The sequence below is a fragment of the Antechinus flavipes genome, chromosome 5 (assembly GCF_016432865.1).
Source record: "Antechinus flavipes isolate AdamAnt ecotype Samford, QLD, Australia chromosome 5, AdamAnt_v2, whole genome shotgun sequence".
NCBI classification, from domain to species: domain Eukaryota; kingdom Metazoa; phylum Chordata; class Mammalia; order Dasyuromorphia; family Dasyuridae; genus Antechinus; species Antechinus flavipes.
The window spans coordinates 104,963,903-106,117,335 of NC_067402.1; the positions used below are offsets into that span (position 1 = coordinate 104,963,903).

The following is a 1,153,433-nucleotide window of genomic DNA, read 5'->3' on the forward strand; positions in this document are numbered from 1 at the left end:
TAAATCTTAAAGTTTATATAAATACCAGCTATAATTATGCTAAAGAAGAATCTGGGCATTTTTTGTTGGTATTGTTGTCTAGTTGGTTTAACTCTCTATGATCCCATTTGGGGTTTTCTTAGCAAATATACTAGAGTGCTTTGCCATTTCCTTGTCCAGCTCATTTTACAGATAAGGAAACTGAGGCAAACAGGGGTAACTTGCCCAGTACTGATGTAATATGACTTTGTAGTCCTCTGACCTTGAGAGGTTTCTATTCTAACAATAAGTCAGTAGTTCTAAAAATTCTAGCTTTGGAAACTGCCTCAGTAAACTCCATACCCAATCGGTCTGATTCTGATTACTCTTTAGTCAGATAGCTTCTAGCCTCAGGAAACTCTCACAGATCAAGCGCCTAAAACAATAGTGAATAGACCAGTTCAATTCATTGCTGACTGGTAATCTTGTCAGTAATAATCTGAGCAAAAGAACCAAATTCTGGAGACCACTCCTTCTTACCTATGAATCCTAGAATTAGCATATCTATAATTGAAAGCTGGATAAATATATCTCCTTGCTTCAGTTTCTCTGCTGGATTCTAAGGGAATCCAGCCTTGTAATAGGTGTTACTATTTCAATAAAGCTTTGCCCATTGACTATGAGATGGGTTCAAGCCTGCAAATTCTTTTTTTTAGTTAACGTTTTTTTTTATATTCAAAACATATGCATGGATAATTTTTCAACATTGACTCTTACAAAACCATGTGTTCCAAATTTTCCCTTCTGTCCCCCCAACTTCTCCCCCAGATAAACCTGCAAATTCTTTTGAGACACCTTGTGACACTGGTCTGGGACCCCAAACGTTTGGAGTCCCCCCTTCCCAACCTCAACAGTATCACACAACAGCTAGGAAGTGTCTGAGGCCAGATTTGAACTCAGGAAGATGAGTTTTCTTCACTTCAAATCCAGAGCTACCTAATTGCCTAATTGTTTCATTAATTTATGAAAAGAACTTAGCATATAAGGCACTCTTTGTGGGAGATGAATTTTGAGACTACTGTCAAGGAGAGCTATGTGATTATATCTTCTGCTCTCCAGGTACTCCATCTCATGGTAGCTCCAAAGAAAAGTTTCTTGTATGGGAAATATCAGAGCTCTAAAAATTTTAGAATGGGCTTTTCTCTCTTATTAGCTGATAGGCTACTCTCTTCAATTATAAGGAAATTGAGATTGAGTGGAAACCATCAACAAGAGGTTCCGGAAATGTAGAAAAGCATAAAGAAACCAAGAAGGATTTGGGGTAAGTTAGTTCTTCTAAAGCTTGGGGGAGAATTAGAGTTAGATGAATTAGTGTAGTTTGTATTCCCTTCTAATATGTGTTCCTGAAAGCTATACCCAGGTTCAAAGTATGGTTTGAGTCGACATCTATTCAACATCATGGGTCACAAGTCCCCACTAATGTTTCCCTTTTATTAGACCAAGCCAAAGGACCTATTGAAATAAAACTGTATTTCATTAAAATAATGACAAATTTATAAGGAAAATTTCTCTCATATCTGTGGGATCATACTTTTGCATAACATCTCATGTTATCAATGAGAAAAGGAACCCATGAACATGTAAAGAAGAGAGAAACACATGTGTCTTAGACAACTTATCCTCCTGGGGTTACACCCCACATGCAATAGCTACCGGCTTTTGAAGCAGCCACTAGCTGTTTTGAAGAGCTGCTGCCTTTATCTGCCCAACCTGGTGACGTCATCTGTAGGGCTCCTTTCTCTGCCCAGCTGTAAATTGTGAGCTATTGGGCTAGCTCCTCTGTTCTATTGCCATCTACAGGGCTACCCTGAATTGCAACTGCTGATTACATTTCCTGGTTTGACTTTGCTAGATTTTACTTTGCAAGCTTCCTGCTGACTGCAGCTGCTGTATAGTCTCTTTCCTCCTAGAGAGGGGTTACAGCTCTTCTGTGGAAATGGTTCTAGTCTCAGACTATCTTAACTCTTTTATGAGTAAGATCTATAGAAGTACCTTTAGATCAAGTCTCTTTTCAACCTCTTTGCTTCTGCCCCAGTGCCCACCAAGCCCCTAGATCTGCTTCCAGTTCAGCTGCCACAGCCATCATGGAGGGAAAAGTGTAATGCCAGAGAAACTGAGGCAGGAGAGAGATTAGAGAGTTTTTAATATTTTATTAATGGGAGAGTAAGATTGACTGGACAGGACTCTCGTCTCAAATTGTCCAGCCAGACAGAGATAAAGATATACTGGGACCAAGGAATTCATGTTGGTCCCAGGTCTGGAGGAGACTATCATCTCAAAAATCCAGCGTCCAGCATCCACAGCCAGCCGCCATTCTCCAGCAATGAATGGAGAATCTCTAACCTTTATATACCTTTTAGAGACAAAGAAGAGGAAAAAGAGCGGGAAAAGCCCAGCTGGAAAAGACTATGAATTAAAAAGGAACCCAGAGATAAAGATGTCAGTGAAATATCTTGGAATATTTTAAGGGATGTTGTAAATTTCTCAAGGACAGAAGATAATCAGGAAGTCTACTCTCTTGTTTATCTTACTTGGGCTAACAATTTATATCCTTAGACTAATTGGTCCTCAGCCTTCATGGACCAGAGGGAGATTTACAGCTTAGGGGAGTAATTAGGGAGACTGAGACAAGGGAAACTTGTACAAGGAAACTGAGTCAGGACAGTTAAAGAAAACTGTGGCATAACAAAAGGAAGCCTACTTTCCTCATCACTTCAATAGTAAAAACTGTTGATCACAAGCGATCCACAGGCAGATCAGCCCGGAAGCCCTGGAAAGGGCAGCAAACCTTCCTCCCCCCCCCCCCCCCCCCCCCCCCCCCCCCCCCCCCCCCCCCGTCGTGCTTTCTATCCAGGTCTCACAATCCTCGTATGGAGAAGCTTCAACCATCGTCATCAATTGCCAACCAACTGCCACATATAGGCAGGCAAACCAGGCTATTGGAAGCAACAATCCACCCGAAGGGATGGAAAGGAGATAGCATGGTCCAGACAAGTCAAATCACCACAGTCTTGACCACCATGTCTTCTTAGATCGAGATGGTGACAGTCCAGGACATTGAGCCCAAGAGCCTAGGGAATAATCTTACTTCTAACCCAATGTCCTTAGCCAGCATCTTGGGAAACAATCTTGTTGGAGATACAATTGCAACTGCTCCTGTGGGTGCTACAGATGTAACTAGAGAAGAGTTAAAAAAGAATACTCTTGCCATCAAAATCTTTGGCGTTGTCAAGTGGTTCAAGATTAAAATTGGATATTTATCAGTAGAAATGTCTGATTTGCTGCTGTCCCTTAAGGACCACAGGACCGTTCCATTTTGCTTTGTGGCTGAAATCTTCCATGTGTGTTGTCTTTACCATTAAAATATGAGGTCCTGGAGAGCAGTCATTATCTTATTTGTAGGTTGTATCTTTAGCCCTTAGCCCTTATCTTTTAGATAAAGTTTAGCTAAAACCTTAGCCTTTAGCTCTTAGCATAAATGCTTTGCACATATTAAGTGCTTAACAATGCTTCATTCATTCATTCATTCTTACAGGTCTCTTTGTGCTATTTGAATTGCAATAAGAAAATTCCTTTTAACTGCTATCCACGTCCCTCTTAGCCAGAATTGGTTAGGTATCCTACTCGGAAGCTTCCTATTGTTGTTTTTTTGCTGAGGCAATTGGGGTTAAGTGACTTGCCCAGGGTCACACATCTAGGAAGTGTTAAGTGTTTGAGGTCAGATTTGAATTCAGGTCTTCCTAATTTGAGGGCTGGTGCTCTATCCACTGTGCCACCTAGCTGCCCTTGAAGCTTCATATTAGAAAGACTGGAGAGACAGTAGAATTGTGTGAACAATTATTCTTTTGGATGCTATGCCATTCCAATCAATATTAATCAGTTCAGTGTGATTCCATAAAGGATAATGATCATGAGAAATCATTAGTAATATACTCATCTAATAATATGCATCTAGTCCCTCATCCAAAAATAGTATAAGAATAAACATGTATTAATATATATTTTACATAAATCATAGTGATAATTAGATAAGATACATTCTTATAGTAGGTCTTTATATTAGGTCTCAAATTTTAATCAAGTATTCATCGCTTGCTTACCAGTTATGAAGTTCTCTTGCACAATCACAAGAATACTGACAAAAATATCTCCATAAGATTTTGCTCAAATTCTATGTCTAAGTCTAACATGGGTGGTGTGATACAGAGTCCTCCAATTTGTGCCTTCAGACCAACCCTGTCTTGTCTATCATGAGCAGGTGCACATCACTAGACATGACCTTTGTATTGCCCATCTTTTGATCATCCCTGTTGATGCATCTTTTCTGATCCTCCTGGAGGGTTAAAATGAAGATCTACAACCAATCCCATTCTGTAATTTACCATATCTCTTTTGCATATTTGCCACCAAATCCCAAATAAGTAAGGCCCGGGAAAAGGAAGCATCTGAGATCATAAGGAAGATTTAAGATCTACTTTATCACAGGGGGTCATGGACCCTTTAATGAAAGGCTATTGGCTTGGAGCTCTACTTCAGTGGTTTTTTTTTTTTTTTTTTTTTTTTTTGCTCAGCTAGGTAGGAAAGCATTTGGCTATTTTACTTTATTTTTTATTTTTTTGCTAAGGCAATTGGGGTTACGTGACTTGCCCAGGGTCACATAGCTAAGAACACTGCACCACCCAACTTGTCCCCATTTGGCTATTTTAAATGTCTCTTGAATGCACACTTTTCCCACCTGTTATTGCTTAGATTTTTTTCAGTCTGAATTTTTAATTGACTTAGAATGAGAAAATTATTTCTCTTTTTCAATCCCATGATACAAATCATGTAAATCATAGGAACTGGGTAAAAAGGATTGAAAGGGGGCATTGAACAATTTTGGACTCCACAACTAATAACATTTGTCTTGGGTTCTTATAGTTCTGCCAGAATTGATGCTCTCCTTAGAAATGAATAGTTAACAATTGAAGGTTGGGGAGAAAAAAAGTACCTAATCATATCTAGATGTTTGTATTTTTAAAAAATCTTACAATATAGTATAATGATTAGTAATTATTTTTAGCTGTTGTAATAGAATTCTTTGTAAATCAAAAAACACAATTGAATGGAAAAGCATGATGCAATAGCAAAAATAATCAACCCTCATGTTTGTATAGTTTACAGTTTATGAAACACTTTCACACTCAATCTCACAGACAAGGAACTATGTAGAAGTGGAAACTAAAATGTGTTGAAAGAGAATTGAAGGAAGAAGGTGCAAAACGGCAGGTAATTGTATTCAGGTGTAAGCTCCTCAATCATAACCAGCTGTGCTTAACTTCTGTTAGTATCAGGATTTTGGCAGGAATCTGCTAATTTTTAATCAAAAGCATATTGAACAGGTTTCATCTCTCAAGAAAAGGTGAGAAGACTTCAATCAACAAATAAATCCTCTCTTAGGAGGTCCTGGCCACTGAGTAACTAGTGAGGCTAACAGGTGTGCCTAAGAAATTTGCCATAAGAATTGGCTACAACAGCTAAGAATCATAAAGATAGGGGTTGCTCCCAACAAGTTTAGAGGGCAAAGTGAATTCTATAGTAATTTGTGATATTTGTCCTTTTGCCATTGCCAATTAACTACTTTTTTACACAAAGTACAAGTTAGTCTTTTTATTGAACAAGAAAGGAATTAGCTTAGGTTATCAAAGAGGATGATTCTTTTCTTAGAAAAATGGAAACAATATTTTGAAATAAAGACAAAGAAGAAAAAGGGTCTAAAAAAGTAGAAAAGAATTTTGATTTTTGTCAAGCCATTGCAGAAACAGGGAATTGTGGAGCAGAAAAGATGAAGAAAAGAAAAAAGAACTCTCAATATTCCGAGTTAAATAATATATACGAATTTCTTCCTGAAGTGGGGGAAAGGACACATATTGAGGAAATGTGTGGGTAGGGGACACAAGTGTGTCTCATACCTTTCCTGGAGAACTACTGAAATACTCAGAGATGTCATCATGCTGCTTCTATTCTCTGCTTCCATTTGCAAATCTTCAACTATGATACAGCTTTATAGTAATGGAAGTATTTACTAGTAATTTAGCTTAGTGCCCCAGGGGCTTTATTAAACTCTTCTGTGATGCATACCCCAGACAACTGTATCTACTCAGCCAAGTAAGGAAGCACTTGACTATTCAAAATCTGTCTTTTCAATGCACACCTTTTTCACCTGTTATTGCTTGGATTCTTTCAGTCTGAATTCTTAATTGACTTAGAATGAGAAAATTATTTCTCTTTTTCACTCTCATGATGCCAATCATGTAAATCATAAGAACTGGATAGAAAGGACTGAAAGGGGGCATATTATCTTTGTCCTATTTCTCTTTGACTCTGCATTTTTGACAGCAATGCAATTACTGTCATCCCTTCATAAATATTGCTGCTAGGAATATTTTTGTACAGATAAATCTTCTTTTCCTGCCAATAATATCTTTAGGGAATAGTCCTAGAAGTGGGTTCACTGGGTTAATAAGAGCTATAAAATTGTTCAGCTGAGAGCAGCCACAATGTTGTAGCTCTTATTGCATAATTTCAAATTGCTTTTGAAAAAGATTGCACCAATTCAGAGTTCTACTAACATTCTAATAGCATGCCTGTTTTTCCATTGCAGAGGCAATATTGAATTTTATCATTTTAAACTTTTTTCTTGTCTCTTTGATGGGTGCAATCTGATATCTCAGAATTGTTTTAATGTGTATTTCTCTGATTGTTAGTGATTGAACTCTTTTTTTCCCAGATATTGATAATTTGTGTTTCTTTTTATGGAAACTGCTTGTTTATGTCCTTTCACCATTTACCACTTATCTACTTACTATTTAAAAATTTTGTCAATTGTTTATGGATTTTTCGATGTCAGACATATTAGGATTGCTTACCACAATACTTTTTTCCTTCAGTTTGGTTCTTCTTCTTTTTTTTTTTTAAGAACTGAAACAAAATTTATCAACTTTCAAGATTATGAAGTACTAACTAAAAAGACAAATAAAAATTGAGAGTCAAAAGAGAAAAGCAGGGAAACTATATTTTGTTTAAAGATACGATGAAACAATATTAGGAAATGTATACATATCAAATGGCAAAGCATCTAAATTCTTAAAGAAAAAGTCAACTGAATAATAAAAAAACATTGTTAATAATGATTATTATATTGATATTAATATTCCTATTTTAGATTTGGACAATTCTAACAAGAAGGAAAATATAGAGTTCCATCAAAATGTTGGAAAAACAGGTTAGAAATGTGTTGATATCTGAAGGAAATAATAGAAACATTCTCTCTTTTGCAACAACAGTACTATTTTATTTTAAAAATCGTGTGTTAGGACATAAAGAAATCACAAATGTGACAAAAGATAGAAACAGCATATGTGTTCTTTGTAGACAACAAACATAGCAATCCATAAAGGAAATTGTACTAGATGAAGCAGTATATAGAGTTCTGGGCTGAATAAAAGAGGACCTTAGTTCCAATCTGACCTCAGATACTTAATTGCTAGGTAACCCTGATTAAACTTCAGTTTGCTTCAGTTTTCTTATCTGTAAAAGGAGCTAGAGAAGGAAAATGGCAAACCACTCGAGTATCTTTGCCAAAAAAATACTGAAAGGCATCATGAAGAGTCAGACATGATTGAAAAATGACGGAACAATAACAAAGATAACGAACAAATGAGATAGAGCTAGACATAAAGATCATTGACATAAAAAATGTCCAAGCATTTGTTTGATAGGTATTACTATCAATCATATTTATCAACTTGCAGAAGTATTTTAATGACCAGTTTGTTAAATGCTCTGAACATAAACCCATGGTATACACATGTCCCATTGTGTCCCAAGCATTAGGTTTTTTGTTTTGTTTTGTTTTGTTTTTTGTAAGCACCCTTATATAGGTCTCAGGTTTAGTGCCCTTATAGTGTTCATTTATTTTTGTCCTTCATATTTAGAAAGGACAAAAAAGTCATCATTTTGTTATGGTAAATGTACAGTGTGGTCAACTGTGGCTGATCAGACCAATATATCTTGGATGGCTCTACCATAGGCAATAATCTTTACACAGGGTACTAAATTAGCAAAATGGATTCAATGAAATTTTATAGAAGAAAGAAGAGAAAAATAAATATTGATCAACATCAAAGAAATTTATAAACTGGTCAGTAAACACTGGGGATATAATTGGAATTTGCAGCCTAACCATTAACACAAAGCTTGGTTACACTATACCTAAAGGATTTGGGAGAACTTGTCTACTGCCGTTGGTTGAAAATGTCATTGATTGTGTGATTGTGTTTCTTGACCACCTCCTCAACCCACATTGTAAGAGCCAGTTACTAATACACCAGTTCCTTTTAAACATGTAACATCGAATATATATATATATATTTTTTTTTTTACTAAGGGATAGTTACTTCAAAGATCTAAAAGAAATATGTTAACTCATGGGTGTACTAATACCATCAAAGTCTTTTTGTGGATAAGGAATGGGAAAGTAGGTACAATTTAGCTCACTTCCTACATGATATTGACCCTACTAAATTCACATTCAAATTGGGCAATATTGTCGGTTGTTTTTACCTTGGTCCTGAGATTATGCCCAAAGATTATTTCTTGTACCCAAGGGCTGATTGCAAAACCAACCCTGGACTTTTACATTTTGACCCATAGATCCCTTTTGTTCTCTCCTGACCTTCTGAAATCATCTTCCTCTCACCTAAAACAAATAAAAAAAAATAGTACGATGGAGTGAAGTAAACAGGGCTACTGCAATGACAACATAGATTAAGGACAGAGACAAGATGGCAAAAAAGGGGGGCAGGGACTCACCTGAACTCTCCCAAATTATTTTCCAAACAACTTTTAAAATAATTCTTCATAACTTCACATGTGGTTTCTTAATTGTGTTTGGGGATAAGGGAGAGAACCTAGAACTCAAAAATTTTAAAAACAACTGTAAATTTTTTTTTGTTTTGTTTTGAAAGTAACTGGGAAAAAACATTAAATAAAAAAAAAATAACGCCTCAAAATTAATTCTGGAGTGGCAGAATCCACAAAAGGACAAAGTCAAACAATTTTCCAGCCAAATATAATGTGGAAGGTTGGCAGGATAATTCTGTCACAAAGGAGTGAGAATAGAATGCAGGCAATCCAGCAGTAGACCTCAGGGGCAACTGAATCTACAGAAGAGGCTTCTGGAGCTCTTAGCCCACAGAGAATAAGGATTAAACAAGTAGTCAAAAAAAGATTAAAGTACCCACTTTGCTGGCACTGGATGAAGGACTCTCCTGCTTTGTCCAGAAGAGGATTCAGGTTACAGTTCCAGAGTATAGAGGAGCATTAGCACACCAGAGCTTGTAACCCATTACTGAAAGATCCTGTGATCTCAATACTGGCCAAGTTGGGACTATAGAAATAAAGTTAGGTAATTACAGTTGTAGAACTACTAAAAACATCTTATCAGATTCTGGAGATTTTAAGATTTTTCATTAAGGAGTTTGGCAATCAATCATTTTAAGATTGCAAGAAAAAATTTCTGAGTCTTTGGTGAATAGCTTGTCTTAAAAATATTTATCAATTAATTTGGTAGTATCAATAATGTTTTATTTGTCTCTTTCCCCTCATGAACTTCCTTCTGCTCCCTTCTGTGAATTTCACTACCACACTTTTCTTTTTTGTTTTTTTTGAATCACTCCATTCCTCCTCCCATATTATACTTTTCCAAATAAAAGTCCTATTTTTAAAGAAATAAAGAAACAAAATTAAAGAATAATGATGAGTATTTGCTCTATGTTTGAAGACCCAGAACATGGGTAGTTTTAATTTATAAGTTAAGAATTAATGAAATGTTAACTGTTAGGGAAGCATCAAGAAAGATATTCAAACTCCAACTTGTTTAGTGCAAGTTTCACTTATTGTATGTAAAAATGCCTGGGACTATAAATTTGCTATTGTTTGCATTTTGATTACCAGAATAGTTATCTGAATTATCATAAAGTCAATAGTAGAAAATGGCATTTCCTTTCTTGTGGTGTAATCAGCACCATTTACTTTATAAAAATCCTTGTCTTGCTTTTCTAAGTTGTCAATTCCTTCAAGGAGCTTAACCTGCCTGCTGAGTTCATAAACCTCAGGAAATGGCTTTGCTTGAATTGGAGATTGAATCTAATTTTTTTTAAAGATGACACCATGACACACCTCCATTATCTCAATAGGATGATTTTAGAAAAACATGGAAAGACTAACATGAACTGATGCAAAGTGAAATGAGAAGAACCAGAAAAACATCATATAGGTAAGAGCAGTATTGTTTGCCAATTAACTGTGAATGACTTGGCTATTGTCAGCAATACTATGGTTCACTATGAAAGACTTGTGATAGAAAATACTATCCACTATCAGAGAAAGAACTGATGAAGTCTGAACACAGATTAAAGCATGCTTTCCCCCTTTTATTTATGTGTGTGTGTTTTCTTACACAACATGACTAATTTAGAATTATATTTTGTGTGACTCACATGTAAAACCTGTAACAAATTACATACCTTCTCAATGTGGGGAGCAGAAAGGGAGGAAGAGAATTTGGAACTCATTTTTTAAAAAAAAGATGAATATTAATTGCTGTTACATATAATTGGAAAAAATATTAATTTTTTTAAAAAGAGAGAGTGCCTCTCAACCTGATTCTTTGCTTTTTATTCTGGATGTATTTCTTTTTGTTGAACAAAATCTGTTCAATTTTATGTGATCAAATTATTTCATAATTTCTTCTATTTGTTAAAAAGTCAAGAATTTTTTTAACCTCTAAAGCTATGAAAACTATTATTTCATCATATTATATTATATTTGAAATTAAAAATATATGTATATTTCCTCTAATTGTAATTTACTGTGATATATGCTCTGAAATTTGACTGAATTTCATTTTTCCAATATATTGTTATCTAATTCTTCCAATAATTCTGAATGAATGAATAATTCTTTCCCTAAAGTTTTATGAACTCTGATCTAAGGAACAAATATGAAAGATAGAAAGGAAATAGAAGGTAGAAAGAAAAGTATCTAAAGAATAGAAAAAAGAACATTGTATAAAAATTGTAAATTTTTAGTGTATAGCTTGTTTTTAAAATATCAATTGAAACTTGGTAGTACCAATAATGTTCTGTCTGCCTCTGTAGCCTTATGAACTTTCTTCTGTGAATTAAAAAAAATATATATTTCACTGACACTCTTCTTTCTTTCCTTCTTTTTTTTTTTTTTGAATCCTTCCATTCCTCCTCCCCCATTATACTCTTCTAAATAAAAGTCCTACTTTTTTTTTTTAAATTTTATAATAACTTTATATTGACAGAACCCATGCCAGGGTAATTTTTTTTTTACAACATTATCCCTTGCACTTGCTTTTGTTCCAATTTTTCCCCTCCCTCCCTCCACCCCCTCCCCTAGTTGGCAAGCAGTCCTATATGTGTTAGATATGTTGCTGTATATCCTAGATACAATATATGTGCGCAGAACCGAACAGTTCTCTTCTTGCACAGGGAGAATTGGATTCAGAAGGTAAAAATAACCCGGGAAAAAAAACAAAAATGCAAATAGTTCACATTCGTTTCCCAGTGTTCTTTTTTTGGATGTAGCTACTTCTGTCCATCATTTATCAATTGAAACTCACTTAGGTCTCTTTGTCAAAGACATCCACTTCCATCAGAATACATCCTTATGCAATATCGTCGAAATGTATAATGATCTCCTTCTACTCATTTCACTTAGCATCAGTTCATGTAAGTCTCTCCAAGCCTCTCTGTATTCATCCTGCTGGTCATTTCTTACAGAACAATAATATTCCATAACATTCATATACCACAATTTATCCAGCCGTTCTCCAATTGATGGGCATCCATTCAATTTCCAGTTTCTAGCCACTACAAACAGGGCTGCCACAAACATTTTGACACACACAGGTCCCTTTCCCTTCTTTAGTATCTTGTTGGGGTATAAGCCGAGTAGAAACACTGCTGGATCAAAGGGTATGCACAGTTTGATAACTTTTTGGGCAAAATTCTAGATTGCTCTCCAGAATAGATTCGTTCACAACTCCACCAACAATGCATCAGTGTCCCAGTTTTCCCGCATCCCCTCCAACATTCATCATTATTTTTTCCTGTCATGTTAGCCAATCTGATAGGTGTGTAGTGGTATCTCAGAGTTGTCTTAATTTGCATTTCTCTGATCAATAGTGATTTGGAACACTCTTTCATATGAGTGGTAATAGTTTCAATTTCATCACCTGAAAATTGTCTGTTCATATCCTTTGACCATTTATCAATTGGAGAATGGCTTGATTTCTTATAAATTAGAGTCAGTTCTTTATATATTTTGGAAATGAGGCTTTATCAGAACCTTTAACTGTGAAGATGTTTTCCCAGTTTGTTGCTTTCCTTCTAATCTTGTTTGCATTAGTTTTGTTTGTACAAAGGCTTTTTAATTTGATATAATCAAAATTTTCTATTTTGTGATCAGTAATGGTCTCTAGTTCATCTTTGGTCATAAATTTCTTTCTCCTCCACAAGTCTGAGAGATAAACTATCCTATGTTCCTCTAATTTATTTATAATCTCGTTCTTTATGCCTAGGTCATGGACCCATTTAAAAGTCCTACTTTTAAAGAAATGGGCATAGTAAACAGACTTGTGTTGGTTATAGCTTAAAATTTATATTTCATTCTATATCTCTAGTCTACCACTTCTCTGCCAATAGGTGGGAAGCATGTTTTATATCAGTCTTCTTGAATTATGATTGATCATGACATTTATCAGAGTTTATGAACCTTTCAAAGTTGTTGTCTTTTACATTATAATTAATGTATAAATGGTCCCCTTGCTTATGCTAAATTTACTTTGCATCAGTTCAAGAAAGTCTTCTCAAGTTTCTCTGAATCATTCCTTATGGCATAGTAATATTCTCTTACATTTATATACAAGAATTTGTTTAGTTATTCCCCAATTGAAAGATAACCCTTTTGTTTACAATTCTTTTGAGCTTTATCTTTCTAAAAAATCCCAAACTTGGACAGAATATCTTAAAACTGGAGCAGATTTTGAAACTCATGATTTGAGAGGAGAACATAGACATAAGATGTTACCTTTATGTGAGAAAATTTTTGCTCTTTGGAGGGATAGTTACAGAAATGTGTGAGTAATCACTATTTCTCAGGGAGATACATAGGAGTCATAGAATGATATATAAGAATCAATTTTTTAAAATTGAAGCTTTTTATTTTCAAAACATGCGCAAGGATAATTTTCAACATTGAGCCTTGTAAAATCTTGTGTTCCAATTTCCACTCCCTTCCTCCCCCACCCTTTCTCCTAGATGGCAAGTAATCCAATATATGTTAAATATGGTTTATATCATACATAGGCATACATATCAAACATAGGCATACATATTTATACAATTATCTTGCTGCATAAGAAAAATCTGATCAAAAAGGAAGAAAAATGAGAAAGAAAATAAAATGCAAGCAAACCACAACAAAAGAAGTGAGAATGCTATGTTGTGATCCATACAGCTCCCTCTTTGGGTGTAGATAGCTCTCTTCATCACAAGACCATTGGAACTAGTTTGAATCATCTCATTGGAAAGAGCCACATCCATCAGAGTTGATCATCATATAATCTTGTTGTTGCTGTGTACAATAATCTCCTCATTTTGATAGGGGTGAACTCTGAAACTGTGTCCCCTTTAATCTATAAAAGAAGGGAGATTGGGAGTCTCAGGCCCTCCCGGGAAGGCATATCTCCCCAGACAAGTTAAGCATTGTCATTCAATTGCAGATCTTGGACAAATCACGCCCTTCCTCCCCCCCCCCCCCCCACCCCCAATTGATCTTTTGGGATGACCCAGATTTTCAGGAAATTCCAGACTTTTTAAAAAAGAAAGAGGCCTTCAAATTAATTTCACTCAATTGAAGAGTGGCTTGAAACTCCAAGATAAGTATCTAGGCCTGAGAGCATTGGCTCTCTTTTCAACTGGAAGCCTTAGCCTCAAACTGTTATAAAGGACAATTCTAAACTCCAAATCCTTGCAGAAGTCTGAAGAGGATTATGCTTTTGCCAAGGGGCCTCTCCTCTTGTGGGACTCCTGCCCTCTGTGAAGACATTCTCATCTCAGTGATAACCTTTTGCTATTTCTCTGCCAGGACTTTGCCACTCAGAAGTCTGTCTTCCTAGAAAAGCTGGCTTCTCAGTGGCAATAAACTTCCCTTTTGCCATTCAAACTTTTCAGGTTTGTGAATTATTTTCATGTTGGACCTGCACCTCTAACCAAAGAAGGGATTCTCGCATCAATTCTCACATCAACTCTCAGCACTGCCACTAGCAGCATCAATCTCACTCAGCATCCATTCGTGTACGTCTCTCTGGACTTTTCTGAAATCATCCTGCCAGTCGTTTCTTACAGAACAATAATAAGGAATCATTTTTTAAAAAAAAGTTTGTTGATTGATTGTTCAGGAAGTAGACACAGCGTGTGGTATTGGCTATGTGGTGCGGCAATGTGGAAAGAGAAATAGTATTCAGCATGTGACAGTTGTGAATGGTTAAAAAGGAATGGTAGAAGTGCAGTCTGAGTTGATATATGTGAAGAAGGGCTTCTGTTCTAGGCTGGACCTGACTTGGGCCAGTGTCTCCCTAGTTTAGGTTTGATGATTGAACAAAATGAGACTCCTGTTGATCATTCAACTATTAACAAAAGGGGACTTACTTAAGGATAGCAGGAAAAGGATATTCAACAAGGATAGGGTTGGGCTACTAAGAAAATAATCTCAACAATTTGCATCTTTGCTTCCCTCAATCAATCATATCTTGAGGAAAGTATCAGTATTTTTTAAGAAAAGACTGGGTTTTCTTGCATGGGGAGAGGAGTTAGGATATTGTTCCTACCATAACCTGCTAGAAACTCAGTACAGGAGGAGAACATGAGCTCTTTCTCTGGTAGTTGGCTTTGGGGAGGGCCTGGTAGGTGAGAGGAAGAGTAAGTGTAGTAATTGTACAGAGATGTATGGTGGAGATCTTTGTCTGCTATGGGCACAAATGTGGGTACAGGCTAGGAATTACAGCCCGGTTGTTAGCGTCAACTTTATGCAGCATACAGTAATTCAGAAGAAACAATGGTGAAGGCTGGCCTCCAGATTTCTGATGTGAAAGGAACTGCCTAGAAAATTGGCTAGGGATGGGTAGAGGTCAGAGTAACAATATTATTCTTTACAGGGTAAGCTAAATTATCTCATTTGATTATCTAAGTTTTAAAATATTATGCAGAGGAAGATTGTCTCAGTTGTTTGTAGCTGCTTTTTGGAGAATCAAGTTGGCCAAAAATGCTAAAAAAATAAAAGACCTTGATTTTGGTACATTTTACTTTCACATAATATAAGATGATTCACTTAAGACAATCAAGATCTTAGGGATCATGGACATCTGGGAAATAGGGAGACAAGCAGATATTTAGACGTGTAGGATATATCTAGAATGTCTGTAGTGGGGGAGTGCAGGTCTTGAGTGAGATATCATGAGACCACAGTGGGAGGAAAAAGGATGTCAGCATGAGAGAGGTAGACTCTGATGCAAGGGCTCTATTAGTAGGAGTGGTGTAATAAGACTCAAAGGAGATAATGGATAGAGGTTTGCACTTTGTAAATCTTAAAATGTTATGTAAAGGGCAGTTATTATTGTTGTTATTATCATTTCATTAGCCCACAGTCATCAGATCCCCAATCTAATGATGACTTTATTACTTTAGCCTTTTATTACCTTTGCACTTCTTTGGAGTTCAAACAATGTTTTTAGAATAATGCTGGCATGTGCTGGTAAATATTTAACTAACAATTCTTCCCCCAAAATGTATATATCTATACTTTTAAGTTTAAATTTAATATGCTTTATTAACATTTTATCCAACACATTTTTTTATATTATCAGCAAAACAGTCAAAAAAACAAAAAAAGCCCTGATTTGTAGTGTTTGCTGATTTCCTAGGTGTAAATTGGTCACAATGAAAATTTAACCATTGGAAACTTGGGATGGAAAATGCCATCTTCATCTAGAACTATGAAGATTGAATATGGATTGAAGTACATTATTTTCACCTTATTTTTGATTGGTTGTTTGCTTTTTCTTTTTCATGTTTTTTTCCTCTTTTAGTCTGATTTTTCTTGCATGATATGACAGATATGGTAATATGTTTAGAAGGATTGTACATATTTAACCTACATTGGATTGCTTGCTGTCATGAAAAGAAGAGAATAGAGGAAGGAAAGGATAAACATTTGGAACACAAATTTTATAGAAATGAATGTTGAAAACTAATTTTACATATTTTTTGGGAAAATACTGGTTGAGGGAAAAAAAATTAACCATTGATTCACAGGAACTGGTCTGAGCTGGCTTCACCTGGTTTCACATCACATTTACAAAATAGGGAATGTTGTATGGTTTGGAGCCTGGAAATTTCCAGGAAGAAAGATTGTAGATATGGGGGAGGAGGTTTAAGAGAAGATCATGGGTAAAGATAGCAGGTAGGAAGAGAAGTCCATCTAGAAAAGAAGTAGCCTTGCCCCCAAGAATAGCTAGGTTCCTTGTTCCAGAAGTTTTTCAGGCTGCCATTAAGGGGGAATAATTGGACCTATAATTTCAGTGGTCAGTGGAATCCTGGGATGAGAAAACTCCCATCACTATTTCAAGTTAACTTCTCTGAAACCTTTAGCCTTTAAGCATAGCTTGTACTTGCTCTGTGATTAAGGGATGTCTCTGTGCCTGAGAATTTATGGTTTTCCAGGATCACATGGCAGGATAAGCCAGAAACAGGTCTTGAATCTAGGTTTTCCTGATTTTACAGTGGGGTCCCTATTCACTATGCTAGGGTATTTCCAAAACCATAATGTAGAAAAAGGGAACAAAAAGGTTGTGATGACTGCGCTGCCACCCAGGGTATTTTAAAATCAGCCAGAATCAGGATAAACGAAAGTCCTTGATCTTTATTCTTTGTGGAGGTGAAGGGGAATGGCAATAGGAAGTGAGAACAAATCACGGCCAGGAATGATTCTGGCTTTCTCACTCCACCCATCAAATCCTCCACCCAATCTCCTACACAACACATCAAACTTGCACAGAGAGTGGGCGGGGCCATTCTTTCTCCAAGCATATATTAATACAGTATTGTCCAATTGGTAATTAGCCATAAATGCTCAGACGGGACCTCAGTGCATCTGCTCAGCTTCAGCCCATTACAAAAGGTGAATACAAGGAAATTTTCTTTATAGCAAGCATGCCAGAAAGTACCTGTTCCATAACCAAGCATTATTGCTAATCAGCTGGCAGTGGTAAAACATTTTCCCTATCTAGCTTTTCTCAATCCTCTCCCCAAGTAGGTTGCCAGTGATGGATAATAGACACAAGTCCAGGCTGGCTGTAGCCACAGTTTATTTCACTGGATTTTCACAGTGTAGGGTTCACTCCTTTCTCCTTGTGGAGATTTCATATTGCATAGTATTATAGGCCATTCTTCTTCCTTGAACTCTTTTCTGGAGAATACATACAATGCTTTGCATTTACCTTTGCTTTTCAATATGTACCACACATCTCCTTTTTAATTTTTCTATTTTTTTTCTCCAATATATAACTTGCTCTGAACTTATTTTGTGCTGAAGTTCTACATATTTATTTTATATATTTGCTATTTTACAAGAATGGGGAAAGGAAAATCTATATCTATTTTGGTGGTTTCTTGATTAGAAAGTTCTTTGTCAGAAAAGATCTTCTTTTGAAGGCTTAATTTTTTTTTTTCTAATGCTGAAATTCTAATGAAATGTATACACTGGTAGGGCTTTGGTATCTGGGGCTCAGAGTAGACTGTGATACTAATATAATAATTGGACTCACATTGGAGGAAGGAACAGATAGAGACAGACAGATGGGAATAATCTCAGGAAGGCTGAATTCCCATCTTTGTTATGAGTAGGACAGGAATGGCTAGGCAGGTATCCCCTGGCTCTTCTATTTTGCATAGGGATTTGGGATTTAGATTTATATCTCTCTTTTACACAACTGATATTTTAAATCTAAGGATATTGATTGGGGGGAGGGGGCAGAGATAATGGAGAAAATTCTGGATGAAATCACTTTTCTTAGCTACTATAAAAGGGAGAAGTTCTGCCTTACCTAAGAAGTTATTCCATCTTAACAGCTTAATCTTGGTTGGTGTAGCTTCCTCTCCCCAGCATTATTACTCTTCCTACTCCACCCCCCCAAAAAAAGATAATCATGGACACTAAGCTAATATATACATCAAGGTAAGCTTGTAAGACAATAATCAGGGAAGCCATGTGTATTTGTTTAGTTGATAGAATACTCAAAAGAGTTATGGAATTCTATGACACAGAGGGAGATAATTTTTCAACTCAATTAGGGAGAAAAATGATCTCATCCAATGAGTCTTCTTTACTTGGGGGGCGGGGGTTATAAGTGTTGAGAATGAGGACACATGTGGAGGTATTGGCTTTTCCACCAACTTTAAAAGTTCTCATATTCTCCATTCAAAGTAAGATCAGAGAAAATTTTACTTTCTCCTATTTTCTCCTCTTCCTCCTTCTCTCTGTCTCTCTTCTTCTAGTCTTCCTGTTTCTGTTTCTCTTTCTCATTTCTAAACCAAGAAAGTATCTTGCCTACCATTGTACTTAGGATCACAGGGGTGTTTTTCAGGGAACAGTCAAATCCATCAAGGATCATGGTTATGCTAGTATGTTAATCATTTATTGCTTTATGATTTTTGACAGATTCAAAATCATTGGTTCTGCATGAATTTTAACAATTTTAACAGTTTTTTAAAACAAATTTTAACAATTTTTACAAATTTTAACAAATCAGAATATATGAAAGAGAAGTATAGTTCTGTTGTCCTTTTCTATTCAGACTGGAAGAAATCTTCAGGCTTAAGTTTTTGGCACAGACAGTAGTAAAATTCAGTACAGATATTTTTCAGATATCAGTATTCATCATGAAAAGGATATTCAGGATGTTCACTCCACCTGTCAAAAAAAAAAAATCCTTGCCATAGAAGAATTTTTCACAATGAAAATTGTATTAATGTAGTTTCCCATGATAACTATTAACAACCACTTTTTTCTCCTACACATACTATCCTCTTTTTTCTCCTGCTTACTTGTTCTCTTCCTGAGCTATTCATTCATCTTTTCACTTACCTCCTTGTGGCTACCCACAAGTTCATGTACCCTTTTAGCCTTGAATTCCACCTACAGGGTCTTGACCAGCAGCTTAAAATGAAGATATCAACATATAATAGTGATAGTTCTTTTTGGCAGCTAGGTGGCACAGTGGATAAAGTCACTGACCTTGGAGTCAGTGTTGTGCCTCAGTTTCCCTAATTGTCCTGATTCAGTTTCCTTACATTGTCCTGCCTTGGTTTCCCTGAATTATTCTGCCTCAGTTCCTAATTGTTCTGCTCAATTCTGCAACAACACCACTCCTCCCTCCTAATCATGATGTTCCAGATAAGGAGAAAGACCTTCTATCTTAGACATCATCAGAATGTCTGGTGCCTCTCCCCACCCTGTCAGAACTGGATTGATAGTCTGTACCCGCTCTCAATGCTCTGACCCCACCCCTGCCTCAGTCTATCTCTGTAGCTGAGCCACATGTATATATATATATATATATATATATATATATATATATATATAATATATATATATATATATATATATATATTTCATGAGAAGCACACATTAGTGGCTGGATGTTTTGGACATCAGCCCTGGGGGCAATATGCCCCCAACACAAACTCTGTAATCTCTATCTTGCCTCAGTTTCTCTGACATTAGATTAGGAGGACCTGAAATCAAATTTGGCCTCAGACACTTACTAGTTGTGTGATTCTGGACAAATCACTTAACTCCAACTGCCTCCAAAAAACCACCATAACTAACACAAAAAGACAAGAACAAAAACCAAAAAACAAACACATCAACCACCCCAAAACAAAGAAACCAAAAAAAAAAAAAATACAACAGTGGTAGTAGGTAGTAGCCAATTAAATGTGTCTCTTTCTGACTATTTCCTTTTTTTCCCAAATACTCTAAGGTTTTCAAGTTCTAAGTTGTTACCTGGCCAGTGTTTAATTTCCTTCCCAGCCTAGTATGCCAGTAACATTTTCTAATGAAAAAAAAAATTGCAGCTGAAAAGGAACATTGAAATGCAAAAATGAAAGTGAAGAGAAAATGTAAAAGGTAGAAAAGGGACTTTAGGAGGACAAACTATGTTCTAAGAAAGAAGGGGAATGATAAGAGTCCTTTTCAGAAATATAGTATCATAAAAGGTCCTACAGATAGTAAAAACAACAACAACAACAACAACAAAAATCTTCAAGAGGATTTAAATTTCTTGATGCCAAAAAAAGAAACAAAAAAAGGAAGGGGAAATTGGAGGAAGGAGGGGGAACACTTCTCATAATTGGGGGTGCAAAAAGGATATACAAACATGGATATTATAGAGGGAATGGAATCACTTGAACTTCATTTTCAACTAAGCTGGCCAAAAGAGGGCAGAACATATACATCCACATATACACAAATACAAAGAATTTAGTGTTGATTGATAAATGGTCAAAGGCTATGAACAGACAATTTTCAGATAAAGAAATTAAAGCCATCTTGTAGTCATTTGAAAAAAAAATGCTCTAAATCACTAGAAAAATGAAAATTAAAGACAACTCTGATGTACCACCACACACCTCTCAGATTGGCTAAGATGACAAGAAAAGATAATGAAGAATGTTGGAGGGGATGTGAGACACTAATATATTATTGGTGGAGTGGTGAACTGATTCAACCAATCTGTAGAGCAATTTGGAACTATGCCCAAGGGCTATCAAACTATGCACAAACTATGCAGTATTTCTATTAGATCTGTATCCCAAAGAGATCATAAAAAAGGGGAAAAGACCCACATGTGCAAAAATATTTGTAGCAGCCCTCTTTATAGTGGCAAGGAACTGGAAACTGAGTGGATGTCCATCACTTGGAAAATAGTTGAATAGGTTATGGCATATGAATATAATGGAATATTATTGTTCTATAAGAAATGCTGAGCCGGCTGATTTGAGAAAAGTCTGGAGAGACTTTATGATTTGGTACTGAGTGAAGTGAGCAAAACCAAGAGAACATTGTACACAGTAATAAAATTATGTGATGACCAACTTTGATGGATTTGGCTTTTTGTCAACAATGAGATAATTTAAGGCAATTCCAATAGATTGGGGATGGGAAATTCCATTTGCATTCAAAGAGAGAATTATGAAGACTGAATGTGGATCAAAGCACGTTATTTTAACCTTTGTTCCTCATATTGTTTTTCCCCCCTTTTTAATCTGATCTTTCTTTTACAACATGACAAAAATGAAAATAGGTTTAAAAGAATTGCATATATTTAACCTATATCAAATTGCTTGCTATGTTGGGGAGAGGATAGAGAAGGGAGAGAGAAAAATTTGGAGCACAGTCTTACAAAAATGTTGAAAACTATGTTTGTGTGTATTGGAAAAAATACTATTGAAAATTTTAAAAAAATTGGTGGTGGGATATTCAACTCAACAGGCATAGAAAAAGGAAGAGGAAGAGGGAAAAAGAGAATATACCAGGGAAAGTAGATCCATTGAGGTATTAGTCACCAATCTTTAAAGCGAATTAAAAAGGAGTTTAAAAAAAAAGAAAGAAAAGGTAGGAATCCATCTATAATAAGGGCAGGGATAAAGAAAAAGTATAAGGAAAAAAATGGTGATAAGCAAGCAATTAAATATCAACTATAAATGTGAATGGGATGAACTCAATCATAAAATAGACTATAGAAATGATTAGAAAGCAAAATCCAGTAATATATTCTTTACAAGAAATCCCATTAAGACACAAAGTTGAACTATAGAACTGGAGTAAAATCTATTATGCTTCAGTGTACTACAAAAAAAGCAAAGATAGCAATTATGGCTTCAGATAAGGCAATAGGAAAATAGACAATTAAAGAACCAGGGAAACAATATCTTGCTGAAAAATACCACATATAGTGAATATCATTTTCAAAACACAATAAACCAACTAACATATTATCCAAATGCTTAAGGAAAAGCTTAAGTGAATTATAAGGAAAAATAGATAACGGAGAATGGAAATTTTCATGTATCCTTTTTTGGGCTGAAAAAAATGACATTTATAAGAACCTGAATAGAATTTTTAAAAAATTTAGAGATGAATACCATGACCTATTATGTATAGGACAGCTTGTCATCTGCGGTAGAGGGTGAAGGGAGGGAGGGGAAAAATTGGAACAGAAGTGAGTGCAAAGGATAATGTTGTAAAAAATTATCCTGGAATGGATTCTGTCAATAAAATGTTATTAATTAAAAAAAATTTTTAGGCAGGGGAAATGATTAAATCCTCAAAACTTTCCTTCTTTTTTAATTAAAGCTTTTTATTTACAAAAAAAAAAAAATTAGATATGATAGACCTCTAACGATGAAAAAGGAGTATATTTATTTCTCAGCTGTGCATGGTGGTTATAAAAATGACAAAATATTCAGGCATAAGACCCACAGAAACAAATACTGAATAGTAGAAATATTAAATATATTTTAGAAATTAAAATACAACAAAATTATATTAAGTAAAAGGTCATTAAAATTATTAAAACCAACTGTTGAATAAATGTTAAAATTAAAGAATTGGTGGGTCAAAGAACAAATCACAGAAAGAGGTCTTTTAAAGATTATGATGGAAATAAGACAATATGCCAACATTTTTGGTTTGTAACAAAGTAGAGGATAAAATTTTTAACTCAAAACAATTTAATTAACAAAAACAGAAAGAATGGATTAAATAAAAAATATATTTAAAAACAAACACAGAAGACAACAAATAAAAAAATTAAACTGCAAAATAAAAATCATGAAAATTAATTAATGAAATTGAAAGGAAAAACCTTCTTGAATTAATAAATAAAACTAGGAATTTTGGGGGCAGGGCAAAACAATAAATCAATTTGATTTTAAAGAAGCAAGAAAATAATCAAATTACCAGTGTTAAAAATTTAACAATAGTCATAGGAGAAAAGATATTATTAAAAAACCACTTAGCCCAACTGTATGCCAGTAAAATTCAAATCCTAAGTGAAATAAATTAATATTTATAAAATTACAAAATATCAAGATTAACAAAGCAAGAAATAAACAATGTAAATAACTCAATCTCAAAGGAAAAAATTGAACAATGAATAAATAAACCCTTGAAAAGAAGGAAAACCTAGGACCAGCTAGATTCAATTGAATTCTATCAAACATTCAGAAAAAGATTAAAACTAATATTATCTAAACTATTTGAAGATTTGCTAAAGAAAAGTTGCTACCAAATATCTTCTATGAAACAAATACCATGTTAATATGTAAAAGATAAAGTAAAAGAGAAACAGAAAAAAATTGACTAATATTCTTAATAAACATTGACATAAAAATTTACATAAAATCATAGTAAAAGGGTAAATCAACAAGTCCCAAAGATTATTAGAGAGTATAACCAGCTAGGTTGTTTTTAATATTAGCCAAATCATTATCTTAATTAGCCATGTCAATTACAAAAAATAAAAATTACATGATTCTTTCATATAGAATTTGAAAACTTTTGATATATTACACTCATTTTCATTAAAAAAACCAGAAAACATAGAAATGAATGGACTTTTTAAACATGATAAATAATATAGAGTTAAAGCAAAGAGTCAGCATTATGTGTAATTGGGGTAAATTAGAATAATTAGAATGTTTTTCAATAAAATTAGAGGTGAAACATGCCACAGTTCTCTTTTAGTGTCCTCAGTTTCCCTAATTGTCCTGACTCAGTTTTCCTAAATTGGTTCTGCCTCAGTTTCCCTAATTGGTTCTGTCTCAAGTTTTCCTAATTGTTCTGCCTCAGTTTCGCTAATTGGTCTTGCCTTAATCTCCTTACTTGCAAACCCCATCCCCTCTGGTTCATGAAGAAGACTGATATAACTCAGGACTATTTGCTCTAAGGTTATGAATTGTCAATGTGTAAATTCAGAAAGGGGGACTCCAGACTTTGTAGTCAGACACTATCTTGAACTCCCAGTTTGTTAGAATTTATGGTCCTACCCCCCAACCTGTCAGAGCCGAATTGATGATTCCTGTCTGGAGATTCCTGCTCACCAGAGTTCGAACTCTACTCCCCAGACTTTGCTTAGCTACTGTGTATAAATATGTCATTGAGAACTCACACTGGCTGCTGGATGCTGGCTGGATGCTGGATTCTTGGAGACAATAGTCTTATTCAGCCCTGGGACCAAACCATGGATCCATTTGGTTCCAGTAAATCTCTTCCTTTCAAATATTAAAAACTCTCTAATCTCTATCGTGCCTCAGTTTCTCTGGCATTACAAAACAAAGATACCAACTGGCAGCACTTCTCTTTGATATAGTCACTAGATAAATTGGCTATAACAAATGGACAACAACAACAAAAAAACCTCACAAGAGCTAATATTATTCTATTACATTCCAAAAACAAAGAAAAAAAAAGATCACTTTTCCCAGATGATGTGTTGTAGTCAAATGAAAAATTAATGGAAATAGTAACTTAAGCAAAGTTTTAGGATATAAAATAAATCCTCACAAACCATCAGCATTTCTCTAGATTGCCAATAAAAGCCAGCAAGAACAGATAAAAAAAGAAATTTTACTTAAAATTATCACAGAATATATAAAGGGAGTCTACTTTCCAAATACACACAAGAACTATATAAATTCAACTACAAACCCCTGTTTACAAAAATAAAGCTAGACCTATATTTGGAGAAATATCAATTGCTTATGGATAGAATAAATCCACGTAAAGAAAAAATACTACCACCAAAGTTAACTTATTTATTAAGTGCCATAACCATCAGACTTTCAAAGGATTAATTTATAGAGCAATAACATTAATAATGAAATTCCTAAAAAGGCACAAAGAATCTATCTCAAGGGGAATAATGAAAAAAAGTGGAAATAAAGGAAGGTTAGTAGTACCGCATCTAAATCTATACTACAAAGCAGCAATTTTCAAAATAATATGGAACTGGTTAAAAAATAGAGGTTGATTACTGGATCAGATTATATATACAATTTACAGAAACAAACTCATTTAGGAGCTCACTATTTGATAAACACAAATCCCCAGCTACTGGGGAAAGGATTCATTTTTTGATAAAAAGTTCTGGGAAAATTGGACAACAGTATGGGAAAAATTAAATTTAGGACAGTGTCTCACACTGTGTACCATATAAAGTTCTGAATGAATATTTCATCGAGACATAAAAGGTAACAGCAAAAACAAATTAGAAAGTAAAAGGAAAAAATATTGATCAGATATGAATTGAGGAAGAGCTTATGATTAAACAAGGTACAGAAGAGCACAAATGATAAAATGGAAAATTTAGTTTATAAAACTAAAAACTTTTGCACAAATAAAATGAATATGATTAAGGTTAGAATGGAATCAGTTAACTGGGGGAAGGGGAAATCTTTGCAGCAAGTTCTGATAAAGTTCTTATTTACAATATACACAAGAAACTGATTCAAATTCATGAGATTAAGGGCCCTTCCTCAATTGACAAATGGTCTAAGGATATGAGCAAATAGTTTTCAAGAAAAGAAACTTAAGCTCTTTATAACCATATGAAAAAAATGCTCCAAATCATTAGTAAATAGTAAAGGAACTCTGAAATCTTATCTTATAATCATAAGATAGAGAAAGAAAACCCAAAAAAAGTTCATAAATTTTGAGGAGATTTCAAGACAAAATTTATGAGTTGTTGCTGGAGTGACACTTCAAATGGGAAACAAACCTAGAAAACAATTTGAAGTTATGCAAAAGAAGTTATTAAACAATGCATGCCCTTTGATCCAACTATACTATTGTTAAGTCTACACCTCCAAAGAAAAAGAAAAGGTTCCTATATGAACAAAAATATCTATAGAAATTTTTTGTGGTGACAAAGAACTAGAAACAAAATGGCTGCCTGTCAATGCAGAATAATTCAACAAATTTTGGTAGAAGAATGCAATGGAATAATACTATTGGACTGGAAGAAATGAGAAAAAAAAGATGATTTTAAAAGAGATATGGAAAAACATGAATGAAATGATTCAGTGAAGTAAGTAGAACTATAACAATTTATCCAGTAATATAAATATCATACAAATGAATAATTTTGAAAGACTTAACAAAATCTGATCAAATGATCTATTGATTATAGAAAACTGGTAAGGAATACTGTCCACTTTCTAACAAATTTAACAAACCAATATGAGAATGCTCTGCTTGATTGTAAAACAGGCATTTCCTCCCCTCCATCCTTCTTTCTTAGTAAGAAGGAAAGAAAGAAAAAAAGAATGCTGATGATTTAAAATAAAATTAATATTCTTTTGCAAAAAGTCTTTCCTGATCTTTCTCTTAAATCTAGTGCCTTCCTTCTATTGACTATATCTGAATTATCCTGTATTTATATTATTGTACAGAATTATTTGCATGTTGTCTTTCTCAGATTGTAAGCTGATTGATATCAGCTGATTGATATCAGGGATTTTTGGTTTTTTCGGCCTTTTTTTTTTTTCTTTTTTGTTTTCCCTAACTTTTAGCACAGTACTTGGAACTTAGTGGGTATCTCGTAAGTGCTTGTTGACTTTACTTATATTCCTGTTTCTGGATATTTATTTGTATTAAAAGTAAAAGTAATTTAAAAAAGAAATTAGAGAGATTCTGCATTTCATTTTATTGATGAGGAAGCTGAAGCCCAGAGAGTTTAGGTGATTTTCCCAAGATCAAATAACTGATTTATGGCAGAACCAAGATTAGAACTGATGTGTTCTGAGTCTTAAGTCAGTACTTTCTATTACATCACTGCTGCCTGTCCTATTAATTTTCTCATGCAGGCAGTATCTGTGTAGTTTATGAAAGAGGATTTAGTCTTGAGGGCTGAGTCTCCTAAATCAATGGCACCTGCTATAGGATTCCCCAGAACTTACATGAGCAGTTGCACAAAGCGACTATTTTTATTCAAGGCTTCAATGTTCTTTATTTCTTCATTAGTAAGTGAGAAGTCAAAGATCTGATATAAGAGAAAAAGAAAAAAGTAAGATAATTCCAGGAGCATCATAATATACACTGAGACTTTTAAGTAGGATGATACCTGACAGTATAAAACAATGTTTGGATAAACTCATAATCCTAAATTTTGAGGCTCCAAAGGGAAAATTTATGGAAATTCTAGTACATGATTTTCTTGCATTTTTTTTCTGATCCTCTTCCAGACTTAGTGCTCATCTCTACTTTTTTTGGGGAGGAAGCTAAGCAATATGGAAAAATCATACTTTTCTATGGTATTGGATTGTACTTAACAATCAGCTCTTTTTTCTTTATCCCAATGACAAACTTTAAAATGGATTTGCTTTATTAAGCTTTTCCCCATTACTCTTAAATCTAGACAATTAATAAAAAAAGATTAAATCCAGTCTGCTTTGTAGTATTTGCTTAGTCCCCCCTGAAAAATCAACAACTTGCTCTTGAAATACAATATGAAATGGCTTTAGCACACCCCTGGAATCTACCTTCATTTCAATCAAATCCTTGATTAACTCAATCTTCAAGACTAGTGAAAATACAAGATGAGCAACTTTTCATCAATATAGTTTGCACTTTGTAGCCTTAAAGGCAAAATGCTGCCTAATATTTACAAGAGGGATAAACAACAGGCCAAGTTATAGTTTATCCTTCTGACTTCCTTTCAGTTAAAAAAAGTAATTGTTCTTTGGCTAAGATGTTCTATTTGGATCATAGGCTTTTAATTTCATTATATGAATTGATGATGAAATTAAGTTAAACAAATAACATTTCAAATGCAAATACCCACAGGTAACAACCTAAGAATTTAACAGAATTATGAATTAAATGATTAATTATGAATTTAATTGATTTTTCATTTTAGTCATAGACATTATCTAGTATTAAATTTTTAGCTGAGCTATTAACATAACAAGGATGATTCAGTAACTCTTAGTTTATTCCTTCCTTCTCATTCTGAAGTCATAGTATAGTCATTTAATCTGACTAATTCTTTCATTTTTGTTTTTACTGCACAAGAAGATGCCAGAATTATAGAGTTGGTTATCAGTTGCTAATGCTGAAGCAGACACAGGTAGTTGAAATCTGTATGATCTTCAAGTCTCATTAATATCTCTCTGCCTTTACTAAACTTTCTTTTTTTTTTTTAATACAGATATACTAACAATTAGAAATTTTGAATGGCAAAGGTTTCAAGTTTTTTACCATTCTTATTTAACAAATGAGAATTTTCCCCTTCTCACTTAACAAGCAACAGGTAAGAGAAGACAGAAGAAGGCAGGAAAATAATAGAACTGTATAATTCACAAATTAGAAATTCCATCCCTGAATAATTGATCATTGGCTCTAATTCAGTCTGATTCAATCTAGACACAGAAATGACTCTTGGTAAAAGTCACTAAAAACATAGTGTACTCCTTTTTGAATACTGGTGATTCAGTTTTGCCATTCTTATTGTCAGTCTCTATGTAAGAGGTAGTGCCCAATATATTGACACTTTTTTATGCAGTTTCACAAATTCTCTTACCTGGAAGTTTTCTTTTATCCTTTTAGGATTAAAACTTCTTGGAATGACAACCATCCCTCGTTGTATATTGAAACGTAGAGCAATTTGTGCTGCTGTCTTATTGTATTTTTTACCCAAGGAGATTAGCAAAGGGTCTTCCAGCAAGGGAGGATAATCTGTGTTCACCCTGTAAACAAGAACAAAACACGTGTGAAATTTAGATCAAGCTAAAAATCAAACGGAATAATTTACCTACCATCTTCCCCCTCTCCCATTGGATCATCTACAAAGAAAATCCAAATTAAGGAAAGATAAGATATTCTTGACTAGGTAGTTCCCCGATAAACCTTCAGGTAAGAGTTCTTCCCTGCTCCAAATTGCATATAATAATTGCTGGTTGCCAATTGTTCATCAAATTGTGAAAGATAAGATGGTTGTTCTCTGGTTCTAGCTTATGTTTGTTTCTCAGTCTCTGTGTCTTGACAGTCTTTGGGGATGTAATTAGCTTATAATAAAGAAGATCACCTCCTGCTGCATTCCAAAAGATAGAGATGAATAAAATGCTATCCAAGAGCTCAAACAATAGTTGAAATGGCATAGCTATAATGCAAGTAAAGTGCAGTAGGATTTTTTAAAGCATGAACAAAATGCTACAGAAGTTGAATAAGATTTCATTGGTTGGATGAGTTGAAAAAGACTTCTTAAGTGGTGTCTTATGAATTAGGCACTGAAGCATGGGTCAAATTTCAGTAAGTCAGTATGGGATGGAGGGCATTACAGGCATAGGAAATCTTATGAGCAAAGCTACAATGGAGGAGAAAGTATTATATTAGTATCTTTTTTTTTTTTCCTGAGGCAATTGGAGTTAAGTGACTTGCCCAGGGTTACACAGCTAGGAAGTATTAAGTGGCTGAGGCCAGATTTGAACTCAAGTTTTCCTGACTTTAGGGCTGGTACTCTATCTACTACCTAACTGCCCCCTATTTTGCTAGTTCTTAAAGCTTAAATTTAAGGTTGAGCTTTTTTTTTTTTTTAATCATGTCATATTCCCACCTTCGTGGTCCCATTTGGGGTTTTCTTGATAAAGATAATGAAGTGATTTGCTCTTTCCTTCTCCAGTTCATTTTACAAATAAGGAAACTGAGATAAACAGGGTAAGTGACTTGCCCAGGATCACACAGATAGTAAGTATTTGAGGCTAGATTTAAAACCAGGAAGATGAGTCATTTCTGACTCCAGGATCAGCACTGTTCACTGCCACCCAGCCTTTTCCAAGAATTAGAGAAAAGCAAACAATTCAGATTTGAATCTTCAGAAACAATAAGGAAATGATATCATATATTAATTCTTTATTATGTAATTATTATATACTATTTCCTTTACTATATAGGTATTGTTAAACAAGTGGGATACAGAAATTGAGAAAATTCTGAGAAATATAATGAATTATATCATTTAAAATAAGCAGCATCTCTTTGTTAAAGAAAAATACCAACATCAACATTCCTGAAATAATTGTCAATATAAAAAAGCTTAAAAACTTATTTTAAAAAATCAAATTTCTTCTTTTCTTTATTGAACTTGGTATACAATATCTTTTTGGAGGAACACGTTTCTGTGTTTGTTTTTTTTTTAATTTGAATTATTTCAGTTCCTGACTTCATTTCCTTAAAGACCTGATCAATTCATAGATAAATTTCAAGAAATTGTCTTTGTTTCAAGCTCTGAATATATTGAAGAACACTGTAGATTTTTAAAAGATATTTAAGTGAAGATTCCTTCTCTTTTAAAGATGTAAATATTTGGCATCAATTCAAACTGCTTTTTCTTATTTTTCATCCATTTAATTTGTGGAAGATATTCCTCATCAAAATAGTAATAGTGCCAACTTCATGTAGGGCATATAAAAAATAACTTTTTGAAGCTTTTTAAAATAATGGAGGACAATTTCTTTACCATTCTGCAAATTTTTCTCAAAATGAAATTTTTGTTCCTCTAATTTTTCTCTTTCTTTTTTTTTCTTCTTTTTTTTGCTGAGACAATTGGGATTAAGTGACTTGCCCAGGGTCACACAGCTAGGAAATGTTAAATGTCTGAGGCCAGATTTGAACTCGGGTCCTCCTGACTTCAGGACTGATGACACATAGCTGCCCTGTTCCTCTCATTTTTCAATAAACAAACACAATGTCAGGAAATTGTTTAAGAAGTTTTTTGAGGAATATCTTTTTTTCAGATTTGCATGTTATGCCACAATTCTCTTTTATTGTCCTGACTCAGTTTCCCTATTTGTTCTGCCTCAGTTTATAATTGTTCTGCTCAATCCTTCAAAATCTCCCCTCCTTCTTAATCAGAATATTTGATAAGGATAAAAGATCTTACATTTTAGAATATCAGAATGCCTCTCCCCATCCCAAGCTATCAGAATATCAGATACCGTTTTAAGAGGATGCCTCTCCCTATTAGGTCATCCCATCTCTGGTGGCTTGCCCCACCCTATCAGGGTCCCATTCCTGCTCTCAGAACCCTGACTCCATCCCTTTCTCAATCTACCCAACCTGAGTCTGAGCCACATGTCTATAGATCATTGAGAACTCTACTGGATACTGGATTCTTGGAGATGATAGTCTCATTTAGCCCTGGGACCAAATCGTGGATCCACTTGGTCCCAGTATGTAATGTCCTTCTCTAAAATATAACGTTCTCTGGGAGCAGGTTTCTTGAGGGGCTTCTGGGAGCAGCCTTAGTTTCAGTTCAGAGTAACAATCAGCTCAAATGCAGCCAGAAGTTAAAGTCCAAATCCTTTATTGTCTCCTTAAAAGTCTTGTCTTTTTCACTTGGGGCTTGGCTAGTTTTTCTGGAGGCCTGTCTCTCTCCTTGGTTCTGAGAGACCTGCCTTCTCTGGCTTCTGAATCTCTTCATCTTCCAAAGATTTGTGCTTGAGCCTCCAGCCATAGCAAAGGTGGGCGGCGGAATGAATCTGTCTCAGCCTTAGGAAGCTTCTAGTGCACTTATCCTTTCTAGCCCTAAGAGCTTCTCCTTATATGTTCCACACTGAGTATACACCAATCATTATGTCACTAGGAAACCATTATTTGTTGTAGGATTAAATCAGTGTTAAACTAGATTTAACCATTTTCTCCTCAATTTCACTTACTTAGCACCTTGTTTCAAGTTCTGGCCCATAACACCAGTAAATCTCTCCTTTTTAAAATAAATTATTAAATATTCTCTAATCTCTATCTTGCCTCAGTTTCTCCAACATTAGATGCACTCTGAAGGACATTTATTAAGAAGGTGTGATCACCTCTTTTTGGGGTTCTCACCTCCTTGAGAAGCCAAGGAGATCATGACCACCTATGTTCTGAAAACAAAAAAAAAGCAGGAGATGTTCTCCTTCATGAATAGAAGGCAACAACCATAATCTAGTTTTGGTCTGATAGACAGAATGCATTTAATGGCTATCTAATGTCTTCAGTATAAATGACAATATCTGAATGATCTTCTTGCTGGAATTTTTTAATAATAGATCTCAGAATAAAATGAGAGGTAAAGTTTCCATAGGAGGTAGGGAAATTATGACAGTGATTCTGTGATTAGGATTCTTATAAGTTTCCATAATTAGCTTTCTAATTATCTCATAGACAATTTCTGCAAAATGTGTTGGATCAAATTAGTATTCAAGGATATTTAAGTATATTCTAACAAATGGAGTGTGCTAATTCAACCCCAAAGTTATGTATTTATTTTAGAAAGATCACTGACACCTAAAAGGAAGACAGATTGTAGTGAGGAGAGACTTGAGGCAGGGAAGACTAGTCAGCAGGCTATTGCAACAGTGTATATATCGGGTTAGTTTTCAGCCATGACTTGGCTCTCCTCCTTCTCAATTCTCCATAAGAATACTGGCAGGTCGTGGACTACTCTAGCCCCAGCCTATGCCTTGTCCCTGTCTTGTAATCTTGTAATTTGCCATCTCTAGCCTGGAGTCAGGACTAGTTTCATAAGATTCTCTTCACTGGTAGACAGAATGATGTCTTAATGCTGCATGTATGTATAAGGGGAAGAATTAACAAAGAATTTTTTGAAAAGGAGAGATTTTTTCCTAATTCTTGTTTCAAGACATAGACAACATATAGTTCCAGAATCCCTTTGGGAAGACTCTGGAAGAGAGAGAACAGACTTTGGAAGGAAGATATGTACGTAAAGTCAACTTCTCAACAGGTCCAAGCTGCCTCCTTAGAAAAGAGGGAATTTCCCTTAGGTATGATCTGGGTCTCTTTTGCTTAAGTTGAGATATGTTACTTCCTGCTGGAAGAAATCAGAGTTCATTCTATGTTATTTTCTAGGGTAGTATAATCTGTATTACTTCTGATTTCTGTTTTCCACATACTTGGATAAATGGACTTACTTACTACTCACTATTTGTGATGATCTTTTGTGTAAGTATCACTGATGTATTTATTCATTCTCTTCTGTGAATTAAACCTACCAGCTGAAAGATCATGGACAAATCACATAATTGCTGTTTGTATCATTTCCCTCATTTGTAAGATGAAGGATTTGGACTTTTTGGTCACTAAGATTTATGATCCTATGATATTTACTGCTTTTTCAGCAATACATATTTAAGAATTATTTTACTTCCTGAAAGTCATGACGAAAAAAAGAGCTAGTATATCTTATTTCAAGTAATCATGAAAAAAAAATTGGCCAGATAAACTAGAACAAGAGTGTAAAGTAAAAAATAGAAAAAAAGACAAAACAAAACAGTCATTTCCTGAAAGAAATTCCAAAATGAAAACTCCCAGGAACAGTACAGCTGGCAAAGAAAAAAGGACATCAGCCAGAAATAAAGAATTCAAATATAAGATCATACAAGATTTAACAATTACCAATATAAAAGAGCAGAGAACATAACATGATATATTCCAAAAGACAGAAGACATGTTTATAACCAGAAATAAATTATCCAAACAATGTGAGTATAATTCCCTAGGGTAAAGAAAGGGAGAAGAATGGGCCTTTAATGAAATATAAATCTTCCAGATAAGAAGACCAGAGCTGAGTAGAGATTTAAAAATATAAACATAGGAGTGAAGAATGCATAAGAAGGTAAAGACAAGTGAGCATTCGGAAAAGATTTTATAAAAATGTTTAGTAAAGAGTTATGACATAAAGGTTCCTTTAAAACCATAATGCCATTGAGGTAAACTGCGTCCCCCTGATCTTTGGGGGGGATGGGTGGACCTGAATTGGAAAGACCCTGAATCTTGACCCTTCCTAATCTTTGGGAGCAGGCCCCATCCTCCTGTTCCTAGAGAAAACTCCCATGGTGATCTCCACCTACAATTCAATTGGAGATCTTGGCCTGGGGCATAATCACCACCCTTTATTGAACTGAAAATTAGCCCTTAATTACTCTCTAGCCCCAAAGCATAGAAGGTTAATTTTAGACTCTATACCCAAAACCTTTGTTAATTTCCTAACAGGATTTGGTCCTCTGGAAAGTTGTTTCTCAGTGTAAGCCCATCTTTGCCAAAAAACCTACCTTTGCCAATTCCTTTCTGGAATTGTTTCTTGGAAGTTGTTTCCCAATATAATAAACCCATTTTTTGCCAAAAACCTTGCCTGCATATCAGGACTGTGAATTCTTGCCCAAAAACTTGTGACACCAGACTGGGGACTCCATTGCTATTAGAGTATCTCTCACCCTTCATTTCTCATACCTCAGTGTTCACAGAGGGCTTCAAATAAGATCAAAAGCCAAGGAATGGTTTCATTATATTTTCATGATATTGAAAGCAGCAGGGAAAGGAAAAAATAAAAGAATATACTAGGTGAGTGAAACAGGAAACTGAGGACTTCACAGAAAAATACCTTAAGTAATTCAAGACTCAGCACTAAGGATCTGTTAAGTTATTAAGGCTTTGGGAGAAGAGCAAAGATTTACTCTTCCAGCAGAAAATACCTGAGGTAATCCCTTTTGACCCTTGTTCAAGCTTTTTCAAGAAGAAAAACCTGACCAATTATTTAATGGCCCTATCTCAGAGAAGTCTCCAAAATGGCTATCTATCTGTTCATTGACTACTTATCTGAAGTAAAATAGACCAAGCTCTGGCTTAATTGATTATTAACCTTTGAAGCAAAACAACCCCCCCCCCCCTTTTTTTTTTTAACATTTATTGCTTAACTAAGATCCTGGTATCATAAAAAGCCCATCTGTATTCCAAAGACAAATAAGGAATAAAGGTTGAGTTTGTCAATGATTTTAAAAGGATTGAGAGGAGATGGGTGGGTGAATAATTTCTGTAAAACCTTGACTATATGACTATGTTCTTTACTACTGTAAAATTGCCTTTTCCTGCTTCAGACCTTCTGGTGAAATGACTGCCCTGCTTCGGGAAAGAATCAAAATAAAGAAACTTTTCTATTTGGGTTAGGATCTTTGCATCCCACACATAGCGGGGAAAAAACAAAGGAGGGAAAATGACAGAATCAGAAGGAATGAATAAAAATCTATTCAAATATGGAAGAAGTGCATGTGTATTGGGGGGAGCAGCATCACTTGGATCTCACTTTCATTTGAATTGGTCAAAGTTAGGTAGAACACATATACATACATAAAGAATTTGTAGTAGAAATATGTTTAATTCTCCAAATAAATAGGAAGCAACAGAACAGAGGGCAATAAAAGGGAGGGTAGATTTAGGAAAGGATTGGCCAATCATAAAGAAGGATTTAAAATTAAAATAAAAGAAAGGGTAGGAATCTGTGATAAAAAGGAAGACATAATTATAATTGTGATTGCTAATAACATGTACTGATGGAAGAAGATAGCAGAATGGACTAGAAAGCAGTATCTAGTAAAATGTTATAAGAGTTACAATAAGGAAATATAGCAAAATCTATTATGCCTTAGCTGAACGCAAAAAAGCAGTTGTAGCAATTATAATTCCAGTCAAGGTGACAGGAAAAATAAGCTTAATTAAAGGAGATAAAAAGGGAAATCATTTTGCTAAAAAAATCATATATAGTGAATTAGATTCAATACTTAATATATATGTGTCAAATCCTATATTATCAAAATCCTTAAAGAAAAAATAAAAACATAAAACATAGCAAATATGCATAAAGCCGTATTATTAAATACATTCATTACTACAATCCAACAAAAATTATTTTAAATAAAGGGCCACTAAAGAGAAAACTAAAAATCAATGGGCAACTAAATGACTTAATACTAGAGAATTGGTGGTGTAAAGAACAAATTATAAAAATGGTACATAGATATTAGTAAGAATATCAAAATTATTGGGAATTTACCTACAACATTTTTTAAGGGAAAATATATTAATTTAAAGCATTTTATCAACAAAAAAGAGAACAGATTTTTAAAAAAATCCTGGAAACCTAATTAAAAACATAATAAAAGGCTAAAATAGATATTCTGAAAAATACAAGAATAGGTGAAGAATATTAAAAGGAAAAAATAAGTTTCTAGTGGCAAACACCTGGAAATGAAAAAAAAAATCCATCAGGTAGGGAACAGCTAAGCTAATTATGGCTCATGATACTATTGTGCTAAAAGAATGAAGAAAGCAATGGTTTTGGACAAAACTGAGAAAGTCTTGTATGAACTGATGTGAGGGAAATAAAAAGAACCAGAATAATTTACACTGTGATCCCAATATTATAAAAATGAACAATTCTGAAAGACTTTAGTACTCTGGTCAATGAAGAGATCAATCAGGATTTCAGAGTACTGAAGATAAAGCTGTTCATAGCTCTGCAAGGAATCATATGCATAAACTAATATGCAGAATGAGACACATATGTTTGTGACTAATGGGGGAACTTGTTTTCATATATTATGTTTGTCACAAAGGTTTTATATTTTCTTCTTTCTCCAAATCAGGCATGAAACAGATGGGAGGAAAAAAATGCTTGATGATTGAAAAATAAAATATATATATATATTTTTAAAGGGGAGAAAGAAAAGATTGAAAATGCTTAGAATAGAATGAAAGGAAGTTCACAAGAAAATACAGATAATCAGATTGTTTTGAAAATCATGTGAAACTTATTATATGCTTAAAAAAAAAAAAAGCAAATGCCAATCAATACAATGATCCAAACCACTTTTGAAGGACTTATCATGAAAAATGCTATCCATCCTCAGAGAAAGAATTGATAAAATCTGAATACAGATCGAAGCATACATTTTTTACTTTATTTTTCTTGGGTTTTTATTTTGGTCTATTTTTTTCTTTTATTACATGACCAATAAGGAAACATGTTTTGCCTGGATATGTGTAATAATATCAAATTGCTTGCTTTCTCAGTGAGATGGTGAAGAAGGAAGAAGAGAATTTGGAATTTAATTTTTTTTTTCTGAGGCAATTGGGGTTAAATGACTTGTCTAGGGTCCCACAACTAGGAAGTATTAAGTGTCTGAGGCCAGATGAACTTAGGTCCTCCTGAATTCAGGACCGGTGCTCTATCTACTGCATCATTTAGCTGGCCCTGGAACTTAATTTTAAAAATGAATACTGAAAAATTGTTTCTATATATAATTGGGGGAAAATTAAATATTACATAAAAAGATTTTTAAAAAATTAAACAAACCGGGGGCAGCTAGGTGGTGCAGTGGATAGAACATGGGTCCTGAAGTCATGAGGACCCGAGTTCAAACGTGGCCTTAGACACTTGATACTTTCTAGCTATGTGACCCTGGACAAATCACTTAATCCCAATTGCCTCAGAAAAAACAAAAACAAAAAACCTAATAAGTTAAACAAACAAACAAAAAAGCCATATAAACCTTACATACAATCCTTGTGCTCTGCTGTGTATATGGAAATTCTAATGTAGTGTGTATATGATGTGTATGTATGGGGGGGGGGGGAAGGATGGAGAAGAGTGTTAAATTCAGAATAATATATTTTTTAAAATTTTGAAACCATTTTAAAATTTTAATTTTAACTTGTAAATTTTGAAATATTTTCCTACCTTAAAATTATTTATTTAAAGCTTTTTATTTTCAAAATATATACATGGATAATTTTCGACATTCACCCCTACAAAACTGTGTTCTGATTTTCCCCCCCTCTTACTTCCACCCCTCCCCCAGTTAGCAAATGATCCAATATATGTTAAATGTGCAAAAATAATGTATTTTTAAAAAATAATAAATCAATTGAAATCACCAACAAAACAAAATAGTCCATGCAAATGAATTACTAGACTTTCAGAATTTTGTTGCAAAAAGACTTGAACTTACTAAAAATTTGACATATAACATCCAAAAGAAATTATGAGGTCAACATCAAAGACTAATTACAAGAGACTCAGTAACGAAAAACTATTTTTTATATGTGGAAATGTAAATCATATGTCTAATATTGTCATTGGTAATTGGGTAGTTCAAAAGAAAGATTGAGGTAGAGCTAAGTTATGTTGTAATTCTAAAAAACAAAACAGGTAGGAAAAGATTAAAAGAGTAATTATTTTATATAAATGAGGTGTATGAGGAAGAATTGACACAAAGGAATTAGATGGGGGAGTAGGACTAGTAGTTCTGAAACCCTACTCTCATCAGGAATGCATTAAAGAGGGAACAATACATATATATATGTATGTATCAGGGTATAAATGTCTTCTAAATTCAGATAGGACTAAAAGGCCAAGGGAACATGAAAGGGGAAGATAATAAAGGAAGCATTTTTAGAGGGAACCCTACTTATATTGGATCTGGTTTAAAGAGGATTTAGAAAGGAATAAAAGTCTTCTAATTTCGGACAGAAACAGGAGATCAAGCAAGGAAGGAGAAAAGGTTAGGAAGGAGAGAATAAGGGATGAGAGGTAAGGTAGAAAAACAAAGCAGCAAATAGAAGTAAAGCAGAGGAGTCAGGAGGAATAGGAAATAGGACATACAAACAAACATAATAAAGATCAGGAATAGAATTCATTAGATTAAAAAAAGCAGGAGTAGGAATCATGATCTCAGAGAAAGCTTAAACTAAAATAGATTTTATCAAGAGAAAAATAAGGAAATTATATGTCAGCCATATTAATATTGTTTTAGACTATTTAAAAATAACTAGACTGTATAAGGTTGGAATAGTATAGGAAATGATGAATTGGTAGATTTAGAAAAATATGGAAAGACTTGGACTTAAGAAGGAAGATATTATTTACTTTCAGAGAAACAGAAGACAAACGACACTACCATAGTTTTCCATAGATGCATATGAAGATATGTGTATATATATATATGTATAATTATAAATATCTATGTATATGTATTTCATATTATATGTAATATATTTCATATATTACATATATATGCATGTACAAATATATCTATCTATATATATATATCTATGCTTAATTACAACTTTCTTGGAGGTGAGGGGAAGAATCCAATCAGTGGTATTATCCTGTTGCCACTATGTCTACCCTGTATGATTACATTAGTAATCAGAATAGTTCAATGGTCCCTATCAAAATATTGCATACAGAAGATGCTATTAAATTATGATTCTTCAGAGAAAAGACTGGAATGTATTAGAGAGGGATTGTGAACTTGATAAACAATGTATAGATATGTTAACTGATTTTGAACACTGTGTAAGTTCTTCATAGAAATATGATAAAAATAATTTACATATTACACGGGGGGGGGGAGGGAATTGTATGGAATAGAGAGAGAAAAGGTGAAGAACTTATAGGAATGTATGAATTCTTTTTCTGTATTTTATTATTTCTGTGTTTCCCCTATGACCTGTATAATATGTGCAGGCTCATATCTACTTGAGCCTTGGCCAGCTAGAAACATATTCACTTAACCTGAGCTGATGACATTTATTGGTATTTGACAATTATCAATATTTAGTCTATTAGCTGGACCACTGTCTGCTTGATTAAGCCTGAAGGCCTGATTTTGTGTTTCCTAAAAATCAGGAGATTTCAGAGAAACAGAAGTTTTCCATTCCAATCTCCCCAAATAGCAACAACCAATTAGATGCCTCCCCCTCCCCTTCTCAATGCTCTCATACTTATGATGCAATTTCTTGTATAAAAGCTATGTATCTTTACTACTTCTTTAGTCCTCCTACCGTGAGCTTTCTCTTTCTTATCTCGCCATGAGATGCCTCATCCTCCGGAGGTTTTCAATAAACAACTTTTCTGCCTTCTACTGAATGATCTCTGAGTAGTCATTTTGGTTAAGGGTCTTCTACAATCCTTCACAAACAAATCCAGGCAATCATTCAAAGAACATGTAACATGTCTAATGATTGATAATGATTAAAAATTATATTGTATTAATGTAATAAAATATTATAACAGGTGGAAATGACTAATATGATGACTACAAATTTTTATTAAGTGATCCAAAGTGAGATTAGCAGAACCAAAATAATAAATATAAAGATTAAAAATGGCATACACCTTTACTATATTAATAGTAATACTAATAACGATAGTTAACATTTATATAATATTTATGTATCAGATACTGTTATAGGCAATTTACAATTCTATATGTACCATATGTATAGTATATGTATATATACACATAATGTACATAGTTATATATTGATATTCTTACAAATATTTCATAATGTGAAGATTTGATTTTATAGATATATTATTATTCTAAATATAATAAATTCAAATATTTATTATATATTACCAATGTGTAATATTGAGATATTACTTTATAAATATTTATAATATATTAATACATAATATAAACTTACAGCCAGAGCTACAGGCATATGTAGTATATAAATACTATGGCTTTGTTTTCATGTATGTATATGTATATATAAATACACACACACACACATACACAAACACATATACACATGAAAACAAAGTCTATCAGATAAATTCAGAAAGAAACCCAGAAAACTAATTTTTTGTTTGTTTGTATTTTACATATTCTACATATGTTATAAATTTTGTGGTTTTATCCATGATTTTATTATTATTCTCCTTTTTTTCTTTTTTTCTTCTTTTATGGTTATTGGACAACTTGTTTTTGTTGATAGTTACATTTATAATAGATAAATAGATTATGTGATCTAATGATGAAATTTTTAATATGAAAAAAGGACCATCCTTTAGCTTGACAATTCCCAGCAACTTTTATATTAAACATTTTATATGAATGAAACTTTTTAAAGGAGTTGAAGCTTTTTTATTTTTCTGAAAATAGAGATGTATCCAGTGTCCTTGAAGTCAGGACCTTGTTTATCTGTTTTGTATCTATATTCCCAAGATAGGATTTTTCATATAAATTTGTTTGTTGAATAAACTTAGGAGTCATTGGAGAGGTCATCTAGGTCTGCTATCAGTTTGATCTCTAAATCTATATTATCTATGACTAGGCCCAGGGGGTGTGATTCTGTATCTTTCCCTCTCTCCACTAAGTGCCCTCCCATGGACACATCGACCACATTCAGTCTTGAGGGAGTCTGGTTTCTAATAAGATAGCTTAAGTTTATTTTCTCATGCTCTTTGGCATTTTACACTCTGAACCAAGAAGACAATTACTTGAAGCTTAGTTTGAGGCTCATGTCTAGTGTTTTCACAAAGCAGGGAGTAGAAAGATACTCCATGGAAAACATGAATGAAATGTGGGGTGGCTATTTATTTCCTTTACCAAAGGAAAACTAAATAGAGAAACTCACATATGTCTCAATAGGAAAACTTGAAAAAGCAGCAGCAATCATTTATATTACATTAAAAAAAGCAAGAGTAATTACTATTATAATCAGTAGCACAATGAAACATCTTGTAATAGTTAACCAGAACAGTTCAATTTTCTCCTGCACCGGTAATGTCATTTGTCATTAAAAAAAGAAATTGGCGCCACTCACAGCAGACTATATTGTCCTTAATTCTTCAATTCTAACCCTAACCCTAAATTCTGATATGAAACTCCGTTCCTGATATGAAAAATGTCACTTACCATGTTGGGTCTCTATTGGTCCCCAAAGGGCTATATGCCACAATGACAATATCATGGCTTTGACAAAATTTCAAGAGCTTTGTCTGGATGAAGTATGGATGGCATTCAACCTGTATGGATGAAATATAAAGCTGAATGAAAGATTAAAACTGAGAGCATTGAAGTAATTGGTACTATGCACTGGCAAAAAAGATAGGAAGATGCCATTGATCATATTCATAACCTGAATGGATACCAGGGTAATTGTTGGTAGTCTTCTCTTTCCAACATCTGAGATTCTTTACATTCTGCAAATTTTCTAGGGAAAGGGAGCTATGATACTAGTTTTAGAGATTACTTGGACTTGAGAACCTTCCCTCCTCCCCCCTCATTGTGGATTCCAATAGGTACTAGTAGTTTCTTATCAAAAACTTTTCTTGTTGTAATGCACAGTGGGAAGAAGTACCTGGTTGCAGACTGGCTTATACTTGAGTCCTGGCTTATTCAGAATGAGTTCCAGCTGTCTTCTATTGAAATTAGATACTCCAAGGGACTTCACTAAGCCACTGTCTTTGCAAGCTTCCAGAGCCTGTGCCAAAAACATCATAGCATCATCGATTTTGATTGGAAGGGGTTTTAGATATCATTTGTTCTAAATTTTTCATTTTACAAATGGTGAACTTGACACCCAAAGACACAGATGTAATCAGTAATTTCATTACAAGTGGCAAATGGTGATGAAGAAAAGGGCAAAGGCAAAGATCCAGGTGTATTACCCTAACTATATTCTGCCCAAAGAATGGTAGGGTTTTCTCCAATATCACAGAAATCATCGATAGTAAGGGCAGCTAGATGGCATAGTGGATGGAGAGCTAAACCAGGTATCAGGAAAACCCTATCTATCTAACTATCAGGAAAAACCTATCTAACCTTAACCCTGAGTTTAATCTTACTGAGTTCAAGTCCAACCTCAGATACTTGCCAGCTATATAACCTGGGTAAGTCACTCAACCCTTTTTGCTCAGTTTTTCATTTGCAAAATGAGTTACAAAAGAAAATGACAAACCACTCCAGTATCTTTGCCAAGAAAAGCTGAAATGAACACTAATGAATTGTTGGTAGAATTACAAAATGATCTAGCCATTCTGGAGAACAATTTGGATTTATGCCCAAAGGATGTAAAACTGCATTCCCTTTGACCCAGCAGTGTTTCTACTGAATCTGTATCCCAAGAGATCATAAAAGAGGAAAAAGGACCCATATGTGCAAAACTGTTTATAGCAGTCATTTTTATACTGATAAGGGACTGGAAATTGAGTGGATGCCCATCAGTTGGGGAATGGCCAAATAAGTTATAGTATATAAATGTAATGGAATATTCTTCTGTATGAAATGATGATTTCACAAAAGCCTGGAAAGACTTACATGAACTGATGCTAAGTGAAGATAGCAGAATCAGGAGAAAATGGTACTCAGTAATAAGATTATGAGATGATCAACTATAATGGACTTGGCTCTTCTCAACAATGTGGTGATTCAAAGCAATTCACTAGACTTGTGATGCAAAGTGTCATCTGCATCCACAGAGAGAACTATGGAGACTGAATATGGATTAAAGTATAGTATTTTCACCTTTTTGTTTGTTTCTCTCATGGTTTTTCCTTTTGATCTGATTATTCTTACACAACATGACAAATATGGAAATATGTTTAAAAGAATTGCACATTTTTAACTTATATCAGATAACTTGCTTTTTTGGGGAGGGCAGAGGTAAAGGAGGAAGAAAAAATTGGAACACAGAGTTTTTTTAAAAAAAGGATGTTGAAAATTATTTTTTACATGTATAAGCTATGATATATAAATGTACTTTAGAAAGCTATTTTAAATAAAATGAATCTTTGAAACTTATTTTCAACAAGATAATAGGAAGAGCATTCAATACAGGTCAGCTCTTTAAAATCTGAGATAATAGAGACAGCTAGATGGTGCAGTGGATAGAGCACTAGCCCTGAAATCAGGAGGACCTGAGTTCAAATCTGATTTTAGACACTTGACACTTCCCAGTTGTGTGACCCTGGGTAAATCACTTAACCCCAATGGCCTAAGCAAAAATAAATAAATAAAATTAAAATAAAGTCTAATTTGATAATTGTATTCTCAGGATGACTCATAAAGAAGTCACTTAATTATTGAAATAAAACATCAAAAAAGTCCTTGTGATAGAATTCAGAACAGTTGTAACCTGATGGTACTTAGTGAAGGCTTTAAAGTAGAAATTTCATTCTTTTTCATCCCTTTTTGTGCATGGACAGTCATTAACATTCATTGAAACACTGTTCCATCTTCACTTTTCTTGACCTGAACTAAATAAGAAAAGAAACTGAAATTGTTCCTCTTCTCTCTCTCTCAAAAAAAAAAAAAAAGGAAAACAAGATTTAGCATTTTTATTCTACTATATAACCTGTAGGGTGATTGAGATAGATATTCATTGTGGAGAACAAACAAATGAGATTTCTTTGACCAAGTGTGTGTATTAGTGTGTGCATGTGTATTTGTGTGTATGCATGCTTGTGTTTCACTACTTTATAGTCTCCCAACAAGTGTGAGGTCCTTCTAGAATTTTTAAAAAATAATTTAACTATCTTTTCCCTGAACACCTTTAAATATTTCACTTGTGTTTTCTCCCTTCAATTATGGGCTACCTATGTCAGTACTCCTGCAAATCCATTTCATCCAATGTCTCCTAGACCCATGTTAAGGAAAAGGCCAAAGTGAAAAAAAAAAAATCAAAGTACAAGCAAAATACAGAAAACCCTGCTTACACAGAGCAAACAGGTATTAAAATTTTCCCAAAGTAATTGCTCCATATTGCTCTGTCAATATCAATCAGAGCATATCCAAAACATCTAAGTTCCCATTAATAATCCCCCAAATCCCAAAAGAAAAGCAAAAAAAGGAGTTCAAGCAATGAAGAATAGGGCTCAGTCTTACCTCCCAGGTGTGACACAAATTTATGTTATGGAACAACCAATTACCCTTTTCATCCCGAGGAAAAAGGTCATTTCCAGGCTGGAGAGGGAAGAGAGAGGTTAAGTTCTTTGTTATTCACTTCTTGATATTAAAATCAGAAAACTTAAATTAATATATCATAAAATGTTAGACTTGGAAACTGAATAAGCTTAGAAAAAACTTAATACACAGGTTCCAGTATTGTGGAACCTGATCTGTTCTCTCTTTCTAATCTATCAAATCATCTTCAAATATAGATCTTCAAAGTTCTGATCTTAACATTCTCCCTCTTCCCACCCCCAAGATATTCCAGTAGTTCCCTAATGCCTTAAAACAAAAATGTATGTGTTAACTCCATGACTCCTTTTTTCCCTCCCACCTCCTGGCTATCTGGAATCAATTTATCTGGCTTTTTTTTTTAAACCAGGTCTGTGATTTCTATACTAAAAACACACACCAGTTCAGTAAAGAACACCCTCTAGCCAACATAGGCTGGCACCAGCTTTGCAATTCTTAGTGTCAGAGAGTTATCTGTAGGCATCAAGTAATTTTCTCAAGCTCAAAAACCATTACCCATTATAGGCAGGATTTGAATCTAGGTCTTCCTGACTTTCAGCTTTCTTCAAGACTGCCTTTCTCTAATCTGTCTTTTCAGTCTTAATTCTTATTCCTTTATACGCTTTTAAATTCCAGACACAATGGACTGGTTGTTCTTTGAATTTAACATGCCATTTCCCTTTTCAGTGGAATTGTACATGATATTTTGCATGACTAGAATGCTCTCCTCTTTTCTTATTCCTTTTATTAGATAAAGATAGAGTTTTGGACAATCAAAAATGATAGAGTAGGAGGAAACTTTGTAGTCTAGCTACCCTCACATCTATTCCAACAATGATCTAAAAAAGATGTCAGATTAAGAAATCAAAAAAAGAAACTACAGTGGTCATTTTTCTAGCTCAACATTACAAATTTGAATCATTGCACTATCTGAAAGTCCTTTTTCATTGAGAAAGAAGAAAGAAATGGAAGGGAAAGGAGCAGGAGAAAGGAGAAAGATTGGGTATCATATTTCATGAAATTATGAGAGGAAATTGTACAGACAAGAGGGCAAAATGGAAACAGAAAGAACCCACCAATTACTTTCTGAAAGAAAGATCAAAGTGAAAACTTCTAAGAATGCCATAATCAAAGTCCAGAGCTTCTGGAAGAGAAGGTAAAAAAATGTTGAAAATAGACCTCCCAAAAAGAATTAAAATACCAAGAAATCACAGGATCACACAAGATTTTATATTACCATTCCAAAGGAGTGGAGAAGCATATAATACAATATATATTCCAACAGTCAAAGTCTTGATTCACAATCAAGAATACCTTAGAAATGAACTTGTAATAAAAGAGAGAACTTACAAGCAGTATTGAGGAAAAGATTAGAGCTTAATAGAACTTTGAAATACAAAAATGGGAGTAAAGAGAAGCATAAAAAGGAAATTCAAGTGAGCAATTGGAATACTTGCTAAAGATGGAGTATTACATTCTAATGAGGCTGTGTGATACAAGAATTCCCTAAGAACTATGATGTCATTGAGGGCAATAGAGGAGGGTGGAGGAAGAATAAGGGAAATAAAATCAGATTTATGGCCTCAGAATAATTTTTGTCATGTTTTAATTATTTTAAAAGACAAGAAAAAAAGACATAAGAAGAGGGATGAGGGGAATTTATATAATCAAGGGCTCAAGTAAAAGTCTATACAAAAGTGAAAAGAATGGGGAAAGCAGACATCACTTGAACTTCATTGAGCCTAAAGAGAGTACAATACACAAAAGCACGTGTACTCCTTAGTGTGGAAGTAAATTTAACTCAACAGATAAAAGGGAGAAGGGGAAAAATGAATAAGGAAGAAAGATTCAATAGGAGATTAGTCATTAGAACAAACAACTCCTAAGTATGGATAAAAGTGAATTATAAAGTGAGGTTTAAAATAACACAAAACGAGAAAGAACTCATGATTGCTTTGGATGAGAAGAAAAAGAAGAGTTTAAGCTGTATATATCTAATTTAAAGCATTGGTATTCTATGACTCTCTTTTTACATGTGAAGAAGGATTGGGGCAAAAAAAGAAAAAGTATAAGAAAATAAAATGGAAGGAAATAAACAATTAATGATCACAACTGTGAATTTGAATGGCTTAAAATCCTTAAAATAGAAGTGGCCTATAGAATCCAACAATATGTTGATTGTGAGAAACATTTGAAGCATAAAAGTTTCACACAGAGCTAAAGAGCTGTAGCAATATCGATCGTGCTTCATCTGAAGTTTAAAAAAAGGGCAGAAGTAATTATGTTCTCAGAAAATAGCGAAAATACACACATACAGACAACACACAAGCTACATTTTGCTGAACCATGAACAATAAATCAATCTCAACACTTATCATATATATAACATAAGTTGTATAAATACTTAATACTTAAAATAAATAACTAAATTATTTATATGAAGAGATAGTAAAATTATAATAATGAATGCTCAAGTTATTTAAATTCTTTCAGAACTATGCAAATTTGACCAAAAATATCCAAGAAAGAAGTTGAGGAACTTAATAGAATTTTGGAAAAGTTAGATACAAAAAGGATTTTGTTTATTTGGGAGGATTATTGGATGGAAATAGAAAGGAGTATTCTTTTCCTTGCCAGTGTATGAGACTTTTACATTAAAATGACTATGTACATTTCACTTTATCAGCTCATATAAATCTTTCCAGGTTTTTCTGAGAGCATCCTGCTCTCATCTCTTATAGCACAATAGTATTCTCTCATAATCATATATCACAATTTATTCAGCCATTCCCCAATTGACGAGCATCCCCTCAATTTCCAGTTCTTAGCTATACATGTGGGTCCTTTTCCTTTTTGTTTTTGTTTTTTTTAAAAATCTCTTTTTGGATATAGACTTAGTAGTGGTATCGCTAGGTCAAAGGATTTTATTACATGGTTTTATAGCCCTTTGGTCAGAGTTCCAAGTTACCCTACAGAATGGTTGAATCAGTCATAACTCCATCAACAGTGTATTAATGTCTTATTTTCCTCATATGCCCTCCACCATTTGTCATTTTTTTTTTCTGTCCTATTAGCCAATTTAAGGTATGAGATAGTACCTTGGAATTGTTTTAATTAGTATATCTTCAATTAATAACAAGTTAGAACATTGTTTCATATGGCTATAGACAGCTTTGATTACTTCATCTGAAAAATGTTCATATCTTTTAATCATTTATCAATTGGAGAATGACTTTTTATAAATTTGACTCAGTTCTCTGTATGTTTGAGAAATGAAGCCTTTATCAGAGAAACTTGTTTTAATTTTTCCCCTACAATTATCTCTCCATTCTATTTCACTCTCTCTTGTTTATTCTATTCTCTGCCTCTTTTCACCCTGTCTCTACTCAAAAATGTGTGTGTGTGTGTGTGTGTGTGTGTGTGTGTGTGTATGGCAATTGGTTAAATGACTTACTTGTCCAGAGTCATACAGCTACTAAGTGTGTGTCAGATTTGAACTCAGGTTTTCCCAACTCCAACACTGGTGCTCACTGAATCATCTAGCTGCCCTCCTCAAAAGTATTTTGCTTCTGACTACTCCCTCTCCTAATTTGCCCTCCCTTTTATCATTCCCCTTTTACTTTATCTCTTTCCTTTCCTACTTTCCTGTACTATAAGATAAATTTCTATACCCAATTGAATATATATATATATATAAAATATTCCCTCTTTGAGCCATTCTGGTAAGAGTAAGATTCTATTATTCTCCCCTTATCTCCTCCTTCTTTCCCTCCACTGTAAAAACTTTATCTTGCCTCTTTTTAAGTTCATTTCCCTCTAACCTCTAAACTTGTTGTTAGATATCTTCCCTTCATATTCAACTCATCCAATGCCCTCCTTCTAAATGCCCTAAAAATGAGAAAGTTTTCATGAATTACAAGTGTCATCTTCCCATGTAGGAATATAAACAGTTTAACTTTATTAAGTCTCTTATGGTTACCCTTTTCTATTTACCTTTTTTATACTTCCTTTGAATCTTGTATTTGAAACTCAAATTTTCTATTCATCTCTAGTCTTTTCATCAAGAATATTTGAAAGTCCTCTCTTTCACTGAATATCCAGATTGGATTTATACAAGGAATATAGGATTTTTAAATATTAGGAAAATAATAAGCCTAATTAACCACATTAATAATGAAATAAAAATATGATTATGTCAGTAGATTTAGAAAATAGATTTTTCACAGACAACACCCATTTCTATTTTCATTTAAAAAAACATAGAAAACCAAATAAATTGCTCTTTTCTTATCATGATAAATAATATGTATGATGTATGTCAAAACAAGATTTACCGTTATATTCAAAAGAGATAAACTAAAAATCTTTCCAGGAAATTCAGGGGTTAAAAAAAAAAGAATGTCTACTGTCACCCCTTCTAACTTTATAAAGTACTAAAAATTGTGGCTATCTGGAAGAAGAAATGGAAAAAATAATCAAAAGTAAAGAAGAAATAAAATCATTACTTTTTTGCAGATGATATGGTGTACTAAAAAAAAAAAAACCTTGAAGAGTCAACTAAACATTAATTTAAATAACTTCAGCAAAAATTGTAAGATATAAAATAAATTTACACAACTCACTATCACTTCCACGTATTACCAATATTATCCAGCAGAAAAAGATCAAAAGAGAAATTCCATTTAAAATTACTACAAAATATAAAAAAAATTCTTCAGAATCTGCCTTCCAAAATACACGCAAGATCTAGGTAAAAAACAACTACAAAATGCTGTTTATAGAAATAAGGACACACTGAAATAATTTTAAAATATATTAATTGCTCATGGGTAGGATGAGCCAATGATATAAAAATGACAATACTTTCCAAATTAATTTACTTTACACTATGCCAATCAAAGTACAAAAGAAACTACAAGGGGCAGCTCGGTGGCACAGTGAATAGAGCACCAACCCTGAAGTCAGGAGGACCTGAGTTCAAATCTGGTCTCAGACCCATAACACTTCCTAGCTGTGTGACCCTGGGCAAATCACTTAATCCCAATTGCCTCCAAAAAAAAAAAAAAAGAAGGAAAGAAAGAAAGAAACTTTAATAGAACTAGAAAAATATTAGCTAAATTCATATGGAAGAAAAACAGGAATTTCAAAAGAAATAATTAAAAGAAGTAGGAATTAAGTGAGTATTCTAGTATTAAATATGAAATTAATCACATAGCAGTAATTAGCATGACAATTTGGTTCTGGTTAAAAAATAGAGAACTGATCAGTGGAATAGATTAGGTATACAACATTTGGAACCAAATATATGTAGCGTTCTAGTATTCAATAAATACCAAGATAAAAGCTACTGCAATAAGGACTTACCATATAACAACAACAACAACAACAAAAATGGCAAAATTATATAGTGCTACTTAGATTTTCCCCATGAGTTTAGACTAGGAAAACTTTTTTGAGTTAACTATAGGCTTTTTAATTTTCTGGGGATCAGTGCAATCAGAACAATGTCTTCCACAAATAGGAGTATCTAGATAATTTACATGATATAAGAAATCTGTTTTCTCTTTGGAATTATGCTAGATATATTTTGTGACTGGAACAAACTCTCTTCTCCTCTTTTGGGGGTGCCATACAGCCTTTTTTATGTCTTGCTTGATGTCAGTAAACATAAGATCAAAACTTTTATTTCAATTGTTAATACTTTCTAATACTTTTGTGTAATTTTTGCCGTTAAGTCCAAGGGAAAACTTGTTGAAGGACAGCCTGGAAGGAAGGAAGTATTTAGTAAGTGCCTATTCAGTACTAAGGACTTTACAAATATTATATTTGATCCTCATAGCAATTCTAGGAGTAAAGTCATCAATTGTATTCTGTTCTACCAAATAAAATGCTTTTTAAAAACAGTTATGGAAGAAACCACTTTCTTCAGGCAAGATGTGATCAAAACTTTTTGATTTAAAAAAAAAAGAAAAAAAAACCCAGCTGCCTAAGTTTGGAGACATGGCTTCTTTTAGGAAAAACAATATCTCCCAGACTATAAAGAATAAAACTAAATTGCACATACCAGCAAGCAGTGGGTGAAATTATGTGAGGAATGGCTCAGGATATCTATTAGAGCCAGGCATCTTCACAATGTCTGAATTGAGATCTCCAGTCATAAATCATCAGAGTTACTGAGGCAAGGGCATGCATTTAAGGGTTACTTAAGGGTCATTCAAATTTGGATGATTTTAACAGCTGGACACAATCTTCCTGGATATGGGAGAATAGAATGTGTGGGAAAAATAAAAGTACTGAAATACATGCTTCCTTGCTTTATTATCAAAAAGAATAGTTTAAGATGAAAGTAGCTAAATTGCATTCCACATAGTTAACAAACAATAAGTATAGTGGGATCTTTGGTGCTCTATATGTATTAATGAATTATATGACCATAAATGTATGGCCTATGTCATTTGCAAAAAACCTGCTTATTTTCTTCATATACCTTCAAGATTATTTTTTAAAAATTTGTATGGGAAAGTTGGCATATGGATTGCTAGTTAATTAATCTTTTATTTACCTTTTTTGTTTGTTCACCCTGAAGCCATTCTTTTTATTATTATTATTATTATTAAAGCTTTTTATTTTCAAAACATATGCATGGATGATTTTTCAACATTAATCCTTGCATAGTTTTGTGTTCCAAATTTTCCCCTCCAATATATATGTTAAAATATATGTTAAATCCAATATATGTAAGCATATTTGTATAATTATCTTGCTGCACAAGAAAGATCAGATCAAAAAGGAAAGAAAATAAATATGAAACAAAATACAAATGAACAACAACCAAAAGAGTGAGAATGCTATGTTGTGATCCACTCTCAGTTCCCACAGCCCTCTCTCTGGGTATAGATGGTTCTCTTTGTCACAAGATAATTGGAACTGGACTCAATCATCTCATTGTTAGAAAGAGCCACATTCATCAGAATTAGTCATCATATAGTCTTGTGGTTGCCATGTACAATGACCTCCTGGTTCTGCTCATCAGTTCCTGTAAGTCTCTCCAGGTCTCTCTAAAATCATCCTGTTGATTGTTTCTTATAAAACAATAGTATTCCATATCATTCATACACCATAACTTATTCAGCCATTCTGCAACTGATGAGCATCCATTCAGTTTCCAGTTTCTAGCCACTACAAAAAGGGCTGCCACAAGCCCATCAATTGGAGAATGGTTGGGTAAATTGTGATATGTGAATGTTATGGAATATTATTGTTCTATAAGAAATGACCAACAGGATGAATACAGAGAGGCCTGGAGAGACTTACATGAACTGATGCTAAGTGAAATGAGCAGAACCAGGAGATCATTATACACTTTGACAACGATATTGTATGAGGATGTATTCTGATGGAAGTGGATTTCTATGACAAAGAGACCTAACTCAGTTTCAATTGATAAATAATGGACAGAAGCAGCTACACCCAAAGAAAGAACACTGGGAAACGAATGTGCGCTATTTGTATTTTTGTTTTTCTTCCCAGGTTATTTATACCTTCTGAATCCAATTCTCCCAGTGCAACAAGAGAACTGTTTGGTTCTGCAAACATATGTTGTATCTAGAATATACAGCAACATATCTAACATATATAGGACTGTTTGCCATCTAGGGGAGGGGGTGGAGGGAGGGAGGGGAAAAATCGGAACAGAAGGGAATGCAAGGGATAATGTTGTAAAAAAAAATTACCCTGACATGGATTCTGTCAATATAAAGTTATTATAAAATAAAATAAAATATTAAAAAAAAGCCATGTCATAAAAAGTTTAAAAACCAACTGAGGAATTTTTTATTTATCTTAAAGGAAATAAATATATTATATGTAAAATATGTAATAAATATATAAGTATATATGTGAATTATCTGCATAATTATGATAATTAAACTCATGATTACTGATGAAAGAATATAAAAAAACAAAGAGGAGAGAGCCAAGACAGAACCTTGGAGAGCACCCACAGTGTGTAGACATGACATATAATAAACTAGCAAAGTATGCTGAGAAAAAGCACCAGAAGAAAATATTGTCATGAAAACTTAAGAGGACAATATCCATGATTAACAGTATTAGAAAAATCAGAAATCTCAAGAAAGATTAAGTCTGAGAAAGAATATAAGATATTTCAATGGAGAAGAAATCGATCACTTTGAAGAAAGTAATTTTAATTAGATGATATGACTGGAAGCCAGACTGCAAGAAGTTGAGAAGTGAACTAGGGAAAAATGAGTGAAGGCTATGTAGATCAATAGATTTTTCTAGGAGTCTGAGAGAGAAAAAGAACATGATTGCTTGAGATGATATTAGGGTCTAGTGAAATTTTTTTTTTAATGATGTGGGAACTTTGGGCATATTTGAAGGTAATAATGAAAGTAACATGGGGAGATATTGAAGATTAGGGAAATGTGGAATGGTTGAGGGGACCATCAATAAGAGAAAATGAGAAGAGCATACACAGAGAAGTTGACTTTTTTTTCAAGAAGAAAAGTCACCTCATTAGAGACTGGAGAAAGATCAGAGATTAGACAATGATGTTGATAGGGTTTTGAGATGAAGAAAAGAGAGGAGAGAGCCAATGGCTTCATTTTCTTAGTAAGATAAGACGATATTCTTTTGAGAGGACAGAGGGACAGATTCAACAACTTTCTAGAGAGAAGTGCTGGGAAAGTTTCTATGGGGAATGATATAGGAACTTAATTAGGAAAGAATAAGAGGCATAAAAGAGCCCACTTGAGGTTAGATAATATGAATTTAGAGAGCATTCAGTCATCCCAGGAGTGTGACTTCCTACTTCCATTCAGCAGCCCACAAATAAAAGGAGAAGAGACATATTTGGGAGTAATATAAGATTTAATTTTGGCAAGGAATGAGTGATTGGGGGAAGAAAATGGGGTAGAGTAAGGAATTCAAGAATAGAGGACAGTGTGGTGAAGGTGTGACCTGATACAAACATTTTGTAGAGCAATTTAAAACTATGCCCAAAGGGCTATAAAACCATGTGCAACCTTTGACCTAGCAATACCACTATTAGGTTTGTATCCCAAAAGAGAAAAAGACAAAAACAAAAGGGACTCATAAGTACAAAAATATTTATAACAGATCTTTTCTGGGGGCAAAGAATTGGAAATTGAGAGAATGACCATCACTTTGGGGAATGGCTGGACAAATTATGATATTTAGTTGTGATAAATTACTGTTGTATTACAACAAATAATGATCATTATGCTCTCAGAAAAACCAAGAGCTCACACAAAGTAAAATATAATGTGTCCAAAGTAACAGCAATACTGTAAAATGCTCAATTGTGAATGACTTAGCTAGTCTCAGCAATATAATGATCCAAAACAACTCTCAGAGACTTAAAATGAAAAATACTCTCCATCCCCAGAGAAAAAACTGATGATGTCCGCATGTAGAATAAAACATATTTTTAAACTTTTTAATTTTTTTCTTTTTTGGCCTGTTATCTTGTACAATATGACTATTATGGAAATGTTTTGCATGACTATACATATATAACATATATCAAATTGCTTACCTTCATCATGAGAAGGGGTTGGGGAAGAGAGAGGTTGGGGGAGAGAATTGAACTCAAGTTTTAAAAACAAATGTTAAAAATTGACAGGTAGCTGAAAAAACATAAAATACAAAATGGAGTTTAAAAAAATAGAGGAAAATATATAGTTCAATTGGCTAACATTAACATCAGGACTGGGAAAGGAAGAGAGTTAAACCAGATCAGATGGCCTGAGAAATGCATTGAGGAATGAAGGGATTGGAGATTACAATGGGAATAAATAGTAGCTTTAGGAAGGGAAAGGTATAAGAAAAAAATGGTGCAATAGAAGATTGTGGTTAGGGCTCCTTAAACATATTGAACTCATGTATTTTAGCATTTCTATACAGAGGTTTAGACTGTGGGCAAACCAGGTGGCCTATGGGAATTTCTATTTACCTTTAAAGCCATTGGTGTCTCTATGAGGTAAAGATCAATATAATCGATTTGAAGATCGTTGAGTGTCTTCTCTAGAATTGGTCGTACCATCTCTGGGCTAAAGTAAGTAGGCCATAACTGAAACAGAAAAAGGAAAATGATGAAACAAAGTTACTAATATAAAAAATTCCATCTTTCATAATACCTGATGTAGTTAAATAAAGATAAAATAAAATTTTATCCAATTGTCAGAAAGCAAATAGACTTAAAGAATGCACATGGGTTTCTAAAGAAAGTTTGACCAAATTTGTCTTTGCCTTATCCTGAATGGTGTCAATGTCTCTAATGCCCTGGCCAACTATTCACTTTATATGGTGTTGCTGGTGAAAAAAAAAATCATTAATTCAACAAGCTTTTGTCAACTTTCCTATATATTACAAGTGGTGCTAGGTGTTGCGGTTTTAAAAATGAAAATAAAACAGTTTCTTTCCTCAAGAGGCTTGTTTTTTTCAGTAGAGTAAATAGAGTAGAAAGACACAGACAAAATATTTGCGAAGTAATTTAAATGGGGAAAGCACTAGCAACTAGGAGGAATGGTCTTTGTGTAGTAAATGGCACCTGAGTTATGCATTGAAATAGGTTATGGTTTCCATAATGTAAACAGAATATTCTGGGAATGGGAGACATAAGAGGTAGGAGATGGGATGTTTATGTTCAGGTAAATCAAGGGACAAAACAACCCCAGGCTTTATGAAGATAAACAACTGGTTGGTCGATGAAATCCTCACATTGGCCTTAGAGTGGCACAATTAGAGTTGGCTAACTATGTAATGAAACGAACTTTTGGTTAACTGCTGAACCAGAAAAAGGTAAGCATTAGAAAGGCACTACTTAGTAAACTTCTCTCTCCCTTTCTCCCAAATGAGAGAAGATATGCTGTAAGCTTTTGGCAAAAGAAGGGGAAGGAGACATCTGGGTTTTTAATCTAAATTTAAAAGGACCCACATTTAACTGTGAATATAGTTCTCTTGTTCTTTGAATATGTTCTTTCCTGTTCTTAAGTGAAGATGTATCCATCCAACTAGGTTACTATCTTCTCAGATCTGAAAAGTTGAGAGATTGAATCACCAAAGGTCTATGCCAAAATTTTTGGACAACTGAAGCCAGTAAGAAGTTCTAAGATACCTAATTGATCCATTTGAGCACTGGATTTGAAAGCAGCCAAGAGAATGATGATGATTCATTGGCTACATTACATTTGGAAGTGAAATCCTTAGGGTGAATACTAAAATCGAAGTGATGTTAATTGATTAAATGATATTTAGATGCTAATCACTAGTAACTGACATGGGACAGATCACAATGGAATTGAGATCTGAGGCTGAAGTATTAGAGAAAAATCACTTCCTCAGATTTTGTGTCTCCATCACAACTTTAGAGCTCTGAGGAAGAGATGGAGCCTTGCTCTGGGAGACTCAACTTGTCAGTCCAAGTGGAATATCCTTAGTCATTATAAAGGTTTCATAAATGATAAGTGCATTAAAGGCTTATCATGCGGCCTCCTTTGTCATGAACTGATAATGCTAATGTATTAGAGAGAAGAAAAAACCCTTGGGAAGATGAAATAAATAATCTAGGAAAGAAATCAGAAATTAAAAAGTTCCCAAGGATATGTAAAAATAAATGAAGTTATATGAAGTATGAAGCTATCAAGGTTAAGACAATAACAGAAAATTTCTGAGAAATTCTGCATGACTGGAGTTAAGCAGTATGTTTAGGTTTTTTTTTTTTTTTTCTCATACAGGGAGAATTTGGATTTCCTGAAGGAAAAAAACAATCTCATGTTCAGTGAAAAAATGAGAAAGAAAAACACTGATGTGTTCTTGGAGATCTATTGCAAAATAAAGAGGAAAATATCATCATGTTAAGAAGTCTAGAGGCAAAGATATTTGGGGAAGAGAAGAGAACAAATAATAAGGGTCTACTTTTTGCCAGGCACTGTCCTAAACTCTTTATTAATATGATTACATTTGGTCCTCACAACAACCCTGGGAACTAGATGCCATTGTTATCTCCATTTTAAAATTAAGGCAACTGAGGCAGACAGAGATTAAATGAATTGTCCAAGAATTGCTACATAAGTGTCTGAAAGCAGAACTGAACTTCCTAATGCCAAGTTCTGTGCCCTATCTACTTAGCCATCTAGTTTCTTGAAAAAGAGGTAATCATCAGAGACAATGGTACAAGTGACTAACACATGTATGTCTAAAACTGTGAATTAGTAGATGGGCTATCTCTATGGAAGCAATAATATTTTGGAGAATTCATAAAAATGCATGAAAATGACTGAACTCTGCTTACATCTACTGATTCTCTTGGAAACAAATCAGAAGCAGCTTATCCCTGGCATTTGTCTAGTGATTTTGCTCTCTGGGATTGAAAATGGAAAGACTTTACCAAACCCAGGAGGTATTTTCATGTATTGTAATAGAAGTTCATGTTTTGATAAGCCATGCAAGATATATTTATCAGATATGCAAATATCACAAAGCTGAGAAAGAATAACAGATATAGTGGATGAAAAAACTCCTCTTTGAAATAATCTAGAAAGTTTGCAGCTTTATCACCAAAGATGAAATTTAACAGGAAAATAAATTCAAAACCCACTGTTTTTACTCTAAATTCTAAAGTACACAAGTACAGAACAGACATATTAATTAAATATTGTGACTTGCCAGAGACTACTATATGAAAATCCATTTATTCTTCTGTGATTGACTTATAGTCTTCATAGCATTGTAGTATTCTAAACAAGAGTTGACATATTTGAGACATATGCCAGTGAGGTTGAACCAATTTAAAATGTAATTGGAAATGTTTAACAAAATAAATAGGGCAACTATATGGCACAGTATATAAAGCACCAGCCCTGAAATCAGGAGGACTCGAGTCCAAATCTGACTTCAGATAACATTGATTAGCTGTGTGATACTGGGAAGTTCACAACTGCCTTATAAAAATAAACAAAAATATAATACAATATAAATGATGTTAATTTGTGGTTTTCTATGGAATCTACTTCTTTTTGTATTTGATACCATAGTTCTAAATTTCCTCTCTCACATCTCCTATTTTCCCCTACTATACAAGCAAAGGATTATGCCTACTACTTGACTGAGAAAAGAGAGGCCATTTATTTTTCTCATTTCTCTTCTAGATTTCTCTTCCTTTGTTGCAGCCTCTAAAGATAAGATGCTATAACTTCCCATCCATGAAGGAACTGAGAGAAGTAAAACACCAAATGGTATATGGCAATTGAGTGAGCTGAACTGATTCCATTTTATGGCTCAATCCTAGCTCAAACTGGAGCTAGCTCAGTTCCCTTTCTATTTAATTATGGGCCCAGTCCAATTTCTGTCTTATGAGGAAACTTTATTTAATTGTGGGAATTGTGAGAAAACTTTATGACATGCTTTAAATCTTGTCTTGCATAGTTGGGAAATTGGGCCACCTCTGCCTGCTGCCTAAAGACTCTTAATTAAGGACCTAGTTTATGCTGACTAGATACTTGGTCATATCTGAAGAATGATGCAAGGAATTTTCTCACAATTATATATTTTAAGCAACTTATGTATCTTATCTGAAAACTACTCCCACATTATGCAATCAGTTATTATTCCCATATTCCTTTGATCATTTCCAAACACTTGTGGGGAATGGGGCACTTCTTTTTCTGATTTCAGGGAATTGTACTTGTTTGTTTTTTCCCTGCCCAAGTTGGAAAGTTCCTAATATTTCCTAATTAGAAATCAGGTCCCCTAATGTTGTATCCTGGTTAATTGTTTCCTTTTAATTAATTGGTCTTATTTGCTTAATTGCTTTTAATGTATAAAAATCTGTCTCTCTCTATATTCATGATTCATTCCCAAAGCTGAGGAAGGGGACTGGTCCCAATTTATTGGGTAGTTGAAGTACATTTCTTAATAAATTGATATTTTTGGAAGCTTGAACCTCTGTTTTCTATTATTTGACCTATCACAGTTTTTGGTGACCAAAACAACATTGACCTCTGGACTAATAGTCTTCTAGAAACATCTGCTAGAATATTATATACATATATAATTATTATTATAACTTTTTATTTACAAAACATATGCATGGGTAATTTTTCAACATTGACCCTTGCAAAATCTATTCCAACTTTTCCCCTCCTTCTACCAATCCACTTCCCTAGGTGGCAAGTAGTCCAATAAATGTTAAATATATTAAAGTATACATTAAATCTAATATATGTATACATATTTATAGTTATCTTACTGCACAAGAAAAATTGGATCTAGAAAGAAAGGAAAAAACCTGAGAATTAAAACAAAAATGCAAATCTGCTAGAATCTTCCAGTTAATCTTTCACTAAGAAACTGCATGTGAAAGTCCAACTCTTGCTTTTGATCCCTACATCTTCCAAGATCCAATACAGTTTTAGTTTAAGTAGGATTTGTTTAGATTAACTTTAAATTTAGGAATAGGTTTGTCTCACAACTGAGGGGTTCCATAAGGAGAAGGGATTTTAGCATTAAGGTTAAGTTTAGTATTAAATTAAGGTTAAATTTAAATTAAAGATTAGGTTTTCACCTGGTGAAGAATCATGGGTCCCAGTGGTAGCAACATACCAGTGGGTTTCCCCTTGAATGGATTTTTGGTAGCATGGACCAAGAAATGTTCCCAGTAGTTACTAGAATGAACAAATAGCACACTATTGGGTTATGTAACATTTTGCATAAGAGATTCAAATAGTAATTTGTTTTACCCTTCCTCCTACTTTCACCCCCCCCCCCGCCCAATTTAGCTCTTTTCATTACTACAAATTGGACTGTTAACTATCACATACCTTCCATCACATTATGTTCTATCCCAGGCTTCTCTTTACTTGTTTCCTCCTTTGCTGTGGACATCCCTCAAGGCTCTGCCCTGGGCCCTCTTCTCTTCCCTGTTCGAAGTTTTGATCTGATTAGGTTCATGCTATGACTATATAAATGACTCCCAAATTTGTATAACAAAACCTTATCACTTGCCCATGTCTATTACCTGACTATTTCTGTCTGCTGAAGTTCGACATGTCCAAAATAGAACTCATTGTATTTTCCCAGAAACAAATTTGAGTGAAACAAAAATGAAACAAATTTTCATGTCTGTTTCAATCTTTTTAATATATGTTAAGATGAGTAAAGTCCCTTGCAATCTTTGCAAAATATTAAATTAGGTCTCAGTGACTATATAGGGAAGGCCTGAATCTGAAACCATCCCTAGATGCTATGAGAGTAGAAGACTTCAAGGACTCTCCTAGTCAGTTCATGGATCAAAGACCTCTGTGATCTTCTTTGCTTATGCTTCACAAAATAGTAGTAGGACAAGTAATTACTTAACCATTTGTACACACTTCAGTTTGGGAAAATAGCTAATTCTTACAAAAATGATTTCCTTTTCAACCCTTTACTCCATATCACTGTAGATTAAGGAGCAGATATTGACAATTTGGTTCATCATAAAGGATCAGTTGGTTTTACCTGCAGTGGATGAATTTACAATACAGGGAGAAAGTAGGATTTAGAGTTATAACATTAAGTAAATTCAGAATATGTAAAGTTTGAAAATGACAGACTGACATCTCACAAATATATTAAAATACAAATTCCTTTATTTCTATGTGATGCAAAGTAAAGGCAGAGTTTTTTCTGAAGAGTATATTGATTCTTTGAAGCAAGGGGTAGGGGAGATGAACCAACAGTTAAAAGCTTGACAATAATTTCAAAAGTTAGGGGGTATTTCCAATCCTATTCATTTCATAGTATTAAGAAGTTACAAGTTATCTGGTCTAACCCTTTCATTTTTCAGGTGAGAACACTGTAGTCTATGAAAAGTTAAATGAGTTAGCCAGGGTAGCATTTTGAGTAAGTATATTAAACCAGAATTCAAATCCCAGTCTTTTATTAGTCCAAATAAAGAACTCTTGCTTCTATAATATATTTCAAAAAGATATAGCCATACTACATCAGAAATGATGGATTCAGGAATTAATCTTTACTTCATAAGATTGAAGCATGTTTCATTCCTTTTACAAAAGAGAAAATGGGGTTTTGGTGCAGAATGAAATATGTTGTCAGACAAAGCTAAAGCATTGATTTGTTTTAGTTAATTTTATTTATTTATTTATTTTTGTTACAAGACAGGGCCCCAGTGTGTGTATGAGAGAGAGAGAGAGAGAGAGAGAGAGAGAGAAAGAAAAAAAGAGAGAGACAGACAGAGAGACAGAGAGACAGACAGAGACAGAGACAGAGATAAAGAGACAGATGAGACAGACAGACATACAGAGGGGTTATTGCAAAATAACAATAATGTGGGGGGGAAAGAATCAATAAGTCATTGAAATTTAAAGAAAATCCTAATGATACTTTTGGGCAAGGTGAAAAATGTCTCATTCTTCCCTCCATAATTTCTCTGATCTATCTCCCTTCTGTTTCCTGCCCTATCTCCTACCCCTAATCTTCAACTTACCTAGTTTACAAGTTTAGATTTTCAAATTACATTTTTAAAAGCAAAATCACCTATGAATTCAGACCTTGAATTTTCCTTATATTTAGAGGGGTGAATATTCCCCATTCCAGCAATACTTGTGAAGAAGAGATTAAAAGAAAGGATAAATCATCCCTTCTCATTTAGGCCCAAACTTACATATAAAATAGTGACATGGTAGGAAAATTATTACTCTTTTTTCTTTTCAAGGGTACTGGAACCTATCCTCTCCTAATTTTCCTTCTTTGGATCTATATTAGTTCAAATAATGGTCTGGATTTCTTGAAATGGTTTAGCATATAGAGTGCCAGGGAAAGATAATGTGGAATGTTGGAGGGGATGTAGGAAAACAGGGACATTGTTGGTGGAATTGTGAACACATCCAGCCATTCTGGAGAGCAATTTGAAACTATGCTCAAAAAGTTATCAAACTGTGCATACCCTTTGATCCAGCAGTGTTCCTACTGGGCTTATACCCCAAAGAGATACTAAAGAAGGGGAAGGGACCTGTATGTGCCAAAATGTTTGTGGCAGCCCTGTTTGTAGTGGCTAGAAGCTGGAAAATGAATGGATGCCCATCAATTGGAGAATGGTTGAGTGGTATATGAATGTTATGGAATCTTATTGTTCTGTAAGGAATGACCAGCAGGATGAATACAGAGAGGACTGGCGAGACTTATATGAACTGATGCTAAGTGAAATGAGCAGAACCAGGAGATCATTATATACCTCAACAAGGATGCTGTTTGAGGATGTATTCTGATGGAAGTAGCTCTCTTCGATAAAGAGAGCTAATTCAGTTTCAATTGATCAAGGATGGACAGAAGCAGCTACACCCAAAGAAAGAACACTGGGAAATGAATATAAACTGCTTGCATGTTTGTTTTTCTTCCCAGGTTATTTATACCTTCTGAATCCAATTCTCCCTGCGCTACAAGAAAACTGTTCAGTTCTGCACACATATATTGTATCTAGGATATACTATAACCTATTCAACATGTAAAGGACTACTTGCCATCTTGGGGAGGGGGTGGAGGGAGGGAAGGGAAAAATCAGAAGAGAAATGAGTACAAGGGATAATGCTGTAAAAAATTACTCTGGCATGGATTCTGTCAATAAAAAGTTATTTTTAAATAATAATATTTAAAATAAATTATAAATTATAAAATAAATATTTTTAAATAAAAAAGAAATGGTTTAGCATAATGATTTACATAAGATTGTTTTCAAAAACATGTAATTGTTAATAGCAATTATTTCTTAAAATTTTCTTAGCCCTGCTCTGTCCGATTAATATAAAAGGAAGCATGACAGAATAAATCCTTACTTTGCCACAGAAGAAGACGTCTTCTCGTTTCACTTTTCCTTCAGCAATTTTCTCTTTGATTGCACTTCCCACATCGCATTCATTGCCATACATGAGGGCACAATCAAAATGGCGGTACCCAACATCAATGGCAATCTTAACAGACTCATGGCTTAAATTTCTAATGCTCTGAAATAACAAGAGGGGAAAAAAAAGGTGAATTAGACTTGACTCTAAATTAGTTATTTCTTTTCTTTTATTTTTAAACAATGGCTTTTTATTTTTAAAATATATGCATAGATAGCTTTTAATATCCACCCTTACAAAACTTTTTGTGTTCAAAATTTTTTATCCCCTACTTTTCCTCTACCCCCTTTCCTAGAAAGCAAGTAATGCAATATATGTTAAGTATGTGCAATTTTTCTAAATATATTTCCACATTTATCATGCTGCACAAGAAAAACCAGATCAAAAAGGGAAAGAAATGAGAAAGAAAACACCAACATAAAAGGTGAAAATACTATGTTGTGATCCATATTCAGTCTCTAAGGTCCTCTCTCTATGGGTGCAGATGGCTCTTTCCATCACAAGTCTATTGGAATTGGCCTGAATCACGTCATTGTTGAAAAGAGCCACATCCATCACAGCTGCTACATCACATAATCATCTTGTTACCTTATACAATGATCTCCTGGTTCTACTCATTTCACTAAGTATGAGTTCATGTAAGTCTCTCCAGGCCTTTCTGAAATCATCCCGAGGATCATTTTTTTTTGTTGTTTTTTTGTTTTTTAATAAAACAATAATACTCTGTAACATTCATATACCATAACATATTCACCCATTCTCCAATTAATGGACATCCACTCAGTTTCCAGTTCCTCACCACCCTTTCTTATGATCTTTTTGAAATACAGACTCAGTAGAGAAACTGCTGGATCAAAAGGCATACACAGTCTAATAGTCCTCTGGGCATAATTCCAAATTGCTCTCTAGAATGATTGAATCAGTTCACAACTCCACTAACAATGTATTAGTGTCCCAGTTTTCCCACATTCCCTCCAACTTTTATCATCTTTTCCTATCATCTTAGTTATAGATTGGTTATTTCTAAAAACATTTCTTTCCTTATATCAACTAAAACTGCTAATTGCCAACTCCATTTTTGTGTGTATTATGTGCATATGTGTAAATATATATGTGCCAATTTATGTCTACTATTGCCTTCAAAAATGCTCCAAGCTACTTCATTTATGAAGTCCCATTTAAACTTGGTTGAGGATGTAGTAACTTGACACTGGTAAGATGTTTTGGGATTCCAGAAAAAGACAAAGCCATAGAAACATAAAATCAACTAACTCTGCAACTGGTTCAAATAAGATCATGTCCACCAATACATTAAAGTACAGTATGAATGGTGTCAGAAGGAGTTGTGTGACTACAGACTAATCTATTGTATCACTACAGGCCAAACCTCTCTAAGCTTGTTTCCCCATCTGAATAATAGGGATAATAGTATCTCTTATGTATACTTCACAGAGAAGTTATAAGAATCTGAAGAGGTAACATCTAAAGTGACTTAAATTTTTTAAAGTTATATGAAAGCCAAAAATTTTACAATTATTAGTATTAACATTATTTCATAATGGATAATAATAATAAATGGTCTCAAAATGTCAGTCTTAAAACAGGAAGTTCATCCACTGCCATGGCAATCAATACTCAACTTGGAACAATAACCTTAATGTTGAGGAGTTATTCAGTGCTGGAAATCTGATCATTTCATTTTTTTAGTCTCCTGGGAATGATTATTCACTATTCTACTGCAAATTATATGACTTTGCCTTCAGTTTCACTAATAATGTATGAAAATCCTTTAATTTAGCCTTCATATGAGGCTATATATCTCTCTTTGAATTAGAATCGTGCACTAGTACAAGGGACACTTACTTTGGGTTCCTGTGAAAATAGGCATACTAATATCTGTATCTGTAGGTGACAGAAGAGTCAAGGGAACTAGACTAATGATCATAGATTTTGCTATCTAGGGTATTATTAGTTATCAATATAATGTGGCTTCTACCCAGGAAAGATGATAATATCCTCTCAATCACTTTCTTATTCCTTGATCTGCCCCCTTCAGCATGTTATTAAGATGATGATCATTTTGACAGTATAAAAGAGGTAATCCAGAAGCAAGTAAGAAAAAAAACTTTTTAGAAAGTGGAAAGAAATTGAAACCAGTGTCAGAAAGCTGGGAAATGGAAAGATGGCAGACAAAAAAAAAAAAAAAAGGTGAACTGTTGGAGCTAAACAATATTGAAATTTGATTGCATGTCTTATTTGATCATTAATATCCACATTTTACTTGGTGCATGTAACAAAACACACTCTAAAATCTTCCAAACACTCTACTGAAAATAGAACATGATCTTCTTGAAAAGGATGTTTGTAAAGCAAGAGCCAAAATAATTGGCTATTTTCAACTGTAACCACTATGTAAATATACTTTTTTTCAATAAACAAAGTTTAAATCAACATTAACAGAAATGAGACATCATAGTGAATTAATTCCAACTACGGATAAATATTACAGTGTTTATTTAATGCAACATGAACAAAAAGCATGAGTATAATCTGTCAGTTATCATCAGTTAACATAAGTGCATGATACAGATAAACTGTGTTGTTCTCATTGTTGTATTTGATTTTGAAGTGGATAAAAAAGTAAAATAATATTTGTATGAAAATTGAAAGTATATTATCCATTATGTTTCTCAATATTGTTAATTTTGATAAATATAATACAAGAAACTATTTTTAAATTAGCTACATTAAAAACTGAATTAAGCTGAATAATAATAGATAATTGCTTGAAAATTTCAAAAATCATATTTAAATTGTCTGTATTTGTTGTCCCTAATTTTTGAAAAGTGAAATGATGTCCCTTTGATGGATATATATATATATATATACACATAAGCAGTTTAAAGAAAAAATTCTACTTGAATTGCTAAAACTAATACCATCAAAGACAATAGAGACAGTTTAAGTAGCAGAAATATTATAAAGTAAAAAGACAAATTATGGAAAATACCATCATTTTATTTATCATTGTGATTCATGAATATTATCATTAACAGAGGAGCAAGACTCCTTCATTTGCTACAGATTGCTGGAACCAGGTTTAAAGGGCTTAAAAGAGCCAATTATTTAATTTTCAATATGAGCATTGACAGTTCAGAAATTGGCAAGTGCTACAAATGAGGGCTTGATTTCTTATTTGTGTAATTTTAGGCTTAAAGTGGTAAAGAAAATGCTCCCTATGGTCCTGTGGATTCAATTACCCCTTCTATGCAAATGATTCCCAAGTCTATATATCCAGTTCTTAACTCTTTCCTGAGTTTCAACCAACTGCTTGCTAGGAAGAACTAAGGAAATTAGAGGGGAGGCAATACTAGTAAAGTTAAATTCAATGTAAGAGATATTTATGAAATATGATGATCTCAAATTCTATGGATTCAACTAATCTCTCTACACAAATAATTCCAAATATCTCAAGATCAACACATTCCAAACAAAACTTATTATTCAGTTCTAAACCACCCCTTTTGCTTACTTTCCCATTTGGGGGGAGAGGGGGAAGTACCATAGGTTTTCTAATCACTTAGGTTCAAAAGTTCAAAGTGGTCCTGTATTCTTTACCCTCTTTTATTCATATTCAATCAGTTCTTAAATCTATCCTTACATCCTATCCAGTCATCCACCAGAAAACTATTGCCCACTCAAAATGGTTATCTACTTTGTATAGATACTTTGTCTTTATTCCTTTATCCTATTAGGAATAGGGAGATTTTGGATTTTGCCCTCCAGAGACTAAGTCCTAACCTGGGGAAAATAATCCATTCACCTATATCACTTGGCACTGGGACTGAGCTATCCAAATTGATGGGTGAATGAAAATTTACCCAACTACCAATATCCAGGTCTTCCGAAAATGTGCCAGAAAACCAGGGTCTGCCCAGCATGGCCATCTTATCACACAACTTGTCAAAAGAAAGTTGTAAATTACCAACTCATCTGCCCTCCATCTTTTTTGCCGGAACACAGTCAAATCAATGGTACGAGAAAGAGTATAACTCTTCTGCAGTTCCATTCATAATCTCCATGAATCCCCAGATTAAAACTTCCTTTTCTGACCACTAATAAATGTGTTATTTCATCCATTATAATCCATAATAACAACCCATTATTATCATACAAAGTAATCTTCCCGAGACCAGCAATGGTCATGCTTTTGTTATTTATATCCACAAATATTGTATTTTGTATTTGTATCCATATATATTTTTTATTTGTATCCATAGATCCTAGTATGATGTCAAATATAGATTAGGCATGTAAATGCTATTTATTCATTGGATAATATGTCTCAGATTTATTCTCTTTTCTTTATTCACACAATCACTACCCTAGTTGAGGTCTTCATCACCTCTTTCTTAGACTACAGTCACAGCCTCCAATCTCTCTAATTTATTTTCCATACAATTATCAATTGAATTATCAAATAGAAATTCCTAAAATCCAGGTCTAACCATATCACTGCTCAGATCAAGAAGCTTCAGTGACTTTCTGTTGTCTAAAGGATAAAATATAAACCATTCTTTGTGGCATTTAAAACTCTTGACAATCTGATTCCAACCTGTCTTCCCTGATTGATTATACATTATTTCCCAAGGATATGTAAAAAAAATGAAGTTATATGAAATACAAAGCTATCCAGGTAAAGATAATAACAGAAAATTTCTGTGAGAAATTCTGCATGACTAGAGTTAAACAGTATGTTCAGTTGTTTTTTTATTTTCTCATATAGGGAGAATTTAGATTTCCTGAAGGAAAAAAAAAATCTCATGCTCAATGAAAAAATGAGAAAGAAAAACACTGATGTGTTCTTGGAGATCTATTGCAAAATAAAGAAGAAGATACCATCATGTTAAGAAGTCTGGAGGCAAAGATATGTGGGGAAGAGAAGAGAACAAATATTAAGGGTCTACTTTTTGCCAGGCACTGTCCTAAACTCTTTATAAATATAAATAAAAACTCTGAGGTACCACCACACACCTTTCAGATTGGTTAAAATGACAAGAAAAGATAATGATGAATGTTGGAGGGGATGTGGGAAAACTGGGACATTAATGCATCAGCATTTAATTATATATGTCTCTGAGTGATTGGGGGAGCAAGGGGTGGAGTCCAAACATTGAGAGCAGAAATTTCCAAGAAGGGATCATAAATCCAGTTCTGACAGGTTGGGGGTAGGACTATCAATTCTGACAAACTGGGAGTAAAGGAGGTAGTCACTAGAGGTAGAAAGTCTGGAACTTAGAGACAGAGGATGCCAATTAGGTATTTGAGATAGGACATCTGGAGTTTTATCTTTTGAAATGCCAGAATGGTCAGCTCTCTACAGCTCTGATTATCTCACTCCGGAAGGGAAGATTGCAACCATGGGGAATGAGGCAGAACAATTCAAGGAATTGATACAGAACAATTTAGAAAAACTGAGGCAGGACAATTTAGGGAAACTGAGGAGGACAATTTAGGAAAACTGAGGCAGAAGAATTTAGGGAAACTGAGGCAGAATAAAAGGAAACTATGGCACCACAAAATGAGCAGAACCAGGAGATCATTATACACAGCAACAGCAAGATTATATGATGATCAATTCTGATGGACATGGCCCTTGTCAATAAGGAGGTGATTCAGACCAGTTCCAGTGATGATGATGGCTTTTATGATGAAGAAAGCCATCTGCACTCAGAGAGAGCACAGTGGGAACTGAATTTAGATCATAACATAATATTTTCACTCTTTTTATTGTTTATTTACTTGCATTTTGTTTTCTTTCTCATTTTTCCCCCTTTTTGATCTGATCTTTCTGGAGCAGCATGAAATTTGTGGAAATATGTATAGAGGAATTGCACATGTTCAACATATATTGGCTCACTCGCCATCTGGGGGAGGCAGTGGGAGCAGGGGGGGAAAAAATTAGAACATAGGGTTTTGTAGAGTTGACTGTTAAAAATTACCCATGTATATATTTTGAAAATAAAAAACTTAAATTAAAAAAAAAAAGGCCTAAGGATTTATTTGAAGATGGTAGAGGCTGATTGATTTGTTTAGAATAGAGAGCTTACCTAAAGTCACAGAACTAGAATACTCAGGTTCTAGAAAACATGATTAGAAATCTAGGTCTAGAAAAGTTGTTGAGGTCATCTAGTCCAGGCCTTCTTAAATTGTTTCCGCTTGTGACCCTTTTTCACCCAAGAAATTTTTACACCAGACCAGGTACATAAAATAGGTATACAAATCAAATATTTTTTGATAATAAATCATAATTTTGCAACCTTTACATTCAGTTCTAAGATCCCATATGGGGTCATGAACCATAATTTAAGAAACTGGGATCTACTCCACCCTTTATTTTATAGACGAGGGAATGAGGGCAAAGGTTAGGTAATTTGCCCAAAGTTGCATAGGTGGTAAACCCAAGAGAAATCCCTTGATGCTCTTCAGCCAGAATTCTTCCACTGTATAAGATCTCTCTATTTCCAAGCTCAGTTTCCTATTCCTTACACTGTGATGCTTCTATTGAAAATATGCTGAAAAATCCCCAATAGCTTAGGAAATAGATAACTGAGCCTGGAGTTCAGAAGACTTTCATTCTAATCTACACTTGCTAAATGTGTGACTCTGGGTAACCTCTGTTCACCTAATTTTCCTCAACTATAAATGAAGATAATAATAACACCTCCCTCCCAGGGTGGTTATGAAGAACAAATGAGATAATAATTATAAAGGCATTTAGCATATGGCCTGGCATACAATGGACACTTAATAAGTGTAGTCTCCTTTCTTCCTAAGTCTCAAAGATCTGATCATTCACAGATACAGTTCAGATACTTTCCCCAGATATATCAATATATGATCATGCCTGTAATTGTTGTGCCACAGTTCCCTTTTATTGTTCTGTTTTCCTAATTTTTCTGCCTCAGTTTCCCCAATTGTTCTGCCTCAGTTTTTCTGGTTGAAACCCCCCTTTTCTGCTCATTAGAACAGAGATAATTAGAGCTGTGGAGATCTGGCATTCCAAAAGATAAAACTCCAAATGTCCTATCTCAGATACCTAATTGGTATTTCTAAGTTTCAGACTTCCTATCTCTAGCTGGATACCTCCTTAACTCCCAGTTAGTAAGAATTTATGGTCCTACCCCCAACCTATCAGAACCGGATTGATGGTCCCTGCCTGGAGATTCCCACTCACCAGAATTTGGACTCCAACCCCCTTTGTCTTCCTGAGCTTAGAGTCATATATATGTCATTGAGAACTAACATTTGCTGCTGTATGCTTTGGACATCAGCCCTGGGGGCAACATGCCCTCAGCACAATCTCTCCCTCTTAGAAATCCAAATAAAATATTAAAAAACTCTCTAATCTCTATCTTGCCTCAGTTTTTCTGTCATCATATAATCAATCATCTTTCATGTGAAATGGACAAAAGACTGGCCCCCTCATTCCTGGGTCAAGGGGCCTCAGGCTTATAGGCAAACGTTGCTCAAACTAAATTAAGTGTTATGTTCAGACTGGGCCCCATTCTCCAGTTCTAAGATCCTAGATTTGTCAAGAAATGGTTGAAGTCCCAGACTTTCTGATAAGTATGTACCTGACAGAGTCAGGACAACATTGCAAAACATTTCGACCAAAACATGGTGTGTGCTCACCACCATTGACATTTCCCTATTGACAATGACATTTCCCTATTGTAAAAGAGAAACTGTGTCAGTGATTTCTGAAATTTGTAACCGCAAGGCTGTACCAGGATGTGGCAAACGTGCTTAAAAGAGTACCTCGCTAAAGGTTCAGGGCTGATCTCTACTAGCTTGTCCTAGTGGGGTCAGTCACTGGCCAGAACTACTGCTATAACCACAGTCATATTGGAATGGAAAACACACAGCCACAAATGTGTTCTCTTCCCTATGCTTCTATGTGATTGTAGAGTCAGTATCTATCAGAGATAGAACCTGGATTCATATTTTCCTGACTCTGTCCAGTCAGGAGGCATCCATCCAAGAGGCTAGGCTGATTCTCAGTTTTCCAGGTATCTAAAACTGGTAGAACTCAGTTTCTAGTTTATGCCAGTAAAGATTATTTCCATTCAGATCACATGCTCACCTGTACTAACAATAGCTAGTATTTATGACTGCAACTACAATTGTACTTTCTCTCTATTGACGTAGATCAATACCCCTAGGTTTTGTAATTGTAAGAGTAAGAGACTAGAGATTCTGTCTATTTTGCCTCACTTTGAAGCTTTTTCAAGAGTCCCAGTTCTTCATTCTCTGTCTCTTTTAAAATAGGAAGTCCCTAGCTTCTTAAATCCCAGCATAAATCCTACCTTCTACAAGAAGTCCTTTCTAATCCTACAATTAACAAGGATTAGTGCCTCTTAATTGGTTATATCCTATTTACTCTATATCTAGATTGTTGTACTAAGTTTTTTTTGGCATATTGTTTCTTTCATTAGATAGTGAGATCTTGGAGAATAGGATTGTTTTTGGCCTTTCTTTGTATACCCAGCATTTAGCACATTAATAAATGCGTATTGACTGACTTCTCAGAGCTTTCCTCTCATAGTCTGAGGGAAAGTGGTGGTTGGGGTATGAAAATGATGTGACTTGCTGGACACATGTTGCTTCTTTTCTCTCCTCTGTAGTGTCTTGCTGATAAGCGAGACTGGTCTGGCTGTGCACTTAAGTGGCTAGGTCAGCAGAGAAGCTGATCAGTGACTCAGTCATTCTCATAACATAGCCAACCAGATTATTTCTTTCTGTGTCTTCTCTCTCTCTCTCTCTCTCTCTCTCTCTCTCTCTCTCTCTCTCTCTCTCTCTCTCTTTCTCTCTCTCTTTCTCTCCTCTCTATCTCTGTTGTCCCTCTGTGTCTCTCTGCCTCTGTCTCTCTGTGTCTCTCTCAGTCTCTGTCTCTTTGTCTCTCTGTCTTCCTCTCTCTATCTCTGTCCCTATCTATCTCTGTTTCTCTACACTCCTCCCTCACATTCTGTTTCATATATTCTTTTCAGTTTCCTTAATTTCTAAAATTCAAGCACAGGAACCAATAGTGAACTATTACATATACCATAAGCACATCCCAGATATGAGAAATGGATGGGAATTTGGTTTTCCCAAAATTATGAAAATTACATTGGAAAAAATGAAATTTAAAGTAGAAAACTGAAATCCACAAGTACATCAAAGAATAACGAAGGCTGGAGGTTTTAGATTTGCACTGAAGCACTCTAAATTTTGCTCCATAAGAATGTAACCTCCTGGGGAGCAGGAATGAACGTGATGGATTCACATTCTGTAATTTTTCTAACAATTAATGGAGAATCAGGGGAGGAACTTGCTCTTCAGGATAGGAAATAAAACACAACCTTTGCAGTTCCAAAGGTTTACTAATTCAGGCACCTATTCTTGCAACAATGTAAAATAAAATTTTCTGCATTCATCAGCAAGCCAGTGGAGTTCTTGATAAGATATTTTGTTTCTTAGACCAGAGTATTGAATAACAAATGAAAGAGAAAGCCTTTGCAGATAATTAACCTTTCTTGAACCATTTACTTATTCTAAGTTTAAAAATAATTCACATAAGAAAATAATGTCCTTAATGTATATTGCAGAAAGAGCATTTAATTTGGAATCAAAGAACTTGAGTTCGAATCTCAATTCTGCCACTTACTTTTCAAGTGTGGTAGCAAAGTCATTTAACCTGTTAGGAACTTAGTTTCCTCATTTGTAAAATGATGAGGATAGACTAGATGCCCAAAGTTTCCTTCAGCTCTAAATCTATCACAGACAGCTCATAATTCCAAGCAGCATTTCTATATTGTCTACTGCAGTGCTTCTCAAATATTTTGACTTCAGGACCTCTTAAAAAGTGTTGAAGACCTCTCTCTCTATCTCTCTCAGTCTTTCTCTCCCTCTCTTTCCCTTTCTCTAACTCTGTCTTTGCCTCTCTGCCTCTGTTTCCATTTCTCTTTTCCCCTCTCTCCCCCCTGTGTGTGTGTCTATCTCTGTCTTTTTTTTCTCCTTTTTCTGTGTGTCTCTCCCTCTTTTTCTCTGTCTGTCTTCTCTTGCTCTTTGGCTTGGAGCTCCAGGCCTTCCACCCCACTTTTACTCTTCCTCCCCACTAACCCCCACCAAAAAAAAAAAGTGTGGAAAAGGCCAAAGAACTTTAGCTTATGAGGGTTATATCTATCATATTTATTATATTAGAAATTAAAACTGATGAATTAAAAATATTTACTAATCCATTAAAAATAATTAATGAATTAAATGTTAATAGAAACTGATGAGGTCTGAGTACCTGGGTGAGGCTGACAAAGTCTGAAGTAGTGATAAAATTACTCCCACGGGCAAGCAGGGAAAGGCTCCGATGGGGTTCAACTCAGCACTACAGTCCTACTCCTGTGGAGGTCTTGGGAAATACCACCTTACTGTATTTGATCAGAAGTCCCAAGTTATGATATCAAATCCCTGAGGTTAAATTTCCTCTATAAATCTGCCTATAGACTGTGCCATCTTTGTTGAAACTCTTTTGGGGTTTAGCCTGCCACAACATTCTGCACTTCCTCAATCATACCTCCTGGTACCTTTCTCCTTGTTAAAATTAAATAACTTTTTAAGGATACTAAACTGCTCTATGGATTTAGTCTGTCAATTATTGACATACTCCCAAATCATGGCCTATTCCCTTTCTCCTAGTTATTTGTAAGTTCCACTGGAAAACTTGTCTTTTCCATTGTTAATAATTAAAACCCCATTTCCTTGCTAACTATATGATCTTCCAAATCTTTTTTTACATTTACCACACCTATGTCCATTTATCTCTTCATTTTGTCCAAATCTCTTCTCATAAAGATACCTTTTGGCAAAGAGAAAGCCATTGTGAATTCTTCACATACGAATTGCTACCAAATCCCATCATTTGGTGCCAAACCTCATTGGACCCCAACATCATCATAAATAACATTTAAAAATGAAAAACACCTATATTTTCCAAAACAAAACAAAAATGAATGACATTGTTTATTATATTATTACTATTATTGAAAATCTCTTTAATGTCTGGCTTAATAGAAGACATTTGGATTTCCATCATTTTTGCATTCAATTTGTTGCAATATGTTAATTTCATCGAAGTCTAAAAAAGAAAATCTAGCTACATAAAGACATGTATTTGGAAAAGGAAGGAGCCTCTTAACAGACAAATAATGTCAGTATTACAGTCAAAATAGCTCTGCCCTCCAGGAATACCCTGCAAGGGTTTTGGAAACCCTCACATTGAGAATTTCTGGCTCCTTGGAGCAAAAAAAGAAGAGCCATAGACAGACACAAGGTTTTCAGTAAAATATTCATTGGCATCTAAAAGAATATCAGTAATTTTCTTTAAAGTAAATACTTATCCCTTTTCTTAGTGCCCTCAGAAAAGAATAATAGTTCTTTGAAATTAAGTTTATGCAAAAAAGTTTAGGACTCTATTCAATCTATTCAAAATAAAGTTTAAACAGGTATGTCTCAAAAATAAAGTTGCTATAAGAATGTCACAGGAGGGAAAAACAGAAATTATCTTACTTTCTCTGAATAGGTACCAAGTCCAATGACAGGAATACTGTTTCCATCATTCAAAGGTATTCGGTGATCACTGGCAGTCTGATTCATGGTGCAGAAGGACAACCAAAGCTTTGATTTCCAAATTGTTGCCAATATCTTGGAGCTTTATGTAAACCTTTTGGAAATAGGGGCGGTGCTGATGGGGAGGAGTGACAACTAGAGGGAGGGAGAAAGTTAAATACCAATTTCCTAATCTTTTCAATGCTAGAGAAGCAGAAATTATTGCTTCAATTTGACCTGTTGATTTTTTAAAAGGAAATAGTTAAAAAAAAAAAAGTAAAACATTTTATCCAAAAAAATTACTGCCATAATAAAAGCAAACCAAGGTTAACTTGGATCAATCATGCTCCCCTTCTTTTATTCTTCAGGCCCCAAAACCTTTTTTACCCCTCACCATATGGACTGAGAATTGGAGGGTTATTGTAGTCTACAAAATAGACCACAGAAAATGGGAAAAAATTGCTGCCCAAAATTTATTGTATTTTAAAATTCTGAACTTAAACATAAAAAAGCATTTCTACAGATAAAAAGATCACCAAAAGAGAATTTCATATGAAACTGAATCTCCATTTTAAGACAATTATTTTAAAGAAAAAAAAAATAGTCTACAACAAACATTTATTAAGCACTTACTGGCTTTGTCCTAAACTGTGGGAATTAAAAAAGAAAGGCAAAACATTCTCCCAGTTTTTGGAGCTCACATTCCAGTAGTCAAGGACTATTATTAAGCCTTACCTTGTGGCTGTCACAGTGGATATTCAGTGTGGGAATACAGAAAAAAGGCAGTCTTTGCTCTAAAGGGATTTACAAACTAGTCTACAATATACAAACTGAAGTGGAAGCTGAAAACTCAGGCAGCAAGAATCAAATCTGAAGACCTGGTAAAGAAGATACTTTGAGAAGTTCCTAAGTAATTTTGCCAAGTGAGAAATGTGGAGATGTATAAACTGAGTCCCCATACAGAGATTTGGACTTTGTGGTCCTACTCTTCAATTTGAGAATCATAGGGTAGTGCTGAGGTGAAATTATCCAAAGCTGAAGAGATCTTTTTGGACCATGAGGACAATAGAAGAAATAATAGGCAAATGATTTATTTATATAGTGATTATGCATAATATAAAAGGGAAACAATCTCAGAGGGAGGGCATTTAAGAGGGAGGAGGTATAGAGGTGATGTCTCCTGCAGAAAGTGATATTTGATTCTAGTGTGGAGGGAAAAGGGAGAAGCCAGGAGGTGAAGGTGAAGTGGGAGAGCATTACAGGCATGGAGGACAGTCAGTGAAAAGGCACCAAATCAAGAGATGAATGTCATGTGTGAGGAAGAGCAAGAAGAAGAGGTCATAGACTAAAGAGTTACGCGGAGGGAGTAAATTATCAGAACACTGGAAAACATAAAGGGGGTCAAGTTGCAAAAGGTTTTAAAAATCCAGTAGAGAATTTTATATTTGATCCTAGAAGTGATAGGAAACCATTGTAGTTTACTGAGTAGGGACATGGCATGAAAAGAAGAACACTTTAGTAGCTAAGTAATGTTTTGGAGTACAGAGAGACTTGAGAAAAGGAGAACAAGTGGAAAGCTACTGCAAAAGACCAGTCATGAAAAGAAAAGGGTCTGGGTGTATCAGGTAAGTAGCTGGAAGAGTGGGAAAGATAGGACATATGCAAGAGATATTGCAAAAGTTGAAAAAAAAATCACTCCAAACCAAAATTTGGAAGCAGTATGAAATGAAGGCAAGTGAGGTGTTAAGGATGTCATCAAGGTTTCTAGTCTGGGTGATGAGAAAGATGGTGGGGTATTTGACTGTGATAAATTGGGGAAGAGAAGAGAATTTCTAGGGGAAAGATAATGATTTCTATTTTGGGACATGTTGAGTTTGAGATATGACAGGGGGTTCAATTGAAGATGCCTAAGGTGTAGTTGGAGATACAATGCTGAAATGTGGGAGAAAAGTTAAGATTAGATATGGATATATTAGATATCTAGATAAGAATAATTAAAACCATGGGAGCTGAGGAGATCACCAAGTGAGGTAGAATAGAAGGAGAAGAAAAAAAGGCTCAAGACTTAACTTTAGGGGATACTCATAAAAAGGTAAAAAGGGCACAGAAGTGGTAGTATGAAATAGATTTGGAAGAATAATCATTGCAAAAGAATATTATATAAAAATAGCATAATAGATTCAGTTACAGTTCAATCAACCATAGATCACAAGTTACTACAAAGGAGTGTTATTTTATTTATGTGAAAATAGCTTTATGGTCTCAAGCAATTACAATGCAGAGTTATAAATGAATGAGCAGTATACAACTCTTCAAATTTCAAGGGAGTGGAGGCAAGATCTGTAAAGTAAGGGAAGGAATCACGGGGAAGTTAGGAGAGATAAAGGTGGGGTCTAGGAGAAGTCAGTACAATCTACCTAATTGATCAGATCCCCAAATTATCTAAAGATAAGACAACCTCAAAGAGGATCGAGACTAGGGAGGTTAATACTTCTCATCATTCTGAACAAACAATAGGGGGGGCAGGGTCAACGCTTTTAATCCCAAAGGCAAATTCCCCCTCCCACCACTGACCCTCATCCTTATTGGCTGAGGATCTTACATTCTAAATGTGCGAACTACCCAAGAAATTGAACTTGACCAATAAGTACATAGTTGCCCATATTTGGCTGAAATAGGGAGGATAACAAGAAGGGGATTTAAGCATGTCCTTAGGGGGCTAACAGGGACGGGATAGCAGGGAGGAGACTTTAAATATGTTCTTAAGATAGCAGGGAGGAGACTTTAAGTATGTACTTAGGAGTATAGCAGGGAGGAGACATTTTAAGTATGCCCTTGACTTAATACTTAAAGTCCTTCACGGCCTACTCAAACTTTGAAATAGATGAAGCCTTACTCGATTTTCACAACTGTCTTGAAAGATCTCACCTTATCTCGTTCAGTCCCCCCTCTTATTTATACACTGAGATCTCTTCAAATTCTTGTAGCATAACTTCACATTCCCTATTGAATTCCTCATCCCCTTCTAGTCTCCTTGGACCATTGGTTCCCACCTTTGTCCTTTTAACACCATCAATCTAACAGACCCTTCAGCTTTCTCTTCCAACCTAATCATTCTAGGTAATGAGTTTTGGACTATTCTGGTTATCAATCGGATCAAACAAGGTATGCATATAGGGAGTAATATAACACTACTGAGAGCTAGCTATAAGGCCAAACCAAAGATTCCCCCCAAACAGGACCACTAAGATGGTGAGGTCCAGGTCTGTACTTGAACATAAGCAAGTTTCCTCATGTTTTTAATGACTTTTTACTAGATTTCCATTGTCATCTTTATACAACAAATATACAAATTTAGTTTCACACAAACTTCCCCTTCTGCTTGAAGCTTAATTATCCTGTTCAACATATATTGGGGTTCTATATCCCCAACTTCCATCTTGAGCCCAAGTGGCTGGCTCATACTCTATTCTTTCTGGAGGCCAGGTATCACCCCAACCATTTGCTTCTTCATTGTGAGTAATGGAGGTATCTAAACCCCATTTCTCTCTTCCCAAATCATCATACAACTGAATCCCTAAATATTGGTCTGGGAGAACTAGTTTCCTTTTGGTACTCTTTGGGGTATTTGATTTTCATTGGTAATAGCAGGATGGGCTCCTTCCTGCTAAGGGAAGAGAATAAGATGGTTTCCAAGTTCACATCCCTTATGGCTTATAGACATGACTGGGATGAAGGTCCAACAAAAGAAATGAGGAAAAGAACAAGGAGAGAGCAGTATCATTAAAACCTAAAGAGGAAAGAGTATCCAGGAGAAGCAGATGATTAACATTATCAAATACCACAGAGAAATCAAGGAAGATCAAGATTTAGAAAGAAAGGCCATTGTAATTGTTTTTCAGTCTTGTCCAATTCTTCATGACTCCTTTTGAAGTTTTCTTGGCAAAGATACCAAGTGGTTTGCCATTTCCTTCTCTAGTTCATATTACAGATGAGGAAGCTGAGGCAAACAAACTGAAAGTTAAAAAAACTTGTCCAGAGTCACACAGCTACTAAGAATCTGAGACCAGGTTTGAAGTCAAGCCTTTCTGAATCCAGGCCCTACATCCCGTCCACTGGGCCACCTAGCCCATCACATTTGACAATTAAGAAATCACAGGTAACTTTGGAGAGAAGTTTGCATGACAAGGTCAGATGCCAGATTTCAGAGCACTGAATAGAATGAGGGCAAAGAAAGTGTAGACACCAATTGTAGATAGTGTAGATGATAGATCCTCAAGGAAACATATAGAAAAGAGAAAGATAATGGGGAAGCTAGGGAATGCAAGCAGTAGAGCATCAATCAGCCTTAGAATCAGGAAAACCTGAGTTCGAATGTGGCCTTACACACTTGACATTTACTAGCCATGTGACCCTAGGTGAGCTCCTTTGCCTCACCAAAAAGAAAAAGAGAGATAATTAGCTTTATTGAATATTACAGTGATATAATATTCAGAGAAATGGTACCCCACATTACATCATTGAAGACTATGAGATGTAGAGCTAGAAGGTATTTAGTGATCATGTAGCCCAAACTTCCATCTTTATCATACAAGGAAACTGAGTTGAATTATTTTGTCAGGTAAAATTGTTGAGTTTGGAAAGGGATCCCAAAAGGCTGGAAGTCACAGAGTGGTGCAAGGTGTCTCAAAAGAGTTCACAGACTTGATCCCATCTCAAAGTCAAGGGGCAAAGTTTATTGTAATTGTAACACCAATTTAAGTGGTATAAATTCCAAGAGTATTTAGCAAAGAAACAGTAACAAAGAGACACATTTATTTGGTTCTTCATGTGATAGATATGCTAATTTTATGGCCCAGAGGTAGAACCAAGGAGTCATCTCTGGAATTTGGTCATCACTGACTAATAGACAGTAATATTTGTTTGCAGATTGTTAAAACAATAGTATTCTTAGATTGGGGGTGGGGGACCTCAGGGTTAGAGATTCCAAAGGCAGAGGACTTAGAATCACTGACTTATTGTTAGAACAGAAACCCAGCAAGGTCAGGGGACCTTAAAATTATTGTTGTCTCCTCTAGAAACCATATTATATCACTTCCCCTCTCAAGTAGTTGTATCCCAAATTCATTTGGGATAAAGAGATAGAGATCTCATCTTCTGGAACTGATAGGGGGTTAGACCTGTCCCTGCTTTAATGGGGTCCAGTCTGAGGAGGTCGAGGCACATGACTTGAAGATGGCAGCAGCAGAATTCAGAGGGGTGCTGGATGTCAAAATCAGTTAGCTGATAGTATTCAGCATAAACAAATAGTTGGAAGTTCATACGAGTGAGTTTGACGCATTACTTTTGGAATGGATATCCTACAATAACTCCAAATAACTTAGGTAACCCAAATAATCTTGGCTATAATTTCTATTCCCTTAAATTTTTCCCTTTTATTTTAGGAAGAAAACAAGACAATTTTTAGAATTGAGATAGAACAGATTTTAAAATGACAACTTTACTCAATGAGATTCTCTAGATCCTGATGAAATGTTTAGACAAATTGAATTGCCATTTGGTTATTTTCCAATTTACACAAATCATTTATCTTTTTGTGAGCCAGGAAAAGGGTTAAGGTGCCAATTTTTACTGACAGTTTACTGACCATTATCTTAATGATCTTCATTTTCTGAGAAGCTTTCTGGTCAAAACGAGAAGTTTCTTCCATAGAATTAACTACCACTAATATGGAATGACTCTACAGTTGCCCTCCCCCATATCATACATTTGAGCAACCTGTATTCATTAAATCTTAAAACAAGAAAGGAAGGAATTGAACCCCAAAAAAGTTGATTTCAAGTCAACCCCATAACCATTATGACTTTCTCAAAAAAGATATTAGTAACAATCATTACATAACTTTGCCATAGTTAAATTATAGGTTTAAGCCCTTTATATCTTGTCATGCCTTATCCCCTCAGAAATCTGACTCTAGATAACTAGAATTTTTAAAGTAGTAGCAAACTGCTTTTCTTTTTTCTTAAAGTTTCTAAACTCTTCTCTTAACTCTGTCAGTGCAAATAGATTGCAATTTGTATATCCCTTTAGTGGACTTTAATTAGAGATCTTTTAAAATTTCCAAATTACTTTACACACACATAGAAATCATATATCTGTTGGTCACATCTAAAAAACCCATGTAAAGTTATCAAATATGAAGCAATTATACCCAATAAATCAGTTAACATCCATATAGCATGTTTTATGCTAAACACTTTTGTGCTAAACACTTTTGCAATCATGTGATCTTTACAACAACAGTTGTGAAACAACTGTTGAAACAACAGTTTCTTTTTGCAAATCAGAAAACTGGGCACAGATAAAATAATTTGTTATAAATTACATAGCTAATACATATCTATAATTGAAGCAGAAAATTGTGGTCTTACCAAATGCAGAGGCTGATTGACTGTCTCGCCTCACACTGCTATGCTGGGTAGTGCCAGGTGTACATGAATTCTTCCCAGGCAGTTCTTGGACAGAACTTGCTGTAAGCTGGGGTGACTGGTGCCAGGATAGCCCTTTGATGGTAGTTTCAAGTGCTAGGGCCCAGGGAATGCTGATTATGGAACCTGACCCTCACTTCATCCCCATTCCTCCAAACTGAGTTGGGGAGATGTTTGGGCAAGATTGTGTGGGGTCTCCACAGCTTACCCTATTTCTATAAGTGAGGCAATTTGATCCCAGAGGAGAAGAGTTAGCAAATAGAGGGTCTTGGGCTATATTGATCTTATTAGCAATCTCCACAATCTCAGTACACTCAGGACCACTTCAGGGTGTGGAATGGAGAGGGTCCCTTAATACATTTTGGGGTGTTTTCCCAAAGGAGCAGAAGGGGGAATTAGGACAAGATAGGAGGCAAGGAAGAATTAACAAAAAGTTGCTATGTATTTAATTTGTTTTTCCTTTATTCTTTTCTTTTAGGATGGGGTAAATTCTTGGAATTATCCCTATTGTTTCAGGAATTCTTCTTGCAATCTTAAAATGACTAATTGTCAAACTTCCTAATCATTGCTTTTTATATTTTGCAACTCTGCTAAGATGTTATTTTAATTTTAATTAGCTAATCTTTTTGTGTAGCCCCTGCTTGGCTAGAGCTTAAGTCCATAGGAAAAAGTTAGGCTTAAAAATTTTTGTCCCAACTACAGTAATGAGGTTTTTCTTGCTAGTTGTATTTTAAATTTTTCCAGGTAACAAAATGTAGCTCACAAAACAAACCTGACACAAACATTCTGCACAGAGGCGTAGACACAGACAAAATGACACAAAAGAGGACTGGCCCATCTATGCCAAAAACCATAAATTTTTGCCAAAATCTATCCTCTAGCACTTTGTCTTCTCTGGTTCCCAGAGAAGATGAAAAGGTGGCAAAGGTTCCATAGGAACTTTGCCAAAAATCACAAGAATTTCTCAGTCTGGGCGTCCTGAGTCAAGGAAAACTTGCTGACCATGGAGCTGACGATGACCCAGACAAGTCTCCCAGTTGCTTGGAGTGTTCCAGCTATAGGATTGTGGGAGAGAAAAAAAAATTGGGGGCTTATCTTGACAAGGAAGAAATCAAGCCTGGGGAGCCAGACTCTCCCTGTATGGGTCACTAAATGTCGAAGCTGGGAAGTCACCCAAAAGGTTGGGGATCGCAGACAAGTGTCACAAGGAATATGCAAGCTTGAACCCATCTCCAAGTCAAGGCAAAGTTTATTGTAATTGTAATACCAATTCAATAGTCTAAATTCCAAGATAATTTAACAAAGAAACAGAAGCAAAGAGATATATTTATCTAGTTCTTTGTATTCATTGAGATGCTAATTTTATGGACCAGAGGTAGAACCAAGGAGTGGTCTCTGGAGAATTTGGTTATCACTGACCAACAGACAGTAATATTTGTGGACAGGCAAATTGTTAGAATGGTGTTCTTAGGTTGGGGGTGGGGGATCTCTGGGTCAGATATTTCAAAGCCAGAGGACTTAGAATTACTGACTCATTATTAGAACAGAAGCCCCTTAAGATTAGGGGACCTCAAAATTACTGCTGTCTCCCTTAGAAGCTATATTTCATCAAAATGAATTGCCAAGTCATGTAGGGAAACAACAATGCTGTGATTCAAAGTTAGGACCTTTGGTTCCAAAGTTAGTACTCTTCATATCACTCAGAAAAAAGTTTCACAAGTAGCACACATGGACTGTGGACCTTCTCTTCCACCCTCAATTCAGGGATTGTACTCTTTGCCACTTTTGTTCAATCAAAGATGTTGCATTCAGCAAAATGGGATTATATAGTGTGTCATTTTGTGGAACAGTTCTAAAACTAAGTTTGGCTTTAGAAACTATTGATTAGCTAGAAGGGTTTTTTGAAGGTTTCTGCTGAGTAGTTCAAAATACATTTTTAAAAAAAAAAGTATCATTTAATGAAGTAGTATTTCAAAGATAAAAAGAAAAGTGTGTGATCAAAAATCTTATATACTCTACATTCTAGCCAAACTTTCCCACCACAGGCTTTCCCTCAAGCCTGAGATACTTTCCTTCTTCATATCTGCCTCTTGGATTCTATAGCTCTTTTCAAGATCACCTCAGCTCTTTCCCTGTCTTTGTCCTGTAATGCCGGAGAAACTGAGGCAGGAGAGAGATTAGAGATTTAATATTTTATTAATTGGAGAGTAAGATTGACTGGACAGGACTCTCGTCTCAGATTATCCAGTCAGACAGAGATAAGTATACTGGGACCAAGGAATCCATATTGGTCCCAGGGCTGGAGGACCCAAAGAATCCAGCATCCAGCATACAGCTGCCAGACGCCATTCTCCAGCAATGAATGGAGGAACAACAACTTCTTAAATACATTTTTGGAGACAAAGAAGAGAAAGGGAGGGAAAGTTTTTTTATCAGGGAGGGGAAGCCATAAAACCTAAAAATTCCAGAGACAAAGTAAAGATATCATGGGTTGGTCTTGGAATATTCTAAAGGAATATTGTAAATCCATAAAAGAATCAGGAGAGCTACTCTTTTATCTTGCTAATTTACAACCCGAGAGCGAATAATCCTTAGTTTTACTGGGTCAGGGACAGAACAGTTAAGGTAACTGAGAGAGGGAAACTGAGTCAGGACAGTTAAAGAAAACTGTGGCATAACAGTCCCCATTACTTTTTAAGGATTTTATATTTGTTTCAATCAATTAACAAGCCCTTATTATGCATTAGGTATTGTGCTAAGGATGCAAGACAAAAATAAAACAAACCCTGTCCTCAAAATAACTAACATTTATATAACATCTACTATGTGCAAGGCACTGTGTTAAACACTTTATAACTTCATTTGCTCTTCAAAACAGTCTTGGGAGGTAGATGTTATTATTATACAGATCACACAGCTAGTTAAGTATGTAAATTCTCAAAAAGCTTACATTTTATCAGAAGCAGCATGTACACATATATAAAGCATATATGCAATATATACTTAATTACAAAATAATTGTAAGAAAAAGTGTGCTAGTGATGTAGCAAATGATGTGGCACCAGATGATTGTTTAACAGAAGCACCAAATGTTGCAGTTTGATCATGTGAAGAATTTATTTAGGAGGAGAGGTTACAGACAAAATGAAGAGATACAATAGATACCAGGAAGAGTAAATACAAAATAGAGTGGGAGAGCATATACTTAGCAAGAAAGAGGTTTTTAATAATTAATGATGGAAAAGGCAAGCTCCCTAAGAGAACCCACAATTAGCTAGGAGAAAGGAAATACCCCATGAGTTTGGAGCATTCCCTGAGTTGGCAGGCTAAATCCTAAAAGAAATTTAGCACCTTAAAAAAGTTAGCTATTAAAAGGAGAAAGACACTATAAGGCTTAGTGAAATTTGAAAGGAGAGACAACATGAAGCATGTGGGGTTTGAAAGGAAAAACACCACATAAAGTGGGGAATGGGGAAAGGAAAAACATTAGCGGGAAGAATGCTGCAGTGGACTGATCTAAGCGATTCTACAAAAGATGGAATGAACCATGGACAGATTTTAGAGGAGAAACAACCTCAAGGACATAATTGGGATTTCCTGGCTGAGCACAGCAAGATGGACGGGGCTGTCCATGACTTCCACAGAAGGTGAACTTCAGGAATTTGTTGTGTAACTTGGATTTCTTGGCTGGATACAACAAGGTTTGGCTATAAGGTCAACCTAATCCCCAGAAATGTTCTTCTCTGTTTGCTTCAGAGCAATACTTTAATCTTTCTCTGTCAACTACATCCAGATAGGACCTCATCATTAGGAGCTGGCAGAATCAAGAAAAGAGAAGGTGGTACTTGAATTCTCACATCTGCCTATAGGTTATATCTCCTTGTAGTATGAATGAATTTAAAAAAATATTTAAGTATTATTATGTAGTAGAACTTGTGTTAAGTATTGAGGATATAAATATTAGAAGGGAAAAAAAAATTCTCTGCCTTCCAGCTGTATCCATTCTAATAGCTGAGTACAACATATATAAAAGAATGGTGAGTAGGGAGGGATGTTTTGTTTTGGGAAAACAGAAAGAGATGGGGCTACACACACATTGACTTAAGTAGAATAGCTTACCCACATACAGCCACATCAATTGACTAAATGGGATTGTGAATGTATGTTATATCACCCAGTGAAATATAAGTTCTGTATTGGCAAGTATGTGGGATAGTAGTGAACACAAAAACAGAGACTCTGAGGGTTTTAAGAAAAAAGCAAAAAGGGATTTATTAGGATCTTGGGACAAAGGGCATCTCCCATCTGACAGGTGTTTGTTAGTGAAAGAGTGCAAAGCTTAAACTGTAAAACATAAAATTAAATATAACATAAATCCTCCTTCCACTTTTTAAATATATATGTGTGTGTGTGTTTGTGTGTGTGTATATATATATATATATATATTATAACTTTTTATTGACAGAGCCCATGCCTGGGTAATTTTTTTACATCATTATCCCTTGCACTCACTTCTGTTCCGACTTTCCCCTCCCTCCCTTTACCATCTCCCGCAGATGGCAAGCAGTCCTATACAAGTTAAATATGTTGCAGTGTAACCTAGATACAATATATGTGTACAGAACCAAACAGTTCTCTTGTTGCACAGGAAGAATTGGATTCAGAAGGTAAAAATAACTTGGGAAAAAGACAAAAATGAAAGCAGTTTACATTCATTTCCCAGTGTTCTTTCTTTGGGAGTAGCTGCTTCTGTCCATCTTTGATCAATTGAAACTGAGTTAGATCTTCTCTTTGTCAAAGAAATCCACTTCCATCAGAATATATCTTCAAACAGTATCAGTGTTGAGGTATATAATGATCTCCTGGTTCTGCTCATTTCACTTAGCATCAGTTCATGTAAGTCTCGCCAATCCTTTCTTTATTCATCCTGCTGGTCATTTCTTACAGAACTATAATATTCCATAACATTTATATACCACATTTTGCTCAACAATTCTCCAATTGATGGGCATCTATTCATTTTCCAGCTTCTAGCCGCTACAAACAAGGCTGCCACAAACATTTTGGCACATACAGGTCCCTTTCCCTTCTTTAGTATCTCTTTGGGATATAAGCCCAGTAGAAACACTGCTGGATCAAAGGGTATGCACAGTTTGATAACTTTTTGAGCACAGTTTCAAATTGCTCTCCAGAATGGCTGGATGTGTTCACAATTCCACCAGCAATGTGTCAGTGTCCCTGTTTTCCCATATCCCCTCCAACATTCCGCATTATCTTTCCCTGTCATTCTAGCCAATCTGACAGGTGTGTACTGGTATCTCAGAGTTGTCTTAATTTGCATTTCTCTGATTAATAATGATTTGGAGCATATTTTCATATGTCTATAAATAGTTTCAATTTCTTCATCTGAGAATTGTCTGTTCATATCCTTTGACCATTTATCAATTGGAGAATGGCTTGATTTCTTATAAATTAGAGTCAATTCTCTATATAGTTTGGAAATGAAGCTTTTATCAGAACCTTTGACTGTAAAAAATATTTTCCCAGTTTATTGTTTCCTTTCTAATCTTGCCTGCATTAGTTTTGTTTGTACAAAAACTTTTCAATTTGATATAATCAAAATTTTCTATTTTGTAGTCAATCGTGATCTCTAGTACTTCTTTGGTCATAAATTCCTTCCCCTTCCACAAGTCTGAGAGGTAAACTATCCTATGCTCTTCCAATTTATTTATAATCTCATTCTTTATGCCTAGGTCATGAACCCATTTTGACCTTATCTTGGTATATGGTGTTAAGTGTGGGTCAATGCCTAGTTTCTGCCATACTAATTTCCAATTTTCCCAGCAATTTTTGTCAAATAATACATTCTTATCCCAAAAACTGGGGTCTTTGGGTTTGTCAAACACTAGATTATTAAAGTTATTGGCTGTTTTGTCTTTGAACCTAATCTATTCCATTAATCAACTAGTCTATTTTTTAGCTAATACTAGATGGTTTTAGTAAACCACTGCTTTATAATATAATTTTAGATTTGGTATAGCTAGGCCACCTTCATTTGATTTTTTTTTTCATTAATTCCCTTGAAATTCTTGCCCTTTTGTTTTTCCATATGAACTTTGTTGTTGTTTTTTCTAGGTCATTAAAATAGTTTTTTGGCAGTAACTCTCCTTCCACTTGACCTTTTCTCCCATTGTTTGGGGGAGTCCAGGCTTACATTCTAATCAACAGAAATCTATCCCAGAAACAAAAGAATACAATCAATAATAAACTTTTAATTTAAATTTCCCTAGAGAACTGCTATACAAGCAGATATCGTTGTATGAGAGAACCAACCTCACCTCTAAAAGAAATATTAAAATGCTAATTAAAAGTTGGTGAGAAACAGGAGGAGAATGTTCATTCAAGACAATTGAACACCTGTAGCTATTTAGCTATAGCTCAATTTGTTATTATAAAGTCTCAAGTCATAACTAGATCATATGCTGGTGAGAAGATATGCACTCAGTTCATCCCACACAAGAGGATTTCTTGTTATTTACTGTCTTTTTTTAATCTCCAGTGCTTACACTACTTTATAGTGTCATGGGTACTTAATAAGTATGTGTTGAATGAAATGTTGGCTTTTAAAATGCAACTGCTATAAATGGACCTTTTATAATGTAGCCCAGCACCATGAAAATATCCTAGAATGATAGCTAAAAAGCAAGTAAATATTTATAAAAAAATAAAAAAATAAAGATATACATGCTAAGGGTATGTTTAGAAAAATGGGGGAAAAACATGTCTTCTGTTGTCCTTGTTTCTTTTAAACCTGTTTTGTTATTTGTTTTATTTTTAGACATATGGATTTAACTTTGGCAGATTGTAAATACTGATATACTTCTCATGCAGATAAGATTTAAAAAATAGTCAAAGGTTAGGTGACTTCCATGTCCTGACCAAGATGAATGTTACCAATTTAGGTATTAGAAATTTTGCTCACGAGGAAAAGTTACAAATTTTACTAGTTATAATATAACTGTCGACTATATTATCTATAAAGTTTTTAGTTAATAGAGGAAATCCAACTGATGAGTTCCTGAATGGTATGTTGGATAGCTAAAGAAATGATCCCTAAGGCAAACAGGAAGAAGACACAGAGATCAGTTTAGCTCTATGGTCCTTTGACATATACAGGGATCCTCAAACTACAGTCGTGGGCCAGATGTGGCAGCTGAGGACATTTATCCCCCTCATCCAGGGCTATGAAGTTTCTTTATTTAAAGGCCCACAAAACAAAGTTTTTGTTTTTACTATAGTCTGGCCCTCCAAGAGTCTGAGGGACAGTGAACTGGCCCCCTATTTAAAAAGTTTGAGGACCCCTGCATAGAAGGGACTCTAATTTTCATCTTTAGATAGGGAAGTTTCTCTATACCCAATAAGCAAACTTCATTTAGGTAGATATGCACTATATATGCAAAGATCTTCTGGCCACAAGGTCTTTATGATCAGTTAGGTTTATCCTTGATAAATTCATACTCTTCCTACTTCTAGGAAAAGAAATCTGCTCAGCTGTAGCAATCAGCTATAAGGACATAGAGATCCACTGTACATCTGCTATAGAGGTCTAGCTAGTTTCCCTGAGGAACATAAGGAATGATTGCATGCAAGTAAACTTTTCTTTTTTTTTTCTTTTCAGTAGTGCTTAATTTTTTCTAATTATATCAAAAGACAATTTTAACATTCATTTTTTAAAAAAAAATTATTTTTTATTATAGCTTTTTATATACAAAACACACACATGAGCAATTTTTCAACATTGACCCTTGCAAAAACTTCTGTTCCAGCTTTTCCGCTCCTTCCCCCCACCCCCTTCCCTAGATGGGAGGTAGTTCCATACATGATAAATATGTTAAAGTATATGTTAAATATAATATATGTATACATATTTATACAGTTATCTTGTTGCACAGGAAAGATCAGATTTAGAAAGAAGGTTAAAAATAACCTGAGAAGAAAAAAACAAAAATGCAAGCAAACAGTAATACCATGAATGGAAATGTTATATTGTGGTCCATACTCATTTCCCAGTGTTCTTTCTCTGGGTGTAGCTGATTCTGCTCATTACAGATCAATTGGAACTGATTTGGATCCTCTCATTGTTGAAGGGAGCCATGTCCATCAGAACTGATCATCATATAGTATTGTTGTTGAAGTGTATAATGATCTCCTGGTTCTGTTCATTTCACTTAGCATCAGCTCATGTACATCTCTCCAAGCCTCTCTGTATTCATCCTGCTGGTCATTTCTTATAGAACAATAATATTCTATAACATTCATATACCACAATTTATTCAGCCATTCTCCAATTGGTGGGCATCCTTTCAATTTCCAGTTTCTACCCACTACAAAAAGGGCTGCCACAAACATTTTTGCACGTATGGGTCCCTTTCCCTTCTTTAATATCTCTTTGAGATATAAGCCCAATAGTAACATGCTGGATCAAAGGGATGCACAGTTTGATAACTTTTTGAATATAGTTCCAAATTGCTCTCCAGAATGGTTGGATCCATTCACAACTCCACCAACAATGCATCAGTGTCCCAGTTTTTCCACATCCCCTCCAACATTCGTCATTATCTTTTCCTGTCATCTTAGCCAATTTGACAGGTGTATAGTGGTATCTCAGAGTTGCATTTGCATTTCTCTGATTAACAATGATTTGGAACACCTTTTCATATGACTAGAAAGTTTCAATTTCTTCATCTGAAAATTGTTCGTATCCTTTGACCATTTATCAATTGGAGAATAGCTTGATTTTTTATAAATTAGTGTCAATTCTCTATGTATTTTGGAGATGAGGCCTTTATCAGAAACTTTAGTGGTAAAAATGTTTAATTTTAATAAAATTTTGAGTTCAAATTTTATTCTTTCCTCCCCTCTTCACACTCTCAGAAATTTGATATAGGTTATATATGTACAATCATGTAAAATATAAGTAATAAACTTCTTGATGTCATTGTTGAGTGCTTATATTTCTTGTTGGTGCGTCATCCATGATCTCCTCACAATAAGTTTTGCTGAAGTCAGTTATATCATTTCTGAATTTATTTTCTCAGCCTGATTCCCTAAATTAAACACTCCCATGAAACAGAGTTAAACAGTTAACGAATTTCCAACAGAATGATTTTATCACACTATATATGTGACCTTCTTATATAAGGTACCTTGATTTTTCAGAAAGCAGAGGGTATTAACTTTCATTAATTGTTCTCTGGGAACATTATTGGTTTTTCAATAACTTCAAATAAATACTTCCTTTTTAGTGATCCCACAACTTTACATCTAATGGTTATTGTGTATTTTTTTTAGGGTTTCTTATTTTACTTTGTATCATTTCATATAAATCTTGCTGGTGAATGGTAGATGTCTAATCAATGTTTATTGATTAATGTTTTTTCTGAATTTTTCATATTTATTATTTCTGATGCAAAACAATGCGTGAATATTAATTTAAAACTGTTCATTCCTATCTCACAGTTCTTTTTCATCAAATCTCCAATCAAGGGCATCCACTTTGTTTCCAATGATTTGCTACCACAAACAGTGTTGTAATTAATATTTTAATATTTATTGAATTTTTGCTTCTAGCTTGACTTCTTTGAAAATCTATACATAATACTGGGATGGCTAAGTTAAGGGAAATGGAAAGTTTTTTGGGGGGAGAAGATTAAGGGGGAAGGGTATAGACAGTTTTGCTACTTTTTTTTTTTTTTTTTTGGTGAGGCAATTGGGGTTAAGTGACTTGCCTCAGGATCACACAACTGGGAAGTGAGTACAAGTAGCTGAAGTGAAGATCTCTCATAACCATGGACTAAAGGAAATCAAGCCTACAGGCCTAAATTTTGGTTTCTTGAAAATCATGTGGTAGGGAAGGGAAAGAAAGATTTATAACCTGTCAACATTCCAGTTCCTAATCAGGGAACACAACCTATATAGCCAATCAGAATGCATATGAGGGGTACTGAGGGGGGGTCTGGGTATTTTCTTAGGATACTCTGTATAAAAGTTGCAAGTGGGCACTGGGGAACAGCTCTCTCCTGGATCCGAACACATCCCTTTTGCTTGGAGTCTGGATGACTGCCTGGCCCTTGCGAGGTGCTAATAAAGCTTTTGTTCTATACCTTGAGACACCCCTGAGAGTTTAATTTTGGATAAAATTGTCCCACACAGACTTGGGGACTCGTTATGATGACTGCGTATTTAAAATCAGCCGGAGTCAGGAATTCAGGTTAAGGGAAAAATCTTCAATCTTTATTGAAGTGAAGAGGTGAAAATGGATTGCAATAGCAATATGGGCAGCTGCGACAAGAAGCCAGCTAGCAGAGGAAGATCTGAACTGAAGGGCTGTCGCAATGGCAATGTGAGCAACTGTGACAAGACGCCAGCCAGCAGTTTCTCCTTCCCCTTCCCTTTCCACTCCCTTGCCTCCACCCACCAAAACCTGATTTCATATACAACACATCAGGACTTGCACAAAGAGTGGAGGGGGACCATTCTTTCTCCAAGCATATATATTAATAGAGTATGGTCCAATTTCTATTTAGCCTCATGTGCTTGGGACCTCAGTGCATCAACTCAAGCCTCAGCCCATTACATTTGTCCGGGATCGTCGGGGCATCCTGGGGACTTTGGGGTCCTGAGCCAGTGGCAGGCAATCCATGGACAATTTGGTTCAATAGCATTGGTTTCAGACCACTGTTTCCTCCCTGGAAGCCTTAATGACCCAAAGCAGGGGAACTCAGTATAGAAAAAAAAAAAAGAAAAAGAAAAAGAAGACAATAGACAAGTCCTGACTGCTGGCACAGTCTAGAAGATCTACTTGTAGCTCAAGAAGTAAGCACAAGTCGGAGCGTGGGGTCTATTGGCCCAGGGAGAGACAAGCTCTCTAAAAGAACTGGAGGACTTTTTGGACCCCAAGGAAAGGGCTTTCTGAGAGATCTCGGGTGACTGTTGGTGTAAGGGTGATCTACACTAGTATTGAGAATATGGGAACATCGCAGTCCAAAGTTATATGTCAGGACAAGGTGCAAGGAATTCCGACCAATAGTCCCCTTGGGAGTTGGTTAAATAAGTGGGACCATGTCTCAAAGTACAAAGGAAAAAGTCAAAAAAAGTTGATTAAACACTTCTGCTTTGTTTGGGGAGACCAAGACCTAGGGGGAGGAATAATATGGCCTAAGTACAGCTCCTCAGAGGATTGGGTGTGTCAGTAGTTGAATTTATAAGTTAATAGTAAAAACCCATTCAATCCAGAGGAATCTTCTTATGCCAATCTCTGGCTTGATGGGCCAGCCAAAGTTTTTCTAAGTTATTTTCAGAAAATAGAATCAGAAGAGAAGGGAAAGGGGGCAGAGACAAAGGAAACAAAAAACAAAGAGGTGGAGAAAAACAATGAGGAGAAGCAGAACTGGGACCTTTTATATATCCTGCCCCCTCCCTACATCCCACCCTTAGTAGGAGCACAACCAATAGAAGCCCCGCCCCCAATTGGAGACACTCCAAAGGCTCCCACAGCCCCCAGAGAAGAGAATAAAGAGGGGTCATATGCTGCTATTGCAAAGGAATTATATCAGTTGAAGAGAGACATACAGAACCTCCCATTTAGGGAAGAGGCAGGCACACTCCCACGGAAAACTTAGGGTTCAACAGAAAATATGTTTCCCCTCAGGAAAGTCCCATTGGGTGGAGCCCAAGGAGGCATTGGATATGTAAATGTCCCTTTATCCAGTATTGAAGTTAGGACATTTAAAAAAGAATTAGTCTCCATTATGGAGGACTCAGTTGGGGCATCAAAGCAGTTGGATCAGTTCCTGGGCCCCAGCTTATATACTTGGGCAGATACTTTCTTGTTTTCCTTGGAATTGTTTACCTTTTCCAATTTACTAATTCTGTTTTTCAGGGATTTGATTTCTTTATCCACTCTATCTTTAAATGAGTGGGATGACTTATCCAGACCCTCTTGCCAAGTTTCCCTTTTCTTTTCCCATTTTTCTTTTGGCTCTCTTGTGAGAGTCTTTTTAATTTCTTCTATGAGAGTTTTGTGTGTTGAGGACCAGATCATGTCCACCTTTGGGGAATTCATCTGGAGATGATCTGTTTTAAGGTTTAAAGTCTGCTCTCTCTCTGTACAGAAGCTATCCATAGTAAGAGCGTGCTTTAAATTTTTGCTCATTTTGACAAAAAAAGAATCAAAGAAAACAAATAAATAAACAAACAAAAGCAAATGCGGTCTGGTTTTGGGGCAGTATGGTATTACCAAGCTTCCGCTACAGACTACTGGAGGTAGCAGTGAAGCAGCAGTGGAACAGCAATGGCTGCTCTGCCTGCACAGTAGCCACTCTCTGAGCCTCTGAGAGTGTGCTGAGTCACTCTGGGTGTTGGGTGAATGTGATCAGGTCCCAAGAAACCCTAGCTTTTGGGATTATAGTCTTTACCTCCGATGTTTATAGCTTCTCTATTGATCTACTGGCAGGGCAAAGTAGCCACACTGTGGTAAAGTTTTCCCCACAAATTTTCCAATGGCTGTGACTACACCCTGCCCCTCTCCAGTCTGTTCAATATGAGCTGCCTTCCGTGCTCTTGCTGCCTGCTTGCAGTCAGTGCCAAAACAGACCTGTTCTGAAGTTCTTACAAAGTATCTTTTTCTGGGAATATGTTACATTCCAAATATTTGTTGGTTCTATCACTTCAAAACCAGTTGAGAGGCTTAATATATTGTTGGTCTGTAGAAGAAGCCGCAGAAAGTTGTGTCTGCTCTCTGCCATCTTTATTATCAAGATTCTTAACAATAACCACATTTGATACATTGATGAGGGCCAGAGGAAAATCCATATAAGTACAAAAATTATCTATTTTGAGAAAGAAGTAGTGAGGTAACCCATTCCTGATTAGGATTAAGTCAAAGCCAAAAGGCATTATCATTTGTATTATAAGTAAACCATTGAATTAAAGTCAATATGGGTTGAGGACCCTGGTGATTTTCCAGGGTCCCATTTATCATACAACTTTTAAAAAATATGACCATTTTTGAAATCAAGGTGTTTAAACACTAAACACTGTAAATACCACCCAGGTTAAACAAATATCCTAGAACAGAAGCTCTAGTCTAATTCTTGGACCAACAAGGGAAGGCTGAGTCAAAATCTCCATTTTTTTTTTCATAATTCTTGGTCCAAGAGTTCTGTGTAAACTACAAGTACCAAAAATGGTCAGGTTCAGCTCTAACATAAATCCTGATAAATAAGATGCCTGGTAGTGGTTGTCGTATTTTTAGGATTCATGATATATCTAGTCAAAATTACTCAGGTATCTATTACAGCTTAGAGAATTTTAAGGATAACAATATTTCTTTGACTTCTTCAATAAAATCTATGTGAGAAAAACAAGTATAAATAAATTCTGTCTAGTAGACCACTGGAAATCTTCTGAATCCAGAAATTTGCACTGTGTTGTATGTGGATTTGACTGTTCTGGATTTCTTATTCTTCAGTATTTATTTTATATGCATTTATCATCTGTCCCTCCCACTATCCTTCCCCTCTACTGAAGGATAACCGTTACAAACCTAAAAACAAAATGTTCTTCCAAAGTATGCATAGTCCTGGGGCAGCTAGGTGGCATAGTGTATAGAATACCAGTCCTGAAATCAGGAAGACCTGAGTTCAAATCTGATCTCAGACAACATTTCCTAGCTGGGTGACCCTGGGCAAGTCACAACCCCAATCGCCTCAGTATGCATAGTCCAGCTAAACAAATCCCTGTATTGGTCATAGCCAGAATTATGTCTCTCTCTGCATTTTAAGTTCATTACCTAACAGAAGGTGAGTGATATATTTCATCTTCAGTTTTCTGTACTTGGGATTTTTTACTACAAATATCAGAACCTAAAATCCTTCAAATTTCTTTTTTTTTTCAGTGCTGTTGTCTATATTATATATTTTCTTCTAATACTGTTCACTTTATTGTACATAATTTTAGTTTCGAATTTGGGACTACTATGAAAAAGCTGTTATAAATATTTTTGAACATATAGACCCTTTTCTTCTTTCTTTGATATCTTTTCATCTCCTGCTGTGCAGAGGAAAAGAAAAGGTAGCACAGAGCTGAGCATGACCTCAATCTGCCCCACAAAATTGTGAGTTCCTCAGCTCCTTGTCTGCTTAATCTTCAGTTTGATTTCTGGTGCTAGGAGAAATAGCTTCTATTTCTTTCTGTGTACCTTCTGAAAAAAAAAAGCGGGAGAGGAGAATAGATAATAAGGAATAAGAGTTTCATCTCCTGCTACATCTCTATCTTTATTTCCTGCTTTATCTTCAGCATGATTTCTAGATTTTTCTGGGAAAAGAGGAGACACCTTCCATTTAGTGATTAACATAAAGCTGGTCATATTTTTACACATCCCAGTGATTCTGAACTCTTATAAGTCATCATCAAAACCTCATTTCCCATTCCCCATTTCCCACCATCTGATTTCTTATCCCATTTCTCTCAATCCTCCCACCCTAGAGTCAAACAAATACTACCCATCCCTTTCACTGTGCCTTCTAGAATGGCTGTTCCATAGTCAATAAATTTTCCATCTTAATTTTTTTTAAATTTTCCCTATACTTCCATTTTCTTGCAAATACTAAGACCTAGCTTCCTGATGACACAGCCATTCTTGCCACCCTTTCTAGTATTCACTTTCACTCAATTTCCTTGCTCACTGTTTAAGTGTGAAGAGTTAAAATACTCCTTGCTCCTTATTGCTACTTCTGGGTTCTTCTGCTTCCATTATTCAATAATTTCTCCTCCTTGGAAAGCCTTACAATTTTCATCTCTCACCCAAATAAAATCCTGAGAGTTGCTGTCTACAGACTTCTAAACTTATAAAATGCTTCCTTTTCTTCCTCATGGGACTATTTTTTAAAAAAATATAGTTGTTAATAGCTTGAATTTCTTTCTTTTATTTTCTGGGAAATGACTTGGTTTATAAATTTGTATCAGTTCCTTATATGCAAAGAATTGGAAATCAAGGAGCTATCCATCAATTGGGGAATGGCTGAATAAAATGTGTTATGTGATTATGATGAAATACTACTGTTCTAAAAGAAATGATGAGCAGCTCTTCAATAATGAGATGATTCAGGTTAGTTCCAATGATCTTGGGATGAAAAGAGCCATCTGCACCCAGAAAGAGGACTGTGGGAACTGACTGTAGGATCACAACATAGTATTTTCATTTTTTTGTTGTTGTTGTTTGATTGTATTTTGTTTTCTTTCTCATTTTTTTTCCTGATTTTTTCTTGTGCATCATGATATTTGTAGAAATACATATAGAAGTATCACACATGTTTAACATATATTGGATTATTTGCCATCTAGGGGAGGGGATAGGGGAAAGTGAGGGAAAAACTTAGAACACAAAGTTTTGCAAAGGTGAATGTTGAGAACTTCCAGCCAAGATGGCAGAGAGGAGGCACACATCTATTTAAGCTCTGCATTTTCTCTCAGAATTTATTTCAGGACAAGCCTCGGAATTAGTGCTTGACTGAAAAAAACCCCACAAATAATTACCAAGAGAAGACATCCTTGAAATTCACCAGAAAAGCTCTGTTTTTGCTTGAGGCAGGGATGGTTTTAGATCAGGTGCAGGCTGAGGGCAGGCAGTGGCAGTGAGAGCATGGCAGGCAGCTCACAGCTGAGCAGACCTGAGTGGGGTGAAGTGTGATCTCAGCAATCTTTGCGGGGAGAGCTTTACTTAAGTATTGGATACTTTGCCCTGGCAGCAAGCCAGTTGACAAGGAGAGAAGCTAAAAACACAGGGGGTGAAGAATACAACCCCAAAAGGCTAGGGTCTCTCAGGACCTGGTCATACCCACCCGCAGTGTCTCAGCACGCTCTCAGAGTCTCAGAGAACAGACACAGCACAGCCATTGCTGTACTGTTAGTGCTTTGCTGCTGCCCCCCGCAGTCTGCAGAGGAAGCTCAGTAACACCATCCAGCACCCACCCCCACCCCCCAAAAAAGCAGATTGCATTTGGGTTTTTTTTTTTTTTTTTTTTTTTTGCTAGTTTGTCTTCTTTGATTTTTCAAATACCTTCTTGGAAAAACAACAGACCTGGAAAATAGATCTAGCAGAGACAATCTGAGAATTATTAGACTCCCTGAAAAATATGATGAAAAAAAAGAGCCTGGACACTATTTTCCAGGAAATTATCAAAGAGAACTGCCCAGAAGTTATAGAAACAGAGGGTAAAATAGACATTGAAAAAATTCATTGATCACCTACTGAAAGGGATCCTAAAATCAAAACACCAAGAAATATAGAGGCCAAATGCCAGAACTATCAGACGAAAGAAAAAATACTGCAAGCTGCTAGAAAAAAATCAATTCAAATATAGAGGAGCCACAATAAGGATTACCCAGGATCTGGCAGCATCCACATTAAAGGATCGAAGGGCCTGGAATATGATATTCTGATAGGCTAAGGAACTTGGTATGCAACCAAAAATAACTTAGCCAGACAAAATGAGCATGTTTTTCCAGGGAAGAAGATGGATATTCAACAAAATAAGCGAATTTCACCTATTTTTGATGAAAAAACCAGAACTTAACAACAAGTTTGATCTACAAATATAGTAAAAGAAATTTTGGGAACTATATTTCTGCTATAAAGATATATAAAGAATACATGTATACCTTGTTCTAGAAACTAGAGGTGGAATGGAAATTGCACCAGAAAGAGGGTAAAGTGGGGGTACTACACCTCACGAAGAGGCAAAGGAAACCTATTATTTCTGAGAGAAAGAATGGAGGGGGATGAACATAGTGTGTATCTTACTGCCATCAGAATTGGCTTAAAGAGAAAAATTTTAGACATATTCGATTTATGGTGAAACTTCTCCCATCTCATTGAAAAGTGGGAGGGGAAAAGTAAAAGCGGAAGAGAATACAGAAATTGTGAGGAAAAGGAATAAGATAGTGGGAGGAACTGTAAGGTGGGTGGAGGGATAATAAAAAGGGAGAGCTGTGAAAAGCAAATGGTGCTCACAAGTTTAATAATGGGAAGGGGAGTAAGAGGAAAGGAAGGGAGAAAAGCATAAACAGGGGTTAACAAGATGGCAAGTAATATAGAATTGGTCATTTAATCATAAATGTGAATAAGGTAAACTCCCCCATAAAGAGGAAGCGGTTAGCAGAATGTACTAAAAGCCAGAATCCTACAATATGTTGTTTACAGGAAATACACCTGAAGCAGGGAGATACATACAGAGTAAAGGTAAAAGGTTGGAGCAGAATCTACACATGCTTCACATGCTTCAGGTGAAGTCAAAAAAAGTAGGGGTAGCCATCCTAATCTCAGATCAAGCAAAAACAAAAATTGATCTAATTAAAAGAGATAAGGAAGGGCACTATATCTTGCTAATGGTAGCATAGATAATGAAGCAATATCAATATTAAATATATGCACCAAGTGGTGTAGCATCTAAATTCTTAAAAGAGAAATTAAGAGAGCTGCAAGAAGAAATAGACAGCAAAACTACAATAGTGGGAGATCTCAACCTTGCACTCTCAGAATTAGATAAATCAAACCAGAAAATAAATAAGAAAGAAGTCAAAGAGGTAAAAAGAATATTAGAAAAGTTATATATGATAGCTCTCTGGAGAAAACTAAATGGAGAGAGAAAGGAGTACACTTTCTTCTCAGCATTTCATGGAACCTATACAACAATTGATCATATATTAGGACATAACAACCTCAAAGTCAAATGAAGTAAGGCAGAAATAGTAAATACATCCTTTTCAGACCATGATGCAATGAAAATTACATTCAATAAAAAGCCAGGGGAAAATAGACCAAAAAATAATTGGAAACTAAATAATCTCATGCTAAAGAATGATTGGGTGAAACAGCAAATCATAGATATAATTTATAACTTCACCCAAGAAAATGACAATAATGAGACAGCATACCAAAATGTGTGCGATGCAGCCAAAGTGGTAATAAGCGGAAATTTCATATCTCTAGAGACCTACTTTCATAAAATAAAGAAAGAACAGGTCAATGAATTGGGCTTGCAACTACAAATGTTAGAAAAGGGAAAATTAAAAATCTCCATCAAAAACTAAACTTGAAATTCTAAAAATAAAAGGAGAGATCAATAAAATTGAAAATTAAAAAAAAACTATTGAATTAATTAATAAAACTAAGAGTTGGTTCTATGAAAAAACCAACAAAATTGACAAACCCTTAGTAAATGTGATTTAAAAAAAAGGAAAGAGGAAAATCAAATTGTTAGTCTTCAAAATGAAAAGAGAGAACTCACCAGTAATGAAGAGGAAATTAGAGTAATAATTAAGAGTTACTTTGCCCAACTTTATGCCAATAAATTTGATAACTTAAATGAAATGGAAGAATACCTTCAAAAATATAGCTTGCCCAGATTAACAGAGGAAGAAGTAAATAGACTAAACAGTCCCATTTTAGAAAAAGAAATAGAAAAAGCTATTAACCAACTCCCTAAGAAAAAATCCCCAGGACCAGATGGATTTACATGTGAATTATATCAAACATTTAAAGAACAATTAACTCCAATGCTATATAAACTATTTGAAAAAATAGTGATTGAAGGAGTCCTACCAAATTCTTTTTATGACACAGACATGGTACTGATACCTAAACCGGGTAGGTTGAAAACAGAGAAAGAAAATTATAGACCCATCTCCCTAATGAATATTGATGCTAAAATCTTAAGTAAAACATTAGCAAAAAGATACAGAAAATCATTCCCAGGATAATACACTATGATCAAGTAGGATTTATACCATGAATGCAGGGCTGGTTCAATATTGAGAAAACTATTAGCATAATTGACTATATCAATAACCAAATTAGCAATAACCATATGATCATCTCAATAGATACAGAAAAAGCATTTGATAAAATCCAACATCCATTTCTAATAAAAAACACTTGAGAGGATAGGAATAAATGGACTTTTCCTTAAAATAGTCAGGAGCATATATTTAAAACCGTCAGTAAGCATCATATGCAATGGGGACAAACCTTTCCCAGTGAGATCAGGAGTGAAACAAGGTTGCCCACGATCACCATTATTATTCAATATTGTATTAAAAACGCTAGCCTCTGCAATAAGAGTCGAGAAAAAGGTTAAAGGAATTAGAGTAGGTAATGAGGAAACCAAACTATCTCTCTTTGCAGATGATATGAGTATATTTAAAGAACCCCAGAGATTCTACTAAAAAGCTATTAGAAATAATTCATAACTTTAGTAAAGTTGCAGGATACAAAATAAATCCACATAAATCCTCAGCATTTTTATACATCACAACAAAACCTAATAGCAAGATATACAAAGAGAAATTCCATTCAAAATAACTGTTGATAGCAAAAAATATTTGGGAATCTATCTACCAAAGGAAAGTCAGGAATTATATGAGCAAAATTACAAAACACTTTCTACACAAATAAAGTCAGATTTAAATAATTGGAAAAATATTAAGTGCTTTTGGATAGGCTGAGCGAATATAATAAAGATGACAATACTCCCTAAGCTAATCTATTTATTTAGTGCTATACCAATCAGACTCCCAAGAAACTATTTTAATGATCTAGGAAAAAGTAACAACAAAATTCTTATGGAAGAACAAAAGGTCGAGGATCTCAAGGGAATTAATAGAAAAAAAAAATCAAATGAAGGTGGCCTAGCTGTACCTGATCTAAAATTATATTATAAAGCAGCAGTCACCAAAACCATATTGGCTAAGAAATAGATGAGTTGATCAGTGGAATAGGTTAGGTTCACAAGACAAAATAGTCAACTATAGCAATCTAGTGTTTGACAAACCCAAAGATCCTAACTTTTGGGATAAGAATTCATTATCTGACAAAAACTGCTGGGAAAACTGGAAATTAGTATGGCAGAAATTAGGCGTGGACCCACACTTAACCATGTACACCAAGATAAGATCAAAATAGGCCATGATTTAGACATAAAGAATGAGATTATAAATAAATTAGAGGAAAATAGGATAGTTTACCTCTCAGACTTGTGAAGGAGGAAGGAATTTATGACCAGAGATGAACTAGAGATCATTATTGATCACAAAATAGAAAATTTTGATTATATCATATTAAAAAGCCTTTGTACAAACAAAACTAATGCAAATAAGATTAGAAGGGAAGCAACAAACTGGGAAAACATTTTCACAGTTAGAGTTTCTGATAAAGGCCTCATTTCCAAAATATATAGAGAATTGACTCTAATTTATAAGAAATCAAGCCATTCTTCAATTGATAAATGTTCAAGGGATATGAACAGACAATTTTCAGATGATGAAATTGAAACTATTTCCACTCATATGAAAGAGGGTTCCATATCACTATTGATCAGAGAAATGCAAATTAAGATAACGCTGAGATACCACTACACATCTGTCAGATTGGCTAAGATGACAGAAAAAAATAATGATGAATGTTGGAGGGGATGAGGGAAAACTGGGACATTGATGCATTGTTGGTGGAGTTATGAACGAACCATTCTGGAGAGCAATCTGGAATTATGCCCAAAAAGTTATCAAAGTGTGCATATCCTTTGATCCAGCAGTGCTACTACTGGGCATATATAGCAAAGAGATACTAAAGAAGGGAAAGGGATCTGTATGTGCCGAAATGTTTGTGGCAGCCCTGTTTGTAGTGGCTAGAAACTGGAAAATGAATGGATACCCATCAATTGGAGAATGGTTGGGTAAATTGTGGTATATGAATGTTATGGAATATTATTGTTTTGTAAGAAATGACCAGCAGGATGAATACAGAGAGGCTTGGCGAGACTTACATGAACTGATGCTAAGTGAAAGGAGCAGAACCAGGAGATCATTATACACTTCAACAACAATACTGTATGAGGATATACTCTGATGAAAGTGGATTTCTTCAACAAAGAGACAATCTAACTCAAGTTTCAATTGATCCATGCTGGATAGAAGCAGCTACACCCAAAGAAAGAACATTGGGAAATGAATGTAAACTGCTTGCATTTTTTTTTCTTCCTGAGTTATTTTTACCTTCTGAATCCAATTCTTCCTGTGCAATAAGAGAACTGTTTGATTTTGCACACATATATTGTAACTAGGAAATACTGTGACATATTTAACAGGTATAGGACTGCTTGCAATCTAGGGGACGGGGTGAAGGGAAGGAGGGGAAAAATCGGAACAGAAGTGAGTGCAAGAGATGATGTAAAAAATTACCCAAGCATGGATTCTGCCAATAAAAAGTTATAATTAGTAAATAAAAAAAAAAAAGGTGAATGTTGCAAATTATACTTGTGTATATTTTGAAAATAAAAGTCTTTAATTAATTTAATTTGTCAGCTGACAATCCCACAACATTGCTATTAATATTTGTACATGGTACATTTTATTTTTCATGAACTCATGGAGGACTTTCCAGGTTTTTCTAAAAGCATCCTACTGATTATTTCTTTTTTTTTTAATTAAAGATTTTTACTTCAAAATATATATAAGTATAATTTTCAACAATCTAGAAAATATAGGACATTTTTCTATCTCTTAACCAAGATTACCCTAATTTTGCTTCTGAAATCAAAAGAGTAGAATCTTTACTACTTAACACCTTTCTTAAGAGTGGAATGTCAGGATCACCTTCTACCATCTATCTGCAGCTTCTGAAATAGACAATCCAGGCACAGCTTTTAGGAGGCCATACCATTTTTTTGTCCTATTTTAACTTTTAGGTATCAATTATTCATGTGTTTTGAAATCAAATATATTGATGTGAACATAAATGCAATCTAATTACCATCTATTGTTTTTAGAATCCAACCCCAAAGTATCCTATGATGATTACAATGCTGGATTCAGTGTCTAGACAACCTAGACTAGAAGTTCCTATAAATTGTGTGACTTTAGGCAAGACACCTAACTCTTTGAAACTCAGTTTCCACTTCTGTAAAATAGTAATAATAATAACACCAAGTTTACAAGATAATTGTAAGAATCAAATGCAAATGTATGTAAAGTTCTTTGTGAATCTTAAATCATTATATAAATGGATGCTAATTTTTTTATTATCCCCCACAAAAAAATAGTTTTGTTTCTTAGAAAGTGGAGTTGTTAAAGTTTGTACAAAACGCATGCTTCCTCATCGTTTAGTCATTCTGCTTCTCATTCTTCTCTTAGATTAGAGGCTTTTGTTACATAAGGAGGCATATATAAAGCCATATGTAATATCAATTACTATTATTATTGTCATCATCATTAAGTGAGAGGGAGGGATGTTTGTCATGTTCCATATGTTTCAGTGGAATTTATCTACTGCTAAGAAGCTATGTTAGATGTAAGATTTATGGGAATCACATAATATAAAGTATGGATTATTCACTATTTGAGGGGATAGCCAAATTTAGTGAAATCACAGATCCATTGATACTTTAAGAATGTAATACTTCCACATTGAAAATAATTGCAAGTGAGACTTACATGAACTGATGCTAAGTGAAATGAGCAGAACCAGAAGATCATTATACACTTCGACAACGATATTGTATGAGGACATATTTTGATGGAAGTGGATTTCTTTGACAAAGAGACTTAACTAAGTTTCAATTGATAAATGATGGACAAAAGCAGCTACACCCAAAGAACGAACACTGGGAAACAAATGTGAACTATCTGCATTTTTGTTTTTCTTCCCAGGTTATTTATACCTTCTGAATCCAATTCTCCCTATGCAACAAGAGAACTGTTCGGTTCTGCAAACATATATTGTATCTAGGATATACTGCAACATATCCAACATATAAAGGACTGCTTGCCATCTAGGGGAGGGGGTGGAGGGAGGGAGGGGAAAAAAAATCGTAAAAGAAACGAGTGCAAGGGATAATGTTGTCAATATAAAGTAATCATTAAATAAAAAATAAAAATATATTTTAAAAAATTTAAAAAAAAAATAATTGCAAGTCTCCAAATTGAGCCATTCTTGAAATCCTAGAATAAGACAAAGTCAAAACTTCAAGAAGGTAGTCACAGGACCAATTCAGAATTTCTCCCTACTAACATCAAATCTGGAAGTTGGGAAGTAGATTTTAAGAAAAAGTAAACAAGCAATCCCACTACAAAAGTTACTGTGGTGACAGGGAAATTCAATGAATAAACAAACACAGAAAAGAATGACTCTTCTCTCTCTTTCTCTCTCTGTCTCTCTCTCTTTCTTTCTCTGTCTCTCTGTCTCTGTCCCTGTCTCTCTCTCTCTCTCTCTCTCTCTCTCTCTCTCTCTCTCTCTCTCTCTCTGTGTGTGTGTGTGTGTGTGTGTGTACGTAAAACAAAGCATCAAAGGAAAACACAGGATGGATATGATTTCAATTAAATTTCCTGGATAAGATGAAGCAAGAATTAACAAGTTAAAAATTGTTTTTATTAAATGAAATGAGAGCCTCAGAGGAAGAAAACTGGAAGTGAAATTGAACTAGGGAAGAATGAGTTGGAAAGAGAATTACCAGATTGCTATAAAAGGCACAAAATCTTGTCCAAACAACAAACTCACTGAAAATCAGAATGAGCCAAATAGAAGCCAATGACTCTATAAGAAAACAAGGAGAAAACAGTTAAAAGGATGGAAAAAAAAAGTACAAGGTATTTCACAGCAATAACTGACCAGAAAAACAGATCAAGGAGGAAAACAAGTTGCACTATATTATTTCCTTGCTCAATAAGTTTCTATGGTTCTCCATTATCTCTAGGATCAAATATAAAGTCTACTATTTGGCATTTAAAGCTCTTCATAACTTAGCCCTCTTTTATCTTTTTAGTCTTCTTACACTACATTTCTTTTCATGCATTTTCTAGTACTACTACATTGGCCTATTTGTGGTTCCCCCAACATGATATTCAGTCTCACTGTGCCCTATTCTTGCAAAACTCTGTCCTCTCACAATAGCCTTTTAATTTCCTTGACTTCCTTCAAAATTCAGTTCATATGTCACCTTTAGGAGTAAGTCTTTCACCACTTTATCCCCTCCCACTAAGGCCATTCCTTTTAAGTGGGTTTTAATGCAAGCAGTATTTAAGGTTTCAAGACTCAAATTATCTCAAGGAACTTGGGCCAAGAGGACAATGAGTCATCAAAAGCTCAAAAACATCCTTTGAGCTCTGTGTTTTCCCTGCCATATTTGCAGCAGAGGACACAGGAGCATATCAAATATGAGAGAATAGATCACCTTTCTTTTCAAAACTGGGCATACAAAATGTATCTACCTACTTTCACAATGGGAAATGCACATATTTGTTTCTCTTTCTGAGTTCTATTGATTACTCCAAACATAGCTGGGTATAATCACACTTTGTACTTTGTACTTTGTATACTTTGTAATCTCTGTGTTAATTCTATTAGTTCAAAGGGCCTTTGCCTTAGTCCCTTCGGCACATTAATTTTATTTTCAAAGATACTACGTTTTTTGCCTGAATTTGAACTTGGTTGTTTTTTCAAAACTAGTTAGATAAATAGAATTACCCCTTAAGCAAGGCACTGTTTGGCATTAGATTAAGTACTGACAATATTTATTCAGATGATTTTAAAGCTCTGACTAGTTTACTGAAGAATGGTTTTTCTTTTTATTTTATTTTACTTTTTTTTTTAAATTTATTTTGTCTTTAAAAAACAGCATAAGAAAAACAGAAAAGGAATGCAAAACAAAAGAGAACATTATCAGGAAGGATTTAAAATATATAATAAATGACCACTTCAAGAAAGTATATATATTAGTAAAGAAATTATATTCATATTATTGTTCTGTAAGAAATGACTAGCAGGGTGATTTCAAAAAAGGCCTGGAGAGATTTACATGAACTGATGCTGAGTGAAATGAGCAGGACCAGGAGATCATTATATACTTCAACAACAGTACTATATGATGATCAATTCTCATGGACATAGCCATCTCCAGCAATGAGATGAACCAAATCAGTTCCAATAGAGCAGTAATGAACTAAACCAGCTACACCCAGGGAAAGAATTCTGGGAGATGACTATGAACTACTACATAGAATTCCCAATCCCTCTATTTTTGTCCACCTGCATTTTTTATTTCCTTCACAGGCTAATTGTACACTAATTCAAAATCTGACTCTTTGTACAGGAAAATAACTGTTTGGATATATATATACATACATATTGTATTTAACTTATACTTTAACATATTTAACATATATTGATCAACCTGCCATCTGGGGGAAGGGGTGGGTGGAAGGAAGGAAAAAGTTGGAACAAAAGGCTTGGCAATTGTCAATGCTGAAAAATTACCTATGCATATATCTTGTAAATAAAAAGCTATAATAAAAAATAATAATAATAAAAAAAAGAAATTATATTCATGAGTGTCCATCTTTTCTTTACTTCCTTGTAAACTGTTCATTTGTTCTCTGTTATACACCTTTTTTACTTTATTCTTTATTTTCCCCTTTCATCCCCTTCCATCACTCCCAAGCAGGCTATAGTTAAGAAAGGATATATTTATGTATACATATATAAATATATACATACACATACATACCCACATATACCCTCACACATAGACACACATATTTTTCCTATTCCTGCTGACTCTTTGCTTTAATTCTCTTTATTAACTTGCTTTGCTATCACTTAACTTCTTCCTACCCATGCATACTTCCCTTTTCTTCCCTTACCCTTTGCTTCCCCATCTGCCCATCCCTCCACCCCTTATTTCTTTATAGGTTTTGGAGGGGGCTATACCCTTCATTGTATATATGTAATATTGCCTACTTAACCCATTCTTGATTTGAGTAGGTTTTTAGAATTACGAGCCCTCCTCCCTCCTCTGATGCCTCTGTGTCTATTCTTTCTTTGCACCTCATTTGTATAACATAATTACTATTCTTAACTTAACTCTGCCCCAATCTTTCTTTTGAGTTACTCTATTGTTGATGTCAATCTTAAATTGTTGTGCCACAGTTCCCTTTTAATGTCCTGACCCAGTTTCTCTAATTGTCCTATTTAGTTACTCTGCCTCAGGTTATAACCTTTCCTTCTTAATGTTTGATGAGATAAAGGTTTTATATTTTTAGGCTATAATCAATCCTTCTTAATGTTTGACAGGATAAAGGTCTATCCATTTTAGACATCATTAGAATATCAGTAACCTCTCCAGTACCTCCCTCCATTATGTCATCCTAGGTGCCTCCCTCCATTAGTTATCCCCATCCAGGTACTTCCCCCATTATGTCATTTTTCTTGTTATCCTATAAGAGTCTTGCTGTCTGATATTCAGGGCTGGATTCTTTGAGACCACCAAACATGGAACATTTGGTCCCAGTAAATCTCTCCATTTAATAAACTATTAAATTGTTCTCTAATTTCTGTCTTGCTCAGTTTCTCCAGCATTATAAAACATATGATATTCATTTCCCATGTAAGAAAAATATTAACAATTTGTCCATGTTGAGTTCCTTGAAACTGACCTTTGATATTGACTCTTACATCTTAAATTTTCTATTAAGTTCAGGTTTAGTTGATAGAAAATCCTGAAAATCTACAAGTTCATCCAATGCCTATTATTTTTCATTCAATATTATACATAATTTTTCTGAATATATTTTTGGCTCCAGGCCTAGTTCTTTAGATTGCTGGTAGATATGATTCCAGGATCTGTGGTCTTTTATTGTGCCTGTTGATAAGTCCTGTATAATTCTAATTGTAGCTCCAGCATGTAGAAGGCCAGTATTGAATAAGTCCATGTACAGGAAGTCTGGTCCAGGTATTACTTGAGACCTGATCTCTGTAAAGGCTAATCAGTTCAAAGCATTGGCTCACCATTTCCCTAATGAATGAAAGACATATTTGAGACAAATTTAAGATAATCTTATGATAATCTTGTGATAGGAACAAGGCATCACAATCATGTTATTTATGACTGTCTTGGTAAATACATTGGTATGATAATTTCTGATATTCACAACAGTTTCGATAAGTAATTTGGTATTGATAAACATCACAATTATTTACAATTCTATTGGTATTGATGAGCATTACAATAATGCTGTTTACAATTCTATTTTGATAAATATCTCAATATTGATAGTTAAGATGGATATTGAAATGTCAAGGTATGGTTTATGCATTAATCCTGGAATATATATGGTGTCACCTGGAGATAGCTAGCGTTAATGTAATACTAGCTTAAAGAGTAAAGTATCTTTTGTCTCTTTTTGTTTCTCTGATGTTTAGCACTGTGCCTAGCACATGGTAAGAACTTTATATTGACTGAATTGAACTGAGTTGAGTGGAAGGAGCAATGAGGCGGATTTCCTCTAACTCTAAGGAGAAACTTCCAAACTCTAAAAGTAGAATTAGATAATATATGAAGCAGCAAGTTCCATTTGCAGGAGTCTGGGAGTAGAAATTAAACATATCAGAAATGTTGTAGAGGGGATTCCTATTCAGAAATAGTATCATTTTGTCGATTCATTTCAGACATGTTTGATTCTTCATGACCCCATTTGAGGAAGTTGTTTTTTTTTTTTTTTTTTGGACATTTCCTTCCCCAGCTCATTTTACATATAAGGAAACTGAGGCAAATGAAGTTTAGTGACTTGCCCAGAGTCACACAGCTAGAAAGTGTCTAAGGAAGATAAATCTTCCTGACTCCAGATCCAGTGTTCTATCCACTGTACCATTCAGCTACCCTAATAATAATAACCGCTTGTATTACTTAAACACTTTAAGATTTGCAGAATGCCTTTCATAATGTTAACTCATTTGATCCGTGAAGTAAACTCTGTCAAGATATTGGGAGACACCTGGGAGACATAAGGCCCAGTAAGCAAGCTGTGCCTTGAGCATGTCAAAACAGCAATTCTTTGCACTTACCTTCTGGACCATCTCAGCCACTGCAAAATCTCAGAATTGTTTCTGGTCATGATGCCCTGCTATGAGTCGAACTTATCACATTGTTGCTGTTATACCTCATTGTCAAGGGTATACATTGTGTAGCCATTGATGTAAGTATAGAGATATCCCACACTAAAGTGGGGCCCCTCAGAACGTGTGTTTTTGTTTACAAGTCATTTCTCTCACTTTGAAATCAACTATCTGTTTGATTCCTGACTTTCTTGTCTCTAGCCTGCTCCAATTGTCTCTGGCCACCTATAGATTAGAGACCAGTTCCTTCTGATAGACATTAATTGCTGTTTGAAGTGGAAATGGACACTAAAGTGGTTTATTAGACTCTCTAGTACCAAAAGAAAAGGACCAAATGCCACCAAAAATTTATTTCTCCAGGAATCCAATATTTCCCTCATCTGGTGAGTTCTCTACCCCTGTTCCTGCTCCAATCACTTTGCTCCTGATTTGGTCTAGCTATATTAATTGGTGTCAGAAGTGGGATTGGATGGAATTGGACCAAGTAGACTTTCCAGTACCAATGGTAGCAGACAAGGCACCAGTGGAGATTTCTCTAGTGTCTGACCCCCTTCACCTAGTGAATCCATTGTCTTTTTCTAGCTTCCATCCTGGGATCATTCCTTGGTTGAACTCCCCATTCTTTGTGAAAAAATTCCAGAACCCTTTCCCTGACCTAGTTTATCCCTGATCACTCTGGTAAGGATATTATTTCTTACCTACACACCTCTTGTTAATTAGACTCTCTGCATTCCCCTACTCCTTTACTTCATGGTCCTGTAAAATTTACAGTTGAAAGCCGGCCCCAAGACTGCATGCCTCAGCTCAACCAGGTAAAACAAGAATTGCTACAGTATGCTTTGTTAAAATTGTGTCTATTTGTAGTCTTGTCATTTTGTCTGTATTCATATCTTTGTAAAATATCAAATGTCTGTGCTGTGCTTTTATTGTGACCTAGATTCCTTTACTTTGTAAGATTCAAAATGCAGTGATCCAGAAAAATTTCTAAGCTCTATAGTCAGAAAGCTTTGAACATTGGGAAAGATTAATGAACTTTTGTAGTTGAAACAATTATCCCAGTAGGCAAGGCTAACTCCCACTTTAAGATTTCCATAGGAGATTAGTAATAAGGAAAAAAAAAAAAAACATTCATGACATTTTTTCTTGACATTTCAGCTTTAGTTATGCTGGAATTATAGAAATAAAGTCATATAATCAAAATTTGTGGAACTATTGAAATATATTTTTTTTTTACCAGATTAAAGAGTTTGAAGATTAATTAAAATTGCAGGATAGAACTCCTGAGATTTTGGTGTAATTCCAAGAATTTACTCTCTTCTGAAATATCAAGTTTTGGGGTACCACTCTAGAATTTGTTTTAAGGAAAAATAAGGATTAAATTTTATAAAAGTTAAATGTAAATGACAAAATTAATAATTCTAGGGCAATGAAGGAAGGCAAATAGTTTTGAAATAATCCCAAATAATTTGAAATAAAAAGACAGAAAAAATATAAGTAAAAAATTTGTAGTTTATTGTAGAGGGCTACAGATAGTGGGAAAATTCTGGGTGAGGTATAAGACCCTTCAGCCCAGAGGGAACCTGCTGACAATGTCTGGTTCAGCTCCCCTTCCTGAGAACTTAGGAGGCACAACAATGATACTGTTTGAGGATGTATTCTGATGGAAGTGGATCTCTTCGATAAAGAGAGCCTTAATTGATCAAAGATGGACAGAAGCAGCTACACCCAGAGAAAGAACACTGGGAAATGAATATAAACTGCTTGCATTTTTGTTTTTCTCCCCGGGTTATTCATACCTTCTGAATTCAATTCTCCCTGTGCAACAAGAAAACTGTTCGGTTCTGCACACATATATTGTCTCTAGGATATACTGCAACCCATTCAACATGTACAGGACTGCTTGCCATCTGGGGGAAGGGGTGGAGGGAGGGAGGGGAAAAATCGGAACAGAAGTGAATGCAAGGGATAATGCTGTAAAAAATTACCCTGGCATGCATTCTATCAATAAAAAGTTATTAAAAAAAAAAAAAAAGAACTCAGGAGGCAGGACAACCTGTGTTGTAATTAAAGCAGTGTGATACCAAGTGGCAAAGAGTCATCTACACACAATAGCAATTTGTTTATGTGGTCCCACATGTGCAGTGTATAGTTAGTGCTTGAGCAGGGCTAGATATATATCTTAATATATAAGGCTGAGAGAATTTAGAATAAATGGACACCAGGTTTGACCATCCACGTGAGTCCTTCCTCATCACTCTTCTTCTAAAACCAAGGACTCGGGCTGGTACCAAGGTCCTCCAGAGAGCTAGTCCCGATAAAACACATAATAGCCCCCTCTTCTTAATTCTTCTCATCCCACACCAGATTCCTACATGTAGGTAATTGGGGGGGGGGGGGGGGAAGGCTGAAAAAATGTAGGGAAACTTGAATTATGTTCCAGGTGCAGAAATTTATTACCTATATAATGAGGCAAATTATCTTATCTCTGTTTGTACCAGTTTCCTGATGGGTGAAGAGAAAAATAATAATGGTACCCACTTCCCAGAGTTGTTGTAGGAATCAAAATAATATGATTGTAAAGTGCTTAACCCAGAGTCTGGCATATGCTGAGCACTGTATTATTATTATTTCTTTAATTGAATGTAATTGTTTTATACCTGACAACTCTAATGTGCTTTTAAAATGCCAAAGATGATAAGATTAATGACTTTTATATGGGATTATTTGGAAATGCAATTACTGTATAATTTGGAAATGCAATTGATGACATCTGAAGTTTTGTTTAGTATTTTAAATATATATTGTTTATTTTACTATTTCTAAGTTCTCTTTAGTAAAGTTAGAGAAACAATTGTAACAGAAATGCTGTTAGAGAAAACAACTTTTTAAAAAAATTATTAATTTTTTTATTAGAGCTTTTTATTTACAAAACATAAGCATGGGTAATTTTTAAACATTGACCCTTGCAAAATCTTCTGTTCTAAATTTTCTCCTCCTTCCCCCCACCCCTCCCCTAGATGGCAGTGTTGGAAGCAGACGGCCCCCACCCAGGTGCCTTTCTCATGACCCCAGTTCAGGTGCCTTTCCCCCCCTTGCTGCAACAGAGTCGCGCAGGTGGTCAAACAATTCTGAGAACTGCAACCAGGTAAAACGATCTTGAGAATTAATCTTGAGTTGTCACCACACTATGTTCCTGTTCACTCCTAATAGCCCATGTATCTTTCTCAGACCCAACCCTACTTTTCTTTTCTATATAAGTTGTATCCTGAGGACAATAAACTGAGACCTTGACAAGAATCTGCTTGGTCTCCCTCTTCTTTCTCGCCCATTTCTCTTTCAGGCTGGGTTCTCCTCGACCCCCCGAATAACTAAGTCCCGGTGGACGGGACATGGCAGGTAGTCCAACATATGTTAAATATGTTAAAATATATGTTAAATCCAATATATATTATATATATATGTGTGTGTGTGTGTGTGTGTGTATACACACACATATATATACATATTAATACAGTTATCTTCCTGCACAAGAAAAATCAGATCAAGAAGGAAGAAAAAAAAAAAAACTGGGAAAGAAAACAAAATGCAAGCAAATAACATGCAAACATTTTTGGAATGTTATGTTCTCACTGTCCTCTCTCTGGGTGTAGATGGCTCTCTTCATCACTGAACAAGAATTGATTTGAATCATCTTATGGTTGAAAAGAGCCACGTCCATTAGAATGGATTGTCGTATAATCTTGTTGTCATGTATAATCATCTCCTGGTTCTGCTCATTTCACTTAACATTAATTCATGTAAGTCTCTCTATGCTTCTCTGAAATCATCTTGTTGATCATTTCCTACAGAACAATAATATTCCAAAATATTCATAGACCATAATTGATGGGCATCCCCTCAGTTTCCAGTTTCTTGCCACTACAAAGTGGGCTGCCACAAACATTTTGCACATATGGGTCCCTTTACCTCCTTTAAGATCTCTTTGGGAAATAATCCCAGTAGAAACACTGCTGGATTAAAGGGTATGCACAGTTTAATACCTTTTTGAGCATAGTTCCAGATTGCTCTCCAAAATGGCTGGATCTGTTCACAGTTCCACCAACAATGTATCAGTGTCCCACTTTTCCCATATCCCCTCCAACATTCATTATTATCTTTTCTTGTCATTTTAGCCAATCTGACAGGTGTGTAGTGGTACTTCAGAGTTGTTTTAATTTGTATTCTCTGATCAATAGTGATTGGGAATCACCTTTTCATATGACTAGAAATAGTTTCAATTTCTTCATTTGAAAATTGTCTGCTCATATCCTTTGACCATTTATCAATTGGAGAATGGCTTGAATTCTTATAAATTTGAGTCAATTCTCTATATATTTTAGAAATGAGGCTTTTATTAGAACCTATGGATGTAAAAATGTTTTCCTAGTTTGTTGCTTCCCTTCCATCTTGATTGTATTAGTTTTGTTTGTATAAAAGCTTTTTAACTTAATATAATCAAAATTATCTGATCAATAATGATCTCTAATTCTTCTTTGGTCACAAATTCCTTCTTCCTCCACAGATCTGAGAGGTAAACTATCCTATGTTCTTCTAATTTGAGAAAACAACTTTTTTAGTATGAATGCTGTTACACGTGAATTCTTTTAAAAGGATGTATAAAAAAAAAGTAAATATTTGAAAACTTTAATTTTAAAGAGGTATATTTTGCTATAAAGCATATAATATGATAGCAAATTTTCAGTTGAAATTCTTGGCTATTATGAATGTGGTTAAAGATGTAGCTCCAAAATATTAATGATGAGTCAACTATCAGGTATTTATAAATGTAAGAATTGAATGTTGAGAGGTTTCTGGGGAGATACCAGAGTAGGACAGAAAACATCATTGGATGTAGATGCTATTACTATCTTCATTTTAGAGAGAGAGACTGAAGTCCTAGATATTATTTTCCTAATATCAAATGATTAGTATGAGGTAGGCTTTGAATTCAGGTTTTTCTAACTCTATACCTGGTACTGTGAGCCCCAACTGCAACCTAAGGGAATAGCTATCATTCCTTATATCTTGAAAATAAAGGAGTTCTCACTGGAGCTCAGATTTTTTAAATTGGCAAGCTCTCTTTGGATCTAGCCTGTCCCAAACTCACTATGTTGTTCACTTGCCATCTTCATGTTTTGTTTCTTTTATCTTTTATGAGTCTGAAACTTTTTTTTAAATAAAGCTTTTTATTTTCAAAACACATGCACTGATAATTTGATAACATTGACCCTTGCATAGCCTTGTTTCAGTTTTTTCCTCCTTTCCTCTACCCTCTCCTTTAGCAAGCAATCCAATATATATTAAACTGTTAAACTATCTGTTAAATCCAAATTGTATAAACATATTTATATAATTCTCTTGCTGCACAAGAGAAATAAGATTAAAAAAAGAAAATAAATGAGAAAGAAAACAAAATGCAAATGAATAACAACAAAATGAATGAGAATGTTATGTTGTGATCCACATTCCAACAGTCTTCTCTCTGGGTGTAGCTAGCTGTCTTCATCACAAGATCATTGGAACCAGCCTCAATCATATCATTTTTGGAAAGTGTCACATTCATCAGAACTGATCATTGTATAATATTGATGTGTACAATGTTCTCTTGGTTCCGCTCATTTCGCTCAGCATCAGTTCATGTAAGTCTCTCCAGGCCTTTCTGAAATCATCCTGCTGGTCCTTTCTTATAGAACAATAATGTTCCCTAACATTCATATACCATGAAACTTCTTTATGTTCCACATTTTTCTGGGGTTTTGCCTTCCTTCCCAAATGATGTGATAGATACCAAATGATGAGATATTATGAATATGTCAGTGAAGAAAAACTATAAAGGAACAAACTATAAAGGGATGTCAGTGAAGCCATGGGAGGAAAGGTTATAAAAGATGACCTTTTTGATAATATTTATCTTTTATCATTTGAACTTCTGAGTTTAAATCTGATCACAGACATTTATTAGCTTTTTAATTCTAGGCAAGTCACTTAACCCAGTTTGCCTCAATTATTCATCTATGAAATGAGTTGGAGAAGGAAGGCAAACCAGTTCAATATCTTTGCCAAAAAATCAAAACAAAACAAAAGGGGTCATGAAGTCAGCCATAACCAAAATGATTGAATAACAAATAAGCTCCATAGAAAACTGATAGTATTTGTAACAAATTTCAGTATAATGTCTGAGAATTTCTTTAAATCCATACCTATCTTATTTTGCTAATTTAAAAATTTCCCAAGATAAGTAAAGATTAATACAGATGAAGGCTATTTTAAAAAAGAAGGGGACTATGAATTGGTATGGTCATTCTCGTAATAAAAAAAAAGGAATCATGCCAATAAAAACACAAAAATGTACATGCCCCTTTGTCTATCAATACTGTCCTTCCATATAAAACTGATAACATTTGTAACAAATTTCAGTATAGTATCTGAGAATTTCTTGAAATCTCCACCTCTCTTATTTTGCTAATTTAGAAATTTCCCAAGGTAAATAAAAATTAAGATAGATGAAGGCTGTTTAAAATAAGTAGAGGGACTATGAATTGGTGTGCCCATTTTGTTAAAAAAAAAAAAAAAAAAGAATTATACCAATAAAAACACTAACATATGCATATCTCCTGGTCTATCAATACTGTCCTTTTGGCATGTATCTTAAGTAGATTAGGAACAAAAAGAAACTATTTGCTGCACTATTTATTTATAGCTGCACTATTGGTTGTGGCAAGAAACTAAACAACAAAATAAGTATTCATATGTGGAGGAATGAGTGTATAAATTGTGGTAAATGAATACAAAGAAATTTTATTGTACTATAAGAAAGAAAGAGTATGCCAGATTTAGAGAATATAGCAAGACTTATCTGCTCAAATGCAGAGGGACATGAACAGGACCAGAAAAACATTTTATAATGTGGGAGGAAACAATTCTGAAAGATCTCAAACCAGTAAGTAAAGCAATAAAAATAAAATCAAAACTTAATGGATATATATTTTATACCTTTTCATAGACAGGTGACTTTCTAGAGGTATATGTGAGGGATGTAGAAGACCCTTACCCAAAATGACTACTCAGAGATCCCTCAGTAGAAGGCAGAAAAGTTGTTTATTGAAAAACCTCCGGAGGATGAGCTGTCCCATCGCAAGATAAGCTCGCGGTAGGAAGGCTAAAGGAGTAGTAAAGATACATAGCTTTTATACAAGAAATTACATCACAAGTAAGAGAGCATTGAGAAGGGGAGGGGGAGGCATCTAATTGGTTGTTGCTAGTTGGGGAGATTGGAATGGAAGGTTTCTGTTTCCCTGAAATCTCCTGATTTCTGGGAAACAAAGTCAGGCCTTCAGGCTTAATCAAGCAGACAGTGGTCCAGCTAATAGACTAAATATTGATAAATGTCAAATACCAATAAATGTCATCAGTTCAGGTTAAGTAAATATGTTTCTAGCTGGCCAAGGCTCAAGTAGATATGAGCCTGCACATATACAGGTCATAGGAGAGACACAGAAATAATAAAATACAGAAAAAGAATTCATACATTCCTGTAAGTTCTTCACCTTATCTATTCCCCACATATAGATCCAGAAACAGAATCTCAAATATGCTCAATATCTGGATTTTTTTTGTTTGACTACAAATATTTGTTATAAGAAATTGTTTCTACTTAGGAGAAAGGAAGAGTTGTATGGTAGGTAATGATGAATAAGGAAAAAAAGATTGCAACAATAAAATATTTAAAAGAGGTAACTGAAGAGTAGTACATAATGGATAAATAAACAGAACAAATTTTTACTATATGATTAAGGAATATATGCATGAATGTAGGTTTTGTTTTGTTTTGTTTTTATATATATATATATTAAAAAACCAAAAATGTTGTGGTTGAAATTTATCATATCATGTTAGGGGATTCTTTGTTTTTGTATTTTGAGATATTTGTGATTATTGATGATAGTTGGATTTACAATAAATAAGAGGGGAAAAATTTTATTTTATTTTATTTTATTTTTTTCCTTTTTAAATTTTATTTTATTTATTTATTTTTTAAATATAATTTTTTTATTGAACTAAATACAAAATAAGAAAAAACAAAATAGAAAAAAACAGAAAAAGAAAAGAAAATATTGTCATGTGCCCAGTAGAACATCAGGGAGGATTCAAAATATATAACAATAAATTTCCATTTCAAAAAAGCGTATATAATAATAGAAGAGTTTACATTTATATTCATGACTATCCATCTTTCTTTTGCTCCCTTGTATTCTTTCCTTCTCTGCTGTGTACTTTTAACTATCCTTTTTCTCCAGAGGGAAAAAATTTTAAAGAAAAAAATCCCCTTAATATGACTATCCTCTGCTGCTTTAAACATAGTCCACCTGAATCACAACTGCAAAGCTCTGCTGTTGCCACCAGAGGACAGTCGTGTATAAGGAAAGATTGATTTCTCCACTGTAAAGTGTTCAGTTGCTTTCAGTCATGTCTGATTTCATAAGCCTGTTTGGGATTTTCTTGTCAAAGAAAGAGTGATTTGCCATTTCCTTCTCCAGTTCATTTTATAGATGAACAAACTGAGTGAAAAAAGGATTAAGTGACTTGTTTGGGGTCACACAGATAATAAGTGGATCATCAAATGAGACAGTAGGGAGAGGAAATAAAAGGAACATAGCTGGGAGATCCCAGTGGTTAGAGAAAGTGAACTCAATAAATGGTTACTGAGTGTAAACTTGGTAATGGTCCAGCCAAGAAGCCCCAGGGAGGCAAGACAAGTTAGGAAGGAAAATCAGTAGAATCACATCTCAAAAACCTAATGAGAAAGTATCCAGAAAGAGATAGTTCTCACTGCTTCCTGTGATACGTCATGGAAAGGGACAGAAGAGATTTGGACCCAGTCACGTTAAGGAAGATGATTTTCGCATATTTTCTATCTGTCATTCTCAGATTTTCCAAACTGAAAAAAAATAGATATAAGGTTTGATAAAGGGTATATATTTTTTTAATTTTTAATTTTTAGCAACAGTATCACCACTTTATCAATCAACTGTGAAAAGGAGACTCCTTTCAGGAATTCCTCATCTGAGCCTAGTCCCTCCCACTTGTTAGCCTTGCCCACTCCCAATCACTACCACCAGCCTTGCTCTATAGATACAGAGTCTTTCACTCCTGTTCCTCCAACTTTCAAGGGTAGCACTTCACAGCAAAGATCTTTCTCTCCCTTTCCCCATTAGCCATCAATATTCAAATTTTAAGATCTCAGCTCTTTCTAAAATGCTTCTGCCTGGACACTGAAGGTGACAAAGATAAATCTTTATTCAGATGAATATATAGCTGAAAGATAACTATATAAATATACATACATATATTGGATTTAACATATACTTTAACATATTTAACATGTATTAGACTACCTGCCATCTAAGGAAAGGGGTGGGGGGAAGGAAGGGAAAAGTTGGAACAGAAGATTTTGCAAGGGTCAATGTTGAAAAATTACCCATGCATATGTTTTGTAAATAAAAAGCTATTTTAAAAAAAGAATATATAACTGAACATTTTAAGATGCTACCTCACCCAGATCTAATCTTGGCAGTTGATTTGATTATAATATATATATGTACATGTTAATAATAATATAAATAATAAAATATATACAAATATTTAAAAAATTAGAAATTTGACAGCTACTAGCAAATATACCATCAAAATAAAAATCTGTAATTATCCTCACCAAAAATTTACATATCAAATGTCAAATATTCAATTTTTTGCAAGTTGTACCAAAAATACTGGAGATAATTTGGGAAACATGGTGCTTCTCTCTCTGAGTTATAAATGCTGGGAGAAGGTGCACTCTTTACCCACTTGCTCTCAGGAAAACTGGGAGAGGCTGAAAAGCAATTGATAAAAAGATTCAGGTTTTCCAAAACCCACAGAAGACCCTAAAGGAGTACTTATAAAAGCAAGTAAACCTCTCATGAGTAGATGAGGGAGATAAACAGAGCAGATGCACCCTAATTTGGCCTGGCTAGGAGTAGGAAATGGAGGTTTGATTATCTTGATCTTTCTACACATTCTGCATCTACTTCTTAATTCTCTGCAATCTTGCTTCTGACCTGTCCCTCACTTTTATCTATCAATAAGCATTTATCAATTTGTCAACAAGTGATTATGCATCCACTCTGCACTTGGTGCTGGGGATACAAGACTAAAAAATTCCCTGACCTCAAGAAACTTGCTTTCTTTTAATCATAACTGCTACAACTGCTTTCTCCATAGTTACCAATCTCTTAATTTCTAAATCAGATGGCATTTTTCTCAGATCTTATTCACCTTGATCTCTCTACAACTTTTGAAATGCTTGATTGTTCCTTCCTCCTCAATAGTATCTCCTTCATGGATTTAATTGATATTGCTATTTTTTTCTCTTACCAACTGATTGTTTCTTCTCATCTCCAATAAATCCATTTCTTATGCAACTAACTTCCAAATCTTTATATCCAGCCCCAATTTCTCTCTTGATCTCCTCTCTTAGCCTGTCAAATGCCTTTTTGATAGAACTTGCCTTCTTTTAAATTCCATCATCCCATTCATCCAGATTTTCTATCTTAGAATCATCCCCAACAGAGTTGTGACACAGTGGATAAAGCCTTGACCTTGAAGAAGGAAAGATGTAAATTCAAATCCAATCTCAAACACTTACTAGAGATGTGAGTCACTTAATTTCTCTTTGCCTTAACTTTCTCAAGTGTAATATGGGGGTGATAATAATGGCCCCTATCTTGCAGGATTATTGTAAGGATCAAATGAGATAAAGTTTGTAAAAGCTCTTAACATAGTGCCTAGCACATAATAAGTCCTATATAAATGCTTGTTTTTTTCCCTCAACTGTTCACACTCACCTCTATATGCCCTAGTTCAAGCTCCTAGCCTTTTTGACTTTATTTGCTGGTTTCATTCTTTCTTTTCTCTCTTTTTGAATTCATTTTCCACTTATCTATCAAAGTAATCTTTCTAAGATATATCTGTAACCAAGTAATTTCCTTGCTCAAGAACCTTCCAATATTCTCCAGTGTAAAATAAAATAGCTTCACATTTTAGGAGTACTGCAATCTGGCTCCAACTTGACTTTCCTGCCTTATTTCATCCTTGTTTGTGGCAATGGAATCATAATTCTTAGATTTTGCTCTCCAAGTGGATGATGCTCATCCCTTAAGAGAAAGCTGTATTGCTTGGTCCATATATAGGAAAAATTGTTCTGCTCACAAGCTGATTTGGTCATGTGTCCATATTGCTTGATGTATATATATATATTGAAAATGTTCACCTGATGTGTTAAATTCATGTTATTAGTGGTCTCTAATTTTGGACTTTTTAGAAAGGAAGTAAAAGCTAGCTAAGAAACAATGTCCTGACATGCTGATGTCTCTTCCTTATATCTACCCTGTATCTGCTGTTGATTAAGGGCCTACTGGTCGCCATTCAGCAAGGCCATTGACAATCTGTAAGTCAGTACAGAAGTACATGAGGATCAGAAAGAGAAAGATAGACTCATATGTTGAGAGCTGGAAGGGACTAGAGACTATTAAGTCCAACTGTCCCTCCATTTTTTAGATAAGGAAACCAAGTTTCAGACCTTAATTGATTTGCCTTCCAGTTATACAGCTAGTAAATTCATGAGGATCATACAGCTAGTAAATTCTGTCACCAACTCTAATGCTCTATTTACTTCCTACTTGATCTATTGAAAAATCAGCAGTTACAATTAGTCTCTATTGATGTCTATGGATCTAACCTGAGGTAGCATCTCATGGTAAGGTGTTCCCTGTCAAATTGGAGAAGACGGATATAAAGAGCAAGTTTCATATTTCAATTTCTGGTGGTGATGGTGAGAGAATCTCTTTTTGAGAGAGCAAAGAGGGTCCAGCAATGTTTGCTAATACAACCAGCTTACACCATCCCCTTTTGCTAAAGCAATGGATCCTTTCCTCTGCAGAGTGTCAAGGTCAGAGAATATATATTTAGAGCTATAAGGGACTTTTAAGGCCATCTGTTCTAACACCTCTCTGTATTTTCAAGATAAAAAAATAGACTCTGAGAAGCTAAGTAAGGTATCCCCTTACCTCTTAGTATCCTCTACCAGGGGTCTGGCATTCACATTAAAACTTTTCAACCTGCAACATAAAATAAACTGCAAAAGAAACAGGGGTAGGATTATTCTGGATGGGTGGAACTACTATCATATAAACTATCTTTGCAAGAATTCTCATGGGACCAGGGATTAAACATGCTGAGACAGCAGGAAAACAGGCTTGATCCCTGCTGTGGTGGGTAGTTAGTTAGGCAGAAAGAAAAGTTAATTTGCAGCTATGTCAGGTCTCTATGCCATCGATTTGATTCCTGATTGGGGAGGTTCTGAATCCTGAAATATAGATGAAGACATTCCTTGGGAGGCCTTTAAGGATGTCTAATTCCCTATATTCCTTTAATCAGTTCTCAACTTATTCATTGCATTTGGCTACTCATCCCCTCACCCAAGCCAAAGAGAGATGAGGCTGGCTTAGTTCCAAAGATCTCATGATGAAGAGAGCCATTTACATCCAGAGAGAGATCCACTGAGTGTGGATAACAACATAGCATTTTCACTCTTTTTGTTGTTCACTTGCATTTTATTTTCTTTTTCATTTTCTTTCCTTACTGATCTGATTTCTCTTGTGCAGCAAGATAATTATATGAATATGTTTACCTATATTGGATTTAACATACATTTTAACATGTATAACATATATTGGATTGCTTGCGATCTAGGGGAGAGGATGGGGGGAAGAAGAGAAAAATTTGCAACACAAGGCTATGCAAGAGTTAATGTTGAAAAATTATCCATGCATATATTTTGAAAATAAAAAGCTTTAATAACAATAATAATAATAAAAGATAAGGCTGGCTTAAAGTCAACTAGAGAAAGAGTAGGTAAAAAGAAACTATTTTTCATGAGCTCTTTAAAGAGAAAATCTCAAAAAAGTCCATAAGTATGCTTATAGATCAGTAAACCATGGCAGAAGAAGGAAGGTTCACTACCAGCGGGGCAGACAAGCCCATATTAACTGGCACTATGCTCTTTCCCCATTGATTATTTATATGGTCTTTAATCATTTTTAGTATTAGAGTCAGGCTAGTTACCAGATTGATGACTAACAAGGAAAGCGTTCCCTTTCCCTTTTTCTGTTCCCTATTTACCATTTTATTCAGTGACTCTCTTCTGCAATCATATCCCAACTCTTCAACTGGGGCAGCTGTGGTATTGTGAGAAAAGTATTGACTTTGGAGGGAAAAATACAGGCCATTAACCAACTGTGTGGTCTTTGAGCCTATCACTTCATCTGAGCTTCATTTTCTTAACTGAACATAGGAGGAAACCAATTCCTCCATTATCTTGCATAATAGATTATGATGCTTAAAAGAAATAATCTACATAGAAAAGAGTATTAATTATTACCATAAGCTCCTCAAATTCCTTGTTCTGTGGTTAATGCTCTTCATGTACCACCACTCCAGCATAGTGAGGAGGAACAATACTTGATCTGGGTTAAAATCTGCTACTTGCTAGTTAGCTAACTATGAATGGATCATTTCTCTTAGCCTTACTTTCCTTTTCTGCTAAATGAAGAGGCTGCACTTGATACTTTCTTCGAGCTTTGAATCTATAGTATTGTATCCCAGGGCAAACTCAAGAAGGAAAAGTTCAGGACTCTGAATAACACATCCAGATTCTCATGACCAGTTCCTGCTATTGCTAATGTCCTTGTCTCCTGTATTTTTTTCTCTTTCTCTAGAGTGTGAATGACTTGGACCTACCTGTAAAGGGAACAGTATCTTAACACCTGTTCCCATCCATGCTAATTTTTTTGATTGATTATTATTCAGTCATTTCAGTCATGTCTGACTCTGTGACTCCATTGGGGTTTTCTTGGCAAAGATATTGGAATGGTTTGCCTTTTCTTTCTCCAGATGAGGAAACAGAGGCAAACAGGGTAAAGTGACTGGCCAGGATCACACAGCTGGTAAGTGAAACTGGATTTGGACTCAGGAAAATGAATGTCTGACTCTAGATCTAGAATTCTATTTATTTTGCCACCTAGCTGCCCCTCAAGTTAGACTAATATTCCTTAAAAGACATGGAAACCATCTTGGAGACTTATTGAACCAGTAAGCTGAAGATTTAGCTGTTGACATTACTTTCTGATCACTTGAGTATACAGCAGTTATGTGAAGACACAAGTCCTCAGGTAAAGGAGCTTCATTCAACTGAATCAACTCAGAAGGTGCTCAATGCATATATTTGTTGAATATTCTTTTGCTATGAATGTGGATCTCCGTTGTCGAATGCCTTATGGATATCTTACTTTCTAGTATCAAACACAAACTACTTGGGAACTAACCTCAGGTCTAGTCAGCTTCTTGGGAATGTTTAACCACTGACTGGGGAAAAAGTCTGCACAACACACTTTAAGTTTAATTTGAATTATTAACATCTTCTCCATTGCTTTTTTCATACTAAAAAAATCAATGAAGCAATAAGTGAAGCCCTTATTTGTAGCATTTTCCAGTTGCAGAAGTATAAATGTTCACACTGAGAATTTAGGAATTGGCTCAGTTGGACATGACTCTTTCCAACAATGAGATGATTGATTCCAATTCCATTGATCTTGTGATGTGATGCCAGATACAATGATAACAGTCAACCAAAAAATCCAACTAGCATGGATGGAGACAGGTGTTAATATACTGTTCCCTTTACAGGTAGGTCCAAGTCATTCACACTCTAGAGAAAGGGAAAAAAAAATACAGAGACAAGAATATTAGCAATAGCAGGAACTGGTAGTGAGAATCTGGATGTGTTATTCAGAGTCCTGAACTTTTGCTTCCTGAGTTTGCCCTGGGATACAATACCATAGATTCAAAGCTGGAAGAAACTATCAAGTTGCAGCCTCTTCATTTGGCAGAAAAGGAAATTAAGATTCAGAGAAATGATCCATTCATAGTTAGCTGATTAGTAAGTAGCAAATGTGTGTATGTGTGTGTGTGCACCCAGAGAGAGGACTGTGGGGACTGAGTGTAGACCACAACATAATAGTCTCTCTCTTTTTGTCATTGTTCGCTTGCATTTTGTTTTCTTACTCATTTACTTTCTTTTTTTTTTTTATCTGATTTTTCTTGTGCAGCAAGATAATTGTATAAATATGTTTATACATATTGGATTTAACATATATTTTAACATGTTTAACATATATTGGATTACTTGCCATCTAGAAAAGGGGATAGAGGGAAGGAGGAGAAAATCTCAAACACAAGGCTATGCAAGGTCAATGTTATCAAATTATCTGTATATGTGTTTTGAAAATAAAAGCTTTGGGGCAGCTAGGTGGCGCAATGGATAAAGCACCAGCCTTGAAGTCAGGAAAATCTGAGTTCAAATCTGCCCTCAAACAGCTGTGTGACCCTGGGCAAGTCACTTAACCTCCAATTGCCTCAGCAAAAAAGAAAGAAAAAAAAAAGCTTTATTTAAAAAAAAGAGAGAAAGAGAGAGAATTTACGAATTGGCTCATAATGATAATGAGTCAATTTGAGCTGCTTCTAGAATCTCAGCCCATGCCTTTTCCCTCTCACATCTTGTTTTTCTAAATTATTTCTCTGCTATTCTTAGCTGCCTACTATCTTCCTCCTTATTTATCATAAGAAGATATACTTTTATCTTCCTATCATACACAGCTCACTTATTATGAGGTAAAGTGTGATCCTTATAGGAACTCTGTGAGATGATAGGTAAGACACACATATTAGCCTTCTTTTATAGGGAATGAAATTTAGTGAACAGAGAAGTTAAGTGGTGTGCCTTATTATTTACATAACATTTAGTAACAGGATGGGACTACTTAGTTCACTACACAATTTTTCCAAGGGAAGAAAGCAGAGTGGGGAGGAAAGAGGGCAATAAAGGAACAAGGTAGTGATCTTGAGGTGTTTGAAGGATTGAAGAGGTATTCATGTGGAAGAAACAATGTGGTTATGTATGTGTATATGTATGTGTGTGCACATGTGCTCCAAATGACACAGAGATCAGTGAGTGGAAAGTAGAAGGGTGAATTTTTCACCTCATTGTAGAGTATAATTTTTTTTTTTTTGCTTTTGGGAATAATTTTTTTTTTTACTTTTAAAAAGTTTTCTAATTAATTTTAAACCTAAATGCCAAAAAACAAACAAAAGAATTTTCCATGTATACTGCACAGCCCCAAAAAAGGATTCGATATAAAACCATGAATTTCCATTTAAGTTTACCTTTTTGGAAAAACTATGCAATAAATATTATACATAATTTTCAAAACTACCCTACTTTTTGAGCTTCCTTCTAAGTTTTCTTTTGTTCCTTGCTGAACACTTTTTACTTTTTTCTCTCCCTCTCCCTCCCTCTCCCATTCTAGAGAAGGCCACCATTAAAAATATACACATACTCACTATATGTATATGTATGTATGTTTGTGGGTATATAAATTTATATTTATCATTTCCTTGGAGAGCATCTTCCTTCATAGATACTTTGTAGTTGATTTGAGTGTTTGTAATGTTCAAGAAAGAACTTTTTAACAATTAAAGCAATCCCAAATTAGAATGGGATGTCTAATGAGATACCAAGTTTTCTGTCATTGAAATGTTTAAGCAAATATTAGATAAACAAGTATCCCAGATGCTACAGAAGAGATTTTCACATAAGGGAGAAGATTAGAGTAAATGATTTTTAATGTTTCTGATACTACTACATTTCAACAATTCATCTCCTTCCAAGTATCGACAACTAAATGTGGTAGAACAATATTTTCCAACTTCTAGCCTAAAGCAACTTTTTTTTGTCCATGCCATAAAACTTTTGCAGCCAAAGATCTGTCTTTAAATGTATAAAATTAAAGAAATTTCTCTTAAAAGTCAAGGTGACTCCTAACTTGATAAAGACAATACAAATAGGATTTAACTCTTAATTGCTTTCTTTATTGGAAGTGATATAAACCTAAAGGGGAGGAGAGGAGAAATTTCATGTTTGCATGGCATGTATGTCACTGCACTCAGGTCTATATATAACAAATCACAAAGTGAGAGATATTTATTTTTAGTGGCTTTGAACAATTATTTGTAATTATTTTAGTTTTGCATTTAAAGATTTATTCAGTGCAAACTTTTGATGAATACAAGTACAAATGCAATCTAAAAGTGATTTTTAAATGAATGGAAATATACAAGAGATATTGTTTGGTTTTCTACACCAAATAACAGTGAAAAAATGCTTTCAATTTGTCTTTGTCTGGCATTAACAATGATCAGAACTTGGTTGTTAGTATAAAAAGAACAAAATATTAGGTATTTATCTGGACATATAATTGAAAAATTGGGTTCATTGTGTCTCCTGGTTGTGATGCAGTCACCTGAATCACAGGTGACTGCATCTGAATCACAATATATCATTTATGTGTAGTGATTAAGAAAGTGATTTCAGCCAGAATCCATTGTAATTTTCTTGGTCCTGTTCCTCTTATCTCAGACCTAAAAATAGCCTAATACTTGAGCCATGATGGAGAAAACTCTCCCGTGATAAACATCATATAGATCAGGCTGAGCTTATTCAAATCCATTTTGCCCTCAAAGTTTTCCACAAACCCACTATTTATGTCACAAATTCCTTGTCAGGGACAGTTTCTTAATCCCAACACAAGTCCTAAACTGTTGGAGAAAACTCCCAGCTTTTTTTTTTTTTTTTTTTTTTGCCAATGGCTAGATAACATTCCTGGAATCAAGAGGATGTGGTTCAGAGAAGCTAATGACTGTTTATATCAGATATCTAGAGACTTCTAACTTTATCTCTATAAATATCTTTGAATGAAGTCTATGTGGACAAACTAACTATAGTTTATACATCACTATATCAAGCAGTCCTTTGAATGCAGAACCAAGATAGCAGTATAACTGAAAGAACATTTGACACTAAAAGCCTAGTTGAGTTCCAGTTTTGAAACTAGCTTTGTGACTTTGGGAAGGTCATTAACCTTTCTGATTTATACAGGTGGATATCCCTTTAATGTACATACTCAAAGGGGCAGCTAGGTGGCACAGTGGATAGAGCACCAGCCAGGAGGACCAGAGTTCAAATCTGATCTCAGACACCTAAGATCTGGCTGTGTGACCCTGGACAAGTTACTTCACCTCAATTGCCTCAGGGGAAAAAAAGGACATATTCAAGACAAAGCTAAATGGTTACTTGTTGAGTATATTGTTGGGATGGTTCTTGTTCACATATGGATTGGATTACTTAGCTTCTGAGGTCCCTTCCAATTCTGAAATTCTATAATTCAATGAAAAGGGAGATAATAGTTACCACAACGAATTCTAAGGAAACACTTATAGTTTGTAATTATATGTTATTCTTGATGTTCAGAGATATGAAGTATGAACTTTAGGTGAGAATTCGAGGACTGAAGGATAGACTTGAATGGAGTTCTTAAGTCTAAAATTCCATTAAATCTGTGCAAGATGATACTTTTCTGATATTTCTTTACCAGAAGAAAGATAAACTTCTAAGAAATCCCATTCGAAGAAAAATATTTTACACAAAATTCCACTAACTCACTAATAAATGCAGGAATGATTTATTTTACATTTTTGCAAGAATCAGTGCCTAGATCAGTAGACACACCTTTGAAACTCCAAAGGCAGAATTTTATTTCCAATCCCTCCCCTGATTCTTCATTAATTGGATGTTACAGGAGTTAAACAATATGAATTTCCACTCCTCATTACATAGCCAGTTTCTTCCCCAAAGAGCTTACATTCTAGAAGGGGGAAGATAAAAGGCAAACAACAAAAGAGTCTTTTCAAATCTCAGGCCACCATCTCTGATTACAAAAGCCAGTCCCTGCCCCTAAGGACATATTCTTTTGGGGGAAGACAATTTCTACATTTGATTATTCTTTGATGTCCTTGTGGGTTTCAAATTTCTAGCTTTTCATTTCTTCAACTTAATTTTCATAACTGTGGAAACCAAATAAATGCCCATTCATTTCTCTCAAAATAATATAACATAGCAGAAGTACAGTAACACAGAAAGAAAAAAACAGAAGTCTTCGAGGCAAGGTGGTACTTGAGTTCATTAGTTGATGAGATGGAGAAAGATCATAGTCTGGTTGAAGTTGAAGAAAGAAAGGACATGCGGGTGAGTCTGCAATCGTGACCCTAAACTCAAGAGTCCCAGATGAATCCTGGCTATCTTGGAGCTAGCAAAACAAATTTCTACAACAAGGAGATTTTGATGGAACTCCATGCCAGGAACCAAGATAAAGAAAAGAGGAGCTATTGAACAATTGATTCTTTCTCCCACTTTATCCACTTTCAGAAATGGGACAGAGTTTCTCACTTCCTTATGTTTTCAAAGAGGATTATATTTAGATGTGGCTAAGATTTCATTATTTAATTTTCCTTTGTTATTTCTCTTGCTATTCTGTTTTCATTAAATACTTTGGCAACTTGGCTTAAGGTTCCTGAAGGTCTATAATACAATGTCACACTGGAATTGAGACATGAGTCATTTTTGCATAATTATGATTGAAAAGAGACTCAGGCTACAAAAGCAAAGAGTCTAAAAAGTCTTCCTGACATTTGAATTACGCAGCTTTCAGAGCAGAAAATAAAATCTCTCTAAGGAAAATGCCAGAGAACTTTAAAAAGTTTATCAGTTGAAAAAATAATTTTAAAGTCTTCATGTATAATTGTGTTTAGAATTATTTTCAGCAAAAAACAACTCCTTTATGAGAATTGTGACAACTAACATCTGAAATAACTGAGGAAACAAAGGTTCAAGCTTCTGAGCATGTCGACTTCTTAAGTAATTCATGCCAATTGCATAACAAATTGGGACCAGACCTCCTTGGTTTGGCACTGGATCCTGAATACACGGGAAAACAGATTTTTACGCATTAAAAGAAAACAATGAACAGGATATAAACCAGGATACAAGATTAGGTAATATGATTTCTAATTGGAGTCCAAATTAGGAGAGGAACAATGAATAGGTATAATTCCCTGAAATCAGAAAAAAAGAAGCAACTCACTCCCCACCCTCCTATAATGACTATGTTCAATCAAAGGAACAAGGAAATTCTAAGTGATTGACCAGTTCAGGACCAGTTTTCAGGTAAGACAGATGAGTTACTTGAGATGTACAATTGTGAGAAATGCCTTGTATCAATATTTGAAGTTGATTGGGTTTCTGATCAACATAATTAAGGTTCTTAAGTGAGATACTAAGCAGCAGGTAGAGATGGTCCAGCTTCTCAGCCACATACAACTAAGTTCAAATAATACAATAAAAATCTTTTCACAATTCCTATAATTGAATAAAATTTTCTCATAAGACAGAAATTGTAGTAGAGCCATAATTGAATAGAAAAACAAATGAGCTAGATCCAAAATTAAGTCATGAAATGGAGTAAGTTTGGTTCACACAATTCCAACAATTCTCTCAGAATAATAAAATCAAAGCATAAAAAAATTAGTGAGTGAAAAAGAACAATAACAAGGACTCTGGGTAGCTTCAATTTCCATAATTACTATTTATCCAATTTCACATAATTATTAAAAATATGTAATTAATTATAATTTAATGTTTGCATATGATTTAATTTTAAATTGAAAGGAATATATCAAAACATTTTACTTTAAACTAACTAAATAATTATAAATGCATATCACATATGTTTATAAACATTTAATTTTAGCAATACACAGTAGAGAAAATCTAGATATTTTACATCTACAGTGTAGTTTGGCTTGGGAAATGCTAGGATAAGGGATTTGATGGCTCTCTCATTGCTTGTTATCAGTTTGTTAAAAGACTACAATCTTGAATTTCCAGCTTCCAATGGGAAGTGCAGCAAAAAAGCATTGAACTTACAATTCACTAAAATTCCCACAGATTTTTTTCCATGCAAACCACTGCCTAGCCATATCTTTCCCATCCTCTACTAGTGCAATAAAATTTTTGAAGCAAAATGAGACTTAACATTTATTCCTCCTTGATTTCTTCATATTGGATTTGACTCATGCTATTCTGCTGGGATTCCTTTCTTTGATTCTTAATTATCTTCTGATGAGTTTATCATTTTTTCAGTTTTGTGTTTTCTTCCAATTTGATAATCATGCCATCTATATCTTTGTCCAAATTATTAACAAACATGTTTAAGGGTAAAGGACCGAAAGCTTTGGAGCTAAGGACCTGGATCTATCCCTTTTCTCTTCTTCTTCTTCTTCTTCTTCTTCTTCTTCTTCTTCTTCTTCTTCTTCTTCTTCTTCTTCTTCTTCTTCTTCTTCTTCTTCTTTTCTTTTTCTTCTTCTTTTCTTTTCTTTTCTTTTTCTTCTTCTTCTTCTTTTCTTTTTCTTCTTCTTTTCTTCTTCTTTTCTTTTTCTTCTTCTCTTCTTCTTTTCTTCTTCTTTCTTCTTCTTCTTCTTTTCTTCTTCTTCTTGTTTTCTTTTTCTTCTTCTTTTCTTCTTCTTCTTCTTTTCTTCTTCTTCTTCTTCTTTTCTTTCTTCTTCTTTTCTTCTTTTCTTCTTTTCTTCTTCTTCTTCTTCTTCTTTTCTTCTTCTTCTTTTCTTCTTCTTCTTTTCTTCTTCTTTTCTTCTTCTTCTTTTCTTTTTCTTCTTTTCTTCTTCTTCTTTTCTTTTTCTTCTTCTTTTCTTCTTTTCTTTTTTTTCTTCTTCTTTTCTTTTTCTTTTTCTTCTTCTTCTTTTCTTTTTTTCTTTTCTTTTTCTTCTTCTTCTTCTTCTTTTCTTCTTCTTCTTCTTCTTCTTCTTCTTCTTCTTCTTCTTCTTCTTCTTCTTCAGACTTATTGACTGGAACTGGATGATTATGGGAGAATTCTACAAACTGCATCATTTGCTGATAAGAGGAAGAATCCTGATGTCTTAAAAGGATAAGGCAAGAGCAGAAGGCTAGCCAGGACAGAGTATCCCAGCATATGCAAACCCTTCAAGACCTCATGCTAGATGGAATATTATTGTTCTGTAAGAAATGACCAGCAGGATGAATACAGAGAGAGGCTTGGAGAGACTTACATGAACTGATGCTAAGTGAAATGAGCAGAACCAGGAGATCATTATATACCTCAACAACGATACTGTATAATATTCTGATGGAAGTGGATTTCTTTGACAAATAGAAGATCTAACTCAGTTTCAATTGATCAATGATGGACAGAAACAGCTATACCCAAAGAAAGAACACTGGGAAATGAATGTAAACTGTTGGCATTTTTGTTTTTCTTCCCGGGTTATTTTTACCTTTTGAATCCAGTTCTTCCTGTGCAACAAGAGAACTGTTTGGTTCTGCACACATATATTTAATCTAGGATATACTATGACATATTTAACATGTATAGGACTGCTTGCCATCTAGGGGAGGGGGTAAAGGGAGGGAAGGGAAAAATTGGAACAGAAGTGAGTGCAAGGGATAATGCTGTAAAAAAATTACCCTGGCATGGGTTCTGTCAATAAAAAGTTATAATTATTTTTTTTTAATTAAAAAAAAAAAAAAGACCTCATGCTAGAGCTGCAGGCTCCAGTCCACCAACCCAATATGGATCTGGTACAGGATGCCAAACAGCTCCTGGGAAGAAGTGAAGCTTTTGTACAAACAAAACTAATGCAGACAAGATTAGAAGGGAAGCAATAAACTGGAAAAACCGTTTTTGCCTTTAAGGCTTCTGATAAAGGCCTCATTTCTAAAATATACAGATAATTGAATCAATTTATAAGAATTCTTTTTTTTTTTTTACTTTTTATTATTATTATTTTCTTTACTTTTTATTGACAGAGCCCATGTCTGAGTAATTTTTTACAACATTCATCATTATTTTTTCCTGTCATCTTAGCCAATCTGACAGGTGTATAATGGTATCTCAGAGTTGTCTTAATTTGCATTTCTCTGATCAATAGTGATTTGGAACACTTTCATATGAGTGGAAATAGTTTCAATTTCATCATCTGAAAATTGTATGTTCATATCCTTTGAACATTTATCAATTGGAGAATGGCTTGATTTATTACAAATTAGAGTCAATTCTCTATATATTTTAGAAATGAGGACTTTATCAGAACCCTTAACTGTGAAAATGTTTTCCAGTTTGTTGCTTCCCTTCTAATCTTATTTGTATTAGTTTTGTTTGTACAAAGGCTTTTTAATTTGATATAATCAAAATTTTCTATTTTGTGATCAACAATGATCTCTAGTTCATCTTTGGTCACAAATTTCTTTCTCTTCCACAAGTCTGAGAGATAAACTATCCTATGTTCCTCTAATTTATTTATAATCTCATTCCTTGGTATTTGAATTGTTTCTTTCTGGCTGCTTGCAATAATTTTTCCTTAGTCTGATAGTTCTGAAATTTAGCTACAATATTCCTTGGAATTTTCATTTTGGGGGTTTTTCAGGAGGTGATTGATTAATTGTTTCAATGGCTATTTTACCTTCTGATTCTATTACATCAGGGCAGTTTTCCTTGATGATTTCCTGAAAGATAATGTCTAGGCTCTTTTTTCATCATGGTTTTCAGGAAGTCCATTTTCAGAAAGTCCTTAGATTGTCTCTCCTAGATCTATTTTCCAGGTCAGTTGTTTTTCCAAGGAGGTATTTTACATTTTTTTTCTTTTTTCTTTTTTGGTTTTGCTCGACTGATTCTTGATGTCTCATTGAGTCATTCATTTTCTTTTGTTCAGCTCTAATTTTTAGTGAATTATTTTCTTCAGTTACCTTTTTTAGTTCCTTTTGAATTTGGTCAATTGAATTTTTAAATGAGTTGTTTTGTTCTATGTATTCTTTTTTCCATTTCATAAATTCTGTTTTTCAGAGAGTTGTTTTTTTTTTTTTTTCCATTTTGTCAAATCTGTTTTGAAAGGAGTTATGTGCTTTTTCCATTTTACTAGGTCTATTTTGTAAGGAGTTTTCTGCAGATAATTTGTTTCCTTTCCCAAACCCTCTTGCAAAGTTCTCATTGCCTTTCCCCATTTTTCTTCTAACTCTTTTTTAAGATCTTTTTTGAATTTTTCAAAGAGAGCCTTGTAAGCTGGGAACCAATTCCGATCACTCTTTGGGGCTTCATCTGGAGACAATCTACTTTTAGATTCTTCAGGGTTTGAAGTCTAGTTTTCTCTTTGTCCAGAGTTCTTTTTGCTTTTTTTGCTCACTTTTTAAAAAAGGTTGAGGTCTGCTTTTAGGGCAAAGGAGATATTGTCCAAGTTTCCTCTACAAGCCCCAGTGGCTGCGCTGGGTCAGTGTTGACAAACTTCTGGTGCTGGGTGGGCGTAGCCAGGTTCCATGATATTCTGGGGTTTAGGGGCTCTCTATTTGCCTTTTGTATTTGTGTTGGATGTTTTACAGCTAATCTACTGATCTATGGCTTGCAACCAGGAGTAGTTAACATTGATGTAGAATTTATGGCCTGCAGAGTCCCTACTATCCTGGGTCTATGTACTGCCTGAACTTGGTGGCACCTGTGTTCAGCCTGCCTGTGATTGGCCCATCCTGCTGACCTCCCTCCTTCCATACTTGATTGAAACAGACCTTTTCTGAAGATCTTTCAAATTATCTTCTCTGGAAATTTGTTACACTCCAAATATTTGGGGATTCTATAACTCCAAAACCAGTTCAGAGGCTAGATTTGCTGTTATTTTGAGGGATATGGGGAGAGCTCAAAAAAAAAAAAATGCCTCCTCTTCGCCATCTTGGCTCTACCCCCTCCCCCCCCGCCTTATTATTCTTTAAATCATTCAACTAATTCCAAATCAATTTTTTTTATTATAGCTTTTTTATTTGCAAAACAAACACATGGGTAATTTTTCAACATTGACCCTTGCAAAACCTTTTGTTCCAATTTTTCCCCTCCTTTCCCTCACCCTCTCCCCTAGATGGTAGATAGTCAAATACATGTTAAACATGTTAAAGTATATGTTAAATCCAATATATGTATATATATTTATACAGTTGTCTTGCTGTATAAGGAAAATTGGATCTAGGAAAAAAAAAAGCTGAGAAGGAAAACAAAAATATTCCAAATCAATTTAATTATATTCTTTTCTAATGCACATTGTCCTATGTTATTCCCAAGAGCTCACATGTGCATAAAATTTTAACTTTTGCAGTGTTTTACATATAACAAGAACAACAACAACAACAACAGTCAACCTTCATATAGAACTTGCTGTGTTCCAGGCACTGTGCTAAGCACATCATAATAACATAATAACAAGCACAAATAATAACTTATTTAATCTTCACAACTCTAAGAGGAGGATTCTGTTATTATTCTCATTTTATAGTTGATGAAACTAACACAGAAAGAAGATAAGAGACTTCCCTAAGCATTGCTTAGTCATTTTGTAGTCATGTCCAACTCTTTGTGACCCCATTCGGGGTTTTCTTGGCAAAAATACTGGCATGCTTAGCTTGACATTTCCTTGTTCAGCTTATTTTAAAGATGAGGAAACTGAGGCAAGCAGAGTTAAATGACTTGCCGAGGATCACACAGTTAGTAAGTGTCTGAGGCTGGATTTGAACTCAGGAAGGTGAACTTTCCTTCCTCCAGGCTTGGTGCTCTATCACTGCACAAGTTAACTGCCCTACGAGGTGTCCAAGGCTTTATCTGAACTGAGATCATCCTGATTTCAGGTTCACCTATTTATAGGTGATAATCATTATAATCATTCATTCATTCAAGGAGCATTTACTAAACCTCTATTACTCTATTATTAAGCCTTATTCTAGGCCTGGGGATTCAAAAATGAAACTAAAGCAGTTTCTTCTATTGTTGTGGAGGAGAAAGAAAAAAGTAATCCATGTACAAAGGAAATCAAATAGAAAATAGATAAAAAGTCATTTCTAGAAGAGGGCCCTTGTAAGCAGAGGAAGAAGGAGAATTGCTTTCTCTAGGACTTAGTATGTACTTTGAAAATGGCTAGGGCTTCCAAGAGGGAGAGATGGGGAGAAGGCCAACTTATACAATGGTACAGAGATAGGAGATAAAATGCTTTGGATCAGCAATAGCAAGTAGACCAATTTGGCTGAGATGGGGAAAGTAGGAAGGCTAGTCTTGTGCAAGAAGTCAGGAAATATAGTGTGATAGGAAAGAAAAAGGACTGGTCAGTGGGGGTTCAGTCTTTCTAGCATGTGTATCTACTTCCTGATTGGTTTTAAACCAACTAATTATGTAGAAAAAGTAGGGGAGATAGTCTCTAGACTTAGTGTTGTAGTTTGGTACAAAGTGATGATAAAAAAGTCTTCTCAATTAACTACAAAGCCAGAATTGATTACTCAGAAGATACTGAGCCAGATGAAGTGTGCATATAAAAGGGATGATCAACTTATTCTCATGTTCTCTTCCTCAGTGACTTCCAGGCAAGAAATCTGTTTTATAGGGAAGTGTGACTCCCCTATTTCATGGATTACTGCCATGTGTCTATTAGAATAGGGTGCTTTTGTTTCTTTTATGTTAATTCTTTCTCGATATCAGGCAAATAATATTTGATACGAGAGTATCCAGGTGATTTGATCTAAATTGGGAAATCTGGAGGTCTTGTCAGAGGTCCTACCAGTGATCAGAGGAAGTAGCAGTGATCACTGGTAACAGTTCTGGCAGACTTTTCTACTTACTCTAGTTGTTGGATATTACTCTAATAGGTCTCCTCTGGTGGGACTTATGGATTTCACAAAATCACAAGATTGCTGTCTGGATTTGCCCACCTTGAGAGTGTTTTTCAGTTATTTTTTTATTCTTGTGGCTACTGCTATTGGTTCTGGTAGACTCTTTTATTGACTGACATCAGTAGAAGACTCAATGGAAGCTCAAAATATATAAACTCAAAACAGGCCTAAATTTTGGAACCCATCAGGGAAGAGAGTGAAAGATAGGTGGGTCATCTATGTTGTATTTAGATCTGGCTCAGCATCTTAGTCACCATTTTCTGGATTGGCAGCAAATTAAAAGGCTTTTCATCATCCCATAACATAATGATGTTCAGCAATGCATGGCCAGAAACCGGATGTTTCTATATAGTTAACTGAACTGAAACTAGGTAGGGATTATCTAGGTATCCCCCAAGACTTGAAACCAGGAAGGAAATATCTACACTTGTCTAAAGATTGAGTCTTCATTGGCCAGTTCCTCTAATACAGGAATCCATGGTCATATGGAAAAGGCCATTAAAAGACAAAGAAATCTGTATTTGACCTTAAAGGCAAGAGAGAGTCAATGGATTTTCATAAGCACAGAAGTAACAGAGTCAGACCTATATTTTAGGAATATCCATTGTAGGACTATGTGAAAAACAGATCAAAGGAGAGAAGAACAGAGCCCAATGTAATGACCACAAGAGTTGTGCATAATGATGGAAATATGTTTAGAAGAATTGTATTTTTAACCTAGATCAGTTTCTTGCTGTCTTGGGGAAGGGGAAGAAAAGGAGAGAGGAAGAAAAATTTGGAGTACAAGGTTTTGCAAAGGTGAAGGATGAAAATTATCTTTGCACTCAGGCCAGTTCAATAGACTTGTGATGGAGAGAGCCATCTGCATCCAGAAAAAGGACTATGGGTTTTGAATGTGGATCACAATCTTTTTCATTTTTTTTCCTTTTTGATCTGATTTTTCTTGTGTAGCATGATAAATGTGTAAGTATGTTTAGAAGAATTGCACCTGTTTAACCTATGTTGGATTACTTGGTGTCTAGGGAGTGAATGTTAAAAACTATCTCTGCATGTATTTCAAAAATAAAAAGCTATTATTAAAAATTAAAAAGAAAATCATCTTTGTATTTAGAAAAATAAAATAATATTTTAAAGGTACTGTGCATAAATCATAGAGCACTGTTTATGCATATTTTTTGGAGGCTATTGCAAAAGTCCAGTTGAAAGGTAATGAGGGCCCTCATTGGGATGCTATTCATGCAAACAAAGAGAAGGGAATGATCCAAGTTGCTTATAAGAAACAAGATTTGGTACAAAATGAATAAAAGGAAAGGGGGTGAGGGAAATGGAAAGACAGGGAGGGAGAATCAGGATATTGAAGTTGTGAACCTAGCTGACTAGAGGGATAATGGTATCCTCAATAGAAACAAGGAAGTTAAGAACAGGAAAATTTTGAGAGTCATGGGGAGGAGAATAATTTCTTATTTGAATACATTGAATGTAAGTTTTTAAAGAATGTATAGTTGGAAATAAATTCCCAAAAGGCAGTTGGCAATATGATACTAGACTTCTGGGGAAAGACTCAAGGTTGTATATATAGATCTAGGAGTCATTTATATAGGAATGATAAATAAACACATTAGTTTATAAGATTATCAACTCCCCCTACCCTTAAATAACACTGAGGTAATTTGGAATATAGAATTGGAGAGAAAATGAAGCATATTTTCAGTAAAACATTTGGCAAGGTTCTTTGATAGAATATTGGAAGAGAGTCATGGAGGTAGCTTGAGAAGAGAAGCAAAAACATGGTACCTGCCTTCAAGAAGCTTGAATTCTCATGAGGCAGACAGCATGCAAATTACTATCTATATACAAGATCTATAAATGTAAATGGAAGCTATTCTCAGAGAGAAGGCACTAGAATCACTGAATTATAGAAATTTAGACCTTGGAAATCACTTAGTTCAGTCACAACAGTAAAATGGAAGGAATACTACACGTAGCATCAGAAAACCTAAGTGTTAGCCCAGCTTTACTCCCTTATTATATGATCCTAGGTAAATCATTTAACTGCTGTAAGTCTTGATTTACTGAATTCTATAATGGAAATTCAATTAAATTCACTAAGTAAGCCTTTATTTGCAAAGCACTATGCCAAGAGATAGGCAGGTAGTATTAAAAATGAAACAGCTTCTGCCTTCAAGAAGTTTACTTTCTACTTACTTTCTAGGGGGAAAATAATACATACATAAATACATTTTGGTAAAGAGGGGAAGGAGAACCATAGTAACTGGGGGCAATAAAACAGGGGGTATGGGAGTTCAAGAAAGGCCCCTATCGGAAGTGATTTTTGAATTTAGACTTGAAGGGAACTAGGGATTCCAAGAGGAAGAGAGAAAGATTGAGAGTCTTCCAGACATTAGGAAAATCTATTCAAAGACACAGACATGGAAAATGGAATGCTGTGTTCAGGTACAGCAAAAAAAAAGACCAGTATAGCCTGAACACAGAGTACATGAGTGGGAGTAATGGAAAATCAATCCAAAAAAGATAGGTTGGGACCAGATTATGAAAGACTTTCAATACTCATTGAAGGAGTTTCTTTTTTTTTTTTTTTTTTTTTTTTTTGTTCCTCACAGAGATAATAGAGAACCTCTGAAATTTCTCAAGTAGGAGAACTTGGTCAGAACTGTGCTTTAGGACTGTGTACAACCATATGGAGAAAATATTGAAGGGGAGAGAGAGTGAAGGCAGGAAAATAAAAAAGCTATTATTTAAAATTATAATCAATAGACTATAATCTATTGGTTCTGGGGGAGAGGACAATTTGCCAATAGTGGTCAATATCAGATTCTAGACTATAGCTAGTAGACTACAGCTAGATTACAGCTAGCTCATTGTACTGTCTACTCCACCACAGAAAGTAACCTATGAGGCCAAATATTTCGACCTACAAGAATATTAGATTTAAGGAAAGTTATTTAGATCCACAATACAACAATTTAGAATACACATAAACAGAAATGGATTATTATAATTGTTGTTTTATTATGTGTAAATAAAAATGACTGGTGTATGGTAAGTAACATGAAAGAGATTCTCTTTTCTAATCATTCAGTGATATAACTAAAATTTAATTTTCAATGGTTTGCAAATGTGATATGTAGGATGCAAAAGTTCTTTTAGAATAGGAAAAATGTTACATGTGGTAAGAGGAATGACAGAAAAGAAGGATAGCCTGAGTAAGGCTTTTAAGATGTGAGGGAGTGGGACATACTTAAAACAAATAAACAAACAAACACAATAATAAGAACTTTCTCAGAGGAAGAAATGAAGATAAAGACCTAAAGAAAATTGTTATTTCTATCTACAGAAGAAATTAATGAAGAATATCATTTCAACATTTGTTCAAGGTTTAATCATTTTTATCAGTGTAGGCAGTGGTGGCCCCAAAAGCAAATGGCCCTAAAATGGAACCATAAAAGATAATGGCCCCAAACAAAAAAAATATAATAATTGTAGGGATGTTCTTTGGAGTTAAAGTGAAGAAAGACCTTAGAGACAATGGATTCCAGTTATTCATTTTCTAAATAAGAAAACTGAGGCCCAGAAAATGCTAAGTGGTTTTCTGAGGATTATGCAACCAGTGAAGATCTAAGTTGGAATTTTCTTTCTGATTTCAAGCCCAGTATTTTATACACCATGCCAGGTTATCATGAAGCAATTTCTAGAGCAAGAACAGGCACAGAAAATTATGTAGAAATATATGCTAAAAATAGAAAAGCTGAGGTAGAAATTAGAGAAATTAGAAATGGAAAGTTGGGTAGTACAATGGATAGAGTGTTGGGCCTGGAGTCAGGAAAACTCACCTTCCTGAATTCAAACCTGGGCTCTGGCCTCAGACATTTACTAGCTATGTGACCCGGAGGTGGGGAAGAGGGGGAAAAGTCACTCTGTTTGTCTCAGTTTCCTCATCTGTAAAATGAGCTGAAGAAGGAAATGGGAAACTACTCCAGTATTTTTTTTTTTACCAAGAAAACCCCAAAGGGGCTCACAAAGATGACTGAACCCAATATGACTGAAAAACAACTAAGTCAATAAAAAAAGCAAATGATTTTCTAATGGAGAAAAGAACCATTAAAGAGGGTGCCAAACTCTGGATGATTTATTTCCCAGGGAATTTAAAAACTGGCTCATGTGATTTCTGAGCTTCTGTATTGACACTGAAATATAGTTGAATTCTAATCAAATTCTAATGAGGGAGACAACAGTCAAGATCTATACAGTGTAGATGGATCCTATTGTTAGAGAGAAGGCACTAAAAGCATTCAATTATAGAAATTTAGATCTGGAAATCTCCTAATTTAGTCACAACAATAAAATGGAAGGAACACTAGACTTAGCATCAGAAAAACTAGGTATTACCCTGGTTTTACTCCTTTATTATGTGAATCTGGGTAAACTCTGTAAATCATGATTTACTCAATTCTAGAATGAAAATTTAATTAAATTCACTAAGCATGAGACTGGAAGCAATTGCCCCCTATTCTCAGAAAACAGAAGGGCATAGAGCTTTTACAATAAACTGACCTTTACTTTGATTCCTCTTATATTATGAGATAATGGATAAAGAGCTGGAAGGATTCAAATCCTTCCTCTGATCCATGTGATCATGTCACTTAAACTTTGAATTCCTCAATTTTCTAATTGCTCATCTTTATCAGCAGAGGGAGTTTGCTACGTTGATGAAATAGTTCTGGACCAAAACAAAACAAAAAATAATTAAAAGGATAGTTAGAAAGGGAAGCTAGTTACATTAAAAGACAGCATGATTTCATCAGGAACAGTTCATGCTAGACTAACTTAATTTCCTATTTGACAGGGTTGTTATACTGGTAAATCAGAATGATATTATGGATATAACATAGCCGGTGTTAGCAAGTATTTGACAAAGTGTTAGTAAAGCATTTGTGGATAATTTGGAAAAATATGAACTAGAAAAAAACAGAGTTCAGTGGATTTAGACTTGGTTGAATGACCAAATGCCAACAATAGTTGTTATTTTTGTATCTATGGTGTAATTATCAAGTATAATAGAGAATTGTTGTCTGCTTAGAGATAAGTCTCTAAGTAATATCCTAGGAATTTCTGTGACTCTCTGGTCATCAAATTTAATCAATAACTTGACTGATGGCACAGACAGATGTCATGCTTATCAAATTTATAATAATCCAAAGCTTGGAGAACATCTAGCACATTGGGTGACAATGAATATCTAAGATGATATGACCAGTTTCAAATAATGGGCCAAATAGAATAAAGTAAAATTTAATAGAAATTTTAAAAATCTTTTGTTTTGGGTCAAAAAATAAACCACACTATATAAATATTATGGAATATTATTGTTCTGTAAGAAATGACCAGCAGGACAATTTCACAAAGTCCTGGAGAGACTTACATGAACTGATGTTGAGTGAAATGAGCAGGACCAGGAGATCATTATATACTTCAACAACAATACTATATGATTATCAATTCTGATGGATGTGGCCCTCTTCAACAATGAGATGAAACAAATCAGTTCCAATAGAGCAGTAATGAATTGAACCAGCTACACCCAGTGAAAGAACTCTGGGAAATGAGTATGAACCACTTCATAGAATTCCCAATCCCTCTATTTTTGTCTGCCTGCATTTTTTATTTCCTTCACAGGCTAATTGTACACTATTTCAAAGTCCGATTCTTTTTGTACAGTAAAATAACTGTATGGACATGTATACATATATTGTATTTAACTTATACTTTAACATATTTAACATGTATTGGTCAACCTGCCATCTGGGGAAGGGGGTGGGGGGAAAGAGGGGAAAAATTGGAACAAAAGGTTTTGCAATTGTCAATACTGAAAAATTATCCATGCGTATATCTTGTAAATAAAAAGCAAAAAAATTAAAAATTAAAAAAAAATAAACCACACAAGAACAGGATACAGGAGGCATGGTAGAGAATAGTTTCTATGAAAAAAATCAGAAAGTTTTAGTTGGCTGTTCAATATTAATCAACAGTATGATGTGATGGGTAAAAAATTCTAACAAAACTTTCAAGTTGCATTGAAAATCATAGTATCCAAAACAAGGGAGGCATCAATTTTTTATTATTTTGCTCTTATCAGGTTATATCTGGAATACTGTGCTGCATTCTGAGTTTCAAGGAAAAACAACGAGGAGCAAAAGTATGTCCAGAGAAGGGGTCCAAGAAAATAAAGGGACTAATAGTTACCATATTATTTTACACAATTTGATGAAAGGAACTATATATATTTATCTTGGAGAAGAGAAAACTTAGGGAAAATATAATTGCTGTCTTCAAGTACTTCAATGGTTAGACTTTAGAAAAGGGTCTTAGATGTTATAGGGCATAGAGTACCAGGTATGAAATCAGGAAGACCTGAAATCAAATCTGGCCTGGACAAGTCACTTTACCTTGTCTCTCTCAGTTTCCTCATCTACAAAATGAGTTGGAGAAACAAATGGCAAACCACTCCTGCAATTTTGTCAGGGAAACCTCAAATGGTGTCACAGAGAGTCAGTCAAATATGACTGAACTCAGGATCCAGGAGATAGAGCCAGGCACAATAAGTAGAAGTCTAAGAGAAGTAAACAAGCTTTAGGTAAAGAAAAACTTCCTAACAATTCTTGGCTATTCCAAATCTTGGCTCCAGAATACTAACGATGAAACATTCTTCCCTCCTCTGGGGACAGAGGTGATATACTTTATGTACTGCAACACTGCATGTACTGTCAGCCTACCTTGTTGGACCAGTTCATTTTGCTTTTTTGTTACAAGGAAACATTTTTTAAAAAAATATTTTATTTTATTTTATTTTATTTAATAATGACTTTATATTGACAGAATCCATGCCAGGGTCATTTTTTTACAACATTATCCCTTGCACTCGTTTCTGTTCCAATTTTTCCCCTCCCTCCCTACACCCTCTCCCCTAGATAGCAAGCAGTCTTATATATGTTAGATAGGTTGCAGTATATCCTAGATACAATATATGTGTGCAGAACCGAGCAGTTTTCTTGTTGCACAGGGAGAATTGGATTCAGAAGGTAAAAATAACCCGGGAAAAAAAACAAAAATGCAGATAGTTCACATTCATTTCCCAGTGTTCTTTCTTTGGGTGTAGCTGCTTCTGTCCATCATTTATCAATTGAAACTCAGTCAGATCTCTTTGTCAAAGAAATCCACTTCCATCAGAATACATCCTCATACAATATCGTTGTCGAAGTGTATAATGATCTCCTGATTCTGCTCATTTCACTTAGCATCATCAGTTCATGTAAGTCTCGCCAAGCCTCTCTGTATTCATCCTGCTGGTCATTTACAAGGAAACATTTTTATAAGAATACGAGAAGTAGTGAAAAGTAGCAATGGAATAAAAAAAAGGGGGGGGCATCAGAAAAAGATTTTGTAACCCAGATTCAAATAACCCAGAATCAATCAACAAAGTATTTATTATATGATATAGTATATGCTGGGTACCCAACAAAGATAAAAATAAAACTATCCCTGCCTTCAAGAAGGTTACATCCCAATAAAAAAAGGAAGAGGGGGCTCCTTGGTAGATAGTGAATTCCACTATAATGAAGATCTTTTGAAATTGCATATATTTGATTGTTGAAGATGTGGTGGGGGTGGGGGAATGGCCAAGTATTGGCTAGAGAAAGTGACTTCTGAGGTCTCTTCTAACTCAGATTCTGTAATTCTCTGATGTTAGGACCTTAAATAAGTTGAAGAGCAGAAGTTTTCCTAGACTGTGGTATTATTCCTGAGATCTAGAAGACCTTTTAGAACTGAGGTTTGGTACAAATTTTGGATGCTATTTTATTGACCTTTGGGAGAAAGCTTTTATTAAGCTAATCATTTCTTAGGGTAGGATAACCATGATATTCAAAAGGTAAGAGTAGAGAGAAACTGATGTAGCTAGTATATATTTCAGACTACTATCAGGGAAAGATGGCTACATCTCCCCCTAAGGGAGAAAGGCATACCAACAGGTGGTTGGGGTATCTTTTTCCTAATGCTATTGGATCAAGCCTTTGATTGTATTTTCCTCATTTTTAAAAGCCAATGAGTAGCACCCCAGTTTTATTTAACCACTTAATGTGAATTAACTATATAAAAAGATATTTAGTCAAAGATGTAGCAGGAATAAATATTTCCTTCAGCACTTCAGGACATACTCTCTCTTACACTACCTCCATCTGTGGGAAAGAAAGGTTCAGACTTAGCATAGTTTCTAAAAAACATTCATCTCATCAAGTTCACACCCAGTTGTGACATTCATGCCAGATGACTCTTCATCTTAGCTACTTCTGGATTGGGTCCCAAAGGTCACTCTTCTCTGCTTCAAAAAGCAGGGATTAATGTAGAGTTGAATATGAAACCTTGAACCAGATTCTGGGAAGCCCATAAGCCTGGGTCACTTTCTTGATCTTTTGAAAACACAGGTCTGGAATATCAATCCCTTCATCTAAAATGGAGAATAACAAGTTTTGAGACAAAAGAGTAAGATCTATTTCATGTAGCCACACATCAGGCTTGGTGAGAAGGGCCTAAGACCTCTTCCTTAAAATACTAACTCTTACTAAATATCACTGAAAGAGTCCAGATAAAGAGAGAGCAGTCAAAAAGACCAAAGCTCTCATGGCTAGCACATTTGGAAGGCAACTCCAGTTCCATTTCCAGCCATGACACAGAACAAAAAGTCTTCTCTTCTCTACTTGATTAGCAGACCAGAATCAATTACAAAACATCAACACGTTCTCAGGTCTTTCAGTGGCACTTTCAGTATGCATCTTTTTTAGGACATTCCTCGAAGCAGGCTCCCCAGCTTCGCTCAAGAAGGGAACAGATTTCAGTCAGCAACTGTTACAATGATACCACTAACCACTGATTAAATGATTAGTTCCACATCCTGCTGAGAAGCTTGATTAGAGCAGAGATTATGGGTACCCAAAGCAGAAGTATGCCATAAAAGACAGAAAAACAACTGGGTTTTTGGGGGAGAACTCAAAAGAGCATTGTTCTGTTAGAGTAAGACTTTCTCTCAGCTGAAGCAAAAATGTAACGGCCAGATGAGCTGCTGAAATATGGTTTTCCAACTATTTTATCCCAGGGTTCTTGGCATCCTCACACTCTGTGGAGAGGTAAGAAAGATCAGATAAGCTACTAAATGATCCCTGGGAACTTGTGTGAGCTTTTGAAGAAAAGAAAGAAGCATCTATTAAGTACCAACATTGTGCCAGGCAATGTACTAAGGGCTTTACAAACATTACCTCATTTCATCCTCACAAATCTGGGAGGTAGGTGCTATTAGAATAGCAGATTAGATGACATGTCCAGGGTCACACAGCTAGTAAATGTGAATTTGAAGTCAGGCCTCCCTGACTCTAGGCCCGCCATTATTATAAGTTAGCTCTTTGCTCTGCAGTGATGAAATGAAACCAAAAGGACTTATTGTTGGAAGGAACCTTAAAGGTGGTCTAAAATCAGTCAACACCAAGCATTTATTAAATTCCCATTAGGTACAAGGTGCTGGGGAAACAAAGAAATAAAGAAAACTTCCTTTAAAGAACTTTCATTCAAATAAGGGATATATATATATATATATATATATACACACACACACACATATATATATATATATACACACATATATATGCAAGATACATACAAAATAGATACAAGATATACAAGCTAACCTTAGTGGAAAAGGTACCAGCAGTTGTGGATAGGTGGGAAAGAACTGGCTTCTGCAAGCTATCTTGAAGGAAATCAGGGCTTCTAAGAAGCAGGAGTAAGTGTTTGGTTCAAAAAGACCTAACCAAATTGACTACTACTACAGAGATCACTCATAGAAAGCAGAATTATTTATTAGAATCTCAAGAAGCAGACCCCATCCTGGTCTGCGAGCAAAATTTCACAGCAGGATAGAGCCAGAGCCTTGAAAATGCTTACAACTTTTATACATTTCAGACAAAGAACCTCCAAATCCCACCCTCTATATGTTGTGATTGGTCACATAAGTCTATTGTTCCCCTAGCTGGTCAGTGGAATGTAGTAGATAGACAAGGTGATATCTAGCTTCTTTGGCCACTCCCTTCCTTGGACAATGGAATGTAGTCCAGGCCTTATCTAAATTCACATGACTCCAGAGAAGCCGAATCTGAGGCCTATAGGCTTGATCTACTTTAGCTAACAGTCTCTGATCAATATGTGCTTAATCTGTAAGTTCTTCACCTTTTCCCACACATAAGGAAGTCATTTTAGGCATGGACAGTCAGTATAAAGGCACAGAGATGAAAGATTGGGTGTCTTGTGTGAAAAACAGTGAGCAGGCTAGTATTGCGAGTCTAAGATCTCATACAGGATAATGACATGTAAGAAGACTGTCATATAGGAAAGGGCCATGTTGTAAAGAGTTTTCAGTACCAAACAGAGGAACTTACCTTTGGTTCTAGACATAATAGGGAATCACTGGAGTTTAGTGAGTAAGGGTGAATTGGAATGGTCTACATTTTAAGAAAACCACTTGGATAACTGAAAGATGAATGGACTGGAATGGGAAGAGACATTAGACAAGAAGACCAATTAGAAGGCTGTTGTAATAGTCCAGGCAAGAGATGATGAAGGCCTGAACTAGGTGGGAGACTATGAAAACAGAGAGAAGGGGATGCTATAAAAAGATGATGTAAAGGTAGAAATGACAAGATTTGGCAAGTGATTGACACATGAAAATACAGAATTGAATATTGAATTGCAAATTTGGGGACTTAAAGGATGGTGATACTCTCAATAGTAGTAGGGAAGGTCAGAAAAGGGGTGAGTTTTGGGGGAAAGGTAATGAGTTTGGCTTAAACATCTTGAGTTTGAGATAGCTAAGGCACATCTAGTTTGAAATATCTAGGAAGAACTGGCGATTTGGGATTGGAACTCATGAGAGAAACTGTATATATAGATCTGGAAATCATATGTAGAGGTAAAGAATGAACCTATGAGTTAGGATTTGATGAAATCAATAAGAAAGGAAGTATAACAAGAAAAAGGAAAAGGTCTTAGGACAGAACTTTGAGGGATAGCCTTCAGAGGGGGCATGATATGAATGGAGATCCAGCAAAAAAGATTGAGGACCAATCATTACAAGTAGGAGGAGATCCAAGGAAAAGTAGTGTTAGAAAAATTCAGGGAAAATAGAATATCCAGGAGGTCAATTGTCAATTGCAAAGAGGTCAAAAAGTATGGATATTTAGAATAAGCCATCATATTTGGCAATTCAAAGATCACTGTTATTTTTGGATAGAGAAATTGTGCTTGAATGATAAGGTTGTAAGTCATACAGAAGAATTTAGAAGACGGAAAGCAGAATTGGAGATAGATTTTTCAAGAAATTTAGCTGAGAAGGAGAGATTTAGGACAGTCAAAGGGAGTGCAATATGTTAAATAATGTTTTTAAGCACAGGAGAAATTTGAGTGTTTGTGTGAATAGCAGGGGAGAGACTGAAGATTAAAGAGAAAGAAGGGATAATATTGGGATTAATCTAGAGAAGATGGAGTGAGTTTGACCTTTATATAGAGAATTTGATAAGAAGAAATACCATGGCATCATAACAGAGTGGGATGAAGAGTGAATTATAGAGGCATGTAAGGAGTGGGGTTGAGATTAAAAGAAGGGGAGAAAAGGGAACTCAAGACAGATGCCTCAATTTGAGGGGGGGGGGATATGAAGTGATGTCTTTAGCTGAGAAAGTGGGGAGAGGGGTTGTGTAGGAGATTTGAAGAGAAAAGAAAAGGTCCAAAGTCAGTCCAAATTAAAGTGACAAGGGGAGTGAACAAAGCAGTATACTTAACCTTTAAATGTATTTGTGGAATGTCAAAGATGTCATCTGACATCAAAGATGTATTATGGTTTCTCTTTAAAGGGAGTATCCAGGAGGAGAAGATAGTTATCAAATGCTGGAGCATTCAAGAAGGAAGAGAAAAGGCCATTCATTGGATTTGAGAATAAAGAGATAAAGATTATAAATAAAGATTAAAATATAATAAAAGATTATTATAGAATAAAGATTCCTTCTTAGAGAGGAATTTCAATATTGATCTCTTACCCATCCTTTAAAACCCAGCTTAAATGTTACCTCTTTTGTGAAGTCTTCTCCCAATCTCTGCCATTTTCTAAATCTCCTTAAAGTCTCCACCTATTATTATAGTAATAATTAAACTTTTTTAAAGAAGGGACTATCTCACTAGTTTTTGTGTGCATTTTCAATGCTTTACATAGTGCCTGGAACATGGCAAAACACATTCTCTCTCTCTCTCTCTTTCTCTCTCCCTCTTTCTGTCTCTGTCTGTCTGTCTGTCTCTCTGTCTCTCCCTCTTTCTGTCTCTGTCTCTTTCTGTCTGTCTCTCCCTCTATCTCTCTCTCTGTCTTTCTCCCTCTCTCTCTCTGTCTCTGTCTGTTTCTCTCTCTCTCTCTTTCCTCTCATTCTTTCATTCCACCTCTGCTCCATCCATCCATCTTTAATTAGATGGGACCTACAGTAGAAGGGACCTATAATTTGATTCCTTCTCCAAATCTTACAAAGTTTCCATAATCTAATTTGTATGCATTTATCCACAAACTCTTTTAATAACTTCTGCAGTATGGAATTTTGGAGGCATGTAGTCAGGGCCTTTTAGTAATTGCTCCCTCCCACTGTCCTACTCCAGCTGCTATTGAATCAATGGAACAAGGAAGGTCCTGGAAGGAACTGGAAGAAACGGTAAGGAGAGAACAATCGGAGTATGGTGTTCACAATAAATTGAAATACACTGTGGATATTATCTAATTTGTGGTAACAAATTGCAAGTTATGGTTATTTAAATTTACATTTTAAAACAAAATATTAAAAACGTTTTAGGTATTTAACAAATTTTAAAAAATTAACATTGAAATAAACGAGTTAAAGGAAGCCAAAATCCTTAGGAAACTATAATATATGACAGTATAAAAATCAGGACCATTAAAGCACTCTCAGCTCTCTGCACTGACAGGGAGCTCTGCTTTCCCTTACTGGATTAGGTTAATTCGAACGGAAGCATAGCTCGCCCCCGTTCTTTTAAAAAAAAAGGATTCTTGTCCCTATTTCATTGGCCGTTGTCTCAAAGTTTCCCACTCTCCAGTGGTTTTCTTTCCTGCCTGTTACCCCAGGGTCGTGTTATTCCATTGGCCCCCAGTGAAAAGCTCCACCCCTCAGCTGGGACTCCAGGAGGAGGAGTTCCCTCGTGACGTCAAACAGGGAATTCCCTCCCACATTCCTGAATCGGGACGGTAGAGCGTCCTCACTCTCCGCCCATAAAGGCGGGACGAGGAGAAGAAGTGAGCCACCGATTGGTTTAAATCTACGAAGATATAATCCGATTGGTTCTCCTCTCTAGGAGGAGGAGGAGAATTCAGCCGAGGCTTGAGGTTGAAGCAAAGCAGAGTAAGGAGTGAATTTCGAGTTTGCACCAGCTGTGGAAAAGTTGAGGGGGATGAGGATGTTGCGAAACGTAGAGGGAAGTCTCTTGGGATGAGACGCCCCCTCCTCCTTGCACTCGGGTGGGCGCCCCCCTTAAGCCCCTCCATCCTGCGTTCTGGGTTCGGGCAGTCTGTCTCCTTTCCTGCTTCAGCCCGCTCCCAGCCACTTAACATTTTCGAGTGACCCGGGGAGGGAAGTTTTTCCTCTTTCTCCTCTCGCTGGAGGAGAGGGTGCTTTTCTTCTTCAAGAATTAGAGCCTGATTCCCAGACAAGACGCGCACAATCTGGGACTTGGTATCCTCGGTGCCCGTCTGCCTCCAGCTGTGCCAGTCTCCCCACCCCCTTCCTCGGCTCAGCTGGCTCCCCGTCCCACCATGGAGGTGCTGGAGAGCGGGGAGCAGAACCTGTTGCATTGGGATCGCAAGCTCAGCGAGCTGTCAGAGCCCGTGGACTCCGACAACCTGATGTACAACACGGTGAGGAGACGGGCAAAGGGTACCCGGAGGTCCCACTGGGTCCCGGGGTGCCCACGGGACCAGCAGCTCCGGGAGGGCGGGGGCGGGGAAGGAGGATGTTTCCAAAGCGAACAGCTGGAAGCAGGCTAGACGTAAACTGGGCAAGGGGGCATTGTGAGAGAAAAATCTGGGGAGAGGTGCAATTTTATTTATATAAGTACAATAAAGGTACCTGGTCCGTCCAATCACAATACTTTGCCTTTGTCAGGCAGTTGAGATTTTTTTTCCGTCTCAAATCACTTTCACATCTGGAATCTCACTTTACTGCTCTCGAAAGCCCCTCAGAGGCAGGAATAGTCTGGTATAGTAACACTGTTTTAAAAATAATATCGCAACTTTAATGAATGTTGGTGATACAGTAACAAAAGACACAAACCGTACATATATCCAAACAAACGACAGCCTTAAGACGAAAAAGTAGTACCATTCCGCCATTTCTCTCCTTACTCTCCCTTCCTCCTTTTAACACAATTGACTGTGGTGTTTAAAGAGCCAGGATAAGTTTTAGGGCGAGGCTGTACTACTTTTGGCTTTTGAAGTTCTGCAGCCAGAAAACGACTTCTTCCCACCAGAGCAAAAGAATGGAAAATCTGAAGCAGCTGGAGATTTCAGAATTACGTTCCCCCAAGGTTTCACCAAGCCTTTTACAGTGGGGAGTTTGGAGACACTTAGGGATTGTCATTAGAAATGAATTTTGTTCTGAAATATATGAAATGTAAACTCTGAGCAGCTTGAATAGAGAAGGCCACTTTACTTGTGATCTCTTTGTTTCTCTCCTGGTAAATACAAAAGTTTGTAATTCAAGGGGAGGGGAAAATATAAGACACCAATAAGAAAATAAAAGACTTGGGCCACTTCCCCTTCATGGTTCTTTTAATAGGATCAGTGCCAGGATATTTGAAACTTTTTTGCTAAATGACTCCACAGACTCCACCTCTTTTGGGTCTCTGCCTCTATCTTAAGTTTCTTAGGAAAAAAGGATGAGGCCCTTCCAGTAGTTCTCTCCACAAGACTTTGTGGTAGATGAGTAAAGCCTTGTCTGAAAAATGTACAGATCTGAGTCCCCCCAGAAGAGACATTTGGGATGAGGTGGTAACCAGATGTGTTAGTGTAATCTGCTGAATTTAGTACCAAATTTAGGTCCTGAGAAGACCACTTGAACTGTCTTTGTTTTTGCTTTCCTATGCACTTATGTTCTAATTTACATTGTTGTTGCTAGTGCTACTTCATTTTCTGTACTATTGACAGTAAACATTGTCTGATTTTTGTATTCTGAGACCTTAGCACAATGTTGGATAAATTTTTCAGAATGAATGAATTTGGATGGATAGTTTACTATTTAAGCATTTAGGGTATTGCTGGCTTTCAATTATTTTGTTTTAACCTGCTTAATTTCCTGGGGCACACAATGTCAGACTTCTAAGGGTAAATCCTTCAGTCAGGATTTCATTTTAGTCATCAAGGAGAGACAGTTCTTAAATACTGGCAAGGAGAGGTAATTTTTAAACACTGAGTGTCCCAAACTTTTGGGATTAAGCTTTTAAATATGTGAAAATTCCCAGTGCCTGTGTCTGGGATTACAGTCAATCACAACTCTCAGGAGCAGATCATTTTTCATGTTTCCATCCTAGATATTTTTAGTTGTTTTCAGTATTGGTTTGACTTTCAGACAGACAAAGAGGTGTGGCTAAAGTCTATAAAGCCATGAAAGGTATGAATATAATGGATACCAAGCGAAATCAGCATAAAATGAAAGTTTAATTTACTCTGATACTGCTTGATAAAGGTGTTTGTCCTGCTCTGGAGAGGTTCTGTGAAGAGTCCTTGTGGAATAACTTACTATAGATATGAAGTCTTTCAGATGCTTCTGTTTGTGAATGAAATTGTGCTGTGCTGATTGTATCAAACCCTGAAACATTGTAGAGTCTTTTAAATAGTCGTTGGATGATAGATTCACAGCTAGATTGGAAGTTCTTCTAGTCCAACCTCATTTTTTTTTTTTTTTTTTTTGCAGATGAGAAAACTGAGGCCTAGAGAAATAAGTTATTTCTTTTTTCTGGGCTTCAGTGTTCTTTTCATATAGTAGTAAGCAGCAAAACTGGCATTTGAATCTTGGTCTTTTGACTCCATATACAACACTCTTTCTGTTATATTACAAATAACTGAAAAATATTTGGCTTATCCATGGGAAAAACCAAGTGGATGAAAAATGCCTATTGTCCAGAGTATGATACTCATACATAATGTTAATACACAAAATATGATATTCATATATGCGTTTATATATAGATACAAACTATATATACACATATGATATATAATATATTCACAGGATACATATATAGACACACAATATTTTTTTTAAAGCTTACATTTGTAATACTTTAAATTTCATGCAATACTTTGTATACATTAAATCATTTAACCCTCACAACCTTTTTGAGGGTGGGCACTATTATCATCCCTACATTACAGATGAGAAAAATGAGGCTTTAAGAGTTGAATGATGCAACAGAAAAAATGCAAGAGTAGGAGACCAGGAAGTCCTGAGTTCAAATCTGCCTTAGACACTTATTAGCTGTGTAATGTCACTTAATCCTATTTACCTCAGTTTCCTCATCTGTAAAACAAGGTACACCTAGCTAGTGTTGAAGGTAGTATTAAAACCCAGGTCTTCCTAACTTCAAATCCATTTCTCTGAGTACTGTTACTTCAAAAGGTGTTAGTGAAATTGTAAATACATTCAAGAAGGACTTCGTTGTTGGTTGCTGATGGTGACTGGGTAGTATTTTGAGTGGTCTTCTGGTTCACCCCTAAATGTTGCATGCTAAATTGTTTGGGATAAATGGAATTACCAATGGTTTGGAAGTTTTGGAAAATTTTATTAAATCAGTATTTTGTTGCCTCAGAATTTGTTTCTCATAAGTTTAGGAATGAAGTAAATTGGGTAAGGAAATATGAAGTAAAGTCAGTTTTACTTTATGTAGTCCTGTGGGATGAAAATTGGGGTTGGGGAGAAGTAAGTACCATTTGTCTCCAATATCTTGAAGAATTCCTGACTTGATCACCTAGAAACTCTGGAAGCATTGAAGTATGGATGCTGATGTTACAACTGATAATATGCACACACTTTCTAGTTATTCATGAATTAATTGAATCTGTGAAGGCCAGTGCTTTTTTCCTGGTTCTAATAACATGCCAGTCCTGGTCTTCCCATCCCATTTTTACAGAACAGGACATTGAGCCTCAGAGAAGGAAAATTATTTGGCCCATAGTTGACTAGGAAGTCAGTGGCAGAGCTGTAGTGTAAAAAAAAGAGAGAGAGCTTCTAAAACATCAGAATGTGAAATCAAAAATGATTTTCTATGGAATATAATAGTTGAGTGATGCAGTCAATAAAGTGCAGGACTAGGAGATAGAAAGTCCTGAGTGCAGATCTGGCTTCAGACACATGCTAGCTGTGTGACCCTAGGCAAGTCACTTAACCTTGTTTACCTCAGTTTCCTCATCTGCAAAATGAGCTGGAGAAAGAAATGACAAACCACTCCAGTATCTTTGCCAAGAAAACCCCAAATGGAGTCCTGAAGAGTTGGACAAGACTGAGCAACAAATTATTATTAATAAATTTGAGCGTAATTTATCCTTTGTCAGGCTCAACAGTGTTAAGTTGTGCATATACAACACAGGGGCAGGAGCAATCCAAGGGCAAATTTGGAAGTCGGATGGGGTAGGTGTTATGGAGAAAACCTGGCCTGCTGCTGTATACCAGCGAGGTCTTCACAAGACACTCATATATTCTGACACACTGAAAACATTGCCCTAGTTTACTAAAATATCTAGGCTTTCTGCTTCTGGATCAAATGGCAAGGCCCGAGGCAGTTAGCTGAAGTCACAAGCATGCATACCATGCTGGGCAAGAATGACTTGTTCTACTCTTCGTTCAAAGCATCAAGGAGGGCTAATGATCATTTGTCAAAGAAAGTATTTTTCTTTGGCAGGTGACTCTTCAAATATTGATGAGGCCAGATGTGCCTTTCTTTTTTTTTTTGGCTCTTGGACCTTTACTGGGATTTGCACTTTACACAATAATTACTCTCCCTTGGGCACATAACTTTAAGTCTTCAGGTAAGTATTTGGTCACTGTGATTAGTGGCCACCTCAAAACAATTCAGGTTTGCTCTTTTGGGAAGAAGTGAAAGTAAGTTTGCTAGTAGAGCACCTATACTCTTTTGTAGGTGAAGCTACTGTAAAGTCAGAACCAAAAGAAAAAAAAAATCATTTTCAATTTTTTTTGGTCAGGAGAGAGAGAAATATGATTCTTTTTCTTTGCTTTTTTTTTGGCTATTGTGTGTTCTCTGTGACCACTAGAGACCTGTGAGATTTCAGTCTTCCCAGTCACTCTTTGTTTCTGTAGCTGTGAAGTAAATAATAAGTTGTTATTCTCTTTTGGGAAAATTGAGGTACAAAGGATTTTTGTCCTTGATGACAGGAACCATGTTTTTATTTTTGTTAATTCTGTTCTCTCTTCCTGTGATGCCTAGAATAGGGTTGGATACATAGTGATGCTAGAGAAATGTTTTTTTGAATAATTGCAAAGATCTGTTAATCTGTGAGTGTTACTGGTGGGAACTGACTGAGTCAATCAATAAATATGTATTAAATATCTACATTGTGCTAAGCATAATGCTAAGCCTTAAGGATATGAAGAAAGGCAAAACTATCACCACCACCATCACCAAACTGTCCCTGCTCTCCAGCAAATCTTGATGTAATGGGAGACTCTACATGCAAACCACTGTGTACAAATAAGATCATTTGGAGATAATCAAGGGGAAGGTACCATATATTAAGGGGATCTACCTCCTATAGAAGGTAGGATTTTAGCTGGGTCTTGAAGGAAGTGTAGATCATAGTTTTTAATCTTTTTTGGTTTGTATCATAAATAGATGCCTTTGGCTGTCTGATGGAGCCTATCCCTTCTCAGAATATCTTTAAATGCATAAGATAAAAAAGATTAACAAAATTGATTTACAAAGAAAACCAATTAGATTGTAATACAGTTATCAAAATATTAAGAAAAATAAGTTCATGGAGCCTGGTTTAAGAATTCCTGACCTAAGTGATCTTTCATGAATCTTTTTTTTTTTTAATATTCTTTTTAAAAAATTCAGTAGTATTTTATTTTCCCAATTACATGTAAAGATAGTTTTCAACATTCATTTTTGTGAGATTTTGAGTTCCAATTTTTTTCTCTCCCTTCCTTATCTTTTCCCTCCCCAAGACAACAAGCAATCTGATATAGATTACAAATGTAAAATTATTTTAAATATATTTCCATATTAGTCATTTTGTGAAAGAAAAATCAGAACAAAAGGGAAAAAGCAAACAAAACTGTGAAAATACTATGCTTCAATCCACATTCAGTCTCCATAGTTCTTTCTCTGGATGTACTTTCCATCCCAAGTTTATTGGAATTATTTTGGATACATATATTGCTGAGAAGATCCAAGTCTATCATAGTTAAATCTTGCTGTTACTATGTATAGTGTTCTCCTGGATAATTTTTCTAAAATGTGATCTTGGGCGCAGTTAGGTGGTGCAGTGTACCAACCCTGAAGTCAGGAGGACCTGAGTTCAAATCAGGTGTCAGACATTTAACACTTCCTAGTTGTGTGATCCTACGCAAGTTACTTAATCCCAATTGTCTCAGGGGGAAAAAATGTGGTGTCTTGTAGATGGCTATGGTTAGTTTGAAATATGGTTGAGAAAGTTAAGAACAATCATATCTTTCTTATTTGGACTTGAACAGGAACAGCAATCCTCATCTTGACTTCTTCACACTTAGCAGGTGACTTTGCTTCTTGCATTATTGAGATCATAAGTCTTGAGTACCTGCTTCCTCATCCACCCCTATCTCTATCTCAGAATCTCTCCCCATCTTGTGTAATCTGGGACCTTGCTCCCTTAACAAGCTAACATAGGTGGTATCATCCCAACTCTATTTTCTTTAGTCTTTTCCTCTTCAGTGCTTCCGTCTCCTTTGTCTAAGCAGATACATTGGACCCCATTTTCTTGAAAACAAAACCAAACCTTTAGCTTAACTAGGCTATCTCAACTATTCATCTTCCTTTCACTGTCAAACTTATAGAACCAAAGTCTACACCTATTGTCTCCATTTCCTTATCATCCATTCTCTCATTCATTAATCCCCAGTAGATTTGCCTTTGAGCCCCACTGCACATGAAATTGCAGTCAGAGGTCACTAGGAACTTCCTAATAAGCAGGTAATAAAAGGTCTTTCCTTGTCTTATTTTGACCTCTCTGAAGTTGTTGACATTGATCACCTTCCTTTTTTTTTTAATTCTCTTTGACCTCTGATTTTTCACCTTTAGTATTTCTTCTTTTCCTTACTTGGTTCCTTTTTTTTTTTTTTTTTTTTACTTTCTAAATGTAGTTGTATTTTTCACCCTTGGCTCTGCTTTCCTTATTTAACACTTAACTCCTTTGAGGAACTCATTGGTTTTTTTTGAGGCTGCCACTGTTACTGCCATGCAGATGAATTTGAAACCTAGGGATCCCTTCAATTCAACAAGAAGGCCTTCTGTAATAGATCTTGAATCGAAGCTGCCACACCATCTCTTCCCCTCTCCTTCCCTTTCTCAAGCTAAGCAAACCTTGAATTTGTCAGGCTTATTCATGTGACTAATAAAAACTAAAGAAACTTTGAGCCATCTTTATCTCAGAGAATGTGACTCATTCTGGGCCTGTTAACACTCAGAGAGCTCCCTACTTAGAGCTTTGGTATTCTGGAGCTTCAGAGTGTCTCAGCTAAGGTTTTACTGATTGTCCAGCTTGGCAGAGTCAGAGATCCCACTCTTTGACCAAAAAAAGCCTGTTTAGTTTTGCTGGTGCTTTCTCTCTACTTTTGCTAAATTTTGGTTTAAACTTTATGTAAAATTTATATAACTTCAAGAATTATTTAACGTGTATACTCCCAGGAATTACATTTCCATATAATCTCAGGTGAACCACGCTTTTGAGTTATTTGACATCTGGTATGTGGAATGTTTCTTGGACAATTTTGTTTATCCAGATTCTCTAACATATTATCTTTTGTAGATAAAGGTGCTGCAGACTCATTAATAGTGGGAGACAACTCTTGAACCCTTTTTTCCAAGATGTGGAATGACTTAATCTAAACTAATCATATATTTTTTTTGCCTCCCTCCCCTGGTCATAAGTATAGACTGTGGCCTTTAAAATGGATAGTTTTATTTTTGGTTTGGTTTTGTCCTGTGTGAAAGGAAATTGACCCCTAAAGGCATCATATCAAATCTCTTAGTTGGAAGGGATCTCAGAGGCCATACTTATTCCTGAAGATCTCCCTCTCACATTCTGGACAAATGGTTGCCCAGTCTTTGCTTAAAAATATATATAATGATGCTGAACTTTTGGTTTTTTAAAGAAAATTCTAATAATTAAGAAGTTTTTCCTCATGTTGTATGTGTTAGTGTAACCTCAGTTTGTATTATTTTTTCATTTACATGTCATATAGGCTCATGAACTTTGCAGTCACTAGAAATTTTGTCCCTCTTCCTTTTTCTGCTCTACAAAGTGAAGTCTAGCCATGCATCTTGCTAGTATTTGTGCAATTGAATTTAAGTTAAATTTTATTTTTTTAATAATAAAAATCTTATTCCCCCCTCTCCATCTCCTTTTCCTGTCATTGAAAAAGAAAATCAAAGACCCCCTTGTAACAAACATGCATAGTAAAACAAGGCAAATTCTAGCGTTGACCATATCCCCCAAAAAATGTATGTATCTCAATCAATCCTTGAGTTTATCACCTTTGATTCAGGTGACATGTTTCATCATGAATTCTTTGGAATCATGGTTGGTCATTACATCGATCAGAGTTCTGAAATCTTACAAAGCTGTTTTGACAGTCTTGCCTTTCAATCTTGACAATTGTTCTCCTGATTCTGTTCACTTCACTCTATATCAGTTTACACGAATCTTCCTGGAATTCTCTGACACCGTTCTCTTCATTTCTGACAACATAAAATCATTCCATTATATCTATTTGCCATAATTTAGTCAGTCATTTCCCATTGTTGGCCATTTCCTTAATTTTTTAGCTCCTTGATGTTAACAAAAAACTAAAGAGGGATATAGTTTTCAAAAGTGAAGACTAGAAATTTATATGATTAATTGTCATCATATAGTTAAAATTGTTGCCATTGTTCTAGTATATCTAGATCTTTTTAGATTCTGATTCTGTATTCCAGTGGATTAGCAATCCTATTTAATTTCATGTCATCTGCAAATTTGACAAGCATACTATCTATGTCTTCATCGAAATCAAATAATAGGATCAAGGACAGATTCCCGAGACATTTCACTACAGATTAATCTCCAGGTTGACATCAAAACTATTTTTGGACTATTTTTTTTTTTAATCTTTGAAATGCTAGAACATTCTTTATACCAGTTTTTTATTTGTTCAGCTCAACTGTCAAGTACAGTTTGGGGATTTTGTAGCCTCTGTTCCCTCACCTACTAAATCTTTAAAAATCCAGACAAAACAAGGAACTAAAAGAGACAGACATTGCAATGGCAAGTCTTTTTCCCCCAGCCTTAGAAAGAAATCTTTGAAAGTTTTTGGCATGTGAAAGGAAACTGAAGAAAAAACAACCACCACCATATCAACTTCTAGTAGTTTGTGTGGAAAATCCTGGTCTTTTTATATTTCTCTATCTTGGAAATGTCTGAGTAGCTTTATAAGGGGAATTTTTTTTGGCTGAAGAGCCTTTATTTATAATTTTAATTATTGAGGAAGATTGCTTTTGAGGAAGCCTGGGGAAAAATAAACTGTCTTCTCACTATTAAATCCATGTTTAAATTCTGGGCATGTGTCTAGCACCGGTTCCCCAGCCTATTGTCCACTATTCTGTGGACTCCCAGACTCTGTAAGCTTGCATGTTAGCTTACCTAGGCAAGAATAATAGTGGGTTAGTATAAGTGTGTGTTGGTATTTGTGTAAATATGTAAAAAGTCTTGTTTCATTGGGAGCATAGACAATGAGGATAGGCTAGCTTGCTTGATGTGTAATGCCCAGAGTCCTGAAAGTATCTAAGTGTTTATTGTAATAATAGTAGTAACCTCGATTGATTTTTACATAGTATTTTAATAGTTAGTAAAACAGTTGAGCCTTACAGCAACTCTGTGAGTCAGATGGTATTATGTCTATATCATACTACTACAGGTGATATTATTTTCACATGAGAAAATTGAGATCCCAGACAGTTAACTGATTTAATCATGTTCATATAGCTACTTAGTTCCAGAAATGGGATTTATGCCTAGGTTTTTCTGACTCTAAATCCAGCATTCTATTATATGAATTTATAACAAGTATTTTAATCAGTGTTAAATTCTTGTTGGAGACCCAGTCACTATTGCTGAAGTAGGTAAGTGCTTAAGTATGCTTTCCCTATTTCTCTTTTTAGTCTGTGTTAAGACTCTAGCATTTTATTCTTTAATCACTTCATTTAGTCAGAAGAATCTTAGTCTTTTTCAATTTCTGAGCAATATGAGGGCTTCTAGGCTTGAGCATCTGAGTTAGTCATGGAGGAAAATGTTCTCTGGATGTATTTTGCATAGATATATGTATGCATAGAGCAATGCCAATAGAGAAAGGTCTCTAATGGAATGCTTTAGATATCTATGATGGGCCCTTTTCTGCTCGATATTTTTCATAAGTGACTTGGAGCAAGATATAGATACAAAACCTAACAGAAATGCAGATGTTGGAGAACTTAACAAATTGGATGGGCGGAGTCCAAGTCCAAAAAGATCTTGGGGCTAGAACAATGGGCCAAAAGCAATTAAGTTGAAACCTAATAGGGGCAAGTGTAAAGTTCCACCCTTGGGTTCCTCAAACCACTAGCACACGGTAGGGGGGCGTGCCTAGACAATGGTTAATATGTAAAAGGTCTGGTGCTTTATTGGAGATTGTAAACTTCTCGTGAGTGAACGATACATGATAGCCAAAAATTCCAACACTAGGTAGGCTAATAGACTGCATTAAAAAAAATATGGTATATAGAACAAAAAAAGATAGGTGACAGCTTATTTGCAATATCCTGGCCATTTCACATCTGGGATACTCTGTACATTTCTGGGAACCAGATATTTAGAAAGTCAAAGACAAGAAAGAATGTGTCCAGGATAGAGTAATCAGGACACAACCAGACTGAAGAGAAGAAGCCACAAGAGGAGAGGCTGAAGGAAGTGAGGATAATTAGCCTGGAAAAGAGAAAATTTAGGGGGGAACTTTTTTAAAGCTTTCTTAGTGTATTTAAACACGTGGAGGAAGAATTAAAATTTGCCCAAGAGGGCAGAGCTAGAGTTTTGGATAGAACCCCCAGATTTAGGGAACTTAAAGAAAACATCCCAGCAATTGAAACTATTCAGAGGTGGGGAGGGAGTGATTGAGTTCCAGTTCCTCTTATTGGAGATTTTAAGCAGAGGTAGAATGAGGATGCACTTGTTGGACACATTGTAGAGGAAGATTTTGTTCAGGTAAAGTTTGAACTAGGTGGTCTTGGAGTTCTTTCCAGCTCTCTGTATATCAGATATATTTTTGACAAAACAATGGTTTAGCAGTGGGGGTAAGAAGGGGACTTGGTTAGATGCAATGGCAATCATCATTAGTTGAGCTGTTCAGGTGCACCAGGGGAAACCGAAATAAACAAAGGAAGTCAAGCATTTGGCCTTTCCTATTTTGTTTCTTCTGCTTCCTCCCACTGGGAAAGAGAGTGGTGCTTTGTCCAACTTAATACCTAATATAGTCTCGATCACAAGTGAATCACTGATATATGGAAACTGTTCTCATCTGAAGTATTTGCTTTCAAAGGAAGTTAGAAGTAGTTATTTGGGTCCAGAATATTATATATAGTCAGATGTAGTTGTTTTATTGGTCAGTTTTGCTAAACTTTTATTTTATTTTTTTATTATATAGGACAGCTCAGAGTATATATGTGTGTGTGGATCATCATATATTGAAAAATGATGGCTATAAAAAAAAGCATCCATAAAATTTATTTTAAAAAATGTTTATAAACATGAAGACACTTAAGTGGAAAACATGTATGTTTTAAAGTATTTTGTTAAAAGTCCCAAAGAAGATTCATCTTTACAGGTGAAGATAAGGGCTCACATTCTTCATCATCATCACCACCTCCCCCTAACCAACATCATCATCATTGGTATTTATAGATATATCACTTTAAGAATTGTAAAATGCTTCATAGATATTATCTCATTTGATCTTCAAAACAACACTGTTGTGTAAGTACTTTTTTTATACCCATTTTACAGCTGAAGAAATTGAGACTGAGAGAGGTTGTAAATAATTTACCCAAAGCCACACAGCTAATAAATAAATGTCTTATTCATCATTTGAGCTCAGGTCCTCAAATCCGAGTTTAGCACTCTACCCACTAGACCATCTAGCTCTCAAGTCATATAGCACACTACAGTTTATAAAGCTCTTTTTGCCAAAAATATTGTGAGGTAGGGTACATAAGTGGTATTAGCCTTATTTTTACAAATGAGTAGACTGAGTCTCAGGGAGGATAAATGTATTGACCCTAGGCCACATGTTCTCAAAATAAGAATATAAGTCTTCCTAATCCACATTCTGGGCTCTTCCCACTTTTCAGTTTGTCAGGTTTTCCTTACATAAAAGTAACATTTATTGCAGGATTCCTCTGCCTATATCTGAGGCAGTTTTTCTTCACTATTTCTTAACATGAGACTTCTTTCTTACTATGAATACTACAGGACAAGAAAAGAGGAATTGTGGAGAATGAAGAAGCCAATTTATTGCTAGGAATGGGTCAGATTTGTGGGTAGGTAAAGAACAAACCATACTGGATGAGAAAGTAAAAGAGATCTCTTGGCGAAAATTTTCTTCTAGAATCTGGTTGAAGAAGTTGTGCCCGGTACTTGAAACTCGGGATGCAGTATCCGTTTTGCAAAGGAGAACTGAGTTTCCATAAGGAGGGGTGACTTGCCCAGTAGCTCATGACCATTCAGTGGCAGAGCCAAGGCTGAGACCTGGACCTTCAGGTTTCTGCTCTGATAGCTACATTATGAGTTAGCCATATTTTGGTGGGCTGGCCTGTGACCCTAAGAACTATTTATACCAGCGTTTCTATGGAGAACTGTGTTTTGAGCTCAAGCAACTGATAGATAATTTAACTTTTGGAGTCTCTCCCATTCGGGAGCTGGAGACTGTAGTAGGATTTGATTTTCACATTTCTTTCTCAAGTGAAGCATCTGTTTCTCACTTGTAGGCCAGCAGGAAGATTGAATGAAATTACTGGTCATTTTTGCCTCAGTGCAGTCCTCGAAGTGTATGTGTGGCACAATATGGGAATGCCTTGACAGAAGCATGGAGATGAGAAGAATTTTTTGTTTTGTTCTCCCAAAACTCAGTCAGATCTTCCATTTCACGTCTCATTTGGTAAAAATAAAATGCAAAGTTTTAAAGTATTTTTTTCATTCCTCACTAATGGCTTAGGAAGAAGTCTTGGGAGGGGAAAAAAAGGGGTGGTGGTGGTGAAATATCTTGATTCCCAATATGTACTGAAGTCAGTTTTCTTAGCTATCACTTTTAATTTGTATTTGCTATTATTTGTACATGTATATATCATGTCCTATCCATTACCAGGAGAATATCCTGTTAAAAAGTACTTTTCCATTTCAATACCTGGATTTGCCCAGATTCATCTTTATTCTTTTGGCAGTTCCTCTTGAGACCAAGGACATACAATTTGGACACAGCTGGTTGAGGTTAAAGAGGCTAACAATCTGTGGATTTGGAATAGAGCAAAACTAACTGTTTCATACTTCCATATTTCAAGAATCTGCAATTTTTCTTGCATAGGAACTTTATAGCTAAGTTTGTCTCCAAAAGAAAAAAATCTAGAGTCCATTATTACAGCTACAAATTTGAAGCTTTCTTAGCTGAAAAGAAACTTCCAGGGAGCTTTTTCTCTATTAGCATAGCCTCCAAAAACAAAAACAAAGGTTTTCTCCACCCCATAATATCGTTTCCAAACAAGCAGCCCATATGGAATCTGGGCCTCTTAAGATCATCCTGAGCTGATATGCTCATAATCAATAGGATTAAACAATCCTATTTTGAAATTTTGCCCAAAAGTCAATATTCTGGGGTGCATAGGATCATATCATATCCTCTTCAATCATTTGTAGTTATCCTATCACCCTCCTCTTTATAGTGGATTGTGGCCTCCAAATGGGGAGTTTTGGCAAGAGGAAATGGACAAGGCACTGTAATGGGGCTTTAGACCCCTAGATTATGATCCCTCTGAACTTGTGCTATTGTTACTCATGAATCAGTCAAATTCTTCCTGCTGTGCTCTGGGTTTTGGAGGGCTAAATATACAGAAGGAATTGAAGAAATGTCATAGTCCGTTTTCTCCTATTATGGCAATTGTAAATTACCATGGTAATTGGGTAATTGAACCTTACTCCTAGATCTCTCCTCTTAGAAAACCCTTCCCCTCCTCTTGGGAATCCTTATTTCTATATTTAGTCTTTTCCTTACCCTCCTTTTGTTAACCTCTTCCTCCTCTCTGACTCTTTCTATTTAACTTTTAAATCTATGAAAGTAATCTTTTTGTAACATTATGCTGCCCCTCCTAATTTTTTTCTTCTCCCTTTTTTGTTGCTCTTTTTGAGAAGATTATACCAATTTTTTCTGCATATTTCCTTCTTAAATCCTCACTCTGGCTTCTGTCTTAGCTATTTTTTGAAGCTGACCTCTGGGCAAATCTCCTATTGCCCAAATACAATAGAGAGACCTTCTGATGAAAGAGCTTTGACTTTGGAGTCTGACCTTGGGCCAAACACCAAAGCTTGATTTTTCTCATTTGTAAAATTCTAGTTTTAAATCTTATGATCCTATGATCTCTTTTGGGTTATCATGCTTGAAACTCCCTCTCATCCCCTCATCCAGAGAGGCAGTGCTGCATAGTGAATGGAATGCTGGATTTGAAGTCAGAAACATCCACATTCAGATCCAACCCCTAATGGTTATGAACTGTGTGATCATGGCAAATCACTTAAAATCTCTGGAGCTCAAGTTCCTTATTTATAAAATGATGGATTTAGACTAGATGACCATCTCCAAGTATATAATCTAATGATCCTATGAACCCCTTAGCTCAATTCTATGTTAAACAAGTCCTATTCCTATTTGAGTTTTGTATTGCCTTCTGGAGAATGGATAGGTGAATCCTTTTCTTTTTGGAGTATCACTCTTCAGGTTCCCCAACTCTGTTCCTCAGTGTATGCTTGTTGATTATTTATTTGCCTCTAATTTGGGGTGGGAGAAAGTGGATGGGGGGGGGGACAGGTTGTCAACCTATATGGGTATAGCCAAACATATCTTAAATAGGTGGGGATAGGAGCAAAAGGCGTGGTTTTTTTTTTTTTTTTTGTGCCTGGGTTATATAACAGCTAGATCTATTGATAATATAAATTCTAGCAGTATTGATTATTTTCTTAACATTTGTACTTCTCCAGGACTCAGTGTCTTTGATTCTTATTTTTTTTTTAACTTTTTATTGACAGAACCCATGCCAAGGTAATTTTTTACAGCATTATCCCTTGCACTCACTTCTGTTCCGATTTTTCCCCTCCCTCCCTCCACCCCCTCCCCCAGATGGCAAACAGTCCTTTACATGTTAAATAGGTTACAGTATATCCTAGATACAATATATGTATGCAGAACCAAACAGTTCTCTTGTTACACAGGGAGAATTGGATTCAGAAGGTATAAATAACCCGGGAAGAAAAACAAAGATGCAAGCAGTTTAAATTCATTTCCCAGTGTTCTTTTTTTTGGGTGTAGCTGCTTCTGTACATCCTTGATCAATTGAAACTGAATTAGCTCTCTTTATTGAAGAGATCCACTTCCATCAGAATACATCTTCATATAGTATCATTGTTGAGGTATATAATGATCTCCTGGTTCTGCTCATTTCGCTCAGCATCAGTTCATGTAAGTCTCTTCAGGACTTTCTGAAATCATCCTGTCGATAATTTCTTACAGAACAATAATATTCCATAATATTCATATACCACAACTTATTCAGTCGTTCTGCAATTGATGGGCATCAATTCATTTTCCAGCTTCTAGCCACTACAGACAGGGCTGCCACAAACATTTTGGCACATACAGATCCCTTTCCCTTTTTTAGTATCTCTTTGGGATGTAAGCCCAGTAGAAACACTGCTGGATTAAAGGGTATGCACAGCTTGATAACAGCATAGTTCCAAATTGCTCTCCAGAATGGCTGGATGTGTTCACAATTCCACCAACAATGTATCAGTGTCCCTGTTTTCCCACATCCCCTCCAACATTCCGCATTATCTTTCCCTGTCATTCTAGCCAATCTGACAGGTGTGTAGTGATATCTTAGAATTGTCTTAATTTGCATTTCCCTGATTAATAATGATTTGGAGCATATTTTCATATGGCTATAAATAGTTTTAATTTCTTCATCTGAGAATTGTCTGTTCATATCCTTTGAGTGTCTTTGTTTCTTAACTGTGGACTAATTTCTTTCCACCTGTTTTCCTTTGCTAATTTACATGACTGAATTTGCAATATCTTTTTTTCTGATATCTGTTTCCAAGAAACTGAAACTTTTGTGGTGAGGTGGGGAAGGAACTGCAGGTGGCAGGTGTTAAGGACTTTGGGATTTGAAACAGAAAACAGAAGTGGATTAGAACAGTTTAGGTTCTATTCACTGACCTTACACTAACATCAGTTTTTCTCCCTTACCATCTTCATTCCGTCCCCCATCCCAGCTATGGAAAAGAGAAATGGAAAGAGAGATAGACAGAATATGAATATGAACCACGGAGACCTGGAATTTTTCTATTTCTAAATAAGTGAATATAATTGAGATGCCATTCTTTTGTACTTTCCCACCATAGTGTTTTTATAATTGATTAACAATAAGTAGTTGAGCTTAAATTCAGGCTGACTACTACACTTCTTTCCACAGGGTTACATTAATCATAAAATATCAAAGTTGAAAGAGACCTTTCTGGGACTAGAGATCATCTAGTCCAGGAGTTCTCTTAACATGGGATCCATGAACTTTAATGCTTTTTAAACTGTTTTTCTGTATAATTTGTTTCCTTTGTAATCCTATATATTTTATTTTATACATCTAAAATTCTGTGAAGTGTTCCATAGGCTTTACCTGATTGCTAAAGTGGGACCCAGGACATAAAAATGGTTAAGAACCGTTGGTACAGTTTTATTTTACAGAAGAATAAGAAAAATCCTGGCACAGTGAGTTAGTAACAATTCTGTGCTCTATCTTATAGATGTCAGAAGTCACTATTGCTCAGAACGAGGTGGGGTTGGGTGCCAAGGATAGAGCTTCAAAGGGAGATTTGACAGACGTAGAAGTTCATAAATGTCATTGTGTTCTTACTCCCTCTCCATCTTTTTTGTTTCTAGAGCATTGTCCAAATTTTGAAAGTAACATTGTCCTTGGGTTGAAGGCTAAGGATCTCTTGCTAATGGAAAAGAGAGCATTAGAATATTATAGGGCTTAAGTACCCATTGCTATTGTAACCTTACATGCTTTTAGAAAAAAAAAATCTCTTTAAATGAATTTATTTTTTCCACTTCTCTCTGTTCCATTGGCTGCCAGTGCAAGACTAGTGGAGCAATACTAGTTTCCAATCTAGCCTGTGACGTGGGGGTGGGAAGTGTGATAACAAAGAGTCAGTATTAACATTGAGCACCTGATAAATTCAGAGCACTGTCCTAGGTACGGTGGAGTGATCACAAAAACAAAACAAAACAGCTGGCAAGATTCCTTCCTTTGAAGAGCTCTTAAATCAACAGCAGAACAAATACAAGAAAGAGATACAACACAGAAAAAGAATAGACACGCAGACTTACTGGGATAATGCTGGGGTGAATGGAGTGATCAGAGATGGTTGAAATAGTTTGGGGAAAGGGTCATAGAGGGAGGTGAGTTTCAAAAAGGATTTTGAAAAAAAAAAAAAAAAGAAAATTGTTTGGTGGCTTTGGGTAGGGGAGGGCATTCCAGGTATGTGAGGAATGGTATTTGAGAAAATTTAGCCTAGGGAACAAGCAGATTTCTGAGATCAACTACTTCTAGTTGTGTTTCTGGGTTTCTACAGGTTTAAGGATCAGTCAGTTTTTACTGAGTATCTGCTGAGTGCAGAAAAATCATAAGATCACAGAATTGGAGCTACTGTAGAAGGACCATAGGGTCATCTAACCCCAGCCATCAAACACTCCACTTGGCATCATTCCTGAGTGCTTCCCTGCTGCTCAAACAATGAAATTGGAACCGGGAAATTGTTTTTATTAAAGTTTTTTTTTTTAAATTTTCAAAACACATGCATAGATAGTTTTCAACATTCACACTTAAAAAACCCTGTGTTCCAATTTTTTTTCTTCTTCCCTTTCCTCTACCCCCTTCCCTAGATGGCAAGTAATCCAATATATGTTAAACATGTGCAATTCTTCTATACATATTTCCACAATCATCATGCACAAGAAAAGTTAGGTCAAAAAGGAAAAAAAATGAGAAAGAAAAAAAAAGCAAACAAACAACAACAAAAAAGTGAAAATATTATGTTGTGATCCACATTCAGTCCCCACAGTTCTTTCTCTGAATGCAAATAACTCTCCCCATCACAAGCCTTTTGGATTTGTCCTGAATCACCTCAAATGTTGAAAACAGCCATGTCCATCACAGTTGATTATCACATAATCTTGTTGCTGTGTACAATGTTTTCCTGGTTCTGCTCATTTCATTTAGCATCAGTTCATGTCTTTTCAGGCCTCTCTGAAACATCCTGCTGATCGTTTCCTATAGAATACACCATAACATTCATATATCCTAAATTATTCAGCCATTCTCCAACTGATGGACATTCACTCAGTTTCTAGTTTCTTACTACTACAAAAGGGGCTGCCATAAAAATTTTTTCACATGTGGGTCCCTTTCCCTTTTTTATGATCTCTTTGGGATAGAGCCCCAGTAGAGACACTGCTGGCTCAAAGGGTATGCACAATTTGATAGCCCTTTGGGCTTATTTCCAAATTGCTCTCCAGAATGGCTGGAACTTGGGGGGGGGGGAATATATATATATATACATATATATATATACATATATATATACATATATATATATTTAAATTAAAGCTTTTTATTTACAAAACATATGCATGGGTAATTTTTCAACATTGACCTTTGCAAAATTTTCTGTTCCAAATTTTTCCCTCCTTCCTTCTACCCCCTCCCCAATATGGCAGGTAGTCCAATACATATTAAACATGTTAAAATATATGTTAAATCCAGTATATGTATACATATTTATATGGTTATCTTGCTGCACAAGAAAAATTGGATCTAGAAAGGAAAAAAAACCTGAGAAGAAAAACAGAATGCAAGCAAACATCAACAGAAAGCGTGAAAATGCTATATTGTGGTCCATACTCAGTTCCCACAGACCTTTGTCTGAGTGTAATTGGCTTCTCAACTGGGAAATATTTAACAAAATAAATAAAAATACAATAAATATTGATTTATTTTAAAAACTAAGTCAACATGTGGCTTTGGAACATGGGCATCCCTACTTATGGGTTAGTGATTCCCTTTTCTATTTGAAATTCATATCACCAATCTAGCTCAATTAGCCTCATTTTACAGATGAGGAAGCTGATATCTAAAGCAACAGCCAAACTTAGTAATTAAATAGTGAGTGTTAGAGTCATATAGATGTAGGGTTCATGTTTGACTTATGACATATACTCTTTATGACTCTGGATGTGTTCTTAGCAGGGGCTGATGATCTTCATTAGTAGAGGGAGTTTTCTAATCAGATTTATAGTGTTCTGTAAAAGCTCAGGTTCAGTTCAGAAAGTCTCTGGCTTCAGATCCAAAATTCTTGATACTATAGCATCAAGAGTGTTGGGTTTGAACAGTAGAGAAATTACAAAAGGGAAAAGTCTTCTATTGGACATGATACCAGTATTACCAATTCCCAGCTTATTATAGTTTTGCAGATGTCTTTATTGCTAGGTAGTAAAGTAGTATAATGGATAGAATGTTGGACCTGGAGTCAGGAAGATCTGAATTCGAATGTTCCCCATCTCCCCTACTAAATGAGTGAGAAACAAGCAGTTTCTATTTGCCTCAGTTTCCTTGTCTGTAAAATGGGGATAATAATAGCTCCTATACAAGATTGATATGAAGATAAAATGAAATATTGTTTGTAAGGCACTTTGTAAATCTCTATAAATGCTAGCCACTGTAGTTTTACAGAGGTTCTTAGCTTTTTTTTTTTTTTTTTTTTTTTTTGGAGTCATGGGCCTGCATCTGACTTTGCCTCTTTGGAGGTACCCCACTGGGAATGTAGGCCATTCCAGAATCAGGCTCGAATATTTAAGATCCAGAACAGACTTTTCCAGGTGTTCCTCATTAGAGAGGATGCCTGTGTGTGTGTGAGAAGGCCAAAAAAGCCCTAGACTTCTCAAAAGTTTTGAAGGCCAAGTGGGATTATTCTGTATCTCATCCATTTTTCCACTTTTTTTTTTCTTTTTGCTATCTCTTATGTTTTTCCAATTGTAAATTCTCAAAACTGAAAGAGACTTTAGTGATTCAGTAATCCAACCCCTTCACTTTAGAAATCAGAAAGCCAATGAAGCATCCTGCCCAAAGTCATATGCTTTCTTAATGACAGTGTTGTGTAATTTGAATTGCTTTGGACTAGGAAAGAAGAGACCAGAGTTCTAGGCCTTCCTTGGCTACTAACTAGCTGACTTAGTGGAATTACAATGAAATGACTGGAAAGTTATTTCACTGCTCTAGGTCATAATTAATTCATCCATAAATGGCAGGGAAGGAGTAGATTTATATCTAATGTCTTTTCCAGCTCTGATATCTATATCTCAGGCTTTGTTCAACTAGAGGTATTTCATGGCTCCCCAAAATCAGACAAAGTTTGCAGGAATCTCTTCTGACCCAGTGAAATACAGGCCTTTAACCTTCATGCTCATTTGCAGAGTGTCTTGCCAAGTAATTATGCACTTGGCTGGGTTACCTGGTGAGGCATTGCTTCCAAAACAGCCACATTCCGCACAAGGGTTTGGGGGCTGGCTACGTTCTAGGTTTATGACTTTTTCAAATCAATTACTTTGGGGAGTGTAGGAGTTTCCCAGACACGGATTTCTTCATTTTTCCTTCCTTCTCTTCTCCCATGGCTGTATGTTTTCCTCTTCAGAAAATGTGGGAATAATTCAGGATTGTGTGACCTATCACCAGGAAATAGTCACTGAGAGAGACAATTGTTGGCTCTTGCCTTTTTTGCCATATGCTTTTTTCTTTTTCCATTTCTTTTCATTATCTTTTCCCCTTTTTTCTTTCTTTTTCTTTTTTCTCTTCATTTTTCTTTTTTGTCCCCTTCCAGTTCTAACTTTCCTTGCTTTGTTCCCTCATCTATAAAATGAAAGGGTCAGTGGAGATGGTCTCTAAAGTCTCTTCCAGATCTAAACTTAATTTAGGCATAGATCTTGCAAGATCTAGTACCCTTTCTATAACTTCATAGGAATGAAGAAATGAAACATCTTGCAGATAATTTTGGAAGGATAGCCTTATGTCTTAGAGGAAACCTGTGTCTGGGAAACTCCTACACTCCCCAAAGTAATTGATTTGAAAAAGTCATAAACCTAGAATGTCTTAGAGTAGTGAATAAGGAGTTGGATTCAGAATCAGGAAGACCTGAGTTCAAGTGCTGCCTCTGGGCAAGTGATTTAACAACTCTCTAAGATGGTAAATTGCAGAGCAGCTGTAAATGGATATGAGTGGAGGGAATTCATGAAATCATAAGTCTGGTCAAAAACAAAAACATGTCTAAATTTTTTTTTTGTACTTGTCCTAGAATAATGTTATTTGCCTTCCATGTTACAATATTGTCAGGATTTGTGTCTAAGTTTCTGGGTATCAGCAGCTTCATGAGCCTTGGGTTGTTGATGCAATGATGTATGAAGCTGGAACGTTCATGTATGCCCAAAGTACATTTACATGTACAGTGAAGAGAGAATTTTTGAATACAGTTGCTCCTCCCTATTTCCAGTCTGCATGTGTATCATAGGTGACTGCTGGGGGAACAGCCAGTTCTGTCCTCCCTCTTGTATCCCTACTTTGTTTGCCTTCTGGGGCCTCAGAGAAGCTCTCATGCTAATTAGCATGACCTGAGGCTCAGCTGAATGACCACTGGAGAGGAAGATGGGAAACTGAGTCAAAGAGAATGAAAGACATGCTTTGGGCACATTCTCTATTCTCCAAAGCCTTAGTGATAGGTGCTGAGTTGCCCAGGAAATTGAGGAAGGATATATGTAGATTTGGTTCACTTTAATTTGGCCAGGAATAGAAAATAGGAACTTCTGATATGGCAAGTATTGAGAATGAATGCAGAAAGTTTTAAATGGCCAAAGGCATCTCTTTGGTTGTTTTTTTTTGTTTTTGGTAGCTTTTTTTTTTTTTATTGTTGTTTGTTTGTTTGAGACATTTGGGGTTGATTTGCCTGAAATATTAAGTGACTGAGGTCATATTTGAATTCAGGTCCTTCTCAGTGCAGGAGCTAGTGCTCTATCCTTTTAACTATATCCTCAGCATAACACAGAGCCAGGTATATAATGAGCGTGCTATAGAGTAACATGCTATATGAAAGTCAAAAGACTTTAATTTGCCAAAAGCTATTCTAATCTTTACTAGAAAAAATAAAGCTGTAATATTCTGAACTACATTGACATCACCTCCTGAACAGCAGATAAAACAAGGCATCAGGGAGCTGAAGTGACAAAGTCCAGTTGGGAAGTAATAATAGTAACAATGACTACCAACAACTAGTCTTTATATAGTTCTTTAATGTAAGGTTTGCAAAGCATTTTACATATGATTCCCTTTGATGCTCACAACAATCTTGATGCTATATCCCCATTTTTCAGATAAGGAAACTGAAGTTGAGTAAGGTTTAGTGACTTGCCTAGAATCACACTGCTAGTAAAGTGTCTGATTTAGACTCAGATTCCCTGATTCCAAGTCTTGTGTTCTATTCTTTGAGCCACCTTGCTGCCTCAAAAATTAAAATAATCAAGAACAACCATAACACTTACTGGAAAAAGATGGATGGCATTAGAATGCTTATGTGTGATTGGGAGAGAGAGGGCTTTTGGTTTGGAAGTCAAAGTAATAAAGTGGAATTGAGGAACATGGTTAGAAGAGATATGACAGAGAGCATCCAGAAGCTAGGTGGATTGTTTATCCTTGCATAAATTTGTCCCATCATCCTAAGGAGATTGTAAACTCCTTTGGATCAGAGACCATATATATCTGAAAGGGCTTAGACACAGCATCTCTTCTAATAGCTCTTGTCATTTTAGAAATGTCAGGTCACTTAGTCTCTATCATATAACTAAGTCAAATTTGAACCTGGGTCCTTTGACTCTAAATTCAGAGCTCTTTCTGGTACTAGGCTTGGAACTTGAAAATGTTGGTGATCCCAGCACATAGTCTAGTGCCCAACAGTAAAGTTTATTGATGGTGATATTTGGTTTTTCCCACACCTGGATAATCACAAGCTCAGATATATGGAACTGGAGAGGATCTTAGAGGGCATCAAGTAGAACCTCTCCCTCCCATCTTACAGAGAAGGAAGCTGAATAATGAAATTGATTTGTCTCTGGTCACACAGGTAGAAGTGTCTGAGGAAGAATTCAGATTCAGGTTTTTGACTCCAATTCCCGTGTCTTATCCATTATGTCCCAATAAGAAAAGGCAGAGAGGTGGGGCTTTATTGATGCCTTTTTCTATATTATGCTTCATTATAGTGTCAGTCCTCCAGATCCCTGCCCTGCACCTTGTCCTTCTCACCCAAAAAAACCATTGCTTTAATGAAACTATAGAGGAACTAGCTCAATGTGTGAGCTGGTAAACCGAGATTGCTGCTGCCAGTGGTCACTACTTTGTTATTAGTCTGGAAAATGCAGTCACTGTTGACTTCAAAAACAGCCTTAGCCCCATTCCCAGACTTTGAGGAAGTCGGCTGGCCAGAATTCTAATTTCCATTTGGTATAGGCCAGTGCTGGGAGGTGGCAGTTTTATGGAGAAGTGGAAAGGAATTGGAAGTGAAGGTTGATGGGAGGGAAGCTATTGGGCAGATGTGATATAAATATGGCCTTTGAAACCCCAAGGAACCTCAGGGAAGCCTTTTCACAGCTGATGTGTCTCAGGTTCTAAAGGATGAAAGAAAATATCTTTCAGCTTCTTTTTTACCTCCTAGTTTCTTAGTGAAAATGTTGAATATGCTATATTCTTTTTTGCTAATCATTTACAGATCCTTTTTCCCTCCTGGTTTGTGATGCTGTGTGCAAATGTGAGTATATTACTGATAATGAAGAAGCCTATGGTCACAGGATTACAGATCTGGGGAAAAATCTTAGAGTTCAGTGTGCCCAACCCCTCATTTGATAGGAAATTAAGACTTAGGAAGGATAAGTGGCTGGCCCTGCCATTTGAACCCAGTCTTCTGGCTAGGACTTTCAGATTCTTTGCAGGTAACACCCAGTTGTTAGCAATTTCTTAAGGAAAAGATTTAAAAGGATTTGGAGTCAGCAAGACTTGTCCAAATGCCCCCCTAGACACGGGCTTGCTGTGTAACTTTTCATCTCTGCCTCAGTTTCCTCATCTGTAAGATGGAGATAATTCTAGCAGTTACTTCACAAAGTTGTTGAGAGGATTAAATGAAATAATCATGTGATCTTTAAAGTAATATACAAACACTAGCTATTATTGTCATGTAGTTTTTACATATTTATATATCTTATGTATATTATTATATATGTGTACTGTGTGTGTGTGTTCATCCATTTCCCCCATCCCCCTCATTGGATGTAAGCTTATCAAGGTGTATGTTTAGTCTTTTTTTTTAAGTCTTGTCCCACTCTTTCTGACCCCATTCAGAGTTTTTTTGGCAAAGGTACTTGAGTATTTTGCTAATTCCTTCACCATCTCATTTTACAGAAGAAGAAACAGGTACAGAGTAAAGTGACCTGCTCAGGATCATATAGCTAGTAAGTGTCTGAGGCCAGATTTGAACTCATTAAGATGAGTTTTTCTGGTTGCAGGTCTGGTATTCTATCCACCAAACTGCTCTCTTCAGTGATAGGAGAAGAGTTTTTGCTTGTTTTTATTTTGCTGCTATTTTATTCCTACCTTCTAGGAAATGGTACATAGTAGGCACTTAATAAATAGAGCTTATGCTTGAGCCACAATATCCTGATCCTATCTTATTAACCACTTCTTGCTGTTTCTTGGTTGCCTCTTGGTTCCAATAGGATCAATGGAAGAAGAGAAATTTGTAGAAGATATGATTGGTCATTTAAAGGAACAATATCAGGCTGTTATGCTTGGAGACAGATTCTCCTAACCTCTTATAATTGGAAAGAACCATGAAAGATCTCACAACTTTTCCCTTTAAGCTCAGTGTTCTTTAATTTTCTGTAGCTGGATTGAAGATTTTAGAGACATATTTTTGAGGGAGCTATAGGGAAACTTCTTTTAACAAAGATTATAATGTGTTAAACAATTTATTTTTTATTTTATTTTATTTTTCTTTTGTTTATAGTCTGGCTTTCTCCTTCCTTCTGGATATCTCAAAGTAAGTTTGTGAGGTAGTTATGTTTTAAAAGATACATATATTTGTTAGTTGACCATATTAATACTTCATTTTTCCATCTCCTCCTGTGAGTCACAGAAACTCACTCCTCTGTGAAATTCTTGAGAATGAAGCTCTTTCTCTCCTTCTCTGCTCTGAAACCCTTCCTGATCTTTTCAGGAGCTGGGAAGCAAAGAGCATTCTGTCTTCATCTGTGGAACTAGAGAACAAATGACAAAAGGCCCTTTAGTAGGGAGGGGGAAGGGAAGGGAAGAGGAGGAGGGTAGGAGTCAGGGCCAACAGGCGCCTGCAGAAGGCCTCCAGATGTGAGATTACATTGTGTCAGACCAGCCCCTGGGATCTCCAGCCAGCTCATTTCTTGGGCAGACTGAGAGCTTTACTCATTTGCGGAACCTGGAAAAGAAATATCATACTTGTTGAGAATAACTTTGAGTTCTTTGTCAGAAGTTCTTCAGCCTCATGGTGAGAGGCTAATGTGCTGGAGGGGAAAGAACTTGACATAAGAAGGAGGAGAAAGCAGGTTCTGCTTACTTTGTAATCTTGTGCAAATCGCCTCCTTTCTGGTCCTTATCTACCACATGAAGAGAGTTGATGGACTGCATGGTAAAATAGTCTGTGCTCCTAGGATCTGAGCTGGACAGAGATATTGGAGGCACCCTCATTTTAAAGATGAAGTTACCTGGGATCTAGTTATTTCCTGAAGTTCACGTAATTAATGACAGGACTTAGGATTCCTGACAGCCAGTCTGCAGCACAAAGTGGCTTCCCTAGTTCTTTGTTAAAGATTCATGCTTTGGGCTGCTCCATTTTTTCTCTCTGCCCATGTACTTCAGTGAGGACGATTCATAGAGAGTTCATTGGTAGAAAATGGAAGTTTGAAAGTGTTGTTTGTTGGAGGAATGCTGACTTTGGAGTCAAAGGATGATTTCAAATTCAGCTCTTTCACTTCTTACTCGTGATCTTGTACTTTAGTGGATAAATAAGCACTTATTAAGCACTTACTGTGTTCCAGGTACTATGCTAAGCACTGGGAATACAAAAAAGAGCAAAAAGCAATCTCTGTCCTCAAGAAGTTGAGTCTAATAGGAGACATCACATGCAAAGAACTATATACAAACAAGTTACATACAAGATTAATCAGAGACAATTAACAGAGGCAAGGTACTAAGATTAAGGAAGCCTGAGGGGACACACACACACACACACACACACACACACACATAGAGAGAGAGAGAGAAGGAGAGACAGAGACAGATTCAGAGAGAGGGAGAGAGACAGAGACACACATACACACAGAGAAAGACACATGAGGAGAGAAAGAGAGACAGAGACAGAGAGATTCAGAGAGGAAGAGAGAGACAGAGATTCACAGACACACACACACACACACATACACACACAGAGAAAGATACATGAGGAGAGAGAGAGGGAAAGACAGAGAGAGGGGGGGAGAGAAAGGAGAGAGAGAGACCCAGAAAGAGAGAAGAACGAGACAGACAGACAGACAGACACACACACACACACACACACACACACACGAACACGGGGGGAGGGGGTGAAGGGGGGGTGCGGAGGGGGAGGTAGGGAGAGAAAGGGAGGGACATAGGCAGATGTATGCTTTAGGAAGATTTCACAGCTGAGTGGAGGATGGACTGGAGCAGGGAGAAACTAGAGACAGAGACCAAGCAGCAGACTATTGTAATAATCCAGACATGAGTAGATGAAGACCTGTAGTATAGTGGTGACAGTGTCAGAAGGAGACTGGGAGATGTTAAAAACAGAAATGATTAAAAAGTTCAGTTTTGGGACATGTTGAGTTATGAGACATCCAGTTCAGATGTTCAAAACCATTTGGAAATTCAAGGTCAGGAGAAAGGTTGAGAGCTGGATAAATAGAACGAGAATCATCTTTAAAGAAGTGATAATTGCGTACCTGGGAACTGGTGAGATCATCAAGTGAAATAATATAGAGGGAAACGAGAAACACTGGAGTGACCTGAGTGGGTGTAATCTAGATGAATATCCAGTAAAGGAGACAAAAAAGAGCAGTCAGATAGAGAGAAGGGGAACCAGGAGAGAACAATATCATGAATTTTGGAGGAAAGAGACCATCTAGGAGAAGTTGTTGGGCATTTCCAATGCTGTAGAATTCAAGAAGGATGAAGTCTGGAACACGCCATTAGATCTGGCAATTAAGAGATCATTGCTAACTTTGAAGAAGACAGTTTCAGTTCTTGATTCTGTAAAATGAAGAGATTGGATAGATTTTTCTGGCTGTTGATCCTTAGACTTTTTTTGACTTAAGATGCTTCATCCACTCATCCTTAGTCATTTCCTACCCCCACCTTCATTTTCTTAGCAGCATCAGGAATTAGTCATCAGACTAGAAACAATTTCCAAACCAATGAAATGTCTGCTCAGGGATGCTTTGGGGCCCAATAGGAATCCTGTATATCAAGAATGTACAAATTTCCATATTTGAGAAATGCAGTCAAGAACCTCAGGGTATTTATAAGACTTGGCTCTTTTGGGGTATTTCTGAGTAGCTATGTTAGATAGTATGATGACAGGATTTTGTGGATAGGGTACTTTGGCTAAACTTGAAAAGAGTTGGTGACTCAATCTCAGTTTGCAATCCATAATTGTTACCTCCTGGATTTTTAACTATCCATCTGAAAGCTCTCTTGGTATATAGTTGCTTAACTGGATTAATATTCCAACTAGGTCTTGAAACATATATTTGGCTCCAACAATCATGAATCCAGACACCCTAACTTTCCTGGTTGGTTACTTGCCAACCAGTTGGTTGGCAAGTAACCAACATCTTTAAGGAGTTCAGAAATGCCTGGTCACTTGCCCATAAGTCAAACCTTTCTTGTGTCATGAACCATTTTATTGGTCTAATAAAATCTAGTAGACTCTTATAGAATAATATTTTTAATATGCATAAAATGAAATACATCGTACTGAATTCATCGTACTGAAATATAGTATCAAAAACTATTTTTAAAAGTTCATGGAGTATAATTCAATTCTTTTCATAGTTGTGTGTGTGTGTGTTTGTGTTTTTTTTCCTGAGGCCAGTGTCTTGCCAATGAGACTCTATTGATAGCTTTTGTTTTTATGGAGTACTCCCTGAAGCTTGTCTGTGAAATGCTGAGATAAGCCTCTTGCTTCAGTTGTCAAACCTGTTTCATTACAGCTGATCTACTCTGAGAGCAAACCTGCTGTGGATATGTGATTCAGAGAATGCTTGAGGGCATTCCCTTCCCCCACTGCCCCACTGCATTTGTATCAGGTTATGACCAACAGCTTTATAACTAAATGAGTCCCCAACTCAAGGGGTTCAAATTACCTTATTCTTTGGTGTGCTATGTGTAGCACCCACATGTATGTGCACACACATACACACGAACACTCTTGGATTCTCTTTATACAAATGGTTCCATCTAAGCTCTATTCATCACTGATTTTTCCCTTTGGGTGTGTTAACCAAGTCAAACATAAGGGTTATGAGACCCAGGTGTGTTTGCATTTGTGTGTATATATTGGGGAGCTGGGAATGGAGGGGAGATTTCTGCCTGAAAGGATTCCCTGTGTGAGTTTATGCATAATTTATTTCTTGCATGATGCTACAGATACCTTGGTTTCCAGTTTCTTCAGATGATTATCCAACCCTAAAGAGAAAATCTGCCTTAGTGCTAGGGTTCAGGATTTTAAAATATGTTTTAGGTGTTTTTATTTTTGATATTATACTTGGTTCCCAGTTAATCACTTTCCCCATACATAGCTTTCCCTTATAGGGAAATAATTAATAGACATTTTTTAAATTGACACCTAAAAAGTAGAGCAAACCATGTTTTATCAATAGGAGGGTCCACAGAGAAATCTTTATGGCCAAGAGTTGTGGCCATGCTGGCTTAGGCTGAGGTCAGCAGATTTCTTAAGCTGCATTTGAGTGACCTCTGCTCTTCCAGTCTGGGCAAGATAGAGAGAGACCCAGTCTGAGAGAGGGAGAAAGTGAGTAGGGAGGGAGTAGAAAAATAGAGACAGAGAAAAAGAATGATAAGGACAATGACTGTTCCAATCAAGGTTAAGTTGAGATCTGATGAGAGACCAAAGTTAATTCCAAGGACAATCACCGAAATGAACACTTCCCTTTTTTAGTGGGAGGGGGTGGATGGGTGAGTAAGTTTTATTATTTTAAATTTAAATACAAAACAGGAACAGGGGAAAAAATTCTTGTCTTGTACACAGCAGAATATAAGGAAAGATTCAATATAAAACATTAAATTTCCACTTCAAGAAAAGCTATATAGTAAATGGTACACACTTTTCATAAGTTCTAAGTCTTCCCATGTTTTTCTCAATCAGCTCATCATTTCCCACACCACAGCAATATTTCATTTTAATCACATCCCATCTAAAAGGTTGTCTATAAAACTCTGTCCCCCCAATTTTCTGTGCTCCTTCTTTTGTTGACTGCATAAATTCTATTTATGCAAGAATATTTTAATTTGAAATAATTGAAATTATCAATTTTGTACTTCAACAATATTCTCATCTTATAATATAATTTAAGATGATACTGCCAAGTCTGCTTCCTTTACATCTTTTCCCCCTGACTTCATTGAAGACTTTGACCTTTTATTCTTCCATATAAATTTTGTCCCTCAGTTGGGGAATGGCTGAATAAGTTATGGTATATGAATGTTAATGGAATATTATTGTTCTATAATTAAATAGCAGCAGAATGATTTCAGAAAGGTCAATGATGAGAGCTATCTACACCCAGAGAGGATTGTAGGGACTGAGTGTGGATCACAACATAATTTTTTTCACCTTTTTTGTTGTTTGTTTGCTTATTGTTTTCTTTCTCATTTTTTTTCTTTTTAATGAATTTTTCTTATGCAGCATGATAAATGTGGAAATATGTATAGAAGAATTGTACATGTTTAACATTTATTGGATCATTTGCTGTCTAGAGGAGGGGGTGAGAGGAAGAAAAATTTGAAACACAAAGTTTTTGCAAGGGTGAATGTTGAAAACTATCTTTGCATGTATTTTGAAGATAAAAAGCTATTTAAAAAAAGATTTTTATAAATTTTCCTCCTTGGGTCTCTTTCAAGTGTAGTGATCAGTGAATTTTTTTTTTCCTATTTCTGCTTTGGCTTTTTGTTCTAAAACTTCAGGGCAATTTTCCTTGATTAATTTCTTGTAATATTGTAGGAAGATTCTTTTTTTTAAGGATAATTTTTAGATAGTCTCACTATTCTTATATTATTTTTCCTCAATCTGTTCTCTAGATTTATTGTTTTTCTGATGTTTTATATTTTCCTACTTTTTCATTCTTTTGATTTTTAAAAATTTCTTGGTGTCTTAGCATGTCATTAGCTTCCTTTTGCCCAATTTTAGTTTTCAAGAATTATTTTCTTCCTTAAGTTTTTGATTTTCTATTTCAAGGTGGTTGATTTTCTTTCCATAGTCTTTTGGGGTTTGGGGATTGCCTTTTTTCCCCCTAATTTTTCCTTAATCTCTCTTATTTGATTTTTAAAATCCCTTTTAAATTCCTGCAATAATTTTTTTTAAATAACTTTTTATTGACAGCACCCGTGCCAGGGTAATTTTTTTACAGCATTATCCCTTGCACTCACTTATGTTCCAATTTTTCCCCTCCCTCCCTCCACCCCCTCCCCCAGATGGCAAGCAGTCCTTTACATGTTAAATAGGTAACAGTATATCCTAGATACAATATACGTGTGCAGAACCGAACAGTTCTCTTGTTGCACAGGGAGAATTGGATTCAGAAGGTATAAATAACCTGGGAAGAAAAACAAAAACTGCAATAATTTTTTAAAAAAATATTTGGGATCATTTGACATTTCTCATTGAAAAAGAAGTGGCTTTTTTTTTACTCAGTTATCTTCCTGTGAATGTGAAGCCAAATCTTCTCTAAACTCATAGTATCTAAATATGGTTGAGTTTTTTCCCTTTGTGCATTAAAAAAAAAAAAAAATTACTCTCAAGATATGGGGAATGATTCCCCAAGTTATTGTTATTTTCTGAGGTCTATCTTTGGGCCCAACCTTAAGTCTTCTCTCCAGTCCTAAGCCACAACTAGGGTCCCTAGTCATACTCTTGAAAATAATTTTGTTCCCTGTGGTCCCTCAGGTGACTGCAAACTACAGCTGTCCTCTCTGCTCTGAAACTGAAATCAGTAACTTTGCTCTCCTGCAGGTGCCCACAGCCCGCAGGGTCCATGCTCTCTGCTACTGAATTCACCAGGTGTGTGCCAGCTCCTTCTCCCCTGCAGCCACAGCCTGGGATGATTCTGTTCAGTACAGCTACTCGGCCCACAGACCCCCACACTGTGGGTGAGATGATGGTTTCTAAACATGAGACTTCCTTCCAATCTAGCTTCTCCCTGGGCTTGTTATTTGTTGATTCTAAGTGTTTGTTTTCACTTAGGCTATACCTCTGCTCCTGGAGATCAGGTCTTTCCTGGGGTCTTGTCAAGTTATCTTAGCAAAATAATTGCTTAATCCTAACTGTTATTTATTTCTGCAGCTCTGCATTCCCTCTGAGGTGATATTGGGGGGTGGGGAGGGGGAGAGTAGGGTTGTGTGTTTTGTTTTGGGTTTTTTTGGTCAAGAAAATTTGGAGAGCCAAAAGTTTTTGACCCAGTCTGCCATCTTTGCAGAGCCTCTCTGAAAAGGAACACTTCCAAAAAAAGGGGGGAACTTCTCGGTGATACCAGCCAAGCTTAAAAAAAAATAAATTAACATACTATGCACTATTGAAATTGTATTCCTGTAAAGTACAGAAGCCTCCCTTAAGGCCTTTTGTCAGAATTTTGAAGTCACCAGGGCTGTCAACAATGATGAATCTGGGAAATCCTCAGACCCGTTATTTTATCTATGGAGATTTTCAGGCAGGGTGGGCAATCTGCTCTTTAGATAACCACAAGCACAAATGTTAATGCCTTTATTATCAACTTTCAGTATGTTGCCTAGTGAGATTTTAAGCACTGACAAAGTATGGAACACTAGAGGTGAACATCAGAAATCTATTTAAGGGAAAATTCTTGCCCTATTTCCAGTGATTCATGGGCTAGTTACAAGTTTCTACACAGCATCTTTAGGAGACTTTATTAACATGTTTGATTTTTGCTCCTTCACGTCTGTCTCTATCTCGGTGCCACACAAGGGAATGGAATGAAGAAATTCCATTTAACAAAAATATTATCCTAAGACATAATTACTTTGATGAAGAAGAGAAAGGGATCAGTTCTATTTGTCTTCATTGTTCTGCCCATATCCTTTTGTGAGTGTGTAAATGCAAGGGAATCTGCCTATGGCTTGGTTAACTTAATATGAGATGAGCTGATGATGATATGTAAGGCTTACTTTTGACTGATATTCAGGGTGACAACAGCATGCAGAAATGAATCAGAGTGACTCCATAATGGTCTCAGTTCTTAAAAGTGAGTCAGTTAGTGAGTGAGAGTGGGTGAATGGATTTGGTAAATTGAGAAGGTGAGGGCATTTGGGGTAAGAGTTTCAGGGGGTGGGCAGCAAAGTGGCTAAAGGATACTAAATAAGAATTCTGTTAGAATGAAAATTGGTAAGTATAGTCTGAATTATAAGGACAGAGCATGTTCCTAGCACCAATAGTCCAAATTTAATGAAATTCATCCAAGAGTACATGAAGAAACTTAAAAAAAAAAAACCAAAAAAAAAAAAAAAAAACAAAGCAAACCAACCACCCACTTTCCTGGATAACATTTTATTTGAATAGTCAAGAATTCTAGGTTTATTTTTGCTGTTTGCTTTGTATTTGCCAACTAGTGTTTAAAGAAGCTTGAAGAACAAAAGTTTGAACTTTAGAACAAGACATTTCTGATTTGGGAGAAGTACGTGCTCTATGGCTTGTGAAAATGATTTGTATGTAGATAAAAATTAGAGGGGAAAAGAGCAAGAGTCTATCAGGGTGAGAAGGAAAGCTGTCCATTACTGCACATAACTGCTTTCTCTTAAACTTGCATTAGTCTCTTTAAAATTCTCAGCTTCTTATCCTAATTCAGACATTAGACTAATGCTAAGATTGGAAACCTCCTGATGCTTGAGGCCTTTTCTGAAGAGATGTATTATTATCAAATCTCTCACAAATAGATATCCAGATACAAAAATGCAGGTAAACTACATAGAGGTGCAGTGTGCTGACTCTGGAGGCAGATAGCAAAGTAGCTGGGGTAAAATCTTTAGAACAAGGCTTATGCTGTTGGTTCCAGACATTCTTTCTTGCTAAAAGATACAAAAATGGTATTTAACTGCCACCTGGCCTCCTGCCAGCTCTCCCGCCTGGTGGAATGCATTCTGTCTGGGCTTCTCCTGCGTCATCAACATAGTCACGGAAGGGAGGAAAGGATGGAGGAATAAAGGAAAGGGATAGAAGGGGAGAGAGACACAGACAGAGAGACAGACAGAGAGACAAAGAAAAAGGAGGGAGAGGGAGATGAGGAATATAGAGAGGAGAGAGAAAGACAGAGACTGAGAAAGATTTATTATCCCAGACTTTTACTTCTCTCTGAATCTCTCCTGTCAAGGGAAGGAAGCTATTTTACAAATACCTTCCAGCTTCATAGTTCTGTCACCCTATGGAAAGGTGAAGTTTCCCTTCTGTTTCTTTCAATTGGCATGTTCTACACATGCAAAACTAAGTTTCTTGAAAGTCCTGCATTCTCCATTGCACTGTGGATAGGCCTGTTTTATAATCTGTATTTGTTGGTATATGTTGAATTTCTGAAACTCCTTTTATCTTTGGTTAGCAATCAGGAGAAGGTAGAGTCCTAGGAAAATAATGAAGAAAAAAAATCCATAGTATTTTGGGTATATGTGAGAAATTGTTTTATTTTCCCCCTTCCAACTCACATTTGGAGTAATGTCATTTTCTCACTTTCCTCATAGCCTTCCAGGACTCAGGGGTCCTCAAACTTTTTAAATAGGGGGCCAGTTCACTGTCCCTCAGACTGTTGGAGGGCCAGACTATAGTAAAAACAAAAACTTTGTTTTGTGGGCATTTAAATAAAGAAACTTCATAGCTCTGTGTGAGGGGGATAATCATCCTCAGCTGCCACATCTGACCCGTGGGCCGTAGTTTGAGGACCCCTGAAATAGGTATCCTAAGGTGTTATAGGAATAGAAGGTAATAAAAAAAACAAAACAAAACTATATCTTAACTTTGGATGATTTTGCCATCTTGATAACATATATATTCTTTTTCCTGGTCTTGGGAGTAGTTTTTTTTTTTTTTTTTTTTTTTTTGACTTCACTAGGGTAACCAAAGAGCTTTTTACAGTCCTGGGTTTTAGCTTCTTGTCCCTCTTATGTACCAAAATGCAACAAACATTTCAATAAATACTCATTCACTTATTACCTGTTTACTGTATATGAGACATGTCCCCAAATGTTTAGCATTATTAGAGCTATCAAACCACAGAACATGCTGCTTTCAAAGTAAATGAAAATACTCAAGCAAATGTTTGATGCCCATTTGTCAGGAATGCTACAAAAGGGATTTCTGTAGAACTTAAGGGAGTTTGAATAGACATCTTCTCATGTCAGTTCCATGTCTAAGATTTTATTGTCCTATACAGCACATCAGCTATCAGACAGGGTATATCTGAAGGTAGAAATGTCATTATTTGACAATAAATTGAGTATGTTGTATGAATAAGAGTGAAGAGTCAAGAATCATAGTGGGGGGGCAAAGAGGAGGGTAGGAAGAAGGAGAAAGGAAAGAGAGAAAAATCTTGGGGAAAAAAAGGTTATTCTTAGAGCTGATAAAATAAAACTTATGGTCTGGTTTGAGCTGGGTCAGTTGCCTTGCCTTGTGATCAGATCTTGTACTATGTTTTGGAGGTGATGGGCTTATATGGATTATTTCTTCATTCTTTCCTAGCTAGGGCAAATGTAGAAGAGATTTATGACTGTGTTTGGATGGATGATAGCCATAAAAAATAGGACGAGTCAGAACTCTGTTCTCCTCTCTTATTTGTTAGGGACTGAAATACATGATATATTTAAGGTCTTTTCCAGTGGTGTGCTGATAAATATTTAGCAACTTGCCCTCTGGAGGAAAAAAGGACACATAGGCAATACTTTAAAGTTTAATTTGAATTACCCCATAATTTTCATAAATCTATACGTCAAAAAATCAAACCCTAACTTGTAGTATTTGCTAATTTCTAAGGTGCAAATGCTCACACTGAAAATTTCACAATTATCTCTTGAGCTAGCTGCATCATATCCCTGATCTTTTTTTTCCCCCTGAGGCAATTGGGGCTAAGTGACTTGCCCAGGGTCACATAGCTGGGAAGTGTTAAGTGTCTGAGATCAGATTTGAACTCAGGTCTTCCTGACTTAAGGGCTGGTGCTCTATCCATTGCACCACCTAGTTTCTCTCTCTCCCCCGCCCCTCGCTCCCTCTAATTTTTTTCCCACTTTGTGAGTCTTTGAAGCTGTGTTTTGGTGAATGTTGACTTTTGGTTCTGCAAAATGTAGGTTAGTAATTGGATTAATTCAGAATTTGCCAGACATCTAGTTCTGATAATTCAAGACACTTATCTGCCTCTACCCATGAATAAATAAGTAAATATCCCATGACACATATTGACCTATAATTATTTGGTTTCATTTAATAGACTAGATTTAAGTATATCGTCCTCATAGTAAAAAAATAAAAATAAAAATGACCATTTGGAAATAATACGCTTTCCTAAAGGATAAAGTGTTTTGGGGGAAAGGTGCTTAGCCTGTCTGGAGCCAGGAGAAGGAAACTGTAATTTTAAAGGCACTTAGTATAAAGAAAGGTTTCTTTAACATAATCCTCATGTTAAAGTCATGATGATTTAAGATCTCAGCAATCTTGATATTTGTTAGAAGTCTAATTTTGTTCAAAGCAGATTATCTGATAAATTCTTGACTTGCTTTGCCGGCTGTTTCATTTTTCAAAAACAAGAGGAAGCAAAAATGCTAACCGCCACTCAGGATTTAATTCTGGTCAGCAGGGAAGATTTGGTTAGCATTGTCAAAGTGACAACAACTTTGAGAGAGATGATAAGCCATATCCTTTTTCAGTTTGAAGAGACAGAATAGGGAGTGCTGGGGATAGCCAGACAGTATCATAGATATTAGGAAACAGGACTTCAATAATGTTCAGGAAAAGGATTGGTATGATCCTATGCCAAAATGATCTATAATAGGAGCTCTTAATAACTCTCTCTCTCTCTCTCTCTTTTTTTTTTTTTTGGTCATAGATCTCATTAGCAATGTTGTGAAATCTTATGGATGCTTTCTGAAAAATGTTTTTAAATGCATAACAAAATAATAGGATTATAAAGAAAACCAAAAGTCTATGAAAATGAAAATGCATTGAAAAATCAATGAATACAACCTCAATGGGGCGAGGGAATCCAAGGTAAGATCCTCTGCTTGAAAGGGAATGTTAGAGAGTCTCAGAATTGAAATTCTGATTCTTAGAGAGAACAAGGGAAAAAAATTGTGACTGCACAGAATTTTCTCTGAGCTCAGTTTTTGAAAAGGACAAAAGGTGGAAAGAGAGACATACATGCAGGAGTAATTTTTTTTTTTTCTTTTTAAAAGGAAGGCAGAGTTTTAAGAACTGTATTTGGAAATTTGAAGCTCAAGATGAGCTGAAGAATGTGAAAAATGTGAAACAATGAAGAAAACTTTCAAAGTTGTACTTAGAACAGAAAGAACTAGGAAGGAAACTTACAATCTAGTTGGAGACACTAGACATAAACATGAGTAAAGGTAAATTACAATACAGTCTACAAGTCCTGTACATGTTTATGATGATAATAATACAGAAAATGTCCTAAGGCAGTATTCAATTATGTCAGTTGATCAATAAACTATGGGTCAGTGTCCCATACAAATACAAAGACAAAATGAATTATCTCCTGCTTCTCAAGCGTTTACATTATTTTGGCAAAAGCGTCATATATATGTCAGAATATATAGGCAATTGGTAGAGGTGTGTATTGCTTTCACCTGGGGACAATCAGGAAAGATCTCAGGTAGGAAAGCGATTACTTCAGGTGAGCATTTCAGGAAACATATTCTAGCAGATGAGAATGAGGAGAGACTGGATTCCAGATATGGGGACACAGCCTGTGTAAAGGCAAAGAGATGGTTGATGGATGAACAATGGAGATTGGATCATGGAAAATAGTATCATACCCTGCTTGTCCAGTCACATTATGAATAGAGTGTTTTATCTTGGGTCCCATTTTTGTGTCCCATACTACATTCAGGAAAGGATGAGCAGAATGGTGAAGGGTCTATTACCATATGATGAACAAAATGGTGAAGAATATTACTATATAAGGAAAGTTTGAAGTATATGAAGAGTCTTAGTTTGGAGGAATGGGTAAGGTAGATGGCTGTCTTCAACTATTTGGTTCTATTATCACTTACAAAAGAGGCTAAGCTTGTTTTATGTTGCTCTAGCAGTCTGAACCAGGACTGGTGTACAAATTACAAGGAAGTCAATTTTTGTTCACTAGAAGGATTTTCTAGCATTAGAGCTATCAAACCACAGAGCATGCTGCTTTCAAAGTTAATGAAAATACTCAAGCAAATGTTCGATGCCTATCTGTCAGGAATGCGACAAAAGGGATTTCTGTAGAATTTGTGGGAGTTTGAATAAACATCTTCTCATGTAAGTTCCATGTCTAAGATTTTATTGTCCTATATAGATAAAGAACATCAGTGATATTATTACCTCTGGCCAGAACTAAGTGAGAGGGGAAACCGAGGGACAGAATTGTGGAGAAAATGTGGTATTTTTGATCTTCTGGAAATGGATCATGAAATTTGAAAATCCAGAATGTGGTACAAGTAGTCTAGAGTAGATACACTGAGGTAATCATCATTCTAAGAAATATGTTTTAAAAAGGATCAGAAAGAAAAGAGCTGAGAGGGTGGGGAAGAACCTAATTTTTTTGACTCAGATCAAAGGCTTAGTGACACTTAAGAAAAAAAGATGAATTAATGGAAATAAGAAAAATCCCAGTTAGAAGTAGAGACCTAGGGACAGTGACAAAAGTAACCTGTTAGGCAGGTGGTTGTGAAGAAAGCATTTTCAAGCTGAGGCTGAGTTATGGACATAGGACCTCTGCAGGAAAAAAAAAATCCTATTTCTGTATGGATTAGAGAGAGAAGAAAGTCCAGCTGAAGCCTTGCTGTGGAGAGGTCAAAGATAAAGGGCAAAGCCACTGATTGGAAGAACTGGTCAGCAGGGAGACCAGTGTTTAATGTTGCAGACTAGCAACTAGATAATTGAGGAACGGGAGCCTGTATGGGTTTTATTTACCCCTGTACTTAGTTTGTACCTTTTAAAGACCTCGGGCTCTGAGTCAGTTTGGAAGTGGAGAGAGTAGAGATGGAGCTTGACCAATAAGAGACAGAAAGCAAAGATGAAATAGAGGGTGTACTCTCTGAAAGCAAAATCCTCCCCTTTTCGATTCCCTGGGTAGTGGGAGTGGAAAGTTAATTGAATTAAAATGTGATGAGCTCCTGGCTTGGCTTTCTTCAATTTGGGAGCAACCCTATTTAGTCATAGACCACTAGTCCAGTTTTCTCAGGAACTATTCCTTATTGTATAATATACTGATTCCAGGAAACAATCTGATTTCTTTTGAATTTAGAAATTTGGAAGGCAATTTAAAAATTTGGAAAAATCTCTTTCTAAAGTAAGTTTATACAAAATTTAATTTCTTTATGTTGCTTGACTGTTCGAGGCTATTTGATTTTCAGTTGTATTTTTTAAAAACCTTCATTAAAGCCCTATTCTGGTGTCTCCTTATGGCATAGAAGTCACTTTGGTTTCTCAGAGTTTATTCAGCAGAGCTCAAGTTCTGGCGGAATACTATTAGATTGGAAGGTTTTTGAGTGTAGACCTGGCTCACATTATGTATTTGTCATTTGAGGACCAGGCTAGCTATGTTAGGAGAGGCACATTAGCAGAAACATGGTCATTAGCTGTTGACTTTTTTTTTTTTTTTTTGCTCTATAGAATCTCATGAAATTAAAGATCTTTGAAATAGTAATGACAATAACTTGTGTTATATGCTTTTGAATTTGTTGCCTTTTACTTCAGTAACTTTGTAAGGTTGTTAATACAAATGTATTTCTCAGGGTCACAAGTATAATAATTTCAGGCCACAGAATCAGAGATAGAAAGTTGAATCTTAGAGATCATATAGTTCAATAGCCCTTCTTCCCCCTCCCCCCAACTTTTTTTTTTTTTTTTTACAGATTAGAAAACAGATACTTATTTCTCCAAATTTCCAATAAAAACTAAATCACTTGCTCAAGGGTAATATTGTAAATAGCAGAGGCAAGATTTGAATCCAGATCCTCTGGCAATCCAGTTCTTTTCCTTATACCACATTTCTCTTTAAATAAGTTGGAGAACCCATATATCATTATTATAATTAACAAACATTCAAAATGGGTATGTTTGACTATAAAAATTCATAAATAAATCTGTCTTAAATATGTAATTGTTTTAGCTCAAAAAATAATTTTAATTAACTGATATTTTAGAGAAGGCTGTTACATTCCTTATAGAACATAGAAAAATAATGTCTTGTTTATAACTAATTTAATGAATTAGAGTTGGTTCCCCTCCCAGTGACTTCAGTGTATGCTCTAATAATTATGGCATTTTCCATAGGAGTTTATTTATTCCTATACAGATACCCATTGTAAGTGATTTTGAAGATTACCCAGTACCTAATTTTTGTTCCTTAGACTTTGCAAAGGGTTCAAATGCAATTTAATTCTAACCATTATGCTTGAGATGTAATTAGTTTGTTTTTGTTATGGGTTTTTCAATCTTGCATTTTCAATGCAGATCATCAGTGTCACTTAAAAAATGTTACTATCCCTGCCCCTAAGAAGGTTATAATCTAATAGTTTCAAGAAATATCCATATTAAGAGTTGGGCAACTTGAAGCTACTGAGGATGTAGATAGCAGATGTGGATATGATTACCAGGACTTGTATAAATTAGGCAAGGATCGCAGAGAATAATCAATGAGAGCAGGAGAGCAAAAAGTTATAGAGAAGGGCTTTTCTAAGGAATATTTATATCCAATGGGATGGAATTTTTTTCTGGCCCTTTTAATATCATTTATCTGTAGTCTTGATAGTTTGCTATGCAGCCAACTTGCCCACTTTTCTAGTCATTCATAACCTTAGTGATAACTTTTATGAGTTAACAAATTCAAAGTGCTTTAAATACTGCATAAATGCTAGTTATTATCTATTTTTATTATTACTTCTTGTGCCCTGATATGCTTATATCCATTACTATGGGTTACTTATATTAGTATTCTGCTGAGGTCAAGTCATTCCATGATTCTTAGTCATGGAGCATCATTTAGGAAGATATTTGGATCCAAAGGTAGGTTTTTGGAGCAGTGACCAGTTCATAAATGAAAAAAAAAAATACAAGCTATAAAAGAATAACATTTTGATGGATTCTTGGTTTCATACCTCTAAATATGGATTCCCTATGACCAGGTAATAATCCATCTATACTTGCTCATCTGGTATGGTTTTTGTTCATCCACAAAGTTATTCAACATGGCAAAGGCCTAAAAATGAATATAGAGGCAGATAGGTGTTGCAATGGATAGATCACTAAAAGACTCATCTTCCTGAGTTCAAATCTGACCTCACACATTTAAGTTTCCTCAGTTGTAAAATGAGCTGGTTCAAGGAAATGGTAAACAAATCCAATATCTTGGCCAAGAAAACTCTAATTGGGACTAGGAAGAGTTGGACATGAATAATACCTCCAATAAAAGAATATAAGCTTCCTGAGAAGGTAAAGTCTTTTATCCTTTTATTCCAGCACTTAGCACAGAGTTTAAAACATAGAGATACTTAATAAAATGCTTGTTGTTTTGACTTTAAAAGAATAATTTGACTGCACTGATTTTGTCTAGTGCTCCAAATTATTGTGTTATCCAAATCACTTAATTTATTATTTTATTTAATGTAAATTATTAATTTAATTTAACTTCAGATATTATTTGTAATCTGGTTTTCAGGGACTTCAAAAAAACAATAAAATGTTTCCTCCTAGTTTTTTCTTCTCTGTTTATCTGATGTAATATAGCATTTATGGATCTGGGAGAAACTTTACAGAATTGGTAAGGTAGACAATCTTATATTATTCAGTTTGACTGGCATAGGTTTAAAACATCCATTTAATCATAAGAAAGCATTCAGAGTTGGGATGGACTTAAAAGGTCATTTGAACCAAGTCCTCTCATTTTTACAAATGAAGGGGACTGAGACCCTTGAGAGGTTAAATGACTAGAATGATGTTACATAGTAACATGCAGGACTTTTTGCTCTTAAATACCACACTTTTTCCACTAATAATACTGTCATTCTCTTCTAGGAACTCCCAGCTTCTTTGTTCTGTTTTGCCCTTTTATTCTTTTGGGGACCTCTTTATTTTCCTGTTATTTCATCATATTTCCATACTTGGATCTACACTGAAGCACTTCTCTTAGCTGCCTGGGGAAACATGATCTTTTCCCTCTGTTGGCCTTTACTTTGATTGTTAATCAAAATTACCTCCTTCATAGCCACCTACATCTCAATTTCTTTGTTGTCTTCTGGACTCTATTAACAGAAATTTCTTATATTTTGGGGACATACTGCCTTTTTCAAGGGAGCTGATCTGCTCTTGGAGCTGCTAACTCTCCATGAAGTTCTCACATGTAAATGAATGACATCTTTCTTACCCCCATAATTTTTATTGGTTCCTGAATTTGGGTTTACAAGAGGAGTGGGTGGTTTGATTGCTTCTTCTTAAACATTTAACTTATAATTCAGGTAAGCTTTCATTATGTAAACTTTTTTTTTTTTATTAAAGCTTTTTATTTTCAAAATATATGAATGGATACTTTTTCAACATTGACTCTTACAAAACCTTATATTTCAAATTTTTCCCTCTTTCCCTCTACTTCCTCCCCTAGATGGCAAATAATCCAATATATGTTAAGCATGTTAAAATATATGTGTTAGATCCAATTTATGCATACATATTTATAAAATTATCTTGCTGGACAAGAAAAATCAGATCAAAAAGGGAAAAAAATGGGAAAAAAAACAAAATGCAAGCAAACAATAACAAAAAGAGTTAAAATGCTATGTTGTGATCCCCACTCAGTTCCCACAGTCCTCTCTCTGAATGTAGATAACTTTCTCCATCACAAGATCATTGGAACTATCCTCAGTCATCTCATTCTTGGAAAGAGCCACATCTATCAGAATTGATCATCATATAATCTTGTTGTTGCTGTGTATAATGATCTCCTGGTTCTGCTTATTTCACTTAGCACCAGTTCATCATTATATAGACATTAATATCTTAGCACCATCTCAAAGTCTGAATAAGATTCTAGATATGGATCCCAGATCTTCCATTTAAGGAGAGTGCCAGGACAGCCTTCTTGCCATTTCACATCACACTACACTCCTCTGAACTTACTCATATGTTCCCTTTCTTCCACTCCTCTTTTAGCCTCTTTTTTAATTTGTTGTCTTCAGACATAGACTGTTGATTGAGTTCCTGAGGACAAGGACTGTTTTGCCTTTCTTTGTATTCCTGGCATTTAGGATATTGCCTAGCACATAGTAAGTACTTAATAAATGTTTATTGACTAAGTGACTAGAATTATAATGGATCTCTGGGGTCAGTTGTATAATTCCTTTCTTTTACAGAGAAGAAATTGAATTCCCAAAAGACTCATTGACTTGTCTACTTAGGGTCATAAAAAGGCAAAATTTGAATTTAGGGTTTTTTGGTTTTTTTTTTAACTTTACATGCTATTTTTCAGCCAGCCTTTCCATAGAGGAATAGGTCTAAAGATGTGACTTCATTGGTATGGATACTCCCAATGAGGAGACTATAAAATTTATAGTTTTAGAGTTGTTTAGGATGAGGTCAGATGACTAGCCTAAAGTCACACAGTCTGTATCAGAAAACTTTGGCTTTCTTAGCTCTCTGAGGCCAGCTCTTTGTCCCTTTCTATGCTATTCTGCCTCCCTAAGCATAATTAGCTACCTAGTTTTGTATGCTTTTCTACTCAATTAGACTTTTCCAAATTAAAAATAAGACTCTATTAAAAATGATTGACTTGCTCCATTGGAATTACCAAAAAAGAAACATTAAGGAAAAGATTTGTTAAAGGAATGTATAATTAAAATAAAAGCTAAGGAAGTACAACTTAGGCCCATTTCTTAATAAATGTTAATTATTGTGAGTCACCACTTAATTTAATTCTGGTTTTGTCCTAGGCTGAAATTAGAACTACCCAGCCCAGGGAAGTTATGCCTTTGCAACAATAGCAGAGTGTCACGGCACCAAAAACTCGAGGAGACCATTTCCTTCTAGATTTTAATTTGCCTAGCAAAAGATATTGGCTCTTTTTTTCTTTATAGTTCATCAGAAGCATAATCTCATGAGTCCTTTTGTAAATGTTTCCTTTTTTTCTTGCTTCTTAAAGAAGAAAAGGGGAGAAACGCATTACAGTTTTATCACAATGTTGAGCCCTGTGAAAAATCCATCATTAATTTTTTTTCCAAATAGTTTTCTCTCTCTTCCCCTGGATAGCCCTTACTTTCCCTCGCTCAGAAAATTTCCATCTGTTATTTGTCAGTAGATTCATAAAATATGCAAATTATATGAAACTTTTCTCATTGAATTATGAACTATTAGAACACAAATGAGTTTTAGCCTTCTTATAGTCCAGAAGTTCTCAATCTGAAGTCCACAAAACCCTTAGTTTTTAGGGCATCAGTGAATTTGGAGGAAAAATTACAATTTTCAATAAATTGGCACTAACATTTAACATTTCCTTCAGATATACATACATACATACACATACAGAGACAAAATAAAAACCTTTGGTAAAATCTAATTTAACTTCTTCATTTTCTTCGATGAGGAAAATGAGTATCCTGGAGGTTAACTACTCTTCTGCAAGTCACACAGCTAATGAATAGTAGAGGCAGTATATTTTTACAGCTGTTTTCTCTTAAGAGGCTTAAAGATCCAGAAAGGTCATCCTACACAATGCTTTTAAATATCAGTTGACAAACAAGATTTCTGGACAGATTAAAGTTATTTCTCCACAGTCACCATTCAGAATTCTCAACTTTCCATGTAGGATCATCTCCAGGCCTTTTCTCAAGGGGACTAGCTTCTCTTCTCACACATTAACACAGAACAATAATACTAAGTCCAAAATGAAATTTTACTTCGTTTTTTCTGGTCCCAGCTAGATGAGACATACCCCCAAATCTGCATGAATTTAGAAGGATTTTGCTTTGACTCACAAAACAAAGGCATCAGTGGATTATGAAGAAAAGAGAGAAAGAAAGAAAAAGAAATTGTACTTTGTATATTCATCCAAGTGTTGGTTCTTTTGCTGTGTTGGGTTTTCTGACCATTGCACAGATCCTAACTTTTCTTGCTACAGCCTTTCCTTCAGATTAGTTTTATATTTGATTCATGTGTAAATGATACTGTAGCTAGCCTTTTGTATGACAGAGGATATTATAACTCAATTTCAATTACTTTAAAATGTGTACTAGCTCACTTTTATTAAATATAATATAATATGGATAATCATATATAGCTTTCTCTCCTTTTTTTTTTCCTGTTGCCATAAGAAGTTCCTGATAGGAAAATCTTTATTGATGCAGGTGGTCATCTGCTACTCAATTTAGAATTTTTAGTTACCTAGGGACATTAAAAAAGTAAAATGACTTGCCTAAGAACTCATGCTCTCAGGATCATGCAATCAATATCAATAATTAAATATTTATCAAGTGCCTACTGTGTCCTGAACACTGTGCTAAGTCCTGGGTATACAGAAAGAGGTTAGGGACAGTCCTTGTCCTCAAGAAGTTTATAACCTAATCAGGGTGATAACATGCAAAGAATTATTTACAAATAAATTATATAGAGGACAAATAGGAAATAAAGCATAGGAATTAAGAGGAGCTATAGACTTGAATCCAGGTCTTTTGGATTCCAAGGTCAGCCTTCTATCCATGATAACACAGTGTCTTTCCTTGTTTATATAAATGGAAGATACTTAGATAGTATTCTTCATAGATGTTCTCACCAGAATATCCTCATTGACTAAGCTCCTTCGTGTCTTGCTGTAACTACCATAGAGCTTTATGAAATGGGATAATCAGACAGAAGAGGCAGCCTTCATAATGAAGCTCTTTTGGTACTTCAGTAATGATGATCCTGCTATCTGCCAAATTCTGTTCTACAATAAACTGTCTTATAGTGAAATTCTGGTTCTCTGAGTTTAGAGGTCATGTCATGGGGAGAAGCGAATTTAGGAGGCCTATGGGACTTTGTATTTTATTCTTGAGGGAATAGGGACTCTCTGAGGTTTGTTAAATAAGGCAATGAACATCTTATTATTAGGAAGATCAATCTGCTGGTGATAATAAGTAGGATAGCCTGAAGAAGGGAGAGATTGAAGATGAGAAAGCCTGTTAGGAAATAATTGCATTGATTAAAGTATGATATCTGGATTTTATGGGATGGAGGGGAAAGAGAAGAGAGAGGGAGAAATCAAAGAAGAAATGGGGCCAAAGGTAACTCTTGGTGTTTGAGATGCTGACATACTATGATATTGTTGATATTCATTTAGTGGTTGGGATAGATTAGCTTTATTTTGTTTCAAAAGATGTGGTGATCCATAGAGAGTCTCAACTAGGTGAATGAAGTTATCCTATTGGGTTAGATCATTAGTGGGTTATATTTTGGAAGTTAAGTAAACTCTTAGAGTTCACTAGATGGATCGAATCTCTTTTTACTGATTGGGGGCAGTCTAGCTCTGGCTACCAAGCAAAAAAAAAATACATTTTTTTGAGTTTTCACACTTATAGTAAGAAGTGACTCACATTCGAAAGTGCAAACCAATAACATCCCAGTCCTGGGATTACACTTACATTTACAGTAGAATACCCTCTTCTTTCCATTAAACACTTAGGGGAAAAAAAAAAAAAACACAGAACAGCTGTTTGGCAAATTGCTTAGAGAAAAAAAAGGTCCAGGTCATGTGAGGCAGACTATAAACAAACTTATGTTGTCCAGAAAGAGAAGTATGTTCCAGATGTGAAATTATGAGGAGTCTACTCAGGTTTTTCTTTGTTTGTGAAATTGCTATAAAACTTTTTGTCCTGAGAGTTCCAAATCCCAGCTCATAGTTTTTTTTGGGGGAAAGAGTCTTGGCCCTGTTGTTGGCTAGCTCTTATTGCTTTATGAGATGACTGCTTCCTTTAATAAGTCTGTTTTTTTCCTGGTTCTTCTACCTATTTGACAGTTCCTCAGTTTCTTTTGCTAGGTCTTCATTTAAGTCAAGTCCTCTAATTGTAGACTCTCTCAAGGCTCTATCCTGGGCACTATTTATTTTCTTTGTATACTATCTCATTTGGGTGATCTCATCAGCCCTCTTGGGCTATAGATGATTCTTAGTTTCAAATGTCCAGCTCTATTTTCTTTCCTGAGATACAAGTCTGCATTAGCAACTGACTTTTAGAGATTTTGATGGATGTCTCATATGTATATTAAAATTAACATGTTCAAAACAAAACTCATTATGTTCCCTAACTCACTTCAAAACAAAACTCATCATGTTCCCTGACTCACTACAAATCCTTCTTTCTCTCCAATTTCCCTACCATTGTCAAGGTCAGTTACCATCCTTCTAGTTATTCAGATTTCCAACCTTGATATCATCCTTAACTCTCACTTGCATTCACCCCACAATTCTTTGTCAAATCTTGTCCTTCTTTCACCACTTCTTTTGTATGTGTTCTCTTCTCTCTACTCGTATAGCTCCCACGCTAGTTCAATTCCTCATCATTCATCAGGACTATTAACAACAGCCTTCTAACTAGTCTTTTCCAATTCTAATCTGTCCTCCACTCAGTTGCCAAAGTAGTTTTCTTAAAGTATGAGGCTCAATCATGTAACAACCATTATTTCTTAAACTCTGGTGACTTCCTCCTTATTATTTATAACATTGCACAATATGACCCCTCCATTTTTTTCCCAGTCTTCTTCCTGTTCCACATAGTTGGAATCCTCTCCCACCTCACCATTTCCTCTTAGTTTTTCTGGCTTCTTAGAAGAGTCAGCTCAAATCCTACCTTCTGCAGGAGAACTTCCCCTTTCGCCTGTACTTTGTCTCCAGCTGCTATTCTATCCTCCTGAGTGAGATTGCCATCTGTTTACTTTGTATATATTTTCTCTATATATAGCTATTTTTTTGTTTGGTTTATTCCATAATAATGTGAACTCCTTGAGGGAAGAAAGGTTTTTGCCTTTCTTTGAATCTTAGCATACTGCTAAGATATAGGTTACTTTACTTAATAAATATTTGTTGACTATTACTTCATCTTCCTCTGTAGGAAGAAATAAATTCCATTTGATCTTCAAAGTAGATTTGGCTCAACATCCATCTATCCTAAACACTAAGTGTGCCTCTTATGGTCAAGGCTTTATCAAGTAGTGCTTATTTATTGATTCATTATGCACTTGTATCAGTTAATCAAGAAGCATTTATTATTTGCTTTGAGCCTGGCACTATCTTAGGCACTGGAGATACAAAAACAAAAACATAACAGTCTTTGCCCTGAAGAACTTTATGTTCTACCAGAACAAACAATTTGTATAAATGACAGGATATGCAATATAGATATGAAGTAACCTAGAGGGAACAGGGTAGGCACTAGCAGTTTTATTGGGGGTAGCAGGAAATGCCTCATGTTGATGGTAATCCTTGAGCTGAATCTTACATGAAACCAGGGATTAATAGGAGAGAGTTTGTTTCAAGCATGTGTGTTAGGTGGTACCAAGACACGGAAATGAAACATGGAATGTCATGTGTCAGGAAGAGCAAAATGGCCAGTTTAGCTGGACTGTGGAATGAGTCAAGAGAAATAATGTCTATTAAGGCAGGATATATAGTTTGGGGCTTTAAATGCCAAACAGAAGTGTTTATATTTCATCTCAGTGGGGATTGGGGAGACACTAGAGTTTATTAAATAGGAAATGATATGGCCAGATCCATACTTTAGGAAAATCACTTTGGCTGCTGTACGTAGGGCCAGAGAGAGGGAAAATGAGACAGGTAGGCCAATTAGGAAGTTGCTACAGTGGTCTCAATGAGAAATGATGAAGGCCTGCAATAGAGAAAGCGTATCAAAGAGATAGTGTGGACACAGAAACAAGATTTGGCAACTGAATGCATATGTGGGGTGAGTGAGAGTAAGAGATCAATGAGTAACCTTGCAAGTGACCTTTGTTTTCTGACTGATAAATTTGGATTAAGCTCAGAAATGCCTACTCCCAATAATAATCTGTCTTATCTAGTTAAGTTAGTGTGAAGTAAATGCTGCATCAGTGGGCATTTTAATTCTGATTTGGTTCTAATCTACTAGACTTTAATCCTCCAGGCATATTTATTTGTTTAAGACATATAAATTTCCTTCTCATCTGAGAACAATTAATTCTAAAACCAACATTGCTGAACTGTTCTATAAACTACTTTTTAAACTTTGTGGGGAGAGATGGCTTACGTTTTTTATGTATGTATTGGGAAAGTAGGTGGGATATCAAGGACTCAGCTATAGCTCTTAAGGAGAAAGTTAATGCAACATTGTGATCCATTTGATGTATGGGAAAAAACAAACCAGAGAAGCATAAGGTGTTACATTTGGAAGAGTCTGCGGAGATGATCTAGTCCAGTTCTCCCCATTTTCCAAATGAGGAGACTAAGACTCTGTAAGTTTAAGTGGAATGCCCAAATGTATATAGTTAGTAAGGGGCAGAACCAGAATTTGAGACCTGGTGTCCTGATACCCAGGCTTGGGCTAGACGAAAATAATTTGCATGTAGGCAAATTTCAAATATCCAGTTCCTAAATGACTTAGATATAGGAAGGTTATTTGAGTCTGGGGAAGAAGCAGCTTCTCTCTCTTTCTTTATAGTTCACAAAGAACCACAAACATACTATGAACTGTGTCTGAAATATAAACTCTAAACTTCCAAGCAACAACTTTCTAATGTTTACATTTTAGAAGAGCTCTTTGAAGTTAGCTGGTAAACATGTAGCAATTGCTATTAGAAAGATAAAATCATGGCTTCAGAGGTTTATAACGGTTTAGAGATGGTCAGGACTAAAAGATTTTTTCTTATATCATGTATACTTTAGGTGGTCTGCTGAAGCCTATGGACCCTTTTTCAAAAGTGTTTTTAAATAATTGAAGGAAATGCTAAATTTCAGTTAGAGAGTAGTGAAAAAAAAAGATTTAATTGCCCCCCTCCCCCCAATTCAAATCTATTTATAGACCCTGAGGCTGGGAAGGTCCATGGACCTCAAGTTTAGAGCCCCTGCTCTAGATTCCAATTTCTTAAGCTGTGGGTGACAATGTGGGGTCTTGTAACTGAATGTGAGGGCCATAAAATTATGATTTATTATTGGTAAATGTTTGATTTGTATTATCTTTCTTGGTATTTTCCCCTACTTTATTTTATGTACCCTTTATCTTAATAAGAATGGTAGAATTCAAATCTTAAACATGTTAAACTTTAAATCCTTAGGATTTCTCCCTGATACTGGAGACCTGGGATGTGTCTGAGAGATAAAGTAATTCATTTGACATGGCATGGTGAGATCATACAGAGACTTTTGACCTCTAAACTTGAGCCTAGACATGGAACTCATATTTAAATTGAGTAAAATAGGCATTTCTTCATCATGTATCTCTTAACTTGATATTTTCTTATTCAGTATTTCATTTTTCTTTTCATGTCCCCTTCCACTGCCATAGGTATGTGTGTGTTCATAAAAAGTAACTCATAATTTGTGATAAAATAGTCATAGAATGTTTGGAGCTTGAGAAGACCTTAGGAATCATCTGGATCAAACTCCTTATTTTGAAGATAAGATCCTTAATTAGCTATTCAACTTCACATTCAATGCTCCTTCCAGTATTTCATCATTTTAAAACAAACAAACTTGGGTGGCCAGCAGCATTTGGTGCTATAAGCCACATAGAGCAACTATACTTCTCTAAATTCTTACTCCTGTGTTTTGTGGTAGTATAGGTATGAATCTGAGTTCTTGATGGTAAGGCTGTGGATCCCAAGCTCTGGAAAATGCTATTAATCTGGGAAGACTTTAAGGCTGAGTTCTGGGATGGATTTTGTAATTCAAACACCAGTGAAGCTAAATTTGGAAAGTGTTGCTGGCTAAGTCCGGGAAGGATTTCAAGGAACAGAGTTTCTCAATCGGTTACTCTAACTATAAGTTTTATTGATTGTATAAGCAGTTTTGGTAAACATAGTCCTTATACAAGAAGGACATAAAATGATTTGTGTTATCTGCTTGATTGACACCCACTGAGTCTCTCTTTTTGTCTAGTTCAGGAAAATGGAATCCCACAGATAATTGTCTCCAGGAAGTTGGTTGTATCTGACCATAGTGTTTCTACTACTGGATGATAATCTATATTGGGAGGAAGATTAAGCATACCAATGAAATTTAGTTCAATAAACACACCTGGTTTCAGAGTACAATGCAAGATCATTTGAGAGGATACAAAGAAAGTAAGGTATAGTCCCTGGCCTCATGGTGTTTATTTTGTGGGGTTGATACAGATAAGAAATGAAGGCAAACAACATGCAATTTTGTGTAAAGAGTTCATCAAAGTATAAAATAAAGTGTCATGAGAAGCTGAAGTGCGCAAAATACTATTCACAGTTGTGATTGTTGGGTCTCAAGGGGAACTTCAAAAAGTTGAGGTTTCAGACCAGTGTCTCAAAAGAATTTGCAGGCTTGGATCCATATTCAAGTCAAGGGGCAAAACTTATTACAATTGTAATGCTAATTAAATCTGGCTAAGTTCCAAAAGAAGTTAGCAAAGAACCAAGCATAAGAAGATACATTTCTTGGAAAAAGAGAGCAGGTGCTTCAAGTCAGTGATATGCTAATTTTGTGGCTTAGAGATAGAGTTGGGGAGTGGTCTAGCCTATTGATCAGAGAAATGCAAATTAAGACAACTCTGAGATACCACTATATACCTCTCAGATTGGCTAAGATGACAGGAAAAGATAATGAGGAATGTTGGAGGGGATGAGGGAAAACTGGGACACTGATACATGGTTGGTGGAACTGTGAATGGATCTAACCATTCGGGAGAGCAATTTGGAACTATGCTCAAAAAGTTATCAAACTGGGCATACCGTTTGATCCAGTAGTGTTACTATTGGGCTTATATCCCAAAGAGATCATAAAGGAGGGAAAGGGACCTGTATTTGTTTGTGGCAACCCTTTTTGTAGTGGCTAGAAACTGAAAACTTAGTGAATGCCCATCTATTGGAGAATGGCTGAATAAATTGTGGTATATGAATGTTATGGATTATTATTGTTCTGTAAGAAATGACCAGCAGGATGATTTCAGAGAAGCCTGGAGAGACTTATATGAACTGATGCTAAATGAAATGAGCAGAACCAGGAGATCATTATATATGGCAACAAGACTATACAATGATCAGATGATCAATTCTCTTGGATGTGGCTTTCTTCAAGAATGAGATGATTCAAACTAGTTCCAATTATTCAATAATGAAGAGGGTCATCTACACCCAGAGAGAGGACTATGGGAAATGAATGTGGACCATTGCATTTTTACTCTTTCTGTTATTGTTTGCTTGCATTTTTGTTTTCCTTCTCAGATTTTTTTCTTTCTAGATCCAATTTTTCTTGTGCAGCAAGATAACTGTATACACACACACACACACATATTGGATTTAACATATATTTTAACATATTTAACATGTATTGGACTACCTGCCATCTAGGGAAAGGGGTGGGGGAAGGAGGGAAAAATTTGGACAGAAGGTTTTGCAAGGATCAATGTTGAAAAATTACCCATAAATATGTTTTATAAATAAAAAGCTATAATAATAATTAAAAAAAGAAAGAAAGAAAAGTGGTCTGGCCTGTACCTTAGACCTGAAACTTTATCACTGACCAACAGATAACAGCCAGCAATGTTTGTGGAACTTGAGCACTCCCAAGGCCAGATAGTCTTATGGTTATGGCTCCTTCTTCCTAGGAACTATACCACATCAAGATGAAGGAAGTCTTCTTGAAAGAGATGTATACAATTAAATAAGTAAAAATGAGGAGAAGAGGATATTCTGGGAATAAAAAACAGCATGATTAAAGACAGAGGTAGAAGAACACTGTGTGTTTAGGGAATAGAGTCTAGTTTCCTTCACTCATATTTACAAATGAGAATTCCCAGGGGATACAGCTGGAAGGGTAGAATGATGCCATGTATTCCTTGAACATTAGATAAAGGAATTTGAACTTGATTCAGTAGACAGTATAGAGTCACCAAAGATTTTTTTTAGAGCAGAGCAGTTCTATGACCATAACCATCCAGAAGGAATTATGCACATGGATAGACTTATATGGAAGAGAATGGAATGAAAAGATCTATATGGAGGCTTTAGGTAATAAGAGCTTCGAGTAAGATGATGCTGAGAAAAGGACATAGGGAATGATTATCATGGTAAAATCACCAAGATTTGGCAGCTGACTATATATAAGAAGTGAAGAAGAGGTAAAAGTCAAAGTTAACACCAAGATATCAAACCTGAGTGATTAGATTGCAGAGGCAAAGTAGTCCAATTCCTCCTCAAAGTCACATAGAGCTAGGATCTGATTCTTTGATTCTTTGATTATGAATCCAGGAAGTTTTTCCCTATACCACTGAGGATACCATAGAAGAATACAAGGAGAGGGGCAAGACTGAAGATACATAAGAAAAAGAAGGGATGGCACTTGTGATGTTTTAGACCCTCAAGGTTCCCTGCAAGATCCCTCCACTTCCAGATTTATTTCAGATTCACTCATGCTGCCTTCCAAACTGACTTACTAGCTGTTGCTTTTGCTTAACTGGCATTCCCTCTTCCTCTGTCATATTAACAAGTCACAGTTTGAGGTAATACCCATCTAGGGTCCAGTCATTCTGAACTATATCTTGTCCTGGAATGAGCCAAATATCACTTCATTAGATCCCACATTTTCCTCCTTTCCCATTATTCTCTCCATCTTTATAGTTGAGGAAACTGAGACACACAAAGGTCTTAATGGTTTGCTTAAGATTATATAGCTAGTAGGTATCTGAGACTGGATTTGAGATGGGGGATTGAATTGATGGCTTCTTATAATATTCAAGGTAAAGTTTCAAGGAAGGAAGGAAGGGTGGTATTAGTGGACATGGCAAAGCAAAGGAAGAATGGAAGTGAAATTGCAGCTTTAGAATTAGCACGGTTTGTCAATTGAATCTGGGAGGTGAGGGAGAAAAAAGGTTCAAAGATTACTCCAAGTTTTTAAGCTTGAGTGTTGGAAGATGGTGGTGTTTTTAAGAAAAATAGGAAAATAAGAATTGTGAGTGACATATGTAGATAGAAATGTCCCATATATAATTGATAGCATAAGCCTGAATCAGGAGCTGGATCTGAGCTGGAGATAGAGATTTGGGAATCACCTTTGCAGAGATGATGGAAAAGGAAATGGAAAAGGAAAATGGAAATTTTAGGGAGTGTGGAGATAGGAGAGAACAGAAGAGAAGAAACTCGTACTACTCAGACTTTCTAAGGAAAGATAAACCTGCTTTGGCCATTGATCCCCCTATTCAGGGGTCCTCAAACTTTTTAAATAGGGGGCCAGTTCACTGTCCTTCAGACCGTTGGAGGGCCGGACTATAGTAAAAACAAAAACTTTGTTTTGTGGGCCTTTAAATAAAGAAACTTCATAGCCCTGGGTGAGAGGGATAAACGTCCTTAGCTGCCGCATCTGGCTCGTGGGCCGTAGTTTGAGGATCCCTGAAGTATGTGATACCTCCAGTACCTTGAAAATAGATGTCTTTTTTTTCCCCCTAGGGCTAGATCAGCAGGTCAAAGGACTTTCTTCCTTTATCACATACACAATTGTTCACAAGAATGTCTGCCTTACGAATGCCAGCCTGCAGACTAGAAAGTCCAAGACGCACATGTATAGCCAGTGATTCTCTCCCACCATTTTTTATTTTCCTCTGAGTGCCTTTCACTTCGATTTACTAATAGTCAATTTACCATCAGGTTGGCTTCTCAAGGAGAAGGGTTTGTTTTGATGATAGGTCTCTGGGAATAAACACCTACTTGTTTACCCTTTGCTTACTAGGGCTGGGCATTAAAACAGCTCCTTTATCTGCCCTGGTCACAGCCCTTTTTTTCCTGAGCTGTTAGACTTGAATGTTTTCCTTGGCATCTATCCCATAATGAACCAAATATATAAATCTACTTCTCCCACTTGCTTTTTCCCTTCCTCAATTCCTAAATCAGTGATATTTTTTATTTAGACAAAAACAAAATCCTCACCTTCTGGTATCTTACTGATTATTCACTCTCTTCTGCCCAATCCTACTTACCTCCCTTTATCTCTTAGTCAGGTTATATATCCTTTTATCTTTACATCCACCTCTTCTCTGTGTAGTGATTTTGTGTTGTATATCTATTTTAATTTAGAGGGACTATCTTGTAGTGGAGAAGAAATTGGAGAATAAAAGCCTCCTAACCCCCATATTCCTTTCACTCCCCAAATAACTCTGAAAGTTCCTTAACTGCAAAATGGGAATAATAACAATACCTGCCTCCCTGTGTTGTTCATCTTAAATGAAATAATATTTGTAAAGTGCTTAGCATAGTAATTGGCACATAGTGGGTGCTATATAAATAAATGCTTATTCCCTCATTTGTTGCCTCCATGACCTTCTTTCCAAATAAAAGGGATAGTTTTATTTCTTCTTTGCTACTTAACTAGCCTGGGAATAGCTATTTCTCAATATTCAGGTGAGGTTCTCTCCTTTACTATCCGTTTAAGAAATGGAACCATATTTCCCATAGTCCTTATATCATCAGCTTGTTTAGTGTACTAAAATGAATTGAATGAGTCTTATGCAAAGAACAGAGAACTTTATTGAGTATAGATTGTCCAAGACTGAAGAAATGCAGAAAGAAAAAAATCAGCTAAAATAGGGCATATTCCATATGAATAATTAAAAATTTCAGGCCTATGAAAGGATTTGAAATCAATATACCAATACTTCTGTTATTCAGACTACCTTGTTTGGAGAATCCTAAGCTCACTGTGTAACTGAATTAATTTATCTTTTGATCATTCATTCTTTTTTTATTTTTTTAATTTTATTTTTAATAGCTTTTTATTTACAAATTATATGCATGGGTAATTTTACAACATTGACAATTGCCAAACCTTTTGTTCCAATTTTTCCCCTTCTTCCCCCCACCCCCTCCCCTAGATGGCAGGAGATCATTCTTTAAAGTTTTCTTTTGTTTTTGTTTTCCAAATAATGAAAGGAAAAACTGTGCCTATGGCTATGATTCTTGCTGTAGCTTCCTGAAAGCTATGTAGTCCTTCCTCTCTTATTGCTACATAGATTCTGAAGAGTTTACATTAGAAGAATTCTGTCTTGTAGAAGGGTGAGGGGGCAGTTCTGTTTTGATTCTTACTTAATCTAGGAAAGGCTTTGTCCTTGCGAAAATCTCATATTCCAGCTGTTCTTAGGATAGAAACGGGGGCTGCTCAGCTGTGAGAGGTCAGCCTGCACCAGAGCAACTAACTAGGCCATGACCAACCAGTCTACCTCAGCAGAGGCCAAAGAGCAGGGATTGAAGGAAGAATGAGTCAGAATAATGAATTGTTTTCAGACTATCTTATTCCTCCAGGACTTTAGAATCTGGCCTGTGGAACAGCTGGTTTCAGGCTCATAATAATAACAACTTGGATGTATCTTGAATTTAAAAGTTTCCCAAAGTACTTTCTTCACTAGTTTGTGTAGTATGTGTTATTGTCCTTTCTTTAAAAATCTAGGAATTTAGACTTGAAGAGATTAAGTGTCTTAATGGTCTTACAACTAATAAACAGTTCAGATTTGGCTCCAAGCTCAGGGCAGACTCTGTTACATCATAGTACTTATCTTTTATCTGGAAAGGACTTTTATCTAACCCTCTCAATTTATAGATTTGGTAACTAAGTCTTAGAGAGGGACTAAATATTTTATCCATAGTTATACAGAAAATTAGTTACATAAATACAGAAAATTACTAATGGGGACCTGGAATCCAGATTCTGTTGAGGGCACTCATTGCCCATGATTATACATGTATTTTGACTATTATCCAGCACCTCTCTCAACAATTTCACGGCATTTCCTTCCATAAGACTTAGTCATTGATACAATATTATGCCATTATGGTGAAATGTAATAGTTTTCTTAAGTTTATCTATACAGAAGATGTTACCATTTAAAGGAGACTCCAAAAAACTTGTTCCAGACCAGTGTCATGAGATGTCTTAAAAGAATTTGCAGGTTTGGACCCATCTCCAAGTCAAGGGGCAAAGTTTATTATAATTATAATACCAATTAAAGTGAGCTAAGTTCCAAAAGAAGTTAGCAAAGAACCAGGAGCAAGATAAATTTATAGGCAAAAGTTAGCCCAGGTGCTTCATATTACTAATATTCTAATTTTATGGCTTAGATGTGAAGTGGTCTGGTATATACTTCATTATTGTCTCAGAAACTTTATCACTGACCTACAGATTGTTATCTGACAGCCAGCAATATTTGTGGAACTACATCCCTTCTAAGGCCTGGAGACCTTAAGAGTTAGTGCTATATCCTTTCTAGGAGCAGTTGGAACCAATATTCATTTGGGGAAAAGGGGAGAAAGTGTCATCTTCTGAAGCTGCTTCAGGCTGATAATGGGTGTAGAACTGGCCCTGCCTAGTGAAGTCCAGACTGAGGAGGGGAAATTCATGACTTGAAGATGGTGCGGCATCCAGGGGATGCTGAGTGTCCAAATTAGTAGATTTTTTTCTCTAATAGCAACTTCTACTAATCATAGCTTAGGGCTAGATACATTACTTTTACTCTCATGAAATTACAATAAGCAATGTTTATTGGAACTCACACACATAGGAGATTTTGTTTAACAACTTTAACATGTTTTTTTCCTTCTTGAGTTTAAATTCAGCCTAGTGCAAGAACCAATCATTAGAAATCACTTCTATAAGAATACCTCCAAAAATATACTTTGCCCAAACTAACAGAGGAAGAAGTAAATATCCTAAACAGTCCCATCTCAGAAAAAAAATAGAACAAACTATCAATCAACACCCTAAGAAAAAATCCCCAGGACCAGATGGATTTACATGTGAATTCTATCAAACATTTAAAGAACAATTAATTCCAATGCTAAATAAACTATTTGAAAAAATAGGGATTGAAGGAGTCCTACCAAACTCCTTTTATGACACAGACATGGTACTGATAACTAAACCAGGTAGGCTGAAAACAGAGAAAGAAAATTATAGACCAATCTCCCTAATGATTATTGATGCTAAAATCTTAAATAAAATATTAGCAAAAAGAAATCACTTCTATATAATAAACAAGTTTATGGATTCTTAGTAAACACATTTCTTGTTTGGGAATTATATAGTTCAAATAAACTTATTTCTCAAGGCTGATGACTTATCTAAACTGATGGTTTAAAGAAAACTAGCAAACTTACAAATTAAGGGAAGTTGACAGACCCCAGAGGAGGGGTCTTTGCTGTTGCCCACCCCAACTATCAGCTTCCATGGGCTGTGTTGTTTGATATCTCCCCCAACTCTGTGAAGGGAGAAAAGGGTGTTGTAGACCCTCATGCTTGAAGGCAAACTGATCCTCATTCCTCTTGTTCCACACATAGTAATTACGAATTTTAGGTTTAACATGATGACAATAACTGCAGATAACTTAGTTAACAATCTTAGAATTTTCTTAATAGCCAAATAGTTTTAGCTGTAATTTCCTTTTAAATTTCTGGCAAAGGTGGAAATACCTAATTCTCTAAATTGCCTTTACAAAACCTTGTAAAACAGGATTAGCAAGGTTGATGAAATGAGTAAACTTTCTACTTTCTTATAGTTGTTCAGTTTATTCTGTCCCCAAGCTATTGCTACTTTAGTCCTCAGGGAGGGTTTCTGCTTCCCCTCCTGTTTCCTTAAATAAGTTTCCCTTTTGTATTAGGGAGAAAACAAAACAATTCTTAAAATTGAAATAGAACAAAATCTATTACAAAAATGAACAGGAATCTCATAATTTATAATCAAGTTTCCAATTTTAACATATAAAAAGTTATTTTAAAGTTGACAACTTTAGTTTATGAGATTCCCTAAATTCTAATTAAATGTTCCAGTCAAATTGAATTATCATTTGATTGTTTTCCAATACACACAGATCATTTCTCTTTTATGGGTTAGGAAAGGGTTAAGTACCAGTTTTTAGTGACAGCCCCCAGAAGTCTGACTCCTGATATCTTGAAAGCAGATTGTTTACTGCCAGAGTTTTTAAAGTACCAGAGAACTGCTTTTCTCTGTCTCTAAAGTTCCCAAACTCTTAAATCTTCTATTAACACTCAGTGAAATAGATTGCAACATTTTTACTGGACTTTGATTAAAGCCCCTTTTTTACTATCTCAAATAACAAATTTCACTGAACTGAATATATTTTCTTTCTCTCTCATTTCTCCATCCATGTATCCCTGCTGTAGTCAGGGAAGGAGGAAAGAAGATAAAGAGACACTCTCTATGTCTACGTACTTTCCTTCTAGTCCTGGGGAGCCTAGGCTGGTGATCTTAAGTTGAATTTGCTTCCAAATAACTTTACATACACACAAATCATTTATCTCAACATTGGCATTATCTGGTCACATCTAAAAATCCATATAAAGTTTTCAAATATGAAGCAATTACATACAATGAAACAGTTAATATTCATATAGCATTTGCCTTATGCTAAGTATTTTTACAGTCTTGTGATCTTCACAATAACAGCCATTATTATTTCTCTTTATAAATCAGAAAGCTGGGCAGAGATTATAAAATGTTTGATTATGTATATATATATATACACACATTATATATATTGCTTTACAAGCATTAAAGCATTTTACTTGTGTATGTAATTATTCAACGGCTGAAATTCTTAATGTAATTTTCAGCTTTAACAGCTTAAAACTACACTAAAGCTTTTGGGACATGCTGTATGTTAGCTATTGTTAAATAAATAGATTAGGTGATCACAAAGTTTCCTTCTAGTTCCAGAATTCTATGACTTTAGGTTATTTAGCCATATACTCAGATGTCACAATCTGAAGCTTCTGAGATGATGGACACCAACAGCCATATTATAGACATTAAAATTCAGGTTTACTAATAGCCTTAGAAAATCTTATTTTCTTAGTCAGAGAAGTGGACAAGGCCACCTAGATGTTCATTGATATGGTTAGGAATGGACAGGGAAATGTGAATAGAGCAGGAGAGAAAATGGTTATGACCAAAGAGATGGAGCACGTAGGAGAAGCTGACAGGAAGAATTACAAATATCCTTGGAAAATGGGAATTGGAAGAATCATGGCTTAATAAGAAAGTATGATTCTTGTGGGATAAAAGAAGAAAAGTGGGGAAAAATGGATCACAGAATCACAGCAATGGAACTTAAGGTGTACTTTGTACACGAACCAGAATCCCCTTCACAATATCTCTGACAAGGGTCAGCAAGCCATTGTTTTAAGAATTCAAATGAAGTTCCTTCCAGATAGCACTCATTCCACTTTTTAAAAAAAGCTTTTCCTAACATTGTCAGAAATTTATTTCTTTGAAAATCCCACCCTTTGATCTCCAGCTCTGCTTCTGGTGAGGGACATTCAATCGAATTCATTTTTCCTAGGACAGATACCCTTTCAGGTATTGGAAGACACCTCTCCTCTCTTACCCTTTACCCCCCCCCCCCCAACCTTCTCTTTTCCAGGCTAAAGATTCCCAATTCCTTAGAGTCATGTGTGACATGGCTTAATACTCTTTACTCTTCTGGTTGAGTCTAAATGAGGGACATTCAAGAGGATTTTAGGAAGAATGAAAAGGTGAAATCTAGAGTAGTCTTGCCCCAAAGAAGAAATTAATTATCATATGGTTAACCTCAGATCAGCATCCTCTTACAATATTTTTAAATTTAAGCCTCTTTTATTCAGAAGTTTGCCTAAGCTGTTTACCCTGGGATTATATAACACATTTTGTTCCTGATATGCTAAGGTATAATAGAGCCAATTGCCTTGTGTCTTCTTAGAATTTCTTTTCCCACAGAAATTGGTTATTTGAAAGGGAAAGGAGGAGGAAACTATAAAAGTACAAACAGAGGAGAAATCATGGAGAGAGACTGAATGCCAGAGAACTGTAACTGTGGAATTCCCCTTAAACGGGTAGTTCTTCCAATACATTTATACTTTGATAAAGGATTTTCTCTGAGGAGAAGAATCAGTTGGTTAAGACGTATTTTTGTAGTCCCATAATAATAAATATTATTTTTAACATAAGTTGATAAGATATTTAGAGACAATGTGATTTAGTGAAGAGCTGACCTTGATGTGGAGAAGACAGACAGTTCAAATCCTCACTGATGCATATTGGTTATGTGATCTTGAAAGAGTCACTTAATTTCTCAATGCTCTAGGCCAGCCCCAACCGCATTAAATTGTAATGCGGAAATATTTAACAAAATAAATAAATAAAAATACAATAGAACATGGCTTATGTGAACAGGTGGTTTTCTAAGTCAATATGTGGCCCACAGGAATCCTTAGGTAGATTTTTTTTATCATCTTATTTCCATTTGAGATTGACTCCATTATTTAAAGTTGCCCTGAGATTTCAGAAAAGGAGGTAATTTGTCCTGATAGAGAAAATCCCCTCTGCTGGGAGTTCCTTATATCAATGAAATCTTATTCTAATCTTACCTTTATTCCTATCTCCTCATCCCCATCCTAGAGCAGCATAAGGAAGAAAGGATTTTTTTTTCCTTAATACAAAAGCTTTCTTTTAGAAAGGCCTAGCATAGCCCCACTAATAATGAGAATTTCAGCTCATGGCAGAGGTGTTTGGGGGATAGATTTAGCCAGCTCTGGGCATAAGCATAGTCAGTTTTGTTGTTCATGTGGTGACTTGTGAGGCCAGTTTGTCTGGGCAAGAAACCCCATTTACCCAAGAAGAGGTGAAGGGCTGAATCTGTGATGGTCCGAGTGCTTGCATCTGCTAGGAGGAACTTCACATTCTGAGTCTCAAGGGTTTCAGTCTCAGGAAGGGGCCCTGCCACATTCCAGGAGGAAATCACTGCCTTACAAAGAGCTCTCTGAGAACTGAGCTCTTGGGTATATTCTTGCTTGGTCCAAGCTTGGACCAGCTACAAGTGGCTATTGTCCAAAGCTTAGGGAGGGGCTGAGAAGAGGTGAGAAGCTAGAACAGCATTATAAACCTAGCCCTGTCTCAATCCACAATGGTTGATTTGATTTATGGTTTTCTAGTATCTTAGTTTGCTAGTGAGATTAGATAACTGTTTTGATGTAAGGAGAGGAGTGAAGGGGCAGACAGCAGTAATCAGGTTTTTAAAAGCCAAGAAGACAAAGCTTTCATTTATTTTGGGTTATGTAGATGAATTCTGGATTGGGCCCTGTGCCTTGGAGGGAGGGGAGAGGAAAATTGGAGAAAGTACTGCTTGGGTGGGTTTGGGTGTGTGTACAAATATAAAGATATGCTTCCATAATAAAAAGGAAATAAATTTCTACTTGCCCTTTTAGCAACCAAGTTTAAAATGTAAAAGTCAGTGATAATTCTTCACTGTCTCCACCATGGTGTAATGGAAAGAACTTTAGACTAAACTATGACAAAGTCCTCTGTTTTACTTATGGTTCTACCCTTGCTACCTCTTAGGGCCTAAATAAAAAACTTAGAGGGATACAAATCAACTTTTAAAATACAATTTTATTAGTAATCTTTCATTTTTGTTTCACTTAGATGTCCCCTTATACCCTTCTTCTTGGCCATTCCCGATAAGCCAATCTTTAAAAGAAATAACAACAACAACAAAAAAAAGAATAACAGGGAAATCTGTTAGAAATAGGTAGACAGTTTGCTGTATATAGATAGATCTTTTGAGAAAGAGAAGTAATTGTGGCTGGCTATGGCAATTGAATCCCATCTCAGCCGAAGGCTACTTCAGCTATTTACTCATTTTGTGATTCTGAGCAAGTCAGCCTTTCTTGACCAGTTTCTTCATCCATAAAATGAGGACTCACATAAAGTAAAGTTTCCATTTACCTTTTCTATATCTGTAACTCTGTGATCTGTATAATTTCTCTTAGCCTGTTTTTCCTTTACTTCACAGAGTCATTGTGAAAATTAGATGAGATAATGGTATGAAAGAAACTTAAAAACCATAGTTTGCCAACTTTCTTGGTTCTCTTTCCAAGATTCTTTCTACTAGAAAAAGCCCTGGGCAAATTCCTCCTGTGATATAATTAACTTTAGTATACATTAAAATTTAAGTTCTCTCAAAATTGAGCTTCATTTATTTTTTAATTTATTTTAGTATTGGTATCTTTGGTACCTAGCACTTAGTAAGGTGCTTGTGAATTGCTCGTTGATGAATTGTATGAACATAGCAACTGGCTGTACAGTGTGTGGAGGTGTAATTCTGGCATGATACTGAGCCTGGTTATGTTCCAGAGAAAACCAGTGCCATGATCTTGTGCACTTCCAACTATTTAAATGAACCAAAAGATATGCAGATCAAATTACTCTATAATCCCATTGACTCTGAATTTCCTGACCTACTTTTGTCTGTTGAGAGCTATCTCTACAACTGTTTTCATCTGTTGACTGATTTGTGTCAAGGGCTGAAAGTATTCAATTTTTTTTCTTTTCTTTTTTCTTTTAAATTAAATTTTCACACCAAATAGTAGGCAATTTACCTGAAATTCTTTTAAGACTAGATTGTATTTTGAGGAAGATTATTTAAATTCAAATTGCATTTATTCTTGATTTGGAGTAGGGAGTAAAAATGACTTGATTTTGGGCGGAAATCAGTATGGATATTGGTGGAAACTAAAAAGCCAGGTTGTTATCTTTCCATATTGGCAGGTTCTGGAGGGAGCCCATTTTGGTCCTTTGATCAGGTCTGTTTCCCAGACTCTCCAGTTTGCATAGAAATGATGAGAGAAGCCGGAGGTTATCTATTGTTATTACTTAAATCTTGATAGGAACTATCTTATCATCTTTAAGACTGTCCTAACATCTTAATACACATCCTTGTAATTCACAGAATCCCACTTTTATCTCCCCTTCATCCCTCTGAGTTATAACTCCTTTTGAATTATAAAAGTTCTCCCTTTTCAAAAAAAGTATGTCGCAAAAGCATCTTTATTTAGCTTTTACTCACAAGCTTTTCTAATGAATAAAGGTACCTTTTGGCTAAGGGAATGCTATTGCATCTTGCCTTTGAAATTGGGAATTGCTCTCTTCATCCTCATCAGATATGACTTTGGTGGGGTAAAACTCCAGATTTATTTTAGAGCTAGTTTAGTGGTTCCCACAAATGCATGCTTGTTAAATTTGCAGTTAACATAGTCCTAGAAAACATGGTTAACACATAAGACAGTTGAATTAGAATTGAAAAACATATCTGTGGTATAACATTGTTCCAAATCTAATAAGGTGCAATTTTTATTTTCATTTTTTAAGTTTTATTTATGTATTTTATTTCTACATTAAAAACATTTACAGATTATTACCATTTCATGAAAGTTTTTATAATGAATTAAAACATTTAAATAAAACTAATAATAGAGTGCAGATATTGACTGTGCATTGGTATTGGGGCAAAATACAGTATGGCTGTCACCTCCCCAGTGCTGGACAGACATTACGTTTCTTTCAATGTTGCATTAAAATCATACAAACATTTTGGGGGTAAAAGCATGTTGATGACTCATATTAAATTTTCAGTTCATTCAAATCCCCATAGAAATAGAAATTGCTAACTGTACCTCCTCCATCTTGTATTTGGGAAATTGAATTTTTTCAACTCAAATCTAAGATGTCATATTTATCTTTAATAATTTTCATTTTATTATAGATTTGAAATATTTCATGTACTTTAAGATAAGAGCACTCTATTATTACCAATGCACCACTGTTTTCATTTCTTTGTACCATATTCTAAGAAACACTTTGAGAAGTTGGGGAGAGGCCAAAAGAGATCAACCAGAATGCTGAAAGGCTTTGAGATCATGCCATATGGAAATCAGTTGAAGGAATAGGCATATTTGGCAGGGTGGAAAAAAGAACATGGTAGTATGTTCTAGTATTTAAAAGGCTTTTACATAGAAAAGAGATTGGGTTTATTCTGCTTGACCTCAGAGAGCAGAATGAAGTACAATGAATAGAAGTTGAAAAGAGGCAGATTTAAGTTTCATTTAAGGTAAAAATTCCAAAAAATTAGAATTATCCAAAAATTAAGAGTGAGCTATATGTGTCTGGAGGTAGTGGGTTTCCCATTTGGTGAAATCTTTAAGCAAAAGCTGAATAATCATTTATTGTTTAGGTTGTACAAGGTATTATTGTTTGGATAAGGTCTACTAGGTTTCTATAGAGTGATTATTCTTTTTACCAACATACACACACATATATACATACATAAATCCCAAAGACTTCCTTTACAAAAGGATTTATGATGCTGTTCTTTTAAGAAGCAAATTTACTTAGGGTGTTAAAGATACAAAACTCTTATTCAGAGAAAATGAATGTACCTATTGTGTAGAGTAAAGCACACTTTTGTATAGAAAAAGCAAGAGTGTATGTTGAATTAGGGAGTTCTTTTAAGTATATGTACAGTTCCAACATCCTATCCATTACAATCCAACATATATGTTTTTATAACAATAAATAGATTAAGCCTCAACTGAAAAGCATCCTATTTGAAGCAGGATTTGATGCAACCAAATTCCAGCACAACAAATTAATTTAGGCAGCTCCTTAAGTCAACTTGATGGGATGGAGCTTTTGGGGGAGATGTGGCAGTAACCTAAAGCCACCTGGCCTTGAGAGTACTGTAGTTCCATAGACAATGCTGGCTGCCAGATAACAATCTATTGGTCAGTGATAATAGGGTTTTTAAGACAAATAGTGAGGTGCCCTCAATTTTACCTCTAAACCATACAATTCAATATTGAGAAGCATACCAGACTATTCCTCAATTTCACCTTTAAGCCATAAAATTAGTTTATCAGTGACATGAAACACCTAAGCTCTCTTTTTCCTCTAAATTTATCTTCTTGCTCCTGATTCTTTACTAAATCCTTTTTGCAACTTAGTCCACTTCAATTGGCATAACAATTATAATAATCTTTGCCCCTTGACTTGGAGATGGGTTCAAGCCTACAAATTCTTTTGAGACATCTTGTTATACTGGTCTGCAGCCCCAACCTTTTGGGGTCTCCTTTGAATCTCAATAAGCTGTCATGATATTTGAGCATTTTCTTTTTGTAATGAATGATCAAGGATTGAATAGAAATAATTTTGATGCTGGCATATAGTTTTATGTGTAACATGTGCCTGTTTTAGTTCAGGACATAATTCATAATTTTATTGAAGGCTAGAACAAAGTGAATGTTGACCTGTGTGCTACATTACTCCGTTCTCTACATGTCTTTGAGGCCTTTATACAGCATTGTGCTTTCTTTGGCTACCATTTTCATCTCTGCATTGTGGAAATCCCCTCCTTGTTGCTCTTGTTCCAGCTGGGGAATTTGTGGGCAAAAAGTCTGCACTCTTCTAAAGTTTAACTAAACTTTGTTTCTTCAATCCAGAGGGAACCATTCAGCTATAGCCAGCTGAAAAGGAGAGAAACATTTCCTTGAGGTAGCAAGTTTTAAGAAAGAAGCTTTGTTTGTGAAGAGCTGTGAGAGGTAGTAAGTCTAGAAGTGCAGCCTGGGGCATCTGTTGGCCCAATACCAAGTTTTGCTTTCTAATTTCCTTGCCCCACGTTCCTAATGTGCTCCACACTGGAATGTGGTCCAATTTGCTCCTTGGGTGCAGGGTTTCAAGGGAGATTCAAACTGTTTCTTGAAGCAGGAGAAAGGATATATGGGTCCTTTTCTTTCTTTTTGTCCTAAACTCTGTCTTTAGTTTCCTGGCCAGATTGAAAGTCCAAACTGGAAGAAGATCATAGAGTTAGATCGTTGTGAATCCAGAGAAGTAGCACAAGGTCATTCAGCAAATTAAGGGACAGAATTGTACCAGAGTAGAGAAAGCACTAGATTTGAAGACGTGTGTTTGGGCCTTTGTAGTTGGGCAAATCACTTATTTACTTGAGCTTTAATTTCCTTCTTGGAAATTTATACATCATACATTATAATTTATATATTATACATTATAAAAATGTATAAAAATTTCCTTCTCTGTACAGTGAAGAACTTGGATTCCATGACTTCTAAGGTCTCCACTGAATCTGTGGGTAAGACCTGTCAGGTGTCCTGACAACCATTCCAGTATTCTCATTTGAACCAGTGCTATGAAGTAATGAAAATAACAATGACAATTGACATTTATATGGACAGAGCACTATATACACATCATCTCAGCTGAACTTCACTGATGTGGTTTATGATGCGGAGTTTGGCACCAAATAATATGGTTCCAGGACCAAAATGATGTGGGTGTAAACACCAGATGACGGTAGACACAAAAAGTTAAGATTCAGTCATGTGAAGAATTCGCAATGGCCATTCTTTTTGGCAAAAGGTAGATTTATTTAGGGAAGAAATTACAGACAAAAGGAAGGAATATAATAGAACCCAGGAATGGTAAATATGAAAAAGCATTGAGAGAGCATAGCAAAGACAAATTCCTCAGTAGAACTCATAATTACCCAAAAGAAAGGGAGTACCCCTTGAGGTTGGGGCATGCCCTTCTCTGGAAGGCAAAATCCTGAAAGAGATGGTGCCCTAAAAGAATTAGTTAGCTAGAAGTAGGGGAAATAGAGTTGAGAAGCATAGTAGAGTTAGGAAAGATACCACATGGCATGGGCTAAGGAGAAAGGCACCATAAGGCAGAGTGCCATGGCAAACTGACAAAAAGAAGGGCAACAGTCATGGGATGGCCCATAAGTAGATTTTATAGGGAAAATTTAACCTCAGAGACATGACTGGGATTTCTGACAGGGCATAGCAAGCTAAGGCTGATGGAGACCTTCCCAGAGGGTGGGACTATGAAATTAAATCGATCTCTGTTAGTTCTCCCTGCTTTCTTCAGGGATTCTCTCTGTCCAAAACACTATTCAGACCTCATCACTCACAATAGCCCTAGGACATTGATACTGCTAAATTTTTTTATTCTAAAAGTGCAGAATTTAGAAATTGAAATTAGGGATTGAATTCAATCCTGGCTCTTACTGAACAATGGTGGGCAAGTCACCTTGTGAGCTATCTTAAGGTACAGTTTCTTCCTCTGTAAAGTGAGGGGCATAATACTTGCATTGTCTTCATTATAAGAATGTAATGAAGGAAATCCTTAGAGAAAATAATCAAGCATTAGATACATGTGGATTGTTGCTGCTCTTGTATACAGATAATAGGAAAAGTCCTTATAGGATTAATCTGTTGTTGGGAATCTATTTTATGTGGTATTCAGTTAATTTGTCTTTAAACTCATTTCCCACATACTTAGGATCCATCCTTCCCATCTTTTTATTCCTATAGAACTTAGCCTAAGACCATAAGAATGAGTAGGTATATTGAACAATATAGTGGACAAATCATCTCCTGAGCTCTCCTAAGGTACAGTTTCTTCCAGTAAAAAGTGAGGGGCATAATACTTGCATTGTCTACATTATAAAAATGTAATGAAGGAAATACTTCACATTGGATAAATGTGAGTTATTGCTACTATTGTATACAAGTGATAGGGTAGTTCTTATAGGATTAACCTGTTGTAGGGAATCTGTTTCATGTGGTATCCAAAACCCTTTTATTATATATTTTGTAAACTTATTTCTCACATACATAGAAACTGTCTTTTCCAGTTTTTTATTACTATAGAATTTAGCCCAAGACAGTGAGAATGAATAGGTATTTAATAAATTTTTTTGAATCAATAAATGAACTTCAGACAGAATATATATGGATAAGTTCTTCGTTTTAAGTAGCAATTGATATGATGAATCATTCTTTCTTCTCCCTTTACTATCCTAATGTTCAAATTTGACTTTGGATTTTCTTTCTCTATAGGTCATTTCTAGAAATATGCTTTTCAATTATAGAGGACTAAAAAAATCCCACTTTTGACACTTTAAAACTGTTTATTTCTATTATCTACCTTTAAGGATTGTTGTGAGCCTCAAATGATAACATTTAAATATTTTACAAACTCTGAAGTTCTATATAACTACTGATAGTTATTGTTATGATAATAATTATATAGAGACCTCTATATAACATACCCTAATTAAAAGAATAGCTCCCATTCCAATGGTAATTAAAGCTTTACTACTTCTTTCCTGAAAACACTTTGCCTGGGTGCTTATAGTGCTGGAAGGAAATTGAGGCTTAGGGAAGGTCATTCACTTTCCTAAAATAATCCTGCTTGGTAAAGAGAATTCTGTTTGCTTACCAAGGGTTGCAGGTATAGATAACTATGGTATAGATAACAAGTAAAAAGAATAAGTAAGCTGAGAGTATGTATATAAATGTAAAGACGCACAGAGATGTAGGGTACATTTGAGGCCGGTAAGAAGTTGCAATATATACTTTGGGCTTGGAGTCAGAAAATTCTGAGTTCTGATGTAACTTGAGACCCTTACTAAGGTGTGTCATCCTGAGCAAGTCACTTAATTGCTGTTTATGATATCTACTTCTCAGGCTTATTGGGAGAATCAAATAAGATAATATTTGTAAAATGTTTAGCATACTGCCTGGCACATAGTAAGTGCTACATAAATGTTAGCTATTATTAGTTTTAGTATTTTTAGCAAAGTATACTTATTCATACTTAATTTATAAATCTGTAGATTTTTTTTTAATAGTAGCAGACTAATAGTATCATTTATTTAAATAACAGCAGCAGTGGATGAAAACATTATAGTCCTAGGATGTTTGAGTTAGGAAGGACTAAAGCTCATCTAACTAAATTTCCTTACTTTGTATAAGCAATTCATTTCAGTAATCATTTTTAAGTAGCTGATCTTTGGGAGGCAAAGTTAGGTGCTGGGGATTCAAGGACAAAAAAAAAAAAAAATCTGTTTAATTCTAAACAATCCCTTTGTTCAAAGAATTTACAAATGTTTTCTTTGAATTCTTTTGGGGTGGGGGAAGAGAAGGGAGGGAAGGAGGAAGATGAGAAGCAGAGAGTGACTCAATATCACTGAAGATGGGCTATTATCCTAATTTTCAAAAAGAAGAAAATAGTAGATCCCATAAAGTATATACTAGTGAATTTTGACCTCAGGCAAAAGCCTATGAAGGATTATTAATATTAAATAGGTGACTCATGAGCTGTTAGTAATAAAATTGGTGATGACTAGGCACTAGCATGGGTTCACTAAGGATAAGCCATGCCAAATTTCCTTCATTTCCACCTTTGGTAGGTGTACTTAATTCTTCAGTCAATCATCATATATCTTGATTTCATCAAGGCATACATCTAATGAGAGAGGTGACATTTTGTAGTACATAGGATTTTATCCTTGGAGTCAAAAAGACCTAAGTTCAAGATTTTCCAATCTTTGATACATAATAATTACGACTATAAATTAATTCATATAATTTCTCAGTATTCCAGGCAATTCTAAAATCATAAATTATAAATAGCTTTTTGTTAGAAATCAAGTGTTAAGAATTTTCAATTCTCTATACTGATGAAATCAGGTTCAGACTTTTTGCTCTTCCTTCCCTCCACCAAAAAATCTTTATTAAAAGATGGAGAGATGTGGGCCATCTACTGTTACTGTTTGGGTGAACTCAAATACATTGAATAAATCATAATCAGTGTAAGGATCAGTGGATTGATGTCATCATGAAAGAATGACTCTAGGAGTAAACCCCTCCCTCGGACTCCGTTCTTAGTCTTGTCCCATACAGCATTTTAATCACTGACATATAGCTATAGAGGACATGGTTATCAAACTGTTGACTTGCATAAAAACAGATAACACTCTGAGGGATAGAACCAGATTCCTAAAAGACCTTAACAAGCCAGAACAAATTTTGACAATCTAGGGTAGACCCAACAAGATGAAATGTCATGAGAATAAATGTTAAGCCCCATTTGTTATTTAGTTGTTTTCAGTTATACCCAATTTTTTGTAACCCCATTTGTGGTTTTCTTGGCAAAGACACTGGCATGGATTATTATTTTCTTCTCCAGCTCCTTTTAATAGGTGAAGAATCAGGCGGAGTTAAGTGACTTGCCTAGAGTCACACTGCTAGTTTAAATGTCTAAAGCTAGATTTGAACTCAGGAAGAGAAGTCTTCTTGACTCTAAGCCTCGCACTTTATCTACTCTACCACCTACACATCCCTGTTAAGTCATGTACTTAGATAAGTTTGGGATGAAGAAAACTTTCTGCTAGATAGCAGTTCATTTAAAAAAGAGTCAAGCGTTTTGGATGATTGCAGCCTCAGAGTGAGTCAACAATGAGTCAACAGTGTGACTAATTTGATGTTAGGTTGCACTAATGAAATTATAGCTTTCAAAACAAAATATGTGATAGCCCTATTCTGTTTTTGTTCAATCCTATCTAGAGCACTGTTTGTCATTTTAGACTTTTCATCTTAGGAGAGACATTGACCAAATAAAATGTGTCTAAGAAGTTGTTGACTGGCATGAGTGGATCACTGTCACATGAAGATGGCTGAAGGATCTTTTTAACCTTTGAAAGGAATAGATTTAAGGGGCCATTGAATATTTGAAAGGCTATTTTATAGATGAGAGATTAGATCGCTTGTTCATTTAGCAAGTGGCAGAGAATCAAAACAGGACCAATGTATGTAGACAAGTTTCCAATTCATGAAATAAGGGAGTCTTTTCATGGGCAGGCAAGCAGAGGCTCATGTTTTAAACTTTGGTCAGGTCCTTATCATCTTACTTCTTTCCTCTTGACTATTTGCAATATTTGCAATAGCATCCTAAGTAGTTCTTCAAGTCTGCCCTCTACAATTCATCCTCTACAAAGTAATCAAATGATATCTGAAAGCGTAGGTCATGAAGGTATAGATGTAGTCACTGTCCTGCACAATAAATTCCTTTGGTTCTTTTTCTTCTAAAAATCAAATGCAAACTCCTAAGTTGGATTTTTAAAGCCCTTCCTAATCTAGTACCAATTTGGCTTTCTAGGTTTATCATATATTATTCTCCTTTAAATATTCTATGGATGAGCTGAACTAGCCTTTTTTGCTTTTCCTCATACCTGAAATGCATTTTTTGTCTCTATTTTTATAGTCCCTGACTGGCTTCCGTCAGGGTTCAACTCAAGTTCTACCTTCTATATGACTCTCCCCAGTTGCTTGTCTCTCTCTGCCTTTTCTGCCTCTGCAAATTACCTGGTATTTACTTTGACTATATTCTGTATATATTTATATATGTTCACATTGTTTCCCTCAATATATTATAAACACCTTGAGCTCAGAGATGGAGTTTTTATTTTTGTCTTCATATACCCAAGACCTAGCACAGTGCTTGACAAACCAGTGCTTAATGAATGAGTCCTAGAGATTTCTGGGATTTGGGTGTATGTATATGTGTATGGTGGGAGGTGGAATTAAATGGTCTCTAAGGTTTCTTCAAACCAAGATTTAATTATTCTAGACCACACAGCTGGTTACCAGAAAGTGCTAAAACTAGAATCCAGGTTTGTTGTCAGTCAGTCTAGTTCTTTTTCTACTATGCCCCAGTGAACTCTGCTGATTATCTTTAAATTTTTCACTTTCTTTCTCACTGGGTGACTGATAGTCTGCCAGAAATCAAAGGGAGGGGATGGTAAGGTTCAATGTGACAGCATAGTTTGCCATAAAAGCAAACTTATGTGCAGAGAAATCTTTATTGCAATGGCCAATTTCATATGATGTGGAAACTTCCAGTAAACAGTTTTTATGAAGTCTTTTTTGCTGACACTTGACAATAGCAGCAAATGGTAATGAGATTAAAAGCTTAGATTCTGCAAGAAGAAAAAAAAAGCACTCCCCTGACTCCAAGTTTACATGGTTCTAGAGAGTATCCCCAGAATTGCTCTGGGAGGATTCTGGAGATTTAGTGTTTTGACCTTTAATTGAGGTGATCTTGAGAATCCTGATTCTGGAATCTCTATCATTCTAGGAATTTAGTGACAGATGTTACTTATATCTTATGGTCAAGTGGCTGGCCCACTCACTGTGGCCCAAGAGAGCTCTACCACAGTCCAGGGATAACCAGGTGCCTGACACCAGAGTGACCCAGGTTGAGGGCATCTTGCCCTTCTGTTAACTTCAAGTATCAACTGCATTTCTGGGAACTCAGCTTGTCCAGTTCCTTTATTTCATAGATAAAGTGATGGGATGAGGCTATCGTCACTTACATAGGTAGTGGTAGTTCTGGGATCTGAACCTTGGTTCCTTGCCTTTTAATCCTGTGCCTTTTCCTTGTCACCACAGCCTGTTTCTTAGCAGAATAGCTTCGTGAAAGAGTTTTTCCCACCAATGTCAAACCATGATAAATGTTTTTTGGAAATATGCTGAGATGACTAATAATTCTCAGTAGATGGATATTTAAATATTTGCCACCCCCTCCTGCAACTTTCCCAAGGGCAATGACACTGTTTCCTCTCTCCCTCCATATATTACAGTACATGGAGGGTTTTATACTACACAAGAAGAAAACAAAAGAGTCAGAGAAGTAATTAAATGTCTGAAATTGTTGATGAGAGCTGACTGTAAGGGATGAAGAAATTGAGAGGTACACAGCTATTTCTGCACTTCAATATCCTTATTTGTAAAAAGTTTAGAGTATTCTACAGTTCCTTCTCATTGAGATTTTCAGTGATTCTCTAAATTCAAAAGTGAGTTTGTTCAGATATTGGGAATAGGAAGTTTGATGAAGACTTTGGATTCCCATTATTGTTCTAAAAGAAATGATCAGCAGGATGATTTAAGAAAGGCCTGCAGAGACTTACATAAACTGATGCTAAATGAAGTAAATAGAACCAAGAGAACATACATTAACAACAAGATTATGTGAGGATCTATTCTGATGGATGAGGCTCTCTTCAACAATGAGGTGATTTAGGCCAATTCCAATAGCCATCCAATAGATGGAGAGAGCCATCTGAATCCAGAGAAAGGACTATGGGGACTGAATGTGGATCACAACATTATGTTTTTATCTTTTTAGTTGTTATTTGCTTGCTTTTTTTTTTCTTTCCTTTTTTTTTCTTTTTGATCTGATTTTTCTTTCGTAGCAAGATAAATATGAAAACGTTTAGAATAACTGCACATGTTTAACCTATATTGGATTGCTTGCATCTATAGGAGGGGGAAAGAGGAGGGAGAAAAATTTGGAACAAAGTTTTGCAGAGGTGAATGTTAAACTGTCTTTGCATGTATTTTGAAAATAAAAAGCTATTATTAAAACAAAAACTTTGGATTCCCTTTTTCTAAAACTATTACTGTCTCATCTTGTCCTTATCCAATCTGCTAGCCTGGAGTGGACAAAAGTGTATTGGATCCTGTTTTATATAACTGAGGTGTTCCTAGAATTATGAAATTTGGAGTTGGTGGATTTTAATGTCTACGAGAAGTAACAATTTCTAGAAAGAGTAGTAAGTAATATTTTTAAGATAAGGAAATAGCCCCAGAGAGGTCACACAGATAGTAAGTAGCTGAGATGAGCTTCTTTATTTTTAGTAACCTCTGACTGATATTTTCCCTTCAATTATGTTATATTATTCTGAGACATCCATAGACTTCACCAGAGTGCCAAAGGGGGTCCATGAAAAACAAAACACTTTATCTAAAGCATAAACTAAGTGAAAGGAATTAGTTTGAAAAGAAACTGGAAAAATAGGGTGGATTCAGATTATGGAGAGCCTTTGAATGCCAAGCTAAGTAATTTAGTAGGCAAGGGAGTTGCTGAAAGGTTTTGAACTGGTAACTGATTTGATTATGATTATATGTTAGGAAGATTGATCAGCTGGTGATCTGCACCCTGACTAGAGAATATTGTAACATAGTCAATAAAGTTTATATTGTTTGTTTTATTGTCTTCCAAGAAGTTAGGTCCCAGCTATAACAGTCATAAAGGGAGAAGACACTTGGTTGAGGCTTGCATAATAACATTAGAATGATGTTAAGCTTCTTCCCCACCTCCACCCCCATCCCTGAAATTAATAGCTGCCAAAATGATCAGGCTGAGCAAATTTTCTTTGCTGAATCGTGCTAAGAGACTAGGCAAGGGAGAGGACCTGCTCTTTGGGCATAATCAGCAATAATAACAGGCAAATAGTATAGTAGAAAGAATATTGGATATAGAATCAAACCAAACTGATTTTAAATCCAATTTTTATCTTATTTCAATACTGTCTGCTTCTAGGCAAGTTGATTCATCTCTGTAGGCCTCAGTTTCCTTATTTGTAAAATGAAAGTTGTACTATGTGACCTCTAAGGTATCGTTAGTTCTTTTAGGAAAATGTTATCATTTTCCATGCTCTCTAATTCCTGCTCTAAACCCTACTCTTTTTTTATTGTATATTTACCATGTGTCCTTACCTTAGGCCCATTGGAAGAAAGATATAAAGAAGGCTAAGTTCTGACACTTTCCTCTCTCTAAAGAGTTTACAACTGTTTGAAGAAATAAGCCAACACAAGTAAAGGAATGAAAGAGCATTCCCAGATAGGATATTACTAAAGATTTTCTTCTGTGATTCAGAGAAAGGAGGGATCAATGAGACCTAGCTGGCCCAGGAAGGGCTTCTTAGTTATCCAGAGATTTATGATGAAAAAAAAATCCCAAAAATCTTTATTTGTGTTGCAGAGAGGGAACAGATGTTGCTTTGCAGAAGGGGAGCAGACTAACAGTCAGCTCAGTTTATACAACCTCCCCATCAAGTCCAAGGCATACAAACATAGCCTTGCCTTCTAGCTCTCCTCTGCTCCTCTTACCCCCATTAGGGATAACACAGCAGTGTTCCTCAATCTCAGCGATGAATGAAGACTATCAAATCACTGTGAGGTATTTCTGGAGGAGCTGGCTGATGAAGTGAAAGCTGCCTGTGTGACTAACAACCAGTGGGCTTGTGTTCTGGCTACTTCCTTTTGAATTACCTGGGCTTGTTTCTAGCTAGGCGGTGATGGTGGTGGTATCTGACCCAAGAGGATTTGTGAATGAGAAATGACAGACTGAAATATTGCCTATACTGTTTGTGGTCTTTATGGTCTCTATGTTCCAAAGCATCATAGAATTCTAGAGCTAGGACTCTATGGAGCTAGAAGAAACTCTGGGGATAATTCAATCCAACTCCCACATAATACAGATGTAGAAACTTAAGTTCAGAGAGATAAAGGGAATTATCTGTTCAAGATCACACTTTCATTGCTGCCTTGATTTTCTCTGCCCTAAGAGGAAACTGAGAAAACATTAATGAAATATTTTTCTGGCAAGAAGGGTAGGGGATTAGCTCCAACATTTCCTCATTTTAATTAATTTAATAATGATTTTTAATAATTTTAATAATTAATAAATTAAAATATATTAATGTTTGTTAATATCCTATACTAATGAAATCATAAGTCTAGAGCCCAAAAAAAGTGAATTAAGGTGTTTTCCCCCCTGTTTTGCTGTTAATATGTAAGAAGCTTCATCTAAAAGGAATTAAAATTGAACTTGTTTGATTTCATTGGTACAGGAATGCCTTTGTGAAGAAGCTTCCTCTGCTAATACAGAGTGATTCAGTACCTTCTTCATAATTTCTGTCTATACATTTTTGAGTTAGAGTTGCCTAGCATGTGATGCTACAAAATTTTTGAGCAAGGCCCAAATCATATTAAAATAGAGATAGAAAATACTAACAAAATGAATAAAATTATAATACACTATAGTTTATTTGTGGTCTTCTAAATCAATATGGGACCCACAAGAATTTATTTCTATTTGAGTTTGATATCACTGACTAAGAATACTGAAAGGTTAACTCATTTGCTTGAAGTCACACAGTCAATGTATCTTAGAGGCAGGTTTGAACCCACATGTTCCTGGTTTTGAAGCTGGCTCATTATACTATTCACTTCTCCCTCTTGCAAAAATGTAATTATTTAAAGTTCTACATTTTGGTTTTCAAGTCAGACTTTAGGTTAAAAGTTCAGCCTTTACTTACTAGTTGTAAAACAAATTACTCAAACCAGGGGTGGGAAACTTCTGCCCTATGGGCAGTATAAGACTCATGAAATCATTTGCTAAGGCAACTGCAGGGTGTGATGAACAACCTCCCACTGCTTGAGTTCTATAAGTTGATATAAGTTGATGGTCCAGAAATAAAGATCCAAATGACTCTTGGCAGGAAAAGAGGTGAGTAATATAAATCACTTTATCTCTTCTGGGCTTCTTAAAGTAGAGAGAGAAGAAGTAGAGAGAAGAAGAGAGAGTGGGTTGGAAGAAAGAAGGTGTTTTGTGTGTGTGTGTGTGTGTGTGTGTGTGTGTGTGTGTGTGTGTGTGTGTATTTGTATGTTGTGGAGCTGATTGTAAGTGAGTTATGTTATGAATACGTGGGGATGACACATAGCTGGAATATTGAAAGGAGAAGGTGGCAACTATTGGATTATTAACCTGGCTGCACCTTGTTGCCTTTGGGCAAATGTGGTTGGTTGCAGAGTAAGGTTCAGACTCAGGTAAGCCTTTGGATTCAAGAAAGGCATAACTGCAGTGTCTGGGTTCTATCTCCTTATGTTTCTGCCATATATTGTTGACTTGAGGAAAGACAGCCAACAGAAGTGTGCTGTCTGCAATTTTTTTTTTTTTTTTGCCTGAATACTTTATGTGTTGTTTCTGTCTTTGGAACCTTTCCAGATAGGAGGGGTTCTGTTTTTCTAGGGTAGACAAGCTGGAGGATTTTAGATTTAGAGCTGATTACTCTAAATTTCTCTATTATAAAATAAATGTGGAAATTGAGTCACAATCTCCTCCATTGAAAAGTGGATATAATAGTAGCACTTATCTCGAAAGGTTGTTTCAAGGATTAAATGAGATAATATTTGTAAAAAGGGGATAACACAGTCCTTGGTATATAGTAGGCTCTTTAATAAATGCTTATTTCCTTCTCTCTTATCTTTCACCATCTTTCCCCTCTTTCACTTTCCCAGTGATCCTTCTTTCTCCAAGAATAGATATATATATATGAATAGATGCATAGATACACAGTCAGATGTTTTCAATTGTAAAAATTATATATTATATAGATAAATGACTGAATTAGTTTAACTTGGCTTAAGACATTGTTCAGTCTCTTCTAAATTGTCCCTGTTTTATTACCCAGGGAAACTGGATAATCTTTTCATTTGATATTTTTGGATTTTTCATCTTTCTTTATATTTTCTTTTTTTTTCTATCCATTTGATCACAAGGTAAAAAAGATTCTTTTGTGGAATGAGTCCCAGATCTACCTTTCAACTTTAAGTTGAATATGTTCTCTTCCTACATATTTAATTCATCAGTTCCCCTTGATTTTGCTCACAGAAATACTCTGCTTTAATTTATAACCAAGTTAGAAAAGCTTGAAGTACTAGTGATGGATTTTTGACTGAGAACTAATCTAAGTCTGAAAATATTGGCAAGCAGTTTTGTTGTTTTGCCCAAAGCAGTTTAAACAAAGGCATTGAGGAATTGGATAGGAAATATTTACACCAGTGGTGTTCAATTTGGCAATTATTAAGCACCTACTGCATCTAGAGCAACATTCTAGATGCTAAAGGCTTCTTTTAGTTTAGATTGCTGCTCTCATGGAGCTTATAGTCTAATAAAGGGATTAAAACACAAACCCACATAGCTACAATACAGTATCATAATGTAATTTAAGAGAAATAATAAACGCCTATGTGGAATCCTAGGAGACAAAAAGATCAAGGATGGATGAACAAGAAAGACTCAATAAAACAGGTGATAATTGATTTGGATTTTAAAGAATATGTAGGAATTCAGTAGGTAAAGCTTGGGAAGGGAGAATTTTACAGGCATCACAAATTTACAAAGGGTGAAAAATTTAGGATGTGTTCAAGGGCATAGAGAATAGTTTTGTAGGAATGACTGGAAAAAGAGAAAGTAGCATCAGAATGTGGAGGACTTTCATTGCCCAGCAATGTTGTTTGATCTTGACTCAGTAGACAATAACAGCCAGTGTTGAGTAGAGAAATGATACGACTAGCTTGACATGTATTAGTGGTACCAATTATTGGAATAACAGCATGAATGATATTAAAAATATTCTTACTCCTTTTGACACACCATACAATTCTATGAGAAATAGATCTGATTATTGGATATCTTTTACCTTAGGGGTGGGGACAGAAGATGGGGTTGATGGGAGGCAATAAAAGAATAAATCCAACTCAAACACATTTCTCTACCTCCAGCATTCAGGGGGGAAAAAAAACAAGGTCTCAAATCATTCACTAATAAAACAAACAAAATTTGCCACCAGAGACCCGTTACTCTCCTCTATCACTAACTCTAGTATCATTTCTAAATATGTTATTACATATGTATATAGAAATCCAGGTACTTAGAAAAGGAAAAGGAGAAATTGAAAATATGTGCTTACCATTTTATGTCTTTCCTGTCTCTAGCTTCCAGAATAAGATGGTAGAGGAGGCACATAATTAGTTGTTCTAGGTGGGATTATCAGGGACCACTGAGAGGTCTGAGTTAGGGTAATTGTGGGAGTAAAAAGACATAAATTGCATCAAGATTTAATATTGAACTTGCTATTATCTTGGAATGAGAAGTTAAAGAGGAAAGTTGACATCCTAGAAAATGCTTGAATATCTGGTTCACCCCAATAAAATGACAGTGCTAGGCTCTGTACAGCTGGCTATAGATGTCTAAGACAAATTAATCTTTTCTGTAGTACTATGTGGAAAGCTAGGGTGGGACCAGATTGTGAAGGCCTTTAAATGCCAAGCAAGGAGTATTTAATTTTAATTGAGTAAAGATCATTGGGGTGGAAGAATGACATGTTCAGCCAGTGCTTGAAGAAAATCTCTTTGGCCAAGAAAGTTAATAGGTCTTAGGAATTAGTGAGAAAGAAGTTAGAAGAAGAAGGGCAAATGGTAGTGATTATTGACTTCCTTCAAAGTAGTACTGAGGCAGCTGTTGGTTAACATGTCTGGGGCATGTCTCTGTTTTGTGAAAGAGATCTTCCTAAGATTTTTTCGACCATGGTGGTGATTCATGTAGAGAAAGATGATATCACCAGAAGGAACTTGAAAAACATTAAGAATTATGAATTCGTGGTGATGTTTTCATGACGATAATTGTTTAAAAGAAGACAATTTGAAATAGTTAAGTAGGTTAAAGAATTGATTTTGGCTAAAAAGTTAGTGTTTGGGAAAGGAATTTGGTTTCTGGATTACAATTTAGAATATGGGAAGAGGAGTTCTGAGCAGAGCGACAAGAATCAGCAAAAACATATTTGTCTAGAGTATTGCAAAGTCTCATCAGGAGGATTTTTGTCTGAAGGTGGTTGTGGGAAGAGGAGAATGAAAATTTACTGCTACCACATAGATCTTCCAAATCCAGGACTATAGAGAATAAGGTTCTCAGGGAGAGAGAGGTGAAATGTTTTGCTCAAGGCTACCTAGCTAATTATTGGCAGAGCGAGGACTAAACCTAGTCTCTTGGACTCTCTCCAGTGTTTATTCCTCTAAATTATAAAGCCACTGTTGTCCTATGGATGTTGTGATAACCTTTCAAAATTCTGCACTTTTGCTTTAAGGTGTATTTTTTTTTTAAGTTTCATACTTAATTGATGGATCTTTGAGACTTTGTAAAGTTTTTCAGGTAACCTGAAAGAGAAAAAGATCTGAATTTTAAAATTGTGAAGTAGTTGAAGGAATTTTCAAATAGCCTAAAAGAAAAGCTCAGTATCAATGGTATGAAATAGATGAGAAAAATCTTTGAGGATGTCATTACCATGGTGCTGAAAGATTGTTGGAACATAGAACCTTCTATTGAAAGTATTGATACACTGTCTGGAAAAATGTTGTCTTTTCAGGCCAGACTGTGGGTTTCTTGGAAACATATTTTAGCAAACCAAAAATCATGGATTTAGAGCTCTAAAAGTCCTTACTTTAGGGTCATCTAATGTGACTTTCTCATCCTGCAAGATCATGGGAATCATGGAAAGAAAGGTAACAAAAGAGAGGAGTAGAAAAGTCAGGGAAGACAATATCCAATAGAAGCCAAGAATAAATCAGTTGTTGATGTAAAAAATATATTAGAATTTGGGTCCATGTAACATAACCTACAAATATTTTTTTTTAAATAGCTTTTTATTTACAAGATATATGCATGGGTAATTTTTCAGCATTGACCCTTGCAAAACCTTCTGTTCCAACTTTTCCCCTCCTTTCCCCCACCTATCCCCCAGATGACAAGTAGACCAATATATATAACCTACAAATCTTAATGTAGGGAGGCAAATTTGACTTTAAAATTGTCTGAACATTAATGGGATGGAATCCATGATTGAAATAAAGGAATTGAGTAGATCAAAGGAGCAGGAGAGGAGCATAGTATTTCAAGAAGACTCATATGAGAAAGCCAGAGACCTGAATGGAGAAAGATGCTGGAAAGCATATTTATTTGAGTAAAGATCTTTAGAAAATGAAATAGAAATGATTGTCATAGATGTATACTACAGACCAGCTGGAGAAGGAATTAGATCCAGAGTCTGATGACCCAGATCACAAGCTTGGCATGGGGTCTTTTGAAGGGGGCACTTCAGATATTCAGATGTTTGCTGTAGTTCTTTGCCAAAAAACTACAGCAAGCTTACTGACATCATATTGTTTACTTTTTAAAAGATGGAAGAAGTGATAGAAGGGACTGCTATTCTGAGCTAGATTCTGAGCAATAAGGACTAGTTGCTGAAATAGCATGATTTTAAGTTGTGGGCAAATGACCAATCTATTATAGAGTCCACAATATAGAAGGTGAACACAAATAACCAGAATCTCAGGTTCGGTCTAGATTTGGGGAAGAGTGAATTTCAAAGCATTCAGGAAAAGGATAGATACGATTCAATGACCTAATATTCTGCAGAGAAAGTCGAATCCAGAGTGAAAGAGAAACTCCCTAGACTGAGGGGTTTTTTGTTTGTTTTTCTGAGGCAATTGGGGTTGAGTGACTTGCCTTGCCCAGGGTCACACAGCTAGGAAGTGTTAAGCATCTAGATCATATTTAAATTCAGATCCTCCTGACTTCAGGGCTGGTGCTCTATCACTGCATCAACTAGCTGCCCCTCCTAGACTGAAATTTTCCAGATGATAAAAAAGGGGATTCTCTAGGGTAGTGAAAAGCCAATTTAAGAGAGTGGTACATGTGGTCTTATAAGACTAAAAGTCAGGAATGTTTAAAGATCATAAACATTAACAAGGCATTATTTAAGAAACAAACAAAACAACCTTTAAAAAAAAAAAAAAAGCTAGAGAAGGATTAGCATTGCCATTAAGGGTATATGGAATTAAGATAATTGACTGGTGAGTAGACTGAGCTAGTCAACTTTTTTTGGTTTTCTTTTCTAAGAAAAATGACCTTTGGATTGGGAAAGATGGTTGTAGGGTGTGGAAAGTTCTATCTATGAGGCAATTAGACAGCATTTAATTGCTCTTAATAAGTTCAAGTCTCGAGTTCAACATGCTCACTATATTCTATGGTGCTGAAAAACACCAGCAAGTATGATTTTGGAGTTGTGATTGGTCATTTTTGAAATGTTTGGAGAATGAGAAGGATGTCCTAGGATTAGAGGAATGTAAATGTTCTAATTTCTTTAAAAATGATGAAGGGAAAGGACAGAATCTCCAAACTATAATCCAGAGAGTCTAATTTCTATTCCTGATGAAGTTCTAGAGCATCTATTTAAAAAAAAGAATGGTTCATGAACATTTAGAAAGAGAAGCATTGAACACTCAAACCTAGCAAAAATTTCAACAAGGACAAATTATGCCAGACCAAATGTATTTCTTCGACAGGGTACTTAAACTGATAGTTCAGAGGGAATATTGTAGGTATAATATAATTCAATTTCAGTAGTTATCCTAGATATCTTTGTGGAGGAGATAAATATAGGTTAGATGATAGGTGAATTCAAAACTGATTTCATGGATAGAGTCAAAGGGTAAGTATTGTAAAAGAGAAAAGTCTCTGATGGAATACCTCAGGTATTTGTTGGCTCTGTACTTTTCAGTATTTTTTTCCCCAGTTATTTTGATCAAGCTATATTTGTCAGGTTTTCAAATAATATGTATTTGGGAGGAATAGATAACACATCTTGATTACAAAATTTGTATTTTAAAAGTTTTTGCTAACCAGAGTTATGGGCCAAATTGAATAAGAGGAAGTTTAATATGGATAAATATAAATCATCCATGCATTAACAATTGGTTTCACAAATATGGAAGTGGAGAGAGATGTGACTAGATAAGAGATTCTATGAGAAAGACTGTAAGACCATAGATGATTTTTCTTGATAGTTGTCAAATTTTCCTTTGCTGGAGGTTTTTAAGTAAAGATGACATAGAAAGGGATCTTCTTGAGATATAGTCTAGAATAAATGATATCTAAGGTCCTTTCCAGTGCCTTAGATTCTTTTGATTATCAGGAGTAGAAGGAGCACTGAGTTCTCTTACTGTAGCTGCTTCTTCTATTATAAATGATTAGATAATCATGCATTTAATTATTAATTTAATAATTTTAAAACAATAATTAATAACTTAGGGGTCATAGTGGATCAAACAAAGGGTCAATCTTAAATTGAGTGAAAGTGGCTTTGTTGGCCAGGATGTGCAAGAAGTGGGTGTTTTTTTTTTTTTTTTATTGTTTTGCAAGGCAGTTGGGCTTACGTGACTTGCCCAGGTCACACAGGTGGTAAGTGTTAGTATCTGAAGCAGGTTTTAATTCAGGTCCTCCTCACTTCAGGGTCAATACTCTATCTCAGGGGTCCCCTTTTAAACAGGGGGCCAGTTCACTGTCCCTGAGACTGTTGGAGGGCTGGACTATAGTAAAAACAAAAACTTTAAATAAAGCCCTTAAATAAAAAAACTTCATAGCCCCAGATGAGGGGGATAAACATCCTCAGCTGCTGCATCTGGCCCGTGGCCGTAGTTTGAGGATTGGGCTGCTCCCAGTACTTTTTTTTTTTAAACAGTTTTTTTAAGTGCCATTTTTGAAAAAAAAAAAAACAAAAAAACTAACTGTAGAATGACCATAGAAGTGGGTGGATTGGAGGAACTGCTTTACCCTACATATGCAAATGGGTGGATCCAAATCTTTAATCTCCATACTCCTAGAATGTTCACACTAGAAGGGATTTTAGAAATTATCAAGCCCAACCCTTTTATTTGATAGATAATGAAACTGGAAACTATTGCTTAAGATTGTTATTGGCAGATATTAAAAGAAACCTAGAACTCTCAGTCCAGTGACCTTTCTTCTATAATATAAAGCCTTTGCTATCCCAGGGGTGCTATGACAAAAGCCTCAAAATTCCACATTTTTCCTTCAGTGTACTTTTTTTTTTTTTAATGCAGTTTCACAAATAGCTGATATACTTGGAGACCTTGTGAAAGATATAAAAAGGGTCAGAATTACGAAGTGGCTGGGGGTATTTTCATGTAGGTTAGAGAAGCTTGCATTGTTAAAGACAGGGAAATGTTCAGAGGACATCATTTCCATGGTGCTGATAGATATATGGTGCATTCATTCAAGTTCATTCAAAATGTCCACTTGTTATGTGGAACTGTAATCCTGGAGAAACTGAGGCAGGATAGAGATTAGAGAACAATTTATTTGAAAAGGAGAGATTTACTGGGACCAAATGGATCCATGGTTTGGTCCCAGGATTGAATGAGACTATATGGTCTCCAAGAATCCAGCAGTGAATGTGGGATACAAGAACGATGACATAATGGAGGGAGGTACTGGAGAAGCTCCTGATATTCTAATGATGTCTAAAATATAAGATCTTTATCCAATCAAACATTAAGAGGGGATGATTATAGCCTGAGGTCTAAGATATAAGACCTTTATCCTATCAAACTTTGAGGGTATGGTTATAACCTGAGGCAGAGTAACTGAGTAGGACAATTAGGGTAACTGGGTCAGGACATTAAAAGAGAACTGTGGCACAACAGAACAAGGTTGGAAGCTTCTTGGAAAACTATGAAACCGCTAGTCATAGAATTCTAGCTGGAAAGGACTTTAGATATCATCTAGACTGATTCTCATCTTATCTTAAAAATGAGGAATCTAGAAAGGATAGCTCCAGATCACATAAGGGAGGTAGTTAGTGGTAGAGTTAGGATTTAAGCCCTGGGTTCCCTGATTCCCAGTCCAGCATTTCATCCATGGCACCAAATTGCCTCTGTTACAGCATGCAGAGAATTCTGAAAAGATGGGAGGAACTAGTACTTATTTTCACATTGAACTGATTGTGCTTCTGGTAATTAATGTAGGAAAGATGGTTTCTTATGTGTCCTTTTTGTTTTTTAATTGAATGTTTTTTTTTTAAATTTAATATAACATTGAACAATCACACTGAGTAAGCAACTATTGACAGTTTAATTAAGACAAATAAAGTATGAAGTAACTATTTATTTTTTCACTCCCATTAAGTACCTTATACTCAGCATACTTTAATTACTCTCATTCAGTTTTCCTCTTACATCATCATCAGAAGTATATGATCTGTTCTTTTGGCTCTACTGTTGCCATTTTGGATTATTTCATAAAGGTCTTTCCAGACTTTTGTTTGTCTTAACAGCATTAAAGGACTTGATTATATTAATGTACCACAATTTATTTAGCCATCTCCCCTATTTTTGGATATTTAGGTTATTTCTAGCTTTTTACAATGACTATTAGCTATTTTGTAAAAAAAAAAAAAAAGTTAGGATAGTTTAGGTTATAATTCTTAAGTTAATTTTTTCTATGAAATATTTTACATTTTCTTCTTTTGACTTTGATTATTTCTTAATATCTCATGAAGTCGTTAGCTTCTGTTGGCCTTCTAATTTTCAAGGAATTATTTTCTTGTTAGATCCCAGAGTATAAATTGCAGGTCAGATAGAGATGTGACTAGGAATTTTAGTGCCTGGGGAAAATTCAGTAGAGGAGAGAGAGCTCAGACTTTGGGATATAAGACCCTTCAAGGTATACCCGAAGCACTGCTGTGGGTTGGAGGAAAAAGGAGATCCTAAAATGGCTTCTTTGGGCAGAAAAAGGGGAAGGAGGAAGACATATACTAGTTGATGAAAGTCCACTTGGAGTTTAAGAAAATCTTCACTAGCATTTCTCAGTGTTATCACTAATCCTAGATATCTCTCACAAAAAAGTGTAACATGCAGAGTCTTGCCTGTGTCTTTGACCCCTTACTCTTCTTGAAGAAGGCAGGAAGATAGAGCAAGCAAATTGAGGTACAGTAGTGGGTCCTGGGAGAAGGGTGTTATGGCAGCTGTTCTCTGAGGGTAGTATCTGAGCTAGTAGGTTAGAATACTGTTATAGTGGAGAATTACATACCTTTAATGTCACTGACTTGAGGCAAAGTTTCGCTGATCCATTCTAACTGTGCCTCTGCATAAAGTCATAGATTTATCAGAAACTGAGTTCTATCACCCTGTGTTTTACAGCATTTCACAGAACTTCTGGATGAGTTTTCCCAGAATGTCCTGGGCCAGCTTTTGAATGACCCCTTCCTCTCAGAGAAGAATGAGATGATGGAAGTGGAGACATCTCCAGCCTCCCCTGCTCCTCTCATCCAGGCAGAACACAGCTACTCTCTGTGTGGGGATTCTCGGCCTCAGTCCCCACTCACTCACATTTCTAATGAAGATACCTTCAATGAAGGTAAGGGAAAAACAGAATAAACCTGGTTTGGTTGGAAATATCTTGAGTACAGTGGGTTTGGGGGATAGTAGTGATGAGTTAGACTTTCTTATTGGCTGCAAATCCTTTCTTTTGGGAGATTTTTGAGAGCAGGGATTTGTGTATCTGTTGTTACCATTTGCAGATATTCCTACAGCACCTACCTATCATGTGTGAAATATCAGAGCTAGATTATCCCATAGACAAACCAAGCATGGACCTAGAAACCCTATGGAACTAGGATCTCTAAAATAAAGCTACCATGAGGTCCCTCTTTTCCTTATCTTTAATAATCTAGGGGGGACCCCAGTTTTGTGGCATAAGAAGTAGAATGGCTTCAACTTTCTCTGCCTGACCCTCAATCCTGGTTCCCACTCTTTCTAAGAAGAGAAGATCTGAGATTAGGAGGAATGATAACTCCTGAGGGCTTACAATATTAATAATAATAAAAAAAGATATACTGCAATTCTCACTAGCTCCAGGTGGGGGAATAGCAAGGGAATGCAGAAATAAATGACCTATTCCCTTATCTCTCATCCAGTACTCTTGAGAGTTTCTAGGAAGCTTCTAAGAATATTTAGCTGATCCTCCAGGCTAATTTGTGTAATAAGCTGGGGAGAAGAAAGAAAAAAGAAGGGATATTTCACAGGGTTTTGTACCTAGGACCCCCAAGTCAGGATCTTAAATTCATCATTTTTAAAAAATTCATCATTACAAGAGCTTATTGGATATAGAAGCTTTTTTTTTTTTTTTGAAGGACTATATGCATTGTATTTTGAAGGGTCTTGTTTACCTTATGTATCGCCATTACCTTGCACATAGTTTCTCCTTATATTTGTATGGACTAGGCTGCACTCCAGCATATGCCTGGCTGGCTGGTTGTTTAGGCTTTCCTGGCATTCCAAGGATATATGACACGTTGACTGATTTCCTCAAGTTGAAACCTTGTGCCTTTCCAATTTTTTTTTTTTTCTGAATTTCCTTCCTATACTTGACATATCTCTACATTGGCTTAGATATCCTGTTCTGTACTGTTCCTGGTGTTCCATCTATCAACATAATATGGATGGTTGGAAGAAAAAACTTCCTCCCAGTTAGAAATTGTTCAGAAGTGTAAATGTGGTCAGTTTCTATTTATTAGAAGTCTTCATGTGAAAGATAGATAACATCTTGGAGGATAGTGGAGGCAACACTAACTTTAAATCCTGGCTCTGTCACTTAATAATAATTGTGTGTCCTTGAGCAAAATCACTTCCTCATTCTAGGACCCAGTGTTCTCATGTGTAAAAAAGAAGGATGTGGTTGGATTTAATGATAATAACTCAAATAGAGTGCTTTTGAGTTTGCTAAGTACTTTTCTTCACAGTGACCCTATGAGGTAAATAGTACATATATTGTTATCCATCATGAGCAGCTCATGATAACCTACCTAATGAGTATCTGTACTAAATTTCTACCTTGATGAAATTGTAATTCTTAAGCATTATTTGTAAATATAATACACATATATACATGAAAATCTTATTTTTTTTTATTGCATTGTTAACCTCTCTGAGGATGGGAAGGTGCATATCTTTCAATTTCTTTCTCCCATCATCATAATGTGGTATGATCCTGGGGATGAATGAATGTGTTGAGCTTAATAAACATATCGAGGAATTGGATGGATAGGGGTGAGGGGTATCAACTAGGTGACAGAATGGATAGAGCACTGGGCCTGTGATCACCAAGAACTGGGCTCAAATTCAGCTTCCAACACTATCTGTGTGACTTTGTATAAGTCACTTAATTTTTCTGCCTCAGTTTGCTCCTCTGTAAAATGGGGATAATAATACCTGCCTTCTAGGATGATTGTGAAACTCAAATGAAATGATTGTTATCAAGTGCCTAGCACAGTATTTGGCATATAGGCATTTTATAAATAAATAAAATAAATTTAATAAATACCCCTCACCTCATCCATCCAGTTTCTCAATATGTTTATTGAAGTCAACATGTTCATTCATGACCAGTAACTTACTACATCATATGATGGGAAAAGAAATTAAAATACATGCTTTCTTCACATCCTCAGAGAGGTTAACAATGCAATAAAAAAAGATCTTTTATGTATGTATGTGTATTATATTCACAAATAGTGCTTAAGATCTACAATTTCATCAGGGTAGAAATTTAGTACAGATACTCATTAGGTAAGTTATGATGAGCAGCTCATGGGGGATATTTATTTCACAGGGTCATTGTGGAAAAAGTACTTCACCTTTGCTATCCTATATTTTAAGTGTCAAAAGTAATTCCTAGAAAATTAATGATTTAATTCAATGAATATTTATTAACTTCCTATACAAGCTTCCCTGATAAGTATTAGAAGTAAAAGGAAGAGAAAATGGCATTGTTCCAATCCTCAAAGTGTTTACATTTTATTGGAATTTAGTTAGGTTGTTACTTAGAACTCAGGTTCAGGGGGACAAAACTTTAAAACTTCTTCTAAGTTCTTATTTTCTTTTTCTCTGGGCCTGTTGTGTGTTGTAGGTCTGCTAAATCTAAGTACTATATGTTATTGCTCAAGGGAATGCAATCAATCTATTCCAGTAAGAGGTGTGTGTGTGTGCCCACATGCACACTTGCGGGGGTGCATTTAATCTTATCAGGATTCAGCTGATTCTCTTACAGGAAACATCTCACATCATCTGTCCAAAAGCACATTCTGTTCAGTTGTTGCAAGTGGGTGTCCTCTTCCTCTTAGGAGTGAAGTGTTAAGGTGCAACAGATTTTATTGATTATTTGTAAAAAAAAAAAAAAACAAAAAAAAAAAAAACAGATGCAACATATCAAATATTTATGGAATTTATCCCAGATCTAAAAAGACAACAAAGGCAGATCTTGAATCTGATATTAATGGAAACTGCTGGGGATTGTAATAATATTTACACCAAAACCTCATGGGTTTGTTGTGAGCAAAGTATTTGGCAAACCCTTAAAAACATTATTAAGTTTGAATTGTTATTATTATCACTTTCTCTAACCCATTTCTCCCAGAATCCCAAATGCTCTATATCTAGAATAGATTAGCCATTTACTTCCATATTAGCATGCCTACTTAAAGAAATCAAGAGAATACATAAGACATAAAGAGAAGCACTAGGAATGTATTGAGTATTTGAAAGAGGTCAAATCCTATCACATCTTGGTGCTCCAATTTACTTCCTTATAAAGGTCGTGAAAAATGCCTCCTCTTTCTCATTTCTTACGTCTGGAACTAGTAAGCAGGCTTTCAGTATTATAGTACTTGACTGCCTCCCTTAGAGCTTAGGAGTTCAGATCTGAATAGTATATTTGGACCTGAACCAGTTGGAAGAAATGAGTTCTCTGCATTCAAGAACTTATTAGTTTGGGTTTTTTTGAGGGTAGGTGGGTTGTTATGTCTTCCTTGTATTCCAACCATCTTTTTCTCATCTTATAATATCCTAATCAAACCACAGTGAATCATTCTTAATGTGAAAGTCTAAAATGAAGGTAGTAGCACCTCCTTTTGGGGAAAATCAGCATTAGTAGCATTAGAATAATCATCATCAAGCCTTCTCTTTTTAGCTAGAATGAACTGGTGTGCACATGGATGAATATTTGAAGTATACTGGACACTATGGCCCATCACAAACCTGCTGGTGAATTGTATGTTTTGATCTTGAAGATAAAAATAAGCATGAAGAAATGAGGAATGTAGGTCTCAACAAGGTTAAACACACATCCATATATCCTCCTAATTTTGACTTTCTTAGGAATTATTTCTTCTCTATTTTCTATCACCGATATTCCCTATGCCCATTAGCTCTTCCCCTTTCCCCCCCACCAACATTTCCTCCCCCAAGCTTCATTTCAGGCCAGAACCTTTTAGTAGGTAGAAGACACAAATAATTGCAGCTCAATGACAGGATGATGAGTTATTGGATACTTGAAATCAATAGCATTTATTAAGCACCTACTATGTACCAATTTGTTTGAAATTTACTTCAGTTTTTATTTTTACTCACTTATGATTTACTTAATCAAAAAATTACAGTCTATTCAAATTTACTCAGTTAACAATTTTGAGTTATAAAATAATACGTTGGACAGGTTACTTTTTCATTCTCAGCCTCATTTCACAAAATAAATTGTTTGGTCTAGATGGCCTCTAAAGTTCTTTCCATTTCTAAATTGTATTTATCCACATTTTATGATTATATTTTACATATTTATATTATGTGGTATTTGTGGGTTTTTAAATGATTTAAAAATTTTAAAGGAATTATTTGACCTAAAAAACCTTTCTTATTAAAGTACCAACAAACTTAAATATAGAGGGGAAAAAGTTCTGATAATAGTAACACTGTAGTGTTTTGAAAAGTTGGGGGCAGCAGAGAACTAGGATTCAAATCTGACATTTGCTAGCTATGTGACTGTGAGTGAGCAACTTACATTCTCAAGTCTTACTTTCTTCTTTAATTTTTCCTATAGTACTTCCCTTCATTCAGTTCAGTGAGCTTTGATTAAATCCTCACTGTGTGTACTTAATGTTAAAGGCACCATGTTGGGTCTTTGGTTTACAAAGACAAAAATGGGATAGTTTATGTTTTCTAGGGATTCTACTTTGTAAGGTAAGAACTAAAAGAGATGATATCTTTATAGTGCTTTTTAATTCTTACAATTCTATAGAAATGTTGACTATGCTGATAACTGTGAGTGTGATACTTTACAATTTACAAAGAACATTAGCATATAGGATGTCCCAAAAGTCTTAGTGCAGCTTAAAGCTAGTAAAGCTTAGCAATCACATGTATATTATTCATTTTGTCCTTTGAATTGCTCTATGAGGTAGGTAGGACTGATGTTATTATTCCTGTTTATTATTATTATTATTTATTATAGCTTTTTATTTACAAGATATATGCATGGGTAATTTTTCAGCATTGACGATTGCAAAACCTTTTGTTCCAACTTTTCCCCTCCTTCCCCCTTTTCCCCAGATGGCAGATTGACTACTACATATTAAATGTGTTGAAGTATAAGTTAAATACAATATATGTATACATGTCCAAACAGTTATTTTGCTGTACAAAAAGAATCAGAGTTTGAAATAGTATACAATTAGCCTGTGAAGGAAATAAAAAATGCAAGCGGACAAAAATAGAGGGATTGGGAATTCTATGTAGTGGTTCATAGTCATCTCCCAGAGTTCTTTTGCTGGGTGTAGCTGGTTCATTATTCCTGTTTTTATAAATAGGCAAGTTGGGTTTCAGTTTAAACCTAGGGCTTAAGATTCTAAGTCTGTTAATGTTCAAACAATGATTCTCCATTTAATTTCACTATAATCCTGAAGAAATATCACAAGTAGCTCAAGTATAAGGTATAAGAAAGATTTAAAGAGACTCTGCCCTTTATGGATTTGTAAAAACTTGATTTACTAAAAAAAAGAAAAAAGAAAAAAAAACCTATCATGGAAATCAGACGTTTCTATATTTAGGAATGAATTGAAGCCACAGATTCTTTTCAAACATAAAAGCCACAGAATTTGATGTGGCCAAGAAACCATAGGAGCCAACCTTGAGAAACTGACCCACTGAAACCACCAGAAGACTGTAAAAAAGACATTAACCACATTATGCATAGCCCAATGTAGAAGTATCCATGGCAACTAGCAAGTTTCTAGGCAAGCTTTTCTCTTATAAGAAGGATTTAGAAAAACCAGTGAAGGTCTGAGCCAAGATGGTATAGATTTCTATAAACATTTGGACTTTCTTTTTGCTTTGTATCAGAAAATGAGACCAGCAGATTCTGGCTGCTCAGCAAGTAGTAAATTTCCACGTGCGACCACTATCTACCTTATATAAGGTTTATACTGAACAAAGATTTTGAGGATAGTCTGTATTTTAGTTTGAACCATACTTTTCTTTTCAGCTGGTATTCTGTGGTATACACATTCATTGATTAAATTTGATTTTTTTCAGTGTTTCATGACACTCATACTTTCCCTCCTCAGACTTCACATAGACCTCAATCTGTATATCATTGTGTATTATGGTGCTTAGTAAGCCTGAGCAGAAAATTATTGTACCATAAGATATTAAAAATGTGAGGAACATAGAATCATAGGAAGACTTGGATTACTTGATACAGAGTGAAGCAGAGTAGGAGAATAATATCACAATAACTACCATAAAGTTATTGTACTGTAATTATAATTATAATCTGGGTTTATTCCCAAAGAACAGATAATGAAGCCTACTTTGTGGCTCTTGAAAATGAAACAGATTTTGCATGTAAAATGCCTCATACTCTTGTCAAGTTTAGTTGCTTTGTTTGCTAATATATATATATATATATATATGTATATGTATATATATGTATTCTTTATTATTTCATCATTTCTTATAGATGGTATTTATGCATGTAAGTATTTAAGTTCTTGCTGTCAAAGAACACGCATAATCAGATAAAATGAAATGAGCATAGTGCAGTGCTTGGTACATAGTAAGTGCTTTAAAATGCTTAGTAATTAATTAATACATCATATATACTTATTAGTATAGTTATGTATAGGATCTGTGATCATTTCAGAATCTCCTTCCATCTGATTCAGATTGCAACCTATCTATGACTTATAGTCTTTGAAAGTTGCTTGAATCTCAGAGAGGTTAAGTCACTTTCACAGTGGTGCTTCTATAACTCATAAGTATAAGAGGTAGGATTTGAATCCAGAACTTCATTTGAGTATAGATTCTAGTATCTAATTCCATACTCCTCGTGTGTCCCAATAGCAGTGTCAATGCCTTTCATTTCCTTTGAGTTCCCAATGATGTCCTGTTACTTTTAAGTATCCATCATTATATATTGTAGCGATATCAAGATTTGGAAGGGTAGATGGAATAAACAATGTATTAAGTGCTTGTATGTGTCAGATACTGTGGAGACTTTATAAATATTTTCTCATTTGATATTTTAATTCCCAGATAATTACAACAATAAAATATCTGTCATTTAAAGTTAGCAACCTGTGCATGATTTTGGTGGAAAACAGGGAAAGTATGCATAAGTATTACTTGTCTAGAGAGAGTGAGGTGATTAATATAATTACAAACAATAATCATCATTTTTTGGATTAATCCAGGAAGATATACAGGAGAAGGTATGGTTTTGAGAACTATTAGAGGGGAGAGAGACAACTTGGCAGTGATATAGAAGGGACACATTAAAATCATGATCTAATTTTCAAAAGTAGGGATGGACCAATTAAAATGTGATCCTGAAAAGACCAAGATTGACTGGGGGAAAGTGAATGGGATAGGAGTAGAATGGGTGGTAAGCCTAAACTAGTAACCCCCTCCCCCCAAAAAACCCCCACAATATTTATAAAGTGTTTACTTTATGCCAGGCACAGAGGAGGCTGAGAGAGCTAGGTGGCTCAGTGGATAGAATGCTGCATTTTGGGTCTGGAAAAGTTGAGTTCAAATCTAACCTACTTCCTGGACCAGTCACTTAACTCTGTTTGCCTTAATCCACTGGTGAAAGAAAAGAAAAATCATTTCAATATCCTTGCCAAGACTATTTCATGGTGTCATGAGAACTCAGAACTGAACAACTGACCATGTAGTTGAACTGAACAACAACAATGTGCCAAGGACTATGTTAAGTGCTTTATAAATATGATTTTATTTTATCCCCACAGCAACCTTGGGAAATAGATGTTATTATGTTCATTTCATATTTAAAGGAATTGAAGCAGACAAAATTTAAGTGACTTGTCTCTGCTTACATAGTAAGTGACTGAGGCTGGATTTGAACTCGGTTTTCCTTTCTTGTCTGCTCATTGGTATAGGAAGTGGCATTTAAAATGAACAAGGACAGTGTAATAGTATAGAAGGTCATAACATGAGTTTAGAGCTGGAAGGAACAGGAAAGTCAGTGAGTCTAACTCTCCAATTTTACAGATGAGAAAACTGAGGTCCAAAGAGATTAAATGATTTATTGGAAGCCATACAAGTAGCAAGTTACAGAGTTAGGATTCAAACTCAGATCCCTTGACAAATTCAGCATTCCTTCCAGTGCACCATGCAAGTTTTTCTAACATAGTACAAGGAACTTGAATTTGAGTCAAAGTATAATTTGACCCCTAGTGCTTAATTAAGGTTTCTCAAAAGCTTTGCTCTTGGAGAATGAACTCTGGAAGTTCAAAGCTGGAAATAGAGCCAGTTATCAATTGTGTATCTGTTATCCAAGGACCAGACTAGTTCAGTTTAAAGTGGTTTGTTGCCAGAAAATTGGCTGCAGAGTAATGAGGATTTTGTCTTTTTTTGTTTTTGCTTCCTGTGGCCACCCAACATCACCAAGATAATCCACTAAAGCCAAAAGAAAAGAAAGAAAAACTGCCTTTTGCCAAAATGATAAAATGAAGTTTTAAATGTATATGATGGGAAATCACTAGAGCCTTCAGATGGAGATTAGTATGTTTGGGGGAAATAGAAAATGCCAAAAAAAAAAATGGCAAATGGTGGTAAAGTAAATAGAGGGGATGGGTATTAAGAGAAGATAAAATAGTCCAGATAATAATTAGCTAAAGACTATAGCAGCATGGATGGAAAGGAATGAATGGATATGGGAAGTGGTGTAATTTGTGATGCAATAGGATTTGATCTTTGATGGAGTATGCCAAGAAAAGAATAGAAATGATTCACAGTTTCTTCAAGTTTCTAGCTTCTAGTACAGAAGAAATCTGGCTTGTCAACAGTGCTTAGGGAGGGAGGGAGGAAGAGGAGAAGTGATGGGTAGGGAAGATGAGAAGGTAGGTCTAGTTTGATTTCTTCAGTCTAAGATATCTTGCAAATGGAGCTGTGTGTAGGACTGAATAGGGGGTACAAGAGGGGGTGAGGTGGAATGAGAAAGAGAGACAGAGAAAGAGAGAATATATGAGAATGAATCATCAGCTCAGACCTGGTAATTCAATCTCCTGGCACTAATGAACTAAAGAAATAACATGATCAAATATCTGCTGTGTTGAGTGATTATGAATTTCTGCCTTTGAATCTGAAGACATGGTCTTTCAGCACTCACCATTCATTTTCTTTGTGTTTTCCTTTCCTTTTCTATTAAAGAAGGGAACCGCAATATTTCTTTGCTAATACTGTCTCTTTTGTCTGCTTAACAGCCTACAAAAACAAAGTCCCTACCATGCAATTGCAGATAGTGGGTATTTTCAGACAAGCTTCATTTTTTAAATTTACTTCAGGGGCAATGGAGGAAAGTCACACAAAAGGAGACAACTTTTGGTACTGAAGATTTTACTTAAATGCCATACCAAAAAACTTGATACTGTGTCATTCAATTAATACTCAGTAAATACTTGGGGATGAATATATGATTTCAGAAAACTCCTCCCTGCCTTGAATACAATACAACTTAATTGTAGAGACCTACCACAGATATTAGAAACAGTATATCAAGTCACAGGCAAACAAGCATGATTATATTGTATATATTCTGTATGTCTAAGTGCATATAGGAGGAAGTGCTCTTAGAAGAGCTAAGTCTCTAGGTAGGTTTTGAATTAAACATTCTCCCTCACTTGGAGTCGGCCCAGAATTCTGCATAATAATTTGTAAACTCAAGGAACAGACCCAACGAGAATAATATGGAAAGAGAACTTATACCCTGCATATTAAGTAATATTATGGGTATATTGTAAGGTTTATTAAAAGTAATCAGCAATGAATACAATGGCCCAGAGTATAATAAACTCAAAACAACCACTAGGGAAAAAAACCTCAAAGTTTGATAGAAATAGATTCAATATTTATACCATACCATTTATACAATTTATACCATTTTCATTTATACCATATGTCAAAATAAGTACTAAGTAGAAGAATAACCAAATAAAAGAGATTGTATCAGTGGAAAAAAAAGTTAAATAAAAAGTATTTTTTAAGACTTTAACTAATGGAAGAATTCATAATCAAAAAGAGTTAGAGTTAACAAAAGAAGAAAATAGACATTCTTCATTATATAAAGTTGAGAAAGTTTTTATGTGAGCAAAATCAATGCTACCAGAATAAGAAGTAAAACCATTGATTTGGATACAAATCTTTACCCCAAATAAAGTCTGGTATCCAAAGTGTGTGTGTGTGTGTGTGTGTGTGTGTGTGTGTGTGTGTGTGTGTATGTGTATACCAGAATCATTTCCCAATAAATAAGTGGGGCAAAAGATATTAAAAGTTTTCAAAGAAAAAAATTATTAACAAATATATTTAAAACACTTCCAGTTGTTAATGAGAGAAAAGCAAATTATCACAACTCTGACATTTCACTTCATACTCCTCAGCTTGGCTATTATGATAAAAATAAAAGACAATAATGTTGGAGAGACTGTGGGAAGATTGGAATTTACTGTTGGTGAAATTTAAAATTTGTCCATTAAAAAAAAGTTGTTACATGTATTTTTTTTTCAATTATCAATCATTTGTTTATTTTTCTCCTCGCATTTTTCTCTGTCCATTGCAGGGAAAAAAGAAATATAAAATTCTTGTATCATAAGCATGAGCAGCTAGGTAGTATAGTAAGTAGTTCTCTGAGTATGAAATCAGAAACCTAAGTTCAAATTTGACCTCAGACACTTAGTAGCTGTGTGACCCCAAGTAAGTCACTTAACCCTCTTTATCTCACTTTTCTCATCTATAAAATGAGCTGGAGAAGGAAATGGCAAACCACTCCAGTATCTTTGCTAAGAAAACTCCAAATATAAGTTTTTTCAAAGGGTCTGAGACAATTGAAATGACTGAACAACAATAACAGATTATAAGTATAGTCAAAACAAATGTTCACATTGGTCACATTCAAAAATGTATTTCTCATTTTGCATATGTCTTTGTGTTATGAAGCGCCCAGAATTCTTCATCATCAGTCCTCTGAAATCATGGTTGGAACATTGTATTGCTCAGAGTTATTTTTCTGATGTTTTCCCCCACCTCCCAATTATAGATAAATTGGTCTCTTGGTTTTGCGCACTTCCTTCTGGATCACTTTATTACAAGTGTTTCCAGGCTGTTCTCCACCCACTTCTTTTTAAATTTTTTACAGGATAATAGTATTTCATTTCATACTTATACCTTTACTGTTCTTAACTTCAGCCATTGATCTTTGTGTTAAAGAGATTTCCACTTTTTAAATACATTCCCAAGTAATTAAAATCAAGTCCCAGCATAACTGGGGGGAAAAAAGGAACATCCTTTTGACCTATTTATGAGAATTTACTTGGTTTTAAACAGACTAAAGATGGGCTTATTTGTGTACAGAGGTGTTTATCTCCTATAAGATAAAATGATTAAATTAAATTTTTAAAAGGAAGTATATACTTGTTCATGTTGGTAAGCTGAATTCCAATTCAAAGTAATGCAACAAATTTGAGAACTTTTTGAAGATGACAGCATTCATCTTCCTTCAGTTATACCTTGTTTCCTACTTTTTATTCCTTTTTTGCTTCTGTCTGAAATGTCTTCTTGGTCCTTCAGTATTCTCTTTTACCCAAATCTATTGAGATGTTTTCGTCTTTAAAGCACAGCCTATATTCAACTCTTTCCATGAAAACTTTCTGAATTCTCACCCTTTGATAATGATCATTTCCCTAATTTCCCCTGATGATTACAATTCTGCCTTACTCTTATTACATATCATATTGTACTACTCTGCTCTAGTATGTATTACTCCTAATTACTTAGATTGTAAGTCCAATGAGGATAGCCACTTTTGTCTTGTCTGACCTTTGTATGTCCCTGGTCAGTAGCAAATAGCTCAATGTCCTGTGTGTATACATAGTAACTCCAACATTGATGAAAATATGGATCCATTGGATTATTTAAGTAGCAAACATGTTTGTGTTCCTCTGCTCTGAGATGATTGATTTCTTTTTGTTGATGAATCTTTTGATATATATATGTTTGTATATGTTATATATATGGACATATGTAAATACCTTATTTATAAAATAATCAGATACTTCAAATTCCCCAAATTAAGGTTTGTCTAAGTTCTTTTTTCAGAGGATTGGCATTTCTCCAATGTAATTATCCAAGCAGTATTCAGGGGAATAGCAGAGGAAGCATAGCCTGACTTGGTTCCTACTCTGGCTTCAGTTTCATTGGTAAATTTTATTTTCTGCAGCTTTGGAACTTGTCTTATTCCAATTATCCTTCTTGTTAGAATTTTCTTTCATGATAATATTGCCTACCAGCAACCTATTTTTTACTTTCAGACTATGAAAAAATTGAAAGAATTGAGATGTTAGCGTTCTAATGCAGATAGTTGATAATGTTGGGGGAAAGTGCTAATTAAGCCTGACTTTTGGCGAGAGAATATTTAAGCAGTATGAGATCATATCAAGTAAACAGCATCATTAAGTGTGTACCAAATACCAGGCTCTACGATGAGTTCTAGGGATACAAGATAGATAAAAAGAAATCTCTGCTCTTAAAAAGCTCACAGTGGAGAGACAGCATTTGGAGAAAGTAGTGGGAAGGTACCAGTGTTAAAATGAAGAAAATACTGAATCTAGGCATGAAGGAGCAGCCAGTGAAAATGTACCAAAAGATTTCAAGAACTACAAGGAGATCACTTGTTGCTGGATCATAGAGTACCTGGAAGGGAATAAAATATAACAAGACTGAAAATGTAAGAAGGGACGAGATTATGAAAGGCTTCAGAAGCCAAACTTAAAATTTTGTATTTGATTCTGGAGGTGACAAGGGGCCACTGGAGTTTATCAAATTGGGGACAGGAAGTGATGTATTGAGACCTGCACTTCAGTATTATGGTTTGTGAAGGGAAAAAGAAAGAGATATCAGAGGGAGATGAAGACATGAAAGTGAGATGACATAATGGTGGAAAAGGTCATAGCACAGAAAATCTTAGTGCACCCTAGGGATAAAATTAAATGCTATTTGTGAAAAACTGAATTTTAGATTTGAAAGGGATAGTGAATATCCTATAGCTCCATTTTTCATTTTAGAAATTGAATAAACAGGTAGCCACGGCACAGAGAAGTTAAGTAATTTAGAAGGTTGCATGAAATAATGGCTGTGATGATGAACTTGGAATCTGGATAACTTTAGTTCATATCCCTGACTCAGATACTTCCCAACTGTGTGATCATGGGCACCAGCTCTTAACCTCAATTTCCTCATATGTAAAATTTTGGGATAAAGCTGGACTAGCTAATAAAGTCTTATCAAGACCTAAATCTACAAGTCTATGAAAATACTAACTAGAGAAAACATAGTATAATAGACAAGTACCCCCACTTAAAACAAGTTGTTTAATTTCTCTAGCTTGTTTCTTTATTTGTAAAATGAAACTAATAATACTTGAATCTGACAGCTCGCAAGGTTAGTGTGAGGATCAACTGGAATGATGTATGACCATATATAGATGACCTGCTCTCATTTTTCAAGGTCACACAGCTAGTGGGAGAGTGAAATAAGATTCATATTTCCTGACTGCCAAGATAGTATTCATTCCATTATACTAAACCTTCTTTTTGAGTCTCAAAAACAATCCAAAGTAACATATGATGTCAACTCTACCCTCTCAAAATAGCTTTGCCAAGATTATTGTTGATTCAACAACTCAACCCAATTCAGAAAAGTTTTATTAAGTGCCTACTACATATGAGATACTATGGACATAAAAGAGCCGCATGTGTGCATACACACACACACACACACACACACACAGAGGCAATCTCTGTTCTTAGGAAGCTTATATCTCATGTGAGAAATACAGAAAGTTCAAAGTTTAAAAAAAAGGAAAGAAAGAAAATACACAGTGTACACAATATAACTTCATGAAGGAGGGAGTACTAATTCCTGGGAGAGGTTAAAGTAACAATGATTATAATAAGGGCTCAAATCAATTTAGCCCATCTGATTTATAAAAATGCTTTTCTTATAGAAGCCCTGGGATATAGTAGGTCACCCACATTTTATAGAAGAAGAAAGTTCAGAAAGCTGTAAAGATGACTAATAAATAAGTGGCCATGCTGGGAATTTCTTCCATATCAGCCTCATTGAATGGTAGTTTTTGCTTAGAAAAAGAGGAAAAAGCACGTTTTACAAAACATAGCTCCTCTTATATTTTTTAAAAAGATGGTTGTTGACTCTTTTATTCTGTCTTTCCCCAGTTGTTTAGAAATTAAAGCCCCTGTACTGTGTAAAATAATTCCTGCCTCTTGCTTTTTGTAGAGCAGCCAAAAATTTAAATCTTTAAGTGATAGCTCACATTCAGAGTGATTATGGCCTTTCTGGTCTTTTTTTAGCCAATAAAAACCAAAAAGAAAAGAAAAAAGAAAGAGTTTGGGTAGGAAAATTATACTTAAGTGAGGGGTTCCTCCCATTCCCCCGTTCTTATCTCCCACCACCTCTAAAAGATGCGCCTCCCATCTTTTCTCTAATTCTATAGCTATTTGTTTAGAAGCACAAAATGGAAACCAGCATCCAGCAGCTCAGCCAGAAAACTCATCTTCCAATTTTAGTTGCCAATTGAATGCTGTTTTCTTTAAACCCCTTACTCGGCCTAGATTTCTGAGTCTAAAGTTAGAATCATAATAGCATGGCATGGTGGGTAGACTCAGAACTCTTTTACTTTATTTTGTGATGTGTCTGTTGGGACTGGTTAATTAACAAATATTCATTTATATTAACTTAGATGTAGTGACTTAAATCTACTCATTTGAATGAGATTATAAGATTGGATTAGAGAAGAGTCTGGAAATAGTCTATGATGTGATTAGCTTATTTAAAATATATAGACCTTCAATACCATCTTTTTTAGGTCAGTAGCAGGATCCAGGGATCCGAGGGTCAGAGACCTTGTCCCCTTTGTCACTGTACACTTTCAAACCCCATATCTTTTATTCTAGAACTTTTAGTAAAACTGATTGAATCAGGCAATCATTTTATACTGCAATCACATGTGTGGATTGAGGATATGCCCTAGAGAGCATGATCCATGACTGTTCCTCATTCTAATGTGCTAGACACCATCTGTGGCTCACATATAAATTACTCCCAGCTCAGTTTCTCCAAACATCACTGTTGACTCATGTGAATCTTCCTTGCTTTTTAACCTATAAAATATGATGATGATAATAATAGCTTGCATTTTTATAGCACTTTACAAATTTATGCTTGCTTCCATTGCCTTGGATAATTATTTGTAAATAATAATAACAATAATATTATTAATAATAAAATGATATAGCTAAGATTATATGACACTATAGGGTTTCCAAAGTATTTTACAAATATCTAATTTAATTTTCACAGCTACTCTGGGAGGTGGTTGCTGTTATTATACTTATTTTATAAATGGATAAATTGAGACAGACAATGGTTAAATGATTTGGTCAAGATCGCTCTATAAGTCAGCGAGTGAAACAATTTAATCTCAGATCTTTATGACTTTAGGTCTACTGCTCTATCCACTATATTACCTAGTCGTTGTACAACATAGAAATATATTTGCTAAATTTCCTAATGTGAAATATAAACATACATTCTTGTGGCATGACCTCTAATTTTTATATTTATATGGTTTTATTGGTTGTTATTCTACCGGGTTAGACACAAACATTTTTAGGCATGGCATTTAAAAGGAAAAGTTTTATTGATATCTTTTATTTTTATACCATAATATAATTTCTCCTTCTCTTCCTACCCCATCCTTGTGACAAAGAACAATATTTTAAACAGATCGCTTTTTTTTTTAAAAGCAGATAATGCAGTTCAAATTTATCGTGTCTCACCTCTCTACTGATAGGAGTGCAATATGTTTGTTAGTTCTCTAACATAATATTTATAATTGATCTGATTTTGACTGGTAAAATGCAGTTTACACACACACACACACACACACACACACACACACTGCAGTGAGTACAATGCATGGTGAACAACTGAATTCCCAATAATTTTTCTTTCTGTGGTTTAACATGGTAGCAAAGGACATATTTGTCCAGGTCTTCTCCTGCAGGAAGAAACATATTTAACCCACCTTATTTAGAATAGTATTCCTCTAGGAGAGCAGTTCAAATTTGGCCTCAGATACTTAATAGCCTTGTGACACCGAGGAAGTCACTTACCCCTGTTTGCCTCAGTTTCCTCATCTATAAAATGAGCTAGAGAAAGAAAAAGCAAGTCGTTCCCATATCTTTGCCAAGAAGACTCCGTAAAAAGCAATCAGATAGAGTCAGACAAGATTGAAAAAATTTAACAACAAATTCCTTTGGGAAAGCAAACTTACTCATTATTGTCAAGAATTAAGATTTGGATCAGGTTCTTGGCTATTTTTTGAAGTCTGATAAAACCTATAGCCTTTTTTTTTTTAGATTAATGTTTTTAAATGAATAAAATAAAATATATAGTGTCATAAAGGAAGTCAATTATATTGAAATATAGTCAGCAAAAACTAAGCAAGCTAATTTCCTCCCCCTCCCCCAAGTTCTAGGTTAAAAACTCCTAACCTGGCGAGAGCAGTACAGCAGAATACAATGCTGTAGAATTAATTGGCTAGCCAAAAATCATCAGTTTCTTCAACCAGTCTTTCTATAACTTGGTCCTTGATATTTTCCACATCTTGATTGTTCTTCCTCTGGATAGATTTCATCCTGTCTGCAGATCTCAGTGTTTTGTAGATCCAGAAATATCCTTGCTAAATCCTTGTTACTATTATGTGGAGGAAGAAGTAGATTAGGGCTCTACTTTGATGGGATTGATTTATTTTTTTAAAAAAAGACTTTCAGATCCTCTTAGACATGTTTTTATGATAGAAAGAATGAAATTACCTCATTGAGAATGATTGAAATAATCAACTTGACCTCTGGCTTCTCAGAGTTGTTTCAGAAAGAAACTCTTTTATTTTTGAGAGAGAGTTCTGGAATTCTACTTTGCACCATTCTCTCTTTATTGCCTGGTATCCTAATGATTCCACCAGTGTTTTAAAGTTAACTATAGGACATTTTGGTATTGAGAAAATGAATTCACAGGCCTATGGAATCACAAATTTGGAATAAAAATGAAGCTTAAAAGGGAATTTCATCACATCATTTTACAGTTGAGAGAAATGAAGTGATTTATTCAAATACCCACACATAGCAACTGACAAAGCCAATATTCAAACTTGGTTTCTAGACTCTAAACATGTTCTTTCTACTCTTCCATGACTCAAACATCTGTAGTTACTGTAACCTCTTATCGTTAGTTACTGTGACCTAGAATAAGTCACTTAATCTGATGCCTCAGTTTCTTCAACTGTAAAATGGAGCTCGATCTCACAGAGTTGTTGGGAGGATCAAATGAGAGGATATTTGCAAAAAGCTTTGCATAGTGTCTGGCACATAGTAGGTACTTCTAAATGGCTATTCACTTCTCTCCCTTTCTTCCCCCTTCTATCCCACCTTCATCTTGGAGAAGAATATTACAGTTTTATTATTGTTAGAATAGTTAGAGGATCTAATTACAGGCTTTGTGTTAATTTTCATCTTCCATTCTCCATTTATTCAAATTGCCCACCTTTTCTTGCCAGCCATTTAGATTGGGTTTCATTATTATAAACTTAACCAGAAATAAAGGGGCCTATCTTCATCTCACAATTACAAAAGAATTGTGTTCAGGGCTGCTGCTTTATATTGTGCTTTAAATATGGAGGGGAACCTATCTTTTATTTATCTTCCTTGTCACATGATGAGTAAACATATTATTGAAGAAAATAAACTCCCTCTCTTCTCTCTCTTTCTCCTTCCTTTTCTTCCTCTTTCTTTTCCTCCCCCCCTTCCTCCTCCTCCTTCTCCTTCTTTTCCTCCTCTTCCATCTTCTTCTCCTCCTCCTCCTTCTTCGTCGTCTTCTTCTTTTTTCTTCTTCTTTCTTCTTTCTTCTCCTCCTCCTCTTCCTCCTCCTCCTTCTCTCTCTCTCTCTCTCCCTTCCACACACATACACAATAACTTTTTTTATTTTTCAAAATACGTGTATTATCAACAGAAATGAGAAATTTGAGAGAAATGACAAGTTTTGTAGGAAAAATCACAATCTGTGATTTGGACATGGTGAGTTTAAGTTGTTGATAGCGTATTAAGATGTACAATATTCAATAAGAAATGATTGGGTTTTGGGGAAAGACTGAAAACAGGAGAGACAGATTCAGATGTTATCTGTACAGGTGAAAGTTGAAGGCATTTAATTAGAGGGGTACAAGAATAAAAGGAATAGAGGAAAGAAGAAAAAAAACACTGAAAGAGATAGAAATTCACAAATTTACAAATTTAAAAATATATAAATCTAAAAAATTTATGGCATTTGTCTTTGTGGTGGCGAAGAACTGGAAATTATAGGGATGCCCATCAACTGGGTAATGGCTAAATAATTTGTAGTATAGGATTGTGACAAAATACTACTGTGCTGTAAGAAATTATGAGCTCAGTGACTTTAGAAAAACATGGACAGACTTGCTGAAATAATGAAGAGTGGAATGAGCAGAACCAAGAGAACATTGTATATAGTAACAACAATATTGTTTTAAGAATAACTTAGAATGAATAAGTTATTTTGATTATTATAAATGCCCAGATCAACTACCAAGAACATATTAAGAAGAATACTATCAGCATCCAGAGAAAGAATTATAATTAGAAGTTTGTATGTATGTATGTGTGTGTGTGTGTGTGTGTGTGTGTGTTTATACATCTTATTTTGTTATACCACATTGTGGAAATGTTTGTTTTAGACCATAGATTTAAAATTAAATGAAAATTAAAGAAAAAAAAATAGAAAAAGCAGAGGCAGGAGATAAAATAGGAGACAGCAAATTCAATGAACTCAAGGAAGGAAGAAAAAATATCCAGAAGGGAAAAGGGTGGTCAGTAGTGTCAAAAATTGCAGAAAAGATCTAGATGTGTATTTCCTGGGGAACTCCTTGCATTTGGGAGCAGATCGAAGTATTGAACTCTGCTTTACTTTCCAGGGTCTCCCCAAACTAGAAACTTAAGTTTGTACTTGACTCAGAACTCAATTGGAGTACAGTGTGGTCTCCCTCCTCCAGTCTCCATCAAAAAGCCCTTTGTTTCTTGCCCCTCCTCCCTCTGCCAGGTTGTGAGGTATATCTTGGTGCTAGTCAGTGGAAATACCCATGAATCACCAGGAAGTACAACAGTTTCATAAACTTGGCTTAAAAAGTCCAGACCTTTCCAACCAAGAGAACTCTGGCCTATTTTTTTGTTACCATAGAAAATAAAGTGGGGGAGGAGGGATTTGTAATTAAAGTAAGATCCATTCCAAACTTAACTCGAGGGGGAAAAATCATCTGGCCTTATTATAAAGATATACCTTGTTGTTAATAGATTTAGAAAGCCTAGAATATGGTTTATGACATACATTATGAAAAAGTTGCATTGAAAATGTTTTAAAAATTGAATGAAATCTTTGCCTTAATATCTTTTATTTAAGAAATATTTTACCTTTATTTCTAATTAATTGCTCATTATCAGTGACTCCTTGAACTTTCCCTTTTAGATTCTCTGTTGTCCATACTTTTCCCCACATTCTCTATGCTCTACCCCATTTAATTTATTTGTCTCTTTTAGTTTTTCATTTTGTTCTTAGAGATTTTTAAAAATCTCACTTTATACCTATGTCAGCCAGTCTTACATTTGCTGACCTTTTAGAGTCCCTAGTCCAACAGCTTGTTTTCTCTTACTAGGCAGCTTATTTACAACTCTTGATGGTATAATTATTACCCTCTTTCCCCTTTTCTTTCCTATTTGACATGGACTGTCTTTAGGACCTAACTTTGAACTAAGTTGATAAGAACTAAGAGATGCTTTTAAAGTACATTAAAAATAAAATAGTAGTGCTTCCTATTTGCTTCCCTAGAGTTCTCCCTATTTTTTGTTTCAAGATTTACACTTTGGTGAAGACTGAGGGAAGTAATGAATGGCTGAGTCACTGAAATCAAGACCAGAGGCTGAGCTAAGATGCTGGGATCCTGATGCTTAGGCCAGCACTGTCCCTTAAGAACAAGGAGCAGTACTTGCTTGAGCTCCTCCAGACACTTATCACCTAAGGGCAAGAAAGCTGGGAGGAGAAAGAAATGAGAAAAAATGGGAAAAAGGAAAAGGCTTGAGGAACTGGGAAAGCAAATGGTGGGAGTAATTGATCCAGGAGTGTTTGAAAAGTAACAGTACATATCCTGACTCTATTTTTCTTTTTCTTTTGCTTGGGAATATTTCTCTATGGGGTGGAAAATTAGTAATCATATTTGTTCATTTCATCTGATGCCCTCATCAATTCTAACTTTTGTGCATTCTCTTTCTTTACCAGCTAATCTGGCCAGCGAGGAATGGTGCCTGACTTCAACAACTATCAAGACAGAACCCAATCTATGTGAATCCCCTGGTCTTGTCCCATCGGTCACTCTGACTATCACTACAGCTCCTCCGCCCCTCAGCAGTGAGGATCCCCAACTGCAGAATGATGAGGAGGTATACTTTAATTGTATTTCAAAAGGTGAAATGGAAAAAAAAATGCAGATTAGCCTTTTTAAATAAAGTTATCTAGGATGTCAGGGAAGGAATAGCTTTATTACAAATAGCAAATCAACACTTTCTAGATCTTGAATATGTTTCTAAATAATCATCTGAATGTTCTTCTGAACTGGATAAAGGAGAGAAGTCAAAGGCTTTGTTGAAGAAGGCTACTCTGAATTTATTACTTTGTTACTTGTACCACATCATAAAAGTCCCATTCCAATATCTTGTGGGATTGAGATGATCCTGGATTTCTGGAAGTCATAGCATGGACCACATGCTCTATAGGTTCTGCTATATTGGATAAACTTAGAAGTATAGTACTGGCCCAGATATATCTGCATTCCTATGACCACTCTAACTATATCCAGATAGGTTTGTCACCAGCAGATCAGGCACTACTTGTCTAATTCTTTGCTTATGACAACCCATGCAACAAAGGATGGCCCTCAGTCCTATATAGATTCCTACTGCTGAATAGTGATAGCAGAATGCCAGAAAAGGGTTGGGGGGGATGAGAGGTGGGTACATAGAAATATACAGTTTTTAGACCATCTATAAACATTAACTCAACTGCTGGCATTCTAAATATAAGTTCATTGTCCCATAGCCAATGAGTCAACATGGCCTTGGAGAAATGGAATAATATTAAATATTGACATTTTTGCTGTAAATGTAATCAAATGCTAAAAGGGACTTACAGATAAATGGACAGATGAATCACTAGGTCTTTGGAGAGGCAGTTAAAAGAGTTTGTGGAATTGCTTTTATTTGGTTTCCCAAGGCAACAAGAAACATAATTTCATGGGATACTTGGTTGTGTACAATCAGTGCTCATGATGAGCATTTGCAAAAAATGATGAAAATAATTGTAGCTTAGGCAACAGTGTTCAACATCTGTTGCAGAGGATGAGGAAGTAAATAAGATCTCTGCAGAACACAATAAGATCTTTTAGAATTAAGTCAATATATATTTTAATACTTGGTAATTTCAATATCAAGTCTACATAGGAGAAAGCAAAAATATAGAAAACATCATAGCTTAAGATTAAGAAATGAAAGAAGCCAAAGGCTTACAGAAAACACAGAAGCCGCATCTGTTTTGAATATTTTCTTCAAGAAAAAAGTTAGAAAGTTCTGGACATAGCATCAAATAGCATCACAAATAAAAAAAAAATGAATTGACAATATTTTAATGGATAGGAATTGGCTTGATACCAAGGAGGGAATTTTTTCTAAGTCAGCTGTCTAATGACACAATTGAAAGACACTGAGCTTGTAATCAGGAAGACAAGCTTCATGAGTTTGAATGTGCTCTCAAACACTTCCTAGTTGTATGACCCTGGATAAATCACTTAATCCTGTTTACCTCAATTCCTAGAGAAGGAAATGGCAAACCATTTCTGTATCTTTGCCAAGAAAACCTCAAATGGGTTAATTCAGAATGAGAAATAATTGAAATGACTGAATAACAAATTATTTATCACAAAAATCAAAAGCAATGTATACTTCCACTTCCAGTGAAGATCAGGACTTTTCCTGCCACTTACAGCTTTAAATAATTGCTTGGGAGATTGAAAGCTTCATGAACTTTCCCAGGGGCACACAGTTGGTATGTGGCAAAGGCAGGACTTGATCCAGATCCTCCAAGTTCTGAGTCCAGCTCTATATCCAATACCCAGTGTTGCTTCTGTGAGAAGACTTTATATAGTACAATTAAAATAGTTATAACCTGATGACGTTAAAGCTCAAAAATTGGAAATGCATAAAGGAATAAACATCAATGGAGATACCACTTCCTGAGGAAGTTTAATAGATTTAAATCAGTCACTACCTTTAGGAAGCCAAAATAACTTATAAACGTACTTAAACTTTTTATTTCTTTTCCAAGCAGGGAGAGAGAGATTAGGCAATGGCAGCATAAGTTTTGGAATATAAATTTATTTTTAAATTCTTGTAGAGGAAGGTGGTGTAAGATTACAAACAGGATTACTTCCTAAAACAGCAAAAAGTAATGGAGAGAGAGAAATAAATTTATGGAAAGCTTGGCAAAAGAGTCAGATGCTCAGATTATCCAAAGTATATTAAAAGATGAAACAGAAAGCCGAAAATAAATAAAAAATGAAAGAGATTTATAAAGATTTCTATGACTTTTTTTTTTATCAGTGATAGTTGAATCACCATATTTAGACTCTAACATCATAGTCCTTGATATTACATGAGAAAGTTGATAGAAATAGTAATAAAGAAAATAAAGAGGATTAGACAAGATCAAACAAATATACATGGAGGAGGCTTATGAAGGAGACTACATTATTTTGAGAACATTGAGATATTTATTCTTTTTTCTTAAATGTTTTATTTTTTCTCAGTTGTATGTAAAAACAATTTTTAACTTTTATTTTAAAAAATTTTGAGTTCCAAAGTCTTCCCTCCCCCCCCCCTTTTTTTTAACCTTTCCCTATCCTGAGATGGTAATCAATTCGATAGAGGTTATACATATGCAATCATGCTAAACATATTTCCATATTAGTCATGTTGTGAAAGAAAACAGACAATTTTTTTTCTTAAATAGAGCAAATGAAAAACAGTTATACTTCAATCTGTCTTCAGAGTCCATCAGCTCTTCTGGAAGTGAATAGTATTTTTCATCATGAATGTATATGTAATTCATTGTAATTATTTTGAATTATGTACTTGCTGAGAATAGCTAAGTTGTACACAGTTGATCATCATGCAGTATTGCTGTTACCATATATGATGTTTTTTTGGTTCTGTTCAATTCACTTTACATCAGTTCATGTGAATCTTTCCAGGTTTTTCTGAAAGGATTTTGTTCATCATTTCTTATAGTACAATGGTATTCCATCATAAACATACACCACAGCTTGTTCAACAATTCCCGATTGATGGGCATCCCCTCAATTTTCAATTCTTTTCCTCAACAAAAAGAGGCTATAGCTATTTTTATACAAATAGGTCCTTCATGCCTTTACTCCACCCCATTCCCTTTAAGAAAAATCTCTTTGGAATATAGACTTAGTGGTGTTATTGCAGGATATAAGGTATGGACAGTTTTATTGCCCTTTGGATAAAGTTCCAAATTATTCTCCATAATCATTCAAAATTTCACCAACAATGCATTAGGTTCTCTATTTTCTGAGGGATTGATTTTTAAGATAGCAAAAGAGAGAATATGCAAAGTAGCTTTTATCTTTATCATTAATACACATTTACTTCTTCCAATATAATCAAGAAAATATTAATTTTCAATCCATACTTATTCATTTTTACAAAATCTCTGAAAATTCCAGAAGATGCTACATACTTGCTTTAAAATATTACAGAAATATGACTACTGGGTGAGCTTGTCTTAGATAGGAAAATCACTTGTACTAGAAGCTTATAAGCCAGCCAGGAATATTATTGTGAAGTTTCACCTTAGACAAAATAGTGTTAAACCCCTTTTTATTTCTACCTGGTTAAGGTGTAAAATACCATGAAACAAGCCTGTGAATTGGCCTTCTTATATAGGTACTTGAATCCTTTCATCTTAGGCAGCAAAAGTGGAGAGGGTTTTAGATTGGAATGAGCAAGATATGAGTTCAAATCCTGCTGTAGTCACTTACAAATGGCCTTACTCAATCTATTTGGACCTCTTTTTCTCTCATTTGTAAAATGAGAAGGTAGAACTTCATTTCTATCAACAAATATTTTAAGTGCCCACTTTATGTCAGACACTGGGCCTGAGGCTACAAGTATTATATATAAATATAAGCTCTAATAGCTTACATTTTAATGGAGAAGCTTATATTTTCCAGCTATAAATCAATTATCCTAAGATTCTTTTAAAGGATTGGGCCTCTGACATTTATAAGCTGCTTTTTTTTTGCTGTCATTGTTAAAGAACAATTAATTTAATTGGTTTAGATCATGGTGCTTACAAGGCAAGGACATAAATTTGACCCTTTGTTTGGGCTTGTTAGCTTGGTTCTTCCATGGTCACAGACCATATCCCTACCTGCTTTTTCACAGGTATATGTCATTTGTTACATTGGGGAGATTGTGGATACTCGGTGCATACTCCTCTCTACTATTGGGTTGGAGGAGGCAAACTGCTGGAGACTCGATTGTATTACCTTATAAAAATGAGAGCCATTAAAGTCATAATTAGACTTCGCCTATAATAAAATACCACTGTAATATTCCAGTCCTAGAGGGGTTGGATCACTGATGTGGTCTTTATCTTTAATGTATTTGAGGGTTCCGTCTATCTTCTAAAAGTTTGTAGGGGATTGAGAAAGGAATTATTAATGAATCAAATAACTTTTGAAAGAAGCAGTTCTTAGTCCCTATGTAATCACTGGATGTCCCTAGATAAAGAAAAATAGTGGGATAAACAACTCTTCTGTCCCTATGCATCATGTTGTTGCTCTTTTATTTAAAAACAAACAAACAATTCAAAATCTTGTTTGGTAATCTTTCTTTAGGTCAAGTCTCCAAGTCTGAAAATCCTTCCCAAGATTAAATTGGAGCCTCATGAAGTGGATCAGTTCTTGAATTTCTCTTCAAAAGAAGGTCTGTTGGTTCTTGACGTTTTTATTGGGGTTGGATGCTGATGTCTAACAAGGGGTGGGGGATTAGGGCATGTGAAAAAGGGAGGGACAATGTGTAAGAAGCCTGTCATCAAAAGACTCCTTGGAATTTAGCAGCATTGGAGAGTAAGCCCAGGACAAGCTGCTGTTGCCTACTGTTTCCCAGATTGCAAGCTAGTCCAGGAATGATATTACAACTAATGCTCTTTTAGAGTTAAAGAAGAATCCTTTAATTTGATTCTTGGGTGCAATAAGGATGCACTGAATACAGAATCTGGAATAAGCTTTATACTGTTCATTACGTTGATTGGATTTACAGTCAAAATTAGTTACATTGTTTGCCTTTACAATCCGAATTACAATTGGTTGGATCTACAGTCCTCTTTATTTGTCCATTCCATGTGTTTTGTCATTGACCCCATTCAATTTAAGCCAATTTAAGCCTGGACCCCTTTGTCAGACACTTTGTTATTTGACTACTCCTTTGACTTACTTGTATCTTAACAAGATACTTCATCCCTCTCTTCATCCTGTTTTGACAATATTTGTGGAAATCTAACTTCTCATGCTCTTCACAGTCCTTGTGTTCCACTTCAGCTAGATCTGACCTTATGCAATAGATGTTTTATTGAAGAGCTTCCTTTAAATCCCAGTTTTGAAAATCAAATCCCATTTCACCATAAATTGACATTCCAGTAATATGTTCAATTTGATCTCTGATTTTTTTTTCAGAGGTTAATGGCTTCTGGTACCTTTTCTTTACCCCTTTCTAATCCCCAAGGCTATGAGAATAGTTAATCATCCATAAAACATCAAGGCTTGAAAGTGAGAGAAAGCAAAAGTTTAGTTTGGCTAGGACACACAGAACATGGGAAGGGGAGTAGAATTAATTAAGTACTGCTGCAAAAAGTTAGGTTAGAGCCAGATCTTTCTATTTATTCCAGAGGTAGTAAGAAACCACCAAAGGATTTTGAGCAGAGATGTTTGGTGGTCAGATCATACATTAGGAAGGTTATTTTGGGGCAACTGTGAGAAGTATTGGATATGACACAGACTGGAGGCAAGAAGACCAATTTCAGTCATTTTTCAGTCACGTTCAACTCTTTGTGACCCTATTTGGAGTTTTCTTGGCAATGATACTGAAGTGGTTTCTTTCTCAACTTATTTTATAGATGGGGAAACTGAGATAAATGGGGTTAAGTGACTTGTCCAAGAACATACATCTAGTAAGTGTCTGAGGCCAGATTTGAACTTGTGAAGATGATATCTGGCATTACCTAACTGCCCAGGAAGACTATTTAGGCAATTTGTTAACATTGGTCTAGGCAAGAACTAATGGGTACTTAGACCAGGGCTGTGAAAGTTTGGGTAGAAACAAGAAGATGGATTCAAAAGATATCATGGAGGTAAAAAAAAAAAATAAATAAACAGACTTGAGAACAGTTTGGATATACTTCATTTGAGTAGAGGGAATAGACAAGGGTGATTCCCAGGTTTCAAGCTACAGTGACTGGGAGGAGAGACCAAAAGACAATATTTTCTCTCTCCAGCCATCGCCACATTGCTTGCAAAAGTGATTTAACTACAACACAGATAGACCTAACCATGTCAGTCCTTTACTTAGTAAACTCCATTGGTTCCATGAAACAAATAGGAACAAAGATTAACTTTGGTTTTTTGTCACTTAAAGCTCTTTATAACCTAACCTAACATGTTTTGCATGTACTTATTCCACATTGCTGTCCCCTCACTTTATGGTCCAGACACACTAGCTTTCTTACTGTCCCTCATCCACAGCACTCTATCCTCTGTCTCCATGGAGCCACTTGGCATTGTGTCTGAAATATGCTTTTTTTTTCTCACATCCGCCTCTTAGTACCTCAACTTTAATTTGCAACCGTACTTAAGTGCCACCTGCTATATGAAGTGTTTGCTCCCCTCAAGCTGCTAATACCTTTCCTTTCAAACTGATCTGGCATTTGTTTTATATATAACTATATCTCCTGATCCAATACAACCTCCTTCAAGTTGGGGACAGTTTCATTTGTTTTTGTGTCTTCCAAACTTGGCAAACTTCTTACCCTATAGTAGGTGTATATATAATATATGCTTATTTGCAAAGTTGGGAGGAGATAGAGGTTTTGGTGAGAAGTTGATGCCTATTAGAAACACTTAGTTTGCTATGTTGGGGAAATATCCAAATAGAAATGTGTACAAGACAATTGGAAATGGAGCTGTCCTAGAGGTCAGAGAAGAGCTAGACATTTTAGATTTTGCAATCGATTAAATAGAGATGAAAACTGAAGCCATGGGAGCGAATGAGACCTAAAGAAAAGAATAGAGCTAGAGAAGAAAAGGCCAAAGACTTGAGATCCATAATTACCTGGAGAAGGAGGTGGTGAGTGAAAGATTTGGTACAAGTAGAGTTAAGTTAGTGTTTACTTTTGTATTTCCATGGATAAAGAATTTGCTGAACAAATTACTAAACAACCCAGTTTCCTAGAAAGCTTTGGACTTTAAAGCTTAAGCTCCATCCTTCCAGCTTCCTTTTGTATGTTGGCTTTCTCCATTAGAATGTAAGCTTCCTGAAAGCAGGTTTTATCTTTCTTTTTCTTATTTGTATCCTAAGAGCTTAACATTGTGTCTTGCCCTGAGTATGTACACTTAGCAAATGTTTATTGAATTGAATTTTGTTATTGGGCTTTGTCATTGTTTTTTCATCTTAAAATGAGGGTTATAATATTTGTATTTCATCCCTCCTATGTTGTATTAAATGAGATTAAGTAGAAAGTGGTGTAAACCTTCAAGTATCATATAAATGTAAGTTGTTACTTTTACTTTTTTTTTTTTTAAAGTAGGCTTATGATTTCTCTGGTGTAGTAAATCTGTTGAGAAAATTTCCTCCTTTCATACAAATTAAGGGATACCTTCTCTTTTCAATAGTCTTAGAAGGCTGCCTGGGACATTGTGACTTGCCCTTAGTTATACAGTCAATTGTTGTTTGTCTTCTCGAAAAGGATCTACATGTTAGGGAGGTGATGCTGTGACATACTAGTGAACTGGATTTAAGTGAGGGAGGATTGTGTAAGGTCACCTGTCTCACTTTCCCCTCTAGGACCATCTGGGTTCAGTGGCAAGATATAGATCCAGACAACTGGAGATGGCCTTGGACGAAATGGGAGATCTTGGTCTTTTTAAGCTCAGTTTGACTGAGGCTGCATCAGAAGCAGGACTTGAACTCGGGCCTTCCTGCCTCTAAGGCTAGTCTATCCACTCTGCCATGTACAGTCTTTGTTGATAATAAAGTTAAACTTTTGGGGAAGCTAGTGCATAGAGAGCTGACCTGGAATCAAGAAGATCTGAGTTCAAATGTGGCCTCAGACACTTATTAGCTGTGTGACTCCAGGCAAGTCACCTATTTGCTTCTGTTTCCTCATCTATAAAATAAGTCAGGGAAGAAAATGGCAAACCATTCTGATATCTTTAACAGGAAAATTCCAGAATAAACAATAGCACAAACTTTGGGATCTGTGCATATTAACAATAAATGTGATATAAGGTAGAATGTGAAAGGTGGTGTTTTAGACAAGTTGTTTGACTAGTGGACCTTCCAACAAATTTTGTCCTTCAAACTTGTTTCAACACATTTTACAGAATGCCAACAATATGTACATGTCTTGTGTGACTAAAAATTCAGGTTCTTTTTAGAAAGGAGCATTTCCAACATAAATAAAATTCATATTTTCCTGATTACTTTGACCCAGTGGAAGATTAAAGTAACTAACTACCTCTTTATGAATTAAAGCTACTTTCTGGTGACTCTAGCCTTTCCTGTAACCCAGGAGCTGCTTTCCTTTTCAAATGAGGTTTAGAAATCTAATGCTGAACTCCTTTGGGGGCCAATGAATAGCTTTCACCAAATAGGAAACAGTAGATTAATATTTGGCCCACTTGTCCTGTTACTTCCCTCTTTCCTTTTCTTGAAAGTAAATAGAGTATCTCTTTGTAGAAAGAAGAATCATACCAGAATGATTCCATTAGAAACAAGTGGATAAAGCAGCTGGCTCTTGATTGATTAGCCCAATACAAATAGAGCAATATTTAATGACAAATTCTAGAGAACTGATGACATCAGTTGATTCTTTGTTTTGCATCACACAATACCACATGTATTTATGATATGAGCGTAAAGAATAATGGGTAGGTCTCTCAGCAGCCCCTGAGTTATGACCAAGTACTCTATTTTTCTGCTTGAGAACGATTGTAGGTAGGAGTATAGGCTGATTAGAATAGAAAGGCATAGAATGTTGTTGGAAATCTCTTTAGCCTTATGGGTACTCATGGGGCCATTGGAAAGACAAGCCAAGGAGACAAAAATAGAGAGGGGAAAATAAGCCAGGGGATGAAGGAGTGGGAATGGATGAAGAAGAAGAGACAAGAGAGTAAGAGAAAAAGAAGAAACGGTGATGGGTAGAAAGAGGAGAACCAAAAATTACTTTGGATATAGCTCAGAGAAGTTGCCCAGACCATACAAGGCCAAAGACTCACAATAGTTCACACTTCTAAAAATGATTGTGTGATAGGAAAAACTGCTTCCTATCTATATAACTGCTCTTCTGCCACTCAGCAATGTCCTTAGAAGTGGTCATGTGTCTCAGCAGCTGGTGTTTGACAAGACAGAACATTTTAAAATACTCAATAAATTCATTCCTCTTGAATGGATTGGTGAATGAACAAATGAATACAGTGTCTCCATTGCATATAATATAGAACTATGTTCATAAGTGCCCAGTAAGTGTTTATTGAATAAAAATACTCTCTTTATGGAGAATCTTGTATTCATTGGGATACACTCTAGGCCTGTTCACATAATGGTCTAGTTCTTATTTGGCCATGTCAAACTCTTGCCCTTTAGGAAGTCTAGCTTTCTTGCAATTCTTGGTTAAATGTTTTAAATTTTGGCTTTTAGACTTTAAATTGTTAAAATTTTCAAAAATATTAAATATCTATTTTCCTTACAAGCTAATATTACCACAATTCTTGAGATTTTGCTTTAGTCTTATCCTAATGTATAGCTATCAAAACCCATCTTATTTGTGTGGTTTTTAAGAATCCCCAATTTTCAGGGTTTGTAATTGAGGCTTATAACTCTCTTTTATCACTTTTGAGTTCAAAAATGCTCTGTTCATATATACTTTAAACTGGAGGGGGCCACAGATAGCACTGATTCCACTCTGCCTTTTTTTGGGAGAGAGCAGGTAGGGAACTAGGGCCTTTGAAAGGTTAAGTAACCTTTTCAAGATCATGATGATGATGATGGAGACACAGCATAGTATAGTGAAAGGAATGCTACCTTTGGAGTCAGTAAAACGTAAGTTCAAGACCTACCTCTGATATTGGCAATTAGAGCTGATAAAAGTAGAATTTGTTAACTTGAGGAGTAATAAGAAGTTTGCATTACTAGAAGCCTTCAGACAGGGACTACATAACTCTTTTGTGTATATTTTAAAGGGGCTTTATAAGATCCATGGGATAAGGATTGGACTAAATGACTTAAAATACTTTGTAACTTTTTATCTGTTAATTTAGCTTTTGCTACTTTTTAGCAAGAAGAGACAATCCAATGCTTGTCCTCTGTCAGGCTGCTTTGTAGTTGCTTAAAGGATTTGGGGATATTGATGTTACCTTGCTATCTCTTCCAGTTGCAGTGTCAAATTATGAAAAATGAATTTGTGAGAAGTAATCTTGGAATTGGCAAAAGCAGCTAATTAACCTTATCCTTTTATATTTCATTCCTATTGGCAATATTATTTCATCATTTGTTGTTATTGTTATTCCTCACAACAGGCCTAATGGCATTATTCTTTTCCATTGCAGCTCATAGATAGAACATGAGATTTGGAGTCAGGAGGAACTAAGTTTGAATCCCCAAATTATTACTTTCTGTGTGACCTTAGGGGAGGTCACCTTAATCACTCTATATTTCAGTTTCTTCATCAGTAAAATGGGAAGGATAATAATAGTACTCACATCAGAAGGTTGTTGTTGGAGTTCAAATGAGATAACTGATGTAAAGTCCTTGGAAAAACTTTAAACACTATAGAAATGTTATCTGTGGTGATGAAGATATTGATGCTGCTGCTGAAGATGAAGGAAATGGACATTGAAGCTCAGAACAGAAACATCTTGTTCATGGTCAGATGTTGCTAGTGACCAATAGAGATTAGAACCCAAGAAAGATGAGCATGGAGCCCACTAGACACATCCACCTTCCCCCCTAACAGGGGAACAAAAAAGGTTCTTCTCCACTCCCCGTCCCCCACCTTTCGCTTTTCTTGCTCCTCTATTGACAGAAATGCCATTTTCTTTTCTTCCATCAGTGGTGGAACACCTGCATCTCCCCCCGACCCCTCCCAGCAGTCATGGCAGTGATTCTGAGGGCAGCCAGAGCCCTAGCCCATCCCTGACACCATCTAGCCCCACCCAAGGACCAGGAAAGATGACATCTCGTTCAGCCTCAGCCCTGTCCAATTCCCCTCTTCTAACAGCACCTCATGTAAGTAGCATCCCGAAAACTCTGCATGTGAATTTTTTATTTGCATTCCTAATATCTTTACCAAATCAGACTCCGCTTAATATTTGTTTCTGTACATTGTGTATGGGATAAACAGGAGACTTTTTAAAGATGATATTTCAGTGATTTAAAAAATATTTACCTCATGGAAAAATTTCCTTTAGAATTTTAGAGCAAAAAGGGACCTTTGAGATCGTTTTGTTCAATTCTCTAATTTTACAGGTAAGGAAGGAAACTGATGTCCAGATAGTGAATGATATACCTCCTTGCAAAGTGGCAGATTTGGGATTAGAAGTCTGATCCTTTCAAGTCCAGGACTCTTTTTCTGCAGTATTCTGCGAGAACAAAGTTGAGCCCTAATTATATACAAATCCTGTTTCTGTTGGCCACCTAACCACAGTGTTGTTGTGAGCCAAACTGAGGCAGTTTGAGGTAACTCTCCCACCTACAAACCAGGTTTGTTGTGAGCCAGGTTGCTATGGAACTACCTCACAGTTTCAGTTAGCTTTGCCCTCAGGCAGATTGATCTGAATCCCAGTTGTAGGTCCATGGGTGAAGAGTATATAAGGGCTTCTGTATGGTTCCAAAAGAGCTTTTGACAGCCCAGTGGAATTTCCTTGCCAGCTGCTTTCAGAAGGAGGGAGGATCCCATTTACCTGAAGGTCATCATGTGTTTTTCTTAAAAATAAATCTGAACCTTCAAGATCTGTTCCATGGGATTTGGAAAGCATGCTGAGGGACACCCAGTGTAAAATCTTGTAGTTATTTTGGGTTTCCCCTATCCTTTGTCTAAATCATTATTTAATCTTTTTTTTTTTTTTAAATGCCCCCTGTACAGAGTTAGATGGCTTCACTCTTGATTTTATAGCAGTGGTTTTCTAGGCACTTTTTAAATACTCAGTTTCTTTCCTTTCTCAGCATCCTTTTACCAATATCATAATATCTTATTTTTTTCTTTTTTTGGATCAGACTTGTGATTTCATCGGTATAAATAGTTCCCAGATAAAAAACCAAACCAAACCGAACCAAACCAAACCAAACACCTTCTGTCAATACAGATCTTTAGGTTATAGTCTTTGAGAGTTACCTGGGACACTGAGAGAGCAAGTGGTTTCCTCAGTCACAAAGCATGTATCTGTGATGTACCTTGGACTTTCCTGACTTGGATGCCAATTCTTTATTCATTGCATCATACAACTTCACACCATGCACAATTTAACACTTAATTATTTTCTAAGAAAGGCAGCATAGTGTGGATAGAGAATTGACTTTAGAGTCAGGAACCTTGCTGTTGATCATCTTCCCTGTGGACTCCCAGACAAATAAGACTTTTAAGTTACAAATAAGCTGCTGATCTACAGCCCTAAAAAGAATTTATATAAGGGCTAGGATTCCCTACCTGATGAACACAGGCCTAGATCACTGCATAATCCATACATGTATACATATAACATGTATATGAAATAGGCATATTATATTCTCCACCCACATATATTGATGTATGTATGTATTTATGTATTTAAATCTAGGTATTATGTGTATATTTATTTATGTATTTAAATCTAGGTATTTTGTATATATTAATTCTTCTACCTAATCTATATAATTCACCTTTGAGGTAGACACCATGTTTTATACTTATAATCTCCATAAAAGGGAGGATAGGTAGTACAGTGGACAGAGTACTCCTTCTGAGTTTAAATGTGGCCTTAGGTACTTATCAGCTGTGTGACTGTGGGCAAGCCATTTGTTCTATTTGTTCCTCTTCTATAAAATGAAGTGGAGAAGGAAATGGTAAACCACTTTAGTAGCTTTGCCAAAAAAATCCTTAATGGACTCACAAAAGGTTGGATACAACTGAAATGACTCAACAGCAACAACATAAGCCTCAGCATAGTATTATGGCTCAATAAAAACTGACTTAAAAATATTTTTCTAAACTACATCTTTAGTTGTGCTATAAAATAACTCAATCAGAAAGCATTTAAGTACCAACTGTGTGCCAGGCAGTGTACTAAGTGCTGATGACACAAAAAGGGAAAAGACAGTCCCTGTCCCTTAGGTAGCTTACAATCTAATAGGGAAGACAACATACAAACAGATATATGTAACACAAGCTATATGTCAGATGAAATAGGTAATAATTAACAGACATTAGAATTAAGAGAGTTTGGAGAATGCTTCCTGAAGATGGTTGGGTTTTGGTTTGGACTTAAAGAAGTCAAGAAGGTCAGTAGTCGGATCAGAGGCAAAAGAGAATTTCACATGGACAATAACCAGAGGAAATGCCCGCAGAGCTGAGAGAAGGCATGTCTTATCATTTTAGCAGCTGAATGGAAGATGGTTTGGCATGGGGAGAGAATGAGTGGAGATTATTGAAATAATCAAGGCATGAGGTGATGAGTGCCTGTATCAGGGCAAATTGTCAGAGGAATTAATGGAGGGAATACTTTGGAGAGATGTTGCAAAAGTACAATTGACATGTGATATATGGATGAAGGAGTCAGAGATAGTATGGGTGAGAGAGTGAAAGATAGTGAGATGTTGAAGATAACTCCTAGGTTGTGGCCCTGGGGAACTAGGAGAATAGTGTTGCCTTTAAGAATAATAGATAAGATAAGAAGTAGCCGAGTTTAGGGAAAAAGATCACAAATTCCACTTTTGATATGTTGAGTTTAAAATGTTTATGAGACATCTTGTTTGAAAGGCATCTGAAATTATGAGATTGGAGGTTAGTAGAAAGATTTAAAAGATATAAGAATTATTAGCATAGAGATAGTAAGTAAATCCATGGGAGCTGATGAGATGATCAAGTGAAATAATAGAGGAGAAGAGAAGAGGTCCTGTGTCAGAACTCTCACTTCATTTCCCTGTATGGACACAGTAATATAGGTTATAGTTCTCTCACTCTTACAAAACCTAGACTATCTCATGTTATATTTGTATTCTGCTGAAAATAGATCCTACAGAATACTTTTTGTCTAATACTTCTGGAAGTTTTAAATTCAGAATGCCTGTTGCATGTCCATGCCCTATTCCTGGGAATGATGCTACTTTTGAAGTAGCAGAAATCTTGGTAAATTCGTGTTGCAAAGATGCATTTGGAAAAATTTGATAGAACGCTCCTTTGCATTTGTGTAGTACATTATGGTTTGCAACACACTTATACACTCATTATTTTGTTTGATTCATAGTAATAGCACTGTAAAACAGGATGGATATTACTGTCCCATTTATAGATAAGGAAACTGAGGTTCAGAGAAAGTAAATGATTTGACCTGAGTGTCCTTGCTAGGGGTGCTATGCTATCATTTCAATCCTCCTCTTCCCACCTCATCTCTTCCCCTTCCCTTCCCCTCACCAAAAAAAGCTGTTTTTGTAAAATAAGTTTCAACTAAAACTTTCATTTGTCCAATATCTTGATGATCAGTAGGAATTCTGGCTTTGAGTAAGATTCCACTCCTTTACTTTTCACATTTTAATTTTGTTCTTTTTGGGAAATATTCATAGAATCATGGGTTTTTAGACTTGGAAGGGGGGACTTTAGAGATCATCTTGATCCAACTCCCTGCTTTTCTATAAAGAAAGTGAAGCCCAGTGAAGTTAAATGTTTTCTCCAAGATCATACTAAGAAATAAAGGGCAGAGCCAGAATTCAGAGCCAGGTCTTTGTATTTGTATACCAAATCCCCAGTATTCTTTAAAGAAGGGCAAGTCCTTTATTCCCTTCTGTACTTATCAGGGACAGAGAAAAAATAATCTTCATTCAGTCACTTGGTTAGGATAAAGCCTAATTTTTTTCTTTTCAGTCCCTGAAAGTTGGCTGGTTGGGTGATTCTCTAGTTAGAGCAAGAAATTATTGTAGTCTGGTGCTGACCACAAACTGGGGGATACTTAGGTTCTTGATTTCTTTCCTCCATAGTGGTTGGATTCTCACATAGTTTTCAGTTTTCTCCTGCCTGTCATAGTGATAGCAGCAAATTTACATGTCATCCACATGACATCCACAGAAAGAAACTGATCATTTTTTCCCCCAGTAGTCACTAAATATTCTTTCAGTTCAGTTCAACAAATGTTCAATTAAATATGTGAGATGTGCAAAGCACTTGATATCCTCTGATTTTAATACCCATGGATTAGAATTGAGCTGCTTTGGCTTCTCTCTGTTTGTAAACATATGCTAAATCAATGCAAGATAATTTAATTATTCCATGCATTGAGTCCTAGAAGATAACTTGAGAGAGGAATGACATTCAAGCCCCTGCTTTTATTCGAGTATAGGTACTGTACCCACTGAAAACAAATAGGGTTTCACTCTATTTTTAGAATCACATTCAAGTCAAGTTAACAAGTATTTATTAAGTATTTACTATCTACACCAGGTATTGTACTAAATTCTGGGGAGACACACACACACACACACACACACACACACACACACACACACACACACACAAAAAACAGTTCTTGCTCTTAAGGAATTTGTAGTTTAATAGCAATATCTGTCACTTTCTTGGCTGACTATTTCAAGCATATGGCTTTGTATACTCAATGATTTTTTCTTTTTTGCCTCCTTTTTTTCCTTGGGTCTCTACAGAAACTCCAGGGATCAGGCCCCCTGATCTTGACAGAAGAGGAGAAGAGGACACTGATTGCTGAAGGGTACCCTATTCCCACCAAACTGCCCTTGACAAAAGCAGAGGAAAAAGCCCTGAAGAAAATCAGGAGGAAAATAAAAAACAAGGTGAGGTTCTGGGTTTAGGGTGGTCCCAGGAACATAGTTCTGTGGACACTAATACATCTATAAGTAGGGGACAGAATAGGTCCTTTCTTTCTTCCCCTCTCTGATATAATTTAGGTGATAACATACAGAATTAGAAGATTTCAAATTGATTCGTGGGTGGCCAGACTCAAAAAAATAGTTCATGGTTCAGCATCAATGGGATGGAGAATTCCAGGGAATGTTTGTAGACCTGTGCCAAGTAACTTGGATAAATGCATAAAAGATTTCTTATCCAATTTGTTGATCTAAACAGAAGAAATTTAACAGGAATAAAAATGTAGTCTTGGATTTAGGTACAAAAATAAGTTTCACAAATATAAGATGGAGGAGGCATGTAAAAGTGGTATTTGTTTTGAGAAAGATCTAGGGATCTTAGTGAACTACAAGCTTCAGAGTGTCTCAGTACTGTGATGTGGTAGCCAAAAAAAGCTAATCCAAATCTTGGGCTTCTTTAGGAGGGGTGTAGCTTCTGGAAACAAGGAAATCATGATACCCTTTCCTTGGAGGACTTGAAGCAGAGGTTAGACGATCACATGTTGAATGGGTTATAATGGGGATTGCTTTTGTGTGTCACTTAGATTGGATGGCCACTGAGGTCCCTTCAAACTCTTAAATTCTATAATTCCATGACTGTGATACCAACTTTTCACATTACTCGTACTTCCTGGGGTAATTCTATTAGAAGCAAAATCATCACTCTCTATGGTCATTCTCCAATAGTCTTTTCTCCATTTATCTTCCATCCTTCCTCTTGACTTGACCTCAGAAAACTCTTTAGTACTGAGGGCTCTCAATGGGACTCAATAGTGTCCACAAAGGAAAAAGCATAGATGGAAGAGAATCTACAAAGGGAGAAGAAAAACTTTCTGATGAGGAGGAAAATGGGGTGAAGAAGAGGCTGAGAATAGCATCCTTCATTAGCTCTTCTTCTCTCCTAGCATTGCAAGAGAGATTTTTGAATTATCAGAGGGGATGACAGAAAGTATCTTATGGAACAGTGGGAAAGAAACAGGATTGAAAAGGAAAAAAGCAGGATATAAAGCTCTGTTAGGAAGAGTCTCTTGATATGGGAACCGGTCCAGAGAGTTTCAACATAGTGTTTCAGGGGTTAAGGGTGAAGGATTTTAGGCAGGTCTTCTTCTCTAGTTTGAAACTTATTAACAGAATACACATGTAACACAAAACATATAACCTCCATATTCATTCACATGGCTATAAGAGCCCAGTAGTATCTAAGTTTGAAAATTCTGGGTTTTTATGAATAAATCATTTTTATTTTTCTTTTTAAACATCCATATGTTAAATGCGATTTTAAACTTTTATTTTTATGTAGTATTTTAATAACTTCAAGGCTCATCAATAGAAGCCTGTCTATCTTAAATACCAGGGTATAAAACTGTCATTAAATTTGCCTGCTAAGGAAAGGTTTTAATGAGAAATCTAAGCAAAAAAAAATGGCCTGGAATTTGGAAAGCTTAGAACATAGGCTATAAAGAGAAAATAGTCAAAAGGAACACCGAGCTATTTTAAGTTATTTCAGATCTTCACAACCAAAGGAACAATAGAGGAACTTGAAAATAGTATCAGAAACATTGTCTGCAGTCTTTGAGAAATGAAGAATAGATTGTGGGAAGATATTGTCTTGATTTTTAATGAAGAGAAAAAGGTAGATTCTAGAAACTACAGTCTAAGAAATCTCATAAATTCCTAAATGTTTTATTAAGCAAATGGTCCATGAGTATTTATGAAAGGAGCTAACATGGGATTAATAAGAGCAAGTTATTTCAACCTAGCCTCATTTGTTGATTCTCACACTTATACATCATCAATACTGGGAATTCTATTGTGGAACTTCCCATTGAGGCAGATCAGCAGCTTGGGTATAACATTTTATTAGTTACCTGATCTAGTATCTAGTGTCTTCACATAGTATCACAAGTAGAACTTTAATCCAGGTTTGTGTGGCTGCAAAAACAGCTCCATCTCATTGACTTTTATTGTTAGATTTTCTAGGCTAGAAACATTATAGACATCTTGAGAACATCTTCATTTCGGTAAATTTGAACAAATTTGTATTTAAAATCTTTGTCGACAAATGACCAAATGTGGAAAGTCTGACAGTGTTGATAAATAGGTTTGAAACCTGTTAGATAACTTGTAGATAAACAATACATTCTAAGTATTGGTTATTGGTATTGTGTCAACCTGGATAGAGCTTCCTATATTCCATTGGAATATCATAAGACCCTACAACTTATCATTTCACTGGTTAAATGATAAGTGCCCTGGGTATGGACACATGATATTCATTCATTCTTTCAACAAATATTTATTTTCAGATGAAAATAAAGCTTGAAATGATAACTAATATAGTGATAATCTATGACTCAGAAGTCAGAGAACAAAATCATCAACTGTTTAGGATGCTGGGCCAAGGCTAACAAGATGGGGTTTAGCAGAAATAAATGTAAAGATGTGAATTTAAGCTAAAAACATCAGTTTACAAATATAGAGTAGAGAACCCTGACTTGGTCTCAGTTTACATGAAAAGAAATCTGGAGGTTTCAATTTCTCACAACCTTAATATGAGCTAATAGTGATTCTTAAAACATTAACTTAATCTTAGGTCATGGTAACAGAAGTCTAGAAAAAGACAAAATACTTCTGTACCTTAGAGTCAGGTACAATTTTGGACATGTCTTATAAAAAGGGACATTAATAAACCAGAATGGGCAGAGGAAAATAACTTGGAATTGTTAATCCAAAAGCCATGTGATATGAGGAACAATTAAGAACTCAGTCATTCTTAGCCCAGCAAAGAGTAATCCAAGAGAAGGAAATGATAATTGCATTCTCATGTCTGAAAGGATATAATTTTGGTGCTGTGGAAGACAAAACAAGATTGGCTCAATAATTGTTTAATACCTACTGTATATAGATACTATCCTAAGCACTTGGAAGATTAAGATAAGACACAGTTATATAAAACCAATGGAGTAGGATTATAAGAAAATGAGAGTCTCCTTTGACTCAAGAGAACCATGGTACACTGGAAAGAGCATTGAGTTTAGAGTCAAAAAACCTGAGATCAAATGTCGCCTCTTTTACTTATAACAAGTATAACCTTAGACAAAATCATTCCATTTGAACCTGAGTTTTCCTCAAGTATGAAATGAGAGTTTTGGATTGGATGCTTTAGTAATGAATGACAGGAGATGGAGATAATCCCAGGTCTTGACTCCAAATCCAGCACTTTAATTATTATACTACCCTAAGGGCCAGGGAAAAGAGAGTGATTATGTGAGAAATGGGTTAAGGGTATATGAGTGGAGGCAGGCAGTAGCTATTGAAATATGATAATGTATTGAGAACTTAAATAATCTTGACATCTAACTATCTCCCATATAGAGTACTGATTTGGTCATAGGTACTGAAACCTCTATATTTACTTTGGTGTTTTCTTTTTCTTAGATTTCTGCCCAGGAAAGTAGGAGAAAGAAGAAAGAATACATGGACAGTTTAGAGAAAAAGTAAGTCTATCCTCTCAATATAGATATTTTAACTAACAGTAGTTGAAATGGGAAGGAAGCCTGTAGTTTGTATTTTTTTTCTCTAGCTCCTCTTGGTTTGTCATCCTCTATATCAGGGCTTCTCAGACTTTTCCACTCGTGACTCCCTTTCACCTGAAAAATTTTTATGTGACCTCAGGTATATAGGCATATAAAATAAGTATACAAATCAAATATTTACTAATAATTAATCATAAATAAATTAATTTTAAAACAATTCAATCCTATACATGGTATTTATTAAAAACAAAAGCAAATTTGCACACTGAGACAGATGTACTTGTTTATTTTTATATAAAGAACTAAATCGTGGCAGAATATTTGATATCTTTTAGATTTTCTTCAAATCCCACCTTTAGTTACACGACCCCATATGGGATCGAAACCCACAATTTAAGAAGCTTTGCCCTATCCTAAGTCACCATGTTATTTTGGATTGCTCTATCTTTGAAGCTTCTTGCGTGCTTTGCTGTGTTTTGCCTGACACCTAGTGGTAGTTAGGAGAGGAAGCAAAAAACTATATAGGCAAGAAGCAGAAATGGAGTCAAGTTTTCCCTTCATGCTTCTTTCTTCAAACCAAGTCTCTCCAAGTCCTTAAAATCTTCCTCCCCAGTGAGCATGAAAAAAGTCACAAATGCTGCCTGTATGTCTTTCGTCCAATAGATAAATGGTCTCCCCACTCAGAATGTAAGCCCCAACGTTTGGGGGTTAATGTGTATTTGCTAATTTATTGAACTCATCATTATAGGTACTCTCACTAGTAAGTCTGATCATAACCAATCTGTGCCCTCTTGATTGACATGATTCATGTTCTTATCCTACCATAACTGTTCCATTCAAGACTGGGCCCTTCTTCTCATTTTCATGATAAGGAATTGATTGGAGAGAAGCAAATGGGCTGCCAGCTAATTAGTCTTCATTCTTGTTGTGTTATCAATTCCTATTCTTTTGGTCTATCACTATATATATCTTGGATGGATTCTCTCTATGGACAGTAAGGTGAGTCCAGAATTGAACAGGAAGATATATATACACACATACATATAACATTTTAAAACACTGATTTTAATATATATACACATTTTATCACTTATTAGATTATATATTATTATATTATTTATTATACATGTTTAATATATACATTTACATATAAACATATATACATATTAAAATCAGTGTTTTAATAGTCTCATTTCTTCCTGAAACAAGGATTCATCTTTTTAATGACACTGTTCTGGTAATGCTGGTAATGGTGAGTCATAGAATACTGTAGTCTCTGAAGAATTATAACTGAGGGTCATTGAAAGGATATTGAGAACTGCATGACAGGAGTGAGAAGGCCAGAGTGTATTGCCAAACAAAAACTATGGAGAGAAGCAGTATAAATGTCATCAGAATGATACATATCTGGAAAAGAAGGTGGACCATTTTAACATCCATCACTTTGGCCATATAAGATCCGTTATTTTATCTGACCTCATCTGCACCACAGAGACTCACAGAATATTAGAGGTACTAAAGCTGGCAGGGAAATGTATTGACTCATAAAGTGACAATTATCATTCTTTATTTGTTTTTCTCTCTAAGTTCTTAATCTGAGTGAATAGCCGTGGTAAAATAACATTAATAGGCTTTTTTCTTGTGAAAATTAGGTAAGATGGTAAGGTGTAGGGGACAGGGAATAGAGTAAGTAATGTATAACAAATATTGACTGTTTCTCTTATAAATTTTTTTTTGTTCTACTTTCCGAATGTCAGTGTCGCTCTCTTGTTTTAAAATGTTTGCTGAATTGAAAATATGAAAAATTAAGAAATATTTAGTTTTTGTTGATCCTAAAGAGTTATTTCTTTAGCTAAATTGAAGATTGTGTTCTAGACCCAGGAAAGGAACCATAATATATTCCTAGATAGAAATAGGAGTGGTTCTGTTGATCCTGGTAGGTCCTTGGTTTTCCCATTAAGTCATGATGTGGTTCAAATATTTAGGAAAACAGTCATGCAAAAAACACAAAACAAAACCCAAACCCACTAAAATTCATATTTTTGATCCAGCAGTCCTACAATTCAGCTCAAGATGAGATATATGTAAAAGTATTTATAACAACACTTTTCTGAAGTAATAAAAAAATTGGGAATAATGTTGGGCTTCCATCAAGTTGAGGAGGATTGAATATAGTGTGGTTTATGGATATCATATAATGTTATTGAACTATAAGAAATGATTAAATAGAGGGAATTCAGAGAAGCATGTAATAACTTATGAACTGATGAAGACCAAAGGACAAGAGAGAACTAGGAGAACTAGAAGGACAATGTACACAATGAAGAAAACATTGAAAAAAACTGAATTCTGATTCATTGTAATGACAAATATTGGAAAACAGATGATGAAACAGATTCACTTTCTTCTGTGTAGGGTGAAAAACTATAGATACAACTGTTGAAATATGCTGTGTCAGGTGCGATCTCTGGTTTGATTGCTTTTATTTCAACTTTTTTTCTTCTATATTATGTCAGGATTCAGTGAAGGTAATATTTTAGGAAATGACTAATATGAAAACAAAAAAAATCAATAAATCTTTTTTTTAAACTATGAAATGCAGTATTTTTTTTCTTTAAACTTTTAAGATATGATTTGAGGACAAAAATAAAGTTTATTTTCCCATTGGCCAGTTTGCTAATGCTTCCCTACTCAAATATGGGACCTAACTATATGTGAATATCTTTTTCTAGTTTTTTTTTTTTTTTTTGAGTGTGTATTTTTTCTGTTTCACATCTCAGTGTTTTATGTGTACAATACATCCTACCTATATTCTCACTGGGATTATTGGTATACTCATTCATCCTTCCCCATATTTGAATATAACCAAGCTATCTCCTTGGCCAAGTAGAAGCAAGCAATTGTCCCGCTTTGTTAACAAGACATGCCAGCTAGGCTTGGTTTTTTCCAAAATGACTTTTCTTACTTTTCTTCCTCCTCTGCAGGGTAGAATCTTGTTCAAATGAGAACATGGAGTTGAGGAAGAAGGTGGAGGTTTTGGAGAATACTAACAGGTAAGAAGCAGCTAAAGGTATGGGGGAGGCTTATCTATCAAGTAGAAGGTAAGAAAAGGAAAGAATATGGCTAATAATGAAAAGGAAATACATAGTTGGGAATAAAATAGGAAAAAGAAGGTAAAGACTATTATGTTCCCTACTATAGCTGGGGCTCAAGACCTCCAAGTCAAAGCAGCAGAGAAAGAGTCTGGCTAAACTCCTTGTCAGAGGCAACCACAAGAGCTTGGAAAGAGTTATAAAGAAAAAAGCATGGGAAAAAATGGAGAGTTTGGATTTCCTTTAATGATTGTGAAGTTCATGAGTAGGAAATATGGCACGAGCCATCTCACTGGAGTCCAAGGACTCCACTAATGAAATTGGTTCTGGAGATAGTTTTCTTTAAGCTCTTAAATGTACCTATTTTAAAGAACTGTTATGAGTGTCCATTCATTATCCATCCATTTACTGTTTGTTTAACACATTCTGAGTAGAAGGTTGATTTCTTAGTTCCTAAGAGACAAATTATTGTCAAAATAACCTAGGTTGACAAAATCATATCAGGAAAAAAAAACCAGCTTTTAGATTAGCAGTTTTTCTTTAAATCCTATATTATAGTCAAAAGCAGGAGAAACCACTTACTCTCTTTAATTTGATACCTGGAATGGTACTATGTACATAGCAGATAATAAATATTGGTTGAATTAATAAACCAATGAAACCATTACTGCTATGCAAAAACAAAACAAAACAAAACAAACAAAACAACCTGAAATAAAAACAAATTTTTAAAAAACCTAATATTGCATTTTGAGTCAGAAAACTGGAGTTGGAATTTCTGTTTTATCATTTACTGCAAGTGACCCTGGGCATCATTTATTCCTTCTATGCCTCAATTATCTTATGTATAAAATGGGTATAATATTTGTACTTTGTGCTGACAGAGTTGTGATCAAGTGAAATAGGTATATCAAACTCTTTGTAATCCCACACTATAATAATAACTAATCTATATTTTGTGGTGCTTTAAGTTTTGCAAAGTGTTTTACAAATATCTCATTTAAACAATCCAGTCTCCAATACTGACTGACTACATGGTTCTGGATAAGTTATTTAACCTTTGTTCTGAATGTAAAATGAGGATAACGTGTCACAAGGTTTTTTAAAGGATCAAATGAAATAATATTTGTAAAAACATTTAGCACAGTGCCTGGCACATAGAAAGCATTGTATAAATGATTTTCTCTTTCCATAATCATTACAACAATACTGTAAGGTAGGTGTTATTGCCCCCATTTTACAGAAGATGAAAATGATATTGAGAAAGAATGAATGACTTTGTCGAAGGTCACTTGGCTAATAATATTTGATTCCAAGTCCACTGTTACATTTACTAGGCCACTTAGCTGTGTTATATAAAAAAGAATGAACTTGAACAAGCTTTTCTCTGCTTTAACAACAAAGGATTGAACATGATCATGTTCATGAAGGTCCCTTCTAGCTCAAATCTTTTTTCCTCACTCTTGCTATTACTTGGAATTCAGAAGAGTACAGGTCTTCTATCTGTCTGTCTCTCCTCTTCTCTCCCTTTCAAAAATATGATTTTAACAAATGGATCAAATTGTTCCTTTGTAAGATAAATCCAGAATAGAAAAGAGAAAATTTTAATTTAAAAAAAAAAAAAAAGGACTGGAATTTGCTCTGAATTTTAATCCTTGGTAGTTTCCATTGTTTAATCATCCCTCTTGCCACAGGGGGGCAGAAGGAGTGAAGCTATGAGTTATTCACTATCATTTTGGGGCTAAAGAAGTTGCTTTTTTTTTTTTTTGCCTGGATCTTGAACCAAGCAATGCCATTTCAGACATAAGATCCACAGGACTTAAAGGTGGAAAAAGCCTATAAAGATTACATAGCACAACCTCCCTACATAACCCCCTTCTATTACCAATGAGGAAACAGAGATGTTAAGCCTTACCTAGGATCACATGGGTAATAATCATAATTAAGAATATTAGGTATAGAGATAGAAATTAAATCTGAAATTTCTTTGGTACAGTCAGTCAGTAAGTATTTCTTAAGCACCCACTGTGCACTCAGTATTGAACTATGCATTGAGGGTACAAAAAACCAAAAAAAAGTCCTTATTTTCTCTTTTTTTATTTATAGCCTTTTATTTACAAGATATATGCATGGATAATTTTTCAGCATTGACCGTTACAAAACCTTCTGTTCCAACTTTTCCCCTCCTTCCCTCCACCCCCTCCAATATATGTGAAATATGTTAAAGTATATGATAAATACAATATATGTATACAAATCCATACAGTTATTTTGCTGCACAAGAAAAATCAGACGTAGAAATAAGGTAAAATTAACCCAAGAAGGAAATCAAAAATGCAAACAGACAAAAACAGAGGGAGTGGAAATGCTATGTTGTGGTTCATACTCATTTTCCAGAGTTTTTTTGGCTGGATGTAGCTGGTTCTTTTCATTATTGAACAAATGGAACAGTCCTTATTCTCAAGGAGCTTCTATAGGCTAATGGAACTCCCAGGTGAGGAAATTCCCTCTCCCAACACTGATACAGAGCCTTTGCTACATTTTAGTCTTAGAGAAGAGTTTAAGCACTTTGAAGTTAATTGACCCACCCATGGTCACAAATCCAATATGTTTCATAAATGAGACTTCCTAAATGTGAGTGAGACCTATTACTCTAACCATTGTGCCATGCTGCCTCTAATCATATCTCATATTTATGGAGCACTTTTAAGTTTGCATAGATCTCTTTTCAAAGTAGCCTTATAAAAGCAAAAAATTATTGTCTCCACTTTATGGATGAGGTTACTGAGTCTCTTCAGTAAATTTCCTGAATTAGTTGAAGTGGGAAGCAAGTCTTTGCACCTAAGCGTTCTCTTTTAAAGTTGAAGAGACAGCTAAGTTGGTGCAATAGATAAGAGTTCTGGGCTTGGGATCAGGAAGATTTGAATTCAAATTTTACCCAGACATTAACTAACTGTGTTATTCTGGGCCAACCTTTCTGCACTTCCATTTTTGATCTGATGGCTTTTCACTTACAACTCTTCTCTAACCTAGGACCCTTTTGACTTCGCTACATTCATCTAGCCAAATACCATGATGTGCTCTACAAGCCAGATTTCATCCTAGGCAATGATTACCCTTCTCAGGTTATTATTCCATGTTCTTACTGTGTGGGGGAAGCTAATGTAATCCATGAACCATGATCCAGAACCATGCTTTATTAGGGAGCATTCTTTGTTTTCCAAAGCAGAATGATGTTGTGAAAAGAGGTCTACATCTGGAGTTGAAAGACTTGCCTTTGATTGCTGTTTGTGATTCTGGCTGAACAAATCACATAATCTCAGCTCCTCATTTTTTTATTTGTGAAATAAGAGTAATGCTTGAAATAGATGCACACTATTGTCCCTTTCAGCTCTAGGTACACGATGCTATGAGTTAACATCCCCCTCCAAAATATTAGTTTAAATAGAAGCACAATTAATGGGAAAATATTACTTATTTTGGCTTAGGATTTATGATCTGGGGATTGTGACTAGACAGAAAATTAATCTAGATTTTCCTTTTGACTTTGTTACTGACTATGTAATCTTGCACAATCCAAGCACCTCTGAGTCTTGTTGTTTCATCTGTGATTGAGTGTGAGCTTCTCTCAAAACCATGAGCTTCTCTTAAGTATATGAAATCAGGGTCAGCTTTGGGCAAAAGTGAGAAGAAAGGAAATGTTTTCCCTGGAGTTTCTCTACCTCCCTCTCTTTGTTTCTGCCCTTGCTTCCAATACCTTTCTCCTTCTACCTTAAGTGCCTGGTTCACAAATAACATAATTGCTCAGGATTTCTGAACACTAAACCATATTTCCATTCATTTCACCATTATATTTAAATAGGGAATTCTTGGAGTCTTAAATGGTCCGTATATCAATTCCTGGAAATTGAAGACTCCATGTTGGCAAATGAGGGGAAAAGGTGTACTCGTATTTTTTTCAGATCACACCATTTAAATGGCTCATCCCCTCTCCATGAGCTATGTTGAGACATATCCAAGCACTATGTGAAAAGGGCAAGGAGAGGAGATTTCCTTTTAGTGTTTTATAGCAAGGGAAGAAAGAAACATGTTGGAATGGAAAGAAAAATGGCTCTGGTGTCAGAGAATGTGGATTCAAATCTTGCCTTTGGAACATTTCCTTTGTGAACCTGGACAAGCCACATATCCTCTCTAGGTCTCGGGTGTAAAATGGGTATGATATTATTATCCCACCTTCCAAGGTTTTTGAGAGGTTGTAAGAATCAAATGAGATAGTATTTGTAAAGAGTTAGCACAATGCCTGGCAAATAGTAGGTGCTTAACACATGCTTGTTCCCTTCTTTTCATCCCATCTATTTTGTTCGTAAGAGAGAGGGGGAGAAGAAGAGAGATGGTAAGGAAATGAGGAGGAGAGAGGCAGGGAAATAATAGGTTGGGGAGGTCTGTGGATCATTTTTCTGCATAATGGGATTGGGGATAAGGAAGGTCAATGGTTTGGGGTCCAGTGAGCAATCAAATCTGCCAAATTCTTCACTCCCAAGTTGAAATCTTACATTGAGAATCCTAAGTCAAACATATCCCAGTGTATCAGTGCTTATGTGGGGCCTGGAAGACAATGAACATGTTGCTTCCTGCCCAGGTGAGAGCAGCCTTCTCAGCTAAGCTCAGGGGATGTGGACGGTGCCAGGAAACTGGAAGAAGATGAGTGGGAAGAAGGAGGGGAAGGAGGAGGAGGGAGCTTTCTAACCCCTCTCTTCCAGGCCCCAGAGGAACTTCCCTCTGCAGAGACAGTGTGAAATCACATTCACACCTCTTCTGCTGAGGTGATCCACTAATTGAATGTCATCAGGAAAAGTGTAAGATGGGAGTGAGGTGATTCCCCAGGGCCCCCTCCTCCTTCTTTAAAGCTATGCATTTTCTCCTAACATTATTTGGCAAGGTTTGAGCTTGGTTTCAACTCCTGTCCTGTCTGGAGTAATTCATTTCAAGAACTCTTGAGTCCTTTTCTCCATCCTCACAACCCCACTTCCCCACCCCCACCCCCCCTTTCTCTCTCTCTCTCTTTTTAAACAATCTCCTTCCCATTAAAATTTCTTTTTTTTTTTTTTTTCAATTCTCATTTTCTTCCTTTCTTCCTAATCCTGCCTCCTCCCTTTCTTTTTTTATGCACACCAGCTGGCCAGTTTCTTCTACTTTTCTTATTTCTCACTTTTATTATTTTCATTGGCTCTCTACCTATATCTTGACCTGCTCTCATTTCACTATGTGACTAGGATCTTTGATTCATCAGTTTAAAATGGAAGCCCTGGAAGGGCAATTATCTGGGGAGTCCAGTACAGCCAGCTTATGGTAAAGTTGGGGAATTTAAGCATGAGAGGCACAGTGATTTTCTTAAAGTCCCACAGCTTTATTAATGGCCAAGCTAGGACTAGATCTTCATTTTCTTGTTTACCAATAGAAGCCTTTTCCTACCATATTATCCTGCCTCTCTAAACTTAGTCATAAGTTCATGATGGGCATCATGTTTGGCAGCAGAGACCCTTAGTTCACATTCTGATCCTTTTATGATAGGGAAAGTAACTTTACTGATCCAGAAAGTAACTTTACTGATCTGTCTCAGTTTCCTTATTTCTAAAAGGATACTCAGTTTCCTTATTTCTAAAATGATACAATGTAATTGATCTCTGTTTCCTTCTAGATCTAAATGTATAAAATTATGTATCCTTATCTCTTTTACTCTTCTACCCTAATTACTGGAAAATGGATTCATCTATTTCTTTTACACTACCATTCTTGTCAATGTATATCCCACCCCCATCATATAGCCTGCTTTTTTTTTTTTTTTTTTGGGGGGGGACAATTTGTCAGAGACAAACATCGTTTGCTCAGTTTTGTAATATACTTTCATTGCCTCTTTTCAGCAAGCCCATGCTGATCGTGAGGCTGAGTCAGTGAAAGACCCAGTTCTAGGACTTACAGCCCCTTGAAATACCTGATTGTGTGATCTTAGGTGAGATGTTCACCTTTGCTAGATTTGAATTTCTGTAAAATGAGTGGCTGAAACTACATGATGCTGAAGGTTCCTTCTTTCTTTGGAGTTTCTGAAACTCTAGCTGTATTCCTCTCATCCTCTCCAAAGTGATGTAGTGGGCAGAAGGCTATACTTAAAAGTCATAAAGACCTCATTTTGCTTCTGTTTTCTCTATAAAGAAGAATGATCTTTCCATGGGAAATGACACAGCAAAAAAGTATTAGGGAGTTGATATCCAAGATAAAGGTGGAGATAGTTACAAAGTTCACTTACCTGTACTTAATGAATTCAAGTCACCTCATCCAGGTGAGCCAAGTCCTCAAGTCCTAAAAGAACTAAAAGAGATAGTATTAGTAAATATGTGAAAGATTATGGAAAATAATAAATATCACAAGATTGAAGGAGGGTAAATGTGGACCTGATTGTCTAAAAAAAATAATAATAATAAAGCAAAAGAAAGGGAATTAAGTCTGCCAACTATATATCAATGAGCTTGACTTGAATTCATGGGGAAATTCTCGAAAGGATGGGAAATCAGTCTGGTTTTATCAAGAATGGATCATGCAGGCCTAGTCTCATTTCTCTTTATTATTAAACTAGAAGATTAAAGAATTGCTATGGATATAGTTTACCTAGATTTTAGTGAGGCTTTTGATAAAGTATCTCATTTTTCTTGTGGAGAAGATGGAGAAATATGGATTACATGAGTGGTTTCAAATTCAAATGAGGGGGAGGAACACCACTACACCATACATAAAGATCTCTGCAGGCTTCATATTAACTTAGAAAATCACATATTAACTTGATATATGTTTAATTGTGTTTTTATTTATTTTGTTAAATATTTCCTAATTACATTTTTATTTGGTTTGGGCTCAATGTTTGGATGTAGAACAGAAATGTGGATAGTAGAATCAGTATCAAATCAATATCAAAAGAATTTTGATAGGGTAGAGTATTGGGCTAACTCTATGAAATTCAATAGGGATAAATGTAAAGTCTTGGACATAAGTATCAAAAACATCTTGATGTGTAAGGCCTGAATAGATAGTATTTTTTTTTAAACAATTGGTGATTTTAGTGAATTGCAAGCCCAAGATACATCAGCAATATGATATGACACCTAAAAAAGTTAATGTAATCTTGAGCAATCCTAGGAGGGGCAGAGTTTCCAGAAAAGGAGCTGATAATCTCACTCTATTGTTTACTCCTTCAGACTACATTTGGAATATTGTGCTCATTTCTGGACATCATAATTTGGGAAGGATGTTGCAAAGCAGGAAAGGGTCCACAGAGGGTACCAAAGATGGTGAAGGGCTTTGAGTTCATGACAAATGAGCATTAATCCAAGGAACAGGACATGTTTATACTAAAGAACGATAGCTGTCTTCAGATGTTTAGCAGACTGTTGACTGAAGGAGTTTGTTCTCAGAAGGCTGAACCATGAGCAATGGATGGAAAGTAGTAGTAGTAGTAGTAGTAGTAGTAGTAGTAGTAGTAGTAGTAGAAGAAAAAAGAATCTAGTTTAGGCTGAATGTCAGAGAAAAATTCTTACAAATTTAACTGCCCCAAAGTGGAATGCTGAAAAGGGTAGTCTATTTCCCCTCCTTGGAAGTCTTTAAGCAAAGGGTTGGATGACTTCATGAGTATTTTTTTTTTTTTTTGGTATGGGTCAGACTAGCTGGTCTCTGAGTTCTCAAGTTTTTTCTCATGTTCTTTTTCCAGTTCTCAAGTTCTGTGACTCTGTGCCTTAAACACTTTCAGAACTATGATTATGGGCAAGTCACATGATCTCTCTGAGCCTCAGTTTCTTCATTTTACATATGGGCATAATAATACTTTTGAAATCTCTTATACCTATTTTAAAATTTAAAGGGATAATGTTAAATGAAGCTTTTTATAAATCTTATAGCACTGTCTAAATATCAATTAATTCTTTCCTCTGTGCCCCATTCCTTCTGAACAATAATTAATCCATTTAATTAATTAATTTATTTTTTACCCTTCCTATTTTTGTAACTCCATACTGCTGGTCAGTTTGTACTTGCTTTATATGTATTTTTATGCTGCTCATCATGTCTTAAGATTTAGTGTCCCTTATTAGATTGTATATTCCTTCTCTTTTCTTTGCCTCCCTAACCCTTTGGGGTTCTGTACACATTGCTAAATATTGAGGACTATCTTTGGCTTTATTCTTTTAAACTCATATCTGGTCCTGTAATTCTCTTCTCTCAGCTCCCTAGCTTTATATCTTGCTTGGAGAGTAGACAGTAAATTGTGGACTTTTAGATGAGAGTGTGTTTGATTTGGTGGGTTGTTAGGTACCAGAATGAATTCCCCAGAGAGAAGATAAGCATCACAGAGTGTAATCTGGTGGGAAAGCAAAAAATTCTGTGACTCTAAGCAAAAATGTCAGTGTTTTCATATCTCTTTACCCTTTGTTAATTGCAAAATAAATAGATCTCCAGCTGTGGAGGGTCTATATGGATGATATTTATATCTACAAAGAGAAGATTATGTTTGTGCTTTCTACTTAAAGACCATAGTTCCTTGAGTGATTAGTCCTAAACCAGCCAAGTAAATGTGTTATCTTCTCTCTCTCTCTCTCTCTCTCTCTCTCTCTCTCTCTCTCTCTCTCTCTCTCTCTCTTCTCTCTCTCTCTCTCCCTCCCTCCCTCCCTCCCTCCCTCCCTCCCTCCTTCCCTCCCTCCCCCCTTTCTGATACTGATAAGTTAGAATCAGATCAGAGGAAGGTATTTAATGATGGCAAAAGGAAGGGAAAAAAAGTGAGGGACCCAGAAATCTTTAACCTGAAGATAAATTAAATTCTGGGCACAGTAGCTACCATTCAAATAGGGGTGTTCTGCATATTAGAGATTAGGCTTGTTTCATTTGTCACTAGAGAATTAAGGGGAAGAATTTAGGACATATTGGTAGCAATTGTAGTGGGAGGCAGATTTCCAGTCTTAACTTAAGGAAACTTTCTAACAATTAGAGCTGATTGAAAATCAAATAGCTAGGGAGATTTAGAATTCCCCATTACTAGATTAGGCAAGTGGAAGCTGGATGACCTCTTGCTGAGGATGTTGCAGAGATTTCTGCTTGAGGACAGAGGAGTGACAGAGTAGAGATGTAGCTTTGGGAACATCTTTACAAGATCATTATTTATCAAATGATTTTCCTTAAATGGAGTATCTACTGCCAGTTGAGAATGTTTAGTTAGAGTATTTCCTGTAAAATGAAATAGAGGTCTTAGAGAGATCTGATAGTGATAGAGATTGGATTTATGATTAGTATAGGGAACTCCTTGTTGGGGAAATTTTCTCTACTAGTACACCTTTTAAGTATCTTATAGAGTTGTTGTAAGATTCAAAAGGATAAAGTTATATGAAGCTTTTTGTAAACCTTAAAGCATTATGTAAATATCATTTGTTTAATTCTTCCCCCTACCCCCCACATTCCCTCTCTTTCTTTCCTCTGGGCAATAATCAAGCCATTTTCTTCATCCACCAAAAGGTAGCTCTGATAGTCTTCCTCTCCCCCCCCCATGTAATTGGGGTTAAGTGACTTGCCCAGGGTCACACAGCTAGGTCAGATTTGAACTCAGAACCCCTTAAATTCAGGGCTGGTGTTCTATCCACTGTGCCACCTAGCTGCGCCATGCTGATAGTCATTAAGAGTTTTTTAGAGCACTGAGAGACTAGGGGGTTGGCTTAGAACCAGTATAAGTCAAAGGCAGAAAACTTAAATCCAGGGCTTCCTGGCTGTGAGGATGACTTTTCTCCCATAGCACTCTGCTTTTCCTAATTCTCAAGATCACAGATTTTTGATGATATTGAATGATTTAGAGCTTCTAATTTATAATTAAAAGGCTATTGGTAGTTTCCACATGGTGACTTAAAGACAATCTTCATAGAATCAGAGATCTCAGAGTTGACAGAGATCTCATAGCCCATCTAGCCTAACCTATTCTGAAAGAAGAACCCCCTTTATGATATAACTGACAATTATCCATGTTTTTATTTGAAGACCTTTAATAGGGAAGAATCTATCACCCTTCTTTTTTGGGGAGGGTTGAGGGATAAGTGAGAGGGACAATTTCTGGGGTTGCCCAGGGTCACACAGCTAGTTAGCATTAAGTATCTGAGAACTCAGGTTCTCCTAACTCCAGGGCTGTTGTTCTATCCACTGTGCCATCTAGCTGCCCTTCAAACCCCATCATCTCTTATGGTATCATACTCTGTTTTATTTATCTCTAATTTTTAGGGAATTTTTCCTTAAATCAAAGTAAAATCTGCCTCTTTGCAACTTCTGTTCAGTTCTTTCCTCTGAGACCAAATGGAATGAAATCTGATCCCTCTTAAATGAGCTCTTCTAATTGTCCCTCACACTCTTAGATTCTCCCCAGAGTTTTCTGTTCTGTAGTGTAAACATTTCTATTTCCTTCACTGAATTCTTAGCAATCCTCAATTAATTAATTAATTAATAGTCAAAAAATTGTTCCTCTGCAAGCCTCAATGCTTAATGCTCACCCTTTTTCCTTTTACCTTTTCTGGATGATGCTTTCAATGAAGGCACCTATTGATCTACTTGTTTTAAGGACAAGCACTATCCTTAGAGGGTCCAGCTCCATCCTCTTATGGAAGAGCCTCTATCTGCCAGTTAGCTCCAATTATTCAGTAGCTCTTTTTCTTTCTTTTCTTCTTTTTGTCATTTTCTTCCATTGTCTCACTTCCTGACATTCTCTTTTCAGATTCTTAATCTTCTTTGTGTTTACATTGAAACTTTTCAACCATGATTTTTTTTTTTTCTTATAAAGGAACACTCTTATCCCCCATTCCCTGGGGGGAATCCCATACCCCCCACTCCCTGAGGAGTTCCTTTGCGTCCCTTTGTCTTTTCTTCTAAGAGGGAGTCTAGACTGGTATTTAAGCAGAGATAACCAACTAATTGATAACAATTAGTTGGTTATAGAAAAGAGGTAAACATCACATATCTATTGGGAGTCACTGCAAAAATTCTTCCTTCGTTTTGTACTTTCTATGTCAAGATCCTCAGTCTTTTGCTCTTCTTGCTAGTAGCTCTTTTGATAATCTTTCTCTCTTTTAATGTCTTTCTCTTTCTTATCCTTCAGCTCAATTCTGGGTTATCCTCCTCTTTCTCTTCATGTTTCCTCCCTTTTTTTGAGTCCTCTCAAATTTTCCTTTCCCAGACAATGTCTTTTGGGGTTTTGATTTAAATAAATAAGCATATTTATTTATCTCTGATAAATAAAGACTGCTGATATGGTAGAAAAGGCAACTATAGCTCAACATTCATAATGATATTTCAAATTTAGACAGGAAAAACATATCAAAGTCCTGCACTATGTTTCTTATTATAGGATAAGATCTCATAATTTAGTCTAATTTTGAATGTTTTACTAAATCTCTTTCAAAGCTTCTCCCAAGATATTGGATAGTACTTTATTCTGAGTCAGAATGACAGCTGGCTTCGATTGCTCTTTTGTAAGGACCTAAACAAGGAAAGCTACTTATTTATTTTTCTTATACTTCAATGTGGGATAGCATCCATTTTTTCCCATCACAGAGTGCTGGACATCCCTCCTTAACAAATTATGGAAAATCTGTTTGGACAAAACAAGTGTTGGAATTGTTCAGAGATGTTTCTTATGCTAAAATGAGACCATCCTTCCAGCAGTCCATGAATTCATTAAACCTAAATAATGATTGTTGATGATTAACAATACTATAATAAAGAATAAGAATAATTTGAACTTTAAGTGCACTATTGAGTTTGCCATACAAATTGGCTTTTGATCGCTTTACTTTTAAAAATAATTGTATTCATTTCATCTGTTGGTTTCCTGGCAGGCTGACCACATGGATCTCTTAACTTCAGTCTGCCCTAACTGCATCACAAAAGCATCTTATTATCCCACACCTACTTAAAGTATGTGGTGAGCAGTTTTTCCTTAATGGATAGGAAACTTTTTTAATGACTAAACATTCAATTCAATTCAGCAAACATTTATTAATCGCTATTCTCTACAAATAATTGTGTTGATTGCAGTGGACATTAAAGTAGAGCCTGATGCATGAAGATTTGGGCCTAGATAGGGTCTCTGAATTGTAAACTTAGAATAGAAGGTGGGCTAGTTTTTTAGCAAAAGTAAGAGTTGGCCAGTCTTGAGATATTTCTAAAGACCTAAAGGAAGATCTCTAATCAGTTGGACCAATCTTTTGTAATGGATTTTAGGAGATATGTGGATCACAGTCACCAGAGGAGGGGAAGGTATGCATAGATTGCAACTTTTGCATTATTAGCATGAATACCACATTGATAAGATTTGGGACTATGGAAATATTGAAGCACAAGAATATTTTCTACTACGCTAAATCTTGACCATTCTTTAAGGTTACCTGAAAATTTAGTTCTCTGATAGTGTTTGTTATTAACATGAGTGAATAATTTGGATAGTGGTAGTGATGATAAAGCTATGGTTGCTATTTGACATTTAGTCATTATAGTTCAATACTTCTGGAGATATTGTGATTTCAATAGTTTGGATATTTCTTTCACCAGTGTAGTTTATAACCCTTTCATGACTTAGTAAATGGCTTCTTGAATTGCTAAGGTTAAAAAAAAAAAAAAGTCATCATTTGCTGGACATCTGTTTTGAATTTAGCTAGGAAAATACTTAACTAGGAAATTCATCATTGGATTCCTAACAAAAGCCTTTCTAGGTAGGTCTTGGGAGAGTTTGTTCTTTAATGCCATATTGGGTTTTTTTTTTTTTTTTTTTTGGTTTTGTTTTGTTTTGATTAGTTTTTGTCTAGGCCTGTGTTTTCTTTTGCATAGGCAATTCCTTGGATGAAAACTCCAGTTACCATTGCAAATTAGCAATTTGTCTATAACTTATCATCTTTGAGGGAAGCTAGATGGTGCAGTGGATAGAAGGCCAAGCCTGGAAGCAGGAAGATTAGTAACTATGTGACCCCGGGCAACTCACTTAACTCATTTTGTCTCAGTTTCCTCATCTGTAAATTGATCTGGAAGAAGGAAATGGCAAACCACTCCAATGTCTTTGCCAAGAAAATCCCAAATGGGGTCAGAAAGAACTGGACATGACTGAGAAATATCTGTATAATCTACAGTCTTAGAAGGTTTAACAGAACATTGAAAGATTAAATGATTTGTCTTTGATTAAACATAGTTTGTCAACTATGGCTAATTCGTGTCACAGGGCAGGACTTAAAACTTGAATCTTCTTGTCTCCTAAAATGGTTCTCATTCCATTGTGCCATGGTACCTCTAGCCTTATAGTACCTAAGATCAGTTCTATTATATGAAATCAGACTAGAATTTTAGCAGATGATTTGGGTTAATATCAGTGGGATATTGTTAGCTGCTGCGTAGGGGGTTGTTCTTAGACTGATGAACTCAAATTTCTTGAGTGCTTTGTGTAATTCTGAAGTTTCTGGTTCCCATATATACTACTTAATCTGGTTCAGTAACATATCCTTGGTCACAAGAGGTGGCAGGGCTAGAATGAGTCATCTGTACTTCTAGAAGAACAACTTAAAGTGCATTTCCTAGAAGGATGGATTATCAAGATTACCATAAATATGAAATTCCATTACATTATTGTTAGTGTCATTTCTCTTTATAACTTTATTATTTAATGTTGAGGTTATTGTATTATTGTCAATATTTTGGTTATGTAATTGGATTTAGGGGAATTAATGTTTAGCATTTGAGTTATTTAGGATTGATTTAGATCATAGACTATGGAACATTAAAATTGGCAAGAACCAAAAACATCATCCAGTCCAATTCCCTTATTTCTCAAGAGAGAAAAAAAAAAAAACTGAGCTTCTGCCAGTGCTTTTGCATTCTATTTCAGATCATGGCCAAAGTCAAGTATTGTTTGTTTGTTTCCATTCTAAAGTATACATTTCATAGTTCTGAAATATTAGGGATGAGGATTCTTAATCTTTTTTAGAGTCATGAACTCCTTTGGTAGATAGCTTGGTAAAGCTTTTGGAACCTTTCTCATAAGGTTTTTATTTTTCAATAGTATTTTATTTTTCCTAATATATGCAAAAATAGTTTTCAACATTCACCTTTTCAAAACCTAGCATTTCAATTTTTTCTCCCTTCTTCCCTGACTTCTCCTCTCCCCAAGAGAGCAAGAAATCCAGTATAAGTTAAATATGTGCAATGCATATTCAGAAGATTTTTAAATAAATGGCATTATAAAAGAAATCAGTTGTATAGAAATATAATTATCAAAATATTTTAAAAATAAGTTTGCAAAACTCAAGTAAGAATTCCTAATATAGGAGCATGTAAAACCAGTTAATATTTTGAAGGGCTTTGGTCCAGTTCTATGATTTCACATTATAGGAAATTCCCTTCTTTTCTGTAAATCAACAATTGCTTTCTGGCTCCAAATCTTTAAAAAGTGGTCTGTAACACCAAGAGGTTAAGTCTAAGGTCACAAAGAGAGTATTTGTCAGAGATAAGGCTTAAACCTAGATCCTATTCATCTACTACTTCATATTTCCTCTTGTTTCCAGAATGTGTTGTTAAAAAAAAATTAATACATTTTTGAGTGAATTATATGCATAAGGATTGTTCCTGTTAGTTTCAACTCAACGTTGCTGATGGGTGGGGTCATCAGAATGATATTGCTACTGGCCATCAAATTCAGTGGCACCATTGAATATCATAAGATAAGTTTCTCCTATGACCAAAAGAAAGAGGGCTGGATTTGGAATCAAGATCACCTTGCAAATTCTAATACTACAACCTACTATCTTGGACAAATATTACTCTGGACTCTAGTTTCCTCGTGTGTAAAATGAGGGGGTTGGATTAGATAGCCTCTGAGATCTCTTTTAGCTAAAATTGATGATTCTGTGATTCTCCTTTTTATCTGAATGAAAAAGGAACTTCTTTTGTCAATTTATTTGTTTCAGCAGAGCTAAATTAGAACTTTCCAGAAGACAAAACCTGTCTGCTAGGTTCAGCGTATAGTTATCTTTATGTTTTGAAAAGAGCTGCCAACCAAATAATCAATGTTGCTTATTAGCTCACATTTATGTGATATTTTCTGGCTTATAAAGTACTTCTCTCATAGCCACAGTATGGAGTAGATAATGCAAGTGTGCTTACTTTTCCTTTACAGATAAGGATCGGAAAGTAGAAATGAACCGGTCTACTTTCTTAGAGCCAGGGCACAAATGCCAGGACTTCCATTCCAAAATCAAGGGATTTCTTTCATTTATTTATTTATTTATTCATTTATTTTTTAAATAACTTTTTATTGATAGAACACATGCCAGGGTAATTTTTTTACAGCATTATCCCTTGCATTCACTTCTGTTCCGATTTTTCCCCTCCCTCCCTCCACCCCTTCCCCAGATGGCAAACAGTCCTTTACATGTTGAATAGGTTACAGTATATCTTAGATACAATATATGTGTGCAGAACTGAACAGTTTTCTTGTTGCACAGGGAGAATTGAATTCAGAAGGTATAAATAACCCGGGAAGAAAAACAAAAATGCAAGCAGTTTATATTCATTTCCCAACATTCTTTCTTTGGGTGTAGCTGCTTCTGTCCATCTTTGATCAATTAAAGCTCTCTTTATCGAAGAGATCCACTTCCATCAGAATACATCCTCAAACAGAATTGTTATTGAGATATATAATGATCTCCTGCTTCTACTCGTTTCACTTAACATCAGTTCATGTAAGTCTCGCCAGTCTTCTCTGTATTCATCCTGCTGATGAATTCCTTACAGAGCAATAATATTCCATAACATTCATATACCACAATTTACTCAACCATTCTCCAATTGATGGGCATCCATTCATTTTCCAGCTTCTAGCCACTACAAACAGGGCTGCCACAAACATTTTGGCACATACAGGTCCCTTTCCTTTCTTTAGTATCTCTTTGGGGTATAAGCCCAGTAGAAACACTGCTGGATCAAAGGGTATGCACAGTTTGATAACTTTTTGAGCATAGTTCCAAATTGCTCTCCAGAATGGCTGGATGTGTTCACAATTCCACCAACAATGTATCAGTGTCCCTGTTTTCCCACATCCCCTCCAACATTCCACATTATCTTTCCCTGTCATTCTAGCCAATCTGACAGATGTGTAGTGGTATCTCAGAGTTGTCTTAATTTGCATTTCTCTGATTAATAATGATTTGGAGCATATTTTCATATGTCTATAAATAGTTTCAATTTCTTCGTCTGAGAATTGTCTGTTCATATCCTTTGACCATTTATCAATTGGAGAATGGTTTGATTTCTTATAGATTAGAGTCAATTCTCTATATATTTTGGAAATGAGACCTTTATCAGGATCTTTGATTATAAAAATGTTTTCCCAGTTTATTGTTTCAGGGGATTTCTTTATTGCTTTTTGAGGTCTGGAAAAATGTTATCTCTCAAGGAGTTCCCTATAAATATTGGCCAAACCTCATTTAGGAAGCTTTCCTTGACCATCCTGAACTGGAAATAAATTGGAGGCTTTCCTTGCTTTGGATTAAAAAAGGATAGGGAGAGAAGAAGCAAACATTTAGTAAGTACCTACTATGTACCAGGCATTGTGGTAAACACTTTACAAATATTTCATTTGAACCCTACAAATCCATTAGGTAGGTAATATTATACAGATGATGAAACTGAGGCAGACAGGTTAAATGACTTGTCCACCATCACACAATATGTATTGGAGGCCAGATTTGAAGTCAGGTCTTTCTGATTTCAGGCCTACTACCTCTATCTACTGTACCACTCAGCTTCCTGGAAAGCTTTCTGTTTGTATGGTAAACTATGCAGCTATAATTTTCAGATGGGCACTAATCCTTTGAGTTCTTTCACTTTTACCAGCCCTGAAGTCAGGAGAACATGAGTTCAAATCTGGTCTCAGACACTTAACATTTCCTGACTATGGGCTCCTGAGCAAGTCACTTAACCCCAATTGCCTCAGCAAAAAACAAAAACAAAACAAACAAACAAACAAACAAAAAAACCCTTCACTTTTACATTCTTTTTGTTTATGCCAATCCTTCTAAATTTTTCTCTTGCCATCTTCACCTTAAGCAGAAGACACTAAATTGAACATAACTTTTTTTTTTTTTTTTGATGAATCAGGATCATTATGAGTATCAGTTATCATCATGGAGTGGAATTGTAGTTGTAGATGCAAATGTAGCTGGTGAAGGGGACATTGATCTTGAATGAAAACTGAACCCAGAAATGATGCTGGTGCTTGATTTCTTGAAAATCCTCTGACACCCATTATATTTTGTTCATTTGCCCATTTCTCAGAAAGAAAAAAAGTGAATGACCTCGGGAATATTGTAACATGGATGTCTTTCATCAAAATTAATTACTGGGTCAGGCTGGAGAAGCTTTCTCCCAAGTAATTTTCCTTCCCTCCAGAAAATGCATAACAGCTTCACATGTATCATCATCCAAAATAATGTCTTTGATTTCTGTTATTACTAATGTGACAGACCATTACATATATCTTTGTCAGTGTGTACCAACTTTTTTCTCTCTCCTGTGCTTTTCAGGTATGAAGGAACAATTCCCTTTACCACATCAAAAATACATGCTACAGTGCTTTAAGGGCAGGACCTTACTCAGTTTAGTTCAATGATTATTTCTTAAATATCTACCATGTGAAAGGTGTTACCCCAAAGCTTAAAAGAATCCTCAAAGATGGTAGAGATAGGTAGCTGGAAGACAGAAGAGCAAGACCCCGGTTTCTACAGGCCCTCCTTTTAACAATTGACTTTTAACACAATTTCAGTAACGGGAAACATTTAGAATTGCATCTCTAATATTAGATTGAAAGCTCCCTATATGGAACCTGTGTAATGGATTAACTTTTACACAAAATCTTCTTTTTTTTTTTTTTAATAGCTTCTTATATTCAGAGCAACATCCTGATCCATGAGCTGATTTAGTAAGATAATATTGATGAGGGAAGAAGAAAAATGGTGATTATATTTCCAGTTGTTCTCAAGACCTCATGGGTCAGACTTTATAATTGTTTAGCAATAGAATAGTTTTGTTAACCTCTGTCTGGTAAGCCTGTGGATCTAGAATGACCTTTCTTTAAAGGTACAAAAAGATGATAGAATTAGTTACTGTAGAGAAAATTTTATGCCTTTCACACGTGCAAGTACAATACTGAGATGTTGTTTCCCAACGTACTCCTAAATATTTGAAAATTTTTGAGATGTCAGAAACTATCATTGCTTATCATTCATGGCTCTTTGTAGTCGAGGAGGGTTTATTACTTGCCACCAATATTCATGACCCCTGTTGATCAATATCTTCTCTCTCTTTTTCCTTTTGCTAGGAAAAGGATAGTTTGGTTTTTTTGTTTTTGTTTTTGTTTTTGTTTTTTTAATAAGCACTGATCCTCAGTTGTAGTCTATCTTTCTGCATGGGAACCAGTCCCAAAAGATCTCTTCTCACGATTGTCTTGGTTGTTTGGCATATTTTCATGTGCCATGGAGTATTTCTTTTTTCTCTGAAAGGGGAGCTATTATAGAAAACTGTCTGAATAGCTGAGATTTTGTTTTTACTATGACATACAATTGCCTAATATTGTAGTTATTTGCATGCTTCTCTTATCTCACCTTCAAAATTATAAGCTCCTGGTTATCAGGGGCTCGGTCTTCATTCATATTCTCAGTACTCAATATATATTTGTTGAACTAATGATCAATAATTGTGACAGCTGTGCTGGAAGGCATTAGCTCTTCTATATCTTGCTTTTTAGGAAAGAAATTGTTTTGATTTTTTCTTGCCAGAATCACTATGTACTCTTTGTTAAAACAACAGGCACAAAACCATAGGGAACAGTTGTTTCAAGAAGCTTGCTTGCTTATCTCTAAGATTCCTTTCACTTTTGTTTTTTCTCACTTGTCACCCCTGCAGAACTCTCCTGCAGCAGCTACAGAGGCTCCAGTCTCTGGTTGTGGGCAAGGTTTCCCGTTCCTGCAAAGCAGCCAGCACTCAGACAGGCACTTGTCTCATGGTGAGTCCCAAGGGGTAGAGGCTTTAAAAAATAAAGTCATAGAAATTCTTCCCATCTAATTCTTACTGTCTATATTTCCTCCAAATGTACTGTCTCAATACTAAGGGGATAAAGAAGTGGGAAAGTCATACTTGAGGTTGTCACTGTTTCTGTGTGTTTAATTGCCTGATCTTTGACCTTGAATCTTGTTAGCATGAAGCTCTTGTTTCCCTTTCCATGCATAAAATTTGCTCTGTGGAGTCTCTGCCTATAACTTTAAAGTCCCAATGTTTTCTTTCTCACCCAGGTCGTTGTGCTATGTTTTGCTGTTGTGTTTGGCAGCTTTTCTCAGAGCTACGGGCCCTATCCCTCTGCTACCAAGATGGTCCTTCCAAGCCAACATTCTACTCCAGAGTCATACACAGCCTCTATTGGTAATGGAATATATTCTACCATTGTCTATCAGCTATCTTTCCCCCTCTCCTCTATTCTTCTTTCCTGTTTTCCTTCTTTCCTATTCTATTTTTCCTTTCCCTTTTCATTTTTCCTTTCCTTTTCTTCCTTTGATAAATCTTTAACTCATCTTCCTGAGATTTGATATGGATTTTCTGGTCTCTTTTACTCTTCACCTTGACATTTGGAAGAGAAATTCACTTGGAAGGGTTCTAAAGTTAATAGGTCTTTTTTTCCCCTAAGGAAGAGATTCTTAAAATTTGAGTCCTGGGGTCCTCTCATGGCTTATGATAGGATTCTGAGACTACAAAGATACTAGGTACCAGATAGAGAAGCTTTGTGTAGTGGGAAGGGAGAAAGAACAGTGGCACAAGAATATAGGCAAAGTGAAGAAGCATAATTAGGCAAGTGATCTCCTGTTTGAAGATCAAAGATGCAAGGTTGTAGAACTAAGGACTTTTGGAGAATGAATTTTTCTGTTGATTGGGAAAACTTAGTTTCTATTTTGGGTATGAAAACAAGGAGCAAGTAAAATACCTAAGCCAATCCATTAGAAAGAGCTTATCTTCTGCCCCTCTAATTTCTCCTTTCACATGACAGACCTTAAGGCATTTTACATTGAAAGGAAGAGAGTCCCTAGGGGAGGAATAAGTTTCTCCAATCTTTCCTTGTTCCTACTTCCCTAGCTTTTTGGAACTTCATTTTCCTCTTCTAGTACCTCCCAGATGTTCCTCCAATTAGAAATTGAATATATGCAACACTTTAAACTTAGAGAAGTCAAGAAGCAAAAAACTAATTTATTTTGTGGAATGTAAAGCCTGGGATTTAAGGAATTTCCTGATCTGAATATATCATGAACAGGAGAATGAACAAAATTTAAGAATATATCAGAGGACTAAGATTCATTACTTGATGCAATGCATTTTTTAAAAATACATCAGGCAAAGAAAATAGAAATAGGATGAACATTTTTATTTCAAAATAAAATTAAAATATTTTTGCTTCAACTGATGAGACTGGTGCTACTAGTATTAAATGGTGAACCCTACTGGTGAAATTTGATATTCCAACCCAGTTATATTATCCATTTTAAATAGCCATAAAAATAGAGAAAAAACAAAATTCTCATAATTGCAGGTGTGGAATTAGAAGATCTGGGATAGGAAAAATATATTTATTGTCAAGGAGAGGATTTTTGACTTCAGAGAAATAGCTGCTAAGTTATAAAAGTGATCAAAAGCATTCCAAGCAAGAGTGATGCTCTTGTACCTTAATGACAAGATTACCTTGGGAAGAAGTAGCAGCTTAGCAACACATTTTAAGTAGTCTGTTGGGAAATTCCCATCAGTTCTGATTCTTCCCACTAACCACAGGAATGTAGTTACAAATTAGAAGGAAAGTTAACAGGAAAAATCTGGTGTACATTCAGAAAATATTGTTAATTCAATTAAAAGTGAAGGATGGAGGGCAGCTAGTTAGTGCAGTGGACAGAGTATCAGCCCAGAAGTCAAGAGGACTTGGGTTCAAATCTGACCTTAGACACTTAACACTTCCTAGCTGTGTGATCCTGGGCAAGTCACTTAACCCCAATTGTCTCAGCCAAAAAAAAAAAAAAAGAAAAAAAAGGAAGATGTTTGAACTGTGACTTGCAGCCTTAATTTGAAGAATGTAGATGACCTTGCAATTCCCTTTTCATTTTCATACCCAGTTTTCCTCCTTGAAGAATAGAATGGAAATGCCTTGGGATTGGGCTTGCCTAAATCCTTGGTTAGTCACCATCATTTACATATTGTTCTCCCAAAAATATTTTTATGAGGTGGTGGAGGTATAATGTCAAAGTTAGGGGTGACAATTCCCTGTATTGATGTGCTTTTGTATTGTTCTTTTTGGAACAGTATCATTTTTAAATGTAGAAAACATGGAAACCTTGAATAATGGTAGATGCTATTTAAAAGAGGTGACAGCATTCAGCCTCTGAGCTATTTGTGGAGGCCTGCATTGTAGACTGAGCTTGACTGTGGTAATGATTGATCGTTTCTTGCCTCTGTTCCCTTATTCGGTCCTTAGTGAGATCCAGGAGTCTTCTGATCTATGAAGAACCCCCACCGTTGGAGGAGTCTCAGAGCCTTGGCTTACCTGGGGATCGAGGGGACGCTGAGGACAGAGAAAGAGGGCCCCCAATCCTTGGGATGTCCATGTTGGAACCAAGACCCAGGACCGAAGAGGCTGATGTTGCTCAGTTCAGGATATCAAATGAGATGAGGTTAGAGAAGTCGGTGTTACTGGAACTTGGACAGCACAGGTGAGTGGATTGAAAATACATTTATTTTCTTCTGCTTTGGTTTTGCAAGATCATCTATTGAAACCTCGCTAGAGATAGTTTTGTGACCTCTGAGGGACCATGTAAGCTTAGTCTAGCCCTTTTGCTGTTATCACTGGCTACTAATAGGTTATGATTGCGCCAGCCTCTCTATTCCAGCTCAATGATGCCAGAAAGGGTGCTGTGGAGATCTCTACAGCCCGTTAGCTGCGGCTCTGAGTTGGAAATCAGAGCAAGGACTGCTTACATATTAGTAGCTACTTAAGTAGCAGTGGGGAGCTGGAACATAGAGAACTCAGCTGCCCACATACCCAGCATAGGTCGACCTACGGTTTAAGAAGTTTTAGAGTAGATTTTTTTTTAAGCCTCAAAAGGTTGACTTTTTTATATGATATTACATTGGAATTTGGTTTGACCTAAGCAGAAGTTTGCCTTTTTTGTTGTCTGAAAAAAAAAAAATTAGATGTTATGGATATTGCTAATTCCACATTATCTACTCATTAAAACTTGTTCCAGGATCCTATACTCACTGTTGGTTTTTAAAGCAATTCATACAAGTTACAATAAGAATCAAAAACGACTATATGGAAAACTTTTATTATTCCAGGCAAGGCACTGTGACAGATGTAGAGAAAATGAAAAATGAATGAGAAAATGAGACAGGCAAACACAGATTGAGACAGAGGGGAAAAAAGAGAAAAAAAGAGGAAAGAGAGAGTGGGGGAAAGTAATCGAGGAGAGAAACAGAGACAGACAGACAGTAGAGGAAGAGTGGAGAGAGAATATTTACAAGGTAGGGAACAAGTACTAACTTTGGAGTCAGCAAGAAATGTGCTCAAGTTTATGCTCTTTGACTAGCTTATCCCACAGGGTTATGATTAAGGCAGTGGGAAGAACACTGGCTCCAGATTCAGAGGAACTGTGTTCAAATCCCACCTTTGTCAGCTATTACCTATGTGACCCTGGGCACCTCTGTCTTACTCTTATCTTAGCTAGTAAAGAAAATTAATTGCCTACAGATTGGTTTCAAGGCACTTTTATGCCTTGTTTATTTGCTCATCACAGTAACCCTATGGGATAAATAAGTAAAGCAGGAATTTTATTCCCCTTTTTCAGATGAAAAAATTGTGTCTGAGAGAGATTTAAGAACATACCTAAGATCACATAGCCACTGCCAGGGTTTGAGGCCTTTCCCACTATTCACTGGAGTCCCATTCACCCATTTATACACTCTCCTCCATTTAGCTCCCTCCCTCGATCTTCTCTCTCCCCCAAACATTTCTCTTTTCAGTGGTCTTTACTTAAGAATTTGAATCCTGGTACATTTGCTTATATATCTGCCTCAGAAACTTAACCTTGTTGTGTAACCTTGGGCATTGGCTCTGGAGTTGATCATAGAGATGACCATAGAGGCCTTCTAGTCCCATCCCCTCATTTTTACAGGTGATGACACAAACTCAAGGAGATTAGGTGACCTAGCATGATAGGCTCATTGATGGAGAGCCAGGATCAATCTTAGAGTCCACCTACTCCCACCTTTTCATTTTACAAGGGAAGAAATTAAAGCTCAGATGTTGAGACTTGGAATACACAAGTATTAAGTTTCTTAGGCTTTATTTGGACCTTGGTTTTCCTGACTCTTAAGCCCAGTACTCTGTGCATTACACCGTGCTTCTCTGCCCAGTAGGAGGGAAAATGTCTGAGTTGAGTTAGTTGGCAAAAATTAATGACCAAACTTTGAATGGACAGGGGAGGAGGGTATTATGGCTATAGTTACTAAGGAATAACTTTTTTTTTTCTCATTTACAGGGTCAGCTCCAAACTGGAGACAAATGAAACACTTAAAGTCATTGAAATTGACAGAAGAGTCAATGCTACTTTTTAAAGAGTTTCTTCATTTCCCCTTCTTACTCATCTCCTTCCCTCCCTTCATTTTTCTCATTGAACAGAACCTACCCAACATTAACCAAAGCACTGCAGAGTGTTAGTTTGGGCTGAAAAGAGAAATCGGATCTTCAACATATATATATATTGAGAGATCTTGAGCTCCTTCTCAAATCCATTCCTTTTCACCCTCCTTTTCTCTCTCCCTTGTTGCCACAGAACATTATTTTAGCATCAGGGTCAGGGGATAGGTTGCAATCCAGCAATCACGCCAAGAAGTCATTCCCTTGCCCTCAGCATTGTGGCAAGACCAGGCTTAGAGGAAGAGATGAGTCTCTTTGAGTAGGGTCCGCAGTCTCAGAAAAGAGAACTCCCAAGGCCTCTTTATAGGAAGTGGTTGACCACTCTCTATCTGGCTTGTCTAGGTGTTTAGTCTTGGTGTGGATGGGTGGATGGGTGAGAGTTCAAACTGAGGTTTCCAGTATGAAGCTTTACAGCTTTTAAGAGAATTGTTTAGGAAAACATTCGTCTTCTTAAGCTACTCTCTTTATACCTTAATATTTACCTTCCTTTGACCACCCTCCTCTTCTCCATACTACAGGTATAATATGTAAGAGAAGGAGGCTTTCCTATTCTAGACCTTCTTGTCTATTCTTGTTGCTTGTAGTTCCTTCCTCCCTCTTCCCCCTTTATCCGTTTGCCCAGAGTTCTACCTCCTGAACTTCTCCTTGTTGTAAATAGTATTTATTAGCTTTCTGAGGCTTCCCTTTGGCAGCCAAACTGAAGAGATTAGATGCCTCCCCCTCAGCTTAGCCAGAGGCTTGGATTGAATTGAGCTTTGGCATTGAGAGGGCGTGAGAGGCTCTGAATCCTGCCCCTTCCCCACCCTTCCTCCTACCCCCACTTCCCAGCCCTCGTTTCACATTTTTTTTTATTTTAATTTTTTAAAATCTTAAATCTGTAAGAAAATTACAGGTCAAGAGCAACGCCTTAGACATGTAACTTTCAGCTACAGAACACCAAACTCGGCTTCTTTCTAGACATACTCACTGGGCTCTATGGTCCAGGAATAGATTTTCTTCCCTGTGTCTTTATTAGGAAAGTCTAAAGTCCTGTCTCTGGGACTAGGGACTCCTGACCATTGCCTCTTAACTTTTCTTGGGCTTTCTGCTCCATTGACTCTACTTATACAACAGGTACCTTGAGTTTTCTCACACTGGTGAAGCAGATGACTTTGGCACCTGTATGCTTGTTTGTTTGTTTTCTTTCTAGGGAATCTTTGGCTACTCTGCCCCACTTATCCAAAGAGACCTAACTTAATTGACCTTTGTGCCTTTATTATTTTTTTTATGATTTAAAATAAACTCTTTATAAAAGAAAAAATTCTCCCCTTTCTCATATGAATAGGTAATGAAAATTGCCTTTTTAATTGTACAATAATATATCATGCTCTCTTTAATTTTTTTTTTAGCTTGTAAAATATTTTTTAAGGGAAAAAAACCATTTTCATTTAGTATTTACATCTAAAACCTCTCTTTCTCTGCTTCTTTTGTCCCATCTGTTCATTCTGTTATTGCATGCCATACTTAAAAGAGATTCTCACAATGATCCGTGGACCTCCAATCCAATAACAGGTAACAGGATTTGACATTATTAACATTCCCTATCCTATCTTGTAAATGGATTCCTGTTTTCCTCTGCTCTGGTCCATTTGGGGATCTCAGGTGTTCTTCCTCTGCCCCTACTCTACTGCATATACCCTAAGTTCCTGCTTTTTATTCTCATACCAGATGTTTGATCCTACATCTTAGCATCATAGATTGTTAGACCAGAGCAGGTCTTTAAAAACCCATCTCTTTGGGCCCTGAGTTTTATTGATAAGAGTCAGGGAAGAGGAGGGAGAAGAGAAGAAAGAATTTTTGATTCTTTCTCCTCTTTGAATTTTAATTAAATATTTGGAAATTCAGAACTTGGGAGTGATCTTAAAAATTGTCTAACCACCTAATTCTTACAGATGAAGAAATTGAGGCTAAGTGAACTTACAAAGCCACACAGGCAGGGCTGGGATGGGAACCTATATTTCCTGGCTCCTGATCCAACATTCATCATGTCATACTACTCAGCTGAGGGATGGAGTTAAACATAACTCAGGGGATTTTAAAAGAAATTCTCAATTTTGAAGGAATGAAGTGAGAAGACAACCCAGTGCAATGATCTCCATCATTCCTATGCCATCTTGGATGTCAATGATCACTAGTTGTGACTAATAGTGGAAGAATCATTATTTTGCACAAAAAGAAGCTGATTTTCAGTGAAGATTGGGTTTAAGGATTTTCCTGTCTTCTGCTTTAACCCCACTACCCCTCTTTCCCTCATCTATCAGTGATGGGAAAACCAGATAACAGTTTTGCCAACAGTAAATCGTGTAGCATTGTTTTTACCAGTGGTTCCAGTGAGTCTCGATCTGCTTCTGGTTGCCTTCGAGTGCCCTACTACCCAGCGGTATCTAGAAAAGAGTCCTTGGCTAGAGGGCTAAAGACTGATGTACAAGTCCAGGTTACTCAATATGTGTTAATGACAAGTTCCTTAATTTCTTTAAACCTTTGTTTCCTCATCTGTAAAATTCCTGTACTGCCTACCTCACAGGGTTGTTGTGAGGATCAAATGAGATAATGTATGTAAAGCGCTTTATAAACCTTTTAAGTGTAATGTTGTAAATGTAAGCTATTATTATTATTGTTGTTATTATTGTTATTATTATTATTATTATTAAGTAGCTTAACAAGCATTCTATTAAGGGGCTCCATGGGCTTCATCAGACCAGGAAGAATGGATTTGAAAATTCTGCCTGGTCATTAGCTTCACCCAGAATCACCAGTGGGTTTGATTATATGTTCATTTCCAGTAGTGTAGTCCATTCCAAGATGCCTGCTTTGCCCTGATGATTTCAGCAGCTCCCAAGTATTGGCAGGAGTTGAAGTCTAGGGAGCTTAAGTGTTGATGAATCAGGATATTAGAGGAGCTATAAAATAAATAAATAAACTATATTTGTGGAAATCAAACATATGGCATGTGCTAGTTTCAATCATGTTTTCAGCATGTAGATAAGTTTTGTTTTGTTTTTCTCCTCCATCCCCTTTGACTACACTTGTGAGTGATAGGATATCACACTGCAGTTCTTGACACTGTTAAGTCGGTCCTTTTAGAACTGAAGCATCTCTGTAACATAACCACCCTTCTGTCTGCCCTGCCATCCCCTTCTCCCTTCCCCACCTCACTATGGCACTTCCTCAATCCATTTCTTCCACGGAGCTAGAGTGGTTTTTAGAGAAACCATTCACATTTCCCAGTAATCAGTCTCTTTAGAGCACTCTTGCTCTTAATTGACAAAAGGAAACCATAAATGAGAACCATCAATGCCATTTTAAAAAGAGATTTTCATGGACCTTTTGGGCTCTTACTTACATCATAAAATTGTTGCCTTTCCTTCCATTTAATACCACCAGAAATGTGTGGGTTTGGTTGATGTTGGTATTAGAGAGCTCATTAATGCCAAGTATTTTCATTGGTAAGGGACTTACTTTTTCCTTTCAAGGTGAAAAATCATAGATATCTTTGCCAGTCATATTTGAAGCTTCTCCCCTTCCTCCCCCCAGGTATACATACAGTATTCCTTGCCATCCCTTTCCAATTCCCCCACCCTACCTCATCCTAGTCTGTTTAACTTGAATTCTGGCAGATGGCTGTGAATTAATCCTTTGTTCCCACAGAGTCTCTGCACTGAGGTTATTTCATTCTTACTCTGCATTTTGCTGCCCAAGTTTCTTTTTAGTAGCATCCAGCTGTTTCTCTACTTCATCTCTGCCCTCCAGTTTCCTTAGACCAAGTACCCAGTGATCAATTAAGACACTCAGCAGGGGCAATCTTTCCTGTACAAGCAAAAATCTGGCAAAATTAGTGTTTTTGGTATAAGATGTGGCACTGTATGGGCAGTCAGATGGCATAGTGGCTAGAAGACTGGTCTTTGAATCAGGAAAATTCATCTTCCTAAAGTTCATGAATTCACATTCAAGCTGTAGGAAAATCACTTTACCCTTTTTATCTTGCTTTCCTCATCTGTAAAATGAGCTGCCAAAAGAAATGGCAAATATTCTAGTATCAAGAAAACTCCAAATGGGAATCATGAAGAATTGGACATGACTGAACTACAATAAAAATCATAGCACTGCAAGGAAGTGACAACATCCTCTGGGGCTGAGGAAGAGGTCTGCCAAGGAGTTTAGGGCTTGCCTTATAAATATGGGTAGAGGGAGGGGAAGAAATGTGTTCTGTCTACATCTGTGATCTCAGGTATACAAGGAAATCTGGACACCTCTATTTTGTAATCTATATCATGTGTGAAATTAAGTCCTGGGAACTTTATCTCCAAGAATCCTTTTATTCAAAGAATAGGCCCGGTGAAAGCATGTAAGATAATCCCTTCAGTAGTTCAAAAGATTTGGGATGTATTGGTTTGGGTACTTCAAACCTTAGGAGATGTTTCTATGATTTGTTATGCATAGCCTTAATTCATCACTTGGTGCCTGACTTGAGGGGCATTAATTTTTCAGTGAGCTGTAAAAAGGCAGGTACCTAAGGGAAGAGATTCTAGGAGTGGGGAAAGAGACACTGCAATGGGGAATGGGAGGATGCCAAAAACAAACTGCCTATTTCTAAGTTTTTTGAAAATCAGCTTTGAATAAGCTTCTAAGGAATAGAGAACATGAACAAATAGCTCCCTAAGCTAAGAAATGCCTGGCTTTAAAATACAAGGTCCCATCTCCCAGTTTTATACACACCCTTCTATCTTTCAAGACAAAAACTTGCCTGGATTTGCCTTGGCCCTGACAGATCAGAACCTGCCTGGTTTCATGTCATTTTTTCACAAGTGACCTAAAAACAGTCTAAGGAAAATTTTTTTATTATTTGTGATTTTTTTCCTTTAATTTTCTTTGAATTAGTTCAAGTAGTTTTAAAAAAGGTTTCTTAAATTGAACTTGTAACAAAGGATATAAAAAGGGAAGAGTGGGGCTATTTCCATCAGCAAATTCCCTGTCAAAGACCCAATTGTTAAGAAAATTAAGGAGACGGCCAAATTAAAGGTGCCATGGCCTTATTACAGCAGATCTCTGTGCCAGTTTGGGGGCCAACCTCAAAATCTACCCTTTCTATCAGTACTCTCTCTATTGGTGACCAAGCATGGCTAGTAAAGAAAGATTGAAATAGAAATGCCATTTTATTGCTACCCTCCTCCATCAAACTGGTTATTTCACCTTAGTCTTGAGATGACTCTATTCTGCTACCCAAATCCTATGAATGTTGTTATCCTATCTGAACTCATTCCTCAATGATTAAAAAACTGGCCTGGTCATATCCTTCTAATCCTAATGATTCTGAACCCCATCTGTCATCAGAACCCATTCTTCAAACCCTATTACCCACTCTGATCCTTTAATTCTATCCCCTGCCATCTAAAGCTATCAGCCCCTTCCATTCTGCTCCCTAGAATGTCTGTTCTATATGTAACAAACTTGCTTTCATCATAAATCTTTTCCTTTCCCATTCCTTTCATATTCTGGATCTTGTTGAAATGTGGGAACCTACTGTTCAAAGTAGAAGAGTTGCAATAATCCTTGTTCCCTATTATCATTTTCAAGCTCTCTGCTGTAATCACTCAATAACCTTTAAGATTCATCCAGTCCCATCTACCATCCAATCAAAATTTTATAATTGTTATCTACATATCTCCAATTTTTTAAAATTCCCTCTTTTTATCAATGAATTCAGTGTCTGGTTCATCGCTTTACCCTCCTCCCAAACTCCTGTCCTTTTACTAGGGTCCTTCAATGTATCCTTTATCACACCTCAGCTACATCCAGATATGGTCCTATCTTTGACTTTGCCATCACTCACAAACACTATTTCCATGTTCATGTACTCTGAAATTCTCTTATCTGATGACACTTCTCCCATTGCCTCATACCCTTTAACTCTGTTTTTATCCTCCCCACCATCTCTGTTTCTTCCCAGGCCAGGATCCCTGCACTGGCTACACATTCTCCTTTTTTCATCTTGACCCTTGGTGAACCACTTCAGCTCTGCAGTGTCATCTCTCAAGTCTCTTCCCCCTTATTCTATAGTTGAATTTGCATTGCCGGCCCTCAGCCTTGGATTACTTTCACCATCCCTCACTGCCTTGGTTTCTATTCGTTAGCTGCTGAATGAAGCTGGAGAAGATTATGAAACTATGCAGCTTGGATTCGCTACAAATTTATTTTATATGATCTCAAATTGACCCTTACTGTGAAAAGGCAATCCTTTCACACTTCCTAAATTTAGTTATCTTACTCATTATAGAAGTATATTTGAACTTTTTAACTCATCCTCAAATCTTCCATAGCAACTTCTCTCAGTTGAGAACCTTCCCTTATTTCAGTGCAAAATTGAGGCCATTTGCTGGGAGCTCCCTCTTTTCTCCTCATTTCATGTCATTCAGGTGTCTTCTGCAACCATCTCCACTCCTTGATGTTTGCCAAGGAAAACTTTCTGTATACACTCCAATTGATCTTCAGAATCATATAGTCTCCTTTATCATCCAGAATCTCACTTCCCTTTGATTTGGTCACTTCCTATTGCCTAAAAACATGTTATGTCTCCCCACATTCTCAAAAAGCCCTTTCTTGATCCATCTATTCCTGTCTGATAGCTCTAAAGCCTTCCACACTCTGTGCTTCCATTTCCTTTCTTTTTAACTTTCTACAGTCTGGCTTTGAATTCTTATCATTCAACGAAATCTGCTTTCTTCCAAGTTATTAATGATCTCTTAATTACCAAACCTAATAATGACCTATTCTCAGTCTTCACTCTTCTTGACCTCTCTAAATCCTGTGACATTGTTGACTATCCTTTTCTCCTTTATACTCTTTTCTCTTGAGTTTCTGTGACACTTCTCCAACATAGTTCAACTTTTACTTATCTTACTGTTAGTCTCCTTTGCTGGATTTTTCTCTGGGTCATATCCATTGTTGAGCTGTCCACCAGGATTTTTTCCTCTCTCTATACTATTTCATTTTATAGTCTCATCAACTTCCTTGATTTGATAATCATGACCAAGCAGATGATTCATACTATTTACTTATATAGCCCCAACCTCTCTTTTGATTTCCAGTCTCACATTTCTAATTCTTTTTGGACCATCTTGAACCAAATGCCCTATAGATATCTTAAACTCTACTTGTTCAAAACTGAACTCATCTTTCCCCCCAAATTTTACTCTTTTTAAAAATTTCCCTATTACTATTAATGGTACCACTATTCTTCAAATTAGTCAGGATTGAAACCTAGGTGTCATTCTGAGTTCCTAATGTTCTCTCATTCTCCATATCCAATTTGTTGCCAAGTCCTATTAATACCTACTCTAGTCTATGTTCCCTTCTCTGACACTGCCACCATCCTGGTATGTTTTTATCACCAAATGTTTGGACTATCGCAATAATCTTTCAGATGATTTCCTTGCCTTAAATCCCTCCTCATTCCAATTCATCCTCCACTCAATTGTCAAAAACCATCTTCCTAAAGTGCAGTTCCAACATGACACTTTTCCCCTCCATCCCCCATTCAATGGCACCCTATAACATCCAGAATAAAATACAAAATATACTAGCATTAACAACTCTTTATAACCTGGCTTTCTAGTAAGTATGCCTTTCTCACCTCTGAGTATTCTGTAATCCAATAATGACATCCTCACTGTTCCTTGAACAAAATACTCAAATCCCAATTTTCTGCCTTTCCACTTGCTGTCTCCCATGCCTGGAATTCTCTCTCTCCTCAGCTCAATCTCCTGGCTTCTCTGGCTTCCTTCAAGTCTGAGCCAAAATGCCATTTTCCCTTCTTCATAGCCATAGGGATAAATTGTTCTCATCCACCCAGTCTGCCAGGGAAATCTTCATATGTTTGAGATAGACATGTAACTACGAAGTCAGTCAGTTACTGTCAACCTGGTTTAGCTTTTTTATTAGGCTGTTGCTGTGCATGCTATAGCTCAGCAAGCCCTTAATAAAGCTTGTTGACTGTTATTGCTTGTTCTTTGTTCTTGAAGAGGACCATGATATCAGGGAAGGGATGCCATGACACACAAGTGAATTGGATTTAAATGATGGAGGACTGTGCAAAGATACGAGCCTCCCTTTCTCCTCTGGAGCCATTTAGGTCCAGTGGCAAGATCAGGACAATTGGAGATGGCCCTGGATGTAATGGGAGACCTTGGCCTTTTAAAGCTAAAGTCTTTAAGTAGCCTCAGTTTGACTGAGACAATGCAAATCAGTGATTAAGGATAGGTAAGAAATGAGGCAAAATAGCCTTTTTTTTTACTAGTCAAAAAAATCAATGTGGGAAAGGAAGACCTTCTGGTTAAAGCAGAAACACTTTCTATTTATATTCACTCTGATTCAATCAGGGATCAAATAATGACCAGATAGACCAATCGACTAAGGCCAGAGTGATTTGAGTTTATCTTGCAAGATTTCAGTGATCAAAATTTATATTACTTTGGGCAGAGCACCCACAGGTAATGGTATGATATACTGCATAGACAGAGGGAAGGGAAGGGAATGAAGAAAGAAAAAAATAAAAAAATAAAAGACACCTCACTTGGAGGTGAGAAAGGCTTACTTACTAGAAAGGTTGGAGGAGCCAGGTTATAAAGGCCTTTTAACACTAGTGTATTTTATATTTTTTTCTGGATGTGATAGGGAGCCATTGAATGGGGGTGGAGGAGAAAAATGTGTTGGAACTGCCCTTCAGAAAGATGATTTTTAACAGTTGAGTGAAAGATGAATTGGATTGAGGAGGAATTTAAGGCAGGGAATAGTGATACAATAATGATGTCCAAGAAGACCAGGACATCAAGAAGGTGACTCCATGACAAAACCAAATCACTTTGGCTTATGCTAAGGGTCAAGGTCTCCCATTGCATGCAAGCCCATCTCCTGTTGTTTTGATCTGTATCTGGCCACTGGACTCAGATAGCTCTGGAGGGGAAAATGAGGCAGGTGACCTTGCACAGCCCTGCCTCACTCATGTCATTGCATCACCTCCCTGAGGTCTTAGAGAATGAAGGACAAATAACAACTCTGGCTTATTGAATGAGTCCTCTGTTCTAATCACTGATCCAGGGGAGCCCAGACTCCTATCTCAAAGTGGAACTCCTCTTGGGGCTGCATGTTGTGTTAGAGTATTAGAGATTTCTGGAAGCTATAGTTTGAATTCTTCTTTTTGTAGGCCATAGAACACAGGGACAATGTTTTTGACTCTTGTCATGATTGTCTTTAGACAGGCAGCCTACTTCATGTTCTTCCTTTTTTTAGGATAAATCCAACATTTGGTAGCTGAAAAATTAGGAGGTACTGAGCTTCTGTGATTAAATTGTAAACTATGTAATCATTTTAAATTAGAAAATTGGATATTCAAGGAAGTAAGAAGCATTTATTAAGCAATCATTGTGTTAAGTAGTTTACAAATATCTTATTTGATCATTGCAGTGACCCAGTGAGGTAGGTGTTATTATGAGCCCTGACTATGAGCAAACTGAAGCAAAAAGAGGTTAAGGAATTTGCTCAGGAACAAAGGGGTGTCTTAAGCTGGATTTTAAAACAGATGTTCCTGATGTCATAGTTTATAGTGCTACCTGGTAGCATCTCTTTATATTTCAATGCAAATTGCCTTCATTGCTGGTGGAAATGCAGGAAATGCAAAAAGAGTGGGTCTGGAGTCAAGGCATTTGGCTTCATATCCCACCTCTTTCAGATATTACCTATGTGACCTTGGGAACGTCATATATTTTCCTCCTCTGGACCTTGGTTCCTTGAGTGTTAGACCATGGTCTCTGAGGTCTTTTCTAGTTTTAGATTCATGATCCTGATAGCTGAAAACTAAAAAAAAAATCTTCTCTATTTCTTCCAATACATAGATTCTCTCCTGTGATGGAGCCTGTGGTTGATAGGTCTGGATTATGTTACTTCTCCAGCTGTGATTTTTCCCCCATTGCATTTTTAAAAGAGGCAATTAGGGTTAAGTGAATTGCCTAGAGTCACACAGCTACTAAGTATTTGAAGTTGAAGCTGAACTCGGGTCTTCTTGGCTGGAGGACTGGTGCTCTATCCACTGCACCACCCACATGTCCCTCATCATTGTTTTTTTTTAATGGGTTACTATGAGTAATATTTGTGCTTGGGGCAACTCTAGCCAAAGGTTTTTAGCTTATTTGCATCCATGCTTTTATTACTACTAATCTCCTCAACCCAGGACTGGACCTCTCCTGCCAATCAATATTGCCCTGAACCAATCCAAAACTAGAACACGGGGTCCATTGTTCTAATCCAAGCCTAAAGCATGAGACCCACAGGGTCAGAGAGGAATCCTGGCTCTGCCTTTGGTACCTTCCAGGTGGCCTCATTCTAGCCACTTTATATACCACTTCTCCATAATGACGCTGCTCTACAATGGTCTATTCTGAAAAGTAGCATGAATCAGAATAGTCTTTTTAAATGGCATTAACAGACCAGGAAAGTTGCAACTGGTGCCACTTTGGTAATTGTGAATGATCTTCTATAGAATAATGCCCAATATAGCCTATGAACCTTTTTGTGGAGCATGATTTTCTGTGTCTTTTAAGCCTATGATAGCTGTGACGCCTTTTCTTTGTGATGAACTGCAAAGCTATGCTGCTAGGGTCCTAGCATCATGACCCTTAATCATATGTCCCATCATAATGAATTGTTTTCTGGGAGAGTCAAGTTAAATAGGAACTTAATGAATTTTGGATGCCAGTAGTTTGATGGAGCAAAAACTTCTCTATTTCTTCCAAATAAATATTTTTCACTAAAAAAGGTAAAATTGCTGCTCAGTCCTCTTTTCTGGGTTACCAAAAGCAGTTTTGCTTGAGTTTCTTTGAGAATGTCCAATTCTTTTTACTTGATTCTCTTGGTCACTGAACTGTAAAAGAAGACTAAAACCAGTACTTCACATGTTATGAGTCTAAGTCTCTGTCTGAGGGGTATCAAAAATGAAATTTTATTTTACTCAGTCATGGGAAGAAAATACTAATATGATCTAAGAGACTTATGCAAGCTGACTGCTATTTTAGTTGACTCCTACAATGGATTTCTAACTAGGTTCCATAGGATCATAGGATTTCAGATCGAAAGAATCTTAGAGATCATTTAATCTCTCATTTGATAGATAAAGAACTGAATTCAGAGATTGAAAAGGAAGGACTTGCTCAAAGGCACATCAAAGTAAAGTAAAATTGCAGCAGCCCAGATCTTCTGATCCACAAATTCAGGGCTCCTTTCACTACCAACATATTACTTCACTTTGGATTGGATTTTACATTTCCTTGCCTTTAGATGCTCAAAGTTGATGCTTAATTCAGGAAGGAACAATCCTTCATATGAGCATTTGCCGAGTGAACAGAGCATAGTTTCATGCTCCAGAAATTCTGATAAAATTGTTAATAAAGGTCAACACACTCATACAATTTAATATTCTTTATTCCTATTGCAATTCTGATGTCAATGTCATTTTTTTTTTTTTCTACACAGAAAGAGAGCTGGTACTTCATTTAACTCTTTGCTGGCCTGAGCAGAGATGTAGGATGCAGGGTTATCTGAAAAAAGAGACCCTTTGCAATAAGGCTTACTGCCACTAAGGAATTCAGCAGGGTAGATAAAATAAAGCAGATCCCTGTGAAATGGAAGTGATTTGTTTCTCAGTGAAGTCATGATGACTTCCACAAAATTGACTATGGAGGTCATTTTAACTACTGTCCTTTTCTATCTCTGGGCTATTCAGGCATTTTCTTTCCTTGTTTCTCCATAAGAGCTCTCTCCATTGGGATGACTCTTAGTATGGGGTCTTCCTTCTTTCTTTTTTGTTTTCAGAGGATTTTTATTGCTTCTCCCAGGCAAGACTGACATCTCAAATAATCTTGTGTGTCAAGAATGGGCAAATAGTTTCATAGGATTCAAAGTTTGAAAGTACTCTTGAAATCAAATAATCTAGGCATTATTAACCTGTTGTCCTGTACTAGTTTACAACTTTTATGTTACTTAAAAATATTTAATATTTTGAAAGTCAAACTTCAATATAATTGGTTTCCCTTATAATATCATATATTTATGCATTAAAAGCATTATTCTGTGAAGGGAGTCATAGATTTCGCCAGCCAAAGGAGTCCATGATACAAAAAATATTAAGACTCTCTTATTCAATCCAACCCTTTTATTTTACGAAAGAGAAAATAGTGCCCCAGATTGGGAAAAGGACATTTCCAGGCCACATATTAGAGTATCTTACTCCATGTATAATGTCATTATGATCAAATAAGAAAATTAATATCTGCAGAGAGGTTAAATGGGTTTTCCAGAGTGAAAGAGAACAAATAATATTTAAGGTATCTGTCTCCTTATTCATTACCAGGAGAAGTCCTTGTATCTGTTCCTGAAAATAAAAATCACAGAGCCAAGGAGGCAGCCTGATGTCATGGTATTGTATAAAGATCTTGGGAGGAGGAGTTGAGAGCTAGGGTCATAGGAGCTGAAATTGAGAACTAGAAGATGCCTCAGAGGCCCTCTTCCTCAATTTATAGATGAGCAAACTAAGAGCTAGGAAGGTTAAATAACTTGGCCCAGATTGTCCAGGGAGTAATCAGCAGGGCTAGCTTTTTAACCCTAAGCCTTTGGGAAACTAGCATGCTACCATGTACCACTCATTTTAGCTCTCCCACTAATTTCCTGTGTGATCTCAGGCAAATCTCTCCCCTGCTAGGGGACTCAGCTACCTCATCTGCAGAAGGAGGAAGTAGGATTAGATTAAAACCAAAGTCCTTAAGATTTTGATTTTTTAAAAAGAGAATTAAGAATCAAAGGCAGGCACATTTCTACTAGAGATGAGGATGGCAAGAATAGAGCAAGAACCTTGTTTTGGAATGCAAAAAATTGCAGGACCAAGTATGTGAAAGAACTTTGTAACTGCACAGTGCTAAAGAATCCCATATCATTGTGGAGAAGGGGCTGGGTCTCTTAAGGAAGGAATTTAGACTTGAGACTTCCAACCTTCTTAGTAAGTAAAGGAGGAAGTATTTGTGCAAGATTCCTTTCTGACCTGGGCCTTTGATAAGACAAAGATGAAGGGATTGAAACTTGGGTCTGTTCTTTCTTGCTTGGAAATAAAAAATAATCATAATTCTGAATTATCATAAAGATGAATTTTATGTTTTCATAGCTTTTTAAAAACTCTTTTCAGGACCTGTACTTTATCCGAAGAGAGGCAAGGTAGTATAGTGGGAAGGGCATTGAATCTGAAGTCAGTGTTTGAATCCTAGCTATAATAGTGTGACCAAGGATAAGAAATTTAATTTCTCTAACCCTGTTTCCTTATCTGTTTAATGGAGATAATTAGGGCTTGCAAGTACTACCTCTGACAGGCTTGTCATGAGCAAAGTGAAGTGTAACCCAGAAAAGGGACAGAAACAAGGGATGGTGACTGGACCTGGGACTGCTAGGGAACTTCCAAGTAAAGAATTTTCTCCTCCTAATATAGCGTAGCATCTTTTCTGCAATCTATATTCTTAGAGCAAAGTTTCTTAAACTATGGGTTTCAACTCCATATGGGATCATATAATGGAATGTGAGTATGTTGTGAAATTATGATTTATTATCAGTAAATGTTTGATTTGTATACTCATTTAATATACTTTTATATCTGATTCATGTAAAAATTTCTTGGGCAAAAAGGAGTCATGAGTGGAAAAAGTTAAAGAAACCCCAGCCTAGAAGACTGAAAGGGTCACAGAGTCAGAATGTATCAAAAGAACTTGACCCCAATCTTCCTTGCATCAAGACTACAATTCTGCAATGTTTGGTAAATCATAGAGCATCATAGAAACCTGACTTATTATTGGTTACTTCTCTTGTTATTTCAATCTCTTTATGATGAAGGCAGAGCAAGAATGCATCTGTCATCTCATCTGTAAAGTTGAGATGCTCAGAGATTGTGACTCAATATAGGTCCCACAGCTACTTAGATGCAGAGCTGATTCTCAAACTTAGGTCTCTTGTCTCCTGTTCTCATGCTCTTTCCAATAGACCATGTGATGCAGTCAATATTGTAAAGTCTTGACAGATGTAGATTTCTATTGAATGGTCATCATGAAAAAGACCTTGCTTTACAAAAGGACAGTAAATATAATAGTTTGTGTTTCAGGGCTTCCAGGGATTCAAGTACAAATTCCAACTAAATATTTTATAGTATTTTGTAATTCTACATCATGAGCAATTAATTTACATTAATCAATACTGGGTGACCTTAAATACTGACCACCCCTCTTAAATAAGATTTCTTCATAAAAAAAAGACAAATATGCAGCAAGCAATAATTGCAATGAAATCATCAAATATACTCTATGAAAGTTTTAAAAAACTTTTTTCAATTAAAACAATTATATTTTTTATTATTCATTATTTTTGTCACTTTTCTCTGCTTTTCAATCTTTCTATATGGGGTCAACCACTGGTGCAAAAGGAATGATTTTAGATCTTACTTAGGTTTTTTTTTTTTTTTTTTTTTGGTCAACTGGATTTGAAAGAGGGAAATATGCAGCTTATGTTTGGACTAATACAATATATAAAATTTAAACATATATAAATCATAATGAGATTTGGACTTTCTCCGAGCAATGTTCTGCATACAGATGCTGGAAGAACTCATATGTAGTATCTTAAGATTAATGAAGTATTTTCTTCATAATAAGTCTGTGAGTTAAGTAATACAAAAGTAATCCCTATTTTTCCAGATATGGAAACCTGAGGTTTTAAAAGATTGTCATCTTAAAGTCAGTGGATTTGAACTTATATCTAATTCCAAGTCTGGTGCTCTTTCTAGTTTACTTGACATTCAGTTAATTTTCAGTGATCATTTTTTGTTGTTGATGTATATACTGCCTCCAACATCTCAACATGGTCTATTGTGACCAAAAAACCTTCCAAATCTCATTACTCAATGGCAACTTATTGGTAAAAGAGCTTCTGTGAATTAGATATGGCCAAGCTTAAATTTCAGAGCCTAGAAAACACAGGTCTCACAAATTGTCTCCTTTTCCTTTTGAGGCAGGATCACTGTCTTAATTTGACATATCCAGACAATGAAGAAAGTTATCTGTCTTAGAGGATGCTTTGATTAATAGGCCCAGATGCACATGGTAATGCAATTAAGTGATGAGAATGTGAGTTCAGGGACAGCTAGTTGGTGCAATAGATAGAACACCAGCTTTGAAGTCAGGAGAACCTGAGTTCAAATATGACTTCAGACACTTAACACTTCCTAATTGTGTGACCCTGGGCAAGTCATTTAACCCCAATAGCGAGAGAGAGAGAGAGAGAGAGAGAGAGAGAGAGAGAGAGAGAGAGAGAGAGAATATGTGAGTTCAACGTCATAGAGTTTTGAAATTAAAAGGCCAGATCATTCAACTCCTATTGAGACCATGATCCCCTTCTACAACTTCTTGACAAAGGATCCATCTTGGTTATTTTTCCTTCTTTAAAAAAATACAAGGAGAAAAAAAATCCATTTGGATTCTCTATTTCCTGAAGAGTTGACGGCTGACAACTTTACAAGAGATATCTGTCCCCATGAGAAGTCCATGTGTGAGTCTCTTTCCCTCACTCTGCTGTTGCTTTTAGACAGTAAGACAAAAATAGTCTTTGTGCAGTGCCATAAAAACTGCCAAGAGGCTGCTGTGATGTTCATCAAGACAGCTGTTTCAAAATGTTTCACGTTTCTTAAGGCAAAAGATTTCAAAAATGGTTCGACCAAAGTGATCTGAACTGATGTCCTTTTCTATATCCAAGACTGGATAATCCATAAGTCAACAAATATGTATTAAGTTCACTCTATGGGTCAGACAATGTGTTAAGCACTGAGAATACCCCAAAAGCCCAAAACATAGTTCTTGTCCTCAAGGATCTAACAAGGGAGCCAATGCGAAAACGACTATGTACATATGTGACATATATAACATAAATGGAAGATTTTATCAGGAGGAAAGCACTGGGTGGTACTGGTGGTAGGGTTTGAACTGAATCTTGAAGTAAGCCAGAGAAGCCAGTTGGCACAAGCTTAGTTTCCTGATGAATACAGTGAGGGATGATATGTGACTATCATCAATCTGCGAATGTCAAAATAGGTCCATGGATGTAAGAAAGTAACTCTGCTGAAAGTTTTTCCATTGCCATTTCTAGGATGTTCAAATTCAGGTGAGATTTCAGGGAAATAGAAGAGTTTCCTGCTATTCCCAAATATCTCTCACTCCCCAATTTGTTTATGGATTCTAGAAATTTTCTTAATTTTTCATGAGAGATAGAGAGAAATATCTTTGAGAGAGGTAATAAAATGACTTAAAATATTTACAATAGAAAATAAAATAACTTCTCTTTTTCAGAGAGCAAGTTCTGATAAAGGAGAAAGAGGTACAAAGTGACAGAGAAATGGGATACTAGGGGATCCAAATAATTTGGTTAAAAAGTAAGTCCTGAAATCTCCACTGGTTAACAATCCATTCAGTAGAAGACATTAAACTTGTTGATACCATGTGTTTGGTGAATAGAGTTGCGGGTGAGTTCAAAGGAGCTGGTAGGGACCACAAAGTGCATCACCATTTTCTGATTATTCTAATAATCTAACTAAATTAGATATAAATTAAATAATCTAACTAAAATAATGTAACTAAGCAGTTTGCCAAAACTCACCCACTCTTCTCATAGCTTAATTGGTCTTTCACTGAGCTCCTATACCCTTCCTGGTGTCCCCGTGTCAAATTCCTTCACAAGAGCAGAAAGGCAGTGAGCATAGTGAAAAGAGTCTTGGGTTTAAATCCTGGTTCTGCTACTTATTACCTATGAGATCCTGGCTAAGTCCCTTAAGCTTTTTGGAATCCAGTATCATCATTTGTGAAATGTTAAGTCCCATCTAACTCCAAATATATCATCTTATGACTGGGTATGGGCAGCTGGATGGTACATAGATGGAGCACTGGCCCCAGATTCTGGAAGACTCATCTTCCCAAATTTAAATCTGGCTTCAGATTATACTAGCTGTCATCCTGGGTAAGTCACTTAATTCTGTTTAATTTGTACAATGATCTGGAGAGGAAATGACAAACCATTCCAGAATCTTTACCATGAAAACCCAACATGGGATCATGAAGAGTTAGACCCGACTGAAAAATGACTTAGCAATAATAATATGATTATGTATAAATGCTCATCAGTGCTGTGATGCTTGAAAGCATGACCATTTAAAAATTTAGTGATGTTTCCTATGGGCTGAGAGTAGGAAATAATGATAGGAGCAAAAATTTAAGACATATTTCTGTTAATCTGTCCCAAGCATGGTGCATGCCTTTACCTCTTAGAAATATAAGGAGCAAGTAGGTGGCACAGTGGATAGAGCACCAGCCCTGAAGTTAGGAGGACCCAAGTTCAAATCTGATCTCAGACACTTAACACTTCCTAGCTGTGTGACCCTGGGCAAGTCACTTAACTCCAATTACCTCAGGAAAAAAAAGTATAACATCATCCATTCTGAAAGTAAGAAAAAATTTAGAGACTTTCCTATATACCCCATGTTAATGTCCTTTTTCAAACATCCCTGACAGTGGTCTTCAAGTGTCTACCCAAATATTTTCAGTAACGAGTAGCTCACTACTTCACCTGAGAGCCCATTCCAGTTTTAAATATTCCCAACTGTCATAAAATTGTCCTAAATTTTAAATGCAAATCTTCTTTCCTTAGCTGCCATTGTGTTTCTATTCTCTGGAGTTTTCTCATCACTTTTCATATGATAGCACTTCCAATATTTGAAAACAGTGATATTTTCCCTAAGTCTTCTTGTCAGGTAATAATATCTCTTCATTCCTTTGAATGTCCCTTATAAGACACAGTTTTGAGGCTCATTGCCAGAATAAAATGAGAAGAAAATTGAATTTGAAGTCAGAGATCTCTTCTTTTCCCAATTTTTTACCCTTCCTACTTTGCTGATGCTGCTTTTTATTTTTATTAAAAAATATTTCTATGCTATTTCCTCTCTCTTTTCCCAGTATCCCTCTGGGGTCCATGTGGAAGAGCTTTGGGAGTACTTTTCATAGTCTTCTTTGCCTTTTCCATGTGTCTTATATCCTTGTTTTTAGGTAGTTTGAGATTTGGATATCCTGACTCATTTTGGGAGAAGAGGAAAAGAGGAAAAGAAAATGTCTCCATCTCAGATCCAAAAATAAAGTCTTATCTCTTGAAAGTTCCAGGCGAGGCATATATAAATACAATGGTATGATTGAATACTCCTTCACTTCAAAATAATTCCTCTCACATCAACATCAAAAATTCCATCATCTGTCATGGAATAAGCACTGACTCTAGAATCATGGGACTTGAATCCAAATTTTGGTTCTGTCATTTACTGTGTCAATCAAGTCCTGACCTCTTTGTGCCTCAGTTTCCTTATCTGTAAGATAAAGGGGTAGATTAAATGGACCAAGGTATCTTCTAGTAGCTGATCCTATGTCAAGAAATGAAGTATAAAGGAATGAATATATATTTGGAATCAGAGGATCTGAAATTTAATCCCAACTTGGCTACTTACCACATATCTGACTTTTGCATTGTCAGGTTTCTCATCGGTAAAATGAAGAAATTGGGACTCAATGATCATTAAGGACATGGATTTAGAGTTGAGAGAGCCTTAGTGCTCTCTAGTCCAACCCACTCATTTTTACAAATAAAGAAATTAAGGCTCAGAGTATTTAAGCAACTTGCTCAAGAAAGTAGCACAGCTAGAATTCAGATCTAAGTCATCTGAGTTCAGACATATAACTCTTTTCTCAGCTCCCTCTTCCAATTTTCAGTCCTTATATCCATACCTTACTTAGGTAAAGCATCATTTTCTTCCTCTTCATATTTCTTTTAAAATGCCAATGCCCTCATATAAATATATCCTCAGAAGATGTAATCACTTAAGGGGTGTGAACAATACTGAGCTCAAGCCAAAACTTTGCCCCTTTCAATGTTTTGGCCACGGTTAATATACCATAAGCACTAGCTTAGTTATTCCAGCAGATTTAACTGTATTTCACACCATCTGTTGGTAAATTACTTTGTGAAGAACATCACTGAGCAAAGGAAGTAAACAAAGGGAATCATATTCACTTTATCCTAAATAAGGTAAAGGAAAACAAGTCTAAAAAAGCATCAGAATTTAGACTAACAGTGACTAATTTTAATGCCAGAGATCTGATGATGAAGCTTATTACCTGTTTCTCAGTATAGAGGTGGAATACTACGAGTAATAACAATAGCAATAAAAATAACTAGATTTCAGAAAAGCCTGGAAGGATACATGAACTGATACTGAGTGAAATGAGCAGAACCAGAAGAACATTGTACACAGTAACAGCAACATTACACGATGGTCAACTGTGATGGACTTGGCTTTTCTCAGCAATGAGGTGGTACAAGACAATTCCATTAGATTTGTGATGGAGAAAACCATCTGCATCCAGAGAGAGAACTATGAAGATGCAATATGGATCAAAGTATAGTATTTTCACCATTTTTGTTTGTTTGTTTGCTTTTTCTTTTGGGGGGTTTTCTCCCTTTTGATCTGATTTTTCTAGCACAACATGACAAATATGGAAATATGTTTAAAAGAATTGCACATGTTTAACCTACATCAGCTTCCTTGCTTTCTTGGGGAGAGGGGAGGTAAGAGAGAGAGGGAGAAAAATTTGGAACACAAAGTTTTACAAAAGTGAATATTGAAAACTATCTTTACATGTATTTGGAAAAATAAAATACTATTTCAAAAAATTATTAATAGCTAATATTCATGTAGCATCATTTTGTGCAAGATATAAATTATTGTTGTTCAATCATGTCCAACTCTTTGTGACCCCATTTGGGATTTTCTTTGCAAAGATATCAGAGTTTGTTATTTCCTTTTCCAGCTTATCTTCCCGATAAGGAAACTGAGGCAAACAAGGTTAAGTGACTTGCCCAGAGACCCATAACTAGTAAGTGTCTGATGATAGATTTGCATTTGGAAAGAGTCATCTTCTTGATTCCATGCCCAGCGCTTTATCCACAATGCCACCTAGTTGGCCTATGCTAAGTGCTTTAGAATTATAATTCTCCCTTCAACATTATGACTTTATCCAGTGAAGTTTAATTATACCATGGGCCAACCTAAGAAATTAAGTAAGAATTTTTGGGGAGATATGAAAGGCCTGCAAATGACATGAAAAAGTTTAGAAAGTCAGAAATGCATTTTATACACACACACACACACACACACACACACATACACGTATACATATATGTATATGTGTGTGTATATATACTTATACATATGTATACATATATATTTGTATAATATTAACATATTTTAGTTTTAAATACCATAATGATTCAGACTTCTCCAAAATGAAGGGTGAGCCAAAAATTTTTACATGGATTTTCCAAATCACGGGGGTGCCGTGCTCTTAACCCTCTCAAGATGAAAGGGATAATTCTATTATCTAATTAAATCCTCACAACTGAGAAGTAGGTACTATAGGAACTTCTATTTTATAGTTGAGGAAATGGAGGCAAATGAAGGTTAAATGTCTTCCTCAGGGTCACATAGTTATTGAGTGTCTCAGGCCACAACAATTTAGATCTTTCAGATGCCAGGAGCTACCCCTTTTCCATTGTACCATCTAGCAGCTCCCTGACTACAGCAAATTATATGTCAGGCTTGTTTGACGTATTGCTTTCCTTAACAGTTTTCTTTGTTACAAAAGAGGGGCCTGGAGGAGTTCAAAGAGTTTGCTAGGTATAGGATGGATGTGACCTCAGAAGCCAGCTATTCCAACCCCCTTCATTTTTTTCAGATGAAGAATGGAGACCCAGCACCATTTATCGACTTATCCTAAATCACTCATGTACTAACTAGCAGATTCAGGATATTAAGCCAGAATTTGAGCTGCTCCACTCTGATGAAAGTGGAAATGATTTAAAAATATATCTGTAAAACTTTTTTTTTTTTAAAGAAAAGTGCTTCATGGATGGATGCTATTGCTATTATCACAGAAGGATAAGCTATTGGTCTGTATTTGCACCCTTCCTCCTGTTTTCTGCAGGAAGCTTGAACATGTAACCGCTGGGACTGAAGGGTTTAAACCACTGACTGATCTATTATCAATCAATCAACTGACCGATGCCGACAAGGATTTATTTAGCACTTACTGTGCTGCTGGCTGCCCAGCAGCTGTGCTGTAAGTATAAGGTCAGTGCCCAGATGAATGATGAGACAATGGTCTCCCCTTCCCCAACTCCCTTCCTGCTCTGACCTTTCCTAAATCCCTGAAGGGGATATCTGCTCTAACATGGGTAATGAAACCTTTTCTACTTAAGTTTTTATATATTAAGAAAATAATGTTGAGCCTGTACTTCAAGACACTAGGAAATCACTTGCAGTAGGGCACACAACTGGCCAGAACCATCACTAGCAATTTCTGCACCCAGGACACAAAGATGTGCAGTTGGGAAGATGGGGAAGTAGTCTCATATGAGGTGAAGTTACTGGAAAGATGAGGTATGATCTAGGACACCACAAGGTTTTCAAACTGAGAAAGAAGGAGGAAATGCCCCCAGGATTAGACTACTGCTACCTCCCCTATGGAGGCAGCATGGGGAAGAGAGGGAGCACCCTGAAACTGATGCTTTTGGAGCCCTTTAATTATTATTGCCCTACCCTTTGGCTTTGGCACTAAATAAAGATAGGTTGAGCCTATATAGTTAGGAATAAGCCCCAGAAACAACTACCTTTGTTTATGATCATGAATTGTCTTCCTTCAGAGAATTCACTCTCTTACTTTCTCTTTCAGGTCTTACATTTTTTCCTACATGGAACAGAGTTGTGTCATAAGAGCAGGTAAATGAAATTGAAATAGGGGGGAGCCTGAGATGGTAAAGTGACCGCTTAGTTCCTGACCACCTTATATTAGTATCCTTCCTCTCCCCCATTCCCTTCCATACCTGCTTAGAGGGTCTGTTGTAACAGGAACCTATGAGGCATAAAAACACCAAGGAACTCAAAAGTAAAGCCTGATCTGGCAGTGGTTCAAATGGAAAATGATCTGGGTTTTGGTGGATTGTAAGTTTAATATGAGCCAACAGAGTTCACGTTTAATATGAGAGGGCAACTTTGAAAGCTTATACCCATCTGACCTGCATTTGAGGAAGGATAGTGTATATAAAAAGGAAGCCCTGCTGTACTCTGCCATGGTCAGACTCAATATGCTTGCTTCTGGGCATTGCATTGTAAAAGGAGAATTTACAAATGAGTATATCCAGAAAAAGGTAACAAAAGGCATATGCTATTGAGTTAAAGAAAGTAGGATTTTTTTTTTAAGTGGAAAAACAAAGAGAAAGTTAATGGGAGGAATATTTTCTTAAGGGAATAGGGCAAACAGCCATGGATTGTCAGAGACCTGGTTAGGTCATGTGGGTACATGTCCTGGCTCTAGACTTGTTATTTGGGCAGTCATAGGTAACCTTAAAAAAAAAAAAAACACCTAACATTACTTCTCTCTCCCATGATTTCCCTACAACTGAACAGCAATAAAACAAGAAGGAAATGAAAGAAGTAAGGAAATGAAAGAAGTAAGGTAAAAGGAAGAAAGGAGGAAAGAAGGAAGGAGGGAGGGAGGGAAAGAAGTAAAAAAGCAAAGAAAGAAGGGAAAAAAGCAAAATTCTCATAACAAATATGAATATTCCAGCAGAAAAAATTTCCACATGAACCACATCCAAAAATCTATGTCTCATTCTTCAATTTAAATGTTTTCTTTCTAACAGTAAGGGGGTGCTCATTTTCAGTCCTCTGTGATTTATCATTCCATTGATCAGAGTTCTAAAGTCTTTCAACGTTATTTTTCTGTATAATGGGGTAGAAAGTGCTCTCTTCATTCTACTCATTTTACTCTGCACCAAATCATAGGAGTCTTCCAAGTTTTCTCTGAAACAATCCATTTTGTCATTTCTTATGGTACAATAATATTCCATTACCCTTCATATACTGTAATTTGTTTATCATTCCCCTGCAGATAGATACCCGGTTAGTTTCCAGTTTACTATAAAAGGAATTGCTATGTCTTTTTGTACTTATTGTTCCTTTTCCTTTCTCTTTGATCTCTTTGGGTTTGTTGGCCCAGTAGTAATATAGTAATAGGTCAAAGCATTAGAACAGTTTAATGACTTTGGTATTATAGTTCCACATTATTTTCTATAATGCTTGGGTCCATTCACAGCTCCATCAACCAGTATCTAGAATTGCCATGAACAGTTGGCTATCCAAGAACCTCCTAAGGATTCATATCAGCTTAGTTTGGTTCATATGCCCTATGGTCCTTGCACCTTTAATTACCATCCAGGAGAACTTTCTCCTGGGCACGATGGAGAAGAGTACTAAGCCTGGAGTCAGGAAAACTGATCTTCCTGAGTTCAAATATGGCCTCAGATACTTACTAGTTTTATGACCCTGGGTAAATCTCTTAACTTTGTTTGCCTCAGTTTCTTAATTTGTAAAATTGTTAGAGAAGAAAATGGCATCACAAAGAATCAGATAAGACTGAAATGTGACTCAACAACTGTATCCTAGATGTCAAAGCTTGAGACCTTTTCATTCTCTTGAGTTGTAGTTAGGAACTCAATACAGATGGCCTCACATGCAGAGACACACCTACACATAAAAAGACATATATGTCCCTTTCTCCCAATATGATGAAGATATCTAACAAATAAATATCTAAAGGAACAGAGAAGTAAATAAGAGGATATATGTTATAATGGACAAAAGGCTTCTCTTAGGATTAGCACAAACAGGTTTCACCTCTCACATATAAGAGCTGTGTGATTGTGCTGATAACTCAATGTTGAGTAATTTAGGTATAAGTCTCCTAGACCATACACTGTAGAATGATGGCCTATTTGTATTGATAGAGGTAGTCTTCAGAATAGGTACTCCTTATGCCAATGAAATCACAGGTCAAGACCAAGCAAATGAAAAGAAAGTAGATAAGTAGGAAGAAACTTTGCTCAATGATTGAAATGAAGATGGGAATAAATAAAATGAGAGTTGAGGAACAAAAGAATTCAAAAATAGGATGATGAGGGTGAAGGTAAGAAGGAAAGAAAGAGAAGGGTCAAAAATTTATCTAAAAGATATATGACCAAGGATATGAACAGATAATTTTCAAGAAATTGAAATCATTGCTAGTTATATGAAAGAGTGCTCCAAATCACTATTGATCAGAGAAATGCAAATTAAAACAATTCTGAGATACCGCTACATACCTCTCAGATTGGCTAAGATGACAGGAAAAGATAATGGCAAATGTTGGAGGGGATGCGGGAAAACTGGTACACTGTTCAATTGTTGGTGGAATTGTCAACGACTCCAACCATTCTCGTTCCTATAGAGAGCTGAAACTCCAAAAAGGTATGCTTGAATCAGACAACCAGGCACTTAAGCCTAATTACCTATTTGATGTGAGAGAATGATTCTATAGCATATATTTAGATAAATGGCTTTTCTCACTGTTGGTTCTTGCTGAATGTTTGGTGTTAAGATAATTATAGGCAAGGATTGGAGGGCAAAGGGAGAGAGGTCAAAGGCACTTGGCAGTAGGATGAGGAGGAGAGAGGCTGGTGACGCTGGACTCCAGAATCCAGGATTTTGCTTGTCTGCCTCCTTCACTTCTCCCCTTAAAGACCAAGGACTTTAATTTATCCTGACTGTGGCTGACCCCGAGGCCCTCCAGGAAGCTAGCCTGTACTTTACAGGTTCCCTTTGACCCAGCAGTGTTACTATTGAGCTTAGATCTCCAAGAGATTTTAAAGGAGAGAAAGGGACCCACGTGTGCTAAAATGTTTGTGGCAGCCCTTTTTGTAGTGGCAAGAAACTGGAAACTGAATGGATGCCCATCAGTGGGGAATGACTGAATAAATTGTGGTATATAAATGTTATGGAATATTATTGTTCTGTAAGAAATGACCAGCAGGATGAATACAGAGAGGCTTGGAGAGACTTACATGAACTGATGCTAAGTGAAATGAGCAGAATCAGTACATGGCAATGTACATGGCAATACAAGACTACACAATGATCAATTCTGATGGATGTGGCTCTCTTCAACAATGAGATGATTCAAACCAGTTCCAATTGTTCAGTAATGAAGAGAACCATCTACACCCAGAAAGAAGGACTATGGGAACTGAGTGTGGATCACAACATAGCATTTTCACTCTTTCTGTTGTTTGCTTGCATTTTTGTTTTCCTTCTTAAGTTTTTTTTTTTTCTTTCTAGATCTAATTTTCCTTGTGCAGCAAGATAACTGTACAAATATGTATGCATATATTGGATTTAACATATATTTTAACATATTTAATATCTATTGGACTATCTATCATCTAGGGGAAAGGGTGGGGGGGGGAAGAAGGGAAAAATTTGGAACAGAAGGTTTTGTAAGGGTAAATGTTGAAAAATGACCCATGCATATGTTTTGTAAATTAAAAAGCTATAATAAAATAAATTAAAAAATAAAAGCTATATGACCTTTTGCAATCACAATTTAAGCTAACTTTTACTTGTTTTATATTCTGGAAATAGAGATCAAAACTGAAGAGCTGGGTGTAGTAGAAAGAACAATGGACTGGGAATTGGAAGGCTTACATTCAAATTCTACTTCCAAATGTTACTAGTTGTGTAACTAGTTTTCCTGAGCCTCAGTTTCTTTATCTGTAAAATAAGCATAATAACAGTAATACTTTCCATATCCATCTCTCAGTTGTTGAAAGGCTCAGTGAGATGATATATGCCACACATTGTAAACATTTTGTAAAAAAAAATTTTTCTCATTTTTTTAACCAAATAACGTAAAGATAGTTTTTTTTAACATTCATTTTTGCAAGATTTTGAGTTTCAAATTTTTCTCCCTTCTTCCCTTACCTATCCCCCTCAAGATAGTAAGCAACCTGATATAAATTATATGTATACAACTCTTTAAAACATATTTCCTTATTAGTCTTATACAAGAAAAATCAAACCAAAAGGGGAAAAAACCACGAGAAAGAAAAAGCAAGCAAACAAGCAACAACAATAAAAAGATGAAAATGCTATGCTTTGATCCACATTCAACTTTTATAGTTCTCCTTCTGGATGTAGAAGGCATTTTCCATCTCAAGTCTATTGGAATTGTCTTGGATCACACATTGCTGAAAAGAGCTGTCTATCACAGTTGATCTTCACATAATCTTGTTACTGTATACCATGTTCTCTTGGTTCTGCTCACTTCACTCAGCATCAGTACAGGAAAGTCTTTCCAGGTTTTTCTGAAATCAGCCTGCTCGTCATTCATTAAAGAACAATAATATGCTATTATATCCACATGCCATAACTTATTCAATCATTTCTCAATTGATAGCATCCACTTAATTTCTAATCATGAGCTGCTACAAACATTTTTGTATATCCTTTCCACTCTTTTATGATTTCTTTGGAATACAGACACAGGAGTGACACTGTGGTATCAAAGGGATGCACAGTTTTATATCCCTTTAAGTATACTTCTAAATAGTTCTCCATAATGGCTGGATCAGTGCAAAACTTCATCAACAATGCAGTTTTCCTAAATCCCCTCCAACACTTATAATCATCTTTTCCTTTTATCTTAGCCAATCTGATAGGTGTGAAATGGTACTTTTGAGTTGTCTTAATTTGCATTTCTCTAATCAAAAGTGATTTAGAGCATTTTTTATACGACTATAAATGACTTTAATTTCTTCATCTAAAAATTGTCTTCCTATGCTTTGACCATTTATTAGCCAGGGGAGGGGAACTCCACTTATCTTAAAGATGAGAAATGTCAGTTATTGATGGTGGTGGTAGTAGTGGTCTTGCCTCTGCCACTGGTTATCTGTCTGACTTTGGGCAATAATAATAGAACCCAGCATTTATATGGTGATTTAAGCTTTGTAAAGTACTTAACAAATATCCTATTTTATCTTAATGATAACCCTAGAAAGTAAGTACTATTACTATCTTCATTTTACAGATGAAGGAACTGATACAGACAGAGGTTAAATGATTTGTCCCGAGTCTTATAGCTAGTAAGTATCTGATACCAGATTTGAACATAGGACTTTGTGATTACAAATTCAATGTTCTATCCACTATACCATATAGCTATCTCTCAACATTTCACTTAACCTCTTCCCTCTTCCCACTCCAACTACAGTCCTCATCTATAAAAAGATGAAGCTGGATGCTGGAAAAAATACATCTCTTAGGTTTCTTTGAGCTTTTCTAGTATTATGATTGGCATCTTCCTGTGCCTCCATCTCCTCCCCCAAACCCTTTGTTATGTCTGATTATAGTGATCAGGTTACCCTTTTGCTTTGTCTTTCCCAAGGCAAAACAACCTGAATCCTTTAATCTTTTTCTATTTTCCATTTCTTTATAATGCTCTTTGTTCTTCTCTTCCAAATCTTTGCCATTCTCTCCACATCCTCTTAGAAGTGCAGTGCCAGCTACTCTTCAAGGACAAAGAATAATAACTGGTCCCTTTTTGAGATTGTTAGTTGTTTCTCCCTTTTACACTCTCTTTCCACAGTTCCGAGTAGAAAACTTTAAACCATATTAAATATCTGGGAATGCAGAACATCTATGGTTCCATCACTAAGTCTATGTTATAAACAGGGTTTGCCTTGAGCAAATACCCACCCTCTCAAGAGAGAACTTGAACTTTCTCCATTACATTCCTTTCACTCTTCCCTCCCCTCCCTAGCCTTCATCACCTCTATCACTGTGGGATTATGCCAAAGAGTACTTTCTTAATATCATTGCTGTTATTGTTATTTAATGTTTATTGAGTGATGGGACAGGAACTACATCAATGAACTTTTGTCTTATGGATAACAATTCTCCATTAGTGTTGATAAAGCAGTCTCTTGGAAAGCTTTCAAAGTCAGGGCTGGTAACTCAGAATTACTTTCTAAGACAGGAAGGCAACTCTAAGATGGCTCATGGGAATTCTTCAAAAGGGTGTGTGTGTGTGTGTGTGTGTGTGTGTACTACTACAATAGTAGGGGTGAGTATAGTCTCTGCATTCATATTCCATATATTAAGACCTTCTGGAATTAATCCTGGTCTCTGTCTTTTTTTTAAAAAATAATTTAATTAAATGTTTTTGATTAAAGTTGTTTATTTTCAAAACATATGCATAGACAATTTTCAACATTCACCTTTGCAAAACTTGTATTCCAAAATTTTTTTCCTTCCCATGGTGTACAAGAAAAATTGGATCAAAAAGAAAAAAAAATGAGAAAGAAAACAAAATGCAAGCAAACAATGAAAAAGATGAAAATATTATGTTGTGACCACACTCAGTCCTCACAGTCCTCTCTCTGGGGGTAGATGACTCTCTTCAACCCAAGACCATTGGAACTGGTCTGAATCATCTTACTGTTAAAAAGAGCCAATTCTGTCAGAATTCATCAATGTATAATCTTGCTGTTGCTGTGTACAATGTTCTCTTGGTTCTAATCACTTCACTTAGCATCAGTTCATATTAGTTTCTCCGGGCCTCTCTGAAATCATCCTGCTGATCATTTCCTATAGAACAATAATGCTCCATAACATTCATATACCATAACTTATTCAGTCATTTTCCAACTGATGGGCAGCAACAAACATTTTTGCACATGTAGGCCCTTTTCCCTTTTTTATGATCTCTTTGGGATACAGAAACACTCCTGGATTAAAGAGTATACACTGTTTAATAGCTTTTTGGGCATACTTCCAAATTGTTCTCCAGAATGGTTCGATCAGTTCACAACTCCATCAACAATGTGTTAGTGTTCTAGTTTTCCCATATCCCCTCCAACATTCATCATTATCTTTTCCTGTCATCTTAGCCAATCAGAAAGGTGGGACCTCAGAATTGTTTTAATTTGCATTTTTCTGATCAATAATGATTTAGAGCACTTTTTCACATGACAATAAATGGTTTTAATTTCATCTGAAAATTGTCTGTTTGTATTCTTTCACCATTTATTAGATGGAGAATGATTTGAATTCTTATTAATCTGAGGCAATTCTCTATATATTTTAGAAATGAGGGTCTTAGCAGAACTTAGATATAATTTTTTTCCAGTTTATTGCTTCTCTTCTAATCTGGTCCGCATTAGTTTTGTTTGTATAAAACCTTTTTAACTCAATATAGTCAAAAGTATCCATTTTGCATTCTATAATGTACTCTAGTTTTTCTTTGCCTGGCCCCTGTCTTGACTTACACCAGTCTTATTTGGAGAAGTAGAGAAGAGGGGCAGAGAGAGGAGAGAAGAGATTATAAAGCCACCCCAGAATGCTCTGAGGTGAATAAAAACAGGTAGAATGACATTATGTACCTTTCCCATTCCCTCTATTCAAGCTTTGATCTGTAGTAGATAGGATTATTTGGTGTTAGGCAAGGAACTAAAGAGAGATGAAAGAGATGGAAAGATCCTTTAGGCTAGCTGCAAGTCACTTCATCTTCCCAAGACTAATTTTCCTCACTTCTAAAATAAAAGGATTGGAGCATATGGTCAAATTTTTTTTGGGGGGTGGGGCTCAGTTTCCTCATGTGGAAAGTGAGGGAATTAGACAATAGTATTTTTCAGTTCTACATCTGTGATGCAAGGATTTCTCAACTCCCATCATCACCATCATCTTTATGGGGCTACATCCTCTTATGTGAAGATGTTACTGGATAATTTGTCTTATGAAATCTTAACCCCGAATGACTGGAAATCCATCGCTAAAACATGTCTAGAACCGGGACAAAATTTATTGTGGCTTTCAGAGTTTCATGAATTATGTAGGATTCAAGCCCAACACAATGGACAAACAGGAACTATTGGACAAATCACTTTTGACCAACTAGCTGGTCAAGGTCAGTATGCAGAGAGTTCAGAACAGATTTATTATCCCATAACAGTGTATGAGCAAATTTCTAAGGCTGCAATAAAAGCTTGGAATCCTCTCCCTGGACAGAAAGATGGAAATAATGCTTTCACAAAAATAGAGCAAGGTCCCAATGAACCTTTTGCAGATTTTGTGGGACGTTTACAAACAGCTGTAATAAGAACCATTGGAGACAATGCAGCAACAGAAATAATGACTAAACATTTAGCTAAGGAAAATGCCAGTGAGGTTTGCAAAAGAATTACATGGGGGCTAGACAAAGATGCTCCTTTGGAGGAGATCATAAGACGCTGTGCCACAGTGGGCACAGATGCTTATTATGCCCAAACTATGATGAACATGGAAAGACAAGGTCCTTCTTGGCAAAGGAATTCTAGAGAAACTCGTCGATGTTTTCAATGTGGAAAAGTTGGACATCTAAGAGCCCAATGTAGAAATGGAGATAGAGTGAGAAGACAAGGTGAAAGAAAACCTCAAACCCCATGTCCAAAATGCAACCGAGGCTTTCACTGGGCCTCTAAATGTATATTGACCCAGAGGAAGGAGAGGCAAGGCCCAGCTCTAAAGTATCAATCAAAGGACAGGTGGGGCATGATAGCAGCTGAGGTTACACCCAGAGAGACTTTAGAAATTGACAATAGACTGATCTCATTTAAAAGTGCATGACATATTTCATTATTGTAGTATTCCCCAACAATACATTTCTCTATTAAAAAATAACAATAACAAATCTATTTTCTCTCCCTTATATTCCATACTTCATTAGAAGAAAAACAAATAAATAGATTTCTTGTAACAGTTACTCATTGTCAAATGAGTTGAAAAAAACTCCCCCAATTGCTGTACACACAACACAGATATCTATATGTCCATAAACATGTATTCACAATATCTGCATGTATGTACATGTATGTACAAACATAGCAATTATGCCTTTATTTGTGATTTATCTCATTTTGTACCCTAAATCCATGACATCTTGCATGTTTCATCATCAGTTGTCTGGAATCATCAGTGATCATTGTATTAATCATAGATCTACAACTCCCAAAGTTTTTTTTTCTTTTTATAATACTGCTGTTTTTATGCAAACCTTCCCTTAATCCCCCTTCTGTCTCATTCTGCCCTCCAATTAACTAACCACACTATCACTTTCTCTTCTGGTGATGATCTTAAAATTTTAAGAAAATAGAGTAGTTCCTCCTCACAAAGCCCATGGTTAGAGCAATGCCTTGCCCATATTAGACTCTTTATCAATTGATGTTTGCAGAATTTTGTTCACCATATTGTGTGGTGAGCTTTTTCTTCTCAAAACGCAGCCAGGTGATAAAAGTTCAGATCTTTTATTATCTCCAATATAGCCCGGTTAGCTTAGAGGCCTATCTCTCTGCTTGGTTCCAAGAGCTCTTGCCGCTTTGTCCTTTGCTTCTGCCTCTGCTTTCTTCAGCCTCCAGAGCCAGCTCCACTCTTCATCTCATTCCGGAGAAATCTCGACTTGTAGCTTCTTCACTCTGAAGAACTCCTTGACTGGCCCATTGAAGCTCTATTTATGCTAGTGCTGTCTGGCCCAAAGAGCTTCAAGGGAGGTGTGAACTCATTGAACTCCCATGAGTAAAGGTGTGAACACAAGCCTTGTATTAATTAGTTCTACTTAGTACCTTGTTTCAGGTTCTGGCCAAAATCTTCTTGTAAGATTAGATCAACTCTAATTAGTTAGCAGTTAGTAAGGATTCCAACACATCATCACTTCAAAGATCTGTGATTTCATTAGTATGGATATTCAATCCACTGACGCATTTCTTAACTTCATGCTTTAGTACACTTTGTACATGAATTGTGGCTGAAAAATGCATCACCCTGTCACCTCCATGGTAATAAGTTTTTCTGAAACTACCTAGGTTGGTTCTTAATCAATTTCCAATCCGTCACCTGGCCTGTAGAAGCTTGATTTGGTAAAAGCTGCCAGAATCTGGGCTCAGTTGGCTTTGGTTCTGAGAATCCAGGGTCACCTCCTACCATGATGAAGTATCAGAGGGGAGTGAAATTCTATATAATCAAAATTTCCACTTCCCTCTTAAATCATCCTAGTATGGAGGTGACTCTCAGTCCTTGAAGGTTATTGCAGAGAACCACAAACTTGGTTTGAATATTCCATACTAGGAAAACAACCTTGCTTTGCCTGTGTTATAAAGGGACCAGCATAGCCAAGTTTGAAAACTGACTCCTAAGAAACAGGATGTGACCCATGGTAGGGGGGATGCCTACTCATACTGATAAAGAGAAAAAGCATCGAAATACAAAGAAGTAAGTTACAAAGTGTCTCTGTGCACCCAGTTCAATCTTCTTTCTACCCTTTCCACTCCTCCATTCATAGTGCTTTGTGTATGTCCCTCACATTTTCTTGAATCACTGTCACAGAATAGGAAGGCAGGGCTGTACTGGGTATGTGATTTCCTCAGTGTACTAATGAGGAAACTCTCTCTTCCAATGAAAATCTGGACATTCTTTTTTTCTTTCTCAAAACAATATTTTTTTTTCCCAACAAACGAAAACCCATTTTCCATTCCTCCCTTCTCCCATAGTTCCACATCTTATTTACACATTATAGTCTCACTGTTACCAAGAAGCACAGAGAGATTGTGACTTTTTCAAAGTCACTACTTATCAGAAGGGGAGATTTAACCCATGCCTTTCTCTCTAGTCACAATACTATACAGATCCTTCTTTCCCCCAGCCCACCAGCAGTTTTCAGAGTTGAAAAAATATTGAAGATCATATAGTTCAATGCTTTTATTTTATGGGTGAGGAAACAAAAAAGGGACCAGGGTCATGCAAGTAATTACCAACCAAGCTGAGAGTAAACTTCAGATCATTCAGTTGTCATTTAGATGTTCTGATCACTATGTTTCAGACATTTTCTAGCTGTGTGAACCCACTGTACAAGTCAATTAACTCTGCCTTGATTTCCTCATCTGTAAAAATAAATTGGAGAAAGAAATGACAAACTACTCCAGGATCTTTACCAAGAAAACCCCAAATGGACTCGCGAAGAGCTGGATATGATTAAAACAACTGAACAACAACAATAACCACTACATCCATCCTTCTGAAATCTGGCCTTTATGCAAGATTTATTGTAACTCTTCCAATGCTTGCTTCATTATACACCTCATTTTTCTTTTCCTAAATGGGCCTCTTGTTGAGATGATGGAAGGAAAGTATGGCAAGTGCTCAAATAATGGTGTGTTGTTCAATGAATGAACCAGTGAGAGTCGAAACAGTGATGGAGAGAGACAAAACATGCCTTCTAAGGCAGAGGCAAAATCAAAGTAGCTCATTAGAGTTCTTGAAATGGGAGTGGGAGATGAGAATGTTCTACCTGAAATGGGGGTCTGAAGAAAAAAATTAACAATTGATGGAGTGAAGACACTACTACTCCCCCACATTAATTTCTCTCTGAATTAATCTTGGCTCCATCCTTTTCCACACTGCCACTTAGCTAAAGCACAGAGGAAAAGAAGAGAGACAGATAAAGAAGAGATTAAAATATCACCCTAGGATGATTCAAGGAGACATAAAGAATCAGGATAGTCTTATCACTCTTTCCTCCCATTCAAGACCCAGTTTATACTCACACATACTCATAATAAATGTGTGATAAATTATATATATGCACATGTATATGCATACGTACATATATATATATACATATATTATATATATATATATATTTTTTTTTCCTCTCTCTGTCTCTGTCTCTGTCCCTCTATCTGTCTCTCTCAACAGAGAAGCAAGCTGGTAGAGTATACTGGCCTGGAGTCAGAAAAACCTGAGTTCAGTTTGTATATTCTTGGTTGTATAAAAACCTTTAAAGCCCTATTCAAATGGAGAAATGTGACAAATTGGGCAGAAAAATATATTTTTGTATAAAGGGTAAGATTTATCTTAATTGTCAAAGTATGTAAGATATTGACTTGTTATGGGTAAACATTTTTATGCTTAAAAAATTAGGAAAAGAAGTTTGAATGAAAACTGGCAATATAGGGATCTAAAGAAACATAGATTTAAAATGGTAATGAGCAGTTTGGGGACAGAAAGTGAACTCTAAAATAAATATAGAGACTCAAATCTCCTTGTAATATTCACAGGATTAAATTGGATTGCCCTTATTCTGGTTGCCTCTCATACCCAAAATGGATTATATTCACCCTCCTAATTTCTATATATTGAAACCCCCCTTTAAATAACCACCTCAGAGGGGCAGCTAGGTGGTGCAATGGATAGAGTACTGGCCCTGAAGTCAGGAGGATCTGAGTTCAAATCTGATCTCAGATACTTAACACTTCCTAGCTGTGTGACCTTGGGCAAGTCACTTAACCCCAATTGTTTCAGCAAAAATATATATAATATATATATAACCACCTCAGAAGCTAAATTCTACATTGATTCATCACTGATTCTTCTTTGATTTCCCCTAAATTGAAAGAGATCTTTCCCCAATTTTTCATAACCTTTTTGCTGAACTTTTCCTTTATATTTATCACACTCTCCCTTAAATCTCAATTATTTCTGTTAATAGTTCCTCAGTCCTTGATCTTTTCCCTGTTCCATCTTTTATAGATTGTATGCTTTCTGGGAACAAGTTCTAGACTTATCTACCTTTGATTCTCAGTAACTAGCACAGTGCTATACATAAATAAGTCAATTAAAGAATATAGATTTTCAATCAACTGACAAAACATACCTTGAAAACTGTCTCCTTCTAGTGGGTTCCAGGTCCTAGCTATTTTATGAACTCTTAGCGACCTCTCTGAGCCTTAGTTTCTTCACTTGTAAAATGAACAGGCTAAATTTCCAGCTTAAATGTTTTGTAATTCTTTAATTCTGTGAGACTGTGGTTATGAGATCTTTTTCATATATCCTTTGCCTTTTCCTTAAAATTGTTCTGCTCTATTCCTCTTTGAACATAACTTTATTTTGCACAATAATTTGCTTAATATAGAAAGTCACTGGAACATGCATTTTGAATTAATTTTCTCCTAGAAGCTAAGAGAATTGAATTAAGAATGCAAGTCCTGCCTCAGCTAAAACTTGTTATATGACCTTGAGCTAGGCATTTGCTCCATACTTTTCCTTTTTGGGGGTCAGTTTCTCTGGGCCATCTATAATTCATAGAGTTTATATCTAGAAGGGAGCTCAAAATTCATCCAATCTAACCCATGTATTTTACAGTTGAGAACACTCATGGAGATTAAGTGATTTCCTAAAGGCCTACAGGTAGTTACAGAAGAAGTATTTGACTGACAGTCTGAACTTGCCCAAGGAGTTTGAGTCCAGTCTATGATCAACCAACCATTTTTCTCAGCTTATCTAAATGACCAATTCAAGGGTCCAATCCTTTGACTTGGATCTTCTTTGAATCATAATCTGATGAAAGGAACTAAGGGATTCAGATCCCTTAAAATTTTTAAAAAAAACTTAGGCAGTACTTCATCAGCTAAACAACCACCAGCTACTTATTAAATTTCAAGCACTCTAAGAATCAGTATAATAGACTTGGCTTTAGGAAGCACTAAATTTCAAAACCTGTTTCTCTCATTAGCTATGCGAGCATGGGAAAGTCATTGGCACTAACTGAGCCTCAGGCAACTTTCTAAGACTATATTTCTTGACCTGACACTGTGCTACAAATCTGAAGAATAGAGAACTTGTATTGGAGAATAGATTAGAGAATAGAATTCTATATTGGAGAATCTAGAAAAACATAGAATAGAGAACCTATCCTCTGGAAGGCCATAGTTTGATGTGGAAGATAATGAGGATGTTATGAAACAATTAGAGAACAAATAATCATGATGATAATAATAATAGCACGTGACATTGATATGCTGATTTTTAAGGTTGACAGAACACTTAGAAAACTATCAGACCTGTGAGGTAGGTAATATTTTCATTAAATCCAATCTTAGACATTTAAGGACATCACAGGATATTATATGTAACTATTCGATCTCAGGTGGCTGAATGCCATTTGTCCTTTTTAGGAACTTGACATTCTGACTACTCAGGAATCATATAGCTGGTTAGCTAGAAATAGGAAGTCCTACTTTTATTCCCCCTCATTTTTATGAATTCAGTGAGAGGAAACGATGAGGTTACATATCTAGCTACTGTAAAATTTACGTCTTTAAAAAATGGAACTAGAGTTTAGGGCATAGGATTTTATCATAAATGCAATAGGATTTGCTTTTGAACATTCTAGATGTGCTAAGCATTGGTTGTAGCCTTGAATTACAGCTGTCCAAGTAAGGATCCAACTCTCTTGAAGCAGAAGGGGAAATGCACACTAAATATGTGCTTGTCTCTAGCAGAGGCTGGTATGGGTGAGTGGGGCTAAATGAACTTGGCTTCCCGTGAAGAGTTGTGCATAAAGAATTCTGAGCACTGCTCTTTTGAACAAACTTTTGTCCTGAGAGCGGGGGCAATAGCCCTTAGGGAATTTTCTCTCTGGGGCAATCAGCAGCATTTCAGAGAGGGAGAAAATGGAAGATGTTTTAGCAAACAATAAGACCCTGTAATTCTTTATCTCTGATTAATGAAGAGGAAAGTCTTCAAGCCCCCAGAATGCAGTACAATGATTGTTACCTCCAAGTTTAAACAGATCTAGTGGAAAATCATTTATCTTTATTGCCCTGAAATTGTCTTCTCTTTTGTCCTTGTCAATCAACTCCAGCTATTGAAGAGGTTCTGAGATGTACAGAATATCGGAGCTGGAAGTGATGGTAAAAATCACGGATTTAGAGTTGAGCTATAGAGATAATTTTATTTGATGCAAAGGACTCACCACTCATTAATAACAGAGCTTACATTAGGTCCCAGCTCTTGAAGAATAGAATACAATTTATTTTCCTTGACTATTTTATATGGCTTAGATAAAGGAAGGAATGCATTTTGAATACTTCTTGGAATTAATATTGTTTTTATTATTTCCTGTAATATCTTTATTTAGTTTTGCTACAAAGCCCAATTTATGCCACCCCCACCCTCTACCTCCCAAACACTGTTGTTGTCTTTATTCTCATTCTTCTTTAGAATATTCATTATATGGTTAGCTGAGATTGATTTTATTAAACTTGGTAGTTCTTCATGAATATTACTGAACCAACCACAAAGATAGTTTTAGCATTGTGAGTCTGTGCCATTGGAAAATCTACCCATATTTTATTCTTTTTCTAGAATTACTTAGTATTTCCTCTGTAAACACACACACACACACACACCATCATCATCATTGTCATGATTATCATCATCATCATACATGCTGCATCCCCTTGTATTCCACAAGCCTTAAAGACAGGGATTGTTTTGTTTTTGTCTGTGTGGTCCTAAGGCATAATGAAACACCTTGCACAGCGTAGGCTATAACAAGTGTTTGTGGGATTTAATAACTAGGATGTTTATTTCTTATTAGAACTCAAAATGCAGTATGGCATAGAGTAAGGATTCAGGGAGCAATGCTCAGAGACCTGGTTCCTAATCCCTGGTCTACCATTAACTAGTTATTTGGGCAAGCTATTTCCTTTTTGTTGGCCTAAAATTTATGTCAAATAAATCAAATGCAGGTCAAATTACATTGTCAAATGTAGGTGTGTGATGACAGTAGACTGGATGAAATCTAAACTCTCTTTCAGTACAGACACTTCTATAATTACCTCTTTTTTTCTTATAAAGGGATAAATGCCAACTTTAATCATTCATTTAAAAGTCTGGATTATAACAGGAATCAAAACAACAATACTGAATAATCTTTTAGATCATCTATCACTAAATTCTTCTCTACACTCCCAAGAGGATGAACCTTAAATTTCATAAACAACATAATCTGTTGTTTTGATTTCACAACCTCCCCTCACTCCAAATAAACTATATATGTATATATATATATATATATATATGTATATATATATATTATATATATATATATTTTTTTTTTTTTTTAATTTGAGGGAATCACTTTAGTTATCAATGGGGTGGAGTAATATTATAACACCTGCTGGAAAAAAAGGAAACACACCAATGTTTCATGAAACCAGGGTTCAGAATCACTGTGATATAAAAACAGTCATATTGGGCCATTCCCATTCTTGGTCCATCCAGCTCTATTATTTTTATATCAGACAATGATACTGAGTGACAAGGCATGGTGAGGTACCGTTTCTTTACCTTCCTCATTTCTCTTCATAACTTATTAGATATATATCATCTAAAAAAACTAACCCTTTTTCAGAATCTATTTTCAGTCTGCCTTTGAGATTACCCTTTCCAGTGAACTTTAACATTGAATATAAGAGTCCTTTTCTTGTTCTCATTTGCCATTTTAGTTGCAGCCTTGAAAATGGTCAAGCATGATCTCATCCTCGAAACTCTTTTATTTCTTGGGCTTTAAGACACTGATCTCATCTGACTCATCGTTTACCTTTTCCTATCTGATGGTACTATAGTATCCCATTCTTAACGATAGCTGCCATTTAGGTAGTATTACATAGTTTATCTGACTACAGATTACCTAATTTTAACCTTACATTATCCCTGTAAAGTAAGTTGTTCAAGGTACTTTTATACCCATTTTACAAATGAATGCCAGAGTTCTCCAAGGATATGTCAACTTTCCTTTACCCCTTATCTGTCTGAACTCTGGAGTACTCTAAGGATTGCTATTATCTTCCTATGGATTCTATACAAGCCTATTCTATTGTCCCTTATTTCATTCATAATTAACTCATTCATTCAACAAGAAAAGAAAAGAGAGATGAAGAGAAGCTAAAAGTGAAAGGCAATGAGATGAAAGAAAGGAATGGAAAGAAGGCAGATTTATTAAGTACTTTTTATATGCCTGGTACTGTGCTTTCCTTCAGATACAGAAACAAAAAATAAAACTAGCCCTGTCCTCAAAGAAGATACTTCTGAAATTTCTTCTTTCTAATTCCTCCCAGTCTTCTAACCATAAGACATCTTGACACTGGATACAGACTCTCAAACAAGATTGTGGTATCCAAGACAGAGCTACTGCAGCTTCCCTCAAATACATTTTACTAGACCAGTAGACAACACCATGTCATTTCAAATAATGCCAAATTCTAAAGATTCTCTTGCTCATTCGTCTGCTTCCCACCCCCCCATGACATTTCTTTTATTCTGCTTTTAACTAGACTATCAATTGTAACTTCTCTGAGAACTGGTGTCAAGAAACCACACATATCAGTGAGAACTTTCCACTCTCTTTAAAAAAATAACATTCAGAGGGAATAAAAAGTCCAACTCCTTTGAGAATGCTTTAGTTGAAGTATTGGACGATCAGAAGGAAAAGAAAAAAACACAGTCCCTTTAAAAAGCAGCTCATATCAGCAGTATGTGACAGGCTATAAAACTATGAAAGGAAGCAACAAAGAAATATTTTATTAAACCTGTTGTCTGTAGGAAAAAATACAAACACCTCAGCCTGGTTTTTAAGCTCCTTCTTTAGCTGGATCCCAACTTCCTTTCCTATCAAATTTCACATGATTTTCCTTCTTTTACAAGTCAAACTGGCTTGTAATAAATTTGAATATGTATATTTTATATGTAAATGCTTTATTTATATTTATATATAAATGCATATTTTTATAAATCTTATAAAGCAATCTGGAAGTACATGGTCAAAGTTATAAAAATAATCATACCCTTTGACCCTATAATTACATTGTTGGAAATACTTTCTGAAAGTGGCATCAAAAGTGACAAGAAAAAAAGCTTTTTGTTCAAAAATGTTCATAACAACATATATGTGATTGCAAAAAATTAGTAGTGACATAAATATCCACAAATAGGAGAAATGGTTAAATTGTGGTATGTTCACACAATAGAGCATTTTGATGTCAATAAGATTGACAAGTGTGAAGAATGGCAAGAAAGCTGAAAAAAGACTTTTATGAAATAATGTGAAGCAACAAAAACAGCACCAAAAGAATGGAATGAACATTGTGATGAAGTAAAAGAAAATGTGAATAAGAATGAATAAATGAACAAACAATCCAGATCGAAACTTTGAGTGAAAAACCTTTACATGTTGAAATTAATTGATTTAAATGTAGTTACTAATTATATTTAATTCATTAGATTGATGTTCAATATTTAATATTAATAAAAATATTTTATGTCTATATGTTTCAAAATTTGCTTGCTAGCAGTCTTGGCATATGACACTCCATCTCCTGCAACCATCTTTGCACAAGTAGTTTCACATGTCTCAAATGTGATCCCTCTTTAACTTCCTCCCTAGGAGTCTCTAATTTCCTGTAAGCAAGAGTTAAAATTTGACTATATTTGTAAATTACTTTGTATACTTTAAAGTGCTATATAAATGCTAGTGGTAGTAGCAGCAACAGTAGTAGTTGTTCAGTGACCACTACAAGGCATTTTATGTTCCCAACTCTCTAACTTTTGATATTTTTTGTGACTAGCCTGGCAATTGACACACAATAGGTACTTGAAAATTTTTTGAATTGAATTAGTTGGATCTAGGTTTCAAACCCCATATTACTAAAAAGAATATAAGCCAGCTTATTTTTTGTAGAATTGTAAGTAGAAAGCAAAAGGTGGATCCTACTTGAGAGGGTGAAGATAATTGAACACTTCCAAAGACATTTAAAGTAAAAACTTTTGTTAAGTCCCAAAGTCCAATTTTCTTACTTATAAAAATGACATAATAATAATAATACTCAACCTTACCTCATAAGGTTGTTGTTAGGATCAAATATAATAGCATATGTAAAGTGCTTTGTAATTAGTAAAACATTATATAAATATGATATTGTTATTAATATTATGATGATAATAATAATGCTGCTGATGACAGAAGTGTTCCATCCTCACAAATGCTTGCTTCTATGCCAATTTTGTAAATTGCTTTATAAAAGTGTCATCCATATCCTCCATTTAACTGGAAAGTCTCTAGTAAAACTAGCTTTCATTTATATGACTTGATCAGACTAAGACTGAGGCCCTCAAACATGATTTAACTCCTCTGTAATTAACCTAAGCCCAGTGATCTTTTACTTGATTGTCAGGTAGAGCGAGAGCATGGAATATTTTTATTTCATACAGTTCAACACAGCCATCAAACTCAAAACAAAGACTCTTCTTTCTATGTCCTTCCTAATCTTGGGGAAATAGTCTATTCAACACTGGCATGAATTCTGGGGCAGATTTAACCTGGCTGAGGATATGTACCATGAACATGTTTCACTACTTTATAACCAGCCAGGCCCCAAGCATCCACCAATTCCTAGAATATTAAGCAGATAAGCCCAGAAACCCGACACTGACTTTTTAACTTTGTGGACTTACCTTTTATATTCTTTCATCTTACTCCACTTCCCTTAACAATTAATAATCACATTATTTTTGAAACTGAGAAACAAGAATTTACTATTCTATGACTCCATTTAGAATATCCATGATTCTGAATCTCTATCTACCTACGCTATACCTTCTCCAAAGAACCACTCCTTGTTCCTTCATACCCAGTCCCATCAGCCACATCCCCCAGTGTCTCTATCCTATGTTTCTCTAGTGTTTTCTCATACCCTCATGAAAACCTATTCTATAACAAATTGTCCTTCATACTTTATTAGACCTGAGTTTTTTGCTTGGAAATTAAAATGCATATGTTTTTACTTACAGTTATACCTATTGCTTTCCTCCAGTAGGATGGTAGACTTCTTGAGAGTAGACAGTCACCAAGCATTTATGAAACTCCTGTTACAAGTGCTGTGTTGTGTTTCTGTATCCTCAGAACTAGCACAATGTCTGGCACACAATAGACATTTAACAAATACTTGTCCAATTAAATTGAATATAGTTTATTAAATCTGCAAATTACTTCTTATTGAGAGCTTCACAATAACCTTATGAGGTAGATATTATTATTCTCAGTTTACAGATGAGGAAATATGTAGAGGGTCACAATCAGTGGAGAAACTCTGACTTCAGCCCACAGGGAACCTGCTCCCCATCTCCCCTAAGGGCTCTTGGCCTTCCTGAGAAGTCAGGGGGTGGTGACACCCTGTGTTGTGATGGAAGCAGAGTGATGAACAGATGGAAGAGTGATACCAAGTGGCAAAGTACATAGCAAGTTGTTCATGTGGTCTACATGTTCAGTGCTGTTTTTGTTACATTATATAAAGGGGAAGGCCCTTGAAATAAATGGACTCCATCCTTGGGAGTCTGGCCTCATCACTTCTCCATTAGGAAGGTATATTTTAATCACCTGGGAGTGGGGCTCTAAAAAACAATGGTATGTTTTGTCACCTCAGCTTGGGGTCTCTAGAAAGCAGAACACAACATTTGGCGCCCAACATGGGGCAAGAATTAAAAGAAGAACTAGAGCTGTTTATGAGAAGGATCCTTCCAGAGTTAAGCAAAGAGCCCCAGTAAGACTTTTTTAGTCAGGGTAATTAAGTGGGCCAATACATCAAAGGGCCGAGCCAGGAGTCACCAGACAGAAAATTAATGTTCTTTTTACTTTTTCTTTTTTTTTTTTTTTTCTTTTTTTTGGTTAAGGCAATTGGAATTAAGTGACTTGCCCAGGGTCATACAGTAGGAAGTCTTAAGTGTCAGGAAGGCCAAGAGCCCTTAGGGGAGATGGGGAGCAGGTTCCCTGTGGGCTGAAGTCAGAGTTTCTGTCACCAGACAGAAAATTAATGTTCTTTTTACTTTTTCTTTTTTTTTTCTTTTTTTTTTCTTTGGTTAAGGCAATTGGAATTAAGTGACTTGCCCAGGGTCATACAGTAGGAAGTCTTAAGTGTCAGGAAGGCCAAGAGCCCTTAGGGGAGATGGGGAGCAGGTTCCCTGTGGGCTGAAGTCAAGAGTTTCTCCACTGATTGTGACCCTCTACATATTTCCTCATCTGTAAACTGAGAATAATAATATCTACCTCATAAGGTTATTGTGAAGCTCTCAATAAGAAGTAATTTGCAGATTTAATAAACTATATTCAATTTAATTGGACAACTGAGAGAACTGCCTTTCAATCTCCTTGCCTCTCACAAAAGGAGATCCATTCTGGGTTGGACCTCCGACAGCCACTGTCAGGTGGCTCCTGAGTATTCCAACAGTTCTGTGTATTCCAACAGAAACAGGTTTAAAAAGTTTAAGTAATTTGCCCTGAATCACCCATTTAGTAGGTGCCTGAGGAATTGTTTGTATTTAGACCTTCCTGCCTTCAAATCCATTACTCTTTCCCATATGCAATGAGACAGTTATCGTTTTGTTTTTGGAGATTATCACTAAAGAGCTTTTACTATGATGGTGGAAACAGCTTAAATAAAAAGGAAGGGTCTGATCTTAGAGACACTCCAAACTAGATTGGCTGAAGGGAGCAAAAGGAAGGCAGAAGAATCCAAATTGACTGCAAGGTCCCATCCTATGTCACCAGACAGAAAATTAATGTTCTTTTTACTTTTTCTTTTTTTTTTCTTTTTTTTTTTTTTTGGTTAAGGCAATTGTAATTAAGTGACTTGCCCAGGGTCATACAGTAGGAAGTCTTAAGTGTCTGAGGCCAGATTTGAACTCAGGTCCTCTTGACTTCAGAGCTGGTGCTCTATCTGCTGCATCACCTAGATGCCTCTTAATGTTTTTGACAGAACAAGGCGAGTCAGGAGCAGGAGCTGGGCACAATATGAATTTGAGAGAAATATTTATAAATGAATAAGTAGTTGATATTGTTGATTTGTTATTCTAATACACAATATCCTTTTAAATAGAAAATCTATTGCCATGCATAAATGTATGCTTTAACATTATATTCAAACATGGGAAAGACTTAGGTGGTTGCCATAACCATAAGCCATAGTCGGAAACCAGCTGGTGGCTTAAACTCAAGTAACAAGGAGTGGATCCCTGTAGAAACATCTTATATTGTGCTAGACTTGAAGCCCAACCCCAAAAGAGTTACAGCAAAGTTTTGCCTCCAAAAAACACATAACACAGCATATTTTTTTTTGGGGGGGGCAAGGAGTAGGGAAAGGGAGGAGTCACTAAATGTTGTTGACTGACTATCACTTCAGCTGAAGTGGTGGGGTGGAAAAACAAATTGGAATTAGAAGGCTTAAGTTAACTTGGGAAAAAAGGTAATGGCTAACATTTATATATTGCTCTACGTTTTGCTAAGTGCTTTGTATATATTATCTTATTTGACCTGGTAGATACTATTGGATAGGGACTATGAGTTCATTGCTATGGGGAACTCCCAGATAAAGAAAATTACCAATGTAGTTGACACCTCTGCAACTTGTTAGAATATTAGCTTCCTTGGAAAATGAATGGATGCCCATCAATTGGAGAATGGTTGAGTAAATTGTGGTATATGAATGTTATGGAATATTATTGTTCTGTAAGGAATGACCAGCAGGATGAATACAGAGAGGACTGGCGAGACTTACATGAACTGATGCTAAGTGAAACGAGCAGAACCAGGAGATCATTATATACCTCAGCAACGATACTGTTTGAGGATGTATTCTGATGGAAGTGGATCTCTTCGATAAAGAGAGCTTTAATTGATCAAAGATGGACAGAAGCAGCTACACTCAAAGAACACTGGGAAATGAATATAAACTGCTTGCATTTTTGTTTTTCTTCCCAGGTTATTTATACCTTCTGAATTCAATTCTTCCTGTGCAACAAGAAAACTGTTTGGTTCTGCACACATATATTGTATCTAGGATATACTGTAACCTATTCAACATGTAAAGGACTCCTTGCCATCTAGGGGAGGGGGTGGAAGGAGGGAGGGGAAAAATCGGAACAGAAGTGAATGCAAGGGATAATGTTGTAAAAAATTACTCTGGCATGGGTTCTATCAATAAAAAGTTATTAAACAAAATAAAAAAATAAAGATATTTAAACATTAAAAAAAAGAATAAAAAAAAAAAGAATATTAGCTTTCTGCCATTCCCCATTTGATAAGTGGCCCAAAGTTATAAGAAGGTAGTTTTCAGAAGAAGAAATTCAAAACTGTCAACAATCATATAAAAATGCTTTAAATCACTAATCATTAGAGAAATACAAATTAAAACAGCTCTGAGGTACCACTTCATATTCATCAGATATGCTAAGGTGACAGGAAAGGAAAAATGATAAATGGTAGATGGCTTCTGGGGAAATTGGTAGATTAATACACTATTGCTGGAGTTACAAACTAGTTTAACCATTCTGGAGAACAATTTACAACTATGCCCAAAAGATATAAAACTGTGGATACCCTTTGACTCAGGGTAAATACTGATACAAAATCAATACTGATACTAGATCTGTACCCCAAGAAGATCAAAGAAAAAGGAAAAAAAATCCATATGTACAAAAAATATAGCAACTTTTTGTGGTAGCAAAGAATTAGAAACTGAGGGTATATCCATCAATTGGAGAATAGATGGATGAGTCATAATATAAGAATGTAATGAAATGCTATTGCTCTGTAAGAAATGATGAAGAGGGGCAGCTAGGTGGCGCAGTGGAGAGAGCACCAACCCTGAAGTCAAGAGGACCTGAGTTCAAATCTGACCTCAGACACTTAACACCGCTTAGCTGTGTGACCCTGAGCAAGTCACTTAATTCCAATTGCCTTAGCAAAAGAAAAAAAAAATGATGAAGAGATTGGTTTCAGAAAAACCTGGGAAGGCTTGTATAAACAAATGCAAAATAAAGTGAGTAGGACCAAAAGAATAACCTATACAATACTAACAATATTGTAAAGCTAATCAACTATGAAAGACTTAGTACTTTGCCACAATCCCAAAATACTCATGATAGAAAATTCAATCTCCAGAAAGAAAACTGAGGGATTGATGGAGTGCAGATTGAAGAATATCTCTTTCCCCTTTTTATTTATTTTTCTTGGCCTTTTTTCTTATTCTACAAACAAGATACTTTATTTCTAGACTCCAGGAATTCTTTCTGGATGTTCCCTACACCTGGAATACTACTGACCTCTCTGGATTGCTTTAAATCCTAACTAAAATCCCACCTTCTCCAGGAAGTCTTGATTAATTCTTAATTCCAATGCCTCCTCTCTATTAATTATCTTTTATTTATCATATTTATATATGTACATATATATATATATATATCTTAATTCCTATATATTTGTTTGCATGTTATTCCCTCCGTTAGAGTATAAACACCTTGAGGGGAGAGACTATCTTGTTTCTTTTTGTATCCTCAGTGGATACAATGCTTGGAACAGTGCCTGGTACATAGTAGGTGCTTAATAAATGTTACTGATTTTTTTTCCTTCTAGAACATGATTCATGCAAAATATATTTTGCATGGCTTCATATGTATGATAGGTATTATATTTCTTGTCTTCTCAGTGAGGTAGAGGGAGGGAGAGAATTTGGAACTGAAAAGAATGTTAGTTTTTTGGGAGCAGGGATCATCTCTCTTTTTAAATTTATACTCCCAGTACTTAGCACACAGTAAGCATTTAATAAATATATTTTCATTTTATTCATTTATTAGACAGTTGTCAAGGCACTTGAGAAATTCACTTGCTCAGTGTTACTCAGCTTGTATGTCATGTCTGAGGCAAGATTGGAACTCAAACCTTCCTGGCCTCCAATTTCATAACTATATCCTCTTTGCCACCTAGTTGGAGCCTTAGCTTCCTTATCTATAATTGAGGATACTGGAGTAAATTAATTCTAAGATCCTTTCCAGTTCTAAAGCTATGAACCTGTAAGATCTGATTCCTGTCATTGCCTCTGCCTTGCTTGTAAGAGACATCTGATAAATATTAGCTTCTTGTCTTTGTATTCCCAGTGCCTAGCAAAACTCCTTCTTTACAGAAAAGTTGAATTGAGTTAGTTGATTTAATAACAATTCCTATCTGTCCAAGAGTCTAGAAAATATTTAGTTTTGGGGTACTAAAAGAAATATGAACTGAGGTAAACTATTTACTCAAAGAAATTTATGAATGAATAGAAAGACAGAATAGTCATGTGTCAAAGGAGAGATAGGCTTTAGATTCCTTTGGCTGTTATTTTCACAATGAAAAGAAAAGGAAAGGAAAACTTCCAGCACTTTGGATGGGATCCCTTTGATGAACTTATAGAAGAACATGGGCCAGAGTCACACAAGATAGGCAGATGTGAAATGTTTGGGTTGTAGTCTGTATCATGGTAGGGATTATTTACATGAATGAGATCATGTCCACTTGAGTACTTGAGATATTCAATAAATATTTGCTGATTGATTTTTCCCCCCCTAATCTTCTCTTAGAAAACCTCCCAGAGTGGCTTTCAAAGCCACTTCATCAGGCTATTACCACTATCTCCTTTTCATTTTTCTCTTTTTTTCCTTCCTCTCATTTTAGGTCAATTTGATTGAAGCTCCTTTCATTTGACCAGGAACTCTCAAATTCTGAGCCTGTCCTCAAAACAGTGTACTTGTTTTTACTTAAGCAGTTCCTGAAATCCTATGTCCTTTGGGAAGTGTGTTATGTGTTATTGCATAAGTCAGAAGGCAGATTTTCTCCAGAATTAGGGCCAGAGGTAGATGAGATAGACACATCTCTAAGTATACCACATTCAATAAGAAGGATGGAAAGGTGCTTTGACAACTACATTTTTAATGCATATATTATTACAATAAAAAATCTTTTCTCCATGGTAGATATATACTTATTTATTAGATCTATGATGTTAAGTAATAAAAAAGAGCACAATTTTCAAAAGAGACAATACAATTCTCAAATCTTTCCTTTTTTCTCATACCTCCAGTGAAGCTAGGGTGAAATTCTAATAATGATTGCATTCCCTTTCCCCCACCCCATCCTACACTTAGCTTTGTTTTGTATGATATGTAAATATTTATTCTTGTGTGTGCATATTTGGAGGATATTTATTTTTCAGTTGCCATTTAAGTCTTCTTTATGTTTGTCTAAAGTGAATTTTTTTTGTTTGCGACATAAGGTCATGGAAAAAATTTTAAATCACTGCACATAGATCCTTTCGTGTTATGGTTAATTTGAACTTAATTTCTTTTTTGATCTTTATAAAAAAGGATAGAGATGAGATAAGCTGTGTGCTTCTGTAAAATTTATCAACTCAGATTTTTTTTCTGAAATTAGTTGATTCAGTTCAATATCAGATTTTTCTTGGGCTGAAATCTTCACCTTGCCCTTCTAGCTTTATCTCTTGGTCAGAATTCACTTTATATCTGATAACCTTCTTTCCTTTCCTGGATTTTCTTTTTCTTCTGCTTTGTTAGAGGATGTGCGATTTAACCTATACGTCCACAACCCAACAAACAGGTGTGGAGGAATAATAAGGATCTTTGCCAAATAGAGATGTTTTAAAATGGAGCTATGAAATAAAACAAACTACTGGATTCCCCTACTGTTAATTAGGGAAGAACAAGGAAAGCTCCAAAAGTAAGAATTGCCTTCAAAAATATTCCCAAACCTTACTCCCTACAAATCTTTCACCACAGAGAGATCTTCATCTCTTACTTCAAATGTATCGGCGCTGGCCACTTTAGCAGAGAGATCCCTGGATTAGGAGTCACAAGACTCGGGTTTTGTCTGGGGCCGATTACTATTACATTTCAGAGCCTGGAGAAAGCTCTTCTTTGGGACTAGGTCTCTACTCTGTAAAATGAAGGGGCTGAGTAGTTGATCTCTAAGGCCTTTTTTTCAGCTCTAAAATTCTGAGGTTCTAGGATTCCCCGCTTCCCAGCCTCCTTGATACCACCTTCGCGCCCCTACCTCTCATTCCCTTTTCCTTAGTTTCCCCAGTCCCTCACAGGGCATCGGTTATATTTACCTCTCAGGTTCTTTTTTTTTTTTTTTTTTTTCCCTTCTTTTTTTTTTTTTAATCCTAGGGAAAAGCCAGTGGGCTTTGGGCGGGTGTATGTGTATGTGTGGTGGGGGGAGAGGTTGATAGAGGCGGGGGTGTCGGGGAGGGCCGAAGGAGGCGGCCCCTGATTGGCTGGGGAGGGGGAGTGGAGGCACGGAGTTTCCCACAATGCCCCTGTGCGGTGCAGCCGCGGATGGATGCTGCGGGAAGGGGCTGCCATTTGCTGCCCCAGCCAGCGGCGCGCTGACCTGCCCAGTCTCCTGCAGTCGCCGCCACTTGGCCCCGGCCCGGGTCCTTGCAGCCGCTCCATCTCAGCTCGGTCCGTGGTTCCTGGGGTCGCCAACATGAATACTAGCTCAGGGAGCGGAGAGGAGAAAGGGGCTGCCGGCAGCAGCAGCAGCGGAAGCGGCGGTGGCGGTGGCGGTGGCGGCGGCGGGAGCTGCTGCCGCGGAGCCGAGGGCGGTGTACCGGACACGCGGAGCGCAGGGGCTGGAGCTTCGGCGGCGGCGGCGGCGGCGGTGGCGGCTGCAGCAGCCGCCCTGGAGGAGCCTCAGGCCACCGGTCAGAAGGAGAAGGACGAGGCTCTGGAGGAAAAGCTGAGAAACTTAACTTTCCGGAAGCAGGTCTCTTACAGGTAGGAGAGAGAAACCCAGGAGACCCAGTGATTTCCAAGTCCCTTTAAGATGTTCCTCAAACCCACTCCTTTCTCTTTCCTTTAAAACGATTATCAGGAAGTTGGAGACACCTGCCGAGCTTTCCTTCTCTTCTCCCCACCCCCACTCCCATTTCCTGGAATCTTTACCCTCCTCACAGCTTCGAGTCTGGAGTATGAGGATGTTCCTTTCCCACCCTGTCCTCGGGCTGAGCTTCTGGAGATAGGAGAAAAGAAAGGGTTCCTTGGTTCTTTAATTCAGAATAGGAGGATGGTGGTGATGGTGGGAGATTCAGGTAACCTGAAAGTCGTTCCTAAAGTTGCCCATCAGTCATTGCCTCCTTTAGTCACCAGAAATCCCCCAGATTTCTCTAGATGGCACCTTGGCACTAACTTAAGAACTGAGATCACTCCGACAGGTAGAAGCGAAGAGCAGAGCAGCTTTATATTTAAGAGGAAAAATTATGGTCACAAAAACCTGCAACTAACAAATGTATAAATATGTATGTACACATATATATGTATATATACATACTTGTATACACACACACACACACACACACACACCCCCCCCCCTATACTTTAGTATCATGATCTGGATTGCCTGTGTGTGTGTTCTGTGCAAAAGTGTGGTGGGTCTCCAACAGTTTACTGTTGGTGTCTCGATGAGGAGACCCATGTTAAGAACAAAATAATCATAATCACTTCCTGGAACTATATAATTGGGGCTAAGGAAGGTAAAGATAGTAGATTCTGGCAGCTATTCTAGCCAGAATGGTGTAGAAGAAAAGCTTTTCTTTGTAATGCATTTCACTAAAAGGCAAAAATCAAGTGTTATGCAGAGAGAATCAAGATATTGTCTATTTTGGGGCAGCTCAAATGGAGGAATTAGTGGTTTATCTTCTGATAGATCAAGGATTGAGGTAATGTGGGGGTCATAGATTAGTGTCATCTTTTTCTTTTTGAGATTTAATATATTATTTGAGAAAAGGTCTGAAAAAAGCAAATCTTCATCTAAAAAAACAAAACAAAACAAAACAAAACAAACTTATATGTTCCCTTCCAGAAAGCTATATCCAGCCTGTTAACCCATGGACTGTTATGTAAGCAAAGGCAAGTGACAAAGGTGTGTGGGTTTGAGAGTGTGTGTGTGTGTTTGGGGCGGGGGTAGATAGGTGAATCATTAAGATCCCTACAGACTTTGTGCTTGGCTGGGATCCCTCAGACTTATAGATCTGTTTGTTCTAGTCATTTACTGAATGTAGGTAATGTGATTTCTACTTTTTCATTGTTGCAAAATTGCTGGTTGAAGAAGTTGCATTCCAGAATTCCTGTGTTGCATTTTTGTTCCCAGTAGGCTGAGGGAATTTCCCACCTGAGTTGCTCTTTCTGTTACTCACTTAGATCAGGACCAATCAGATTTCGATCTTCATATTTTGGCTTTCTAAAAATAGGGTAAGAGGTGGGAGTGATGGGGAAGGATGGCTCTAGGGAGGCATGTTAGGACATAGAACATGCTACTTCTTCTTACTTAGTCCTTGGGAAGCTGGAGCTGCTGTGCAATCCAGTGCTGTAATGATCAGGAGTTAATTTATATGAAGCAACTCTGCTGGGTCTCTGTTGTCATGGTCTAAATCACCTCCTCGCGTATAAGAATCCAACATTATCATTTGTATCAACTCCTCCCTATGTAGGTCTCAGGCTAACATTTGTAAGGGAAAGCAGATCAAATTCTAAAGGGATTTTGTTTGGTCATAAGCTTTTGAATTCCATTTTAGTGAGGTGGGTGCTCTTTAAGCATCATTTCCCTTTAACATTCTTTATCTGTTAATTTTCTGAGGTCTTGAAAAGATGTCTCTGTTGCTTTGAGAATTGTGACCTTTTACTTCATGTCTTATGACCCCCTCAGACGAGGTCAGATGGTATATGGAACGAGTGGAAAGAAGAGAATCAAGGCAAAAGACCCCTACAGATTATTCTTGCTTCAGGTGACTTGGAAAAATTATCTTCCTGACTGCCATCTGCATCAGAGTCATCAGCTGGCCTGAGCCCTGAGTCCTGACCATGCTTACAGATGGTCTGAAAGGACGGGAGAGCAAGCTTTTTGGTGGTTTGGTGTCTGTTTGCCTGGGAGGAGCTCTTTACTTCATTACTTCAGCTCTGATAGCACCTGGAGGGAAAAGTGAGGTCATAGGATCATAGGACCGTGAGATTATAGATGGATAAAGAGCTAGAAGGGGCTTTAGGGGTTATCGAGTTCATCCTTCTCATTTTACAGATGAGGAAATTGAGACCCGGAGAGTTTAAATGACTTATTCAGATTCACCTAGCTAGTTAGTGTCTGAAATAAGCTTTGAACCCAAGACTTCCTTCCTGTCTCCAGATGTAGTACCTTATCTGCTTTTTCTTGAGAAAAAACTATCTGAAAAAAGCTATCACAACATGAATCCAACTTGAGATGGTTCATGAGCTGTGTGTGTGTGTGTGTGTGTGTGTGTGTGTGTGTGTGTGTTGTGCATATATAGATCTAGGGAATGGAGTGGGGAGAGAAAAGACAGTATCCCAGGATTAGATTTTGAGTTGAAAGGAATCTTCTGGAATAACCAGTCCATTCCCTTCCCAGAGAGAAGAAATTTACTCAAAAACAGAACAGTCAGTAAGTGGTGCAGTTGGGATTTGAATCTGCATCTTTTGACTCCAAATTTAAAGTTTTCCATAGCATTGGTTAAAAATTGTTCGGGAATATTGATATGGATGCAGGCAAGAGTTTTAAGATATACTTTGCCTTACAGAGGTTGGTTTATTTGAATACACCCTTAGTCTTCCATTTTTTAGTAAGTTAATAAACTTTGGATTGTCAGAGGATTAAAAGTATGATTGCCTTACCTGCTCGGTTGCTTTTCTGGGCTTTTTGAAGAACATGAGCTTCTTGTGAAATGGCACTTGACAGAGTGAGGAAAGGGGGTTATGTTTTGGGGGAGGTGTGTGTGTGGGGGTCTCATCATCTATTTCTGTTGCTAAGGAACATATAAACCAAGGTTTAAAAATAAATGAGGAGTGGGTGGGCATGCAGTGACTCCTGTCTTTTTAGAGACCAGAGCCCTTTTCAAAAGCCTTTAAATAGCCATTTCTGGAGGCTGATTATTCATTTTGCTTGACTTTGACTTTGTTAAGGAAAATAAACTCCTTTATACCCCAGATTTCCCCTCATTATCTCATCCTTCTTGAGTTTTTTTTTTTTTTTTGGGGGGGACCATTTTTCCATGAGGATTTTTCCTTTCTTTCAGTTCCTGCTCCCCTAGAGCAAGCAGGCTTTGTAGACAGCTGCGCTGAGGGTTTTATGAGGCAGTGTTAGTGAGCCAGTACTTTTCTCTTAAAATTAGTACCTTTTTTTCTTACAAATTAGGGTGCTGCAACAGATACATACATGCAAAAGACTATGTCATGTGTAGGAGATTATTTTTTCCATCCTTTTGGATTCCCATTTACATCAGCACAATAGAAGTTATTCTCAGAAACACACTAGTTTTCAGGGGATTCATTTTAGGTGTTAGGTGTGTGTGTGTGTGTGTGTGTGTGTGTGTGTGTGTGTGTGTGTGAGAGAGAGAGAGAGAGAGAGAGAGAGAGAGAGAGAGAGAGAGAGAGAGAGAGAGAGAGAAAGAGAGAGAGACAGAGAGAGACAGAGACAGAGACAGAGAGAAAGAGAGAGAGAGAGACAGAGAGACAGAGAGACAGAGAGAGACAGAGAGAGAGAATGAGAATATATATGAGAGAAGAGAGGAAAAAAAAAGACAGAAAGAAAGGGGAGGGAGAAAAGGGAGAGAGAGACAGAAAGAGAATGACAAAGAAAAAGAGAATCAGAGAGACAGAGTGGGGAGAGAGATTTTGTGTGTGTGACCATAGCTGCCCACTGGCTGCTTTTTCTCTTTCCACCTATTCCAAATGTTCTCTATGACTTTTTATCTCCTTATGGATCACATTGACTCTACACCTTTGGGTACCTGTACTCCTTCCATATTTAAACTGAAAAAATCCCTCTGCTGATTTGCAGTCAAGCTTATACATTCTAACACATGGCAGGGAGAAAAATATAATTGTTAAGGACTGCTGAGAAACATTCTTTCACCCACATGGCACATGCCATCTCTACAAAGATACCCTTATGAGATTTTCATATGGTGATAAAAAAAAATGCTACCCAGGTGCAATGTGGGTGAGTATAGAATCCAATGAGAAATTCACACTTCTGCTATCATATGGGCAGCCAAGTGTGAGAATAAAGTATGATTCTGAGAGGGAAGAGCACTGGGATATATTTCTTATGCTCTCACCTGCTTGCAAGGTGTTTCATTGCCCTTTGCCTTGGTCTCTCTCTCTCTATAAAATGAGGGTAGAAATGCCTTCTTTCTGTCGTTTTTGACAGGACAAGAAGAAGGTGAATTAAACACCATTTGAGGGTTGCTGTATGTTGCTTAGCCTAGAATGTTGCATATACAGAAAATATCTAGAATCAATAAACACTTTCTTTAGTGCCTATTTTGTTTTTTCTTAACTTAGCAATTAAGACATTGTATTAGCCTTCCATTTCTTCATTTTCCAAAACAGGAACATAAAGATAGAAGAAAGGCTAATGTGGATATAGGAGGGATGATATAGATCCAGTTTTTACTTTTTAATTATTACAAATATGGCTCACTTCAAGAAAGTTAAATAGTAAAGTTAAGAATTTTTTGTTTCAGGTGGTATTATAGAAAAGGGTTCTGTGGTTTGTAGTAAGTTGGTTACTTGTACCTGGTACTGTGGTAATAATTTTGGCCTGAGATAGGAGATCTGAGTTCAAGATCTAGCTGTTGAACAAGTCATTTCCTTTTTCTAGGGTAGGAAAGGACTGTATTAGATGACTTCTGAGGTTCATCCTAGCTCATTAATTCTATGAGTTGTCCAATGCTAACTCACATTTTATATAGCACTTTAAAAAGAGCTTTTTCCTTATATTAAGCATGTGAAGTATGTTATTATGGTGATGATTATTATCATAAATATTATTTTGGACTAAAACTGTATTTTAATTTGGTGACAGGAACTCCCAGTGAGGAAAATCCCTCTGCTAATATAGATTCTCAACTACTTTGCAACTCACCTGGAGTTACCTGAAGAGGCTGAAAAGTTGCTTTCTTATGGTCATGTGACCAGATTAGGTGGAACTTGAACTCTGAAAGTCTTGAATTCCAGGCCAGCTGTTGATATACCACACAATCTTTGTATTAAAATGAGGAAACTGAGGCTTTGAGATGAAGGTCCTTGACTTCAACCTCAATCTCTTTTCTTCAACTTCAGTGTTCTTTCCACTACACCATCCTATCTCCTTATCTATGAGTCATATGCTTGTCAGAGATTTTGTGAAATCAGGTCAATTTAAGAAGTAGAAAAAGAGCCAGTGTCAATGAAAGATATTTCACATATGAATATAAAGAGTATTGAAGTATGCTGGATATGGTATTGCCCATCTGAGAATAATCTCCTCTTCTCTATTTTCACCATATTCCTTGCCCAAGTAGGCTTCCAGAGCCATCCCATTTAGAACCAAGATCAGAAGGACAGGACTAATGAAAGAAGCATTATTAAAAATGGATAAAATAAAATGTTTATTTCATCTTTTCATTAAAGAAATCAACATTTATGCCTTAGAGGGGGCAACTGGGACTTTTTTTGTCCTAGGGAGCCAAATTTCTACAGCCCAGAAAGTAACTGAAGTCCTTCATCAGCATAGAAACAATAACATTTAACATTAACACAGTTAAGAAAAATTAATTAAAATAGGAACCTATCAGATGGCAGGCTGGAGGGAGCTTCTCTCTCTTGTCCCCATCCCCACACATGTCCAGACTCCCTGGAAGCAACCTCAAGCTCTGTCTTAGGGTCCCTAGTTGCTCCCTTCCCACTCCTGCTCAACTTGAGGGCATGTCCCAGATATAGTTTGTGATTCTTTCCTAGTCAACACTCACTAGAACAAACCTTTGAGTAGTCCTATCCTTACTTTTGGTTCTTTTCTTAGTATGTATTTCTGTTAAGGAGACAGGATATAATATGATAGAAAAAGCATAGTGTCTTCAGACTTGGGTTCAAACCTTAACACCCTCACTCAGTAGCTCTGAGATTTTGGGTTCGTCTGAGTTGAGCTTGGTCTCCTTGTTTGCTGTCTACCCTTCCTATCTGGGAGAATCACATGAAATAATGTATATGAAATTATTCTGTAACCTGTAAAGTGTTATATGGAACATCATGGGATTTAGGTTGTTCTTTGCCCCTTTGCAGGGCTTTCCTTTATCCTTGGATTTTTGTTTTCATGACATAGATGTTTTTATTCATTCAGCAAACATTCTAAAAAAGTATCTACTATATGTCAAACATGGTGCTGAATGCTGGAGTCAGGATAAAAAGAAATAGTCTGCTCTCAAGGATCTTACATTCTAATGAAGGCATAAGATGCTCTCTCCCCTGTATTTTTTCAGGGTAGGTAGCCAATGCATAGTCTGGATGAACGAACCTTTTCTCAACTATTCAGAGAGATGCTTTGGAATGAAAAGATTATAAAAAAGAAAGGCCAACCCACTGGGATCATGTTATTTATTGTTACCTAGTAGATTCTAGCTAATCATACTTATCTTATAGATACAATTTATTTCCTTCTAGGCAACTAGATGGCACAGTGGATAGAGCCCCTGGTCTGGAGTCAGGAAGGCTCATCTTCCTGAGTTTAATTCTGGCCTTGGACACTTATTAGCTGTGTGACCCTCAACAAGTTATCTAACCCTGTTTACCCCAGTTTCCTTAAAAAAAAAAAACAAACTAGGGGCAGCTAGGTGGTGCAGTGGATCGAGCACCAGCCCTGAAGTCAGGAAGATCTGAGTTCAAATGTGATCTCAGACACTTAACACTTCCTAGATGTGTGACTCTGGGCAAGTCACTTAATCCCAATTGCCTCAGGAAAAAAAAAATTGGGTCATAAAGAATTGGACACAACTAAAATGACTGAACAACAATAGATATTATATTTCCAATTATAGCGACTGGTACCAAGTGACATGGATTTTAGAGGTATAGATAGGCCATTTTCAACAGATGTAAATAAATGAGAGCTAGGGATAGAACACCACACAAAATAGCTACTTATGTACTTTCTGTGGTAGTATAACTCATTAAAATAATGCTGAATATAATTAGCCAGTGACTAATTGCTAACTATTTCAAGGGGATACAATATAGAGCAAAATTAAAGAAATAAAAACAGCTAGATGCAAGTACCTTCTACTGATTTTCTATTGTTATCAATCACTGCATAGTTTATCTTTTGTTTTCATTTATACTTGAAAGAAAACTTCTAATTTTCTCCCACTTATCATTTTGGTATCCTAATACCACTAGTCTTGTGTCTCTTCATAGTTTCAGCTATTTTGCCAACCTCTTGGGGGCTTCGGAGTGGTATCAAAAACCTTTAACTATCTATTTGTGCCTATCAAAGAGAAGGCATTAATTTGCTTCCCAAACACTACCAATTAGCTCTGGAACACTTTAATCCAGCCAATCCTTCGCCAAGGGAGAATATTGATTCCCTACTGCATGTACTTTGTGTTTACTTTTTCTCTCATGGTTAGACCCGAAATAGAGAGAAAAGTCATGGCTACTTAATTTGCCTGGAGATTGTATAAAATCCTTCAGTTGTCTTTTGTCTGATTCAGATAAGGTTCTTCTGGTTATTACACTTCTGTCACTGACTTTCTCTTTCTACTGATCTCAGTTTTGATGTAAAGGTCATTGTATAGAAAATTGCATAAGAATATTCTTTAATCAGCTTAACAGTTCTCAGTGTTATTGTTGTCTTTATTAGCCAGTGGGCTAAGCCCTTTCCCCCTTTTAAATGTTTTAAAAACACATTTAAACAAATGGCAAACTCTAGTATTTTTGCCAAGAAAATGCTAAATGGGGTCACAGAGAGTCGCATAGAACTGTAACGACTGAACAAAAACAAATAGATCATACTTCAATATTTAAATGGATTTATGAGCTCATCCTCCAACAATTCATATCATGGCTCCTCCCTGCCTTCTCATTTGCTATAACTCTTGTCAAAGTTTTCCCATTAATTCTCCCCAAGGGATCTCTCCAGTCTGCTAGGTCTTTTGACTTGCTGTGTGTCCCCCAGCAGCACAGAGGCTATCTATCTGTTCTTTCTTACTCTTCTTACATTACAGACCCACCTCCTTTTCTGGCCATACATCTCTTTGATAATATCTCTTACACAGCTCTGAGCTGCAATTTGTCATTAGTATTATGCTGTAGCCTATTTACTCCCACCATATGTTTCTTCATTGTCCTTTGGGTGACCTGCAGTTTTATTTCTCAGAAATTGTGTTATTTTATGATTCTTAGCCATATAGCACCACCAGAAAAAATTGGTTTGAAAAAGATGAATTTTTGTTTCAGGGAGAAAGCTGGGATCAGTGTAAGTACTTCTTAGCTCTGCAAATAAAATCTAGCCCACTCTCTTCCTCCCATTCAATTATGGGTCCAATTCATTTCACCATTTGTAGTGAACATAGGTGATGTACAGTTTTTTTAAAAGAGATTTTTTTTTCTTTCTAGGAAGCAGCTGGTGGCACAATGGATAGAACACTTGGTCTGGAGTTAGGAAGACCTGAATTCAAATCTACTCTCAGATACTTACTAGCTGTGACCCTGGGCAAGTCACTTAAATGGGGATGATAACAGCGTCTAGTTTGTTGGATCCTCCCAGTTTGTTGGGAGGATCAAATGAGATAATTATTTGTAAAAGCACTTAGCACAGTGCTTGTCATAGGGCAGGCATCATATAAATATTTATTTCTTCCCCTCCCCATTCCCTCACAGGGACTTATATGACTTTTGCATTAAAGCCAATGTGATTTCTATGGAAAAAGAAAATTCTTTAGTTCAAGATTAGTTGATGACATTAACAGGCAGTGTTATAGAACAAATCCTGATATTAGCCAAAAAAGGTCTGGCCACTGTTAAGTTTGAGAAGAAAAAAATTTAGTTAGAATTGGCAATGGCTGTCACTAAATTAATATTTAAAAATGATACTTCATATGGTTAGCCCTCTCTTCTAAACCTAGTTAGTAAAGCCTACTTCTGTTTGGTATTTGAAAGTTTTAATGTAAGCTTGATTTTTGGGGTTAATGTTAAAACTGCCTAGCTAGTATGAACATTATGTAGAGCTTATACTTTAGTCATGGTATTTCCATATGTAATAAATGAACCATAAATAGAGGATTAATAGAAGTTGTCATTCCCATTAAGAATATTAATATTCTTATATTAAATATTCAATATAAGAATATATACTTTCCTCATTTCTTTCTGTCTTTATCTCTCTCTTTGCACACACACACACACACACACACACACACACACACACACACACATCTATTCCTTAAATTTGTCTTTTGATTCTTAGCTTCCAGGAAAATTATTCAGACTTTTCTTGAAACTTGATTTGATTGATTGATACATTATTTTTCCATTTCTTGAATACCTACAGGGATCTCAATATTTTAAAAAGAAGCCCATTCTATTTTTTGGACAGTTTTAATTGTTAGGAAATTCTCCTTTATATAATGTTAAAATCTGTTTCTACCCAAAGTTTTTCATTCTTCCCTTTGATTTCAAGGCTTCATAAGATTGGAGCAAATAAATGAAAGAGTCCAAGTAGGAAGGCCTAGGTCATTGTTCATGGAAGTAGGGAAGGTCAGGCAGCCAGCCAGTATCCTCAGAGACAGAGAAGCTAGTCCTCAGGCACACAAAGAGCCCCACCTCTGAACGGCTGAGCAAATGAGTCAGGAACCTAAGTACAGAAGCGTTGGCTTACAAGCAGAGGAAGGAACAGGCTACTAAATATAAGTGGTTTGATCCAGAGTCTCCCTTTTCATAAATCACATCAAATGGGGGAGCAAAACCCATGGAAATCCCTGTAAAGAAACAAGTCTCTTTCCAAATTAAGCATGCTTATTCATATATCTTTTTAAATGTTCAGAGGAGGAAAAAACACCCCAAACAAAAAAGGTTTACTTCAAAATTTTCTGTCAAGAAGCCTGGATAAAAAGAAATTGCCTAAGGTTTCAACACAGACATGAACGATGGTCCAGGAGGAAGGGTAGATGGCTTCTCATTTACTTTGAAGGGTTCAAGGGCTGACTGTCATGTGTTTATTGTAAGAATGAATCAAGATGTAGGGATCTACTTATTAGTCATTCAGCCAATCAACTGGCACTTAGTAATATCTACTATGTGTCAAGCACCATGTGAAGCATTAGGGATACAAAGAAAGGCAAACCAGTCCTTGCTTTCGAGGAATTCACATTTTAATAGGGGAGACAGCATACAAACAACTTTGTATAAATAAGATACATGGATAAATTGGGAATAATCAATAGAGGCTTCTGATAAATTTTACTTACATCTCTTTTAGAAACCGTATGGACCAAAAAACTGAATTTTACCCCTCTCTTCCCCCAAACTGTATATATAAATATTCAGTAAATACATGAGGGAGAATAGAAGAAAGGAGTTCCAAATAGTGAAATTAATGCTGGCTCCAACTGGTATCTTCAGACATTGTTGAATGAAGCAAACATAATCTCTCAAAGAAGGAAGATAAGGCAATCTGACAGGTTTTGAATGCCAAATGGACTTCCACACAGTAGCTAGGAAACAAGACAGGTTTCTAAAACCTGAATAATTCTTTCACACATGAGGACTATCTCCAAGATTCCACAGGAAAATTAAACTCTATTTCAAAAATAAACTTTGAGACTACTTAAAAATAAAAGAACTTTTTATGAGTCAATGCCGAAAAAATTATAAAGGACTACCAGCATTTTAGAATCAACTTTTGGAGAAATCTTCAGAATACTAAAGGACAGTATTTTATTCACTGCCTTTTTTTTTTTTTTTTTTTTGGGGGGGGGGATAGCTTAGTTCAGCTAGATGGAATTTTTCTTAAAGATTTTTTTAAAACCCATTTAGCTTAAATTGTGGCTTTATTTTCCTTTTAGACCCTCTTACACAGCCTCAAGATTATATCTTTCATACTTTAATCTGACTGCCTTCAGAGTCAAGTCACATCAAACTAATAAGCTTTATTAATTGTTTGCTATGTGCTAATTACCATTCTCAGCACCAACAATACAAAGAAAGACAAAAAATTAGTCCTTAGTCTTAAGGTTCACATCCTAATGAGGAGATGATATGGAAACAAGTACATTCAGGATATATGCAGTGTAATTGAGAGATGGAAGTATATCTTTCCTCTTTAACCTTTAACCTGATGAGAGATCAAAGGTTTCAGTGATCTCTGTTTTAGCTTTATCCAATTTCTTTCTGACTGTTCATGTCCCAAGGCAGTCCTTTTTATTCTGTCGGGAGAATTTATTAAAGATAGGGATCTTTGTGTGTATTTTTTGTATTTTCAGCACCTAGTCCAGTGCCTTGACATAGTGGGTGTTTAATACATGTTAAGCCTGTGCTTAAAGATTACCAGTAAAGAGCAGCCTACTACTTCTTCCTGAGATATCCCATTCCACCCTTGGGAAATTTAATGTAAAAAATTGTTATCCTTTTATCATTTTGTTTTCAAATATATCCCTCCTCTTACTCTTCCCCAGAGCCCTTCCCTTCTTACAAAGAATAAAAGAATAGGGGATGGGAAGGGAATAAGTTTAACAAAATTAACCAACACATCAACTAAGTCTAAAAGTCTAAGGAAGTATTTGACTTATAACCTCCCACCTCTGTAAAGAAGGGAAAAAAGTATATCTCCTCTTTTATTCTTTAGAATCAAAGTTGAAAAGTATAATGACACTAGCTTTCACTGTTAGAAATTATCCTGATGGGGAAAAAAAGAAAAAAGTGTATTGTCCACTAGGTGACAATACATTTAGATGGATTCCCAAATTGAATGATCAAAAGATATTTATTGATGGTTCAATGATAGCTCAGAAGGAGGTCTCCAGTGACTAGTTAACATTTTTATCAATGACACAGATAAAAGAATAGACAGCATTCTTATCAAATTGGCAGATGACAGTAAACTAAAACTGATGACTAATACACTAGATGACAGACTTTTTTCCTCCCCTCTAATATCAAGCCTAAATTTGACTCTTTGAAACTTTAACCTGGTTCTGCCTTCTGAGATCAAATGGAACAATTCTAATTCATATTTCATGTGATAGCTTTTTAATTACTTAATAACAGCTATTATTTTTTTTTTTCTTTGAGTCTTCTTTAGACTAAATATTTCAAGTCCTTTCAATCATTCTTCATATGGCATAAACTCTAGGCCTTTGACCATTCTGATTAACAATAATAATAGCAAGCATCTATATATCACTTTAAGGTTTGCAAAGCTTTTTGAATATATTATTTTATTTGATCTCAGAGTACAGTGAGTTTATCATCCCTTTGTTCCTGGATGCTTCAGATGTCTTAATGAAACCTAAGTCTGTTACCTTTTTTTGGCAGATACATCACATTACTGACTCATATTGATGTAGTATTCTATCAAAACCCTTGTATTTTTTAGACAAACTGCTGTCTAACTATACTTTCACAATTTGAACCTGTAAAGTGGTTTTTTTGAACCAACTAATATTCCAACCTCTCAAGAATGTTATTGTTCCTCAGTCTGTCATCTGGTGTATTAGTCATCAGTTTTAGTTTACTGTCATCTGCCAATTTGATAAGAATGCTGTCTATTCTTTTATCTGTGTCATTGATAAAAATGTTAACTAGTCACTGGAGACCTCCTTCTGAACTATCATTGAACCATCAATAAATATCTTTTGGCCATTCAACTTGGGAATCCATCTAAATGTATTGTCACCTAGTGGATCTCTTTTTTTCCCCACCAGGATAATATGAATAATTTTTGTTAAATAGTTTGCTAAGATCTAGGTAAACTATAGTTACAACAACATTCCTATCAGAAAAAGGAATAGGGATAGGAGAAGTTTTTTTTGGTCATGATTTTCTTGATACCAACGATGACTCTTTGTGATCATGGTTTTTTTCTAAATATTCATGAATCATCAGTCAATAAAACGTTTTAGAATATTACCAAGAATTGAAGTCAAGTTCATCAGTCTATAGTTTGTAGATTTTGTTTTCTCCACTTTTTCTAAATTAGGACAAAATTTTACCTTCTTCAGTCCTGTGGTCATTTTCCCATTCTGCACAATCTTTCAATCTCAGTGACATCAGCTCAGCATTCACATCAGTTGGTTTTTTCAGAAACAGAATATAGTTTTTCTGGGCCAGATGACTTGAATTCATCAAGGATAACTAGGTATTCTCTTGTTATTACTTGTCTTTGATGTCAACTCCCTATTAACTTCTCTGTTCTGTCTTCATCAATACAAAGGTCATTCTTTTTGATAGAGAAAATAGAAACAAAATTAGATTTGAGCACACTATGAAGTGTGGTCCTATCTCTTCTTTGATAGTCTGCTTCTCCTTAATTTTTGACAGAGAAAATAGAAACAAAATTAGATTTGAGCACACTATGAAGTATGGCCCTATCTCTTCTTTGATAGTCTGCTTCTCCTTATATAGATTAAAGGAAAAAAAAAAAAAACCCACAAGTCTTTTATTGTCCTTAGTTTTCCTTTCCAGGCCAGCTTTATTTCTATCTTTAGTGTTTCTAAGACTATTCTTACACTACCATGCTATGCTTTTGCATTCATCTTGTTACCTGTATTTTTTTCTTCTCTTCCTATCCTTTTAAAACTCTAACTTGACTGAGGAGTTATTTCTGCCAAGCTTATTGGGCATGCATCTCCATCAGTCTCTTCAGGCAATTTCTGTTTCTTCTCATTGGAATAATTTCTTATTTTGCTTTTGAAATTTCATTCTTAAATTTTCCTTCTCTCTTGGATTTTCTTCCCTTGTAGAACTTGGTCCATAAGGTCTTACTTGTCCTTCCTTTGCAGTTCTTGAAATATATTTACCAAAACTCTTGACAATGTCAGTCAGTGACTGACTTTCCTTTCCTTTTCTATCTTGGACTCTGAAAAACTATGGTCACCTCTCATAAGATTCCTGTTATTTCTCTTCAGCAACCATTTTCACTTTACTGGTGAATCAGATCCAGAACAGTCCTTCCCTTTGTTAGTTTTCACCTTAAGAAGCATGAAATTATCATAAAGGCAAATAAAAAAAGATACTTTATTTTTGGCAGATAGAGAGCTCTAATAGATGTCTGTACAATTAGAAGTCCTCAAAAATTACGATATCATGTTTCAGTGTCATATTCGTGGTGTGTTTTCTCATCTCCTTATGTTTCCTTCTTCTGTTCAAGTAGTCTATAGTCCATTTTATTAAATTGTGGTTCACAATCCCATAGAGGATTTCATAATTGAATGTGGGTATTATTAAATTATGATTTATTATTGGTAAATGTTTGATTTGTATACTTTTTTGTAGTTATTTCTTGGGGTCACATAAAAAGTTCTTAGGCAAAAAGGGATCATAAGTGGAAAAAGTTTAACAAGTCTTGGTCTATAGTATATTCTGATAGTAAAATCTCTTCTTTTCTGCCTCTGTTCATTTTCATCAAAATGCTCTCTGTCATCTTTCTACTTTCTGGATTTTCTTATGTGATTTTACTTTCATCGTATAACCTATTCGGTTTCTTTAGAATAAGGTACACCCCATTCAGAGCCATATTCTAATCAAAGGTTTCATCCCACCCAGCCTCAACGAGGCCTAAGAGGTTAAATTTACCTCTCTGTAACTCTAGTTTCTCAGGTTTGTTGCCTAAACTTGAAGTATCTGTGTATAGATCTTTCAGGCTATGGGTTTTACTCTTGGTTCTGTTTTCTTTTTGGTTTTGTCTCCTATCTCAAATGCTATTTTCCTAAATTGTAACTACTCTTTATGATCTCTGGCTTGGTGATTACATTAAGAGTTTCTGCTCTTTCAGTTTAAAGACTCTTTGATAGATTTGAAAAACAGCAGGCAAATAAATTTATACAACATTTATCCTCTCTCTACCGGGGAGTCCATTATTTCTGTATTTTGCATTACGGTTAAGAAATCCAGATCCCATTCTCAGAAACCTTCTTCTAAACCAGCTATGTTGGTTAGGAAATATTTATTAAGCTCCTATTATGTGCTAAGCACTGTGGGCAGAAGATAGTTCTCAAACTCCAGGAGTTCATAATCTAATATTTTGTGTGAATATAATAGCTATGTGAACAACCAGAGACTCATTGCCTGCTTTTGTAAGTGTGTATCTGGGTACTATGTTCCTTTTTCTATTTGTTGTGAGTGCTAGGCCTGGAGTCATGAAGACCCAAGGTTAAATCCCATTTTTGATATTCATTAGTTGGGCAGCCTTGCCTAGACAAGCACTTAACTGTTCCGTTACTTAGGTGTTTCCTTAGGATTTATCTTCCAATTCATAGATAGTTGTGATTTGTGTTGAGAATTCTATTCCTATTCTGAGAGTTCCTTACACCTAAAAAAAACCCAATCAAACCACCATAGGATCTTTGTTTATCTATGTATGAAAACTGAAAAGGGCATATTCTTAGGAGCCAAAGAATTACTTTGTTTATGTTGCCTATGGTTTCACCCTACATCTTTGAATTTCTACATTTCTAGTGTGAATACTTAGCATATGTAGGTGTGTGGCTAATGGAGTCTCAAAGAGACTGGAGGAGTAGGTTGGGTTCTAGTTAAGATGCTTATATCCATAGGCTTTAGGGTTTAGGACTCTAAAAGAGCATTGCCACCCCAATTTGGTTTTTATCTTTCTTGAAGAAGCAGACTTCCCAACATTAATTAGAGAGTGGACTCTAGTTATAAATGAGAATTTTTTTTGTTATATTTATATATCAAATTATCAATATATATAAATAAATTTATGTATACATGTGCATATGAACACTAATTCTACTTGTATAGCTATAAAGCACTTTCCTTAAAACAATCCTGAGAGGTAAATAGAATTATACTAATTTTACAGATTAGGAAACTGAGACTCAGAAAAATTAGTATGGCCCAAGATCTCAGGTAATTAAGTAGTAAGGCAGATCCTTTGACTTCTATTCTAGCATTTGCACTGGCCTCTGCATTTCATTCTGCTTCATATAATATTGTATGTGACAGTTACTATAGGGAAGGCTAAGCTCTGAAGAAACAATACTTTAGAATTGTGGTGTTCAACAAGCCATTTGAGAATCCCTTGGACATCAAGGAGATGAAATCAGTTAATCCTTGAAGATATTAGTTTAGAGCAAACTATGGCCCACGAGCCAGATGGGGCAGCTGAGGATGATTATCCCCTTGAGTCAGGACTATGACATTTCTTTATTTAAAGACCCACAAAACAAAGTTTTTGTTTTTACCATAGTCCAGCCCTCCAACAGTCTGAGGAACAGTGAACTGGCCCCCTATTTAAAAAGTTTGAGGACCCCTGGAGAATATTCATTGGAGGGTCAAATAATGAAGCTGAAGCTCAGATAACTTTGCCCACCTAATAAAAAGATAGGACTCATTGGAAAAGACCCTGATGTTGGAAAAAATGAAAGGAAAAAAAAGGGGATTAGATAAATAGAAAGTGTCATGGAAGCAATAATCATGAGTTTGAATAAACTTAGGAAAATGGTGGAACATAAAAGGGCATGCTATGATCCATGGGGTCCTGAAGAGGCAGATGCAAATGAGTAACTGACCAGCAAGAACATGTGTGTATATATAATTGTATAAATATATATTAATTCATATACTGTTTTCAAGATGGCAAAGTACTTTATAAATACTATCTCACTGGAATCTCACAGAAGCTTGATGAGCTGTGTTGTCAAGGTGAGCAAACATTTCTTAAGCCTTTAATGTGAATCAGGTAATGTGTTAAGATAAACAAGAAGAAAGATAATATTTGCCCTCAGTGTGCTTACATTATTATTATTATTATCATCATTATTCTTAGAGCTTACATTGTAATGGAAGAAGATAATACGCTGAAAAGAGGAGGGGATGCAGTCCTCATGACAAGGCATGGGGACAAAATCCGCAGAATCAGAAGGAGAGCTGGGATGGAAATGAAGGAAAGAATTCCTGAGAGGGGCTCATCAATGGGAGAAAGGGACTGCAGGAGTAGACGGATGTTCCAGGGTACGAAGACCATGGGGCAGAAGGAAAATTCTAGTGTTAGAATACTGTTGAGGTATGATAGCAAAATCTGGAGAGTCATCTCATGTTGTTATCATCATTTTACAGATTAGAAAACTGGGACTCTTAGGGTTTTAGCGGCTTACCTAAAGCAATATAACTAGTAAAGGCAGAACCAGATTCTCAGTGCAGGTACTTGGAGTCCAATGTTAGCCTCCCCTTTGCTATTTTGCCCCTCATATGTATACGCGATACAGGCATAGACATAGACACAAACATATTATATACATACATTATATTAGTATTATGATTGCTATAATAGTATTAGTTTTAATATTATAGACATGCCTGCATATGTGTATATAGACATACACGATTCCTCTCTCTGGAAGTTATTTAGCAATACTGCCACTTAATTTAATTTATATGACTTTATCTGAATGGCTTAGTTATAAATGACAAAATTGGAACAATGCATTGATTGCTCCACTAGCTTCCTGTTTTAGGAGGTCCAGCCACTTTATTCAATATCTGACTTGATTACTCGAAGAATATAGGAGAGAGTATAATAGGCTGTTTCAATTTAGTCTCTTCCTTCTCCAAAAGCAGGAAGAAAGGAATGTCTCCATCTTTCTTAGCTTTGGTTGCTAGGCAGCTGCAGTTTCATTGTAAGAAATTCAGTTAAGGTAATGACATCGCATCTCTAAGAATAGCATGTCAGCTTTACAGGAATTGCGTTTTTAGCTTACATATAGCATACATCCATGTGGTTCAGGGTATTCCAGGGGAAGAAATACTCTTTTAACCAGATTTGGTGAATATAGCAAGGCAATAGAAAATAGCTGAGCACCTTAGAGTCTCACCTCTGATCCATCAGTGATTCCTACTGATAAGCAGGCTACTTTTGGTTTTAAGGATTTAGGAATGACGTCTGAATGTACAGCTGGATGACAGGTAAGCCATGTCAGTTTAATCTCATTATAACAAAGACCATTTCTAAGGGGCGGGGTAATACTCTGTTTATCAGATTGCTAAACCTCAATTGATTGTTCAGTTATTTTGAGCCATATTTGATATATACTGAAGGTCCTACTCTGATGTCTCAGAATATAAATAAAAATTATAATGATAATAATAGCTAAAATTTTTCTAGCACTTTAAATTTGCCAAATTACTTCCATATTTTATCTCATTTCATCCTTACAACAATCTTTAGATTAGATGATTTTATTTTCCTATTTTATAGATGGGGAAACTGAGGCCATTTGAAATTAAGTGACTTGCTGAGGGTCACACTGCTAGTGCGTGTGAGGTATGTCTTGATGTCAAATTTTCTTGACTACAAGGCTAGTTCTTTTTCCATTGAGTCTCCTACTTGTTCATCATAGTGCAGAGGAGACTCTCGTGGGTTCTCAAAGACTCTGCCTGTAGGGTACAAGTGATGGAAGGTCTTGATTATGGGTTCATTGGGGACAACTGTATATCTTCTGAGGATCTGCCCATCTGAATTTGTAGAAGAAAAGGAAATTGTCTAGAAGGTCATAGATTTTTTTAAGTGATGGTAACTAATGAAGATAGTCTATTAAGGAATGAATACTGTGCATTGCCTTGGCAGAAAGAGTATCCAACTGAAAGAAAAAAAAATTACAGATCATCAGAATAAGTATTTCATACAATTACATTTTGAGATGTGTGAAGATTTGAGCAAGTCTTCTAAATTCATTATAATGACATTTAGTCTGTTCTTTGATGTCTTAAAGATTGACAGTAAAATATACCAGTGTACTTTTATAATATATAATTCCTAAGTATATATTTTATAGGTATATTCTGGTTTCAGATGAATGGATATGGGTCTAAAATAGGGGTTCTAACCCTTTTTTGTGTTATGGGTCACCTTAGAAGTTTGGGAAAACTTGTAGACCACTTTGCAGCGCAATATTTTCAGTGCATAAAAATAAAAGGATTATAAAGGAAACCAATTATTAAAATAAAGGGATCAAAATGCTTGAAAAACAAGTTCTTGGACCTTGTTAAAAAATAATTTCTGACCTAGATGGAGAAAAGTCTTGGTTAGGTTTGAAAAAATGCTGAGGAAATATCAAAATTGTGAAATTACTCCTTGGTGTAATTACAATGAGAGTCAATATGGCAGAGTAAGTAGAGGACTTCACTTGGAGTAAAGTAGTACTTTATTCTGGACAAGTCATTTAACGTTTTACTGCCCCCAGCAATTTCTGTGATTATAAATTACAAGTTGCTGATCTGATCAATAGAGGGAGAATCTTCACTAAGAATTTCTTCTGTTATAAGGCTAGATGTAATAAAAAAATAATAACACCAATAGATGTACTTTTATTGTTCTTTAATGATTTTGGGGAGATCTTTTGTTTTTACATCACCTTTATTTTCAAATGTATACCTCCTTCTTTTCCTTCCTGTAAGAGCAATCTAGTGTGTATAAATATATATGTGTTAAAAAATAAAAAAATAAAGAGGTACAGGAGAAAGTAGTTTAGGGGAAAAAACCAATCAATAACAGCAAATGCTGTCTTTCATACTCATTTAGCCTACCTCTGCAAAAAGGTGAAGGAGCTATGTCTGTGCCTCAGTTTCCTCTCCTGTAAAATGATGAGATTGGACTTGGTGATTTCTAAGGTCTCTACTATATGAGCTTGAAGAATGGGACTGTTTTTGCCTTTCTTCATATTACCAATATTAAGTATGCCTAGAACAGGATAAATGATTAAAAATGTTTATTGACTGATTGACTTCCAGGTCTAAATTTCTGATTCTATCATCTGTCACATACACCATGAATGTCGCCTAATCTGGCAACAGAGGCCCAGTTCTTACTTTGTGGAGAGTTCCCTGTTGAAGAATGTCTCTAGCTGTCATCCACTCTAATCACAAAACTCCCATTTGCCATAAAAATAAATGTTTTTTTTTTTTCCTAAGGCACATTTGAGGCTAGTGTCCCCAATGAAGTCTACTGCCCTTTGAGAGAGAAAATATTCCCCCATTTGAGATAAAAATGCTTCTTTCTGGGAGCAGTTGGCCAGCCTGGAAGCAGTCTTTTGCTTCCAGTAAATTTTCCTCCCATTTGAGGAAGCAGTTCTTCCAGGAAGTAAGCAGAACACCATGAAGAGACAATTTATCTCAAATGGATGTACATTGAGAAGGCTGACTATTATTCCTACTAAGTCATTGAGCTTATGATATTCATTGTGACTGGGTCTCTTTATGATGTGGTGTTTCTCTAGCCTGTTACTCTCCAAATATTATTTATGATTCCTAATAGCTTCATCAAGACAGGTGAAGTCATTATATCCATTACTTAAGTGGGAAAATTCAGTCATGGCAGCATTGAGGGACATGAAGTTCAAATGTGTGATGTAGGATTGGACCCAGATTTAGGCAAAATAATCACTGTCTCTCAGAGAAATCAGTTATGTTAGGAGGAGAAGAAAGAAGGGATGCTGAGAGATTCCAATCTGCAGCTATAATTGTCTCACCTGTATAATATCTCTTGTGAATTGTCTGCAATGTATTTTTTGTAAGAAGTAAGAAAAATTAAGTAAGAGAATTTACTGTGTCCAATATGTGCCAGGAGCTGTGCTAAGCACTTTATACAAATGTTATCTCATTTGGTCCAGGAGAGAAGTATTGATTTCTAGAGAAGAAATTCTTCTTCATCCAGAATCAGTATCCCTCCCTCAGGGGAATTGATTCTGTCAATAATTAAACAATCAATGAATATTTATTTTTAAAAGACATTTTATTTTTCCCAATTACATGTCAACATAATTTTTAGCATTCATTTTTGCAAGTTTTTGAGTTTTGAATTTTTCTCCTTCCTTCTCTTCTCCTCTTTCCTAAAATGGTAGATAATTTGATATAGGTTATACATGTGCTATCATGTAAAACATATTTCCATATTAGTCACAGTTGTCAAAGAAGAAACATTTCACAAGGAAAAAACTCATGAAAAAGAATAAAGTAAGTGACAAAAGTATGCTCTGAACCTCATTCAGATTACATCAATTCTTTTTCTGCATGTGGATGTACTTTCCTTTATATTTATCATGTTTGGCTGAGAAGAGCCGAGCCATTCATAGTTGATCATCAAACAATGTTTCTGATACTGTGTATAATATTTTACTGGTTCTACTCATTTTACTTTGCATCAGTTAATACAAGGGCTTTCTGAAATATGTCTGTTCATCATTTTTCATAGCAAAATAGTATGTACCATTATATTTACCTACAACCACTTGTTTAGTCATTCTTCAATCAATGATATGCTCTCAATTTCTAATATTTTGCCAGCATGAAAAGGACTGCTCTAAATATTTTTGCACATGTAGATCCTTTTCTCTCTTTTAAAAAAAGTATACACACACATATATACAACACACACACATATATACACTTTATATATACATGAAAATAGGGCCTAATTGGCCCCAGACTCAAGAATCATTGGTGTTGGTGATTTGTGTCCAACTCCTCTGAACCCCCTGGACCATAACATCCATGAGTCATTTTCCTTGAAATCTTTTTTTTCTTTTTTTAAAATTTATTTTATTTAAAAAAAAAACAGTAAGAAAAAACCAAAAAAGGAATACAAAACACAACAAAGCAAAACAGAAGAGAATATTTTCATGTGTCCAGCAGAACATCAAGGAGAATTCAAAATGTAACAACAAATTACCAGATCAAGAAAGTATATAAAAGCAGAAGAAATATATTCATGAATGTCCCTTTTTTCTTTACTTCCTTTAAATTGTCTTCTCTTTTTAATGATCTCTTTGGTATATAGACCTAGCAATACCAATAGTAGTGTGATTGCTGGATCAAAGGTTATATATAGTTTGATTGTCCCTTGGGCTTAGTTCCTAATTGTTCTCCAGAATGGTTGGATCAGTTTACAACTCCATTAACAGTGCACTAGTGTCCCAATTTTCCCACATCCTCTCCAACATTTATTATTTTTCTTTTAATAAAAAGAATTAGCTAATAAATAAAAAGATTAGCTAATAAGCTAATCTGATAGATGTGAGGTAGTAACCCAGAGTTGTTTTAACTTGCATTTTTCCAATGAATATTTATTAAGGATTTACGATGTGGCGGAATTTTTTCATTTCTCAAAGATGGTTCTGCTGAGTTGTGTGGTACAATTGAAAGAAGTCTGACTTTGGAGTTAGGGAACTGAGGTTCAAGTCATGATTACTAGCTTCTACTTCTCTGGTCCTAGGCAGATTACCCTAAGCATTTATTAAACACCGATTGTGTTAGGAACTTTAATGGGTACTAGGCATATAGACACAGACTAAAGACAATTTCTTCATTCAAGGGACTCCCCAACAAAATGGAGGATGCAACATATAACAATGACATATAAAAAAAAGCTATATACAAGATAAATAGGAATTGATCAATAAAAGGAAGAAAATAGAATTAAGAGATATTAGGAAAGGCTTCTTATCAAAGATGGTATTATAGCTGTGTCTTAAGGAAGATAGGAAGCAAAGATAAGAGGGGAGAGCAACTTCTTTTATGAATGCCATTTTGAAGTTTCTTCAGTTTTCCTGAGCTGGCTAGAGTTATGGCAATGCCATTTACAAACAAAAATAGCTGAAAGACCACCTCATATATAGGCTTCAAGTTGTACTAGATAGAGTGCTTTGGATTCAAAGGACTTGGTTTTGAGTCCTAACTCTTCCACTTATTAACTGTGTAATTTTGAGTTAGTCACTCAATTTCTCTGTATAATGAGGCAGAATAGCATAATAATCAGGAAGATCTTGGATCTGGCTGGAATCGATGATTTTTCATGATTCTTCCAATTCTCAATTGAAGATCTTTTATACTATTAGAAATGCTATCATTTTTGTACATCATTTTATACTGATAATCAGAGAATCAGGAAGCAAATCTTTGGGATTCTTTGAGACTAAGTTCAGGATCACCTCCTCCATGAAACTTTCTTTGGCCTTCACTATTATTAATGTTCTCTCTCTTGCCTCCCCAGTAGACTCTAAATATCTAACTGCCTGATCACAAGATTTATTTTTTTGTTTTGCATTCTTATTGTTTTGAATATAAAAAAATACTTTTAAAATGATGTTTGAATTATTGAACTGAATGTCTGTTGAATATGTCAATTGTTGAATTCTCCAAGAATCTTGCATAATTTTAACATATGCATGCAGGTGACTTGTTAGTAAAGAGAATTTAAGGCTGCATTTTGCTCTACTGGATCAAATGCCTTTTTGATAGTCAACATGTAATAATCACAGCAGGAGCCTGTGTTTGCTACTCCTTTCATACAATTGCGTGACTGTGAAAATGTGATCTTCTATAGAATATCATTTACAAAATCCTCTTTTCTCATATTTTCATCAATTTTCATTCTTATGAAGATTTTATACATTATCATTATCTCATAGATATATTACAATTTTTTTCTAGCATCCCATTCTTCTATATGCATATAGAGTGGAATTTAGGAGGGAACTTCTACTTGCTTGCTATAACACCTAATGCAATTTTTTAAAAAATAACTTTTTATTGATAGAATCCATGCCAGGGTAATTTTTTACAGCATTATCCCTTGCATTCACTTCTGTTCCAATTTTTCCCCTCTCTCCCTCCACCCCCTCCCCCAGATGGCCAGCAGTCCTTTACATGTTGAATAGGTTACAGTATATCCTAGATACAATATATGTGTGCAGAATCGAACAGTTTTCTTGTTGCACAGGGAGAAATGGATTCAGAAGGTATAAATAACCCGGGAAGAAAAACAAAAATGCAAGCAGTTTATATTCATTTCCCAGTGTTCATTCTTTGGGTGTAGCTGCTTCTTTTGGGTGTAGTTAGCTCTCTTTATTGAAGAGATCTACTTCCATCAGAATATATCCTCAAACAGTATCGTTGTTGAGGTATATAATGATCTCCTGGTTCTGCTCATTTCACTTAGCATCAGTTCATGTAAGTCTCTCCAGTCCTCTCTGTATTCATCCTGCTGGTCATTCCTTACAGAATAATAATATTCCATAACATTCATATACCACAATTTACCCAGCCATTCTCCAATTGATGGGCATCCATTCATTTTCCAGCTTCTAGCCACTACAAACAGGGCTGCCACAAACATTTTGGTACATATAGGTCCCTTTCCCTTCTTTAGTATCTCTTTGGGTATAAGCCCAGTAGAAACACTGCTGGATCAAAGGGTATGCACAGTTTGATAACTTTTTGAGCATAGTTCCAAATTGCTCTCCAGAATGGCTGGATGTGTTCCCAATTCCACCAACAATGTATCAGTGTCCCTGTTTTCCCACATCCCCTCCAACATTCCACATTATCTTTCCCTGTCATTCTAGCCAATCTGACAGGTGTGTAGTGGTATCTCAGAGTTGTCTTAATTTGCATTTCTCTGATCAGTGGTGATTTGGAGCATATTTTCATATGACTATAAATAGTTTCAATTTCTTCGTCTGAGAATTGTCTGTTCATCTCCTTTGACCATTTATCAATTGAGAATGGTTTGATTTCTTATAAATTAGAGTCAATTCTCTATATATTTTGGAAATGAGGCCTTTATCAGAACCTTTGATTGTAAAAATGTTTTCCCAGTTTATTGTTTCCCTTCTAATCCTGTCTGCATTTTCTAATCTTGTCTTCATTTTCTAATCTTGTCTGTATTTTCTAATTTTGTCTGCATTTTCTAATCTTGTCTGCATTTCATTTTTTTTTAATCCAAGATTCCTACATATTATATAAACATCTATTGTTTGTTATCCTATTCAGTCTCAAGGAGTTAGAATTATTTCATGATCCATAATATCATTAATCTACTTTTCTTATATATCAGTTACATTCTAGATGCAGAGGGTGGAGGGACCATACCTACTATTCTGCCCCCTACCACTGTTCTGTATCCACTCCCACCTTTCTAAAAATAGATGCTAGAGAAAGCTAAATAGCTGAAAAGGTTGAAGTTTTTGTTTTTGTTTTGTTTTAACAACAGAGAGAACTTTCTTCCCTTTGATTCCTATCCTGTAGCTCTTAACTCTTCTTGCCATGATTTGTCATCAAACATTTGAAGTCTTGTGTATTTTGGAGTTGTTGTTTAGAGTTGATGGTATGGGAGATTTATGAGATGTGACATGTTCACACTCATCTTCCCACAGACTATTCTTCATCCTTGGAGTACACTCTTTCTTTGCCTCCACCTCTTAGTGTCGATAGCTTATTTCAAGGATGAATTTAGGAGACACCTCCTACATGAAGTCTTTGCTAATCCTCCCAGTTATTAGTGCTCTTTTCCTCCTCCAGCTGTATTTCTTTATGTAACATATAGAATTTATCCTCTTCACAGAAGCAACTGCCTTCTATGAGCACTAAAATTAGAAAGGCAAGTAGGTAGGTAGGTGGGCTTAGAACTCTCTAAAAAAGCTGAACTCAACCTGCCCCAGCTCTGATGCTCTCCTCAGATTTCCTAGTACGTGTGGACACAGGATGCCTGCTTGGATCTGCGCAGGTAGTTAGTGTCCTGGGCCCTTCTTGTATCCCCACCCCTCAGTGCCTTAAAAATCAGTTTAGCTTCTATCTTGTCTTAATTGAGGGAAGAAAATTTGAGCATTATCAACCCTTCATGAGTTTATTCATGACCTCCTAACACCCAAAAGATTATATATAGAGTAGATTTGTGTATTTATAATATAGAGTAGATTTACCAAATGGAATAAAATGAAAAGATATGACTTTTAATGTTGTATCCTGAGGGGTGACAACTCTTCACTTCTTGTGAGGTCTGAAATCTCAACACCACAGCATTTGTAGTCCATTGTGCTAAAATCTAGTTCTCAGTTTCACTTTCTCCAAGCCACAGACACCTACAGAAGCTATCTGTAGAGTATGATTATCAGTTATCCACACCCACTTATTTGCCAATAATAAAGTCACAGAGGAAAAAGTAAAACTGTCTTACTGGAAAGTAGATGTTGATTTCTACCCTAAGTTAATTGATCTTCGTTCATTAAATAAAATTCCTGGATAAAAGCAAAATCTGAGGTTCAAATTGTTACCATATTAGCTTGTCCTGCCCCAGGCTTAGGATCCCCTTAAACTCACAGTGCAATCTCACAGCCCTCATTGTATTTTATGGTGTATTTTCCTTATTATTACCTTTTCCAACATGTTATTTCCCTTCAGTAAGTTGTAAGCTCTTTGAGGGCAGGGAACTCAATTTCTGTATTTGAATCCCTGCATTTAGTATAATGTATTGCACATAACAGATTAAACATTCTGTTAAACATAATTGATTTTTAAAATCCTCTCAGCACCTTCTATAGGATTATGTTTTGATGGGATCTTCAGAAATAACAGATCATCTTTTTATTTAGACATTTTAATTTCTTCCATCTAAATGTGGATAGTTCAGTGAGGGAATAGAGATTTTTTAAAAATGATGGTTTGGTTCTATAAATTTGTAGTGGGACATGGGAAAGTGGGAGTGGGAAATGTAGCTTTCAGAACTCACCTACAATCCAGAAATCCCTAGGTATGCCTTCCCTAGATATGCCCTTTGTTTTATTCTTGGAATTAACTGTTTGTGTTTTCAGTGGTTGTTGAGGAGCACTGGGAGATGAATTAAAAACAACTAAATAGATTCCAAACATTGATTACCTGGGGAATGGTCACATTTAGTACTGGAGAGGGCCCCAAAGTTAAAGACTGAATTCTCTGAGCATCCATTTATGTTATTGGATCCCTTTGATATGAACTGCTCTCCAAATTTCACAATTATCTTTTTAAAATCTATGCATCCTCTGCTGAAAGGGAGAAAAAGAATTCATTGGCATATTGATGGAATCTAGTTATATATTGATCAAAAGAGATTCTTTCAAGGCCCTGGATACCTTTCTCAGAATTCTGGGAACTGGACAATCTATTTTTCCAAATATCATCTGAAACTTAAATTCAAGAAATCTGTATTCTCTTGGGTTTTCTTGTACCTTTGTTCCATGTTTTTGTGCATCTCTGCCTCACTTAAATCCAATTTACTCACAAGTGAAGACATCATCATTATGATGTTATTGGTCCTCTTTGAGAATTGAGAACAGTAACAATAAATCATGTCTGTCCCCTGGGTTTACAGTAGGGATATTTGCCTATATAAAAATGATAGCTAACTTGTACACAGTGTTTTAAGGTTTGCAGAACATTTTACATTTGTTATCAGATCCTATCCTCATAACAATTTTGTGAGACAGATGTTATTATTTTCCTTATTTTATTGATGAAGAAACTAAGACTGGAAAAGAGATCAAGTGTGACTTGCCTAGGGCTTTAGAACTAGGAAATTTGTGAGGCAGAATTTGAACTTGTGTCCAACCTTTTTTTTTGGCGCAGTCCTCTCTCCACAACCATAGCCTATTTGCTTCCCAAGAAACAATTCGTAAAATCTCTAATTTGTATATTATCTATACATATTATTGGATCACACAAGTCAAGGTACCACTTGTCCCCCTCACCTCTGGAGTCCCCTATCATTTATTCTCAGGACCTGCTTTTCTTCCCACCCAGGTCAATTGCTCTTACATTTTGTTATGAATGGATGAATCCTTGATTTCTTCACAAAGGAAGGTAGAGAGGGAGAGATGAGTTGTCATGGGTAGAGGAGAATGAATTCCTTGTTTCTGAAGATTTTTGAGCAAAGATTAGATAATCACTTGCAGCTGTGATGTCAGAGAGATTCATACTTTGGACCTCTGAGCTCCCTACAACTTTGAGAATGCTTATATATGCATATGAAAATATATTTTCATATAAAAGTATTATCAATGATGGTTGGGATCTATAGGTAGTTACACTAATTATAACTTGTTTCTATGGGGAAAAGTGAATTCTGAATCCTTAACATTTTTTTTTTTTTTTTACTAATAAACTACCATTTCTAAATTGGGGACTGGCTCTAATCTCTTCCGGGGAGCTTCTGCTCCCTCAAAACCTACATCATTAAAAATTTCCAAAAAAAACCTTATTCACTTCTGTTGAAAGTCAGTGAAACACATTAGGGAATATAACAGTATTAGTATCTGTTCTGAATTTCTTGGGAGAATAAGAACAAATCATCTTAAATGTTACCTATTAACATTAAGAGATATGTCACTGCATCAAAGGTATAAAGCCATTTATTCAGGATAGCAGTGGGGGATGGGAAGGGGAAGATCACACAAATAAATCTAAGAGATGGAACTTAGATCTCAGATTTTCTGATTCTAAAGCCATTGAGTGCTTCTATTGTATCATGATACCTTTATCTTGACTTGGAAAGACTTAATTGAGGCTGGAAAACTAACTCTTTTATAAGTAAAATTTCTTTGAATTATTGTTATTATTTTTATAGGGATTGAGGAGATTGATGTTAGGACAAATTTTCTGAACTGATCAGGTCCAATCAAAAATAATTTTTTTCTATTTCTATTTAAAATAGAAGACCATTAAATCTCTGATGATGATGATTAGTACCTAAGTGCAACTGGGCTCTGTTGGCTGAGTCTTTCTTTAGAGTCTACCTGTGGAAGTGGTAGACAAGGAAAATAATAAATTGTTATTTAAAAAGACTTGAACTAGACCAAATAAAAGAAAGATAATTCTTCAGCTATAAAAGCTTTGCTCTCAGAAGCAAAGTCTTGTTCTTGGTGAATGTGAAATAAATTCCCAAGAAAGCTCCTTCTTTTTATATGTATGTGTGTGTGTGTAAGTGAACCTCTTCCAATAGATCCATGACCAAAACTTTTCTATCTAACACACATGTAATGATTGTTTCTTGCTTTGCTGCTACAACTATTTTACTGACAGAGCTTGTTACTGTTTGCTCCTCTGGCTCTTCAGTTCCACAATCAGTCTTAAATCTGAGCTGAACAACAATATTCCCCCTTTTCCATTCTCCATTTCTGATAGTAGCAGTAGGATTCTCTGTGAGCTTGCCATACTTTGTGCTTTTCCATAGATGCTCCAGCATGCTCTGTCTTGTTTGTACCTGTTTGCAGATGTGCCATAATGTTGCATATGTTTCCGTATCTTTGAAGTATTTTTTTTTTCTAATCACCCTGCTTATGACTGTGCCTCATGGGCTTGGCACACAGCTGCTGCTTAAGTATCATAATATTATCCCTTCATCCTATTGTTAGTCAAACCTAGGAGAATTTCACTTTTACCTTACTTCTAGCGATGGCTTTAACACTGGGGACTCTTTGCTACCACGTGACTTTGCTAGAGCTGATGAAATTGTTCAGAAAACCAGATGTATCACTCCTTTGAATTTATTTGCTCATATGTATGTTATATCCCTGCAAGAGACCATTAACTCCTTGAATTTTTTTGTCTTTGTAGCTACAGTATCTAATAAAATGCCCTTCTCGTAATATATGCTTCTGTAATGGAGAGATTGGCAGATGAAGTCCCAGTCCTTAGAGCTTGTTCAGATTTTCTCTTCTTAGTGGATTACATATAGAACAAATACTATTTCTTCTTTATTTCAATCTAATACATGAAGGCTTGGTGACTCTGTTTCTAACCATGAGTCAGTGGTGTTGCGGTGACAAAAGTATTCTAATTGTCTGAGGAGCTGGAATTGATGGTACGTACAGAAGGTTCAATTAGACAACCTTTCTATCTAATCCCGGGCAACTTTTAACTAAAGGTAACTGTGAGCCACCGTGTGGTGCTGGGGCAGGCTGCCTTATGTCTTACTAGGTCACCATGCATGTTGAGCACATCTCTGAAACAGAACTCATTAAATTTTCCAGGTTCACAGTCTCTATGCTATATTGAAATCTGGGTGACAGAGAGGAAGGTAGCCTCCTAATCAGTAATAAAGAAGTTCAGAAAAGTGAAGGGTTTAGAGGAGAGGATAATGCATTCTCTTTGGAACATATTAAGTTTGAGATGACTAAGGAAAATCTATTTCAAAATGTCCAATGTACAGTTGTTGATGTGATACTGAAACTCCGGAGAGGGCTGGATAAATAGATCTGGGAATTATTTGAATAGAGATAAAATGAACCCATGGGAGCTGATGAGCTCCCATGATGAGTAAGAGATCGTAGAAAAAAAAGAAAAGAGGCTCTGGGTAGAGCCTTGGAGACACCAAGTTATTGGGCATGACACAGATGATGATCCAGCAAAAGAGGCAATTAGGGAGGTAGGGAAGGAAAGGAAAGGAATGAACCTTTATATAGTGCCTATTATGTGCAAATACTTTTTAATAAATGCTATCACATTTGAGCCTAACAACAATCCTGTGAGATTGATGTTTTTGGTATACCCATTTTACACTTGAGGAAACTGAGGCAATGAGAAGTTAAATGACTTGCTCAGAGTCACAAAGCTAAGAAATGTTCAAATAGAAGGTCTCTAAAATCTCTTGTAGTGCTAATTCATGCTAGGCTCATAGTCCATTGCCTATCATCTTGGGTTGTTATGAGGGAAGCCCCACTCTGAGTCATCATATAAATAGGAGCTGATATTATTGGAAGGTCTTCCTCAGTACAGACTGGCACGTGATCTTGTTTGTATTCGGTCTCATCACATGCAGCAGCTCTTGGTAATTGCATCTCTCTTGTCTTGGGGGTTTATAAATTCTGCAAGAGTGCAGTATCAGCAAAAATCAATTCCTGAAGGATTCTCTCCAAGACTTCATGATGTTAGCAGCTGATGGAGTTGGAGGTATCCTGTACTGAGACACAAGCTTGTGGGCTCCTTGTGTCTTCAAGCATAGATATTTAATATAGGAAGACTAAACATGAATAGAACTATTCACTTTCACTCTTGTGTTTATGAGAAATGAGTCAGGTACCATCTACTCTGGTGTGATCATCATGGAATAATCTTGGTTCAATAAGGGTATGTAGTGGAGACAGTATAATTGTGGATATAATCATATTAGTAGAGTGGGTATTTTATCTCTCAGAGAGACTGACCTTTGGTTCTGGAGATTTAGATGAAGAGGAAGATAGGCATAGTAACAGGGCCTTGGTAGTGACTGCCTAAGATTGGTTATAGAGTATATAGTGTAGAGTGGTGGGTAACCATGAGATGCCAAACAGCAGTAATGATGACTTTAGGGAGAAAGCATATTTTCCTTTATGTTGGCATCCTCAGCTGAAGCCCTAGTCTTGGTAAGTTTATCAAGTCAGCCAGATATCCATAGTCTTGCTAGAGGATGATTTGTTAATGGTCCCTGCTAATGACCTTTATTTGAAGTAGCCAACCTATTCTTTCTTTTCATAAATAGAAGGCTTCTTTTTTTAAGATAAATTTTTATTTATAAAATTTTGATTTTTGACATCATCTTGATTTTTTTCTCCTTTTCCCTGCCTTTCCAAATAAGCTTCATTTATTTTTATAATTAATTAAGTAATCTATTTTTTAAAAGTAGAGCCATTTATTTTCAAAAGATATACATAGATAATTTTTTTAAACATTAACTCTTGCAAAATCTTGTGTTCCAATTTTTCCCCTCATTCTCCCACCCCCACCCCTAGATGGCATGCAATTTAATATATGTTAAACTGGTAAAAATATATGTTAAATCCAATATATGTATGCATATTTATAAAATTATCTTGGTGCATAAGAAAAATCAAATCAAACAGGAAAAATGGGAAAGAAAATAAAATGCAAGCAAATAAGTGAAAAGAGTGAAAATGTTATATTGTGAACCACATAAGCTTCACATATGAAAGAAGTTTTTTTTTTTTGAGAAAAAAAAGGAAAAGAAAAAACTTTGACAAAACTGATGAATACATGGGAAAAAAACCCCTAACATTATATTCAATGTTTTATACTTGTAGACTCCTCACTTCTGCAGAGAGTGGGGAGAATGGTTTCTACATATCTCTCTTTGAGGACCAAGCTTGTTCTTTGTAATTTTGCAACATTTCTTATCAGTTATTTTGTGGTGGTTTTTTTATTTTATTTATATTTGATAATCATTAAGTATGTTGTGTTTTAGATGCTGCTTGATTCACCTTCATTAGTTTATATAAATCTTTCTATGCTTTTCTGTAGTCATTATTTTATTCATTTCTTTTAGTACAGTAGAATAATATATATTTATATATCACAATTTAACTTTTCTCAAATTGATGATCATTTGTTTTATTCATTCATCTTCCTTTCTCAATATCTATCTATGAACATAAGATATTCTTATCAGCAAGCTGGAAGTGAAATGCCCACTCAGAGGCCTAATCCTACTATTGATTGATATGGAAACTTTGACTAGAACTAGACTGCTTCGCCCCTCCCTAACTATTGTGGTGTTGCCTTTCCTTCTCCTTCCCTCATCACAACATTAATGTTGAATTGACACCCATTTGGATTTCCAGCTACTTCACCTCAGAATTCACAGACTCAATTGTCTATCAGCCTTAGGCTCCACAAAAGCAGGGACTATGATATATTACCATCACACATTGGCTATTTCATTTATTCTAAACCAGTTTTTATAAGGTTGATAAGACATAATTATTGCCCAAATGCCTCTCCTGTTTTATCCCCCTATCTTCCACCTTTATCTTTACAAATTAGGAGAGTAAATTTAAGTCACCTAGCAAGTTAGGCAGTTTGGTGAGTGGAGGAATTTGATAAGAAATCTCATAGCTTTCTCACTGTTTTCTATAGCCAGTCAGTGAAGGATCACACAATCCTATTTGCAGGAATCATCTAAAACCAAGTTATTACCATTGATTTCAAGGTACCACTCTACTAGTATTGGGTGGCTCCCTCTCCAGAGGCAGCACAGCAGCAGTTGCTGCTGTCTTCTGCCACGCACATATGGGCTTTTACATACAGTCCAATGAAATGGAAAATAAACTGGCCTAAGACTTTGGAGGCCTGGGTTCTGATTCTCACTCTGCCATTGATCCTAGGTAATTGACTTATTCTTTCTGGGCCTCAGTTTCCCCACATGTAAAATGATAGCCAGCATTTGTGTAAGACATTAGAGTTTGCAAAGCTCTTTGCATGTAAACCTTATTTTATCTTCAAAACAAAACAATGAGGTAAGTGCTATTATTATTATCCCCATTTTATAGATCTGGAATCTGAGTCTGACAGTGTTCATATGCTTTGACTGGGGCACAGAAATATCAAGTGCTTGGGGCTGGATTTGAACTCCTGTCTTCCTTATTCAAGTACACTATCCATTGTGCCTCTTAGGCACTGAAAACATTCTAAAGAGATGATCTCTAGAGTCCCATCCAGCTTTAATATTCTATGAATATTTCAGATAATTATGGATTTTGCTTACTCTCTAAGTACCCCAGTCTATTTAGCACCAGTTAGTTATTCATACTGTGATTTCTCAGGGACATTCACAAGGGAGAAACTGTTACTAATGAAGTACAAATTGGTAGCCATCAGGGGAGGGCTACTCTCTGTTCACTTATTCCCTGGGAGGAGAGATTGACACTGACTGTGGACTGTGTGTGATAAGGCATCCCTTCTCACCCCAAGTCTAGCTCCTGTTGTGCGGCCAGATTGGACACTACACAGTTTGCTTGTAGCATCCCCCTCTGTGTTTCTTCCTTCTCTATAATATTTTGGCTGGTTTTCCTGGAACTCTATCTTAGTACAAGCATGAGAGACTGATGATCAGTCACTTATTTTTTTCCAGATTTTGCAAAACAGATCTGAGAAACCCTAGCCCTTAGGAGCTATGCTGTGTGTAGGGATTGGGATGGCACAAGACTGAGGAGTAGAGGGAAGAGGGGAAGAATACAGCCTTTTAAGTGTTTATTCATTACTCTTTAGTTAAAGAGACACATTAGTTCAATTATATTCTTCACCTGAGCTGTTCTCCAAAATCAAATTTTTTTTAAATGCTCTAGCAAGTTCACAGTGTTCTTCCAGTATGTCCCCAGTAGAGTGGAGGCAAGATTAGGGTGGGAGGATATGCAAGATGAAATCTAGAAAGAAGCCATGGAGGTGGAGGTCGGTGTGGGAAGTTTTCCATCTCCTTTGATGACAAGGATTTTACTTCTGTTTAGTAGCAGAGTGTGAACAGATAGAGGATTCTGCCTCTAAATTCAGATTATAGTGTTTTCATTTGAGTGACCCTGGGCTTATCCTCTTCACACCTTGATTTACTCATCCACAAAATAAAGGGTTTGGAGTATGTGTTCTCCAAGATTAATTCCAGCCTCAAAAGCATTCTGTAATTTCATGATTGTCTGGGTGGGCAAGAGAATGTGGGCCTTGATAAACACTTAGGATGTGAAGTATTTTCTGACTTAATGTTATGGGTGAAGGTGTTTCAGCATGGGTTTGTGCTCAATAGTTATATGGAGAAATAACATCACTCTGTGGATTTAATCCCTAGTACTGGACATTTAGTTAAATAATCTGGGTTCCTTTGATTCAATTTATGATCTAGGATAAATATTTTTTCTCTTTTTTATATCATGGTTTTTTTTTTTTTTGAAAAAGAAAAGTTATATTATCTACTTCTTTGTAGCTGAAAGGACTATTTGAAAGAGTTACAATGTAATGATCTTGTCATACTTTAAGTACTTTTTTTGGTGTGGGAAGGGATAGTGCTATTTCAAAGCACAATATTAATGCTATTGTATTCTGAATGAAATTCAGTGTTTATTCTTCAGATTGTAGTTTTTGAATCTGAAATGATTCACTCATTTAATGATCCATTGGACAAGGGTCTCGTGTTTATACCAGGGATTCTTAAACTTTTCCTTTTTGTTTGAGAAATTTTTTATATAGCCCCAGGTATACAGGTATATAAAATAGGGATACAAATAAAACATTTACTGATATAAATCATAATTTCACAATTTCTATATTCAGTTGCTCCATGAGGTTGTGACCCACAGTTTAAGAAGCTTTGGTTTGGAAGACCAGTTGCTAAGTTAGAATTTCTATATGATCTAAAACCCATGATTTTTTTAGTGTCTTTTGCCCCTAATTTTCCCATAACAGTTGCAGAAATAGAAGGGAGCTACAAGGGATCAAGGAGTCCCTTATATATATATATTTTATTTTAAATGGTTGCCACATACAAAAAAAGCATGACCCAGTAGTTAGCCTCCAAGGATACTGGAAAAGATGTAGGCTGAGACCAGCCACTGAATGATGAATTTTTTTGGTTGTGGCAATCATTTGAAGAAATAAGTAATGATGCCATAACATAATCAATCTGGAATCAAAAAGAGCCAAAGTAAAAGATACCAGCAATAAGGAGCAATCATGTGCCAAAAGTGAGGGGTAACAATTGTTAGAGAATCCCCCAGCATGTAGGTGAATTCCCTATAGCAAATTTATGGAATGATGTGGACAAAAGCTGCCTATTATGGACAAGTATAGATAATTTATTGTCTGCATTGTTGGAAGGGAATATTCACATTAATGAGATAAAATATTCATTTGAGTTTTAGTATTATTATTACATGTAAATATGAAGCAGCTTGGTATAAAAATAATAATGATAGTTGGCATTTATGTAGTGCTTTGAGATTTTTGGAGTGCTTTACAAATATAATATTTGAGTCTTACAACAACTGGAAAGTAGCTGGGTAGCTGGGACATAGTTGCCTTAGAGGAGCTTACTGAGGGGATACAACATATACACAGAAAACTAAATAAAAAGTTATTAAAAAGTTAATGCAAATGATTTCTAGGATTGGAGTGAGGAGAGAGCACTAACATCACAAAGAAGGAGGAGAGATCAGAAGAGGCCATGTGTTGGAGGAGGCATTTGAACTGAATCTTGAAGGGATCAAGGACTTTAGATATATGGCAATGAGAGGTAAAGGCCTCTGAGGCGTGATGGGCTGAGTATGTGAAGACACAAAAGCAGAAGATGGAAGGTCATGGAAGATAAATGGGCAACTAAATGGGGAATGATGATAGACCAGCTATCTTTTTTCATAGTTTAATATCAGCAACCATTTCCAGGGTGAATAGTTTGGGTTGCTGTACTTACTCTGTTCTTTCTTAAGGGACTTCTCTACTCTATGTTCATACATTCAGATCAGGTTTATTGAAGAAGCCTGAACTTCAGTGGCAAGCATTAAACTCTCCCTTTTCACTCTTTGGCCCATTCTATTAACTACCCAGGCATCCAAGCACTCTAGAGAAAAAATTATTTTGCTCCTGTTTATGACTTCCCTGAAAAGGGTCAGAATCACAAAAGTATTCACTACACACTATGAATGTGGGACAGGTATTTATCTCATACACATAAAAGAAATGCTGATCTTGTCACGAAACTCTTAAGAATATTTACTGACAGAATGAATTAAAATAGAATTAAATAATTTATACCTACTTTTGCCAGAGGTTGATTGATAAACTTTGAACATGTGGGACTGCTGAATAGGAATTGCTAATGTACTGTCCACAAAAGCTTTAGATCTGTCTTCTGAATGTTATTTTTCTTCAATTAAGGGTATTCCTTCCTGTCAGCTCCACTCAAAGGACCCAGTGTCTCTCCAACTCACAAGGTCACCTTCAGACCTGCACACAATTATCTCAAAAACAAATAAAAATAGCAAGAAACAAAGCCTATCCAGTTACATCCATGCTCCATGAGGGAATATCGTGTTTGCAGGGTGAGAAGTCTAGTGATAGTACTATTTTCCATGTGGAAGGGTCAGAGGAAGACTGGGAGCTGGAAAATGTCTCTTTTTTTAAAATGATAAAGCATATCAAGATCCTGTCACTATATCAGGGTGTTGTGAGGACCAAGGGACCACTCAGGGTTCACTGAATCATCCCCAAGTGCCAAGTCCTTTTGGTGCTGAGTCACACATGTCTGGCAGCAGCTGGCTTTGTCATCTCTGAACCCCGAGCCTCCACCACACTGAGTCATCCACATGTGTTTGGCCAGAAGCAGGCATGGAAACTTTACCCATATTTTGTTCAACCCTTGTTATAAAGAAATATTCTTTAGTTGGATCTTGTTTTTATTAGAAACACATCACTCCTATCTCTTTCTGCTTCATGTATATGATGCCATGGGTTACTTGATTGCATTAAAAAGTACTGTAACTAGCTATACAAATATACTTAGACAGGTTTAGCAGATATGAACTTCTAATGATCCTGATTTTGATGAGGCATTCAATACTCAGAACACTGTTTTTAGGGATTTTCCTATTCAGAGTAATGAATGTTTTCTGAAGTAGAGTGATTTGATAGACACCAGATATGGCCCAATAGAGCTTTTGCCCTGGCAATAGATTGGTGACCCATATCTAAAGTCATCTTTTTGATTTTAATGTCAAAACCATCTATTGGTACATGTAATGGATATTTGTCTGGTAATGGAGATGGCTGAGTGAACTTTAAAGCCATCTGCAGCTTTGTGGGTATAACCTGTTTAACAGCAGATATTCATTACACTTTTACCTGCAATATCCTATGGGAATGTCTGAGAAACTTATATATTAGGAAACTAATTGTCTTTGCTACTGCACGACTGGAAGCAAAAGGAGGATATAATCTCTGGATAAGCCAGTGATTTTGTTCAGTTCCACAACCACACATTTCCCACTTAACCCCAACCACCAGTTTGGCTGGATGAGACCTAGCAGATGTGAAATTCTAATGAGCCTGATTTGTGCTTGATCACAAAGGGATGCTGGAAGAGTGAATAGGGAAGGAACAATACAAATTCATCCCTATCCTTACTCCTGGGGGTTGAATGTCCTCCAGATAGGGGTCATCAATATCACCTCCATCTGTGAAGGGCAACATGCTATATTTCCTGGGTTTGTAACTGAGTGAAATATTTTTATCCTGTGCTCATAGCAGAGTCATGGAAAATATGTTAAATGGCTTTCTCAAAACTGCAGGGGAAGTTAATTGTGTGATTAGAATCTGAGAGGCACTTTGTCCTTATGCCAGGATGTGAAATTTGCTTCATTTTTTTTCTCCCATCCTATTAGTTCTATATCTGTTGGTCACCACATTTTGCATATCCTGGAGCCTGGGACAAATGACCGTGAATATATGGTGCTAAGCAGAGGCCTTTAAAGAATATATCTGTTTAATAACTGTATCCTATTATAATTGGAAGGAACAGTTCAGCTGGTAAAGAGGGAACTGAAACCCAAGATAAGAGAAAAGAAAGATAGTGAGTGTCCTGTGACTGCCATCAGTGAGTTCATTTGACACTGGTGAATTATATTCTAGACAGGGTGCTGAATGAATATTTGGATGTGATTACTGAAGCTATATTGTAGCAATTATGGAAGGGAAGAATATAGCCAATATAGCAGAATTTTAGAATCCCTCAAACCATAACCTGGTTAATCTGATTCCTGGAAAAATTGCAGAACAGATAAAGCATAGTTTGTGAACCTTCAGAAGTGGCGAGCACTGTGAACTAGCAAGGATTTACTAAGAACAAGTCATGCCAGACTAAGTTCATTTCCTTCTTTGGCAAGGTTATTAGGCTGATAGACCAAGAAAAACATGAGTGAGATATATCCAGTATAAGAGGGAAAGAGATATGAGCTGGATAATAATAAAATAGGTGGATTCAGAGCTAATGGAAGGATAAGATTTAAAAAGCATTGATTAATGGATCAGTATCAAGTAGGGCTCAGCCCTTGGGTCTTTTGTCTTCAACATTTTTGACAGTGATTTAAGGTAAAAAAAAAAAAAAACAATACACTTCTTAAACATGTTAATGACATAAAGCTAGAAAACTTAGCTAATACAATGTATAACAGAGTAGACATCTCAAAATATCTCAACATGATAAAATGATTAAGTTGAATTTATCCAGAGGGAGAGCAAATTTAAAAAGTAAAATTTGATAGGAATAAAAATGGAAAGTTCTACCTGAAATCATAGAGCTAGAATTGAAAGGGATTTTAGAGAAGTTAAATATTAGAGTGGGTAGAACATTGGACTCTGAGTTAGGAAGACTTGAATTCAAATCTTATTCCATACATTAGTTTTTGATTGTGGACAACTCATTTACTTTCTTTCTTCCTTTGTTTCCTCATCTGAAAGATAGGGGAAGGAACAGTGCCTATATTGCAAGGCTGTTGTGAGGATCAAATGAGATAATTTATGTAAAGTTCTTTGCAAACTTTAAAGTTCTATATAAATGCTAGATATTACTATTAAAGATCATTGAATCCAGTGCTATCATTTTACAGACAAGGATATCGAGGCACAGAGAAGGCAAATGACTTGTCTGGATCACACAACTATTAAATAAACAAGGAAAGATATTTAAAAATTGAGATAAAATAGTCATCTAACCTAAGAAAACTTGGGTGGATATTAAGAAAGATCTGATCCCTGGGGTGGTAGTATGGTCTGGTTGAAATAGAAAATTTTATTACAAGGAACTATGAAGAAACAAATTAAAAATTGTGGAGCTATAGTCAGTATAGCATAAGATTTAGCAACTTCTGCATTAAAAGACCAAAGGGAATAGAATGTAATATTCCAAAGAGCAAAGGAGCTGGGTTAGTAACCAAAAATAATCCACCCAGCAAAGTTGAGTGTGATTCTGCAAAGAAAAAAAAAAGGATAGTTAATGAACTAAAAGACTTTCAGGTATTCTCAAGGAAAAAAAACCAGAACTGAACAGAAAATTTAGCTTATAGGAATTAGGAGAGACATAAGAAAGTAAACATTAAAGCCTAATTATAAGGCATTTAATAAAGTTAAGCTTACTTCTTATATGGGGAAATGATACATGTAAATTTTTTTTATTATAGCTTTTTATTTACAAGTTATATGCATGGGTAATTTTATAGCACTGACAATTGCCAAACCTTTTGTTCCAATTTTACCCCTCCTTCCCCCCATCCCCTCTCCCAGATGGTAGGTTGACCAACACATGTTAAATATGTTAAAGTATAAATTAAATACAATATAAGTATACATATCCAAACAGTTATTTTGTTGTACAAAAAGAATCAGACTTTGAAATAGTGTACTATTAGCCTGTGAAGGAAATCAAAAATGCAGGCAGACAAAAATAGAGAGATTGGGAATTCTATGTAGTGGTTCATAGTTATCTCCCAGATTTCTTTCACTGGGTGTAGCTGGTTCAATTCATTACTGCTGTATTGGAACTGATTTGGTTCATCTCATTGCTGGAGATGGCCACGTCCGTCAGAATTGATCATCATATGGTATTGTTGTTGAAGTATATAATGATCTCCTGGTCCTGCTCATTTCACTCAGCATCAGTTCATGTAAATCTCTCAGGCCTTTCTGAAATCATCCTACTGGTCATTTCTTACCAAACAATAATATTCCATAATATTCATATACTACAATTTATTCAGCCATTCTCCAATTGATGGGTATCCACTCAGTTTCCAGTTTCTGGCCATTACAAAAGAGATCTGCCACAAAAATTCTTGCACATACAGGTCCCTTTCCCTTCTTTAAGATTTCTTTGGGATATAAGTCCACTGCTGGATCAAAGGGTATGCACATTTTAATAACTTTTTGAGCATAGTTCCAAATTGCTCTCCAGAATGGCTGGATGATACTTGTAAATCTTAAGACTGTTATCATTCTAAGGAGAGTCTGAAAGTGTATACATAGAATGGAGGCATGGGTTTGAGTTGTTTGTGATGAGATGATCCTAAAAAGTAAAACTGGATAAGGAGAGATATTTTTTCATTATTTCATTCAAAACCGGTATGAAGGGAAGAACTGTTACAGTGCAGTGGATGATGTGAAAGGCTTTTAGGGTGGGAATTTTATTCTCCTAAGGAATGATTTAAAGAAGGAATAACATATTATCTTTTTAGGGCATAATTTTTTTTCTTAATTTATAGAGAAATAGGAGAGCAAGAGGATAGGGTAGAGGAGAGAATCTTAGAAGGGCATGCAGATTAGGGAAGCAGTGGTCAAAAGAAAATTAGATTTATGAGGAGGAGATAGATAAAAAGAATAAAGTGAAGGATAAACAGTGAGGGAAAATAGGATGGAGGGAAATACATAACTAGTAATTAAATATTGAAATGAATGGAATGAAGTCACTCATAAGACAGAAATAGGTAACAGAATGGATCAAAAACAAGATTCTGACAATATGTTGTTTATAAAAAAGACATTTAAATATGAAAGATTTACACAGAGTAAAAATAAAAGATTGGAGTAGAATTTGTCATACTTCAGCCAATATATAAAAAGCAGAAGTAGCAATCATAGTCTTAGACAAAGTTAAAGCTAAAATAGATTTAATTGAAAGAGATAACTAGGGAGACTATATATTATGTTAACAAGTACTATAGGTAATGAAGTAATGTTAATCTTAAACATATATACACCAATTTTTTTTTTCAGATTTTAAAAGAGAAGAAAAATGAAGTAGCAAGAGCAAAAGAGTAAGGGGATTTGAACCTTCCCCTTTCAGAACTAGATAAATCTAACAAAATAAATAAAAAAGAACTCAAGTACATTAATGGAATCTTAGATAAGCTAGATATGATAACCATCTGGAGAGGATTCTATTCCCAAAGGAATAGAATATACCTTTTTTTTTTCTCAACATTACATAGCATCTTTACAAAAACTGACCATGTATTAAGATATAAAACTCAATAGTTAAATGCATAAAAGCAGAAATATTAAATCCATATTTTTCAGATCACAATGCAATAAAAATTAAATTTAATAAAGTATTATGGAAGCAGAATGAAAATTAATTGCAGACTAAATAATCTAATCTTAAAGAAAAAGTGTATTAAAGAATTGTCATAGAAACAATAAATTTTTTAAAAATTGATAATAATGAAATAATATGAAAACTTAAGATATTCAGCAAAAGCAGTAATCAGAGTAAAATTTTATCTCTAAAGACTTATGTCAATAAGCTAGAACAAGAATAGATCAATCTGTATCGGATTGCATTTAAATCTAGATATGCAATTAAAAGAAGACTAGAAAAAGAACATATCATAAACCTCTAACTCAATATCATATTGAAAATTCTGAAAATTAAAGGTGAGATTAATAAAATTAAATGTAAGAAAACCATGGAATTATTGAAGATGAAGTTAAAGCAATTATTAGAGTTATTTTGCCCAATTATATGATAATAAATTTAATATTTTAAATGAAATGGAAGAATACTATAAAAACATAAACTGCCCAGATTAACAGAAGAAGAAATAGAATATTTAAATAAATGTGTATTAGAAAAGGAAACTGAACAGGTCATAAGTGAGTGTCATAAAAAAAAAAAAAAGCTTGAGAATCAGATGGGCTTACAAGTGAATTCTACTAAATATTTAAAGACCAGCTAATTCTAATATTAAATAAATTATTTGGAATAATAGAAAAAGGTGTCATATTAAACTCTCCTTCTATGAAACAAATATGGTGCTTACTCTCCTTCTATGAAACAAATATGGTGCTTATACCTAAACAAGGAAAAACAAAAACAGATAAAGAAAATTATAGACCAATTTTATGTATGAATGTGCATGTAAAAATCCTAAATAAAATACTAGCTAGAAAACTACAATAATATATTGTAAAGATTGTATATTATAACCAAATGAAATTTATAACAGGAATGCACAGTGTTTTCATATATGGAAAACTATTAATATAATTGATTATATCAGTAATAAAAATTGATATAAATTAATAGATGCATAAAAAGCTTTTGACCAAATACAATACTCATTCCTATTAAAAACACTTGAAGACATTGATATAAATGGATTTTTCTCGAAATGTTAAGAAGCATCTACCTAAAACCATCAGAATTATTTGCAAAGGGGCTAAACTAGAAGCCTTCCAAATAAGATTAAGAATGAAACAAGAAGGCCTATTTTCACCAATATTATTTAATATTATACTAGAAATGCTATGAGATGTAAAATGAATGATTTTGATTACATTGTTAGAAAGAATATGTTAAAATAAAACCAATATAGCTAAGATTAGAAGGAAAGCAGGGTACTGGGAAAATTTATAATTTCTCATATAAAGAACTTATATCTCAACTATATAAAAATCATCAAATTTATAAGAATATGAATCATTCCTCAATTGATAAAATCAGAAGGAAAACAGGACATGGGAAAAATTATAATTTCTCATATAAGGGACTTATACTTCAACTACATAAAATTTTTGTCAAATTTATAAGAATATGAGTCATTTCCCAATTAATAAGTAATCAAAGTATGAGTAATCAGTTTTTGGAGGAAGAAATCAAAGCTATCTGTAATCATATGAAAAAATGATATAAATCATTATCGATTAGACAAATGCAAGCTAAAAATACCATCTCACATCTATCAGATTGGCTAAAATGATAGAAGGGGTAAATGACAGATGTTGGAGGGAATGTGAAAAAAAATCAGGACATTAATGTTCTCTTGGAACTGTGAACTAAAACAATCATTTTTACAATGCAATATGGAACTATAGCCAAATAGATATAAAGCTGTGTATTCCCTTTGACCCAGCAATACCACAATTATGTCAGTTTCTCAAGGTGATCTGTATGTTCTAAGCTATTTATAACATCTCTCTTTGTGGTGTCAAGAAACTGGAAATTGAGGACACATTCATCAGCTGGGAAGCAGTTGAATAAGTTGTAGTATATGATTGTGATGGAATACTATTGTGCTGTAAGAAATTATGAATAGGTTGATTTTAGGGAAACATGGAAAAACTTGCATGAAATCATGACATGTGAAGGGAACAGAACCAAGAGAACATTGTATGTAGTAACAGCAATATTGATTTCGAGCTATTCTGAGTTAGATGTATATTCAAATCAACAACAAATGACCTATGAAGAAAAATAATTATCCACCTCCAGAGAAAGAACTGATACATAGAACTATGTATTGTATAATTTCACATACATACACATCTGTGTCAAATGTTAGTCTTCTTTAGTATAGTGTTGAGAAAGGGGGAGGGAAACACTTGGAATTCAAATGTATGAATTTTTTTTAAAGAAAAATTGGGAGAAAGTACATGATGGGTAATGTCAGAAAATCATCATGTCTGGTCTAGGGCTTTCCTAAAGTAGAGATGCTAGGAAGAATTCATCAGTGGGAACATGGGCTGCAAGGGAGGAGCAAGGGGAAAGCAGGTGCATTATGGCTAAGGCCAGAGAATCAGGGATGGGGATTTGGGGATCTTTCATCAAAGTGGAGGTTTTGGGAAGAGCTTACTAATGTTGAAGAAGGGCCCATTGAAGCCTTCACATTGGAAGCTGCTTAAAACATATGATGTAGTCTGAAGAATAAACACATATTCAATGCTTTTTAAAAATGCTTATTGATTAACTAGTTGAGGCCAGTTTGGGGTTCAATATAAGGAAGAATTTTCTAACAATAAAAGCTGAAAACAATGGGCTAGTTGTTACTGGATCTCAAGAAAGATTGAATAATTATTTGTTAGGGAGGTTATGGAAGGAATTAGTACTTTAGATGGGAATTAAATTAGGTAAATTCCATCCAAATGTGTGATATTAATGTTTTTTTCAGTCCTCTCCTTTTGTGGATTAGAGAAATGAGTTATAAAGAATAGATGTTAAGTAACTCACTCAAAGTCACATTGCTATCTGGTGGCAGAACTTGGGCTGTAATCTAGGCTTCCAGACTCCAGACTCCAGTGTTTTCCTACTATACCACACTGGTTTATCCTGACATTAATCCATGTCTTCAGAGTAAGAGGGAGTGTAATGTAGCTAATACGGTATCAGCCCAAAAGATTATTTTTTTTCAAATATTTTGAAATAATTTTCAAATATTGAGTTGGTCATGTATGAGCCATGGCAAGTCATTTAATCTTTTCTACTCTCCATTATCTCATCTGTAAAATGGTGAATAACTATCTATCTCTCAGAGTCAGTTTAGTTGTTAGTTTCAAATGAAATAAAGTATGCAAAGCAGTTTGCAAACTTGAAAGCATTGTGTCATTGTCAACTGCTGTTTTTATATATGAGGTGTCATGATAACTCAAGTTGAGTTTCATTGTTCTTTTGCTTAAGTTTGGACGCATCCCCATTTTTGCCAATGTAAGAGCCAGAAAGAAGTTTTCTCTTGAGAAAATTGTATTTTAAGTCTGTATGCCTTTTTGAACCAAACATAGTATGACATTAATTTTAAAATATCCTCTCATATGTGAAATTGATCCTGTCTGTGTGAGTTTTTAGGCACAAGCTTCAAAGTCAGAGGTCTTTATATAGAGAATGGAACCATTTTAATTTAAATATTTATATAGTGAGTACACTTACTCAATCAATGCCAAGTCCTATGCAGAGAGGACAAAGCATAAAACATCCAAGAACTTGAAGTACAGTCACATGAAAGAAGCACTAGATTTGTTCTGTTTATCTCCAGAGGAGAGACTCAGGAAGAGTGGATGGAGATAAAAACTTCTTGGCTATTAGGGCTATTCAAAAGTTGAATGGGCTGCCTTAAGAGACGGTAGATTTTCCTTCACTACAGGTCTTTAGGTAGACGTTATATGACCATTTTCAGCAGTATTATAAAGGAAACTTCTATTTACATATAGCTTAGACTAGATGTCTGTATATTCCCTTTGACCCAATATCACAATTATGTCACTTTCTCAAGGTGATCAGGTAAAAAGGAATAGAACCTATATGTTCTAAGCTATTTATAACAGCTCTCTTTGTGGTGTCAAGGAACTGGAAATTGAGGACATGCTCATCACACACTAAGTATTTTTAGATTCTGTAAGTACCAGGCTGGACAGTGACCATTCCTGAAGCCAAGAAAGATAGAAACTTGTGTGTAGAATGTTTTATTCCCTCAAAAGACATAACTAGGATAGTGGAACTCAGCCATGTTAGAGGCTACTCTTCTTTATAAGAATGTTCTGGGAAGAAAAGACAACATCTCTTTTAGTAGTTCCCAAAACAATATTATGTGAAAACTTAATAACTGACAGTATGATACAATGTGAAATCAAACCTAAATGTCTTCCATTGTAATTAAAGTTCTTTAAGTTTTGTTCTTAGTGAATATAGGGAGCATCTGGGCCACCATCCTCTATTAGATATATGCTCCTGTTATGATTTCATCTCCTTTTATCTGTCTCTCTTCTATCTTTCTTTGTACTCTTTAATTCTGGAGCTCCATTAGCCAAGGAGAATTGAAAATAGAAGCTATTGATTAAAATAAGGGCTGAGAATATAGGATTTGTGGTTTAACAAAATATCCCATGCTATTTTTGTGTTTAGAGAAACCCATTATACTGCATTATAAATATTTTTCCCCTTAAGCTTACAAATCCTGTATTTGAAGGAATATTATGTCTCTATGTAGATTAGCTTGCATTTATCTTAAATAAAAACTGTTTAGGGATTTTAGATATCCTGAAGCAGGAAATTGTTTTTTTTCCATCTTCAAATAGAGATCACAATTGGCAAGACTCAAATTCAAAAATTCCTAGGTATGAGTGGGTTTGAATTAGAAAAAAAAAAAACTCCACAAATATTCTTCTAAATTTGGTTTCATAGATCTTCTAAAGGGCATGAAGTTCAAAGACTTTCAGATATCCTGGAAGAGGCAGCATGATCTATCCCTCAATATGTTATGTGTCCATCAATTCATCAAACAAGCTATATTAAAGCATTTATTAAGTGCTTACTATGTGTCGAGTACTGTCCTAGATGCTGGCAATACAAAGACAGAAAATGAAATAGCTCTTGCCTTCCTTGAAGAAGTTTGTAGTTTATTGGAGAGGCATGTATGTAAATAAGGATTTGGAATATATTCAAAATGTATGTAAGGTATTAGCATCTGGAGTATGAGTTGTGGAGAAAGAGGGTTATTATTCAGTCATTTTCAATCAAAAGTCTCTTCATGACTTCATGTGGGGTTTTCTTGCCAAAGACAGAAGAATGGTTTGCCATTTCCTACTCTTGTTCATTTTATAGATGAGGAAAGTGAGATAGATGGGAATAAAAGACTTGCCCAGAGTCACACAGTTAGTAAGTGTCTGAGTCCAAAATTGAACTCAGAAGTCTTTCTGACTCCAAGCCTGACACTCTCTCCATTGTGTCAAAATGTAGTGGATTAAGTCCTGGATTTAGAGTCAAGAATATTTGGGATCAAATACTACTTTACTAGCCCTGTGATTATAGAGAAGTCACTCATCCTGAGATTCAATTTCCTCATCTGTAAAATGGCAGTTCTAATATTTCTTTGTAGTGTCTACCATCTTGAAGAACCATTTTGAAACTCATATGAAATAATACATGTAAAGTGCTTTGCTAACTTTAAAGTGCCACATAAATGTCAGTGATCACTATTTCTCTCATAATCCAGAGTATCCCGAGAACAGCCTGGATGTGAGGAATACAAGAGTGTATTTAGAGGTTTGGGTTAGAAAATCTTGCCTATCCTAAACATTCCTGAATGTCATTTCCTTGGCAACTAAATGAATATTGATGGAGAAATTGATAGAGAAATTACATTAACAATAATGAATGGATGTTAAGTTGGCTTTAGGAGTATGTTGGCCTCCTGGACCACAGACATTCAGACACTTGATATTAGATTTGGTAGAGACCATTCTACATCCTTCCTCAATCCCTTCCTTTGAAGCTACACTATCACTAAAAACGAGAGATAGCATTGGTTAATACTTTGATGGTAAAGTGGCTGACACATAGTAGGCACTTAATAAATGCTTTTTGATTGATTCTCATAGAGTATGAACTATTACTGTTGTTGTTATTCACATCTATAGTCCCCATTCAAAACATTAATTGCTAATTTTGATTTTGTCTCTTACAATATTGATGGACTTGATTCTTTCTTCAAAAAGAGCAAGTCCGTAGCATACAGCTTCATGTCAGACTGGTCTGTTGCTGCTAGTGTGTATCATGGTATCTTTGTTTCCAAGTATATTGTTTCTTTTACATTTCTGTTATTACTCCAATAAGCCATAAGTTGGAAAGTACCTCAGAAATTACCTATTCTCATCATTTTATTTTATAGTTGAAGAGATTGGGACTTAGAGAACATCATCAGTGAGTTACCCAATGGAATATAAGTAGCAAATAGTTGGGCCTGGATGTCATCCAAGGTGCCTTGACTCTGAATACATTGTTTTTCCCAATGTGCCATGTTCTACCTGTTTACAGGGCAGAGGAAAAATTAGCACTAGCTGCATCTTTCCCAGTCCAGCTGCCGTATCTCCCCAATTATCTGTGAGCTCATTGCTCATATCATATTCCATATTATGGCTTATATCCAATTCCCTCCTTCAAGAAAGCATTTACCTGAAGCCCTGTTACAGTGGTTTTCAAAGTATGGTCTGGAGAATCCTGGGGATCTCTGAAACCCTTTTAGAGGGTCTACAAATTCAAAAAGAGTTTTTATTTCCAATATGGTAAATGTCTATAAATATAATCCAGATAAAAAAAACACTTTGGAGAGATCCTCAATAATTTTTAATAGGATAAAGATACTGAAAACAAGTTTGAGAACCACTGTGCCTATTGAATCTGTGGTTTTCTTGGCCTTCCACTAATGCTGATCACAACATGCAGACCATTTGTGTGATTTAAGAAAATAAACATTTATGTTGTGTTTAAGGTTTTCAAAATACTTTGCATACATATATATGTGTATATACATATATTACTTCATTTAGTTCTTTATTATATATTATTATCCTCAATTTACAATTATGGGATGCCAAAAGACTTGGTAGATTGCTAGTAATTTCCCCAGGGTCAAATAGCTAAAAAATGTCAGATAATTTGAACCGAGAGCTTTCTGACTTCAAGCTCAGCAATCTAGTTATTACACAAATTAATTCTAACAAATTATTTTCATCAGTTGTGATTGAGGGTTCATACCATCTTCTTTCTAGTCCTCAGGTTTACAACTTCATCAGAGAATCCCTTACACTTTCATTCCATTTATCCATTCAGTTGTCAAGTCTTAATCAATTTTACCTCCAAAGTATCTCTCCTATCCTCCTTTCTTCTCCCCTATTCACACACACATATAACTCCAGTTCAATCTTGAATTTCTTCTTATTGTTATTATATTGCAATAACCTCTTAATTGATCTTTCTTCCTCAAGTCTCATCCCTATCTGCATCCCTGATTCCTGGAATTTTCTCCATGAGGACACAGAAACTTTGACCTTGGAAGTTTACTCCATTTCTAGAATTCTCATACTGGAAGTACCTTCCACCTTTATGAGTTCTGATTGGCTGGTTTCTCCCAGAACTTTCATTAAAAAAATCTTTTTAAAATAATAGCTTTCTATTTTTAAAATATATGCAAAGATAGTTTTCAGTATTCACCCTTGCAAAATCTTGTGTTCCAATTTTTTTCTCTCGCCTTTTTCCCCAACTCCCTCTCCTAGACAGCAAGTTATCCAATGTGTTAAACATGTGCATTTCTTTTATACATATTTCCACTATTATCATTCTGTACAAGAAAAATCTGATCAAAAAGGAAAGAAAACAAAAAGCAAGTAAACAACAACAAAAAAGTTGAAAATACTATGTTATAATCCACATTCAGCCTCCTTAATGCTCTCTTGGAATTGGTTTGAATCACCTCATTTTTGAAAAAAGCCACTTCTGTCAGAATTGATCATTGCATAATCTTCTTGTTGCCATGTACAATGTTCCCTTGGTTCTACTTACTTCACTTAGAATCGGTTCATGTAAGTCTCCTCAGGCCTTTCTGAAATCAGCCTGCTGATCGTTTATTATACAACAATATTGTTCCATAACATTCATATACCATAACTTATTCAGCCATTCCTCAACTGAAAGGATCCACTCAATTTCCTGTTCCTTGCCACTACAAAATACTGGCTGCTACAAATATTTTTACACATGTGGGTCCTTTCCCCTTTTTTAATTATTTCTTTGGGACACAGACCCAGTAGAGACAGTGCTGGATCAAAGGATATGGACAGTTTGATAACTCTTTAAGCACAAGAACTTTCATTTTAAGGTAGATGCCCAGGCCAGTCATGCCTTCGGTTTTATTCCACACTATACTCCTAATTCCAAGGACTTTCTCAATCATACCCTGTTGGGTACTACCTACTATTTAAGCTTCATTTATTTTTGTCTTTTCTTATTTGAATATAAGTTTGAGCACAGGGACTTTTTCTTTTTATTTGTATTTATGCTTCTATTACTTAGCACAATGCCTGGCCTGTTGTAAGCACTTAGAAACTGCTTTTTTAACTTGATTTTACAACTTCCAAAGTGATATTCTGAAAAAAAAAGTCTGACTGTGTTATTCCTTTGTTCAGTAAATTCTAGTGGCCTTAAAATCAAATACAACTCCACTAATGATATCTGAAATCCTGCCTTACTCCAATCTACCTTTCTATTATTTCCCTTAATATACTCTCCGATCCCATTAACTTGCCTTCAAATTTCTTCATGCACGATATTCTACTTCCTATCTTGGAGCTTTTCTACTGACAATATCGTTTGTTTTAAATGCTTTCTCTTCCCACTTTTGCTTCATAGAATCTCAAATTTTCTTCAAAGTTCAGCCCCAAACCATCTCCTTTATATGAGCTTTCCAGGTAGGGGCAAACTTGCTTTTAAATAGGAAAGAGGAAATCAAGAGAGAGAATTAAATCAGGAATGAAGAGAACATGGCCTTTGTCTTACATGAAATGGTGATCTAAGACAGAGGCTTACCAATCAGGAGAGTGACATTTTCTTTTTATTAAAAGAAAGATATCAAGAAAAAAATGTTAACAATAAAAAAAGGTCCTTTCCCAAAATTATAGCCCATTTCAAGAGTTGCTTTTTTTCATGAGGCAAGGAGATAAAATAAAACAAAGCTTCTTCAACTGTGGATTTGCAACCCTATAAGAGTTGTATTATTGAATGTGGGGGTCATGAAATTATAATTTGTTATCAGGAAATGTTTGATTCATATATCTGTTTTATATATTGTCAGTAAATATTTGATTCATATGCCTGTTTTATATATTATCAGTAAATGTTTAATTCAAATACCTATTTTATATATCTGTACACTCAGGGTTTTGTTAAAATTTCTTGAGTGAAAACAGTGAGTACCAAAAGTTTAAGAAGTGATGAGATAGAGCAGAAGTCAGGAAGACCTGAGTTCAAACCCAGCCTCAGATCCTTATGTGACTTTAAACAAGTTATTAAACCTTGTTCTACTTCAGTTTCCTTGACTGTAAAATGGGAACCATTATTATCATCCATACCTTGGAGCTGTTGTGAAGATACTATTGAGATAATCATAATAATGAGATAATATTTATATAACATTTATCACAATGCATGAGACATAGTAGGAACTATATGAATGTTATCTATTATTATTACATTCATCATTATTATTATGACCTGAAATCCTTGCCCATTAGAGTGCAGAAAAATTATGATGTGAAAAGGAAACTTTATGGGATTAGAGAGAAATACATGCTATGGCAGGAAGACCAACTTAAGTCATTTTAGGTTTTGAGCATTGGCAAAGTCTCTGACTTATAGGTTACCTTCATTCAGTTTTGAAGAACCATTTTTCATCTTTGGTTTCAGTGGGGACAAGTCAAAGCATGAGTTAACCTAAGAACATTTAAACCAGATCCCTATTCAGGAGCTAGAGAGCTGCTTCCTCTTATATCATCAGAGACAATCTGGTTAGGCACTCCTCCTTACTTCCTCTCCCACTAAGTCTATGCGATCTAGGTAGGGTTTTCCCCACTAATCATTCCCTGGTTCCAGGTATGAATCAGTGTTGTTGATGATGTTGGGTCCATCATGAATCCATTTTAACAGCTTTCCCCAAAGCACAGCTGTAAGACAAAGAGATGGATTTACCAGATCTGCACACAAACTAGTTCCTATTATGTTGGAAAACATAAATAAAAGAAAGAAAAAAAAAGCCTAAAAGAGAGAAATTATCTCATAAAGCACCTCAGCAAAATAGTATTCAGTGCACACTGACAACACAATGGTGTAGTCATCCATGTGTGTCAACCTGTAGTTTTTAATGACAGAGAGGTATAAACAAGTAGGCAACACACAAATCCAAAGCTTCTATTTCTTTTTACTTCTTCTTCTTCTTTTTTTTTTTTTTAAACTCACTCTTTTAAGAGGCTGAGTTGGTAGATGTATAACAAAAGAGCTGGAATGCCAAAGATTTAAGCTGGGAGCTATTCAAATTGTATAAGCATAAGGAAAAAGAGAATGAGTATTTTGGAAGAATACTCTCTCCATCCCATCTCCTAGCTGAAACACTATTAATTGGGCAAAAATCTTCTTTTTCTCATCTCTGAGGATAGTTGCCACTCCCTCTTTTTCTCTGGGTTTCTAACAAGTATAATACTGAAAGTTAGTTTAGAAGATTAGGGGGTTCTCAAGATTATCAAGATTGATGAGTAAATGGAGACACAAACATCAGAAGTTAGTTGAGTAAATCTTTCTTTTCTCACCTTACTCCTTTCTCTACCTTATTCCCGGCCATATACTCTATATTCCAGAAATTATAGCCTCTTTTCTGTTTCTCATACAAGATACTTAATTTCCCGACTCCATTCATTTACTATGGTTGTTCCCCATGCTTAGAATGTTTTCTTCCTTGTCTCTGCCTCTCAGCTAACTTGGCTACAAATTTCAATTAAAATCCCTCCTTCAAGAAGCCTTCCCCAGTTTCCCTTTTTGTCAGTGACTTCTCTCTAAGAATGTGTCCAGTTTATTCTTTGTATATCTTATTTATGAGGCAGGGACTGTTTTTGCATTTCTTTGCATCCCCAGAATTCCTAAGTAGTAGATATTTAATAAATGCTTCATGACATGTTGACTTTTGACTTGATTCAGATAGTGAGTAGCCAAGCCAGGTTATGAAGCCAGGCTTCTATGTCGGTTTTTCTTTGACATAGTTTGAGAAGACTCTAATGTAGATTTAATATGTTGTCTTCCTTACTCTCTCTTCTCTCCTTTTCCCATCCACAGATATCAGATATGTCTAGGAGAGCAGAAAGATTGCTGAATTAAGTGGTAGAGGAATTGGTTTGATTCCTGGCTCTTTTATTTACTATTTGAAGGAGGCTTAGAGGTCATCAAGTAAAACCTGTGAAATTTCCAGCTGAGAAAAGTCTCTCTGAGATTCAGTTACTTGCCTAAGATATAGAGCTATGCTATAAGTCTGTTAAGGAGCATTTATTAATCCCCTCCTGTATGCTAGACATTGTGCTTAATGCTTCTTATACAAAGACAGAAAAATGAAACAATCTCTTCTCTCAAAGAGCTTATATTCTATCAGGCACAAAAGTAGTAAAAAGAGAGGAATAAACCCTGGTGAGGAGGGAATATCTTATGATCCATGTGATCTTTCTGCCTTCATTTATGTCTTTCTGTCAGTCTAGAATAATAATCTTCCCTTTTCCTCTAAGTTCAAATATTTCTGATTTGATTTCTCATTCCAGTCTTATTCAGATTCTAGCAATAACCATTCCAGATCTCAATGAACTGTAAATTTTAGGAGCATTTAATGGCTATAGCAAACACTTGAGCATTTAAAAATCATGGAACTGGAATGAGAATGTAGATATCATCTAGGCCAGTAGTTCACAAACTTTTTGGTCCCAGGACTCCTTTATACTCTTAAAAATAATTGAGAATACCCATTGTTCCAAACCTTTTGTTTGTAAGTTATATATGTGGATGAAGACCTACAACATTTTCTGGAAATAATACCAAAAAAGATGTCATATTTATCATAAAGGATTAGAATGCAAAGTAGAAAATCAAAAGATAATTAGAATAGCAGGCATGTTTGCCTTTGGAGTATAAAATAAAGCAGGGTAAAGACTAATAGAGTTTTGCCAAGATAACTCATTGGTCATAGCAAACACTCTTTTTCAGTAACCCAAAAGGTAATTCTGCTCATAGACACTACTAAGTAAATAATCAATATCAAAATTAAATTGATTATATACTTTGCAGCCCAAAGTGAAGAAGCACTATAGAGTCTGTACCTGAAGCTATCTCAGATCATGTACTTTTTTCTGCAAAATTCAGACTTAAATTGAAGAAAATAGGAAAAACCATCAGATTGTAGAGGTATGACCTAAATAATGTCTGCATGAATATGAAGGAGATTAAAGGGATTAGATCTAGTAGATAGTGTATCTGAAGAACTATATAGAGAGGTTTGCAACATTATATAGAAGGCAGCAATAAAAAAATTCCAGAGGAAAAAAAAATCAAGAAAACAATGTGACTGTTTGAAGAGCCTTTAAAAATAGCTGAGGAAAGAAGGAAAGTAAAAGGGAAAAGAGAAAGGGAAATTATACCTAGTTGCATGCAGAGTTCTAGAGAATAGCAAATAGTTCTAAAATGAACAATGAAAAGAAATAAAAGAATACTATAGGATGGAAAAGATAAGAAATTTCTTTTAAAAAAATTAGAGATATCAAAGGAACATTTCATGCAAGAATGGGCATCATACAAAGACAAAAATGGTAGGGTCTTAATAAAAGTAGAAGATATTAAGAAGAGGTAGCAAGAATATACAGAAAAATTATACAAGAAAAACCTTAACATCCCCAGAAACCATGATGATGTGGTTATTGATTTAGAGCCAGACATCCTGCAGAGGAAAGTCAAGTGAATCTTCAGAAACATTGCCAACAATAAGGCTAGTGAAGCCTTTGGAGTTCTAGCTAAGCTATTTAAAACCCTAAAAAATGATGCTGTTGTGCTACATTCAATATGCCAGCAAATTTGGAATACTCAGCAGTGGTCACTGGATTGGAAAAGATCAGTTTATGTCCCAGTCCTAAAGAAGGGCACTGCCAAAGAATGTTCAAGTTACTGAACAATTGCATTCATTTCACAAGCCAGCAAGGTCATGTTTAATATTCTATAAGCTAGGCTTCAGCAATATGTGAATGGAGAATTATTGGAGGAGCAGACAGGTTTTTGAAGAAACAGATAAAGTAAAAATTAAATTGTTAACATTAACTGGATTATGGAGAAAGCAAGGGAGTTTCAAAAAAAAAAAAATACATGTACTTCTACTTCACTGACCACACTAAAGTCTTTGTGTGGATCACAACGAAATGTAGAAAAATCTTAAAGACATGCAGTACCAGATCACCTTATTTGTCTCTTGAGGAACCTGTGAGTCAAGAAGCAACAATTAAAACTCAACATGCTACAACAGATTGGTTTAAGATTGGAAAAGGGGTACAATAAGGCTATTGTATATTGTCACCTTATTTATTTACTTATAGGACAAATACATCATGTAAAGTACTAAGCTGGATGAATTAAAAACCAGAATTAAGATTTCTGGGAGAAATATTAGTAATCTCACATATGGAGATATTGCTACTATGATGGCAGCAAGTGAAGACAAATTAAATATGTGGGTTCTGATGAAATAAAAAAAATGTAAAAGCTGGTTTGAAGCTTGACATTAAAAAAAAAACAACAACAACAACAACATACACACCCAAAAATTTAACATCATGGCATCTGGTCCCATCACTTCCTGGGGAATAGAAGGAGAAGAAATGGAAGCAGTGTCAGAATTCATATTTTGGAGCTTAATGATCACTGTAAATGGTGATTGAAACCATGAAATAAAAAAAAAAAAACAATTGTTCCTTGGAAAGAAGGCTATGACAAATCTGGACTCCATAATAAAAGGCAGACATCATCTTGACAACAGAATTCTGAATCATCAAAACTATGGTTTTTCTAGTAGCAGCGATTGTGAGAGATGAGCTATAAGAAAGACTAAACACAGCAGAATAGATTCTTTTGAATTGTGATAGAGATGACTTTTGAGAGTACTTTGGATACCTAGGAGATCAAATCCGTCAATACTTAAAACAAATTAATTCAGACTGTTCACTGGAAGATCAAATACTGAAGCTGAAGCTTAATTACTTTGGCTGAGTAATTATAAGACACAATTTATTGGAAAAGAAAGACCCTGATATTGGGAAACATTGAAGGCAAAAGAAGGGTTTGGCAGAGAATGAGATAGATAGTGTCATGAAAACAATGAAATTAAATTTGGACAGACTTCTGGAGACAGTGGAGGATAAAAGGAACTGGCATGCTATAATCCACAGGACCACAAAGAGTTGAACATGACTGAATGACCCAACAACAAACAAACAACAACAACAACAACAACAATATCTGTACATTCTGTACATTTTTACCATATTAGAAATTAAAATGTAGTACTATTATGGAAATAACTATGACCTGTCATACTTTTTGTGAGGATTTTAGAGTTCTTTAGGTATCCCCAGACCACACTTTGAGAACCAATGATCTAGTTCAGTCTCATTTTTCTGATGGAAAAATCTGAGTCTTTGAATATCTGACCTCATTTAGTCCAATCTTATTTTACAAATGTGTAAACTGAGATCCACAGAATTAAGTGATATACTAAAGGTCACTGAGGCAAGTAGACAGTAGAGTCAGGATTCCAATCCAAAAATAAGTGTAGTGATATAGGACTTTTCTTAGATTTTACAGCTGGTATAATAGCAAAAGCAGGACAAAAGCCAGGTGTTTGTATCCTTATACTGAGTTTCTTCCATGACACTGCCCTGCCTCTTTCTGTTATGTCTTCATTCATTCTTTAATCATTTGTATCAAGCCTTATTTATTTTCAGATGAACTCTTAATAATTGATAGAGCCTTACTATGTTATCTCTGGGGATTATTTGCCTTTTAAACTAAAGATCACAGAAAGCCTTAAACTTAAAAAAAGAATTTTTATTGATGAGATTTCAGTTATACCCACAGGCCAGTTGAATATATATGTGAAGTTCTCTTTGTCTTTTATATGTCACTCAAAATGTAGTCAATTATGGATTCCATCTAGGTATGATATTGGCCTTGAAGGAGAGTATGAAGGGAAAACTTCCTAAGGGAAGGGGTGCTAGAATCAGGATTAAAGATGATATCCTAATCATGTCCCTCACATTTATAAGTTATATCATCATACATTGACTTATTTGAATTTTGATGTCTAAAAGGTAACTATAATAAACTAATTGTCTCATTGTGTTGTTGTGAAGAAATTACTTGGCAAGTTACAAAATACTTTGTAGATATGAGTTGTTATTTTCAATCTTGATTTAGCCACAAACTGCTTGGGTAGATCATCTAGATCTAATTTCTTTACCTACAAAATGAAGGGGTTTAACTAATTGATTTTTGAGGTCTTCCCCAACTCTAATATTCTCTCTGACTCATGTTCTGTAATGTCCCCTATCCCCATCCAATATATCTGGTTTAGGAGAATCTATATGGAATGAGATCTTCATCCTCTCCAATAGCATCCTTTACAAATTGGAAAACAGCAATACACCAGATTCTCATTCATCTTCTTAGGTCATGATTTCTTTTGCGACATCATAGTGGTTTACTGTAGAAACAATTATGGTGTCACCAAGAATGGATTATTTTGATATTGGGTGTGGGGAAACAGGCAGCTGGAACAAAGGGGCCCTTCTGAAACAAAGGGTCTGTTTTCCTACTAACACTGTTTGAAGTCTAGAACAAAGAGAGAGAGATGTGGCAAATACACAGTTGGAACAGGATTGCTGCTAAAAAGGAATTATTTGCTAAAGTTTTCCATGAGGTGTCAGGCAGCTGCTCCCCGAGTCAAAGCTTCTCATCCAGAGGGAGGGAACTGTGACCTGTCTTCTTCCTGGCATTGAGTTTTCTAGACCAAAAAAAAAAAAAAAAATCCATGTTTTTTTTGTACCCATTTTTTCCCTTTGTTTTTGCATTTAGGTAGATTTCTTTCTATTTAGCATCAAAAAGATTTATTTCTGAAATGTTGCATAAAGTACCTTTTTGAAGAGATTATGGCACATTAGTTTAGCACAATAATACAAAGGCATTATGGTATAGTAGGAAGAATATTATAGCTAATTGCAGCTAGGTGGCACAGTGGATAGAGCATCAGGCTTGGAGTCCAAGTGTGGCCTCAGACACTAACTGTGTAATCCTGGGCAAATCATTTAACCCTCTTTGCCTCAATTTCTTATTTGTAAAATGAGCTGGAGAAGGAAATGGCAAATTATTTTAATAATTTTGGCAAGAAAACCTCAAATGGGGTCATGAAGGGTTGGACATGACTGAATTGATGGAATGACAATATGAAGACATACCTTTAATTGTAGAACAGATATTTTGGCTAGCAATGCAGTTTTGAAAATGGAATCACACTTTAACTTCTTTTATGGAAATAAGGGGGTAGGTGGAGTGATAATGACCCAAAAGATGGAGTTGAAAACTTTTGAAAAGGAAAGGATTTTACTAAGATGTTGGCCTAAACCACAGGAAACTAGGTATGATAGGAACAAGGGTAACTCTATATTGTCAGAACTTTCAGAATATACTTTTTTTTCCTGCCACCAGGACCTCTCCTTCACCTTTATACACTCATAAACATCCCTTCCCCTCCTCTTTCACCCCATTTCCCCTTATGCCAAAGGATCTTGTGATTCAACATTTCTGAAACTCAACTGTTCTATTTGTATTTGGATACAGCAATGTAGCTTTAAAGTAAATTCAGGAAATACTGATTTCAAAACAGGTCGCTGAACCTTATAACATATTCCTTAGAGACATGCTATCAATGAGAACAATATCATTTCAGTTAGGGATGGTAGGGGGACTTGAAATCATTACAAATGAATATTGGTTCAATAAACTGGGGGATGTTTAGAGAAGAGACGATTAATAGAAGATATGATTGCTGTCTTCTAATATCTGAAGGTATATGGAAGAGGAACTAGGTTCATTTTGCTTGGTCCCATAAGGTAGAGCTACAACTAATTGTAGAAGTTGTAGTCTGCTTTGGTTCTTTTTTATGGGCTCCAAAAAAGGAAAAAAAAATCATAAATAATTAGGGCTGCCTTTCAAGAGAAGAGAATGGGCTTTCTGAAGAGGCAGTAAATTCTAAGGTACTAGGAATCCTCAATAAGTCAACCAGTAATCATTTAACAAGTGACTTCTGTGTGCCCAAGCATCATAATACACATGAAGGATACAAAGATGAAAATCTCTGCTCTCAAGGAGCATATATTCTCTTGGGGAGACAATACCAACATTTTATATATGTGTATGTGTATATATAGACACACACACATATATACATACATACTTACACACAAAATATGTAGTCAGTTAACCAATAAGCATTTATTAGGTGCTTACTATGTGCCCAGACATTACAAAAAAATAAATACAAAATAAATTTTTGGGGGAGTTTAGTGGAAGCTAAATGAAGCACAAGAATTTGTGCTTTGAGACTAGACACCCTTCGAGGTTCTTGGCACTTTTTTGTTCTAATTTTTTTTTTTTTGCTTAACAGCATTTTAAACATGTCTCCCCTATGGAATATTCACTGGCCTGTTTGGTATATTACATTGGTGTGTTCCTAAGGTACTATAGCCTAAGTATCTGTGAGTTACTAAAATAAAATTCAATGTGTGTGATTGTGTCTGAAAGTTTCATGAGTAATTGACAGATTAATTGAACTGAGGGGGAAAGAAGTGAGTGGCTTATGTTTCACTAATATTTCTTCACCCACTGCTGAAATGAAAACTTCTTGAAGTCAAGAACCTTTTATCCACCCCATCACATCGTGACATCAGATTAGGAAGGAGAACAAATCAGGTATAAAGTTTAATAAGTGATTCTTTCCCAGAAGTTCCAAGTTTTCATTCATCATAATGCTTGTGACAAAAAGCAGATGTCCTTATCCTGAGGTAGAAAATTTTAGTGAGTTATATGGTGGGCATTCAAGATGTAAATTTCTCAGTATATTCTGCTTTTCTCTTGGGAATCCACTAGCACCTTTTATATTAGAAAACAATAATATATCCCTTTTTCATCTATCTCCTTAAGTTTTAATCTTTTTATTGTAGAAGTAATTATGATGTTACCATACATGGATTATTATGATATCAGTTTGGGGAACAGACTAGAAAACACCTATTAACAGCTGTAATTTTCTTCCATAGTTTTTTATCAAAATATCTTTAGTATACCCTACTTTGGGAATCGTTACTAGATGTTCTTTATTGGGCTAAAGCAGTAGGTGAATCCAAGCCAAGAGATGAACCTATTCCCCATCCCTTTCTTGGAATAATGGAATTCTAAGGATTGGAAGAGATTGAGAACAGAATTTCATTCCTTGCAATTTGGATTCCACCCACCCTTCTCAGACAGATGGTTATCTATTTTATTTGCTGGGTTCCTCTAGGAGACAAGTCCCACAGTGTCCCACAGTGGATGGTTACAGCCATTTTCACCACATGCCACGAATTCTGATTTAGTCTCAGGCAGGTCATGATGTCCTTTGCCAGCTCTCTTACTCTCTGAGGGGTCACCCCTCTTCGCCTTTCTCCTTATTCTTGCTTTGGCTTCCACTTCCCTGGTTTATGCAGGTGATTTCCTACGCTGCTGGTGATTAGACTTGATAGAGGCTTACACATAGTGGCAATCCATTGATCCTCAGACCACATAGAAGCTGAAAGGTGGCACAGAAATACTTTGGGCCCCAGATCATTAGCAATCAAAGAGTGACTAGGATATGTTATTCTCTGAAAGCACATTTCCTTTTCTTAAGCAACTCCCATAGACTTAGGATAGGGGGAAGGTATGACAGTAGAAAGACACTACTTTCCCACAGAGATGCATGTGAGAATTTCTAGGATTGAGGGAGGACAATCACTTTGGAAATTCTTATTGATGACCCAGAATTCTGCCTATAATTTTAATCTAGATGAATTTAAGAAATTGTTACTTTCTAAAAGGGAAAAAAAATGAACCAAAGTGACTGAACTAGCCAGCTGATGCTTGTGAGGTTTTTTTTTTTTTTTTTTTTTTGGTTGTTGTTCTTTCAATAAATTTTGGAGACTCTTTTTTAGCCCTAATTAAATATTCTGTTTTGAAACATTTAATTATCCAGGTTACTTAAATGGGAAGACTTGATAATCAGTGATATAAGAGCCTGTTATTTATTTCTTTGCCAAAATTTTATCTTTCAATAGGGGAAGGGTTGAAGGTGGTTGCTATAGAGACCCTCCCAAAACAGCAGTTCAATTATGGCTGGTAAAAACTGCAGTCATTCAGGTGGGAGAGCAATAGAGGAAGTGGGTGGTAGTCTTAATTTCTTCTTCTTTTTTTTTTTAAGCAGAAAGATTTCCCCACCCTCAGCACCATCTCAGCTCCTTTGTCATAATTTATTTTAAGTTCTTCTGCTTGGCCACAGCCAGACTGTCAATAGAAACCACTCTCTGATGGTGCTTGAATTCAGTTCAAATGGAACTTAACACTAGTTATTATTAATAGTATATACCTTTTCAGACAAATTTAATGACAAAGAGAGCTACTTATATGCAACATGTGTTATCTCTACATATATGTAGGGCTAATTATGCAAAAAAACCCAAACCTCTTGGGGCTATTTTAAAGTCATTGTTGTCCTCATAGCCAGATCTCTTTATACACTATCTTTACATATCCTTTCACTGCATCCTTCAAATCTCCTTCCTTTCTATCCTCCATAGGGTTAGTGCCTTCTTGTTTGAATTTTTGAAACCGAGATTCCCATCTCTAGGAAGACATGATAATAAGTAGGACATAATCATACTCTCTTTTTAATTAATTAATTTATTTGTTTTTGCTGAGGCAGTTGGGGGTTAAGTGACTTACCCAAAGTCACATATCTAGGCAGTGTTAAGTGTCTGAGGCCAGATTTGAACTCAGGTCCTCCTGACTTCAGGGCTGGTGCTCTACCCATTGTGCTACCTAGCTGCCCCCCTAACATTCCTATTCTCAAGGAGTTTGTAATCTGGAACTGAAATGCAGGTAAGGTCCAAAAGTAAGAGACTTAATACTTCTCAAAGTTTGGTCACCAGATTCAAAGAAGTTAGCTACTCAAGTGCCTTCAGTAATGATATACGCCACCATCCTTGCTAATGTACATGTGTTTACTCAGTGAATTTTATATTGTGCCCCTCTATCCAAATAGTAGGGTGATTGTGGGAAGGCATGTCCTCCCACATATAGTGTTCTGGCTTACTTGATTTTGAAGCTGGGACTCAACAGCAGGAATTCAGTCAACAAGCATTTACTAAGTGCTTATTGTGCCAGATACTGTAGTAAGGAATAGAAATACAAAGAAAAGTTAAAAATACCTCCTGTTCTCAAGGAACTCAGATTCTAATAGGTAAGACAAATGTAGATAACTACGTTTATCCAAGATGTATAGAGTGTCAATGAAAAGTCATTTTGGAAAAGAAGCACCGGTAACATCAGTGCTTCTTGAATGTGGCTGTCATGAATTACCATAAGATATATTGCTACATATACATCCCCAATATCTAGCACAGTGCCTGGTACATGATAAATGATTATTGATTGGCTAATTGATATGGAAAACCAGTGTCTACTCCCTCCTTCTTTCCAATATAAGGTTGCATAGTTTATAGGGACACAGGACATAGCGTGCTATATCAGTGTCCCAGTTCTTGTACAGAACACTGACCCAGAGACTCAGAATTTCTCCCTTGCTTCAGTCCAAGGCTGCCATACCTCAATGAAAGTCCAAACTTATAGTGGAGATGGAGTTACAGTAATACTTCTTTCTATCTGTCAACCATGGAGAAACCTCAGGAGCAGAGTTAGTAGAATAGCACTAAAACCTTATTTGAATTTTAAGTTATTGCTATTCTTCATTCCTGAGTTTACTCTGTGGCCATCTTTCCATGTGTATGTCCACAACTTCTTCCGACTTTTCCTTTTCTTTCTGGATTCCATAAACTCAAGCTTGACCATGGCCATTTCTAACCTGTGCTGACACTTTTTTCTTGGACTCTCTTCTTCGAGAGGAGTCTATGGTCATTTTTTAATGCTGGAAAGTTACCCCCTCTTCCTTATAACTCCAATTTATGATGGCAGCCAATTCTAGTCTAAGACTTTCATTCTCTTTTTCGAAGTCCTTTAGCAGGACTTACAGAAGTACCTCACTTCCTTTATTTCTTTTACTAATCCCCTAACCTGTCCTTTCTCTCTTTTAGACTGATCTGCTTAGTTTCCTCTTCTACTATTCACATTAATTGTTTCAACCTCTTCAAAAATTTTAACTTATCCTTAGAATATTCTCTGATTCTTTCACTGAAGTCTCTTCTTACTTTTACTCAAATAACTCCTGAAATTCAACTTTTCCTAAGATTATTTTCCAAGATTAATCATAGTATAGCTAATAATCTCTCCTAACTGTAGGTTTTCCAAGTAAGAAATGCTTTTGAATATTGTAAACCTCCCACGTGGTTAATCACATGTATTTATATGTATACTGTGAATATCATTACCCAGATATGTTAAAAAACACATTAAATATCATGTTTTGCATTGAGTTGCTGCATTGAGTTAAATGAACATAAGTTACCTACTATGATTTAGGTGCAGTTGTTCGTCCAACATTTACAGAGTATATGTGGCTCATGGTGGCACTGGTGCAGAGCATTCCAGTAGGATAGAGGTTGGCAGAGATAAGTGGCAGTATAAGCTCTGGAGCAAATAATTCCTTTAAGTCTTTAGTGAAAATTTATTTGCAATCCTTTCCCTGAAACAAGTAGGTTTCCTTTTTTATCTCCATTTGAATTTATTGATTCAATCTGCCCTGTATTACAGCTGTTCACTAATGATCTAAGACCCCACTTCTAGTTATTATTCTTTTCCTCTCTGAATTTGGTTTATAACTCTGCTTTTTTTTTTTTTTTTGGTATCTATCTCCTTGTGTATGAACTCAGCTCTGCCCTTGATTCAGGGTATCTCCTATGAGTCAACAACTCTTGTGTCCCAACACTCAACAACTGAGTTTAGACATAATCTATCTAACCATAGGGGTGTCTTAATCAAAAAAGAACTTATCTTTATTCGTAGTAGGCAAGCACAGGTTAGGACAGATGGATATCTTAACAAGAAGGTAAAAAGAGACCTATATAAAAACTATGCCCAGAAGTTTACCCTTGCTCATGATTTACCAAAACTAGCAACATTCTTTCTGCTATCACTATAGCAGATGATTGTTCTCCATCTTAATATATTCTTAATAGAATTTTCTTGAGTTCTCTGTAGTTTCCTGCTTTGGAAAGCAACCACAAGGAAAAGTCCTATTTTTTTTTTTTGTTTGTTTGTTTTTGTTTTTGTTTTTGTTTTTGTTCTCCAGGGGAATAAAAAATTCATTTGAACTTTTACTAGTCTATAAAGATAAGATGTAGGAGTAAGCTAAGATCTAGGTCCAGATTGTAATATGCCAGTGGAGAATACTTGCCCATGGTCAGCTGCTTAATACAGATAAGAATTTTATTTGATATGGTATCACCTACTTAGTGAGACATAGATAGTAATAGATCATTCCCCCTTACCCCAACAATTTAGATGGCAAAACATACACAAAGATACCCACAGCCATACAGATAGATAAACACAATCAAAAGCTCAAGTATGAGTATAGATCAAAGGGTATGTAGCTTGGTAAGAGAGTGAATGAGTGAATGCATAAGTGGGAGACTATGAAACACATAAGAGAATAGCTAGATAGATATGGTAAGATGGTGTGAGTGCATAGAAAAGAGGAATAGTTTTTATTGGAATTTGTATATTTATGGATTTATATCAAGTTTTGAGAGGCAGCATAAAATGAAGTGGATAGAGGATTGGATTGGAGTCAAGAAGACTTGAGTTCAAGTCTTGCCTTAGACATATCCAAGCTGTGCAGTCATGGGCAAGTCATAACCTCTGAGTGCCTTAGGCTATTTTTTGAGACTTAATGTTATAAATAGTTGACCAGTCTATGGGAGGGGAGTTGGTTGGAACTCTCCACATCAGGAAGTATTAACACTGATGAAACTCTCATTTTGCACCAAAACCATACTATTTGCCCAGTTTTCTCTAATGATTCTGGCGTAGCATTTGCCATCCTTTAAGTACACATTATTTTATGCCTGGGGCAGTTTTGAACTGAGGTTTTAATCTCTTCTGTGGGAAAGGAACGAATTCCTAGGAGAACCATTACTTCCAGGGGACAAATAGTTAAAAAAAGAAAAGAAAAGTGAGTCAGAGAACCCCTGCTTATGCAATTGAGTCAGCTCAGTGCTTTAAAAACGGAAATCTTAGAGAACCTGCCTGGAAAAAAATTACTGCTGAATGGAAATATATCAGAATAGCTAACTTGACTTCAATAGAAGATGGGAGAGTTTAATTTTTTTTTAGAAAGGTTAACAGACATGAACAACACTTCCATGACATCATAGGAGAATTGTCTCTTCCATTTCCCCTTCGTCATTCTTTTTCAAACCCGCCCTATTTTCCCCTGTTCATTGTAGCCCTAGAGGCCAGTCCAAAGAGAAAATTAGAGAAGACACAGGACATCAGACTTGGCCATGATTTTATCTGATGGCTGCATACTTCACAGATCATATGTTCATCCAGGAGAAGAAGCTGTCTGGTGAGACGCGTCTCTCCATATTCAGGTCCTTCCAGTCCCTAAGGCATGTGGGACCGCTGGAAAGACAAGCACCCCTGGATGGGGAGAAGGTTGGGCTGGATTTTATCTTCATTGGTTCTGTGTGTGTGTGTGTGTGTGTGTGTGTGTGTGTGTGTGATAGAATATTACTATCTTCATACAAAAATACAAATGTATGTATAAATCTGTATAGCTATCAATGTATCTGTTTTTCTATCTACCATCTATCTATCTATAGGGAGAGAGAGAGAATGAATGAATGAAAAAGCATTAATTAAATTTTTGCTATATGCCAGATACTGTGTTACGCATTGGAAAAAGAAATATAAGAAAACAATAGAGTTTCCACTCTCAAAGAGCTTATCATTGGAGAAAAATAACACATAAAGTGGAGCTAGAAAGGGTAAGGGTTAGAGACAGATGGAGAGATGCTCAGAGACAGAAACAGATAAAGACAGACACAAGAGATAGAAACACAGATAGAGAGACTGAGACAGTAAGACACAGAAAAATCGATACATAGACAGACAGACACATAGACAAACACACACACAGACAGATGCACATGATATACTGGGAAAGAGCTAGAAGTCATATCAGTGATTTGGAGAGGATTTCAGAAGCCACCTTGTCCAGTCGCTTAACTTAATAATGAGATCCAGATTTAAGTGACTTATCTATGATAATCTGGGTAGTAAATGCCGAAGACAGGAATTACTCATCCTACTACCTCAAGTCTTATCTTTGACACTTACTAGTTAAGTCACTTATCCTCTCTTGGTCCATTTGTAAAGTGAGAATAATACTTGCATTACCTATTATGCAGAATTGTTTTAAAAAAGCAGTTCATTAAATGCTATGTAAATGTGAGCTATTATTATCAGAAGGGTGTAGTAGAAAGTCACCCCAGGATCGTAGCACTGTTGTCCTGCACATTGCATGAAGAATATTAAATAGTTTCTTTTACAACTTTTCCTCGCTCCACTCTTCCGAACATGTTTTTCTAAAGTTTTCCCTTTTGGTTAAATCTTTCAGAGCTGGCTTAATAGAGTTATTTAAGACCCTGGAGTTCAAATTTATTTATCTCTCTCTTTTTAAAATGAATTTTGGAGGCAACTAGGTACACAATAAATAGAGTGTCAGGCCTAGAGTTGTGAAAAAATCTGGCCTCAGACACTTATTAGTTGTGTGAATGACTCTGGGCAAGCCATTTAACCCTCTTTGCCTCAGTTTCTTCATCTGTAAAATGATCTGCAGAAGGAAATGGCAAAACTGCTCCAGTGTCCTTGCCAAGAAAATCCCCAAAAAGATAACAAAGAATCAGACGCAAGTGAAAAAAACAAATAACAATAAACTCTAGAGCTAAGAAGTATTCCAGAGGTTGTCTGGTCCAGCTTACTCATGATGTGCAAAGTAGGATATGGGTACTTTAAATCATTGCCCACATAAATTGTTGTAGAAGTAGAATTTGAATCCAGATCCTCTGATTCTAAAGCCATTCCTTTTTCTTTGATACTACATTGATACAATTAAACAGAATTTTGGTTTTTTAAGTTACCTAAAACACAAATTTCATTAAAAAATTTTTTCAACAGTTTCAGTTGGAGAGTTTGAACATAACTGGCTTACTAGATACTTTACAGATAAATGAAATTTGTATTTTCAAAAATTAAGAATTTACTTTCTTTAAGAGGAAGGACTGTGGTTATAGTTAAATTTTGCATAATACATAATCCAGTACATTACTCCATGTCACTGACTCTTAAAATTGCCTCTTCAAGTATGTGTTAGCATAGTGCCTGACACCTAGTAGGTACTTTAATATATGTTGGGAGATTGAGCAGAATTATAAATAAAGTGGGACTAATTGGGACTTTGACTTGGACACAGAAATTTGGAGGGCACTGATAGCACTTGAACATATTTAGCAGCTTAGAAACAATTGAGCTTTGCTATACTACCTCCAGCAACAATAGAAACACCGGAACTTTACAACTATTTCTTAAGTTTTTGTTTTTGTTTTTGTTTTTGGTTCAGGTTTGTGATTTCATAACTGTAAAGAACTTCTGGTATAGAAGTACCTACTATTACAGATTAGGAATTGTTGTGTAGCATATAAGCTTCTCTGGGCATTTATAGATTAAATGACTTGCTGATGATGATATATTTAGTATATGACCAAGGCAGGACTACTTGTCAATAAGGTCAGTTCTCTTTTATATCCAGGGTTGTTATAAGAATCAAATGACATATTTGTATAGGCACATAGTAGGCAATTAATAAATGCTGGTTCCTTTCTCCACTTATTTCCTTATTATGACACAAAGCCTCTGTTACCAATAATTTTTTGAGCAGACTTTTATTCCCTGTGAGAAAACCCCTTTTACTATTGTGAATCGTCAGTTGCTTGATAATTTAGTGTTAAAGGGTTGCCTGGAGGGAACTCAGATCTTACATGAGTTAGCCAGGATCACCCAGGCAATATTTGTCAGAGGGAGGATTTGAACCCTGATTTTCCTGCCTCTAAAGCAAGATCTCTAACAACACCATGTAACCAAGAATAATTAGGTAAAATAGAAAATTACCAGATAGTGTATTTCTTTCTTCATGGCTTTACCCTAGATGATCTTCTGGAAGACCACATCCTACTTTTCCCATTCCTTCATTGGACAGCGATAGCTACAGCCTTGTAGTATCTGCTGGCATTTGCCTTATGCTTTTGTATCCCAAGGTTCTCCGTCCCAACTGAATTTGTTTAAAAATTAATTTGGTAAAAAAGTTTGTTTAAAAAAAAAAGTTTTGTACTGCTTGTCTCATGCCCAAATTGCTTGTTTGGGTTCTAGTACAGAGCTTCATGTGCATAATCACCATGTTACATTCTCACAGTGGATCTGAGTTGCAAAGAGGTTAAATGACTTGCCCAATGTCACCTAATCTGCCCACTATTGCTTTGCTATTTGTTAGATTATGCTTATACAACTTTGCATGAACAGTTGGATACTAGATTGTAATTAAACCATAGCTTTGTAGGATGTTAGAATTGGGCAGGACCTTGGAGATCACTTAGTACAAGCTACCTCACTTTCCAGTTGAGACAACTGAGCATTATAGAAGCTGTAATTTATCCAAGGTCATTGAATGGCAGAGGTGGGGACTAAAACCCACCCCTCCCGATTCCGAGTCAATTGAATTCTGAGTACCTCTTAGTAGAAAATCAATAGGATTTTAAAAGCATTGGCCAAAACAGACACCCAGGAAAACAGATTATATCAAATTGATGGGGGATGGGGAAACTTGCAATAAACGATGTTCAGGAAATTATAATGGAGATAGAAAGAATGAGTCAATGCAAATTGGATTTTTTTTTTCCAGGACAATTTCTTCTAGAAATAATAATAATAAAGCTGGCTCACTTTGGGAATAAGAACATACCTTTTCCCTTTATACTATAGAAAGAAACTTACGGCATTCTCTCTTCTCAGCTGCATCATTTTCAGTAGACTTTCAAAAACATTCTCTTCATGGGCACCTGATTCTTCCCTTCCCCTCTCTCTTCTCTTCCTGAATTTTTAGCCCTCTCAGTTTTTCCAGTTTCTTTAGAGATTGTGAGAAAGAAACTTAGATTTGTGTCCTATTCTTGTCACAAGTTATGGAAGTTGCCTTCCCAGAAATACAATATGATGATGAGCGGTGTTTTTCCAGAGTAGTCCCTAAAGCCTGCATAACCCATAGTAGAACTGAAATATTATATATTTGCAACAGTATTTTTTCCTATAATGTTCATTTTAAATGTATCACTAAGTATGAGGATCTGTTACTATCTTTTCTGAGACAGAAATGATAAGAACCTAATTATATTTCCCTCTATACCAGTGTTCATGTAATTTGGGCATAGCTAGGGTTATTTCAGAACCTGTAGCTAAAATTTTCAATTCTTTTGATAGAAGGAAAAAGTTGGGGATTGGAAGGAGAGAGCAGGAGTTTGTAGCAACTCCAATATGTGACTTAACACAGGCCATCTCTAATGAAATGGCCTTTTTTCTTAATATGGGTGGAATTTCTGTTTTTAATATTGTAAATGGGGTTTGGGGAATTCTTCCCCATAGCGAATAAAGGCCATTTAAAGGTACCAGGGATATGGCTTGAGTTGATAGCCTGAACTTGGGAAGATGTGAATATTTATTGGGTCCAGGACATATTGGCTATCTCTAAGCTAGAGACTTACTTTAGACTGACAATGGGAGGATACAAAGAGGGGAATGGGAATTATACTATATTTTATTTTGTTTTCTTTTCTGGAGAGAGAGAAAGAGAGAGAGAGAGAAATAGAGAAAGAGATCAAGATACAGATAGAAATACAGAGACAGACAGAGACACAGAGACACACATACACTGAGAGAGACAGACAGAGACAGAGAAAAGAGAGACAGACGGAGAGACAAAGACAGAGAAAGACAAAGACAGAGACAGAGACAGATCGAGAGTACTTCAACACTTTTGTAGGGTCATAATCATGAGTGATACAGATGTAGACTTGGTATAGAGTCTAGAAAACCTGGATTGAACTCCTGTCTCTGATGTATATTAGTTATACATTTATATAGTGTACCTGGGCATGTTACTTAGACATTCACAATCCACTCTCTTTGTTTTGACTCACTATTGATTTACACTGGTGGAATCACAGGTCTAGGGAATATAAGGGAGTGGGGCTCTCTAGCAATTAATAGCATTAATAATAAACTGCTAATTAGCAAACCAATATGCATATTAATAATGTGCTATTATTCCTAAAAACAATTTTCCTCTTGAGGAGATTAAACATTCCCTTTCCTTTAATAATCTTGCTTATACTGTTACATTTCAAAAGCTCTTTTTTCATAGACAGTGAGATAGAGTACAGCTGCATTCCAGCTCTCAGCATCATAAATGTTAAATTGGTGCAACCTGATTGGATGAAATATTAGTCTACAATCAAGTGTTAGAGGTCCAACCATTCCATGTTCAATGATTTTACATATAAAGAAAATGAGACCAAGAGAGATAAAGAATGTAAACTTCTGGAGGGTAAGAGATATTTCTTTTTTTCTTTTCTTTTTTTTTATTATAGCTTTTTATTTACTAGATATATGCATGGGTAATTTTTTCAGCATTGACTCTTGCAAAACCTTTTGTTCTAACTTTTCCCCTCTTTCCCTTCACCCCTCCCCTAGATGGCAGGTAGACCAATACATGTTAAATATGTTAAAGTATACGTTAAACACAATATATGTTTACATATCCATACAGTTATTTTGCTGCACAAGAAAATTTGGACTTAGAAATAAGGTAAAAATAACCTGAGAAGGAAAACAAAAATGCAAGCAGAAGGAGTGGAAATGCTCTGTTGTGGTCCACACTCATTTTCTTTAGTTCCTTCACTGGGTGTAGCTGGTTCTCTTCATTATTGAACAACTGGAACTGATTTGGTTCATCTCATTATTGAAGAGAGCCACATCCATCAGAATTGATCATCATATAATATTGTTGTTGAAGTGTATAATGATCTCCTGGCCCTGCTTGTTTCACTCAGCATCAGTTCGTGTAAGTCTCTCCAGGCCTTTCTGAAATCATCCTGCTGGTCATTTCTTACAGAACAATAATATTCCATAACATTTATATACCACAATTTATTCAGCCATTCTCCAATTGATGGGCGTCCATTCAATTTCCAGTTTCTAGCCACTACAAAGAGGGCTGCCACAAACATTTTTGCACAAGTGGGTCCCTTTCCCTTCTTTAATATCTCTTTGGGATATAAGCCCAGTAATAACACTGCTGAATCAAAGGATATATATAGTTTGATAACTTTTTGAGCATAGTTCCAAATTGCTCTACAGAATGGTTGGATGCATTCACAATTCCACCAATAATCTATCAGTGTCCCAGTTTTCCCACATCCCCTCCAACATTCATCATTATCTTTTCCTGTCATCCTAGCCAATCTGAGAGGTGTATAGTGGTATCTCAGAGTTGTCTTAATTTGCATTTCTCTGACCACTAATGGTTTGGAGCATCTTTTCATATGGATAGAAATAGTTTCCATTTCTTCATCCAAAAATTGTCTGTTCATATCCTTTGACCATTTATCAATTGGAAAATGGCTTGATTTCTTATAAATAAGAATCAATTCTCTATGTATTTTGGAAATGAGGTGTTTATCATAACCTTTAACTATAAAAATGTTTTCCCAGTTTATTGCTTTCCTTCTAATCTTATCTGTATTAGTTTGGTTTGTACAAAACCTTTTTAATTTGATATAATCAAAATTTTCTATTTTGTGATCAATAATGATCTCTAGTTCTTCTTTGGTCACAAATTCCTTCCTCCTCCACAGGTCTGAGAGGTATCTTATGTTCTTCTAATTTATTTATAATCTCTTCTTTATGTTTAGATCATGAACCCATTTTAACCTTATCTTGGTAGTATTAAGTGTAGGTCAATGCCTAGTTTTTGCCATACAAATTTCCAATTTTCCCAATAGTTTTTGTCAAACAGTGAATTCTTATCTCAAAAGCTGGGGTCTTTGGGTTTGTCAAACACTAGATTATTGTATTTATTGACTGTTTTGTCCTCTAAATCTAACCTATTCCACTGATCAACCAGTCTATTTCTTAGCCAATACCAAAGGGTTTTGGTGACCATTGCTTTATAATATAGTTTTAGATCAGGTATAGCTAGGCCACCTTCATTTGATTTTTTTTTTTTTTTCATTAGTTCCCTTTAAAGTCTTGACCTTTTGTTCTTCCAGATGAATTTTGTTGTTATTTTTTCTAGGTCATTAAAATAGGTTTTTGGGAGTCTGATTGGTATAACACTAAGTAAATAGATTAGTTTAGGTAGTATTATCATCTTTATTACATACACACACACACACACACACACACACATATATATACACACACACACACACACACACACACACACACACACACACACACAAAGCAACTCAGACCATTCCTGCCCTCAAGGAGCTTACAATCTAATGAAAAGAAAAATGAAATATGCTCCAATAAGGGTAATATAAAACAGAGGAAGTTTAGGTGCACAGAAAAGGTCAAAGTGACCCATGTTATTCCAAGAGGAATGGATTACTTTTGTCTGAGTGGTTCAGGGTGGCTTCTTTGAAGAAGTGACACTTGACCATGTTCTTTAAATAATGGAAGGATCTCCATAAGTGGCTAGAATTTATATGGTTTTAAGTGTTATCCCTCTGGTATGGAAGAAAATTAAAGGGCAGAGAAGTAACCTTCCTGGCTACCCTGAAATCATCCCTCATATATAGGCAGTAGGCCATTCTGCCTATCCACATGGACAGCACTAGTTCTGAGAGCTGCTTGAATGGTCTACATTATATCACTCTGATTCCTTTATGTATGTAAGGAGACTAGCATTGCCATTCTATTCCAAGTAGAGAGAATAGATAAATTTGACCATATTGTGTTGTCAGTAATTTTTTAAACTGTTGAAAAGAAATTTGGGGAACAAGGATGATGGTATGGAACCGCTGACAAAAGTAAATATTCAGTACACTCAAAAGTACTTTGAGATCTCTAGTGGAATGACTCAGACAACTTATTGACCCTTTATAAAGGGATATTATATAGTTTTCAGACACCCAAATGGCAGAGATTGCTAATTAGGCAAATGACAAAATTCAAAATCATTTCAAAAGGCCAGACAGGATTACAGAAAAGATAACCCTTAATAAATGCGAATCCTTTTTTTTTTTAAGGTAAAAAATTATTTCTATCAGCACAGGTGAAAATTACTGATAACTGTTCATGTGAATAAGTTCTAGAAGATTTAGTTGAACATATGCTTCATCATTAGCCAATGATGTCAATTAGTGCTGCTTAATAAGGTAGTATATTTAAAGAAGTTTAGAATCTTTAATATCTGACTTTTTCCCAAACTCTCCGTTGTCTTTCCCAGTTTCTTTTCCCCTTCAATTTTTCAGTCAAAGGCAGAAAGTGAGTGGTTCAGTGGAGTCAGGAAGATGCATCTCCCTGAGATCAACTCTGGCCTGACACTTACTAGCTATGTGATTCAAGCCACCTAACTGCTTGCCTCAGTTTCCTTATCTGTAAAATGAGCTAGAGAAGAAATGGCAAACCATTCCAGTAGCTTTGTCAAGAAAAGTCCAGTCAGACATGACTCAAAAATGGCTGAAGAACAACTTGTACCAAATATTGGGATAAAAGATGGATAAACAGAGACAAATGTTAAATAGTATCTGTTCTCAAGGAGCTTATATTCTAGTGGAAACAACATGTATATGTATTGATATCTTAAATTTTAGTGCATTTTAAAGCTTTATGAGTTTAAAAACACACTAAGACTTCCATAATAGTCTTTATAAGTACATATATTATGTATAAAAAATTAATACAAGGTCATTTTGGGAGGAAGGAATCTCTGCTAGTGGTTGTAGGGATCAGCCAAAGTAGGGCTTCTTACACTTTTTCCTCTCATGAACTTTTTTCCAAGAAATTTTTATTTGACCTTGGGTTTATAGGATATAAAATAGGTATACAAAGCAAATATTCATGTATAATAAATAATGATTTCATGATCCACACATTCAGTTGCAAGTTATCCATATGGAGATATGAAACACAATTTAAGAAACGCAGCATGTAGAAAATGGTGTTTGGATTGAATCCTGAAGGAAACAAGGAATTCCAATAGATACATCTGAGGAGAGAGTACATTATAGACATGGGGTAGGGGTGGGTTGTCAAAAACAGAGGGAGAAGATGGACGACTGTGTTCAAATAAGGAAATGGACACCTGGAAATGGGAAATGACTTGCCCCAAATCACAGGGATGGTAGATTGCTGAATGTGAATCAACTCCAAAGTTTTTTGATTCCATATTTTTTTTTTTAACTAAACCATTTTGCTCCTGGAGGAAGTCCCCCTTTCCCATTCATTGTTATTTTACTTTGGTGTTGCTAAGTTGTAGTCCTTTCTTCCCGTTCCAGTCCTTGCCACTCTCACTCCCAGATTTTTGATGACAGATGGAGTGAGACTGTCAGTAGATAAAACCTGTCTTGGAGACTTGGAGCATATTTTCATATGAATGTAGATAGCTTTGGTTTCTGTTCATATCCTTAAATTATTTGTCTTTTGGGGAACAGCTCTTATTCTTATATGTTTGAATTAGTTCCTTATGTATCTTGGATATAAAACCTTTATCAAACTTACTACCGAGACTTTCCCAGTTATTTGTTTTCTTTTTAATTTTAGCTTTATTGACTTTTTATGTAAAACTTTAAAATCTTTACATGATTAAAATTATCCATTTTATTCTTGATGATCTTGTCTATCATTTTTTGGTCATGAACTTTTCTTCTGTCCATACATTCTATAAGTATTTCCCCTCCTCCCCCATGTTTCTTATTGTGACTTTTTATAATTAGACCTCATATTTACTTAAAGATGTGAGGTATTGGTTTAATCTTAATTCTTTTATACTGCTATTTAGTTTTGTCAAACAATGAGTCTTTATCTCAGTAGCTGGGATCAAGGAACTTATATTACATCTTATATTATATGTTATATTATGTAACATATTCAATATGTTACATTTACTCTTAAGTACATTTTCTTTTGTATGTTGTTGACCTAAACTGTTCCACTGATCAATCTCTATTTTTAGCCAGTACCAAATTATTTGGAAAATCACTACTTTGTAGTATAATCTGTTATCATTATTTATGTTGGATGCTTGCCTTTTTTTTTTTTTTTGCTTCTATATGAATTTATTTTTTCTAGCTCTAGAAAATAATCTTTTAATATTTGTATGTCATTGAATAAGTAAATTAATTTAGAAAGCCATTTTTGTTATTTTGTCTTGTTCTATTCATTAATCCTAATGTTTTAGAAGAGAGAATTATTCCCTGGAGAAGAATATTCTAGGTAGCAAAGTCTTCTTACCTGTTTTCCCATGTGAAATTAATAAACTATGGCTCTAAAAAATCAAAGATTTAAAACTGAAAGAATCTGAGGGATTATCTAATCCAAGCTCCTTGTTTAACTGATAAAGAAATTAAATTAAGAGAAATAAAATAATTTGTTTTTAAAGGGAAGTGATAAAGAACCAAATGTAGAGAGAGTTTCATGGTGCTTTTGCTTTTATGTTTTATATAAGAATGAAAGCTTACATAGTTAATAAAAACAAACTTTATAGCTCATGGAATCATTTTTCTCTTCTTTACAATTCCTATTTTCTTTTTGTAACAATTAAGGCTATTTCCAAGAATGCCTATATGTGTTCTCAACCTAGAAGGTTGACATTTTTTAAAGAAAGGAAGTACTAGGCAATTAGTGAGATCTTTTTCTCTTTGAAATTTGTCTAAAAAAAATCACTTTCCTTTTTCATCCATTTGCATTGCTGAAAATGGTACTTTTAAAAGAAGGTTTCTTTTTTTTTTTTTCCAGCTATTGAGGTGCAATTGAAGTGAGAGTACAAGGTAAATTTGTTTTTATGCTTTTCCATAATCATTTTTCACACGTCTTTGTCCTCAAGAAGGATGCTTTTATCACCTATTTGTAGAACTGGATAGTTGTAAATTCTCTGAAAGCCATAAATCTCTACCATTTAAAAAAATGCTATAAAATAACTATAACAAAGTAGCTATAACAAAAATGTATGTTTTGCCTAAAAAACTGTTTGAGTATTATTATGCTTTAGTGTAGAGGTTCTTAGCTTGAGATAATTTACCTTCCTTTCTCCAATCTACCATCAAGAATCCATGAATAGATTTCAACTTGATTGGGAAAAAATTTACATTTTTATTTTATTAGCCTTTGGCCTCCTTTGTGTCAACTGTACTGAACTGACCTCTAATCTGTGGATGGCCAGAGAGGACAGAGTAGATTAGAGACAGGAGAATCAGGTATCAAACAGAAGTTTAATTTCAAAGGGAAGGAAATGGCTTGCATGCAAGGACACATGTGCTTCTGTCCTGCCCCTAGTGGGAGGACCCACATTAGTGTGGCTAAACATTGATATTTTATACCAGTGGCTATACAGTGAACTGTACCTCTGATAATGAGGGATAAAGGTACCATTGATGTAAGTTTGGTTTATAGCAGGACTTCATGACCACAACTTGTCTGAGTTTGTCCAGAGCTTACCCAGTACTTGCTGAGCTCAGAATACCTGGTGCTCGTCAACACAATACAATAATTATGTGATTTTTCCAGAAGGTGAGTGCAAAGGATTGTTGTTATCACAAATTCAGGGCATAGCTTGCTTACTGGGCCTTGGCTTTCAAAGAAAACATGATGTCTCCTAATGGCTTGACATTTATTATCACGTGTATTTTATTTTAGGCATTTAAAACCATTCTTTTGAGAGGAGTCTTGATTATAGGCCAAAGAAGTCCATGATTTACAAAAAAAGCCTATGAAATCCTACTTTAGGAGGAATTATTTCTGAGATCTACCCATTATTGTGTGCTACCTGGAAATCAAACCATACAGGAAGGTAGTTTATCAATAGATTTGCCTGTCAGTGTGAAATTATGCAACTCCTTGTCCCCAACCATTTTGAGAGATTGTAGGTATTTCTAGTACAAAACACTCAGCATTTACTTAAACTGTCATTTGGACTCTACAATTTGAGGACATAGCTATACTTTTACATAGAGTATCTAAGGCAACCTTTGCAGTAAGTGTGTTGTATACATGAGGTCTCTAAGGTATGTTGCTCACCATTAACTAGGCTTGTCTTGGGAAAATGAGAGATATGGGGCCATGACATAGGATACAATAATTGCATGAGAGGAGAGTTGAGTTGTAAACTTCTGAACAATTTTATCAAATTTAGCTGCAATCCAGGGTAGATATGGTTTTGTTAATAAACCCTTGAGATTGTTCCACAGAGGAAGCAAGCAGATGCTTCAAAGGATTTTGGATTATCTTGCTGTCATGTTCTTCTCACATAGGTGTAGGTGGCATCCCTCCTTTGCAACTTCTGGAAGCTGTAGCCTGGGAAGCAGGGGACATAAGCTGACATGTTGCTGATTTGAACCAGCTGTCTTTCAGTAGTATTAATAAAAAGAGATGATTTCAGGGCCAGTGATAAAAAGGTACCAGAGATACAGGGGCCCCAAGGAGGCAATGGATCATATTTGTGGGAGTAGGAACTGGAGCCTTTTTGGGAGAGAGACAGTGATAATATATGATATTATCTAGATCATTTAACTCAAGATAGCAGCTAACCTGTTACTGGGGCAATTCCGATGCATGTTGGGCTAATGTGACCCTTTTCATGCCTCTGTATTCTTTGGGAGCTGGTATGGTAGGTTAACTATAACACTATTCAGGGAGAAAAATGGACTCTGATTATACTTTAGTCATAAGGAATTCAACAAACCATTAAATAATGGGAAGGTATAATTAGGGAACATTTTCTTCCAGGCACCTGGAAATATGAATGGGAACAAATCCTCACTCTTGGCAATAAAGTTTAATTTTCAGAAACTAAACACGCCTATCAAGCAGAAAGACCAGATGGTGAGTGGATCAAGCCCTCAATCTTGTTAGGTGACTTGGATTTGAATGTACTTTCTTCCATTTGTAAGATGCATGAATTGGGGCAAGGCATTCAATTTGAGTCCTATTTTCTTTATTTGTAAAATGGGAGTAATAATCCTTGTGTGTCCTTTCTCCCAGGATTGTTAGAAAAGTATATGATAAAATTTGATTGCTATCTACAACAACCTCTATATACTATGCCACATTGGATGGAAAACCCATTTAGCAGTTGTGCAGCTGTGAGTCAATTCATCGGCTAGATGGTGCAGTGGATACAATGCTGGGTCTGGAGTCAAGATGATCTGAGTTCAGATTTGGCCTCAGATACTAGATGTGTGACCCTGAACAAATTGCTTAATTGCTGTCTGCCTCAGTTTTCTGTTCTGTAACATAGCAATTACTTTCTAGGATTATTGTGAGGATCAAATGAAATAATAATTGTAAAACACTTAGCACATTGCCTGGCACATAGTAAAGTACTATGTAAATGTTAATTATTAATTTATCTCTTTAAGTGTCAGTTTTTATCTGTAAAATGAGGTGAATACTTGCATTAGCAACATACATACTATTGTGAAGAAGGAACATTATCTACCATAAAGCTTTATATAAATGTGAGTTAACATCATCAGTGTCTCTGATTTTCTTATGGAGAATGCCAAGAGGAAACTCAGATGATATTTTACCCATTCATTCTCAATGACAATTCTCCATTTTTAAGGGCCAAGTCTGTAGGAAAATATAAAGAGGTTTGCATCTCTCAAGCTCAGTTTCCTTCTTTTGATTTTCCACAAATCAGGTAGCAATTTTTTTTCTTTTTCATTGTCTAAAATCTCTTATAGGTATTAAATTTAAAAGAAAATGGAAAGATTTAGTAAATGATTACACTTTTTTCAAGGTTTTCCCATTGGTCTAAGCTTTACTACTCACTACGGATGTGTTTTTAAGACATTCTCTTGAACTTCATTTCTTCCTCTGTTCCCCCTCATTCCTCCCCTCACCCCTGTTTGATAGTGAATAAGTGTTGATTCTAAAGTTAGAATTACTAAATTTTAGCCTCTGCTTTGTCTTTACTGTGAGACTTTGGATCTTCAAGGCCTTAGTTTTCTCATTTGTAAAATGAAGGGAATAGATTAGATGACTTCTGAACTAACTTCAAACTCTAGAAAAGTGACTATGACCATTAATATGGTGTGAGTTGATGGACCTTTTCTTTCATGGGTCACCATCCTTTGGGAGCTCACATTTTAAGAAAACTGTGCTTGTTCTGCCCTAGGATTTGTTTGAAGGCATGCTCTATATTTGTCTTTTTTCTTCTTAGGAAAAAAACACTTCTTAGAAAAATTTCTTGCACTTGCAAGCGGAAGTTCTATACTGATTGGTTTTTCGTATCCATGTGAATAAGAATCTGAGCTGCTGTTCTCTCCACTTTGATTAATTAAGAAGTGAGATCACTAAAGCATGAGGTATTTTGATGTGGACTAAGAAGTCTAGCTCCCAAAACACATGAGGATTGGGGTATAGAAAGAAAAAGACAAAGAAGATACAAAAAGATAAAAATAAATGGAGTGAGAAGAGGAGAAGAGAGGAGAGGGAAAAAAAGGAAATAAGAGAAGAAGGGAGGAAAGGGGCCAGGTATCTTTGTGAATGGTACAGCATCGGTCATGACACATGATGAGAATAAGAGACTTTGGACACTTTAAGTCCTTTAAGTATCGCCTGTTAACTTCAGGTCTGGACATCTTTTTCTTGTTCATTAAACCCTTGATTCCCAGCAGGCCATGTCTGAAAGTCCCTAGGCAGTCCTGTACCCAACTGTCCTATTTCTGAAAGTGTCTGACTCTCTTTTCTATTTCAGCCATATCTCTCTTACTTATGCATTTCTTCAGAGTTGTCTGTGGATGTATCTGGGTGGGAGAAGGGTTTTTTAATAAGTGTTATAAGACTCTTGACTGAGCTGAGCTGCTTGCCTTTACTGCTCTAGAAAGATAAGCAACCAATTTATTGAATGTTTAACAAATGCTAATAAGGATTGTGAGGAAAGCTGTAGTCTCTTTTTTTCCAGGACTTGCCATTGAAAAAAACGTGAACACAGTTACTGGAGAAATGTAAATGGCTGGTGGGTTGAAAGATATCATCCTTGTATACAATTGTGCCTTAGTCACTTACTCTATCATGGGATTATTGTCTTCTACAGCACTTTGAAATTCCCCATAGCAGATTTAAATTAAGATGTGGCAGCAGCATAAGTCAGTTGGCTCAGGACTAGTTTGAAGGAATCAAAGGCTATTGGGATCACAGCTCTAGCCAAAGAGAGGCCTTGGAGGCCGTGTAGTCCAATGATCTCATTTTACATGTGGGAAAATTGAAGAAAAAGAATGTTAAATGACTACCCTCAAACACACAGGGAATAAATATCAGACTTGGGATTTGAACCCTATACCATGCCTTCTTGGAATCTGATGCATGGATTAATTTCATTAATTTTTTTTCTTAATAGTATCTTATTTTTCCAAACACATGTAAAGATAGTATTCAACACTCATTTTTACAAATGTTTTTCCTTCCTTTTTTTCTCTTTCCCTCCTTTCCCTTCCCCTTCCCCAAGATAGCAAGCAATGTGATATAGGTTATACATGCATGTATTTCAGTGTTTGTTATGTTGTTCTTAAGAACAAAAGGGGAAAAAAAAACACAAGAAAGAAAAAGCAAAAAAAAAAAAATAAGGTGAAAATATTATACTTTGATCCACATTCAGTCTCCACAGTTCTTTCTCTGGATGCAGATGGTATTTTCAAGGATTGATTTTATTTCAACCACCATTTATTAGTAAACACTTAAGATATAGTGTGATACTTCTTCTCAGATTGGCTAAGATGACAAGAAAAAATAATGATAAATGTTGGAGAGGATGTAAGAAAACTGGGACAATATACATTATTGGTGGAATTGTGAATTAATTGACCCATTCTGGAAAGCAATTTGAAGCTCTGCCCAAAGGGCAATCAAACTGTGCATATCCTTTGATCCAGCAGTGTCTCTACTGGGCTTGTGTCCCAAAGAGGTCATAAAAAAGGGAAAAGAAGCACATGTGCAAAAATGTTTGTAGCAGCCCTTTTTGTGGTGGCAAAGAACTGGAAACTGAGTGGATGCCCATCAATGGGAATGGCTCAATAAATTATGATATATGAAAGTAATGAAATATTATTGTTCTATAAAAAATGATCAGCAGACTGATTTCAGAGAGCCCTGGCGAAATGTACATGAACTGATGCTAAGTGAAGTAAATAGAACCAAGAGAACATTGTACACAGCAACAAGATTATGTCATGATCAACTGTGATGCACTTGGCTCGTTTCAACAATGAGGTGATTCAGGGCAATTCCAATAGTCTTTTGATGGAGAGAGTCATCTGCATCCAGAGAGAGCACTATGGGGTTTGAGTGTTGATCACAATATAGTGTTTTCACCTTTGTTGCTGTTTGCATGTTTGTTTTTTGTTCTTTCTTATTTTTCCCCTTATTTTTCTTGTACAGAGGGACAAATATGTAAATGATTTTTGAAGAATTATGCATATTTAATGTATATTGAATCACTTGCTGTCTAGGGAAATGGGGAGGGATGAACAGAGGGAGAAAAAAGGTTTTGCAAGGGTGAATGTTGATGACTATCTTGGTACGTATTTTGAAAAACAAAAATTTTTTCAAAATACAGCATGATATTATAGATAGCTAGTCGTAGACTTATGAAGACCTGCTTTGGACACATGCTGTTATGTGATCTTGGTTTCTCCTCATTTGATCTTCCTATTTCCCAGACAAATTTCTAAGATTATAAGTTTCGAGAGTGCTGATCTGCATCAAATAAGTTACTGTGACCACTGAAATCATTTTAACCAAAAATGGGAAAAAATATACAAGTTCTAGATCTGTGATTTCTTTAGTGTGGGCATTGTCTCCATTACACTCCTCTCCAAAAGTATACAGCACCATGTGCTGAGATTCTGGAATGCAAAGATGAAAAACTCTATTTTCCTATTTAAGAAGTGTATACAGATAAATAGGATATGAGATGAAATGTGATAAAGTTAAAAGAGAAACTAGTTGAGTTTCTACATGAAATTTGAGGAGGAAGAGATCAAATTTGGCTGTTGGGGAGGGAGGACTAGAGAGATTAGGGAAGGTTTCATGAAGTGACCATGGAGCTGTCCCTTGAAGATAGAGAATACCAACAGAAGTAGGAGGCAAAGGTGGTAATGCACAGAAGTGATAGAGGCCAAGGGGATAGGACAAAACTGACTAGAAAATAGAGTGTGTGAAAGGGCAGAACCATGACCACAATTAGCATTTTCTGACTTTCTCTTTCAGGATTCCTGCATTATCTATTGATATGGCTACAAAGATCTATTTGCATTCTCTAAGAAAAACATAAATGTTTCCAAAAATTTAATTTTAATTTTGCCTAGTAATTTTTATAATGATAAGAGCTTACAGTTAAACAATAGCACTTTGCATATATTTTATTTGATTTTCCACTAAGTCATGAGTACTAGGCAGACAGGCAATAATATCCTCTTCATTTTACAGATGTAGAAATTGAGGTTTAGGGTAGCAAAGTGACTTGATTTATACAACTTCTAATGAATGTTGCAGAGGCACATACATAGCTTTTTGAAAACAAGATCCTAGAGAACAACTATTCTCTCCCAAACTGTATCCATGGGTGCCACTGATAGAATTGGCCATTGGTAGTTCTTTTGAGTCAGATGGTTTGGATTCCTGTGATTTTTCTACTTTCAAATTGATCAGGGATGGAAAAAAACCTCAAAGCTCTTTGAATCCACATCCTCAATTTTAAGGGCTTGAGGCCCTCAGACATTTAATAGCTTACCAAAGATCATACAAGTTGTAAATAAGATAATTGAGTAAGTAGAACACAGTTCCTCTGATCCCAAATCCAGTGTCTTTGTACTAAAGCATATTGTTAAATACAAACTAGCAAACTCCAATATGATATCTGAAAAATGATATATAGAACTGGAGATATCTGTATCCTGACCAGTGCCATTTCATTTCAGTATGGAGGATTTCCCCCTTAAAACATCCTGCCTTCTCATATGTTCTTTCTCCTTGACCACTAATAAAGGTGTTGAAATTTGAGCTGCTTGAAGGAAGTAAGGGAGACCAGGGACATCACTTAAAATTCTGTGGCATCCTAACACTTACATAATGGTTTGCCTATGTATTATTTAATCCTTGTAAAAAACCTGTTGGATAAGAAATGAAAACATTATTATCATTTGACAGAAGGGAAACTGTGGTGGAGAGAGATTAAGGGACTTGACTGAGGTCACATAGTAATAAGTAAGTTGCAGACTAGGCGTTTGAATGATGATCTGACCTTCTGACTCCAAGTGTGGTGCCCCTTCTGCCCCTACCCCAAAGTTGCCTAGACTCTTTCCAGCATTAGCAGAAAATCATCCTATGGCTGCCTCCTTAGTTATCAAAATGACATAGCTTCTAAAAATATCTGACTGGGTTTTTGAATCAGCTCTCCTCTATATATTCTCAGATGACCAATATCTTTCTCTTCTTCTTCTTGCTTTGATCCTTGCTTCCCTTTTCTTATCTCTAAAGCCCCCACACTGCTGCCCAATGACACATCATTGCCAGTACTGGTTGTTTCTATCGACCTTTTAGTTTGATTTAAGGAACCATAATAGCAAGCCTTGTTCTTTCAAAAGAAGAAGATTTGAGGGGAGGGGAATCCTGGCCAGTGATTGACTCTTTTATCTCCCAAAAGAGGAGGAGGAGGAAGAGAAGTGTTAGTGGGGAGGAATGTAGGCAAAAAAAGAGGAGGTAGGAGAAGTAGACTGAGGTGAGGGGAGCAAAGGAAGGACTGGAACCATGCCAGCTTGTTTAACAAGCAAAGCAGATAAAGATTAGGGTTTCCATGGTGACGTTCTGCTGGCAGAGGCACTCTGGATTTGGGGTGGAGTGAGTTGGCTGAGTATATGCCCAGAATTTTGGAAGAAGCTGTTTCTTTCCTCCAGGGCTCCTGATTAGCACAAAAGTTCTAGTAGGAACAAAGAGCAACAGAGGTTAATAGGTTAAATTGATTCTCACTCATGATAAGTGAGATAGGTACAAAAGGCTCAAAAACTCTCCTGAACCTGTGGGGAAATAGACTAACTTCTTGGTTCTGAAATCTGGACTCACAGCTGGATAAGAAGGACAAAGAGAAAGAAGAGAATATTAGACCTGGAACATTTAATATCCCTCCCCTCAGAGGTTGAAAAGATAGACATAGTAGCTATGTAATTTTCCTTTTCTTTTTCTCCATCTGTCTTGACACATGTAGCTTCTAGCAGTCCCCATTTTTGTACCTGTTTTGTGACTACAGGGACTCTTTGAGTGCATGGATGGGAATGACATGAGGAATTGTGCTTTTACCATTTTTTGTTGGTACCAGCAGTTTTAACATGCCTTCTTGCCCCACTCTGGGAGGGGGATGTTTTCTACCACCATGATGTATTGGAGGGAAGGTATGGACTGATCATGTCCTAAAGTAAAGGAGAAAAGATGTAAAGCCTGAATGATATCTACAGAGTGATGGAACTGAGTAAAGCTACTGGTATGTTGGGCACATTGTCTAGTGAGAATTTTTGGAGAGATAAGGACAAGAATGACACAGGATAGGAAGGTCTGGATAGGTTGTGATGTGTTTTGGTAGATGGAGTAGTGTGGTAGTGGAAAGAGCACAGACTTTGAAAGCAGAGGATCTGTGTTCAAATCCTGCCTCTGATATTTACTACTTGTATGATTTGGAAAAGTAACTTCACTTCAGTTTCTACATCTGTCAAATGTGGGAGTTGGACTTAATGACCCCTGATTTTTTTCCAGCTCTTTATCTAGTATCTTCTATAAATAAAATTATGGATCTACTGAAATTTCCAAGTAAGTTGGGTGATTTGTATTGAATCCGTGATTGTTCAAGTATTTCTTAGGGATAGACTTCATGGAGTCATCTTTCATCCAACAACTCAAATCCTTGCATCTTATATTTATTATTGCAGCTTGAATATGTCTTGCTAGGGCAAAGAAGAAAATGCCAGCTAATTTTTTTAATTGATAACATTTTTTTTTTCCCAAAGAAATTCCAAGTACCAGATAGAGAAGACTAGGAATAGGAGTAGTTGTAGAACAACCCCCCTTTGACCTTACCACCTTTCTGCCTAAAACTGGCATAATATGGTTGCCAAAAAAAAAAAAACTTAACTATACCCTCTCCAGACCATATTTTAGTGAAATGCCTGCTTCTTTTTGGAGTATAGGTTTATCACAAATAGTGATAAAGGCTCTCCATGAATTTTTAGCCTTCACAACAAATCTTCCGCCGCCAACTCTCTCTTCCATAAAACTGATTTTGTGTGACATAAGATTGAGATTGCTTGAGCCACCAAAGAGGTACTCTTGCATGTTGAGGCAATGTAAAGATAGAGATTGAGGATGGGAAAAAATAAAATCACTATTGTGTTTTATAATAGAGAATCAGACATGTAAGGTGCAAAGGAGAGTAGTTATTTCATTTGTGTTCAGACCTCATAAGCTGCAGAGTTAAAGCAGTGACTCAGGATTACCTAGTTCCTTTTCATATTTCTCAAAAATCTTTATTTCTGCTCTTCCAGACAGAGGAGCACCTATCACTTCAGCAGACTGATTCTGCCCTCTTGGTCATCCCATTTATTTAATTCTAAGATATTCATATTCATTGAACTGATGCCTAGGATTTCCATTGGGTTGGTGGTAATCTGAAGACTAAGATTTCATTAATTCAGGGATAGTGCCTTCTATTCCTAACCTTCCTTTCTACATTATTAGACTTAACTAAGGAAAATGGAAGAAAGGGGTAAGTGGCCAGGTAAGTTCCTAAAACAAGAAGAATAAAAAAAGGAAGTAGGACCAAACCTACTATATGGCAAAATTCTTTTATGTAGAAACAAAGGATTATAGGATTAATGTTAGAAAATATTTTAGAGGATATCTAGTTCAATTTCTTCATTTTACAGGGAAAGAAACTGAGGCCTTAAAAGCTGGAATGACTTATCTACCAATGGTCACATAGGTCCTCTGATGGATGCATAGCCAGAATTTTTTCAACTCTACCACACAGCCTCCATTGTACCATGCTGCCTCTATCCTTTTTAGAGTATAGCTAGCTAGTACTACTTAGAAGAAAAGGAATAAAGTTTTAGGTAGCCCAAAATCCTTTTCTGAGGATCATTGACAGAGCATCCCATATTATCCTTTTCCATACTGTACAAAACATATCTTCTTACCTATATTGTCATAGTAGCTCCCATTCAAATCCACATTCACTCTATCATATCCTTAGACTTAAAACCCCATACAAACATATAGAGTGCATCATCCAGCTGCGTAAACCCAGATGCACGTTGAAATCAATGTACACCCCCACAAAAACACTATCAAAAGCCTAGGTGGGTTGAAGGTGAGAGGTGCTCTGGTGAGTAGGAAGGATAGTGGGTGAATGGATAGCTATCCAGGGAAAAAGAGGGGTGGAGGAGAGAGGGTGAGTAGGTCCATAGGTAAAGAATTCGTGGGTGGGAAGGAGAGTGTAGGCAGTCTACAATATGGTCTCAGTTCCCAAATCTACATTAAACTTCAATTTTTTTTTTTTGTGGCTAAGTATGCTACTTTATTTTCAAATTGGAGTTTGAAGGAGAAAAAAAATCGTATAAGCCTAAATGATTAGTCTTTCTGATCCTAGAGATGGAAGAAGTTAAATAGCTCTTTTAAGAGCAACACTGCATGGAAAATAACTAGGTTTACTCAGCTAACTTTAGTGTAGAAAGCTCATACTGAATAGCTTCTTTGTCAGTCCTGGGCTGGAGAGGTTCAGTTCCTTTTTATTTGATGATTTCCTTAATTGGATTTTGTTTGCTGATCTTACTTTCTCACACTGTATACTTTTAATAAATCATTATAATCATTTCCTATGTCTAGCAAAAATAACTTTTGTGAAGGCTCCCAAATGCTTTTTTTTTTTTGCCCTATCTTTGCATCGTTGGTTTATTATTGTAGCTTACAAATGAATAAAGGAAGAGCTTGTGTAGAGAAGGGTACATTTCCAGCAGTTGTTGGGTCCTTGCCCCAGGGCTTTGATGACCAGGAACCTTGGAGACCAAGCTTAACTTAGTAGGCACACCACATAGCTGGTCGTGTTAGCTTGTGTCTGTAGTAACTGTTGACTTCAGTTTGAATTCAGGGATGAAGGGCATCACCCTTCTGGATATCTGTATTTCAGAATTGGTAAGCAAGTGAAATATTCAAAGGGATGCTTCATGCAGCAAGCACACTTATTTTAAGTTCCATTTTATCAGTTAAGGAAAAATCTTCTTGATTTCTTTTTTTCTACTTTGAAAGTTTTTATTTAAAAGTCAAAAGTTTAAAACTTTTTTTTTTTTTTACACCGCAGGCATTTTTGGATACATCCCATCCCACTCTATTTTTTTTCCAAAGAGCATTCTCCTCTTATAATAAAACTGTTAAGCAAATCAGCCAAATGCAATAATCATGTCTTGCATGGACATTCCACATTTGCATCTCCTTCCATTTCTAACCAAAAGGAGGGAAAAGCATTGTATCATATTTGAATGGCTGGGGATTAAGATTGGTCATTTCAATTACATGTAATTCAGCTTTCTTTTAGGAATAACTTTTAAAATTGTATTGACCCACCTTGTTCTAGAGAGGGTTCAGTTTTCATCTCTTCCAAGAAGCTTTCTTTGACCATCTCAATAAACCTAAAACTCACCACACTCAAATAACTTCTGTTCACCATATTATCAAAGTTGCTGGGGATAAGATGGGTAAGTTAATGAAGCTAATGAACACTGAAGGAGTTACTAAAGGTAAGCTTTGAATCAACATCATTGATGTTGGTGAGAACAAGGACATTTACCATAAGAGGCAGGAATGAAAACTGAAAAATAATTGCCCAGGCATGTGATGAAAAAAGCAATCCAAACCAGCCAAGACAAGACATGAAAGAACCAAGATAGAAAAGGCGGAAATTTATAAAATGAAGTTTCTTTTCCTGGAATCAGAGGATAACATGACAAGAAGTTTCTTTTGAATAAGTACTGTAGCATATCAACTATACCATGATTCCTTAGGTCAAGAAGGAAATCTTACATATATTGTCATAATGGCTCCCATTCAAAATTTAAACCATTTTTTGTTGTTTTTTTTCATAATAGCATTTTATTCCTGCCTCTCCATCACATCTCAAAATAATTTTTAGCATTCATTTTAGAAGATTTTGAGTTCCAAATTATTATCTCTCCCTCCTTTCCTTTCCTCCTAAAATACTAGGCTATTTAATATAGGTTATGCATGTGCTACTGTGTAAAACATATTTCCATGTTAGTTTTGAAAGAAACAGATCAAAAAGAAAAAAAAAAACATGAAAAAGAATGAAGTGAAAAAAAAAACATGCTTCAAATTTCATTCACAGTCTATCAGTTACCCCCATCTGAATGTGGGCAGCATTTTCCTTCACCAGTCCTTTGTATTTTTCTTGGATCATTATATTTCTGAGAAGAGCTGAGTCATTCACAGTTGATCATCACACAGTATTGCTGATACTGTATACAATGTTTTTCTGGTTCTGCTCATTTCACTTTATATCAATTCATACAAGTTTTTCCAGTTTTCTGAAATCTGTTCATCATTTCTTATTGTACCATAGAATTCCATTACATTCATATATCAGAGCTTCTTCAGTCATTCAGTCATTGAGCTGTTTTCCCATTTTTATGATATCTTTGGGGTATAGACCTAGTAATGGTATTGCAGTATCAAAGAGTATGCCCAATTTGGTTGTCCACAGTTACAAATTGCTTTTCTAGAATGGTTGGATCAGTTTACAACTCCACCAACAATGCATTAGTGTCCCAATTTTCCCAGTAGCCTTAAACATGTATAATTTTCCTTTTTTTGTGTGTGTGTGTCATATTAGCTAACCTGATAGGTGTGAGGTAATACTTCAGAATTGTTTTAACTTGCATTTCTCTAATCAAAAGTGATTTAGAGTATTTTTTCATTTGCCTATAGATAGCTTTGATTTCTTCCTCTGAAATCAGAGGTCATTTCCTTTGACCATTTATCAATTGAGGAATGACTTGTAATCTTATAAATTTAACTCAGTTCTTTATATGTTTGAGAAATGAGGCCTTTATCAGAGACACTTGCTATAAAGATTGTTTCTCAACTTTCTGATTTCCTTCTAATTTTTGTTTGCATTGGTTTTTTTTTAAGTTTTTAAATTAAAATTAAATTTAAAAGCTTTTAAATTTAATATGATCAAAATTATTTTACATTTCACAATGCTCTCCATCTTTTATTTGGCTATGAACTTATAACTAACTTCTTTAAGAATTTGAATGCAGTATCATTTGGTATATATATATATATATAATATATATATATATATATATATATATATATATATATAGTATTGATATTACTTCATTGTTTATCTCATCTTTTACCAAGATATTTCCTTCTTTCTCTCTTAATTAGGTATATTTTTTCTTTTGATTTGTCTGAGATCAGGATTTCTAGCCCTACTTTTTAATTTTTTTTTTTTTTTACTTCAAATGAAACATAATAGAGCCTGCTCTAGCCGCTTACCTTTACTCTGTTGTGTCTCTCTGCTTCAAATGTGTGTCTTGTAAACAACATATTGTAGGATTTTGATTCGCTCTGCCCCCCCCCCCATTTCTTTTTTTTTTAATGGGAGATGTCATCTAATTCAAATTCACAATCATGATTACTAATTGTATTTTCTTCCACTCTATTTTTCCTCCTGTTTGTCTTCTCTCTCCTTTTATTCTTTTCTCTTCTTAATTGTGTCTTATTTTTGTCTACCACCTCCCCCTGTGCTCTTTCTTCTGTAATCTTTCCTATCCTTCTTTAATCTCTTCCCTTCATACTTTCCTGTCTAAGTAAGACAGATTTCTATATTCAACTGATTGTGCATATTATTCCATCTTTAAGCCAATATTGATGAGAGTAAGTTTCAAGTAATTGCCCATTGCCCACCCTTCCAACTTTGCCTTCACAGTCTTTCTTGCCTCTTCATGTGAAATAATCTACCTCATTCCACCTTTACCTTCCTTCTGCAACCAGTATACTTTTCTTTTTTCATTCCTCAAAATTTTTAAGGTCTTTTTTATGCCCATACCCTCTGTATATGTACATTTTTTCTATGTTATATTATTTAAAAAATCATATTTTTTTTGTTGAGGCAATTGGGGTTAAATAACTTGTCCAGAGTCACACAGCTAAGAAGTATTGAGTATCTGAGGCCAAATTTGAATTCAGGTCCTCCTGACTTCAGAGCCAGTGCTCTATCTACTATGCCATCTAGCTGCCCCTCTAGCTATATTACAAATAGTACACTTTTAAAAATTACAAGTATCATCTTCTTATGTAGGGATGTAAACAATTTAGCTCCATAGAATCTCTTTTCATTTTTAAGGCTTTTCTTGGGTCTTGATGTGGGAGATCACACTTTTTGTTCAGTTCTGGTATTTTGAAAACTTGAAATCCTTCTGTTTCATTAAATGGCCATTTCTCTCTTGAAGTATTATATTTAATTTCATCGAATAGATGATTCATATGTGTAGTCCTAGCTCCTTTATCTTCAGGAATATTGTTTTCTAGGACCTTTGATCTTTTAATATTGCAGTCATTTAAGTCCTATGTAAATTGATTTGGCTCCCCAGTATTTGAATTGTTTCTTTTTGGCCATTTGCAGTATTTTTTCTTGATCTGATAGTTCTGTAATTTAACTATAATATTCCTTGGAGTTTTTATATTGAAATCTTTTTCCTGAGATAATTGGAGGATTCTTTTAATGCCTATTTTGCCCTCTAGTTGTAGGATACCAAGACAGTTTTTCTTAAAAGATGCTGTCCAGGTCCTTCTTTTGATTATGGTTTTCAGGTAGTTGAATGATTCTGGCATTGTCTCTCCTGGATCTATTTTCTAGGTCAGTTGGTTTTCCAGTGAGGCAGTTTACATTTTCTTTCATTTTTTATTATTTTGAATTTGTTTTTATTGATTCTTGATATCTCATAGAGTCATTAGTTTTCATCTGCCAAATTTTAACTTCTAAGGAGTTGTTTTCCTCAGTTAACTTTTGTACTTGCTTCTTTTATTTGGCCAATTGTACTCTTTAAATAGTTGTTTTCTTCAGTGAATTTGTGTATTCCCTTTTCCATTTGGCTAGTTCCCCTTCTCCTCTTCCTTTCCCTCCTTTTCTTTTAAAGTTGAGCTTGGCTTCCAGGGTGGAAAGAATACTGTTTCAGGTTTTTTTGTGGCAGGGGCTGCAGGCTCTTGGTGCTACATTGAAGTTTCCCTGAGGTCCAAGGGGTGACCCTTGAGTCAGTTCCTGTGCTGAGGGGATAGGGTAAAAGTGGTAATGGTGGTATCTGGTGTGTGTTTCTGCATTTTCCCAGGACTACACTGAAGCACATGGTGGTTCCCAGAACTGGAGGCTGCCAGTTCCCCTGGCTATGCTGAGACAGGTGAGGGGTCCTGGTATTGGTGTTGGCTTGTTCCACTCCACTGGGGCTCGGAATCTCCCACTGGTTTGATGAAATGGAGCTTGATGTGGGCTTGCTGGGGTGCTTTTTGGCCTGGACTGAGTTTTCCTTTTATTTGAGTGAGACAGATCTTTCTTGCCAATCTTCCAAATTTCTTGGGTCAAAAGATTGTTTTTAGTGAGTCTGCTATTCCAGATATGCTATTTTATGTTGTTTAATGGTGAATATGGGAGAATTACAACAATTTACTGCTTATTCTGCCATTTTGGCTCCTAGAAGAACCATTTATGAAAGAGGAACTCAGCACATTCATTCATGCATGAATGTAAACAAGTCATGAATATAGTCATCAAGAAGTCTTGATATACAGGTCAGTTTCTATGAAAGAAGATAATGAAAATGAATATTAATCAGAAAATCAATGAAGAAGTGAGGACGTTGAGTAACATAAGGTAGTCCTAGTTTATGTGTTGGTACTCCTTATAGCAAGAATCTTTGCTTTTCCACTCCTCCTCATCACTGAGAAAGCATTATCCCGGTATGCATTATACAATTTGAACAGATTTCTTTTTATTTATATTAGAGAGAGGTTGAAACCTTAGTGTAGTGGACAATAAGTTGGATTCAAAAGCCCTGGGTCCAAATCTTGGCTCCAGCACTCATTTTTCAATCTTTTGTGATATCACTTCCATGTCTTTTCCCACACCAGATTCCTCTAAGGAATATTTAACTTTTGTATTGTTAGATATCTCTATATCTATATCCATATGTATGTATGTATATATATAGAGATAGATAGATAGATACATTGATATGTATATAGATAGATGTGAGTGTATATTTTTTCCATACACATTCTTCTTAGACTTCCTTGTGGCATTTTTACTCTGAGCTACCTCATGCCTCTTGAAATTCTCTCTTCCCTTGGTCTCTATAATATTGATCTCTTGTAAGTCCTCACATATTTACTGATTATTCCTTTCCCATCTCTTTTGCTGGTGTCTCATCTTCTTCCTACCCATTAAGTATGGATATACCAAGATTGTGTTCTAGTCTTTCTTTTTTCTCTACTCTTTTACTTATAGTGATTTCATCCAGTTCTGTGATCGTAATCCTCAAATCTTTATCTTTATCCCCAATAAAACTTCCTCTACCTCAAGATCCAGTCCCATATTTCCAATTGCCTTTTGGATATCTCTACAGCAAGAATCTTAAAACTCAGTAGGTTTAAAACTGAACTCATATTTCGCCCCACCCACCCAAATCTGTTCCTCTCCCTAACTTCAGTATTTCCATTAATAGTACTGTTGTCCTCTGAATATCTCAGTCATAACTTTGGAATCATTTTTGAATCTTTTTTTCTCTCACAATTTATATTCAGTTGACAAGTCCTGTTGTTTCGCCTATAATTTTTCTTGCATCTAGACCACCAAAAGATGTTACATTATAACCACGGTAGTTTAAGATGTGATCTCTTCTCAGCTATGCTGTTTAATGATTTCCTAAACTGTCTTCCTGCTTCTATTCTATTGCTCTATCTTATGGTCAAACAACTGATCACATGCTATGATACTGTCAAATCTTTGCTCAAAAGCTTTTAGTGACTTAAAAATGTTTAACTTTTGACCCTTGTATTCAAGATCTAAATAACCTGCCTGAGTTTACTTTTCTAGACTTACTTGCTACTATTCCTTATTGTATATTGTAATTTTAACCAAACTGGACTGTTTTTCACCTCCCCCTGTCACATACTTTTCTCTCTAACCATTTCCTATACCTTTGCTCATTCTATCCCCCATGTCTAGGTTGGTTTCTTCTCATATCCATTTCTGTATGTTGAAGTCTTCCTTTACCTTAAGACCCAACTCTGTGCTTTTCATCTCCTTGAAACTCCCAATTTCAGGTGAAAATGACCTTCCCATTGTTAAATTTCTCACCTTGTGTGTAGCCTGAATCTCTCTTTTGAACTCCTCTCATTCTTCCTTTCACAGCATTTATTTGCATATTTGTCCCTTTCCCCATTAGATGATAAACTCTTTGGGAGTAAGCTCAGTTTCTTTGTATCCCCAGTGCCAGATATAATGATTTGTAGATACTTAATAAATATTTGTTGAAAGAAATTAAATTATTATCTGTTTGGTCCTCAAATACTTCATCCCTAAAATGGTAATAATACTTTTTTACTTACCATCAGAAAGATTAGCAGAAAAAGCACTTTGTTGTTATGGGCCAGAAATTGAAACAAGGTATTAAGTGGAATTGAAGAAACAATGTTAAATCTAGTTTAGCATTTATTTAATCCTACAACAAATAATGGTTTCCTTGTGATATAATGATTGGTTTATACTTAATATGGAGCATATAAGTTGGAAGCTCTCAGGGCCAGAGAAGACAAGATCACTAGAAGCTCTCAGAGGCTGAGACAGATTTATTCCATTGTCCACCTTTTGGTGGCTGGAGGCTGAAGCACAAACCTTTGATTTTAGAGAGAAGGCAAAGGACTGGCGGCAGGAGCTTAAGCTCTCAGAACCAAGGAGAGAGATAGGCCTCTAAGAAAGCTAACCGGGCCCCAGGAAAGGAGACAAGACTTTGAAAGAGACAATAAAGGATTTGGAAACACCTGGCTGCACTTGTGGTGATTACTGAACTGAAACGAAGGTTGCTCTCAGAGACTCCAAGAAAACTGAAATAGAGAACATTACACTTTGTAAACCTTGAAGTACAATAGAAATGTGAGTTGTTCAGTTCTTCAATTTCTTTATAATTATTTCCTACTTATTTTACATGGGTATGTTTCTCATTCCCAAATAGATTGTAAGCCCCTTGGGGGAGAAACCAAGTCTTTATGAATCATGCAAATGGATGAAGGAATTTAGTGTTAATAGAGAAAATCAAGCTAATAGAAAAGCAGAGTTAAAAATAACTTGAAAGAGATGAAGCAAGAACGATAATAAGAGAAGAATAAAAAAAAAAGACTAGGGGAGACAAGGCAAGAGCAAGAAAGAATATTGTTGAGATTTTGTAATGTATTTTTTTTTTTGGAAGCCATAAAGAACAACAACAACAACCTAATGCAATCTTAAGAAATCTTAAGAGAATCACAGTGTCTAGGTCTAAGAAGGAGGTCATTGTTCTGTTATCATCTGTTCAGGACCAGATATGAACGTTGGTAAACAGGAAAGTGTCCAGAGGAAAATGAAAAGACTGAAGGGCCTCAAAGTCATGCCATACCAAAGATCACAGAATCATAGAATATCAGAATTAGAAGGAACCTCTGAATTTAATCCAATTTGTGCCTAAATGGAAATCTGTACTATATATATAACACATTGACTGGCCTTTACTTGAAGAAATTAGGGAGAGAGAGTTTATTTCTGCTAAAGCAAACCATCCCACTTTTGGAAAGGTGGCCTATCTTGGTACCTTTGTCCAGCTGACCTCCCATGCCTGGAATGTTCTTCTACCATATACTGTCAGCTCTTGGAATCCAAGGCTCCTTCAAAGAAGCTCTAGTCCCATCATGAGCCTGACTTCAGCTCTCAATGCCTTTCCCTTCTAGACTACAATGTATTTGATTTATATGTGTCTAGAACACATATATCTTGTTTGTGAATATCTTGTCTCCTCTCTTACAATGTAAACTTTTAGATGACAGAGATAGTTTCCTTGCTTTTGTATTCCCATCACTTAGCAAGGTACCATTAGTTCCTTAATGAATGCTTGTTGATTTATTTATTTAGTAAACAATGATGAATTATAATACTTGATTTTTAGTAATTATTTAGTAAATTAATTATTTATTAAAATAATTTATTAGTGATTGGAAAGATTTTCTTGACATCAAGAATAAATTTATTTTCTTTTAATTTCCACCTTGTGTCCTGTGGGATCAACAGTCCAATTGTAATCGATCTTCTATGTGACAATCATTCAAATACTTGGATAGTTATCTTCTTTCCACTCAAGTTTTCTTATATTCAGTCTAAACATGCCTACTTCTTTCAACTGATTCTCACATGGTATGATCTCAAGTCCCTTCTGATTGGTCTCTTTTAGACACTCTCCAGTTTATGAATGTCTTTTCTGAAATGTATAAACTAAAACTGAATATAATATTTTAAATGTGGCCTGCTTTGTATAAAATACAGTAGGGCAATTATTTTTCTAGTTCTGGACACTCCTAATAATGCAAGGGATAGAATGCTTGTCCTATAGTCAGAGGAAGATCCAAGTTCAAATCTTATCAGATTCATGAGCTTGGACAAGTCACTTAATAGCTATGTACCTTAGTTTTCCTTGACTGTATAAAGGGAATCATAATAGTACCTACCTCCCAGGGTTGTTGCTAGGATCAAATGAGACAATATTTGTAGAGTGCTAAGCACAGAGTTTGGCACATGGTAGGCATGTAAATGCTTTCTTAAGTCTCAGTAATTTTTGGCTACTGCCTCGAATTATTATCTTCTATTGAACTTGAATTTCATTTGTCTTTCAGATGAATTGTTTGCTCACTATACATTTTTCATCTATTTTGTAGATGTAAATTTGATTTTTTGAATCCATTTTTTTTTGGCATCCATTTTTTTTTAATTGGTGAAGGAGCCAAAGATTTTTGTTTTGGAGAAAAAAGAAGTTAAGGGCAGTGTGTCATAACTGTGTTCACAATTTGAAGGGTTATCTTATAGAAAATAAATTTGATTTGTCCTTCTAGACCTCAGAAGATGGGACTGATAAATCATTGATTAATTTGATGTGAAAGAGAGAGAAGAAAACCACATTACTAATATTAAAAATGAAAAAAGGTGAATATACCACTAATGAAGGTGAAATTAAAACAGTTATAAGGAGTTATTTTGCTCAATTATGTGGACAATTTTAACAATCTAAGTAAAGCTGAAGAATATTTACAAAAATAAAAATTGCCTAAATTAGCAGAAAAGGAAATAGAATATCCAAATAGATCCATTTTAGAAAAAAGAAATCAAACAGATCATAAGTGAGCTCCCTAAAGGGGGAAAAAAGAAACCACCAGGACCAGATGGATTTACAAGTGAATTCTATCAAACATTTAAAGATCAACTAATTTATTATTAAATAAATTATTTGGAATAATAGGCAAAGAAGAGATCCTACCAAACCCATAAGAAAAGACTGGAAAAGAGAGGCAGATCTAAGCTTGAAGAAAGGGAAAATCTTCCTAACTATAAAAACTCTCAATAAACTGAATCGGTTGCCCAGAGAAGTAGTGTCTTCCTGAAATATTTAAGCAAAGACTGTGTTGCCATTTCATTTTGTTATAGAAAGGTTTCTTGTTGAGGCCTGGATAAGTCTGGACAGCCTCTGATTTCCCTTCCAATTCTGAGATTCTGTAGTCTGTGAAGTCAACTATTTTGTCAGAATTTTGTGATATTTTTCATACAAAAAAATGAGAAGAACTCACTTTTCTGGTCCAGTGCATTATTAATAGAAGCAGCTTACACAGGCATGCTTTCTCCAAAGCCAGCTCTCCTCAGGACCCAGGAGGATGTGACTGCTGCCTTTCCTTGCTCAAAAATTGGCAAATGCTGGTCATGTCGTGTATCTATTTATAGTAGGCACACGTCTAACCACCTTGTTCTTTTCTTAGCATTGCCTTGACATGCTATCAATTATCCATGAAGTGGATGACAACAGAAGGGTAATTATCTGAAGCAGGTGCCCTGAGGTGAGAGAATAAAGGGGTTAAGGACAGATGGAGACTCAGCTGTGGAGGTGGAAAGGGCAACAATGAAGTGCCATTTTATTAAAACCTTCAGGATCCAACAGGTTGATCAAATCCCCAGATCTGGTCAGTGAAGAAGACCCAGCCTCTGGGTCATACCCCTTTCCCTCTGTCCTGTGGGCATTTGAACTGTCCATGAGCCACACACATTGAAAGGGACGTGGCCTTGGGGGTGGCTGGCATTTTTAACTTCTAGGAGCTAGAGGAGAGACTGTGGCTGAAGACTGTTGGCAGGGGGATGGAGTCCCACCCTGTGTTCTCCTTGGGCATTTCCTGTGGGGATAGCAACATGGCAGGAAGCCACTGAGGCTGAAATGCCAAAGTTAACCAGCAAACTGTGGTTTACCTGGCAAGGTTTCCCTGTTAAATTTGATTCCCTCTCCAAATATGTACTTCCTTGTTAGCACTGTACTGTCCCTATGCACTCCTAATCTGCTTCCCCCTTGTCTCCAACTCATATCTCTCCTTTAAAATCACCAGGCTTTCAATGAGTGATTAATTAGATCTTCCCCAAATGAGCTGGGAATTCTCTCTCTTATGTAGTGATGACTTGGGTATGTGTGTGTGTGTGTAAGGGGGAGGGCAGAAAGACTCTTAATTCTTATATCAGGTTGGCAGATTACTGCTATTGTTCTCTATTTCTTATTTATCAAGTTTTTGAAATGCTGCTCTGTAGTTTTCCATTATATAACTTTTTTTTTTCTACTCGGTTTTTCTTTAAGCTTCAGGTCTTGGCTATTTTTGTTCATTGATTTAGGTGAATACAAGCTGCCTTTGATCACAGAGACACTGGATGGAAGGGAATGCAGTTCTTGCTTTCTATCTACTTCTATCAACTTTCTTCTACACTAAATCATCTGTAAAAGTAGAGAATCATGGAATCATAAGATTTGAAGCTGAAGAGGAGCCTTAGAGATTGTCATTGTATCTCCTTCAATCTCCCCCCACATACACACAAAAAAGAGGAGGAAGAAAGGGAGAGAATGAATGGAAATAAGAAAGCTGGTAGATGATTCAGTAAGATTTTTCTCAGCCTCATCTCAAGTTGAGGGTTTTTTGTTGTTGTTGTTGTTGTTGTTGTTGTTGTTGTTGTTGTTGTTGTTGTTGAGGGGAAAGCTTTGAGGGAAGGAGAAAGGGGAAGCCATAAGCCCATCAGCAACCAGCCACATAGGCATTCTGTCTCTAGGGAAATTTCAAGTCACCATAATCAGGGCCCCATTTCTCATTCCTCTGAAATGTGACAGTGGAAAGAGCATTAAATTTGGAGCCCAGAAGATGTAGATTCAAATTCTAGCTTGACTATTCCCAATCTTCATAACCTAGGATGCTTGTCTATCAGGTTTCTCACTTATAAAATAAGGATTTTGGACTAGATGGTTTCAAATTCCTTTCCACTTCTAAGTATTTGATTCTATGTTTTATTCCTCTCTCATGCAAAATTTTGACGGTGAGAAGTTGTTATCCCTACTGAATACACGTGTTTAGTCTTCCTGCCTAAATTATGAGGTCTTTGAAGGCAGTATCTTTTGTGTACTTAATGCTTTCCTAACCCAAAGACATAAAGGATAGATAAAAATCATGGTGAGGGCTCCATACATGTTGACTGACTGACTGATTGACGAGGATATCTCTGCTTTCAAGAGTAGCTCAAGATTTGATACCATCTGCCAAGCTAATCCATTTTCCAGGATAGTGTCCAGGATCAGAGAATATCTGTCTGTAAGTGTCAGAGAATGTCTGTGTTTGAGAGTAGCTTTGCCAATTCTGGTTTCCTAAGAAGGATCAGCTTGCAGCTTCCATTATCTTGAAACAGAGCACTCTTCTCTTTTCCTTTCTCATTTTCCTGTGTGGTCAGACCCCTCAAGTTCACCTTGGTTTATTATTTAGGGGCCTGATTATAGTGACTTGAGACCTCCCTGGAGACAGAATGCCCATGTGGCTGGCTGCTGCTGAGTTTGTGGCTTCCTCCTTCCTCCTTTTCTCCCTCCAAAGACGCCCCCTCCCTTCAAATACATATTTAGCTTGCCTTGGAAAGATGAATGCGGAGAAAAAGAAAGTCTTTTTCTAAGCTACAGGAAATGGATAAGATACAAATTGCTAGTGCTGGAGTCCTCAGGTGTTTGGTAAATGTGTAAAGAAAGTTGTCTCTTTGGTTCTGCATTTACATTACATGTTTGATTGATTAATCTTCTACTTTCTACTTCTCACCTTGGGTGAGACTAACTGAATACGATCTGAAGATTATAAACTAGGGCAGGATTTCTATCTTTCTATGAATTCTTGTAGAATAACAGAATGTTATACCTAAAAGGGTTCTTAAAATTCATCCAGTTCAGCAACCATCAGCCAACAGTCATTTATTAAGGCACTGGGCTACGTACTGCATTGGGATGCAGAGACAAATAAACAAAGAGACTGAGCCTTCAAGGAGCTCTTTATTTAACACATAAGTTCAGGGGTGTTGGAAGCTGAAATAAGATAATATGAAACTTTATAGACTTGAAGGTGCTATATAAATGCCAGATATTGTTATTCATCGTCATGATTAAATATATCTTATAGTCACCAGGAATTCAATTTGTTATTGACTTCATTTCCTGCTGAATACAAGTAGTATTGATAGAGCAAGATAGGGTTGAGGTGGTAAATGTGTAACAAATTATGGCCTGTGTTGAGTAGTTTTTTACTCTACTGTACTATGAAGTGAGGATTCTACTATTTATAAATTACTGAAGGAAATTTTTGTATGCCAAGTTATTCTTCAAAACTGCACATAAATATTTAAGCATACACACCTGTGTCTATGTGGGTCAGATAGCTGATGTCCATTTACAATCATCAAACTGATAATTTGATCTTAAATTGAACCTTCCATTCCCAATCTTTTATATTATTTATTTAACCTAATAACGATTCTCCACCCTGGGGATTGTTAGCACATCAAACAGTATTTGCCAATGCTGACAATGATGATAAAATGAAAATTTGTTCACTTTTATGTCTCCATGTTTATTTGCCAAGTTAATAAACAAACAAACAAAAATAACTTCCCATCTGTCATCGGTTCTACTGAAGGAAGAAGCAGATATCCTACCATCCTTATAGGAATTCCTTGTAAAAATGAAAGGGAATAGAAATTGGGAAATTAGTCAACTGTTTCATTCTCCTAAGTAATTATAAGAACAACTCACTTCAGTGATCATTGATTATTGATATAAATTGATATTAGAATTGCAATCTTTATAGTGTATGGGCACTATGGGACTAAACATGCCAAAATTTTTGTTGTTATGCTTACTTATCATGTTTGATTTTTGTGGCCCCATTTTGGAGTTTTCTTGACTAAGATTATGAAGTAGTTTGCCATTTCCTTTTCCAGTTCATTTTTACAGATGAAGAACGGAAGTAAACAGGATTAAATGACTTTCCTGGTAATAGTCTGAGTTCAGATTTGAACTCAGGAAGATGAGTCCTCCTGATTCTAAGTCCAATGCTGTATCCACTTTGCCACCAAAGAAATACTTTTAAAATCAAAAAAGGTACATAGATTTCCCATCTTTAAAAAATTCTTAAACAATTGAAAGGAAAATAATAAGTCCTTAATTTGATTCAGCTGCCATTACTATTTCTATTGTTCTATATCTTTGATTTCATTACTAAATTAAAAAAAAAAAGCATTTGGTTCCTACTTTTTCATTATTCATGCACTCTTTAACCCCCTGCATTTGACTTTTATCTCAAACATTCCACCAAAATTAACTTCTAAAAAGTTAATAGTGTTATAATTGACAAATTCAAAACCTTTTTCTTAGTTCTCATTTTTATTCATGTTTCTGGAGTATTTGACCCTGATTATGTTCAAAAGAAGTGATATGTGCAAGAGAGTGCACATATTCACATAATGGTCTTTCACCTTAGCAGGTTGGACTGGGTCTTAATGTGAGTGACAATGTGTGGGACTGTGTTATGTTCTGGGTTTGAGAACCAGAGTCTGGATCCACAGAGATCTGGACAGGCTAGGATATTGGTCCATATCTAATTATATTTAGTAGGGATAAATGTCTTGTACTAGTGTCCCCAAAAAAGGAATTAACTTCACAAATACTAGATGGAAGAGACATGATTAGAAGAACTTCTGGAAAAGATCTGGGACTTTCAGTGGATTTTGAGTTTAATAGGGAATTTAAAATAATAAAAGAGTTTAAAAGGGAGAAAAGTGAGCAAGCATTTATTAAACTCCTACTGTATGCTAGGAATTGTGATAAGCAGTTCATGAATATGATCTCATTTGATTCTCATAACAGTTTTTGTGAGTTAGATTCTATTATTATCCCCATTTAAAAAAATGAATAAACTGAGTAGATAGCAAGTAAGAGACCTATTGGCTTAAGCTCACACAGCTAAGAAATGCTTAAGGCCAGAATGAAAATTAGTTGTTTCTGAATCTAGGCCCACTCCTCTTATTGACTGTACCACCTAGATATCCTATTCATCAGTGTGGTGTTGACACCCCAAAAGCTAATGGATCTTGGACTTTATTAAAAGAAGCAGAGATAATGTCCAGGACTAGGGAATGATAGTTTAATTCTGGTATTTCCTGGTCAAATTACATCTTGAGTATTACATACTATTCTGGTCATTCCATTTTAGAAAGGACATTGCTCAGCTGCAGGGCATCCTGAGGAGGGTACCAGAATTTAAAATGGTCTAGATTTCTTCATTCAGGTCTCATATGAAGATCAGTGATAGAAGTGAGGACTTTGAATAGAGAAATAAAGACTCAGGGTAGAAGTACAGAATTTATCTTGAAGAATTTGATGGATTTTTATGGAAAAGAGATTAGATGTATTCTGTTTGACCCCAAAAAAGCAAAACTGGAAGCAATGTGTAGGATTTGTAGAAGCAAATTTAAGTTTGATTTAAGAAAAACTTTCCATACAATTGAACTGATTCAAAAAGTATGAAGTCTGGGTTAGCTCCCTGTTGACCTCAGGATCAGCAAAAGGAGGAGAAGTAAAAGAGATGGACAAAACTGCCACAAGCTCTCCACCTACCAATCTTTTTTTCTCCTTATCCTTCTCCAAAGTGAGTCTGGCTAGTTTTACTCCAACCCCTAAAACCCTCCTACGATTATCTGTATACATCAAAAGATCTAGCCAGCACAGAATAGTGAGAAGGGCTATTTTTCCAAGCATATGCTAATAGAGTTATTGTCCAGTAGGTAATTAGTCTTAAGTGCTCGATTATCTGATTCCAGTGCACCTATTCAGAGTTTCAGCCCTTTACAAAAAAGAATAAACTGCTTTGAGAGGTGATGAGTTCCCTTTCATTAGAAATATTAAAAAACAAAAACAAAACTTGACCCCACTTCTCAGTTGTATATCAGAGAGAGTTCAAGTTCCAGGATTCTAATCCAGTTCTGAGATTTTGTCATCCTGAACCTCCTTAAATTATTTCAGATACTCCATTTCCCCCAAATTATATCACTCCTCCAGCCCTTCTCTCAGAGAACTGTTACTAAGGAGTAGTCCTAGTCTTGTGGTAGGCCTTTTTTCAGTGGGTTTATAAGTCTTGAATTTGAAGGTAGTGTTCAGGTAGAAGGATTTCCTGACTTCTAGAATGTAAACTCCTTAAGGCTAGTGATGGTTTCATCTTTGTACTTGAATCCCCAGTGCCTAGCACATAATAGATGTTTAATAAATGCTTATTTGCTTGATCTTCTCTTTGAGAATGAAAAAAACGTTTTTTCCCCTTTCTTAACCCTAGACTTGACACTGGGTTATAAAACACTGAGAATTCCAAATTTGCTGGTCAATCAATAACTCAGCCAGTCACTAGCCAATGAATATTTATTATAATGCTTACTATGTGACAATGTTGTACTTGCACTGCTGTCATTCTATGAACTTTAAAAAATATTTTTGTAACTGTTTCAATATAATTTGTTTTCTTCTCATATGTTTTATTTTCAATATTAAAACAATTCCTAAGAATAATAATATGACCACTTTACCAAAGATTCACAGACATATATGAAATGCTTAAAAAGGTTAAGAATCCCTGTTTTTAAAGTGACCATGAAAGGAAGCATATCTCCCCTCCTCTGAGCTTATTGAAATGGTCAGAACCAGCAATTTATGTAGTAACAATGTTGTAAAAATAAATAACCCTTGAAAGATATAAGAACTCTGATCAACATAGTCTATGATCATCTATTATTCCAGAAGACCATTGTATATGAAGAATGCTTTTTACCTTTTAACAAAGAGGTGATGGAATCAGTTTGCAGAATGAGACATTTACAAGCCAGAGAATTTGTGTTGCTAAATTATGTGTATTTATTACAAGGATTTTGTTTTTCTTTATTTTTTTCTCCCAGTGGGGTGAAGACTGGGAGGAAGAAAAAATAGATTTCTGTCAATTAAAAAATTAATTATAATAATAGTAACAAAAAAAGACATTAATGAGCCAAGTATCCCTCCTACTCCATTAAAAAATATAGATTTCAATTGTCCTGCTGTGGTTTTACTGTGGAGATTAGTATACCAGGAGTTTGTGGAAAGGAAGTGTAGCTAAGAGAAGTTTTTAAATACAGAAAATTAACATATGTACAAAGTTTGTAACCCCAGTAAGTATATTGGGACTTAGTGCAAATGAGAGACTGTGTGATAGGAATTGGTTCTTATCCCTCACTCATCTCAAATTTGAGGATCTGTGGTGCATATTCTATTCTGTTTTTCTATTGTACTATACATTAGGATGAAAAATTTTTTGAGCTCCCTGTGATCTCTGCATGGAAAGAAAGAGATCCTCTTGGGAAGTGGGTAGGCAGCTATGAGTGATCTCAGTGTGAACATGCACAAGTGATAATCTAACACTAGAAGCCCTCCATAGATTTAAATATATGTCAATAGTGATGATAATTTAGTGAATTGAAGTAAAGCAGGACATGATAATTCCTCAAAGAAGAAACAGACTTAGGAAGAATTAGAATATCAAAAATAATCTGTTTCTTTTTTCTTCATCTTCCTATTTTTCTTGCCTACTTTACCAATAAATGGGGAGAAATGTCATTTTAGTCCAGAGCTAAGGCAAGTTAGTAGATGAAAATTGCAGAATAGAGGACAGAAGACTCTAGGGAAGCTGGAGCTTGAGGATGGAGAAGAAAGATAAGAGATTAGTTGGATTGAGATGTGAAAGTCTCTAGAGTGTACTAATATTTCCTACTATGGATAATCCATGTGGGCAAAATCCATGGTGGAGCATAGCAATAATAGAAGAAATGGTTGGTAGGGAAAGGGATAGAGGAAGGAAGAAAGCTTCTTATAATCATTGGGTAAGTGGTCTGTGCTCTCTCAGTTATTATTGGTATTTCTTCTTAAACTTTTTCCATTGGTGACCCCATTTGCCTGAGAAATTTTTATACGACCTTCAGTCTATAGATATATAAAACTGACATACAAATTAAATATTTCCTGACAAAAAATCATAAAGAAATTTATTTTAAAAAATTCTTTGTTTGATTTTACCATTTATTAAAGACAAAACCAAATTTGAATAGTAATGCAGTGGATATATTTGTTTATTTTTACATAAAGAATTAAATCTTGGGCTATTTGATACCTTTTACTGTTGTCAAATTTTTCATATCCCTCACATTCATTTATGGCTCACAGTTTAGGAAGCTTGATTTAGAAGATACTTGGGTTACATAGTTTAGAATGACAGAGAAAAGTAAAACTCTTTGAGTTAAGCAAGACTATTTAACTGTTCCAAGATTCATGTTGAATTGTCAGATGTCAAGAACAATTGAAAGTTCTACAGGGTGAGGGCAGGGAGAGGGTTGAAAATGATCAAATATTGATTACAGACCTTCTATGTGCTGGGAATCGTAAATTGTCTTTTCACCTAAATGATTTTTCCCTATTTTTTGTTAGTTAATTCTATTGGCAGAAAATAGGAAATTGTTAGCTATAAAAGAAGAACAAACTATTTAAATGACCAAACATATAGATGTATATAAAAAAACATACAACATAAATACAAATGTACATTTGCATATATTTCCTTTTATTCATATGTATATATGTTTTGTCCTCAAAGTACCTATTTCATTTTTTATTATCAATTCCCCATTTTCCTATATTTCTTTTACATATATGTATATATACATTATACATATGTGTGGATATATATATACATATGCACAACTACACATGTATGCATACTCACAGCTCCATACATATATATTTATGTATGTGTGTATGTTTGTTTTTTATTGGACCTAAGTCCTGTGACTATTTCTCAAAATTCTGAACTGCATTTCCTGAAAATTTCTAGAAAATTGTGCCAGTCAACAAATTTTGGGATGAGGGTAATGATGATCCAGGAGTAAGAATGTTTTTGTTTTCCTTCACAGTTTGTAGTTCCTTAGTTTCCACTTCTGTAAAAAGGGATAATGATATGTCACAGGATTATTGTGCACAAAATTCTTGGTCGTCTGTGATGCATTATATAATTGTGAGCTATTACTATGTAAGAAGGATTTAGGAAGAGAGTAGAGATTTCTCTGACTAGAATTAGTTCAATTATGTTTTAACCCCATTATCTTTCATTAATGCTGGTAATCTGAAAATAGGGATAATCTAGGAAACTGGGTAGAAAAGATGAGGGGAAATGAGAAAATGCTATCACCATGCAAATATTTCCTAAGCTCATGAGAAAAAAAAAGTACCTTCTCTTTAGATTCTTTCTTGTTAGAAGGTATTGATAGCAATAATGGAAAGACCATCAGACCAAAAGACCAATGGAAAGACCATCAGAAAATCAAGCATTGAATCCTACTTTGGAAACATTACTCACTGTCAGAACTAACCTCTCAGGCACTCAATTTCTTCATCTCTAAATTGGAAATAAAAAATACTTTTATCTCCTTGTCTTAATGTATTGTAAGGAAAGCATTTGACAATCAATAAGTTAATCAAACAATAAACAGTTATGAAGCTTCTGCTATGGGACATGGTGCTAAGTGCCAGTCAGAATTTAAAACTATATAGAAATGAGAGATATTATTTTATAAATGCAATTTAGATAAGTGATAATTCCCAAACAAGTTATTAGTAATGAATAGTAATTTTAAGGTTTTTTTTTTAATATTGGACATATTGTTTCATTGGTACCTGATGGGGAAACTCCTTTTATGTTGAAGCCAACCTTCTCTAAAACTTTTAGTTTGAAAGTTGCCTAGGACATTGAGATGGTTATTGTGTGCCCGTAGTAATACAATTAATATGGATCAAAGGCAGACTTTGAATCCAGATTTTTGTGACTCCAAGACTGGACATTAATGATGCTTCCCACATAACAAATGACAACCTTAAAATATAGAATTTGGAGAGTATGCTCTGGGGTTATTTGAAGGAAAAGTCATTGCTATCTTTGTGGAGTAGAAACTTTTCTCTAGTTACCAGAAGGGCTAATATAAAGTCTTGGTAGAAGGTTTATCATTAGTTAGCTTTTAAGCTTGTTCTGCTTGTTGGAAGCATGAATTACTGGAAACAACTATTAGGCATGCTTTTTCCAAATTTTCACCTAATCCTGCAAATTCATTCAGTTTGAATAAGCATCCAAATTTGGGGAATTGATTACCTCAGCCAAAGCCCAGGGCTGAGGCCATAAAACATTACTGTCTTTGGTGATTCAAATAGAAATTTGGGTACAGGTGATGATGTTTAGAAAGCAGATGTTTGTCCAGCCATGGCACCTGGGGTTTGTTTAGTCTAAGCATTTCCTCCTCCTTTTTTTGCAGGCTCCAGTGCATCCAGTCCTATGCCATAGTTTCTGAAGAAGGATATTGGCATAAGCTTTCACCTCTTTAAGATTCAGGCCAAAAAAAAGTCTGTGGAGAGAATGTTAGGGCATCTCAAAGATGAGAAACAGGGGAGAGGGTTCTGGAGGAACACGGTCTTTTATGTTTTTTAAAAATGGGATCATATTTTCCATATATTCAGTTTCATGGCCCAGCATTTCCTTTGTCAATCTGCCTCTTCTCAATATAGCCAACAGCCAACCTGTGGGGAGGTCTCAGTGAAATTTTGTGGGAATGAGTAATACTTCTGGCAGTCAGGTACCAGAGAAAACATAACCTACAGCCTTCAGTAAATGTTAGTTTTCCTTTTCCAATTTAAATCAAGCAAGTATTCCTAGATACCTTCTATCAGCATTGATAGAACATATACAACCATTTTTTCACCTACATGATTTCCCTGTGGGGCATGGAGTTATGGAAATAAAGCCTAGGGAGGTAGAAAGATTATTCCACTTAAAATTAAGAAATTTGGTTCAAATATTAGCTCTTGCTAATTAGCTATGTGACTTTGGGCCCATTAATTTACTTTTCTGGGATTTAAAATTTTCCTTATAAAATGAGGCAGTTAGACTAGATGACCTCTATGACTCCCACTAGGCCCAGCCTTTTATAAATCTACAGATGTCTCACCTAAGGTACCAGAAATTAAATAAAGGACAGTGGCTGAACCCAGGTTTCCTTATTTTCAACATAGTAATTTTTCTATTAGACTTCTTCCCATTAACGTAAACTCACTTTATATTGATATTTTAAAGAAAATAATCTAGCTTCTTAAATGATCAGCTTCCGTGGATAGAGTACCAGACCTGGAGTCAGAAAGCTGTGAATTCAAATCTGGCTTCAGATATTAACCAGCTGTGTGACCCTAGGCAAGTCACTTAATCCTATTTGTCTCAGTTTACTCATCTATAAAGTGAATTGGAGAAGGAAATGACAACCCACCCCGGTATGCTTGCTAAGAAAATCCCAGAATCACGAACAGGCAAATATGATTGAAAAAATTGAACAACAACAAAAGCTCCTTAAAGTAAAATCTATGCTTATGTTTACAGAATACAAAAAGAACTAATGATTTATGTGGACCATTAAGTAGATCAGAAAATAAATAAATATATTGAAAGCAAGCACAAAAGAAGGAATTGTCAGATTGAAGGAGAAATTAGTAAAGTAAAAGATAAAACAACAATTAAATTGATAAAATAGGAGTGATGTGTATGTGTATGTATTCCTCCCTCCCTAAAGGATGTAGTACAATGCCTAATGACTGCACTCTATGGTTAGTATTCAAATAGATTCAATGAGAGAGTATTATTCTCTGACATCCTAGTATAATTAAAAAAAACACAAGCCTAGAACCAACTAGTGGTACAATGGATAAGAACATTGATCCTAGACTCAGGAATAGTTGAGTTTGAAGCCAACCTCAGATATTTACTGTGTGACCCTGTGCAAGCCATATGTCCTTTTCTTATCTCAGTTCTTCATCTATTAAATGGGGCCAATAATAGCACCCACCTTCCAGGATTGCTGTGATCAAATAAGACTACAATTGTAAAGCACTTAGCACAGTGTTTGGCATATGTAAGTGCTATATAAATGTTAGTTATTATTATTAGAGCTCAGCAACTTCTAGTCTTGTTAGATTGTGACTTCCTCAAGGGCAAGGACTGCCTTTTGTCTTTTTTAGTATTTCCATCACTTAGCACAGTGACTGACCCATAATAGCCACTTAATATATATTATTAATTGAATTAATTGACTAATTTTTAGTCCTAGTTTTGCCACTAACTTGTTATATATGACTATGATCAAGTCATTTCAGGATTGGGGGCACAGAGTTGAATTAGCTCAAGGGATATCCAAATTTTCCCCCATGTTTAGAAATTTATGTGTTTTAGTTTTATGGATCTAAACATATAATTAATTTAATTCATTTTCAATTACAGATGCTATTTGATCCTAGTCTGCCACTTTGCTGCTTCAGCTATAGTGATGGATACTATAGATTACCAGTCTGTATATAATCACTAATTAGGTTAAGCCATTTATCTTCTGTTCTTTGTATATTGAAATCTGCATGTTTATCAAGTCCATAATGAAAGAGAAAATTAGAAAAATATTGAAAATATCAGATAGACCTCTCCCTGAGATTCAGGTGAGTCATATTTGACTACTCTGCTATGTTTTGCATAGCACAGGACTTGATGAGAACTAAAATCCCTCCTGGTTCTAATATCGTCTATGTTCTGGGGTGACAATGCCAGGGACAGATATGAAATTCTTCTTTCCCTCTGACAGACTCACTGACCTCTACTTTGTGCTCGACCCACTCTACCCTCAATATTCTCTCTTGGCCATGGGAGTGGACATAGATTGTTGGTGTGACTAATCCCAGTAGCAAGTGACTAGTTATAGTGGAAGAGAGGATAGTGACTTAGAATGCACATTTTTTGCTTTCCTAGAGATATCTGAGCATCTATGTTCTGTGCATAAAACTTATTTCTTTTTCTTTCTTGCCACTAAAACAGGAGATGGAACTAACCTTGGCAACCTACAAATCTATATCTTTTGGCAGTAAAACCTGAGGCTATCCTCTCATGACCATGTTGCTTATTCCTTGTGTTGCTTCAAATAAATTAATAACATCTCTGAGCTTTGGTTTGTTCATTGGGGTGAAATGAGAGGATTTAAACAGATGGCCTCTGAGGTCTCTTCCATCTCTAAACTTAAGATCACATAATTCTTTAATTACCAAAATCTGTCAATTCTGAATCCTGACATTTGAACTTATTCAGGGACTATCTCTATTTGATTTCAAAATGAAAATAATTTTATTTATAAGCCTGTTGGGGAGCAACTATTTAGTTGGCAACCTCTGAAAAAATCACATGTTTTATGGAATCTGTCTATCTTTTAATCTGTTTTTCTTCCCTCTCTCAGCCCTTGTGATTTCCTTATTTCAAATCATGCCACAGAAAAGTTACTGAGGGCTTTGAGGTGGAAAAATTGAATCCCAGATCATTTCTTTCTAAAGTGGCAAATCCAAGTATTAATCTCTTCACTCTTCCCTTTAATATTCTGAATACTAAAAATAGACTTGAAAACAAGCTGCTAATTATCACATGGCTTATTGACAAGTAGGGACAGGGAAGTATAAATACCTATAGGATCATAGATTGAGAGCTGAAAGGCCCCTTAGAAGCCAATTGGTCCATTTTACAATTAAGAAAACCTAGACCCACAGCTATTAAGTGATTTGCCCGATGTTACATAGATAGTAGGGTCAGATAGATGGCTTAGTGAATAGAGTGCTGGGATTGAAGTTAGGAAGACCTGAATTCAAATCCAGGCTCATATACTTAACTAGCTAAGGACCCTGCACTAGTCACTTAACTCTATTTACTTCAGTTTCCTCCTTTGTAAAATGAGTTGGAGAAGGAAATGGTAAATCATTTTAGTATATTTGCCAAGAAAACAGCAAATGGGGTCATGAAGAGTTGGACATTTCTGAAGAATAACATCATCCATAGATATTAAATGTTAAAGCTGGGATGTGAACCCATGCTTTTTGAGTTCCAAGTCTCTATTCTTTCCATTACATTATACAGCATGTCCCCAAAAAGCCTTAGTGGTTTTAAACTTTAAGAGCTTGAAACTTGACTAAGACTTTTGGGACTTAAAACTGTACTAGTTTTAATAGCTTTAAACTCACACTAAGGCTTTATGCTTTAATAGCTTAAAACTGGACTATGACTTCTGGGACACAATATATAGTTCAGCTGGTCTTTAGAGTTGGAAGAAAATTTCAAGATCTGTTTATTTGATTCCCTTGTTTTACAGGTGAGAAATGTGAAATGTGAAATGACTTGGCTAAATATCACCTATAACTGGTATGTAAAGGAAGCCTTACTGGGAAAGGCAGGGGAGGAAGCATATCATCTGCCATTTGCTCCACAGGACAGATAAGCCATCCAACTTGTGATGGATTTATTTTCCCTTTGCTGTGGTTCTGAACATGGGAGAGCTAGCTTCCATTCAGTCATGTCCATGATGATTGAATGAGAATGAAAATGTCAGATGGTATAAGAGAGAAACAGAGACTGGAGGAAAAATCTTACAAGGTTCATAGTGAGAAGGATATGAAATAGATTTGAAGGCTGGAAAATTTGGTGGTGTTCTGTGAAAAGGAAGGAAAGGAGAAGAGGGGGGAAGGGAGGGGAAGAAAGTGAGGAGGAGGGGAGAGGATGGGAAGAAAAAGAGGGGTAGAGTAAGGAAGGTAGAAGAAAGGAAGGAGAAGGAAATTAAAGGAGAAAAGGAAAGAGAAGGGAGGAAAGGAGCGGAAGGGAAGAAGTTCATTGAAAACAAAGCTTAATTAAATACAATCTAGATTTACATACATAGGGCAAAAGGAAACTTTTTGTTTAGGATCAAAACCAAACATTGAAGAAAACTGGCATCATTTTTTATTTCTACATAACAGTGGAATCTTGAGTTGGAGTCAGAAAGACCTGGGCCGTTTGACATCTATGAAATTTGTCTTCCTTGTCTGTAAATTGAAGAGTTAGATCTAGATGACTTCTGAGGTCCCTTTCAGCTCTTCATTTATTATCCTGTGGCTCTAGACCAGCTTGTCCAATGCCCAGTATACTCTTGGGCCACTTCTTTATGTTTCTTGCTTGGAAATGATTAAGAGAATATAAAGCCAGGTTCCTGGGGGTGCTTCTAGTCACTTGACCTAAGGAATGCTGCTGCATACTGGTTTGAGTTTTGCCTGTGAAACTGATGCCCTTGTGGCCAGAGCTCTGGAGTGTGGCTTGTTCAGTTCTGTCACTGCCAGCCTGGAGGGGTACTTTGACCTACCCTCACTGTGGGAAGCTCTAGAATCAGCTCTTGTCTGCTTATTTTAAATAGTCAATCTTGGAGGGCAGCTTCACAACAGTAGGATTTAGAGGAAAACACTTCTTTAAAATAATGCTAGCATACATAGGCTTCTCACTTTATACAGATATATTTCTAAAGAGTCCAGTGTAAATTTTGTAACCCAGTGATAGTCAAAGGAGCTTTCTAGTGTAAGGAAACATAAGGTGAATATATGTTATAAATCTAGGAGTCATTTTGAAAGGGAAATAATCTCTTACAAATGCAAATAATCCCTGGTCCCCAGCCCCTTGCAATTTTTTTTTGCTTTGAAAGTATTCATTTCAGAATCACAGGATTTAAGAACTGATGGGGTTTTGGAGAGTGTATAATATAGCCAACTCCTTTTAAAATGATCGAAATTGAGAACCATAGAGCTATGTTGATATGTTTGAATTGGGACTCAGAGAAACAATCATAGTTAGTGACAGAGTGCCAGAACCGTGGCCTCCTGATTTCCAATTTTGTGATTTTTATCCCCCCCCCTTTTTTTTTTTTTTTTGGTATATTTGACATGTTTTAATATGTGGTACATTATGTTGTTGTCAAATAATTCTAATGAAATATAGTAGTATGAGTATATCAAAGGCATAGCATTAGGTGCTTTGGGGCACAAATTGTTAAAAAAAAATAGACATCATATTTTCTGGGATAATGCCATTCCCTTAAGAAGTAGTGATGGCTCTCTGTTACCTATAGGATCAAATAAAAAGTCCTGTGTCTGATTTTTAGACCCCTACACAGCCTAAGACAACCTTTTCCCAGTCTTATTAGAAACTACTCTCCTTCTTCCCTCCCCTGCCACTGTAGTCCAACTGATCTTCCTGATGTTCCACATAAATGCCAATCCATCTCTTACCTATGTGCCTTTGCAAAGGCTTTGAAGGTACCTTCTTTATCCATTTTCCTTTAAGACTTAGCTTGAGTACCACTTATTTATGAAAACTTTCCTGTTCCTACTGTCCTAGATGCTAGGACTTTCACATCCCAAAGTAGCATTTTTTTCCCCTGAGGCAATTGGGGTTAAGTGACTTGCCCAGGGTCACGCAACTAGGAAGTGTTAAGTGTCTGAGAAGAGCTTTGAACTCAGATTCTCCTGATTTCAGGGCTGGTGCTCTATCCACTAAGCCACCTAGCTGCCCCCAACGTGCCATATTTCTTTTGTTTATATCCTATATGTCCCTATGCATGTATATTCAATTGACATTCAATCAACAAGCATTTATTTAGTGCTTTATTTATTTTATTATGTGCCATGTATTGGTGACACTGCTAACCACTAGCAAAAGAAATGAAACAGTTCCTGCACTTAAGGAGCTTATATTTTCTTGATTCTGTTAGGGAAGATATATGATGGGTGTATGTACACGTGTGTGTGTCTGTACACATCTCTGTGTGTGTGTGTGTGTGTGTATGTGTGTGTGTATGTGTATAGGCATCTAATTGGCACAGTAGATAAGAGTACCAGACCTGGAGTCAGGGAAATTCCTTTTCATGAGTTCAAATACAGCTGCCCGACACTTACTAGTTGTGTGATACTAGGTACACCATTTAGCCCTTTTTGCCTCAGTTTCCTCAACTGTAAAATGAGCTGGAGAAGGAAATGGCAAATTATTCCAATATCTACACCAAGAAAACCTCAAATGGGGTCATGGAGAGTCATACAGGACTAAAAATTACCCAACAAAAACAAATACATATATTTGTATGTCTGTGTATAAACATGTGTCCCTACCATGTGATACATACCCAATGAACATTTGTTGATTGACTAATTATTATATTATTTTTATTTTTGTTTATTTTTAAAGCTTTTTATTTTCAAAACATATGCATAGTTTTCAACATTCACCCTTGCAAAACCTTATGTTCCAATTTTTTCTTTCTTCCTCTTCCTCCCCCTTCTCCTAGATAACAAGTAATCCAATATATGTTAAACATGTGCAATTTTTCTATACATATTTCCATAATCATCATGCTGCACAAGAAGAATCAGATCACAAAATGAGAGAAAACTAGCAAGCACACAACAAAAAAGTTTCAAACACCATGTTGTAATCCACATCCAGTCCCCACAGTTCTCTCTCTGGGTGCAGATGTCTCTCTCCATCACAAGAACTTTGGAACTGGCCTGAATCACTTCGCTACTGAAAAGGGTTATGTCCATCAAAGTTAATCATCACATAATCTTGTTACTGTGTACAACATTATCTTGATTCTACTCGCTTCACTTAGTATCACTTCTTGTAAGTCTCTCCAGAGTTTCTGAAATCATTCTGTTGATTGTTTCTTATAGAATAATAATATTCTACAACATTCATATATCATAATTTATTCAACCATTCTCCAACTGATGGGCATCCACTTAGTTTCCAGTTCCTAATCACTGCAAACATTTTTGCACATGTAGGACCTTTTTCCTTTTTTTTTTTTTTTTTTTGATTTCTTTAGGATACAGGTCTAGTAGAGACACTGCTGGATGAAAGATTATGCACAGTTTAATAGTACTTATAGTTCCAAATTACTCTCCAGAATGGTTGGATCAGTTCCCAACTCCACAAACAATGTATTAGTGTCCCAGTTTTCCCATATCTCGCCCCCCCCAACATTCATCATTATCGTTTCCTGTCATCTTAGATGTATGTAGTGGTATCTCAGAGTTGTCTTAATTTGCATTTCTCTGACCCATAGTAAACTAATTTCTGTATTCAAGAAGTGTATAATTTAATCACTCAGCATAGTGCAATGAAATGGCTTTCAGAGTGCTAGATTCAGGGTCAGGAAGGATTGAATATAAATTTCTTTCCAAATTTTCTAATTGTAACCATAGGAAAGTCACTTAACCTGCTGGATTCTGTTTCCTCACATAAAATGGAGACAATAATACTAATTGAATCCTTTTCCTCATAGAATGCTGAGAGGCGAGCACTTCTTGTGTGATATATAAAAGTGAGTTGTTATTATCTCTCTGCCTGCCACAACAAGCAATGCATCTTAGGAGTCATAAAATTTTTGATTGAACCTGTTTTCTGAGAGGGGAGAATAAGAGCCACATGTGATTTCTGCAATCTTTGAAGGGTGTCAGAGCTTGGATAGATAGGACTTTCATCTCTTCCTGTGATTGATGTGACCTAAGATTGATTTAGTCAATTTATGTTTCTGCAACTAATATACAAGGGCTGCAACTTGGGCTTAATGGAAGTAATCAATTTTTCTTGGCTGCTCATTTAGATCTTTTTGGAGCTGGGGTTTTCTGATTAAATTAAGCTATTTTTATGATATACAGATAATTGGTCAATAAACTTTTTTTTTTATTCTCAGTGGTTTTTCTTGATGTAGGGTTGTGGTTTTTGTTTGGCTTGGTTATTTGTTTTTATATAAGAAGGGATGTCATTTTTGAGTTTAATGCTTTACCTTTCCTTAAACAAAGGAAGATGATATTTCAGTGACTTTTTAAAGCATCCTTTTTGTCCTTTGGAAAAAATTCATACTTTTTTGGTTGCTTTTTAAAAAAAAACTCACAGTCATTTTCCAGTGACTTATTCCTTCCTCTACATTGGAACCTAAATATTTGAGTGAAACATACATTTGACAATAAATTTAATATTGTGATCTGTTGCATCCTCCTTACTTCCATCAAAAAGGTGGGATAGATATTTTCTTCTGTATTCTGGGACCAGGATTGGTTTTTGTAATTGATTTAAATGAAGCTACATTTTAATGTTGTTTTCAGTTATTCTACTATAGTAATTGTGTATTTTATACTTTTTTTTTTGACTCTGTATCACTTCATAGAAAAAAAATCTTTGTTTCTTAGACTTTCTCCTATTTGTCATTTATTATGGTACAATAAGAAGACATAAGATGAGTCATGCAGGATGGAAGGACAGATGTGGAAGGATTTTTTAAAAAATGTGATTGATTTATTTTTAGCATGTTTACAAAAAAAGTTTGAGTTCTAGATTCTCTTCCCCTCTCTAGCCCCTCCTCTAGTCATTTAGCCAACATGATATCAATTATACATGTGAAGTTTTGCAAAATATATTTTCATATCAGACATGTTGCAAACAAAATACAATAAGAAGCAAGAAACATAAAGAAAGGGGAAAAGTACTTCAATCTAATTCAAAATTTTATTAGATTTCTCTGGAGATGATATAATTTTTCATAATAGAGCTTTTGGAATTGTCTTGGGTATTTATTAGACTAGCTAAGTCTTTTTTTTTTTTTTTTTTTTTTGGCTAAGGCAACTGGGGTTAAGTGACTTGCCCAGGGTCACACAGCTAGGAAGTGTTAAGTGTCTGATGTCAGATTTGAATTCAGGTCTTCCTGACTTCAGGGCTGGTATTCTATCCACTGTGCCACCTAGCTGTCCCAGAATACTAAGATTTTCACAGTTAATTTTTGTTACAATATTGCTGTTACTGTGTATAACTTTCCTCCTAATTATGCTAACTTGATTTTGCATCAATTATATGTCTTCCCATATTTTCCTGATACTTTCCTGCTCATCATTTCTCATAGTACAATAGTACTCCATCACAATCGTAAATTACAGCTTCTTCAGCCATTCTCCAGCTGATGGCCATCCCCTCCATTTCCAATTCTTTGCTACCACAAAAAGCTGCTATAAATATTTTTGTCCATATAAATCCTTTATGGAAAGGTTTTGATCTTCACTGTTGGCAGGCACAGTCAGATTGATGAGATCACACGTCCCTTTGAGGAGGGGGCAATTGTATACCTTATGTTTATGCTACACAATTTGTTTAGCCATTTCCCCAATTGATGAGTACACACGTTGTTTCCCATTCTCTTCTACCACAAAGTGCTGCTATGAATAGAATATAGACATACAGAGATAAGAGACTGCTTTTTTTTTAGGGGGGGCAGTTCTTATAGATCTAGCATCTAACATACTGACTGATACATAGTAAAAAACTTACAAAATCATGGGGAATTGTACATGTGCTCTTAATTTCTGCTACTGATCTTACTGAGAGCATATGTTAGGTTAAAGCTAAGTGGTTATTTTTCCAAGATCATTTAGTAGGACTGAAAATAATAGTTAATTGTTCTGTAAGAAATGACCACCAGGATGATTTCAGAGAGGCTTGAAGAGATTTACATGAATTGATGCAAAGTGAAATGAACAGAACCAAGAGATCATTATACACGGCAACAAGAAGACTATATGATGATCAATTCTGACACGTTTCTCTTCAACATTGAGATGATTCGGAGCAGTTCCACTTGTGTAGTGATGAAGAGAACCGTCTATACCCAGAGAAAGAACTATGGGAACAGAGGGTAGAACACAGCATAGCATTCTCACTTTCTCTGTTATTATTTGCTTGTGTTTTGTTTCTTTTTTCTCAGTTTTTATTTTTCTTCCTTCTTGATCTGATTTTTCATGCACAACCGGATGGCTGTGTGAATTTGTATATACATATTGAATTTTATGTATTTTAGCACATTTGGCATGTATTGGATTGCCTGCTGGGTGGGGGAGAGGATGGGAGAAGAAGGGGAAAATTTGCAGCAGGGGGTTATGCAGGGGTCAATGTTGGAAAAAATTACCCATGCATATGCTTTATGAATAAAAAGCTTTAATTAAAAAAAGAAACTAAAAAAAAGAAAATAATAATTAATTTTAGTGTGTTAATATGTGTATTGCTAACCCATAGGGTTCTCATTAGAGTGGGAGCACTGTCCATTCTAATACTGACTTTATTAAGATTACAAAAAAAAAGGGGGGGGGGGAACAGGGAAACATCCCTGCCCTCGAGGACCTCACAATCTGATGGGGGAAACATGTAAACAACTATATACAAGGTATAGACAGTAAGGCCTTATAAGACCTTAACTTTAAAGGGGAGCAAGAGAGACTTCTTGAAGAAGGTGGGATTTTAATTGAGACTTGAAGGAAGACAGGGAAGTCAGGATCAGAAATGAGGGAGTGAATTCCAGGCGTGGGGAAAAGACAAGAGGGGCTTGGAATGGGGGGAAAACGAGGAGGGAAATGAAATTTAAAATAAAATGTAGGAAGAATGTCAGAGCGAGGAAGAAAACCATGAAGTAATAATGCTTCATTTTAAGATTTCCTATCCCTCAGATGCTTGACATTCTGAAATAAATATCAAAGACTTTTCTTAAGACTAAGCTGTTCTCAAGCTATGGAAAGTGGCACATCATCAGATCTTTGTCTCCAGGAAATGAGGACTATGTGTCCAACAAGATGCACTAATTAAAATGAATTAGATTAAGTATTGAGCATTCTTTGAGCACTTAACTGTTTTATGGAGTCTTAGATTGTGAAAGGCAAAGCGGACACTGGAGATGATAAAATTTAAGTTCCTCATTTTATAGGTAAGGAAGTAGAGGCCCAAGAGAGCAGTAGTAATCTGTTCAAATATGAATATTTTTTATTATAGAGTATATGCATGCATAAGCTGAATGTTGATAAGAAATTTACAACTAGAGATGTTAATATACATTATGTATGACTGCCAGTTGGTTTTGGTGATATGTCAAGTCAATAAGCCAATTGTAGGGTAAGTGAAAAAAAAGTTCAAAATGATGTAATCTCATTTCACATTTAGCCTTAAATGGTTTGTAAAAGGTCTTGTAGATAAGAGTGAAAAATTTCACCACCAACATTTGTAAACATTTCGGGTTGGCTAGAAGTTGGATATCTGCCTGTTCTTGGATAAAAGGCAATGTGACATGCTAGAACAATTGTTGGATTTAGAATCAGAGGCCTGTGATTTGAAAAATTCACTGTTACTTTCTATCTCTGATTTCAGGCATTTAACTTCTTTGAACCCCAGTTTTCTAATCTGTAAAATGAGAAGGTTTTGAAGTTCTTTCTGGCTCTACCTCTATGATCCTTAGATAGGTTGAGTGGACTAGTTTTAAACAGGTTTCACATAAAGGTGACAAAGCTTCTTGGAATCTGGAATTCATACAAATGTGGAAAGAGTTGATGTTCCTCTAGTCAATTCCTTAATTTTCCTCCTGGTGTTTTAAATGTTCCTAGAGTTTTAAATGATGTCAAGAGATCATAGATTGAAAGCTCAAATGCATTTCACTGCATTGATTCCAACTTCCTCTTTTTTTGCAGTTTAGTTTCTTGTTTAAGGACTACACATGAGTAGTGGCAAAGGCAATATTTTCATTCATCCAAGTCCTCTGACCCCAGAGCTAGTATTCTTCCCACCTTGCCCTGCTGTTCCCATCTAGATTTCCAGAAAGGCAGGAAGAAAATGGGATAGATATTTGAAAGCAGTCAGAAAACTTCTGGGACACAAATTAGATCTCTTTCCCCTCAATGTTTATCCTAAACCCCTACATCAAAAGTTCTTAATCTTTTTGGTGTCATGGATGCTTCTGGCAATCTAGTGAAGTTTATAGATCCCTTCTCAGAATAACATTTTTATATGTATAAAGTATATATGACTGCAAAGGAATCCAGTCTTCAAAATATATTTTTTTAAAAATTCAATCAGTCAGGAACACCTGGCTTACATGCAACTGTTGGAAGACAATTTGAGCTTCTGAGAGTAAATTTTCAATTACCAAGTCAGGATGAAACATTTTTAGAACATCAAGAATTGGCTCACTCTCTTTTATGAGTAGGCCCAATTTTTCATAGATTTAGACCTGGAAGATACTCAAGCATTACCTAACCCAATTCCTTAATTATAGAAGAGAAAACTGAGATCTAGCAAGATGAAGTGATTTGACTAGAGGCACACAGGGTGACATATGTGGGATTTGAATCCATTTTCTCTGACTTTAAATCCAGAGCTCTTTCCATAGTACCACTCATACATGCTCACTCCTAACTTTCTTTACAGAATTGTCTGCTGAAACTTCATTTCCTGAGAGGAGTTCTAAATCCTTAGAATCTAAGGGGTCCTCAAACTTTTTAAGTAGGGGGCCAGTTCACTGTCCCTCAGACTGTTGGAGGGCCAGACTATAGTAAAAACAAAAACTTTGTTTAAATAAAGAAACTTCATAGCCCTGGATGAGGGGGATGATCATCCTCAGCTGCCACATCTGGCCCGCGGGCCGTAGTTTGAGGACCCCTGATAGTTTGGCTTCTGGACTCCTTCCCCTCTCTCCATCCCATACCTTTCTAATTGAGTTAATTTGGCTTAGCTTTAACCACTAAGGCCTAAGGCTATGGTAAACATGAGAGCAAACATCTGGAGGGAAATTGAACAATTTAGTCATATGTATGTTTGATCTACAGAATGTCAACTATTCAGCTATTTGGAAAGCTTCTGATTTTTGACATTTGTTTTCTTCTTTTCTTCTGTTTGTTTGCTGTCATCTAAACATAAACTAAAAGATGAAAAGGGTAAGGTACTCTCAAGCACTCTTTTCTTTTTTTTCCCCAAGTATTTGATGAAAATGCACTAATATCTTTTCTTGACTATAAATGGTAATTCTGAGAGTGTGTGGACTCTAGAGTGGATTGGAAGGCTAGCTAAGATTCTGTAGTTTACATAAAATCATAACCTGTTGGGTTTTAAGGGACATGAGAGAATATATAATTTAACCTTTTCATCTTACAGATGAGGAAACAGGTGGAATGCATTATTCAAGGCATATAGCTAGCTAATGACAGGGCCAGGACATGAATGCACATCTTCTGACTCATACTTTTCTCAGCATCCCTCATGGCTACTCAGAAAAGCTTTCATTAAATGACCTTGTTAGCAATGTCAAGTTTTTCTTACTGTTGGCTAACAATGAGAGTAATTGGAAATGAAAGTCAAATAACTGAGCAGATCCCCTTTCTATTCTGACACCACAAGAGAGGCTCTTATGGAACATTTACCAGATAACCAGTTTGGATTCTCCACCCTCGTGTGTCCCAGTGATATAGGAAGGAGTAACTGATAATTTCTGTCCCTTTCCCTCCCTTTTGTGTGACTATAGACACCTGATTATTAATGTCATTTCTGTTTAGGAGCCAGGATCTGTTTCCATGGAAATTGCATTAGGAAGTGGTACTAGAAGCTGAAAAAACCTCTATTTAGTAGATAAGTTTGTCTCCGTTCTAAAGATCTTTGAAATAACAACAAAACCCTTAAAATTTGATATGCATAAATAGATATTTGGGTGAATGAAAGAGAGAGAAATGAATCTTTGTTAGGTCCCCCCCCACTTTACTTCATAATAAGAAAATAGAAATATAGGATTATATATTTAGAACTGGTAATTGGGTTCAAGCCCCTCAGATGGGTAAACTGAGATAGATTAACTGATTTGTGCAGGGTCACATAGTTAGTACATGTACAAAGCAGACTTTGAACTAAGATCTTTCTGACTTCAAGTCCACGTCTCTAATCATTAAAACAGGAAATCATCTTTTAGGAGAAATCTTGCATGACTCACCATGAAATGAAAATGTTTGCTTAGATCTAAGGCTGGACCATTGAAGGACTATAGGTGCTATTACAGGAAGATGCAAAGAACAAAAATAAGGCTTTTTTATTAGTAAGAGTGTCTAAACTTCTAAAACATTTTTTATTTCATATTTTTCCAAGTAAAAAATATCCTCATCTATTCAGCTGAATTCTTCTGAATAAAGTAAGAAGAGTGGGACTTGAATTTGAATGGGTTCAACAAACCAATCAAAAATATTTTTATTAAGCCCTATACATGCCAGGCATTTAAGTGCTAAAAATATAAAGAAAGGGGAAAAAAATAAAAACAATTCCTGCCCTCATAGAGCTGACATTCTAACGAAGGAGACAAAGACACTTTATCTTTGTTATTAGGGAGATACTACAAAAAAATTAAGGAGAATATACAAGATAAATACCTAGTAGATAGTAGATTGATGGGATGGCACTAGCAGTTAGTGAGGATCAGGAAAGGTTTTCTGTAGAAGGTGGGCTTTGACCTAAGTTTTGAAGGAAGCCAGGAGTTCAATGAATTGGAGATTGGGAAGAAGAACCTTTTCAATGAGGAGAAGGGACAAAGGGGAGGAGAGAATTTTAAAAGAATGTTTGCAATTGTTTTTACACGTAATTGAGGAAAAATTAAGTATTTTAAAATTGTTTTTCTATTTGATTCTGGAGATGATATATCATTGTAGTTCATTGACTAGTGAGATGATATAATCATACCTGCCTTTTAAGAAAATCACTTTGGCAGCTGAGTGGCAGATGGATTAGAGTGGGGAGTGGTTGGAAGGTAGGAGGTGGGGAATCAAACATTAAAATAGTTCCAGGAGTGAGGTAATGAGAGCCTGTTCCTGTATGGTAGTTGTGTGAGTGGAAAGATGGTAGAATCAACAAGATTTGGCAGTGTATTAGATATGTGGAGAGAGGAGTTGAGGATGAAACTGTTTTCTAGGCTATGGCCTCTATGATGGGGAACTATGCTGTGTAATCATTCTCTAGTTGATGGGTATTCCCTTAATTTGCAATTTTTGACCACCACAAAAAGAGTTGCTGGAAATATTTTTGCACACATTTGTCCATTTTTTTTTTATCTCTTTGGGTTAAAGATCTAGTAGAGGAATTGTTGGGTCAAAGGCTATGCACAGATTTATAACCCATTAGGCATTTTCAAATTATTCTCCAGAATGGTTGAATCAGTTCATTACTCCATCAACAATGCAATAGTGTCTCAGTTTTTCCATATCTCCTCCAAAATTTGTCACTTTCCTTCTCTGTAATATTAGCCAATTTGTTAATGGTGATACTTCAGAATTCTTTTAATTTGTATTTCTCCATCAATAGTGATCTAAAACATTTTTTCCTATGACTATGTATAGATTTGATTACTTCATCTGAAAACTGCCTATTCATGTCCTTTGACCATTTATCAATTGGAGAATGATTTGTATTCTTACAAATTTGACTCACTTCTCTGTAGATTAAGAAAGGAGGCCTTTATCAAAGAAACTTGTTATAAAATTGTTTTTCAGTTTTGAATATTTACTTTTGCTGTCAATTCAGTTGCTTCCAGGGCCTTCATTTTCTCAGCCTGCTGCTGTGATGTTGGGACTGTTTTCACCATCTTAGCTCTACATTGTCTCTGTGCTTTTTCAATGCATGTCCCCCATATCTGAATGCATCTCCTCCTGATCACATTCTATAGCCTTCCCGGGCATCCTCAAATCTTTGCTCTAAGCTTACTTTCTGTAGGACACTTTTTCTGGTCCCTATCTGATGCTAAGCTGCCATTCCCTCTGAGATTATTTTACATTTACAACATATGTCTTTTTTGTACATCTACTTACTTGTTTGCATGTCTCCTCTATGGAAATGAGAGTTCACACACCATTTTCTAGGAATGTTACTCCCACAACAGTTGAGATTGACTATATGTGTTATATAGTATAGCTATATATGTTGGCTCTCTAAGTTCATTATAGAATCTGAGGTTGAGACTATTTCTTATCAAAACTTTCCATCTTTCCCTTTTTGGCAAAAAAGCTCTGCATACAGGTCCTTAATATTTGCTTAATAGATAATCAAAGAATAACTAATTTTATTTTGTCACTTAAAAAAAAAAAAGAAATGAAAGTTTATTGAAGGCAGGGATCATTTTTTTTTTTTTACTTTCTTTTCTATCCCCAGCATTTAGCAAAGCTCCCGTTACATAGTAGGAGCTTAATAAAAATCTATTAGTTGACAAATTTTCTGTGAACTTTTATTCTATGAATCATTTGATCATCAAAGTGATTCTACTTATATAAGATTAGAATGCTTAGGGCACAGAATGAAGTCCTTGAGCCATCTGAAAAATTGCTTCTATGTAGATAATAATAGGATATTTCTAATAACATTTTGAAACAACCTAAGTGACTAACAATAGGAGAATGGTTGACTAAATTGTAGTATATTAATGTAAGAGACTACTGTAATATAATTAATATTAGTGAATGTAAGGAATATAAAGAAATAGGGAAATAACTTTATAAAATGTTACAGTTCAAAAGAAAGGAAAAAACGGGGAAGGAAAGAAAAAAAAAAGAAAGGAAGGAAGAAAAGGGAGGGAAGAAGGAAGGGAGCAATTAGACTTGGAGTTAGAAAATCTGTGTTCTACTGCAGACCTTGCTTCATTCTTACTATAATCTTGGCTAAGTTATGTAACTTGAATAAACTTAATTTTTTTAATATCTAAAATTGGAGTGCAATACTTGCACTATATTCCTTATATGATTGTTGTCAGAAAAAGTTTTTTGTAAACTTTGAATTCAGATTCAAGTGAGTTATCATCCTCATTCTATTTTTTTTTTTTTTTAATGTTGGAGGCCTGCTGTATTGTCTCGTGCTTATGGAGATGCTCCTTTGAAGTTGATTGTGTTAGAGAAGCTTTCCATGTCCTGATCCATGGTCTTCTCTAAGCCATCTGCTACAGTTTAGCTTCTAATCATTGAGTGCTTGTAAAGCATGTTGCAGAGGTTTTCCATAGCATTTCTTGAACTTTCTAGATAATAACAGGAAGACACATGACAATCCTTGACCTGATTGAGCTAAAAAGTAACTTATTCTTAAAATTTCTGCCCTGACACTGAACTGCTAAAACAGACTTCACTTCTCTTGAGGATAATCTGCATGATGGAATCTCTGTTGCCTCTAAATGTTTGGGACAGTATTTCTTTGTATTTTATCACAGAAGATGTGGGTAGGTCATTTTTGCTATTCTGAAACTTATTTTCCCTTATTTATTTACTTAGTTGAACTAGAGGATCTTTTTCACTTTTAATGATTTTAATGAGGAAAGGCAACATGGTGTAATTGATAGAAAATGAACTTTGGGAGATCTAGGTGCAAGTTCCTAGACAAGTCACTTCACCTCTCAGTGTCCCAGACTACATGAATTGCAGTGCAAGTAGAGAGGAACTTTCCTTAAGAGAATTCCCTTACACCAATAAAATCATAATTCTAGATCTAAAAGAGAAGAGATTTCATAATGTGCTTTTCCTCTCTGGAGATTTATCTAATCTAAAAACCAATGGCCTTTACCTTTATTCTTTGTTTGATAAATGTCTCACCTTAGCCACAGGTAGAACAGGTTTGGTCACTCAAAGGAACATAACTATCCAGGGGAAATCACTAAGCCAGCTCAGATGTTCCTCGTTTTACTAGACAGAGAATATGGGGTCACATTTACAAAGTGTGGAGATAAGCTACAACTTGTGTCTGGGGTGAAGCTGCATTCCAAGACAATTAGTAGGACCATAAGCCCAAACACTTTTACTCTCCTTCCAGGCAGGTAACATCTACAAAGGAGCAGACCACTGAACTTTAACTCTCAGTGGGATTAAGCTCCGCAGCTATTTTGAGGCCTTAGCTCATACTCCCAGCTGGAGGATATCCTTTTGCTTACTATCTTTCTGGCTCTGTTAACCATCTCAGTCTACTTTTCTCCTTTTAGTTTGGATAAGAGAATTGTGTAGATTTCTCACTCCACCCCTAAATTCTATGTAATCCCAAAGCAGGAAACAGGGGAGAACAGGTCTTCTTAGACTAACTCATTTCCTTTTTTGATGTCAGAGTAGCATCATTAGTCAGTGTAGATCATTAGATCAGTAGACTAGAGGAGTACTTGTAAGGATGGGTTACATAGATTTTAGCAAAACCTTTGAAAAAGTTTCTCATGTCATCTTTGTGAGCCAGTTCAAGATCTAGAGTTGGTGATAATAGAGTTAGGAAGTTTTGGAATTGGCTAAATAATTGGAATCATAGAATAGTCATTAATAGCCTGATGTCAACTCAGAACAGGGGAATGAGCAGTTTTATTATCCCATGCTTTTAAATATCTCTCTCTACAAAGTTTTGAGTGATGACATTGGGTAGTGTGTTTATCAAATATTTTAAATGATACAAAATTTTTTTTGGGGGGGACCATTGATATATCCCAGGACCAGGATCCAGGAAGATCTTGACAGTCTGCAAAACTGAACCAAATATCAATATTAAATTTAGTAGAGATAAATATAAAGCATTAAATTTGGTTTTAAAAAATCAACTTTAGAAATTTGGGAAAGGTTGGGGAAGAATGGCTAAACAAAATTAAAAAAAAATATATATGGGGATAGGAACAGCTAGATGGTATCGTGGATAGAAATCAGGAGGACCTGAGTTCAAATTTAACCCCTCAAACACTTTCTAGCTGTGTGATCCTGGGCAAGTCACTTAATCCCAATTGCCTCATTTATTTATTTTTTTATTAAAGCTTTTTATTTCCAAAACAAATGCATGGATAATTTTTCAACATTGACCCTTGCAAATCCTTATGTTCCAAATTCCACCCCCCTTTCCCTTCCCCCTCCCTTAGATGGCAAGTAATCCAACATATGTTAAACATGTTAAAATATATGTTAAATCCAATCTATGTATACATATTTATACAATTATCTTGCTGCACAAGAAAAGCCAGCTCAAAAAGAAAAAAAAAGTGAGAGAGAAAACAATGCAAGCAAACAATAACAGAAAGAATGAAAATGCTGTGTTGTGATTCACACTCAGTTCCCAGTCTTCTCTCTGGGTGTGGATGGCTCTCTTCATCATGAGATCATTGGAAATGGTCTCAATGTTCTCCCAATTGCCTCTTTAAAAAAAAGAATGAAAATATATGGGAGTTGTAAGGAATTCCAAACACAATAAGAATCAAACAGTATGTTATAGAAACCCACAAGACTACTGTTATCTTAAGCTTTCCTAAGACAGAAGGAGTGTCTAGGAAGAGGGAGGTGATGTTTCTGCTATATCCTGCCCTGATCAGACTGTTTCTAGAGTATTCTATTTAATTCTTGGTGCCACATTTTACGAACATCTTATCAACATTTCTTGGCATATGATGATTTGACCATATAAATTAGAGAATGTCTAGAGTAGAAACGAAATGATGAAAGAGTTCAAGTTCATGCTAAGGCTATTTAGTAGAAAGAAAAGATTTAGAGGAAAAATAATAGTTGTCTTCAAATATTTAAAGAGCTTTCATTTGAAGTAATTAGATTTGTGTTACTTCGCCCCAGAGCACAGAACTAGTATTTGGTGGAAGTTACAGAAGAGCAGATTTAGATAACCACATTCAAAAATGTTTCTTAACACTTATAGCTGTTCCAAGTAGATTGGGCGGCCATAGAATTTAGTAAGTTAGTCCTTATTGAAGGGCAGCAAGAAAAGGATGGATGATCTCTTTGGGGGCATATTATAAAAATGATTCTTTTTCAGGTATCAGTTGAATTAGATGGGCTCTACAATCCCTCTGTCTCTGAAATTTTGTGATTCCCTGACTGGTTACTTTTTGCTGACAGAGACTGTGATTTTTCATCTTTATGTTCAAAATGGCCAATACATTGCCTTGCAAATAATAGGAATTTAATGTTTGTTGAATTGAATTACATGATGGAACCAGAAGTCCAAGGCAGAATTTAATTTACTCTGCAAGTGTGTGTGAACAGTGTGATACTGACTGATGTTTTATGGTTTGGTATATAACTGCTGAGAAAATTGAGACTTCTGTAATGTTCATTCTGTTATGTAGATAATATGGAGGAGGTGAGTCAGTTAATCAACAAGCATTTATTAAGAGCTTACCAAGCACTGGGCCAAATACTAAGAAGGGATTCTCCAGGTGTCTGTTTATCTTTAGTTAAAAATACTTACAGAGGAAACTATATTTCCTTTTTGAAATACATCTAAAGATTCTTTCACCATTTTGAGTATCTCCTTCCACTGCTGTAGATTCCAATCTCCCTGTCTTAGAACACAGTTTCATGAATTGCTGTGATGATGACCACCACCTCTGGCAACAATAAAAATTATCATCTGGCAGCCAAACTCTTCAAATTTAACTGAACTACTTATTGACTAACAGTTAATGCATTTCCAGCTCAGTAGGACTTCTCAGAGCTTGCATGCCTCTGATATAAAAACTAGGGTCACTTCTTGGTATTTCCTTCCTGTGACACTGTTTACTTTATTACAAATCCCCATAACTGTAAGCTATTTCTTTCTTCTTGGTTTTCTCCTATATATTTTCATATTATATGTTATACCTTGTATACAATAGACATTTAATAAATGTTTATTAGGTTCAATCGAGACTTTGAGTTAATTTAAGAACACATAGCCATAATTCTCCAGACAAGACATAAGAGTGAGTGATGAGGGTTTGGAAAGGTTGGTAGTCAACATCTCATGACACTGCAGGGCTCAGCAGGGAGAACAAACATAGGTGGTGCTTCTTTCATGGGAACATTTCCTCTTCATCTCTTGACATTGTGTGGGTGGTTAGAAAACAAGGGACATTGCAATTCTGTGGTGAGGAAAGGAGAAGGAGGAACATTTAGGGATGTCTGGAAGCAGTCAAATGAATGTGCTTTTGTGAGTGTTTGGAGGTCAGCTTGCATGCTGTAAGCATAGGAGTGGTTGTAAGGAGAATTTGTTTTCATTGTGCATTCAACCTTACTGTAAAAGACGAGTAGAAGCAGGCTCTAGTTGCCATGAATGAATATTTTGAGTGTGTATTTCCAGTAAGGCTAGAGACTAAGTAAAAGGAGAAAGTAGTTGTAGTAAGCCCACATTTTTAGAATGGCCTGATGGTGAAAGTGATGCTTAGTGAAGACAGAATAGGAATTCTTAGTAGCAGGAGGATTATTTTGGAAATCCTTTCCCTGAATATAGATTGTACCATGTACACAAAGATAAGACTTGGGGTCTAGTTGTTTTCTCTTCTTACCTTCAACCCAGTGTCTACCAAATGGAATGAGTAATAATGAAAACAAGATCTTACTTTGTCTAGAACCTTTTATACGAACCATGAACAGCTGAGCTTGCCTTTGGGTTCCTTTTTTTTAAACCTGAATATGACTAAACAAAGGGTATTGAGCAAACCTATATATGGTAAACACAAACATCTCACAAAAAAGGAAAATTGTGCAAAATCTATGATCTTATCATGTATAGATTTAAAAACATTTAATTTAATGAGGTTATTAATTTTTGCTGTATTTGTATAACTTTCTTCTTTTGGGTATTAAAATTGCTCTTTCATTCTCTCTTATCTATCAAGACTTTTTTGTTTTTTAGAATTTCAGCTTCAGAAAGACAAGGATTACATCTTACCATGCTCATGAAGGTGTGAATAATAAAGAAGTTGATAATTAATAAAAATCATTAAAATAAAACATGACCATCCCAAGTTTCATACTGCATTGTAACTAGATCTTTGGATAGTATTTGAGATTCAACTAAATTCAAAGAATAAGTACTAGGTATCTCCTGTATTCAAAGTACTTTGTTACATGATGGGGATAACAAAGATGTAAAATCTCATAGTTCCTTTCCTCAGGGAGTTTATAGTCTAATGAGTTGTTTAGGATATGTTGTGCTCAAATAAGTAGAATGCCGAGTAGTATGCAGTGAGGACAAAGGAGAGCTCTGCCAAATGTCTTGAGAAACTTGAGAAGAGAGAGATCATCTTTTTCTTTTTTCTTTTGTATTTGATCTATTTACTTAATATTTTCCCAGTTACATTTAAAACAGTATTTTACATTTGTTTTTGAAATTTTTGAGTTCTAGGTTCTTACCCTTATCCCACAATTAAAAAACCATATGTGAAATTATGAAAAACATTTCTATAAAAGTCATGTTGGGAAAGAAAACATAGATTTCCCACCCTAATGAAAACAAAAATCCTCAAGAAAAATGAAATTAAAAGAGAGAGAGAGAGAGAGAGAGAGAGAAGAGAGAGAGAGAGAGAGAGAGAGAGAGAGAGAGAGAGAAATGCTTCAATCTGTATTCAGACAATCAATTCCTTCTCTGGGCATGGATAGGAGTCCTTTAGAGTAGCCGTTAATCATTGTACTGCTGAGAATAACAAAGCCATTGACAGCTGATCATTCTAAAACATTGCTATTACTTTGTATACAGTACATTTCACTTTGCTTGAGTTCATGGAGGACTTTTCTGCTGTTTTCATTTATTTCCTGAGAGCATCCTGCTCATTGTTTCCCATTAAATAATAATGTTCCATCACAGAGACATACCTCACTTTCTTGAGTCATTCCCTATTTGAAAGACATCCCCTCATTTCCATTTTTTTTTTTTTTTTTTTGCTCTGAGAAGAGAGCTGCTGTGAATTTTTTTTGTTATATATAGGTCATTTTCCTTTTTTTTGAATCTCTTTTAGTATTCCTGCCTAGTAGTGGTGTTGTTAGGTCAAAGAATATGCATGAGTTTATAGTCCTTTGGGCACAGATCATATCTTTTAATCATTTATTAATTGGGGAATGTCAAGAGAGATCATTTTCAAAGCAAGTGAAGAGACAGATTATGGGGAATTTGATGAGAAGATATGGTGATGAGGTGATATCTAAATTGATCTTTGAAGGAAGTGAGGAAGGCACTTTAACCAATGGAGATTTGGGGTGAGGTTTCTCTTAAGATGAGAGACAACATGAATAAATTTATTTTCATGTTGAATATATAGATTTTGTTTCTAAAGATTTTCCCCTTCTCTTCCCTTCTTGTCTTCAGGTCAAACCCTAGCAATAGTTAATAATAAATAAAATTTGCCTTAGAGTTTAAAAATTTTCAAAATGCTTTATATATGTATTCCTTTTGCTATGTATTATTTTTTTGCTCTTGATAAAAATCTCTGTGAGGTAAGTGCTAGGTGTTAGGTGCTATTATTATCATTCCATTTTTGAAAAGAGGAAATTGAGGGTGAGAAAGATTAGGTGACTTGTGCAAGATCCCACAGATTATAAGTGTCTAAGGCAAGGAATCAAACACAGGTCATCCTAACTCCAAATTCATTTCTCCATTCACAAATCTAAGTGATCTATGTTCTTCTTTTCTCCATCTTTTCTTGGCTAGGCCCCCCATATTTAAAGTGGAAGTAAGCCCTGACACAGAAATAAGAAGTTGCATTCATTTTATTAGGAAAGTAGCAACCACACAAGATATAGTGCCTCCCTTTCCTTAGAGGCAGAGGCTACTTTAAGATAGTAGGTAGAGCGTTGGCTTTGAATTCAGAGGAATCATGTTCAGTTCTCACCTTCGATACAACCTGTGTGATCTTGGACCTCAGTTTCCTCATCTATAAAATGAGAATATTAGATTAGATGGCTCCTTTCATTCCTATTTTTATAACTTTTTATTTCCTTAATAGAGATAAGAAAGGATCAGTGCTCAAGGAATTCACTTAACCTCATTTGCTCCAGTTTCCTCATCTGTCAAGTAAGCTGGAGAAGGAAATGGCAAATCATTGCAGTATCTTTACCAAGAAGATTCCAAATGGGGACACAGAGTTTTGGGCAAAGTTAAAAAATAACAAACACAATAAAATGGGAACACTAGACCTGTGATTCCATTGTTGTAAAGAATGCCAAATTTAATGATGTGGGAACCACTTTTGGTGGTCTAAATTAGTAAAGTCTATAACTTAGTCTTAAAAAGTTGTTCAGAGACCTTGAAACAGTAAATTACTTGATCATGATAACACATCCCTTATGTGTTAGATTCAAGACTTCAACCTGATCTTCTATGACCAACTCTCTATCCATTACCCCCTCTTCTCTTATTTTATTTTGAGCTGGTAGTTCTATAAAATGTTCAAACCCCCAACTATCAAGTTCTTATTTTTAGAAACTCCTCTGGAGGAGGGTAAGAGATATGTAATGAATACTAGTAGGGATCATGACAACTTTTTGGACTTTTTTGTTTTGACTAGCTTGGTCTCAGTTTTATAATTTTCTTAGATCATTAAAAGATATTGGATTTCTTTTCTTTCTATTTTTATTTCCATTTCAGGGAAATGGAACAGAAAGCTACTTTAAGTTTAAGATGTTTTTTCTATTAGTATTTTATGTCTATTTATAGTTTTTAATTATCTAAGTTAGCCTTGCTTTTACACAAAGGAAACTGAGATATATACATAACACCATTTACTGAGGTAGCAAATTGCAATGTCAGAATTTGAACCTAAGTCATCTGACATCAGATCCAGGGCTCTGAAGATGTAACTGTTCAGTAACAATAGGATATTATAAACATTATAGAGCATAGACATTTGGGGCTAAAAACCACATTTTCTTGTCTTATGTTATTTCCATGACACCATGTTAACTTTTCAAATAATAGTTATCATATTAGAAAGTTTAAAGCCCTGAGTGAGCTGAGACCCATTAGTTTTATCTGAAAAATGAATGATTTGAACCAGGTGACCTCTAAGATTCTTTTCAACTCTTTTATCCTAGAATGAATACACACACACACACACACACACACACATATATATAATTTTTTTTTCTAATTACATATATAGCTTTCAACATTCATTTTTTATAAGATTTTGAGTTCCAAATTTTTTTCTCTTCCTCCTCTTTACACAAGATGACAAGCAATCTGATATAGGTTATGCATATATATATTCATGTAAAACATTTCCATATGGTCATGTTGTGAAAGAACAAAACAAAAAGGAAAAACCACACACACACACACACAAAATCCAAAACACAAAAGAAATGAAAATGGTATGCTTCAGTCTGTATTAAGCGCCCTTAATTCTTTCTCCGCATATAGAAAACAGTTTCCATCATGAGTTTTTTTGAATTGTCTTGGATCATTTTATTTCTGAGCAGTGCTAAGTCTCTGATAGTTGATAATTAGAATGAAAATATTGCAAAATGAAGAAGAATTACAGATTTATAAGGGGTACAAATTTGGAGACAGAGGACTTGGATTTTGGCTAAGTTCAGATTAATGTAAATAATGAATCTAGTGAAGTGGTTATATTGATTTGTACACTATTCAAAGTTGTAATTAATATGTGAAATAAGTTCATTGGTTCCAGCCCAGTGGAAATATGCTTTGTGAATTCGAATTATGCAGCTGTTGCTCAGGATTCATTATTTGCCCTAATCAAAACCCAGCTGTTCTGGCTTTCCTTTTTATTTCTTTGAGTACATAATTTTATTCATCTCTGTTTCTTCCTTTGTCAAATGAGTGGATTGGGCTAGATGACTTCCAAGATACCCTTTACTCCTAAATTCTATGACAGGGCAGTTCTGAATACTTCAAAAAACCACATATACACCAACAAGAGTAATAGGTTGGGTTTATATAACACTTTGAGGTTTTAAAACACTTTCAGACTATTCTTTTTTTTAATAAATAGTGATATAAATATTCTCACCCCCCCTTTCTAATTAGAAGACTGAGACTCAGAAAGATGTAATATTTTGTTCATGATTGTAAACCTAGTAAGAATTAAGTAACAGGTTCATTACTTGGGGAAGATGTTTTATGGGTAACAACTGAGAGAGAGACAGCAGAATTATTCAATTCCTATATTGCTTTTTTTTTTTTAACCAGGAGAATTGCCTCAAATCTGGAAAGGATAGAAGTGTTGAAAAGAGCAATTAAAACTAAGTTTCCTAGTGCAAATAACTGAGAACCCAAAATACTGAAAAAAAATTGACTATAAGATCCCCAGAAGCACCATTAATTTTTTGAGAAATTGCAGCTAATGTATACGTCAGTTTCTTAATTTCTTACTAAGTTTATTATATAAAAAATAAAGAACATACCTATTTTTGAATTCCCAAAGCATTTATTAGGGACTTGGAAAAAAATTCATGTTGCTCACACACACACACACACACACACAGGCACTCTCATATATACATATATTTGTGAAATAGGGATCAGAAAAAAGAGAAGTCTGTATTTCCTAATGTGCTGTATTCCCTCAATTATGAAATATACTTTTTATTAGTCTCAAACCACTAAGAATTTGACTTAATGGCAAGATATTGTGGTTTTGATTTCTATCATATTCCATGCCAACAGTGAGGGGTTGTCATCCCAGTGAAGTACACAAAAGGAAAGAAGTGAGATTAGAGCATATAAGTGGGATACTGAAGGCTACCAGATCATGGAGACTTCAAAGATTGTCTAAATGCACAGACTTCTCTCCAAGATACAAAAGTCTGAGCTGGTCATACTTCAGGAGGACTGAGAACCAAAGTTTTGAGTGCTCAAAGCTCTTGGTCTATTTGTCTCTGTAGGCTTCGAATGCCATCATCAGACCTTGACAATATCTGTTACCCCTTTAGTCCACTCCTTTATAAGCTTCATAGCTTAGTTGTCAGCCTACTTATCTGTATAATTCGGGAGTCTTTCTCTGGTTGTGGTGGAACTATATCTCCTTCCATTTCTCCTTATGTAATTTCAAGTTACCAACTTTCTTCCCTTATTCTTCGCTGTGATGCCATTCCCTCAATAAGTAACAGAACCTTAAGGGATTTTGAATTCTAGGCCTGGTGTCATCAAGTGTAATAGCTGAGGCAACCCACAGTACAGGCTTGTTCTTGGTATACAATCCATTGGGAAGTTTTAGTTTCTCTTCTGTTACTCCCAATGCTTCCTTTCCATCCCTAAAATTATGTACTTGTTTAATCTACATGCTGTTTTCCATGAAAGCATATCGGCTTCTTGAGGTGGGGGCTATTTCATCATTGTTTTTATATCCTTAGCATCCAGAACAGCATTGGAGCATCAAAAGTGCTTAATATTAGTGGTTGTTTTGGGATAGCTGTCAATATATCAAAGAAGAGATATAATAGTATCATAATAGTGGCATGGGAAGGGTATCAACGTAAGTTGGGTTGTAAGGTGGGTTCCCTTGTGTTTACAATAATGCTTTCTTACTCTTGGCTGAGAATTCCTACACAGATATCCTGGGCTCCTGCTTCTTAGTCACTGGAGATAGCTTTGGATTTGTTGGGATTCAAGAGTAATAAGTATCATACAGATTAATGATCACAAGCTGAATGACTTCATCAGGTTGAAATAGAATTAAAGTTTTATTGTTCTATTGTAGATTATAACAACATCCAATTAGACCTTTCAGATATAGTAACTGTTTAATAAGCATCTTGAATTTATAGATTATGCTAAGGGTTGAAAAGTAAGTTAAGTGAACTCCTTGTGTTAGGCATTTAACATTCAAGTAGGTTTAGGATTCAGGTAAGTGCTGATGTGAGAAAAATGCTTGGATGAAATTCTTCAAGTGACACCATTGAATATTTCAATATGATAAGCAGAAAAGCAGAAGCATGTAAGTGTTAGCATTGAATATATTCAAATTCTCAATTTTTTTTTTGCTCAATAGAGTAAATTTCCAGATGAAGGCAGATGTTATAATTCATGTGGTTGATTAAAAAAAAATGAAACCAGTAAATATAATATTAGTCCCCAGTAAAATTTACAGATTCATAGCATAGGAAAGCTGGAACTCTTTAGGTTAATAGGATACTAATAATTAAATACACATAGCTAATGGATGGCAGAGCTGAGATTAGAACCCAATTTACCCTAACTCCTAATCTATTGCTTTTCCTAATACAAGTGTAAAATAGATTTTTTTTTTTTTTGAGGCAGTTGAGGTGGTAACTTCCCTTGAGTCACACAGCAGTAAGGATCTGAGATCAAATTTGAACTCAAAATTGAACCTCCTGGTTCCAGTGTTTCTCTGAAATAGATTATGAAAAAGATAGTTTGATGTGATGACCACGTATTTTAAAATCAGCCGGAGTCGAGCATTCAGGTTAAGGGAAAATCTTCAATCTTTATTCTCAGTAGAGGTGAAAAAGGATTGAAGGTGAAGGGGAATCGGAGGTGAAGGGGGATGGCACTAGCAATGTGTGCAGCTGCTACAAGAAACCAGCCAGCAGTCCCTCCCTGCCTCTCAGCCTTCACCCACCAAAATCGTCATTTCCTATACAACACATCCTATACAGCACATTTCCTATACAACACGCCACAAAAAGTGGGCGGGGCCATTCTTTCTCCAAGTATATATTAATAGAGTATGATCCAATTACTATTTAGCCTCATGTGCTTGAGACCTCAGTGCATCAGCTCAAGCCTCAGCCCATTACAGTTTGAGAATACTTATAAAATAAAGCAGTGATCACTTAAACTCAACAATAGTTCCTTAGAAACAAATCCTGTCAAGTTAACCTCCTTTCCTTTTAAAAAAGTTTAATAAGATGACAAAGGAAATGCACTTGCATTCAAAATATATGAGTTCCAGTGCTATCTCTCACCTATGCTAGATAGGCAGTCCTGGATAACTCACATAAACTCAATTTCACATAAACTCAATTTCCTTTAATAATTCTTAGAGACTGTAATTTTCAAAGCAGGAATGACTTGCATTGGTGGAAGTAGTTCTCTCATAAGTGGTTTCCTGTACTAATAGAAGAAACATAGGATTGGTTTAGCTAAATTAACCAATCAACAAGCACTTACTGAAAGTACCAATTTTTATTGCCAGTCATTATGGTAGTCACAGTAAATAAAACAGTTACTAGTTGCAAGGAGTTTTAAAAAGAATCAAACACTAAATTGTTTAGTGATAGAAAAATCATCAGATGGCATGACATTTGATTTCAAGAAAATATTTGGTAAAATCTTTTATGATGTTTATGTAGACAAACTAGAGAAATTTGAGCTAGATGCTAATATGCGTAAGGGAACTCATAGCTGATTAGACATTACTTAATCATTGTTGATTAATGGATAAATGTCAACTTGGAGAGAGGCCCAGAGAGGCTCTGCCCTCTTCAACATTTTTATCAATGACTTGGATAAAGACATAGAAGACATGATTAAATTAGGTGATTAGCAAAATTTTTGTGCATAGCAGAATGTATATTCAAATGATCAGAATGATAGTCTGCCTATCAACAACACAAAATAAAAATAAAAAAAAAATACATTACAGCCCTCCATTTAAATTGAAAAAAAAAAAGATTATATAAGTACAAGCTTGATAGTAGTCCAAAGTATTTTGTAGGAAAGTGTTTTGTAGACATTCATGGAGTAAATGTGAATTATCTGTAAAAATGGAAATAATACATTATACTACCTATCTCACAGAGGTGTGTGAAAAAAAAGCTTCGTGAACCTCAAGGCATGATATAAGATGTCCCAAAAATACATTAAATTAAGCTATACCAAGACTTTTGTGAGTGATTATAAATGTAAGCTATTATCTTAATTGTTTCCAATATTGACCTTTTAATAGGTCTATTTGGGATCCTTTCTGCAAGTTAGCTTTTGAGGTGAAAGCATCTTAGAATAAAGTTTTTTTTTTTTTCATACTTTAAAACCAAAACCCATTAACATAAAACCTAATGCCAATAAGTATTTTGTGATTTCTTTTCCATAGTGTATTTTTTATTAGCGTGAAGTGAGGCCATGGCTCCAGATTTTCCTTGGGCAGCAGAAATAATCCTTCACCCTCAGAACTTTTCTAATACAATTTGAAATTGTTTAAAAATAATAGAAAAGAAAAATGGGATCTTGGCAACAACCAAAAGCCTTCCCTAGTGGTCTCAATACCTTCCCTCACAGATGTCCAGCTGGGAGTACTAATTGTATGTAAAAAAGAATGACAGTGATCCCTATAATACCTGCAGCTTTTAATTATATACCACCTTCCTAAGAAAAGGAAAATGTTTTTGAATGCTTACTGAACTGCAGGAGTGACATTTTGAATATACTTAGGATTGTGTTCAGCTTAGCCAGTACACTGGATCATGGATGGCACTAAGCCAAGGCAGCTAGGCCAGAGGCCTGGAGTGGAGAAGCAGGACCAAAAAGAAATGCAAAGATGTGGGCAGCCATGAGTTAGAGGTCAGATAAGCATCAGAAAACAAGAATGTGCCAGTATATAAGGGCTGAATTTAGTGAATTGTCTAGGTATAATCCCATACAAATAATCCACTTAAGCTGCTAACCTAACCCCAGATAGATGAGCTATCCCATAAAGGGAGATTTCGCAACTTCCCTCAGTGTCAAAGAACTCTTACTATCCAGAATTCTTTCTTATGACCTAAATTTACTGTACCCAGACTGCCTTCTTGGGAGGTTTCTGAAGAGCACATTTTCTTTTATTAAGTTCTTTCAAGTAGCAAAACCATGAAATAAGGGTAAGATCACTCAAATTGGGAACCTTTTGACCAGCCAGATGCTTCTTACTCTTGAGCACAATGTAAATTTAAAGTATCTAGTTGAGTATATTACACTTAAGACATTCTAATAGTACCAAGGCCACAAATTGAGCATTGAGTGATTTGGGGCATATGTATGGGGATGGCTTTCTTTGTTTTGAAAATATCAGTTTTTGAAAGATAACATAAAAGGAGAAAGGCAAGGTAGACTTGTGAATAGAGAGTCAGCTTTTGAGTCAAGATTCAAGTCTCAACTCTGACAGCATGACTTTGAACAAGTTACCTAAACTCCCAATACCTCCAGGTAATTCTAGAAGACATTTTAAAATTGAACAGGTGCCTATCTGCATTGTTTGAGGACATTTTTTTTTTATTTCTAGATCTCTATAATTATATCACAATATTAGCTAGATAAATGAATAAGGAAATAGATTGATTGATAGGCAAAAGTGGGAAGATAATTTGGGTTTTACAGGATAACTGATAAAATGAATGCAAATTTCTCTGGATATCTAAATTTCACTGAACCACATTAAGACTTCACAATGGATTCAGCTTGAAATTGTGAATGCTTTATTTCCTATTCCCAAGTATCTATTCCTTTTTGTTAAATGATACCTTAGTGGGGATTCCTTAAACTACACACAGAATAGCATTTTAAAATTTCTACTCCTGTATAACAAAGATCCTTTAATATTCCAGCATCCATCCCATACTAAATTACTATTCCTCTGATGTTTTTGCATTAGTTAGAGTTGAAGGAGAAATGGTTAACAAATGAATGCACAAGTCTCTATCTGTTTAATAGTAAACACATTGAACAAATATATTGACTTTGGTATATGTTATTTATGTATCAGAAATGGTCACTATGTGACAGAAGGATCAAGTCAATAAATGTTTCAGTGCTTCAGCCAATTTCTCATGATATAAATTGCTGAAAGCTGCTTTTTTTTTTTTTTTTGCAGTGGTGGAAGGGTTTGTCATACTAGCAATTCCCTGTGCAATTGAAATCACAGATCTAGACTAAATCTATTTAAATATGTATAAGTAGTATATGTATTTGCAATAACATTTGACATATTTTACAAGATGTGTTGAAAATTTGGTTCAGTAGAATGAAGTGGAAATTTTCACAAAGCAGAGAGTTCTTTCTTTAGGAAGTTGACTTTAATGGAGCTTTCATTTCCAGTAAGATGGTATATATATCCTATTTGAATAGTTTTGTATGCTACAATATTAGGTAATAACATATGTAGATTCACAAAGATGGGCAAAGGTTGTACATCCAGGGTCAGATGAAATACTTTGCAAACCTTAAAGTACAATATAAATGAAGACTTCTGTGACTTGGTTGTAAAACAATAATAGAATTCCAAGTATACACCAACCCAATTCATCCTCCTCTCCCGGTAAATTGGAGAAAATGGGAATTGAAATTTTCATTGGAAAGTATGGCAAAAGTGTTGTTATTAGCCGAAAGCCAAACTTTTCTCTTTGATCTTAGCAGTGGCAGTACTTAAAGGTGAAGGTTGTTGGGAATTTGGTTTATAATGGAATGGGAATTTGGCACAATGCAAGGAAAAAAGAGAACAGCAGAAAAGGGTTTTGAAGTAGCTAAGTGGTTCAGTGGATAGCATACTTGCCCTGGAGTCAAATTGAGATCAAATCTAATCTCTGACACTTACTAGCTATGTGACCCTAGACAAGTTACTTAACCCCAAATGCCTTATTCACTCCCTCCCCCCCAAAAAAATAAGAATAAAGAAAGAAAAAGATCTTTTAGTTTTTATACTTTTTCGAGTGCACAGAATTTGTTAGCTACCTACTAAACTTACCAGTTAGTAAACTACTAATAAATTTGTAAACTACTGGTAAACCTGTGGATCTGGAGAGTCAACTTTGAGTCAAGGATCTCAATTCAGACATGTACTGACAGCATGACTTTGGGCAAGTAACTTTTGGGGTTTCCTGGTTTTATAGTGAAAGAACATGAAAGGTTAAGTGTAGCAATTTTTTCCCATCATAGCTATACCTTTTAGTCAGTAGGTTGAATGTTTTTTGTTCTTAGTACTCATCTTTCCACTCCCTCATTCACTCCCTTCCTGCCTCCTTCCTTGTTCAGAAATAGGGAAAGAGATGAAACCTGTGGTTTCATTGATATTGAATTACTAACACAAGTCAGCACCTCATCTTCAACTTATGATCTCAGAATTATGATCTCAAAGGCAGTAACATCTACAGAGCACTTTGCTCTGGTCACATTGTCCATATGTGTCAAGAGGCAGGACTAGAACTCAGTTCTTTCTGGCATTTAGGCTGGCTGTCTATCCATTCAATATGCCCCATGGACTTTTAGGTCAAAAATAGAATCTTTTGATTTGGAGAGGCAGTTGAAAATCCTGGGCACAGTTGCGTTAAATTACAAAATGGGGGGAGAGGATCTATTCAGAGAAAAATGAATGACTTCTTGCTAATCTCCAACTCTCTTCTTCCCCATTAAATTCATTAAAGTGGGTTTTTGAATAAGAAGCAAAGAAGGTGAAGAAAAGAAATTGAATCAAAGGATTGTAGAGTTGGAAGGGTCTGTTGATACTAGAAAGATAAAGGAGTCTGAGATAAAGAGGACAGAAATGACCTTTAAGTTATAGAGTTAGAGACCTTTTATCACAGCCTTGAATATCAAGCCTTTAAGCTTCTTTTAAAAGTGGGTTTTTTTTTTTTTTGAATTCATGCACACTATCTCTAAACAATTCCAGGTCATTTTTAGACCTTTGTTTTCCCAGGATTTTTAGTGCCCCTTGTGCACATAAAACATAGTCAGAAGACAAAATATAGGGAGGAGATGGAATGAGAATGAGGACAGAGAGTTAGTGAAGGGCTTTGTGAATTTAAGCTAAGTGGATGTCATAGTAATAAATAATGCTTATTGATACTTGTCATTTTGCTATATTGTTGAAAACATATGAAATTTCATACTGAGTTGATTTCTGGAGCGAAAAAAGCACCCTGAAAATGAAAGGAAGAAAGAGAGAAAGAAAGGAAGGAAGGAAAGAAGAAAGAAAAGAAAAGAAAAAACCTCTACCCTAAAAATCACCAATCTCAGAGCATATTAAGAATCTTATAATAGATTCAAATACAGTTACAGCAGAAAGGATAAATATAGAAGCAGCTTTTGGAACTAGGAGAAACGTTTCCTTTACTCCCCCACCAATTTGTTGCTATTTATAAATACAGTGTACAATGAACATTCGTTTCATGTAAACCAATAAGCCATAAATGATACAGAACACCCTTTTTAGGCCCTGTAGCAATAGGCTTTTATTTTCAAGAAGGTTGGCTACAGTGTAGTCATTTTAATGCCCCCCTCCAGCTGGTTAAAAACAGATCTTTCCCTGTTTGCCTTTTTTCTACTTCAGGGATTTAGTAGGAGTCTTGTTCTTTGAACAACTCTGTTGGAGGATTGATTTCTGGGCATCAAATGGAAGGAGAGAAGGTTATGGAAACTAAGTTCTAGGATAGAATTTAAATCCTCTTATTTAATTTTGCTTCCTTTGGTAAAATCATTAAGCCTTTATTGCTTGGATGAAGTTAATTCATGAATTCCCTAAGCTTTTGTTGAATGCCTGTGTGTGCCCAGCAGAGTACTTGGGGGTGAGGTGGGCGGGCAGTAACAAACATTTATTAAGCACCAACTATCTACTGGGCACTAATACAGAGAAGAGGCAAAAACAAAAAATAAAAGAAAACACAAACACACACACACACAAAAAAAAAAAACAAAATAAAAACAAAGATAGTTCTTCTTAAGGAGCCCATAGTCTAATGGGAGTGGCAACATGCAAACATTTAAGTCTAAACAAAATATATACATAAATAAATGTGTGTTTGTGTTGTTGGAAATACTTTCAGAAGGAAGGAACAAAGATTAGTAGGACTGGAAAAAATTTCATTTAGAGTTGGGGGAGTGGGGGAAGGAGGTCACAATAAAAATCAGATTTAGGAAAATAAATATATAAGAACCTGTTTATATGGTAACCAGAAACTGGGCTGTTAAGCAGGACATCGAATCACAGAGCCTTAGGTCTTGTGTTACATATTGCTTTGTATTAGTCCTCTTATCCTTGATGTCTATATTATCAGATTATCCACTAAATATGTATGTTATAATAAAGCATTTTTATATTTCTAAATGTTGTCTCTAGAGTTCTAAAGCTAAAAAGCTTTAGTTCCCCAGAAGCTTCTCTTCCTATATTTCAGTCATTCATTTATTCTGTAAATCAACAAGCATTTATTAAGTTTATGATATGTCAGGCATTGTGCTATGTGTTTACTTCAGTGGCCAAGCCACAAATGAAACATTTATCTCTTATTGAAAGATAGTCTTTCTTTTGGGATGAAATCTATACTCCTCATTTTTAGTGCCCCAAGAAGCAAGAATATTACAGATTTTGAGGTGGCAGTACTGTGGATATCTGAGAAAATAGAAATTCCAGCTGACTTATGGGAAATTATACCAAAAATAACGGCTCTTATTGATATCACCTTTTAAGATTTTCAAAGAATTCTCCTACCCACCTTGCAAGACAGATATATTACACCCATTTTGAAGATGAGAAAACCGAGGCCTGAGCAGGTAAAATGCCCTGCGTCATTAGTAAATGGCAGAATTAGAACTTAAACCCAATTTTCTTCCAAATCCAGTCTTCTTTTTATTATAGCACATGGCATTCTCTTTGTTCAGTAACTACAAAATCATCACATACAATCATTCTACTCAGTATAAAAGAAAAAGAGAGAGAAAGAAAACTATAAGGAAAGGAGGAAAGGAAAGGAAGGAAAGAAAGAAGAAAAAAAGAAAGTGAGAAAGAAAAAGATAAGGAAAGAAGGAAAGGAAAGGAAGGAAAGAAGGAAAAAAAAAGAAAGAAAGAAAGAAAAAAAAAGAGAGAACCTTAGATACTTGAGAAAGTAAAAAAAGAATCCTTGCCCTTGAGTAGCTTATAGTTCAATTTAAGCTCTCTTGCGGCATGGACTTTTTTGGCAGTCTGGCTAAGTAATGGACTCCTTAGAGTAATGTTTTAAAGAACTGGAGGAGAGGCTAATTTTCAGTTAGAGGTTAGTAAAATAAAGATTTTTTTTTTCATTCAAAGTCCATACACCCTTCAGGCTAGAGTTTGTTTCTTTCACTTGTTTGATTTCTGGCTATTTCTTCATTACCTCATTTGAGGATTTCTTTGCAGAGATACTAGAGTAGTTTGCCATTTCCTTCTCCGGATTCATTTTATAGGTTAGAAAATAGAGGCAAACAAGAATCAAGTAACTTGCCTGAAGTCTCATAGCTATTAAGTGTTTAGATTTGGATTAGTGTTTTTTTTTAAATTAAATTAATTTATTTTTAATACATATTGCTTTATGAATCATGTTGAGAGAGAAAAATCACAGCAAAAGGGAAAAAAAAAACTTATGAGGGAAAAACAGAAAAAAGAAATGAAATAGCATTTGTTGATTTACATTCAATCTTTATACTTCTTTTTCTAGATGCAGATGGCATTTTCTGTCCAAAGTCTATTGAGATTGTTTTGGATCTCTAAACTAGTGAGAAGAACCAAATCTTTCATAGCTGATCATCACACATTTTTGCTGTTACTGTGTACAATGTATTCCTGGTTCTGCTTATTTCACTCAGTATCATTTTGGGCAAATCTTTCCATACTGTTCTAAAATCAGCTTGTTGATCATTTTTTATAGGATGATAATATTCCATTATCTTCATATACCACAAACTATTTAGCCATTCCCCAATTGATAGGTATCTACTTATTTTCGAATTCTTTGCTACCACAAAAAGAGCTGCTACAAACATTTTTGCACATGTGGGCCCTTTCCCTTCCTTTATGATTTCCTTGGGATACAGACCCATTTTGATAGCGTTTTGCTCTCCAGAATGGTTGGATCATTTCACAACTTGTGGAACTGAATCTGAACTTAGGAAGTTTAGTCTTCTTGACTTCAATGTCAGCACTTTATCCAAGCCACTCAGTTGCATGGCCTAACTGAAGAAAAAAAAAATAATAGAATGGCATTTTAAAATGCATAGAGTATTTGGAGATGCAAATCAAGATTATTTCATTGGTGAGGCTGGCAACAATCATAAATTGATTAAGATAAACTGACAAAATGGAAAGAGAGAAAAGGAAGTCAACTAGGACTGTATAAGGCCTAGAGATCATGGCCTTTGAGGATCCATAGGAAGGAAATTGGGGTTTTTAAACTCGAGCAAAAGACTTAGAGGGAACATCATTATTATTTTCAAGTTGCTAAAAGTCTGTCAAATAGGAAGAGGGTTTAGATTTGTTCTTCTTGACCCCAGAAGACAGAAGTATGATAAAGGAGTGGATAACTGAATTTAGTAAGAGTAAGGTTATAGTTAATAAGTTTTTTTGTTTGTTTGTTTGTTTGAATCAGAGGAAACCAAGTCAGAGAAAAGGAGTATAAAGAGAATATTTTGTTTTATTTGGCTTTGCTTTTGAAGCAAATTGTAGTGTAGAGACTTTCAATTATTTTGGACACGGGTGTAGTTTCTCATAAAACAAAGGTAAACCCAACCAGAAAAATACCTTGCATTTATTTTATTTTCAATTCAAACATTTTTAGATTTAAAATAAATGTGTACATATGTATATACTACTATGAAAACATTTTAGATCCTAAAAATTAGAATTAGAAGAGACCTTAGAAATCAATTAGACCAATCCCTCATTTTAGAAATGAAGAAACTGAGACTTCAGATGGGTAAGATTACCTTTCTTCTAAGTGCCATAAAAAGCTTCCTGGCATTTACTGCACTGAGTTGAGTTCTCCAGTAGTCATTGGAAATAACATAAGTATGTTTGTAGAAAGTTGCAATTAGCATTTAACTACTCAGAAGTCTCCTCTAATTTTTTATCTGTTCCTTCTACAATATAATGATTTTTGTGAGACATCCTTTTGTTTAAATAAATAGTAGCACTTTCTTTAGAATTGCTTGTTCATTTCCTCTAATTATTCACTACTTCAGAAGATTCATGGTTTCATCTGTTTGGTTTCTCTATCAAGCTACCCTTATAAATGTATTCCAAATCAAATATAAGGACATTAAGTAATACAGAGATTTTTTTTTGAGGAAATAATTACTTTCAAATGAGACAATAAGGGAATATTTCAAAGACGAGGTGAAATTCAATTTAGCAATGATTTAACAAAAATAGCATTGAACTAAGTGGCAGGCCACCTAGGTTCTAGTCCTATTTTTACCCCAAACTAGCTGACCTAAGCCATGTTACTCAGCTTGCTTCCTCATCTATAAAATGAGGTCACCGAACCAACTTCTATATTCTAATTCTTATGACTTTGGGTAGGTAGATTGCAAGCAGGAAGGACAGTGTGAGCAAAGTCATAGAGGAAAGAAAGAGCAGGATATGTTTGAGGGACCATGGAGTATCTGATAGGTAGTAGCAAGAGGTAGCATTTGAGAGTTAGATTAGAAACCATATTGTAGAAAACCTCAATGCTAGCTTAAGGAATGTAATATTGCTATTATTATTTTAATTTAAAAAGCATTTATTTCCTCTTCTTGCCATCCCTCCTTTAACTGAGTGGGGGGAACACATAAATATATGCATAATCAAGCAAAAGAAAATTCTACATTGGCCATGTTCAAAAAGTTATCTCATTCTTCACTTTGAGTCTATTACTTTTCTGTCAGGAAGTAAAATAAGCAGAACCAGGAATACATTGTACACAGTAACAGCAAGAATGTGTGATGATCTACTGTGAAAGACTTGGTTCTTCTCAGTGGTTCAGTGATCCAAAAACAATAGACTTTGGACAGAAAATCCATCTGCATTCAGGAAAAAAGTATGAAGACTGAATGTAAATCCACAAATGCTAAATTCACTTCTTTTTTCTGTTTTTCACCCAGAATTCTTCCTTTTTGCTGTGATTTTTCTTTCCCAACATTATTCACAAAGCAATGTGTATTAAAAATAAATTAATTAGATTAAAAAACCTAATCCATCTTCATTCGTGAATTATTTGACCCTGTTTGCCTCTATTTCCTAAACTATAAAATTATTTGAGAAAAGGAAATAGCAAACAGCTCTAGTATTTCTGCAAAGAAAACCTCAAATGAGGTAATGAAGAGCCAGCCAGAAATCAAACAACTGAATAACAACAAACTGTAACCTGAAGGATGCATGAACTTGGATTAGGGAAAAAAAAAAAAACAAAACAAAACAAAACACCCACACATCTTTCTTTATTCTGCTCTAATTGAAAATTAGTCTTCATCATTGTTCTGTTGGAATTGTTATTCATCATTGCATTGATAAGTCTTTTGAAGTTCTTTGCTTTTACAATGTTTTTGTTATTGCAAAAATTTTTCTCATGGTTTTGCTCATTTGCACTGGATCAGTTCATACAAATCTTCTGAGGTTTCTCTGAAACTATACCTTTCATCATTTCTCATGACATATCATTCCAGTATAATTACATGTCATAATTTAGTCATCCATTTTCCGATTTTTAGAAACTAAATTCCAGTTCTTTGCTACAATCACTTTCTTTAGAGCTAGAAATGCTAGTTATAACAGTAAAATAAGAAAAAGAAATTGAGGGAATAAGTATGTGCAAAAAGGAAACAAAATTATTACTTTTGCAGATGATATAATGATATATTTAGAGATCCATTGAGAATAAACTAAAAGTGAAAAAGTAACTATTGAAAAATAGCATCATATAAAAATCATAAATATCAAGATTTCTACATATTACCAACAAAAATTAGTGAGAAGAGATAAAAAGAAAAGTTCCATTTAAAATAACTATTAATGTGGAGGATATTTGGGAATCTCTCTATCAAGATACACATATGAACTATATAAATATAATTACAAATCCTTTATTTGGTCCAAGTTAAAAAATAGAGGTATCAGTCAATGGATCAGATAGGCAAACTATATTCTGAAGAAAATGAACTTAGTAGATGTGTTCTTAACCTATTTTAATCTTGATGGGAATCTCCCCCATCCCCCCAACAACAGCAACAACAAAACCAAATCTCAGCAAAAAACAAAACTCCTTATGGTATGAGAATTGATCTTTTTTGTTTTGTGGTGCTTAATAATACTTGTAAATATTTGGTTCTCTTGAATTCTAGAGTGGGAGGTGGGGGGTGATATAGGGCATGTTGAGTAACTTGCTCAAGATCACACAGATTATAATAAAAAGCAGAATTGGTATTTGAACTTAGGTCCCTGACTCCAAATTTGGTGCATTTTTTAAAAACCAAACTATTCTGTGCTACCTTCTTTTATTCAGAGAGAAAAAAAAATCACTTGTTTTCTCTCTTTCTTTTTCTCCCTCCTCTCCATTTTACCTTAGTATCAGAGTTGCCAGTCTTTCTAAAACTGCAAATATATCTGTTACATCATATTTAATTTTGTCTGTTCAGCTACCCTAATTTAGGTTGAAGTGAAGTCTGTACAACTAAGCCTAATATCTCTAGATTCTGATCCCATAGAGATGTGGTCTCTTGTCATGGATGGCATGGCACAATGTAATTATATTGTATTTATGTAAGTTAGCAGGCTCCACAATGTAACAGAAAAGATAAATGGGCCAACTTGGCAAAATACTGGCAAAGGAAAATAGGGAAGGGGACCAGAAAATTTCATCTTCTTTTCTTATGGCTCAGTTATCAGAAGCCATCCTCTACCAGAGGAGACTGAAATGATTATTGCCGGCTTCTATCTGTTCTGAAAGTGAAGAAGTAATTGATATTATGGGGAAATCATCTTTGTTAAGGACTCACATCCATTTCAAAATTGTTTGGGGTCATTATAGAAAGCAGGCTCACTGAAATGATTCTGGCTCAATAGATTAATAGAAGAGGCCCAATAGAAGCTTGCAATCTGTGTGCAAACTCAGTGTAGTCATATCTTGGAAATAAAGCCCATCTTCTGCTTCCTGTACTGCCCTTCACAACCAACCATGAAATGGTGTTGGCCCAGTTTCATCCTTGGCTTTATTCACCAGATGCAGCTCCAAAAGATTCCTGGCTATTTCAAAAATTAAATCCCTTCTCAAAGGATGAAAATAGACCAGCCCTAAGAAGATTGTAGAGAGTATAGTATAGGTCCTGAAGGCAATTTCAAGAGAAGTTCCAAAGTCCTTTATCAATGACAATGTAGTGTAAGGTTCTTAAACCATATGGTTCATAGATTTCCCCTCGTGAGGGAGCCGTGGGATCATTGATTTATAGGTTGAAATAGTTTTGGAGGTCATCGAATCTAACTCTTTCATTTTATAGATGAGAAAGCTGAGACCTGGAAGATTAAAATGGTTTACCCTAAGTCACTGGGAGTATATGGCAAAGAAAGGATTTGAACACAGATCTTCTTGCTTAAAATCCAGCATCTTTCATGCTGGATTATATATCAGCTGGTCTGCCCCGTTCTTTTGTTTTATATACAAAAAACTGAGGTCTAGAGATTAAATGTCTGATCCAAGGTCAGGTAGGAGGGAGGAGAAGTAAGGGGAAATAAGTATTTATATAGTACATGTTATACATCAGGCAGTATGTGAAATGCTTTACAAATATTATGTCATTTGATTTTTATAGAAACTCCATGAGGTAGGTACTATTATTTCCATTATACAGATAAGGATACTGAGACAGAGTTTTAGTAATTTGCCCAGAAACCCAAAGCTAGGAACTGTCTGGAACCAGATTTGAACTTAGGTCATCTTTCTGTCAGGACTTGTGCTACCTTAGCTGTCACGTAATAAGGATCAGAAGTGTCCTTTGAACTGGGGTGTGCTGATTTCATGGCCATCACTGGTTCTGCTATACCATATTGTTCCAGTCCACAAAGTAGTGTGCAGCTTCTTACAATGAGGTAAGGGGTGTGTTTGTGTGTGTGTGTGTGTGTGTGTGTGTGTGTGTGTGTGTTAAGGCAATCATATTTTGGATGATTGACTTAAAATACAAAAATCAGTCAAAATACAATGTAGAATCATAGTCTTGGTGTTAGAAAAGTTAAGTTTGAGTCCCAGCTTTTATAGAATTCTTAACTCTGCTGTCCTTGGTGCCGATTGTGATTTCTGAGGAATTAATCATCTTTAGTCCCCACATATCATAGATTTTAGGATTATCAGAGATCATGAGTTCCAAAATGACCAAATGTGTTGCACAAAGACAAAACTGCATAATAGGGGCAAAGTTTGTTGTCAGTGATCCCAAAGCTATCCTTTGAGTTTGGCCCTTCTCAATGCCTTATTTTCCTCCTATTTACTCCTTTTCATGCTTTTTGTGGACTGACTAAAGTAATGCCACAATCTCCTTTCTTTCTATCTCTTTAATACTTTCCTGTTGTTATTGCATCCGATTGGGGCCAGGCTTCCTGTGCTTTTTGAGGTGATGGTTAGCTAATCTAATAATGCATTTGTCACTAGACAGATTGCACAGTTCTTGGTGCATAGTAGGCTTTAAAGAAACACTTCTTGTCAGGCTGATGGCTTAATTTGTTCATCCATTTCCTATCTGGCTTTCATCTAGCCTGCCTTTGTTCGGGGGAGGACTGCTTCACTAAATTCCATTTGCTTGGCTGAGTACATATGTGCTAGGGGTACTGAGGGCTTCTAAAGAGGTCAGTGAGACCTTTCTTTTACGACATTTCTCCTTTAGAATCTTCTTAAAAGTCTATACTCTTCCTCTCTCATTCCCCTTCCTTTGGCAACTGCCAGCCTCTTTTCTCGGCTACCACCCTCCTACACTACTCCCATCTGTTACCTCCTCCTCACAGCCTCACACCTGACAATGTCCCACATTCTTCTTACCACTAGGCCCTTCTCTTTTCTATCACATTTGTAGTCACTGAAAAATGGAATTCCCTTGCTCTCCTCAGTGATCTCCTTATTGAGAATCTGAGGAATTAACCCTATATCCTCCCCCATCCTGCTCCTTGTCATAACTAATTTCCTTATGAATTTTAGGATTCTGAGAGATCAAAGTTCTCATCTTCATTTCTATGGTGATTAAATATGTTGCACTGAGGCAGAATTGATGAAATTTATCTTGCGTGCCCTTAATTCCTTCCCTTCTGGATTGGTATGTTGCCCTCCTCCTATTACTCCTCTCCATTCTTATTTAGCTCTCAATCTCCTTCCACTCCCCACCTCTTACTTGTGCTATTGACATCCCATCCTTCTGGGACCATGTTTTCTCTGTCTTCCAAAGTGAGTTAAGCTAATTTAATAATGCATTTGTCTTTATTAAAGCTAGCTTTCAAGATTGTCCTCAGTTTCAACTTCTTGTTTATCCTGAAGTTTGCTCTGAAAGCCACATGTGTGATCCTATGGGGTTGTGCTTTTAATTTTTTTCCTTTCTTTCTTCTTTTCCTTTTTTTGTGTTCCCTGTGCACACTCTATTTCTCTGTTTAATTTTCCTTAGCATCATGTTTACTTTTTAAACTACAGCTTTGTATTGATTTTCTTTATGCTTTATAGGAGCAATTCATTTTGGTCCTGATGCCTCTCCTGATAAATTACCTTTTCTCTCACCCATCTCCTCTTAGATCCTGCTCACCAAACCAGAAACCAAGTTAGTTTATCTGGATTTTATCTTCTGCTGTGGAAGTTAGACATGATTTATCAAGGGATACAATTTTTTATATTAAGATGACTGCCTAGCTGATGTCAGACACAAAACCTTGAAAAGGTGTCTGCATCCTAGCACCAGCCATTTCTTGGAGGAAGAAAATTGTTCTAAGGCCCCTATTTGATTTAGGAACTTTGTATTATAGGGAGTAAGCCCCATATAAATTGGGAGCATATGTAAGAATTGAAAGTGAATGAAAGTCAAATTTGTAATTTTTGTCCACAAGTAGTACTACCAGAGCACAATTTCCAAATCCAAGAGGACTTGGATTCATATTCCATCTCTGACACTAGTTATGTGACTTTGGCTATTATGTGACTTTGGCTAACTTAAGTGAGCCTAAGTTTCCTCATCTGTAAAACCAAGGGTCTGTACTATCTAGTCCCTCAAGTTCGTTCCACTATTAAATCTATGATTCTATGATTTTTCTTCTATTCCTTTCCCCTTGTTTTCATTTTTATGAAGACTTTAGGACTGTCCATAGCACTGTAATTTCCCTAAGAACTCTGTTTTCTAATTTCAGTCAAGTAGAGACATATATGTTTACATTCACCTCTTTTCTTCCCCTCCTCATCTGATAACCACTTTCTCCTAGTCCTTTCCTGGGGCACAGAGTCTTCACTGGGCATATTGGAGAGGTCTTTCCTTTCCCAGGACACTAACCCTGCTAAGTTTGTTTAGCTAGGAGTGAGGTATACTTGTGCCTCCACAGAATTCATCTCCTTTCCTAGGTATTCAGATCCCAAACCAAACCAAACCAACCAACCAACCAACCAACAAAAAACCCAACCGAACAAACAAAGCAAACCTCTGGCACTATTCATCCTACCGGAACCTATGACCTATGTAATGTCTTCTGATTTTCTTTTTTCTCTGTTTTCTCTTCTTGCTGCAGGAAAGCAATCTCTCGGTCAGGCCTCCAGCATTTGGCTCCGGTGCATTCCCTCAGCCTACCTATTGCCAATGGTCCAGCGAAGGAACCCAGAGCAACACTAGACTGGAGTGTAGGTGTTGGTTTTGAATTAAAAAAATTAAAATATTTCACCACAGTTAAATGCTTTTTTCTATTCTCTATACTGTGATACTTTGACTCATACTCTTTGTATATTTTTCCGATGGTAATGAGGGTGATTGATGTTCCCTGACTCAAATCTATATACAGTGTTACCTCACTTAATGAATCCCTTGGAAAACATCATTTATATAAATCTTGTCCTCCTTAAAAAGGGAGACCAAAATAATGATGACTAGCTCTAATATGGTCCTAACTTTATAAATCATTATAGCAGTACAGAATTTAGTACTGGAAGGGGTCTTTTGGGAGATCAGGAATATCATTAGTATGACAGGAAATCATTAAAACCAGTCCTCCCTCCACCATTTTGCCAACAAGGAAATAACCTCAAATAATCACAGAATCAGAATCGCGATATTTGAGAACTGTTGGGAAGGGCTTCAGTAGACATCCAGCCCAATATTAGAGCATCTAAGTGGTTTAGTGGATAAAATACTGGGTCTCAATTCAAAAAGAACTGACTTCAAATGTAACTCGAGATACTTACTAGCTATATGAGCCCAGGCAAGTCACTTAGCTTCTGTCTGCCTCAGTTCCCTAAACTATATAATGGAGACAATAATAGCACCATCTCTCAGGGTTGTGAGGACCATTTGAGATAATATTTGGAATTTTAGCATAGTGCCTGGTAGAGAGTAGGTGCTTAGTATATAATGTTTCCTTTCCTCCTCTTCTCCCAAACACAAAAGGAAGCTCTTTTATAATGAGGTTAAGTAAATTGGCCTAGATCACACAGGTAGCAAAGGGCATATGCAAGACTTGAATAAGTCTTCTGAGCACAGAGCCAGTACTTTCTTTTTTTTTTTTTTTTTAAATTTTATTTTATTTAATAATAACTTTGTATTGACAGAATCCATGCCAGGATAATTTTTACACGACATTATCCCTTGCATTCACTTATGTTTCGTTTTTTCCCCTCCCTCCCTCCTCCCCCCCCCCCAAGATGGCAAGCAGTCCTATATATGTTAAATATGTTGCAGTATATCCTAGATACAATACATATTTGCAGAACCGAACAGTTCTCCCGCTGCACAGGGAGAATTGGATTCAGAAGGTAAAAATAACTCGGGAAGAAAATCAAAAATGCAAATAGTTCACATTCATTTCCCAGTATTCCTTCTTTGGGTGTAGCTGTTTCTGTCCATCATTTCTCCAATAAAACTCAGTTAAGTCTCTTTGTCAGAGAAATCCACTTCCATCAGAATACATCCTCATACAATATCGTTGTCGAAGTGTATAATGATCTCCTGGTTCTGCTCATCTCACTTAGCATCAGTCCATGTAGGTCTCTCCAAGCCTCTCTGTATTCATCCTGCTGGTCATTCCTTACAGAGCAATAATATTCCATAACATTCATATACCACAATTTACCCAGCCATTCTCCAATTGATGGGCATCCATTCATTTTCCAGTTTCTAGCCACTACAAACAGGGCTGCTACAAACATTTTGGCACATACAGGTCCCCTTCCCTTTTTTAGTATCTCTTTGGGGTATAAGCCCAATAGAAACACTGCTGGATCAAAGGGTATGCACAGTTTGATAACTTTTTGGGCATAATTCCAGATCGCTCTCCAGAATGGCTGGATTCGTTCACAACTCCACCAACAATGCATCAGTGTCCCCGTTTTCCCGCATCCCCTCCAACATTCATCATTATTTTTTCCTGTCATCTTAGCCAATCTGACAGGTGTGTAGTGGTATCTCAGAGTTGTCTTAATTTGCATTTCTCTGATCAATAGTGATTTGGAACACTCTTTCATGTGAGTGGTAATAGTTTCAATTTCTTCATCTGAAAATTGTCTGTTCATATCCTTTGACCATTTATCAATTGGAGAATGGCTTGATTTTTTATAAATTTGAGTCAGTTCTCTATATATTTTGGAAATGAGGCCTTTATCAGAACCTTTAATTGTAAAGATGTTTTCCCAGTTTGTTACTTCCCTACTAATCTTGTTTGCATTCGTTCTGTTTGTACAAAGGCTTTTTAATTTGATATAATCAAAATTTTCTATTTTGTGATCGGTAATGGTCTCTAGTTCATCTTTGGTCACAAATTTCTTTCTCCTCCACAAGTCTGAGAGATAAACTATCCTATGTTCCTCTGAGCCAGTACTTTCTACATGAGAGTAGACTGTGTCTTTGGAATACTAGCCTTGTATGTGTCTGTGATTATAGCATATAGTATCACTAGGTAAAATGTGTTTGTTTCTGCCCAGCAGAAGAGAAATAATGCTCAACAGGGCAAACTTGCAAAGTATGATTTCTGGTTCCCACCCCACTTTTTGCTTAATTTTTCTTCTTTATTGATCACATCTCTGCCAAGGATTTTTCCTCTCTACTGGCAAAACAGTTGGTGATAACTGTTGATTGATAGACTGATCATTTAGTGAACAAAGATTCCATAAAGGGATTATAGGCAACTTCAAAATAATTGGAGTTTTTTTGTTTTTGTTTTTTTTTGGAGAAGGAGAAGGGAGACAGGGAAAATTGAAATCATGCTAGGTCTCAGCTGAAGATAAACCTGATTGAAATAATTCTGCTTGGAGATTAAGAATTATCATTTTTTTGATTATTTACCATCTAGGGGAAGGGGTGGGGTGGAGGGGGAGAAAATTGGAACACAAGGTTTTAAAAGAGTCAGTATTGAAAAATTATCCATGCATATGTTTTGAAAATAAAAAATGGTTTAATAAAAAAAAAAAAAGAGTTGTCAGAAGGGATGGTACCTCAACTTTTCTCTAACAGTAACATCCATTCTTCTTTGGGGGGACTAAATTGAGGACTAGCTTGCTAAGACTGCTGGAGACTTAGTCTTAGGGATGACTGAGAGACAGGGAAATTTTCTTCCAAGACCTATAATACTTTGAATATATCTGTGCGGAAATCTACTCTAGTCTAGACTGACCCACTTTCAGATTGTCTGCCTTTCTCCCCTCCTCCTTCCTTCTCTGACTAAGCCTTTCCCTATCCTTAACCCAATCTCTGTCCTTTCCTTCCTTTGTCGACCAAAACTCTCAGATATATACACTTACTTATATACATATACATACATTATATATGTATAAATATATGCATATACATATATGTTGTTTCCAAGAGTTTTAAATATTTTAATTGATTTTTCATATTATAATCTATCCTTTTCTGTTGGCCTAAAATGCTTTCCTAATATTTTCTATTAGTATTGCTCATGATGATAAAGTTTCTGGCAAAGGAAAAGCATGTTTTTGAAATGTTTGCTTTTTGTTAATGGACTTACCAGTATTGAGGCTTGAGAGAGCTCAGATGCTTCCTTGGCTTTTTCTGAGGGTATTCAGATAGGAGGCTGACCATCCCTTCCAGAGTTTTCTAGTGTTTCAAGTTAGTTATTTAATGAAAACTTAGATCATAATAGCCTGCATTTTGACGGGGGAGAATTTCAATTCAATTTAATGTTTTAAGCACTTACTACGTGCCAGGCATTATGCTAAGTGCTTAAAGATTCAGTTAAGAAAAAGAAATGCAGTCCCTGAAGAAGCTTACAATCTAATGGGGAAGACAACTCATAGAAAGAAATTGTAAAGTAGAGGAGTGCTGAGGAAGTTGGAAATGTACTAAGTATCTAAAACTTTATTAAAGAGCATGACATTGAGATTCCAAGTGGATCAGCTTATCAGGGCAGGGAATTATATTCAAGTCAAAGTAAGCTACTAATGGAAAGCAGAGAATTAGCATTTTTCATATCTAGCCCGAATACAGACCCGTCATGTTATTTCTGTTATTTCATGTTCATGTCATACTACTCTGAGTCTTCTCAACCTCAAACCCCTACATATGTTTTTTTCTATTGGATGTAAGCTCCTTGAGGGTAGGGCTTACCATAATTTGGTTGTTTTTATATTGTGGGGTTGGGTGGCAGGAAAACTAGGTTCTAGTTTTAGCTCTGTTATTAGCTAGCTATGTTTCTTTGGTTAAGACATGTAGCCTCTCTAAATCTCATTTTTCTTATTTGTGAAACAAATGTTTGGAATAGATGATCCTTGAAAATTTTTTTCAGTGTTATCATACTACAGTTCTATTAACTTTATGTATATAGGTAGTGGTGAATGATTGGGTAAGGTTACCAAGATACAAGTAGGCAGTTAGCTTTAGACCCCATAATGGTAGCTTGGTTCATTACTAGTTCCCCCATGAGTTGCATGCTGTGAGTAACAAACTTCTCCAAAGATCCATAAAAACATATGAAAAAGTTTCAATTAAGCTCTAATGAAGTTCCAGGCCCTGATCTCTATCTTCTCTGATCCAATAAGTTTTCCAGGACACCACATTGCCTCTTTGGTGAATAGAAAGTTAGAATAGTTGGATCCTGAAAAACTGAATTTCTGACCATTAAGCAGCTGGTAATGCAGTGGATAGAGTGCTCAAGCTGGAGTCAGGAAAATCTGAGTTCAAATGTGATCTCATACACTTCCTAACTTTGTAATTTTGGGCAAGTTACTTAATCTCTGCCTAATTTTCATCAACTACAAAATGGTAATAATAATAATGATAGCATGTACCTCCCAGATTTGTTGTGATCATTAAATAAGATAATATTTTTAAACTACTTTGCACAGTGTCTGACATACAGTATATGCTTTAAAAATGCTTGTTCTTTCCTTCTTGTTGAATTACTTATTCACATGCATATATTTTATTCTCAGAAAGTACAGTTCATGCTACCAGAGAGTGCTCATATCTATTTTTCTGTTTCTGGAGCATAGGAACATAGATTTAGAGCTGCCATAATCTTAATGGTCATTTTGTCAAAATACTTAATCTTATAAAGGGAGAAACTTATACTTTATCATACTTTTTAAAGGGAGAGACCCAATGAGCTTAATTGATTTACTTAGTTCATTAAACTAGAATGGTAGCTAGGTGATACAGTGGATTTAGCATTGGCTTTAAAATCAGGAAGATTCACCATCAGTTACTATCTGTGTGATCCTGGGCAAATCACTTAACCCTGTTTGCCTCAGTTTCCTCATCTGTAAAATGAGCAGGAGAAGGAAATGGCAAAGCACTCCAATAACTTTGCCAAGAAAATCCCAAATGGGAACTTGAAGAGTTGAACATGGCTTAAATGATTCAACAAAAACAACACTCAAGTAGAAATCGGTAGGTTTGGGATTTAAATCAAGATACTGAAATTCCAGATCTAGAACTGCTTCCCCAAGATCTCTCTTGACTGGGAATAGGAAAACCAGGTGAAGATGGTATAATCTCCAAATCCTAACAACCATAAACATAGGGAAAATAATGTTAGAGACCAAAAAATGTATTCTGGTACCCATTCTCAGATCCTCTCCCTGTTCTCCAAATATATATATATATATATATATATATATATAGTTAATCCATAAAAATCAGTGACTCCTGCTTCCCATATCTCCCTAGCATCTCCAGCTCTATCCTAACTAAATTAAAATCACCCAATCCCCAGTAAGACCTACTCTGGGAAAATCCTTTCAATTAAAATAAATTGGACAGGAGATGGAATGAAAATATGAAGGAGACAGAAGGAATGGCCAATGTCTTTGACTTTAGGAAACATGCCCACAACTTTACTAGACAACATCAAGCGATGATCATGATATTAGTGAGGACAAAGAGCTACGAGGCAGCTAGATGGCATAGTGGATAGGCTATGGGACTTGCAATCAAGAAGATAAGATTTTGAATCTTGCCCTGAACACTTAATTGCTGGATGAGCAAGTCATTTAAATTCTCAGCCTCAGTGTTCTAATCTGTAAAAATGGAAACCTTACAAGTTGTTGTAAAAATAAAATGAGAATTAAAATGCTTTGCAAACTTTAAAACATAATCCAGATGATGTAAAGTATGACTTAACCTAATCTGTAAGAAGTTTGCTCTTTGAGCTATTCTCACACCACAGTGAAGTAGTTGTATACTTTGAACAAAAATGTATGTGTTTTGTTGGGAAGTGATTGTAGATGAAGGCTGCCAGAGAAATGAGAGGCAAAAACCTGCCATCTCAAAAATAGTCTTTAGAGGAGAAAATCTTGAGTCCTTAAGTGGTGGTAGCAGAAGAGTATATCAGTGGGTGAGGCAAAGACTGGTTTGTTCCACTCTTACACATTTGTTGGACCTTGCCATTGCCCCATCAAACATTGGTCAGCAGGAGCACAGAGCTATGGAAAGAGAACTGGCTTTGTAGCCAGAGGACCTTGGATTAAAATTTTCCTTTTGTCACTTGTTACGAGTATGACTTTAGCTAAGTCTTTTAAACTTTCTGGGTTTCAGTTTCCTCATATGGAAAACTAGGGGGAGAGGCTAGACTAGATAACTTCTGAGGTTTGTTCAGCATGACTCCAGGTTTGACTATGACTAGAAGATGTTTGCTCCTTTGGGGCTTCTAATGCTATCCTATAATGATCTTAAAAAGTTAGGAGAACTTCTAGGACACATCTAAGATTTCAAGGCAAGTCAGGTTGACTTTAAGTAAGAACTCGTTGATTCCATATGATGGAATGACAATTAGACTTAAAAGTCTAAGTTCAAATCTTTCCTCTAGCAATTTACTGGCTATATGAGCATGGTGGGATTACTTGGAAGCTCCATAAGTCTCTTCTTATGTAAAAGGGGTACTGACATGGCACCATCCATCCAATCTCATTGTGGAAGAGAGCACTTTTGAAACCTTAAAGCATATGTCAACACTCCCAAGTGTGAGCTGAACTGGGAAAAAATGTAATTGGGAAATATTTAACAAAATAAATAAAAATAGAGTAAAACATAGATGATAATTAAAATGTGGTTTTCTAAGTCAGTGTGTAGTACATAAGGATCCTTGCATATGGTTTGGTGGACTCTGTTTCTATTTGAGTTTGGCACTACCTTTTAAAAATACTATTATATGTGAAGTAATTAATTAAGTTATTTTAGAAAAAAATGATAATTTTGTTGTATAGTTGAAAGGAAGAGCAAGTTTTGCCTAATCAGTTTGTAGTTTCATATGCAATCATCTTTTTATTGGATTATGTTGTAGGAATGCTTGTTTTATTCCATAAATTAAAAATAAAATTTAACAAATAAAAATTGGTTATTTGGGGGGCATGATCTTCCCTAATCACCTGAAGGTAGAATTAGATTATTAACTTGTTTTGGAAAATCTAGAATGAGAGGAGGAGAATTTTTAATTCTTTAGGAACTTTAGGATGAGGATAATGTAAGAATTAACTTCATAATTCCTAAACCCATGTGCATGTGTTTACTGAAAAATGAAAACTTATACCATTAGAAAGAGAAAATATTGAATGTTATCATAAACTGAATCTCACAAGACTAGTTAACTATGATTGCAAAGTATTTAATATATATTATCTTTTTTGAGCCTCAGAACAATATTCTGAGATGCGTGGTATACTGTAATTTTTTTTTTTCAAATAAGCAAAGGATGGTTCACAGAGGTCAAATGATTTGTCCTCATGTCATGACTAATAAGTATCATGCCTGGGATTTGAACTTCAGCTTTCTGGTTCTGTCTAGTCTTATTTTCATTTCATTTCACTATTTTTCTTTATGATGAATATATAATTTATTTATTAAGTCTGATAAATTTCCAGGTCCTGTGGAGATATTTGGTTGATATTTGGTACAGTTGGATACTGAATATTATTCCATTAGGTAAGCTTGAATCCTGTATTTGAAAAATTATTGGCTAGACAGATATTTTCACTATTAGAATATTTACTGTTATGAGATATGACTCATATGTCATGCTTTCAGATGCATTTCTGTATTGCCCAGGGGTTGAGATGAAAAACCCACTCAGGGCTGAGAAAGCTAGGGATGTCAAAAATGAGAAGGATGCAATGCCAGTGAAATTCCGATTCCACAGAAAGCCTTTTCAGGGTCTTTTAACTGTGACCTTGTGGTTGTGAGTAGGCTGGGTAAGAAGTGGGATGTTGGTGGAGGCTTCATCCCTCCTTTTAGGCAGTCATGTTCTAGACAGGCTTGGCTGCTAGCTATAAATATAAATTGATCTCTTGCACTGTTCAGCCCCCTTGAATCTATGTGCCATATCTTTGCTTGTCATGCCATTTCTTCTTCATCTTGTTTTGTAAAAAAAAATTTTTGTCCCAGCTCTTGTGCCTCTTCCTTCATGAAGCAAACAAATATTATCTTCTATAGGAAGCTTTCTCCCAGTTCTCTCCACTCCCACCCCCATCTGCTAGAATCTTCTCCTCTCCGGATGCATACCATCAATTCCAAATGTATCTTTTATTTACCTTTAGCGATTTTCTCCCTCAGCACTTAGCATAGGCTTGGCACATAATAAGCATTTAATAGATACTTACTGACTGAATGATTGACTGATGAAGCCTTACCCCACCCCACTCCTAGCTCTTTTTCAAGTTTTATTAGATCTCTTTTCTTGACTTCTCTTTTTATCTTCCTAAAGTAAAGGCTAAGCTGCTCAAGAAAATCCACTTCTTCTCTATGATATGTAGCATAAAATAGGAACTACTTTCCTTCACTTTTAAAGCCCTTCATAATCTGTCTCAAGTTTGTGTTTACAGACTCATTTCATAGTGTTATTCCAAACGACATCTTCCCATAAACTGATGTCCAGACTCTTTATCCGCAACCCCCCCCCCCCCAACCCTACTAACCTCCCCACTTCTTGGCTTTTCTTCCTCACTTCCATCTATCCCTTAGAAACCATAGTTTCTTCTGAAGTCCGATTCTGCTGTTGAAAATTTGAGACCTGCGGAAACTTAAAAAGTCCAAGATTTCCCTCCCACTTCATCCAGCCCGTCATCTTGATCTATGTCTTGTCAATGACTGGCTGGTGCCTTTTAGTAGCTCTGCCTCACTCAAATCCAATTTACTTGCAAGTCAGGACATCACCTCTGATGTCATTTGCCCTCTTCAAAAATCAAGACAAGAAAATGCCAACAATCTGCTTTTCTTCATTTCCTTAGCTATCCTTAGTTACTTCTTTTTTAAATGAACTGATATGCATATATGTCACAGGCTTCAGTCCACAACTTTATAAAATGTGAGCTCACTGAGAGCAGGAATTTGGATCCCCATTATCTAACATGGTACTTTGCATTGAATCGTTTGATGCTTTTGTTCCCTCTTCTCATTTCTATTATAAACTTGTTGCAGGTAAATATTATGTTTTTTTTTTCTTTTCTTTTCTTTTCTTTTTTTTTTTGCTTCCCTTTTTACCCTCCCATAGGTCCCAGTAGAGTTCTGTGGCCTTAAGTGATTCTTAGTAACTCATATTATTATACTGACGAAATCTATACCACTGAATCAAGCAAAAGGGAAATTCCTTGGAAGGTAATAGGTAGGACTTCAGTACTTTTCATTTATGACTTGACTTTCTGATAATTTCATTGTTCCAAAAGTGGAGAAGGTAATTAAAGCAAATTTTGTTTTGGATATGAATCTCAGCAAGAGAAAGAACTGGTGTTTGGGTTCATTGAATTAATGCAAACTTGAGGAGAGATAACCACCCCCTCTTAGAATTTGTACTAGGAAAGATAAGGAAATTGGTGAATATTCAACTATCAAGTCTAGTTTTTGGGAGAGCAGATTTCAAAGGGTTCAGAAGAAAAACAATTTGAGTTTATGGATTAAAATTCTACAAAGGAAGTTACTCAAGGAGGGATGAAAAACTGTTAAGAATGTAATTTTGAAAACACAAAGATAAATAACTCTAATGAGGAAAAAGGGGGATTTTCTGAAGAGGCTGGTATGGATGCACAGGGAACTCACCAACCAACTTAGATTTTGAATGGTACATATATAATAGACAAAAATAAGGACAAGTAATGGAGAATAAGTACAAAAACATGGCACAGCCCTATAACAGCAATGTTGGGAGTACTGGAACACAGAATGAGCTGGTGAAAAAAGCTAAGGAAAACAGAAAAGCTTTTTGTTTTTGTTACAAAAGTTATATGGGGGGAAAAGAGGATCAAAGAAGGGATAAGACAGATAATTAGTCTAAATGGTCCTATGATAACAGGTAATAAAGAGAACAGAGCTCTTGAACTTTCATTTTGCTTCTATTTTCTCCACCAGAGAGACTTATCTTTGGCTTGGGAAAAATAGAAAGAAAATGGCTAATAGGAATTTGATTACTGAGATAAGTATAGAGAGAAAAGGAGAGCTTCTATCTCCTTACAGCATTCAACTCAGTAGGTTCTGATGAACTGTATCCTTAGGTACTCCCAGAACTGACACATCTTTGAAAGATCTTTGATCTTTGAAAGATCATAGAGAATAGGAGACCTATCTCAGAATTGGAAGACAGATGTCCTGATTTTGAAACGGGTTTGGGGAAAGAGAAGAAAATCTATGAACTATGTACCAATAAGCTTAACTTTGATTCCAGGATAAACTCCAGAATGTATTGTTAAAAGTATACTGAGTGAACATCTAGCAAAGAAGTGATGATCATCAAGAATTAGTATGGCTTCATCAAGATCAAGCCATGTTGTTCTTGCTTTATTTCTTTTTTGAACAGGATTACAAGACAGATAGATCAAGGAAATGCTGTAAACATTATAAGATCATACATTTAAAACTCAAAGTAATTATAGAGAACATTGATAGCCTGGAGAATATCTAGAGGAGTACTACTAGACTGATGAGGGGCTTTGAGTTTATACCCTGTGTTTATTCTAGAGAATAGAAGTCATAAGCTCCTTTTAAGTATTTAAAAAAATTGTCATTTAGAAAAGGGAGTATACTTTGAAAAGTTAGTTCTAGAAGGGAGAGCTAGGATTAATAGAAGGAAGTAGCAGAAGCAAATTCAGAATTCATCTATTTATTTATATATTTTAACAATTAGAACTGTTCAAAAGGAAAATGGACTTATTCTTTTACAAACTCCCTCTCACAGTAGGTCATCAAGTAAAAAACTGGATTACTATTTATCCAATACTGAAGAAAGAACTCTTATTCATGTATGGGTGGACTAGATTAAAGCTCCTTAAACTGTGTTGTAACCCCCTTGGGATCTTATAATTGAATGTGGGGGTCATGAGGAATTTGGTGACAGTAAAAAGTATCAAATGTTCCACCAAGATTTATTTTTTATATAAAAATAAATAAGCATATCTATCTTATGTAAATTTGCTTTCATCTTTAATAAATTATACACACACACATACACACACATACACACACACACACACACACACACACACACACACACCCCAAAGAATTGTTTTGAAATAAGTTTCTTTATGATTTGTCATCAGTAAATGTTTGCCAGGATCATGTAAAAATTTCTTGGATGAAAAGGAGATGTTAGTGGAAAAAGTATAAGAAGCCTTGGATTTGAAGACCTCTGAGATCCTTTCTAACTCCATGCTGTGAATTCATGGTCATGTTTTTCTTTTTGAAATGGTATTTACTACATTTCCCTTTTGACATTTTTCTTTTTGGTTTTGTTATATTTATTTAAAGGAAAACAATTTTTAACAATAGTGACAGATTGACATTCCAGGTTGATAAAACTCTTCCTTTCTGGCCATCTTCATTGTGAAATTCACCTCTTTCTGAAGGAGTTAAACCTTGAAGCTCTAGGGGAAACAGGCTAAATTGCCAGACAAAAAACAAGGAATGGTCAGAGGAGAAACAAAAAAGTATTATGTCCTGGGTTTGAATCTGTATTTCAGGTTTCGAGGGAGTCACTCATTTGTAATTATGCCCACTCTACTGATAATCATGTATTTTAATAAATTTATGTGCTTTCATCATGTTGGGAATGAAATTTGTACAATGCTCTTTGCTGTTTGAATATTGCTGCAAGATGTAGCAGATAGTCTTTCACTCCTTTCCCATTGTGATTGCTCAATAGCTGACCTAAAAATGAATTAGGACTATGGCTGTGGCTATCAATGTCATTCCAAAGAGCTTTAATCCCAGGCTTCTTCCACTGTTACCCCATCTATCCTTCCATATCAGAAAATCTCTTCCAACTCAGAGAACTATGAAAAATACGTCAACACCAAATAAAAATCTGAGATTCTAAATACAGACTCCCTTTTCCTGTTCTCCCTCCTATTGCTATTTCTAAAAAAGGGACCTCTCTCTGACAGGTAGGGAGATAGCATAATTTGGATGCTTACTCAGGTTAGTTCAGGAACAAAATTGGGGAAACAAAGTCTCAGTGCTGGGATTGGCTTAAAATGGGTTATGAAAGTAGGGCATCTTATCTTTAGAAACCTTGAATGAAAAGTCAGGAGGAGGAAGGGCTTTTTTAAATGTGTCTGTTCTCATTTCAGCTCTCTTTCAGGTGGCAAGCCCAAGGAGACCTGAGCTTGCTTTTCAGGCTTTGGGCCCTGACTTTTCTGTCACTAGCACTTTTGATTTCAGGGTAGATTAAAGCCAGCCAAGCAAATTCTTGTGATATTTGGCCCTTGGACAGAGCCCTGATAAGTGGAAGTTGTATAGATTGGTGTGATCTTTGTGACTTAACTGAACTGATCAGTGATCCTGGGAGAGGGGAGAAAGAGAAGTGGAGTATACACATGTGCACACGCACACCCACCCACACACACACACACACACACACACACACACACACACACTCTCTCCCTCTCCCTCTCTTTCTCCCTCTTAGTTATTCAGCAGCAGCAGCTAATAGGGAAATCTCTAGATCCTGATGGGAGCTCAGAAGTCTCATGTTTCTATATTCAAATCTGGCCTCAGACAAAAGCTATGTGACAGTGGACAAGTCACTTAATCCCACTTGCCTCAGTTTCCTCATCTGTAAAATGAGCTAGAGAAGGAAATGACAAACCACTTTAAGTATCTTATAGAAAACCTCAAATGGATCAGACAGGACTATATAACTAGATCCTAACTACAGTTTCAAAGTCCTTCAAAGAGACCACTGACACCAATTTCCTGCTTTTTAGACAGGAATTCCCAAGCATTTATATCACTAATTGAATTAATCAACCAAATAAGCACATGCTTATTAAACAAGATTAAAAAGACAAAATAATCAACTCTCAAAGAGTTTGTATTTTTTTGGTCAGAAAGTTTTAGCAACTTTGCAACTGTCTTTTGTAATTTAAAAAAGAATAAGTTCTTAAGTAGAGTTTCTGTGTTAATAAAAATGACAAGGAAATACACTGCCGGTATGATATGGGGAAAGAATACTGCAGCTTTGAGACAGGGGAGACCTGAATTTGAATCCAAAAATAAAATAAAATAAAAATTTTAAAAACTTATTACCAAATATTCATTTTGTAATTTCTTTCTCATCAGTTAAAAAAAAAGATTGCTCTAAGCTTTTAATTTGTCATGTATATATTTCTTATGAGCATAATAAAACCACATTTTAGTCTCTTTTCTTCTATTTCTTATTTTTCATAGGGTATTTTATATGCAGTCAGTTGGTTCAATAGATAGTATTAGGTCTGGAATCAGAAAGACTGTAGTTTGAAATTTGCCTCAGACTCTAATTATGTAGCCCTGGATATTATTTAACCTTTCCTAACCTCTACTTCCTTAAAGTGCTACATAAATTCTTGCAAATGCTACTGTTACTACAACTACCACTCTCCTTCTTCCTCCCCCTCCTCCTTTTTCCTTTCTTTATCCTTTTGCTCCTTCTCTTTCTTCTTCTCTTCTTACAACCACTACTTCTATCATCACCATCACCAGAGCAGGAATGAATTCACTACCATGGTGTAATGGTGTTGGTAGTAATAGTAGTGTTCAAGTTGGTATTAAGTGTTGTATTTATCCTCCTAATCAGTTCCTCTCATGCCTCTCAGATTTAGGCAGGGCTCATCTCATAATTTGTTTCCAAAAGTTTTTCTGTTCATTTACCTGGCATATAGAATACATTTTACTGTAGAAGAAAATTTTTAAATGATGAGTTGCTCTATCCCACCCACAAAAAAATGTCTTTTATTCATCATGGTGATGAACTACAGACAAATGCTAGTGTGAATTGGGAGATTTGTAGACAGAGAATGGGATACAGGAGAGAACAGCAAGAGAATACTTCCAGTCTTTTCCAGAATATAAGGCTCACCTTAGATAGCAATTTTAAGAAATTTTTTTCTATGTCCCTCTCTCATTTTCTTATATCCTTTCTTTGGTCAGGATTCAATCAGATAACTGCATCTTAGGCTTTCAATTATCTTGAAACCTCATAGATCTAAGTCTTCCGCTATGAACAGACAATTTTCAGATGAAGTTAAAATTATTTCTAATCATATGAGAAAGTGCATTACATCACTATTGATCAGAGAAATGCAAATTAAGACAACTCTTAGATACCACTACACACCTCTCAGATTGGCTAAGATGACAGGAAAAGACAAGGATGAATGTTGGATGGGATATGGGAAAACTGGGACACTAATACATTGTTCATGAAGTTGTGAACAGATCCAGCCATTCTGGAGAGCGATTTGGAACTATGTTCAAAAAGTTATTAAACTGAGCATAGCTTTTGGTCCAGTAGTGTTTCTACTGGGCTTATATCCCAAAGAGATCTTAAATGGGGAGAAGGGTCCCATCTATATAAAAATGTTTGTGGCAGCCCTTTTCATAGTAGCAAGAAACTGGAAACCGAGTGGATGCCCAACAATTAAAGAATGGCTGAATAAGTTGTGGTATATGAATGTTATGGAATATTATTGTTCTGTTAGAAATGATCAGGAGGATGATTTTAGAAAGGCCTGGAGAGACTTACGTGAACTCATGCTAAATGAAATGAACAGAACCAGGAAATCATTGTTGTGTATAACAACATCAGTATTATATAGTGGTCAATTCTGATGAACATGACTCTTTTCAACAGTGAGATGACTGATGCCAGTTCCAATGATCTTGTGATGAAGAGAGCCATTTACACCCAGAGAGAGGACTGTAGGAACTGAACGTGAATCACAACATAACATTCTCACTCTTTTTGTTGTTATTCACTTGCATTTTGTTTTCTTTCTCATTTACTTTCTTTTTGAATTTGATTTATCTTGTGCAGCAAGAGAATTGTATAACTATGTTTATATATATTGGATTTAACATATATTTTAACATGTTTAACATATATTGAATTGCTTGACATCAAGGGGAAGGGGTGGGAGGAAGGAGGAAAAAAATCTGAAACACAAGGCTAGGCAAGAGTCAATGTTGTCAAATTATCTGTGCATGTATATTGAAAATAAAAAACTTTATAAAAAAGATCTAAGTCTTCTAATCAACTAGATCTACCCTCTCCCACTCTTTCCTATAAGTTTATTTATCTTCCTTCTCATACCCCCTACACCTGAACTCTTTTCCTCTTAGCTATTGCTCTTCACTAGGGAGAAAGCTGGATATATTTACTCACTTATACAGGAGTCTAGTTTACAAAGCATATTTCTCCCCAAAACCCTGTCAGAAAGGCACTAATGAATTCACACTTGTCGTGTGAATGACTAATACCACAGCTCAGCAAAACTCCCTGGCTCTATTGCTTACTGTAAGATGACTTTGGAAAAAAAAAGTTCATTTATGTGGGCTTCAAATTCCTCATATGGAAATGATGGAGTTGGACTTGATGATTTCCAAGGTCCTTTCTAGCTGGATATTCTAATGTAGCTTATTGCGCACTATAGTTTATAAGCGTTTTCCTCATAACTACCTTGTAAAGAAGTTTTTTTTTTTTTTTTCCAATTTGTAGATTGTTTCTCTGATATTGATTAACTTTTACATCAGGATACTGGATCTGCCTAGGTGTCTGGCCCTGGTGTCAATTCTCTGTATTTTAGAGTTTCTCCTCTTCATCTTCATTTGCTGTTTAGTTATTAAAGTCCTGTCTGACTTTTTGTGACCCTGTTTAGGATTTTCTTGGCAAAGACACTGGTTTGCCATATCCTTCCCTGGCTCATTTTACAGATGAGGAAACTGAGCCAAGCAGGATCATTCAGCTAGTTAAGTGTCTGAAGCCACATTTGAACTCAGGATTTCATTGTGCCATTTAGTTGTCCATTTACTTATGAATCTACATACTATCTGGAAAATGCAGGATTTGTTCACAGTGACTCCTGTGTTAGTAATAATAGAGGCAGTGATATATAAACATTTTTGAAGCTATAAAAGGAGAAGGGTGTTTATATATATATATATATATATATATATATATATATATATATATATATAATTGAATATATATATATTCAAATCATTGAATTATGTATTTAAGTCTATATATATGTGTATATACACATATATATAGACTTAAATACATAATTCAATGATTTCCTTATACAAGAATCCCAAACAGATACATTTAAGAAAAATGATTGTTCATTTAAAAAACCATATAGGACAAGCTGGCCTACAACTTTTAAGGATTTTTTGATAAATTATCAGTCTTTTTGACTAAAATATTAGGAGTGAAGACAAGAAACAAGGAGATGGAGATTTTGAAAGTTCAAATGTTAGTAACTATTTCTAAGTGAAAGTCAGATTGGAAATGAAGATAAGACATTTATGATGTGAGCTACTATAATCCAAAGGGGAATCATAATTGAGTTACAAAGATAGGACTTCCAACCCTTCAAGAGAATCTCTCTTGCCTAATGCTAAGTTCAGCTGTATTAATTCCCTTCCTTTCTGTTTTGTTCATTCTTTTTTTCTCCTGTCTATCTTCTTTTTCTTCCTTTTTTATTTCTTTGTCTTTTTTCACAACTGTCCTATAGAATAGGGTTATCCATGCTTTTTGAATCATACAACCCTATTAGTAAAACTTTTTGAGCCTCCCCTCTAAATGTGCAGACGTATGCAAAATGTTTGCAAAAAAATGTTTTTCAGTATTAATAATCATGTAGAGGGGCAGCTAAATGGCACAATGGATAGAGCACCAGCCCTGAAGTCAGGAGGACCGGAGTTCAAATTCAGCCTTAGAAACTTAATACTTCCTAGCTGTGTGACCCTGGACAAGTCACTTAATCCCAATTGCCTCAGCAAAAAAAAACAAATAAACAAAAATAATCATGTAGATTAGAGGTGTCAAACGCATTGTGGCTACAATGCCCCCCAATGATGTCCTGACCAGATTAAAATATAATTGGGAAGTATTTAATGAAATAAATGAAATACAATATAAAATAGATAAAGTATGGTTTTCTGAGTCATATGCCTGGTATCTTTTAAAAAGATTTACTAGTTTCTAATTCTATTTGAGTTTGACATCACTGATATAGATTTTATAATATGCAGCTAATAGAAGTTTTAAAAGGATGAGTTTAAAAGTGATGAAGTGGTACTTGATCCTCTATACAATAGAGAGCAGTGATATTTATTGAATAAGGGAGTGGGATGATCAGATCTGCTTAGTTTGCCAAATCACTTTGGCAGCTATGTAAGAAGGTGGGTGAGAGAGAGGATAGCTTGAAGTCGGGGAAATTTAGAAAGTTTTGGCAGCGGTGAGAGGGGATGAAGGTTTGAACTAGGGTGGTTTCTGGGTGACTTGAAGGAAGGAGTCAGATAAGAGAGAAATAGAGGAAAAGCAGATATGATTTGGCAACTCATGAGTTTTGTAGGTAGGAGAGAGGGAGTTCTAAATGATTTGTCTGCACCAACATAGAATATATGCAGAAGGATTGCTAATAATGCTATCAAATTAACTCTTTTATTATCCCCGCCACCATCATCAGGACCCTCAGGACCACCACCACTACCATGATCACATTACATCACTGCATTTGCTTCTTAAAGTAAAATTTTTGGGACCCATTGTAATGGTGTTAGAGTACTATTTGAAGGAAAAGATGATTATTCTGTGAAATGGAGGTGAGAAGATAACCTATTTCAGGCATAAAGAATGGCCAGTATAAATGCATACAGGTGATAGATGGAGTTTTGTAGTTGAGGAACTGAGAGAACTGGGGACAGGTTGTGAAGGGCTTTAAAAGTTTAATAGAGGAACTTAGATTTTACGCGGGAGGCAATAGGGAGCTGCTAGAGTTAATGGAGCAAGGAAATGACATGGTCAGATCCTGATGACACTTGCACAGCTGCTGTGAGGAGCAATTAACTTAGGTTAATAACCATCCTAAGAGCCTCAGAAGCTGGGAACCAGAGAGCTGATCCAGCAGAGGGAGAGAAGCACCAGTGGATTGTCGGAGGAGAAGGGTACATGGAGTTGTTTTGGAAACAACTTCTTGGATTGGCTATCACAATGAGAATTGGATGCAACCTGTCTTCCTATTCTCCAGCTGGTTAATCAGATCTTGTCCCTCATTTTAGAAGGTCAAGAACAAGGTCCCTTGTTTTAAAATTTTTTAAATAGTATTTTATTTTCTCCAATACATGTAAAGATAGTTTTCAACTTTCATGTTTGCAAAACTTTGTGTTCCAAAATTTTCACCTCTCTTTGCCCCTTCCCAAGATGGCAAGCAATCCAATATTGGTTAAACATATGCAATTCTTCTAAACATATTTCCATATTTGTCATGCTGAGCAAGAAAAATCAGATCAAAACATGAGAAAGGAAAAAAAACCAAACCACCAAGAAAAAAGTGAAAATGCAGGTTCAATTCACATTCAGTCTTCATGGTTCTCTCTGGATGTGGATAGTACTTTTCATAACAACTCTGTTGGAATTGTCTTGAATCATATCAATTGATCATCACATCATCTTGTTATTACTCTGTACAATATTCTCTTGCTTCTATTCACTTCGCTTAGCATCAGTTCCTGTAAGTCTCTCCAGGCCTCTCTGAAATCATCCTGCTCATCATTCTTATAGAACAATAATATTCCATATTCCCCATATACCACATATACCTTATATATCACACCTTGTTCAGCCATTTTCCAACTGATGGGCATCCACTCAGTTTCCTGTTCCTTGCTACCATAAAAAGAGCTGGTACAAACATTTTTGCACATGTGGGTTCTTTCTCCTTTTTTATGATCCCTTTGGGATACCCACTCAGGCAGACACTGTTGGATCAAAGACCATGCAGTTTGATAGCCCTTTGAGCATAATTTCCAAATGAGGTCATAAATTGGTTGGATCATTTCACATCTCCACCAACAATGCCTTAGTGTGAACAAGGGCTCTTCTGACAATGTACTTGTGATGTAAACGGTGATATAGTGATGGTGATGATGATAGTAATAACAGAAGAGATAACTAGATAGCATTATTAGCCTTCCTTCTGTTTATATTCTGTGCTTCTTGTGTTGGTGCAGACAAGTCATCTAGCTTGTAAACTCTTCTAGAATTCTAATGGAATTTCAGTCACAGGTAATTGTGTCCAAGATGATTTCCCCTTTTTTTTGCTCCTCCCTGATCTTTCCATTGAATGGTAATTGGTTCACAGATGTATTATAGATAATTCATGCAAGCAACTCAGTAGTGCAGTGCTATAATACAGGACCTCAACTCAAGAAGAACTGAGTTCAAATGTGGCTTTAGATACTTACTATGTGACCCTGGATAAGATATTTTGTCTCTGTCTCAGTTTCCTCAACTATGAAATGGGAGTAATAACAGCACCAGCCTCACAAGGTTGTTGTGAGGATCTTTATGAGATATTATTAGTGAAGCACTTAGTATGGTGCTTAGTGCATAGTAGGCACTATGTACATATACATATATATATTCCCTTTCTCCTTCCTTTAAATAAGCACTTTATAAGTGCTTACTGTCATGCCAAACACTGCCAAATTCTTGGGATGGCATCTCTACTAATAAGCAGTTCAGCAGGATAAAATGTAAATTATTCTTGAGTTCAAGAACATAAACTTTTAAAGTCTAGGATTGGAGAGACATAGTTGAATATCAGTTGATGAAAAAAAAATCTTCCTGGGTTTTAATGTATTATAAGCTCAATAATGCACCATTAGTGTGATATGACAGCTACCCAAAGCTCATGCAACCTTAGACTACATGCACAATAGAATATAGTAACCACAATGTAGTACTAATCCACGGATTTATCCAGAGGTAAATTTGTAGCATTGTGTACAGTTCCAGGCATTATATTTTAGGAAAAAGAGTGACAAATCAATTCATCTAGAGATGTCTGACCAGGATGATGAAGGGATTTGAAACCATATTGTATAAGGATTGATGGAAGAAGCTAAGTGATTTTTCATCTAGAGAACAGATAACTTGGGACAATACATAATTTATTTCTTTAATTGATTGAAGGGCTGTCAAATGGAGGAAGGATTAAATTTGTTCTGCCTTGTTTCAGAGCTGACTTGAATTGAAATCATAGAAAATCAGGTGTCAGTTCAATATAATGAAGAACTTCTCAAAAATTTGCAAAAAACTTCTCAAAAAAAAATTCTATCCAGAAGTAAACTGGACCTCCCTAGAAAGAAATGAGTTAATTCCTCATCCTTGCAGCTGTTCAAGTAGGAGCTTGATAGCCCTTACTGTGTTCTTATTAAAAGGGATCCTAGTTCAGGTACAGGTTTCACTAGATATCTTAGAGGTCCTTTCAGATTTTGAAATCTTGAAATTCTATGAAATTCAACAAATGTCTTAAGCATCAATATATATTCTAGACCGTAAGAGGATTTCTTGTTGTGGTTCAGTCGTGTCTGACTTTGTCAACTCTTTTAGGATTTTCTTGGCAAATAGTAATTTGCCATTTCATTCTCCAGCCCATTTTACAGAGAGGGAAACTGAGGCAAAAGTGTTAAGTGACTTTCTCAGATTCATATAGCTAGTAAGTGACTGGGGCCAGATTTGAACTTTTGTAGCACAATGTTTCTACAACCTTCCAGGTCTTCCCAAATGAAAATGATTTTGACAGCTTGATAATTGCAAGAGAGTGAGACTAATGGCCCTAAAGTAAGAGTTAAGTTCTTTACTTAAACCCAGAAAATGATTTTGCTTAAAAAAAACTAATGATATCTTTTCAGAAATATGAATTTGAATTGTTTCCATTTCTGTGAGGTGAGAAAATGTTTCACTCATGACTGAACTTCCAGAACTAGAATGAAAACAGATTCTATTAGGAAAGCCATAGTATTATCACGTGTACATTTTATGGTTCAAGGTGGCTCAGGTAAAGTTGACTATTATGATTTCTTTCAAAGCTACACAATATACATTCAAGCCTCTAGCTTAATTATGCCAAAGGGAAAGCATAATAGCAGTTCTGGAGGCAGCTAGGTAGCACAGTGTATAGAGCAATAGGTTTAGAATCTTCCTGATTCTGTTATGAGCCTTCCTGTCTTGTCTTCATAACTTCAAATCCAATCTCAGATACTTCTTTGCTGTATGATTCTGTGCACGTCATCTAATCCTGTTTGTCTCAGTTTCCTCATCTGTAAAATGAGCCAGAAAAGGAAATGGCAAAGCACTCCAGTATCCTTGTTAATGAAAAAAATATTGCTTTGAGTTCAAATTCTGTCTTTCTTACTTTGTATCCTGACAACTTGGGCAACCTGTTTGGGCCTCAGATTGTAGAAAGAAGGGTTTAGACTAATTGACATCTCAGATTCTTTTGGGGTTTAAATCCATGATATGTGAAAATAAAGAAATGAGATTGATTTTTTGGCATGGTTTATAGAATCATTCTCACAATTTTATAGTATATTTTATAGAATGCTTTTTTCTTTTTTCTTTCTTTCTTTCTTTCTTTTTTTTTTTTTTTTTGTTTGAGAAGCTTAGTTGTTTTTTTGTTTTTGTTTTTGTTTTTTTAGGAAATAGGCCTGATTCAGCTGTCAAGCAGGAGGATATAAACTGCTGATATTTAGTTGCTGTGAACAGCTTTTTCATAGTCTTAAGTTTCCATTTAGCAAGATATGAGAAGGAATATACTTCAGTGGAACCCAACCCTTCAACACAGTTCATGTAACACTTCAAAAACCCTTCACATTTATTTTGGACAGTGGAATTATACATTAACTAATGACTTATAGCAGCTCTTCCCTTCAGGCTGGAGCAGATCCAGATATTTTGAAGTAGAAGTGAAAGCTCACAATTTTAGGAGGAATTGAAGAAACACTTATTTAACATAGTTAAAAAAGTGTAACTGAACAGCATATCTAAGGAAATATAACATTGTTGTTGTTTTAAATTAAACATCTTGTGGTTAATGTAATGAATTAAAATAGTTTTATCCAGTAAATATTGCCTCTTTTCTCAGGACAAATAAGCAGTCTGGTGAATCTTACAGGATCCTTCTTAGAATAATGTTTCTAAGTGCATAAAATAAATTTTATAAGATTACAAAAGAAACTATTCATATTGAAATACAGTTGTCAAAATATTATTCCTGTAAGATATTTTGCATTATGCACTATCAACACGAATTTGCTAGGCAAAGACAATTGAATCCATCCACTTTTTGAATTGTGATAGATTTTAAATTAGTGAGGCCCACAAGAAAGTGCTAATGAAAGATTCCACTGATTCTTTGTGCATATGGTTAAAGATACCACTGTTCCTAAAGAGAAAACATCTCAAGAACTTAAGGCTATTGCTATCCCAGTGGTTTTTTTTTTTTTTGAAATAACTTTTTATTGATAGAACGCATGCCAGGGTAATTTTTTACAGCATTATCCCTTGCATTCACTTCTGTTCCGATTTTTCCCCTCCCTCCCTCCACTCCCTCCCCCAGATGGCAAGTAGTCCTTTACATGTTGAATAGATTACAGTATATCCTAGATACAATATATGTGTGCAGAACCGAACAGTTTTCTTGTTGCATAGGGAGAATTGAATTCAGAAGGTATAAATAACCCGGGAAGAAAAACAAAAATGCAAGCAGTTTATATTCATTTCCCAGTATTCTTTCTCTGGATGTAGCTGTTTCTGTCCATCTTTGATCAATTAAGGCTCTCTTTATCGAAGAGATCCACTTCATCCTCAAACAGTATCGTTGTTGAGTTATATAATGATCTCCTGGTTCTGCTCATTTCACTCAGCATCAGTTCATGTAAGTCTCGCCAGTCCTCTCTGTATTCATCCTGCTGGTCATTCCTTACAGAACAATAATATTCCATAATGTTCATATACCACAATTTACTCAACCATTCTCCAATTGATGGACATCCTTTCATTTTCCAGCTTCTAGCCACTACAAACAGGGCTGCCACAAACATTTTGGCACATACAGGTGCCTTTCCTTTCTTTAGTATCTCTTTGGGGTATAAGCCAGTAGAAACACTGCTGGATCAAAGGGTATGCACAGTTTGATAACTTTTTGAGCATAGTTCCAAATTGCTCTCCAGAATGGCTGGATATGTTCACAATTCCACCAACAATGTATCAGTGTCCCTGTTTTCCCACATCCCCTCCAACATTCTCCATTATCTTTCCCTGTCATTCTAGCCAATCTGACAGGTATGTAGTGGTATCTCAGATTTGTCTTAATTTGCATTTCTCTGATTAATAATGATTTGGAGCATATTTTCATATGTCTATAAATAGTTTCAATTTCTTCGTCTGAGAATTGTCTGTTCATATCCTTTGACCATTTATCAATTGGAGAATGGTTTGATTTCTTATAGATTAGAGTCAATTCTCTATATATTTTGGAAATGAGGCCTTTATCATAACCTTTGATTGTAAAAATGTTTTCCCAGTTTATTGTTTCCCTTCTAATCTTGTTTGCATTTGTTTTGTTTGTACAAAAACTTTTCAATTTGATATAATCAAAATTTTCTATGTTGTGGTCAATAGTGATCTCTAGTTCTTCTTTGGTCATAAATTCCTCCCTCTTCCACAGGTCTGCGAGGTAAACTATCCTATGCTCTTCTAATTTATTTATAATCTCATTCTTTATGCCTAGGTCATGAACCCATTTTGACCTTATCTTGGTGTACGGTGTTAAGTGTGGGTCAATACCTAGTTTCTGCGGCTATTGCTATCCCAAATCAAACCCAGCCCTACAATTCAGCAGATTTGTATTTCTTCCTTCTTCTTTCCAGAATTTTGGAAGAATTAAGTGGGCAAATTTGTAATGTGGTCACATAAGCACTTGCCCATTCATTATTTTTTTTTTCCTTTAAAATAATGTTTAGATTGGGATTTTTTTTCTTCAGTGTTAGTTCTCATGCCTTCATCTCCCCTCATCCCCTGAAAGGAAAAAAACAAAATAAAACTGGTCTTTTCTCTCCAGGAAAATGCTGTGAATGGAGAACACCTATGGCTGGAGACCAATGTTTCAGGAGACCTGTGTTACCTCGGGGAGGAAAACTGTCAAGTCAAGTTTGCAGTGAGTGTTAGCCTCCTACTTTCCTGACCTTTTTTGCATTTTTTTCCCTAAAAAAATAATTAAGAGATTAGTTAATAGTTAAATGTCATTTGTTATCTCTTGGAATGTAAAGGGGTCAGGGCAAGGGTACAGTCTCCCTAACCAATAGACAGCATGGTATTTAAGAGTTAAGGTCTTTTATGGTTTGATTATTTAACATTTTGTTTTCTACACTTTACTTTTTGTGACTAAATCAACTGTCTGTGTGTCTGTGTGTGTCTATGTATGTGAGAGAGAGACACACACACACAGGGGAGGGGGGGGAGGAGAGAGAGGAGATGGATGGTAAACTGATGCAATTCTAGGGTCAGGATTTAATATCCCACTTGGAGTTTATGGTCTCCCATGGCATCGGTCCACTAAAGAAGACATGGTAATCTGCTTATTTTCCATTAGAATGTGAGTTTCTTGAGGACAGGGACTATTTTTGTCTGTCTTTTATCTCTGGTAATTAGCATGGTACCTGACACATGCTCAGTGCCCATTAAATATTTGTTGACTTGACTTACATTAGTTTTGCCACAGATGGTATCTTAGATTAGTCACTGTTCTTTTCATAGTTTTTTAGGGTTGGAGCTTCAAGTTGATTTATGTGCAATATTTATATTGACAGTATTGTGATGACACTATCCCTCTATCCTTATTCATTGCTTTTTTTTTCATGATCCGGGTGCTCAGTGAAGATGTTCCCATAGGGGAATCAAATTGTGGGCTCATAGGGGCCAGAATTCTTCCTAGGTAAATAGACTACAAAGAATGCAATTAAGATTTCTTTCTCTCTCTCTCTTCCTCTCTCTCTTTCCTCCTCTTTCTTCCTCCCCCCTCTCTCCCTCTTGTTATTACTTTTCAGTAATTCTGGTAAAATCTCTAAAATAGAGCTTAGTTATGGTTCCTTTCTAAGGTTTTTCTTAAAAAAAATTTAAATGTTTCTTCTTTTCAAAATATACACAAAAATAATTTTCAACATTCACCCTTGCAAAACCTTCAAAAATTTTCTCCCTCCCTTCTCCCACATTCCCCTCCCCTAGACAGCAGATAATCTAATATAAGTTAAACATATGCAATTCTTCTAAATATATTTCTACACTTATCATGCTGCACAAGAAAAATCAGATAAAAAAGGAAAAAAAATTAGAACTAAAAAAAGCAAGCAAACAACAACAAGAAAAGGTAAAAATACTGTGTTGTGATCCACATTCAGTCTCCATAGTCCTCTTTCTGCATGCAAATGATTCTATCCATCACAAGTCTATTAGAATTAGCTTGAATTTCTGAGTATTTAGAACTAAGTTGAAGAACTAAGAACTAACCAGGAATAATTAGCTGGAAAGTCTTTTGGAATTAGCTTGAATCATCTCAGTGTTGAAAAGAGCCAAGTTAAGATTTTTCTTTAGAATAATCTTCCCCTTACCTACCTCTCTTCACCCTTTCCTTCTTTTATTTTCCCTCTCTCTTTTATCTCTTGTCATTCCCTTCTTCCCTTCCCCTTTCTTTGTCTCATCTTCTTTCCTTTTCTTTTTAAAACACCTCTTGCTGGATAGGAGAGTTTTCAACTTTTCTTTTCAAGACTGGAAATGTCATCTTTCCAGGAACAAAGGACATTGATCTATGCTCAGGGAAGAAAACAGAAAGGTAGCCAGAGTTTCAGATTCACTTATGCAAGTACACATTTCCTCCTCCCATTTATTTGTGGTTACAGATTGCTATTGACCCGTTGAGGATAGGAGAAAGGAGAGAGAGAAAAAAAATCTCATCTTCCTTCTATGTACCCTTGCTAAAAGATTAAAGACTAGAAAGTTCTGACAGAGAGTCCCAAATGAGAAGACTAAAAAGAAAGAGTTCTATTTCCATAGCTCATGTGGAGAATATGTTCTTCAGATTCACAGTCACAGACTTTCTGTGCCAAATCTTTGATATGAGGTATTACAGAGTCCAATCATACAATACTATATCATCCCAGAAAAGGAAATATCCTTAGAGAGTCATTAGAGCAAATTTTACTTTCTTTAGCAAGGATTCAGAGGCTATGTCCAGCTCCATGGGAAATGAACCTTTGTGTATGACTTAGAATTTCAGAAAATAGATTGAGGGCACTCAATTGATTAGGTGTTCCTCTGATCAACTTCCTGTTACATGTAATTCTATATCTCATTAGGATACCTAAATTGAGGCTCAGCCCTTTCCTAAAGCCCTTTCCTAAAGCATCATCCCGAGCATTGGTGCAGTTACTTGGTCTTGTTCAAAAAAGCCAGGAGATTTGGCTCTGTTTACTAACCATTTATTGGCCCCTGGCTAGCTTCCTTTTCACTTTTAGGATCACAAAAGCCTTTTCTCTCATGATTTATAGGGTAATTTCTTCATCTCTATTTTGGTGGTTTTTTTTAGAACACCAGGTAACTACCCATGGTAACAAATAAGCCACTTTTGGGATGAGATGTAATAATGCAGCTATTTATATAAATGTCCCAGTGAAACCTAGGAATGGATACTCAGGCATTGGTCCCCAAAATTCCTTTGCTTATATTGTTCCCTATGCCTCAGTTCCTTTATTCTGAGAATTCCAGCAGTTGGATTCCTGTTCATCTTTTAAAATCCAATTCCACTCATCATTTTCCCCTGGAACCATGTTATGATAATGGTGCTTCCCCCATGGATTTCACTTAAAATGTGTTTGCATCTCTCTTAAGTACTTACTGTATGTTATATTGTATTGAAATTATGTGTGTGAGAGGCAGCATGGTATATTGGATTAAGGCCAACCTTGGAATCAGGAAGGCCTGACTCAAGTCCTAACTTAGATATTTACAAAAATTACTTTACCTTTCAGTCCTTCAAACACTTCTCCAAGACCCTAAGTTATACAAGAGTTACCAATTTGAGTTGGGGGAAGGAATTTGCACACTGGGACTTATTGGCACAAGTAAAATCACAGATTGGAATCCCAATTTCCCTTTCCACCCCCAGTGTTATTTATATATATATGTTAGGATTCCTTACAGTATAGTTGATTACAAACAAAGTAATTTGTGATTAGCATTACAGTTTTGGCAGCAGGGCAAAATGAAGTCCTCTGTCCAATCAAAGTTAACAGATATTTATTAACCACCTCTATTACTCAAGGTACAATGCTAGACATTGAAAATACAAAACAAAACAAAAAAAGTCCCAGCCATCAAAACCAACTTAAATTCTACTGTTTCATTCTAGAATGAAACTAAATGTTAAACTTGAATTGGTGCTTAATATTGTCCCAGATAGTTTATTTCAGGGCTTGTAGCAATGAATAATTTGGTTTAATTTGTCCAAATCTAGTAGATCTATTTCATTTTATTTTTGGAGGGAATAAGAATAAAGTACTTATCCAAATTTGAATACAGATCCTTTTGACTCCAGGACCAATAGTTTCCCCAAAATAGGTCTGCTTTAACATGGGTGATCACCCTTTGATCCAGCAGTGTTTCTACTGGGCTTGTACCCCAAAGAGATACTAAAGAAGGGAAAGGGACCTGTATGTGCCAAAATGTTTGTGGCAGTCCTATTTGTAGTGGCTAGAAACTGGAAAATGAATGGATGCCCATCAATTGGAGAATGTCTGGGTAAATTGTGGTATATGAATGTTATGGAATATTATTATTCTGTAAGAAATGACCAGCGGGATGAATACAGAGAGAACTGGCGAGACTTATATGAACTGATGCTAAGTGAAATGAGCAGAACCAGGAGATCATTATATACCTCAACAACGATACTGTTTGAGGATGTATTCTGATGGAAGTGGATCTCTTTGATAAAGAGAGCTAATTCAGTTTCAATTGATCAAAGATGGACAGAAGCAGCTACACCCAAAGAAAGAACACTGGGAAATGAAGATAAACTGCTTGCATGTTTGTTTTACTTCCCGGGTTATTTATACCTTCTGAATCCAATGCTCCCTGTGCAACAAGAAAACTGTTCGGTTCTGCACACATATATTGTATCTAGGATATACTGTAACCTACTCAACATGTAGAGGACTGCTTGCCATCTTGGGGAGGGGCTGGAGGAAGGGAGGGGAAAAATCGGAACAGAAGTGAATGCAAGGGATAATGCTGTAAAAAATTACCCTGGCATGGGTTCTATCAATAAAAAGTTATTTTTTAAAAAAAGGAAGATCACCATTTGTCTATAAGAAGTATGAATTTGTTCCTGTCTTAAATTAAAAAGTGACTTTAGAGAGAGCAGAATAGGAATTTGTTCCAAAGGACAAAAAACATTCTACTTCCTGCCAATTCTTTGTTCTCTGGGTTATCTTTATAGATCATTGGTATTGCTGACCAGGCAAGAGAAGAAGGAATAACTTTTGCTATTTCCATGATTTGTGTTTTTCCTAAAGGGAATCCTGAATTTGCCCTTTTGTTTCTGCAATACATTGCTTCTGGTTCCATCTCTAGGAGTCAAACAGAACAAATTTGATTACATTTTTATCTGATAGTTCTTTCGGTACTTGAAGGCAGTCATGTCCCCTCTGTGCCTTTTCTGGTTCCATCTTTAGGAGTCAAACAGAACAAATCTGATTACACTTTTGATAGTTCTTTCGGTACTTGAAGGCAGTCATGTCCCCTGAGCCTTTTCTCATGTTCTAAGCATCCCTAGTTCCTCCAACCAGTAATCATATGGTATGACCTGAAGAGATTTCTCCATTCTCCAGTTTATCAGTGTTCTTCTTTGACTGTTTTAAATGCATTTAATTGCATTGATCAATCAATCAGGATGCATTTATTAGATGTTTTCTATATTCCAGGCACTATGCTGAGTACTGAGGATTAAAAACAATCCAATAACAAAACTAGTTCTTGCCCTGAAGGAGTTTATACTTTAATAAATAAACAACATGTATAAATCAGAACATACAAGAAAAACAGCAGATAGCTAGTAACCTTAGAGGGCTTGTCATTAGCATCTGAGAGTGGGCTAGGAAAGGTTTCTTAGAGGAAATAGTACTTGAATTAAGTCTTAAAGAAACCAGAGATATCAAGAGCCACAAATTGGGGGCTAGAGCATTCCACACATTGGGAATATTCAGTGCAAAATAATAGGCATAGGGAATAGAGTATTGTGTGGAAAGGGAATGTATGTGAATGATGTTGTGCAGAAAAAAAATTAAAATTTCTGGCATCTATCTGATTGGATCTGTAGGATGAACAAGAGGAGCTAGCGATGACAGTGAGTTTGTGAACTCTGGACCATTGGAACAATGGTAGACCCCTCAACAATAAAAAGGAAGTTCAGAAGAGAGGAAAGTTTAAGAGGAAGGCTGAAGAATTTTGTTTTGAACAGATTGAGTATGAGATGTCTACTGGATTTCCAGATTGGAATATGCAACAGGCACTTATTGCTTCAGCACTGGAGCCCAAGGAGAAAGAATAGAATTGGGTTTATAGATCTGGTTCTTACCTTCACTGGGGAAGCTAAATGTTGCAGTGGACAGAGTGCCAAGTCTGGAGTCAGGAAGATTCATTTTCCTGAATTCAAATCTGTCCTCAGCTACTTACTAGCCACATGATGTTGAGCAAATCTCATAATCCTGTTTGTCTCAGTTTTCTCATGTATAAAATGAACAGAAGGAAAATGGCAAACCAGTCCAGTATCTTTGCCAAGAACCCCCCAGCTGGGATCATGAAGAGTCACCTATGATTGCGAAATGATTGAAAATTAAACCTAGTGGAGGTTATATGATCATTGACAGAAAAAGTGAGAGGAAAAAAAAAAGAACTAGAACAGAACCTTGGGGAACATTTACATTTAGGGATCATGATATGGATGATGAGTAGGAAAGAAAAATTGGAAAAGATTAGTCAGGCACATAGAAGTGGGACTAGGAACAAACCAAGTAACCTAGAGAGGAAAGAACATTTAAGAGGAAAGACCATTCATGAAGACAAGGTAGGCATTAATGTCAAATATGGAGAAGTGATCAAGAAAAATGAGGATCTAGACGAATCCACTGGACTTGACAATTAAAGGGTGACTTTGGAGAGAGCAGTATCAATTGAATAATGATTCCAAAAACCAGATTTCAGTGGTTTTAGCATTCAGGGAGAGGAGAAAAAAGTGGAGACATCATTTTCAAAGCATTTAGATGATAAAAGGAAAAGAGATGTAGTATGATATTTTGAGAACTTGAAAGGATGTAGGGAAAGATTTTTTATATTGTATTTTTTATTAAAGCTTTTTAATTTTCAAAAGACATGCATGGATAATTTTTCAACATTAATCCTTGCAAAAATCTCATGTTTCAATTCCCTCCCTTCCCTCCACCCCCTCTCCTAGATAACAAATAATCCAATATATATTAAACTTGGTAAAATATATGTTAAATTCAATATATGCATACATATTTATACACTTATCTTGCTGCACAAGAAAAATCAAATCAAAAAGGAAAAAAGATGAGAGAAAATAAAATGCAAGCAAATAACAACAAAAAGAGTGAAAATGCTACCTTGTGATCCACATTCAGTTCCCATAGTCCTCTCTTTGGGTATAGATGGCTCTCTTCAGGGAGAGATTTTTAAGGATGGGGGCGACTTGGGCATGTTTTAGGCAGCAGGGAACATATCAGTAGAAAGACGAGGACACAATGAAGATGATGGGGATGATCTGCTGGGGAAGATAGGTGAGGATGGGATCAACAGTTCTTGTGGAGATTTTAGCATTAGCAGTAAAAGGGATTTCTCATTATTAGAGACTTAAGTAAAGCGAAAGTAGGGGATGATCTCAAAAGGCTGTGAGTTGAGGCTGGGGAGAGAAGAAAGAGCCTAAATTTTGCCAGTGAAGTGTGAATTAGTTCCTTGGCAGAAAGGATGGGGACGAAGACTAGCCTGAGAAGATTGAGAAGAGAAAAAAAAAGTTTGAAACAACTGCTGCGGAGTGAGATGGAAAATCATTTAGGGAAGAATAGTATTGTGATGGACCGACTGAGATTATAGAGCATAAATTGTATTATTATCCATCTTTTTCTCTTCACTTTTTTAAACCACAAAAACATTATGAGAGAACTTTATTAAATGCTGCGGTGAAATCTAAGTAAATTATATCTAAAACTTCTCCTTGATTTACCACTTTAGTAATATAGTCCAAAAAAGGAAAATAAGGTTGATTTGACATGACCCATTATTGATAAAACTGCTCTTTCTAATCACCAATTTCTCTTCTAGATGTTTACTAACCATCTCCTTAATGATCTATTCTCAAAATGTCCTAGCAATCAAAGGCATTTAATTCTTTTCCAGTGCATAGCAGTTGTGGTTTTGGGGGAAGTCATATTGACTGAAGGAAGCTTAAAAGTAGTTTAGGGATATAGTCTCTGGGATGTAATGATTGGTGGTGGTTTGATAAGGCCCTGGAGGAAAACAGTGGGTGATGAGGGGAGGTCAAGAACTCAAGTGAGGAAGTAATTGTCAGATTAGAGTGGCAAGAAAGAAAGTGAAAAAGAGAATTAGTTGAAAGAAGTGAACACATTTGACTTTTGATTGACTTCTATTTATATTTCAGGATCCATGAAATGCAAAAATAAAAACTGGATTTTCTTTTTTCATCAGTCAACATGTACTTATAAAGTAGTCATAAAATGTAGAACACTGAATTGGGCCTTGGTTTAGCTACTGCAGATTCACAATTTTCTCTTCATTTAAGGAACTTAGAATCTAAACATGTATTCATTATGGGATGCAGATACAGGACGCATGTATGTAGATCATCATCTCTCCATATCAGAGTAGAGAATTTCATAAATATTCTTCCTTCATACATGCATAGACATAAATGTTTTCAAAGTTGACCACCTAGAGCCTTCCATGAGTCTGTGTGGCCAATTCTTGAAGCTTTTCCAATTTCATAAGAGCCATTATCACCATGCCATGATGAAGTCTGTGAGTTGGACTTGAGTAGAAGAATCTGCCAAAAAAAAGTACAGGTTAAATTTTTTTTTCCCCCACAGGATTAAGAAGAACGAGAAGAAGGGGATAATTTTATTTTATTTTATTTTTTAAATAACTTTTTATTGATAGAACCCATGCCAGTATTATCCCTTGCATTCACTTCTGTTCCGATTTTTCCCCTCCCTCTCTCCTCCCCCTCCCCCAGATGGCAAGCAGTCCTTTACATGTTAAATAGGTTACAGTATATCTTAGATATAATACATGTGTGCACAACCGAACAGTTTTCTTGTTGCACAGGGAGAATTGAATTCAGAAGGTATAAATAACCCAGGAAGAAAAACAAAAATGCAAGCAGTAGAAGGGGATAATTTTAAAGTCAAAGTTCTTGAAGGAAGGGAGCTCTCAGTTGCCATTTTAACAAAAGGCAGAGAATGTGAGATTTCAGATTGTTTTTCTAGGCTAGTGGTCCATTATCTTTTTTTATGTTTTGGATCCCTTTAATCCAAAGGGATATCTATGGATCCCTTCTCAGACAATGACAAAAGCAGCTGGGTGATGTGGTAGAGAGATTGCTCGGCCTAGAATCAAGAAGACCTGAGTTCAAATATGGCTTCAGATTATTTAAAAGTTGTGTAACCCTAGAAAAGTCCTTTAACTCCTGTCTGCTTCAGTTTCCTCAACTGTAAAATGAACATAAAATGGCAGCTAATTTCTACCCTTGTAGTGAAGATCAAGTGATATGATAATTATCTTAGTTATAATTACTTAGTACAGAGCCAAGGACATAGTAGATATTTAATAAGTGCTCACTTTCTTCTTTCTCTCCTTTCCCTACAAAGGAAATTAATGATACTGAAATACATTTATTAAATTAAAAAGAATGAAATCCAGGTAAAGAAACTTCTGTATCAGGATAAAAGTCAGAAGTAATTAGGGATGGGCGATGGATGAAGAAAGACAGAGATTTTTTTTAGCTGTAACTTGTCCAGAGCCTAATCTAGGAGAGTATGGACAAGCAGGATAAGAATGACTGGTGAAGATCTCTAAAGGAAGAAAGTTTATATGAATGTCTGATCAATAAAAAAAAAAAAGTATTAATTAAACACCTGCTATGTGCCAGACACTGCTAGGCACAATGGCAAAAAATGAAACTATCCCTGCTCTTAAGGAACTTATGTTCTATTGAGGAAGACAGTAAGTTCATAATATGTGAAACATATAAAAAATAATTACAAGGTAGTTTGGGAATGAAAAGGCCTAAGTTTCCTTATCTGTAAGATGATGGGATTGGATGAGAACATCTCTAAGATCTCAACTTTCTCCATAATTCCATAATTCATAATTCAACAGGGAACAACGGGGTTACTATGATGGTTTCTCCATTCTCTCTTAAAAAGGTCCTTATTTTGTAATCAAGGGACACTGTCCAGAAGTATCATGAGACCTCTCTCTATTTATCACTGGGGACATAAGATCTAGGTTCAAGCCCATTTCTGTTGCTTATTGCTTATGGCATCTCCAAAAAAATCTTGACATCTTGAAGCCTTAGTTTCTTCATTTTTAAAATTAAGGGTTGACTAGACTATCTCTGTTCTAAGACTATGACATTATACAGTTTTTCACTATCATAAAGAATCTCTAAGAGGGCAGGGAGGGAATCAGCTTTGGAGATAAGAAAGCACTTCACAAGGATGAAGCCCTAGACATCTGGCAGCTGGTTAAGATAGCTAATCATTGATGCCTTGAATGTGTTTTTTAAAAAGCAATTTACATATTATTTATATTCTTTTAGCCATACTTATGAGGTTAATAATTAACAAGATAAATGATTCTTCTGGTGCCTCCTGACACCCTGTAAAATATACTAATATGTAGTCTAATTATATTGATTATATTGAATGTAGTTTGAAATAAATGATCATTGACTAACATTTACAAATCTCTTTTTGTATCAATATATACACATATATACATACATATATATGCATATGTACATGCACATTTGAATATATATATATGTATACATATGTGTATATAACACAGATTTCCCTGACCTCATTGACTGAAGAAATACTATTAGTGAAGACCTGGCCTGAAGGCCAAATAGGTCAGATTTTATTCTTCTTCCCTCTCCCCAGAATTCTCTAGTACGCTTAAGAGGTTTGGAGGGGTATCTGAATTCTCTCTTATTGACTCCAGTCTTCACTAATAGTATTTCTCCAAGTGTAAGGGTTGATCTTCTGTACTTCAGTTCCATTTAGCCATTAAGAGTTAGATTCTTTTACAGAAATATTTCAAAATATTCAAATAATGAGGAAAAGAGAGCCAGGGTGATATATTAAATGCAGTAACCCAGCAAAAATATTCTAACATTTGCCTCTAAAACACTTTAAAATATTTTTAGATCAAATTAAATCAAGTTTTGGAGTAGCAGAGCCAGTGAAAGGTCAGAGTGAGACATTTTCCCAGTCTGAGATAATTTAGGAGGGCACCAGAAGAGGTCTCTGACTTTGGTGTGCTTTGGGCATTGGGCATTGGGCAGCAGCCTATGCAGTGGGCAGTAGCTCAAAGAGAGAGGGCAGAGAAGAAGGTCTTTGAAGTGACTGTGACATCAACAACAGCAGCTTCAGGAACTCTCAGCCCAGAGATGGTAAGGGAGTCAGACATCCAGTCAGAAAAAGATTATAGGGGACCCTGTGCTGGTACTGAGTGCCGTTGGCCCTGATTGGCATCTCTGTTTCCCATAAGCAATTTTGGATCACAGTTCCGGGGCAGTGAAAGTCACTTGTCTGTCATAAGGCATCAGGAGTCCTGGTCAATTATGGCTACAGGGAAACAGTGGTATTTACTGGGTAAAGACCAGTACACAGGCCAGAAAGCAGTGACCACACTTCTCCCTGGATCACGCCACCTTGGAAGCATCAAAAATTTGCAGATACTTAGAATAAGGTCTGAAAATAGTAGCATAGAAAAAACTGAAGTTTGGGATAATACTGCCCTTCCTAAGGGGAACAGAGCCCAACTAATTAGCAGACAACCACAACAAAAAAGAACTAGATTATAAAAATCTAATTTGGGGGTGGCAAGGAATACCAAGACACAATCTTAGAACAAAACAACAAGCAATGCTCAAAACTGCAAGTGAGACCTCTGAGAAAAATGTTAATTGGACTGAAACTCAACAAAAATTCCTGTGAGAGTTAAAGAGATGAATGAGAGAAGAAAAATTTGGAAAAGAAATGACCTGCAAGAAAATTAGGAAAAGAGAACTCACAGCTTGGTATAAGAGGCACAAAAAACACTAAAGAAAATGAACAGAAAGAAACAGAATTGTTCTATTGGTAAAAGAGGCACCCATATTCACAGAAGAAGGAACTACTTAAAAAGAAAACTGGACCAAATGGAAAAAGAGGTACAGAAATTCACCGAAGAAAAGAGTTCCTTAAAAAGAATTGGCCACATGGAAAAAGAAGTACAACAGTTCACTCAAGATAATAATTCCTTAAAAGTTAAAATAGGGCATGTGGAAGCTAATGGTTTTACGAGACATCAAAAAACATTAAAACAAAAGGCAAAAGAATGCAAAAATAGAAGAAAATGTGAAGTAGATAGTTGCAAAAACAACTGATTGGAAAATAAATTGAGAGACATAATTTCATAATTATTGGACTACCTACAAGGCATGAATAAAAAAAAATCTAAACATCATATTTCAAAAAATTATCCAGGAACACTGTCTTGATATCCTAGAACCAGAGGGTAAAATAGAAATTGAAAAAATCTACCAATCATCTCCTGAAAGAGGTCCCCAAATGAAAACTCCCTGGAATATTATAACCAAATTCCAGAATACCCATGTCAAGGAAAGCATATTACAAGCTGCCAAAAAGAAACAATTCAAATACTATGAAGACACAACAGGATCATGAAAAATTTAGCAGTTTTCATGTTGAAGAAGTGAAGGGACTCTGTCCCTGTCTCTGTCTCTCTCTGTCTCTGTCTCTCTCTCTCCTTCTCTCTCTCCCTATTTCTCTTCCCTCCTCCCTCTCTCTCTCAGTGTGTGTGTATGTCTCTTTCTGTCTCTGTCTCCTCTCTGTTTCTTTCTGTTTCTCTCTCTCTTTCCATGTATATGAATATATATGCACACACATATATTGGTGATATGGTTAATATGGAAATGTGTTTTATATGATTTTACATGTATAATGATATCGCTTTGCTTGCCTTATTGAATGGGGGAGGAAGAGAGAAAATTTGGAACTCAAAATTTAAAAAGAAAAGAATGTTAAAAATAAATAATAATTTTTAAAAGGAGGTATAATCAGAAATATATAAACATACTGTACTTAACATGTGGGAGACATATCTTTTTCTTCTTCTCTATTTATACTTAAGTCCCTGAGTAGAGAAAGGAGATTGTATTCAGAGCTTAGCTCAATTCCTATAGTCCAAGCCCATCATGGAGCTAGAGCTCTAGGCACCTGGCTCCATCCACTGTAACATTTAGTTGTTTCTTGTATTTTAAGTACAGACATTTCTTTAAAAAGTAATGTCTTCTGCAACATCCTCTGCATGTAGTCATTCAGCTATCTACTGAAGACCTCCAATAGGTTGGAATTCACAATGTCTACAGGCAGAATTTACTCCACTTTCTGGAGAGGTCTGAGTTTAGGAGGCTTTTTCTTACATCAAGCCTAAATTTGTTTTGTTTTGTAATTTCTACTTATTATTCCTGGTTCTACTTGCTGAGGGTTAAGCAGAATAAGTTTAATGGCTGGAATTAAACAAATTATTCTAGGTACTTATAGAATGAGAAGCCAGCAATGAAACAATCCTTATCTTTAAGAAGATTATGTGGACACACACACGTACATATACATATGTGTATGTGTGTGCATATTTCTCTCTCTCGCTGAAGTAGACTTACTATTTCAATGAAAACTAATTTTTTAGATACTGCGCTTAAAAAGACAGAAATGAAACAATTCCTGTCTTTTAAAAGTTTATATCCTATATATGGAGACAGCACGTACACACTCACACACATTTGCTTTACAAGGTTTAGAAAATTTATTTTGATGAATGGATGGACAGTGACTTCAAAAGAGGAGAGACAAATTGTGGTGACAAATTAGGAGACTGTTTCAGACATCCAGGTGAAAAATGATGGGGACCCGAATTAGGCTGGTAACGATATTAATATAGAGATGTTGTAGAGATAGACTTGTAAGATTTGGCAGTTAATTGGATATGTGAGTGGAAGAAAAATAAAGAATTGAGGAAGACTCATGTTGAGAACTTTGGCATCAGCAAGGATAGTGTGAAAAAGAAAAAAAAAGAAAAAAAAGAGAGAAATTCAAAGAATGTGGGACATTTAGTTAAAAATGTTCATTTGGCATTGAAGACAGAGAACATCTTACTTTTAACTCTTCTCTTTTGCAGGGCTTAAACAAAGGAAGTTTTTGAAAGAGAAGTATAGATACAGTTTTACAAATTGTGCTCCATTGAATTCCAAATTAAGAGACTTAGTTTTCTACCGGAAGTATTTCTTTAACCCCTTAGTCCTGGATCTCTTTCTTCTGATGCTTTTTAAATTTCTGTCCAGCTTTCTTTGATAAAAATAATTTAAAACAATTGAAAATTAAGAAAGAATAATAGTAACAAACTTTCTTCCTTGTTTATTGATTTTAGAAATGATTGTGTTTTTATCTGACCTATAAACTGTTAGATGTGGAGTCAGGAAATCCACAATTCAAATTCTACTATTCTCCTATTAATTATGGCATTGATTGTGGACAAATGATGAAACCTCTGTGAGCCCTCAATTTCTTCATATTTAAACCAAAGATATTAATAGTTGTAGTACCAACTTCATAGAGGTGTGAAGGTTAAAAAAAGAATATATAGAAAGCTGTTTGCAAACTTTCAAATTCTATATAAATATCAGTTGTTGTTGTGCTATTATTTTATGTAAGGTGAAGTGGAAGAAAGATAAAGGCGGAAGGTAACTGGATAGTGTTCATAATTCCTTAGTAATAGTTCAAGATGTATTGAAAGAGATTTCAGTGCTGATATGCTAAATGAGAAATGACAGAACTTGTTTTTGGTAAGAACCACTGTTTTATATACAAGAGAAATCAGGAGCCATACACAAATAAAAAGTAACTTAATTTATCTATTTTCTTAGGAGGGATATGTGAAACATTCAAAACCTTCATTTCAAATTTAAAATAAATTTGATAAAACCGCATCTACTTCATTTTTACATTTAGAAAATTTCATATAAATAAAACAATTAAAGAAAATAATCACATTGTTCTAATTTTCATCATATAACAACTGTTTGAGTGGAAATTGGGGGTCACATGACACATTGGAAAGAATAATGAATTAGGAACTAGGAGATCCTGGGGGATCTGGTGGCTTTCTATTTTTGTGACTTTTAGCAAATCACTCAACCTTCTCTGACCCCAGTTTCTTTACTTATGTAAAGAATAGGGATCCATTCTACACCTCAAATAATATAATTTCAGAAGGTTCAGAACAGAGAATTCCTTCCCCATCTGAAGGGACACAGTAACACAACCAATCAATTAATCATTGCCTGAGGAGAGTAAGGTAGAAATTAAGGTATTTTCTTACAACTCTAAATACAATGCATGAACAATTCCTAATCAGTTTGAGAACATTATAGAACTTAGTCATGGTATAAAGGTTATGGATATCACTTTAAAAATTTGTGATTGGCTGAGATAATCAGTCATATTCTTTGGGCCTGGATATAAAAACAAATTAGTTCAAAGGTCTTTTACACTAGCAGCAGAGTATTTCAGGTGGGAGCGTTGACAATTCCAGATTTGAGCTGAAAGTAGAAGAAAAAATAAGCTTCTGAGGAGAAAATTACTTTTTCAACCTATTGACTACTTTATTGGAGATAAACTGGACTAGTAAGAAATAATGTATCTAGCCAATAAACAAAAGTACTAAGGAGAAAGACAAATGGGATAGTGGCTTGAGGAAGAAGTTAGCTTCAAAGAGACTGATCCCCTTATGGCAGAGTACTTCAAGAAAGGAGCAAATTCTGAGCCCAGCAGAGAGCTGTACCCAAGAATATCCAGGTCTAAAGGGGCTTTGTAGGCCCTCAGCATGATTACTAATGAGAAACACATTAATGGTGGCTAGTGAGCTTTAATTTTAGTAATACAGCCTCATGGGGTTACCCCTTGGAGTCAAGATAGGAATTACCTTTTGGGATTCCAACCTGTGAATGTGGGGAGTAGCATAGAGAAAGTGTTGGAGGTAATAATAAGCAAAGGATCCTTGCATTACTTGCCTCACAAGATGGTTGTGAGGATGAAGTGAGAGAATGTCTGGCATGTTTTATACATTTAAAGCATATTGTTGGAATGAGGAGTCCAGAGTTGTGATTTCATAACTATAGGCAACTCCTTGGTGAGAAAATTCTCTTTTTCAATTATGATAGGCAATTAGTTCCCTGTTATACTAGACCAGATGTACATAGTCAGTCCATGATAGGACTTTGCTCATACTTACACTAAGGACAACTCTGTATCCACCGAACTCACATTTTCATAGAAAAAGAAAAAAAAAGATAGTCCCTGATCTCAAGGAGCTCATAGTCTAATGGAGGAAACAACATGCAAACAATAATATATGAAAAAAATATGCAGTATAAATTGGAGATGATCATCTGAGGAAAGACAATATTAAGATTAGGAGTGCTAACATGAATGTTTGGATAATAAATGAATGGTATTTATACAGTACTTTAATATTTGCAAAGAGCTTTACAGATACAATCTCATTTGATCTTTAAAAGAGTCCGGTGAGTTAAGGCTGTGAATTTTAAGAAGAATTGATCCAGGATTGTCAATTGAGGAGTATATCAGGGAGGCAATGATAGATGAATTAAAGGGCTGACAAACAGCAGTGAGGACCAGGTTAAAGCTGGAGAGCATGAATCTTTAATGTGCTCAGTCTTCACAGCTCTTCTTTTCTTTCTGGACTGCAGAATCCAGTAAAAAGAATGGGTGGGAAGGGCAGTAAGCTGGTTATAGCGCCGGTTATTGTTGAGGGAAACATGGTAAAAAGCTAGGGAATTAAGGGGTAGTGATGAATTTTATTATATCATCTTAGATCACAAGGAAATTGGATATAGCCAGATATGGATTTGGGGATAGTGGGAAAAGTTGATTTGGTGAGAGATTGGGAGGGATGGAAGGGAAGGAGATCATGATTAGAGAGAAGACCCAAGTTAGATATCTCAGAGGTAGAGCCATATTTTATAATGCTCATTTAGAGTATGGCTTTGTTGGCACATCACCTGTGTGGAGGTGTGGACAGTCAAAGAGATGGATAATCTGGGAGCTCATCACTAAGAATGATGAATGTTAGGGCTAATAGTGGAGGACTGAAGTGGAAGACAATGAGCCAGAGACTGAAGTCATATAACAAGGTGGAAACTGACTCTGCTGAGGCTGTTTGTGTGTTTCAGGGGCAATTTTGGAAGAATGGTAGGAACAGACCACAGTAAGGATTTAAGGAAGATGAGCTATACAGAGAGGACTTGAATTTCTAAAGAAGGGATGTAGATAAGGTCCTGGTTTGTGATTTTGGCAAGGTCAAAAGAGAAATCAATTTCCATGGATTAGGGCCCAGGGGTCCTCAAACTATGGCCTACGGACCAGATGTAGCAGCTGACGACATTTATCCCCCTCACACAGGGCAATGAAATTTCTTTATTTAAAGCCCACAAAACAAAGATTTTGTTTTTACTATAGTCTGGCCCTCCAACAGTCTGAGGGACAGTGAACTGGCCCCCTATTTAAAAAGTTTATGGACCCCTGGATAGGCAATGGGATGTGATGTTTTCAGGGCAAAGCTAATCTTTATTTATAATAAAGAAATGAAGAAAATAGTTTTAAAATAAAAGAGGGAGTTAGAATTATACTAGTCAGAGCAGGATTTAATAGGTTGAAAGGGAGGGGAGTTACTGTGATAAAGTTGGATGGAACCAAGTCAGGGATGGGACAGCTAAGTGGCTCATCAGACAGAGTACTGGTCCTTGAAGTCAGGAAGGCTCTTCCTGAGTTCAAATCTGGCTTCAGACATTTACCAGTTTGTATGATTCTAGGCAAATCATTTGACTTTGTTTATCTCAGTTTCTCATCTGTAAAATGATCTGGAGAAACTATTCCAATATCCAAGAAAATAGAGTCATGAAAATTTAGATAGGACTAAAATCACTAAACAACAACAAAATTAGGGATTTAATCTGGATCTATCAATTAAAAAAAAAAACAAAATATTTTGATAACTATATCAATATAATTAATTTTTTGTGATCTTATTTATTTTATGTCATATTGACAAAGGAACATACAAAGAGAATAAAGAACCATTGATTTAAGTAAATCCAGCAGAGATGAGAAATTTGTGTTCAGAATAATGGATGGCAATAACGTTAAATGGAAGATTGAACTGATAGATAGAATAAGACATAGTATCTAGTTATAGTCTTCTAAGACATATGAGACAGAATTGAAGGGGTATTTTGGTAGAATAGGAAGAAGCAAAGGGCTTAGTTTGAAAACTTAACTTAGTTAAACTTAACTTAGTTAAAAAGTGGCAAATGATGTCTAAACACATAGATCATGACATAAATAGACACAAAGTACCTTCACACATATAGATACAATCCATTTGGAAGACCTACATCTAAAACATGTGCTCAAGTAATTGTGATTCCATTTGTCTCTTCCTTGCATAGGTGTTTATAGGATGATTGGATTTAGAATTAGAAAAAGAAGTTTACCATTAGTATTTTAGTCACTAGTCCAGCCTTCTCACTTCTAATTTTATAGATGAGGAAATAAACCCAAAAAGGTTGACCTTCCCAAAGTAGCAAGTAATCCAGGGTTTTTGATTCCATTTTCTACTGCACTGTATTGCTTTTGATTTTTGATTCTCAGACCATTATGGGGGAAGAAGTAATACCTGTTTATAAAAGGAATAGTTTCTTATAAACTATAGAAAAGTCATACCATTTTACATTAAAATAGACTAAAATGATCAGATACGCTTTGCGTATAGTGTTCAGGACTCTAGGGGGGCATAAAGGACAGGACATGATTATCATTCTTAAAGAAAATTAGGAATTCTGAGTGAGGGGGACTGAGCAAAGGACATTTCTCCCCTCTGTCCAATTTTGTCTTTCATTCAATATGACTTTTACTATTCAATTTATGGTCTTGGAGAATCTACCTCTTCCTTTAGGTCATTTGTTTTATTTCCAACTGTTCCTCAGAGCTGAAGAAAACTGCAAAAGACAATTCATACAAAGCACAGTTTCCTACTAATGCTACCCTGTCGAAATCTACCTGCACACCTCCCCAGGGATTCCTGAACTCTGTCATTTCAATGTAACTGTAGCCATCATCTTCCATCCTTTCCTCACTTTCTTTTATTGCTGCCAACAATGCCTTTAGTCAAGGAGAAAGCGACATTGATTCTTTATCTCTCTGTTATCCGAGAATTATATCTGTTGCTTTTCCTACTCTCTGTTAACATAAGATCTGTGGTATTTCCAAATCCCTTTGTTCTTCTGTTTTTAAGTCTGCATTAATTCAAAAGGTTATTGAATCCTTTTCTCAAGGAATATATTATCTTTATGATATTTATCTAATATGCTTAATTGCCCATTCATGACACAGTATTCCCACTGGCCTGTGAACAATCTTTGAGCTGATATTCCGTTGATTCCCAATGGAATGTTCCCAACCAATGACTATTGTTCTCCACTCTCCTTGTTTCCTTGGTAGAGGGTGAAAAAAGAAATTGAGGGTAACTAGTTGAAAGCAGAAGAACCATTATGACATAGTCTACAAAGCAAGAAGAAATAGATAACAAGCCTTTCTAGATAGAGCAGAAGGACAATGGAAATTCAGAATGGGTATAGGAATGAGGAGTATAAGGTAAATGGTAAGGGTCATTCCCAATTTGAGATCACTTAAAAAAACTAAAAAATCTTATTAGCTGCTTTCATCCTTATGTGTATCTCCTATTATATCTTCACATTATATTTGTGTAATTATACACAGACAAGCTCCTTATTCCTTTTTTTTTTTTTTTAGCATTTGTGGATAAACAAACACATCCTCATGACTATTCTCACTTTGAAAAAAATACAGCCTCGTTTAAACACTCATAATGTCTTCACATAATCTGAATCTGCATGTCCAGATACCCCAGCAGATAAACAACCCTAAATATAAATACATATGTGGATAATGTTCCCAGAAGTGATGGGATCTGTGGCTTAATGGACAGGAGAATGGGTGAATATATATATTGGGAAGGAGAAGATCAGCCTGAGGAGAAGAGTGGTGAGAGGGAATGAGTAGGTGGGTATGAAATAAGGGGAGCAGTCAGACACCAGAATGCTAGCACCAGCTATGTGCCTTCTATTAATAGCTCTACATTGCCTATTTTTTTTGTGGGCAGGATTTTAAGTTCTATTTTGGTATCATTATTGTTTCATTCATAAGCATGCTTTGCTTATTTTTTCAGAGTTAATTTGATTTAAGTAGGTTGTATTCAAAATTTGGGAGGAGATAGATAACCTTGCCTGTCCCCCTTGATTCTGAAGGGCTTCCTATAAAATGTTTTCTTCATATTTCAATATTTCTAATTTGGTTAATTAGTTGCTTAGAGCATGATGATAATGACATACTAGGGCCTTTGTTATTCTTGCTTTTTTTCATGATCTTGATCAGCCTGCCAATGCTGGTAGTTCTGGGAACTTCTTCCACAATGGCTGAAGTAATGAATGATCTTTTAGCCTTAAAAAGATTTGAAGGGAGATGTGATACCCATTTTTAATTATTTTAAGAGTTGTCATGTGAAAAAGAGATTAGCTTTGTTTTACTGGACTCTGAAAAGGAAAATTAAAACCAAAGGGTAAGAGCAGGTTTAAAATCAATTAAGTGGGCCCATGAGTACTCAGTATTCTTCCCTGGAATTCTTCAAGCTGGGACTGCATAGCCATATTTTGAGTGTGCTTAAAAGGGAATCCTTGAAACCCAAGAGACTGAGTTTGAACTAAGTGACTTTTGAATTCCTCTCTAATTCTATGCTTGTTAATCTAGATTTGTAGCACTGATCCAAAAAGTGTGAAGATAATGAGTGTGAAGATAATAGTAATAACTGACATTTATATAAAGCTTTGAGGTTTGCAAAGTTCTTTGCCTTAGCAGGAGACAGCACATTATAGTATTAAAGTTCTTCCTTTGACACATTTTGGCTGGTGACCTTTGGTAGGCCAGTTAATCTCTGCTCTCGGCAACTCCTCTGACTATAAGATGTAGAGAAGGTGCTCACATGCACTGCTAGAAAGAGTTTCCTCTCCTGGGAGTTCTCTGTAGCAGTGAACTTGGATATTTCAGTTCCTATCACCTTTATATAAATGATCCCATTTGAGCCTCCTAACAATTGTGTGAGGGAATTGTTCTTATCATCCCAGTTTTATAGATGAGGAAATTGAGATCTAGGTTAAGTTAATCATCTTGTGTCAGAGATAGGAAGTCTTTAAAGACTTTAAAGACTTTAAAGAAGAATTTAAACCCTATTTTCCTGACATTCAGCCTGGTGTTCTGCCAACAGCAACCCAATCCATCCCCTCTACCTGAGAAAATCATCCATGTGCATACTACATGTAACAGTAGTTACATCTGTTCGTATGAAGGACATGATATTGTCTGTGCTAAGAGATCCTGGCCATGATTTTTTTTTTTTTTAATTTCTTAGAAGTGGCTTCTAGGAACTGTGCAAGGGAAGATTGTTGTTCTACTTGAAGAAAACTCTCAACCACCTGCAGTTTCTGAAAATAGACAAGTTCCAAAACCTGGATGGTAAAGTGCATTTTCCCCCTTTCCCTGAGATCTGAACACTAGGCAGTAGCATGTGGGGTGTTTGTGGGGGAGAGAATAAATTCCCAGTATGCACTGCTTTGAAAGCTAGCTGATGGCTTACTGCCAATCTCTGTATTTAGTTCTGGCATTTGGAGACCATGGAGCACCAACATTGGACCCAGGCCCCAGAACATACCAAAACAAGACCCATGTGTGAACTCCCATTCTGTCAGCCTTGACTGCCAGTTGTCCAGTATAGCAGACTGATGATCAACACATCCAGATGGCAGTTTTGCTAGGCTTGGGTGCTAATTTTCAGAGGTAACAATGTTTGTGGCAGCAAAGTCCAGGATGCAAAGCCAGCTTTCTAAGCTGTTTGGGTGCCAGCTCAAAGCTATAGCCTCTGGGAACTGCCAGAGCCTTCCCACTGCCCGTGGACTCTTCCCACTGATGGGACTCATCAGGGAAATTAATGAATGTAGACAATGACTTGGGGAAATGATAACCTTTAAAAACCATTAACAAACACAGTCTACAAAAAGAACTTGAGTCCCAACCTCTGGAAGCTACCTTGAGTACCAAATTTAGTTGAGAGTAAATTTAGAATTTAAACTTTTTTTTTTTTTTGAGGCAGTTGGGGTTAAGTGACTTGCTAAGGGTTACACAAATAGTAAGTGTTTAAGGTCAGATTTGCACTCAGGTTCTCCTGATTCCAAGGCTAGTATACTATATACCAATGCCTCAGAATATAAATTTCTAGAGATGAGTGGTTGTTATTTTTAAAAAATCGTATACCTGAGTAGCCCTTTTTGTAGTGGTAAGGAACTGGAAATTGAGTTGATGCCCATCAGTTGGGGAATGCTTGAATAAATTATGGTATATGAAAATAAAGGAAATTATTGTTCTATAAGAAATAAATAGCAGGATGATTTCAGAAAGGCCTGAAGATTGTGAACTGATGCTAAGTGAATTGAGTAGAACTAAAAGAACATTGGACATAGCAACAACAAAATCATGTGATGATCAAGTCTAATGGCTTTTTTTTCAACAGTGAGGCTATTCAGGCCATTTCCAACCGTCTTATGATGAAGAGAGCCATCTGCCTCCAAAAAAGAGGACTATGAGGGCTGAATGTGTATCACAACATAGTATTTTTTACCTTTTTTGGTCGTCGTTTGCTTGCTCTTGTTTTCTTCTCATTTTTCCTCTTTTGAGCTGATTTTTTTCTTGTGCAGCATAATAAATGTGGGAGTATGTTTAGAAGAACTGCACATGTTAAATGTATTGGATTGCTTACTGTTTAGGGGAGTGGGTGAAGGGAAGAGAGAGAGAAAAATTTGGAACACAAGGTTTTGCAAGGCTAAATGTTGAAAACTATCTTTACATATATTTTGAAAATAAGCTATTATTAAAAATTGTGTATATGGAAGTGAGTAGAACCAGGAGAACATTGTACACAATAACAGCAACATTGTGCTATCAATTGTAATAGATGTAGCTCTTCTTAGCACTACATTAATCCAAGACAATTCCAATAGACTTAGAGTAGAAAATGCCATTTGCATCTAGAGAAAGAACTATGGAGACTGAATGTGGATTAAAGCATTCTATTTTCACCTTTTTCTTTTTCTTTTCTTTTTTGTGTCTTTTTCCTTTTGTACTGATTTCCTTCAAAATGACTAATATAGAAATATGTTAAAAATGATTGTTCATGCATAATCTGTATCAGATTGCTTTCTATCTTAGGGAATGAGAGGAAAGAGAAAGGGAGGAAAAGTTTTGAACTCAAAATTGTATTAAATTGTATGTTGAAAACTCTTTTTACATGTAATTGGAAAAAATAAAATGCTATTAAAATGGAAAAAAATATACCTGACATTTTACAAGATACATGGCATATAATAGATACTTAGCAAGTGCTTGTTGATTTTTATTGATTGATTTAGGAAGCATTACATTTTGCTTTAGGACCAATTCTGTTCATTTCTTTTGACTGACCCTGAATCAGGAAGGAAAGGAGGAAGGGAAGTATTGGGATGTTGTTATGTTTTTTTTTTTTTTTTCTTTAAACTGGGAATTTTTTTCCTAGAATATCAGCGTTAGGATGAAACTGGAGTGTGTGTGTGTGTGTGTGTGTGTGTGTGTTGTGTGTGTGTGTGTGTGTGTGTGTTTGTGTGTGTGTGTGTGTGTGTGTGTGTGTGTGTAGCTCTGTCGATTACACTGAAGAAGCATAATTGATATGAGTTAACTTTGCTGTAGAGAGATAGAATGACATAGTAGCTAGAGGGCTTGTTTCAAATTCAGGCAGATTTGGATTCACATCCTGCCTCTGACATCATCAGTAGGTCACTGAACTTCTCTGTGGCCAGGTACCCCTTTAAGAGTGAAATTCTTATCCCTTTTGTGTGGGGGTTTGAATCCCTTGTCAATCCTAAGAAGTACCCCTTCTCAGAATCATGTCATTAAATATATAAAGACATAGGAAACCAATTATATTAAAAATTTAAAAATGAAATTTAAAAAATTTTAAATTTATTTTAAAAATTATGAATCTCAGGCTAAGAGCTCTGGTTCTAAGACTTTATTATATGTGAATCCTCAGTATTACTAGAGAAAATTTACACAATGTGAAGTAATTTTATATTCTATGTTGTATATATTTACCAAAAAGATATTAAATTACATATTTTTTAATGCCTGTATATTATGGAATCGAATTCCAGATGAACAAATATTTTTTCACCATCATCAATGTCTCTTAGCCTGTGAGGTTCATTTTGATTAGAGTGAACTAGAAAAACTGTTGCTTGGGTTTATAACTTTTTACATTAGCTTCTCTTGGTCTCATTTTCCTCACTGTAAAATGAAGGGATTGGTCTAGAATGATTTTTAAGCTTCTTTCTAGTTTCATTTCTATGATTCCATGAAAATTTTCATGTGGACAGGCATTAGTATTTGAGGGGATCAAAAAAAGCCTCCATCTTAGTGGGTTTGTGCATGTGCCTTTTTGTATGTAAATTTCTGTTTGTATCAGTGTGCATAATTATTTGTATACATGCAGAATGTCTCAGTTAGCTGACTCTCAACTATCTGGCAATTTCAATCTACTGGAACAGCTGTGAGACCAGAAGTTTGCAAAAAAAAAAAAAAGCATTTAGAGTCCAGAGTGACAGAAATAGCTGAGAACCAAGACATTACCCAGAGTGCTGTATTAAATGACTGCTTATTGGCTACCTGTGACTGTGAAAACCAAGTCCCACTTCTCTCAAATATAATGAGTAACAATTATATGGAACTTTAAGGCTTGAAAAGTACTTTATATGTTGATTTATTGAGAAACGGCAAAAGAAATAGCTGAGATAGGAAGGAAAAAAATAGAAGGTAAAGCAGGGATAATGGATGATGACCAAAGATACAATTGGTTGTAGAGGCAATGAAGGATACAATATGAGGTCATTCTACTGACATTGATAGGAAGTGATATCAGAGCACAAAGATAAACCTGAGGGAGAAGACTATAGAAAGGATAATTAAATCAGTACTGCTTGTAGCATTCATTATGGGAGTAAGTAAATAGATAGTGTTTATTTATACTACATCATCAAGTGCTTTATAAATATCTCATATGCTCTTTACAGCAACACTAAAAGGTAAATGTTATTATGAGTCCCATTTTATAGATGAGGAATCAGCAACATTCAGAGGTTAATTGACTTGCCCAGGGACATATAACTAGGAAGTATCCAAGGCTAGTTTTGGACCAATAGCTTCCTGATTCAGTTTTGATACTCTACCTGCTACATCACTAGTCTGTCTTAGAAACACTTAATATGCCTTAAAGTATCCAATTTTAGTATTACTGTAATGAAGGAATGACAGCTAATTTATAGAACAGCAATGTGTGGGCAGGCAAGCTAAGCTATGCTCCCTTCAGTAGTTTGATAGGTTTTTCTGGTTTTTTGGCTAAGCTATGATGAAGGCATGATATCTAATATGGCACATTGATGAATTGGGGCATTTGCTGTATTTCTCATGAAGCTGCCATTTTGTACTTCCTCCTCCTAAGGAGGTCAATTCTGATTGATGAAAATACCTCTACAATGTAAATATACTTCTGTGAGAGGACAATAGTTTGTCAGGATCACATATGCCAACACAACACACATGCTTTCTTGGAGAAAATGATGGTAATGATTGTATACATTTAGCTGACTTCAAATCTACTTACTTGAAAAAAAAGAAACAAAACAATCCCAATTAACATGCCCGTCTTTAGAACTCATCTTCAATTTTCATTTTTATCAAGACCACTCTGGTAACTAGCCCTGTTGCTGTCTAAGCTAGTTAACCCGAGATGTTCAGAGAAAAGCTTTAGTTGATTTTTCTAGTACTCCTATTTAATCTTGCCACCCCTTTTCATACTCTATTTCATGATGATATCTTTCTCTATTCATCACTAAAGATTCTGAATGTCACCATTTTTGTGAAGTGTAGAATTCCATATTTCTCAGACCACTCATTAGAAAGTTTTGTTTTTTATTTTTATTTTATTTTTTCCTCTCAAAGGAATGAATTTCATAATTGATCTCTAATGTTGAGCTTGCTTTGCCTTCTCATAGTGGAAATCACTATGAGAAATCACATAGTGGAAATCATTATGAAAATCTCCTAGTGGAAATCACTTGGAAAGCTATGTAAATGACCATTTAATGTGAGTCATTATTTTTATTTACTGAGACTCTCTCTGGCATTGGCTTTGTTTATAAATTGTCTCAGAAAATTTTCTTAAAAATGTCATGAGATTCAATGCTACAATAACCTTAGAGATCATCCAGTCCTGACTTTCCATTTTAGCAATGAGTAGACTGAGGCTCATTGAAGCTAATAAATTGCCCCAGATCATACAGCTCATAAGTGGCAGAGCTACAATTCAAGTTCGCTTCTTCCAAATCTTATTTAGTGCTTGTTCTTTTACATGCATTTAGACCAAGGACTCCTCAGAACAAAATAAAACCAAACATTTGGATAGCATATCAAATAGGTATCATTATGGTAGTACAGAGGCAAGCCAACCTACGCTACAGTGTGGGACTGTAATCTGTACATAAGCAGCAAAATGAATTGAGTTATGTCTAAAGATGGAAAATTAGAAGGGGAAATTTATAGATAGCTTTTCAGATAAAGGCCTCATATTTCAAATATATGGAGAACTTTGTCAAATTTATGAGAATATGAGTCATTCTCCAATTGATAAATGGTCAGAGGATATGAGCCAACAGTTTTTGAATAAAGAAAATAAAATAATATGTGGCATATGAAAAATGCTTTAAATCATGGTTGCTTAAAGAAATGGAAATTAAAACAACTTTGACATATCATCCACACATATCAGATTAGTTAAAACTATAGAAGGGGAAAATAAAACATGTTGGAGAAGATATGGAAAAATTAGGACATTCATACACTATTAGTAAAACTGTGAACTGATCCATCCATTTTGGAAACTAATCTGTAATTATGCATAAAGATTTATAAAGCTGTGTATGCCTTTTGATCCAACAATGCAATATGTGGTCTGTTTCCAAAAATGATCAAGGAAAAGGAAAAGAACCTATATGTTCTAAAATATTTATAATAGCTTTTATAATGATAAAGCTCTGGAAAACGAGGGGCTGCCCATCAACTGATGAATAACTAAACAAGTTGGGGTCTTTGCAATTTCACTGTGTTGTAAGATATTGTGAGCCTGTTAGAAAAACATGGAAAGACTTGTGTGAAATAATGAAGAATGAAATGAGCAGAACCAAGAGAACATTGGATATAGTAACAGCAATATTGTTCAAAGAATAACTGTGAATGATTAAGTTATTTTGAGTTTTATAAATATTCAAATAAACTACAAAGGACCTATGAGAGAAGATGCTATCCACCTCCAGAGAAGGAACTGATAAATAGAACTATGCATAATATGGATTTACTTATGCATACATATAGTATGTCTATATATATGTATGTACATATACATGGGTGTAGGTGTATGTGAGAAGTGGTGATCTCTAAGTGCTGGGTAGGGAGACAGAGAGGGAGACATCTTGGAACCTAAAATGTATCAAAAAATAAATTAAACTAAATTGAAAAAAAAAAAAAGATGGAATCCTTTAGTGAAATGGTTGTCAGAATGTAGTCTTAGAATATGTGGGAGTCCCCAAGACCCTTTCTGGGAGTCCAAAAGGTAAAAAACAAATAATACTAAGAAGTCATTTGTCTATTAAAGCACTCCTCTACCTTCCAACTATATCTGTGTAAGGCTAGATTTTCTTCATATACTTCAACTACAGCAACATATTACAGCAGATTGAATGCAGAAGGAGACAGGAGAATCCAGTTGTTTCCTATTCAACCAGACATTAAAGAGATTTGTAGAAATATGTAAATAGTGCTACTCTTCTCATTAACTGTTTTAGAAAATACAATTATTTTCATTAAAATGTTATTAACATGTAATGGGTTTATTATTATTATTTTTTTTCATCTGAGTCAGTTGGGTTTAATTGACCTGCCCAGCATCACATAGCCAGGAAGTGTTAAGTATTAAAGTGTCTGAGGCCAGATTTGAACTCAGGTCCTCCTAACTCCAGGGTTGATGCTCTATCTATACACCAAATAGCTGCCCCCTATTATTGTTATTTTTAAATGAATTAATAAGTATTTTTAAAAGCTGTTTTAAATTTCTAGTATGGTAAATATCAATAAGTGGACCTCATATAAATAAAATTTCATTGGAGTGCTCAGTAATTTTTAAGAGTATAAAGGAATTATGAGATAAAAAAGTTCAAGATCCATTGATCTAGTCAAAGACTAAAAAAGAATGAGAAAATTAGTGACCAATTTAGAACTTGAAAAGGATTATTAGGGAATTAAAAAAAAATAATCAGCACAACATGAATTCATTCATAGTATGGATTGCTGATCACATTGCTTATAGTGCTAAATTGCTATTCACCATATCATTCAGGTGGCTAAATAATGCCATTTAGATCATGTTCTATATCAGTGATTCCCAGTGAAAAGTTCATTGTATTCCCATATGTCTGGCCTAATGCTAAATAATGATAATGGTAATAAAAATAATAATGAAGATTTTAAGGAGAAAATATAATTAACTTTGCCTTTGGTATTATCATTCCAGACTGATATAAGATAAGGTAGATGTGCCTAAAAACAACCACTGTAGATAAATGTGATTTTTAAAATAGAATCAATTCTAAGCATAATCTACCCCTGAACAATTTTATTGACAATGAAACTGATCTGTTTTTGAGATGTCTTCCAACTTCTCCTCTACAAATGGTACCAATTAAGTTTAAAGAGAATGAGGAGAGTTTGATGATTCTTGAAATGTTGAGGCAACTAGCTCCCATGAGATAAAATGTTTAGTGACTAGAAATTTTAATTGTTTTTGAGAAAGATGCCACACACATTCAGAGTGTTCTTTCTATCTTCTGGACAGTAGCATAGATTTTGTACTTAGAAAGGTTGTAGGGCACACAAAAATGGAACTGATAAATTACTGAGTAACAGGATTCAGAAATATCTCAATAGAATTGAGCTTTTGGCTAAACTGAATAAAATGACTTTTAGTGAGCATTACTATAAAGTCTTGCATTGGAGTAAAAAAATCAACTTCACAATGACAAGAGAGGGGAGAAGATGCTAAATATGAGTTTATCTTTAAAAGGTTTGGTTAATCTTTTGTTGTTGTTGTTGAGTCAAATATGTCATTTCTAACTTTGTAACCCAATTTGGAGTTTTCTCAGCTAGGATACTGGAATTGTTTGCCATTGCCCTTTCCAGCTCATTTTACAGATGAGGAAACGGGTAAATAGGATTAAGAATGATTTGCCCAGGGTGACACAACTAATAAATGTCTGAGTCTGGATTTGAATTCAGTTCTTCCTGGCTCTGAGCTTGATAGTCTATCCACTACACTAGAGGGTCTTAGTGTGGATTGTGACACAAAAGCCAAGAAAGTTAATGAAATTTAAGATCACATTTAAAAAAGTGTAGAGTCTAAATAAAAGGTGATAGTTCTTTTGTACTCTGCTTTTGTCAGGATATATCTAGAGTACTGAGCTTGGTTCTGTGTGTTACATTTAAGGAGGCACATTGGATAGAGCCCCAAACCTAAAGTCAGAAAAACCCAAGTTGAAATCCAGCCACAGACAGCTGTGTAAGTGGCAGTTAATTTAATCTCTCTTTGTCTCAGTTTCCTTATATATAAAATGGGGATAATAAATAGCATCTGTCTTCCAGTGTCATTAAAAAGATAAAATGAGATGAAATTTGTAAAACATCTTGCAAAACTTAAAGCTTTATAAATGCTAGCCATTTTTATTTCTAGTAGGAAGGACAATAGTAAACTGGAAAATACCAGGAGAGGATGACCAGGATGTTGAAGGCTCTTGAGAACATGCTATATGACCGTCAAGTTGAGGGAAAGCCTAGGATGTGAAGGAAGACTTAAGATGTAGATGATAGATAGCTTTAAATATTTGAGGAGTTAGCCCAGAAACAGACTAGACTCTGCTTGACCCAAAAGAACAGAACTATGAACATTGTGTAAAAGCTAAAGAGAAACAAAGGTAGATTGGAATAAGGAAAACCTAACAATTACAGCCATCCAAAAATGAAAGTTGGGAGAAATTGGTAGTGAATACCTTTCCTGAAGGTATTCAAATGAAGTGGAAGACTTTGACCTTTTAAAGCTATTATCATTCCCAGACTTCAGTTTGTCTGAGGTAATGCCCCATTCAGCAATTACAGGTAGGTAAGAAATGAAGCAAAAAATAACCTCTTTTATTTAACTCTTCTCCCCCAAAAATCAATCTGGGAGGGGAAGATCCTCAAGGTTTTTGGCCAAAAAAGAAACAATTGCTAATTATACTCTTTCTGAGCCTTCAAAACCCAAACAACACCCAAATAGGTTTGAGTATAGTTTTAAGATTTGGTCCCTAAAAAAAAAGGAATCTAGTATTTAAACCCCATGATATCTTGTGAGGTTTCAGTGATCAAAATTTATATTCCTTTGGGCAGAGCATTTGAAAGTAAGAAAGTAAGACAGGACAGGAGAGAGTGAGGCTGATGACTTTACCCAGGCTTCCCTCACTTAAATCCAATTGACTTGCAAGTCATAACATCATCTTCCTGATGTCATGGTCCTGTTCTAGAATGAAGGAGAAAACAAACAAACAAGCAAACAAAAGTCATCAATAATAACTGAAATAAACTTTATAACTCTGGTGTTTATGTTGTTGAGGGGAGTATTGTTCCGGAATGGATAGAACTACATGACCTTTGAGGTCCTGTCTCACTCAAGAGATTTTGTGACTTGCCTTTTACCTACAGAATATATATATTAATACTGAGATGTATACTGTAAAAGCATTGCTTTAGAAAGACTAATCTGATGCTGATGGTGTTGATGATGATGATGGTGATGTAGTATAAAATGGATTAGCGAAGTAGAGGGACTAAATGTAGGCAGACATTATTTTTTTCTGTTTTTTAAAATTTATTTTATAATAACTTTTTGTTGACAGAACCCATGCCAGGGTAAATTTTTTACAACATTATCCCTTGCACTCACTTCTGTTCCGATTTTTCCCCTCCCTGCCTCCACCCCCTCCCCTAGATGGCAAGCAGTCCTATATATGTTAAATATGTTGCAGTATATCCTAGATGCAATATGTGTGTGCAGAACCGAACAGTTTTCTTATTGCACAGGGAGAATTGGATTCAGAAAGTAAAAATAACCCGGGAAGAAAAACAAAAATGCAAATAGTTTACATTCATTTCCCAGTGTTCTTTCTTTGGGTGTAGTTGCTGTTCATCATTGATCAATTGAAACTGAATTAGGTCTCTTTGTCAAAGAAATCCACTTCCATCAGAATACATCTTCATACAGTGTCGTTGTTGAGGTATATAATGATCTCCTGGTTCTGCTCATTTCACTTAGCATCAGTTCATGTAAGTTTCTCCAAGCCTCTCTGTATTCATCCTGCTGGTCATTTCTTACAGAACAATAATATTCCATAATTCATATACCACAATTTACCCAGCCATTCTCCAATTGATGGGCATTCATTCAATTTCCAGTTTCTAGCCATTACAAACAGGGCAGGCAGACATAATTAAGAGAGTTAGGAATTTGCTTTTCAATTTCAAGGCATCTTATACCTTTTGAACCATACTAGGTTACTGTTTCCTGAATGAAAAATGTCCCTAGTTTTCAGTTTGTTGGCAGAGCATAAATGATTTAATATATCTTGAACACAAAAGCCTTTTTTTGTTTTAGATGATCAGATCAACTCACTTTGTGTGATTTCTTTAATAACTCATCATTCTAGTGTCTCTAAAAATCTTATCACTACCATTGTATGTTACTCAAATATACCAAATATACAGTTAAAAATGCACACCTAAACTCATAACTCTAGAACTGAAAGGCAGCTTAGAGGTCATCTGTCTAACTGCTATCTCAGAAGAGAAAGACTCTTCTCTCTCAGTAGACCACCTGCAACTGACATTTTCCTTCCTGAAATTGCTCTGAAATTCGTTGATGTTATTCTTATACACAATGAACTTTCAGAGTTTTATTTTCTTATCTTTTTGGTGTTTGGGTAAGTAACAGCTTCCAAATATGCCTCTGGGTATTTTTACAAATATTTCTTGACTCAAGTATGTAAATGGAAGGAGGGTAGGACAGGGGGATATGAATAGTAATCTTGCATGAAGGAATAATTTCAGGAGTATGATATGTCATCTTAGAGAATGTTATTGGATTAGTAGGGATACAGAGTTTTGTAGATGGAGAAAATGACATATTAGAGAGAAAAGATAAAATATTTGTTTACAAGAACATCATTTATTTATGCTCCTAGACTAAAACAATTACCTTTTATTCAAAGAAGATAGGTGATATAAGTGACCTATGACTGGTTGTCAGCTCTGAGAACACATCAGTGTCAGCTTCAACCAAATTTATTTTTCATTTTCTCCAATGTTAAAAATCACATTCTAAATTTCCCCAAAGCTTCAGAACATATCAGAGGATGCTCATCATCTCCTTTGATGATGTTTTTGATAAAATAAGAGAGCCCTTGGTCTCATTTGCCCTGGAGTTTAGAAGTGGGAGCAATGTCTCATGTGTACATTGTACTCATCTCATTAGAGCTCAAAGTACAGGAAGTCCCAGCATTAAAGACAACCCACTTATGTCTCTTATGATAGAAATGACTGAGCCAGCTCAGGAACTTCTCTTCTTTGTCTGAAATCTTCCTCTCTTTCCTTCATCAATCGGTCCTTTAATCAAACAACAAGCATTTATTAAATGTCTATTCTGTGCCAGGTACTGTGGAACAAGGGATAAAAATATAAGGGATGAAAGAGTCAGCATTCTTAAAGAGCTCATGATAGAGAGATTAGAATCAGAAAGACAAGTACATATAAATGTACTATATATACATATACATATATATATATATATACATACATACATACATAAACACAGAGAAAATAGATACAAATAAATGCAGAGAATAAATACAAGGCTTTTAGGCAATCTGAAAAGAAGGGGGGTGATTCTCTAAGGTCATTGTGAGGAATGAATGGATTCTAAGTATGAGGGATGGCCCATGCACAAGCATTGAGATGGGAGTGAAGTTCTATATGTGAGGAATAGAGAGAAGACTTGTTTGGGTGGACTGTGAGGTATAGGAGGGCAAGTAAAATACAAGAAGCCTGGAAGATGGGTTGGCTCCATTTGTGAAGGACTTGATCGTGTCCTCCATAAGGAGCTTCTGGAGTTTTCTGATCAGCAAGTGACATGATTAGATCCATCTTTTAGGAAAATCATTCTGACAGTTATGTGGAGAATGTGCAAGTGGGGAGGTATGTCAATTAGGAAGCCTCTGCAATAATCTTGGAGAAAAGTGATGAGGTCTGAGCTAGAATGGTAGCTATGGAAATAGACAAAAGGGGTTGGATGTAAGAGATGAGGATGTAGAAAAGATAACAATTGGTACTTGATTTAATGTATGGAGTATAGAAAAATGGAGAGGTGAATATGAAGCCAAGTTTAAGAACCCAGAAGAGTGGGGGGAAAAAATGATAGTGCCTTTGATAGAACTAAGGAAGCTAAGAAAAGTGGGTTTTGGGGAAAGATAACTTCTATCTATCCAGGAGGACATGTTGAATATAAAATGTCTCCACTAACCACATCCCTAGTTCTCAGTTCTCAATTTGCCCCAAGGTTTCCTGGGAACATAATTCCTGGGAACATCAGTAAACTTCTACTGATGCTGCTACACCTCCCTGACTTCCTGTCACTATCTTTCTTCTCCCATCTCTCCCCATTTGAGTCCTCAGGGAAGGTGAAGCAAATGGGCTAGAGAAGAGAATCAGGAAGAACAAACTTGACATTGATAAAAATTTTCATTATTCTCCCAGAGCTTTTCCTCATGGAATTTTGGGGATGTCCATGCAAAACTCTGGGAGTTTCACATACAATAGATTGTAAACTTCTTGAAGACAGAGAATATTTTATTTTGCTGTATAGGTGTTCCTAGCACTATTAGCACTTTTTTTTTTTGGAATCCATGTTTGTGATTTTATTGGGGTAGGTGTGTGTGGGGGGACTGGCTAATGAGAGACCCATATTTAGAGCATGTATAGTGTAGTGCTACTGTGATGGACAGGAGAGAGAGGCTTTCTTGGCAAATTAGTATTTTCTGAGTGTGCACCCAGTTATGGCCCAGCATCCAGTCAATAGGCCAACAAGGTCATGGACTATTTGCACATGCTCTAAAATAGAGAGAAAGGGTTCTTCAGTAGGAAAGCTCTGAAGCAGGCTCACTGAACCTCCTCTCTGGGGATGCAGCATTGAGAATACTGAGCTGGTACTCAGATGATGGACCTTCCTTTGGTCAGTCTCTCTCCCATCTTACATAAAGATCTTCCAGGATGGAAACTCCCTCTTATAAAATAGATCAGTGGCTATGCTACAATTTATAGTTTCATTACATTACCTGAAGGTAAGGGACATAACTTCAATAAAATAAATGCAATGAATACACAAACCAAATCAAAAATAAATGTAACGTATTTATAAAGATCAAGTAACACTGGAATGAAAAGATATGAGAAGACATCTCCAATGCACCCCTATGTGGAAGTGAGAGCTCCACAAAGTTACATATTAACTTTTATTAAACTTATTGCATGTTTTTGGACTTTCTCAATGTATTGATCATTGTGTTGATTTTTTTTTCCTCATTAGAAACTATTTTTTAATAATATGGGGCAGCTTTCTGGGAGGGAAGATGGGATGGATACTTAAGGATAACTACAATGACATAAGAAATAGAGTGATCAATAAAAAACTCAATTTTTAAAAAATGTCACTTAAGGGCACTAAAAGGTTAAGTGATGAGTTATGTTTTATATAGCGAATATGAATTGGAAGTAAGCTTAAATCAAGGTCTTTTTTGACCTAGAGCCAGCTGTGTAGCCATAATACCTCTGCCGCCACTCATCTGGAATACAGTTAAATGTCTGATAGTTGTTGAATTTAATCATATGTTCTTACTTTTAAAAAAGAACTTTCTCTAGTGCTTGTCATTTCTGTCTGGATTTTGGTGTGATTTTGCCAAGATAACAATAATGATGATGATGATAACTAACATTTACATAGATTTTTAAAGCTTTTGAAATACTCTACAAAAATGTCATTTGAATCTCACAAAACCTCTGGGAGAAAGAATCTTATCATATCCATTTTATGAATTATTGTTATCTGTACTTTGTTGTAGAAGAGGACCATGACATCAGGGAGGTATTGCTATGATATGCAAGGGAACTGGGTTTAAGTGAGGGAAACAAAGGTGAATTTACTTGTTCAGGGGCATACAGCTAATGTTTATGGCAGAATTTGAATTCAGATGGATTTGAAATGCTGATCACCCTGTACTACCTAGATGCCCTGCAAAGTATGGGGAGCTGACTATAATCCATTCTGGTTTCCCAAGTTCTTCTAAAAATGTCCCAGAAAGAATTGGCTTCAGGGTTTCTATTTAGCTATCCCTCTCTTTAAAGAAGGCACTTGCTAATTACATGCTGTGCTTCTAGTGTTAAAGAATGGGCTTCATTCGAATTTCATAGAGCTTCAGATTTGAAAGAAATCTTAGAACTACTTATTCCAGTCTATTAGGAGCTACTTATTGTATGTGGAACATATCCAGCTTTCTCTTGAAAACTCTGTGTGTGTGTGTGTGTGTGTGTGTGTGTGTGTGTGTGTGTTGGGGGAGGGGAAGTAAAAGGGGGAGGAGGGAAAAGAGGCAAGGAAGTACAATCAAAGGAAGGAATTTCATCTATTATTTCACAATACTGTTTGTTAGGAAGTACTTCCTCCCTCTCCCCTTACTGGGACAGGACTAAGATAAGACAAGATTAGTTTCCTAAGGTATAAAACCTGAGAAGAAAATGAGAAGTACATTTTTCCATTACTTTTTATAAATGTACAAAATAAAATTCCATTCTCCATAGCCTGTAGTTAGACATTTGTATTCATGATCTTGCTTGTGTTATCACATGGTACAATAAAGCCTCAAAGGATCTAGTATACCAGTAACACATTTTTCGAGCTTCTTGCGAAGTGAAAAAAATGGTATAATGGGGTTCTACCTAACGGATCAGACTTAGGTATGTGGATAATTTGGAGAACTAATTAAAATAATTTGCATATCCTCATGCAGATTATGGGCTTCCTTTGCAAGTAATTTCCAAATGAAAATTTTATGTTTCCAATTTATTTTTTCTCTCTCTTTATTTAAGCTCAGTCCTAGAACTCCAAGGCCTACGGAAAATTTTCAGAAAAAGTAGCTTTTGCCTTTTTTAAACAAAAAATAAATGGGTCTCTAATAATAAACGCTATATTTTCCTCATGCAAGGGAAATTGAATATCATTATTCTGAGTTATCAAAATTTAGGAAAGAAATACTCCCTGAAAGTCTGAAAGACCTGATTAAAGCAATATTGTATATGAATGCATTATTTTGTGGTGCCTCAGTGTCATCCTAATGACATTCTTCAAATGCCCCTCTTAGATGAATCCACGGAGCTGTAAAAGCAGAGAATATTAGCCCATTTCTGACACAACAAGTTGTTGCCTTGCCTCCCTGGCTCAATTTGGCTGCTTGTTTCAATTTGTCACTCAATCAAACATTAAGTGTCTATTATGCAACAGCAACCATGATAAGTCCTGGGGATAAAAATAAGAAAACGGTCCTCTAGCAACTTACAGTCTAATGAAGGGAGGACAGCACACAAAAGGAAGCTGAGAAGTGGTATATGGGGCACTTTATTCCTTCTCCTCCACTTGTTATATTAGTTTAGAATTGTTCTACAATGGAGAAAAAAGGTATGGAAAGATATGACCACTAGAAATATATGCTGTGAGATTAGAAGAGCTTTGAGAATAACTATACAAAGACTTTGTACTTGGTAGGAATGTAATAAATAATAGAGTATCCCACTGTTGAGTGAAAAAAAAAAAAAGTTTCATGTAAATTTGTTTTAAAATGCATCATAAGAATTTAGAATAAATGTAAAAAATGTAAAATCCAGAAAACTTATCTGTTTATCTCTCTCTTTCTCTCTCTTTTCTTTCTATCCTCCCTCCCTTCTTCCCTCCCTTCCTCCTTCCCTCCCTTACCGTCCCCTTCCTTCCTTCCTTCTTTTTTCCTTCCTTCCTTCCTTCTTTCCTTCTTTCTTTCCTTCCTTCCCTCCTTCCTTCTTTCCTTCTTTCCTTCTTTCCTTCTTTCCTTCCTTCCTTCCTTCCTTCCTTCCTTCCTTCCTTCCTTCCTTCCTTCCTTCCTTCCTTCCTTCCTTCCTTCCTTCCTTCCTTCCTTCTTTCCTTCCTTCCTTCCCTCCCTCCCTCCTTCCTTCCCTCCCTCCTTTCTTTCCTTCCCTCCTTCCTTCCTTCCTTCTTTCCTTCCTTCCCTCCTTCCTTCCTTCCCTCCCTCCTTCCTTCCTTCCTTCCTTCTTTCCTTCCTTCCTTCCCTTCCTCCTTCCTTCCTTCCTTCCTTCCCTCCCTCCTTTCTTTCCTCCTTTCCTTCCCTCCTTCCTTCCTTCCTTCTTTCCTTCTTCCTTCCTTCCCTCCTTCCTTCCTTCCCTCCCTCCTTCCTTCCTTCCTTTTCCTTCCCTCCCTCCTTCCTTCCTTCCCTCCCTCCTTCCTTCCTTCCCTCCCTCCTTCCTTCCCTCCCTCCCTCCTTCTTTCCTTCCTTCCTTCCCTCCCTCCCTCCTTCCTTCCTTCCTCCCTCCTTCCTTCCTTCCTTCCCTCCTTTCTTTCCTCCCTCTCTCCCTCCTTCCTTCCTTCCTTCCTTCCTTCCTTCCTTCCTTCCTTCCTTCCTTCCTTTTTTCCTTCCTTCCTCTCTCCCTCCCTCCCTCCTTCCCTTCCTTCCTTCCTTCCTTCCTTCCTTCCTTCCTTCCTTCCCTCCCTCCCTCCTTCCCTCCCTCCCTCCTTCCCTTCCTTCTTTCCTTCCTTCCTTCCTTCCTTCCTTCCTTCCTTCCTCCTTCCCTCCCTCCCTCCCTCCTTCCCTCCCTCCTTCCCTTCCTTCCTTCCTTCTTTTCTTCCTCCCTTCTTTTCTTCCTCCCTCCTTTTCTTCCTTCCTTCCTTCCTTCCCTCCCTCCCTCCCTCCTCCCTCCTTCCTTCCTTCTTTCCTTCCTTCCTTCCTTCCTTCCTTCCTTCCTTCCTTCCTTCCTTCCTTCCTTCCTTCCTTCCTCTCTCCCTCCTTCCTCCCTCCTTCCTCCCTCTCTCCCTCCCTCCCTCCCTCCCTCCCTCCTCCTTCCTTCCTTCCTTCCTTCCTTCCTTCCTTCTTCCTTCCTTCCTTCCTTCCTTCCTTCCTTCCTTCCTTCCTTCCTTCCTTCCTTCCTTCCTTCCTTCCTTCCTTCCTTCCTTCCTTCCTTCCTTCCTTCTTTCCCCTAAGATGGTTAACTACTTCATACATTGTTAGATGCAGTCCTAGGATAATTTGTTTTGCTATACTGTTTTTTCTTTGTCATTAGGGAATGTTCTATTGAGGGGTAAAGGTGAGGGAGGGCACTACTGGAAACAGTTATGGAGGGGAGAATATCATTCTTACATTAAGAAAAAAATTGAACCATATATGAGAGACACATGTTGACTTCAATTTCACTTGTAGTTTTTATCTTTCATACAAAGGCAATTCTGTTCCTAGCTTAAGTCATAAAGGACATTCTTAATAGTAAATGTATATTACTCCTAATCCTTGGCCTTCTTTTGAATTGTCTCTTTCTTTAGGAGTCTTTGGTAAAAACAGAATAGATTAAAGAAAGCCAGGGTTTTTGGAGTATTTAGTTTCATTCCTTGTTTTTAGACCAAATGCTTACTGGGGTCGTATTTTCCTCCCTGGAGAAACTCTCCCTTTTTATGTCGACCCTAAGACTTTCAATAGCTTCTAAAGCCGGAAGGGGACTAAGATGCTATACCTTGCCTCATATTCAGTGCTTTTTTTTTGCTTTGCTCTCTTTGCTGTTGTTAATCAAACAGCTTTAGGCAATGAATGCTTTTTTTGTTGCTTTGAAAAAAATTAAATATCCCCTCCTTTTCCTCTTCTCTTTAATTACTTTCTTGGTTTGACTCCCTGGTTATGACAAGACTTCTTTATTCCTGAGGCTATAAACAAGTTCCTGAAGTCTTTCTGACTCAGGGGCTTAGTTGTGTGGCCTAGGTGTGAGATTAATTCCTATTATAACTGGCACTGAGGGCAGTGAAGATGTCCAGGACCATTTCAGGAGGTCCTTGAGGTCAAAACTATTTTGTTATTAATAATAATAAAATATTATGTGCCTGTTAAAATACCACTTCCTTTTCCAAATACCTATTGGTGTGAAGCCAGATTTTCTTCTTTATACTTCAATTGAAAGAACCTATAATATACTGAATGCAGAAGCAGATATGATGAAATCCAACTATTTTGTCTATTAAGCAATTTTTTTTTTACTAAAATATATAAAACAATGCTTCTTTGAGGATAGGAACTGTCTTTTGCCCCTTTTTATAGCTTCAGCATTTAGCACAATGTCTGACACATAGTAAGTCCTTAATAAATTTATTAATTAATTTTAGAAAACAGTTATTTTTCATGAAAAATACATATGTTCATACCAAATATTTTTGTTATTTTTAATGAATTAATAAATATTTCAAAATTTATCACTTTTAATTTCCAGTACTGTAAATATTAATGGACAGAAGTAACATAAAAAATCTTTTTGGAGTCCTTAGTGATTTTTGTGTGTAAATAAGTTCCAAAATTAAAGAATTTGGGAACCTCTGACCGTAGGACATTGAATCTTAGAGCAATTGAAGCATTTCACAGTTGCTGTTTGAGCCCACAAATACAACTTTGTGGAGTCTAACAACTCTGACTTTTGATGGAGTACTTTAATTCTCAGCTCATATATGTAAGAAATTTCTTCGCTGCTGTTCCAGTATATAACATCAATTCGTTGATATGGGCAACCATTTATATTATCAATATAAGAAGTTAGGTTATTAGGGAATCTTATTGTAGTTCTTGTTGGTGTGAACATTTTTTAAGCGCCATAGAAACCTGAATTACAGACTTTCACTAACTTTTCTTTTAAATTAAATGTTGTAGAAATCAGCTCTCAGGAGGAAGTGTGCGGTCTGTAAAATTGTGGTCCACACAGCCTGTATGGAGCAGCTAGAAAAGGTAAGACAGTGCCACCTGCCGCTCAACTTCACGTACTGCATGCCTTTTAGCTTCCAAAAGGCACTTTTCCATGCCTTTTATGTATCTCATTCCATTCCAGACATCTGCCCAGTGTAAAACCAAGAGGAAAGAATCTCTCTTATGTTGAAACTATAAAAACAACCCCAAATATATACACCTTTAGTTTTACCCACCAAATTGTTTAGTTAACTGCTAGTTGTGGAAAACCTTCCGCTTTGGTTCACTTTGATAGCCACTGGTACAAGGTTAATACATTCTATTCATTTGATCTATAGAGCTGCTGTGGAAAAAAAAAAAAGAAAAAGCAATTCTCCCATCCACATTGCTTTTGTCATTTATGAGTGTTGCTGATAGTGATTTTTCCACAACTGAAACTTCTGTGGTTCTGAATTGCTTAAAACTATTTGAGAGGCTTAAAGAGATAGATAGATAGATATATAGATATATAAAAATAAATAGATAGAGATAGATCTAGAGATTGATAAAGATAGATATTATGGATAGATCTATAGGGAGACAGAAAAAAAAAGAATGTTGAAGGAAAGAATGTTGGATTTTAAGTCAGAGGATTTGAGTTAGGATTCCTTTCTGTGTCTCAATTTTCTCAACTGGAAAGGGGGTGGTTCAGAATAGAGGATTTGCAGGACCCTTTTGTAACTTGTAATCAATGTCATACACACACACACATACATACACAGACACACACACACAATGATATTATTTTATTATACAACTGCAACTGCACTGAGGAACTCAAGCACAGTTTTTCTAGTTGGGTTTATTCAGATGCTCATTGGAAGCATGTATGTATGGTCTCTCGTTCTTCACACTTTTATGTACCAAGTAACTTTTTCTGTAACCCCATTAATACAGTGATTCTGCAAATGTCTTTTATAAGAGGTTATCGGTAAGAAGAGAAATAGAAGTTTCAGAAACACTAGCTGTTTTCCTTTCCTTATACTTTTCCTTGCATCTATTCTCATTTTCCTGTGAGTTTTTCTATGAAGCACAGAAAAATAGGGGAAAAAACAATCAAGCCTTTTTATGACCTATTTAAAATCTGTGATGCAGATCTTTTTAACCAAGCTTCCCTTTGGAGTACTTGAATTTTGCTATGGCTGTGGTAGGGGGATTAGGGGAAAGGGAGGGAAGAGTAACACACTTACATAAAGAAATACTCACATGGAAACATACATACAAATACGCATATAGACACAAAACATATACAAACACACAGACACACAGGCATATATATTATGTATGTATATGCTAGTCTTGGAATCAGGAGGATATGAGTTCAAATCCTGCCTCAGACACTTCATAGCTATGTGAACCTGGGCAAGTCACTTAACCTTCTTTGCCTCAGGTTCCTTATTGATAAAATGAGCTGGAAAAAGGCACGGCAAACCATTTCTATATCTTTGCCAAGAAAACTCTAAATGGGGATAACTAAAAGTCACACATGACTGAAAAACATAAACTTGGAGGTGGAGATGGCATTTCAAATGTTTAATAGGGTTCAAATACTGGCTCTGCTACTGATTAGTATGTGACCTTAGGCAGTAACTTAATCTCTAATTCTTATTTCTTTAATTTATTATTTTTATTTTTAATATTTAATTTATCATATTTATTAACATTTTATTATTTATATTTTATTTTAGTTGTTATTTTAATATTTTACATTTCTTATATTTATTTAGTTTATTTACAATACAATTAGGGTTAAGTGAATTGCCCAGGATCATCCAGCTAGATTGTGTTAAATATCTGATATTGGGAAGATAGTTTTTATCACTCTCTCACCCTCTATTAGCACCCTCTCCCTAAGATTTGAAACTATTCTGATGTACTCTATCCTTAAAAATATATTTCCATATTTGTCATGTTGTCCAAGAAAAATAAGACCACAAGGAAAAAAAAAAACACAAGAAGAAGCAAGCAAGCAAACAAACAAAGAAAAAGTGTAAATACCATGCTTCTATCCACATTCAGACTCCAAATCTCTCTCTCTGGATGCAATTGACATTTTCCATCACAAGTCTATTGAAATTGTTCCTGTTATAAAGGAAGAATTCACATTTCTGAGCCATAGACTGTGGCTCATCCGTAACATAAAGGAGCTGCTCTGGGTGATCTATAGCATTTCTCTCAGCACTAAATCCAATTCTGTGAATTTTTTTGCACTGTAAATCATTGTTTCTTAAATTTTTAACTTCTGAGTTCCAACTTTTGTTTTGTTAAAACTAGAGAATAGGTTCGAGTCATTTCAGTCCCTGAAGGTCTCTTCTCTCCCCTTTAACAACTTCCAATTAGATATTTCTTTTCTTTGTGTGATCTTGGACAAATGACTCATTGAGCCTCAGTTTCCTTCTCTGTAATATGAGAATGATAATGTCTCCTGCTAACTTCACAAGCTTGTGATAAGGAGCTACTCAGATTTTGGATTTCTGGATGTTTTTTTAAAGTAGTATTACTATTATTATGACTATTTCCATGGAGAGTAATATAGAATAGTGTCACCTTTCAGGAAAATGACTCATTTGAGATATCCAGTTAGTGTGCTGATCCTCAGAGATGGGCATTTCATAATGACAAAAGCAGTTAATATCTCAATACCTAGCGCAAATCACTTCAGCTCTCACACTCTAGAATACGAAAGAGTTGGATTAGAATCAAGGGTTCTTAACTCTTTTGGGGTCACAGACAGTCTGGTAAAGCTTATGGCCTCACTTCTCAGTATCATATTTTGCAGCCTACATTTATAATTGAGTAGAATGCTAAATTTCAGGTGGAGGTTAGTGAAATTAAAATGTAATTGTTTTCTCATCCAAATTCCTAGACCCCCCCAAAAAAAATCTATCTACAGACTTGAAGACCACAGGTTAAGACCCCCTTGCCTAAGTAATCTCTAACAACTCTCTAAAATATTTTGATCAATCCTAATGGTTTCATTTACTGTGCATTTTCAATGTGACCACTGTTGATTCCATTCAAATTCTATGTTTATGCTTGTCTATACTTATCCCTAATTTTTTTTTTCCTATGTGTCTTTGGTTATCAGATTAATTTCAGATGCAAACCAACTTTTCGAGAAGGAGGCTCAAGATCTCCAAGAGAAGTGAGTAACCCAAGTTTTTGCTTCCCCTGATGATTCACTTGGTTTAGAGGTAAACACATGTCTGATACTCCTCCCGACTAGATGGAAAAAAAATCTTTTTCATTCACTCACTGAAGTTCATCACCTCTTTAGAATACCTGGCATGCCTCCTGGAATATGGTACCTCCGCATATAGATGTTCTCCCTGTAGGCCAGTATAAGCATGTCAGTTCTTACTGAACATCCAAGTAGAGTAGAGAGAGAAGAAATAAAGCAATATTTCAGGACATCAGGTGATTTTAATTCTAATTTTTTTTTTTTATTTTGGAGAAGGTGCAAGATGCTCCCCCCAACTCTCTCTTCTCCTTTTCTTGTTACTCTCTCCTTTCCCTCTTTCATCTCAAAGTAATGGATGGATGACATTAGGATCATTCCTTCTTTCCCTCTTGCTTCCTCACCAAAAACTTTAAGTTCAAGGATAAAGAAACTAAGAATTTCTCACTAATTATGGAATGAATGAAAAAAAAATGGTGGTTTAAACACAATAAAACCCTAAACCAAATGTGCCTAAAGTTTGAAATGCAAACACTAAGTCCATACTTTGCTGGACTGGAGCCAGGAAGGTCTGAATTCAAATACTGCCTGAGACCCTCACTGGCTTTGTGGTTTTAGACAAGCCACTTAACTTCTACTTGCCTCAGTTTCCTCATCTGTGTAATAGGGATAAGAATACCATTTCCATAACAAGGTTGTTGTAAGGATAAAATGAAATAAAAATGGGATAGTATCTATAAAACACTTTGTTGACTCTAAGGAATTATATAATTGCTAGCTAATATCTTCACCATCATCAATATAATTTCATCTCCGCTCCCTCAGTAGATTTAAGTTTGAAAGTTCAGGTCCTCATAGCTGTTTCCTTTCCTACCCCCCTTATTTGAATAAGACAATTGGGGTTAATTGACAGCTACAGTATGTCTGAGGTGGAATTCAACATGGATCCTCCTGACTCTTTCTAACTGCTCCAGTAGTTACCTCCTCTTAGATATACTTTGCCTGCATAGAGATTATACAGTCTTTAGGATGCCACTGGCATTTTGGCTTTATTCTTGTATTTTTGGAGTCAGGGAACCTGAGTTCAAATATTATCCCTATCACTTAATACCTCCTTGATGTTGAACAAATCTCATAATTTAACCTCTCTGGACCTCTATTTCCTAGAGATGGCTAGATAACAATATGTATCGAAGGCTTAGAGTCAGACAAATTCAAATTCTCTTTCAGAGATTTACTAGCTCTATTATTTTGAACAAATAACATAATTTCTCAGGCTTCAGCTGCTTAGATGCAGTTTATGCAGCACAGTGGATAGAATGCTGAATTTGGCGTCAGGAAGAAATGAGTTCAAATCCTACCTCAGACATTTCCTAGCTATGAGACTTCAGGCAGGTCACTTAACCTCTCTAATTTCTTTTTTTCTCATTTATAAAATGAGACTTTGGACTCAACAACCTCTGTGGTTCCTTCCAGCTTAAGCTTGCCCTATGCTTTATCTGAGATGGAAATATGTAGAGGGCAAAGCCAGCATTACACCAGGGTAGGGCTAATTTTTAAAGGATCCTGCAATTTTCTGTGGTCTTATTGATGTGGATCCTGTCTTTACTTATAGGATCACAATCCCTCCACATTTTCTCATCCCATGGGAAGCTTGTCTGGCCCCTCATATACATTTTCCACCCAGAAGGTTTTCTTCTTAATCTCTACTGGAGATACCAATGGAGTACACATACCATACATTACTTGTCTCATTAGTGATATTTTTCTCCACATTGTCCAATGGTTACTGGACAAGGATTTAACATTTAGAGTAGCTAAGTTAATGTTTACAAACTGTCAAAAGGTGCTTGATTTATGCTTCTTCTGCTTTTCTTCTGCTGCTTTTCTGCAACTTGCCCCCCCCCCCCCATTCCATCACTACAGCAGTATAAGAAAGCTAACTGGAATAGAGAGATATTTTATGTTTGTCTTTGATTTTTGTTTTGCCATTCATCAACTGGTGAAACTAATTTGGTTATGAGTTTGTCCATCATATTGAGACTAGTCTATGGAAAGTAAATGTAGTCTGTCTTTTGTCTTTCCAGAATGGTAAACTCTGCCAGTGCAGGCATTCTGTTGCTTTGGATTTTGGGAACACATGTTATGTGTTCTCCGTGTTATGGAGAAGCAAGAGCAAGATATTTTAGGGAAATTATCTTATGAATCAGGATTAAATGAAGCAAAACAAAACAAACACAAACCCTCTTAACAATTTGTTCTCCTCTCACTAATGTTTATTTTTTTTTAATTAATCTTTTCTTTAATTTTCCCATTATATATATAAAAAGAAATCCTTAGCTCTTCCTGTCACCTATTCAATTTGAAATTGAAATTCTTTGGCTGATTCTCTGATTATTGAGGTGATTTCATTTGGTTTCAAAGTTCCCAGAACTTTTCATACATGAAGTCAATGACTTGATTCTCAATTCCCCAGTCTCTTATCTAGATTAGGGAGGGCCACAAATTTAGATTGAGAAGGTATTAAGAAAGACAGGCTACTCATTAAAGATTCCTCCACTTGGGCAGAAGCAGAGAGAAAAATTTCAAAAATCTCTCCAGGTATATCTCTCCATAGACCTGCTGAAAAGAAGGCAGCATGTTTACAATTGGAACAGTTTTGGCTCTGGAGGAACAGAGTGCAGGAGTGCTTTTTACACATATCCCTGTGTGACCTCTTACAAATTATTAAACCCCCACAAATCTCAGTTTCCTCATGTGTAAAATGAGTTGGTCTCTGAGGTCCTTTTCAGCACTACATCTATGAGCTTATGTACCTCTCCCAGCTCCCATTACTTCATGTCTGAATCTTGATAGCTCTAAAATTCTAGGCCTTTTCTCAGCCTAAAAGGAGTAATTTTTCACTTTCTTCTTAAGAAAGAAAACCACCTCTTCTCTATAACTACTTCCTAGTAGGTTGCTTACCTTGAATTAAATGCTATAATAGGCTTGCAAAATAGAAGCTATTGTGCTAGTTCCCTTAACTCCAATGCAGTATCAAATACAAACTTGTTTCTGATCCAACTGCTTTCTGAAAGAGCTTCTCCAGAACATTATGATTTAAAAAGAATATTTTAAAAGGAAATGTAATGAGGTTTTAAAACATAGATTTACAGTGATTTTATCACAGTTGGAAAGAACTGGATGGGGTTAACCTAACCATTAGCATTTCTGGACTCTATTACTTTATAGCAAAAACTAGAGCATATGAGTGAAAGGAAAAGTTCAAATCTAGCCAAACTTTTCATATTGGAATTTAAAAGTAAAGCAAAGTCTTCAAAGCTTAGATTTTGTCTTGTGAAAAGCAGAATTTACTATTTTAAAACAAAGAATTGACATGTTGTATTTGTTCCTCAAAAGATAATAGTTTATGAAAAAATAGGGCTGAAGTGACCATTACTATCAAGATTTGATTTCTCTTAAAATTTACTCTGATATTTGGGTCTGGATTAAAATCCAAGACCTGTACAATAGAAATAGAGACATGTTTTCTGAACTGATTTCTTAAGATTATAACTATAATCTTAATAATAATAATTAATAATCTTCATAAAATAAAATTAGGCAAAGTTGTATAAGATTTGGCAGTGTAAGTCCCTCCATCTTCCTCTTTCATTAAAAAAAAGTGAGAAGAAGAAGAGGGAGCAGGGAGAGAGACAGACAGATAGAAACTTAGACACACAAAAAGACAAAGACAAAGCTAGAGATAGATGGACAGACAGAAGAGAAGAAGAAAAAGAGGAGACTTCTCTTTCTCTTCAAATCTTTGATTTTAATTGAAGTAAAATCTGAACTAAATATGCCATAATATTCTCCATCACTCAACTTAGTAAACCATCCTGTTTGAAAGTCATTTTTTTGAGAATTAGGGCTTTTGAACATGAATATAAGTAACTGAAGTATTGGGAAGAGAAGGAAGGTTATTGTGCCCATATATAATAAATACAACATTGTAAATAAAAAGAACGATATTTTGGTATCACTGTCAATTAATCTCCCAGGCAACAACAGTAGTAACATAAACCAGAGAAAAGAAATTCAGGAGAGATCACAGGAATAAATGAGGCAATTTTGTCACTACCAAATTAAAGTTAATGTGTATACCTTTTGTTTTTACCAGTCTATAAAAAAGGGAAATTATATTTATGATTACATTTACAATTTTTGTAGTTTGCAAAGAAAAAAAATCTTTCACACAGGCAAAAAAATTCCAAAAACAAAACTGTTTCTAACTATGCAAATTAAGGCTCATCAGTGCCCTCTGAATTTCCTTTTCAAACATAAGGTACCTAAAGGATAAAACTAAACTCAAGCAACTCTTACCAATGATGTTCCAAAGTAAAATTTCCCACAACCATAGTTCATAGGAATGGGAATGGGGGAAATGGTTTGAATCTGTATGTCCCCACTTTAATGAACTATTCTGCATCTGCATTGGCTTCGCACTACTATCAAGGAACCATAAAGGATGTAAGCATTTGTCTGGAGGATGAGTGCTGAAGGCTCACCATCTGGGACCTACAATGTCCATCAGTCCTGGACCAGTGAAACCTCAGGGGGTTGTACTAATTACTATGCATGATGACAGGAACCTTAATTGTTTTCCATGGCTAGTTTAAATGTCTGAGCTGCCTATTTCCAGGCTTCTACATCTCTACCTCATTGCTGCTTCTTTGCTTGCTGGTCAGTTTGATTCCATACAGACTAGCAATGGTCATAATCTTTTCCCAAATGCTAGTGTCCTCTTTTTCAAACACACATATTCAGTGGTAATCTCCCTTCATTAGATTTCCTAGTCTGCAAGCAAATATATTTGCAATTGCCCCTTATTGGATGCACTCCATCATTGGCTGAGTCCAGTATTTTTTTATTAGATAGTCAGATTTTTTTTTCCAAACACCATCTTCTCAACATAAATCATCTTCCAAGAAAAGAAATGTTGTTGTTATTTTAGAAGACAGCCTTCACATTATTTTGGCTACATAAAATATAGCACATCTGAGAATTGTTCTTATAAAAACATTGGCCACAAGCTCTGTTTGTCACTACCAAATTCATTTTGATGGTGTTTAAATGGATTGTATTCTTTAAGGTAATTTTCCTAAAGTACACATCAGACCATGTCACCCTGCTAGTGACTTCCTATCACCTCCACCATAAAATATAAAATCCTATGTTTATCTTTTCATATCTTTTATTAGCTTTCATTATCTTTTAATAGCTTGTCCCCTCTCCACATTTCTAGTTTTCTTATACTTTATATCCCTCCACATATTATTTGATCTAGTGACATTGGTTTCTTTGTTGTTTCTTAGATGAGACACTTCACCTCTTGACTCCAGACATTTTCATTGTCAGTTTTCCCATGTGTGTAATGTGCTCACTCCTCATTTCTGCTTCCTGTCTTCCCTGGCTTCCTTCAAGTCTAGCTGAAATATCATTTTCTGTGGAAATCCCCCTTCATGCTAGAAATTTCCTTCTGTTGATCATTTCCTATTTATCCTGTATATAGTTTCTTTGCATGTAGTTTTTCACATGTCTTCCCCAATAGAGCAAGGAGTATCTTGTGTCTTTCTGTTTACTCCCAGAACTTAGTGTAATGCCTGGCACATAATAGGTACTTAATAAATGTACATCAACTGACTGATACACATAGACACATATAATTGAGACCATGGATTTTATTATTGTCCCTTTGGGAATACTGTGTCTTGTGAGTATTGATTTTTTTATTGATGTTCATCTTATATAGTTTAGAATAAAAATTATATAATATTTAGGAGTATTCCATACCTTTTATCATTCCCCTGATCCATCAATGTATTAACTGGACTAAAAATGGAAGGGAAAGAAAAGTCCAGATAATCTATACTAGTTTTTTGTTTCCTAAATGTGCCTTTCTTTTTTTAATTGTTTCACTTCAATGATGGTAGGAATGAAAATAGTTTTGTTTGCCTGTGAGGTCTTGAATGTATTGCACAGACTGTCTTAATTCCTATAAACACTTTCTAAGTTCCTTCTGATAGTGTTTCCCCCCACTAGAATCATTGTGATGCTATGGTACTACATTCTAATGGTAGTTTGAGACTACAATAATAAGGCTCTAAGTGTCACTGAGTTTCAGTGTCTGGAGTCAATCAAATTTTTGCCGCCTTTCTTTGCAATAGCTGACCTTGCCCACACTCATCAACAACTACTTGTTAATACAGACATCTAGGCTCTCATCATACATTGGGAGATATTCTGGGTTAAACGCTTCCTTTGTTCTTAGTATTTTCCTAGTAGAGAGGCAGCTTCCTAGGATTTCAAGCATGTCACTGTATTTCAAGCACACTGCCATACTTCCATGATAGCTTAAACATGGTATCAATAGAGTAAGATTTGAGGAAGTCCATGTTGTTCTGATATGTCAAGTATCTAAGTGGAAATAAAACCTATGTGAAATTAAAACTTTGTATCACCTTTTTGGAAGAATGCTGATAATATCCACCTTGCTTTATCCTCAGGTTAACCTACTTGCAATTCAGATGAGCCTGCTCTAAAAATAGTATAAGGATTTATTGAGATTATGCAATATTCTGCTACATTTTCTTACTCAAAAGGCAACTATTCTTGAACCTCTATCATTTGTTAGAAAGTAACATTGAATTTAAAAACATATCTATTTTCTGTAATGCCTTTATTGCCTTTTGAGTATATTAATAACTTGTGGCAAGCACAAATTGCTTCATTTCATTGATATTTGACCTGATTGTCTTATTGGTAAAAATCATTAAGACCCTCTACATTGATGTCTTAGTTTTTATAATTTATTTATTTTATAAGCTTTTGTAGGTCTTTTAAAATATTATTTAGTCTCTTAAATGTGTCCTCAAATATACAGTGCCTTGTATGTAGTAGGTATATAATAAAAAATGTTTATTGAATTGAACTGCTTCTTGCTTATGATTATGTCCTTGACACAAATATGGAAGAATAATATTAAAATAATATAAAACAGGGGCAGCTAGGTGGCACACTGGATAGAGCACCAGCCCTGAAGTCAGGAAGACTTGAGTTCAAATCTGGCTTTAGACACTTAAATGTCTAGCTGTGTGACCCTGGGCAAGTCACTTAACCCCAATTGCCTCAGCAAAATAATAATATAAAACAAAATGGAAATAATGTGGAGTATATAGAAATGAGGATGCCCTGAGTCATCTACCATTCTAGATCCAAGATGACATTGTGCCAAATTTTGATGTTAAATAACCTTGTGGATCTGCTTCTTTAGGCCACTCTAATTAGATCATTTGTTGTATTGGGATACTAGGTTGTTTCATGCATGAACTGTATTTATATGGGCCATCTAGAGGGGAAATACCTTAAGGAATTCGATCCATTTAAAAGCCATTAACATGAATCATCCTCCAAGAAAAGAAATATTGTTTTTATTTTAGAAGACAGCCTTCCCATTATCTAGGCTACATAAAATGCAGCACATCTGGGAATTGTTCTTATGAAAACATTGGCCACAAGCTCTATGTTTGATATCTTGGAATTTATTCAGATATTTAAAAGTTTGAAAAGAAGTGTAGCACATACCAGACTATTTGGCATAACTCACAAATGGCACCTAATTTGCTCTGGGAAATCACCAAGAAACTTTGGTCATGATTCCATGTTGATTTTCTAGGATTGTTCCAGGAGTAGAACTTGATGATGACAATTTATACTTAAAATGTGCTTTGGGATTATATTTATGACTTTATTTGCTCCTTACAATAACCTTGTGAGATGGATAGTACAATCACTATTATAACCTTTTTGTAGATTGGGAAACTGAAGCTCAAGGATATCAAATGGTTTTCCCAAGATAACTAATAGATTACCGAGCCCAGACTTGATTCTGAGTTTTATGCCTCCAAATTAAGCATTCTTTCCAATGACTGTGGTCAGCTTTTCAAAATGACTCAATTTATTCTTAGTTTTATCACAACCTTTGCTGCAACAGTTGGCTCATTGCCAGTTGTTTTCAGGGCAGTAAGAGATGCCATTGTTCCCAACAAAATATTTGTATTTAAGGGCTTCCTTCTCTAAACATGATAGCATTTTATGTCTTTACCATAGAAAGTTGGAAGGAACCTCTCCAAATTTTACCATTGAAGAAATTGAGGGGAAGTTAAATGAACCTCAGATTATTTTTTGAATCATAATTACTTGTTTGCTTCTATTTACTTCCTTACTAAAAATTGTTAGCTTGGTGTTGGGAAAATACAAACAGCACTTGTCATGCATTTTTAAGCACCTTTGAGATAGTAGTGATAGAAACTAAAGTTCAACCTTCATATAGTAAAGATTGATACTGGCATAGGTTAACCCCCATAAAGAAATTCCCCCTGACAATGTAGGTTAGCATCTCTTTCTCAACCTAGAGAGGTTGCCTAAAGCAATGAGAAGTAAAATGAATTGTCTAGGTTAAGGTAGCCTTGATATATCCAAGATGGGATGTAATCCCAGGTCTTCCTGTTTCTGAAATCAACTATAGACTCTGTGCCATGCTTCCCTTCTTCATATAGTTGGCATTGCATAATTACTTGTCAAATAAATGAATTAATCCATGTTAAGTTTAAGGAATTTGCATACAGGTATAGTCATCTGAGTTGTCTCTATGGCGCTTACTTGTTGGACGTTAAAGTGTGTTGTGTAATACTAATAATGTTTTGAAACAATTTTTAGCGGAGGTTGGCCATCGAGATCAGATCCTTTGTTGAAATATCATTCCTTTTTCAGCAACAGGAATGAATTCTAAGGAATTATTAATTTTAAGCTTTACCTTAGTTGCTACCATCTAGAGAACTTATCTGAGAACTTAGAAGACAAACAAGAATGTATTTTGTTTTTTTGCTTCTCCACCTCTACCTATTCTCCCATTTTAAGCTATAAGATTGCTTTTTGGTTTCAGCATAAGATTAAGCTACAAAAATATTTTTTCCCTGGTCCTTGAAAACAGAAGAGCTAATCCTTTCCTTCAGTGCCATCTTAGGTTGATTTTTCTGACTATTCTTTTTGAGAACATCGAGTAAAAGAACAAATAATTCTTCTTTGGCCATCTCAAGTATAGAAATGATGAAGTGGAAAGATTCTTGAATTTGAAGTCAGAGGTACTAGATTGAAATCTTGGCTCTGCTATTTATTGCCTACGATTCTGTACTAGTTTTGTGTTTCTGGGACTTTTTTTATCTGTAAAATGAGATTGTTGAACTGGATGATCTCAAGATTTACAAACTTAAAATGCATGAACCAGGCATTTCTAGTCCTATACTGTTAAGATTTTTAGCTACAGATAGCCTTTGTTTCTTCTCTTTGAAAACTCTCTATTCATATCTTTAGACTTCTCAATTGGGGAGTGGCTCTTATAAATTTAAATCTATTCCATACATATCTTGGAAATGACAACTTTGTCAGAGAAAATTACAAAGATTTTACCCAACCTATTATTATTTCTCTTTTAGTCTTAGTTTCACTAAATGCATTTGAGAGGAAAAAAAAAAACAAACACTCCATCTAACAGCAAAAACAACAAGAAAAACCACTCAGAATTGGAAATTAAAACAATGAAATATAAGTTTGGTAGAGATTTTAAAAAACAAGGAAAATGGCAAATGTTGGAGGGCTTCAGGAAAACAGGCACTGTTGATGACCCTATGACAGTACATAAACATTCTAGAAAATAATTATACACAAAATGTTACAAGACAGATTATGCTTTTTCCTCTAGCTAAATCATTGCTTAGGTCTGTAATAAAAATAGATTAAAGAGGGAAAGGTCCTAGACATACAAAAATATTTTTAGCAGATCTTTTTGTAGCGGCAAAAAGAGAACAACCACCATCAAACTTAGAAGCTGAGTGCATGCCCATCAATTGGGAAATGACTGAGCAAATTGTGATATGTGAATGTGATGGAATCCTGTAGGAAATGTAGCTCAGGAAATGAGCAAATAGGTGATTTCAAAGAGATATGGAAAGACTTACATGAACTGGTGCAGAATAACAATTTATATTAGAACATCATTAAAAAAATGAATAATTTTGAAGACTGGTATAAACTAATGAAGAATAAGATGAGTAGGAGAACAATTTATATAATAAAATGACATTGTAAAGATGAGCATTTTTAAAAAAAAAACTATAAAAACTATGATCGGTACAATGATAATCCATAATTTCAAAGGATTTATAATAAATATGCTAATTCCCTTTTGACAGAGAAGATTAAAGGTACAGTGTAGGTATGTGTGTGTGTATGGGTGTGTGTGTGTGTGTGTGTGTGTGTGTGTGTGTGTGTGTGTGTGTGTATGTATATAATGTTTTAAGCATAGCCAATAAGGGAATTTGTTTTGTTTGACTGTACTCGTTTATTGCAGGCAATTTGGTTTTATTTATTTTCCTTTTCCCCAGTGTGGTATAAGGTTAGTGGAAGACAAAATAAGTTTCTGTTCATCAAAAAATACAACCTTAATTATGGAAAAAATAAGTATCACCTTAGAGAGAAAAAAGGGTTATGTACTCCAGGCAATGCTTTGGTGTAATGTTCTTATTTACTTTCCTTCTGAGTTCCTTTTAGCATTAAAACATTTCTAGTATGTACTGTAATGATTTATGATGTAAAATTTATCTAGATTAGATTTTGCAGCAATCAAGAAATGATGAGAAGATCTGCTTGTTTCTTGCCTTTTTACTGTTAAGTAATGCAGTTTATGTGTCAAAAGTAGGAAGAGGAAGAGAAACCCCAGATTGGATGAAAAGGCCTCAGGTTCAGAAAAATGCATAGAAATGAGTCTGACCATATGCATAGGAGAGAAGGTTCTAACAAGAAGTCAAGAAAAGCTGATTAAAAAAGGATGGAAAGATTGAGTTTTAACTTCATAGAAGGGACAGATAAATTCTAAAAAATAGAAAAAAAAAAAAAAGGAACAGAAGGGATGTTATTCCAAAATGTAGAGTGGGTTGTGGGAATCTTTCAGCACATTTCAAGATATGAGAGGACAACTGGCATTTGAATGTTACTGTGGAGTTTGTGAGAGCAGTATTCATTTGAGTTATTTAAAGATGAAGAATGATGTTAAATAATTTATTTGAATGAGGGAACAGTAGACTTGCAGTGTTTGGCCACTGATAGAATCTGGAAGTGATTTCTATGTTCCCATTCAGTAGACATTTGAAATGTGATATATTTAGTAATTATGTATCCGCTACAGTAATAGTCTTTCCCAGATGTACTCTCAATCTACAACAGATTTACTAGCAGTCTAATAGGTTGTTGCTTTACAGAGAACAAAATGCTACCATTAAAGGGGAAAAAAAGTTTTCTTAAAACATTAATGTTGATCATCAACACAACCAATAAGGAAAGACATCTTGTTATAGAGGACTAAAGGCCGGGTTTGAAAGCAGGAAGTCCTGGATTCACATCTTGTTTCTGTTATTTATTGATCATGAGACCAAAAATTAAATCTCTGAACATTTTAGTGCCTAAAACAGCTCTTAACGAAACAAATTGTTGATCTAGATTGGTGGCTGGAATTTCCATAGTAGGAGTGTCCCACATTAACAAAATTTTTAGGCCAGACTAAAGAAAAGTTAAACTAAACACATACATATATACACCCATACATGCACATACTTGCACGCACACACACACACACACACACACACAACCAACTTAGTAATAATTTATGTGTAAATTACTTCAATAGAGTATCACACTTTTCCAGTGACTTCTACATCTCTTTTTGAATTTTTCAAGCCATTTATTTTTCTTCTTATATAGTCCTATTTAATGTATATATTGTTGCAATCTTATTCCTCCACATTGTATTCTTTCAAAAAAATTTTCCAGCTTTCTTTTGTACTCTTCTTTCTTGTTGATCTTTATTGCATTGTAGTATTTCATTTCCTTAATGTATTCCATTTATTTAACCATTCTTCTATATTTGAACATTTATTTTTCTTTTTTCAATTTCATATAATGCTGCTATAAAAATCTTTAAACAGAGATAATTTTGAGGGTTGTTTTTATAATAAAAATTTCTATATTTTTCATATTTTCAAAATATTCCCTAATGTCAATTATTAAGTCAGAACAATATCTTAAATGAAGCCTATTGAATATGAATTGTTGATTAAATTTCTTTTTTGTTGGAGAAGGACCTGAAGTGTAATTTGTCCATAAAACTTGAGACATAGACAAGATTCAGAAGAGAGTGATGAAAAAATAATCATGCTTGAAAAATGAAACCCAAGAAGATACAGATGTTATAATAGTAACTGTTTCATATTGACAAGAAAGGCTGTTGCCCTCTAGAATGGTCAAACTGTTCTGAAATCCAAAAAAAAATTAGATTTCAAATAAGTTCAGCTAGCAACAAGAGCTCCCTGAGTTTGACCTGAGCAGAGCTATTAATAGGGTTGGGATAGCTGGGTCTTGGACATATACATTTAGAGGGAGCTAACAATCGTTATACTCTTTCAGCAGCAGATTAGTTATAGAATATAGTGTATATATATTCTCTGTTTCTTTGTGTGTGTGTGTGTGTGTGTGTGTATTTACATCTGTTTTCCTGTCTACCTATCTATCCATCTCTCTATATGTATATGTGTGTATATTTATATCTGTCTACCTATCCATCTCTCTATATACATATATGTGTGTATATCTACCTACCTACTTATCTATCTGTCCATCTCTCTATATCTATCTATATATATGTGTGTGTATATTTATATCTCTTTACTTATCTACTTATCTATATATCCATCTCTCTCACTATACATATGTGTATGTGTATTTATCTGTTTACCTAAGTACCTACTTATCTATTCTCTTTGAATGTGTATCTATATATGTATATGTGTATTTTTATCTATCAACTTATCTACCTACTTATCTATCTATCCATCTTTCTCTTTCTCTCTGTCTCTATATATGAATATATGTATATTCTTGAGTATTACACCTTCAATGAGCTTCACCTTGCCCCCAATGGGAAAATGTTATCATTTCAGGGCTTCATCATTGGTGACTGGTGTCATAATACTTCCTTATCTTCACTTCCAAATAAATTTATCTTTAAAACTTGATTCAGGGAAGCTTTTTTGAGATGTTTGACCTGTGTAGGAAAACTGCTCACTCTTCTTTTGTTCAGAAATGGTGTTCAGCATCAGAACTGAACAATCCTTTTGGATACATTCTTCTTCTGGGCCAGACCTATGATTCCAAATGATTTAATAATAATAAAAGTAGATATCCTTTTTTTACTAAACTTTTTACTATTATTATCTCATTTGTATCTTATCACAAACCTGGAAGGTAAGTGCTATCATTAGCCCCATTTTACAGATATGAAATGGAGGCAAATAGAGGTCAAGTGACTTGTTCAGCCTCATATAATTAAGTGTCTCAGGCCACATTCAAACTTGAGTTTTTCTAGCTCCTGGTCTAGTGCTCTGCCCAGTGATTCAGTAACCTTGCTGCCCAGTCAGTAACTTTGTAATGCTGGAGAAACTGAGGCAAGATAGAGATTAGAGAACTTTTAATATTTTATTTGAAAGGGAGAGATTGTGCTGGGGACATGCTGCCCCAGGGCTGATGTCCAAAGCATCCAGCAACCAGTGTGAGTTCTCAATGACCTATATATGCAGGTGGCTCAGCTACAAGGGTAGACTGAGGCAGGAGTGAAGTCAGAGGACTGAGAGCTGAATGGGCTATCAATCTGGTTCTGACAGGGTGAGGAAAGGCACCGGACATTCTGATAAGTTGGGATAAAGAACAACAGTGACAGAATGGGGGGAGGCACCAGAACATTCTGATAAGTAGGGAAGGACTAGGGTCATGATGTCATGATTTCTATGATAGAAGGTTTTTCCTCCTGATCTGGATCATGATGATTAGGAAGGGAAGTTGCAGGATTGAGCAGAACAATTAGGGACAGAGGCAGAACAATTCAGGAAACTGAGGCAGGACAATTTAGGGAAACTGAGTCAGGACAATAAAAGGGAACTGTGGCACAACTTCTCAAGGCAATTTGTAATTGTCATAGAGAGGTTCATAACACTGTGACATCCAGTAACAGAGAGACAGAGCTTGAAAGTAGGTCTCTAAATTTCAAAGTCCCTGACTGTCCACTATATCACACTGACTCTGCTTCTTAGAATTTTTTCTCCCCTCTTATTTGTCCCTTAATAAGAGACAGTAAGGTCACTGGTAGGAAAAAAAGAAGGGCTGAATGTGGAGCATGTGTAACACCTGAGTTAAAACCCTTGGATGTTTTGGGGCAATGACTTCACTGAACTGCTGCTTCCTGCTGTGTAAAATGAAAGGTTTGGATTCAGTGAGCTCTGGGATCCCTTTCTAGCTCTCTGGAATCTCCCAGTCCAGTTTTCTCTGAGCTTCCTTTCCTAGGAATTCTAGGGTACAAGGATACTTTCATCCAGATGATGGATTTAGGCACTTCAGTGTTCTATTTTCATTGGCTCGCATCCTTGTTATTTTTTAACTAAATTATTTGGATTTTTAGGGAGCTAACATATTTATTTGTAGTGATAATTTGCATACTTAGATTTCTGTACTTCATGTTCTTATGGCATACTATCATGTAATAATCTTGTCACCCTATGGAACATGGGCATCAGACCATATTTACATGTCTCAATTATATCTACTTTCCCCCTGAAAATTTTAGCAATAAAACAGGGGTTCTCTATTCTAGAAAGGCAGATGAATGCACTGATTAATTGCTCAAGTTCCCCTCAGTATTAGTATTGTTTTTTTCATTGTAATTTCTTTGGGGAGCTTGGAATCAAGAAAATTTTAACTTCCTGAGTTCAAATGTAGCCTCAGACACTTACTAGCTGTGTGACACTGAGCAGGTCACTTAACCCTGTTTATTTCACTTTTCTCATCTGTAAAATGAGGTGGAAAAGGAAAGGAAATCACTCCATTGTTTCTACCAAGAAAACCCCAAAGGGATCACAAAGAGTTTGACTGAAACATTGGAACAATAATGATCACATATATCCATTAACTAGCAAAAAAAAAAACCTAGTAAAATTCACTAAATAGTGAAAAGAGGCAACTAGGGAGATTTAGTGCAGTGACTTCAGGAAGGCCCAGACTCACAAATTTTGTAGCTGTATGGTCCTGGGCTAGTCAGTTAACCTCTGCCTCAGTTTCCTTATATGTAAAATGGGATCAATAGCACCCATCTCTCAGGTTTTTGTGAGGACAAATTGAGATAATCCTTGTGAAGTATGAATCATAAAGTACTTTGTAAATTCTAGCTATATATTTCAAATCCAAGGGAAATCATTTTAACTCTAAGCATTAATTTCTTCATCTGTAAGAAATGAGGTGCATTGAACTAGATAATTTTAAAAATTTCTTTCAGAGTTAAATTCTATGATCTTTATCTCTCTGAATATCATCTTAAATTTTTTGCCCACATCCTAATTTTGGATTGCAGGCCAGGAATGGAACTTTCCTTAGTCAAGTTTTATCAAGAGGAAAATCAGAATGATTTTTGGGAATATTTCCATTTACAAACTTTTATTATTAAAAGACTTAATAAAGTCCATGAGCTTTTGATCAGTGAATGGTCTGTTAAAGACTGAAGGAAATGAGAAATTGTCTACTGAAGTGTCTGTTATTATTAGAAGTATTCTCATCACCAAACTCATCTCACATAATGCTATAAAAGTCTTATTTGATTTTTAGGGGGAATGATAGCCAAGAAAATATGCTGGATTTGGAGTTGGAGAGTTTGGGCTAGAATGCTTGCTCTTCTAATCTAATCTGATCTAATCTAAAATGACCTTGAGCCAGTAATTTAACTTTGCCAGATTTGAGGTTCCTCATTTGTAAAATGGGATGGGTCACGGTGGGGTTTCAGCTAGATGATCTCTCAGGACTAATCCTCCTTTAAATCTATGATCCTATAAAGTTTTAACTTACTTACACTAGGAAGGAGGAAAAGGTGCTTTAAGTCAGAGTTTACCAGAAATATTAGTTTGGGGTGTGTTTACTCAGAAAATAGCACAACAAAAATAATAGTAATACTTGACTCAATTCTTGAGATTTTTTTCTCCCCTCCCCCTCATATTATTTTTATTAGAAAAAACAATCTAGTTTTTTTCCGGTCAGTTTCACTTGACTATTACATTTTTACATGAAGATTGATAGTCCCAAGAATTGGTTTCCTTTTCATACTTTATCCAAAAGGTTGGTATTTATGTTCCATAAATAAATTTTTTTCTGAGATAAGTCAAGAAGCCTCTTTATTCTGGATCATTAAATCCTAGGATTAAAAGGGACCTTAAATATCATCTAGATTAGTATTTTTGAAGGAATAAAGTGGGTCTCACCTCTTCTATTACATCAAAGAAACTTCACTGACCCATAGAATGTTTTCTTTTTATTTTCTCTACTCATTCTTTTCTCTCTCCTCCTTTTAATAACATGAAAAAGTCTTGTTACTTGTGTCTGATAGTCTTTTCACAGGCAGTTCTTGAGCATCCACTATCTTCCAGGGACTGTGCTATACCTTGGAGAGACAAAGATAAGAATGGCATTCCTGCCCTCAAGCAGCATACATTCTATTGAGGGAGACATACAAATATGCACAAAATATAAGCTAAATTAGGTGACTGGTGGCAGAAAGGATACTTGATGTTGAAGGGAGAGTGTGGTTCAGGAAAGACCTCATATAGAAGGTGGCCTGTGATGTGAATCTTGAAGGAAACTAGAGAATCTGAGAGTAGGAGACAAGAAAGGAATGAAAGCATGAGATATATAGCCAGTACAAAAGCACAGAGCTTGGAAATGGAATGCTATATATGAAAAACAGTGATCAGAAAGTCATTTTCTAATCTCTTTTATTTTTTCCCCCACCCCTGCTTTCTTGCCTCCTCTTCTGTGTTGTCTTGCCCTATTATATTATAGGCTACTTGAGAGCAGGGACTTTTAAAAAAAATTAATTGTATTCCCATTATTTAGCATTATTCCTGACATGTAACAGGTACTTGATATGTTATTGGATTGAATTTTTATGGATTACCAATTCCCTAATTTGTCCCTGCTTATGATCTTTCCACTATCTTTGCCAAGAAAACCCCAAATGGGGCCCCAAATGAAGAATTGGATACAACTGAACTGATTAAACAACAAATATGGACAATTCTGTCATCTTTCTTCTGTCTCCTTTATCTTTTCTTTTTTTTTTCCTTGATCTTTACTTCTCTTACCAGTGTTCTCTCAGTGGTCATCTTGTAATGCTGGCGAAACTGAGGCAAGATAGAGATTAGAGAGTTATAATAATTTATTTGAAAGGGAGAAATTTACTGAGACCAAATGGATTCATGATGTTTTGGTCCCAGGGCTGAATGAGACTATCGTCTCCAAGAATCTAGCAGCAAATGTCGGATACAGGATTCTTTTATTGGTAACAAGAATGATGATATAATGGGGGAGGTATCTGGGATGGGGATGACCTAATGGGGGGAGGCACCTAAGATGACATAATGGAGGGAGGTACTGGAGAGGCTCCTGATATTCTAATGATGTCTAAAATGTAAGACCTTTATCCTATCAAACATTAAGAGGAGATGATTATAGCGTAAGGTCTAAGATATAAGACCTTTCCTATCAAACTTTAAGAGGGAATGGTTATAACTGAGTAGAACAATTAGGGAAACTGGGTCAGGACATTAAAAGGGAACTGTGGCACAACAATCTGGTCTAGCAAAAGCCCTAAGCCTTGGTTCAGTGTGGTGGCGCATGCTTGTAGTTTCTGCTACTGAGAGATATGGAGGGTGGCAGAACACATGGGCTTGGGAATTCTGAGCTACTGTAGGGCTTAACTGATCAGGGGTGAGCACCAATATAGGGATCCCCAGGTAGTCAAGGACCACTAGACTACCTAGGCTAATCTGACACAGGGAAGAAAAGTAGAGCAAGTTAGTTTCCTTTTGGGGCAATATTACAATAAGGTCATGAGTCCTAAGCACTTCCTAGTTAAGGAAATCTACTCTCAGGACAACAAACAAACTAAAAACAAAAACAGAACCCATGACAGCCTGAATTTACTGACAACTCTTGATTTGAAAGACTTACCCTGAAATTCATGGGTTAATCCTAATACTGATAATCTCTGAAAAGTGAAAATTCTGCAGTTTTAGGAATTAGGTCAGGTTCTGAACTATTATCTGATGCAAATGTGTGTGTGTGTGAAGGTGTAGTGGGGGATTCTTTCTTTCATTTATATAAGTTTGGAAACTACTTTGGGGAAAATGATTTTCTAGAAGTATAGTGAAAACTAATTGATATTTTTTTCCCAAAAGGGACTCATTTTATTTTCTTCTCTTGCAGAATTTTGTCCGTCATCACTGGGTACACAGAAGACGACAGGAGGGAAAATGTAAGCAGTGTGGGAAGGTAAGGGGTTCAGCTACCCCGTGCTCTTTGCACCAGGATTCCTTCTGGCGTAATCAAGTACTCTGGAATACATGCATATTGTCTCCTGTATTAAATAAGTAGTGTGTCCATTTTAACTGTGTCATGAAACTCCAAGTCCCTTTCCTGAGACAAGAGGCTTAAGATTGTAAACATTTACCCACATGTAGCCTGGAACTAGACTCACTTCATTACTTTCTTTCTATCGTCATTATACACTCATCTCTTACCAGCATTTTCTTTCTATATATTGTATTCCCCTGTCAGAATGTAAGTTTCCTGAAGGTATCCTCTGGTTGCTTTTATTTCTAGCCCTTAGCACAGTATTATAACACATAGTAAGCACATTATATTATAATTTCCATTCCATTTTTTTTTTTTTTCAGAGAGAACACATTTCTCAAACTGCTTTATTGAGGTTCAGTTTGTTCCCTAACATAGTCAGGGAATCCTAACCTCATTAGAGGATATTATTACATTTAAGAAGTGATAAATTGCCTTCTTTCTTTAAGCCTGGTGTTCTGTAGGAAAAATGACTTTTGGTGGTTAAATCCTACTAATGAGAACTGCTAGCCTGTAACATTTATTTGCTTAACAACTAATAGGTTGCTGAGCAACAATGCTTGTCGATGAAGGTCTTAAATGAATTGAATTGAAGGGAAATCCAGCCAGAAGTTCTGAATGCAGTGTTTTACTAGGATCTTATCCAGTGGCAATAATATAGTGTTTTGCTTACAACAGCTCTGTATGATACCTTTCTCCTTATGAGTTTCCAATGTGTGCTATGCACACTTCTTGTTTTTATTGAACCTATGGTGGTGCTAGGGGGTGGTGGTGGAGGAAGAGTCCAGAACCACTTGCAAAAGCATAGAAAGAAAGGTATGTAGTACCCCTAAACAAAATTGTTTCTTGGCATTTTCCTTTATTAGTGGATTGGTTGGGCAGGAGAAGAGACGCAGAACAGACTTTTTTTAAATGTTTTTGTTATTGGAGATTCATATTTTTTTAAAAAATAAAAATCTTTTGAGGATGCTGCAATAGTTAAGCCCATCAGTTGCTCACATTTTGGGGTCATTGCTAGCAACTCATTGGTGTGATTTCAGTCTTCAAGAGATTACAGGTCCTTCCTACTTTTCATCAAGTAGGAGTCTTGTACCCATTTACATTCTATCAAATCAACCCAAGAAAATCCATTCCTTGCAAAGAAAGAGGAATACATAGACTATACATCTTTTGTCTTTCATTATCACCTTAAGAAAGATCTACCTCTTCTTCTGGTTCTATCTGTCACTGTAATGTATTAGAGGACACCTTGAACAAAAGCTATTCTGAGTAAAATACTTCAGGCTGCTTAGGTCTGCCATGAAATTTCATTATCCTTTTGGTTCTTCATCATTTTAATTTTTTTAAGATCATGGTGATCAAGGAACCATAGCCAAAGAGTATCACCGGTGGGTATTATTGTTAAGTTACTGATTTTTTGTTGATATAGTTTAGGATCATTGAAAGCACCATACAATTTTCCAAAAGCATGAATATATCTTTTCCTTCTACTCAGCCTAGATAAAACTATTATTAATCTACAGAGATTGTTTGAAACAGATATATTAATGTACTAAATAACTCATTTATCTGTCCAACCTCATATTATAATCTGGGCAAAGTAATTTGTTTACTTTCTTTTTCCATTTATAAATAGTTATAACTTTTCTTTTTATAGGTTCAGTGCAATAAAATGAAGAGAGGGAAGAACAAAATGAGAGAAAGCAAAGATGAGACAGTGAGAGCTATGGAAAAAGAATAAAATCAAAAACAATAAAGAGTGGAGAGAATGGCATAGAGTGAGACACAAGTTAAAAAAGTAAAGAAAAATGAGAGAGGTAGAAGCAAAAAGGAGTAGGAAGTGACTTCAATGTCTTATTAGGTTATGAATAAGATTATACCCTAATCATTTTATCTGTAGGTTGAGTTTCCAATTGGCCAGTAATTGTTTTTTTAGTTTTAACAACTGGTGGTTATTTTCATTAAGGGTTTTTAAAGAGTTTTTATTTAGTAGTACTAGTTATAGTTCTTGAAGTTGCAATGAATATAACTTGGGATTTCCTGCCTTAAGTTGTTACCATGAAAATATGGTAGGCCAGATTGTAAGTTAGTCAGGTTATCTAGATTCTCTTGGTATCTGTGGTTTTGTTCTTGATCTTGAATGAACTTTTGAGAAACACTGAGAGCTCATAGGAGGAAAGAATGGATTTTTTTGTTTTTATTTTTATTATTATTATTTTGTTGTTGTTGTTGGCATTGCAGAAGCCAGCTTTGCTAGAAAGACTGACTTCCTCAGTGGCAAAGTCCTGGCAGAGAATAAAGGTCCTAGCAGAGAAATCCTGGCAGAGAAATAAAAAGGGGTTATTGCTGAGAAGAGAATGTCTTCACAGTGGGCAGGGGTTCTGGTAGGCAGCTGTGCCAAGGGGAGAGGTCCTTTGACATGGCATAATTCCTACTTTAGACCTCTGCAAATGATGAGTTTAAAATTGCCTTTTTTATAAGAGATTGATTGAATGAAATTCCTTCAATGTTGTCACTGCCCCCAGGCCTAGATTTCCAGTTGAATGAGACCACTTAAATTCCAGCTACTAGGAGTGATCCTGGACTAATTTTCAGTTCAATAGAGGGTACAGTTATTCAATAGAAATATCAGGTCCAGATTTCCAGCTAAATGAGACCACTTAACTTCGAGCTAAGTAGGGAGTGGTCCTGGGCTAATCTTAATGGAACCATTTAACTGCCCCAAAAGGTGAGAGTTTCTCAGAGTTCATCCCATGGCTTCCCTCCTCTCCCCCCTAAGTCAGAAAGGATACTTTCAGGCTTTCCCCCATCAAGACTACATTTGAGACTCTCCCAACAGAAGTGATGACCACTGGCTGTCACCTAAAAGAAAGGTATTAATAACTGAATTGGTATTACTCACTGACCCTAGGAACTGTGAGTTATTATGTTACTCTTTCTATTTTATATCTGATAATCACCTTCCAGTCAGTTTTTTCTTTTCCTACACTTCTTCTACATAAAGTAAGTGCCATGACTTTAACCAGTGGCCATCACCTAACAATTTACTCAGACAGATCTGCAGTGCTGAATGAGACTTTCTCCCAATTCTCCCTATAACCCTTGCCTAGTCACCCTAACATATCTACTATTCACTCCTCAGCTTCTCACAAGTTGGTTAAATCTAATTGCAAAGAAATGTATTAGGTGTTAACCACATAAAGAAAAAAAAAAAAAACAAATTAGCCCCTGCCTCAAAGATCTTACAATTTATAGGAGATAGAAGTGGAAGAGTAAGTATGCACAGATTAGCCCGTAAAACTTAAACAAAAACTAAATGCAAAGTTTCACAGTGGAATAAAAACATTAAAATGAGGATGGTAAGAAAGACATTGTTTAGTTGGTAGGACTTGACTTATACCTTTGAAGAATACTCTAGGAGGATTAACATTCTAGATATAGATTGTGTAAAGGAATAGAGAAAGGAAATATGTAATTATATATATATATATATAATATAATATAATAATGTATAATAAAGTAAGCTGGTGTTTTATTGTGAATGACTTTAAATTTCAAAATGAGGAACTTGGTTGTGATCCTAGAAATGAGTGAGAGAGACTGAAGTTTCTTGATGAAGACATGATCAGAATTGTGCTTTAGAATATCAATATAAATGTGGAGCTCTATTGATTATTCTATCTCACTTAAAATAAGTTACCTTTGTTAGGTAAGAACATTTCTTGATTGAATTGATCAATCATAACTCAGGGTAAAATAGGCTTGTACACCTCCTTGAATTAATCAAAGCCATTTCTTGAATACCTTCGTCATGTCTTAAGGAACTTTTATAAAAAAGAAAGAGTGATGTCAGAATCAGATAAAAATTCTGAGTTTGGCTATAGAGAAAAAGTGGGGACATACAGAACTGAAACAGAAAGATTTGGAAGCCCGTGGGCAACTAGCAAAAGAAGAAAGAGAAGAGAAGATTAAGTTGTATCAGAAAAGGAATATATTAAGCAAAGCCCCTAGTACTACAGGCATCTCAGAACAGATTACTCAGGCTGATAACCACCAAAGTACCCACTTACTCAATAGCTAAGGGAAGTCCCAAGGAAATGTTTGTTTTGCCCCCAATTTCCCATAGTAATAAAATCTGCAGTTTCATTACTCGTGCCCCACCCCCCCTCCCATAATCTAAATTCTGCTTTAGTTAAAAAGAAGAGTAGATTTAAATATAGATTAAGACTGGGAGCTCAACTTCTATTTGGGAATTTTCCTATCTGGGGGTTCAGAGCAATTGTGATTGAACTTTTAACTTTTCACTAAAACTAAACTCCCAGAAGTTCAGAGGAAGAAACAACATGAAGGATAGGGGTCATTATAGTTCCTTTAAGCTTAAAATATATGGAGCATGGATTAAAGGTTGGGTGATCCATAAATCATGGAGATCAATTAGTAGTCTATTGTACTCGTGAAAGGTAAGGAGGGCCTGAATTATAGCATATGCAGTGTAAGTGGAGAGTAGGATATGGATATGAAGGATTTTGTGGATATCCTTTATGAACTGAATAAAATCAAAGTAGCTGTATAATTCAGCCCATGTCTTGATAACTTTCTGTGCCTCTTATAAATTTTTAGAAAACTCTAGCTATATTAACATTAACCAAGTTAAAAATCAAATGATTGCCAAGTATTTTCCTTCAGAAATTAAGTGATGTCATTAGAATTTATTCCCTTTTTACACAAAACTATTATATAAAATTATTAGTCACATATTTCAGGTTGCTGGAAGAAGAGAGACAATCAACACAAAGTCAAGTATCTTCAATATGGAGATTTTTGAAAAAAATATTTTCAATGCTATAGTGGTCTGAGGGAGCCTTTCATCCTTTATCAATCCTTCCTGCCTCTCTTCTAGAAGGAAAGTGGTATGTGTAGTGCCTAAGTCATCTAATTCTAAACTTTCCCTCTATGTTCATAGTTTTTTTTTAAAAAAAATTTTGATTTGATAGTACATAATGAAATCTTTCTTAACAATTGAATATTCAGTGTTCAAACAGCCACAGCATCTGCCAGCGCCTACAGTGGCAGATTTTTTTAGACAGACTCTTAAAATTGAGTAATTAAGAATCTGGATCTCTTTACAGCACCGAGGTCCTAGCCAATTCCTCTACAGCAGGTGGTATGTGAGAACCACAGCTATAGAGGCTGTGATATGATTCTGTTTATGTTAACATGTTAGACAGTGACATCAAAACCAGCCTTGCTTGTGACTCCATTAGCCTAGAATCCTAAGTAGCTCAGACCTGAAAATACTTGACTTAAAAATTCATTCCATTTTCAGAATAAACATGGCACTTAATGCCCTCCACTGGTTTTATAATAAAATGGGGCCTAGTCCAACCTGTCTATTTTTCAGATGAAAAGAATACTGGATTTGAAGCCAGAGAGACCTGAGTTGAATTCTCACTCTTATTAACCTCATTAAGCCTTTTTTTTTCCTTCTCTCTAAAATGAGAATAATAATAATGTTTTTCAGGCTGGGCATGAGAATCAAATCAGATAACATATATAAAGTGCTTTGTAAGCTTAAATTAGGACTCTCTGCAGCATGAATTATTGATGATGATGATGATGATGATGATGATGGTGATGGAGAAGAGAATGAGGAAGATGATGACAGATGCAGAAAGTTTGAGAGATTTGCTCAAGTTATTAAATTGGCAGAGATGTATTCAAACCTTCATCCTCTGATTAAGTCTAGGACTTTTCCTATCTAATGTGTGCTGTTCCTATTTGCTTACTCTGGTATTTATATAACTATTCTCAAGGAAGTTTTTAAAAAGGCTCCTCGTTAGTCACTGGCTGGTAATTTTTTTTTTTTCATTTGAATCTATAAAAACCATTACTAGTGCTATCCTATCACATGCATGGAGCAGGTAACGTGGTGTGGTATAAGAGAACTAGTTAAAACTAGAAGATCTAAATTAAGTTTTTGCTCTATCACTTGCTAGCTTTGTGATCTTGACAAAATCAATTAATGTGTGAGGGTTTTATGTTCTACATTTGTACAATGGAAACAGTGATATTTGCCCTATGTCACTGGATTATTTTAAGGAAGCATTTTATAAACTTTAATATCCTACATAACTGTGTGGTTTATTCTTAATTACAGTTAATTAATTCTTAATATATCATATCAAGTTTAGTCAGCATTTGAGGAATTTTACCTTGCTACCTACAGATATACCTATGTTTCTCCATCTGTAAGAATTCTTCACTTGATTGTGTCATCCCCTTAAACTGAACTGTTCTTGTTTTCATATATAAGAAAGGATCTTCTATACTCATTACCTTCTTTTTCTCATTTTCTACTCATTTTTCATTTGTTTGTGCCTCTTCACTGAAAAAGTTTTCTTCAGAATTATACATAAGTAATATAAATGCCAAATCTGATTGTCATTTTGTAGATCTTCCTTGATCCTTTTGTAGCTTTTGATGGTGTTAAACACCTTCTTCTTTTTGAGCACTTTTTCCTCCCTTATTTCTTTGTGACATTGCTCTTTCCTGGTTCTCTGAACCTTTTCAGTTTCCTTTGCTGGAGCATTATCTAGCTTCCCTCTACCTCCAAAATATTGGGTATCCTATAAGCTTCTTTCCCAAATTTAAGTGATCTTTTTTTTTTTTTTTAAATATCTCCAGTGTTATATTGCCAACTTCCTGCTCGGCAACTCCAACTTGATATCCTATCTCAAATTTAACATATATGAAATGGAATTTAATATCCTCTTTGTTGTTCTACAAGAAAGATATTCCATTTCTCAGATTGGAGTATTTTCTCTGGTGTCTTCCATACCTGGAATGTTCTCCCCTAATGCCCCAAGTTGACTTCCCTGGCTTTCTTTAAATCTTGTCTATGTGTGGAGTAGAGAGATAAGGTGAAGAACTTACAGGAATCTGTGAATTCTTTTTCTGTATTTTATTTTCATTATTTCTGTGTCTCTAGGACCTGCATAAGTACAGTATGTGCAGACCCATATTTACTTGAGCCTTGGCCATCTATAAACATATTTACTTAACCTGAGCTGATGATATTTATCAGTATTTGACATTTATCGATATTGAGACTATTAGTTTAAACACTGTCTGCTTGATTATCTAAAGCCTGAAGGTCTGATTTTCTGTTTCCTAGAAATCAGGTGATTTGAGGGAAACAGAAACCTTTCATTCCAATCTCTCTGGATAGCAACAACCAATTAGGTGCCTTCCCCCCTTCTTAATGCTCTCTTACTTGTGATTTAATCTCTTGTATAAAAGCTGTGTATCTTTACTACTTTTTTAGCCCTCTTACCATAAGCTTTCTCTTTCCCTTATCTCACAGTGGGACTGCTCATCCTCATGAGGATTAATAAACAATCTTTCTGTTTTTTACTTTGAGTAATCTCTGAGTAGTCATTTTGGGTAAGAGTCTTTTTACGTCCCACACATCTATAAGAATCTTTTCTCAATCTGACTTAATTCTGTTTTCTTTCTTCTTCTAATTATTTCCTATTTATTCTGTATGGTTTGTTTGTATGTATTTGTATTCTTCTCCATTAGATTGTGAGTTTCTTGAGGGGGAGGACTGCCTTTAGATGATTTTTTATATCTCTACTGTTTAGCATAGTGCCTGACACAAAGTGGTACTTAATAGATATTTATTGATTGAGTCTTCACTAAACTTATTCTTTCTCTCCTACCTATTTATGCAGAGAACATTCCCACCCTTCTAGTCATCAAGGTTCACAACCTAAGAATCAACTTTGATTCTTCCTTTTCCTTCACACTTCCCTAGCTAATCAATTCCAGAGTTTTTTTTTTTAACTTTATCTTTAAAAAAAATCTGTCATACTTGGCTCTTTTCAACAATGAGGTGATTCAAGGCAGTTCTATAGACTTGCAATGGAAAGTATTATCCACATGCAGAGAGAGAACTATGGGGACTGAATGTGGATCAGATCATAGTTATTTTCATCTTTGTTGTTGTTATTGCTGTTTGCTTGTTTTTTTTTTTTTTTTCCTTTTCCTTTATTTTTTTTTTTTTTTTTTTTTTTTTCTTTCCTCTCGATCTGATTTTTTTTGGTTGCTTAGCATGATGAATATGGAACTATGTTTAGAAGACTTTCACATGTCCAACCTATATCAGATTGCTTGCTATCTTGGGAAGGAGAGAGGGAGGAGGAGAGGAAGAAAAATTTGGAATACAAAGTTTTACAAAAGTTAATGATGAAAACTATCTTTGCATGTATTTGGAAAAATAAAATACTATTAAGATAAAAAAATGTTATATTTGTCTCCTTTTCTCTTCTTACATGTTCACTACTGTAGTTCAGTTCTTTATCACCTCAGTTATACCATTCAAATAGACTTCATATCCATTTCTCTGATTCCAGGCTCTCCCCTTTCCAATTATTCTCTTCCACACAGCTTTCAAATTAACAATACACAGATCTGACTGTATCATTCTCCTGCTAAAAATACTCAGTCCTTCTTTATTACCTATAGGATTAAATGTAAACTCATCACCAGCTGGGTGTTTAAAGCCTCCCACAGTCTGGCTCCCACCTACCTCTCTAGACTAATTTCATATTATGAAATTCCTTTACAAATTCTTCAAACTGGCCTACTCTTTGTCTCCTGAAATTAACTATTCCTTTCTCCATCTCTTTGTTTTCATACAGGCTGTCACTTATGAGTAGAATACATGCATTCTTACCTCTAACTCTTTGAATATTAGACTTCAAGGATCAATTTAGTTTTGACCTCTTAAAAGTTTTTTTGATTGTTCTAATTGTTAGTTCTCCTTCCTTCTCCCACAGAATATCTTTTATATTCTTTTTTATCTGTTCACATTCTTTATTCCCCAAATACAATATAAACTCCTTCAGGGTATGGACTCTTATGCTTTTGTATTTGTATTCTCAATGTCTTGTATAAATACTATATACATAGAAGGTGCTTAATAAAATGTTGTTTAATTGAATCTAAATTGAATTCAGAATTGAAATCAGAGTCATATATCCTTCTTGGGTTTTAGGCTCAGTTTACCATCTTCTAAATTTTTTTAAAAATTTATTTCATTAAATATTCCACAATTATTTGTAAAAGCAATTTTAATATGCCTTTTAAAACAGTGTTGAGTTTCTAATTCACTCCTTTCTTCATGTCATTCCTCCCTCTTTGAGAAGGCAAACATTTGATACGATTTATACATATGAAGTCATACAAAATATATTTCCATACCAATCATGTTGCAAAAAAAAAAAAAAAAAAAGAGAGAGAGAGACAATAAAGGAGAAACATAAAGAGAATTTAAAAAGTGGGCTTTAATATGAATTCAGAGTTCATCAGTTCTCTTGAGAAAGATATCACTTTTAATCATAGTTCTTTGAAATTATTTTGTATCATTGTCTTGATCAGAGTGACTTAAGAAAAATTGATAATTCTCACAGAATTACTATTATTGTGTACATTGTTCTGGTTCTGCTCACTTCACTTTGCATCAGTTCATGTAAGTCTTTCTGTGTTTCTTGAAACCATCCTGCTCATCATTTCTTAAAGCATAATAGTATTTCATCACTATCCTATATCACAGCTTGTTCAGCCATTATAGACCTAATAGTGGTATTGCTGAATCATAAGGTATACATAGTTTTATAGGTCTGGGAACATAGTTCCAAATTGTTTTCCAGAATTGTTGGGCTAGTTTACAACTCTACCAGCAGTGCCTTAATGTCCCAATTTTTCTACATCCTTTTCAGCATTTGTCATTTTCTTTTTCTGTCATGTTAGTCAGTCTGATAAATGTGATGTGTTATCTCAGTTATTTTAATTAATTTTTAAATTTTTAAATTTTTTTATTATTTTAATTATTTAATAATTTTATTTATATCTAACATATTTGTTATCATTTACATATAATATATTATATATAATAATTATTTTAACTAATTAATATATAAATATATATTATGTGTATTTTTAAATTATTTTAATTAAATTAATTTTTAATCAGTAGTGACTTAGAGCATTTTTTTATGTGACTATATATAACTTCAATTTCTTTTTCTGAAAACTACCTCTTTATATCTTTTGACCATTTATCAGCTAAGGAATGGCTCTTATTTTTACAAATTTGACTTTGTTCCCCATGTTTTGAGAAATGAGGTGTTTATTTCAGAAACTTGCCATAAAATCTCCCCCCACCCCAGTTTTTTTCTCATTTTCTATTCTTTTGCTTCTGCTAAAGCTTTTTATTATCATATGATCAAAATTTTCTATTTTACTTTCTGTGATCTCTTAAACTATTGCATCATCCATGGATCTAACAGGTACATTTTTTTCCATGCTTCCCTAACTGACTTATGTTATCATAAATCAATTTATTGATTTTGACCTTTTTCTTGGCATAAGATGTTAGTCTATGTTTAGTTTTGCCAAATTGCTTTCCAGTTTTTCCAGCAATTTTTGTCAGTTGGTGAGTTCTTACCCACAAAGCTTAGATCTTTGGATTTATCAATTCTAGATTACTATCTTCATTTACTGCTGTGTATCATGTATCTAATTTATCCCACAATCTATTACTCTGTTTTTTAACCAATGCTAGATTGTTTTTGAAGATCACTACTTTGTAATATAGTTTGAAATCTGGTACTGATAGGCTTCCTTCTTTTAGATTCTTCTCATTGATTCCCTTGGAATTCATGAACTTTTGTTCTTCCTGATGAATTTTGTTATTATTTTTTCTACTCTATAAAATAATTTTTTGGTAGTTTGATGAAATGGCACTAAATAAATAAACTTACATAGAATTGTCATTTTTATTATATTGTTTCAATCTACCCAAGAACAATTATTATTTCTCCAATTGTTTCGATCTATCTTTCTTTGGATGAAGTGTTTTAGAATTGTATTCATATAGTCCCTGGGTTTGTTTAGGCAGATAGACTGCCAAGTGTGAAGACTGAGTTAGCATCCTGGATACCTTAGAATCAGCTGGAGTCAGGACAAGCAGAAGTCCTTGATCTTTATTCTTTGTCGAAGTGAGAGGAATGGACACAGGAATCTCCACACCTGGCTTGTCTTATTCCACTCTCTAATCCCTCCTAAAATTCTCTGTATACACCAACAGATCAAGCCAACACAGAATAGTGGGGTGAGCCATTTTCCAAGTGTATGCTAATAGAGTATTGTCCAATAAGTAATTAACCTTAAGTACTTGGCTGTCCAAGTGCATCTGCTCAGTTTCAGCCCATTACATCTCCCGCTTTCTTTTGTTTTAGAACACAGGTGGTCATGCCATCCCTGACTTCTCAGGGAGGTGAGAGCCCCCAAAGGGAGATGATCACATCCTCCCTGACTTCTCAGGAAAGGAGGTGAAAACACCAAAAAGGAGGTGATTATGCCCTCCCAGACATCTCAGGAAGGGAAATGAAAAGCACCAAAGGGAAGTGGGGATTGCTAGCAGGTTTCTGGGCTGAAGGGTCTTATTAGAAACAGGTATGCACAAACTCACAAGCACATAGCAATAACACACAGGCTGTCAGTGAAGACTCCCCACCACCAGTGCAAGCTCGATGTGGTGTAATAAACATGAATTGTACATGCAAGTAGTGATATAACGAACAATATGAATCAACATGGTATTGTAAAAGATTTCCAGAAGTCCTAGAAGGAGGGTATATAAACAACAGTCACACATATGTCTTCTTCAGCAGCCAAGAGATAGTCCAAAACCAATCTATTGTCCATTGCTTCACATGTCAGGGAATCCAATGATCCCCACAAGTTTTTGAAGTCCTGCAATAGTCTTATCATTTCTCAGAAAATCCAATGATTCCTGAGGACTTTTAAGTCCTACAACAGTCTTATCATGTCTTAGAGAATTCAATAATTCCTGAGAGTTTCAAGTCCTACAACAATCTTTTTCATGTCACAGGGATTCCAATGATTCCTGAGGGTTTTGAAGTCCAACAGTTTTTGATTTCCATGAGTCAAACGCCATAACTGCCATGCTCATTCTGTGGTGCGCACAGTCAGCAATGGAACTACCCGATGTTTCTTGGTCCCAAGTTGGGCACCAAATATGAAGACTGAGTTAGCACCCTGGATACTTTAGAATCAGCTGGAGTCAGATAAGCAAAAGTCCTTGATCTTTATTCTTTGTCGAAGTGAGAGGAATGGACACAGTTATCTCCACACCTGGTTTGTCTTACTCCACTCCTACAATTCTCTGTATACACCAACAGATCAAGCCAGCACAGAATAGTGGAGTGGGCCCTTTTCCAAGCATATGCTAATAGAGTATTGTCCAATAAGTAATTAACCTTAAGTGATCAGCTGTCCAAGTGCTCTGCTCATTTTCAGCCCATTGCTGCCAAGTATTTTGTATTATTTGCCATTATTTAAAATGGGATTTTTCTATCTTTCTGCTGGATTTTTTTTTTGTATTAAAAAAGAAAAGCTGGTGATTTTTGTGGGTTTATTTTGCTTCCTGTAATTTTGTTAAAGTTTCTCATTTTTTTCTACTAGTTTTTTAGTTGATTCTTTAGTATATCATCATATCATCTGTATTTCCTACCTCCATGTTTAGTAACATGGATTTCTTTTACCAATTGAGTATGTATTTGTGTATGTTTGTTTATTTTTTTTCCTTCTCCAAACATGGATGTAAGGCTCGTGTTGCCCTCCCTACTTCCCGCTCTATGTAAAAGCTCTTTTTTGTGCATTTATGTGAGATAATTTTCTTCATTCTTTCTCTCCCCTTCCTCTCTTTTTTCTCATTCATTAATTTTTTAAAAAATACGCAAAGATTTTGCTAGATACTTTTGGGGGTGTATTATTTTTTATCATAATCCCAGCTCTTTTACCTTTTGTGTTATCATCTTTCAAATCCTGTACTCCTTTAATATGTAAGCTGCTAAATCTTCTATGATTCTGACTGTGACTCCGTAATATTTTAATGATTTATTTCTGGTTACTTGAAGTATTTTCTCTTTGATCTGGGAGCTCTGGAATTTAGCTATAATATTCCTGGGAGTTTTCATTTGGGAATTTCTTTTAGAAGGCAATTGATAGATTATTATTTTTTTTATAAATTTTTAGTAAATTTATTTATTTTTTAATACATGTGACTTTATGAATCATGGTGGGAGAGAAAAATCAGAGTTAAAAAAAAAAAACAGAAAAAAGAAGTGCGCATAACATGTGTTCATTTACATTCAGTCTCCATAGTAGTTTTGCTGAATGCAGATGGCATTTTTTTCCCTAAAATCTATTTGCTTTGATTTGGATCACTGAACCACTGAGAAGACCAAGTCTTTAATAATTGCTCACTACATATTCTTGCTGTACAATATATCTGTGGTTCTGTGTGTTTCATGCAGCATCAGTTCGTGTAAATCTTTTCAACCCTGTCTAAAATCAGCTTGCTCATCATTTTTTTATAGTACAATAATATTCCATTACCTTCATATACCACAATTTGTTCAGTCATTCCCCAATTTATAGACATCAACTCATTTTTCAATTCTTTGCTACCACAAAAAGAGCTGCTACAAACATTTTTTTGCACATGTAGGTCTTTTCCCCTCCTTTATGATTTCCTTGGGACACAGATCCAATAATAGCACTGCTGGATCAAAGGGTATGAACAGTTTTATACTCCTTTGGGCATAGTTCCAGATTGTTCTCCAGAATGGTTAGATCATTTTGCAACTTCACCAACAATGCATTAGTGTCCCAGTTTTCTCACATCACCTCCAACATTTGTCATTATCTTTTCCTGTAATTTTAGTCAATCTGAGAAGTATGAGATAATACCTCAGAGATGATTTATTTTGTGTTTCTCTAATCAATAATGATTTAGAGCATTTTTTCATATAACTATAGATGGTTTTAATTTCATTATCTGAAAATTATCTGTCCAATCCTTTAACCATTTATCATTTGAGAAATGGCTTGTATTCTTATAAATTGGACATAGTTCTTTATATATTTTAGAAATGAGGCCTTTATCAGAAATACTGGCTGTAAAGATTTTTTCCGAGCTTTATACTTCCTTTTAAATTTTGTTTCTGTGGTTTTGTTTGTGCAAAACCTTTCTAATTTAATGTAATCAAAATTATCCATTTTGCCTTTCATAATGTTCTCTACTTCTTTTTTGGTCCTAAATTTCTAATGTGTTTATGGTATTATCCTTTATACTCAAATCATAACTATTTTGATCTTATTTTGATTTGAGGTGTGAGATACAGGTCTATGCCAAGATTCTGATATATTATTTTCCAGCCTAGCAATTTTTGTTAAATAGTGAGTTCTTATTACAGAAGCTGGAGATTGGAGGTTTATCAAATACTAAATTGCTATAGGCTTTGATTATTATTTCATGTGTATCTAATCTATTCCACTGATCTACCACTCTATTTCTTAGCCAGTATCAAATAGTTTTGATTACTAATGCTTTATAATAGAGTTTTAAGTTTGATAGTGTTAAGCCATTGTCCTTTGCATTTTTTTCATTAATTCCCTTGGTATTCTTGATCTTTTGTTCTTCCAGATGAATTTTGTTATTATTTTTTCTAATTCTATAAAATAATTGTTAGGCAGTTTCATTGGGATGGCACTGAACAACTGGATCAATTTAAGTAGAATTGTCATTTTCATTATATTAGCTTGGTCTACCTGTGAGCAATTTATATTTTCCCAGTTGTTTAGATCTGACTTTATTTGTGTGAAAAGTGTTCATATTATGTTCATATAATTCTTGGGTTTGTTTTGGCAGGTAGACTCTCAATTATTTTATTTTGTCTACAGTTTTTTTAAGTGGAATTTCTCTTTCTGTGTCTTGCTGATGGGCTTTTCAGTAATATGTAGAAATGCTAATGATTTGTGTGGGTTTATTTTATATTCTGCAACTTTGTTAATGCTGTTAATAGTTTCTAGTAGGTTTCTGGATGATTTTCTGGGATTTTCTAAGTATATCATCATATCATCTGCAGAGTGATAGTTTTATTTCCTCATTGCCTATTATAATTCCTTTGATTTCTTGTTTTTTTCTTATTGCTAAAGCCAATACTTCTAGTATAATGTTGAATAATAGTGGTGATAAGGAACATCCTTCTTTCACCCCTGATCTTATTGGGAATATATCCAGCTTCTCTCCATTAAAAATAATGCTTGCTGTTGGCTTTAGATATTGTTTATTATTTTAAGGAAAGCTCCCTTTATTCCTATGCTCTTTAATATTTTTTAATAGGAATGGATGCTGCATTTTGTCAAAAACCTTTTCTGGCTCTATTGAGATTATCATATGATTTCTGTTGGTTTTGTTATCGATATAGTTGATTATGGTAATTATTTTCCTGATATTGAACCACCTCTGCACAGGATTCCTGGTATAAATCCCACTTGGTCATAGTGTATTATTCTGCTGACAAGTTGCTGTAATATTTTTGCTAATATTTTATTTAAAATTTTTGTATTAATAATCACTAGATAGATGGGTCTGTAATTTTCTTTCTGTTTTGCTTTTTCTTGGTTAAGGTGTCAGTGCCCTATTTGTGTCCTAGAAGAAATTTGGCAGAATTCCTTCTTTACTTATTTTTTCAAATAGTTTACATAGTATTGGAATTAATTGTTCTTTAATGTTTGGTAGAATTCACTTGTGAATCCATATGGCTTTGGAGATTTTTTCTTAGAAAGTTTATTAATGACTTATTCAATTTCTTTTTCTAAAATGGGACTATTTAAGTAATTTATTTCCTCTTCTGTTAATGTGGGTAATTTATATTATTGTAATTATTCATCTATTTCAGTTAGATTGTCAGATTTGCTCTATAAATTTTAGGAAATAGCTCCTAATTATTGCTTTAATTTCTTTTTTCATTGGTGGTAGGTTTACCCTTGTACTTTTCGATGCTGGTGATTTGTTTTTGTTTTTTTCCCCTTTTAATGATCAAATTAACCAAAAGTTTATGTTTTGTTGTTTTTTCCCATAAAACCAACTCTTAGTTTGATTTATTAGTTCAATGGTCTTCTTAGTTTCAATTTTATTAACCTATCCTTTGAGTTTCAGAATTTGTAATTTGGTATTTAATGAGGGGTTTTAAATTTGTCCTTTTTCTAGCTTTTTAAATTGTATGCCCAATTCATTGATCTCCTCTTTCTCTATTTTATACATGTAGCTAGTTAGAGATATAACTCTAAGAACTGCTTTGGTTGCATGCCATACATTTTGGTATATTATCTCATTATTGTCATTCTCTTAGATAAAATTATGAATAATTTTTGTGATTTGTGTTTGACCCACTCATTTTTTTTTTGGATTAGATTATTTAATTTCCAGTTGGTATTTAGTATATCTTTCCTTTTCCCTTTATTGAATATAATTTTTATTGCATTGTGGTTTGAAAAGGAAGCATTTACTATTTCTGCCTTTGTACATTTGATTGTAAGGTTTTTATACCCCAATACATGGTCACTTCCTAGAATATTGGAACAGTTTTCCTTAATGATCTCTTCAAGAATGCTATCCAGGGTCTTTTCTTTTGGTCATTGCCTTTAGGTAGGACAATAATTTTTAAATTGTCTCTTCTGATTCTATTTTCCAAGTTAGCTGTTTTTCCAATGAGGCATTTAACATTTTTTTCCATTTTCAAAAATTCTTTTTGGTTTGTTTGACTGACTCTTGCTGTTTCACAGTCATTAACTTCCATTGGCCCTGTTATAGTTTTTAATGTGGAACTTTCTTCAGTTATCTTTTGTATCTTTTTCCACTTGGTTGTTTTCTTCAGACACTTTTCCCCCTTTCTTTTCCAAATTGTTGCCCTTCTCATACATCTCTCTCATTTTCTTTCTCATTTTTTCTTCTGTCTCTCTTATTTACTTTTAAAAATCTTTTATGAGCACTTCTAAGAAGCCTCTTTGGGCATGGGACCAATTCATATCCCTTCTTGAGATTTCTTCTATGCTCATTTTATGTATTTTGATCTGCTCTGTTACCATTGTAACTTTCTATGGTTAAGGTTCTTTTCTGTTTCTTGCTCATTTTTTTTCTTTTTTTTTTCCTTTGGTATTTCATCTTTTTTTTTAAACTTTTTTTTACTTTTACTCAACTTTTTTGGTTGAGCTTTGCTCTGGGGGTAAAGGAAACACTGTCCCAAACTCCTGTGCAGCTCTGACCTTGGCTTTGAGTACAAGAGACCTTTGTGTTTGCAGCGGGTAGCTTTGCCTGCTCTTTTCAGGAAATAACCTGGTTTTCCAGAGTTTGCCTTCTGAGCTGAGGCTGGCAGCTGCCCCACTGATTTGATTCTGTACTGAGTCAGGACTGAGAGTCTTAATTGCTGATTTTCTGTGATAAGACCCTCTTATGAGCTTTCGCAGAGTCTATCTGAGCTGGACTGAACACCCTTTTCATTCCAATGAGACTGACCTTTCTTGAGGTTTTTTCTGTCTATCTTGAGCTGAATAGTGTTTTCATTATGTCAGACTCTGTTTAGAGGCTTGGTTTCGTGTATTTTCAAGGGAAATTGGGAGAGCTTGAGTAACTTCCTGGCTTTACTTTCACCATCTTGGCTCCACCTCTGGAAGTGTCTATTCATCTTTAATTTCTATTTTACTCTCTGGATATGGGATATTGGGGCCATTTTTCCTTGACAATTTTTTGAAATATAATATTTAGCTCTTGCTCTGCACCTCTTTTTGGATTGTGGCTTTCAGGTAGTTCAATAATTCTTTTTTTTTTTTTTTTAATAACTTTTTATTGACAGAACCCATGCCAGGGTAATTTTTTACAGCATTATCCCTTGCACTCACTTCTGTTCCGATTTTTCCCCTCCCTTCCTCCTCCCCTCCCCCAGATGGCAAGCAGTCCTATACATGTTAAATAAGTCACAGTATATCTTAGATACAGAAGGTAGAAATAACCCGGGAAGAAAAACAAAAAGGCAAACAGTTTACATTCATTTCCCAGTGTTCTTTCTTTGGATGTAGCTGCTTCTGTCCATCATTGATCAATTGAAACTGGGAGATCTCTTTGTCAAAGCAATCCACTTTCATCAGAATACATCCTCATACAGTATTGTTATTGAAGTATATAATGATCTCTTGGTTCTGCTCATTTCACTTAGCATCAGTTCATGTAAGTCTCTCTAAGCCTCTCTGTATTCATCCTGCTGGTCATTTCTTACAGAACAATAATATTCCATCACATTCCTACACCATAACTTATTCAGCCATTCTCCAATTGATGAGCATCCATTCATTTTCCAGCTTCTAGCCACTACAAACAGAGCTGCCACAAACATGTTGGCACATATAAGTCTCTTTCCCTTCTTTAGTATCTCTTTGGGGTATAAGCCCAGTAGTAGCACTGCTGGATCAAAGGGTATGCACAGTTTGATAACTTTTTGGGCATAATTCCAGATTGCTCTCCAGAATGGTTGGATTCATTCACAACTCCACTAATAATGCATCAACGTCCCAGTTTTCCCGCATTCCCTCCAACATTCATCATTATTTTTTCCTGTCATTTTAGCTAATCTGACAGGTGTCTACTGGTATCTCAGAGTTGTCTTAATTTGCATTTCTCTGATCAATAGTTATTTGGAACACTTTTCATATGAGTGGAAATAGTTTCAATTTCATCATCTGAAAATTGCCTGTTCATATCCTTTGACCATTTATCAATTGGAGAATGGCATGATTTCTTATAAATTGAGTCAATTCTCTCTATATTTGGAAATGAGGCCTTTATTAGAACCTTTAACTGTGAAGATGTTTTCCCAGTTCAAATAAACTATCCTATGTTCCTCTAATTTATTTATAATCTTGTTCTTTATGCCTAAATCATGAACCCATTTTGATCTTATCTTGGTGTTAAGTGTGGGTCCATGCCTAATTTCTGCCATACTAATTTCCAGTTTCACCAGTAGTTTTTGTCAAATAATGCATTCTTATTCCAAAAGTTAGGATCTTTGGGTTTGTCAAACATTAGATTGCTATAGTTGACTATTTTGTCTTGTGAATCTAACCTATTCCACTGATCAACTAATCTATTTCTTAGCCAATACCAAATGGTTTTGGTGACTGCTGTTTTATAATATAGTTTTAGGTCAGGTACAGCTAGGCCTCCTTCATTTGATTTTTTTTTTTTTTCATTAATTTCCTTGAGATTCTCGATCTTTTGTTCTTCCATATGAATTTTGTTGTTATTTTTTCTAGATCATTAAAATATTTTCTTGTAAGTCTGATTGGTATAGCACTAAATAAATAGATAGTTTAGGGAGTATTGTCATCTTTATTATATTTGCTTGGCCTATCCAAGAGCACTTAATAGTTTTCCAATTATTTAAGTCTGACTTTATTTGTGTGGAAAGTTTTTTGTAATTTTGCTCATATAATTTCTGACTTTCCTTTGGTAGATAGATTCCCAAATATTTTAGGTATCAACAATAATTTTGAATGTAATTTCTCTTTGTATCTCTTGCTGTTGGATTTTGTTGATGATGTATAAAAATGCTGAGGATTTATGGGGATTTATTTTGTATCCTGCAACTTTGCTAAAGTTATGAATTATTTCTAATAGCTTTTTAGTAGAATCTCTGGGGTTCTCTAAGTATACCATCATATCATCTGCAAAGAGTGATAGTTTGGTTTCCTCATTGCTTACTCTAATTCCTTTAATCTCTTTCTTGACTCTAATTGCTGAGGCTAGCGTTTCTAATACAATATTGAATAATAATGGTGATAGTGGGCAATCTTGCTTCACTCCAGATCTTACTGGGAAAAGTTCCAGTTTCCCCCCATTGCATATGATGCTTACTGACAGTTTTAAATATATGCTCCTGATTATTTTAAGGAAAAGTCCATTTATTCCTATACTCTCAAGTGTTTTTATTAGGAATGGAAGTTGAATTTTATCAAATGCTTTTTCTGCATCTGTTGAGATGATCATATGGTTTTTGTTAGTTTGGTTATTGATATAGTCAATTATGCTAATAGTTTTCTTAATATTGTAATTCAATAATTCTTAATTTGCCCTTTCCCAGTATATTTTGTCAGTTGTTTTTCCTATAAGTCAGTTCACATTTTTGTCTGTTTTTATATTCTTTTGACTTTGTTTTCTTTGTTTTTGATGTCTCATGGTGTCATCATTTTCTATTTGGCCAATTCTAATTTTTAAGGAATTATTTTAGGGGTAGCTAGATGGTGCAGTGGATACAGCACCATCCCTGAAGTCAAATCTGGTCTCAAACATTTAACACTTCCTAGCTGTCTGACCCTAGGCAAGTCACTTAATCCCAATTGCCTCAGCCAAAAAAAAAAAAAAAAAAAAAAAAAAAAAAAGGAATTATTTTATTTAAAAAAATACTTAATATTTTATTTTCTCAATTACATATAATTTAAAAATATATATTCATTAAAATTGTCAGATTCTCTTCCTTCTTATCCCCTTCATGGAGAAGGCAGGTACTTTATTATTATATCATTTCTGTATTAATAAAAGAAAATGTAAACAAAAAACTCCCAAGAAAAATAAGAAATTTTTAAAAGCATACTATGATTTGTATTCACACTTCATCTGTTCTTTTTCTTTTTTTAGAGATGGTTAGAATTTTTCATCATAAGTCTTTTAGAATTTTATTGGACCATTGCATTGCTGAGAATACCTGAGTCATTTACAGCTAATCATAGTACAATATTGCCTTTATTGTGTATACTGTTGTCCTGCTTCTACTCCCTTGCTTTGTTTCAGTTCCTGTAAGTCTTTCCAGATTTTTCTGAAACTTTCCTGATTGTTATTTCTTATAATAGAAAAATAGTATTCCATCACAATCACATACCATGACTTCATCTACCAGTCTCCAGCTGATGAGGATTCCCTCATTTTCCAGTTCTTTGCTAACTGAGATGTGCTATAAATATTTTTATAAAAATAGATTCTTTTCCCTGTTTGTTTTTTTGTTTTTTTATCTCTTTCAGGTACAGACCTAATAGTGATATTGCTGGGTCAAAAGATCTGACTTCTTTTATAGCCTGTTGGGTATAGTTCCAAACTGTGCCGCATGATTGTTGAATAGCTTCACAATCCCAATGTTTCAGTTTTCCCACTTTTTCTCCAACATTTTCCACTTTCTTTTTATCCCATATTAGCCCATATGATAAATGTGGGGTGGTACCTCAGAGTTGTTTTTATTTTGTCTTTCTTCAATCAATAATGATTTACAGCATTTTAAAGAAATTTGTTTGTTTGTTTGTTTAGTGAGGTTTTACACCTGTATTGATTTGGCCAATTTTAAGGAGTTTTTTTTTTTTCCCAGTGAATTTTTGTACCTTTTTCCTAGGCCAACTCTGGTTTTTTTTTTTTTTTTTTTTTTTAATTGCTATTTTCTTTAGCATTTTCAATGCTTCTTTTACCAAGCTGTTAATTTCCTTTTTATAATTTTCTTTCTTTACTCTCATTTCTTTACTTAATTTTTCCTTTACCACTTATTTAATTTTGGATATATTTTTTAGTTCTTCCAGGAATTTTTCTTTTACTAATTTCCATTTCAACTTTGTGTGTGTGTGTGTGCGCGCGCATATGCACACACATATGTGCATGTTTGTATATTTCTTGATTTTAAACTTATGTTGGACTCTGTTCTTGATATGGGGGTGAAGATGGGACAGTTTCAAGCTTTATGTTTCTTCGCATTGCTTTTTCCAGAGTCAGTTCTGGGAGTTTTGATTTGGTACTTCCAGGTGGTGTGATCTGGGAAGAAGTGTGGTCACTGATTTTCTGATCTTCATTCTGGTTCTTAACCAAAAAGGGATTCTGATCATTGGGATTATAACTGATATATTCCTCATGGTTTCTGATCCTTTGAGACCAGAAATGGTACTCCTCCTCAGGAACTCTGCTTAGGACTTAGGACTGATACTGTTCTTCAGGGTACTCTCTCCTTAGTGACAAAGAGTCTTTTCCCATACCCTCTTGATTGAAAGTGTTACTTTCTATCCTCGAACCCATTCAGAAATGGGTATAGGCAATGGATTTACCAAATAGCATTTACTCTGCCATCTTCTTTCTGCCCTATTATCTATCTTCTCTTGTCAGAGAAGTTGTTGATGATATGACTAAGCACTCTAAATTTAAGAGTCAGAATTTGTAACGGGATCAATAAGTGGTGATATTGACTATACTTTTTATATTGGGCAATAAATATCTCTTGATTGTGTAACCTGTGGTCCTAAATACCAGACTCTCAATCTACCCAGAAGTTTACACAGAGTTAGTCTTGGATGGAGGGCCAGGCTTTCTATAAGTCACTCCTTGATTTGTGTTCCCACATAGAGTTTTTATAAGAATATCAGAATTTATTTCATGTCTATGTTTCTGAAGAAAACATAAATTGACCTTCATGTCCCTATACAAATACTTAGGACATAAGACAGTCCCTATCACAAAAAAAATAAATAAATAAATAAATAAAAAAATAAAAAATTGCACCTGAGGTTTTAATGGTCAGCAATTATCTTTTTAATAAACCTCCTAGCCTTGAGGCTTTTTTGGAAGGAAAATGAACTCAAAATTAATCTAGAGTGACATCTCTCATACTCTGGGAACTCCCACCTCTTTTCAGATGCTCCAGACTTATAACACCATTCTGTGGTTGATGTTTCTCTCAAAGGAAAACTGCATTCGAGGTTGCTAGAGAGTGAATCTTCTTCCCATTGAGTTAAAAAAAAAAATCTTACAATAGCAATGGAGGTCAAGATCTAGGTTTATTCCTCTAATTATTGCCTTTGTTCCTGTTGCTTCTCCAGCTTTGGAGCCATTCTGTTGCTACTCTTATCTTTAAAAATCTAGGGCTAGAAGTTTCTTTATTGAGTGGTTTCTTCCTCTTCTAAATATTCCTTTGTCACTCTCTGCTGTCTCTCTACAGTTGTCATCTCACATACTGTGTGCAAAATACTATGCTGTCCCCATGTAGGGTTGCAAAAGAATAAAAGAGCACTCAAATTGCTTAAAATCTAGTTGAGAAGTAAAACATAAATATATCTAACACTGGGAACTATGTGATAAGTGCTAGCAATATGTGCTCATTTCAGGCGAAGGAAAGAACACAGCTGGGAATGATGATTATGTAAGATTCACAGAATAGGTGAGACTTGAGCTGCATCTTAAGGGCCAGGATTCAGACAGGTGAAGAGAAGGGGAGTGAATCATGAGTAGGGCCTAGAGTAGTGGAGCTAGGGAAGCCTTAGTTTCCCCAAAGGCATGAGAGGAAGGAAAGTATAAAATATGTTGAGTGAGAAATCAATTTGCCTGCAGCAGAAGATCAATGTAGGAGAATAAAGGGAGAAAAAGATGGGAAGGAAGCTTGGAACCAGGTTATAGAAATCCTTGAAAATTAGACTCATGGAGTTTGTACTTTATCCTTAATGAGTGAAAATCTGTTAAATGTCCTTATGTAGGGGAATGGCATGATGAGAGTAACTTAAACTGTCAGTTATGATAAAATGGGTTATGGATGGAAAATTATTGCAATTAACAAAATGGGAGGTGATAGTAGTCTCAGGTAGGATGGGAGCAATGAAAAATGGAGAAGTGATAGAGTTAGATGATCATGACTGATTAGATATTGGAAAACCAGGGAAGCATTTAAGCCTGAAGATTTTAATCTTGGAAACTAAAGGAAATGATAAATTCATAGAAATACAAAAATGAAGGAGCAGAGTCAATTTTGAGGGAAAGATGGTGAATCTATTTTTATGATATGAGTTTAGTACTATGGTGGGACATCTGAGTGGAAATACCAAGCAGGCATCTGGAGTAGGGTCTCTCAATTTGAATTAACTAGTAATCTGTATGAAAGTTGTAGTTGAAGTTGTGATAAAATCTGCAAGGGAGAATAATGGAGAAGGGGCTAATGAGCAGGAAGAGCAGAAGTTATAGAAGTAGGAGAATAACCAAGATAATGCATTAACTTAAGTCATAATATGAAAGAATTCAGAGAAGGAGGATGTTGTCAATAGAGTCAAATGTAGCTAAACAGTAAAAAACATAAAGGCCAAAAAGATACCTAATGTCACCTCTCATTTCTTCACATCTGGAATACAAGCCTTAAATGGTTTCTCACATTAGGAAATCACTCATCTAGTGATTCTGACACCTAACTCCATTGCTTCCTTCTGACTGTCTTGCAAGGCCCTGATTTGATTTTCTCTTTTATTTTCTTAGTCAGCCAGAGCAATAAGCTGAGGAGAGGAAGAGTAAGAAAAGAAATACATCTTTTCCTTTATTGTTTCTCTCTCTGCTGTGTGTTTGGCAGAAGCAGCCAAAGAATCACCTCCTCCATCCTCTCCAGAGGAATATTTTTTTACTCAAGGAGCCTGTGCTTGCCTCTCTCAGCAAGGTCATCTGTTGTCTACAGTTGTAAAATAAATAACTGAAAAGAGATCATTAGAGTGCAGATATTAGAGGGAGTTAAGCAAAGTAATCGAGCTGACATATTCCTACATTCTTCAAAGTTGACCTTCCAGGAATTGCCTCTCATACTATTTGATTTTTCTTTTTCTGAGACTTCAGATATTACTGAGGTTATATGAAAAACCATTATTATGTGACTAATTAAGAACTCCATGACCCCAGTGCCAATGTTCATTTGCATGAAACAATTCTCTAAAATCAACACCATGAATCCTTATTCAGTTGAAAAATATATTTTAGTAATAGAAATGTGAAGAATTTTAGTGATATAAGTGATTTAGTTATCAGCTACCCTTCTACTACCTGTTCAGTGGAGATACATATATACCATTGAATAAATCCCAGAATGAGGTGAAAGTACATGATGCAATATGCAACATGGTTTATGATCTTTATTTTTTATTTTTATGATTTATATTCATTTATCTATGTACACAAAAATATAAGTTTTCAGGGGACATTTGTGTCTTTTATATTTTAGTATTCTCGTCAATTGACATATAATTAGTGATTAATAAATGTTTATGGAATGAATGAATGAGTTATGCAAAGAGAAAGGAAACTGCCATTTATAGAAATCTCCTTTTCCCTCTGACTTCCTAGGGGTTCCAGCAGAAATTCTCCTTTCATAGTAAAGAGATTGTAGCCATCAGCTGTTCCTGGTGTAAGCAGGCGGTAAGTACCATGAATTTAAGGTGGCAGGAGGTGGTGAAAGGAAGAAACATGATAACACTTAGTAGATTCATTTCATGATTCACTTTAAGATCATATGTAGAGCTAGAAGGAGCCTAAAAAGCCATCTAATCCAACCTATTATAGATGAGGAAACTGAGGCCAAAGGGATTAGGTGACATGCCCAAGGTCATACTGGTAGGATTTGAATTTAGGTGCTTTAATTTCAAGACTTTCCATGTTCTTTTCATTGTACCACTCTACCCTCATGTCCCAGTCCTAATCCACTAAGGGTGAGTGCCAGTTCCTTCTAAAGGGTTACATCTTCATTTAGCCTTTCCTGTTTCTCCTTTATTGACATGTAAGCAAATATATAACTTGTGATCACTCTTCCCATGTTGTGCCAAAAACAATATGTCACATATATTTTGTTGTCTTTCCCTAGTGGTTATGTCTTTAAAGGAAAAAAGTTTCTTTTTTCTTCTGCTTCTGAATTATTCATTTCAAAAGCATTTATTAAGCATCTGAATTCTGATGCTGATTCTAATAATTGTTCATGAGGATTAATTCCAGAGTTCATATAGTGTCAGTAGGCTCTGACCAACTGAGGTAACCAGTTACTTAAACAACTAAAAGACAAAGTTATATATTAAAAAGCCAACATACATTAAAGAAATGAAAATCATTGTCATTTTCAACACCAACAATTTAGATTTGGAAGTTCATTTAGTCATTTTACATATGAGGAAACTGTGGTCCAAACAAAACCTTTATGGAATTATCATACAGGATTATATCTGGAGCAGACATTAGAGACAATTGAAGTCAACCACTTTATTTTACAGATGAGAAAACTGAATTTAAAAAGAGTTTATATGACTTGCTCAAAGACACATAACTAGTAACTGTATGGGATGGGATTTCAACTTATTTCTGGAGAAGGAAATGGGTATTTTTTCCAAAAAATATCCAAATGGGGTCATGAAGAGCCTATACAACTGTATCCATTGAACAACAGCTTATTGATTCTATGTCCAGAGTCCAATCTACGCCACCATTATAATGCAGAACAACTAGGAAATACGATTAATTTGAGTATCTTTCCATTGTGGCCATTGTGGAAAGGGCATTTAATTTAGAATCAGTGGACCTTCCATTTAGAAATGCCAAGTATTGCATTTGTAGAGCATCATTGTTCCTACCCTAAAACTTCAAGTTTATTGCCTTCCGGCAAAAAGAAGACCACAAAGCTGTCCTTGTATTCTTTCCTGTTAAAGGAATAGCTTTACAAGGAGAGGAACTCTAATAATTTTATACTTTTCTCTCCCCTTGAATTTGGAGAGCTGCTTGGATGAGATTGTCTGGAAAAGAGTTCAGTTGCTCTGATTTTACCTTGTTCTCTTTTATTTTTCACACTTTTTTAAACTCCTAAATGAATAAATAATTTTAATTAAGTGAATAACCAGAGCAAAATTGGATGGTTTAGCTAATCAGGCAATACCTGTATGATAAATTCACAATGGATAAATTCCTAGCATATATCAGTACTGCTGCTGCTGCTGCTACTATTATCACGACTACTGCTGTTGCTATTACTACTATTGTAGCTGTTGCTATTGTCATTGCTACTGCATTCACCTAACTATAAATAAATATATAGTGTTTTAAGTTCTGAAAAATTCTTTATGTGTTATCTAATTTGACCTTCAGCAATCTAGCATGTTGATACTTTTGTTGTATCCATTTTGCAGGTACTAATGGGTAAAATGATTTGTCCAGGACCACACATTTGGAAATCTTTTAAATTCTTTCTGAGTCTGTCTAGCACTCCATTCTGCTGCCTAGTGACCAAAATAATTACATTTTAGAGTTGGAAGATGCTTTAGGGTCATCCTAAGAGATAATGTATTGAAAAGTGGTTGTGTTAAACTCAAATAGAATCAGATCCCCATTGGCTTCATATTGACCTAATTTCATTCATTCATTTCTTCATTGATTCCCATTTATAAGTACAACATTTTTTAAAAATTTGCATTTCAAATTTTATCCCTCCTTTTCTCCTTTTTCCCTCTCTTGAGAAGACAACCAAATTGATATGGATTAAACATTGCACATTGACTCTGACAACCACAAATTAAAATTACCTATGTGTATTTTATCTATTTTGTTAAATATTTTCCAATTCCATTTTGTTCTGGTTCTGGCTGGCACCTATAGACAGAATCTGACCTCTCTGGTGTAGAAGAATGAAAATTGGATTCTAGAAGATATGGCTTTGGATCCAACCTCTGTTTCCTGGCATAACTGAGAAAATCACTTTGCTAGAGCTTAATTTCATTATCTATACAAGGAGGGTTGCATTATGAGACTATTAAGGTCTCTCCTATCCTAAATCTAAAATTTTGTAACTATGACAGATCTCTAAAGTACTGTTAAGCTCTAAATCTTACAATTTAATCAACTCTTTAGCTCATGATGGACTTTTACTGTAAAATCTAGACCAAATAGCCAGTCAGCCAATGCTTAATGTAGTACAAGATCCAATATGACTAGATTGCTGTAGCCCTATAACTATAACTTCTAAACTGGTCTTTTAAGTCCCTAGTTCCCCTAATCCAGGGGGATTCAACTTTCTTACGTCATGAACCCCTTTAACAGTCTGATGAAGCCTATGAGTCCCTTCTCAGAGTCATGCTTAAATGTATAAAATAATAATAAGAGCTAGCATTTATATAAGATTTTAAGGTTTGCAAAGTGCTTTACAAATATGATCTCATTTGATCCTCGCAACCATCCTGGAATGTAAAGGCTGTTATTCTTCCCCTTAACAGATGAAGAAACTAAGGCAGACATAAGTTACAACTAGTTAGTGTCTAAGGCCAGATTTGAATTCATTTTCCTGACTATTGACGTCTTCCTGAGTTTAAATCTGCTTTCAGTAATGTACTAGCTGTGTGAACCTAGGCAAGTCACTTAATTCTGTTTACCTCAACTTTCTCATCTGTGAAATGAACTGGAAAAGGAAATAGCAAACCATCCTATTATCTTTGCTAAGGAAAACCCCAAGAAGAATCAGGCATTACTACTGAACAACAGCTTTCTGACTACAGCATCAGTAATCTATTTACTGTACCATCTAGCTGCTTTATACATAGGATTGCAAAGAAAACAAATTATATTAGAATGCAATTATCAAAATGTGTTTTTAAAAAATTCACAGATTTCCCCCAAATCTATTCATTTATTGTTATTTATTTATTTATTTTTTGCTGAGGCAATTGGGATTAAGCGACAGGATCATACAGCTAGGACATATTAAGTGTCTAAAACCAGATTTGAACTCAAGCCTTCCTGAATTCAGGGCTGGTGCTCTGTCTACTGCACCATCTAGCTGCCCCTATTCATTTATTATTTGGGTACATGACTGAGCAGAAATCTGCTTAGAGAGCAGCCATACCCAAATCTGTCCTTGTCTTTTTGCTCTGGGTTGTTGTTCCTATTCATCTGTTCCCATGTCATTTGCAACTCTGTTTTCTCTCCCCAGTTTCACAACAAGGTCACCTGCTTCATGATGCACCACATTGAGGAGCCATGCTCTCTGGGGGCTCATGCTGCTGTCATTGTCCCACCTACCTGGATCATTAAGGTGAAGAAACCTCAGGTAATTGCTCAGTCACTAATGCTTTCAGGAAAATTGAGAGCATAATAACTGCTGCTTTTTGCTGCTTTTCTCAACTACCCTCTGGGTTCAGATATCCCATGCTTATATATCCACATGCCCCCATGCTTGTCTGCCATAACCACATTCCACTATTTCATCCCCATACTCTGGAGGACTCTGTCATGAAAAAAAATCACAATTTTAGTAAAATCAAGAATCCAAATTGGGGAAATCTCCCTATTTACATATTGGCCATGCTTTTCCAGGTGGGTGGGATTCAATCCTAGGCCTCACTAAGGGTCAGTGATGGGTACAGGTAAGTCAAAACTTGTGGGTGCTGGTGACATTGCACAAAATCTCTTATTCTCAACTTTTGGCTATTAAAAAATAAGAATGAGGGTATACTATTGAGGTCCCATTGAATAGTTAAGGTGCTCTCTACTTCTGAGCTTCCTTCCCTCTCTGGAGGGATAGATTTCAGTTTGCTGCTTCATTCAGAGCAAAATTCTTTTTGCAGTCAAATAGACTGGATCATTGGCAAAACAGTCTCTTTATTGTGCCATATCTCCATTTTATTTTGGGTCATAAGGAAAGAAATGTTGTAGAAAAGCTTCTAAACCCATGCCATGGGCTCTGAAAGAAAGCTTTCTCCATCACAGTCCTGTCGATTGTAATATGGAAGGTTTGACTTAGTAGGAGCCTTTAGTAGGAAGAAGACATTTTATTGTAGCTAGGTTTATGTGAAGGAAATGTGGTTCTAGGCAGGGGTGGATAGTGGCTTTCAACGCTATGTTGTATTTAGTTGTTTCAGTTTTGTAAAACTTTTTGCGATCCCATTAGGAATTTTCCTGACAAAGGTGATTCTCAGATGACTGGGAGACTTATAGCTAAGCCTTAAAATCACCTTTGTGGTCCAATAGAAAATATATCTATATCTGCATATAGATGTGTGTGTGTGTGTGTGTGTGTGTGTGTGTGTGTGTGTGTAGGCAGGGGCATGAGACCTGGCCTTGGACTTCTTTTGCTCATAGCCTTGAACATTGGTTGACATTTGGTTTTTGACCCATGACTCTCAGCTTTAGGGTTTAACTGAAATAAGCTGCATAGATTTCCTAGATAAAATGGACAACTCAGAAGAAGAGATTTTTTTTTTTTTCAGCTCAGAGTGAGATACCTGATCCATAGAGAAGCTCAGAAAGAGAGACCTACTTCAGAAGGGATAAATACTAAATTTTCCTCTAAAATTGAGGCTTTATGCTAAAAGTGATCTTAGACTGTTCCAAGAAAGAAAAGATTGTCAACAATGTTGAAGAAGTTCATTGATTTAGTGCTGGAAGGGACTTGAGAGGCCACATAGTCTCCAGTTGTATCGTCTAAAAGATGATATAATATTGAAACCCAGAGAAATTAAGAGTCTTATCCAAGGTGGCACACATCTTATGTGATCAAGGAAGTATTTAAACTTAGTTCCTTTGACCCAAAGTCCGTATTCTTCCTGTCTTATGACTCCTCTAAGAACAGTGAGGGTTGACGCAGGATTGATGGTTTTGTTAGTTGGATTTTGGTTAAGCATGATGATATGAGATTAAAATGGCACAGTTCTTGTGTGGTACCTCCTCCCATCTCTGCCATGCCCCATCATTTTGTCCTATATTTTGGACTGACTTGATTGATAATTGACTAATTGGATTGGATTGTTTTGTCATTATAGAGGTAGGAACTAGACTGTGATTTAATTGATACAGGGAACTCCCAAGGAGGAAACTTCCTCTTCAAGGAAACTTGGCCCCTGGACTTTATTATCTTAAAGATTTGACTACAGAAATGAGAGTTTAATGGCGCACCAAAGTCACATGGTCAGGGTTTGTCAGATAAAGAATTGGAACTCAGTCCTTCCCAACTCCCAGCCAATGATCTAGCCATTAAAACACAGTATTTCTTTGTTCTAAACATATAAAAATACAGATATGACATTTGTTAAGAGTTTCCTAAGTGTTTGATCCTAAAACTCAAGCTTATACTGCTGTGTGGCTTTGTTGGTTGTTAAATTAAAGTGCAGAGTTGAGTGACAATATAACAAACCTTCTTAATGCTTGCTCAGAGCTCCAAAAAGTGATGTCAGATGTCAGAGTATCTCTATAGCCTTTGGGCTGTGAGATATATTAGGTTTAAATGTGAGTGTTAGATAGAGCCAAATGTAGAAAGGATGATGATATTACCCATAAAAAAAGATTGGCTAAAATGGGATTAGTACTTTGGAAAGGTACTCAGTCCTTTATATTGGAAAAACAGTGAAGTAGGGAAAAGAATTTTGCTTTCCTTCAGTTTCTGGACAAGAAGGAGGAATAGAAAGAGCCAGAATATTAGAAGCAAATGACGTGTATGTAACCTTTTGGGCATGAAATAGGGTTAAATTATTAAATTATGCCTGCTTGAAAATGGTCATTAGTTCCTGACAACTTGAAATTCAAATAGCTTTCATCTAACAGTAATTATTATAGAATGTGGACCAAATGATGAAGTTCTCCTCAGGTAAGTGGTAGGTAGAGATGAGATTCTTTTAAAGAATATTACTATAATATCAATATGGAAGAATATAAGATGTATGGATAAATAAGAAAACACTTGTGAATAAGATTTGAAAAATTAAAAAGCTTATGCTCTTTTGAATTATTCTTTGAGCCATTTTCTTATCATTTTACTCTTTTGAGGGTTGATGAAAATCCTTTACCTCAAAGCATCCAGTTGCTTTCCAGAAATCAATACCTGATGTTTGCTTTTGTGCAATTGGCCCTACAAGGGATCCTGATTGTTATGTTTTTCATCTCTCCTAAAACCAAAACAAAATTTTTTTTCTGTGAGTTTTCATCAGGAAAAAGAAGTTTAATTCCCATCTTATTCCTTTTCTCTCCCTACATAAGCCTTTTTTTTTTTTGATCTTTGCCCTAGTCTTTTTGCTATGATCTTTTTCTGGACCATGGAGTCTGTAGCTTCCATAGAGAAGTGTTTTATGTCAAGTGTCTGCCTGAGCACTTTTTGTGTATCTTCACTCTGAATCAGTTGATCCCCAGAAGAAGGAAGATAGTTATTACTTGAGAGTTTCCCTGTTAGTAATGATTCTTTCTGTAGTTAGGAAATAATAATAATTCACACTTACATTGCACTTAAAGGTTTTCAAAGCACTTCCTGCAACAACCTTGTGAGGTAAGTATTGCAAGTATCATTATCTCCATTTTACAGATGAAGAAAGATTTATTTAGCAAGGCTAAGTGACTTATGTAAGCTTACAAAACTTTAAAGCATCAAAGCCATGAATTGAATCTACTTCTTTTCTAATTCCAAGAACAAAGGTCTTTCCTTTTGACCTAAACTATCTTTCAATAACTACTGTGTCCAACTTGTATTGGCTTTTCATGCTTAAGTTGGTGGGCATTGTTTTTGAGAGCCTCATAGATTTAGCACGTTTCTAACTTGGGTCCCTTTGCTGATAGGACTTTTAAGTAGGCTAAACCTATTCACATGTATTTTACACAGAACAGAAAAATATAGCAAGCTATTTTGGAAAACGTTTAGGAGGAATAGGAATAAGCCCCAAATTCACCACAGAGAGTCATAGTTATCTGGATTATACAGCAGTGAAGAAGTAGAGGGGACAGATGGGAATCTAACTTCCTAAGAGGACACAGTCCAGGATAGATAGAGAGTATCAGAGGGCACACACACTTAAATACTGTTGTGTTGACATTGTCAAGGGAAGCGTGGCAATTCCGACACTTTCCTTTTAGTCTGCTGAAAATAGAGAATTGTAGAACTTTTGAGGACCTTGCAAGAGTTTTTTTAGAACTAGAATTTAGAACTTAGAATTGTAAGGCTCAAGAATATTTAGATAAACCAGAACCCTATTTTTCTTGAAATTTTCCTAGAAATTCATTAAAATTTTATTTATTTGAAATTTGGGATAATTAAAAAAAAAAAGCTGATGTATCTTTACCCTGTCTTTAAAAAATGATTTTTAAAAACATAAATATTGTTAGTAACAATATAATATTAAATACTTTAGGACTTCCATTTACATATATGTGAATTGAGATGCTATTTACCAGATTTTCTTAATCACTAAAGCAGAACTTAGCAACACTTCTTTATCTTGGTTCATTTGATTGTCTGTAATTGAAAGTATTGATTCATCATACTTTAAAAGAATCTGTCATTCTGACTTTAAATTTCATTTGTTGAACTCAGCACTCTGAAATAAAAATGATTAATTATACAAAGTTTTGTGAGAATACAAGAGATGTATAATATGGTCCCTGACTTCAGAGAACTTAAGTGAAAATGATTTTTAAAATTATAGACTTTTCACTAAATCAGGCTGAATTAGTCTGAATTATTGAGGCTTAATTCCATTTTGAAAAATGTTCTTTAAGCTCTCTGAAATTCCATTCTGTTACTTATATGGATATTTCTGAGTAGAAGAAACCTTGGTTGAGATGATCACAGAATGTTAAAGTGGTCGTTAAGAAAAAAAAAGAGAAAGCAAGTAGATTTTAAAACAATTAAACCAGATGGGTTCTGTGAAAATACATTTCAAGAGGCTGAGGAAACTTGTAGGCTAGTTGCTATGGAAAAACCAAAAATTCAAGAGAATTAAATAGTCTTCATACCAGTAGTTCTGAAGACACAGAATCACACCCAGTACTTCTTGTCCTCCTGGAATAAAACCACTGGTTCTACTTGTTTCTGGACGTTAATTTCTTCATCTGTAAAATGAGGGGATAGGATTAAATGGCCTTCTAAGGTCCCTTCTTGCTCTAAATCTCTGAGCCTTTGAACTTAAGGTGAGTCTCTTTGGCCATTGAAAAGGAAACCATTACAGATGCCAGGCTAGTTGTTTCTATTCTATCAAAAAAAAAAGAAGAAGAAGAAGAAGAAGAAGAAGAAGAAGAAGAAGAAGAAGAAGAAGAAGAAGAAGAAGAAGAAGAAGAAGAAGAAGAAGAAACTTTTCCTCCATTTTGGGGCAAAATTTTCTAGCATGGCTCCAGGGTCCTCTAACTGAGTCGCTTTATCACCACCACTAAAGCCATCTTAGGAAAAAAAAAAAAAAAAAAACATGAAAAATGTTACCTTTTATCATGTTTTTTTTTTTTTTTTTTTTTTACATTTTCCACACAGGAGGTCTCCATACCAGGAGACGACTTTGGTTGGGCGGGAGACTGGAGCCCCACAGAGAATATGGGAGTCTCCCACCTGTACTGGGAGGGTTGGCAGGTATAACATGTGTTGTCACGTGAGTCCATGAAAGCATATGGGGTTTCCATTTCCCTGCCTTTCAGTGGGACAGGGGAAGTCTTTGACTCCAAAGCACTTTACTGGTTTCTGTCTGTGGCTTATCCATGAACAGTGGCTTGGAAATGTCAAAGCATGAGTAGCATGCAATTGAAAAGCATGTGCTGCTTACTGTCCTCCACAGGAATATGCATGGGGGAACATCTGCATAGAGCCCATCTCTAAGGTCAGTGATGTCTTTCTTTTCTACAGAATTCATTAAAGGCTTCAAATCGGAAGAAGAAGAGGACAAGTTTTAAAAGGAAAGCCAGCAAAAGAGGAGCTGAAGTAAGTGGGGAATAGGAAATGCTGGACAGGACAAATAATGACCAGCTCAGTCATCAGTCCCAGGGGAGAGCCTATTGGAGGATTCAGGCTAAGGAGACAATCCACTTATGTCATCTCTCCAACAGCTGTAAATCCAGCATGCCCTTTTGTTGGTGAGCTTGTTTAACCAGAAAGGAGGGTGGGGAGAAAAAAAGAGAGAGATGGAGAAAGAAACACACAGAAAGAGAAACAGAGAAAGACAGACAGAGAAAGAGAGACAGAGAGAGAAACAGAAAGACAGAATCAGAGTGAGTGAGAGAGACAGACAGACACAGAGACAGACAGAGAGACAGAGACAGAGAGAAACAGAGCAGAGTCAGAGTAAGCAAGTAAGAGACAGAGAGAGACAGAGAGATTGAGAAAGAGAGAGATAGAGAAATGAAAGAGACAGAGACAGAGAAAGAGAGAGAGAAACAGAGATAAAGACAGATGTGAAGGCACAGAGAGAGACAATGTTTAAATTAAGACTTAACTTTTTAAAAATTGTATAGCCTTAATTACTGGTGCTTTCTTATTTCAGCCAGAAAATAAAGGCCGGCCATTTGTGATAAAACCCATTTCCTCTCCACTCATGAAACCACTGCTCATATTTGTGAATCCCAAGAGTGGAGGCAACCAGGTGAGATCATCTTCCTGAATCTAGTTCAGAAGTGTCAGTGAGTTTCCAATAACAAAACTTGCTCCTTCAGTCAAAATAACATCTTGAGCCCATAGAGTATCAGGGAAGAATCCACAACCTAATAATTAGGTTATTATTCTAGAGAGTAATAGAATCACAGAGATCTTTGCTAGTTAAAACAAACTAACTCCAACAATACAGAGGAAAAAGTCATTCTCTAGAGCAGTATGTTTATGACATGTTTTTATCGGCCAATAAAAATTTTACTACCTAAAATCCAACTTCCTCAAGACAAATTAAAAAAATAAACAAACAATAACAATAATAACAAAAAACCCAGGAGCTCTTCCTCATCTTTCACATGAGCTCTCCTCTTAGATCCTGGCCCCTTCTTTGCAGCTCCTGGCCCCTTGTTCCTGAAATGCCCAATCTTTGTGCTGAGGCTGTGAAAAGTAGTGGAATGGTCCACAGTGAAAAATATAGATATTTTATTGAGTCTTAAATATTTTTGGATTGTGAAACAACTTTAGAATATTCTCTTGCTTGCCAATGTACCTTACAATTAAATTAATTTCAATTCAACAAAAATTCATTAGAGCCTACTATGTGCATGATACTGGGAATACAAAGATGGGATCTAGAACTTTTTCTGAGGACAGCTTGATGGTTCAGTAAATAGAGAGCACCAGACTTGGAGTCAAAAAGCTCATCTTCCTGAATTCAGATCTAGTCTCAAAATGGCTTAAATGTATAATACAAAATGGTAGATAGAGAGCTGTTCTTGGAGTCAATTAGACCTGATTTTTTAAATCTTTCCTTTAATCATACTGACCTTTGAACAAGTTACCTAGCTTCTCAATGCCTTAAGCAGCTTCAAGATTGACTTTTAGAAATGATACCCATTTGCATTGCTAAGAAGATGTTATCTCATTAGAAGTACCTTACACCAATGAAATCAAAGGTCTGGCACCATCCCCAGTAAAATATAATTGCAAGATACTGTTATTGTGATGTAATGGTGAATTACTGAGGTGTACTATTGCATAGTAGAAAGAACATTCTACTTAACAGAAAATGTAGGTATAAATCTAATTCTTATAAGTCCTATGTCATTGTGTATGTCACCTCTTTGAAGTTTAGGATTTTTAGCTAGTACAGCTCTATGAATTTCACATGATTTTTGTAGTAATGTGTAAAACAGGTATTATTCCCATTCCAAGATGAGGAAATAGAGTCAACCAAGAGCTGTAACTTAATCAAGATGTCATGGTCATTAAGTAATAGAGCCTAGACCAGAACCCAGGCATCCAGTCTCCTTGTCTGAGTTCAAGACCCAAATTCTCCTTCCACTATCTCATTCATATATATATATATATATATATATATATATATATGAAAAGCCTTGAGGAGATTTTTTTTCCTTCCTTGAATGACATTTCCATGTAATTGAGAGGTGTCAAAATATTCTTTTTTCCTCTTAACTTAGGTGAACATTTTTCAGTCCAAGTATTTGAAAGGATTTTCCTGGCTCAACTTGGAATTTTAAGAGACTTGAGTCTCCAGATTGAAGCAGGAAAATGGCCCAAAAAGGCAAAACCAGGCAAACTTGCTTTAATACCCCAAGAATAAACAAATGATAATGCATGTCTTAATTGCTTACCGTGTGCCAGGTACTGTGCTATGTATGCCCTAGGGATACAAAAACCAGAAGGCAAGTTTTTTAGTGTAGTAAGCTAAGAATGAATAAATGGTAAAGCATTTACAACAAATACAAGAAAACGACAATTATTGTAGCTTATATTTTAATGGAGAAAAATAGCATGCAAGAGGAAGCTGGAATTTGGATAGCCATAAAGCAAGAGATAGCATGGTTTGAAAATGACAAGGAGTTGATGAAGAATCCTGATTCTGGACGAAATGAAGCGAAAGCTTTTTTTCAGAGCCCAGGGTCAGAGCCAAAGGTTCCAGTGGGAAGAGGGGAAGAGATAGAAGATAAATTTATATTGAAGGTAGCATAAGGTTAATGTTGCTAATGGTAATAATGAATAACTACCAGACTAGTCTTTTGTCAGTCCATTCAATCTTTAATTTTCCTTCTTTTAAAATAATTTCTCAGAATAAAAATGGCAATCTCATCTATGTTGGCAAATTCTGTTTTTCATATTTGAACAATGATTATCATCTTGATACACCATGAGCATGTAATTGGGATATTTTCCCCAGAAATGAGGATAAAAATGGATTATTATCTCAGATTTTTTTTCTGATCTATCTTGTAAAACTGATTGGAGATATGCATGTAGTTGTTGATCTTGGGATAGAGTAAAGGTAACTGGAATTTAATTCATGACCATGAGTTCTTGAGGCCCATTGTTTTCTTCCAGTTCTTGCCTGATTATCCATCATCCTGCTTTGATCTGTCAGAGCCAATCAGCTTGGTATAATACATATATTATATCATAACATTAATCAATAAGTACACATTAAATGCCCTGCATTATAGGAAATTTAGTAGAATTTCTCCCCTTTCCTTTCTCATTTAATTCAGCAAACATTTATTAAGCACTTGTAAACTCTATGAACTTTGAAGCTATGACTGTGATCTAAATTTAAAAACAATTTTTTAAGTTTACTCATTAAACACTATACAGGCACGCACCTCCAGCACTTTTTATAGCCTAGCCTGTGATGTAACTGACAAAACACTTTTCAAAAGGAATGTGCCCCTTTGCACAGCAAATAAGTCATTAAAACATTTCAGCAGAACACACACATACACAGACAATAAGTTTTTTTTTTTTTTAGCAGAAATATAAATTTATGTTCCCACATGACTTCTTTAGTAAAGATGTGGGAGTTAATGCCATGAGATTCTCAGGGTGAGAATAGCAAGCGGTACAAAAGGAAAGGACTGAACCTTGGGTAATATCCTTACTTAGAAGCAAAAAAAGCAAGGAGAAAGAAGCAAAGGGGACAGAGAAGAAACAATTGGAGAAACAAGAAGAGAGTCAGAATAATGTAATGTTAGGGACAGCTTGTTTCAAGAAAAATGGGATAATTTAATTAATGATTAATTAGTCAACAAATTGTGTCTCTGGACCCTTCTTTGAAAAGCCAGGACTTAGCATTATTAGAATCAGATATTTGTTTAAAAATTTGACTCAGAAAGGAAGGGTAAAAACACATTTCCATCTCTAAACTTCTGGGATTGTAAGGAAGGCAGTTAAAAGGGACAATGGAGTCAAATGAAACTCTTTTCAAGTTATAGGAGACTTGTGAATTTTCATTATCATTATTACTATTGCTGACATTCACTTTATAAGATGGGAGACTTTCCAGAGCATTTTCCTCATAAGCATTCTTTAGAATTTGTGATAGAAGTCTTATTGCCACTTCATAGAAATCTTTACATCTGTTTCACAGATGAGACAGCTGAAGTTCAGAGAAATTAAATCATTATCCAGGTTCATAAAGCTAATAAGACCAAAAGCAGGTATTTCAACCCTTCACTCCAACATTTCACTCCATTTTTTTTTTTCCTTTTCATTTTTGATGCTCCTAAAACACTTTTGGTTAAACTAAAAACATATATTTGAAAAGAATCATCTAGTCCAGCTTATTTCATTGTGAACAACCCAAGGATTAGGAATATTAAGTGATTTGGCCATTGACATATAGAGAGCTGGCTCTAGAGCCAAGACTAAAATGTAGATTTCACAATTCTTGTGTTGTGTCCAACTGTGTCATGCTGCCATCATTTCATTTCTAGCTGCTTTCATGAGCTTATTCATCATTTCCCCATGTAATGTGAAAATAACTGGAATATATTCTTGTGTAAAATGAGTGGTTGGACTGGAGGGTCTCAACTCCCACTCTAACATTTTGTGATTCTGTATAATCTGGTACTTCTTGAGAAAATTGGTATTTTGTCTTAACTGGTTCTAGGCTGCCATCTGGTGGTGAATAAGTGATTAGTTAATAATCACTAATTTACTATGAACCCAAAATAATTCTTTTATGCCTTTCTACATTTTGACTCAATTTACTGGAATGCATGGTAAAGAAAAATAGGTAGGTGCTGTCCATATGTTTTGTTTCTTAAACATCCCAAGTGCTTTGTGCACCTATTATAGGAAAACACTATTTTGCTGTCCAAAGGAATCCTGAAGATCATTTAATTTAACCCTTTTATTTTGTAAATGAGCAAGCTGAGGCTCAGAAAAGGAAGAGATCTAGCATTAGAAGGTATCTCACCTTCAGCAGGTCCTATTTGTAGAATTATATTTGATCTTAATGGGGAGATAGGGTGTTTATATAGATCTAATCAGATTTACAAAGTACTTTTTGTTCTTATTTTCATTTTACTGCTGAGAGATGAAAGGATTTGCCCAGTATCTCCTGGCTAACTACTATCAAAGTCAAAACTTGCATACAAGTCTTCCCTAAGTTATTGTTCAATTGTGTCTGCTTCTTCATAGTTTTATTTTTTTGGTTTGTTTTTGGCAAAGATACAGGAGTGATATCCAGCTCATTTTACAGATGAGGAAACTGAGGCAAACAGGGTTAAGTGACTTGTCCAGGATCACATAACTACTGTTTGAGGCCAGATTTACACTTAGGAAGATGTCTTCCTTATTTCAGGCCTGATACTTTATCCATTGCACCATATAAGCTACCTCTCTAACCTTAAGAGCAGTGCTCTATCCTTTATGTCATGTTACCAGTGAAAATATTATGTCCATTTTATAGATGAGGAACCTGGGGATTAAAGGATATTGGTAAGGATAAGAATTTTGCTCAGTGGCAAAAGTTGTCATTTTTTCTGTCTACACAAAATCAGTAGAATATTAAATATTAAAGAATAATAACAATGATCCCTCACAATATTGAAGCTGTGAGGTTTGCAAAGTACTTTATATGCATTATTTCATTTCAATTTCACAACAACCATCTGAACTAGATGAGGAAGGGAATAAGAATTTTAACAGCACCTTCTATATGCCAGATATCTATGTGCCAAGAAGACTCTAATAAAAAAAAGTAAGATAGCATGCTTCAACCTATATTCAATCAGTTCTTTTTTTGGAGGCAGATAATAACACCTCATCATAAAATCCTTTGGGTTTGTCTAGGATTATTGTATTGCTGAGACTAGCTAAGTCATTCATAATTCTTCATCATACAGTATTGCTGTTATTGTGCACAATATTCTCCTTCTTCTGTTCATTTCACTGTGCATCAGTTCATATAAGTCTTTCCAGGTTTTTCTGAATTTATCCTGCTTGTCATTTCTTACAGTACGAGAATATTTTGCTGAGTTCACATTTGAACTCAAATTTTTCTGACTCCAGGCCCATCACTGTGTCATTATCTGCCTTGGATTCTATTATTATTATTCTGATTATTATGCTTTCTATTTCTACTGTTATCCCTATTTCACAGATAAGGAAACTGGGGCTCAGCTAATGACTTAAGGTTTGATGGCTAGTAAATATTGAAGCTAGAATTAGAAGCCTGGTCTCTTCGCTCCACATGTTATTTCTGCTGCTCCATACAGCCTCTCTTCACTATGATACCACAAACAAAATCAGCTCACACCTAATATATGGCTGCTGTTAACAATCACCTGGATAATTCCATTATTATCATTTTCTCTTTTTCTATTGTTGGCTCTCGGACTAGCATTTTCTAGACTATGCTTTCTCCTTTCTCTAGTCTTTGAACAGTTGGTATGACCGCTTGATTATTCCCCTTAAATCTTTATGGTAAGTGCATTTGACCCTTGAGTCATTTGAGAATCATGCAGTGGTTATTGCATTTGTTGGATGGTTTTCTTTCCACTTCCTTTATGCAGTCTCTCAAAAAAGCTAACTTAATGCTTCTTCTTTCCTCTGGCCTTGTACATAATTGGAAATTTCCAGAGCAAATGCATTGACTTGCTTCTCTATATAATTATAATTTAAATTCTTGGCTGCCCCCAAACTCCTTGACTTAATATTCTAAATACAATTTGAAAGAGAAAGCTTTTGTAATAACTATGTAACTTTGAATGCACCATAGATTTTGTCCTTGAATTTGAGCTTATGCTGGGGAGTGAGAGAACTGTATTTGATGATATGCTGTCTAGTTTAGTCTAGAAACCCATTTGTATCATTCTGGTTTTATAATCAGCTCTTTAGCTAGGTAGAATATGAAGACATATACTTTTTAAATGGAACATCCAAATGACTTCAAAAAATGTAAGATATCTAAAACTTACCATCCCACATCATTATAAGTTTCTAATAAGTATCTATTATAGCATCATCCTGCATAAGTATTTTCATGTACTCTCAATATTCCTTCTCTGTTTATTGTAAGGTCATCATCTCTTGGTGCCAATTTAAATTTCAAGTATGATTTTGTTTTCAGACTTGTTTACTCAGAATTCTCAACAACCATCTTGCTTCCTTTCATATAAGAATAAAATCTTTCAGGTAGTTTGTCTTTTCAGGTAATTTTGGTTCCTGATGCCAAATAGGTTTACTAACTTGGTAATTCTAACTTTCCCTGATTTGATAAAGTTTGGTATTCTGAAATGTAGTATTATGAAAATGTCCCTTGTAGAGCCAAGGGAAAACAGCAGGGTCACATGATTAGGTAGGGGACCCTAGTCACAGCCCAAATATCAGCATATAAAGGGAGGCTATATAGAGTTCCTGGTCCAGACTTTAGTTTTACATTCTTCAAGTCAAGTTTGGGAGGTAGGATAGACTGCTAAAACCATTCATCACAGCCCTGGTCAATGGCTGATGTGTCTAATGAGAAAGTTGACATGGTCAGGAAGCAGAGAACCAGAAGATGAAATATGACAAAACCAGGAACAGGCAGAGATAAAGTGCAGCAGCAGACTTCATGGAGGGAAAATACTCATGATATGAAGGGAGTCAGTCAGGCAGGATAGACACAGAACTGGTCTGCTGGGTTTCTGGGTATGTATGTATGTGTATGTGTATATATATATATATATATATATATATATATATATATGTAGGTGAACATATATTTATATATTTATTAAAGATATATCAAAAATTATTCTTAAGTGGAAGGATGCAAAATAGTTGTTGAAAATCCTGGGTAAACTGGCCTGGAAACAAAATCAGACTTGAGATTTAAATTGGTACCAAGAGATTAACTTCCAATATTGGGACACTAAACACACATACATATTTATATATACACACACAAACACAAATATAACTATAAATACACACACACACACATATACACATCCACAATTTAAAATTATCTCACTTTAAACATTTTCTCAATTCTCAAGTCAATGTTTCTCTTTTATCTTATTCTTATAATTTTCCCCTCAAGGCTCTTCTTGTTCTGATTTTCTGTGTCTTTGTGTATTTCTCTGTCTCTTGCCATCTGTATGGCTGTCTCTGTCTGTCTGTCAGTCTATCTTTCTCTCTCTCTTCCCTAGATCTTGACCACATGTTAACTTAATAGCCCTTCTAACTGGCAGTTCTCTACAGCTGATAGATTTGACCTCTTGATTAAGAGCTCTCTCTCTAGGGCTGGAGCTCCTAGCATGGCCTGTTTGGATTTCCTTGCTCCTGAGCACTGATACATGTAATAGTCATAACAATCATTACTGACATTTCTATGGTGCTTTTTGCCTCCTTTGAGCCTCATAAAAGTCTTTGAGCTGGGTTCAATGAGAGAGGAAACCATGACCTACAGGTTAAGTGCCTTACTCATAGTCACATATCTAGTGTTGGGGTGAAGTTTGAATCTAACTACCGAGTCAATATTCATGATGTCTCATATGGCACTATCTAATTGAGAACATTTCCACCTCTTTTTTGTTTTCTTTTTCTTTCTCATGGTTTTCCTCATTTGTTCTAATTCTTCTTTTACAACTTGACTAATGTGGAAATGTTTAATATGATTGAACATATATAAACTATATCAGATTGAATGTTGTCTTAAGGAGAGGGGAGAGGAGAGAGGAAGAAAATATAGAATCAAAATTTTATAAAAGTAAATGTTGAAAACTTAAAAAGGAGGTACATGGGTTTGTTTGTTTGTTTGTTTTGGTTTGTTTTGTTTTTTGAGAAGTGGTTGTTAAACATCTACCAGCACAGTCATTACTTGAGTCTTTCCCCCATATTTAAATTTTTCTGTTTGGCAGTCTACATTTGGAGTTTTGAGTGTTACCTTATGTACTCAGAGACTAGCTGGAGACAAAATAGATAGATTCCCTTTGGTTAAAAGGATAAGACCGTAGTTTTCCCCCACTGATTGTCTAAATCAGTTTGCAGACACATGAAATAATAAAGAAGGAGCAAACATTCCATAACTTTGTAGTATGTTTTCTTTTCCTTTATTTTTTTCCATCTCTTGTGCTAATTTTTCTGTCCTAATGCAGTAATTTCTAATTTTTGTCCTTTTTTTCTGCTTTTGTATTGTTTCTTTCCTTGGTATCTAGTTAAATTTGAATTGTTTAATGTTGAATAATTTCTGTCAGTCTACTTACATCTTTCCTTCCTTCCTGGTTCTCCCATAGTTTCTCTTGTTATTGGCCCTAAGCAGTGAAGCAAAATTGTTTTTGTCTTTCCTTTCTCATTCAACATTCCTTCAGTGGAATTGGGGCTACTAAGGGCTGTTGATTGGTTTTTCAAAGTTTACTCCACCATTTAATATAGAGGCTCGCTATGTTCACCATCTTGGGTACTATACCCTTCCATGCTGAAATCAGGTTTATTTTCATTGTCCTGATCATGATGGTGTTTATATTGGGAAAATTCTCTTTACAGTGTAGGCCAACCTATATCTTGTTCCTGTATGCTATTCTGTCCAGTTTCATCTGGTTCATATATGGGATTGAAATGAAATCAAATAGGTGAATACTGTATAACATTTAATAAAAGAAATTTACTTAACAATAGCATGGAAAGGATATCTACCAAAGACCCATTGTTGAGTATGTGTTGGATTGAGTCATTTTCCTTGATAGCATATCTGAACAGAAGGGTATGTGGACTTGAAGGTTACTGGTATGCTTCCAATAAGCCTTTGGAATCCTACTTAGGAAGATATTAAGCTTTTATGAATTAGACAATCAGAAATTTGAGTTAGTAGTTAGAACTTTAGTCTACTAGACCAATTAAGTCTCAAAAATGTTTTCATTGACATTTATTTTTAGGGAAAAAAAAAACTACCTTTTATGGCAGGCCCTTTAAGTTTTCTTCATAGTAATAGATGTTGCTCTTATCACTTGATACAATTTTGTGAATCTTTATATTGCGTATTTCCTTTGGATTACAACCAAAAGTTCTGTGAATTTATTTATACACACATATGTGTACAACATATTTGTATATAATATGGTGTCTATATATTTATATGTGTGTATGTTTATATGAAGATGTGTTTTGATCTGTTTCATGTAATCAGCATTTATATCAGTGAGATCACAGATCTCATCATATACGTTATATCTATATAAGTTTTATGGAGATGTATATGTATGTGAATATGTGGTTCATACAGATATAAACCCATATATTCACTTAATAGATCCTTGATCTCAGTAATGTAAAAATTGCTTGCAATGAAATAGATCACAAGATATCTCTGTCTGTTCATCTTATGAATCTTTTCTCCATCTTCTATCATAAATTTGCTGTGATATAAATACACCCAACATGCTACAAGCCTTTTTTGCTTTTGCTTGGCTTTGTGATGGTACCATTGGAGCACAGGGGGTTACTCTCTAGTTATCCTTTATTCTTGCCAAATGATCAGCTCATTTTTTGTATATACATACAAAGTATACATTTCTTTGCTACTACTTTGTGTTTTTCTTTTGTAATTTCCTATTTCGTGATCTATTGTAGCCTACTAATACACATCCTATATTTTTATATTACCTTGGATGATGATTCTTAAAATAAACACACGTATTTATGTATATATAGTCAGCCACTCTTGAAGAACTAAATTATATGTGTGTGGGGGAGAATTTCAATCCTGTCAGTAGAGGGAGTCTGAGCACTATTAAATCATAGTTTTCTTCAAGCGTTGAAGTGTACTTAGAATTCACTATCCCAATCATTGTCTAAGTCCAATTTCTGGACCACATTTAGTCAAGTTTCACAAAAGTGTCCACTTCTGTTTCTCTCTTTTGGTCCTAAATACAACTTGAAGCTTCCATAACAGTGGGAAATAGAAAACATGGGTCCCTCTAGTCTCCTTATGGACTTAAAATTAGTTATCCATTGCTTCCATGCTGAAATAGTAGAAGGTATCAGGTTTATTTTCATTGTCCTGATCATGATGATGTTTATATTGGGAAAATTCTCTTTATAGTGTAGGCCAACCGATATCTTGTTCCCATATGCTAGTCTGCCCAGTTTCATCTGGTGGTTCATATGTGGGATTGAAATGAAATCAAATATGTGACCACTGTATCACATTTAATAAAAGTACTGACCTTTATCTGTCAAATTGAGGGAGTTGGACTTGTAGTTGCTAAGGTCCTCTTTCATCCCTACTGGTTTCCATGTTTACATTTACTAGTTTCAGTTCAGTCATTTTTCAGTTGTGGCTAACTCTTCATTGAAGAGTTTTTTGGGTTGTCTCTCCTCTCCCCCCTCCCCCCCCAGCAGAAATACTAGAATGGTTTGCAATTTCCTTCTTCACTTCATTTTACAGATGAGGAAACTGAGTTTGAGTTAATTTCTCAGGGTCATCCAGCTACTAAGAGTCTGAGACCAGATTTGAATTCAGGAAGATGAGCCTTCGTGACTGTAAGCCAAACATCCTATTTGCAGTGCCATTTAAATTCCTGTTACTGGCTATATTTTTCTAATATGATCCTTAATACTTTGCCATTGCTGGTTCACCCCAGTAGGAAAGAGAGGGAAGAAATATTTCATATATTTTTTCTGCCATTTCCCTGCATTTACAGGATATTTTTTGGAACAAACCTGTACCTACCCTACAAGATACTTCCTGGTTTGTTGGACCTTGAGCACAGGATCTTACATTCACCAACCCCATCTTTTCTGGAGTTTTCAGTTTTACAACATAGATGCTTAGAGCTGGAAGACTTTATATATCCTCTCTTCCAAAGCCCTGTTTTGCAAATGAAGAAGTTGAGGCTCAGTGACATGCTCCAAGTGGTATAATTAGGAAGTATCAAAAATAATATTCAGACTCAAGCCATGCGAATGCAAATCCATTGCTGTTTTACCATACCATATTGCCTTTCAATTGTTTTTTTTTTAGCTTTCCAAAACTTTAGTTCTTAAGCCAATGTCTTTTGCTGGATTTTGCAAAAACAAAAAACAAAAACCAAAAACCAAAAAACAGTAAGTATCTTATTACACATTAGCAAGTTAGTCTTCCTTTTTCCCCCTTTGCTCCCATCTAGACATACAACATCTCTATTCACTAAGTCCTTGATTCCATTTATACATACAGATATGCATCCATATACTGCCTTTTTGTCTTTCAACTCCTAATCTTGGGCATTTTAACTTGCTGCCCCATATTCCCAGAATGTTCCCTCTCTTCTCTGCCTTCCACTTTTTCTGGCTTCCTTCAAATCTCACCTAAAGTCCTACTTTCTAAAAGTAACCTTTTCTAATTTCCCTTACAGCAGTGTATGTTGCTCTGGGTCTGGAGTCAGGAAGACTCGAATTACAGTCTGGTCTTACACAATTACTAGCTCAGTGATACTGGACAAATCATTTTACCTTCGTTTGCCTCAGTTTCTTCCATTGTGAAATGAAGATAACAACAATAACAAAATAAATGCTTATTGATGCTAATTTTTCTTTATCATAGTTACTGCCACTTGATCAAACACTGGATGGGAGAAGTGCAGAAACCCATGATGTAGTGATGCCCCCCAAAATATTTGTAAACCATTCATCATTGTGCTCTGTTGGCAATGGAGTTGTCTGAGTAACATCATTCCTATTTACTTTTTACAGCTTCTTCTTAATAATTTCCATATGTCTCATTTAGTATCACATCTACAATTCTTCCCACTCTCTTCAATATCATCCAGGCTTGCAGGGGAAATTATACTTAGTTGGGCACTCTCTAGTGTTTGGGTACATATAGCTGGAGGACAGGTATTCAACACCTGATTACTTGATCCCTTAAGGTCCCTTTCAGCTCTCACCCTTTGATCACAGAAAGATAATATTATATCACGGATGCTGTTTTTGTGTGTTTTATAGAGTTTGTGGTTCTTGGACATTTCACAATGAATAGTAACTGTAGAAATGGCTGAGGCATTCAATTAAGTGCTTTCAGGGAGAAAAAAGTGAATTCTCTTTCAGAGATTAATCATTTGCATGTGATAAAGTATTAAAATTGAGCACCTTGAAGATGAGGGAACCATTAACAGAAATCACTTAGATGTGAGAACTCTATCTTCCACTAGTTTAACACAATCCTATGGTTTCATTCAGGTATTGATTGTTTTGTTAATGAATATATTAATTTGGAAAGATTTAGTCACATTGTAGAAAAAATAAGTAATTAGATCATGACTGAAATAGAAATAACTGGTCATGCAAAACTGAGCCAATTCATTTGGTGATCTAAAACTTCAGGATGGGTCATTACCCTCACTAAAATCAATGTACCCTTGTGGATACAGGGCTGGAATTGAAGTCAGGCATCTTTGGGCTGAAATTCTGGCTCAAAACATGTGCCATGTGAGGTTTGGAAGACCTTTAACCTCTCTAGGTTTCTCCCCTCCTCTTTTGTCTTTGACTTGATTCAGACCTGTGATTTCTTCTATGTAAAGGGTGTAGAAAGTTGGGCTTGTTGGATATATAAAGCCCACAAAATCATTTGCTAAGGCAACTACAGGCTGATGAGCTGAAAGCTAGGTATAACAGCCTCCCACTGCTTGAATTTTATAAGTTGACTATTTTACATGGCCTGTGAAAAATGTTATAAGTATCCAAATGGTCCTTGGTAGAAAAAAAAAAAAAAATTCCCCACCTCTGATACAGAGAATTCATGCTATAAGAAATTCTCTCCATTCATGCAGATTGTTGATTTCTATATCATACAATTGACTAGGGATTCTGAAGTTTTGTTAGTATATTTCAATAAAAAGACTTGGTCCCAGGAAAATCTGGGTGCAAGTCTTTCTCTTGAAATATATGGTTAATCTTCGCTCGTCTATAAAGTAGGAATAAGCAAGATAATACCTACTATGAAAATTGTTGTCAGGGTCAAATGAGGTAATATTTTATAAAATGCTTTGTAAACCTTGAAGCACTATATAAATGGGAAATATTAACATTATTACTTACTAGAGAATTTTTGCATTTATGAGCATAATTCTTCAATGGTTTCCCATTTTTTTCTCTCAGCTTGTTTTTTATAAGGTGATCTTAGAAACATGTAGAACCAGAATGTTAATGACTCATACTGCATGTATTGCCAGAAAAACTGTAATTTTGAGGTTCATTGTACCATGACAAAAGGTGGAAAGGAGTAATTTACATCAACAATTGATGCTGCTCCCAGATTGCAAAATTGGACTGCCTCTATAGCAGATGGGCATGTATATAAATCAGTTGTTAAAATGACTGCAGTGCTATCCCATGAAAACTCAACAAGGCAGATCCTGAGGGCCAGACAATGTACACAAATGACCCAATAGTAAATATGCAAACGAAGCAGTGATGGCCTAATAGCAATACTTCCCCTCCTCCAATCATCAGCTTATCCATGATTGTTTAGATAAGACTGTCTAGACAGACCTGAAGCAAAACATATTGTTTGATGAGGTAGGACAGCTAGTTGAATGCCATCCAGGGTAGTGGTGATGGCAGCCAAACATTGTTATAAGTACACAGCAGAGGGAACCTTTCTTGTTACAAAGTATGGAAACAATAGAAATATTTTGCCTTCTGCAAAATAAACACATACAATATAGAAAGTTTTACATACACACACATACACATATATATTTATATATAATTGTTTTGACTCTGTTCCTTCTCAAAGAGAATAGGATGACATGATACGCAAATGAATTGGATTTAAGTGAGGGAGGGCTATGCAAAGTCTCCTGCCTCACTTTCCCCTCTTGAGCCACCTGAGTTCAATAGCCAGATATTGATCAGGATGACTGGAATCAATGGGAGTATCTTGGTCTTTTAAAACTAAGGTCAGTTTGACAAAAGCAACACCCATTCAGTGATTACAGATAGGTTGAAATAAGATAGAGAATAGCTTTTTTTACCTAGTCAAAAAAAAAAAAAAAATCAACATGGGAGAGGGACTGCAAGATTTCTGTTTAAAACAGAAACAATTATTGTTTACATTCACTCTGAGGCAACCAGGGGCCAAATAAAGACAAAATGGGTCTTGGCCTGGGACCTGTTGTTGGTGATTCAGTGAGAGCCAAGTTCCTGGCCTGGGTCCTAAGAAAGAAACATAGCCTGTGAACTCCAAGCTATCTTATGAGTTTTCAGAAAACAAAATTTACATTTCTTTGGTTATAGTACCTACAGGAAAGGAAAAGGAAAGAAGTAAAAGAAACTAGAAATAGAATCACAGAATAACATAATTTTTTTTCCCCAGAAAATAGCAAGATAGGCCCATAATGATACTGAAGGCATTCTATCCACACTAGGTCAAATATTGGTTCTTTACTATGTTGATCAAAGATTCAGAGGTAGAAAGAACCTTATAGGTTATCTAGTTTAACTCCTTCATTCTGTGGATAGGGAAATTGAGTCCCAAAGCATTGATTCAGGATCCCACAGGTATGTCTTAGTAGAGATAGGATATGAAATAGTCCTCTGATCTAATGCAGTAAAATTTGATAATATGGATAGTATCCACTTTTCACCTTTTCACATTTCATTGCTGTTTTCATTATCATTGCCTGATAAAGATCTATATCTTGCTTCTTAAGCAAATCTTAAATATTTAAAATATTTTGATGCTTTTTTTTGTACAAGGAATATTTCCCCATGTCACTCTCACTCCCCATGCTTGCCATAAAAACCTTTCTTATAGCAACAACAACAAAAAAAAAAAACCCAAATTTAAGCAAAATAAATTTACATGACAACATTCTCATTGGTATTCTGCTACCTCTCTAGCAAGATGAGAGACATGTCAATAGTCATTTATCGAGTGACTACTGTCTGCCAGTTCCTAGATGGGGGTGCAAGTGGGGGCAAAGATAGACAAAAAGTAGTTTCTGCTTTCAACTGTATCTATGCTGAAAAGCAGATGATCATAGAAGGGTATCCAGAATAGGGGCATGAGTCCCATAGCTGGGAGGCAAATGATGAGGTAAGTGCTCTAAACACCATCCTTAAATTATGTAGGAGGGGCTTACTGATGTCTACCTTTTCTCATCTCTACTTAGAAGAAGGGAAAGATCTTTAAGGCAGGGATAACTGAGAATGAGTTTCAGAGTAGATGCCATCTAATAAAATGCGAGTTCCTAGAGATCAAGAAGTCCAGGAGATCAGTCACATGGGAAACTATGTGTCTTTCCTTGTTAGCACTCTAGTACCAAGATTAGCCATTGTTAAATTTAATTTCTCTGCTTATATCTTTACATGTAATATTTTTTAACAATTCACATACAGATAAAGGCAGTTTATGTAGTCAGTATAGACTGTCTTTTTATAGAAACATGATCTTTCAAGGTTCATTTCAGAGCTATAATTTTACTTATATACACATTTATTTATGAATATGAATATTTAATATTTACATTATCACACATTTATATATTATTTATATTTAATATTATCAACATTAACTTTTATTTAATAAATTTATTTAATTAATTAAAACATCAGCAAAATGTTTTAATTAGCTAGTTATCTTGAGATTGGTCCTACCTAGGTATAATTTAGAAGATGCCCCAACAAGAAATTCTCTTTGGCTATTAGTACCCATATAATTTGATGTGAGATTGTTTGAAATGAGATTAATCTGAATAATAAAAAGAAAATTGATAATACTAAGGTAACTTTTTCCAGCAGAGATATTCAACTCTTCAGTATTAAATTTTCTAGTTATCTCATCATCTTAGATAAAATATTTTAAATTATGATTTTTGTATGATTTGGATTATTTATGTGGTTTTAAAAATAACTATATTTCCTTTTCTCCTTTTGTTTTCCACTACAGGGGACCAAAATTCTCCAGATGTTCATGTGGTATCTGAATCCACGACAGGTCTTTGATCTTTCTCAGGAAGGGCCGAGAGATGCGTAAGTTCTAAAATACCCACTAGCATACTTATTGGTCAAAACTTTCCCTTATTCTTTTGGGTTGGTGAGAAGGGCCTAGAAAAAATAGATGGGAAGAAAACACACACACACACACACACACACACACTGTTTTGTAACTGAAATGGACAAAAGACTGGACCCCTCATCCCTCGGTCAAGGGGCCTCAGGCTTATAGGCAAGCATTGTTCAGACTAAATTAAGGAAAGTGTTATGTTCAGACTGGACCCCATCCCCTGGTTCATGAGACCCTAGATTTTTCGAGAAACGGTTGAAGTCCCAGACTTTCTGAGAAGTGTGTACCTGACTGAGTCAGGACAACATTGCAAAACATGTCAACAGGTTCTGTTGTGTGCTCACTCCCATCCAGACATTTCCCCATTGTAAACGAGAAAGTGTGTAGGTGCTTTCCAAAATTAGCAACCACAAGGCTGTACCAGGTTGTGGCAAACGCACTAGAAAGTGTACCTCGCTAAAGGTTCAGGGCTGATCTCCATTGGTCTGATTAGTGGAGTCAGTCACTGGCCGGCCAGATATTGAAGGATGCTTTAAATTAAATAATCTGGTCTGAGCTGTCTATCTCGTGTCCGTCCATTTCAGTAACAAGCTTCTATTTTAGATTGGCTTAGGAAATATTGGACCCATAATAGCTTATTGCAAAGCATAAATCATCTTCTGTCAAGAGGTAAGAGTGCCACCTTGTAGTTATCTTAAGATTTGTGGTTCAGTGAATAGAGTGCTGTGTCTAGAGTCAGGAAGACCAGCCTCAGATACTTACTAATTATATGATCTTGGATAAGTCACAACCTCTGTTTGCCTTGGCTTTTTAATAAAATAGGGATAATAATTGTTCCTATCTCAAAGGAGTATGAGGATCAATGAGATAATATTTATAAAGTGCTTAGCACAGTACCTAGTACATAGTAGGTATTATATAAATGCTAGCTAGCTGATGACAGTGATAAATCCTCAGCCTAAAACATACTGGCTGCATGACAATTAACTGTTAACATGTCATTTATACTATCAGTGGTCCAGTCCCTTAAATCTCTAAGAATTAAATTAAGTTGCTAATATGTGTTAAAAGAGTAAATTTCCATTGTGGTGGTTCTCACATCAGTAAAATTGCGGATCTAAACTCTCAAAATCTTGTGGTCACTTTGCTAAACACTATCCCTGTTTCTTAATTATTATTATTTCTCTCATCTGCCAACCTACTCATTCACACACTTTCTTTTTTAACCACCCCTACTTATTTCTCTGATCACTTCCCATCAGGCTTTTCTATTGATTGACTGACACCTTTGAATGTACCTGAATGCTTTTGTATATGTAGTTGTTGGTAACTTTGAGTGGGTGCCTGAGTGTTGTATCCTTGGTATGCATGCATCTTTGTATGTGTTTTGGGTAGGTATCTTTGCATGGATAGCAGAAGGAGTTGTAATTAATTATGTGAGTGTGAATGTAGATATCTGATGATATATCTGGATGAGGAGAATACTTGAATATGTGTGTGGTTTTTTTCTGAGCATGTGCACGCTAATGGATGAGAGGAAATATCTGTGTGCTCTTTAGATGGATGATATGTGGGAAATTCATCGTAACCCTTCTGGAACTACTTCTGAATTTCTTTGGACTGTTCAGGTATAAAAGTGGCTTTCTTTGAGGAAAAATTTTAATTCTGTTTCTTTATGATTTTAGGTTTGGGAAGATAGGGAGTAAAGGTAAAGGAAAAGAGTGACTCCTTTGCCACTATCCAGCTGTTTCTTGTCCTTGTTCCCACCTAATGCTGACATATCTCCATTGATATCAAGTGTATATAGGGTTGGAATGTAGCAAATTAATGTGAATTAAAAAAAAAAAACTATATATGTATAGAGTAGGGAAGCAACATGAGATAGGGACTTCAATAATAATAGTATTTATAGAACACTTTAGATTTGCAAAGCACTGTCTCATTTTTATTTTTATAGCAATCCTGGGAGATGGATGCTATTATCACTTCCATTTTGCAGAGGAAGAAATGGGTGTAGGAACATGAGGTTGGGACTGGGTCAGCAGACAGAAAAAAGTTGTTATTTACCTCCAGGGCCACACAGCAGGTAAGTGCCTGAGACAGGATTTATACTCAGGTCTTCCTGATACCAGGCCCAGTATGCCATTCATTGCACTACCTAACTTCCTCTAAAACACACAGGATCTAGAATAGAGAAGACCTAGAATAGAATCCATTCTCGAACATTTTGTAATTGTGTGATTCTGGTCCCTGCTTGAGCCTAATTTCTTCACCTAAAAAAAAAAAAAAAATGGGAATACTCATTTTATATCTCAGTGACAGTATAATTTTGTACAAAAGGGAGGAATTAGAGTCAAAGTCTGAATTCCATTCTCAACTTAGCCACATACTTTGTGACTTGCAATAAGTCACTTGACTTCTCTATCTATAAAATGAAGAGGAATTGATTAGTTCTGAGGGTTGTTGTGAAGTTCACATGAGAAAATATATTCATTATTATTACCTAGTCTGACATTTTGCACATGAATAAACTGAGGTTTGTTGATTTTAACTGGTTTATGGGTGAGTGGTCAAATTGAGACTATCATCCATGCTTTTAAAGTCCCATTCCAATGACATCAAAGGACTTGATCTTTGTAAATGACTTAACATGGTGGCTGGCACCTACTATTGTAATGGGCTGAGGCTTGAGTTTTTGCACTGAGGTCCCAAGCACATGAGGCTAAGTAGTAATTGGACCATACTCTATTAATATGTAAGCTTGGAGAAAGAATGGCCCCCACCCACTCTTGTGCAAGTCCTGATGTGTTGTATAGGAAATGACGATTTTGGTGGGTGGAGGCAGGGGAGTGGAAAAGGGAAGGGGAAGGAGAGACTTTTTTTGGGATTGCTATTGCCACGGCTTTTCTGTTTGTTTGGGGAGGAGATGGCTCAGTGGGTAGACCACCAGCCCTCAAGTCAAGAGGACCTGAGTTCAAATCCAGCCTCAGACACTTAACAATTCCTGGTTGTGTGACCATGGGCAAGTCACTTAACCCCAACTGCCTCAGCAAAAAGAAGAAGAGAAAACAAACAGAAAAGCCGTGGCAATAGCAATCCCAAAAAAAGTCTCTCCTTCCCCTTCCCTTTTCCACTCCCCTGCCTCCACCCACCAAAATCGTCATTTCCTATACAACACATCAGGACTTGCACAAAGAGTGGGTGGGGACCATTCTTTCTCCAAGCTTACATATTAATAGAGTATGGTCCAATTACTATTTAGCCTCATGTGCTTGGGACCTTAGTGCATCAACTCAAGCCTCAGCCCATTACAATAGTAGGTGCTTTAAAAATGCTTGTTGCTTTCCCTTTCCTTGTCTACCGTATTTTACCCTATCATGCCTATATCATCATCTTCATTATGGGTTAGTCAATAAATATGAAATGTCTGCCTTGTGCAAGGCACTGAGCCAAAACACTAGGAAAACAAAGAAAGATAAAAACCAGCCCCTGCTCTAAAGGTGCTCATAGTCTAATAGTGTGACAGCATGTAAACATCCTTCGTACAAACAAATGACATACAGGATAAATAGGAAATAATCAACAGAGTGGAGGCATTGGAATGAAGGAGGGTCATTGCTTTGTCATTCAGATTGTTTTTGAAGCATTGAAAACAAGCTCTTAGTGTAACAGAAAAACCAACATATTAGGAGGTCACTAGAGAATACAATATTTGAAAGCTCATTTTTGCTCAAATTCTCTTATTTTATTACCTTCTGTGCCACTAGGGTTTGCTGCAGGATTTCTAAAAGCTCTTTCTTCTCTCTTCTTAAGGTTCCTTGGCTAAACTGATTTGTCATTTGTCTGTTCTCCGCTCTGACTAGATTTAATTCAAGTCTATACATTTCAGAGAACATTAAGAAAAATATCAATGCAAAAGAAAATATTTAATTGGGGTGTATGTGTGAGGGGAAATTGCTTTGTTGATGCTTGAGCATTGATACACAGGAAAACTGATATTATGCAAATAGTTTCTGAGGGGAAAGATAACTCACTTTTTCCAAGGTACAAAGAAGTATGTCCATTTTACATACCAGGAGAGAGAATTCCAGGACATTAAAGACCAGAAGGATTTCAAATCCTGACAAATATCAAAAATAGTTAGGAAAAAAACAACCCCAAAATAACCCAAAACAGTATGTTCTACTGTGTGTATGTGTGTGTGTGTGTGTGTGTGTGTGTGTGTGTGTGTATTTGTGTGCTTTTCCCATCTACATTTTCTAATAAATTTAATAAATTTGACAGTGAAGACTCTGGCCTAGAAAAAGTAATGTGAGCTAAAAAGAAAAAAACCCCAAATTTGACTCAGATATGAAGTTAACATCTTTGCTTTGTGTTCTCCTGCCTATGTGACCTGGCACAAATAACTGAACCACCTTGCTAGTTTTCAATTTCTTCTTTCTCTCACTCCACATAGCTAATGAATTGCTTATCTTGCCATTTCTGTATCTAAAACATCTCTCCATCTGACCCTTGTTTTCCACTAACACAGCTGAATCTCCGTCTAGGCTCTCATTACCCTGTGCTGAATTATTTCAATAATTTCCCAATTGGTCTCCCTGCTTCAGATTTCTGTCACCAAAACAATTTTCCTTAAGCATAAATATGATCATATGACTTATCTACTCAGTTGATTTCAGTGATTTCTTATTATCTCTAGGAGACAAATATATAAACTACTTCGTTTAACTTTTAAAACCCTTAACCCGACCCTGGCCCCTATGTCCAGACTTGTTATATGCCATTCATCCTTCCCCACTCTGTGATCCAGCCAAACTGACTTGTTCTTCATAGATGCCTTTGCACGGGTATTAACCGTGGCTACAGACATTCCCTCCTCACTTCTGCCTCAAAGACATCCTAGCAGCTGGGAAAAGCAGGAAATCTTGAAAGGAGTCAGGGAATTGAAACACTGCCTTCTACATAAAGCCTTTCTAGATTCCTTCTCCCTCCTCTCCTCCCTGCCACCCTCACCATTGCTAATGCCCTCTCTTCCTAATAGCTTTGCTTTTAATTTTGTATATATTTGTATTTATTTAAATTATATTTATGCCATATATGTGTGTATGTATTATATGTGTGTATATGTATATATTATATATATGTATCTATATATTCTCATTTGTAGTTATATCTACCACTGAAATGTAAATTTCTTTCAAGTAGGGATTGTTTCTTACATTTTATTTGTATTCTCAATGTCTAGCACAGTGCCAAGGATATGATAGTTAATATATACTTGTCATTTGATCGACTAGGTAGTCTCAAAGGTCCTTTCCAGCTCCAAGTGTCTGATGTTTTGATCATATTGGTTGACGAGTGAAGAGAGGTAGTTAGTATCAATCATGACATTTCCCTGAAAAGTAAAAGTAGCAGAAATATAAAGGCTGTTTTCTAACAAATAGATATAGTTCTTACTGAGACAGGAAGAAAGAAGTAGAAAAAAAGAGTAGAAAAAAATTGGAATTTTTTTTTTAAAGGGTCAAAATTAAGTGAGGGATAGACAGAGCTTAAAGAAGAACAAATTGGTAAATACAATAATAATAATGAGAAAAGGTTGAATTTGTACCTTTTAAAATTCCAGACACACAGATGATAATTGGATACAAAGGTATCCTTTGTTCTTTGATGTTAATATTAGTATTTCTGCTTCCTATTGTTACTCCAGTGGGAACCCCCTGATGCTACTGTTGTATAGGTCTTGAGCTATGGTTTGACAGTGCTAGCTTGTCGTGTGTTTTTTCTTTTGTTAATATGGAGTTTTTCTTTCTTTTTTTTTTCCCTGCAAGGCTTGAGCTATATAGAAAAGTGCCAAATCTTCGAATCCTGGCCTGTGGCGGGGATGGAACGGTAAGTACATGGAATGTTCCCCATTTTAATTTCTTTTGTTATTTTCCTTTGGTTTCTGTAGGATAACAAGACTTCTTTATTCCTAACTTGCTTCCCCTTCCTCTTGCATCCCTAAAATCTTACCTATCAAATGGTGATTAAATATACAGTTAGGGAGATCAACTAGCATAGCCTGTCAGAATTAGTCAGGAGGGTGACCAATTGTGTTTCTAGGGAAGCAGAGAATGAATCTTCTGATCATTCCTTTATAAACCTACTGCAACTACCCAGTTCCAAAACTTCATTAAATATCTGTGTTATTTTAGTAGCTTTTTAAGCTAAAGTAGAAAGAGAATATCTATATCCCTTTTTCCATTCAAACATTTACAAGGTACCTACTATGTGCAAAGGCATTTTACTGGGCACTGGGGACATAAGGACAAAGAAACAATCACTGATTTCAGGGAGTATACAGGATTCTACATGCACCTGCCAAGTTAATCTATATTAAATTCTCTTTCTTCCTGTCTCCCAATGTCTTCAGTGGTTCCTTATTGTAAGTAATTCCTTACTCTGCCATTCAAAGCACTCAAAAATGTGGATCTAATCACCTGCATTCTTATTGTCCACTACTTTAAGCAGTTTATAATGAGCATCACCGGAGTACACACACCATCTTTACTCTCATATCTGTACTATTGATCCTGTTCCTTTATTGTAGAAGGGTTCCTGAAACTTTGCCCATCCATCAAGATCTGTCTTTCCTGAGCACACTAGGCCTTCAATCATTTCTCATCCTCTTCTTGTCCTCATCCTATGATATTCATCATTCATACTTTTGGTACCCCTCCTTTGGCATGTATACTGCCTTTGGATTCTACTACTTTATGTTAGTAAGAAATTCTTGTATTATTATTTCATTATTCTTGTCTCCTGTCTCCTCTTCTAGCTGGGAAGCTTTGTGAGAACCTGGACTGTGTATGTATTACATGTCTTTATATTCCCATAACAATTCTCAGCAGTCATTCAGTAAGAATGTATTAAGCACTTATTGTGTGTCATTGTGTCAAGTGCTAGAGATAAAAAGAAAGGCAAGAATGTGGCTGCTGGCCCCAAGAAGCTTACAATCCATATATAAAGTGCATATCTATTGAAAGAATGGATGGATGAGCAGCTTAAATCTACATTATCTTATCCCTAACCTAAATATTAATATTAACTTAAGATTTTTCATATGTTAAGCTTAACGGATTTCTTTTAACTTTTTAAACTTGGCCATATTCTAAATTTAATAATTTTGTTCATTAATAATAAATGCAAAAACTAATTAAAATAACAGATGGAAGTATCACAATGTATACCCCAAAATGTAGTGCTTAGACTGCAAATGATTAAGGGTATTATCCCAAACTTTCTGGCTCTGTTATCTTCCTGAGCACAGATTCATTAGCTCTTGTTTTTCCTTCATTTCTCTGTATGATTTCCCTCCACTTTTTAGCATACACAGCAGAAGGCGGCATACTCCCGCTTGTGTAAAGAACACAAAGCTCTTATATTTGACGAAAATTAATGCTTCATTGTCTCCCCTCAAGCCATTATGTCTCAGAATGAAAATCTTACTCAAAATGCGTCAGCCTGTGATAGCCTGTGCTAGAAACAAAGACAGCAGCGGGGAGGGATTGGATAGCTGCCGCCTCCATGGCTGTCTCTACTCTGGCAAAGGGAGGGCTTGATGTTCTGTACCCAGATACCCATGAAGCAAAAATAAAATGATTCTTTAGATGGGGAGAAGATGAGAACAGTTAGTCTACACCTTCTTATCTCTTGTACCAAAAAAGTCCACATCTTTGGGTTGTAGTTTCTCATGCAATTAATTAATTGAGCAGGCTCTTTTATTTCTTTTACATGCCCAGAACCACACTGGGTAACTTGGGGTGAGAAAAAGCCAAGACATTGTAAAACATGACCCCTTTGTTTGAGAAACTTGATATCTAACATCAAATTAGAAACTAGTATCTGGTTAGGAAGATTTAGAAAAGAAGTGTGACATCATAGATTGAGTGCTAAACTTGGAGAATGGGAGAGTTGGATTCAAATCTTATCTTTGATACTATCTATACTATCTGTATGATCCTAGGCGAGTACTTAACTTTTCTGATACTCCATTTCCTCATGAATAAGAGTATTGGACCGGGATAGCCTCCAGCTTTGTATTTGGGATCCTTTGATTTCTTCTAGGGCAGTACTGTAGTCTGACCTCTTTTTATCTTGTTTTTGTAGTTACTGGGAAGTATTTCAGGGACTCAGATACAAGATGCTTTATGTCTCCTGATATTTTAGCTGGAGTTTGTTTTCATCTTATCCTTTACTGCTTTTTTTCCCCTTCTGCTGCAATGCAGGCTTGTTTTTGCATTTTCCTGATATTCTGAAGAAAAGAATCTTGGAAGGCCTCTTGTTTATTTGGGACCACTTTGCAAATCTGGGAGTGTGATACTCCACTACCAAGATCTTTCTCTTTCTTAAGGGAAGAGAGAGAAAGAAGGCAGAACAGAGTCTTAGTGATTGCAAAAGGGACAAAAGAAGGAAGAAAAGTTGTGGCATGTTCTGTAATTGTGGAGAGAATGGCTGTTTTACAAAGTCATTATTAAAGATTCTCAGAGAAAAGCAGGGACCCATTCACCTTGTCCAGAGGATAGCTACCTCTGAATTGTCAGTCATAAAACAGAGGAGGTTTCAGGACCTTAAAATTAATTGCACGATGAGTCAGGAGGGCAAGTTATCTAATGCCAAAAGATAAAAGTTTAACTTCATGCTTTTAGGTCATTTTAGAGTTCACCTCATGGCTCACTTTTTTCTGAGCATCTGTAGCTAGTTTAAAAAGCAAATCCCTTGATATGAATAGGGAATGTCTTTTTTATTCCAACCAAATGTACTATTCAGTTCTTCCCCCATTTTTAACTGAGAGGAGATGTGACAGGAGACAGGGGAAACATAATTCATAGTCAGTTGCTCTATTTAGAACATTCACAGTCTAGAACTACTGAGAACAATTTTGATCTCCTTACCTCTGGCATCAGTTGAGCCTGATAAAAGTCCAGAGGATAATAATTCAGATAGATGATCATAAGGTTGGTCTATGAGGTCTAAGAAGAGGCTAAATCAAGATAAGCTAGCCAAGCTGATTTTGGATCATTATAGGAAATAACATTCTAACAGGAATTTTTCAATAATGGAATAGACATAAATGTGACAGAATCAGCTTCCTATCACTGAAGGTATTAAAGCATAGGATGAATAGCCATCTCTCAGGGATATTGGAGAAAGGATTCTTTTCTTTGGTAAGGCAATTTGACTAGATGACTTCTAAGATTTCTTCTAACTAGGAGATTTTTTTATTTTTAACATCCAGTAATACTTTTAGGATTATTTTATGTAGGGTTACTTCTTCTCACTTTGATTTGTATCAGATACCTACTTTTGTTTGTTTGTTTTTCAGTACTTATGAATTCTTATTCTGATTTCCTTTCTTTTCTGTCAGTGTCAGTCTGTGAACTCTTACTACCTATTGGAATTACTAAGTGGTATGGGTGACAACAGTTGCACTTTCTAATGAGAGATGGATGCATAGCTGGTCAAACTTATTAGCAGCAGATTTAAATTAAGTGGGTGGATCTCACTTAGGACTTATAGCTTTCTGACTTTATTTCAGCATCAGTTCATTTTCAGAAGACCTAAGGTTTGAGTTCACTACAAACTTAATATAAACCAGAATCACAGTACAGCCCTCCAAAGGAATGAAATCACTCTTATACTGAATCAACAGAGGAATTAATCATAGGAGCCACTTACTATGTGACCTTGAAGTCACTTAACTTCTTTAGGCCTTTGTTTCCCTATCTGTAAAATTAAAGGATTGGATTCGATCACATCCAAAGCACTTTCCTGTTCTCTATTTATGATTCTCTGACGTAATTTTCATCTATTTCAAAGAACACTGGACTCATAGTCAAAAGGTTTAGCCCTGCCTCTGCTGTGACTTTGGGCAAGTAATTTTTTTCTTTCTCTACTTCAGTTTCCTTATCTACATAAATGGGAGACAGGAGTTGAATTAATCCCATCCAACTCTCAAATTCTATGGTACTATATACTCTGTGTTGATCAAATTATATCTGCAACATTCTGTTCAAGTCTCCACTTTTGTAATTAAATTATACATTTCTTGAGGGAAGTGGCTGAGTCATATGTCTTTTTTTGTAGACTAATATGGCTTAACAATACTGCACACATCATAAGCACTCAATAAATATTTTAGACTTCACTATTTCCTTGGGGGTAATGAGTTGCATATGTTTACTACAACTTGGAATTGTCACTTCTATAATTCTAAACTCTATACCTTTCTTAATTTGGCCTAAGATCCACTTTGCTTTTTTGGAGGCCATATTTTTTGTTTGCTCCTATTCAGCTTGCTTTTCCTTTCTAACTTCCAGATTTTTTTTGAGACAAGTTGCCACCCTAGCAATGCCTCCCTAAATTTCATACTTGTAAAATTGATTTTTAAACCCAATTATAATATTTTTCATTTGTCCATATTTATTCATGTAATAAGTTCATTTCATATTCTAATTTGTCATGATAACTTTTGAATCCTGATTTTATCATCTAGTGTGTTAGCTATCCTTCCCAGATTTCTGTTGTCTGCAAATTTGATAAATATGCTATTTATGCATTTAGCTAAGTCTTTGGCAAAAAATGTAAATTATAGATAGAATGGATAAAGCCTTCATTCAGTCATACTCTTTCAAAGGGCCCTTTGCTCTTTGTCTAAATGTATAGCATGTTTATAGATAGAAAAAATAGGTGGAAAGGTTTGAATTGAATTATTTCAGACCTGAAATTTTCTTTAAAAAATATTACCTCTTGAAGTCATTTAAGAAGTAAATGAAGGGGTAATTGCATCTAAATTTGTTTATGTAGGACATGCTCTAAATGTTGATTTCCATTTCAAGATGATTACCATTCTAAAGTGAGTTTAAAAGTTTAAAATAAAAAACATTCTCTTCCCAAAACAATTTTTGTTTTTACAAAAGAAAAGAAAAACAAACAAAAAAAAACTAAACCAAAAAAAAAAAAAAACCCTCAAAACCTCTCCATATGATTATTATTAAAGGCTCCTTCTTCCTTTTCCTACTTCCAGCTCCCTGGGATATGCTTCTCTCTCATTTATCTTTTTCTCTCTCCCTTTTGGTCCCCAATCTATCTGTAGGTCGGTTGGATCCTTTCCATCCTCGATGAACTTCAACTCAGTCCCCAGCCGCCTGTTGGGGTTCTTCCTCTGGGTACTGGGAATGACCTGGCTCGAACTCTCAACTGGGGAGGGGTAAGAACTAACTCTCAAAGGCCTGTAGTGATACAAGACAGCTCATTTTGCCAAGAAATCATTTCTTTGTAACAAGCAGATGTTCTAATATGAGATCAGGATGCATTTTCATCTAAAAGAATAATTTAAGTTTAAGGGTTATAGGAACATAATGAATGTCCAGGAACCATGATGTAATTCAACTGATTTTTTTCTGATTTTCCTATAATTAGTTATAAGTCATGAAAGAGCTTAGTATGAGGAAATTAAGTATGTGACAGAGCTTTTTCACAGAAATCATACTTTAATCAATTCTTCTGAACAGATAGTGAAAAGAAATGGGATGTTATATTTTATTGTTCCATCTCATTTTGAGCACTAATTGGAGGACCAAGTTCAGGTTGCAGTTAAACCCTTCTCTTTGTGGAGATGACTTATTCCTTTAAGTTGCTGATATACCTCACCATATTCCAAGCTATTATGTCTAAAAAAATGATCCTTGTAGAAGAACAACTATAGCTGGAAGTGGGAACAATCAAAAAAGTTTATATCACGAACTTGATATAAGTTCAGTTTCAAGTTAACTCAGCAGGAAGCAGTGAAAATTGTTGGCTTATAAAGCTATCTTACCTTCTTTTTTCCCCAAATGCAGGTGGTGAGAAGGCACTGTTGAATAGCAGCTTTGGTATTTATCATTGTGACAGGAATAGTTCTGTCTCTAATGACATTATACATGTGTAGCTTCCTTAGAAACTATACCTTCTGGTGTCATGGAAAGAGATATTGATTTGATGGGTTGCAGTTCAATAAGCAGTCACAGAAAATAACTTTTCATTTCCTAGGGGGACTGAACTTCTCCTATTTATAGCAACTCTTTATTCTTTTCCAAAACCCACTTCAAGTTTTCAGTAAGGGTGATTAGGAAATTGAGTTTCTCGATTCTATTGTATCTCAATTGACATCTGTCCAGTAGCATAAAGAATAGGACTCCTAGAAAGGTGAGAAGGAAGGGGCTGTGAGGAGAACAAAGTTCTTCCTTCCATATCTTCCATATCTTCTATGTCCATAGTCTAACTCTTTTCCAAATTCTGCCTTTCCAAAACTTCAGTGTTGTACCTAGTATTCCCAGGGTGAGATTGATAGGAGCAGTAGGGGTGATGTGATGTGGTCAGTTATTTAATGACCATTTATAAAGTTCCTATTACATGCTAAACACTGTGATAAACCCTGTAGATAAAAAAGAGATGAAAGGAAGTCCCTGTCCTTAAGGCTTTCATAATCTAAATGGGAGAAAGAAAAAACAAACAAACAAACAAACAAACAAATAGGTACATTGGATAAGTAGGAAATAACAGAAAGAAAACTGTAGAATTAAGAAGTGATGGGAAAGGCTGTGATAAGTGCTATAAATCCAGCTGTTGTTCTATCTTTGTGATCATAAAAGGCTATATTTCTGACAGATAAAGTTACTGGCTTCAGGAGAAGAACTCTCTTGATTCACAGCTGTCCAGCCTTAGGTGGTCTTTTTGCATGTCCTTTTAATCTAAATTCTAGGAACTCAAGTAAATATATGACAAAGCATTCCACTTAGAATTGGTTATCTGTAAAATAAACAGTTCTCCATAGGAGAGAAGTTCTTTCTTTCATGAATATTTTTCAAAGGAAATTATTATTATTATTATTATTATTTTGCAATTTCAACCACATCAGTTTAAGGAATAAAAATTTGGTGCCCAGGAAAACAAGGTAGTAAGTGATATGTGTGCTTTTTGATCCCCCAGGGATACACGGATGAACCTGTCTCCAAGATATTGTGCCATGTGGAAGATGGAACTATTGTGCAGCTAGATCGATGGAATCTCCATGTAGAAAGAAACCCTGATTTACCTCCTGAAGAACTTGAAGATGGTGTATGCAAGGTTAGAGGGATCTTTCTTTAGCGAGGACCTTAAAATATCAATTTGAGTTTTAGAAAACAGATTCTGCCTTTCTAGTAAGAGAATCTCACTGTGATTCCTTTTTGTGGGATTAAGGAATACCTTTTCAGTTAAAGGTTCAATAATACCGAATAATAGCCTTATCAAATACTTATTTATGCCTTTTAGATCTAGAAATGATTAAATCCCTTATTTGTTTCCAAAGGTCAGCCAATTCATCCTCTTTCCCTTCTAGATAGAATTACATAAAAAATATTACAAGACATGTGTTTATCAAATTTGTGATCCTTCAAGGTTATTCTTATTTCTGTTTCCAGGATACTGATATCCATATTTGTGAGCTGTAGCTAGAAAGATAACTACTCTTACTCATTTGGTATCTTATTATGATCAGGAAGGTCTTCCTTATGATCAGCCTAAATACAGCCTACATCAAATTTAATCCAATTTCACCACCTGCTTTGTCCTCACTGGAACAATAGAATACACAGTCACAATCTTCTTCACCCTTAACTTTTGAGCTGGCATTTGAAGAATAACAAACCAAGGTACATTTTTTTCCAAATCTGGCAGAGCTAAACTTTAAACAGAAAGAGAATTTACTTTATTTCAGATCTATTCTTAATGTATAAAAACTTGATATTTTTCTCCTTTCCCCTTTTACTCATTAGAGATACATGCACCCATATATTTATATAAATCTCTCTCCGTGTCTCTCTGCTTCTCTCTCTTTCTTTACATATATATACATACGTGCATACATACATGTGCACCCATATATGCCCAACATATATGTGTATATGGATATTTATGTGTATATTAATGTATGTGTACATATATACATATTTGCATGTGTATATTACATACATGTATATTCAAACATATACACACATGTGTATATATTGAACATTTTGATTTATTCCCCTTGTAGTAGAGATAGAAATGAAATGGAATACTGGTGGTGTTTCCCCACCAGTGTCATTCATTAGATGAGAGACTGTGGTTAGAGATGTTATTTATAGTCATGAAATAACTAACTTATCCAAATTGGGTAGGTGAAGGAGAAGGAATAAGCATTTACATAGTACTTATTATGTTTGCTAAATGTTTTACAAAGTAAAGTGATTTATCACATTTTGCATTTGGGAAAACTGATGTAGACAGAGATTTAGCCCTTTGCTTGGAATCAGAGTTACCGAGTATTTGGGGTTGGCTTAGATTCCTAGTCAGAAGCACCTATTTTCTTTTGTGCAGACAAATCAAGGAGTTTTTTTTTTTTTTTTTTTTTCGCGTCCTCATCATTCATCCACTTATTACATGAACTAAATGTTGAAAGACTTCCTCTGTTTCACAGTAGACTATCTGAACAGTCAGCAGTAGTAGAATGGTGTTGTTAAAATAGGAAGCCTCTCTTTGGACACATGAAATTAGCACTAATTATAAAGCATGTGATTAGAAAGAGCAGGACCTAAACTAAAATAAGTAATGCATGTGGCCACCATGAGGCGGTCTATCTCCTACACTTGCCATTGGTCAGACTATTATTAGACTATCCCATTCAGTTCTGGTCTCTACAATCTGAAGTAAGTCCTCTTAGAGGCATGAGAAATAGCAAATCAGAGGATTTTTTTTAAGTCTGATTTTTTTTAGGAAAAAAAATGGAAAGGAATTTGGATTTCTTAACTTGGAGAAGCTAAAGAATAATTCAATAAATGTTCCACATGCTTAAGAAGGGTATCATTTAGAAAATGATAATTTTTCTAAATTTTCTCTTTAGCTTATTCTCAGTGCGTATTAAGAAGAAGAAATTGTAACCTAAAGAACTTAAGTGATTTAGAAGTATACTGTTTCTCCAAAGACAGGATTAACTATACTTAGGTTGTTTTTACATACTCTTCATATTTTGTGAAAGTCTGGGGAAACAGTCATCTTCAGGTATCAGATGACCAGCAGTTTCTGAACTTCTGTCATTCTCCTCTGTGATATTTCATAGTTTTTTTCTTGACCATTCAGAATATCAGTTTACCTGCTAGATGAGAGTTTGCCCTCATATATCAGTCTATCCTGTTAATTTTGCCTTTTCAATCCAATTCAGTAAATATTTTTAAAGTGTTCACTATTTTCAAAATATCTTACAATGGGGGGAAATAATTCCTTCCTGAGGGCAGGATAATCTACTTTAGGTTATTTCTGATATACAACCCTTGGGTCACCCAATGAGTCCCTAAGTCAAAAAGGAAGGTTTCTTCTATATTAAAAGGTTCTCCCTCTCTGACCTTTAACCAAATAGAAAATGTTGGTGGTTATGGGGGGGAATGAGACATTGTAGTAATTTCCTATCTAGAAAATATGGTATTTGTAATATCAAATGGCCTACTATGTGCTTTGCGCATATTTGTTGAATTGATAAGAATGAGGCACAATTGTGCTTCTTCAGAGAGCTAATAAGATTAACCTCCCCCCACCCCCAACTAAGATGAATTAGCTCATTTGATTGTCATTTAACATGGTTTTCATGCTGGGGTAGTGATCAAAAGAGTGCGTTCATGTTGCCCATTAGCCATTTGCCATGTATTTTTTTCTAATTTTACTTGACTTCAGTGAGGAAAAAAGATTATTTCAGCAGTTGCATTTGGCTGTTAGCAATGCGAAGCCTGTTGTTTCAGTACAGAATGTCTGATTATTTTTCCTTCTGCCTTATTTCGGAGAAAAGGTTAAGGCTGGCCTTTAGGCTTCTAGGATGTGAGAGCTAGAAAGGCTTTAACCATTATAGTTTAGTCCATTTCACTGAGTTATCAGGCTAAGGCCCAGGGGGCTAAAATGGCCAATGCTCTTTTCATTCTGCCACACTTTTGGCAGTCAGTCAATCAGTCATCAAGGCTGTAGCTATGAGAGAACCCACATAGAATATGGAAGTGATATTTTTTCATGGGTAATGATATGGTAATTCAGACTCTGGGGTATGGTTTGAATTAATGTAATGTTCAAATTAGAATTTTTCTTTTTGTAAATATAGGTTATCATTACTTTTAAGTGTAGTGACTTGGATTATCAATTTTATGTGTTCCAAGTAGAGGTCCCACATAAGTATTTACTGAAGAGATAGTTTGTTTTAAGTAAGCTATTTCTGCATGCCAAATGTTCCAGTGCTTTTTCTTTTAAAGAAATATTTTATACCTATGTGTACACATATATCCCCAGTGCTTAGCATATTGCCTGGCACACAGTTAAGTATGTAATAATACTTATAGACTGAATGACACATGAATACATGTATTTGATAATCAAATTCAATCTAAACAAAGTTTAGAGAAAAATTTTTAATCTTTTTTAGGTCTTACCATCACAAAATCCAGATCAGTGGATTCCACATTTAGCATTGCATTTTGTTATTGGCTTTGTTGCACTTCTATTTGTTAGCTATGATTCCTTTCCTTGAACTTTTCCAGAAGAATTTCTGGTCTTAAATCCATTACCCTTTCCCCTTATTTTTGGAGCATCATTTGGGAGAGATAAGCCAAAGACCAGTCATATCTGTCATTATAGAGCATCTTTTTCCTTTTTATCTTTGCCAGTCAACTTTACATGGATTTCTCTTTGTCATTACAGCTTCCTCTCAATGTTTTCAATAATTACTTCAGTCTTGGATTTGACGCTCACGTTACACTGGAATTCCATGAATCCCGAGGTAAGAACCTTATTTTGCTCTTACATTAAGGTAAAATGACCTGACAAGTAGTTTAAATGTTTCACAAGGGTTAAGATTGTAAATTGTCATTCTTTTGCTGAAGACCTGAGATGAAATGTCAGTATACAACAGACAGGGACGGATATTGATAACCCACATTATATACAATATTCATGAGAACATTGGAATGCTTCCTTCCCTTTCTCAAAATCTGTGTAGGTCTCTTATTTATATTGCATAATGCTAAAGGGACCAAACATTGAAATAAGAAGGAAGAATGATGGCTTCTTAATGCCAAAATGATCTGAAGTAGACAAATTTGACCCCTGTATTTCTTTCCCTGTTATCTACAACATAACCAGTCAGTTGAATTAGGATCATGGTTATGATGCCAAGGATGAAGTTGGTTAAACTTCTACATGTTTCTGATTTGAGAACCAATATGAATAGTCCATAAGCAAAATATTTCCTTCATTGCTATTAAATATCAAAGTTGTACAAAGATTTTTGGGATATGTGGTGTGTGTATGTATGTGTGTTGGGAATACTGTGGTATGATTTTAGTTTTTATTCCTTTGAATTCTTTCAGGTTTTGTTCCATTTGATTTTTTTTTTTGATTGTGTTCCACAATGATTTCTAGGAACTAGTTTTGTGGAGAGTCATTTTGCAGCAGTAAGATTCAGTTATATTGAAAGTTTGCTTGTTACTGACACCCACCTCATCTTTTCTGTCATCAAGAATGGGATTCTGTTAAAAATAAGTAGCCATAGGCATTTTAATATCACATATATAGCATTCATGGGGAGCCTATGTTGTTTAGTCATGTTCAACTCTTCATGACTCCACTTGGAGTTTTCTTGACAAAGATATTTGGAGTGATTTGCCATTTCTTCCTCCAACTCATTTTGTACACGAGGAAACTGAAGTAAATAGGGTGAAGTGACTTGCCCATGATCACACAGTTAGTAAGTGTCTGAAGCTAGATTTGAACTCAGATCTTCTTGACTCCAAGCTCAGTGCTCTCTCCACTCTTCCATCTAGCAGCATATTGAAGAATTTAATGTCTTCTCACCTCCTGAGTTTCATACAGAAACTGAATTATCTTTAAACAATCAAAACAAATTATTAACAAAATAGAAGCATATTATACTTCTAATAGCCTGGGATCTATACATTTTTCATAATGAGATCATAAATCATTGATTTATCTAAGGTAAGATTTAGTGATCTAGGGTAATTATCAAAAACATGTCACTTACTACCACTATAATTTGTGTTCAAAATCAATAGCCTAGACTACTTGTAAGCAGTAGATAGGTCTGCATTTTAATTATATCCTGATACAGCAGTGCATTGGAAGGAGAGTCTTTTTTTGCCTCAGAGGGGTATTTAATTACCCTCAGAATGTTTTATATAGGCAGCAAAATGGTGCAGCTAGGGGGCTCAGTGGATGGAGTTCTAAGATTGAAGATTCATCTTCCTTTGTTCAAATCTGGCCTCAGATATTTAATAGCCATGTGACTCTGGGAAAATCACTTTACCCTGCTTTCCTCAGTTTCTTTATCTGTAAAATGAACTGGAGAAGGAAATGGCAGACCAATATCTGTTCCAAGAAAACCCCAAATGGAGTCATAAAAAGTCAGACATGACTGAAAAATGACTGAACCTTGAGAAGCCAGATAGTGAACTCTCGGAGTTCAGATAACTCAAAACTAGTTTTTCATCATGCTGCTGAGGAAGGTGTGGAGCAGGGCAGTCCAAATATGACAGAGTTTGGGGGATGGTCTTCTAGTTGATTTAGTGATGCGTTCTAATTTCCCCTTTAGGTGTGAATCTTTTGAACAGTTATCTCTTCAATCAGACATCTTGTGTGTAGTCTTGTATTTCTTTTCTTTTGTAAGAGACCCATGTCTATCAGGGGCTTTGATGATCAGTGAAGCAATTTAATTGTGGATGCCCAGCCATATTCAAGGGCTTTCTTGGGGCAATTGTTTAGGGTTACTCTATGCTTCATGGAGCCCTTAATTTGTAGAATTCTCATTAGGCAAGTAAGCATGGGATGATAAGCACCTTGTGTCAAGTGGTATCCCAATTATGATACTAACTAAAATTGAACTAATGGAAGGACTTCAGGAAGTTTTATGTGCTTTTAATTGAATATCATATTTGAGTGGAAAAAAAAAGGAGAGAGAACTGTAGATTTGGAATTTTTAGTGGCTTTTTTTGAGTTTTTAGACAAAGCAAGAGCTTCAAGCATCTTAGGGACTATTCAATTTTTATCACAGTTTTCTTCCATAAAAGGCTGCCATTTTAAGCTACTTCATCATTTATTTGAAAAGCAGAATTTTCTGACCTTAAACTCAGCAGCATGTGCTTTCCAGAATGTTAAGCAATTTTTGAATAGTGCATTAAGATGAGCATCCAACATTTTTATAAAAACAGTGTTGCAGCTTATCATGCTGGAATTCTATTTAAACCCAAAGTATCAGATGGTATTGAGGCATTCATTGCTCATAATTCAAGACTAAAAACATTTACAGAGCAGAATTAATGTTTAAATTGACAAGGTCATCCTTATTATTGGAGTTAAGAAAATTCTCAGTTTCTGAAGTGAAGGTTTTTAACCTCTTTTTTGTTTCATTGACAATCTTGTGAAGCTTATGAACCTCTCAGAATAGTGATTTGTTGTCTACATTCATAAGTGAAGGAAATGTTAAATTTTAGTAGAAAATAGGAAAAAATAAAGAAGCAAATTTTTTCCTGTCCAGCTTCCCAGACCCATTGAAATTAGTCCTCATAGTTAAAATCACTTGCTGTAGAGTCATATATCAGAATACAGTTGGAAGAACCTCAGAGGTTATCTCATATAATCTGTGTGTATATATATAATATATATAAACCTTCTTAATTAGAAGGAATCCCCTTTTAAAACATTCAAAAATCACCATCCAGCCTAACTTGAAAACTTTCAGTGGTAGGAAACTCACTATTTTTGAGGAAGCCTGTTCCATATTTGTACAGCTCTAGTTGATGTGGAGTTTTTCCATGTTGAAGTAAAATTTACTTCTTTACAATTGGCACCCAATGCTCCTAGCTCTGGCTTCTGAGATCAAGAAAAATGCATCTAAATCCCAATCAACAAATAATGACGTCTATCTTGTTCACCCCATAAATCATTTCTTCTCTGGGGTCCACAACCTCATTTCCTTCAACTAATCCTTTGCTTGAATTGCTTTAAATGCCTGCAGCCAACATCTTATTCAACCTCTTCTAGTTTCGTACCAGCTTTTATCATTGTCCTTCCTAAAATATGGTATCTGCAATTAACACAGAATTCTTAATATAGTCTTACCAAGGCTAATTACAAAAAGATCTATTACCTTTCTTATTTTGTACGTTCACCTTCTGTCTTAACTTGCATTCATTTTGTCATACTTTTAACTCATAATCACAATAGTCTAAAACACTTAGGTTGTTTTTATACAAGAATTCTTGTTTAGCCATCATTTCCTTATCCTATACTTTTTTAAATTTCTTTTGAACCCAAAGTGTAGGATTTTCCATTTTTCCTCTGTTAAAATTTTGTCTTATCAGATTTGGCCCATCATTATAGTTTCTCTAGACTTTACCTGAATGGTCCAATTTTACTTTCTCAGATTTATTACCCATTACTGCCCTTCTTGTGACTTGAAATCTAGTCAAACTGAACTTGTTCCTCATGGGTGTCCCCATGCTAGGAATGCACTTTTCCTTTCCCTTTGCATGTTAGAATCCTTAGTGGCCCTTGAGTTTCTACCTTCTGCATTAAATCTTTCCTCTTCATCTCAGCTGTAAATGCCTTCTTCCTTCTCCACATTAATGACTGTATCTATTTTGTTTCTAACTAAAATGTGCATATTTGTCTCTATTGTTAGACTGCAAGCTTCGTGAGAGCAAAGATTGTTTTAGTTTTTTCTTTGCACTGTTAGTGTGCAAAGTACATTGCATGATGTATACATTTGTATGTATATACGTATATATTATATGGTATATATAAAACAAGGTCTTAATAAATACTTGTTGATTGGGAGTTACATATTCTGTCAGTTATAATAACTACATTAGATGTTTTATATTGAAAAGTGCTTTATATAAATAAAATAAAGATGTATCACTGAAGAAAAGGTTTTCAAAACTACATTATTGAAATGATTGTAGCATGTAATTATAACTATAAATGAACAAGAACTACAGAGTTGCTTCTGTGTTATTCTAGTTTGTGTAGAATGTGTAATGACCTTGCAATGGTCTGACAAAAATATCTGCTTCCAAGATTGATATCTGCTTCCAAGATTGAAAAAATCAGTCTGGTTTATGCTAATCTTCATGTAGTTTACCATTAATTCTGTACTATAAAAATTTTGTGTTTTATTTTTTATCAGTCAAAATGACTTCATTGATATAATAGTGATAATAGCTAATATTGGTAATTTAATAATAATTTATTATATGCCAGTCATTGTGTGAAATGCTTTGTGATTACTGTCTCATTTGATCCTCACAACAACTCTGGGAGGGCAGTACTATTAATATCCCCATTTTACTTAAGAGCAAATTGAGACAAATAGAGGTCATGATGTGTCCAGGGTCGTAATTCTGGTAAGTATAGAAAGCTGAATTTGAATTTTGATCTTCCTGACTTATGGCCTGGTGCTCTACCCACTTTACCACTTTCCCACTATATAGGTAACTCATCATTAGAAAATGTTACCAATGCAAATTGGTATTGTCTTATAACTCATGGTCTTAGAGAGCTATCAAGGGCACTGCATTGTTAAAGGGTTTGTCCTTGTTCACATGACCAGCATGTGTCAGAGTTGAGACTTGATTGCAGATCTTTACCACACTTAGATTAGCCAAATGGTACAGTAGGCTAATTCTTATGCCTCCCATTTATACTGTTTCTTAACAGAAAGAAAAAAAAATGGATCCTAGAATTATTTGGAATTAACATTTTTCACTGTATTTACTCTGAATTTTGTTGCCTTTAATGAGGTTTTCATTCCTATTATTTTAGCAGCTAAATGGCACCATAGTGCACAGAGTGCTGGGCTTGAAGTCAGGAAGGCTCACCTTCTGAGTTCAGATCTGGTGTCATATACTTACTAGCTGTGTTACTCTGGGAAGATCACTTAACTTGGTTTGCCTCAGTTTCCTCATCTGTAAAAATGAGGTGGAGAAGGAAAAGGCAAACCACTCAAGTATCTTTGCCTGAAAAACACCTTATTGGGTCATGGAGAGTTGAACATGACTGAAGGTGACTGAACAACCAGCATGCATTTTTCTGTTGGTGCTGGCCAAATCTATAATGTGGTCCTGCCAGGAATAATTTTGAAGCAAAAAATTGGTGGTTTTGAAAGCCCTTTAGTCCTTTGACTCTTTACTGAAAATTAATATGACCCAGTATGCAAAAGCACAGGCTCAGTTGTCTATATAGATAACTAAAGAACTTGAAGACTATTCAGAGCTTGAGTTCAAGGATCTCTTGTTCCAAATACAAGTATTCTGCAAGGGAAACATCTCAGCACAAGTGGCAGTATTTGAATTAAAAAATCATGAGTCCTGAAGACACCTCAGTGATAAGCAGGAATAAAGTGAGATCTAACATCAACTTTGTTAAAGTACGGCACATCATTGGAATCAAATGGATTCAAAGATGCTGAAAGTTTTATTTACATTTTAGTGATATGAAGTCGGTATTTAGTTTTGAGCAGTTTTAATCAAGAACCTGAACAGAAGGTTTGAACCAAGGTACATACCTGTAGGAGAGTGAGCAGATAGTAAGGGAGGTCGACCTAAAGAGTACAAAGACTTTGGTCTCAGAACAAAAATTTTAAATTCAGATGAATAATGGGGATATTGGGGAAAAAATGCTTGAGCAACTCTGAAGAAAGGTCAAAGTTAAAGTGACCTACCTTCAGATATCTTTCTATTTGTGGGGGAGATGTGCACATTTTGATTCTCTTTGAGAAAGCCACAATGCAGTGGGACTTGGCAGGAGGTGAGCTTATGGAATCTTTGCCTACCCTGCTGACCGGAGTGTTGGCAGGCCTCCTTGGCATCTGTAACCAAAAGCCCCAAGGTAGTTCGACAATGTATTTAGAGTGTAAGAATACACTTTATGATAATTTCAGCCTAAGTCCAGTTTTCTCTTATAATAATTGGACCCAGAAGGCTGAAGTTAATGCTCGAAAAAAGTTGGCAGAATGAAGACTTCATCAGTTCCACTTTCAGATCTCCTGGAAAATCAGGCAATTGGTGAAAGACCAGAATAGAAAAAACTTTGTTCCTGGAAGCTGAATTAGCTGACTAGGGTTTTATCAAAGGAAGGATCTGGAGAAGTGATAATCTAAAGAAAAGAATTACTCATCAGAAATGGCAGAAAAGGAGGCACTTTCCCTTCATGTACACTTTTTTTTTTTATCTCATTTCGATCTTTATTGCAACTCTCTTTTTGCTTCAAATAAATTCCCTCAAAGTTGGAGAACTTAAATTTATACAATGGCTTAGTCCCAGATTTGTTGCACTGGTTTAAGTCATATCAGATTGACGACTCTCAGTGAATAATTTCACTCAACTACCATGTTAGTACAGAACTTTGTTCCTCTTGCCTGAATTATTGAAACTGGATTCCAATTAGTCTTTGACTCATTTCTCATTTCATTCTATAAAATATATATTTATATAAAACATTCATAAGTATATAAAATGTATCTGTATATACAAACATATTTATACATTGTTATTTTCTCCATCAGCACATAATGAGGATAAATTAATTCATTCTTTCTACTTACTATGTCTAGGGCTTAGCCCAATACCTGGTGGCACAACAAATACTTGTTATTGATTGATTTATCAATGACTTCAAATCAATAGCCAGTTCTGTTAAGTTATGAGATTTCTCAAATATGGAAAATGTTTTTTGACCCTGACCTATGATTTATTATTATGATCTATGATATTATTATCTATGATTTGCATTTATTAGGTATCTCTTTTTTATTACTTCTCTGTCATGTAAGTTTTCCCATCTACTTCTCCAATGTGGAGTGACAACTGATCTCTAATTTATAGTCTAAGGGAATTGCTTGGGCCACTAAAAGATTGTTGTTATTTGTTCTTAGTTTTCAAAGAAGACCAGGGATGTGACAAGGTGATGTCTTGACTTGGGCATGAACTGGATTTAAGTAAGGATGAATGGCACAAAGTCTATTGCTTCATTTGTTCTGTTTGTCCATGGTCCTGTAGCCAGTATATGTAAGAAACAGAAATTAAATTCAGGTCTTCATGAACATGAATTTATATTTGACTATGTCATTCCTTTAATCAAGAAGCTGCAGTGCTTCATTATAATTGTCTCTAAGGAAAAAAAAAACCAACTCTTTTTAGTGTTTAGAGCTCTTTAATAGTGTAGCTTTATCCTGTCTTTATAGACTGATGTACAGCTCAACTGATCATTCCTGTTCCAGCCCCATTTATCTAATTGGTCTTCTTTGCTTGTGATAATTCATCTTCTGCCTTTATGCCTTTGATAGACTGTGTCCAGTGTCTAAGACCAGTACTTTGTCTCTGCATTCCTAATTCTTAGCTCAGACATCATCTCCTTTAAGAGAACTTTCCTGATTTCCCAGAGTTTGGGCTCTCCCAAATCAACTTTGCATTTATTATGTATCTCTCTTTTATTACTTATCTGTCAACTTGGGCTATTTTTCTCTCTTTTTCTTTCCTCCAGTAGAATGCAAACTCCTTGCAAGCAGGGGTGGTCTTGCTTAATATCTTGTGTTCTCAGATACTAGAACAGTGCTTGACATATAATAGATAATTAATAAATGATTATTCATTGATTCCAAACTCTAAGGCTATTTATATAATAATAATAATAGCTAGCATTTTATTTAAAAGTATTATCTCTTTGATAATCCTCATTTGATAACATTTCATATTGTAAGTAATCACTATTATTATCCTCATTTTACAAATAAGGAAACTGAGACAGACATGTTAAACTTGTCTTGTGTCCCCTAGGTAGAAAGCATTTTAGGAAGTCTTTTTGTTTGCATGGATGAGTTGGGACTTTTACAATTTATAACTTGTGGTGAAAAAATGACAACGCAAAAGTCAAAGTTAGAATGGCAGTTTATAGGGAAAAAAATTTTCCCCCAGAAACAGCCTTAGGGTGATACACAGAGGGAAAAATGCCTCTGAGAAATGATAGCAAAAAAAAAATATCCACATTGGACAAAATTGCCTGCTTATATGGTAAATAAACATCATCAAAAGAGGAAAGTGAAGAAGTGGACCCAAAGCTTTATTTATAAGGAGAAGCCTTTTAGTTCTCTAGGCTACTCCAGGGGCATTGTAATGTGTAGAACAATGGGTCTCAAATAAGGAGGACTAAACTTCAAATTCGACTTCAGATACTGTCCAGCTGTGTGATCTTGGGCAAATCACTTCTATTTCCTTGCAGTTTCCTCTTCTATAAAATAGAAATAATAATAGCACCTACCTATCTAACAAGGCTTGTTACCCAACAAGGCTGTTTGTGAAGAGAGGATCAAATAAGACAATATTTGCAAAAATGCTTAACATAACACTCAGCACATAGTACGTGCTATATAAATGCTTATTCCCTTCCCCTTCACCTCTAGTTTCCCCACTCTCCCGCCCTCCCCAGCAATATAATGGTAAAATGAGTGAATGACATTTTTCTAGATCTAAATCCTATGATAGATGATAAGTTCTACAAGGACAAAAATCCTCCAGAAAATGAACTATCAGCAAAAATAGCACATCAGAACTGTGAAAAATAGCCCAGTCCAGTGATAAGGATTACAAATGCAAACTTTCTTCTGGCTGTTTCTTGCTGATTCACTTTGGAGGAAACATTTGATTTATGTGATATTATGAGCCTGCACAATATATTTTTAGCAATACTGTATATGAAGAAATATTTTCAGTATTATAAGTGAAAATTTCAATGAGGAACAGAAAGAATCCTTAAAACAAGATTGATTTTTGTAAGTATTATATTCAGATGATTCTTTTTCTCATTGCAGATCTTATACCTCCACAATCCATTTGAGGAATTTTTTAAAATCATAAATTGACAGAAGACCTTAGAGAACATTTATGTCAAAACAGTGTTTTGATAAATGAGGATACTGGTACCCTGTTAAGTCATAGAGTCATCATTTCTGAGTATCACAACAGACCTCAGAGATTAATTGGTCCAATCCATGCCAGAGTGGGAATATATCTTCTTATCTTTTAAAAAATTATTTTATACACATCTCTATTGTAGAACACAAGGCACACCTATATTATGAAAGTATTGAGTTTTTGGTCTCAATGATAAAAAAATAGTATTTTGACAATCCTTTCTTCATTTTTCCTGGTGAAATTAAAATAAGCTTAGATTTATAAACAGAAAAATTATTTTATTTTAAATTTATGGAATAAAACAATTATTTTCATAACACAGCATAATAAAAAAAGATGATTGTACATGAAACTGCAAATCTTTTATATACAATTTGCTATTCTTTTTAAATGTATAATAGAATTAATGTGTAAATTTCTTTTTTTCCTCTTTTTTTTCTTCCCTTCTATCCCCCTGGAGAGAATTTCTTTTCAACTCCACTGTTTGGAAGCTGTGGGGAACTCTTTCCTCCCTAAACACATTCTACTTGTGAATAGCTTTAATTTTTTTTTAAGTTTATTTTTAATTTATGGAATAAAGCAGGTATTTTCATAACATAGTATAATAAAAAAAAAGGTGTTTGTACATGAAACTGAAAATCTACTATGCACAACTTGTTATTCCACTGATATTCAACAAAATTATCATGTACATTTCATTTTTTTTCTTCTTCCTATAACTTCCATTAGACACAAATAGGTATACACACATATACATCCATACACACATATGTGTGTGTGTATATATATATATGTATATATGTAAAATTATTTTATACATATTTCTATTTATCAGTCCTTTCTCTACAAATAGATAGCATCATTCTTCATATGCCCCTCATAGTTTTTTCCCCCTTAACATAGTAAAAAAAAAAAAAAAAACTGTACAAGAAACTGCAAATTTACCATGCAGTTTAATTTTTAAAGAAATTTTAATTTAATTTCCAGCTTTAAGTTTTTAATTTTTTATCAAAATATTTTCAAAATACATGCAAATATAGTTTTCAGTATTCATCCTTGCAGAACTGTTTCAAATTTCTCTTCTTTTCTCCCCATCCCCCCCGCTAGACAGCAAGTAAAACAATATAAGTTAAACATGTGCAGTTTGCTTAAACATATTTCCACGTTTATCATGCTGCACAAGAAAAATCAGATCAAAAAGGAAAAAAAAAATGAGGAAAAAAGCAAACAAACAACAACAAAAAGATGAAAATACTGTAATGTGATCCACATTCAGTCCCCATAGTCCTCTTTCTGGATGTAGATGCCAGCTTTAATTTTCAAGAAGTCATTCCTCTTATCAAGCTGAAATCTACCAATACCAGAATCCAGATCTACTGACTCTTAGTCACACCTTTTCTCTATCATACCCTGCTGTCCTTTTGCTTGTCTTTGTCAATTAAACCACTCACTTTGTGGATTGATCTTGTAATGTCCTTCAGGAGGTGCCTTGTGCTTACTGATATGGCAGTGAACTTTGGGGATGTAGATAATGGACTTGGTTACCATCATTTTTCTGGTTGGATTCCTGCCCAGAACCTTAATTATTACCAATTTCTAGGGTTGCTTCTTTAAGTAACCACAAGATTCTCCTTCTCTCATGCCTGAGAGCATTTCTCTTTATCTTGAAACACAGTTGTCACATCATTTTGCTTCCAGAACAAATAAGATTAAATCAGTTTGAAATATAAAGATTATTAATACTGATATTTCAGACTATCACTGGGTGATCTTATAACTTATAATCCATAAATTATTGCATTAATTTTAGCTTAAGTTATGAGAACATAGAAATATGACTTGTTCTATAGATGGAAAGGAAGTAAATTATATTTAAGTATCTGTTATACACTAGGCATTGTGCTAAACACTTTATAGATGTTTTCTTATTTAATTCACAATACTACTCCTGGTAGGTAGGTGCTATTATAATTTCTCCTTTACAGTTGAAAAAACAGAAACAAAAAGAAGGTAAGTGAAATGTTCAAAGTAATATGGAGAGGACAGATGGGAATTATCTAGAGCAGGCAATATTTTTTGAGTTTAAATTCAACAGTTTCAGTAAAAATATTGAGATGAACAGATTGGTGAATTTCAATAAAAATTAAAAAACATATTAATTACTTTTTACATATTAGGAGTTGGATTAGAGATACAAAATATTACAGTACAAGTCTTTGAGGAATTTGCTGTATATTGCAAGAATATTATACATATTAAATTATAATGTGAGATAGGGTACAATGGTGGCAATGGAAAAAAAAAATCCAAACAAAATAGAAACATTTGAGGGGAGGAAACAAATTCATTGGGAAGGATCAGGAATAAAAGGCTCATCGATTTAGTTTTTTGGCTTTTCAATTACCCAATAAGTATTATTAAGTATATATGTCAAGCACTTTACTGGGCACTGGAGATATAAATAACAAAGAATAAAACAAGCCTAACTTGAAAAGAGTTTATAATCGAATAGGATGATAGCAAGTACTTATACAAATATAGATAGAAGGAAAGAAGTACATATTAGGTATTGTCATATAACCTCCTCATCATCAGTCTTCATTTGTCCTTTTTCTATAGTCTGTGTAAAGTCATTTGTTAGGAGTTAGGGGGGATTCAGTTCCTGATCTCAAATTGTTGACAGTCTGGTTGAAGATGACACGTTATGTGCACTAAAAGATGAATAAGAACGGACCCTGTTTGCCTCTGTTTCCTTATCTGTATAATGATCTGGAGAAGGAAATAGCAAACCACTCTTTTGTCTTTGCAAGACCTAAATGGAGTCCCCAAGAGTCAGACATCCCTGAAACAAGTAAACAATGTCACATGAGTGTTTGTTTTTGTTTATTTTTAGACAAATAGAGTTAGGATTTCAATCTAGTTCTCTCCTTAACATCTACTATACTCTCCACTACATCATATTTCCTATTGTAGGAAAGTTGATTGGAGATGTAAGAAAAGTTTATACTGTTGAAGACCTTTAATACCAAGACAAATAGTTTGTATTTTATTTTGTAGGTGAGTTAGATATTGTCAGTTTTCAATTGAGTTTTGACAGTAACTTCAGCTCCTCTGATTTGGAGGGTAGAGCCATGAACTCTAAAATCTCCATTTCTTCATTTCTTTCCTGACTGAACTCTTTTTGGACTTTTCCATCATTTCCATGAGCCAGATACCTTCTCCCCTTTCAGTTTTCTTTTGTGAGTCTCCCTTCCCTCCCCCCAAATTAGAGTATAAGTTCCTTGAAAACAGACACTTTCCTCTCTTTTTTGTATTTATATTATTAGCACTTAGCAATCCTTGACATGTAATGGGTACTTAATAAATATTTATTGATTGACTGAAATGATATCTATTTTAAGGATAATATCACTTTGGTTGTTATACATAAGATGGATTTGAAGGAGATGAAAGTGGAAATAAGGAGACTATTTTGGCGGGCTGAATAGCAGTAATCTAGGTATGGGATCTGAACAAGGGTGTTGGCATTGGTAGTAGAAAAGAAGGACACATGTGAGAAAGACAGTTTGAAAGAAGAATTGACTTGGTAACTTACTCCTTGATAGTGAAGGGAGAGGTGATGTGAGAGAGAGAGAGAGAGCAGTCAGCTTTGGCTCTGGATTCTGAACTTGATTGTTGGACAGATGAGCCATTGTCAGAAATAGTCAAGTCTCAGAGCTGGAATAGAAGAAAGATGATTAGTTTTAGATGCACTACATTTGAAATGATGACAAGGTATCCAGTTAGAAATTTGGAAGTTAGAAATGTGAGATTGGAGCTCAAGAAAGTCTCAAGGGCTAGACATATAGTCTGGGTAGTCATTTGGATTGGGGTTATAGTTGAAACCAGGAGTGACTAAGAGTGCCAAAGGAGAAAATCTGAGCTGCTAATATTGTCCAAGTCTCATTTTGCTGCCTGTGGCCAATGTAATATTCTGTTTAAGCTGAAGATTCGTTTCCATAGTGCTTATTGAAAATTCGTCTCTGTAATGACTGTTGAGGAACAGTGAATTGGAAATAGAAATAACAGATTTCAAGCACTCAGATACCTGGGTGGAAAAATTCATTAAACTTGAATTCTGATTCAGAATGCATTGCTTGAGGCAGAACTGCACAAATGAGCTGATGTGAAGAAATTGGAGAGTGTGGATAATCTTATTCTGCAAGCTGCCATCACATATACTACCACACAGAATGTCTCCTGCCCTGTAGTCAGTTTGGGGCTCTACTTGTAGATGAGATCCAGTTTTGATTCACTTGTATCCCACACAAGAAAATTTACATGCACAACCGAAAAAAAGGCAATCTTAAAGCATGCATGAAATAGAATTTGGAAAGTCAATTCAATTTTATTCAATAAATACTTGTGAAGTACCTTTTCTCTCTTCCTTTTTTCCTTTCTTCTCCTTCTCCCCATTTTTCTTTTTTAAAAATGCTGTGCTAATTATTGTGGGAAAATTTAGTTAAAATAGATATTGCTATCATGGAAATTAGAGAAATATGCTACAAAACAAGCAGTAATAACTATAATGTAAAATAATACACCATAGAGGCATAAGAGAGGTATAAATAAAGTGACATGGGGAAGGGGCATTGTCACTAAGATGGAAAGGAAGATGCAGAATTGAAGAGCTAGACTTTAGAATGTTTATGTTATATGAATTGTTCAGTTTGTTCTACTTCACTCAATATCAGCTCATAAAAGTCTTTCTAGCTTTCTTTGAGATGGTCCATTTTATAATTTTTATGGCACAATAGTATTCTATTACATTCATATGCAATAATTTATTCAGCTATTTTAAAATTGATGGATACCCCTTAGTTCTTTTTAATCGATTAAAGTATCAAAGTATCTTTGATACTATTAAAGGACTATTAAAGTTCTTTGATACTATTTTTGGATGCGGCCAGTAGGAGAATTTGTTTTGCTTGACTTTCAGTACAAAGGTTTTCCTTCTTCTTTTTTTTTTTTTTTTACCCTTCTTTCTCTGCGGGGTGAGACTCAAGGTGTAGGAGAGAAAATAAATGCTCATTAATTGAAAAAAAGAGAAAATTTCATTTGAAAAAGAATTGGGCTTAAAGGATGGAGAAATATAATAATTCAGGGACAAAGAGAAGGCCACACCTATTTCACATAAAAAAGGCACCACCAGTAAAGGAAGCAGAGTGAGGAAGTATAGAAGGGCTGAATGGATGAATGATGAAATATTTATTAAAAATTTACACACTGGGGTGGAGAGTGGGATAGTAATAAGGATAAACTTCCTGTAGGACTTGGCATTTAAAATGAGCTTTGTAGGAATCTAGAGATTTTATGAGAAAAGAGCCCATTCCAGAAATAAGGAACATGCTTTTAGAAGGGCATAGAGAGACTCTTCTGGGTCAGGAACAGCAAATAGTCCAGTTTGACTAGAACGTCAAGTTTATAGAGAAGATTGTGCCACAAGCATGGAAATGTAGACTGGAGCCAACCATAAAGGGCTTTAATAGCCAAAAAGAGAGTTTTATATTTTATGCTACAAGCAAAAAAAGGAGCCACTGCAACTTCCTGAGTAGAAGTAGTAGAAAAACGACTTCCTAAGTAGTAGAACTTGATCATGCTTAGACTTGGGATGTGGCATAGCTCTTAGGAATGATGTAAATTCTAATCTAGTCCAACATGTTCCAATTGTCATGAATGATGTCAACTTTAACCAAGTTTACCCTGTTCCCATTGTCAAGAATTATGTCAACCCTAACCAAGTCCGCCCTGTTCCCACTGTCACTTTTATCCTGAACCAAGGGAGGCTACGTTCCTGGGACTATTTTTTTCTTGTCTGCATTGCCAAAGCTTGACCAACTTCCCAAATCAGCAACAATCTTGCAGATAAAAGACTCTTCCTTTCCCTAATCTGGTACAGTAGAGATAATCTTGTCCTACAAGTACCCTTTGTGACCAAAACACACTCATTATCCTATATTAGCATATTCCTCTTCCCATCATGCAATTGCTGATGTAGACATAGGGAATATGTGAGTTTATTCTTGACTAGGACCTTTCCTAACTTCTTCCTAACTCTAGATCTTGCCCTTACATCTCCTCTCCCTCTTTGCCTCTTACTTTTAAATGGTTCACTCACTTCACTCACACACAGCCAAGCTATTAGATCATTTTGATATGCCCATTTTGTCCTTTTAACAAAATAAAGGGACTCCTTGTGGCATTGAAAAGCCTTTTTGAATTTTGCACATTCTGAACCATTTCACAGAACCTGGTGCTTTATCATTTGGCATCATCTCCTTGGAGATGATAACTGCAACTATTATACTAGTTTAGATGGACTGGGTATAAAGTGTAGAGAAATGAAAAGAGTGATGGATTAGAAACTTACAGAACCTTCACTACCACCAGGAAGAAGAAGAGCCAGTAAAGGCAAGAAAATGGATGGCAAAGTAAAATGAGAACAAGAAGAATGTGATTGATGTCTCCAAAGGAAAAAAAAAAAATTGAGAGTCCCAAAATATAGGTAGTTCCTGATGTCAATCAGTAGTTAAGGAAGATAGATGACTAAAAAGGTTATTTGATAAAGCAAGTATGAAATTATTGGTAAAGCTGGAAAGATCTGCTCCAGAAGCCATATTACAAGAGGAGAGTAGGTGATGAGCACTAATGGAGGCATCTCTTTACAGTAAAGAAAGGAAGAAAGATTTCCATCTTTGGGCTCTGCATGGAATAAAAAGACAAGAGAGAAGATTGTGGAAGACCTGAGCATGTCTGAGGGCAGTTGAAGAGACTTCAGTGGGAAGGGGGGGGGAATTAGAGAAATATAATAATTATACTGGAGTTATGTATACATGAGATAGATGAGAGTTGAGGAAGTTCCCATCAAATATCCTTAACTTTATCAACAAAAATGAAGGATAAAAAAGGATGCGATTAGGAATTTGAAAAGAAAGATTTTGAAATTACTGTAGGGATTGATATTGGGAGCAAACTTCAAAGAAATGAAATTGTAGCAACAAAAATCCAATTTAATGACTTCTTTGAATTAAGAGAGGATTAGATTTCATTTATACCTTTATGATCCATTCTATTGGCTATAACAAGTTATATAAATGAACATTCTATATTTGTTTCTTTAAAGATTATTAATTATTTTGATATAATTTAGATCTTTGCTATGAAAAAGGTTGTTGACTTGATAGATAATATGGTATAGGTGATATGGAACTCCATTCACTAAGGCAAATTTTACAATTACTGTTTAATAGATAAAGTTTAGACAATTACCAGAGTTTAGGAAATATTAAGTGACTTGGCCTTGGATGGATAAACTGGCAATTATCAGGGGCAGAATTTGTATCCCAGTTCTGCAAGATCAGAAAGGAAGAAGGAACTTTAGGGGCTATCTAGTCTAATGCCCTTATTTTATAGGTCAGGATACTGAGGGTACAAAAAGAGTAAGGGCTTGTTGAAGTAGATACAGTTATTATTTGAAATGGATTTTGAACCTACATCTTTGTGACTTCAGCTCCCTCACCCTATCCACTAGTTCTTACTGTCCTGAATGTAGATAGGTATAGAGGATATTCCATTTCCAAATTTTTTATGAAGTGTATTAAGTTATGTGCATCATTGAATTTCCAAGAATATTCTGGCTTGGACTGTGTATATATTTGAGTAATTTGATACATGTGGTTCCAAGGTACAGTCTGTTTATTTTCCTTGCTCATCCTGTAGTATTTTGGCTGCTTTGTGAATTTTGGCCAGCAGGCTTCCTTTGTTCTGATTTTTATAATATCACAATCTTGGCTGACAGTGCTAGCACTCAAGCAAAGTGAGAAACAAAGCTCTAAAATGTCTGCAAGATTGAAGTAAGACATGTTTTATATGTATTTAAGACTGAGAAGCCTATGCTACAAAGTTATTAAATATATCCTGAGGCTCTGGGTTGTGAGGATGGGAAGGTAGCAGTTAGAAATAAGCCATTTGGCCTCCTCTTCCAGTTGCCCAATATCATTTTATCCCCTTTTCTTTGGTAGGGATCCAATCAAAAAGGACTGGAACAGCTACTTAAAACATAGCCCCCCAAAATGGTGTGTATCATATTTGAGATTCCCTTACCACTCTCTGATAGTCAATGAATATTTATACCATTGATGTTGAAGGGAATCCATGCAGTATGTATATGCTATATCAATGTACATGCCTCAGTTGCTTTGTATTTATCTCCCAGGGGTCTGGTTGACCCCTAGTAAGTTAACCATTCCTTGTTTTCTTTTCCATTTTCCAGTTCCTAAGGCTCCATTTGGCTCTTGCTTTTAATTCCATATTTTGCCTGAACCAAGGGGTGTGCTGGTGATGCTGGAAGTCCAAGCTAAACTCAGATCAATAAATCAGAATTCTTTGGGATTGAGGTAGTGGGGCTTCTTAGAATGAATTCAGCCCCTTCTCTAAACCCTAAACCAAGGAAGGGGCCTGGGAATCACCTCTATTTATGTTAGCCATATGTTAGCTCAGGGGCAGAAAAGTGGCTCAGAGGATTGAGCACAGATCTGAATTTAAATCTGGCTTCACATACTTGCTAGCTGTATGATCTTGGGTGAGTCATTTAACTCTGCCTTAATTTCCTCATCTGTAAAATAAACTGGAGAAGGAAATGGCAAGCCACTCCAGTATTTTTGCCCAAAAAACTCCATGAAAGGGTCATGAAGAGTCAGATACAAATGAATAACTATAACATATCTGAGATCTTTTCACATACTCTTTCTCATCAGGCTTTTCCATTTCACTAAAATATCATCTGGGCTAGAGATGACTTTTTGCCAGAAGCTTTTATTTTCCAAATGCAACTCTCATTTATTTTTTCTTGTTCAAATTCTAGCTCTTCCCTATGAATTTAACAGAACCAAGTGAAGTCATATCTTTTATTAAAAACTTGCTTTGTATGATCACTTTGTTAACCATGGAGGAGACAAAATTGAAAAAAAAATAGTCCCTACTTGCAAGAAAATACATTCTAATGGGGTTGTAAAAAGTAGGTCCACACAAGATGTGTACAGGGGAGATGACAGCTAATCTCAGGGGGGAAAGAAAGGTACTAGTAGGATTTGCATAGATATTCTGTGGAAAATGGGATTTTAGTGAGCTAGGCAAACAAACAGGTAGAGATGGAGAGGAAGGCCAAAACAAGCCTGGGAGACAGCTAATGAAAGCAGGGATGTAAGAAATGGAAGGCCAGGTTCAAGCCACATCAAATATATTAAAGGGCTAATGAACGGGAATAATATTTATGAAGATTGGAAAGATAGGAAAGGGTCTTATCTTTAAATGCCAAACTGAGAACTTATCTTTGATGTTAGAGGCAATAGGGAGCTACTGATTTTTATTGAATTTATTGAGAAAGGCAGGAAAGAGTGAGGAAAGACTTGTAGGAGGCTGAACAATTAGAAGGATATTGCATTAAATCAGGTAAGACAAGATGAGAGCCTGAATTAGAATAAAGGTATCAAATATGGTGGGCAACGCTTCTCTAATGTGTTGGAATCAGATTGAAATATAAGTAAAATAAAATAAAAATATAATGGAACATAGAAAATGTTAAAATATGGTTTTTCTATGTCAATATGCAGCCTTAGGGATCCTAATGTTTAGTTTAGTGGCCCTTATTTCTGTTTGAGTTTGGCTCCACTGAACTAAAGTTATAGCAATGTGAATGGAGGAAATAAGACTTATCTAAGAGATGTTGGAAAAGTTTTGATGCCTGACTGGAGATGGGGATGAATAAGACTGAAGAGTCAAAGATAATACTGAGATTGTGAGTCTAGGTCTCTGGGAAGATGGTGGTGGCCTTGAAAGAAATAGGCAAGTTCAGAAGAGTGAAGGATTATGTAAGAATGAGTTTGGTGGGGGATAAATCTTGTTTTGAACAAAATTACTTTAAATTGCCTAGGGGACATCTAGTTTGAGGTGTCCAAAGGGCAATTGATAATGATAAGCTACAGGAAATATATTACCTTTTTAGGGCTCTTCTCAGTCTATAAAGCATGAATAATTGTGTACTCCTGTGTTCTATTAATAATATGGATAATGGCAGTAGATATTAGTAGCTTAAACAAATTATTTTATAGTTTTGTGGCTTCTTATTATGATTCCCACCTTTTCCATGCATGGGACTACTTTCTTTCAACCTCAGGTCTCTAACTGTTTTCATGACTATCCTTGAATATAATTTAAGAAATAACTTTAGTATTGGAGCCATCTTATTTGGGAAATTTGGCCAAATAATTCCTCCAACCTTGAGACTGTCAGGCACATGTTATAATGCTTCCAATTATTTATATTCACGATATCTGCTTATTTAGGTTTCTTTACAAGGTATTTAAGAACATTTTTTGGCTTCTTTTAAAAATCTGTTATTTAAATGAATTAGCACTTATTTTCTCTCTTCATCCTTCCCAACAACAAAAAAGGAAAAGAAAAGAAAAAGAAAACTCTTGTAACAAGTAAAATTTGCCAAGGTAAACAAATTTGGACACTGGCCATGTTCAAAAGCATCTGTCTCATCCTGCATATTTAGTTTATCACATTTGTCAGGCTATGAGGAACATGCATCACCATCAATTCTCTTGAATAACTGCATTGATAACAATTCTTTAATCTTTCAAAGTTATTCTTTTTTTTTTTTTAATAATTTCTCTCTTTGTGGCAGTAAAAAGCTAGAAACTAAGGGAGATGAGTTTACAATCCTTTGCTACTTGCTATGTTCTTGGAGTGGACCATATAAAGGAACTAGAGTTACATTTTATGTGATCCAAAACAAAATGATATTTAATTAGCTTCTCTTTCCCCCCTCTGTTTTTCCCCTCCCTGAGGTAATTGGGGTTAAGTGACTTGCCCAGTGTCACATTGCTAGGAAGTGTTAAGTGTCTGAGACCAGATTTGAATTCAGGTCCTCCTGACTTCAGGGTTGGTGCTCTATCCACTGCACCACCTAGCTGTCCTTTTCCCTCTGTTTTAGTAACCTCTTTGCAAAGTACAAAATATACTGTCATTTTTGGGGTGGATATTAAGTATTTTTTCCTCTTTCTCTCTGTTGTACAGTTCATACATGGCTTTCTCCCAATCTTCAGCAAAAAATCATCCCAGAAACAAGCAGCCTTCTATCAGTCCCACCATTTTTACCCTTCATTCCAACTACAAAGTCAGATTACACAAGAATTTCTGATGTTGGTTTTGTAGAGGAGGTGATTTGCCCAGTGTCATATGCATAATAAGTATTTAAGACTTGAATTCAATCTAGGTCATTCTGACTCTTTGTCCATTATCTATCATTTATAATTTATAGGAGGTATAAGTCATTAGTCTTATCCAATGATAAGCCAAGAATTGTGGGACTCTATCTCCTGTCTTCAGAGGGAACCATAAGTGAACTCAAGTTGGGATAGCATCAGCCAGAAAAGAAAGAGAGAGAACTGTCTCAGCCAAGAATTGTGGGACTCTTATCTCCTGTCTTCAGAGGGAACCATAAGTGAACTCAAGTTGGGATAGCATCAGCCAGAAAAGAAAGAGAGAGAACTTCTCTAGATCACCACAAAGACTGCTGTTCATCCCTGGCCTCTCCATTACTTTGACTAATGAAAAAGATTCTGGTGGAAAAGCAGTAAGAATATGTGTGAATCTTTGCTACCCTTGAGATTCAGTTTAGTTCTCAGATACTAACTCTGCTTTATCAGTAGCTAGCTTGGAGCTGTAGGAAAAAACTGGTACTATTACTATCCTCTCTTTTACTTCCTTCTCCAAATTCCTTAACTTCCAAATTCTAACCCCCCCCCCCCCAGTTTATTTTGTGGTGACTGTTGGGATCTGGGGCATACATACTTGTTTACCTATCTGTCTCTTCACTACCCCAGGGTCAGTTGGGGAAAATTTCCATAGCATAATCCCTCCAAATTACAGAACATCTGGAGAATAAAAAGAAGGAAAAGAGGATAATGGAGAAAGCCCAGTCTCCATGGGCTCCATGTGACTTCAGGGCACTAGATAAAACTTTCAAGGAAATTTCTAGATTTGGGGTGTGGAATGAAGGGACTGGTAGTCTGTGTGGTATAACTAATGACTTATACCTCCTATAAATTATAAATGATAGATAATGGACAAAGAGTCAGAATGACCTAGATTGAATTCAAGTCTTAAATACCTATTATGCATATGACACTGGGCAAGGCTCTCAGCCTTAGATTTCTTATCTGTGTAATGGGCTTTATAATAGGAGGGATACTTACCTTGAATGGTACTAAAAATCATATTGGATCCTCCTATATGTTGTCTACTTGTTTTGAGCTGACATGTATAAGATTTTGCAAATTGCAAAGCAATGCAAGATATTGTTCATTGCTATTGTTAAATGATGGTGGCAATGGTGATGATGATGATCCATGATGATGTAAGGAGACAAGGTAAAATGCAGAGGCTACTCTTTATTTTTCCCTTCTGTTCTAGCAAAGTGAAAGCTTCCCTTGAGATCTTAGCTTTAATGCAGATACTATTCAAGTAGCTCTTTCAGTCCAGATGGGGCTGAATGAGTAGAAAATAAAGGGGAAGATCTGCTCATTTTCTGAATATGGAAGGGCAATTTAAGGAGACTTACATGAAATTCCAGCAATGAGGGAGTTAGAGTCTAATTTTAAACTCCAGAAAATTTCTCAATTTATTACAGGATTGGGCCATGGTTTTATAGGCAGACCTGTTCTGGTCTCTAATTACGAGAATCACTTCATTTAGATTGAAAATGAAGAAGATGAGAAGGCAATAGCTGGAAGGAACTGGAGAAATGACCTATTTTAAATATTGCTTCAAGTTGGATTATATGTAAAGCATCAGAAGGAAATATTTTCTCCACTATTTATGGCTTTAATGACACTGGAGCATTGGCCTATTGGCTAAATATTCCCCCTATTTACAGTTTTCATTTTCTTAAATTATTGCTGGGGTCTTATTACTGCAAAAAAATGTCAATAGACTTGTACCCAATGGTGGCCTTGAATCCAATCTCAGAGAAGTCACCTCTGCCTTAGTCATAGCTTTAAATGCAGAAGTTTTTTTCCTTAAAACTAAATTTAAAATATATTTTTAATTAAGTTTTATTTTAAAATTTATTTTTAATTCAAGGAACAAAATAAGCACTTCTACAATATAGTAAATAAATTTAGATTCTTGCCACAATATAAATCACATTACATATCATTACCTCTTGCTTTTACTATTATAGGAGCCTCCTAATTGGCCTCTTTGCCTCCAGTTTCTCCTTTCTCCAAACCGTCTTTTGCACAATTGTTAAATTGATAATCTTAAACCATGTGTCCAATTATGTCTCTCCTTTACTAAAATAGTGAATTTCTCTGTTTGGAACCAAAATCCCTTCACAGTCTATATCTGGTCTGTCTTTCCAGACTGATTTTACATAATTCATAGGATAAAAGCACCTTCACATCATAGATTCAAATGGGAACTTAGACATTGGACCTTAGAGTCACACTATTTTATAGTTTATTAACTCGGGACCAGAAAGTTTTAATGACTTACCTAAGGTCTTCCAGATAGTAAGTGTCTCATATATTCTATAATTTAGGCAAATAGAGTTATTGAATTTCCTTAAATGTAGCACTCCAACTTCTGCCTCCAGCCACTTGCAAAGTTATGTCTCATATATGAAGACCCTCTTCTATAGCTTTTGGAATCCTTCTAGGGATTAATAGATATTGCTAAGTATCTACTTCTTACCAAAACAACAACAACAACAACAACAAAAACCTTTTTCTGATTTACCTAAATATCCCCAAGATTCCTTTGTATTTAAATTATTATTGTTATTTGTATTTATTTGACAGCTGGTACATCATTTCCCCCAATACAATATAAACTTTTACTTTGTATCCTACTGACTAGCAAGTATAATAAGAAATTAATAAATTCTGGCTGATTTTTTAATTGAAATGGATAATAGATGGACAAAATCTTATGTTTTAGTGAGTACCTTATTAATATGAATCAATTGCAAAGGCCACTGACTTAAAGAATATACATACATATATGCATACATACATACACATATATATTATATTACCAAGTCTAATTCCTGCTAGATCTGTGTTAAATGAACAAATGAGGACTATTTATTATTCATATTTTAATTTATATATATAATATATATATATATGTGGTTGCTGTTTTATACTCAAAAGTTTGTTCTCTTGAGTATGTTACACATTCCCCTGCAACCTCTTTACATTATTAATTTGCTTTGGGAACCCTTTTCTTCCTGAGCAGTACAAAGTTTACCTTCAGCCCATTCATATTGAATTTTGAAATAGGAGAGCCTGAAATAATAGCATTTTGTTGTGCCTGAAAATAGCTGTTAAGTATCAGAGATAATGAGATCCAAGCCTTCTATCATTTGGGCCCAGACAAATGTATAATTTTTATCTCCACAATTGTTGGAGAAGTAATATACTTAACCTGGGATGGAGAGTTTTTTTTTTTTTTTTTTTAAATAGTCAGTTGTCGTCCCTGTCCTCTCTATGACTCCTTATTTTATCGGAGATTACCTGGCTCCATTCCTTCTTCTGTAGAAACGACAAATAATGGAGATCATTCAACAGTAACTGTAAACTGCTCTATAAATGCCAGATAATGCTCCCTCTGACAATTTGATGTCCTCTGTCAGTTTCCAGGTCATGCGATAGTATTTCTTTCCTAATGGTTTTGAATAGATATTGCCAGGACGATTTCCTGAGACCCTGTAGTTGAGACTCTGCCAATACCTAGTGAACTGACACCTGGATGTTTCTCTTCATTTACTTGCCATTAAAAGGAAATAAACATTCAGAATAGCAACAAGCCCCCAATTGTGTTCATCCAGTCAGATTACTAATGGGAACTGATTTGGAGAAAAAACCTAGCTCTCAGATAGGATTAGGGAGAGTGTGAGCCAAAATAGGGGGAGACAAACAGCTGATAGATGCTTCTTTAGCTATGTCTTAGAGTTTTAGTTACTGGGAGAAAGCTCTGTAATATTTCATTTAGCCATTTTCTGATGCTCTCAGTTCAAGGGAATGTTTTCTGTGCTTGGTACTGGCATTGTCTCTTTCTGGTGCTCCTAGAAGAGAATTAGAGAGTCTCAAAGCTCAGAGCATATTAGGATGATGGGTATTCTTTTTAAATCCTTCAAACTCATAGAATGTGGTCAACATTTTTCTTTTAAAAGTAAATATTGTCTGTCAGTCTTTTGTTTTCCACAGTCATTTTGAAATCTCTCCACTCTTAGCATTTCTTGAAATAAAGAAAAATCAGTCAAACAAGCAAACAAAAAATTGATATGTGGTTGCTACCTCTTTGCCAAGAAGAGGTAGTTTTATTTCATTATTTCTTTTCAATGGCCAAGATTAGACTAAAACTTTTCCAGTTGTACTTTAACTATAATATAAAGCCAGGAATATGTTTATCAGACCATCTGCCTTTGATGAGTGCACTAAACCAAAGAATGCTGCAAATTCTGTCAAAAGCAAGAGAGCAGATGGTACATTACAAATTCCTCATTATTGTCTTGCCTGGGATTTGTCACATTTCATCCTATTTGGAGGATGTATACATGGCATAGGGAGAACATCCCAGGGAGCAGTATATACTTCTCCATCTTTTCTCCACTACTCCTTCCTTCTTTTTTTTCCTTCCCTATATTAATAACTACTAGAATGCTTAGGCTGAATACCCAGATGGCTTCCTGCCCAAGGGAAAGATGGCAATGAAACTCCTGAAGCTGTAAGCAATGCTACTCAAGTAGCTATCTTTAACAAGATTATTATAACAGTTTTTACTTTTTCTTCTTTACAGAAGCAAATCCAGAGAAATTCAACAGTCGCTTTAGAAATAAAATGTTTTATGCAGGGGTGAGTATGGACCTTTCTTCTTTTTATGTTTTTTTTCCTATTTAAAATTATTTTAGCTGCAGTAACAAAATGCTTCTCTCTTCATGGAGGAAATTCTATTCCTGTGGTTCATCAAACATATTGGAGTGGAGAAGTGGAGATAAAGGAAAAGGAGATTGAGGACATTGAAGTACAAAGATTTAAGAATTTGGTACAATTATGTAAATTAAAAAGTCATTGTTATCATAATGCAAATACACATATATACATACATAAATATATATACAAACTCACCATTATGCATACATATATATGTTTTAATACTTTAAGGATTCTTGATTTCTTTGGTAAATAATAGCTTCTACAACTTTTGAGTATTTAGTGATGAACTCTTTAAGATGATCTTCAAATGTAGCTAGGTTGGTTCTGAACAATGGACATATAATATTTAGCAAACATTATTTTTGTTGTTGTTTTGTGTTTTTAATGTCACCTATGTTTCCTGGTATACCCCATTCCTTTCCCCTTCCAGAGAACTATCACTTATAGCAAAGAAAAAAAAAAGTTCATCACAATCAACACATCAAAAATGTTTGACATTACAGGCAGTATCTGCTAGCTCTGCAAAGAAGTTGAAGAAAATGCTTTTTTACGTATCTTCTTTGAGGAAATGGCATGCCATTGTAGATGCTAGATATAGAGTGATGAAGACCCAAATTTGAATCCTACCTCAGACATTTACTAGCTGTGTGACCTTAAGAAAGTTATATAACTTCCCTCAATCTCAGTTTCCTCATCTGTAAAAATGGGGATAATAGAATTTATTTGTTGTAAGGACAAAATTAAATAAGATTCAAATCCTGCCTCTGATGTTTACTGATATGTGACCATGGGGGGGGGGAATCATTTACACTCTTTTAACTCTCAGTTTTGAAAAGTCTAAGTTCTATCTAAATGTCAGAATTATCATTTTTTTTTTTGTTACTCCCAAAATGTTAGAATAATGGGACCAAAGCTTCCAGTACATTCATTCACAATTTCAACAACAACAAATTTACTACATAGGCAAGAACAATGCAAGATGAAAGGGTACAGAAGTGTTGCTGTCTCTGTGCTGGCAAAAGTGTCCTCAACAAGAAATCTTGAGTTCTTTTAGAATATCAAAGTGAATCTTTTTGCTCTTGAAATAAAGGTTTGGGAAATACAGCTTTAACTAAGTAGGTGGAGATAGGACTAGTCCTGTTTGTTGTTCATCTTTTTTTTTACTCTTTTCTTCCTTTTAAGTTTTAAAGTCTTTATTGCTTTTGGAGCAGCCTCAGAGTAAAGAGCAGATTCAAGAAGGGATATGAGAGATAGAATGGGTAGCATGAAGCAAGAGATGAGTACATGGCTAGGAGGGAGGGAGACTTAAGCAAAGGCTGAACTAATTTGTTGTTAATGTAGGGATCTGGCCACAGGGTTTCTGAATAAAATGTTCTGGGGGGTGGGGTGGAGGGGTGGGATTAACTGATTCAGTGAATCTTCTGTGATGAAATTGAGAAATCCCAGTTGAGTCAGGAATAAATGGTATCTTCAGAGTCTTATATGGAATTATATGTATGCTTAAAGATTCCTGGGAGCCTCCTCCTAAGAGGTATGGTCAAGGCATTTCTTAGGGGAGAGTGAAATTGAAGGGAGAAGGAAAAAAAATTCTAGAACCATATTTTGGGAACCCTTAAAGTTGAATTTACATCATTAGATAGAAAAATTGGGAATTGGGTAATAATGACAAAGTAAATAGTATTTTCTCAGCAGCAGAGAGTTGAGAAGAACAGAGAGTAAAAAAGAAAAAAAAAGGAAGAAAGAAAAAAGAAAGGAAGAGAGAGAGAGAAGAAAAGAGAAAATTATATAAATGAATTTTAGAATTGGCTCTTAAAATTTGGCAACTATGGAGGTCCGTTCACTTCTTTCCTTCCTTTAGCTAATAAGTTACTAAGTAACTTGTCCTTAGCTAGTGCCATTCATGTATATTGTTTATAATCCAAAACAGATATACTCACTTAAAGCTCATAATCAATTCAGTACAGGTGTAGCAGATGACTTCATATTTAGTAACTACTACATGGAGCTAGAGATGGTATTAGTGATTTATTTGGTGACACATATATATTTAATTTGTATATAATGTATATGTATGTACATGTGTCAGTGTGTATGTAAAATTTACATGTATGAATATTTTCTTTTCACTTTTTCTTCTTCATGGTCCAGGCAGCCTTTTCTGACTTCCTGCAGAGAAGCTCCAGGGATTTATCCAAACATGTCAAGGTTGTGGTAAGTACAGAACATAGGGAACAGTCCCTTCTGACTCTTAAGGGTGGGTGCATTTCTTAAAGTGAAACATTAATTCTACCCATGTATGTTGAATTGGACCTGAAGAATAATAGTGCTAGAGGGGAATTGTATTATTGATACAGATAATAGTTAACAATAATAAGTAACATTTATATGGTACTTACTGTGTGCCAGACCCCATGCTAATCTCTTTACAATTATTCTTATTTGATCCTTATAACAACCTGATTATCACCCCCCCCTTTTATAGATGGGGAAACTGAGGCAAATAGGTGCTGCTCAGAGTTGCACAACTAGTAAATGTTTGAAACTGGATTTGAACTCTGCTATTCCAGACTCCAAACCCAGTACTTTATTCATTTTATGACCCCAAGATCAAAAAGGTGACTTAGGCAGGTCACTTAAACTCTCTTAGCCAAAGTATTCTCATTTATAAAATGAGTGGGCCAGCCAAGGAAATCACTGGGGTGCATTCTAGTATCAGCATTTTGTGATTCTTTGAAGCTTACACCATCAATTAGTGATAAAAGTTTCATATCAGATTATTTGGCTAGAAATCTTCAATAATGCATTTGGTGCATCTTCTGGATGACTAAGTGACTCTGGGTATTTCTCAAAGATTATACTTCTGAATTGCAAATTCCAGTAGCTCTTGTCAAGTTGTAAAGACTTTAGGTAAGAATCTGCAGATTTTTCTGGAGGGAGAATTGCTGTCGCATGACCAGCACAGAGAGGCAATTCACTGTCTTGTCAGCAGCATGGTGAACTCTTTGGTCATAGCATCTGTCAAAGAACATCTACTACTGTGAGTGATTGAGAGGCAGTATCCTCCATGATGAAATGACAGATTCTTGTTTTTTTCAAGTATCTTGTCACAGTTGTAGTTTTTATCATAATTCAAAAGGAAAAAAAAATATCATGTGAAACTTCTTTTACATAGCATAGAAAGGCAAAGTTCCAGCTCACTAACTGCTACCATCCCAAATAGAATGCATGTGTATTTTTTCTTGCTAACCCTCTACTTAATGGTAATATGATAATATCCTACTGTATCATGGTGAACTACTTTTAAACTTAGACTTTTTTACATCTTGTTTCCATCGATCTAGGACAGAGATTTTTCCACAGTGTAATTTAAGATTCGGATTTGCTTGATTAACTATAGAATTTGTATTTTGGCTCTCTTCGTATTGCCATTCCTCTTTTTTTCACAGTTAGTGTTTTTTTTTCTTTTTTTTGAAAGTTATATTGCTGTCTTTGGTACTTTATGCCACAGTAACAGAGTAATATACAAACTTACCTCAGAAGAAACTTTTGTAATAACAGTAACAAAATTAAGCAAAGCAAAGTTACAGTAATCATATCTTGCAGCACGTAAAGTATTTTGCACCTATAACCTTCCATCTCATCGCTGAAAAGAGGAAAATGTCTCATTATCTCTCCTCTCCAGTCAGTATTGATCATTGAATTTAATCAGAGTTCAGATGACTTTGTGTGTGTATGTGTTTTAAATTTTTACAATTATAATTTTTATGCACATTGTTCCCTTGCTTATCTTTTACTCTTCTTCAGTATATATGTCTTCCTATAGACCAATAATGTTTCATCAGCATTGTGTTAGACATCTTATTTTTGACCCATTCAGATCTTTTTGTCCTGCACCTTGTGACAGACTCTCAAAACTTCAGTTTTTTTTTTTTTTATTGAGATCAATTAAAAATTATTACTCTCTCCTTTTCTGCCTTTATGCTTATTTCATTTACATACATCTAAGAAATTAAAGATAAAATACATTTTCATTCATTTCTCACAGTTATAACCTGGGAAGAAAACAGAGACTAAATAAAAATAACCATATAGATTTTATGTGGCCAAAGTGGAGATTAATTACACGAATGTATCTGTATTGTATTTGACTTTTAATGCTAGTTGGAAAAAGAAGCAAAAAGGAAGAAGGAAAGCTACAAAGACAAATTAGTTTTTGATTAGTTAGCAGCAATTTGAGAAGGATGTTCTTTTTAGAGAAGGTAAAAATCTAGTAGATGAAAAAAGATTTGTTGTTCTAAAATGGCCTAATGTTGTAGAGTTCTAGATTTTTGGGTGCAGATGGACAAGAAATTTTGACTCTAAGTTAAGAAATGTAGAATGAATTACAAAGAAATGATGATAAGATTAAGGCTAGACCAATAATAGCTAAATATTATCAAATTGCTTCTCTATATTTTTGCTTTTAAAAAAGTCTGTAAGTATTGATTTTTACATGTGGCATTTAATTATACTCTTTGAATTTGAAATATAATATAGAGATAGCATGTTGTTTAAGGTCAACCTTGAAGTCAAGAGGAATTGTGTTCAAGTTGTATTTTTGACACATTCTGTCTTTTTAACCTTGGACAGGTCGTTTAATATATTAATCTTCAAGCAACTCCATAAAATTATATGATGCAGATAAGGAAGTTGAGGAAGATAGCTGAAATTCATTTGACATTGTTTGGAAATACTATTTAACATCATTTGTTTGTTTTTCTCTTAATTCCATAACTTGTTCTCAAAGAGAAGAGCGAACAGTGATTATATGTGGGTTATATATACATGGGGAAAATCTGTAGCCAGGACACAAGAATATAGGTACATACTTAGTCAACATATGGAAGACTTGGTGGCTACTGTTGTCTTTGATTCTATAAATTTGCCAGTGTCTTCTGCACAGAGGAAAGGCTTACAAACCATAACATCTCCAGTAGGTGATGGAAATTAAGATAATTAAAGAGCAGTTAGAACAAAGAACAAAGTGGTTGGCAAGGAGAAACAGAGCTGTTGACACACAGAAGGAAATAAATCCAACAGACAATAATTCTGTCAGATTACCAGAAGACACATAAGCTTCACTTAGCTCTTTCGGCTTCTTATGAGCGTTAGCTACAGTTTTCCATTTAGGAGCTATTCTTGGGGCAATCTATTATTCTGGCCACAATTTACTAAGGTATACTGTGGTTAGTAAATCTTATTATGAAAGATGAGAGTTATAGCTCTATTAGCCTATGCTTTATGAAGCATTAAGCCTCAATTGTACCAGAAGGTAGTTGAAGCCCAAACTAAAGTTATGTCTATTCTTACTCCTTTTTTTTCTATGATCTCTTCTGACTTCTTCAATTCAACTTTCATCTGATTTATGATCAGAAACTCATGAATTTTTATCTCTTATTACATTTCCCTGATTGTGTAAAATATCCCAAAGACTACTTCCTCATAACCAAAAAGGAATTGAGTGAAACTGTGGTGAAGAACGTTTTTTAGCCTTCTGCCACTAGGCTTCTTCATTCTGAGAAAATTGAAAGGATTGAGCTAGTTGAAGGAGACTTTAATGGACTGATGACATCTTTACTTGCAACAGATCAAATCTTGGTGTTGCTACACAAAACTTTTCACTGTTTCAGATAAAGCATGTTATGGCATAAGCCTACTGTTTAAGTTATGTAGCTAAATGAAGGCATCACTAAGTTCTCCAGATAGCTTACTTTAATAATAAAGTCAATCCTTTTAAATGGTTAAAAAAAAAAAAAAACTCTTGGAAACAATACCAAAGCAGATCATGTAAAATTTGGTCATGGTAAAAATGAGAGCAATTGATTGTACAGAGAGGAGGTCTGAGGTATACATATTAGAAAGAAATATTATTTTGGTATCAAGATCCAAGTTTAAGTTCAAGCTGTGATACTTTATTAAGTGATTCTCATCAGTAAAACAGGGATTATATTATTTACTCTATCCATTTTACAGGATTGTTTTAAGGAAAGTACTTTTTAAACAGAAAGGTGCTACATAAATGTGAGTTTTTAAATAGCAATAATCATCTTTATGGATAACAATAACAACAACAACTAATAGTGATAATGTAGTAGAAATTCTGGTTATTTTAACATTTAAAAAAAAATAACATTTTCAATTTTAGTTCAGTTAGAGCCATAGCATGTATTCATTAGAATAACTGGTATTCATGTTCCTCAAGGACAAGGTCAAAGAGAAGGGGAGAGAGTAGCATATATTTTCAACCCCAATATTTAATTTATTTTAAAGTCCTTCCTTTATTTTTTGATTTTTACAGTGTGATGGAACAGACCTTACCCCAAAGATTCAAGAGCTGAAGTTCCAATGTATAGTGTTTTTAAATATACCTAGGTATGTATGTGTTATTTTTGTTTTGTTTTATTTTGTTTTCATATTAGAAATCCTCTAGTTATAGGAGAAAGGAATCATTTATTCCCATAGTTAAAAAGTCATTAGGCTTGGGCATTTTGCTCCTATATTAGGTTTCTCTAGTGAAGTACACCGTGTATTATTTTTAAACAGAAGAAATCAGGGGCCTCAGTCATATTTTATATTAGTTTAGTACCTCATAGTTTTTCAGAGCACATAGACATTTATTATGTCACTTTAGTTTCAATAGTAACCCTTTGGGATATCTGGGGCATGATTTATCCTTATTTACTAGCTGCAATAATGGAAGTACAGAGAAGTTAAATTATGAAAAGATCATGGTTTGAATTTGTTGCAGAAATACAATGAGAGCCAGATCGCCTAGATTCTTAGTGTTTCTTTACTCCCTTGCTAGACACTGTTTTCTACCAACTGTTCTGTACTATTCTTGGTAGAAATGTACAAAAGGACAGTCATACATTTATTTTGCTTCCTACAGCGTTGATTTAGCTTTAAATACATAGTTTCCAAATAACAATACAAATAAACAATATTGAAATAGAACCCTCTCATCCATTACTAATTATAAAATAAAAAAAATATTAAAATGAACCTCATTTTTGATGTCCTTCTCCTATTCCTGTAATAACAGAGCTGTTTGGAAGGAAATCATATTGGTATCTTAAAACCTGTTCTGTTAGTGCCATGGAAAGAGTGCTATGTTTGGAATCAGTAAATATAGATTCAAATCCTAGTTCTGTCTACTTTGGGTATATTAATTAACCTTTCTGGATCTTAATTACTCATTTATAAGATGAGAAGGTTGACTAGATGACTACTAAGGTCCCTTTCAGTGTTAAATCAATGATCTTATATTAGAAGGTTTCTTGTCTGACTTTTATGCATGATGGTAGTTTGCCTGTCTGGCATAACTGCTCCTTTCTAAAAATGAAGATGATGAGTTTTTCTAGAACATGAGTTTGGGAGAATAAATTCCAGTAATATATTCCAAGAGAATGCAGTGATAGGTCAAGTTATTTGGTATAAAAGTGCCTTTTTATATTTGTAGTCTTTTCAACTCAATTTATTGCATTTGACTTTCTATTCTCATTTATGGACCCTTTACAGAATCATTGAACCCCATTTCAGATTTGGAAACCACTCAAATTTTATAAATGATTGATTAAATGATTTGTTGTTACTCATTACTTTGTTTTGAGTGAAAGAATGGCATGGGAAATTGTGTTGTAAATTTCCCATTTCTGTCGATTATACCTGAAAACTAATTTTGGATTTCAACCCATTCATATGAGTTTCTTGACTGATTTTTATTGTTGTTATTTTGAGATTTTGGGGAGGTTATTTTTATGTGTGTGACAAAGGAAAAGTACAAATTAGATAGTCTTTTTCCCCCTCAGTGAATATTGAAACACATTGTACCTCCTGAAGACTTCAGAGGAGCTAACCAAGAATCAAAGCTTAAGTATCCACAAAATAGTCCAAGAATAATGTTACATTTTATACTTTGGTTTCTGAACTTAAAATTTCAAAAAGAGATACATCATCATTTGATAATTGAAAGTTAAACAAATCCATATTCAAACTTCTTTTGTGTCTGGGCAATTTAGGCAGTGTTAAATTGAAGTGTATATTGCATAGAAATAGTTTCTATGAGGTTTCTCTTGAATATATTCTGTGGGTACGTAGGCTTAGAACTGTCATTTATGCCATTGGCCTACGGAATTGGAGACGTAAATATTTTAAAAGATTGTTTAGTTTCTTAGGGTTTACATTTTTATCCCCTCTTTCTCAGTTCTTCTCTTTCTCTTCCTGCCCTTATTTCTTTTCTTCTCTTTATTCTATTCCTCCTTTGCTATATGTCTTCATTATCTTAGTAATTCTCAATGCACAAGAATTTATTAAGTACTCACTCTTTTACTTCTCATAGTACTATCTTTCAGCTTTATTTTTTGTCTTCCCTAGTATATAAACATATTCCTGCCCTAAAGACTAATGCCATTTAGAGTCCATCCTTACTTCTACCAATGTTATATAGTCACATAGATAGTTGCAGGTTAATCATAGAATAAAGAAGTTGGTCAATCAGGAATTGGCAAACAGTCCTCAGGATAAGAATATGACCAGTTTTCTGAAGTTAGATTTGAGCTCAGGTCCTCCTGACTTCAAGGCTGGTGCTCTATCCACTGTGCCACTTAGGTATCCCCATGATTTTTAAAAATAAAATACTGCTGAGAATATTCACTCCTCCCCCATATCTATATCCTTAGGGAATGAAGGGAATCCTTAGAGACCCTGGGGGAGAGGTTGCTTTTTCTAATTTTTTCCCTTGCTTTTAGTTTTGAGTGATACTTATTAAATCAAGTTTTTAATAATTTCCATTTTTATCGGGCAGGTATTGTGCAGGCACAATGCCTTGGGGAAATCCAGGAGATCACTTAGATTTTGAACCTCAGCGCCATGATGATGGCTATATTGAAGTTATTGGATTCACCATGGCTTCTTTGGTAAGTATTAAGGCTAATTAGTGTAAGTGAAATACATAATTAATTGTTACGTGAATTATAATATATCCATGTCATAAAGCTTTTAGTATATATTTTTTTCTATCTAGAGACCTGGATAAAAACACCACATACATTCTTCAGTATAGAGCTTAGGAAAATTGAAAAAAAAAATCAGTATTCTTTTATGAAATTCACAATCTAGGGAAGGTTGTTTACTAATTTCCCTTATAAATTTCATGCAAAAAAAATGATGGTTTTCCTCTCTCCTCATCTGGATGTCATTTAAATTTAACTATGGACTTATCACAGTATTTTACATTAGGAAATTATTGGCGTTTCACACTCTCATCCATTAAAGGAACCAAATGACTTGAATGATTTAGGTAAGGTAGCTAGTTATTAACACTCACATTTCCTTGGGCGGTAAGTATTAGCACTTCCCATGCACTTCTTGAAGAAAGAAGAAAACAGTATAGAAAATTTTATTAATTCAAGCCCCACTAAGTTGGAATGTATGTTAATTTAGATAGAGGAGAAATTTATCTGAGGGGATGAGATACTTATTAAACAAAGGGGCTTTTTAATCATCTTAAAATATGTTTTCCAAGAAATCAGTCCCATGTGACAGCATATAATTGCTGAAATAATCATTAAAGCACTAGACTAGAATTCTAGTTAGTAATACTTTATTGGCTTTTAATTTCTGTTACTATGCTTGCTGAAAAATAATAAAATAATATTTCGTATTTAAAAAGCAATGACAACATCCAACTAATACCTTGCTAATTCCAACTGGACTCTTCAAACCAACACACATATATCTATTAAGTGCCTATTAAATACAGGAAACTAAATATATAAAGGCAAGAATAAAAGAATTCCTATGCTCATGGAGCATGCGTAGTACTGAGATGATACAACTTGTATCAGATAAATTAAATGCAAGATATTGTGAGGAAGGAGAGTATACTACCAATGGAGCACATGAAGAAAGACTAAACATAGGAGGTGGGACCTAAGCAGAGAAGGGATTACTTTCCAGGTGTGAGGACAACCTGTGTGAAAGCATGGTGATGGGAGATAGAATTGGGAACTTGAGGAACAACCAGTAGGACAATTTGCATAGAATTAAAGTGTTTAAAGGGAGGTAAAAGACTGAAATGAGTCAACAACAACAAAAAATATCAATGATTCTAGAAAGTAATTCTAAAGTCAGATATTGGAAAACCTTAAATGCTAGGCTAAAAAATTTGCAATTTATCTTAAAGGGAGTCACTGAAGGTCAGGAAAAGACCAAAGCTAATTTTGGCAGCCATGTGAAAAAATGAATGGAAAGGTGGGAGAAAAGAGGCTGAAAGTCCTGCTAGGAAACTTTTCCAATAATACAGGCAAAAAAACGAAGAGAAGTTGAACTATGATAGTGGTTGTGTAGCTGGAGGGGACAGAAAAAAGAAATATTGTGAAGGTAAATTTGATAATATTTGACAGCTGATTGAATATTGTGGAGGATAAAAAGGGAAACATCAAAGATGATAATGAGATTGAGACTTTGAATCTGGGTGCCTGGAAAGGGGATACCCTCTTTAGAAAATGGGAAGTTTGGAGTGAGAATGGTCTTAATGAAAATTAATGAGTTCTTTTGGAGTTTGAAATGATTTGGGCACTTTTAGGTAGAAATGTCCAGCAGCAATGGAAACTTTAGCATTAGTTATATAGTTTTGAGAGTGAACAGGATAGAGATGATAATGATCAGAAAAAGAGTTTCAAAAAGAGACAGGCAGTTGGAAATGCAGGTTAAAACTATAAAAGCATCCAATGAAAAAGAGAACATCTACAATAAATGATCTTACTCTTCTTTATGGCATGAATACCAATGATATTCTGGTGGAGCTTATGAGCCCCCTTTCAGAACAATATTTTTAAATGCTTAAGAGAGAATGCATAAAATTATAAAGGAAGTCAATTATGTAGTAATGCTATGGTCAAAATCCTTTAAAAATAAATGTTCAGGGACTCCAAGTTAAGAACCTCTGATCTGGGAGGAGACAGCGATAGACATTGTCAGATGCAGCAGAAGCACCAAATAATATGATGAGAAAAAAGGAAAAAGACAATTGAATTTAGATTGTTATGCTTAAAGAGAGTAGATTTGTGAAATCAGAAGCCTTCAGCAAATGAAAATGCATTTTTCTAGGTATTTGGCTAAAAAAATGAAAAGAAATATAGGACAATAAGTTAAGGGATAGTGAGGTCAAGCAAAGATGGATAAAAGAATATAGATTGTTTGGGAGTGTTTGTTTTTCTAGTTCTACTACTTCTCCCCACCCTATACTGTTCCCAACCATATTATTGAATAAAAAAAGTAATGTTTTCCAAAATATTTATAATTATTTAATTATAATTACCTAAATTTTGAAATATTGCAAATTAATGAAATAAAATCTTGAGATTCTTTTTAACCTTGTGTTTTTAGCTATTAACTGTTTCTACTATCTTTAATAATATAGGGAGGAGGAGAGGGATCATAATGCTTTCCAAGTACTTCATACATTCTAGGTGATGTCATTATTACTGCCTGAAACTTTCTCTTTCCCCCCAACCCCTAATTTCCTTCATCAGAAGAAGAGATACATCAGTAGATATGAGTTGGCAAAAAGGAGATTCAAAGTTAAAATGATAGCAATCATTTTCCCCAACTTGCCTGTTAAGAATAATGAAATGCATACAAAATAGCCAGCATCTAATGCTCTGGTTTCAGCTCATATTCTGATGACTCAGGATTTGCTTTCAAGCTTTAAAAACCTACCTCTAAAATAACAAAGTTAAAAATATGGCTTATGTTGTACAGTTAAGTATAACCTATCATGTGTAAGTATAATCTTTCATATTTCTAAATACTCAGACCAGATGTGTTTCACATCCCTTTAGTTATATGATGCCCTCATATTTTTCCTTCTCTTTATTTAGGCTGAAAGAATCTTCCTAACCTCAATCCCTTCTTTCTCTGAATTTCTCAAAAATTATTAGATGCTCTGGAAATTTCAAATGCTTTTTTTTGTTTTTGATATGGCAATTTAAAAAAACCTTTAAACATCTGTTGATAATATTTAAGCAGAGAAGTATATTAATACATGCTTTTTCTTTCAAAAATAGCTGCCACATAATTTCCTTCTTCCTTTCTTGCCCAAACATACCTAGTAGTTTAATACCCTTTATAAATGAATTTATTTCACAGTAATTCAGTGTGGAAATGGAAAAGGCTTAAAATAAGTAAAAACAGTTTAAGCTTATGGATATAGAATACTAAGGATACTTTTGTATTTTCCCTACTGACTAAAGCAAAGGACAAAGACCAGGACAATCCAGGATTATTCCTTATGAGATGTTTTAATAGTACTAGACTTTTGGGGAAAGAATATTCCTTTTCAAATAATTACTTATTATCCAGAATATTGAAAAGAGACAGCCTCGGTTTTTTTTTTTCTAATTGAATTGAATCCCTTACAAATTAAGATTATTTTCCCTAGTTTTTTAGTAAGCTCATAATCAGATAATCAGACCCTGAAATTTGTATTTCTTCTTATCACAATTCAGTTCGCTGATGCCCATCACTGTAGCTGAGAGGTCTCTTTCTTCAGTGATACATTTTGAAATTTTTTGAGACAGCTCAGTATGAGATTTAGCCTAAAGATTTGATTTCTTATCACTTTTCCCTCCTCACGCTCCCGCTGGTATTCCCCAACAACAAAATCAAAGATTTTCCTTCTGTTTATGAAAATTTTGAGGAAAATGCTCACTTTTTTTGGGCATTGAAATTGGGAATTGAAAATATGACATAGGTCTTTATGTATTTGTGGATGCTTTTAAAAGAAAGGTTGTAAATGGGGAAAGAATGATATTGAAGACATCTTGGAACTGAAATTTTCTACCTGCAGAAGATAAACCACTTAGATGTAAGTCTCCTCAGTAATAAACAATAACTATTTTTAAATTGTATGGACTGGAAGACTTAGCCCAGTTTTCTTCAAGTACAGTAGAAAAATTGTCAAATATATGCTTATACATTGGAAGCTAAAGGCTATGCATTGTGGCTAAGAGGTAGGAAAGTGGGTCAGAAAGCCCTTTCTGGTAGTTTTCCTTGCCTGGGCTTCTTGCAGAAGATGAGATTTGATAGCTAAAACTTGGAGGAAGCTAAGGACGTAAAGAATTGGTGATGAAGAGGGGGAGGGTTTACAGCTTGGTGGATGGAGAGCAAGAATGCTCATAGTCAGGAGATGGAGTATATTGTATGTGTGGAATAGCAGGGAGGTCAGTGTCACTAGATTACAGAGAATGTGAAGAGAAGTAAAATGTAAGTAAATGTACAGAAAAAACCCAAAATTTTAAAAACAGGTATCTCGGGCACCTTTAGGTACCAAGGAAATGAGAAAAAAAATAATATCTATTTTCTATCTATTTCTTTAATCTATCATTTATTGCTAAATGAAAGGAATTAAAAATGCCTCTATTCCAATTAAAAGCATTATGTTGGTAGTATAGCCTGCCAAATAATACATTAGTACAGAATATATTGGCTAAATACTGTGATTGGATAATGAACTGGACTTAGCATTGAATAGCAGAAAGAAAGTGGGTTGATTTACATATAGAACATTATGCAATCTTTTAAAGTTTCTAATCTGCTACGAGAAAAAAATTAAAATAAAAAAAATTTAGAAGCAAAACCAAATCATTTTAATAAAAATCAATGTCCTTAGGTGATGCACTACAGTTGTGAATCTTGCAATATGACAGATTTCAGATATTTTGTGTGACTTAAAAGTCGGTGGATATGTACATAGTATACATGACTAGGCACATAATTATTTTTTTAATGATGAGCTTTTTTTAAAGACTTTTTTTATTGGTTTGGTCCAAATTTCAATATGTCTGAGATAAGGAAAACAGAGAACTTGCACTACTGTAGTTCTGTAGCTTAGCCTTAGAGATTTATCTGGGAGCCCTGACTGAGAGGATAAGTGGGTTGCTCAACATCACAAGCTGATAAGTATCAGGAGGAGTACTTGAATTTGACTAGCCCTCTGATTAGTAAAGGAAATAGCCTGATGTTGTGATAATTAACAATAGACAGTAACTTTGATGGAGTTCTCAGAGGGACAGCTTGGGGATTGTATTGCTATCCCCAAAATATAAAAATACCTAGAGGACAGCCTTTAGCATGTTGAATAAGAATCACATAGGATAAAAAGGCATATAGGGATTGGGCTCTACCACTGTACAGGAACCCCACATGAATTAGATCATATATCCATTGAAAGATAAGGTTATATGTGTTCATGATCCTTCTGAAATAATGCTAGTCCTCCTTACAGACATTTTTTCCTTCTCTTCCAAATTCCTCCCTCCAAGTATGAGTGCTTTTGGCCCTCTTAAGCATCTTCATCTCCTCATAGAAGTAAGGTAGGAATGGATGAAACATGTCATTTCATAAAATTATAGAATATAAAATTTGAAAGGCTCCTTATGGGCTATCTAGGTCAATTCCTTATCAAAGATTAAGTCCCCAAGAAGCAATGCTTTGACTTGAATATTTCCATTGATAGGGAATTTTCTCTCCTTTCATCCTTCCTTCCTTCCTAAATTCTGTGTGGCTCAGAAACAAACAAAAAAAGCTGGAGAGATCTCTAGCTGAGGGTCTTACATTCTAAACACAGGAACTACCCAAGAAATTGAATTTGACCAATAAGTACATAGTTGCCCATATTTGATTGAAATAGGGAGGAAATGATGTTATGGGAGTATAGCAGGAAAGGGAAATTTAAGTATGCCTTTGAATCAATACTCAAAGACCTTCAGGCCTACTCCAGCTCTGAAGTAGATGAAGCCTTACTCGATTTTCACAACTGTCTTGAGAGATCTCACCTCATCTTGTTCAATCCTAATTGTTAGAAAGTTCTTCCTTCCATTGAGAAAGTCTGTGCTTATTTGTAACTTCTGCCTTTTGGTCCTTTGTTTTTCCTTGGAGACAAAACAGAAAACAAAGGTGGATTTACTCTTCTCCAAGCTAAACTTCCTCAGTTTTTTCAACTAGTCAGTCCTCTTATAACATGATTTTGATTCACTTTACCATCATGGGTTACATTTTTCTGGATGCAATCCAGGTTGACAGCATCCTTCACATAAGAAAACATCTACAAATGGATCCAGTATTCCAAATTGGTCAGACCAAGTCAGTTTTAAGCAGAACCCTCTGTCTTCTGCTCTGTTCTTGTTCTCTCTATTGTTTAAAGTGGCTAACTCTATTACCTCTGCCATTTACAGAGGATATCTATAGGCAACAAAGATGGAGTATAAGAATCAAGAGATATTAGTTTTATGAGGTTTAAATATGCACTTATTTACTAGCTTGAATGCATTTTGTTCACATTTAAAGTATAATATATACCGAACGTTTTGATGCTTCAGTGGTTCTGAAGTCTCACTGCTGTGTATATTCCTTCCAAGGATGAAGATTCAGTTCATGCATGCCCTCTAATCCTCTGTGACCTTGGTCCATGTCCTGTGAGACCTTTGAAAAAACAATGACAATACTACTATGCCTGTCTTAGATTCACTACAATAAACATCAAAGTAAAACTCTTAAAAATGTCAACAAATCCTAGCCACAAACCAGATTGTTATTTGATTTTTTTTTTCCAAATGCACAAAACTGAACTAGAGCTTGGTCAGCAGCACTAAGAACTGTCTACTTGTCAGGCAATGACCAGAATATGGAAATGAGATGGGCTCACTGGAATGAATCTGACAGGTGAGCAGGTCTCAGCATCAGACAACAGGAGGCAGTCCAAGCAGCCAGGAAGTGGGTGTCAGTGAGCCTCAGCAGCAGACTAAAGGCCTGTCTTTACAGACAGGTTAAGGAATATGATGCTTAAGGATTCTGGCACCCAGCAAGAAAGGTGGTCATTGCTAATGAGGTCCATCAGAGGGTGCAAGTTGCTTTTCCAGGTGATAGGTGATATTCAACTCAATGTAACAAGTCTTTATATTTACATATATATATTATACATACATATAATATATTTGCATATATTTTGCTATGATCTGTGGATGTATAAATACATATTTGTAATCACTAACATTCTAATGTTGCTTCGAACTTTTTCAAATTCTCTAAATGCTTTTTCTCATTTGATCCACATTATCCTATGAAGATCCTACAATCCTCTAAAATCCTTTAATAATAAGTTCATTGATTTATTTATTTATTAAATTTTATTAATTTATTATTTATTAATTTATTTATTAAAAATAATTTTATAGATGAAGAAACCAAGGTTGATAGAGGTTAAATGACTTGGTAAATGTAAGAAATTGAATTTAAAACCAAGTTTTTCTGATTCCAAGTCAGAATTCTATTCATTCTGTTGTACTACTTATTCTCCATACCCACCTTTCCAGGAAATCACAGTCTAATGAGGGAGAGGAGAGAAAAAAGGAAGGGCAACTTCACAGGTGATTTTGATGCAAGGGACAGTGAAATAACTGGATGGGAGTGAAACAAAGATAGTATAAGTAATTTTCATTGAGAGAGAGCATTTTCACCTGAGATGGAGGGAATGCAGAGAAAACTTCATGATAGTGGTGCAATCTGAGTTGGCCCTTAAATGTAAGGATTTTCAGTGAGAGAAAACTTTTTGGGGGGATATGGAGGTAGATGAGATGAGAAAGGGTAGGATGAGAACAAGGGATGGGATGGAATAGTCTTTGGAATATGGAATACATAAATGGAAGTATTATGAGGTAAGCTTGTATATAGGTAGACTACATTCACAACATATCTTTGAATGCTACAGTCAATGACAGTTATTATTTAGTAAATAGTGGGGAATTGCTAGATTTTTTGAGTTAGGTAATAATGGTCATATCTATCCATGGGAACGTTGCTTAAGCTTCTATCTTGAAAGGGAATAAATTGAGAGGGAAGACAGGAGGGAGAAGAACCAATTAGGAGGCAATTCTCATAGTCTAGGTAAGAAAACTTGAGGGCCTGAATTGGGGTGATAGTAGTGGGCATGGAAAAGAGAAAGCACATATGAAAAAATGGTGAATTTGGCACTATATGAATGGAGAAACAGAGAAGAAAACAAACCAAAGATAATTCATTATTACAAGCTTAAAAGAGATCAAGGAGAAAGTGGAAATATGAATAGAAAATAGAATACAAAGGATGTTTTTTGGGAGTAAATGATGAATTTAAGTTTGCACATGATAAGTGCAAGGTGCTGATGGGATATCTAATATCATCCTAGTCTGGTGGTATGTTGTAGCTAGACGCATAAGGAATAAGAATTGAATCCTATTTATTAATGTTATGGTTGAAGGAGATAGCATGCCAGTTCTAGAAGAATTAGGGTGTGGAGCAGGAATTTTAACAGATAGGGATCTGGTTAGTAGATAAGGTGTGAGGCAGAAAGAACAGATGGTTATTCCAAACATTATACTCTTGGAAGAAGACTGTCTTGTGTATGAAAAGCAAAAGAGGCATTGACCCTGTTGCTGCTTGTAATTAGTTAATACCCCCCAGGCTGTAAGAAAGCTACAGGATGCTGGTAATCAGGATTATAAATTGCTTTGAAGCTGACCCCTGGTGTGTTTATGGTAGAGTATAACAGAGGACAAAGTCTGTGAAATTATAGAAAGCAATTAGTAATTGCTTTCCATAAAAAACAAGTGGTAGAAGTATGAGTCATTACCAGTAGGGTATAAGTCAATGTAGCTAAGTAGGGTTTTATGGTTCAGGTATGTTTTGGGTTTTTGAATATATATCCTCAGCATACTCTCATGGGTGAAACTTCATTTAATATATGTAGGAATGACTGAAAAACTGAGGCAACACACAAAAGTAAGCACCCTGAATTTGTGTCCAGTTGGGTAGATTGAGGCTTCCTGGGATTCCAATTTCTTCTTGAAAAGAGTACGTAATGTACAATATAGGTAAATTTAGGAAAGTACTTTTTTTCCTCCACCATGAATTATGCTTAATCCAAAAAAGTATTGGGAAGTAGGCATTCCCAAAGACAGAAACAGAACTATAACCCATCATATTCCTTATGCTCTTTAAGGAGATAGATAATTTTGTGGAACTGCTGGTTAGATCTTCATGAAATTTGAGATTCATCTAAGGCCTTCACTGTCTGAGCAAATAACAAGATCCAGATCTCCTGGATAACCAGAGCCTGATTAGGTTTTGTCTTTCATTAGTCCTTCCTGAGGGATCTTCCTGGTAGTGGGATTCTCCATTAAAAAGTCCTTATCCTTGTTTACTGGGCAATCAGTAGCTGATTCTATAACTCCTGAACTCTTAAAAGGCTACATACAGTTTCACTTGGTTGCATCCACTAATGAAGGTTTAGACCATTTCTGATATTCAGTTTTATATTTAATTAGACTAAGTTCCATTTTTGTCTTCACTTGTGAGAATATTCTCTTATATCTATTAGTTCACATTAGTTAAGCACGGAGACTGTAAACCAATCAATCAGACTAACTGCAGTTGTGTTGTAGTACAGTTGTTGAAGTGATATGGTTATCTGATCAGATTAAGTAATTTTCTGGTGAGGAAGAGTACTATGGAGATATAAATTACCACTTGTGTTGCATTGAAAATCACTTAATGCCACTTGCTCCTTTTAATTAAACCCAAATTAATTAATCCATTAAATAAATTATTATTTAATACCTACATAGATAGATACTCCCTGCTTTTAAAAAGAGTCTGAAATTTCAGTTTTTGTCTGCTTTCTCTTGTAGATTTAAATATGAGTTTGGGCAGATAAATGCTTGCTGATTAAATGTGTAATTTACATGTAAATATAAATATAAACATATACATATACTTACATATGTATATCTATGTATACATAGACAGATAAGTCATATTTTTAACAAAAATTTCATCAAAAAAATTCTTTTTGCAATGAGTTTGACTAAATAATTGTTGACTTTGTGATAGACTTCTCTGGGTATTTGCTATGCTCAGTAGAACAAAAGACTGAAAATTTCAAAGCTAAAATACTAGGATTTGTTGGAAATTGGAGGTCACCATAAATAAAGATAAAATGTCTCTGAAGTGATCACATAAGCCAAGGGGAAGATGATAATTTAACAAAAGTTTATGCAATTTAAAGGTTTTTTTTTTTTTTTACAGATATTACATATAATTCTGTATATACATAAGTAGACACATACATACTATATATAATACACACACACATATATATATACACATACACACAGAGAGAGAGAGAGAGAGAGAGAGAGAGAGATCCTGCCTCTGACACTATATTCCAGTGTGATGTCTCTGAGCTGTCTCTGACCTTTCCTCATCTGTAAAATGGATGCTACTTATTATAACTACTTCTAAATATGTTGTGAGGATCAAATGTAAAAAAAAAAAAAAAGCTTTGTAAATCTTAAAGTGCAAAATAAACACAAACTGTTACATTTTTTTTATTGCTTACATAATTAATCAACTAGATTTATCTCCACAAACCCATAAATTTATGTGAGAAAGCAGACAAAAATAACATGGAGACAAGTATGTCATATTTTAAGTGAAACAATAAGTGGTAAATAAAAGAGAACAGATAGGTTAAAAGAAAGTATTAGATGGTTAGAAGGAATGCTAGAGATTCAAAAGGAAAAAAAAATGAATCTGTAAAGAGAGTTTCTGGAATAAGAGGGAAGATAAGTAATCAGAAAAACACTCCCACTATGCAAATATTATTATCCATGCAAGATCAATGGATAAGTAATTTCTACCTGACCTTAATCTTGGGCAAACCTAGTATTAAATTGCTTTTTATAATTGTCACTGTAAAGCTTTTGAATACATCTGATTCACATCAGGATCAACCCTCATTATGCCTATGGGGATTCTTATCAATGTTTAATGTTTTCTCTGGATTTCAGAATGTACACAGTTCAGGATGGCAAATACCATGACATTAAGTTAGATCAATTCTTCGCTACTATTCTGTACTCACAATACTATGGCAGATGATAAGGTAGAAATAAAGCTGAATTTGAAGATAGAGGGCATGCATTTGAATTCTGGCTTCATTGTTTACTACCTGTCATCCTCTCTGGCTTTTAATTTCCTCATCTTTCAAATGAGGTGATTGGACTATCATTGATTTGGATAAAACGAAGAGATAATATCCTTATGTTTTTGGTGACTGAAATGGAAAGAATCATTAAAATAATGCTTCACAATCAGCATTCAAAAATATGTCTTGGACTGATACTAAGTGAAATGAGCAGAACCAGGAGATCATTATATACCTCAACAACGATACTGTTTGAGGATGTATTCCGATGAAGTGGATCTCTTCGATAAAGAGAGCTAATTCAGTTTCAATTGATGAAGGATAGACAGAAGCAGCTACACCCAAAGAAAGAACACTGGGAAATGAATATAAACTGCTTGCATTTTTGTTTTTCTTCTCGGGTTATTTATATCTTCTGAATCCAGTTCTCCCTGTACAACAAGAAAACTGTTCGGTTCTGCACACATATATTGTATCTAGGATATACTGTAACCTATTTAACATGTAAAGGACTGCTTGCCATCTGGGGGAGGGGGTGGAGGGAGGGAGGGGAAAAATCAGAACAGAAGTACGTGCAAGGAATAATGTTGTAAAAAATTACTCTGGCATGGGTTCTGTCAATAAAAAGTTATTAAAAAAATAAAAATTGTGATTTCCCAAATAAATAAATAAATAAAAATATGTCTTGGCAGGCTAGAATGTGGGGTCAAATCTCATGAAGTGAACATCAATAAAGATGCAATTTGGTATAACTGAGAGGGAGACAGACTTAATCAAGTCAAGAAAATCTGGATTAAAGTCCTACCTCTGATAAATAATGATTTTAGGTGCATTATTTAACCTCTCATTGCTATAGAGAATTCCTTTATTCCATGAGTTGTAGAGATATACCTAACTTGCCTTGGTAGAGGGAGTTTCCTCACCCAAGCATTTCCTGTATCAATAAAATCTCAGGTTTATTCCCTATCCATAAATATAGAATATTAATTACACTTGGGTTCAAAAAATGACAAGTACAAGATAGAGGAAGCATGGAGAGAGTAGTTTTTTTTTTTTTTTTTTTAACTTGGGGATTTTTGTGGAACATTAGCTTAACATGAGTCAATAGTGTATAATATAGAGTGATCAAGAAAGTTGAAGTAATCATAGGTTTTATTGAAAGAGGCATAACTTCCAGAAATAAGGAGAAGGCAATTTCAATTCCTTCTTCTTTTGCCAGACCACATCTGAAGTGTTGTGTTCAGATCCAGGCATCAGGTTTTAGAAAAGACACTGATTAGTTGGAGAACATCCAGAGTAGGGCAGCCAGGAAATTGAGGGAATTTGAGTTTGTGCCATATGAAAATCCACTACTGAAAATTGGAGTGATTAGTCTGCAGAGGTGAAGGCTCAAGGAATACATAATGTCTGTTGGCTTCAAATATTTAAAGGGCTTTCATGCAAGAAAAGCCTAAACCTTTTCTTCTTGGCTCCACAGGATAGAGTCAGGAGCAATGGGTAGAAATGGTAAAGAAGAAAATTTAGGCATGATATGAGGAAAAACATACTAGTATATCAAGTTGACCCAAAATGAAATGGGCTTCCTTGAAAAGCAGTGGACACAAATGAGCATGTCTGTATCCATATGGGAGAAACTTGATCAGATTGAGTGTGTGAATGAGAGAATTCTCCTTTATATGTGCAACCTATTTTGTAAACTTTAATTGTAAATGATATGAAATGATCTTGATATTGAAAAAAATATATTCTTAGATTTGATTTAAAATGTCTGCATTCACATGAGTAGTAACTAGTAGAACTAGGATTTGAATCCAGGTTTCCAGAATTCAGAGTCTACCATGTTTTCCATCATATCATGATGCCTTTCACTTGCTTTATTCTAATATTAAATAACATCAGCCAGAAAATGGTAGTAGAAAGAGCACTAGATGTGGCATCAAAGAACCTGGGCTTGAATCCTACCTAGCTCTACTACTTACTACCTATGTGGTAAAAATGAATTACTTCGTTTTTTCTGAACCCCAGTTTCCAAATTTGTAAAAATTAGTGATGTAAACTCAGTGGTTTCCTAAGCATGTCTAGCTTTAAATCCATGATTCTGCCATCCTTACAGACCAAAATGCTCTTACTTTTTGTGATAATTTTTATACAGATAATTATGAGATTCTTGATTATTAGGACCTTTGCTAAGGGTCAAGATAGATATGAGCAATAAAAATGATACATATATATCTTTCTTCTGAAAAGCAATTGTACTGAATAAATACATACAGAAAAATATTCTTGCTGGTTCTGTGGCATCATCAGAAATAATGGGCAGAAAAATGTTTGTGGCAGCCCTGTTTGTAGTGGCTAGAAACTGGAAATTGAATGGATGCCCATCAATTGGAGAATGGCTGGGTAAATTTTGGCATATGAATGTTATGGAATATTATTGTTCTGTAAGAAATGACCAGCAGGATGAATACAGAGAGGCTTGGAGAGACTTACATGAATTGATGCTAAGTGAAATGAGCAGAACCAGGAGATCATTATACACTTTGACAACGATATTGTATGAGGATGTATTCTGATGGAAGTGGATTTCTTTGACAAAGAGAAGATCTAATTCAGTTTCAATTGATCAATGATGGACAGAAGCAGCTACACCCAAAGAAAGATCACTGGGAAATGAATGTAAACTATTTGCATTTTTGTTTTTCTTCCCGGGTTATTTTTACCTTCTGAATCCAATTCTCCCTGTGCAACAAGAGAACTGTTCGGTTCTACATACATATATTGTATCTAGGATATACCGCAACATATTTAACATATATAGGACTGCTTGCCATCTAGGGGAGGGGGTGGACAGAGGGAGGGGAAAAATCAGAAGAGAAGTGAGTGCAAGGGATAATGTTGTAAAAAATTACCCTGGCATGGGTTCTGTCAATAAAAAGTTATTATAAAATAAATAAAAATTTAAAAAAGTAATAAAAAAGAAACATTGTAAAAATTCATAAAACTAAAAAAAAAAAAGAAATAATGGGCAGAGATTTTGTTTTTTGTTTTTTTAAAATTCTCTTTATTGTGTTTCATTAAGCTTGAATAATTGTATATCATTCCATTGCAGTAGCTGATGAGATGGCTTAATAGTTTCTTGAACTCATTATACATTTGCTCCATTCACTTAAACACCAAGAAGTAATATGTAATTAATAAGAATTATTAGTCACATTTATTATTAATTATTATCATATTATTTTATAATTTTATTTATATTTATTTATGTATCATGTAACATAAATATATTATATCAATATATTAAATAAATATATAAACAGAAATATTATTTGTTATTATATTACATATATAAACATAGTAATAAAATATAATAAAATTATATTATTATATATATTATAAATTATTAAATAATAATTACATAAGAAATACATAATCAATAAGAAGTAATATGTAATTAAAAATTTTTAAAAAAAATTAAAAATACCTTCTTAATCATTCAAGAACCAGAGACTCAGACTGATTACAGTCTTTGAGTCAGAGGATGGTGATTTTTTGCACATTCTTTGGACTTATCTAAGATTCTAAATGAAACATAATAAAAGTTGTTGCTTGCCTACCTGCCTGCTTCCTACTCCAGCTAAGTATTAGATGGCTGAAGAAGTCACCAAACATTTTTGGTCTCAGTTTTCCTAAATCTAGTACTCTGTCCAGTAATTCATAAAATTATTACTCTGACCATGTTAGTCCTAGAATAAACATTTTCAGTGACTCCCTGTTACTTATAGGAATTGGTATTCCAAGTCACACAATGGCTCCAACCTACCTTTCCAGAATTGATTTATCTTATTTCCTTTTCATAGACACTAAAATGCAATCAAGCTGGACTATTAGCTATGCCCAAATTTAGCATACTTTCTCTTCTGTCTTCTTCTATGTATTCTCATTGGCCTTCCTATATGTTGGAATGTATTTCTGCCTTTCAGAACCTTATCTATTTTTTTAAATAACTTTTTATTGATAGAACTCATGCCAGGGTAATTTTTTACAACATTATCCCTTGCATTCACTTCCGTTCCGATTTTTCCCCTCCTTCCCTCCACCCCCTCCCCCAGATAGCAAGCAGTCCTTTACATGTTGAATAGGTTACAGTATATCCTAGATACAATATATGTGTGCAGAACCGAACAGTTTTCTTGTTGCACAGGGAGAATTGAATTCAGAAGGTATAAATAATCTGGGAAGAAAATCAAAAATGTAAGCAGTTTATATTCATCTCCCAGTGGGGTGTAGCTGCTTCTGCCCATCTTTGATCAATTGAGACTGAATTAGCTCTCTTTATCGAAGAGATCCACTTCCATCAGAATATATCCTCAAACAGTATCATTGTTGAGGTATATAATGATCTCCTGGTTCTGCTCATTTCACTTAGCATCAGTTCATGTAAGTCTCGCCAGTCCTCTCTGTATTCATCCTGCTGAACCTTATCTATTTTCAAGGCTTATGATCAGTCTATGCCAAAATTAATCAGGAAAGAGAAAAGTCTTTAAAATAAATCTCCAGCAAACCGAAATACTCTCCCTTGCTCCCTACTACTGAAAAATTTGTTTTCCAGTGTACCAGACAATGTCCATATCCGTGCAATAGCTTTCCTTTCCTAATTATGTTTGGCATAGGTCGATTTTGACATTGTCACTCCATCAGTATTTACCAATTAACTGGTAAAGGTTGAACAGCTTAAGCCTATTCAAATGAAAAGCAAGGACCAATCAATGGTTAAAAATTCAACATTTACAATCATGTGGTATATTTTTGAAAGTTAAAATTTTATAATTTAGATAAAAATCATTTAGAACTAAATTTATATTTTTTGCTTCATTTCTTTGGTCTTGTCTACATTCCCTTTCCATTGATTTTCTAATGGGAATTTGTAATGATGGGCAAGTTAATATTCTGATCTAGTCCTGTAGTTAGAAATAGGGGAGAGTAAAAAGTAGAGAGGAGAAATTATAAGCAATCTTACAAATGTTTATGAATTGGCAGATTTGTTTTAACCTAGAGTTATAGAAAGTTAGAGTTAGGAGGCATCTCAGAGATTATCTAGTCCAATCCCTTCTTTTTATAGATGAGGAAACTGAAGCACAGAAAGCATAAACAGTTAATTGATGGTAACATGGTTACTAAGTACAAGACCCAAGAACAAAACCCATTCATAAAGCTGGTGTAAGCATCTTTCTATTGGCATTGAGGGCACCAAATTTCAACATGTTTCTATCAAAGTTGTTGGTTAAATACCAGACTGAGATTCCAGTTGTTGTGAGTGATTGATAAGACATAAATAGCATTTCTATCTTCCTTTTATTCTTTTTTTTTTTTTTTTTTTTCTGTAGGCTGCCCTGCAAGTTGGAGGCCATGGAGAAAGGTTGCATCAGTGCCGGGAGGTAATGCTACTAACATACAAATCTATCCCCATGCAAGTGGATGGAGAACCCTGTAAGTTGGCCCCTGCTCTGATTCGGATATCCCTGAGAAATCAGGCCAACATGGTGCAGAAGAGCAAGAGGAGAACATCCATGCCTTTACTTAATGAGTGAGTCATATTCTCACTTTAAATTACTTCTGTGAGGCAGAACTTAGAGAAAGGAAAATTCATAGCATGTGCATGGACTGATTGGTGACTTTCCTATTTGTGTGTATAAAAAGGAAAGAAAATTCCAGGGGCCCCAGTGGTTCCTTGCTGTATAGTGTTTGGGAAAATGCATCATCTCTGTGTTTTATTGTGCAGAGTCCTGTACTCCCCTTTTTGTATAAAGTACTATCTTGTGCATGATAGGTGTTTTGCTTGTTGTTCAAGTGTGTTTGGTTTGGGGGCAGAGTAATTTCAAATTATTCATCCTTATCGAAACAGTCTAGATGAATCTCTACCCATCTCACCAAAGAGACACTCTTAGTTTTTACTAGTCTTGGATTATTTAGAGAGAGAGATAATCTTATCCAGAACTGGTCGTAGGCAAAATGCTGAAGTAGTTTATTTTTAGCATTTTTTTTCTGTTTTACTATGTCTCCTCACCCCTTTTTAGGTACAGTTTCCTCATGTCTCCCAATTTTATGACCCATCAAGCCTTGCTCTAAATGATATTACTTTATGTTTAAAACTATTCCTGGCCCCTTCTATCCTATTACAAATTTGTCCATCATTTATGTAGTACATTTGAAGGCTATGTCATTTGACTGAATTGCTAATCTGAAGGGGGAAAAATAATTGAAAGAAAGTTTTGTAACTAATAATGTGGTGCTCATTCTAGCTAACATTTGATTTTTATAATAATTATCAATACCTTAATATAAGAGAAAATCTATTTGCTCTGAGTTTACATAAAGCCATTTCTCTCAGCCTAGAATATCTCTGTGAATACACCTATCTTATTCTCATCCTGAAACATCCTGAAACTGAAGTCAGGGCCAATTATTTAAAAAGATCCATTCCACTCATCTCTCTGTCATGGCAATATTTTATTATATTTTTAGATTAAGTTCATTAGTAGAAATGAGTATTCTTGGAATGAAAATGAGTATATGTCCTCTATCATTACTTCTGAAAGTGAGGTGTAAGGGATCTCCCTTAACCTCTTTCCTTTCTTCTCAGAACTCCTAAATTCTCTGGCACTCATACTATATAAGATGGTTCTACTTGGAGAGGTTATTTATTATTCTTTCTGTCTTTGTCCTTCTGTTATTGGCAATATATATATGCTTACCAGCAATTATTTTCCTTTTCTTTCTAAAACCATGTGTGATGCTCACTTTTCCCCAGCAATAGCATTTGGGAAAAGCAATGATGATTCAAGAACTATATTAAAATGAATGAAAGTCCACCTTGCGTCAGTGGGGATCTTGTGTATAACTGATTGATAAGTGAGCATGATAATGAAATAGAATGCTATTCTTTAGGGGGAAAAATTCCTAGGAAGAAGGATCATTGCCTATCCCATGAATTGTTCCATTGCTCAGTAACCTTAATGATTAGAAACTCTTTTTAAATAATGAATATAGCTTATTCATTATCCAAAAAAGAGGTTGCATTATCCAATGCTCAATATTGTGCAATTTTTTTTTTGTTTTTGTTTTGTCTTTGTATTCCCAGAACCTGAGCACAGTGCCTTGCACGTGATAGGGACCTAATAAATGATCATTGGATTGAATCAGATTGAAAAGTTCATAGGAGAAAAGAATCATTAGGGATAAAGGTTAAAGAATTTTAATATGAACATATTCAATTTATGGAACAATAGCCTTATATTTAGTAAAGTCTAGTAATTTTGCCAAGCTCAAATACAGGTGCCAGGTAGAAAAGTTAAGATTTAAACTTAGATTTTCTGATTAAATACAGTGTGTTTTCTTATCTATAGTTCTTCTTTTCCTCCAGGTTTTTTTTTTTTTTTTTTTTTCATCTATATAAACCGTTACCAGGAAGAAATTAATAAACTGTCCTCTATTTCTACTGATAGTAAATGGGATAATACTATAACTTTAGAGGAGTTAACCTGGAATTCATGAAATTTTCAGGGGAATATGGTTATATTTCAGGGGCTTTGTGAACTTGAGCAGAAAATATTATAAATTCATTTTTTACTAACCTCTACCTGAAATATGGCATTTTCTTTAATTACTTAAAATACATTACTTTAAGAAGGGCACCACCAAATAGCCAAAGGAGTCCATGACAAAAGGTTAAGAATCTGTGCTGTTTGCAAATTTAGCATTCACAAAGCTGAATTTAAAGGAACTGGATCTGAAGTCAAAGTAACCTGCTCTCATTTCATAAGGTTGTTTCTATTATAGCCAAATAATTGAAAAAATAGTTTGTAGAGGGCTGTAGATAGTAGAGGAGCTCTGGGTAAGATATAAGACCCTTTAGCCCAGAGGGAACCTGCTAACAATGTCTGGTTCCACTCCCCATCTCCCCTAAGTGTTCTCACTCTTCCTGCGAAGTCAAGGAGGGTGTGACCACCTGTGTTCTACTTGAAGCAAGGTATACTTACAGTAAAGAGAGGCATTTACATATCAATAACAGGGTGCTTAGAGTTAGCACTTACACAATGTGCTGTGGTGATGTAATGCTACTATAGTTAGCACTTGCTCAATATGATGTGATGATATAATGGTTCTCTAGTTGACACATACTTAGTGTGTTGTCTTGATGTAATCATACCAAGGTATTTAGGGACTTGAAATAAAGATATCTCCTGCTTTCTTCACTCCTTCACTAAGACTAAGTTTGGACCAAAGATCCTACAGAGAGCTAGTCCAGACAGAAAATCTGGCACCCCAGTATGGGGGCTCTAGAAAGTACATTTTGGCACCCTAATTTGGGGGCTCCAATTTTAGCGTCCAAGGGACTCCAGACTTCCAGAAGGACACTACAATAGTTTTAGATCACAGCTTTGTTTTGTGCCAGATAGAAATAATAGCATGATCTTCCTTTCAAAAATCAAATGAAACAAGATGCTTTACGAAAATAATTAAACAGACATTATTATTAAAGACTACTTTTGAGAGATGCTTTATATTTTACTGTTTTCACTCACTGCTTAATCTACCCGTGATTTTATCCACCAATTAATTAAAAATCTTTTTTTTCTAATGCTGTAAATCCTTGATTTTGAGTCATATCCTTTTCCAGACAGTTCTAGAATTCAATAATCCAACAAACATTTATTAGCATTGTATATTATGAAGATATACTCAGGAACATAGACGTATATGAGGAAATCCAGAAGCCAGAAGAGTGAAGCATTGTGGAGAAAATTTTGATGAAGATTAGTGGGGGCAGAAGCAGACACTACTGTGTCATTGAACTATATCAGCGGGTTACATGGGCAAAATAGATGAGAAATATATCACAGAACATATTAAGAAATACATCAGAAACTGAGGATAGAGGCGCTATTAAGTAATGACAGGAGAGTTCAGATATTTAGGTATTAATGGGAGCTCAAAACCATGAAGCTATTTTTAAAAAACTTGCTTTAAAGTTAATTTCACCTTTGAAAAGGTGGAGGAACCTTTTGGATTTCATTCTTACCAACACACAAATTATTCCTTGGCATGGAAAAGAAGAGTATTGGATATAATATGGAGAAGGGGTAAAGTTAGGAGAAAAAATGACTTTCTCTTTGAGTTTGTGTCAGAGAAAACCAAAGCCAAGCATAGTTTTATATTCACCTTCATTTTAGAGATAGCAGATTTCAAAGAGTACAGAAGAATGATAGGATTTCATGGCCTAAAATTCTTCAGTGGAAGTCATCATCCAGTAGCAATCATAAGATTTCAAGACTGATTCTGAAGACACAAAGGAATACTGTACTAAAGCTGAAAATGACCTGAGATTACCAAGGAAAATTAATGAAACAAAAAAAAAAAGGATTATTGAATCATAGCAATATAAATTTGGCAGGAACTCTAGAAGACCATATGGTTGAATAGGTAAACTGTGCCTAAATCTCTTGCTTGAACACTTTTAGTGTTAGAAAAGATCATTGCCTCAAAAAAGTATTCCATCCAGTTTTGAGATGGCTTAACTTGTTAGAATACTCTTCCTAAAATTCCTAAAACCTGCCTTACTCTGTATATGTACCAATCCTTGATTAGCCCTCAGGACCCATGATTAAACCTTCTCCTCTTTCAGAAAACATGCCTTCCAGTACTGAAATATGACAGTACTGTTGACCAATACGTTCTTTTAACTCCCTGAAATACCTTCCTGCCCTTAAATTATCCTCACACAGTATGATTTTGAATTCCCCTAACATTCTGACTTTCTCCCATAATCATGCATCAGCTTGTCAACATCATTAAAATGTAGTGCCCCAAAGTATGTATGATGTTTCAGATACAGTTTGGCTGACACAGATCATATGGAGTCTATCATTTTCCTTGTTAGGAGCATTGTCTTCAAATCATAGCTCCAAATAATATTAACCTTTTGGGCAGGGATATCACATTGTTTCCTGGTTCTTCATGTCTTTAAGCTGGTTTCTTTCATGTCTCTCATTTTTTGCTTAAGTAGTTGATTGAAATCATAATACAACCTTATATTTATTTGTTTTTATAAGGCATGGAAAGATTTAGATCTGCACTGATGGAGGGAATTCCCATGCTGGGGAATTCCCATGGGTCCATCAAACAATAAAGAGAGCTTAGATTTATAATCTTCATACAACATTTTGACATCTTTTTGGATCTTGATGATGATATTCATTGTTCTTGTAAAGAGAAAAAGGAGAGAAATCAATTACTTTTTGACTTCTGAATAGTCCATTTGCACACTGTAGAGATGTGTACTATCTAGTGAATCTAGGACCACACTGTACTTTTTCTTAGTACATGGAGTTCTTCTTTGTTCAGCTATTATAAATATGTATCACACAAAAAGGAAAGAACATTATCTGGAGTGTCTTTCCTGTGCCATTAATACGATGGCTGGATAAATTATGATTACAGAACTTTCTGTGAAAGGCAGTTGGTAAGGAAAGAGAAAGCCAAAAGGGCTCAGTCAACTCTGTAGTACAAAGAGCCTATAAGTTTGACTATTAACTTGAGCCAATTTGTAATATGTCATAGAGCAGTCATTAGAAAGGAGAACAAGAAGTGCTGACTACTTCTTCCACACTCACCCTTTCCAAAGACTGTTTCTATTATCCTGTGGCATAGTTTGTAAATAAGGACTTTGAACTGAGCACCTGGTTTTTATCCTCCTTGTGCACAGAATGCACTGGCAACCTTGTTCTAATGGCCAAGGACAGAGAGATGTGAGATGGATTTAAATCTGGTCTGCTCTAGGCATGGCAGTTTACAAAGCCCAGGAACATAATGCATAGGGCTTTCAGTAACCCTAATTTTCCCTTTCTTTATACCTTTCCCTCTCTTTTTCTCCTTTTCTTTCTCCTTCTTCCCTCACTATAACTCTCTCCTTTCTCCTCTTCTTCCTCTTTTCTTTTCCTTCTCCCTATTCCTTTCTCTTCCTTTCACCCTTTTTATCTCCCTCTCCCCAAACTCCCTTCTCCTGGACCCATAGAAAATGAGAGTTGGGGTCAGAAAGGAGGGAGGATGGTAGAATGATGTAATGAATAGAGTACCAGATTTGAAGTCAGGAAGAGCTGATTCAAGAATTATAAATTTAGACCCAGAAGGAATCTGAGAGATCATTTAGTTCAAGTTTCATTTTACAAGTGAGGAATCTGGGATCTAGAGAGGAGTTTAAATCTTGCCTCAGACATTAAAAGTTTGTGATTCTGATAAGTCATTTAACCTTCCTCAGTCTAATAAAATGCACCTACTTCACATGATGATTGTCAAGATCAGATAACAAAATACATGTAAAGCACTTTGCAAACCTTAAAAGATGCTATGTAAATATACTTATTCCTGAAGTAAAAATTATTCTAATCTCACAGCTAACCAATAGTTTGACCTTGGTCAGAATCACTTCAAGCCTTAGTTAAACTCTCAACCTAAATTCAGTTTCCTTTACTGTAAAGTGGGGATAATGATAAGCCCTGTCATTCTGTTCTCTTTGGACTCTTCTGAGACACAAATGAGATAATATAGTAAAGTACTTTGCAAATTTTAAAGCACTATGTAAATGTGAATTCTTATCTCTCTCCCCCCTCCTCCCCAAGATTTCTATTTTGGAATAGCTAAACTATTGTTCAGGATAATTAGAGATTTCAAACATAAATTCATAAAATCGCTAGGGTCCTTACCAAGTCTAAGAGTTGTAGAAATTACATAGTTCAGTATCTTTAGGATTATTTCTCTAGGACCAGCTGAAGTGACTTTTAAGAAAAGAGTAAAAAGGTGTGATGAAGGGAGAGATGTCTCCTCTGGACTTTGGACTTCACATCCCAGACCTTTCTCTGTGTGTATGTCTCTGTGTCTCTGTCTCTTTCTCCTTTCTCTGACATTTTCTCCTCTTTCTGGCTTTTTCCTTTTTCCTCTTTTCATCTCCACCATCTCTTCTTCCTCCTCCTCTCCTCTTCTTCTTCCTCTTCATTCTAGAACACTTGCAATAGGAATGGGGATGGGGATAAGGACTGTGATTTTTTTGGTATAGGGCGGAAACTTCCCCAATCAATGCAACTTAGTATCTTCTCTGCAAGTAATAGTATTTGAGAGTAGTCCAGGGCCCTGGAATCTTAAATTGCTTGGCCAGGAGCACACAGATTATATGTGTCAGAGTCAGGGTTTAAAGCCAAATATTCCTCACAGAGCACCTCTTTTCAAGAAGATAGTTGCTTACTTTTTCTGGGAATCATATTCCTCTTCTATAAAAGTTAAAGGATTGGACCAGATGAAATCCAAGACCCCTGAAATCTCTTAACCTTTAATCTTATGAAAATAGTCTGTCCCTTGAAGTAATTGAAATATAATTATGGGAATGTTTTGATCTGTCTGGTGTTTGCTCTGAAATTGTGATAATGACTTCTATATGGACCTAAGGACAATTAAAGTATTTTTGCAGCATTAATGGACTGCCTTTTATGTAGGCTGGCCTTAGAAGATTACCTGCTCTTGTATGATCCAAGAATTTAAGGGGGCTGTGTCCAAGGGCAAATTTCATGCCTCGCTACCTCAGAGACTCTTTTGGGATTTGATGCACTGACTACACAAACCAACCAGTGTATAATGTATTTATCCCTCAATTGGTGTCCTGGAAACCCTAAGAGGAAGAAGTGGTAACCATATTTTTCTCACAGATTTCACCTTCATTCTAGCATGGATGGTCTCATGGTACTATCCTTTCCATTTAATGCATCACCATTAATTCTCCCAGTGCTCAAATGCTTATGGGCCTTGGAGACAGCCCCTTCCATTTGTTTCCCTGGCTTTATCTCTGTCACCTGCTTCTTGGATGCCTTCCATGCTTGACATTATTTTCATTTTCTTTTTGTTCACCTTTTGGTGAGACACTCATAAAATTTCTGTTTAAATTTTGTGTGTCTTTCTCTCTCTCTCCTGGCTTGTTCCTTGTCTGTCCACGCTGTTGTGCTGACTCTGTCTTCGCTGCTCATTCCCTGCTGCCTCTAGTATCCATAAGGTGCAAACCACTGATCTGAGGAGAGTTTCTGCTCCCCCTGGCTCCTTCACCATGTGAGTATAAGGTTGTTAAGTTTTAAATTTTCTTCCATTCTCTAATGATCTGCTACCTGCATCCTTGGATTTTTCTTCCATCCTTCCAGCGCTGCTGCACTGAAAATGTTTGGAGACCAGAAGATTTAGGGGAACAGATTTCTTCAAAGCCTATAAAATGTTCTATTCATTTTATTTGATTCAAGGGAACCTCTCTGTAAGCAACGGTTGAAAGTTGCAGAGACATTTTTTTTCAATATTCAGATAAATTTTCTGACTATTAGAGTTAATTCCAAAATGGAAGGGGCTACCTTGAGGTGGAAGAAACTTACCATCACTGGTGGCATTCAAGAAGAGGCTGTATCTGAGCCATAATTAAGATTTTTGCACCTAGGATAAAGTGAGGAGCTAACCTGAAGTCCTGTTTCTGAGCAGAGAAATACCTAGTGTATACTGGGTGACCACTGATTTTCTGTACTGCTGAAGACCTGGTGTGGTTAGGTGTCTGTCTGTGGCCACTGGAGGGACCAAGTATGTACTGTAATGGTGCTTTCCTCACTCTATAAATTTTATCACTCTGGGGAAACGCTCCAACCTCCCTTTCTGACTTATAGATTTGGGCTGGACGATTGCTTGTCAGAATTTTAAAGATGAAATTTCTATTCAGATTTGATTGGACCAAATGACTGCTAAGATTTTGTGATCCTATGAACTATAATGGGATGTTTTCCTTATTTTTTGGATTGATCCATATTAATCTTATCTCATTTGTTCTTGCTTCCTCTTTTCAAAGTTAACAATATAATATTATATTTATACTTTTTGGGAAGGTGGGAGGAGAGGAGTTCTCTAATTATCCATACTACAAATGGACATTTTCATAGAGGCTTAGCAATAGTTAAATTAAGGGCTCTTAAACTATACTTTGGGCAGGTTGATGAGGTCCATGGACCCCCTTTCAAAAGAATGTTTTTAAATGTGTTGGATTACAAAAGAACCTTATATAAAAATTGAGTTATCAATATATTACAACCAAAAAAAAACCTAGTTCATCAGTCCCAGACTAAAAACAAAAACAAAAAATAACCTATTCTGATTTATCCTTTTCCCATTACTGTTGTCTATCCACAAAATAAAGACTTACATCATATGCCTTTAAAGTTCATAAAGCCAATAAGCTTACTTTATATTTACTTTCAGTTGTGGTAAGGTGAGGTATAGTTTTATTTTCTGGTAGAAAAACAGATACAGCTAGGAGATACAGTGCATAGAACCATGGACTTCAGGAAGTCTTAAACTCAAATACAACTTCAGACAATTATTAGTTGTGTGAACCTGGGAATATCATTTAACCTCTATCTGCCTCAGGTTCCTCATTTATAAAATGGGATAACAATAACATCCCTTCAGGTTATTGTGAGAATCAAATGGGATCATACTTATAAAGTGCTTAATTAGCACAGTGCCTGACATGTATTAGATCAGTGAATCTCAAACATTTGTTTTCAGTATCTTTATCCTATTAAAAATTATTGAGGATATCTCCAAAGCGTTTTTGTTTATCTGGATTATGTTTATAAATATTTACTATATTGGAAATAAAAACTATTTTTGAACTTGTAGATCCTCTAAAAGGATTCCAGAGATCCCCAGGATTCTCTAGACCATACTTTGAGAACCACTGTATTAGATGTTAAATAAATGCTTACTTCTTTCCATCCTTTCTAAAAATGGAGAGAAGTAAAAAGATAACCACAAAGGAAAATGAACAGAAGAGGGCAATGTGATTTTTTTTTCTTACTATGCTGCTCAAGAATAAATTCCTCAGACCTTAATCCTGTTTCTTCTTGACTAATTAATTTCCAACTATCTATCTGATGATATGCCAGATTAATATCTACAGATTAGAAATTTACCCTTATTTATTTATTTCTCCTAGCCTAATTCTAGTGGAAGACTAAGAACTTGGGAGAAGCAGTAAAATTTAGGGAATGAACATTAGCTTTGGGTTCCAAAGTGATGCTGGATAAATAATTTAACTTCTCTGAGCTTTGGTTGTTGTCATGTGTGAGGGGAATAACAATACTTTGAGTAATGTTGTAAGAATTGAGTGACATAAAAGTATGTGAAAGCATTTTGAAATTGTAAAGTGACATCCAAACATAGATAGTGACATTAATTTACATCTGGGGTATGGGTACTTTCTATTAGTAAAAAAGTCCAACATGATTGATATCTTCCAGGAAATAGAACTAGAGCTCATTGTGTTCAGAATCTCCACAGATGGAGAAAAAGAATGAGTTATTATCCATATCATCTTTGTAGGTCACTGATATTCCTGCTGTTGGCTAGGGCTTGGAGGTGGGGTCACTTATTTAGAGGGGCATTTTATTCCTTTTTCCAGTCTGATGGAGTTTTATCTTTCATTACTGCTAATAAATATGATTTTGTTTGTTTAGTTAGTAAAGCAAATTAGGCCTGGGCAGTTTTAGGCTTGGAAAACCTAAAACCCAATGGAAGAACTACATTTGTGTTTACATAAAGACAAGAAATTTATTTTAAAAGTTACAGAATAACAAAACATATTAGTCCAGTGACTATGAAGCATAACTATGAAATACAAAGTAGAGTTGAGGAAACCTCATGGGGAAGAAGCAGCCCAAGTTGCAGAGGATTGAAGCAAGTAGGAAAGTTGTAGAGAAGGAGGTGGGATCCCTTGCTCTCTCTAGGTTCATTGTGGGGTGTTTTGATCTATCATAATTATATAAACAGGGTTCTAGCTCACATTTAGTACATTCTCTACCAACCACACATCAAATACAATGCTTTTTAATTGGTAAAAATAGAAAATAAGATACTAGGGGGAAGATATTGCTATCCTTAAAGGGGAATGATTTCCCACAGATCATCTCATCACTGTTAGGAACAGGAAGCTCCCTTGAATAGTTCATAATCTTAGGGATGCACAGCCGCTACAGGAGCTCTCATGGCTAACATCTCCCAGTTGGGCTTTATTGGAATTCCATTTCTCCTGCCCAACCAGCCCAACCACCCCAACACCCTAGGTAGCCACTTCTTCACTGCTATTATCTGATAACTGGGTTTCCTCTTTTCCTGAGCAGAAAAAAAATCTCATAAGGTCTATATTTTTTTTTTATTAGACACTCCTGTAATTCCCCACTTCTATTCCAAGCAGTAATTCATCATTGGTTAACTTGATATTTAGGTTAAAGTGAATAACATCCTTTCAATCCTTTAGCAGTGCCCCTAGTAACAATGCCATGTAAATTATCCTAAATGCCACTTAAAATTACCTTAACAACACTGAGGGTGGGCAGAAACCTTAAGATCATGATTCCTGTGGCTTCTCTAAGGTTCTTGACCCTTACATAAAAATAGGGGTCCTAGAGTCTTAGTGCAGTTTTAAGTGATTAAAGCACTAAGACTGTTGAGACACCCTGTATTATTACCAACTCTCTACTTCCCCCTCACATCTTTTTGAAAGTAAGTTTGGAAATGAAAGATGATTTGAATTAAGCTTTAGAGTTAGTGTTCCAAATGTAAGAGGTTTTAGCATTCAAAAACCATTACCAGTAAATCCTCTGCATCACATTCCCAGCTAATGGGGATAATAATCCTTAATTTTTTTCTGATTCAAAGTTCCTTCGGATGGAATGAGGATTTAACCTGTAATAGGGTTTCTCAGAAGTGGGTATGCTTGCATTTATGCCTCTTCTATTTTTCCTGATTGCTTTAATCTCTGAGGAGCAATATGAAACTTAATATTTTCTATTTTTCATAATTTCAAAATTTCATTTTAAAAGATTGTTATATAGTTATGTGCACATAATTATGTAAAAGTAAAATGACTGCCCTACCTTTGACATAAAAATGAATCTCAAGTTGTTTCCTAAAATTGTTATTTTAAAAGATTAATCATGTCTGTGTAGGCTGAGAAACAATCTTAGGCATCATATGTTCCATATGTCAAAAGATTAGCATGAAAATAGGATGAATATTTACTTCTAACTTTTGTGCCAGAAATATGGCCCAGTAGAAAGATACTGAGCTCCATTTAAGAAACTCAGGGTCAAATCTTGCTGTCTTATTAGTCATATCATCTAAAGCCCATCTAGCATGTAGGGGAAAACAAGTATTTGTTAAGTGAAGCATACTTATTAAGCACCTATTATATCCCAGGCACTGTGCTGTGTGCTTTCCAGATATCATCCCTCTTAATCTTCCCAACAACTGTGGAGAAGTTGCTCAGCTAATTAATAAATAATTAATGGATGATAATATTATAAATATAAATAAGTAATATTAGGTTAAGAAATTAGGTAACTTGTATCTGAGTCTGGAATTTAATATAAGATTTCCTGATCCCAAGGCCAATCAATGTTTGATCCACTGTGACACCTACCTGCTTTCCTTAGAGTGAAATTTTTTTTTTTTAATTTATGTTTGAAAAGATATAATTTTGCCTTTGGGAGCCGCTTTAGCTCCATAAAAATTTTGATGTGTTACTTTATTATAATTTTCTTCACAAAATCTTGTTTCTATTGGGGTCTTGACAATTTAATTGTTTAAGATTTCAGTTTTAAGTCTCCATTTCGTTTTGTGGTTTTGGATTGTTTTCCCTAATTGATTATTATTTTTTATTGTGGAAAGGTATTTTTCTGCCTTTCATTTTTTTCTTAATAATGCAATAATTATACTACTTTGTCTTGCCTATAGCATTTATTTTAGTGAAAATAATTGAATTTGATAATAGCTTATACCACCTCAACTTTGGAACGGGAAGGATCTTCAGAATTTTGCTAATCGAATCCTTTCATTTTACATATTAGGAAACTACAGGAAGTTAAATGACTTATGTGTGGTCTCTCAGGTAGCAAGCACAAGAGTCAAGATTTGAATCCTTTAAATACCAGAACCAGTGATCTTTCCAATATACCATGATCAGTATGAATCTTCACTTCAATCATTCTCCTATGCCTACTCCATAAAGATAAAAAAGAGCTTCATGAAGTCTGTTCAAATGGAGAACAATGTCTATAAGATATTGTACCAATCCAGAAAAGCTTTGAGAATGGGACCATCAGAGTACTACATTAAGTTTATCTATTTGTTGAGGTTTATCACCAATTTTGACCACAAAAATTTGTTTAATCAGGCATCAAAGAATTGTTATTTTCATTTGTATATCAATGAAGTGAGCACCCATTCATACAGATAAAATCATGTATTTTTGGAAGCACTGAAGTCAATAAATATGAAAGCATAAAATAGCACAAAGTGCTATTTAATTTATATTATTTTAGTAATAAAATATAATGATATGAATATTTTTTCTGTTCACAAAAACTGGAATTACTTCTTTATTTTTCCCTTTTTGCTCTGTTTTGAACTCAGAAATTTTTGTTCATGTAATAAAGGAACAGGCTGGCATGGTAGCTAAGGGTTAGCTTTTAAAAACCTAGCTTCAATCCCAGATTCTGATCCCTATCAGCTATGTGATCATAATCAAGTTACTTATTTTTTTTTTTTCTCTATGAGGCAACTGGGCTTAAGTGACTTGCCAGGGATCACACAGCTAGTAAGTGTTAAGTGTTAAATGTCTGAGGTCACATTTGATCTCAGGTCCTCCTGACTACAGGGTCTTTGCCACTTAGTTGCCCCTTTCTTCTTCTTTAAAGATAAATAGTCAAAGTATAGGAAATTATTCAAGCAATCAAAATTCCTGGGTTCTCAATTCTTATTGGAAATACAAATTTCCAGTTTTTTTTCTTTCACCTCTACAAGGCAATTCAACAAATATGGATTAAGTCTCATGGGTGCAAACCCTGGGTTTTTGCTTTTCCCTTGATCTCTAGCATTTAGCATAATGTCTGGGATCTAGTAAGCATTTAAATGATATTTGATAACTAACTGGTCAGGTATTGGGAATACAAAGCTGAGTAAAATATATAGTCCTTAACTCAGTAGGCATTAGTCCAGTAAGGAGGATAGGAGAAACATAGAAATAATTATAATTTAATTCAGAATGTAAGAAGTAAGAAGGATACAAAGAACTTTTCAGTTCTTTGTCTCTAAAAGGCTTCTAAAATGAAAATAAGCAGTTCTTGAAGGAGAAAGGGCCTCCCTCTTCCCGCGGAGAAATTGTAGATGTTTTCATGGGAATGACATTATTGCCATAATCAAAATAGACCTTTAAGTTGAAAAGGATTTAAAAATGGTAGGAGGTTAATGTAGATCAGTGTGGTTGTGAAAAAGAATTGTGGTAAAAAAATAAAACCAACCCAACAACAAAACCCTATGTTTTAATATGGGCTCTATTATTTCTTAACTGTAAGACTAAGAAAGTTATTTGACCTCTCTAGGACAAGGATAAGTTTCACCATTTTACAGATGGAGAAAGTGAAGGTCAATCAGATTTAGTGATATCAGTCAATCAACTTTGGTTATTCAGTCATTTTCAGTTACGGCTGACTGTGATACCATTTAGAAATTTCTTGGCAAAGACACTAGAATGTTTGCCATTTTTTTCTCCAGTTCATTTTGCAGATGAGGAAATGGAGGCAAACAGGATTAAATGACTTGCCTAGGGTAACACAGCTAGGAATGTCTGAGGTCAAATTTGAATTCAGGAAAATGAGCCTTTCTGACTCCAAGCCCAGTGCTTTCTCAACCGTGCCAACTCACTGCCAGTCAGTTAGCATTTATTAATTGCCTGATATACAGAGAGGCTGCTAGATTACCCAACAAACAGAATATGGGCCCCAGAGTTAGGAGTACCAGAGTTCAGACACTTAACTGGGAAAGTCAGTCAACCCTGTCTGCTTTTGTTCTTCATCTGTACCATGTGCATGAAAACGGCGACTATTTCTCAGTGTTGTGAAGACAAAATGCCATAACATTTTAAAAACAGTTTGCAAACCTAAAAATGCTATATGAGTGATAGTTTTTATAATAATAATAATAATTATTATTATTATTATAGTAGGAAGAAATAAAACTCAGAGGAGTTTGAACTACAGCAAATATTGAGTTAAAAGGCAGCAACAGTTCTTGTGAGGAAAGAAGAGTGTTTTCATAATAAAGAAATTTTGAGGTTTGGTTTGAAAGCTTTGTTAGTGTAAGTCATCTATTTTGTGTTTACTTTATTGAGGAGGTGGTAGACTGCAATGTGCCTTTCATCTGTACCCCGTTCTTAATTTAATTATCCAGGCACAGTTGGGCCCTCCTGATCTGTCACAATATCCTGTAGTGCTCAAATGAAATGAGATGAAAAGAGAGAACATTTTAAAAAAGTATAAAAAGGAAATCTTATTTAGCTAGGATAAAATTAATCTGGAGGATGCATCAGCACAGTAGAGAATTCACAGAAAGAATGGAGTAGATTTAAAGCCCCAAACTAAACATTTTCCTGGCATAAGGCTAGCAGCTGAAGCAACATTGCTATAAGCTCTTCAAAATGATGCTCTGGGGATTGGACTGACCCCTGGTCTGGGAGCGAGGCTTCTTCAGTGTGGTGATCCAGTTATGTTCAAATGGGGAGGCTGGAGCAGGTGTACAACTAACATTTGAGTCCCTTTTTCACTATTTACTGTTTTATGTCTTTGAATCTTTTGTTTAATCTTTTAGATTTAGAACTTCTTTTTGTATAAAAATGGATTATCTCCTCATACATGATCTGCCTACCCTATAGATAATTGTGAGGATCCAATAAAGTGAAAATTATAAAGCCCACTCTATATGTTTATATAGGTGACTTAGTATATAGAACATTCCTCCTGGACTCAGCAAGCCCTCACTTCAAATCCAGCCTCAGACATCTACTAACTGTCTGGCCAAGTAATTTCACCTGTTGGTTTGCTCTACTTGAGAAGTGGCAAATCACTCCAGTATCTTTGCCAAGAAAACCCCTTGGACAGCACTGGAATGCTGTTGCCTATGGAGTCACAAAAAACCAGACATTACCAAATGAAAGAATAACATATGGATTTAAAATATTTAGTTCACTTCAGTCTACATTTATTTAACTGTGTTAGGCAGGGAATAAAAAAATCAAACTCCCTCCCAGAGAGAAGCAAGTGGCATATGAAGGAAACAATGTGGGTAGCAGTGTAGGAGGTAGGGAAAGAATATATAAGGAATGGAGAACAATTAATGGAGGGTAACTCGGGCAAAGACAGAGATAGGAAACAGAATAGTAAGAATGTTCATTTGGGTAGACATAGAAAATGTGAAGAATACAAATGTGAAGTAAGTTTATAAAGATGGCTGGAAAGCACACTGGTAGGGGCTCTGAATGCCAAGCTGAGAAGATAGCATTTTATCATCAAGAAGCAAGCAGGAAATCCCTGAGGAATAAGGAAAAAAATGATTTTTTTTTTGTTAGGAACTATCAGTGCATAATGTAACTCTTTTGTACTTGATAGTATTTGTTTTTTTTTTTCAATTATGTGTGAAGATAGCTTTCAATATTCATTTTTAAAGATTTTGAGTTCCAATTTTTTTTCTTCCCTTACTTTTCCCCTTCCCATGATAACAGAGAAACTGACATAGGTTATACACATACAATCATTTTAAATACATTTCCTTACGACTCGTGTTGTGAGAGAAGAATCAGAACAAGAGACAAAAACCACAAGAAAGAAAAACAAAAACAATTTTTAAATGAAAAAAGTATGTTTTGATCTGCATTCAGACTCTATAGTTCCTTCTCTGGATGTGGATGACATTTTCCAATATGAGTTCTTTAGAATTGTCTTAGACGACTGTATTGTTAAGAACAGCAAAGTCTATCAAAGTTGATCATCTGCACAATGTCACTATGTGCATTGTTCTCCTAGTTCTGCTCACTTTGCTCAATATCAGTTGATGTTGAGTCTTTCCAGATTTTTCTGGAATCAGCCTGCTCATCATTTATTATAGAACAATAATATTCCATTACATTCATATACAAAAACTTATCTGGCCATTCTCTAGTTGATGGAAATCCACTCAATTTCCAATTCTTTGCCACCACAAAAAGAACTGCTATAAATATTTTTGTACATGTGGGTCCTGGAAAAGGAATTTTTATGACTGCAATATAGAGGATGGATTTGGATTGGAGAGGGTCTGGAAGCAGGGAGATCAATTTAGGAACTATTGCAATAGTCTAAAAGAGCTGATGGGTCTGATTTTGGCTACAAGAATGGTGAGGAGATATAAGCAGAAGATATTGTGAGGTTAGAAATGACAAGAATCATTAAATGATTGGATTTAGGGTAGGGAAGAGGAAAAGGAGGGTAAAGAAGAGTATATCCACTACTTCAAGATTGTGAACCTGTATGATTGGAAGAAGGGTGGTACTCTTGAAAAGGAGTTGGTATGGGCAAGGATAAAGAGAGAATGTTATATTTTGGAAATGTTGAGTTTGAGATGCCCATGGGGTACATACAATATCTAATTAAAGATGCCCAATTGCAGTCAGAAGAAAGATAATGGTTTAATATATAGATCTGGAACTCATCTACTTAGAAATAATAATTGTAGCCATAGTGATTGATGAAATCAGAATCATAAAGGCTAAGGGAGGCAAGAGTGTCCAAGAAGACAATGCAATCAATAGGGCCAAAAGCTGGAGAAAAATCAGGCAGAATGAAGAATGAAGAAAAAACCTCTTAAGAGATCATTGTTAACTTTGGGGAGAGAAGAGTCAAATGAGTGGTATGTGAACTATATTGCAATGGATTTCTGTTTGTATAGGAATTAGGTAAATTTTTCTTGGCTACACTTATTTAGTAGGTAGGACTTAACAAATAACTGCTTTATTTTTATATAACAATTGTGAAGTCAAAAATAAATAAAATATATCTTTTGTACTCCTTTCTCCCCTCCCCAATTAAGAATAATTTTTGTATGTAATTTCCAAACTCTGCCACTCCGATTTCAACAGTAGGGTTAATTTCTTTTGCTTCCTTACTGTTTTCCTCCTAGTATTTCTAAGCATCAAAGCATATAATTAGGTTTTTTTGGTGTGTGTGTTGTTCCTTTCTTCTCCAGGAGACAGGTAATTCACTAATCTGCCGCTGCAAACATGCCCTGAAGAAACATTTCTCTCCCCCCAACTCGCATACACTTATTATTAATTTTTTTTTAGACAAATCACTTTAATAGAATTATTCACTGGTATGATGTGATTGCAGGCTGGAGTTTGAAGGATCTGTCAAAGAAATTTGTCTTGATTCTGACAGTTCTCTCTATACAGACAAAAGAACTAAAGAACATTTCATGAAATCCCTTAATAATTGGAATGGGAATTAGAGCAGAGATAATGAAAAGTTTTCCTCCATCAGGCTGGATTGTCTAGATTGAGCCACGTTGAAGAGTGAGGTTCAGAGGACTCTGGTTATCTTTTCCCCACAGATAACAGATGAGGAAAACAGCATAGAAGAAGCACAGCTGTGCTCTGGGCAAGAGAGTCCTACTTTCACCAGCTGTTGGGTGATTAATAGGACAGTACTGATACCGTAACTTCCCCCAGAACCAAATGTTCCTTATTACTGACTCTTCCAGACATTGGCGAGCAATTAGATGTCTGAAAATTAGATAAGCTCTCTGACCCTCCAATAGAACAAGCTAAAATAGTACTTCTATACTAATGTATAAGACCCTTTAAAATGGAGTCTTATATGTAGTCTTTCACTCATTCCCCTGACCTTTAAAACATTGACAATTCATATTGGGAACTATACCATTTTAAGAAACACCACCAGCTGCAATATAGTATTTATTATTGCAAGCCATAGCTATGTACACGAGTATCATTCATCCCTTCTTTTCTTTTCAATTGAGATACCATTTATTTTTCCACTTTAATTCCTAGAGAACTATATTCTTTCTTCTTTTAGTTCCTTCTTTATATATTCTGGCTACTGTTTTGGTTGGTGAATCTTGCTTTCATATATCTAGTTCTAAATGATCTCTATTTCTTTGTTTCACTTTTGCAATGACTTTCTTATTTTGAAATGCCTTAGGTAATAGTAATGAAATAAAAATATTGTTTAATGTGTTGTACCATCTGTCATTGTTTTTTCTATTTACATTGTTATAGTTATTGTGTATTTTTTCTTGGTTCTGCTTATTTCACTCTGCATCAATTCATATAAATCTTTCCATGCTTCTTATGTATTCATCACACATATTTCTTACAGCATGGTAATATTCTATTATATTCATATACTATATTTTTCTTTAGCCATTTCCAAACTGAGGGCATATAATTTGTTTCCAATTTTTAACTATCACAAAAAATGATATTTTTGGAATATATATATATATATATATTTTTTTTTTCTCCCTTGGAATATTAACTTAGTATTACAGTGGACTCTCTGGTTCAAAGAGTTTGGACATTTTAATCCTTTTGATAATTCCAAATTGCTTTCCAAAATTATTCTGCCATTTTGTAGCTCAACCAACAATGCATTATTGTGACTATCCTTCTTAACTCCTCCAACATTGAGTATTTTTTGTCATCTTTGCCAGTTTTCAGGGTATAAGATGAAACCTCCAAATCACTAATAATCAGAGAAATTTAACTTGAATTTCTCTGATTATTAGTGATTTGGAGCATTTTTTCCATGTGGTCATGAATACTTTGTGATTCTTTTGAGAGTTTTGAGAACTGCTTGTTCATATCCTTTGACTATTTTTTTTATTGGAAAATGGCAATTAGTTATACATATAGGGAAAATATATATTTAAATACATACATATATACATATATATATGTATTACTTATGTAACTTGATCTTATCAGACTTTATCAGAGGAATTTGATAAGATTATTTGCCCATTTGACCACTTCCCTTCTTATCCTAAATGCATTAATATTGTACATGTAGAAACTTTTCAGTGTCAAGTTCCTTATTCTTTTGTAAATACATTATGTTCCTTTAATTTTTTTAAAAAAAATAACCCTATTCCCACTTTTCTATTTTTTCTATATTCTTCATGTTATCAAAGCTTCCAAGGTAGACATTTTAGGCTCTCTTGTAGATAGTTTCTGCCCCTGCCTTGGAGGACTTATCTTGTATATTCCCCTTTTCCATTATTCCTCATTTCCAGAATAGCGCCAATTAAACAATTGCAGCAACAACAGCAGCAAAAACATTTATATGATGCTTGCTATGTTCCAGACCCTGTGCTAAGCACTTTGTAATTATTATCTCATTTGATCCTTACATCAACCCTGGAAAATAGATGCTATCATTTCCCCATTTTACAAAAGAATAAACAAACTGGGCAAGCAGAGACTTTGTTTTTAAAGTAAAGTGCCCAGTCATATAGCTAGCAAGTATCTGAGGCCAAATTTCAACTGAGGATGCCTGATTCCAGGGCCAGCCCTCCATTCACTATCTAGCACTGCCCTATGGAGGGCTCCTTTAATACATTAGTTATTTAATCTACTACTCATCAATAAATTATCTTTTTCCCTCCTGAGGCAATTGGGGTTAAGTAATTTTCAAGTGTTAATTATTTGGGGTCACATTTGAACCCTGTTGCTCCTGACTTCAGAGTTGGTGCTCTATCCACTGTACCACTTAGCTGCCCCTATAAATTATCTTTTTTTTGTTTTTTTCAGAACAATATGGGTTTTTGAATAATGTTTTTAAATGCCTAAAATAAAATACTTAAGATTACAACAAAAAATAATTACATTGAAATACAGTCATTGGTCTGGTTGTGTATTTGTAGAGGTCTGTCTTTTAAAAATAAATAAACACTTCTGTTGTTTGGAGTATTCAAAAGGCAAAAAAAATCTTTTCAGTTCTGTTTTTCTTTCAAAAAAAATTCAGACTCTTCTTTATTATTAAATATCTATATTTTGTTCTGCATGGTTCAGCTCACATTTGCAAGACAGGTCACCTTTGACTGTATTCTGAGCGTCATTTCTCTTCAGAACACATTATTCCATTTCTTTCTCCTTTATCTAATGGGTACAGAATAGTCTTGCATTATTTGAGTGTCCTTTCCTTTTGTAATTAGCAATCTTCCTCCTGATGGCTTGCATAACTTATTGTCTCTGAATTGAATTATTAAATTTTATCACTGTTTTGGAATTTGCAGCTTTGGGGACTTTTCTGGAGGTGATTTTTTTTTCAATTGTAATTTCTATGTTTAGATGTTCTCAGCAGTTCTTTTCTATTATTTCCTTCATTATAATGTGAAGGTGTTTTTGATCTATCATGTTTTTTTTTGGGGAGGCCCGTGATCCTTATCTTCAGTATCCATGTTTTGCTTTCATGATGAGCATATTTTCTTTTTAATATTTTTGTTTCTGTTTTATTCATTATTTTTGCTATACAGGACATGAATTTTACTCTCTTAATTCTCATTTTTTCTTTTCAACTATTAGAAATAGTATCATCTTCCATGTTCACAATGTTTATAGGTTCTTCTGTGTCATCAAGTATGGGATCATTTTCCTTTTATTGGTTAGTATTTATTCATTCATGTTTGAATTTGTTTACTAGATTTGGAAGCAATATTTCCTTCTGTTATTACTACTTTTCCTGTTTTCCTGTTCATATTCAAGGACTTTGAGTTTTCTTCTTCCTGAAATCTTTGATTGTGGTTTCTTTAGGGGTCGGATCACCAAAGTGTCTCAGCCTCCTCCAAAACTAAGCAGTTCACAATTCACAGCCTACATCTCTGCCCCAAGTGACTTTTGGTGTCAAAAATGGCCTCAGATGTATACCATGTTCTTCCCATCAGCATTGGTGGAGTGTTGCACAGCCCCCCATAAATTCAGTATTCTGGTCCTCTGGGGATCTCTATTTTTTCATTTCTCTGGCCTGATACTAGCAGTTCAAAGACTCTTTCCCCCAGAACTGGTATTTCTGGGTTTCAGGCTTTTGCCCTTGAAAGACTATAACCCAGCTGGCTATTGAGGAATGAGCAAATTTCTGCAGGCCTGGAAGCCAGTCTCCATGGCAATAGAAAGAGAGAAAGGGTATTGGGGCATAGGGTTGGGTTTTGATATAAGCTCCTACCTGGGTATCATGCCCTCAGGACTGCTAATGAAGCCTCACAGCTAATAGTGTGGGAAGTAAGGCAGGGTACAGGGAGTTTTGAAGGACTTTTTAAACCTTCTTTTGGATTCTGAATGTCTTAATGAAAATGGCTGAAGTTTATTTTTGGTAAACAGTCTCTTTTGGAGAGATTGTGGGAATCAGAGAAAAAAGTCTAGTCTGCCATCTTGTTGCAATATAATTGATTTGTAGACTTAAATAGATTGCCAAAAGGATACTGGACACAAAATAGAGTAAGAATCTTTGTTCTAAGAGGTGAAATGACTTAAGGGTGGAGCAACATTGTTATGAAGAAGAAATAGCAATAGGTATTGGGAGACCTGGCTCTGCTACCAAATTTTTGTATGACATGCCTTTGAACCTCAGTTTTTTAGTTTGTAAAATAAGGGAGTTAAATTATGGCTAAGGCTGCTTCCAGTTCACACCAATTAAAGGAACAGCTTGTGAGTACTTAAAAGGAAAATGAGTCAACGATACTGCCAAGCAGCCACTAGGTCTCATTGTTATATTTTGCAATTCCATTCAAATGAAAGATTTGTTGCTTATGCTTCATGTATTTAAAATACAAGAATATAACATTTCATTATTTCTAAATCACCCCACCTTCACCCTTTATTCCCCCTTTGTCTTTGCTACATGCGCTCTCCTTTTGACTGTTTAGACTTTCTCAATCTAGGAACAGAAGAGAATATAAATTCAGGAGCTGTCAGAATTGCAGAAATTCAACTTTCTTTGTGTGTATGTTTATTTTTTACATTTGATAGCATTTACTGCCTGACAGCTTTCAATAGACAGCTGTCTGTTGAAAAACGGAAAAGAAGTCTTCAAATATCCATTTTGGTTCAGCCATATTCTTAAATATTCTTTGAGTTTAGGTTAATTATTTTTAGTCGTATCTGACTCTTTGTAACCCTATTTATGGTTTTCTTTTTTTAAATTAAAGCTTTTTATTTTCAAAATATATACATGGATAATTTTCACCATTCCCCCTATAAAATCTTGAGTTCTAATTTTTCCCTCCCTTTCCTTCACTCCCACCCCTAGATGGTAAGTGATCCAATATATGTTAAACACGTGCAATTTGTCTATACATATTTCCACAAATATGTTGCACAAGAAAAATCAGATCAAAAAGAAAAAAAATGAGAAAGAAAACAAAATGTAAGCAAACAACAACAAAAAGAGTGAAAATACTATGTTGTGATCCACATTCGATCCCCACAGTCTCCTCTCTGAGTTCAAATAGTTTTCTTCATCACAAGACCATTGGTACTGGCCTAAATCATCTCAAGAGTTGACAAGAGCCAGGTTCATCAGAACTTATCATAGTATAATCTTGCTGTTGCTGTGATAATGATCTCCTGATTCTGCTCATTTCATTTAGCATCAGTTCATGTAACTCTCTTCAGGTCTTTCTGAAATCATTCTGCTGATTGTTTCTTACAGAACAATAATATTCCATCACATTCCTACACCATAACTTATTCAGCCATTCTCCAATCGATGAGCATCCACTCAGCTTCCAGTTTCTTGCCACCACAAAAAGGGCTGCCATAAACATGTTTGCATATGTGGGTCCCTTTCCCTCCTTTGTGATCTCTTTAGGATACAGACCCAGTAGAAATACTGATAGATCAAAGAGTATGTACAGTTTGATAGCCCTTTGGGCATAGTTTCAAATTGCTCTTCAGAATGGTAGAATTAGTTCACAACTGCACTGACAATGTATATTAGTATTTTTCTCACGTCCCCTCCGACATTCGTCATTATCTTTTCCTGTCATCTTAGCCAACCTGAGAGGTATGTAATGGTACCTCAGAGTTGTCTTAATTTGCATTTCTTTGATCAATGGTGATTTAGAGCATATAGTTTTCTTGGCAAGGATACTGTAGTGGTTTGCCATTTCCTTCTCTGGTTCACTTTATGAATGAGGAAAGTGAGACAAACAGGATTAAATGATTTATCCAGGATCACACAGCTAGAAAGTGTCTGAGGTTGAATTTGAACTCAGGAAGATAAATTTTCCTGCCTCCAGGCCCAGCACTGTGTTCCTTGTGCCCTAGCTAGCTTTTTTTGATTCTAAGTACTTAGAAACAATTTTAATTAATTAGTCCATAGATTCTTTTGATAGAGATGCAATCTCCTTACATATGGGACAACAACAGCTTTACTGGTTGGCATTATTGAAGGGATGTCAAACTCAAAAACAGATCTGTGGCAACATGTTGACTTAAAAATCCAAAGTAATATCTGTGTTGTATTACATTTTTGTTTTGTTAAACATTTTCCAATTGCTTTTTAATCAGGTTTGGCCCCATTTGGGATTTGCAGAGGAGAATTTTGCAGCTGCTAGATCACCATGTTCATGACACCATAAACATAAATTCATTTCTTCTGTGGTCCAGTCAGCTCCATTGTGTCCAAAATTTCTCTTTCATCAAGCCACTAACTTCTCTTCAAAACCCCTCTCTCAAAGGATGGAATTGCTTCCTGATTTTTTTTTAGAAAGATAGAGGCCATCTGATGCAATTTCCTTCAACTTTTCTTCCCCATACTTCAAAACTTTTCAAAGTTTTTAGTTGTTTTCCTTTTCTTTTTTTTCCTCCTATAGTTTTAGAGAATGAGCTTGTCAAAGATAATTTTCCATATGTCTATTTGGTTTCTTGCTCTCTCCCCCATATTTTCTGCAACCTCTGTCTTCTAACCATCATTTTTTTCCCCTTCTTCATCTTCAGCCTACCTTCCCATTTGGCCTAGAAATATTTTTGGATTTCTTAAAAAAAAATCAATCCTGTATTTGTCCCTGCTATGCCCTTCAGCTTATAGTCATATATCCTTCCTCCTTTTCACTAGAAATTTTTTTGAAAGGGTAGCTTTTATTCACTATCCCTGTTTATCTATTCAGCTACTGTGGCTTAATATATAGAATCCTAGACTCAGAGACAGGAAGAATTGAGTTTCAACCCTGTATAGTTACTTAGTAGCTATAAGACTCAAAGCAAATCATTTAACTTTTTTTCATGCTAAATTTCCTTTATGTAAGAAGGAATTGTTCTGCAGATCAAATGAGATAATATGTGAAAAGCTTTGCAAAACATATAGACTATATAAATGCCATTATTATTATTTACTTCTCAAACTCCTGTAATTCAATTTCCAATTCCATTTACTTTGATAATTTCCCCTTTCTGAGGTCACCAGTGATTTAATTTAAATAATCTAATTCAGTGGCATTTCTCAGTTTTCAACTTCAAATTTTGCAGCTGTGTGTTCTTGTTATTCCCTCTTGCCATGGCTTTCATGACATTTCTCTCCTGCTATTCTCCTCCTACTACCTGTTTCTCCATTACTTGGTCTCCTTTACTATTTCATCTTGTTTCTCCTGAGATTTTATCCTTGAACCACTTTTCTCCTTGGCAATTCCATGACTTTAATTATCCCTTCTATCTAGATAAGTCCTAAATCTGTATATATTTTACTATGTTGTTGATATATATGTGTGTGTATACATATATATATATATATGTATATATGTATACACACACACACACACACACATATTAAAGAAAGAGCCTTTGCCCTCTAGGAGCTTACAATCTAATGAGGGAAGACAATCCAAAAAAGAAACTGAAAAGGTGGGGGTGGAGAAAGAGGAGGTAAAAGATGAAATACCCTGCATAAGAATATGATGGAGAAGTCAAAAGCAATAGAACCAGGTGAGAAATAAAGAGATGATTGACCTAGGCACCCTTTTTAAATGGAGGCTTTGAGATAAACTTGATGCTATGAAAAGTTAGAAATAGTGTTATTGGCATTCTGCCATTTTCGGGTGTGTTCAACTCTTCATGATCCCATTTGGGTTAGCAAAGATATTGGAGTGATTTAGCATTTTCTTCTCTAGCTCATTTTACAGATGAGGAAACTGAGGCAAGCAAGGTTAAGTGACTTTCCTAGGGTCATACAGTATCTGAAGCTAGATTTGAACTTATGAGGATTAGTCCTCCTGATGACAAGCCTCATTCTCTTTCCATTACACCATTCATCTGCCCCTAGAAAGAGTATTACCCCTCATTTTTGTATCATAGTAGATTAGTAATGTCTAATTGCTTTTGAAATTTGTATTTTTGGTTACATTGGAAATAGGCAAGAAAGTTTGAGTGTATCAGACCAAACCCATCATTAGTGTAAATTTTTAATTATCATCAGTGTAAATCTACCATTACTACTAAAAAAGTAATACAGAATTTATATGCTATTGATGCTGGATTAGTGCTGTTATATTTATCTGCACAAGACTGCTATGTCCAGAGACACACTGATTATAATGAGAAAAAAGGCTGCTTCAAATAGTGTAACCTTTGTCTAACAGAAAGATTTCCACCAATTTCTATTTTTTCAATTTAATAACTAGAATAATAACAGTCACCATAGTTGCTTAAATGTTCAATGAAATGAGAATGTTATAAGGCATGTTTAATATAAAAATATTTTAAAATGTATGTCTAGACTTTTGCTATAGAACTGGATACAATGAGTTCAAATTTAAAATTTAAAATCATTAAATGAAAGACAGGACTTTAAAAACAAGTTGAGATGTTCAAAAATGAAATGAATTGTTTTGTTAAGTAGTAAATTCCCTATCTTTGAATGTTTTTGAACCAGCAGTTGTATGGGTGTTTATGTTTGCAGGGGAGAAAGGTTATAGATGATTCCTTCAATGAGTGGAAAATTGAAGAAGATGCACCCTAAAATGGCTGTATCTCAGGAAACATTTAATTTCTGTAAAACAAACAGTGAAAATATTTGTTGCACACCTTTTAGGTGTCAGAAACTATGAGAAACATTGGGGATGCAAAGAAAAACAAAAAGGTGATTCCAGCTCTCGAAGAGCTCACAGCTTAATGAGGAAGGGGAAAAAAAAAAAAAACTCTTTACAAAAAGATATTTATAGAATAAATTGAAAATGATCTGCAGAAGGAAGGTACTAATCTTAAGGGAGGTCAATGAAGGTTTATTGTAAAGATGGAATTTTAGATGGAACTTGAAGGAAGCTAGGAAACTTGAAAGTGAATGAAAATGCATATTTGGCCAGATTGCATTTGTATGCACAACCCATGTCATTCGTCTAATGGCATATATATCAAATAATGCACTTGATCCATAATTGAATCAAGATATTAAGCTGGAAAATTGTTCAGTGCTTTTTTTTTTGTCTTTTTAAAATTTCATTTTTATTTTATGGCACAGAACAAACATTTTCATAACATAATACAATAAAAAAGATGATTGCATATGAAACTAAATTTTCTATATAAACTTGCTATTCTTTTCAAACCTCTTATTAAACAATTTCCTACCTAATAATTCTCACTTGCAATTGAATGAAATGAAGGATTTTAAGAGAAATAGTATGGTTTAATAGAATACACTTATATTGCACTGGGATTGGAAAATCTGGCTTTCAGTCCCTCCTAAAAAACTGGGTAAGTCACCTAACCTCTCTCTTAAAAATGGAGAATAATAAAACCTGCATTCCCTATCTCCCAGGGTTGTTACAAGCACTTCTATGAAATTATATATATTAAAAACTTTCTGAAAAATGCTCTTTAAAGATAAATTTCATCCTGTCTGTGGTTCTACTCTTCCCTGTAATATTTTTTCACTGCCACCAGATGGTGGTAGGGAAACATGCTTGACAAGGCATATATTAGGTGAATACTTGGTAAATTAAATCACATTTTTAAAAGATCTATGGAAACTTGATTATTAAGTAAAGCAAATCAGCAGTTCAAGAGATGACACATGCAGAAAAAAAAGCAAATGAAAAATTCAGTTTTAATTTGATATTTTTCTATATTACTCTGTAAACAGTCTAACCTGTTCTCAAATAGCATAGCTTGGCCTTTCTCTCTGTTTGTCCTAATAATTACCTTCACCACACTTTGTTTTCTTTAGCAGAAATTCTATTTTGCACATATTGTGTCATAGTAATCTCCCTCTGAGTCAATCTCAAAAAGAGGGTTTTGGTTATTCCTCTCAACTGGAAAAAGGCTTGTGTTCTATTATTGTCTTCAATGAAGGATTTAGAATTTGTCCCAGTGGCCATGAAAGTGGCTAAAGTAGGTGTTGTAGAGTGCTTAGACATCAGAGAGGCCAAAATTATCCACTGCATCCTGTGTTGTCTTAAGTTATCCAGATTTTTGTCTTGTCACTGGATTTTGGTGACTGTGGAAGAGTGAGACTGACAACTGTGCAACTTAAATCTAGTTCACCCAGAAATCAAGACATTACCCAATGATATTATTGATTCTCTTCAAAAATGAAAAATAAAAATAAAATGAAAGTGACAGATAAATTTTGCTTGGGGAAGTTGAAAGAGAAAGTTGAGGTTTAGAAAATATTCACCTACATAAATATGAGGACCAAACATACTTGGTCAGATGACAAATTGGGGTATAGATTGGCTGTTATTCCTATAGCTCCCCTCAGTGGGAGTTCAACAAGGGGATGTAGGAGAAAATCAACCAATCTCAGCTTTGGGGATCTAATCAGTCCAGGAATAACGTGTGCTAGATGTCAGAGGAGTTGTAAATCCACTTTCATCCCTCAAGCTTTTAGTCTTTGCTTTATTAACTGCCCTGGTAAAATTTAATTTCAGAAAATTCTGTTGTCTGTTCCTAACTTGGCAATGCTGTTTCTCAGCCTTCAAGAAGAAACAGCTTTGTGATTTGTCCTTAGTGCTCAGCCAGCCAGCAATTGCTCTGATACTAACACACTTTGACATAAAGGGACAGAATTGAATTATGTGGGTTTCATTTCTCCTGTGTGCATCTTCTTCCTCCCATCTTCTCTTTATCACTTAACCTCTTATTACTTAGCCTATGAAATGGCACATAGGGTGATCTGGATCTGAGGAGAATGATAATGCCAGTTGAGACAGAGTTCTGTTCCGTGGAGGAAGCTCCCTGTTATAAAAGCATTGTTCTAGGGAATAGATTTGACTAGGATTTGAGTCTGGCTTTTACCATTCACTAGATAAATATATGACAGTCCTTCTGGGACTCAGTTTCTTCATGTGTAAAATGGGAGGGTTCATTAAATTGAATTTACAATCTTGATTGTTTTTATATTACTTCTATTCCCACTCTCCCCCACTCCTGTATGGCCTATGCCAGAGGTGGCAAAAACTCCTCAAGGGGCCCAAATCAGAAGGAAATGTTTAACAAAAATTTTTAAATATTATAGAGGCAGCTAGTTGGCATTGTGGAAACAGTACTGAGCCTGAAGTAAGAAAGACTAATCTTTCTGAGTTCAAATCTGACCTCAGACATTTACTAAGTGCGTGATCCCAGGCAAGTCATTTAACCCTGTTTGCCTCAGTTTTCTCATCTGTAAAATAAGAAGGAAATGTCAATCCATTTCAGTGAATTTGCCAAGAAAACTCCAAATTGGGTCACCATGAATGGACACAACTAAAAAATGACTGAACAACAACAAATCAGTATGCAGCCCATATTTGAGTTTGCCACTATTGGCATAAACTGCTGTGAATTTGAGGCAGCTAAGTGTCTCATTGCTCAGTCTGGAGTCAGGAAAATCTGAGTTTAAATTTGGGCTCAGATACTGACTAGCCAGGTAGCTATGGACAATTCATGTAACACTTAAGCCTGCCTCAGTTTCCTCAATTTAAAAATGAAGATAGTAACAGTACTTGTCTCCCAAGTTGTTGTGAGAATCAAATTAGGTGATAGTTATAAACTACTTAGCTTGATCCCTCATACATAGTAGGTGCTTAATAAATGCTTGTTTCCTCTGATTTCTACTTTTTGTGCCCTACATGTGACATTTGTCTTTCACCTCTGTATCTTTGCACAGGCTGCCTCCCATTTTTTTTTTTAAATTTTTATTTAATAATTACTTTATATTGACAGAATCCATGCCAGGGTAATTTTTTTTTTTTTTACAACATTATCCTTTGCACTCGTTTCTGTTCCAATTTTTTTCCCCTCCCTCTTTCCACTCCCTCCCCTAGATGGCAAGCAGTCCTTTATATGTTGGATATGTTGCAGTATATCCTAGATACAATATATGTTTGCAGAACCGAACAGTTCTCTTGTTGCATAGGGAGAATTGGATTCAGAAGGTATAAATAACCTGGGAAGAAAAACAAAAATGCAGATAGTTCACATTTGTTTCCCAGTGTTCTTTCTTTGGGTGTAGCTGCTTTTGTCCGTCATTTATCAATTGAAACTCAGTTAGGTCTCTTTGTCAAAGAAATCCACTTCCATCAAAATATGTCCTCATACATTATCATTGTTGAAGTGTATAATGATCTCCTGGTTCTGCTCATTTCACTTAGCATCAGGCTGCCTCCCATTCTTGCAGTGTACTCTCTCATCATCTCCACTTCTTAGGATCTTTAGGTCCATTCAAGGCATTTCTCCTCACTCTTTTCCCCAATACCTTTATATTTCTTTTTTTTATATTTTGTATTAATTTGTCTTTGTATGTACTGATTCTGCAAGTAGAATATATGCTTTTTGAGGATAGAGATTTTCTCTTTGCATCCTCAGTGCCGTGTATACAAAAGTACTTAATAATTGCTTGTTGAATAAATGAATGACATCTGGATTGTTAGAAGAACACTAAGTTTAGATTTAAAAACACTGAGCTCATATTTTAGTTTGGTTCCTTGCTACCTGTGTAACTTTGGGCAATTGCTTTATTTTATGGGACTCATTTTCCTTATCTGTAAACCGTGGGAGTTGGACTAGATGTGTGGGTCTTACTACTCAATCCTCTCCTCCCATGATGACCTGCCTTAATTTCCAGCTCCTAATTTTTGGAATTCTATGATTTAGTTGTTGCTACTAATTCATTTGAGTCTCAAATTAGCCTAAGTAGTTTACTAATGTAAATGTAGCTTTTTAGATTTTAAATGAAGAATGGAAATGCTGCCCCTTCTCAGAAATATTCAATAAAAGAAAGATCATCCTTGTCCACAAGTTTCATGATAAAACCTACTTTTCTGTTCCTCTAGGCTTTTAATTTTTTCCTAATATATTGCATGTGAGGTAAGAAACTGGGAGAAAGTGAGGTGGGTGGGATCTAAATGGACGTGATTGGATTAGAAATAGAAGGAGGTAGTCATAAGTGAAATCACCATGAGAGGTGCACATACCGGGAGCCAGGCAAATAGCTGCATTAAAAACAGCAGCAACAAAACGCTTACAAAAGCCTACTTCATCTCCTCACTCTCTCATCTTCTCTTTTCTTTTGAGCTGTTGTTTTATTTATTGTTATATCTATTTCAATTTCCAATATCTTTTCTCTTAGTAGAATGTTTGTACCAAAAAGTTCAATTAAGCAGAACACACAGAACAAAACATTAAGAGGTTGTATTTGAAAATCCACATTTTATTCTGAACCATCGACCACCACCAGAGAGATAGTTTAGAAGCCTTGAATCAAGGAAGCCAACTGGATAGCAGTTTCTGGGTCAATCAGGAGTATTAGTCCTCTTCCTTGCTGACCAGCTAATTGCCTTCTTAGCTCTCTATGTGTTATAATGCACTTCAGTGATTAGTCTTAATCACTGAATTGGCATTCAATTCAGTCAAACTGAGACCTTTTAAAGACTTGAGCACTGCATACAGGGCCATCTCCAGTTGTGCTAATCTATATCTGGCCACCTGGACCCAGATGGCTGCAGAGGAGAAAGGGAGGCTGATGACTTTGCATAGCCCTCCCTCAGTTAAATCACTTGCATGGCATAGCATTACCTCCTTGATGTCATGTTAAGTCTTCAAGAAGAAAAGGACCAACAACAATAATTCACTTATTGACCATATAATTTTGGGCAACTAATTTCTCCTAAATGGACCTCAGCTTCTTCATCTTTAAAATGAAGGCTCCTTAAACCTTGATATCCTAAGATTCAAATAAAATGCAGTCCTACTCGTTACACAACAGCCCCACATCCCCTCTAGCTACCATAACTTCACAAATCTTAGGGAGAACATATATTTTTTGTTGAATCAATCAATCAAACTTAACATTTGGTAATCCTAGTGGTTTTACACTGTTCTAGTTACTGGAATAATAAATACAAAAATGTGAGTCTCTGTCCTTATTCCACTGGGAAAAGAGAATCTAGACATATATAAAAATATGTATAAAATATATATAACATTTAATTATGTGTTATATCATAACATGTAATGTATAATATATAATAAGTATATAAAATATGTGCATCTATATCTATTTATATACACACACAAAATATAGTAATTTTTATTCTTGTTGATATATTCCATGTAAAAATTACCTCAAAAGGGAGAGATATAACTGGGAATTTTTGTACCTAGAAGAAGTATTTAATATCATCTGGATTGAGCAGTAGAAAATATGCTCAAAGTTAGGGGTGGAGAAGCTCATCTCAGCCCACCAATCTGGAAACTTATTATTTAAGTTAGTTAATTATTTTTGCTAATGAGATACAAAGACTATTTTATTTCTAAGATGCTGAAAGACTTCCAGTGCTGTTGGTATTCTCTAAATCCGGTATGCCTGAACAAAATCCTACCATAGTTACAGCCTTGCATAAATAGCTGAAATAGTTTCTGCCTTTCTAGGATAATGACAAGATGCCCCCAAGTTATACTTTAACTTTTCTATGGTTCATTTTTCTTCTGCTTCCAATGAGAAGATCCAAGGTCTGTGAAAATGGAGCTAAAAGAGTTGACCAGCTCAGGTAGAAATAGCTAATTTTTTGTCTTTGTAAAACTATTGGGCTATGACACAGGAGGGAAGCAGACTTCTTTGATATCAGAAACTACTATTTTGTGTTAACATTCTATGGTCATTTTGTTGATGATTCAAATTACTTACTACTCACTCACACTTTTTCCCTCTTTCTCCAGCCTTCTTCTTTCTCCTACCTTAATATCCACTTATTCCATTAGTACCAGGTTCTCACCTTCAGAACATACCTGTTTATTCTCCATTTCCCCATCCTCTCAATCCTCATGGATCTCATCCATCAGCTCACTATCTTTGGAATATGCATCTGGATGTGTGCTTTGGTATCAGAGTTTGCATTATCAAGGAAAATTAATCTAAATGTAGTTATCATGTGTATGTGCACATATGCAAATATGTGTACTTCTGTGCATAAATGTGCCTGTACAATAAAGGGAATGTTTTATTTCTTTCAGTTTAAAATTCTAGAATGAGAAAAACTTAACAATCTACCTAGAGATGTATAATTCTCAGAAACACTTCTCCTCCTCCTCCTCCTCCTTCTCCTTCTCCTTCTTCTTCTCTACCTGGAAAGGATTTTTAAAGTCCTCATTTTTTGTTTGTGAGAGGCAAGGAAGGAATTAGGAGATTATCAAAACAATTACAATTCTGATACACTACCCTTTACTTTTCTCTAACAATCCTGGTTTTCTTTACAATTCAGGAATATTTATGATTTATTAGATAAAAATTATTTTATTTTAATTTATTGGATAAAAGTCACTGAGACATGAAATGTTAGTATAATTTTTGTGTTAGCAGTTAACTAGAAGTATCATGTATGGCTTCTCTGTCCTAGGGAATGGCTAAACAAACTATGTCTGTGAATATAATGGAACATTATTGCAATGTTAGAAACAATATATAATAGTCTTTTAGATAAGTGTCTTCCCAGAGTCTTTAGTGATTTCAGAGGGCAAAATTTTCCCCCTCACAAGACAGCCAATTCAAACCTTGACAGAGGGACTATTATAAATGAATATGAAGAATTCAGAGAATTATGGGGAGATTTATACAAGCTAGTGCAGAGTGAAGTAGAATTGGAAAACATATGCAGTGACAACAATAATGTAAAGGGGAAAAACAAAAAATAACGAATTTGGATACTATATAAATATAATAACCAAGAAGTTAAGTTCTACAGAAGAGTTAAAGAAATAGCCCCTTACTATATTCATTAGACTGGTAGACCTGTAATAGTTCCAATATTGGTTATACTTTCCTTCCTTCTCTATCTTTTTCATCCAGTTGAATTCTATACTTTTTTCCTACTCTTGCATCCCTTGACCAATCTTTCCCTGCCAGGCTCCAACCTTTAATTATCTCCTCCATTTGCTACATTCATGTGTTGCTGAACAAATCTAGAGATAAATTAGAAAACCATGCTTATTTGATACATTATGAATTTGTTATGAAATTCCAAATGGGCCTTCATTGCAGCATTTTACTAATCAGTTCATTAAACCACTCACCATCAAAACTTTTCCAAAACTTTTCATCCCTCCTCAACTTTCCTTCTTCCCCCACTTTCTCAGCTGAAAACTTTGTCTCACATTTTAGTAATTAAGTCAAGCTATTCACTGAAAGTTCTTTCTTCTTTCCCCCTTCTTATGTAATGCATGTGCCTTCTGCCACCATCTCCTCTTTCACTGTTATCTTACATGAAGTGACAACCCCTCTATGTGCTCAAATAATCCCATTCCATCTCTTGTTCTACAGATGGTTCTCTCCATCATTTCTATGTTCTCACTTATCTTTCTCCTTGTCAACTAAGTACTTTCCTACTTCCTGCAAACATGTTCATGTCTTCTCCATCCTCAAAAACTCTGATTTGACCTATCCACTTTCTCTTGCTATCTTCCTTTCTTTTTTTCCCTCCATTTCATCACTAAACTGGAGAAAGCCATCTGTAATTGGTGCCTCCATTTTCTTTCTTCACATTCTCCTCTTAACATGACTATCTAGCTCTTAATCTCATCATTCATTTGAAAATTTCCTTTTGGAAGTTAGTCATGACCTCTTAATTACCAAATGTAATGTCCTTTTCTCAATTCCTACCCTTCTTGACATCTTTATAGCCTTTAGCACTATCAATCATCATGTTCTTGATACTCCTTTCTTTCTAAAATTTTATAACACTGCTTTTCCCCTCTTTTCCTCCTACTTATACATTTGCTTCTTCTCAGCTTAATTTGTTGGATTTCATCCAGATCATGCTCCTTCCCCTAAAAGTGAGACCCCAGAGTTTATGATGGGTTCCTTTTCTCCGTTTTATTTCACTTAGCGATTTCATCAGCTCCCATAGATTCAATAATCATTTTCATTGACATGATTCTCAGATTTCTTTATCTAGCCTTCACATGCTGGTATGAGACCTCTGGTCTCATATTTCTACCTTATAATCAGTATGTATAAAATAAAACTCATCATCTTCCCTCACATTTCCCCCAAACTTTCTACTCTCCTTAACTTCCCTACTAATGTCAAAGGCACTATGATTTTCCCACATCCTCCATGTCTCTTAGCCTCTAAAACCAAGCATCTTTTACTTTCACATATTTAGTCTATTGCCTTTCTGATCCCTTATGCAATAGATTGAATGCTTCTATGTTATCTCCAAAATTAAATGTAAAAATACTCTGAACTTTAAAGTCCTTTGTAATCTGGCTCCTTTTTTTAGTTTTCCATCTTCTAATAATTTATTCCCCTATGATTCAATGACACTGGCCTCTTTGTTACTTTTTGCATGTGGCTCCAACACCCAATTCCCTGGATTTTGACTGGCTGTCTCCTCTGCTTGGAATAATCTCTCTCCCAGTTTATGCTTCTTGACTTCCCTAGATTTCTTTAAGTCTCAGTTAAAATCCAACACTTTCCCTTATCCTCCTTAATGCTAGTGTGTTCACTTTGTGATTATCTGTAATTTATCCAATATGTATTTGGTTTATACATACTTATTTGCATGTTTGGACTTAGACCCTGAAAGCAGAGGCTGTTTTCAACTTTCTTGGTTATATGCAGACTTAGTATCTGGAACATAGTTCTTGTTGACTTACTGCTACTTAATAAGTACTTGTTGCTTGACTGATACTGGTCACAGTTAATTGATATGTAGCTTGGTTTTCTGAATTATTTTTTTCTTTTTAAAATTAGTGGAGCAGCTAGATGGTGCAGTAGATAGAACATTGACCCTGGATCAGGAGGGTTTAAGTCTAAATGTGACCTCAGACACTTGATACTTACTGGCTGTGTGATACTGGACAAGTCATTTAACACTGATTGCCTCAAAAGATAAAAAATAAAAATAAAAATTATTATAGGGGATAGCTTAATGGGGAGATACATTTGGAACTAAAGTTTGAAGAACAACAAAAATATCAGTAAAATTTGTTTTTTTGAGAAATATCATCATAAATGTTCTTCTTAGACCATTGGGAAAATATTAGAACATATTAGAAAATACATAGACATAAGGAATTAGTTATGGAACCTAAGCTAAATCTCTCATCCATACAATGTTGTGATAACTATTTTGGAAATGAAATCCAGAAAAATCTGAGAAATCCGACTTCAGATATGCTGGGATCCATTGGATATTACAGAAAGTATAGCAATCCCTCTTTTAACAGGCCTTTTTGTGAATTCAAGTGAATTTTCCAAATAAATAAAATATGTGCCCATAATCACCTATTTTTTTTAAACTATGCTGTGTGATCTTTTAAACTTATTTCAGTGTATGCTTTCCTATTTTCTGAAAAAGAATATAATCAACATAATCTTTTCTTTGTAACCCAGGCTTATTATATTCTCAAGAGCTAGTGATTTAGATCTAGTTTCCTGTACTCTAAAGGTCAGCAGATGACTATACTTTGGGAGTTCTTACATCTTTTTTTTGGTAGTTTTTTTCTCTCTTCTCCTTCATTGTTCTGATATCAACTCTGGTCTTTTCCACAGTGGATTGTCAAAACAGGTAACACTGTTAGAATTATATGAAAAGCCAGGGTAAATAGACTCAGACTTCATATTGGTTGATCAGAAATCTTTTATGTGTGCTTCCTGATTATGTCCCAAATACCCCAGGTTGCTAGATAAGTGACCCCCCCATCTCAGATGAATGAAATGTTATGACAAATAATAATTCTTGCAAAAATTTTCTCTCCCAGTCACTGACAAAAAACTAGCATGAATATCTCAAGGCCTATGAACCGCCAGTTCCAAAGAATCATTTATTTCTGTCTAATTTCCTTTCTTGTTTTGCAGTCCCCATTCTGTCCCAGACCGCCTACGGATCCGAGTGAACAGAATTAGTTTACAAGACTATGAAGGCTTGCACTATGACAAAGAAAAGCTCCGGGAAGCTTGTAAGTTAAGAGTATGTCATTGAATTTCATACAACTGACTTAAAGCTTTCTTCACTCTCCTTTTCTTATATACCAAAATTTTAACAATGAGGAAAGAAAATAGGCTCTGAATATAGGAATATGTATATGTATATATATATATGTTTATATATATATATGTGTATGTATACACATGTACATATTTGTATATTTGTGTATAAACACACATATATGTATATATGTGAATTTAAAAGTAAACCAAAAAGGAGAATCAGCAGAATGAAATCAGTTTTCCTTAGACATGACAGTGGGATCTATTGTTTTAATTACAGCTTTAGTCTCTCTTATGTTCCCCCTATGAATGAGAAAAACAAATGATTGATTATAATATAAAGCATAACATGATACAAGAAGTCCTGTTTGCAGTGCAAGGCTATGTTTTTACTCCTGACTACCTATCTTGACTACAACCCACCTCCTCATTCTCATCCTATGCCTTCAGCCCTGTTGTCTACAGACACTGTTTTGTACAATATAATTGAATAATTATGCACTGTCATCATCCAGTTATTGGACATGAAACTGTATATGATATAGACTTTCCAGTACTTCCATTAATGAAACCACTTTGAAAAGGATCTCAAATATGCTCATCTTATCTTGAATTCCGTGCTCCAGTGAGATCTGTTAGACTGAAGGTCCAATGTACCAGAGTAGTAGAATTGATTCTATGTGCCCTTTGTCAGGTGAGTCAAATGCTCATTTTATGATTAATGAGATTAAAAACAGGGCTTATGCTAATTAATACCTATTCTAGGCTGACTTCTCTCAACCTACAACTCAAGATGATGGTTCCCATAGTTATCAATTGCCTCCTTCTTTTCTCAGTCTTATATGGATAACCATGAGGTCTTGTTGCTTTTAATACAGTGACTTCTGAGACTCCAGTAGTGTGGCTTGAATTATCAACCAACCAGATGAAATCTGTTCCCTTTTATAAAAAGAATTTACTAAGCAGATATAATAATAATTGGAACAAAAAGATCTCTTTTCAAAAGATTGGAATCTGCTTTCCACAAATACATATGGATCCATCAGAAAAATGGACTCAAATTTATGTTAGTGAGGTCCAAGTATAGTTAATACTTGTGGCAAAGGGACATCTTAGAAGTTCTGGCACTGGAAGCCCCTTCCTCCTTTGGTATGTTCGTCATTAAGTTCTGCTGATATATTGTACTTTTGCTATATTCCGAACATTGCTAGCTTCTGAGAATCCATAGACAGCATTTCTTTTGCTATAGAGTCTTTCTGTCTGTACCTACTGTTGTTCACTTTTTACCAAGACATGCTTAGGCTTTTCACTTCCCAATCTCCAACCACCTTAGACCACTTCTATGTCTTTAAGTTTCTCATTTGGTGATAGGAGGGGAATAGTGCTAATACATCTCTCAGCAGGTATTTCCTGTCGCCACTTCTCATTAAGGCTGTTCTTCCAAATCTGTCCTCAGGTATTTCCTTTGCTATTGGCCACTATTGTTCTAGTAACAATACCAACCACCCCTGTCAGTGTAAGATGTCTGAAGGGACTTCTGGTTCTGCTTGATTATTTTCATCTTGGAATACTCATTTACCTAAGATAAGAATAAACACAAGAGAAACAGGTATCATGTGCTCCTGGCAGACAGGAAATGCTATCCATTGTCCCTCCTTCACCTGGTAGCTCAAAGCATTCTTATTTTACCAAGAAGAAAAAGAGAATGAGAGATGAGTGGGTGGTCCCTCTTTTGATTGACAATCCAGCTAACCATTTGGGCAATGGCAAATAAGCGTTATTCTTAAAAGTCATGAGATGGTTCAAGTTTACCAAATATCTATTGCTTCAGATAATATGTGTGGGCGTGAGTGTGGATGTGGGTGTTTCTGTCACTCTTTTGTGGGGAGAGAAGGAAGAGAGAGAAAGAATACTGGTAAGTCTCTTTTCCAAGGTACAAGTCAGAAGCAAAATGCACCCATAATGGCAGGGGAGTGGGTTTGAGGAGAAGCTCTCATTTAATTCTTGAATGTAGGCTTTCAGTGTAGTTTTCTGTGGTTAAAAAAGAAATGCCCTTGGTGATGACCCGGTGAATGCAGCATACAGGCTGTTTGTGATAGCAGTCTAACAGAGGCTTGTTCTTGTGTCTGGACTATTATTCATATTAAATTACAAGCATGAATGTTTGTTGTGTAACAAAGGCCCTGTTCCGTCTGTAATGCTGGACTCCCTGGTAATTACAGGATGGCAGGCCTTTTAATTACTTTGCTTATTTTACTGTAGAGGGAAATGTGGATACTATGTCAATTCCTCCCTCCCCTCCTTTTTTCAGTCCCTTTTCACTCTGGCTTTCCTCTCAAAACAATAGAATTGAGATGGTTAGGCCTTGACATTCCTTTCTTTGGCTCCTGCTGGTGAATTTCAGAATTAATTAAAACAATTAGAGTCTTCATCACTAGGCTGATGAGAATAACCACAAAATGATGGTTGTGAATTGCAAGGGAGCAAAGTCTATTAAACTTAAGCAGTGGAGCATAAACAAAGAAGAACCGATTTTTTTTTTTTTAAGCAAAAGCTGTAACAATGACAGTAGAAAATTGTTCCCTTCAGCTAAATTATGTCTCTCAGGATGTCTCTGCTGACCCAGCTTGAAATCATATATTCTAGGCAAAAAGGCAATCATTCTTTGGGTAAATCTGAATTCATTTTTTAAACGTTTTTCAAAAGATTTATTGATACATGAAATCCTTCTTATGAAAAATCATTGTTTTACTGATGTATTACTTGGAAGCTGTGGTCAATTTTCAGTTCTGCCTCTCAATTACTCTGTGACATTGAACAATCATGACAAGTCTCCTTAAAGTAGGGCTTAATAGACTTAATCTTTCTGGTTCTAATGAAAATTAGACAAAATGTCATGCTTGATTGGTTCCTCTGTTCAATTTCCATCTTTTCTTTATTATGGGTGGAATCTTAGATCACCAAAACTTGAGCAAGAGTTTGTGAGCCAAGTCTCATAACTGCTAGAAATTAGCTAGTGACACCCCCTAATATAAGTCACTATGTGAGGACAGTATGCTTAATGGAGAACAGTATAGTTCTATAGCAAGATCATTTTCAAGAAGCATGGACAGAACAATCCTGTCCTAAGCCAATGACCAATGTCTCAGAAGATAATGCCTCTGTTCTCTCAGATTAGTGAAATGGAAAGTTGTTAGAAAGTGTAAAAGTATGCAGTGTGTATATCTTGGGTGTGTGTGTGTGTGTGTGTGTGTGTGTTTGTATGAAAGTATGTAAAGAAGGATATACTTTCATTGTCTACTAACTTCTTTTCATTATTATGAATTTGAAAACATCAATAAATATGAACATTTCTTCAAACAAAAAGAATAGAAAAAAAGGATTGTATATGATTCTGTGAATTTTTTTTATATAAAATGAATTAAATTTTTTATTTTTATTTTTAGAGCCTAATACTTTTTTGAAATTTTGAAAGCTTACCTTCAATTTTTCTATAACTCTTAATATAAAATGAGGCTAATTGATAATACCTGTGTTTGCTCAGTACAAAAGAATGTTGGGAGAGTAAGGGGAGTAAAAATTGGCATCTTTTGAATTCCTTCTAAGGGAGATAAAATGTAAAATCCATATTATACTTTTAAAAAATGATTCTCATCCTGGGATGAAATGAACAAAATAATTAGTTTGATATCATCAGAAAAATGATTGTCTTTGGTAGGAGAGACAGAATACCTCTGATTTGTTTAATTGCTTTAATCTTCATACTAGGTGATTGGACACATACAAATCTATACAAAACTGAGGCAAATAGTATTTATATTCATGGGATCACAAAATATTATGATTAGAAATGACTTTAGAAATGTTCTCGTCTAACTTAATTATTTTACAGATGAAGAGAATGAAGGACACAAAGAATGACTTATCCAACATCCTACTTTCAGACAGCAAATACCAGAATCAGAATTTGAACTTTGAGCTTTCGACAATAAATCTAGTATTCTCAACTACATTTAAACATATGAGGATTTGAAGAGTTTTGTCAGTTTGTGATGCCAAAATAAATACTTTATATATATATCACATTAAAAGATTAAAGTAAATTTAAGTCTTCAGTATGGAACAATAATGATGACCTAACAATAACAATGATAAAATAGCATTTTCAATTTACTTTCTTTATAACTCTCTGAGTTAAAGATTGAAAGTGTTAACATCATAAATAAGAAAGAACAATCATCATCATTATTATTAATAAATTATAGTTCTGACATTTGTATTAGTATACTCTCCAGAAAAAGTAACCTTCAAGGCCAAAGAATTGGAGTTATAAGGTTGTGTAAAAGGAAATTTTCAGTGTCCTTCTTGACAACAAGATGAAGGAGAACAATTATGTTTCAAAAGATGCCCCTCCCATCTGGGAGATTTCCTGTCAAAAAGAGAATTCTAATAAGACTAATCACAGAGAAAATATTTTCCCACAGATAAAGCTGATCTTTAGCAACTTCTGTGACCTCAATGATTACATATTTTCCATCATTTCCTTTCTGTTATGGGATATTGATGATTCGCTGCACTGGCTACATACTCTAAGAGAACTTAGAAAACTATAAAACCCAAATCTGCACCCTAAGAAATTAAAGCTGCTACTAGTGAACATTCTTCCTTAGCATACTAATATATTTTTTTTTTTTAGTTGGCCTCCAGTCATTTGGACTTATTGGTTGGTGAGAATCTACCTCAGCTCTTGAGAAGCTCCTACCATAATTGCACCATGAAACTTTTGCATAGATTATCTTTCTGACTTTACAATAACACCATAGCATCAAATGGACAGGTGTTATTGTCCCCAGGTAGTGAAGTAGCACAGTGCATAAAGTGTCAGCCCTGCAGTCAGACTCATCTTCCTGAGTTCAAATATTATCTCAGATACTTGCTAGCTGTGTGATCCAGGGTGAATCACTTAACCCTGTTTTTCTCAGTTTTCTCATCTATAAAATGAATTAGAGAAGGAAATACCAAATCACTTTGGTATCTTTGCTAAGAGAGCACCAAATGTAGTCATGAAGAATCAGACATGACTGGAAAACAATACTTGTCCCCATTTTATAGATGGGAAAACTAAGGTTTAGCAAGTTCCTACATAATTTTCCAAAGCTAGCAATAAGAGGTAGTAGCAATTAAAATATAGATTTCCTTACTCCTGGTTCAGTGTTTTATTTATTATATGTTGCTGCCCTAAGTAGATAATTGTTCATACTTTTATTTTTAAGCCTGATCATCTAAGCCTTCTCACTTCATTATTGTCAGTAAATGAAAATATGTTTTTATCGCCATAATGTGCTTGATTTTCACACAGTTTGCATTTCCAAAGTAGGGATTGCAGATTTAGTCAACATTTTTATACCTGTAATGAAGGTTTAGCTTAGCTAACAAATGATTAGCTTACACAGTTCATCTCTTGGCAGAACTCTAAAGTGCAAATTTGGCCATTGTTTTCTCTGCTACTGATTTTTGACTCCTTTTAGGCCTCATATTATTTTTGATAATGTATATGCTATAAAAGTGTTGGTACTCTTTAGTAGAGTGAAACATGAGCTGCTCTCTCACTTTATCTCGAGTTGGTATTCTTTTGATAGCAGAGAAAGCCTATGTTGTGAAGACCTTTACTCTAGGGATCTGGGTTGTACTTGCCACTAACTTTATGTTTAATTTTTGGCATCAGATTCTTTAGGTCTCATGTTCCTCATCCATAAAGTGATGGAATTAAATTTGGTAATTTCTAAAATATCTTCTAGCTCTCAGTCTTGGGCCATATGATAATCTCTATCAACCATTCATTTCATTCTCCGGGCAGCTAATTGTTACAGGGCATAGAACACTGGGTCTCAAATCAGAAAGACCTAAGTTCAGATCTACTCCCAGATTCTGTGTAAATCATTTAATGTGTTGTGAGAATCAAATGGAAATAATATTTGTAAAGCATTTAACACAGTGTTTGACATATAATATGTGCTACAGAAATGGTAATTATTATTTTTTATTAATGATTATTATTATTTCTTGACTTTGAAAGTGTCTCTTCATAGGAGATCTTGTCATGCAGTCAGCCTTTAGTATTGTCCTAGCATAAATCTGGAGAGGGAGAAGGAAAAGAGAAAGGGTTTACAAAAGGCCATCCTAGCACTTAAAATGCCCTAAATCAATAAGGATCTAATATCTTTTGGACCCAATTGTCCTTGGCATGGAGCTAAAACATTGTCAAGAACAGTGAATAGCCCATGCTGTGCTGCTGGTAAGCTTGGTAAAAGTTATCCTGTTCTTTTATCATTATCTGAAGCTAAGTAAGATAGGAAGCTCTGGACTCCTTTGGAGTTTTGCTCTTTCTTTTCTCCACTTTATAAGGGAGGGAAAGAAAGGAAGAAAGGAAGGGAATGATGGAAGAAAGAAAGGAAGGAAGGAATGGAATGATGGAAGAAAGAAAAGAAGGAAGGAAAGAAAGAAGAAAAGGAGGAAGAAAAAGAAGAAAGAAAGGAAGAGAGAAAAGGAGGAAGGAAGAGAGGGCAGAAGGGAAAAAAAAGAAGAAAAGCATTTATTAGGTACCAATTGTCTGCTATTAACACATATTTGCTGCATGGGCAAAACAATCAACTCCTTCACAACTCAGCAATAGTATTGATCACACAGGTGGAAAGAATTTCCACACCTGTGAATTCCTTGCACAGCTAAAATCACAGGTCTACACCTTTCCACCTTCTTCCAAAAGGGGAAAGCCATTACTTTCAAGAACTTAAGTAAATTTTGATTAATTGCTAGCAGAATGTCCCTAAAGAGAGGTCCTGCTGGGTGTACTTTAATGAGTAGATAAATATCCATTATAATTAGTATCACCATTAATAACCCAGGGTCCTTTTTAAAAAGTGTTGCAAATGGTTTGAATAAGTCAGGCAAATATTTGTCCTTATAATTTTCTTAGCAAACTCATGGGACACAAGAAATCTTTAGCTAAGTCTACCTTTAATTATTCCACAGTCTGATTTAGTGGAATGCAGATTAAGCACATTTTATTATATTATTTCCTTATGTTTCATACTGTTACTTGTCTTTTTCACTATTTCTTCACTTATTTTAATGATATAAGCAAAAAAGGGAATTTCTCTCAATTTCTTTTTGTAATTGTCTTCATATTTATATAGTCTCCCTGAAGATAACTCTAGAGATGAGCAACAATGAAATTATTTTTCATGAATTATATAGAATAAAAGTGAAAAATTAGGATTTGAGGGAAAAGATTTTCTGATATATAATTAGTTTGGCAAATGGAACGATTGTTTATTTACTTTTGACCATTTAATTTGCTATAGACATACATTTCATATCATATTACCATGCTTTTTCCAAACAGCTTTCCCAATAAACACTCCTGTGAATGATATAGTATGATCTGCACTTTTAGGATTAGTAATTTGGTAAAGTGAAGGGTGACCTGGAGGGGAAAGAGACTTGAAGTAAGGCGACCAACCAACCAGATAGTCTAGGCATGGGGTGATAGGAGCATGTACCAGGTTAGCAGTGATGTTAAGGGAAAAAAGAGGATATACTGGTGATGTTATGAAGATAAAAAATCAACAAACCTTTGCAACAGACTAGACATGGGAATGAAAGGAGAGTGAGCTATTGAGGATGACATCTAGGTTGTGAATCTGGGTGACTGGGAGGAAATTGATATCCTCAACAATAATATGGAAGTTCAGAAGGAGAAAGGGTTGGGGAAGAAAGATGGAGTGCAGTTTTGATCTACTTCCCCCTGCTTTTTTGTTGAATGTAATTTTCATTGCATCGTGGTCTGAAAAGGATGCATTTACTATTTCTGCCTTACTACATTTGAGTTTGAGGTTTTTATGTCCTAATATATGGTCAATTTTTGTATAGGTTCCATGAACTGCTGAAAAGAAAGTGTATTCCTTTCTGTCTCCATTACATTTTCTCCAGAGATCTATCATATCTAGCTTTTCTAGTATTCTGTTTACCTCTTTGACTTCTTTCTTATTTATTTTCTGGTTTGATTTATCTAATTCTGAGAGTGCAAGGTTAAGATCTCCCACTATTATAGTTTTACTGTCTATTTCTTCTTGCAGCTCTCTTAGTTTCTCTTTTAAGAATTTAGATGCTACCCCACTTGGTGCATATATGTTTAATATAGATAGTGCTTCATTATCCATGCTACCCTTTAGCAAGATATAGTGTCCTTCCTTATCTCTTTTAATTAGGTCAATTTTTGCTTTAGCTTGATCTGAGATCAGGATGGCTACCCCTGCTTTTTTGACTTCACCTGAAGCATAGTAGATTTTGCTCCAACCTTTTACCTTTAACCTGCATGTATCTCCCCGCTTCAGGTGTGTTTCCTGTAAACAACATATTGTAGGATTCTGGCTTTTAATCCATTCTGCTAACCGCTTTCTCTTTATGGGGGAGTTTACCCCGTTCACGTTTATGGTTAGAATGACCAATTCTGTATTACTTGCCATCTTGTTAACCCCGGTTTATGCTTTCCTCCCTTCTTTCCCCTTTCCCCCCCTTCCAAGTATTAAGCTTGTGAGCACCCCTTGCTTCTCACAGCCCTCCTTTTTAGTATCCCTCCCCCTCCTTAGAGTTCCTCCCCTATCTTACCCCTTTCCCTCCCAGTTCCCGTATTCCCTTCCCTTAGCTTATTCCTTCCCTTTCCACTTTTCCCTTCTCACTTTTCAATGAGATGGGAGAAGTTTCACCATAGATTGAATATGTCTTAAGATTTTTCACTTAAAGCCAATTCTGAAGGCAGTAAGATACCCACTATATTCATCCCCCTCCATTCTTTCTCTCAGATATAATAGGTTTCCTATGCCTCTTCATGAGATGTACTACCCCCACTTTACCCTTTTTCTGGTACAATGTCCTTTCCACATCAATTTCTAGAACAAGGTATACATGTATTCTTTATACATCTATATAGTCAAAATATAGTTCCCAAGATTAATCTTTACCTTTTTAGATTTCTCTTGAGTTCTATATTTGTAGATCAAACTTTTTGTTAAGTTCTGGTTTTTTCATCAGAAATAGATGAAATTCGCTTACTTCGTTGAATGTCCATCTTCTTCCCTGGAAAAAGATGCTCATTCTCGCTGGGTAAGTTATTTTTGGTTGCATACCAAGTTCCTTAGCCTTTCGGAATATCATATTCCAGGCCCTTCGATCTTTTAATGTGGATGCTGCCAGATCCTGGGTGATCCTTATTGTGGCTCCTTGATACTTGAATTGGGTTTTTCTAGCCGCTTGCAATATTTTTTCTTTCACCTGAGGGTTCTGGCATTTGGCCACTATATTTCTTGGTGTTTTGATTTTAGGATCCCTTTCAGTGGGTGATCGATGAATCCTTTCAATGTTTATTTTTTCCTCTGTTCCTATGACTTCTGGGCAGTTCTCTTTGATAATTTCCTGGAAGACAGTGTCCAGGCTTTTTTTTTCATCATGTTTTTCTGGGAGTCCAATGATTCTCAGATTGTCTCTCCTGGATCTGTTTTCCAGGTCTGTTGTCTTCCCCAGAAGGTATTTCACATTTTTCTCCATTGTTTGATTTTTTTGGATTTGCTTGACTGATTCTTCTTGTCTCCTCGAGTCATTCAATTCCACTTGTTCAATTCTGATTTTCAGTGAAGTATTCTCTTCACTCACTTTTTTAAAATCTTTCTCTAATTGTCCAATTGAGTTCTTTTGTTCTGTGGAATTTTTTTCCATTTCGCCAATTTTGTTTTTTAGAGAGCTGTTTTCTGTTTCCAGTTCACTAATCCTATTTTTCAAGGATTTTACTTCTTTATCCACTCTCTCTTTAACTTTCTCCAGACTCTTTTCCCATTTTTCTTCTAGCTCCCTTGTGAGAGCCTTTTTAATCACTTCTATGAGGTTCATCTGTGCTGAGGAACAGCCGATCTCCTCCTTTGGGGAATCACCTGGGGACTGCCTGTTTTTAGTCTCCTCAGGATTTAGAGTCTGCTCTCTATCTGTATAGAAGCTGTCAAGGGTTAAAGTCCTCTTCAGCTTCTTGCTCATTCTGTCTATTAATCAGAGACAAACTACCAAAGAAAAACAGAAAAAAACTGGAGTCTTTCTTTGGGGGAGGGGCTGGGTGTGTTATCGAGCTTCCTCTACAGACTGCAGGAGGCAGCAGTGAGGCACTAGCAGGACTGTGCTGCGCCTGCGCTCTGAGATCCCAGAGCGTGCTGAGTCACTGAGGGGGGGGAAGGGGGGGGGGCCAGGTCCTGAGAGACTTCAGCTGTTTGCGGTTGTATTCTTCAGCCCCGGTGTTTTTAGCTTTTCTGCTGGGCTGTTGACTTGCTGCCGGAGGAAATTATCCAAACCTGTAGCGAAGCTCTCCCCGCAGAAACGGCTACGATCACTCTCCACCCCCTCTCCAGTCTGCTCCCGTGCTCTCACTGCCGCTGCCCTCAGCCTGTGCCCGATCTAAAACCGCCCCAGCCCTCCAGTAAAGACAGACCTTTCTTGGCGGATCTCAAGGATGGCTTCTCTTGGTAACTATTTGTGGGTTTTTTTCAGTCAAGCATTGATTCAGAGGCTTGTAATGAAGTGGATAGTGAGAGAAAGCGCGGAGCTTATGCAACTGTGAGCCTCCTCTCCGCCATCTTAACCGGAAGTCCGGAGTGCAGTTTTGAATATGTTGAGTGAGATAGCTATGGGATATCCAGTTTAAAATGTTTAATAGACAGTTGGAAGTGGAAATCTTTTGGTCAGGAGAGAGATTAGAGCTGGATAAGTAGATCTAAGAATCATCAGCACAAAAACAATAATTGAAACTATGGGAGCTGCTGTGAGTGCCCAATAAAATTGCATAGAGGGGGAAGAGAAGATTACCCTGGATATAGCCTTATAGGGTACATTCTACTATTAGCTAGAATAAACCTCAGTGAAAGTGGAGCAAAGGAGACTGAGAAGGAGCAGTTAGATAAGGAAGAGGAACATCAGGAGAGAGTAAATCACACAAACTTAGACAACCTCATCATCCAAGTTGTAGAAAGGTCAAGAAGGATGAGAATTGAATAAACGGTTTTATATATATGTACATTTGACAGTTTGAAGATCATTGGTGACTATGGAGAGAGCAGTTCAATGATGAGGTCAGAAATCAGATTGTAAAGAGCTAACAAAAAGCATTTGAGGAACTGAGACAGCAACCTGCGGATGAAATGTAATTACAGAAGGGAAAAAGAATATAGGATATTACTAGCAGATAGAGCAAATGAGAGTTTTTTTGAGGATGGAGAGACATGGTCATGTTTATAGGCAACAGGAAAACAACCAGTGGCCTGAAGATAAGCAAGACAAGAAGGATGGTAGAAGGGACAGTCTGATGGAAAAGATAAAATTGTGATAGAATCATTTGTGCATGTAGAGGAGTTTCCCCTTTTACCATTTTATTTTAGACAAGATTGAAGGAAAATATAATTGGGGATGGCTTGTAAGTCATGTTAGATGAAGAGAAAGGAAGAAGAGGGAAGGCTTAGTGGATGGCCTCTCAGTGAAATATGAGGCAAGACTCTTAGAAGTAGAGAAGAGGAGTCATGGGAGATTTGAACAAGGATGTTGTAATGAGTAGATAGTGAATAAATTAGGTAGCTATCAAAAGATTGTCTACCACAGAGAGGACCTAGGTGAGGTTGCATAACACAAATTTGTAGTGGATCCAGTTAGCATGGCGCCATGGTTTTCTTCAACTTGGTTGAGCTGCATATTTGTAAAAGTGAAGGCAATAGATAGCTAAAGAAATCCAAGGCTGAAACTTGGTAGAGCAAAATTGATGACAGTAAAAGGGAACTAGAAAGAAGAATAGTGTAGAATTGAACTGCTTTACCAAAGGAGTCATGATGGAGAAGGGGAAAAGAATATAGCTAGTGCATGGGTGATATCTTATAAGTATTGAGATATTGAGGATTTGAAGGTCATGATAAGAATAAACTCCAGTGGTTCTATCTCCTTCAGGATCAAATAATAACTCTTCTGTTTGGTTTGTCAGTAAAAGCTTTTTGTAACCTGGCCTCCTCCTACCTTTCCAGTCTTCTTATACCTTAATCTCTGCCATGGATTTAAGATTACTGGAGTAATACTGACTTCCCTGCTATTCCTTATACAAAGTACTTTTATCTTTGGACTCTGGGCATTTTCCTTGGCTGTTTACCATGTTTGGAATACTGTCTTTTGCCTTCTCTTTCTCTCTCTCTCTCTCTCTCTCTCTCTCTCTCTCTCTCTCTCTCTCTCTCTTCTCTCTCTCTCTCTCCACTCTGTCTCTTCTCAGTATTAAGACAGTGCCTGGTATGTAGTAAGTACTTAATGTTTTATTGACTGGAAAACTCATTTGTACAGAAACAAACTGCTTTAGGAAAATAGAACAAACTAGGAAAGCAATTCCAGCCAGCTACTAAGTCTGTAATCTTGGGCAAGACACTTAATCTCTCTCAGCTACATTTTCTTCATCAGTAAAAAATGATGCTTATCCAAAGTCATTTTTATGAATGTTTCCAGCTGGAAAATTCTTTATTTCTGCTAATTTTAAAAAATTCTTCTTTACAGGAATGCCACAGGGAAGCTATTAAGATATTTGTTCTTGACATGTCTCTGTAATGGAGTCTCTAAGACTCCAACATCAAGTATGCTAATCTGGGTCATCCTAAAATTATATAAATACATCTTAAAGTTTGCTTAAAATGATGATTTCATTCTATTGATTGCTTCATCTAAAACTGAACCCCTTGCCCCCCCAACTTAATAACTTGACATACAGAACCATTCAGTGAAGATTATTAGTCTTTGCTCTCCTGGAGGTAGGCATATCATTTTGGAAGTCTTTGGGGCAGATGACATCAATCTGTCCTCTGAAGGGCAATGATTATTCTTGCAAAAGTCCTCTTTGACTGACATTGAATCAGGATTTTGTGTTGATAGTTTTTGCTCTTTTTCACCTCTTCTGCATTCATCATTTTTATTTCTCTTCTTCTTGTATTTATTTCAGTGAGTCGGGATCCCAACTGGCTAATGTTTTTATTCATGACTCAAGGCTACATTTTACATTTTTTCTTATATAACAGTGACTTTGTGGACAGAGGCAGAAAGCCTATCACCTTTTTCCTATTCTTCTATAATGCCTTTAAACTACCATATTGACTTTATACCATTCCACATCCCACTATGGTTATTGAGAAGAGTATTTATTATTGGGCAAGACTGATAAATTCATATTAGATATGGCTCACTGAATTCAACTGGCTTTTCAAAAACTGCAGCTGTTTTCATTGGAGAAGGAGTGGGCAGTTTCTAGAAGTTATTGATTTTCTAATGGAAATGTGTTACCTATTCTTGTTGCAGAAGACTAGTTGAAAGCAACAACTGAGATATAGAGATGACTTTGTTGTTAGTAATCACAATCCAATCTCCTTTCCCCTTTTATTTTATATAATTCTTTTTATCATTCAAAGGACTCCTTTGGTTTATGATAAAATAGGTCATCCTTCCATAGGTTGCTTCAGAGACTTCCATGATCACATTTACAATTCATTAAGCATTTATTAGGGTTCCTAAAATGCACATGGTATTAGGTATTAGGGTACTGGGGAACAAGGACAACTGAATATCCCCACTCCCATGGAACTTACATTAAGCATGAATTATTTATCTTCAGAGATTTTAACATGGGTGGCATTAGATTTTGGTCATGAACTTTCCTATAAGACAGGCAAGTTAATGCTTATAAAGATAAGCATTCACTGATTAAATCCTATCCTTTGGCATTTGAGAATAGTCACTTCAAAATAAACTGAAGTATTCAGATGATGTAAAAATGAAAAGTCCCTTAACTTTATAGTTATCAGAATACTTTTACTGAGTATAATATATCCAGTCAGCCCTCTGACTGCAGCTCAGTTTTCCACTTCTGAGACCCTTGGCTTTACTAGGTGATTTTTTACCTTATTTTGCTTATGATTAGATCACCTTTACATTTTTAAGCCCATTCTTCTACACATATACCCTAAGTCAACTTTTTCCTCTTTTCTCACTCTAAAGTCACTTTTTTATATTATCTGGCTCCACTAGGATGTCACTTCCTTTTTTTTTTTTTTTTAAATAACTTTTTATTGATAGAACGCACGCCAGGGTAATTTTTTACAGCATTATCCCTTGCATTCACTTCTGTTCCGATTTTTCCCCTCCCTCCCTCCACCCCTTCCCCCAGATGGCAAGCAATCCTTTACATGTTGAATGGGTTGCAGTATATCGTAGATACAATATATGTGTGCAGAACCAAACAGTTTTCTTGTTGCACAGGGAGAATTGAATTCAGAAGGTATAAATAACCCAGGAAGAAAAACAAAAATGCAAGCAGTTTATATTCATTTCCCAGTGTTCTTTCTCTGGGTGTAGCTGCTTCTGTCCATCTTAGATCAATTAAGACTCTCTTTATCGAAGAGATCCACTTCCATCAGAATAGAATGTCACTTCCTTAAGAACAATAAGCATTGACAAGATACTTATATATCCTCAGCACTTAGTAAAAGTACTTGTAACAAAGTAAGCTGTTAATAAATATTTTTTTCCTCATTCACATTAGCCCACTCCGCAGTTTCTGTTTCCTAATATGATTCCTTTGGTGTATTTTCTTAATATCATCTAGATTACATCTGGCTTCTTTTTGAAGATTTTTTTTTTTTTGGTGTGATAGAAGTATACTTGTCCATTATTGTGTATGTGTAACCAGCCTGGCTCAGGAGCCTTCAAGTTCCTTGAGGGTAGGAAGAATCTCTTGTCTTTATCTTTGTATCTTAAGTGCCTAGCATAATATGTAATATGTTGAATAGCTGATTAATAAAGAAGTTCTTGTCAGTTGAATTAAATTGATAAGCTGTGTGAGGGATGTAGAAGACCCTTACCCAAAATGATTACTCAGAGATCACTCAGCAGAAGGCAGAAAAGTTGTTTATTGAAAACCTCCAGAGGATGAGCTGTCCCAACACGAGATAAGAAAGAGAAAGCTCACTGTAGGAGGGCTAAAGAAGTAGTAAAGATACATAGCTTTTATACAAGAAATTACATCACAAGTAAGAGAGCATTGAGAAGGGGAGGGGGAGGCATCTAATTGGTTATTGCTATTTGGAGAGATTGGAATGGAAAATTTCTGTTTCCCTGAAATTTCCTAATTTCTAGGAAACAGAAAATCAGAGCTTCAGGCTTAATCAAGCAGAGAGTGATCCAGCTAATAGACTAAATATTGATAAATGTCAAGTACCAATAAATGTCATCAGCTCAGGTTAAGTGAATATGTTTCTAGCTGGCCAAGGCTCAAGTAGATATTAGCCTGCACATATTATACAGGTCATAGGGGAAACACAGAAATAATAAAATACAGAAAAAGAATTCATACATTCCTGTAAGTTCTTCACCTTATCTCTCTATTCCCCACAGCTGAAAGAAAAGATCTTTTAGTATGGTGGTAATGCCAACATCTTACATTTTTCTAGTGCTTTGCAATTTAGAACGGGCTTTCATATCCATTATTTAATTTAATCCTTATAACAGCCCTATAAGGTCATCGAGATAGAAATTAATTTCTCTGATTTACACAAAGCATCTGGAACCTTTTTACCTATGAACCCCTTGAAAGTTACTCCAAATTCTAGGTATTTTGAAACTCAAAGAAACCACAACAATAAAAACTACCCTATCAATCAATGTATTTGTTTTTCTGGTTGTCCAAATGGCAGAACTATGACAGAGGGGGAAAGTCAATGGTATGATCTTTTCTGTAAACTGGATTCAAGGGTGTTGGTAGCCATGAAAGTATATTGGAAGGCCAGATAGTTGGAAGGGAGCAAGCATCAGGATGGTTAAAAAGATTGCAAGCAAAGTACAGAATTTATAGGAGAAGACAAATAGAAGAAATCCAGCAAGCGTTTATTAAATGCCCTGCTATATAAAGATGTTTCTGTAGTGGAGGGAAGACATAGTTGGTCTCTGACCAATTGATTTCCCTTCCCTTTTACAGCCACTTGATATAGTAGTAATTAATATGTTAATCAATAAACATTAAGTTAAAAATATTGGTGGATAACATGTTAAACTAATTATAAAGGTGCTTTATGTTTCCTTATAAAATGTGAAAAGATTCTTTTTGATTGCATTGGAAAGTTAAAACATTGACTATATCCCCCTGAAAGGCATGGAAGCTCTCTAGAATTGAAAGACTCATACTGGTAGCAGCTTTATAGAGTAACTCCCCCTCCATATCTCTGAGGGGCTAAGTAGGATAGTATGACTGGATGTCACAGAGAATAAATTGTTAGATACTGAGTTAAGGAAAACCTGAGTGCAAATGCTACCTCAGTCATTATTAGCTATGTGAGCCTGGAGAAGGCATTAAAGCTCTTTAAGCCTCAGTTTCCTCATATGTTAAATGAGAATAACAGCACATATTTCAAACTTTTTTGTGAGGCTTGATGAGAGCATTTTTTTTCCTTCAGATTCTTTATTGGATAAAATTTTATTATATTGTGATAAAGATATGTTTATTATTTCTGCTTTTTTTACTTCCCCCTCCAACTTTATGAGATAACATTTATAAAATATTTAGAAATCTTAAATTGTAATATGAATGCTAAGCTTACATAAAAATAGGTTATGCTGATTTCTTCTCTTGCTTTGCTTTTTTGTTCGCCGCATGATATCCTGGGTTCTATTTCCTTTTCCCTCATCTTTGATATTGTTGTATTCAGATCTTTATGTATTGTTTCTCCATAGATAACATAAAACTCTATAAATATCCTTTGACACATTCTCTTTCTATGATATCTCAAAGGAGAAACTGTTTAATTCAAACAATCTGTGATTTTACCACCCTCTGATTAGAAACCTTTCTAGCTAAGTAGGAAATGCCAGAATTTATACAGTAATCTATTGGAGCAATCTAAGGAAAAGATATAGAAGACAGCTACACTTGAATGCAGAAAGAACTGAGTTTAAATATATCCTGACACTTGTCTAGCTAAATGAAACCGGACAAATCATTTGACCTCTACCTCAGTTTCCTCAACTCTAAAATGTAAAATAATTCTAACACCTACCTCCAAGAGTTATGAGAAGGATTCTAAAAGGAAGAACCAGAGAACTCTAGGTATGAGAGGAATAACCTATATAAATACACAGAAATGATTTACAAAATATTGTCTATTAGGAAGTGAGAAAATTACTGTATTATATATTAATATTATAATATTATAACACTATGTTAATATTATTACATTAATAATTATTATATTAATATTATATTAGAACATTATATTAATATCATATTAATAACTCTTATATAATTATTATATTATAATATTAATAATGAATTATTAATTTGTGATCCACTCTTTTCTTTTTATTTCTGTTAAAACTCAACTTCTTTAAGGTCAATCAGTCTCTGAATGGCAGAATCAACTTAGGAGAGTATTCCTAGCCTGCAAGGCACATGCTCCTTAACAGGGAGATCTAATTCCTGTTGGGCGAATAAATAGAATTCAGTCTAGGGAAGCCTTTACTTGGAATAGAGATGCCTTCTTTTTGGTCTCCTCCATTAGAGTTTAAGGCTATTTAACTTATAAAGGAGAAAACCAGCTAGCGAGGTCCAGATGAAGTTGGTTCCTCCTTGCCCAGCCTTGAGCCTACTGAGTCTCATGTTCTCAGCAAGAAGGAGCTAAAGACTTCCCTCCCACTTCCTCCTTAGATATCTACCAATTAGGATTTCAGAAGAGATTTTAAGCATTTCAGAGTCTCCCTTAGAGTCTTTAGTTATTGAAAGAAACAACTGATCATCAATTTATTGATTGCTGACTAGCCTAATCAATGCTATGATTATTAATTACCCAGAAATTCTGTCTCTCATGGTTTTCATTCAACAAAAAGACCAAAGAGTTTACAGAGTGATGGAATATGATATGTGATGAGGCTGGAAGAATGTCAGAATTAGATTATAAATGGCAAGCAGAGAAATTTATATTTGATCTTACACATAATAGAGACCTAACAGAGTTTATGGACCAAAGGAATGACAGGGTCAAGCCTGTACTTTAGTTATATTACTTTGACAGCTTGTGAAAGATATATTAGAAGAGGGACATGAAGCAAGGAGATAAAACAAGCAGCCATTGAAATAGTTTGGGCAAGAAGTGATGAGGTCTTGTAGGGTGCTAGTCATGTAACTAGAGATATAAAGACAAAAATGAAATAGTCTTGCTCTTGAAGAGTTCACATCCTATTAAATGCCTGTAGTTTGCTCACTAATCTGAGGAGAGAAGGCTTGATCATCTCCATGGACCCTGCTGAGGCTTAGCCCTTGTGAGGCCCTGCCAATGGATATAGCTCAAGAGAAAAATAGAACAATATGATACTAAGCTCTATAAGCTTAAGAATTGCAGTTTATCAAAGCATCCAAGGTTGATCAGGCTTTGGAGCATTGTGTCTTCACATGGACTGATCACAAAAGAATGCTTATTTGTTAATGTACAATGGGAATTAAATCTGAAATCAAGCATCTGAACAAAATGCCTTCTTTTGGTGGGTAAGATCTCTCAGGAATTCCATTCCAAAGTCATAAGACTGCATAGTGAGTAGTGAATTGAGCAAAATAATTGACTTTCCTAAAGAAAGTTTTTTTTTTTAATCAAACCAGAGTAGTTTGATAGATTACATTCTCCAGTTTCTAGATATTTATGGCTATCTGCTAACTGGAATCAAAACATCTGTTGACATGGGCAGTATTAGATAAACTGACATATTGTTTATCTTTGATTTTCCTTTTTTGAAACTCTACAGACCCTACTTCTTGACAACATTATCTTAGACATGTAGCTTTAGATATAATTGAATAGATCATAGCTTATTTTTCTTTACTTATACTCGACATGGAAAAGCTCTGATATTTTTTTCAACCCAGAAATGTCTATTCATCACTAATCCATTTATGCTTCTTCAGTGGGTTACTTCCAATTGGTTAATCTTATCTTCTTTATGTTAATTTTTATCACTTTCAGAGTCAGAAGATGATATTTTGTGAGTTTATTTTCAAATTTTGCCCTAATATTATAAGAAGTTTTAGGCAAACCTTCTGAATGGCAACAAATACCTTGTAGGCATGATTTATCCTTTTGAATTTGAACATACACATTCCATTATGTATATTGTTTTCTATTGAGTAATTAAAGATGGCACATTAGGGTGAAGCGAACAGCTAGCCCACTAGGAATTTGATAGGGAAAAATTAGCAACTTATCCCCTCTCATTATTGCTAGCAGTCAGATAAGAACTTTTGTTTCTCAGCTACCACTGACCTGCTTGAAATTATTAAGCTACAGTTGAATGAATCTCTATCCAATTCAGTGCCCTTTTTCTTCTTCCTATTCTCTCTATAATTTCTGTACTTCTTCTTATATTGTTCCAGTGCCTTTTTCTTCATCCTATTCTCTCTCTACTTTCTCTTCTTCCCATATTGTTACATTATCAGAAATTACTAAACAGCAAGCATTTATTAAGCACTCACGACATGTGAGGCACTGTATACAAAGAAAGGCAAAAAACAGTCCCTCTCCTCAAGGATATCCCATTTTAAGGGAGGAGACAGCATGCATAGAACTAAGTCACATACTTTGTATATAGGGCAAATTGGGGACAAACTTTGAGGGAAAATAGGCATTGAATGGGACTTAGAAGTACATGGAGGAAAGCAAAATGTAGGAAGATTTCAGAGGTGAAAAGTCACCATATTGAAAAGGATTTAAAAAGACAAACCAAAGACTTAATATTTGATTCTTTGGATAATACGCAGCCACTGTAGTGTTGTAGTGTGTCATGGTCAGACCTACACTTTATTTATTATTATTTTTTTATAGCTTTCTATTTACAAGATATATGCATGGGCAATTTTTCAGCATTGACAATTGCCAAACCTTTTGTTCCAACTTTTCCCCTCCTTTCCCCCACCCCTTCCCCCAGATGGCAGGTTGACCAATACATGTTAAATATGTTAAAGTATAAGTTAAATACAATATATGTATACATGTTCAAACAGTTATTTTGCTGTACAAAAAGAATCAGACTTTGAAATAGTGTACTATTAGCCTGTGAAGGAAATCAAAAATGCAGGAGGACAAATATAGAGGGATTGGGAATTCTATGTAGTGGTTCATAGTCATCTCCCAGAGTTTTTTTTGCTGGGTGTAGCTGATTCAATTTATTACTGCTCTGTTGGAACTGATTGGTTCATCTCATTGTTGAAGCAGACCTACACTTTAGGAAGATCACTTTAGTTACATAGAGGATAGACTAAATGAGGAGAAATTTAAGGTAAATTGAGCAACTAAGAGACCAACTAAGACCAAATATTGCAAAATCTAAGTGCAAGGTGATGAGTAGTTAGACTAGTCAGGAAACATTTATTAAATGCCAGGTACTATGACAAGTGTAGGAGATACAAAGAAAGGCTAAAGGCGATCCCTTTTTTTTCAAGAAGCCAACATTCTAATGGGGGAGATAACATACAATTATATATACAAATATATATATATATATATACAGCATAAATTAGAAATGAGCAAAAGAGTGAAGATATTACTACTAAAAGGATATAAGAAAAGCTTTTTATAAAAGATGGGATTTTATTGGTACTTGAAGAAAGCTAGGAGTAGGAATAAGGAGAGGGAGTTCTCTAGGAATGAGGAATATCCAGGAAAAATACCTGAAATCTAGAGATGGGGTTTGTTGTGTAAGGAATAGCAAGGAGGCCAATGTGATTGGATTTCAGAGTACATTGCAGGAGGGAAGTTAAGGAATAAGAGGACTCAGAAGATAGAAGGAGGCCAGATTATGAAGGGACTTTGAATGCCAAATGAAAGATTACATATTTCAAGTTGTCAGTGATAGTTAATTGAATGATGAGATTTGTGATGACCACTTGGTCATATCTTCCCTTTGGGAACATTGATTTGAAAGCTGGGTAGAAGATATACTGGACTGGAAAGAGACTTGAACTAGAGAAATTAACAAACAGGCTCTTATAATAGTCCAAATATAAGGTGATAAGAACCTTCTTCAGGATGTTTACCATGTCAGTGGAGAAAAGGGGACATATGCAAGAGATGTTAACTGAGCAGTGAAATTCTGAAATAACTGAGAAAATAAAGACATTCTAAGCATATCAATTTATTAACTAAAGCATACCAGCTGCATGGCAAATTGAGACCAGGTCTTCTCAGCCTAGCATTGGACCCTGAACACAATGGGAGACAGATTTTAATGCATTAAAAGAGTACAATTAACAATATATAAACCAGGTTACAAGACTAGGTATAAGATTTCCAATTGGAGGACAGTTTAGGGACTTTCGAAGTTGAGAGGAGGAATGAGTGAGCAAGTAGATTTTCTTGGATGTGAAATAAGATGTCACTCCATGCCCATGATTAGCAAGCATATGGAATTTACAGGATAATAAAAATTTAGGTCTTGAAATGGGAGTGATATCAAAATGTAGTCCACTTTACAAGATGGAGTCAGTTTGGTTCACACAATTCTCACAGTTATCTTCTTACAAAGGTAAAACTGAGACACCTTGACAACAGATCAGACATAGGAAAAGCAAGGGTGAGAGAATGTAGTCAAATGTTGAGAGTCTGGTGACTTAGAGAATGATGATGTCCTGGACAGTAATGGTTTTGTTATTGATATGATCCATTATGGTAATAGTTTTCCAGATACTGAACCAGCCCTGTATTCCTAGTACAAATTCCAATTGGTCATGATATATTATCCTGCTGAAAAGTTGCTGCAATTTCTTTGCTAATATTTTATTTAAAAGTTTTGTATTAACATTCTTTAGGGAGATTAGTCTATAGTTTTCTTTCTCTGTTTTGGCTCTTCCTGGTTTAGGTATTAGTGCCATATTTGTGTGATAAAAGAAATTTGGCAGGACTCCTTCTTTATCTGTTTTTTTCTAATTAGGTTACATAGAATTGGGATTAATTGTTCTTTGAATGTTTGGTAGAATTCACTTATGAATCCATCTGACATTGAAGATTTTTTCCTTAGGGAGTTCATTGGTGACTTGTTCAATTTCTTTTTCTAAAATGGTACTAAGTAATTTATTTCCTCTTTTGTTAACCTAGGCAGTTTATATTTTTGTAATATTTTTCCATTTCAGTTACGTTGTCAGATTTGCTGCCATGTAGTTGGGTAAAAGCTCCTAATTATTGCTTTAATTTCTTTTTCATTGATTCATCCTTTTCATTTTTGATGCTGGTGATTTCTCCCTCCCCCCCCCCCCTTTTTTTTTCCTAATCAAATAAACTAAAAGGTTATTTATCTTGTTGGTCTTTTCATAAAACCAACTCTTAGTTTTTTATTAATTTAACAGTATTTTTTCAGTTTCACTTTTATTAAGCTTTCCTTTGAGTTTCAGAATTTCCAATTTGGTATTTAATTGGTTTTTAATTTGTTTTTTCTAGTTTTTTTAGTTGCATGCCCAACTCATTGATTTCCTCTTTCTCTATTTTATTCATATAACTATTTAGAGATATAATATTTCCCCTTTGGCTTTGGCTGTATCCTATAGATTTTTGTATATTGTCTCATTATTGTCATTTTCTTGGTTGAGATTATGGATCATTTCTGTGATTTTTTGTTTGACTTACTCATTTCCGCATTTAATTGAGGGGTTTTTATGCCCTTAACATGTGATCAATTTTTGTGTAGATGCCACGGTCTACTGAGAAAAAGGTGTATTTCATTCTGTCTCTATTCAGTTTTTCTCCAGAGTATATGATATCTAAGATTTCTATTCATATTAACCTCCTTAATTCCTTTCTTGTTTATTTTGTGGTTGGATCTGTCTGATTCTGAGAGGAGAAGATTGAAGTCTCTTACTAAGATAGTTTTGTTGTCTATTTCTTCCTGTAACTGGTTTAAAACCTTCCCTAGGAATTTGCTAGCTCTATCACTTAGTGACTATCATTACTATTTCATTGTTTACAATACCTTATATCATGATGTACTTTTCTTCCTTATCTCTTTTAATTAGATCTATTTCTACTTTTGCTTTATCTGAGATCAGAATTGTTATCTGTGGTTTTTTTACTTCAGTTGAAGCATAATAAATTCTGTTCCAGCCTTTTATCTTTACTCTATATGTACCTCCCTGTGTCAATGAATTTCTTGTAAACAATATATCATAGGATTCTTTTTTTTTTAAAAACCACTCTGCTATTCACTTATGTTATATGGGAGATTTCATCCCATTCACATTCACAGTTATAATTGCCAGCTATGTATTTCCCTCCATCCTATTTTGTCCTTTGTATATACTTTTGTTCTGTTTTCCCACCCTATCCTTAGTAGCAGTTTCCTTTTTTTTTTTTTTTTTTTTTTTGACCTACCCCACCCACTACCTCATCTTTTATCACCACTCCCCCTTCTCTTACTAGTGGTCTTCTATGAAAGATGATGTTCAGTCTCACTGGGTAGTTAATTCTTGGTTGTAACCCTAGTTCCTTTGCCTTCTGGAATATCAATCTTTTATTGTAGAAGCTGCCAGATTCTGAATAATCCTGACTGTTGTTCCTTGATATTTGAATTGTTTTTGTCTGGCAGCTTGCAATATTTTCCCTTGAGATTGTAGTTCTAGAGTTTTCCAACAATGTTCCTTTGAGTTTTTTGAAGGTGAATGATATTTTTTTTTTCAATGACTATTTCCCCCTCTGTTTCTAGAATGTCAAGGCAGTTTTCTTTGATGATCTCTTGAAGAATGCTGTCAAGTCTCATTTCTTGGTCATGACCTTCAGGTAGAAAAATAATTTTTAAATTGTTTCTTCTGGATCTATTTTCCAGATTGGTTGTTTTTCCAATGAGGTATTTTACATTTTCTTCCATTTTTTCATTCTTTTTAGTTTGACTAATTCTTGATGTCTTATAAAGTCATTACTTTACATTTTCCCTGTTCTAGTTTTTAATGTGTGATTTTCTTCAGTTAGCTTTTGTATCTCTTTTTCAATTTAATTAATTCTACTTTTGAAGATGCTGTTTTCTTCAGTGTATTTTTTTTTTTTTTTTTGCATTTGGCCAATTGTATTTTTTAAGGAATTGTCTTCCTAAGCTGTTGACTCTCTCTTGCATACCTCTCATTCCTTTTCTCATTTTTTTTCTTTTATCTCTCTTATTTGCCTTATAAAGTTTTTTTATGAGCACTTCCAAGAAGCCTCTTTGTGTTTGAGACCAATTCTTATCACTCTTTGAGATTTCCTCTGTAGGTGTTTTGTCCTTGTCCAAGTTGATATTTTGATCTTCCCTGTCACCACACTAGCTTTCTGTAGTTAAGATTCTTTTCTATTTCTTGCTTATTTTCTTTCCTTTTCTTTGATATTTCCTCTTTTTTTTACTTTTAATGTTGAACTGTGCTCCTGGGTAAAGGGATTGTGGAGCTCTGAGCCTTGGCTTTGAGCACAGGGGCCCCTTGTGTTTATAGGGGGTATCTTTGCCTGCTCTTTGTAGGAAACAGTTTGATTTCCCAGAATTTGCCTTCTGAGCTGGGACTGGGGACACAGTTTGCTTTACTAATGTGACAGGATCGAGAGTCTCAGTTGCTGATCTGCTGTGTTTAAGACCCTCTCATTGGCTTTCCCAGATCCTGAGCTGAACTGAACATTCCTTTCAGCCCAGTAATATTGACCTTTCCTTTGAAGTTTTTTCCATCTATCTTGAGCTGGAGAGTGGTTTTATACTGTCAGACACTGTTCAGAAGCTTGGTTTCATATGGTTTTTGAGGGAAACGAGAGAGTCTGAGTAGCTTTCTGGCTTCACTTCACCATCTTCATCTCCAGAGATCCTATTTATTTTCTTAATTGCTAATGTTCTCTGAACATTAGCATCTGTTTTTCCCAAATAAAAAAGGCAGTTATTTTTTCAAGTGCAGAAATGACAATATGCATTGAGTGAACAGAATGGATAACAAAATGCATGATCTTAAAACATTACATTTGTTTATTGAATAAAAAATCTAAAATAAATAAAACAATAATAATTTGGATTTTTGTGGATTTAGAAGCTGATTTTGTAAGTATAGAAATGTCCTCCTACTTTCATACTCTAAAGCTTTGAGAGGATAATAGAGATGTTATTGGGGCTTGCTCATTGTAATATTGCCAATCTGCATCAGTGGCAGGCCTTCCTTGCACTTAGGTCTTCCTTGTTCCAAGACTATTCTATATCTACTCTACTATTCAGTTTCTCATTTAAATACCTCTTTATAGTTCTTGAAGAAATGAACTTCACTGGATTTTTTGCTTACAGTCTATTAGAGTCATTTTTTGTTGTTATTACTTACAATTATAGGGAGATCAGTTGCTTAACAGATTTTCTCCTATCAGTCAAAAAATTCTGATTACAAACAATTGTATCTACTATTCATATTATAAAGTGAAAAAGTAAAATCAAGTACATTTTGGCTTGATCACAAATTGATATTAAATATAAGAAAAACTATTCTACACATAGAGAGAGGTGTTGTTACATTTTATTCCATTTTCATGAAAGCATATTTTTGCTACTGTGAGACACTGGTGATGATGAAAGTATATTGGTAAGGGTTAGGTCAGTTTTTTTTTTTTAATTGGAAAGAGGATTAGAACATGTTTTCAAATTATGTTTTTAAAATAGGAGCCATTTGTCTTAATTATTAAACAGACAGTTCTTTGAGTCTTTTAGATTTCAGATAATTTAAATGCATATTCTTGTTCATGGAATGAAGTTCCTTGGTCCACTATTAAGACCATTTTACAGAAGAGGAAATGGAGAATCAGATATTATTGCTGACTTTAACCAGATAGAACAGCTGATATATTGCAAGTCATGCAAGATGGGAACAAAACCAGGTTTCTGACACCAATCAAATTCATTGTTCTAGTGACTATATTATGCTAATGTTTTTCTGTCCTTTGAACAATTTTCTAAACACAGAAACTAAGCTTTATTAATTTTATAAGATGCATAGATGATTTTATGCTCTTTAGGATTGCCCTTCTCCTTTGATACTTGCATATGTTTCAAGCTCACTTTTTGGAAGTCTCTATAAAATATATGTGTGTGTGTGTGTGTGTGTGTGTGTATATACACATACTATTTAATTTATTTTGAGCTACACCCTTTTCTTTCTCTATTTCTCTCCCTCTCAGAAAAAAGCCTTATCCTGTAACCTTTTAAATTGTCTACTGTAAATAGTTAGAATTCAGATCATAATCACTGCAATGCTCTGAGTTTCTGAGAGACTTTTCTCCCTAAGACTTCACAACTTTTTTAATGATTTTTTTTGCAAGTTGTATAGTTTAGGATTTGAAGAAATAAATGTCACTGTTTAGCTATAAATTGATTTTTAGTAGTATTTGCACAGCAATAGCCAGTTGAAGATAATTAAATTAAAATATTGCATCATACTCTTAACCCTTTTCTTTTATAATGCTATGTTGTTAAACATATTACATCTTCAAGAGTTCAGCATCCTGGGTCTAGCAAAATACTTCCAGAAGTCTTCTGCTTTATATAAATTCCTTTGCTACTTTCAAATGAACTTTGTCAAATATTGATATTCCTGGGAGTTAGCCTCTAATGTTGAGAAAATCAATTTTAGAAATATGACCAGTATAGACTATTTCTTTAAACCTTGAAGGGACCAGAAAGGTCATCTTGTCCACCCACTATATTTTACAGATGAAAAATTTTAGGACCCAGAGTGGTTTAGCGATTTACTGAAGGTTACACTGATGCTTAAATGGAAACTAGATCTTCTGTTTTCCATGATTACTTTGTTAGGACTTCTTGTTTTTCTTTTTTTAATTTTTTTTAATTGAGGGGGGATAATAGTGCCTGATGCTACAGAAGAGCAAGGGCATTGAGATTATTAAAAAGCCCCCAAAAAACAGAATTTCTGAGCAATTAATCAATTTATTAATTAGGCTACAACAAATTGATGGTCAAAGATTTCTCTTGGTACCCAGAGACATAACCAAAGTCAAAACCATGGAGATCACTGAATGGTTAAATATCTTTGGAAAAGGAGGCCCTTTACTCGTGAAAATTTATCTTGATTGGTGAACATTTAGTCAAAGAGTGGACATATTAATGAGGAGGTGAGCTAAAAGAACTCCTCCTGGTGAGAATATAATTTAATTATTCAATTCAGCTACCTCCAGCAATATTGGACAAAGGAATCCATCTCTAGCAAGACCGCTATTGTTGGTTTTTTTCTTCAATAAAATGGGTTACCCTAGACCATAATAAGGGAGTATGATAACATGGCCTCATTTTTATGACAATAATTTACCTAGATTGGATTGTGTTTATACTCTAAACAAAAATATGATCTTTAGTTGGGTGGAGTCCTGTCCAACATTGCTTAACATGTACACTGAAGATTTTGGCAATCTGATCTATGAACAATGTTTTCTAGAAACTGACTGACTGATCTACAGGGACTAGTCCCTAAATGAGGAAAGAGAAAGGAAAACCTCAATCCTAATTTAATAATTGGTTATTAATATAATTTAAAACAATCACTTTTCTCAAAATGTTTAGTAATTAATTTGCATGGTTTTTAAAGGTTGAGGCAAGAAAGAATGATTTATAGTGACAGTCACATGTCAGACTTTATATAATGATGAAGAAAAGAATTCAAGAGTTCACTTCATCCACTGATTAAATGGCATTGGAGCACAGTAGAAAGAACACTAGCTCTGGGGAGAATCAGAATAAATGAAGAAGAAGAAAGAAAAAGAGAAGAAAGAAAAGAAAGAGAAAGAAAAAAAAGAAGAGAGAAAAGAAAGAAAAAGAAGAAGGGAAGAAAAAGGAGGAGAAAGGGGAGAAAGGAGGAGGAAGAAGAGAAGACAACAACAACAACTTAAAGAAGAATAAAAAAGAACTTTATTCAAATTAATAATTGTCATCTATGTGACCTTGGGCAAATAGCCTTTCTTTATTTAACTTCAGTATCTTCATCTATAAAATGAGGGAGTTGAACTAGATGATCCTTAATGTCACAGAATCTGAGAATTAGAAAGGTACCTCAGTAGCCATCTAGTCCAGTCAATATACAAAAGGGACATGAGTCATCATCCAGCCTCTGTTTTAAGATCTCCAAAGAAAAGACACTCCTTCTTCAGATAGTCCACTCCATTTTTGGACAGTCCCATTTTTAGGAAGAATTACTGCAATCAAAAACCTACATTTGCTTCTTTGTCACTTTTACCTGTTATTCCTGGTTTGGTCAATGATCTTTAAAAAAATGTCTCATTTTGCATTTTGAGTATTTTTGTATATTCATAGTATTTATTTTGTTGAGGACTAATCTCACCTTTAAACTATACTACTAATTCCTTCTAATTTTCTTTCCCCATTCTCTTTTATTTTATTATTGATTAAATCTATTACTGTACCAAATTATGTGTGTATATTCTTTCTTATTTTGACCAATTCAGATGAGAGGTTGAAATGTCAGCTGCATCCCTCCAAATCTCTCTCCTTGTTTGTTTAGATGTTCCCTTACCTTCTTCTTACAATTCTTGTATTTCTCTTATGCTCTCTTTCCATATATGTTTTTTAATTTTCATTTTTTAATAAATAGTTTTTATATTAGGATGTAGATTTCTTTTTTTGCCTGTTTTATTATAGTTTTTTATTTACAAGATATATGCATGAGTAATTTTTCAGCATTGACAATTGCAAAACTTTTTGTTCCAACTTTTCCTCTCCTTCCCCCCATCCCTTCCCCCAGATGGCAGGTTGACCAATACATGTTAAATATGTTAAAGTATAAGTTAAATACAATATATGTATATATGACCAAACATTTATTTTGCTGTACAAAAAGAATTATTTCCATATATTTCTTAAAATCATCAAAATATAACAGAACCACTTTCAGATCTTGTTTAATTGGACTTCTTTTATGAACCCTGTTGATAATCAAAGGAGATACTTGTATCATCTCCATATTTGAATATAAACAGTTTATCTTTTTTGAGTATTTTATCATTGTTCATTCATGTTTACCTTTGCATATTTCTTTTCATTCCTGTTTTTGTATGTCAAAGTTTCTTTGTAGCTTTGGTCTTTTTTTTTTTTTTTTTTTTAACCAGGACTACTTAGAAGTTATAATTTCATTAAATGTCCATTTCCCTCTGTAACATTATACTCAGGTCTTATAAGTTATTCTTGTTTTAAACCCATATCCTTTGCCTCTTGAATATCATATTCCAAGTTGTCAATTCCTTTGTAGGATCGCTGCTAACTCACATGTGATCCTGACTTCTCAGTACTTGAATTCTTTCTTTCTGGCTAATTGTAGTATTTTCTTCTTAGACCTGAATGTTCTAGAATTTGGTTATGGGATTTCATTCATTAGGTGATTGGTGGTCACCTGTTTTGTGGTTCTAAAAGATCTAGGAACTTTTCTTTTAAGTTTTTTTGAAATAGGCTGTTTGGGCTGAAATTCAGATAGTTCGATGATACTTAAATTTTCTTCTCAATCTGCTTTCCAGGTCAGTCCTTTTTCCTATGAAAGACTTTATATTTTCTTCTAGTTCCCTCTCAGCATTTTTACTTTCTTTTTCTATTTCTTGTAGTTATCTGGAGTTCTTAGCTTCTATTTACTCCATTACAATTTTCAGAGAATTTGTTGCTTGGGCAAGTTTTTATAAATCTTTTGACAAGTTGTTAATTCCCTTTCTAATTTATTTCTTTTATAATTCTCATTTCTTTTCTGAATTTTTTCCTTGAAGACCCTCATTCCACTTATCAAAACATTTTAGACTCCTTAAAATCTCTTGCTTTATCTCTTTTAAGAATTCTAGTTGTTTCTGCCCAACTTTTGTCTTTCTTTGAGGTAATGCTTATTGATGTTTTGTAGTAATACTCTTGTGTGTCTATGTCTTAATATCCTTGCCACCATATTAGCGCATTATGGTGAAGTTCTTTTTTATTATTTGTTTGTTTGTTTACCCATTCTTGCTATTCCTTTTTGACTTTGCACTTGATGTTAGGTCTGAGCTGTACTTCACTTCTGGAGGAAAGGTCCAGATTGGTACTATTGCTTCTTTATTGAGATATTGAGTGTTGAGTACTGTTATACTAAGATATTGGGGGCAGTCTGGAGACCTCCAGGCTTTCAATGCTCCCCAAATGGTCTTATTCATGTCAAAGTCTGATTGCTTCCCCTAATCCTATCTGAGCAGTGGGAATTCCTGACTTGCTTTTGGGTCTGAGCAAATCATATTGGATATTTGTAATCACTGCCTCTTTTTCTAAATGTTGATTCACCATCTAATGAGATATTTTATAATCTTTCCTCAAATCAAAGTCAAATCCATTGATTTTTAGTTTGAAAATTGTTTTTTTTTTCTTTCTTCTTTTGAAAATTGGGGGAGTAAGAGAATGGTGTTACTTTCTGTAGTAATATAGAAGGCAAAAGCAAAAGTTTAGGGAGAAACACAATGAGCTTTGTTTGGTATATATTGAGCTTAAGATATCTACTAGACATCCAGTTTGAGATGACTGAAAGACAGTTGAAAGCATGAGATTAGATATCAGCAGAAAGACTGGGACAAGATAGGTAAATTTGAAAATCACAGAAACATAAAGATTTAATCCATGGAATCTAATGAGATCATCCAGTAAAGAAGTATAGAGAGAAGAGAAAAGGGCACATGACAGAAGCCTATGGGATATATTTGATTAGAAAGCATAGTGTGGAAGAAGATTCAGCAAAAAAACAAAGAGAGGGAGTTGTTAGATAAGATTGTAGGGGGGTAGATTAGATAGTAGGGTAATAGGAGAGAGTGGTGTCTTGAAAACTTAGAGAAAAGCGTGTCAAAGAAGAGAGAATGATCAACAAAGTTAAAGGTTATAGAAATGTCAAGAAAAAATCATTGAATGTGGCAACTAAGAGATCATTAAGAACTTTACAGATAGTAGTTTCAATAGAATGATAAGGTCAGAAGCCAGATTGTGAAGGGTTGAAGCATTTTATTCCTTAGGATTCTACCCTATCGTTCCTTTAATCCTTTTAAATGTGCTTTCCTAGAAAGTAAGGTTTATTTAGACATTTTCCAGATAACATCTCCTGCAAACTCTGGTATGGGGTATTTACTTCCTTCTAAAGTCCCTATCATTTCTTCTCCAGCAACCAGATCTAGAATCAGAATAAAATTTTCTCTTGTGAGTTCCTCCACCTTTTGAACAATGAAATTATCACTAAGACAAGTGAAGAAATGATGAGCTGTTGTGCTTTTGGCAGTGAGAGCTCCAGCAGATGTTTGGATAATTGAAGTCCTCCATTATTATTCTCTTATGCCTCTGTCCCAGACTTATAAACTGGTTTAGAGACTTCTCATCTATTTTCTATTTCTATCCAAATATATTATAATATACTATAGTGATGAAATCATTGTTTCTTCTTCCTTCAATCTTTATCCAAATAATCTGTTATTCTCTGATTCTAAGATTTTTTCATACCTTCCTCATAAACAATACAAATTTTCTCCCACCTCTTTTTCTCTCTTTGTTTGTCCATTCTTCCTTCCTTCCTTCCTTCCTTCCTTCCTTCCTTCCTTCCTTCCTTCTTCCTTCCTTCCTTCCTTCCTTCCTTCTTTCCTTCCTTCCTTCCTTCCCAACTCTACTGTCAATACTTTGGACATTTGTGAATAGATTTTTGATACCATGTCTACTATGGGCTCCTTTTAAATATATTGTTTTCTATATATTTCTGGGCATTCCAGCTATTATACTTCTTCCTTCTTCTGGCTATTCTCTAACATATATAACAGAAGAGATACATTAGTAGTCTCCTGGAATTTGAATTTTAAACCCTTTGGTTTACATTTGGAAAACATTTGACAAATAGTATAAATAAGGAGATAGTCAAAGAAAACCTACTTGCTCTTGATGAATTCAAATCATTCCACCCAATTGTACTTCATCCCTGAGAGAAATATTAGATCTTGTTATGTCAAGTCAAGTAAATAAGCATTTATTAATTGCCTACTATGTTCCAGGCTCTAAGTTAGAGTTTATTTATACTTCATCTTCGACTAGTACTTTGTCAAGCTTCTATGATAAGCTATGATCCATCATCCAAATTCCATTCTCAGATACCATTTTAGCCAACTTTTCACTTCCCAAATTAATTTTATTCTTTGAAATTAATTTTTGTTTAATGAGAGACATTGAGAATGGTCTTTGGTTTCTTGACTAACTTCATAACCATTGGCAATATAATTGATTGAAATGAAATCTTGATAAAACCTAGGAAATATTTGTAGGCTTTTTTTATTAGTGTACTTTGCACACATACATAAATCACTAGAAATGAATAGCTAAAATCCCTTTTGCAAAGTTTTCCACTGTGTATTGGATACACGATCTAGGAAAATAAGAAACATCTCACTTGTTAGGGAGTAGACAAATAGCTTAAACAAGGAATCACCAACTACAAAACTCTTCTTTTTTCCCTCTGCCCATTACTGGATATCTTCTGTACCTCGACTGTATTTTCTGAGAAAAAGCAGCTTCTTTCTTAAGAGCATCCAATTCTATTCTCCAGAAGCAACCCTACATTTATTTTTAGTCTCTAATTGTGAAGCATTCTCCCTTTGTCAGCCTCAAAATTCTTTTCCCTTAAATCTTCTTCCAGAACACTTTATTCTTCCAAATAGCTTAGAATGTGTAAAGTTGCCTTATTAGGTTCAACTTGGAACAAAAAATAAAAGTCCCTTGCTATGCTATAAAAACAAACACTGAACATTCAATGCGAGTTACTGCACATATATATTTATATATCTCTGTCAAATGGTGATCTTCTCTAGTGTGGGTGAGGCAGGAGAGTGAGAGACAATGAGAACTTAAAATGTAACCTACAAATAAAGAAAAGCAGATCTAAATTTTTAAAAAAGCAAGAAAATGACAAGCCACTCCAATTTCTTTGCTAAGAAAACCCCAAATGGGTTCACAAATGGTTTCAATCACAGCTGAAAATGACTGAAGAACAAAAAGTTATCATTTATATGATATATGTATATATATACATACATATATATGTAAGTTTTAATATCGTAGTAACTCCATTGTTCTATTTTGTCACTTGTATTTTTAAATTTTTGTTCTTTCAGTGAACCAAAGAAAGAAATGTACACAGTTTAGGATTGATATCTATTAGAAAATATGATGAGCAAATCATGTTGGTCACTGGATTAATTTCATTGGCTGGCACTTAAGTTTGGTGATGATGAAAGGTGTTTAAGAATCTGCACTTTGCATGGTAATTAAACAGAGAGAAGAAGAGGATATAAAGATTTAAACTTCTGAGAATTTAAAAATATCTTACAAAATCATAGAATTCCCTGAAATAGAATCTCTGAGATAATCTAGTCCAATCTTTGCCAGAAAAATGAATCATAGCTCTTCTGCTAGTCATATATCATATATAACTGATAAAATGAGAAGAATGTTTATGAAGACAATGTGATGATGTTTCATTTAATCTAAATATTTAGAAAATCATTTTCATTGAAAGGAGTTAAATTAGCTTTTGGTCTATGGACCAGTGTGTTCACACATGCACACATACACAATTGATTAATTAATTTTCAATAACTAGTTTTGGGAAAAATCATATGGAAACTATTAAGCAAGTCAACCACAACAATAAATGATGATTCCTTGAGTAGGAAGGATTCTACAAATAGGATCTTTTATATATTATACGATAACAGGTTGTAAAATGCTAAAACTAAGGATACAAGAGAAACAAAATTTACTTCTATGTCTATTAAGCATTCATTAGAAAGGATAGGATTACTGAAGAGAAACTGTTGCTGTTTTTTGAGTATATTGTTCTCTAAGATTCATTGTTCATCCTTAGAGAAAGCTTAGTTAGAAGGTGTCTTAGTGGTAGCCATGGGAAATGATAGCTTGAAAGTGTGAAGAATTACTAGCTTCTTGAGGGAGACATGCATGTCTCTCAATTTTGATCTCTTGTAGTGATTGATGACAGACATGATACTGCATAAAGATATGCAAAAATGCAAACTGTGCCATACAAAACAGTACTGATTATGCAAGAAAATAGGTGATAAAGTATGCAAGGACCAAATAGATGAGGAGGGTGAGGATATTTAAATTAAAAAAAAAACAATTCATATTTTTGAAATGGAAATAAATATTTTGAAATGTTTTGAATAATAAAAGTACATTCATGTTTACATGGAAATGCCAAATAAGTTATTTTAGCTCTTTCTTTCCCCCCCAATCTTCAGCTATCCCTCTGGGTATTCTAGTTGTACGGGGAGACTGTGATCTGGAAACTTGTCGCATGTACATTGACCGCCTACAGGAGGTAAGGTTGATTTGAACAATTTTTTTTATTCATGATGACTACTTGATTAGACTATGGAGTCTATAAGTAGCTCCTGATTCCATGAATTCAGTTTATAAAAGATCAGTAAGGAAAAAATTGGTTTATGGTATTGTCTCAAAATTTGTAGCATAATTGTTAACATAATTTGAAATATGCTAATATGAAATATGATTTTAAAATAGGGAAGAACTGCATATTAATCTATTCATTGATATTTTAAAAAACTTTAGTGAATGCTCATTAAATATAAAGCACCATGTTTTGTATTACTAGGTGATACACAATTAAGTAAGAGATTCATTGTTCTTGTTCAATGAGTTATAGTCTTACAGATAAGACAGGTATACAAATGGCTATAATACATGGTAGAATATAATTAATGTCATCAAGACAGGTATAAATAACATGCTGTTATGTTTTAGACTATGAAAAAAATCATAGAATTTAGGTTTTTTGAAGGGGACATAAATTGTATAGGCATCTGTTATATACTACTGCTTCCTGAAGTACCCCAATTCAGTTTTGGATAGCTCTACTTGAATAGAAGCTGTTTTTTTGTTTGTTTGTTTTTCTTATATGAAGGCTAAATTTTTTTTCATTTACATTTCTACTTATTGATATCTAATACTGCCTGTTGGGTCTGAGGAGGACAAATCAAATCCTTCTTTTATGCAAGAGTCCTACAATACACAGGTATTTGAGGAAAGTCATTAAAGGCATTTTGAAGGAGTTGATGATTGAAGTTGACCTTGGAGGATGAACATAATTTTGACAGGAAAAGAGTAGTCAGGAATACATTCCAAGAAGAAGAGAAATAGAATAAATAAAGGGAAGGAACATATGAGGTGTGATCACACTTTGAGTAATCTAATTTGTTACTGTATATGGTATGCAATGAATGAGTAGTGGGAGATCAATCTGGAAAAGTTGATTAAAGTACTTGGTAGGGAGCTCTGAGTGCCAAGCTAACAATGAGCTTTTATTTTATTTGGTAGTTAGTAGAAAACTATGGAAGGTTTTTGGGAATGGAAGTAATACAGGCAAAAGTATTAATTTGAGAAGATTAAAATGGCAATAATGTGTGAGACAGATGAAGGTGAAATGTCAAGGCTGGAAGATTAGTTAGGAGATGTTGGCAACATTTCTATAATGCTTTAAGGTTTGTAATATATTTTGACTATGCTTTGATTTTTTTAAAAATAAGAACCCTATGAGCTAAGTGCTATAATTACTTCTATTTTACAGATGAGAAGATTGATACTTAAAGAGATTAAATGATTTTCTTTAGTCTTACAGCTATTAAGTGTCTAATGGCAGGATTTGAATCCAAGTCCCATGTTCTATATACAAAACTGTTTAGTTGCCTAAGTCAGGTCAAACCATAGTAAGGGCATAAATTATGGCAGTGATATTAGGATTTACAAAGACCCAGGGATGGTAAGAAAATTTCATAGGTAGAATCAATAGGATGTAATTATTGATTTTATGTGGGGTTTGAGGCAGAAGAAAGACGATTTCAAGTTTTTAAGTCTGAGTAGTTGTGAAAATGATGGTTCTAAACAGAAAAGGAGAATAGAGATGCTAGGAACTGAAATCAGTTTATTTGGAGTTAAGGGATGATGAATTAAGTTCTGGACAAGATGCTTGTCGGCATCTAAAAGAAATCTAGCAAGTAGGAAATACAGTTTTGTGACTAGAAAGCTACAAATTCATGAATGATCTGCATGATAATGCATGATAATGAAAACCAGGAGAATGGATGCTTTTGTGAAGGAGGAGAGTATTGAGAGAAAAAAAAAAGAAATGAATTAAAAGTTGATCACTTACATTAAGAGAGTAGGAGGAGGAAGAAGTCATTAAATCAGGGGAAAAAAGTTGGTCACAGGATTAGTAGAAAAGACAGGAATCCTACAATCCCATAGATATCAAAGGAACAAAGAATTTTATACATAGAGAGGGTGTGATGAGTCAATGGCTTCAATTCTACAAGGTAGTCAAGGTGAATGAGAACATAGAAAGACCCATTGAATGTGTTAATTATGAAATCACCAAGAGATCATTTAAGTGATAAAGGTAGAGGCCTTACCTTGGTAGACTTATGAATGGGTAGATGGAATGAAAATGCAATAGATTTCTCTTTTTAAAAATTTCATAAAGAAAAGGATGGAGAGTGACAGAATAGTACCTTTTATAAGTGGCACATTGGAGGAAATACTTTTTTTTTTTAAAGGAAAGCAGTAGGCATGTTTATAGAAAAAAGGGAAGCATGTGGTGAATAGGAATATTGTTCTCATCCCCACTCTAGTTAGAGTCTAATTACCTTCAGTTTTCCTGACTGATTAAAAAATTCAAAGAGGATTGAAAATCAATAAAAACCAATAAGGATTTGGGTTAATCATTCATCTTGTAACTAGACCAAATCAGAGAGAGCTTGGATTTTTAGATTTTATTTTTGTCCCTATAGAAAAGAGGAAAAAAAAACATGTTTTCTTCTTACAAAAGAGTAAAGAATGCTCAACTTTTGATATCCTCCAGGAAAACTGTAAAACTAAAAAAGTCTAATATTATCATTGCCATGAATTCATATTGCATCGATAAAGCTAACAGAATCATGTCTTTCTGTGTCTAGTAAAGATATCTTGGTCATTTAAAAAAAGTTTTATGAGGGAACCAATTAATTTATATTTCCCCCAAATAGAATAATTAATAACAATTAATCTTGATACTACAAGTAGGCAAACATTGCTTAATTATTCTACATTGTGACTAAAGGTCCATACTTGTGTCTCAAGAGTGGCAGTTTACTTAGCAAGAAACATATAGAAGAAAGGATGATTGTCATGTACAATGTAGTTAGAGTAAGAAATAAAATAGATAGCAGAAATATGTGAGGAATTATAAAATATTTGTATTACTAATTACCAAACCCTCCCTGATGTCAGAGGTGAGTGCAAAACAATTAGTGAATCCAGACCTATTCTTTTAAAAACCTATTGGCAAGATTAAATGGTGAAGTATGCCTTGTTTTATTAGACCTATTAGAATGTGGGTTAGTATTTTACTGACTCTGGGCAAATAATAACTTTTCTAGTCCATAGTCTTTAACCATTCCACGGAGATGATAATATTTAAGCATTTACCTTAGGTTGTGAGGACAACACATTTTTTTTTCCTTTTTACATTTGTTTACACTTGAAAGGGAAAGCATCAGAATAAAAAAGAGCATTTTTGTAAAGATTAATGTGATGGAGATGTAAAGAATATTTTTTCTTAAAGGAACACAACGATATTGAAAGATTCTATGGTTCCAGGTCTGATCTCCTATGAATCTGTTAACTAACTTAGGAGTCTCAGCCTCTCTTTCTCCCTCCCTCCATCCCTTCCCCCCTCTCTCTTCCCCTCTCCCTGCCTCTTTCCCCCTTCTTTTCTCCCCCCTCCATCCTTTACTTCCTGTATCCCTCTCTACCTGTCTCTTTCTCTCTATCATACTTAAAAGTCTGAACAGAAGACATAAATCCTTATTTAAATAAATTTCAGAGATGTTTTAGAACAGAAGTCTGTGGTAAAACACAAATCCTTGCATGAATTTTTTATTTGGGACTGATATAAAAACAGAAGATGTTCTAATTAAATTTGCAGATATTGCAAACTTGTAAGGAAGAGCCAATCTGAAGAAGAATAATAACAAATTAAAATGATTCTTATAGTTTACAAAGTTTAATTAAAACCAACAAGATGAAATATAAGAGGAATAAGTCTTACATTCTAAATTTAGTGGGATTTTTAAATAGTACAATTAGGTATAAAATTGCCCAGATATAGGATTGAGGAGACCTAACTTGGTAGCAGAAGATATGAATGTATTGGCTGGCAACAAACTCAATATGAATTAATAAAAATATAGCTTTCCTAGCATTGGAAGCACATTGAATTGGTCAGACTACATCTGGAACCTTATCTTGGGCTTTGATTTGGTAGCATCCAAAGGTAGGAAATGAGAGAAGGGTCAGGAAACTGTTATGTGACAGATAGTTGAAATAATTGAGGATGATTATGGTAGAGATAACAAATCTTGAGGGAGACATGATAATTGTCAATTATTTGAAGCATATTGATTCTAAGTTGGTCCAAAAGACAAATTAGAATAAATGGGAGGAAGTTAAAAAAAGAGATTCTGGCTTCATATGGGGAAACACTAAGAGCTGTCCAACAACGGGAGAATCTACCTTAGGAAATACTGGGCTCTTAGTCATAAAATCTCAGTCCAATCCTATGATAATCTGTCAAAAGAGATTCTTGCAGTGGGTGGGAGTTTGAATGAGATGACCTATAAAGTTTCTTGCAAATTCAAGATTCTATGAATTTTCCTCAGCCAGATTTTGGACATTAGACATAACTTAGATGCCTTTTCTTTTAGAACAAAAAGTAGGTTAGAGAGGAAGAAATGAAAATAGGGATTGAATATGATCTTATTATATCTCCTAATTAAAAGAAGAAAACTTCCATATTTCCCGAGCTGCAAAGGCACAGAACTCATCATTATTTGAACATGTAACTATCTGAGTATCTATTGGACATGCTACTGTAACAAGGAACCAGTTATCTTGTGTAGCAAGAAGAGAGGTTTGGGAAAGTGGACATTCTTCTTGCAAAAAGCTTGGAGTTAGATGGTAGTCTAAGGTAGGAAGCAATTCTAAGAACAATGGTACTAAATAGTACAGATAATAATTCTAAGAGTGGGAGTGGAAAAATAACTGTTGCAAATAAGGAATACTGATTCTGAAGAAAGTCAATTTCATTGATCATAGGAAACAATTTTTAAAAAATCCTGTGGGAAGGAGGTATGAGGCTTTAAGAACAAAGGTCTGAAGAATTGCTGACATTTGTGAATAGATACACTATACTAATTATCCTCAGAGTTACAGAATATGACAAATATAACTATTTCAGTTATAAAAACTTTTTTAAGTGGGTCAAGTTTTCAGCAGCTCAGTAAATCCTCATTATCACTCTATGGATTTAGAATTTGTGATCCTTTAGACATTGAATGGCAGAAGCTAACTTTTTTGCTATCTATGAAAAAGTAATTTGCTTCCCAAGCAAATTATTTACTTTCAGGATAAGGATAAGAAAGACATTTTAACCTTTTAAGAATCCATTATTTTAAGGTAGTTTAGTAGCATCATTAGTATAGTAGCAATGAATGTGTTAATTGCATGATACTTATCTGTTAATTAAAACTGGTTGGGGAAAAGCCCTTTGTCATTAATTTGAGTTATATGTGCTTTGAAACTAATTAGATACAATCCTTTAAAATATTTTCTTTCATTTTGGACTTTTGAGTAGTTCAAGTTGAACTTGCCCTACTGAATTGAAATGAAATGAGTTTTTGCTATACTTAGAAATGATATTTTTTTTCATTTTTGCTTCTATTGTTTACTTTTGTGTATTTTAAATTACCATTGTATTTGGTTTGGTTGTTTTTGAGTTGGAGTAGTTAATACCTTGTTGTAATTAACTTTACTGAAATACTTTTAAAGCCATAAATATTTCTTTCATTTTTCCCACTAGGACCTGCAGTCAGTTCCTTCTAGTACCCAGAGAGTTCATTACCAGGTAATTTATGATGAATTCTTCTCTCTTACTTTCAGACCAACAGAAGTTCATTTTTTTATTAATGTCATTTTAAAAAAGTTATACCTTGAACTGGGATAATGATAATAATTCACTTATAAAACACTTAAAAGTTTTAGAAAAGCACTTTCTTTAAAACTTGTGGGGGAGGCTGTGTAAGTACAATTACTATTCCCTCGTTATAGATTTGAAAACTGAGGCTCAAAGATGTAAAGTGATTTGCTGATGGTCACACAGCTAGAAATGTCAGAGATGGACTATAAACTGATATCTTATGGCTAAAAAAAAAAAAAAATCACTCTTCTTTCCACTAGACTGCTTTTAAGAAAAAAACTTCTACTTATTCTTATTCTTTAAGATGACTTGATTTTACTGGAATAATAATTAGTTTAAGAAATCTTAGACAATTTATTTTCTCCCCAGGACACTTAGAATGTACACAGTTTCTTCACAATTCAGAGTTTCAGCTCATCATTCTTATGTCAGACTTTGAGCTCTATTAATGGTAACATTGATAAGACATGTGATGTATGTTTGATCCTCAGTTCCCTAGCCTCCAATTGCTTCCATGATCCCATCCAAACCTTTTTCATATGTGTCTTATTAGTTATAAAATGAATCAGGGATAGAACATGAATGATTCAGCATGATGAATACCCATGCATACCCACACCTAAAGAAATAACTGTATATAAAATGCTTCTGAGAGCATATCATCTTTTCATATAAAAAGTATATAGAAGTATAATTATATGCTGAGTTATTTTTATGGAAGAATGCAGATATATCTGTTTGAGGAAAATTATGTAAATACAGAGTAACTAATGGCATTCTAGAAAAGTTTTTTCTAGGACCTGGGAGACGTACTGGGCAATATAGTTCAATCCTCTAATTTTATGGATAACGAAATTGGCCTTCTGAATGGTGAGAGACAGTATTTGAACTCTGGTCTCCTCTCTAGAACCAATGCTCTTTAGACTTTCTCATTGGAAATCATTTCCCTAACAACAACCTTGTGAAATGGATAATTGAATCCTATGATATCCCTCCTATATACAAGTGAGATCATTAAGCTTGACATTAAGTGATTTGACCAAGATCAAACAGTTAATAAGAAGCAAAGCAGAAATTAGCATCCATTGTATCACTGACTTCTAGTAATTTTTTTTTTAACAAATGGATTTATTTCACAATTTCTTTAAAAGGTAAAACTCCTTTAAATATATATTTAGTTTACAAAACCTTGATTCATAAATAGCTTTCCAAGATCTGAGCTATCAAAGGATATAGATATGCAAGACTCACCAGGAAGATAGAAGAATAAGAATAGAGTAGCACTTCACTTTCCACTGTCACTTAGGAACATCAGAACTTTGAAGTAAAATTGGAAGGACCTTAGCAGTCTTGTAATTACTTTTATTCATCAGATAAGCACAATGAAATTAAGTGATTTCCCTATCTAGTCAAATCCAATAAATATTTATTGAATGCCTAATATGTGCCGAGTTTGTTGTGGAGCTGGGATTGGCATCTTCCGCTAACTCCCCCTTAGTATTCTTTTTACTATATTATACCCCTTTTTTGACTTTGGTAACTGGCAAGTTTTTCTACAGTTGTTTTGAACGTGAAAGTGCTAAAGCAATACACAAGAAAAAATAATGCTCAATAGCCAAAGTCTCGATGAATTAATATTCTGAGGATACAAGATACATTGGCATTAGAATAGACTGGGGTCAGTCCAGATCATTTGATCTATTCACTTGTTATCAAAAATATATTTTCTGCCTCATTTTGCAAAACTAGATAGGGCTATTTCCTCAGGATATTATACTTTGAATTGCGGTGTTTGGCCAAGCTTAGTTTTTCTGATTTAGTTTATCAATTCATCTGAAAAAAATGATTCAGAATATTTTGTCTAGGTAATTAATTCAGTGAAGATGTAAAAAAAAAAAAAAGGAAATTGATGATAACCCTGAAAACTGAAATTGTTAATGTATTCTATGTCAGTTATAAAGGGGTGGGAGGAAAGGAATAAATATTTATAAAGCACCTACTACTAAAAAGCTAGGTATTATGCTAAACTTTTTATAACTTATCTCATTTGATCCTCACAACAATTGGGGAGGGGTGACAAAGATGTGGTGGCAGTGGGAAAGGTAGAAACTGAGGATCAAGAAAGGTTATAGTTAGAATAGAGGGGAATTTTCAGTGGGGGAAATAGAGAAATTCTGTATCACCTATCTCAGATGTTACTTCACAATTTTAATGGATCTGTTATCTCATGTGTTTGCATACTCCAAATAACAATGGAATTTCCTATCTATTCACATCCTCTTTTTCCCTCTTATCTTATCTTTGTAACTCTTTCCTAGAGGTATGGTTAATTATTTTTCTTTTCTTTGGGAGCCCTAACAAAATGAATACATAGTACACTACTCATTGTGAATGTAGAAATTTCATTTCCTAGAATAGATCTGTGTAACTTATACTTCAGACATAGACATTTAAGAATACATGAGACAATTACTGTGTTCCTCTCTTCAACATATTTCATTATCAGTGCCTTTTTCTTTTATTTCCTATTCTCTTCTTCCTTCTTTCTCTTTATTCTCTTTCTTTTCCCTACTTTCTTCTCCCCTTTCTCCTCCCTTTTCTCCTACCTTCAGGGACTTCTGGTGATCCTCAGGGTTAAAGAAATTATTGAAATATATTCTACATCCATAAGCCACATGAAACTGAAATTCTCCATAACTTAGGAAAATGACAAGTGTCAAGGAGCTCTCTATAGAAGGAGAAGGCATTAGTTCCTCCAGTCTGACATCCCCCTAACCATCCTCAGTATGTGACCATTTCCTTTAGTTGAACTCTTTAGCCAGCTGAGGTAGGTAGCTCTAAACCCCTTCTGGATACTAATTATATCTACAGAGTCCAATGGTCATTTCAGTAGTTACACAAGCATCACAATTTGGAGCCTTGAACTTACCAGGTACACACTAACTACATGGTGTGTCATTTTGATGGAAGGCTGTCTTTGTGTTTGGTCTTTCGTGATTGGACAGGCAGGAGTTTTCAGAAAGCTATAAATACTCAGCAAATCCCTGTATAACCCCTAATGTCTTGTTAGTTTAATATGAAATGTTGTTGGCATTCTACCATGAATTATGAAAGGGGAAAAACAAAAGCAATAAATAGCCTAAGTGCATAGAATCTGCTGAATAACTCACTAATAAGGTGTCTTGGGCACTTGTAGATTCTTCTAAATGCCATATTTTCCTCTTGAGTTTGGTTTGGACTTCGAAAGAGTCAACCAGTATCCCTAGCTTCAAATTAGTGGGCTGCCTAGGATTTCTTAAAGCTTAATACCTTTTTTGGAGTTGCTTTATTTCTTTACTCTGTTAGCTCTTTTTACATGTTTATTTCATCTAATATAATTTTATTTACAAAAGAGATGTATCAGTAAAGCCATTAAAAAAAAATGTTCTCACATCCCCTATTCTTCCCTGATCTGACCCAATAAAAAAATCATACAGCCTCTGCAAAAATGAAAGAATACTCATAATACCAACTGCTTACAATTGAGGGTCTAACATCTGGTACTTATAAAAGTATCCTAATTCAATGATGAAAGTAATGAATTAGGGAAAAGAAAACCTGGGTTCAATTATCCTCTCTGTGTCTCGTTTTGTTCTCTGTATAGTATATCCCTTCCCTACAGTATATCCCATCTGCCTTACTGCTCTATTGTCTAGATAAATGAGTGATATGTCATATTTTGAATGCATTCAAAGAAAAACTCCACACAGTAAAAGCTCTAGTTAAAAACACCATAATCCTCAAAGAGAAACTTTTTTTCCTCAGTTTGGGGCCAGGTGGGTAGGAGACGATGCTCTTTAAAAAAAGCATATTTTGTGATTCATGGGAGAAAAGATGCAAGTAAGAGAGATATAGTAACATGGGCTTACTGGCTATTTCAGAATGTTCATTGGAAATTCATTTTAAAACCCATTCCTTTAATTAACATCAACAACTTAAGAATGAAAAGGCCAACTATGAAAGGTCATCTGTAATATGAGGAAAGTTAACTAGAAATTAATCAGTTAAACAATAATTAAGTAATTACCATGTACCAACCACTGTGCTAAGTGGCATGAATATAAAGTAAGGTGAAAGATGATCCCTATTTTTGAAGAGCTAACAGTCTAATGTGGAATCAACAGACAGCCATCTATGCACAAAGAAGCTATAAATTAGAAAAGGACTTGACACCCCCATAGGATTTAGACAGATTTAGAAAGGAATATTTTAAGTGCAGGCAGTTAGGAGCCAGAGGAACTGATCCCAAATCGTCTAACTTACCTGTCTAACATTGTCCAGTTAGTCAACAAGAATTCATTAAGCACTTATGTGTTAGACATCGGCCTAAATACTGGTAATAAAAGAAAGGCCTAAAACATTGCCTGTTTTCAAGAAGCTCACAGAGGGAGACAATCTGTAAATAACGAACTATATATACACACTTTGTAGATATGTATCATATCTCAACTAAGTAGTAGATAATCTTAGAGGGAAGGAACTATTGTGGACTGATAAGCCTTCTTCTAGAAGGTGGGATTTTATTGTAGACTTATAGGAAGCTAAAGAAAAGCTCAGATGGAGATGAGGAGAAAGAAGGAGAAGTTTCAGAGAAAGTGGGACTGATTTCTGCAAATCCTGGAGTCACAGAGTAGAAAGAAAGTCTTGTTTGAGGCCAGTGTCATTGGAAAACAGAATATTCAGGGATGGATAAGTTATACAAAGGCCAGAAAGGTAGGGATTAAAAGAAATCAGGTTATGATGCTTTTGAACTCTAGGCAGCTAAAAATTTTGTAGAAGGCTTTTAATTTTTGAGTGGCAGGAGCTTTTTAGGAGTAGCCAGGATGCACACTTAAAACAAAGTATGACCAAGGCTGATCCTATGGTATGGCCAATGCAATCATTAAAGGAGAAAGCAGTTCTATTCCTATTATTTGTGATTGCCTTTCTTATAGAAAAAAAGTTGATTGACTTGAAGTCTGGTCTTCTTGACTTGAATTCTGATCTTTGAAAAAAGTGAAATCGGCTGTTAGTTACAAAGCAAACCAGGAATCTAAATTGAAAAAGTGGGGAGCTTTTTCATCACTACTCAGTCTTCTCTAAGCTTGGTATAATCAGAGATGTAGGACCATTCCCAGTAAATGTATACTTCAATAGTAAGTGGATATTGCTTAATTGTATAAACTACTGAAGTGCATAATGGAGCTGCTCTGCCCTCATTAAATTGCTGTGCATCCTTTATGGTTAACTGAATGCAAATTAAGTGCTCCATTTGATTATTTGTATGCCAAATAATAGTGCTAATGCTTTCCTTATCAATGAAGGAATAGATCAGACAAGTTGACTTTTAAGCATCTATATGAGACACTTGAAAAAAATTAAGACTGCTTAAAGAGGATGGCAATTTTTGTTCAACTTTATAGCTGCTTAGAAATAGATTTCCTATAAAAATAAAAATAAATTCTTTCCCAGTGAAGAAAATATAAACATCAGGACTTGGGATGGCACATTTTTCTTAGCTCTTTTTAAAATACAGAATTTTTTAAAAAGTAGTTTAAAATTAAGAATGCAATACAATATTATACTTGAAAACAAGCATTGTCAACATTATTATTCCTGCTAATCATAATAGCTAATATTAATAATAGTTTTTAAAAGTATTACATGACAAATATGGGGCTATATTTAAAAGAAATGCATATAGTCAACCTATATCAGATTGCTTGCTGTCCTGAAAAGAGGGGGAGGGAGGCAAGAGAGAGAAGAAGAAAAATTTGGAATACAAAGTTTTACAAAAAATGAATGTTGAAAATTATCTTTACATGTATTTGGAAAAAGTAAAATACTATAAAATGAAAAAAAAATATTACAAATGTTATTACATTTGATCTTACTGATTCTTGCCATAGTCTCATGGTGTGGGTTATCACTATTTTGGCAATGAAAAAGCTGAGATGGAAGAAAGAAAGGGAGGGAGGGAGGAAGGAAGGAAGAACAGAAGAAAGGAAGAAAGAAAGAAAGAAAGGAAGGAAGGAACAAAGGAAAGAAGGAAGGAAGGAAGGAAGCAAAGGAGGGTAAAAAGGAAAGGAAAGAAAGAAGGAAAGGAATAATTAGGTGACTACTATGTGCAAATTACTGTGCTAAGAATTTGCAGATATTATTTTATTTATTCTTACAACCACCATGAGAAGAAAGTATTAATTTCCCCATTGTGTATTTGAGGAAACTGAGGCGGATGGTGGTTAAGTACCTTGCCGAGAGTGACACAGCTAATAAGTTTCTGCTGTGAAATTTGAACTTAGGTCTTCCTGATTCTTGCTTCAAGAATTCTATTCCTCTGTTACCTGTGTGGTTAAGTGATTCACTTATATTTATATAATCAGTAAGTGCCATATCTTGAAATTCAACCCAGATCCCTTGACTTGAGGTCAGAAACATTCAAACATTAATTTAGGCAACTTTGTAGTACCAATGATATGATTGTTGGTACTACTTAAGACACAACAGATAAGCTATCAATGTGATCAAGTCCAGATTAGCACTTGAACATTCTTCTGGACAGAGTTATGTCTATGTTTAGTTTTGATTTTTCACATGTACATTTAAATTCTTTCAAAAATGCATATTTTATTTCACTTTGGATTTGGTTTAAAATATTCACTCAAAATTGGGTCATTGACAATGCAGCTTTAAAAAAAAAAAAGGTGATTCATTCCCAAAGCACAGGTATTTCTACTTATTTTTATTTTGTTTCAATCCTTTGGATTGCTTTGGAGATAAAGGAATTACCATTACTTACTAAATATAGTTAACTAGAAGCTCACAGAGATTTTCAGTAATTCTTACCCTAAATGATACTTGAAATCTTGGTTGTAGTTTGCCTACTAGTCTATTATTTTTCACATAAGTGCCCTCATTTTCCATATAAAATCTCAGTTTTAAGGGACCTTAGAGGCCATATAATTCAGCCCATATCTGAACAGGATTACCCTTCTCAATAACCCCAACATGTAGTTGTCTGGCCTCCACCTAAAGACCTGCAGTCAGGGAGAAATACCTCAAATAATCAATTCTACCTTTGAACTGAGCCTCAGTTCTACTTTCGAACTGAGATTAAGCTCCCATCTCTGCTTCTTCATTCATCATTCCTTGTTCTTCACTCAAGGAGTAAAATAGAAGAAATTTATGATCTGTATCCTGATATCTTTATTTCCTTCTTCTGCCTAGGTGGTCTGTTTCAATCCATCAAAATATTGCTTTTTTTTTTTCCATTGTTAAATCACCCTGTATATTCTATTATTATTTCTTCCTTTACTTCGTGGATTTCCTGAAATAAGTATATCTTTTGGGTATATAAACAATGCCATACAACTGTATTTCTATTGTTGTTCTTTTTGAATTAAAGGAAACTCTTTGGGAGTAATTTTCCAGTCATGAGTCCTATCCTACCAAATTTCATTAAATTTCACTAATACCAATGAAATTAAATTTAATTTTCTACCTTTTTATTATTCTTGCTTTGTGCATTAGTATACCTAAAGCTTTAAATTCATTTCTTTTCTCTATTTTTGGTCATATTCTTGGATATTGGCTCTAGTAAATCACTGGATTTTTCATATTCTCCCTTCTATTTTGTATCTGATAATCCATGTTACTGGTTTTGTATATTTTATGTATGTATATACATGTAAACATATATATATATACATACATGTAATTTTCTTTTTTGCTCAGTTTTATTTTAAAGCCTTATTAAATAATTTATAAGACTTTAAACAAATGTTTTTTTTAATTTTATTTTTCTATTGTGAACTTGAAAACATCAACAGATATGAAATTTCCATATATAAAGAAGATGAGAAAAAGCTAATTGTTTATGAAACTGTGAATCTTTATTACAAATTGACTTTTTATTATATCTAGAGAATATACATTTTACTAGAAACTATACAATCATAATTGCTAGTAGATTTAAAGCTGGAAGAGAATGTAGAGGTCATCTAGTTCCATTCATTTATTTTAACATTGGGAAAACTGAGACCATGATGACTTGCCTGATGTTAGACAGGTAGTAATTAATAAAGATTGGATTTTCTCTTCTGTGCCACAAACCTACCTTCAATCAGTAGTAGTGCTAAAAAATGTCAACTGTGCCCAGGATTTCATCAATCTTTGCAATGCTTTTGGCTACCTAATTTGTCCTGGGCCATCAATAGTGGGTAATACTTTTTAGTTTTAGTAAATTTCTGTAGCTATCTTTAATTACATCTGCATCTATGTATCTATAGCTCTATGTTTCCCAGGAATATAACAGATCTCTCCATTGTTCATGACAGGTTCACAGATACATTCTCTCCTTGTGGTACTTGTGGATCCATATTAGTATTCTTTGGAGCTTTTTACTTTTGAGATGGTTCAGCTTTACTAACTTTGGAAGAGTAACATGTTTACTAATATCCTCCAAATATTTAGGGGTCCTTTATTTTCATTTCTTCTGGATCAAAGTCTTTTGTTCCCTCTACTCCCCAATCACAAATTAAAATTCATCCTCTGCTTCTTCCAGTTATTTTGCATGACCTAACATTTGGTGAGAGTCATTGTGGTATAGTGGATAGAGAGCCAACACTATAGGAATCCAGGAGGACCTGAGTTCAAGATTCACCTCTGACACATATTGGCTGTGTGACCCTGGACAAGTCACTTAATTCTTAGTATTCTAAACAACTTTCTGGGAATATGAGAGCCAGGGAAGTATGACCCTGCATCAGTGGAGGGAGTTTCCCTCCCTAGCTTCCTCACGTTGGACAGCTCCCTATACCTATGAAATGACAGAAAGTCCAGTCCCTATCCCACCATTTGTCACTGTGGTCAGGCATGCCCAATTCCCTGCTTTCTCCTGCAGGCTTTAGTCTGCCAGAGTCCTGGGACTGGTTCCTGCCCCAGCAGAATGTGCACAAGAAGCTTCCTTCCTGGGATAGAAGACTGCTTCAGATCTAAGGTCTCCTTGGTGCCAGTGCCCTCCCTTGCTCTGTTGTCTTGATTGCTTTTGTCCTGTTCTTTTGGATCCTGTGGTTCTTTTTGGTTTCTGGCTGCTTGCTCAGTCTTTTGAATGTCTGCTTTGGCCTTTGGTCCCTGAGTATTCTTGATTCTCACATCTGCCTGTCTGATTTCTGCCTTATTGTCTTGCCCCACCCCTCAAATTGTGTGTGCTTTCAGAGATGACTTAATGTAGAATTAATTAATCAACATGTATTTATTAATCACTTATTCTGTGCCAGGCACTGAGGATACAAATACTGTGAAACAATTTCTACTTTCTAGGAGCAAGCAGTTCATCAAACATTTATGAAATCTCTGTCATGTTGAAGACCATAGGCAGACTGGCATAGATTCTTACTCTGGATTCAATGTGGAGATCATAATAGAACCTGCTTGCAAAGGTTGTTGTGAGGATGAAATGAGATTGTATTGGTAAAGGATTTTGCAAACCTTAAACCATTATTTAAATAGTGCTGTTTTTAGTATTAGTATGAAATATATTTTGAAACTATATTCAATGTTATTTGGTTTCCTTTGTAAGCCTATGTATTTTGTGTTACACATTTAAAGACATTATTCTGAGAAAAAAATCCATAGGCCTCACCAAGTTGCCAGATGGATCCATGACCCAAGAAATGCTAAGAATTACTTCCCCTATAACAGTAGGGTTAAGGCCCCAGGTTATCTGGGGCCACACTTTGGAGTATGGTAGACAACAGATTAAAATATAATTGGAAAATATCAAAATAAATTAAATATAATGGAGAAGATGGCATTAAAATGGGCTTTCTAAGTAAATATGCTGCTTGCAGTGATCCTTTATATAATTCAAAGGCTCACATTTTCTGTTTGAGTTTGACACCACTAATCAAGAGAATGCAGAGAAGGCCTCAGAGTAAGTAAGATTCAGTTTTTCTAAGTCATTGGCCTGAATCTCCCAAATCCAGCATCTCCTCAGTCTTTTCAGTTCTGACAGTTCACCCTGTTGCCATCCAGAGATTTAGAGGTAACTATCTTCATCATACACCTCCATCATTTGAACATCAACAAATGCCTATTCATCAAATTCTCCTTTGTAGATTTGACAAGTTTTGGAATATCTGTCAGACTTTATTAAAGATTTTATATTACATTCAAATACAATTACAGTTGACAGGATAAATCTAGGTGCCGTCTTTGCTTTGTCAGGCACAACTGCTTTATAGCTGGTAAAATATCTCCCTTTATAAAGTATTCTCTGGCTCACTAATTTGTGATTGTTTTCACATATAACAGTCATCAACCATTTACTCCATATAAGTACATTAAAGAACAAGTAAACTATATACTAAATAGCTGACTATTTATACTATTAATAGTATATATTAAAAGTATTAAAATACTTCAGTATTTTATCACAATTAGCTTCTGTGTTAATAAGACACCTTTAAATATGAAAACTCCCTTTCCCCCACCCCTTTATTGAATGATCCTTGAAAAAATATCTTTTCCTTATTCCTTGCACCTCATCCATCGGTTTTAAAGCACCAAAGGCCTTGAAGTTTGAAAAGAGATTTCCTGGCCTTGAGGTTGACTTTTTGCTTGAAATTCATAGGGTTAGGATCTGTGTAGGGTTTAATTATGAACTGTACTTCAAAAAGGTGAATTTGGATCCTAAGGATTTAGGGAAGATATAACTAAAAGTTCATGGAGAATCTGGACTGACCTATAGAAAGTTATCAGTCCAAAGTGATCAGATATTACTACCACAGATGGTTTTATCGTTGTTTGCCCTTTCTCAAAGAGAACCATAACATCAGGGAGGTAATGTCATGACTTGGGGTGATTTTGATTTCAATAACATAGGTTGTACAAAATTATCACGCTTACCCTTCAGAGCCATCTGAGTCCATTGGTAAGATATATATAGATCAGGTCTATGGGAAGTAGTCCCAGATGCAGATAAACCTTGGCCTTTTTAAGCTAAGGACTTTCTAAGGCCTCAATTTGTCTGAAACAATGCCCATTCAATCGATCTGATTGAAATCCCAAGGCCCATTTTTGTCTTATTCCATATCAGCTCAGAACTAACTAAGTGTTAGGCTAATTGGAGAAAATGAGGTTTGCAAAGTTTGCAGTTTGTAGATTAAGAAGCAGAAGGAACCTTAAAAGTACAATGCCTTCATTTTGCAGATAAGAAGTTGACATTCAGAGAAGGTAAGTGTTTTGCCTAAGGCTGCACAGCTAAAAAATATTTGAGATGAAAATTCAACCAGGATCTTATTGACTCCACATCCAGATCTCTATCCACTATTCCATGATTCTAAATCAACAATATTTGTAGAACATAAATAGACTTTAACTCTTGAAACTCAGTTTCCTCATCTAGAAAGTTAAGTGATTGGGTTAAGAGAGTTCTATAGCTAGTTCTAATTCTAAAATTGCTACTTTGTTATGCTACCATATATATTCTCATGTTGTAGACTCTACAAGGGACATAATAATTCATATTTATATAGCATTTTAAGGTTTGCAAAGCATGTTTCTCATAATAACCCTTTAAGGTGAGTGGTACAGGTTTTAGGATGTCTATTTTTTCAACAAGAAACAGATATAGAAAGCTGAAGTAATTTACCATCATCACAAAGCTATAACTGCCAGAGTTTAGATTCAAATTTATGTCTCCTAACTCCAAATGAGATAATATTTGTAAAATGCTTAGCACAATGCCTATCATATAGAAGGTGTTATTCCCCCCTCCACATCTGTCATTCTTTTTATTCTCTAGGTGGCAAGACAAGACCAATATGAAAGAAATTGAGGCAAAGTATTTAATTGAATAAAATAGGAATATTGAAAAACCATGGTGGCTTATCCACCCTTAATTTGTGTGGTAAAAAATTGAGAAGGTAAGAGAGAGGAACCAGACAGGGAGAGGCCAGATAAGTGACCATCTCCCTATTAGTTTTCCCAATGGGAAAAAGGAAAAAAAATGATTTTGGGCAGTTAGAAGATGTAGAGTTTTAATTCCAATCCACTTTTTACTGATTAGAAAAAGAAAGCCTGAATGATCTATGTATAGTCTTATTTCTTTCTCCATGCCTAGAGAGCTTCTAAATGTGCAACCAGCTAAAAATCTTATGTATTATGTTTTCTCTTTCCTTTAAGGTAAAGCATATGTATTTTTGTTTTGGTGTCTGGGATGCCATTGAAAATATATAGTCATCTCTGTGTCTTGAGGTATTCCATATCTCAAGTATTAAAATTCAGGGTAAGGCTAATTGAATATTAGAAGTCAGGAAGGACAAATGTTATTTCTAACTATCATTATCAAGGAAGGCACTTTAGAGGATATGAAAGGCCAGCTGAACTTTGAAGGATAGATACAACTTGGATAAATCAAAGAAAATTATTAGGATGAACATCATGAAGAAAAGACCTTGGGTACTAATGACTATGATGTATAGGAAAAATCTAGAGTAATCTGGCATAAATAGAGTAGAATAGTTCATGTGTAGTGAGAAAGTTGGATGGGTGTGTTTGGTCAGGCTCTGGAAAAGTTGGCCAAGGATTTCAGATTTGATTCAGTGAAAAGCCATTGTAGCATTTTTTTTAGCAAGGAATTAGACATCTGGGACTCTAATAAACTTCCTGTGTCCCATATCCTTTTGTACTTTTGAATATATTATTCTTGACTTTGAATATTTTGGACTTTCTAGTTGCAAAACTTGCATGGCACTTATTTCATTTAATCTTCACTATAATCCACAAGATTCTAAGCACTTTTGTTATTGTTGTTCTGTCATTTTAAATCTTGTCCAACTCTTCTTGACCCCATTTAGGGTTTGCTTAGCAAATGTACTAGAGTAGTTTGTCATTTTCTTCTTCAACTCATTTGACACATGAGGAAACTGAGGCAAGTAGGATTAATGACTAGTCTAGTAGGGTCACCCAGATATTGTGTCTAAGACCAAATTTAAATTCAGCCAAATGAGTGTTCTTGACTTTAAGTCTGATATTCTCTCCATTGTGCCAACTAGCTATTTTAGTAACCACCTTAGAAGCAAAAAAGATATAGGAATAATAGAGAAAGTTCAGTGAAAGGTAATTAAAAGAGTAAGGAGTCCTTAAATCAGGGCAAAGTGTAAAAATATGCTACAATAAGAAAAACAATGAGAAAGAATCCTCTGGGACATATTCATTTTACTTTCCATTTAGTGGCCACTGCTTTTACCAGTCCCAAGAACTTTCTCAGCATCTGAAAGGTGTTTGGCTGCAGTGTTGGTACCTCTTGTTTCCTGTTGTCCATTCTATAACAATTTTATACATTTTGTTCAGTTTTTCTTCGCAGCTTCTCTGTCTCCAGGCTGAAGAATCCTAATCTTAGAATTTTGATATCAATCCAGTTCAAATAAACCTAATTTTTTTACATTTTAAAATGGTGAAAATAATAATCACATGATCTACCTTATAGCATCATGGGATCATAAATCTAGAGCTGGAAGTTCTCTCATAGGTCTCCTACTCCAATCATTCCATTTTACAGAGAAGGGAACATGAACCCAGAGGAGGGGAAGTAACTTGGCCAAGATGATACGCATTGTAAGAGCCAGAGGTAGTATTTGAAATCTAGAACTCTCAATCTTAGGACTGCACTAAACCTTTAAAAATGTATTACAGAAATGTAAACTATTGTTAATACAGTATGGATGGGGGAAGGAACTGAAATTAGCAATGGAGATGAAATGGAAGTCAAACTATTAACCACAAACCAATCAGGAATAAACCAAAGGAATCACCTAAGTAGAGGCAAAGAATACAAAAACTCATGGCAACCACCGAGTGACTGCAAATGGACTGAGAAAACCTAGAGAAAGGTGGTACAGAAAGCTTAGGTATCCACACAGTTTGAATGGTCTGTCAGTCACTAGGAGCCATGTGCCAAACTCATTTGCTTTATGATCACATTTTAGCCAAATTCATTTGGCTGGTGTTGATTAAATGTGGTGTCATTCTCTCCTTAAATGGATATATATTTGAGGAGTTTTGAGTAATGGGAGGAAAAAAGAGACAGGAAAGCTTTGTGGAAAGGATGAAATCAAACAAAGGGGAACATCACAGCTTTCATTGATGTGGTAGTTACAACACTGGCTACCATTCAAATTTCTTAGATCTCTTGTTGAGAGCTTTGGAAACTATGTGATTGTCAAATTCTGGTAAATGACTTGAAGGCTAAGCCACATCTATCAAAGCAGCTGTATCCTGTTACTTCCTTTTGTTTTATTTTCTCTCTCTCCTCCTTCTCACTAAAATCTGTGACCAACTGGTATTACTGTTGAGACTTAACTTCCCTGTTACAGCATCACTGACTTCAGGAGGGAAGGGAATTCTCTATTTTTGTCCTTTCTGTGATGCTGAATTTAAAATTTGGAGCAACTATTTGTTTTAAAACAAAACAAAGCAATCTCTCCTCCACAAAATTACCAACAGCATTAATAGCTGAGTTGAGCTAGCTGTCTGAAAATATTAAACACAGAAAGTAATAGACCAAATATTGGGTTAGGATAAGGTAAAGAATGTGGACAGTTTATGGGCATGGTTAATTGTTCTTTTGGTTCCGGTTGGGTGAGGGTACTCTGATCCTGTCCCGAGTCAGTTTTCTGAGTGCCATCAAGACACTTCCAGAAAAGGGTCTTGACTTCCATTCCCTGAAGAGCAAGAGGCAGGTGAATGATATGGTAGAATGGAGGTTTACAAAGTTATTTAAAGGTGATATTTACATTGAGTATTGCCTTGTCTTTCAAATTTGAGGGCTTAAATACTTTTGGTTCAAAGTAGCATTTCCAGACACCTCATGCTACTTTGATGTTTGGCTAAAGTCTATTAATCCTGATTAGAATAGCCTTGAATGTTCAAATCCAGTTATGCAGAAGCCAGCTGTCACAGACTATTTACAAAGCCACGCTAATCAGAAACTTGCCATCCATCCTTTATTTTCTCTCCTTTCCTGTGTCTCATTTTCTTTTTTTGTGATTTATTTCCCCTGTCTGGCATTCACAAATCTGAATACAGCCACCTTGATATAGAAAGCTTCTCAGATTATCACAGGATGCTAGCAATAGTGAGCTCAAGCATTGCCTTCAAGATTTTCTATTTTACTTGACTTCAATTCCTTGAAGTTTGACTTTGACACCGATTTTTCATATTCATCTTTTAGGCTTTTGGTACTAATTTCTGCTTCTTCATTAATTTAACTGGAAGCATTGATTGATATTCAAATTTTCTGGCAATCTTAAATTCCTACAACATTATCTTTAAAGAGCTTACAATCCAATGGGGAAGACAATATACATATAAATCTATACAAAGCAAACTATATTCAGGATAAATAGGAAATAATTAACTGAAGGAAGACATTAGAATGAAGAGGAATAAGTGAAGACTACCAGTAGGAGATGGTATTTAGTTGGAACTTAAAAGTAAGACAAAGAAGTCAGTAGCTGAGTGGAGAAGAGAGGATATTCCAGGATTGGAATGGAGAAAGCCAAATGCCCAGGACTGAGAGAGGAAGTATCTTGTTCAGGGAAGACAAGGAAAAGGCTATATTACTGGATCAACTTGTGCATATTAGGAAGTAAAAAAGATAACTATATAGATAGGACAAGGCTAGGGTTTGAAGAGCTTTGAGTGTCAAACAAATTATTTTGTATTTGAGTCTGGAAGCAATAGGAAGTCATTGAATTTACTGAGGAAGTAGGAAGATTGTTATGTTATCAGACTTGTGTCTTAGAGAAATCACTTCAGTGATTGAATGGAGGATAGAATAGGGAGGGATTTAAGGCAGGCAGACCCACCAACAGACTATTGCAATAGTGTAGGAATGAGGTAATGAGGGCCTGCACCAAAATGGTGGCAGTGTCAGAGAAAAGGAAACATATTTGAGACAGACCTTTGCAGCAGATTAGATATGAGGAGTGAGTGATAATGAAGAGTTCAGAATGACACCTAGATTGTGAGCCTGAGGGACTTGGAGGGATTGTGTTGCCCTCTACAGTAATAAGGGAGGGTAAAGGTAGAGAGGATTTAAGAGGAGAGATAATGAGTACATTTTTAGACATGTTGAGCATTAGGATATCTACTGGACGGCTAGTTTGAGATTTCTGAAAGGCAATTGGAGATGTAAGATTGTAGGTCAGCCAAGAGGTTAAGCCAGGATAAGTAGATTTGAGAATTGCCAGTGTAAAGATGGTAATTAAATCCATGGGAACTGTATAGAAAAAGACTAAGCAAGCAGAATCTGGCAACAATAGGAATTTATTGGGGATTGTGACATGATCAGATCTGTACTTTAGGAAAGTCATTTTAATGGCTGAATGAAGGAATTTAAGGAGGGCAGACCCACTAGCAGACTATTACAACAGTCCAAGTGTGAGGTAATGAGGGCCTGCACCAGAGGGGTGCAGTATCAGAGGAGAGGAGTCATATTCTAGAGATGCTGCCCAAGTGACATTGACAGTGAAGGATATTTGTGAAGAACCTTCCATCCTAAGAGTAGCATTAAAAGGGACATTAGAGACCAACTAATTCACCCCTTAATTTTAGAAATAAGGAAATTAAAGTTCAGATTAAGTAATTTATCCAAGGTCACACAGGTAGTAAGTGTTAAGGTATGATCTGAAACCAGTAATTAAATCCATGGGAGCTGATGAGATCACCAAGTGAAGTAATATAGAGAATGGTTTATGAAAGAACATTTTGCTAGAGGGTGTGATCTAGAAAAGGATCTAGCAAAGGACATTGAGAATGAGTGGTCATATAGGTAGGAGGTGAAGGATGAGATGGTGGTATCCTGATCACCTAGAGAGCAGAAAGTATCAAGTTGGAAAAGGTGATCAACAGTGACAGGAGCTGCAGAGATGCCAAGGAGAACTGAGGAAAAAAAACATTGGATTTGACAATTATGATCATTAGTAACTTTTCAGAGAGCATTTTCAGTGGAATGATAAGATCAGAAGTTGATTGTGAAGAATTGAGAAGAGAGTGAGAAGCAAATGGGGGCATCTAGTGTAGATAGCCTGTGGAGGGATTTAGAAATAAGTGCAAAAGAGATAGAGGACAATAGTTAACAAGGATCCAAGGATAAAGTGAGCATTTTTTCAAGATGGGGAGACATGGGCTGTTTATAGGTGGTTGGAAATGAGCCAAGAGATGAGGAGGGATTGAAAACAAATGAAAGAGTGAGGGTGACAAAGAGGGCAGTCTGTTGGGAAGAGATAGGTTTGAAAGGGATTTCTTAAATATGTAGAGGGATTAGCCTAGGTAAGGAGTAAGTCAAGAGTAATCTCTGTCTTTCCTCTAAATCCTAATGAGCATGAGTATCCTCATACTCATTGCTTATATCACTCAGGTGACACTTATCAAACACTATCTTTGATATTATTATCTAATATCTATTACTTCCTCAACTACCATATGTGTTTCTTTAGGATAGGGATTGTACTTTATATTACTTAATATGCCCAATGCTTTGCACATAACAAAAGTTAAATAAATGTTTGATATTCACATCTGGTAAAAGTACAGATGCTGCCAAAACATCCATTTACACATTATAAAGTCCTCTTCCCTCTGCTTTTGTGCTCTGTTATAAATACCAGGAAAATATTAGTTATACTTTATTTATACTTTCTTCTCCCTTGTAGACAGGGATTTAGCACTTTTCCTTCCCTCAGAGAATTCCTTTTGTTATTATCCAGATGTTCTTTCATTACTGCAATTTAGAAACTATAAACACTATAAAAGTAGACTTTTAAAATTCTATGTCTCCCAATTTATCATTATTGGGGCATTGTTATTTTTTCCTTAAAATGTTTCATACTATTGGGATACAGAAATATTTCCCTATCAGTGGTTGCTTTGGTAGTTAATATAGAACATATAAGTATATGTTTATAAGTGTAAGTATATATGTATAAGTATATAAATAGAACTGGAGGAGGCCATAGAGAACATCAAGTCCTATCCTTTTCCTATACAAATAAGAACCATGAAGTAAGAAAGATGAATTGACTTTTATCACACAGGTAATAAGTAGAACAGCCTGATTAGAGTACCAGGTCTGGATCCAGAAAGACTCATTTTCCTGAATGTAATGTAATGTCTGACCTCAGATACTAACTATATGATCCTGGGCAAGTCATTTAACCTTGTTTGCCTCATTTTGCCCATCATAATATGAATCAAAAAAAGGAAATCGCAAACCACTCCAGTATCATTGCCAGGAAAACACCAAATAGTATCACAAAGAGTTGGACATGACTGAAAAATCATTGAACAACAACAACCCTCTGATTCTGTTCCTGGTATGTTATGCTCTACATCATGAAAACTAGCTTGAAGTCTCTTCTTGTTATTATTGTTGTTTTTGCAATGAATTGTGTCTTTCCTGTGGTTAGGGTCTATTCATATCTAATCACATTTTCCTATTGAAATATAGACGTTTTTTGTTTGTGTTTGTGGTTTTTTTTTTTGTTTGTTTTTTTAGCATGGGGCTTGATTATGTCAATAGTAAGTGTCTGAGGTCAGACATTACATTACATTATATTTTTTTCCACCTTTTCCATGTACCTGTCACCATTTGCAGATGAATTTTTTTTAACTACATATAACTGCAGTGATTCCTGTATTTTTCTTAAGACAGTGATTGCTACCTTTTGTATCATCCATATACATTTCCTGCTAACATGCCCTGGTTGCTTGCCTTCAAGAGACTTTGTAAAGATAGGGTGTATACAAGAACAAATATGACATGAAATAGATGGGGATAAAAAAAGAAGTCCTGATAACCTAGTACAAGATAAAAACAATTTATCTAGGGAATAGGGAAGTTTTCATGAAAGATCTATAAGAAAAGGAAGAAATATAACATAGAGGAATAAGGGGAGAATATGTTCTAGCATGACAGGAAATCATCACAAATACACAGAAGTGGGAGAGTATAAGACAGGATCAGGACACAACTTCTACTCCAATTTATTCAGCATGTGGTATTTGTGGAGGGGAAGAACATGAAAAAAAGTCTAGAAAGTCAAGAGGGAACTAGGTTTTGCAGGATCTTGATCCCCAGTTTAAAAAGTTTATATTTTATCTTTAAAGCTATAGTGAAGCATTGAAAGTTTTTAAAGAAAGGAGTGACAAGGTTAGTCTTATACTTTATTAGGAGGATTATTTTGGCTCATGTTTGAGTATAGGTCTTGAGTTTATGTTTGTCCATCAACATCATTTCTATGATTTAAGTCATTTGAGCATTGACTAAAGTATTATATAACATGCCAGGGTAACTAGTCTTGTAATTTATGATTCCATATTACTACTCAACCCCTCTCTCTCTCAATCTTACACACACACACACACACACACACACACACACACACACACTTTCAATGAAGGAAGACTCTCTGTATATACATAGACATATCTTGTCCAAGTTTTTATATCTCAATCCAGAGACATGATGGATTTAAACTCTGGAAATTATCTCCTTCATTCATATTCAAATGGATTTTGTTTAGATGAGTTGAGTCATCATTGCATTAAATATCTTTAACTTAATACTGTTGGCACTTTATGTATGAGGTAGTGAAATGGCAAAAAGGGAATTTGAAATTGGGTTCAAAGCTCCATATTTTCTGTTCATGACTTCATTTGAATACCACTGTTATTGTTACTGATTACCAACCTTCTTATGGAAATCTGAGTCAGTGATAGAACTTAAGTAAGATTGTAAAGTAAGAAGAGGATTCTCAAATCCAGCATCTGGTTATTTCACCATGTTTGGCAATACTCTCCCTTTGTATTTGATCTATCTTAAGAGTCCAGAATACAAGAAATCACCTGCTGCCAACCCTGAGTCAGTCACAGTTTGCTCCATATTCTCAGTCAATTTTCTGAATCAATAAGTTCAGTGTCAGAAAGCTCAGTGTCCCAAGATCGTTAAGAACAGGCTAGTCCTGTACTTGTCATAAAGTGTTTAGGTACACTCTTTGCCTAGGGCCAGAGGGATAGTGCCAGCTGTATTTAACTTCATCATTTGTTATTGTGACTGTTTCTTCTTTTTCCTTTGCTGGACCACTTTGTTTCATTTATCCTTTACTGTTTCTGAAGCTCTGACCTCAACTTCTTGACCTTCTCTCTGTTTACTTACTACTCATCCACATTCTTGGTTTTAGTAATCACCTCTAAACTGAATATCAATCCAAATGGCTATTTCTGAGTTCTTACCCATACACCAGTTTTCTGTTTCCAGTCACTACATGGTATGTCCCCTTGGATACCCTGTTTTACCCCCAATTCATTATCTTACCTTGGCATATGCCCCCAATTATTTTTCTCTCATAATCTCTGTATCATTTTTTTTCTGGTGCTAGAAAGCCTGTTGTCATTTGTTTTCAATTAATTTTGCTGAATCATTGTGATCTCTGCTTTTCCACATTGTTTCCCCAAACCCAGACAGCTAGACAAATAGAATTTGCTAAGAATTTGGAGGTATAATTGAACCTTTTTTCTGGATTCTTTTCTCCTTAGAATTTTCATTTGTTGATATATCTTGCATTAAAGGAAGCAAAATCCATAGAGAGATCAGAGAGAATGGGAAAAGACAACTGAGTCTACCATTCAGGGCAAGAACAGAGAAAACAAGTGGGCAGCAAGATAGAGTCTACTAGGTAATAAATTGAGTGTTGGACTTGGAGTCAGGAAGTCCTGAGTTCAAATTCAGCCTCAGACAAAATCAGCTTCAGTTTCTACACTGAAAAATGGAATAATAATAGCACCTAAATCTCTGGAATGTTGTGAGTCAATTAGTATACGTATATATGTCATTTTCCAAACCATAATGATGTATATAAATGATTGTTGTTCACTTGTGTCAGTCATATCTTACTCTTCATGAAACCATTTGGGTTTATTTTTTGTTTTGTTTTGGCAAAGATAATAGAGTGGTTTGCCATTTCCTTCTCCAGCTCATTTTATGGATAAAAAAATGAGGCAAACGCAGTTAAATAACTTGTTCAAGTTCACACAGCTAGTCTGAGGCCAGATTTGAGCTGAGAAAGATGAGTTTTTTCTGATTCCAGATCTGGTGTTCTATCTATTGTGCCACTTAGCTGTGTATATAAATTCTGTTGCTGTTACTTAAGTAGACAGGGTGAAAGGTAGTAACTAAATACATTATTTAAAAATTACTTGATTTTTTTTTCAGTTTATTATGGTATTTTGTATCCTCTGGATCATTCAAGTGGTAGAATCAAAGAATTTAAACAGAGTCCTTTGCACAATGACTAATAAATAAAACGGTCATTATTAATGCTAGTTGTTTTGCCAACTGCTAGCTATGTCAACTTGAGCAAAACATTTACCTCCTAGATCCCAGTCTTCCATTTTTAAAATGAGGGGGTTGGGCTAAATGACCTCTAAGAACTTTTCTACCTCTATATCTGTGATACTGTCAACTACCCAGAGATTTTAAGTGAAAAACAAAGTAATTTGGTGTAGCTAATAGTAAATTTGCCTGGTAGAGGAAATCTTTTTGACTAAGGAAAATTTAAATGTTCTAAAGCCCTTTACTATCATGAAACACTACAGATTCTTATTCTACCCTTATTTTTTTTTTTGATAAATTACCAATTACATGTAAAAACAATTTGTGACATTTGTTTTTTTTTAATTTAAATTCTAAATTCTCTTCCTCCCTCTAACTCCTTTCTTCCTTGAGAAGGGAAGCAATTTTATATAAAATATACATGTGTAGTCATACAAAACGTATTTCCATTTAAGCCAAGTTACAAAAGAAAATAGGCCAAAAAGAAAAGAAAAAACAACAAACAAAAAAAGTAAAAAAACAAAAAACATGCTTTGGTCTTCATTCAGACTCTAGCAATTCTTTTTCTGAAAATAGATAGTATTTTGCATCATAAATCCTTAGGAATTATCTTGGATCATTGTATTGCTGAGAATAACTAAGTCATTCACAGTTGGTCATCCTTCTGATACTGCTGTTATTGTATCCAATGTTTTCCTAGTTTTGCTCATATCACTTTGTATTAGTTTGCATGTTTTTCCAGTTTTTTTTTTTTTCCTGAAACCATGCTGATTGTTAGCATAATGAAGTTTTAAGGAAATAATTGGAAACCTCTAGAAAATTATGACTGGAAACTACATTAAGGTTGTCTTTTTTCTACTTCTGCATCCATTTCTTAATAGACTTCTTTCTACTAAAAGATTTAGCATAATATTCTAGTCATTAACATAAATTTAGGAAGGAATTAGTAATTGTACTAGGATAGTAGGGATGAGGATGAACCCTGAAACTATTTTCCCTTTAATCTGTAAAATAAGAGTGATTCAGGTTCTCAAGCTCTCTCCTTGGAAAAGCATACCTTTCCCAGACAATGCCCAGTTAAGTGGTTTCATTCAATCAGAGATCTTGGTCAATCATCTCTATTGACATAAACTGAAATGTTTTTTGCAGGGCCCAGAAACTGTTCCTTCTTCAGGGAATTCCCAGACTTGGGAAAAGCCTACAAACTTCCAGTTATTCAATTCAAGATCTCTGTCTGATGGTCATCTATTGAGTAGTCTAGACATCTCCCAGCTCCAGGCCAAGGTGTATCCTATATAATTATGATTTGTCAATCTGTCTTTGGCAAATTCCTAATGAGGAGTTTTGCCCGCTAAGAAAGCTTTCTGGTTTGCGAATTCTTTTGCATTGGACTTGCATCAACCAGAGGGGATTCCCCACCCCAATTCTCACACCTCTCCACTACCATTCAGTAGCATTCTCAAACATTCCTGTTGTGCACCTAATGGAATATAAATTCTATGAGAAAAGGGACTCTTTCATTTTTATCTTCGATTCTGCAGTAGCTGGAATTGTGCCTCATATAGTAGATGTTTTTGTGAATAGAGTGATTGCTTAATATTTAGTGACTTAGGAAATGTATTATGAGGAATTATGAAAGTTTCTAATAGTTTAAATATTAAACTTTAAAATTAGGGAAGAATGGAATGTGTATACTTCCTCATCAGCTGGGAAGAATAAGGATAGTAGAAGTAAAAAGAAATGATTCCTGATCTTGTTTGGGATCCTAAATGGTCATGTGATCTTTGCAGGCTCACTTGATCCCTCTGGAAACTGAGGCCATCAGAAGTTAAGTGAGAATGAGGATGCCTGTCTTGTCTATTTTATCATTAATGTGAAATGAGAAAAAATAAAATTTAATGGTTCATTTGATACTAGAATCATATGGTTACTTGAAGTTACTTCAGTGTTAATAATTCTGTTAATATTTTTATTTTTAAAAATGCAGCATGGTACAGCAGAAAGAGCACTGGATTTGCAATCGGTAATCCTGAATTCAAATCCAGGTGTTACTTCTTACTATCTAGGTAACAATGGGCCAATCATTTAATTTCTCTGGGTCTCAGTTTCCCCAACCAAAAAAATGAGAAAGTTGGACTAGATAAGGAATTCTTTATTGGGAATCTATAAATATGGCTTAAAATTTTTTTGGATAACTTTTTCTACATAATTGGCTTCCTTTGTGATTCTATAAGGTTTGGTTTTTTTTTTGGGGGGGCATTTAAAGATATTCTGAGAAGGAGTTCAGAGACTTCACTCTAGCCCATGACTTCTATTATAACCCTAGAATTACTAGATGAATTCTAAGTCCCTCCTACATCTAAGTCAAGAATCTTGTTTCTCTCTTTTTAGGACCAGGAAACCTCTTTCCCCAGGGCTCTTTCAGCTCAGAGACTTTCCCCCAGGTGGTGCTTCCTAGATGGTAAGTGTTTTTGCTTTTATTTGAAGGTTAGAGAGCTGTCTTTGATGAATAGAGTTTATTATTCACCATCCCTTTTTCTCATCTTCCCCCCTTCACTTAAAGGAAAAAGTAAATAGTGGGGAGAGGAGGAAGTTTCTGAGAAGAGCCTGTGATATAAAAAGGCTCATCATTAAGACATAGAATATTAATATGTATATATGTATCCTGATGTGTGATTTAATAGGCGATAGCATCTCATGGTTAGAAAACTCCTTCTAGCAATGCAAATATGCAACTGTTCTGTGATTTATAGTCTTGGAATATTGACAGGATACCTGCTGTGCCCAGGATCACACATCCAGGATATTTTGGAGATGGCACTTGAACATCCCAGCCTCCTGCTTGAAGCTGGCTAGCTTTCTGTTTGCCAGGCCAGGCCAGTCTGCCTTCCAAGGCAGGTTTCTTTCAGTCTTTGTATCCAATGCTTCCCATAAAGCCTAGCACATAATAGGCTCATCATAAATGCTTACTGATTGTTTAGTAAACAAACATAAAGGCAAATGAATAAAAACAAAATGAAGGGATAGAATGGCAATCTGTTGTGCAGGCTGTGACTTGAAAAAAGAGACTAAGAGAATTGGGAAGGTGAAAAAGGGAATGAATGAGCACTGCACTAGTACAAGAATAGTTAGCTATGTTTAGTAACCTGGCATTGTGGAAGGATTATGAAATCTGAAGCCAGAAGAATTGGGTCAGGGTCCTAGATAAACTACTTACTACCTGTGTGATTTTGTATAAGATCTCCAAACCTCAGTTTTCTCATCTGTATAATAATTATGATCCATTTGCCCTACCTACCACGTGAAGTTATTATAAGACTTAATGGGGATAATATATGCAAAATGTTTAGTAGTACTAAGACATTAATTACCTGTTTTAAATAAAAGTGGTTATCTTTAATAGCTAAGAAAGGTGAGTTTAGTATGAAGAGCTAGCCAGGCCCAAGTTTTCAACTGGAAACATGGTATGATGAATCTTTAGAATTCTTGATTTAAGGCACTGGGATTTCTAGCCTTTTTCTTTATATGTCTCCTTCTTGGTGCATATGTGCTCACAGTGCATACATCGAAGGGATATATTATGTGGATAAAAGAGATTGTGTAGTATTGGACGTGCAATCAAAGTTAGTTCTGAATTAATATTTGTGACTGTGTGATGTATGATTTTAAGATTAAGGAGATCAATTATATGAAGCTTGTAAGGTATCTCAGAAAACCAATTTGAAAGAGGAGTTCTTTAAATAGCAATTCGGGAATTGTATAGAGGTTCTCAAAGTTACTTCCTTGAAAAACAATCCTTATGGATTTTTTCCCCCAACCAATCTCTGAGAGTGAGAATGATATTTGTATGTGAGGAGGGGATGACAGTTTTTTACAAGCTCTATTCTCAAGGGAGTAGTAAGGTCAAATTCAGATGAAAAAGATGACCTAGAAAACCATAAATTAAGATTATATGTGTTATATTGTATTTTTAATTTTTTTGTTAACTATTTTCCAATTACAATTGAATCACTTGGGAATTTTATGGCTTCTTGCACTAGCCAGCTTCAAGTTTGGCACTACTAGTGTAGTGGATGTATTTCTGGAGTTGGAATTAGGAAAGCCTGAGTTTGTCTCATTTCAGAAGCTTAAAAGCTATGGAATCTCAAATAATTCACTCAACATCTCTGAATTTCAATTTCCTCATCTGAAAAATTGGAATAATAATGATGTTAGCACTACCTCACAGGAATACTCAAGTATCAAATGAAATGTTATATGGAAAGTACATTACAAATCTCAAAGCTCATGAAAATGCTAAGTATTGTTGATATTACTCCATGTTTCAAACTACTGTGTAGATTTGCCTAAAATAGGACATCTGAGGTTCCTTGACTAAGAAATTATTCAAAATAATTTCCTTCCTTCATAATAATATAAGAATAGAGTTAAATCCCTAGATTTACCAAGGGCTAAGATGGGAAGGGATAAAGCTGAAAGAAAGCATAGAATGTTCCTGAATCCTTGGTAGTCTATTGATCTATCACAGAGGAATAAATGAGCATATTAGAGAAATGTGTCATGCATTTTTTAAAAAACCAACCAAGGTGCTTTGCAAATAAACTGAGAAAAAAATTGAATGCAGGATACTGATGATGCTGTTTGGTTTTAACAGAAACTAGTTCTACCGATTAAAAGTTTCATCATATGTCTTTTTGTTATGTGGGTTTCTGCTGTATTGAAAGATAAAACTTTATTGGTTTTTAATGAGTACTTTCCAAGACTGAATCTTCTCTGCCTGAGCTTGAGTACTTCCCTCTGGCTTCTTATACTGTAGTGGTTATGCTTGAGGCTCACATGGATAGAAAATGCAAATAAGGAGAACTGTTATTCACTTAGTATATGAATAACCAACCAGAAGCCTACACTGCAACTTCTAGAAACCCTAATCCTATGGCCTAATGTCTGTCATTGAACAAATCCTAGTCCAATGTCCTTTGACATTTATGTATTACCATATACTGACCATTTTAAAGGAAGCTCTCTAGCCTATTGGGTTGGTCCTTTGGGGAAGATTTTTAGTAAGATACAGATAAAAATCTCACAACATGAGGGATAGTAATATTATTACCATTTATATAGTAGTGTAAGGCTTACAAAACATTTGTAATATGTATATATTATCTCATTTTATTCTCATAACAATCTTATGAGATAGTATAATAATTCCATTATTATTCTTGTTTAACAGATAAAAGAAGGTTAAAAGAGGGATGATGTGACTTATCCAGAAACAGAGCTAGAAAGCATGAGGTGAAATTTAAAGTCAGGTATTCCTCGGTCCAAATGTAGCACTCTACTGTACCATGGAGCTGAATTCTAATCCACAATCCTAGAGCCCTTGAAGTATGGATGTGTACAAGCCTTGGTGAAAATGATCCTAGAGTTTCAGGCTTAAAGAGCCTCTATCCTTGTTTCATACTAGCTATAATAGCAAAGCCTTGGTTTAACCTTTCCAAATAGTTCTAGCAACTGAGAATCCCTTCCTCAGGGCACAGAACTCTCAAACTAGACTGTCTGAGAGGCTCCCTCCAAATGTAATCTCCTTTGGATTCTGAAGCAGTCTGAGTTGGCTAACTGTAGATTTATTAGAGATCAGAGCTTCCTTGTAATGTGACTCTTCATTGTCGGTTTCTTTCCTAGCTACTTCTGCTGATCGTTTTTATCGAATAGACAGAGCTCAGGTGAGTTTGTCTCAGTGTAAAATGATGATTTCTTATCTGTAAATACATTTTTTCTTGTCTCTTCCTATAAACCATTCTGAAAAACTGTGGATGTTTTGGAATGGCATACTAGTCAGGAATGTGAACTAATAATTAATTCCTTTGCAGATTAGTCTTGCAGATATGTTAAAAATCTTTGGGTTTATAGCCTTTATAGAACATTTTAAGTGGCTCCATCTGACTTAATGCTTTCCAGCCAAAATCGACCTCCTAAATTTTTTTTTGTTGTAGTTGTTGTTGTTGTTGCTGACACAAGAAAATATCATTATTTATGATGAGATTTCTTCAGCTCATTGGTAACCATAGATTCTTAAGAAAACCTAATGAAAAAACAGTATTAAAAATAGTCAGAACTCAATCACTTTTAATGGAACTTTCAGCTTCTTGGCTTACATGGATTAGGCTTTGAAAGTTTAGGTAAGTGAGATAGGCATTCCTTTGCTATATATTCTATACAAGTTCTATCCAATTGTAATTATGTTTAGGGAGTGGTGATCCACAGTTTTGAAGTAATGCTAGCTTAATGGTGTTGTGCAGGTGTTTGTAAAAGATCAAGTATTCAGAATAATTTTTATTCTCTCAGCTCAGCACTACAAAATGAATTGTACTACAGAAAATTTGGAGTAGATGATGCTACATGTGGTTCCCCAAGAGATTCTGAAAGGGATAAAATATTTGCTATTTCTTGATCTCTCCATTTATTTGCCCTATATTCCTTCAGCAATCAGTAGGCCAAAATCTCAAGGGAAGTTTCAGAACAAATCTATTGCCCTTTGACTCCTCAGGCCCAGGATGATCATGTCTGATTCACACCCACAGTGCCATTTCTAATAGGCAAGACTTTCTTTAACTCCAGAACCCTACCCAAGGTCTTCCTGGACTTAGAGTTCAGATGGGCTAGGGCTTAAATGACTATTTGACATACTACACCCTGATACTCATAATTCTTAGTAGTTTCTCCAAGATCCTTTGTTCTTCAGTTATTTTAGTCATGTCTGAATCTTTGTGACTACATTTGGGGATTTTTTCATAAAGATCTTGGAGGATTGTTTCTTTTCCTTCTCCAGCTCATTTTACATACGAGGAACTAAGACAAATAGGGTAAAATGACTTGCCCAGAATCACACAGCTAGGAAGCATCTTGAGGCTAGATTTAAATTGAGGAAAATGAGTCTTCCTGACTTTAGGCCCAGCACTTTATCTACGTACCACCTATCTGCCCTTTACAAGGTAATTATTTATGTCCTAATCCACATGGTAGATTTGGCCCATTCCATATATACTCTGACAGATCAGGTTTTCTTCTTTTCTAAACTTAGTCAACAAGACCTGCCTTAGACATTTAGTAACTGCATGATTCTGGGAGAGTCACTTAGTTTCTCAGTTACATTCTTCAACTAGAAAATGAAATACTTTCTATATAAGGTTTTTGTGAGGCTAAAATAAAATGATGTGTAAAAGGTACTTTGTAAATTTTAAGGCAACTTTATAAATACCCATTTTGTTGTTTTAACATCAACACTAATAGTAACAGGGATAATAATATTAATGATAATATTTCCTAGGAACATTTGCACTTTGTGATGGAAATTTCACAAGATGAGATTTTTATCCTGGATCCAGATATGGTGGTATCACAGCAAGCAGGAACACCACCAGGGATGCCTGATCTGGTAGTGGAGCAAGCTTCTGGGTGAGTGAGTAGTTCTTTATAGGTGAGATCAGTGAAGAAAAACAACCATGCTGACTAGTGTCTGAATCTTTTGGTTTTTCTTCTGACAACTTCAAGAACCAAAAAGGACAATATAGTACATATTGAGATAGCTTAATCTAGCCAGGAAGTGCACATTTCTTTAGTAAAGAACAGTTTCAGACATGGTATCAAAAAAGAAGAGAAAGGAGAATGAGGCAAAAATACATTCTTTCTTAGGGAATAATGAAGTAATTCTACTTATAAAGAATAGAGTGAGAAATTTATTAAGAGGGCAGTTAGGATAATTATAATAATTAAAGAAAGAAAGGAAGGAAAAAAGGAGATAAGGAAGGAGAAGAAAGGAAAAATAGAAAGGAAGAATAAAGGAATGAAAGAAGGAAAAAAGAAGGAGGGAAAGAGGAAGGAGTCTATTTCATTAATTGCTTCTAACTTCAATACATTAGTTTGTAGCCTAGGCTAAATTACCTAGCCTTGAGGTTAGAGGGAGGACAGGTTAAGTGTTACAGATCAGAAGCTAACTTAAAAGACATGACTTTCTGTCCTTTTCTTCCCCAAGGATGTCAGATTGGTGGAACCCAGCTCTCCGAAAACGCATGCTGAGTGACAGTGGGCTGGGGAAAATATCACCGCATTTTGAGGCTTCTGAGAAGAACGACTTCAGCCACTCACACATGCTACCGTAAGGGTTTTCTGTATCTTGCTTTTTCTCAGCTCCAACCCCACTATATCAGCCTAAGTTTTACTAGCATATGAAAGTCAGCATTTCTGAGCCATGCCTTCACCTTTTCTTCTGATCCAGCTCTTTAACAGGAGCGTTATTCATGTGCCAATGAACAAAAGTAGTACAATAAAAGGACCCTAACTTTAACTATGATGCCATACTTCCTACCTGTGTGACCTTATCTCATCACTTAGGCCTCAGTTTCCTCATTTGTAAAAGAAAAAGAAACTTGTAAAGACATTGGAGTTACTTTCACCTTTAAGTCTATGATCTATGTTCAAATCATAAATGTTTAAGCATCTAGAGATAATCTGTCTGCTAAATGCCATGAGGAAGGCACTGGCTTAATTTGAAGCATGTAGGATGTAGATAGGGCCCCAAATGCCTCAACTTTGAGACAGCATAGCACTTTACTAAAATAACTTGTTTATTATTTAGTACTACAGTGAAAGAACCCTTACTTTAATTTAATGATGCCATTATCTGTGTGACTTTATCTCAAGTCATTTGGGCCTCAGTTTCCTCATTTGTAAAAGAAAAAGAAACTTGTAAAAAACATTGGAGTTATTTTCACCTTTAAGTCTATGATCTATGTCCAAATCATAATATAAGTATCTAGAGATATTCTGCTAAATGCCATGAGGAAGGTATTGGCTTAATTTGACGCATGCAGGATGTTGATAGGGCCCCAAATACCTCAACTTTGAGACAGCATAATACTGTACTAAAGGAACTTGCTTATTATTTACTCTTTCCATTTCCTCTCATATGTTATCTAATAGGGTACCAAGTCCTGACTTTTCTACCTATACATACCTATACACCTTGAGAAGGGGTTCATTGTTCACTTTAACTTGCACTTTAAAATTTCTAAGAATCTTCACTCTTCACATATTTTATCTCCCCATAGAGAAAAGATTAAAAGTTCCTGCAAAACATTTTCCATTTGCACTCTATTCTATATTCACCTGACCATAAGCAAAGTACAGGCCCCTAATATTATTCACCTGAACTTTTGAAATAAGAGCATCGTTATAAGTTTTCTATTTTCACTTCCTCCTTCAAAACTGCTCAAAAAAAACTTCAATAATGTCCTATTGCCTCCCGAATTAATTTGGTCTTCTTTGACTTGAATTTAAGTCCTTCCAAAACCTGATATCACTTTGCTTTTTCAGCTCTTTTTTATACTACTCTGTTTCATGCAGTTGTTAAGACAAAATGAATCATTCACTACCATCATCTTTCCACTACATTGGAACTATGTCCTTCACTTTCCTGTCTGTTTTCTTCTGCTCATACTGTCTCTATGTCCAGCACACTTTCTTTTTTCTCTATTTCTGCCTAGTGAATATTTGTCTAATCTTTAAACCCCAAATTAAATACCACCTCTTCAATGCCATGTTCCATGACTTTTTTGTACTTACTAGTTCTATGACTTTGGGTTGTCTCAACTCTTGCAATTGAAATAATGGTAAATGAGACAACAGAGTTCTGAGCATGATCAATTTATTGGTAAAGTTATCTATCGGCAATAAATGGGGTCCAGGGCTCTAATATATAATAAGTGGATTAAATCTTAATGAAATTTATCAAAATTTAATATCACACATCAGTTTCTTCATCTATAAAACAAATCTAACAATAGCATCTACCTCACAGTATTATTGTGAGGCTCAAATGAGATAAAATATGTGAAGATTCTTAAAAACTTTAAAGTTCTAGGTATTATGATTACTATATTATTATTGATAATGATAATGATGATGATGATGATGGTAGTGGTGGTGGTGATGATACAGGGAGGGATTATGACCTAATTGTCATACTTTGTATCTTTCCAAGTATTGAGAATAATTCTCTCTAACACATTAGGCACAATAAATTTTTATCCAAGTTAATTGAATAAAGGTTGAGACCCAATAGGAACCACAAAAGGAACTTCTGCCCACCTGAATCTTCTTCAACCAGATTGTAATTTTGTGCAATACATCATTATGCTCAATAGTATTTTGCAACTTATAAACTTATTTGTCTGCAAGAATTTTCCCAGCCCTTAGTAGGCTTAGCAGGTGATGAGAAGGATGAATTTGCCTGATTAAAAGGATGAAAGAGTATAGTTCTAGGGTTTATCATTTTTACTACTATTCTCATTTGACCCAGTGGTACTTTATTTCTTTCAGATCTTTCTAAACCTGTGGATATGGGTCTTTATGTAATGGGAAAATTATCTTGGTTGGTTAGAACATATTAATGAAGACAAGTCTGTTACATTTATATATATATTCATTCACACCATTCTCATAAAGCAAGAGTAGGTTTATGATACATTTTGCAGTCAGGATCACTTACTATTGAATTCTAAACAGATTGTTTTACCTCTATGGTCCCTATAAACTCCTATATGGTTCCTATAAAGTTGTTACCTTTGGATTAGTCTTTAATTCTCCCAGGTTACAGAAAGATACATAAATAATACTCTGAAGCAACTGTAGTTTAAACAGTGAGACTAAAAACGAGGTCTAGGATGTACCCCAGTGATGCTCAGAGGAAAACCATGGGAGAATCTCAGTGAATTGCAATTCACAACTATATGTCAGTATATGCCCTGCTATCAGCTGGTGAGACAGGATTATGCATGGTAAGTAAATGAAGACTCTTGATGATTCCATTGTGTCAAAAAGGAGAGAAGGGGGGAAAAGAGGCAGAAAATTTAAAACTAATTATTACATTGACACAGATAGCACTCTCACACCCTTGAGGCAAAAAAAAGAGATTTCGTTTTAATTATTCCTCTGCAACTGATCTTAAAGGGGGCAGCTAAAATACTTTCCCCTCCTAATATTAAGCAGGACCAGTGTGTAGTTTTCAGGTGGTATTATGATTACTTACATTTCAGGATAATTTTCTCCCTATGGCCCTTTGCTATAGGATTAAAGTTAATAATACAAGAAAAATAATGAAGAGGTTTATAACTTTAAAGATTTCTTTCTTAACCTAGATTCAGCATGAATTTTAATTCAAAATTATTGTAGAGCAGCCATAGCTACAGAAATTAAAGTCAAACAATAAAAATCCTGTTTTGGTTTAGTGGCAAAGTCCCATTTTTGGAACAGGGAAATTCATCTTAGACCCATTTCTGGCACTAGCTGAATAACAACAGGCAAGCCATTTAACCACCTCCAAGCTTTATTTTTTGCCTCTCTTTATAAAATATAGGGATTGGAATGGATGGACTTCTAAGCTTTTTTCTACATTTGGAATTTTTAGAATTTCATAAATTTTGTCTGTGGATGAGACAGTCTGGAAAGTATCCACAAGTATGCTGATCTTGGATGGGTTAAAATTCTGCCATTGACACTTATTTACTTTGTGAACATGGACACATCACTTATTCTTTCTGAGCCTCATTTTCTTTATTGGTAAACCTATAATAATATTTGCAGTACCTATTTCACAGGCTGTTGTGAGGTTTAAATGAGATCCTGTATATAAAGTGACTTTGCAAAACCTTTAAGTACTATATACATATCTGTCCTTGTCAGGAAATGGGATGTCACCTCTTAATGCAACAGTCCAATACCTAATTTTTCTATTAATAATTATGATGATAGCTAACATTTAATGTGACTTTGAAACTTGTTAAGTGCATCTTATCTTATCCATTCAATATTGTAAAGATTGTTGCTATCATTATACCAATTTTACGGATGAGGAAACTGAATCTGAGAAAGGTCAAATGATTTGTCAAGTGTCACAAGCACGTAAATTCTTAAAGCAGAAAGGGAAGTTCCATCTTCCTGATTTCAAATCCCAACTCTATCCACTGTGATTTCTATTTGCCACACTAATCTAATCCTGATTATTACACATTCTTGGGAAGGGATTAATTCTCTTTACTTTCATTGCACCTCCTTTTTCAAAGCAGAGACTTGGTTTATACATACCTGTGTTTCTGTATAAAAGCTTAGTATATCATTTTCCATATTCCCATTGGAATGTTGTTTTCTTTTAGAAAAACTTTACTAATTTCTGAATTGTCTTCCATTGGCTCCTGAAGCTTGAGCTTCCTTTTTGATTTTTTCTCATCCACCTCATATTTCTCCTCATTCTACATCAAATAAATCATTGCCTTTAATGAAATATTTAAAGATATTGGAAAAGCTTACTGTATTTAGAGAAATTCTTCTGCAAATGCTCCAGGAATACATCTCTTTAATAAGTATAAATAATTCCTACCTAGTTGCTTCCTCACTTCAGGAGTTGTTGCCTTTGTGGCATTTGGTTATATGCATAGAAATCAAAAAGAAGGTGAGGAATAATAATAATTAGCACTTATTATAGCACTTTCTTTGTTCCAGGATCTGTAAGTCCTTTACAAGTATTATCTCATTTGATCCTTACAACAACCCTGGGAGATAAGTGCTATTATTATCTCATTTTACCAAGCAGCAAATGGAGTCAGAGTTTAAGTGATTTGCCCAGAGCTAATAAGTTTCTGAGATCAGATTTGAACTCAGGTCTTTATAACTCCAGGTCTGCCACCATATGTACTATAATCACTTAATTGTCCTAGAAAAGCAGAATTGAATCACTTTTCAGGCATTGGACTATTGAGGAAGTGAGGCATTGGATGATTAAGACAATCATTTATCCCACATGTTTAAGACCAAATATATGAACAGATGAGAATATGCTGACTTTTTGATTAGATTAAACATATCTGGGACTCCGATGGAAACTATGGTTGGTGCAAAGTTTTAACTTCAAGCTAGCAAGAACTAATGTAATCAAGGACTGAGCTGAATAATATTTTTTATCTTGCATGACAATGCAATGGTGACCCACTCCCACTTACTGTTCTTCAAACAGCAATATTCAATCTCATATCTCAGTAACTTTGCACGAACTGTTTCTCATGCCTCTAATTTTCTCCCATCTCTCCTCTGTCTGAAAATCTTTGACTATCTCCAAGCCCAAATTCAAGTGCCATTTTCTGTAAGAGATTTATCCTGATCCCCTGAATTATACCTTTTCCACCCCCAAATTCCTTTGAATGTATATTTATTTACTTATTTGTGTGCATGTGTAGTTTCCCCAAGATAGAATGTGATGTCTTTGAGAAGAGGGACTGAGCCATTGTCACCATCACATCCTAGTGTCTAAAACCAAGTCTGGCATTTAGAAAGGGCCTAACCAAAGCTTGTTGGAGTGAATAATATTGATGCTGCTCTTTTAAGGAACAGACTGAGCTTACTTTCCTTAAGATGGAGATTTTTGTTCTGGCAGTGAAGAAAGAATGTTTTCATTACAAATTAGTTAAATATAATATGGGTAGTACAGAGAGAGAATATACATCATCATTTAGATTATCTTTGGCTTATTCTCTGCCTAGTTTGTAAGACAAGCTTCTTAAATACTTATTGCTTGCTTGCTTATTTTGGTTATAATTGCTTTCTCAAATAGTTAAATTATCATTTTTGTGGATATGTGAATTTCATGTCAGGGCTAGGATTAGAGAATAAAAAACAGAAAATTTGGAAATTGCCATTTTAGATTTCTACTTTTCTTAGCAAATACTGTCTCAATAACTTATCACAGAAGAAACTTTTCTATTCATATTCCATCTATCTTGAGCTGAACAGGCCATCATGATAGTGCATTTTCTTGCATCTTTTCCTTCCTGGAGAGTTGGGGGATTATAGATAAATAATGGTAACATGCATTGTCAATTCTTTGTCAAATTATTTTTTTTTCAAATTCCATTCCACATTGTAAATAAAGATGAGCTTTGGAAGAGCCATTTAAAATAGCATTCAAGAGTAGAGCTTAGGCCTTTCAATTTATCTTTATTTCAAAATATTCTTCTATTCTCATCATCTTCCTTCCTTTCCCCCTTAAAAACATCCATGCTTGAAACTGAAATTAAGTAATGGTTCTGCTACTTGTACTTTTTACTTGACTATTTGGGCAGATAATAACACTTAAAACATAACTTGTAAATATCTTTTGGGTATAAATTGGCATTGATAGAAACAGATTTGCAAATCATCCACCCATGTGTCCAGAAGAGGTTCTTTAGCCTTTTTTCTCCTCCAAAAAGCTCTAACTTTATTCTTCCCTTCTTTTTCTGATTCATCCTTTTCTATTTTCAGTCTACTTGATAAAGAATTGGTTTTAATGGAAAAAAAATAATCATGTTCATTGCAAAGGTATCAGGTATTTTACCATGAAGAGAGCCTATTTGGCTACAGTTTGGTTGTGAAATGCCCTTTGAATGTGGAGATCAGATAAGAACTAGGAAGTTAATCTTCTTAGTGGAATGCAAGTTTTACTGGAATGTGTCTCAAAGATGAAATCAGTGCTGACAGGATAGAGATAACTGTGCATCTGTTTTTCTGAGATATTTGTCCCTCCAGTCACAAATCTTCTTGGCTAATCACGCAGACTGGCAAAATGCAGCTGAGCTGACTTGAATCTTCTTTTTCATCTTTTCTTCCTGCCTCCTCCCAGCTGTTGTTACCATCTTTGTTTAGCCAAGCATGTAATAACAATTTAGCCTGTTTATATTTGCAAATTTCTTTAAGAATATTCTTATTCTCTCTTCTTTCCAATCCTTCCCAACTCGATTAAATTGATCAGTATTTAGTCATAAATGGGAACTAGTGGCATGGAACACTTGTACAACTGGGTTGAAGTCCCATTGTAAATTAAGGGCAGTTACAATTAGTAGTTCTATATGTACCAAACCATCCTGTGAATATTAGTGAATCCCATAGTGTTAGTCATCTGGTGAAAAAAAATGACTTAAGACCAAAAGGCCTATAGTCTGTATATCCTTGGTACAATCCATTTATTTTTCCCATCCTTGTTTTCTTCATTGTTATTTCTACTTTCTCTATAACCACAATGAGTAGTATGGTAACTGATGGAAATTCACTATCCTTGATATTGAAAAGAGCATTAAAATCCTTGCAAATCTTTTTGGTATTTCATGTTTCTTGTTATCTTTCCAGTTTTATCCCTAAATACTTTTATGCTTAAGAGAGGGTTCTTACTAAGTTTTCTTAAAGTTGTTTTCCCTCTTCATCATTTCTTTACTGTAATGGTGCTCATAATTTTCCAACATATCATTCTCTATAAGATTTTAAATTGAGTTTATATTCTAAACTTCTATTGTCCTTGGCTGCCATAATTCTGTGGATTTGCCATCTACAATCAATAAGTCAAATATTTGTTGACTAAAATATGTTCTCTTCATGGAAGCAGTTGATTTATGTCAGTGAAATTTCTATAAGAGTGTGTTTTATTCAGTGTTGATATCCATTCTTCCATCTATTTCCCAGTTTTGGCAACAATAACATGTTTAATTAGGTTAGATTAAATTGGTTTAATTGCATACTGGGTCTCTTTCTTATTTTTATTCTTTCAACTTTCTATTGATTTTGATATTAATTACAATAAGTTGGTATCATCGCCAAATGCAAGCAATAAATTCAGGACTAATTCCTTTATGCAAATGAACTTCAGTCTATTCATATCACAATTCTGTGACATTCGGTTTTCAGAAAGGCAGTATAGCATAAGGCATAAAGAGATTACCTATTAGGTTTAAATCCTGCCAGGAGTGATACAGGCTATGTAACCTTTGGAAAGTTATTTAACTTCTTAGTGCCCTACGCAACTCTCTAAGACTGTAAACTGGAGAGAAGATGCCCGCTTGTTGGTTAAAGGGAATTTCTTTACCTGGCAGTTATAGCAAAAAATCACAAATCCATTTGTTATTCCTGTGTAGGATTCACCATATACAGTGATTTAAAAAATAATTTTCTCAACGGAATTATTCACAATGAATAAACAAGAGGCTTCTTTATATTTGTCTTCTATCTTTTCTTATTACTAAAATATGTTATCATGAATTTTTGGTCATATTCACCTATGCTCATCTTTTCATTGAAGTCACTGAGCATCAAATAATATGTTGATTTAATGTGGAAGATCTTGCAATTTTTGTAAACTTTCTCTACATATTCATCCTGCATGTTGTTTTTGACAACTACTTACTTCAAGTTGTACAATGATGATCAAATGTTCTACAAATTCAAGATGATCAAATGTCCTACAAATTTTATTTTTTATTGCCTTTGGATGAATAAGACAGCCACATTTTTCAGTTCCTTCATTTGCCTCTCCAAGGAAAACCTGTGAACCATTTTTCAATTTCATTGTGACTTCTTTCTGTCTTCTGATTTTATTTAAAATATAGTGAAAATGTCAAGATTGATAAAATTCAATTCCCCTAGTAGTACACTCATTCCTTAGTGGTTGGACAACAGCTTCACAAGTAGAACATAAGAGGTTAAGTTGATGTGTAGAGATGTTAATGGTGTGATTCTTAATACCCATTTTGTCTTTTTCCAGTAGTTTGCCACTTTCAGTACAAAAGTAAGAAGGGACCACATAAGTCTCAGTATCATTTTGAGTTATTTCATAGGTAATGACCAAGAAATTCATCATTAATTGGGCAATTTATTCATGTTGAGTATCTCTGTATTTAATTAGGTTGATCCTTGAAAAGCAGGTATATGCTGTTGCAAGAATCTAGTCAAAACCTTTCTAACATTGTAGAAACCATAAAAGATTGTGCTTTGTTAACATAAAACTTGAAAACCCAGGATCACTTTCATACCATAATGAGGTATAAAAGTAGGGATTTATGGATAACTCATCATATTGAAGGTCAGTGGAGAAAAATTACTCAGACTACATAAGGCTGTACTCTTGAAATAAAATCTCTTCAAAGTATAAACAAGTGTTATAGTATTATCTGAAAAATAATAATAATACCTATACTCATATTTTTATACAAGTCAGTCAGACTTAATGGCAGTTGGATACTGGGGGAGGTAGAAAGTGGAAGAGCAAGAAGTGTATCATTAGGGCAGTTTAGGAAGAAAGGCCACGTGCAAAGGTATTATTATAATTGCTCTTTTTACATAGTTAACTTTATGCTGATCATTTCTCCTAATGAATACATATGTAGGTAATTTAAAGATCATTCATATTCAACTTTGGAGCCCACTTTCATATTTCCTTTTACATCTTTGCCTGATCTAAAAATTCCCTATACATCAAACTAAATAACCAAGACATGATGCTGGTGGAAAATTGAAATTAATTTTCTTAATGGCACTGAAACTACATAAGCATTACTGAAGGGTAGGGTGAGGATAGATCCACCAAAGGAGAAAGCTAGAGTTCTTTTATATTTTTTCCATTTTAGATAAATAAATCAGTTTCTTTGTATTTCATTAATAAAATTTTTGCTTTCAGAAAGGTCAGTCCTTCTTTCTCTGAAGAACCCACAATGTATTTGGATGTTCTTTGAATCTCAGTGAAAGAAAGAATGCAATCTAAGCACATGGGAAATGGGGGGGAAGCCAAATGAAGAATAAAGATGGACATTCTGGAAAGAATAGCATCCTTGATCTTCCTTGGACACCCTGGTACACTAGGTCAAGGCACAGGCTGAACATTGTGAAATATCTGGAAAATCCATGCAGAAAGACTGTATTTGCTTGAATTACTTAATAACTGGTCTTAGCTCTTCACTTTACTGACCAGTGGAATAGTAGAGAAGCCTATTAAGAGATTTGCTGGAGTTCTTATAAACAATAAAGCAAGAAGAAACTGGTCTTTCCCTCCTACCACATTCTCTCACCTATCTAAGACCATTAAAAGAAGCTAAAAAAGAAGGTCTCATGTGACAAGAACTCTTACATGTCATCCTATAGAAAATGGAAAAAATGATATATTGCATATCCCTAGATAGTAAGAAATCAGGGAGAGGTATGTGAAATGTTGGAGATGAGGGTACTTCTAGAGTTCAATCTTGCTTTCACATGACTCATCTGAAATCAAGGTAATTGCCTGTAAAGTGAGTATCTAAGCCTTACAACCCAGCCCTGAGAGAACCACCAAGTGTTAGCAGCAAAGCTTATACCAAACAAGCCGTTTCTTCTTAAAGCAAGCAAACAAGGAATCTTCCCCCTAGGGACATTATAATCCCATCAGTTAGGTTAATAGAGGAGGAGGTAGAAGTGTATTGGAATAAAACAGCCTGAATGGGAAGCACTATCAGAATGGAGGATTGTGGCATTTGGGACAGCATTGTTTATATCTCTGAGGCTTTAGTTTCAATCTGGCCTTGAAATGGAGGCAGGGACAGATAGACATCATGTTAAATTTGTAAGGGCTCTTAAACTGATGAGAGTCAAGATATGAAATTGTGATTAGAACATTGGATTTGAGGTCAGTAACTCCTGGATTTGAACACTGCCTTAGATACTTATTAGTTATGGGACATTGAGCAAGTTACTTAAATTAACCTCTTAGGCTCTGTTTTCTTATCTTTAAAATATGGGAATTGGACTCAGTGAACTCTAAGGTTTTCTCCAATTCTAAATCTTTTATTCAATGAGCTTTTTTAAAAAAAAATTGGACAGTCAACAAAATGGGTTGTGTTCATGAGTTCCACTAAGTTGCACATATCAACATCCATTCACACAGACCTCTTCAGGGCAACCTAGTTAATCCTGATTTCATCTTTTAGGAGACTCCCTGGCTTCTGTATATATCACTTGGTCCTGCTTTCCCCTGCTAGGTTATGTCCATAGTCCAGAAGCCTAGTGTATTTAGGGTTGAGGACATGCCCATTTGAAAGAGGAAGAAGGAAAATGTGTGGCCTGGAGCTCCAAAAAACATTTTCTCCTAGGGGAAGTCATTGAAGAATTATATGAACCTCTGTATTGCAAACTACTTTTCTAACACATACACACAAACACACAACATGCTTGATTTTTTCCAGCAGAATTTGCATTTTAAATCAAATCTTTAATTGGTTGAACAAGTAGTAGAGCTTGTTTTTTTGAGGGAAAGGGGCTTGGAAGGCCGGGAGGATGGGATACAGGGAAGGAGGAAAGACAGGAGAAGAAGGCAGAAGCATATTTAATATTCATATTTCTTTGCCAACTGAGCCTATTTCTATGGCTAGCCACAGAGAAGGCAGAAGAGAATAGAACATGTATGTAGGAGGAAGAGAATAGAATGATCCTTAACTCTGTTTCAGTAGTTGAGAGTGGGAAGTTAGGGGGCAAAAGGGGGCATTAGAGTAAGAAAGAATCTATTTGGGGTCAGATAGATATAGTGTAGAGAATAGAGCTCAGGCCCTGGAGTCAGGAGGACCTGAGTTCAAATATAGCCTCAGATACTTATCACTTCTTAGCTATGTGACCCTGGGAAAGTCACTTAATCCTAAATGTCCTGCAAAAAAAAAAAAAAAAATCTGCTTTTTTGTTTTTAAAAGAAGGAAACTGTTCTATAGTCCTATCTGAACATGTTCTAGATACATATTTTAGGGGGACTCAAGTTTTGGGGATTTTTTTCTATTAGGCATTCTAGGAGTGAGTCACAAACTCTCCATTGGGCTCCCTAATCAATCCCAGGAATAAACCTGTCCAGCTCTCTTTCCTACAGAAAGTGACCATTAGAAGTAAGCTTCTGTTCTGGTCCTCCCTCTCTGGCTAGCTGCTACTAAATCCCTGAATCCCTGGACACATGTTCATCCTGAAAGAGAAGCTCATTCACCTGTATCTTCCCAGATTTCCCATCCAGGAATTTTTGATCAGTTTCCTACCATGCCGCATTCTGTCCTTCCTTCTCTCTAGCCAAAGGAACGGTTGATTTGGCTGTGCAAACTACAGTTACGTTTAGTTACCATGAACCTAAAAATAAGAATTCTGCATAAAATCATATATGTCATTTTATTATGTTTTTTTAAAATTTATTTTATTATGTTTCATTTGAGTTATATCACTAAACTGCTCATGTTTGCTTCTTAAACTGCTGCTGACTGATGAGTCACCCTGAGGACTCTTGGCTGGGGAAATAATTCAATAAGAGATCAAGCCAGCGGCCCAGCTAGGTTTCCTGCAGATGATAGCTGTCGGCTAAAATGTAAAATAATCCAACTTTTCTTTCTTCTTCCCCCTTTTAAAAAACAAGTCTGCTGTGTGTCCTCCAATGAACAATCACCTCCTCTGTGCATGACTTTATTCCTGTATTTCTAGTGCGATTTTTTTTTCCTCCTTATTTCCATCTCTGAAATGCTTCTTAAATAGCTGGTATTTTTATTGTTGAAAGTGAAAAATAAATAATTTAAGTAGCATTTGGCTTTTTTTCAAGTGCACCACGAACCCAACTTCTCTGTATTTTTTCTCTCTGCCTTTTTTTGTCCTTTTCTAGTCCCAACAATTACAATCTATCTACCCCTTGCTTCCCTTGGTATTTCCACTGTCGGATGGGGAAAGTCCTCTAGGTGGCAGCAAAATACCAAATTCAGATTGCTATGTCTCATTTCAGCATTGCAATTGAAGGGAATGGGAGGGAGGTCGATAGGGAGAAATTAAAAAAAAAAATTAAAGCTAAGTGGTAAGAAAATTCTGTTTTAAAAAATGAAATACATTGCCAAAATTATAGTATTTTTTTGTTATTCTTAAAACAAAGGCAGGTGATATTAGTTGTCTTATTTCTTGTGTTCCTTCTGTGTCTGTTTTGCTGGAAATAGGGTTATTTGGGGATCTGGAGAGTAGGAAAAAATGAGAAATAAGGGACTCATCAAATATTTACATGCTAGTAAAAATTATAAAGTGGAGTCAAAATTATTTACATAAAATAAACAATGACTTGGACTCTGATGCTCCCCTTTCTGTGCGCACACATACACACACACATACACATACACAAATGCTGATACTACTCTGCCTCTCCTGTCTCTTAAGCTTTTCTCTCTTTTTTCTTCCTCCTTTTCCTTCTTCTAGCTGATATTGAATGTTACCTTTGAGCCTATTTGGCAAACCCTGAATAGTTTCAGACCTTTGAATGGAGATGTAGTCTGTCTTTCTTTTATTTGAATGAGACTTTGTATGGTTGCTGTAACTTTTATCTTTTTTTTTCTTTAACTGCACTGTTTTGTTCATTGTCTTAAGGGGAAAAGATTCATAGATTATTTGTAATTAGGAAAGAAACAAACCAACAAAGAAAAGATTGTGTGGTTGATGAGAATTCTCAGCCCTAGGGAATCTTTCGTAGGGAATCTTTCATTGGGCCTCCCCCAATCAGACCAACCAGAAAGAATGGAAGTATCTTTGAAGATAATACATGGCCTCTTGATTCCTTCTGCTATTTCACTTTCAAAAATCTCAAATTGGTGTCATAGGTTTTGTTGCATTGTCACGCTAAGACCAGCTATGTCAAGTAGTTATAGGGGCAGAGCATTTGCTCTGAGGGAATCTTGTAGCTATCTCACAGGAAGGAAATAAGCCAAAGTTATGCTTTTAAATCATTCAGAATTATTTAAACCTCTATCCCATTTGGATTGAATAAAAATTCTCCACACATCACTAGTTTGTGAAAACCAATTGATTTAGTTTAGCATTGCAATTTCAACGGAAAATGGAATTGAAATAAATACAGAGTCTTTGACATATAGGTGAAGCTTGTAGGAAAAGAATTGACAGAAAGAAAAATAAGCTGATGTGATTCTGTGCCTTTATGGAAAAATTGAAGGAATCCTAGTAGGCTGTACATGGAGGACTCCAAATTTCAGAGTTTAATGCTGTTAACAGAGTCAAAGAAGGGAATTTGGGAACTCCCTGAATGATGACTGATTTGAGAAAGCATAGGAAGCAAAGGAGATCATCATAGTCAGAAAAAAGAGGAACCCTATCCCTATTCACAAACCTTATGAAAAACAGCCAGATATATCAGCACTATTTTTTAGCAATTAAATGAGTTTCATTGAGCAATGGAGGCCACTGGTAGTCAATCAGTAAATATTTATCAAGTGCCTGCTATGTTCCAGGTACACAAAAAGAGGCAAAAGATATCTCTTGTCCTCCAGGAGCTTGCAGTCTAATGGGGGAGAAAAAAAGCAAACAGATAAGTACAAACAAGCTATCTCTAGAATAGGAAGTAAATAGGAAAAGAAAAACATTAGAATTAAGAGATTGGGAAAGATTTCCTGTAGAAGACAGGATTTAATTTGGGACCTCAAGAAAACCAGGGAAATAAGTAGGTATTGATGAAGAAGGAGAATATTCTAGGCATGGGGAATAGCCAGAGAAAATCCTAGATCTACAAATGAAGGTGGCCTAGCTGTACCTGATCTAAAATTATATTATAAAGCAGCAGTCACCAAAACCATTTGGTATTGGCTAAGAAATAGATTAGTGGATCAGTGGAAAAGGCTAGGTTCACAAGACAGAATAGTCAATTATAGCAATCTAGTGTTTGACAAACCCAAAGCCCCTAACTTCTGGGAAAAGAATTCATTATTTGATAAAAACTGCTGGGATAATTGGAAATTAGTATGGCAGAAATTAGGCATGGACCCACACTTAACACCATATACCAAGATAAGATCAAAATGGGTCTATGACCTAGGCATAAAGAACGAGATTATAAATAAATTAGAGGAACATAGAATAGTTTATCTCTCAGACTTGTGGAGGAGAAAGAAATTTGTGACCAAAGATGAACTAGAGACCATTACTGATCACAAAATAGAAAATTTCGATTACATCAAATTAAAAAGCCTTTGTATAAATAAAACTAATGCAAACAAGATTAGAAGGGAAGCAACAAACTGGGAAAACATTTTCACAGTTAAAGGTTCTGATAAAGGCCTCATTTCCAAAATATATAGAGAACTGACTCAAATTTATAAGAAATCAAGCCATTCTCCAATTGATAAATGGTCAAAGGATATGAACAGACAATTTTCAGAGGATGAAATTGAAACTATTACCACTCATATGAAAGAGTGTTCCAAATCATTATTGATCAGAGAAATGCAAATTAAGACAACTCTGAGATACCACTACACACCTGTCAGATTGGCTAAGATGACAGGAAAAAAATAATGATGAATGTTGGAGGGGATGCGGGAAAACTGGGACACTATTGCATTGTTGGTGGAGTTGTGAACGAATCCAACCATTCTGGAGAGCAATCTGGAATTATGCCCAAAAAATTATCAAATTGTGCATACCCTTTGATCCAGCAGTGTTTCTATTGGGCTTATATCCCAAAGAAATACTAAAGAAGGGAAAGGGACCTGTATGTGCCAAAATGTTTGTAGCAGCCCTGTTTGTAGTGGCTAGAAACTGGAAAATGAATGGATGCCCATCAATTGGATAATGGCTGGGTAAATTATGGTATATGAATGTTATGGAATATTATTGTTCTGTAAGAAATGACCAGCAGGATGAATACAGAGAGGACTGGCGAGACTTACATGAACTGATGCTAAGTGAAATGAGCAGAACCAGGAGATCATTATACACCTCGACAACGATATTGTATGAGGACATATTTTGATGGAAGGGGATTTCTTTGACAAAGAGACCTGAGTTTCAATTGATAAATGACGGACAAAAGCAGCTACACCCAAAGAAAGAACACTGGGAAACGAATGTGAACTATCTGCATTTTTGTTTTTCTTCCCGGGTTATTTATACCTTCTGAATACAATTCTCCCTATGCAACAAGAGAACTGTTCGGTTCTGCAAACCTATATTGTATCTAGGATATACTGCAACATATCCAACATATAAAGGACTGCTTGCCATCTAGGGGAGGGGGTGGAGGGAGGGAGGGAAAAAAATTGGAACAGAAACGAGTGTCAATATAAAGTAATTATTAAATAAAAATAATAAAAAAAGAAAAGAAAATCCTAGATCTAAAAGACAGAATATCTTGTTTGTGGGAAAGTAAGAAAGTCATTGGATCAAAGCATGCATGTTGAGAAATAAGATGTATGAATACTAGAAAAATAGAAGGGAAGGACATGTTGTGAAGGGTCCTGAACAAAAAAACAGTAGATTTCATATTTTATCTGGGAGGCAATAGGGAACTGTTGGAGTTTATGGTCAGATCTAGTCTTTAGGAAAATCACTTTGGTGGCTAAATGAAGATGGACTGAAGTGAGGAAACATGAGGCAAGCAGACACACAAGAGGATTATTTCAGTAGTCCAGGAGTAAAATAATGAGGGTATGCACCATAGTGATAGCAGTATTAGAGAAGAGAAGGAGGCAAATTTGAGAAATATTGTGAAATTGACAAACCTTTGAACATGGAGTATGAAAAATTGTGATTCTGAGGAATTGGTGTTGCCCTTTTTAGAAATTGGGAAGTTCTGCTGGAGGTGCTAAAGGTTTAAGGAAAAAAATAACAAATTCAGTTTTATGCATGTTGAGTTTTAAGATATCTACTAGATTTCCAATCTGAGATTTTTGGAAAACAGTTGGAAATGCAAGGTCAGCAGAGAGGTTAGGGCAGAATAAGTAGATTTGAGAATCATCAGCATAGATGTGGTAATTAAATCCATGGGAGCTGTATAGAAAAAATACCAAGTAAAGAAAACCCATTTAGGAGCATTTTGAGAGAACCTAGAATCATAGGTTTGGAGCTAGAAGAAACCTTAAAGACCAGTTAATTCAAACCCCCATTTTAGAAGTAAGGAAATTAAAACTCAGAGAGCTCAATTGATTTACCTAAGGTCACACAGGTAGTAAATTTCAGAAGGAGAATTTAAACCCAATTGCTCAGACTCCAAAGTTAGTCTTTTTTGCAAGGCTTTACAGTATGTATACTTCAATACTTCAAGGAATAACAATTCACATTTTCATTGGTATTCACATATCAATAAGCAACACAGTGTAAAATCCCAAATACATTGAATGGATAATTTGTGGGAATGAATGAAAGAAAGACATCTCACATTAGAAAGGCATTAAGGTCCATGTTATAGAAATATTGACATTCCTTAAATCTAAGATCCAATAGAGGACATATGACATTGAAGTACAGAACTACTGGATCTAATGAAAGATGATTGATTACCTTAGATATACATAAGGGAAATATATGATTGTCTTTCTCCAAACCTTTTGGGAGTAAAGGAGAAAAAGATCAGAAGACGTTGTTTCAGTTGTAACAGTATATCAGGGAGTTTCTTCACTATTGCCAAAGAAAAATCTATTATATCCCAGAGGAACTGATGGTAGATTAATCTCTCTTTTGATTTTCATTTTGGTGTATAATTGGGGATTTCTAATTTGTTTTTTCTAGTTTTTTTTAATTGCATGTCCAATCCATGATCTGCTTTTTCTCTCTTTTATTGATGTAGATATTTAGAGAGATAATTTTCTTTTAAGTACTTCCACAACCCTTTATTGAATGTAATTTTTATTGTATTATGGTCTGAAAATGATGCATTTAATATTTTTGTTTTTCCGAATCTGGTAATGATTTTATGCCCTATTACATGATTAGTTTTTTTAGATGAAAACAACATGTACAACTGGGAAAGTTGAGATCCCCCACTAGTATAGTTTTATTGTAGACAATAGATTTCCTCTTATAATGCATTTAACTTTTCCTTTAAGAATTTGCACACTTCATTTATGTGAAACAATTTTTCTATTTTTCCTATCTCTTCCCTCTTTGTCCAGGTCATCTCTTTTTTTGCCTACTCATTTTAAAACATTATCCCAGTATAACTGACTCACTTCCATGCTCTACTTCTATGTAGAATCCCTCTCACTGTCTTAATAATGATAAAGTTCTTAAATGTTGCATGTATAATCTCCCCATATACAAAGATAAATAGTTTAACCTTTTGAGTCCTTTATGGTTTCTTTTTCATGTTTATTTTTTTTTATATTTCTCTTGAGTCTTATATTTAGAAGTCAAATTTTCCTGGTCTTTTCATCAGGAATGCTTGCAAGTCCTCTATTTCATAAAATACCCCTTCCCCCCTTTCTTGGTAGATTATTTGTGATAGTAGTAACATCTTTTTTGAGAACATTATATTCCAAGTCCTCCACATCTTTTATGTCAAAGCTGATAAATTTTGGTTGTACCTCACTTTGGTTCCATGATATTTGAATAGTTTCTTTCTGAGTACTTGAAGCATTTTTCCTTTGACCTAGGAATTTGACTATAATATTTATGGGAGTTTTTAATTTGGCATCTTTTTCTGGTGATCAGTGGATTCTTAAATTTCTATTTTACCCCCAGATTCTAGGACATTGAGGCAGTTTTCCTTGATAATTTTTTAATATATGATGTCTAGGCTCTTTTTCTAATCATGATGTTCAAGTAGTTCAATAATTTTAAAATTCTCTCTCTTTGATCTTTTTTTTTTTTTTTTTTTTTTTTTTTTTGGCTGAGGCAATTGGGGTTGAGTGACTTGCCCAGGAAATGTTAAAGTGCTAAGTGCCTGAGGCCAGATTTGAACTTAGGTCCTCCTGACTTCAGGGCTGGTGCCCTATTCACTACACCAACTAGCTGTCCCTCTTGATCTATTTTCCATGCCAGTTTTTCCTTTTTTTTTTTTTTTTTACTTTTTGACTTTGTCTTATTGTTTTTTGATGTCTCATGGAGCAGTTAGTTTCCACTTTCTGAATTCTAATTTTTTTTTAAGGAATTATGTTCTTCAGTGAGCTTTTGTACCTCTTTTCCTATTTGGCCAGTTTTGCTTTTCAAGTAGTTATTTTCATCAGTGAAGTTTTGTACTTATTTTCTTTTTTTGGGTAGGAGGTAGAGAGATTGAATATCTTTTATTATTTCTTCCTTTAAAAAATGTGAAATTTACTTTATATGCACAGATAATATTACTAGTTCAACTGAAAAAGGCATGTAAAATACAGAGGATACCTAATGAGTTGTTTAACTTCTGTATTTACAGTATGGTATAGACAAATTTAAAAGATATTCAAAATAAATAAATGTTCTTACTTATGTTGGATATATATATGTACATATATATGAATATATATGTAATATATATCTCTCTATATATATATGGAGATAGAGAGAAAGAGATAGTGATAGAGAAGGGGGTGTGGGAGAAGAGAGACAGTGAGAGAGACATACATGGAAAAAGATATTTCATAGATAAATATTTTCTTGTTTCCAAAGGTGAGAAATATAAGCAAACTCATACATATTATTTACTACACAGCTTATAAAAAATCTATACAGTTCAGTGACTATAAATATAGCATATAACAGTATCTGTTTTGGAAGAGTTATGTATTTAGTAAAAGGTCAGGGTAAGTCTCCATTTGATCCCAAAATGAATGACATAGGATTTGCATAATAAACTGGTTTTTCTTCTTCCTCAACTTATAACTTCCCTTCCTACATTCTCTTTGTAGCTAAGAGATTGTTGGTAGAACCTAGTTAATTAGAATAAGGTGGGAATTTTTAAAGATGTGTGTTAGAAGAAAGAGATGTATGCACCTAGTATAAATTCAAGTGGAGATTGTTCTGTCTTAGAAGGAGCACCCATGAAAAGCAGATAGAGGGCATCTGAGCTGCTAGAATGTTAGAATGCTAAGCCCCAATTGATCTTGTTGACCTTTCTTGGTCCTATGCTGGCACTTGTTAGTTATGACTTTAGGAAAAAGTTTCTTCTTATACACTAAGATTTTGCTGGGGATTTCTTTGGACTTTTCCTGATCTTCACCCATTTTGCAGCATTTATTGCAATGGCAACTCCAGGGGCATCTACTCAGTAGGTACCACACTCAACAGATGGTGTGAGAACAAAAACAATAGTGTTGATGATAGTATTTGCCCATGAAGATAGATACCAGCTTATCATAGAAATACAAGAAATATATCCACAGGGCAAGAATTCTTAGTTTTGCAACTTCTTAGGAAGAACTTCAGGATATCAGGCTTGGAGGAACCATATCACCAGCATCTGGAGCAACAGAAATGGGATGGGTATTCTTGTACTCAACAAAAAGGATCAGCCTATCAAGGAAAGACCAAACATCACTAATAGACCCAGGAAAAAGCAGACGATCGGGTACAAGATAGTTAACCAACAATAAGTGGATATGATTTCTTCTAGGCTTTTTGGTTAGACAGATCAACAGGCACAGCAATGGGCTTGGGTACAATAGAAAGATCCCAAAGATTTTGAAAAAGAAATGGCATGAAACAATTCAAAGTGAATTTTGTAAAGTATTTTTGGGACTAGCTAATGTAGCCAAGATAATAATGCTTGTTGTAATATTGGAGGCCAAGGGTTAAAAAATAAACTCTCTCAAGGTTGTTCACACAAATAACAATCAGAGGATGAATTGTACAAGTGAACATAGAGTTTCCAATAAAGATCATCCTTACACCTACAAAAATGATGTGAAGGGAAAAGGGAAGTCTGGATTGATATTCTTCTTAATCACTACAATAACTTGTCTCTTGAGCATATAGTTGAGGACCTTGAAAAACAAGGGCATAGAACCCCCCCAAGGAGGTTAAAAGAGGGTCCAATACTCAGATATGAAAGGTTAATGTGTTTGGACTTTGCAGTGTTACCTCTTTGGTCCAGCAGAGACTAGGAGAGACACAATTTTCTGGTGAGGGAAAGATAACATTGCATCAAGTCATATTTTAAAAAACCAAGACTTTAGCAGTCTCTTATCTGTGACTTTTTTTAAAATTCAGGATGACTTTCAGAGGTTTGGAAGCTTCATACCTATTCTTAATATTAAAGAATTTCACTATATGAAATTTCACCAATTTCATTGGTGAGGTGGTAGAGATATTCTGTGATCACCTCTATAGGCAGAAGCACCAGTACTAACAACTAATTAAAAAACTTTTACAAAAAGCCCTTCTAAATTCATCTCTGATTCCAGTCTGTATAAGAACCACCACTCGGTTATTGATTAATGTAATGACCGCGTATTTAAAATCAGCCAGAGTCAGGAATTCAGGTTAAGGGAAAAATCTTCAATATTTATTGAAGTGAAGAGGTGAATAAAGATTGCAATAGCAAATATAGGCAAGAAAGATTGCGATAGCAAATATAGGCAGTTGCAACAGGAAGCCAGCTAAGAGAGAGAGACGCGAGCCGAGCCAACCGTGGCAATGGCAATTCCAAAAGCCTCTCCTCCCCTTCCTTTTCCACTCCCCTGCCTCCACCCACCAAAATCGTCATTTCCTATACAACACATCAGGACTTGCACAAAGAGTGGGTGGGGGCCATTCTTTTTCCAAGCTTATATATTAATAGAGTATGGTCCAATTACTATTTAGCCTCATGTGCTTGGGACCTCAGTGCATCAACTCAAGCCTCAGCCCATTACATATTAAAGTCCCAATATTGACTCATCTGATAGCAGGGATTGCTGCCTTTACTGAAAAGAGTGAAGAAGACACTGCCTGGGGATGATAAATGTGGTTGTGCTTAAACTTCACACCAGGACAGGAATTAGCATGTAAATCACTAAGGCAGTCATGGGGCTGTTCACCACTGAACCATCACACAAAATCTCCTTAGCCATTTTCATCTATCCAGCTCTAAAGCTCTGCTAAGAATGTCTAAGGAATTGACAGGAAAGTAGAGAAATTCCAGGAGAAGAATCATTTTTTAGGAAAGATTTTTGAAAGATAGCACTTCTTTAGGATATCTCTTCCTGACTACTTAATCTCTAAGTCTTTAAAGTTAGCATGTCCTTGTGGTCTTTCTCTCCCACAAGCTCTTCAATTAGTGCTATAATAGAATAAGGTGAGAGAGATTCTATCTTGCTTTCAGAGACAAGGGAATCATTGTTGGAGGTGGGGGAATGTTCTTTCATCTTTCCCAGACATAGTAGATTGTTGCACGAGGAAGTGTTTGATGGATTATTAGGATCAAAGTGTGAGTTTCACAATTTAGGTCAAATTGCCATGAATCACCATCCATGTAGTGAATCCCCACAAAGCAGAGCAGAACAGGGCATAGAAGAAAAGAGCAATCTGATAGCCAGGTGAAAACTTCCCACTTGGCTCTCATACTCTCATTTTCTCAAACATCAGGGACCATTCTCATTCCATTCATAAGTTTTCCCAGAAGATATGAATAAAAGTCTATACCATTGACAATTCTAGAGGCTCCGAATGTTTTGTGACTTTAGAAAGTTCCTTCTAAAGAAAGGAGGGAAAATACACCATCATGGTTCTCAGTTTCTTTTTCTGTATCTTTTTTTCTATTTGGCAAATTCTGTTTTTTGTAAGGACTTATTTTCTTCAGTATATTTTATGTCTCTTCTTACCAACTTGTTAATTATTAATTATTTCTTCATAATTTTCTCTCTTTGTCTTTATTCCTTTATTTAATTTTTGTTGTATTATTCTTATTTGGTTTTGAAAATAATTTTAGCTCTAATTCTCACTGGGCTTGTGTCTAGTTCACTTTTTTTTCTCTGAGGCTTTGCTTGTAGTTATTTGGACTATATTGTCTTCTGCTGAATTTGTGCCTTGATCTTCCCAATCACCATAGTAACTTTTCCCTGTTTATCTACTTTTTTTTTTTTTTTTTTTGATTTGAAACAATGTTAATGGTAGACTCTGTTCCCAGCATGGTAGGTGGAGGGGTACAGTCTCAAACATCAGGCTTTTTTACACTACTGTTTTCAGAGCTAATTCTGGAGAAGTGGAAATTTTGGGTGCTTCTAAGATGGTGTGATCTAGAGAAAGATATGGTTACTCCTCTACTATCCTGATCTATGGTCCTTACCCAGGAAGGGCTCTTGATTCCCTGAGATTTTTCCCTTCGGGTCACAAGTGATATTGTTCCTCAGTGATATTGCCTACTCCCTCCTAACCAAAAAAAGCTTCTCTTAAAATACCATCTGATCCTCCATCTAGCAACAGCATAAGATTTCCCTGTAATCTCTTTCTGATCAGTAACTGGATCTTATTATTTTTGGCATGAGAGCTTTCAAAATTGATTGCTTGTCAACACAACCTAGTCATATACCTGATGTTTCATCTACATGAAGCTCAAGGTCAGTCTCTAACCCCATCTCACAGATATTTCTGACCTCTTAAATTGTCTTGAGCTGGAATAATGTCTCAGAGATCTGACCTTTTGTTGGCTCTTCTATTCCAGAATTCAATTTGAGAAGTTATCTTAAAACTATTTAGAGAGAAATATTAGGAGAGCTTGGCTCATTGCTTTCTTTACTCCTCTATCTTGGCTCTACACCCAGAAATTTCCCCACTTTCTGTTTCAAAGATGAAAGGGAAATGAATTTTCTTGATGTTGCTTCAGTATCAGATTTAATCATCACAATTATATAAATTTCAATTTCATTTTAAAATGATTTCCATTTATATTATTGTAGTAATTTTGAACATTAATTATGCTTATTTCATTTTGTAACAATTCATAAAAGTGTTTCCATGCTTCTCTAAATTCTTCATATTTGTCTTTCCATATTATATATGATGTTCCATTAAATATGTAGCTTGTTTCCATATGTACTTCCCATATGTATTTGGCAGCCCCAAAGGATACTTAAAACAAATTAATTTAAGGCAATTTGGCCATTCCTATATATGTGGGTATGCAGTTTATTTAAAGTTCTTCGACACCAAAAAATTGGTTGCTATGAATATTTTGTAATATATAGAACCTTCTCTTCTGTCTTTTGAGTTCCCTTGGATATACCTAATAGTTGAATCTGTAAGTCAACAGACATGTTTATTGTAACTACTTATTTAATGTGATTTCAAATTGCTTTACAAAATATTTGGTCCAATTTACAGCTCCACCATAAGTTTATTGTTTTTCTATTTTCTCACTGCCCCTTCAACATCAATTATTTCCATCTTTTGGCATCTTTTCCAATTTCTAGCATGTCTATTACTTATTTGTCATTACTTCTAGCTTCCTCTGGAATCTACTTTCATTCCTTACTCGTTGCCTGTATACAGAAAATGGAGGAGGGTCTTTATTCCCAGTGAGTTTTTATAAATGTGTGGGAGTGGATCATAAACCTCCAAGTTCAATTGTAACCATTGAGCTGGAAGAAATGGGTTAGATGCAACTTTGCTCTTGATGAGCCTGATCCAAAGAAGAGTGTTGATCCATGATATAGTATCTTCTTTGCTCTGTCCCTACAGTGTCTTTTCCAAGTTCATTCTAGGCTTTACTTTTAGGGAGACTACCTATTCTACTTTTTCTGTTTGTAGATTGTAGTATTATAGGAATGATTCAAAAAAAGAGAAAGATGAATCACAGACATGATCTTCACAGGTTACTAGTTCATCCATAGGCGCCAAACAAGATTACATCCAAATTTGAATATATATATGTATATATATATTCACACACATATATGTATATATGCATGTATATTTGTTCTTTAAAATCTCCAAGGATTGACATTGTATAGCTGTAGCAAAGCCTAAGGGGATAGTGCTAAATTATGCAGCATCTTAGTGTTCTTGGATTAAAACTACACACAGGAAAAAAAAATGTTAAATCCAGAAAACCAAGGAAGAAATGCTGAGATCTTTCTAAATAGTGAAATAGTTTTATTCTAGTAACAGAAATTCTTTCAGTGTGAACAGATTTAGAGCTTGGCTATCACCAAAGAGAAGTATGTGTCACAAATAAAACTGATGGCAAGGCAGTACACTCAGACTGGGATCTGAAATAGTAACCAGCCTGCTTTAAATAGTCACAATGCCAACTATTTCGGTGCCAGGTTTATTGATTTTTTCAAAGCTATGTTACAAAGAAGCACAGCCTTCCTCTTGGGGCTTTTGTCTTCATGAATAATGCACCTATTTGGCTGAATAGATTCAGAATGTGCTGGTTGGAAGCTAGGTGGATTTCTCTGTCCTCAGGCCCTAAGAACAGATCAATATATTGTGACACATCTTTTTCCCCCCTTTGCTTTCAAAAGTTAAAAATTGAGCCCTGGTTCTAATGAAATCAAATGAAATTGTGCTTAAAAATCCTATATAAATGCCAGCTATTATTATTGTAACAGTGGTGAGATCTGGGTTTTCTCAACTGGCAAGAAGGACCCTGGGGCACCTAGCTATTAATCACTCTACCCCCCCCATCTCCCCAGGCTCTTTACCTAAGAATATGTGTCATTTATGACAAAGACTCATCTGGCTCTGTCTTCACATATGGGGCATGACTTTCCTTTCCCAGGCCCAGAATGTTACTTTAGTCATTCACTCCTTTTCAAGTTCAAAATGAGTACCAATTTAATTAGACTGGATAAAAGCATAATAAAATTTAAAACAATAGACATACATGCTATAAATCTCAACTTTTTCCCAATTTCTACCTCCCTTCCCTAACTGTCACAATGGAGTCCTCCTATGAAGAAATAGTATTGTTCACACTTTTATCTCAGTGCAATGTTCTTCTCTTCCAACCTCATGAATGAAAGCTTACCTTTCCTGTTTCTCAATCTCTAAAAACCCAATCTCTGCAAGAGTTAATATGATAATAGTATATTGAGAAGAGGACTATATTTAGAATCAGAGAATCTTGTTCAACTCCTCTCTAAATTGCTGACTCTCGATGTGATTTTGGACAAGTAATTTAAAGTGTCTGTCCTTTAGTTTTCTCATTTGTAAAATCAAAGAGTAGGATTTTATGACCTCTAAGGTCTCTTATAACTCTATGTATTTTGGCCTATGATAAATTAATTCTCACTGAGAAGATGCTGATCTACTGTATTATTCCACTGTGGGTAATGAGGGAGGAAGGGCTCAACAATCATGGTTATTCCCCAGTTGTCCTTAATCTGAGTTTTTACCTCCCTGATAGATCTATCTTCTTTGATTTATCTGTAATCTTCTCCTTCTTGTCCCCTATTTGTTTTCTACCCATCTAAATAATGTTCTTCTCCAAAATCTTTATTTAACTATTTACTAACTCTATTCCTGTTTCCTACAAAAAAAAAAAAAAAAAAAAACTTACAGCCTTTGCTCTACCCAGCAATTTTATTTCAATTTTGGAAGTAACCTGTTTGTCTTCAGTGAGGGTGTGAGCATATTAGGATTTGAGAAGTTTAGTGAATGAAGCATGTGGGGGGGGGACAAATAGTTATTCAAAAACAATCCATCTTTTACTTAGATTTGGACTAAAATTGTGTGCCAGTCACACAGGTATTTCGTGGTCAAACAGATAAGTATATTATAGAAGGTCACCACAAATTTAATATTACTTTATTTACTCTAAAGCTTCTCTATACCAAAACCCTATACCAATATAGTTTCAAATTGAACATAAAAGAGCATTAAATAAATCAAAGTAATTGCTTAGCAGAGGAGATTGATCTGCATTTTATATGCTGTCTTGTTATACATTGTTTTGTTACAAACTAATGAAATTGATTCCATAAACCATAAATAAAAATAAGTGTCATTATTTTATGCTATTGATCAAAAAGTTGTTGGTTTATATTGAGCCTATAGATGTCTATGACCATCAACTCTTTTTCTGCAATGATTGTGGGGAATACCTTCTAGTTTTTGTAATTGATTTTTTTTTTTATTCCTAGAGTCCCAGAATTGAGTACACTTAAGAGATTTTTCTTGAAAATGGAATTTCTTCTTTTATATGTTCAGCAGAGATTTGAATTTATAATATTGTAGGATGAGGATAGAAAGTCAAAGGACTGAGTTTTTACCCCACTATTGGTTCCAAACATTTAGGTTTATCAAAGCCATACTTTCTAGTTAAAGAATGAGAATAAATGAGCAGACAGAATAAAAAGGTATTTCTGATAGTCAAGATATGCTGTATTTTCCAATGTTCCCACCCTCACAATTTTTGTTAAAATTTAGTCTTTAGGCTCCTCATAATAGCTCCCAATTTCAAGCATGATTTCAAGTATTCAGGATTGAATAAAAACAGAAGAGAAAGAAAGTCCTTTTGGTAGAAATTGGGAAGTCAACAGCCAGATTTTAGGGAAAGAGTATGAGCCCAACATTAAGCATGTTGTATTTGTATTAATAGTGGAACAGCCAAGTAGATATTTCCTTTAAGTAGTAAAATATGTGCAACTAAAATTTGGAAGAGTTTTCACAGCTGGTACTACTCTGGTAGAGGTGATAAAGGAATCATGGTATATCTACCATCTTGGAAACCATAAGTTTTCCAAGCTAAAGAATAAAGAAAGTAGAAAAGAGGATTAAAGACAAGATCCTCCATAACTTTTTTTTTTAATCTATAAAATAATAGGTTTAGATGCAATGGCCTCTGAGATCTCTGCCAGTTCTAAATCTAGTATTTGGCAATGCTATAATTCTTAGGGACAGGACAAAAATATTGTGAGACTTCATTGTTTTCTGATGGAAAATATTTGGTGGCAGAATCCAAATCACCTTTTCTAGGAACTTTTTTTTTTCCTTTTCTTTTATTCCATTCTATAGCTGGCGTCTCTCTCACTCCAAATCCCATTTAATCTCTTCAATGTGCATTTTTAGCAGTGGTGCCTGATCCACATCCCTTGCTAGTCTCATCCATGTGTCATCCATCTTCTGTTAAAGGTAAAATTCAGAGTGAGGGTTGAAGTGCTGCAGCTGGACCCACATTCCACTAGTCATAAGAGTGTGGAAGACATTCAACATAGAAGTACACCATAGCATTTGCCAAAACTCTGAAATTGATAGTTCTCTCTTAGTTGCTAGATGCAGACCAGAATACATCCCTTTGGGACATTAAAGGGACCATCTGGCATTTTTCAGACTGAGTGATAATCCTTTGCTTTTAATTCTGCAGAGAAAAAATTCCGCCTTATTTCTTCACTTGAATAATTTGAGAGACACATGTTTTTTTCTTTCTTGTTTATAAACTTTGTGAGAAATTAATCACAAATCCTCCATTAATTAGTTCACTCATTCATTAAACATTCACTAGATACCCTACTATGTGCCATAAAGGGTGATAGATTCTTGGAAAGATATATTTTTGTGCTCAACTTTGAACAAATAGAATCATCTTTGAAACTGGCATGGATCCATAGTGCTTGTGTAGCCTGAAAAATTAAGCCACCCCTAAACATCCTTCCATTTAAAAACTTTATCCCCAGAAGAGTAAGTAGAAAAGTATGCAGAGAAGTCTTTTTACACTTTCAAAAGTGAAGACACTGCTTTTCAAGATCTCATAACTTTTCATTGTAGTAGACAATAACAGGAAGAAGAAAGTTCACTGACTTTAGGGTATTCAGTGACCTATATAGCTTAAGGTACCATTTTTTTTCACTGAATTCTATTTCTTTTTGATTTTTACCTATTACTATTTTACTCTCTTCCCTATTCTCTAAAATTTCCAAGTCTTTTTTTTTTTTTTTTTTTTTTTTTTTTTACTGTTACAGTGAATACTTTATGGCATCTTTTTTGTGCTTAAGCAGTTTTAAGATGAGTACCTTATGGCAGAATAATAATAATAAATACAAACAAAAAAGTTTATCAAGAGTATAAGTAGGGTAGGAATTGGAAGTGGAGAGGGCATCCCTTAGTATAGCCTTTATGAAGGAACATAAGAATGGGTTGGAGGTACAGATCTCTAACCCAAGTCCTTTTAGATCAATGAAAACCTGTCTCTCCCTAGATGCTAATATTGCAACACTAGTAATATCATTATATGTTGTGACATTAAGATGATGATTCCCTGAATCCAGAGCAAATGTCATGTCTATTACAGAAAGTTCCTTTTACATTCTTCACTCCCCACCCCTCAAAACTTCTCTACAGTATATTCCTACTCTGACTTTCATCTACACTGAACAAACAGCTCTATTCAGTCCATTTGCTTTTCCCACAAGATCATTAACATTTTCTTAGGTCCCAAGTGCCTAAAAGAGATTGATTGAAGGCCACTTACTCATAAATAAAGATCCCTGTGGACTGCACATTGATTTAATTTTAAAATTTAATGTTATCTATATTTTATTGTATTTAAATTTTTAAAAATTACATTTCCATCTGATTTGAGCTGTTCTGGAGAATATTGTAGGCTGCATCAGTGGCCATGTATTTGACACCTAACATCCATTTTAAAGGCATCTATGAGGTATTAGGGACTAGAACTACAAAGCCCAAAACAGCAGTTTTGGTTCTCAAATCAGAGGTAACATGGTATTATAGTGTGAGGTTTTTTCCATGACCCCAAATTTCTACCTGAAACAAAGGCACATGTTTTTAACACCAGGATTCTTCTGCTGACGCCACATGGCAGCAAATAAGGGAACAGTATAGTCTCTAAAGGAGTAAAATCAAGAACCACCCAAAGGTTAATTGTAATGTTTTCTGTTCGGTTTTCTTGGGGGTCTCTGGGAGCAGCCTTTATTTCAGTTCAATAATCACCACAAGAATAGCCAGGTGTTAAAGTCCAGACTCTTTAATATCTGCTTCTTGATACTGGGCAGCTTTCTGGAGAGCCTTCCAGAGAAGTCTTGGTCTCAGTGGAGAAACACAGGAGATCATGCCAGCTACCAGGAGCCTGACTGAAGGTGAAATGAATTTCTGTCTCCTTGGTTCCAAGAGCTTCTAGTGCACTTGTCTTCTGTGGCTCTCAATCCCTGCTTATATGCTCCACACTGAATATAAACCAATCATTATATCTCTGGGAAACCATTATTTGTTGTAAGATTAAATCAATCACACTGAATCATGCTAAACTAGATAACCATTGTCTCATCAATTCCACTTAGTACCTTATAAGCACCCTTGTTGCAAGTTCAGAGTTCTGGCTTATAACAGTCAATGGAGAGATAAATGGGAGTTAAGAACAGACCAATATGTTGTGAGAAATGTTGCCAGAGAAGCAGAATTAAGGATTTTATCAGGAAAAAAATGATCTATCAATCCACAAACATTTATTAAGGTTTATTTGAGGTGATGGAAAAGTAAATACAAGAAATGGAATAATCTACAAGGAGTATAGGTTCTAAGGGAGAAACAATAAGTACATTTATAAATTTGTGCAGAATAAAGAAAATACTTGTAAATAATTTCAAAGTAGCTAAAATGTCTGATCATGTCAGAATAACAATAGCTAATGGGTAGCTAGTGCTTATCATGCAATATAAGCATAATATTAATAACTTTTCATTGCTAGAACTCATGCCAGCGTAATTTTTTACAGCATTATGCCTTGCATTCACTTCTATTTCGATTTTTCCCCTCCCTTCCTCCACCCCCTCTGCCAGATGGCAAGCAGTCCTTTACATGTTGAATAGGTTACAGTATATCCTAGATACAATATATGTGTGCAGAACCAAACAGTTCTCTTGTTGCACAGGGAGAATTGGATTCAGAAGGTATAAATAATCTGGGAAGAAAAACAAAAATGCAAGCAGTTTATATTCATTTCCCAGTGTTCTTTCTTTGGGTGTAGCTGCTTCTGCCCATCTTTGATCAATTGAAACTGAATTTGCTCTCTTTATCGAAGAGATCCACTTCCATCAGAATACATCCTCAAACAGTATCATTGTTGAGGTATATAATGATCTCCTGGTTCTGCTCATTTCACTTAGCATCAGTTCATGTAAGTCTCGCCAGTCCTCTCTGTATTCATCCTGCTGGTCATTCCTTACAGAACAATAATATTCCATAACGTTCATATACCACAATTTACTCAACCATTCTCCAATTGATGGACATCCATTCATTTTCCAGATATAAGCATAATATTGCATAGGCTTTCTGTGGTGGATTTAGGAGAGAACTTAATAGGATTTTGCAAAGAATGAGATAATGTAGGTGGGTTGCAATATGCATTATTAGAGCAAGTACCCACATTGATGAAATCAAAGATCCCTTGAACTATATATTTATACACACACACACACACACACACACACATACATGCATACACACATACACACATTGACTCCGCAGTCAATGATGTAGGTTCAAATACCATGTCTAATGTTTATTATTTTAGGTACTTTTACTTCTCTGGGCCTCAGTTTCTTATTCTGTACATTGAGGAGGTTGAAGATTCTGAGATCCCTTTAGTTCTTGATTTAAGACTCTAGTCACTAAGGAGCTGTGGATTAGAGATGAGATATATCTATATATGTATACACATATATGTGTACACATATCATGTATATGTATGATATATGTGAATATATCTCCATGTATGTGTATGCGTGTGCATACACAAATACATTTTGGAATTTGTGATTTCATCTGTCTGAAATGCTTTAATAGCCAAGCTTCCAAAAATAATTCTATACTTATAATCTATGTTTCTTTTGGATCTTCTTCTCCCTTTTCCCATAGCTGATCCCCCCTCCAGATTCTTATAAGCTAGTAGAACACACCCAAAAAAAGAAATAGTTCTGCTTGGAGCTCCCTCCTAAATGATTGCTGTAGAAAATGGAACTAAAGAGAAAAGATGGGAGACAGAATCAAAGATCTCTCCTTTATTTCCACTGCCTGTTTTTCAGGCCTGCCCGGATTTCTCCTAGTCAATGCCTATTTTCATACCTGAGCGATAAATGTAATTTTCCTTGGACACTAGAGGGTAGATGAGGTAACTTCTCCAGATTCCTTTCAAAACTTTAGCTCTATGAATTCATTTTTTTTTTTTTTTATGAGAGACTGCATAGTGTTACGGCATGATGGTAGCCTTGGATTCGCAAAATTGTGGTTTAGATTCTAGTTTTACTACTTAGAATTTGTGTGACCTTTGGCAGTTCACTTAACCCAAATAATTGTTTATTCATCTAAAAAGTGGGAGTTCAGAGTCCAGGATTCATCTTTGGCAAGCCCCATGGTAGCTTGCCTGCCTCCTTCACTTCTCCCTTTAAAACCCAAGGACTTTGATTTAGCTTGATTCTGGCTGATCCTGAGGCCTTCCAGGGAGCTAGCCTGTACTTTATACTCATGGGATTATGATTAGGAAAGCACCATATAAAAATTTAATTCCTCTAAAAAGTAATGTGCTACATTCATTTTTGTATAAATAAATATATAGCATTTGAACTTCTGATTTCATTGGTATGAAGAACTCTTGCTACTGAAATTTATGCCACTGATCCACAAGTTCTCAATAACTGGGGTCATAAGTCTAGAGCCTGACTGACAGGCACTCTTTATTATAGAGATCAAGAATCTGAGGTCCAGAAAGCTTAAATATATCCCAAAATAAGTATCAGGTACAGGATTGGAATCCTTTGTGACCAGAGTTCTTTCTATTTCCACAATTGATGAGGCACTGAGAGGCAAATTGACTTGAGACAGGTCTTAAATCCAGGTTTTCTCTTTCTGTGCTCACTATCCCAAGCTGCCTTCATATGGCACAAGATTTCTTACAAAAGATGTGTGAGCTGTTCTCTATAAATAGCTCGCAGATTTTATGGTTGTGAGCATTAAAGTAGACTGGATATAATGATGAATTCCTCTGTAGTTCTCACCCCCTCCCAAACTCTAATTCCTTTATCTTTTCTTCCTCCAGACAGGTTCATTCATTTTATCTCTCCTTTCTAACCCCGAGTAGTTGATAGGGACTAATAACTAAGTACTAAACATCCATATACATGTTGGGAGTCCTGCCATATTTTCATTCATGATTAAAAAAACAAAAAGAAAGAACAACTATTACCAATATATATTATGTTTATTGTTATGAAAGATTTATTATGATAAGATTTATCAAGCTTTATTATCTCCTTCTAGGTCACCAGTCTCTTCAGAAGATCAAGGTAAGAATCTGTTTTTACCAACATTGACATAGGATTAATCTGTGAAGTTGTTCTTACCTTGGCTCTCCAACTATTGGAAAGAGACTGAGCCGGTGATTGAGTAGGGAGAAAAAGCCACAAAGATGGAATCCCTGTATTTTTCAGTTTATAAGCACCAATATTTCTTCTTAAAACTTAGTCTGCATTAATTATTGGAGATTCAGCTAGCTTCTATTTTATTAAATTTATTTTGCTTAGCAAAATGACCAGATTAAGTTTTGTTTTTTCTTTTCCTTCCTTTATACAATTCACGTGGGACCTTATACAAATAACTTAAAATGCTTGACTTTTCTTTCCTCATCTATCAAGGTAAAATCTGTTGGGTGAAATCAAGGTTGAGATAAGGTTTGCTGTGGTTTAAACATTTTAGAATTTATGAAATATACAATTCTATCAACATTAGTGTTCAATTGATGGGTGGAAATCCTAGATGAGAAGTATTTAGAATATTAGGATAGGCCTCAATCTAGTTTCAAAGAAGTGAACTAAAAGATGGTTTCTCTTCCAAAAAAAAAAAAAAAATAGGCAACAAATTGTTAGTGAAACTACTAGATTTAGCAGAATGTTTTTGGAGGCATTCCTCCATTGGAAATTTGAAGACATATGGCTTATTTAAGTATTAGAATATATCTAAGATGGTAAAAGATATTATTTATTAGAAACTAGCAGGTCATATGAAGTGGGACCAGGCTATACTTTTCTAAGTACATTAAGCAGGTTTGGTTTCTATACAAAATTGTGAAGTTAACCCATGTCACTGCCTTCTTCCAACCTTCCAGTTAAGGGTTTTTCCACTATTTAATAATATTTCCAAGTGCTCTTTGTGCTTAGGCTTCCCCAACGCCTAGATCTTTGGAAAGATGCTGAGGTCATTTCTCCCTTCAAAGTTTCATTAAATTTCTAGAGCCTTAGAACCATAGAAGTCTGTTCTGTTTTCTTTTAAGGGTTATTATTGTCATTGATTCCTTCCTTTGTAAAATCTATGAACCTCTTCTCAACAAGTCAAAGCTCAACAAGCATTCATTATCTTTTAGGCAATATACTAAGTTCTCGTTTTATATATATGAAAAATCCCTGCTGTCAATGAGCTCACATTTTAATTGGAATATTCTTATGTCTTCTCTTAAAATCCCATATGAAATCTGAATGGAGGGTCATTGCTGAAAGGTTTAAGAAAGGCTTCATGACACACTGGACATATGAGTTGGGCTTTAAAAGCAAGATAGGAAAAATGGGTTATGATAGAGTTTCCACATTAGTGAAAAAATTCTAGGAGGATAAATGACTATTTGTCTGCTGAGAGTAGCCAACTTGTCTGGGACAGAGTTGTTAGAGGACATTGGAAAGACAAGGTAATACCAAATTTTGACAGGTCTTAATTGATGGTTCAGGCAGCTGAATCCCTTGTCCTGTCCATAGTTTGAGCTATTTTATGCAATAAAGACTTCCTTCATGAAGCCTCATAACAAGATGACAGAATTTATGCCATTCTGAGGCCTTTCTTAAACCTTTCAGCAATGACCCTCCATTCAGACTTCTTATGGGATTTTGCTTTGCACATCTTTCTACAGTACTCAGTATATGCTGTTGTATATCATTAAGTATCTATGGCCATGTCTTATCTCTCTACTATACTACTTCCATTAAGGCAGCATATATCTCTTATCTAAATTTTGTAACCTCCTACCCCTTCCACATTTAGCATAATGTTCAGTATCCAGTTGGCCCACAGTGAATATTTGCTGGATTTAATTATGTTTTGATGATAACCAGGAGAAATGTTAGACAGACTTTGTGCTTTTAGCAACATTGACTTTCCATAATTCAGTGATAAAAATATATTTAATATTCTATCAGAGTCCATTGAAGAGACTAAAATGATAGTTGGAATTAAAAAAGACTTTTATTTAACATGTTTCTGGGAAAACAAAATGACTTGACTTGATATACCCAAAGTGGTATCAAGAGGGAAATAGGGATCCTGGAGGACGGATACTCCCAAACCCAGACAATCACTGGCACTTCCAAATTAGAGGAGCCTCTCCACATTGGAGTCAAGCTTGACATCCCAGACTCAAGTGATGGGAGTGGGGCTGACATTTCCAAATGGGAACAAGAAAGGCAGAGTGGAGACACAACTAAAGATCTTGTTGGATGCCATAATCTTTTAAGTAAAGGAAACCTGGGAATCTCTGACAAGAAATGCTTCCAGAACTTGGCACTTTGCTGCACCAAGATCTTGGACAGCTCCTGATTTAATAACTTTTATTAAGCATTTATTATGTGCCAGGCACTATTCAAAGCCCTGGGGACATATAACTAAACAAGATAGTCTATGTACTAAGGAGCTTACATTCTTTTCTTTTCTTTTTTTTTTTTCAGTTATTCTGCTCTTAAGAAATAGAATGCATTTCTATAACAGCAGAATAAAGAATAAAAATCATTTCACGTGAAACTGCAAATCTATTTTGCACAACTTATTCTTTTTAAAATATTTAATAAAAGTATCAAGTAACTTTTTACCTTTTTCCCTTCCCCCCACCCTAGAGATAGCTACCATTAGACACAAATATGTATATATACACACACATATTTGTATCATATGAGTTAGACCATTCAATATGCACTTCTATTTATTAGTTCTTTCTCTGGATATAGATAGCATCTTCCTTTATGTGTTTTTTGCAGTTAATTTGAGTATCTATAATAATCAAAATGACATTGTCATTCAAATTTGTTCTTAAAAACATTACTGTTACTGTATAGAATATTCTCTTGGTTTTCAAAAATTCTGACTGATTTCCTACCCTTGAAGTCATAGGCAGGTGGAAGTCAATAAGCTATATAACTGAAAACTATGAGCTTAGAAGTTTCTAACTATAGACAATTTCATAGAGAGGGAGGCAGAAAAAACATCAAGGAAGAAGGAAAGAGGTATCAGGCAAGAGAAGAAAGTGGGACAGGAGATAGAAAGTTTTTAAAATGAAGATAGACTAGGTTCCTAGAAATCAGAAGTTTTTCCAGACAACATACCTATATTCAGCCATACTTCTGAACAAGATGTAAGTAATATATTTTTTTCTACACACACACAAATTTATCACTAATTTATCTTCTTCTTCGTACAGTGGAAAGAACATTAAGTTACTCATGATCAAATCTAACCTTTTTCAATTCTTATCTCTGTGAAATTCTTCAAGTCATAAAACCTCCCTGTACCTCAGGTATACAATGAGGGGATTGGAGTAGATGGTACCCAACTTACGATCTAGAATCATCAGTGTGATGATGATCCTGCTGCCTGTTTCTGCTGATGCACTGAAACCATTCATATTTTCCTTTGAAACATGAGAGATCAAGCTTCTGAAATGTCTTCTACCTGTTAGCATCTTTCCACTCTTGGAGAGAAACTAATTTTCAAAATCGTGTTCAATTACGCAAAGTTCTTTCCAGTGAATTTTTAAGTTTTTGTAGGACTCCTGAGTCCCATGATCTTATGAGTGACTTTTTGATGAACTTTCTCTTTTTCCTTGTTATCTTCCTTTCACAAAACAAAATACCTGGGCTACAATCTACATGTTGCTGCCTTCCTAAGTGAAAAGTTTCTTAGGATTGCTATTTTGTACCCCCATCAAGATACCAAATTGCTAGAAAGCAAATGCCCAAGTTTCATCAGTTGTATAAATTGTATCTTGGCGGTTGTGCTTCAGGGTTTAGTAATTGCCATACTGGTTTATGTGATTTGTTGAAGTAACATTGTTACAAAAATAAAAGGCTCTCCAACTGCTGCTTTGTTTGACTTTGAATACTTTTTATTTAATTCCATTCTGTTTTTAAAATGTTTTAAATAGCTAAATCTAAAAGAATTGTATTAATCTGCATATTCTAAAAATTTGGTGAGTATTATTTCCCTTTTTTATTTCTTATTGGAGAGAACAATCTTTCATTGTCATTATTATTTTTCAATTATCCTCGTCTTTCTTTATATTGTCACATATTCAACCAGTTTATGGTAACTAGTTAGTTGTCATATAACATTCTGAATCTACTTCATTAATCATATCTAGCCATTTCATTTCTAGTTTTCACAATTTATGTAGTCCAAATAATCTCTTTTTATAGGCCCAATATTTTTATATTATACTTGTTACAGAAGTATGCAATAGTTTTGTTCTTTTCTTTTCTTTTTTATTTTCTACATTAGACTTGGGATTTCATTAGTTCCCAATGCTGTATCTCTCTCTAGCAAAGCAGTTCATCATGTGCTCTGCAATTTACTATTTAAAATTGCTTGGAACACTGAGGTGAAGTTGCTTGCCCAGAATCATACGTCAGACACAGGAATTTATTTTTCCCAGGTTCTTTCCATGTTATAGATGAAGAACAAAAGCAGAGGGAAACTTGACTATGGCTACACACAGAAAAAAATTTTTTTTTAATTTCTTATTGTTAAATTTCTACAATCAGTGTTAGCTTCATCTGAATTCCATGGTCCCTGGATTAATTACAATAATATTTTCAAAAGTACAGATTAGATTTTAATTCTCTAAAAATTCTAAAAATGTGACAGTTTGGCAGTTCATATTTCTGCAACTCCCTCTCATTAACAGAGCAAATACAGATATTATAATAAGTACATGCGGTGGTATGTGATTGGATTTATGGTCAGGATAATATTACATATGAAAAAGAACTGGAGAATGTAAGCTCCTGTTTGTAGGCTAAAATCTGAAGAATCTCATCAAAATTCTGTTAGAGAGGACGGAGGATCTTGGACCTGTGGTGCAATAAATGAATAGATGCAAGTTTTCCTGAAGCAATAAGAGAGTTTTTTTTTTTTTTCGTTTGTTTGTTTTTGTTTTTGTTTTTACTACAGTATAAATACATTTGCTCTCCCATGTTCTAAAAAAACAAACAACCTTCCTTCATTCAGGAAAGTATTTTCTCTTTAGACTAAGGAAACAGAAACATGTCTAGTCTTTCAATTTATTGGGTGTGTTTAAAGCTTTAGGAAAACCTGCCGTGCTTCACTACACCTCCCCCCCAACTCCCCTCCAAAATAATGTCACTGAAAACATTGCATTTTAATATTGTGTTTGAAATCTTTACTTGAAATCTTGTCTAAATATACACTTGTTAATGATATATGATACTGAAAAAAATATTCTCTTATATTTATCCTATTACCTCCTCATTTTAGTTTTTCTTTGAATTGAGGTCAGTACATGGATAGCTAGACTTCATCCTCTGAGCACTCACCCCTGACCCCCCACTCTCTGTTTTTCTGCTTACTTTAATTGGATTGCTTTTCAATTCATCAAAATTTCTCTCCTATCTCAATCACCTGTACCAATACCAATATAGCTGCAGCCTTCCTTGCCATCAGGGTTTCCTGTCACTTCCAAAGTAAAAGATATTTCATAGTTGTCTTTGAAATGGAGTGCTGAATCAGAAAGCACTAATGATCTGCTTGCCTTACCCCTGGGGTGTCTGAAGCAGGCATCCATCTCTTGCTGTTTCCCAGACCTGTTAGTCATAAAAATTCACTCCATGTCAAGTCACCTCAGCAGCACAGTGATGTGCAAAATAAAACCATATGACAAGCAATTTGTAACATGATAATGGGGGTCACAATGATGGAACTACTTTTAGATTTTGGTCCTGCTGCAGTAACATTAGGGCTTTCAATACTAAACTTGATCTAGAATTTCACATACTGGGTCACAAGCTCTTTGAAGCTCTGATAATAAATAAACCATTTTTGATCATGAGATAACTCCCTTTTCTCCACAACATCCTTTCAGAAGTTTTGTATAGGAAAGCAGCCTGATATGTTGGAAAGATTAAGACTGGAAATCAGAAAACTTAGAGACCAGTCTACCTCAACCTCTATTATTTTTTCCATCTATAGGACGAATGGCTCAGATGCTAAGTCCCTTCAAGCTCTGACAAGTGAATTCATATTAACACTGCTCTGGATAGGGTTTGTTTGTTTTTTTAGCAAAGATTTGCAAAGACATGGGTATTTTCTAATGTCAAAAAACAATGATGAGAAATTATTGATCATAAATCCCTGATGTTTCGCTAAACAATTCGAACTGACATTCTTAACCATCCTCCCCCATCATAAAGTATGATACATACTTTACACTTTCATTTTGAGGGCTTAGTATAATTTATATCTATTTTTCTCTAGTGAAATTCAGGAGTAATAAATAAATCTATCAAAAGTGATCAAATTAAAGGAGTTTCATTCTTAATTTTACATTTTTTTTAAGCCCAGTCCTTTTCAGATTCTTTACATGTACATCTCTCCTAACAATTCTGGTCTAAAATTTTCTATATTACTATTTCCAAGAAATTCTATTGTGTAAAGCATCACTTTTTTTTTTTTTTTTTTGGATGATGTCCTGTAGTGTTAAAATGTTATTTTCAGAATTACTTGATATGGATGTTAGCTTTGCTGAACTCTTTTATTTTCCCTCTTTATGATTTTTTTTAACAAGGAATGTTTCAATAGTAGGGGGAGAATAAATTCAGAAATGAAGGTGATATTAAAACAAAATATATGAACAACATTTAGATTTCTTTAAAAAATTATACTACGCCATTAGAAAGAAATTCATTAGAGGGAGAATGAGCTAATTAATTAACAATGAAGCACTTAGGAAATGCTAAATAGTATAATAAACATCAGAATACAAAGAAAAAAGTGAAATAGTTCTTCTGTCTTCCAAAGGAGCTTACATTTTAATGGAGAAGCAACTTGCACATATGTAAAACTTCAGTAAGACTGTTCTTAGAGAAATTCTATATGATACTTCCTGAGCAGTACACTTAAATCTATTTGTTTCAGTTTCCTCCTCTGTAAAATGAGCTGGAGTAAGAAATGGCGAACCATAGCATGAAAATACTATTAAAAATAGTTCAGCGAGGGGGATAGTAATAGCTGGGGAACCAGAAAAGGCTTCAGGCCTAAGATGGCACATGGTCTGAAATTTGAAGAAAAGTAGGGATGAATGAACCCCAAAGAGTTTTTGTCACTAAAATGTTTATCAGGACACCAGACTGAAAAATTACTGGAAGATATCTGAAGACCTGTTAATTAACATACAAAAGAACATTTCTAACACCTCTGTTTCCAAGGATAGGGCTGCAAACTGAGTAATAATAAATCTGAGTTTCTCCTCCTCAAAACCAATTGATCATTGCTATTTACTGGACACACTATGCTAAGCCCTTAGTGTAACTGTAGAAGAGAAAACACTAGTGATTCAAGAGAAAGGGAGCCAGGAAAGATCTCCTACAGATGGGAGCTCTTGAAGCCCTTGAACTTTTCCTCAAGGAAATCAGAAGCTGTTAAGTAGAGTTGAGATGGGAAAGAATAGGTATGGATGGCAACCAGTACAAAGATGTGAAGATGGGGAAGTATCATATATGAATAACAGCAATTAGGTTGGATTGTTGAGTGGATGCAGGGGAACAGTGTATAAGAAGTCTAGGAATACAGAAAATGGCTGAGTTTTGAAGAATTTTTATATTCCAGATGGATTTATTTTTGATCCTATAGAAACAGGAAGTCACTGGATTTTATTAAGTAGGAGTTAGGAGAGGAGAAGAGGATCTGTTATTACTGTGGCTTTTAAATTAAATTACAATATCGCCTTACTCAAAGACTCTCTAGTATTGTAATATTGCCAATATTATTTTACTTCTTTCTCTCCTGCTATGATAGATGCACTTCTGACTCTTGCCTTTTTTGTATTCATTTGACCTTCTTTCCTGCTATCTATCTAGCAATTTGGCTTCATTACAACTCCTCCAAGTCTCTTCTCATGAATCAGTAGTTATATGATGTTTCCAACCACAAGTGAAATCCAAAGATAACCAGTGATAAATGTAATTAATAAGTCAAAATTCCCATTAATCTCTCCCTGACTTTTTATTCAATTTTTTCTTGATTCTAGTCCAACCTTTCTTCCATGTATGTTATGAAGTTTTTATTTCAATTCTAAGCCTAATAAATAGGGGATTTTGCCCAAATTCCTTATCAGCATTCTAGCACATAACTGATATTCACTGCACATATCTGTTAAAACTGATTTCCATAGGCAGAAAATCATAGTTTACCTGTATGCTTTCAGCTAATCCCACTTCTTCCCATTCCTTTATATTATAACTAATGCCAACTCTGCTATTTTGTCATGTTTTTTTAAGGGTCAGTCTTTTGAAAATCAGTCATGAAAAGGCTTGTATTTTACCTGTGGAAAGAAGTTCTTCTATTAAACTCACCTCCCTCTTCATTTTAATATGTTGTCAGAGAAGAGCTAGATTAAAATAATCTCAGGGCTGCAACATCAGTACCTCTTACTCCCCACACCTAAAAAAAATCCCTGTGGAGAAAATGCTTTTCCATTTCCAAACAAAAGAGGCTATAAATTAAAGTAGGTAAAAAAAATTCAGGGCAGCGTGATGGCTCAGTGAATAGAATACTGGCCCTGAAATCAGGAGGACCTGAGTTCAAATCTTACCCCAGACACTTAATACTGCCTAGCTGTGTGACCCTGGGCATGTCACTTAACCCCAGTTGCCTCAGCAAAAAAAAAAAAAAAAAAAAATCCTAACTCCTGATATAATAGTTTTAGCTTTGTAACTCTGCTTGTGGAAAAATTAACCTTGAATTTACTTTAAAAACAAATTATTTGGTACAAGTCTTTGAACTTTGAACTTAATTCATCAAATATTTTAAGTACATATTATGAAAAATAACATGGTCCTTGCATTCAAGGACCTTGTAAACTAACAAAAATTAATATGATATAAAATGAATCTGATAAAGGCAAAGGAAAGAATTAAGTAAAATAGTATAACAAAATTTTGAGGAGGTAAAGATCATTTTCAGCTATTGATACTGGGAAAAGTTTCTTGGAAGAGGAAATATTTAATCTGAGCATTGAAAGAAGAAAAATTTGAGTCTTTAGATGTGTGAAGGGACTGTGTTCTAGGCAGAGGAATTCCTTTGGGAATGAATGAAAAGGGACGAGACCTGTTGAACTTGGGGAACAGTTCATGGTTCAGTCTGACTTAAACAGAGTATATGAAGAAGAATCATGTGTTAGAAACTAGAAAAGTAGGTAAAAACCAAATTTTGAAGGATCTTAAATGTCTGGCTGAGTTGCTATTTGACAAATGTTATTGTTGTTTGCCCTTCATTCTTGATGAAGATCTTTGTCATCAAGAAAGAAATGTCATGACTTTTGAGTGAATTGGATTTAAGCAAGGGAGGAATATGCAAAGACACCAACATCACTCTCTTCTCAAGAGCCCTCTAGACCCAGTGGCAAGATATAAATCAGAACCACTGGAGATGGCCCTGAATACAGTGGGAGATCTTGGTCTTTCCCATTTCTCATTTTGTCTGAGGCAATTCCCATTCAGTGATTAAGGCTCAGTAAGAAATAAGGCAAAGAATGGACTCTTTTATAAATAAATATAAAAATAAATAAATAAAATCAGTTTGGGATAGGAAGACCCTCAGGGATTTTCTAAATAAAGTGCCACTGAGGGATTTTGAGCAGTATTTTTGAACAATCTCAGACCTTCTCATTAGGAAGATTATTTTGGCAGCCTTGTGAAAGATCGAACAGAGGAGAGACTGAAGGAAAAAATAGCTAATTAGGAGAGTTTTTTTTTTTTTTTTTTTTTTTTTTTTTACAATAGTTCAGGTGAGAGATAAGGGCCTGAACCAGGGCAGTATTAATGTAAATAGAAAGGAAAGGATAGACATTACAGATATTATTTAGATTTCATGGACAGGATTTGGAAACTGATTGAATACAGAATAACAGAAAGAAAAAGGAATTAAAGATGATCTTAATGTACTATGTCAGGGAAACTGAAGAGATTGGGATACCATTAAAAGAAATAGGGAAGGGAGCTCAATGGTGCAGTAGATAGAGCAGCAGCCCTGAAGTTAGGAGGACTCAGACATTTAACACTTATTATCTCTGTGGCTCTAAGCAAGTCACTTAACCCCAATAGCATCACCAGAATTAATAAATAAATAATCAAAAAAGAGAAAGAAATAGGGAAACTGGGAAGCAGTGGCATGTTTTATTGAGAAGAGATTCAAATTCTGGACATGTTCAGTTTGGTGTGAGAGGAGGTTATCTGGATAGACATATACATAAGCCATTTGGAAGTGATTGGAAAGATTAAGGGCTAAATTCATAGATTTGGGGCTTCTTAGTATAAGGATGAGTGTCTATGTCATAAGCTTATATGAGATTGTCAAGGTAGATAGACTAAAAAGGAATGAGACCAGACTGTTAGTGAGTAGCCATGCATAGGACCATCAAAGAATATTGAGAAGAACTAATCATAAATACAGGAGACAATTTAAAGAAAGGAATTTTTTTTCCTCGATAGTATTTTATGTTTCCAAATACATGTAAAGATAGTTTTCACCATTTATTTTTTAACTTCATTTAAAAATTTTTAATAATAACTTTTTATTAAGTCAAGAATTTCAAGGAAATTAATAAAAAAAAATGCAAACAGAGGTGGCTTTAGCTATATCAGATCTAACACTAATCTATTCCATTGAGCAACTATTCTATTTCTAACCAGTACCAAATGATTTTGATTTATAATATAATATAATACATATACATATATATACACATATGTATATATAGTTTAGTATTTTATATTCAAAGGCCTCATTCCTAAAATTAGAGATAATTGACTCAAATTTATAAGAATACAATTCCAATTGATAAATGGTCAAAGGATATGAACAAATTTCAGATGAAGAAATTAAAACCATTTCTAGTCACATGAAAAAATGCTTTAAATAAACTTCTGAGGATGGAACCAAGATGGCAGAGTAAAGTTAGAAAGCTGCTTGAGCTCTTCCAGTTTCCCTCGAAAAGCTCATGAAAACAAGCCTTTGAACAGAGTCTGATGGAATGAAACCTCTCTCCAGTCAAGATAGATTGAAAAAAAAATTCAAGAAAAGTCATTCTCACTGAGATAAAAAGAATATTCAGCCCAGGTCAGACAGAATTCTGGAAAAGCCAGTGAGAGGCTCTTAACCACAGCAAATAAGACCCTAATTTCTAGTAGAGGATCAAGTCAGTGGGGCAACTTCTAGACCCAACTCAAAAAGCAAACTCTGAAAAACTGGGTTGTTTCCTGAAAAGAAAGCTACCCCCTACAAACAAGAGGCCTCTGTGCTCAAAGCCAAGGCTCAGGGCTGCACAGAAAGCTTGGGATAACTCCTCCTTTGCCCAGAAGCAGAGAGGTAAAAAAAAGAAAAAGAAAAAAAGAAATACCAAAAGGAAAGGAAAGAAAATGAGCAAGAAACAGAAAAGAACCTTGATCAGAGAAAGCTACTATGGCTGATAGGGAAAACCAATACACAAAAATCACACAAGGACAGAATGTCCACCAAAGAAATCTCAAAAAGTGATATGAATTGGTCTCAAATTCAAAGAGGCTTCTTGGAAGTGCCCATAAAAGACTTTAAAAGGCAAACAAAAGAGATAGAAGGAAAAATGAGAGGAAATGAAAAGTATGCATGAGAGTGTCAACAGTTTGGAAAAGGAATGATAAAAATTGTCTGAAGAAAACAACACCTTGAACAGTAGAATTAACCAAATGGAAAAAAGAGATACAAAAGCTAACTGAAGCAAATCACACATTAAAAACTAGAACAGTACAAATGGAAGCTAATGACTTTGTGAGACAGTAAGAATCAGTCAAACTAAAAAGAATGAAAAAAAATGGAAGAAAATATGAAATACCTTATTGGAAGAACAGCTACCTGGAAAATAGATTCAGAAAAGACAATTTAAAATTATTGACCTACCTGAAGGCCATGACCAAAAAAAAAAAAAAAAAAAAAAAAAAAAAAAAGCCTGGATAGCCTTATACAAGAGATTGTTAAGGAAAATTGAAAGAGTCCATTAAGCACTTCTGGAAAGAGATCCCACAAAGAAATCCCCAAGAAACATTGTTGTGAAACTCCAAAACTACAGTCTCAAGAAAAAAATACTGCAAGGTGTTAGACAAAGCAATTCAAATGTCAGGAAGTAATACTCAGCATTACCTATATCTAATAGCTTCTACAATAAAGGATAGGAGGGCCTGGAATACCATATTCTGGAAGGCAAAGGACCTGGGGTTACAACCAAGAATTAATTATCCAGCAAGATTCAGGATTCAAGGATTCAAGATCTTTCAGGGGAGAAGATGGAGAGTCAATTAAGTAAGTGACTTAATCATTCCTATTGAAAAAATCAGAACTAAACAAAAATTTTAATCTATAAACACAGGACTCAAGATAAGCATCGAAAGGTAAATGGGGAAATGGTGTGTGTGTGTGTGTGTGTGTGTGTGTGTGTGTGTGTGTGTATACATACCTACATATATATATATATTATATATATATATATAATTATTATTACTTAAAGGTTTCCCTAGATGGGAAAACAGTATCTGTAACTCATGAGAACTGTATCTAACACTGGAACAGACAGAGGGGGGCATCACATGGACTGAGGATGTGGTTGTAAATGGACTCTGATATAATGGCATCAAAGAAAAAGATATTAAGAGGTGGGAAAAGATCTGTACTGGAAAAAGAGGAAAAGTAAGATATAATGGGACAATTAGTTCATACCAAGAGGCTCAAAAGACTTATTACAATTCAGGGAAAAAAGGGAGGGGGAATGAGCATTGTCTGAAGCTTGATCTTATCAGTTTGGGCTATAAGAGAAAATAACTTAATCATTCAGTTGGGTGTAGAAATTTATCTAACCTTATAAAGAAGAAGGAGGAGAAAAGAAAAAGAAAAGAAAAGGGAGGAACAGGATAGAAGGGAAGGCAGAAACACTAGAGAAAAAAAAAGAGTAAGAGAAGGAGAGAAGAGTTGATAAAAGATAAGGTAGTGGGTAGAATGAAGTTAAAAAAAAAAACTACCAAGAGAAGGGGGAATGGTGATAGGAAATAAGGTAGTGGATGGGGCAGGTAAAAACAAACACAAGGCTAAGGACTGAGTGGGAAGAGAGAACAAAAGTATATACAGGAGAGAAAATAGGATGGAAGGAACTATAAAACAAGTAATCATAACTGTGAGTGTGAATGGGATGAAGTTTCCCATAAAACAAAAGTGAATAGCATAGTGGATTAAAAAACACAATCCTACAATATAATTGTTTACAAGAAACACATTTGATACAGAGAGACACATACAGAATAAAGGTAAAGACTGGAACAGAATTATTATGCTTCAGCTGAAAGAAAAAAAAAAGCAGGGCTAGATAAAGCAAAAGTAGAATTAGATTTTATTAAAAGAGATAAGGAATGAAAGTACATCTTGATAAAGGATATGATATATAATGAAATAGTAATGATACTAAATATATATGCACCAAATGGTAAAGCTAGCAAATTGCTAGAGAAGATTTTAAGCTAGTTACAGAAAGAAATAAGATCAAAACTATTCTAGTCGGGGACCTCAACCTTTCCCTCTCAGAATCTTACAAACCTAACTACAAAATAAATAAGAAAGAAACTAGGGAGGTTAATAGTATCCTAAAAAAACCTAAATATGATAGACTTCTGGAGAAAATTGAATAGGGACAGAAAGGAATACATCTTTTTCTTGGCGGTATGTGGGACCTGTACAAAAATTGACTATGTATTAGGACATAAAAACTTCATAATCAAATGCAGAAAGGCAGAAGTAGTAAATGCTTCCTTTTCCTACCACAATACAATAAAAACTATATTCAATAAAGAGCCAAGGAAAGACAAAGGACCAATTGGAAATGAAATAATTCAATTCTAAAGAATGAGTGGATCAAACGTCAAATCACAGAAACAATCCATAATTTCACTCATGAAAATGCCAATATTTCAATTGATCAAGGATGGACAGAAGCAGCTACACCCAAAGAAAGAACACTGGGAAATGAATATAAACTGCTTGCATTTTTGTTTTTCTTCCTGGGTTATTTATACCTTCTGAATCCAATTCTCCCTGTGCAACAAGAGAACTATTCGGTTCTGCACACATATATTGTATCTAGGATATACCGTAACCTATTTAACATGTAAAGGATTGCTTGCCATCTGGGGGAGGGGGTGGAGGGAAAAAATTGGAACAGAAGTGAGTGCAAGGGATAATGCTGTAAAAAATTACCCTGGCATGGGTTCTGTCAATAAAAAGTTATTAAAAAAAAAAAAAAAGAAAATGCCAATAATGAGACCATATACCAAAACCTATGGGATGCAGCCAAAGGAGTTCTTAGGGGAAATTTTATATTTCTAAATAGCTACCTGAATAAAATAGGGAAACAGGAGATCAGTGAATTAGGCATGCACCTAAAAAAGCTAGAAAAAGAACATTAAAAACTCCTAATAAAATACTCAATAAGAATATCTGAAACTCAAAGGAGAGATTAATAAAATAGAAACTGAGAAACTATTGAATTAATAAATAAAATTAAGAGTTGGTTTCATGGAAAAAAAAAAACCTAAAAAAATAAATAAATCTTTGGTTAATTTGATCAGAAAAAGGAAAGAAAAAATGTATCACCAACTTCAAAAATTAAAAGATTGAACTTATCACCAATGAAAAATAAATTAAAGCAATAATAGGAGCTATTTTGCCCAACTGTATGGCAGCAAGTCTGACAATCTAAGTGAAATGGATGAATATTTACAAAAATATAAATTTCCCAGGTTAACAGAAGAAGAAATAAATTAATTAAACTGTCCCATTTTAGAAAAAGAAATTAAATAAGTCATTAATGAGTTCCATATTTGACACAGACACATACAGAATAAAGGTAAAAGGCTAGAACAGAATTATTATGCTTCAGCTGAAGGAAAAAAAAAAGCAGGGCTAGCAATTCTGATCTCAGATAAAGCAAAAATAGAATTAGATCTTATTAAAAGAGATAAAGAATGAAAGTACATCTTGATAAAGGGTATCGTAAATAATGAAATAACTCCAGGATCAGATGGATTCACAAGTGAATTCTACAAAACATTTAAAGAACAATTAGTTCCAATAGTATTTGGAAAAATAGATAAAGAAGGAGTCCTGTCAAATTCCTTCTATGATACAACTATGGCACTGATACTTAAACCAGAAAGAATCAAAACAGAGAATGAAAATTAGAAACTAATTTCCCTAATGAATATTGATGCAGATAATTTAAATAAAATATTAACCAAGAGATTACAGCAACTTATCAGCAGGATAATACACAAGGACTAAGTGGAATTTATATCAGGAATGCAGGACTGGTTTAATATCAGGAAAACTGTTAACATATTTGACCATATTGATAACAAAACCAACAGAAATCATGATAATCTCAATGGATTCAGAAAAAGTTTTTAACAAACTACAGCACCCATTCCTATTAAAAACACCAGAGAACATAGGGATAAAGGAAGTTTTCCTTAAAATAATAAGCAGTATCTATTTAAACCCAACAGCAAGTATTATTTGTAATATAGAGATACTGGATGCATTCACAGTAAGATCGGAAATGAAATAAAGATTCCTACTATCACCACCATTATTCAACATTGTACTAGAAATATTGGCTTTAACAATAAGAAAAGAAAAAGGCATCAAAGGAATTCAAATAGGGAAAGAAGAAATAAAACTCTCACTCTTTGCAGATACTTAGAGAATCCTAGAAAATCATCCAAAAACCTACTAAAACAATTCACAGTTTTAGCAAAGTTGCAGGATGCAAAATGAAGACATACAAATCATCAGAATTTCTATATATAACTGAAAAAGAATATCAGCAAGAGATAGAAAGAGAAATCCACTTAAAATTATTGTAGACAAAATAATATAATCAGAGATCTACTGCCAATAGAAACCCGAGAACTATATGAACATAATTACAAAAAAAAATTACAAAATGACATTTCTACCTAAATTGGTCTACTTGTTCAGTCATTATTTTATAAAAACTAGAAAAAAATAAAAAGGGATGTGCGAAAACTGGGATAATAATACATAGTAGGTGGAGTTGTGAACTGATCCAGTTATTCTAGAGAGCAATTTGGAATTATGACCAAAGGACTATCAAACTGTGTATACGCTTTGACCCGGAAGTGTCTCTACTGTATCTGTATCCCAAAGAGATCATAAAAAAGGGAAAAGGACCCACATGTGCAAAAATGTTTGTAGTAGCTCTTTTTGTAGTGGCAAGCACCTAGAAGCTGAGTAGATGCCCATCAGTTGCAGAATGGCTGAATAAGTTATGATATATGAATGTTATAGAATATTATTTTTCTATAGGAAATGATCAGCAGAATGATTTCAGAAAGTCCTGAAGAAATTTGCATAAACTAATGATAAGTGAAGTGAGTAGAATCAAGAGAACATTGGACACAGCAATAAAAAGACTATACAATGATCAATTCTGATGGATGTGGCTCTTTTCAAAAGGGTGGTGATTAAGGCCAGTTCCAATAGTCTTATAGTAGAGTCATCTGTAACCAGAGGGAGGACTGTGGGGTCTGAGAGTGAATCAAAATTAGTATTTTTACCTTTGTTATTGTTGTTTGCTTGTATTTTGTTTTTTTTTTCTCATTTTTTTTCTTTTTAATCTGATTTTTATTGTTGAGCATGATAATTATAAAAATAGGTATAAAAGAATTGCACTGTTCAACATACATTGGATTACTTGCCATATGCATGTGTTTTGAAAATAAAAAAGCTTTTTTTAAAAAAAAATAAGCACTTTTTATTTTCAAAATACATGCAAAGATGGTTTTCAACATTCACCCTTGCAAAACCTTTGTCTTACAATTTTTTTCCCCTTTCTTTCCCCAACCTCACTTCCCCTAAATGGCAAGTAGCCCAATGCAGATTAAACATGTATAGTTCTTTTCAATGTATTTCTATATTTATCATGCTGCATAAGAAAAAAAAATCAAAAAGGAATAAAAAACCAAGCAAACAATAACAAAAAAGGATGAAAATACTATGTGGTGATCCACATTGAGTCCCCATAGTCCTCTTTCTGGATGCAGGTGGCTCTCTCCTTAGAAAACATATTGGAATTGGCCTGAATAATCTTATTTCAATTACATTTTGGACTTTGTCTAAAAATTGCCTTGATCTTATCAAATAGCAGCTATTTCAATGTATTAGCCATTTTGGGGAAGAGTTTCACTGAAATGATACAGTGCATGCCATTTTTATTGCCATACATGGTTTTTTATATTTCTTGTATTAATAGGGGCAAGCACATTACTTTTGGGGTTAACCATAAGGTACAAAGAGAATTGCTTGCCTGAGTCTGGCAACCATGGGTTTAAGTAAACCCAAGTTTAATTTAAAAAACAGTTATTACATATCTACTAAAAGCAAGACACTTTGCTAAATATTAGAATACCTTATAATCTCTGGTTTCTTGGAGCTTATAATCTAATTGGAGAAAATATAAATAATTAAGAAAAAAAGTATCAAATAAGTATACATACTGGAAATTCTGCTCTAATTGCTGTAAGTCTTAGGGATCATACCACTAGATTGAAGTTAAATTTCTAAGCTCTCTTAAATGTGAATCTTGTGTATGAAAAACATTCATTAGGATTTTTATTATTATTACTTTATTTTATTTTTAGTAACTCCATGATTGAAAATAAAGAAACATGAGATTTTATATTATGTACCACTCTCTATGCTAAGCCACAAAGATACAGATATTAAAGGGGAATAGTTCCTGTCCTCTAGCAGCTTACATTTTAATGAAAAAGATACAGATGGTTGAATGTTGGCCAGGAAAAGGAGTTATGGTCTGGAAAGTCACAAGTCATAAACATGGTTAAGTAGAACAAAAGAGTAATCAATTAATGTGTCATTTCAAGAAACAATGGTAGTATGAGTTTGAGTACTAGATTGGAATGTTTGAACAATGAAATAAATGAATGAATGATTGGAAATGTCATCTTCACCTTGAGAGAAAACATGGGCAATTTGCATTCCTACAGGAACTTCACACTCAGCTTACGTGCATGAGGTTCCTAACAGAATACCTCCATCCATTTCTTCTTGGGGTGACAAACCATAAAACTATCAGCAAACTCCAGCAACTAGCATTTTGTGAAAAGAGAGGAAATCAGTTTTGTAAATGAGTAAATGCTGCAGGCAGCTTTCCAAACAGTTAGTTTGCCTTAAAAAACAAAACAGAACACATTATTGTTTAATTATGCTGCCTGCAGTTCTCTTCTAGCCAAAGCAAAGCCATGCTGCATGTTGATAAATTGCCCTGGGAGCCGCCAAAATCCTCCCTTCCACATTCCCCCTCAGTCCAATGACATTTTCTTCTACTCGATCACTTTGAAAAGTGACATTAATTACTCCTGTTTATGCATTAAAAAAAAAAAAAGACAGAAGGAATGGAGTTTTACAATACAATAAAGATGTCAGCCAAAATGTTACTGTTTCTGTTATTATCTTCTCTGCTTCTCTGATCATGTACTCAGGTTGATGGTATCTCTAGCCTGTATCTTGTTTCACAACAATTGGAGCTTTTCCTTGGCTTCTGAAAAATATGGTCTTTCCTTTGAATAATCCAGAGCTTGTTCTCATCTAATCTGAGATTTTAGAACTAGTCATTTTGCCCCAAAACTCTCCTTTCTCAACTTTCCTATTATTACTGAGGACACCAGTATCTTTACAATCACCCATGTTTCCTACTTGTTTGTCTCCTTGTCACTTTCAACTACCCCATATATCCAATCATTTGCTAAATCTTGTTTCTGCATTCACATCGTATATGTATAGCTATAATTAGAATTCCAACCCCTCATTGCTTCTTGTCTGGATTATTGTAATACTCTTCTTCTCTCTCCCACTTAATAGTATTTCATTTTTCCAAATACAGGTAAATATCATTTTCAACATTTACTTTTATAAGATTTTTATTTTTTCTCTCTTCACTCCCCTCTCCTTAAGATGACAAGCAATCTGATATAGGTTATGCATGTATAATCATATTAAACACATTCTTACATATAGTCATGTTATGAAAGAAGAATAAGAATAAATGAGAAAAGCTGTGAGAAAGAAAAAAAAGCAAAAATAATATGCTTCAATTTACTATAGTTCTTTCTCTGGATAGTCAGCATTTTCCATCATAAATCCTATGGAACTGTCTTGGATCACTGTATAATTGAGAAAATCTAAGCCAATCATAGTGTCTTATCCCACAATGCTACTGTTACTGTGTACAATGTTCTCCTGGTTCTGCTCACTTAACTTTGCATCAGTTCATGTAGGTCTTTAAAGGTTTTTATGAAATCCGCATGTTCATGTTGTACTATAGCACAATACTATTCCATGTAATAACCTTCTAAATATCTTCCTTTCCTTATTGCCAGTCCATCTTTCCTTTATTGCCAAAGTGATTTTCTTAACAAGGGTTTGGCCATCTCATTTTCCTGCTCATTAAACTCCAGTGGCTCCCTATCACCTTCAAGAAGAGATTGAATATCCACTGTTTGTAATATGAAATTGTTCATTTTTGACCTCTTCCTATCTTCTTCCATTTTACTTCCCTTCACGTATTCTACTGTCCAGCTCCTTTGACTCACTAGCTATTTCTCATACATGATATGTATCTTTGAACTGGTTATATCCCATGCCAAGAATGTTCCACCTCCTTGCCTCTCTATTTTTAGTTAAATTACCTTCCATAGATTTTCTTTTTATCTTGCATGGACTTCTTTATTTGCATACTGATTCCCCTATTAGAATGTAAACTCCTTGAAAGTAGGAATTTTTTTTTTATTCTTGTTTGTATTTCAATGTTTAGCATAATGTAAGTTCATAGTAAGTGCTTAATAAATGCTTGTTGACTGATTAACTTATTTCATCACTACCAAGTATCTTCATCTGTAGGAAATAGGTACAGGTCATTTCAAAGTGACTTCTTTATTCTTTAAATTTCACAAACTCAGTAGAATTTTCTTGTTTCTTTGTGTTTAAGATAAGAATGGTAAGAGGAGAAGAGGAATTTGAAGTGGGAGATGATACTCTCATGACTTATGTAGGGGGATCCTGGGTTTTCCAAATATATGCCAGCAGAGGGCAAACTCTGCCAGGTCCTATGAAGGTTTCTATTGGAAACCTAGTACCAGACTGTTTTCCCAAGACTAGTTTGGCCAAGACTAGTTTGGGAGGATCCTTATCAAAATATTGGTTATCAATATTTTGGTTCAACGAATAAGAGGTGCAGGAGAAATGTAATCTGCATTGGTGGAAGATGTAGCCACACTGATAAAATCACAACTATTTTGAAATATTGAATATTAAAGTAGATGATAAAATTGAGGATGCAAGATTCCTCAAGATAACCTCCAAGGGCATCCCATCTTCCATCTAGTTTTTCCCCACATTTTCATAGCAGTTACTAATTCTCTTTTTCATTTTAAAATTTTTATTTTTTAATTCACAAGCAGTCTTTTTCTCTCCTCACTTGCCATACTGAGAGAAAGACAGACAGACAGACAGATACACACACACACAGATAGACAGACACAGAGAGACACACAAACACACATACACATAGAGAGAAACAAAGAGGTGGGGGAAAGGGGAAAAATAAATCCTTGTACCAAATATGAATAGTCTGGTAAAACAAATTCCTACATCATTCATGTCCATGTGATCTGTAATATAAGATAATAATAGTACCTATCTCAATTGTGTTATGAAGATCAAATGAATAGTAATTGTAAAGCATTTAACACAGTGCCTAGTACATAGTATTATATAAATGTTGACTATTATTGCATTGTTTCTAATTTTTTTTTTTTACTATCACAAAAAGTGTTGCTATAAATATATTGGTGTATATAAAATTTCCTTATTTTTCCATGGCTTCCCTGAAATATAAGATCTCTAATGAGATGCCTGGTTTAAAGGGATTGCTTGTTTTAGTCACTTTATTTTTAATACTTGCAAATTGCTTTCTAGCTTCTCAAATAATATATTAGTGTGCTTATTATTTCACAATCCTTCCATCATTGACTACTGCCATTTTTTTAGCCATCTTTGCCACTTCTTTGGGTATAGGGTAAAATTAAGGATTGTTTTATTATTTATTAATCATTTATTATTTATGTATGAATATAATATAAATATTATTTATTAATCATTTGGAGTATTTTGTCATGTGATTGTGACTATTTTGCAATTTTTTCTTTAAGTAAACTGTTTATTTCTTAAGGCACTAGCTAAGTGATTTTGGACAAGTCATTTAACTTCTGTTTGACTCAATTTCCTCATATATAAAATCATGATAATAGTGTCTTCCAGGTTTTTTAGAAATATGAAATGAGATAATGAGTGTAAAATATTCAGTACAATGCCTTGCATGTAGTAGTTGCTAGAACTTTGCTGAAGCTGTTGTCTCAATTAGTAATCTTACTGATTCCCTAGAATTTTTCTTAGTATATTATTAGAAAATAATGATAGTTTTAGTTTTCCTGTCATTATGTCTTTAATTTTTTTTCCTTATCTTATTATTTTTGCAAGAATTTCCAGAATAAAATCAAATAATTGTGGGGAGAAAGGGCGCTTTTGCTTCATTTCCATATTTATTGGAAAAGGTACTAGTAAGTTTTCATTGCACATGATTATTTTCATTTTAGACAGTTGATTTTTAGGACAGTAAAAGGTCCTTCTTTGCCTCTATTTTGAAGGGTTTTTAGCACTAATGAATGCTTTATTTTGTTCAAGGTTTTACCTGTTGCATCTACTAAAATAATCATGTGGTTTTGGTTGTTTTGATTTTGATATGATTAGTTATCCTATTGGTTGGTTTCTTAATATTGAACTATTCTTACATTTCTTATAAAATCCACTTGATAACAGTGAATAATTTCTTGGATCAATCATTATAATCTGACAGATTGTTTTTAAATGAGTCAATTTTTCATGAATAATATTGGTAACAATATTCCTTCTGTGTTTTGGCCTTCCCAGGTTTAGGTTTTAGAACTATATTTGTCTCATAGACAGTTATAATGGGGTACTTTTTATCTCAAATTTTGAGCATAATTGTTCTTTAAATTTTGATAAAATTCTCCTGTTAATCCATCAGGATCAAGAGTTTTATTTGGTATTTCATTAACTACTAGTTCTATTTTTGTTTCTGAGATTGGGTTATTTAAGATCTCTATATGATATTTTAATAATTCATTTTATATTTTGAAATTATTTCTTTTGTGCTCATTTTGTTAATCTATTACTGTGCACGATATATTTTTAGTATTTTTAAAATTTCATTTTATAGCTTTCCATGCCTCCTTTAGATCTATGGGATTGGTGATTGTTCAATAAATGTTACTAAGTTAGTAGACAGAACAGTGAGGTGGCACAGTGAATAGAATGTTGATTTGAAAGTCAAAAGGACCTGAGTTCAAATCTGTCTTCGAACACTTACTTTCTTTGTGACTCTAGGAAAGTCCCTTAACCTTATTTGCCTTAGCTCCTCATCTATAAAATGAGCCAGAAAAGGAAATTACAAATTATTCTATTATCTTTGCTAAGAAAACACCAAATGGAATCACAAAATGTTGGATATAACTGGAAATGATTAAACAGAGCAAGTAGTAGACAGATAAACTAGGTTTAAAGCTTACATATAACTTGCTAAATCTTTTATAATAGTTAAATGAGAAAGAAGTTGGTAGTGAACAGATCTGATTGTGGAAAGATAAGGTGAGTTGATTATAGAAGTCAACAAAGAAGTCATCTTCCCCAACCTTCTCCCTGTATAGATGAAGAAAATGAGGTCCAAAAAGATTTATTGATTTACCCAAGAACAAATAGGTTGAAGAATCTAATCCAGGTTGAATTTCTCCAAATTCAACACTTTCATTTTATTATGCTGCATTGGTATGAGAGTCATGATACTTCTTATTCCTGTTCTATGACCTGAAACTAATCACTTAGCTTTTCTCCAAATCCAGCTGCCACCTGCCTTGCATGGACATTAGTAAGATTAATGGCTTCATGTTTGAAAATAGCTCAGGTTGTAAATACAAGTTATGTTTCCAAATATCTCTTTGCAAATAAGGCTAGGAGGAAGGAATTTTTTTCTCCCATTCTCCACCTTCCCTATTCCTAGGCATTACACATAGTGGTGAAATCCTCTACTGAGATAGTTCTTCTATACTAATTCTTTAGGTTTGTTTGATTTGGTCCTGTTGAAGAAAACTTTGTCCAGCTCCATCTGCTTTCCAAGTCAAACTGCCCTTGACTAACAATGATTTATTCACTGCAGTTTACTGATAAGGCTTGTAATGTGCCTCTGATGACCAGATGACCTAAGAGCTCATAATCTTCTTAAATATAAAGGCACACTCATCACAGCTATCTCAAATCCTGTCCTTGGAAAATAAAGATCATGCTACTTTGATTCAAAACCATTTCCATCCATTTTGGGAGGGTTATTACTGTCTGAAATATGGGTATATTTTTCAGCCTAATTTATTTTTATAGGTATAAAATATAGAAGTAAAAATTTTAAGATAAATACAGAAAAAGTAGCTACTTGTGATATAGAAGATAGCGTGCTAGACTCAGAAGCAGGATATGGATTAAAATCCTACCTTTGGTTCATACTAATTCTGTGACCTTGGACTTGATCTCTTTAAACCTTAATCACCTGATTTATAAAAAGAGGACTATAGTTTCACTTATCTCACTAAGTTGTGAGGGGCAAATGAGAGCACATGCAAAGCTCTTTGCAAACTTTAAAGTGTTGTATAAATGCTAGCTATCATAATTATCATATGGAAATGTCAAGTGGAAAGTTTGTCTATATTTGAATGGAGATAAAAAGCTAAATCTTTCCTGTTTGGCTCTTAGATCATTCAGTGAAGTTATTAAATATGGGAATAAGGATGTATTATAAAATCATTGACTCAGTAAAGAACATCAGAGCCTGAAGAATCTATTGTTAAATAAATTGAGGTCTAGGGAAATTTAAAAATTTGCCTAAGATCACTAGACTTAATCAACACATCCAACTGATTCAGAACAGCAAGCACTGCTACTTATTACATAAATGACATTAGGCAAGTCCTTTAACTTGACATGAGTGACAAAGCAGAAGCACTTGAAAAATAGTACAAAGGGATGTAAGGTAGTGCTGTGGATAGAATTCAGGGACTAAAGTCAGGAAGGTGTCAATCTGGCTTCAGATAGTAGCTGTATAACTCTAAGTCACTTACTTTGCCTCAGTTTCCTCATTTGTAAAAATGATCGAGAGATGGAAATTGTAAACCTTTCCAGTATGTTTGTCAAAAAAATCCCAAATGGGGTCATGAAGAGTTTGACATGACTGAATTGACTGAAAACTAGGAGTACAAAGATATCTGGAAGCAGATGAAAAGATAATCCATTCAGAGGGCATGCAAAGAAGTAAAAAGCACTTTTTCCAGAACAAGGGTGTGTGTGTGTGTGTGTGTGTGTGTTTGTGTGTGAATGTGTGTGTTTGTGTGTGTGTGTGTGTGAAAGAGAGAGAGAGAAAGAGAGAGAGAGAGAAGTATTATGCCTTTATTATCTTATTACATTCATAGTGTGCTTTCATGAGATCTAGATTCCTGTTTAATATTTAATTTGGGGCCCTCTTGCCTCTGGGGAGGAAGGGGAAAGCAGAGAGAAAGTCTATTCCAGGCACAAAATAGGGTAAATTTCCATCCCTGGAGGTCCAAAGGGGAAATGACAGAAGACTGAATAATCTTTAATGGGGTGTGGGATGCTCAGAATGGAGTAAGATACTACCAGTATGGAAAAGTACTGTAGCTTGCAGCCAAATTGGGAGGGCTTTCTATGTCAACCTATGGAGGTTGTAAGTTATTCAGAATCCAACAAAAGTCCCAGAAGTTTTTGAACAATGTAATGACAGTCAGAAATCTGCATTAGGAATATCACTTTTGGCAGCTATGTGAACAAGGATGGATAGGAAGAGAGAGGAACAATTGGGGATAGAAAGTCTAGACTATTATAATAGTTTAGGTAAGAACAGGCAAAAAATAATGAGGAGTTGGACTAGGATATTACTTCTGTGAGTGGAAAGGAAAAGGATAGATAATTTAGAATCAGAAACGGCAACTTTGCAACTGATAGGACATGAGAAATGAGGGGAGAGGAACAACCAAAGACTATAACACCTATTAAGAAGTAACTGATTTTCAAACCATTCTCCAATTGATAAATGGTCAAAGGATATGAACAGACAATTCTCAGACGAAGAAATTGAAACTATTTGTAGACATGAAAATATGCTCCAAATCATTATTAATCAGAGAAATGCAAATTAAGACAACTCTGAGATACCACTACATACCTGTCAGATTGGCTAGAATGACAGGGAAAGATAATGGGGAATGTTGGAGAGGATGTGGGAAAACAGGGACACTGATACATTGTTGGTGGAATTGTGAACACATCCAGCCATTCTGGCGAGCAATTTGGAACTATGCTCAAAAAGTTATCAAACTGTGCATACCCTTTGATCCAGCAGTGTTTCTACTGGGCTTATACCCCAAAGAGATACTAAAGAAAGGAAAGGGACCTGTATGTGCCAAAATGTTTGTGGCAGCCCTGTTTGTAGTGGCTAGAAGCTGGAAAATGAAAGGATGTCCATCAATTGGAGAATGGTTGAGTAAATTGTGGTATATGAATGTTATGGAATATTATTGTTCTGTAAGGAATGACCAGCAGGATGAATACAGAGAGGACTGGCGAGACTTACATGAACTGATGCTGAGTGAAATGAGCAGAACCAGGAGATCATTATATACCTCAACAACGATACTGTTTGAGGATGTATTCTGATGGAAGTGGATCTCTTCAATAAAGAGAGCCTTAATTGATTAAAGATGGACAGAAGCAGCTACACCCAGAGAAAGAACACTGGGAAATGAATATAAACTGCTTGCATTTTTGTTTCTTCCTGGGTTATTTATACCTTCTGAATTCAATTCTCCCTGTGCAACAAGAAAACTGTTTGGTTCTGCATACATATGCTGTATCTAGGATATACTGCAACCCATTCAACATGTAAAGGACTGCTTGCCATCTGGGGGAAGGGGTGGAGGGAGGGAGGGGAAAAATTGGAACAGAAGTGAATGCAAGGGATAATGCTGTAAAAAATTACCCTGGCATGTGTTCTATTAATAAAAAGTTATTTAAAAAAAAGAAGTAACTGATTTCAATTGAGATGTCCTAGACATAAGGTATTTGTGTTTATTTTAAAATGTGTCTGAATTATAAGTGTAGGAATAAACCTATGATTTGAAGACAAGGGAATTCTTCTATGAGGAAACTTCCTCCACTCTCAGCCTTGAAGCATTGTCTTAGACACTCAGAGATAAAGATAAATGTCTTGTCTAAGTATGTGCCAGCAGTGAGACCTGAGTTAATGTTTTCCTGGGTTTATCTGCCATAGGTAGTCTTTTTAAAATTTGCACCATGTCTGGAGTCAGGAGGACTCATCTTCCCAAGTTCAAATCTGACCTCAGACTCTTACTGGCTGTGTAACCCTGGGCAAATGACTCAATCTCGTTTGCCTCAATTTCCTCATCTGTAAAATGACCTGGAGGATGAAATGGCAAACCAATCCAGTATCTTTGCCAAGAAAACTCCAAATGGGGTCTTCAAGATGAGAGTGCAAATATTAATAATTAGTATTAGCTAATACATGGAGGCACCTAGGCATAGAGGGGGAAAAAAAAAAAAAACTAGCTTGGGAATCAAATAACATAGGTATTTTTCTGGACTATGCTACTAATCAGCTGTGTAATTTTGAACAAATCACAACCTCCCCATGTTTCATTTTCTTCATCTCAAAATGAAGGACCCCATCTATATGATTATCAAAATGCCTTCCAGCTCTGAGTTCTTAACCTAAAAAACTTTGAATTTGTCTCCTGCAGTATAAATTTTGGCAACATATTTCAGTACAATTGTTTTCCTTTATAATCCTTTGACTTTAAAAACATAATTTTGAGAAAGGATTTATAGGTTCACTTAACTGCAAATGAAACAAATAAACAAAAAAAGGTTAAGAACCTGATGTAGCTCCTAATTTCAAAATTTTCTTTAATGTAATTTTAGTAATTTATTAAAAAAGAAAAAAAAACTCAAGTGATCCTGAACTTATCTATGACCTCCCATTTACCCACAGTTGCAGAAAAATTAAGAGTGGTCCACTAGTCAGTCATAGATGGTATTGGATCATACTTCACTTAGGGGTGACTCCTAGAATTTCAAGCAAAGGCCCTATAAGAAAATAAATTACTTACAAAATGCTACTACTCTTGATATCCTTAACTGCTAAAATAATATTATGTCACAATTCTCTATCTTCTTGCTCTCTCCAGGTAATCTTTTCCATACCCCTGTATCTGGGCTGTCCATTCTTCAAGCCTCAATTGGAAAATCTAACAGTGTTTCCCCTGCTCAGTAATCTTTCACCCATTAACAATTTCAGTTTGGGAAATGTAGTTTCTTTCTTATGAGGAAGTTTTATAGCAGGCTAGACTGCAGAAAAAGTGTTAAAGAAATGGTTAAAAATAAGATACTCTAATCATAACAGCCTGTTCTTTCTTTGTTCTTAAGACTTTTTTTTTTTCCAGGAGAAGTTGTCTGGAGCAGAATACTGAGCAATTTAAATTTCCTCTTTATTGGGAAGAAATCTAAAGCTTCAGTTCTCATAGGAAATAGCATTAGTCAGAAGAAGAGAAATGAGCTTTGTGCTAGTTAATGTTTGCATAATGGTTGCCCTGGGGCAGTGTGCAACTTAAAAATAACCCTTCTTGCTTCCCATACCGAAGCTTGGCACTCAGAAATTATTCATGATTACATTTGCTGCTTGTCTCTTGGAGAACTGAGTCTGGGTGGGAGTACTCAAATAGAGATGATTAGGGATGCTTATACTGTATTCAAGACGCTCATAAGGCAAGGAGGGAGAATGGATGCATTTGGGGGCATTTGTAGTATGGAGGTATATCTCAGGCTTCAAAACTGTTACAGAAACAAATTTATAAAACTAAATAGAAGGTCATGCTTGAAGTTTCTCATGAAGACAGCTTTATGGCATCTCTGAGACCAATCTAACAAGAAGACTGAGCAACATGCATCTCAGTGAGGTGGAGATATTTTCTATAGAAAAGGAAATGTAAACTTCTTTTCATGGTTTTTAATCTAGGGATTACATTTGAAACAGAGAGAGAGAAAGAGAGAGAGAGAGAGAGAGAGAGAGAGAGAGAGAGAGAGAGAGAGAGAGTGTGTATGTGTGTTATATTTCCCTCTTGTGTTCATCCCAAAGTCTCTTGTGGATAAAAGATCCAGACATTACCAAAGAAAACAATGAATGTCATAGTTTTTCTTTTACCTTATGCCCTGAAATGTATACTAGTGTTTACCCTCAAACACTACATAGAGAAAAACTAAAAATCAAACACAAATAGTCTTAATGCCTTATAGGAAAGAGTCTAGTTATTTCTGTCATATATACATTTTCACAATACATTTCACAATGTAATGGTTTTCTCTAAGTACAAATGGAGAAAAATTAAAGGAAAGAAAAATAATCAAAAGGTATTCAACATCCAAACCTCCATTAAAAAAATTAAGATAATATCTTGGCAAGTCATTACAAAGAAATGCTCCTGCTTTTCTTTTTCACAGTCACACTGTTATTCTTATTACACACACACACACACACACACACACACACACACACACACAGAGTGATTTAACGTATGCAGACATTTCCTAATTTACTTTCCTCACAACAACTTTTTGAAGTAGAAGGTGTTATTCAAGACAAATTCAACAAACGAAAAAAAAAAACACATTTGTTTTCAAGTTGTTTATATTCTGTTAGGAATAGGAAGAAAATGAGACAGCAATTCTGCATATAAGATAATAAACAACTATCATTAACAACAATTAATAACAATAGTTCAAATTTATCTATCACTTACAAGTACTTAAGAAGCACTTGTCAAAAAAAAGATATTGTTAAAGGAAAAATGACTTTGACAGATGATTGGAGAAAAGATTTTAAGTAGAAATACCCACCAACCAACTATTACAGTAGTTCATGTGTGAGATGATAAAGCACCTGGATGATGACAGGGTCAGAGGAGAGAAGTGTGCATATAAAAGAAATGTTATAAAGATAGAATCAACAGCCCTTGTTGATAGATTGGATATGGGGACTGAGAGTGAGGGACAAACCAAAGCTGACATCTCAATTACAAGCCTGGGTAACTAGGAGTTGAAATGAAGACCCAGGACAGAACCCTGGGGGAGTCCACATTTAGAGAGCTTAATCCAGAAAAAAAGAGACTAAGGAACAGTTAGATATATAGGAAGAAAACTAGAATAGAGTAGTGTCATGGACACCTAGAAATATCAAAGGATAAGAATGTGATCAATTAGGCCAAAGACAGATAGGAAAGTCAAAAAGGATGCGGATTGTGATAATTTGACAATTAAAAAATCATTGGTAACTTTGAAGAGAACAATTTCAGTTGAATGTTGAAATTGGATCCCATACTATAAAGAGTTGAGAGATAAAGGGAAGGGAAGGTGAGGCATCAGTTGTTTCTCAGGCTAGGGATTATATTTGAAACAGGGAAAGAGTTCTATTTCTCTGTTATGTCATCTATCATGCAAGTCCCAGAGCCTCTTGGGGTTAAAAAGGAGCCAAAAGGCAATACATTGAGACATTACCAGAGAGGATAATGAATGTCACATTTTTTTTCTTTTACCTTATTCCCTGAAATGACTAATAGATTGTGTATACCCCCAAACATTGTATAGAGAAAAACTCAAATCAAACACAAATAGTCTTAATACCTATGGGAAGGAGCCTAGTTGTCTGTTTCTCTTTGTCACAGATACATCTTGAGTATAGCCTCAAAAAAATTGATATAGAATGGTATCTAACAGTATCTTTACTTGTAAAATGGGGATAAGATGAACAAGTTGACAGTGCAAAGCATTTTGTAAACCTTAGGAAACTATATAAATGCTAGTTACTACTATGACAAAGGTAACAATAACAACAACAACAACAACAGCAGCAACAACAACAACAACTACTACTACTATTACTATTACTTTTCCTTCTTCATCTCCTTTCTTCTTCATCATCTCCTTCTTTCTTCTTCATCTCCTCCTCCTCTTTCTTTCTTCTTCATTTTTTTCTCATTCTCTTCTTCTCCTAGTTCTACTACATTGGGCTTACCTTGCTGGATCTCTAGTTTTCTTCCCTTAGCTAAGGGAAATCATTTGATATTTTGATTCACAAGTCACTGAAATCCAAGACAAGCATAAATGGGAAAGCATGACAATGATAAACTCTAGGTATTAGTACATGAAGAGTATAAAGAAGGCAAATATAGGGATATAAAGTGCCATGGGAAGGTGCCTGGAAGGGATAAAAGCTAAGAATATGATATAAAAAACTAATCAGTTTCACAAATTTTGCCCATTTCTGTGGTTCTTCCACACATCTAACTCCTTTGTCTTACCTGCCCTACAGTTATATGTATTTCTGGAAAATGAGATCTCTATTCCTTGAAATATTTCAAAAGGAGGTCTTAGAACTAATAGGAAGTCTCTCTTTTGTCTCTTACAGCACTTGTACAGGCAGTCATAGCTGGAGATCTAATGAAGGTAAGAAATATTTTTTAAGAACTATAAACCAATACCATCCTCATCCTAAGCCACCAGGCTTCTGTCATGAGCAAGACCCATCTGCCATTTGCCTTCTTTGACTAAGTTTTTTGCATCTTAATAAAAAATATGGAGTGCTAAGATTAAAGATGGGCTGGGGGAGAGTATTGCCATAGCTCCCACATTTCTTATTGGCAGGGAAACTTAAGTAGCCTCCTTAATGCAATTACCTTGATCAATTAAAATAGATGGAGTGCCTGCAAAAAATAATAAACATCCAATCTAATCTCTAATCTCTGAATATGCTTGAGAGATTGAGATTTCTTTTTAGAAACTATCATGATGTGTTTTTGCAGGCACTACCCAAACAGCCCCTGAAACATAGTCCTCAGAGGGAAGATGGATAGTCTAGGATTATTTTAGCCTCATTTTTTTTGCAGGGGGGCGGGTGGGCAGCAAAGCTCTGAAAGACTTGTCTTCCCTCTTGTGGGAATAAAGTTGACACTTGGTGATTATGGTACAGGTAAATTTGCTTAAATGAAAAGGAAGCTTTTACTTCTGGCTTCAAGACAAAAGGTTTTTGGGTATAGGTTCATAAAAAGATAAGTTAAAAAAATACTTCTTTCCTCTTAGGAAAAGAGGGGAAAGACCATTAGGGCATAATGCTGTATAAATTATAATACAAGGTTGTTTTATCTGTTATTTTTATTTAACTGTTTTTCTTTGTTATAAGGGAGGATTCAACCAGGGAAGGATAATACATGCAGAAACTACAGTGATATAAAATCAAAAGGTAGCAATAATTTTTTTTAAGCTAGCAAGTAGATGTTAATCTACATTTTCATCAATTAGAAGAGATCTGGGTCTGCCACAGTATAAACTATGCTTCCTACTACTTTCCACTGTATAAGAAATGCATCATTTTCTCCCCTTTTCATTATTTACAAGCTGTTATGTGTGGGAGATCCAGTGGACAATGTGCCATCAGGCTGAAACACATATCAGAGCTTATCAGAAATGACAATTCTAATATACAATTATTTGAGTCTAGAAGGAAGAAAAAATAAATGACTTATGGAAAAAGACAGAGAAAACATCAGAGGACCAAGAATTGAAACAAATAAGTGAACATCACCATTGGAATACATCCTCAAATCTACACTGGATGCGTTTCATTCCATCCACATTCGGCTTGAACAATTCTAGGAACATACTTCTGAAACCTCAGATGAAAATTCTCCTCCTCCAAGGTGCCCTCCCTTAATATCTAAACAACCATGCAGAATTTTTCACTTTCTTCACTTAATGCTCTGTCTTTTCCAATTCTTTCCTTCCATTATTATAGTCATGAATTTATTTTTAAAGCCATCTCATCTTTACCATTAGTTATCATGATTCCTACCTTCAATGTAGGCCACAAAAAATTTGAATAACTAGGGGACTGGATTCAAAGTCAGGAAGATGTGGATCCGTGACTCTTTTAGAGTCACAATGACATAGGAGATAAATACAAAATTTGGAGTTAACAGAATCAGAACTGAGACACTTATTAATTTTGTGACTTTGAGAAAATCACTTAATCTCTTTGGAACTCAGTTTCCTCATCTAATTTTTTTGAAGGAGGAGATTAGACTCAGTTTCCTCAGAAGTCTCTTCTAATTTTCAATCTATGATTCTGTAAGTTCAGTCTCTGACACATATAAACTATATGACCACAGGCAAGATCCTTTGCCTTTCAGTAGCTCGGGCTTAAAAAAAGACATATAAGATATTAATCCTCATTGATAAAGGGAACCAGAAATTCTCTATATTTATGAAATTTTAGACTTGGGCATATATAAGAATGCTGTAAAATAAAAAGCTTGAAAGTATAGTTCCCCTTGCATATTTGAAAGGTGTAGTGCTCAGGACCTAGCAGCATACCTTGTGTATAGTAGGTGCTTAATAAATGTTTTTTCAATCAAATTAAATCAAGTTTAGAAATAGACTTTAAGGAATGTTTTTATTGTGTTAAATTAAGGTACAAATATGTTCTTTTTAAAAAGCAGAGTGCCATTTTTTTCTTTTGATTATTTTTATTCAATTATATTTTTATTTATAGGTCCATTATCTCCTTTCCACCTAATCCCCACCATCATTGAGAAAGCTAGATAAATAAAATGTGTTACAAGCACAAATAATCAAAAAAAGCAAATTCCTTCATTGGCCATGTTAAAAAAAAAGGGGGGGGAATTTCATTCTGTACTCCAAGTCCATCACCTATCTATCAGGAAGTTGTTAGGAAGCTATTTTTTAAAAGGTAAATTTAGAACCAGCTAAAAGTTCTAAAGCTAAATGGTGGAGATATTAGAGTGGTCTGCCATTTCCTTTTCTAATTCATTTTACAGAGGAGTAACTAAAGTAAATAGGGTAAAGTGACTTGCTCAGGGTCACACAGCTTGTCTGAAGCTGGATTTGAAGTCAGGAAGATGAGTTTTCCTGATTTCCAAATCAGTGTTCTATCCATTTCATCATATATATAAATATATGTGTGAATGTAGGTATAATAGTTATATTCACCTTTCTCTGTGTAATCAAAATATGCTAATAGTATCTGGAACTTGCCAGAAGTCTTAGAAAAAAGCAAAGGGATAATGGCTTTCTCTTTTTCTTCTCTTTCCTTGCTTTGCTCCATATTTTCTTCTTATTTCTTTTATTCTTTAGTGAACATCTCTTTCAGTGATTCCAATGTGCATGCTGTCCTTCCTATAATTAGATTAGGCAGCTAGTGTAATAGTGGATAGAGTTCTGGATTTAAGTGTTAAGAAAAATTGAATAAAATCTTCTCTTAGATAATGTCTAGCTGTGTGACACTGACCAAATCCTTTAACTTCTCAGAGATTTAGCTTCTTTAATCTATCAAATAAAGCTAATGATAACAACTCTCTCATAGGGATGGTTAGAACATGGACTTATATTCACGGAGATATGAGTTAAAATATCAGGGACTTATCAGTATGTGTGACCTTGGTTAAAACACTTAATTTCTGTTTGCTACAATATCTTCATTATGAGGATCAAATGAGATAGTATTTGTAAAGAGCCATTTAAACCTTAAAGTATTGCAAAAGATTAGTTCTAATTGTTATATACACAATTGAACACAAATGGTCTTTTCAAACACAGGTTCAAAATGGAATCTACTTTCTATTATCCCAAACCTGCCACTCCTCCCATCATCCCTTACTAATTTGATGTCAATTTGATGTGAAAATATCTGATGTTCTTTTACTTTTCCCTCTCCCTCACCTCACTCCACATCCTAAGCTAACAAATCCTATCCATTCTACCTCCACAGTATCTCTGAGACATCTATACATACATACATACATATATATATGTATATATATACATATATATATGTATACCTTTATAACTGTTCATATAGCAACCATTGTAATTCAAGGATTAATCATTCCTGAGGTAGAGTACCTTGTCTCTCTCTGCCTTTTGTCTGTCCTCCTCTCTATTCTATCATTTACATAACAGTCTAAATAGTCTACCTAAGGCATATCTGAGCAGACTGTCCATAAGTCAAAAATCTTTAGCTGTTATCTAGTATAAACTGCTTAGACAGTCATTTAATTGCATTCATAATCTAGTTCCAATATGGTTTGTGTTTCTTATTTTCTCTTATTGCCTTTGATGTATTTTATATAGTCAGTTAATAAACTTTTATTTCTTACCTATTATGTCCCAGGCACTGGGCTAAGTGCTAGAGATACAAATAATAGATAGATAGATAGATAGATCTATATCTGTAGACCTACATATAAAAAAAGATAGTCTCTGCCCTCAAGAAGCATACAATCTAAGGAGGGAAGAAACTGCACAAAAGGAAGCTGAAAAATGTGTGTGGAGAGCTTCCAGGGAAGGTATCCTTTTTAGGGTCATGGCAGAGGAGTTAGAGAAGCCCTCAAATGGTACAGCCATAGAGATGTTCCAAGCTGAGCTTCCTCCAATACAAACTGTATTGGAACTACATTGTGGAATAAAATGCTCATAAAAACTGTCCTATTAGCTCTCCAAACTGAATAACACCTCCTCATTCCCTCTCTCCTTCTTTCCTCTCCTTCTTTCCTCTCTCTCTTTCCTTCCTCTCTTTCCTTCCTCTCCCTTCCTTTCCTTCCTTCCTTCCTTCCTTCCTTCCTTCCTTCCTTCCTTCTTTCCTTCCTTCCTTCCTTTCTTCCTTTCTTCCTTCCTTCCTTCCTTCCTTCCCTCTCTCTCCCTCCCCCCCACTTCCTCACATTTTCCTGTTACACCACTTTCTCTGTATTTCTTCTTTGTACTATATCACAGTCTATCTTTTATCATTAATAATGCCCTACTTTCCATGGTCTGCATGGAGCCTTTGGAATTCATGGCCCCAGTCTCCAATCAGAGAGACAGGGGCCAGTGAAGGAGGGGAGTTCAAAGGCTGATGAAATTATACAGGTTGATGAGGTATCAATCAAACATATGTAGCCAGGCTGTTTCTCCATCTCATCCAGTTGCCTACTCTTAGCTCTGTGCAGTAGTGCAGGTCCATTTCATAACAAAAACATCATGTCACCACCTCTTGAATCGTTTGCCTTTAGGGATTAGTCCAGTAGCATATGCTCATAAAAACTGTCCTATTAGCTCTCCAAACTGAATAACACCTCCTCATTCCCTCTCTCCTTCTTTCCTCTCCTTCTTTCCTCTCTCTCTTTCCTTCCTCTCCTTTCCTTTCCTTCCTTTCTTCCTTCCTTCCTTCCTTCCTTCCTTCCTTCCTTCCTTCCTTCCTTCCTTCCTTCCTTCCTTCCTTCCTTCCTTCCTTCCTTCCTTCCTTCCTTCCTTCCCTCTCTCTCCCTCCCCCCCACTTCCTCACATTTTCCTGTTACACCACTTTCTCTGTATTTCTTCTTTGTACTATATCACAGTCTATCTTTTATCATTAATGTTTGCAAACTTACATGTCCTCCTAATTGTGAACTTCTTAAAGGTGAAGGTGGTTTAATTTTTTCATTTTTCTATTCCTAGTGCCTATCATAATGCCTTACAGCTAATAAATAGGTTATTAAAAAGGTATTAATTGAATTGAATTGAAATATGAGCATACTCTTAAAGTTTAATTTATTCTTGCTTTGGGTAATTGTAATGACCGTGTATTTAAAATCAGCCGGAGTCAGGAATTCAGGTTAAGGGAAAAATCTTCAATATTTATTGAAGTGAAGAGGTGAATAAAGATTGCGATAGCAAATATGGGCAGCTGCGACAGGAAGCCAGCTAAGAGAGAGAGAGACGCAAGCCGAGCCGACCGTGGCAATGGCAATCCCAAAAGTCTCTCCTCCCCTTCCTTTTCCACTCCCCTGCCTCCACCCACCAAAATCGTCATTTCCTATACAACACATCAGGACTTGCACAAAGAGTGGGTGGGGGCCATTCTTTCTCCAAGCTTATATATTAATAGAGTATGGTCCAATTACTATTTAGCCTCATGTGCTTGGGATCTCAGTGCATCAACTCAAGCCTCAGCCCATTACAGGTAATACATGTCCAGTACATACACCACTGTAAGGACGTTCCCCCAATAGATTGTAAGCTCCTTGAGGGCAGGGGCTTTTGTTTGTGTTTTTATCTTTGTATTCTCAGCTCCTAACACGCACCTTTCACGTAATACAAACTGTATTGGAACTACATTGTGGAAAAATACAAAACTTGCCCTACTTTTCATGGTCTGCATATTTATAGGATATATTAATTTTGCATGAGAACATAAGAAATATCTTCCTGAGTTAACCTGAGGGCTCAACCAGCCTTGTATTCATTTATTCTATTTCCAATTGAGATCTCATGGGGCAGCCCATAGTTACCGTTTTTGGTGTGATATTAAGCTCAGATCTGTGCCACTCTTTCTCCCTAACCTATAATATCTTTTGCTTCTTCATATTAGCCTAGTCTGTAATATCATCAATGAATTATTATCTTTATTAAATATGTGAGTATGTGTGTGTCTGCATTATATATAGCTTCTCTGGATAAAAGAATTATGTGTGTTTACTATCTAATAATGGATGAGGCAGAACCTAAAATTCCCTTTTCCAAACTTCAAAAAGGATTCCCTAACTCTAGTAATCTAATTTTATAAATGTGAGTTTGTTTGCTGTTTCTACATTCTTCCTTATTAGATTGTGTCATCATATTCCCATTTACATTTCTCATCTTTCTAGATTTATATTTCAGATATGATTTTATTGTATTTTCAAAAAGTCTACTTTCATACAGAAGTTACTCCATCCACTGAAGGAAACCTTCATAGCATTTAGTATTCTAGTTATTGGTATAGCTGGGACATATAACAATATATTCATTTGCCTTTGGCTTCTCATTCATCTTATAGGCAGCTAAATAATAATAACATAATGATAATAATAATTCACATTTACTCCTTTGAGTTTTGCAAATAATTTTATACATTATCACTTTCGATCTTTACAATAACCCTATGAGATAGACACTATTATTATTCCCATTACTTCCTCTGAGGCAAGTGAGGTTCAAGGTGCAGACTAAGTTACTTGCCTAGGTTCACACAGCTAGTAAGAGTCCGAGGCAGCATATGATAGTAGACCTTCACGGCCAATTTTTTTTGGCCAAGAAAACAAAAGTCTCTTACATTATCTTGCCTCCCACTAACCTCATTAATGTTGAATAACTTTTTTATGAAGGAAATGCTCCTGGACCTGGAATCCAAGAGTTCTTTCCACTACAACACTATGTTGACTTCCCTAAAGCTGTTTTCTCTTCTATAAAATTAAGTTTTTAGTGTCTATTGCATCTACCTCACAGGATTGAGAGAATCGACTAAAATAATGTCCACAAAGCACTTTACAAAAATTACAATGCTATATAAATTATTATTGGTACTTCATACCATCTATGGAAGGCTACAGAAAACAAGAAAGCTTTACTCTTGGAGCAACAACTTAATTATGGATGAATTCAGCTGTGCCTATTTCAACTAATCGTTCTTTCTCTTTTTCTCATCCAGAGGGATATTGAGCAGAGAGTAGTATTAGATTTTTGTAGCATGTATGTAAGTAGGTGCACAAATGCACATGCATGCATGGACACACACACATACATCCCTCCTAAAGTAGAAAAAAAAGAGCACAATGCTCATAAACAAAATAAAGAATAAGTAGTTAGGAGTAGCTAGTGGATAGAGCAGACCTGAAGTTAGGAGGACCTGAGTTCAAATTCAGCCTTGAACACTTGACACTTAACTAGCTGTGTGATCTGAGCAAGTCACTTAATCCTGATTGTGAAGAAGAAGAAGAAGAAGAAGAAGAAGAAGAAGAAGAAGAAGAAGAAAAAGAAGGAGAAGGAGGAGGAGGAGGAGGAGGAGGAAGAAGAAGGAAGAAGAAGAAGGAAAAAGAAGAAGAAGAAGAAGAAGAAGAAAGAAGAGGAAAGAAGAGGAAAGAAGAGGAAAGAAGGAAGAAGAAGAAGGAGGAGGAGGAAGAAAAGGAGGAGGAGGAGGAAGTGGTTAATCTCGTGCACACCAATTTTATTTTAGCTATGTAGCAAATATAATTATCTTGGGACCAAGATAGGGATAGCTGAACATTCTTGGCTATCTGTTTAATAAATGATGCAACTGAGGAATGGGATTTCTTTTTGTTTGGCTTCACCTCTGGGTCTTTTGAGGTAGATAGCATTTGTGATTTGCCTCTTATGCTCTACCACTGGATGCCTTACCTCCAAATGCTGGCTGAATTTCTGGGTTTCTGTTTTTCAGCTCATAGAATGCTATAAGAATGGAGGCAGTCTACTAATCCAGGGACCAGATCACTGTTCACTCCTTCACTACGCAGCTAAAACTGGGAATGGCGATATTGTGAAATACATCCTTGACCATGGTGAGTAGGCAGCACTTACATGCAGACAAAGTGGTTCTTACAAAGCCAACTTTGACTCAGAAAACTTTCAGAGTGGGGTCTTATTAGTTCTGTGCACCTCTTTACTGTCCATGCTCATCTTAGAGTCTTTTGCCATTTTGTTTCCCTTTCCAGATATTATCTTTACTGAGTCCTGCAGCTCTCTGAAAATGGTATTTCTAGAGAGATCTTTCAGGAAATAAGGTGTCATAAGCAAATGAAACAGCTTATGACTTAATTTCAGCTTTCTATGTCTGCACAATGTGGATCTTATGTAGATCACAGAAACTATCTGAAAGAAGTTATAGGATCAGGGCTTTATAGCTATAAAAAACTTTTAAAATCGTCTAGTGCAAACCCTATATTATGCAGTTGAGAAATGATGAAAAACTTGCCAATATTCACCTAGGTCCTGAGTGATATGTCAAGAATTTGTGGCCAATCCAGCAAATTTTTTGTACCATGTACCATGCTAGAATGTCCTGATATAGATTGTCAAATCAGAAAATTTCAAAGTTGGAAGGTACCTTACATGTCTACTAATCCAAATCATACTTGACCAGGGCTACCTTCTACATTCTATCATGAGAATTCAGTAAAAACTTCCAGTGACACTATCACCATTATTATTCAATATTGTATTAGAAACGCTTAGCCTCAGGAATAAGAGTCTAGAATGAGATTATAGGAATTAGAGTAGGCAATGAGGAAACCAAACTATCACTCTTTGCAGATGATATGATGGTGTACTTAGAGAACCCCAGAGATTCTACTGAAAAGCTATTAGAAATAATTCATAACTTTAGCAAAGTTGCAGGATACAAAATAAATCCCCATAAATCCTCAGCATTTTTATACATCACCAACAAAATCCAACAGCAAGAGATACAAAAAGAAATTCCATTCAAAATAACTGTTGACAGCATAAAATATTTGGGAATCTATCTACCAAAGGAAAGTCAGGAATTATATGAGCAAAATTACAAAAAACTTTCCACACAAATAAAGTCAGATTTAAATAATTGGGAAAATATTAAGTGCTCTTGGATAGGCCGAACGAATATAATAAAGATGACAATACTCCCTAAGCTAATCTATTTATTTAGTGCTAAATCAATCAGACTTCCAAGAAAATATTTTAATGATCTAGAAAAAGTAACAACAAAATTCATATGGAAGAACAAAAGATTGAGAATCTCAAGGGAATTAATGAAAAAAAAAAATCAAATGAAGGCGGCCTAGCTGTACCTGATCTAAAACTATATTATAAAGCAGCAGTCACCAAAACCATTTGCTATTGGCTAAGAAATAGATTAGTTGATCACTGGAATAGGTTAGGTTAACAAGACAAAATAGTCAACTACAGCAATCTAGGGTTTGGCAAACCCAAAGATCCTAATTTTTGGGATAAGAATTCATTATTTGACAAAAACTGCTGGGATAACTGGAAATTAGTATGGCGGAAATTAGGCATGGACCCATACTTAACATCGTCTACCAAGATAAGATCAAAATGGCTCCATGATTTAGGCATAAAAAACAAGATTATAAATGAATTAGAGGAACATAGGATAGTTTATCTCTCAGACTTGTGGAAGAGGAAGAAATTCATGGCCAAAGATGAACTAGAGACCATTATTGATCACAAAATAGAAAATTTTGATTACATCAAGTTAAAAAGCCTTTGTACAAACAAAACTAATGCAAACAAAATTAGAAGGGAAGCAACAAACTGGGAAAACATCTTCACAGTTAAAGGTTCTGATAAAGGCCTCATTTCCAAAATATATAGAGAACTGACTCAAACTTATAAGAAATCAAGCCATTCTCCAATTGATAAATGGTCAAAGGATATGAACAGACAATTTTCAGATGATGAAATTGAAACTATTACCACTCATATGAAAGAGTGTTCTAAATCATTATTGATCAGAGAAATGCAAATTAAGACAACTCTGAGATACCACTACACACCTCTCAGATTGGCTAAGATGACAGGAAAAAATAATGATGAATGTTGGAGGGGATGCGGGAAAACTGGGACACTGATGCATTGTTGGTGGAGTTGTGAATGAATCCAACCATTCTGGAGAGCAATCTGGAATTATGCCCAAAAAGTTATCAAATTGTGCATACCCTTTGATCCAGCAGTATTTCTATTGGGCTTATATTCCAAAGAAATACTAAAGAAGGGAAAGGGACCTGTATGTGCCAAAATGTTTGTGGCAGCCCTGTTTGTAGTGGCTAGAAACTGGAAAATGAATGGATGCCCATCAATTGGAGAATGGCTGGGTAAATTGTGGTATATGAATGTTATGGAATATTATTGTTCTGTAAGAAATGACCAGCAGGATGAAAACAGAGAGGACTGGCGAGACTTACATGAACTGATGCTAAGTGAAATGAACAGAACCAAGAGATCATTATACACTTCAACGACGATACTGTATGAAGATGTATTCTGATGGAAGTGGATTTCTTTGACAAAGAGAAAATCTAACTCAGTTTCAATTGATCAATGATGGATAGAAGCAGCTACACCCAAAGAAAGAACACTGGGAAATGAATGTAAACTGTCTGCATGTTTGTTTTTCTTCCTGGGTTATTTTTATCTTCTGAATCCAATTTTTCCTGTGCAACAAGAGATTTGTTCGGTTCTGCACACCTATATTGTATCTAGGATATACTGTGACATATTTAACATGTATAGGACTGCTTGCCATCTGGGAGAGAGGGTGGAGGGAGGGAGGGAGGGGAAAAAATCAAAACAGAAGTAAGTGCAAGGGATAATGTTGTAAAAAATTACCCTGGCATGGGTCCTGTCAATAAAAAGTTATAATTGTTTAAAAAAAAAAAAAAACTTCCAATCATGGGAAATTCATCAATTTCTAACTCAAACCTATTGCAATTTTCAAAAGCTCTGAATGTTAGGATTTTTTCCTTAAATCTCTTTGAACTTTTCCTCTGTCATTTCTATTTATTTCTTATAGTTTTGTCATCTAGGACCAAGCACAATAAATCTAATGCCTCTAGAACATGACAGTCCTTCAAATACTTGATCACAACTGTCATGTTTCCCTTCTTTGTCTTAATGAACTCTCTGGACATATCTTCCCTTCTTTAACTGCAATTTACATGTTTTAACATTTCTCATTTTAAAATATTATCTCATTTCATCTGGCTCATCAATTCTACCCTTCAAAGGGAGGATATATGGGATTTTGATTCTAAATCTATTATTTATACCTCCCAAGTTCATGTTATCTGACATGTTAAGTAAGCTATCTATGCTTTTATTCAAATCATTGATAAAAGTGTTAAGCAGAAAAATGGCCAAAGTTAGAACCTGATGGTAGTATTTCACCAACCTGTCTCAAGTCTCACATTAATTTACTAATCACTACTATTTGGGTCTAGACATTTAGTTGCTTCTGAATTGGATTGTAGCATTATCTAGTTCCTTTCTCTCCTTTTGTCTTCAAGTAAAGAATTTTTTCTAAGCCTTGCTGAAATCAAGGCATATTATGACATTCCCCCAATACTTTAATCTAGTGACAATCACAAAAAAGTAAATGGAATTAGTCTGACATGAAGTATAACTTGTCTTTGATAATCTTATCTTGTATTCACTGATCTCTATTTCTCTTTCTAAATGTTCATGATCCCTTTAACAATTCATTTTAACATTTTATCAAGAATCAAAGTTAAACTTGGTGGGTCTCAAGTTTGAAGAATCTACCTTCTTTCTCTTGTTTTGCAAATTAGGACTATGTTTGCCTCTCTGTAGTCCTGCAGAATCATTCTTTATGATCTTTTGAAGATAATTGACAGTGATTGAGAATCAAATCCCCCAGTTCTTTCCAGATTTTTATATACCATTTATCAGGAATTGATGACTGTATTTCATTTAGGGCAGCTAAGTACATTCTTATTATTTCCTATTCCCTGTTAACCATTTGGGTTCTATCCTTCTGAGCTTGAAGATTATCTCACTTGATAGAGAAATAACAAATAGAAGGTATTTGTTTTTCCTGTCTTTTGCCTACCTTTGTTATCACTTTACCATTTGGTGTCCCACCCAGTAATTTTTTTTTCCTTTTTTGGCTTCATCTCACCTCAACATAGCTTAAAAACACTGGCCTACTGTAAATTCATCTTAAATCTTAGCTTATTCTACTCTTCTCTGGATACTTTTGTTACAGGACTTTGCTACACTTTGGTATCCTGCAATTATTTGCCCCTGCTTTCATTTTTTGTACTTAGTATTTTGTAGTCTTGTTGTAAGGGAATTTTCTGTATCACCATATTATCTTTGGAAAATTCTTCATTTCTTCTTCATATGAATTCTTTGTGTTTGTGTTATAAGAATTTTGCACTGAAGAGTATACTATCCTTCTTCCCTTAGGGAATCTTAAGCCATATGATATGATCTATCCTTCTTCTGAGGTTTTGTCTATATCCTGTGCCTCAAAGTCTTGGTCAGATATTAGGCCATGCCTGGACTTTACCTCCTTACCTGCTACATTCTCTGAGGCAGAATTATCCCTCCTTCAAAGACTTGAGTTATTCTGTTTCTGCATTACATTTTCCCTTATTTGTTAGAATCAGGTTGAGAAAGATAGCTCCCTTCACTACCTCTTTCATCTTCTTAAGGGTGAAACTTTCATCAAGGTAAGTCAATCATTTTTCAATTGCTTTGCTTTTATCATAGGGAGACTCTTCAGATAGTTGAAGTCCTCAATCATTATTATATCATGTCTTCTTGCCAGTTTTTATAAACTACTCCCACAATTCATCATGAATGAGGCTCCTTTTGCCTAGGCAGTCTTTAATATATTTCCTTTAATATTACTTCTGTTTCTCTCAGTATTGATTCTTACCTAAATATGTTCCACTATATTTGCCCCCACTAGTTTTATCTTTTTTTTAATCTTTACCACTGAGTCAATCTAATCTGCTCATTTCATACATTCTAGTCTTTTATCACCTCCCATGAGATTTGAATATTATTTGTGGCACTGAAGTTTTTTCCCTTTACTTTTCCTAGTCAGATCTTCAGGCTATTGTTCTCTAACAATTTTCAAGCCATGTGGATGGCATGTCTCTTTTGTCTTCACAATCTGTCCCTTTATACTTCAAGCTCTGAAAACAGTAATCAAATCAAGGCTACCATTACTGGACAGAATGGTTCAATTCTTATTCTATAATTTCATTTACCACCCTTATGACTTCCTTGACCACCACTTTCATTTGTGTGGTATCTTTCCATATTAACAAGGTCTTTCAGGACAGAGATCTTATTTTGTGTGTGTTTATTCCCAACACTCAGTGCAAAGCCAAGCATATAGTAAATACTTGATAAGTACATCATCAATTATTTAATTCACTCATTGCATTAAGATCTTTGGCTCACTATTTATTATATTGAACGTTTGTGTGTATTCATATCCATCTGAAACTAGAGGTTTTCAGAATTTTGGTTTCTATGAATGACTAGTCACTTAGTTATACTGCTCTTATTCTTCCCATAGCATACCTATTCTTTATTCTCACAGTTGATAGTTTTTCTCCTTTTTTCCTCCTCTTTTCTCAACCATATAACAGAAAAACATACTTTTACCAATCCTTGTTCAACATACTTCATCTCTAGGACCTGCATTATTGAATATTAAATTACTATCCAGAAATTTAAATCCCATTCTCTGATCATACCATCTTGTTAATTGACTATTGATTTTTCCAAATGTTATTTTTTTCTCTAAATTCTCTATTTTCAGATAATATCAGTTAGGAAAACATTCCCTATGCCTCTAACATCCTCAGTTTCCCATATAGGGCTTCATATTTCCTATCCTTCAATGTATTCATGTTCTCATTAATTTAGATACTATTTTAGAATATACAGATTATAGAATTAGATAGACTATAATTCTGGGCAATTCTTATTCATGCCTTTCTATAATCTTCCATAGAGGATCTGCCTAAGTGGTAGAAGCCTTACTCTAGGTTTTTAAACATTTTGTATGTATTAGTGAAGTTCTTAGTTTGGCTGCCTGTTATATCCCATTTTTATTCCATAGCTGGCATGCCTTTTCTTCTTATCTTACATTATTTCCCTGAAGGATAGCCTGTAATTCTTCTTTTTCATGTTACAAAAGTAACAAAAGATCATTTCTTATAGAACAGCCTATTTATGTCACAGGAAACTCTCCATTCTCCTCTGAGTCATAAGAATTTTTGTTTCTTCAGATATTGAGATATCCATTATTCACAACCATTTAACATTGTCAGGACTATATTGGTGCTGTAAAAATGCTTAATAAAAACAATTTTGTTTCAGATGGTAGTTTGTTGAAAAGTTTTGCAATATCAACTCTGAAGTCAGGAGGATCTGAGTTCAAATCTGGTCTCAGACACTTAACACTTCTTAGCTGTGGGAAATCACTTAACCTCAATTGCTAGAGAAAAAAAAAAAAGAAAAGAAAAGAAAATCCTTTGTAATTTTCTTTTTTTCTGTGCTCATTGCTTTATTTTCTCAGATATTGCTCTTTTTTCATTTTTTCATTTTTTTATTCAAAGGTTTTTTTATTTTCAAAAGATATGCATGGATAATTTTTCAACATTAACCCTTGCAAAACCTTGTATTCCATTTTTTTTTTCACCCCTTTCTCTCACCCTTTCCCCCAGATTGCAAGTAATCCAATATAGGTTAAACATAGTAAAATAGATGTTAAATCCAATATAGGCATACATATTTATACAGTTATTTTGCTGCACGAGAGAAATCAAATCAAAAAGGAAAAAGATGAGAAAGAAAATAAAATGCAATCAAACAACTACAAAAAGAGTGAAATTGCTATATTGTGATCCACACTCAGTGCTTACAGTCCTCTCTCTGGTGTGTAAATGGCTCCCTTCGTCACAAGATCATAAAAATGTCTTGCTAAATCTAGAGAAGACACAAAATGAGGCTGAGAAAGAAACAGAAACAGAATCTGTATATTCTAAAATAGTATCTAAATTAATGAGAACATGAAAAGAGCCATGTCCATCAGAATTGATCATCCTATTATCTTTTTATTGTCGTGGTCAATTATCTCCAGGTTCTGCTTATTTCACTCAGCATCAGTTCATGTAAATCTCTCCAGGACTCTCTGAAATCATTCTCCTGATCATTTCTTATAGAACAATAGTATTCCATAACATTCATATACCATAATTTATTTAGCCATTCTCCAGTTGATGAGCATCCATTCATTTTCCAGTTTCTTGGCACTACAGAAAGGGCTGCCACAAACATTTTTGCACATGTGGGTCCCTTTCCTTCCTTTAAGATCTCTTTGAGATATAAGTCCAATAGAACACTACTGGATCAAAGGATATGCACAGTTTTATATCCCTTTGGGCATAGTTCCAAATTGCTCTCGAGAATAGTTGCACCAGAATGGTTCACAATTCTACCAACAGTGTACTAGTGTTCTACTTTTCCCACATCCCCTCCAACATTCGTCATTGTCTTTTCCTGTCATCTTAGCCAATCTGAGAGATGTGTAGAAGTACTTTAGAGTTGTCTTAATTTGCATTTCTCTGATAAATAATGATTTAGAGTGCCTTATCATGTGACTATAAATGGATTTAATTTCTTCATCTGAAAATTGTCTGTGACCATTTTCCAGTAATTTTCTAAGTGTAATATAGTGTACTTTCTTAATCCTATTCAATTCTAGGCCCACCTCATTGTCCATTGTCCATTGTCCATTGTCAGCGGGTGTCCAAAATACACACACTACTAGCTCAAATTCATCTACTATGAATTCAAACTACCATCTACCAAACTACAAATTCAAACTTACATCCAAATCCATGTTACAGTCTGGGCAAAAGGTTTTATTCATCTGGGATTACCCCCACATCTTTGGATAGTATGTAGTTTGTCAAGACAAATAGGTACTACCATTGTTATTTTTTTTCACTTGCAATATTGGTGTAATAAAGACTCACTTTTTAATTTTATCACATTTTCCCACAATCTAGGGGAGACTGTAGCTAAGACATGGGGTAAGATGTATTGATAAAAATGTATTGCTAAAATAAAGAAGACACAAAATGAGGCTGAGACAGAAACAGAAACAGAGTTGGAATATGTTAAATACATTGCATATTTTCATCTGGGTTGGAGAACTCAGTGTGAACATAGAATTAATGAAAATAAAACCTTGATTCCCATATGATCCAATTAGCACCATATCAAGAAAAACACTATTCCCATGGCTATCAACCATACTCTGTGTTCCAGCCAGCCATCTCACTAATGTTAGTCTCATTGGTTACAAAAAGACTTGACAGAATGTGAATGGTGCAGCATAATTCACCGCCACTGTTCAAACAAACCAACTCAATATATCCTATTGACCAAAGTTAATTAATAAAAAGTGAAATGCAATCACTGTTTATCTCAGATCCACATCCTGCCAAGTTGGCACATAATATCAGTTTCACCTTTAATGTCCATTTTACTCTGTCATTTTGTTCATAGAGCTGGATGTGACAAAATCTGAATGTATAGATTCACCACTATTTGATGTAAGTTCAAATATTCACATTGACTCTTCACTTTCCATTAGGGTCTGTGAAGTAAAATCTATGTCATCTGTGGCTTTGGTAATAAATCATTGGAGTCTCCTCCATGCCATCCCAAGTAAATTATTGTTCCCTCTGGGGAGGGCACAAATTGCCTAGAACAAACCATTCTCCTTACACAGCAGGCACTCCTTAAATGCCATCTTATGATGAAATTAGCAGTTGTTTTCTAGATTAGATATTAGACAAAAGCTGTTTGATTTCTTAATTCCAGCAATGAACATGGCCTCTCTATTAAATAGCAGTCAGTAAAGCTATTAAGGTATGGATAGATATTAAACTAATAATGACCAAAACTTTCCTTGCCTTTGTGAAGAACTTCCTTTCCCATTTTTCAATCTTACAACAGAAAATATACACTTTAACCAAACCTTATTTAATATACATGCATAATGAATCATATCTTGACATTGATATTGTATCCCAAGATAAATCATTTAACCATTTAGTACCACAGGCTTTTCTAAGGCTAAAGTTTCAGAGCTTATGACAATTTAGAGGAAAGTTCACCAAAATGATGAGATTACTGAGTCACATTTTACACACACTCAAAAATATATATGCAAATTTAATTTCATTTAATTGAAATATGACTTGAAATTTGGGATAGAATCAAATTGGACAAAATAATTGAATGTTTTGCCTAATATACCCTAGAAAGAAGAAATAGATAAACAAGGAAAAAGAAAAAAAGAAAATGTCATAGTTGATACATTGGATCTAGAGTTAGAAGAGATATATATATATATATATACATATATATATGTATATATATATATATATATATATATATATATATATATATATCCACTCTGCTAATTAATGCCCGGGTAACTTTGGATAAGTCCCTTGAAAACACCAAAATATTCAGTTTTCACATATATAAAATTAAGGGATTAGAATAATAATCTTTATGATCCTTTGCAGTCATATTCTTCTGGAGCCACACAGTGAACTCTGACTCTTATGAAGGTTTTCTGATTTGATTTAAGTCACCATTATAGCTTAATATGGTCAGTATCCAAGGTACATGTTGAGACTGCCTGACTTTTTACAAAGACATCATTGATTATTGTAATATTAAGAATTTAGCAGGGCCCTTTAGCGGAGAATAAATGACATGGTGTCTGGTTCTAGCTTCAGCTACTTTTCATGCCTTTTTCATCATTACCACCCAATCCTTGTCTCTCCTACCCTTTAATTGTAGCCTTTGTGGTTGGAGATTGTGGTCCCAATCACAACTTCAGTTCACTAAAAATACGACTCCATTTCCAAAAGGCAGAAATGAGAGATTAGTGACCCTCTTAGACTCAGTAATCAGTGATTAATTTCTTTTCCAAGGACTCTTTTAAAAACCAGACTTTTGAGCAATGAGGCAAAGGGAGGGGGGCTCTGCACGGATTCCGGCTTGAAGGATGTAATACATTATAGGGAAGTCTATGAAATGTTGAATCTTTTTCTCTCTTCATCTTCTCTCAGACCTCTCTCATAGCCACAACCTGCTGCTTTCCTTTATGAATAACTCAAGTTTGGGTATTTGGAGGGCTGAAAAGGGAATCAAGGGAGAGGGGGAGTTAACAATTCCTCACAGACAGTGGTGAGAGACATTAAGGATGGAGAGTCATTCCAGCTGAGTTTACCCCCAGTGGTTCCTGCTTTTCAGTTCCTTTCAACCATATTTTCCACCCCCCTTTCCTCCTCCCCATTTGGCCCCTCTGAGAGACTTTTGTCTTGTTTTATTCTTTTACCTCCCCACACATTTTGTTCTTTTGTTTTTGTACCTCGCCCCCCCTTCTTTACCCTCCCTGCTGTTTTCTGTGATAGAAATCTCACTCATGCATTTCCTTTTGGATTTCTATGGGGTTATTCTGTGGTCTTGTGCTGCCTTCAGTTTCTTTTTTCTTTTTCTCCCTCTTGTCCCTAAGAGAAACAGCCACCTTCCTGCTGGGACAGGATGACAGTGCTGTTAGCGTTCCCAGTGCCAGCTTTCCCCACATCTGTGCAGCTTTTGTCCCATGGCAGAGGGGGATTTGGAATGGTCGGCTGGCAGCGTCAGGGAGACTAATGGAAAATGAGGGCCAAAGGGAAGAAGGGGGCGGGAAGGTGGGAGGGGAAGCAGAGGGGATTTGGAGGAGTGGGTAGGAGACACAGGAGAAGCACACAACCCAGACGGAATTAAAGGGTCTGCACTACAAAGACTCAGAGGTTCTGGTTTCACTGCAAGGAATCCAGCAGCCCAATGAATGCCCTCTTACAGGGCCTGTACAATTGTTACTAGATGGTGAAGCTATTTAAGGAGAAAAATTGATGTTTAGAATAATGCAGCAAACGGTGCTGTCTTTATACTGGAAAAAAATTCTCTCAAAGATCTTGCTTTTTTTCCTCAGTGATCTTTTACCTGGATGCCAATCTATTTTTATCCCATTTCACTTTGACCTCATTACCTACCTTCCTTCCTTCATGATTCTTCCACTTTGTAGAGATCAATATCTTTGACCTTTAAAAAACAAAACAAAACATGATATGGCTGTATAACAAGTAGACTGAATTACAAGGTCTCAGAGTGGAAAGCATCCTCATTTTAACCTCTTTTTGAGCAATAATGTTTCTCATAGCATTTACAACAAAGAATTTTTAGGCCCCAAAATCAAAACCACCAGTGACAGGGAATCCATTCCCTCCGTGAGTAATCCATCCCATTCTTGCAAAAATGATGTATTTCTTTTTATTAGGCTCTCCTTTGCCTCTCAGAAACTATCAACCAGTGGTACACCTTTTGCACTCTTTGGCCTATACTTTCTTCCAAATGATAGATCATCACAAACTTGAAGACTGCTATCCTATACTTCAAAGGTCTTATGTTCTTTGAGCTAAAAATTCTTTTTCTTTTCACTTGAAGTGCCCGTGGTCTACTTTTGATTCCCTCATCCTCCTCACCATCCATCATCCTTTGAGATCTTGAGAGATGCCATGTAGCATACTGGGCAGAGAGCTATAAATGGACTGAGGAAGCCCTGGCTTCAAACTCTACCTGAGACATTAGAGGCCAAGCCATTTAACTTCCTCTGCTTCAGATTTCTCATCTACAAAGTCTAGGACTCTGTGGCTTCTAACATCCCATTCCAGATGTAAAAATGTAATCCCTAAGACAATTCAGTTTGTCATTATTGAAATATGATTCTTGGAAGTGATCCAGTACTCCGGGTGTGGTTTTTATCAAGTTAGGTGCATCAGGTAATCACTATCCTCATCCTGAAGACAGTGTTCCTATTAATATAGTAGATTACGTTCACTCCATTTTTGGTTGCCAAATAATGCCATCGGCTCAAATTGAGCCTTCTGATCTCTTAAGTCTCAGCACTTTTTTGAAATAAATTGTTTTATAGCCATCTTTCTCAGACTTAGATAATTAGTTTTTGATTACAAATGTAGGACTTTATATTTATTATTAGTAAATGTAACCTTATTTGTTTAGACCCATCATTCTGTCCTATAGAAGTTTAAATGGATTTTTAAAATCAAATTACATTCATGTAATTCAGTTTAATTCAATGTATACTTATCAATTTCCTGCAGTGTATATGTGTTAGAAATGCATAAACAAAATGAGACATTCACTCATTTATTCACCAAATATTTAGTGAGCCCTTAACATGAATAAAGAGCTGTGCTAAATGCTGTGGAGGATTTAATGTTAAAGAGATTATCCTTGACTTTTTGCAATTTAGGATCTTACAATTTTGTAGGGGAGATAAAATATTCTCTTCCCAGATATCTTCATATCATATTGTTTCTGCTTCAGTCATCATCTTTAGTTCTAACAATTGCAATCTTGGACTCTGACAATGGGACCCTAGGCTCTAATAGGAGAACTAGGCCTCCACCCTACTTTCAAAAATCGTAATACCATACCATCTTCTTGTTGTTTTTTTTTTTTCCAGATTCCCTTTATATATAGTTTTCCTTATTAGAATATAATTTCCTGCAAATTAAGACAACTTTTGAGATACCACTACATACCTATCAGATTGGCTAAGATGACAGGAAACGATAATGAACAATGTTGGAGGGAATGTGGGAAAATTGGGACACTGATATATTATTGATGGAACTGTGAATGGATCCAACTGTTCTGGAGAGCAGTTTGGAACTATGCTAAAAAAGTTATCAAACCTTTGATCCAGTAGTGTTTCTACTGGGATTATATCACAGAGAGATCTTAAAGGAGGGAAAGTTTGTGCAAAATGTTTGTGGCAGCCCTTTTTGTACTGGCAGGAAACTGGAAAGTGAGTGGATGCCCATCAATTGGGGAAAGGCTGAATAAGTTATGTTATATGAACGCTATGGAATATTATTGTTCTGTAAGAAATGACCACCAGGGTGATTTCAGAGAGGCTTGAAGAGACTTACATGAACTGATGCTGAGTGAAATGAGCAGAACCAGGAGATCATTGTACATGGCAACAACAAGACTTTATGATGATCAATTCTGATGGACATGGCTCTCTTCAACAATTAAGTGATTCGTATCAGTTCTACTTGTGTAGTGATGAAAAGAGTCATCTACACCCAGAGAAAGAACCATGGGAACACAACACAGCATCCTCACTCTGTTGTTGTTTGCTTGCATTTTGTTTTCTTTCTCAGTTTTTCTTTTTCTTTCTTCTTGATCTGATTTTTCTTGTGCAGCGAGATAATTGTATAAATATGTATACATATATGGGATTTAACATGTATTTTAACAAAAAAATTTCCATAAGAGCAAGTATCTTTCTTGCTTGCAAGAACTTAACATCATTTCTGAGACATAATAAACAACTTAATAAATGTTCTCTCCTTCTCTCTTCATGCCTCTCTCCCTCAGTCTATTCCTCCCCCCTTCCTCCTTGCCATTTCTATCTCCTTGTCTCTGTCTCTGTCTCTATCTCTGTCTCTGTTTCTGTGTTTCTCTCTTTGTCTCTGTCTGTCTGTCTTTACGTTTCTCTCTGTGTCTCTCTGAATAGCTACACTACAAGAATGTATGTTAAATCTCATGAGTGTTCTGTGCATTGACAAGAAAGAGTAGATTACTTCTGGGGCTGAGGTATCCAGGAAAGGATCATGGAACAGGTAAGATTTGTGCCTTCAAAGTAGTCTTTGCTTCTCAGATTAGATGATTTAGACAAGCCATCAGAGGATCCCAAGAGCATATGGAGAGTTAAGACCATCTTCTCTGTGCACAGACCAGCAGGGAAGTGATCTTTGTGATCTTTACCTGTCTTTAACATTCTAAGCCCTGCTTTTAATTTCATCCTTGCTCATTGATAATGATACATTTTGCCCTATACAAAGCCCTCTTCTTTCCATCTTCCTTCTCCCCGTCTTTCCTTTCTATTCTTGCTAAGAAAGAGTCATTTTGGGGGCAACTAGACAACACAGTGGATAGATTATTGGTTCTGGAGACTGAGTTCAGATCCAGCATCAGGCACTGGACTTTGTGACCCTAGAAAAGTCACTTAACCCTGATTGCCTCACCAAAAAATAAAAAAAAGAAAGTCATTTTCTCTCCCCAAGAATAATTGTTTTATTCATTTCTAATATTTTCACAACCGATTCTCTGTGCTATTGCTGATTGATCCATTCTTATTTAACCATTCACATTTCTTCTTTGGCATATTTCCTAAGCAGGGCCACCCAAACCATCTCTTTCCCATCTCAGGTAGAAAAATCTCAAGGCCCACTTTCATCTATATCATGTAGTATTAGAATGTCTCAGATTGGGACCCAGAATAAATCCGTGAGCTTTTTAATGCCCAGAGAGTGAGGTAGGAAAAAAAAAAAGAAAAATAATTCTTCAAATGTTAAGAGTACCCACTTGCCCAGCATCCAGTCAGAGAAGATGGAAGTTTAGAAAATCCTCTTGAACTTTTACAATCCAAGCCAAGTTTTTGGCTAAACCTATTCCCTTTCCAACACTGATCTTTTGATTTCTGCCCCTTTCCCTTGATGATCTGCCTTTTCTTGCATATTTCTATAGACAGGGATATAAGGGTATTTTTAAAAAATGTTATGTTAGAAATCTTAATCAGCCCTTGGTTCCATTCTTATTCAGGAAAAATTTTACTAGAGATATTAATCACTTCTGTTTTTTTTTTTTTTTTTCATTTTTGTTGAAGATGCTAAGGATGAAAGGGAGGCACTAGAAAAAAAAAAGCATTTTATTGCAAAGAAAAGAAATCTCTCTCATAAGTGATCAGAATGAACCCTCTCTTTGTTTTCCCTCCCCATTCCTTTCCTGTCTTGCCTCTCCCCAGCATCAGACTATTGATACATTACACCAAGAAAATAATTTTGCAGGCTTATTCCTCTTACTGGCCGGGAGACTTTAGAACTTGGCCTATACAGCTTTGGCGATCTCACCAATTGAAACAGCCCCCATTGCCCCCAGTGATACAGCCAAATGAAGGAGGAAGCAGCTGCTTCAATAAGACATTGCTTCTGTTGCTCAAATATTTTTGCAATTAGCAGTAATGATGGGAACAGAACTACTGGAGAGATTGGATCACTTGTTTTTGTGCCTTTCCTTTCAGAGTGAATGGCTCCAGAGGTTAGCAGAGGGCGTCAGTGGCTCTTTAAAAGACTGTTGGACTTTGGAAACCTTCCTGCTCCTGGGTCTTGTTGAGGCTGCCCTGTCAAGAATGAATAGAACTAAAGTGGCTAGTTCTCAGGGACTTGTAATTTAAGGCACCGAGAGGCCTCATGCATAGTAGAGAGGAAAGGAGCCCGGTGGGGGGTTGAGGGGAAGCAGAGAGGGCAAGAGTAAGCTTTCTCTCAGGCTTCCTCCCCTTGCTGCTTATTGCCAACTGCCAAGATGAGGCCTTCATTATATGGGATAATCTTATTATTTGATGAATTTTTGTCAGTTCTAGCTTAGACATTTCTCTTGTGTCAGCATCCTCTGGTCCAGTTACATGGACAACACCCTAATTAGATCCTCATAATCTCTCTCCTGAACTATTATAAAAGTTTTCTAACTTGTCTTCTTGGCTACAGCATCTCCTATTCATTATGTCCTTTATGATAGTTCAGGCAATATTCTTAATGTAGTAAAATCACATTATTCTTCTTCACAGAAACCATCATTGGTTCTCTTTCTGTTAAGTGGATAAAATTCAGTATAAAAATATTTACTTAGGCTGGTATTCAATACACCCTATAATCTAGGTCAGTGCAATGGAGAGGGAATTGGTTTTGGAGTCTGAAGAACTTTCTGACAAGATGAGTAGTTAAAATTTGATTAGACTGAGGTCATTAATCCATGCATGAGGACTCCTGCTGTCTGCATATTTAAATTGTGATATTATCTATGTTTCATTGTATTTTTATTATTTTGTTAAATAACTTATTTTTATATGTACATAATTACACATGCATAATTGCATAATGTACATAAATACATATAAATAATTAATTATTCAATTACATAGGGACAGCTAGGTGGCTGGAATTCATAGAGTACTGGGCCAGGAAGACTGGCCAAGTCATTTGACTTTACCTCAGTTTATTCATCTGTAAAATGATCTAGAGAAGGAAATGGCAAAACATTCCAGTATTTTTGCAAGAAAATTTCAAATAGGGTCATGCAGAGTCAGACTTGACTAAAAAAGACTGGAAAAAATTACATTTTGATCTAATTTGAGCAGCAGTCAGAAGTATTATGAGCCACGTGTGACTCACAGGCCATACATTTCTGAAGCAGATAATCTCTAAGGTCCCTAAATCTTTGATTCTACTATTCCATCCTTCTCTCACGTGAACCTCTATTAAGCTTATTCATCTTATCTGGAATCATTTCCATTTGCCCTCATCTGATGAAAGTCAAGGAGCCACATCCTTTATTAACTTTCCTGATCTTCCTATCTGATAATTATGCTGCCTTCTTCAAATTTGTCATAGGATTCTTTATCTCTCCTTTTTATTTCTATGTTGTATTATAGCTATTTTTGAAAAATCTTATTTCCACATTAGATTGTAAACTCAGGTCTAGGTTGTGTGTGTGTGTGTGTGTGTGTGTGTGTGTGTGTGTGTGTTTAATCTTTGTATTCTTACATTTACCTGGTTTCTTGCATATAGTAGACACTTAAAAATTATAAAAATGAACTTAATATTAGATTAATCAATTTACTAATTTTAAGGTCTAATGAGAAATATAATATATTTGAATGGAAAATCCTATTGATTCAAAGCATGAAGTACATGCAGACAGAATGGAGGAGATGTGACGAGAAGCAAGCAATTCATGTACATAGGTCTTGGAGGGCAGGAGTGGGGTGAGTTTAGGATGCTTTACTTTCCATATTCTTAAGCAGGTTTTGGTAACTCTAGTAGTATTTCATGCAAACTTGGTCTTCATGAAGACATATATAAAATCTTATGATTTTAGAGCTTTAAAGATCAGTCATATAATTCAATTTCCTCATTTTATGTATGTGGACTTAGCAGTGGTGGAGTGAAATATGCTTTATAGACAGAGGAAGGCTACAGAACAAATACAAACGAAGGATAGTCTTAAATACCATATGCTTTTTTGTCTTTGTAAAGGATTTAGTCTACACACACACACACACACACACACACACACACACACACGTATATATAAATAGATATAATACTAAATGATTTAGAAATTAATGGCATAAAGATCCTTTGGAAGAAGAAATCACAATGGGCTAAATTGGCTTAAGAGTGGATGAGCAAGGTAAGTGTCAAAGTGGATAGAAGGGGAAATAAGGAAGACCTGAACTCAAATATAGCTCCAGACAATTAGTAGCTATATGGCCCTGGGCAAGTATGTCATTTAACCTTCTTCATCCTCAATTTTTTCATTTGTAAAATGAGAGTAATAAGCACTATGTCTCGAGGTTGTTATATCAAATAAGATAATATTTGTAGAGTGCTTTGCAAACCTTAAGATATTATGAAAATATGAGCTATTGTTATTATTACTACCTCTAAATATCATTGAAATCATTATTATATTAATAACAAATAGATAGGAAGAACACTAGGCAACGAAATGAGCATATAGATGCATATGATAAAGGATCAAGCATGGCTAGGATTTAGGAAGGAGAACAATTTGACCAGATCATACATTTCATATAGGAAAATAGGAAATGAGAATATTCAGAGGGAAAGTTGGAATAGATTGTGGATATGTAATAAATGCTACTCTCAGATGTTTGTTGTTTAACCTAAGCCACTGAAGGGTTTTTAAGTGGAAAATAATTTGATTTAAAATATATTTTATTTAAAAAAAATCAGAAACATTTTTGAGAAGATAGTACAAAAAAGGTGCCATGGCTTTTCATTCAATAATTTGTATTATGTCTAACATTTTCAAAAGACAGAATAATTAGTAAGGTTATTTCAGTAGAATAAGCTTGAGTTTATAAGACCTAGAATTAAGGTGACTGTAGTAAGCTTGGAAATGAAGAGATAGAAATGAGGAATTTTTCAAAAGGAAAAGCAACATAGTTTGGCAACAGATTGGATATGGATGGCAAAAGAGAAAAAGGAGGCAAAAGTCACTTTATCTGGGAAAATCACTGAAAGCTAGCTTTGGAGATAGGAAAATCTGGGATCAAGTTCTGCTCCTCATGAATATTAGCTATGTGGTTATGGAAAAAGTATTTCACCTTCCAAATTCCTAAACAACTCTCCAAGATTATGTTACAAATGAGTGGTTAATCAATATCAGTGCAGGATATTTCTACACTGGGAGTTCCCCAAACTAATAAATGCACACTTGTACATATAACTCAAACACAATAGCACATGGAAATAGAATAATATCATTGAATGCAATGTGGAAGTTAGGAGGGGAGCTAGTTTGGGGAAGGTTTGTTTTCTTTTTTGGAAAAAATGTTGAATTTGATCATCTGCTAGTTGAGATTCAGTTGGAGAGGGAATTGATAAGAAAATATTGATCAATGAGTTGCAAAACTGGATATTAGGGCCAGAAATATTGAGTTAAAAGTCATTTACATGGAAATGATAATATAAGCCATGTAACTGAGTTCATTGGGGTTTAATACAAGGTCAAAAACCGAATCTTAGGATCTGAGAATTGCATTGTCCTGATTTCAGGCTAAGCTCTATAGAACCTTTACCAAATAAGTGAGCATTTATCTTATTTTTTTTTGGGGGGGGGGAGGAGGAATGACTAACAAAGAAAGTTAGCTGTTGTTCTATATTTGTCACTAAAATTTCCAAATATTTTCTAGTTTTCATGGAGGGCATACCTAAATTTATGAGATCACATATCTATTTAAATATATTCTTATTATATAAAAATGATGATGGGACTTTATGTACATATTTTATCCTTTTTATCAGTGAGTTTTCTAAAACATCAATAAAATCATTCTCTTGTTTTAGAAGCAAATATATAAACTAATAGGTATACAAAGTTTTAGTAAGAAAAAATTCTAGGTCCTTAAAATGACAGAAATTGTCCATTTTATTCTTGTCCATCATATTCTTAAAGATCTCTAGAGCAAGAGAGCCTGCTTTCTAGACCTCTTCTTAGGTCTGTGATCTAAGAAATTTTACTTAGGATATTCTTTTGTATTGTGAATTCAGTAATCATCATCAAAAAACAAACATCTTAATTCAAAGCAAAAAAGAATATTTTTAAGAAAATCTAAGATTTCGTTGCCTCATATTCTCTTTAAAAGCACACTTTAAATGTTAAAAAAGTAAAAAAAAAATTTATCCTCTCTTAAAATTCCATTTTATTTTCTTCTATGTATTTTGGTCTTATTGATGGTCCTTTAGTTTTTACATGTTTAGAGTTCTATCAATATTAACAACCTCTTCCCTGTACCCGCTTTCAATAATAAAGTATAATTAAGCATAGGAATTTAAAACATTGTCCATATTCAAAATTCACGTCTTATTCTGCAATGGTAGTTCATCACAAGACATGCAAGGCATGCTTTGTCAGCAGTATTCTTCTATTATGATTGATTTACTTTAATCAGAGTTTTCTTGTCTTTTAAAATTGTTTTTTTCTTTACATTAATTGCAATCATGTAACTTGTTCTCCTGGTTATTCTAATAAGTGCCAAGTTATACAGGTCTTCCTGATTTTATCTGAATCTCTCATTTTCATCTTTTCTTAAAGTGTAATAATATTCTATTACAGCAAATACCAAATAGGTCTGGCTATTCTGCAATTGATCCATATCTATTTTACATTTTCTAATTTTTCCTATAATTCCAAAGTACTGATGTAAATCCTTTCCCTCTGTTTTTAGGATATGTATGTACTTCATAATCTTATAATTGGTCCAAATATATGTTTTTTTTAAAAGAAAAAAATTATTATATTTCAGGAACTAGTCAAAGTGCTGAGGATACAAAGAAAGACATAAAATGTTCCTACCCACAAAAAGTTTATATTCTTATGAGGATGATAATATGTAAATTACTGTGTGTACAGGAGATGAATACAGAGTGGATGGAGGACAACTCAAGGTGAAAGCAATAGTAGCTGGGAGGTTCAAGGAAAGCCTCCTGCAGAAAGTGGGAGGAAGCCAGGGAACATGGATATATGTATAAAGTATTTTCTAGAAGATTTAGACCAATTGACAACTATACTCACGATGTGTGTTTGATCTCCTAAAACCCTTCCCACAATTGCCGTTTCCCTCTTTGCCAGTTTTGCCAATCTAATGGGTTAGAGATGGAAGCTCAGAGATATTTCAACTTTTATTATTGCTAATTTGAAATTTTTTAGATGATTGTTGGTAGCTTTCATTTCTTCATTTCTGAATTGCTTGTTCATATCCTTTTACAGTTATCTATTAGGGGACTGGTTCATGAATTTTTTTTTTCTTTCCTGTGAAGTAAATTCCTTTTGTTCCAGTGTACATAAAAATGGAGAGGAAGTGATCACTGGAAGGAAGTCTCTGTAGAAAATATAGAATTCTATGATAAAATATTGCACATTCATGGAGGGAAAATATCAGAAAGAATTCTCCTTGCTATTAAGTGTATCAAGACCTCACAGTCTCCAGGGGAAAAGTTTATCTACAGTGTTTTCTGTATCTCTCTCTGGACGTTACTTTTCTTATTTGTAAATGAGGGTTTTGGGCTAAATGATTTCTGAGGACTTAAGATCTAATGGTACACAGTACTATTATATTATTTCAGGATTAGCTAATGGTGAGTTCAAAGTTTGCTATATAAGCCATTTAGGCCACACTGGTTCCCTCCCATCCTTGGATTCTCCCATTGCATTAAGTCATTAAATACTAATTATCCAATTATTTCACATGTATTAGTTTTGTATCCACAATGAGATCACTGGGAGAAGATACCATATTTTATACTTCTTTTATATAGCCCACAAATAAAATCAAGCTTGGAATTCAGTAGGAATCAGTAAATATTTGTTGATTGATAGGGAAGGCAGGTTTTGAGTATTCAGGCTTTTAATCTATTCTCCCCACTTCCTTCTAGTTTTCATTTGCTTTTCCAGGGAATTATATATTGGGAATTTCATGTAAATGTATTGTTTCTTGTACAGGTCCTTCTGAATTATTGGATATGACAGACAGTGAAACGTAAGTACTTGTCCAGAATTTTATGACATTTGGGTTTCTTTTTGGAATATGGTTGAGAAAATGAAAGAGAGAAGAGTCTGTGGGATACTTAAATACTGGAGATACTTAGGGATACTTAGATACTGGATGACCTGGGTTTAAATTCCACCCTGATACTTATTAGTAATGTGGCCATGGGCAAACCATTTAATCTTTCTGTGGCTCAGACAATTCCCTAGGAGTTTTCTACTAAGCATAAATATTTATTATTAATAAATAAATATTAAATTTAAATGTAAATTTTCAGTCAGTGGACCGAACTGACAAATACCATTTTTTGAAGGAAAAAAAAAAAAAACCACTTACAGGAATAGGATACAGTTGAAAACAATGTATCTGGAGCAAGGTGGGATTTTCCCCTCCACAGCTAATTTCTTCTCTGGATATGTGTTGGTGGAAAGATTCCCCATAAAATCACATCCAGAAAGTATCTGTGATATGTACAGATTTCCTGATATGTATGTACAATGATGCAATGAAATACACAAAGAGAATATAGTATATAGAAAAGTTCATTAGACTAGGAATCAGATGTCACTCTTGGCTTATTTGTTCATCTTTTGGGGTCTGGTACCTTGGTATGTCACATGATGTCCAGGTGAATGAACACCATATGTCCAACAGGGACAGAAACTTTCTGAGTAATGCTCTCTATAATTGAAATTCGGTCCAGAACGTCCTAGCAATCTCTGGGTCCTATAATTTGGATTCTCTCTCATAAACCTTCTTTGTCAGCCCACAAGCACCTAAAATTAGGATCAGTGAATCACAGAATTTTTAAAACTGGAAAAAACCCTCAGAGATATGCTTCAGAGATATTTTAATAGACCAAAATTGTGACATAATAAGAAAAAGCATTGGTCTTAGTCTTGGAAGCTGGAGTACTTAGGTTTGAAACCTAAGTTTCCTGGAACATTAGTTAATAGAATGGCTCCGATGTATCATTCAACCTCTATGAGCCACAGTCGATTCATCTGTAAAGTCTGGGCATTTTATTGTATTATTGTATAATATTATACACTCCTAGAGAGTTAGAGCTAGAAGGGACTTGAGAAACCATATCATCTAAATGTCTTATTTTACAGATGAAGATGCTCAGAGAGGATAATGGATTTGTTTAAGTTCAGACAGCTATGAAAAGTTGGAGGTGGGATTTGAACACTTGTCCTCTGATTCCTGACCTAGTGTTCTTTCCACTGGACTAGGCCACAGCTACTTCACATTCATACAATATTCTGCAACTTTCCACATGCTTTCACATATCATTGGCGCCTCCCCATCTATCTACTACTTACTACATGGGAAATCATGAGAAAATCATTTCTTCCCATCGAGCCTCTCTTCTCTCTTTTGTAAAATATCTTCTTTGAGATCTCTTCCATTTTTAAAGCTGTGATTCTCATTTTGTATATGAGAGAGAGAGAGGTCTGGAGAAAGCAAGTATCTCTCCAAGACAGTCCTAGATATCCAAGAAATTCTAGATTAGTCAGACCCAGTGCCCTTCAATCTAATTATCTCCCTACCCAATCCAATCACTTCCTACTCTATGCTGCCTCCCTAGGGAGCATAAATATTTGGTATTAATAAATACACATTAAATTTATATATAAATTTTCAACCAGTGGACCAAACTGACCAATACCATTTTTTAAAAGAAAAAACCTCATACAGGAATAGGATACAATTGAGAACATTGTAATCTGGAGCAAGATGGGATTTTCCCCTCCACGGTTAAAGTTCCTCACTGCTAATTTCTTCTCTGGTCTGATTTAGAGGAGAGACAGCGTTGCATAAGGCTGCTTGCCAGCGGAACCGGGCTGTCTGCCAACTCCTGGTGGATGCAGGGGCATCTCTGAGAAAGAGGGATTCCAAGGTAACCTGATGAGTGAGTGGAAACATTCTCCTAGCTGGGCATGGCCACTGGCACCATAATCTTCAGTTGTGCACACAGCTAGGGTATCCTTTCTATGCCCATGGCAGTGCCTGGGGCTTTGGAAAAAAAGGAGGAAAAAATAAAGTGCTTTATTTAGAGAAACAGCAATTTAAATCTATAACCACAAAGAAAGGGTGTGTGTTTGCATAGGTACATTTATAAATCTCCATGTGTGCCTGGCCTTATTTTGGCTAGTCTGTTACCTTGGCTGAGCCCTGGCAGCCAGACTGTGAGGGGAAAGATATCCAATGTCCAAGTATGGAAATGAGGGTCATTCTAGTGGGGTGATGGCATGGGTATGGAGTACTATTACCCTTCAGGGTTGTAGAAGGGAGCATGGGAAGGAAGACAGAGGAATGTGATTCATCATTCAGCCCAATATTTATGTGCTCCAGTGTTCATGGCAAAGAGTTACAATAAGGAACATAGAATATAAGTCCATTTAACATGTTTGTATTAAGTAGCTGCTATAGGCAAAGCATTGTGCTGTGGTTTGAAAAAAAAATAATCTCTGCCCTGAAGGACTCTATATTTTACTCAGTTTTGTGGAGGGGGATAAAAAAATTGACAGAGCAAATACAAAATAATTCATGGATGAGAACTGGGGTGGTATGGTGGTAGAAGAACATTAATAACTAGACCAAAAGAATGGCCCAAACAATGAAAATCAATATTAAATAATAATCCCTTTGTAGTAATTAAAAAGATTCAAGAGACATAATTTCTGGGTAATTTAATTTCTTTATAAATAATGCCAGCATTTTAATAAAAGGATGGTAATTTAGTTATTTCTTTCTTAGACTGCAGACAATCATGGTGGGCTCATATATGCCCATTGGAAGGGGGGGGTATTCCAGAGGTTAGCAATCAACTCTAATTGGTTAAAAATTAATGAAAGAACAAAGGCTGCTCCTGAACTTTGATTATGTCATTTTTTTCTAAGTTGGCTAACCTTGAGCAGTCTATTCAAAGAATTGATTTTCACCCAATCTCAGTGGAGTACAATAGCTGGGTCGCATGGGTGGGTCTGGGTAGAAAAGAAGGTTAACTCAAGGTTCAAAGATTGAGGCCCTAATAAAATGATAAAAGAAAAAGAGGAAAACCTGAATCTCTCCAAATCAATGATTAGCACTTATTCTTTCACCTTGTATGTATGAACAGTTAATTTTTTTTCCCAAAATGCTTGATCATTTTTTATCTCTTGATTTCTACACATATTCTACGAGCTAGATAAGGTATATATTATCCCTACCTTACAGATGAGGAAAGTAAGACATAGATTGAATTTCCAAAAGCACATTTGTAATACACAATAGGTAGATGTAAGGCCAGAGACTAACTTTAGATATTCCTAACTAACTTTCTAAATCCAGCAATGAGTGTAGGGGAAAGGATACTGGATCTGAGGTCAGAGGACCTAAGTTCAAATATTTATTATCTGTGTGTTTCTGGATAAGTCATATAACCTCTTTGAACTTCAAATAATCACCTATAAAATGAGTTTGTTGGATAGATGACCCTTCCCCCTCTAGCTCTATGACCTTCTAAAACTTTTAAGGGAACAAGTGAAGTTTTTGTTTATATTGTGTTGTGTTTGTGAGTATGGAGAAGATCTAAATATTAGAACATTCAATGATGAAGAGAAATACCAGCATTCAGTAGCAAGCAGAGCACTGGTCATCTAACAAGACAGGTAGATAGTTGGGGGATAGTGTCAGTTTGTGGAGGAGTACTAACTTCCCCATCCTAAAAATGTGTGGCGATAAAATAATGATATTGATTTTCTTATGTGGTTCAAGCTATGAAGTCAACCTTATATATTGTAGAGGTGTGTGTGTGTGTGTGTGTGTGTGTGTGTGTGTACACACACACATAACATAAAAATAATTTTATATATATTAAAATGTGAATGTGAACTCCTATTTTTCCTGTGTAGGTGAAAGATGAAATGACCAAAGAAACAAAGGTTTGATTTATTAGGCAATATATATTAATTGGGATTAGATCTCTCCTTCAGTTTAGGATTGGACCCCCAGTACAGGAAGAGACAGATTTTTCTGCATTAAAAACAATCAAATAAGGCCAGTTAAGTTAATAGAAAAATTAAATAAGATACTTTAGCTAATCTGATTTTTAATTGGAGGAAAGATTAGAGACTTTTCAAGTTGGAAGAGGGATAATTAATAGATACAATTCCTTGAAATCAGGAAAAGGTATCCCACTCTCCTCAAGTGTCTGTGGTTAATCTGTATAGGTCCAATTTTCAGGTAATACATAGGGAGTATTTGAGATGTATAATTGTGAGAAAATTCCTTGTATCAATCTTCAAGCCTTGGCTGGGTTTCAGGTCAACATAATCTAAGTCCTTAGTTAAAGGTTTCTAAGCAATATATAGGGGTGGTCTAGCTTCCCAGACATGCAGGATTAGGTTCAAATAATGCAATAAAGTTTTCTCACTGTTCCCACAATTGAATAAAGTTTTCTCACAGGACAGAAATTGGACTGAACCCACTATTGAATAGAAAGAGAACTGAGCTAGCTCCAGAGTTGAGTCACATGATGGAGTCAGTGTGGTTCACTCAATTCCCACTATCACTTGCTACTCCAATTCCCTCAATTCCTTCAGTATTTTTCTATAAATGTGGTTTTTATATGTGCTGCTATTTTACTGAAAGGATAACAAGAATAAGAAATTTAAATGTGACCTTCATGACATCTTGTGAGTAGGAAGTTACAAATGGCAGGGATGAAGAGTAAAAAAGGGAAGTTATGTTAGAAATGTAAGATTAAAGTATTGGATGAGCTAGTTAAGGCTAGTTAGGAAGATTCTCAGTAGAATGGATCTAAAAGTTATGTACTCAGAAAAGGGAGACACAACTTCAAGAAGAAGATGTGCTTGATAAAGGGGAACAACTGGAGTTTAAAGGGAGATAAAACCACCGAGGTGGGCTTCTAGTGGTTATAGGGAGAGAAGATTTGACATAGAACAAATAGGACTCATCAAAGAGACAGTGAGTAAACACATTTAGGATTTAGTTATTAGATAATAAAAAGAACAACCTAGAAAAACTGAATTGAGTAAAGTACTGAAACTGTATCTTTGTCACTTATCCCTATATATAGTTTGAATCTTGAGATTTCTCTGTGTCCACAGTGAAGGGATTCTGTACTCTGACAACTGGAGTGTGTCCTGTCCTGAAGATATATTAGAAGGACACAGAGAAGCACTAAAGGAGAATTATGACCCTCCCAAGGATTTAGACAAAAAAAGGGAAAACCAAAACTCTTTTTTTTTTTTTTTGGTTGCAGTGTAGACAGTTATAGTGAAAATATGGAGGGGGCCCTTTGTTTCGGGGTTATCCTGGGCCCATTTTATCTACATACCTTTAGCTGTTTAAATTTCTCATTACCCAAAATAAGAATGGGGTGGAGGGGGTAAGGGTGATACAATGCGTCCAAGAACTAAACTTTGTTGAAGAGAATAATGAAGAGCTTGAAAGAGAAGATATTACATAAGGAAAATACATTTCTGAAAATTGTATACTTAAGTAAAGAGAGCATCAGACAATATTAAGGAAAAGGGTGAATTGGTTTCCATGGCTGCTCTTCATCTACTTTATGAGCCCTCTTACTGTATTTTGGTTCCAGTTTCTTTTAGATGAACTATGATATAGTTGGAAGAGCAATGCCTCCTTAGAGGCAAAGGAACTAGATTCTGCTTTGTCACTCATTACTTGTATAACCACTACAAAGTTCTTACTTTTTCCATCTGTAAGTTGAGGGGATTAGACTAGATGCCCACAAAGGTACCTTCCAGATCTAGATCTATGATTCTGTTGTTTTCTCTATTTCTCTCTTTTACTGCTCACATTATTAGATAGATGCCCAGTGTATTTGATTTAAATGTTGTCTTCTGACCTTTACTTCTTTTCTTCTCCATATGAAGTCATCAACTCAAGAAACATTTATTAAGCACTTACTATGTGCCAGGCAAATCATTTGTTCCCTCAGAGCTCTGTTATATCACTAATTGGGTCTCATCCACCAAATTAAAATTAGGTATTGATGGTAGATAATACCTCCCAGATAACAATTATATTTGGGGATTTTCATCCATTATTATGTTTCTTTTTAATAAAGGTTATGGAAAATAAGTAAAAGAGAAAGGATAAATAACCCCCTACCAGCTGCTTCTTTTTGCTGTAGATTCAAAATACTCCCAGGCAACTATTGGACTGCACTGGGAACTCCATGGTCTTTTCTTGGAGTTGACTAAAAAAAAAAAAATCCAATTCAAGAACCAAGAGTGTCTAAATGTGTTAGGAGTATTCTAGAGAACTTTAAAATCATTAGAGAAAACTCCTATTCAATCTTCTATGATCTCATCTATCCCCCTTAGCTTTTGTTTATTCCTTCAGAAAGCTGCTAACATTCATTTTCTGAGCAGCTACTGTATGTGGAGCTCTATCCTTGGGTGTTCATCTGATATTCTGCCTTTTGTCCTTGTGTCTTTTTCTTTCCATCTGTAACCCACAGGGCAAGACCCCTCAAGACAGAGCCCAGCAGGCTGGGGACCCAGATTTGGCTTCATACCTAGAAAGTCGTCAGAGCTACAAGATCCTTACCCACGAAGACCTAGAGACTGCAGTTTGACTCAGGTAGAAGGAAGAAGGGAACTCTGGTGAGAATATCGACGATGCCCCTTGGCAATCCGGCAACTCCTGTGGAAGAAACTGATGGAATCAAAGTGTCTATCTTTATCACTCAAGATATCTATCTGAGGACATGCCACCAGTTTCTAAGGGCTACTGAAATGCACCATGAAATACAATAGCCCCAGGGAATGAGGCAGGATTCATGGAGGTTTGTGGAATACCTGGTCCACGAAATTTGATCCTTATTGCTTCCAGCAAGTAGCATGAACTTCTGTGTTCACCTGTATAATTTATTTTAAAGTCAGAAAGGATGTTCCTATAAATGGCACTGCTCCTCTTCCCCTTTTGCACAGAATGGTCCCCCACATCCACACAGCCCTACCACAACTATCTGTCAGTTGGTTTTAAATGGAAAGGATGTCTGTTCTCTTAACAGAAAAGCTTCACAGCTAATGTGGTTTCTGGAAGGACTTTCAAGGAGCCCACAAAGACATGACTGCTTCAGTTTCCTATGACTAAATTCATCTAAAATATTTAGTGACTAGGGAGTATTCTCCCTTTTTTGCATGGGTTCCTCTCTTTCTTTTCCATCTTATGGGAACTGAGAAGTACCTCATGGATTATGTCAATGGGTAGCAGAATTGGGTTCTGATAAATCTCTAAGCTAGAGTGAGGTAGCATGAAAATATGTGGGTTTAATTATGTGGTCAGTGAGCAGGGCTCGGGGCACCTTACTAAGGTACTCAGAGTGGTAGATTGGGGATCCTGGTCTCTGTCCAATGTAACAAAGGAATGATTCAGCTTGGGCTTTTTTAATAGCTGAGTACTGCCTATGTATAGCCATTTTTGCCTTCTGGTGCAATGGAATTGAAGGATGGATGGAACAAAGGCAGACAGTTGGCATATCTATCTACTTCTAAAAGCTACAGCAAAAAATTGGGGGGAAGCAGATAATCATGAGTTTGGAAATGGTGGGAACAGGGAATGGAATATTGTGGCAGACTTTATTTCCAGACATTTCTGAAAATAGAGAACAGGCCTGTTTCATGGAGAGGTTTGACCTAAAGCACTGGGAAAGAAAAATTACAATTTCTAAGAAGACTCATTTAAGCAAAATGGCAGCCATTGGTCTTCTAACCAGTGCTACCCTAACCTACCATCCTGGGTACAGTAGTCTTAAGGAGTCTACTGTTAGGTATCTCCTCCAGCTTTTAGGTTTTTTTAATTGCTCTATTCCAAACATATTGCCCCCCCCCCAAAGTGAAAGAACTACAGCCTCTGTAACTTCTCTTTCTGTTTTACTGTCACAATTTGGCAATATCCAAGTTTCTTTTTTCCACACTGCATGTCAGGTACCAAAGTGGCATCTTTAATTCTCTTGGCTCAATGTTGGCACCATTAACAACCTCATTTTCCAGGAAAGAAGAAGCATTTTGCATCCCTTTCTCTTCCTTTTCTTTCCCACAACCTGTCACTGGAGAGATCTTAGAAGGAGGGTGCATGACAGTGTTGCTTTCATCAGTGGAGTAGGGCTGTTCCATCTCTGCCACCTTAGCTCATTCTGCGCACACAGATCTCTGTAGGTTTATACTGATCAGGATTTTAACACTCATTAGAGCCCATGAAAACACCTATGGTTTTGGGGCAAACACTCTTGGGTTTGCTTCTGTATAAGCTACAGACATGGAATGGTTCTAATTCCTTTACTGGGTGTGCAAAGAGTTTGCTACTGCCTAAAAGTGACCCTGTTTTAGTCCCCATTCCATCCCCTCTCATTGGACATGAATAAAGTGTTTTCCTAGTGTTTCTGCATGTGAACTTAAATTATCGTCTTTCTATTGTTTACTTACAGGTCCAGTGGTGATGCATTGATCCACTGGTTATTTGAATCACATTTTGATTATATATCACAAATTTCAAGTACAGAATAAATGCATTATGTAAAATAGGGATTATCCCAAATTAGTTGGTGATTATAACCTTAATCTCCCTTCAAATTGCATCATTGGCATTATTTCAACCTGGGAGAAACAGGAAGGTTGTGAATGATTTATTTCTATTTATCAGCCTTTACAAATCGAGATTGGGGAGGATGAATGGAGAAATTGTAGTAAAATATTTCCAGAAGCTGGAAAAAATTACTACAAAAGAATTGAATCCCTGGTGCTTCTCTGCTATTAGTTTTTCAATTGGTAAGTCTGTAATAAAAAGGGAGTGATGAAAAATATAATCCAGTCGTAAAACCAGTTTTGAATCTGGCTTTAGAGGATGCACTTGGCAATGTACTTGCTCCCATAACTAGCAGTGCTCTGTGTGTGTGTGTGTGTGTGTGTGTGTGTGTGTGTGTGTGTGTGTTTTTCAGGTTTGTAGTGAGTTCTGACTACTGAGTGTCTGAAACTATTCCATGAGTGACTCGCAAACAGCTTCTTCATAAGTAAAGGATATAAGTGACTAAAGACAGCCCCAGTTCTAGAAGGAAAAAAGTTTTTGTTGTGAAAACTAAATGAAATATGGACTTCTAGGAGGCCCTGGGATCTTCAGAAAATGTTCTTTATGCAACTAAATGCAAACATATTATGATTCCATCTTATATAGTTGAGGAAATATTTATTTATTCCCTTCCACAATCAACTCTAGGATTAGGTTTTCCAAGCAAACATGTAAGAAAGCCCCAATTTTAATATGACCATATCATTAAATTAACCTTCAGTGGTACACTTTGATTTATTTCATTAGTATAAGGAAGTTCTTCATTGGGAATTTTCTCTACCAATACAAGTTGATTCTTTCTTTACAATATATAGTCTTAGAGGAATAGAGAACTGAGAAGTTAAATCACTTGTCTAGAATTGCACAGACTGTATGTATTCATCAGACCTTGAATTCAGGGCTTTCTTGCTCCAAAACCATTTCTCCATTTCACCATGCTGTCTCTAACTTTCCATGGCATTTGTTCAGTTGGACAAATGGGTGTATCATAATACAATGAAACCTTATGATTCAAGAATTTACCACTCATTGCTTAAGTATCTACATTCTCTAAGATGGGATATGTGTCAAATGCCCAGGCAAAACTAACTCCACTTCCCTGGAAACCCATTTAAAGCTTAATTTAAAAGGTACACACCTATAAAAATGACATTTCCCCAAAAGCAGAGAGACAAGTCCTTTGGATGGCTCCAAATGCTGCTGGTATCACTTTGTGGTTTGTGTTCTAAGAGTCTTTCCTGTGGTGGCCTTATCAGCTCCTAAGTTCCATTTTTAGCTTGGACTAGAAGGAGAGTTGAGAAATAGGCTGTTTATTCAAATACAACTTTATATAACTTTGAAGTGATGTTAGCTATTTTTGCAGCTTCTTGTTCCGGTATTGCACATTTAAGAAATAGAACCCAATGATATTGTATTTTTTCACATCTCTAGGGACAGGATAAAGGACAGAGCTGAGTGAGCAGGCAGGCAAGAAGGAAATGGACACAACAGGCAGAGAATTTTCAATGGAAAGTTCTATTTACCTACATAAGTGATGAGAAGTCGGAACAAAAGCCAGCCTTCAAGTGAATAGCTTCACTGGCCACATTGAAACAAATTGAAAATATCATTGCCCTCAAACTTTGCCTGATAACTGGATTTGGTGTTATGAAAACTCTAATATGTTATTTAGCCCTGAAAAGGATGGCTTTGCCTAGAGCACTTCTGAAGCTTATTCACTAGAAGCCATGCAATACCCATATGTGAGGACATTTGGGGTTTCAGCCTATATTGATTTAGAAAAGAAATGAAAAGGCCATAATAAAGTCAAGATGTTACTAGTGCTGGATGGCATTGCCTTGGTTATGGCCTCCAAATCAAACAGCTAAGCTTCTAATATGTGTGGTTAAATCAGAGACAAACATTTTTCCGTTCAGCTATGACATTTTAAAATATATTAAACTAACTAATTATTACCATCATATAGCATTACTATATTTAAATAGCTTATTAAAAATTTAGATCAAGATATAGAGAAATGCAAATACCCAAGTAAAATTTAATAGCTTTCTTACTACCTACCAATTATTCTCTTTCACAGCTTAATCCAACCTTCTTCATTTTCCTCAGACCCTGAATCTCTACTTGAGTTGAGAAACTCTTAGGGGTTGTGTAACACTTAAGTACCTTTGGCTAACTAACTTCTTTGCATCAGATCTCTTTTCAGGTGACTTCCTTGCAGTGTGTGATCTTCTGTGTATTGTGAGAACCCAAAATGATTATTTATACCTTAAAATTTAAAGAGTGTTACCTTTTCACAGCTCAAACTATTTACACTATTTAGCCTATTAAATAAAGGAGGGACAGGTCTAGCTGGCCTATTTGACATCCCTGGTTATATAGATGATATTGTGCTTTCTTACATCTTACTGCTTACCATAACAAAGCAGAAAGGGAAGTCAAAGTTATATAGGATCCCATGATCATTTTTTTCCTAATCACTCATTTTCCTGTCACCCAACTCCTGAATCTAAGCTCCTGCTCTCATCAATCACCTATCAAGTTGCTTATCAATAAATACACAGCTAAAGTTTCCCTTGAAAACTATCACTTACAAAGTCAATTTATCTCAGCTCCCTTATAAAGGATACTAATCAACTCAGAATATAACTTTAAAAACATAACTAAGAAGATAACTTCTTAGAGATATATTTTTCCTTATAACATATCAGTAATGTGATATACACCAAATGTCCAAGTATCATATATTTATATATCATCCTCAGTAAAAGGAAAGCAGTTATTTTCTGTGTCAAATAAATTTCACACGTATGCTTATGATTACTGAGGTATCTGTAATCACTCATTGTAGTTATGGCGTCCAAAGAAAACTCAGAGCATGTAAAGTTCAATTTCTTCAAGAGAAAACTCCTCATTCTTTTTACTTCCCAAATTAGATAATTCCTTTTGTTTCAAGAGGAGGGCTGGCTACCATGGGATGAATATTTTTGGCTGTGATTATGGATGAACTAGAAAAAAAAAGCTGCAAACAATTTTGTACTTCACAGTGACTGGCACATAGTAGTTGTTTATTAATGTTAATTGAATTGAATTGAGTCTCTTACTGCTCCAAATTAAATCAGTCATATATATATATATATATATGAAAAATTCAATTTATATTTTCCAAATGAATAATATATTATAGTAAATTACTCAATGCTTTGAGTGAACCAGAAAAAAAAAGCAGATGACCTTGTTTCTGTCCCTAGCAGATAGTTGGAGAGATAACTACACATATGAAAGTTAGCAATGATAATCACCATAGGACAACCAAAGCTTTTCCTAAGGATATAATATCATAATTCCTATCAAAAGTGAATGAATTTTCTGTGGCTTGCCTCAAGGTACATTAGTGTGACATGTTATAGCTACACATGCTTGCCATCTGTCATCATATCAACCCCATGGTGCTGCTCTCTCAGGCAACAGCTATGCTCTCTGGAAAGATTGTACCCTCAGTGAGACTACCCTCCAACACTCTTTAGGTCACAGTGCTCTTTCATTTGTGTCCCTAATTATCCTCTGTAATATCAGAGGTGACACTTAAATCCAAGTCTTCCTGGCTCCAAGGCTAGCTCTTTATCCACTGTGACAAACTACCTCTTCTATATAATGACATATATTATACAAATGCCAAGTGGAAGAGAAGAACACAAAGGCTGAAGTAATCAGGGAAGGGAGTGGTCATTATGTTATTTCTTAAAGATAGGATTTTAATAAGTGAAATAGAATTAAATTAGTTTGTGGTTTTTCATGTAAAACAGAGAATAGATTTAGCAAAGTATGAAATAAGGAGCTCTTGAATGTTTCTGTTGAGTAAATCAATATGTGAGCAGAGCATCAGTGGGAAATGATTCATACTGGGGAAACCACAAAGAAGTAGGACAAGAATGAGGTAATGTTGTCCTGGACTGAGGTGATAGCATTGGGAGTAAAGAGGAAAAGATGGATATGAAAACTTTCAAAGTAGAAAGCAGCAGCATTCATCGACTAACCTTGAGGATAGAGAAAAACAATAAGTCAAAGTTGATTCTCCAAGGATTTAATCCTAAATCCCCGGAATTTTACTTATGCCACTGACAGAGGAGAGAGAGAGAGAGAGAGAGAGAGAGAGAGAGAGAGAGAGAGAGAGAGAGAGAGAGAGCAAGAGGAAGGGAGAAAGAACCAGAAAGCTAAGAAAGTGGACCTTAGGGAATGGCTACAATTAGAACATGAAAGAAGGAAGAAAAGCAATGAAGCAAATAAAACAATTATGAAGAAATATAAAAAGAGTAAGGACAGAGCAGAGAAGAAGAAGGAAATAAAGAAGAAAAAAGGAAGAAGAAAGAAGAGGAGGAGGAAGAGAAGAAAGAGGAGGATTCAGCAAAGATGTCAAGGAAAACGTTCTACTATTCTACTTATACTTTTAAAATATCACCCTATCATACCTCAAAACTTGCATAGCTACCTCTTTCACCACACATTCATGCAAACTACAAATATTTCTTATTATTTTTGAACCTTTGATGAATCTGTAATTTCATTAGAATGAATATTCCTCCCAATGGATAGAAATTATAAGTTTTCCACATCTCCTAATCCTATGTGATTTTCATCCATGTCTCATGTCCTTTGTAACTGCTCCAGAGAGAACTCCCTTATGTTGGTACTGTTTCATTGGTTCTTTTACTTCATTGTATTTATCTGTATTATGAGAAAGAAGCCCTGAAATTCATTGGAAGATGGAGACATTAAAATTCCTAATTGTGTTTTTTAAAAACAATGGACTAAGAATGGAATAAATATTTCTTTTAGAACTGAAAATCAGGCATTGGAAGAAGATCAAACATTGAGAATACCAATAGTTGTTATGCTGAATAAAATCTTCCCTTCTTTCTGCCTTGCTTCAATGCATAAAAAAAAAGGCAATTGGGTAGGAATGAGGGTTATTTTTTCATTTCACATATTATGATGGTTAATAAATTATTGGATGTCCAACTCTTTGGTTATAAAATACTACATTATTAGAGAGATCCTTCATTAGATGAGGCAGAAGTTGCCACTAGGCTTATACTTAAAGCCTTTCCAGCCTCCTATGATCTATTAGACTTAGGTGGTACTTAACATGGGGTTCCAAGTTTAGATAAATAATAGAGATAGCTATACGTGTGTATATCTCTATATTTATGCATATATACACAGAGAGTTATCTCTATATATTCCTGATATAGGATGTACTATTTTCTTGGTGGCTGAAACATAAATTGTTCTGAAAGTTTCCCCACTTCAACCTTTTTCTTATTTTAAAAAGAAAGTGTGGTCAAATGCTGTTAAAACTCCCATGGATATAGAATACTATACTTTCCATAATCAAGAAAAAGGATTCCCCAAACAGTAGAGACTTGCTGATTACTTATCAAGAATAGCAAGCATAGGTTGAATTAGATACTTTCTAGGGATCTAATCTTTGGGGATACCTTCAATCTCTGAGATACAATAAGTCTTTAAAAGCAATCCTTATATAATCACATTGTCGTCTTTTCCCCAAAAGATAGCCAGTTACACACACACACACATACACACACACACACACACACACACACACTTTTAACAGTTCAGTTAATGAGGGAATTGCTTAATTTTTCTTTAGAGAAAATTGGTTGGGAACAGGGACCAAGAAATTTTGATGTCAAACTTTTATCATCATATAGTTTTTCAAGACCCTAAATAGTCTTTAAAAATCATCTGATCCAAACAACTCATTATATAAATGAGGAAAGTGAAACTTATTTGCATTTAATGATTTATCTGAAGCCATAACAGCTAGCTGGAAGTTGGAGCTTGAAATCTCCTCTTCTAAAGCCTAATCTAAGATTGAACCATATTGATTTGATGCTTTTGACTTTTCTTCTCAATTTTGTGCTGTTTATGTAAGGATTCATATGAATTTAAGAGACCATATTTATATTCCAATTATTCTGAACCCGTGGAAATGAATTAGTGCCTTTAACAATAGTTCTCTACTTTTTTGTATGTATACCCAACTGATTTTTCATGAAGAACACCCAGCTTTCACCTTCTCAATCTTCTGTATTATAGGAAGGATGTCCTGAAGCGTATGAGAAAAGAAAAGTTCCTAATTGATCTTCTTTTTTTAAGGGTCTAAGAATATACTAACTATTGCTGTTAACATTTTATTATGAGATTTACACTCTTATACATTTCTTAGCTAAGGCAAAGTAGACACATGCATTGCTCACTTTCCACAATGGAAATTCTTTATTTTCACCCTCAGATTTAAGATTTACACACACACACACACACACACACACACACACACACACACACATCAAGTATCAGGGAAAAATCATTCTGAAAGGAATCTGGGGGCCAGAAAATTTAAATGGAAGAATGAAAAATGCATTGGAACATATGCCATCATCTGCCCACAATTCAATCCATATAAAATCGGGAACAACGAGAATCTAACATAAAAGGAGATATTTATGTCCATGGATTGGCTCAGAATTTTGTATTCTCCAAAATTAAAAGTGAATAAGAAACAAAGATTAGGTTGATGATTTGACTGGTTTATGATCTAAATGCAGCATCTTCTCTGCAATTTCTAGTCCTAGACAGTTAATTTTAGTAGTGGTATCAAACTTGAAAAAAAAAAGGGGGCCACTAAACTATACAGAAGAATCCTTGTAAGCTGTATAGTAATTTATAAAACCTTATTGTAGCATTATGTCTTATTGTTTTTAAATTTGTCTTGTCAAATATTTCAAATTATATTTTTATCTGGCCCAGGTTACACTTGGTTTGCCACAAGGTTTGGTGTGTGATACTTCTAACCTAGAATACTGCATAATTAAGTGATTTACTCAAGAGTCACATCTGTAATATGTACCACAGGAATGGTCATGGGCAGTTCTTCCTGACTTCAAAGCCAGTTTTCTAGTCACTAAGCCACATTTTATATCTCTCACAGGTCTGAAATACCTTCTGCAATGACCCATATTCTTAATTCTAGACAGAATCTGTAGCATTGTAAACACCTACTTAATACATTCTCAGGAAATTTTTAGCCATTGGCTATAGTTACTATGAGATGGCCTATTTCCAGGAATAGTTAGATGGCACAGTGGATAGAGCACCAGCTCTGGAGTCAGGAGGACCTCCTCAACTATTTGACATTTACTAGGTATGTGACCCTGGGCAAGTCACTTAACCTAAATTGCCTTGCTCAAAAAAGGGGTTGTGTGAGAGACAACTATTTCCAATTCTATGATTAAGTGCATTGAGAAATGACTTGTGCAAGCTCCCAGAAGTAGCTATGGTCAGAATTCAGAGTTGAGCAAGACAGTGAAAACACCTTTTTCAGATCTAGGTTCTTTCAACAAGAGCATCTGTCATCCAAGATGTAATAAAAAAGTTAGATAGAAAATTATAAATAAGATTACAGGTTAGGAGGTGATTCAGATTTTAATTTGACTTCTTGTATCTTCTGCTACCTTGTTTTATAAAGCTCATGATCTTTACAGATTTTAAATCTTTAGTCCTTTTGGTTATTTATATTTTAGTCTAACTGTAGTTACTGAAGCAATAAGTCTTTTTTTGTTTGTTTTTTTGCTATTGTTTGTTTATTTGTTTTTTTTTTTAATTCTCTGAAATTGTGTCACAATCCATGGGGATTATTTTCTTTCAGGGTGCTTCTCCTAAAACTCTGAAATTTGTGTTTCCATTCCTGCCACTGTTTCCCCTATGTGATGAGTTTTCTAAGAAAGTAAACACAATCTTAAGCTTTATTTACATAAAGAAAGGTTTCCTAGAAGTCACATCTTTCTCACCATAGAATTGGCTACTTTTTATGAAATGATGAGTTTCATTATAATTTCTGAAAGAGACTTAATGACTATCCAGTAGACTTACTTTGGAAGTGATTCCTATAATTATTGGAGGGCTAGAGTAGATGATCTTTGATAAATAAAAATTCTGTCATTTTAAAAAAGGCTTAGGATTCTGTGATGAATCATTTTTCCTATACTCTAAGGACATGTGATTGTATTTGTGTGAACAGTCACCTCACTAATTGCTGCCCCTTTATGCCTTAATACACTGTCTTTGTGAGTTCTTGAAGCCAGAAACATTTATCATTCATGCCATGATGAAACTCATTCTTAGTGGAGGAGATAATGATGGACCCCATTTTTAGTGCCTAAAATTTTAGATCTACAAGAGATTTGAGAAATCATTTAGTGCACCTCTTATTTTATGGATCCAAACTTAAGATTTGGAGAGATGAAGATATTTTTCAAAGGTCTTACAATTACTAGCAGATCTGGGATTAGAACTGCAAAATCCTGAATTCCCATATAAAGTGGTAAGATGTATGATGACAATGAATTCAATCTTGCTAAATATTCCCCAAATGTCCGGGCAGCCATCTCACTGGATCACAAAACTTGAACTGACTCCGTCCTCATATACTTATTCTCTCCCTAGGTACTTGTCAACACTAGTCATTTCTCTAGACATTGGTTCAATCCTTTCCCCCCCTCTTTCTCTCTAACTGGAGTAAATCATCTTACTCACCTGCTGTGGGAAAGATGGTCATTGATATAGAGCCTGAGATGGGAAAGAGAGTAATCACAATACCATCATCAATAAACAAACTGATATTTTGGCAGTGCTAGAGGATGGCAAGAAAAATTAAAATTAATTAAAGATACTAAGAGAACAATACTAGAAAGCATTTTACATTCTTTTTCTTCTTCTCACTCTCCCAACTTTGTCCATGCCATCTACATTCATCTATGTATATCTTGAACATGCCCTATAATTAACAATTTCAAATTCTCATGGAGGCTAAAGTCAAAATCCCATAGAAAGGAAGGTAAAAATCTACTACATTTCTCGTACTTTTGCCAGGTTTGCCTTATCTCACAAGCAGATGCTTAGTTATTTGCTAGAGCTAACAGTGAATCATATTGCTCATAGAATTTATCAATGTAGCTCTGGGTGTTTTCCTAGGAAAGAGGGTCTCCGACAATATATCTCTATGACATTGCTCCATGATGTACTGTCTCTGGGACACAAATTGAATTTTGATCATAATGAAATGGATGCAAGGAAAATTAGTAGAGATAACATAGATTTTTTTACAAAGGGTTATAGTCTTCAGTTTAGAGAAGGTGATCTTAGAACTCTTAAATCAGAACATAAAAGAATCAAGGGAAATTGTGAGTCTGTGTATTTCATGAATGAAAGAGAAGGTCTAAAGTGATTAAAGTCCCCATTTTTTGCCCCCCTCCCTGAAAAGAGAAGATCAGAAAGAGATTGGTTCCCTCAGGAAAGACATGTACAATTTTATTCTATGTAGATGTTTCATGACTATCCAGAGTTCCCATGCTTTTTCACATCCTCATTCTCAAAGGCTATATCTGTACCAGGAGTTGCAATGATGTCATAAAGGGTTCTTTCATGCTTTCTAATCCTACTGTCTCACCCTTTTAATAGTCATGCTACTATAAAGCTGCCAGCTGGCAGGTGGAGTCCGAAAAAGGTGGCAGGGATGGCATACCTATTAAAAACAAAAACAATAATAGAGTTTAGTTCATCTGCCAGGGAGGGAAAGAATGGGATGTCAGGTGAAGGAGAATGAATTTTTATTTTGTTTCAAAGTCATAAAGTATTTTTTCCCTTTTCTCTTTATATAAAGTATCTTGATCACTGTGTTGCTGAAGACAGATTTTAAATTTGAGTCAATTTGGGACCTGAATAATCTCTAAAGGAAAACAACTGGTTGCAATTACTTTTGGGAACTGTGTGTTGTGACTTGTGGAGATGTACAGAATAAAAACGAAATACAACTAGACCAGTCTATTTCTATTAACTGTTGTGTGTCCCACGTGTGAACATTTTGCATGAAATAATGCTGTAAGCTGAAACAGCTAAAGAACTGTTGGGACCTGGTGAGTAAATAGGATAATTCCAGTGATTTTGTATCTTAAGAAAATTCTTTTGAAGTTTAGTTTCAGTTTACAAAAGGGTAGAACTAGTTTGTCATTTGTGAAAAACATAGAATGTCATACTTGGAGATTGAGTATATGATAGTAAAAGTTTCCTTTGGGTATAGATTGAACTAAGTGAAAGTTGAGATACCTACCAATTCTCAAATTCTGTGATCATGGGGACCAAGTTTTTGATAAATCGTGACTCTGATTCTTTTTCACTGGCTCTGATTCCTTGTCTGGAAAATGGAGCAGGATTGTATCAGATCATTTCCAAAGCCTAGTCTAGCTCCACATCCTCGGGGCCTGTGATTAGTTTTCTTTTCTGTAAAATGAAAATAAGATTTGGGACAAGGTAAAATAGTTCAGAGAATCACAATTTTTTTCATGGTAAAGTTCTGGATTCATCTTGGAAAAGGCTATCTTAGAGTCTTTAATCAGAACTTACAAAGATCTAAGGGGCAATTATGAATCTGAGTACTCACTGAATGAAAAAAGATGGCACCAAATGAGGAAAGTCTTTCCTCTTCCTTCCCCTTTAAAACAAAACAAAACAAAACAACCCAGAAAGACAATGAAAGTGAGATCCAGCAAGGTTAAGTGAATTAAATATATTTGATTTGAGGGCTTGAATTAATTTTTTTAAAAAAAACTTATCCTGCCAAATTCAGAGTGATATAATGAAAGTAGCACTGGATTTATAGTCAAAGGATCTAGATTCAAATAGTGGCATCTAGATGTGAAAGTAGATAGAATGCCAAACTTTGAGTTAGGAAGATTGATCTCCTGAGTTAAAATTTAATTCAGATACTTAGCAACTGTGTGACCCTGAATAAAGTCATTTTACCCTGTTTGAGCTGGAGAAGGAAATGGCAAAAACTTCAATATCTTTACCAAGAAAACCCCAAATGGTGCAACAGAGAGTTGGATGTAACTGAAAGGATTGAAAAATAATAATGCTATATAACCTAGAAAAATCCATTAAAACTCATCGAATCTCATTTTCCCTACATACAAAATTAATTTAATATTTGCTGCAATTTAATATCACTGTGTGAAGCTATAGGACCATATATTTTAAAAGTATTTACAAAAAGTAGAAATAAATGTCAGCTATCATTACACATCATAATAGTGCAAATATTTGAGGGTTGTTCAAAAGCCTTCAAAGTTACAAACCATATGTGTTCAGAATTTGAGTTAAGAGGAACCCTGAAGTACAGCTACAAACAGGATGGCCTCTACAACATATCCACAAATCAGGGACCCAGTCTTCCTTAAGGAATTCAAGAGATGTAAAATCATCACTTCCTAAGGTAGCCCGTTGCATTTTGGGACACTTAAATTATTGGGAAGTTTTGTTTTGTTTTGTTTTTAAAACCATGGCATCTAACCTAAATCTTTCTTCTTGAAACTTCCACTCATTGATCCTAATTTTGTACTAAAGGACCAAATAGAAAAATATAATCTATCTTCCCCCATGATGATCTCTATAATGTTTTAAAATAACTATTATGTATCATTTAAGTGTCCTCTTCTTCCAGTTAAATATTTGCATTTTTTTATCTTATCCATAAATACCATGATGTCTAGTCCCCTGACCATCTGGTTCAACTTCATATGGAAAGGCTCCAGTTAGTCAATGTCCTTTCTAACATATGGCACCCAGAATGGTACTCTATTTTAATTGTTTTTGATACATGAAGTTAGTTTTTATTTAGGGGATGAGAAAGTGCATGCAATCTATGAACTCTCTTTCCTCTCAAAACAAATCTTTTTCATAAACTTGTTCATTTGACTGGGATTCTTGATTTGAGATTTTTGTCTAATTTATTTCACAAGGTATCATAAGCCTAGGAGAATACCTAGGACGTATTAGATTAATAATCAGTGTATGTTAAAATAAACTGAGTAAAATTTTAGTCTATACAATGGCAGCACTACTTGGGTGAAGGTTTAGGATATGGACAAAGACCTACAAAGCAACCCCAGGTATAGGAATCCCTTTAACTGAATTTTGCTCATAAGAACATATAATCATGGATCTACAGTTGGAAGATGATATAATCTTATGTATGAGGAAATTGAGACCCAGAGAAATTAAATGACACAACAAGGGTCACACAGGTACAAAACCACAGGTTGGATTTGAACTCAGGTCCTCTGATTGCTTTCAAAATGCCTTTCCTTTCTTGGCTCTCTTCTTCAACAATTCCATGCAACAATTTATTAAGCAGCTGTTGCATACAAGGACAGAAAGAAAAAGAAATACAAAATTATTATTTTCCTCAAGGAGCCTTCATTCTTCTCAATGTTACAATACACAAACAAATAAGCATATGCAAATATATAGAATGAAATCAGAATTTTTAAAGCGTGAAAAGTAATCATAAGTGAAAGTATGGATAATAGATAAGAAAGTCATCAAAAGAACATTGTATACCAAAATAGCAATATTGTTTTAAGAACAACTTTGAGTAGATAAGTCATTTTGACTATTATAAATACCCGAATTAGCTCCAAAGGACATATGAAGGAAGATGCTATGTGCATCCAGAGAAAGAACTAGTAAATGGAAGTATATGTAAAATGATTTTACACACTCATACATGCACAAACATCTAATGGTAGCCATCTCTGGGGGAGAAGGGAAAAATCTACACGATAACCTTATATATTTAAAAGGAATAATAAGTTGTACATAATAGATTTGCAGTTCCATGTTCAATCATCTTTTTAGCATATGTCATGAAAATGACTTTTTCAATCTATAAGTTTTAAATTAAATATTTTTTTTAAAAAAAGAAAATCATCATGTAGGAAGAAATAGATACCTGTCTTGAACCTTGAAGAAACCCAGGCATTTCAAAAGGCAGAAGTAGGTCTATGGAATACTTTCCCCCAGAATATCCTTGTCTGTTTTTCAGAAAGTATCTACTTAATCCAAAGCCTGATCTTATAGTAGGGGCTTTACTAAAGCCACACCAGTTAGACTTTCTTACTGCTACAGGTGATAATTATGAGACAAAGGCATAAGAGTTGCTTTCAATTATCTGAATAGAAAAATCAATGGCTTGAGTTTATGTTGGCTGAATGGTCTGTACCAGGCCCTTGTAGGAGTTGTTACAGCTGTTCCCACTGCCAATGAGAGTTTCATTCTTTGGATAGAGGAGGTCAGGAGGAAATTATTCAATCTCTCTAGCATCAACCTTCCCCTATGTCTCTTCTCTCTCCCTTCTCTCCTCCTTCCACCCACATAGTTCAGTGAGAAAATGTAAACTAACCACCACACTTAAAAGGTGGACTCTGAATGTTTGAGACATCTGGCTATTTGACCTCAAATCTAGATGAAGTAATTAATAATTTAGTCACACTATTTTTCTTGTGCTTAAAGAGGAATGGGGTAATGGTTGTCAGGGAAAGCTGCCCTGAACATTTAGGTCATGGTGCAGTGGGAATATTATTGGACTTGGAAGTCTGGACCGAGGTTTGAATCTGGGTTCAGTTACTTTGTGCTTGAGTGATTTTAAACAAATCACTTACTCTCCATGGATCTTCCTTTCCTCATCTATAACACAAGCAGTTTGCATTAAATGGTATCAAATTCCCTATCAGCTCAAAAATCTATTATCCTGTGATCTGGTATGACCCTTTCACTATAAAGCAACTCATATCTCCTCATTTGTCATGCCAGGGAACATCTCTCAAAGCGAAGAAGGAAAAACATCACTGGACTATAAGTTAGGAGTCCTGAGTTCTTGATCCCACTCTTCCAAAATTACTCATCTGTGACCTTAGACTGTCATTTCATTTCCTTGATTGCTTTCCTCATCTGTAAAATGGAGCTGACATTTACCCTGTATTACAATGCATGTGTTAAGATTGAACTACACCAGCCTGGAATTAGGAGGACTTGAGTTCAAAGCTGACCTAGATATTTAATACTTACTAGCTGTGTGAACTTGGGCAAGTCATTTATTGCTTCACTAAAAAAGGAAGAAAGGAAGGAAGGAAAGAAGGAAGAAAGGAAAGAAAGAAGGAAAGAAAGAAGAAAGGAAGGAAGGAAGGAAAGAAGGAAGGAAGGAAGAGAGAGAGGGAGAGAGAGAAGGGGGAGGGAGGGAGGGAGAAAGGAAGGAAGAGAGAGAAGGGAGGAAGGGAGGGAGGGATAAAGGAAGGAAGAGAGGGAGGAAAGGAAAGAGGGAGGGAGGGTGGGAGAGAAGGAGAGAAAGAGAAGGAAGGAAGGAGGGAGGGAGAGAGGGAAGGAAGGAGGGAGGGAGAAGAAAGAGGAAGAAAGAAAATAAGAGAAAGAAAGAGAAAAAGAAGGATGAAGGAAGAAAGAAAGAAAGGAAGGAAAGAAAGAAAAGAAAAAATAATGAATGATCTATTTAATGGAAAAGTAGCTGGTAAACTGAAAAGATACACACATATACACATGGGAGATACTATAATCATCACTTTGGTGCTGTGGTTATATATTTTGGGGCCTCATTGCTACATTGGGATCTTTGTTATGACACTGAAGAAACAGACCCCAAAACCACACATATGAGGAAGAGTGAATGATTCAGGGCAGATCAGACATCTAAGATAAGCTCTTAGATGAGGTAAGCTCTTAGATTTGGTCCTTTAAGAAAAGAAAGCAGAGGTAGGCAGACTTGGAGAAGTGCTAGATAAAGATCCTAAAGACAGAGAAAGATAATGGGACCACAGATAGACTGGACTTGGTTCCTGATGTGGTAGGTGAAAGAAAACCTAAATATCTTTTCAGGACCTCCCCAAATTGCTGAAGTACAAAATTCATGAAAAGGAATTTCTGAACCAAGGAACCAAGGAAAGGGAAGTTCCTGAACAATGCCCCTGTTCTTGGCCCAGAGCCAGAGTGGAGGAATAGTGAGGAACAGAACTGTGATGTGAAGGAGCAGGCTTTATTTAGAGTTGAGGCTGCTTTCTCTCTATGTCCTTTCTAAGTCCTTTTCTGCCTTTCTCCAGTGGCTCTCCATTTCTGTCATCTTTTTAAAAGATCAGATCCAAGGATGAAGCATTAGCTGTGATGTACCCTTAATGATGTTAATTATTATCTTTGGATGAATGATTAAAAAAATAAAAACAAAATCTAATAATTATTTCACAGAAGCACAGAACTTCAGTTAGAAGGCATTTCGGTCTCCTACATACAAAGAATACACACCATTACATTCCAAGTGGATGTCCATTCTGTTGGTCAATCTCTAAAGAGATGGATCTCTGCATCTGTTGAAGCAACCCATTCCTCCTTGGGATGCCTCCAATTTTAGGGAGGTTTCTCTGACATTAAGATTATGTTGACTATTTTTTAATTCCCGACTGTTCTTGCTTCTGCCCTCTGGAATCATAAAGAATAAATCTAATCTATTTTCCCCACTATCTCTTTACTTTCCTGGTCATCAAGACTCAGTTTAAATTCTACATTCTGCAGCTAGTATTTTTCTCCTCATTGCTGGTGCTTTCACTCTAAGGTTAATTCTCATTTCCACTGCATTTACATCTAGACATATATGTATTTATTATGGAGATTATGATCTCTTTGAGAGCTGAGAACATGGTTTTTCCTCTCTTTAAATCCCTGGTGCTTTACACAATACCTGGCACATGGTATACTTTTAATAAATGCTTATTGATTCACTTATTGATATGAAAGCACTTCAAATTCATAACATGACAGCAGCTATCATGTCCCCTGACTCCCTTAATTTTCTGTTATTCCCAACAAATTTCCTCAGTTCCTTTATCTGTTCTTCACATGACATGAACTTAAAATCCTTTACTATTCTGGTTCTTTCTCTGGAAAGCAACTTGCCTTTGGAGACATCCTTCCATTTAGGTTTAACTTCTTCCTAACTTTTAGTTTCATTTATATCAAGAATGCCTAGATTGATATATTCACTTTATATAGCAACAGTTCCACTAATCAATCACTGGACAGCGATACTAAGTTAGTGCTAATGGATAACCTAAAAACTTTATGATATTTAGCATCTTCTGCCCATTTATATCATCTTGACACTGTAGGTATAAGAAATGAATGGTTAAAAAGGACTGAGAATCATTTTGTACTTTTCTTTGTTTCATGGGTTATTGTGGCCAAAAAGTTATCACAAAGTCAGTTTCCACTGATGATGAACTTTTCTGTATCAAGTCAATCAGGTGCTCAAAAAGTGATCATAATTTCTTGTCAAGACTGAATTCAAAGCCTTTTCAGCATGGTAGAACCTGCCAGAACTGGTGCTGCAATGGCACATCCTTCAAGGTAGTAGTGTCATTACCATCCTACAATGAAACATTAGAATATGACTTTGTGGAAATTCATGACTTAGGGAGAAAATAAAAAGAATGCTTTCTTGGAATACTACATGATATTTAGAAATTTTAACTATAATTAAATATGGCAGTTTTCAATTCAAATTGTTCCATAGGTTTGCTAAAATGTAAAGTATAATATGAGTAATGATAAAAGAAAATCACAAATGTAAACCTTATCTTAGTAATTAAATCCCCTAAACATGAAACAGGATTTTATCTTTCCAACTTTACTTATAATAATCACTCTAATATACTCTACTGTGAATGAGAGTATTGAATGAGAAAGTATTATTAATCACTTATTATTTAAATGTCCAACACATTGGTAATTATTGGGGATGAAAAAAGAAAAATCAAGAGAATCCTTGCTTTCAAATTCTTCATGTTCTAATTGGAGAAGACAACACAGAAAAGAAACTTTATTTACAAGGTAGATAGAAAGCCCTATAAATCCTAAGGATTTAGTGGATGGTCAAGCCAAACTGGCCTTCTTTTGAAGTTATTTATGTATAGTTCATCACCTCCCATCTCTGTTCTTTGCATCTTTGAACTGGCTTATCCCTTGTGCTTAGAATGCATTCTCTCCTATGAATTCCAGGTGCTAAGTAGAGCCTGGTACAAAATAAACCCTTAACAAATGGCTGATGAAATATTAGCTTCTTCCCCACCTTTGTGAGTATGTCTGATTTCCTTAAAAATTCAGCTCAAATACCTCCTACAAGAGTGTTTTTCCTGGTTTCACTAGCTGCTAGTGTTTTCCCTTTCCCTTACTGCTTCCAGATGACCTTGTATCCATTTTATGTTTTTTTTTCAATATGTAAGTGTTGTCTCTCTTGTTAAAATGTAATCTTCTTGAGAGAAAGGACTATTGTCCTTTTTTCTTTGTGTCTTAGTTACTTAATATAGTGACTGTCGCATTGCTGTCACTTAATGTATGCTTGTTGATTAACTGATTGATTATATTTTTCCATCTTTCCCCTAAGTTGACCCAAATATCATATAGACTAACTAGAGTGACTTATAGTGTCTGAGAATCCATTTTTTCTAATCCCAGGGCCTTTTTTATAGCTAATTTTTAAGCTTCACTTATCTCTAACTCAAGGCAATTAGGCCTCTGAACTTTTTGGTCTTTGAGTCTATTTGGCCCTTTAAGTTATAGAATGGCGGTCTAAAATCTGATTCCAAATTACCTTGTCCTTTGTCTTCCTTATTTTATTGCTAATGCAGAATCTTGATGTCAGTTCCTAGAGGCCACTGCTTCTTTCTTCTGAACATACTTTAGGCTATAAGAACATGCTATCTGGGATTTTCTTATAAAATAAAAAGGGTCTTGAGAAATGTCAAGGCTGAGATTGTTATAATAACCAAAAATTCATGGAATAAGATTATTTAGCTTAAGTCAGATGGCACCTTAATTTTATCATTTATATGTAGTTAATGTTTCCCAGACCTAGCATGGTCCATGATTTTCCTGACCTCCAGTCTTCTTCATTGCTGGCTATATCCTCTTTCCTAGCTCCTTCATAAGGATGGCAAATCATGCCCAGAGCATCCTAGCCAGTTTGCGATTGGTCCATAAAGGCACTCTGGGATGAGTTTGTTCTTTGAAATGCAAGCCACATTTACTCTCAGTCTATTATGAGTGTTCTTTATTTTTGGAAGATTTTTGTTATTTTTGCCACAATCTGATGTAATCACTTGGCTAACCGGTGTGTTCCAAAATGCTTCTAGGCAAAATTTAGATTGGAGTGTAGTGGGGAGAATTATAACTGAGTAGGATCCATAGCATTGATTGATTCCTTTGTTTGGGCAGTAGGGAAAAGAGGAGGAGAAGTCCTAGTGTAAGAGTAAGTCCTGAATGTGAATTCAGCATTAAATATTAAGAAAAATAATTAAGAAAGGGTCAGAGTCAGGAGTACATGTTTGAAGTAGAAAAAAAGTATAAAAATGAGTCTTCTACAACTGTGTCTGAGATATTAGTGCTGAAGCAAGTACTAGTTTTAAGCTACTGAAACATTGAGATAAACAATTAGAGATCTAATTCTTTACATAATTATTCTTGTCCAAAGCCAAGCAGATAGTAGTAAAGCTGCGATTTGAACCTAAATTCTTTCAACTGCAGATCTCATGCTATATGATATGATTTAATTCCCATTTAACTCATAAGTACATGTAGAATAGCACGTATCCTTCTTCTGGTGACTTCCTCTTCTGGCTCAATTTAAAAAGTCTTTTCCTGGATCAATTCCATATTTTTTCTCTACCAGTGCCTTTCAAATATGCTAACCCATCTAGATTGAACATAATGTTTAGTGGATGTAATCCGAGTGCTAAGAATGTAGCATCCTAAGATTCGTTTTGCTTATTTATTTTCAGTTTACAAAAAATGAAAATAATATACTAGAATTGCTTTCTATCAAGAGTTGGGATTGGAAACAAGCTGTGATTTTGCATGGTCTTTATGAATATCTGTTTCTTTAAATTTCCAATGTGCTGTATCTCACTTTGCATACTAGACAAGTATGTCTGCCAACCTCATTCTTGGAAAGTGGAGTGGTTTTTTTTCCTTCCTCAAACCATGCAAAATTAAAGCAAACATGTTGCAAATCATATATCCTCTGTCTATTCTCAAAGACGGCGTCTGGTTCAAGCCCAGTGTAAAAAATACTAGGAGAAAAAGTAGTATTGAAAGCAACTGATTTGGGAGTTCAATAACCACTAAATAATTCAGAATCTCTAATGGAAATTGGATCCAATGTTTCCCCAGTAGAAAAATAGCCAATACTTGTTCTTCGGTATGAAGGGCTGGGAACTCAATAGCTTTGGAGAACAGCAATGGAAAGAAAGGTAAAAATCTTTAAATGGTGGTCAGCTTCTCTTGTGTACTTTCCTGGAATTAAGTTCCCCACTTCCCGGCAGCTGCTGCTGTTTTGAAGAGTCAAAGAGAATGATGGGGGGCAGGGGGTTGGGAATCAATATTCAGATCTGAAGCAAGAAAAAATGGTTCAATGTGGGATGCCTGTATTAACTTGCCTGACAAAAGCATGCAGTGTCTGTATGAGGACAGAAGGCTTTCTAAGTAAACAACCACACAGGGCAAGGTTTAGTAATCTCATCAGAGGCATATTTCATTTAAATAAAAGGAATATTCATATGGCACCTTTTGTCTGGAAACCTCAATAATGGAATGAACTGTAGCTGAAAATGACATGTTTTGTTGTGTTTTGTTTAAAGCATAGAAAATTAATTTTCCCCTCTTGGCCACCAGTTCTATCCACAAACTCACTGTAAGCATTGAGATTAATGAGATTGTGTCACTAAAATCATGGTGGAGATTCTCAAGAGAGAACAACTGTATAAATAAAATAAGCATTATGAGTATCTTGGAGAAACATTTGAGAGAAATTTGGAGCCCTTATCAAAGGCTGTTGGTGCCCTGACATTCAGTGTTAGTTCTGAAAAGGTGGCTTTGAAATGCATTGTATCCAACCAGAGTTGGCTCTGGGCCCAGCATACAGTGGGACTTCTGGCCAATGGTCCCCATACAGTGGGACTGCTGGCTCCTGGCCCAGGGATTAGAGAGCTTTTATTTCTGTTCTCATTGATATTAGTCACAGAAACTCCCTCTTGATGTAAAATCCAATATGGCAGGGATGGCAGGGGCAGGGGTTGCTACAAACCCAGAGCTTTGGCATCTCAGGAGAAAAGGAAATGTCTCCATTTCCAGTAACTTCTCTACTATCTGCAGTGTTACCCCTGCATGCAGTTAGCAGGAAATGAATATTCTGGGTACATTCCTGAAAGGAAAAAAAAAACTGTTTTATGGCCATCAGACTCTTCCATTTATCTCTGAGAAAAGCAAGGGTCTGTTTCCTCTGAATACCCTTTGTTGATAGATTTCTTCCATTCCTTCATCTTCTCAGTGCCCTGGTACAATAATGATGTGCCTAAGCCATCCTGGTCTCAGGGAATTCTCTAGTTAGCCCCCAAGGATAAAACTGGGAAACTGCACCAATAATGCTGTTTTATTAGGTATTCCTACCCAGAGGACCTTGAAAGCCATTAGGAAGATTGTAACTTAGATGATGAATCACTGAAACACAACTTTTATTAAAATGAGTCCCAGACCTTAGATACAATGTAATGAAGCATTGCATGCCAATACAACATAGATCCATGTATCCTGTGGCTGGTTCTGAAAAAAAAAAAAAAAGGTAGTCTATTGCTTGTTCTCAAGGAACCTAGCCCAGAAAGAGAAAACAGAAAGAAACTTTCCATTTTAGATTGAGTATGAATGTATACTAAGTCAGAAAACTATGTTCAGAGAGCTAATCCTAGAAGGGTACTCAAGAGCCTAGCTAGCCAAACCTCCTCATTTTATAGATGAGGAAACTGAGACCCCAGAAGAATAAAAGTTAGCTCATATTCACATATGTAAGGTCAAAAATGGCTTCTGAACTCAAATCTATTGAATGCAAAACTAATGCTTTTGTGAGGAATAGATGGGGAGAGGGAGAGAGATGCTGGATCTCTATTAACTCCACTGATTCTTCACAGAGTAGACCAGTAAAATTCCTAGAGAGAAATGCTGATTTTATGTAGGATATATATTTATATTTGTTCAGATGTAGTATATTTTTGGATTTTAAGAAGAAAAATGTTTTTTTAAAAATGTACTTTTTAAAATGGTTAGTCTTAGTTCAAATGGTTAATGACAGGAATCCAGTTGATTTCTCAAGTCATTGAGTCAGGATAATAAAAATTCCTTTAGTTTGCTTTTAATTTTAGTAATTAAACCATATAAATTACAGGAGGTTTATGTTCATGATGCATGATATAATCATCATCTAATGGAAAGAACATTGGGCATGGAATCATCACAACTTGGTTTTGATCTTTCTTTAGGCAATTATCAGCTGTGTAACCACAGGAATAATGTAATTTCTCAGATCCTCAGTTTCGTAATCTATGAAATGGAGGTAAAATATTTATATTATTCACTTCACAGGTTGAGGAGAAAAATAATTTGTGAATCTTAATATTTCATTAGTAGTTTGTCTCAGAATCAGGAATATTGGGGGTAAGGATGGGGGAGTTCAAGTCCCATTTCTTAATCATTCTGGCTACATGATCCTGTGCAAATCACTCAATCCCAGAATTCTCAGCCAACTCTTTTAGATTTAGGAGTTGAAGAACAGATGCTGGTCTGCACAGGTAGTGGAAGCTTCTTGTCAAGAGCACTCTAAACCAACAAATCACAGGTCTGGTGTCCCAAAGCAATATATATATATATATATATATACACACATACACATATAAACACATCCACACCCTCACATATATATGTATATGTATGTAAATGTGAGCTATTGTTCTCATCAAAGAATACATATTAAGAAATTTTGTGAGTTCAGTATAGTAAGAAAATTGTTATGTGATCTCTGTCTTCCCAATACTTACAATCTAGTTGGGGAAACTAACCATACATTTAAAAAGGAAAATATATATATTTTAATATAAATCAATATATGCTAAGTACCAAAGGAAGAACAATGCAGTCTATAAGGACAGACACAAAGTCGGGAGATCTGACTTCTGGTCTATGTATTGCCACACTCTAGATGTATAGCTGGGCAAATTTCATTACTTCCCTAGATCTTAATTTTTTCATTTATACAATTACTGAGAAATTAATTGTATACAATTAATGATCATGAAATTCTTCGGGCCATAACATTTTATTGTATAGACAATGTCTTCTTCTTGAGATTCAGAGAAGGAGTTATTAAAACCCAGGGAAGGATATTGTTGGTCTTGTTAAAAAAAAAAAAAAGATAGGATGTTTAGAAATTGAAAAGATGGGAAAGTCTATTTCAAGGTGGGAGAAAAATATGATCAAAAATGGTAAGGCAAAAATCTTCTAGAAATAAATAAACCCCTTTATTTAGAGGCAGTTCACTTAAAGGAGGCTAAAGGAGACAAAGGACAGATCACAGAATAAGATAGATTTGTCAAATCCTCTCCTTCAACACACTCTGAACCTTAATTTTCTTCATCTATATGAGGAATGAATGGTGGTCTCCAAGAACAACCAGTGGATATACTTCTGGGCCTGGTGTCTGGAGGAACTGAATTCAAATCCAGCCTCAATTACTTATTAACAGTTGAACTCTGGACAAACCTATTTACCTCAGTTTCATCATTTGTAAAATGAATAGAAGAAGGAATGGTCAACTACTCTAATACCTTTGCCAAAAAAGAGAGGTTACATTAAAAGAAAATTTAAATAAAACATTGAATTTATAAGAAAATCTAATGCCCATTTTAAAAAAACCACCAACAACAATAAAAACCAATTAGAGGGAAAAAATCTGATGCAAAAACAGAGAGGAAAGATAAATAGCTGATTTCAATAATGAAAACAAATAAAAAAAGAATTCACCTACAGATGAAGAAAAAATAAAGGAATTTATTAGGAACTAGTTTGCCTAATTACTCATTAGCAGAAATGATAACATAAAATGGATAAAGATTTTAAATATATATACATATATATGTGTGTATATATATATATATATACACACATATATATATAAAATGGAGGATTCAAAATATATTCAATGTATATAAAATATTGTTTTAGGGAGATTCATTAAACCCTAATAAAGTATATGTGACGGAGGAGAGACTGAAGGTAAAGAAACCATTGGGGAGACTATCACTTTTGTCTCTTTTTCACATTAATAAAGGATTTGTCTGTAATAATGAAAATAGAAAATGAAGGGAAAGATGTCTGTGGAACAATATTATTAAGAAAGATGTGAAAAGATTTTGTGACAATGGCTGTAAAAGAAAGACAGACTTAAAGGATAAATGTTTAACAAATGACTCTGAAAAAATTGACTTATTCCCATCATATTTTAAAATTCAAAGTGCATTATTTAATATTTTCTCTATTACATTCTTAAATCTAGACAACTGGCAAAATAAATCAAGCCCTAATTTGTTGTGATCGTTGGTTTCTAAGGTGTAAATGTTCACATGGAAAATTTAATTCAATTCCTGTGAATCAATATAAGCTGGTTTTGGCATACTTCTGCTTCTCAAACTTAGAAGCCAGGACCAAGGGGTAGGAGTTGAAGGGGGTAGAGAGTGTGGAGATAAACTGAATAATAGATTCTTTTTTTTTTTTTAAATCAATGTTGAATCTGAGATTGTGACAAGATGCCAGGTCAAGATACCTAACTGCAAGATAGAGATATGGGACTAATGTACCGAAAATTATTAATGAAAAATGAAAAAAAAGATCTAGATTTAAAAAAAAAAACAACTAAGCTGCAGCCATGAGAACTGATAACATTTTCTGAAATTGGAAGAAAATAAAGAACATCCCAATTAAGGGATGGAAAGGTAGGTGAACTTAGCAAAGGTGACATAGATTGAAGAGTTAGAATTGTAGAAGAGAACCTGGATGGTGTAATGACATGGAAATCAAACGAGAAGGAAAAATCCTAGATGTAAAAAGGTACAGAAGTTGAAGAGAATAGATTTAAGAAAAAAATAATTTCAAAATTAGGAGCTCATCTGTGCTCCAATAGAGTGGTGGGGATGGGAATCAGATGTCAAAGGGTTAAGTAGTAAATGAATTGTGAGGAAATGAAAGCCACAAGTATAAATAATTCTTTTGAGAAAACTAGTTTTGAAAAGGATGAGAAAAGCAGTGTTTAGAGACATGGGCAATGCCTTCACTAGCACTACCCTATTCTAGTCCTAGGAGCCAAGCAATTTATCACATCCTTGAAACTTTTGTTTGAGACAGCTGATCCTAGTGGAGTAGAATTATAATAACTGGAACCAGGCCTTTGAGGACTGTCAGTACTTTTTGGTAGGTCCACAGTGGGCCGTCTAAGACCTAATAGAATTTTAAATGAAAATATTTGTTCACTTCCCAGTCCCCCAGCTCTAAGGCCTCACCTTCCATCGTTATCTTCAATCTACACTGTATTCATATTGTATATACTAATTTATTTATATTTCCCATTAGTATATGAATTCCTTTAAAGCTGGCTTGGTTGTGCCTATGTCTATATCTCTAATACTTTAATATAATGCCTAGTATGTAACAAGTACTTAATACATGATGATTAGCTGATTGTTTAATTGAATAAAACCCTATAAAAAACAGTTATGTTTTTTTTCTGATATTTTAACATGTCATCTAGAGTCAAAAATCCAAAAAGTGGTAAGGCAAATGCTTTGTTTCATAATGATGAACCCACAAAGAAGGGAGGATCTATAACTATGTGAGCATTCACATATGTGTGTGGTAGTCAATCTGGACCTCTAGGTCTAGAGCTACTACGACGTTTATGTAGGAAAGCTTCTCTTTTATTACTAGTTTGAATGTTGTAAGACAGTGGTTCTCAAAGGATGGTCTAGAGAATCCTGGGGATCTCTGAAACCCTTTTAGAGGGTCTACAAATTTAAAAATAGTTTTTATTTCCAATATAGTAAATGTCTATAAATATAATCCAGATAAACAAAACCGCTTTGGAGAGATTCTCAATAAATTTTAATAGAATAAAGATACTGAAAACAAAAGTTTGAGGACTACTGCTATAAGAAATGAATTCAATATATTGCTTCAGGTCACTTCATGCTCATCATTGGAATATACACTTCAGGGGCAAAATGAGACATAAAGTACCTATCCTATCAATGTATTTAGGCACAGGTAGCACTATATTCCAGTATTAAAGAAGCCCCAGTCAAGATAAATCTATGACCTTCATCAGGTTCTTTCAAGGGCAGCCAGTTGGCACAGTGGTTAGAGTTTTGGATCTAGAGTTAAGAAGACCTGAGTTCAAATTGAGCCTCAAAAAATTACCAGCTCTGTGACCCTAGGCAAGTCATTTTATCTCTCTGCCTCAGCTTCCTCAACTATAAAATGGGGACAATCATAGCTGCTGTTTTCCAGGATTGTTGTAAAGTGACATTATATTTGTAAGGCACTTAGCACAATATGTAACCTATGGTAGATGCTTAATAAATATTTGTTTCCTTCTTTTTTTCTTCTGGCCTATTTCACCCATCTATTAAAATGGAGGAAGGGTAGACAAGATGGTTTCTAAGTACCTTTACAGTTACGGATTTTTAAAAACTATAATAGAGATCTTATAGACTCCTGTTGCAATGATGATATATTTGACTACATTTCCAAGAGCAAACATTTTTGAGAAGAAAAATGGTAAAATTAGTTCAGAAACCACTGCATTTTCTTAGAAATGCTATCAATATGTTATGTGCAATTGGAGATTAGGAGAGATAGGAGGTATGAATTGGAAAAGTTTCTGGCGAGGCCTTTATTGGGGTTTTGGATTACAAAGATCACATTTCCTCCTTTAAGGAAGTCATTTTAGTTTGCAATGCTCTGACATTAATGTATTGTTGATGGTGAAACTATGGATTGTTTCAACCTTCTGGAAAGCAATTTGCCTATGCCCCCAAGATCACTCAACTGTGCATACCCTTTGACCCAACAATACTATTACTAGCTCTTTGCTCCAAAGAGATCAAAGAATAAAGTAAAAGACCCATATGTATAAAAACATTTCTAACAGCTCCTTTTGCAGTAACAAAGAACAAGAAACTAAGTATATGCCTACTGATTAGGGAATGATTGAATAAATGATGGTATATTAATATAATGAAATATTATTGGGTCATAAGAAATGGTAAAAAAGAGACTTTTTGAGGAACCTAGGTAATTTTTTAAAAAAAAATTAATGCAGAGTTAAATGAGCAGAATCAGAAGAATGATCATAATAATATCAACATTATAAAGACAAATAGTTTTAAAGATTTAAGAATTCTAATCAACCCAATGAACAAATATGATTGCAGAGGACCAGTGATAAAACATGCCTATCCACCTCTGACAGAGAAATCCTAAAGGTTCAGAAGATTATATACATATTGATAGATAGGTGAATAGCTATACACATACACACATATATATATATATATATATTTGGACATTGTATCTGGATTTGTTTTGCATAACTCTGCATATTTGTTGCAAAGGTTCTTTTAAAAATTTTTTCTCCAGTGGTGGGACATAGAATAGATGAAAGAGATTAAAAAAATTGATTTTTATTCACTGAAAAAATTGAATTTACTAAAATAATTTGTTGTGTTTGGAGTTCAAGGTCTTTGAGACTATTTAAGATAAGAAGCATCTAGATGGCACAATGAATAGAGCCCTGGAAGAGGAATCTGAAAGAATTGTCTTCTGATGTAGCATTAGGCATTCCTCTTGAGTAATTTGGTGAGATGTACAACTTTTGTGACAGTGGCCAAGTCACTTAACCTCTACCTGTCTCAGTTTCCTCAACTTTAAATGAAGATTGCAATAGCACTTACCTCCTAGGGTTGTTGTGAGGTTCAAATGATATATTTGTAAATTTAAAACATTATATAAGTTTGTTATTATTGTCATTACTATGATTCCTAAGATATTTCAATAAAATCCTGGGAGGTACCCAAGTTTTACTATGAAACCAAAACTAGGAACATTGTAAATCCCAGAGAAAGTGAAAGTCAAAGTATTACATTTGAAAGTGACAAATTCTTGTCAGAATCCACAGAATTCATAGGTACAAAGAGTGAAGAGGTCAGTGGGACAGAAATAAGGCAAGAGTGCAAAAAAAAAAACCCCAAAAACCAAAAACAAATAAAACAGACACAAGATGCCTAAGGCAAGGAAAAATTGAAATGAAGGCAATTCTGCTTCATCTAGTTTATCTCAAATCCTTCCTGCTGGGTGTAGAAATAATATCCCAGAGTACCCAGCCCAGGGGCTTTAGGGATACAAATGTTAGGAATCAGTTTGACTGCATTGGAGAATAAAGAGTCAGATAGTCTGTCGATTCTGACACCATGGCTTCTGGCTCTCAAATTTTATTAGCTCTCCCTTAATGAGTACAATTGTAACACATCTCTAATATTGTAAATTATACATCACTCACCATACACATCTCTTTTCTGTCACTCTAACCAAACACAAAAATATTGTTTCTCAAGCATTCAATTCAATGGAAATAAGTTTTGCATGACTTCATATATTTAATTAGTATAATATTGCTTACCTTTTCAGTGGGTAAGGGAGGGGTAGAAAACGAGAGAGGAAATTGAGAATTCAATTTTTTTAAAAATAGGAATAAGTAAAATATAATTATTAAATAAAAAGATTTAACACAAGCACTTTAAATTTTTACTTACTGTATGCTTAGATGTCATAGGAACTATAAATATATTAGTAAGATTTTTGCACTCAAAGAGCTTACAATGAAAAGAAATAACATGAAACAACAAAGAGCACTGCACTTTTAATATAGTAGATGCTCACTAAATCTTGAGTGAATGAATGAACCATTAAATGTCAAAATATATAGTTGGGGCGGAGGCTGTTCCTATGCAGATTGGAGCCTAAAGAATAGTCATCACTTGGAATTTACAATGGAAAGATCTCTTCCCCATTTCACAAAAGAGACAAGATAAAAAATACTGCTTCCTTGATGATGAAAGCTGGAATGGCTTATATTGGAGCTTAACTGGTCCCCCATCCCTAGAAGTCATCCAGTGAGGTTGAATGAGTATTTTGAGGAATATTGTAAGAGGGATTCTTGTTCTGGGCCCTCTGACCTTCATCAAGATCCCTTCCAACTCTGAGATCCATGATTTTGTAATCTTGGAAATAATGTTCAAATCACAATCTTAATTAAGAAAATGGAAAATGAAAAAAAAAAAAGAAAGTGGAAAATAAATCTTGATGTGGAGGATCAGAAAAGAAACAGGCAAATGTAAATGGATAATATAAAAAAAAAATCCATGGAGGAAATGGGAATTGATTAGTCTAGGAAAATAGACAGGATAAAATAAGGGTCAAAAAATGGATGGACATTCTAAAGATGATATATGTGTGTATGTGTGTGTGTGTGTGTGTGTGGGGAATGACACTATAAAGACTGGTCTAGTTAGGGGAGTAGTAGGTGACAACTGGTGTAGGGAAAAAAGCTAGAATACAGAAGATTTTAAATCCTAAATTGATATTTTTTTTAAAATGCGGAATCATTATATGTTGAAGCATGAGAATGATGATAAATGATTCCTCATTTTCTTTTGTCTAATAACTCAATCCCTGCAGTCTGCCCATTCATGCTCCCTCTTTCCTAGTGAAAATCTTTTCTACCACCTAGAGAATAATGTACAATCCAATGCAATCCAAGTATCTTTTTAGCATCTTCAAGAAAAGATTCTGATTTCACATTGGGGATACTTATAAATCAATATGTAAATTATATAGATATGTATAAGAAGGCATGAACATATAGCGATGTATATACACACACATAACACACATGTGTATATGTGCATACATGATCACATATGCTAGCACATATGTTCACATGTGCATGGATACGTGTGTGTGTGTGTATACATGTGCATATCCCTGGAATGATGGATTTAAAGTTACAGAATATGGATTCCAATTCCAGCTCTGCCACTTACTCTACGAGCAAATTTAAGTCAGTCAGTCTCTCTTGGCTTCAGTTTTCTTAAGTGTAAGGAAGTTAGATTAGATGACCTATGACTCCCTTCCAGCTATACATTCATCACAATTTGAGTAGGGAAAGATTGCTACTCCCCCAATAGGCAGATTATGAAAGATTTCCCATAAGAGAGGCTCCATGAGGTCAGCTTTCAAAAAAGCCAGGGATTCTAAGAAATAAGAGTCGATATATGAGACGGTACATTCCAGGAACCAGGAAAAAATCTGTAAAAATCTGTAAAAAAAAAAAAAAAAAAAAAAAAAAATCTGTAAAAGTGAGAGAATATGTCTAGAATTTAGACTATGTGATGAGAAATGCTAACAAGTAATTGATTACATAGGTTGTGGCTTTTAATGTCAAGTTGAGGACTTTGTATTTTATTTTAGAGACTATAGGGAGCCACTGGATTTTCCTGATCCAGAAACAGACATAGTAGGACTTGTGCTTTAGGAAGATTGTTTTGCCAGATATGTGAAGGTCCGATAAGATAGGAGGTGGGGTTTGATAAAGAGGATATAATAATAATTAAGGTAAGAAGTGATGAGCACTACACTAGGCTAGTGGCTATAAGAATGGAAAGAAGGATTCAGATTGAGATTCTGTAGCTAGAATTGACAAGACTTGGTAACTATTTTGTCTATGGAAGGTGAAGAAGAAAAAGGAATTGGGAAAAACTTTGGACTTGCAAACCAGGATAATTAGGATGTTAGTATCTACTAAACAAATAGGGACAATTAAAGGAGAGGTAGGTTTGGAACAGAACAAGTTTCTGGTTAGTGAGTCTTATATTCAGTATTCTCTAAAATCTGTCACCAAAATCTTTTGCAAAACTTACTTTGTGATACGGTCTTATATGAAACTCCTATTCCAAACAATCTGATTTGTTTTTTTGGCTTCTAGACTGTTGCTGAACTTTTCTTTTCTTTTCTACCTAGATTGCCTTTATTCTTTTATTTCTATATATTGTCTGCCCAAGAAGTGTAACCAAGATGGTAAAATTGTAGGAAGTAGTAAAACCAATCTCTCTTCCACAAAATCCTTCCAAACAGATAAAGAAAATATTTCAGATTGATTCTTAATGGGAAATACAGAAAAAAAAAAGTCATACTGAGTCACTTGTCCAGAGCTCAGAGCCCACAGAACATGGTGCAGGTGGAAGACTCTACAATCAGGGCAAGTGGTATCAGCCCCATATTGGGGCACTACCAGATCTATATCACTCCCCTTTCTGAACTCTGATGCAACCAAACTGTCCTTCTCTCTGTTCTCTGCACATTACAATCCAACTCTCATTTTCACTCTTTTGCACTTTTCACTCTCATTCTTGGAAAATATTTTCTTACCTCTGGCTTATCAAATCTCACTCTCTTCTTTCAAGATCCCACTCAAGTATTATCTTCTAAAGGAGGACTCATTTATTTACTATCACTTCCAGTGCCTTCTCTACCCATTTACCTTATATTTTTTTGTTTTCATTTTCTTTGTGTTTATACTGTGCCTATACACATACCATGTACACAAAAATGCACATATGTATATTGTGCACATGTGTGTGTGTGTATGTGTGTGTGTATGTGTGTGTGTTTACCCTAAATCTATGATTTAGAACTGAGTAGTGAGCAAAAAAATTTCTAGTTAGCATTTTTGTTCCCATTTTGGAAAAAGCATTACAAAATTATGAGCTATTGTTATTTGCTTGTTACTTAGGTCTTAGTGGGGTGTTCAGAATGTTTTTTTTTTTTTTTTAACATTCTCAGATTTTCATTTTCTAGTCTAAGTAGGTAAAAGCTTCAGACCTATCCCTCAAAAATTCCTGTGTGGCAAAGAGTATAAGACTGATTATTCCCACCTATACAGATAAGCAGAATGAGGAAGTGACTTCTCTAAAGACTTAAAACTAGTAAGTGAATTGAGTAAAGACTCAAACTAGAGAAGGCCTGCTGAGTACAAGTCTAGTGGTTTTTCCATGATGCAATTATTCTATTCCCTAGGAGTTATATCTGTATGAAAAAGCATTGCCCAACTCCTCAAATATTGACATTATCTTTAATTGGAGCATAATCATGTAAGATCTTCATCTTAAGATGTTTAGAAAATGCTGCCAATCCACTTGATTCAACTGATAGATAAGTAAAATAATATCTTTGAAACAAACTGGATTGAGAAAAAATAATCACTGTCACTCTCACTACCATCACATTTTTAAGTCATGTAGTATCCATTGATACCTTTTCTGAAGAAAAAAGATACCAGTGAGATAGAGTAAATAACATGTGCTTTATAGACAGTACAGGTAAGAGAATTCAGAAATGGTACTATGAGATTTCAAATGAAGGAGACAGAATTTTAGGTTAGAATGGTCAGGAAAATCTTCCCAGAAGAAATGGGTGGTTCCCAAATTTCTCTCCTAGGTTCCTCTCCCATTTCTAATCATTTTTTGGTGACCTTACTAGTTCCCATGGATTTAAATTGTCATTTCTGTGTTGGTAACTCCCAGATCTATCTATCCAGCTTCTCTTCTGAGCTTCAAACCAGCATCACTAAGTGATTTTCAAACAAATTTCTAGAGCAATCTGAAAAGCAAAATTTCCAAAATGGTGTTACAACAAAGCAATTGTTAGTAAATGGTTAATTGCTTTTTGGTAAAGGATAGACCTCTTTCACTAGAGAAGCCAAAATTATATTGCAGCCATAATTATACCTCAAGAAGATTTTTTGACATGAGGTTTTCAGGCTGATTCTAAAGAATGAGTCTATTCAAGCCTGGCACAAACCTGGTTTGATAAGAGTAAAGGATTAGTGAATAAAGGCCAATACTATTTCACAATTTTATTCATCTCTAATTGGACAGAATGGCTTTGTAGATAAAAAGCTTTCTTCAGAATCAGGAATATTGGTTCTGCCTTTGACCCATACTGACTATGTGACTGTGGACAAGTCACTTAAGGTCTCAGAGTCCAGAAAATTCTAATAACTTCCCTCTGTTCATTATTATTCCTAACAATCTTGTGTATAGTGAGTTGGTAAGCAGTTGTTTGCTTGGTGTCTCCCCCATTACGCTGTAAGCTACTTCAGAGTAGGAACTATCCTTTATATTTGTTTGTATCCCTAGTGTTAAAACAGTATCTAGCACTAACAGACTGGCAAGGTCTAAGATTTCAAGTTATGCAGAGAGTAGGCTACATTAAATTGGAGACTTTTTTAAAAAGTTAACTTCCTATCAAATTATGTTCCAAAAGATCCCTAATTTCTCACCTTTAGTGGATGACTTTCCTTCTTAGGGTTAGGAGGCCCACCCAAAGTGACTTTCCTTAACTTCTCTTATTCTCTACCTCAAAATTTGTTTTTTGTCTTTGTTCATCTTGGCCTCCTCCCTTGCTTTTTCAGAGAAAATGATGTTCCTTCTTCTTAATAGAGAGGTAAAGCTATGCCATGGTCCTAACACCTATTCCTTCTTCCAGGACCTTGCTCTACTAATTATCCCCTTTTCTATTGGATTACTTCTTTCCCTCTGTAGTAATGGCTCTCCCGCTGGGAAATAAAAATATGCTCAGGTCTTTGCTGTCCTTAACAAACATACAAAACCTTTTCTTGGTTATATTGTCAACTTAAAGGTCATCTTCTCTCTCTCCTTCTTTTCCCTTCAAAATTTTCATCACAACAGTCCATTTTCTCTTTCTATTTCTTGTAATAGGATTTCTAATTCCATCATTTTGTGAAAACTGCTCTCTACAAAGATATTGGTAAAGTCTCACCCTCCAAATCTTATTGTTGTCTCCCAGCGGTTTTTCATTTTGATTTCTGAAGATTTTAACACTTGACTGACTCATGCATAATAACACATCACCTGTAATACTCTTCTCATCAGTCTCCACCTGTCAAAATCCTACTCATCCTTTAAGACTCAGTTTAGATGCCATTTCTTTAATGAAATCTTCCCTGATCCTCCTAGTCATAGCCTATTGCTCCACTGAATTTCTATGGTACCTTTTTATTCTTTATAACATGTATGGTATTTTATTTTGTATTATATTTTTGTGAACATCTTAATCCCAGATTATAAACTCATTAACATCAGAAGCTATGCTATTTTATACTCTTTGTATCACCATAAGGCTGAACAAAGAACCTTGAACTTAACATATTCTCAAAAAATATATTTTCAACAAGAATAAATTAGTAATTGTTCTTGGATGTTTGCATTCCTTTAAATTTTGCTCTGTGCAATTTACTTGAAATGAAAAAAAAATCATTCAACTCAATAATTTTATGCTTAGTTGTTTTCACAGTCATTTTTAATATGAAATATAATTAAGGACATCAACTTTGTGTCTTTGTTTCTTCTTCTTTTTCTGCCTCTCTCAGTTTCTCTATCTTTTCCTCTCTCTTATTATGATACTCACATTAACATCATTAATAGGCAGACTTGATCAGAAATTCTAGAAAGCTCACAGGCCTCTTTTGTGAGAAAGTTTGCCTGTAGTCTCATTTTAGAGCTCAAAAGGTCATTCACCAACTAAAATCTTGGGGGACAAAAGTGTTTTATTAAAAACGTTCTTTACATATATTATCTCAGGTAATCCCACAACAACCCTGTGAGATGGGTTCTGCTATTTCCATTTTGCAGATGAGGAAACAGAAGTGGTGTGGGTCACACTGCTGGTGACAGAGAGAGAATTGGAACTCAGTTCTTCCTGATGCTAAATTCCCCCAGTGTCTGATCCACTAAAACATCTCTCTGTAACTTTTTATGCTTCCCATTCCCTGGAGTAGTTAATTGGTCTTTCTGGCCCTTCAGAAGTCCATCTACTTGACTTTCTTTGGGATCTCAGTAAAGGTATATGGGAAATTCTTTAAGATTGAATAATTGAACAATAGAAAATGTAAGGAAGAAGGAATAATGGTCCTGTTTAAGAAGATCTTTGGTCATTAGATCCATTTCTCCCCACCCCATCTCTGTCCTTTTTCTTTCTACTTTGTCAAGAAAATGGGGATCAAAGTGACTGTCACAGAGTGCTAATTAAATTAAACTATTAATTAAATGCTTTTCACTTTTTTCACTTTATGTGTTTGAGCCTCAGTCTCAGCTGTAAAATGAGTATAATTATACTTGAACCAAAAACCTCAGAGTTGTTGTTAAAAAAAGCACTTTGTAAGTAGTAAAAGATTATGTAGAAGTAATTTGGGGAGTATATTTGTTTGAGATTATATTATCAATCTAGGAAGGTGAAGTTCACCTTGTCTGTAAGTTGTAGCTTGCAAATGCTGAGAGTTTAAACAACTTGGGTAGGGTCACATAGCAAGAGTATGTATCTGAGATCTTCAGGATCTCACAGAGGTGCCAAACACAGGGCCCCCAAGCGCCAACCCAGTTAAAATGCAATTGACAAATATTCAACAAAATAAGGAAAAATACAGTAAAACATAGATAAAATTAATATGAAGGCAGGCATAATTTTTTTTTTTTAAAATGAAGATAGGTAGATGAAGCAACTGGATAGAGTGCCAGCCCTGGAGTCTAGAAAATTCATATTTAGAAGTTCAAATATGGCCTTAGAAACTTACTGAGTGACCCTGGGGAAGCCAATTAACCCTGTTTGCCTCAGTTTCCTCATCTGAAAAATGAACTGGAGAAGGAAATGGCAAACCATTCAGATAGCTCTGGCAAGAAAACCCCAAATGGGGTCATGAAGAGTCAGGTATGAATAAACAACAAATATTAAAATGTGTTTTTTCCAAGTTAATTCCAGGTCAGTAGGAATCTTTATGTATGATTCGGTGATTACTGGTTCTATCTGATCTGATGAGACTGCAACACCCTTTCTGTTAGCCCTGCTATATCATGATATTAATTGTAACTAGAGATTCTGGGCCTCGTTTTAAATTACTTCTTGTCTAAACCAGGATAAAAAACTCAGTCCCCTGAACTACACAAAGTTTCAGGAAAAAAATGATGTCAGGACTTCTTTCTTTCAAAAATTATTAGTTAAGAAGTCCAATTTGCTATCTCATCTTTTCTTGCAACTCCTCTTTATTTGCTTCTAATGGGAGAGACTGCCCCTTGAGTGACCTGCTTTTAATAAGCTTTCCAATCAGCTCACGAGTTAAAAGTGCCCTTGTTGGTGCTAGGTTCCTCACTTTGCCCACTTGCCTCCCTCCCTCCTTTCCTTCTCTTCTTCCATTCTTCTTTTTTCTCTCTGGACTGTCAAGAGGCTTAATTGAGTCCAAAGGAGGATCAGGTTCCCTTGCCTTGGAGTCCAGACATCTTTCATAGCAAATCCCAGCAGGCGAGGAAAACCACAGCTGGAAAGAGGGAAAGAGAGACAAGTGAGTGATCCTGTCCAGAAAAGAGAGGGAGCAGCTGGAAAAACAGCTTCCTCAGCAGCAGCGGCGGCAACAGCAGCAGCAGCGGCAGCGGCGGTAACAGTAGCAGCGGCCGCGGCAGCAGCAGCAGCAGCAGCGGCGGCAGCGGCGGCAACAGCGGCAGGAGCAGCAGCAGCAGCAGCGGCAGCGGCGGCAGCAGCGGCAGCGGCAGAGGCAGCGGCAGCAGCAGCAGCAGCTGAGGCACAGCGGTGCTTCCCTGTCGGAGCACCAGTCTCTAGAATCCTAGCAGTCAGCCTCATCTCTCTTCATTGACCAACAGCCAGAGCAGAAGAGCGGAGATTTACAACTCCAAGTAAGTGGGCACAAATGGAGGAAGGTTGGATTTCCTCGGGTTGAATTAGGAATCATGCATTTCTCCCCCCTCGCCTTTTGATTTTCTGACAGCAGTTCGGGTGTTTGGTGGTGTACCTCCGCTTGGGGCGGGGGAGATGAGCGGGGTCTTGCAGAAGATGAAAGGAAACTGAGGCAGTCACGGGTGGTAGTACTTGAGGTCCACTTGTTCTCTCGGCTTCACGGATATCAGTATAGTTTTAAAGGGCACAATCAGGATTACGGCTCAAGTGACCTCGCAAAAGGCTAGTGCTTAGCAGGTGGGTGAGGGTAAGGGGTGAGAATGAAGGTAAGGCAGCCGAGACTTCTAAAAGGACTTTCTTTTGCAGTCCATACCCTTGCGTCTTTCTAGTGCTACAGAGCTCCCTAGAAGTTTAACCTGATGATCCTCCCCGACCAGTGGGAAGGAGTTGGGGGTTCTTAGCGCGATGATGTTGGCTACTGTTCACAGAGCAGCTGCTGCTCTTTGGCCAGAGTTGGGGCACTCAGCAGAGACAGTCAGGAGAAACAAAACATTTTCTTCATGCAGTGAGCACTGTATTTGGAGTTAGAAAATCTAGGGGTTCCACTTTGGGTGCTGACACAACGCTGAGATCGTGGGCAAGTGTTGAACTTCCCTCAGCCTCATTTTCCTCATCTGTAAAACGGGGATAACAGTATTTTCCTCTTCCACTTCCCAGGTTATTTGTAGAAAGCCTTAGCATGAAAATTCCTGAAGAAACTGTATGTTAGTAGTGGTATGATGATGAAGTTTGGAAGTCAAAATCTAGAAGTTCCAAGGTTTTATATATATACAAAACATTCCCTCTATCTCCTATTTAATTGTAATTTTCAATAAGTTCTTCAAAGAAGCTTGAACTTTTGTTTCTTAAATCCTCAAAGAATGGACACAGACAAACTCATCAAGTCCTTATGGGGTGTGTGGGGGTATGTGTGTGTGCATGCCTGTGCATGTGTGTTGAATTGTTCCAATGATTATTTCTAAATAATTGAATGTCTCAATAATTATTTCTAAAAGAAATAAAGGAAAAAATAAACACCTTACTTTTTCCTTCTCTCATTTGTCCCTTGACCCCATGAATTTAATACTATATCCTGTATTGTTGTGCCTTCTGATTTAGTGACTGCTTTGAAAGTTTGAACATACCTGAGGGTATGAGTTTATGTCCAGGAAAGTTGTGGAGGGAAATAAGATTAGAAAATAATGGATTTTAAACTTCTATTGAAAGTTTTCCACCCTTTTGTTGTTGTTTCCACCCCTCACTGGTTTCTTCTTACCATAGGAAAGCTGAGGGGATGTGGAGATTCAAGAGATATCAAGGAGTTTTTTTTTTTTTTTTTTTTTTTAACTAATAGGATAATGGAGCAATTCCATGATGTCAGCAAAATGTGGATTTGATGTAACAGCAGAATTCTATTTAACCACTTAATAACATCTGCTGGTCTTAAGGTTGATCAATACATAGAAATATAAAAGGATGATGGGCAAAGAGACAAAAAAGGGAGGGAATTCTCAAAGTATAGGAAAAGAAGCACCCCCTCAACATCTTTTCATAAAAAATAAAATAAAACAAAAAACTCTAGTGCTCTTTTTACAGGACATGTTTGCTACCAAAGTAATGACAACATATATACATGCCTAATGGACCCAAAGGAGAATGGGGTAGACATGGTCCCTCTAACTGCTTGAATTTGCTTCCTTAGGATTTCAAGTCCTTTTATAACAAAGAAATACAACTAATTTTGCATTTGTTAGGGGCTTGGGATTGTTGTTTTATTTTAGAATTAATGGATGATTCTTCAAATGTGTTTTGTTTGAAATCTCTAATAATCTCTATGTATGTATATATATTATCATATGTATTGATACATACACATATGCATTCAGGTGCATATACATAGATTAAAAACACAAGTCATCATGACATAATGGATTTATTCTGCATACACACATGCGCACACATACATATATGTATATACATTGTATACATGGTGATATTTGTATATACACATGTACATATATGTATGCACAATACACACATATATATATCAGAGGTAGAATTTGAACCATGCCATATGTGTGTATATTCATATATAGATAGATACACATACCTGTATATGTACACATGCATATGCATGAATGTGAGTATATATGTATATATATAATATATGTGTGTATATATATATACATATATATATATGAAGTTCTTTCTATTAATTATGTAGAAACCATTTAACTTCTATGTACTTTGAACATATCCTTAGGATTTATCTATTAAGAGTTCCCTAAGTTAATGAAGCTATAGATCCTTTCTATCCACCTCTCTCTGTGTGTCCATGTATGTGTATGTACTTTTTAGATTTTTTTCATTTGATTAGGGAATTCTCAGCAAAATCTCTCTGCTTATGCATATTACTAATTGTTTTCCAACTTACCAGCTTTGAGAATTGTCCAGGACTCTGTTAGAAAAAACGAGACTGACTCAGGATCACACAACCAGAATGTGTTAGAAGTAGAATTAATTCTTTCCTGAGAGACTTTATCTCTCTGGATCCACAGCACAGCATTCTCATCTATGTATTCACAGGCATCCTTTCTGTACCCTCAAACACCATTGTGGGGTTTCTCCTGAGACCTTATAGCTTTTGAGAGTTTCTCTCTTTATCCTTCAGCTCAAATCATAATTTCATTGATTTACTCCAATTATTTTCTGCTGAGCCAAATGAATTAAAAAAAATGGTCTCCTTGAAGTGAATGATTAACCCAAACAGGAACTCCCTTTAATATGAACCTTAAAATTAAGAAACGAAAGAAAACTTCACCTTTCCATTGAAGCTTTTTGGAGCCTGAGAAGGCAGAAGTTTGCTATTATTTGGAATTTTTTTGGTAATACTGTACTTCAATTTTCTAATTAAAAAAAAAAAAAAACAACTTATATTGATTTGGAATAGTTGACTCTTCAGGTGGACTCTGCTGGCTCCTAAGAAATGGTTCAAACTTGGGAAAATTACTGGATGTTTGAAGAATTCTATAGAAAATAATATCTAAGATGCTTTTGAAAAATAGAGGCAGTGCCGTGCCAGAGAAAGAATCCTAAGTTTGGACCCATAAGTTCCTAGATCTAATCCTACTCCTTTCACTTAAAATCAAGGTGATTTTAGGCAAGTCATTTACATTTTCTGGCTCAATTTTAAGATGTTTGTACTCAATGATCTCTAAAATTCCCTGTCACTCTAAATCTATCTTCCTGTTATCATAATCTTCATCAATGAAACCAACCTCAGTTGTCCATTTTATTCAGAGGCAATATTTTTTCCTTAATAATTCAACATGCATAAAACATACACTCTCTTAAATTGTGACTACATCCTTAATAAAATATGGAACCTATTCCATATTTCCAGTGGTTTTCAGAGGAGACAATGAAGGGAAAGATAATTAAATTAATTTTTAAAGAAATAGAAACTGAAAGGTCAGATCTTAGATTCCTCATTTCTAAGTCCCTTCCTACCTTTCTCTCCTAAATTGAAACCTACCCTAAAAAACTAGAGTTATCCCATTTTCTTTGTTCTGAATATCAACTTTATCTCAGGGTTACTTAATAGTTAACCTCTTCATTGGTTATTGAAACTTAAACTGATTCCATTTCCAGACAAAGTGAATTCTTCTGAGTACCCGAATACCCCTAGAACCAGTCTTCATTTGAGCATTGGCTCCAGTGGCCTCATGTTTTCCTAGCTGGCTTTTCTTCTTATGTACTTGACCATGAAGCCAAATGGGGATCAACTGCAATAGTAAAAAAAAAAAAAAATCACTTTCCTTTGATGGCTTTCCCAATGAATCAGTCAACAGAAGGTCTTTAGTCTCCAGGTGGGTACCAGGTCACTGAACATATCCCCTGAGTAATAAGAAGGCTCTGAATTGGGCCAATCTAACTCTTTACTCTGGCAGTACAATCTTTTTCCATCTGGAGCTGATTAATTTGCAAAGAATTTGGGCTGTGACCTCACCTTTTGGAAGCCATTCAGCATTCTTGATGTTTCTGGCAGACTCAAGCTCTACCTACAGGCTCATTTTCCATCCATTTAATACTATTTTTTGCATACAGCAAATTTTCCATAGATCATTTCTTTCTTTTGAGGTAGTAAAATCTGATGATAAAAATCTTGTTGCTTTTGGTGTTTAATTATTCCAAACATAAAGCTACTAGGAACTTAAACTTGGGACTTATATGGTTATTAAATATTATCTGTATTATTGTAAATGTATCTGTAATCTGTATTAGATATTGTATATTTTATCATGTGTGGTATCATGGTGTGAGTAGCAAGTAGCATGTATTTGAAATCCACAATTTGGATTGGAGTCCTAGCTCAGTCATAAACTATCTTATGTGACCATATATTAAGTCACTTAAACCCTCTTGGTTTCTATTTCATCATAATCAAATGAAGGAATTAGACTAAATGAATTCTATGTTTCCTCCCAACTTTTAAATCTAAATTCTTTGACCCTATGTGTATTATGGAAAAACAACTGATCCATCATTGATTCTCAACCTCATAAGAACAGGCAAAAAATATAGAAAACAAATTTAGCTCAATTTCAGAAGAAACAGGAATGTAATTGTAGATTATGATTAGCTTCACATTTCATTTTGACATAGTTTGAGAAATAATGAGAATACAGTTGCCCCCACTAGACTTCACTATAAAAACTATTTCTTAATAGTTAAGCCTGCTTAGTATTTAACTAAAGAGAGATCTTAATCACAAATTTCCTAAAAACAGGATTCCTAAAACCACTGGATTCCGATCCAGAAAGCATTCCATTGTTGAGTTACACTAACCTCTGAGGAAATGAGTCATAATAAATACAATATTTATCCATCTTCTAGGAATATGTCTGAGTAAAACCAACATTGTATAAAGAAATATTATTAGAATGCATCACATTGGTATTAATTAATTAATAAAGCAACAAGTAGTTATTAAATAACAGACTGGGTTGCTGCTGTCTTGTTGTTTTCTGACCAATTCCCATTTGTTTTTGCCTGCTTGCCCTCTCACAATTTTAATTTTCTATTTCCTTACTCCCTACATTCCCCCTTACTCTAATCTTCTCCATCCAAAAGGTTACACAATCTTTTATTATTTATCCCTCTGTTTTTATAGGGTATCCCAGAAGTCCTGATGCAGTTTAAAGCTTTGATAGCTTAAAACTGCACTTAATAGTTTAAAATTGCACTAAGACTTTTGGAATGCCCTAATTATCTGGGAAAGTCTGCTGTTTCTGGAATGTCTAGAAATGAATAAGTCTTAGCACTGAGATATTTTCTTATTGTTGGACCTCCTGGATAGTGCTTTGGGAGTTCATGTAGTCTTTCTCAAATGATCTTAGATTTTCCATCTAAATTAGACATTACTCCTCTTCATTTCTATATTCTGAGCATACTGGTATTTTTGCTATTCCCTAATACATGCTATCCAATTTCCTACCTTTGTAACTGTCACTCATTGTTTGAATGCTCATCTTCCTCACTTCTAGCTTCAGCTTAAGTGCTGCTTTCTCCATGGGACCTCATTGATTCCTTGAGTTATTTGAAGCTTCTTCACATCCAATGTGAATTTATTTTGTCTATATCCTAAATTTCTGTACACATACTTCCACCTATGAGACTGCTAACTCTTGAAGGGCAAACAAACACTTTCACTTTTGCATTTGTATCCTCAGTGTTCAGCAGAGTGTCTAGCACATAGTGGGGGCTTAATTAGTGCTTGTTGATGATTGTTTCCCATTTTGATTTGGGCATTACTGTACTCCAAAGTATACCATCCACTTTAGCCCTAGATCCCAAACCTAGGTAAGCTCAGCATTTATTCATAGCACCATGAAAAAAAATGTTGGCCCCCATCCCTACTTCTTCAGCTTACTTCAGCAGAATGTATAACATTCAATTTCCACATTTATTCTCCTTTATATCACTCTTCTCCTTATTTCTAGCCCAACCAAACCATGTTTTTCCTGTTGTCAATTGAGAAAGCAGAATTTGTTAAAAGCTTACTATGTGTGCCAAACTGTATGATGCACTATGAGACAGAGTCTCCTACCCTCAAAGAACTTATAATTCAAGTGATCAACATTTTCCCCAAATATAAATGAGAATTGCCCAAAAGACATTTCGTGAAAAGATCATAATTTAAGGCTGTTCTACTAAAACTGCACTCTCAAAGATCACTAATGTCTTCCTAATTGCACAAACCAATGGCCTTTTGTCAATTTGCTTTTCTTGAATTTCTCAACAACTTTTTATACTCCATTCTTGATTTCTGTATTGACCTATATGACATGGTTCTTTCAGGATTTGAAGGAGAGAGAGATCACTCAGAATCTCACCGCAGTGTTTGCTATTGAATAATAACAAACAGGAAAAGTTATACAGGGTACAATTTCACATTCCTAACCTCTTGTTGGAAGCCTGCACCTGCATAGCCTGCTGACATCCCAGTATTTTTATTTTTTTAAAATAACTTGTTCAATATTGAACTTTTCATCTTATTAACATTCCTTCTTTGCCTCCTTTCCTTTCCCGCTCCAGCTCCCAATTAGTTATTCCTCTGGTTATGATAATGACATCATTATGTACCCAGACTTGAAACCTTGGTATTATCTTAATTGCCCAGACAACTTTTAAGCTAGATTCCCCATAGGAGGTCAACTTGTGCTTGTGAATATACTGGTCCCAAGTTGATGGAACTCCTCTATTTTCTAGGGAAAGAGGGATCAGGTCTAAAATAGTATCCATATGAGATGGTAAACTCAAAGGTTTAACTGTTAGGAATCCACAATCCTAAGGGATGAGATGGAAGGAGAAAGCCAAGAGCCAAAGGAGAAGCATGAAACCAAAGGGGTCTGTATGAATATCTGGAGGCATAATACTATGGAGGCAAAATAACTCCTTGTCTGATGTAATATGCCTTTGTATACTACTTTGTTCTTTTATTGTGTTGGCCAATCATGCTTTGCTCTGACATGCCATCATACTCATGAGCCAACAGATGCACTAAATCTCTTTCTCAGTTACCATTCCAAAGTGTCTGTTAGGTCCACCTCTTTCAATATACTTCTGTAGCTGTCATATTGATTTAGATCCTTATTATCTTTTGTCTGGACTGTTACAATAACTTATTAATCGGTTTTCCCACCTCTAATCTCTCTCCATTTGACTCATCCTGTCAAGCATCATCAGATTACTATTCCTAAAGCACTATTCTGTATTACCCTCTTCCGAGTCCATTCCCACTTTTAAAAACTTTAATATTTTATTATTTTACATAAAAAATACAAATACCTTAACCTGGTGTTTAAGATCTTCCATGGTATGACATTCTCCTCCATAACCTCTGCTTTCAGGCTATTCTCTCATTTCCCTTTCCTGAGTATTCTAGGATCCAATCAAATTGAACAATTTGCCATTACTCAAATTATCAAATGATTTGCCACCTCTGTGATTTCATTTAATGTGTACACTCCTCCTGGAATACTTTCTTCTAAAATGTCCACCTGTAAAAATGCTGCCAATTTTTGAGGACCCAGTTCAAACCTTATCTGCTCTATGCAGCTTTCCCTGATTTCATAAGCCAGACCTTCTGTTATACATAATTTGAACCATTCTTATGGAACTTACCCCTATGTTACCTTGCATTCATCATCTGTACAATGATTATATCTCCTCAATTATATTCCAAACCTGTGAGTGTAAGAACCATATCTAACTCATCTTTGAACTTTCTCAGTGCTTAGAAAAGTATACATTAGGTATTCAGTAGATTGTTTTTTGAATGAATAAATCATGGTTTTCAGTTCCAATTGTTCAGTAATGAAGAGAGCCATCTACACTCAGAGGGAGGACTATGGGAACTGAGTGTTGACCACAACATAGCATTTTCACTCTTTCTGTTATTGTTTGCTTGCATTTTTGTTTTTCGTCTCAGGTGTTTTTTTTTTTTTCTTTCTAGAGCCAATTTTTCTTGTGTAGCAAGATAACTGTATATATATATGTATACATATATTGGAATTAACATATTTAACATGTACTGGACTACCTGCGATCTAGGGGAGGTGGTGGGGGGAAGAAGGGGAAAATCTGGAACAGAAGTTTTTGCAAGGGTCAATGTTGAAAAAAAATTACCCATGCATGTATTTTGTAAATTAAAAGATAGTAATAAAAATATATAAATATATATGTGTATATATACATATATATTTATATAAATATATATATTTATATAAATATATATGTATATATACACATATATATTTATATATGTATATATATGTGTATAAATATATGTACATATATTTATATATATGTATATATATGTGTATATATATATATATATATGTCATGGTTTTAAATGCAGTCCTCCCTGAAGGGGAAAGGAGTGCACTGCATGATTATTTGAAATCCTAGTCCTTCCCATTTTATGTTAATTTCAAATAGACTAATCTGGATTTTTGTATAGTTTTTGGACTGTTTACTGAAGTCACATACAGTTTGCCTTCATTTCCTTTGACATTTACCACAGTGGTACAGGATTGCAAATATGAAAAGTAACATTTGAAATTTTATCTTGGCTCTGTAAGATGTATTATATTCACTTGATAGCATCATCCTTAACTACTGGGCTTCTGGGCACAGTTTACTTGTTAAATCACTCTGGTCATGAATTTATTCTTATTTTAAAATTAAACTCTAAAGATAAAGAAAAAAATCCTCTATCTTTAATTGTGGATTTGGGATGAAGTTCATACAGTGTCTGGGCACTCAGGGTTCTCAATTCAATGTTTCTCAAAGTATAACCACATATACTTCCCCCCTCAATTCCCCAGTCCTTACTATCTCAGAGTTGTAGGGATTATCAGAGTGCATTTGCTCCAATCCATTCCTCAATGAACACTTCCTCTATGACATCTCTAATAAGTGATGAGCCATCCTTGAAGACCTCCATCAACAGGAAACTGACTACTTATAATCAGCCAATTTTACTTTAAGATAGCCCTGATTATTTAAGTGTTTTCCTCAGTCTACATTTTCCTCTTTAACTCTAACTCTCTAACTATAACTCTCATCTCTCTGTCCACTGAACAAAGTAATCATTATTGATGCTGTGGTCTACATACTCTCATCTCTATTCCCCTCCAAATGCTATAATAGGAATCATGCCAGAATTCTCCTTGCTCATTAATCAGACCTGACTTTACAGCAAGATCAGTGAGGCTTGTTCTGAGACATTAAAAGCAAAATATTTCAAAAATTGAGTTCATCTTCTTTCCTCACCAAGGCCATTCCTAAGATTCCCTTGATCTTTTCCAGCTTCTCCATTCTACCATTGCATTTGTCCTCTAGTCCTGTAACTTTAGTGTTCATTTCCACTTTGGTTACTTGTGTACTTGTTCAGTTATAGTGGATTCTTCATTATTTCTTGTTAGAGATACTGAAGTATTTTGCCATTTCCTTTTCCAGCTCATTTTTTTTACAGATGAGGAAACTGAGGCAAATGGATTTAAATAATTTGCCCAAGGTTAAACAGCTACTAAGAGTCTGAGACCAGATTTGAACTCAGAAAGATGAGTCTTCCTGACTCTAGGCACACACTATGGCACCATCTAGCTGCTCCTATGAGTGGTACATTGTGGTGTACTGCTATTCCTGCCAAAAGTTGCCAACTCTCTCTTACTTTCAATTATACCTACCACTTCAGTTCAGATTGGAATCACATCATTCCTACAGATTAAACCATTTTTGAATTCACATAACTTTCTCAGTTCTTATAACACATAGCTTCAAGACTATGCATTCTTTTCAAGGTAAAATTATAATAAGAGACTTTAGGTAGGCATAGCATTTTACTTTCTAAAATGATTTCACATTTTAAAAAATAATATTCTGCTGATTTCTTTTTGCATAATCATTTCTGGATGTGTTATCTTCCCCTCACATACATACATACAGGATGAACTCTTTCTTGTAACAAAGAACAGTTAAGAAAAATATAGTGGACATATCGTATGTGATAATAATAATATTTATAAAGTCTTTTAAGGTTTGCACTTTTGCATATGTTACTTCATTTAAGCCTCACAACAGCCCTGGGAAGTAGGTTCCATTTATTATTCTAATTTTACAGATGAGGAAGGTGAGGTTGATAGAAGTTAATTGATTTGCTTAGGGTCACACAGTAAGTCTTGGAGGTAAGATTAGGTTTTCTTAACTTTAAAGCCAACTCTGCACTGAGCAACCCAATTGCCTGGAGAGTATATGTAAAATGTAGTTCCCCATTTTTTTGGTTAAGAGAATGGGATAAATTTCCTCAGCTGTTTCTCATTTTGTCAAATGAGATAATATATGTAAATCACAACCCTAAATACTATAGAACTGGTAGCTATTTTATCATCATCATCATCATCATCATCATCATCATCATCATCATCTCTTCTCTATGGCCAAGACTGGTCTCTACAATTACTCAGAATTTGGCCTCGTTTTAGCATTTATTTTTCATTTACATTCTTGTGGCCACAATGCATATTTTTCTGATTCTGATTACTTCAAAATCTTTTATTAATTGATATGTCTTCTCATTTTTCTTTGACTTCTTCGAGTTCATTTCTTTCCATAACATTAAACAATTTATCTAGCCATTCCCCCAAAATGGACATTGACTGTTGCTTCCATGTTTTATATTAAAAATTTTGGTTTCTTCTCTTAAAAGTTTTACAGTGAATCCTTTGGTTCATAATACTAAGACAATATTTGTAAAGCTCTTATCACAGTGTTCATGAGAAGGATCTTTTCAGAGTTAAGGAAGAAGAGTCCCGGTAAGACTTTTTTAGTTAGGGTAATTAAATAGGACAGTACATAAAAGGGCCTAGCCAGGAGACTGATGAGAGACTTAAATGTCTGCCCTGACTACAATCCTTTTCTCCACTGGAAATAATAAAATAATATATAATACGTATATTATATATATTGCTACATTATTATATAATATATAAATAATAATAAAAATATATGTGGAAAATCCTAACTGTTGCAGAAATCAAATCCAGATATCTTACTTTAACTTTATGAACTTCTATAGCCTTCACCTTTCCTCAACATCCTCCCACCACTCCCCAGCTTGTTTACTCTAATTAAGTCAGGAAATTGTGCTAGCATTTCGCCCAGGTTTCCTCTTGCTTATGATACTTGATGTATATTTATATAAAATGTCTTCTACTGTTCTCCAGAAAGCCTTTCCTAATCATTTTTACTTAATTATGGTCATGATCCTCATTCCAAATTTTATGTGATCATCAAATCTCTTAGATTGTAAACTGTATTTTTCCCACTTGGTCTATTTTGCATACAAAGTATGTACTTAATCAGTGGATTTTGATTAATGAGGAGCACTGATGATTACTCTGCATCTGAGGTTAGGGAGATCTGGAGCCTTCTTTGGAGCTCTATCAGGCAGCTTCTATGGAGTCTAATGCCATTACCATAATCTCTTACAGTCCCATTCCTATGGAGCTCTATTCCTATTTGTGACTCCTCACTTCTTCAATTTACTGAGGTGAGAATGCCCAAGGCATTAGTTTCCAGCTTTGTCTTATAGAGGCTGAGTGAAAAGACTGTGAGGTAAAATCAGTGTAAAAAACCTGGAGACCGAATACAAGAGGACACCAAAAATCTGAAGCATCTAGAGAAAAGTAAAGGTCATGGTGAGAAGACTAAAACAAAACAAAACAAAACATGTCACATGAAAATCAGCTAAAGAAGCTTGAGTTACTTAGACTGGAGAAGAAAAATCTTAGAGGTGTGGAGGGTCAGTATTGTTGCCTTTAAAGAGAGGAAATATGGCACACTGGCTTAAATATCAGAGGATTTGGGTTCTAGTTCTACCTTGGAAGCACACTTCCTGAATGACATTGAGCAAAGTCACATTCTGATATCATCTTCCTAATCTGTATAATTATAGCATTGGGTAAGAAAACCTCTGAGATCCCTTCTTGTTCCAATGTGTTTAAAAGGCTATCATATAGACAAAGGAATAAGCTTGCCCTGCTTGCTCCCTCAAGAGGAAAAAAAAATGATTCAAAGCTCCAGAGAGGTAATGTAATTCAGTATAGTTAAAATTCTCCTAATAACTGCAATTTTCTGAAAATTGAATGGACTGACGCTAGAAAAATGATGAATCCTTTCAGTCCACGTGTGTGTGTGTGTATGTGTGTGTGTGTGTGTGTATTTGTGGGTCATTGTAAATAAATGACTATAGTATTTATAATTTTAGCTATGGGGATATGTGTACATGAGAGAATAATGTAAAAATTGGTAAATATGTGGAACAAGGGATAGAAGTGATAATTAAAATTCAGGAAGACATGAATTCAGATCCTACACTAGATACTGCTGTCTAATTGTGGACAAATGACCTAATCTCTTTGCATCTCAGTTTCCTCATCTGTTATGAAGAACAAGTCAGATAAAAGATATAAAGTACTTTGGAAAACTTTAAGTATTATGGTACATGCTAGCTATTGTTTTTACTGCTTTGATAATTATGATTAATGTTGATTTGAGAGGCTATAGGTATCTGGTAGCTGGCTTTTGATTTATATGCAGGGTGGCATTCATTCATTTATTTATTTTTATTAAAGCTTTTTATTTACAAAGCATATGCATGGGTAATTTTTCAACATTGATCCTTGCAAAACCTTGTGTTCCAAATTTTCCCCTCCTTCCCCCTACCTCCTCTCCTAGATGGCAGACTATCCAATACATGTTAAATATGTTTAAATATATGTTAAATCCAATATATGTGTACATATTTATACAATTGCTGCATGAGAAAAATCGGATCAAGAAGGGAAAAAAAAAGCTGAGAAATAAAACAAAAATGCAAGTAAACAACAACAGAAAGATCTAAAAAGCTGTATGTGGTCCACACTCAGTCCCACAGTCCTCTCTCTGAGTGTAGATGGCTCTCTTCATCACAAAATTATTGGAACGGATCTGAATCATCTCATTGTTGGAAAGAGCCACGTCCATCAGAATTGATCATCATATAGTCTTGTTGCTGCCATGTATAATGATCTCCTGCTTCTACTCATTTCACTCAGCATTGTTTCATGTAAGTCTCTCCAGTAGTAACACTGCTGGGTCAAAGAGTATGCACAGTTTGACAACTTTTTGAGCATAGTTCCAAATTGCTCTCCAGAATGGCTGGATTGCAGGATGGTATTTAAAAAGCCTATGTGTGAATGAGTATATTGGTGATACGTTTTCTGTTTTGTCTCAAAGATAATTTGAAGTGTCTTAATGTTGCTCTTATATAAGAAGTTCCCATAGGACTTGTATGAACTGATGCAAAGTGAATTGAGCAGAACCAGGAGAGCAGTTTATATAGTAGAAACAATTTTGTAAAGACAAACAACTTTGATTGATTTAGGAACTATGATCAATAGAATGGTTTACCACAATTCTGGAGGACCCCCAATGAAACATGCAACCTCCCTCCAGAAAGAGTAAAGACAGAAACTCAAAGGAGAGATTCAGATGTATGTTTTATTTTTTTATTTTTGACAAGACAAAGGGAGAAATTTGTTTTGCTTTACTATATACTTTTAATGTCTCTAACAGAGACTTTTTAAAGCTCTTTTTCTTCTCTTTATTCTCTATCCTGTGAACATTAGGCAAGAATAGTACCAACTCTTCCTTTTCTGTTTCCTTTTTACACAATTGGTGAATTCTTCATTCATCTACTTTGATATGAATGTGAAAGGGCAACATAGCATATTAGCAAGGGTACTGAAATGAGAAATGGGAAATGTGAGTTTCTGACCCAGAGGGCATGACTAGAAGTAAGGGGAAGAGGCAGATTTTAGTTTGCTACAAGGAAAGTTTTTTTTTTTATTTAATTTTTAATTTATGGAATAAAACAATCATCTCTATAATATACTACAAAAATAGATGATTAAACATGAAACTGCAAAAGTTTGTTTTTTTAAGAATTGCTGCTGAGTAAAAGTGGAATGGTTTGCTTCTAGCAGTTGCAGGTTCCCTATAACTGGAGGTACTTAAGCATAGACTGGGGGAATCACCTGTAAGGGATATCATAGAGGGAATTCCTATTCACATAGGAGTTGACCTGAATGATGTCAGAGTTCCTTCTGGTCTAGAGATTCTATGGGTTCAGCTTTTACAATTGAATAACTGAATGGTGTTTGGCAAGTTATCAAATTTCTGTGGATGTCAGTTATTTCATTTATAAATAGAAACTAGAGTAATTACAGAGAGTTTAGCTAGAATACTGGACTTGAAGTCAGGAAAACTTGGATTCTGTCATTTTTCTGGTAATTATTAATTGTATGACAAGGTCAGCTATGTGACACAGTGAATGGAGTGCTGAGCCTGTCCTGAAGTCAGGAAATCCAGCTTCAAACATTAGCTATACAATCCTAGTCAAGTTACTTAATTGTGTTTGTCTCAGTTTCCTCGTCTATAAAATGAATTGGAGAAGGAAATAGCAAATCACTCCTATATCTTTAACCAAATGTAGTCACAAAGAGTTGGACATGACTGAAAAAATGACTGAATAACAACAAACATTGTATGACAATAGCAAGTCATTTAAAATCTCTAATGGCAATAATAATACCATACAGTTTTCATGAGGCTTGAATGCATTCAAACAACTTTGTAAACTTCAAAGCACAGTATAAATTTTGGTTATTAGCATTGTTTTAATCACACATTATTTATTGATAATCTCATAGGTCTTTTCTAGCTTTAGAATACTATAAGTTTATAAATATTGTTCTGGAAACCAAAGCATTGTTGCCTTGGTGATTTTTGCTGAACAATGGGAATTCCAAGTATACACAGCTATTTTATTACAGAAAGATCAAGTAGATACATGGCACTGGGGGATATGGGTAGAGTGAACAACTTGTTTGGTATAATTAGAAGCAGTCTAAGCTTCTGGCACATTACCCAGATCATCTGGAACCTCAGTGACCACTGTAAATGCATTTTCCCATTTCTTGATGATAATTACCAAGAATTTCATTAAAATTAATACATTTTGGGGTAGCTAGATAGTGCAGTGGATAGAGCATGGGTCCTATAGTCAGGAGCACCTGAGTTCAAATTCAGCCTCAGACATTTAATTCTTCCTAGCTGTGTGATCCATGACAAGTCATTTAACCCCAATTGCCTCAGAAAAAGAAAAAAAAAGATTAAAAATACATTTTAATAAGTGAGGGGACAAGAGATTCCCTTATTTAAGGGACCAATTGAAGGGATTGTAGATGTTCAGGTTGGAGAAAGGAAAAGTTAGGGGGAATGTGACAAATCACTGGATTTGTCTGGAAGCCCTGGAATTTGAGTCAGAAAAACTCAACTCTGCTACTCTCTATTTTTTAGGTTGAGCAAGTCACTTAAATTATTTAAACCTTAATTTCTCATCAGTAAAATAGAGGTGATACTACATCCACCAATTGTCTAGCTCATAGAATGGTTTTGAGGGCCTTAAGGTACGATGTGTCTTAGAAAAGCATCAAACTGCATTTGATAGAGTTCTAGATTTGAGAGCCAGTCTACATCTGAGTTCAAATCCCTCCTCTGACACTTACAACCTATATCACCACTGGGAAGTAAGTCTTTTGATTTCTTTGAGCACCGGTTTCTTCATCTGTGAAATCCATCTCTGAAAATGGATTAGATTGCCTCTGAAGTCTCCTCTGGCTCTAAATCTCTGTTGTTATCTAAAGGGCTCTATAAATGTCAACTATTATTAAATTTGAAAGGCTGGCATGTGGAAAGAGGATTAGAGCTATTTGACGTGTCCTTTCAAGAGGGCACAAATAAGAACAATGGGGTGAAGGCACTAACAGCTGCATACAATTTATTTATTTATTTTAAAGTAGTATTTTATTTTTTCCCCCAATTACTATGGCATACAATTTAGATGAAAAATAAACCTTCCTAAAATTAGAATTGTCCGCTAATGGAATGAAGGTATGATAATTTGCATGTCCCTTTAGGTACTCAAATAGAGACTTCTTGTGAGGGAGATTGGAAAAGAGAAAGAGGAGGGTCTTGCCCAAAGAAGGCTAGATGAGATGTAATATACTCTCTTCCAACTCTAGGATTCTATGTTCTAACCATTATAAGGTTTTCTGAGTTGCTATATGTTCATGCCTTTTTGTTAAAAAATGTTGCACTTGAATTATATGCTCCAGTCTTTTCTCTGAAAGAGAGCCCTATTATCATCTTTAAATAGTATGTTTATGATAGTTCCCAGATTCTTTTTGAATTCTGAATGTGTGCATGTGTGTATTTTGGTGCTATTAATCTAAGTATTTCCTTATCTCATGTGATTCTCACATAACAGCTGTGTGGTACCATCAGTCCCATTTTCCAGATGAAGAAACCAAGGGTTGGAAAATTGAAGCACTTTGACCAGATTCACAAAAGAATTAGCAAATGATCTGAAACTGGAACCCAGATAAATTAATTTTCCCTCTAAAGCTTTTTCTCATGTTTTTCATTGACAACCAAAGCAGAAATCAAAGTTTTTAGAAGAGTTCATTTATTCCTCATAACTCAGAGCTGTCTTCAAACATTCATTGGTTTCTTGTTTCAGACCCCAAAAAAGTGTCTGGATTTTTGTCAAATCAGACATATTTTCTTTTGACAGTAGAGAAATTAAATAGTGTTTTTCAATGTCTAGACCTCAACTGGCAAGCTACACAACAAACTGGATTACAAACTTTCTTTTGAAGTGTTTAGAAGCTTTGGGGGATCTATGGGGCTTTCTCAAGAGTTCTGATTGTAAGGGAAAGGAAGGAATTTAAAATGACTTATTAGAGCAGTGGTTCTCAAACTTTGTTCTCAGTATCTTCATGTTGTTAAAAAAAAAAAAACTATCGAGGATCTGTTCAAAGAGTTTTTGTTCACATGGGTTATATTTACAGCTATTTACTATATTAGAAATAAAAATGATTTTGAATTTGTAAACCCTCTGAAAGGATTTCAGAGACCCCAACAATTCTTTGGACTACACTTTGAGGACCACTGTGTTAGAGATTCAATGTGTGGGTAGTATCAAATGTGGAAGACTGGGTAGAGCCATGGAAAGAATGCTAAAAGTGTGGGTGCAATATTAGAGTTCTATCAAAGTGCTGAATGATCTTGGCCAAATGACTTACATCCTCATGCCTCAGTTTCTTCATCTATGAAGTAAAGACTGGGTTGAATTAGATCATCTTTATAGTCCTTCCAGGGTAATTCATGATCCTATGCAAACTTGGAGCTGATCTTCCTTCCATTTCCTCAATATACTCTTAGATTGGGGACTTGGTGAGAAAAGATCCCCTGGTCAAGCTGTGAATTCCTTGGTCTCTTTCAGAACTATTTACCTCTTAGAGTTAGTCTGGAGGCCCCAATTATTCTGGACTGGTTGAACTGCCCTTCTGCTCCATATTCTCATAGAATACTCGGTTCTCTTAGCCAGTTATTTCTTTGCTCTCTCATTGTCGATGATACATACAGCACAAAAAGCTAGCCTGTAGGCTTGACACCCACATTCATGATTATAGAGGAAGACTGAAATACATTTCTATTATTATCTAACTCAGCATTAGGATTTTCACCAAAATGAATAATCAACAAGGAAAAAAATCAGTCTTAGCTGGAAATGATTTTTTAGGAATAAAGTCTGCCAGTCAATCTTTCCATGATTAGTAATATCATACATTAAAGAAACATCTGGAAAAGTTGGTTCCACCATTTCTGAACTGTGTAATAATGGTCAAATTTCTTCCTGTTTCAGGGTCTCAGTTTCCTCACTTGTAAAATAAGAAGATTGGGCCCAACAATCTCTAAGTCTTCTCAGAGAGCTGATATTCTATGGTTCTAAATAGTCCAGAGATGATTCATTAATAATAGGCTAACATCTTGAGCTTCATAAAGAGAGAATTTGGAATAAAATAGTTATCCTGCCACTTACTACCAATGTGATCTCTGGCAAATCAGTTCATCTTTTTAAACTTTATTTTCTGTATCTGAAAAATGAGATTTTGGACTAGACCAGATGGCCTCCAAATCTCTTTCCAACTTTAGAGTCATGATTCTAGGATAAGGAATCTGTCATATTCAAACATATTTTACCCAGTGCCTCACACAATTGTCTGTGACACTGTGTATGTGTGTTTATATAGCTTTACATTCCTATTTATATCCCTATCTATCTGTCTGTCTGTCTATCCATCTATCTATATCTTCCATACGGGACACTGGGAAGGGTCTTGGATTGAAAGATTCTGGAAAGATCTTTGTCAATTCAAATCCCATCTCTGATAATTATTACTTTGTGACCTTGGAAAAAGAAGAAAGATGATGAGCATGTAAGGGAATAAGTTAAATTCTTAATGATGATTAAATAATAATAATAATAGGTCACATTTATGTAATTAGAAAGCCCTTCTCCTTCTCATATGATGCTAGTAGCCCTGTGATAAGGTTGATACAAGGAAGCTAAAATAAAATGACTTGTCCACAAAGTTACTAAACACAGAAGTCGAGACTCAAACTGGGGTTTTCTTGACTCCATGTTGAATCCTAGAACTCATTCTATTATGTAGTGTTGGAAAAGCCCCGGGTCACCAAAAGGGAGACCCACCCTAAAGACAGAACAGTCCCAGACTTAAGGGACACTTTCCTAATAAGTCTGATCCTTAGCAAATGACACTAGCCTTTCAGACCATTCTCTCCCAAAGGAGCAGGCTGACTTAGGCAGTGTTCATTAAGAGATTTCTCCCAAGTGGATTTGTTTTGTTTGTTTTTTAAATCTCCCTTGGCTCCAGATGCCTCTTGGCATAATATTCCTGTGAAGCCAAGCCAGCACTGTGTGTTGCTCCCTTGCCCCCTGCCTTTCTCTTTGCAAAGAAAGTGTTTGAAGACAAATTTTATTCAGCTGTTCTACTGAAATGCTCTTTTCCCCCAAAAAAGAAATCTGACCTGAGAAAGGTCAGACTCATTGGTAAAAGTTTAGAAATCTGGGGGCCTAAGCTCAATTTTTCTGGGGGAGCCCTCCTCCTCTGGTCTGTTGCTTCCCCAAAATACTGTCCCTTACTTTGGGGGTAGTGTGTGTGTGTGTGTGTGTGTGTGTGTGTGTGTGTGTGTGTGTGTGTGTGAAAGAGAGACAGAGACAGAGACAGAGACACACACAGAGAGACAGAGACTGAGAAGCAGAGACAGAGAGACAGAGATAGAGACACACAGAGGGAGACAGAGAGGGAGGAAGACAGACACAGAGTCAAGAACAGCAAGAGAGAGAGAAACAGACAGCAATAGAGGAAAGAGGCTTACCTTTTAATTGATAGGCACCTGGAACTAATTTGTCACTTTACCACAAAAATTATTCCATCCAGAGTTGCCTCTTACCATTTTATCCTTCCTGGATCTTCTTCTTATTAGGATCATAGATATAAATAAGGTCATAAGACGTCTCAGAAGTCCTTGAATTTGGTCTTGTCATTTTACAAATGAGAAAGCTGAGACCCAGGGAAGTTGTCTAAGCACTTGGCTACCTAATTGGTAACTAGAGTTAAGATCTTTTTCTCCCTCCCCCCCCCCACCTTTTCCTCTTCTTCTTCCTCCTCCTTTTCTTCTTCTCTCTCCTTTTTCTTCTCTTTTTCCTCCTTTCCTCCCTCTCTTCTTATTCTCTCTCTGTCTCTCTCTTTCTGTCTGTCTTTCCCTGTGTTTCTCTCTCTCCTTTTCATCTTTCTCTCTTTTCTTCTTTCTCTCTCTCTCTCTCTTCCTTTACTTCCTTCTCCTTTTCCTTCTACAGTCAGGCTCAAGCTATCTTTGTAATTTGCTATGACCTTTTCCTAATTTGTTTATTCTACCTTGCTTTCAATTTTCATACATGTTTTATATAACATTGAAGTCAAAATTCAAATTCAGAAAGCATTCTGAGACTAGAGACATTGAGAGAGGACTGTATTCAGTATTAGAAAAGCCTCAGTGTAGTACAATGGAGTAATAGAGGAAGAAGAGCTTATCACTAATATTTCCTTTAGAATTGGGTCAAGTCACTAACTTCTCTAGGCTTTAGTTTCTACTTAGGTGAAGGAAGGACTCCTAAGTGGACGAGAAGACTTCTAAGCCCTCCCAGCTCTAAATTTATGATATCATACATTATAGATGAATCCAGACTCCATGTAATAGTTAACCTGACTGCATCAGTTGCTTTACCCCCTCAGTCTCAGTTCCTTATTTGTAAAATGGAGATTACAATGTTTTTCCTGCTTTACTCACATAGTTCTGAGAAGATCAAAGGATTTAATAGGTTTAAAACTGTTTTGCAAACTATAAGCTCTAAAATGGAAGCTATCTTGGATTGAATTCTACTCCCAAGAAAGTCCATTTGTATATTAAAATATGAAGACTGTATATTTTTTCCTGACCCTAACTTATCCTTATTCTACCCATCCCCTCAATATTTTCTTTAGTTCACTCCAAGAGAGTTTAGTTCATTATCATCAATTAGAATATATGTCTATCATTTTAAAAATGAGAATAGACTATATAGAAAATGTGATCCTTAGTCTTCAGAAATTTTTCTTTGCCCTCCTTTTTACTCCAAGCACTATATTCCTCCTTTGTGACTTTCATATTGATGTTGACTTCACATTTTCTTGACCTCTTCTAAACCTATAACCTCATCTACTTCAGTCATCTGTAGGGCTTGCTTCCTTTTAAATCTCACAATCATGCCAAACTATTCTACCTGTAAGACCTTGAATGCTAAAATTTTCCTCTTTGATCACAATTTCCTCTCCTTCCACTTTTCCTATATCCTTACTCCCTCAAACTGGTCTTTGTCTTCAGTAGGAACTCCAGTCCTTCAGTCTCCCACAGTACTTCCAGTCCATTAACATTCTTCATAAACTCTTGCACCAACCACAGTACCATTTGTTGTGGTAGGCATTCAGAAGTTTTTGCTACATTAATTTGAACTGGTTTGTTTCTTTGTCTGCTTCTTTTTATTTGCATTGTTGTGGGATAGAAAGAGCCCTAGAATGCAGAGGACTTTACAAAATTTCTTAGATGACTATGTTAACATGGGGAGATATTGTGAAACTTGGAATGGTCAAATACAAACTAAGACTGCAATCTGGTTTCCTAACAATTGAAGTAGTTAGAAGGAAATCTTTGATTTAATCCACCCATCCAGAGTGCTGTGCGATACTTTGCTCCCACCCAAACAGCTGTTTAGGCAGCATTTTACTTAATATTGTGTTATAATTTATATTTTTGAAATATTAAGACAATTGTGTTTATTCTCATTCAAAACACTAGAAGGTCAAATGTTAACTTTCCACTTATGTGGAAAGGGAAACTAAGGTTCCCAAAGTACAATTCCAGTTAAAACAAATACTAAATGCTGATAATGTAGCAGAAATGATCTGGGTTCTGGTGACAGAATTTTTTTTAAAAATACCATCTGTAACCTCAGATAATTTATTTTCTAAGGTGAGGCTGTATGACATTCACCAATTTTTGTATGTAATAGAAGGAAAGGAGAAATTCAGTAAATTGTTCTAGTAAAGAAAAAATAGATCGTCATTTTGCTTGGGGTTCTTTAGCCACCCTAACACTTTGTATGCACAATGGATAATCAATAAATATTTTGGTTGAATTTGAATAGGAAAAAATGGTATTAAGTTGTAGTTTTTTTAAATAGACTTCAATTTCTCTGCTGGTAAAAAGTTTTCAGAAACGCAGGCTTATCAAAAGAGTTTATGTAGTCTCTTTCCAAATTCCAAGGTCATTATACTATGAAGGGGAGGGCTTCAAAATATTGCATTTTGACCCCAAGACAAGTTTCATCTATTAAATGTAGGATATGACTGAGCTTAATGAAAACAAATCATATATTCAACAATCATTTGTTGAGCAGCTACTTTGTATAAAATAACGGGCTAAGGATAGACAATGCCATAAATCCTTCTCCCAAGAATCTTATCATTTACCTGGGGAAAAATTTAGTTTACAGATAAAAATGATTTCAAGAAAAATGTAATGTGTACAAAGGAGAAATCCATAAAAATACAATGATAAATTTGGAGTGAGAACTTGGCAATGGAGAGGAATTAGAGAAGGCTTTCTGGTGAGCAAAGGAAAGGAGAGACTTCAAAACACAGAAAAGCAAGAATTTGTTTTAAGGAATGGGGAAATCAAGAAAAGCAGTATTATGCCATTATTTTACTGGAGTGTACAATTTGTTAGAGTAGTGTCTGGAGAATATTAAGTTTAGTTAGGGGGTGATTGCATGATAGCTATACCTCACAAAATATTAGTAAAACCAGATGGAAGATGAATGTGGCCAAAACAGGGAAGAACAATTGGTAAAGTCTAACTTTCCCAGATGCAAAATTAATAATGTTAGCAAATATTTCTAGAACTCTTTCAGTGATTTTTTTTCCTCACCAGAGTTCTGGGAGGTATCACATTGTTGGTTGGAACCTCAAGAGCCATCTAGTCCCTTAAATAATGTTCCTGAAAAGTAGACATTCACTTTGTGCTTGACAGCCTCCAGTATTAGAGAACTCACTACTTTATTTACCTCTGTTACATTGTATTTTATTTTATTTGGCTAATTGGTTAAATCCGAAATATTTTTCAGATCTGACTATCCCTTTCAAGGTTTTAATTGTTTCTATCACCTATATTTCATATTGACAGATGTGCCATTTATAATTTTTCCAAATCATTAATGAAAATGTTGAGTATCACAGAGTTGAGGATTGAGAATACAACTATAGATTTATCTTTAAGACATAACTGATCCACCAATGATCACTTTGAAGGTTTAGTTAACCTGTTCTCTTCCATCTTACTATAGTCTAATCAATATTTTTTTCTATCTTATCCATAAGAAAATCAAAATAGACTTCATCTAATGTCTTAATACTATCGAGGTATATTATGTCTACAGCATTCCTTTTATCTATCAGTCTACCAACTCTATCATAAAAGGAAAGAGCTAATCTAGCATAATTTATTGTGGATGAAATCATATTGGTTCTTAGTAATCACCACATCCTTTTTATGTGCTCATATATCATGTTTTAAACATCACAATTTATAATTTTGCTAAGAGTTAAACTCAAATTTAATGATTTAAACTCACTGATCTTTAATCCAAAGCCATGATTCTCTTCCCTCCCTCTTTTTTTTTTTTTTTTTTAAATGAGGACATTTACCTATGTCTATTCTGAGGCAACTCTCCTATTCTCTGATTTTGCAGAGATCATCAGAAGTTTGTTCACCAATTTTTTTCATTATTCTGGGAGGTGATTTAACTAGATCTTATAATTTTGAATTTTTAAAAAGAACCCAATTGTTCTTATACCAGCTACTTATGTAGCTTATTCCATAACTTATTTCCTTATTTCATCCTTATTTCAATTATAGTAACTTAAATTTATATGTCTTTAAAAGGTTTATGAAGTGTTTTTCTTTAAACAATTCTGTGAAGTAGTAAATGATAGCTAACATTGAGTTCTTCAAAGTAACTCAGCTATGTTACTTTAAATGATCTTCATATTTAATGCAGTGACATAGGTATCATGGGTATTGTTATGATCCCATAAATGATAAATATCAAAACTAAATCCTATGACTTAGGATTCCAAGATCAATAATCTTATACCAGGATCATAAAAAGTGAAGACCATTTGCTGTGATTTCACAAATAAATATTGTTCAAATTGAATATATCAAGAGAGGGAAGCAAAGCAGTAAATCAACAAGATGTTTCAATGAGAGATATTGTGGAGAAGGAATATTTCATTAAGAAATATGGGAGTTAAAAATACAGAGATATCCTTTGTAGCAAAGGATATCTGATCAGTTTTTCCCAAGCTTTCTAGAAGAAGATTCTTAGGCTAGCATATCCCGATTTACTTGTTCACACAGTACGGCCTCAGTTGAATTCTTAGAGAATTAAGCTACTTGATAATGAAATTAATTGACTGTTAAAAGGCTTTATAAGTCATGTGAAACAGAGATGCCATTCTATAATGATCATAGAGTTGGGTTACAAAGCTCTCACCAAGCAGTATAGCAGTGTAACTTTCAGTGTGACCAAAACCAATTCTCTTTGTCTAAATTAAGTTGAGATGAGTAGACATGATCTTAAGCAAACATGTAGGCTTGGATAAATTTTTGTTCAACATCTCTCATCTTTTTTTTCCTTGCTCTTTTTCTCTGATTTGATGGGAACTCTTGTTTTTGTTTAAGGGACTTAGTGCTTTCCAATAGAATATTGGCTTTACCTGTATCAAATCAGGAAGATCTCTTCGAACAGTCATTAAAACTTCTATTTGGTGTCTTCACCTGAATCTCCTGAGAAAAATGAGCCTGGAACTTGTTTAGAAGCAGTTGATGGAAGGCTACTCTTGGAAAGTATTAGAAGCAAGAGATCTTGTTTCTTGTATTATCAGGTAGTGGTATCAAGCTCATGGATGTAACCAAACATAAAGATTCCTGTGAGTTGTAAATTGTCTTAGAAAATCATATATTAACATTATTTATGCTTTATTGTATTTTTGTTTATTTTGTTAAATATTTCCCAATAACATTTTAGTCTCTTTGGGGCTTCACTTCAGGAGTGTTGCAGATCATGTTTGAAGCCTCTGGTATGGAGGGAAGATGCATTGGATTTGAGATGGACAACCTGACTTTGAATCCTCGCTCTGAAATCTGTTCTCTACAGAACACTGGCCAAATTCTTTTTACTGTGTGAGCCTCTGACTTAAATAGACATTGCTCCTTTTTATAGATAGGGAAACCTTTCTTTCTTTTCTTTCTTTTTTCCCCCTTTTCTTTGCAATTGGAGTTAAGTGACTTGCCAGGGTCACACAGCTAGGAAGTGTTAAGTGTCTGAGGCCATATTTGAACTCAGCTCCTCCTGACTTCAGGGCTCTATCCACTGCGCCACCTCGCTGCCCCACCACAGTCCTTTTCTGTGTCTAATTCCTATAAACTTCCAAGAGATGGAATCAACTTGGCCATTGCATAAAATGGCCCAGCAGGTCTCTATCTTCCCCTCATCACTTCCCCTTTTCTATTAGAGCAATAGTTAGATCCTCCTTAACCTTTCTTTCCTTTGTCTTAGACTAAGAACCTTAGATACCCTCTGATGTTATGTTGATTTATATTTAGTGAGAATATAATTTTGTATCACAAGATTGACTCTTTCACATTTGGGAAAATGACTTATGGCCATTATATTATTTTTATATCTAGAGAAGAATTTTTGTTTGAATTATGGCTGAAATGCCTTCTCATCATTATTTTTGCTTGTTTCTCCTCTGTATTCTCAATACTCTATTTTCTTATTCTAGTGGTCTAATTTTTCTGTGCTGTACAGAGAGGGGGAAGGGTAGAAAGTCAGACTCCTCAGAGCAGAAGGAAAGATGCTCTGTTGGCCTCTCTAGCCTGATGTCACCTGACTAAGTTGTTTGTTGGGACTGCTGTGTTCCAGTCCTGGGGGAGCCCACAATGATGCTTTTGTTTGTGTGTGAGAGTCTCTGGCTTTGATTAGCAGCAGGGTACAGTACAGCTGAGCATACAATAGGGACCAAAGAGTAGAGTGAGAAAAAAAATCCTGCTACAATTTCCCATTGGAAGGCGATTGGTATCACTTTCAATGATCCCACAGGGGTGCACAGGGGGAGTCTGTTCAGAGCAGTTTGGAGAGGTGCTTGCTCTGACCAGGGACCAACTCTAAATGATGACTTCATTTATTTCCAAGAAGGGTCAAGATCAAACCTCTGCCTGAGAGAATTTTCTATTAGTAAACTTGCTGCTTTTTGAGGGACTAAAGAGTTGTGGGGGACAGGGAGAGGTAGGAGGGGAATGGAAAGCAGCAGTGATTCCCATGATATCAGGGGTTAGAGCAGTTGCATCCATTCATCTGTATTAATGGGACAATCTCAGCATGGAAAAAAAGCATTGGTCAACTGGCAGAAGTTGAAAGGAAGCATGGATCCAGTTTGGTCCTCATGATGATCCAATTCTATCACTTAGGGAAGAAGGAGAGTTTGTCCTCCTTTCATTTAATTGTTGCCATGGGGCAAAGCCAATGACTTGTGAGAAGAAGAGGATTCTTTGTTCTTTATCACTGTAACTATATCTAATTTCTCCCTGTAAGACAGCTGCCCTGCTATAGCCTAATAATAAAATGAGCACACTACATAAGAATCTGTTAAACTAATCTATCACCTTTTTCTTTGAAAAGGGATTCAGTTTGACTTGAATTATAATCAATTGGTCTATAAAATATTTATTAAATTCCTTTTATGTTCAAGACACTGTGCTAGGTACTGTGGGGATATCCCAAGGCATAGTTCCAACATCAGAGAAACTTACAGTCTCATCAGAGAGGCAAGACATAGATATATGAAAAAGTTCCGTAACCACTAAGTGGTATTTTTTTTTTAATGGATGGGGCATACAATATGCACCACAGGGTTTAGTGTAGACTGATCAAGTGTAGAAAGATCAAGGAAAACTTCACTAAAGATATATCAGATTTGATGAAGTCAATGAAAAACAGGCAAGGTTTAAGTAGGCTGAGAGGGGTGACCTTCCAGAAGGGAGAAACAACTTGAGAATAGCTAAAAGGGTGGGAATACATAAGTTGTGTTTAGGCAAATAGCAAGCAAACCTGTCTAAAGTATTTAAAAAAGGGAGTTTTCAACATGTGATCCAAAGACTTCTGGAGATCTTCAAGGAGATCTTCAAGGCCCTTTCATGGAATCTGAAAGGTCAGAATAATTTTTTATAATGATACTAAAACATTTAAATTTCTAATATGGTAAGTATTGATGTATAAAACCTACATAAACCAAAATTCTATGGAGTTCATGGGTGTAAAGGGGTCCTAAGATAAAAAAGTTTGAGAACTGTTGTTATAGAGTACATAGGGGTTAGGGGGATTAACAAGGGAAAATAAAATTAGGTACAGACCATAACTGAGCAGGTTGGGTTTCATTCTGTATAGACAAAAGGAAATTATGTATAGTTTTGAAATAATGGGTGACATGATAAAACAAATCTTTTTTTTTAGGATGGCTAATGTGGTAGCCATGTGTATGTATTGAAGAGGACCTAGATTAGTTAGGTGACCAAAGGGCAAGGAAATAAAAGTTTTATTCCAGAGGCAGAGTAATAACAATATGCTTAAGTAGTACTTTAAGATTTACAAGGCATCCTCCCTCACAATGACCTTGTCAGTTAAATAGTTCAATCAGTATACCCATTTTATAGACAAGGAAGCTGAGGTTCAGATTACGAAGAAATAACTGATAAAATGGAAACACTTATTCTGAGGAAGCAAGCAAACAATGATGACTAAGAATCCAAGGCTGAATGACTGAAACAATTGCCACTAGAAGATGGAGTGAGAGGCAAGAGGAATGGTTAGTTATGTAGAAGTCTAAAGGATATATAAGAAAATGGATTTTTTTATGCTGACCTAAAATTCACCCTTTATCCTTTGGGTCATAGGAACAAGAGACGGGATTTTCTCAGTCCTCTTAGTTTTTCTAAACAAGAACAGAACAATAGGCTTAACTCTGGAATCATTTTTCTAGTCTATAAAATTAAGGAATTGAAGCTGTGGTTATCTAAGGATGATCCTAACTCTAATATTCTATTCTATTCTATTCTTCTAGTAATAGTTACCTTGAGATGTCTTGGCTCAAAGTCAGCACCAAACAGTGACCAATCCAAATTTTGTAAGCCCCAAGTATGCAGATTACAATCTACTTCCCTAGAGATTTTTCTAGTAGGATGAACTATGAAAAATTTAAGATTGCAATAATGATATCATATTCTGGAAGACATTTTATTTCTTCAACTATGAAATTTTTGCTAATACAAACCTCATTTTTGCTCTTAAGATCTTGAGAACTGACAGAATATATATATGTGTGTGTGTGTGTGTGTATACATATACACACATAAATATACATACATACATGTATATACTAGGTATATATATTATATATGTACATGTATGTGTAATGTGTGTATATGTGTATATATATATGTATATGTATATATATATATATATATATAGTATTTACAGACTTGCCGATTTAACTTATCTGTAGAAAGTTTTTGGCTCTATATTTTTTGGGAAAAAAGCTGCTAAAATTTGCCTTAAAAACATACTCACCTGTTCCTGAAACTTTCTTCCTGTTTTCATGTAATTTTAGTAGCTGCATGTAGATATATGCAGGCTGGTTCATATAATTACTTGATTTGCCTGTAAAAACATTAATTTTTCTGTACTCTAAAATGTGTTGCCAAAATTATATATGTAGGCATTCTTTTAGCCATTCATATTCTGCTGGAAAATTTAGCCACTTCTGAAACTCAATACGATAATGTAAGAGACAGCCAGATTGTTACAATTCAATAAATGCCAAGTGATATTGATTAAAATATGTGGAGAAAAACAAAGTGCTAGCCCACGAAAGGAAGAAATAATCCCTTGTGGGTTCTGCTCAGTGGACTTCCAACCCTGAGAGGATATTTAATAACTCTCCTGTCTCTTCCTTATCCACAGTCTGCTCCCTTTCCCTCATATATCCTGCCAGAGTTTGAAGAAGCAATCATCACTTACAATATGCCCATTGTCCATCTGAAAAAAATGAATTCCCCATTGAAGATGATATTAAGAGTAACAGGGGAATCATTTCCATTTTCCATTTTCAAAAATTATCTTTCGGTCTTAATGAAAGACAAGAAAATATAGAAAGTCAAACTTGTCTGGCTTCCAGTTCCTAATTCAGTTGTGAGATAAAGGAGATAAAAAAAAAATTCCTGGGAATAAATTATCTTCCAGATTTTTTCCAAGGAAAGGTTAAGATGCTAGTATGTAGTGTCAGTCCAATAGAGATTGATCAAAATGTCCTAGGCCAGAGAAATGTGGGAACTATTAGATAAGCAATTGGAGCCTCTAGTAAAGTCCCTATCTCAAAAAATATCATAGCATAGGAGAATCAACCCTGTATTTGGAATCAGAGGACATGGTTCAAATTCCAGTGGTGCTACGGAATAACTTTGTGACTGAAGTCACAAATTAAGTTTCATTTAACTTCTCTGGGGCTCAATTTCCTCATCTGTAAGAAGACTGAATCACAGTGTTTAAAATCCTTTGTTGTTATAGATTTTAAGATCTTTCGCTTGAAGTTGTAATCTTACATGAATCATTAGCTTTTGGAAAAATAGTCTAATTGTCATCTGTTGTATTCTAAATGAAGATACACAGTTGACCCCAATGATGGATTCAGAAATCTTGTGTTTGGTACATATTTAAGGAATCCCTTGACCCCCCAATTTTGGTCTATTGCATTTCTACAATATCTCTCACATTTATTACCTTCTCTTCTTTTCTTTTGTTCACAAACCTATTATCCCTCATCTGGTTTGTTCCAGTTACCTCTATTAAATTATTTCTATGATTCCAGTTTTATTTCTCTCATCTATTTGACATACGACTACTAGCTTAATCTTCCTAATGCATGATTCTGTTCATCTCACTCTATTGCTCAAAAATTTTCAAGTTGCTCAGTCTTCATTATTTAAAAAATACAGTAAAAACTCATAAATCACATATAACTCAGGAAGGCACCTGGAAGACTATGTTGTCCAGCCCTTTCATGTTAAAGTTGAGGAATCCAAGGCCTAAGAATATGAAGTGACTTATTCAAAGTCAAATAAGCATTAAATATCTAAGGTGGGTGATTTGATTCTTAAGCTCATTCCAGCTGTAACATTTAATTTCTCATTTCTGTGGTCATGTGTGCTCACACATTCCTTTCAGTTATACCAATTCCTTAAACACTAGCATTTGAATTGAAGAAACTAGATTTGACAAGTAGTTATCACCTTCAAACCTCAGAGCCTTAATTTTAGCATCTATAAAATGAATAGGTTAGACTAGATAATCTCTAAGATTTTCTCCAGTTCTTGATCTTAGATTATTATTTTAAAAAATATTATAGTCTAAGGAGTATATGTGTATGTGTGTGTGTGTGTGTGTGTGTGTGTGTGTGTGTGTATGTGATGTCTCCAATTTAGCTGGATGCATAATTTTTTTTAAAAAGCATACAAATGTTACACTAGAATAGGAAAAATTAGGAACTCATTAATTAGAGTATTCAGTATGCATTTCTATTGTGAAGGAATGCTCACCTGATATTATTTTAATGATCTATATTCTCTAATTATAAGAATAAATACTAATTAAGCATGAATGAAAAGCAAGATCACATATCATTAAATTAGAATAAGTATTCAATATTTGTTTAATTGTATTATAAGTCTTCTAGTCCAATCTCCCATTTTCCAGAGGAAGAAATGGATACCTTTGAAAATTAAATTGAATTTTGAACACCAGACATTTTTTCATTTACTCATGATTTTTAAGAGCCTTATCCATGGCAGACTTATTTTAAATCAATAGTTTAGTCTAGAGAATGGAATTGTAAACAGATGATTAGAAAAGTTTGGTTTTTTGTTCTATGTATTCATTTCCTCATATTGGCACCCACCATCAGCATTACATTCTTTCTTTTATCATATAAAAGTATTAAAGAAAAGCAATCAATACAGCAAGAGTATTTGGTAGTTGTGTGAAATATTCTTTATCCACAAGGCCCTAAGACTCCTCTCTGTACAGAGGAGTAAAATATTCGTTTTCTATTATCCAGAAGCAAGATTGATAATTTAAATTATTCTGAATTTAGTTTCCTTTTAGACTTTTTATTTACATTTTTGTAATTATTGTGTATATCATTCTCTATGTCTACTTACTACATTTTGTATCAGTTCATAGAGTCTACCTATTTTTGTCTGAACATTTTTCTCATGCTTTGATCCTATACAATAATATTCTATTAGTTCATGTACCACATTATTTCTTTCATTCTTCTATTTGTAGGAATTCAGTTTTTTCCCAGTTCTTTGCTATTATAAATAGTACTGCTATAGATATTTTAAATAAATTAACTAATTTTCTTCCAGACTCCAAGCATTAAGTTTTGAGACTTTGGTCATTACCTTCACAATATTTACTCTATAATGCATTGTCAGCAAGTTCACAACTTAATAAAGAACTAAATATACACATATATTTGTATATACTATAAGTATGTATCATTGATATTTTCTTGTTTTTCAGAATTTTTGGAATAAAAGAAAATGCCATGTTCCAATGGTCTTGAAGGAATATAACAATTCAATTGAACTTTCACCATTGCCCAGCAACAATAGCATTGTTGTCAATGCAGTGCCTTCCCATAAAACATTTCATGAGAGACAAATTTTGAAAAAAACTTCCCATCTGAAATAAACTTACTATTTTAATTCCAGTCATCAACTAGTTACCTAGTCAACTAGATCGTGTTGGGTCCTGGAAAATTAACATTTTTAGACTCAGTAGGGGAGAGGCAGAATAAATAGCTGGGGGAAAAAAGCTAAGCAAATACATAAATGGTCAATGATATATACATTCCAAATGGCAGAATGAGAAATTATACATACTGAAGAGGGTAAAAAATGTTAAAAATGTGTATGGTTCATATCTCTGTAGAAACAAAAAGGGAAAAAAGTCAGTGCTTCACTTGAAGGTAGCAGTGAAGGATTTCATTTTGGCAAACTTTTCTGTTGCTGTCAAGTTGAGCTGACTTAAATCCTTAGGCCTCTCCCTCTACATAAGATAAATGAGCTTCATTGAATGTAATAAATATTGTGTTATTCCTTCTGACTAGCTACATGAGAAGGCCTTAACAAGGTACATAGCTTTAGTGCTTGTTTGGCAGTATGTATATTTATAACTAAGAATAGCAAACAAAGAAGATTAGAGTGGAAATAAAGAGATAATGGATGGTAGTCTTGGCTTTCAAGATCTGCTAGTATTGGTTTTCCACTTGGAATTCACTGAAATTCTCAGTTTATGTCACATATTATCCCAACAGTAAAGAAAATTTTCCTAAATGCTAACATTCTCATTTATATTCTAGTTTTTGTTTGTTTGTTTGTTTGTTTGTTTTTTAATGAGAATAGGCAATCTAAAAAGTTTGCTAAACCCAGATTGCTCTGCAAAATCTCTTCAAGTGGTCTAGAGTGAAATAACAAGGTATTCTGTGGGGAAGAATGAGCTGGCACTGTAATGCCAGAGAAACTGAGGCAAGACAGAGATTAGAGGTTTTTAATATTGTAATAGTGGAGAAGTTAGACCAGCAGCCAAACAGGACCCATATCCAACCCCCCCATCCATCTGAATGGGACTCCTGTCTCAAAGCATCCAGCAATGAGTAAGTAATTCCAGGACTTTTATAGGGCTCCAACGATCAGGAGAACAAAGGTAAGGGGAGGGAGCAGAGCACTGAGTGAGCGGAAATTCCAGGAAGGACCATAATTCAGTTCTGACAAGTTGGAGGTAAGGATGAAGGATCATAAATTCTGATAAGAAGGTGGTCGAGCAGGAGTCAGGAAGTCTGGATCAGAAGCTGCCCAAGTATTTGAGATAAGCCTTTTGGAGTTTTATGGGTCTTTGGAATGCTAGAGTGGTCAGAGCTCTAAAGCTCTAATGATATCAGTCCTAATGGCCAGGAAGTGGGGGTTACCACCAGGGAAACTGAGGCAGGGAAACTGAAGTATTACAATTCAGGGAAACTGAGGCTTAATAGCACTACTACCAAAGATAGAGACCAAGGACAGATAATGTTTCTAGAGAAAGGAGGAAAATTCATCAACAAATTCATGTCTGAGAAATTCAAGGAAAAGAGAAAGATATGAATAAAATCTTATAAAAATACACAAATTAAAATGTGTCTAGTTTTTAGGGAAAATATGTAGCCAGCCATGTTTCTTGACAAAGTTAGTCTTGTATCTTGCTATATGACCTCCTTTTAATGAATAAACAACTGATTGCTGATCTCTGACTTTTGAAGATTTGTGTTCAAGCTTTTAACATATACTTGACGGGGTTGTTGTGGTGCAGTCATTTCAATTATGTCCCAATTCTTTGTGACCATTTTGAGGGTTTTCTTGACAAAGATATTGGAGTGGTTTGTCATTTTCTTCTCTAGCTCATTTTTACAGATGAGGAAACTGAGACAAATAGGGTTGTCACTTGCCCAGGATCATACTGCTCTAGTAAGTGTCTGATATTAGATTTACATTCAGGTCCTCCTGACTCCAGTGGACATTCTAATCACTATATTCCCTCAAACAAATCAGCTAAGTTCTTAATATGTGAGGCAACACTTTAAGACTACAAGTTGCAAAAACAAGTGCTGTGTAGTAGAGATTCACAGTTTCATAAAAAAAAAAAAAATCCATTGTTTGGTCTGCATCGTGCGTGTGTGTATGTTTAAGTTCAAAACAAAAAGATAAAAACAGATTACTAATAAGTATTAGAGGGAAGTTCCACCTTGGAAATAACCCACACATTAAAAATCACAGCTCTAGACCAAACTAAGACAACTTATTTGTTTATATGTTATCTGTATCTCATGAGTATACAGTTTTTGAGGACAGGGTCTATTTCTCTGGTTGCTTTTATATCTCTAGCTCTTAGCACAGTGTCTTGAACAAACAAATGCTTAATTAAACTTGTCACATTGTATTGTATCTCATGGGCATGAATACTTTTCACTATAGTATCCAGCTAAGAAAAGAATAATAGTCTCACTTTTCCTGGGACAGGCAAGAAAGAGGGGGGAAAGAGAGGAGGGTTGATGGGAAAATTAGTTGTCATTAAATTTAATCTTCCAAAATGGTATTCTTCAGGAGACAGGTTTATGGGCTCCACACATTATCTATGCTAAATAATATTCATAGTCAGTATGCACCAGAAGCTGATAATTACTGGGGAAATGCTCCAGGTATTGATTTTAAAATGCAACAGTTTTAAATGCAAGTCTGGAGAATTCTGTCAATGCATTTTTCCCAGTGTAGAACTTTGATTTCTCATCCACCCAAATCCCTTTTTCTCTCCTGGTCATACTTCCCACAAACTTTGCTCATTTACAAATTCTCTTTTCTGTCTATCTCTTATTAAACTAAAAGCTTAGTAGGAGCACGAATTGTCTAAACTTGGTATCATTCTCAACACTCAGCAAAATATTCTTCACATAATAGGTGCTTAATTATTTGTTGCATTGAATTAAACTTATAACTATTATTTAAATCAGTGAAGGTCAGGGTAGAAAGGCAGCTGAGTGCTATAGTGGATAGTGGATGGAGTCAGCAAGACCTGAATTCAAATCTGGCCTCAGACACATACTAACTCTTGGACCCTAGGAAAATCTCTAATTTCTGGCTCAGTTTCCTTGTTGGTAAAGTGGGGATAATAATATTACCTACCTCCCAGGATTGTTAGGAGAATAAAATGAAATAATATTTGTAAAGCACTTTGTAAACTTGAAATGCCCTATAAATGCTAGCTATTTTAAACAACAATTAATCATTGTATTGTGCCTTGAGACATGGGTAGTAGCTTTATAGAGATGAGTTAAATATCCAGGAGTGCAGGAACTCAATTAAAATAAATCAAAACTCAAGTAAATATACCTCCTAATCTCTTCTCCCCCCCCCCCCCCATTTTCCATGTTTCATAGCCTCAGCATTCTTTTAGAATCAATTAAATTATGAGATGTACTCCATATAAGAGCCTCTACTGCCTCATGGAGGTCTTAGAGTGATGGAAGTGGTTTTCTTCAACCGCATGGGCATTAAAACATTATGTGAGGGTTGCACATAGCATTAGATCCTTAGATAATGGAAAATAAAAACAAGTAAGAGAGAAAATTTGGGTTTTCCATTTTCATGACTACAGTAGAATTTGGGTTGCCAAAAGAAGAAATATAAGTAGTGCTGTGCAAGGGGGAATGGAGTAAAATGAGAGTGTGAAGATTTGCTTTTAGCACTTGTGGAATGGTTCAATTCAATGGTAAAATTAATGGAATTCTCAAAAAATTATTCCAGGGACTGAGGTATAAAATCCCTTCTACTGAAACAGTACTTACTTAGAGAAGGCATACATAGAAACCCTTAAGGTTTGGTGAAAGAGAACACCAGATTGAGTTAAGAGGATGATGGTAATCATTAAATTCAACTCAATAAATCAAATAGACACTACTTATTGATAAGTGCTAATAATAATATCTATAAGGAGCTTACCTTCTGCAGGGCATGTGTCTAAAGAAAATGCTACATAAAGACAATTAAATAAATAAAAATATGAACAAAATAAATTAAGGAAATGTTTCTCATTCCTGTGGGAATATCTTTTAGCATACTGACAATTGAAAGCTTTGGAAGCAGTTTTATAGACTTACTACTATTGGATCAGTCTTGTAGTTAGGCAAAGTAGATGATTTCTCATTGGTGAAATTCCAAGAATACTGATAAAGATTCCCAAAATATGTCCTTCCATGTTTAAAATACTGGTAGAATCATCCCTCAGTCAATGGTCAATTCTTGCCTTTTAGAATTAGAAAAATGTTTAGTGTTTGATAGAACTTCAGAGATCATTTAGTGTAACCCCTTTTATTCATTGATGAGGAAAGTATGCCTCATAGAAGAGTAAGGATGAGACTATGGAACAAATCCTGTGTTGTTCAGTGAGGTATTTTTTTCATCAAATCTCCATGAGAACTTTTTTCTAGTCTTTCTAGGTAGCTATGATCTTTCCTTCTGAAAAGTCATGAAACTTGTCATCTGCTATTGATTATAGATCATCAGATTTAGAAGTGAAGGGAGCCTAAAGGTCACCTAGCTGAGATCACTCAACTTATAGATGGGCAAGTGCCTGGCATATAGTAAGCATTTAGCACATACTTTTGACTGACTGAAGAAAATGAAACTTAGAATGGGAAAAAGGTTGCAAAGATGATAAAGCTGGAATTTAAACCCAGTTCTCCTTTCTCCAAATCCAAAATCTTTTCCATTCCCTACTTTATTTCTCACTTATATATTATCTTTTACTTAAGAGGAGAAGGAAGAGAGAGGATGTTATAAAGGGGTAGTAGATTTTAAGATGGGGAGTATTTGTAAGTAGACTTTTATCTCTCCTAACCTCCATCCATGTCCCTTATCTAAGTGAGGGAACATTTCCAATTGAATAGGGGAGAAGTTGTGCTTATCTAAAGAGAGGAGAGGCAGAGGGACATTCTTAGAGAGAATGAGGAGACAGAGAGACAGAAACAAAGACCCATGGAGATGATAGAGACAAAAAGACAGAGGGAGAGAGAAAGACTTTGAGAGAGAGAGAAAGTCAGATAGAGAGAGACAGATGGGGGCAGGGGAGGGAGCTTTGGGGGAGAGAGGAAGAGAGGAAGGAAGAGGATCGGGTAATGCTGTAGGAATCAGAAATAGAAGATGGCTATTTAAAGTGTCACCCTGGAGAGCAGCTGAAACTGATACAAAATTTCAAGGTATATAAGAATGTCTTTGTCACTCACCCTCTTCTCTTTTCTGAAACAATTATGCCTTTAAATTTCTTATGCCATCTTATTACTCTATGGGTTTGCAAAGATCCCCAAATCTATAAGGTCTGGTCTCCATTTGTAAGATTCTTCCTCTTTTCCCCCTCACATCAGTCATAACTTCTATTCCCTTATAAAAAGTTACTATTCCCAGCTGGTTGTTGATCCCATTATCTAAATAAGGTAACAGGCATTAAAGTGTGAATGGGGCTCAACTCTCAGGGACCATTTGAATTTTAAAAGAAGGGCCTTCTTTCCAACTTCCCTTGCTACCACCAGTACTGTACTTACAACTTAACTAGGTTTTCAGGCAATAAAATAAGTGAAAACCACCCCTCAAAGTCCTACTGTGCAATGTTAAATAAGACAGAATTATGTTCGTAGTGAGAGAGCTCAGGCTGATATTGCATAGAAAGACTGTTTCTCAGTAGTACACTGTAGTGTTCTTACCTTAGCTAGTGAATGATGTGATGTTCAATTTCAGGCCTTAGATTTTAGAAAGGATGTCTGCCTTCCGCACTAACTACATTTAGAAGAGAGATGACCAGGATGGCAAGGACACTAAAAGCCATTTCATATGGGTGTCAGACTGAAAGAACTGGGGGTGTGTAACATGCAGGAGATACTCATATCATAAGTGTTATCAGATACTTAAAGCAGTCATGTGTAAGAAAAACTAAACTTGTTTTCCCTTTCACTAGAATAGGAATAATAAAACAGAATGGCAAAAATAGTGGGAATGCAGATTTTGAGTTAATGTGAGTATTTGTTGGAGTGTTCCAGATGGGATTCATGATTTGGTTATGGCTTCATAGAATCCTGGAATGGAAGACCTCTGATGCCATGTAATATAACTTGTACCTCAACTGGAATGCTCTCTACAATATCCTGACAAATGGTCATCTAGGATTAGAGACATACAACAAGATCAACTTGGAGACTTACATTGAAAGGTGACTGAGCATTCTGAGCTAGCCCATTTCACTTTTTGGATATGTAAGGTTTGAAAAATTTGTTTTAAAATCCAAATTGGCATCTGTCTTTTTAAGTTTCTACTCACTATTTTTACTGATGTTCTCATAAATAACAGATCAGGAAAAAAAAAATCGAATCCCTTTCTCTTAGGAAACCCTTCAAATGCTTTGTCAGCCATCTTGTTCCACCTAAATTTTCTTTTTTCAGATTAAACATGTTCAGTTCTTCCAAATGATTCTCACACATCATGGTATATTCCATCCTCATCTCAAATATATCTGGGAATTCACTGATGTAAATGAGCCTCCAAACAATACAGATAAGCGCCCATTCATTCCTGTCCCACCTGTGAACCTCTTGTCCAGCTCTTCCCACTGGTTTGGGGCTAGGGATCCCTCCAAAATTCTGGGGACCCTCCTCATTTTTCCCAACATTATAAGAATACTTGCATGTAAATTTTCTCTTGGTTAACCAGCCTTTCTTCTTTGACTTTTTTTGAAAGTTAAAAAAAATCAACTTTAAGGTTAAAATTCCTTAAATCAAGAATTGGAACTTTTGTTTATAAAGCTTATTATAAACATATTGCAACTCATACCCCTCAAGAGAATTGGGCAGAAGTTCTAGGCATTCTTTTCTTTTAGATGGAAATAAATTTTAAGATGAGGAAATTAAAACTTAGAGTAGAAATAACAAACCAAGATTCACTTGGGGTTGGAATGGAAGAGGTGAAAATCCATAGAAGCAGAGGTGGTGAGTGAATAGAATAAATTTAGGGTCTTTCTCTTCTATGAATTATTAGTTATGTCCAATTGATTCAACATATTAAATTATTTACTATGGTGTATTCTAGGAAAAGCAAAAGCTTACTCGTTTGTTTTCAGATGAATTTTGTACTGTGCATGTGTGAATGTGTGTGTGAGTATGTATGTGTCTAAGTGTGTGTAAACCCAGTCTTGGGGAAATACTCTGGGGGAATCCTACCCTAAATCTGGGCAGGCCCAGCTTAGTGACTGACAAAGAAATTCATTGTGTGCATTCCCATTAAGGGCCTTGGGAAGCTAGAGCACAGGCGATCCATTGTGACCCATTTGGCAAGGGCAGTGCTGGCCTTGCACATTTCAGCATCCTGGATGGTCCAACACCTGGATTACCTCATGAGTGCTGGCCCTGTTCTTGGAGATTTATGATATTTACCAGGCCTGGCAGCTGGTTAATTTGCAGGAAAGGTAATGCTTTGGGGGCCTATTTCTTGAAATTCTATACTCCCTATGAGAGCTTTATTCCCTCTGCCTTGACATTCTCTTTCTATTAGGAGCTTGAATTGTGTTCTCTCTGGAATATCAGTTCTAAAACAAAGAAAAGAGTCCTTTCCCCACCCTTCATTATCCTCTTAAATATTGGATGGGCCATTTTAAAAAATACTTCATAAATGAAAAAAATGAGGCTGCAGTTTGAAATGAGAGGTGATTTTGGCCCATCTTGTAAAACAGTCTTCTATTGCATAACATCAGCTTATGCAATCATGGAAAATACTTGATAGAATTTCACAGGAACTTGTTTATTCTCATGGGAGCTATCCTAGAGCCTTTGTGTACCCTTAAATTGAGAATATCAAGTGATATGACAGGAAGAGAATTTGGCCTATGACAGTTATGCTCCTAACCAGCCACTTAATAATAGAACAAATAGATTTGCCTTTTGGGATTTCAGTTTTCTTATTTATAAAATAATGGGGAAGACCAAGTATTCTTTGAAGACTTTTTCAACTCTCACAATTCTAAGTGTCTGTGTGTATATGTGTATTCATGTGTATATTATGTGTGTGTGTATATGTATATATATGCATATATATATATATTATATATTCCTGCTTGTGTGTACATATGTTTATTATATACAGGATGTCCCCAAAGTCTTAATCTTAGGGATTATCATGTGCATATGTGTATATATATGTATATATGTATATATATGTACATATTTTGTGTGTGTGTGTATATATATATATATATATATATATATATATATATACATCTATGGAACCAATGATGTTTAATTTTGCTTACTTGCTTTAAATATTTATTTAAATCTATCTATATGAATACCATAGACAAGTTATTGATCTGTATTAATACTTCTTCTTCATCATTACATTAGAACTTTATCTAGAAGTTCCTTACATTGAGAAAATCATAGCTCTGGATCATAATAAAGGAATTTTTAGAAAAAAAACCCCACTAGTAACCAGTGTAGTATCTAGACCATAGTAAGAATTTGATGTATATTTGTTGAATTTGTTCAATAATGGATTATGAGAGTTAGAAGGAAATTTAGTGATTATTGAATCCTAGCTTTAATTTTACAGTTTTTGTTCAGTTGTTTTAACTATGTCCCCATTTGGGGGTTTCTTGGCAAAGATACTGGAGTAGTTTGCCATTTCCTTCTCTAGTTCATTTTAAAATGAAGAAACTGAGGCAAAAAGAATTAAGCGACTTACTTAGGGTCATATATTTAATAAAGGTTGGAGGCTAGATCTGAACTTGGGAAGAAGTCTTTTGTTTTTGGGCCTAGCACATCATCCATTTTGCCACCTAACTGGCCCTCATTTTACAATATGGTATATAGTAGATCCTTAACTGGTGCTTACTGATTTATCATTTTATTGAGTATATACCTGCTATCTTTCATTCCTTCCAACTGGGTCGAGTGAGTCTTGCCCATTGTGTTGAACTGTTTCAGAGCTAATAGTAGAGCTGTGCCATAGTATCCTATTCTTAGCACTCAGGTCTTGTGACAGGGTTTACTATAGAAAATGAAATGGCTCAGTGATCTGAATATGATGTTTGTGACTCACTGCTAAAATCTTAGTCCAAAGCCTGATTATTTTATGAAGTTAAGCCTAGGTTTCATAATGATATAGCAATGGGCTGTAAGTTCTACTAGATCCTACCAAGCTAAGAAGTATTATGGATAGGTTCAGTGACTAAAAGAAGCAGCCTAGACAAGGGAAAAAGGGCTTGGCCATTAAGGAGACTGAAGCAAATGCTATGGTGTGCTTAGGGCTTGGTCAGACATAGAAGACCCTGGGCTGTCACCAGGCTTTCAGAATTTTATCCTGCCCCTGGAATTCAGTGACTTTGGAAGAGAAAGGCAATTCCACCTTACTTGACTCTAATTCAAGTCAAGATGTCACTTTGGGATGCCATTGGTTCTGTTCAAAATTAAATAATGAACAAGTATTTGATTTTTGTAGCAACTTGTAAGATCATCTACTGAAGTGTGGAGAGATTACAGTTTTCAAGGGAAAGGGAGATACACAATGATCTTTGAAGAATTGAAATGCTATTTTTGCATGTAGGTTACATAATACATTTATTCTATACAGCTATTGAAAAATTGTGCATAAAAACCTTAGATGCAGGAATTAATTTTTAGATCTTTGCCATTGAATGAATAAATGGTTGTCTCAGTTCACGCTCTTCTTGACCCTTCACATGGGCCATGAGAAAATTCTTTGATAAATGAAAAAAATAAATAAATAAAATAAAAAGCAAACAAATAACAATAAAAAAGTGAAAATATTATTTTGTGATCCATACTCAGTTCCCACAATCCTCTCTCTGAGTGCAGATTATTCTCTCCACCACAAGACCATTGGAACTGTCTTGGTGCTGTTGAAAAGAGCCACGTCTGTCAGGATTGATTTGTTGTTGTAGTGTACAATGATTTCCTGGTTCTCCTCACTTCACTTAGCATCAGTTCAAGTAAGTCTCTCCAGGCTTCTCTGACATCATCCTGCTGATCATTTCTTACAGAACAATAATATTCCATAACATCCATATGCCATAACTTATTCAACCATTCTCCAACTGATGGGCATCCATTCAGTTGCCAATTCTTTGGTCTTATGGATACTGCTGAGCACCATTGTAGATGGAATATTTATTATATGTGTATATATGTGTTTTATCCAAAAACACATAAAATACACACATGCATGTATATGCATACACAAATATATACACACCCACATGTTTGGATTTAATTTATATATTTTTATAGTCTTCTTAAGAATGTAAGTTCTTTGGGAGAGAACAAGCAATATTTCATTTGGTCTTTTCTCAATTCATGATAACAAACGCTTAGGCTCATAATTGAAGGGACTTTAAAGAGTGGAATGTACATGAACAAAGATCTCTTCTGCACCATATCCTACAGGTGGCCATTCAGCTTGTGTTTGTTTATTCTCTTCTCTTTTTGGAATACTGTTCCCAGAGACAGGCCATTCCCTTCTCAGGTTGTTAAAATTTTCCTTATACCATGCTTAAATTAGTGTCTTTATTTCTACCATTACTCCAAGCTCTTACCTCTAGAGCCAAGCAGGGCAGCTCTGATCTGTCTTCCATGAAAAAGCCTATCATGTTTTTCCAGAACCTTTCCTTCCCTAGTCTAGACAATTAAGTTCCTTCACTAAGCCTAATGTAGCACAGTCTCAAGTCCTTTCTATTTCTGGGCCATTCTTCTTTGGACCAGGAGAATTCCTGCTTGTCATTGTTTTGTATATTTTCTTCTTAATTGAAGATACAGTGAAAATGCACTCATGAGAGTGCATCTAAATAAGGAATAATGTCTGCATGGGAAGGAATGAGTTTTTAATGGTGGAATTTCTGGCAACTAGCAGCAGACCTGAAAATAATTTTGGGCCATGGGGAAAAGAGGATATCAAATAGATATATCCCACTCTTGCCAGACTATTGTGGTGGCCTGCTGTTTAGGGGTGAGACAAGCCTTTTATTCTTTTTTGTGCTTCTGAGCCTCATAGTACAAAAATTAAGTGCCTCAGACCTTAAAGTCTAGGAACATCATATAGTAGTAATTAAAAATCCATTGGTTTCTGGAATTTTCAAAGGTTATTTTTCTGGATTCACTAGTAGTGCTGGTCTCTTTCCACTGCTGCCCAATTAGAAAATCACAGATAAATATATTGGTAAATTATACATCAGATGGAAAGTAGACAGTAGGATTGCTCATTATACTAGGACTGTAGCATGTTAAGAGATTATAAAGTTGGAAGGGGCTTCCCTCCAGGGTATTCTTCTTCTTCCTGTTCAAAACAACTTGTTGAAATGATGAGGAAGCTAGTTTAGAACTGGCCTAATGTATACTTTTCTTTTAAGCTTTTTTATTTTTCAAAATATATGCATAGATACTTTTCAACATGCACCCTTAACCTTGTGTTCCAAATTTTTTTGCTCCTTCCCTTCCCCTTACCCAACCCAGAAGACAAGTAACCCAACATATATTAAACATGTGCAATTCTTTCCACATTTATCATGCTGCACAAGAAAAATCAAATCAAAAAGGAAAAAATAAATAAATAAAATAAAAAGCAAACAAATAACAATAAAAAAGTGAAAATATTATTTTGTGATCCATACTCAGTTCCCACAATCCTCTCTCTGAGTGCAGATTATTCTCTCCACCACAAGACCATTGGAACTGTCTTGGTGCTGTTGAAAAGAGCCACGTCTGTCAGGATTGATTTGTTGTTGTAGTGTACAATGATTTCCTGGTTCTCCTCACTTCACTTAGCATCAGTTCAAGTAAGTCTCTCCAGGCTTCTCTGACATCATCCTGCTGATCATTTCTTACAGAACAATAATATTCCATAACATCCATATGCCATAACTTATTCAACCATTCTCCAACTGATGGGCATCCATTCAGTTGCCAATTCTTTGGTCTTATGGATACTGCTGAGCACCATTGTAGATGGAATATTTATTATATGTGTATATATGTGTTTTATCCAAAAACACATAAAATATACACATGCATGTATATGCATACACAAATATATACACACCCACATGTTTGGATTTAATTTATATATTTTTATAGTCTTCTTAAGAATGTAAGTTCTTTGGGAGAGAACAAGCAATATTTCATTTTTGTCTTCCAGTCCCTAGTGGTTTGTAGAGCTTCTGGTCTATAGTAGGTGCCTAATATATGCTTGTTAATCGATTTTTAGATCAGCTTTGATTCCCCAAAGGAAAGCCAAATGCTAGAGTGAGAAGGACCTTAACAGTCATTTGGCTCAGTGTTTCCCAACTTGTGAGCTACAGGTTCTGGAGGAGCTACATTTATCCAATAGGCACTCCATCCTCAGTCTTTGCTCTGGCTGTCTCCCATGCCAGACAATTTATGCCCTGTCTTCTTTCAAGACTCAGTATTATTGCTATTTTTTATGGTAAGGTGTTAAAGAGTCCCCTGAACTTGTCTTTTTGAGTTGCCATGTTTTCCAAAAACAGTGGACCCAGAACATGCTAGAGAATATCACGGGAGAAGCACCTCCTGAGCTGACATAATTTATTGTTGACCCCAAGCTGGGAGATAAAATGGGCGTTAGTCAGTCTGTTTCAGACTGTGATAATGCTTGTACACCTTGGGTCCTTTGGAGATAAGCAGATCCTCCTATCTTCATAGTATAGCAATTCCTAGGAGACAAGAAGAAGGCATTTGCCCTTCTCCTGCCCTTCCCTATGGGGAGTGTTCTTGTCTTTTATCCATCTTTGCTGCACCATTCCCCAATGTCACGCCCCTTCCAGGTATCCTCTCCTCCCCTTCTCCTTCTATTATAAAAATGTAAACTTCTGGGAAGACTTTGGGATTCCATATGCATGTTCATTTCTCCTATAATAAACCTGGTTTCATATAGGTCTCTTGTCATTGTGATTGCCTGTTGACAAGAGCAGGGCTTATTTCTGACTTTCTTTGTATTCATGGTGCTTAGTACAATGCCTGACACATCTTAAGTATTTAGTAAACGTTTGTTGATTGATTGATGTCTCAGTTAATGATTACTGATTATAACTTCTATGTTATGAAGGTTTCCTAAAGAGTGGGGCTCTTTAACCTTAAAGTAGTTTTCCTATTCAGAAAGGTCAGGAATTACTCTTTTCAAACCCTGAGGGTCTGAGCAAATTGAATTCCATAGAAGCAGAATCACATCTTAAAAATCCAAAGAGACTTGAAGGGTCAATTAGTATAACTACTGTATTACCTGACTGAGCAATTTTCTCTACATTATCCCTGACAAATTCAATTCAATTTAATTAATATTTATTAAGTTCTTACTATGTGCCAAGCACTTAGGTGCTAGATATAACAAAGACAAAAATGAAATACTGGACTAGGTCGTGAGGTTACAAAAAGGAAAAAAAAAATACCTATTGCCCTCGAAGACCTAAAATTAAAAATTTCCTGAGAAAGCACAACATTTATTCAACTAAATGAAAAATAATATAATTTAGAGAGAAGAACATTAAAGGCAAGAGACTAAGTGTGTGGGGGGAGGATATTGCATAACTAGTCTACAATCCCATTTCTTAATCCTCTTCTATTCTATTTTATTTACATGATTATTTCCTAGCTTCATTGTTGCCAGATTGATATTAGAAATACTGTTTTATCTGAAAGACTAGATAATTGCTAGTTAATATTGTAGCTTGTGAGATAGAAGCTATTAGATGAGTAAACTGGGACTCAGAAAAGTTGGGTCTCCTACTGCTAAGTACCTAATACTGATAGTATGTGAAAACTTGAGCATCTTGACTCTCAGGAAAGGGGAGAAGGGAAATCAACCAATTAACCAACAAGCATTTATTAATTGCCTATTAGGTACCAGGCTATAAAAATTATATATCCACACCCATACCTATGTGTGTATTCCTCCTGTACACACACACACACACACACACACACACACACATACATATGTGTGTGTATGTATACATACATATCTATTTCAAGCATCTATCTATCTGTCTGTCTATCTATCTGTCTGTCTGTGTCCACTTAACTTAAATAGGGAGACACTTGTAATTTAGAGCATGGGTGGGAAGGGATTGGAAAAAGGCTTAATTTAAGATTAAATTTGAGCTTCCTTTTGAAAGACACCAGGAATTCTAGGAGGTAGAGGAAAGGAGGGAATACATTTCAGACATGAGAAAAAACTTGTGCAAAGTAAAGAGATGGGAAATGAAACATGGAAGACCTAGCAGGTGAGGGTATGTACAGAATCATTACTGTATGCAACCAGTGTTATGGTCATTGGCATATGATGAAGAGGAGAAACTAACAATGGAAGTAATAAATGAGCTCTTAACACACTCCAAAATCCTGGGGAACACTGAAACTTGAGAGCCTTTGTTTTCCTGGGTCCACATTTTCTTTTTTGACATTAAAAAAATCATTGGGTTAAACTGTGTAACCATCAGCTCCGGCATGTTTTCAATAGGCTTTTTTCAGTTTGCAAAGGGTCTCATTTATTCCCAGCTCTCTCTGCTCCCAGGAGGCTGGAGCCTGAGCCAGGGTATCTTATTTATATAATTAGCCTTTGCTGAGTATGGATGACCTTCCCCTCCTGAAGGAAGAGGAGGTGAATTGGGGCGAAAGCATTCTTCTTTTATCTCTCCACCCCCTTCTCATTTGAAATCTGATTTCCTAAGGAAATAATGATTCTAAAATCAAATAGCGATTTTTTCCTTTAATAGCTTTCAAACAGAAAGACTTAGAGCCCATCAATTTCATAATAATGGGTCTCTAATAATGAGCCCCTTGGTGTCACTCTCACCCAAATCCCTATTTAGAGATGTAGATTGGGGGGACAAAGGCTAGTGTTTCAGGAAGGGCAGATTTAGGTTAGACCAGCCATGAAAATAAGCATTGGCTCACATGTCCAGGGCTTAATGAGGATCTGGCTGAGGGCCTGAAAGGAGTTGAATCTACTTTGCTTCTACAATCTCTTCTATTTTTGATTTCTTTTCCATGGGAAGCTGTGAATTGGAGGATGTGAGGTGAAGGGGAACCAAGATTCAAGTATATTTATTACAAATAGATGCTTGTATTTTAATTTCATGGGTAGATGGGATCATTTTTGATTGTATGGGATATTCACCCATGTTGTCAAATTCCTCCTCCTCTGAATGTCATTACTGTATTGAAGTATAAAATTAGGAAGTTTTCTTTAGGAATTCGCTTATTGGTGAGAAATGAAGTCTGGAAAATGATGAATTCATACTTGGTAGAATTGGGCTCAAATTCTGACATTGTTACTTGCTTTCAGCATAAACTTGGAGACATTAAAATTTTTGAGTCTGTGTCCTCATTGTTAAAATAAAACATCGGACTCCCGTTCCTCTCCACTTCTAAAATTCTGATCTTGTCTTGTTTTTTCTAGTGAGATCCTGACCTCCATTCTAACTTCTAAAATCTGGAAACTTAGGTTTCAGGAGATGACAAAAAGTCAAAGGCACCAGTAGGTATAATCTCTGAGTTTTTCTAAGTTAAGGAATGTAAAAGCTTATGCTGGGGTTGAAAAGAGTGGGAATTATCCATAAAAGCCATCCATCTATAATGTTATAATGAGATTGTTTTGATGGCAGGGAACTGAAATAGATGGTCTACAGAGATCTGTAAACACCTCCAAGTTAATGATGTTTATAGTACAAGAAGTAATAGTATATCATGATAGAGGTCTTATAAAGATATATGTTAGACTAGATGGCCACTGAAGATTCTTCTATCATTAAGAATCTATGTGAAATGAATTCCAAGCTATTCAATCACAGATTTAGAGTGAGGAGCTGCTTAAGAAGTCACTTTACAGATGAGAAAACTGAGGCCCAAGTTGATTCAGTGATTTAGTCCAATAGCAAGTAAAAAGCCAAAGCTGTCCTTTGATTTCATGCTCAGTTTCATTCCATTAAAGAATGGCAGTAAAAAGTAGAATAAGTTCTGGTTCTTGAGTCAAAGGATCAGGATTCAATCTAACCTCTGTTGCTTATAACCTGTAAGAACTTAAGCATCCCACGTAATCTGTCAAGAGCTCAATTTTATCATCTATTAAGAGTCTGGTGTAGCAGAAGCACCTTCTGGCTCATGATCCTTTAAATCATGGTTTCTTTCTTTTGAATTAGATGATTTCCAAATACCTCTTTAACTTAAAAGGTTATCAATTGTTTATAGTTCTTTCACCCAAAGATAAAGTTTTTTGTTTGAGTATTTAGCTGAAGGATATTGTTTGTTTTGATCAACGGATTTTTTTTTTTCTTTTTTAAACATATTCATGTAGAATAGGATATCTTTCCATCTGATAGATAATGAGAATTGCTGGAGGAAACTTTGTCTTCAATACTTAAAAGAAAAAGATATATCATTTGAATGCCAGTAGATAATTGAAATCTACAAATTTCTGCTTTCTACTAAATCTTCAAAATTGGATTCCTATTTCATGCACACATGGAAGATAGTCATTTCTTTAGTGCTTCTTTAGATAATGAATAGCTTGGGGGTCTTGTTATCTGATTGATGGTGATGGGGATTCAAGATTTGGACCACATTCCTTTTGATAATGAGATACAATACCATGCTAGGCCAAAGTACTTGTTGAAAGAATGACTGAGTGGGTGATTATTGTACACAAAGAACTCATCTACCATAACTTGCTCCTACAAGCATAAATGGATTTTCCTGAGGTTCTTACCTTTTTGTGATCCCATTCATTTTATATAAACTTTTTGTATCTAAAATAGGAGATGTGTGGGAGAGGAGGTGGCAAAAGAGTAAATGAGATTAATTTTATCTAAAAATTGACTTAATCTAGAGAGCAAGGAGTGATTTAGCCCGTATTAACATAATATAACTCTCTTACCATACCATTAAGTTTCTGTCCCATTCTTTCAACTTCACTTTATTTAGATAGTCAAGTCAAGCATGGTTGTGTACTTCAGTAAATCCCTGCCTCAGAGGTGACTTAGGCTAGTGGATTGCTTCAATTTAGGGGTTCTGAGTTGCAGTGGGTTAGCTGATAGAGTGTCTGCAACATCATATTGACAGGTTTGGGCAATCAGGCTCCTTAAGGAGAAAGGGAGAGAGAGAAAGAAGTATTTATAGAACTACTAAGTACCAGATACTGTACTAAATATATATTTAATTTTTTTTTCTCACTTGACCCTCATGACAACCCTGCAATGTTGGAGCTATTATTATTCTCATTTTTATACTATATGAAACTTAGAGAATTAATTGATTGGCCAGTTAGTAAATATCTGAGATTGGATTTAAACTCAAATATTCCTGAACTCAGTCTTCTATCCACTGGCTACCTGGCTGCCTGAACCAAACCAGCGCAGGTTGAAAGATCCTTTGTCGATGGATAGTAAGACTGAGCCTGTGGGAAACTGCTGCAGTTTCATCCTGGGTGAGATAGAGAAATTGAGTTTAAAAAAAAACAGATAAAGTCTATCCATGGGAAAAGGGAAAGACATGAAGGGGATAAACCACTTGTGTTGCTCAAAGGTAGACTCCAATTTGGCCAGTAAAGTATTATCATGAAGCAGCTTAGGGGCAAGAATATTTGAGTAGATTCATCAGGATTGTGATTGTCAGATTATCTCAGTAAGTAGATAACCTTGTTTTTAATTGAAGGTGCAGAGAATTGAAAATGTCCTTGTTCATCCAGAAGCTGTTTGAAAGGTAGGTAAATGAAGGCTTCTAAAGTCAATGCCAGCTCTAATACTGTGATAATAGGATCTAGAGTTGGAAGAAAACTTCAGAGACCATCTATTCCAGTTGTGATCTTGTAAGAAGGTGAGATTTCTCTTAATTATTCTATCTGCAGGAAAAATCAACTAAAAAGGATTTATTACATAAAATAGTGAGAAGTTATGTTTCATAATAGCATACCATATTTTATTTTAACATATCTTCATTTCAAAATTAAATCTTATGTACAGGGGATTCAGTTGTTAGAAGTGATCCAGGCACTTCTGCTTCTCTAAGATTCATTGGTTATAGTGCTATTGGTTCATACTCTTAGCTGGAATTCTAAATCTATACATGAATCTATAAATCTGGCTGCTGAACTCTCTTTAAAAATGAAGACCTTTCAGGTCAATACCAGGTCTACAATGATTTTATTTTAATGTATCTTCATTTTCAAAAAATATTATATACAAGGGACTCAGTTGTTGGAAGCAGAATTCTCAATTTATGCATGAGTCTATAAATCTGGTTACTGAGCTCCCTCCCCACTCTCAAATTCTGTGAGTCCGCAGCCTTCGATCACCTAATGCTTCTTCTGAACTGTGGGACAGCATAGATGAGCTCTTCCATTCCAAACTGTTTCAGGAATTCAGAGTTCCTGGGGCAGCCAGCCATGGCTATCTCTTTGAAGTCCAACATAGCTTCACACTCCCATTCAAAATCAATAGGTTACCCAGACCATTTAAGCAAAAATTCTGGACAGCTGCTCTGTATCCAAGTCTCTGCCTTCTTTGCTTTTTCATCCTCCCAATCTTCTTCTACGTAGAGGATGTTCTAGGGATGTGAATCCTTTTTCCATATAGTCCATTTTTTGGAAACTGGTCACTCATTTTTTTTTGTTTGTTTCCTCATTCAACTTGCATAACATTTTTTTTTCTATCATGTGGTCCCTTCCTGCTATCCTTTTACCCCTCTCTATTTCTCTGGCTTTCCTCCTCTCTCTCCCTCTCTGTTTCTCAGCTTGCTTTGCAGTGAGTAATGCTTTCTCCATCTCCTGCTTGTTGATGAATGAGCTTCATTCATCTTTCTCTCGGGGGGCTCTGTGAATAGCTTTAGACTTCACTTGCTCCCATTTTTCCACTCGGCCATTCATTTCCATGGAGATGGAAAAAGGATGGGAGTGTCAGAGTGGGTGGCGGCAGGGTCAGAGGTCAAGAGTAGCCACTTTTTGAATTAAAGTTTCTGATTTCCACTAGGGACAACACATTGTAACCTCGAGTAACTCTGTAAAAACTTGGCTGTCAGAAGATGCAAAGCAAAGAGAGAGAGAGAGAAGAAAGAGAAGGATGGAGATCAGAGAAAGGGGAAAGGATGAAAGTCCTTCTTGTCAGTCAACAACACTTGGAATGTCAAGATAATGTGTAGTGACTTAATATAAGAGTCATTATTTGTGTAAATTGCACAAGGGGCCTTTCCCAGGCTTTAGGATAAAAGACTCCATGTTAATAGAGTGTGTAGTCTATATAGGAATGACTTCAGTTTCTCTCTTTTATCAGGAACTTCCCTGAATAGTCTTTATGGGGCAGAATGCCTTCCTAGTGTTAGGGTATTATTTTAATTGCATGTGATGCTTGTTTCTATTTTATTATAAGTTTTTATATCAGATTTTTTCAATGTTTAAGAAGAGAATATATATATATATACACACAAACATACACATATACACATACACACATACATATATGTTTGTATATATGTGTACCCATATTCATGTATAGGTTCTTTTGTTGTTGATCTTGTTTTCCATTAAGGAATTTTCATTCAAATGTAATCTGTTACTGCCATGGGGCATGTGAGGGAGATTTGTCTATGACTTTACACTAATACAGACAAGCTTCTTAAAGGTGTAATTAACTGAAGGGAACACTAGTTGCTTTTCTACTCAAGAGAAAACAAAATAAATCCCAAACAACAAAAATAGAACTCCATTAAAGCAGCTAAACACAAATATTTAAAAGCACAGTATTTAGTACTAAAGAACAAGTGTAAAATAAAATATAAATATAATACAATTTAGTGACGTTCTCACTAATCCTCAACTATTTACAATCCTTGCATAATCTAACTCTAATTTGCTGCTCAGATTTCAGCAGAAAACATCTTTCAACTTGATGTACACTTTTTAACTTCTAGTCAAAATGTCCTTAGGATGTATTGACAACTTAAGTACTATTTAAAGGTGATAGAGCTCCTATATACATGCTTTAATTCCCTGTTTTTTTTTTTTTTTCTGTTACAATAAGTAGATTCTTAGTGTTTTAGAATCTTAGTAGAGTCTAAGAAAACAACAATTACAACAACAAAACCCTTTTTTTCTTAAAAAGCAAGAGATATAATTCCATGTCATCTTCCCTGGCTGATCATGTGAATTTTCTGAGGAGACTTTATGCTTATTTCCTTCTAGGTGTTTACTTTGAGTATATATTCAGTGGTTCTCACAATGAACAGCTTTACCACACTGAGATCAGACACAAACTTTATATTAAAAGAATTATTTTTGCTGTTTTGTTTTATCATAGAAGATTCATTTTTAAACACATTTAAAGTCCAATACTTACAGATACTTTTATGAATCTGAGATTGAATCAGTATCTTACCATCTTCCATTAATGCAGATTGCAACTCTTTTTTGACATTTCATCTTATGCTGTTTCCTTTGTATATCTTTCCATAAGTCCTCCACTGGGAATCCACTCAATGCACAAGAGGACACCCTTTAGATCTTTTAGTATCCTGAGGATATAAATGCAACATGTATGCAATCTGTTTATTTATCATAGTTGGTACATCACAGGACCATTTCTTTAATGGACCAATGCATCTTATCTATGTCTTTTATTTTTAGTATTTGTCATTCTTAAGTCATAGTTGGTAATGTTAGATTCTGCTTCTACCTACTAGGCATCTTTCTGTTGCTCTCCATTTATAATTTTGGTTCTTCTGAGAATATAATATTCCATGATTCACAGCTCTGTAAACATCACTGGGAAAATATTAGTTTAGAAATATGCATTTATGGTGATGAGCAGCTTGACATCATTAAATATGCTTAAACATCATTAAGCAGGTTCCAAGTATAATCCAAAATAATGAAGACAAAGAGTAAAGTTCATGGCATCATAGAAATTCAGCTGTAAGGGACTCTAGAAACCAGTTTAATCCCCTCATATTAATTATAGGAAAACTAAGAGACATTGTGACTGACTCAAAGTAGTAAATATCAGACTTAGCTCTTGAAACCCAGGAACTTGACTCTAGTTGTGGCACCTTTTCTGCTGTATTATGCTTTCTCAAAATTTTAAAAATGAGCTCAGTTTATATAACATTTCACTTTTATTTGTAACACAGATGATATATGGATAAAGATTAATTTTTCCCCTGAAATCACAGAATGTTAAGAGTTGGAGAAAGCATTACAAGTCATTTCATTGTATCTTCATTTTTAATAAAGAAAATAAGAACCAGAGAAAGTAAAGATCGGGCTCAAAATTTATAGAGATAAGTAGGGTGAGGCAATCAGCACTTTGTTACAATATGATGAATTTAGAAGGAACTGATAGCTGTCAGTTAGTCAATACGTAGTTATTATTGAAGAATATCTGATAAAAATGGACATGGCCTGTATATGATTGGAAATAAGGTAATAGCATTTAATTGACACCATAGGTAGAAATAAAACAACACACATGAATACATTTAGCACTTTGTGATTGACAAATTATTTTGGTCTAGATAAGCCGGATTAGTTGTCTTCCCATTGTTTGTATTCATTAATTCAAGGCAGTAAATATTTGTTGAACACTTACTCTGGACAGAAAAATTTGCATGCTTCAATGATATCGACAAAAAGACAAAATCCTCATGGAGCTTAACTTGGTATTTGGAGGCACATTTAAATGATGTGCCTCTTCACAATCTCAAGGTTGAAGAATAGCAAGGTCAGAACTGGAACCCAGAACCTATGACTTCAACTCAGGTTCTTTCTAATATATCAGTTTTCTTAAGGGAGTACATGTAGCTTTGGCAGGGGCTTTGGATAGAGGGAGAAATACAGTGTTTGAAGTATTCAAAATACTTCAGATCTAGGCTGTTTTGGTTCTTATGTTGATTAACTGACCATTAACTATGTGCTAATCACTATCCTACACTATCCTAGATATAGAGGAGAATTCAATTGTAAAGATGTGGTCAAAACTACCCTGTTTGATTTTATCCTGATAATTTAACTAGATGAAAAAAAAATGTCATTCATTCATTTATTCAAGAAACTTTAAAATATTGCAAAGAACTCCCAAAGCATTTTGATAAAGTAAAATGATACCAAATAAGAGGTTTGCTCCATTTTGACCTTGGGATTTCATTATGACATATAAAATATCCAGTTAGCTGGAATAGAAAGTTATTCCAATAATTGGAACATGTGTAGCTTCCTAGCACAAATCTGAGGAGGGTCCACTATGGGATGGGTAAAGGGAATGGAATAAGAAGCTTAGGATAAATCTCTTTCCGCAGATCTCTAATTGTGAGTAGAGTAGGACATTCAAGCTTTAAAAGATTAGAGAGGTTGCACGACCAGCTCATTTATGATCATGCAAGATATTGGATTTCCCTTGTTCCCATTAGAGTCTGGGGAAGCACCCACAGATAAGCCATTGGCATTATCTGCATTGGGAACCAAAGACAAACTGATTTCAGATTCATGAGCTTAATGGGAATTTTTTTGGGGTACTTTATAAATAGGAGAAAGGAACTTTAAACCATCAAGACCTATGAGTTAACCCTTTATTATACAAACTCTCTAAATTTGAACCCACTTCCATTTGGACTCTACAGGTATTTGGGGAAGAGGGTATCACAAAGATTTTTGAGGGGTTTGTACCAACTTTTGTTATGTTGCCACATTAATGAATATCCCTTTCTATAAATTTCTTAAGACTGACTAATTAAATTGATTCTCCAGTGACCATCTTGTGAGGAAACATACCAGTGAAGACTCAAGTCAAGGCCATTGGAAAATCACATCTACTTTAGGAATTTGCTCTACTTTAGGGAGTACACCTAGAACCCTTCTTTCCTGCTAATGGCTTCACTGTAGGCTAATGGCATCACTGTAGGAGGAGGTAGAGTGAACATTGGCCCCTCAGTCAGCAAACCCTGATTTTAATCCCCTTTCCATAGGAACTAGGTATGTGATCTTAAATCATTATCCTCTGGATTTCAGTTTCTGACTACAATATTCATCAGTGGGAAGACGCTTGAGATAATAAATCATTTAGGATACACAATAAGCAAAGATTATGTGCTTTTTGTCTTAGGGGGTTCATAGACCACATAGAGAGAGAAAGAATGAAATAACAAAAGAGAAAAAAGAACATAACATGGTGCAGAAAGTATACAGGTAAAGGGAATTTTTGGTAGCAATGTGATCACTTCAAGAGTAGGATCAGAGGAAGCTTTGTAGAGTTGAGTTCTGAACCAGATTTTTGAAGAGAGCATTAAATAGTCAAATCTGGCATAGAAAAATTTGGAGTTACACCAGTTGGTGACATTAATATCATCAAAAACCTGGATATGGAATTTGTCTATACAGCAGAGATTAGAGCTAAGTTTCTAGGACAGATAAAATGTTTTGAGAGTGTCCACATTTTCTCAAAAACTGGGAAACTGTCATAAAGATGCCATCAGACCAGTATGCAAATCAATAGATTTTAATTATGGTATTTTTTAATTACACAAGGGAAGACTAAAGACCTAATATGACACCTGGGGCAAGGCAAGAGAGACTGGGGTTGAGAAGAGAATCCAAGGCAAATGATTGCATTAGTTCTTTTTTTTTAATTTTATTTTTTTTAAGGAGAAGATAATTGCATTTATGGATAGCATCTTACTTCCACATTATAATCCTTAAAATGGGATTTTTTCTTCTTTTTTGCAAGTCTCTATATAATATGAGTGATTTCTATGGATTACATCATGTTACAGTAATGAAGAGAACAGAGATTTGAAGATGGAGGACAAAATATTTATTAATTAGAGCACTTTCTGGGATAGGAGAATTTTCTTGTAAGCAACTCAATATTGCGCAAAGTATCCATTGAAAAGAGTTGATCTCATACATTTTAAAATTGTCATAGTTCAAATGCATTATAGAAATATTTTCTATTTTAGAGAATGAAAAAAAAAAAAACCTGTACAAAATATATTTCCCATTGCAGTACAATGAATATAAATAAGAATCCTAGTGTTTGAATGATTTGAGAAAATGTAGCTTTGGAACAAATATCCTTAGAATATCCCCTTCCTTTTAAAAATATATTTTATTTTCTTAAATATTCCCAATTGCATATAAATTTTTTGTAGTTTCAAATTCTTTCCTTCCTTCTTATGCCTCCTTGAGAAGTTAAGTAATTTGATATTCATTATACATGTGAAGCCATATAAATATATTTATATATTAGCTATGTTGCAAAAGAAAACAGATCTCCCCCCTTCCCCTCCAAAAAAAAAAGTTTAAAAAATGCATCAGTCTCCATTTAAATTTAATTGGTTCTCTTTCTGGAGGTGATTAGCATTTGTTTTCTCCATGGATCTTTTCGAATTGTCTTGGATCATTGAGTAGCTAAGTCTTTCATAGTTGATTATCCTTAAATATTTTTCTGTTAATATGTACAATGTTCTCCTGATTCTACTTAGTTCATATTGTATGGATTATTATAAGTCTTCCAAGGTTTTTCTTTGAAAGCATCCTGCTCATTATGTCATATAGTGCAGTAGTATTCCTTCACAAATATATATCTTGACTTATTTGGCCATTTTCTAATTGATTGACATTCTCTCAATTTTACTTCTTTACCACCATAAAAAAAGCTGCTATAACAGTTTTTTTTTTTTTTTGTGGTAGTAGCAGCAAATATTTCTTAAGTTCTTCATCACTGGAGGAGAAAAATAATATAGCTTATTTTCATCTTCTTAGGGGTAGGCTCAGGAAAGATTTGGGTTTAATGATCTTCATGAAGGAGCAGGAATTGAGGGAGGGTGGGAAGGGAGTTACCCATAGTCTTTCAAACTTGATACATCAAAAATCTAGTTGGGAAGATAGGCCATGAAAACAAATAACTAATGCAAATTAGAATGTGGTGCATTAGAGGGGATCAAAAAATGCTAGACCAATTTGAGATATTAAATTCCATATGTCTTAGAGCCCAATATAAGATCTCCTACCTAACCTTATTCCTCCATGTGTTGCTACTGCTTGAGCTGTATGTTGGGGAAATAGAATCTATTGAGGGACATCAGCTTTTTGCAAGGATGATCCATTTCTGGAAGCAAGGAGCCAAGTCCAAATTGTAAACTCTTGAGGTATATGTGGTCAAACTTTTATTTATTCATCACATATTCGTAAGTATCCTTCCCCTAGTATCATAGTGTTGGTTCACTTCTCTGGTATTCCTAAGAGAAAGTATTTCCTGGAAAGGAAATCTCAGCAATACAAAAGTCTCAGAGGCTTGGATGGGAGGGAGATTTTTATTTTCAACATTTCTAATTCCATTTTAACTCTTCTTGCCAGCAGTTCTTTGGGAAGGTTGTCAAAAGAGAAGCTCAGATCCCTGTTCAGAAAGCAAAATGGCAATTGTCTTCAATTGCATATGCAAGAACACTGGGAAGTTCCTAGGCACAATGGCTATTTGTGTGAGGCCTTATGCAGTTCCATATGCATCATGCAGTTCTTAATGCCAAGTTCCCCTGGCAATATCCTGTAGACACAGTTTGATGGTTCAACAAATCAATATGAACTTCACATTGCCATGCAAGGTCTCTCACCACAACATGGGGTTCCTTTGCCCTGGGTTGCCCTAAAGGAGCCTGATTTGCATCACAATGACTAGCATCCTTGCAGGACCTTGCATTAAGGAAGAAGGGGACCATGAGATAGTAACTTGGTCGAGGAGGAAGTTATCAGACAATAGCATAAAATTCTGGATTCAAATTATGGGTGGATGTAATAAGTGGTTTTTAGAGGAAATGGTGTGAAAGAGGGTTGAATCACTACTGAATGAATACATGGATCCAGTCTTCTTGTTAGACAGACTAAGCCCCCTCCATTGTGGAGATGTTTATTCATTGGAAAGGTTCTGAGTGAAGAAAGTATTCAAATCTCAAGGGGATTTAACTTGTTGAATTTTTTGTTCATTCATTAAGTTGTGTCTGATTGGAGCCCATGAACCATAGCACACCAGATTCTTCATATTGTCCACTATCTTCTGGTCTGTCCAAGCTTATGTTCATTGTTTCTATAACACTCATCTACCTGTCTCATCCTTTGCCATTCCCTTCTTCTTTTGTCTTCAATTTTTCCTAACTTTGGGGTGTTTTCCAGTGAGTCTTGTCCTCTCGTTATATGGCCAGGGTATCTAATCTTCATCTTTAGTATTTGTCATTGAATTGTCTGAATTAATTTCTTTTAAGTATTAACTAAATCAATCTTCTTGCTGTCAAAGGAACTCTCAAAAGTCTTTTCCAGCATCACAATTTGAAAGCATTTATTCTGCTGTCTTCAGCTTTTCTTATAGTCCACTTCTCATAGAAAAATCTTACTAGTGGGAAAGCCATTGCTTTGACTATATGGATTTTTGTTGGAAAGGTGATGTCTTTGTTTTTTAGTATGCTATCCAGATTTGTCAAATCTTTTCTTCTAAGGAGCAAGGTTCTTTTAATTCATGGCTGCAGTTTCTGTGGTCTTTGAGCCTAAGAATATAAAACATGACATTGCTTCCATTTCTTCTCTTTCTATTTGCCAGGAAGTGATGGTACCAATTTGCAATGTTCTCCTCTTACTTTCATCAAAAAATTTCAATTCTTCATTTTCTGTCATCAGAATTTTGACTGCATTTTTGAGATTGTTAATATTTCTCCCAGACACCTTAATTCTGACTTTTGATTTGTCAGTCTGGCATTTTGTGTGTGTGTGTGTGTATGTATGTATGTATATATATATATATATATAGTGACACTATATAGCCCTGTTGTACTCCTTTTCCAATTTTAAACCATTCAGTTGTCCCATGTTCAGTTCTAACTGTTTCTTCCTGATCTCCATACAAATTTCTCAGGAGACAAATAAGATGATTTGGTATTCTCATCTCTTTGAACAACAAAATGGGGTCCACAAAAAGGCTCTAGTGTAGTCAGTAAAGTAGAAGTAGATGTTTTTCTGAAACTCCATTGCTTTTTCCCATAATCCAGCAAATATTGGCAATTTGATCTTTAATTCTTACGCATTCTTGAAAACTAGCCTGTATTTCTGGTAATTTTCGGTTCATATATTGCTGAAATCCAACTTGCAGAATCTTAAGCATAACCTCCTGGTGTGTGAAATGAGTTTAGTGGTGCAGTAATTTGAACATTCTTTGATATTGTCCTCCTTTAGGATTGGGAGATTAATAGATCTTTTCCAATCCACTGGTCACTATTGATTTAACTCATGTATAGACAAACAGGGGACATTAGAATCTGAGTACCTAAGTAATCTTTCTTTAGCTCTTGAGTTTTAGACTATTTGATCTGGAAAGGATTCATGGGAGCCCTCTTTAATGTACTTGGGTTTTTAAGAGTATTATGAATATTAAAAAAAAAAAAAAACAACTGTGGGTCATTTCAGTTGAAAGACAGCAGAAATAAAAATAAGATTGGATATTTGTACCTTAAGTCTCTACACTAATGAAATCAGTATTGGCCCTCATAAAAGAGGTGGAACATGTCAGGGTGGAGAACCAGCTCCCAGAGAGCCAAAAGAGTTGGTGCTACCCTAGTGCACCCTCTGGTGTTGTATGGCTTGTATAACCATTGGAATAAATGTCTAGTTAATGATGACATCCTTCTTGCTGAATGGGATGACACAAGTGGTAAGGTACATTCTATAATGTAATATTTGCAAAGTTTCCTATCCCCTTTTTTCAGTGAAGGTTCCTCTTTATTTTAATTCACAGAATGGGAAAAAGTTCATTTAATGCTTATTATATGCTGGAAATCATACTAAGTGCTTTTAAATTTTTTATTAAAACTTTTTATTTACAAAACATAAGCATGGGTAATTTTTCAACATTGACCCTTGCAAAACCTTCTGTTTCAAATTATCCCCTCCTTCCTCCCACTCCCTCCCCAGATGGCAGGTAGTCCAATACATGTTAAATATGTTGAAATATATGTTAAATCCCGTATATGTATACATATTTATCTTGCTGAACAAGAAAAATTGGATCAAGAAGGAAGAAAAAAAACTGGGAAAGAAAACAAAATGCAAGGAAACAATGACAGAAAGTGAGAATTCTATGGTGTAGCCCCCACTCAGTTTCCCACAATCCTCTCTCTGGGTGCAGATGGCTCTCTTCATCACAAGATTATTGGAACAAATCTGAATCATCTCATTGTTGGAAAGAGTCATGTCCTTCAGAATTGGTCATCATATACTCTTGTTGCCATATATAATGATCTCCTCGTTCTGCTCATTTCACTCAGCATCAGTTCATGTAAGTCTCTTCAGGTCTCTCTGAAATCATCCTGTTGGTTGTTTCTTACAGAACAATAATTTTCCATAACATTCATACACCATAACTTATTCAGCTATTCCCCAACCAGTTCCTTGCCATTATGAAAAGGGCTGCCACAAACATTTTTGCACATGTGCATCCCTTTCCCCCCTTTATGAGCTCTTTGGGATATAAGCCCAGTAGAAACACTGCTGGGTCAAAAGGTATGCACAGTTTGATAACTTTTTTAGCATATACTAAGTGCTTATTTGAATAACTTATTTGAATCCCCATAACAACTTTGAAAAGTAGACTATCTTTATCCCTATTTTACAGTTATAAAAACTGAGGCAAACAGGTCTACATTACCATTTAAGTATTATGACTTGAGTTATGAGTTTAATGAAAGTTAATGAGAAGCAGGCTATTCTTTATCTTAGTGCCAGTTTTGATTAGTCAGATGGTTTGGTAAATCCCACAAAATTCTCTAGGGAAAGGAACTCTTGTTTCACTCTAGAAAAGACAGAGATTGTAGAAAAGGGAATGAATCTTCTCCTTGGCACTTTGCTAGTCTTTACCCTGAAGCCAAGTTCTTTTTCTTGCTCCCCCACATACTGCCACAAATCTTAGTTGTTGTTTTGCTCACTAGTTCAGCTGTGGTTGAGAGACTCAACTGTAAGACTCTTAGCTTCTCTGAATTCTTTGCAATACAAGCCTACCCCCTATGGAGAAGTGGTTCTCAGAATAATGTGGATTAAACTAAGTGGGGATACTTAATGCTACATCCCGCAGGGATGCTAGTCATTGTGATGCAAATCAGGCTCCTTTAGGGCAACCCAGGGCAAAGGAACCCTGTGTTGTGGTGAGAGACCTTGTATGGCAATGTGAAGTTCATATTGATTTGTTGAACCATCAAACTGTGTCTACAGGATATTGCCAGGGGAACTTGGCATTAAGAACTGCATGATGCATATGGAACTGCATAAGGCCTCACACAAATAGCCACTGTGCCTGGGAAACTTCCCAGTGCTCTTCCATATGCAATTGAAGACAATTGCCATTTTGCCTTCTGAACAGGAGTCTGAGCTTCTCTTTTGACAACCTTCCCAAAGAACTGCTGGCAAGAAGAGTTAAAATGGAATTAGAAATGTTGAAAATAAAAATCTCCCTTCCATTCAAGCCTCTGAGATTTTTGTATTGCTGAGATTTCCTTTCCAGGAAATACTTTCTCTTAGGAATACCAGAGAAGTGAACCAACACTATGATACTAGGGGAAGGATACCTACGAATATGAGATGAATAAATAAAAGTTTGACCACATATAACTCAAGAGCTTACAATTTTGACTTGGTTCCTTGCTTCCAAAAATGAACCATCCTTGCAAAAAGCTGATGTTCCTTAATAGATTCTGTTTCCCCAACATATAGCCCAAGTAGTAGCAACACATGGAGAAATAAGATATATAGAATTTAATAATATCTCACATAGGTTTAGTATTTTTTTTTGCTCCCCTCTAATGCACCACATTCTAATTTGTATTAGTTATTTATTTTTATGTTCTGTCTTCTCAACTAGATTTTAAAAGCCTAAGTATAACTTCTCATTCTAATAATGTAATTGATAAATATTTTCTAAAGATGATGGGATTATTTTTTTATCTTTCATCAACTCAATTCATGCATAATATAATTTTATTATAGTAAATATATTATATATGTGTGTGTGTTTGTGTGTTTTCCATTAGAATATGATGTCCTTGCACACAAGAAATGTTTACAGGATCATGTAATCATAGATTTTAAACTGGAATGATTTGTAGAGACTATGTAGTCTAACTTCATTTTGTAGATGAGGAAACTGAGGAATGAGAGGTTGAAAGACCTATTCTACTCCATAAAGATAGTGACAGATTAAATTTTAACTCAGATCCTTAAACTTTATAACTATTGATAATTTCACATATATATACACATATATGTATGTGTATATATGTATACACACATATGTATGTGTATATATGTATACACACACAGATACATATATATATATAATTGCGACCTGAAAAATTTTAGTAGTGGATGAGATCGGCCTTGTTCATATCTTTGATCATAACTGGTAAAGGCATTTGTGAGATGATTTGTGAAGTGATTGATTTTCAAAGCAATATCCCATATACTCAGTGATATGCTGCTAAATATTTAATAGCTGATTCTCCAGACTCCCCTCCCCCAAAAAAACCCCAAAGTTCCCACAACACACTTTTATGTATAATCTGTAATATTACTATTTTCTCCATCGCTTTTTAAATGGACAAAACAATAAAGCAAGCCCTAATTTGTACTATGACTGGTTTCAGAGGTATACATTCTCATCCTGAAAATTTAAAAATTGGTTGGAGCCAATATGAGCTGGCTTTTTTACAGTAGTACATACATTGTTTATGTGAATCTCATAGAAGCCCTTTGAGGAAAATCACATAGAATAAGGCAGAAGCTATTATCCCTTATCTTTTGGGTAAAGAAATGAGATTCAGGGAGAGCAAGCTACTTGCCCATTGGCTAGTAAGATTCTTGCATTATCTTCCTGGAAGGATATACTTGAAGCTTTATATAAGCAAAAGTCATTGTCAATCTCATCCTTGTATCTTGCCCTGTACAGAACTCTGTACCCAGTAGATGCTCACTAAATGTTTTTTTTTTTTTTTTTTGAATTGAAAGGAACAAAAGTAGCTGTTTAATCCTTTTCAGTTTAATAAAAACCAAGTGTCAGGCCCCATCCCAAGCTCTCTCTATCAGTTTTACATTAGCATTTATGGCTGTCATAAAATTTTTTAGAGAACCAATCAAAGATTTAAATTTTTTACTTTCTTTTTTTGTCCTACATTCCATAAATGAAGAAATAGTTACATTTGTATCCGGCAAAAATATGCATATTATATCTCCCTCATTTTCCCTGTCCCATACTTAATATTGATAGTTTTCCTTTTCCGGGCTACATAGTTCATTAAAAAAAAATCTTTCCCTTTCCTCATATCTTTTACCTTTTATCCTAAAATAATATGATATTTGCTTTTAGTATGGGACATATGTGCTTAAACTTTCCATTACTTGGTTCATTTTATAAGTAGTACCATGCACAGTGTCATTGGATATGGGATTGCTGGCACTGAATGCAGTTTCACTGATTTAATGATGAAACCAAGTTTCTTTCTTCATGTTTGAATCAATAGGGTTACTTTTTAATTTGTGATTTAGGTAAGTAAGCTACATCTAAATAGCAGTAGGTGTGTTGGGTCATGTAGTACAAAGCTCAAAATATAATGTTTGCTTGAAATTCCTAAGTGTATATGTAGCTTTCCACAGATTTCTATTTTATTTATACTTTACTCCAAATATAGTTATTCATTGAAGTTCTTAAGAACTTAAATATTGCAAAACATCCTTTTTATTTAAAGATGAGCATTTTAAAAGCAAGATCGGAAATACGATTTTGTACCCTTTTCATTAATTCTTAATGTTTCTCATAGCAATTCTCCTTAAATTCTCAGCCTATAATCAAAATCTAAGATATGTTCTGAAAATTTTCCTTGATTCAATATGAAAGCACCCTTGTCTCTCAGTTACAGGCTATCTTCTTAATCCCCCTGTCAGCTGTCAAGAGAATAAACTACTAGAAGCATTGGGGGAAAAAACATATCATTCCTTTTCTGCTATCCTGTTTTTCTTTGTTCTGAATATTTTCTTCCTTGTAAATAAGAAATAGGGAAAAGAGAACTACTATTTCAGTTTATGATGCTATCAAGACATATAAAATTCCTCATGACATACTGGAGGGTAATGAAAAGCATATTGGATACAGGGGCTCCACCATTTACTAATTTTGTGACTTTGGATGATCATCATTTGAACAGGATCCAAATTTACTCATTTGTAAAATACAAGTGTTGGACTGGATGTACTTTCAGACTTTTTCCGATCCAAATCTACAATCTTATGATTCTTTCTAATGGCAGAATTTTTTTTAGCACTTCCATTTTGTTTTTAGAAGAATTTATTCAGCTATTCTGTTGCTTTTTGGAACTGGAGATATAACCTAATAAGTTATGTAGGATACTTCTCTATCTGCCTATGATCATTGATATTTGTTTTATTGGAAAACATATTGGCCCCTGGTAATATGCTTTGTATGTAGCAATTATGAAATAAAATGTTTTCAAATGGAATTGAAATTGATTATCCTTGCATAGGAAATTTTTTTTTTTTTACAAAAGTTAGGAATGATTTTAGATAGATTTTATGACAAGAGTCAGGAGATGGGTTAGCATATGCCATAAGTGATAATGCTATCATTTTCAAAAATTAGAGAACATCCTTGGTAGAGTTCTTTGTTTGATGAGAAAGGGAAGGAAAAGGAAAAGAAAAGAACAGAAAGAAAAGAAAAAGAATGAATATTTATGTAGTAAAGTTTGTGCAAGGTACTGTGCTAAGAACTTTACAAATTCCATTTGATACAATAGCCTTTTGAAGTAGATGCTGGTATTATTCCTTTTCTATAGTTAAAGAAACTAAGACAAATTATTTGTCTGAGGTTAAATTAATTGCCTAGGGTCATACAGCTAGTAAGTGTCTGAGGCTGTATTTGAACTCAGGTCTTTCTGACTCTAATCCTTCATCTATTGTACTTCCTAGCTGTTTATGTGGTGGAAGTGGTCAAAGTGACATTTCCATCAGGAAATTTAAGGGCATGGAAGACAGGGGCAAATCTAGGAAAGGTAGCATAGCAGATAGAACACTTGGCCTGAAGTGAGAAAGACCTGAGTTCAAATCTGACCTCAGATACTTACTAGCTGTATTATCTTGGATAAGTGGCTCAACCTTGTTTGCCTCAGTTTCTCCATTTGTAAAATAAGCTGAAGAAGGAAATGAAATGACAAATCACTCCAGTATCTTTTCCAAGAAAATCCCAAAAGAGGTTACAAAGAATCAGATATAACTGAAATGAGTGAACAGTAACAAGCAGGAAAGAATTTGGCAGTTTTGGAGACTGTAGCTTTTACTTGGAGGTGTAGAACAGTTGAACTAAAAAGAATGTTTTTTGAATAGAGCAGATGAGTTAATGAAGTCCTCAGAAGTGAAGAGTAGATGGAATGGGAGGATAGAACAGAGAATATTAAAAAAAATTCTCTGGGTAATATGAGGAAGCTGTTATAGCAATGCCTATAGTGTCTAACCTTGCAATTCTTTCCTTCTTCATTGGAATGTAATCACTAATTGTTGTGATCTTTTTCTTCTCAAAACGCAGCCAGGTGATAAAAGTTCAGGCCTATCTCTCTGCTTGGTTCCAAGAGCTCTCTCCAAATGTCTTTAAATCCAAAGGTCTGGTCCTTCAGCCTCTGCCTCTGCTTTCTTCAGCCTCCAGCCAGCTCCAGTCTTCATGTCATTCCAGTGAAATCTCGACTTGTAGCGTCTTCCTCCCTCAAGAACTCTCCGACTGGCCCATTGGCCTATTTATGCTCCTTCCAGAGAGAGGGATTATGGGTAGTTCTACTTAGTACCTTGTTTCAGGTTCTGCCCAAAACATCTTCTTGTAAGATTAGATCAACTCTAATTAGTTAGCAGTTAGTAAGGATTCCAACATCTCCCCCTTTCTTTTGTTTTAAAACATAGGGGGTTTCTGAGGGGGTACACATAAATCCATCAATATGGGCCAGAACTTTGTAACAGATATACATGGTATACATAAATCCATCAATATGGGAGGCATTATACATAATTTACATGAGTACATAGCAATATAACACAGGCTAGTAGTAATGTAACAACATGAATCAACCTAAAAATTTACACATGTCCATAAGTCCTAGAAACAGTCCAATAGGATTCCATTGTCCATTAGTTCATGTGCCAGGAATCCAATAGTTCCTGTAAGCTCTGAAGTACTGCAAAAGGTCTCATCAACAATTTTTCATCTCAGGGAATCCAGTGATTCTTGCTAGTTTTTCAGGAACTGAAAGCTGAAGATTTTAAAGTTCTTTTGACAGTCTCATTGTTAGCCTTTTCCACCTGTGAAAATATAAGCAGATCCTCTTCCCCAAGCAATTAACCTAATGTGGTACATCTCCAACACCTCATTCTGAGAAGAACCTATAGTGAGCACTGAAATCCTGGCAAAGTCTAATGTTTTCATCCCAGTGTTCATGTATGCTGCTATAACGTTCCCATCCATTGCAACCATCATCATATTCCAGTTTTGGCATTATGAAGAAGTGGTCTATGGACCCTAAGTATTTCTGGTGATTAGAAAAAGGTTAATCTAATTCCCTTCTATTTACCAAGTTTGGGATTTCTCCTCATCATCTGGTAATTACATTGGAGTTGTTTGCATTGGATATTGTCTTGTTGTCTTAAAAGGCCTGTATTCTTCCCAACTGTAATCCTGATTGCTTTTCTGTTGGTTGATGACATCAGAGTTCTGAATTTCTAAAGTCTCTCTGGGTGTAACCTCAGCTGCTATCATGCCCCACCTGTCCTTTGATTGATACTTTGGAGCTGGGCCTTGCCTCTCATTCTTCTGGGTCAATATACATTTAGAAGCCCAGTGAAAGCCTTGGTTACATTTTGGACATGGGGTTTTGGGTTTTCTCTCACCTTATCTTCTCACTTTATCTCCATTTCTACATTGGGCTCTTAGATGTCCAATTTTTCCGCACTGAAAACATCGACGAGTTTCTCTATAATTCCTTTGCCAAGAAGGACCTTGTCTTTCCATGTTCATCATAGTCTGGGTATAATAAGCATTTGTGCCCACTGTGGCACAGCGTCTAATGATCTCCTCTAAAGAAGCATTTTTGTCTAGCCCCCTTATAATTCTCTTGCAAACCTCATTGGCATTTTCCTTAGCCAAATGTCTAGTCATTATTTCTGTGGCTGTATTATTTCCAATGGTTCTTATTACAGCTGTTTGTAAACGTCCCACAAAATCTGCAAAAGGTTCATTGGGACCTTGCTCTATTTTTGTGAAAGCATTATTTCCATCTTTCTGTCCAGGGAGAGAATTCCAAGCTTTTATTGCAGCCTTAGAAATTTGCTCATACACTGTTATGGATAATAAATCTGTTCTGAACTCTCTGCATACTGACCTTCACCAGCTAGTTGGTCAAAAGCAACTTGTACAATAGCTCCTGTTTGCCTATTGCGTTGGGCTTGAATCCTACATAATTCATGAAACTCCGAAAGCCACAATAAATTTTGTCCCGGTTCTAGACAAGTTTTCGTTATGGATTTCCAGTCATTCGGGGTTAGGATTTCATAAGACAAATTATCTAGTAACATCTTCACATAAGATGATGTAGCCCTATAAAGAGTGCAACCCTTTTTCAAATCTTTAATTTTTCCCAAATTAAAAGCAGTGTATTTTCTCTCTTTTTGACCTGAGGAGTTGAGCTCTTCAATCACAGGATATGCATTTATAAAATCAGATATATCTTCTCCTTCATTTTTTGCCTTAATTAATGCTTTTTCTAATCTTGTTAAATTCTGCTTTACAGGAGAAGCTGACTGTGTTTTTGTCTCTCTCCCTCCCCCTTGTTCCACCCATGAAGGGTTAATTGCGGAGGGAGGGTCATGAGATGTGGAATCACCTAATTCCTCCTGCTGTGAAGTATCATACTCAGAATTGTAATTAACTCCATTCTCATCTGATTCGTCCTCCTTTTCACCTAGTAAAGTTGGCATTTCTTCCTCCTGTACTTTCCTTTTCATCATTCTATCACTTAAATAACTTCTTATAGCCAATTGTATTACATTATATGTATTAATTATTGAGTTAGGCCCATTTTTGTCATAGAATTGACAAAGATCCTCTCCAACCAATTTCCATTCATTTAGATCTAATTCCTTATCAAGAGAGAAACAAGGACATATGTCCTTTACAGTTTGTAAAAGTTCAGTGATTTGCTGTAAACTTATAATTAAACCTTGGCTTTCCATAACTTTGACAATGCTCTCTAAACATTTTCCTTGAACAGAAACAGAAGGCTGTTTTCTAAATATCTGTCCCATCTTAGATGAAATTCTACTTTAACTCTTTTAGCAAAATTTCTTTATTGCACTCACCCTAATTTCTGGGTTGAAGAGTCTTTTCCACTGGATCAGGATCAGAGGCTTTTCCACTTGAATCAGGATTGGAGCTTTTCCACTGAAATCCACTGAGGGGGTCTGTTTGCCCCACGTTGGGCGCCAAAATGTTGTGATCTTTTTCTTCTCAAAACGCAGCCAGGTGATAAAAGTTCAGGCCTATCTCTCTGCTTGGTTCCAAGAGCTCTCTCCAAATGTCTTTAAATCCAAAGGTCTGGTCCTTCAGCCTCTGCCTCTGCTTTCTTCAGCCTCCAGCCAGCTCCAGTCTTCATGTCATTCCAGTGAAATCTCGACTTGTAGCGTCTTCCTCCCTCAAGAACTCTCCGACTGGCCCATTGGCCTATTTATGCTCCTTCCAGAGAGAGGGATTATGGGTAGTTCTACTTAGTACCTTGTTTCAGGTTCTGCCCAAAACATCTTCTTGTAAGATTAGATCAACTCTAATTAGTTAGCAGTTAGTAAGGATTCCAACAACTAATAATTAGAGAAAAGCAAATAAAAGCAATTCTGAGGTTGATCTCATGCCTATAAAATTGGCAAAATAAGAAAGGAAAATGATAAATATTGCAGTAATACAGGAAATTATGTACATAGGTGAACTTTTGGTGGAGCTGTGAATTGGTCCTGCCATCTTGGATAGCAATTTAGAACTATGTCCCCAAAATTATTAAAATGTATCTGTTCTAGAAATCAGTAATGAGGTTTATAGACCAGAGAAATTGGTGGGGAATGGAAAGAATCCATATATACAGGAATATTAATAGCAACTCTTAGGAGGCAAAGAATTAGACCCCAAGAAGCACCATTTAATTGCATAAAGGCTGAACAAGTTATAGCATATGTATATAATGGAATATTATTATGCCATATGAAGTGATGAAAGAAGTAGTTTTAGAATAGCTCAGGTAGGCTTGTATGTACTGATGCACAGGGGAGAGAGAAGGACTGACCAATGTTAACAATTTTAAGATTGTAAAGACAAATTTGAGAGGCTTAAAAATTCTGATCAATACAATGACCAGTTATAATTCCAGAGAAATGATGTGGGAAAGTGCAGTCTACCTCATCCCAGAGAGATAATGATCTCAAGCTTCAGAATGATATACATATTTTTGAACAGGCTAAAATGGGGGTTTTTACTTGATCTTTCATATTTGTTGCAAGTTTTGTTTTTCTTTTTTTCTTTCTCAGTGAGTTGAAGATAGTAAGAGGCAGAGAAAATAATACTTATAAGCTGGAAAAAATTCAAAGCACATATGAAACAAAAACAATAAAAAGAATATAAGCACTTTGAGGATCAGGACTGTTTTGCTTTGGCCATTTATCTTATCTTAAAAGCCTGTCACAATTTCTGGAACATACTGTAATAAGTGACTTGTTGACTGATTCATTGTACTATCAATATTGTGTGTATGTGTGTGTGTGTGTGTGTGTGTGAGAGAGAGAGAGAGAGAGAGAGAGAGAGAGAGAGAGAGAGAGAGAGAGAGAGAGAGAGAGAAGAGAAAAGAAGAGAAGAGAAGAGAAGAGAAGAGAAGAGAAGAGAAGAGAAGAGAAGAGAAGAGAAGAGAAGAGAGAATGGAACATATGTAGATGAACTTGTCCTCAAAAATAATTGGAAGCCATTGCTTCTTGATCCTTAAAACCCATTGAAGGGATGACTCTTCCTCACTAAGATGTCAATCCTCTTTAGTACAGATTCGAGTTACTTCTACCTAAAACAAAAGAATCCACATTGGGTACATATCTTTTAGCAAAGGATTAAATGCCAGGCTATATATACTCCAACTCCAATGATAGCAATAATTAAGCAATAAAATCAGACTCAGTCTAGCCTATCTTTCTGAACAGTGCAAAATGATTTTCCTTCCATCTTCTTTTTCCTGGTGAAGAATGCTGAGGGAAACTCAGCAGCCTAAAAAAAATGGAAAGGAAGACTAGGCTTCAAGTCTCTTAGAATAGTATTTGAGTTCTGTTCTCTAAGAGAGGTGGTAGTAATTTTTTTCTGCATTGAAATATATGAACAACCACTTTGACAACCTCCAAGGAGGTAAGAAGTGAAATACAAGGCAAGACCTTTTAGTTCCCACTTGAGTTGCTTTTTAAAGAAGCCAGATTTTATGCCCCATATAGCCTGTTCACAAATATATTAGCAAATGATACAACCAGGTTTGACTCTCATAACAATTGCTATTTGATTTTCTAGAGACCCTGCCAGATCTCGTGAGTGAACTGGGAAAAATGGTACTACATAAAATGTCATTCCAAATTAAATGAACTCCAGAGAACTTATTCTACTATTCTGGGGATTTAAATGAAAATTTTGTTTTCTTCATCTCTTCTTTAAGTTCAGCAACTGGAAGCACCATCTCCTCCCCACCCCCCCAGCTTTATTCTCCCCATACACTCAGTCCTTCCTTTTTCTACTCCACCAACTGTGGAAATGCCTGATTCTTTTCAAAAATAACCTTCAATAAGTATTGTAAGTCTATCAAGGCATTGCTAGCAGCAGGGTCATACAAATGGTTAGGATTCCTTTTCAATATGTTTGAGAAAGTAGATGTGACTTGGCTGGTATACTTAGCTGCCCACCCTTTTTTGGATTATCTCTTCTGGAATCTCTTTCTGGTGTCCCACAGCTATCTTCTTTGTTAGGCTATTTTTTGTTGTTGTTGTTGTTGCTGTTGTTCAGAGAGATTCCAAGAAAGGACATGAAGGACTGGGAAGGGAGTAGGCTGGGATTTTGGTCCTCTCAAATCAAAGAAAATGAAAATGACTTTTTATCTGTTCTTTCTATTTGTTAGAGCAGTAGACTGGATTCTCTTTTAGGGTCTAAGAGATAGTTTTGTTGACTGGTAGGACTTCTTCCTTGAAAAGAAAAACAAAGCAAAATAAAATAATCAACTCTATTTTGTTGGGTTTTTGCCAGAACATTAAATATTATTATCCTGGCCCCTGAAAAGCACGGTAAATGGCAAGGTTATGATCCCAGAATACTTATAACAAAATAGCCCTACAAAATGGGACCTGTGAATTGATTTTTCTTTTTTGGAACTATTTCTGTCTTTGCAAATAGGTTAAAATAAACTGCACTTTTGTAGCTGTTAGCTTAATCACTGGGGCTTGTTTTTGGAAGAAAACTGCCTGAAAAGTCTAGCTGAGAGATAGGAGAGGGGGGAAAGATACAAATAGAGAGGATGGAGCCAGCATTCAGCATGCAGCACTCATGGGGTGGGGATTAGGTGTCAGAGAAAACTTTCATGTGGACATATCCACAGAATTTTTCAAGCAATGCAAGTGTGTACTGAAGTTGACACACAAAAAATGCAACTTTGATACTCTGCAAGTCACTCATCCTTCAAAGAATGAATGTTTCTGATATGACAGCCTTTAATTTAATGAGAAACCTGACTGTTCAGTCTGTAGGGGGAAAACAGAAAATAACTTATATTCTTCAAAAAAGTATAGGAAATAGATGATTCAGCCTGACCCTACATCATTTGGATGATACTTGGATTTATCGTATTTATCAATATATTGTCTTATTTTAGTCATGTTGGCAAAAAAATATATATCCTTGGAGATTATGTTGCTTTGTGGAGAGGAAAAAAATTGGGGATAACTATAAAGTAAATTTGATGGGAAAAGGAACAAAAACAATTTCAAATGAGTGTGTTTGTAAGCTCTGGGGATCTGAGTATGTGTATATTACAACTAAGTATAACATTTATATATTCTAGCTGATTAAAAGTGAAGCACTAATGAATCCTAGTTTACAAGGTTAACCTCAGAGTTAGTCCATTCTGGTACACTTTAATGGACCAGAATAAAGAATAAAGAAGGGGAAAAAAAGTTTTCTGTTTTTGAGTTAAAGACTAAGCTTGTTCAGTTTTCTTGCATATATGGAAACAGTCATAATATGTTGGCAGTAGTTAGCTCTATCAAATACATCTCTAGAATGCATTAGAGAAAAATAAAGTAAAATTTCCTGTCCTATTTTTGAGTCAGTTGCTTTACATCCCTCCCTCTACCCTTTTATTTGCTCTGGGGTCTTTAATATATCACTCAATTTCCATCCCTTTCAATTAATCATAGTGATAATTATATTTCACACTTCAAAATCCTGCACACTAACTTTTCTTTTCCATAACATGGATTTTTATTTTCTGCCTGCAAATTTAGGCCTGTGTCCTTAAATTGAAAAACAATGTTCTTTTAACCTTTGCTAGTCTTTCAATTTCCTATTCCATCTTTCTTTTCCCAATCTTCTAAAATCTATACCCAGTGTTTCCATTTTATCATCTCTTCTTTAACCCCCTGTAATCTTGTTTTGACCTCCACTGAATTACAGACATTGCTCTAATATCAGGATTAACTTCTTACTGTCAGCTACTGTGTTTTTTGCTAAATGTTTGACCTCTCTAGTTACTTGACGTTATTAAACGTTTTTCCCATGAAACTAGCACCTTTCTTGGTCTCTATGACAACATAGAGTCTTTCTCTTTCTACTACTATGATCATCCCCTTTTTTCCTCCTTTGTTAGATACCTTTCCAACCACAACCCCCTAGTCCAATGTTATTTACTATATTCACTCTCTCCTTTGAATTCCCAGGTAGTATCAAATAATCTACTACTACTACTACTACTACTACAAGAATGATTCCCATTTTATATCTATACATCTATATTCTCTTTTTGAACACTGCTCCATAATCTTTAAATGTTTTTTAGGACACTTCCACTTGGATGCCTATTGATTTCTATTTACTCTTCATCATCTTTAGCTACAATTTAGCTCTGTTTCCTTACTTTCCTATTCATTTAAATATCATCTTCTAATGACCTTATTATCAAATTTGGGCATTATCTATGATCACTGTTGCTCATTTTGTATATCTAATTATTCCTCCATATCCTTCTTTCATAAATTCTCTTATTTCCATTCTATTTTAAGCAGCTGCCTTATGTTTCCCCTTTCTTTCAGTCCTTCATAGACTGCTTCAAGTCCCAGTTTCTCCATGAGACTTTCACCACCAAGTTAAGTCTGTGTGTTATCTTCCCCTATAATATTATTCCTTCATCATTTAACATATATTATCCTGTCCTATTCTGGAAGTAGGTTTTTAAATTCCAGGAGGACAAATATGATTACATCTCTTTAAATATTTGATCATAGCCTGCTGTCTTTTTATTTTTCCTTAGTCTGTTTTTATCTTTTTTTTATCCTTGTCATCAAACTAAGTTCCTCTCTTCTGACCACTATTAACTGAGTAATTAAGAAGATTAAATTCAAATTAATCCCATATTTAACAATATGTTGTAAAATGAGTTCAAAAAAACCCAATCTGTTTCTTAATTGTTTTGTCATTATCAACTAGTCAACTAGTACTTTTCTCTCTCATCCAGTATTGATTTTATATACAGCCAAGTCTATGATGCCTTCTTCTCCATCTGTAAATTCCTTAGTCCCTTGACATTATCAACATTTCTTGGCTGATAACTCTTAACTTTGGGTAGTTCTTACCATCTGTTTCTTCTGTGCCTATTCTTATCCTGTAAAGCAGTGCAAGGAGAAACCATAAAAACATACTGTATGGGTATACAAGAAACATATTCTATCTAATTACAACTAGGCTTTGTTGCATGCTAATAATGTTATTCATTTCTTCTGACTTTCTATTACAGCCTCTCAAATAACTGTTCTAAATCTTCCTTGAACTCCTCAACCCAGTCCTCCAGTCTTTACCTTCCTCTTTCTTACTTCCCCCTACTGAGGGAAATGGGAGCAATCAATTTGGATGCCTTATCTAACATGGTTCCCTATTTCTTGGTATCATCACCGATTCTTTCTCCCTTTTCTCTAATCTCAAAGAATGAGATCAACTTTCTCTTTGCTAAAGATAATTCTTGCCAACCAATTTTCAATGATATTGTTCCATCAATAATCCCCTTCCCCCTTTCTATATGTTTTCAGCTTAAATGTTTGATGTTATAGTATTTTTGGTAATTATGAGAGCTATATACCGAAGGGGAAAATCAGGAATTGGGTTGAAATTCAGATGATAATCGAATGAGGACATATGGAGAATGAGTAAGCAGAAAAACATTTGCAACTACATCTTTTATGCCAATTACTGGGGGTGCTAATAATACTAATATCAAAGTAAAGACAAAAGCAAAAGCAAAAAAAAGACCTAAGAGGGTCCTGCCTTCAAGGAACTTACATTCTAATAAGTATTGGGAATTATCATTTTTAGTCCAGTGGAATGAATGAATTTTTCTCCATTCAGGATCATCTTTATGTGTGTAAACCTGCAGAATTGCTAAGGTTTATGATCTTCTTTTAAAAAGCACCATTTGAATGTCAGGAATAATGCCTCCTTTTTGGTTTCATTTTATCATTGTCCTGTGATGTTGTTTATTTCTTAAAGTTTGGAAGAGAAAGATTTTACAAAGCTCTTAAGCTCTGAAATAATTCTATTTTGATCCAAGATATTATTCTCTGTATGCATTTCCTCAACAATATAGTCAACATTTTAAAAGTGTCTATATGAAGGGATATGTTGAGGGATATAAAGATGCAAAAACAGGAGGAAACTATCTTCCAAACATTGTTCAGTGGAAGAAGTACATTGGTTCTGGTTCTGGAGTCTGAGAGTTCATATTCCTTTTTATGACCTTACCATCTGTTTGACTTTGGGAAAATCAATTAGCTTCCATGAGTACAAAATTTCTTATTCTTTAAAAGGAGGGGTTGGATTAGTTGGCTTCTGAATTTTCTTCCCAAGTTGGAGGTATAATTTCATATACACAAAGATAAGTCAGAATATTGTTCTATATAGTACAGAATAAGTATGAATATAGAATAAGTCAAGTACAAAAGCATGAATCAGATTCACAGCACCATAGATTTAGAACTTCAAAAGATGTAAGGGGTTATTTATTCTAGCTCCAAACATTTTGTAGACAAGAAAACTATGTGTTACAGATTATGGGATTGAGAACAAATCTTTAAATTACTAGTCCCAAATCACACAAGTCTTTGACATGGAGGAAGGATGACTTTTAACTCAGAAGGTAAGTCAAAACTTTCTAGCAAATGTGGCACCAGGACACTTTGAGGAAGAAAAAGCATTTCAATATGTGAAAAGATTCTGTTCTTGATAGTGATTAGAGCATCACTTACTAGCCACATCACCCTGAGCAGGCTACTCAAATCTCTGCTTGCCTCAGTCTTCTCAACTGTAAACTGATAATAATAGTTCCTACATCAAAGTGTTGTTGTGAGGGTTAAATGAAATGCTATCTGTAAAAATCTAACAATAAGTTCTATACAAATGTTTATTTCCTTCTCTTCCTTTGTTTCCAGACAAGAGTGATAGTGTATATGCATGCATGGATATAAGAATGCAAACACTTAAGTTGGACAGTGGTAACAAATATAATTTTCTTAGAATGTGGTATGTGGGGAAAAGTTAAAAATATGGGTTGAAACCAGTTTATGGAAGTCTTTGAATGGAGTATGTATTTTACTTAGGTAATGAGGAACCCCTAATGGAGCCCAAGCAAAAAAAAAAGATTTCTTGGGGTTCTATTCCTACTTACCATAAAATAAAAATAATCCTGGTATTCAGCCAAAAATAACAGTTGGTAGTGTACATGGACAAGTCCATATTTTTTTTTCACCAAAAGTCCCCAGATAGTGTTTGAATATCCTTTTAGGCATATAACCGGAATTGCAAAAACCACTTAACACTTAATAAAACTGAGAAGTTTTGATATAGTCCTTATGATATGGGTACTTAGGAATAGAGCTGGGCATTAGGCCAAGAGGGTTGATGTTCAACTGTTTTCACTATCAGCACTTATCAACCAATCAATCAAGCAACATTTATTAGGTGCCTGCTATATTGTCACACCTGTACTTACATAGATATGCTTCCTAAAAACAACCTGAGTCTGGATGCTCTTTACCTTTTAAGGATAATTATATTTCCATTACTCCAGTTTCAATCCAGGTAGGAGATTCAGCATTTAATTTGGCAGATTAAAGCCAGGTCAGCTATCATCTCAATAACTTGGAGAATAGGCATCTTTTAGTCATTAGGGTTGAGTCAATTGTGGTCCAAAGAAGTTTGTGCAACATAGAGAAGAAATTGGATCTTAGACCTACCAATCTGGAGGAGACCCAAGGGATTGAATAGTATTGGCCTTTATAATTTATAGCCAGGAAAATCTTTTTAAAAAGTCATTTAATCCAACTGTTTTATGGATGAGAAAACTATTTCTGGCAAAGTTCAGTGCCCCTTCTTTCTGTTATGGGACCAGGAAATTACCTTTTAAAGTCTATGAATCCCTTCTCAGAAAATAATAATTGCACAAGATAAAATACATAGTATTGCATAGGAAGCCAATTCGATTGAAATGCAATTCTCAAAACAGTTTTATTTTTAAGTTCATGGACCCTAGTTTAAGAACCCTTGGTTTAATACGAAGCAAAAATGTCGCTCAGCAAGTAGCAAAGGTAGAACTCACAATCAAATTCTCTTATTCTTTATCAAGTACTTTCCATTGAGTGCTGCAATGCTAACTTTCTACCCTCACCTTTCTTTTACTTTCTTTATTTTAAAAAAATCAGATGAAGAAACTAAGGCTCAGGTAGTAGTTTAATTTCTTAAGGTCACATAGCTTATAAGTAAAAGAGTTTGGATTGAACCTAGAGATTCTTGATTCCTCATTGTTAACATAAATTCTACCATGCTATACCTAAAATCCAGTGATACCTTGATTTTAATTTTTTAGATATGCCATGTTCAGTTGACATTGATTTCACTTCCTCCTTTTGTATCTCCAATTCTTTTGTGTCCTTAGCATCACTGCTCAAATCTGGAAGAAATTCATCTTGAATATAGTCAGTGACTCCTACAATAAACATTTTGAAACCTTAGAAAAAGTTCAGTTTAGCATCAGTTCAGTCTGGTTTAGTTTTGGTTTAGTTTTATTTTAATCAAATTTCATTATAACCTTCAAATGTTTTTATCTTTGTTTTGACTTTGCTATATAAGTCCTTCCTCTGGATGTTTTTTAAAGCAACTGTTCTGGAGTAAAAATTCCATGAGAAGGCCTTCAGCTAATTAAACATCACAAATCCTATTGGGAAATAGCTATACACTGTGTTATTTTTAGTATTTACATACCCATAGACACATATTATGTCCTTTGAATTCCCTTGATTAGTAGGTTAGTCTTATAACACTGTTAAAAATTAAATTAAAATAGACATGATTTGTTTGTAGGCAATTAAGTGGTATAGTAGACTTAGTGTTGGGCCTAGAGTCATGAAAACTAGTTCAAATCCAGCCTCAGATGCTTACTAGCTATGTGACTCCAGACAACCTCTGCTTGCTTCAGTAATAACTTTATAATGTTGTTATGAGGGTCAAATGAGATATTTCTAAAATGCTTACTACAGTGCTTTGTACATAATAGGTGTTATGTAAATGTTTATCCTCTTTTTGCTTCTCTCTCTTGAGCTCATACTTGTTAATAGTGATTATTTCTTCCTACATGCTCATAAATCTTGCATTTAATAATATATTGTAGAATTTTTGCCAGGAATTGAAGTCAAATTCACTTTTTAAAACCAATATAGCATTTGCTCACCTCTTATTCTGAGCAGATCCCCTCCTAAAATCCATGATTTTTCAAAGATTGCTAGTTTCACAATCCAAACTTAGAAATCCCACATATATATATATTATGTTATTTAAGTTATCTTGAAGCTTTCTTGGTGCTAGATACTTTTTTCTATTTGGGGGTTCAATCCCTCATTGCCATTTTTCTTTTATATTTTCTGGTATGGAAATATTTTTTCTTAGTAAGCATGCATATTGAAAGTTAAGCAGTAAAAATATTTGTAGAAGCTTTTTTCTGTAGTGGCAAGGAGCTGAAAATTGAAGGGATGCCCATCACTTGAAGAATAGCTGGATAAGTTATGATATATAGATATAATTTCTAAGAAATGAAAGTATTGCATGAACTGATACTGAATGAAGTGAACAGAACCAAGAGAATATTGTAAAAAGAAGCTACATGTGGTAATCACCTGTGATGGACTTAGCTCTCATCAACAAGGAGGTGATTCAAGGCAATTCCAAAAGATTTGTGTTGGAAAGTGCCATCTATGTCAGAGAGAATTATGGAAACTGAATGTGGATCAAAGCCTAGTATTTTCACCTTTGTTATTGTTGTTGTTTGTTTTCGTGTTTTTTCCCTATCTCATTTTTTCCTCTTTGGTTTTCTTGCACAGCATGATGAATATGGAAATGTGTTTAGAAGAATTGCATATGTTTAACCTATATTAAGGAGGGGGCTAAGGGATGGGAGGGAGAAAAATTTGAAACACAAAGCTTTACAAAGGTTAATGTTGAAAACTATGTTTGCATATATTTGGAAAAATAAAATAAATATTATAAAAAGAAAAAAAGAAGAAAGTTAAGTAATTCTTGCTTCCTTTCTGAAGTTGATTTATTATCATTGTCTTATTGTTTCTCTTAATATTATATATTTGGTAAACCGTAGGTGTCCTATCCTCTTGATTATAAACTTTTGAGGGAAGGAATTGTATGTCATTCCTAACTAGTCTAGTCTAGTATTCTGCATTCATTATTAGTTGTTTAATCAATAGGGAGTAAGGATTGAACCTGTTCATTGCTGTAGAGGAAACTTCCTCTATCGAAGTAGGTTGACATCTTCTATGTAAAGTTCAATTTTAGAGAGTTTTTGGAGTACAGAAAAGTTAAATAATTTGATCAGAATCAGGTAGCCAGTAGATGCTAGAGATAGGGCTTGAATCCAGGTCTTCCTGAGGATTTGAGGCCATTTTTTTATTCACTATGCCATGCTGAATATCCCAGTGCTTGTATTTATACAGGTAATCTGAAGCTACCCTAAATCTAGTTATCACTTGTTTGGGTAAGTGGTTAATATCTAGCTCTCTTTGAGTATTACTTTCTGTTGCCATACTTTCAATCTTATCAAAGTTAATCATTGATTCTCCTGGTTGTATTGGTAGTTGGTATGATCTTTCGATTGCTAACCTAAACCCTTTTGCCCTCACCAAATCTTCCATTCTTTTCCTTCCTCATTCACTCCCAAACACAATTGCATTTAATCTGAGAACTGTGGTAAATAATGGTTCAATTCTCTCATTTGCGAAGTCATACAGGAGTCCCAGATACTTAATACTACAATGTTACTTCTAATCTTGTATCCGGAGGTTTTATTTCAAGACTTTTTATGTGATTCATCCAGAGGTTCTAGGAAGTGTGTCTTCATTACAGAGAGATGGATGAGAGTCTCAGGATCTGAAATCTTCTTGTTCTAAAAGTGAGATTGTTTTGGTTCCTCATAACTAAATTCTTCAGTACAAAATGAAGGAGGAATGAAGTGTGATATAAAGTATAGAGAGAACCAGCACCCTTTAAAGACTCTCAACCCCTTCTATTGCCCCATTCTTGTTTAAGAAGCCCCAAAGCTGAAGTTTGCAATCAGCCAGCAGAGGGTGATGGTGTAACACATTAGCACTTAGTTGAATCTAAATTTATGCTCATAGATTAAAATTTAGGAAGGATTTTAGAATTCGCCCAGTCCAACTCCTTTCATATTACAAAGGGGGAAACTGAAGCCTTTACAGTTTTTGTAACTTCCCCAACATCACACAGGTAGTAAGGAGCAAAACTAGAATTTGAATCAAGTCTTCTTGATAACAAGTCCAGAAATTCCCCCAAATGAACCAATTTGTGATCTAGAAAGTATAACTCTCTTTTGTTCACTTGGATCTCACGATGAGCTCTTCTCCTCCTCCTCAACATCATTTTAGAGAGATAATGTGGCAACCCTAAGCATCTAGAAAAGACATGGATAATATGTGTCTTTCTCTCAGTTTGAACTTTTTTTCTACCTGCTCTCTCTTCTTTCTGGTTCCCTAGTTCTCATTATTTTATGTGTTTGAAGGGCTTAACCAGGAAGTCTCCCTAGATAAAGAGCTATATAACTAAAAGCATTCTTCACATAGAAGAGAAATCCCAGGTGGGGAGAAAGACAGATCTGTTTGCATTCAGTGTTTCACTGTAAAGATGTTTTAGTATAGTCTGTGGAAGGTAATTTTTTGTCAAATGTTCTTATCAGACCTTATACAGGGCTCACAAAGATTATACACCAAAATGCCTGTTAAAGAAATGTTGGGCCTATGTTCACATCAGAAAATTCCCCTCAGGGCTCTGACAAGCTACAGGTGGTTTTAGCAGCTCTTGCTGCCACTTGAGCCAGGAATTAAAATCTGAATTGTGCTGCTGAACCGAAGGTGCCTTTATAGAAATCACAGAAGCATGGATTTAAGAAGGGCCTTGAGATATTATCTAGGTCATTCTCCTGTCACTAGTTAAGCCTGTGCTTGAACCAACTTAGATAAATCTTTTTGAATTGGCTTCAACAACTGGGACTTCATTATTTACCTTGTATAACGTTCTTTACTGGAATTTATCTTTCCAACACCAATATAACTTTTTCTGCTATTTAGCTGTGAGCCATGAAATACCACAATTTCCCCTCAAAATCAAAATTGTAAGAAGGACTTAAGCCTCAAAAGGTTGACCCGAAGTGTGATGGAAACATGGATGTTGAGTATAAGTAGTTTACAATAGATTAAAAACGATAACTTACATATAAAAATATATATTTAGGATCTTAGAACCAGAGAGAAAAGCTTCCTTAGAGATCATCTAATATTCAAATCTCTGATTTTCCAGGGAAATGAAAATTAAGCAATTAAATACCTTGCCTTAGGCCATGAGGAATAAAACATGGAAGAAGGAAGGATGTGAATTCAGGTTCTTAGATTCTATAGCAAATCTTACTTCTACTTTTGTCTCACCAAGTACTCAAGAACTTCCTTTACCTTACTGAAAATCAGTGCCAAGATATTAAATTCCCTCTAATAACATTTAAATACCTAACCCTGCCAAGAGACTTCATTATAATATGCTTTTCTTCAACATTTTTCACCTCAATGGCATGAGTTCATGCTTCTGTTAGGCGATTACTTTTCTTCTGACTATATCTCAATATTGGTCCTCTCTCTATAGCAGAGGTTCTTAATTTTTTGAGCCATCAACTTCTTATACAATTTGACAAAAATCTGTGGATTTCTTTCTCAGAATATATTTTGTTGCCTATATTCATAATTGAAGGAAATACTATATTTGTTAGAAGTTAATGGAAATAAAGATGTGATTTTTCACTATCCAAGTTTATGGAGCCTCTGAAATCTATGCTTGTACCTCTTTGTAGTCTGTAGATCAGTTTAAGAATTTGCGCTCTTGACTTCATCTAGGAAATGTTTGATTAGAAAAGTAAAGAGTTCTAGTTATTCGGTGAGAGCATGGGAAATTTTCTTAAATCCTTTGGACCATATTTTCCTCATTTAAAAAGGAAGTTGGATTAACTGATACTTTAGGATACTGATCTTTTAGGATCTCCTTCAGTTCTTCTACTGTATGGTATATTCAACTACAGCTATCATGATTCTCTTTTTTTTTTTAAGTAAAATTTTTAAGCAAGATTAAAACAATTAGCAATGGAGACAATCCTCATTAGGGATTTCATCTTAATCAGTATGCCTTGTTAGGTTCAATGCAATTTAATTCAATAAACATTTATTAAGTACTACTATTGCCAGACAGAAGGGGAAGGAATGGGATACAGGTGAGAGCTGCTGATGGAAAGTAGAAACAGTAGTATACTATGCTAGACACAGAGTCACAAAGACATGGATTAAAATTCTGCCTCACATTCTCTGTGTGATTTTGGTCATGTCATTTAGGCTTTTTTAGTATCAGTTTTCTTAACTGTAAAATTGAAGTCACAATAGCACTTCCAACTTGATGTGTCTAGTCCAAAACTCCTCCTAAACCTATTCTTCCCTATTCTGGGAGGAATTTCAGAATCATAAAGAGTTCATAAAGCATAAAGGTTCAGAGAACTACTACTATACTAAAATTTTTTCCCATCATTGAGTTCCTCTCAGAATCTTCATTTTGAGAGAATTATTGTGCTTCTTTTATACTCTTAATGCACTCATTTTTTTTCTAGTCATTCACAATTTTGATGTATTTCCTTTGGACAGTTTGTATTTTGTCAGCAAAGATGTAGTATATAGAATTTTCATTCCAGATATGTTCTATCTAATTTAGAGCAAATATAAGAAAGTATAAATTGTTCTCTTGGTTCTGCTGTTTTCAATCCCTATCAGCACAGTGAAGTTCAGGTGATGCTCACTTTTCCACTCCTTTCTTATTTACATAGACTTCTAATACTCAATGCCTGGAAAGTCATTCAGCCTTCCTGAGCATCATTTTTCTTATCTGTATAACAAGAGGGTTGCATTAATTGACTTTTGAGGTTTCTTCCAATCCTATGATTCTATGATCTTTCCACTGACCTTCAAACAAATGCTCTTCACCATGTTTTCCATAATGGTTCTTGGATTTCCTTTATTAATATAGCTCTTTATAATTCATCAGCCATTTTATTTAGTCTCTGCCTTTTGAATAAGGTGTACCTTTTCTGAGTCATATTCTAGGAATAAGCCCTATCTCACTATGTCTCAGTGCAACTTTTGTCAAATTTACTTCCTTTGTTTGGGGATATCTAGTTCATTTTGCTTGTTTCTCATGCATTGTACGTTTATTTATAAACAGTGAATCTAGGTGTACTATTACTAGCTGATTTCTTGGCTTTTATATTCTGTGAATTACTAGGTGATGCTGCAGTTTTTCTTCCTTAGGTCATAAGGTTATAAGAGTTAGAATTAAAGATACTTTGTAGTCACTTTATTTTTTGGAAATAGTTTCCAGCAAGACTAACCCCATACTATTTTTTTGACTCACGATTCATGATTGTGTATCATTTTACCTACTAGATTTCATTGACTCTCATTATTTCTAAAGATGGACAGGGAAACATTAATGCCAATTCTTTTGAAATGAACTATAGTATCTTACATTCAAAAGGAATCTTACTAATTATAAAATTTCAAGTATAAAGCATGAAACCTGTTCACATTATTTCCAATAAAATGATCATTCAATCTTTATTAAGGAACTTAATCACTTCTTTAGGCAACCCATTCCATTTTTGCACAGATCTAATTTTGATCAAGCTTCTCTATAAATTTCATTAAAAATATACTTCCCTGTAAATTTTTCTCATAACTTACCTTCTAAGACCAAGTAGAGTTAGTCTAATCTTTCTTCTATGAGAGGTAGGTATAATGAGAAGGAGAGACTGGGGAAGAAAAGTTGACTGACCAGCAATATGACTAGCTATAATCAGAATTTAACATATCTGAGTTCTAACAATTCTCCTTTATTCTGTATTTGATCATATTTTCTCATGATCCAGTTTTTCATTTATAGTCCAAATGGAATTTAAAAACAAGTAGGCAAGACTTAATGGTTGAACATGAAGTCTCTGAGTTCATAATCAGACAAGCTTGCCAGATTTGTAACAAGACTTGCCCCTTTCTCAGAGCCACTCTTTGAATAAGCAATCAAGCCTTTTCCTTGATTTTTCCCCCCCCAGTCAATGAGCTCAGTCCTAAATAAAAGCTGGAGGTTGTATGAGCTGAATCCCTTGGAAATTGTGGGTGAAAGGCGTGCAAATCAAAATTGGCAAGTTTCACCTCTTCCGCTCCTGATAGAGAGGTTCTCTTTGATCCAAATAGCTTCCTGAGCAATTGTGCACAGATTCCCGGGCTCTTTCCCTCAGACAGGCCAAGGCATTAATAACCCAGCCTTTCACCAAAAAACACTTCTCTATGTCAGGTTTCCTTAGGACCTAATTTGGCCATTTTCTAGTGGTGTGGGAAACATGGGGGAGGGGAACCTGCTTCTCCTTGGAGTGGGCAGCAAACATTGGACCCATGAGTCCTTTGTGTTGGATGGACAAATTAACAGACAGTATTATGGGGAAAATATGTGCATCTCATTTTTAATCACTTTGGCCTTTACTTATAGTTCTATGATACTTCATTGAAGTATGATAGGTCAAATAAAAACAAAACATATAAGAAATTAAGGAACTAATAAAAAAAAAAGGACATGACATATTCTGATTTTTTGGAGTAAGAGTTATCGTTTTGGGAGGCAAGAGGAATAGAATGGGTGTTATAGGAATCTATTCACACACATATACACACATTTATCTTGAAATATAATATACCATATTTTCAGGATGTAATTATAGGGTATGTATGTATGTTGGAACTAGATTTGTAGAACTATAGAAAATAGGAATAGTTTTGAGGACAAATAGAGCTTATGAATGTAGAATGGATTTTGGAAATAATTTACAAAGATGAATTATATATAGATTTAAGAGTATTGTTCATCCTAATTCTGGCACAACTTTGTTGTATGACTTTTTCAAAGTTGCTCAAAGACTCTTGAAGATTGAGATCACTTTTCCTATCTAAATATCTATCTTTTTCTACAGTTAAAATAATCCTAAAGAGAAGATGATGTGTGAATTGACTAATGACAAAAGCACTTGGGAAATTGTTAAATGCTGTATGGTAATAGTTATTGCTTTTCATTCCCTTTAGGCTTCAGGCTACAGATGGCAAAGTCAAAGATTAATAATAGAGATAAAGAGAAAATATGATGGTTGAAACAGACACAAAACATCAAATTTTCACATTTGTATTTTCATTTTTAACATTATTTAAGCTTTTATTAATGAGGATATAAGAAAGGGAAAGGGAGAGCTCAGAGGAAGGACTGTGAGAGTGGTAGAGAGACAGAGAAACACAGAGAAGATGGAAACCTGGAGGAGAGATGAAAAATTTGAGAAAGAGAAATATGCACTTTCCTTCCATAGCATTAAATGACTATATTTTGTAGTGTTTAATCCTCACCTCTTAACTCTCCTCTATTTCAAAGAGAAATAGGTTGCTGTAATGGTATTTTTAAAATTTCACTTCATCAGTTTGAGTCTGTGAGACAAACCCTCCTAACTATTTCTCTTCTATTGTACAAAGTATATAGAAAGCCTGTTTTTGAAATATAAATAATAACATAATTTAATAGGCATTTATTAAATCCCTAGTGTATACAAGGCATGCATTTGTGATTATTGTTGAGTTGTGTTTGATTCTTTGTGATCCCATTGTGATTTCCTTGACAAAGATACTAGAGTGGTTTGCCATTTCATCACTAACTCATTACCCATGAGAAACTGAAGCAAACAGGGTTAAGTGGCTTGCCCAAGGTGATACAACTAATAAGTGTCTGATACCAGATTTGAACTCACACAGATGAATTTTCCTGACTCCAGGTCCTGCATGCTATCTACTGTGCCACTTAACTTCCTTAACATTTCAAAATATACTAGGTAATCTGAAGAGGGAGGTTATAACTAGAAATTGCATAGATAGGGAGAAGCTAAACTATTCAAATTCTTTATCATACCTTCAATTGTTATCAAACACTGTTTAAGTTAACTCTATTTCTATGCTAGGGTTATTTAAAACAATTGCCTTTAAACTTTCATTAGTGTCAGAAGTATTTTAGGCAAAGTGAATAATTTTTACTGAATATTTGGTACTTTGAGGTTTTAGAGTATCTAAATTTAGATCTTCATTGGTCAAGGTTTTTAAAGCCATTTGGTAGAGTTACCCTCTTCTCTCCCATTTTCCCATGTTTATTACTTTAGGGTTAAGTCCAATTCCCATTCCTTTTCCTTGCTTCCTCTTCTCTTCAAGGCAAAAGAAAAAAATGGAGAGGAAAAATTCAGACAATTAACAAAATGGCACAAATGATTTCAACATCAAAGATGCATGTGAAATAATGTAATGGTTTCATTTCAATTAAGAAACATTTTTTCCATACCAGAGTCCTTTGCCTTCATTTTGAAGACAGTGGCAAGAGTAAACAATAATTTGGTTATAATTTTGTTGTTTTTTCCCTTTCTTTTTCAAGTCAGTACATTGTCCCTCTGATTAGTTTGCTTAATCTACTTTTAGGCAATTATATATTCCCACAGTCTCTTCTCCCCCACTTCCTCTATTTGTCATCACTACTCTTTGTCTTAAAGTTTTATTTAATTTATTGATTTCTTCTGCTTCTTTATTTTTAGTTACTTAGTTTTCTTCTCTTCATCTCCCTTCAATTAACTGGTTAGTAATCCCCCCCCCATCTCTTCCCCTTGAATTTATTTTGTTTCTTAATTTTTTTTTTACCCTTTGTCTTAAGAGGATTTATTTTATCTTCAATAGTTGTTTTTATTTTCAAATAAATTTTATTTGATTAATCATACTTATGATTATTTACTCTAACTAATATATCTTCGCATTTATCATGCAATAAAAATTTCTGAAGGTACAATTTTGACTTCCTTTTCTAACCATTTTCTTTCCTGTTCCTTCCATATACCTTACACCATCATCCTTTTTAATTGATGTGTCTTATTTTCAGAAGTATCACTTCATAAGTGATAATAATATTAAGGATAGAAGTACTGTGTCAGGGTAGAAATTACCTTTTGACAAGAACTCTCTGATCCTTTTAGAGCCCCTGCTATTTTGTATGATCATTCTCCTTCCCATTTCCCAGGTAACCTCATTTCTGGTTCCAGTTTATCTACCCTTCTGGTTATTCGTGCTCTCCAGGAACTATGGTGCCCATTATTAGGACACAGATGTTGTTTCTGGGGGAGCAACACCCTCTCAAAGGAAACGATCTCATTGTGCACCAACACCCTTCAGAAGAGATTCATTTTTAAATCCCCAATCTCCCGTTATAGACAAATAACTCTTTCCTTGTGGGACTGTTGTTCTGAGTCTTATTAGCTCTGTTTAGTTCCCAGATGTTGCTTTCATACTTCCTATTTCAATCCTTTTTTCTTCCATCTTGCCTCTCTTTTATTCTCTTCTAATTGAGAGACTTCCATTGTACACCCATGGACCTGATTAGGATACCTCACACAGTACTTTTCATCCTCCACCTTCTCTCTCCCCATTTGTACACCCTCTCATTTTGCAATTTTGTCTTACAAAATACATTGATTGTCTTTTTTCCTTCTTTCTTTTTTTTTCTTTCTTTCTTTCTTTTTTTTACTTCCCCTTGTTTTTACCTTATGGGCATATCTTTTTTTAAGAAATGATCTTTAGAGATGTGGCAATTTATTCCTCTTCTTTGTAGCTGTTTTTATTTACCATGCAGCAAAAAGCCTGAGTCTCTTCTCTTTCCTCCTCCTCTCCTTTCTGGACAGAATTGCTATCTGCTGTTTGTTTGAACAGGATGAGAGATGAGTAAAGAGTGAGATGTACTGGCAGTATGGCTTTAGCAGGAGGAAAATCCTTGAGTAGGTTCCAAGCACAAGCCTGTAATGCATTTGTGCACTCTCCAGGAAAGTGGAAGCTGGTGAGGAAAGATTGCTGAGTGAGTATATTTAGGCTCTTTGTTACCTTGCTGGACTTCTGGTTTGCTTGTCTGGTGGATTTAGTTGCAATTGTTTCATTTCAGGCACATAATTCTCTTGGGGGAGAGGAGTTTAAGAATGGGGACTGTTTTAAAAAAGTCTAATCTGACCAACTTTTTTGGTGACAGAACCCTCTACAACATCAATTTAAATAAAGCATTAGAGATTATCTATTAATAACTCATTTAGATTTCTAGCTTCTTACAAATATACTTCTAATTTTAAGTTAGAAGTCAGATTTACTTTTTCTCCTAGAATTTACTTTAAAAACCCCTCATGTAAATAAAACAATAGCGTCTTTAAGCAGCAGTAACACTATTGCTTCAAATCTTGAAAGCTACAATAATTTGAATAATCATTCCTTTAAAAAAAAATATCCCAGTGATCAGATGTGAATGACTTTGCTATTCTCAGTAGTACAATGATCTATGTCTAGTCTGAAGGACTAATGATGAAAAATCCTATCCATTTCCAGAGAACCTATTCTGTCTGAATACAGATTGAGGCATTCTCTCTCTCTCTCTCTCTCTCTCTTTTGGAAATTATTTTGCATAACTTCACATGTGCTTTCCTAATAGGGGTTGGGAATAGGTATGAGGGAGAGACTCTGGAACACAAAAGTTTTAAAAACAAATGTAAAAATGGCTTAAATGTAACTAGGGAAAATGTTAAATAAATAAATTTAAAATATTAAAAAATAAAAATATCCTAGGATGATATTTTTAAAGGGACTTAGCTATGCTTTCATTTAGCTTTACAAATAAATTATTTATAATTATCCTTGACTAGATTTTTGGTTTTATTCTTGATACTGGGGGGGGGGGAGGAATGCTCCCATCTCATAAAAAATGATCTGCTTTTATAAATAGGAGTTGGCACTTATATTATAATCCTTTGATAAGATTATATTTTGTACTGATAACCAAGAACATCTGCATAATATCAGCAAATTCTGAAAATTTTATTCCTCATCAGCATATGAACTAGTTTACAAATATACATGGGTATGGACAATCTTACCTTTATTTTATCCAGAACAATATCACTCACATCTTTCCTAATTATATTTTAATTGATTCAGTTTTCTGAAAAAGAATAAAATAGGCAGCTAAAGAAATGCCACAGGAATAATCTTGTTTATTTGCAAATTTTTCTAGAATTTTGCAATAGTGGAAATGAATCCTTAATTTCATTTTTCAAGTCAAATTTGAACTTGGATATTGATGTTACTCAAGGCTTGATATTTTGTGTAACTTTCTGTTGAGGTAAGTACCTGGGTAACAAATAGTCTTGCTTTAGAATTAGATAGTCTTGCTTTAAGAAATATATTTGGTTTATAATACTTCTGTGCAATCTCTTTGTTATCACATAAGGATGGGAGGAAAAAAGGGAGAAAGGAAAAAAAGTGAAAGAAAAATAAAGGAAGGAAAGAGGGAGAGAAGAAAAGAAAGTCAGGAATCAAGAAAAGAATGAAGAAAGAAGGAAGGAAGGAAGAGGGGGGAAAGAAAAAAGGAGGGAAGAACAAATATGGAAAGGAAGAAAAGAAGGAAGGAAATAAGCATTTAAAAACACATTCGCTTTGGTCCAGGCACTGTGCAAAATATGCTACAAATATATATGTTTTTTATTTGGTCCTCCTAACAACCTTGGAAGGCAAATGATATCATTCCAATTTTATAGTTATGGAAACTAAAGGAAATATAGTCACTTGCCCGAGGTCACATACAATTAGTAAGTATTTGAGGCCATATTTGAAGTCTTGTCTTCCTGACTCCAGGCCCAATGGATATTATTATTTTTTTTCAAGATACTTCTATGCTTTTATTTTGAAGCATCATTACATTTAGCTTGGTACTTTCTCTCAGGGGGAAGAATACATAGGGAATCTTCATTTGAGAAAGTATGATATTGTTCAAAGAGCATTGTGCCTAAAGTTGGGGAAATTTTATCTTTATTCTTATTTTTGGTATTAAAAACTGTGTGACCATTTCATGTTACTTAACCTCTTTAAGCCTTAGTGTCTTCATCTGTAAAATGGGGATGATAACACTGTTAGTACCCATCTCACAGGATTGTTCTTAAATCATCAGTAAAAATATATTTAAAGCCCTCTGAAAACCTAAAAACCTAATTTAAATGTCATTTATTGTAATTAATATTAAAAAAAAAAAACTTGCTGTTAGGTTATGCAAATATAAGCCTTACCTTTCCTTACAATCTGGATTATTAAAAAAAAAAAAAACAAAAACAAAAAAACAAAAAACAACTTAGTACAGCCTATAATTGTGCCTTTGGAAGTTATTGATGATAGAGTGATTGTATGATAGAAGATTAATGAGAAGAGAATGATAATGAAGTGATAAGAAAAAAATGTAGAATTTTATTATTGTTATTATTTATTAAATTTTCTGTCAAAGTAATATTATTGTTGAGAGGGAACTTTAATTCCAGTTTAGCCAACATTGAATTTTTCAATATACATGGCCCTAAGTAGATGTTAATTAATGGAGAGCTGGGGCCATTTCTTTCTATCTTTCTTCTTATCTGGCTTAGAGAACTATGGAGGTAGACTATTTGGAGAGAAACTACTGGGCTTTTGATCAATAATATTTGGGTTAAAGTCCAGTGTCTGACACTTAACTGATTTGTCATCACATTCACTCATGCCCCTCTGCCTTAGTTTGCTCGTCTGTCAAATAGAGATAATAGTATTTATCTTAAAAAGTTGCTGTGAGAATCAAAAGAGATAACATATGTAAAGTATTTTGAAAACTTTCAGCATTCTATAAATAATAGATACATCATCATTATTATCATGTTTTGGATTATTATAAAGTTCAAGTGATTTAATACATGGAGAACTCTATTTACATATGAAATATAAAAGTTAGTTCTTATTAGTTGCACACTGGTTTACCAATAGTAGGCATTCAAAAATATTTTGTTGGTAAAATAATTTTTATTACTTCTTATAAATTCAAATCCCATGGTAACCAGTCTTTTTATCATTGTTATAATAATGGTTCTCTGATCTGTGTACTGTGTTCTATATTTTAAATATGAAAGTGCTACCTGAACAGCAAATTTCAATGAAAACAATTATAATGAGAGAAAATGTTCATTTGGAATTTTTTTCTGCTATTATTTCTCTTTAAAATGGAGGACTCCCAGAACAAACTTAGATAGTGCACTGAAATTCTTTAGATGTGAATCTAGCTTGATGAAAAAAGTCAAATACTTCAATAATTATCATGGAACAAATACACAAAAGAGAGTTTTTTTAAGTGATCATTTTGAAATATACCTCATTTCATTCATCCAATGAAATAAAATTATACCATCTATCATATAAATCTATCAAAGTTCATTTTTTTTGGTAAAAAGAAACACAATATTGCCATCCTTAAAAATAATATTGAAGAAACATAAACTTTTTTTTTTCCTCTCACAAGACTCAAAAGAGAGAGTAGCATCATTTATCCTCTGGGGAATGACTGGTAAGGTGAGTATGAAGTGGATGAAGTGAAGACACTTCCCTTCCCAGAAAAGATGGCTCCAGCATTTCTTTGTTCATTCACTTACATTATAGAACAATATATATATATATATAACCTAATATACATAAATTGGTATTTTGCATAATATCACAGAGTTACATTTCCTCCCTTTTACAAATATGAAAGGTAATATCTAGGGAGAAAAAGTGGCTTGCCTAAATGCATACAATTACTTAGCCACAGAACCAGGTCTAGCGCCTGATTTCCTGGTTCCGGTTCAGAGTAAACAATATTGATAAATAGTAAATTCATTAAAGGTTGGATAAAAGGAATTCTCTTGTAGGCCAAAAATAGTAATTGCAAATGAATTTTTATTCTTTTCCACTAAATGCATACTTGAATACAATAAAATATTGATAACACTGATTTTTTCTGCAAAATTTCCTGTTAGATTGAGTGATTTAACAATACATATGTACAGAGATGGATAGCAAAACTTACAATATGTAGCACCATTTATGATGGGATTATGAAATTTCTATTTCTCTCTCTCTCCTCTCTCTCTCTCTCTTTCTCTCTCTCATCTCTCTCTCTTCTCTCTTTTCTCTCTCATTTCTCTCTCTCTCTCTTTCTTCTCTCTCTCTCTCTCTCCTCTCTCTCTCTCTTCTCTCTCTCTCTTTCTCTCTCTCTCTCCCTTCTATTTCTCCCTCTCTCTCCCCCTCCTTCCTCTCTCAATCTCTCTGTCTCTGTTTCTCTGTCTCTCTCCTTCCTTGTCTCTGTCTTTGTCTCTCTATCTTCATGCCTTTGTCTCTGTCTATCCTTGCCTCCTTCTCCCCACCCTGCTCTTTATTTCTTCCTTCCTAGCTCACTCCTCTAGTTCCATGGTAAAAGATTCTATAGGATTGTGAGTTGCTTTAAGTTTATTTTTACCTGTGTGTATAGACAGTTTTACATATAAATACATGTGTGTGGGTCTATGGAAAAATGAGTTCAGCTGAGCTAATTTGAAGTTCATGTCCTAACCAAAGGACAGGAAGGTCAGGACTGAGAAACAAATAAATATCATCTAAGGAGGCAACATAGCCAATTAGAAGTACATTTCTGGGGCAGCTAAGTGGTACAGTGGATGGAGCACCAGCCCTGAAGTTAGAAGGATCTGAGTTCAAATTTGGCTTCAGATACTTAACATGTCCTAGCTGTATGACCCTAGGCAAGTCACTTAATCCCAATTGCCTCAGGGGAAAAAAAGTACATTTCTAAAATGTCCATGTATAATACAGTTTCAAATGCAAAATATTTGCTGGATAAAGGAATTCTAGAACTATGATGAGAACTGACAGTGTGTCAGCTGAAATGCTCATGAGATGAGGTTACTGGGTATGGATACAGAGTGTTGAGGTTTAACATCCCAGATAGTAGCTCTATATTCATGTCTGAAACAGATGGTTTGACTGACTCCTCTGACCTTTGGTGAGTCCCTTATTATGAGATATGGACAAGAGAAATCCTTTGAAAAAAACAAACTAATCCAAGAACTTCAAAATATCACCAATATACAATTTAGAGAAAGCATCAGATTTTATTAAGAATATAGTGATTAGGCCTGAGACCTACCTTTCTGCTACTGGGAGAATTTTGAAGTATTTTTCATGGCCTAGGGCCTTTTGTCTGCTATAGTCCTCTCTTTTTGACTTCGTCCCTGCCCTTCTTTTCTATGCTTGGAGATCCTTAATGTCACCTTCACAGGTCTGAGAATTGGCTTCTATCACTTTTCTTTCCAAGAATTTTACAATGGCTAACGGAAATGGGCTACAATATCTCACTTGTCCACCAGGTGCCCCTGTAGTATAGAATAACCTCCCTGTATTTCAGCTGAAAAATTCTTTACATCTGAGGCTTTGATTTCTGTAGAATGAATTAGGTGTCCTAGTTTACCAATTCTGCAATCTTGAAATTCTGAAAAGAAATTTACTTAAAAGGAAGGATGTTTGTACATTGTCAAACTTTATTTCTGGATTGCTCTGTCTGATTGCTTAAATGAAGCAGCTACGTGACCCTGCCACACTAAAAGAGGCTGGCAGACTCATCAAGAAATTCCATTTCTAAAAAGATCTATTTAAATGAGAATTCAGAACCTCCCTACTCCCCTTCCTCAACCCCCAATGAAACAAGGATAGAGACAGACTTTTAAATCCATAAGAACCTTGAAGAACTGAGGAAGATATGGTTGGGAAGAAAGAATCAGTGAGCATCTGTATGCAGAGCACACTGCCATTCTGATGAAGGAGATGAAGAAAATGTAATAAGGAAGTAAAAAAGAAACTGTAGCTATATTGGGTCATTATTTGCTGTTTGATAACTGGGTCCTGAGAAAATAATGGTTAATTCAGACCCTACAGGACTCTCTGTTTCTTTTGTGTGAGAACTGATTTCAAATATATTTTCCAAAAATTAAGTCCTTTCAACATAAAGAAATATATTTAAGTAACCACTAACATTTAAAAACCTGTTCCTAATGCATTTATCTTTCTATACTCTCTTCCACACTCCCCAACCCTTCTTTCCCTATCCCCACAACAACAATAAGGACTTACAAATTAAAACAGGAAGCTCCTATATAGTCAATCTCGCTTCCTTTTCTGGAGCCTTCAACAATCCAGTCCTACTCTGTTTCTTGGGTCTTTGGACTATACTCCTCTCTGAAAAAGCTTAAAGGTTTTCTGGAGTCTCTATTGTTTCCTCAATTTCCTTAACTGTACCAAAGTCAACAAGCATTTACTAAGTGCTTATTATACTATGCTAAGTACAAAGAAAGGCAAAAATCTGGTTCCCTGTCCTCAAGGAGTCTGAATTCTAATGAGGAAGAGCAGTTGAAAACACATTGTATATTTTCTCCCAGGAGACAAGAATTTCTAGTTAAGTTTTTGCACTTAATTATTAGTTCACTGGTGATGTAATAAAAGGAATCACATCCCAGAAGACAAATCAAAAGTGTTGTCGAGTCCACTCATCAAAGAAATCCCCTGACTCCAGACCCAGAATTGTTTTCACTGCAATGCTACCACCAGTCCAAAATCGATGCAAGTGAATGTAATGGTCATAAAATGAATGACAGAAATGTATTCAAAGGAGGGAGAGCAGGTGCTAGAGTTAGTGGACAAGGGCTTGAACTAGATAGGAAAGGTTTAGGTGAGCGCAGAGATGGTGAGAAGACGTTCTCAAAACCCTTTATTCCCAAAGTTATTCCCGGATTGCTTTTTATTTATAATGAATTAAAGCAGCAAAAAGACATGCAGTCAAGCTCTGTCCTTTTTAAACGAATTTAGCTTCCAGAAAAGGATTTAATAAACATACTTTCTTATCACAATCATCTCATGGATGGAAAACAAAATCCATTTACACAGTATACTTGTTTCGCTCGATTTAATTTTCTCTCTTTCTTTTCTTCATTTTTCCCTGGCGCTCAGAGACTTTCATTTGAAGTAGAGAGGCAATTTCCAAGAAAAATAAACAGAGGCCCACACATCTTTGCAAAGATTAATAGGGAGCAGAGGTAAAAAAGGTCACATAATTTCAGTAGAAACAGATTTCCCACCAAATTGCAAACAGATAGAAAAAGTGAACAGAAACGTAGATGCTTTGACTAAATAAAAGCAAGAGTTGGATCTATTTTTCTTGGAGGAAAAACATTTATTTCCTAAAAGTTGAAGGGTTTTTGGAGGGAAGGTGGTTCATTTTTTTTTGTTATGCTTTGAAATTAAGAGTTAATAATTCTATGCCTCTATCTCTGACAGTGTCTAGCCTAATTAAAAGTAAAGTAGTTCTTGGGTTGACCAAATCAGGTTGTATATATTTAAATATATTTTTAATATATATTTTAATATATATTTTAATATATATTTTTTAAATATATTTTTGTATATATTTAAATATATTTTTATTCTAGTATTACCAAAGGAAACTTCAGATAATTAAATTTGATTTTGTGAGTAGTCTACTTTGAAAACAACACATCTTGCTTCTTAAACCAGATAAATGCCCCTATGCAAATCAGTAATTTCAATTAAGCAAGTATTTATAAAGTACTTCCTCTGTAAAAGGCACAATCCTAGATTCTGGTGTAACTATGCTAGATGGTTGCTTTGTGATTAAAAAAAATGTTATCCTTACAAATATTTAATCTATGAAATTAGTTAGTCCAAGCATCAGAAATTACTTAGAGATGCCTGTTTCCTAAAAGGCAACCATTCTATAATTCTCTTGTGGAGATTCTCAGGGATCCCTAATAATCTTTCATGAAGTTCCCAAAGTCAAAATTGTTTTTAAAATAGTGCAAAGATGTTTTAATTTCTGATAAGGAAAATATCGATGTGACCCTAACAAACAAAAGCTCTTTGGGAAGAATCATCAGTAATTTTTAAGAGTATAAAAGGTTCCTGAGTACAATAAATTTGATAACCTTATTTTAAGGAAATGTTTCCCACCATCATGAAAAGCTGTCCTATATGATTTAAGAGAAGTTAAAATAGTTGCAACCTAATATGACTAAATGAGAGAGAGAAACAGACACCCACACCCACACACACACAAAGAGAGAAATAAGATTCCATATTAAAATGTAATTGAGAAATATTTGACAAAGTAAATGAAAACAATAAAATATAGATAATATTATCTTGAAAATTAAATTAATATATGATCTGAGAAGATCTTTATTATAGATTAGTGATTCCATTTCTCTTTGAATTTGACATTACTACTTTAGACCAAAGATAACACAAATAGACTGTATCATGCATGAATGCAGTGAGAACCAGATTAAAATGTAATTGGATAATAATTAGCAAAATAAATAAAATACAGCATAACAGAGATGATATTAATGTGTGTTTCTTTCTAAATCAATGAGGTCTGCATAGATTTTTATGTATGGCTTAGTAGTCCCAATTTCTGAGTTTATTACCCTCCTCTAACTTTATGGACCAAGGTAATCATTCACACTTCTAATCTGGACTTGACCTATTTCTTTGGCTGTTAGTTCAGTAGCTGACAATCATTCTCTAGCTACATATTACTAAATATTACACACCAAGCCAAAGCTTCTGACCCAGGATTTCCTGAGCAACAACACTACAGTCATGCTGGGAGACCTTGGCATGTAATTCCTTTGGTACATTTTGAAGAAACAGTATACCAAACATTTTACTCAAGTTAGATTAGGTCTATCTGAAAACCACCTAGTTTCTAAATGTATGAGGTGAGAGGCTGAATTCTAAAGTGGAGGTAGCCAACCCTGAGGTAGTTAAATGTGAAAAATGAAAAGTTTGCCAACTTTTATTTGAAGAATTTAAAGCTAATTCTTTTAAAGAAGATTTTTACTCTCTGTCAAGATTGACTATTTTGTTTCATCCATTTATTAATATTAATTTAACAATATCTATTTTACTTGTAACTTTCTGAAACACTTTCAAGGAATCATTGAATCAGTTAAAAATAAGTTTTATGATCATCCCAGCCATTCTCTTAGTTAGAGAATGGCATTGTTGTTGAAATCAAGGTCATTGGTTCATTCTAATGCTGGGGGCTCCAACTGTCCTTTAGCATCATTTCATTTGGGGAGCAGGAAGGGTTAAGGCATATGCAGTGAAGCTCTTGCCTTCCCTTGGTACAGGAGACAAACATGCAATCAACTATGCAAATATCCTAAGCAAGGGGAAGTGTTATCTATAACTAAACTAATTAGTCCTTTACTTAGTAGAACAGAGAGGCCTTGTGCCTGTTAATTGGGTATTGTTTTGGCTCACTTGATTTTTAAGAGATTAAAAAAAAATAATCATTCTGCTCTACATCCCCTCCTCCAAACTCCTTTCTTTTAAATAGGCTTTATTGCAAGGCTTTATTTTCTTTACCTATAAAATCACAGGGCAGGTTTATCCCAAGAGTGAGATAGGAATATGAAAGGTTTTATGATTCTTAAACTTATACTGCTCATGGCTCTACTGAATAGAGAGCCCTGAGGTGATATAGCATAACTGGGTAGAGCTAGATAGCATCTTATTCCAGAAAAAATTAATTTATAATTCAATTTAAGTTTTAGCAAGTCTGTTCTTTTTGCAAAGCACTGTGCTAGGCAATGTCCATACAAAGATAGAGAAATATGGCATAGACCCTGCTCTTAAAGTAGCTTGCTATGGTAAACAGAGTGCCAGACTTCATTTTAGGAAGACCCAGCTTCAGATTTTACCACTGACATTTCTTTGTTATTTGAGCTTTAAGTTTCTTCTTCTGTAAAATGCAGATAATAATGACCTTTCCTTAGGGTAACACTTATTTCATGAGGTCATGTTTATTATACCAATTTAAATGCCATCATTATTAGTCAAGGAGCCGGAGACAAATTCAACACTTTTTTTTTTAGATTCTGTAATTCCCCAAATCAATGCAAGAATCAAAAGCATTCTTTCATATGACTTACTTCTCTTCTTTTTATTTGCCCCACCCCATGTGGACATGAAAAGAATCCTCACTGTAATATATCCATCAAGTGATTGTAGGATCTCCAGATTGCAATCTCCCAATTCCAATTCAGAAAGCTTTAAGCAAAGCCACATGCTGCCTCCACTTACCATAGTGTTTCTCATTGGAGCTCGATGAGTTCAAGAATTAGATCCCAGGATTAATGCAAAAAATGCAAATGAAAGTGACCTAGTAGTATCAGACTTAAAATTGTTATAAAGCAAAAGTCATCAAAATTATTTGATACTGTCTAAGAAATAGTCAATCAGCAGAATAGATTAGGTATAGAAAACCCAATAGTCAATGATTATAGTAATCTAGTATTTTAAAATCTAAAGACCCCAATTTCTGGGATAAGAATTTACTATTTGACAAAAATTGCTGAGAAAATTGGAAATCACTATGGCAGAAACTAGGCATTGACCCATACTTAACACTATATCAAGATTGAAATGGGCTCATGGTTTAGACATAAAGAGTGATACTATAAACAAATTAAAAGACCAATGGATAGTCTATCTCTCAGATCTGTGGAGAAGGAAGGAATTTATGGTCTAAGAAGAACTAGAGTATATTATGGAATACAAAATGGATGATTTTGATTATTTTAAGTTAAAAGATGTTTGTATAAACAAAAACCTATGCAGGCAAAATTAGAAGGGAAGCAATAAACTGGGAAACATTTTTATATCCAAGGATTCTGATAAAAACATCATTTCCAAACTATATAGAGAATTGATTCAAATTTAGTAAGCATACATACAAGCCATTCTCCAACTGATAAATCACCAAAAGATTTGAACAATTTTCAGATAATGAAATTAAAGTCATCTATATGTATATGAAAAAAATGCTCTAAATTACTCTTGATCAGAAAAATGAAAATTAAGACAACTCTGAGGTACCACTATACACTTCTTAGATTGGCTAAGATGATGGGAAAAGATGATGATGATGTTTGGAGGGGAAATGGAAAAATTGGGACACTAACACATTGTTGTGGAGTTGTGAACTGATCCAACCAGTCTGGAGAGCAATATGGAACTATGCTCCAAAGGTTATCAAACTATGCATACTCTTTGATTCATCAGTGTCTCTACAGAGCTTGTGTCCCAAAGAGATCATAAAGGAAGGAAAGGGATGCACATTTGCAAAAATATTTGTGGCAGTCATTTTTGTAGTGGTAAAAAACTGAAACTGAATGGATGCCCATCAGTTGGAGACTGGCTGAGAATAAGTTATGGTATATGAATGTTAAGGAATATTATTGTTCTATAAGAAATGATCAGCAGAATGATTTCATAGAGTCCTGGAGAGACTTACATGAACCAATGCTGAGTGAAATGAGCAGAACCAGGAGAACATTGTACATAGCAACAAGATTATATGATGATCTGTTATGATGGATATAGATCTTTTCAACAGTGAGGTGATTCAGGCCAGTTACAATGGTCTTTTGCTAGAGAGAGTCATCTTCACCCAGAGAGAAAAATGTGGGCACTGAATGTGGATCACAAAGTAATATTTTCACTTATTTTTTTGCTGTCACTTGCTTGCATTTGTTTTTTTTTTTCTCATTTTTTCCTTTTTGATAAGATTTTTCTTGTACAGCATGATAAATATGGAAATATGTATAGAACAATTATATATGTTTGATATATATTGGATTACTTGCCGTTTAGGGGTGGGGATAGAGGGAAGGGAAGGAGAAAAAAAATTGGTTTTGCAAAGGTGAATGTTGAAAACCATCTATGCATATGTTTTGAAAATAAAAATCTTTAAAATAATAATAATAAAAAGAATTAGATCCCAACTGAGTCATTTAGCTTCACCATGAGGCCACAAATTATGTACCCCACACTCCAGGCAATTTTCTTGAAAAGGCAGATTATTTTTCACAAAGCTCTAAAGGCAGCTAGCTAGGAATATGGGAAAGAGTAAAATGTCAGTCTTCAGCTGCCTCCAGTGGCTTCAGGCTTTGGGAGATGCTTCTGAATGAAGAAACCAGCTCACTGAGATTTTGGAACTCTTTCAAATTCTGCACATGTGTGAGAAATCCGCTGTGGGAAGTCAAGAGATTTAGAGGATTTCTAGCACATCCAGGTCTTCCAGTGTGTTTGTCTTTGCTACACTGGAGAAAGACAGTAAAAATGAGAGTGTAAACTAGGCTTTTCATATGAACCTCTGGATAACATTTAAGAAATGAAACACATTCAAAGTCTACCTCTCTCTTTGGGAAAAACAAGAATAAGTACTTATATATACATAATAGTTTTCTTGTCCCAAAAGGATTCAAAACATTTCACCTATTTTACCTCTTCAGATCTTCTGTGAAATTGTCAGGGAGAACAGAGCATCACAGATGCAGAGCTGCACAGGGCCTCTAAAGGTAGCTGTCATTTACCATTTAGGAAATTGAGAACCAGAAAAGATATGAACAATTATTCCACCTCACCATAGGAAATACCAGATAGGTTATGATTTGTCTGTGATTCCCTATGTAGTCAATATGAATGCCAATGGTAGTCTCTTAAGTCTCTTAAATTCCTTTCACAGGTGGGATCAAAGTTACTTAGAGTACTTAGAGGCAGAATAAGATAGGAAAGGTTCAAATTCTGCCTCAGGTATGGCACTAGTTTTAAAGCTATGGGCAAATTACCTAAATTCTCTTAGTATGAATTTCCCCCTCTATAAAAATTGTACCCTCCTCACAGGGCTGTTGTGAGGATCAAATCCTGGGATATGCATTGCAAATCTTAAAGCACTATATAAAAGTTATGGATTTGCTATTTTCTCATCTCTTGCCTTCTGTCTTCCACTTTTTAGTTCATCTGCATTATTGATGATGCTAGTGACTAAAGTTATACCTCCACATGCAAAATAAACAAGATATCTTCAGATGAGCATATATTTTACTCATTAAAATTACAAGTGAATTACTATTCAATCAATATAAATGCCATGATGAACTTGGATCTGTGGAACTGGAAGGGACCAAAAAAATCATTTAGTCCCACTATCCCATTTGACATCTAAGACTCAGAAATATGGAAGTTTGTCCAAGGTCATTCAGATAGTAAAGTGACAGAGCCAGCATTTGTATTTAGCTCCTTTGAGTCAGATTTCAATGTACCATAGATTGCATCATGTTGTCTCTAATTCAGTGTGAGATAGGGTGCCTCCTCATCATACTATTGTCTGAATTTGTTAACAGAAGAAGTTATGGCTTTACAAAGAGGCCTGCAAGATGGCAGCTTGAGCAGATGTCATTGAGATCTCCATATTTCTCCTTGTAGAATGTAAGCTCCTTAAGGGCAGGGAATATTTTTTTTCTTTGAATTTCTCGTGTCTGGTATAAAACCTTGCACACATAGTCACTTAAGCTATGCTAGCTAAGCTAAGCAATGAGCTAGCAGGAGAGCAATCAATATACAGGGAGGAAGCCCTCCCATTAGCACCTTTTTAGTCTCTGAATGCTATTTAACAAATGGCTGTCTTCAAAGTCACATATAGGGAATGTATTGCATTCTGCAAAAGAATACTTAGCTGATTGCAGAAGAGCTCTTGGTTCACTAACTCTCATAGAGAAAAAAGAAGAAAATTGGGCAAATATAATTAATACCAATCTTTCTAGGATCTAATCTTCCAGAAATGGAGAGTGAAATTCTTTCATCATGGAGTTCAATCAGCACCCCTGTCTGACTTAAACTGACATTGCTTTCTTCTTGTTTCTCTGTTAATCCCCAGAATGCAGCCACAACAGCAGCAACAGCAGCGTCGAAAATTTGCAGCTGTCTTCTTGGCATTCATTTTCATTTTGGCAGCTGTGGACATTGCTGAAGCTGGCAAGAAAGAGAAACCAGGCAAGTAAAAGATCCTCTTGGTCTGAAGGAGATACTAGTGTGGGTAGCTAGTGCCATTCTTTATTCCCAATGTCCTTTCTAGCACAAAAAGCTAGGGAACAACAATCTTTGTTGGCATGATACTACATCAAGGAGGAGCAAAAATTTAGAATTGGAGGGACATTAGAAGTTTTCTAGCCCAGAAAATTTCCTACTCATGACTCCTTTTAGCTCAAGAAAATTTTTAGGCGTCCCTGAGTATACAAATCAGATATTTACTGATATTAATCATAAAGAAACTTATTGCATGATAATGAGATGGATATGGTTATTTATTTTTACATAATGGACTAAATCTTGATGGAATATTTGATACCTTTCACTCTGACCAGATTTTTCATGATCCCTAATTCAGTTATGTGACTCCATATGGGATTGCAACCCTTAGGTTAAGAAATTTTGTTCTACAACAGTCTCCCCTTTATACATATAAAGAAACCAAGTCCCAGAATGGTGATATGATTTGAACAAAGTCACCCAGGTATTGAGATAGAGAGGATTTGAATTCAAGTTCTTTGACTCCAGTAAATCATGCTATTCTGAACTGAATCCTAGGCAAAAGGAAAGTAACAATGACAGTTAATCTGATGGCTGGTATTGCTTTCTTTTAAAGTGTTAACTGCTTTAGATTGCTAATTCTAAACATTGATCACTCCCACCTGATACATTTTTAATGGGATTTTTCAGAAGATCTGGAGGGTATTTGAGAAAACTGTGTGCTTAAAGCTTACTTGAATGCTGTTTATTTCCCTTCCAATCCCTCCAGAAAAAAAGGTGAAGAAATCAGATTGTGGGGAATGGCAGTGGAGTGTGTGTGTTCCAACCAGTGGGGATTGTGGGCTGGGTACCCGGGAGGGCACCCGGACTGGTGCAGAATGCAAACAAACCATGAAGACTCAAAGATGTAAGATTCCTTGCAACTGGAAGAAACAATTTGGAGGTAAATATAAGCATGTTCCTTTTATTTAATTTCACTATTTAATTTTCTATTTTTTTTTCTGGAATTAGAGTATTTTTTTCCCCACTTATCCCCTAAATATTTTTTGGTATGATTATTTAATGGTACACTGATTCATTATATTAATCTAATTTTTGGATACATTTTGTTTTTCTGTAAGTCATTTCTGAACAAACTTCTCTTTCCCTTTCCTCTAACTAGCAACATTTCCTTTATAATAATAATTAACAGAAAAGAAAAAAAAAGTCTAACAAAACCCATTAATATACTCATTATATCATATCTGGTGTTTGCAACTCTGACACTCATAATCCCTCACCTATTCCATGAAAGGAAAAATATTCTTTTCTTTTTTTTTTTCTATATACTACATGATATCCACCTTCACTTTTTGTTTTATGTCACCACAGTAGTTATATATATATATATATATATAGTATATATCTTTGCAACATTTCATATTTCTTCTCGTGTTTTTTTGAATGTTTGAATATTTTTTGTATCTTATCTGATTACAGTAATGTAATTTTTTAGCCTTTGCCTAGGCAATGGATACTTACTTTATTTTCAGTTCTTTGAAACAACAAAAACAATAAAGCAAAACAAAGTAACAAAAATATTATACATTTGAGGCCTTCCCATCTTTGTATTATTTAATGGCACATGATAGAAGTGGAATCTTTACAATCAGAAGGTGAGTTTTAGTCATTTTTTAAAACATAGTTTCAAACTGATTTCCAAAATAACTGGGCCAATTCATGACTCCACCAAGAGTTACTGTGATACCCTTCCCATAGCTCCTACAGCATTAACTATTTCCATTTTTTATCATCTTTGTTAATCCAGTAATTATTTTAAAAATGCCCTGACTGTAATATTTAAGGTAATCAAACATCCTCTTTTAGGTGAGGTAAACCTGGTTTGTCACTTGTCAATATGTCCACCCAAAAGTGTGTGTGTGTGTGTGTGTGTGTGTGTGTGTGTGTGTGTGTGTGTGTTGATACTCTGATCCTTGAATGGACCCTCTCTGCCTTTTTAGTTTTTATTTTCCCTTTCTTCTTGCATTTCCCATTGATCCTTTCAATCCTTTCTCTTCTCTTTTCCTCCTTTATAATATCCTTTTCCTTTTGTTTTAATTTTCATTTACTCAGAAGATTAATTACTAAATCAAATGAGAATTTTACAACTTGTTCTAGCCACCTTTCCCTGGTGGGGAATATCTGGTGGTCCTCACACTATCTCTTCCTTTGTTTCATAGGCTGAATTTCTTAATCATTATATTCTTAAGTCTAATGTTGAACCTTTTATCTCCAAAATCTGGAGTCCTTCCTAGCCAGGGGGCATAAGATTAAACAACTTTTCTTTCTGGACCTTTTTATAATATATATTTTATTTCATCATTTCAGAATGAACCCTGCACAAAGTCACCCTTTATGGATGGAAATACTATACAAAATATGTGATTTATTGACACTGAGCACAAGGATAAAACAGAGAGAAAAGTGGGGCATCTTTGTGCTTAAATTCCTTAGGATGAGAACTAAAGATCTACTTGTTAGAAATAGAAATTTTTTTTTAATATTTATTCTGCAATAGTGAGGTCATTCTGAAATGTCTTTTTGGTCCCTTTCTTGTTTTTAGCAGAGTGCAAATACCAGTTCCAGGCTTGGGGAGAATGTGATGTAAACACTGCCCTGAAGACAAGAACAGGAAATCTGAAGAGAGCTCTTCATAATGCTGAGTGTCAAAAGACTGTCACCATCTCCAAGCCATGTGGAAAACTTACCAAACCCAAACCACAAGGTAGATTCTTACTATTGCAATAGAGCCTTCTGTGTTTATGAAATTAAATAAAATCTGGGCCTGGGAAAATCCATATAGTTTAGAGAGAAGTTTTAGTTAAAGAAGAGCTGGAGGATTCCCAAACAGTAGTGAGATTGTGGATAGTGTTGCCAGATGACAACCTCATGCAAATGCAAATCTTTTCAGGCTGTCTTATTTTTTGTGATTCTCTTCTACATATTTTAGACAAAATAGAGAATGGCAAATATATTTACAAGTGTATTTATATTTATATGAATCCTTCATAAAGTATAGATATATAACACCTTAGAGATCTCTTCTAGTTTTTCTTTTCAGGATTTAATAAAGTCCAATTCATGCTGTCCACATGTCCTATTGATAGAGCATAATTAGTGCATTTTCTTTTTTAATCATGCATCCTCAATAATATGTCCTATCACTTCTGATATGTGTGTCATTGATCATAATTGTCAGCCTATTTATGTCCATAGCACAAAATACCCTTGGAATTTAAATTGTTTTAATTCATCTGAGATCATGGTGTTTCTTAACAAGCTGCTTATAAAAACTAATTTTATAGCACTTTGCTAATAAATATTGCAAAACCAAAACTAAAGCAAGGCTCTAAACTGGAAAATAAAACAAAGTAAAAACACCATTAATGGTGTTTTTCACACCTTTGAACCTATTTTTTCCAGGTAGGTTTGCCAATTTCATGCCATTTCCCTCCCAAATTTCATCTATTTCAAGCTGATCATTCCAGACAAGTGAAGGTTTTGCTTGTTTATAGTGGTTGAGGGATTTTGAAATTGATGATATCTAGAACCTCAGATAGTTCCTGGTAACTGATTTATGTGTGTGTATCTTGCAATGGACATAAAAAATAATATTATTTATGCACTATTTCTAGACATATTATCTAAACAAATAAACAAGAATATTTATTGATTAACTATATAAACATGTACAACATAAATTTTTAAAAACCACCAAAGGAAAAGTGTAGAGAAATTCAGCCTATCTGCTATGGAAGTCAAAAATATTAACAGGCCTACTTTGTTGCCCTCATAAATTATATGAGACCAATTGTGATTCAATCAACAAACAACGTTTATGTGTACACTGCATTGATAGGCACTAACAGAATTCATCAATGTATATTCCACTTAGAGGATCAGTGATTATCTTGGTGTTTGGGAAAGAAATTATGAAAGACATTAAATTAGAGAAGAGTATTCAGGGGATGGGGATGAGTAAGTAGATGCAAGGAAAAATGAGAGAGAGAAAGATTATGATCCAGTAGACTCATGGAAGGGAAACAGGGCAACTAAATTAGAAAGGGCATTCAAGGGTACTGACTCAATGAAATGAGATTCCTACTTTGAACTGTTGAATATTTCCCAATTTTCCTTTTGTTTTATAAATTTCAAAGGAAGATGCTTTTTGTCCAAGTGCAATATACTATTAAGTTACAACATAGGTTAAGTTTTTTGGTTCAGCCTATCATATTGGAAATAATCATAGGAGAAAACTTTTCAAACGGGTTTATTTTTGGTTGTTTTCAATGTCTTTTGATGGAATTCAATACAGAATTGCTTAGAATATCTACAATGAGTTAGGCCTAGTGTTTGCAGAGTTATGGTTATACTTGAAAGAGACAGGAGAGGGTAGTGTAGCATCTCCAAATACACATAATAGAGCAGTTACTAATTTTAGTCAATCTTCTGAGCTCAGAAAGTAATTCTCCTCTTTTTTGTCATAGACTCTTGTTAATACCAGACGCTCATTTTTCTCCTAATCAATTGAGCTTACTAATGAATTCTGTTACAGCATCAGGCACAAAGTACTGGGAATAATTTATACTGGGAGTAGAGGCAGTGTAGTGTCTCAGATGATTTGCTCCCGGCCATCAAACAGATTTCCCATTCTACCAGATCTTTTTTTTTTTTTTTTTTAAGACTAAATAGTCTAACATGAAAGATAACATAGGTAGATTGTATATTTATAATAGTCATATCTATGAGTAAAAACAATAGTCTTTACTTTTTTTCATTTTTAACATAAGGATTGACTTTAAATTTTCCCAACATATTTTTTTCCTTGCTATAATCTACAAAAAAAGAAAAATTTAAATCAACCATAAGCACAAATTCTTCTCCATGGATTTTTTTAATGTGGTGAAAATGTTAAAAAGCCTCTTTAGATTGTGGGGGAAAATAATTTCTTAAGACTATGTGGGAAAATTTAGTATATTGTTTAAATTCAACTTTATGTGAGTAAATGTTATCCATAGCCAAAATGTAGCAGAAGAGCAATAACTCTTTAAGAATGCCAGAGGTAGTTGAAGACATTTCCAATTCCCCCAGCCTCTAGATCTATCTAAAGCATTCCTTTTTTGGGGTTGCCATAACAAGGAGGTCTTGGTGGTTCATCCCAAGCTTCTATTTTATGTGACATATCTATCTTAATCTATCTTGCTATCTGGCTACCCTCTTGGCAAAATTGTTTAAGTGCATACCTGGGGTACACATAGTATCTGTATGGGATACCTTTGCCAAAGGTCTATATAATGTAAGTCTTCCAGAACCTGGGTAAGGAAATTCATTCCTTTTTTGGCTTGCTCTTTACCAAATAAACTACTAAATTTCTCTCTAAAATTATTTTAGATTTTGGGTTTCTTCTCATGAACAAAAGAATTTCAATTATGACCCTGCCACTGGGCTTTCACCTGGTGATTATTTAATACACGGCAAATCCTTAATTTCTTATTAAGAAATCAAAATCTTCATTTCTCATCTGTTGGGCATTAGAAGTTGGGCTAGATGATCTTTGAGGTTTCTTTCAACTCCATAATTCTATGACTTTCTATGCAAGTCAAAGTGCTTCATTTATATCCCCTTCTCTACTTGTGCAAGTAGGACCATGTGGGAAGGATTAATGGCCAGGATTTTCTTCCCTTTCTGACACTTCTAGTTGCTAACGAAATGTAACTCTATTTAAACCTGGGGAGAATAGAAAAGGAATTTTTCATTGCCATTAAATCTGTTATACAGAGCATAAAACCTTCTCTTTCTATTTAAAGAACTGGGGGACTATGGATATTGGATACTGCATGTCAAATAGGATTGTATATGTATACATGTATAATGTATATGGTGATTGATTAGTTGAATTTTTTTGTTTCTTTTTTATTCATTATTATAAGACATAACTAATAGGAAAGAGGAGAGGAATATGTTAGAAAATACAATAGAGCATAGTCATAGAAAATGAGCTTTTAGAGGATCATTATAAAAACAATTATCCCAATAATCTTTAATTTCTACTCAAAACCACTTGTTTTAAAAGTGCTACCCATTTTTTTTTGTTATTTTTTTTTTTTAAATTTTGCCAAGTTCTTTATTTCATCTGACTTTTCAATGGAAAAGATCGAAAGATTAGCAAGTACTTGAGTTCAGGGATGGTGTCTTTACAGTTTATAGGGCATAGCATCTGGTGGACACTCTTAAATAACAAGGAAGGATCATAAAAGTGATTGTTGATATTTTCTCTTTGCCAAGAGCTGTTTTTTCTTAGGTCTTTGAAAAATAACAGAAGAGTTTCACTGACTTCCCCTTGCATTGTGAGCTTTGACATCCTATAGGAATGTGCACAGTAGTCCAGCATAAATGGTATATGGTAGCTTGAGAACACTCAAAGTCTCTTAAAGTTATGCTGACAATTTGAAGAGACAAGCATTTTTGCCAGATTCTGATGGGCAGAAATTCCTGTAAATTAATCCTCATCTGCTACTCTTTATCTTGGCCACTGTTGATTATTCTCTTTCAACCGATAAATGGGACAGGCTGGGACTTCCTTAGGGAACATTTTGCTCTTTGTTAGAAGGAGACACTCAATCTTGAACCTACTTTCAGGATTCTTTTTCTTTCTTGTTCTCCTGATGGAAATAATTCATTTAGTATCTCTGTGTTTTTCTGTTCAAGTCAATTCTACAGTACACTTTCTTTTCTTTCCTTTTTGGCTCTACTTTTATATTTTAATAAAGTCATCATTGTGTTTCCTCCTTTTTTCCCATCTCAAAGTGCTCATGAAAACTAGATACTATCTATCATATTACTTTGTGCTATTTCCTTGCCTCTTATGCCCTCACTTTCCCTCTGTCTTTCTAAATCTGAAGATTTATAGAGTTCATCTTAACTTTAGCCTTCATACAGTCTTCCTTTAGTACTCCAACTGTCACTAATTACTCCCCTTCCAAAAGACCCAAAGAGTGGTGTCAATCTCAGACATCAAATTGTGTAATACTACTCCATTTAGCACTTTCCCTATATATAGTTACATTTTATAGTCTTCTAAATATCTCATGCTGGTAAAACTCAACATTCTAATCAGATAATATTCTTGGTAGTAAGAATTGTCACATATTTCTGTTGTACTCTTCACAACATCTAACATAATTCTGGCACTAAGTGAATCCTTATTATGCTAAATGGAATTGAATTAAGACTAGAACAAATTCCTATCCCATCTTCATAGCCATTAGAAAAGGACCTTGATATCGTTTTTTTTTTTTTTTCCTATTGAAAACTCTCCACCCCTTTATAGTTAATTTTGAGGAATTATTCATGGGAAGGAAGGACAAAATCTTCCCCTTTTTCTATAATGGATATCTCAGGTGTCCTTCTTGTATTCATGTCTTTTCTCCCTATCCCCAAACACACATACGTACTTGGATATTTGCAGAAAACTTCTGAGGTTACAGTAATGTGTCAGTATTTTCAAAGTACCTTCGTCATGGAGAGGCATACAGGTAGCAGGTAGGATGTTGGACCTGGGTGTAAGGAACTCTTGAATTGAGATCCAAAGTCTGGCACTTACTAGCTAAGTAGCAAATCATTTAATTTTTTGAGCCTTAGTTTAATTATCCGTAAGATATGAATAGTAGCACTACTTATTGTCCCCAGAAAAAGTACCTTGTATGTTTTAAAAGCCTATTATAGATTTATACCATGCGTGTAATATGCTTCATCCTTAATATGAGATAGATTTCTCTGGACTCTATTGTAGGTCAATCTAAGATCCTTTCTAAGGCAAATTTCTACTTTGTATGTATGTGTTCATTGAAGGGAAAATTCAAGGAAGTCCATATCCATTATCAGGTAAAGATCTTTCAATATAGAAATTCCATCCATGCATAAAGGTCAATAACTTGCTTGTGACTTTTCAAAATCAGAATTTGAAAGTTAGAAGAGAACTAGTCTAATCCATAATTATGAATGAAGATCAGCTATAATATAGCTAACAAATATTTATGGAAACTCTGGCTGAAGAGTTCTAATAAAGGAGATTTCATTACCTGCGAGGTAGTTTATTCCCCTTTTTAATAGTTGTATTAAAATGTTTTTTTCTTATATCAATCCTCAATTTGCTTCTTTATAACTTTACCCATTTACTTTGATTTTACCTTATAGCTTCAAAAAGAACAAGTTGAATGTTTCTTCTATATTCTAGCATTTCAAATACAGTGTTAGAACAATCTGGATCACCAATATATACATTTTTCACACATCTCTATGTACACATGCACACACACACATATATACATATATATATATATATATATATACACACACATATATATGCATTATATACACACATATAAACACAAACATATTTGATTAATCTGTGTGAGAAAAATTTTCATTGTGGAAACTCCTTCCTCAAAAGTAGATCATTAATTTTACAGTAATAGAGAGTTGCTTCAGGGAGATGGTAGGAATTGAACAATTAGTGATTTGTCCATGGAAATTAAGTCTGATTGCATCAGAGCCCAAATTCAAAGTTGAGTCTTGTAGCGCCCAAACTGACAAAATCATTCTCTACTACATATACCACATTCCTTCTAGCTCTTAAATTATCTCTTTAAAATTAAACTAAGGACGAAGTGATGAGCTCAGGTATGGCCAAATAAAACCAAGACTACTAAATTGGACTTTTAGTTATTGCCCAAAGTGCACTGATGATACATGGTTGAAACTGAGAAGCTTACCTCAAGGAAGCTTCTGGATGTTATATTCTCATCTTTATTCAAGAAGTCTTGTTTCTAATGGCTGAGAAAGATGCAAGAACTGGGAACTGTCAGTGTCTGTGGGGCTTAAATGTAAGTTTTAGGCTGCCTTGATCTCCCTTGGTAAATTCCAAGCTCCGAGCCTCATTAGCCATACACACACACAGTTATACAGTAATTAGTATTAAGGAAGGTTGTGTTATAGAACATTGCTCAAACTCATTAATTGGTGGATTGAAGGAAATTTTAGCTTCAAAAGAACTGAGAAAGGGGAACAATTGTACTACTTTACTTTTAAGGTAAATCATTCCTCAAAATATTTTTCTCCATTTGGACTGTGATTTCTTTTGAGATTTTCATACACACACACACACACACACACACACACACACACACACACACACATGTGTGTGTGTGTGTTCATGAGCTTGTTGTTTTATCATTAATATCAGCTAGGTGATTCAGTGTATAGATTGCTGGACCTGAAGTTAGGAAGACCTGAATTCAAATTCTGCTTCTGATATTTATTAGTTGTATGATCTTAGAGCAGTCACTTAAGCTCTGTCTGCCTCAATTACCTCCACTGTAAAAGGGAGGGGGATAATAAAACTTATAGACTTGTTGTGAAGATCAAATGAGAGATTATTTAAAAGTGTTTAACAGTGCTTGGCGTGTCGTAGATATTTGATTTCTTTCCTTTGGTGTGTCAATTTTTGAATACCCATATCCCTACTCACTTTAATAATATGAAGTCAAAATCTGATTCTCTGCAATTTCTATGTATTTTTCACTTTTGCCCTTTGGGATAGATATTGGATCTGAGATTTCATTATTATAGAAATCTTCCCCATGAGGAATAAACTCTCTTGAGCATATTGGTGCCTTCTCTGTAATTTATACTCATGCACAGGGCAGTGGGAACTTCTCCAGAGCAGTACATGAATTCAGTTTTTTTCTGATTTCAAGACCTACTTTCCATCTACTCTTGCACACTGCTCTTCCTTTGAATCAAACATTTTTATATTATTATTATTGGGAGGTAACTAGGGTTAAGTAACTTGCCTAGGGCCATACAGCTAATATTTGAGGCCACATTTGAATTCAGGAGCTTCCTGACTCCAGGACCAGTGCTTTGTCCATTGTGCCACCTACCTGTTCTCTTATCTTCTTTTCTGTAGCTCACATTGCCAAACACATAGTAAGAAGTAAATCAATGCTCATTCACTTGATTTGGTGATCCATCTTTCTATGATATGTTTTTCATTCAGTGTTCTATTATACATGAGGTTCTCCTTTGAAAATGCATTGGTTTGTCAGTGTCCTTTTAAAAATATGTTTGTTAGAACTAAACAAATTAGTGGATTATTATAACTCGAATTGAATTTACCATAGTATGACAGATTTAGCTTGTCTAGGGAAGAATAGAATTTGTTACTTCCTCATTCTGGACACCATGATTTTGATTCATTGTAAGATTTGATAACACTTTGGTTGCTAATTCATGTTGTTGTTCAGTCATTTAAGCCATGTCTGACTCTTCATAACCCAGATAAAGAAACTAGGCAGAGTTAAGTGACTTGCCCAAGGTCATATAGCTAGTGTGTGTCTGAGGGTAGATTTGAAATTCAGATGATGGATTCTTCCTGACTCCATACCTGGCCACAGTGCCACTTAGCTGCCTTTCATATTGTATTCTAATCATGAGTTTGAAATATGTAAATTCCTAGATTTTTTTGATTTCATGTGAATTTTAGTTTAGCGATTCCTGTCACAATCTCTAAATACCAGTCACATTGTTTCTCTAGTTGTTGGGTGGTTTGGTTCTTTTCTCTCATACTTTCATTCATTCAAATTTCAGGCTATCCATCATGTTTGAAACACTTTGACCCCACATCTTCATCTCTTGAAGATCCAGTTGAGGTGCCCTTTAGAGACTCTATGAACTTTGTGCCGATTCCTTCATATGAAATGATTTCTTATTTCTCAGATTATCTCACAGTACTTTAGATTTTTTTTCTTTTTTCTTATCACAGTCTACCTTATAAAACAGAATATTTGCTTGTATGCATTTTGACTCCCTTCATTTGTATTGGAAAATTATCAGAACCTGTGTCATTTTAAAAGTTTTTATTATACTCAGGATATAGATCAATACCTTGTCTACAGTAGGCCAGCTAAGGGGCAACATGGATAGAATGCAGGGCCTGGAGTTAGGAATATTCATCTTATTGAATTCAGCTCTAGCTTCAGATACTTATAGTGAATAAGCTATAAAATAACCTGGGAAAGGAAATGGCAACCCATTCCAATGCTTTGCTAAGAAACCCCAAATGGGATCATGAAGAATCAGTCAGACATGACTGAAATAACTGAGAACAACAAAGTACTTGATAAATTTAGGTTCATAAACTCTTAGAACTAAAAGTAAAGTTAAAATTCATGTTGCTCAATCTTTTACTTAAAGTTTAAATAACTAGATAATATATTGCTACAAGCCTTTTTTAAAACAACACAAAATGGCAAAACCTTCAATATTATATTTATATGCATGTACATGTGTTTATATACATAATAATTACAGCTATAAATTCATAATAGTTTTTTTTTTGTTGTTGTTGCTTATGTTCCACTGGACGCTTCCATCACCTTAATCCTTCTTTTTTGGTTGCCTAGCTGAACTAGATACCTTCTAATGTCTAATATGTAGATATTAATTCTACACATCTTACATATGTATGTTATATATATTTAAATATACTATTTAAATTTAAGAAGTAATATTGATTATAAATTATATTTAATTTCACCAAATATTACTTTAGTGATTATTTTTCCTTCCTTTGGCTTTCATAATGGTGGAGAATATAGAGAATTGAGATACACAATAGAGAAATAAGAAGTTTGTCTGACAGTCAATATAAGCATTTATTAAGAACTTACCATGTTCGAGGCACTGTGCTAAGTGCCATGGATACAAAGAAAGGCAAAAACACAGATATGATATGTGTATGTATGTATGTATATATGTACACATATACATGTATAAATATTTGCATATATAAATGGAAAAGATACAAATTATACATACACATATATGTATGCGTGCTTGTGTGTGTATATATATAGATATACATATATATCTATATATATACACACAAACAAATAAATGATCATTAATGATCATTATTCTTTCACTACAGGCTTTCCCCATAATCAGACTTAGCATTTAGAAGTAGATTTGAAATTTCATGGTCTGTATTTTTCTGAGAACAACACAGGTTCAACTCCATATTTCTACTGGCCTAGCTGAAGATGTGAATATTATATTTTTCCCTTTTTGTTACAAAATTTTTCCTTTTAGTTGAAAAATAATTTCCAGATTTCACATATTCCTAACATATTTTGTTAGTTTGAAAGTGGTAATCTGAAGTGAGTAGTTAAGTAGTCTGAAACAACTGAGAACAACAAAGTGTTTGATGAGTTTAGGATCATAGGATCAATAATAATAATAATCCTACTAGGATCTTGTAGATTCCACAGCTTGTGTATCAATTTTTAGGCTAGTTAAAAAAAATCATCACTGGAAAAAATAAAGCTGTACATTTTTCTTACTTAAATGCTTGGACCTCCCAAGATTTTAAAAATCCCAGGGTTAGAGAATAGTTTAGGAAACATGTGGATCATAACATTTAGAGTTTGAAAGAATTTCAAATTGGGACATCTAGCTTCATTCCTTAATTTATAGATGAAGAATTAAAGTAAAAAAATTATAATGACTTGTACTAGATCAAACAAATACAGAAATGAAACAGGTTTTTGAGTTGAAATCCAGCGTTATTTCCATTATGCCATAGTGTATCAAGAATAAAAGAAATGGGAATAAATGTCCTCCTCACATACATCTTTTCCTTTCTATAGATTAGAAAATACAAATATGTTTTCAAAGAGAAGGAAACATGATTTACAATAGCTTCTAGACTTCAGTAAAATGGCAACATACACACACATGCATACATATGTGCGCGCGCACACATACACACTCTCACACACACCACTCACCCTACAAAACTCATGTTTCCCTTGACCAAAATATTACTTGAAGTAATCAAGAGTAAATGCATCAAATATACAAACATGAGAAAAGGGTGTGGAATTTAAAATGTTTTCACACAAATTAGCTGACAACTAGGAGCTTCTGCATAAATATCTTTTTGCAGAAAAGCCTAAAACATGATACAAGTGCAGATAGGTATAGTCATATACCTCTTTCTGTCTCTCCAGATCCATTTGTTAGTATATCTTACCCCGTATATATAAGTACTACATTAAAATAATTACAGTAGGCTCAGGAGCAATAATAACAATTCAATAGCACATTAAGACTAAGGAATTCTTTCCTCAAAAAAGAAATTCTGTTAATATTACACACACACACACACACACACACACACACACACACACACACACAATTATTATACTAGCTGACTTTTACATAATGATTTAAAGGTTTGCAAAATGCTTTTAAAACATTGCCCTTTTTATCCTTACAAGAATCCTGAAAGGTAAGTGCTATTAGTATCATCATTTTTGTAGATGAGGAACTATAAATCCCAAATTATATATTTTGATATGTATAGTGAAAGAGCTGAGACACAGAGAAGGAAGATAGAGGAAATAAGGATTTATATATTACTTAATGTGTGCCAGCACTAAGCACTTTTTTCTCTCCCTCCCTTCCTTCCTCCTTCCCTCCTTCCCTCTCTCTTTCCTTCCTTCCCTCCTTCCTCCTTTCTTCCTTCCTTCCCTCCTTCCCCCTCTCTTTCCTTCCTTCCTTCCTTCCTTCCTTCCTTCCTTCCTTCCTTCCTTCCTTCCTTCCTTCCTTCCTTCCTTCCTTCCTTCTTCCCTTGTTCCTTACCTCTCTCTCTTCTTTGTTTCTTTGTTTTTCTCCTTCTTTTCTTCCTTTCCTTCTTTCTTTCTCTTTCTTCTTTTCTTTTTCCCTCTCTTCTACAAATATTATTTAGGTGACTCTAACAATAACGCTACAAGATTTTACATTTGAAGAAACTGAAGAGGCAGAGATTGAGTGACTTGCCCAGGGTTACATATTTTAAATCCAAATCTTATTGATTTTAGGTCCAGGCTCTATCTACTGAGCCACTTGTTCTCTAGGAATTATTATTTGCAGTTAATATATAAGGAAACAGAACTTCAGAGATGTTAAGTGATCTTCCTCTATTCACACAGTTCACAAAAGTGGACAAGCTAGCATGCTGGTAGATATACTCAGAAATATACATGTATGCACATACAAGATGTATATTCTTAGATATAGAGTTTTACAACTACATCCACATTCACAGTGGTACCTACATTTATTTTGACATTGTCTTTGATATCTATATTTATGTCTAAATTTATATCTATATGTACATATACAACACCCTGCTCCAGAGAGGTAGGTGGATGAAAACGCATATGATCTGGTTGGTAAAAGAGACACTCTGAAAAGATCAACAGATGGGAAAAGAGTCTGTAGCTATATATAGAGAGACTATGTGGAGAAATGCGAGAGGAGTTGTAAGCTAAGTGCTCAGAAAATGCTAACATTGCAAAACTTAGTTTTTCTATTGAATAATGCATTCCATTAATTTTATTACTGCTAGCCAAGATCACAACTGTGAGGGTGAAGTACAGCTGTGAATACATTAACTCAAATAAAAAAAAAAAAAGTGCATTACTCTCCACCTGCAATGTAATACTTGGAAAGGTTAATGTTTTCTTCTTGAGGTTCAAATATTAGGGACTTCAGCAAATGGTATCATGTCATGGCACATAGCCATGTAGATAAGATTTCACATCATTCCATGTCTGATTCAATAATCATCAGATTAATATTATGTGCATATCACTGGGCTAGTATGGAAGGGTATGTTGGTCAGCTCGATCCATGAGGGAGGGGATATTTTTATGGAAGTTCCAAAATGATAATGTACCCTAAGGTCTTAGAGAACTAATACATTCAAGATACAAACCAAAAGCTCCTAAAGCCTACTTTCCTCCCAGGTATTTATACTGTCAGTACAACCACTCATTGAGTAAGACTGAGAATCACAGAATCTCAGTTTTTGAAAGGATCTTAGAGATAATTTATAACAATTCATATCCCAACACGTATCCCCTCTAGAAGTGGTTACCCCAACTTTACTTGTGCATTGTTAGTGATAGAAAAGTAATAAGAAACACTGGATCACAAGGTATGCAATTATTATTATTTAAAAATTATCTATGTCTTTTGACTTTACATGGAAGCAATTTCTAGACATATCTTCCTCTTCTCCCCACTCCAACAGAACCCAATTGAACTCCCACTTGTAATTATTTAAAACAGTTCATCAAAAACAGCTAATAAAATTATGACATTAGAAATTGAATGCAGTTATCTGCTATTATAGCTTTCAGCTCTATGCTGAGGTGAGAGAGGTACATTTCATGATCTTATCTCTAGCTAAAATTCTGTTCCACTACTGGGTCTAGATCTGTCCTCTAGAGCTGCACAGAATGAATTAATTTTCTTCCACAGATATCTTTTTTCTTTTTTTCTTTTATTTTGGAGGCAAAATAATTTGTCTATAGTCACATAGCTAGTAAGTGTCTGAAGTCATATTTGAAATTAGGTTCTCCTGAATCTAGGGCCTATCCTCTGTCCACAGTGCTACCCAGCTGTTTGTATATAAGAGAGGCTTTTTAGGAAGTTAGCATGTTCCATCTACATTTTCTTCTCTCCATTCTTAATATACTGAGGACCTCTAGTGCCTCTACAATGACCCTAATTTTCAGTCTCATCACTAAGTTGATTATTCCTTTTGGATATGATACAACTTCATGATATACCACATTGCTATTAAATGTCTGAGATAGAAATGGAATCATGGCTCTCTAACTACAATATCAGTGCTCTTCCACTGTATAGGGCTACTTTCTTAATGATGTTTCAACCCTTCTAAAGTTGATAAAGCAGGACTGGCATCTGTTTTCTATTTGATTGATTCAACTACCAATGTAAGATCAAAGGGAAGAATGTGCTAACCATGTAGCACACTCAAATTTCTGTTACATATTTTCTTTTAAAGCTACTAAAGCCTATAGCATGTGCTATAGGAAGAAATAAAGAAAACTGATTTTATATGGTGCTTTAAAGTCTGTGAAGCACTTTTACATTTATCATCTCATTTCAGTCACACAACTCTGTGAGATAGGCAATTTAATCAATTTGATCAATCAATTGACAAAAAATTATAGTGTGCTTATCACATATGATGTACCCTTCTGGATATAACGGGAGGAGGGAAGAAGAGAGGAGACCAGAGAGGAGAAGAAAAAGAAGAGAGAAGAGAAGAAAGAAGAGGAGAACGATGAAGAGAGGAAGAGAGGAAAGGAGAAGAGAGTGGACAGGAGGAGAAGCATAGAAAAAAAATGGAAAAATGGAGGGAAGGGGAAGAGAGGAGCGAGGGGAAAGGGAAAAGCAGAATGAAGACGAGAAGAAAGGAGAAGAAAGAAGGGAAGAGATGACCCTGGGGCTACTCATACTAAAGGATTCTGCAATGGGTGATGCTTCAGCAAAGGATATTGATTGAAATAACAACAACAACAATAGACAGAAAAGGACTAGGAATTTAGGGTTGCCTTAGCATCTGAAAATCAGAACCTATAACCTTTCTCCCATTTCCTGTACCACATCTTTTTGGAACTCAGTAGGAATTGTTGACTAACTATGGTTTCTGGTAAGCAACCTTGCCTTATAGCTGCCAACTTCAATAATGCCAAACTCAACCTATCTAACAGATATAAAACAAATCAAAGACATTTTAAACCCTCTCATCAAACTTTATGAAGAACTCTTTCCAAAAATAATTTGTAAGTCAATTGTTTAAAATTCAGAATATATTTTCTCCCAGAAATATTATTATAGATGGTAGTTAAGCAAACCTGAAAGTGTTATAATAAATTGAGTTATAATATAATAATAATAGTTATTATATAATAACTATGCATAGTTATTATATAATAATAATCAGTTATAATAAATCAATTATGGCCCTGGTTACTTCTCTCACCCCACTCCCAGCAAAGCTTATTAAACCAATAAGATACAGGAATGTGTGAGCTAGACCAGCATCCTGTTCATTATTAATTGCACTGATTTCCATGTGTGATCTGAGTTCTAACTTGAATCTTGGGAAGAGCAGGGTGAGGACAATTCACCAAGCATGTTTCTTCATGTCTAAACTGAGATAGTGGGACTTTATAATGGTCCCTCCCAGCTCTAAATATAAATAAAGAATACTGCTCCATACTGTAGTCAAGGTCATCAAGAACTACTGGCTGGAGAAGAAATATTTCCCAGATCCACAAATGTCCTTCCTTAAGTTGAGATTTTCTCTAACAGAATGATAAAAAGAGACCAAGGCTCCCTTTAGGAACATACTAAGTCATGGCAAAGACAACAACAAAAATTAAACAATCCTTGTTCTTGAGGTGCTTATATTCTACTTGATGGGAGTGGAGAGGGGCAGGGTAGAGATGCAATATTTGAGGAAGAAAATCTAATGTTATATGGGTTGTTCTGCCCACCATCCCTACTCTCAATAGAATTGAGTAAGTTCCTTGAGGGCAGACAAATTTTCTCTTTCTATTCCTGAAATTAGCACATAGTAGGCTCATAAAAATACAGACTCATTGATTTAGCATTGGAAAGGATTATAGAGGCAATCTTGTGTGGTCCTCTCTTTTTGTAGATGAAAAGACAGAATCAGAGTAAATGATTTACTTAGAATCACATAGCTCATAAACTTAAAAATTCTTTCTAACCCTATGAGCTATGCCGTACTCACTCCATTATGTTACTTGGTGCATGGATTTTCCCTGCTGTCAGTGATTAGATTGTGTGAGTCACCTTTGCATTTTTGCAGTAATGTCATTACTTTAGATTGCAACATCCTTCTGTAACATTTAGCCTTCCTAATTTGCAAAATAGAACATCAGATGGTATCTTGTAGTGATCATTATTTCAGACCTCTAGCTTTGTGCCTCCTTCACTGACAATGTGTTTGTATGTATATATTGCATGCACATTGCACATACATATGGGTATGTATAAAACTTTCTTTATTGATGAACTTCTCTATTTTAGTAGATTTTATTTTTATCTTCTTGTTTTCAGCCAATTACTTTTTTTTTTTTTTTTTTTTTTTGAGGGGAGAGGGTTACAATGTTGTGGTTTACTACACAAACTTTTGTTTTTGCATCCTAGGCATTTAGCAGATTGGTACAGAATAAGTGCTTGATGAATATTTGTTGAATGAATGAAGGAATGGATAATGTTCTAGTTGTTAATGTTCTTTTCTTTGATCTTATTCCCATTTGTTTTGTATAAATCTTTCCTCTACATAGTTGAATCCCCCAAAGAATGTGAGGTGCTTGAAATGCAAAATTTATTTTTATTTTTCTTTGTATCCTCAGCACTTAGTTCAATGCATGGCCCAAAGTAAATACATAATAAATGCTTGTTGATTAGCTGATGGATTGACTTTGGCCTCTGACTTTGAAATAGTATCTATTTTATATTTGGTGATATGATCGTAATATTGATTTCTGTTTTCTGATGGACATAGAACAGGTAATTATGTATATTAATAATAATTATATGAACACATACATACACACCACATGCATACATATATAGTGTTAGCACTTTACTTTTGATATTTTCTTTTGTATCCAGGAAAACAAGACACATTCCATTCCACCCTTGAATTTCTCACCTTGTCTTATTGCCTTAATTCCTTTTTTGGAGGCAGAGAAGGTTCTTGTATTTACGTAATTTAGTATTTTAATGCTTTTTTTTCCTTTTTCTTTCTTTTTTCTTCTTTTGGCTACTACAGCAGAATCCAAGAAGAAGAAAAAGGAGGGCAAGAAACAAGAGAAGATGTTGGACTAAAAGACAGCAAGCTGGGCAGAACGTTAAAGGGACATCGGCAAACATGATCAGTTAACAGTTTTATTTACACCAATTGTAGGGGTCCTATCCTAAAGTTATTTATAGCTTAATTATACAATAGGCAGAAAGGAAAAAAAAAGAACTTTTTTATAGTAGTATTTTTTCATGTGTAACCATAACACTGTTAGGTGCCTGTATTAAAAGACTGTAATTCCATTTAGAAATTCATTTCTATCATACAATGAACACTATATAAAAGCTTAAAGTCAATTTTTCAAAGTCATGCACAATTTTAGGTCTAAAACCAACCATCTTTTTATATTCTTTTTCTTTTAGTGGGAGTTAAGATTTCATGATGACTGAGTAAATGTATTCTCAGGTTAGGTGCCCTCCCTACTCCCTTTTCAAATTTGAACTTTTTCCCAGGCAAAATAAAATTGAATTCTTCTTCCCATTTATTATAGGAAGAAATACCATCTTTTCAAACATTAAACTCTTCTTTGCTTTTAGTCAGTTAAAACAAGAAACATCAGTAATCTTAAACTTTCTCCTGTGCTCTGGAACAAATGCTGTTTTTTTAAAGCAAAAATAGTATTTTGTATTCAAAATGATCTCCTATTTTGGCAGCAATCTTTGTTTTCTAGGCAAAAGAGATTTTTCCATATGAAAAATTACCAGGAAGAAAATATGCTGTTTTATTAGATAATTCATTTCTAAAATCTTCTCCTGTCTCCCACTGTACTGCCCCACTCCCATTCCACCCAGTCTAATCTATTAGTAATGAAGATTTATTGCTTAGATATAGTTAAAAGACTTCTGTACATAAGCAGAAGATTTATTTTTAGTGATGCTCTTTTCCTTGACATTGATTATTGGAAAGTGTGATTAGATTGGTGCTATTGGCCTCAAGCAAGGCCACCTATAGGGCTGGGTTTGGGGAATAGGAAAGAAAGAATTACATTTTGTAATGGAAAGGTTTACAGTTGCAAGGCACATACCAGTCCTAGGGTAATAATGTGAGAACTGGAAGAACATGAATCCTGTGTCTCTGCCAGGCTATTTGGTTCCAATAGATATCATGTGAGTGCCAAAGACCATGTGTGTAACACCTTTATCTCTTGGCCCTTCAAGGGGCATTTATAAAGGAAGCAGAGCTGTAATTACAAATTTAGGGGCTCAGGAAAACAGTACAAACTGTATCCCCCCACCAATAAACCTTGAAATTCATGATATGCAAAAATAGAATAAGCAATCAGGATGAAATCAGTTGAAAAGGGAGAGTTAGTTATCATAGAGGCTCACAGATGGGTGCTATTAACATTATTTGTGAACTTGTAGCTTCCTATTTAAAAATTTTTTTCACGCTAACCAAGTAGTTATAAGTTCCTAGTTTGTAATTTCTTATTTCAGTCTGTAGGAGAGCATGTGTAAAATCTTTGTAATTTCTAAATATTGGTGCCCTGGAGCAAAGCCTCAATCACACTATCCTAGTTAAGTCTCAATGGAAGATTTCTCTGATTTTATGAGAAAGATAAAGTTGTTTGGCATTATCTAAGTTCACAGTTTTGGTCTTATCATAATCAGCTATTCTGTAAAACAGAAGATTAAAATTATTACTATACTTATTTTAAAGAAGGGACATCTGCATATTCCAGTCATCTTATAAAGGCATGAGATCCATTCCCAGAGTAGTTGTAACTTCTAGGGAAAGTTTCCCCATTAGAGGGATCTGTGTTCAATTCTGTCTTTGCACTAAATGCCAACTTGCAAAATGAATTATAAATAGGTAAGGACCATGCTTTGAGACTGATTCCTGTTTAATAAAAGTGGAATGCCCTAGAAAATTCAAATGATAGCCAGATGTAAGGAAAAGATTTCTTTTTTTTTCAAGATGATCTAAATTAAAGGGAAAATATTTGCATAGGGGATAGAGAGATGAGGTGAGACAAATGTATCACATCCAACTGTTTGTTGGCTGTTCAGAATTATACCAGAATGTTGGGTAGTGATAGAAAGAAGCTGTGCTGTCTTCTATTAGCTTGTCATCATCATTGTTTCTGCATTAGCACTTCCTACAGGTACTAGCCAAAAACAACATCCCATGAATCCATAGTGAGTCAGAATAAGATCTCTTAAGTGACAGCCTGGTAAATATCTATGCCACACTCCTCTATTGACAGGACATTATGAGAAGCCAAAGAAATGCAGGAGATTTCTGTTGTTTTATCTCCAGCCCTTAACAAACCATATAATTGACCCTCTGATTCTTTCTCTTGTTATGGAAAAAAGGTCAGTTTGTATAGCAGGGCTATAATCTCAAATGCATATGTGTGAAATTAAATTTCCTTCTGCCAGAACTATCTTACTGAAACTGGCTTTCTGACTTGCTAAATCACAATGAAAAACTGACGAGATAAGGATCAAAAAGAACAAGCTCCAAACATAGGTGATTATTACAATTGTTGTTGTTGGTGAAACAACTGATGGTCCCAATAAATTGGGGAGTTTCAGAAAACACCAGGGGAAGCCCTTTCTTCAAACACTTTTCATTTCATGAGATCTTAAACCTGCTAGGCTTAGAGGGAAGGAGTAGTGATATGGAGAGAACTCTGTTAGATTTTCTTATATATTTCAAAAGTTTAAATTCAAATATTTGCCACTTGCATGAGTGGAAGTATATGGTAGGCATGAGGTTTTTTAACTGAGCCTTCTGGAAAGTTAAAAAGAGGAACCCCATGAAAAGGTCCCCAGTAACCAGGATTTAGTGTTCAGGAGGGGTGCTATCCATTGATTCGCTAACAAATATCTATTTTCTTAGTTATTCTGATATATTATGAAGAGATATGACTCTCTCCATCTCAATCTGTGCAGTTTGTGAGGAAAAGGAAGAAAAGATTCATTGAAATGAGACCTTCATGTTTGGGTAGTCGGTGGCAAATAAGTTCCCAAAGGCCTTGGAGATGACAGAGAATTCCCAGTCTCTGAAGCTCTATCAGAGGATGGTTCTTTGAGAGTTACATTCTTGAAACCATTTCTGTTTAGATTCATATAGGGAGCTGAAAGACTGTATATTCCATGGTAAAGAAGATGATTACTTAGGAAGAAGAGGAAAATTCATTTTGAAGAAGAGCTTTCTCTGGTCTCACTTCTAGAAAACCACATTAAGAAATAATTAAAAGCAAGCTCCATCTCATTATCTAAGTTCAAGATTACAGGAATAGAGAGCTATGTTTAGGGTTGTCCTGAGATTGAAAGGTTAAAAGATAACTTTGTAGAAAACCTGGGTTGCTTTTGAACTAAGGAAACTAAAGAATAATAGTGAGTCCTATTTAATTCTTAGTTTCTTTTTATATTTATTTGAAAACAATTGAAATTTGGTTTGACTGTTGTCAATTTTGACCCACAGGTGCTTCAAAATCATTCACAGTAATGAGTGAAAGTCTTATTTCTAGGTCACTTCCTATCTATTTTCTAACATAAGGAGAGGTGGGATTTAGTCAACTTCTTGACACTTAAATGTTTGACTGGCCTGTGGGAAAGACTATATAACTTTTTCCATTAAAAAAAAAAAGATAATTCAGTTAGCTTAAGTTTTTAAAGTGAAGAGTAAAGAAGTTAAGGTGACTTTTTGGGGTGAGATGCTTTAGGAGGGAAAGAGAAGAGAATATTTTGCACCAGATTTTATAGTCATAACACTATTTCAAAGTGTGAAAACTCAAAACTTTGCTAGAATATTGTACATGGTTCTAGTTTGCTAAAGGGGATGGAGGCAAAGAATTTCTCCTTTCTTAGTCTTTTTCTATAATGATAAGGGCAGAAAATGAGTCCTGAAAGTAGTTCATCAAGGCACTGATTCCAGTTTTAAAAGAAACTATTGATCTTTTTTAATGAGTTTGCTCAAGAGGGAAGAAGGTCCTGAATGTGTAGCAAGTAGTGCCTACCTCATACTTGTCTGGAATGCTGGCTTCCAGGGGAAGGACAGTGTGGAGGACACTTCAAAAAGGGTGACTAATGTCCCTTTGCTACAGTAATATCTCCCTCTCATTGCTTCCAGTCACCCATTAGGCCAAGTAGAAACCAAAGTTAAAATATGCCCTCAGGGTGATCTGGCAGTGCCTGTGCAGAGTAGCCAATGAAATATCTCCATTCAGGAATGTTTTCATGTGAGGAAATGATGGTCTAAATGACTTTTCCATTTGACTAGCAAAAATATCAACAAATTTTCCACTCCCTGCACCTATAACTTTGCTCTTATAACTTAAAATAAGAAAATATGTTCAAATAAAAACTTAGCAGGCACAAGATATCCGTGAATCACATGTATATACTATACCTATTAAACATTGTAGTACCAAGTTACTCATGGGGTTGGGTGAAGTTTGTTTTTAAATTTCTTTTTGTATATTGATTGTTAGAAGCATTTTATCTTTTGGTCTTTGAAAATCTGCACGAAAGCCATATATCTGCATAATAGAATAAAAACATGAATAATCCTGATATAATATCCCTAATGGTTCCCTAGTCTCCTGTGATGGGATGCCTTAGAGAATGTGTACATTTATTGATTGTATCTACCTACTTGACTTGCTCTTAGTGGAGATAAAAAATAAAAAAAAATCTAATCAAAGAGAACTTGGCTGTTGTCTTTTGACTGTCAGAACTACAGGACAGAATACAAATTGTCTTCTAGGAGTTTCCTAAAATCCTGAGAGATTTAGAGAAATAATTCAGTCATTTTTAAGTGGTCATGGATTTGGCAGTCTGCAAAGATCAAATTGATGTTTAATTTTTAAAGTGCCAAAATATTTTTATTTTATTCATTGCTTGATAAAAATGGTAAATATATCGTGCTATGTTTTTACAAATAGATACACTGAACACTATTTAAAACTTTCCTTGATGACTCATTATCTTGATGACCATCAGTTACATTACTGGAAATACAGGGGATTTGCATGGTGTGGGATATCAATTGACTACTGAGTAAATGGAATTTGATTCCTTCTCCAAATTCATGCTGTCAGTCTCACTCATTAAGAATGTATAGTTGATTCACTTTTCATCCAGTATAACATGACTGCCTTCTGCAAAATCAATTTGTTAATCAAAAGCTGAGCAGTCTTTTCCTAAATGGTTTTGTCACCTTCTGTAAACCAATCCCACTTGCCACAATTATTGACATTGTCTTTATAAATGCCTTTTCACACTGTTTGCAAGGGATATTGAAAGTTTGGTTTTATAGTCAGGTGAGACCTATGTTCAACTTCAACTTTTGACAATAGCTGACTAGAGACAAGTCACATCATTATGGATATAATACCTTTTTGTAATTATCTCAGAGCTCTTGTGAAGGACAAATAAAATAACAAGGCATTTCAAAGTTGCATATTACAAATACATAGACATATTAGAATGTGTAAAATTTTTGCTCACATAGTCATTAAAACTGTAGAATCGTCAAGCCTTTCTAAACTTATTGATTGAGTAAAAAACTTAAGGCTGTGTATTTAAGAATTCATTCTTCCTCCTTTTTATCATTCTTTTCTCCCCTGCTCTTTTGGAAAAAAAATACTTCTGAAAACATAATACCTAAAATAAATTTTCTTCTAATTCTGCTTAATATTTGATTTTTATAACTCTAAGCCACATTGCGTTTTTAATGTTATCATGGAATAGAAAGACTTGCAAAGTGCATGATGGGTAGATTGGTTCTCTAAGTCTTGCAAAATAAATTCCATGATGTTTTTTTCTTTTCATAGTCTAAATAGAATCCTACTTACTTGTAATGGGCTGAGGCTTGAGTTGATGCACTGAGGTCCCAAGCACATGAGGCTGAATAGTAATTGGACCATACTCTATTAATATATAAGCTTGGAGAAAGAATGGCTCCGCCTACTCTTTGTGCAAGTCCTGATGTGTTATATAGGAAATGACGATTCTGGTGGGTGGAGGCAGGGGAGTGAAAAAGGAAGGGGAGTGAAAAAGGAAGGGGAGGAGAGCTCAGCACTCACTTTCTCTGTTAGCTGATTTCCTGTCGCACCTACCCATGTTGGGGAGGATATGGTTCAGTGGATAGAGCACCAACCTTGAAGTCAAGAGGATCTGAGTTCAAATCCAGCCTCAGACACTTAACAATATGACCATGGGCAAGTCAATTTACCCCAACTACCACAGCAAAAAAGCAAAAAGAAGAGAAACCAACAGGAAATCAGCTAACAGAGCAAGTGAGTGCTGAGCTCTCCTCCCCTTCCTTTTTCACTCCCCTGCCTCCACCCACCAGAATCGTCATTTCTTATACAACACATCAGGACTTGCACAAAGAGTAGGTGGGGGCCATTCTTTCTCCAAGCTTATATATTAATAGAGTATGGTCCAATTACTATTTAGCCTCATGTGCTTGGGACCTCAGTGCATCAACTCAAGCCTCAGCCCATTACACTTACTGGTTTATTATGTGAAGTAACACTGTCACTTTTAAAACACACACACACACACACACACACACACAATAAGAGAAGTTTAGTTTATTTACCCCATTGTACTTTATCTCTTACACATATTAGCTAAGTAACCACTGGCAAGTCACTTAACTACTAAGGACCATAATCCATGCTTTAAGAATCAAAGTTATAGGTGGATAGCCACTAGGGAGTTTCTTTGCAAGGAGTTTTTTATACTAATTAAATCCTAAATACTGAACAAAGGCCACCAACTTCACATGACAGATGTCTATTCTCTTTCTCGTTCTGAAAATGTTTAACTTGGTAGCTTTCTAGTCATAGCTCTCTCAAGTTGGTCCATTTTCCGTTAAGGACCAATTGCAAGTTAAATCATGAAAGAATTTTATGCCCTCTGTTGCAGAGACTGTGAATTATTGTCTCCTTTTAGAAGAACACTGGAAAATCTACCTCTTAAATTTCCTGCATACATATTGTTTGTCATTTTAAGGCTCTGTTCTTTTGGAATGTCATATCTAAAACATTAAGTCCGGTAGTAATCAGGAGACTTTATTAAAATTGTGTATAATGATGTTAGTATTACACTATTAGAATCTAAATAAACTTTTTGAAAATTAAAATTACAATTTTATATACAATCTAGAATTTTTAAATACATTATTAGTTGGAATGTTCATCTTTACCTGTTAAAATGCGTTGTTATTTATTTCATTAAATATTTCCCAATTACATTAAAATATATTTTAAATTGAAGTACAAATTCACTCTTTACCATCTACCTCTCCCTCCATGAGAAAGCAGGCAATATAATATTGATCATACATATTAAGTCATGAAAAGCAAATATCCATATTATTCATGTTAAAAGAAAACACACACAAAAGAAGAGAAATAAAGTGAAAAAAGTATGTTTACTTAAAAAAATAATTCTCTCTATCTTGTTTGGTCATAAACTCTTTCCTTATCCATATATCTGATAGGTAAATTTTTCTATGCTCCCCTAATTTATTTATGATATTACTATTTTATGGTTAAATTATTTCATTTTGACATTTATCTTGATGTATGTTGTTAGAAGTTGGTTTATGCTTAGTTTCTCTCAAATTACTTTCCACTTTTCCTAGAATTTTTGTCAGATGGTGAATTCTTACCCCAAAGCTTGGATCTTTGAGTTCATCAAATTTTAGATTATTATGATCATCTACAATTGGATATTGTGTGCCTAATCTATTCCACTCTGTTTCTTAACCAGTATCAGATTACTCCTTTGCTATATAATTTGAAGTCTGGTACACTGATAGGATGCCTTCCTTCAGATCTTTTTCATTGATTCCCTTGATATTATTGACATTATATTCTTCCAGATGAATTATGTTTTTATTTTTTTCTTGCTCCATAAAAATATTCTTTAGTAGATTGGTATAGAATTGATAAGTAAGTGAACTTAGATAAAAGTGTCATTTTTATTATATTAGCTCAGTCATCCTTATCTCTACTGTCTTTTCTTTAAACGTCAAGCCCACATTTTGCAAGACTGAATATTTGATGATCTGCTGTGATTTGGAGAGAGTAGCCATTGTTATTTCAATTTTGTAGATGTAGAAATTGAGAGTTCATAATAAAGAAAAATATGAAAATAATTTTTATATGCGTCGAGGGAAAAAGTGAAATGAAGAATTTTTCTTTTTCTATTGTAGCTATCTTTCCCCTCATATTTCCTTGCCTGATTTGTCTACTACATATTATTATCAATGACAGCCAATAAATATTAAGTATTTACAATGTTGGTAAAATAAAAAGTTGGTAAAATAGCAAATTATTGATTTAATATTTTCAAATATTATATAATCTTAATTCTAACATTAGCTTGTATAATACTGTCTTGAAATTTGATTGCCTCTTTCTTCTTGAAGGAGCAATCCTAATTGCCTATCTTCTCCCCTCCAAGATCTAGGGGCATAGAAAAAAATTCTTTATTGCTTTTTAATTTAAATGAAAGATTTTTTTTTTGAAGTGTTAAAACCCACTTGGCTGAGAATCTTGTGAAAGAAGAACAAGAAAATGTTTTTTTTTTTTAAACAATAGAATGGGAAATGGGAATAAAAGAGATATCAGACAACAGAAGCATGAGTGCTTATTAGAAGTGTAAAGAAGGATATGGCAAGGAGAACTGCCAACTATGGGGAAAATGTGTCATAGACAGACATATTTGCTTTCCCCTCACCTTTCAATTTGCTTCTTTTCTCATTTGGTCATTTGATGATTATTTCTTGGATGTCTGTTATGTGTGAGATGTTTTCCTAGGCAAACAAATAAGACATGACCCCTGACTTCATGGAGCTTCACAGTGAAATGATACACAAATAATGGCAAGATCAAAATATTCAGGTTAAAGAGAAATACCTAGATTCAGGGACTTAACACAGCTGTCATTTTTTTCTCATTTATTTTCTATCATTGCACTGAATCTTTCATAAAAATTCTCCTAATACTTTTAAAAGTCTTTTGTCTGCTCAAGGTTGGGAATACAGCCATATGAAAGTTGGAGTTCAAAGAGAAGGTTACTGTCCAGAAATTTCCCCTTCATCTTGGTGATGTAATCAGTTGTTACTTACTTTCATCTTAAACCATTTTTTTTTTTTTTTTTTTTTTTTTTTTTTACATCTACTTGTACTCACTGGCTCTGGTCTCCTCCCAGTAACACAGTTTTCCTTTCCACACTTTCCAACACTGCAGTTTCATTCAGGATCCTCCAACTCTAGTTTCTAGTGAGGGAGTCTAAATATGCTTTGTTTTCTGCTTTCATTTCCAGTCTATCCTTCTACCAACTTTATTTAATAACTTCTTCTTTAAGGTCCATTAAACCCATATTTACAATGTAGGCACAAATCTGGTAGCTGTTACTTACCAACTCCCAAGATGTTCTTCTTTCTTTACCATGTTCAGTGCATGTCTCAGTCTTTCTCTCTCCCCAACTTCAAAATTCATTTTGATAGTCTCTCAATCAACTTTTTGGTTCCTCAACTTATTATTTTCTCCATCCTACCAAAAGTACAGAAGTCTTATCTTTTATTTGGTCATCAAGCACAAATTCACAACTTGCAAGTTCATAAACTCTGGAATTCCTTTATCTGATCCACAACTTGCTGTCATCCTACCATTCTCTTTGCATTGAAATCCAAACCTTGTTCTTCACTTTCACTATGACTTCAAATTCTTCCACTTCTCAGTTCTTTGCCTAAGTACCACCCTTGCATGGGCTATAATTTTGTCTCTTCCTCATCAAATCGTTGGTGAATCAATTCAATTCTACATTGTATTCTTTCCAATCTCTTGTCCTCTTTCCCATTGCTAACTTTTTCCTTCCCAAGCTTCAGCTTTGGATCACTACTACAATCCACTGCTTTCACTCTTATTCAGAAGCAGCAGAGTGAAACTAGAGAAACTAATGAAATTATACTGACTTCCTATAGTGCTGTGACTTCCTTGAGAAAAGGAATTATTTTACCCTTTCTTTGTACCTCAACATTTAGGAAAATGGCATATAATCAGCATTAAACAAATGGTAGTTGACTTATCCTACTCTTCTTCCTTCTCCTCTCCTACCCCCATCCTCCCCTTTCTCTTAAACTTCCTCAATTCTCCTCCCACTCCCACCAATCTCTGCTAGCATCTTTTCTTTTGTCTTCAAATTTGAATATGTCTACTTCTTGTAAGTAAAAGTGGAGGTTAGAGAGAATTCAAACAATCAATTACAAAATGCAAATAATCTTTCCCTTAATATTTAATATAGAATTTTATTTTTCTCTTTATATACCTGTCATATTCCTTAAATGTAAACCCTATACTCAAATCTTATATTTCCTTACTACCTCCTTTCTTTAATCTTATCAATTTATCTTCTGCCTCATTATTGTTCCCTGACTATTATTATCCCTGACTAATATTATCACAAATATTTCAATGATAAAGTTCAATGCCCTGATTTGTCTTCATTTTCTTTGACCTCTGTGTCACATCAAACACTACTGTCTACCTCTTATTTTTTGAAATTCCCTCCATACTCAGACTGTAAGATACAACCCCTTCTTGATAGTGCTTCTGTAGTTTTTATTTCTCTTTTTTGTTAGCTCTTCTTCCTCTACATGATCCTCTAATTATGGGCATTCATGAAGTATATCTTTCAGTTCTCTATTCTCTTATTACTTTCTCTTCCTCAGAAAATTTATTCTTGGTCAAACTGTAACCTATATATGCATGAACCTAATTAACCATCCTTTATTTACTTTGTGGAACTTAATCATTCTTTTCTGCATTTAATTATTTTGCATTTAGGCATTTGTAAAAATTGTTAAGTAGGGCAATGGAGGGACTATTTACTATGAGTGAATGTCATCATTCTGAACTCAACAAAGTGAGTTCAGTAAATGATAGGGCTAAGACAAGTTTAAAAATTTAATCTGACCTAGTTTGTATCAGTCTTGCCAAACCTTGCAATGAAGTGACAAAATGGGATCCTGTATTTTAAAAGGAAAGAAACAGAGAAAGAAATGGAGTCTTGAGCTTGGATATCAGTTTGATTAGAACTTAAATAATTTGCCTTATTGATTACCTATTGCTACTTAAATATATGTTAAGTAGTGGGGATATGGAAGGCACATTTCTCCATGTGGGGATTGCATTAGCTAGTAAACAAATGGTACACTTTGTGTGCCAGATTCCTAATACATTGGCTGGGATAAAATGAATCAAAATGTATTCACTTCATTAAGATAAGTGTCCAAGGTCCAAAAATAAATTGTGATGCTTTGTTAAGTCTGATTTATTTTAATTATCTTACTTTAGTTTTAAATAAAATTAATTTTGTTGAATTCAACCTTTGTTTTCATTGAACTGGATCACAACTCTCAAAAAGCTCTGTTCCCTTGCCCTTTAAGATGAAAAGTTCTTAATGTTTTTCTTATCATGGTTGATAGTTTGGTAAAATCTATGACATCCTTTTCAGAATATCTTTCTTATATGATTAAAATATATCCTGAATTTATTTAGATATTATTAAAAATAAAGACGTAATATTTTTCTCATTCAAATTCATGGAGCCCCTAAGATGTATCCCTGGACACTTACCTGTAGACTGCAATTTAAAAACCCTTGTATTAGTTACTTTGTATAACACACAAGAGTTACAAACCAAGTAACAAAGAGTGTACTACCTGTCAAACCTACTAATTATTCAGGAAACCTTCATCTTGTTCAAACTCTAAAAACACATTTGCTTAATTACAAAAAAATAATACAATGAGGAATTGACTATTTCTAAGTATGCTTTAAGAGATTAGCTCTATGGTCTCTGAGACTGGTAGAAAATAGGCTTTATTAAACTGATTGCTATTATGTAGCTGACCAAGGACTCAAGAACTCTTTTAGAAAACAATGTCTTATTAATACATTGTTGGTGGAGATTTGAGTTGATCCTCTCATTATGAAGAACACTTTTGAACTATTCCCAAAGGGCTATCAAATTGTGCATACATTTTGATCCATCAATACCACTATTAAGTCTATATTCCAAAGAGATAAAAAGGGGCAAAGAATCTATTTGTACAAACATATTTGTAGCACCTCTCTTTGTTAAGAATTGGAAATTGAAGAGATGCCCATAAATTGGCTGAGCAAGTTGTGTGTGTGATTGTAAAGCAATATTATTGTGTGAATGACAAGCAAAATTTCAGAAAAATCTGAGTAGACTTACATGAACTGATACAGAGTGAAGTGAGCAAAACAGAACACTGTACAAAGTAACAGCAGTATTTTACAATGAATAAAAATGACTTAGCTATTCTTAGTACTTCAATGATCCAAGACAATTCCAAAAGACTCATGATGGAAAATGGTATCCACCTTTAGAGCAATAACTGATGATGTCCGAATATAGACTTAAGCACATTATCTTCATTTTCTTTCCATTTCCTTTCTTTCCTTCCTTTGTTTTTCTCTTTGCCCCTCCTTATTTCCTTTGTTCCTTCCTTCCATCTTTCCTTTCTTTCCTACCATTTCATTGCTCCCCCACAAAATGATCAGTATAAAAATATTTTACATAATTGTATGTGTAAAACTTATATTAAGATAGCTTACCATCTCAGGAAGCAAGAAGAAGATGCATGGAGAAATAGAATTTGAAACTCAAAAAAGAAACTCCAATGGATGCTAAAATTGTTTTTATACATAAAGAAAAATTAAAAATTAAAGAAAAAAGAAAGCAACATCCTTTGGAATCTACTTCCAGAATAAATTAGGGAGAATGGGAAACTCATTCAATGAAACAGAGATGTGCTCTCCTATATTGATAGGGCATCAAAATAGTCTTACAATGGGTAGTTCTCAGTTAACTGTTCCAATACTTGAAATCCAGCCTCAGTAAATAAATGAGAGTTTGCTCTCCTTGTCTATGAATGACCAAGGCAAACTTCTCAATCCTCTTCCACTTTTTGTCTATCTATGTTAGTATTCATTGTTTCATGGCTCTTAAGGATCTCAGATTCAAAATCATTCCTCTCACACACTCCTTCCTATATCTTTGACCTATTCATTGACAATGTTTTTCAGAATTTGAATGGGAATAAAGCAGGTTTGGCAGGCTAGGGCATGTTTATCTTGAAGTCCAAGTCAAAATGTCCAATGGCCTAATAGTGAAGTTCATGAGTGAAACTGGATCTGAGTATATAGATTTGTGATTGATCTGTATAGAAACGAAAAATAAACCTTTCAGAACTACCTTCATCACCAAGAAAGAATGGTAGAGAAAAGAAGGTTCAGGACAAAGCCATGGGGTAATGCCTATAATTTAGGCAGCAAGCTATGGATGCTGAGCCACCAAAAGAAACTGAGGTAGAATCAAATAAGTGGAAGAAAGACCCAAAGAGAGCATAATCAAGAAAACTCAAAGAGAAGAGCATATTTAGGAAGAAGAGTTGGACAATAATAACAAATGTAATACAGTGTAAAAATGATTAGTACTGAGAAAAGACTTTCAGAAAAAATATAGACTGGAATTTTGATTCTTCAATATTAAATTTAATGAAAATACATAACTTTTAAGACTAGATTTGTGATTTTGCTGACATCCAATATCCTAAGTCAAGGAATTCCTAATATGCAGGCATGTTGAAAACTGCTCTGTGACATGTACTCTTATGTATTTTTCTTGGGGACACTGAGAGGGTAAATAATTGACTTAAAATAAAATAACCAATGAGTCAGAACATACCTCTTTTTGAATCTGAGCCCAGCTTTTCATCTATTGCCTCTCAGAATACAAATGCTAAATCGGATATAATATGAATATTAATCACTTATATGTATTTAAATAAAAGAGCAGAATTTTGGTACTGATGATTTTAATGATAGTTTGCCTTATGCAGCATCTTAAGATTTAGACTACATATTTTTTCCCACATCAACAATATAAAATGAAATTAGTGATTAGTGATTTGCTTCTTATAGCATGGCTAATATGTGGTAAACACAAGTTTTCTCATGCCAAGTTCATTTTGCTTTCTAATCTATTATTTTTACAAATGAGGTAACTGAGACCCAGACATGATAAAGTGTTTCCTCAAGGTCATACAGCAACATCTGAGCTCCATTATCATGTAAATTAGTGCTTGGAAGTTACCAAAGAATAGTCACAGGAGTGAGGACTGAGTAAAAAATAAAAGCAATTGCAGATTAATAAGTAAGATAACATCATTCAGGTGCTGTGCACATAAGCAACCCCTCAATTATACCTGAAGATTAACTAAGGCATTAATAGCAACTCAGGAATGCAGCTCATTATGTTTCCCGTCACTGTGGAAATATTTCTTACTTTTGTTTTAAATATAAAGGGATCATCTCCCTTTTACTGATAAGAAGAAAATATGGTGGAAATCTGGTTAGAATGAATGTAGAATAGATATCTGGTTCATCAAGCAAATTCAAGAATAGCACACTAGGGAGGTCAATGAGAAAATGCACCACTACAAGCACAACCTAAATAATTAAAGAATGGAATATATTCTTTGCTTAGATTTTAAATATAATAATAACTAGAGATACTGAGGCACTATAATTAACCTCCATCATCCTTTCAGAAAAAGGAGGAAAGCAGGACATCTTTTCCAAATTTCTTTTCCTTATATAGCAGTTCTTTCTTTTCAACCCATTTCTATCATTGCACTAATTTTTTTTTTAATGTTCCATTATAGATGGAAAAAAGCCTCAACCTCAATTCTTTCATTAAAAATGTTCAAAGATTAAAAAAAAAAAAAAAAAAACTAATGAAATCAGGGAAATGGAGGTACTACTTCCAAATGGTTATGTTTGATGAAATTCATTCCCAATGTAAAAACTAGAATTCTCTTTTCAATATTATCATTCACTTCCTGCATAGACCATATAAAGTTCAGTTATATTGTAAACATTGACTTTCAATTACTTAATGGCATGATAATGTCTTATAGACATTTAAATTTAATATATTCAAAATAGAACTTTTTATTTCCCCTTTAAATCTCTCCTGTAACTCTCCCCTGTTTTTTGTTAAGTATACCACCATCCTTATACTACCTATATATCTCCAAATGGGGTTATACATAAACAGACACACACACACACACACACACACACACACACACACACACACATTTGGTAAAGATATTGAAGTGGTTTGCCATTTTCTTCTCCAGCTGATTTTACAGGTGAGAAAACTGAGGCAAACAAGATTAAATGACTCCCCCAAGAACACAGTATTTATTAGTAAGTCTCTGAGTCTGAATCTGAACTTAGAAAAATGAGTCTTCTTGACTTCAGACCCTTCACACTATTCATGGTGCCCCCTAGCAGTTCATTCTGCTAAGAAGCTCAGTGGAGAGTCACTTGGATTTAGGAAGATACTGGTTTATACTGATCCCCAGATTTATCAGTTGTGTCACTCTCTGTAGTAGAGTTTGAATTCTTTGTGCTTTAACTTCTGAAAAGACCTAAGTGTCTGGTACTTTATCTGGCCAAGCGCTCTTCAGAATATTCCCAAGATGATTCAAATGAAAATGGTTTAGTTTTCTGGCATAAAGTTGGAGACAGACCAGGTTTCACAACAATAAGGTCAGTACAAGAGACCTGCAGTAGACCTTCAGTTTGGTAGGCAGAGTCTTCACTGTCAAAATCTCTCTGAAGAACTTTGGAATTGTTGTGAGATCAATGGAAGACACTGACACGGACCATCCAGCATGATGTACTTGCATCAAAGAAGATGCTGTACTTTTTGAATGAACCAAATTGAGGTATATTTAAGAAATGTGATATGTTCAAACAGAGAGATATCTCCACTTCAGATGTTCATATGGATTATTTTTTCTGACTTTCCGTAAAGCTTTCTGAACTCATATTGTTCTAATCAGTCACAGTTAGAGACTTTAACTTGACTCCAACTTAATATCATTGTGTTTCTTTTCAAGAATGAAGAACAACAACCAGTTGTACTATCCAAAGTAACAATTCACAACTTACTTGCTCTCCTCATCGGCAAAATGAGAATATTAATAGCATTCTTCTCAGGATTATTGTAAAAATCAAATAAGATCATAATTATTATTTTTATTAAAGCTTTTTATTCACAAAGCATATTTCCAACATTAACCCCTGCCTAATCTGTCGAAAAATTTCCCCTTCTTCCCATCATCCCCTCCTCCACCTGGCACACAGTCCAATACCTGTCAAATATGCCAAAATACATGCCAGATCCAATATGTATACACAGATTCACACAGCTATCTGGTTATGCAAGAAAAATCAGATGAAGAAGGAAGAAAAATTAAAAAAAAAACTGAGTAAAAAGAAACAAAATGCAAGCAAATAACAGAGAGAGTAAGAATACTATGCTGTGTTCTATCCTCTATTTCCATAGTTCTCTCTCTGGGTGTAGATGGTTCTCTTCATCACTGCCCAAGTGGAATTGCTCCAAATCATTTCAATGTTAAAGAGAAATTCAATGTTAAAGAGAAACCATGTCCATCAGAATTGATCATCATATAATCTTGTTGTTCCCATGTATAATGATCTCCTGGTTCTGCTCATTTCAGCAGTTCATGTAGGTCTCTCCAAGACTCTCTGAAACCATCCTGCTGGTCATTTCTTACAGAACAATAGTATTCCATAGCATCCATATACCACAATTTATTCAGCCATTCTCCAATTGATGAGCATCCACTCAGTTTCCAGTTTCTTGCCACTACAAAAAAAGGCTTCCACAAACATTTTTGCACATGTGGGTCCCTTCCCCTCTTTTAAGATCTCTTTGGCATATAATCCCAATAGAAATACTGCTGGATCAAAGGTATGCACACTTTGATAACTTTTTGAGCATAGTTCCAAACTGCTCTCCAGAATGGTCGGATCCATTCACAGTTCCACCAACAATGTATCAGTGTCCCAGTTTTCCCACATCCCCTCCAACATTTGTCATTATCTTTTCCTGTCCTCTTGGCCAATCTGACAAGTGTGTAATGATGTATCAGAGTTGTCTTGATTTGTATTTCTCTGCTCAATAGTGATTTGGAGCATCTTTTCATATGGCTACAAATAGTTTCAATTTCTTCATCTGAAAATTGTCTGTTCATATCCTTTGACCATTTATCAATTGGAGAATGGCTTGATTTCTTATAAATTTGAGTCAGTTACCTATATATTTTAGAAATGAGGCCTTTATCAGATCCTTTGGATGTAAAAAATGTTTTCCTACTTTATTGCTTCCCTTTTAATCTTGTCTGCATTAGTTTTGTTTGTACAGAAACTTTTTAACTTAATATAATCAAAATTATCTATTTTATGAACAATAATGATTTCTAATTCTTCTTTGGCCACAAATTCCTTCCTCCTCCACAAATCTGAGAGATAAACTATCCTATGTTCTTCTAATTTGTTTATAGTATCATTCTTTATGTCTAGATCATGAACCCATTTTGACCTTATCTTGGTATACGGTGTTAGGTGTGGGTTATGCCTACTTTCTGCCATACTATTTCTCAATTTTCCCAGCAGTTTTTGTCAAATAGTGAATTCTTATCCCCAAAGGTGGGGCTTTTTGGTTTGTCAAATATCATATCGTTATAGTCATTGGCAAATGAGATAATTTTATTTAAATAAAATTTAAATTTAAAATATTATATAACATGAGTAATATGGAAAAAAATATTTAATATGATTATATATAACCTATATCAGATTGCTTGCCATCTTGAGGAAGGAGGTGGGGAGAGAAGAACGCAGAGAAAAAAAGTGGAAACCAAATTCTTAGAAAGTGAATGTTGGGATGGCGGAAAGGAGGCTCACAGCTGCATAAGCTCCACGCTTTCTCTCACTATCCATTTCATTACAAGCCTCTGAATCAATGCTTGACTGAAAAAAACCCACAAATAGTTACCAAGAGAAGCCATCCTTGAGATCCGCCAAGAAAGGTCTGTCTTTACTGGAGGGCTGGGGTGGTTTTAGATCGGGCGCAGGCGGCGGGCAGCGGCAGTGAGGGCACAGGAGCAGACTGGAGAGGGGGTGGAGAGTGATCGTAGCCGTCTCTGCGGGGAGAGCTTCGCTACAGGTTTGGATACTTTGCTCCAGCAGCAAGTCAACAGCCCAGCAGAGAAGCTAAAAACACCGGGGGTGAAGAATACAACCCCAAACAGCTGGAGTCTCTCAGGACCTGGCCGCGCCCCCCCCTTCTCCCCCCTCAGTGACTCAGCACGCTTTGGGATCTCAGAGCGCAGGCGCAGCACAGTCCTGCTAGTGCCTCACTGCTGCCCCCCACAGTCTGTAGAGGAAGCTCGATAACATACCCAGCCCCCCCCCCCCAAAGAAAGACTCCAGTTTTTTCTGTTTTTCTTTGGTAGTTTGTCTCTGATTAATAGACAGAATGAGCAAGAAGCTGAAGAGGACTTTAACCCTTGACAGCTTCTATACAGATAGAGAGCAGACTCTAAATCCTGAGGAGACTAAAAACAGGCAGTCCCCAGGTGAATCCCCAAAGGAGGAGATCGTCTGTTCCTCAGCACAGATGAACCTCATAGAAGTGATTAAAAAGGCTCTCACAAGGGAGCTAGAAGAAAAATGGGAAAAGAGCCTGGAGAAGTCAGTTAAAGAGAGAGTGGATAAAGAAGTAAAATCCTTGAAAAATAGGATTAGTGAACTGGAAACAGAAAACAGCTCTCTAAAAAACAAAATTGGCGAAATGGAAAAAAATTCCACAGAACAAAAGAACTCAATTGGACAATTAGAAAAAGATTTTTAAAAAGTGAGTGAAGAGAATACTTCACTGAAAATCAGAATTGAACAAGTGGAATTGAATGACTCGAGGAGACAAGAAGAATCAGTCAAGCAAATCCAAAAAAATCAAACAATGGAGAAAAATGTGAAATACCTTCTGGGGAAGACAACAGACCTGGAAAACAGATCCAGGAGAGACAATCTGAGAATCATTGGACTCCAGAAAAACATGATGAAAAAAAAGAGCCTGGACACTGTCTTCCAGGAAATTATCAAAGAGAACTGCCCAGAAGTCATAGGTACAGAGGAAAAAATAAACATTGAAAGGATTCATCGATCACCCACTGAAAGGGATCCTAAAATCAAAACACCAAGGAATATAGTGGCCAAATGCCAGAACCCTCAGATGAAAGAAAAAATATTGCAAGCGGCTAGAAAAACCCAATTCAAGTATCAAGGAGCCACAATAAGGATCACCCAGGATCTGGCAGCATCCACATTAAAAGATCGAAGGGCCTGGAATATGATATTCCGAAAGGCTAAGGAACTTGGTATGCAACCAAAAATAACTTACCCAGCGAGAATGAGCATCTTTTTCCAGGGAAGAAGATGGACATTCAACGAAGTAAGCGAATTTCATCTATTTCTGATGAAAAAACCAGAACTTAACAAAAAGTTTGATCTACAAATATAGAACTCAAGAGAAATCTAAAAAGGTAAAGATTAATCTTGGGAACTATATTTTGACTATATAGATGTATAAAGAATACATGTATACCTTGTTCTAGAAATTGATGTGGAAAGGACATTGTACCAGAAAAAGGGTAAAGTGGGGGTAGTACATCTCATGAAGAGGCATAGGAAACCTATTATATCTGAGAGAAAGAATGGAGGGGGATGAATATAGTGGGTATCTTACTGCCTTCAGAATTGGCTTTAAGTGAAAAATCTTAAGACATATTCAATCTATGGTGAAACTTCTCCCATCTCATTGAAAAGTGAGAAGGGAAAAGTGGAAAGGGAAGGAATAAGCTAAGCGGAAGGGAATACGGGAACTGGGAGGGAAAGGGGCAAGATAGGGGGAGGAACTCTAAGGCGGGGGGAGGGATACTAAAAAGGGAGGGCTGTGAGAAGCAAGGGGTGCTCACAAGCTTAATACTTGGAAGGGGGGAAAGGGGAAAGAAGGGAGGAAAGCATAAACCGGGGTTAACAAGATGGCAAGTAATACAGAATTGGTCATTCTAACCATAAACGTGAACGGGGTAAACTCCCCCATAAAGAGGAAGCGGTTAGCAGAATGGATTAAAAGCCAGAATCCTACAATATGTTGTTTACAGGAAACACACCTGAAGCGGGGAGATACATGCAGGTTAAAGGTAAAAGGTTGGAGCAAAATCTACTATGCTTCAGGTGAAGTCAAAAAAGCAGGGGTAGCCATCCTGATCTCAGATCAAGCTAAAGCAAAAATTGACCTAATTAAAAGAGATAAGGAAGGACACTATATCTTGCTAAAGGGTAGCATGGATAATGAAGCACTATCTATATTAAAAATATATGCACCAAGTGGGGTAGCATCTAAATTCTTAAAAGAGAAACTAAGAGAGCTGCAAGAAGAAATAGACAGTAAAACTATAATAGTGGGAGATCTTAACCTTGCACTCTCAGAATTAGATAAATCAAACCACAAAATAAATAAGAAAGAAGTCAAAGAGGTAAATAGAATACTAGAAAAGTTAGATATGATAGATCTCTGGAGAAAATGTAATGGAGACAGAAAGGAATACACTTTCTTTTCAGCAGTTCATGGAACCTATACAAAAATTGACCATATATTAGGACATAAAAACCTCAAACTCAAATGTAGTAAGGCAGAAATAGTAAATGCATCCTTTTCAGACCACGATGCAATGAAAATTACATTCAACAAAAAAGCAGGGGGAAGTAGACCAAAAAATAATTGGAAACTAAATAATCTCATACTAAAGAATGATTGGGTGAAACAGCAAATCATAGACATAATTAATAACTTCACCCAAGAAAACGATAATAATGAGACATCATACCAAAATGTATGGGATGCAGCCAAAGCGGTAATAAGGGGAAATTTCATATCTCTAGAGGCCTATTTGTATAAAATAGAGAAAGAGAAGGTCAATGAATTGGGTTTGCAATTAAAAATGCTAGAAAAGGAACAAATTAAAAACCCCCAGTCAAACACTAAACTTGAAATTCTAAAAGTAAAAGGTGAGATCAATAAAATTGAAAGTAAAAAAACTATTGAATTGATTAATAAAACTAAGAGTTGGTTCTATGAAAAAACCAACAAAATAGACAAACCCTTAGTAAATCTGATTAAAAAAAGGAAAGAGGAAAATCAAATTGTTAGTCTTAAAAATGAAAAGGGAGAACTCACCACTAACGAAGAGGAAATTAGAGCAATAATTAGGAGTTACTTTGCCCAACTTTATGCCAATAAATTCGACAACTTAAATGAAATAGAAAAATACCTCCAAAAATACAGCTTGCCCAAACTAACAGAGGAAGAAGTAAATATCCTAAACAGTCCCATCTCAGAAAAAGAAATAGAACAAACTATCAATCAACTCCCTAAGAAAAAATCCCCAGGACCAGATGGATTTACATGTGAATTCTACCAAACATTTAAAGAACAATTAACTCCAATGTTATATAAACTATTTGAAAAAATAGGGATTGAAGGAGTCCTACCAAACTCCTTTTATGACACAGATATGGTACTGATACCTAAACCAGGTAGGCTGAAAACAGAGAAAGAAAATTATAGACCAATCTCCCTAATGAATATTGATGCTAAAATCTTAAATAAAATATTAGCAAAAAGATTACAGAAAATTGTCACCAGGATAATACACTATGACCAAGTAGGATTTATACCAGGAATGCAGGGCTGGTTCAATATTAGGAAAACTATTAGCATAATTGACTATATCAATAACCAAACAAACAAAAACCACATGATCATCTCAATAGATGCAGAAAAAGCATTTGATAAAATCCAACATCCATTCCTAATAAAAACACTTGAGAGCATAGGAATAAATGGACTTTTCCTTAAAATAGTCAGGAGCATATATTTAAAACCATCAGTAAGCATCATATGCAATGGGGAAAAACTGGAACCTTTCCCAGTAAGATCTGGAGTGAAGCAAGGTTGCCCACTATCACCATTATTATTTAATATCGTATTAGAAACACTAGCCTCGGCAATAAGAGTCGAGAAAGATATAAAAGGAATTAGAGTAGGCAATGAGGAAACCAAACTATCACTCTTTGCAGATGATATGATGGTATACCTAGAGAACCCCAGAGATTCTACCAAAAAGCTATTGGAAATAATTCATAATTTTAGCAAAGTAGCTGGCTACAAAATAAATCCCCATAAATCCTCAGCATTTTTATACATCACCAACAAAACCCAACAGCAAGAGATACAAAGAGAAATTCCATTCAGAATAACTGTTGATACCATAAAATATTTGGGAATCTATCTACCAAAGGAAAGTCAGGAATTATATGAGCAAAATTATAAAAAAGTCTCCACACAAATAAAGTCAGACTTAAATAATTGGAAAAATATTAAGTGCTCTTGGATCGGCCGAACGAACATAATAAAGATGACAATGCTCCCTAAACTAATCTATTTATTTAGTGCTATACCAATCAGACTTCCAAGAAAATATTTTATTGATCTAGAAAAAATAACAACAAAATTCATATGGAACAATAAAAAGTCGAGAATCTCAAGGGAATTAATGAAAAAAAAATCAAATGAAGGTGGCCTAGCTGTACCTGATCTAAAATTATATTATAAAGCAGCAGTCACCAAAACCATTTGGTATTGGCTAAGAAATAGATTAGTGGATCAGTGGAAAAGGCTAGGCTCACAAGACAGAATAGTCAATTATAGCAATCTAGTGTTTGACAAACCCAAAGCCCCTAACTTCTGGGAAAAGAATTCATTATTTGATAAAAACTGCTGGGATAATTGGAAATTAGTATGGCAGAAATTAGGCATGGACCCACACTTAACACCATATACCAAGATAAGATCAAAATGGGTCTATGACCTAGGCATAAAGAACGAGATTATAAATAAATTAGAGGAACATAGAATAGTTTATCTCTCAGACTTGTGGAGGAGAAAAAAATTTGTGACCAAAGATGAACTAGAGACCATTACTGATCACAGAATAGAAAATTTCGATTACATCAAATTAAAAAGCCTTTGTACAAATAAAACTAATGCAAACAAGATTAGAAGGGAAGCAACAAACTGGGAAAACATTTTCACAGTTAAAGGTTCTGATAAAGGCCTCATTTCCAAAATATATAGAGAACTGACTCAAATTTATAAGAAATCAAGCCATTCTCCAATTGATAAATGGTCAAAGGATATGAACAGACAATTTTCAGAGGATGAGATTGAAACTATTACCACTCATATGAAAGAGTGTTCCAAATCATTATTGATCAGAGAAATGCAAATTAAGACAACTCTGAGATACCACTACACACCTGTCAGATTGGCTAAGATGACAGGAAAAAATAATGATGAATGTTGGAGGGGATGCGGGAAAACTGGGACACTAATGCATTGTTGGTGGAGTTGTGAACGAATCCAACCATTCTGGAGAGCAATCTGGAATTATGCCCAAAAAATTATCAAATTGTGCATACCCTTTGATCCAGCAGTGTTTCTATTGGGCTTATATCCCAAAGAAATACTAAAGAAGGGAAAGGGACCTGTATGTGCCAAAATGTTTGTAGCAGCCCTGTTTGTAGTGGCTAGAAACTGCAAAATGAATGGATGCCCATCAATTGGAGAATGGCTTGATTTCTTATAAATTTGAGTCAGTTACCTATATATTTTAGAAATGAGGCCTTTATCAGATCCTTTGGATGTAAAAAATGTTTTCCTACTTTATTGCTTCCCTTTTAATCTTGTCTGCATTAGTTTTGTTTGTACAGAAACTTTTTAACTTAATATAATCAAAATTATCTATTTTATGAACAATAATGATTTCTAATTCTTCTTTGGCCACAAATTCCTTCCTCCTCCACAAATCTGAGAGATAAACTATCCTATGTTCTTCTAATTTGTTTATAGTATCATTCTTTATGTCTAGATCATGAACCCATTTTGACCTTATCTTGGTATACGGTGTTAGGTGTGGGCTATGCCTACTTTCTGCCATACTATTTCCCAATTTTCCCAGCAGTTTTTGTCAAATAGTGAATTCTTATCCCCAAAGGTGGGGCTTTTTGGTTTGTCAAATATCATATCGTTATAGTCATTGGCAAATGAGATAATTTTATTTAAATAAAATTTAAATTTAAAATATTATATAACATGAGTAATATGGAAAAATATTTAATATGATTATATATAACCTATATCAGATTGCTTGCCATCTTGAGGAAGGAGGTGGGGAGAGAAGAACGCAGAGAAAAAAAGTGGAAACCAAATTCTTAGAAAGTGAATGTTGAAAATTTAAAAAAAAAAAAGAAAAGGAAAAAATATATAAAAATAGAGACCAGTTATTACTATTAATTACTACTGTTATTAATTCACTCATCCATCATATTTATTCAGTTGTCTAATTTTGCTGATTCTATCTCTATTGCACCTCTTATGTCCATCCTCTTATTTCTACTTACTTAGTAGTCACTCCAGTTCAGGACCTTTTTAAATCTATCACTATTGTAACAACCTCTTAATTCTTATAATTTCTGATACCTGATTTTCAGGCAAAATGTTTCTTTATTGGTCTCACTGCCTCCTATACACTCTTCCCATAACTGCTACAGTGACATTTTAAAAACCTAGACCTTATCATATCATTCTCTACTAAAAGAAGCTTCATTGTTAACTTATTGCCTATGCAATGAATTACTAACTCCCATCTTTGGTATTTAAAGATTCTTATAATTGGACTACTGTTAACTTTTCCAGGTCATTGCACATTGCCCTTTCTCTTTTTTCCTATATATTCAATGATCTAGCCAAACTGAATTACCTGTTGTTACTCCTTTCATCTCCCATCTTCTCCATGTCTTTGCAAAGATTTTCTTTCATGCCTGGAATGCTTTCCACCATTCCTTTTACTTCTGGGATTACCCAGTCTTTTCTTAATCCTCATATCTAGTGCTATCTCTTTCCGAAGGACTCTCCCTATTAGTGCCATCCCACCCCAGTCATTTATATAATCATTTACTGATTGATGGTCATGTTGAATTCTCCAGGAAAATTTAAGCAATGAATACATAATAGGTGCCTAATAAATATTTGTTGATGGGTTAAGTGATTGACTTACATTCCTGTTTTATTCTATTTTGAGCTGCTGGATTGCCCAGTGGATAGAATGTTAAGTCTAGAAGTAGGAATTATTTGAGTTTAAATCTAGCTTCAGACATTTAATAACAGCTGCTATTTGTCTCAGTTTCCTTATCTGTAAAATGAGGGGAATGATAGCATTTATCTCTCAGAGTTGTGAAGATCAACTGAGATAATAATGATAAAATACAGTTCATGGCATGTAGTAAGTTTTGTTGATCAATCAACACTTGGAATAAAATGTTCAATTTGTAGATGCCATAATTTTGGAAGGAAATTGACAAGAGAGACCACATTTTATTTGTCCTGTATGTCAAATTTCCTCACCATATCTCTTGCTCACATCAGCCCTAGGGAATAGATTGATAGATGATAGCTAGGCAGATAAATGAATAAGGAAAATAGTATTATTTCCAACTCAGAGGAAGAAACTGAGTTTCACAGATGTCAAGTGCATTTCCCAAAGACATAAAGCCAATATATGTCATGGCCAAAAATTGAAACCAATTGCAATTATTCTAACTTTGGTTAACTTCTCACTGTTTTCTCTAATTTCCGGTACCTTATCTTCAGGCAAAATATTTCTTCCTAGATTATGGTTCACCACATTTGGCTACCTCTTCTTTATGAATACTTTATGATGTTGTAGGAAAACAAAATATTTTTGAGCTCTTCACTTTGTTCTGAAATATAACATTTCGAGTTTCAATTAAATTACTACTATGGGCAGCATATTGTGTAATTAAAGCATACTGGAACAGTAATCAATTGTTGTACATTGTTGTCTCTACAGCTGTGCTGTGTTTAAATCAAAATATAGAATTTAATATGAGAAGGGACTTGAGAGATCATCTTCTTACCTTCTCATTTTACAAATGAGAAAAATGAGCACAGAGAAAGTCAGTGACATGCTCAAAAGCATAAAAAGTAGTACAGCTAGGATTCAAACCCAGATCCTGTGTGATAAGCAAGTTAATTCCTAATGTGGGGCTTCAGTTTTTCATCTAAAATTAAAGAAGTTAGATTAAATAATATCCAAGATATTTTTCCAGTTTTAATATTCCATGACCTACAATTCTGTAATCAGGTTTCATACGGCCTTCGCTCAACTCCCAATTCTACCACTTTGGAAGACAGGTGAGTTAAGGAAAGTCATCATTGCTAACCTTTATTATCTTTTCAATAAAGTGGAGGTGATGACTACCATACCTGCACCATGGGATTTGAAGGATAAGATGGGATCATAATTGCTTCGAAAACTGTTATACACTATACAAAGGTGAGTTATTACATTTATTACTCTCACTATTAACATATTAGTATTGATAGCACATAAAGCCCATTAACATTTGAACACATCACTAAGAATAATTCTTCATTCCTCTATCATAAGCATTAATTACCTGCACCATTCCTATAGCTCCTGTTGGCTGCATGCTGCCTTAGCTTGTAGTTACTGGAGTATATGGCTTACCTTGATTTCTTTCTCTTTCCTTGATCGCTCTTCTTTCTCCTACCCTTTGGGCATCTGCTCCAATATTTTCTTCTGAGTCTTCTTCTGCCCCTTTTCTTTCTTACTTAGTCATCTCATCCACTCCTCACAGCTCTGACTGATACAACTCCTCTTTGAGTAGAGAAACAATAAACCCATTCAGTCAGACCTGGATTTTAATCAAGTCCTATTCCAATCAGTGACCACCAAACCTTATCTAAAACAGCCACTGAACGCATGAAGAGTCAAGGCCAGCATTTGTTTAGTGTTATCACCGTGTCTCAGCCTTGTCTGAAATCCAGACCCTGATTTCTCAAAGGGGCAGATCTGTCCCCATTCACAATGACTTTGTATAAGCCATGTAACCAGCAGTACCATTTGAAACAAGGGGTCTAGACCAAAGACTTCTTGGTTTAGGATGCCAGCTTAAGTTCTTTGCAGGCTGAGCTTCCTGTTCCATCTCTCTGATGGTCATCAGGACACTAATCCTTTTAGACCCCTTTTCTTTTCAATGATTTTGGATGGATTTGTTATGCCTGAACTTCCAGACATACATATAAGATAGCTGCACAGAGTTTTAGAACAAACATCATGATAGTAATACAGCAAATATTATCTCTGATGGGTTTTTCCCTAGAATTTCATCCTTCCCAGAATACTGAACATTTGCCATATGGAAATGATAACAAGGACTTCCATAAGACACCATGTGCCAGGGGAAGAGATATGCAATCAAAAACTCTTCACATTCGGTTTCCCTGGAAGTATGCACACGGAAAAATGTCTCCTTCACTGTTTACAATATTTGTCCCCTTCTTTCTACCTTACAATCTTGGTTCTGGTTCTCTTTATCTCTTGCCATGCTACTACACGGAGAGGCTGAAGTGATTTTCTTAACTTGCAAGTCTCATGGAGTCACTTCGCTCATGCAATAATGGGGTCCTACTCAGACATGACTGAGATGACTGAACAACAACAAATTTATATATATATATTGCTGTCCTCGATGGAGTATATATCCTTGCATTTTTATCTTCTATCCTCAGTTCTTAACGTAGTATTTAGCACTTAAGAAATATTTAATAAATGTCTTCAGATTGACTGGAAGACATAAAGATTCACTCATTTTATGGAAGTTTCTTCTCAGGGAACCTAGGTATTTCAGTGATGGCTCTCTCTTTGTCTTAGAAGCTCACCTGCCTATTGCTTTCACTCTGTGGTCAATATAAGAAGTTTAAAGGGAGAAAGCTAGTAGTCTAGATTCAGCAATATGTTTTCTTCTCTCTAAGTATTGCTGGAAATACCATCTATGCAACCAAATGCAAGAAAATGCAATACAGTTCATTCAGGAAGCTCCACTCCTATCTACCACCTCAGTGCTGAAGCACTTAACTACTTTCTTTTTCACTCATGGCTTGTGGCTCTGATTCTCTTATAATAATAGCATCTACATGAAGGGTAGAACACCGAGCACCATCTTGGTAGTTTCCTCATAAAAGGAGGAAATGCCAGCCCTAAGTCCTCCCAGTTAAACACTCCTGGATTGTTGGCTCTGTGATTAGAACTTCTGCCATGCCCATGTCTCTCAGAACACTACAAATAGTTTCAATCTCTTTCTGAGTCCCAGTTTCAATTTTCAAGCAGCCTGCTGAACACAAAACTAAGCATATTAAAAAAAAAATTCACAATTTCCTCATTCCCTCCAAATACTCATTCCTATTCTTAACACTGTGTTTATGACATCATGAATCAAAATTTCAGAGTCATCTCTGATTGATCTGTCTGCCTTAACTCCCATATCCCATTACTTTCCACATATTACTGAATCTACTTTGGAATATATGGTATAAATTTTATTTGAGAATATCTCTATCACAACAAGCTTTACATATCAATTGTCATCAGCCTATCATGACCTCTGTCTCTGATGATGGCAATGACTATCCATTGAAGAGAGTTAGTGTAATAACTAATAGGTAAAATAATCTATCTTGAGCACAGAGGTAGCCAGAAAAATCATAATTTTACAAATAACTACAGCTGCCCACTCCTTGACTACATACTGATTTCCCCAGATTTAGACTGCTACTACAAACTCCTTTGATGCATCCTATCTTAATTCTTTGATGAACTCTTGTCTGAACTATTTTAGTAGTCTTCTAATTGGTCTTCTAATTACTTTGGGTGTAATAGAAAAGACATATTGAAAAGAAGAGAGAAACTGGGTCTGTCACCAGTTTCTCTCTTCTTTTCAATATGTCTTTTCTATTACACCCAAAGTAATTTTTCTATTTTATTAAATATTTTTATTTTTCAAAACATATGCATGGATTCTTCCCACATTAACCATTGCAAAACCTTGTGTTCCAATTTCCCCCCTCCTTCCCCACTCCCGCCCTTAGTTGGCAATTAGTCCAATATATGTTAAACATGGTAGAAATATAGGTTAAATCCAATATATGCATACATATTTCTACAATTATCTTGCTGCATGGGAAAAATGAAATCAAACTGGAAAAAATGAAAAAGAAATTAAAATGCAAGCAAACAACAACAAAAAGGATGAAAATGTTATGTTGTGACCCATATTTAGTTCCCACAGTCCTCATCATAAGATCATTGGAACTGGTCTGAGTCATCTCATTGTTGAAGAGAGTCATGTCCATCAGAATTGATCATCGTATAATCTTGTTGTTGTTGTTCTGGTTCTGCTCATTTCACAAAGTAATTTTTCTAATGGATCAGTTTAAGCCAGCCACTATCATGCTTAAAATTTCCATAATTTCCCATTTCCTACAGGATAAAAGAAAAATTACTTATTCTGGAATTCAAAGTTCTTTACTGTTTGGACATAATTGAAGATACTGACAGAACCTATTGCTCAGGATTGTAAGATTCAAATGAGATCTTTTTTTTTTTTTTTTTTTTGTAAAGATCTTAGCTCAATGCTTGACACTGAGTCAATATGCAATAGATGTTTGTTTTCTTAATTTTTTTCTAGCCTTTTAAAATATTAATTCCTTTTATGGCATATGAATTCCTATTGAACAGAATTAATAATGATTCCTTTATTTCCTACTTTTTTCCCTTTCTCTGTGCATTATTTGCTCATATAATACCTTATTTCTTGAATGGATTACTTCTTCTTCTCTATCTATTGAAATCACCCTTTTCATCAAGACCAAGATCAGGCACCAACTGCTCCAGGAAGACTTCTAAATGAAGAAACTTAAACCCAGATAAATTAATTGATTTGCTCAAGAGTCAAATATTATACAACTTTAAAGTAGAAAAGTTGAGATTGAGTTTGTTTTTCCCTTAATTCCAATGTTCCTAGTACTCTACTGTTTCTATTTCTTCTCGGTGACTCTGTTTGAAGATTTTTATTCATTATACTATGATTATTTATGCATAAATAATATATAAAAGGAGGAGGGTGAATTCAATCTTCTAAACAGTCTCTTCCAGCTCTAAATTTATAATCCTATGACTATGGTACTCTGGTCCTAAGATCTTTTATTTCCTCCCACCTAAATCCTAAACTTGAGGCTTGGAACCATATAATTTTTCTTCTCTCTAACTTTTCTAAGTCCTAGCATAATTCCTTGGACATAAGTGCTTTGTAGGTTCTGATTAAATGTAACTAAATCTTCCTTTCTCAGTTATAAGCTACTGGAAGTTAAGGCCTACATCTTAGATTTTTATATCTCACATGACATATAACACTATAGTTTGAACATAGAATTTACTTCAGTTATGTTTGTTGAATAAATGTATGATTTTATAACTTTATCTTGATCCCAGCTGTGAAATAATATTTTTTCCTTGGTATGCTTAAACATTCTGTGCTTTACTCTTTTTGGAAAATAAGAACAATATTTGAATTTTTTCAGTTTTATGAACAAGAGTACAATCTTGTTCGCCATGATCATTCACAGATCACTCACAATGAGTGGCTCAGTAGTCACATTTTCTTTGTTCTTACAATCTTACCATTTAGGGATGCGTAGTCCACTGAATCTGATGACTTGAATTTAAAAAAGAAAAAATGTACAATTTTACTCTCTCTCTTCTTATCTTTATTCTCAACTCTCCATTTGCCATGTTTGCTGAAACCATACTTGTACAAAAATAATTTTCTTTATCAGAGAAAACACAAGTAGAATCTGACTTGAGCAGCTTTGCCTTCCTTCCATTTCAATGATGGTTTTGTAGTCATCTTACATCAACACTTCCAATAGAATTTTACATCATCTGATTCTTCCTAAAATATGGAAATCTCATTGCTAAATTATCTCCCATATAATCTTTTTCTCCACAACAAATATGTAGGTTTTTTGGTTATATTTGTTTATGTAGACATTGAGATAATTTCAATTTTTCTATAATAAATTGTAGTTCATATCATTTTAAATCATCATACCTTGACCACTACACACGTCTCAGATTGACTAAGATGACAGGAAAAGATAATGATGAAAGTTGAAGGGGATATGGAAAAACGGAGAAATGAATGCATTGTTGGTGAAATTGTGAAGTAATTCAACCATTGTGGAGAAAAATTTGGAACAATTTGCCCAAAATAACTATTAAACTGTGCATAGCCTTTGATTCAGCAGTGTCTCTATGAGGCTAATGTCCCAAAAAGGTCATAAAGAACGGAAAGGGACCCACATGTGCAAAGATATTTGTGGCAGTCTTTTTTGTAGTGGTAATTAACTGGAAACTGAATGGATGCCCATCAGTTGGAGAATGGCTGAATAAGTTATGATTTATTAATGTTATGGAATATTATTGTTCTATAAGAAATGATCAACAGGATGATTTTGGAGAGACCTGGAGAGACTTACATGAACTGGTGCTAAGTGAAGTGAGTAGAATCAGGAGATCATTGTATATAGCAATAGCAAGATTGTATGATGATCAATTATGATGGATATGGCTCTTCAACAATGAGATGATTCAGGCCAGTTCCAATGGTCTTGTGATAAAGAGAGCCATTTGCACCAGAGAGAGGACTGTGGGAAGTCAATATGGGCCACAATATAGTATTTTCACTCTTTTTCTTATTTGCTTGCATTTTGTTTTCTTGTTCATTTTTTTTCCCTTTTTGATCTGATTTTTCTTGTGCAGCATAATTGTGGAAATATGCATAGAAGAATTGCACATGTTTAACATATTGGATTATTTGTTGTCTAGGGGAAGGAATAGAAGAAAGGAAGGGAAAACAATTTGGAACATGAGATTTTGCAAAGGTGAATGCTGAAAATTATCCATGCATATGTTTTGAAAATTAAAAGCTTTAATTAAAAAATAAAGATGAGGGGAAATATCTTCATACCTTGCCTCAACTCCAACAATGAGATGCAGAGAAACTAGAATCTTTACAAGAGCCTGGGTAGACATTTAGAATAGCTCGAGGAATAATAATATTTCTTATGATTCAAAAAAATCTTACTGTCTTATCATTAAAAATCTTCCTTTGAGTATACAGGTTCAAAGATAATTTGTTTGAGAATCATAGTTTTAAATCAGAAAGGACTTTAGGCATCATTTAGTTCAACCTCATTTTATGTATGAAGAAGCCAAAGTCTAGTGAAGTCAAGAAACTTGCAAGAGATAGAGCTTTTGCCTTTTTCCTCCTTCTCTTTTTCCTCCTCCTCCTTCTCCTTTTCCTTATAGCGAATACCATAACTATGATGCAGTGGATAGAGCACAAGTCCTGTGGTCTGTAAGACTTGAAGTTAAATATGATTTCAAACACTTGGCTGGTTGGTTGGTTATTGTCTCTCGTTCTTGAAGAGGACCAAAATGATACTGCAATGTTTGTGTGTCCAACTGTGGCTGATCAGACCAAAACAAAGCTCAGAAGGCTTTATCACAGGTTGGTACAAATAGCTCACTATGAACATTTAGAGTGGATATGTCAATAAATGTGTATATCTAACTTTTCTTTTGAGCTCCTGCAATTTCATTTAACTCACAGAGTATAGCATCTTCTTTGATGCAGAAATACCACACAGGGTGGGTCTGTGCTACTGTCTTTTTTATCCTATAATTGATTCCAAAGTTCTTCAGAAAGACCTAGAGAGTGTCCCTCTAGTGCTTCTTCTGACATCCATGTGAACACCTAACTTGTGTGAGTTCCCTGTAAAATGATCTTTTAGGCAAAGATATGTTTGTCATGTCCAGTACTTTATCTTGTCAGATGATCTTCAGAATATTTCTAAGACAATATAAATGAATGCAATTAATTTTCTTTTTAAAAATTTAAATTCATTTTTCTATCATGGCATTGATATACTATCCTCATATAATAATGAGTTTAGCATAACATATCTGTAGTTGTTTAGTTGGTAGGCAGCCAAATACTTCTTCTCTACCTCACTGTCCCCTGGAACCTCCCAAATATTGAGCCACCTCTGGCAATGTGTGTGCTGACCACATCATCTGTGTGTACTTCCCTAGAATGTATATCGGCAAGGCAAGTGAACTTATCCACAATACTCAAAATTTCTCTAAAGAACCCAATAGTTTCACATTTGGACAGTGTGGTACTGGCTAGTAGAAAGCCTGTGTTTTCTTGGTGTTAATTGTTTAGCTAAGATTAGCACAAATAGTAGAGAATCAATACATACTTTATTGCATCTCAGCTTCGGAGGCTGAACTAAGTGCACATTAATCTGCCAAACCAAAAATAATGCATCAACTCTTCCTCTACTTTAGACTTGGCTTGTTAAACAATTTACCATCAGTGTGGTAGCTGATCTAATGGCATTTTAGGCCTTATTGAAAATCTGACAACATTGCTGAAAACATTATGCTAAATTTGGAATTATGCCCAAAAGGCTTCAAAACTGTGAAGACCCTTTGACCCAGCAGTCCCACTCCTGTGTGGCAGGGATGTTGAGTAAAGTGAATATAACCAGTAGAACACTGGACACATTTACAGCAGTAAAATTGTAGGATGGTCAACTATGATAGTTTTAGCTCTTCTCAGCAACACAATGATTGAAGACAATTCCAATAGATATGGGATAGAAAATACTTCCACATACAAAAAAAAGAACTATGAAGACTGGATACAAATCGAAGCATACTATTTTAACTTTTTTTTTTCTTTTTCATAATTTTTCCCTTTTGTTTTGATTTTTTCACAACATAACTAATATGGAAATATTCTTAAAATGACTACATATGTATAACCTATCTCAGAATGCTTGCTGTCTGAAAGAGAGAGGAATGAAGGGAGAGAGAGAGGAAAAAAACTATCTTTACATGAAACTGAAAAAAATAAAATACCATTATATGAAAACAAAAACAAAAACAGCAACAACAAAACCCATCATGTTAAAAAGCATGGAAACAAGCACTCAGTGTGGCTTCACTTCTTTGCTGAATAAGAAAGCGTGAGAGTATTATCCATTATTTAGAACTTGTGCAAGCATGCCATCATGGAAATGATATACAATATTGATGAACTTCTTTGGGCAACTAAATTTTGACACAATTTTCTACAAGGTCTCCTGACTGATAATATCAAAGACCTTGGTCATAACAATGCATGTTATGTATAGACTTCTGTGCTTTCCTGACATTTCTCCTGGAGCTGTCAGGCAGCAAACAACATATTGGTCATTCTTTGGCACTATCTAAAGCCACATTGGCTTCAAATACGTGGCCATTCTCTAAAAGAAGAATCAGTCTACTAAGGAAGACTCTGGTAAGAATCTTCCAGCAATGAATAAGAGAAAGATTCCCTCCATGATTGTTGCAGGGCAATCTATCTCCTCTTCCTAGAGCAAGATAATGGAGGCACCTTTGAACTCCTGGGTGGGGATAACTTCTTCTTGTCCTATAATCCAGGAAATTTTAGTCAGTTTTTGTTTGACCCCTTTGCCTTATGAATCTCAAACAGAATCAGCACCAGATACTTTGCCACATGAGAGGAACCCAATGGCATTTAAACTTCTTTAGTTGGAAATTCAGCTAGGAGGGGATTAACTTTAATCTGAATTATACTGTTAATGACTTGAGCATTCATTGATGATGATCCATTGAAAACCCTATGAAAGCATTCAGTCTATCTCTCCAAGAATGCATCCTTATCATTAATTAATGTGTTTCCATCATTACTGAGTAATTGAGATGCAACATATATAAGTCTTTGGCCTATAAATATCCTTCAGGGCATCATAAGAGCACTTTGAATTGTTACTATCAATGTAAAATGGAATATTATCTGCTTTCTTACTGAACCAAAAATCCTGCATCTCTCTGTTTCACTTGTACTTTATTTTCTTTTTTTGCAGAATAGCTTTCTATTTTTCAAAATACACACAAAGATAATTTTTAACATTCACCCTTGCAAAACCTTATGTTCCAATTTTTTTTTCTCCCTCTCTTCCTCCCACACCCTTCCCTAGACAGCAAGTAATCCAATTTAGATTAAACATGTGCATTTCTTCTAAACATATTTCCACTTTTATCTTGCTGCACAAGAAAAATCAGATCAAAAAGAAAAAAAATGAGAGAAAAAAGAAACAAGCAAGCAACAGCAATATAAATGGTGAAAATACTATGTTGTGATCCTTAACATTCTTCTCTAAAATTTAATATTCTCTGGGAGCAGGTTTCTTGGGGCTTCTGGAGGCAGCCAGTAATCACCACAAGGGCAGCCAGGGATTAAAGTCCAAATCCTTTATTGTTTCCTTTTAAGTCTTGTCTCCTTCCTGGGGCCCAGTTAGCTTTCTTAGAGGCCTATCTCTCTCTTTGGTTCCGAGAGCTCTTGCTACTAGTCCCTTGCCTCTGCCAGTTTCTGCTTCTATCTTCCTCTAAATGAGTTTCTAGTGGGCTTCTGTGTCTGGCCTTGAGAACTTCTTGCTTATATGCTGTACACTGAGTACACACCAATCATTTTATCACTTGGAAATTGTTATTTATTGTAGGATTAAATCAATGCTAAACTAGATTTAATCACTTGTCTCCTCAATTCCCCTTACTCAGCACCTTATAAGAATCCTAACAGTGTTCTACATTTAGTCCCCATAGTCTTCTCTCTGGATGCAGATGGCTCTCTTCATCACAAGTCTGTTGGAACTGGCCTGAGTCACCTCATTGTTGAAAAGAGCCACGTCCATCACATTTGATCATCACATAATCTTGGTGGTGTTATGTCCAATGTTCTTTTGGTTCTACTCATTTCACTTAATATCAGTTCATGTAAGTCTCTCCAGGCCTTTCTGAAATCATCCTGCTGATTGTTTCTCACAGAACATTCATATTCCAATACATTCATACACCATAACTTATTCAGCAATTCTCCAACTGATGGACATCCACTCAGTTCCCTTTTAACAAGAATGGCTGCTACAAACAGTTTTGCATATGTGGGTGCTTTTCCCTTTTTAATGATCTCTTTGGGATACAGACTCTGACTGTCTCCACTCAGAGAAATACTCTAATCCATTGACATCCAATCTTCTGATAAAGACATTGCTAGATCAAATCGCACAGTTTGATAACCCTTTGTGCATAGTTCCAAATTGCTCTCCAGACTGGTTGGATCTGTTCACAACTCCATTAACAATGTATTAGTGTCCCAGTTTTCCCACGCTCCCTTCAGCATTTGATTATCTTCTCCTGGTATCAGTCTGAGAGATGTGAAGTTGAATTTTATTTTGAATGGAGTTAAACGTTGTCTTATTAGAGATGGATGAACTATCTTGCTTGTTCTCCTTTTTCATTTATCAGTTTCTGAATTTCCCTATCATTTTCATTAACCCAATATTGATGTTTGTGAGTGTTGGCCCAGATGAGTAAATACAGAGCTGTATGCCAAATGTCTGAAAGCTCCCCACTCTTTTTCTACTTTAACAACTTTTCCTCCAAGTTAACAACAAACTGTCTCCCCTCAGAGAAATGCTTTAATCCATTGACATTAAATCCCCTCATAGTGTTCTTACCTTGAGGTTGGAGATTTTATTGAATATAAATATTTAACTTGGAGTGGATGTATATGATCAGTTCAGCATTTTGTGCCATACATCATCTTTGGTCACTCTCACAATTTGGGTGTTTTTTCTCCTTGTAATGATAGTCTATTAAATGCCAATGTTTTCTCTGACAGTGAATCCGTAAGTTTTATTGCATTAGGTAAATGAGAGGCAATGCTTGTGATGAGGTCATGAGATTTACACTTTTCAATAATAAGTGACTACTGTTGCTGTTTCCTATTTTATTCTTCCCAAAGACTCCATGCCATGTCTAGTGGTCTGTGCCTAGTCTTGCATTAAAGTCACCCAGAATTAAAAGCTTGTTTTCTTTTGGTACATTGATGATAAAGGTCTCCAGGTCTTCATAAAATTTTCTTTTGATCTTATCAGAGTTCATCTTAGTGGGAACAAAGACCCTCATGATGGTGGTGTCTTGCTTTCCTGCAAGTGAAAATTGCATTGTCATGAACCTTCTGTTCATTCTTTCTGGTAGGCATATAAGCTTGTTGACGATATTAGTTAGGATTTTAAGACTTGTAGCAGCTTCCCAGTAACCCCTTCATTGTGACCATTCCAGAGAAATGTATATCTAGCTCTGAGGCCTTCATTTGTTGGTCTTGTTTCTCTCAGTGATATTATTGGCATGCAATGAATACTGAGTTCTCTTGCAACAAAGGCTGTTCATCTTTCAGATCTACTGGATTCTCATTTTATAGGATAAGCAAACTAAATAAAACTAAACCAAACAAGTGTGCACATATTCCGTGTGTTGATGGTGAATGGAATCATCTTTGCAAAAGTTTTTGTTTGGTATTTTAACTGCAGGCTGGTAATCCTGCCTGCAGCAGTAAGTGGGCTAGGGTTGGTTGGAGTAAATAATTTTTGGGTTAGTTTTTTTATTCCCTTCCTCACACTAGGAGCAGTATGTTTCTTCATAAAGGCTGATCGGACCCTCGTTGTTGCTTCAGTCCAGTAAGAAGATGACTTTATGGCCAGAGTTGCCTTGTGCAAGCTTATGACTACAGCTCTAAGGGTGTCCATATCTGCTGTTTCATCACTTGCCCTTAACCACAGGATTTTAGAATAAGTAAAAATGGTAAAATTCTATGGATGGTGTCTTGATTTGTACATAATTTAGATTTAAGTGAGTCAGAGTTTTGTGAAGTAGCCAGCTTTACTCTTTTTCTTCTAGAATTATCAGAATCCAGTGGCAAAACAAAGTCAAGAAGACTGGTGATGATTCAGGATGCAGTGGATGGTTTGGGGATCTCTGTTATCTGTCTGAGATCTAAGTGCTCCATAATACCTGCTTTCTTCACTTTTGTGGCTGTTGGGACAAATTGTTCTCATGCCCCGCATTCTCCCAATGGAAGTCTTCACATTTTGGGAAGTTGACACCCTGTTAACTCAGTAGAGGATTTGAAACTCCTTGGTTACTTAAAACCTGCTTTTGTCCATCTGCCAAAATGGTTTACTGGGTGTGGCCAATGAGTATTCTGCAACTTCCTGGAGCCACAGGTGAGAGGTGCGTGAATCAGATGGAAAACAAAGGTAAGAAACTTCCCTGAAAAGTGTTTGGCAGCCTTCACACCAGAGATACTGGTCTTCCCTGAACACTTCTCACACTCCACATACTGGTTCTGTTACTCTGAGCAAGTCACTTAGCCTTGCCTGTCTCAGTTTGTTTAGTTTGCTTATCCTATAAAATGAGAATAGTAATAGTACCTACCACACAAGATTGTAATTAGATAGAATGAGTTAATATTTATAAAGTGCTATGTACATGTTATTATTATTAAGTAAATTGTCATTGTCCAAAAAATTAATGTGTGTAAACTATTTTCCTCTTTTAATTTTTAAGGTAGTATACTCTTATTTATGATGATTTAATATTAATTCTTATAAATTTTAATTAACACTTGCCCTAAAATAGCATAGGGCCTAAAACATAGCAAATATCCAAAACATATTTTGAAGTAATAGGTACTTAAATAAATGAATACTTTAACTATATCTTCACAGTTAATTATCTCTAAACAAATGAACTAAAAGAGATTAATCTGTAAAAGGAATCCTGTGAATCATTTTCTAAATCCCTTTGTGATGTGAGGAATAATGAACTTGTAGAAAATCTATTTTGCAAAAATTTCCTCTCTTTATAGTTCTGGTTCTCTATAGTGTGACCTACTTTTAGAACAAGAAAGGGGACAGACTCGTGGCTGATGTCAGTAATTTCTTAGAGTGTCATCACTAAGATGTAGAAAACAGTTATCAACTGCTTGATAAGTATTATCAGACATTTACTGGACTGCTGGTAAAAAAGGCAATCCTAAAATAACTATCAACAACTAAGTCCTACTTTTTAGTAAGCTCCAAGGTACGTTGCTTTGAAGTTGGACAAAGCTAAGTTAATTATGAGCACTCCATCCAATGATTTACTGTAATTTGTTCATAATTATAAGAAGATGAACAATTTTAATGCTCCCCTACCCCACTCAATGTCAAGCATGCTATTGATTGCTATTCTGAGTTAGAAATGATTTCATTGAAAAGACATCAGCTATTTCATAGCACCTTTGGAAAACACTGTAGTTAAATTTTCCTTAAAACTAGCACTGTGAATATGGTCTCCTATCCCTACACAATAAGAGATAGGATTAATTATTTCCCTACTGTTATTACCTAGGGGGAGAAAACATATTCACAATCACAGAGTTTAGTATTCAAGTATTACTATGTTGTGGGATTAGGTGGAAGGAACTTCAGTTCTAAAGGGATAACAATGCCTCTGTGTGTCAAGGTAACTAGAGTATAACAAAACAAACTCTTTGGTTTAGTACTTCTTCTTTGAACAAATCACTCTAGGCAAAGTGATCTAGGCAAAACATTTCCTTTTAGCAATGTTCTTTCATTGACTTAGAGGTTGGACTTAGTGACATCCAAGGTTGAATCTATTTTTGAGATTTTATGGTTTCCATCAATCAACAAGATACCCAAAATGAGCAGAATGTCTAAGTTACCAGCCAGGGACCACAGAAATAGTTAGAGACCACATAAAATGTGAATTATGGCACTGTGTGTGAATTGCCAGCTAAGGTCTGAGCATCTCAAAATAGAGTAATATCCCCAAATCTCCCAGTGTAATTATGTCTCTGGTCATTCTGAGGGCCTTGGGGCATAAGTATTTTTTAAATATCTTTTGAGAATTTCTTTACTTGAAAGAGATGGAAAAGTGAAGAAATCACCTTCTTGGTTTTTAGGGATGTAGAGAAAAGCAAAGATAGTAGGATGTGGAACAGCAGCTGACATAGCTCTCTCTTTAGACAGAGGAGTTTTCATAGCAAGAAAGAAAATTAGAAAGAAAGAAAAACATTTGACAAGAAGAAAAGATCAGAACAATTATAAAACAAAATATATGCAGAAAGAACTACATATAAATAGTCACAGGTCTGGGCTTAATCAATGCTACTCATTTTCTTATCAGAACATTTCCTTAAATAAGTTAAGTGGTTCACTATTCAAGGAGGCATGCAGGAATTCATCAGGAACATGTTAGTGTTGGGTGTTTATCAAAGCATCCCTATATTTCTGATCCTCAGCCAAATATGAATGGTTCTGGAAAAAATTAGAATGAAATGAAACCAATCAAAGCTAACTTTCCAGTGCATTATCAAATTGTGCTATCTTGCCAAGATAATAGATTGTTGTTGAGTTGTTTCAGTAAGGCCCAACTCTTTGTGACCCTATTTTGGGTTTTCTTGGAGTGGTTTTCCATTTCCATTTCCTTCTTCAGCTCATTTTACAGATGAGGGAACTGAGGCAAACAGGGTTAAGTGACTTGATCAGAGACACATCCCTGGTTAAGTTTTTGAGGTCATATTTGAACTTAGATTTTTTTTTTTTTGGACTTGAGGCCCAGTATTCTATCCACTGTATGACTTTCCTGCCCCCTGACAAGATGATAGATTTCCCTGTTTGAAAAAAAAAAATATTTCCCTGTTGGGAAGAAAAACAGTGTTTCAATGTTTTATAATCCCAAGATAACAAGAATTATACAACATTGGGGCTGGATTCAGAAAATTTGGATTTGAATCCCAGCATTTCCATTTCCTGTGAGACACTGGGCAATGCAGAATCCTCAAATTTGTTATCTATAAAACAAGGAGAATGGATTGGTTGATTACTGAGGTTTCTTCTCTTCTAAAATCCATAATAGCTCACATTTGTAGCATGTTTCAAAAGTCTTAATGAAGTGTTTTTTTTTTTTTAATCTTAAGCATTTAGTTTTATTTTAAGTTTTACTTACTTAAAATTATACCAAGACTTTTGGAATATCATGTATATATATATATATATATATATATATATATATATATATATATATATATATATATATATATATATATACACATGCAAGTACATGACACATATTGTAGATGGATAGATGGTAGATAGGTTGTGTTTTTCTCACAATAGTATTGTGGCATAAGGTGTGCAATTATTATCACCATTTTATTGAGGATCAAACTGAGACTTGGAAAGTTTAGTGACTTAATCTGTTTTTATATCAGTGTCAGAAAAAGGCTTCAAAATGAGAGCTTTATTACTCTAAGCCAATGCCCTTCAGCAAAACAAACAATTTTTTTATTTATGCTTTTTTAACACTATAATTGTTTCTCACTCTAACCCTTTAAAAATAAAACCCGTATAAGAGAGAAAAATAATTAAGCACAACTAACTTATAAAATGATTCTATTGGACATTACATATCTATAGACCCCACCTCTTGACTATGAGGAAAGATCTGTACTTTGAGACAAAGATTGGTCAATGCAATTAATTTGAGTTTGACTCTTTTAGTATAGCTTTCATTTGAATTATTGTATATAATTCCATTTCCATAAAAAAGAAGAGGCACTATGCAAAGTAGTTACCTAAGCTCAACTCCTTCTATGATTTTATTTGAGAAGTTAGGGTAAGTTCTCAGGACCCCCGATTATTTTTCCTTTACCATCTGTCACTGATGTCTAAAATTGTACCATTACAGAATCATTCCTTTGAAGGAAGAGACTAACCTCTATGAAAATGCAAAATATAACAGAGCAGCAAAAAGATAGTAGGTACAGGGACAGCAGATCTGGATTTGAATTTTATTTCTATTACTTACTGGCTGTGTGGTTTTGAGCGAGTTCTGTAATCTCCCTGATCCTCAGTTTTTTTTTTTTTTTCCCTGCTAAAATAGAGGATTGTACTGGATAATCTCTATGGCTCATTTCAGCTCTATATGATTCTGTTAGGTTTACAGAATATTTGGCTTGGTAATGTGTAAGAGTGAGATACAAGGATCAAAGGTCATTTGACTTGTGCTAGTTGTGGAGATTTCTAGTAAAAAAGACAAAGATATATGCTGAATCGATCTATAGGGTTTTTTAGTAGTATACAAACTGTTAAAGTACACACACACACACACACACACACACACACACACACACACAAGATATGTGAGTTTTCCTCCTCATTTCCATTCTCAGGTACTGCTTTGACAGCTAAATCTCAGGAAGCTAGTTTGATCCAGGTAGCCTTTAGGTTCTGTGCATATACAGATGATAAGAGACTATGAGATTACATGTGTGGATACATGAGAGACATGGAGTATTTTATATACACATCAATCTAAGAACGCAAGTAGGAAGAAGCACAGAGGTTAACATAATTCTTTTGGGATGCTCAATGTGTCATCATTAGTTCCTTTAGCTGCCTCTTTCTGCATATTCTCTTTTCTTCCTGTGGGTGAAGGATACTAATTCACTATAAGAATACAAGCTCCCAAGAAATAGTGCTATCTAAAAATGCCATGGATTGTTGACTGGTTGGGAGTTGTTCATTGTTAGACATATTTAAGTTAAAATTGGACAACCATCTGCTAGCCCATCATGGGTAGTAATTGTGCTTCAAATTAGACTGGAGCATATTACTCTTATAATTCTGAGCCACAATAGTTGGTCTTTTAAATCTGATCTGTTAGACTAATTCTACTGAGAACATTTTCCAGATTTATCTTCACTTCTATACTGTCAGAACCTTGCCCACAGCTTATATTGTGTTTTATTGTACAAGTCATTAATTAGCATTGTGATACATACCTTTCATAGCAGATAAAGCCTTCTCCCTTCTCCAACCCTGCCTAGCCTAACTAATTCAGAGATAGAATATCTGTTCCAATTGGGCTTAGTCAGTCTAGAGATGTTTCTTCTCTACCTGCCTTCTCTGATTGACTTGGCAGGCAGCCCCAGAAAATAGAATATATACATGCATGTATATAAATATATACACACATATGGACACACACATATATGTACATATATACATATACATATATATAAACACATATATACATATAATGTATAGATATATACACACACATTGTATATATGTGTATATGTATTCTTTAAAAGTGCAGGTATACATTTTTCTTCTCTATTTTTAAACTGGCAAACTATTACAAATGAAACTAATAAGAAAAGAAACATTAAGGAAGCAAAATTAAACTCCATCACTTAGGCAATGTTCCAAGTTCAGTTCTCCCAAATCAGCTAGGTTTTGTTCAGATCATGTTATAACCTTTTAAAAGAAGAACAATCAATCAAACAACTGATCCATCAACAAGCATTTATTAAATGCTTTCAGTGTTTCAGGCTATGCATTAAGGGACATAGATCCAAAAAAAAAAAAAAAAAAAAGTCCAAGCAGTCCTGGCCTTACATTCTAATGGAGGACCTGACATTTACATTAATTTGTGTTATTTAGTCTTCTCAGCCATTCCCTACTTTTGTGACCTCACTTGGGATTTTCTTGGCAAAGATATTACAGTGATTTGCCATTTTCTTCTCCAGATCATTTTATGGGTGAGGAAACTGAAGAAATAGGGCTAGTGATTTGCTCAGGGTCATACAGACAGTACGTGTCTGAAGTGAGATTTGAACTTATGAAGTTATCTTCCTAACTCTAAGGCTCAGTGCTCTGCTCTATTTACATATATATAGGTATATTCAGGTTACATTCAGAGGGGATTCAAGATAATCCTACAGAAGAAGGAATTGGCATCCACAGATTATAGAAAATGACATTTGAGGGAAAGGGTGGAGTAAAAAGATAAAATAGATATACAGAGTGGGGTTGGTTGGTCAGGTGGCAGGGAGGTTATCATAATATATCATGAATAAATTTTACCAGAAATTTATTAGAATAAAATTTATTAGAAAAAGTATAGGTAGTAAATAAGAAATATAAACAAACACAATAGCAATAACCAGGAGTAGAATTCACTAGAAAAAATGGGAGTAGAAATCACTGATTTCAGACAAAGTAAAATTTTAAGCAGATTCAATCAAAAGAGAAATCTATATTACATGTCAGCCATTTGTTATAGATATATGTGTATATATATTTATATGTGTTTATGTATGTAGATGTTTGTGTGTATAAATGTATATACATACATACACACATAAAATCTTACATCACTATTTTTCAAATGTTTGTGGGTATTTGATAATTCATTTAAAAAAAGTATTTAAAGTAAAACAAAACAAAACAAAAACAAAACCATGGAATTAGGAGAATAAGCATCATCATTATTAGGAGCAACGATTCACCAATATGGCTAGACAAAAATACAAAGGTATAAGAAAGGATTATTAAAATACTTTCATATTTCCTCTATTTTCCTCTACCTTAGATATTTTAAAGGCTTTAGCTACAAGTACAGAGATTATACCTTCAGTTAATGACTTTCGTACTGGTGAGATGGCAACAATTTGATTGAAAACTTGGAAAGGGGAGGATTCTAAGACTTTTGATGCACAGAGAGAAATACCATTCTTGGCGATAAGACCTCCATCCTGTGGAGTCTAATGGAATTGCAGTCCAATTCACTTTGCTGTGTAAGGTATAGAAGATGTTAGTTTAGCACCCAATGATGCATCTGTAACTAGAATAACTAATCATTTGGTCAGTTACTTAAGAAAAAAACATGTCAGAGCTGGAGTGAAGGGATGGATGGAAAGGCCCGTATCTGTGAACAGATTAAAGGATTACTTTTCTTCGGTCTGGAAAGATTTTGTAACATTATGCAGAATTGGGAAGGGAACTTGGAGTTCATTGAGACCAGCCCCTGGATTTTACAGAGGAAACTAAGGTCATTAGAGGTTTAATAACATGCTCAGCTGACTTAACAGGTAAGCAGTTGAACCATACGTGAACCAAGTCCAATACCCCACCCACTACTCCAAACTGCCTCTTAAGACAAAGCTTGAGAAGGGATATGAGCAGTCATTGAAATCATGGAGTATTTAGATAGGGTGTGATAGACTTTACTCAATAACAGGACATTATAGATAAAGTACATGGGATAAAACTTAAAAATTTAAATAAGGTGAGGATAAATTGAAGTGTGTGTTACTTGCCAGAACAGATAGAAGATTTTTAGAACTCCTCATTAATGGCATAGATTTAACATGGAATTGAGTTCTACAGGGTGAGGAGGGGGAGTTAATATATTATATTCATATGGTGGGAAATCAGTCCATGTCTATTTTTAAATGAAGAGAACACATTATTAAATAAATGCAAAATAACAGCAAAGATTTTATATAGCCAAGTATATTTTTCTTTATTTTCAATTTTTCCCTCTGTCTCTGTTATTCGTAATAAGAAAATAACTGATCTAATCGAGTAAAAAAAAAAAAAACAGCAAACATGTACTAAAAGCTTATTATATATCAGACACTGTGTTAGCAAAAGTAAAAGTGAAACAGACACTATACTTAAGGAGCCTCTGTCATATTAGTAATTTAACTACTATGGAACTCTTCAACAAAATGAATTGTATTGGATCTATTTGGATTCAATGGATTGGATAACATCTACAAGATTTTGGTCTATGGCAAAATTCTATCATTATGATGACAAAATATGAGTAGGCCATGACCAGTGGACACATTTCCACTTTCTTTGGGCATTTCAAGAGGTTCTGAATCGAGAAGTCAACCAATCTTCAATTGTTATTATCTAGCATGATGTATCTTTCCAGTTGTTTAAAGCTTGTATTGATAAAGCAATTCAGTTATATGAATCATGGGTGGATTTCATCATATATAGCATGGCATAGTGGACAGACAGACCTGAATTCAAGTGTTGCTCCTGAAACATACTGTTTTTGAGACTTCCCATCCAATTATCAACTAAGTGCTGGATTTGGAGTCAGGAAGACTCATCTTCCTGAAGCAAAATCTAGCCTCAGAAGCTTACTAGCTATGTAATCCTGGGAAATCACTTTACCCTATTTGCCTCAGTTTCCTCAATTGTGAAATGAGCAGAAGAAAAATTCCATTACTGCCTAATTGTCAAGAAAATCCCAAATGAGATCAGAAAGAGTTGAACTAAACAGATACAAAGCCAATTATTGAACCTTTCTAAATTTCTAATTTGGTATTTAATTGGAGGATTTTAATTTGTTCTTTGTCTAACTTTTTTAGTTGCATGCCTAATTCATTGATCTCCTCTTTCTCTATTTTATTTATATGCTATTTAAAAATATAAAATTTCCTCTAAGAACTGCTTTGGCTGCATCCCATAGATTTGAGGTATGTTGTCTTATTATTGTCATTTTCTTGGATGAAATTATGAATGGTTTCAGTGATTTGTTGTTTGACCCACTTGTTCTTTAGAATTAGATCATTTAACTTGCAATTGGTTTTTAGTCTATCTTTCTCTAGGCCTTTATTGAATATAATTTTTATCGCATGGTGGTCTGAAAAGGAAGCATTTGCGATTTCTGCATTTTTACATTTGATTATGAGGTTTTTATGGCCTGATATACATAGTCAATTTTTGTGTAGGTACCATGTACTGCCCAGAAAAAGTTGCATTCCTTTCTATCCCTATTCAGTTTTCTCCAGTTGTCTATCATATTTAGGTTTTCTAGGATTCTATTAACCTCCCTAATTTCTTTCTTGTTTATTTTGTGGTTAGATTTGTCAGATTCTGAGAGGGGAAGGTTGAGGTCCTCCACTAGAATAATTTTGCTCTCTATTTCTTGCTGTAACTGGCTTAAAAATCTTCTCTAGGAATTTACTTATTCTACCACTTGGTGCATATACATTTAGTTTCATTACTACTTCATTATTTACAGCACCTTTTATCAAGTTGTACTATTTTTTAATATGATCTATTTTTACTTTTGCTTTATCTGAGATCAGAATTGCTACCCCTCCTTTTTTTTTTAACTTCAGCTGAAGAGTAATAAATTCTGTTCCAGCCATTTACCTTAATTCTGTATGTGTCTCCCTGTGTCAAATGTGTTTCTTGTAAACAACATATTGTAGGATTCTCTTTTTAATCCACTCTGCTATTCACTTCTGTTTTCTGGGAAAGTCCATCCCATTCATATTCACAGTTATGATTACCAGTTCTGTATTTCCTTTCATTCTATCTTTTTCTTTGTTGTTATCACATCAGAATCCATTCACAACCGTATCCTTGGCCCATGTGATGCCCCTTTTTGTCTGCCTCAATATCAGATACAGTTTGCAAAGGTTATAGATATTGTTTTCCTATATAGGGATGTAAACAGTTTAACCTTTAAATATATCTACATTTTCCCCTGCTTGCCTTTCTATGATTCTTTTTGTGTTTGTAGATTTGTAGATTAAATTTCCTGTCTAGTAATGGTTTTTTCCAAGATAAATGATTGAAAGTCCCTTACGTCATTGAAGATCCATCTTCTCCTCTATAATATGATACTAAGTCTCGCTGAGTAATTAATTCTAGTTGTAACCCAGGTCCTTTGCCTTCTGGAATGTGGTATTCTAGGCCCTCCTATCCTTTATTGTAGAAGATACTAGATCCTGGGTAATGCTGACTGTTACTTCCTGACATTTGTATTGTTTTTGTCTGGCAGCTTGCAATATTTTTTCTTTGAGTTTATAGTTTGGAGTTTCACAGCAATGTTCCTCAGGGTTTTCTTTGTGGGATCTCTTTGCAGAGATGATCAATAGATTCTTTCAATGAATATTTCACTCTCAGTTTCTAGAATATTGGGGCAGTTTTTTGTTAATGACCTCTTATAGAATGCTATCCTGGCTCTTATTTTGATCATGGCTTTCAGGTAGGCCAATAATTTTTAAATTGTTTCCTCTAGATCTTTTTTTTCCAGGTTGGCTGTGTTGCCAATGAGATATTTCACATTTTCTTCCATTTTTTCCATTCCTTTTAGTTTATTGGATTGATTCTTGCTGTCTACCCAAAATCATTAACTTCCTTTTGTCCTGTTCTAGTTTTAATGTGTGATTTTCTTAAGTTATCTTTTCCATTTGTTTTATTCTACTTTTTAAGGAGTTGCTTTCTTCAGACAATTTTTTCTTCCTTTTTCAAATTGTTGACTCTCTCATGCATACCATTCATTTTTTTCTTATTTTTTCTTCTACCTCCTTTATTTGCTTTTTGAAGTCTTTTATGGGCTTTTCTAAGAAGCCTCTTTGGGGTTGAGACCAATTTATTTCATTCTTTGAGATTTCTTCGGTGGACATTCTGTTCTCTTTTGAGTTTGTTTTTTGGTCTGCCCTGTCACTATAATATCTTTCTATGGTCAAAGTTCTTTTTTGTTTTTTGGTCATTTTCTTTCCTTTTCTTTTGGTGTTTCTTCTTCTTCTTCTTCTTCTTTTTTGGAGTTCTGCTGCTGGAGAAAAGGTGGCGCTGTACCAAGCTTCCTGTGCAACTCTGAGTCTTGGTTTTGAGCACAGGGGTCCTTTGTGTTTGGAGAAAGTAGCTTTGCCTATTCTTTTTAGGAAACAGTCTGGTTTCCCAGAGTTTTTTTCCCTGAGTTGGGGCTGGAAGGTGCCCTTCTGATTTGCTCTTCTACTGAGCCAGGACTGAGGGTTTTAGATTTGCTGTGATTAAGAAGACCTCTCACTACTTTTACTAGAGTTTCTATAACCTGTCATAAACAACTTTTTCACCCTAGTGAGACTGACCTTTCTTGAGTTTTTTTTTTTTTAGTCTATCTTGAGCTGGACAGTGGTTTCATTCCTTTAGATTCTATTCAGAGGTTTAGTTTCATGTGGTTTTTGAGGGAAACTCAAAGAATTTGAGCAACTTCCTTACTTTACTCCACAATCTTGTTGCAACCCAGGAACTTGAAATATTTAGTGAATTGACAAAGAAAGTTTCCTCACTTGGAAGTTTCCTGCCCCAGGGCTGGTTCAATATTAGGAAAACTATTAGCACAATTCACTATATCAATAACCAAACTAACAAAAATCATGTCATTATCTCAATGGTTGCAGAAAAAGCACTTGATAAGCATCCATTTTTATTAAAAACAAAATAGAATATAGGAATAAATGGACTTTACCTTAAAATGATCAGTAGCATCTATTTAAAACCATTTGCAGGCATCATATGTAATGGGGACAAACTAAGGCCATTCCCAATAAGATCAGGAGTGAAATAAAGTTGCCCACTATCACTGGTACTATTAAATACTGTGTTAGAAATGTTAGTATTGGGTATAAGAGAAGAAAAAGAGGTTAAAGGAATTAGATCAGGTAATGAGAAACCAAATTATCATTCTTTGAAGATGATATGATGATATTCTTAGAGAATCCTAGAGAATCAATGAAAAATTACTAGAAACAAATCTACAACTAACAAATTTGCAGGATTCACACAAATCATCAGCATTTTTATATTTTACCAACAAAGTCCAGTAGCAAGAGATACAAAGAGAAATATCATTCAAAATAACTGTCAATAATGTAAAATATTTCGGAGCCTATCTGCCAAAGCAAAATCAGAAACTATATGAACACAACTACAAAACACTTTCCACACAAAAAAGTCAGATTAATAAATTGGAAAAATATCAAGTGCCCATGGGTTGGCCGAGGTAATATAATACAAGTGACAATACTACCTAAATTAATCTTCTTATTTAATGACATACCAACAAAACTCCCAGGATATTATTTTACCAATCTAAACAAATAATAACAAAGTTCATCTGGATGAGCAAAAGATCAAGAATTTCAAGAGGATTAATGAAAAAAAATGCTAATGAAGGTAGCCTTGCTGTGCCAGACCTAAAACTAAAACAATATTATAAAGCAGCAGTCATCAAAATCATTTGATACTGACTAAGAAATAAGAATAGTCAATCAGTGAAATAGGTTTGATTCACAGGAAAAAATAGTCAATGATTACAGCAATCTAGTGTTTGACAAACCCAAAGACCCCAACTTTTGGGGTACAAACTCACTATTTGACAAAAACTGTTAGGAAAATTAGAAATTAGTATGGCAGAAACTGGGCATTGACTCAGACTTAACACCTTATAACAAGATAAGATCGAAATGGGTTCATGATTTAGACATAAAGAATAATATAAGCAAATTAGAAGAACATAGGATAGTTTACCTCTCAGATCTTGTGGAGAAGGAAGTAATTTGTGATCAAAGAAGAACTGTAACCCTTAATTGAACATCAAATAGATAATTTTGATTATATTAAGCTAAAAAGTTTTTATACAAACAAAAATAATGCAGACAAGATTAGAAGGGAAGCACTAGATTTGGAAAACATTTTTACATTTTAGAGTTCTTATAAAAGCCTTTTTTTCCCCTAAAATATGTAGAGAATTGACTCAAATTTATAAGAATTCAAGCCATTGTCCAATTGATAAATTGTCAAAGGATATGAACAGACAGTTTTTAGATGAAGAAATTAAATCCATTTCTAATCATGTGAAAAGCTAATCCAAATCATTATTGATCAAAGAAATGCAAATTAAGACAACTCTGAGATACTACTACAGATCTCTCAGATTGTCTAGGATTGCAGGAAAAGAAAATGACAAATGTTGGAGAGGACGTAGGAAAACTGGGACACTGATAAGTTGTTTTTGGAACTATGAATGGATCAAACCATTCTGGAGAGCAATTTGGAACTATGCTCAAAAAGCTATCAAAATGTGCATACCCTTTAATCCAGCAGTGTTTCTACTGGGTTTATATCCCAAAGAGATCTTAAAATGGAGAAAGAGATCCACATGTGCAAAAATATTTGTGGCAGCCTTTTTTGTAGTGTCAAGAAACTGGAAACATTAGTTGGAGAATGTCTGAATAAGTTATGGTACATGAATGTTATGGAATATTATTGTTCTACAAGAAAGGATCAGCAGAATGACTTTAGAGAGGTCTGGAGAGAGGAACTGATGCTAAACGAAATGAGCAGAACTCAGAGATAATTGTATACAGTAGCAGCTATATTATACAACAATCAATTCTGATGGACATGACTCTTTGCAACAATGAGATTGTTGAGGCCAGTTTCAATGAGCTTGTGATGAAGAGAGCCATTTGCACCCAGAGAGAGAACTGCAGGAACTGAGTGTGGAGCATAACATAACATTCTTACTCTTTTTGTTGTTGTTCATTTGCATTTTGTTTTTTTATTCATTTTCTCTTCTTTTTGATCTGATCTTTCTTGCACAGCAAGATAATTGTACAAATATATTTACATTTATTGGATTTAATATGTATCTTAACATGTATAATATATATTCTTTTATATCTATCTAAAAGAGGGGAGGGGGGAAGAAGGGGGAACTATGCAAGGATCAATGTTGAAAAATTATCCATGTATATGTTTTGAAAAGAAAAAGCTTTAGTAATAACAATAAAAAACAAAACAAAACAAAAAAAAGAAGTTCCCTGCTAAATGAAATCCCAGGAATTTTCGTTCCTTTCTCTCTCCCTATCAAATATACTTGAAACTTTGTTGAAACAAATAAAGGAAATGCAGGAAATATTCTGTTGAGTTGTGAAAAATCATTACATGAAATTAATCATTAGGTATTTGATTTGTTCTGGTGTGATTTGCCAATACCATGAATGTCTTTTACAAATTAGATTTGCTTATTATTTTTATAATCATACAAAATAAGGCAAAAGGTCAAAAACATAACCCCTTATTCACGATCAACCATTCTAATAACTCATGAGCGCTGAAACCATTGTTTCTTAGTATCTTTTTTTTCTTGGTATCTGATTTTTTATTATATTTCCTTGGATAGAAAGAGAGATTAAATTACTTTCTCCATAACTTGACTATATTCCACAAATATACGTAATATGTTCATTATATCAAATGTTTTAGAGGAAGTCATACTCTCAGACTTACTTCATGGAAAGAAAAGAAAGATCCTGATTCTGGATTCTGAAATTACACATATATATCAAAAGATCTGCTAATGCTATACATCTTTAGATGGAAGACAAACAGATATTCTATTGTAAGATTTTAATTCACATTCTTGATAGAGAATAGTAAGTTTAATGCTTGTCCTTGAAAAATTAAACATGAATTATTAAACTTGTGAGGAAATCAGCAAAGTATATGGTGATTTCCAGGAGATAGCATGAATTTCCAAATTCATTAAACTCATCTAATTTTTAAAAATATGATTTCAAGGTTGATACATAAGTGAAATATAATTACATGTAATATATCTTATTTTGACCAATGCATACTATAAAGTATATCAAAATATCCAAGTTGAAAAAATGGTCAAGTATGGGCTGGGTGATAATAGCACTACATGGCTCGATAAGCGGTTGAATATGGAAAAGACATTTGATACTAATTCAGTCTCATCATGGAGACAATTTTTAGAATATAAATAAGTTCTTTCCAATAAGGAGCTATTTTTATTTTTTTATCTCAAGAACAAATAGGTGCTTAATAAATGCTTATTGTGTTGGTTTGAACTGTAACAAGGTTATTCCTTTGTCCTTTCAAAAAATTTAGTATCACCAGCAGGAAGATGTAGAAGACAAGCTCATCAAATTTGTGGATGAAATTAGGCATAGAAAGCTAGATGACTAAAATCAAGATTCAAAATTATCTTGACAAGATGGAAAGTTGGGCTCAATCCAAAAATGATGAAATTTAGTGAGAATGAATGCAGTCTTGTTCTTAATTTTAAAAAACTTACAGCAATTATACAAAGTACAGAACATGGAAGAAATTCTGCTTGGATAGAAGTACAAAATCAATTAGAAAATAATTAGGTAGAAATAAATAGGCTCTCAAGTTGATAAAGCTTAACATAAATTGTTAAAGTTAATTTGTTTTTTAAGGTTTCTTTTTTTTTAACAAAAAGCCAGAAAAATGTATTTAAAATATATAACATCTAACAAATTTTTCATGTCCTCTTTGTATGGTGCCATTTTATTTTTTTCTGTATCAATTAAGTTTTAGTATATTGGATGCCAAAGTGAACACAAGCAAATGCTTTCTTAAGGACATGGGTGCATTATGTAATTAAATGCCTTATGGGTTCCACATCTTGTATATGTCAGAATATATATTTGAGTCCAGGATTTTCCTTTTTTTATTCCCTCTCTATAATAGTAAACAGTTTGTACTGATAGGGTGAGTTTATTTATTAAGAGGTCTTTACATCAATGCAATAACTGGCCTGGATCCTCTATCCCCTCCCCCAGTGAAGTTGTGCTAAAACAATTGTGACATTAAGTTCATGAGAAAATAATATCCCCCCTTATTTGGTATGGAGAGATTTTATGTGATATATGATCATATTTAAAGGATGCTACATTGTTAATTTTTATTTGAAACTAGCAGACTTTTATGACTTTCAGAGCTGTCTGGAGAAAAGTGAGGCAAAATAGGACAATGTAAGAATGCTAGTGATTAATGGTGATCCCATTTTCAATATATGATGAGAATAATAAGAACTATAATAAACAGCAATTTTAATTTACATAATTCTTTAAGGTTTGAATGCTATTGGATCTTGAACTTAAATCTGGAAGGGAATTTAGAAGTCATAGAGTTTCACTCCCTCCTTTTACTTATGAGGAAATTGAGGTCTAGTGGTATGCATACAGGGATGCCCAAAGTCACAAGGGGTAAATGTCAAAGCCAAGATTTCACCTCAGATAACAAAGTTCATCATTCTTTCCATGGTACTACATAGCCTCACTTTTGCCCAACAATTCTTTGAATTTGAATGGATGGTTTGAATATCTCTCTTTTTTTTCAGAAAAGTAAACTGAGGCTCAGAGAAGTTGGATGCCTCAAACAAAACCCTAGGCAATAAGTGGTGGAATTGAGTCTTGAACTCAGGAGATTGACATTTTCCTTACTCCAGTTGTAATAGTCTTCCCACTATAGTAGTGAATTAAAAGATACTTGCTGAATATATGGAATTCCAGGCTAAAGTTGTTCTATTGTCTGCTTTTTCAGTCCTAAAAGAAATGAAGCACTTACCTTGTGAATCAGCAGTAGGGGAACCAAGAGACCTATAGGAATGCTAATGAAAATAGAACTTGCGATGAAATCACATCTTATCCCAAATAATTTTATTTCTATTATGGTAACCATTTTCTCTTATCCATGTCTTCCTTGTCTATTGAATTCAGTCCATGTTCAGTTGATTAGTTAGTGAGGGGGGTATAATCAATCACCAGCCTGGCAGAACAACAAGGAAGATGTTCCAGCCCAAACTGTCTGATTTTAGTGGAAAGAAAATTTAATGTAACTGGTAGCTCGCCAAATATACATTTTCTTCTAGCATTAGACAAGGAACTTAGATGTCTTTTCTTATTTGTGTCTTTCAGTTATTCTCAATTCCTTTTGAATTCCCTGTAGCAACAGATTTAAAATTTTAGATTCTTTTCTCTCAAGATGTTTTCTGTCTATCTGTATTCATTTTTTCCCTGTGCCAAAGACAAATCTTGCCAAAAAAAAAGAGATAATCAATCTCTTGAAGTAGGGAGAGATGGTTATATTCAGAACTATTATGAAAGAGCAGTGAAGTTGAAGTAAAGAATATGTAACTTTGAATTCTGGCTTTGCTACACATGTAGCAGATAGCAAATAACTGCCCCATTTGAGTCTCAGTTTCCTTATTTGTAAAATAAAAGCTGGACTAGATGATCTCAGTTTCAAATTATGTAATTCTACTTCCAAGACATATCTCTAATGCATCCCCTTCTTTCAACTCTTGGCAACCCTTATTCTAGGCCCCTATCCCACATGGACTATTGAAATAGCCATGATTGAGCTCTTTGCTTCAAGTCTCTTGCCTTTGCAATCCATTCTCCTCACAGCTGGCAAAAAAATTACTTCTAAGTCATCATCCAGCCACTCAATAAGCTCCAGTGCCCCCTATTATCTCAAGGACAAAATATAAACTTCTTGATTTGTCATTTAGAACTCCTGGCAATCTGGTTCCAGACTATTTATGCAGGTATTTCATATACCATTTCCCTCCACATGTTCCTTATTTTAGTCTAACAGAGCTGCTTGGTATTCCTTCTGATGAGGTCTAGATTTGGGTTACCTAAATGAAATTAGGGTTTTATTGAGGTCTAGTGGCAGGTTCAGGGTACAGGGAGTCAAATAGAGCTCCCCTGCAACCCCTTTGGATTCGGCACAAGGATACATAGTTAAATGAGATCTAATTGTGGTGCAAGAGTCCCCTGTAAAGGAATTTACAGACTCAAAAACTTAGATTGATAAAAGAGGTTTATTATGGGGTTTAGAAGTAAGGTTAAAGTCTAGTTAAGGAAACAGGTGAAGGTAGAGATAAGAGGGCACCAGAAACAGGATTCCAATGGGAAGAGAGTCCTTGGGATGCCAAGCATGGCATAGCTAGTATGTTTTGACCCTCTGCAAAGAGAGCACTCCAGCATGGCTCTTTTATAATGAGAGATTTTGCTAAAGGGGCCTGTGGGTGGAATCCAAGTTGGTTCCTCACTGGGTTTCAGTGAGGGCTAGAGTTTGCTTGGTGGGGGGTGAGAAACCTGAGCAGATCATTAGAATGGGGGCTGGAACAGCCCAAATTGGTTCAGATCCTAGGGGGGCTAGGGCAGGCTAGGATCTCCTGTTGGAATTCAAAGGGATGCTTTTGACCAGGAATCAAAGGTCCTAGCTTCCTGAATTGATAATGCATCAGCTAGGAGGAGTTGGGAATCAGAAAGGAATAAATCAATCTGAAAGAACTAGTTTCTTAAAGGGGCCACGACTCGTATCACTTCTACAAGACATTTCATATCTCTGATTTTGCATGACTGCTGTCCACCCTACCTGAAATGAATTCTCCCCCCATTCTGTTTCATAAAATCTCTAATTTTCTTCAAAAGTTAGTTTGAGTATTTCCTTCCAAGAAAAGATTTGCTAATCCTGCAGATACTAATGCCAACCTCACTCTCCAATTAATTTGTAATTTTTTGCATTTTTAATTTCCTTTCTATGGACAAGAATCCCCTGAGAGGATATATATTCTGCAAAAGCAAGGAATATTCCATTATTGTTTTAGCCTCCAGCACTTAGTTCCTGTACCTAGTAGCTAGTACCTGACACAAAATAGGCACTCCTTAACTATGTGTTGATTGATTAATCAACTCCTAAAGTCTTTCTAATGTTAACCCTTCAGCAATATAAGTTTCAGAGAAGTGCTGACTTATATTGAAGGGATTTCTTTCATCATTTGAGACTTTCCAGACCCAGGAAATGAAATTCTAGGGCCATCCCTTATCTCTATCCTCAAGTTCTATCCTAGTCATTGATCCTATTGTACAATCTATATTCCTTTCTTTTTTTTTTCTTTTGTTTTCCTGATTATAGAAGAACATGTTGCATATGCTTGTCTCCCAGTGTCTGTCTTTCTGTCTCTCTCTCTTATCTATCTTCCATTTCTTTAATATTTTCCTCACATATTAATTTGTTTTAAGCACTTACTCTTCTCAGTACATTTTGCTAGGTACTAGATAGAAATACAAAGATGGATGAAATAGACCCCTACTCCACAAGTTTGTAATTGTCATTACCATTTTAGGCAGCAATTTGTTGAGAGGGAATTTCATATCCCCAATAGAATGTACAGGCAATTTTTTGTCTTTCATTTTTAATTTCATTTTTGTCTTTGTACCCAAAGTATTTAGATTTTGCCTATAGAGGGTAATGAATGTTAGTTGATAACTGATAAAGAAAAAAGCATTGAATCTGATCTGGGGAAAAATGAATATATGGTGCCTCCTAAATGGGAAAACAGAAGGAAGAAAGGCATGATCATATTCTGTCATATAGGAATAATCACATAAATTAAAATAGTTCCAAGAGGGAATGGAATATGGAATGGGAATGTCTATACCCTGAAAATCCACACAAACAAAAAAATCTTCAGAATATATAGAATACATCCATATTCAAGCATAAGCATCAATTTGCTCACTTTCTTTTCCACATTCTCATATAAAATTCACAATTGTATGAATCTCTCTTTATTGTCTTAAAGTTTGACTTATATTTTATTTTATGATATAATTCTATGACTAGGATGTGAATAGATCAATATTTTTTTTTCATTGATCTCTATTTTCAAATGAGTGGCTCATATATGTATTAAAATATATATTCACTGGAACAAAGAATATATTTTTTAGGAATAAAATTAAAATTGACTTGCCTAGAGTGGCTCAACTGAACTGGAGGGAGATGATGTTTTCAGCTTTCCAAATTAATTACAATTAACTAAATTATTGGCAATCAACAAGAATCATTATCCTTTATTATTAGCTGTTAGCAGGGCCCCAGGCAAAATTGCAAAAGGGATAAGATCTGCTTTTCTCCCTTTCTTCTCTCTTTTGATTAACAACAATTCTCTACTTTTTCTTTAACTGTATCCCAAAGGTACCAGGGCCCTCATAAAAAACAAAACAAAACAAAACAACAACAACAACAAAAAAAAAACTTATGACCAAACTTCCTTGATCCAACAAAACTTGCCTTTTTCTATTAAATAAAACTTTCATTCAAAAGTGGTTCTATACTCAAGTGATTATGGATCTAATTGACATTAAACAAACTAAGACAAGGATGTTATAACCTTTTATTAGGGAATTTCAACATTTTAAAAGAGAAACTTGTTGATTCAAGATTCACTCTGTGTAGAAGATAGTTTGAGTCAGGTTTTCTTTTTGTTTTTCTTTCCTATTGCAACTCAAAATCCCTTAGGTAATTTGCTAGGGATAATCATACCAAATATACCAGATGTGAGAAGTGGCTAGGTAAACAGATTAAATGAAGGAGATATAGGAAACTTGTAAATTCAATCTTTTAGCAATGTATTTTGGCAACCAGAAAGGTTGATGTGATCCTATATTATATTACTAGAAACTCCAGAAAAGGGAAGAAATGATCTTTCCTTTGTCAGCTCACATTTGAAATACTGTGTTCTACTCAAGATATAGCATTTTAAAGACAATGATGAGCTAGCGAAGAGATCCAGAAGAGATTAAGAAGGGACAGGAACCAGTAACAAAGCTGTATGATAGCTAGTGAAAGAACTAGTGATATGTAGAACAAAGATTTCTATGTGAGTTAGAATAAAGGAGAGTGAATATGGGAAAGACAAGATAGTAATAATAGATGTCTTTATCTGAAAGCTTGTCATGTGAAGCTTTCACATGTTGAAAGTGTACATTGCTCAAAGGGGCAGAGATGAGAGCAATAAAGAAGGGTTGTAGTGGCAGACTTTAGCTTAAAAGAGGCAAAACCTTCTTGACAGAATTGTCCAAACCAGAAAGAGCTGATTCAGAATATGGGGAAATTCTCCAATAGTAGAGACTGTCAAGAGAAGATTGACAGCTACTTCTTAGAACTACTGGAGAAGATATCCCTACTCATCTTGGAGTTTGACATACTCTTAGACTAATTTTAATCTCTGAGCTTGTCCTCAATTAAACATTTCTCCTCCCTTCATTGAAGAAGTGGGGTCTCTGGAAAGAAAATATTGCATATGTTATCAGGCATGACACATAATTGATAGGTCAATTAGTTTTGCTGATCTTTCATTCTCTTATTTATTTCTTGCTTTGATGAATTGCTGACTGGGTAGGGAAGGACAAGGGATTTTTTTTTGGAACTGTAAAAACAAAAAGTAGTACTATAAGTTGCATAATTTTGTACAAGAAAATGAAATAAAAGGGAAAATACATAAACTTAGTATTGTATCTGTATATCTTGTTTGTCTTTGGCCTTTGCAAATTTAAACACATAAAATAATAACCAATATCTAACACGACAATCCCTTAAAATCTTCTACAGCTGATCAAGAACTGAATGGTTTCCACAAAATTTTGCTGTGAGAGTGACACCAGTGATATCTCTTCAAGCAAAACACAACAGAGATGTGAATCAAAAAGTAGAAAGATCTTTAATAAGGTCTTGAAAATGTAGGACCATGACTTTGGCTTCTGTTTTTTCTCAACAATCTGTAACCCCCCACCTACTGTTTTATTTCAGAAAAGAGAGAATAGGCATGTGAAGGAAAGAAAAAATGGGAAAAATATACAATTAGGGTATCCAGTCCAAAGATCAAATTCAACATCCCATTTCACTTTCTGAGCCTTCTTGGAAGCCATTATCAGTTAAGGAAATTCTCACTGGTCACATTTTTTGAAGCACTGATAGGCCTGGCCTGGCCAAGGAACATGGCAGCTTGACAGAACTGAAATGACTCTTATTGTTCTGCTATCTTTTTCAATTAGGGCTTCTGTCACTCTGAACTATTTTGTGACTGCTAGTGGTAGATCTCTGAGGAAATTTAATGCAATATCTGTTCCTCTGAAAAGAGTTGGCATTTGGTTAAGCCTAAGTCTAGATTCAGAAATGCCAAAAAACATAGGTTCTAAGCCAAATTCAAAGGTTAAATGTTTAAGCTCAAGCAAAAAAGAAATCACATATCACAATTCTTTCCTCAGCAAGACATCAATTACTGAATCCTGATGCGTATTCTACAATCATTACCAGCATTCTTAGCATTTACTGGACACCAGAAGTTTTTGAAAGACTGTGCAGAATGAAATTAATCATCGTCCCTAATTGTTTTTTTTAACTTGAGCTATCTTTTGTTTGGGAATAGACTACATGGTTCATTTTGGTAACTACTTGATTATTTTCACCATTTTTTCCTTTGCCACATTTAAATATTATCACTATATGTGGTCCCAAAGATTTTATTCTTTCTGAATAATTCATTCAATGCAGTTTTTCCCAGGTTCAAAGTCCTAAGTTTAGCTTATACAACTTGAGTCTAGACTGTGCCACACATATTTTAGTGGAACAAAACAGAATATAAAAAGTTCTCTATAGAATAGCCTCATAGAATGTTAACTATCTAGAATTCAACATGCTCATTTCCAGGCTGAATCCCAAGCCTCCTGCAACTTAAGCCAATACTTTACCTACCACACTATGTGAATCATAGATTTAAATGCCATTGCAATACTGGAAGAGACATTATAGATCATTAAGTCTAACATTCTAGAGTTAAAATCCATAGTTCCCAGAGATTGAGCTATATGAGGCTTCAGTGTCCAGTTAGTCCAATTGTTTCATTCATATTAAGAAATCAAGATCAAGCAATATTAAATGACTGACCCAAGATCACACAGGAGGTAGTAAATATACTTCTTGATTGCTATTAATTGAATAATAACTTTAAAAAGATGAATGTCCTTGGCACATTTTGGATGACTAGTTTACTAAGCAGTTATTCTATATATGTGTCCTAACATATAATTAAGTGCCTGTTTCAAAGTTGAGCAGGATTGATTAAGATAAAGGCCATTTATCCTAAGTACATACATATATCTTCAACACATTTTTTTCCATGGACTAAAGTAGTCTCTTAAAAAGGTCACCAGAAGGATTTAAATTGATGAATTAGTTATGACAAATGGTGAAAAGATGGAAATCATTATATTATACATTTAAAACTGAGTTCTGGTCTGGTTGGTTTATAAAGGGTTCCTAAGTGTTCAAAGAAATGGCATGAAAGAAAGCAATTAAATGCAGCATTAATCAGAGACCAAAACACATTAAAATTATATTAACTACAGGGATAAATCAAAACAAAGAAAAATCAAAATAACACTCTCTTACAACACAAAACAAAAAACAACAACAAGATGACATTGTATGGTGTACTAATAGATCAATTAAGAAGAATGCTTTTCTAACTGGAAGGTGGTGACAAGTGAAATAATATTTGTAAAGTACTTAACACAGTGCCTGGCACATAGTGGACCCTTAAGAAATCTTTGCTATTTTCTTTTTTCCTCTGATGTGGAGAGAAAACAGTTAGAGGGAAATTAAATATAGTACATAGTATTTCATCTGTTTCCTGACTCTTCTCACAATAGGAAGACTCAGTGACTTAGAACAAGGAGAAACTATATACAAAGAAAGTTTCCTGAAAGGGATGTTTTTGTCCCTGGAACAGAGGTTCATAAAATGTCTTAGGTAGAAGTATTAGACTAACTATATGATGCAAGATATTTTTGCTCAAAACAAAAGAGATTAGTAACTGGTGGTGCCAAATAATGTCACATGGCAAAGAAATGGGGGAGGAAGAGAATATTTCAGTTCAGGTATAGATGGTATTAGACAACCTGTGAAATTTCCTCCCACTTACGATTTTATTATTATAAATGTCAAAGGCTTATGACTGACATGGAACAATTACAATCTAGGAGAATACTGACCCAAGTAAGATACAAAGCAATTATAGTTAGCCTAGTAAAGAGAATATGCATTATACTAAATTAGGCAGTGGTGAATAACTTCTAAAATGTTAGTAAAAAGTTACATAGAATGAACTTAGGTATATGTATAATTTTTATGAACCCTAAGGTTCAAGGTTTTCCCAAGAGAACTTTTTAGATTGATGCAGATCAAACTGAGCAGAATCAGGAGAATGATTTTTTAAAAAAATAAAATAATATTAAAATATAACATTGTAAATGGAGTAAATTTGAAACATTTAAGTTCTTTGATCAAATATGATTTCAGAATGCCAATAATAAAAAATGTTACCCATCTTCTGAAAGAGAGATGATAGATTCAAGATGTTTAATGAGTTGTCTGGTTTTTGAAATGGACAATATGGGGAAATCAGCTGCTTGACTACAAATTTGTTACAAGCATTTTGTTTTACTTTTCCCTTAAGGGGTAAAGTAGCGTTGGAATTGGAATTTTGAAAGGAGAAAGAAAAAATACTTCTTAATTAAAAAATTATCTTACCATGCTATATGTACATATTTATCCTTACTAATGAGCAACTAGTGGTATTTTTATTATTTTAATAGTTATAATTCTTACAGAGATATGAACAATTTTGTGGCATCTTGTGCTGCTCTATTTCTAAAAGTTATCTATGCCTGAAAAGACAATATCATCATAACTAGACACTTCTCATCTAAGGACAGAGGCCTAAATATTACATATAATACCCAAGAAGAAACAATCAATCTCTATGATATTATGACCTGATATTACATTTCAGTTGTAACAATGACATTACCATCTGCAAAGTTCTGGGTGGTTCTGGAAAAATCAAAGCCATTTTCCTAAAATGACATAAGCTCTAGGATTGATTTATTTAGCAATGCCCCCTTTAGTCAAATGATGTAACGACCGAGCTAGCACCCAGGACACCCAAAAATCAGCCCGAGTCAGGATAAGCAAAAGCCCTTAATCTTTATTCTTGGTCCCCAGATGCAGGATTGAACAGGATGGAAGCAGATTCTCCGCAACCACTTTCTTCCTCGTCTGCTGCCAAGTGTGTGTGTGTCTCTGGTTAGTCTTACTCCACTCCCTAGTCCCTTCTACAATCCTCTATACACCAATCATTGAGCCAGCATGCATAGTGGAAAGGACCATTTTCCAAGCATATGCCCATTGAGTATTGTCTAATCAGTAATTAGCCTCAAGCTCTCAGCAGTCCCGACCTCAGTGCATCAACCCAATAGTTTCAGCCCTCTACAAATTGGCAATTCTTTAGGATTGTGAGGAAGACCATGAAGGCAGGAAAAGAATAAATGCTTTGCAGAGTGAAGTAGACCTATTTTGTTTTCAAAGGATTACATTTGATGATGATAAATTACATATTATGTAATTTAGGTTCTCATCCCTGTAAGGTGGATCATAGGATGATGGATTTAAAGCCAGAGAAAATCTAGTCCAATCCCTTCATTTTACAAATAAGGAAGCCAGTCAGTCAGGCAATTTATAAACACATATTAAGTACCTTTTATTTGCTAGACATTGGTTTCAGTACTGAGGATGTGAATATAAACAAAAACAAATATTATCTCTGACCATAAAGAGTTTATATATAATAACTAATGAAGGAAGACAACATATAAAAGGAAGTTGAAGAATAAGGGTATGATGAGGAGTTCCAAAGAAGTCCAAAAGTATAGCTGCTGGAAAATGCAGAGAACTTGTTCTCAGCTCTCTCTTTAGATAGAATTCTTGAAGACTATGACCTGTCCTCCAGTTAAAAGATCCAATCAGAAGGGTAAAGGGTGATGGATGGTCAAACCAAACAGATTTCCAATTGTAGCATAATGAGATTTTCCATTGATGAGTTTCCTGGTGGGGAAAAGGTACCATGTAGAGTTCTAAGGAAAGACAAAAGGCAGTGTAAGTAGTGAGGGATTAGGAGGTGCTAAGGCTCAGGAAGGTTATATGGCTTACCTGCTAAAAAAATATAAAAATATTAAACATTTGAGACAAAATTAGATTCAGATGCTCCAGTTAAAGTTCAGCTTAAATTTAAAAGCTGGATCATTCAATTCTGATGGCTGTGGATCTTTTCATCTGTGAGATGATTAAGTCCATTTCCATGGGCTTGTGATGAAGAGAACCATCTGAACCTAGAGAGAAGATTGTATGGACTGAAGGTGGAACACAATATAGTATTTTCACTCTTTTTGTTGTTGTTTGCTTTGCATTTTATTTTTTATCTCATATTTTTCCTTTTTGATTTGATTTTTCTTGTGTAACCTGATAAATGTGGAAATATGTATAGAAGAACTGCATGTGTTTAATATATATTGGATTACTTGCCATCCAGGGAAAGGGGTGGAGATAAGGGAGGGAAAAATTTTGGAATGCAAGGTTTTGCAAGGATGAATGATGAAAATTATCTCTATGTTTTAAAAATAAAAAGCTTTAAAAATAGAAAAAATTCCACTAGAAAGAGAAAAAAAAAGCTGGATTATTGCTTTATTGTGGCAAAGAGGCTTGCCTAGATCAATGAAGTTCTGCTCAATGAGCTATGCTACGCAGGGTTACTTAAGCCTGACATGGAATAGTGAAGACTTCTGACAAAAGGTGCTCTGCTAGATCAGAAAATGGCAAACCATTCTAGTCTTTTTGCCAAGAAAACCCCATGGACAGTATTAAAATGATAAAAGATGTGAAACTGGAAGATGAGACTCTAAGGTCAGAAAATAGCCAACATATTACTGGGGAAGTGTGGAGGGCAACTACAAGTAGTTTCAAAAAGAATGAAGTGCCTGGACCAATGCTGAATGGAAGCTGTGCTATGGATGTTTCTGGTGACAAGAGGAAAGTCTAATACTATAAAGATTGATATGGCAGAGGAACCTGAAATGTAAGCTCTATGGATCAAAGTAAACTAATTGTGATCAAATAAATAATAGAAAGATTAAAAAGCAATATCTTGGGAGAATTGAACTAAAATGGACAAAAATAGATTAATTTAATTCAGTTGATCATTATATATGCTATTGTGGGCAAAAATCCTTTAGAAGAAATGGAATACCCCCTCGTATTCAATAAAAGGATGAGAAAAGTACTACTGGGGTATGTCAAAAATGACCAAATGATATCTGTTGAAACCCCAGGCAAATTCATTCAACATCACAGTGATACAAGTCTATGCTTTAATCACTATTGTCAAAGAGGCCAAAGTTGATCAGTTCTAAAAGAATTTACAATATCTTCTATAAATAATACGAAAAAGTTTTGTTCATCATAGGGGATTAGAGTACTAAGGTAGAAAATCAAATGATAACTTGAATAATAGGCAAGTTTGACCTTGGAGTACAAAATGAAGTTGGATAGAGAATAATAAGAGCTTTGTCAAACTAATTTACTGGTCATAGCCAAAAAAAAAAAATATTCAGCAACTCAAAAGGCAATTCCTATACATGGATCTCACTACATAGCCAATACTGAAATCAGGTTGATTATATACTTTGTAGCAAAAGGTGGAAAAACTCTATATAGTCAGTTAAAACAAGACCTGGAACTGACTGTGATTCTTATCATAAGCTTCTTGTTGCAAAATTTAGACTTAAATTGAAGACAACAGAGAAAACAAAGGCTATCTATGTATATATACATATAGATGTATAAACCATATATATGTATATATAAAATTGAAGACTGTATATATATAACTACATATTTATGTGTGTATAACAACCCTTGTAAATATAAAATGGAAGTGAAGAATAAATTTAAGGGAATAGATCTGGTAGATGGAGTGCCTGAAGAATTATGGAGAAAGGTTTGCAATATTGTACAGGAAGCAATAACAAAAAATCATTCCAAAGAAAATGAAGAGCAAAAGAGCAAAATTGCTGTCTGATGAAGTATTATAAATATGAGGAAAAAAGAAAAGTGAAAAGTAAAGGATTAAGGGAAAGCTGAATGCAGAATTCAAGAGAATAGTAAGGAGACAAGAGAATGTTTTCTTGAATGAACAATGCAAAGAAATAGAAGAAAATAATGGAATGAGAAAGAAAAGAGATAGCTTAAAGAAAATTAAAGCTATCAAGGGAACATTTCATGTAAAAAGGGCATGATAAAAAGCAAAAATGAAAAGGGCTGATTAGAAATAGAAGAGATTAAGAAGAGGGGATATAAATATGTGGAAGAATTATACAAAAAAGATCACAAATAATCACAACGATGTGGATACTGACCTAGAATGACTTTCATCTGATGAATGAAGTCATGTGCCTTAGGAAATGCTAACAACAACAACAACAACAACAACAAACAAACAAACTAATAGAAGTGATAGAACTCCGGCTGTAACATTTAAAATCCTAAAAGATGATGCTCTAATAGTGCTCTACTCAATATGTGAGCAAATTTGGCAAACTCAATAATAGCCACTCAATTAGCAAAGATCAGTTTATGAGCAATGCCATAGAATGTTCAAATTACCAAATAATTGTACTCATCTCACTGCCTACAGTGCTTATGATTACATCAGTTTATGCTTAAGATTACATCAGCTAGGCTTCAGCAATGTGAGCTGAGAAATATCAGACGTGCAGGTTGGTTTTCAAAGGTGCATAAGGCCAACATACCAAATTGCGAACCTTCACTGGATTATGGAGAATGCAAAGAACTACCAGGAAAAAAAAAAAAAAAAACAAAAGAAATTTACTCCTGCTCCATCAGTTTGACCAATGTTTTTGACTGTGTGGATCAAAACAAAATATGACAAATCCTTAAGGAAATGGGACTACCAGTTCATTTTACTTGTAACCTGAAGAATCTGTATATGAGTTAAGGAGCAACAGTTAGAACTAAACATAGAATAACTGATTGGGTAAAGATAAGGCTTATATTGTCACCTCATTCATTTTATATGCAGAGTGCATATTCAAAAAGTGTCAAAGAGTGACAAATCAAAAGCCAGAATTAAGATTGCAAGGAGAAATAACAATTTCAGATATGCATATATTAGTGGTGTTGTGGCAGAAAGTGAAGAAAAATTAAAAAAGTCTCTTGAAGGTGAAAGAGGAAAGTAGAAAAATCTGCATGAAGTGTAACAACAACAAAACTAGGATAATGGCAAATGATTGTTTCACTTCCTGGCAAATAAAAGGAAAAGAAATAGAGACAATGTCAAAGATCAGGGCACACATCACTGAAGTAATGAAATTAAAAGATGTTTGGAAGGAAAGCTATGGCAGATCTGGACAGCATACTAAAAAACAGAGACACTACCCTGCTGACAAAATTCTGTATAGTCAAAGCTATTTTTTTTTTTTTTTACAGAAATGTATGACTATGAGAGCCAGACAATAAGGAAAGCCGAAAGCTACAGAATCAATGCTTTTGAAGTAATGTGGGGAGACTTTTGAAAGTCTTTTGGACAGCAAAGAGATCAAATCAATACTTAAAAGAAATTAACTCAGACTTTTCATTGGAAAGACAAATGCTCTTGTTGAAACTTAATTACTTTGGCCACAAAATGAGACTCATTGAAAAGAGATCCTGAAGTTGGGAAAGATTGAAGGCAAAAGGAGAAGGGGACAGTGGAAGATGAGATGGATAGATAGTGTTGTGAAAGTAATAAATATGAGATTGGACAGATTTTGCAAGATAGCTGAGGATAAAAGGGACTGGTATGCTACAGTCCATGAGGTCACAAGTTGAACCTGATTAAACAACAACAAATCTTTTTAGAGCATTCTCAATGTCAAGCAATTCATTGTTACCTTTATAACTCAGTCTCCAGTGACTTTTATTAGTGTAAACACATCCCTCAGGGTCCAAGAACTCTTGAGTAAATTGATAAAAAAGATTAATCTACAGTATTTAAAATGGGATCCTGTAACCATATAATCTAACTGAAGTACAATCCACATGTGAGAACCAGTCAGCCTTCCCTGACGTTAGTCAGTACAGAGTAGAGTGAAACCAAAGATTGAATCATCCTTGACAATTAGTACTGATAGACAAAATAACCAAAAAGGTGGAATTACCTTTATTGTTATCCAATTTGTTTACTCTACATAAGTGAAATTTGCATTATTTTAGGTGCTGATATATCCATTTTGAGTTGCTTAAATTAGAGTCATATCTGTTATGTCCACTAATTTATAGAAGAAGGAACTGAGGAAACTTCTCTCAAAGAAGACAACACTTAGTGAGTATATGATTATTTATTCCAATATTCAAAAGCCTGTTACATTGAAGAGAGATTACATATGACCTACTTAGTCATATGTAATGACTAAGGGCAGAGCTAGGAGGGAGAGGAGAAAGTTGCAGAGAAGAGATTATAAGTCTGTAAAACAATAGCAACAACAACAACACAAATTTTTCTAGACTAGTCCAAAGAGGAATGGAAAGCCTGGATACATAGTATGGTTCCCATCCTTAGAAGATTTAAGATGGAGGCTGAATGGCTACTTGTTCAGTGATATTGTAAAGAGAATTCCCATTTAGGTGTGAATTGTGGTAGATGACCTTTGCTGTGATTTCCAAATGCTGAAATTCTATGATTCTTAATTTATCTTTGACATAGTTTAGCATCTCCCTTCACTCAACCTCTTCTCCCTAAACAGAGTCTTTCCAGATTTGCTAACAGAAGGAGACCCAGTGGGAACATCTTGGTAATTGAGACATTTTTACTCTAATTACTTATATCTCACCCTGCCTCACCTTAGCCCTCCCCCATTTCTTCAAGGAGCATCTGCTAAATGTCAGTAGTTAAGATGTGTCAGACAGAATCCAGAACTGCATAGCTGGGGTGGTTGGGAGGCAGCCAGAGAGGACAAGGAGAAAAGAAATCATTCCTTTTGGATTCTTCTTCCTGAGATGATTGTTTTATAAAGGAATAAATGATACCAATAAAATCCAGAGAAAGAGGAAATATATGCATTCCCCCCAGGAGATGGGGCAAAGGTTCACTTAGCAATTAAGGATGAAGCTATATGTGGGAAATCACACTGACATCCTTGGCAGGGCTCGCTAAAACCCCCTAAAGCCAGACATACTTATAGAAGCGTTATGCTGACTAGATGATAACTAGACTTTCACCATTTCTGTATAAAACTGAAGGCCAGTTAAATGTTGCACTATTTAGTGATCTAAGTGTACAGCCACTCAGACATTCAGAATGAGAATGGGCCTTAGAGTTCAATTGTCCAAACCTGATGTGGTTATTTAGCATCGATTTGAAGTTATCCAGGAATGGAGGAACCTTATTTGACAGCTTGGCCAAAATGACTTCTCTGTTGGACAGTAAAACAAATTCTTTTCTCCAGATTTTTTTATTTGCTTGTTTTTTGTGGTTGATGAATTCTTTTTAGTTATTAGAAATTTGTTGTAATTGTAACATTCTTTCACGATAGTCACAGTCTAATCTGATTACATTTTGTTTTATGTTAGATACAATTTAGCAAAATTTTTTCCTGGTACCTCCATGTTAAGACAACTAGATTGTACAATGGTTAGAATTGTGGGCTAGTGTCAAGAAGTTTTATCCTCCTGAGTTCAAATCTAGCCCTAAACACTTGTGACCCTGAGCAAGTCACTGTTTCTTCATCTGCAAAATGAGTTGGTGAAGGCAATGGCAAACCATTTCAGTACCTTTACCAAGAAAACCCCAAACGGGGTCACAAAGAGTTCGATATGATTGGATAAAAACCACCATCTTGGGGTCACCAATACACTATTTCTGTATCATAGTAAGGTAGATGTGATCATTGGTGATAAATGGCAAAAAGTCTCAGAATTTGGATAGTTAAGATCTTCATACTGACTTCTAGCTTTACCACATCTCCTCTCTCAGTTCAATTCCTTACAGCCCTAGCTTTATCTGTGGAAGAGGCCACAGATCTTTGTCTTCATCTGCTCCCTGAAAATAGTTCATTCCCTTCCTTTAGGCATTTTAAAGTTTTTCATTCAGTACTTTAATGAGGAAGCAATAATGAGTCAAAAAGTAAAATCACACAATTTCATATGTCTTATTGAAGAACTCTGGTCTTCAATTTGCACTTAGAAGGAAATAGGTTTTTCTCTCTATTGGTTTTTCCTCCTGTCATTCTCACTCCTCATTTCTACTAGCTGTTGTATTTGGAATCATTCAGCCCACTGAGTAGTTTACTAGATTAACCATGGACTTGGAGTCAGACATTGGTTTGACTATTGTTTCAGATAATTATTAGCTGGACAAGATCATTGACTGCACAATTATTAGTTGGATAAACCAATTAACAACTCTGGACCTCAGCTGCCTCATTTGCCAAATGGAAACAATTATGCTCTAATTCTGTGATCATATGATACCACCTTAGAACTTGATTTCAAGCTATTGGGTTCAGTCTATCAAAACTGTAGGTGTCTCAGCTATTTAATATATACACTTTAATATTTATTATAAGCATGGAAATGTTTGCATCTGACCAGTTTCAAATCCCAAGAACTAAGTTTTAGTCATCACTTTTACTTTTTTTTTGAACATATAGTTCTACTTCTGATAAAATCTCTCTTTTGCCTTTAATTCATATTCTTCATTTTATTTGATTTGAACAGATTCCTCCCGCTGTTGGCACAGCTGACACTGCTTTATTTGTTAAGTTGGCTTATCAAATCTCTACTTTTGGATGTGAGAATGGTTTTTTGAACTTCAAATTCCAAAATAATGAAACTATATACTTGTGGTAGCTAGGCCTAATGTCATCTAAAACTTTATATGTAAAAATCAGGAGATAATAAGAAAAACACAGAAGGATTTCAAATACCCCAATCCATTGTGTAACATCCTTTGTAAGACTGCTTTCCAATTAAAACTTTTACTCACAGAGACATGGTTGTTTCTCTCAGGGATTTAGGGGAAAGCACATGAGGCTATTCTTCTAATTCTATTGCTCTTAGGCCTTCACTAATGTACCCCCATGATAAAAGTCAATCAGTAGATATAATTTGCAATCATCAATTTGCATTTATGCAAAATGGTTTCAAACCATTTCCTGAACACAAATTCTTCTCATATTCCAACTCTGTCTAGAGAATGAATATATTTGTTTTTTCACCCTCTAAATTTCATGCTCTAGGGGAAAGTCTCTATATAACTTTTATAATTTTGATGCTTATCAAGCAAATGAGTTGGAAGGATAGAATGGTGGAACAATGTGGTGGAGATACGATTTTCTTAAAATCTTTGCCTGTCAAGTTTAGGGCAGGTCTTATTAGTAAGATATTCATCTCAAAATGTCCAAGGAGTCTTCAAAAAATAAACAAACAAACATTTGAACTTATTTCCTTAGGAGTTTAAGTGTATTTCCATCTTGCAAAGTTCCTTTTAAAATGGAAATATCTTCAATAGGCTTATACCTTAAATCACCATCAGTTCGTACTTTAGGTTTCAGTTAATATTTCAGAGTTCATTAGAGTCAAATCACAAAATAGAGGGGACTTTTGAGATTGTCTTGTTTATTCTACTTATTAGTGTGGAAATGTGACTACAAGAGGAGAAATGAATTATGTCCAAGGTTTTACAACTAGTTGTTGTTAGAATCAAGTCTGGGTTCTTTTTTCCTAAATTATGTAGTTTTCCTAGCTAGAATACCAAAACCTCTTGCCTCATACTGCAGGTAGATATGCAATATAGGCAAAAGAGAAGATGGAGGGAATCATATGATAGAAAAAATGGGAGCTGACAGTGGACGTGGGAGAGTGACAAAGAACAATTTCACCTTTTTTCATAGTTCTGCCTAGGGCAACCTTCACTATGCCACTCAAAACCAACTTACTGCCATAGATCATCCCTATCCCTTGCTGTATATTTCCACCCCCATTCTTTCTTATAGAAAAAGAAGATAAATTTAAATTTCAGACTATCTTGTCATTCCTCAGTTGAAGATGACCAGTATGTTTTTCGAAACCATAAAATTTTGGTGGATGGGGGAAATGGGGAGGAATTATAAGTTCCACTTTCTTTTGAGTTTTAATAGTCTTTTTTATTAACACCTTGCCAATTATTCACAAAACATGAACATTCCAATATTCAAAGGAGAAAAATAGATTATGTATAAAATTGCAAACTTCTATTATGTTAGTTTTGATAAAACATACATATTAAACATAACATGGTAATGATAAAATTTCTCCATTTGTGCCTTTCTAAATTTGTTTTTGTTTTCTTTTGAGTTTTAAGATTATTTATCAATCCTTTTTTTGTTTTTGTTTTTTTATCTTTGTCATTATCCACTAACTTAACACTTCCCAATTAATAGCTTCCTTTCTAAGAAATAAGCATAGTAGATTTAACAAAAATCAATTCAAGTCTTGTTTTCAAAGACCTTTACCTTAGAATCTATTATATATATGGTAATATTTTTGAATATTCTGAAGAGGTTATAGGTGGCTTGTGTTGTAAAGCACAAAACAATGCAAAAAGCATCTATGATGGGAGTGGGTGGTCTAAAATGGAATTTTGTTGATGACTGACACAAGTGGTAGTATCTTTTTTTTTTTTTTTTTGGTCTGAGATTGAGAGAGCATGTCACTGAGGATTCTGAGAGATCTTACCCATCTCCTACTAGCTATTTGTTAACATGGATCATCAATTTACTTCATTTCATCTTCTCCAAGGGGACTAGCTTGTATTATAGGGCTATTGACCTCATGAACTACATAAGCTATGTTACATTGTCAAGCTCTCTAACAAATGTCAAAGTGTAGTACATTGACTTAAGAGGAAAGTCTTGTGAAAGGATCCTAGTTAACAGAGTTCCAAGAAGTTCTAACTCATCCTATTTGATATCAACAAGACAGTGAGGTGGGGAATTCTCACTGGCTGTTGACTTTTTATTTAAGTGGTAACAGCACAATAAAAAATCCAAGAACCAAGAGGAATCACTAAAGAGACCATCAAATTCAGTCTTCTGTGTTCAAACAAAATTGGTTTATAAAACTGGGCCTGAAATAAAAACTATTTAGTCTTATGCTACATTATTAATATTTTGAACAAAGAAGCCTTAAGAGCTGAAAGGACTACTTGGGGAAAAATAACACTAAGGACTGATGTGTGCAAATTAGAATTAAATACAGAAAATGCCTCTTTGTTATGTTAATAACAGTCTTCTTCACTGGTTGTATGTGTATAGGCTGATCCTAATTAATAACATGAACATGGATAATGGCCATTGAATGCAGCCTGCTAATCATGAGATTCATTATTTACAGTTATTCTTAGGGACATATGAGGTAAAACCAATTTTCAAAGTAGCTCCTACTTTTGCTTTATTCTACATTACGAGAAAATATTAGGTTTATGAAACCACAGATTCTTGAAAACAAAAATGTCAGATAATTGTGGGAATTTATATTGGGAACCCAAGACTACATCATGTATCCTTAACAGCTTATCAAGCTACACTAAATAAGTTTATATTTTAGAAACTGAGGTGGAGGGGGGAAGATATGAGAGCAATGTGAAAGTTTTAATCTTTCCTTCTTAGTTCCTCTTTTGGTTCTCATAAGATTATAATTACCACTCCCCAACCCTGTAGCCTTCCCCACTATCACCCACCCCACACAAACTCTCTACTTTAAAAATAGACTTCTTTTTTGGTGTGATGATTACATTCCATTCTGAGAAATTTGAGGCAGAAAAAAATCCATTTAGTTTCTCTTGACTGTCTTTTGTCACTGGACTGCCAGAGAATTATTCTTTTAAATATATTTTCCAGTTCACTGTCCCACTGCAAATATTTTTCATCTTTATGGGCAAAGCAGAAAAGATTTCTATAGAGAAGTTGAAGAGGCTCTGGTGACTAACAGTCCATGAATCACCTTGACCGCTTACTGCCCTTACTCTGTTAAGTGCTCAAAAGTCATTCCACATACCATGCCCTCTATGTTGTCCAGGCTGCACCATGGACAAGGATGATGAAAAATGTGTAAGGGAGGGTTTAAAAAAATTAACATTAAAGAACATTCCTGAGACACTTTGGGTCATCTGTAACTCAATAGATAGACTTAGGTATGGAAGTGCTCAGGCACAGGATTTTTGTGCATGATTCTTTCAATTAGCATTTTGTTGTTGTTGTGTTCAACTGCTAGATGTCAGTCTTGGCCAAATGACCTTTGTTAAGTGAATGGCCATGAGAAAATGTAGCTGCACATTATGACCTAATAGACTTTATAGGTCTAGTAGCTAGGTATTTTTAGTAGGCCATGGAATCTGTGATAGAAAGAAATGACAAAAGAAACTATAACACAGACAAAATCGGAAAGTTTTATCAACATGGAAAAATGAGCAAAAGTTTTAAAGGAGTGAATTTGGATCATGAAGATAGGAAAAGTGCCCACACCACAGACTGAGGTTTCCCAGATTTCACAAGCTCTGTGTAGCTCCCTCCAGTTAATGCCTCTCTGCCTTCTATATTCAAACTTTTCTGTGGTATTTTCAGCTTGTTGAGGTATAGTGGAAAAAACACTGGATTCTGACTTCAAATCTTGGCACTTTTATTTCTGAGTTGCACAACTGTGAGCCCTTATTTTCTCTATTCCTTAATTTTTTCATCAATAAAATAGGGATAATACTACTTGGGAAATCTTCCTCAAGAGAAAGTGTGAAGAAAGTGCTTGAAGTGCTATGTAAATGTAATGCCAGCTTGTATATCAAATGGTAAATGTATGAAGATCAACTACCATAACTGTGAAGTGAGATGTATGTAGAGATCCAGAACCCCTATGCCTGAATCTACAATTACCTCTATAATCATTTATTCTTCTTATACTTGCTAAGAATTATATTCTACTACTGGATTTAAATATATATGTGTATATATGTTTTTCTAGGCACGATGATATGGTGAAAAGGACATTAGTAGTAGAGGCTCAAAATGTACTTATAATACAAGGTAAGTTTATTTTCATTACCATCACTTATTACCTTATTAAATCTGTCCAGCTGTCAATACAACAAATCTAGCCCTGATTTGTACTGTTTGTGAATTTCTGAAGTATAAATGATAACCATAATAATCAATTCTTGTGAGTCAGTTTGAGTTGGCTCCAGTACACCTCTGGTTTGGTCACTATTTTCCTATGTATATACATAGAAAATTAAGAAAGTCACTTGATTGAGTTGAACTTTGATTTCCTAATTTTTTAAAGTGAAGTTGTTAATAATTTTACTAAGAAAGAACCCAATACAGTCATTTTACAGTCATTGTCATGAATGGACAAGACAGGACCTTTTAAGTCCTGTATCTGTCATCTACTGGCTTTACAGACTCTGAACAAGCCAGCTAACTTTTGAGTATAGGATGAAATCTAAGTATGTAAGTGGCGGAATAGTTACCAACCTGCATTTAATAGAGGAAGATGACTCACTGAGAGTTCCCTACATGAATGAAATTAGATGTGACTAAAAATAAAATACTTTCACTCTCCATCTCATAGACTTATTGCAAGTTTTAACATTCTATATACATGTAACCCATTATTTGCTTTTTTTCAAAAAATATGAGAAAATATCACATTTCCACAAAATTATTTTTCTAATACTTTGCACAAGTAAGTGACACTGAGTGATTGCAGGCTACCTACTCTGACAGATTCTGGGACAATGGCAAAGTTTACCATTTTGTTTGCCAGGATGGTCTATGGCTCAAGAGCATTACAAACAGCATAATATTCAACACACAAAGTTCATAGTCCCATTATACAATCAAACTCCATTTGACATATTCTATTGAGTACTGAAACTATGATATTGGAGAGCTATGATAATTCTGATATCATTCAGAGAAAGCTAAAAGGTCATGCCATATGAATACTGATTGAGGAAATGGGGAGGTAGTGGTTAGTTTTGAGAAGACAAGATTTAAAGGGAACATGACAACCAGATTCAATTTTTGAAAGAAGTTCTATGAAAGAGAGAGTGCATTTGTTTTTCCTATCCCCAAAGAGTAGTGGGTAAAAAGATTTTAGAAAAAAATCTCTAAATAACTATATCTGACCAAAATTGGAATGGGTTAATTTTGCTAGTGAATTATTTCTCCTTACTAGGAATCTTCAAATGAAAACTGGAAGAACGCAGAATGTTAGAGAGGAGAGTCTTAGGGATGATTTGAACCCGTCTCTGAGGTCTTCTCCAGCTTTCAGTTTTTGTGGTATTATTTGAACAGTCAAGGCCAATCTTTTCTCTTAAATTGTCCAGTTAATGTTCCATTTGCATGCTATATCAATAGCACAGTAGCAGTTGGAGTACCAAATCTCCAAAGGGCCATATTCATATGAATTATTTGAAAGGAAAAGGAAGTTACTCGAAGGTTATTGAAGTATAGCTTGGGGGGAAAAAAGGATAGACTTGAGAGGAGGATGAAGATATGCCTTTTTTATCTCAAGGTCTTACATTTTTTAAAAAGGAATTTTGCATCTGCATCTTTTTTTGGTCTTAATTCCCTGAACAAAATGTCCCTTTGTGTGCCACCATGCTGATGATTTCCAGCTTAATTTTGTGTGTTATCTTTCCTCATTAGATTATAAACTTTCTGAGAGTAGTGATTGCATTTTTCTTATTTTTATCCTCAGTGCATAACACAGTGTCAGGCACAAGATAGGTACTTAGTGACAAATTTATTGAACTAACTTGAAATTGAAAAATCTTATAGCCTTGGATTTCATCATGTATGGATGAAATTTCATAGATGTGCCACATGTACTTGAGAAATGATCAAAAAAGGGAAATCAGTCAAATAATGATAAGGAAATCCAAAGAGAAGTGTTAGTAAATCATTTAATCCTAATTCTGCACAAAAAAGGAGCCAGAAGCTGTGGACATATGAGAGCATTCTGCCAAGGAATTTAGCATAACATCGGATAACCAGGGCAGAAATCTACAAGAGCTCTTCAATCAGAGATACCAGAAAATCACAGAAACATTTTAACTGGGGAAATGTTGTAGGGGCTAGAGTATTGTTAATTACTGATTAGGAACACAATAGTCTCCCAGAACACTAGAGGAAATAGAAGCCACTAATTGGAAGTGAGAAACTGAGGTCAGGATTAGACAAGGGGTGATCACTCATTTGCAAATACTTCAACAGGTAGAATATAGCTTAGCAAAAAAGTTGAAACATAGAGATTTAAAGCTGGATGTATGAGTGAAAAAAAGGAAAATAATGCTATCAGGTACGATTATAGGTCAAGAGATTTACAAGAGATAAACCCAGAAGAAGAGAATAACTTCACAAAAACTACAAGCTAAACCTAAGAGGATGAAATAAGATTTTTTAAGACTTCAAGAATGCATAGAAAACATACACAAAAAAGAGAATTAAAATGCAATTATAAATAACAGAAAAGCTGTGAAGCAAAGACTCATAAGGAAAATAAATAGTTTAAATGGGTTAACAGGACTCCAAGGGGCTAGCTGAGTTGACAGAGTAAAGAAAGTACTCAGCTAAGTCTTCCTAACATTCTACTTCAAACAACTTTGAAATAATTCCTCAAGTCAAATTTTGGCAAAACAAAAGATCAGGTTAAAACTTTCTTTTTATCTAAGATAACTTAGGAGTTTGGAAGAAAAAAGATCTATGAAATGGGGATGGAGGCTAGCCCAAGCCCAGTGGATGAAATACCAGTGGTGGCAACAGAAGCAGCATCAGCTTCAGGCACCCAAATACAGACAGAACCGAGACTTGGCAACTGCTCATAAAGAGAGTACAGTGGAACCTTGTGCTTGCATTGCATTGAAGGACCTCTTTGGCAACTCCATTGTTTGTATCCACTTCTGGGTCATAGTTCAAGGACAAGAAGAAACACTTTTAGTTCAGAGGCAAAGGAAGCCCCAAGGGGCAGTATTAATTGTTATCAAAAGTATCAGAAATATTGAGGTGTAATTGTAATCCCAAGAGATAAGAGGTTCTTCCTGGTTAAGAATTGGAGTGAAAATGACAGTGATTGCACTTCTCTCCAGGTCACAGCATCTTGGAAGCACTGAAACAAACTATCAGAAAACTGAAGCTGAAATTTCTGAAGCTTGAGGCAGTAGCAATCTAAACCCATGTCATAGATTCTACTATTAACATAAGGTTCCAAGCTAAAAAATAGGATACAAAAATAAGAAGAAAAAACCTGAATTTGAACAACTGCCATGGTGATAAGGAAGATCAAGACACAAATGCAGAGGAATATGATGAATCAAGACAACTACATCAAAGTCTTTTTTAAAAAGTCTTTTTAAAAAAAGTGAATTGGATACAAGCTCAGTAAAAGTTTTTGGAAGAACTAAAACAAGATTTTCAAAAATTAAATAAGGATGATGAAAAATTAGTCAAAAAAAAAAAAACAAGGGAAGAAAATTATGATAAGACAGTTAACAGCTTATTTTTTTTTTAAAAAAAAGGCACAAAAACAGAATTGGCTAAATAGAAAATGTAGTTAAATTCAATGATAAAGATAATTCCCTAAAATTAGAACTAGACAAGTAGAAATTGATTCCAGGGACATTAAAAAAAAATAAAACAAATCAACAAGAATACAGCAAAGTCAAGAGAATTACAAATTAGAAGAAAATTTGAAATGTTTTATTGGAAAAACAGGTGGCCTGGAAAATAGATTTCAGAGAGATAATTTAATAATTATTGCATTACCTGTATGTTACATTTTTTTTAAAAAGAGTCTAGATATCAGATTTTAAGAAATTATCAAGAAGAATTGATTTTTATTTTCTAGAACCAGATGGTAAAATAGAAATTGAAAGAATCCACCAATCACCACCCAAACTCCCAGTAATAAAATAACCAAATTCCAAAGCTCTCAGAACAAATAGAAAATACTTAAAGAATCCAGAAAAAATCATTAACATACTATGAAGTTGTAGTCATGATCACACAAGTTTTAGCAGATATCACATGAAAGGAGTGGAGGACTTGAAATATGGTATTTCGGGGAAGCAAAGGAGCTGGGATTATAACCAAAGAATAGTCTACCAGTAGAAATACAAAGAAAATCCTTCAGGAGAAAAATAATTTTTAATGAACTATATTACTTTCAAGCATTCCTGATGAAAAGATCAGAGCTGAATATAAAATGTGACTTTCAAATGAAAGACTGAAAAGAAGCATAAAAAAGTAAACGTAAGAGAAAAAAATTAAAAGGGATTCAAGAAAATTAAACTTGTCTTTCTATATGGGAAGCTGTTAGACATAATTATTAGGACAGTTGGAAGGATTCTACATAAAAAGAGATTATGGGAGTGAGTTCCTTATTTTGGGATGATTTTTATATAGTATAATGATTAATTGTTCCCTCAATGTTTGCTAGAATTCACTTGGAAATTCATTTGGTTCTGAAATTTTTTTTCTTAGGGAACTTGTTCATTTTTTTTCTGAAATAGGGTTGTTCAAGGTAAAATGGATAGTAACAATGATGCTAATAAAAAAGAATGAAATACATTTTCTAATGAAAAGGAGAGAAGAAAAAGGAACTCAGAGTAAAACACAAATATAATAGTTTTATAACTAACATGTTAAATTTATTGTATACTTTAAAAAAAGTATATAAATCAAAATTATGTTTTTTCCTTCTTGAATATAAAATGTTCATATTTGTTGTTTGTCAAGTTTAGAGCAATAAAAATTAACAATTAAAACAAAACAAAGAAGTTTTGTAACCTTGCCTTCCTAAATTTCTCAAGGGCTAGGAGCCTGAGAAATTGGTCTCTTTTCCCAACCTAGACAAGATTGATTCAGAGATGGCTCTCAGACAAGAAGTAAAAGAATTATTCATAAAAGGAAGAAGGGAAGTTTAAGGGAGACCATTAAGTTTAAATTAATTTATACGTTTTTATAGAAGAAGACATTTCACTGAAGAATGGGATTACATTTTGAAATTTTTTATAATATTCTCTTTTATTTATTATATACTTCTGGCTAAATACTGGCAATTACAAGCAGTAAAACGCTTTGGAATCCTAAAGAAGGATGATATCTGGACCCACAGGGATATTAATATATAGTAAAGAGTAGGGGACTTAGCTAGTGCACTGATGCCAAAAAAGAATGCTGTCTCAAGTGGGAAAGATTTATTTATTTATTTATTTTTGAGATAAATTAGCATTTTCCCAATGCCTACTGCTATCAATACAATGGTCAGGATAATAGAAAAAATTGTAGTAGCAACCTTGGTGATGATCTCTTTTGCTTCATACATTAGTGAATCCAGCCAAAACTGGGATAAATTGTGTGGTTATTATGGATGTTTTGGGGTGTTATATAGTGAGAATATTTAAGGAAAAATTCAGTGGTTATCAGACTTTTCACTATGATAGACTCTTTTGACTGCTTTAGTTTGTAGAATGTGATTCAGAATCAGCTAAGCCTTTAAGATGTGGGAAACACATGGGATCCTCTTCAGTCTTTCTAAAGAGGACACATTTCTGTGTCTTTTAGGGTTGACTATTCCAGAGGAAGAGAATAGTGGAACTGTGTTATCCCTTCATTTGTCTTTCACTTGGGAATCCAAGTATACACTTGATGTTTTCTTCAGTGGCTTTGTAGGATTAGCATTACAATATAGGCAAATTTATTACAAAAATGTCCTTTTAAGACAGTATGCATATGTGTTTTGCTAGCTATTCTAGGCAGTGACCCATCAACCTGGGAGTATATTTGAGAGTTTCCTGATGTAATGAGACTACTAGTCCTATGGATAGCATCCTTCCTTTCTCCTGTGTCTGAGGTAGGCCTTCTGCAAAAAGTTTACATGCTCCATAAATAGCTTGTACAAGTCCTAAATAATT

General features: G+C 35.2%; 4 protein-coding genes across 7 annotated transcripts; 3 read left to right on the forward strand and 1 right to left on the reverse strand.

Annotated features, from left to right (window-relative positions):
* Positions 1-18,822: 18,822 nt before the first annotated feature.
* Positions 18,823-74,425, reverse strand: AKR1D1 (aldo-keto reductase family 1 member D1). The gene is made up of 9 exons (XM_051962397.1): positions 74,339-74,425; positions 62,669-62,953; positions 54,793-54,909; positions 44,721-44,798; positions 42,196-42,318; positions 41,751-41,860; positions 28,793-28,958; positions 27,171-27,253; positions 18,823-19,119 (listed from the first exon to the last, which is right to left on the reverse strand). The coding sequence occupies exons 1-9, from the start codon at positions 74,423-74,425 to the stop codon at positions 19,077-19,079; spliced, it is 1,092 nt and encodes a 363-aa protein (XP_051818357.1). The 3' UTR covers positions 18,823-19,076.
* Positions 74,426-149,172: 74,747 nt separating this feature from the next.
* Positions 149,173-305,833, forward strand: CREB3L2 (cAMP responsive element binding protein 3 like 2). Its single transcript, XM_051961734.1, has 12 exons — positions 149,173-149,694; positions 235,585-235,801; positions 256,210-256,370; positions 260,906-260,993; positions 267,391-267,566; positions 272,181-272,327; positions 275,838-275,896; positions 278,920-278,988; positions 298,036-298,135; positions 298,422-298,548; positions 300,635-300,869; positions 302,697-305,833. Exons 1-12 carry the CDS (start codon positions 149,593-149,595, stop codon positions 302,770-302,772), a joined length of 1,557 nt encoding a protein of 518 aa, XP_051817694.1. The 5' UTR covers positions 149,173-149,592; the 3' UTR covers positions 302,773-305,833.
* Positions 305,834-351,864: 46,031 nt separating this feature from the next.
* DGKI (diacylglycerol kinase iota) lies at positions 351,865-917,335 on the forward strand. Of its 2 annotated transcripts, XM_051961507.1 has the most exons (35): positions 351,865-352,445; positions 504,638-504,746; positions 528,936-529,031; positions 568,659-568,733; positions 571,819-571,875; positions 590,353-590,418; positions 615,599-615,670; positions 619,212-619,328; positions 624,867-624,941; positions 625,501-625,599; positions 641,794-641,876; positions 647,739-647,799; positions 653,045-653,158; positions 654,919-655,056; positions 658,684-658,762; positions 683,874-683,929; positions 686,159-686,221; positions 690,348-690,421; positions 692,853-692,964; positions 709,460-709,659; positions 717,159-717,221; positions 746,354-746,454; positions 780,901-780,980; positions 786,573-786,617; positions 795,610-795,705; positions 810,496-810,565; positions 813,787-813,827; positions 815,432-815,559; positions 816,137-816,259; positions 848,872-848,897; positions 879,659-879,696; positions 887,495-887,615; positions 908,848-908,884; positions 910,697-910,796; positions 915,393-917,335. In XM_051961507.1, the coding sequence occupies exons 1-35, from the start codon at positions 352,009-352,011 to the stop codon at positions 915,507-915,509; spliced, it is 3,369 nt and encodes a 1,122-aa protein (XP_051817467.1). In that variant the 5' UTR covers positions 351,865-352,008; the 3' UTR covers positions 915,510-917,335. The 2 variants fall into 2 exon arrangements, with proteins under 2 accessions (XP_051817467.1, XP_051817468.1); XM_051961508.1 differs by lacking the exon at positions 795,610-795,705.
* Positions 917,336-953,020: 35,685 nt separating this feature from the next.
* PTN (pleiotrophin) lies at positions 953,021-1,077,982 on the forward strand. Of its 3 annotated transcripts, none has more exons than XM_051963701.1 (6): positions 953,021-953,160; positions 1,002,295-1,002,342; positions 1,054,371-1,054,486; positions 1,055,292-1,055,465; positions 1,057,125-1,057,286; positions 1,073,295-1,077,982. In XM_051963701.1, the coding sequence occupies exons 2-6, from the start codon at positions 1,002,311-1,002,313 to the stop codon at positions 1,073,348-1,073,350; spliced, it is 540 nt and encodes a 179-aa protein (XP_051819661.1). In that variant the 5' UTR covers positions 953,021-953,160; positions 1,002,295-1,002,310; the 3' UTR covers positions 1,073,351-1,077,982. The 3 variants fall into 3 exon arrangements, with proteins under 3 accessions (XP_051819661.1, XP_051819662.1, XP_051819663.1); XM_051963702.1 differs by having other exon boundaries at positions 1,057,128-1,057,286; XM_051963703.1 differs by lacking the exon at positions 1,002,295-1,002,342.
* Positions 1,077,983-1,153,433: the final 75,451 nt, after the last annotated feature.

Coding starts and splice junctions, on each gene's coding strand:
- PTN (XM_051963701.1), top strand. CDS start 1,002,311: ATGTCCTTGTTCATCCAGAAGCTGTTTGAAAG. Junction 1,002,343..1,054,370: donor ATCCAGAAGCTGTTTGAAAG/GTAGGTAAATGA, acceptor GTTAATCCCCAG/AATGCAGCCACAACAGCAGC. Junction 1,057,287..1,073,294: donor TACCAAACCCAAACCACAAG/GTAGATTCTTAC, acceptor TGGCTACTACAG/CAGAATCCAAGAAGAAGAAA.
- AKR1D1 (XM_051962397.1), bottom strand. CDS start 74,425: ATGAATCAGACTGCCAGTGATCACCGAATACCTTTGAATGATGGAAAC. Junction 62,954..74,338: donor TTGGTACCTATTCAGAGAAA/GTAAGATAATTT, acceptor GTGGATATTAAA/AGCTATCTATGCATATATTT. Junction 42,319..44,720: donor ATTTGTGTCACACCTGGGAG/GTAAGACTGAGC, acceptor TTTTTGGCACAG/GCTCTGGAAGCTTGCAAAGA.
- CREB3L2 (XM_051961734.1), top strand. CDS start 149,593: ATGGAGGTGCTGGAGAGCGGGGAGCAGAACCTGTTGCATTGGGATCGC. Junction 149,695..235,584: donor ACAACCTGATGTACAACACG/GTGAGGAGACGG, acceptor TGTGTTTTACAG/CATTTCACAGAACTTCTGGA. Junction 300,870..302,696: donor CTGGAACTTGGACAGCACAG/GTGAGTGGATTG, acceptor TCTCATTTACAG/GGTCAGCTCCAAACTGGAGA.
- DGKI (XM_051961507.1), top strand. CDS start 352,009: ATGCTGCGGGAAGGGGCTGCCATTTGCTGCCCCAGCCAGCGGCGCGCT. Junction 619,329..624,866: donor TTAAGGTGAAGAAACCTCAG/GTAATTGCTCAG, acceptor TCTTTTCTACAG/AATTCATTAAAGGCTTCAAA. Junction 692,965..709,459: donor GATTCACCATGGCTTCTTTG/GTAAGTATTAAG, acceptor TTTTTTCTGTAG/GCTGCCCTGCAAGTTGGAGG.